This window comes from Heterodontus francisci, chromosome 32 (assembly GCF_036365525.1).
Source record: "Heterodontus francisci isolate sHetFra1 chromosome 32, sHetFra1.hap1, whole genome shotgun sequence".
Lineage (NCBI taxonomy): Eukaryota > Metazoa > Chordata > Chondrichthyes > Heterodontiformes > Heterodontidae > Heterodontus > Heterodontus francisci.
This window is the reverse complement of record NC_090402.1, coordinates 8,810,668-9,940,956: the sequence shown is the minus strand read 5'-3', so window position 1 is coordinate 9,940,956 and position 1,130,289 is coordinate 8,810,668. Positions and strand designations below refer to the sequence as shown.

At 43.7% G+C, this 1,130,289-nt stretch overlaps 9 protein-coding genes, 1 long non-coding RNA gene and 1 other non-coding gene across 17 annotated transcripts; 3 read left to right on the top strand and 8 right to left on the bottom strand.

Annotated features, from left to right (window-relative positions):
- Window positions 1–42,003: 42,003 nt before the first annotated feature.
- Window positions 42,004–66,467, bottom strand: ptges (prostaglandin E synthase). Its single transcript, XM_068011846.1, has 3 exons — window positions 66,188–66,467; window positions 60,868–60,950; window positions 42,004–44,083 (listed from the first exon to the last, which is right to left on the bottom strand). Exons 1-3 carry the CDS (start codon window positions 66,290–66,292, stop codon window positions 43,834–43,836), a joined length of 438 nt encoding a protein of 145 aa, XP_067867947.1. The 5' UTR covers window positions 66,293–66,467; the 3' UTR covers window positions 42,004–43,833.
- Window positions 66,468–80,940: 14,473 nt separating this feature from the next.
- LOC137347409 (uncharacterized) lies at window positions 80,941–108,673 on the bottom strand. The gene is made up of 3 exons (XR_010968955.1): window positions 108,508–108,673; window positions 92,711–92,866; window positions 80,941–84,415 (listed from the first exon to the last, which is right to left on the bottom strand). It is a non-coding gene; the product is annotated as an uncharacterized lncRNA (long non-coding RNA).
- Window positions 108,674–158,422: 49,749 nt separating this feature from the next.
- Window positions 158,423–235,786, bottom strand: usp20 (ubiquitin specific peptidase 20). 4 transcript variants are annotated; one of them, XM_068012182.1, is made up of 25 exons: window positions 235,680–235,786; window positions 231,293–231,390; window positions 223,303–223,356; window positions 222,317–222,379; window positions 220,804–220,977; window positions 220,392–220,494; window positions 220,083–220,152; window positions 219,044–219,157; window positions 217,413–217,491; window positions 209,524–209,959; window positions 208,730–208,867; window positions 208,122–208,234; window positions 201,547–201,719; window positions 191,564–191,658; window positions 189,494–189,527; window positions 187,793–187,838; window positions 185,441–185,621; window positions 184,178–184,304; window positions 177,135–177,304; window positions 175,549–175,630; window positions 170,780–170,888; window positions 168,714–168,816; window positions 167,979–168,047; window positions 167,567–167,758; window positions 158,423–163,185 (listed from the first exon to the last, which is right to left on the bottom strand). In XM_068012182.1, exons 2-24 carry the CDS (start codon window positions 231,371–231,373, stop codon window positions 167,601–167,603), a joined length of 2,772 nt encoding a protein of 923 aa, XP_067868283.1. In that variant the 5' UTR covers window positions 231,374–231,390; window positions 235,680–235,786; the 3' UTR covers window positions 158,423–163,185; window positions 167,567–167,600. The 4 variants fall into 4 exon arrangements, with proteins under 4 accessions (XP_067868283.1, XP_067868284.1, XP_067868286.1 ...); XM_068012183.1 differs by having other exon boundaries at window positions 220,804–220,935; XM_068012185.1 differs by lacking the exons at window positions 222,317–222,379; window positions 223,303–223,356; window positions 231,293–231,390; window positions 235,680–235,786 and having other exon boundaries at window positions 220,392–220,436; window positions 220,804–220,880.
- Window positions 235,787–236,150: 364 nt separating this feature from the next.
- Window positions 236,151–261,510, top strand: c32h9orf78 (chromosome 32 C9orf78 homolog). Of its 2 annotated transcripts, none has more exons than XM_068012181.1 (9): window positions 236,151–236,240; window positions 245,430–245,489; window positions 248,736–248,787; window positions 250,689–250,759; window positions 251,269–251,349; window positions 253,413–253,610; window positions 255,822–255,958; window positions 258,279–258,377; window positions 260,590–261,510. In XM_068012181.1, exons 1-9 carry the CDS (start codon window positions 236,188–236,190, stop codon window positions 260,679–260,681), a joined length of 843 nt encoding a protein of 280 aa, XP_067868282.1. In that variant the 5' UTR covers window positions 236,151–236,187; the 3' UTR covers window positions 260,682–261,510. The 2 variants fall into 2 exon arrangements, with proteins under 2 accessions (XP_067868282.1, XP_067868281.1); XM_068012180.1 differs by lacking the exon at window positions 236,151–236,240 and adding an exon at window positions 243,890–244,106.
- Window positions 261,511–267,427: 5,917 nt separating this feature from the next.
- LOC137347616 (torsin-1A-like) lies at window positions 267,428–280,570 on the bottom strand. Its single transcript, XM_068012179.1, has 5 exons — window positions 280,303–280,570; window positions 275,803–276,068; window positions 271,544–271,719; window positions 270,212–270,339; window positions 267,428–268,572 (listed from the first exon to the last, which is right to left on the bottom strand). The coding sequence occupies exons 1-5, from the start codon at window positions 280,496–280,498 to the stop codon at window positions 268,328–268,330; spliced, it is 1,011 nt and encodes a 336-aa protein (XP_067868280.1). The 5' UTR covers window positions 280,499–280,570; the 3' UTR covers window positions 267,428–268,327.
- A 2,555-nt stretch (window positions 280,571–283,125) lies between these two features.
- Window positions 283,126–306,942, bottom strand: LOC137347614 (torsin-1A-like). 2 transcript variants are annotated; one of them, XM_068012176.1, is made up of 5 exons: window positions 306,741–306,942; window positions 298,581–298,846; window positions 295,357–295,532; window positions 291,041–291,168; window positions 283,126–286,480 (listed from the first exon to the last, which is right to left on the bottom strand). In XM_068012176.1, exons 1-5 carry the CDS (start codon window positions 306,916–306,918, stop codon window positions 286,212–286,214), a joined length of 1,017 nt encoding a protein of 338 aa, XP_067868277.1. In that variant the 5' UTR covers window positions 306,919–306,942; the 3' UTR covers window positions 283,126–286,211. The 2 variants fall into 2 exon arrangements, with proteins under 2 accessions (XP_067868277.1, XP_067868278.1); XM_068012177.1 differs by having other exon boundaries at window positions 283,126–286,404.
- LOC137347615 (torsin-1A-like) lies at window positions 299,258–305,928 on the bottom strand. Its single transcript, XM_068012178.1, has 4 exons — window positions 305,766–305,928; window positions 302,284–302,452; window positions 299,896–300,161; window positions 299,258–299,437 (listed from the first exon to the last, which is right to left on the bottom strand). The coding sequence occupies exons 2-4, from the start codon at window positions 302,405–302,407 to the stop codon at window positions 299,258–299,260; spliced, it is 570 nt and encodes a 189-aa protein (XP_067868279.1). The 5' UTR covers window positions 302,408–302,452; window positions 305,766–305,928.
- Window positions 306,943–311,403: 4,461 nt separating the features above from the next.
- Window positions 311,404–311,477, bottom strand: trnai-aau (transfer RNA isoleucine (anticodon AAU)). The gene has a single exon. It is a non-coding gene; the product is annotated as a tRNA-Ile (tRNA).
- A 110-nt stretch (window positions 311,478–311,587) lies between these two features.
- On the bottom strand, window positions 311,588–323,788 carry LOC137347613 (torsin-1A-like). Of its 2 annotated transcripts, none has more exons than XM_068012174.1 (6): window positions 323,642–323,788; window positions 320,194–320,362; window positions 317,829–318,094; window positions 317,197–317,372; window positions 316,342–316,469; window positions 311,588–315,260 (listed from the first exon to the last, which is right to left on the bottom strand). In XM_068012174.1, the coding sequence occupies exons 2-6, from the start codon at window positions 320,315–320,317 to the stop codon at window positions 315,016–315,018; spliced, it is 939 nt and encodes a 312-aa protein (XP_067868275.1). In that variant the 5' UTR covers window positions 320,318–320,362; window positions 323,642–323,788; the 3' UTR covers window positions 311,588–315,015. The 2 variants fall into 2 exon arrangements, with proteins under 2 accessions (XP_067868275.1, XP_067868276.1); XM_068012175.1 differs by lacking the exon at window positions 323,642–323,788 and adding an exon at window positions 323,456–323,474.
- A 172,439-nt stretch (window positions 323,789–496,227) lies between these two features.
- col27a1b (collagen, type XXVII, alpha 1b) lies at window positions 496,228–1,088,398 on the top strand. The gene is made up of 61 exons (XM_068012172.1): window positions 496,228–496,347; window positions 533,810–533,880; window positions 574,237–575,657; window positions 609,346–609,399; window positions 646,035–646,088; window positions 666,370–666,423; window positions 668,810–668,863; window positions 698,778–698,822; window positions 704,070–704,123; window positions 710,872–710,916; window positions 724,579–724,632; window positions 730,837–730,881; window positions 749,615–749,668; window positions 776,716–776,760; window positions 797,977–798,030; window positions 801,294–801,338; window positions 809,387–809,440; window positions 822,264–822,317; window positions 827,970–828,023; window positions 855,075–855,128; window positions 855,425–855,478; window positions 863,832–863,876; window positions 870,434–870,487; window positions 876,212–876,256; window positions 879,600–879,653; window positions 884,210–884,263; window positions 896,984–897,037; window positions 909,422–909,475; window positions 949,182–949,235; window positions 949,925–949,969; window positions 950,111–950,155; window positions 962,542–962,595; window positions 967,300–967,353; window positions 969,549–969,602; window positions 974,213–974,266; window positions 976,310–976,363; window positions 986,399–986,506; window positions 1,002,532–1,002,585; window positions 1,003,551–1,003,658; window positions 1,006,075–1,006,128; window positions 1,010,143–1,010,196; window positions 1,022,953–1,023,009; window positions 1,031,485–1,031,538; window positions 1,033,695–1,033,748; window positions 1,034,029–1,034,082; window positions 1,039,506–1,039,559; window positions 1,041,762–1,041,869; window positions 1,043,535–1,043,642; window positions 1,050,430–1,050,537; window positions 1,054,390–1,054,443; window positions 1,061,733–1,061,795; window positions 1,063,640–1,063,693; window positions 1,063,811–1,063,846; window positions 1,066,605–1,066,622; window positions 1,069,838–1,069,873; window positions 1,070,043–1,070,069; window positions 1,071,247–1,071,312; window positions 1,071,465–1,071,633; window positions 1,077,890–1,077,999; window positions 1,084,622–1,084,840; window positions 1,087,482–1,088,398. Exons 1-61 carry the CDS (start codon window positions 496,295–496,297, stop codon window positions 1,087,626–1,087,628), a joined length of 5,220 nt encoding a protein of 1,739 aa, XP_067868273.1. The 5' UTR covers window positions 496,228–496,294; the 3' UTR covers window positions 1,087,629–1,088,398.
- A 14,767-nt stretch (window positions 1,088,399–1,103,165) lies between these two features.
- LOC137347612 (lipocalin-15-like) lies at window positions 1,103,166–1,117,151 on the top strand. The gene is made up of 6 exons (XM_068012173.1): window positions 1,103,166–1,103,317; window positions 1,107,435–1,107,577; window positions 1,111,359–1,111,429; window positions 1,112,061–1,112,171; window positions 1,113,097–1,113,200; window positions 1,116,522–1,117,151. Exons 1-6 carry the CDS (start codon window positions 1,103,201–1,103,203, stop codon window positions 1,116,567–1,116,569), a joined length of 594 nt encoding a protein of 197 aa, XP_067868274.1. The 5' UTR covers window positions 1,103,166–1,103,200; the 3' UTR covers window positions 1,116,570–1,117,151.
- Window positions 1,117,152–1,130,289: the final 13,138 nt, after the last annotated feature.

Sequence of the window (1,130,289 nt, the reverse complement as noted above, 5' to 3'; positions counted from 1 at the left end):
AAAGTGCTGGAAATACTCAGCAGTTCTGGCAGCATCTGTGGAGAGAGAAGCAGAGTTAACTTTTCAGGTCTGTGACCTTGCATCAGAACTGGTAAAGATTAGGTTAGGCCCCCTCGCCCAACCCTTTTTCCGGTACATTGATGACTGGTGCCGTTTCCTGCTCCCGCCTCAAACTGGAAAACTTTATCAACTTTGCATGCAATTTCCACCCTTCTCTCACTTTTACATGGTCCATCTCTGGCACTTCCCTTCGCTTCCTCGACTTCTCTGTCTCCATCTCTTTGGATAGGCTGTCCACTAATATCCATTATAAGCCCACCGACTCCCACAGCTACCTTAACTACACTTCTTCACACCCTGCCTCCTGTAAGGACTCCATTCCATTCTCCCAGTTTCTCCGTCTCCAACGCATCTGCTTTGATGATACTACCTTCCACAACAGCGCTTCTGATATGTCTTCTTTTTTCCTCAACCGAGGATTCACCCCCACTGTGATTAACAGGGTCCTCAACGGTGTCCAGCCCATTTCCCACACTTCTGCCATCACCCCTTCCCCTTCGTCCCGGAACCGGGTTCCCCTTGTCCTCATTTTCCACTCCACCAGCCTCCACATCCAAAGGATCATCCTCCGCCATTCCCGCCACCTCCAGCGTGATGCCATCACCAAACGCATCTTCCCCTCTCCTCCCCTGTCAGCATTCCGAAGGGATCGTTCCCTCCGCGACACCCTGGTCCACTCCTCCATTATCCGCACCACCTCGTCCCCTTCCCATGGCACCTTCCCATGCAATCGCAGGAGGTGTAATACCTGCCCTTTTACCTCCTCTCTCCTCACTATCCAAGGCCCCAAACACTCCTTTCAGGTGAACCAGCAATTTACCTGTACATCTTTCAGTTTAGTATACTGTATTCACTGCTCACAATGTGGTCTCCTCTCCACTGGGGAGACCAAACGCAGATTGGGTGACCGCTTTGTGGAATACCTCCGCTCAGTCCAAAAGCATAACCATGAACTTCCAGTTGCTGTCCATTCCAACACACAACCCTGCTCTCATGTCTGCATTTCTGTCTTTGGTCTGCTCCAGTGTTTCAGTGAACATCAACACAAGCTCAAGGAGCAGCACCTGATCTTTTGATTAAACACTCTACAGCCTTGCAGACTGAACATTGAGTTCAATAACCTCAGAGCATGACTGGCCTTATGTTTATATTTTATTTTTTAACCATGTGCCTGTTTTTCATGTAGTCAGAGCTGTTCATTATCCTGCTATTAACACTCTGTGGACTAATGCTGTGTCTTTCACCACAAGCATTAACACACTCTTTGCCTTTGTCCAAGGACAGCTTTGTTATTTAATCTTTCCTGCCCTATCAAACACCTTCCCCTTTGTTCTCTACCCCACCCCCCTCCCCTTCACTTGCTTAAAACCTAATTCTTTTCTAACCTTTGCCAGTTCTGATGAAAGGTCACAGACCTGAAACGTTAACTCTGCTTCTCTCTCCACAGATGCTGCCAGACCTGCTGAGTATTTCCAGCACTTTTTGTTTTTATTATAAAAGTCAGCTGGAGACTGGAACAGGGAAAATAATCACATAGCACCTTACTGGTGTGGCACTGTAACACTATTTGCACACAAGGCAAATTTTCCAGGCAGGACGAAAATATAAAACTGTCCCCATTCCAGGAAACTGATAGCAGTAAGTTCAATGCATTAATGCAAGCTCAGGGTTCTGAAAGTCATCTGTGCTTCGAATTATTTGTTCGGATCACTCAACAATAATTTACTGTCAAGAATATTGTCCCTATTTATGTGACAACCAGGTTACATGTTTTCCTTCACCCCACAATTGGATGCTATGCCTTCATCAGATTTGGGTCTGAGCTCTGGAATTCACTCTCTAAACCTCTTAGCTCTCTCCTTAAAACCCACCTCGTTGACCAAGCTTTTGGCCACCTGTCCTAATATCTCCTTTCACTTGGTGTTCATTTTTTTTCTGATTACACTCTTGTAAAGCCCCTTGAGATATTTTACTACCTTTTAGAGGTACTCCATAAATGCCAGTTGTTGTTGAAACAGGCCATTCAGCCCCTCAAGTCTGCCCCAGAATCTTTTGTTCACATGAATCCCTAATTCCATACTCCTGCTTTCTCCATGATGTTTAATATTCCCTTTTGCAAATAACTATATAATTCCTTAACTTATGGACTCAACTTCAACAATATTTTATTAGTTCTTGGGATGTGGGCAATGCTGGTAAGCCCACCTATAGTGGTGGTGCGTCTTCCCCTTCAACTGTTACACTCCTTGTGGTGATGGTACTCCCACAATGGTGTTGAGTAGGGAATCCCAGGATATTGTCCCTCCGACAATAAAGGCAGTAGTGGCACATGTCTAAGTCAGGATGATGTGTTGTTTGAAGGAGAACTTGGAGGAGTTGATGTTCCCCATGACTTTGTTGTTCTTGTCCTATTCAATGGTAAAGAGGAGGGAGGTGCTAATGAAGTGACCTTGGTGAGTTGCTGCAGTGTATCCTGTAGATCATATACAGAAAGAAACACTTGCAATTATATAGCAGCTTTTACAACCTCAGGACGTCCAAAGCAATGAAGTACTTTTAAAGTGTAGTCGCTGTTGTAATGTAGGGAAATGCAGCAGCCAATTCTCCAAAGAATGTGATAATGACCAAATCATCGATTTTGGTGAAGTTGGTTGAGGGATAAATATTGAATAGGGTGAACTCCCTTGTTCTTCAAAATAGTGCCGTAGAGATCTCACAGTGCAACAGCCACAATGCACTGGTGAGATGGAATTCTGAATCGAATCACCCATTGGTTAAAGGAACTTTTTCTATTCCCCTCTTTAACTGTTTTTGTGATTATCTTAAATTTCTGTCCTCTCATTGCTGTCTTTTCCACCAATAGAAACAATTTGTAAAGTTGTTACAAAAGCAAAATACCGCAGAAGCTGGAAATCTAAAATACAAAGAGGAAACGCTGGAAATACTCAACAGGGTCCAGCAGCATCTGTGGCGACAGAAACAGTTAACATTTCAGATTGATGACCTTTCATCCATAATTTGAAATGTAACAGGTTTTAAGCAAATACAGAGGCAGGGAAAGGAAGAGGAAAGAACAAAAGGGAAGATGTGTGATCGGGTGGATGGCAGGAGAGATTAAATGATTAAAGGGATGATGGTGCAAGGCAAGAGGACAAGGTAATGGGACAAGTAATGAAACGAAAGATGGGGCTAGAGGAGGTGTAAATGGAAAAGAGGTTCCAGTTCTTTTCCCAATTTTGATGAAAGGTCATCGACCTGAAACATGAACACTGCTTCTCTCTCCACAGATGCCGCCAGACCTGCTGAGTATTTACAGCATTTTCTGTTTTTGTTTTACAACAACATCTTACATTAAAGGTGCTATATAAATATATTAAAATGTCCCAAGGTGCTTCACAGGAGCGTTATAAAACAAAATCTGATGCTGAGGCACAAAAGGAGATATTACGTCAGATGACCAAAAGCTTGGTCAAAGAGGTGGATTTTAAAGAGTGCCTTAAAGGAGGAAAGCAAGGTAGAGAGGCGGAGAGGTTTAGGGAGGGAATTGCAGAGCTTAGGGCCCAGGCAAATGAAGGCGTGATGACCAATGGTGGAGCGATTAAAATCAGGGATGCACAAGAGGCCAGAATTGGAGGAGTGCAGGTATCTCGGAGGGTTGTGGGGCTGGAGGAGATTACAGACAGGTGGGTCAGGCCATGGAGGGATTTGAAAACGAGGAAGAAAATTTTAAAATCAAGATGTTGCTTGACCAGGAGCCAATGCTTCCAGGAATGCCTACCTTGAAGAAGTTCTGCTCTTCTCTCCGACGGGATTTTCGTTTGTCTCTTTTACCTTGTTCACCTTCATTGCTTTCCATTTCCCTCCTGGTGTCTGGTAAAGTGTCTACCAAAACCCTCTCTCCTATCAACACCTTCCCATTTGTTCTCTTTTGCCCCACCCCCTCTGTATTTGCTTAAAACCTATTACATTTCTAACCTTTGCCAGTTCTGATTAAAAGTCACTGACCTGAAACGTTAACTCTGCTTCTCTCTCCACAGATGCTGCCAGACCTGCTGAGTATTTCCACCAGTTTTTGATTTTATTTCAGATTTCCAGCATCTGCAGTATTTTGCTTTTATTACAGGGAGCCAAAGTAGGTCAGCGAGCACAGGGATGATAGCTGAATGGTGCAAGAGAGCAGAGTTTTGGATGACCTCAAGTTTATGGAGGGTAGGATGTGGGAGACCAGCCTGTATTGCATTGGAATAGTCAAGTCTAGAGGTAACAAAGGTATGAATGAGGGTTTCAGCAGCAGATGGGTTGAAACAGCAGTGAAGTCAGGTGATGTTGTGGAGGTAGAAATGGGGGATGGCACGAATATAATTTTATATATCTAAAATCATTATTTCAGTTTAGTCCATCAGTTTAGTTTAGTTTAGTGATACAGCACTGAAACAGGCCCTTCGGCCCACCAAGTCTGTGCCGACCATCAACTACCCATTTATACTAATCCTACACTAATTCCATATTCCTATCACATCCCCACCTGTCCCTATATTTCCCTACAACCTACCTATACTAGGGACAATTGCTAATGGCCAATTTACCTATCAACCTGCAAGTCTTTTGGCATGTGGGAGGAAACCGGAGCACCCGGAGAAAACCCACGCAGACACAGGGAGAACTTGCAAACTCCACACAGGCAGTACCCAGAATTGAACCTGGGTCGCTGGAGCTCTGAGGCTGCGGTGCTAACCACTGCGCCACTGTGCCGCCCATCAGTAGGAGCTAGTCATTCAGTTGGGGACAGACTGAAGTTCTTCATATAACTACCAGATAGAGCAACTGTATCCACAAAAATCCCCATAAATGTAAACTGGAATATCTTAAAGGAGACACCTGATTAACTGGAGGGAAGTGGATTTGATGCATTTTAATTAAACTTGTACTCGATAAACTTGAGTAACTATGTTTATTTCTGGGCACCACCCCCGCCTTTTGGCTAAGATCAAGTGTAGTATCTGTTCTTATCAGTGCTTACTTGGTTGAGAAGAGACCATGGTCATTGCCTTTTGATCCTGGGTAGGCTTTGAATAAAATGGCTATAACCAAACTTCGAGCTTCAGGCCTGGGAGTGCGCAACACCGTTCGGGTGGTCGTGAAGGATAAGGAAGGAGATGCACCGGTCGATCACACCTTCTTCATCAAGAAAATTCTCTTCGATTGCTGTGGATTTCAAACTACGGACGTCTTCTGCCTGCAGGATTTCCCCAGCAGTGGATACTTCGACGTGACGTTCCGGAACGTGGCGGGATGCATCAAGTTCCTGAAGGTGTTCAAGGAGAAAGGGGACCGGGCGCCACTGTCGATCCTCACAGCGGAGCTGCTCTTCACGCTTCCGTCACAACGGGACCGGGTGGTGACGATTCACCTCTACAACCCCCATGTTCCTGTGGTGGATGTACTCACCTTTCTCGCCATGTACGTCGAGGTGGCCGGCAGCAGCACTGATGCCAAGGACCCCTTTGGGATTTGGACCAGCAAGCGGCAGGTCAAGGTCACCTTGAAGGTCGATCCCAGTGGAGCCATCATCCACCCTCCCTCCAGCTTCGCTATCGGGGGAAGTCGAGGCTTCTTGGTCTACGCTGGGCAGCCCAGAGTTTGCTGCACCTGTGGCAAATCTGGTCACGTGGCAGCAAACTGCAACACGGTCGTTTGCAAGAACTGCAAGGAGGAAGGCCATCAGACCAAGGACTGTAAGCAGACTAAGTGCTGCAACTTGTGCGGTGCGGCAGGCCACCTCTACAAAACCTGCCCCAATCGCTGCCTCAGTTATGCTCAGGCGGCAAGGTCCAAGGAAAGGCCGGGAGAAGGTTCGACGAAGGCGTCTGGTGTTCGAAAGGAGACAAGCAACCTTCTCCGCAGTGCGGAACTTCAACCTGAGGAGGAGAAGAAAGGGGAGGCAGCTGAAACCAGCGACCCAGCACCTACCCTGCACCCGGAAACCCCTCCTCCACAGACAAAATCAATGGAGGAGGAGGCAGCAGATGGATAAACAGGTCAGTGGCAAGTGGTCCAGAGGAAAACCACAAAGAAAAAACATCCAAAAGTGGAACAGGCCACCACCCAAATCAGTGGCAAGAGGAGGCTACCTTCTGAAACAGACTACAACAGCTCCTCTTCACTGGACGGGGAAATGCTGGAACGACAGCCCCTTCAAAAGAGGCAGCAAAACTCCAAGGAGCTGGAAGATAAAGCATCCCAGCCCCCGGGCACTGGAAGCTGTGATGGGCCCGGCGTGCCCCAACCCCAAAGCGCCACACGTAACGACGTGGCCAACGCATCCCAGCTCCGGGACACCGAGAGCAAAGACATGTCTGCCGCACCTCAGCTCCGGGAGGCCGGGAGCAGTGATGTTTTCGAGGAGGAACAGAGGGAAGCAGCTGAGGACAACCCAATCTTTGCTGCATACAAGAGCCCCCCGATGTCACCCCAGTGGAACAAACCCTGCATGAAAAACCAGGAGGGGTTTCTGAGCCCAACTGTGAAACAGCTTGCGCACATGATGGGTATGCAGGAACATCCTGAAGGACTGGGACTTGCAAGGACAAATCGTACAGGAAGCAACAACTAACTTTTAAAAAATGGGTGTAAAAATTGCTTCCATTAATGTGCGTAGCATTAAATCCACTACGTGATGTGTTTCAACCTTGGATTACCTTGCCAAGGTCAAAGCCGACCTACTGTTTCTGCAGGAGTGTGGAATCCCACACCTCAGCACCTACAGGCAGTGGTCGTGATGGTGGTCCCACAGGCCATCGATCTGGTCGGGGGGTAATGATTGCCGTTCCTCCGGCCTGGGTATTCTGCTGCGGGAAGGTAACTTCACCATCTCCGAAGTTAAGGAGGTGGTGGGCGGTCGCCTCCTCGTAGCAGACGTAATGTACAACAACGCTCCGCTCCGGTTGATCAACGTGTACGTCCCGGTTCAATGCAGCGAGCGGCTGACCGTCTTCCAGCAGCTCCCACTGCTGCTGGCGACATCCAGGCCGGTCATCCTAGGCAGTGACTTCAACTGCATCATCGATGCAGCTGGACGATCCAGCAGTGACGCCAGCAAACTGGACGTTACGTTCAGATTCCTAATAGAAACAGTTAAAGATGCCAAACTGCACGACGTCTTCAGCAAACCTGCAGATGGAGCGCAGCGTAGATACACATGGTCAAGATCGGATGGGTCTTCCCGTTCCAGGATTGACTTCCTGTTTGTGTCCCGTGCTGTCACCATCGGATCCACCGACGTCAAGCCGGTGTTCTTCTCCGACCACTGCCTCTTACTGGCCAACTGTCACTTACAGGACGACCAGCGGGTTGGCAGAGGGACGTGAAGCACAATGCTACACTGCTGACCCCAGAGAAAGTTGAGGAACTCAAAAGGGATTACAAAGGTTGGAGGACCGTGAAACCTCTCTTTGAGTCTCCAGTTCACTTGTGGGAAGCGATCAAGGAGAACATCAAGAGGTTCTTCATCCACAAAGGTGTTCAGAGGGCGAGAGAGAGACAGATGGAAATGTCCCGACTCCAGAAAAGTATGCAAAATCTGCTCCGGTTGCAGTCGATGGGGGTTGAGGTCAAGGAGGACCTCCAAGAGGTGAAGAGCCAACAGGCCTCACTCTTTGCCACGGAGGCCTCCAAGATCATCTTCCGGTCCAGAGTCCGCTCCATCGAGCAGTTACTTCTTCCAAAAGGTACACAGAGAGAGCTCTGTTATCAGCAGCCTGAAGGAAGAGGATGGCTCAGTAATGTCTTCGCAGCCCGACATACTAAGGATCACCAAATCCTTTTATGCTGGGCTGTATGACGCGAAGCCCACAGACAGCAGAGTCTCCCAGTCCTTCCTGTCATCTATCACAGAGGTCTTAGATGACAGCAGGAGGGAGAGACTGGACAAGCCGCTAACTCTGGACGAGCTGACAAAGGCCGCCGAGTCCTTCGAGACGAGTAAAACTCCCGGAAGCGACGGCTTACCGGTCGAGGTGTACTCGGTCCTGTGGGACTGGGTCGGCCCGGACCTGCTGGAAGTATACGAGAGTATGCTTCTGGCTGGCAGCATGTCAGAATCCATGAGGAAAGGCATCATCACCCTCATTTATAAGCAGAAGGGGGAGAGGGCAGAAATCAGAAATTGGCGGCCCATCTCACTGCTTAATGTTGACTGCAAAATTCTGTCCAAAGTCATAGCCAGTCGAGTCAAGTCTGCTCTGGAGTTGGTGATCCACCCCGATCAGACCTGTACTGTACCCGGCAGGAAGATCTCTGATAGTCTCGCGCTACTCAGGGATATGATTGCCTATGTACGGGACAGGAGGGTGGACACCTGCCTCATCAGCCTGGACCAGGAGAAGGCTTTTGACAGGATATCGCACACCTACATGATGGACGTGCTTTCCAAAATGGGGTTTGGGGAGGGAATCTGCAATTGGATCAAACTGCTCTACACAAACATCAGTAGCGCAGTCTCAATCAATGGGTGGGAATCAAAAAGTTTCCCGATCCAGTCTGGAGTCAGACAGGGCTGTCCTCTCTCCCCGGTCTCGTTTGTTTGCTGTATTGAACCCTTTGCTGAGTCTATTAGGAAGGATGCGAGCATAAGAGAGGTGACAATCCCAGGCAGCGGAGGCACTCAGGTGAAAACCTCTCTGTACATGGATGACGTCGCCGTCTTCTGCTCGGATCCGCTGTCCGTGCGCAGACTGATGAGCATCTGCGACCAGTTCGAACTGGCCTCGGGAGCCAAAGTTAACCACGGCAAGAGCGAGGCCATGTTCTTTGGGAACTGGGCTGACCGATCCTTTGTCCCCTTCACCGTCAGGTCAGACTACCTGAAGGTGCTGGGGATATGGTTCGGAAGGGCCGGGGCATGCACCAAAACCTGGGAGGAGCGAGTAGCCAAGGTACAACAAAAGTTGAGCATATGGGGCCAGCGATCTCTCTCCATTGTGGGTAAGAACCTGGTCATCAGGTGCGAGGCGCTCACGTTGTTGCTGTACGTGGCGCAGGTCTGGCCCATACCCCACTCCTGCGCTGTGGCGGTCACCCGAGCCATTTTCTGCTTCATGTGGGGATCTAAAATGGACCGGGTCCAGAGGGACACGATGTTCAAAACTCTGGATAAGGGCGGGAAAAATATACCCAACGTGACCCTCATCCTGATGACCACCTTCGTGTGCAGCTGCATCAAGCTGTGTGTAGACCTCCAGTACGAAAACTCCAAGTGTCACTACGTGCTGAGGTTCTATCTGTCCCCGGTGTTGCGAAGGATGGGCCTGGTCACATTACCGCGGAACGCTCCATGCAGTTGGACCGTGCCGTACCACCTATCCTTCGTGGAGCAGTTTCTGCGGGAAAACACCTTTGACCACCGATCCATCAGGCAGTGGTTGCACGGAATGTCCTCAAGGCCCTACGGGAAAAGGAGACGGGGGATCCTGTCGGATGGTTCCCCGAGCAGACAGCCAAAGTCATTTGGCGGAATGCCTCATCACCAGATCTTTCAAACAAGCACCAAAATGTAGCTTGGCTGGTGGTGAGAAGGGCCCTCCCCGTCAGATCCTTCCTGCACGCCCGAAGTCTCGCCCCCTCCGTGCAATGCCCCCCGCGGTGGCTGTGGTGGGAAAGAGACGGTTGCCCATCTCCTCCTGGAATGTGTCTTTGCAAAGCAGGTGTGGAAAGAGATGCAGTGGTTTTTGTCGAGGTTCATCCCAAGCAGCTCTATAACACAGGAGTCTGTGCTCTACGGGCTGTTCCCAGGGACGCACACCGAGACAAACATCAACTGCTGCTGGAGGGCTATCAATTCGGTGAAAGACGCCCTTTGGTCTGCCCGAAACGTGCTGGTCTTCCAGCGCAAAGAGTTGTCCACCACCGAATGTTGCAGACTGGCACATTCCAAGGTCCAGGACTACGTGCTGAGGGATGCACTAAAGCTTGGGCCGCTGCAGCAAAGGCTCAATGGGGAAAGACCACAGTGTAAGGTCCCCCCACCAAGCTGAACTGAGGGGCTGGATCCATGGGAAACCCCTCGAACTGTATCGGAAAATTTTCATTTGCTGTAAAATGTAAAAATGTTAATGGCATGACAAATGAAATGGAAGGGTTGTGAAGCAACTCATGATTGTATTGAAGGAAACTGATCACCTTTGCACTGTTGGTATTTTTTGACTTGACGCTGTTTTAAACTGTTTGGGAATGTATTTTTTACAGATTTTTATGAATAAAGTATATTGTGGAAGTAAAAAAAAAATTTCTGGGCACCACACCTCAGGAAGGATATGTTGGCCTTGGAAGGTGTAGTGCAGTTTCACTAAAATGGTACTGGGGCTTAAAGGGTTATATCGTGAGGACAGGTTGCATAGATGAGGCTGATATTCCCTTGAATGTGAAAGATTAAGGGCCAACCTAATTGAGATACTTATGATGATTAAAGGGGTTAATATGGTAGATGGAGAGAAACTATTTTCTCTGTTGGGGGAGGCCAGAACAAGAGGGCATAATCTTAAAATTAGAGCCCGGCTGTTTCGAGGTGATGTTAGGAAGCATTTCTTCATACAAGCGGTCGTGGAAATCTGGAACTCTTTCCCCCCCACCCTTAAAAAGTTGTTGAGGCTGGTGGGGTCAATGGAAAATTTCATAACTGAGATTAATAGACTTTGTTAAGGGTTATGGAACCAAGGTGGGTAAATAGAGTTATGATACAAATCAGACACAATATAATTGAATGGAAGAACAGGTTCAAGGGGCTGAATGGCCTTCTCTTGTTTCTCTGTTCCCATAACTGATAGTATTGCTATAGTTGAGAAAAGTGTTCCAGTTATATCTGTTTGTCATATTGAGAAGATGTCTTAAAGATAACTGGAGTTTCAGGCAACTTCTGATCCCTAACTATTCTACTCGTGATACCAGTGCAATTAGAACTACACATATCATGGATCAGGAACGCTCTTATATGAATCCAACCCATTACTTTATAGAAAGCCTCAAGAAGAGAAGGACATGTGTCCCTCTTTACATGGTGAGTTCCCAATCTCATGAGCCACTTGGGGAAGTCAAGTAAAAATCAGGCAGCAATTCAGCCACTGCCAGTGCTCACACTTAAGTGATCTGGAGAGCAACAAGGGACTTGGAGGCTCATCATTCCCATTCCCAAAATCCTGTCAGAGGAAGGAGTCCCTCAAAAAGAAGCAGATAATAATACCTTGAAAATCAGAACGAGAAAAGCAATGACAAAAGCAAACATAATCAGAAGTGGGACCCAGCAAAGGAGTCAGCAATGGAGGGAAGAGGAAAAAAAAGCAAATGCAAAATATGCATTTTGAATTCTGTCCCAGAAATAAAAACACCCTCTTTATATTCCATCCAATCAGTATTAGTGGTGGCCTTCAGAAAAAGTGTATGACAAAATTTTTGTGGTTTGCCTTTATGTAAAGTACATGCAAAATATATTCTAAAAACTTTAGGTCCACAGTAGATGGCTTCTCACTTGCCTACATTCAAAACCATTTGCCACAGTTTTGCCCATTCACTTAATCTATCAATCTTCAAAATATTATGCTTCCAACTACAATGCTTATAATGCTGCCTATTTTTTGTCATCGGCAAACTTGGGTATGTGGCTTTCTATCCCATCTTCTGAGTCATTCATAAATAATGTGACTAATAGAGGCCCCAACATAGATGCCTATGGGACACCATTAGTCACATCCTGCCAATTAGAGTACCTGCCCATTACCGTACTCTATCTCCTACTGCTGAGCCAATTAGTCATAGAGCCATAATGGCATAGAAGGAGGCCATTTGTCCCATTGAGTCCATGCCAGCTCTCTGCAGAGCAACCCAGTCAGTCCCATTCACTAGCTCTATCCCCATAGCCCTGCAAGTTTATTTCCAAGTGCCCATCCAATTTCCTTATGAAATCATTCATCATCTCTGCTTCCACCACCCTTGTAGGCAGCGAGTTCCAGGTCATTACCACTCGCTGCATAAAACATTTCTTCCTCACATTCCCCCAAAACCTTAAATCTGTGTCCATTAGTCCTTGTTCCATCAGCTAATGGGAATAATTTTTCTTTGTCTACCCTATCCAAACCTCGATCAAATCTCCCCTCAATCTCCTTTGCTCCAGGGAGAACAACCCCAGCTTCACCAATATAGCCTTGTAGCTAAAACCCCTCATCCCTGGAACCATTCTCGTAAATTTCCTCTGCACCCTCTCAAGGAGCCTTACATGTTTCCTGAAGTGTGGTGACCAGAACTGGTCCCAATACTCTAGTTGTGTCCTAACTAGAGTTTCCTAAAAGTTGTGCATAACTTGCCTGCTTTTGAACTCAATACCTCTATTTATGAAGCCCAAGATCTAACAAAGTCAATAATTTGCCTTCAATTCCATGAGCTTCAACTTTAGCTAACAGTCTCTTACAAACAACTTTATCAAATGCCTTCTGGAAATCCGTATTTTGCTATTTAGCTATAAATAATAATAAACCATTGTTTAATTTAACAAAAAAGGACAGGATGTGTGACATTAAAATAGAACTGAAATACATCTCTACACATTGGTCCAATTATCCCACCCTCCTTCTAACCCCTGAAGGCTACATTTGACGTTGTCTGCCCTTGTGCAGCATGAAGGAAGTTGACATGTCATTTTAATTCTCCACCCCACTCCCACTCTGACCTCTCTGTCCTTGGCCTCCTACACTGCTCCATTGACGCTCAACATAAGCTTGAGGAAAAGAACCTCATCTTTCAATTAGGGAGTTTACAGCCTTCCGGACTCAATATTGAGTTCAACAATTTCAGATCATAGCCTCTGCTCCAATTATTTTTTGCTTTTGTATGGCAGCTGTTGCAGATGATTTTGCTTGTCCCATTTACACCTCCTCTAGCCCCAGCTTTTTGTTTCTTTACTTGTCCCATTACCATCTTCTTTTACCTTGCACCATCATCCCTTTGTCATTTAATCACTCCTGTCTTCCACCCAATCACAGACTTTCCCTTTTGTTCCTCTTCTCACCCTTCCCCCTTTCCCTGCCTCTGTACTTGCTTGAAAACTGTTACATCTCTAATGTTTTCTGGCTCTGACAAAAGGTCATGAATCGTTAACTCTGTTTCTCTCTCCACAGATGCTGAATATTTCCAATATTTTCAGTTTTTATTGTCAGGGGAGATTGAGATTGACTAGTTTGGGGAAGAAAAGTCACATCTCACTTGTGCAGAAGGATAGTACTCTTCAAAACTAGACTGCTAGTCATTTGTGTTGCTATTGGCGGCATGTTACAAACCAGAAGGTTCGAGGAAACAGGAAGATGTTATCCGAGGGCGGTCAGTGGACAGGATAGGGTTAAAGAACTTGCATCTTTCCTCTTAGCTCTGAGAAAATCCTGTTCCAGGCCATAAACCCAGACACTGGTTACTTTCACTGAATGTAAACAACGCACTGGCAACTCCTCCTTTTCCTCAAGTATTTTATTTTCCCTGCTCTTCTTTCACACAGATTGCCCGAGTGTTTATTTTAACTGCAATCCCCTCCTGTAAACAGTGACCAGGCTTCCAAGCTGTAATGGAGCCTTGCTCAGCCTGAGGCTGAGAAATGAGGAAAATTCTGGCTGCAGTTTTCCTTTGTTGTCCTTGTTTTTCTGTGCCTTAGTTTACACATTTAAAATAGCTTTACACCCGGAATTGTCTCATCCCTGGTGATATAATTATAGAGGTCATGTTAATAGTTATTTCCCTAAGGATTGGCACTGACGAAGAATTGGAATGCAATGCGCATTATTTCAAAAAACTGTTTCCAGATCTTTTTGCACACGTCTTAAAGGACACACATATGGGATCTTGGGCTTTTAGAGGTATTGAGTATAAAAGCAGGGAAGTTATGCTAAATCTTTATAAAGCTTTGGTTAGGCCACAACTAGAATATGAGGCGTCCAGTTCTGGCCACCATGGGCGGTGTTTAATGGAGGCGACGGAGGTCCCAGCTGCTGGCGAGATCAGGTGCCAATCAGGCACTTAACTGGACAGGACAGGGCCTTCCCCGGGTTTAAGGACTCCAGTGACAGAAGTCCCGCCTGCTGAGAACTGCCAGCCAATCAGAGGCCGTCAGCTCTTTTACTCAGCAGTGCCATCGGGGAGATGGTGGCTGCTGCCAGTAATACCTCCACCCGAGGCCCAGGATCGTTGAGGGACCCAGGCCACAGGTGAGTGATGGCGGGATGGGCTTTGCGGATTGGGGGCTCTCAGTGGCCTCCCCCCCCCTTCCCAATGCCAGGTCATCCCATCAGCCACTGAGTGCCTTTGAAAGAGGGTCATCCCCTCCCCCACCTCCCCCTGGTAAAATCCACAAGCAACCCTGCACAGATTTGCTCATTGTGCTCCCCGCGTGGTGACAGCCCACCCACTGCTAGGCTAATATCGGCGGCAGTGGGAAGAGGCCCTTAAGTGGGCATTGATTGCCCTCTGGGCCTCAATTGGCGGCGAGGCGGAAAGGCTGTCCATGGGCCCACCCTCCATGGACTGAATCGGGCTTGAGGTGGGAAAGTGGCAAGGACCCCACCCGCCACCATCCCGCCCAATTAAATGCTCTCCCCGCCTCCATACTCACCATGGGGGAGAGTATAAGATCCAGCCCCACACTTTAGGAAGGTTCTTGAAAGGGTGCAGAGGAGATTTACCAGAATGGTTTCAGGTTTGAGGGATTTTAGCTACAGGGTTGCATTGGAGAAGCTGGGTTGTTCTCCTTGGAGCAAAGGAGATTGAGGGGAGATTTGATAGAGGTGTACAAGATTATGACAGACTTAGATAAGGTAAACAAAGAAAAGCTGTTCCCATTAGCTGATGGTACAAGGACTAGCGGACACACATTTAAGATTTTGGGCAAGATATATCGCTGGAACATGAGGAAAAATGTTGTTACACAGTAAGTGCTAATGACCTGGAACTTTCTGCCTATGAGAGTGGTGTAAGTGGAGATCATCAATAATTTCAAAAGGAAATTGGACGGGCACTTGAGGTAAGTAAACTTGCAGGGCGATGGGGATAAAGCAGGGGAATGGAACTGACTGGATTGCTCTACAGAGTGCCGGCATGGACTCAGTGGGCTGAATGGCCTCCTTCGGTGCCATAATTAATTTTTGACTGGTTGTTTTCGGCTGTCCCTCAATTCGAGGACGACATCTTGTTAGAGTTGCACGTTTCTGCCATGGATCTTCTTTGGGCACATGGGACAGACGTCCCATGTGATAGTGGGATCTGGAGTGTAGGATTTGCTTCCTTTTCTTTCCTTCTCTGCCGTCGCTATGTCTCATCATTAAGGGGTTGGGACTCAAAGCATGATGTAGCTTGGTGGACAAGCTGTCGCCATTCTGTGCAGTGGGTAGCAAGCTTCTCCCTATCTATGACGCTATGATGCTATGCATAATGTCACATGGATGAAAATTGCAGTGTATCCAACTATGTTTTTAACAAATTATCTGATCCACGTGAAACTTTAATTCACGGTTAACTTGGTTAATTATCCTAACTTCGGCGCTGAAATGAAAACAGACATGATGAATTGGCACAAGCTGACTAAAGCATCAATTAATTCACTAATTAAGGGGCGACCTTTCTAAAATAAGGCAAGTTGCTGTTTGCTTCAATGCACTGGATTAGGGGTTCTCAACCTTTTTGTTTCCGAGGCCCCCTCCCACTCCTGTGCTATATAAAAAAAATCTCGCGACCCCTATAACACAATGAGTGCTTTTTTCAGTATAAAAATTAGTGATACAATTAACAACAACTTGTATTTTAACAGGGCCTTTAATATTGTAAAAGCACTTCAGAGAGATATTATAAAACCGAGCTACATAAGGAGATATTGGGGCAGGTGACCAAAAACCTGGTCAAAGAGTAGGCTTTAAGTAGTGTCTTAAAGGAGAAAAGTCAGGTAGAGAGGCAGAGATTTATGGAGGGAATTCCAAAGCTCAGTGCCTAGGTAGCTGAAGAAATTGCCACTAAAGGAAGGAGCCATTAAAATCAGGGATGCTCAAGAGGCCAGAATTAGAGGAGTGCAGATATCTTGGATGGTTATGGGGCTGGAGGAGGTTACAGAGATAGGGAGAGGGATTTGAAAACAAGGATGAGAATTTAATGTAGGTCAGTGAGCACAGGGGTGATGGGTGAACAAGATTTAAAGTAAGTTAGGCACAGGCAGCAGAGTTTTGGGTGACCTCATGTTTAGATGTAAATTATTACTAATTAAAAAATTAAGTATATATGTTTATTATTTCTGTTTCATTTTCCGTGTCCTCCATTTCAGAAACAGAACTTCCCTCTTATTTCAATACCAAACTCCAACACGGTGGTGGAAGCCAGTGACTTGAATTAACCACACCAGTAATGGTGAAAGCCACATGAGAGAACTGGAGAAGTAAACAGCCCCCAAGTGACTCTAACCATTCGCTCTCCTTTTCGTGATGAAGGCAGAACTCCCCCCTTTCCTCCTCCCCACCCCTTCACAAATAGCAGGTGGTATCAACGCAAAGAATACAAGTGCCCGGTCCAGCCCTGTCCATCTGTCAGAGAAGTTCACAGCCATGAGTATAAAGCTCCATATCTGAGGTATGAGGAAAACCATGATACCGTCTTCAGATATTTTATTAAGTCAGGCTGAAGACTTTGAACAAGAGAATCACAGTGGATCCCAATTATTACAGGCTTGCCGGAGGCCCAGAGACTGGCAAATCTCTTTCATTCCATCCCCCTTCCCACTCCTCCAAGGCCACATGGCACATGCACTCTCTCCATTGACTCAATTGGTAGATGTACCTTCCAATATGGTTCTAATCCACTCAGAGGAAGAAGATGCCTGGATTCGATCCCTGGTCTATGCTGAGTTACCAGATCTGAGCTCAGATGGCAATAGTGATGCTGAAATTGGTTTGGAAGCCCCTGTTTAAGACCAAACTCTAACACGGGTTACAGCCTTGCTGCAGACCTAGAGACTGGAAAGTCTCTTCTTCACTTCCCCCATTCCCATCCCACCCCTCCAAGGCGCACTCTCCATAGAAGGCTTCCTCCCCCACCCTAACCAACCACTAGTTTAATGCAGAAAAACATGGTCTCTTTTCAACTGCAAATGACACAAAATGGCTCTGTATGAGGGGAAAGAGGGTTGAAAGGAAGGCTTGCTACCTCAGCCCACGCAACAAACTCACTGATTCTCCCGCCTTCACATCAGGTTTCAATAAGTTCTAACTCCTTTGATTTTATTCAACAGTTTAATAAGTGATTAGGCCTGTTCGTCTGTGAGTGTAGAAGCAATCAAAAGAAAACTTACCAAGTTAAATCCATAGAAGCCATTGGTATGGAGAAGAAGGCAACCAACCATGTTGCAAATGGTGTCCAACAGCAAGAACCTGCACATGCACAGCCTTGGGGTCCGATTTTAATTCTGCGCAAGTGGATGGGTTTTGAGAGAGTTACAATCTCGCCCATTTGTATCTGAGACTATTCCAATCATCTCAATACACAGAGGAGATTACCAATGGGACCCCCTGATATCTTCTTGTGGACTCCTAGGGGTTCTCGATCTCTGGTTATGAACCCCTGCACGAGATGGACCCATTTTGTGATAGTTTGGTCATATTTTAGTGACCTCTAGACTATTAGATGAGTGCATAGGTGCAGATCTTCATCTCTAGCTGCACAGTAAAGGTTTGGATTCATGGAACTCTAAAGATTTAACTAGATTACCACTCACAAAGGATTGGAACGCAATATGCAATATTTAAAGAGCAGTATCCAGATTGTATTGCAGACTTGTCCAAGAGGGGCGCACGCACGTTTCAAATGCAGCAGTAAATGCCAGTATAGACTTGTTGGGCTGAATGGCCTGTTTCTATGCTGTATATTCTATGTGGCACGGATGGATAGGTACCCTATTAACTTATATATAGACCACACTTCACTGAAGTAACAAAACTGGTCCAATTTGAAGATATATTCCTTCTGCAAGTTAATTGTATTTTCCCTAGCCATGTCCGTTAGTATTTGAATCCAGGAGGTAACGGAGCCGAAATTTGCTCAGAAAGTGCCAGACAATGAAAGTGCAGGATGCAGGCTCACTCTGTAGCAGTCACTCCCCACTTTGTTTTAATTTGAAGTAGTAACTGGTCTTACAATGTTAAAGGAAAAGGATTTCAGCTTTTGCAATGTGTGCATGGATTTCAGCATCAAGTGACAGATTTGTGATTAATAGAATCTAGACATGTGAAGCCGACAACAACCTCCAGCGTCACATTGTCAACGCTGATTGATATTGCCAGAAGAACTAGCGGGGAAATGAGGAGAGATTTACTCACGCACCGATGTTCAAGCAGACTAATTTGCAGTGTTATGGGGAAAAGCCGGGGTGGGGGACTAAATTTGACGGCTCTTTCAAAGAGCTGGCACAGGTGTGACGGGCCGAATAGCCTCCTTCTGTGCTGTGTGATTCCATAATCACGACCGATTTAAATTGGTTTTCGTTAAGTGCTTGGGCGTCTTCTACTTTTGTGAGTGAGCGCACATTTTGAATCGTTTCAGACTTCAGCAACCTTTGAATTCTGCCAGCCAAGTTCTGGACAGTTGAAGGACAATGGGTATTTCATGATTGTCAGATAGTTGTTAAAGAATGTGGGGTTTTAGATACAGCAAATATCCTAAAGAGCTGAGCCATCAATAATAGGCCAGAGTGATTGATCTGGTGATGAGGCAGGTGGCGAGGGGAGATTGCAGTTCACATTCAATTGGACTAGGAGATATCATTGACGAAAAACTTCCTGGTTAATCAAAGAAATTAGATTATTGAGGAATAGAATTGTTCTGAGGTCTGAGAAGCCATTGGAGTGCTTTACAGCTAATTAAATACTTTCAAAGTGCAGTCACTGTCAATTTGCACACAGTAAGATCCCACATACAGCAATGAAATAATAACCAGATAATCTGTTCTAGTGATTTCAGTTGAGTGATAATTATTGGCCAGGACACCAGGGAAAACCCTCCTGCTCTTCTTTGAAACAATGCGAGGGGGTCTTTTCCACCCATCTGAGAGGACAAACAGGGCATCAATTTAACATCTCATCCGCAAGTCAGCACCTCCAATAGTGCAGCACTCCCTCAGTACTGCAGTAACCAAGAAATTTGTGCTTTAGTCCCCGGGGTAAGTCTTGAACCTACAACCGTCTGTTATGGAGGCAAGAGTGCCCTTTACTGAGCCACAGCTGACACGAATGATCTATGAGTCATTCCTAGGTTCTTTAGTCCATTTAGATTAACTCTATTCTAGATCCCAACAGTAAGACCGACGTCTGCGAGTGTCAAGCCGTGTATGTACATAAAAAGACTCAGTTTTAAAATATCTGTAAAAGGTTATTTAAAAATCTTGAGAAGCTTTATTTTGGATTCAGGAGAAGTTTAAAAGAATCTGAGTGAGTTCTGTAATCTTATTTTAACTTCCTTTGTTGTGCATTTAGTTTTCTTAATAAATTATCTGTAGTTTAGCCTGAAACAGTTAGGCCCAGAAATCTGATTGGGTCAGGAATCAGGCATGGGAGCGGGGGCGGGGAGGGGGGTGGTTTCCAGGGCAAAGTGGGGGGCAAGTGAACACTGCACATGCCTGTTGCTATTGACTCGGGCAACAAGCGATATTCATGCTGCCTGATCATTTTAAAGGGGAAGTGAATTCTGGCTGCAAACACCACGGAAAGACCTGTGCAATCAGAGAGGTGGCTAAAACAAATGCTGAGAGAGTACCAAGGTTCTCTGATGCCCCAGTGGAGGCCCTAATGCTAACAGTGGACAGGAGGAGGGACATCCTCTTCTCTCCCAGTTGGAAGAAAGCCCTCCGGGCACCAACTATACCAGCAAAGTGAAGAATATGTTAATGCAAGCAGCTTAGCAGTCAGGACATATTGCAATGACGGAAGAAGTTCAATGACCTGACTGGAGTTGTCAAGGTGAGACTACTGCTCTTTTAGTCTCTGCTCACATCACCACCATCACTTATAGTCTCACTAATCATAAGACTCCCCTCCCCACTTCCCTTTGCTCTCCGACAATCACGGCACCACACTTCACTCCACCTCGGAAACAGTATTTCTTCCTAACCACCTTTCCTCTGGTACATTAAACCATCAACCAAATTCTAAAACCCCACAATCAAATCAAGACTACATACACCTAAGGGCCTTCAGTTCATAATAAATTGGCTAAGATAGAACCATTTGGAATGCACTTGGCTCGATAAATCTTTCCTGTAATTACAGAGAGAAAATGTTTCCTGTCGTGATCAGCGAATTCACTCACTGAATGACTGATTGCTTACCAGATATTTTCAAGGCCGTCTGTACGAAAATGCTTTTTGTTGCACAAGGTTTCATTGCAGGCAATTCATTAGACCCCCAGTGATTAATACCCCAGTAACCATATTCAGACATGTCTGAAATATTACAGTCGTGCATCAAAAAATCTGCATAGTTTAAACAATCGGAGAAGCATGCAGTAAAATAAATAAATCAATAGATAAATTAATTTCCTCCAATTAAATATTGGGAAGACTGAAGCCATTATTTTCACTCCCTGCTCCAAGCTCCGCTCCCTAGCTACCGATTCCATCCCTCTTGCTGGCAACAGTCTGACACTAAATGTGACTGTTCACAACCTTGGTGTCATACCTTGATCCCAAAGTGAGCTTCCGACCACATATTCATGCCATCACTAAGACTGCCTATTTCCACCTCTGTAACATCACCTGACTTCGCCCCCATCTCAATTCATCTGCTGCTGAAACCCTCATTCATACCTTCATTACCTCTAGACTTGACTATTCCAATGCACTCCTGGCTGGTCACCCACATTCTACTCTCTGTAAAGTTGAGCTCATCCAAAACACGGCTGCCAGTGTCTTAACTCACACCAAGTCCCATTCCCTTATCACCCCTGTGCTCACTGACCTACACTGGCTCCCAGTCAAGCAACATCTTGATTTTAAAATTCTCATCCTTGTTTTCAAATCCCTCCATGACCTCACCCCTCCCTATCTCTGTAACCTCCTGCAGCCCCACAAACCTCTGAGATATCTGCGCTCCTCTAACTCTGGTCTCTTGAGCATCCCCAATTTTAATCTTCCTGCCATTGGTGGCAGCGCCTTCAGTTGCCTAGGCCCTAAGCTCTGGAATTCCCTCCTTACACCTCTCCGCCTCTCCACCTTGCTTTCTTCTTTTAAGACACTCTTTAAAACATACTTCTTTTCTGACCTAATATCTCCCGTTATGTCTCGGTGTCATATTTTGTTTCATAACTGTCCAGTGAAGCGCCTTGGATGTTTTATTACATTAAATGCACTATATAAATGTAAGTTGTGGCTGTTGGCCAAACATTAATCTTTAAAAAACACATAACAACTCTGTATCTTTTTGAGAGCATGACTTAAACAAATCCTTTCTATGTTACAGCTTCATCTCGATGAAAGCCGAAAGCAATGATATTCCTGTCACCAGTGACCTTGCTGAGCCAAGATAGCCCGTGATGCACATTTGATTCCTTCCTCTCCAGGAAAGATTTTCCATCTGCAAAGTAATTGTACAGGAAATTGATTAGAAATTTATTATTTTATAGTGAAATTATGATTTCAGCTCTGAGTTAATCATTACCCACAAAGGGTGATAATCTGTCAGAGCGAGCATTATAGAACCCACCTCATTTTCATTCCATCTATCACAATGCAAAGAAAGTTGGACAATTTCTATAGAGAGCAGGCAATTTGCTTGAGCAGATTACCACCCAGGCAGTGAATATTTGTAAATTTGGTTTTTCGTTCTTGAGAGATGGGCGTCACTGGCAAGGCCAACATTGATTACCCAGCCCTAGCTGTCCTTGAGAAGGTAGAGTTGGGCCTTTTTCTGCAGTCCGTGTGGTGTAGGTTAGAGGCCTGCTACCCGAACTGAACCCGACGGAACCCGACGACATGTGTCGGGTTCGGGTCAGGTTGGGCCCATCTTCCGGGGCTGGCTATCGGGCTCGGGTCGGGACGGGCCGAGACCAGATCGAGTCGAGTCGGGTCGGGTCGGGCCGGACACACACATTAAGTGCTCTGCTGGTAAGTATTAAAAATAAAAAAACTTACCTGAGCTTAGAGTCCGGGACGAAAGTGAGTCTGCGCAGTGAGCGAGTGACATCACTATGACGTCTCGCGAATGCATTGCAGCTTCGGTGTCAGGAAGGTAAGCGAGGGGATGGTCGGGTCAGGCTCAGGTTGGGCCGAGTAGCGGCGGATTCGGGTCGGGTCGGGCTTGGGGCAAATTCGGAGGGCCTCCGGCTTGGGCTCGCTGTGGTTCAGTCGGGTTGGAGTCGGGTTCTTTTTCCCGACCTAAAGCAGGCCTCTAGTGTAGATGCTCCCACATTGCTGCTAGGTATGGAGTTCCAGGATTTTGATAGGGCAACAATGAAGGAGAAAAATTACTTTCATTTCTATAGCACCTTTCACTACCACAGGATGTTCCAAAGCATTTTACAACCAAGGAAGTACTTTTGAAGTGTAGTCGCTGTTGTAATGTCAGAAATACAGCAGACAACTTGCACGCAGCAAGCTCCCACAAGCAGCAATGTGATAATGACCAGATAACCCATTTTTGTGATGTTGACTGAGGAATAGATTTTGTCTAGAACACCAAGGATAACTCCCCTATTCTTCAAAATAGTGAATAGGATCTTTTACATCCATCTGAGAGGGCAGACAGAGCCTCAGTTTAACGTGGCATCATAAAAGTGGCACATCTGACTGTGCAGCACACCCTCGGTATTGCACTGTAGTGTCAGCCTTGATTTTTGTGCTCAAAGTCCTGGAGTGGGACGTAAACCCACAACCTTCTAATACAGAGGAAAGTGGGCTACCAACTGAGCCATGAATAATACTGGCAAACAGTGGGTGACATGCATCCAAGTCAGGATGGTGCATGTCATGGGAAGGGTGGGGGCTGGATCTTGAGAGGCGTGGCATTCCCATGCGCCTGCTGCCCTTGTCCTTGTGGGTGGTTGAAGTCACGGGTTTGGGAGATGCTGCCGAAGAAGCCTTGGCGAGTTGCTGCAGTGCATCCTGTAGATAGTACACACTGTAACTACGCTGAGCTGATGGCAGACGGAGTAGATATTTACGGCCCTGGAGGCTCCATGGTACATGCCTGTATGGCCAACAAAGACAATATCTGAGGGACTCAGTTGAATCTTAACTACTGCTACATAGCAATCATCCCACTCCAAAATGTAACTCATTACATGAAATTGCATGATAGTTCTGAGAGCATCATAAGGTCATAGAGTCATAGAGTCGTACAGTATAGAAACAGGCCCTTCGGCCCACCGCGTCCATGCCAACCATAATGCCTATCTATACTAATCCCACCTGCCTGCATTAATTCCATATCCCTCTATGCCTTGCTCATTCAAGTACCTGTCCAGATGCCTCTTAAATGTTGCTACTGTTCCTGCCTCCACCACCTCCTCAGGCAGTTCATTCCAGATACCCACTATTCTTTATGTGAAAAATTTACCCCTTTGATCCCCGTTAAACCTCCTCCCTCTCACCTTAAATTTATGCCCTCTAGATTTAGTAACCCCTACCATGGGAAACAGCCTCTGGCTATCTACCCTATCTATGCCTCTCATAATTTTATATACCTCTATCATGTCCCCTCTCAGCCTCCTTCGCTCCAGGGAAAACAGACCCAGCCTATCCAATCTCTCTTTATAACCCAAGCCCTCCAAACCAGGCAACATGCTTGTGAATCTTTTCTGCACCCTCTCTAGCTTAATCACATCTTTCCTGTAGTGCGGCGACCAGAACTGCACACAGTACTCCAAATGCGGCCTAGCCAACGTTACGTACAACTGTAACATGAAGTCCCAACTCTTGTACTCAATGCCTCAGCCGATGAAGGCAAGCATGCCATACGCCTTCTTCACCACCCTGTCTACCTGTGTTGCCACTTTCAGGGAACTATGTACTTGAACCCCAAGGTCTCTCTGCTGAACAACACTCCCCAGGGCCCTGCCATTCACTGTATATGTCCTGCTCTGGTTTAACTTCCCAAAATGCATCACTTCGCACTTGTCTGCATTAAATTCCATTTGCCAATCCCTTGCCCACTTTCCCAGTTAATCTATATCCTGTTGTAACCTTAGACAACTTTCTTCACTGTCCACTATACCACCAATTTTGGTGTCATCTGCAAACTTACTAATCACGCCCCGTACATTCACATCCAAGTCATTAATATATATGACAAACAACAGAGGGTCCAGCACCGATCCCCGCAGCACACCACTGGTCACCGGCCTCCAATCTGAAAAACAACCTTCCACTACCACCCTCTGCCTCCTATCACCAAGCCAATTTTGTATCCAATTTGCTAGCTCACCCTGGTCATTGAACATTCTGGACCAGCCTACCATGCGGGACCTTGTCAAAGGCTTGCTAAAGTCCATGTAGACAACATCCATCGCCCTGCCCTCTTCAATCCTCTTGGTCACCTCCTCGAAAAACTGAATAAAATTCATGAGACATGATTTCCCACGCACAAAGCCATGCTGACTATCTCTAATCAGACCATGCCTTTCCAAATGCATATAAATCCTGTCTCTCAGGATCCCTTCCAATAACTTTCCCACCACTGATGTAAGGCTCACTGGCCTGTAGTTCCCTGGCTTATCCTTGCTGCCCTTCTTAAATAAAGGCACAACATTAGCTATCCTCCAGTATTCTGGTACCTCACCCGTGGCTAACGATGGTACAAAAATCTCTGTCAGGGCCCCAGCAATCTCCTCCCTTGCTTCCCATAGCATCCTAAGATACACCTGGTCAGGCCCTGGGGATTTATCCACATTAATGCGCTTCAAAACCTCCAACACCTCCTCCTTTGTAACGTTGATATGCTCCAGGATATCGCTGTTCCGTCCCTTGATCTCACTAGCTTCCATGACCTTCTCCACGGTAAATACTGACGAGAAATATTCATTTACGACCTCGCCCATTTCCCGTGGCTCCACACATAGATTACCACACTGATCCTTAAGGGGACCTACTCTCTCCCTAGCTACCCTTTTACTCTTAGGCGCTTACCCATTGTCTCTCGAGACAAGGAGGCCAAAGAAGAAGAAATCTTATAGGATTCTCCTTTATCTTATCTGCCAGGGAAACCTCATGGCCCCTTTTTGCCCTCCTAATTTCCTTCTTAAGTGTAGTCCTACATCCCCTATACTCCTCGAGGGACTTGCTTGATCCCAGCTGCCTATACCTGACATATGCCTCCTTCTTTGTCCTGACCAGACCCTCAATATCCCTCGTCAACCAAGGTTCCCTAAACTTGCCAGCCTTGCCCTTTCATCTCACAGGAACATGCCAGTTCTGAACTCTTCCTATCTCACTTTTAAAAGCCTCCCACTTGCCAGATGTCCCTTTACCTGTAACCAGCCTTTCCCATTCAACTTTTGAGAGTTCCTGTCTGATGCCGTTGAAATTAGCCTTCCCCCAATTTAGGACTTCAAACTGAGGACCAGTCCTATCCTTTTCCATAACTATCTTGAAACTAATAGAGTTATGGTCACTGGTCCCAAAGTGTTCCCTCACTGACACATCAACCACCTGCCCATCTTCATTTCCTAAGAGGAGATCAAGTGTAGCCCCTTCTCGAGTAGGGCCATCCATGTACTGCTTCAGAAAACTATCCTGGACACACTTAACAAATTCTTCCCCATCTGATCCCTTAGCACTAAGGCAGTCCCAGTCAATATTAAGGAAGTTAAAATCACCTACAATTACATTCCTATACCTATCTGTGATTTCCCTACATATATGCTCTTCCACTTCCCTCTGACTACTGGGGGGGCCTATAGTATAATCCCATCAAAGTGATCACCCCTTTCTTATTTCTACGTTCCACCCATATGGCCTCGCTGGACATTCCCCCCGGGATAACCGAAGTACTGCCGTGATGTCCTCCCTAATCAATAGTGCAACTCCCCCTCCTCTCTTACCTTCACCTCTGTCATGCCAGAAGGATTGGTACCCCGGAACATTGAGCTGCCAGTCCTGCCCATCCCTCAACCACGTTTCCGTAATAGCTATAATATCACAATCTCATGTACCGATCCATGCTCTGAGTTCATCTGCCTTACCTGTAAGACTTCTTGCATTAAAGTAAATGCAGTTTAGCTTATCAGACCTTCCACGCTCCCTGTCCTGCCCCTGTCCGGCCTGTCTACTGGACTTGCTTGCTTTAACCTCTACATTTACCTCAACTATCTCATCGGAGAGACTACTACTTTGGGTCCCACCCCACCTCCCCCCTCCCACTGCAAGACTAGTTTAAACCCTCCTGACTAGTACTAGCAAACCTCCCCGCAAGGATATTGGTTCCCTTCCAGGTGTCAAAGAAATGCCAGTCTTTCCTTTTTTACACTTCTCCAATACAACCTTATCATATTGCATGAATACAGCATAAACCCCGTGTATTTTGCATGTTAATATTTGGTTTGTAATCCAGATAGCAAATAATTTCTGCTCTCATTGTTCTTAATGTGGTGTGGTTAATTTAATTATAAATCCAGTTCACTTTCTCATGACATTCTAGCACTCCCCAGACACTTGGCATCTCATTGTAGCAGAGGAAGATCTACACAGAATGCTAGCTGCCCTGTGTCACTGGAAACAGTTGTGTGTGTTTAATTTATATTATTTTTGTGTTTTTGAGGTGCTGTTAAAGCATGGTTGTCCAAATGCATAAAAGGTTACATTAAGGGTTAGCATGCTCACAAAATCACTTTAAAAAATAAAAATTGAAGGATTACATAGAAACATAGATAATAGGAGCAGGCCTTCGGGCCTGCTCTGCCACTCAAAAAAGATCATGGCTGATCGTCTAATTCAGTACCCTGTTCCCGCTTTCTCCCCATGTCCCTTGATTCCTTTGGCATTAACAAATATATCTATCTCCTTCTTGAATATATTTAATGAGTTGGCCTCCACTGCCTTCGGCGGTAGAGAATTCCACAGGTTCACCACCCTCTGAGTGAAGAAATTTCTCCTCATCTCTGTTCTAAACGGCATACTCCGTATCCTGAGACTGTGACCCCCGATTCTGGTTCCTTTCAACATCACGCACAAGGATGCAAAATAGTGTTGGAAAACATTCAGTTTCACTTGGATGGGTTTCCTCAGAATGGGAAAAATAATATACTGGGAATTTATTTCCCCTCCATTCCTTTGCTTGAAGAATGATTTCCTAAATTTTCCTACATTACAACAGTGATTTCACTTCAAAAGTAATTAATTGGCTACAAAATGCTTTGTAATATCCCAGGGTTGTGAAAATGCCATATAAGTGCAACCTCCTTCCTCTTTCTTTACATCACAGGCAAATTAGACCCAGCACAGAGAGACAGAGAGTACAGCCATCCCTGAGTTTCATTGCCACCATTTTTACATCATTAACAAGCTCTAACTTAACAGCTCAAACTGTGTCAGAATGTCTCTGGCTGAACAGAGTGTGATTGTAAGTAAGGTCCTGTGTACTTCACTGCAGAATTCGCACTCATACCAGTGACTCAAAGCTCACTGCGGGCATCTGCTTGAACTCTGTAGCATTCACACAATTGCAGATGCCAGATCTTTAATGTCAAGCTATGCACTAATGAATTTAGAAAACCACTGTGGGGACTGGAATTTACCACACCGACAGCCTTAGATATTTGAAGACTGAGCAACACTCCAAGTTCGCACTGTTAAAATATCATCCTCAGCACAAGCCCTGTGCACGTGCAGCATCCTTATTATTCAGTTACAAAAGACAGTTGTTGGAATTGAACTTTACAAAAAGCAAAGATTGGTAACAACAACTTCAACAACAACAAGCTATATATATATATATATATATAGCACACTTAATGAAATAAAACATCCCAAGGCACTTCACAGGGGTGTTATAAAGCAAAATTTGATACTGAGCCACATAAGGCGATATTAGGGCAGATGACCAAAAGTTTATCAAAGAGGTAGGTTTTAGGGAGCATCTTAAAGGAAGAGAGCGAGGTGGAAATATTTAGGGAGGGAATTCCAGAGCTTAGGGCCTTGGCAGCTGAAGGCACAGCCAGCAATGGTGGAACAGTAGTGGTAATATCACTGGACTAGTAATCCAGAGGCCAGGGTATTACTCTGGAGATAAAAACAAGAAATGCTGGAAATACTCAGCAGGTCAGGCAGCATCTGTGGAAAGAGAAGCAGAGTTAACGTTTCGGGTCAGTTCTGACCGAAACGTTAACTCTGCTTCTCTTTCCACAGATGCTGCCAGACCTGCTGAGTATTTCCAGCATTTCTTGTTTTTATTTCAGATTTCCAGCATCCGCAGTATTTTGCTTTTATTACTCTGGAGACACGGGTTCGACTCCCACCACAGCTGATAATGAAATTTGAATTCAATTAATAAAATCTAGAATTTTAAAAAAAGCAAGTCTAATGGTGACTGTGAAACCATTGTCAATTGTTGTAAAAACCCAACTGGTTCACTAATGTCCTTTAGGGAAGGAAATCTGCTGTCCTTATCTGGTCTGAACTACATGTGACTCCAGATCCACAGCAATGTGGTTGACTCGTAAATGTCCTCTGAGATGGCCTAGCAAGCCATTCAGTTCAAGGATAATTAGGGATGGACAATAAATGCTCTCCTAGTCAGCGATGCCCACATCCCACAAAAAAAATGAATTAAAAAAGAAATTCAAATTGATGATACTCAAGAGGCCAGAATTAGATGAGTGCAGATAACTTAGAGGGTTGTGGGGCTGGAGGTGATTACAGAGATAGGGAGGGTAGAGGCCATGGAGGGATTTGAAAACAAATGTGAACTTGAAAATGTAGTCGTTGCTTGACCGGAGGCTTGTGTAGGTCAGTGAGCACAGGGTGGTGGGTGACTGAGACTTGATATGAATTAAGTGGTGAGCAAGAGTTTTGGATGACGTCAAGTTGAAGAGGGTAGAGTGTAGGAGGCCAGTCAGAAGAGCATTTGATTAAGGACTCTTTGGAAGGAAGTGAGTGTTCCTGTATTTTGTGCTAAAGTCTTGTATTTTATTCCATTCTTCCAGTTACCTTAACTCTCAATTCAGAACCTATCTCAGTTCTGGGCTATGCAATTCAGAAAGGATATGTTGGTCTTTGAGAAGGTGCTGTGCAGATTCACCAGAATTACACTGGGGCTAAAAAGGTTAAATTATTGTATTCTCTTGCAAATACAAGATTAAGGAGTGATCTAATCGAGGTGTTTAAGATAATTAAAGGAGTTGATATGGCAGTTAGAGAAATTATTTCCTCTGGTAGGGGGAGTCCAGAACAAGGAGGCTGAACCTTAAAATTAGAGCCAGGCCGGTCGGGGATGAAGTCAGGAAGCACTTCTTCGCACAATGGGTCGTGGTAGCATGGAACTCTCTCCCCGCAAAAAGTTGTTGGAGGCTGGGGACCAAAGCTGAGATTGATAGATTTTTGTTAGGCAAAGGATATTAAGGGTTACAGAGCCAAGGAAGGTAGGTAAGAGTTAAGCTACAGATCAGCCGTGATCTGATCGAATGGCCTGCTCCTATTCCTTTGCTCTTAAGCATTTGTATGAACAAATGGGGAAAGGGAAGGACATGGAATGACTTTGTGCCTGTGAGTGCCAGCACATTGAGCTTACCCATGCTATTGAATGGAGGTGTTGAGAGGCACATCCCTCGGAGAGAGAAAATCAAGAGGGCCACCTCAGCTTACTTGTGCACACCTCCTAGCGGACAACCATAGAACAGCAGTGGCAGAAACCTAGCAGAGGTCATCAACATTCTCTTGAAGCTAAGGATGGTACCAAGCATAGGGAGCATTATAAGTAATGGTGGAGAAGATCACAGGGTAGAAACTTGTCATGGGCTATATCGTTAATTGGCCTGTATTGCAAATGCTGCCCGTTATATTCCCCGCCCAATATTCGATTTCATTGACTTTAATAGAACTGAATATTAGGCTGTGCTATAGCAGGCAGCTGATACGGTTCCACACATTTAGAGCCGCTGGTGAAGATGAATTTCCAACCCAATATTTAGCAGAAAGAAAAATAATAATGCAGGAAAGCTGCGATTCATAAATGTTTCTCAATGGCCCTGTGCCAAACTAAATCCATGCTGGGATAATTGAATACATTTATAAGTACTTGAAAGGGAAGAAATAATTGCAGGGCTATGGGGAAAGAGCAAGGGAGAGGGACTAATTGGATAGTTCCACCCAAGATCCAGCACAGGTACGATGGGCCGAATGACCCTATTCTGTGCTGTATCATTCTGTGATTTTAAGAGCAGGGGAGTTGTCCCCAGTGTTCTGGCCAAAATTTATCTCTCAACCAATGACTAAAACAGATTATCTGGTCAGTATCACATTGCTGTTATTGGGAGCTTGCTGTGGGAATTTTTAGAAGCCACTTTTCCTGCAATGCATTTAAGATAATTGGCAGAGAGGTCAATTACCAGGGGGCACAGATTTAAGGTAATTGGTGGAAGGATTAGAGGGGACATGTGAAAACGTTTTCACCCAGAGGGTGCTGGGTATCTAGAATTCACTGCCCAGATCGGTGGTCGAGGCAGAAACCCTCAACTCATACAAAAGGTACCTGGACCTGCACCTGAAATACTGTAACCTGCAAGGCCACGGACCATGTGCTGGAAGGTGGGATTAGATGGGGCAGCTAGTTTTGTCATCTGGCACAGACACAATGGGTTGAATGGCCTCTTTCTGTGCTGTAACTTTTCTATGGTTCTATGTTATCTATTGGGCGGAAAAGGAGAATTTCTTTTACGCAGTGAGTTGCTGTGCAGTAACTGAAAGGGTATTGGAAGCAGATTCAGTAGTAACCTTTAAAGAGGAATTAACATATACTTAAAAAGGAAAAAAATACAAGGCTACAGGGAAAGAACGGGGGTGTGGGAATACTTAGACAGCTCTTTCAAAGAGCTGGCACAGACACAATGGGCTGAATGGCCTCTTTCTGTGCTCTAAGACTCTATGATTACTTTGGAGAGGGAGGAGAGGTAGTCTCAGGGCAATATGACTCCGTGAATGGACAGAATTGAGCTTGGGGTTATTCCTGCACATCGTCTAAACCCTGGTCTAGTCACTTCCTGATGTCATGTGACAGTGTGGTCTAAGGGAACACTGGTAATTTTCCATCAGTGCTCATGAAGCGCGAAGTAATGAATGTTGCAGCTCTGAGACTGGGGTTGGAATCTGACATGAAGCCAAAGGTTTCAGCCCATTCTGGGATAATTAGAAGAGGCAGTTAGAAAAATGTACCTTTGCCTCGAAAACACGAGGGAAAATTTGGACCTAATTTTGCCATTCTAGAAAGTTTTTTTAAAAAGAAATTCCTATAGCACGGAAATCTGTTCAGTACTTTGAATCAACTGAAGCTTCAGCTACCAAAGAGATTTCTGTCTGCCAAAGCATCTGGTATGTTGTTAAAGTTGGTTTCTGCACACATATTGTCTGTTCACTCTCACTGCAGAGTGGAACATCCCAGCTTTCAGAATTCATTAATGACGATTGATAAACGCCAAGTGTTAGCTATGGTGCAGTGGGTAGCTCTTGTCTCTTTGAGTCAGAAGGTTTAGGGTCATGTCCCATACCATAGGATTTGAATATTTGGTTGTCCCAAAATGCTTTGTAAACAATGGCAATATTTTTGAAGAGTACTTACTGTTGTATAATAGATAACACAGCCGATTAGCACAAAGTCAGCTCCCACGTACAGCAATGTGATAATGATCAGTTCATCTGTTTAAGTGATGTTGATTGAGGGACACCAGGGAGAACTCTCCTGCGCTTCTTCGAAATAGTGGCATAGGATCTTTTATATCCATCTGAAAGGGGAGACACAGCCTTGACTCAACATTGTTATGACTGAGGCAGGAGGAGTGCACTGTCTTTTCTAGTTCCACTTCTTCACAGGTCACAACATATATTTAAATGTTTACCCAGTTACCGATGGAGTCAATGATATATTCTACTCTTCATCCCAGAATAAAATGCACCAACCAGGTTTCTTTAATAAACAACAAAATTGATCAGTTTATTATAAAACAAGACTTAACCAGTAACAAAGCAATGCCTGAACACACAGAGTGAAATATGAAAGTTCCCTTTTAACTTAGCCCCTCACTCACACACACACGCACAAACACACACTGGTTAATTGAAAAAATAGAGATGTTCTCTTTAGAGCTATGTTACAAAAAAAAGGCAAAAAAGAATACTTTAGTCAAATACTTGCTAATTCTTAAAGAAAAAAGAGAAGATATGGAAAGATGTCAGTTCTCCCTTTTTTGGTTTGGCATCCCAAATATGTGTAGAACCCTATCACTGGGATCTTTCAAGAACAGTTCTTTTTAGGCGATGTTGAAGATCAGTTTATCAGGCTTTTCAGGAGAAATGCAGCATCAGTTTCTCTATTCCTTACACTTGATTCTCAGGAGGTTCTCAAAGAGAGAGAAGAGGGTGAGCTGATGGTGCCTGCTCTCGTGGCTGGTTTTCTCCAACTGCCTTCAAAACAGTTCACAACTGAACACACTGTCCAAAGTGAAACCAAAAACAATATCTCAAGAGTCATGTCTCCTGACCCCTGTAAATCCTGACCTGTCACTTCTCTATAAACGTCTCCCCCAAGTCAAAAAACCCCTGCTGGGTATTCATCTGAAGACAGGTGACTTCAAGTAAGGGTTGTTTACAAACCAAGTCCAAAAGACCTTCCGATAACCTCTTTTCAATGACCCCAGTGGAAAAACCATCCCTGGAATCCTTTTCAGTTTTCCCAAATAAAACAATGTCCATAATTCTAAAATAGATGTCTTTAAAAAAAATACTTAACAAAAAATATAGAAGCACTGTCATAACAACATCGCTTCTGAAAGACGACACCTCCGACAGTGTGGTACTCCCTCAGTACTGTGCTAGAGTGTCAGCTGAGATTTTAAAGTTACACAGGAATATTTTGCTAAAGGACCCATCAGTAACTGGGAGCCCCAGAATAATTGGACAAAAATCTTTCCTACAAAGATCCCATTTTTAAAAAAATCTATTAATGTCATCGTTACAAAGATAGTGATGAAATTCCACTCCTGATTCATGCTCTGATGCTCTGAATTGGTTTCTTGTTTATAAAGAGGATTCTTTTAATCCTACACACTTCATCAAGTTATTTCATCCCTAGGTTGTATCAGTTGCTGGTGCTTTGCTCGACAGTAAAGGAATGTGGGAACTTTTCCAACATTCAGTCAAAAGAGGGCAAATTTGTTTTTCTGCTGAGGCCTGTAAAATATCTCTATCTCAAAATGATTGCATCTGTTAGTGGGGCTGATTACTGAGATCATTTAACAGCCCAGTTTTAATGAAGTTTTATTCTCCTAAATTGTCAGTGCTCTTTTAAACCTCTTCACGGCCCAACCCTCCAGCCTTACAACCCGACACAAATGACAACCCCCCCACCCCACCCCACCCCACCCCCAAACTCTCTGTCCCTCTGACACTGGCTTTGTACATTGCCCAATTCATCCACCTTGCATTCAACAGCCTAGGCCCCATGGTCCAGATTTGCCTCCCTAAACTATTCCACCTGTCCACCTCCCTCTTTTCCTTTATACGAGCATACGAATTAGGAGCTGAGGTAGGCAATTCGGCCCCTCTAGCCTTCTCTGCCATTCTATAAGATCATGGCTGATCTGTTTGTGTCTCGAATTCCACACTCACATCTACCCCCGATAACCTTTGATTCCCTTGCCTAACAAGGATCTATTTACCTCCACCTTAAAAATATTCAATGACCCCGCCTCCACCACCTTCCAAGGTAGAGAGTTCCAAAGTCGCACAACCCTCTGAGAGAAATATTTCTCCTCATCTCTGTCCTAAAAGGGCAACCCCTAATTTTAAAACAGTGCTCCCTAGTTCTGGAATCACCCATAAGAGGAAACATCCTTTCCACATCCACCTTGTTTAGGATCTTATATATTTCAATCAAGTCTCCCCTCACTCTTCTAAACTCCAATGAAAATAAGCCCTGTCTGTCCAACCTTTCCTTATAAGACAACCTCCTCATTTCAGGTTTCAATCTAGTAAACCTCCTCTGAACCGCCTCCAACACATTCACATCCTTCCTTAAATAAGGAGACCAAAACTGCACACAGTATTCGAGACGTGGTCTCACCAATGCCCTCTATAACTGAAACATAACACCCTTACTTTTAATTTCTATTCCTCTCATAATAAAGGATAGCATTCCATTAGCCTTCTTTATTACTTGCTGTATCTGCATACTAACTTTTTGTGACTCATGCACCAGAACACCTAGATCCCTCTGCACCTCGGAATTCTGCAGTTGTTCTCTGTTTAAGTAATACTCTGCTTTTTTATTCTTCCTGCCAAAGTGAACAGCTTCACATTTTCCCACATTATACTCCATCTGCCAGATTTTTGCCCACTCAACCTATCTATATCAGTCTGCAACCTCCTTATGTCCTCTTCACAACATACTTTCCTATCTATCTTTGTGTCATCTGCAAATGTAGCAACCGTGCCATCGCTCCCCTCATCCAAGTCATTGATATAAATTGTAAGTTGAGACCCCAGCACAGACCCTTGGGGGACTCCACTCATCACATTCTGCCAATCAGAAAAGGAACCATTTATGCATACTCTCTGTTTTCTGCCAGCCAGCCAATCTTCTATCGATGCTAATATGTTACCCCCCTACACCATGAGCTCCTACTTTGCACAATAACCTTTTATGTGGCACCTTGTCAAATGCCTTCCGAAATTCAAGAACAGTATGTTAATGGGCTCCCCTTTATCCACGGCGCATATTACTCCTTCAAAGAACTCCAATAAAATGGTTAAAAATGAGTACCCTTTCACAAAGCCATGCTGTTTCCATTTACCTTGAATTTTTCTAAGCGCCCAGCTATAGCCTCCTTAATGATCAATTCTAACACCTTCCCTATGACAGACGTCAAGCTAACTGGCCTTTATGATCCTCCTTCAAACACACCTCTTTCACCATGCCCCCTGATCATCTTCTGTTTGGCTCGTTGCCTTTTTTATGTCTGCATATGGTGACACCACAAATCCCAGTCAGAATGGAGATGATTGGGTAAATTCTGCCATCAATGAAGCCTGGAGATCGCACTGCTGTAGTCAACTGCAATTGATTTTATGCATGTAGTTTGTATTATGTAACTATCCTCCACTCACTGCATTTTGCTGGAGAAATAACCCTGCTGTAGTCGGGAGTCTGTGTTTACTGTAGCTTCAGTCATGAGTCCAGAGACTCGCACAAATTAAAACCCCAAGTCCCGCCCCACCTCCAACTCATTGGCTGACACAGTAGTGTCAATATTCACTCTGATTTTTTAAAAAATTGATTACACCTGTGTGAAATGCCTTCGGATGTTTTTCAACGTTTAAAGATGTTTTAGCAATGTAATCACTGCCACCCACCGCTGTTTCTTCTTTACAAGCACTGTGTATTTCCAGCATTTTCTATTTTAATTCACATTTCCAACATTTGCCATGTTTTTTTAACAGCCCAGTGTTAACTCAGCAACATGGTAGGGCAGAATGGATCCACATGGTGAGCTCTCAGTCTTGATCAAGTTGTTGGCACATGGTAAAGTTTTTTGGTAGATCTCATGGTGTGGTGGTATTGTGCTTTGGAGGGAGAGATGAGATTCTATGTGCTCAACCCTCACTCCATGTAGCTACCAATCTAGGTTTGCCAACTTTGGTTGAATGGAGGTTAAATCACATGACCCACTCCCATGCTTCCACCATTGGTCACTCAACATCTTCACAGCACAACTCCTTCCCACGCCAATTGGAAAGAGATTCTTCATTACTCATTTGGTTGACATGTGACAATTATTCAAGCTGCCCTTCCCCCATCTCCAACATTTTTGCAACTAATAAGCTAAAGCTTTTCGAAGAAAAGGAACAAAACTCAACCTTTTTTTAATGCCCCTGTGATTTTTCTCTGGGTGTTGCTCGAGGCAGTGTCCTGGAGATTAATCTTCAATTCCTGCAGGCCAATCCTGGAGGTTTGCAACCCTACGCCAGTCTGAGGTGTTTGATGTAGGCAGATGTCAAGTGGATAGGAGAACTCTCCCTCTGGAGGACGAGGAGGGGAAGTCACATGACCAGCAGCCTGCCTTGCTATGGCAACGGTTATGGTAATGATCTAAACAGGCATCTCCCCAAGAGGAAGGAGGGGAAATTGGACAGAGAATCATTTCAGATTGCTCACCCTAAAAAATCCGCCTTCACTGTGACATTGACCTGGGGGCAAAATACACCTTCTCAGCTGGGATTGGCACAGATGGAGCCAGGTTGCATGGGTGGCAAGAGGAGAAAATGAGAAGAGAAAATAGTATCAAAGTGTGAGGGGATGTTGGAACCTCCTTCTTGATCACTTTAGCCATTAATCTGGTGGGGCGGATGTTTTGTCCATTGATTCCAATGGGATGAAAATCAGGCAGATTCAATAGAGATTGCAGTATCTTTTCCACTAGGCTCAGCCCTCAAATTCAAAATGAACGCCCATATAAATGTCTCCAAAAACAATATTTCACTCCACTGTAAGAAAAAATTTGCATTTCTACTGCATCTTGCATGACCTCAGGATGTCCCAAAGTGCTTTACAGCCAATGAGGTGCTGTTGAAGTGTAGTCACTGTTGTAATGTAGGAAACACAGCAGACAATTTGCGCACAGCAAGATCCCACAAACAGCAATGTGGTAAATGAACAGATAATCATTTTTTTTTGTGATGTTGGTTGAGGAATAAATATTGGCCGGGACACTGGGGGAGAATTACCCAGCTCTTCTTTGATATTGTGCTGTGGGATTGTTTACGTCCACCTGAGAGGACAGATGGGGCCTCGGCTAAACATCTCATCCAAAAGACACCACCTCTGACAGTGCAACATTCCTTCACTACTGCAGTGGGGTGTCAGCCTTGACTTCTGTGCTCAAGTCTCTGGAGCGGGACTTGAACAAGTATAGAATAACAGATTGAAACATTGCTGTATAAGGGAATATTGGGGCAATCATGACTTAGACATGGGCCTCTGATGTCACACCAGTGAATACCTGACCAATTGTCATCAATCACAATCAAACTGTCTCCAAAATTCAAAGCAAAGCAAAAAAGAATAAGATATTTAACTTCACTAATAATACCAGGATTAATTATTGGAATAATTGTATCTTTAAATAAGTTTTAATAAGAACTTACAGATCCACTTAAAGGCAATTAATAAGAAGTAATACACAAGTCACAATCACAAAACATATATAACAATCATAAATGATAAACAGATGTTAAAACAAAATGTTTGTTCAATTTTCACTGCTAAGTTTAACATAACACTGGAGCAGTAACTTTCATTAGTCTGAAGCATTTAACAATAGCAATGGCTTTTGAGGGAGATCTTGCCAGTTTTTAACTGCCACCTTAGAACAGTGTACCTTCCTTTTCTGCACTAGCATCAGTTTTATATATATATATATTTCTGACTCACTCAGGCAGCTGCAGTAGTGAAAGGCAATAGTGGAGTTGTGAACTGTGAGGAGGATAGTATAGAACTCCAAAAGACATAAACAGGTTGGTGGAATGGGCGGATAAGTGGCAAACGAAATTTAATGCAGAGAAGTATGAAGTGATTTATTTTGGTAGGAAGAACGTGGAGAGACAATATAAAATAAAGGATGCAATTCTAAAGGGGTGCAGCAGCAGAAGGACCTGGATGTATATGTGCATAAATCATTGACGTGGCAGGACAGGTTGAGAGAGTGGTTAATAGAACATACAGCAGCCGACGCGTCATTAATAGGGGCACAGAGTACAAAGCAAGGAAGTTATGTCAAATTTGTATAGAAAACTGGTTCGGCTTCAACTGGAGTATTGTGTCCAGTTCTGGGGGCCACACCTTAGGAAAGATGTGAAGGCATTGGAGAGGGTGCAGAAAAGGTTCACGAGAATTATTCCAGGGATGAGGAACTTCAGTTACGTGGATAGTTTGGAGAAGTTGGAGAACAGAAGGTTGAGAGGAGATTTGATAGAGATATTCAAAATCACAAGGGGTCTGGACAGGGTAGATAGGAAAAAACTGTTCCCATTGGTGGAGGGATCAAGAACAAGAGGTCACGATTTAACGTAATTGGCCAACGAAGCAATAGCGAAACAAAGAAAAACTTTTTCATGCAGCGAGTGGTTAGGATCTGGAATGCACTGGCAGAGAGTGTGATGGAGGCTGGTTCAGTGAGTGGTTAGGATCTGGAATGCACTGGCAGAGAGTGTGATGGAGGCTGGTTCAGTGAGTGGTTAGGATCTGGAATGCAATAGCAGACAGTGTGATGGAGGCTGGTTCAATTGAGTGGTTAGGATCTGGAATGCACTAGCAGACAGTGTGATGGAGGCTGGTTCAATTGAGTGGTTAGGATCTGGAATGCACTAGCAGACAGTGTGATGGAGGCTGGTTCAGTGAGTGGTTAGGATCTGGAATGCACTAGCAGACAGTGTGATGGAGGCTGGTTCAATTGAGTGGTTAGGATCTGGAATGCACTAGCAGACAGTGTGATGGAGGCTGGTTCAGTGAGTGGTTAGGATCTGGAATGCACTAGCAGACAGTGTGATGGAGGCTGGTTCAATTGAGTGGTTAGGATCTGGAATGCACTAGCAGACAGTGTGATGGAGGCTGGTTCAATTGAGTGGTTAGGATCTGGAATGCACTAGCAGACAGTGTGATGGAGGCTGGTTCAGTGAGTGGTTAGGATCTGGAATGCACTAGCAGACAGTGTGATGGAGGCTGGTTCAATTGAGTGGTTAGGATCTGGAATGCACTAGCAGACAGTGTGATGGAGGCTGGTTCAGTGAGTGGTTAGGATCTGGAATGCACTAGCAGACAGTGTGATGGAGGCTGGTTCAATTGAGTGGTTAGGATCTGGAATGCACTAGCAGACAGTGTGATGGAGGCTGGTTCAATTGAGTGGTTAGGATCTGGAATGCACTAGCAGACAGTGTGATGGAGGCTGGTTCAGTGAGTGGTTAGGATCTGGAATGCACTAGCAGACAGTGTGATGGAGGCTGGTTCAGTGAGTGGTTAGGATCTGGAATGCACTAGCAGACAGTGTGATGGAGGCTGGTTCAATTGAGTGGTTAGGATCTGGAATGCACTAGCAGACAGTGTGATGGAGGCTGGTTCAATTGAGTGGTTAGGATCTGGAATGCACTAGCAGACAGTGTGATGGAGGCTGGTTCAATTGAGTGGTTAGGATCTGGAATGCACTAGCAGACATTGTGATGGAGGCTGGTTCAGTGAGTGGTTAGGATCTGGAATGCACTAGCAGACAGTGTGATGGAGGCTGGTTCAGTGAGTGGTTAGGATCTGGAATGCACTAGCAGACAGTGTGATGGAGGCTGGTTCAATTGAGGCATTCAAAAGGGAATTGGATCGTTATCTGAAAAGGAAGAATGTGAAGGACCATGGGGAGAAGGCTAGAGTGTGGTACTGGGTAAACTGCTCCTTCAGAGAGGCAATGCAGACATGACGGGCTGAACGGCCTCCTTCTATACTATAATAATTCTGTGATTCTGCGAGTTGTGCATGTCTATAATACGGGTGTGCATGTGAGGACGTGTGTGAACATGTGTGTGCATGCTTGTGCATGTGCACATTTATGTACGCAAATGTGTAATGCACAGGTGTGTACACTCATGTCCATCACTATGGTCAACGGAGACATCCACAATCTGACTCACTGTAAAACCTAAAAGAAGCTCCATTCCTAGTATTTTTCCCCATTTTCAAGTCTGCCTTCTGTAGTAAATACACCCTCAACCCAGTCACAGGACAGATTTTCCTGTTCCTGCATCTGGGCTACTGAACTGCCCAGTGAACATGGGAATATCAGACAGGGAGAAGATCACGGTGCCTGACAGAGCCTATCCAAAGGAAGACAAGGAGGAGAGATGCACCAGGGTCACAGTCACACTCATGGCATTACCCTAGGGTGTCTTGGTGCTGTGAGCAGGAGGGGAGTCAAACTGGAGAGATTCAAACGGTGAACTTTGGGATAGATGGACACAGAGCTAGGAGGCAATGATATTTTGGAGGACCAGAGAGAGGGCCACTAGACTAGTTCCTGGGATGAGGGGAGATTGAGTAGGTTAGGCCTATATTCCCTAGAGTTTAGGAGCATGAGAGATGATCTAATTGAAACATATAAAATTCTTGAGGGGCTTGACAGAGTAGATGCTGGGAGGATGTTTCCTCCTGACTGGGGAATTTAGAACACGGGGTCACAGTCTCAGAATAAGGGATCGGCCATTTAGGACTGAGATAAGGAAAAATGTCTTCACTCAAAGGGTTGTGACTCTTTGGAATTCTGCCCCAGAGAGCTGTGGATGCTCAGTTGTTGTGTGTATTCAAGTCAGAGGTTGATAGATTTTTGGGTACTGAGGGAATTAAGTGATATGGGAATAGTGTGGGAAGGTGGAGTTGAGATAGAAGATTAGCCATGATCTTGCTGAATGATGTAGCAGGCCTGAAGGGCCAATTAGCTTACTCCAGCTCCTATTTCTTATTTTCTTATGCAAGGAAGGCTCATGGTGTACACTATGATGTATGTTATGTTGTGACTGCACAGTGGGCTGTAGGTTATCTTTTACCCAACATACACTGAGAAGCCATCAATATCTTGTCCATTTTTTTTATTCGTTCAAGGATTGTGGGCGTCGCTGGCTAGGCCACCATTTATTGCCCATCCCTAATTGCTCTTGAGAAGGTGGTGGTGAGCTGCCTTCTTAAACCGCTTCAGTCCATGTGGTGTAGGTATACCCACAGTGCTGTAAGGGAGTTCCAGGATTTTGACCCAGCAACAGTAAAAGAACAGCAATACAGTCCCAAGTAAGGATGGTGTGCGGCTTGGAGGCGAACTTGCAGGTGGTGATGGTTGCATGCAACTGCTGCCCTTGTCCTTCTAGGTGGTAGAGGTCACGGGTTTGGAAGGTGCTAAGGAGCCTTGATGTGTTGCTGCAGTGCATCTTCTAGATAGTACACACTGCTGGCACTGTGCGTCGGTGGTGGAGGGAGTGAATGTTTGTCAATGGGGTTCCAATCAAGCGGGTTGCTTTGTCCTGGATGGTGACGAGCTTCTTGAGTGTTGTTGGAGCTGCACCCATCCAGGTAAGTGGAGAGTATTCCTGAGTTGCGCCTTGTAGATGATGGGCAGACTTTGGGGAGTCAGGAGGTGAGTTAATCGCCACAGGATTCCTAGCCTCTGACATGTTCTTGCAGCCATGGTATTTATATGACTCCAGTTTATTTTCTGGTCAATGGTAACACCCAGGATGTTGATAGTGGGGGATTCAGTGATTGTAAAGTCATTGAATGTCAAGGGGAGATGGTTAGATTCTCTCTAGTTGGAGATGGTCATTGCCTGGCACTTGTGTGGCATGAATGTAACTTTGAAACAACACAAAGCTTGACATCCCACCAGATACAAGATACCCAGGATAATAAAAACAGAAAGTGCTGGAAATACTCAGCAGGTCTGGCAGCATCTGTGGAGTCAGAAGCAAAACTTCTGATGAAAGGTCACAGACCTGAAATGTTAACTCTGCTTCTCTCTCCACAGATGCTGCCAGACCTGCTGAGTATTTCATGCACTTCCTGCTTTTCTTTCAGATTTCCAGCCTCCGCAGTATTTTGCGGAGATAAGATAACCAGTATTTCAGGTGCTGAAGTCCCACCATAGTTTTTATTTATCCAAACAACAGTCAGCTACAAATGACCTCCAAAAAATAATAAATTCCACCCATCGACTTCAAAAGGGGAGATTCTGGAGAGCCGTGAAAAAGGAATCCAGTGCCCTTACCCAGCATGCTTTGGGAAAATTGGCCAATTTGGACAGCAATGGCTGCTGGGTTTGTTCACGCCTTAAAACAATCAGTACAGCTGCTTGAAAGCACCAACCGAGCAGCTTACACACAAAGATAGGGATACCAGTTTAAGGTCTGTCCTTTGTAACTTAACTTAATGAATTCATTTTGTAACAAGCAGGCCTTGTGGTTGTAAAGATCCATTACCCTGGAGGGGAGAACTTCATAACTGCAGGACCAGAATTCAAGAATTAGAACGAACATCTTCGTACTAAAGAATAATACTGCAGAGGGCAAAAAGGTGAGGGGAGGGTGGTAATTATATAAAAGCATGCAGAAAAACCCAATGTACAAACAGCCAAGTATCCCAGTTAGTCAGAGCTGTTGGGTGATTCATGATGCTGGTGACATTAATTGGAGGAAGTTTGGGTCCTAGGCATAGCTCCTGAGGTTGTCATAACACTTGTGTTTTAGTGTGTGCTTGTAATTGGCAGTAACATTTATGTTTTCGTAGGTCAATAAGACTGCCTGTAGTGAGTCCAGTGGCAGAACGCATCATTTAATCAATACCGAATGGGCAAGTAAGATTGAACCATCCCACAGGAGCTGAGAAGCAAAAGTCTGTGTATAACACCAATGAATGAAGGTTACAAGCCTCTGTGATGGAGACAAACGTGCAATAAGTGAGTGTGTGAGGGTTGGGCGTGCTGTTTTGGGCATTTTATAGTGAGATATCCAGCTATTCACTACCCTGTATGTATTTTATAGGAGGTGATTTTTGCCTACACCGCCCGGGCTGCAAGCTGGAAAAGCGGATAGCCTTTCCTTTGTAGGGTCGAACATACAAGAATTGGTGGGGAAGCAAAGACTCTGGTCCATCCAGCCTGTCCCACACAAATTACAATACCTTGTGCATCACAAAATATATCACCACACCCCACCCAAAACCATGTGATTTCCTAGGAGCGATGTCCTGATGCCCGAGTCGGCCCAGTGTTCATTCCGCTGACTTCACCAGAATGAAAATTGGGCGGGTTCTACAATGATTGGGGTGGACTGTCTCCTGCCAGATTACCATGTGGTCTGGATGGGGGGGGGGGGGGGGGAGGGGTTATAGGGAAATTTTCCCTCATAACCATTTCCAAAATGAGAAATTATTCCTGTACATACAGTCAGTGACTTACAAAATAACGGGCACAATGCATTTTTAAATCCCATTTATAAATACTTTCAGAAGGACTCAATGTGCTGAAATGATAAATTACTAAAACTTCAGTTATATGATGTTCAAACTTTGTCTGGATGATCTGTTTTTTCTTTAAGATTCCTTTTTACTTAACATCCTTGTTTTTCGAGCAGCTATTTTGGAAGTCAGGTCTCCATATGGTGAACCCATTCTCTGTGGCACTGGATCAAAACAAAGTTTTAATTGGTTTTGGGACTGGGAAGAAATATATATCCTGCTGCTAGTCACCATTTTCAGCAGCCTCTTTAAGATTGATGAGCTCAAATTAAAGCATTTTTGCACAGAATTAACAGCAGAGGAATAGGATTTTGATTTTACAAGATTTTATCTGTACAGTGTACATCGTGGCTTGCTGTGCTGTGAATTCATAATAGTTCCCAAGCCGATAAAGTTACATCGTAACAGTGGATTCCCCAGGTTTGGGACCAACCAATCTCGGGCATCAATTTACCCAATGCTCCTCTGGATGGGTCTGTGGTACAAGTTGGCCTTACCAATGGATCCCCACTTTAATGAGGATCTGCAGAGCAATGGACACACAGGGAACCTGTGCGATGATGTACGCCAGTGAGCGTGTTGGTGCTTTAAAAGAAAAGAGATAGGCAATGCTATGAACAATTCGAGCCACAAAGAAGACTAGGAAGTGGATGTGGGCAATGAAGAAGTTGGGTTCCATCAGCGAGTAGACAGCACCAAGGAACAGGAATGGAAAGATGTTCTCACGGGCATTGCGATGGGCTCTGTTGGGGAGAATAATCAAATAAACTGGTTACTCATTCAATATATTTTAATATATGGCTACATTGATTAATAAACAACCTTAAAGTGCTTTCCTCATTTCCGGATGTTTCATGTTTGGAAGACCTTTGTCCAGAAAAGTTCCGTTATTTTCATTAATAGGCAAATTAACAGAGACTCATGAAATCCGCTTTATAACCTCCCAGTTCAACAACTGCAGATTCTAACCACTGCTCCCAGGTGCTGGCAATAATTCTGCTGTTGTCATTTACATCTCCTCTAGACCCATCCTTTGTTTCTTTACTTGTCCCATTACCACCCACTTTTGCTCCTGCACTGTCATCCCCTTTGTCATTTAATCTCTCCTGTCTTTCACCCCACAGACCTTTCCCTTTGGTCTTTCCTCTCCCCTCCTCACTCACCCTGCCTCTAAACCTGTTACATAGCTATCATTTTCCAGTTCTGATGAAAGGTTAACTTTAACTCTCTTTCTCTCTCCCCAGTTGTTGCCTGTCCTGCTGAGCATTTCCAGTATTTTCTCGGAATCCTACACTCACCAGCCGGAGGGATGACAGTGCAGGAGACAGGAAACCATTTCTGCTTAATTCTGTTGCTTCAATGTCAATCACTCCCACGATAAATCGCAGGTTAGAGGGAAGGACAAGTTGACCAGCCCACATTCCCAGTGAAGGTGGATGGCAGATTTTAAAGGAATGCTGTTTGGAGCTAGGACTATAACCTGAGCTCACCTGGAGCTTGGCTCCTAGCTGGAAGCACTAAATTTACACTACAGAATTAAAGCCCTTTTGACCCTCTGACATATGGCAGGAATGACATACATGACAAAATTGATGGTGCATGTGTCTCCAGCACAGATTAATGGTCATAAGCACTTCACTAAACACAAATCATATGAAAGGTCAGCATCTGTAGAGACAGAAGCAGAATTAACATTTCAGGCCAATGATTTTTCATCAGATGATAGGTCATTGGCCTGAAATATTGGCCAGAATTTTACGTCACCCCAGCGAGCTGGATGGTGGCGAGGGGGATGGTGGGGGGGGGTGGCGTAATATTGAGCGGGAGGCTCTGGGAGGCCTTCCCGACCCACTCTCGCCTCCGTCCCACTTTACGTGGGCTGGTGGGGGGGGGGGAAGGGGTGCGAGAAATGGGCCACCCGCCCCAGGCCCTTAAGTGGCCACAACGGTCACTTAAGGGCCTTTGCCCGCCTTCATGGGGATTTTACCCTCGGCAAGTGGGCGTCCGGGAGACGTGAAAGGCGCCCAGTGAAAGCACTCTCAGTGCCCCGGGGTGGGACAGGCACAGGATGTCCGATTGAGGGCTGCCCCTGCTTCCCCAACCACCCCCAGGACCTGTGACACACCCCACTTCCCCCACAAGAGCACCCTTGCCTCGCCAGGGCGCGACCGATCACCCTGGAAAGGCAACCCTAACTTACCTGTAGTCCTGGCTCCATGTCCTCAGCTGGGGTACAGTCCCAGCAGTGGCCACTGCTCCCGGTGGAGCTGCTGGGACTAAGAGCTGCCGGCCCGATGATTGGCCGGCAGCTCAATGAGGTGGGACTTCCTCCCTCAAGCGGGTGGAAGTCTTGCCTCAGAACAATTAAAGCCCGGGGACCCGTAAAATGCGGGACAGATCCCTGGGCTGGGTGGAAGCGGGTTCGCCACCGACTTTTACGTTGGTGGCCAACTCCTGTCTGCACGATGTAAATCCAGCCCGTTAACTCTGTTTCTCTCTCCACAAATGCTGCCAGATCTGCTGAGTATTTCCAGCATTTTCTATTTTTATTTAAGATTTCTAGCATCTGCAGTGTTTTGCTTTTGTTATAAAAAAGGGAAGATAATCTAGGGCGAAGATTGCTCACAAGAATTACAGTTAAAGCAGTTGAGAGCTGAAAGCTGAAGCTGTACCAATGACCATTAATCAAATGGATTCTTACTTGAGTACTTAACTACCAAACTCTTTGAAGTGGCTTTGGTTACCACAGAGACAGAAGCCACCAATATATTTCATCAAATCGTATGATTATAGAATGAGACTGCACAGAAGAAGGCCATTCAGCCCATTGTGTCTGTGCTGACTCACTGAAACAGCTATCCAATTCTCCCCGTCTCCTGCTCTTTCCCCATAGCCCTGTAAATGTTTTCCGTTCAAGTATTTGTACTATTTTCATTTGAAAGTTACTGTTGAATCTGCTTCCATCAGCCTTTCAGGCAGCACATTCCAGATCATAACAAATTACTGTGCAAAAAAATGTTTCCTCACATTTTGCCAATCACTTAAATCTTTGTCCTCTGACCCGACTGCCATTGGAAACAGTTTCTCCTCATTTACGCTATCAAAACCCTTCACGATTCTGAACACTTTTCAGAAAAAAGATTGGTGAAGACAAATGTAGGTCCCTTACAGTCAGAAACAGGGGAATTTATTATGGGGAACAAAGAAATGGCTGACCAACTAAATGCATACTTTGGTTCTGTCTTCACAAAGGAGGACACAAATATCATACCAGAAATGTTGAGGAACACAGGGTTTAGTGAGAGAGAGGAAGTGAAGGAAATCAGTATTAGTAGAGAAATGGTGTTGGGGAAATTGATGGGATTGAAAGCTGATAAATCCCCAGGGCCTGATATTCTACATCCCAGAGTACTTAAGGAAGTGGCCCTAGAAATAGTGGACGCATTGGTGGTCATCTTCCAAGATTCTATAGACTCTGGAACAGTTCCTACAGATCGGAGGGTAGATAATGTAACCCCACTATTTTAAAAAGGGAGGTAGAGAGAAAACAGGGAATTATAGACCAGTCAGCCTGATGTCGGTAGTGGGGAAAATTCTAGAGTCCATTATCCAAGATTTTGTAGCAGAGCACTTGGAGAACAGTGGTAGAATCGGGCAGAGTCAGCATGGATTTACGAAAGAGAAATCTTGCTTGACAAATCTACTAGAATTCTTCGAGGATGTAACTAGTAGAGTTGATGAGGGACAGCCAGTGGATGTGGTTTATTTGGACTTTCAGAGGGTTTTTGACAAAGTTCCACATAAGAGATTAATGTGTAAACTTAAAGCGCGTGGGATTGGGGGTAGTGTATTGCGATGGATAGCAAATTGGTTGGCAGACAGGAAACAAAGAGTAGTCTTTTTCCGAATGGCAGGCAGTGACTAGTGGGGTACCGCCGGGATTGGTTCTAGGACCCCAGATATTCACAATATATATTAATGATTTAGATGAGGGAACTAAATATAATATCTCCAAATTAGCAGATGACACAAAACTGGGTGGGAGGGTGAGTTGTGAGGAGGATGCAGAGAGGCTTCAGGGTGATTTGGACAAGTTGAGTGAGTGGGCAAATGCATGGCAGATGCAGTATAATGTGGATAAATGGGAGATTATCCACTTTGGTAGCAAAAACAGGAAGGCAGATTATTATCTGAATGGCTATAAACTGAGAGAGGGGAATATGCAATGAGACCTGGGTGTTCTCATACACAAGCTGCTGAACGTAAGCATGCAGGTGCAACAGGTGGTAAAAAAGGCAAATGGTATGTTGGCGTTCACAGCGAGAGGATTTGAGTACAGGAGCAGGGATGTCTTGCTGCGATTATACACGGCCTTGGTGAGGCCACACCTGGAATATTTTGTGCAGTTTTGGACTCCTTATCTAAGGAAGGATGTTCTTGCTATAGAGGGAGTGCAGCGAAGGTTTACCAGACTGATTCCTGGGATGGCGGGACGACGTATGAGGAGAGATTGAGTCTGTTAGGATTATATTCACAGGAGTTCAGAAGAGTGAGGGGGGATCTCATAGAAACCTATAAAATTCTAACAGGACTTGACAGGCTAGACGCAGGAAGGATGGGGGAGTCCAGAACCAGGGGTCATAGTCTAAGGATACGGGGTAAACCTTTCAGGACTGAGATGAGAAGAAATTACTTCACCCAGTGAGTGGTGAGCCTGTGGAATTTGCTACCACAGAAAGCAGTTGAGGCCAAAACATTGTTTGTTTTCAAGGAGTTAGATATAGTTCTTGGGGCAAAAGGGATCAAAGGATATGGGCGGAAAGCGAGAACAGGTTACTGAGTTGGATGATCAGCCATGATCATAATGAATGGCGGAGCAGGCTTGAAGGGCTGAATAGCCTACTCCTGCTCCTATTTTCTACGTTTCTATCAAATCTTCTCTGCTCTACGGAGAACAATCCCAGCTTCTCCAGTTTCTCCATATAACTGAGTCTCTCATCCCTGGTACCATTCTAGTAAATGTTCTCTGCACATCTCCAAGGCCTTGACATCCTTCGTAAAGTGTGCTGCCCAGAATTAAACATATTACTCCAGCTGAGGCCTAAGTAATGCTTTATAAAGATTTAGCATAATAGTCTTGCTTTTGCACTCTATTCCTCAATTAATAAAGCCAAAGATACCATATGATTTTTTTAACAGCCATCTCAACTTGTCCTGCCACCTTCAAATATTTGTGCACATACACTCAAGGATGTCACTGTTCTTGCAACCCCTTGAAAATTGTAACAAATTGCCTCTCCTCATTCTTCCTACCAAAACATATAACTACACATTTCTCAGCGTTAAATTTCATCCAACACATATCTGCCCATTTTACCAGTCTGTCTAGGTCCTCCTGAGGTCTGTTAGCTTCCTCCTCATTGTTTACTACTTTTCTGAGTTTTGTACCATCTGCAAACTTAGAAATTAGGGGAGACGGTGGTGTGGTGGTACTGTCACTGGGCTAGTAATCCAGAGCCCAGGTCAATATATTTCTTAATGCCAAAGGGATCAGGGGATATGGAGAGAAAGCGGGAACAGGGTACTGAATTAGACGATCAACCATGATCTTTTTTGAATGGGGGAGCAGGCCCGAAGGGCTGAATGGCCTATGCCTGCTCCTATTTTCTATGTTTCTATGTTTCTAATGTTCTGGGGACATGGGTTCGAATCCCACTGCAGCAGATGGTGAAATTTGAATTCAATTAATAAATCTGGAATTTAAAAAACAAGCTAGTCTAATGGTGACCATGAAGCCATTGTTGTAAAAACCCATTTGGTTCACTAATGTCCTTTAGGGAAGAAAATCTTCCCTCCTTCCCTGGTCTGGTCTACGTGTGATCCAGACGCACAGCAATGTAGTTAACTCTTAAATGCCCTCTGAAATGGCCTAGCAAGCCCTTCAGCGCAAGGTCAATTAGGGATGGGCAATAAATGCTAGCCTAGCCAGTGACAACCACATCCCACTAACAAATAAAAAACAATTATGCATTGTATACCCAAGTCTGGGTCATATCAAAAAGAGCAGTCAACCAAATACTGGCCCCTGGGCAACGCAGCTGTACGCTTCCCTCAATTCTGAAAAACAAACTATCACCACTATTGTATTTTCTATCCCCTAGCTAATTTTGTGTCCATGCGGCTATTGTCTCTTTAATCCCCTAATTTCACTAACAATTTGCAACTTAATGGTATTACTAATATCGGCACTGTTGATGGCTCTTTTCAAGCATAATTTTCAGAATACACTCCACTTGCCTGGATGAGTGCAATTCCAACAACTTTCAAGATGCTCATCATCCGGGACAAAACTATAGACAATAAAATGCATTCGTGAGATATGGAGATAAACAGAATTCACACAATAAAGCAGAGAATTATACCAACCTGCCCAGGGTAATAGAAATAGAATTTACACCTCCCAGTTCATTATTGTAGTTATTAGGTAATTGTATTATGTTCCTCACAAAGGAACATAGGAACAATAGTAGGCCATTCAGCCCCTCGAGCCTGTTCCACCATTCAATAAGATCATGGCTGATCTTCTACCTCAACTCCACTTTCACACCCTGTCCTCATATCCCTCGATTCCATGAGAGTTCAAAATTCTATCGATCTCAGTCTTGAATACATTTACCGATTGAGAATCCACAGCTTCTGGGGTAGAGAATTCCAAAGATTTACAACCCTCTGGGTGAAGAAATTTCTCCTCATCTCAGTCCTAAATGGCCAACCTCTTATCCTGAGATCTCCCCACCCTGCTACCCTAGCTCTAGACTCTCTGACCAGGGGAAACAACCTCTTAGCATCTACCCAGTCAAGCCCTCTTAAGAATTTTATACAGTTCAACAAAATCACCTGTCATTCTACTAAAAGCCAGAGTATAGGATCATTCTAGACAATCTTTCCTCATTGGAAAGCCCTCTCATCCCATTTTACAAACTCACCCAGACAGAGAATACACTGACAGTCAAGACAGATGATGTGCACACAACCTTCACCCCACTGCAAGAGGATTGCCGGAAGCTGCCAATTATGTGCCAAAAATGAGAAATGATCTACTAAATTGTACAAGAGAAAAATAATTGGCAGTTAACAGGACCATGTTCCTCCTGTCGGTCTGACACCAACCAGGAACAAATGTGTATGTTCTGCTCCCATACACCTATCAATGCAGCCTGCCGTAGGCTAATAGGAGTCACCAAGGCCTTGGAATGCTGGAACAGCCACATAACTAGGTCAGAAGCTGGGTTTTCTGCATTGAGTGATGCACCTCCTGTCTCCCCAGTGCCTGTCCACCACCTACAAAGCACAAGTCAGGAGTGTGATGGAATACTCTCCACTTGCCTGGATGGGTGCAGCTCCAGCAGCACTCAAGAGGCTCGACACCATCCAGAACAAAGCAGTCCACATGATCGGCACCCCATCCACCACCTTAAACATTCACTCCCTCCACCACTGGCACACAGTGGCTGCAGTGTGTACCATCTATAAAATGTGCAGCAGCAACTTGGCAACGCTTCTTTGACAACACCTTCCAAACCCACAGCCACTATCACCTTGAAGAACAAGGGCATCAGCTGCCCATAAACGCCATCATCTACAAGTTCCTCTCTCACCGTTCCTTCACTGCCGCTGGATTAAAATCCTGGAACTCTCTCCCTTACAATGCTGTGGGTGTACCTTCAACACACAGATTGCAGCAGTTCAAGAAGGCAGCTCACCACCATCTTCTCAAGGAAAATTGAGGGATGGGCAATAAATGCTGGTGTTGTCAGCGATGTCTACATCCTGAGAATGAATAAAAAGGAGACACCAAGGCCTAGAAATTCAACTGCTCACCACTCATTTTCCTCCAATATGGGAGGCAGGATGTATCCGTTCATTATGAGGTAGAAGTGTGCTACCCATATTGGTAAAAGCCACAAAAAAATTGGCATGGATGGCCCATCCTGAAACAGACGTTAGGCCCTTTGTTTATGCAAATAAGGGGCCTAACACCTGTTTGAAGCTCCCACTGCGAGCTCTCAGTGCCAGTGCTAGCTTCACTCAGGAAAGCCAGGCCAACACATGGCCTAACAGGTGGTTGTCAAAAGCATTCCTCCTGACCCCATTTTAAAAGAATGAAGGCTTCTGTCCCTCCCACCAGTGACCAATTTCTCCCCCCATACCCACCAATCACCTATTTCTCTGCTGTAAATGCTATGTCATCCACAGAAATTCTCACACCTGTTGTCGTCAGCAATGATGCCCTTTTCACAAAGCCAGCTAGCTTTGAAAACGCTGTTAGCTTTCGTGAGTTTTGTGGGTGTGTATATATGCTGGAATTTCTCGAGAGTTCACAAATTCTGGTCACTACAGCATGGGTTTGCTATAGTGTGAGAAAGTGACGGTACTGAACAGGTTTCTTCACTGCGGGACATGTGCGTAGGAAGGAATTCACCTCTCTGCGTCAGTACTGGGACAGGATTAAGAACAGAGCGAGAGAGAAAATCCTGGTGCAAGCAACAGCTTTACTTGGCTCACTCCCACGTGCCCAGAACAGAACTAAATTGTAGTTTGAATCGCTACAATCAGTTAGTATAGACTAACCCTGATGTGAAAAAGATGCATGCCAACATGACAAGCAGGAGATTTGCACTAAAACAGTGTTGTTTGTTTAAAAAAAAGCACAATGTGTGGAAAGCAAATCCCAGCTGTATACTTTCCTTTCCAAGTTTCTTGACACAGGATTGAAAATAAATGGATTGATGTAATCGCAACATATAAACTTGGAGGCACTCTGCCCTCTGATCTCATTCCCGTCACAACTGTACAGCTGCAAACGCACTGTTCAAAAAATCATGTGATCCCTGTGACTGATGGAAAAGAAAGACTTGCATTTATATAGTGCCTTGCACAGCCTCAGGACATCCCAAAGCACTTTACAGCTCATTGTTGCAATGTACGAAAATCTCACAAGCTAGCATCTTGCATCAGCTGCGACTCAGTTTGTAGGAATCTTATTTCTGAGCCTGAAGGTTGTGGGGTTCAAGCCCCACTCCAGAGATTTAAGCATATAATCTAGACTAATATGCCCAGTGCTGCACTGTTGGAGGTGCTGCCTTTTGGATGAGATGTTAAACTGAGGGCCTGTCTGCCCTCTCAGGTGGATAGAAAAGATCCCATGGTATTATTTCAAAGAACAGCAGGGGAATTCTTCTGGTTTCCCGGCCAACATTTATCCCCCAATCAACATCACTAAAACAGATCATTGCTGTTTGTGGGAGCTTGCTGTGTGGAAATTGGCTGCCACGTTTCCCTACATTACAACAAAGACTACACTTCAAAAGTACTTGTTTGACTGTAAAGCTCTTTGGGATGTCCTGAGATGGTGAAAGACACTGTAGCGACACAAGCCTTTCCTTTTTTCTTTCAACTTACACGAGATTGCAACCAAGACAGAAAGAAAGGTAAAGTGAAAAACAAAACTTTACAGATCGCACTTTGACAAAGACCTTCTATGATGTAGCCATGACAACAGGGAATAGTTTTCCTGTTTTCGTTCTGAATCAACATGTGTTCTTCATTAGTTCTGGTTAACACAAAGTGCCAGGAATTGCAATGTACATAATTCCAAGGCATTTCCTTTGGCAGTCTTTGTGAGGAGAGGGGAGGGTGATTTCCTCAACAGTCAGGTGAATGTGACCATGAGTCAGATTTTTCATTATTAAATCAGGCATCTTATTTATTAAAACACTGGTGGTCATTTCTAGAGAGATAGAATTGAAAAGCAGGGAGGTTATGTTAAACTTGTATCTTCTTCTTTGGCCTCCTTGTCTTGAGAGACAAGGGGTAAGCGCCTGGAGGTGGTCAGTGGTGTGTGGAGCAGCGCCTGGAGTGGCTATAAAGGCCAATTCTAGAGTGACAGGCTCTTCCACAGGTGCTGCAGAAAAATTTGTTTGTCGGGGCTGTTACACAGTTGGCTCTCCCCTTGCGCCTCTGTCTTTTTTCCTGCCAACTGCTAAGTCTCTTCGACTCGCCACACTTTAGCCCCGCCTTTATGGCTGCCCGCCAGCTTGTATAGAAACTTGGTTAGACCACGCTTGCAGTACTGTGAGCAGTTCTGGTCGCCATATTATAAAACGGATATAGAGGCACTGATTAGGGTGCAAGGAGGATTTACAAGGACAATACCAGAATTGAAAGGATATACCCTATCAGCAAAGATTGAACAGGCTGCTCCTCTTTCATCTAGAAAAGAGAAAGCTGTAAATCTTTTTTGCACCCCCTCTAGTGCCTCTGTAACTCACATGCCACCAGCACCCTTCCATAAATCACATAAAATTTGCTCAAAGCAAACTTTAGGATTTTGAAGGATCTCTCCTCCAATCAGCCTCTAGCTTTTCACCCATCCTTTTCTATTCCATCCTACATGGACCATCCTTTTCTGTCTGAGGAAGTGGCCAAATGATCTCTTCCCAACCCCTCTGTCTGTAATGTTCTGTTACTGGCCGTAAAGCACCTCATGACAATGGCTCTGGTTGATTTTGTCAAACCATTTCACTCCTCTCTTTAAAGGCTAGCAAAGGCACAATGGGCTGAATGGCCTCCTTCTGTGCTGTATCATTCTTTGATGTTTGAAATCAGGAATTCTCCATGTGGGAAAATGTGGCACTAACTTGTATCACTTGTTTAAAAGTCATTGAGTGGGCTCCAAATTACACTGTAGGATATTAACTTGCAAATAGTATTTCTATGCAGGCTAACGTCTCCACTAAAAGGCAGAGAGGAAGTTTAGATAACAATCAAGCATTCACACACTAATGACCTGCATGTCTTGTGGAAAAGTATCTGCAAGCCTTGAATCATTGGCACAGAGGTTGCTGGGAAAATAACAGTGCTTCCCATTACTAGGGTATAATAAAAAACAAGCAACTTGTGGAGAGGAAGAGATATGCCATGAGTTGCAAATCGTCACAAATTGCTGGACAGCTTGCATCGCTCCACCATCAGCTTTGTGGAAACGGTAGCTCACCCTCAACCTCCCCATGAGTTTCAAGCAATTGCTGCATTTGCGCTGTTAAAATGATTCAAACTCACCGCTGAAACTTAGGGCTGGTATTTAGCAAAATAAGGACCCTTTTAATGAGTAGATTTATTTCCTGTAACACCATTCAACTGCTCCAGCTCAGAAAGGGAACAGTTACAATTGTGGAGTCTCATTCCTACAGCTAGTAAATAGTATTTTTTAAAAAAAAATTTCCTTTGTCTTTTTTACTCTGTTAATCCAATTTTTTTTTGCTTCGCTTTATTCCTCTTTTTGTATCTAATTTTACTCCAATTCACTGAACTTCCTTCTCTGTCGTTGCTCTATTTTGTTCTCTATCTGGGAATCTTATTGGTTTAGGAGATAGATTTGCTGGTCCCCTTTTTTGCAAATGAACACGTATGTAGAGAGTGGTTACGTAATGCTCCACACATTGGATAGAGGCCTGGGTATCTTAGGAATGAGCAGTCTCTCGAGAACTTGCTTCATTGTCTTCATAAACCAGGAAAAGATTATCTGGCCATTTATCACACGGCTGTTTGTGGGATCTTGCTGTGTGAAAGTTGACCACCATGTTTGCCTCGCTAACAACACTGACTTGGTTGAAAATTAACTGATTGGTTGCAAGGCTGTTTGAATCATCCAAAGGATGTGAAAGGTGCTTATAGAAACGCAAGGGCTTTTATAGGTCACAGTTGGAATCACCCTTTGCCTCAGAATCAGAAAGTTTGTGGGTTCAAGACTCCCTCTAGAGATGTGAGTGCAGAAATCTGGCTGAACACTCCCAGTGCAGTATTGAGCGAATGCTGTACTGTCTTGAGATACAATATTAAAGGAAGTTCTGATATACCATTGCTCGTTGGTGGATAAGATCCTGTGGCACTCTTCTGAACAAGAACAGTGGAGTTATTCTTTTTGTCCTAGCCAATATTTATTCTCAATCAGCATCACAAAAGCAGTTTATCTGGTCATTATCACATTGCTGTTTGTGGGAGCTTGCTGTGTGCAAATTGGCTGCTGCATTTCCTGCATTACAACAATGACTACACTTCAAAAGTACTTCACTAGCTGTAAAGTGCTTTGAGACTTCCTGAGGTTGTGAAAGGCTTTATATAAATGTGTGTCTTTCCTTTTCAGAAGTCAGTGAGGATTTTTTTTTTTAGAGATACAGCACTGAAACAGGCCCTTCGGCCCACCGAGTCTGTGCCGACCAACAACCACCCATTTATACTAACCCTACAGTAATCCCATATTCCCTATCACTTACCTACACTAGGGGCAATTTACAACGGCCAATTTACCTATCACCTGCAAGTCTTTGACTGTGGGAGGAAACCGGAGCACCCGGGGAAAACCCACGCAGACACAGGGAGAACTTGCAAACTCCACACAGGCAGTACCCGGAATCGAACCCGGGTCCCTGGAGCTGTCAGCTTTTTCCTCAATTAGCTGACAGTTTTTTGCCCTCTCTTGCTTTTTGCCTTTCCCAGGAGATTGCATGAATGGAGTACTGGGCAGAGGTGGGGGGGGGGGAGTGGGCAGGCGCAACTGTTGATATTTTAGGCTGCACAACATCTGGATGGGTCTGACTGAGATGTGCTGGTTAGTCTTTCCTGACCTTTTTCATGTATGTAAGTTTGCAACTGCTATATACCTGTAACTGGGTAAGTGGTATTGGGAATGGATGATCCAGAAATTTCAAAAATGTAAAGTATAGACAAAAGGGAATGAACTTACATTTTTATAGCGCCAATTCGCCACCTCAGGATACCCCAAAACACTTTGCAGGTAATGAAGTACTTTTGGAAATGCAGTCGCTGTTGTAATGTAGGAAACACAGCAGCCAAATTGGGCACATCAAGTTTTCATAGACAGCAATAAGTTAATGACTGGATAATCTGTTTTAGTGATGTTGGTCGAGGGAGAAATATTGGCCAGGACACTGGGGAGATCTCTCCTGCTTGTCCTCAGAATAGTGCCATGGGATCTTTTATCTCCACCTGAGAGGGCAGATGAGGCCTCAGTTTAACAGCTCATCCAAAAAACAGAACCTCCGACATTCCTTCAGCACCGCACTGAAGTGCCAGCTTAGATTTTGTACTCTGAAGTGGGACTTTAACCAGCAACCTAACTCAGAGGTCACTGACCAAAGTGGTCATCAAAAGTCTAAATCTTAAATCGATGTTCCTCCTTTTACAATTAGTTATTAAGGTTATTAAAATTTTCCAAGAGTTTTTATGACAGCAACTAGATCTTTAAGTAATTTGCACGAAAATGGAGTGTAATACTGTATTTAACAATGTACTGAGATGACCATAAACATTTCTCTTTTTCTGGGGACAGAATTCCACACTTCATCATATTTTCCAGCTTTTGAATAGCAGCTGGTTTTCCTAGCACAGTCAAAGGGTGTTCAAAATGGAAGGATATAGGGATCACAACTACCTGAGGAATGAAACACACTGTAGTCAGGCAAGTTCATCTTATATTAGAAAACACTTGTATCAACATACAAGTCAAGTGTGCTTTCCCAACAGAAAAGTCGACTCTAAATTTCTCTTGTCGCTCACCCTCTGTAATTGCGTCAGGCGTCGTGTTTTTGTAGTTATATCAGTTTTACTCCAAAAGTTATGCTCACTTTAACCACTGCTGCATTGTACAAATTCATCTGTAACTAGCGTTTATTCACAGTGAACAAATAAATCATTGCCCAGAGCTTGTCTGAGAAAAAGACTGCAAATGGTTTAATCCTGCCAATCGCTTCCATTTCAGCGCTGAGACATACGCAATGGGTTTGGGCATCTGATGAATGCTTACACAGAATTATGAACATAAGCAGTCTGTTTTTACCATCTTTGGAGTTGAGCAGGATGAGGGCTGCAATAGACTTAGCCAAAGAAAATTTGGCACAACTATTTGGTATGTAGCAAAGTCTAATTCTTAAAGGGACTTCATCTCGAGAGGAACAGAATTGAAAAACAAGGGGATTATGTTAAACTTGTATGGGAACCTTGGTTAGACCACACCTGGAGTACTTTGTGCAGTTTTGCGTCCATATTACAAAATGGATTTAGAGGCATTAGAAAAGGCGCAACAAAGATTTACAAGGATGATACCAGAACTGAGAGGTTTTAACTATCATGAAACACTGAATATGCTGGGTTCTTTTCTCTAGAAAGGAGAACGCTGAGGCGTGACCTAATAGAGACCTTTAAAATTCTTAAGGGGTTCAATAAGGCAGACCTAGAGGAAATATTTCCACTTGTGGAGCAGTCTAAAACTGGGAACGTCTATATAAGAAAGTCACAAAAAAATTCAATAAAGGCATAGATAGAGTGGATAGCCAGAGACTTTTTCCCAGGGCGGAAAGGGCTATCACCAGGGGGCATAATTTTAAGGTGATTGGAGGAAGGTTTAGGGGAGATGTCAGAGGTAGGTTCTTTACACAGAGAGTGGTGGGTGCGTGGAATGCATTGCCAGCGGTGGTAGTAGAAGCAGATACATTAGGGACATTTAAGCGACTCTTGGATGAAGGGTATGTAGGTAGTTTGATCTTAGAGTAGGTTAAAGGGTCGGCACAACATCGTGGGCCGAAGGGTGAAACTTCTTCACCCAGATAGTGGTTAGAATCTGGAACTTGCTACCACATGGAGTAGTTGAGGTGAATAGAATAGATGCATTTAAGGGAAAGCTAGGTAAGTACATTAGGGAGAAAGGTACAGAAGAATGTATAGTGAGATAAAGTGAGGTGGGAGGAGACTAATGTGGAGCAAAAACACCAGCACAGACCAGTAGGGCCGAATGACCTAGTTCTGTGTTGTAAATTCTATGTAATTGCACATAAGTCGTAAGTGCGTTTTTGAAAAACACATAAGTAAAAACAGGGAAATATCAAAGAAAGCTCTGATTTCATTACAATTGTTGCCTTCTCAGTAATCACTTATATTTTATATGATGGTAGAATATGTCATAAGGAATATGTGAAGGAGTTGACCAATTTATCTCCTTTGAATCAATGGCAATATCTTGAATTTTCAGGTCCACTGTAATATGGTTGAATGTTAAGACCAGAAGCAGATTTAGGAATTGGCAAAGTGCAGTAAGCTAAGCAAATGTGTCCTTTTTATATATCAGACCCACTTACTTCACACTGTCCCAATGCACTTCAAGAGACATGGACAGGTTAATGAAGTGGGCAAATAGAAGGCAAATGCAGTTCAGTGCAGAGAAATGTAAAATAGTACATTACAGGAAAAAACAATAGCAAGTAAGTATACTTGAAAATGGTGCAACTCTCCACAAAGTGGAGAAACAGAGAGATCTAAAAGTGCAGAAAGATCTTAAAATATGGGAGTGCAGGTAAAAATACTGATGAAAACAGTAAATGGGATTCTGTATTTTATATCTGGGGCAGTAAGTGTTCAAGGACCAAGGAAGTGTTGTTGATTTATTTAAGATATTGCTTGGGCCAACTTGGAATATCACAAGCAGTTCTGGGGATCCTTTAAGATAAGGATATTAAAACCATGGAAATCTTACAGCCAAGATTCACTAAAACTTTACTCGGAAAGATTGGTTGGAAAATTGGTAATAAGGGAGCTTTGTTTCAGAACAACAGTGCAGACTGGGTAGGTGTTTAAGTCATTCAAACACATCCCAAATCCCAAACCCCCAAATTTCTATGTCTTTCTTTATTGGACCAGTCCTTCTTTCAAAAGAACTTGCCTTGGATCACTCGGTAGAACAGAGATACAACAGCTCTTCTTCCCGAGCTATTCAGTTGCACAATTCAACTGGTGAAAACAAATTAGTTGGTCATTGGCTTCCACATGATCAGTCGGGCATTGCAGTGAATAGTAGTAAAGTTATTGATGGACTGGTGATATATAACCAGTGCTTGGGCTATGTGCTTTTGAGCGTTTTTTCTTTTCATTTGATTTATTTGAATTGCTAGATTTTTTCTTTGGCCTTCTTATCTCGAGAGATAATGGGTAAGGACCTGGAGGTGGTCAGTGGTTTGTGAAGCAGCGCTTGGAGTGGCTATAAAGGCCAATTCTAGAGTGACAGACTCTTCCACAGGCGCTGCAGATAAAATTGGTTGTCAGGGCTGTTACACAGTTGGCTCTCTTCTTGCGCTTCTGTCTTTTTTCCTGCCAACTGCTACGTCTCTTCAACTTGCCACACCTTAGTCCCGCCTTTATGGCTGTCCGCCAGCTCTGGCGATCACTGGCAACTGACTCCCACGACTTGTGGTCAATGTCACAGGACTTCATATCGCGTTTGCAGACGTCTTTGAAGCAGAGACGTGGACGGCCGGTAGGTCTGATACCAGTGACGAGCTCACTGTACAATGCGTCCTTGGTGATCCTGCCATCGTCCATGCGGCTCACATGGCCAAGCCATCTCAAGCACCGCTGGCTCAGTAGGATGTATATGCTGGGGATGTTGGCCGCCTCAAGGACTTCTGCGTTGGAGATACGGTCCTGCCACCTGATGCCAAGGATTCTCCGGAGGCAGCAAAGATGGAATGAGTTGAGATGTCGCTCTTGGCTGACATACGTTGTCCAGGCCTTGCTGCTATAGAGCAAGGTACTGAGGACACAGGCTTGAAACAGTCGGACGTTTGTGTTCCGTGTCAGTGCGCCATTATCCCACACCCTCTTGGCCAGTCTAGACATAGCAGCAGACGCTTTTCCCATGCGCTTGTTGATTTCTGCATCCTCTGCCAGTGGAGACACTGCAGCACCTCCCCCGGGGGGGGGGGAGGCGGAGTTGGTGGATGTAATTGCAACTTAACCAGTTTTCACTGGCCATTCCCATTATAAAAGTTGACATGGGATTCTTTCGTAGAAAACGTTGACAGGGAGTGCACGCAGATGTAAGATATTCTTGATATAGAACTGCCACCAGTCTTATTGAAAATAAAATTTCACATCATTCAGATTTTCACATCGACTGCGATGGTGCTTTAGACTCACTGCTGTGGAAAATGCTAGAAACACACATTGGAAATCATGCAACTCCCTCCGGGCCCGTTCTTTTCCATCTATTTATTATATGAGCAGGAGGATGTGCTGGACGAGTGCAGTTTTCTGATATGTGCTCCCAGTCTGTGGCCAATGCACAAGCAGTTAACGTTCCCCTTCATAACGTGATTGGTAAAAGAACCATAGGCAACAGGGGGAAACAATTTTTCTGCACAGTACATTGTAGTGAACTGGAATGCGCTGCCTGAAAGGGTGGTGGCAGCAGATTCAGATTCAATAGTAACTTTCAAAAGGGAACTGGATAGATAGTTGAAGGGAAAAAATTGCAGAGCTGTGGGGAAAGAGCAGGGGGTGGGACTAGTTTAACAGCTCTACAGCAGAACCAGCACAGGCATGATGGGTCAAATGGCCTCCTTTGGTGCTGTACCATTCTATGATTCTATCAGTCATCGTTAGAAAATGACGACATTACCTTCGACTTCGCTCCACGTCAGGATCAGTTCGATAGTACTCCAGCCCGCCATGTCTTAAGGCATCCTCTGGGTTGGCAAATGCCTGTGGGAGAAGAGGAGGTGAAAGCAGATAGGCGAAGCCATGTTGAAAACTTAGGATAAAATAACAATTAATAAATAATTAAGACGTCAGTGTTTCAACAAAATGCAAAAGCACAGCTTCTGTGAAAATAACAGCTTTCTTCGTCCTTTCTCTGCTAACATTCTGCCTCTCCAACAACAAGCACATTTATATAGTACCTTTAAAATGTTAGATGTCCATAGGTGCTTCACAGGAGCATTATCAAACAAAATTTGACATTGAGTCACAAAAGGTGATATTAGGATAGGTGGTGAAAAGCTTGGTTAAAGAGGTTCTAAGGAGTGTCTTAAAGGAGCAGAGAGAGGTGGAGAGGTTATTCCCGAGCTTATGGCCGAGGCAGCTGAAGGTAAGGCCATCAATGGTGGGACGACAAAAATGAGGGATGATGAAGAGGCCAGAATTGGAAGAGCGCAGATAACTCGGCGAGTTGTAGGGCAGGTGGAGGTAGAGAGATAGAGAGGGGCCAGGCCATGGAGGGATTTGAACATAGAGATGAGAATTTTTCAACATTGGTGCTGCTAGACCAGAAGCCAATGTAGGTCAGCGAGCACAGGAGTGATGGGTGAATGGGACTTGGGTACGAGTTAGGTCATGGACAGCAGGGTTTTCATCATCCATCTTTTCCTTTCCCAAAGGCTTTGACTGCTTACTGGGGTAGAGTTTCAGGGTGCCAACAATCCTCCAGTACGTTGTCCAAATGACCATCTATCCACCTTGTGTAAGCCTGGGTGGCAGGCTATTTGACTGCAAGAGGTCGTTATCACAGATAGGATCAATTCTATCCTTAGCAAAATGTGTACACTGCCACCAAGCATCATTGGACCTCTTGATCGATTTTCTGCTTCATGTGGCACTGTCTCCCTACATAGGTGGCAGCCATGACTCAGTGCTAGCATTCTTACCTATAAACCCAAAGATCATGGGTTCAAATCCTGCACTAGAAGCTGACCAAAATCTGGGCTGACGCTCCCACTGCAGTACTGAGGGAGTGTTGCACTTTTTGGAAGTATCATCTTTTGGATGAAATGTGAACCTGAGGCTCCATCTGCCCTCTCAGATGGACGTAAAAGATCCTATGGTATTTCTTCCTTTTTGGCCTCCTTGTCTCCAGAGACAATGGGTAAGCGCCTGGAGGTGGTCAGTGGTTTGTGAAGCAGCGCCTGGAGTGGCTATAAAGGCCAATTCTAGAGTGACAGACTCTTCCACAGGTGCTACAGGTAAAGTTGGTTGTCGGGGCTGTTACACAGTTGGCTCTCCCCTTGCGCTTCTGTCTCTTTTCCTGCTAACTGCTGAGTCTCTCTGACTTGCCACTCTTCAGCCCCGCCTTTATAGCTATCTGCCAGTTCTGGCGATCGCTGGCAACTGGCTCCCACGACTTGTGATCAATGTCGCAAGACTTTATATCGCGTTTGCAAATGCCTTTAAAGCGGAGACATGGATGGCTGGTGGGTCTGATACCAGTGACGAGCTCACTGTACAATACGTCCTTGGGGATCCAGCCATGTTCCATGCGAGTCACATGGCCACGTCATCTCAAGCGCTGCTGGCTCAGTAGGACATACATGCTAGGGATGTTGCCTGCCTCGAGAACTTCTGCGTTGGAGATACAGTCCTGCCACTTGATGCCAAGGATTCTCCAGAGACAGTGAAGATGGAATGCGTTGAGACGTCGTTCTTGGCTGACATACATTGTCAAGGCCTCGCTGCCGTAGAGCAAGGTACTGAGGACACAGGCTTGATACACTCAGACTTTTGTGTTCCGTGTCAGTGCGCCATTTTCCCACACTGTCTTGGCCGGTCTGGACATAGCACCAGATGCCTTTCCCATGCACTTGTTGATTTCTGCATCAAGAAACAGGTTGCTGGTGATGGTTGAGCCCAAGTAGGTGAATTCTTGAACCACTTCCAGAGTGATATTGATGGATGGAGCATTTCTGACGTCCTGTCCCATCATGTTCGTTTTCTTAAAACTGATGGTTAGGCCAAATTCGTTGCAAGCAGCCGCATGCCTGTCGATGAGTCTCCACAGACACTCTTCCATGTGGGATGTTAATGCAGCATCGTCAGCAAAGAGGAGTTCCCTGATGAGGACTTTCCGTACTTTGGTCTTCGCTCTAAGACGGGCAAGGTTGAACAACCTGCCATCTGATCTTGTGTGGAGGAAAATTCCTTCTTCTGAAGACTTAACCGCGTGAGAGAGCAGCACTGAGAAAAAGCTCCCAAACAGTGTAGGTGCGAGAACACAGCCTGTTTCACACCACTCAGGATAGGAAAGGGGTCTGATGAGGCGCCGCTATGCTGAATTGTGCCTTTCATATTGTCATGGAATGAGGTGATGATACTTGGTAGCTTTGGTGGGCATCCAATCTTTTCTAGTAGTCTGAAGAGACCACGTCTGCTGACGAGGTCAAAGGCTTTGGTGAGATCAATGAAAGCAACGTAGAGGGGCATCTGTTGTTCATGGCATTTCTCCTGTAGCTGGCGAAGGGAGAACAGCATGTCAATGGTGGATCTCTCTGCTCGAAAGCCACACTGTGCCTCAGGGTAGACATGCACAGCCAGCTTCTGGAATCTGTTTAAAGCGACACGAGCGAAGACTTTCCTCACTAGGCTGAGCAGGGAGATTCCACGGTAGTTGTTGCAGTCATCGCGGTCACCCTTGTTCTTATAGAGGGTGATGATATTGGCATCGCGCATGTCCTGAGGTACTGCTCCCTCGTCCCAGCACAGGCAAAGCAGTTCATGGAGTGCTGAGAATATTTCAAAGAAAAGCAGGGGATTTCTCCCCTTTGGCCCTGGCCAATGTTCATCTCTCAACCAACATCAGTAAAAAACAGATGAATGCTCACTATCAGACTGCTGTTTGTGGGCTCTTGGTGTGCACAAATTGGCTGCTGCTTTTCCTAAATTGCAACAATGACTACACTTCAAAAAGGAGTTTGAGATGATTGAGGTCATGAAAGGTACTTTATAAATGCAAGTTCCTTCTTTCACAGCAACGAATAGCATTTAATGGAAAGCTAGATAAACACATGAGGGAGAAAGGCTTAGGCTATGCTGATGGATTTAGATGAGGAGGGATGGGAGAAAGCTCATGTGCAGCATAAACACCAGCAGGAACCTGCTGGGCCGAATGCTCATTTTCTCTGCTGTAAGTACTATGTAATACTCCCAGTAGGCTTCCCACCAGCAGCTCACACTTCTCAAATCAGCCCTCTAGCCACTTCAGACTAGATTTATACAACATGAAAACAGACCATTTGTCCTCTGCATGAGGAGGTTCCATAATCCTACGTGCCCACCTATATTATTCCTCTTTCAGCTACCTAGCTGCCATTGTCTCTACTTTAATCAGTAACTCTAGTACTGCATTCCACAGCCTCACAACCCAATGTCTAAAAAGTTTCTCCCACTCGATCATAAATCCTAAATGCATTTGGAATTTCCTCCCCCTTCCTCTAAGACGCTCCATAAAGCCTACCTCTTTGACCAAGCATTTGGTCACCTCTCCTACTATCTCAGTCTTGGTCTCAATGTCACATTTTGTTTGCCACCATTCCTGTTTACGATGTTAAAGGTGCTACATTCATGCAAATTGTCGCTGTAAGTCTATTACATTTAATCTTTTGGTTAATGTCGTCTCATTCTACACCCTCTCAATCATGGAAACAATTTGGTTTTATCGACTCTGTCTCATCCTTTCACAATTTTAAACATCTCAACCTGTTCTAAAGAAAACAGACCCCCAATTCAGGGTGGAAGAGTGTCAGACCTGACCCAGGCTGGCCTCAATCACCTGGCGAGCATTTAAAACCGATGTGTGCAGGGTGAAGAATTGCTTTCAGACGGTAGGACAAACCCATCCTTACTATTTCTATACTTTCAGGGTGCCCTCCTTGTATACATGCACACAGTTCAGCTGGATGTATCTTAACAGTTTCAATAAACTAGCTCTGTATTTCCTGTAATCTGGCAGGTTAACGGCTAATTTGATTGAGATTTTTTAGGATTTTGAAAGGAATTGATAGGATAGATAAAGAGAAACTTTTGCTGCTGGTGGGTGAGTCCAGGACAAGGGGGCTATAACCTTAAAATTGGAGACAGGCCATTAGGAGAGAAATTAGGAAACATTTCTGCATGCAAAAGGTGAAATTCTCTTCCATAAAAAGTAGACGCCAGCTCAATTGATAATTTTAAATGTGAGATCGAAAGATTTTTGATCGCTATTAAGAGATATGGAGCCAAGGGGGGGGGGGGGGGGGGGGTGAATATATTTAAAATAAAGATCAGCCATAATCTCATTGAATGATGGAACAGATTCGAGGGGCTGAATAGCCTACAACTGTTTCTATATTTCTCATATTTCCATATATTTCATTGTTGTTTTCTCAGTCTTGCAAGTATACAGTAAATAATGTCTGAACTGCACAGGAGTAAATTATCTACTCAACAGTACGCCCCCAATTATAGTAAGGGGAAAGACTGACAAGGACATCTTAAAGGGAGATGCCTCCATGCAAAAGTGCATGTTAATACTAATTGAAAATATTTTAGGCAAATTCTCAGCACAATGAGGTAACCAAGTCTTGATTACACCTTATGAGTGGCCACAATAACCAAAAGGATGGTCTTCCTGTTTACAGTGGAGTTTCCCTTCAAAATCCAAACTGAGCATTCTCTCTGGAGCCATCATAGATGTGGGAAAGATTTGGAGGCGATAATTGGAAACAGAAATAAATCTGGCCAGAAGGAAATTTCACTACCTTGCATTTGTTTACCATGCCGCTGTACACACATGACCATCCCCCACACAGAGGAATTTAGAAAAATGTACCCTTTCCCATGATTTGGGATTGAGGGAATTAAACACATTTAGAAATCTCAATACATGCCTTCAAAATAAGGGCACTTTTTCAATCAGTAAATGAAAACTCCGGCAAAATAATTAGAATCACTCATCCAATTCGAGTTCATTAAAGTTTCGAAACTGTTGCAACTTTTTCCCCTTATTACTCGAATCTAGAATGTCCCTCGTTCCTAAATAAATCTGACTTCAAGCCTTGACACAACGAACTCAATATTTAATAGCAAAAGCATCACCTTCTCTTTCACACACACTTAAAAAAAGTTCCCCCGGTCAGGACGGAAGAAGCACTGCGTGTAATTTTTATAGCCATTATTATCATCATTGTAGTCACCTTTCTGCGGAGTCGCAGTTGTCCGGTGATGATGGCCAGGGCATACAGCTTCAGGACGAGCAGAGTGCTGTAAAAAGTATAACAAGCGAAGACTGGATTGTCCATCTTCTTCTTTGAGGCTCTGATGCGATGTGTGAGCTCCGGAGAAGTGGTCAGAGGCAACAGACTATGGGAACTGGTTGACGCCCACTCTGTGACCCAGCTCTACACTCTGCAATTTGGTTATCAACACCCAAATCTACATATATTCAAACAAAGATAACTAATGTCCCACTCACTAGCTCTGGTGGAAGGCAATTTTCTGGAGGCTTTCTACAGTGTTCTTGGCTTTGAAATCTGCTGCTTATTTGCAGTATCTATTTATGTGTCAGCCGTGGTTCAGTCACCTCTCAGTCAGGAAGATTGTGGGTTCGGGTCCTAGTGGTATTAGAGGATGCTAAACTAAATCTTTCTGAATATCTGCTGACATAAATTCAAGTTTTTTCCCCAGCTCTTTATAGCTGTCTGTAAAATGCCAATTGTGGCTTTAGTGGGGAGCAAATTTCCTGCATTTGATTCCTACTGTGGCTGAGTTGCCAATCTCAGGCACAAAACCTGACTGCTAAATATGTCAGTAAAAATACTGCGGCTCAGTACTGTGCAATCCTACCAGCTCGCACTCCCCAAATCCCTTCCCCAGGGTTAGACTGATCCTGCAGTGTTTAGCACTACTACAGCATATTATCATGCACAATAATGGAAAAACTCTCAGTGCACACTGCGATAAGTACAGTGTAAGCAAAATTGGGGATTCATTGACAATGGGGCCAACAATTGCAACAACAACAGCTCGCGTTTATAGTGCGCCTTTAACATGGTAAACCACCTCAAAGTGCTTCAGCAGAGTGTTGTAAGGGTGAGGGCTTGCCCCAGTACCCAAAAAAACCTCAAAAGTTGGATGTCTTGTACAAACGAGCAATCTTTTATTACAAACATGCAAGGAGAAGTCTTACTTTCACGAATGATTGTAGGCATTCTGCTAGTGCATTGTTCCAGTAGTCATTTTATACAGTCTTACAGGAGGTTTACTTGATAAACTGTTTCTTAATTACATCACCTTGCATCGATTGCCTTTCGTGATCTCATCCTGCCTTGGTTATATTATTCACCTTGTCAACCTCTTGATTACCCTATTCATAGGATTCGGGTGTCTCCCTCCTGAGCACGTTACCTTCTGATTAGGTATTCATATAATTCGTGTGTCTAGCAGGCAAGTTTTCAAAAGTTACAGGGACCTACCTAAGTTACGCCAAGTATCCCATGGTTCCCTATGCCCGTCTCCCCTACTGTGTAATTAGATATAATTTGATACCGAGCCACAAAAGAAGATATTAAGGCAGGTGACCAAAAGCTTGGTCAAAGAGGAGGGTTTTAAGGAGCTTCTTAAAGGAGTAGAGAGGTGTAGCGAGGCAGAGAGGTTTAGGGCCCAGGCAGCTGAAGGCACAACTACCAATGGCAGAGTGATGAAAATCAGGAATGCACAAGAGCCAGAACTGGAGTTACACACTGATCTCAGAGGGTTGTGGGGCTGAAGGAAGTTACAGAGATAGGGAGGGGCGAGGCCATAGTGGGACTTGAACAAAGGATGAGCATTTTAAAATCGAGGCATTAACCAAACCAGGATAAAAGCAAAACACTGCAGATGTTGGAAATCTGAAATAAAAACAGTAAGTGCTGGAAATACTCAGCAGATCAGGCAGCATCTGTGGAGAGAGAAACAGAGTTAACGTTTCAGGGTAATGACCTTTCATCAGAACTAGCAAAGGTTAGAAATGTAAAATGCTTTGAGCAAGTGAAAGGGGGGAGGGGATAGATGAACATAAGAGAAGGTCTGTGATAGGGAGGAGGGCAGGAGAGATTAAATGACAAAGATGTCCTGGAATAAAAGGCAAAGAGATTGGTAATAGTTGTATTAACGACAAAGCATTTGTCAAGCGAGTGTGTTACTGGCAGAATAATAAGCAGCTGTGTACGAAAGCAAAAATATGAAAAACAAGTTTAAGACTGGCACACGGTAAAAAAAAATCAAAATGGACGCCATGGTCTGCAATTGTTGAACACAATATTGAGTCCAGAAGGCTGTGGAGTGCCTAATTGGAAGATGAGGTGCTGTTCCTCGAGCTTGCGTTGAGCTTCATTGGAACACTGCAGCAGGCTGAGGACAGAAATGTGGGCATGAAAGCAAGGTGGTGAATTACAATAGCAAGCAACCAGAAACTCGGGGTCATGTTTGTGGACCGAGCGGAGGTGCTCCGCAAAGTGGTCACTCAATCGGCATTTGGTCTTCCCAATGTAGAGCAGCAGCGAATACATTATACTAAATTGAAAGAAGTACAAGTAAATTCCTGCTTCACCTGGAAGTAGTGTTTGGGACCTTGGATGGTAAGGAGAGAGGAGGTAAAAGGGCAGGTGTTACATTCACCTCCTGCGATTGCATGGGAAGGTGCCGTGGGAAGGGAACGAGATGTCGGGGGCGAAGGAGGAGTGGACCAGGGTATCGCAGAAGGAACGGTCCCTTCGGAATCCTTACAGTGTTGACAAGGGGAAGATGTGTTTGGTGGTGGCATCACGCTGGAGGTGGCGGAAATGTCGGAGGGAATCAGGAGACAGTGTAGGTCAGTGAGCACAGGGGTAATGGGAAACCAAGACTTTCTACAAGTTAGGATGGGGACAAAAGAATTTTGGAAGAGCTAAAGTTTACAGTGGGTGGTAGACAAGTGGCTGTGCAGGTAGCCACAGGTTTGAGAAAATCTTCTCAGATACTTTACTTTTGTTGGCACTGTAAGTAGGTTTGGCTAGCTAGATTTTAGCTTAACTTGACCATTTTCACACTGTATACTCTGCAATGGGGATGTTGGCCGCCTCGTGGACTCCTGTGTTGGAGATACGGTCCTGCCACCTGATGCCAAGGATTCTCCGGAGGCAGCGAAGATGGAATGAATTGAGACGTCACGCTTGGCTGACGTACGTTGTCCAGGCCTCTCTGCCGTAGAGCAAGGTACTGAGGACACAGGCTTGATACACTTGGACTTTTGTGTTCTGCGCCATTTTCCCACACTCTCTTGGCCAGTCTGGACATAGCAGAGGAAGCTTTTCCCATGGGCTTGTTGAATTCTGCATCGAGAGACAGGTTACTGGTGATAGTTGAGCCTAGGTAGGTGAACTCTTGAACCACTTCCAGAGCGTGGTCGCCAATATTGATAGATGGAGCATTTCTGAGGTCCTGTCCCATGATGTTCGTTTTCTTGAGGCTGATGGTTAGGCCAAATCCATTGCAGGCAGCCGCAAACCTGTCGATGAGTCTCTGCAGGCACTCTTCAGTGTGAGATGTTAATGCAGCATCGTTAGCAAAGAGGAGTTCCCTGATGTTGGATCCCATTAGTTGCACAAAGAGAGACGAAGTCCGACTGTAGCTTTAAGAAACTTGATGGCAGTACTTACTTGTTACATCTTCAGATAACTTAACAATGAACTGAACTAAACTGCACTAACCTAAAAGTAAAAGCAACACACACACTGAACTAACACTGAACTAACCCACTTTTCACGCCAAATCAAGCCTTATTATAGTTATTCATACAAATCAGTAACACCTACTCTTTGTTCCCAATTGGTCTACAAACTTTTGAAGTTTCTTGGTGTCGGGGCCTGATTGGGGTACTGCCTTGTCAATTTGTTTTAACCTCTTACTCCAGTTTCCCATCCCCTTATCTCCTTGTGAACCGTTAGGCTGATTGTTGTACAATAGGCCACTATTAAGCAGTCTGCAGCTGCCCCGTTAGTTTCTGCTTGTTAGTCTGTTTCTGCTGATAAGTTGCCTCTGCAGCCCTGAAGTTATGAAGTCATTTCTGATAAGCTGTCTCTGCAGCTCCAAGGTTAGTTTGTTAGCAGTACATAATTGATTAATTATTTCACCTTAAATGTCCCCATATTATTCTGTCCCCACGCCTGATAAGGACCTTCCGTACTTTGGTCTTCGCTCTAAGATGGGCAAGGTTGAATAACCTGCCACCTGATCTTGTGTGGAGGAAAATTCCTTCTTCTGAAGACTTGAACGCATGTGAGAGCAGCAGGGAGAAGAAGATCCAAAACAGTGTAGGTGCGAGAACACAGCCCTGTTTCACGCCACTCAGGATAGGAAAGGGGTCTGACGAGGCACCGCTCTGTACTAATCGAATTAATGAATAGAGTAGTAGCCAGTCAAGAAAACAATGATTACAAAGCAATGGACCTTGATTTAGTTGTAATTAATGAATTAAGAATCATGCTAGAAAAGATGGGCTTTAAGTTAAAAGTATTAAGTTTAAAAACTAAGTCTTAAGCTTGTAAGAATTTTAATATCAGTAGGACTTTGCAAGTCACTGTGACACAAAGTCAGCAGAAAAAGTATTGTAACCCTGATAACATTAACTTTGCTAAAAAGAATAAATTTCTGTACAAATTCATACTGTCCAAGGAGATAGCAATTGTAATGAACTCTTCATAGGATTTTATCTCTATTCTTGGCAAAATGTTTTATCGATTAAGGCCCAATTAGAGTAGGATAGCAATTAACATCACAGGGCCTGGAACAACCATCGAGCTAATTGCAAAGGTGGTCTGATGCCCAAAAAGAGCATAAAAGAACAGCTATTGAAGATAAGAAGGAGCACGAAAAATCCAGCAGAAGAAAGAAGCGAATCTTCAGTCAACAGAACACAGCAAGAAAAAGGGTCCGCGCCACAGTCACTCGGAGGGCTACTGCCAAGGTTCTGAGGAACAGACTGTGACTATTGTACCTGTATCCACAGTGGCTTGTTGTAGTCACGGAAAGTCACCCTGGTTGGATTAAATTGAATCCTGAAAGTAGCAGGAAACCTATAGCACTCCTCTAAAACAGGGCAAGAGGCCACAGGAAGAGACATCGTATTGGCATTAAACACTGAATGAAACCTATATTTGTCACCAATCAATGACAAACAATATATTCAGCACCACCTCAGTTCAAAACAGAGATCCCTTTTAAATGATGAGCCGTTTTGAAAGACTGAATAAGAAAGGACCAGTTCCTCTGATTGGAGGAGGTCAGTGACAAGGGTCATCCATTTACATTGTCACCAGGAATTAGAAACATATAGATTTTACTTTAGTGAGATAAGATAGAAATATCTGGGCATTTTATACATCACAATTGAAGTTCCAATAGGTCACATGGGTGGCTCTATGGCCAGTGCTAACCTTATGTTAAATCAGCTGTTAACTGTTACACATCAAACGCTATTAAGTACTAAATATTTACATTAAATTACAGAGCCGGACCACTCAATTGTTCATTAGTGGTTAAATCACAGCTGCTTGGCAAAAGCATCTGATGTTGGAGATCCAAATGGAAGCAAACTAAAATCTGTCTGGTTTAGCTGTAATTCTAATGGAAAAGCTGGCCAGATACTGGAGTGGCGCTGAGAGCTGGGATCATCTGCTCACTAAAGAAAGAAAGATTTGCATTTATATAGCGTCTTTTACGATCACCAGATGTCACAAAGCAGTTTATAGCCAATTAGGAACTTTTGAAGTGTTGTCACTGTTAACAAGTAGGAAATGCGGCAGCCAAATTGCGCACAGCAAGCTCCCACAAACAGCAATGTGATAAAGAGCAGATAATCTCCCTGGTCTTCTTCAAGACAAAGCCATGGGATCTTCTATGTGCACCTGAGAGAGGACACAGGATCTAGGTTTGACATCTCATCAGAAAGACAGCACATCCAACAGGACAGCACTCCCTCACTGCTGCACTGGAATAGCAGCCTACTTGTTGCACATGTGCCCTGGAGCAGGGCTTGAACCCATACCTTCGGATTCAGAAGTGGGAGTGATTCCAATTGAACCATGGCTGATAAGGCCACTAACAAAATTCACACTCTCATCTAAAATAAAAGCAAAATACTGCAGATGCTGAAAATCTGAAACAAAAACAAAAAATGCTGGAAATACTCAGCAGGTCTGGCAGCATCTGTGGAGAGAGAAGCAGAAGTTAACGTTTCAGGTTAGTGACCCTTCTTCAGAACACTCTCATCTCATGTGGCTAGCTGCACTGAAGGGAGCAATGGCTCTTGGATAAGGGTGGGGTAAAAAAATCATATGAGGGTCCATGGGGATCTCTTCTGACTGACCAACCACAGAATTGGCTGCAGCTAAGAATTTAAGTTTTCCTAAAATTACTTCCTCCAGTCCTACATTGGTGACTGTAGCTGCCTGTAGCTCTGCAATTACCTCCCGAAACCTCTGCCTCTCTACCACACATTTCCCTTTTAAGTCTCTCTTTAAAACCTTTCCTTTTGACCAAGCTTTTGGTCATCAGCTTTAATATCTCCTTATGTGGCTAAGTGTCCAATTTTATTTGTTGACACTCCTGTGAAGTGTCTTGTAACATTTTACTACATTAAAGGCACTATATAAATGGAAGTTATTGTGGTTGTTGTTTACAAGCAACACTTGCAGGTTTTCATAGAAAAATGTCAATTCATGAGCAAATCATGAAAATATATTGGTGCAGATGCAAATTATACTGAAAGAAAGACTTGCATTTATATCACACCTTCCCAACCTTAGGACATCCCAAAACAATTTCCAGCCAATGAGGTATAGTCACTTTTGGAGGAAATGCACCAGCCAATTAACACACTGTGAGATGTCACAAACAACAATTGACAAAATGACTAGATAATTGAATTTTTAGTGGTGTTAGTTAAGGGATATAGGTTGGTCAGGACATGGAGTATACTCCCCTGCTCTTCTTCAAAATAATGCCATGGGATCTTTTGCATCCACCTCAGAGGGTAGAGAAAGCCTCAGTTTAATGCCCAATGTGAAAATTTCACTTTTGACATAGTAGCACTCCCTCAGTACTGCACTGAGCATGCTAGTCTTGATTAGGAACTCAAGTCCCTGGAGTGGGATTTGATCCCACAATCTTCTGACACAAAGATGAAATACAGCTTAAGATACCAATCAGCAATTGCCATTTGGCCACTACTAAATGTGAGGGCTGATAGAGACACATCCTCAGAGGTAGTTTTCATATAATTATTCTAGCCTAGGAGTAACAATATTTCAATGCAAATGTTTATGTTCTGTTATGAAGACAGATGTCCTTACTTGCTTGAAGATTTCCCGTCTGCTTTAGTGCGATCTTTGCTTGGTAGAGATAGCTACAACCATTCTCTAAACCCATTCATCTCAGAACTGACAGTCATCTAGAGGAAGCCAAAGCCATTGTGGTTCCCCTTAACGCATGAATAAAGACACTACTCAAAAGCAATTCAGTCAAGATTTATACATAGAACTTTCTGCTCAAATCTATCAACCATGGTTCGCATCCTTCCATCTACGAAAGACGATGGGCACACAGCAAACAATCCATTTAGGTGGGGCATCTTCTCTTGTTGCACCTTTGCTGATGGCTGTGACGACCAATCCTTGAGAGGCAGGTTCTCCCACAAGTGCTGCACGTGAAGCTGCCAAGTGACGCCGCAAATTATTGTTTTCGACATTGGCGCCTGCTGCCAAGCTGCTGTAGCCGCTGGTCCTGGTGGTAGTGCACACCAGTCTACAGGATGTCTCACCTTTTCCCTCTTTCGCCAGCTAGGGACTCTCAGGTGCGATAGTCAACATTTAGGGCCTTCATGTCATGTTTGCAAGCATCCTTGAAGCAGAGTTTTAGGCACCCCACTGGTCAACTGGCCCCGGCTACCTCACCATACAGAAGGTCCTTGGGTATGTGACTGTCTTCCATCCTGCGGACATGTTGAATCCACCAAAGCCGCCTCTGCTTGATTAGTGCCAACACACTTGGGAATTCTGCCTTTGAAAGGACTGCTGTGATTTTGCTCTGCCAGGATGTACCCAAAATGTGCTGCAGACAGCAAAGATGGAAATTATTGAGCTTCTTTTCCTGGTAGCTGTAAGTTGCCCATGTTTATAAACCATCAGCTTAGTCCTAAGGGTCAGCCTGGTGTTATCCCATGTACGATTCACAAGTCGGCCAAAGGTGGTAGCTGCATTATGCGAGCTCTGCATTCAGCAACAGCAGAAAAGGCTTCAGTTTAATGGCTCACCCAAAGCGCAGTACCTTCAGTAGTGCAACTTTCTCAATACTGTGTTGGAGTGTCAGTTTAGATTTTTGTGTTAAGGACTGCTTGAGTGGGACTTGAAACCACAACCTCCTACATCAGAGGTAAGAATGCTATGCACTGAGCCCAATGCAGGCAAGGAACGAATGCTCTATCACTCATTCCATTGGCTATCAGCCAACTTCACAGAATGTTTCATGAATCTTTTTCTGGTGCATTACAAGAATGTCGACAACAGGAGCAGCTGGCACTCACTGCCAAATAAAGCAGCAGAGCATAGCGCACGGGCAGAGAAGATGCTGTAATTTCACAGAGTCAGACCAGCAAGGCCTGCTTGAGGAAATCGACATCAGGAGGCACAGACTGCAGGGTGGCTGCAGCAGAAAGCCTGCCAAAATTGTCAGCTGTGCTATATGGAGGGAAGTGGCACTGGTACTGAATGCCAACTCTCTCATCTTCAGGACTGGCAAACAGTAACACAAGAAGTTTAATGACCTCACCAGAGCAGGCAAGGTAACACACCACAAACTCTTCCATTTCTTCTTTGCCCCTGTTGGGCACCAGCTAAAACAACAACAACAACTACTTGCATTTACATATCACCTTTTATGTAGTAAAACATCCCAAAGCACTTCACAGGAATTTAATCAGACATAACTGACACTGAGCCAAAGAAGAAGCTATTAAGGCAGGTGACCAAAAGCTTGGACAAAGAAATAGATTTTAAGGAGCACCATAAAGGAGGCAAGAGAAGTAGAGAGGTTTAGGGAGGGAATTCCAGAGATTAGCATCCCGACAGCTGAAGGTACAGCCACTAATGGTGCAGCGATTAAATTTGGGGATGCACAAAAAGGCAGAGATGGAGTAACTCAGCAATTGCGGAGGGTTGTAGGGCTGGCGGAGGTTACAGAGATAGCAAGGCTTTGAAAACAAGGATGAAAATTTTTTTAAATGAGGTATTGCTGGACTGGGAACCAATGTAGATCAGGGAGTACGGGGTGATGCATGAATGGGACCTGATACCAGTTGGGATAGAGGCAATATAGTTTTGGATGAGAACTGTAGGAAGGATGGAAGATGAAAGGTTGGCCAGGAGAGCATTAGAATCGTCAGTCCTGGAGGTGAGGAACACTTGTATATCTGACCTTTTGAATGCACTCTGGTTCAGCAGGGGCTACAATTCAGGATCTTGCACCATGGTTACAGCGGGGGTGGTTCAATCGTTCTTGTCCACTTGGTATCGATTAAAAGGGTTTGGCCACTAGACCCGGTAAAAATTAGTGCTCAGTGTAGGCAAGGTCACAAACCTCTCCAAGAGAAAGCTATCAATGAACTATTCTTAACTGCACTTTACTGACTTTCACTAGAATGTACATCGATACCAGATTGATATCGTTTGGTGAATTGTGAGCACATAGATTGATTTAACATGATTTATGTTGCTCAAGGATGCACTCACACATTTTACTCCTTCAGATTGGTTCCAATTCACCATTAAAGAAATCTATCACTTTTAATCTCACTCATCTATGTGTTAGAGAATTCCAAAGATTCACAAACTTCTAAGAAATTTCTCCAGATTTCAGTCCTAGATGGTTGACCCTTATCCTGTGAAAGGCCCATTTCGGAGACATGGGTAGAGCAGGGACAGGAATGGATGTTGCAGGTTCCGGGATTTAGATGTTTCAGTAAGAACAGAGAAGATGGTAAAAGAGGGGGGGGTGTGGCATTGTTAATCAAGGAGAGTATTACGGCGGCAGAAAGGACGTTTGAAGACTCGTCTACTGAGGTAGTATGGGCCGAGGTTAGAAACAGGAGAGGAGAGGCCACCCTGTTGGGAGTTTTCTATAGACCTCCGAATAGTTCCAGAGATGTAGAGGAAAGGATAGCGAAGACGATTCTCGACAGGAGCGAGAGTAACAGGGTAGTTGTTATGGGGGACTTTAACTTTCCAAATATTGACTGGAAATACTATAGTTCGAGTACTTTAGATGGGTCAGTTTTTGTCCAGTGTGTGCAGGAGGGTTTTCTGACACAGTATGTAGACAGGCCAACCAGGGGCGATGCCACATTGGATTTGGTACTGGGTAATGAACCCGGCCAGGTGTTAGATTTAGATGTAGGTGAGCACTTTGGTGATAGTGATCACAATTCGGTTAGGTTTACCTTAGCGATGGGCAGGGACAGGTATATACCGCAGGGCAAGAATTATAGCTGGGGGAAAGGAAATTATGATGCGATTAGGCAAGATTTAGGATGCGTAGGATGGGGAAGGAAACTGCAGGGGATGGGTACAATCGAAATGTGGAGCTTATTCAAGGAGCAGCTACTGCGTGTCCTTGATAAGTACGTACCTGTCAGGCAGGGAGGAAGTTGTCGAGCGAGGGAGCCGTGGTTTACTAAAGAAGTTGAAGTGCTTGTCAAGAGGAAGAAGAAGGCTTATGTTAGGATGAGACGTGAAGGCTCAGTTAGGGCGCTTGAGAGTTACAAGCTAGCCAGGAAGGATCTAAAGGGAGAGCTAAGAAGAGCGAGGAGAGGACACGAGAAGTCATTGGCGGATAGGATCAAGGAAAACCCTAAGGCTTTCTATAGGTATATCAGGAATAAAAGAATGACTAGAGTTAGATTAGGGCCAATCAAGGATAGTAGTGGGAAGTTGTGTGTGGAATCAGAGGAGATAGGGGAAGCGTTAAATGAATATTTTTCGTCAGTATTTACAGTAGAGAAAGAAAATGTTGTCGAGGAGAATACTGAGATTCAGACTACTAGGCTAGATGGGATTGAGGTTCACAAGGAGGAGGTGTTAGCAATTTTGGAAAGTGCGGAAATAGATAAGTCCCCTGGGCCAGATGGGATTTATCCTAGGATTCTCTGGGAAGCCAGGGAGGAGATTGCAGAGCCTTTGTCCTTGATCTTTATGTCGTCATTGTCGACAGGAATAGTGCCGGAAGACTGGAGGATAGCAAATGTTGTCCCCTTGTTCAAGAAGGGGAGTAGAGACAGCCCTGGTAATTATAGACCTGTGAGCCTTACTTCGGTTGTGGGTAAAATGTTGGAAAAGGTTATAAGAGATAGGATTTATAATCATCTTGAAAAGAATAAGTTCATTAGCGATAGTCAGCACGGTTTTGTGAAGGGTAGGTCGTGCCTCACAAACCTTATTGAGTTTTTCGAGAAGGTGACCAAACAGGTGGATGAGGGTAAAGCCGTGGATGTGGTGTATATGGATTTCAGTAAGACGTTTGATAAGGTTCCCCATGGTAGGCTATTGCAGAAAATACGGAAGTATGGGATTGAAGGTGATTTAGTGCCTTGGATCAAAAATTGGCTAGCTGAAAGAAGACAGAGGGTGGTGGTTGATGGCAAAAATTCATCCTGGAGTTTAGTTACTAGTGGTGTACCGCAAGGATCTGTTTTGGGGCCACTGCTGTTTGTCATTTTTATAAATGACCTGGATGAGGGTGTAGAAGGGTGGGTTAGTAAATTTGTGGATGACACGAAGGTCGGTGGAGTTGTGGATAGTGCCGAAGGATGTTGTAGGTTACAGAGGGACAGAGATAGGCTGCAGAGCTGGGCTGAGAGATGGCAAATGGACTTTAATGCGGAAAAGTGTGAGGTGATTCACTTTGGAAGGAGTAACAGGAATGCAGAGTACTGGGCTAATGGGAAGATTCTTGGTAGTGTAGATGAGCAGAGAGATCTTGGTGTCCAGGTACACAAATCCCTGAAAGTTGCCACTCAGGTTAATAGGGCTGTTAAGAAGGCATATGGTGTGTTAGCTTTTATTAGGAGGGGGATCAAGTTTCGGAGCCACGAGGTCATGCTGCAGCTGTACAAAACTCTGGTGCGGCCGCACCTGGAGTATTGCATGCAGTTCTGGTCACCGCATTATAGGAAGGATGTGGAAGCTTTGGAAAGGGTGCAGAGGAGATTTACTAGGATGTTGCCTGGTATGGAGGGAAGGTCTTACGAAGAAAGGCTGAGGGACTTGAGGTTGTTTTCGTTAGAGGGAAGGAGGAGGAGAGGTGACTTAATAGAGACATATAAGATAATCAGAGGGTTAGATAGGGTGGATAGTGAGAGTCTTTTTCCTCGGATGGTGATGGCAAACACGAGGGGACATAGCTTTAAGTTGAGGGGTGATAGATATAGGACAGATGTCAGAGGTAGTTTCTTTACTCAGAGAGTAGTAGGGGCGTGGAACGCCCTGCCTGCAACAGTAGTAGACTCGCCAACTTTAAGGGCATTTAAGTGGTCATTGGATAGACATATGGATGAAAATGGAATAGTGTAGGTCAGATGGTTTCACAGGTCGGCGCAACATCGAGGGCCGAAGGGCCTCTACTGCGCTGTAATGTTCTATGTTCTATGTTCTATTTCTAGGCTCCCCAGTCAGGAGAAATGGCCTCTCAGCATCTACACTGTCAAGCCTTCTAATAAATTTATCTGTTTCATTGAGGTCACTTTTCATTCTTCTAAACAGCAGAGAATATAAACTTATTCTAATCAATGCATAAATTCTGGAGTCATAGAGAGATACAGCACTGAAACAGGCCTTTCAGGCCACTGAGTCTGTGCTGGCCAACAACCACCCACTTATACTAATCCTACATTAATTCCATATTCCGTACCACATCCCCACCATTCTCCTACCACCTACCTACACTAGGGGCAATTTACAATGGCCAATTTACCTATCAACCTGCAAGTCTTTGGCTGTGGGAAGAAACCAGAGCACCCAGTGGAAACCCATGCAGTCACAGGGAGAACTTGCAAACTCTGCACCGGCAGTACCCAGAACCGAACCTGGGAGGCTGTGGTGCTAACCACTGTGCCACCTGTGCTGTTCATGTTTACCCCCTTGTGAACTACGATGATAAGGGGAAGATACAGAAGTTGATCAATTTGAACTCAAGTCCATCAGATCTCAGTTTAACATCTTGTCTGAAAGACAGCACCTTTGACAGTGCAGCACTCCCTCAGTACTGCACTGAAGTATCAGCCTGGATTATATGTTCAAATCTCTGGAGTGCGGCTTGAACCCACAATTCACTTTAGTGGTTATTCTTTTAGTATCTGCCACAATAAGTGACCCAGTGCAGCTTCTTTAGTGAGAAAGCACATTGCTTTGCTCATTATTAGAGCTTGCCCAATTCTGCCTTCAGAAGGCTTTCTGACTCTTACTATTTCTGCAGCTCTATCATTAACAGTCACAGCAATCATATCAAAAGCAACTGTGAATTTTAAATAGAACAGTCACGATGGGCTGAACGTCCTCCTTCTGTGCTGTATCATTTTATGAACAAGTTCCTCTGACGTAGTGAACGATCTCCTCAGGAGATGGACTTTTTTTTTTAACGTAACTGGATTATCTCACTCCGAGACTCTTACACATTCTTTCTTGGGAATGGTATAGATCATTTTAGCCTTTGTCTTCTCGTTGTTGCTTCCCAAAATGAGACCTGCAGCTTTCTGTTCTTTTGCATACATACCCATAAAAAGATAGAAAATTTAAAAAAATGAAAATGCTGGAAAATACGCAGCAGATTGTCCTGCCTCAGGAAAAGAAGGACAGCTTCACTCTCTCATATGTAGAATGATGCTGTGTGTCCTTCACTTTTATTTAAGATTTTCAGTATTTTCTTACCTGCACAAAAGGTGAACTTTGATGTGTTTTTTCAGCAGTTACTTCCTTTGGTTAAACTCCAAATGATTAGGATGACTCAAAATGAAATGTAAGCATGTTTTTAGGAGAAAGAAGCAAGTCCCACTTAGCAAGTGGTGAGAAACTTTTAATGAATGTTGCAAGCACATTACATCATTTCAAAGTTCTTCCACCTACAGTGTCTCTTTTGAAGTTTAATGACTTCAGCACATTTGGTTAATTATCTTGGTTCTTCCTCAGCTGGAATGGAATCCATAATTATCCTTTTAATTGTATCCCTGTAACATTTGGATAGAGCATTAATCAGTTGTCTGACAGGTTGTACTGATTAATCCGTCCACAGTGGAATTTAAAGGTTTTTTCCCCCCCCACCTCTTTCACTTGCACACAGACATCATAAACAGAGCCAAATTCAGGCATCCAACCTATGCTAACCAGAGTAAAATCCCGGCAGGATCTAAAAGAAACTTCAGTCAAACATTCCATGTAGCACTCTAGTGTCACATAGTCTGTTGACACCATCAGGGAGAAACTAACTGGTTACAATATTAGTAAAGAAAGTGATGATGGAGAAACTAAAGATGGACGCATCACTTGTACTTCTTTCAATGTAGTATACTGTATTCGCTGCTCACAGTGTGGTCTCCTCTACATTGGGGAGACCAAGCGCAGACTGGGTGACCGCTTTGCGGAACATCTCCGCTCAGTCTGCAAGCAGGACCCTGAGCTTCCGGTTGCTTGCCATTTCAACACTCCCCCCTGCTCTCATGCTCACATCTTTGTCCTGGGATTGCTGCAGTGTTCCAGTGAACATCAACGCAAGCTCGAGGAACAGCATCTCATCTACCGATTAGGCACACTACAGCCTGCCGGACTGAACATTGAGTTCAATAATTTCAGAGCATGACAGCCCCCCATTTTACTTTCATTTTTAGTTATTTTTTCTTCCTTTTTTTTTTACATTCTTTTTTACATTTTTTACAATCTTTTTTTTTTGCATTTATTTCATTTCATCTTAGTTTGTTCAGTTTGCTTACCCACTGTTTTTTTCAGGTTTGCACTTGCTGCTGTTCAATATTCAGTGTATTAACACCTGATCTGTACTAATGCTTTGTCTTTCAACACACCATTAACATATTGTTTGCCTTTGCTCCGTGACCTTTTGGTCAGCTATGTGGCCTGGTCCAATCTCGACCTCCTTTGTTATCTCTTGCCCCACCCCCACCTCACCTACTTATAACCTGTGACTTTTCTAATATTTGTCAGTTCCGAAGAAGGGTCACTGACCCGAAACGTTAACTCTGTTTCTCTTTACACAGATGCTGCCAGACCTGCTGAGTGGTTCCAGCATTTCTTGTTTTTATTTCAGATTTCCAGCATCCGCAGTATTTTGCTTTTATTATTATGGACGCATCTCTTGCAGGATCTGTTGGCTTTCACCACAGGGTATTAAAAAGACTTGCATTTATGTAGCGACATTCACAATCTCAGGATGCCTCAAAGCACTTTACAGCCAATGAAGTATTACAGAAGTGTAGTCACTGTTAGAATGTGGGAAACATTAAAAGAAGAAGGCGGGGAAATTGTTAATGCATTATAAAGTCATTTCAGCTCAGAAAGGGGCCATTTGGCCCATCGAGTCCATGCTGGCTCTCTATAAAGGAATCCAGTCAGTCCTGTTCCCCCGCTTTATCTCCATAGCCCTGCAAGTTTATTTCCTTCGAGTGGTCCATTCAATTTCCTTTTGAAATCATTGATCGCCTCCGCTTCCACCACCCTTGTAGGCAGCAAGTTGCGGGTCATCAGCACTGGCTCTGTAAAAAAGTTCTTCCTCACATCCCCCTCCCCCCGCATCTCTTCCCCAAAACCTTAAATCAGTTTCCCCTGGTCCTTGCATGATCAGTTCCACGGAGAACAATCCCAGTCGTGATCTGTCAAAACTCTCGTTTGCCCCTTGGATTGGAAAACTTGCCAATGTCCCTCTGTTATTTAAAAAGGGTAAGAGAGATAAACTAGGAAATTATATGCCTATCTAACTAATATCAATTGTGGGGAAATTAATAAAATCTGCTATTAGGGAAAGAGGCCTGGATATTAACAGGGGTGAGGCAAGGGTGCATGGAGTTTTAGACAGAAAACCCTGAAGTCCATGTTTCCCCTCATGCTGTGGAGTTACCCCATATGACTTTGGTCCATGACATGTTCCTGGCCCAGAAATCAACCTGATTGATAAGCCTGGCTTCCAGTTGGGCGAAGAGGATCCCGGAGTTGGCCGCAGGACCAGATAGGATCCACAACCCTGGGGTGATCCATTTCCAGACCCTGGGGGTCTTTGTATGGGGTGGGGGGGGGTGGTGGGGAGTGGGATCTTGGGGAAAAGCACTCCAGCTCCTACTAGCTCATAAGCAGTAATGACACTTAGCTTTGTCCTGAAGCCAACCTCGCCTGGCCCCTGACCCCTCCCCACTGAATTCCAGAAATGCTGCAGATTATTGTAGTCCTGCTCCCGCTATCCTGGCTGCAATTAGTTAACAAACTGGGTGTTGAGCCAGGAACTTCCCTGTCCTGTGTGGTTCAGCATCACACCTCACAGTCATCAGGTGAGCTGACGTGCATGTGTACTTCACACATACTTTATACACGGTCAAAATTGGGTACATGCCAAACCCCAATTGACGCATGGCACTGGAGAGTGGAATAAGGCACCAGCTTCAAATGATAAACACCAACCAAATTACTGTAGGGAGCTTCAGGCAGGAATGGCTATTGGTTGATGAAGTGCTGGTTTATCTGAGTGATCAGACAATGTCAGTATCTCTTTAAGGAAAGATTGACTGTGGTGTTACACATCTGTGACTGTCCATGGTGACTCTTTTTAGTTACAAGCATTTCAGCTTTTGACTTGATACTCACATCCAAACTACACTGGGAAAGGAAGTAGTGAAGATCACTTTTAAGGTTGGGAGATGTTCTGCAGCCACCTGAAAAGGAATGCAATGGGAAACTCTATGCCCTAATGAGATTGCCTGGTGTCAAAGGTGTATCTTGAGAGTAACTTTTCATGAGGAGCACTATTTATCATTCTATGTATTTCTAATATTCCAGCCCAATAACATGCCAAAGCTCAGAGAAGTGAAGGTTGAGAGGAGATTTGAAAGAAGTGTTCAAATCATGAGGGGTCTGGACACAGCAGATAGAGAGAAACTGTTCCCATTGGCAGTAGGGTTGAGAACCAGAGGATACCGATTTAAAGTGATCGGCAAAAGAACCAAAAGCAGTATGAGGAAAAACATTTTTACACAGTGAGTGGTTATGATCTGGAATGCACTGCCTGAACGGGTAGTGGGGGCAGATTCAATCATGGCTTTCAAAAGGGAATTGGATAAGTTCCTGAAAGAAATTTTTTTTTTGCGGGGCTATGGGGAAAAGGTGGGTCAGTAGAACTAGCTAAATTACTCCTGTAGAAAGCTGGCATTGGCTTGAGGGGCCAAAAGGTCTCCTTCTGAGCGAGAACCATTCTATGATTCTATGGCAGATGTTGGAGGTTGGCAGAGACAGGGAGTAGCCCATCTCTTGATGGACTGCAGTGTAACCACCACTGGTTTAGTGAGTCAATCTGCTGTTCTTACTTATTTTGAGAACTGGGAGTTCAAATGAGACCCTTACAAACTGAATCATTACAAACCTTACAAACTGAATCATTACAAACCTTACAAACTGAATTATGACTCTTGGGTTGGTCTGGTGCAAAATTTAGATCTTACCCCAATGGTCCTGAAGTAAACCATTTATCTTGGTGACAATAATAAACTCAGAGGATTTGCTCCCTTCTTTGCTTGCATTTTTTTTTTGAGTATTGGCAGAAAATAATAACCAATAGTGAATTAAAGAGAGAAAGAAAGTCTATTTGGTCTGTAAAATCACACAAGATGATTCATTCAACACCACCGTCAGTCTAGTATGTCAGCCCCATTATTTTACAGTTCTCCTTGATCTTTATCTTTCATCCTTTGCAGTCAAGGCATCTCAGAATCCGAGTCTTCAGATGCAGGACTGTCCTCGCAGCAATCCTCCGCGTCAGAGAAAGAGGACACGTAGTGTAACCCCGAGACCCGCTGGTACTGAGAGAGACAGGAGCTGGGGAAAAGTGACAATTCCAAGCAAGTATTCCTCCTCTGCTGCTTTGAGGAGAAGCTCCACATTTCAACCAGAGGAGAGCACATCACACATCCCATGATGGTGAAGGCAGCGTATGTGGCGCGAAGACTGGAATTCTTCAGTAGTAGGGGAGTAGATTGGGGATGGGGCTTAATCCCAGTATATCCAAATGTTAAAAGAGCTCACGATAAAGGCTTTGAATCACTCATTAGTTGCTGGATCAGGCATGAAACCTCTTAGACAGGCACAACAAGGTATCTGGAAAATACAAAGCACAGCATACAGAGATGAAGGAGTTACATTATTGGGGTGACATGTCAGGGCATTCTACTTGAGAATCAGAATCACCCACCACAAGACAGGACATACCACTGATTTCTATCAGAATAATTATATGCTTTTTTAATAATGAAAAATTCCCCAAAGGCATTGCAACCACCACAGCTTGCATCTATATAACACCTTTAACAGTAAAAGGCCCAACGTGCTTCGAGGAGCAATTATTAAATGCAATTTGACACCAATCCACATAATGGGATTAGAACAGATGGCCAAAAGCTTAGTCAATGAGGTAGGTTTTAAGGAGCATCTTAAGGAAAGAGAGAGGTGGAGAGGTTTAGGGAGGGAATTCTAGAGCTTAGGGCTTTGACCACCAATGGCGGAGTGATTAAAATCAGGAATGCTCAGAAGGCCAGAATTGGAGGAGCACAGAGGACTCAGAGGGTTGGAGGAGGTTACAGTGTTCGGGAGGGGCAAGGCCACTGAGGGATTTGAAAACAAGGATGAGAATTTTTAAAATTGAGGCGTTGCTTAACTGGGAGCCAATGTAGGTCAGCGAGCACAGGGGGTGATGGGTGAACGGGGCTTGGTGCGAGTTAGGACACAAACAGCAGTGTTTTGGATGACCTCAAGTTCAGAGGGTAGCAAGTGGAGGCTGACTGCGACTGGGATGGAATAGTCAAGTCTCGCGTTAACAAATCTTGACAGGTGGTAGGGCTGGAAGAGATTACAGAGATAGGGAGGGGCGAGGCTACTGAGGGATGTGAAAACAAGGATGAGAATTTTAAAATCAAGGCGGTGCTGGTTAATTTCAGCAGCTTATTCACAAACGTTGTCACAACTCCTTGGGCAGATTTCTGCCCATCAAACCATGACTCAGAGAAAACTTCTTTGAAATTCTTCAAAATATTGAGAAAATCTACCTTGAAACACTGCTCTTTTTCAGTGCATTGGGTAGCGTGATATCTTTATGGTCAAGTTGTGCTCTGCAGCTGTAATATATAAGTTTTTTTGACTGATACATGTGTACGTAAGTCAAAGTGGAACATTATATGACACAGCGGCAGGGCACTATCTGTGTCGCAGTTATTTTGTTAGCATGCATTGCAGGCAGGAGAAGCAAGGTAGAGTGAGCAAGGTACCACCAAGGAGGGTACCAGTGAATAAATGGCAAGGAGACCTACCACTAAGCATCTCCTGAACAGAATCTCTGGGCAGGATTTTTCCCATAGGCTTTGGGACTCTGCGTCAGGGTCATATGGGGGTCAGAAGCCTGCAGAGTTGAGCAAGCAGTTACCTGGTAGCGATTTTCCCTGAATTGGCCAATTGGTGGCCAGAGAGCAGGCTCGCTATCCAGTTAAGGATGGTGGGTGGGCTCACAAAGCAGGAGGGCCAATAGGAGACCCTCCAGCACTGAACAAGCAGCAGGCTGCCTTCTCAGGTAAGTAAGAGAGAGGGTGCCTCAAGACGGAGGCGCCCTTTCTCCAACTTTTTTTAAACTTTAAACTAAAAAATCACCTCAGCAGTCAGGCTACCATGTGCAAGGGGAACTCATCCAAAGGGTAGTCTGTGGCTGCACATGAAGCCAGGCAGACGGGAAGGGTCTTAAAGCCTGCTTGGAGCACTGGATCCCCCGTCTGCCACCAGGAAGCTGCCTCCAGGCAGCTGGCCTGTTGCCTGACGCCTCCGGGGGCCTGGAGGCTGACTGGAAAATTCCTGTTGGCCTCTGACAGTAGGCCTTAATAGACCTTTAAAGAGCCTTAATTGGCTACCTGCCGCTTGAGGTGGGGTGGTCCTGCCACCTACATCCCTCCTCCAGGAAAATGGCCTGGGGGTGGGATGGCACAAGCAAACTGGCATGCTGGCTGAAAACACAAAGTTCCACACCTGCCCCCATTAGGGCCTTAAAATGTCTGGTGGCCAGTCTTGAAAGTATCAATTCTTCTGGCATCCAAAAGCCTTTTGGGAGAATGTTCCAGACTTCTACTACCCCTTTGTGTGAGAAAGTATTTCCTGATTTCACTACTGAAGGGTCTAGCTCTACTTTTAAGAATAAGACCCCTTATCTGGGATGCCCCCACTAGAGGGCTATCTACCCTATTGAATCCCTTTATCATTTTGAACCCCTCAAACAAATCATTCCTCAACCTAAACTACATCTTTTTCTACATTACAACAATGACTACACTTCAACATTATTTCATTGGCTGGAAAGCAATTTGGGATGCCCTGAGTTTATGAAGGGCGCTACATAAATGAAAGTCTTGTTCTCAAGGGAAAACAAGCCATGATTATACATCCTGTTCCCATAATATAACCCTTTAAGCCCTAGCATCCAGCTAGTGAATGCTAAGTGACCCCACTAACCTTTAAATGACTGACGTAGGATGCTACATCGAATTGTAGCAGTGTGGTTATGTTACTAATACTTGTGCTTTCGACTAATGATGTAGAGATAGGAGCTCAAATCCCACTGGGGCAGCTGTGGAATTTGATTCAATTTTTAAAATAATCTGGAATAAAAAGCTGGTATCAGTAACGGTGACCATGAAACTACAGGATTGTTGTAAAAAACCGTGTTGTTCACGAATGTCCTTCAGGGAAGGAAATCTGCTGGTCTTACCTGGTCTGGCCTAAATGTAACTGCACACCCACAGCAATGTGGTTGACTCTTAACTGCCCTCTGAAATGGCCTATCAAGCCCCTCAGTTGTTAAGAAGGTGACTCACCACCTTCTCGAAGGCAATGAGGGATGGGCAATAAAAGCTGGCCTTGCCAGCGAGACTCATAAGAAATAGGAGCAGGAGGCCCTAGAGACTGGTCCGCCTTTCATAGCTGATCTGATTGTGGCCTTAACTCCACTTTCCTGCCAGCTCCCCCATAACCCTTGACTCCCTTGCATTCACATCCCGTGAATGAATAAATGATGGATTCAGAGTAAAATTAGATCACTGCTTTAACTGATGGTAAGACTGCAATTTACACTAAATTCCGGCTGTAACTGGACTGGTTATTTATTCAGGTGGCAGCTGAACTCTGGGGTAGAATAATACCCTTATATTCTCCCACCTATATTTTTTTAACAATATGAAATCATAGTCTTAATTTTTTAATTAACTACTACTGTTAGTGCAATTCAAGTCGATTGTGGTCACTGCAGAATAGCATTGCCACATTATTCGCAACTTTAATACTTTGAGTTCCTATTATTTGGAGGATTAACTTAGAAATTTATACGCAAAAACATCCATCGTCTAGCACCTCCGTGAACTTGCCCCTCCCTAGCTCTGTCACCTCCTCCAGCCCTACAACCTTCCGAGATCTCCAGCTCAGGCCTCTTGCATATCCCTAATTTCCTTTGCCCACCATTGGCAGCTGTGCCTAAAGCCGTCAAGGTCTTAAGCTCTGGAATTCCTTCCCTAAATCTCTCCACCTGTCTCCCCTCCTTCAAGCCTCTTTGACCAAGCTTTTAGTCGAGCCACCACCGCACCCTGCCCCCCACCCCCCAGCACTATTATCTTTGGCTCAGGGTCGCTTGCTACATTAAAGACGCTATATAAATGCAAATTGTTGCTATCGTAATTGCACCTTGTGTGCGTGTGTCGTATCTGACTCATTATTGCGAGCCTCGAACGAGTGGCTGGATTCCTACCTCTGTACTTCTCAATTTTAGCCGTTGGGCAAAAATAATATTTCCTCATGTCCAATGCAAATTCAAAGATGTTCAGGTCGTGACTCACTGTACGGTAGGATTAGGCCCAAAGAGAGTGATGCTGGCGAAGGTTACCATGGTAATTTTAAAGGATTGGCTTTTGCTTGACCTGTGAGTGATTGACATTGTGGCTGGACGTAAAGTGGACGATTTGTCTTTCCTCACGGCTGAATGCTGAGTAAACAGTTCCTGGCTCGTAACTTCTAATGAAATAGGCATTTTCCCAGGCCCTCTCCTCCTGCAGCACTGATTCTTCTGCAGGCTCTCAGCGTCATGGCTGCCTCACCCAAGTGGTCATTCTTGATGCAGGTAGCTCGATCACGGCTTCTTCTCCAGTAGCTGGGGTCACCAGTGTTAAGATTGCAGGGACCTGAGCCTTTACACCTGCCTAATCATTTTCATTTGATCAGCCTAATTTAAATTTTATCTGAGGGCTCCTGATGGTGCTGGGAAGCCCATCGGTGGAGGGAGTGACATGGTGATTGCAGGGGTGGGGATGGTGTTGGTTCGACAACATCACGGCTGCTGCAGGACTCTGGAATTTGCAGCAGTTTAAAGGGGCCGGCTGCCAACAGGGCAGCAAATCAGTCTCGCTTCTCCACTGAAGAAGCTCAATACCATACCGGACAAAGCAGCCCGCTTGATTGACTCTCCGCCCACACATTAAACATTCACTCCCTCCACAGTGGCAGCAGTGTGTACCATCTACAAGATGCACTGCAGCAACTCGCCAAGGCTCCTTCGACAGCACCTTCCAAACCCACAACCTCTACCACCTACAGGAACAAGGGCAGCTGGCACATGGGAAGTCCGCCAGCTGCAAGGTCCCCTCCAAGTCACACACCACCCCTACTTGGAACTATATCGCAGTTCTTTCATCGTCGCTGGGTCAAAAACCTGGAACTCCCTCCCTAACAGCACTGTGGGTGTACCTACACTACACAAACGGTAGAGGTTCAAGAAGGCAGCTTACCACCACCTCCTCAAGGGCACTTAGCAAAGGACAATAAATGTTGTCACTGCCAGTGATGCCCACATCCCCAGACTAAATTTCTTTTAAAAGTCTGAGCACCATGTGCTGGTAGCGGAGAATAAATCGGTCGACCTCCATCAGCCGTAGCAATGCTGGGCACATGTTGCAAATTGATGTTGTTAATGCCCTCTGTTGCAATGGCAGCAGCAACAGAAAACATGACCCACGGCATTGCTGTCTTTGCTGCTTAATTTGAATACATTTCCACCATATCTGCAGGGGGAAGGGTTATGCTTTATGGGCCCTCTGTCACTACTGACAGAAAATTCAACGTATGTAAAAATAGACAGAGATTCCACTATTAAAGGACCCCATCAAACAGACCTCCCACCCATTACCCATCCTGTTACAATGGCAGTGGAGATGAAAATCCTGCTTCAGTGTTGGGCATGCTATGTGACTTCAGGGTGGGAGTGGGGCAGTAAGGCACAGAGAGGGAAGCTGGTACACTTCTTAAACCTGTTCTCATTTGATATCTGCACAAGTGTTCTTTCCAACTTGAGTCTCTGGACAGCAGCCAGGCACAGGAGCCCCCGGCTGATTTTAAAATTCTTATCCTTATGTTTAAATCCCTTCATGATGTTGTCCAACCCTATCACTAATCTGCATCAGCCCTACAATCACACCCTCCTCCCATTCTCCATTCCTCCGGTATCCTGTGCATCCCCCTGTATCGTGCTATTGGAAGCGATGCCAACAGCAGTTTTTAAGCCCCACCTTCTGGACTTCATTCCCTAAACCCCTCTCCATCTCCAACCCCTCTCATCCTTTAAGACCATCGTCAAAACCTACCTCTAGGTGCCTAACCAAACTGTAGTGGCCCCTGGTGTCGCCTCAGTTGAGACCAGCAAACTCAGCACAGAGTTGGGGAGGGTAGGAAGGGTCGAACTTTGACCTTCCCATTATGCAAGGCAAAGGTTGCACAAGACAGGGACTGGTCTAGGTGCACCTGCCTGCTCTGTAACGACCTCTGACAGACATGTGCAACCTCACTGCATGATGGAGCTGCCAGTCCCGCTATCTCACTTTCCTTCACTAACCTGATTTATTCACATCAGCCACAAAAGGGCCAGCTTGCAGAGGAAAATTAAAAAAGGTCATTAAAAACACACCCACAAAGCAGTATGTCAATAATCTCTCTGTGGTGAAATGAATTGCCTTGAGGGTGATTGGAATGTGAAGAGATGACACGTTTTACTACTAAAAGCACTCTCTGCTCAGTGTGAGTGCTGCGTTAAAACCCCTTTTAAAAAGGCGATTAACAGGTTTTTGTGGCATAAATCACAGTGCAGTAATTTAAGGCCGTGAACTACTTTAATATTTGGCAGTCACTCGAACCATAATTATTGCAGCTCCCCAGATCATCAAGTTTCTTAATATTAATTTCACATTTCGTTTTTCATCCTCCAACGTTTGCAATGAAATCTCTTCACCCCGCTTCCGAGAATATTCCCAAGTTAGGAAAGGTGAGGGTCAACCTGTTGTGAGGCAGGTGGGGAAGGGTTTTGCAGTTGTCTTAGATTGAATCTCCCAACACATAACACTAAACATGGAATAACTCAATATCTCAAGCTCCAGCAGCCAGATAAGAGCAGATTAATTGAAATCTTTATAGATGACAGGTTGGATTGAAAATCCTCCAGGATTGCCCTGCAGTCTCCAGGAGCTGAAGTTAAATTTCCAGGAAATGCTGCAAGCAAACGTGGAGGAAAAATATAGGAGCATTATTAAAATTATGTGTTTATTTTCATTTGCTTTGAAGGCTTTCATTAATTAATTAGTTCTAAAAATATTGGTAATATTGGGTTGGATGCAGGAGGGCATGTGGTAAAAAATCCAGGAATATAGTCCAACCAGGGTTGGCAACCCCAATGCTGGGAGTCTGTTTAGGAATGGCTAAAGGCCTGAGCTTCAGATACTTCCATGCATCTCACTCGCACCAACCTATTCCATCAGCACAATGCTTCATTTCCCACTCTGTCCCTCCGAGTATCATTTTGTGTCACATTTTTCCTGCATTGGAGTCTGGACTCAGACTGACTGATCCTGGGGTTCATAGATTCCTTCGTACATTTATTATTTGGTCTGATTGTTCCTTATGTTAGTGAGACATGAGCCCTGAAGAGAAGAACTTGCATTTAATACAGTACCTTTTATGGACTCAGAACATCCCAAAGTATTTTACAGCTAATGTAGTTTTGAAGTGAAGTTATGGTGCAGTCACTGTGAAGAGGAGGTACCAGCAGCTCCTGAATGAAATGTTCTGCGTTCACTGGGTCTCAAATTTATGCCTTGCAACTGGCGGCGGTGTTTTCAGCAGTCTAGGCTGTAAACTCTGGAGTTTCCACCCTTAACATCTCTGCCTGTCCACCATCTCTTTCTCCTCTTTTAAAAGCCTCCTTAAAACCTGCTTTTTGACCAAGCTTTTGGTCCCCTCCTCCTTATATTTCCTTCTTTTGTTAATTTTTGTCTTATTACACTCCCGCAAACCAACTTGGGATGTTTTTCCACATTAAGGCTGCTATAAAAACACGAGTTATCATTGTGGTTGTGGTCATAGCCCTCATAATAGCACACATAGTATCTCATATCATTATGTGCAGATCATTTCCCTTCCTTCCTGCTAATCTCACCTTAGCATCAGTAGTTTTTGTGACTTTAATACAATAACAGCCAGTGCTATGGGGCAAGAATAATATTTTGTCATGTCCAATGCAAAGTTCAAAGGGTTTCAGGTCATGCTTAATGGTGCGATAGCTTAAGGGCCAAAGTGAATGAAGATGTCGAAGGTTGCCATGGTAATGTTAATGGATTGGTGTTTGTTTGACCTGAGAGTGATGACATTGTGACTGGGTGTAAAATAAATAACACGGCCTTCCTCACTATTGAATGCTGAACAAACAGTTCCCACTCGCTCGTGAAGATAGAAATTACTCACAATGTATTTGAATGATATAGCTATGTTTTAATGCCACTTGTTTATTTCAAGTGATTTTATGCCTCATTAAAATAACAGAGAGAGGAATGTCATAATGAATCCTAGGAGTGGTACCATCCTTTGGGATAAAAAGTGGGAACTGATGAAGTTGCCCTTTTCAGAAGGGAAGAAGCAATGTGATTTTCGGAGGTTTTGGCTTGGTCTCACTTTGTTTATTGGCTCTTAGTGTGCCCATCAATTTTCTCCCCTCCTCTCCTGAATTCCACTGGGGTCCGAGCCCAGAGATATCAGCCACTGTCTGATATCCCCAACCTTATGATCACTCTTCACTGTGCATCAATGGGCATGGTATGGGTACAGTACAGTAGCATAATGGTTCCTGAACTAGTAATCTGGAGGCCTGGACTAATAATACAGAGGCAGGAGTTCAAATCCCACCATGGCAGTTTGGGGATTTAAATTCAATTAATTAAATAAATCTGGAATAAAAAGCTAGTGTCAGTAATGGTGACTATGAAACTACTGGATTGTCATAAAAACCTTAATCTGGTTCACTAATGTCCTTTCGGGAAGGAAATCTGTTGTCCTTACCTGGTCTGACCTATTTATCACTCCAGACCCACAGCAATGTGATTGACTCTTAACAGGCCTCTGAAATGGCCTTGCAAGCCAGTTGTCATCAATAACCTTCTCAAGGGCAATTAGGGATGGGCAATAAATGCTGTCCTAGACTGTGCCACCCACATCCTGTAAATGAATAATTAAAAAAAAATTTAATTCATGTTCTGCACCAACTCAGAGATCCCAGAGCTGGACTTCTCCTCAGGGTTGAACAAAGAGTTTATACCAGTGGACAATGAATGCCAGCAGGCTGTATGACTAAAGGGGTGATTGCAACCAACCTGCCCCATCCTCTCCCAACACACAGTTTCCAGCAGGGACCACTGAACGATAACTAGGAGCCGGAACCATGGTTGAATTTCCCCTCCCCTAGCTGTGACCAATTGTAACACTTCTACTTTTATTAGCTACCATCAGCAGAGATGAGTAATCGACCTGGTGCCTTGCAGTATGCATGGCTCAGTTACATGGTGTAGAAGTAATGGAAACAACAGACCAGCTCCCAAATTTCCCAGAGTTTGTGCTAAGTTTCATTTCTCTGCTAGTGAACTCAGCAGGTTGAGAATACCCTGAATCATTTCACTGATGCCATCAGACAGCACAGAGAGGAAACTTGAATCAAATTCAGCGAATAGAGAGACCAGGCTGTGTTCTGGCACACTACATCACTCAGTTATTCAAGAAACAAAGACTTGCATCTAGATAGTGCTCTCACAATGTCGCAAATCACTTTATAGCCAATGAAGTACTTTATTGAATTGTGGTCACTGCTGTAATGTAGGAAACATGATGTTGAAGGTGGCAGGGCAGGTTGAGAAAGAGGTTAATAAGGCATACGGGGATCCTGGGTGTTTATAAATAGGAGTCTAGAGTACAAAAGTAAGAAAGTTATGGTGAACCTTTACAAAGCACTGATTTGGCCTCAGTTGGAGTATTATGTTTAATTCTGGTCACCATACTATAGGAAGGATGTGAAGGCATTAGAAAGCGTGCAGAAAAGATTTATGAGAATGATTCCAGGGATGAGGGACTTAAATTACATGGATAGCTTGGAGAATCTGGGATTGTTCTCCTTAGAGAAGATTGAGAGGAGATTCGATAGAGGCGTTCAAAAATCATGAAGGGTTTAGAGAGAGAGTAGATAGGGAGAAACTGTTCCCATTGGCAGAATGGTTGAGAACTGAAGGACACTGATTTAAGGTGAATGCCAGAAGAACCAAAGGCGACATGAGGAAAAACTTCTTTATGCAGCAAAATGGTTAGGATCTGGAATGCACTGTCTGAGAGTGGGGACAGATTCAATCATTACTTTCAAAGGGGAATTGGATAATATCTGAAGAGGAAAAAAAGCAGGGCTACAGGGAAAAGGTTGGGAAATGGGACTAGCTGAGTTGCTCTTGTGCGGAGCTGGCATGGACACGATGGACCGAATGGCCTCCTTCTATGATGCAACCATTCTATGATTCTATGACAACCAATTTGGGAACAGCAAGGTCCCACAAGCAGCAATGAGGTGAATGATCACATTATCTGTTTTTAGCTGTCGGATGAGGGATAATTATTAGTGAGGATATGGGGAGAACTCCCTTGCTCTACTTCAAAAAATTAGCATGAGATCTTTTCTATCCACCTGAGAGGCCAGACAGGGCCTTGGTTTAACACCTCATCTGACAAGAGGCACATCCAACAGCACTGTACTCCCTCAATAGCACACTCAGAGCGTCAGCCAATTTTGAACTTACAACCTTCTGACTCAGAGGCAAGAGTGCTACCAGCTGAACCACTGTTGACACAGCCTGTACACCTCTTGCCCCGGTTGTATTCAAAAGCAAGTCTGAAAACAGAAAGGGCAAAGTTCTAACACTACAACATCCAGCTTTCAAAACAAGACGGAAGAGTTTCATGTCCATTGTCTGAGCTGAATTGAAGCTACAGTCTCAGGTGGTTACTGATGCTCACCTTCCCTTCTGTTGATGCTTGACTCATCAGAAGACCCCCTTCTGATATCATCTTGGGCAAAATACTGCTTGTGCAACTGAGTAATGAGTGTTACTCAGATTAATAGCAGACTGTCAGATCATAAAACCACTGAAATATCAGCACAGGAAGAGGCCATTCAGCCCACAATGCATGTGCCAGTGCAAAGTTTGTTTTAGAGTTCTTTACTTAAATTGTTGAGCAGCAAAGCACAACAGGAGAGAGGAGCCTTTAAAAACAGCACAGGAAACACCAGCAGTGGCAGAGCAGCAAAGCACAGCAGGAGAGAGGAACAGTGACGAGAGGCAGGGATATATCACAAAGTGACATCACAGGACAAGGCGTCACGTTGGGTGAGTTCACTGGTAAGCTTTGAATTTTTATTTTAATGTAACTTAATCTAAAACAATCAACTATAAAGACTAGATCTATTAATTAGCATACAATTAAGGGCAATTTGATAATTTAGCATAATTACAAACAATGCACAATTATTTACTCAAATCTAGGGGATAAAGTTAAAATTAAAAGGCAAGGGATAGTAATGCTAAAGGATTCTGAATTTTCCATAAATTAAAATCTGAGGTATATAGATAATAAGAGCTAAGTAAAACATTTAAGTCACCTACCTATAAAATAGAGTGACGTCAGCACAAGAGAAGCAGCTGATTGTGCGTAGCTGGTGAGTAGCTGCTTAACCTTTATTTATTTAAATCTTAATTTTATTTCTGTTAAGTCAGTTAAGTCTATTAAAGAGGCATGGCAGGGCATCTTGGTTCAGTGGAGTGCACAACCTGTTCCGTGTGGGAACTCCTGGACACTTCCCGTCTCCTGGACAACCACGTGTGCAGGAAATGTCATCAGCTACAGCAGCTTGAGCTCTGGGTTTTGGAGCTTGGGCGGCAGCTGGCATCACTGTGGTGCATCAATGAGGCTGAGTGTTTCATGGATAGCACGTTTCTGGATGTGCTAACCCACCAACCCCCCCAGCTTAAGCATGTGCAGACAGAGAGGGAATGGATGACTGCGAAGGCAGTCAAGGAGGATCAGGCAGGTAGTGCAGGAATCCCCGGAGTGTATCTTGCTCTCCAATCAGTATTCAGTTCTGCATACTAGTGAAAGTGACAGTTCCTCTGGGGGGCGCAGCCTGCGACAAGTCCACGGCTCCACAGCTGGCTCGGTTGTACAGGGTGGGGGGTGGCAGAGGTGGCAGGAGGAAGACTGGCAAAGCAATAGTGCTAGGGGATTCTATAGTTAGGGGAACAGACAGGCATTTCCACATGAATCCAGAATGGTGTGTCGCCTCTCTGGTGCCAGGGTAAAGGCTATTACTGAGCAGCTGCACAGCGCTCTGAGATGAATGAGTGAAGAGCCAGCAGTCATAGGCCATATCGGTACCAACAACATAGGTAGAAACAGGGACGAGGTCCTGCAGACAGATTTTAGGGAGCTAGGAAAGAAACTGGTAAGCAGGACCTCAAAGATCATAATCTCCGGATTACTCCATGTGTCTTGCACTACTGAGTATAGAAATAGGAGGATAGAAGAGATGAATATGTGGCTGAAGTGATGGTGCAGGAGAGAGGGCTTTACACTCCTGGAATATTGGTGTCAGTTCTGGGGGAGATGGGACTTGTACACAGATGGGATCTGGACGGGCAGCACCTGAACAGAACTGGGGCCCATGTCCTTACAGGACGATTTGCTAGTGCTACTGGGAATGGTTTAAACTAACTTGACAGTGGGTGGGTACCAGGAGGTAATATTAGAGAGGAAAACCAAGGTGCACAGAGAATTGTGAGAGACGGATAGGACCAGAGCAGTAGTAAGGACTTTAGGTGGGGTCAGAGTAAGAGGGAATGTAATAAGGTCTAAATTAGGGTTACTGTGCATGCATGTGAACACATGGAGTGTGGTAAATAAGGTTGGTGAGTTGCAGGCACAGATAGCCATGTGGGAATATGATGTCATGGCAACAACGGAGACCAGGATCAGAAAAGGGCAGGACTAGGTACTAAATATTCCTGGATAGAAGGTGTGCAGGAAAGATGGGGAAGGAAGGAAAGAAAGGAGGAGGGGTGGCAGTATTGATTATAAAGAATATTACAGTGCTGGAGAGAGAGGATGTCCTAGAGGGGTCAAGGACAGAATCTATTTGGTTAGAGATAAGAAACAATTGAGGTACCATTACACTAATGATTGTATTCTACAGGTCACCAACTTGTGGGAAAGATATAGAGGAACAGATTTGCAAGGAAATTATAGAGGTATGAAAACTATAGAATAGTTATAATGTGGGACTTTAATTATCCTAATTATAAACTGAGATAGTAATAGTGTAAAAAGCAGAGAGGAGGAAGAGATTCTGAAGTGTGTTCAAGAGAATCTTCTAGATCAATATGTTTTGCAACCAATGAGGAAGGAAGCTTTGCTGGATCTATTTCTGGAGAATGAGGTGGGTCAAGTGGTTCAACTATCAGTAGGGATCATAGTATCATAAGGTTTAGGTTAGCTATGGAAAAGGACAAGGAACAATCTAGAGTAAAAATAATTAATTGGGGGAGGGCCAATTTCAATGAGGTGAGAACAGATCTGGCCCAAGTAAATTGGAATCAAAGATTGGCAGGCAAAACTGAAAGGAACTATGGGCTGCCTTTACAAAGATAATTCCAATAAAATGGAGGTAAATTCTCATGTGGGGAAATGGTAGGAGAAACAAAGCCAGAGCTCCCTGGATGACAAAAGAGATAGAGAGTGAGATGAAGCAGAAAATGGGTGTGTATGACAGTTGTCAGGTTGATAAAACAAGGGAGACCCAGGTTGAACATAGAAAGTTCAGAGGGGAAGTGAAAAAAGGAATAAGAGAAGCAAAGCGAGAGTATAAGAAGAGACTGGCAGCTAACATAAAAGAGAATCCAAAAGTTTTCTATAGACATACAAATAGTAAAAGGGAAGTAAAAGGAGGGGTGGGGGCGTTTAGGGACCAAAAGAAGATTTACACATGGAGGCAGAGGGCATGGCTGAGGTACTAAATGAATACTTTGCATCTGTCTTTACCAAGGAAGAAGATGCTGCAAAAGTCATAGTGAAAGAGGAGGTAGTTAAGAATGGATGCACTAAGAATTGATAAAGAGGAGGAATTATAAAGGCTGGCTATACTTAAAGCTGATAAGTCAGCAGGACCAGATCAGATGCATCCAAGGATACTGAGGGAAGTAAGGGTGGAAATTGCAGAGACACTGGCCATAATCTCACAATCCTCCTTAGATATACAGGGGTGGTGCCAGAGGCCTGGAAAATTGCAAATATTACATCCTTGTTCAAAAAAGCATGTAAGGATAGGCCGAGCAACTACAGGCAAGTCAGTCAGTTTAACCTCGGTGGTGGGAAACCTTTTAGAAATGATAATCCGGGACAAAACTAACAGTCACTTGGACAAGGAATAATAAAGGAAAGCCAGCATAGATTTGTTAAGGGCAAATCATGTTTAACTAACTTGATTTAACTTTTTGATGAGATAATGGTTAATGATGGTAATGCGGTTGATGTGGTGTACATGGATTTCCAAAAGGCATTTGATAAAGTGCAACATAACAGACTTGTCAGCAAAGTTGAAGCCCATAGAATAAAAAGGACAGCAATAGCATGGATACCAAGTTGGCTGAGTGACAGAGAACAGAGAGCAGTGGTGAATGGTTGTTCTTTGGACTGGAGGAAGGTATACAGTGGGGTTCCCCATGGGTCGGTACTAGGACCATCGCTTTTCTTGATCTATATTAATGACCTAGACTTGGGTGTGCAGAACACAATTCCAAAAATTGCAGATGACACAAAACTTGGAAGTATTGTGAATTGTGAGGAGGATAGGGAGAGATTTCAAGAGGGCATAGACAGGCTGGTGGAATGGGTGGACATGTAGCAGATGAAATTTAATACAGAGAAGTGTGGAGTGATATATTTTGGTAGGAAGAACAAGGATAAGCAACATAAATAAAGGATACAATACTAAAGGGGGTGCAGGAGCAGAGGCACCTGTGGGTGTATGCGCACAAATTGTTGAAGGTGGCAGGGCAGGTTGAAAAAGCAGTTAATAAGCCATTTAGGATCCTGTGCTTTATAAATAGAGGCAGAGATACAAAAGCAAGGAGGTTATGCAGAACGTTTATAAATCACTGGTTCAGCCTCTTCTGGAGTATTATGTCCAATTCTGGGCACTACACTTTAGGAAGGAAGGATGTCAACGCATTAAGAGAGGGTGTAGAAAAGATTTATGAGAATGGTTCCGGTGATGAGGGACTTCAATTCCGTGTACAGATTGGAGAATCTGGAGCTGTTCGCCATAGAGAAGAGAAGGTTGAGAGGAGATTTGTTAGAGGCGTTCAAAATCATGAAGAGACTGGACAGAACAGATAAAGAGAAACTGTTCCCATTGGCTGAAGGGTCAAGAACCAGACAACACCAATTTAAGGTGAATGGCAGAAGAACCAAAGGCGACATGAGGAAAAACCTCTTTATGCAGCAAGACATTAAGATCTGAAATGTGCTGCCTGAGAGTGTGGTGGAGGCTGATTCAATCGTGGCTTTCAAAAGGGAATTGGATATTATCTGAAGAGAGAAAATTAGCAGGGATATGAGGAAAGGGTGGGGGAGTGGGACTAGTTGAGGTGCTCTTGTAGAGAGTCAGCACGGACATGCCAGAAGGCCTCCTTTTGTGCCGCCCTATTCTATGATTCTATGAATAGCATAGGTGCATTTATGGGGAATCTGGATAAGTACATGAGGGAGAAAGGAATAGAAAGGTGAAAGAAAGGACAGAGTTGCATTTCTATACCATTTTTCACAACCACCAGATGTTTCAAAGTACTTTACAGCCAATTAAGTACTTTTAAAGTGTGGTCACTGTTGTAATGTAGGAAATGCAGCAGCGAATCGGCACCCAGCAAACTCCCAAAAACAGCAATGTTATAAGACCAATGTTCTTGTGACGTTGATTGAGGGCTAAATATTGACCAGGACACCAGGGTTAAACCCCCTGCTCTTCTTTGAAATCACACCACAGGATTTTTTTATACCCATTTGAGAGGGCAGACAGGGCCATGGTTTAACATCTCATCTGAAAGACAGCACCTCCGACAGTGTAGCACTCCCCCAGTCTTGTACTGGAATATCAGCCTTGATGCTTGTGTTCAAGTCCCTGGAGTGGGAAATGAACTTACAACCTTCTGACTCAGAGGCAAAAGTGTTTATCTGGCTCCTTCTTAACTGCAATGCTTACATAGGTTTCAGCAGCCACGGCTGGTAACATATTCCATATTCTAGTGATTCTCAAACTTTTTTGGTTGAAGGGCCCTTTTTCAAATGGATGAGTAATCACTGACCTCACATCTAAATTATAATAGTAGATACTCATAATATGAAAGTGCTGCGTGTAAAGAATGTTTTAACAATGCTTTTAAGAAAACATATTTGCTTACAGATTGCTTCCAGATATAGCGAGCTTTGTGCCACTCTCAATGCTCCTCCATGCATACTCACTAAAAATTATACAGAGCATTGGTGAGGCCACACCTGGAGAAGTGTGTGCAGTTTTGATCTCCTTACCTAAGGAAGGACATAGTTGCCTAGAGGGAGTGCAAGGAAGGTTCACTCGACTGGTTCCTGGAATGAGGGGATTCCCCTATAAGGCCTATATTCCCTCAGGTTTAGAAGAATGAGAGGTGATCTAATTGAAACATATAAAATTCTTAAGGGGCTTGACAGGGTAGAGGCTAGAAAAATGTTTCCCCTGGCTGGGGAACCTAGAACACAGGGTTAGTCTCAGAATAAGGGGTCGGCTGTTTAGGACTGAAATGAGGAGAAATTTCTTCCCTCGAAGGATTGTGAATTCTCTACCCCCAGAGTGCTGAGGATGCTCAGTTGTTGAAATATTGAAGAATGAGGTTGATAGATTTTTGGGTAGTATGGGAATTAAGGGATATGGGGATAGTGCTGGAAGATGGAGTTGTGATAGAAGATCTTATTGAATGGCAGAGCAGTTTCGAAGAGATAAATCTATTACTCCAGATCTTATTTCTTGTGCTCATATGTTCCATGGTCCCATCGCTTGGTTCCTTACAAGTTCCAGTGACTACTTGTACTTCAGATGATCTCAGAGTTCTCATCGTCACTGCCAAATCTGTCCCTGGTCTTGGCACACCATACCTCAGCAATCTCCTTCAGGTTGCCAATTCACAGATCCCTGGCAGTTTCAGCACACGGTCCATCCTGCATCCAACTGCTCTGCCCCTACACTCCCACCACTGACGTCCCAGTACAGTGCTGTGTCTTCCCACGGCCCATTGGAAAGCCAAGTGACTCATCATTATCTGATTGGATGATTTTTGACCATCAGTCAAACAGCCTTTTTTCTCCCATCGCCAATATTTTCATAACTAGTATTTCTCCTGGGTTTACTCGCAGCAATGTACTGGAAATTAATCTTTAATTCCTGAAGACTCTAGGACATTCCTGAAACTACTCCAACCTTATATCCCCCCACACACACAAACTTTTCCTTGTGAAAATACAGAGAAGAATGAACTATGCATCTGCCCTTTGAAACTCCCAGCCTAGTACTCTACACTATGCTTCCATTTTCTTCATTGCATCTTTAGCTTCCCCAACCTAAACCTCTCCATATTTCTCTTCACCCTCTCTGGTTTCCATTGTGTCTTTTCCTCCATAATGTAAAACACAGATGTCTTCATTCTTTTACAAAATGAAAGTTGTGATTGTCATACATTGATGTCTCTTTTGACTAATTCACTAACCAATGGACATAGTTTTTTTTCTGTACTTAGTCTTTCAAACTCTTGCAAAACCTGATGCTTCTATTGAGTCACAACCAGAACATCACTACTCCAGCCCTAATTTTGATGTCTCTTCTCATAACTACATCCTGCAAGCCCTGGGATTGTCCCAATGTACCCAGGTTCCATCCTTTCTAACATACAGCATAGAAGGAGGCCATTTGGTCCATTGTGCCTGTGCCAGCTGTTTGAAAGTTATCCAATTAGTCCCACTCCTCTGGTCTTTCTCCACAGACCTGCAATTTTTTTTCCTTTTCAAGTACTTATCCAGTTCCCTTTTGAAAGTTACTATTGAATTTGCTTCCACTGCCCTTTCAGGCAGCGCATTCCAGATCACAACAACTCACTGTGTAAAAAAACATTCTTAATTCCCCCTGGTTCTTCAGCCAATTGCCTTAAATCTGTGTCCTCTGATTACTGACCTTCCTGACAGTGGAAACAGTTTCTCCTCATTCACACAATCAAAACCCTCCGTATTTGTGAATACCTCTATTAAATCACCTCTTAACCTTCTCTGCTCTATTGTGAATAATCCCCAGTTTCTTCAATTTAGTATACTGTATTCACTGCTCACAATGCGATCTCTACATTGGGGAGACCAAACGCAGATTGGGTGACTGCTTTGCTGAACACCTCCACTCGGTCCGAAAGCATGACCTCGAGCTTCCGGTTGCTTGCCATTTCAACAGCCTCCACCACCAACCCCCCCCACCCCACCCCCCATCCCCTACCTGTCTTTGGCCTGCTCCAGTGTTGCAGTGAACATCAACTCAAGCTCGCGGAGCAGCACCTGATCTTTCGATTAGGCACTCTCCAGCCTTGCGGACTGCACATTGAGTTCAATAACTTCACAGCATGACTGGCCTTTTTGCAATATTTCATTTTGTAACCATGTGCCTGCTTTTTATGTAGTCAGAGCTGCTCATTATTCCACTATTAACACTCTCTGTGGACTAATGCTTTGTCTTTCACCACAAGCATTAACACACTCTTTGCCTTTGTCCCAAAACAGCTTTGTTATTTAATCTCTCCTGCCCTATCAAACACCTTCCCCTTTGTTCTTTCCCCCACCCCTTCCCCTTCACTTACTTAAAACCTAATTCTTTTCTAACTTTTGCCAGTTCTGATGAAAGGTCACTGACCTGAAACGTTTACTCTGCTTCTCCCTCCACAGATGCTGCCAGACCTGCTGAGTATTTCCAGCACTTTTTGTTTTTGCCCCAGTTCCTTCAGTCCAGTTCTGGTCACTACAATTCAGGAAGGATGTGAGGGTCCTTGAGAGGGTACAGAGGAGATTCACCAGAATAGTTCCGGGGATGGGGGATTTTATTTATAAAGTTAGATTGGAAAAACTGGGGTTGTTCTCCTTAGAACAAAGACGATTGGGGGGAGATTTAACAGAAATGTACAAGATTGTGACTTAGATAAGTTGAACAAGGAAAAACTGTTCCCATTAACTAATGGTACAAGGACTAGGGGACATACTTAGAAGAGTTTTGGGCAAGAGATACAGGGGGATTATAAGGAAGAACTTTTTTTAGACAATTTTTATTTATTTTATTTATTTTAAGATACAGCACTGAAACAGGCCCTTCGGCCCACCGAGTCTGTGCCGACCATCAACCACCCATTTATACTAATCCTACATTAATCCCATTACCCTCTCACATCCCCACCTTCCCTCAATTCCCCTACCACCTACCGATACTGGGGGCAATTTACAATGGCCAATTTACCTATCAACCTGCAAGTCTTTGGCTGTGGGAGGAAACCGGAGCACCCGGCGAAAACCCACACGGTCACAGGGAGAACTTGCAAACTCCGCACAGGCAGTACCCAGTACAATGGGTGGTAATGACCTGGAACTCGCTGCCCACAAGGGTGGTTGAAGTGGAGATAATGACTTCAAAAGGAAATTGGATGGTCACTTGAAGGAAATAGACTTGCAGGGCTACGGGGATCGAGCGGGGTAGTGGGACTGACTGAATGGCTCTGTGGAGAGCCAGCATAGACTCGATGGGCCAAATGGCCTCCTTCTGTGCCGTAAATGACTCTATGACTCATCCCTGGTATCAATCTTGTAAATTTTCTCTGTAGCCTCTTCAAGATCTTGACATAATGGGGTGGCAAAAAGTGCAGTCGAAAAATCAGAATCTCCTTCTGCTGGTTCAAGTCTGTTCAAAATTGCTTTTGAAAGCAACTCTTTGCTAACTCCCTTTTTATTTTTTATCCCGACGACAGTTAGTTGCCTTAGGCTCCCATCTCTAGACAAGCTGGTACAAGGGGCAGAAATGACTGAGTAGAATCTTTCTGGATCCTCTCAGTTGAACTTTGGCACTTTTCACAAAGCTCGCAGCTAGTAACAGCATATTTTGACAAAATTGATAAATGATTTCTGGCAGTAAATCTATTTTCACAGAATGGCAAAACATTCACTCACTGCCCCAAAAGATCCAAACCATGTTCCTTCATCCTTTGAGCTAGAGATGTCAGATGCATCATGCACTACAGTGGGACTAGGTCTCACAGCCTTCTAACTTAACCCACTCAAAACCCATTCACTTACACAGAGTTAAAATCGGGTCCTGAGAACGTGACCAAGCTGATGCTATTTACAGGGCCTGCAGAGTAACTATATTAAAGGTTGATGGCGGAACAGCTCTGAGCAGCGACAAACTTAGAGGCCAGTTGGGTGAGGGCTACAGCTGGTGGTGGAAGTGTCCTCAGGCTTACCTCAGTTGGGGATAGATTCCTTGCATTGTCCTATCCTACACGACAGTCTTAAACAGAACTGTCGATGAGTCACGAATGTATTTCCTTTTTGCTTTATACAATCACAACCCAGTGAATTGACCCCATTTTTCTTGTCTGCCTGCCAGTGCTTATGGCTAACCAAATCTCCTTAAAACTTAAAGGAGAAATTGTACAGTTGAACTTCAATAGATGCTACCTAAACTTTATCATCAGCTCCATGCTCTTCACATATCAGTTATATTTCACATGCATAGCAATCCAATGGACAGAAAGGTAACCCCGATATATTTGACTCCACTTAAATGGATACCCGATAAGAGAAGTTTTGATTACGTTTATGTTCTGGTAAAAGTCACACCAGTGATGTTCACCCCAGACAATGAGAGTTCAATTATAGGATACATTCCCACGTCTGCAGGTAGTAAACATGCATAGCACCAACAGCAACTTGCCTAGATATTGAATCGTACAATCGTACAGCACAGGAAGAGGCCATTCGGCCCATCGAGTGTACGTCAGCTCTTTCGAAGACCAATCCAGTTAGTTCCACTCCCCTGCTCTTTCCCATATCCCTGCCAGTTTTTCTCCTTAAAGTATTGATACAGCATCTTTATTGTAGCAAAACTTCAAGATGCTTCACAGGCAAAATGTGACACCGAGCCAAATAAGGAGATATTAGGACACATGATGAAAAGCTTGGCCAAATAGATAGAAGCACCTTAAAGGAGGAGAGAGAGGCGGAGAGGATTATGGAGGAATTTCTAGAGCTTCGGGCCCAGGTAGCTGAAGGCATGGTCGCCAATAGTAGAGCGATTAAAATCAGGGATGCACATGAGGCCAGAATTAGGGGAATGCAGATATCCCAGAGGGTTGTAGGAGGTTACTAAGATAGGGAGGTGGTGAGGCAATGGAGGGATTTGAAAACAAGGATGAAAATTTCAAAATTTTCTTTAGCAGCTCAGTGTGTCCATGTAGTGGCTGGTGTATTTATTTCTCTCTCGCTCTTTTATTGCTGCCCACTGCTTGTCTGTGTCACTCCTGATGCGAGCTCGCAGCACTCAGACCCAGCTGTACCAGGCAGATCCACAATGGTACCAAGTCAACCCATTGTTAAATCAAATGTAATATGGGGCAACTGTTCCAGCCCCTTTCAAAAGACGTGAAGTTAAGTCACAGTCTTCTCATAATGCATGCAAAACCAAAACTGAAATGACCGGCAGCTAAGCTTATGCCTTGCAACCTGAATTTAACCTCCATAGGGGGAAAAAAATAACTTCCGTTGCTTTGTGTAATTACACCACAAATATTTTCAGATAGAACTTGTTTGTAATATCGCTACACACAGCAGCCATGGACGTCTCGTCTCTCCACGCAGCTGGGTTTGTTCGCGTCGTCCTTTAATTAGGATGTCGCCTTCTGTGCCATCCTGGCAACTGTTCCAGCAAACGTTGCTACTGCGAAGGTGACATCTTTTCATTTCGACTCCTGTATCAGGGGTCCCCGTGCCTCTGTACCCCTCTCTCAAATCCGTCTGGCATTTAACGTGTTAACGTTTGTTTTTCAACCTCCATAAATAAATCCCTCCTCATAATACGCCTTTTAATTGGATTCCAGATTTTCTGGCTGGCAGCTGTCGAATCAAGTGACATTTTCACTTGTGAATGGTGACTCTGCTGCAAAGTCACCCTGCTGTTCACTCTGAATAATACAGTTGGGAGTGAGACTTGAAACCAGCCCAGCAACATCCAACTCACTAATACAAACATCACAAGAGTTTAATGTCCGCTTATAACCATTAGGGATTTAGGGCTCACCGACAGCTGATGCCAGCACAGCCACTTTCAATCACTGAGCTTTAATTCACTCAGTGGATAGCACTCCAGTCCCTGACTCAGGACGACATGGTTTGAAGCATCACTCCAGAGGCTTGACATTCCCTGTGCAGTGCTGAAGGAGTGCTGCATTGTCGCATGTGCTGTCTTTCCGGGGAGATGTTAAATTGAGGCCGTGTCTGCCCTCTCAGGTGGACGTAAAATGGCACAATTTTGAAGAGCAGGGGGAGTTCTCCCCAGTGTCCTGCTGCCAATATTTATCATTTAACCAACGCCACTGAAACAGATTATATTGTCATTTATCCCATTGCTGTTTGTGGGAGCTTGCTGTGCACAAATTGGCTGTGTTCCCCGACATTACAACAGTGGGTGGATTTCAAAAGTGCTTCATTCGCTGTTAAAGTGCTTTGAGACATCCTGAGGTTGTGAAAGACATTATATAAATGCAAGTCCTTTCTTTAATAATTAGGTTAAATCCTTACAGTTAGACAGAATTGCCTCAGTTTCAAAAAGAGACACCCCTCTCCAGTCCTGTGAGCACATTTAAAATTTGACATACAGGTCTCTCCTCCCCCAACATTGATCTACCTGCCAATGGTCATAAAGGACATTCCAACATATTTTATCCCAGAGAGAGAGAGCACAGGTGACACATTAAAGCAACGATTCTTGGGAGTGGATTAAACAGAGTAACCAAAGGTCAGGTTCAGTGGCCCCTGCAATGGGTCATGCTCACAAGTAGATGAAGAGATTCAGTGCTACAGTCTTCTGCTGCCAAGATGCAAACTCATACCAGGTCCCATTTACCCATCCCCCTTTGCTTTGCTGACCTCTGGCCCCCATTCTGGAAAAGACTTCGCTTTTAAAATTCTCACTTTTGTGTTCAAGTCCCTCCATGGTCTCACCCCCTCCCTATCTCTAACCTCCTCCAGCCCCACAACCCTCCGAAAACTCGTTGTTCCTCCAACTCAGGCCCCTTGTGTATCCCCCCACCTTCTTTGCACCACCATTGGCTGCCATGCCTTCAGCTGTCAAGGTCTGAAGCTCTGGAACCCCCCCCTTCCCAAACCTCTCTGCCTCCCCACCAACTTCAAGACACTGTTTAAAACCTACCTCTTTGTCCAAGGTTTTAGTCATTTACCTCATGTATCCTTCTTTAGTTCAGTGTCAATTCCTGTCTCAATATGTTTCTCTGAAGCCTCTTAGGATGTCTTACTGTGTTAAAGGTGCTAGATAAATGCAAGTTAGAGATCTCAGCTGGGGCCTTCAATACTACCACACGCTTGGGAAAAGGAAGAGCAAACCAGCTAGGATTCATACTCCTCAACTACTATACACACACCTGAAAATAAGTGTGTGTGTGTGCTCAGGACTGGGGTGGGCTGTGTTATCTTTCATGGATTAAGGAGCTTGTGGACACTCACTGTCCTGCCGCAGAGTGAAATGCATTATAAGGCTGCAGGGGTCACCACCTTCAGTAGAGAAAGGGAGAACTTGCAATAACTGGGAAGCCACTTGAACTCCACCGTGGCAGTTCAAGCTAGCAACTGAAACAGTTGCTTCTCACTCACTCCCAGATTATTCCCAATTTATAAAACCAGTTTCCCCTTTGAAATTAAAACAGTAAACCTCAGATTGACCCCTAAATCCTCCTACAAAAGAAAACACACCTTGAGATACGTTCCAGAGAAACAAATCTAATGCAAAGTGACCGCAATAGGCAGTGATCAATGAATCATCTGTTTCCTTTTTGCGGTTGGCAATGTAAAAAATAAAGTAGCAATTTAAATGCCAATGGTCAGCCTATTCAGATAGGACAAACTTATTTTTTAAATGAAACTAATCTGTGTGTTGCAGGAAATCAAATCAATTTTTACCAAAAGCTTTTTTCAAAATATGAATGCCATGCTACTGTTTAAGGTAAAGTATTTAAATATGATTAGATGGGACTAGATGTAATGCCTTTAACAGATGCAGTCCTGTTTAATGAGGGTTCATTCAGCACAAAGGATGATCTGGGAAAGTACATCACTAACGGATTATAGACTTGAGAGCTTTGCAATATAATACAGCCAACTGATTGCTGCCTTCTCATTTTGAATGTAGATTTGCATGACATGCATGCAACATTTTAGAATGGAAAGGGTTACATGTTTTGAAGGAACGGAGCACGATCTCTTTATCATCTACATGATATAAGAGTGTGCATTATCATAAACTATATTCCTGTATCAAATCTAACCAAGGATTTAACGAGAATTTAAGTTCAAAATGAATGACCTGGAACTGTACATTTGAAAAAAAATCTTCATGACATAGAGTGAGCTGAAAGGAAGACAAATAATAAAGCACCTACCTGTGCTGCGAGGACTGGGAATGCAAGGAAGGCACATCCCCTTGTCAAGTGTGTTGCCCAGTTAACATCAAAGTGAATCCTTCACCCCACATCCTTCTCTTAGCTGAAGTAATGAGATCTGAGGTGCTGAAGAAGTGAGGACAGACTAGCAGAGACGCTGGATGTTCCCCCCTCCGCCCCTAATAAGCAGCTTACTCTGCTGGGACTCAGAAAGCCCAGAGTTAACCCTTTGTTGAGCAGATTTGCAATCTGCCGTTAGTGCAAGATCTGGAGGCCAGCCAAGTGGGATGGAAGCCTGGCCTCATTTGATAATGAGCACCTTCTGCCCCCCTGGGGATTGAACCCAGAGCCCATCACAGTGAATTCAGCGCTTTTAGTGACAGCAATTCAGCAAGGTCACACGAGGCAGCGGTGAACGAGAACATTTCACTTTTGCCGGCGTGGGATGGCAAACTGTCCCCTGGGGGTTACCGGGGCTGAGATGTACTATAAGAAAAACACGAAGGGGTGGGAAGGGTGGGGTCTGTATTTGACGTGTAGTACCTGACAGAGGAGTACTTGAAGCTCATGAGACTATAACAGTGCCATCTATCCATTGCAATATTGTTATTCAAACACGTATTATGCACAAATACACATGCTTGCATGTGCACACAATCACAGTTGGAAAGAAGCAGAATTAATAAAACACGTTTTATGGATTTTTTTTTAAACTTTTGTATCTTTTTGGTAGATGGAGATTCAGAGAGATTTACATATCAGCACTAACAAAAGGCACGCCTCAGAAAAGGATTTTGCACTTGTGCCTCTTCACCCAAAAATTAAGAGCTTCATTATCATAGATATTCAGCAGGGAATGGCGGCCCATTTATCACCAGCCATCTAATGACCTTGCATAATGAGAAGGGGCCAGGGAGGCCACTGGCTGGAAGCCCAGCTGCAAGGAAGGAACAATTCAATCGCAGCATTACTGTTTGCCTCATTAGGACTGTGTCCAGCCAGGATTCTACTTTCAGAGCAAACAATGAATGTAATCACTATTCTTCTTGCAGGAAATCAGACCTTTTTTTTAACCTCTTGGCAGAATGTTTGTTGGCGTCCTTCCATCTACAAAAGATGATGGACACACAGCAAACAATCCATTTCGGTGGAGTGTCTTCTCTTGGTGCACCTTTGCTGATGGCTGTGAAGGCCAATCCTTGAGAGGCAGGTTCTGCTACAAGTGCCGCACGTGAAGCTGCCAAGTGACGCTGTGAGTTGTTGTTGGTGCCTCAGCAGAATACTTAATTGTATAATAGAATACTGGCAGAGCCACGATGGACCAAATGGCCTCCTTCTGTGCTATAAAATTCTATTATAATTTCTGAATTTAATCCCATCAATGCCCTCTCTCTCTCTCACTCACACACACACACACACACACACAAACACGTTGTGAGATGTTGGAGGTGTCCAAGATTGTGAAAGATGATTCACCAAAGTGTTCAACAGCAGGAGAACCATTGTGACCTGTGGAATATCTAATCTTCTGTCTATTTTGATAAGCTTCAACCCTATTCTTTTTACTGCTGGGGCATAGTTCCACATATAACTACCGACTTTTAACACCTCACTCCGATTCCTAGCCTTCATATGTGAGGTAGGAGAGAGAGAGAGAGAGAGAGAGTGTTGACAGACTGTTCATCAAAGCTGAGCCTCGCTTTGTCTTCATCCAATATCCAACCAGGAAAATTTTGGAGGCACAAAAGAGGAGAGTTCAGGGGAGCATAGACCCTAATAATATCAATGAATTAGAGAAAAGAAGGTTGTGTGTGAGAGAGAGAGTTTGGAACCAAAGGTGAGGAAAGGATTATACATTTAATTAGCTGGAGTTGCTGTGAGCACCACTTAGGAAGAATATATTGGCCTTGGGCAGATATAGATTTACCAGAATGATACCAGGACTCCAAGGGTTAAGTTACAGGGAGGGATTAAATAAACCAGGGTTGTATTCTATGGCATTTAGAAGGTTAAGCTTTCAAGATATTAAAGGGAACAGATAAGGTAAATTGGGAGAAACTATTTCTGCTGGTTGGGGAGTCTAGGACTAGGAGCAGAGTCAAAAAGTTACCAGACCTTTCAGGAGTGAAATTAGGAAACACTTCAACATGCAAAGGGTGGTAAAAGTTTGGAACTCTCTTCCGCAAATGGTAATTGTTGCTGGATCAATTGCTAATTTAAAATCTGAGATTGATAGATTTTTGTTCGTCGAAGGTATTAAGGGGTATGGTGCAAAGGCGGGTATTGTGGAGTTAGGTTGCAGTTCATCCAGGATCTCATTGAATGGCAGAACAAGCTCCTGAGACTAAATGGCCTCCTGCTGTTCCTCTGTAATCTTTTCCCTGTATCCTGCACAAGAATGTGAGACCGGTACTAGCGGAGCCTTGCTTAATATGGGGGTGTTGGGGTGGGGGGGTTCAGTTGGTACAGTATTCTAATCTTGGACAGACTTGAACTTTATTGTTCTGGGGAAAAATAAATGTTGGGCACAAAAGAGGAACCTGCAAAGATAATGAGACCAATTGAAGAAGGATGAGTGAAGGAGCTATTGGTAAAGATAAGAAAAAGCTGTTGGCTGGACTTCAGAGAGACATCAAAAGGTGTGTCTGAAGAATTGAAAGAAACTAGACTGGCATTGAAGGACAGAGCCCCGTGAAATCTGTGAGTTAGCAGACGATAAGTCAGAGGGTGACTGAGTTTCTTCTCAAATTGCTCTATGATCGCCAGCATAGGCAACCCATGTACTTTCAAAGTAAACAAAAAGGTGTTGGCACATTTATATTTGGAAGATGTTCGAATGTAAAAAAATTTGCCACTATTTGGCTCCAAGGTCACACCACAAAATGAACTCCAGCGATCTACCCTTCTCTCAATGTAGGATAGATCCATACACCTTGAAACTGAATGAAAATGAAAGTTTGAAATACCAGAAGGAATCCCACTTAAACCCTTGACCAATTTGGAGCATTACACAGCAATCCCACTCATACTTGGAACAAGTAGCTATCAGCGACTTCAGATCAGCAACTATCTGACACCTTCCTCTTTTTTTTAATCATTGCCTCAATTATCTGAACAACTTGGGAAAGGCCAACCCCAACACTGTTGTAATAAAGGAACTGCAACAGCCTATTTGCACACACAAGTAGCAATGTGATAATTATCAACTCATTTGTGGTTGAGGGATAAAGGTTGGCCAGGACACCAGGGAGAAATCCCCTGCTCTTTGAAATAGCACCATGGGATCTTTTATATCCACCTGAAAAGGTGGGTAGGCTAATGTCTCATTGGAAAGACAGCATTGCCAACAGTGCAGTATTTGCTCACTACTGCACTGAATCAGTCCAGGTGTTGACACTCAAAGCTCTGAAGTGGGACTTGAACCCACAATCTTCTGACTCGTAAGCAAGAGTGCTACCAAATGGGCCACAGCTAACAGTGGGTCACACAGTTAGGCCATAAAAAGAGGGCAGACAATGTCATAATTCAAGGAAAGTCAAGGTCAGGTGCTCCATGATAACCATGTATCATTCGTGAAGTTCATCAATGCTTGCCTTTGCTTTTTTTTTTACTGTGAACTGGTTTGTTTTGTTTGCTGAATATATTTTCAAAGATCGTTTTGAAGATGAAAGTAGGACAAGAGACAGCATCATAAAGTCAGACGCGAAGGACTATCTGGCTGTGTCTTTATTTTCGTAGCAGATACAGGAAACACCACAGTTTGATAGGCATCATAAAGAACCTGTGGTAAAATGAAAGCACATGAAAATATAAGTTAGGGGTCAGCCTTTTATTCGACTAAAAAAACTCAAGTAATTTCAAGTAAGGTACATAAAGTTCTTTTTTTATTTCCAAAATATACTTTATTCATAAAAATCTGTAAAAATTACATTGCCAAACAGTTTCAAACAGCACTAAAAAATACAAGCATTGCAAGGGAGATACGTTTCCTTCAATACAATCATGAGTTGCTTCACAACCCTTCCATTTCACATTTGTCATGCCAATTACATTTTTACATTTACAGCAAATGAAAATTTTCCCGATACAGTTCGAGGGGTTTCCCATGGATCCAGCCCCTCAGTTCAGCTTGGTGGGGGGACCTTACACTGTGGTCTTTCCCCATTGAGCCTTTGCTGCGGCTGCCCCAAGCTTTAGTGCGTCCCTCAGCACGTAGTCCTGGACCTTGGAATGTGCCAAACTGCAACATTTGGTGGTGGACAACTCTTTGCGCTGGAAGACCAGCAAGTTTCAAGTAAGGTACATAAAGTACATTACCATCTCACCTCCCTCTCTCCAGAGTACATCATGTTCCAGGTATATTTGGGAAATGGATACTCTGTTTTAACGACTTTAATGTTGTCCTGGCTGGCATTTATCCCTCAACTAACACCTAAAACAGCTGATCTGGTCATTTATTATCATTACTGTCTGTGAGAACTTGCTGTGTGCAAACTGCCTGCTGTATCTCCATACTTTACAGCAGTGACTACACTTTAAAAGTACCTCATTGTACCATAAAGTACTTTGGGACATCCTGAGCTCGTGAAAGGTGCTATGTAAATGCAATCTCTTTCTTTCCCAATGAGAAAGATTATTCTTGAACTAACACAGGTCAGAATCTTTTCTTGGTTATCTGTACAAGGTCACCACAATTCCAAAACCCACAGGAAGAAGAAGGAGTAAAAACAAAAAAACTCAGTTCTGAAGAAGGGTCTCTGACCTGAATCGTTAATTCTGTTTCTCTCTCCACAGATACTGCCAGACTTGCTGAGTATTTCCAGCACTTTTTGTTTTTATTTCAGATTTCCAGCATCTGCAGTATTTTGCTTTTATTTAGGGAAGAAGAAGGAGAATAACTTTTGAATTATTTGTAGGGGTCACTCTGAAAAAAATACACAAGTAGAATTTTGTGGTAAAGAACTCTGGTCAGGTTTTTTTTGCGAGGGATTGGGTTCAATTCTGAGTGTAAACCAAATCATAAAGAGGTATCGTGAGAGCAGATTATCACAACTGAATTACTCTCTGATATTCAGAGTCAGAGTCATACAGCATAGAAACAGGCCCTTCAGCCCACTGCGTCCATGCCAACCATAATGCCTATCTATACTAATCCGACCTGTCTGCATTAATTCCATATCCCTCTATGCCTTGCTCATTCAAGTACCTGTCCAGATGCCTCTTAAATGTTGCTACTGTTCCTGCCTCCAACACCTCCTCAGGCAGTTCATTCCAGATACCCACTATTCTTTGCATGAAAAATTTACCCCTTTGATCCCCTTTAAACCTCCTCCCTCTCACCTTAAATTTATGCCCTCTAGTTTTGGTCACCCCTATCATGGGAAACAGACTCTGGCGATCTACCCTATCTATGCCTCTCATAATTTTATATACCTCTATCATGTCCCCTCTCAGCCTCCTTCGCTCCAGGGAAAACCTATCCAATCTCTCTTCATAACTCAAACCCTCCTTGTCACCTTTAGTTTTTTTAATGCTGCAGGTTAACCTTTTATTTCACAAATGTCAGCCAGAATCTTCAGACAGATGGCCTGAAAGTGTGCGATCATAGAATAGTACAGCATAGAAGGAGGCCATTCAGACCATCGAGCCTGTTCTGGTTCTACTGAAGAACAACAAAAACTTGTATTTATATAGCATCTTTAATATAATAAAATATCCTAACGTGCTTCACAGGAGCAGTATAAAGCTAAATTTGACACAAGTCACGTGTGGAGATATTACGGCAGATGGCCAAAAGGTTGATCAAAGAGGTAGACTTTAAGGAATGTCTTAAAGGAGGAAAGAGAGGCAGAGATGTTTACTGAGGGAGTTCCAGAGCTTAGGGCCCAGGCAATTGGAGGCATGGCCACCAATGGTGCAGCGATTAAAATCAGGAATGCTCAAGAGACCAGAATTGACAAGAATGCCGAGATCTAGCAGGATTGTAGGGCTGGAGGAGATTACAGAGATAGGGAGGGGTGAGACCATGGAGGGATTTGATAAAAAGGATGAAAATTTTAATATCGAGGCATTGCTTAACCAGAAGCCAATGTCGGGCAGTGAGCACAGGGATGATGGAGCACAGGGACTTGATGCAAGATGGGACATGGCAGCAGAGTTTCGAATGACCTGAAGTTTGTGGAGGGTAGAACTAGGGAGACCAACTGGGAGTGCGTTGGAATAGTCAAATGTAGAGTGTAATGAATGAGGCTAACATGTAACATAGTGCAGTTAATCCCACTCCCCTCTCTTTTCCCATATCACTGCATTTTTTCCTCCTTCAAGTATTTATCCAATTCCCTTTTGAAGGCTACTATTGAATCTGTATCCACCATCCTATCAGGCAGAGCATTCCAAATCCTAACCACTTGTTGCAAAAATAAGATTTTCCTCAGGTCACCTCAGTGTCTTTTGCCAACTGCCTTTAATCTGAGCCTTCTGGTTATCAACCCTTAAGTCATTGGAAACAGTTTCCCTTTATCAGGTTGTAATTATCTTGATCAAGTCGAAAAGGGGAACTTCTTTTTATGGAGAATGCAAAGTGCAGCCCTATTAGAGGATATGAATAGAATTTGAACAAAACATGAGATGATATTATAATACTCGTTGTCCAGACACTCGGGATAAGCTTGTTGGTAGAGAATCATATTATGCAAAGTGATTGTCAGATGAGAGGAACAAAGGAACCATCCTGTGCAAGGAGCGGCTCAGTTTAACAGAATGTGACAATCGATTACAGGCAAATCAGACCGATCAATTTCATGGCTTCCCTGTAGGGTTCTATCACCATTCCTCACATTCTTCTTTAGCCTCCTTGTCTCGAGAGACAATGGGTAAGCGCCTGGAGGTGGTCAGTGGTTTGTGAAGCAACGCCTGGAGTGGCTATAAAGGCCAATTCTAGAGTGACAGACTCTTCCACAGGCGCCTCAGATAAAATTGGTTGTCGGGGCTGTAAAGCAGTTGGCTCTCCCCTTGCGCTTCTGTCTTTTTTCCTGCCAATTGCTAAGTCTCTTCGACTCGCCACACTTTAGCCCCGCCTTTATGGCTGCCCGCCAGCTGACTCCCACGACTTGTGATCAATGTCACAGGACTTCATGTCGTGTTTGCAGACATCTTTAAAGCCTTTAAAGACGTCCTCACATTACATTTTCTTAACCAGCACTTTTCCCACACAAGTAAAGATTATGAGATTAAACGTGTAGCTGAGGCTTTTCATTCATGAATAATACACAACGGGGGACTTAATCAGTATAAATGTTTCAATAAGTGACCAAGACAATGTTGATCATTAACAGGATGAGCCCAAGTCAATATTAACCCGCCACATTCTCAGTGGGACACCTCAAAGAGAAAGAGGAGGAGGAAGGGGACAGGATACGGTGACGTCTGATTCTGCGCTCATCTGGTGTCCATACAATAAAAGCTCACATTTCTATAGCACCTCTAACATAATAGAATGTCCTAAAGGATTTCACAGGAGCTCTATCAGACACAAATTGACACTGAGCCATATACAGAGAGATATTAGGGCAGGTGACAAAAAGCTTGGTCAAAGAGTTTTAAGGAGCACCTGAAAGGAACAGAGAGAGGTAGAAAGGCAGAGTTTTAGCGAGGGAATTCCAGAGTTTAGGCAGCTGGAGGCACGTGCACACATACATGCAGACTTGGCAAAACACTGGGGGATTGTCTATCTGTCAGCCTGTCACCCACAATCACCTCAATCATTAAGTCCTTTACTGTGTCATGAAAACCCCCACCTGCCAAGAATGAGGCATATTAATTTCGTCATATGAATATTAATTTTACACTGTTGCTAGAGTGAAGAAATGACTTGTTTAAAGAGATCACCAGACATTTGTCTGGAGGACATTTGCATACTAAGAGACAGTGCTTGGAGAGACAAAGCAGCTACTCCCTGGTCCAATTAACCCAAATGAATTTTGATCACCAGACATTGAAGGTGTAAGAAAGCTCGCATTCCAGTGTCTGCTAAAATGGAGAATCCACAAACGCAGGAGTGGTTAAACCAGCTGGTCACATGACTTACCTGCTGGCCCAGGCTTTTTGAACTAGACACAGGACAGTTTGAAGACAGACTGCAGATTGCAACTGAACCTGGAACAAGAGAGCCTCTCTCCTGGCAGGCTCTCTCTCACTTTCTCACAAACCTCTGGACTCACTGAAGTTGCTTAAACCTCAAGTGAGAAAAGATTCCTACATCCAAACAAGTTAAAGCGTGCTCAGGGCTCCAACGAACAGCAAGACTTAACTGCAACCAAAGACTCCACATTGAACTCAAAGGACTGTAAATACACCCAGCTATTGCCTCAAACTTTTCCCATTCATTCTTTCTATTTTTTCTGTCTCTATCTGTGTGTACGATGCATGCTAGCGTGGTCACATTGCGTACTCGTAGTTGTCAACCGAATTAGAGTTTAAGGTTAATAAAGTCCCACCTTTCTTGTTTAAATCTAAGAAAACCTGTCTGATTGATTTCTTTGCCTTACAATTGGAAGTCCATGAACAAGTATTCACTGATGGGGGAGCTAAAATACGGCGTTTTTAAAATTAAACCCTGTTACGGTTAAACCAGGCAAAGGCTGAGAGGGAACCCCTAGACCCCTTTCTCACCTGGTCGTAACAACTAGGTTTGCACCAAACTCTGCCTCACTACATGGGCAGTCACCATCCAAAACCACTTTCCAGTGAAATTCAAGTCAGCTATCCATCTCGACCATCTTGGCTTTATGGTGCCCCCATTAATAACAGATTATGAATGCATCTGTATGTAATTCAATACTCCAGCCATATCTCTTCATGCTGTTCCTATAAAAACTGGGGTACTCTTTAGAAAATGGAGATGACATTTGGTAGGCAAATGGATGTAAGTGTCTTCTCAATCACATAAGTGTTTGATAGGTTTTATCATTTTCCCTTTCAGAATGACTCGCATGAAATTTAATAAGGGGCCCTCACCATATTCACTTTCAGTGTCACCTCATTATCGTGTCTGCAGCAAGCTTCAATCGATGTTGCTGAAATACAAATAAAGCTTCTCTATCTGTCTTCCTTCAACAAAATCATTTTACTCTGTTCTGGATATATAATAACACCCATTTAACCAGGGACCCTCAGTGAGGAGTACGCATTCTAACCATTGAAATGCATTTTACAAACAGCTATTCAATCGGTGAAAGCTTGTAGTTTGATTAAGGTTTACAAAGAGTTCTGCGAGGGTTATACCAGATTGGATATATATACTGGCAACAGGCTAGACTCCCATTCACAGGCACTGCTTTTAGATCATGAATTTACCTTAATCCAATCTAATCCAATCCAATTCAATATAACCTAATCCAATATAATCCGATCTAATTGTATCCAATCCAATCTAATCTAATCTAACCCAATCCAATCCAATCAGATCCAATCCAATCTAATCCAGTCTAATCCAATCCAATCCAATCCAATCTAACCTAATCCAACATAATCTGATCTAATTGTATCCAATTTAACCTAATCCAATCTAATCTAATCTAACCCAATCCAATCAGATCCAATCCAATCTAATCCAGTCTAATCCAATCCAATATAACCTAATCCAACATAATCTGATCTAATTGTATCCAATTTAACCTAATCCAATCTAATCTAATCCAATCCAATTCAATTCAATCCGATCCAATCTAATCCAGTCTAATCCAATCCAATCCGATATAACCTAATCCAATATAATCTGATCTAATTGTATCCAATCCAATCTAATCTAATCTAATCCAATCCAATCCAAACCAATCCAATCTAATCCAGTCTAATCCAATCCAATCCAATATAACCTAATCCAATATAATCCAATCTAATTGTATCCAATCCAACCTAATCCAATCTAATCTAATCCAATCCAATTCAATCCGATCCAATCCAATCTAATCCAGTCTAATCCAATCCAATCCAATATAACCTAATCCAATATAATCTGATCTAATCGTATCCAATCCAATCTAATCTAATCTAATCCAAACCAATCCAATCTAATCCAGTCTAATCCAATCCAATCCAATATAACCTAATCCAATATAATCCAATCTAATTGTATCCAATCCAACCTAATCCAATCTAATCTAGTCTAATCTAATCTAAACCAATCCAATCTAATCCGATCCAATCCAATCTAATACAGTCTAATCCAATCTAATCTAATCTAGTTTTATTTAATCCAATCCAATCTAATCCAATCAAATCCAATCTAATGTAATCCAGTCCGATCCAATCCAGTCTAATCCAATCCAATCCAATCTAATCTAGTCTAATCTAATCTAAACCAATCCAATCTAATCCGATCCAATCCAATCTAATACAGTCTAATCCAATCTAATCTAATCTAGTTTTATTTAATCCAATCCAATCCAATCCGATCCAATCCAATCCAATCAAATCTAATCTAAAATAATCTAATTTAATCCAATCTAAATGATCCAATCCAAACAAATTCAAACTAATCGAATTCAATCTAATATAATCTAACATGATCCAATCCAAAGAATCATTGCCTACTTAAAAAAAAGCGACAAACCTTATTTCCGTGTTTGTCAGACACTGTGACGTGATTGTATCAAAACACGTCATTGTGTCATCAAGACAACACTGTGATGAAGGTAATGCACACATGTTCCCCCCTCCCTTGGTGTAAAGACAATGTCTCACGGAGAGCTGGCAGGTTACTCACTGCATCAACTAGTCAAGCCTCTGACAGGAGAAACATGTTAAAGCATTTAACTTCAAGGATTTTATAGGAACATGGGAACAGGAGTAGGCCATTCAGCCCATCAAGCTTGCTCCGCCATTCAATTAGATCATGGCTGATCATCTACCTCAACACCACTTTCCCATGCTATCCCCATATCCCTTGATGACATTAGTATCCAGAAAACAATCGATTTCTGTCTTGAGCATCCTCAATGATTGAACTTCCACAGCCCTTTGGCGTAGACAGTTTCAAATATTCACCACCCTTTGCTACATTCGAGGAGTTACCCAGTTAAACTCGTAGCTAACTGGGAAGGTTTTTTAAAATATTTGCCCGTGGGATGTGAGCATCGCTGGCAAAGCCAGTATTTATTGCCTATCCCTAATTGCCTTTGAGAAGGTGGTGGTGAGCCACCTTCTTGAACCACTGCAGGTACACCCACAACGCTGTTAGGGAGGGAGTTCCAAGATTTTGATCCAGCAACAGTGAAGGAATGGCAATATAGCTCCAGGTCAGGATGGTGTGAGACTTGGTGGGGAACTTGCAAGTGGTGGTGTTCCCATGCCTCTGCTGCCTTTGTCCTTCTCGGCGGTAGAGGTCACGAGTCTGGCATTGGTACTATCTCGTAGATGGTACACACTGCAGCCAGGTGCACTGTTGGTGGAGGGAATGGATGCTTAAGGTGGAGGATGGGGTGCCAATCAAATGGGCTGCTTTGTCCTGCATGATGTTGAGCTTCTTGAGAGTTGTTGGAACTGCAGTCATGCAGGCATGTGGAGAGTATTCCATCATAATTCTGACTTGTGTCTTTTAGCTGGTGGATAGGCTTTGGGAAGTCAGGAGGTGAGCTACTCACTGCAGAATTCCCAACCTCTGATCTGCTCATGTATTCATAGTATTTATATGGCTGATCAAGTTAAGTTTCTGGTCAATGGTAACCCCCAGGATGTTGATAGTGGGGGATATGGTGATGGCAATGCCATTGAACATCAAGGGGAGATGGTTAGATTCTCTTTTGTTTGAGATGGTCATTGCATGGCATTTGTGTGGCACGAATGTTACTTGCCACTTATCATTCCAAGCCTGGATGTTGTCCAGGTCTTGCTGCACGTGAGCACGGGCTGCTTCAGTATCTGAGGAGTTGCAAATGGTGCTGAACACTGCAATCATCAGCGAACATTCCAACAGTTCTGACCTTATGTTGGAGGGAAGGTCATTAATGAAGCTGCTAAAGATGGTTGGGCCTAGGACACTACACTGAAGAACTCCTCCAGCAAAGTCCTAGGGCTAAGATGATTGACTTCCAACAACCACAACCATCCACCGTTGTGCTAGTTATGGCTCCAACCAGTGGAGAGTTTTCCCTTTGATTCCCATTGATTTCAATTTTGCTAGGGCTTCTTGATGCCACACTCGGTCAAATGCTGCCTTTATGTCAAGGGCAGTCACTTGCACCTCACCTCTGGAATTCAGTCCTTTTGTCCATGTTTGAACCAAGGCTCTAATAAAGTCTGGAGCCAAGTGGCCCTGGCGGAACCCAATCTGAGCAACGGTGAGCAGCTGGGTAAGTGCCGCTTGATAGCGCTGTCAACGACACCTTCAGTCACTTTGCTAATGATTGAGAGTAGACTGATGAGGCCGTAATTGGCCAATTGGATTTGTCCTGCTTTTTGTGGACAGGACATACCTGGGCAATTTTCCACACTGCTGGGTAGATGTCAGCGTTGTACTGGAACAGCTTGGCTAAGGGCGCAGCCAGTTCTGCAGCACAAGTCTTCAGTACTACAGCTGGGATGTTTTCAGAACTCATAGCCTTTGCTGTATCCAGTGCCTTTAGCTGTTTCTTGATATCATAACAGTGAATCAAATTTGCTGAAGACTGGCTCCTATGACACTGGGTACGTCAAGATAACGAGGCAAGGCTAGTCTGACTGCCACGTACAACATTAAACCATTAACAGGAGGCAATAAAAATGCTCCTCAGCAACTGCTTCTGTTCATGGCCAGCTGCTAACTACTTGACCAAGCTAAGTGGGGCGGGGCAGAAGTCTAATTCCTGCTGTCAAGTTCTTGACTGTTCTTCAGCATAATCCTCTTCTCCCCATCCATCAGTTATCACCCCAAGACATAATTGAACTGAAAACACCTCCCCAGAAATAAATCATTGTCATGATACCCATTAGAAAGAAAATAGAATTCACATTATGAACGGCACAGTCTTACAGCGTAATGAGGAAGAGTGTCAGGCATGATAATGAACAGAGAATGAAATGGTCTGAAAAAAGTCATAAGGAAACACCCCTAGAAGGCAACCCTGAGGTTAAACAAGATATTGTAATGCAGAATCTCATCAACCACACTGACTGATATGAAGAACTGCTATAGAACAGTTATGTGAATGACTTTGTTTCCAAAAATAATAGACTGCATGATGCAAGGAGTGATGCTTTGAAAAAAACTCTGGCTCAGTGATACTGAGGCCAATTATATCACATCTACAGCCATCTCGCCTGGAATCAGGTAACGCTGATTTTATTGAACCTAATGGCCTGGTAGACTGCACTCAAAAGTGAACTGCTCTTATTTCTAAGTACATCCGACAACAACAACTTTCATTTATCTGGTGCTTTTGACATAGAAAGGAAACATCCTAAGGTGCTTGACACATCAACAATAATATTCCTGGGCATTGGCATTGTCAATTCTCAGTTTCATATCAAGCTAAGTTTGTCCACTCACATAGTCTCCCTCGTCTTGTAACTGCTTCTAAGTGTATATGGGCTGGGATGGTTAATGGTTGGAAATCAATCAACAAGGCTCCAGTTTCTTGAGATTACTTATTGATTTTTGTGGCAATAGTTTCGAAGCTGCCTATTAATGTATATGTTTAATGTACTGACACTATATCAGTGGAGGTACAGAGCTGACAAGGCAAACTGTTACACAGGAGAGGAGTGCAAAGAAGTCACAATCCCAAATTTCCGTTCTCACAAATAATATCATCAAAGATATTTAAAAGAACTTGGTTCTGAATTCCAGTCTTTTCACAACTGGGACTCAGATTGCAGCCCAGTCCTGGGCACGCGGCTCTTGTCTTGCAATGAAACTCAGAATCCAATTAACAATAATGAAGGGTGGGTGTCAGCTGTAGCTCAGTTGGTAGCACCCTGCACTATGAAGATTGAGGGTTCAAGTCATACTCTGGAGCACAAAATTTTGGTTAGTGCTTTGGTGCTGCACTGTTGGAGGTGCTACCTTTCTGCTGAGACATTAAACCGAGGCCCTGTCTGCCCTCTTGGATGGCTATTGCAGATCCGATGGCACTATTTTGAAGAAGAGTAGAAGAGTTGGTCCCAATATTTGTTCACTCAACCAACATCACTGAAACAGATTATCCAGTCATTTACCTCATTGCTGTTTGTGGGATCTTGCTGTGTGCAAATTGGCTGCCGTGTTTCCTACATTGCAACAGTGACCATGCTTCAAAAGTACTTCACTGGCTGTAAAGCGCTTTGGAAATTCAGAGGATAGGAAAGGCGCTATATAAATGCATGTTTTATCATTGCTGACTGAATCTTGCACTGAGATTACAATGAAAGAGTTTGACGCATATGTGTTTGGCCACCTACATATGGACCAGCACTTTTAAAATACATACTTGCACTAGACTGGAGTTGTACTATAGGCAGTGTACAACGCAAGTGGTGTGTGACTACTTACTAGAGTTGATTGTGGATATGACCCCTGAGTTTGCATCAATGCATATCCACATCACTTCATATTGGGGAAACAGTGGAAACACTACAAATAGTAAAAGATTCATTGCATTGTTAGAAGGGGTGGAGGGAAATGAGCCAGGATTCCAGCTCCTATTGATCTTCTGCTAACAGATCCCCTAGAAAGTACACCCAAGTTGGATGTTGAGTGAGGAGAGGATTAAACGCAACTCTGATGTTGAATGTTCCCTCGCTAGGCGCACAGATGAAGAATGCGCATTTAAACATGATTCTGAGGAACTTCAGGATGGGAAGTTTCTGATCACGATGCTTCAGTATGTTTGTATGTTCAATAACATGAGTCAGAGAATAGACTGAAGCAAAATCAGAGACGGTTCACTAGGCTGATCCCTGGGATGAGGGCTTTATCTTATTAGGAAAGGTTGAGCAGGCTGGGCCTATACTCATTGGAGTTTAGAAGAATGAGAGGTGATATAAGCTTCTGAGGAGGCTTGACAGGGTAGATGCTGAGAGGATGTTTCCCCTTGTGGAGGAATTTAGAACTAGGGGGCATAGATTCAGAATAAGGGATCTCCCTTTTAAGATGTAGATGAGGAGGAATTTCTTCTCTCAGAGGGTCATGCATCTTTGGAATTCTCTACCCCAGAGCATTGTGGAGGCAGTGTCATTGAGGCAGGTTGAGATAGACTGATATTTGAACTATAGGGGAGTCAAGGGTTATGGGGAACAGGCAGGAAAGTGGAGTTGAGGCCAAGATCAGATCAGCCATGATCTTATTGAATGGTGGAGCAGATGCAAGGGGCTGAATGGTCGACTCCTGTTCCTCTTTCTTATGTTCTTATCCAGGTCAGATTCCTGAATTTAAATACCTTCAAGGTGAAGGAGCAGGAGGACATCAGTTGCCAGAGATCATTTGAATGATTAAAGTGGATGTCGGAGGACACACTTGGGGCAGATGGAGGAAGGTGTAGCTCCCAAAGCAAAACCACCATTGTATCAATTCAAGGAAACTCCCACAGATCAAAGCAAATCATCTAATGTGCAAGAGGGGATCTGTTAACAAGGACATTAAAAAAGCAAAGCACTGGTGTTTATTTCTAAAGGAATAGAATTGAAAAGCAGAGAAATTACATTAAACTTGTGCAGAACCTTGGTTACACCACACTCGGAGAACTATACACAGTTCAGGTTCCAAATTATAAACTGAGAGGTTACATCTATATGGAACGATTGTACAATCTGGGGCCCTATTTTCAACAAAAGTGAAGATTAAAGGGTGGCCTCATAGGTGTCTTTAAAATTATGAAGGGGTTCAGTAGCGTAGATGATAGGGTAGGCAGGCGAGACCAGAACTCGGGGCCATAAATATACAATGGTCACTAATAAATCCAGTAGGGAATTCAGGAGAAACTTGTTTACCCAGAGAGAGGTTAGAACGTAGAACTCGCTACTGCAAGGAGTGGTTGAGGCAAATATCATAGAGCCATTTAAGGGGAAATTACAGGGAAAACGGTATAGAAAGTTATGTTGATGGGGTTAGATCAAGTAGGGTGAGAGGAGGCACATGAGCAGCATAAACACCAACATGGATCTGTTGGCCTGAATGGCCTGTTTCTGTGCTGGAAATACTTTGTAATCACCTGAAATGTAAATATTGGATCTTTCTGTGTATTAAATTTTGACAGTGAACAGCAATTATTTTAAACTGTAACCCCGGTGGTACCCAGAATGAATCATTGCCAGAAGCAGAGGGGGTAGAAAAGGCAAAAAGCAACAGATGCTTTGAATTTTAGTTCCTACAGGAATCAATACTGTTCTGAGTCTAACCTAATTCTGATGCCACCCGTCGTAATATATCTTTAATATTTCAGTATTTCATAATACCTGCATATAACTCAGAGTCTCTGAAAATTTTACAGTGTGAAATTAAGAAGTGAGCATTGTTTAAACAATGCAGGAGTTTGACCTATTACAACCTACCCCAACCTTCATGTTCCTGCGGAATGAGTATTAGCACAGAGGCAAGTCTTGATAACAAGGCCATTTATTTGTGTACAATAATCAATAATAAGCTATATTTCCAGATTTATGTTGCTTGTTGTGGAGCTGATGTCACACTCTCTCTCCTTGGCAGGATTTGAAAGGCTGTGAATCATTGTTATCATGTGTGTCCAGTTTGAACCTATATTGCACACCAGTCTGGAACAGAGGAATCAGTTGCCTTCCAGCCCTATCAGCACATTGTTTTCTCCCAGAGACGAAATAATCACTTGTCTCATTAGCATTACAGCTCAATGTTACAATGAGGAAGCTAACCATACTGAATGGCTGAGAGATTCTATCATTTTAGTGCAAACTGCTGTGTTAAGTCTTCAGATATGAACGTTGTCTTGTTTAAAGAGACCAAAACACTCCCAACAAAGCTTTAGCATCTCTTGAAAGGGATATACCTCACCTCACTCCACCTAAAAGAGGGTTAAATTATGAGGACAGGTTGCCTAGACTTGACTTGTATCCCCTCAAGTATAAAAGATTGAGGGGCAATCTGATGGTGGGTGTAAAGATAAGCCCAGCAACTACAGGCCAGTTAGTTTCTAGAAGTGATAATTCAGGGCAAAGTTAATTGTCACCTGGGCAAATGTGGGTTAATTAAGGAAAGCCAGCATGGATTTGTTAAGGGTAAATCTTGTTTAACTAACTTGCTGGAGTTTTTGGTGAGTTAACAGTGAAGGTTGATTCGGGTAATGTGGTTGATGTAGTATACATGGGCTTCCAAAAGGCATTTAATAAAGTGCTGCACAACAGACTTGTGAGCAAAGTTATAGCTCCTGGAATAAAAGGGACAGTAGTAACATGGAGACGGAATTGGCTGAGTGACAGGAAACAGAAAGTAATGATTAATGGATGTTTTTCAGACTGGAAGAAGGTTTGTAGTGGAGTTCCCCAGGGATCAGCGTTAGGACCCTTGCTCTTTCTGACATATATCAATGACCTAGACCTTGGTATACAGGGTACGATTTCAAAATTTGTGGATGATATGAAACTTGGAAGCATTGTGAACTGAGTAGGATAGAGTTAAATTTCAAAAGGACATAGATACGTTAGTGGAATGGGCGGACAGATGGCAGATGAAATTTAATTAAGAGAAATGTGAAGTAATTCATTTTAGTCGGAAGAATGCAGAGAGACAATATAAAACAAAGGTAAAATTCTAAAGCGAGTGCAGGAGCAGAGGGGCCTGGGAATATATGTGCATAAAACATTAAAGGTGCAAGGACACGTTGAGAGAGTGGTTAATAGTGCATACAGCATCCTAGGCTTTATTAATAGGGGCATAGAGTACAAAAACAAGGAAGTAATGTTAAACTTGTATAAAACACTGGTTCGGCCTCAAATGGAGTATTGTGTCCCGTTCTGGGCGCCACACTTTAGGAAGGATGTGAGGACATTAGAGAGAGTGCAGAAAAGATTCATGAAAATGGTTCCAGGGATGAGGAAGTTCTGTTACGTAGTTAGATTGGAGACATTAGGACTGTTTTCCTTGGAGAAGAGAAGGTTGAGAGGAGATTTGATAGAGGTATTCAAGATCATGAGGGGTCTGGACAGACAGGGAAAAACTGTTCCCATTGGTGGAAGGATTGAGAACAAGAGGGCACAGGTTTAAGGTAATTGGCAAAAGAAGCAATAGAGACATGAGGAAAAACTTTTTCACGCAGCAAGTGGTTAGGATCCGGAATGCACTGCCTGACAGTGTGGTGGAGGAAGGTTCAATGTAGGCATTCAACAAGGAATTGGATTGTTATCAGAAAAGGAAGAATGTGCAGGGCTGCGGGAGGAAGACGGCGGAGTGGCACTAGGTAAACTGCTCTTTGGGAGAACCAACGCAGACATGACAGGACGAATGGCCTCCTTCACTATTGTAACAAGCTGTAATTTTGAGCTGTTTAAAAATGGTAAACCTGTCCCTCGTGGAAAGGTTTGTACAGGAAAACACCTTTTACCACAAGTCCATCAGACAGTGGTCCACGCATCTGTTTCAAAGAAGATCAGGGGCGTTCTCCCCAGTGTCCTAGGCAACATTTATCCATTAACCAACACCTAAAAACAGATTGGTCATTATCTTGTTGTTGTTTGTGGCACCTTGCTGTGCACAAATTGGCTGCTATGTTCCTTACATTCCAACAGTGACTAGAAACAAAGAAACATAGAAAAATAGGAGCAGCAGTAGGCCATTCGGCCCTTCGAGCCTGCTCCGCCACTCAATATGATCATGGCTGATCATCCAAACTCAGTAACCTGTTCCCACCTTCTCCCCATATCCCTTGATCACATTAGCCCTAAGAATTATATCTAACTCTTTCTTGAATATATTTAATGACTTGGCCTCAACTGCTTTCCGTGGTAGAGAATTCCAAAGGTTCACCACTCTGTGGGTGAAGAAATCTCTCCTCATCTCTGTCCTAAATGGCTTACCCCTTATCCTTAGACTGTGACCCCTGGTCCTGGACTCCCCCGCCATTGGGAGCATCCTTCCTGCATCTAGTCTGTCCAGTCCTGTTAGAATTTTGTAGGTTTCTATGAGATCCCCTCTCAGTCTTCTAAACTCTAGTGAATACAAGCCTAATCAACCCAATCTCTCCTCATACGTCAGTCCTGCCATCCCAGGAATCAGTCTGGTGAACCTTCGCTGCACTCCCTCCATAGCAAGAACATCCTTCCTCAGATAAAGAGACCAAAACTGCACACAATACTCCAGATGTGGTCTCACCAAAGCCTTGTTTAATTGCAGCAAGACATCCTTGCTCCTGTACTTGAATCCTCTCACTATGAAGGCCAACGTACCATTTGCTTTCTTAACTGCCTGCTGCACCTGCATGCTTACTTTCAGCGACTGGTGCACAAGGACACCCAGGTCTCACTGCACCTCCCCCTTTCCCAATCTGTCACCATTCAGATAATAATCTGCCTTTCTGTTTTGCCACCAAAGTGGATAACCTCACATTTATCCACATTATACTGCATCTGCCATGTCTTTGCCCACTCACTCAACTTGTCCAAATCGCACTGGAGCTTCTCTGCATCCTCCTCACAGCTCACACTCCCACCCAGCTTTGTGTTGTCTGCAAACTTGGATATATTACATTTAATTCCCTCATCTATATCATTAATATATATTGTGAATAGCTGGGGTCCCAGCACTGATCCCTGCGGTAGAGGCCTGCTACCCGACCCGAACCCGACAGGACATGACATGTGTCGGGATTGGTACGGGTCAGGCCCCTTCTTCCAGGTACAGCTACCGGGTCGGGCTGAGTTCAGATCGAGTCGGGTCGGGTCGGGTCGGGTCGGTCAGGTCGGACACACACATGGTAAGTGCTCTGCTGGTAAGTATTAAAAATAAAAAAAACTTACCTGAGCTGGGAGTCCGGGACGAAACTGAGTCTGCGCAGTGAGCGAGTGACGTCACTATGACGCCTCGCGCATGCGCTGCAGCTTCTTACAAGTTCGATGTCAGGAACGTAAGTAAAAGGATGGTCGGGTCGGGCTCAGGTTGGGCCGACTAGTGGCGGGATCGGGTTGGGTCGAACTCGGAGCAAAATCGGAGGATCTCGGGCCGGGTCGGGCCCTCTGTGGTTCGGTCGGGTTCGGGTCGGGTTCTTTTTCCCGATCTAAAGCAGGCCTCTACACTGCGGTACCCCACTAGTCACTGCCTGCTACTCGGAGAAAGACCCGTTTATTCCTACTCTTTGTTTCCTGTCTGCCAGCCAGTTCTCTATCCATGTCAGTACCTTACCCTCAATCCCATGTGCTTTAATTTTGCACGCTAATCTCTTATGTGGGACCTTATCGAAAGACGTCTGAAAGTCCAAATACACCACATCGACTGGTTCTCCCTTATCTATTCTACTAGCTACATCCTCAAAAAATTCCAGTAGATTTCCCAAGCATGATTTCTCTTTTGTAAATCCACGTTGACTTTGTCCGATCCTGTCATTGTTTTCCAAATGCTCTGCTATTACATCTTTTATAATGGACTCTAGCATTTTCCCCACTACTGATGTCAGGCTAACCAGTCTATAATTCCCTGTTTTCTTTCTACCTCCTTTTTTAAATAGTGGGGTTACATAAGCAACCCTCCAATCCGTTGGAACTGTTCCAGAGTCTATAGAATTTGGAAAAATGACCAGCAATACATCTACTCGTTCTAGAGCCATTTCCTTAAGTACTCTGGGGTGTAGATTATCAGGCCCTGGGGATTTATCGGCCTTCAATCCCATCAATTTCCCTAACACCATTTCCCTACTGATACTGATTTCATACAGTTCCTCCTTCTCACTTGACCTTATGTTCCCCAACATTTCTGGGAGGTAATTTGTGTCCTCCCTTGTGAAGACAGAACCAAAGTATGTATTTAATTGGTCTGCCATTTCTTTGTTCCCCATTATAAATTCCCCCATTTCTGACTGTAATGGACCCACATTTGTCTTCACTAATCTTTTTTTCTTCACATATCTATAAAAGCTTTTAGTCAGTTTTTATGTTCCCTGCAAGCTTACTCTCATACTCTAATTTCCCCTTCTTAATCAATCCCTTTGTCCTCCTTTGCTGAATTCTAAACTGCTCCCAATCCTCAGGTTTGCTGCTTGTTCTGCCATTTTATATTTCTCCTCATTGGATCTAATACTATCCCTAATTTCTTTTGTAAGCCACAGTTGAGCCACCCTTCCTGTTTTATTTTTGCGACAGACAGGAATGAACAATTGTTGTAATTCATCCATATGCTCTTTAAATGTTAACCATTGCCTATCCACTGTCAACCTTTTAAGTAACGTTCCCCAATCTATCATAGCCACCTCGTGCCTCATACCTTCATAGTTTCCTTTATTTAGATTCAGGACCCTAGTCTTGGAATCAACTCTCTCACTCTCCATCTTAATGGTCGCTCTTCCCCAAGGGAGCCCGCACAACAAGATTGTTAACTAATCCTTTCTCATTACACAATACCCAGTCTAGGATGGCCTGTTCTCTAGTTGGTTCCTCAACGTATTGGTCCAAAAAACCATGACGTATGCACTCCAGGAATTCCTCCACTACAGTATTATTGCTAATTTGGTTTGCCCAATCTATATGTAGATTAACATCACCCATAATTACAGTTGCACCCTTATTGCACGCTTCTCTAATTTCTTTTTTAATGCCATGCTGTACATAACCACTGCTGTTTGGGGGTCTATATACAACCCCCACCAACGTTTTCTTCCCCTTGGTGTTTCTTAGCTCCACCCATACAGATTCCGCATCAGGATTCTCTGAGCTAATATCCTTCCTCATTATTGTATTGATTTCCTCTTTTACTAACAACGCTACTCCATCTCCTTTCCCTTTTTGCCTGTCCTTCCTAAATATTGAATACCCCTGGATGTTCAGTTCCCATCCTTGGTCACCCTGCAGCCATGTCCCGGTAATCGCAACTATATCATATCAACTTACATCTATTTGCACAGTTAATTTGCCTACCTTATTGCGAATACTCCGCACATTGAGACACAATGCCTTTAGGCTTGTCTTTTTAACATTCTTAGTCATCTTAGCATTATTTCACACTATGGCCCTATTTCTTTCTTGCCCTTGATTTCTATGCCTTCCACTTTTGCCTTTTTGTTTCCTGTCTTTCATTTCTAGCCTTGTTTCCTCCTCCTCAGTCTCCCCTCTCAGGTTTTCATCCCCCTGCCATTCTAGTTTAAATCCTCCCCACCAGCACTAGCAAACGCCCCTGCGAGGACATCGGTTCTGGTCCTGCCTGGGTGTAACCTGTCCCACTTATACAGCTCCCACCTTCCCCAGAACTGGTCCCGATGTCCCAGGAATCTAAATCCCTCCCTCCTGCACCTTTTCTCCAGCCACACATTCATCTGGTCTATTCTGCTGTTCCTATACTCACTAACACGCGGCACAGGAAGTAATCCTGAGATTACTACCTTTGAGGTCCTGCTTTTTAATTTACCTCCTAACTCCTTAAATTCATCTTGCAGGACCTCATCCCTTTTTCTACCCATGTCGTTGGTACCGACATGTACCACTGCCTGTTCACCCTCCCCATTCAGAATGTCCTGCAGCCGCTCCGAGACATCCTTGACCCTAGCACCAGGGAGGCAACATACCATCCTGGAGTCTCGTTTGTGGCCACAGAAACGCCTGTCTGTTCCCCTTACAATTGAATCTTAATCTATGGCTCTCCCAGTCTTTTTCCCCCATACTGTGCAGCAGAGCCATCCGTGGTGCCATGAACTTGGCTGTTGCTGCTTTCCCCTGGGAGGCCATCCCCCACAACAATATTCAAAGTGATATATCTATTTGAGGGGGATGGCCACAGGGGACTCCTGCACTACCTGCCTGCGCCTAGCACTCCACCTGGCGGTCACCCATCCCTTTTCTGCCTGTGCAGCCATTACCTGCGGTGTGACCAGCTCGCTAAACGTGCTATCCACGATGTCCTCAGCATCACGGATGCTCCACAGTGAATCCACCCGCAGCTCCAGCTTCGTAATGCGGGTAGCCAATAGCTGCAGATGGATACACTTCCTGCACACATGGTCACCAGGGTTACTGGAAGCGTCCCTGATTTCCTACATAGCGCAGGAAGAGCATATCACAGGTACGAGCTCTCCTGCCATGACTTACCTTTACATTACTTAGTTACTCCCTTTAATTAAAAAGTACTAATTACGCTAGGGGCCTTGTTCTACTCCAAACACTACTCACTACAACCTAAAGTCCTTAATAAATTACACTAATTTAAAAAAAAATACACTTTAGTAGTACTAACCTTATCACTTATACGGTAGGTTTAAAAAAAAGAACTTTTCCCTGATTTTCTTAAAGCTATTTCCAGGCACTAACAGCTGTTACTCACCAACCAATCACCTTGCAGCTTTCCTGTGATGTCACTGTTGACTTTTTTTTCCAACCTCTGGCGCGCCTGGACTGCTCTCACACAGGTCCGCTCCTCTCCGCCCAGCTCCCGGAAGCTAAGTAACTGGGCTGCGATCCTCGGGCTCAATTTATCCTCTTCTCTTGCTTGGTGTTCTCCCCACAGGTCCGCTCCTCTCTACTCTGCTCCCCGAACTTTAAAAGCTCTTAATTGGCCGTAAAGTGCTTTGGGACACCCTGAGGTTGTGAAAGGCGCTATATAAAGGCAACTATTTATTGCCCCACGTTAGAATCCTGGAATTCCCTATATTGAGGGAGCAGCATCACCACAATGACAGCAGCAGTTCAAGCGAAAGGTCCATAGCCATCTTTTCAAAGACAACTAGGGATGGGCAATACTTGCAACCATGCACACGTTGACCATATATCACGAACAAGTCCAACCCACGTCTACATGTGAATAACACCAACAGCAGCAGCTTCTAGGACCTAACATGTTGCTTACCAATATTCATAGATCATAAACTCTGATTACGAGTTTCCGGCCTGACTCATGAGCCTATCTGTCTCATTTTACAATATTATGTGACCTAGAAATTGTGAAGGTGCACATTATTAAATAGGGTTAAAATAAATGTACAAAGTTAAGTTTCATTCACTGTACCAAGCTGCACTGCAGCAACTCACCAAGACTTCTTCAGCAGGTCCTCCTAAATCCGCAACCTCTACCACCGCGAAGAACAAGGGCAGCAGGTGCAGGAGAACACCACCACCTTCAAGCTCCCCTCCAAGTCACACGTCACTTTCCTTCATCATCGCTGGGCCAAAATCCTGGAACTCCCTCCCTAACAGCACTGTGGGAGTAGCTACACCACGTGGACTGCAGTGGTTCAAGAAGGCAGCTCATCATCACCTTCTCAAGGGCCGTTAGGGATGGGCATTAAATGCTGGCTTTGGCAGCGATGCTCACATCCCGGGAATGATTTTTAAAAACGTCAACAACATCCTCGAAAATGTTTCAGGAAACATTGTTAGGAAGATAACAAACGTGATCAGAAAATTAGGCATTTTCTTTCTGGAAATTTAATCTACCGGTCAAGCATCATTCATTCAGCAGAATGTCTATGAGTCATTGTTAACACACGGCAAAGGAGTGATAGAGATTGTGCAGCATATCCTTTCACATCACAACAAACACAGGTCGGCAGTGAGCTTTGAAGTGAAAGGCACCATCCAAAGCCCAAATATTTCTGGATTTTGAAACTGTTCCTCTTCGAGGGTGACACAGGGACGGGAAACTACTTTGATGTAAAGAGAATATTTATGTTACAGGCACAAATAGAAAAATAGTTAGAAAGAAATTGCATTTATATAGCACCTTTCATGACCTCAGGATGTCCCAAAACACTTCACAGCCAATGAAGTAGTTTTGAAGCGTATAGTCACTGTTATAATGTAGGAAATGCAGCAGCCTAGTACATGTACAGCAAGCTCCCACAAGCAACAATGTTATAATGACCAGATAATCTGTTTCCGTGATGTTGGTTGAGGGATAAGTAATGGTCAGGACACCGGGAAGAACTTCCCTGTTCTTCTGCAAGATAATGTCATGGGATCTTTTACGTCCACCTAAGAGAGCAGACGGGGCCTTGGTTTTAATATCTCATCAGAAAGACAGCACTTCTGACAGTGTAGCACTCCCCTGGTACTGCACTGGAGTGTCAGCCCGGAAATAGAAATAGAAATGGAATAGGAAAAGATAGAACAACTAAGAGGCCAAAAGGCGATGGGTTAGAATTTGAGCAAACAAAGAACGGGAAAGGATCAATCAGCCCATTCAGTCAATGATTCCGTCCACAGATCATCTGCAATATCACCCTTACTCGACTATTTAATCGTCAGATTTCATTGTTACATTGTGATCAGCAGAGCATTCATCTGCTTTTACATCTTCACCATTCATCTCTGACCTCCCGTCCTTCAAACAACTTCCTACTCTCCATGTCCCACAGAACAAGAACCACTGCCTGCATCTCAGTGTATCCCAATAATCATCAATCCCCTTCCCAATTAAATATTTATCTGAATCATTTTTAATTTTCTCGTGCTTTAGCCAGAAGCCTAGTCCATGTATTCATTCCTCTGAATAACAGCACGGAGGGTGTTCTATGGGCAGACTTGTCCTTTTTCTCAATTGAAAACAACACAGCTGCAGAGTAGAGTAAAGAAGAGGAAGGTCTTACAAAAAATAATGAACGCTTTAAATAACGACATCCTCCATCTCTGCAAAAGCCAGGAACAGCTTTGTCTACTTGGGCCCAAATAAATAAAATGTCACAATAGCCAGATGTGAGCCTCACCACAAGTACCAGATTGATAGATACGCAGCATACCCTTTCAAGTAGGTTGTACGTCAGAACTACAGCCCTACCCATTGGCTGAGGGATTAAATATTGGCCAGGATATCTCCGCTACCACAAATATAAAGGGGCAGACAAGCTTAAAGGTCAGCCAAACCCAAGTTATAGGTTCTGCTCGAGCAACAAACCCTGAAGATACACTGGCAACATTCTGCTTGCAACAGACCCAGAGTTACAGGAACATTATAAATTCTTCATTGGAGTGCATGTCTTCTAAAAATGAGTCTTTCAAAGTCTTTACATGACTCACCTTTAAATATACATAAGCTCTATATTAAAACACTCTGGTATAATACACCATATATGGCTCCATCATTAACCCAGCAGCCACTTCAAAACATTCCTACTCGCAACCCACACTGCAGCACAAATTCCTTAGAATGTTATATTATGTGACAGCCTTTGACATATATATTATTAATGGTTCCTTTCTTTTCCCCTTCATCCCTGAGTTTTCCTCCCCTCCTCTTCTGAAGTCATTGCTTCATGCCGGGTTAGGTTTCTGTGATATCCGGGGCTCTCCAGGACTCTGGCCAAGTGGCCAGCCTTGCTGCACGAACCCAGAATATTGTCTGAAAGTCAGGTCGGCCGTTGTGGGGGGGGGGGGGGGGGGGGGAGTTTGAGTAGATGGGGAGGTGAAGGAGTGGGGGTGTGCCTCTCAAGCATACCTGATCCTGTCCCTATCACCCAACCATACATAAATACTTCCCATTAGACACACCCTTGTCAGCATTCAGAAATGGAAACCGTGTCTTATTTTGCTCTCTCTCCCCCGCTCATGGTAACTGAGATAGAAGGGGGAGATGGTGGCGTAGTGGTGATATCACTGGACTAGTAATCCAGAGACCTGGGCTAATGTCCTGGCGACACAGGTTCAAATCCCACCTTGGCACCTGGTGGAATTTAAATTCAATTAATTAAAATCTGTAATTGAAACAGTAATGGTGCCATGAAACTATTATTGATTGTCGTAAAAGCTCATCTGGTTCACTAATGTCCCTTTAGGGAAGGAAATCTGCTGTCCTTACTTGGTCTGGCCTACATGCCGTTTGGGCGGCACAGTGGCGCAGTGGTTAGCACCGCAGCCTCACAGCTCCAGGGACCCAGGTTCGATTCTGGGTGCTGCCTGTGCGGAGTTTGCAAGTTCTCCCTGTGTCTGCGTGGGTTTCCTCCGGGTGCTCCGGTTTCCTCCCACATGCCAAAGACTTGCAGGTTGATAGGTTAATTGGCCATTATAAATTGCCCCTAGTATAGGTAGGTGGTGGGAAATATATAGGGACAGGTGGGGATGTGGTAGGAATATGGGATTAGTGTAGGATTAATATAAATGGGTGGTTGATGGTCGGCACAGACTCGGTGGGCCGAAGGGCCTGATTCAGTGCTGTATCTCTAAACTAAACTAAACTAAGACTCACAGCAATGTGGTTGACTCTTAACTGCCCTCTGAAATGGCCTAGCAAGCCACTCAGGTCAAGGACAATTAGGGATGGGCAGTAAATGCTGGCCTTGCCAGCGACACCCACATCCCAAGAAAGAATTAAAAAAAGCTATTGTAGCAGTGCTGTACCTAACCTGCCTAACTCAATACAGATTGGAAATGAAATGCAGGCTCAGTCCAGACAGCAGGAGATGCAGTTGCCTACAAGGCCACTTGGGGTGCTGTGACCCTCTTTCTAAATGATAAAACAATACACTTCTACAAATGGACCTTCACATGCTGATGCAATACAATTTCAGCACTAACAATCATTGCTCATAGTTCTGTCTCCAAAAGGCAAGGTAGAACTTTTATTAATATATAGTGTCTTTCACAACATCCCAAAGTCTTTCACAACCACTGAGGTACTTTTGAAATGCAATCATTGAGTCACAGAGTCAATATGACATTGAAGGAGGCCATTCAGCCCATCACGTCCATGCCGGCTCTCTGTACAGAAATCCAAGACCAAGAACCCATTTGCTTTGCTAACTACTCACTGTTGTAATGTAGGGAAACACAGCAGCCAATTTGCACACAGCAAGCTCCCACAAAGAGCAATGAGATAAATGACCAGTTTTTTTTATTTAGAGATACAGCACTGAACCAGGCCCTTCGGCCCACCAAGTCTGTGCCTACCAACAACCACCCATTTATACTAATCCTACATTGACCCCATATTCCCTACCACATCCCCACCATTCTCCTACCACCTACCTACACTAGGGGCAATTTACAATGGCCAACTTACCTATCAACCTGCAAGTCTTTGGCTGTGGGAGGAAACCGGAGCCCCCGGCGGAAACCCACGCGGTCACAGGGAGAACTTGCAAACTCCGCACAGGCAGTACCCAGAATCGAACCCGGGTCCCTGGAGCTGTGGTGCTAGCCACTGTGCCGCCCTTAACCAGTCAATGTCTTTTGGTTGAGGGACTGGCCTGGACTCCCCCTTGCACTTCTTAGAATAGTTACGATGGTATCTTTTACATCTACCGAGAGGGCAAATGGGGCCTTGGACAGGAACCTCGTGGAAAAACTGAATGTCATATCCTTTACATCTCTTTCTCCAATCTTTCAAAAGGGAGGCTGAAGAACGTTTCAGTGAGACAGGGCCGGACGTGAACTATTAAACTGCTTCATGTTACAAACAGCAAGTCAGCGTGCTGAGTAACAGTTCCAAATTAACTCTCACCCTATCCAACTAACTACAGAAATTCTTCTTGAGAACAAGGAAATATAATAGAAATATGCCACTCCACCCATCTTAGCATGTTCGTTTAATTTTGCCTCGTCAGCCCTATGAATCTTATTGGCTCGGGGTTGGTGATGACAGAGTTTCTTAACATTAAGCCTGGCTCCATTTTCAGATTTTGCTGCGTGTGTGTCTCTTCCCTCCTTTTTTCTCACTGTCTACCTGTATTCACAGGAAGTAGAGAGGACCGGGGGCTCTAATTCCTGCCGCATTCAGGGATTCCCCAGTTGATTTGTCAGCAAAATTGACTACTCCCCCCTTCTTCCCAAGCATATATTCACAGCAGACACCTCAGGCTGGGTTTGTATGAATGGAAACTATCCCTATCCTAATCGACATAGATATTTTGTTTGGTTGTCTGAGGCAAGACATGAATTGCTCAATTTCTGCAGTCATTGTGGAGAAATGCACAATTAACACCCTGAATCCTGTTCCGTCACAGTAGTTGCAGCCTGTAGCATTATAGATCAGTGGGGGAAAAAAAATCAACTCTATAAAATGCAGCACTTAAAACATAACTCATTCCCAAATCCTTCTCACAAAAAAGATCGAAAATTCCAAGACATGTCACTGTAAGGGAGTGTCTCCTTGTCTAGGACCTTTTTATAAAATTCATTCATGGGATATCGGCATCGCTGGCATTTATTGCCCATCCCTACTTGCCCTGGGGAAGATGGTGGTGGAGTGAATAATCTAATCAGCCCTCGGTTTTCTCGGGCTACCGGTTCCACTCTTGTCTTGGTACAACTTGAATGGTTCCTACTGTTGGCTTGTTGCTGAGGGTTCACTCTAATGATCATCACTATTATCATCACTGATAACAATTGCTACACTGGACAGTTCTATTTCCCCCGGGCTCATTGCCAGTCACCTCCTTATCACAGCATTCTGATATATCCAGTTCTCACAGTGAAACAAAGTCTAGTACCAAATTATGGAAATCGTGTGCTAACTTCTTCACACAGAGGGTAGTGGAAATCTGGAGGTCTGTTTCTCTCAAAAAGCTACTGAAGCTGGGGGCCAATTGAAAGTTTCAAACTTGAGGTGGATAGATTTTTGTTAGACAAGGGTATGAAGGGTTATGGAGCCAAGGCGGTTAGATGGACTTGGATATAGATCAGTCATGATCTAATCGAGTGGTAGAACATGCTTATGGGGCTGAATTACCTTCCCCTCTTGCGAAGGACACAAGCCCACGAAAATTGATTGAGCCTGGCCCGTAGGCATTTCACTGAAGAGAGGACTTCACTCCATCAGTCTAGGTTAGATTGAAACCCACGTCCAGAAGGGAGTTAACACAGGGTGATGTCCACGCAACAACACCAGCTGTTTGTGTTCCCTTTTTTTGTAGCCAGTGAGCACTGAGTCATAGCAATTGTCATTGCAGCAAGCATCTGACTAGCAAGGGAAACAGGTCATGAACACCCTTCTGCAATCGATTCTGCAACCTGCACAATTAAGCATCCGTTTAATGGAGATAAATTTGTCCTATTACAAATTTGCATATCTTGTAAACAACCAGGACAATACTGTTCAGATCAGTTGAATTCCAAAAGTGCAGTTTTGTTAGTTCTGGTTCAAATCATCTCTGAGCAAAATTCAACACAAACTGACAGGTCACGCTGTGGCAGATATCTCTCAGCTGCAGCATTAAATGTCCAAAATGAGTGCTTTAGGTGGATTCTTGTAAATTTCCCTCGAAATGCTCTTCCTTCTCGGAGATGCCGAACTCACACAAATGGCCCATTCATTATCTGTGCATTCATTATCTACTGAAACGTGATGTCAGAGATGGGCTACTACAGTTATCACAGGAACAATTTCTGCTTTTAAATTATGATGGAATTTGATAGAATGAACAGGGAAGGACTATTTTCTCTGGCAGGAGAGACAGTAACAAGGGGTCATCGATATAAATGATCACAGAGTGAGGAAAAGGTTAGAAGAAAAACTTTGGGCAAACGGCTGCTGGAGAACAGGATGCCTTGCCACTGGGACTGCTGGAAGCAGAGACAGGTGCATCTTTTAAGGGAAGAGTGGATACGTATTTGAAGCTGTGGATGTTACAAAACTATAAGGAGTGAGCAAGACAGCAGGATGAGTATTGGATTGCCCAGCAAGAGACATGATAGACTGAACGGCCCTCTCCTGTTCTGGAAAATCCTGTGGTTCTATGATTGAAGGGAGGGAAAAATGTCACAGTTAAGCTTGACCCTGTCCCTCAGTGGGTATCCACACTTTTCAGCAAGGACCACTGGGTAGCAATGGAAATAAAGACTTGCATTGGTATAACGCCTTTCATGACCACAGGATGTCTCAAAGCACTTTCCAGCCAATTAAGTACTTTTTGAAGTGTCATCACTGTTGCAAAGTAGGAAACACAGCAGCCAATTTGCACACAGCAAGCTCCCACAAACAATGACCAGATAAACTGTTTTAGTAATGTTGATTGATGGATAAATATTCACCAGGACAACAGGGAGAACTGCCCTGGTCTTCTTTGAATAGTGACCAAGGGATCTTTTACCTCCACCCGAGAGGGCAGACGGGGCCTCAGTTAAATGTCTCATCTAAAAGAGGCACCTTTGGTAGTGCAGCACTCCCTCAGTACTACACTGGAGCATCAGCCTAGATTTTTGTACTGTTGAATGCACAACCTTCTGACACAGAGGTAATAACACTACCCACTGAACCAGCTGACTCGCAATCAGTAACAGTAATCAGAACTGACACGATCAGTTATAGAAACGTTGACTAATTGTCTACACCCTAGCTCAATAACACTGAAACCATCATTAGTCGCTTTGATCCTGTATGGCAAGAACCAGATGGATGGTATCAAACCTAAAATGCCCTGGTCTATGCAGTTCAGCTACTCACCACCATTATCAACAGAGGCATCAGGGAAGCTACACCTTTCAGTATACAACAACAACAACTTGCATTTGCATAGTGCCTTTAACATAGTAAAAATCCCAAGGTGCTTAAAGCATTATCAGACAAAATTTGACATTGAGCCACATAAGGAGATATTAGAACATGTGATTAAAAGCTTGATCAAGAAGGTAGGTTTTAAGGAGCTTCTTTAAGGTACAGAAAGAGGTAGAGAGGTGTAAGGTGGGAACTCCAGAGCTTAGAGCCTTGGTAGATGAAGGCACGGCCGCCAATGGTGGAGTGATGGAAATGGGAGATGCACAAGGGGCAAGAATTGGAAGAACACAGATTTCGGAGGGTTGTAGGGCTGAAGGAGATTAACGAGGTAGGGAGGGGTGAGGCCATGGAGGGATTTGAATACAAGGATGAGTCTTTTAAATTTACATGTTGAAGAGGTAGCCGCAAGAGGAGGTCAGGCCAATAGAATGTTGATTCTGTCAGAAAAATATTCCAGATGATTCATTTTGCAATAACTTCATTGTATGAAGAGTCAGATACTTGCTGCGGTGACAATTGCTATGATTCAGTGTGCGCTGGCCAAATTAAGAGAACACAAACAGTTCTAATGTCAAGTAGCATTAAAGTGTGGGCTCATGTTTATTATTGTCAGTGCAAAAATAAAATGGCAACTGACAAGAAGGAAGAGAGAGTTTGGAACCAGGTGGCAGTATGCCAGGCATGTGAGAGGGATAGCCTACGCATTGGGTTGTCAAGCCCAGCTGTGTCGCTATGAGGCAATGCCAATGCAATGGCTGGCACTGCCTCCATTGTAGGTAGAAAACTCAGAGGACAAATCACCCCTTGCCAATCTCACTCACCTACTAGCAGCTGAATGGTTCAGTGGCAGTGCAGAAAAAAAAAATAACGTATTGCATTTCTATAGTGCCTTTCACAACCTCAGGAGGTTCCAAAGCACTCCACGACCACTTCTAAAGTGTATTCACTGCTGCAACATAGGAAACGCGGCAGCCAATTTGCGCACAGCAAGCTCTCACAAACAGCAATGCAATAATAACCAGATAATCTGTTTTAGTGATGTTGATTGAGGGATAAATATTGGACCAGGACACCGGGGAGAACTCCCCTGCTCTTCTTTGAAACATTGCCATGAGATCTGTTATGTTCACCTCAAAGGGCAGACAGGGAGTCGGTTTAATGTCTCATCTGAAAGATGGCACCTCCAACAGTACTGCACTCCCTTGGTACGATTGGAGTGCCAGCCTAGATTTTGTACACAGGTCTCTGGAGTGGGGTTTTTGACTCACCGTTGAGTGTACTACCCACTGAGCTGAGAGCCAGGACCACTCTCTGCCAGGAAATGGAGGGGAGACATAAAGGAGATGGAAGGAAGATGATGAAGAAAGGTTTGACTCCCTTCTATAAATATGGCTAAATAACAGAAGGCATATCTGGCATCCGAGAGGTCTGAAGAAAGACAATGCTCATGCTGTGTTCCTTTGGGGTAGTTAGGGTCACCGCAACAGGTCAGACAATGACTCACTCATAAGAAGGAAGATGCTCCAAGTATACTAAATAGTTTGAAAACTAAATATGCTGTCATGGGTTCACTTGTTATTTTGTGACTAAAAAGTGTCCATCTTTGGCCAATTCACTCCCTTCGTGGCTTTGGCTAAGTTCATTGTGTCTCCTCACCTTTCCCTGCTACCTCTGACACTATTGTTTATTCTGATCTTCTCCAATGGCTCTCTGTCACAGTCCACCTTCAGGGCACGATTACCTCATGGCACTTCTTCCAATGGCTGCTCCTGTCCCTGTACCGTTGTCACTGCTCTACCCCAGAGCTCTGTCTGTAAAACAGGCCCAATCTGGTCCAATATCCACCCCAGTGCACTATTATCCTCTGGTTGAAAAGTGGGGTCTAAAGTTCTCCCACTTCAGCATCAGCTCCTCATACAGAAACATTGGAGTTATCCATTGTCTAGTAAATGGAGGCCTCATACGGAATAATAACCACAATATTTTAGGATGGATGAAAATTAGCAGTTCAAATGTTTGTGGGGATGATCTTAAAAAATGAAGAGAATGTTTTTGTTAATCTCTTCTGTCTCCACCCTCTCCCTATGGCTTTGTAATTGTGTCAACTTTAATCAATCGAAGATTGAAGTAAGGGGGATGGGTGCAAAGAGGGCAAGAGAAAAATATGATAGGTAGGTTCGGCTCCGTGGAGAGCCGGCATGGACTTGATGGGCCGAAAGGCCTCCTTCTGCGCTGTAAATGACTCTATGAAGCAGAATGCAGGACATGAGTCAGCACTCTGCGAGAGAATGTGGGGACATATGCTGCAAACGGACATCTTCAGCATCAGTTGTGGCGTGTGGAACTGGGGTAACGTGAGATAAACAATCAGCAAGCAGGAGGAATGCGGCAGCAGTCATGACAACACACACACTATTGACATTACATTGAGAACCAAATGGTAATGAGTAAATTCAGGGGAGAATCACGGATCTGTTGGTTCAGCCACGACTGTAAATCACTTGAGATGTGTGTTTTGGTTTAGCTCATTCAATTGTGCGGTAACTCTGCGTTAATGAGGTTATATTTTCCAACAGGCCTGGAAAGGTTTTAGTATTTCTGTTAAGGAAATGAAGGGAAATTAAAAGATGCAAATCTGAAGGAGGGACTGTCAGCACAGGAGGGCCCATCACATCTGTACCACTTCTAGCTCTTCAACTGATGCTATCTACTTTAATCCCACTTCATTGAAGGGCTTTTAATAGTTGCGGTTTGTGCAGTGGAAGTGTGCTTTGTAAATACAATATTGCCAGAATGAATCAGAGAGGAGAGGCTGGAGGTTTCAACAACTCCAATAGATGGACTAAGGGTGAATCTGATCCTTTTCAAGTTTTGATGTATAACTATGCTCTTTTAGCATTATTCAGCTCCTTTGGATTAAAAGACGATGATGACAGATTCTTCGCAGGCGAAGATCAAGGGAAGGTTTGTCTCTGTGGTAGTTGGCATGATCGTTGATGACGGAAGAGGCCAATTCTTGATCTGCTGCTCTTGAGCAGTTGGGGCACAGGAACTCCTGGTTTGAAAGGGGCTCTGGTATAAGCAGACTCCTTCTGCTGTCCGTGCCTTCCTTCAGCAGCCTCGTGTCTGTTTGTTTTGAATGTGTAGGCTGCTTTCCTGGCTGTTGAATGCCAGCTGTCTCTGAGCAGCCTCTGCTCCCACACCGGTTGGTCAACGTCAGCCAGAGAGAGCTGTTTTTCAGCTGGTCTTTGAAACGTTTGCACCTTGATCTCGCTTACCGGAGCTTAGTTCACTTTGAGTACAGGAGCAAGGATGTCTTATTGCAGGTATACAGGGCCTTCGTGAGACCACATCTGGAGTATTGTGTGCAGTTTTGGTCTCCTTATCTGAGGAAAGATGTTTTTGCCCTGGAGGGAGTGCAAAGAAGATTTACTAGGCTGATTTCTGGGATAGCAGGATTGACGTATGAGGAGAGATTGGGTCGACTAGGGCTATATTCACTAGAGTTTAGAAGAATGAGAGGGGATCTCATAGAAACCTATAAAGTTCTAACAGGATTGGACAGGCTCGATGCAGGGAGGATGTTCCCGATGGCTGGGGAGTCCAGAATCAGGGGTCACAGTCTCAGGATACAGGGTATGCCATTTAGAACCAAGATGAGGAGAAATTTCTTCACTCAGAGGGTGGTGAACCTGTGGAATTCTCTACCGCAGAAGGCAGTGGAGGCCAAGTCATTAAATATATTCAAGAAGGAGATACATATATTTCTTAATGCCAAAGGGATCAAGGGAGATGGGGAGAAAGCGGGAACACGGTACTGAGTTGGACAATCAACCATGATCTTTTTTGAATGGCGGAGCAGGCCCAAAGGGCCGAATGGCCTACACCTGCTCCTATTTTCTATGTTTCTATAAAGCACTGCTTTTGGCATTCTGGAATCCTCCATGGGTGACACATGTCCTGCCCAGTGTCTCTCTTTCTTTGAATGAAAATAATTTCAAAGTGTTGCAGTTCCCTCTCTGGAAATAAACTTACCAGTTCCACAATAACTCGCAGCTTTGTTCATTTTCCTCCATTTTAATAAAACCAAGGCTCTCACCAGCAGCCTGACCTGTAGTTGAGCCCATCATTCAACACAAGACTGCAGAACAATTCCACTTTCTCGTCAAAATGTGAGACACACCTACATTCTATTCTATGTGCTTTCATTTTTGTGTCCTTGCCAAACAGTAAACAGTGAACAGCACCACAGGAGATTCAGTAAACTATGTATAAAGAAAGAACTTGCGTTTGTATATCACCTATCAGGTCCTCAGCATGTCTGGAAGTGTTTCACAGCCAATGAAATTGAGTCACTGTTGTTATGTGGGCAAACAAGAAACCGGTTTGCACACAGCAAGGTCCCATAAATAGTAAATGAGATAGATGGCTAGATAATTGAGTGATGTTGGTTGAGGGATAAATATTGGCCACGACACCAGCGGAGCGCCCCATGATCTTCTTCAAAATAGTGCCATGGGATCTCTTATGCTCACCCAAGCAAGCAAATGGGGCCTTGGTTTAATGCTTCATCTGAGAACCTCCTTCAGTGCTGCACTCCCTTCGTACTGCAGTGGGGCGTTAGCCTAAATTACATGCTCGAGCTTCTGGAGTGGGGCTTAACCCATGTGTAAAGACTCTACTTTTGATTTTGAAAAGGAGAAAAAAAGAGAACAGGGTAAAGAAGAAAAAGTGAAAAGGAGAGCAAGGAGAGAAGCTTGTGGGAAAGAAGTGAAAAGATTGAGAGAACTCAATGAAGAGAAGAAGACATGAGAAAGAGAGAAGAAACCAGACAGAGGGAAAACAAAAGGAAAGAAATGAGAAAGAGAAGAGAAAGGAAAAGAAAAGAAAGATCCAGAACAGGGGGGCGAAAATAGAGGAAGAATTGCTTCATTATTGCATCTCGGGACATCCTGGAGCACCTGATATACAGCGAATTCCTTTGATGTGGAGTCACTATTGATATGTGGGTAAATGCAGCTGTCAACACGCAACAACAAGAACCCAGAAATAGCAATGAGATGAATGTCTGCATGATTGAAGGACAAATGTTTGGGAAAACTCCCCGCTCTTCTTTGAAAATATGTCATGAGATCTTCTAAGTCTACCTGAAGTGGCAGGTAGGACTTGGTTCAACAGCAGTATTGAGGGGTACGATAGCACAGTAATTATGTTGGTAGACTAATAATCTAAAAGCCTGGACTGATGATTTGGATACATGAGTTCAAATCCCACCACAGCAGCTGGGGAATTAAAATTCAGCTAATTAAATAAAATCTGGAATAAAAATCTAGTATTGGTAATGGTGACCATGAAAATACTGGATTGTTGTAAAAACCCATCTGGTTCACTAATGGAAAGGAAATCTGCCGTCCTTACCCAGTCTGGCCTACATGTGACTCCAGACCCACAGCAATGTGGTTGACTCTTAACTGCCCTCTGAAATGCCCTAACAAGCCACTCAGTTGTATTCAAGAAGGCAGCTCACCACCACCTTCTCAAGGACAGTTAGGGATGGGCAATAAATGTGGGCCTTACCAGCGATGCTCACATCCCATGAAAGAGTAAAAGAAAAGCGTGGTACTTGAAAGTTAGCCTAGTTTCACACACTCAGGTATTGGAGTGGGGGTTGAACCCATCACCTTCAGAGGTAAAAGCACAATCAACTGAGTCACGCTGACACCTCTAGTAATCTGCAGTAAACAGGATATTGCAAGTAGGGCAACTTTGAACCTATCAGCACTGCGTAGATAGAATATAGAAGAGATGCAGCTTTGGGGCTGCAGTGAACAATTGCTATTATTGTAGGGAGAGAAACAACAGTTCAATAAAAATCAGGAGCATAACAACTCCATATCTCTTCTGCAATAATTGAAATGCACAGACCAAATAACCTCGCTCTCCAGAAAATCCATATTTTCCATTATTTCTCCACTAATGAGTGTGTTGTAAACATTGCAAGTTACACCAAAGGCCATGCTGTCGCAGAGAGAATCTCAGTGAGGAATCAGTATTTATTCTTTCAATTACTGAAGGCTACATGAAGTAGCGATTTAATTCTTTTAAAAACTAGCAAGACAGATCAACTTTAACTGATAACAGTTACAGAGGAACAGGAGGAGGCCCTTGAGCCCCTCAAACCTGTTCTATCATTCAATTAGATCATGGCTGGTCTGTATCTTAATTCCATCTACCAGCCTCGGTTCTACATCCCTTAATATCCTCGCCTAACAAAAATCAATTAATCTCAGTTTTGAAATCTTCAATTGACATCCCCACCTCACCCCCCAAATCCTCAACAGCTTTTTGTGGGAGAGAGTTCCAGACTTCCGCTGCTCTTTTTGTGAACAGTCTCAGTTTAATTTTAAGGTTAGGCCCCCCTCCCCCCCTTGTTCTGGGTATTTCCCCCACCATCACCCCACTAAGTTTATCCGGTAAGATCCTGTCAACAATATTAGGCTCGGGTAGAGATTTAAATAGTAGGGGAAATACTACTTAAGGGCTTATACAGATGGAGATTGGTATTCTACTTTTTCATTCTTAAATGTCAGTTGGGAGTAGTACTGGGTTAGACAATAAAGGTCATTTGTTCTTTCACATTCAGCAACAAAACGGAGCCAGCTCGCACTGTGTCGATGCACTAGTTTGATGATGCCATTTAAAGGAGGGACATAACAAGGGAAGAACTTTGCATTGAAATCATCTCTCTTCACAGCTCTGTCATCCATTCATTAACAATAACGAGGTGAATTTGATTTGGAAAACTCCACTTGTCAGTTAGTATCAGGTGAGAAGAAACAAGAAACGTGGAAAATCTGAAATGAAAAACTTCAATGCTGGAAATATGCAGCAGATAGGATACAGGCAGGAGAATTTTGGATGGTGAATGATTGGAGGGCAGCTCGGAGAGGGTTGGAATAGTTGAGTCTGGAGCTGCATTCTGTGGACTCTAACGGAGCACACAAATTATACTCGGACCAGTGCTGAGATACAAGTAGGAACCAAACTAAGCTCCTGGCTGACTTGTTTTTGAATGTTTTGAGAAAGTTAGAGGCAACATTATCCTTTCAAAACAAAAAATATATTTCTAAAAATTCTGTTTCGATTCATAAGATGTCACCGAGTATTTTTAAGAACATGGTTTGACACTGAAGTCATGTCATGAGATGGCCTCTCTGAGGGGCTATTACACTTCAGTCTAGTCAGATTGGAGCCTGACTTCTGAGTTTTTTAAATCTCTATTTGTTTTATCATGAAGCAGAAGTTGCAAGATAATGCCAAACTTAAGTACAAAAATTATGTGCAAGAATTGAAGGTTTCTCAATATATGCTGCTATAAAAGTTTTGAGAGTGGCCATCAGATTGGTGATATCCCATTTCAGAGTGTCCAAAGTTTAGAAAATAGGGAAAACGGGTCACCATTTCAGACTGGGTAAATTATCATAGAATGGTACAGCACAGAAGGAGGCCATTCAGTGCCAGCTCTTTGGTAGAGCTATCCAAATAATCCCGGGCCCCTGCTCTTTCCCCATCAGCTGTAAGTTACTTTCTCCTTCAAGCATTTATCCAATTCCCTTTTGGAAGTTAATATTGGATCTGCTTCCATCGCCCTTCCAGCCAGTGCTTTCCAGATTGCAACAACTCTCTGTGTAAAAAAAATAAATAAATCCTCATGTCGCCTCTGGTTCTTTTGCCAATCATCTTAAATCTGTGTCCTCTGGGCTAAGTACTGAACAGATGTGATGAGAAAATTTGCAGGTGATGCTTAAAAATGCCACCATGTTTTATTATATCTGTGTGAAGAAATTCCATAATTGGACTAAGTGCCCAGGGCCACTTAATCATTCTCCAGACAGTACCGTCTCTCTCTGTAAACTTTCTCTGCCAGTATTTGGGTGACACAGGCAATTGTTTTCCCTAAATCCCCATTACCTAGTGACAAAATTGATCTGACAGTAGTGGTGAAGAAAACAACACTCCTCAAATGCAATGTATTTAATCGCCTGTAAGCACCACACACACACACACACATTTCCCTTATTTGAAAATTAAGAATTCATGCTGCAAATAACAAATGGTACTAAACTTTTAAAGTAAATGTACATATGAAAGCAGTGCATTAGGTCAATTTCGCTCTTGTTGGAAAATGCACAAATAGCCTAAAACACTTTTCAAATTGAGGAAATAATGGGCTATATGCACTCAGAATTTATTCATGGCTGCCTAAGCACTTACCCACGTCTCCAACATCTGAAGGTTTGAGTTCTTCAAAGCTCTTCTCACTAGTCTTCCGACCTTCATCCTCATCGAGACCTTTGACACTTTTTCCTCTCCTGAGTTCTGCACCTTCTAGCACCTCCTGTCCTGGCTGACTTCTATATACACACACAACTAACAACACACACGCACTTGTATGTTCTTTAGAAAAGGAATTGCAAGTCCACTCTGAAAAGAATTGCCCTTTTCACTGAACAGGATTCAGCATATTATCAAAGTCTCCTTCAGCAATCAATCACATTAAATCCCATGAGTTTAGAACAATCTCAGCTCCTCCCGTAGGGTGTGGCTATTTCTTCATGGTTTGCAGAGGTTGTGTACTTTTTCTAATGAGACAACAAATGTATGACTGCCACAGAAAATTACAGAATTATTAACAATCTCACAAAGTTGTGATTACTGATCTAGAAAGGATATCTCACCAGCACCATTTATAATTTACAACTGCTGGAGGCATGAATTTGTTCAAGATTTCCATTGTAATTACAGAATGCCTAGCACTTGAGATGTTCAGCAATCACTAGAACATCCTACCTCTGTATAGTGCCCAAACACCAAACAAATGTTTGATATGCACAAGTAATCAACTATTGATCCAGTGTCTAGTAAAACAATCCATCGTATTCACATTACAAATTGCAGCCAGCAGAGTGAACATGCAGCTGGCAAGAAAGAGTTATACTGTGGCCTGTGAATTGTACTCGGCCCATCAGGAAAGAGTTCTGCGTTTGCATACTTAGAAAGGAACGAGTGTTTTTTAACCCCAGATTCACACTGCACTGGAGTAAATCTCCACTTGGTGCCAAACTCAAGTGTGGTGGGACAACCTCCTGATGAGTTCTCATACTACTTGGCTTTAGTGTGTTCCAGAGTTAGATCAGGACATTGACTCTGCAGTGATGCTGTCACGTTGACACCAATACTGCTTTATACTAACTTAAACATCTACAGACATAAGATTCATTCAATTCATCACCATTGTCAATGGAATTAAAATCCTTCTTTAAGGGTTCTCCCAGTGGAGAAGCTGGAGAAGGTGACCTGTTCCAAGGGCTCTCTTGGTAACATGCTAAACAATCACCAGGAATTATTCAAGTCCAGTCATAAAGACTCACCTTCCAATTCCCTCTCCTCCATGGGATGTGCAGGATGAGTAACTCAGAGCACCAACTCACAACCTACTGCAATATTTATTAGAATACGCCAAAAACAATTGCATTAGTCTTTGGAACAGAGGTAAATAGTTTTCAATTGATTTGACTTCAAATATTGTTTTAAAAATTATTTACTATGTGACAGATTCATTTAGTCAGCAGTTTTTAAAGCAGGTTTAATTTGCATTTGGTTGACAGTGACAGCGATGTTTGGTGCTGAGCCAAGGAAGGTTAAGCAAGGAAAATACTTCATCATAATTACTAACAATATGCTGGCATCCTTCCATCTACGAGAGATGATGAACACGCAGCAAACAATGCATTTAGATGGGGTGTCTTCATACGGTGCATCTTTGCTGATGGCTCTGCTGGCCTGTTTGAATCATTTTGTGGGACACGTTTTCCTTTTATTGCATTTGGGCAGAAAGGATTGCCTGGGCTTGAAGAAAATCGATGTGGGGAGGATCACACACTTATAACAAAGACCTGCCCAATCATTTAAATAGATGGGCAGCCACTGCCATACACATACAATCCTCCCTCCCCATCCAAGTGTCCTTTGTGCACTGTGCCCAAACACAAGAGAAAAATATGTTCTCTTCAGTCTAATCTCGTCCATTCCATTTTTTAGAGCTATTTGAGGTAAACCGCAGGAGGCTTTTTTTTTTGCACAATAGTGGTCCTTAATTTCGTTTGCGCAAATGTAATTTGGGTCTTACTATATTTTATAATATTCTGTATTATTGAGCTACTAATAAAGTGGAGAAACACTGTTACTGCACCACCTAGTGACAGGAGACAGTAATATTCACCATAACTGGTTTGATAATGTACAAAGTTCCATTCAAAAATTAATATATACCATTGAAAAGCAAATAATGGTGCACATTTTTACATTTACTGCTCATGTACGACACGGGGTTCCCACACTCCATAGTGGAGAGGCAAATAGGACAGCACAGGACATGGTGTGCTAATGCCAACTAATACACATTCCACCTCAGTGTTCAGTGAAAGGAATAACTTGCATTTATATAGCACCTTTCACAAGCTCAGGACACCATCCCAAAGCACTTTGAGAAACTTTCCAAGTGTATTCACTGCTATAATTTAGGAAACGCAGCAACCAATTTGTGCACAGCAAGCTCGCACAAACAGCAATGAGATTAATGATTCTGCAACACTGGTTGAGGAATATTGACCGGACACCAGGGACAATGCCACTGCTCTTCTTCAAAGAGTGCTGTGGGATCTTTTAGGTCCACCTGAGAGGGCAGGCATTACATTGGTTTCATGTAGTGTCCAACAGTGCAATGCTCCCTCAGTACTGCACTAGAGTGAGGCTAAATAGTTTAGAGTGACTGTAATCTATTGCAAAGAACTGAATATGCAGGTGACCAGCAACGAGTCAGCCTTGCAGGTTGAATTAAAAGACATAATAATGGTCTGCTGGGAGGAGCACCTCAGAGGAGTTTCAGTTCAAAAGGGGAAAAACAACGGGGTTTTTAGGATCATATTATAGTTCCAGGTCAGTACAAGAGTGCCAAGGATTGCAAAACTATCTCAAAGCATGAAATTAAAGGAGATGCTAATAAACAGAGTGCCCCACGTCCAAACATAAGAATTAGGAGCAGGAGTAGGCCATTCAGCCCCTTGAGCCTGCCCCACCATTTATTAAGATCATGGCTGATCTGATTGTGGCCTCAACTCTACTTTCCTGTCTATCCCCGATAACCTTTGACTCCCTTGTCAATCTAGACTTTATCTAGCTGAGCCTTAAAAATATCCAATGACCCTGCCTCTACTGCTCTCCAGGGAAGAAAATTCCACAGACTAACAACCCTCTGAGAAAAATTGCTTCTCACTTCTGTCTTAAATGGCAGACCCCTTATTTTTAAACTGCGTCTTCTAATTCTAGTCTCGCTTATAAGGGGAAAGATCCTCTCAGCATCCAACCAGTTAAGACGCCTCAGATCTTATATGTTTCAAAAAGATCACCTCTCATTCTTCCAAACTCCAATGGATACAGGCCCAAACTGTCCCACTTTTCCTCATAAGATAACCCCTTCATTCCAGGAATCAGTCGACTGAACCTTCTCTGAACTGTTTCTAATGCAATTATATCTTTTCTTAAGTAAGTCCAAAACTGTACACAGTACTCCAGATATGGTCTCACCAACGCCCTGTACAACTGTAGCAAGACTTCTCTACTTTTATATAATATATAATGAAAGCAAAATACTGCTAGAAATCTGAAAGAAAAGCAAAAAATGCTGGAAATACTCAGCAGGTCTGTCAGCATCTGTGGAGAGAGAAGCAAAGTTAACGTTTCAGGTCAGTGACCCTTCATCCCTACTTTTATATTCCATTCTCCTTGCAATAAACAACAACGTTCCATTTGCCTTCCTAATCACTTGCTGTACCTACATGCTAACGTTTTGTGATTCATGTACCAGGACACCCAGATTCCTCTGTACTGCAGAGTTCTGCAATCTCTCTCCATTTAAATAATATATTGCTTCTCTATTCTTCCTGTCAAAGTAGACATTTTCCCACATTATACTCCATCTGCCATATTTTTGCCCACTCCTGTTTTCTGCCTCCCTCCTTTCTTGAATAGAGGAGTTACATTCGCTATTTTCAGATCTGATGGGACCTTTCCAGAATCTAGGGAATTTTGGAAAATTAAAACCAATGTATCGACTATGTCAGCAGCCACTTCTTTTAAGACCCTAGGATGCAGGCCATCAGGTCCTGGGGACTTGTCAGCATTTAGTTCTAAAGGTTTTCTCAGTCCTCTTTCCCTGGTGATTGTAATTGTTTTAAGTTCCTCCCTCCCTTTCATCTCTTTATTTACAAGTATTGCTGGGATATTATTTGTGTCTTCTACAGCAAAGAGACAAAATATCTTTTCAATGCATCTGCCATCTCCTTATAACCCATTATAAATTCCCAGATTCACTCTCTAGATGACCAATGCTCACTTTAGTTATTCTTTTCCTTTTTAAAACACTTAAGTGGCATGGGAGATTATAAGCACTGGCACTCAATATTTGGCAACATGCATGAACTTTACTGTCAGATTTTTCTCCCTTGTGGAAGATCCCACGGCACTAACTATGGAATAGATGGTAATGAGGACAGGTTACTAGCACTTACTGTTCAGTAGTAGGGCTAGGATTGAATTAGATTTGAATCCTAATCTGCCCAGTTTGCAATCTGAAGCACAACCAACACAAAGGTGGTGAGTGTAGAGGTCACTGACAGTTATGAGTGAAAAACGGAATCAAGGAAGCCAAGCCAATCTCTTAAAAAGGCTTCTTTCCAAAGGATTGTTCATATTAAAAAGTTGATCACATTTTAAATGTGGCAATGCATCTCCTCTGTGCAAAAGCAACTGAGACATTTGTGCAGCAACTAAAGTGACGTTCACCAGCACAGAAGGGAGGCCACCTGAAATATCTTTTGGCAAATGTTACGAGGCAGCCAACAATTTGGCGTTAGTGTGTTTTGGAATCAGCTCCCCAAACTTCACGGAATTTTCACAGAATCACGGAATTATTACAGCGCAAAAGGAGGTGGTGGCGTAGTGGCAATGTCACTGGGCTAGTAGTCCAGAGGCCTAGGCTAAAGCTCTGGGGACATGGGTTTGAATCCCATCAGGGCAGATGGCGCAATTTGAATTCATTTAATAAATATGGAAGTAAAAGCTAGTCTAGTGGGGACTGTCCATTGTCGATTGTTGTAAAAACCCATCCTTTAGGGAAGGAAATCTGCCGTCCTTACCTGCTCTGACCTACATGTGATTTCCATACCAACAGCAACGTGGTTGATTCTTAACTGCCCTCTGAGATGGCCTAGCAAACCACTCAGTTCAAGGGCAATTAGGGATGGTCAACAAATGCTAGCATTGTCAGCGATGCCCGCATCCCATGAAAGAATAAAAAATGACCTCCTCTTTCACTGTGGCCTGGGCAAAATCATCTTCCTTGGTAAAGACAAATGCAAAGTATTCATTTAATACCTCAGCTATTCCCCCTGCCTCCACACGTAAATCCCCCTTTTGGTCCCTAAATCGGCAGATTCCACTCCACCTTAGAACTATTAACTATAGAAGACTTTTAGATTCCATTTTATACTAGCTGCCAATCTTTTTCATACTCGCTCTTTGCTTCTCGTATTTACTTTTCCACTTTTTCCTCTGAATCCTTCCATATACAGCCTAGTTCTCCATTGTTATTATCTACCTGACATGTGATAATCTTGTCATCCAGGGAGCTCTGAATTTATTTGCCCTACCTTTCCTCTTCCCTGGTGAAGGTGGAACCTGTACAAGTTGGACGGGTTGCACCTGAACGGGACCAACATCCTTGCTGGGAGGTTTGCTAGTGCTGTTTGGGGGGGCTTAAACTAATTTGGCAGGGGGATGGGATACAGACTGGAGGTACAGTAGGGGGTGATGCAGAGTCAAATATAGAAGAGAAACTGAGTCAGTCTGGAAGGCAGAGCAACTTTCGACCTGTTAAGGCACAAGTGAATAATGCAAGGCTGGATTGCAACTATTTTAATGCATGGAGTCTTACTAGTAAGGCAGATGAATTGAGGACGTTGATTAACACATGGGGTTATGATATTATTGCTATCACAGAGACATGGTTAACGGAGGTGCAGGACTGGCAGCTCAATATTTCAGGGTATAGAATCTTCAGGAGTGACAGGGGAGGGGGTAAAAGAGGAGGTGGCATTGCACTGTTGATCAAGGAGTCAATTACTGCAGTAAGGAGGGATGATATCTTAGAAGGTTCCTCAAATGAGGCCATATGGGTAGAACTTAAAAACAAAAAGGGGACAATCACTTGGCTGGGCGTGTACTACAGGCCTCCAAACAGTCAGGGAGAGATAGAGGAGCAGATATATAGGCAAATCTCAGAAAGGTGTAAAAATAATAGGGTAATAATAGTAGGCATTTCAACTTCCCCAATATCAACTGGGATAGTCTTAGTGCAAAAGGCTTAAAGGGGGCGGGATTCTTAAAATGCATACAGGAGAGCTTTTTGAGCAAGCACGTAGGAAGTCCTACAAGAGAAGAGGCAGTACTGGGCCTAATCCTAAGGAATGAAGCCAGACAAGTGGTAGAAGTGTCAGTGGGGCAGCATTTCAGAGATAGTGACCATAACTCTAAGATTTAAAGTAGTTATGGAAAAGGACAACAATAGACCTGAAATAAAAGTACTGAATTGGGGGAAGGCCGATTTCAATATGATAAAACAGGATCTGGCCAAAGTGGACTGGGAGCAGCTACTTGTAGGAAAGTCTACATCAGATCAGTGGGAGTCATTCAAATAGGAAATAGCGAGAGTTCAGGGCCAATGCATTCCCATTAAGGTGCAGGGCAGAACCAACAAGTCCAGGGAACCCTGGATGTCAAGGGATATAGAGGATTGGATAAAGAAAAAAAAGGCGGCTTATGGCAGATTCAGAATGGTGAAAACAAGAGGCCCTAGAGGAGTATAGATAGTGTAGGGGCGTACTTAAAAAAGTAATTAGGAAAACGAAGAGGGGACATGAAAAAACACTGGCGGACAAGATAAAGGAAAATCCCAAGACGTTTTATAGTATATTAAGGGCAAGAGGATAACCAGAGAAAAAGAGTAGGACCGATTAGGGACCAAAGTGGCAATGTGTGTGTGGAGCAGGAGGATATAGGCGAGGTTTTAAATGATCTGTGTTCACTATGGAGAAGGATGGTGTAGGTGTAGAGATCAAGGAGGGAGGTTGTGCTATACTTGAACATATTGGCATTGAAAGGGAGAAAGTATTAGCTGTTTTAGCAGGCTTAAAAGTGAATAAATCCCCAGGCCTAGATGAGATGTATCCCAGGCTGTTATGTGAGGCAAGGGAGGAGATAGCAGGGGCTCTGACACAAATTTTCAAATCCTCTCTGGCCACAGCAGAGGTACCAGAGGACTGGAGGACAGTGAATGTGGTATCATTGTTCAAGGGTAGCAGGAATGAACCAGGTAATTACAGGCTGGTGAGTCTAACATCAGTGGTAGGGAAACTATTAGAAAAAATTCTGAGGGGCAGGATTAATCTCCATTTGGAGAGACAGGGATTAATCAGGGATAGTCAGCATGGCTTTGTCAGGGGGAGATCGTGTCTAACAAACTAGATTGAATTTTTCGAGGCGGTGACTAGATGTGTAGATGAGGGTAAAGCAGTTGATGTAGTCCACATGGACTTCAGTAAGGCTTTTGATAAGGTCCCATATGGGAGATTGTTTAAGAAAGTAAGAGCCCATGGCATCCAGGGCAATTTGGCAAATTGGATCCAAAAGTGGCTTAGCGGCAGGAGGCAGAGGGTGATGGTTGAGGGTTGTTTTTGCCAATGGAAGCCTGTGATCAGTGGTGTACCGCAGGGATCGGTGCTGGGACCCTTGCTGTTTGTAGCGTACATTAATGATTTAGATGTGAATATAGGAGGTACGATCAGTAAGTTTGCAGATGACACGGAAATTGGTGGTGTCATAAATAGTGAGGAGGAAAGCCTTAGATTACAGGATGGCATTGATGGGCTGGTAAGATGGGCGGTGCAGTGGCAAATGGAATTTAATCCTGAGAAGTGTGAGGTGATGCACTTTGGGAGGACTAACAAGGCAAGGTAATATACAATGGACGGTAGGACCCTAGGAAGACCTCCCAAGCCACCACCACACCACTAACTGCACCCACACCCCCCCCCCCACCCCCCTTCCTTTTTTGACAAACTAAAGCAGAAAACTAAAAACACACACTGGAAATCGTCAGCAGGTCTGGCAGCATGTGTCGAGAGAAAGAGTTAACGTTTCAGGTCTTTGACCCATCATCTGTTTCTCTCTACACATGCTGCGGGACCTGAGTATTTCCGGCACTTTCTGTTCTTATCTCAGAGTTCCAGCATCCGCGGTATTTTGCGCTTATTAAACACATACTGGAGTTTGCTTTAATTAACTCGTGTTTATTTGAATAATGTGTTGCACGATGAAGCATCCACAGTACTCATTTCAGTTCTGGAGCATGACGCCATCACCATATCTGTATTTAATCCATATATACGCAGCTTCACATGCAAAGCAGTTGGAGACATTAGCTTCAGTCGACCCATTTGGACAGCAGCTCAGCACCAGAATGGGAAAGTTCAATCTCCAATTAGATTAAGAGGGTTCCCTACTGCAGCCAGAACACCTTGACCCGGTCCCATGTTACACCAATTGCATTTTCAAAGAGACATGATTTCAGCAACAGAAGCATTGTGTATTTTCATAAATATATTTTAGTACAAAAACATTATGCTCTGTTTGACAGCTACACATTGAAAGTTTATACAATACTGAATTGGGCATTCATGCAGAGCAGTCTGCATCTTGTAATGATGGGCAAATCTTCTCATTCCAGAAATTCTTCTGTTCTTTGTCGTTACTGAATTGTGTGCATCAGAAATCCACCTTTTGATGAGCTGATCTATATTTGCCATGTGAAAACTAGTTCATGAGCCATTTCATTACATGTAACGGTGTGAGAAATTTCAGATTAGTCACACAAAGCATCATTTATTTTTCCGAAAATCTTGTTTTCTAGCTTTGTACATGGTGCTGTTAAGTGGAAATTACACGGAACCAGCTTCCATTGAAATGAGCTGTGGGAATTTTTTTGCTTTGTGTGCTAAACAGAGTGGATGGATTTAATGTAGCGAAACTAATTCTTTCACCAGCCTGCAGCAGGCTAAGTAGCGCTGCATGGATTGCACAAACCTTTATGAATATCTAATATATCTGTGAATGAACTTGAGAAACTGATGCAGCTCAATAAACATTTTTTAAAAATACATAAAAAATAAATTAAATTCACCTTCACAACTTGACTAAACTATTACGCTGACAATAGCTCAAACTGTACAATGGAATTAAGGACTTAAGAAAACTATTCATGCTATTTATTTCACTTTATTTATGTATCTTATGCACTTAACAGATCTGTATTACTTATGAAGCAATAATGAAGCCCCATCACGTTAAGTGTATAACTGTGAGAATAATTTAGTGTGCAAGTTGCGGTCGCGACACAAGATAAAGATACAGCAGATTAATCTCACCTTTACAACTGCATCAAGGTAACACATTATGACATTGAATCAGCAGTCGAGCCAATGCAAGTGATTCACATTCCATCTTATAACTAGAGTAGCAAAACTGGTTCATTTTGAAATCTTAGCGACAGGGTGCAGCATTACAGCACAGTTTTATACAGACTTTTAGGTGTTTTTCTTCAGTCACATATTGGGGACAAATCAGTTATATGCATTGATAAAATTTCAAGACATCAGAAGGGAAATATATAAAAACAAAAGTCCATTACATTATGGAGGTATCCTGAAAAACAGAGGTGAGGGAACATTTTGCTTGTAGGACAAAATACCCAACACTCAATTCTCTACAACATGGGATAGATCTTGGCTCTCCACGTATCATGTGTCATAGACAAGGCAAACCTTGAATCCAGGAATATTCTCTAGTTCCCAAGGTAAGTGACTGATGCCTTACTACCTTAATGTTCCTGCAAGCATTTTGCAATGCAATCCACCAACTATGGCAATATGCCACAAACTAACTAAACCAGACTGCTTGAGGGCCAAGACTCATCCATCATAGAAGATGACTCCTCTACTCCCCAGTCCTGATCTGGTACGTAACACACTGGGGATTTAGAACATAGGAACAGGAGGATGCCATTCAGCCACTCGAACTGTCTCTGTCAGAGTATGGTTGATCTGTATCTCAACTCCACTTACCTGTCTTTGCTCCATACCCCTTGGCTCCCATACCTAACAAAAAAAAATCTGACCTAGCATCCACATTCTTTTGGTGGGGGGGGGGGGGGGGGGGGCAGAGTTCCAGATTTTCATCATCCTTTGTGTGAAAAAGTGCTTCCTGATGTCACTCTGGAATGACCTAGCTGCAATTTTAAGATTTTGCCCCTTGTTCTGGATTCCTGACAGGGGAAATAGTTTCCTGTATTTACCCCATAGAATTCTTTTAAGCACCTCAATTAGATTCTGAAATTGAATGCTTTAAATCTGAGCAACCAATACTGTTGGAAGTACTTTTTAAAACAAAACACTTAGTTATAAAAATAATCTGCACACTCAATGTTTTTTCTTAAATATTTTTAAATGCATTTGCAATAAAAAAAAGACTTTTCACAAAGCAGCTTAACAGAAGGAACTATTCCTTAGAAACATCACTGAAATACAAATAACCTGGCAGTAGACTAGGGTGAATAGCGTCCACAAAACACCTTAAATCAGGATGCTAGTTATGGTTGCATATACCAGCCTAAAAGTATATAACACCTGTGCAACTGCACATACACCAAGTATGTTACAGCTGTGAATATTGTGCTGTTATAGAATCATAGAAATATTAGCACGAGGCAGCCAAATAAGTCATTGTTGATATCAAGACCAATCTCTAGGGCACTGCTCTTTGCCAGCTCATTCTCAAAAGAATATTTTAAAATGCAACACAACTAATATGCCCAAATATTCTTCCCTCCTCACTCCATGTCAAACTGCCACATAAGTATGGATTTATTGGGGGAAAAAAAATCAACCTTGGAGGTTTTGCACCAGTCATTTGGTTCCTGTACCTCCTAGATTAAGCTTGAATTAAAGCCTTGAGACTAGTTCCTCTCTCTGCCACAGGTTCACTGGCTGATCTCATGTTTTGTGAACTTCCATTGTTCCTGTATTTTAAAAGTCGTACATACAGCATGCCTCACACTTTAACCATGCCTGCAGCTTAAAAATGCAAAAGCTATTGTGACTCAATCTTGGAAAAGTTTCAGCTAATCAAAAGCACTTTGCTGCTATTCACTTATTTCAGTGTCTCACACAAATGCCTACTAACAGCAATGCCAAGGGAAACCCATTGCTATGTGTTACAAATTTTGGTGGACTTCCAACTTCTTCAGCCTCAATATCCCATCACCACCTCCCACTCCCCCCACCCTGCTGCACCTTCCAATAAAAAAATGAATGTGTAAAGTTCTTTATTTTTGTTATATAAAGACAACAATCTGAAATTACACCCAACACCAGGATGCTACCAAGAAACTGCAATCTTTCAACTCATGGATCAAGTTACTTGAACAGGATGTTGAAAAATATCGGAAGTGCATTAGGAAAATATTTCACTCAATTTATAAGTTGCTTTTCGAAAGCAAACATGTTTTTACAAAGTTATTTTAAGGGAAACAACAGGACCAAATATTTTCCTTTCATGGAGTGGAGGGAGAGAGAAAGAGATGGTCACTCAAGAAAAATCGTTTAATAATTAAACTGTGGTAAAATATTGCAGCTTTCACAGGTTAAAATGTTGAGGCTGTTTCACAACTGGACATTAGCAGCAACATTATGATGAAGATCTGCTTTGGAGAAAAAAATAAAGTGGCACCCAGATCAAGAATATTTTATTCACTCAATTAAATTTGTTTTGAAAGCGGCCACTAGGTATCAGGACGTACTATATTTGAAGTGAAACATGTGGCCAGGCAGGGGGTCAGGGGAGGTGGGTCAGGCAACTTACCATCTATTTAACACTGCATTTCATCAGAGGCCTAACATTTCTTTAGCATTCTCTTACTCTACAAATTCAAACTTACTGTACAAGCATCTACAATTTATGCCCATTATTTCTCATCCCCTCTATACAAAATGAAAAAAAATTCATCGCCCTGCACTCCAGGTCATTTTGAGCATGCAGAAAAGTGGGCAACAAACTGAACCTCTAACGCAGACCTTCATACAGCAAAACAGGGATAGTGTCAGTTACCAAACTTTTAATGATCCTAAATTGACAAACTATGAGGTACAAAATTCTATTATCTAATTATTCAAATGAATGTGTGAATGAAACCAACTTTTACAGATTATTAAAAACACTGCACCTATCTTGTTATGCAACCAAATTACAAACAAATTTTGTGCTCATCAGCTCTACCTACATTTTACTTAACTGCCTAGATAGAAATTTCACTTGTTTGAGATCCAGGATCTGATTTTTGTCAGGGAAGGTGGCTTGAAAGTAGATAGATCTGGGCCTGCAGAGAGAATAAGTCTAAAGCCGGGTACAATACTGCAAAAATAGAACACAGTGTTACTGCAAAATGCTGCTGTATCCAATTTCTGCTCTGGGGTGTGGGCACTAAGCATCTCTCACCATCAGTAGCATGCAGCAGAAATTTTAACACAACAGCACTGTGCTGAACAGAACTGTGAATTCCACTTCAACCCAAATATTTTCTGACAGACAGATCTCAGATCAGATTAGGCCATGACAATCTAAACACCAATCTCAAAAAATGTGCAATCAAATGTTAGGATTTTTAACTTCCAATTGAAGAGGAAGTTCGTTTTTTTTTTGTTAAGGTTACGAGATTTACAGCATCTAAAGAAAAATTTAAACACTCTACTGCACTCTCCCCATAACTCTACCATTGAAAATCTTACATGTGGTTGATGAGTTAATGAAGTCTTGAACTGGTGTGACATAAGGCTGTGGTCCATGAGGGGCAATTATCTATATGCCATCAAATTCTGAATTCTCACTAACATTCACTAGCTTCTACAATTTAGCAATTTAGTTTGATAACTCAAAGTCGTATAAAATGATTCATCCAATAAGTTGAATTATGCAAAGCAGGAATTTAATGCTTGAATTATCAGCTAATTTGAATTAAATAACTGAATCAAGACGAGACTACACAGCCTATTTGGTAAAATATGTTTAAATATGCAAATTTTTCCAGCAGCAATGTCTGATATCCCCATGATGACAGACTTCCTTGATGACTGTAGATTCCAATGAAAGTTTAAGACAAAGTAAGGACTCCCACCTGCACGCACCAACGTGCATGTCAGGAGGAACATACGAAATCGAAGCAGTTGTTTAAATGACCCCTTCAGCCTACTTCGCCATTCAATTGGATCATGGCTGACCTTCTGCCTCAACTTTACTTTCCTGCCCTATTCCCATACGGGATAGAGAATTCCAAGGATTCACACCCTTCTGAGTGAAAAAATTTCTCATCTTAGTTCGTGGCTGCCATCTCTGGAATTCATTACCCCAGAGGACTGTGGATGCTCAGTTGTTCAACATATTCAAAACAGAGATCAATAGATTTTTGGATACTAAAGGCAATTAAGGAATATGGGGACAGTGCAGGAAGGCGGATTTGAGGTAGATCAGCCATGATTTTATTGAATGGCCTACATCTGCTCCTATTTCGTATGTTCTTATTCCCAGCCATACAACTATTTTGTTTTAACATTTGTATGTTGGGATGTAGCAGATTATTACAGTTTTCTATTCATCTAATCTGGTGGGAGTCCTCCCACTCATTCTGGATTCTATCCTCAAGACTAGTGCTCATTCCAAACATGGCTGCTCCTGTGGATTAATCAGAGGTGTACCACTGTGGTTTCTTGCTAACTACTCCTTCAGGCAGGATTTTGAAGCTAATTTAAATTGAGGGTGCCCCCCACCAGTGCATATTTTCAAACTTTTGGCACAAAATCAAGACTGCACACTGATAATGCCAATGGCAAAGCAAATTAAAATAGTGAGTCCCTTCTCAGTTCCTGCTTTGGTGAATTCCTGATCTTCTCTGGGTCATCTGTCCAGGACCGTTAGACCATACACAAGTTTACATTAAGAAAAATGTGGAAAAAAAAAATAGAACAAGCTAATCTGCTTACAAACCTAATACCCGGTCATAAAGTGATTCTCAAAAACCTGCCTGACCCCCAAGTTGGGAAATTATCCACAGGAAGGGAGAATAATGAGCATGGGAATACCATGACAAAATTTATATTTGCACGTATGCTGAGGAGACCCATCACCTGCTGCATTGACTACATTGGGAAAAAAGCAACATTTGCAACAGCACTGACTAGTGCGCCCAGCTGACGTTTAAAAGGCAAATTCATCTATTATTTCTACAGAAAAGCCAAAAATGATGCTTTTCAGTAGCAAATCTTCTGGCATCAAATCACATGAAGCTCATTAAGGTCTCAGGGAAGCGGAAAGGAATATGTCTCTGACCTCAACAAGCACAGTTTGTGCCATTTCACAGAGAGTGGAGTCAGCTACTGCTGCTTTGCTTCCAACTTTACATTTTCCCCACTGTAAAATCACCACCCAAACCACTGGGGAAAACATTCTCTACAAAAGCCTTCTTGTGAAGGCTTCATTTAACCCATCGGGCTTAACACCATTACAGCTTTGTGGTGCGAGTATCATAGTGATATCACAGGTCTGCATCACAGGCTTGAATCGTTAAGATACATAAATGACAGACCTGCTTGGTAGAACAACTTACCGTTTTATAGCTATACATTGGACAGACAGAATTGTGGACTCTAAAGAAATATAGTCAGACTTATGCAAATATTAGTGTTTCAAGAGCACTTTCTACTATACAATGTATAATGCCACGCACTTTTTTCTAGCCGTACATTTAGTCAGAATAAAATATTTTAAAAATGACAATTTCTACAGTTAAATTACAAAGTGCTCATGTAGATTCATCACAGGTGCAAACACTGCAGTGTTCACATCCTTGAGCTTAGAAACATAGCCTGCAAAACAAAGAGGATTATCCATCGTTAGTCTTATTAACATTAAACAACTGCATCAGTATTTCCATGCTAACCACCTCAATTTTATATTTTCATCAGTTGTATTTTTCCCCCATCAAACTTCTTTATCCAGAGTAGTTGGCATGTGGAACGTGCTACCACAGGGAGTAGTCGAGGTGAATAGCATAGGTGTAGATAAAAAATGAGGCAGAGTGGAATAGAAGGCAATCCAGATAAAGTTAGATGAACAAAAGCAGAAGCTGGAAATCTAAAATAAAAAATACTCAGCAGGTCAGGCAGCATCTATGTTAAATTGAAACTCGATAATTCTAAGACAGAAGGTGTAAAGTATGCACAGCAATGTCCTGCTTCCCTGATCTACAGATCAAAAATATGAGCATCGATCTGAAACGTTAACTTTGCGCTCTCTCCACAGGTGCTGCCTGATTCACCGAGTATTCTCAGAATTTTCTGCTTTTCTTCTACAGTTAGATGAAGTAGGGTGGGAGGAGGCTCGTGTGAAGCGTGAACACAGTGTCATGCAGGCCCCCACCTGCCAAGAATGAGGCACACATTATTTCATAGATTCATAGAGAAATACAGCACTGAAACAGGCCCTTCGGCCCACCGAGTCTGTGCCGACCATCAACCGCCCATTTATACTAATCCTACATTAATCCCATATTCCCTCTCATATCCCCACAATTCTCCTATTACCTATCAACCTGCAAGTCTTTGGCTGTGGGAGGAAACCGGAGCACCCGACGGAAACCCACGCAGTCACAGGGAGAACTTGCAAACTCCGCACAGGCAGTACCCAGAACTGAACCCGGGTCGCTGAAGCTGTGAGGCTGCAGTGCTAACCACTGCGCCGCCCTAAGTCAGTCCCATTCCCCCGCTTTGTCCCCGTAGCCCTGTAAGTTTATTTCCCTCAAGTGCCTATCTAGTTTTCTTTTGAAATCATTGATCATCTCTGCCTCCACTACCCTCATAGTAGTGAGTTCCAGGACATTACCACTTGCTGCATGAAAAGTTCTTCCTCTCATTCCCTGTATCTCTTACCCAAAACTTTAAATCTGTGCTCCTAATTCTTGTACCATCAGCTCATGGGAACAAGTTTTCTTTGTCTACCATATCTAAACCTGTCATAATCATGGACACCTCGATCAGATCTGCACTCAACCTCCTTTGCTCCAAGGAGAACAACCCAGTTTCTCCAACTTAATCTTGTAGCTAAATTCCCTCATCCTTGGAACTATTCTGGTAAATCTCCTCTGCAACTTCTCAAGGACCCTCACGTCCTTCCTAAAGTGTGGTGATCAGAACTGGATGCAATACTCCAGCTGTGACCCTACCAGAGCTTCGTGAAGGTTCGGTATAACCTCCCTGCTTTTGTACTCCATACCACTATTTAAGAAGCTCAAGATCCCATACCTTTTGCTAACTACTCACTCAATATGTCCTGCCATCTTCAAAGATCGATGCACATGAATCCCCAGGTCCCTCTGTCCCTACACACTCTTTGGAACTGTGCTATTAAGTATATATTGCTTCTCCCTATCCATTCTGCCAAGATGCTTCACCTCACAATGAGGGTTGTATTCCCTGGAATTTGGGAGATTAAGAGGTGCTTTGATCGAAATTTTCAAGATATTAATTGGAACTGATAGGGTAGATAGAGAGAAACTATTTTCACTGGTTGAAGAATCTAGTGCTGGGGGCATAGTCTAAACATTTGAGCCAGACCTTTCAGGAGTGAAGTTAGGAAATACTTCTGCACACAGAGTGGTAGAAGTTTGGAACTCTCTTCCACAAGCAGCAGTTGATACTAGATCAATTTAGTTTTAAATCTGACATTTCACCACATGAACATTAAAACTTAAAATTGCTGCTGGGAAGAAAATAGGGCCTATCACAAGGAATTGTCAAGCCCCTCGCTGGAAAGACTTTTTTTTTTTGCATACTAGCAGACAGTGTTGGAACAAAGGACCCAGTCCCTGTTTCCCCAATACACAGAAGACCTGGTGAGACCAGTTTAGTCACATGACTAATTGGCAGTTGGGAGTTTTCTGAATTTGAACTTGCCATAGAGTTTTAAAACTGGGAAAGCTGTTTGCTCCTGGACTGAAAACATCTCTCTCCTGTCTGCTCGCATCTCGTTCTCCTACAGTGAACAAGGTTTAAGAACAATACTGGGCCCCAACGAAAAGCAAGACTACCTACAAAAGGACTACAGTGAGCTCGAAGCACAGTAACAAGAAAATCTTTTGATATTGCCTCAAACCTCTCTACTTTATTTTTCCTCTGCTCTTTTCTGTCTCTATTTGCATGTGCATATCGCATATGCATGCTAGTGTGGGGCGCGGTGCGTATCCGTAGGCATTAACCAAATTAGAGTTTAAGTTTAAGTTTTAATAAATTTCACTTTTCTTCTTTAAACCTACAGAAGCCTGTTTGTGCTCATTTCTTTGCCTTATAACTGGAAAGCAGTGAACAAGGATTCACCAAGGGGAAGCTCAAAACACAGTGTTTAAAAATGAAACCCTGGTACAATAAGACCAGGTGAAGATGAAAAGGGACCCCTAGACACCTTTCTCACCTGATCGTAACAACTGGCACATAATAGTTGGGCCGAAAGGCATGTTTTGGTGTTGTGAATTCTATGTAAATGCCATACTCCATTCCATAGCTAGCAATGGACAAGGATCTTGTGACAACATTGCTGTTCAGTGAGCTGGACAGGTGCAATTGTGTAGGAACATTCTAAAATAACTCACTCTTATTTTCTCTATATCAAGCTGCTTTTGGGAAAGCATATAGACTCTATAGATCTATACTTTACATCTGCACTTAGAATTATTGGGCTCCAACTTAACACCAGATAAAGAACAAAAGATTAGAGAATTTGTCAGCAAACATGTGGTGTCTCATGAGTTTCTGGTACAGAATCTCAGGTACGTTATAGTGAGCGAGTAAGCAGGAATTCAATTTTCTAAATAATGCAGGGAAAGTAAATAGGGACTGCTTTTGCGACCTCTAGACTTGACTACTCCACTGCTCTCCTGGCTGGCCTTGTATCTTCCATTCCATTAATACAAAAGCAAAATACTACAGATGCTGGAAATCTGAAATAAAAACAGAAAATGCTGGAAACACCCAGCAAGTGAGGCAGCATCTGTGCTGACCTACACTGGCTCCCAGTCCAGCAATGTCTCAATTTTAAAATTGTCACCCTTGTTTCCAAATCCCTTCATGACGTTGCATCTCCCTATCTCTGTAACCTCCTCTAGGATGACCACCCTCTGTACTACAGCGATTCTGGTCTCTTGTGCATTCCTGATTTTAATCGCTTCACCATTGGTGGCTGTGCCGTCAGATGCCTAGACCTTAAAGCTCTGGAAATTCCTCCTTTAAGCCACTCCTTAAAACCTACCTCTTTGACCCAGCTTTTGGTCACCTGTCCTAATATTTCTAATCTGGCAAATTTTGTTTGATAATCCTCCTTTAAAGTGCCTAAGGCCTTTTTACTATATTAAAGGCACTATATTAATGTAGGATGTTGTTGTTGACTTGGTCCATGCTTGGGATTAAAAGTTTTCTAAAATTTGTAAACTTTTTGCATCTATGCTGAGAACACAGGAACAGGAGTAGATCATTCAGCCCCTCAAACCTATTACACCATTCAATTAGATCATGACTGAACTGTATTTTAACTATCTATCCACCTTAGCTCTGTGAGGGAGTTAATAGAAAAATAGCAGGAGTAGGCCATTCAGCCTTTTGGGCCTGCTCCGCCATTCAAAAAAGATCATGGTTGATCATCTAATTCAACACCCTGTTTCCGCTTTCTCCCCATATCCCTTGCTCCCTTTGGCATTAAGAAATATATGTATCTCCTTCTTGAATATATTTAATGACTTGGCCTCCACTGCCTTCTGCAGTAGAGAATTCCACAGGTTCACCACCCTCTGAGTGAAGAAATTTCTCCTCATCTCAGTTCTAAATGGCATACTCCATACCCTGAGACTGTGGCCCCTGGTTTTGGACTCCCCAGCCATCGGGAACATCCTCCCTGCATCTAGTCTGTCTAATCCTGTTAGAATTTTATAGGTTTCTATGAGATCCCCTCCCAGGCTTCTAAACTCTAGTAAATATAGGCCTAGTCGACCCAATCTCTCCTTATACGTCAATCCTGCCATCCCAGGAATCAGCCGAGTAAATCTTCTTTGCACTGCCTCCATAGAAAGAACATCGTTCCTCAGATAAGACGACAAAACTGCACAAAATACTCCAGATGTGATCTCACCAAGGCCCTGTATAACTGCAGTAAGACATCCTTGCTCCTATACTCAGTATTTTGTCTCCTCCTATACAAATGTACCTTTCAACCAACTTGATTTTTGGCATCTCTGCAGTCACACGGCTCGAGTTTCTGCTTCAATTTTCCGCTCTCCCTGTGGGCTGTCCAAGTCAGCTTGAACAACATTCTGCCGCATGGCAATTTCTGGCCCGCCGCCGTAGATAGTAAACAGATAGTTCCAGGTCTCCTCAGATATCTGGCCATAATCTGCGCCTAGTCATTGAAGCAAAGTAAACAAGATGAGCAAAAATTTGACAAGAGAATCTGGTTCAACACCACAGGTCTGCCACTAGTTTTGGTCTCCACTGCCACTATTATTCCCTCCTTTTCCACAGTGTATTTATTTGGAGAAAAGAAATTCACGCCAGCTGATTACAGTTTTACTGCTTAAAGTCCAACTATATAAAACTTATAGAACTACACAAATCCATACCTTGTTTAAGTTGGACATGGCCACTTTTAATGACTGCAATTTTGCTGTTGTCTATTGGACCTGGAGGTTCTGGGAGACGAAAAGAAAATTAAACACATTCAGGGAAAGATAACTTGGCTGTTTCCAACATATACACTTCAGGTTTTCTCAGTTCCAGGGGATTATACACTTAAAGCAACTAGAACAAAATCCAGAGTCAGAAAAGGCCATTCAGTCCACCAAATGCACTCCATCCAGAATTCATGCATTATTCTATTGTGAACTCCACCCATTCCCCCCCCCCACACCTCCCATCTGTTGATCCCATGCTTTAAGAAATCCTAAACATTACTCTCATTCTCCAAGGCGGGGGTGGGGGGGAGGGGGGGGGGAATATCAAGCCATTTAATAATATTTTTGTGATCATAATTAATTTTCTGTTTTTATTTCAGATTTCCAGCACCCGCATCATTTTACTTTTGTGATAGATGACCTGGACTTTGGTCCTTTTCATCTAGTAATTCATTTGTTCCCAGGACTGCCTATAAATATGCACAATATTGAGTTGAACTTTAGACTCCTTATTGATTTTAAAATCGGTGTTCTAAATATATAGCGGTAATTTCTTGTATTATTTAAGAGTCCAGAAAAAAAATGTTAAGTTCTAGCTTCAGTTCCAACGATTACATACGACTGGAGTTCAGAGAAAACACCATCTACTTCTAACTGAAACATTTTCTACCCACTGTTTCTTACCATTATCTTTGCCTTTAACAAAACCTTCCCACTCACGGAACCATTGCATGCTTATGCAGTAAATAACACTGGGAGACTCCTCAGCCTGGAACGCTTTGTTTAGCTGTATGGAAAATAATCAGTAGGGGTGTCACAAAGAGTTTGAAGTTATTTGGTTTATGTAAGCCCATAGATTTAGGTATTTTAATACCGACAGAAATGAGATAGTTTTACTCAACTTTTCTCTTCCCAAGACATCCCGCACAGCTCTCCTTCCCAAGAGTACAGGCAAATAACATGGTACCAAACCAATTGCATCCAGCTGTACAAGGGCGATTTGGGACCACATCCTATGGTTTTCCTTTTGCTAAATGTGGTGGGGGCTGGGGGTGTTGGCTTGCTTCTGGTCTCCACTGTGCCTTGACAGCTCAGCTGATACTAAGAACGCATGGGCGCAAACCTGCATTTTAGCATCCCATGGCTCGGTGCAGCGACACATTTTGCCTCCCCATAGTTCCTAAAAATAAGAAACCATGTAGACCAGTGTGGCCCCTTTAAAAAAGGCAGAACCACCAGCGATATTTTCTCAGCTGAATCATACATTGCGCACTAACTGCCTGACCAGTAAAGCTCAGTGACAAGTTAACCAGTCAAGTTCATGTATTTTTCTACAATTCTATGGGGTATGGGGAAAAGAGTGGGAAGAATTGAGTAGCTCTTTCAGTACAGGCACAATGGGCCAAATGGCTGTATTGTTCTGTGATTCTATGTAGGATATTTCAAGTAACTTCTTTTCCGACCTTATGTTCTGCTGTTGGTTTACTTCCCAACTTTGCTACTTTAACATAATAAATTTAGTCAAGCAGATTTTGTAAACCATGAGTATTCAAGTAAGAAAAGCTGCAGTCCCAGCAAGGAAAGTGGAAGTCAGAAAGGTGAAAGAGGAGCAAAAAACCATAGTTACGCTCCTTTTATTCCATCATGGATTAGTGACACAGAGCCCTTGCAATGATATCTTGGCCAAGCACTTGTTTACCTTGCTCTTGCAAGTTGCTATGCAGCCGAACTGAGTGCAACACCCACTTCTGTTGGGTTGTCCAAGCTTTAGTGCAACTTTCATGATTCTTTCTTACTAGTTTAAAGCTGCCTTCAATTAAATACACATTGTAGCTTTTTGGAAACTTATCTAAGACCAAGCAACAATGTTTTAGAATTAGGTAACGTTGGTTGCACTCCATGAAATGACACCTGTAGCTCTGTTTGGTTGGACAAAGGTTAAAAACCATCAGCCATAATTACACTCCTTTTATTCCATCATGGATTAGTGACACTGAGCCCTTGTAATGAAATCTTGGCCAAGCACTTGTTTAGTTTCAACGTATCTACAATTCAGTCAAGATCACAGTCTCAACAAAGGTGACTAATTGGGCTTTTCAAGGGCAATCTTGATCAATCCTCCCAGCATGGTTCTGATAAGTTTTTTTTAAGGCAGAACAATGGACTTCAACTGGAAATCAGTTTTGCAGTAAACACAAATAGCCCGCTCTCCATTAACAGCCAGCTTAAAAGCATAATTTCGATTAGTCTCTCATTGTTAAGTCGTGCACTCTAAAATGCATTTCCTTTGCTGAAACTCAATTTATATCCTAATGTTTAAAGTTCCTTTCATTAGTGTATCGGTTCACCAATTTCCAGAGTCATGGAAGTTGAATTTTCACATAATTTCCTTCATCACAAATGGTTAATCTCCACTGTGCCATTGGCAGGGGATTTCTCATGCTTGGGAAGGACGAATCAGAGAAGTAAGCCAGGCTACATTCCAGCACCAGTTCAAAAGTGACACTGATAGAAGGCTGGCAGCAGAATGTCTGCTTTGGCATAATACACTGTGTGAGTCAATGTGAAAGGTAGGAATATTTCCTCAATTGTACAATAATGGAGAGTACTAGCAGCTGGTGCCTCATATACATTAATTTTACTCTATCATGACAGCTTGAACCACTTCAATATTCTGCAACAGTTACGCAGTAATTCAGTTAAAAATCTTGCTCTCCCCCCTTTTTGGATGATGCACTGTGATCTCTGACCTTTATAAAAGTGTCAACTTCCATTTTCCTCCTCTTAGCAATTGCCTCAATTTCTACTTGGCAAATGGAACAGATGTATAAATGGTTCACAGCAGGGCCACCTCCAAACCTGCCACAATCACAAGACAAGAATTTTGAAATACACAGCAACATTGCCAACATTGTTAGAGGTTCAGTGCAAATGCCAACCTTACTGAGCTTGCTCCATCACTTTGTTAGGCAGGGAAACCTCTAACTTGTTAATCCCAATTCTCCAACTTTTCTCCTTATCCCTCAACACCCTTACTTTCCAAATAAATATCTGTGCTGCTTACAACCACCTTTGTTTTTCTACCTTTTTTCAGCCTCCAGTAGCTGCCTCTCTCTTCAATACAGGGGAAGAAGCTGATTGGTGAATAACTGAAGTTATTCTACTTCTAATTGTAATAAATAGTTTTTAAAGTTACGGTGTGACAAGTCAGCTTGGCCAAGTGGAATGTCTATCCTGCGATATGTGGGAAGTTATGGCGCACGATGTGTCCTAGACAAACACATCTGCAGGAAGTATCACCAGCTGCAGATGCTCGAGCTCCGGGTTTCGGAACTCGAGCGGCTGCTGGAGTCACTGCTGTGCATCCGCGAGGCAGAGGACTACGTGGATAGCACGTTTAGGGAGGCAGTCACACGCAGATTAGGAGCATGCAAGCAGAGAGTGAATGGGTGACCGCCAGGCAGTCTAGGAAAACCAGACAGGTAGTGCAGGAGTCCCCCGAGTCTATCTTGCTTGCTAATCCGTTTTCCATTTTGGATACTGGTGAGGGCGATGGTTCCTCAGGGGAGTGCAGCCAGAGCAAAGTCCGTTGCACCACTGGTGGCTCAGCTGCACAGGAGGGGAGGAAGAAGAGTGGAAGAGCAATAGAGATAGGGGATTCGACAGTCAGGGGATCAGACATGCATTTCTGCGGCAGCAAACATGACTCCAGGATGGTACGTCGCCTCCCTGGTGCCAGGGTCAAGGATGTCACGGAACGGCTGCAGGACATCCTTCTGGGGGAGGGTGAACAGCCAGAGGTCATGGCCCACATTGGTACCAATGATATAGGTAGGAAGAGGGATGAGGTCCTGAAAGTAGATTTTAGGGAGTTAGGAGGGAAATTAAAAAGCAGGACCTCAAGAGCAGTAATCTCAGGATTATTCCCGGTGCCATGTGCTAGTGAGCATAAGAATAGGAGGATTGATCGATTGAACACATGGCTGGAGAATTGGTGTAGAAGGGAGGGCATCAGATTTCTGAGGCATTGGGACTGGTTCTGGGGCAGGCGGAACCTGTACAAGATGGACAGGCTACACCTTAACAGGACTGGAACTAACATCCTTGCAGGGAGATTTGCAAGTGTTGTTGGGAAGGGTTTAAACTAGCTTGTCAGGGGGATGGGAACCTAAGGGGTAGCTCAAATTGAAAGAAAGTAGGTAGAAAAGTAGCAAGTGACATTAGAAGGCAGGCAAAACAAAGGCAAGCATTAACTAGGTTTAGAATGCAGAATAACGTCAACATGACAAGGTTAAGGGCATTCTACCTGAATGCATGCAGCATTCACAACAAGGTAGATGATTTAAAGGCACAAATTGAGGTAAATGGGTATGATCTAATTGCCTTTATGGAAACATGGCTAAAGGGTGACCAAGACTGAATATTCAAGGATATTCGACATTTAGGAAGAACAGGAGAAAAGGAAAAGGAGGTGGTGTTGCACTGATAATAAGGGATGGGATCAGTACATTAGAAAGAGAGGATCTCAGATCAGAAGAACAAAATGTGGAATCTGTTTGGGTGGAGCTAGGAAAGAGCAAGGAGCAGCAAATATTGTTAGGAGTTCTTTATAGGCCACCAAACAGTAGTGGTTGTGTGGGCTATGGTATTAATCAGGAGATTAAAAAAGCATGTAGCATGGGTAATACAATAATTATGGGTGACCTCAATCTGCACATAGACTGGGTAAACCTAATGAGCACTAATGCTGTGGAGGACGAGTTTCTGGAGTGCATGTTAGGGATGGTTTTCTGGAGCAGTATGTTGAGGAACTGACTAGAGAACAGGCTATTTTAGATCTAGTGTTATGTAATGAGAAAGGGCTAATTTAATAATCTTGTTGTAAAAAAATCTTTAGGGATGAGTGACCATAATATGATAGAAATTTACATTATGCTTGAAAGTGAGGTAGTTCAATCTGAAGCCAGGGTGTTAAATTTGAACAAAGGAAACTATCAAGGTATGAGGGGCAAATTGGCTGAGGTGGATTGGGAAAATACATTAAACGGTATGATTGTCTGTGCACTATGGATAGTCTTCAAAGAACTCTTACACGGTTTACAGCAACTATACATTCCTTCAAGACACAAAAGCCCCAAAAGTAAAGACAGTCAACCGTGGCTATCAAAGGAAGTTAAGGATTGTATAAGAATAAAAAAGCTTATAAATTTGCCAGAAATAGTAGTAAATTTGAGGATTGAGAGGATTTTAGAATACAGCAGAGGAGGCCTAAGAAACTGATAAAACATAAAAACGGACTGTAAAAGCTTCTATAGGTACGTAAAAAGGAAACGTTTGGCTAAGACAAATGTGGGTCCATTACAGGCAGAGTCAGGAGAATTTATAATGGGGAATAGAGAAATGGCAGAGAAGCTAAATGATTACTTTGTGTATGTCTTCACAGAGGAAGATACAAGAAATCTCCCAAAATTAGAGATCCAAGGGACTAGAGAGAATGAGGAATTGAAGGAAAGTATTAGTAAGAAAGTTGCATTGGAGAAATTAATGGGGCTGAAGCTGGATAGGTCCTCAGGACCTGATATTATACATCCCAGAGTGTTGCAAGAGGTAGCTATGGAGATAGTGGATGCTTAGGTGATCATCTTCCAAAATTCTATATATTCTGGAACACTTCTTGCAGCTTGGAAGGTAGCAAATGTCACCCCACTATTTAAGGGAGGGAGAGAGAAAACAGGGAACTAAAGACCTGTTAGCCTTACATCAGTTGTAGGGAAAATGTTAGAATCGATTCTAAAGGATGTGATAAATGGACACTTGGATAATAATGATCTGCTTGGGCGTAGTCAGCATGGATTTATGAATGGGAAATCATGTTTGACAAACCTGTTGGGAGTTTTTTTGAGGATGTTATTACCAGAATTGATAAAGGGGAGTTGGTGGACGTGGTATACTTGGATTTTCAGAAGGCTTTTGATAAAAGTCCCCCACAAGAGCTGGCTTAGTAAAATTAAAGCACATGGGATAGGAGGTAATATACTGGCATGGATTAAGGATTGGTTAACAGGCAGAAAACAGAGTAGGAATAAATGGCTCATTCTCGCGTTGGCAGGCAGTGACTAGTTAGGTACCTCAAGGATCAGTACTTGGGCCCCAGCTGTTCACAATATATATCAATGATTTGGATGTGGGGTTGAAATGTAATATTTCCAAGTTTGCAGATGACACAAAACTAGGTGGGAATGTGTGTTGAGAGGAAGATGCAAAGAGGCTTCAAGGGGATTTGGACAGACTTAGTGAGTGAGCATGAATGTGGCAGATTGAATATAGAGGCCAAGTGCTGGAAAATGGGATTAGATTGATGGTCGGCGCAGGTGCGTTGGGCCAAAGGGCCTGCTTCTGTGTTGTAAAACTCTATGACTCTAATGTGAGGTCATCCATTTTGGTAAGAGGAACAGATGTGCGGAGTATTTCTTAAATGGCAAGGATTCAAAAGTGTAGATGTACAAAAGAGACCTGGGTGTCCTCATCAATCAGTCACTGAAAACTAACATGCAGGTGCAGCAAGCAATTAGGAAGGCTAATGGAGGCTATCGCAAGAGGATCCGAGTACAGGAGTAGTGAAGTCTTGCTTCAATTGTATAGAACTTTGGTTAGACTGCACCTGGAATACAGAGTGTAGTTTTGGTCCCCTTACCTTAGGGAGGATATTATTGCCATAGGGGGAGTGCGACGAAGGTTCACCAGACTTGTTCCCGGGATGGTGGGACTGTCCTATGAAGAGAGATTGGGGAAACTGGGCCTGAATTCTGTAGTGTTTCAAAGAATGAGAGGTGATCTCATTGAAACCTACAAAATACTTATAAGGAATAGATAGGGTAGATGCAGCTAAGATGTTTTCCCCTGGTTGGGAGTCTAGAACCAGAGGACACAATTTCAAAATAAAGAGGGAAGCCACTTAGGATAGAGATAGGAGAAATTTCTTTACTCAGAGGGTTGTGAATCTTTGGAATTCTCTACTCGAGGGGGCTGTGGAAGCTCAGTCATTGAGTGTGTTTAAAGTAGATATAAAGTAGAGATTTCTAAACAACAATGACATAAAGGGATATGGGGTTAGTGTGGGAAAAAGGCACTAGTGGATGATAGGCCATGATCATGTTGAATGGTGGAGCAGGCTCAATGGGCTGAATGGCCTACTCCTGCTCCTATGTTCCTAGCCCACTGCGTGAAGCTTTTTTTTTCTCCAGGATTTTCTTTTAATCAGCTTAGTTCTAGTTTTAAAAAGCTTATTTTAGATTCCCCAACTGAAGGGAAGTTTTGTTCCCAATCTACCCTGTCAATTCTCTTTCATTATTTTAAACATCTCAATCAGATCAACTTTAACCTCCCCATCTCAATGGAATACAGTCAAGGTTTATTCAGTCTCTTGTCTTGCCAGAGTCCCATCATGTCAGAGATCATCCTGGTGAATTGTCGCTGGGCTTCCTTCAAGGCCAATATGTTCAGGAATCTTTACACTTACCTGTTATATAGATATTCCCATACATTTTGGGGCAGAATCACCACAAGATCATCAATGTAATGGTACTTATTTGGAGGAATGCCTGTAAAATAAAGAAAAGATATTGCTACCTATAGTCATTTTGGAAACAAATAACAAAACCACTCAATTGTCAACCCACAAAATGGAAACTGCGCAAGTGTTCAGCACTGTTGAACATCTTACAGGTCTTGGACAACATGTCCTGATTAAAGTAAACATGTCTGTACAACTTTCTGACGCTCACAAATACTTCCAATTTAAGAATACCTGATCTTTACTCATCAGGATTCATTGTTTCAATGAGTGGAGACTCTCTTCACTTCCAGAATTGCTAAATTCTAGCTTCGACAGTAAAGTTGTCTCATTAAACTGCCAATTGTGGAGAACAAAATGAGGGTGACTAACTTAACAAAAATGAGGTTTCGCCCAAGGGAAACAATAAAAAAAAGATTCCACTGATATTCAAAATGAATCTGAGCTGCAGTTGGGAGATAGGCACAAGAACTGGAACTATAAACAGAGGAGGGACTTAACACCATTCTGTCTGCAAGCACGTCCCCAAGCTCCCTGTCACTTGTCATTTTAATTCTCCATCTTGCTCCCATTCAGACCTTCTGGAACACTGCAGGAGGCCAAGGACAATGAAGCTCAACGACTGGGTACTTAACAGCCTTCCAGACTCAACATTAAGCTCAATAATTTTAGATCATAACCTCTGTCCCCATTTTTTTTTCTTGGTTCTTTTGTGCTCCTTCCACTACACCTCCCCCCCCCCCCCCCACAAAATGCTCTCTTTCTTTCTTAATCCTTTTAACTTTGTGTTCAGACAGCTGCTCTCCTGCCATTTACACCCCATCCAGAAACTTTTATTTCTTTACTTGGCTTTGTACCATGAAACCTTGACATTTAATCTCTCCTGCCTCCACCCTATCACAAACTTTCCCTTTTGTTGTTCTTCCCCTGCCCCCCACCCCCACTTTCACTTTCTCAGAATCTATTACATCTCCAACTTTTGCCAGTTCTGATGAAAGGTCATTGACTTGAGATGTTAACTCTGTCTTCACTCCACAGATGCTGCCTGACCTGCTGAGTATTTCCAGCATTTTCTGTTTTTGTTTCAGATTTCCAGCATTCACAGTATTTTGCTTTTGCATGCAAGTTAAAGTTCAGTTATCAAAATGTTTGTTTGCTACCCTCCAGGAAGAAATTGGATTGATGATGGTTCACTGAAAGCCTGTCCTTATGCTGAGAATGGAATTCAGTTATTTTGGGGGAGAAAGTGTTGCACAATTACCACAAACTATTGTGGTTTAAGACAACCACCACAGGGGTTAAAGGGATGATCCCACACTCAAAGGAATCATCTGGGAACTGGTGTTTATCTTGTCCTACCTCTGTCTTAAATACAGACATGTGCAGAAGGAAGGCAGAAGAGAGAGCACAAGCGAGAGAAAGAGAATGGGAGCAAGAGACAGCAGGAAAGAGAGAAAAAGAGATGGGGGAAAAATATCTGATTCAATTAAATTAGTCTGGGCTAGATCTTCCATTTATCCCAGGGTGCTGACCTCCATGTAAACAGAGGAAGGTGTGGTTGGTGATTGGCCCTGGCTCTGTGAAAGTGTTGAACTTGTTCAGCCATTCTCTGGAGATGTAGAACTGGAGGAGGCTGGGTTCCTTTGCGTTGGCCAAAGCTACAACCTTTTGCCTTTCACGTACCGCCTCTTCACTGCTCTTCCTGCAAAACACATTCAAAAAAACTGAGGAAAAGAATGGCAGAGAAGCACAACTCAAACTCTGAAATCACAGCTGCTCCCCAAAGAATACAAGATACTCATACTTCACTGCTTTTCAGATAACTCTCGAGACAGATTTACTTGGCTAGACAATGAAAAAGCAAAAAGCTAACAGAAGAGTACAAAAGTGGGGGAGAAGTGCAAGGTAATCAGGAAAGAGCTTTTCTGTTAGAAGTTTGTGAATATCAGTTTCAAAATTAAGATAAAGGATCACACAGCCAAGTGTAATAAAAAGCAAGTGCCCATCTATAAACATAAACCAAATTAAAGTAGGTTATACACAGCATATAAATTATTTAGCTACAGAAAGGCTTAAATGGGTTAAAATGAAGTTAATTTAATATCTGCTGCCAGACACCATTTAGAATGCTGGCAGGAAGTAAACCACTTCATTTCGACAATGTCTTTCAGGTCATCTCATCAAGCAGTCCTGGAGTGCAAAAGGGTGTTCAGAAAATATTTTCAGAATTGAGGCAACTACCTCCTTGCAGAATTAAACGTTAACCCACCAGATCAGAAATACAGGTGGTGAACTGTGGAACCATATTGCAGCAGGGTTCAACCCCTTCAGCAGCAAAAGGTGAGAAAATTTGCTGCCCAAGAAAACTCAAGAATGGATAACCCCAACAACATTCAACTCACTAAACATATACATAAAATAGTACACCCTCCTGATGTTAGTTATTCACTGATCCCATGTCTTGCACTTTCCTTTTGAAAACCTCTTTCAGCAGCTTTGGAGATTTAACTTGCACCTCTTACAATTTTCTAATAGTCTTATAAGCATGCAATCTGTTTCAGGACCAAAGAAATAATGCTTTTGGGATTGATAAGAAATTATATTTAAGAAAACATTTATTTCAGTGTCCAGGTACTCAGGCCAGAATTTTACTCCTCCTGCAGGAGCGAGCTGGAGGGAAGTTGGGGGGTGGGGGGGCAATTGAGTGCGAGGCGAGGAGTGCCGTTCCCGTCACCTTCACGAGTGGCGACGAAGGTAACAAACAGCCCACCTGCCCCAGACCAATTAAGGGCTTTTAAGTGGCCAATTAATTGCTACTTAAGGGCCTCCTCCCACTGCCGGCGGGCAGCTCAGACGGCCGCCCAGTAAAACCTGTCGGCTTGCTTGTGGGCTGTGGGGCCTCCTGATCAGGCACTCTGTGCCCGACAGAGGATTCATCACCACCACCACCCCCGCCACCCCCGCAGCACAAGCCAACCCCAACGGAGCACCTCCAACCCCCCATCCCCCCTTTGCCTCACTGGGGCCAAGCTGATTGTCCCCGGCAAAGCCCAACACACCTACTTGCATTCCAGGGCCTTGTCCATGTTGCCAGGCCTGGCTCGGTACAGTCCCAGCAGTGGCCATGACTCCCAGTGGTGCTGCTGGGACTGAATAGCTGCCAGCAGCACTTGGAGGTAGGACTTCCTGCCTCAAAGGGACGGAAGTCCTGCCCAAGGCAAATTAAGGGTCTGGGCCACATAAAATGATGGTTTGGCTTCCAGGCACTGAATTTTTCTGCTGGTGGGCAGGGCCTCCGGCCCAACGTAAAATTCTGGCCTTTTTGATTACTCTTATAAGCCCAAACTAGAGCAGTTTTGCATTTAAAAATTAGTTGAAACTTAGTGCGTCCAAATCAATTTTGAAACACAAAAGTAGCACGTTTTCCCAGCATAAAACATCATGCTAATCTCCTCCGGCAACATCAAGCCCCTGGTAGCAAACGATTTTGGGATGGAGCTGAAATCAGAAATTTTTAAAACATAGAGGTTCAAGTACTGACTCCCAAGGGTGATCCCCCAATAGATACTTAACAACGTTTAACCATTTGACTCAAGACGTCTCCCTCCGTTGGGTAGATAATTACATTTATCAGTTACCAGCAAAAAATAAGCTACTTGACACAGCACAAGAGCGGCAGTTCCAAGAGTCAGCAGTTTTAGTTTTATCTCACTACCAAGTCACTCCAAGACAACTTCAATTTAGAATTTTGAAGATCAGAACCTGATTACAGAAAACCAACTAAGTTTGATTAAAAACTAGATAGGTATTTGAACTACCAATGTAACATCAGTTTATACAGACATGTATACAAAATGACCACAATCTATACAACCCTTTTTATTGGTAGCAATCCAAATTTTGACTTGCAGAAAGTACAATTTTAAAATAAAAGCTGTTTTATTCTGGTTATTGAAGCAATACATTGCGGGAGTAGTTTGCAGCATTGTGCTGATGTTGGGGAAACCAAATTGAGTGAGTATCCTTTACATTACTGAGAAGTTATAAATTAAAAACCCTTGCAGAGTCTTTTAAAGGTGCTAAGTGAAAGGCACAAAAGATTAGTAAGAAAAACTGGTAGTGGTAAAACATGAAGTCAAAAATCAAAGTTTTTAAAAAAAAACATAGAGGTTCAAGTACTGACTCCCAAGGACGATCCCCCAATAGACACTTAACAAAGACTGTTGCCTGGATGAGTGCAGCTCCAACACTGAAGAAGCTTGACACCATCCAGGACAAAGCAGTCCACTTGATCAGCATCCTATCCGGCAACTTAAACATTCAATCCCTCCACCACCGATGCGCAGTGGTACACACAGCTGCCATCTACATGATGCAGTGCAGCAACTTACCAAGTCTGCTTCGACAGAGCCTTCCAAACCCATGTCCTCTACCACCTAGAAAGACAAGGGTAGCAGGCACAAGTTCCCCTCCAAGTCACACATCATCCTGACTTGCAATTATATCACCGTTCCTTGACTGTCACTGGATCAAATTCCTGGAACTCCCTTCCTAACGGCACTGTGGGTGTGCCTGCACCAGATGGGCTGCAGTGGTTCAAGGCGGCGGCTCGCCACCACCTTCTCAAGGGCAATTAGGGATGCACAACAAGTGCTGGCTTTGCCAGCAAAGCTCACATCCCATGAAATAAAAACTGCTGCATGATGCTTCCTGTTTCACATATCAGTGGGTGGCTGATACAACTACCTAGTGCCTACCAGGTGCTGAACTGCATACATAGGAACATAGGAGCAGGAGTAGGCCATTGAGCCCATCAAGCCTGCCCAGCCATTCAATATGATCATAGCTGATCATCCGCTTCAATGTCTTTTTCCCACACTATCCTGTACACATTATCCTTCAGTGTTTGTAACCATTTCAAGATGCACTTTTTGGAACCAGTGTATGAAGCACAGTCAAGGCTCCATAAAGAAAGACTTGTATTTACATAGCAAGTAGGATATCACAAAGCATCTTTCAGCCAAATGAAGTACTTTTTAAGTATAGTTACTTACGGGAGGCGGTGGCACAGTGGTATTATCACTGGACTAGTAACCCAGAGACCCAGGGTATTGCTCTGGGGACATCTAATGATGGCTATGAAACCATTGTCGATTGTTGTAAAAACCCATCTGGTTCACGTCCTTTAGGGAAGGAAATCTGCTGTCCTTACCTGGTCAGGTCTACTTGTGACTCCAGACCCACAGCAATGTGGTTGACTTTTAAAATGCCCTCTGAAATAGCCTAGCAAGCAACTCAGTTGTATCTAACTGATACAAAGTCAACAGAACAGAATGAAACTGCACGGATCACCCGGCATCAACCTCGGCACCGGAAACGACAATGGCAAACCCAGCCCTGTCGACCCTGCAAAATCCTCCTTATTAAGATCTGAGGGCTTGCGTCAAAGTTGGGAGAGCTGTCCCAGACTAGTCAAGCAACAGCCTGACACAGTCATGATCACGGAATCATACCTTACAGAAAATGTCCCACGCACCACCATCACCATCCCCAGGTATATCCTGTCCAACCGTCAGAACAGACCCAGCAGAGGTGCTGGCACAGTGGCATACAGTCGGGAGGGAGTTGTCCTGGGAGTCCTCAACATCGACTGTGGACCCCATGAAGTCTCATGGCATCAGGTCAAACATGGGCAAGGAAACTTCCTGCTGATCATCACCTACCGCCTTCCCTCAGCTGATGAATCAGTACTCCTCCATGTTGATCCCCACTTCGAAGAAGCACTGAGGGTGGCAAGGGTGCAGAATGTATTCTGGGTGGGGGACATCAATGTCCATCACCAAGAGTGGCTCGGTAGCACCACTACTGACCAAGCTGGCAGAGTCCTAAAGGACAGAACTGCTAGACTGGGTCTGCGGCAGGTGGTGACGGAACCAACAAGAGGGAAAAACATACTTGACCTCATTCTTGCCAATCAGCCTGCCGCAGATGCATCTGTCAATTACAGTACTGGTTGGAGTGACCAACTTGTGGAGACAAAGTCCTGCCTTCACATTGAGAATACCCTCCAACGTGTTGTGTGGCACTACCACCGTGCTAAATGGGATAGATTTCGAACAGATCCAGCAATGCAAAACTGGGCATCCATGAGGCGCTGTGGGCCATCAGCAGCAGCAGAATTGTACTCAACCACAATCTGTAACCTCATGGCCTGGCATATCCCCCACTCTACCATTACCATCAAGCCAGGAGACCAACCCTGGTTCAATGAAGAGTGCAGGAGGGCGTGCCAGGAGCAGCACCAGGCATACCTCCAAATGAGGTGTCAACCTGGTGAAGCTACAACACAGGACTACTTGCATGCCAAACTCCGTAAGTAGCATCTGATAGACAGAGCTAAGTGATCCCATAACCAACGGATCAGATCTCAGCTTTGCAGTCCTGCACATCCAGCCGTGAATGGTGGCGGACAATTAAACAACTAACTGGAGGAGGCGGCTCCACAAATATCCCCATCCTCAATAATGGGGATGCCCGGCACATTAGTGCGAAAGGCTGAAGCATTTGCAACAATCTTCAGCCAGAAGTGCCGAGTTGATAATCCATCTCGGCATCCTCCTGAATTCCCCAGCATCACAGATGCTAGACTTTAGCTACTTCGATTCACTCCGCGTGATATCAAGAAACGACTGAAGGCACTGGATACTGTTAAGGCTATGAGCCCTGACAATATTCGGCAATAGTACTGAAGACCTGTGCTCCAGAACCTGCCGCACCCCTAGCCAAGCTGTTCCACTACAGCTACAACACTGGCATCTACCCAGTAATGTGGAAAATTGTCCAGGTATGTCCTGTACACAAAAAGCAGGACAAATCCAACCTGGCCAATTATCGCTACATCAGTCTACTCTCAATCATGAGTAAAGTGATGGAAGGTGTCATCAACAGTGCTAACAAGCAGCACTTGCTTAGCAATAACCTGCTCAGTGATGCTCAGTTTGGGTTCAACCAAGGCCACACAGCTTTGACCTCATTACAGCCTTGGTCCAAACATGGACAAAAGAGCTGAACTCCAGAGGTGAGGTGAAAGAGACTGCCCTTGACATCAAGGCAGCATTTGACTGAGTATGGCATCAAGAAGCCTTAGTAAAACTAAAGTCAATGGGAGTCAGGGGGAAAACTCTCTGCTGGCTGGAGTCATACCTAGCGCAAAGGAAGATGGTTGCAGTTGTTGGAGGTCAATCATCTGAGCTCCAGGACATCACCGCAGGAGTTCCTCAGGGTAGTGTTCTAGGCCCAACCATCTTCAGCTGCTTCATCAATGACCTTCCTCCAATCATAAGGTCAGAAGTCGGGATGTTTGCTGATGATTGCACAATGTTCAGCACCATTTGCGACTCCTCAGATACTGAAGCAGTCCGTGTAGAAATGCAGCAAGACCTGGACAATATCCTGGCTTGGGCTGATAAGTGGCAAGTAACATTCGCACCACACAAATGCCAGGCAAAGACCATCTCCAAGACAAGAGAATCTAACCATCTCCCCTTGACATTCAACAACATTACCATCGCTGAATCCCCCACTAACATCCTAGGGGCTACCATTGACCAGATACTGAACTGGAGTAGCCATATAAATACCGTGGCTACAAGAGCAAGTCAGAGGATAGGAATCCTGCGGTGTGTAACTCACTTCCTGACTCCCCAAAGCCTGTCTACCATCTACAAGGCACAGGTCAGGAATATGATGGAATACTCTCCACTTGCCTGGATGGGTGCAGCTCCAACAACACTCAAGAAGCTCAACACCATCCAGGACAAAGCAGCCCGCTTGATTGGCACCCCATCCACAAACATTCACTCCTCCACCACCGACACACAGTGGCAGCAGTGTGTACCATCTACAAGATGCACAGCAGCAAAGCACTAAGGCTCCTTAGACAGCATCTTCCAAACCCGCAACCTCTACCAACTAGAAGGACAAGGGCAGAAAATGCATGGGAACACCACCACCCACAAGTTCCCCTCCAAGTCACACACCATCCTGACTTGAAACTATATTGCCGTTCCCTCACTGTCGCTGGGTCAAAATCCTGGAACTCCCTTCTTAACAGCACATGGACTACAGCGGTTCAAGAAGGCAGTTCACCACCACCTTCTCAAGGGCAATTAGGATGGGCAATAAATGCTGGCCCAGCCAGCGACGCCCACATCCCATGAATGACTAAAAAAAACTTCTGTCATGTAGGAAATGCGGCAGCCAATTTGTGCACAGCAAGGTCCCAAAAGCAGCAACATGATAATTGACCAGATAATCTGTTTTAGCACTGTGGGTTGTGGGATACATATTGGCCAGGACACCAGTGAGAACTCCCCTGCTCCTTTTCAAAGTAGCCATATGGGACCTTTTACCCTGAGTGGGCAGACAGGGCTATGGTTTAAATGTCTCATCTGAAAGACAGCACCTCCGACAGTGCAGCATTGCAGTGGTGTTTCTGCCTGGATTATGTGCTCAAGTCTCAATAACTAGCTTTTCAATTGCACATTTAAGCTGTAATCATTGAAGTGTTCCTCACCTGTAAAAAAGTACATAAGCCTCAGCATTCTGTACAACTGTCTCATGGACCTCTGTGACATACTGATCATCGAACTCGTACCACTGACCATTAATTACATTCTGGCAATAGGCTATGTAATGGCCACCTGTAAAAACATTTGTTTAGTAAAAATTTGCATCACTGCAATTAAGAGAAACTGAAAACACCTAACCACAAACATCTGACTTTACTGGATTACTTGTTTGGCCCTTTCTTAAATCTTTAAAGCAGGAGTGCCCTAGCTGTGGCCTCTGAGCCCTTGCAATCTGGCCCTTGAAAGCAGGCAATTTAGTTCAATTGATGTTTCATCTATTCCTGACAATTCAAACTCATTTTTTGGTGGGGGCGCTACTGAATAGTCCAATTACTTGAATTAAGCAAAGTGGGAATTTAGTGCGTAATAAAATAAAATTCTGAATTAACAATTTGAATGCAAGGAATAGACAGTATGCTTCTTACTCACTGATTTATCTTGTTTGAATTTTGTGGGCCTGGAGGTTTGGAAAAGCTCTTAAGGTTTCTGCTTCAAATGCTGGATAAATCTTAAATCAGAACACCAAAAATCATTAGTATCAACAAACTAATGGGGATGTAAGATTTAACCTGTGTGTGTGGCTCGCCCAAGGCTCCATAGTCTGCATCAGTGCAGGCCACGAAAAAATAAAGCTTGCGCACTCCGGCTATAAGGCATCAATTGATGTGTTCAGTGATCAACATATCTACATTTTTCTAATGAGCTCCATAATGCTCAAAGAGAGTTGAAAACCTGAATATAGAGTCTACACCTCTTAATTCCAAGTTACTTCATTCGAACTGAAATTGTGCAAAAATGTTGCGCTGTTTTATTAATTCAAAAAAATTACAAATTCTTAAGAAGATTGTGACTTTAAAGTAACACGAGCTGACTGCATCTTTCCGCTTTTTTTTGAACTTATGTTTCTCTGTTCTCGACAGCGCACTGTGATCATAGACTACATTCCTGGAAGACACTACGTTATCTATTTAACTTAAGCTAGCTTGCGTAACAATTGGTTTCAACACTATCTTGACAGTAGCATATGGAATGATCATTTAAAACTTTTCAACATTGATTTTAAATGAAGCACACAGATTACATTAGTTTACTTTCTAACTTGTGGCTGGAATAAAAAAACATTTACATCTATCACAGTCTTAGCCAAACACAAGTCACCTTTGTGAGCCATTCGTAATGTTTCAAAGAATTACATTGTGTTTACTTACTGCCTGCAGTTCCATGATGACAGATAACAGACAAAAGATCATAGGTCGTGATTTGAGATGCACTCTCCTTGGAAAGAAAAGGTCGAAGGTCAAGACCTTCCAGTGGGAAAGACACATGGCTATTTACTTTAAAGGAATACATCACTTCATGTCGAAAGCGTTTCAAGTGAACACAAAGAATCTGGAAATGGGAGACAAAGACAATGTTAGAGCTAGCTGTTTAAAACCAGATTACAAATCTTGTATAGAGCACACTTGTCTTGTCTGTCAACCTTGCTTCCTGTTGACAAGACTGTTATATTTTTCTGTCAACATTTACCATTGCAAATTGCTGGGTCAACATTTCCTAGTTTGTTATGCCAACTATCACAATGCAGTTGCAGGATCTGGCCACCAGATGACATCATGTACTGAGTTTCTGAAGTCTCTCCCCTTAATCTGTTACCATCTTGTACACAGCACAATCCTTAGGTACATCAACTGATTGAGGGCAATGCCATGGGAAAATTTATTGGTATTAAATGTATCAGATACAACTTTTTAAAAAATTACTACTATAGTGTATTTACCCACACTCAGGAAATAAAAGCCCTAATCTAGCCTTTTGTACATGGTGCTAATGATACCTTGGTAGAACTCAGATAGCCAGGCTATGAAGGATAGAACTGGAGTCAAGTCTTTATACACTTACAAGCTTTTATTTAGTGTTACATATGACGTATGGTGCACCTCAAATGCAACAGTTTTGGCCTGTTCCTATTTACAAGCATAGGTGAATCCTTAGTGAATGCCCACCACCTGAATACAACTAAACACCCAAATAATCCTTCCAATCCCTGTTCTAGATACGGATACAGCAGCACTGAGGGAGGCCATTTGGCCCATCGTGCTCTTTGAAAGTGTTATCCAATTAGTCCTATACTGCTGCTCTTTTTCAATAGCACAATCAGCTTAATGAAAGTTAACAGCAACCAAACTGTTACAATATCCCAATCCAAGTTGGATCAACCGAGGCAAAAAATTCAAATCAGAGAGAGGCACTTTGGCAAGAAACTAGAAAGAGGGGGAAGGAAACTATTAAATCTCAATATCAGATGACAAATCAACACGTGCCACTCTTGCAAAACTCCCAGTTGGTTTAAAGGACAGCACTATGTAAACTGCTCACCTGTCCTCTCTGCTCAGGAATAACACAGGTAGGTCTTAGGAGGTGGACACAAGAGTGGGGTTGAGCAGGGAAGAGGAATGGGGAAGATGTAAAATTAACCTGATAGCCAAGGCAATACAGTGGATTCAATCTTTTATCCATTTAAAATAAATAACATTAATCACAATAATTGCTGATTCCTACCAGAGTTTATTATTCTTTCATATCCGTTGCACTAGTGAGGTTAAAGTTTCTTTCAAAGGCCCTTCAGAAGCAGCCAAGATTAAAATAGCTAAATAATATGCAGTCACAGCTGGTCACTATTTTTGTTTCATGTTTCAATTGAAAAATGGCTCACACAGAACATTTCTTTAAGGAGATGCAGTAACCAAACTGGAACAAAACCTATTATTGTTAGTTCAAAGTTATAATGTTATCAGCCAAAATAAAGAATCGATTACACTTACACACAGTGTAAGGAAGGAAACCAGAAATGAAAGATGTCTAAATACTGAATGTTTATATAAGCTATTGTGCACAAGGACACAATATACTTTCATGTTACCCACAAATATACATTTACAGTTTAGATACGCTCTTGCCAGAGCCAAATTCAGATGCTAATGTACTCAACTGAGAAAACTATTGAAATAAGCCTCAATAATGAATTTAGTTTCCTTCTGTTAAAATATACATCTATAGGTGCTGAATTGCAGAATTGGAACATATCAATTAGCCTGCATATGAAATTGTTTAATATAACTTAAATTTACCATTAAACTACCGGTGTACAATGATAACATCTGGTTTGCTGACGGACACAGTAATAAGAATCTATATAAAATAGAGCTAAAAAACACAAAAGGAATTCCTTCAAACCACTTCATGCAGTGTGTATTCTGGGAGTGCGTGTGCCCTTTCAAAATGGAATATGAAGTCACTTCTGTGCTTTTGATAATTTCATAGCATTTCTTTTTTGCAGGTAAGAGAAGGTAAGATAGAAAAAGACAGTATAATAAATGGAAATAGCAACTTAAAATACCTTGCATAATTAATTAGGTTTGCAATTAAGATATGCCAAATTATTACAGACCAGCTTGCATATAAAAAAGGCATGGCCTCATTAATAACTGGGCAGTAGACTAGATAATCACATTTGTGCCAGAAAGATTTTGATAGGTTTGATGTTTATGATTGCCACTTACCTCTGGAAGTTTAAGGACTTTACAGTACTTGACTCCATTCCTTAACCTTAAAAAGGGAAACATGCAAGATTTGTGAACTTGAAACAATGCAAATGCTGTACACACACTGCAAATGTAAACATGGATTATTCCTCAAACCCGTCAACTATCTTACTTTGTAGACAGTGATATGAAACAGACCAAGAGGAGAGATGTTAGGAAGGAAAATAAAGAATTAGGATAGTATAAACAGTCTGATTCAACTCCCGTATTACTTCAGTCTGGGATGAGCCACATCTTTTGAATCAGAGGGAATGCAAAGATAGAGGTAGAAGTTGGATAAGATCAGATCTTACTAACAAAAGAATTCCATGCAGAACACAAAAATATTATACTGTGCTCAACAGACAGAAACTGACTGATCTTCAGCAGTTCTAACACCTGTATTGCTCTGCTAAAACTGTTAGCTGAAAGTTCCAGAGATTACTGAAGGCAGTGACTGAAAATTCAGCTACACAGTAATCTGCATGTGTTAAACTCAACAAACACTATTATTTGCACATTTACTTTTTTGGCCAACAAAGGTATTACGAAAGTTTATTTGTAAATGTGTGCAAAGAGGAGGCTACAGTCACCATACTAACAGTGGGGGCCAGTTTTCTGTAAAACAGAACTTGAACTTTTCTATAAACTGATTTCCATCAGACAACCCTATGGGTCTGGGCTATGAATGCAGGTTGGCTGGAAATATATCTCATGTCCAGTGTCATCAACTGCTCCCGCAAGTGGTCTGAGCATCCTACTTAAATGGGAGTTGACTCACATTGCCCCATGTCGCACTAGTACGGACAGCCTAACAAAAGGATGCAACAACATCCCCTTGTGATCTGGACTGGATATCTTGGAAATCAGGAAGCACTTTTTCCGAGTTCTGATAAAAGTTCATTGACCTGAAACGTTATCTGTTTCTCTGCACAAATGCTGCCAGACCTGCTGACCATTTCCAGCACTTTCTGTTTTTATTGCATGTTTCTCATGCTCTTCTTCAAAATAGTGCGATGGGATCATTTACACCCACCTAAGAAAGCAGACAGGGCCTTGGTTTAATGTCTCATTCAAAAGACAGTTCCTCCAACAGTGGAACAGTACTGCACTAGATTGTCAGCGTAGATTTTGTGCTCAAGTAGGAATTGAACCTATAAACTTCTGACTCAGGTGAGACTTTTACCAACTGAGGCATGGCTGACGCTACATTATATACATATGATAACATGTGCTACGTCCATGAAAACCCAAATTGATTCATTGATTTCCCAATTATTTTTCTTAAACAGAAACAAGAAATGTTGAAAATACTCAGCAGGTCTGGCAGCATCTGTGGAGAGAGAAGCAGAGTCAACGTTTCAGGTCAGTGGCCTTTCATCTGCAGTATTCTGCTTTTATTTTTCTTAAACATTGGTTGTACGCCATTTCTTTACTATCGCTGGGTCAAACACCTGGAACTACCTTCCTAACAGCACGATGGGTATACCTACGCCACATGGACTGCAGCGGTTCAAGAAGGCAGCTCACCACCACCTTCTCAAGGGCAATAAATGCTGGCTTTGCCAGTGACACCTACACACCAGGAATGAGTTTTAAAAAAAAAAAAATCAGAATAACCCACTGAACTAGTGGAAACACAGCTCTAAAAAAAAAAGGCAGATTCCTATTTCAACTTACTTCTTACATCGCTCACAACTGTACATATTGTCACCTGCAAAAAAAAATTTAAAACAGTTTGAGGACATCCATTAAATTTGTTACTTGAAAACATTTTTAAAACTAAAGTCTAAAGTCTTCAACTGCTCACTAATAATCTAACTGTTTTTTTGGAAAGCAGAACAGATGTGAAACACAGGGTCCCAGAGGGCTGCAAATGCAAAGTCAACTGAGGTCTTCCTTTTAAACACAAGTACTTAAGAAATTTAAAGAAAAACAAAGACTTGCATTTATGTAGCACCTTCCACAGCCTCAGGATGTTCCAAAGCACTTTACTGCCAATTAAGTATTTTTGAAGTGTAGCCAGTGTTGTAATGTAGGAAATGTCGCAGCCAATTTGCATGGTGTCTGCACTAATAGCACTTTACAAACAGCAATATATAATGACCAAATAATCTGTTGCTAATAATGTTGGTTGAGGGTTTACTATTGGCCTGGACAAGGGGATAACTTCCCTGCTCTTCTTTGAAATAGTGCAATGGGATCTTCTACATCTACCTGAGGGGGCAGATGGGGCATCAGTTTAACATCTCATCCAAAAGACAGCACCTCTGACAGTGTAGTGCCACCCTGGATTTTTGCGCTCAAGCCTCTGGTGTAGGACTTGAACCCACAACCTTCTGACTCAGAGCCACAGTTTTAGGGTATTTTAGCGACTACGAAGAAAAGACAGGAATTAAAAAGGTAGACTGTCACGGCTAACAAAAAAAAAAGCGCAGCAAGCTAGATGGGCCGAATGACCTTCTGTTTCTATTCACATCAGTGATACGCACAGGATAGTTTTTTCCCCCCACAAAGTACAGCTTATTTAGGTGTATGCTCTGTTTTTCTGTATTAATGCAGCTTGTGCTTCGCACCCAAGGAGGAAGGAACTGAAGCAATTATTATGTCGAGTAAAATTGTGTTAATGGTTTTGCTACAGGCTGGGAGGAAGAATTGCCTGCAAAGAGGCATTGAGCCGTGTAGGGAGGAATTGCCCCCCCTCCAGCTCAACACCAGATCTGTACTCAAGTCTTTGTCAGGGTCTGATCTCATCTCCCAGGTCTTGTATTTTATTATCGACACATCCAGTGCATCCAACAGTCTGCAACAATAGCACTTTACAGATTCAAGACTAAATGTGACCTTCATTAAAACAGCAATTTGCCAGCATGCTTGGGGTCAAGTGTTAAAAAAAGGTGGGGAAAAAAAATCAGCAATCATCCACTAACGGTGCTGGTGGAAAAGTGTCACAGACTACAAGAACTTGATGGGATTATTCTAGCTCAGCCCAATATTAAGCTGTCCTTTGGGCATGGGGTAAAGAGCAGGCTCACATCTTTACAGAAAGGTGGTAGACGATGGGAAACGTAGAAAAATAAGAAACATTTCCTAGCGTATGTCTCATCTCCAAATAGCCTGCTGCAGAAATAGAAGTCCAAGACTCCCTGAAAAGATGAGATTGGCCGTAAATGTACAATAACTAATCCAGATAAGGATTTTTAAAGAACATAATATGCGTGCTGGGGAGGTTGGAAGAAAGACAATTTTAATAATTGTTTAAAGCTTTACTTTTTGGTTTGTCAATGCCTCACTTTAATATTAATTTCTGGGACTCAGCCAGCAGGTTTCAAGAAAACCCTTAGATCTGATATCCAAGATAGCTGCTTCAATACAGGCCTCACTGTATAAGGGAAAAGCTTAGAGCTATTCAAACTAAGCTCTGCTCATGTCATGGAGGGATGTAGGTAGTAGATACGAGATTTAGAGCAGGAAACCCTTTACACAGAGTTGAGGGGCTGTGGAATTCACTGCTGGAGTTAGTGGTTGAGGCAGAAACTAGGACAAAATGAAATTGGATAGGTGGATGAAGGAAAATGGGATTGATGGGGATATGAGAACAGGATGGGTAAATGTGATAAGAACTATATGCTCACGTGGAGGGTAAATGCCGACATGGACTGGTTGGGCCGAGTGGCCTGTTTCCACGTTGTAACTTCTATGCAAGTCTATGAAAAGCAAACAGTACAAAATAAATCTCACTGAACTCGCCTTTTAGCTCATCAGCAGCAAAAAAGGCAGCTAAACAATCTTCTAAAGTCACTACAGGACCCCAGAACCAGCTCGGGATGCAGGACACGACAAATCTGCAACGAGAATTGCATAAGTACCATGGTCAGTCAGTTTTGAGATTAAGTCAAGAATTACAACCAGGAACAAAAGTATAAGCTTTGAGCAGAAAGTAAATAAAACCTGACCATCACAACATGGAAAGAAGACTAGCATATAAAAAACCCTGTTAATTTTGCAGATCTATTGAAATATAAAAATGAAAATCAGTTTTCAGCTTATAACTTCAAAATTCCTCCAGCTCCCCCCAAAACTATTCTCTAATTCTTAACTCAATTTCATGTGTATTTGAAATATTGAGATCAGCCAGAATTTATTTTGCAGGAAAACTAGTCTGACTCTAGCAGAAGAGGCCACTTGTGCTGATTGAGCAAGTTCAGTGCAATGATAACTCGAGCGTAGAGAAAATAGGTGCAGAAAGTAATGTTTCCTGTTAACAGTGATTCCATAACTTTGGAGTGGATCCTAGTAGAAGGCTGATAAGGTAGGGGTGAAATTGTTCTATACAATCAGTTAATATCACAAAGACACTGAGTGAAGGAACAGACAAAATATACAAATAAACAGAAGAACCATAGAACAATTATGGCACAGAAAGAGGTCATTCAGCCCATCATGTCAGTGCTGGCCGAAAAAACTAGTTGCCCAATCTAATCCGCCTTCCAGCACCTGGTCGGTAGCCTTGCAGGTTACAGCACTTCAAGTACATGTCCAGGTACCTTTTAAAAGAAGTGAGGGTTTCTGCCTCCACCACCGTTCCTGGCAGCGAGTTCCAGACACCCATCACCCTCCGGGTGAAAAAGATTTTCCTCATGTCCCCTATAATCCTTCTTCTCGTCTAATCCGGTTTCTTAGAACAATACATTGCAGAACCTACCCAGGAACAGGCTATTTCATTCTAGGTAATGTGCAATGAGGTAGGATTAATAGGAGATCTCGTAGTTAAGGATCCTCTAGGGGGAAGAAATTATAACATGGTAGAATTTCAAATTCAGTTTAAAGGTGAGCAACTCGGGTCTCAAACCAGTGTCTTCAACTTAAACAAGGGCAATTACAGAGGTATGAATAAAGAATTGTCTAAAGCGGACTAGGAAAACAGACTACAGGGGAAGTCAGTAGATGAGCAGTTGCAGACTGCTCATTTAAGCAGATATTTCATAACACTCAAACACTTATTCTAGTCAGAAGGAAGGACTCGATGAGAACGATGAACTACCCGTGGATAACAAAGGAAGTAAAGGAGAGTATCAAATCAAAAACAAAGGCGTACAAAGCGGCGAAAGCTAGTGGTAGGCCAGAGGATTGGGAATTTTTTAGAAACCAGCAGCGGATGACTAAAAAACTAATAAAGAGAAAGAAAGTTGATTATGAGAGTAAATTGGCAAGAAATATAAAAACAAACAGCAAGAGCTTCTACGGGTATATAAAAAGGAAGAGAGTAGCTAAAGTAAGTGTGGGGCCCTTACAGTATGAGACTGGGGAATTAATAACAGTGAACAGGCAAAAGGCAGATAATTTAAACCAATATTTTGCATCGGTCTTCACGATGGAGGACACTATAAACATCCCAACAATAATAGATGAGCAAGGTGTAAATGGGAGGAAGGAACTTGTAACAATCTCTATCACGAGGGAAAAGGTGCTGGACAAACTGATGGGACTAAAGACAGACTAGTCGCCAGGACCTGATGGCCTGTATCCAAGGGTTTTAAAAGAAGTGGCTGCAGAGATAGTGGAGGCATTGGTCATAACATACCAAAACTCACTGGATTCCGGTAGGGTACCAGGGGATTGGAAAACCGCTAATGTGACACCCCTATTCAAGAAAGGAGGGAGACAGAAAGCAGGAAACTATAGACCAGTTAGCTTAACATGTGTCATTGGAAAAATGCTAGAGTCCATTATTAAGGAAGAAATAGCAGGACATTTAGAAAAACATAATTCAATCAAACAGAGTCAACATGGTTTTATGAAAGGGAAATCATGTTTGACAAATTTGTTAGAGCTCTTTGAGGATATAACAAACAGAGTGGATAAAGGCGAACCGGTAGACATAGTGTATTTGGATTTTCAGAAGGCGTTCGATAAGGTGCCACATAAAAGGTTATTACACAAAACAGGAGGACCACAGGGTATTGGGGGTAATGTGTTGGCATGGATTGAGGATTGGCTAACACAGAAGGCAGAGAGTTGGGATCAAGGGGTCTTTTTCAGGTTGGAAAGCCATAACTAGTGGGGTGCCACAAGGATTGGTCCTAGGGCCTCAACTATTTACCATCTATATTAATGATTTGGAGGAAGGGACAGAGTGTAGAGTATCCAAATTTGCTGACGATACAAAAACAGGTGGGAAGGCATGTTGTGATGAGACCACAAAGAATCTGCAAAGGGATATAGATAGGTTAAGTGAGTGGGCAAGAACTTGGCAGATGGTGTTCAATGTGGGAAAGTGTGAGGTAATCCACTTTGGTAGGAAGAATAAAAAGACAGATTATTTAGATGGAGAAAGACTACAAAATACTGCAGTACAGAGGGATCTGGGTGTTCTCATACAGGAAACACAAAAAGTTAGCATACAGGTGCAGCAGGTAATTAGGAAGGCAAATGGAAATTTGGCCTTTATTGCTAGGGGGTTAGAGTTTAGAAATAGGGAAGTCTTATTGCAACTGTACAGGGTGTTGGTGAGGTCACACCTGGAGTACTGCGTACAGTTTTGGTCCCTGTATTTAAGGAAGGATATACTAGCATTGGAGGCAGTTCAGAAAAGGTTCACTAGGCTGATTCCTGGGATGAAGGGATTGTCTATTTCCTCCCTGGCTTCCTTTAACAACCTGGGATGGAATCCATCCGGTCCTGGTGATTTATCCACTTTCAAGCATCTTGGACCCTCTAGTACTTCCTCTTTCCTTATGCTTATTGTATCTAATATTTCACACTCCTCCTCTTTTACTACAATGTCTGCATCATCCCTCTCCTTTGTGAAGACAGAGACAAAAAACTCATTAAGAACCCTGCCCACATCATCTGCATCCATGCATAAGTTCCTTTCTACATCTGATAGTTATCCTCTTGCTCAATGTACTGAGAAAACACCCTTGGGCTTTCCTTGATTTTACCTGCCAATAATTTTTCACGCCCTCTCTTTGCTATTCTAATTTAAAGGCCTGCTACCCAACCCGAACCCAATGGGACCCGACGAGTTTCCATTATAGCAACGATATCGTATTGCCATGTGTCAATCTGTGCCCTCAACTCATCGGTTTTATTTACTATACTCCTTGCATTTAAATAAATACCTTTTAACACGGCAAAATTCCTGTACTGCACACTTTTTAACCTTTGATTCTTCTGTTTTTCAGAGTCACTCGCTAATTTTCTGCCTCCTGTTCCCTGCCCTGACATTGTCCTATCTAAGACTGCGCTCAGGTTCCCATCCACCTGCCAAACTAGTTTAAACCATCCTCAACAGCACTAGTAAACCTTCCTGCAAGGATATTTGTCCCAGTCCCTGTTCAAGTGCAGACCGTCCTTCTTGTACAGGGCCCACCTTCCCCAGATAAGTCAGCTATGCAAAGATGAGGCTGTAATGTGAGCTGCACAAATGCGGTCTGGGTATCCCCACATTGCACTGTCTGCTTTCCTTTTCGTCCTCATCATAGAATGGTAACAGCACAGGAGGCAGCCATTTGATGTGTTGTCTGTGCCGGCTCTCTACAAGAGCTATTCACCTAGTCCCACTCCCCTGCCTTTCCCCATAGCCCTGCAATTTTTCTCTCTTCAGATAATTATCCAATTTTCTTTGAAGGCCTCAATTGAATCTGCCTCCACCATACTCTCATGCAGTGCATTCCAGATCCTAATCACTCACTGCATAGAAAAGGTTTTCCTCATGTCACTGTTGCTTCTTCTGTCATTCATCTTAAATTGGTGTCCTCTGGTTCTGAATCCCTCCGCCAATAGAAACAATTGCTCCCTATCTACTCTATCCAGACCCCTCATGATTTTGAGCACCTCTATCAAATCCCCTCATAATTTTCTCTTCTCCAAGGCGAACAGCCCCAGCTTCTCCAACCTATTCAAATAATGGAAGCTCCTCATCCATGGAACCATTCTCGTGAATCTTTTCTGCACCCACTCTAATGCCTTCACATCCTTTCCAAAATGCGGTGCCCAAAACTAGACACAATACTCCAGTTAAGGCCAAACGAATGTTTCATACAGATTTATCATAACTTCCTTGTTTTTGTACTCTATGTCTCTATTTATAAAGCCCAGCATCTGGTATGCTTTACTAACCCCTTTCTCAACCTGCCCTGGCAACTTCAATGATTTGTGCACATATACCCCGAGGTCCCTCCGCTCCTGCACTGCCTTTAGAACTGTAGCCGTTATTTTATATTGCCTCTCCTCATTCTTCCTACCAAAATGAATCACTTCACAGATTTCTGCATTAAATTCAATCTGCCACTTGTTCGTCCATTCCACCAGCCTGTCTATGTCCTCTTGAAGTTTATCCTCTTCACATTTCACAATATTTCCAATTTTTGAGTCATCTGCAAATTTTGAAATTGTGCCCTGTTAATCCAAGTCTAGGTCATTATTCTACATCAAGAAAAGCAGGGGTCCTAATACCAACCCCTGGGGAACCCCACTATATACATTCCTCCAATCCAAGAAACAACTGTTCACAACTACTGTTTCCTGTCACTCAGCCAATTCTGTCCAATAGCTGCCACTATCCCTTTTATTCCACGGGCTTCAACTTTGCTGACAACTGTCTTACGTGTTACTTTATCAAATGCCTTTCGGAAGTCCATGTACACCACATCAACTGCATTATCCTCATCAAGAAGTGGCCACTTTCTGCTCAGTGTTCCTCCTCCCAATCCAGGACATCAATTTTTTTTTCAAAAAAGGTTGACTTACTGGTATCGGCAATTTTAGTAAAAGAAATTTAGGAAAGGAAATTTTGTACAAAGGGAAGACAAGTTTAACCAAAGCAACACCAGTTATATACACAAATTATTGCTTTAAAAGAAATTTGACATCTGATCAGAGAAAATAACAAAGCACTCAATTTTTATTTATTAGTTTGTGCGATGTGGGCATCACTGGGTAGGCCAACATTTATTGCCCATCCCTAATTGCCCTTGAGAAAGTGATGGTGACCCGCTTTCCTGAACCGCAGCAGTCCTTGGGGTGTAGGTACACCCAAATTGCTGTTAGGAGTGGAGTTCCAGGATTTTGACCCAGCCACAGTGAAGGAACAGCAATATAGTTCCAAGTTAGGATGGAGTGTGGCTTGAAGGGGAATTTGCAGGTGGTGGTGTTCCCATGCAACTGCTGCCCTTATCCTTCTAGGTGGTAGAGGTCACAGGCTTGGAAGGTGCTGTTGAAGGAGCCTTGGTGAGTTGCAGGTCTTGCTGCATTTGGAAATGGGCTGCTTCAGTATCTGAGGAATCGTGAATGGTGCCGAACATTGCACAATCAGCGAACATCTCCACTTCTGACCTTATGATTGAAGGAAGGTCATTGATGAAGCAGCTGAAGATGGTTGGGCCTAGGATACTACCCTGAGGAACTCTTGCAGTGATGTCCTGGAATGGAGATGATTGACCTCCAACAACCACAACCATCTTACTTTGTGCTAGGTATGACTCCAACCAGTGGAGAGTTTTCCCCCTGATTCCCATTGACTTCAATTTTGCTAGGGCTGTTTGATACCATATTCGGTCAAATGCTGCCATGATGTCAAGGGCTGTGACTCTCCCCCCACCTCTGCAGTTCAGCTCTTTTGTCCATGTTTGGACCAAGGCTGTAATGAGGTCAGGAGCGGAGTGGCCCTGGCAGAACCCAAACTGAGTGCTAGTGAGCAGGTTATTGCTGCGCAAGTGCCGCTTGATAGCACTGTTGATGACACCTTTCATCACTTTGCTCACAATCAGGAGTAGAACTGACAGGGTGGTAATTGGCCAGGTTGGATTTGTCCTGCTTTTTGTGTACAGGACATACCTGGGCAATTTTCCACATTGCCCATAGACGCCAGTGTTGTAGCTGTAGTGGAACAGCTTGGCTAGGGGCGTGGCTAGGTCTGGAGCACAGGTCTTCAGTACTATTGCCGGAATGTAGTCAGGGCCCATAGCCTTTGCACTATCCAGTGCCTTCAGCCGTTCCTTAATATCACATGGAGTGAATCGGATTGGCTGAAAACTGGCATCTGAGATGTTGGGGACCTCAGGAGAAGGCAGAGATGCTTCATCCACTCGGCACTTCTGGCTGAAGATGGATGCAATGCTTCAGCCTTGTCTTTTGCACTGATGTGCTGGGCTCCCTCATCATTGAGGATGGGGATATTTGTGGAGCCTCCTTGTCCTGTCAGTTGTTTAATTGTCCACCACAATTCACGACAGGAAGTGGCAGAACCGCAGAGCTTACATCTGACCCGTTGGTTGTGGAATCGCTTAGCCCTAACTATTGCATACTGCTTCCGCTGTTTGGAATGTAAGTAGTCCTGTGTTGTAGCTTCACCAGACTGACATCTCATTTTTAGGTATGCTTGGTGCTGTTCCTGGCATGCCCTCCTACACTCTTCATTGAACTAGGTAGAGATGGGACTAGTACAAACTGGACGGGTTACACCTGGGCAGGACCGGGACTGATGTCCTCGGGGAAGTATTTGCTAGAGTGGCTGGGGAAGGTTTAAACTAAAATGGCAGGGGGATGGGAGTCAGAGGAGGGGGGGGGATCAAGACAAGAACAAAAGACAGTAAAGGGAATAAGAAAAGTGATAGGCAGAGAAATCAAGGGCCAGAATCAAACAAGGCCACAATGAAAAATAGTGGGAAGGGGCCAAGCAATGTTAAAAAGACAATCCTTAAGGCTTTGTGCCTCAACACGCAGAGCATCCGCAATAAAGTGGATGAATTAATCGCGCAAATAGATGTAAATGGGTATGATATAGTCGGGATTGCAGAGACATGGCTGCAAGGTGACCAGGGATGGGAAATGAACACCCAGGGGTATTCAGTATTTAGGAAGGACAGACAAAACGCAAAAGGTGGTGGAGTTGCATTGCTGGTTAAAGAGGAAATTAACGCAATAGTGTGGAAAGATATTAGCTCTGACGATGTGGAATCTGTATGGGTAGAGCTGAGAAACACTAAGGGGCAAAAAACATGAGTGGGGGTTGTATATAGACCCCCAAACTGTAGTGGTGATGTTGGGAATGGCATTAAACAGGAAATTAGAGATGCATGCGATAAAGGAACATCTGTAATTATGGGTGACTTTAATCTGCATATAGATTGGGCAAATCAAATTAGGCACAATACCATAGAAGAGGAATTCTTGAAGTGTATATGGGATGGTTTTCTGGATCAATACGTTGAGGAACCAACTAGAGAACAGGCCAGCCTAGACTGGGTATTGTGTAATGAGAGGAATAATTGACAATCTAGTTGTGCGAGACCCCTTGGGGATGAGCAACCATAATATGATAGAATTCTTCATCAAGATGGACAGTGATATAGTTGATCCTGAGACTAAGGTCCTGAATCTTAGTAAAGGAAACTACGAAGGGATGAGGCGCGAGTTGGCTATGATGGATTGGGAAACATTACTTAAAGGGATGGCAAACATTCAAAGAGTGCATGGATGAACTGCAACAATTGCTTATTCCTGTCTGGCGCAAAAGTAAAATGGGATAGATAGTCAAACCATGGCTTACAAGGGAAATTAGAGATAGCATTAGATCCAAGAAGAGGCATATAAATTCACCAGTAAAAACAACAGACCTGAGAATTGGGAGCAGTTTAGAATTCAGCAAAGGAGAATCAAGGGATTGATTAAGAAGGGGAAAATAGAGTACGAGAGCAAGCTTGCGGAGAACATAAAAACTGACTGTAAAGGTATCTGTAGGTATATGAAGAGAAAAAAATTGAAGACAAATGCAGGGACCTTACAGTCAGAAACAGGGGAATTTATTATAGGGAACAAAGAAATGGCTGACCAACTAAATGCACACTTTGGTTCTGTCTTCACAAAGGAGGACACAAATATCATACCAGAAATGTTAGGGAACACAGGGCTTAGTGAGAGAGAGGAAGTGAAGGAAATCAGTATTAGTAGAGAAATGGCGTTGGGGAAATTGATGGGATTGAAGGCCGATAAATCCCCAGGGCCTGATGGTATGCATCCCAGAGTACTTAAGGAAGTGGTCCTAGAAATAGTGGTTGCATTGGTGGTCATCTTCCAAGATTCTACAGACTCTGGACCAGTTCCGACAGATTGGAGGGTAGCTAATGTAACCCCACTATTTAAAAAAGGGAGGTAGAGAGAAAGTCAGGACTTATAGACCAGTCAGCCTGACGTCGGTAGTGGGGAAAATTCTAGGGTCCATTATCAAAGAATTTATAGTAGGGCACTTGGAGAACAGTGGTAGAATCGGGCAGAGTCAGCATGGATTTACAAAAGGGAAATCATGCTTGACAAATCTACTAGAAATCTTCGAGGATGGAACTAGTAGAGTTGATGAGGGGGAGCCAGTGGATGTGGTGTATTTGGACTTTCAGAAGGCTTTCAACAAAGTCCCACATAAGAGATAGCATGTAAAATTAAAGCGCATTGCGATGGAGAGAAAATTGGTTGGCAGACAGGAAACGAAGAGTAGGGACAAATGTTTTTTTTTCCCAAATGGCAGGCAGTGACTAGTGGGGTACTGCAGGGATCGGTGCTAGGACCCCAGCTATTCACAATATATATTAATGATTTAGATGAGGGAACTAAATGTAGTAGCTCCAAATTTGCAGATGACACAAAACTGGGTGGGTGGGCGAGTTGTGTGGAGAATGCAGAGAGGCTTCAGGGTGATTTGGACAAGTTTAGTGAGTGGGCTAATGCATGGCAGATGCAGTATAATGTGGATAAATGTGAGGTTATCCACTTTGGTAGCAAAAACAGGAAGGCAGATTATCTGAACGACTATAAACAAGGAGGGGAATATGCAGCGAGACCTGGGGTCGTTGAAGGTAAGCATATAGGTCCAACAGGCGGTAAAAAAGGCAAATGGTATGTTGGCCTTCATAGCGTGAGGATTCGAGTACAGGAGCAGGGATGTCTTGCTGCAATTATACAGGGCCTTGGTGAGGCCACACCTGGAATACTGTGTGCAATTTTGGTCTCCTTATCTGAGGAAGGATGTTCTTGCTATAGAGGGAGTGCAGCGAAGGTTTACCAGACTGATTCCTGGGATGGCGGGACTGACGTAGGAGGAGAGGCCGAGTCGGTTAGGATTATATTCGCTGGAGTTCAGAAGAGCAAGGGGGATTCTCATAGAAACCTATAAAATTTTAACAGGACTTGACAGGGTAGATGCAGGAAGGATGTTCCCAATGGTGGGGGAGTCCAGAACCAGGGGTCGTAATCTAAGGACCACGGGGTAAACCATTCAGGACTGAGATGAGCAGAAATTCCTTCACCCAGAGAGTGGTGAACCTGTGGGATTCGCTACCACAGAAAGCAGTTGAGCCCAAAACATTGTATGTTTTCAAGAAGGAGTTAGATACAGCTCTTGGGTTTACAGGGATCAAAGGATATGGGGTGAAAGGGGGAACAGGTTACTGAGTTGGATGATCAGCCATGATAATAATGAATGGTGGAGCAGGCTCTAAGGGCCGAATGGCCTACTCTTGCTCCTATTTTCTATGTTTCTATCAGCATTAGCCTGGGACTCTGGGTTACTAGTCTAGTGACAATACCACTATGCCGCCGCACATATGCAAACAATTCCATTGAATCAAGTGCAAATTTATAATAATCGTGTATTAAAACAAAAGTACATAGCTTGGAGGGCTCAAAGATATGTTGCAGTCAAGAAGTATCTAGCAAGTCTTGTGAATAGCATTTACCTTCTAATATAATCCATAATGAATGCTACCCATCCCTGTGTAGTGTAGGCATCGCTACAGGTGCCAGTTTTCACTGGCAAGTTTTGGTGAATGGATGCGTGTAGTTTAGCCAGGTCCTCCTTACCAGGGATTGGCAATGACAAATCCTGAAACGTTTCCACTGTGGAAGAAATCTGCAACAGGAAATTTCCAGAATGTTAACGTACAAAACTAGAAGTTTAATTGGAATCCAAAATTGCTGCTGTTTCAGCGCACTGTGCAATTACCAGCTATTTCATGCAAGTAAATTGTAGCTTGCACCAGTATTGCACTCTATGCACCAATTCTCATCCTTTAGTGTTAATCATTCTCTATTTTGTTCTTAAGTTTTAGTTGTGTGACTAGTTTCTCCTGTTATCTACCTGAGCAGCCCTTGATACCACATGGCCTCTTTCAATTCAGTGTGCATCAAGATCAGAGGTGCAAAGTATTGCAGCCATCTGTGCTCTACAGACAGAAGCTCACGTTTTAGTAAGGCAACTAGCCTGATCATTTAGCAGTGTTGAGCTCTGTAGTGTCCCATTGAATAAAAGGGATTTACTGTCACAAATCACATTAAAATGGATTTGCAGCATTACAGTCTGCATCGTGTCACTGTTGGTGATGACACTAAAATTGCTAATTACATTCTCCACTTGGTGTTCTTAGTGGTACTGGATCAGCTTCATGGATGTTAGTGGTTAGATTTATTACTCTAGCCCAAGAAATGTTGGTACTACCTTTTGCAAAAATGATTGTACATGAAAACTTACCTAACTGCAAAAAACTGTAAAACTAAAACGACCCTCTTCTTCTGAGGCGTCAGCCTTCGCTCAGTGGCAGCATTCTTATCACTGAGTCAAAAGATCGTGGTTCAAGCTCCATCCAGAGACTTGAGCATAAAACACAGGCTGATGCTTCTACTACTGAGGCAGCTTTTAATATCTCCAACCTGAAGGAGAGAGACTCCATTCTTGTAATGATGTTAATTTTCATTGACATGCTGATCGGCAGTAATTAACAATTTATAATGCCATTAGACTGAAACAGACAAGACTTAACTTTCTGTGGTGAGCTTAGTTTGTATCTGCCACACAAATACAGCAACTTCGTGCCATTCAATGCATGCCCATGGTGAGGCAGACACCAAGGCAGCAACTTTTGGATATTCTCGTTTAACCCCGCATCTGCCTCTTAGCTGAAGATGCTGTCCCATTTGCACCTGAAGAGCAGCAAGCGCCATTATTGTGACAGTAAATTCTGGCCCAATTATTTTTGGACAGATATCTTGGTGGAACCTCTACTTTACACTGACAGCAGCGGGCACTCGTACATCAGCGATGTTGTGATGGCACAGAAATCCGTCACTGCTAAACAATCTAAACCAGACTGAGAAATCCCACCACAGAGAGTTACTCTTCACCTTAGAGTGCACACACTCTGTAGGGACACTCCCCACTTATCTAAATTTAAGAGTCCAGGCTTGTATTGACATGAAAAATTGTTTGTGTATTTGTGTAGATGCACTAATTAAAGCTTAACCAGCAAAAAGCTTCCCACTTACCAGCACAGAGCACTGGTGAGCTTTCTGCCTTTTACTCAGTTAAGACCAACCTATCCTTTAGAGACAATGGTTTGCGATGTTATCTGGAGCATCTTCTTCTTTGGCCTCCTTGTCTCGAGAGACAATGGGTAAGCGCCTGGAGGTGGTCAGTGGTTTGTGCAGCAGTGCCTGGAGTGGCTATAAAGGCCAATTCTAGAGTGACAGACTCTTCCACAGGTGCTGCAGATAAAATTGGCTGTCGGGGCTGTTACACAGTTGGCTCTCCCCTTGCACTTCTGTCTTTTTTCCTGCCAATTGTTAAGTCTCTTCGACTCGCCATGCTTTAGCCCCGCCTTTATGGTTGCCCGCCAGCTCTGGCGATCGCTGGCAACTGACTCCCACGACGTGATCAATGTCACAGGACTTCATGTCGCGTTTGCAGACGTCTTTAAAGTGGAGCCATGGACGGCTGGTGAGTCTGGTACCAGTGACGAGCTCGCTGTGCAATGTGTCCTTGGGGATCCTGCCATCTTCCATGCGGCTCACATGGCCAAGCCATCTCAGGCGCCGCTGGCTTACTAGGGTGTATATGCTGGGGATGTTGGCCGCCTCGAGGACTTCTGTGTTGGAGACACGGTCCTGCCACCTGATGCCAAGTATTCTCCGGAGGCAGCGAAGATGGAATGAATTGAGACGTCGCTCTTGGCTGACGTACGTTGTCCAGGCCTCGCTGCTGTAGAGCAAGGTACTGAGGACACAGGCTTGATACACTTGGACTTTTGTGTTCTGTGTCAGTGTGCCATTTTCCCACACCCTCTTGGCCAGCCTGGACATAGCAGAGGAAGCCTTTCCCACGCGCTTATTTAATTCTGCATCTAGAGACAGGTTACTGGTGATAGTTGAGCCCAGGTAGGTGAATTCTTGAACCACTTCCAGAGTGTGGTCGCCAATATTGATAGATGGGGCATTTCTGACGTCCTGTCCCATGATGTTCGTTTTCTTGAGGCTGATGGTTAGGCCAAATTCATTGCAGGCAGCCGCAAACCTGTCGATGAGTCTCTGTAGACACTCTTCAGTGTGAGATGTTAATGCAGCATTGTCAGCAAAAAGGAGTTCCCTGATGAGGACTTTCCGTACTTTGGTCTTCGCTTTTAGACGGGCAAGGTTGAATAACCTGCCACCTGATCTTGTGTGGAGGAAAACTCCGTCTTCTGAAGACTTGAACGCATGCGAGAGCATCAGGGAAAAGATGATCCCAAGCAGTGTAGGTGCGAGAACACAGCCCTGTTTCACGCCACTCAGGATTGGAAAGGGGTCTGATGAGGTGCCACTATGCTGAATTGTGCCTTTCATATGGTCATGGAATCAGGTGACGATGCTTAGTAGTTTTGGTGGGCATCCAATCTTTTCTAGTAGTCTGAAGAGACCACTTCTGCTGACTAGATCAAAGGCTTTGGTGAGATCAATGAAAGCAATGTAGAGGGGCATCTGTTGTTCACGGCATTTCTCCTGTAGCTGGCGAAGGGAGAACAGCATGTCAATGGGGGATCTCTCTGCTCGAAAGCCACACTGTGCCTCAGGATAGACACACTCAGCCAGCTTCTGGAGCCTATTTAAAGCGACACGAGCGAAGACTTTCCTCACTAGGCTGAGCAGGGAGATTCCACGGTAGTTGTTGCAGTCACCGCGGTCACCCTTGTTCTTATGGAGGGTGATGATATTGGCATCGCACATGTCCTGTGGTACTGCTCTCTCATCCCAGCACAGGCAAAGCATTTCGTGCAGAGCTGAAAGTAAAGCAGGCTTGGCACTCTTGATGATTTCAGGGGTAATGCCATCCTTCCCAGGGGCTTTTCCGCTGGCTAGAGAATCAATGGCATCACTGAGTTCCGATTTTGTTGGCTGTACGTCCAGCTCATCCATGACTGGCAGAGACAGGGTTGCATTGAGAGGGGTCTCAGTGACAACATTTTCCCTGGAGTACAGTTCTAGGTAGTGTTCCACCCAGCGGTCCATTTGCTTGCGTTGGTCAGTGATTGTGTCCCCTGTTTAGATTTGAGGAGGGGGGCAATCTTCTTGATGGTCGGCCCAAAAGCTCTCTTAATGCCATCAGACATCCCTCTGATATTTCCTGTGTCAGAGGCCAGCTGAATATGACTGCATAGGTGTTGCCAGTAGTCATTTGCGCAGCGCCTGGCTGTTCTTTGTGCAGCGCTTCTGGCAGCTTCAAGTGCCAGATGTTAACTCGCTCGGGGCTTTCTTGTAGTTCAGCAGTGCAATGCGCTTAGCGGCTATGACAGATTCCAGCTCTTCAATGTGAGATTGAAACCAGTCTGCATTCCGCTTCACACAATTGCCATAGGTGGTCAATGCGGAGTCATAGATGGCATCTCTGATGTGGGCCCACTTGGTCCCTGCATCCCCTGTGGGAGTGTTTTGGAGGGCTTTTTCAAGTGAATTTAGAAACTTGCGTAACAGCTGTGGATGAGAAATTCTGCTAGTGTTGATGCGCGGGCGGCCCTTCTGCTTGGAGTGATGCAGCTTCTTTGGTTTGAGGCTAACCTTGCTGCACACCAGGGAGTGGTCGGTGTCGCAGTCCGCACTGTGGAAGCTGCGTGTGGTCTGAACACTGTTTAAAGAGGCTCGCCTTGTGACGATGAGGTCCAGCTGGTACCAACGACGTGATCTTGGGTGCCTCCAAGAAACCTGGTGACAGGGTTTAGTGTGAAAGAATGAGTTGGTGATGCAGAGGTTATGATAGGTACACAACTCAAGCAGTCTCTGTCCATTCTCATTCATCCTTCCAATGCCATAGCGCCCAAGGCAGGAGGCCATGAGTCATGGTCGGCCCCAACCTTGGCATTAAAGTGCCCCAGCAGGAATAGGTGCTCGGTGTTGGGGATGCTACTAATGATATTATGGAGTTCCTCATAGAACTGGTCTTTAGCTTCAGGTGGGGAGCAGAGTGTTGGAGCATAGATGCTGAGTAGGTGTACTAGACCAGAGGCGGTGAACAGTCGGATGGACCGTATGCGTTCCGAGCCATTTGAGGGTGGCTCTATCATGCTAAGCAAAGAGTTTCTGATGGCGAAGCCCACTCCGAGTAAGAGGCAACTTGATTGAAACATATAGGATCCTGAGGGGTCTTGACAGGGTGGATGTGGAAAGGATGTCTCCTTTTGTGGGAGAATCTAGAACTAGGGGTCACTGTTTAAAAATAAGGGGTCACCCATTTTAGACAGAGATGAGGAGAAATTTTTTCTCTGAGTGTCTTGAATCTTTGGAACTCGTTTCCTCAAAAAGTAGTGGAAGCAGAGTCTTTGAGTATTTTTAAGGCAGAGGTAGATAGACTCTTGATATGCAAGGGGGTTATTGGGTATCGGTGGGAATGTGGAGTTGAGGTTACAATCAGATCAGCGAAGATCTTATTGAATTGCGCAGCAGACTTGAGGGGCCGAGTGGCCTACTCCTGCTTCTAATTCGTATGTTTGTAAGGCACAGTTGCTGATGTTGGAGTGATGAAAATCGAAATGCACAAGAGGCCAAAATTAGAGTGAAGAAACCTCGGCGAGTTGCAGAGCTGGAGAAGCAGGAGGGGAATTTGAAATCCAGGATGAGAATTTTTAAATTGAGGTGTTGCCAAACCGGGAGTCAATGTAGGTCAGTGAGCACAGCGCCATCGGTGAATGGAGCTTGCCATGACTTGGGATATGGGCACCTGAGATAGGGATCATACATCTGCTGCAGGCCACATTCCGCTCGTGAAGAGGAGAATTCATTTCGGACTGGAGGTGGCCCCTCTACTATCAGTATAATTTGATTTCTTTTTTGTAGAATCTGGAGCATAGCAGAAAGAATTCCAGGCCCTCCATATCGCATCAATGAGCCAAATAGACTGGGAAGTGGGTGGTTAATCATCATCAGCAGCATCCTGAAGTACTATGGATTTGCCTGGCTCAGGTATTGACTATCTGAGCCTGTCACAGAGGACCATATGGTTCCAATGTGCCATCATAAATTTTCATCTTCGAACCAACTCAACCCCAAACAGCTCTGTTTACATCTCTTCCAGACCACAGTGACTTTCCTCCCTAGTTGGTCAAAGAAGAACCCAGTATTATCTTTGTAGCTGCAAAACAACTATCACATCATGAAATGTGAAAAAATCAATAATTTAGTTAATATTTTCTTAATGGGGGCAAGTAGGCATTCCTGCAACTATATTCGCCAATGCTATTTATTATTGGGAGTTTTAATGCTATACCCAAAGGCACAAGTCTGGGTGCAATGTGTGCATTTTCTAAAAATGTGTCACAGAAAAACCAACAGAAATAGAAAAACTGAAGTGCTGACAAACGAGCATAAAAGGTTACTGAAAACAATGAAAATTCTGCAATAATCCACCTTTAACACAGGCACTGCAAGAATCCAAAACAGATAAAATAGGTCATGTTAGCTAAAAACAATAAAACCAGAAGAGAAATGGCAAACAGACCATGGAGGAGGAATGCAAGGCAAGCAGAAGTCAAAAGTGGCTACCTTTATAAGCACTTTAGTTAAGCGTTATTACAGGAATTAAGTTACTCCTGACATTTAATTAGCTTTATGATTGCAATATTTTATTGTTCCAGGATAAAATGTGTTAGCTGAAAAACAAACCAAAAGATAACTTGCCCAGGGGCATGTGATTTATCAGGGTAAGCGCAGAAAAATACAATCAGCTCAACCCCAAGAGACAGTGAACAGAAGTTAATAATTTCTCTAATAATTAACTTTTAGTGGAATCAGATATGCAAAGAATGAAAATTTGCAAAGCCATAACACTTGGCAAATCTGCCTCAAAGAATATAATTCCATTAAGAGAAGTTTAGCTTTAAAGACACACGAGCCTTAATGGGGGAATCCATTTGGCAAACATCAGTTACAGAGTAAGAAAAGCTAAAAGCACATCAACTGCTCTGTACAAACAGAACTCTGAGTCACACTACTTTTTAAAGACTCAAATAATACTTACTCTGTCACAGGTGAGACACTGGACTAGGCTCAATATCGACCCATCAAATATATCAGAAATTACACTGCGATACTTGGCCTGCTTCCTCTTTTTGCTAGACAACAGAAGCTGGGCTGAGTGAAGAAAACAAAGAGAACTGAATTACATTTTGCAAATATATGTAGAATGACTAAAATAAAATTCTGTGTTAATAAAATCAAAAAAGGACTGCCAGATTCAGGTGGTTACAGGCAATGAAGGTATGTGGGGCCAATTGCAGCTGGATAAGAATCATTTGCATTATCTTTTTAAAAAAAATCTTTACCATTTAATAAGACCACAAAGCTAGAATAGGTGGCTTATCTTTCCATCAGTAAGACTTTGGTAATACCAGATCCTTATTTGGCTAATGTGCTACCTTTCAGCCACTGAAGAACATTTTAAGAACACCGGCAAGAAACATTACTTTGAATTACAAATGAACTCCCTTAAAGGATAGAATAAATTACACGTAACAGAAAGAACAAAAAGATTTGAATTGATGTTAATGTTTTCCCCTTTAAAAATTCAACCAATAGAAAAACCCAACAAGGAAATGATCAACTTAAAACTACTGGGGCGAAGGATACCTTTTTTGAAGGAAAACGGTGGCACTGCCCGCATTGGACTCGATCGAGGTGGGCTACTGGACAAATTGGAATGAAGTTCCTGGTGGATGGGACTGCAGGATCGTGACGTGCAGCGCATGTTTACATCATTGTCAGGTTCTGGGACAGAAACAGGAATCAAACCAAACAGATTATATTGTAGAGCTTTGAGTGAGACTGCTGGGCTCAGCACATTATGGTCATATTTACACTGTGGGCTGGGAACTGCTAGATTCATTTCAGCCATCAGGGAAGAGAAGACTTTGCTCGCATTGGCTGACGCTGGGTTTCAATTCCAAGTCCTGTAGATGAAAACTCAGAATTCAAACCCCTGACTAACCCAGATCATTGAATATTATTCTGCTTTTCTCTTCACATGTGGCACAGCATTAAAGGAAGAAGGTTCTATTTTAGAACGTGTTGCCAAAAGCTAGTTCCAAAACAACTGCATTTAATAATATAATAAAAGCACAATACTGCAGATGCTGGAAATCTGAAATAAAAACAAGAAATGCTGGAAATACTCAGCAGGTCTGGCAGCATCTGTGGAGAGAGAAGCAGAGTTAACGTTTCAGGTCAGTGATGCTGCCAGACCTGCTGAGTATTTCCAGCATTTCTTGTTTTTATTGCATTTAATAGTAAAGTACTTAAACAATACCTAGACCATGTAAGCTCAGAAGGATGTGAGAGGTCCAGAACCTGACAGAAATTGATTCCCTACCTGAGGACTTAAGGTCCGAGAATGCATTTAAAAGAAAGGTAATTAAATACTGTACCTGGTGTCCTACAAGGACTGTTGGAAACCACAGAAGCTCTAGCATCTCCAGAACCTCCAGCATCTCCAGAACTCAAAGATGTGTCCACGTCTGCATCTTCATCAATTGCATTCACTGACCCAAGCCTGTGGTGCCCACATGAAAATTTTCTGTCCTTCTGCCTCTCCTTTTCTGAAATTCCTTTTCCGCATTCATCCTGGATCAGCAGCTCGGTTTCAATCTGCTTCTCAGCGGCGCACCTGCTCCTGTTCTCCCCTTCCCCTTTGTCGCTGCTTGCGCCAGAGTCACAGGAGAGAAACTCGTCCTCTGAAGGGCTTCTGTCACCATCTCGCTTTTCGTCTGTGTCACTCGAGGAGTCAGAGTCTCGTTCTGACAGGGGCTCCTTAAGTTCTTCGTGGAGCTGATCCATCAAACAGCGGAGGAATTCCTGCGTGTCCTGAAAAAAATCAAAACCAAGATCGCGGGTGAGTCTCAGAATTACCTGTCAATCGTTGGTTAACAATTCTGTCGCCTTATAGCCCAGGACTTAACTTTTTGATAAAAACCCAATGATCTGTGGGTAACAAGGAATATGAATGGGCAGCCCTGCAATACTTGCAGAAGGAGCTCCAAAATTAACCCAGCACACAAGGGTCTCTGCTGGAAGAAAGCTGGTAATGTAGTTCAATATTGAGCAAACTCGTACACTTTGCTGCATCAAAACATCAACGATTTTAGCTCCTCAATCACAGTATGTTCACAAGATGTTTACTCTACATCCTGCTGGCAATCCAAAAGTTAAGTGCTACGGTGAGGTAGGTGAGAAGTTCCAGGTTTGATTATGCTCTGTTATTAAACTCTTATCTAAAACATTGCACAACACGAAAGTAGCAAAGATAGCCGTGCAAAGGATAGGGAGATATTCGCAAACACTGGATCAACTTAGGTCAAGAAATCCAAACTGCATGTGAAAGGAAATCTATGAGCTATGTACGAAGTGATCAAGAGGGGGCTTGGCCCCGCCATCACCAAAGTTGCTCCCCTGAAGTCAGCAGATGGTGAAGTACTCACCAACAGAAGTAAAAAGATGTCTCGCTGGGTTGAACACTACTGTGAGCTGTACTCCTGCGAGTCTGACATCTCCCAGTCTGTGTTGCTGTACTGCAACTTCCTGTCATGGATGAGTTAGATGAAGAACCCTCATCACTGGAGCTCAAGAAGACAATAGACCACCTGGCAAACAGAAGAGCACCAGGCAAGGATGGAATCCCAGCCAAACTGCTTAAGTATGGAAAGCCCCATCTATTACCACACCTTTATGACCTTCTCCTTCTCTGCTGGAAATTAGGTTCTGTTGCACAGGAGAGGTGTGATGCCAAAATCATCACTATACAAAAACAAAGGCGACAGAGGAGACTGCAACAACTACAGAGGATCTCACTCCTTAGCATTATGGGGAAGGCCTTTGCTAGGGTCATACTTAAAAGACTCCATTTACTCGGAGACCAAATGTACCCAGAAGCACAGTTCAGTTTCCATGATGGCAGATCTACTGTGGACATGATCTTCTCCATATGCCATCTACAACAGAAGTCTAGGGAACAGAGTATAGCCTCTTAACGTCCTTTCATAGGTCTCACTTTGACACTGTCAGCAGAGCAGGGCTCGACTAGATTTTGGGAAAAAGTGGCTTCCACAGAAGCTCCTCAGTCTCGTCTGCTCCTTCCACGTCAAAATGCACTGTACTATACAGTCTGATGTCTCTCCTTCCGACAACTCCGGAGTGAAGAATGGAATTAAAAAGTGTTGTGTCCTAGCCCCCACTCTGTTTGGCATCTTCTCCGTGCTCTTGACCTTCACCTTCCCTGCAGATATGGAAGGAGTCTACTTGAACATTAGGTCAGACTGCAAGCTATACAATCTATCAAGGCTGAAAGCGAATCATGTCCTGACTAGAGAACTCCTCTATGCTGATGATGCTGTGCTAGTCACTCACATGGAAACTCAGCTACAAAGGCTCATGGACTGTCTCTCCCATGCCTGTAACATGTTCTCCTTCACTATAAGCATCAATAAAAGAGTGGTCATGGGACAAGGTGTTGCATCTCTGCCCCTGATCACACTAACACACCACTGGAAGTGGTTAGCAAATTCTGTTACCTTGGGTCCTCGGTGAGACAATCTGAACCTTGATGCAGAGCTTGATACACGCATAGGGAAGGCAGCTACCACCTTTGGCTGACTCGCGAAACTTGCGTGGGATAACACCTAGCAGACCCTTAGAACCAAGCAGATGGTTTATAAGGCCCGTGTTCTCAGCACCTTGCTGTATAGCTATGAAAAATAAGCTACCAGGAAAAGCAGCTCAATAATTTCCATCTTCGCTGTCTGCGGCGCATTATGGGTATATCCTGGCAGGACAAAATCACAAATGTGGCAGTCCTCTCAAAGGCAGAGCTCCCAAGCGTGTTGGCACTAATCAAACAGAGGTGGCTTCGGTGGATCGGACAGGTCCACAGGACAGAAGATGGTCGCATACTCAAGCACCATACTCAAGTGAGGCAGCCGGGGCCAGACAACCAGGATGCTTGCAAGTGTGGCATGAAGGCCCTAAATGTCAACGATCGTACCTGGGAGTCATTAGCTGGCGAAAGAAGGAAATGGTGACATCCTGTGGACTGGTGTGCACTACGACGATGACCAGTGGCTACAGCAAGCTTGGCCACAGGCACCAATGCCAAAAACAGCTCTCAGCATCACTTGGCAGCTTCATGTGCAGCACTTGTGGCAGAACCTGCCTCTCAGGATTGGCCTTCACAGCCATCAGCAAAGGTGCACCAAGAGAAGACAGCCAACCAAAATGGATTGTTTGCTGTGAGTCAATCATCTTTTAGATGAAAGGATGCCAACCAACATCTCTTCGTTTCCTACATTACATCAGTGCCTACACCTCCAAGAGTACTTTATTGACTGTCAAGTGCTTTGGGACATTCTGGGGTCAGTGCAATACCGAGGGAGCGCTGCACTGTCAGGGGGGTCTTTCAGATGAGACATTAAACCAAGGCCCTTTCTGCCCTTTCAAGTGAATATTTAAGATCCCATTGCACTATTTCGAAGAGTAGCAGGTAGTTCTCTTTGGTATCCTGGCCAGCATTTCTCCCTTAACCACCACCACCAAAAAATGATGATCTGGCCATGATTACATTGTTGTTTGTGTGACCTTGCTGTATGCAATTCTGGCTGCTGCATTTTCTAAATTACAATGACTATACTTCAAGAGGACAATTTTAAATATGCATCTTATCCATACCTTTCATTGTCCTTATTTGACTGTTTTCACATCTTTTTGTTCTTTTACTGATTCTTCACCAACTTTGAGATGATCATTTATTAGCTGCCAGTTTACATCCTTCTCCACCTTTTCAAAAAATGTTTCTTGCCGATCACTTAACCCATTAAGTTCTTGCTATGAAGAGTTGGAATTCCTGAAAAAAGATTTTTACCTGTTTTCTGCCTCATCATCTTGCGTTGCTTAATCTTATTAAAGGACAGTCTGATCTTTTAGTCTCCAAATCTAATGAAGGGACTACCAAAAACTTTACAGTTGCTGTAGCACAGGAAGACGGAAATGGTCCATTGTATCTGTGTCAGGTCTTTGGTAGAACAATCCAAAACAAATTTCACTGCCTTGTTCTTTTGACATAATCCTATTATCTCCCTTTGTTTCAAATGTTGTATATTTTGAGCATTTTCAGTTGGCAACTGCCAGTGATAGCATTTGGACAAAAGGTTATACTACAACTGCAAGCTTCCCCTTTAAGTGCATGCTGCTTTAGAGTGTCTTGCCACACAGAAAAAAAACAACTCAGAATTATGGCAAAGACAACTTGAAATGTTTAAAAAGGGGGCATAATCATGATTCTCATCAGATAGGGATAATCACAACACAGGAACACATGTAATAGGATGCTGCAAAATGCTTCAAACAATAACTGCTTTGAAATGCAATCACCATTATGTAGCCAAACATTTTGCATTCAGCAACACAAACAGCAACAAAATAAATGAATAGCCCTAATATTTTGGTGGTATTGGTTGAAGAATATTGACTAGGACACTGGAAGGACTCAATTCACTTCTTCCAATAGTGCCATGGGATCTCTAATGCCACAGAAACAGGCAGATGTGGTCTCCATTTAATATCTCACTGAAAGGATGGTATGGATGATCAGTGTTAGCTCAGTATTGCACTGGAGCGTCCACTTAGCTTTGTGGGCTCAAGTCTGGGAGTGAGACATTGAAACCTACATGCGCTACTTTGTCAAAACACATTGGCATGTTCTGATTTGAATTACATCAATTTACAAATTTAACAGATGCATCTGTCCCTTTAAAATTTGGAAAAGCAATTGGATTAATATTCAGGAGAGAACCTTTTTTTAAAAAAAACAAAGATGGATGTGATATTCAGTCCCAAAGGAACTGGTTCAACAAATCAAACCAATTATTGTAACAACGGAGAAGCATTATTTATTGAAACCGAGCTTCAAACTTTTACCTTAAACATTGTTCTCTCCAGCTTTCCTCTTAGTTTTGTTTTCCAAAGCTCCAAAAAATTGATAAAACCTGCTTTCTTCCTCCATATCCACAAGTTCTGTTCAGGTCCAAGAAGGTGCACACCTATTCTGCTGTGGATTGTAGTACTAGTTGTATGCTCAATAGCATTTCTGCACCCTCGTTCTAAGAATTGCAAACAGCATCCAATTGCAGCTCAGTTATACAGGGATCTGTACTTCACAAGGCAGCATGGGTCAAGGTGAGTTGAGGGTAGGCCTTTTGTTTCTGTCATGACACTAGTTCAATGCAACACTAATAGCTTTAAAACAATGGCCACTCGATCATAAGGACAGACAAATTTAAAAACAGATGGCTGATGAACACCAGCTACAAGAAATAATTCTTAGCAATATTAAAAACTACAAAAGTGGAAAGAATGGAACAAAGCCAGAGCTCTGGATGATTCCCATCACTTGTGGGAAAAGTTATCAGATAGCCTTCTTTGACTGTGCAATACAAAAGCAGCATTACAAGAACTTTTCATTCACCCAGTATCAAATGCTAGCTATCAGCATGTAAGTCCGTGTAACCAGTGGTTAGCACCGCAGCCTCACAGCTCCAGGGACCTGGGTTCAATTCCGGGTACTGCCTGTGTGGAGTTTGCAAGTTCTCCCTGTGTTTGCGTGGGTTTCCTCCGGGTGCTCCGGTTTCCTCCCACATGCCAAAGACTTGCAGGTTGATAGGTTAATTGGCCATTATAAAATGGCCCCTAGTATGGGTAGGTGGCAGGGAAAATATAGGGACAGGTGGGGATGTGGTGGGAATGTGGAATTAGTGTAGGATTGGTATGGGTGGGTGGTTGATGGTCGGCGCAGACTCGGTGGGCCGAAGGGCCTGTTTCAGTGCTGTATTTCTAAACTAAACTAAACAACACATGCTTCATTATAATGCACCATTTGGCTGGCTGCCAAACAGCCCGTTATAAGGATCATTTATGTCGATTCTTGGGAATAACCAGCATCACAGATGGGCACATTCAGATATGCCAAGGCAACAAGTATGGGCAGGTTTAGGACAAATGCCAGAAAGTTTTGTGGATTTCTTTTTTTTTTAAATCAACAGCTGTAATGGGTAGCCAGGAAGGGCAGTTGAGGCATGGCTGCAGGATTTATTTAAAGGAACAGCTGGATTCTGTCATGAGAAGGCAATGGGGTTAATATTACGGAAAGAGAAATGGACCAATGAATCTTTCGCATCAGAATCTATCTTGTGATCACAGAACTATTATTTGATCAGGATCTTCAGCTGACATCCAACTGCAAGGACACGGTTAGGTTTTCAATTTTCATCTGAACCCTTAAACCGAGATACAATCCATACCTTTAATAAGAGGTGTAACGTTCAGTGAACTAGAGATTTTCAGTCCAAATAATTTTAAATAAAACTCCTGAAATGGGTGTCAATTTTATCATATTTCTAAATTTTTTGATTTTTCAGCTTGAAAACCTCACATCGGTGAGCTGATTTTAAGCAAGACAAACATAATTGCTTGCCAGCATGAGTGTCATCAGCAATAAAGAAAAGTTGACACAATCACTCTGTCAATTAATCATCATTGCAACTCTACTTTTACAAGAATGCTTTCCCCTCTCCTTTCCTCAGTACAGGGAAAAACCAACAGAAATGTGCTAAGACAAAGGGAAACTGCTGCATTTCCTGGGCCATACCTTTATTTCTACCTTCCACAAACATTAATGACATGTACAGTCACAGCCTTTCCTGAATAAGAGAATTGCAATGAACTCAATAAATGGTTCCATACAAAGTCTATGTATATGCCCATGTGATATGAAGTTATGCTTTATAATTACAATGCAACAGCAAAGACAGATGGAGGCATTCTTATAACATGTTTGTTGTTAGCAGATTACATGCCTCAAATGGTGGCCTATTGTTCAGTGGGACTGATATGGCCTCAGTAATGGCACAATGCCTCTCATGGTTCTAGAGTGTCAGTACTTCGCAAGGATTTAGATATGATCATTTATTCAGTCAGTAAAAGCTTCCGATGTGAAGCTATCAACAAGTTGGATCAAATTCGCTTGGCTACATGTCAAAAGGCACTTTCCTAACCAAAAGAAGGAACGTTGCACTAATCCCTGGTGAGGCCGCATGCTTGGATACAGTGTGGAATTTTGGGCAATCTGTCTTCAACAGGATATTCATGCGTGAAGGCTTTCAGGAAAGAGTAACAAAAATGGTTGAGACTTTGGGTTATTATGAGAAGTGACCCAAAGAAATGAACTGGTTTTCATTTAGGAAAAGAACATTGACGGGAAGCATGAGATTAGTCTTTAATATGCAGAGTGGCATGGATGCAATGAAGGTATTTGACTTCGACTGTGGGTACAGAATTATTAGGTCAACCACAAGTCTAGATATTAGAAGAAATTACCTCCTTTCTCTCCCCTTCCCCCACTTGCAAGTAAGAGGTAGAGCAAACTCCGAACAAATGTAGGTGATTTTATGCTCATTAATTACCTCTGAAAGACAGACCAGCAGTTATATAGCATGTTTCAAAGCACTTTACAACCAGTGAATTTCTCGAGTGCATTCACTATTATCACAACAGACAGCAACACTCCATAAACAGGAAATGAGATAAACGGCTGGATAAACGATTTTTCATTGTGTCAGTTGAGGAATAAACACTGACCAGGACATTGGGAGAACACACATGCTCTTCTTTGGAGAATGCACTGAATAAATACAGGCTCTACCTCCCCAATGTCTTATCCTAAAGACAGCACTTCTGACAATGTAGCATTTCTTCAGTACTGCACTGAAGTACCAGCCAAGTTTGTGCGTTCAAGACCTGGAGTGGTATTTGAACCCACAATCTTCTAACTCAGAAGGGGAGAGAGCCACCAACGAGCCAAACCGACATATAATTGACAAGATCTGAACAATATGATGGTAGCAGAATATGGTATTGCAAGAACAGGTACTGAGCAATATGCATAAATACTCCATGGGACAAAATGGCTACAGTGCTGCTGGAGATGTGGAGGGAAAGCAGCACATCAGAAGTGAATGAAGATGTTGCGGGAATGGGTGAATATCTGGAGGTTTGCAATATCACTTTCTGGGAATCAGAGAATATTTACATAGAACTTTCTGGGAAAATTATATTGGATGGGTGGAGTAGATTGTAAGTGGTCTAAAAGAGTGGGATTAATGGGCGCAATGACTTTTCTCAATCCAAGTTCTCAGCTGGGATGAAGCACACCCTTTAGACGTACAATTTACACAAAATACTATTTTATTCTAAGACATTACCTCTCCTGCCTTACCTGTTGTGCATAACCTCGAAACATAGGATTAATCAACTTAATGCCATGGGCAAGGCTCGTAGGAACAACATAGCTAGGCCTGCACAAGAAAGAGAAAGGGACATTAATTGCAGTGAGAGCAATATATGTTAATCTTATTTGATACAATCAAGTCCCTTCAGACCCTATGCAATACAGTCAGTTCATCTGATATAGTCAAGTCTCTTCAGACTCTATTCTCTTTAGTCCCTACATTTAATGTGAGGATCGATGATTTAGATTTACACCTGAATCAGATCCCTATTTTTCCCCAATCTCAGTTTAGCTGGATTCTTGTTTCTGGATGAGAAAATCACGTTACAAGGTGCAGCACAGAAAAAAAGTCAGCGATTATGTAATTCTAGATCCACTGAATTCTTTTCATTTGTAGAGTATATTCCAACTCTCCCCACCCAACATAAAACTCCCTATTTCCATTTGATCATCCATTCATTGGGCTGAATGCCTCCTTCTGCTTGTAAAATTCTATGATTCTACATACAAGCCGAAGAATTCACAAGCCAAATACACAACTCATACATTCGATACATCTTTGCCACATCTTGAGCTTATGGTCATTAAAGAGTCAACTTCAGAAAAATGAACACTGTCCTTTGGTCATTACAACTCAAACTACATCAAGTTAGGTTAGGTAGAGCACAATTTAAATAATATGCCCTAACAATGGTTTCAACTGCAAAAGCATACAGCTTGACTACAGAATTTTTCACATAGATGGAGTGTGCTGACTCAGTGCCAATTAAAAGTGGCTTAAGGGCAGTTGTGTGTTGTGGATACAGGTCAGCTGCGAACCTGGGTCCAGTTCTAATGAAAGGTCACTGACCTGACCTGCTTCTCTCTCTACAGATGCTGCCAAACCTGCTGAGTATTTCCAGCATTTTTTGTTTTCATTTCAGCTAGGAACTGGATTGATCCTACTCAAGTGCATTTCACTAAGGAACCTTTCCAGGCAAAACAGATTTTCTTCTTTAGGTCTGAACCCAAGTTTGAGAACTAAAAGGACAACAACTTCAAAACTTCACTACAGAACGAGGAACAAACAAACTGTGTACAGGCTCTTCAAAGGGCAAACATAACATTTTTGAAGGAATGTTTCTGCTAGTAACACTTAGGCTGCAGACGACAATGCAAATTGGCAAAATTTCACAGTAGTGGCTTGTAACAATATTCACAACTCTGAGTGTGTTGTGCCACTTCAACATACACCTAAACTCTTGGTAAGGCTTTAAAAATAGATTAAAATTGGATGAGCTTTAGCAAATAACCCTTCCACTGATTGTGCGCATTCAATGGTTGTCTAAGCAACCAGGTGAAATCTGTTTAACAGATGAAGCTGCCTATGCAATCTGCAGCTAAACAATGCTTCTTTCAGTGCTATACCCTCGCAGCAGACAAAGAGTGACATAATGGTTTAGAATATTTCATAGTCTTCACCACACTGCTTCTGATGGTCAGGTTACACAAAGCCTCGAGTGTACAACATGTACTGAATCCAACCAACACACTGTTCGTTCGCCTTTATAACCCAGAGGCAACATTTTAGCATTGTAATCTTTGCAAAGATAAATCAACATTCATATAGTGGTACATACCGTTTTTTGTGCCAAAGCTCAGAGATAAGTTTCTGGTAGCTTTTGCAAAGAGCTGGCTTTTTATCTGTACGAACCAAACCTACACACTCCAAGAAGAACTGGGTGAGTGGTGGGCTACAACAGGAAAGTGGTTACAGTTTAGAAACCAGTGACAGACAACTGAATTATCACATTGCAAGTGCCATGACTGCAGTCTAACAGTAACAGAATGCTTATAGAATTTAAAAACTGGTTACATTCACAAAAGACCTCAGGTGCTACAGTGAGATGTAAAGGGGCTTTATTAACATAGCAAATTGCCATTTGCAAGAAAAATTCTAAAATCAACTAGTTACAAGTCTTAATCACAAAGTCTATTTGCAAGATTTTAACTCAAGTCAATTGATTAGAAGCATATGTTGGCAGTGACGACTGAGGGGTAAGCAGCCTGGTTCCCATCATCTGCATTTGTAGCTAAAGGTGGTTTAGAACAGGAGGAGAGGGGAATGGGGCAAAAATACTTTTAAATTAATTTATTTTCTTTTGAACCCACATTCACAAACCCTTTACCTGTTTTCTAGAAGACAGTTACATTTTTGTATTGCTTCAATTGTTTTAAGTTGTATTGGATATAATTAAATGCACTGCCTGAAACGGTGGTGAAAACAGATTCAATAACTTTCAAAAAGGGAATTGGCTAAATACTCCAAGGGGAAAAAATTGCAGGGTTATGGTGAAAGGGTTGAGGAGTGGGACTAATTGGTTAGCTCTGTTAAAGAACTAGCCACAGGCACATTGGGCCAAATGGTCTCCTTCTGTGCTGTATCGTTCTATGTGTCCTGATTTTTTAAATGGAATTATTCCATGGAACAGCCTAACTCTCGTCAATACGTTATATTCAGGAAACCAATGGAAATGAAAAAATGTATTTCCCCCCCAGCCTTTCAGTAACTAGTGCCAAGTCTGGATGGAAGTCCCACCAGGAGTTGGTGATACATTAGTTCATTTTCCCAGCAAATTTTATACGAGCAACCTAGACTCAGTAAATAACTTGTCCTACCAGTTGGACAAAGCTTGTAATGCAGCATTCATGTAGCAAGAGTTTCCAATGTTCTTCATCCCTGTGAGTCCTAACAGATAGATTTGAGGAGAGAAAGTAAATCAAATAAACTCACGGAAGTCAATTTTGGGGCCATCAAGACAATGCATTTGAACACAAACCAGCTGCACCATCATAATGAATCATTTCCATTGAGATAAGCTCTCAGGTTGAAGACAATGATTTTATCACTGAATATCTCCTTTACCAACTCAATATCATTTTTTTTTTTGCTTTGGGCACATCCTGAACTGTCTGCACTCCTAGTACCTCTTGGTTTTAGCTCATCATCCTCAGACTCAGATTCTCCCTCATCTGCAACAGCAATGGGAACAGTTTTGAATGGATGGTTGCCAAGTGATAAGCCAAAGCCCTGATGAAAAAAAAATTACCAAGTTACTACAATACTCTCAGACACAAAATTTAAACCTACAAGAGCTACTGGCTCACAAATGTTAGCTTGCATTGTTGCACAGCAGCCATTTTCATACCAATAGATTGAATACCAAGACTGCTTCCATGATGCTCAGCTACCTTCATCTACCCAGAGTGCAGCTCTGTCTCTGAACAAGTCAAATACCTTCAAATAATAAAGTCTACTATTGGAAAATAAAATTGATATTTCAAACAGCAGCACTAATCTCATTACTATTATTTTAACAGTAATCCACCTGTGCAATACCTGCTCTGTTGATCTGCTTGATAGTGCTGGGCTGGGCGCAACAGGCCGCTGTTCCAGGAAAACTTCCTTCTCACAGGCGTAACACCAAACTCGGAACGTAGTCAGGTTCACTGTCAAGTTATGCTTCTTAGCCTGAAGCAGTGGGTTTTTTTTTAAAAAAAAAAGGAAATTTGGCTGATTGATGGAACCACAGAGGGGAAAAAAAGTCACAATTTTGTTTGAAAATACTATTATATCATAAACAGAAGTTCCTACACAGTAACAAGTACTCCCATTACTTTTCACAAACTGTTACTTTATTGAAGCAAAATAGATTCCTCTGGCTTCCAAAGCTTCCCTCCAATCATCTGATTAAAGAGATTCAAAATGTCATGCTAATTCCACCGCCCCCGCCGCCCCACCCCACCCCCCCATCACTGAACAAAGGTTTTGTTAAAAAAACAAAACTTAAATTCTACACTCCATTTCTTCCCTAAAGATGTGTAAGTATCAGCATTCTTCCTCAGAGTATTACAGTTAGGATGGTCAGAATGATAGTCACTGGCATATCTTGATGAACAAAACAGCATTTTCAATGCACACTCCAAGAACTGGAACATCTGGATTTATTTTAATGCCTTTAAAATTAGCACCCCCAACTCCCCCCACCTTGCCAACCCCCAGTGAGTCTTTTAATTTTAGTTCGATGTATTCTTTTAAATTCCCTTACTGAGCTCATTTCTAGGTAGGTTTTTTGCTTTCATTTCCCCTTCAGATTCTGTTTCTTTATATTTCCTCTCCCTTTCTCATCAATCTTCAAATGCTCAGTGCATCTTTACGAGTAGAATTTCACAGGAAAAACAAGAATTGCATTAACTATATCAACAGGTCCAACATTCCCAAATTATGTTTGAAAATTAAATATCTAAGACAATCGGGCTGTTAAACTTCAAGTATATAAGTGAAATCCAATAACTAGTTAAATTCCATTGAAGAAAATTCTGACAATGGGACTTTTATATTAAAAGATCATTGTCACCAATAACTGAAGTTTGCAACAATTATAGAAGCTCAAACCTCAATAAGCCAAGTGCCCCCCACCACCGACAAGAACGCTGAAGAATGTATCCCCTTGTAATTTGAAGTTAGAAAGTTAAATAGATGATGATTGGTCTGGTAAGATAACCAATGCAGTATCTGCCTTCCAGTCAAACCAAGCTCCAAGGTTGTCTAGTACTCAAATTCACCAGCAGAACTGGGATCAATGTTTTGGCCAGGCCGCAAGAGTGCCTGATGTCAGGAGAGTGTTACAGGAATTACAGGGGAAAAATGGGGGCGGGGGGGGGGGGGAAGCAATTTTAGGCATATTCCCAGTAATAAACACCTATCCCCCAATGGCATAAAGCAGCAGCATGGTCATAATTTATAGAGAAGTCTGCAGCTTAATTTAACGCCCCCCCCCCCTTCTTGCTGAAGAAACGGTGGAAGAATGTAATTTGTTCCTCCCTCTCCTTTGTAAAAAGATCTCAATTACCTGTGAATGCAATGTGCTGTGGTCGACATATGATTCCCCACATCCTATGTAGGAGCAGCCACTCTGAGAGAGGGGGAAACAAAGATAGCTAAATATAAGCAATAAATTGCCGAATAGGAACACAAACAAAATAGCTTGAAAAACAAATAGAAATGGAAAAAATAATGCATGGAAACTTTCAGAAATCAGAGTAACACTTCCTTTGAGCTCCCAGAAATTTGTCTTTTGCCAGCATACAATTTTTGTTTTTTTGTTTTTTTAAAATTGTGTACAAATTATTTGCACTATTCCCACCAATATTTTCTTAACTCCATTCTTTGCATACAGCTGTAACTGAAACTGGGAGAAAACCCTGCTCACAAACCTCTTAACAGAGAAATGAAAGACAGACTTGCATTTATATAGCACCTTTTATGACTTCAGGACATCCCAAAGCATCTTACCGCCAAAGTCAATGAAGTACTTTTGAAAGTGAAATGAATAAGATTAGTCTTCAATTCTTCACTCCTGCTTTGGGAAGTACCTGGTTTCCACCTGTAGCTTCCCAGCTTCATGGCAATCACGGTCACAAGCTCATGTCTTATTCCTCACTGAATGACATAGTGAAGTGAAAATGCACTCTCATCTTGTCTGCGTTCCCAACTGCATCAAGTCCCACACTTGCATCACTCTCCAGTCCCTCCAAACTCTAGTAGTTCACTGTGCCCCAGATAGCTGACTCCAAAATGCTCAACCTCATTTTCAAATTCCTCCATGCTTCTCCACATCCTACCTTGAGTGATATACTCCAGGCTTACAATCCTGGTTCCTCCAAAAGGGGGCTACTTCCCATCTACTTATATAAGGATCTAATGTCTGGACCAAGACTGTAGCTAATTAGGGACCAAAAAATTCTTATTTGTCAGTTTAGTCTGGCTCCATATTTACACAATGAGCTATGTTTGTAAGCACAGAAATAATATTTTGCAATAGAAACCACTCCTTACCTGAAGACAAGCCCATAGGTTTGGTCCACCAACACCACAGGATTGACATGTTCCCTGAAAAAAAGAAACAGGCTTTAGTCTGATTATCTCAAATGGTTTTATTTAAGCTATAACCCTCCAAGCAACATGTTGGACATGACTTGGAAGAATCACCGAGGGCAGCAAGGACACAGAATGTACTTTGGGTGGGAGACTTCAATATTCATCGGCTCGGGAGCACCACTACTGACCAAGCTGGCAGAGTGCTGAAGGACATAGCTGCTAGACTGGACATGCAACCGGTGGTGAGAGAACCAACACAAGGGAAAAACCTACTTGATCTCGCCCTCACCAATTTACCAGTCACAGATGCATCTGTCCATGACACAGCTGGCAGCAGTGGTCACCACATAGTGCAAAGACAGGACTTTGTCTTCATAAGGACTAAGGATACCCTTCACTGTGTTGTGTGACACTATCACCATGCTAAATGGGAAAGATTCAGAACAGATCTAGAGGCTCAAAACTAGGCATCCCTGAGGTGCTGTGAGCCTTCAGCAGCAGTATTGTGTTCCACTACAATCTGTAATCTCATGGCCTGGCATATCCCTCACCATTACCATCAAGCCAGGAGATTAACCCTGGCTCAATGAAGAACATAGCAGCACATGCCAGGAGCAGTACCAGGTATACCTCAAAACTATATGCATGCTAAATAGTGGATGCTATAGGCTGAACTAAGGAATCCAACAACCAACGGATCAGATCAAAGCTCTGCAGTCCTGCCACATCCAGTCATGAATGGTGGTGCAAAAATTAAAACAACTAACACGAGGTGGAGGCTCCAGGAAACAGTCCATGCCTGCATCCAGTAAGGGCTGATAAATGGCAAGTAACATTTGTGCCACACAAATGTCAAGCACTGACCATCTCCAACAAGAGAAAGTCTAACCACCTCCCCATGACATTCAATGGCATTACCATTGCCAAAATCAGTACCATCGACCAGAAACTTAACTGGACCAGTTATATGAATACTGTGGTTATAAGAGCAGGTCAGAGCCTGGGAATTCTGCAGCGAAAAATTCACCTCCTGACTCCCAAAGTCTGTCCACCATCTACAAGGCACAACTTTGGAGTGTGTTGAAGTGCTCGCAACGTGGCTGGATGAGTGCAACTCCAACAATACTCAAGAAGCTCAAAGCCATCCAACTCAAAGCAGCCTGGTTGATTGGAACCCCATCTACCTACCACCTTCAACACTCGCTCCCTCCACCACCAGCACACAGTGGCAGCAGTGTTTACCATCTATGAGATGCACTGCAGTAACTCACCAAAGCTTCTTGGACAGCACCTTCCAAACCAACAAACTCTGCCACCTGTAAGGACAAGGACAGTAAGTGCAGGGGACCACCACCAGCAATCTCCCTTCCAAGTCACACACCATTCTGACTTGGAAAAATCTGTTCCTTCATGGTTTCTGGGTCAAAATTCTGGAACTCCCTACCTAACAGTACTGGATGGTCATCACATGGGCTGCAGTAGTTCAAGACGGTGGCTCACCACTGCCTTTTCAAGGGCAATTTGGGATAAGCAATAAATGTTGGCCTTGCCAGCAAACCATGAATGAATGAAAATGAGACCTTCAAAGGGAACAAGAGGGTAAAGAAAGGGCAGAGCGCAAGGTAGACAGACTTGCATAATACAGCACCTTTCATGACCTCAGGATGTCTCAAAGCACTTTACAACCAGTGAAGTACTTTTGAAGCGTAGTCACTGTTGCAACATAGGAAACATGGCAGCCAATTTCCACAAAGGAAGGTCCCACAAATAGCAATGATTTAACAACCAAATAATCTGTTTTGGTGATGCTGACTGAGGGTAAATACTGACCAGGACACAAGAGAAAACTCCCCTGCTCTCCTACAGAAGTGTCAAGGGGGTCTTTTACAGCCACTTGAAATTGCAAATGGGGTCTTGGCTTAACGGCCCAGATCTTGGTATATCAGGGCATCAAACAGCATCTGCCGGTAGTCAGACTTGCCCTTGTGCATCTCGGTTTTGAATTTTTCATGTAGCAAGTTGCTTAAAGTACTGGTCTCAGCATAGTGAGGGAAACAGGGCTTCTGGAGGACCTGGCAACTGCTTATGTGTTTAACCAATGCGATTGAAGGATTGTGAAGTAAACAGCATGAGGACTGAATGAAGTGTCAATTAGAGAGGGTGAATTCAATGTCAAGTTAGGTACAGAAAGAGGGGAAGAAAGATTGGACTGAGAGAGAAAAAGACAAAGGAAGTTAAAAAATCAGATTGAAAATTTTACAATTTTAAAATCTCAAACATTAATATCTTAAGGATTGAGGCTCCATACCTGTAATGGTTAATTTTCAGTGCCAGAGGGGTTGATTGGCAGTAATTAATATTTCTTGTGTCATTAAAAGGTTACTTACACTTGAAATGAAACAACTTAACTTTGTGGCAAGTTCAGATCATATCTACTGCGCAAACTCAGAAACTTCATGGTATTCAATGCATTTCAATATGAGGCAGGGGAGCAAGATGCCATTTTCGGGACATCAGTAGAACAGCGCAACTCGAACAAAAACATTTAGATATTGACATTTAAATACAAATCTGCTCCTTGCCTGAAGTTGCTGTACCATTTGCGCATTAACAGCCCCACCAGCCTTACCGTTATTTTGACAGGAAAATATGGCCCATAACTCAGCCTAAATGCGGCACCTGGCAGTGCAGCCTTCCTTCAGTATTGCACTGAATGTTAACCTAGACGTTTTGCTCAATTTTCAAGTAGTACTTGAACCCACAACCAACTGACTCAGAGACAACAGCTGCCACTGAGCCAAAGCTGACATCTAAAGTCGTGCACAGGAGAATTTTAATTCAACAAATCAACCACAAAGATTCAATTTAAAGGAAGGTAAGTACAGACTGAGTTTTAAAATATTCATTACAAGGCATTCAAAACAGGGAAACTTTAATAACTGCAAAACATTACCACACACTCATCTGATATGGAGTTTTCTGACACCTATGCCTTCTGCTCAGCAGCCAGAACCAGAAAGGATGCCAACTTCAGCAACATCCTCCAGACCTACTTCCACACCTGAAGTCAGCTGAATGGCTCCCCAAGGCTACAGACCCAATCTGGAAGGTCCTAACAGGGGAAGAGAATTGCCATTTTAAAAACCATCTTAATTCCTTCCATCTTCAGGACTCGTTTAAGGTTTGTTGCTTTTGTCCCAGTGTGCTGCAATTTCTGTCTAATTTAGATAATCGGCTTACATCTTCTAACCCATGCTCTCAGCATTTTAAAGCCTTAGATCATATTTCTTAACCTTCTTGACTGTTAATTCATTTTAGGGGATTTATTTCAGTCAGTTTATTTTACTAAAGCAGGCAAAGCCTCAAGTGAAGGCCTCAAGCAGGCAATACATTGTGTCTTGGAATGACAAAGCGCAAGTTTGTTTCCACAACCATCCATACATCAAGTTCCCAGTGTCAGTCATGCTGCTGTGGGTAGTTGTGAGCAAATGGGTAGAGAGGAATCCAAAAGGGAGAGCACGTTAAACCAGGCACAAGTTAAACCACCTTAACATTGGTGCAAAGTGGAAATCATTTCACATCAGCACTGAGATTGTCGTGAAATTGCACATCTAACAACTGGTTTCAAAGCAGCACTGGGAAAGGTCTGGAAGCAGGTTGGATGGAAACCTCTTAGCCAGGGATGCCGTGGTACTAAGAGACCAAAGCAAAAAGGGATTTTAAGAAAAAGTTTAACCATCAGCAAAGAAAACACCATGGTTTCATACCAGCTATTCTCTCTCCTTACAATGTTATTCGTTTTTTGGTCCATGCCATTCACCCATCTCCTGTAGAGAGGCTGAGCACAGAATTATATATAATCTACAGCACAGAAGACGACCAATCACTACAATCTGTCTGTACTGATGCTCATACTCCATGCGAGCCTCCTCCCACTCTAATTACCTCTTCCCACCCTGTTCCCATATCCCTCTATTCCCTTCTTCCTCATGTCGGCATCAAGACTCCCCTTAAATGCATCAATGCTACCTGCTTCAACCATTCCATATCGCAGTGTGTTCCACATTTTCATCATCACATTTGCATAAACAAATTCCTCAATTCTTCATTTGATCTGTTGGTGACTGTCTTCTATTTATATCTCCTTGTTATGGTCTCATCCACAAGTAGAAACTGTTTCTCCACATTTTCCCTAGTAACCCTCCATAGTTATTTTTAAAAACCTATATCAGATCTTCTCTTAGTCTTCTCTTTTCTGGATAAAAAAGCCTGCTCAATCTCTCCCGAAAGCTGCATCATCTCAATTCTTGTAACATTCCTGTAAATCAATTCTACACTTCGAGTGCTTCAAAATCGGTTTTGCAGTATAGAGACCAGAACTGTACACAGTACTTTTGGATTTCCCTCCCCACCCCCCCGCGATTACAGGCCAAAAAAATTGGATAAAATCAACTGAGCAAAAGGTGCTTCTCAAGGAGAAAACATCAGGTGTGATCAGCAAAACAATTTTGGAAGAAACAAATAAGATACTTACATTTTCCGAAAGTAATTACCTTCACAGTATTTGGGGCTGAATTTTATGAGGCCACCGGTGTTGGGGTCATGGCAGGGAGGTGGGGGGGGGTGGAAAAACGGTAAGTTCTTCTGGGAGAAGCCCATGAGCCCCCCCCCCACCCCCGACGTTGAGAAGGCTCTGCTGCATTTTACTAGCAGCAGCGAGGCCTCCTTGTGCCCCCCACCACTCATTTCAATCTACAAATTAAGCTAAAAAGATGCAAATCAACTTACCTTGCCCCGGCGGCCATCCCACGCCGATCATCCCACGCCGATATTACTGCCACAGGCTGCAACTCCAGCACCTTAGCGTGACACTGGTGGCGAGAGGTGGGGGCGGGAGTGGGAAAAACATTTGATTCGCTGGGGAGGATGGTGAGAAGGGTTGAAGGGCAAATGTTACGAGGTTGGGGATAGTTCACGGTGGGAATAAAACAAAACATTGGGGGGGCGGGGCGAGTGTGTTGGGAAAGGGCCTCCAGGTTTTTGTTTTAAATAAAATGCACAGGAATATAACTTTACAAATTCAAAGCTATTCTAAGGGCTTGAAGCCCTTTAAAAATGGCACCGGCGCCCGTGCAGTGCCGGACACCATTGCTAGGAATGGAGCGGCCACCCCCTCTACGTCATCGGGGGTGGCTGCTCCGCCCACTGCATTTAAATGAGCCCCCCGTGCAAAATATCGCGGGGGCTCAGTGACGGTGGATCCGCACATGCGGACCACCGAGATCAGAGCGTGCTGCCACTATTTGCGGTGCGCTCATAAAATGCAGCCCATTATGCGAAAAAGGAGTCAATATACAACATCAGTTGCATCTTCAACCTCTCCTTGTGGGGAGAGACCAAAACTATAAATACAATATGGTTACCGATAAATCCAATAGGGAATTCAGGAAAAACTTCTTCATCTCGATAGTGTTTAGAATGTGAAACTCACTACCACAAGGAATAGTTGACACAAATATGGTGCATTTAAGGGGACGCTTGCTGAACACTGGAAGTAGAAAGGAACAGATGGATTACTGAGGGCGAAAGGGAGGTGGAGAAGGCTTATTTGGAGCATAAACAATATGGACTAATTGGGCCGAGTGCTGATTTCTGTGTTACACATTCTGTGCAATCCTTTACTCACAAAACGCTTCTCTGCACTTGACATGCTCCTTGTGCAAAATGGGGAAAGTGTTTGTGTACATAGCACTCAAGTTGAACAATGCTGATTTTATCATGCCTAAGCCCAAAATCGGAAGGCTTGGATTGGTGTTTACTCACTAAAATTCTGAAGTTAGATTTTGGAACTCAAATTCAAAGAGGAGGAGTGTGTGTGGACTACATATATGCCAGCAAATCTGTTTTACAAATTCTGTTATTACTGCTCACCAATCGAAGAGGACACAATGCTGGACGCATAATTAATCTATGGAGTGCAATGTGAACCCTATAGCGTTAGCAGTTTAAAAGCTTTTCCACTCCATTGCCAGACAAGATAAAGACTTAATATATGAAACTTTTTTTAAAAAAATTATTTATACATTGCTACCAGATGGGAAGTAGAGAAGATGTGTTACTGAAGGAGCAATTTCTGCTGATTGGACGATCTTCGGTGACAAGTATTTATTACTGATTCACAAAACCACTCGCAAGACTCAGAGTTTTGACAAATTCTCAGTGGGGTAACGTAACACACTATATTTTTAGCTACCACCCAACAAACAGCTGCTGTTCTGCAAAAAGCCAGGTCTTTACTTGCATAAGTATCTGTAGGCTTTTGGGCCTGTATTATTGTGCTTGTGGATACTGCATAATGATGGGCCAAGTGGCAGGGGCAGAGGGAAAAAATATTAACACTTGGTGTTCATTCTTTTCCTTAGCTGCCTGTGAAAAAATTGTTCACTTTTAGACTCAGCAGTTGCTGGTCAGAATAAAGGCATGCTTTATCTACTTCTCACTTGTCCATCATTTTAGCAAGTCTGTTTTTGCAGTAAGCGATAGGTTATCTCCTTGTCTACACAGTTACTTCACTTTCTTTAATAGATTATGCATGCAATTCCTAAACTAGTGCCCTCCACTTCAGTTTTGCGCTAGTGACTCATTTTAGCGGCTCCTGCAGATAAAAAGAAATAAAGCTTGCTGCTTGCAGACATGCCCTTCTACAGCACAAGAGAAAGGGTCAAAATTTGCTTAAAAATTAGGTCTGATCGTCTTAGTTGGATTCAAAAGCATCAATAGCACATGATGTATGCTGAAAGAATAAGAATTTAAATATTATCTTGGAAATAATTTGTGTCTCCATCTTTCAGGTGATCCCCAGGCATCTGAACGGAGGCCTCAGTATTTTGCTGTAGGAACAGAAGAGTTGTATATTCAAATTTGCAGATGATACCAAGTTAAGAGGCACAATAAGTTTTGCGGATGCGAACAGGAAGATGTAAAGGGACAGAGACTAAGTAAGTGGGTAACACTGGCCAATGGAATTCAATCTGGGGAAGTGTGAGGTCATCTGTTCTGGACATGGGAGAGGAATCTTAATGGCGAGAGACTAGGAGCTGTGCAGGAATAAAGGATTTAGATGTGCATGTTCACAAATCACTAAAAACTAGTGCACAAGTACAAAAAGTAATCAAATGGAATGTCAGTGATCGAATTCAGGTCTTTAAAATGATTAAGAGATTTGATAGGGAAGATGCACAAGAAACTATTTCCTCCGGTGCAGGAATCCAGAACAAGAAGGCTTAAGCTTAGAACCAGAGCTAGGACATTTATGAATGAAATCAAGAAGCATGTTTTCACCAAATGGGGAGTGGAAATCCAGAATATGCTTCCCTAACAGGCTGTGTGTACTGGGCCAATTGAAATTGAACTCAATAGATTTTTGTTAGGCAAGGGTGGCAAAGGATATGGAACAAAGGCAGATAAATTAAATTAAGGTATGGATCAGCCAGTATCCAACTGAATGCCGAACAGGGTCTTTTTACACCACTGTCATGTGCACAGCCACGACTTTTCTCTTCAGCAGCACCGACTCCATCGCCAAGCTGTCCTATGGTACCTTTCCGTGCAAGCTCAGGAGATGCAATACCTGCCATTTTACCTCCTCCTTTCTCACCATCCAAACACTCCTTCCAGGTGAAACAGTATAATTTAGTACACTATATTCGCTGCTCACAATGCGATCTCCTCTACATCGGGGAGACCAAATGCAGGCTGGGTGATCACTTTGCAGAACACCTCCCTTCAGTCCCCCAGATTCAAGTCGCCAGTCATTTTAATTCTCCCGTTTGCTCCCACTGACATTTCTGTTCTTGGCCTACTATAAAATGCTTCAATAGCATTTCAGGCTCCATATACTTTAGATGCATCTTACCCACTCATTCACTAAGATAAGCAATCCTTTTACCTTTGATTTCTGTAACAGCTCCTCCTTAGTGATCTCTCCTATTGAATCCAGATGAGGGCAGATATCAGCAGCATTAGACATCTTCCTGAACTTCGTCACTGGAATAAGAATTGCAGCTATTAAGATCAAAACATTATCTAAATTTATAGGTTGCCCCATTATTACTAATAGATACTAGACACGTAAGTAAATGAATCTGTCTTCAACTTCAGATGGCTTATTAAATATAGTGGCGTAGTGGTAATGTTACTTGACCAGTAAGCCAGAATCCCAGGCTAATGCTCTGGGGACATGAGTTCCAATCCCACCACGTCAGATGGTGGAATTTGAATTAAATTAATAAATCTGGAATTAGAAAGCTAGGTCTAGTGGTGACCATGAAACCATTGTTGATCGTCGCCAAAACCCATTTGGTTCACTAATGTATTTTAGGGAAGGAAATCTGCTGTCCTTACCTGGTCTGGCCTACATGTGACTCTAGACCCACAGCAATGTGGTTGACTCTTAAATGCCCGAGCAAGCTACTCAGTTCAAGGGAAATTAAGGATGGGCAATAAACGCTGGCCTAGCCAGCGACGCCCACATCCCACGAATGAATTTTTAAAAATTACCACATAAATGCTGCTGCCTGGGGGTTCAGAATATGACGAGCATATTGACCAGTCGACTGACCTGTTAACTCTCAAAGCGCCCAGTTAAACCTCTCCATATTTCATACATCTCATGCCACTTGTTGGATGCTAACTCCAAATTCTGATGCATTTTTTTAGAATTAGAATATTACAGCGCAGTACAGGCCCTTCGGCCCTCGATGTTGCGCCGATCATCTGACCTACACTATTCCATTTACATCCATATGTCTATCCAATGACCACTTAAATGCCCTTAAAGTTGGCGAGTCTACTACTGTTGCAGGCAGGGCGTTCCACGCCCCTACTACTCTCTGCGTAAAGAAACTACCTCTGACATCTGTCCTATATCTTTCACCCCTCAACTTAAAGCTATGTCCCCTCGTGTTTGCCATCCTCATCCGAGGAAAAAGACTCTCACTATCCACCCTATCTAACCCTCTGATTATCTTGTATGTCTCTATTAAGTCACCTCTCCTCCTCCTTCTCTCTAACGAAAACAACCCCAAGTCCCTCAGCCTTTCCTCGTAAGACCTTCCTTCCATACCAGGCAACATCCTAGTAAATCTCCTCTGCACCCTTTCCAAAGCTTCGACATCCTTCCTATAATGCGGTGACCAGAACTGCACGCAATACTCCAGGTGCGGCCTCACCAGAGTTTTGTACAGCTGCATCATGACCCCGTGGCTCTGAAACTCGATCCCCCTACTAATAAAGGCTAACACACCATATGCCTTCTTAACAGCCCTATTAACCTGGGTAGCAACTTTCAGGGATTTATGTACCTGGATACCAAGATCTCTCTGCTCATCTACACTACCAAGAATCTTCCCATTAGCCCAGTACTCTGCATTGCTGTTACTCCTTCCAAAGTGAATCACCTCACACTTCTCCGCATTAAACTCCATTTGCCATCTCTCAGCCCAGCTCTGCAGCCTATCTATGTCCCTCTGTACCCTACAACACCCTTCGACACTATCCACAACTCCACCGACCTTCGTGTCATCCGCAAATTTACTAACCCACCCTTCTACACCCTCATCCAGGTCGTTTATAAAAATGACAAACAGCAGTGGCCCCAAAACAGAACCTTGCGGTACACCACTAGTAACTAAACTCCAGGATGAGCATTTGCCATCAACCACCACCCTCAAAACCAAAGTTTGTGCACTACAATGATATTGCAGTTTGATTGTAAATATATTGAAAATATTTCCACATGTACGGCAACCTTATAAAATATGGCACAACATTACACAGATGCAGTAATCCTGCATCTCTAACATCAGAACAAGGTGAAACAGGATGCCTACCTTAGGACACCTGTCACTTCAGAACACTCAGGATCACTAGCAATGGGAATTATATTAAATGGTAGTTTCTTCCTTCCGTTTTCTTCCCCTCCCCTGGAACTTTTGACTCCTTGTTGAGATTACAATTTATGATTGCACAACGTTCAGCACCATTCGTGCCTCCTCTGATACTGAAGCAGTCTGTGTCTATATGCAGCAAAACCTGGACAACGTTCAGGCTTTGGCTAATAAGTGGAAAGTTACATTCACATCACACGAGTTCCAAGCAATGACCATCTCCAACAAGAGAGAATCCAACCATCGCCCCTTGACATTCAATGGCATTATCATCACTAAATCTTACACCATCGACATCCTGGGGGTTATCACTGACAAGAAACTGAACTGGACCACCCATATAAATACTGTGGCTACAAGAGCAGATCAGAGGCTGGGAATTCTGCGTCAAGTTACTCACCTCTTGTTTCCCCAATGCCTGTCCACCATGTGCAAGGCACAAGTCAGGCATGCGATGGAATACTCTCCACTTGCCTGGATGAGTGCAGCTCCAACAACACTCAAGAAACTTGACACCACATAGGGCAAAGCAGCCCACTTGATTGGCACCCCATCCTTTAACATTCACTCCCTCCACGACTGACACACAGTGGCAGCAGTGTTACAAGATGCACTGCAGCAACTCAACACTGTTCCTTCGACAGCACCTTCCAACCTTGACTTCTACCACTTAGAAGGACAAGGGCAGCAGATGCATGGGAACACCATCACCTGCAAGTTCCCCTCCAAGCCACACACCATCCTGGCTTGGAACTATATCGCTGTTCCTTCACTGTTGCTGGGTCAAAATCCTGGAACTCCCTTCCTAACAGCACTGTAGGTGTACCTACACCACGTAGCAGTTCAAGAAGCCAGCTCACATCACATCTTCTCAAGGGCAATATATGCTGGCCTGGCCAGTGACGCCCACAGAGAAGAGACAGACACAGACACACACACAGAGACACACACACAGACAGAGACACACACACACACAGACAGAGACACAGACACAGACAGACAGACACAGACAGACAGACACAGACAGACAGACACAGACAGACAGACACAGACACAGACAGAGACACAGACAGAGACACAGACAGAGACACAGACAGAGACACAGACAGAGACACAGACAGACACAGAGAGACACAGACAGAGACACAGACAGAGACACAGACAGAGACACAGACAGAGACACAGACAGAGACACAGACAGAGACACAGACAGAGACACAGACAGAGACACAGACAGAGACACAGACAGACACAGAGAGACACAGAGAGACACAGACAGAGACATAGAGACACACACACAGACAGAGACACACACACAGACAGAGACACACACAGACAGAGACACACACAGACAGAGACACACACAGACAGAGACACACACAGACAGAGACACACACAGACAGAGACACACACAGACAGAGACACACACAGACAGAGACACACACAGACAGAGACACACACTCACAGACAGAGACACACACTCACAGACAGAGACACACAGACACACACACACCGAGACAGACAGAGACACACAGACACACACACACAGACACACACTCACAGACAGAGACACACAGACACACACACACCGAGACAGACAGAGACACACAGACACACACACACAGACACACACTCACAGACAGAGACACACAGACACACACACACCGAGACAGACAGAGACACACACACACAGACAGAGACACACACTCACAGACAGAGACACACACTCACAGACAGAGACACACACAGACAGAGACACACACACAGACAGAGACACACACACAGACAGAGACACACACACAGACAGAGACACACACAGACAGAGACACACACAGACAGACAGAGACACACAGACACACACACACCGAGACAGACAGAGACACACAGACACACACACACAGACACACACTCACAGACAGAGACACACAGACACACACACACCGAGACAGACAGAGACACACAGACACACACACACAGACACACACTCACAGACAGAGACACACAGACACACACACACCGAGACAGACAGAGACACACACACACAGAGACACACACTCACAGACAGAGACACACACTCACAGACAGAGACACACACTCACAGACAGAGACACACACTCACAGACAGAGACACACACTCACAGACAGAGACACACACTCACAGACAGAGACACACACTCACAGACAGAGACACACACTCACAGACAGAGACACACAGACACACACACACCGAGACAGAGACACACACACACAGAGTTGAGGCGCGGCCTCTCCGCTGTCACTGTCCAGCGGTGTCAGAACCAGACACAAAAGCGTCGCTCAGAAAATTTACAGCAAGTTGCAAAAACAACATCCATAACATTTTAAAACAGATTAACACCCAAGATGTACCTCCTGCAGCCGGCCCGACGCAGCCCAAGATCGCCTGATTTTTCCCCCTCGCTAATATTTTCTTTCAACGAAGCACCAATCACCCACCGCCATCTTCCAAACGCTGACGTCCCGCAGTGCGCTCTGGGAGTTGTAGTTCCCCGCGGTTTCCCGGATGCCCGTTTCCGGAGCCTCACCGGGGCCGCTAGGCCTTTCGGGAGATGTAGTTCCCGCCAACCTCCCTCCCAATTGCTGATGGACCGAAAGCGGTTGCTGTGACATCATGGAATGCGCACGCGCCAACACTGTGGCCGTGCCCCTCCCCCCCCCGCCCTGTAGGGAATGCGCACGCGCCAACTCGGTGGCCCCGCCCACCTCCGGTCCGGCTCGCAATGCGCACGCGCCAACTCAGTGGCCACCCCGCCCCTCCTCCCCATGCAAATGTGGAATGCGCACGCGCAAATTTGTTGGCCCTCCTGTTAGTGGTTCTTCTGCAGCACAGAAATAGACCATTTGGCCCGTCGGGTCTATGCTACAACACATCTCCTTCTACTTTGGCCTCCTTATCTCGAGAGACAATGGGTAAGCGCCTGGAGGTGGTCAGTGGTTTGTGAAGCAGCGCCTGGAGTGGCTATAAAGGCCAATTCTAGAGTGACAGACTCTTTCACAGGTGCTGCAGATAAAATTGGTTGTCGGGGCTGTTACACAGTTGGTTCTCCCCTTGCACTTCTGTCTCTTTTCCTGCCAACTGCTAAGTCTCTTCATCTCGCCACACTTTAGCCCCGCCTTTATGGCTGCCCGCCAGCTCTGGCGATCGCTGGCAACTGACTCCCACGACTTGTGATCAATGTCACAGGACTTCATGTCGCATTTGCAGACGTCTTTAAAGCAGAGACATGGACGGCCGGTGGGTCTGATACCAGTGACAAGCTCGCTGTACAATGCGTCGTTGGGGATCCTGCCATCTTCCATGCGGCTCACATAGCCAAGCCATCTCAAGCTCCACTGGCTCAGTAGAGTGTATAAGCTGGGGATGTCGGACACCTCGAGGACTTCTGCATTGGAGATACAGTCCTGCTACCTGATGCCAAGGTTTCTCCGGAGACGGCGAAGATGGAATGTGTTGAGATGCCGCTCTTGGCTGACATACGTTGTCCAGGCCTCGCTGACATAGAGCAAGGTACTGAGGACACAGGCTTGATGCACTCGGACATTTGTGTTCTGTGTCAGTGCGCCATTTTCCCACACTCTCTTGGCTAGTCTGGACATAGCAGCAGACGCCTTTCTGCATTGAGAGACAGGTTACTGGTGATAGTTGAGCCTAGGTAGGTGAACTCTTGAACCACTTCCAGAGCGTGTTCGCCGATCTTGATGGATGGGGCATTTCTGACATCATGTTTCATGATGTTCGTTTTCTTGAGGCTGATGATTAGGCCAAATTCATTGCAGGCAGCTGCAATCCTATCGATGAGTCTCTGCAGACATTGTTCTGTGTGCGATGTTAATGCAGCATCATAAGCAAAATACTGCAGATGCTGGAAATTAGTTTTATTCTGCTGTTGATTAAATACAAAACTCATCCTGCAGTGACAAACACACAAAACTAGTAGTGGAGATGTACTGGAATGGTAGCAGGGATGAGTCAAAGACATGGAGAATCACAGAATGGTTACAGCAGAGCCATTTGGCTCATCGTGTCCATGCCAGCCTTCTGCAAATTCAACTTGCCTAATCTCACTACCCCGCCTGTTCCCCGTTGCCTGCAATTTGTTTCTCTTCAGATAATTATCCAATTCTCTTTTGAAAGCCACAATTGAATCCGAAGCTGAGGTTGTTCTCTTTGGAGCAGGAAAGGTTAAGGGGACATTTAACAGAGGTATTAGAAAAAAAGAACAGAAGAACTAGGAGCTGGAGTCGGCCATTTGGCCTTTTGAGCCTGCTCCGCCATTCAACAATATCATGTCTGATCTTCTAGCTTAACCCCACCTTCCTGCACCATCCCTTAATTCCCTTAGTGCCCAAACATTTATCAACATCTGTCTTGAATATACTCATTGGCTAAGCATCTATAGCTCTCTGGGGTAGATAATTCCAAAGATTCACAACCCTTATTCAAAATCATGAAGGGTTTTGATAGAGTAAAAAAAGACAACTGTTTCCACTGGCAGGAGGGTTTGGCTGTCAGAGGACACAGATTTAAGGTAATTTGCAGAAAAACCAGAGGTGAATTTTTTTTTTTGTGTAGCAGTTTGTGATCTGGAATGCACTGCCGAAATGGGTGGTGGAAGCAGATTCAGTAGTAACTTTCAAAAGGGATCTGGATAAATACTTGAAAGGGGGACAATTGCAGGCCTAGGGGGAAAGAGCAGGGGCAGAGGGACTAATTGTATAGTTCTTTCAAAGAGCCTGGCCTAGCCACAATGGGCTGACTGGGCTGTAAGATTCTGTGATTCTCGATTGGATAATGTTAGAAATGGAATTTATCCAGACAAGGAACGGGATAGAAATTGCAATCCCATTGAAGAATGCATCAAAATATTTAAAACTTTTTAAAGCAAAACAGTTGTTCCACTTATGAGTGGTCACTCCTTTCAGGTGAAGCAGCCATTTACTTGTACTTCTTTCAATGTAGTATACTGTATTCACAGCTCACAATGTGGTCTCCTCTACGTTGGGGAGACCAAACGCAGACTGGGTGACCGCTTTGCTGAACACCTCCGCTCAGTCCGAAAGCTTGACCCCGAGCTTCCGGTTGCTTGCCATTTCAGCACACCCCCCTGCTCTCATGCTCACATCTCTGTCCTGGGATTGCTGCAGTGTTCCAGTGAACACCAACGCAAGCTCGAGGAACAGCATCTCATTTACCGATTAGGCACACTACAGCCTGCAGGACTGAACATTGAGTTCAATAATTTCAGAGCATGACGGGCCCCCCATTATACTTTTATTTTTAGTTATTTTTTTTATTTTTTATTTAATCTTAGTTTGTTCAGTTTACGTACCCACTTTTTTCATGTTTGTGCTTGTGGCTGTTCAGTTTTCAGTCCATTAACACCTTATCTGTACTAATGATTTGTCTTTCAACACACCATTAACATATTGTTTGCCTTTGCTCCATGACCTTCTGGTCGGTTATTCTCTGTGACCTTGTCCTATCTACACCTTCTCCTTTGTTATCTCTTGCCCCACCCCTGCTTTACTTGCTTAAAACCTTTCATATTTCTAATATCTGCTAGTTCTGAAGAAGGGTCACTGACCCGAAACGTTAACTCTGCTTCTCTCTCCACAGATGCTGTCAGACCTGCTGAGTATTTCCAGCATTTCTTGTTTTTATTTCAGATTTCCAGCATCTGCAGTATTTTGCTTTTAATAATGAATGGTTAAGTTTGGCTTCAACAATAAATCCTATCATGTTGCAAACATGTGGCAAAAGTTAGCTCTATAAACATAATCCCACATCTCACCGGCATAGATAATCAGTGGGTTAGATAGGGTGGATAGTGAGAGTCTTTTTCCTCGGATGGTGATGGCAAACACGAGGGGACATAGCTTTAAGTTGAGGGGTGATAGATATAGGACAGATGTTAGAGGTAGTTTCTTTACTCAGAGAGTAGTAGGGGCGTGGAACGCCCTGCCTGCAACAGTAGTAGACTCGCCAACTTTAAGGGCGTTTAAGTGGTCATTGGATAGACATATGGATGAAAATGGAATAGTGTAGGTCAGATTGTTTCACAGGTCGGCGCAACATCGAGGGCCGAAGGGCCTGTACTGCGCTATAATGTTCTAAATAGGTACGAAGGGCCAAATGGCCTCCTCTTTGTAGAATTGTTCTATGATTCTATCATATTAATCAGTAAAGTTGTGTAATATCCTGCAATGCACAATTGTGTGGCATCTGGAAGGTAATTTGGATTACTTGAACAAGGGCCTAATGAAAACAAGTGCCTGTTTGATTACAGGTATCCATCGGAAGCGATTAACAAAGGAAGCGATCCATAGGGCGGCACAGTGGCGCAGTGGTTAGCACCGCAGCCTCACAGCTCCAGGGACCCGGGTTCGATTCCGGGTACTGTCTGTGTGGAGTTTGCAAGTTCTCCCTGTGTCTGCGTGGGTTTTCTCCGGGTGCTCCGGTTTCCTCCCACAAGCCAAAAGACTTGCAGGTTGATAGGTAAATTGGCCATTATAAATTGTCACTAGTATAGATAGGTGGTAGGGAAATATAGGGATAGGTGGGGATGTTTGGTAGGAATATGGGATTAGTGTGGGATTAGTATAAATGGGTGGTTGATGTTCGGCACAGACTCGGTGGGCTGAAGGGCCTGTTTCAGTGCTGTATCTCGAATCGAATCTAATCTGTGGAAGCCATTTCAATATATAAAAGCTTTGCACGCTATTATACAGTAGAGTCTGCCACTGAAATGAGGCATGTTTCAGAATTAGAATATGTAAGGCATACAAATCTGATTTGATCCAACAACTGAAGTTAGAATAATGATTGTGGTGATTTTATTTTCTTGGACCTTGCACTGGTCAGAAAATACACAGCCTGTATGTTTTTTTAAAGTATGTTGTATAAATATTGCTACCACCAGCCAGATATTTCCTATACAGGCATAATTTAAACTATTTTTTAACTAATACACTTCAGGCTAATTTCGGACTTATAAGTCTCACTTATTTATTGTAATAATGTAACCCATTTTACTGCTTTATTACAGTAAAAGTAAAACAATAAAACAAAGCAAATTATTGAGGCTGCAGGAAATCAGAACCACAAACATGAAATGTTGGAAAACACTGAGCAGGTCAGACAGCATTTGTGGGGAGAGAAACTCAAAAGTAAAAGCACTACTCCATGCATTTAAATAGATTTGCAATTGATGCTATTTATTTTAATCATTGTGTTACCACAAAGGATTGCACACAATTGATGCAGTGCAATGCGGTAAGAATTTCAAACTGGATGATACCAGAACCGAGAGGGTATAACTATCACAAAAGACTGAACAGTCTGAGGCTCTTTTCTCTAGAAGAGAATACTGAGGGGTGACATGTTAGAGCTCTTTACAATAAAAAGACTAGCATTTGTATAGCACCTTTCACAACATCCAAATACACTTTGCTGCCAATGAAATACTTTGAAGTGTAATCATTATTGGAATGTAGGAAAATGGGGTAATGAAAGGGTTTGATAGGGTAAACGTAGAGATGTTTCCAGTTGTGGGAGAGTCCAAAACCAGGGGCCATAAATATAAAATTCTTTTTTTTCTTCTTTGGCCTCCTTGTCTCGAGAGACAATGGGTAAACGCCTAGAGGTGGTCAGTGGTTTGTGAAGCATTGCCTGGAGTGACTATAAAGGCCAATTCTAGAGTGACAGACTCTTCCACAGGCGCTGCAGATAAAATTGGTTGTCGGGGCTGTTACACAGTTGGCTCTCTCCTTGTGCTTCTGTCTTTTTTCCTGCCAACTGCTATGTCTCTTCCCACTCTTTAGCCCCGCCTTTATGGCTGTCCGCCAGCTCTGGCGATCACTGGCAACTGACTCCCATGACTTGTGGTCAGTGTCACAGGACTTCATGTCGTGCATGCAGACGTCTTTAAAGTGGAGACATGGATGGCCAGTGGGTCTGATACCAGTAATGAGCTTGCTGTACAATGCATCCTTGGGGATCCTGCCATCTTCCATGTGGCTCACATGGCCAAGCCATCCCAAGTGCCGCTGGCTCAGTAGGGTGTATATGCTGGGGATGTTGGCCGCCTCGAGAACTTCTGCGTTGGAGATGCGGTCCTGCCACCTGATGCCAAGGATTCTCCGGAGGCAGCGAAGATGGAATGAGTTGAGACTTCGCTCTTGGCTGACATATGGTGTCCAGGCCTCGCTGCCGTAGGGCAAGGTACTGAGGACACAGGCTTGATGCACTCGGACATTTGTGTTCTGTGTCAGTGCGCCGTTTTCCCACACCCTCTTGGCTGGTCTGGACATAGCAGCGGATGCGTTTCTGCATTGAGAGACAGGTTACTGGTGATAGTTGACCCGAGGTAGGTGAACTCTTGAACCACTTCCAGAGCGTGGTCGCCGATCTTGATGGATGGAGCATTTCTGACGTCCTGTCCCATGATGTTCATTTTCTTGAGGCTGATGGTTAGGCCAAATTCGTTGCAGACAGCCGCAATCCTGTCGATGAGTCTCTGCAGACACTCTTCTGCATGGGATGTTAATGCAGCATCGTGAGCAAAGAGGAGTTCCCTGATGAGGACCTTCCGTACTTTGGTCTTCGCTCTAAGACAGGCAAGGTTGAACAACCTGCCATCTGATCTTGTGTGGAGGAAAATTCCTTCTTCTGAAGACTTGAACGCATGCGTGAGCAGCAGGGAGAAGAAGATCCCAAACAGTTTGGATGCGAGAACACAGCCCTGTTTCACACCACTCAGGATAGGAAAGGGGTCTGATGAGACACCGCTATGCTGAATTGTGCCTTTCATATTGTCATGGAATGAGGTGATGATATTTAGTAGCTTTGGCGGACATCCAATCTTTTCTAGTAGTCTGAAGAGACCACGTCTGCTGACGAGGTCAAAGGCTTTGGTGAGGTCTATGAAAGCAACATAGAGGGGCATCTGTTGTTCGTGGCATTTCTGTAGCTGGCGAAGGGAGAACAGCATGTCAATGGTGGATCTCTCTGCGCAAAATCTGCACTGTACCTCAGGGTAGACAAGCTCAGCCAGCTTCTGGAGTCATTTTAAAATGACTCGAACCAAGACTTTTTCCACTATGCTGAGCAGGGAGATTCCACGGTAGTTGTTGCAGTCACCGCGGTCACCCTTGTTCTTATAGAGGGTGATGATATTGGCATTGCGCATGTCCTGTGGTGCTGCGCCCTCATCCCAGCACAGGCAAAGCAGTTCATCAAGAGCTGAGAATATAGCAGGCTTGGCACTTTTGAGTATTTCAGGAGTAATGCCGTCCTTTCCAGGGGCTTTTCCACTGGCTAGAGAATGAATGGCATCACTGAGTTCCGATTTTGTTGTCTGTTCGTCCAGCTCATCTATGACTGGCAGAGATTGGACTGCATTGAGGATAATCATTATTAAATCCAGTAGGGAATTCAGGAGAAACTTCATTACCCAGAGACTGAGTTCAATGTGGAACTCCAAACCACAGGAATAACTGAGGTGAATGGTAGAGTCTGGCTACCCACCCGAACCCGACAGGACCCAATGACGTGTCGGGTTCGGGTTGGGTCGCTCTTCAGGGTCCTGCATTCGGGCTCAGGTCGGACACACTCTATCACCACCTCTGGTACGTGTCTCCAATCTTAATGTACTCTTTAAACAACCTTTCAAGTCCAATTACTGTTTTTGTTGCTTATCTGCACAAGCTTAAAAAGTGAAAAACGGAAGCTAGGTTAACTGAACATTTCCGTGGTCTGGTCCGGTCGGGTCGGGTGCGGGTTGGATGTGCTTCTGTCAGGCTCAGGTCGGGTTTCATTTGCAGACCCGAGCAGGCCTTTAGTGAATGGTTTAGATGCATTTAAAAGAAGAAATGAAAGCCTTGCATTTATATAGCACCTTTCATGATCTCAGAACGTCTCAAAGCACTTTACAGCCAATGAAGTACTTTTGAAGCATAGCCACTTTTGTAATTTAGGAAACGCAGCAGCCAAGTTGTACACAGCAAGCTCCCACAAACAAGAGTGTGATAAAAAAAAAAGAGAATCTGTGTTTGTGATTTTGAGTGAGGGTTAATAGTGGTTAGGCCACTGCGGATAACTCACCCACTCTTTGCCAAAATATTACACTGGGATCTTTTGCATTCATCTGAGAGGGCAGACAGAGCCTCAGTTTATATCGGATTTGATAGCCAGCACCTGCCTCAGTCCTGGCACAGGGAGTATCAACCTAGCTTACTGCACTCAAGTCTGGGACTTGTACCCACAACTATATGACCACAAGCCAAGAGTGCTACCCACTACACCTCAACTGCTAGTTGAAGGAGGAATAAATTCGAAAGTTGTGCTGATGGAGTGAAATTAAGTAGAGAGGTTGGAGACTCCTGCGGAACATAAACCAGGGAGTCCCCATGTCCTGTGCCTGTGCGATAGAGTCTATGAATTGCTACTCGCGTGGAGCTGGTCACATGATCCCCAGGCCCAGGGCACAGTGGGTAATGTAGTCCAAGAGCTGCCGGAAGCGGTTTGTCAGGACCGGAAGTAGGCTCATGTCCGTCTGCCAAAGCCTTCCTCCCTCCCCTACCGCTGTCAGTGCGCAGCGGAATTCGGAGTGGACTGGACAGGACAGGGGAGGGCGGTTAAACTTTGTTCAGGCTGTTAGAGAACAAATTGTGATCGGGAGAGAAGTTTCGGCGAGGAATGCCGGCGGGGAAAAGCTACCGGAGGAGGAGAGAGGAGGAGTCGGATGAGGAGGATGAGCAGAGGGTGGTGGAGGTCAGGTAAGAGCCGAGGCTTCAGTGGGCAGGGTAGGCCCCCCCACTGCCCCTGAGAGCAGCCCACTCGGGTCGGAGCAACAGTGGATCTTCCAATCCCTTTCAGAACAGTTGGCTGCTTTTATTGTTTAATGCACTCGAGCTTCTGGAAAAGAAAGTCTTGCATTTGAGTGTCAGCTGTGGCTCAGTTGCTGACATCCTTGCCCTGAGCACAAGGTCCCACTCCAGGACTTGAGCTCAAATATCTAGGCTGACACTCCAGAGCAGCACTGAGGGAGTGCAGCACTGTCGGATGTTGAACCCCATCTGCCATGTCAAGTGGCACTATTCTGAAGAAGAGTTCTACCCGGGGTCCTGACCAATATTTATCCCTCAATCAACATCACAAAAACAGATTACCTGGTCATTATCACATTGTTGCTTGTGGGAGCTTGCTGTGCACATACTGGCTGCTGCTTTTCTTGCATTACAACGTGACCACATTTAAAAATACTTAATTGGCTGTAAAGTGCTTTGAGACATCTGGTAGTTGTGAAAGGCACTATATTAAATACAAGTCTTTTTTTTCTCTTTTACGACAATTGATAGTTTTGTGGCATCATTACTGAGACTAGCTCAATTTATTAACTAATTATATTTAAATTCCACCGGCTGCCATGCTGGGATTTGAATCGGTGGTATTAGCCTGGGTCTCTGGATTACTAGCTGTGACATTACCACTATGCCACCATCTCCCCTGTGCCGGGGTCTGAACCAGCATTAAAACTGGCCTCAATTTACTGTATCCTTTTAAAGTTAAAATGAGTTAGGAAGTAGGTATGGCTTAAATGTTTTTATTAAATAATCCTAATTTAGGTCCAGATGATAGAGGACTGCTCCTACAAGTGCAGCAGAATTAACCAATGGGAGGTTATAAACAGTGTTTAGAAATATAGCTACAGAGTCCCCTAGTGGTAACACTATTATGAAGCGTTTGTTTGGTTTTTGCATTGTGTGCAGATGCAGCATAGTCAGACTACAAATGAATCTACTCCCCACCAGTTAGTCGGTATGACCAGTGAGAATTTCCACTGCTTTGTAATTAATTGCTGCTAACAACATAAAAGCAAGCCAGGTTATATCAAATGTCAGTTTTATTTTTTATTCACTCATCTCTGTACATTATCTGATATCCCAATTTCAGTTCAGTGACACAAAGCCTTGAGTCTGTCACTCAGTTGTTCGGCATACAAACAGAATGATTATTTTTTTATTCACATTTTGTTAAGTTCTAGATGGGGTGTTTTTGTTTTTCCAAATCACCCATGGTAATCTTTCTTGCTTCCAAAGGTCGAAACTAGATGAACTGAAGGAAATTCAGAGTCTGAGGAGAAGACAAAATGGAGTGAGGTAGGTGCAATTCACGTGGCAGAAAGTGGGCACTACCTGTACCCATCACAGAACATTTTCTTCCAAAGTAACAAGTGAACTGTACATGCAATATGCATGTGCCAAATTATTACAACTCAGAGCTTCTGAGAACCAAAATCTTGAATGTGGGGGAAAAAATAATTTTCACAGGAGCCACATCAGCATGTTGCATCAGTGCCAACAGAGTTCCTTCTTGGCTCTGAACACAAAGGTAGGTGAGGCTTTGAATACCAGTGACCATAAAATTATCACGTTTGATGTAACAAGAATTGGAGAGGTTGCTGAAATCCAAAACAAATGCCAATATTTTAAGGGAACCAACTTTTTAAGTGTTTGAGAAGTCTTGTCAGAGTTGTGAGTTGTCAGATTTGAATCTGGCTTGGAGAGTGGAGGTGATTCTGAATGCATTGGACGGGTGTGTACTCATGTGCAATGGTACTCCTGCATGTTGAAATGAGACTACCAAGCAATTGGTGAAGGGGGGGAAGCAATTAAGACCACAATAAAAAAAATGTTACAAAATTAAGACAGATTCAATACCAAAAGGCATACCCTGGAGTGTTTGCCTCTCTAACTCTTTCTCCTCCTTTAAGATGCTCCTTAAAACCTACATCTTTGACCAAGACCCATCCTAATATCTCCTTATGAGACTCAATGTCAAATTTTGTCTCAAGTCTCCTGTGAAGCATCATGAGATGTTTTACGATGATAAAGGTGCTATATAGATGCAAGTTACTGTGTGTAAAGGGCATCAAATAGCCAAAGAAAAATATAAAATTGCGTACTAAAGGCTGGCTCGGGTCTGCAAATGAGGCCCGACCCCAATAGAACCACATCCGAGCCTGACCCAGCCCAAGTCCATCCTTTTTTTCCCGCGCCCGACCCGACCATCAGTTAACCTACCTTCTGTTTTTCACTTTGTTGCTTATCTGCACAAGCTTAAAATAACTAACAAAATCACCTTTCTAGTCCAAAAATTACATTAACAGTGGAGCCACTTACCTGAGGTTGTGATAGGGCGTACCTGACCCGAGCCCAAATGCCAGACCCGGAAGTGCGACCCGACCCGAACCCGAGACGTGTCGGGTTTGGGTTGGGTAGCCAGCCTTTATTGCGTACGGCGAAAGAAGTAAGGATAATCAGTTTTTCTGTTACGTTAAGAGTGAAAGAGAAACTAGGGATGGGATGGAAGGATATCTGATTAGGGAATGACAAATGATGCTACACAAGCTGCAAAATTGCTTAACAAATTTTTTGGCTCAGTTTCCGCATGGGGGAGACAGGTAACTTATTGCATTTGGAAAAGGAACTAGAAGCTGTTGCAGGGTAAGCTGTGATGCTACTCACATTACTACCAGTCTGATTACCAAATGGCCGTACACCCATAGGTGAGTAAATCTCGGGCCAGATAAGATGCAGCTGAACTTCCTTGAGATAAGGGAAGAAATTGTAGGAACCCCAGCAGAAATCTTCCAGAAATCACTTGAGTACTGGAGAGGTGCGCAGGGGCTGGAGAAAGGAAAATGTTGTTCCTATGTTAAAAATAAAAAGGTAGCAAAAGTGAATCAGGAAACTACAGAGCAGAATTTATCGTCCATTGTGGGTAAATTTATGGAATCCCTTATTAAAGATAAGATTGCGGAGCATCTGGATAGAAGTAAAAACATATTGGACTCATGAAGGAGAGGTCTTGCCATTCGAACCTACTGTTTTTTTGGAGGGGGTGTAACATAGGAGTGAAGTAGTGGCAGTGGTGTACTATGGTTTATAAGTAGTGTAATGGTTATGTCACTGGACTAGTAATCCAGAGGCCTGGACTAATGATCCAAAGCCATGAGTTCAAATCCCACCATTGCAACTGGGGAATTTAAATTCAGTTAATTCAATAAATCTGAGATAAGAAGCTAGTCTCAGTAATGGTGACCATGAAACTACCAGATTGTCGCAAAAACCCATCTGGTTCACTAATGCCCTTTAGAGAATGAAATCTGCCATCCTTACCCAGTCTGGCCTACATGTGACTCCAAACCTACAGCAATGTAATTGACTCTTCACTGCCCTCTGAAATGGCCTAGCAAGCCACTCAGTTGTATTCAAGAAGACAACTCAACACCGCCTTCTCAAGGATAATTAGGGATAGGCATAAATGGCCAGCAAAGCCCTAAAGAATTAAAAAAAAACATGCAGGATATTTAATGCCAGCACCTGTTCAAAAGGTCATTGCTGTTCTATAAGAACCACAGGATAATTTTTTTTTAATATTCGTTTCATAGGATGCCAGCATTTATTGCTTATCCCTAATTGCCCTTGAGAAGGTGGTGGTAAGCTGCCTTCTTGAACTGCTGCTGTCCATCTGGTGTAGGTACACCCACAGTGCTGTTAGGGAGAGAATTCCAGGATTTTGATCCAGTGACAGTGAAGGAATGGTGCTATCGTTCCAAGTCAGGACGGTGTGTGGCTTGGAAGGGAACTTGCATGTGCTGGTGGTCCCATGCATCTGCTGCCCTTGTCCTTCTAGATGGAAGAGGTCGCCGGTTTTGAAGGTGCTGTCGAGGGAGGCTTGTTGAGTTGCTGCAATTCATCTTGTAGATGCTACACACTGCTGTCACTGTGTGTTGGTGGTGGAGGGAATGAATGTTTAGAACTAATATGAGCAAAAAAAGAGAGGAAAGATGCAGCTTAAAATTGCAATGGGGGAGGGTTTAAATGAAGTGATAACTTGGAGCTTCATGTTGGTCATTCAGAAAGCAAGATTTAAAAGTATCAGCAATGCCAACTTGTACAATGAGCCTCTGATATGCCATCAGCAGGAAGCACCAGGCAAAAACAAAATAGTCATTGTCGAGGAAGTGGGTGTGGCAAATTGCCTTTAATTACATCTCTTTCTGGGTGGCGCAGTGGTTAGCACCGCAGCCTCACAGCTCCAGCGACCCGGGTTCGGTTCTGTTTACTGCCTGTGTGGAGTTTGCAAGTTCTCCCTGTGACTGCCGGGGTTTCCTCCGGGTGCTCCGGTTTTCTCCCACAACCAAAGACTTGCAGGTTGATGGGTAAATTGGCCATTGTAAATTGCCCCTAGTGTAAGTAGGTGGTATGGGGATGTGGTAGGGAATATGGGATTAATGTAGGATTTGTATAAATGGGTGGTTGTTGGTCGGCACAGACTCGGTGGGCCAACGGGCCTGTTTCAGTGCTTTATCACTCTATGACTTTATGTTGCTGTTACAGTGCTGCCGCCCTGCTGGTTGGAGAGCAAACACCAGAAGAAACGTCAACTGTGGTAAGTTGCTTCATGCCATAATCTGTTGATTTCAGTGCAGCAACAAACAACAAGTTGAATTTATATAGCACCTTTGCAATAATAAAATGTTCCAAGGCGCTTTACAAGAGCATTATATAAAAAAATTTAACACTGACTCACATAAGATGACCAAAAGCTTGGTCAAAGAGGTAGGTTTTAAGGAGCGTCTTAAGAAGGAAAGAGACAGAGGTTTAGGGAGAGAATTCCAGACCTTGGGGCCCAGGCAGCTGTAGGGATGGCCATTAATGCTGGGGTGATTTAAAATCAGGGATGCTCAAGAGGCCAGAATTAGATGAACCATAGGGTTGTGGGGCTTGGGGAGATTACAGAGATAAGCAGTGGTGCGACCATGGAGGGATTTGAAAACAAGGATGAGAATTTTAAAGCATTTTAAGTGTGACTGAAGGTCAGTGAACATGGGGATAATGGGTGACTGAGACTTGGTGCGAGTTAGGACACAGGTAGCAGAGTTTTGGATGACCTCAAGTTTAAGGAAAATAGAACATGGGAGTACGTTGGAATAGTTAAGTCTAGAGGTAACAAAGGCATGGATGAGGGTTTCAGCAGCAGTTGAGCAGAGGTAGGGGCAGACTCGGCATTCTTATGGAGGTGGAAATATGAGGTCTTAGTGATGGTGTGGATACTTGATTAGAAGCTCATCTCTGGGTCAAATACAACACCAAGGCTGCGAACAGTCTTGTTCGGCCTCAGACAGTTGCCAGAGAGAGGAATGGAGTTGGTAGCTAAGGAATGGAGTTTGTAGCGGGGACTGAAGACAATGGCTTTAGTCTTCCCAATGTTTAGTTGAAGGAAATTTCTGCTTGTCCAGTATTGGATGTTCAACAAGCAGTCTGACAATGTAGAGAGAGCAAGAGAAATTTGTTGTGTATTCAGGAGATAGGCCATCACTTAATACTCAGGATGACTAATGGTCTAGTCATTATTATCAACAGCGCTGTACCACAGTGCTTTTGTGTTGTATTATCATAGAAGCATACAGAAGGCGGCAAATCAGTCCATCGTGCCTGTGCCATCTCTATGAAAGAGTTGTCTGATTACTCCCACCCTCTTCCTCTTTCCATATACCCGTGTAAATTTCCCTTCAATTATTTATCCAATTCCCTTTTAAAAGTTATTGGGTCATAAATTGCTGTCAAAGTAGCAGTGAGGCTAATGCTGCTTGCTGTTATTTATGCACAAGTGCGACATTGATTTGGGGGTTTTGAAAAATAAGTAATTTGAAATGAGCACTCTTGAATATTCTAGTTGGTCTGATTGTATTGGCCAGGCCTGTATGGCTGAGGTACTTAGGAGGGGGCAGTGCAGGAGTTCACTCACGGTTGCACTTCACTCCCCGCACGCCCCCCCCCCCCCCCCCCCTTCCCATTGTAAGTGCGTCTTCATGTTTAATGGCTTGGACAACTGTCAAAGTTAGAGCCTAAAGTTTAACAGCTGCTCATAAGGTTTTCTTTTGGGATCATGGACTCTATACAGTGCAAAAGCAAAGAAATGATGGATGGATTTCTTAAAGTAACTTTGCCTTTTTTGAACTCTTTTATTTTTAAGACTCCTCAAAACTTAATCCTTCAACCATGCCTTTAGTTCTTCTCAAAATCTCTTTCCATCTCCTCCTGTGCTGAATCGTCTCCCTCTTGTAAAGCACCAAGATGCCCTTCTAAAGAGCAACCCTGTATAAATGCAAGTTATTAAGTCACTGTAATTGGTGTTGTGTCACTGAGCTGGGAATGTACATGTCCACTATGTCTAATTGGTACTGATGTTTAAGGAGAATTGTTAATTTATATATCGTTTTGAAAAAATATAAAAGATATTATTGTTTGGAAATATGCTTAACGTGCAACATCTCTTATTGTGCACAGGATGACCCTTTTAAACTGAAGACTGGCGGTATGATTGACATGAAACTGATAAAGGACAAAAAGCGAGAAAGGTGGGGATCAGAAAAATAACAAAATCTGCAATTTATTCGTTGAATTTATTATTTCATAGAATTGGGCAGCGCAGAAGTAGGCCATTCGGCCCATTGTAGCTGTGTAGGCTCTTTGAACAAGCTATCCTTCGGGTCCAACTTAATGCAGAATATACGCCTGTAATAGCTTTCAAGAATACAAAATGGCTGTCATGTAACTTTATATGTTTGCAATGTTTAATCCATGTGGATTCCCCATTGTTTCTGTGGTGTTAAAGAACATATTAATTTGCTTATTGTTTGTTTCTCACCTGTCTATCATTGACCCATATGGTAAGGAAATGTGAGGAGGGGAATGCAAAGTGTGGGAGAATAAAATAGCGTTCACAAAAGTTTTATATTTACGTGCTTCAGTTGCATCTGAGACAAAGATGAAAGTACATATCTCAATATTTTCCCCCTCCCTCCTTCACCCACCGAAAGCCAGGGCAGGCTGACTGTAGAATTGAACATGTTTTCTTTTCTTCCAGGATCGAAGAGGAGGACACGGACTTGAACCTGGGCACGTCGTTTTCAGTGGAGACAAACCGGCGCGATGAGGACGCCGACATGTATGTCTTGATCTTGTGTCGCACTGCTTTGACATGGGAAAATTAGCTTGTTCTGTTTTTTCCTTGTTTTACTGTACAAGCAAACGCACCATCAAATTTAGGTCCATGTATTGTTTCACTATACAGATCACCATCCTAGTGATCTGACATACCCACAAATGTGCTGGGCAGGTAATCATGTCCCCTTTTGATGGCCTGAGGCCATCTCTGGCAGAAGCATGGTCATCCTGAATCCTCAAAGTTCCCCTCTAGTACAAGGCTCATCTGTTTCTGGAAAAATATAACTGTTCCAACTCTACTATTTGGAGTCTTTAGGTGCAGCATCTCTTGATCAAAGTGAGCTTTGATCCCTCCATAGAGTGTGATTTTTATTTTTGGATATGTTCCAGGGAACCACTTCCCAATCTGATTGTCATTCAGAATTAACATCTACCCCTGTATGCGGGGAAATAAATCTTATTGCCAATTGCATTAATCCATCAAAGTGGTTATAGGTTGCGATGCTTTTTAAGTTGCGTAGAGCTTTTTCACTAAGGATCAACACTAAGACCCACTGTTCCATCGATCTCACAAAACACTATTGAGAAAGGAAAAGGATTGAGGATGAAACGTTCAGACAGAAAAATAAGACTTTTGGAAAAATAATGTACAAAAATCATTCTTATTTAAATCATAGGAGGAGGCCACTTAGCCCATTGTTCCTGTTCTGGCTCTTTGAGAGAGCTATCCAATGACTCTCACTTACCCTGATGTTTCCCCACAGCCCTGAAAATCTTTCCTTTTCAATTATTTATCCAATTCGCATTTGAAGGTTACTGTTGAATCTGCTTCCACTGCCCTTTCATGCTGCTTCAAAAAAATTCTCATCTTTCCTCTGGTTCTTTTGCCAATTTTTTTTTATTTGTTTATGGGATGTGGGCGTCACTGGCTAGGACAGCATTTATTGCCCATCCCTCATTGCCTTTGAGAATGTGATGTGAGCTGCCTTCTTGAACTGCTGCAGGTCATGTGGGGTAGGTACACCAACAATGCTGTTAGGGAGTTCCAGGTTTTTGACCCAGCAACAGTGAAGGAACGGCGATAAAATTCCAAGTCTGGATGGTGTGTGGCTTGGAGGGGAACTTGCAGGTGGTGGTGCTCCCATGCATCTGCTGCCCTTGTCCTTCTAGGTGGTAGAGATTGTGGGTTTGGAAGGTGCTGTCAAAGAAGTTTTGGCAAGTTGTTGCAGTGCATCTTGTAGATGGTACACACTACTGCCACTGTGTGTCGGTGGTGGAGGGAGTGAATGTTTGTGGATGGGTGCCAATCAAGCGGGCTGCTTTGTCCTGGATGGTGTCAAGCTTCTTGAGTGTTGTTGGAGCTGGATCCATCTGGGCAAGTGGAGAATATTCCATCACGTTCCTGACGTGCCTTGTAAATGGTAGATGGGCTTTGGGGAGTCAGGAGGTGAGTTACTCGCTGCAGGATTCCTAGCCTCTGACCTGCTCTTGTAGCCACGGTATTTATATGGTTACTCCAGTTCAGTTTCTGGTCAATTATCTTAAATCTGAGTCCTCTGGTTACTGATGTTCCTGTCAGTGGAAATAATTTCTCCTTAATTTACTCTTATCAAAACCCATTGTAATTTTGAACACTTCTGTTAAATCTCCCCTTAACCTTCTTTGCACTAAAGAGAACAATCCCAGCTTCTCTTAGTTTCTCCACATAACCAAAGTCTCTCATCCCTGGTCCCATCCTAGTAAATCTTCTCTGCACCCTCTCCAAAGCCTTACCATCCTACATAGTGTTAAAAATAACACAGGCAGATTATTTTATTCATTCATGGCTAGGACAGCATTTATTGCCCATCCCTAATTTCCCTTGAGAAGGTGGTGGTGATCCCCTGTCTCCTTCCAATATTCATGGAATGTCCATGGTGGGTGGGGAACTAATTTCCTTCTTACGTCCCAGCCTCATCTGTAACACAAGACATTAAGGGACTTGACCTAGTATGACTTGTTATCCTGTTTAATAAGTGCTCCATTCATCACTGTATTGGAGAGTGACCAATTGTTTCATGTCAGGATGAAGTACATTGAGACGGAACTGAAGAGGAGGAAGGGAATCCTGGAGAATGAGGAACAGAAGACAAAGGTCAAAAACCCAGAGGACCAACTCTATGAGCTGCCCGATAACATCAACATTTCGTCTGCTAAACGCACAGAGGAAATGTTATCCAATCAGATGCTGAGTGGCATTCCTGAGGTGGATCTGGGCATTGAGTAAGTGTTTTGTCTTTTTATTTCATCTGAAATTCCATTTGAAGAAACTGAAGTACAGACGGGGTTATACTGCTGAAAAATCCAGCGGTTCCAGTTGTACAACGCTGTTTATCTGGAGGCCTATTCTGTCTCATTGTCCTATACATGCTGGAAGTAGTAATCATAATAATTGTAAAACTTCACAATTTCTCTTGGTTTATTCAAAAAGAGAGGGTCCAGTTTCACTGATAAATATATTCTGTGGTTAGCATATGTTATGTATTCTTCTTCTTTGGCCTCCTTGTCTCGAGAGACAATGGGTAAACGCCAGGAGGTGGTCAGTGGTTTGTGGAGCAGCGCCTGGAGTGGCTATAAAGGCCAATATTAGAGTGGCAGACTCTTCCACAGGTGCTGCAGAAAAAATTGTTTGTCGGAGCTGTTACACAGTTGGCTCTCACCTTGCGCCTCTGTCTTTTTCCTGCCAACTGCTAAGTCTCTTCGACTCACCACAGTTTAGCCCCGCCTTTATGGCTGCCCGCCAGCTCCACCAAATATTTTATTTTATTTATTTAGAGATACAGCATTGAAACAGGCCCTTCGGCCCACCGAGTCTATGCCGACCAACAACCACCCATTTATACTTTCTTTCTTCTTTCTTTTGGGCCTCCTTATCTCGAGAGACAATGGATACGCGCCTGGAGGTGGTCAGTGGTTTGTGAAGCAGCGCCTGGAGTGGCTATAAAGGCCGTTATGTATTAATAACATTTAATAGGCTGTATATGGTGACACAAGTCTTGGCCAGAAGTGAGTTGATTAGGTAATTCCCCTGTCAATCACACCTGCTCTAAGTGACTTCAATTTTTTAAAATTGTTCATATGATGTGGGCATCGCTGGCTAGGCCAGCATTTATTGCCCATCCCTAATTGCCCCTGAGAAAGTGGTGGTGAGCTGCCTTCTTGAACCGCTGCAGTCCCTATGGTGTGGATACACCCACTATGCTGTGAGGGGAGAGTTCCAGGATTTTGGCCAAGATTTTACAAACATAAATATAACTATCCTCCACTCGCTGTGTTTTGCTGGAGAAATGATTAAGAGGCTCTATTGTTTCGGCCATGAGTTCTGTTTGGTGTAGTTCATAGAGACTTTGTTTAAATAGACTCTGATGTTTGCTGAGTAAATAAACTCTGCTGTAAGTGCCTCGAACCCACTGATGGGTGTCAGCGCTTATTTTGAATTTAATATTCAGATGCCCTGTGTTTTGGTACTGTTATTCCATTAGTCTGTCACTAGTTTTCATGCAAGGTTGGGGTTAGGTGACTGGTCCAGCTACCCATCCAACTGCCCACAAATTCACTTTGATGCATTTCTACATCTTAATAATCATGAATTCTGTTTGCTGAAAGGAACCAATTCAGTCCCTTACCACCCTTGCAGTTAGTCTGTTCCACACATTTGTGGGGAGGCAGTGGCATCGTGGTAATGTCACTGGACTAGTAATCTGGAGATGTGGGTTCAAATCCCGCCATGGCAGACAGTGAAATTTGAATTCAATTAATAAATCTGGAGTTAAAAGCTAGTCTAATGGTGACCATGAAACTATTGTCGATTGTTGTAGAAACCCATCTAGTTCGCTCATGTCCTCACCACAGCAATGTGGTTGACTCTTAAAATGCCCTCTGCCTAGCAAGTCACACAGACTGCAGCGGCTCCCACCACTTTGTCCAGGGCAATTAGAGATGGGCAACAAATGCTGGCCCACATCCCACAAACAAATAATTAAAAAATAGAATTTAGCACTAGACAGAAAAAGTTGTGCCTGAATTTCCCATGTTCTTTTGCCATCCTTAATTTGAAATGTGATCCCCTCTTGTTCTTGAGGAAAAAAAACTATTTCGAATCCACTTTCCCCAATAATCTCAAACAAGTATCAAATTGTCCTCAAGTCTTGTATTTCCAAGAGAGAAAAAATGCCAAGGAACCAAGTGTTTGTTTCTATCTACATCAACTTCATGGTGTGAAACAGCATAGAAAGAGGCCAGTTGGCCCATCATGCCTGTGCTGGCTTTTTGAAAGAGGTCTGCAATTCGACCCCATAGCCTCTAAGTATTTATCCAATTCCCTATTGAATCTGCTTCCTTTCCCTTCCAGGCAGTGCGTTCCAGATCACACAAACTTGCTGCATGAATTTTTTTTCCCTCATGTCACAACTTTTTATTTTTTTAAATTTTAAGTGCAAAAATAAAGAATATTATTAGCACCGAAGAGGCAAAAGCCCTGCTCCTAGCTGAACAGCGCAACAAAAAGAAGGATAACGGCACTTCTTTCGTACCCACCAACATCGCGGTCAATTACGTTCAACACAACCGGTGTAAGTATCAACACAGTTCCATGATTAATATTTCTTCATGCTGCAATTTCATGACAGTTTGCCTTGCGTATGTATGTCCCAAATGACCAGGCAGCTTCAATTTAGACCTAGAACAAGAGTAAAATTCTACGGACGCTGGAAATCTGAAATAAAAACAGAAAATGTGGAAAAAAACTCAGTAGGTCGGGGAGCATCTATAGAGAGAGAAAGAGAACTAATATTTCAGGTTTGTGGCCCTTTATCAGAACGGGAAGATGTTAAGAGATTCAGCATTTTTTAATAAAGTCCAGTCATGGAAATGGAGAGGAGAGGACGATGGAGAAGTTCTGTGATATTGGAGGGCAGGAGTGAGAAAAGGGATAATGATGCAAGGCAGAAGTGGATGGTTTGAATTGTGGCTTTGACCAGCATTCACAGTTGAGTATTCCCTAGGGAAAAGAGAAGAAAATCCCTTCTCGGATTGTCTGAAAACAGGGAGACGTTTTATTCATTCACATCTCGGCAGCAGGAGGGGGTTGAAGGGCATCTAATAGTGAATTTACTATGGAGCTCTGTTGAAAGGAGTCAAATCAAGATGAGTGGTCACAGCTCTGTCCTGATCCCTATTGTACTGTTTTGATCTACAGGAACGAAGGAACAGCATTGGATCTCAATTTGTTAATTCTGACTAATGGTGAACAGTGCCGTGTAACTTTACATAAATGGCAGGTTTATAGCCCAGTGCTGTCAAATCGCCTTAGCTAGTTATTCTGAATCAGCAGTGAGAGCATTGTGGGTTCAAGCCCTGCTACAAGATTTAAGAGACTAACTTAGGCTGACACCTAGTGCAATGCTGGAGTAAGTGCTGCATCATCAGAGGCACTGTTCTTCAGATGGCACATTGAACTGAGATTCCAATTGCTTGTTTAGCGGGATGCCAAATATTCCATGGTACTATTTGAAAAGCAAGGAATCCTTCCAGTCTCCTCATCAACGCTTCTCTCTCAATACCCCTGCCGAAATATAAATAAATCATTCAACTGGTCACTTATTGCTATTTGTGTTAGCAGTGGCTCGATTGGTAGAACTCTCGCCTCTGAGTCACAAGGTTCTGGGTTCAAGTCCTATTCCAGGGCTTGAGCACAAAAATTAAGGCTGGCCCTCCAATGCAGTAGAGAGGGAGTACTGCACTGTTGGAGATGCCTTCTCTCTGAGATTTTAAACTGAGGTCCCATCTGCCTGTTTGGGTGGATGTAAAAGACCCCATGGCACTATTTCGAAGAACAGCGGAGTTAACCCTGGTGTCCTGGCCAACATTTATCCCTCAATCAACATCATAAAAACAGATTACATTGCCATTATCACATTGCTGTTTTTGGGAGCTTGCTTTGTGCAAATTGGCTGCTGCATTTCCTACATCACAACAGTGACTACACTTCAAAAGTTAAACATTTTTGAGATGTCCAGTGGTCGTGAAAGGCACTATGGGAATGCAAGGCTTTTTTTTTTGTTGGATCTGTACAAAATGACTGCTGTGTTGCATACATAATGGCCACTGCACTTCAAAAGCAATTCCTTGCACATGAAGGTCTTCCTGAGACACATGATAAGCTGCTATATGAACCCAAATTTTTTGTTCCTTATGCCAATGTAGTGCCACAGTGCTCATTTTAAATGTTATGGGGCAATCTATTTTGGCTTGAGGTTCATGTGTGGCCTTGCACATTAGGGACCCTCATATCTGTGCAGGGATCCTCCTTTCCATTGTGAACGAATCCCTTGGGGTGCTCTATTATTTACTTAATACAGCCTTTGCACTTCTGGATTCAAAGCTATTGGTTGGAAGAGTAAAAATTACCTGAAAATGATCAACTGCATTCTTGCATGTTACAAACTGAAATACACACTAGAGAGAAAGGGTATGGAGTTTATCCCATTCCTTTTATTTGAGATGGGGTGGGCGGTGTCTAGTTATGATGATCCAGTCATCAGGTATGGAGCAGGCTTGATGCACTAGCTGGTCTTTTCCTGCAGATGACCAGGCAGCTTCAATTTAGACCTAAAACAAAAACAATTTCCATATGTTCGTACATTCTACACCGCTAAGTACAACTTTGTATTGTGTGGGGCTGGGGGGATATATATATATCCCATTTTTCCTGATTATCCTGTATTTAGATCTCGGGGTGGGAGGGACGGGACATTGCAAATACAGCGACTTAAATTACTTAAGTGCAGTAGTATTTAAACTACATATATATAAAATAGTTCAGAAGTCTTTGAGCCGATTGACAGCAGGATTCTCAGTACGTTTCCCATTGCTTTGTGTTCTCTGTTGTAGTTTACCGGGAGGAATTGCACGCACCTGCAAAACGCAATAAAGAGGAAGCTAAACCTCGGCCCCTGAGAGTGGGAGACACTGATAAACCAGAACCTGAACGTAAGTAGAGAATGTCAGCATTTCATTGTCACTCTTTGTACGGCAATGGATCACACCAACAATAATGTTTTAAAAATTCAAACTACTGTTTTCAGATTAAAAAGTGTGGGTTTCTACTTTCAATTCCACTTAATTTTCTGCTCCTGGTCAAGCAACATCTTGATTTTAATATTCTCGTCCTCGTTTTCAAATTCCTCCATGACCTTGTACTCCCTATCTCTGCAGTTCCTCCAGTCCCACAACCCTCTGAGGTATCTGCGCATAACTAAATCTGGCCTCTTGAGCATTTCTGATTTTATTCGCTCAACCATTGGCCGTGTCTTGAGCTACCGAGACCCTAAGCTCTGGAATTCTGTCCCCAAATCTATGACTCTCTTTCTTCCTTAAAAGCTACCTCTGTAACCAAGTTCTTGGGCATCTGCACTTATATTACCTTTTGTGGCCTGGTTCTAATTTTGTTTTCTAATGCTCTTGTGAAGCACCTTGGGAGGTTTTATTACATTAAAGGTGCTATATAAGTATAAATTGTTAATTCGGAGGGTGGTTATCAGGCTGGTTATGGGGGTAGACGGGAAAGTAGAGTTGAGGCCACAATCAGATCAATCTTGATCTCATCAAACGGCGAAGCAGGCTTGAGGGGCCGAATGGCCAACCCTGCTCCGAATTCATATGTCCATATGTGCACACAGCAGATTCCAGGTCAGTGCCTGGATGTCTGGGAGGGCTGCATGGGAGGTACAGAAGAAAGATCTGTGCATGTTGGCCTACTCTGGTCTTGCACGCCTCCTGGTAGCTGGGTACAGAGTGGCATTAGCAGAGAAGGACGCATAAGGACAGGAGGAGGCCATCCAGCCACTCAAGCATATTCCACTGTTCAATCAGATCATGACTGCTCTGTACTTCAACACTATTTGTACCTGCCTTTGTTACATATTCCTTTATCCAAGTAAAATCCATCAATCCCAATTGACCCAGCAACTGCTGTCTTCTCACGGGAGAGTTTCAGATTTCTGATATCCATTTGTGTGGAAAATGTAGTTCCTGATTTCACTCCTAAATGGTCTAGTTCTCATTTTAAGATTGTGTCCCCTTCCTCCTTCCCCACCCCCCCTTCCAACCTGAGGAAATAGTTTTACTGTATTGTATCCATCATTTCAATCACCCTTCCATCTTCTAAACTCGAGCCAAGTTTATGTCCTGTCTTTATAATTTACGCCTTTAAGTACAGTATCATTTTGGACTGCACACCCTCCAAGGGCAGTATATACTTCGAGGTACAGTGCCAAAAACTGAACACAGTTCTGCTGATGAGGTCTGACCAAGACTCTGTACAACCATGGTATCACTTCTTCCCCTTTATATTCCAATCCTCTTGAGAAAAAGGCCAACATTCCATTTGCTTTTTTGATTACTTTTAGTACCTGTGCACTAATTATCGCCATCTTGCCCGTATGACCTGATGGTATTTTTTCTCTCACTTTTTGTTGCTAATGCTCTGTATATTGCTACATAAGCTATTTAATATGTTGTTCTTCATCACTCATGTTTTATTTTTAACCAGTATTTTATTATATTCTTAAATCTTTTCAGTTCCCAAAGTATTTTGTTATCTTGAGCACTTTTTGTATTCTGCCCTCTGCTCTTGCCCCTTCTATAGGTTACTATAATTTCGACCCCTCCCCTTCACTGGTTTAAAGTCCTTTCTGCAATTCCATTTATCCTGATTTCCCCTCCCCTGCCCACCCAACCCCACCTCATCAAGAGGGAGGTGCATTGAAATACTGAGAAGGGTAATGAACATCTTAAAAACTGATGCGAAATTGATTAATTCTAAACTGAATTGTTTCCACATTAAACAGGAGATGGTAACATTATGATTAAGTGTTATCATATAACACTTACTAATGGAGATCCCTTTTTAAGTTCTCTACATTGCCACCAACCCTCCCATCTTCCCATCGTTTTTAAGATACTAGCACTCTGTGCTCCTCGTGCTTTCCTGTACATGTTAATTTGCCACAGGGACATCAGTGATGGGGTTCACGGGATTTCTTCAAAGTTCATCACTCAATCAGTGATGGCTGTGTGATCCACCTCTTCAAAGATCCATCGTGGGCTAGCTGTGTTTTTGTTGAAATTCTGATGATTTGCTGCTTTAAAGAAATTACTGCAACAAAGGTATTGAGTAAAATTCCCTTTCTACATTGTGCAGAATCTCCTCCAAATCGCAAACGTCCTTCCAACGAAAAGGCAACAGATGATTACCATTACGAAAAGTTCAAGAAAATGAGCAGAAGGTACTGAAGGACGGCTCGATACTTTTTCTACGAGAATGCTGGCTTTTGATGCACCCTAAGTTCCTTGTGTAAAAACAAGACTGCTAGGTTTAAAACTGTTTGGGGGGGAAAATGAGGAGTGGTTTGACTTTCCAGAGTGAATCTACACCATTCTATTGAATATTAAGTCTGCTCAAAACTTACAATATATTGTGGTATAATAAAGGGCCAAGAGCCACAGTAAACCCAGAGAAATGTTCACGGCTTCACACTGTTTGCAAACTGTTTTTATCGCTTTATGTCTAAGCTGAATGGCAGATCACAGACTACAGTAGAAAATATAACTTAATTTAAACAAAAATAGATCTTAATGTAACCGGGAACAATGAAAGTGAAGTGTGAATTTTATCTTGACTGTCCTACTTTGGTTCACATGCCATGGTGGTTTATATCCATTTCCACTTCTGAATCCTGTATAAAGCTGAATTCGAGGAATATACAGCGGCACACAACAATCTTAAAGGGCCATTGTCACTTCTGCAGCGTTGAGGTAGCTCTAGTGCTTCAGTTTGTAATTCTGACTGTGACAGCACCTAAACTGGATTGGGTCACATACAGTGTTGTTGTGCTGCTCTAGAAACAAGCAATCTCCTCTCCTGAAATGACGCTTGACTCTTTAATTTGCTCAGTCATCTACAAAAGTGTTCGAAACATTTGATCTCAATAACTTCCTATGATTTCTGTTTGTAAAATAATTTCAGGAAAAATAGATCTCATTCATTCTTTGATTAATGTTTAATGTCTTTGTGTTGTAAATGTATCTAAAATAAATTTCTTATCCTTGTTTAATGATTTTATATATGTTTTCCTGGTTTATTGTGCATGGCAGTCTGTGTGCATTTATAATGTGATTATGGTACAGAAAGAGGCAGTTGCCCCATCAAGTCCATGTTGGTTCCCTTGACAGCAATCCAGTCAGTCCCATTCCCCATTCTATCCCCATAGCCCTGCAAGGGCCTATCCAATTTCCTTTTGAAATCATTCCACTTCCACTGCCTTTGAAGGCAGCAAGTTCCAGCTCATTACCACTCTGCAAAAAAAAAAAATTCTTCACGCTCCCACTGCATCTCTTGCCCAAAACCTTAAAATTTGTCCCCTCGGCCTTGTACAACCAGCTAATGGGAACAGCAATTAGTAGTGCAATTGGGAAATCTCTATCAGTGGTACTGTGCCATAGAGTCCCAAACTCTGCTAGGGTGCCTAAAGTAGACAAGATAAGTCAAGTGTGAGGATGAGCCACCCACCTTACTCTTGCATGAGCAGACAGTTCAGGAATCCAAACATGGTGCTGTCAGCGAGCATAACGAACTTTTGTCTGTTTTAGATCTTCTACTTCGTCTAAAATATTGAAGGAGGAGGTACTTGCAGCATTTGTTGCATTCAAGTCCCTCTACAAATTGAGTAGACATAGAGGGGAAATTTTTGGCTTACAAACTTATGGACATGATACAGGAAAAGCCTAACTGGCCCATCAAAACCGGACCATCATGGCTAAACATTCCTTCCCTCCCCTTAACTCACATCCAAATCTACTGGGACTGGCAAAATGCATAAAAACCCTGGGCCAACGTGGGGGAAAAAAGTCAGTAAAATTCCTCTCCAAAACCAGTCCAGGAGATTATATGGACCGAGTGTTACCTATAAAGAAACTTACCTTCTATATGACACAATCTTTCTCTCAATCAGGAACTGATCGAGCTCTCCCTTGAAGCTGCTTAGAAAGTCAGCACCCACCACACCAGCTGACAATGTATTCGAGGGTCTACATTCACTGGGGGGAAAAAAAAACACCCAACACCTGTCTGTTCCTACGCGTGCGTGGTTTGCTGTACTTTTTTTTAGTAAAGCTCATAGATGGTTTTCTCTCTGCAATGTTACCTGTCTGCTACTGTGAAACTTATCAGTTGGCAAGTAATGGGGCAGAGGCTTGCTTTTGAAAATCAATTAACATTACTTCTACAATAAAAGCAAAATACTGCAGATGCTGGCAATCTGAAACACAAACAAGAAATGCTGGAAATACTCAGCAGGTCTGGCAGCATCTGTGGCGAGAGAAGCAGAGTTAATGTTTCAGGTCAGTGATGGGAAAATATTGCAATAATAATGCTACACTGTTTCTTGTCTTCAAAATAGAGCTCAAGTATCTGGCTTTGACATGAACCAAAGGCTCCAGAGATAGCCAAAGCTCTAGTCACTCCCATGGAACATATAACCAACCCTTTGGGATCAGAAGAATACTTTATTCAAGGAACACAAACTATTGGGTTGACTAATGTGGCTGTAACAGCAAATTAATATGCCAGGGTGTTTTAATTCATCACTGTGGAAGATTCAGAATTTTTACTTGGATAGCCAGTGGTGATTATTCAACAAACCCCCCCCTAGCCCCACCCCATATATACTAAAAATAATGTGCACAATGCCAATTAACATCCATTCTGGAGGAATGGATTAGATACACTAAATATTGATATGTATTTTCATTTTAATATTTGCATTTGAAACACTGGATTATCAAAACTAAGATAACTTGAATATGTTAGTCTCTCACCCACTCAATAATGAGAATTAAGTAAGTTGGAGCCTGTGTTTTGGCTTATCTCATGTTATTCCCAGTGGATTTTGTCCACAAGATCTATTGATGTGGTCAATGACACTCGCTTTCAATCATAATGTGGCAGCTTTCCAGATGCAAATCACAACAACTACAAAATGACTTTCTACATAAACAATCCCATCATGGAATTCAGTAGTAGACTAATTTTTTTTGTCCTCTTTCAATAAACAGGTAGATCTAATTCTTGAAAGTGTTTTTTTTTTAAAGTTAAGATAAATCTTCAACATGCTTACAACCAGGGTGGTCTGGGCAGGGCACTACAGCTATTTTTCCAAGTCTCTAGTTGTGATGTTACAACAAACAAGTTCATAAATTATATTTTAAGCACATGTTATTTATAAAATAAGACATTAGTGTTCCTTTAGAGGCTAATTTTAACTCCTATGACTGTTACACAAATTATCCAGTAAATTTCATACCATTTTGGCAGCCATCACATAATCTCTATTAGTGGCCATACATCTGCTACCCAGAGTGGTATTGTAATTAACATTACATAGATACTGCTACCTAGAGTTTTATACAGTAACCTGGTTTTTAGTCCCAATACCCATTTACTGAATGGGATTAAAAAATAATAAAACCTATTATTGTTTCATAAGTAATAAAATAAAAAATTGCAAACAGTGCAGGGCTCTGATCTGAAGCAAAAAATGAAATGATGGAACAAACAACTTTCAAGCCAAATTTATTTTTAATTGATCACAGATGTCAAATTGAAATTATATTAGATTGTGTCAGCTGTGGCTCAATGGGTAGCTCTCTTGTCTCCAAGTCAGAAGGTTGTGGGCTCAAGTCCCACTTAAGCACAAAAATCAAGGCTGATGCTCCAGAGCAGTACCGAGGGAGTGTTTGCATTATTAGAGGTGCCGTCTTTCAGATGAGGTGTTAAACTGATGCCCATCTGCCCTCGCAGTTGGATGTAAAAGAGCCCATGGCACTATTTTGAAGAGCAGGGGAGTTATTTCCAGCATCCTGGCCAATATTTATCCCTCAATCAACATCACAAAAAAAAGAGATTATCTGGTCATTATCACATTGCTGTTTGTGGGATCTTGCTGTGCGCAAATTAGCTGCCACATTTCCTGCACTACAACAGCGCAGGCAAAAGGGTGGCGCAGTGGTTAGCACCGCAGCCTCACAGCTCCAGCCACCCAGGTTCAATTCTGGGTACTGCCTGTGTGGAGTTTTCAAGTTCTCCCTGTGTCTGCGTGGGTTTCCTCCCACATGCCAAAGACTTGCAGGTTGATAGGTTAATTGGCCATTATAAATTGCCCCTAGTATAGGTAGGTGGTAGGGAAATATAGGGACAGGTGGGGATATGGTAGGAATATGGAATTAGTGTAGGGTTAGTATAAATGGGTGGTTGATGGTTGGCACAGACTCGGTGGGCCGAAGGGCCTGTTTCAGTGCTGTATCTCTAAACTAAACTAAACAGTGACTACACTTAAAAAGTACTTCAGTGGCTGTAATACATTTTGCGATGTCTGGTGGTCGTGAAGGGCGCTATATAAATGCAAGTCTCTCTTTTACAAGGCACTGCAGAAACACATATAAACAAGAAAAGAGATAAGTTGAATCGACAGCAATGAATTGGAAGGGAGACAGTGCTGTGAGCCAAGGTTAGGCAAGAAAATTTCATTTTTACAGACTTAACCTCAGAAACTCTATATGCCAAACCCAATAAAAGAAGCCACAGGCACCTCGTGGGAATTACCCCCCATCCCTCCTTCCTTAGACAAAGAACTATATTTTGTGCATGAATCCTTCATTACCACAGGGCAATCCACACAGCTCAGCAAACACACAATTTAAAACAAAAAATAAAAATCTGTTGCCTTAGTTTTCCATTTTTTGCTCCCCAATTTAGGCTCCTGAATCGCTTCACCCAGCCAAAACAGCTCGGCGGTCTTTTGCTCCTTGATGCCAATCTCAGCCTTCAGAAGGTGCATTAGAAGCATTGTCCAGTTGTGAGGGGGGTAGCATGCATGCCAACAGGTTATTCAAGGTCATGAGTTCAATTTGCTGGGCAACACACCCAGCTATCACCAAGAGGTTAACCCTTAACAGCACTGAAAAGTTCACCAATCTACTTTTACAAGGCAGTTAAAAAATAAAGGAGGTAGGTTTAAGGCTCCCACACCACATCACTGCTGATTCAGCAGCATTGGTTCTCTGCTCCCAGGCTTCAGAAAGTACATAACAGAGCACTAATCCACTGCAATGTCACTCTGCCCTACAAATTCTGCTGCACCTTTATTTTATTCATTCACAGAATGTGGGAGTCACTGGTAAAGCCAGCAATTATTCACCATTCCTAATTTCCCTCGAGAAGATGGTGGTAAGCTGCCTTCTCGACAGCTGAGGGGCGTGCTATGCCCATTTCAGACAGCAGTTAGAGTCACCACATTGCTGTGGGTCTAGAGTCACATATAGGCCAGATCAGGTAGGCTGGGAGATTTCCTGCCCTGAAGCACGTTAGTGAACCAGACGGGTTTTTATGACAATCCGATAGTTACTTAGTCACCATTACTGATGCTAGTTTTTTTATTCCTGATTTTTTTTTTTAACTAACTGAATTTAATTTCTCGAGATTCCATGGTGGGATTTGAACTCATGTCTCCAGATCAGTAGTTCACGCCTCTGGATCACAAGTCCTGTAACATAACCAGTAGGCTACCGTACATAGTCTAATGCAGCAGTTAATAAGCCAGAGTTCCTGCGCCTCATTGTTGTCTGATCTTGCCTCAAACTCTCTTATGCGTTCCAGCCCCCCTGATGGTGCTGATCCTCAGAATAACACAGGAACACTTCAGTTAAGCAAGATAGGGAGCAGGAACTTCCATATCATCTTCTCTTAAAAAATATTTTCCGGAAGAGGAAAGAAGTTTGTAAAAGGAGAGGGAGAGTTGGTGCCCCCGTCATGATGCTGAGCTCTCAAAGGAAATGCACAATACGCAACAGTTGAAAAGCAAATGGTAGTCGTTACCTCTTAACCCTCCCCATCACCCCCAGCTGAGGGGTCAAGAGGAAGTAACGGGCTGAGGTATATTGGTAGTCTGGCCAGATGGTCTTCCCTTCGACACAGTATTCAGTCTGAAGATACCACCCAATTTCCCTTCAACACGGTATTCAGTCTGAAGGTACCACCCAAGAGGTGCAGGGTCACGAGAACTGCAGCAACATATGCAGCATAGACAGCAAGGGTTGTCAGGTCTACTGTATTTGCTACTCACGATATGGTCTCCTCCACAATCAAATTTCCTCTCATTATATAAAATAAAAAAAGTGCTGGAAATGCTCAGCAGGTCTGGCAGCATCTGTGAAGAGAGAAACAGAGTTAACGTTTCAGGTCAATGAATTTACATCAGAATCAGAAAGGTCATTGACCTGAAACATTAACTCTGTTTCTCTCTCCACAGATGCTGCTTGATCTGCTGAGTATTTCCAGCATTTTCTGTTTTTATTTCAGATTTCCAGCATCCACAGTATTTTGCTTTTGCTCCTCTACTTATTGGCTGGCTAAGACAAAATTTAGGTCTTTTTAAAATTTAAAATAAAACAAATATTGTGAAATAAACTACTTCAGCTATACTTCTGCCAGTTTTCAAATTAAGCTTTTTCAAACTTTGAAACTCTACATTCCTATATTATACTTGTACATCTCCCCTTTATTACAATATTTAGTCCCTTTCATCTTCACACCATTGGACCTCAAATTTGATTCCCACAATCCAGAACCACACTAAATCTAAAACTGCAAATTATTACTCAATTTAACCTCTCTCTAAAATAGTTTTATAATAAATTCATTTTTTTTAAAAATTAACAGCCCCAACCTTAAATCCCTTCTTTCTGTACTTCTGACTCAGAGGCAAGACTGTTACCAACCGAGCTGAAGGCTGACAACACTAACAGAAATATGAATGGACCTTACAATCTACTCTTGGGTTTCCTTTGGGCAGAGAAGGCAGCCTCTAATTTGTGATATTGAACTTCATACTCTAAAGTCATTTTAAATACAAATTGCCTTAGAAATGCAATTCACAAAAAATTCCAGACTTCAAACCAGTCTGGAAAAATGAAACATGTGTTCCCACATTTTAAAATTTATTTATTTAAAAAAAAATCTTAACAGTGAAAAGTTTGGTTTAAAAATGTCACACCTAAGTTTTAATATACATGTATTTATATTGGGTTATTCACATAAACAGATATGACAAAGTGACACCAAGGCTGCCAAAGTACCTGCATTAAATATTTTGTACAGCAAAAGTAACCGCTGAAAATGGACACAATTCACCCATTTTGTGTGCCACTATTTTAACTGGCTTTGATAAAACATAAATGCATCAAAATTAAATTTTTACGTTTCAATCTGTAAATATGTTGAGATAAAAGCTCCTTCAAATGTTCTGTGGAAAGCAAAAGGAAAACCAAAAAAGTAATCAAAAAGTTAGTTTTGGACAAGCTTTTCCCTGTATCCCCATGAGCACTGCAAAGAATGAAAAACTGAGTATCCCTATGGTGGGCATTAGTGCAATGTAAGAAAAAAAATAATCAACCACTTCTCACTGTCTGTCCTGGGGTGGTGGGGTATATAATCACATACATCAACAAATTTCAACAGCAAGGTGCACAGATTAAGGATATTTACTCAGGAGGTTAAGTTTTCACAACAAATTATTTGTTTAGAAGGTTTTATAATGGCCTGATCAGTGATGCCTTGTTACAATTTTCAACCAACTACTTCACCGCTACATAAACAAAATGAGACATACCCGATTCGGAAATAGCAGCTTGATATCGTCATAAGAATAGCCTGTGGCAAGCTCAGATCATGTGGAAGGTTCTTCAGGGCAACTACAGGTGTTGTCAGTACCACCAGGGCTACCAGGTAATGAATTTCATCAACTGCAGCATTAGATTTTCTTATGTAAAAAAATGTCCAGTGTAGAAAAGCAAAGTATTTTTCAATTAAAAAACACACACACACATTACAAGTAAAAGTCCAACTTGGTGGCCACCGTTTTGCAGCCTTTGTCTGAATAAATATTTTCATTCTCTGGAAAGTATGTCATTTCATCAGCTATTGCAGTCATGATAGCCTCGTCCTCCTCATAACCCCGGCTTTTCAGTTCTTCCCTGACACACAATTTCACGTGTTTGTACTCCAGAGGAAGGAAAGGGACAAAGTAGTCGATCAAGTTTTTGTCAATGAGGCTGGTGTGCCAGAACCCACCTATTCAAAAAAAAAAAAATCTGTTACCTGGATTTAATAGTCACCAGTCATCACTAGGCAAAGTTTTTCAATCACAAATTTTGTGTTGAATTCCATCCACCTCACTATGGCTATCCATCTACAACTCCTGCTCCTGGTCCAGCAAAGCCTCAATTTTAAAATTCTCATCCTTGTTTTCAAATCCTTCCATGGCCTCATCTCTCTTATTCTCTGTAACGTCCTCCAGCCCTACGACCCTCTGAGATCTCTGTGCTCCTCCAATTCTGGCCTCTTGCACATCCCCGATTTTCATCGCTCCACCATTGGTGATTGTGTCTTCAGCCTGAGCTCTGGAATTCCCCCCCTAAACCTCTCCCCTCTCTTCTTAAAACCGACATCTTTGACCTTCTGACCCAATATCCCATTAAGTGGCTCAGTGTCATATTTTGTTTGATAATGCTCCTGTGATGCACCTTGGGACAAAATCATGAGAGGTATAGACAGGGTGGATAGCAAGAAGCTTTTTCCCCAGAGTAGGGGGATTCAATTACTAGGGGTCACGAGTTCAAAGTGAGAGGGGAAAAGTTTAGGGGGGATATGCGTGGAAAGTTCTTTACGCAGAGGGTGGTGGGTGCCTGGAACGCGTTGCCAGCGGAGGTGGTAGACGCGGGCAAAATAGCATCTTTTAAGATGTATCTAGACAGATACATGAATGGGCAGGAAGCAAAGAGATACAGACCCTTAGAAAATAGGCGACAAAAGTAGGGACATTTTACTACATTAAAGGTTCTATATAAATGCAAGTTGTTGCTCATGCAAGGAGTTTCCAAACTCAACCATTAGGACAGGTGCCATAGGAAGAGAGGGGAAGTCAATCCACACCACCCTCCCCATACTGCACCAATGTGGGCACGGTCTTTACAGCAGATTGACTGCCTGTCACTATTCTGTAAGGAGGCAGGAGGGCGGCCCATTGGCCTGGATGGTTTTAAATTCAAGTTCATGGGTGTACCAACAAATTGTGCCCACCCAGTTTCCATCTGAAAGAGGGAATGGAGAACAGCCTTTTGAACAGCCCCTCTCATTAAGCTCAGTGATGGGTCCTGCAAATCACAGAGTTCCCAAGTTTTATTCGCAGTCTGCACTGAATTAGTCTTCAGCCAAACAGCATTGAAAACATTGCAATTAGTCTCGAGCGAAAAAGGGGCTTGGTCATTGTACCAATTTCTGATCATTCTCAAGAGATCAGTGCTCAAACATACACAAGTGCAAGGACAGCAGCAGGCTTGGCTGAGAGCAGCCTCCTTACCATCGCCGTCTAAACTGACATGAAAAAAGACCACTTGGGTAAGATACCAGAAGGCTACTGGCACCACTGGAACAGAGTCAGGGCATTACAGACAAGGAGAAAATTTGGTGAACTGATAAGCATTGGTACAATTTACACTCTGAAAACATCCGACACACTCTTTATAACACTGACACAAAGATTTTCGACAATTGGTGAATCTTCTCTTGTTCCTGTGCTCCTTACTGCACATTCACCACTTTGAAGCAAAAAGTTCCTGATAATCCGTTTGTGCAGAGGAGATCCAATGGCTAAAGGACGAACCTGTACAGCCCATTTCAAACCCAGCTGAAGTGCAACAAACACACTTACTCTTTTTGTTATTGAAGACTCCAATGGATACTTTACTTTCAAGGTCTTTCAAGTGAATGTCCTCTCTTTTGCTTCCTTTTTGCCAAAAGTCCAGCGTAATCTCAGTTATCCTTTCTCCCCCTGCATTGCTGTTCATAATGGAAAAAGGTTAGGACTAACTCAATGGAAAACTGCGATGTATAACCTACCCAAAATCACTAATGACATCCCCTGATTTGTGTCCATGGTGCATTATCCCTCCTCATCCTCAACACAGCCTTTGATTAACAACACAGTCCTCAAACCCCTCTTCTCCATTATTCCCCTCAGTGGGACTCCAGAGAATTGAGTACAAAATCTAGGCCGACACTTCAGTGCAGTACTGAAGGTACGTGCATTGTTGGAGATGCCATCTTTCGGATGAGACATTAAACCCAGAATAAGAGAGGGGATCCCATGGCACTGTTTCACAGAAGAGTAGGGGAGTTCTCCCCAGTGTACTGGCCAATATTTATCCCTCAATCAACATCATTAAAACAGATTATCAGGTTATCACATTGCTGCTTGTGGGAGCTTGCTGTGTGCAAATTGACTGCTGCATTTATTACATCAGAACAGCGACCACACTTCGTAAATACTTCACTGGCTGAACAGCACTCTGAAATGTCTTGAAGTTGTGAAAGGCACTGTATAAATGCTAGTTCTTTCTTGGCTGTCAAGCAGATATAGCTCTCAAGGTGTGGTTTGCACAATTGTAATTCAATTTGTGCTCAATTTTTTTGACCATTTTATTTGCTTTGTTGATTCTTGCTCTACAATGACTGGGCAGGTTAGGCATGAACATTAGAACATTACAGCGCAGTACAGGCCCTTCGGCCCTCGATGTTGCGCCGACCTGTGAAACCATCTGACCAACACTATTCCATTTTCATCCATATGTCTATCCAATGACCACTTAAATGCCCTTAAAGTTGGCGAGTCTACTACTGTTGCAGGCAGGGCGTTCCACGCCCCTACTACTCTCTGAGTAAAGAAACTACCTCTAACATCTGTCCTATATCTATCACCCTTCAACTTAAAGCTATGTCCCCTCGTGTTTGCCATCACCATCCGAGGAAAAAGACTAACTCTCCCAGACAACTTTCAATGTCTAACAATTTCAACACTATGAATGGAGTAAATGTATCAACAAATCTTTCCTTAGACGTGCAATACTATTAACACTTGTCTGCATCAAAATGGGTTAGTCTAGCACTTATGCTTTTAAAAAATTCTAATTCACTTTGCAAAGCAATGGATTAAGTCGTGACTGACTCTGTCCACGTGACCCACAACAAACAAACCTGGATTTACCTCAGGAAAATGAATACAGCGTTCCGGTACACCACTCCATCAATGTTATCGTAGTAATCCAAGTAAGGCTTGATGGCATCAATAAGGCCTGCTTGCATTTTGTCCATTTCATCAAAAATGAACATGGACCTGCTACACAAGGTAACATTACCGCGAATCCATTTCTGTAGCTGCTCCTGAGGGGAAACATTTGTTATACAAAGATATATATTCACAGAAGTGACTCGATAGGCCGAATGGTCTCCTTCTTGCCATAAATGACTGACATTCCTTTTCCCTTCGCACCTCCCGCCCCCACTTGCAAACATACACAAATGATTCATAGCACCACTATTCACGCAACGTCACTGACATGATGGGATGTTGCCCTGAGCCAGGGCTGATTGATATTACAGCACTGTTGCTCAAGTGTGGCACAGGCAAAATGCCACTGTTAAGGACTGAGTACAGTTAAGGTGTGACACCTGTTCCTAACACACAGTGCAATGTGATTTTGTGATGGCAGACATAACATAGATATGTAAGGATAGCAGGCACCATTTTGACCCTGCCACTGCTAGCTCCACACCAGAACCAACTACTCTAATCGCGGTTTCCTGCTCTTTCCCTGTACTCTTTAATATTTTGCTACTTTGGGTGTTTAACTTTTTTTATTCATTCATGAGATATGGGTATTGCTGGCAAGGCCAGCATTTGTTGCCCATCCCAAATGCCCTTGAGAAGGTGGAGCATCTTCTTGAATCGCTGCAGTCCTTATGGTGTAGGTACACCCAAGGTGCCGTTAGGAAGGAGCGACAGTGAAGATACAAGGATATATTTCCATGTTAGTACAGTATGTGACTTGAAGGGGAACCTGCAGGTGGTGGTGTTCCCATGTGTCTGTTGCCCTTGTTCTTTAAGGTGGTAGAGGTGGCAGGTTTGGAAGGTGCTGTCAAAGGAGTCTTGGCGAGTTGCTGCAGTGCATTTTGTAGATTATACACTGTATGCCCGTGGTGGAGGAGTGAATTTTTAAAGTGATGGTTGGAATACCAATCAAGTAGGCTGCTTTGTCCTGGATGGTGTCTGAGACCCTTCTGAATGTCTTCAATCTGCTTCAAAAGCCAACCATGATAATGTGTTCCAACCCTTTGCATGAAAATATACAATAACACCATGTGATGTTTTCACTCCCACACATGAAATCTGATCTGAAAAGCACATTTTACATGGATTACTGCCAGTGTTTTGGATATCGCTACTACCTGTCAAAGTCCCCATTGTTACTGCTGCCATTTCTATGGAGAAATTAGAACAAGTGACTCACCTTGCCAGATCACATACTTATCAAGGAAGCAATTCAAAGGATCTACAAACAGTACCAAAGGGCATCCAGTGAGTTAATGTGAAGGAAACCCAGAACAGTATCACATTAACCAATATAAAAATCTCATGCAGCAACTTGGAAAGTTGCGTAGAGGTTTATTTATTCCATCACTGCTGTGTTTGAGGTTTTGGACATACAATCCAATCAACACACAGAAAGTTAGGATTTAGTAACTCCACAATGTAGGCTTGCTAACATTTCCTATTTAGGAGATATGATAGCATCAATTAAATTTACTGCTATGCACTGTAGGTAGAAGTCTCAATTACTGTGTGATATAAATAAAATAGCAACGTGCCAGGCAATGACCATCTCCAACAAGAGAGAATCTAACCATCTCCCCTTGACATTTAATGGCATTACCATAATTGAATTCCCCACTATCAACATTCTGGGGGTTACCACTGATCAGTATTTTAACTGGATCAGCCATATAAATACTGTGGCTACAAGAGCAGGTCAAAGGCTTGGAATTCTGCAGCAAGTAACTTACCTCCTGACTTCCCAAAGCCTGTCCACCATCTACAAGGCACAAGTCAGGAGTGTGGAGTGTGATGGAATACTCTCTACTTGCCTGGATGAGCGCGGCTCCAACAACACTCAAGCTCAGCACCATCCAGGACAAAGCAGCCCACTTGAGCGGCACCTTATCCACCACCTTAAACATTCACTCCCTCCAACACCGACGCACAGTGGCTGTAATGTGCACCATCTACAAGATGCACTGAGCAGCTTAGCAAGGCTCTTTCAACAGCACCTTCCAAACCTGTGACCTCTACACCCAGAAGGACAAGGACAGTTGATGCATGGGAACACCACCACCTGCAAGTTCCCCTCCAAGCCATCCTGATTTGGAACTAAATCACCATTCCTTCACTGTCACTGGGTCAAACACATGGAATGCCTTCCCTAACAGCACAGTGGATACACCTACACCACATGGACTGCAGCAGTTCAAGAAGGCAGCTCACCACCAACTTCGCAAGGGGAATTACAGATGAGCAAAAAATGTTAGCTTGGCCAGCAACGGTCATATCCCATGAATGAATTTTTAAAAACGTACACATTTGCTGCACAATACAGGATGACAGACCGACTCCCAAATCAAACATCAGTTCAATAATTTCAGAGCATGACAGCCCCCCATTTTACTTTCATTTTTAGTTATTTTTTTCTTCCTTTTTTTTTTACATTCTTTTTTACATTTTTTACTGCATTTATTTCATTTCATCTTAGTTTGTTCAGTTTGCTTACCCACTGTTTTTTTCAGGTTTGCACTTGCTGCTGTTCAATATTCAGTGTATTCACACCTAATCTGTACTAATGCTTTGTCTTTCAACACACTATTAACATATTGTTTGCCTTTGCTCCGTGACCTTTTGGTCAGCTATGTGGCCTGGTCCAATCTGCACCTTCTCCTTTGTTATCTCTTGCCCCACCCCCACCTCACTTGCTTATAATCTGTGACTTTTCTAATATTTGTCAGTTCCGAAGAAGGGTCACTGACCCGAAACGTTAACTCTGCTTCTCTTTCCACAGATGCTGCCAGACCTGCTGAGTGATTCCAGCATTTCTTGTTTTTGTTTCAAACATCAGTCATTCTGTTGTTACACCTCTCTTACATCTAAAGTGAGACACAAGTCCATGGCTGAACTCTACGCTGCTCTCCCAGAATCCCACAGGAAGACAGGGTCACCTGAGATAGCTTTTCTTAACCCCTCTTTTGCATATGCCCTCAGAGTCAAAACTATGGCCAGTATTGTTCTTACCCCCTCTACCCCGTTCCTTCATCACTCAGGTTGTGGGCACCACTGGCATGACTGACATTTTATGACTCATCCCTAATTGCCCTGAGGAGGTAGTGGTGGGCCACCATCTTGTATTGTCAGTGGTTTCATACAACTGAGTAACTTGCTCAGCCACTTGAGGGGGCAGTTACGGTCACCCTCATAGCCGCGGGGCCGAAGAACAGCAGGTTTCCTCCCCTAATGGACATCAGTGAACCAGTTGAGCTTTTACGTCAATCCAACAGCTTCACGGTCACTTATACTGATCCCAGTTTTTTATTTCCAGGTTTTTAAATACTGAATTAAAATTCTTAAAACTGCCATGGGATCTGAACTCTCATTCCCTGGATTGGATAAATGCTTGGAAGGGAGAAAATTGCAGGGCTATGGGAAAAAAGCAGAGGAACCAGCCTGATTGGATAGTCAAAGAGTTGGCATAAACATTATGGGCCGTATGACCATCTGCTGTGTTGTAATATTTTATGATTCTATAACTTTATTATTGTCACCACTTGACATTCACTGCTTTAAAATAAGTATGGCTCATTTTACACCATTTAAATAGTCCCTCATGATCTAGGCAACTATTCCTGAAAGACTGTAATGCCACGGAATTTGGTGTCTTGTTAGACACATTAAGTGTTGACACTGCGCTTTATTTTTAATGATTCATTCTCATCATATGACAAATGCAATAATTATGTCACACTTGATTCTTCAATGAGAATGTTGCCAACTTTACACTGTACATTATTAAAAAAATTAAATACATGGGAATGATTTTCAGACACCAATTTGATTTCAGGGTTCAGATGGTGTTTAGATTACATTTCATTTCACTTTTCCGAATTCTGGCATCAACTGAACCACCTCCTCCAACACCACCCCCCCCCACCCCCCCACTAGGTTACAATTATAATTCACCCCTGGGTGAGTATATAGAACCCATTCAAACCCTTCAATTAGAATACAGCTTGTAACTCAGTTCTGGGCATCCATTACTCTCCACCCTGCTTCTCATTTTACGCTCTGGTGCTGGAACTGTGAGGAGGACATAACTGAACACATCCCATCGAACCATACGAGGATTAATCAAACTGTAACATTACCTTATATTGGCTGAGATGCTGAGGATGAGGGAAGTGCAAAGTGGAGACAAACTGATGGACATAGTTACTCTCCAGTCCGTTTCTGTAAATGTTCTCAGCAATTATTTTACTAATTAGGTTTTTGCCTGTCCCAGTCCAGCCATGTAACGACAAAGTTAGGGGCTTTTTGGGGCTTGGATTCATCAAGAAACCTTTGACAGCCTTCAAAACAACTTGCTTGGCAATATGTTGTCCGAATAGTTTGTTTTCCAAGTCCATCTTCAACCCTGGTTAGGCAAATAAAACAAGATTCAGATTAGCACACAAATAAAAGCATTCTTTTAAAGGCAGAGCTTCATTATCATTACTCTTAATTTTTTAAACAGTAAAAGTTTAATTTTAATAGAATGAGACAACATAGGAGGTCATTCGGCCCATTGTTCCTGTGCTGGCTCTTTGAAAGAGCTATCTAATTAATCCCACTTACCCCGCGTAGCCTGCACATTTTTTCTTTTCCAAGAATTTATCCAATTCCCCTTTGGAAGTTATTATTGAATCTGTTTCCATTGCCCTTTCAGGCAGCACATTCCAGATCACAACAAAACAGTCACAGCGCCATTATGGCACAGAAGGAGGCCATTCATTGAGGCTCTCTGTTGAGCAGTCCAGTCAGTCCCATCCCCCGCTCTATCCCGGCACCCCTGTAAGTTTATTTCCCTCAAGTGCCAATCCGATTTCCTTCTGAAGCCATTGATTGTCCACGCTTCCATCACCCTCGTGGGCAGCGAGTTCCATGACGTTACCACTTGTTGCGGAAAAAAGTTCTATGTAAAAAGAATTTCCTCATCTCCCCCTTCTTTTGCAGATTGCCTTAAATCAGCATCCTCTGGTTACTGTCCCTCCTGCTAGTGGAAACAGTTTCTCCCCGAGTACCATAGCAAAACCCCTCTTAATTCTGAACACCACCATTAAATCTCTTTACCTTCCCTGCTCTAAAAGTAACAAGCCCAGCATTTCTAGTCTTTCCCCATCTCTAACCTCCCTGAAGCCCAGACTCCATTTCTCTGACTCCAACCTCATGTGCACCTCCTGTCCTTTCGCCCCATCAATGGGCAGGCATTCTTTCAACAGACCAAGTCCCACTGTCCAGAGTCCTCTCTCTCTCAAACCCCTCTGACACCCTCTCCTGCTTTAAGATTCTCCTAAAACCCTGCTCTTGGACCAGGCTTTTGGTCATATCTCCTAATGTCACCTTGCTTGATGCAGCATCAGTTTTTCTGGCACTACCATGCAACACTGGGGGATATTTTTCTGTATTAAAGAATTATATGAATGCAAGTTGTTGTAGATAACTAACCCCCTTCTAGAATTACCCAGTAACTGGAAGCATGCTCATTGACAGCAATAAAGAACAGAGACTACTGCCAGAGTCTAATATGTGGAAGCTAACTGCAAATGTATTTAATTGAGTAGTAGATTACCTGTAGTACAACAGTAACTACACTTCAAAAGTACTTCATTAGCTGTAAAGTGCTTTGGGATGTCTGGAGGTCATGAAAGAGGCTACATAAATGCAAGTCTTTCTCATGAAGGACCTGCTGTTTCTGTGCTATATAACTCTATGACTCTATCCTGACTCGATAACAATATGGGCTCAAATTATTAAGGCGGCATTTGCTGACAACGCAACCACTAGGAGGCACTGTACTGGCACATGCACAAATGTAGCCTGTTCCACTAAAATGTCAGTCTGCAACGTTCAGGCAGCTGCCAGGACTAAAGTTGGCGCTGCTCAAATAATCACAGAAAGATAGATAGAAACATAGAAAATAGGAGCAGGAGTAGGCCATTCAGCCCTTCGAGCCTGCTCCGTCATTCATTATGATCATGGCTGACCTTCCAACTCAGTAACTTGTTCCCGCTTTCTCCCCATATCCTTTGATCCTTTTAAACCCAAGAGCTATATCGAACTCCTTCTTGAAAACATACAATGTTTTGGCCTCAACTGCTTTCTGTGGTAGTGAATTCCACAGGCTCACCACTCTCTGGGTGAAGAAATTTCTGCTCATCTCAGTCCTGAAAGGTTTACCCTGTATTCTTAGACTATGGCCCCTGGTTCTGGACTCCCCCACACATCTTTCCTGCATCTAGCCTGTCAAGTCCTGTTAGAATTTTATAGGTTTCTATGAGATCCCCCCTCACGCTTCTGAACTCCAGCGAATATAATCCTAACTGACTCAATCTTTCCTCATACATCAGTCCCGCCATCCCAGGAATCAGTCTGGTAAACTTTCGCTGCACTCCCTCTATAGCAAGAACATCCTTCCTCAGATAAGGAGACCAAAACTGCATACAATATTCCTGGTGTGGCCCCACCAAGGCCCTGTATAATTGCAGCAAGACATCCCTGCTCCTGTACTCGAATCCTCTCACTATGAAGGCCAACAAACCATTTGCCTTTTTTACCGCCTGTTGCACCTGCATGCTTACCTTCAGCAACTGGTGTACGAGAACACCCAGGTCTTGCTGCGTATTCCCCTCTCTCAGTTTATAGCCATTCAGATAATAATCTGCCTTCCTGTTTTTACTACCAAAGTGGATAACCTCACATTTATCCACATTATACTGCATCTGCCATGCATTAGCCTACTCACTCAAATTGTCTAAATCACCCTGAAGCCTCTCTGCATCCTCCACACAACTCACCCTCCCACCCAGTTTTGTGTCATCTGCAAATTTGGAGATATTACATTTAGTTCCCTCATCTAAATCATTAATATATATTGTGAATAGCTGGGGTCCTAGCACCAATCCCTGCAGTGCCTCACTAGATACTGCCTGCCATTCGGAAAAAGACCTGTTTATTCCTACTCTCTGTTTCTTGTCTGCCAACCAATTTTCTATCCATTGCAACACACTACCCCCAACCCCATGCGCTTTAATTTTACACGCTAACCTTTTATGTGGGACTTTGTCGAAAGCCTTTTGAAAGTCGAAATAAACCACATCCACTGGTTCCCTCTCGTCAACTCTACTAGTTATATCCTCGAAGAATTCTAGTAGATTTGTCAAGCATGATTTCTCTTTCGTAAATCCATGCTGACTCTGCCCAATTCTACCACTGTTCTCTAAGTGCTCTGCTACAAAATCTTTGATACTGGACTCGAGAATTTTCCCCACTACCAATGTCAGGCTGACTGTTCTTTAACTCCCCGCTTTCTCTCTACCTCCCTTTTTAAATAGTGGGGTTACATTAGCGACCCTCCAATCTATAGGAAATATTCGTGAGTCTATAAAATCTTGGAAGATGACCACCAATGCATCCACTATTTCTAGGGTCACTTCCTTAAGTTCTCTGGGATGCATACCATCAGGCCCTGGGGATTTATCGGCCTTCAATCCCATCAATTTCCCCAACACCATTTCTCTACTAATACTGATTTCCTTCAGTTCTTCTCTCACTAAGCCGTGTTCCCCAACATTTCTGGTATAATATTTGTGTCCTCCTTTGTGAAGACAGAACCAAAGTATGCATTTAGTTGGTCAGCCATTTCTTTATTCCCCATAATAAATTCCCCTGTTTCTGACAGTAAGGGACCTACATTTGTCTTAACCAATCTTTTTCTCTTCACCGTAAACCCAACTAATTATTAGTGGCAATAGAGATTTTTTAAAATTTGTATTGGTATTATAATTTTCATTAGCAAATATGCATTATTCATACTATAGTGGCAATCACTATAATATCTACCCCTGGAGAGGGGGGCTTCTGCAAAACAGTATGTGAATGACCGATAGCCCCCGCTTGCCAACAACCTCTGCATGCATGGCCAATAGTCCTTGTACAGTAAATAACCTGAGCCTGACCAACAGCCAATGAACGGACAATGGCACCAGCCTGACCAATAGTCCATGAATGAACAATGGCCCCAGCCTGACCAAGAGCTCATGAATAAACAATGGCACCAGCCTGGACAATACCCCAGGCTAACCAATAATCCATGGACAATACTCCCAGCCTGACCAAGAGGCCACGAATGGACAATGGCCCCAGCCTGACCAATAGTCCATGAATGGACAATGGCCCCAACCTGACCAAGAGCCCATGAATAGACAATGGCCCCAGCCTGACCAATAGCCCATGAATGGACAATGGCCCCAGCCTGACCAATACTCCCAGCCTGACCAAGAGCCCATGAATGGACAATGGCCCCAGCCTGACCAATACTCCCAGCCTGACCAAGAGCCCATGAATAGACAATGGCCCCAGCCTGACCAATAGCCCATGAATGGACAATGGCCCCAGCCTGACCAATACTCCCAGCCTGACCAAGGGCCCATGAATGGACAATGGCCCCAGCCTGACCAAGAGCCCATGAATGGACAATGGCCCCAGCCTGACCAATACTCCCAGCCTGACCAAGGGCCCATGAATGGGCAATGGCCCCAGCACTGTAAACAGTTTGCGCATTGTAAAAAGCCTGTGTATTTGTACGCTGCAATGTGACCTATGAAGTTTACCTGTGAAGTTGAGCTCCACCCACTGGGCCTCGCAGCACTCTTGGAGCCTGCAGTAGAGAGTGGGGAAGGTGCTAAGGATGCCGGTCAGAGCGGTGGCCACCCCGACCGCAATGCCCATACTGATGGGTTCCATGGCCGCCGAGAACGGGGCGGACAGGAGCAGAAGGATGAGCACGGCCCGGGACTCCAGCTTCATGCTTCAACTCCGGGCCGGGCCGGCGACAGAACTCGAACTGCAGCCGCCACAGACACAAACAGCGACCCCTGACCCCCCCGGCCGGAAACATGACTGCCGTCACATCCGCCCCGCAGAGCGGCCCCGCCCCCTCACTCAAACAACGGGCGCCATCTTTGTGCGGGGCATTAACTGGAGCCCTGAACTATTCTTCTTCGGCAGTCCCTCGGGAACGAGGATGACTTTCTTCCACACCAGGGTTGTGGTTCCTTAGGTGGCTGAATAGTCCAATTGTGAATCCGCACACTCTGCCACTGGTGGTATTTAGTGAGGCAAGCGAATGGGATGCTCAAAATTCCGAACGCACCTTCCATTGTTTGCACTTGGTCGCTGCCTGGGCATGTCGACGTCGTTCGAATTGGCTGGCACAGTCGCGGACGCTTCTTCTCTATTTTCGGGTGGTATCGGGAAAGAGATTCCAACAAATAGGTGGAGATGTCACATCTTTTCAGGGAGGCTTTAAGGACATCCTTGTAGCATTTCCTCTGCCCTCCTGGTAGCCTCTTGCCATGACGGAGCTCAGAATAGAAAGCTTGTTTTGGGATCTTGTGTCAGGCATGCGGATGATGTGGCCCACCCAGTGTAACTGACTAGCCATGACCAGTGCCTCGATGCTGGGAATGTTGGCCTGAGAGAGGACAGTGATATTGGAGCGCCTCACCAGCCACTGAATTTGCAGGATCTTGTGGAGGCACCACTGGTGATATCTGTCCAGGGCTTTGAGATGTCTGCTGTACAGTGTCCATGTTTCCGACGCATACAAGAGGGCAGGTAACACTGCGACCATGAGCTTGGTGCCAGGTTTGAGTTCTTTGTCGTCAATCACTCCTTTCCTCAGATGACCGAAGACTGCGCTGGGACGCTGGAGGCGATGCTGAGTTTCATCGTCGATGTCTGCCCTTTCTGAGAGGAGACTCCCAAAGTATGGGAAGTGATCCACACCGTCCAGTGGTTCACTGTCTGAAAGGGTGTTGGAATCGGATTCAATAGTAACTTTCCAAAGGGATGAATACTTGATGGGTAAAACATTACAGGGCAATGGGGAATCAGCAGGGGAGTGGGACTAATTGGATAGCTCTACCAAAGAGCCAGCATAGGCACATTGGGCCAAATGGCGGCCTCCTCATTCCATGTGACATCATTCTTTCAGGGAATTCTTTCAATATGTGGTATTAAAGAAACTAGTGAAGATGTGAAATTGAAAAGAGTCACATGTAGGCCAGACCGGGTGACAACAGCAGATTTCCTTCCCTACAGTGAATTAGTGAACCAGATGGGTTTTTAATGACAATCAGTGATAGTTTCTTGGCACCATTACTGAGACTAGCTTTCAATTTCAGATTTTTAAAATTAATATGAATTGAATTTAAACTCCACCAGCTGTCATGGTGAGATTTGAATCGTGTCCGTAGGGCATTAGCCTAATTAAGGAAGGAAACCTACCTCCTAACCCCTTCTGGCCTCTACATGCTTGACTAACTGGACAATAAATGTCGGTGATGCCCACATCCCAAGAATGAATAATTTTTTTTATATATAAGGAAAATTAGCCTGTTCCCACTCCAGGGATGTTTTGATGCCAAGAGGAGAGAGATTTGGGCTGGACTGTGATACACCTGTAGTAAAATAACCTTCCGACATTCTGTGTCAATGCTCACACATTTAATAACGGCCAGTTGGGAAAAGTATTGATGAGGAGCTGGTGATTTTCAGAAGGATATTCAGGAGAGGGGGGGGGGGGGGGGGGGGAGGGGGGAAGTCATCCTGTGTTTATGTATTTATCTAACTTAATGAAAACTTGCAGAATGTAGTGTTTGGATGCTTATAAAAACAATAAGTCACTAAGCACTCCGATCATGGAAATGAAATATAGACGCAGTAGTTTTCTTCTTTTAAACATCCCGTTCAGTATTGTGCACAATTCAGTTAATTAGTGTTTCCTGTTACTCTCGGTTTTAATCTTAGCTTAGAATGAGAAACTCTTGAGTTTAAGTGTTGTTTTTCTTTTACAACCAGTAATGCACAGTAGCTTTAGAGAATTCTGAGTACAAGTTGAGGTTACAAATGTTAAAAGTTTTGTGTGTTTCAAAGCCTAAATATTTGCATGATTCACCCACCCACCCTATAACTTCAGTTATGTATTTGTACCCCACTACACTTTGCTGCGACATGTTCCATGGACGGTTGCTGCATCTAAGGAGGCTGTTTGGCCCATTGAGTTTGCTCCTTAATGGAGTAATTAGAAGAAAATCCCTTGGCCACCACCCCCCCCCCCCCCCAACCCCCTTCTCTCCCCATTTCCCTCTGCTTTAAATACCTATCTACTTCTTTAAAAAGATGTCATGGTCTCAGTCTCTCAACCACTCTCTGTGGCAAAGCATTCCATGCTCCCATAACCATCAATGTAATTTCTCCTAATCGGTCTCCTCAGTCTTCGTAATAACTTTAAATTGATGAACCTTCCTCATTGACAACCCAATGCAAATTGTGCAAAAAATTTGAAAGTATTATGGACACAATGATATATAGGGAAATCCATCACAGTCTAGTTTAAAAAGTGCAGCAAATAAACTCCAGAGCAGTCAGAACACTGTTGCATAGCTATTTTATTTTAAAACGTGTGGTTAAAAAAAAGCAATAGTAGCAAAACAATGTTAAAACCAGGATAAACAGTGTTAATCATTATGAAGGAACAAAGAAATACATGTTTAAATACAAACCAAGATTGCCATAAAAAAATAAGTTCCCAGGTTATTAGTCTGACAGATTTCTCCTTTTAGACACCAGTATTTAGACATTAGTATTAAGTGCTCCCATTGCCAAGACAGCCATGAGAAATTTGCATGTATGAGCTTTCCTCCAAAAATGAGGATTCATCCAGTTCCTGTACATGTTTGAGGGTCACCACTGGATTTCCTTGTCAAAAGCTTTTTTTTTGGTGAATTTAGGCCACAAATATACACAAATGTAAATATAATTACTGAATCTTCTCAACAGTTACACTTGCTCCATGGGGCTATTTCCCACATCATCGATACTTAGTCTGAACAAAACCTCTAGTGCAAAATTGCTGTGGAGTTAAACCCACTGGCATCTAGACGAAGATTGCCGAAATTTATTTCTCATATAAATATCAAATGTGAAAAGGCAACGGACAGTATGAGCAGGTGTGCAAGAAAGAGTGAGACAGTTAGATAGCGAGAGATGGCGTGGACAGACAGAAAAGAGAGAGAAAGAAAAAAGAGAGAGATGGCGGGGGGGGGGGGGGGGAGGTGGTGGAAAGAGATAACTTTTCCCATTGATCTAGGCTAATTCCACTCAGGATCAGCAGCGAAAGGCAAGCACACTGCCCCCAAGGCAGAGCATAACCTACCATATAAAGAACTTTTCCTAAAAGACTACAGACTGATTAAAAAATTCTTTACCATATTAAAATATGACTACATATCACATTGGATTTTTTTTTTTTTAAAAGCACATTTTCACTAAGTACCTGACCTACTGGGACAAGTGCACCAAAGTCTAAAGTACTTCTAAACCACAATCACGTATACTCATTCAGAATGCCAAGACAAAGACCACCATTGTCCCATCAAATTGTTAGTGATGACCATTTCTACTTCAATGTATAGAAAATTATCCTATTCTAATTTTATATCTTAGCTTAATTTGATTTTTTAAAATAAAATGTTTCAAATAAAAACGTTTTTCTTCCTATGCAGGTGACCCATGACTTTGAACCAGTCAGAAGGCACAATGGTCTGGGTACATATGTCTCCCAAAAAAAAAAAAAGGCCTGCATTCAGTTGCATGGTACAACTTGTGGCTGCAGGTGGGGTAAGAAAGAGTAGAGTCACTGAAAGTCTTTGTCACTGTATACCGTACTCAACTTGATGCAGGCAGGGGGAATTAAGCTAATGTTCTTCGCAACCACTCAGTGCAACGTGGGACGCAGGAACTACGGTTTAAGAACTCTGCAGAATAGAGTGAAACCATTCATTATAAGAGCAAAATACTGCAGATGCTGGAAGTCTAAAATAAAAACAAAGTGCTGTAAATACTCAGCAGGTCAGGCAGCATTGGTGTACAGAGAAACAGAGTTAGCGTTTCAGGTCTGTGACCCTTCATCAGAACTGGCAAAAGTTAGAAATGTAACAGTCTTCGAACAGGTGAAAGGCGGGGGGGGAGAATTCGGAGGAAGGACTGATAGTATGGGGGGGGAGAAATGGGGAAAGAGATTAAATGACAGATATGTCATGGAACAGAATGCAAATGGAGTGCTAAATGGTATAGCAAAAGACAAAGCATGAGTCGAGAGAGTGTGAAACCAATCCTCCTTTAAGACACTACTCAAAACCTACTTCTGTGATCAAGCTTTTTAGACATCTTCCTTAATATCTCCTTATGTGGCTTGGTGTCATATCTTGATTTATAATGCCACTGTAAAGTGCCTAGTGGCATTTTGTATTAAAGATGATATATATATTATATATAAAGTCGTTTTTGTTCCCCCCCACCCCCCCCAAAAGCCTGCCTGAAAGATTAAATACAGATTCACTTCCTTCCTCCAATTTGTGGTTGGAACAGATGTGAAATGGTCACTAGACAGGAGTCCTCTAAGCACATGGTCATTAAAACAGGTTTCTCCATAATATTGCTCCTTCAGTACAGTGAGTGTGATATTCAAGCTTAAATTACACTCTACATTTTGAGCAAAAAGTAGTCCCATTGTGCAGCTTTCTCTCCTATCCCATCTTAAAGAATTGCACTGTCCAGATACATAATAAAATTAGTGAACACACAGGTTAGTAATATTAACCTAATAATACCTGGTGCAATCACAGTTATGCAAAGTGTCTGGAGAATAACTCCGCCCTGTGAGTTCAGTCTGTTCCACAGACTAACACAGATAACAATTAAATGAGAACAGAAAGTGCTGGAAATGTTCAGCAGGTCTGGCAGCATCTGTGGAGAGAGAAGCAGAGTTAACATTTCAGGTGAGTGACCCTTCTCCAGAACTGACAGATAGAAGAAATGTAAAAGATTTTAAGCAAGTAAAGCGGGGGTGGGGCAAGAGATAACAAAAGAGAAGATATCGACAGGACAGGGTCACAGAATAGCTGACCAGTAGGTCATGGAGCAAAGGCAAATAATATGTTAATGGTGTGCTGAAAGACAAACCATTGCTGAATGCTGCTGAAACCAAATGCTGAAAGATAGACATTAAAATGTCTTTAAAAAAATTAAGTGCATTTTCTCAATGTGTGAACACCACCACAGCTAACTTCATGTGAAATGGAACAAGAGAATTCCAGTTGCAGACTGAGCATTCCCCATAATTAGGAGTTTCACTTCATCTTCAGTGTTTGAGCAGCAGGTGGTACTGAGCTAAATACCCTGGATTTTCATTCAATCCAATACCAAGAGTCAAAGGGTCACCATTTATATTAATATATAAAAAGGCACAAAGTTCTAGCCTCAACTTTGTGTTTTTGAAATTTCCTTAAAATAGAAAGTTACGTGCAGAAGAGGCTTAAAAGTTTAGAAAACTCCAGGATAAAGTCTGCTCTTTATGTAAACATTGAAGTGTCCAACCTAGATTTCTCCAGATAAAAAGCAATACCACCATTTAATTTGCCACTATGATACATAAAGGGATTTACTTAAAACGGCATCATTCTACATCTTTTGAAACTTCAGCGATCCAATAATCCACTTTTGCAGCCACATCTTTGCAGCCCTTGGTCGAAAAGATCCTTTGGTCCTTTGGAAAGTATACCATTTCCTCTGCCACTTTGATTGCCACTTCATCAACATTTTTAAAATGCCTCGATTGCATCTCAGCTTTTGCACACAAAACAATGTGACTGTATGCCAAAGGGAGAAAAGGAATAAAATGGTCCATTAGGTTTTTGTCAATGAGACTGCTGTGCCAGAATCCACCTGTGGAAATAAAAATTGAAGGAAAAAATGGTCACATTCACATATAATTTTTATGCTGCAGGCTTACATACTTTTTAATATAAAAAGTACTCAGCTCATCCATTCTAATGCCAAAAGACATTATATAATGCAGTAATAAAAAAAAAACTTGCATTTATATAGCACCTTTCACAACTGCAGGGAGTCCCAAAGCGCTTGACAGCTAATGAAGTACTTTTGAAATGTAGTGTTACGACCAAGACAGGAGGAGTGCAGTTTATTTTAGTTCCACTTCTTCACGGATCACAACATATATTTAAATATTTTCCCACTTCCCGATGTGGTCAATCAGACTCTATCCCAGAATAAAACACATCAACCAGGTTTCTTTAATAAAACAAAATCATCAGTTTATTATAAAACAAGTCTTAACCACTAATGAAGAAAAGCATAAACACAGATTGAAATATTAAAGTTCCCTTTTTACCTTAGCCCCTCATACACAGACACCTGTTAACTAGAAAGAGATTTGCATTTTAGAGCTCTATTACAAAAAAAAAGACAAAACAAAACTTGGGTTAAATTCTTGCTAATTCTTGGAGAAGATATGGAAAAATGTTTTAGTTTGGCATCCCTAATGCCATATAGACAGCTGCCGCTGGGATCTTCCTAGAACAGTTCTTTCCAGGTGATGTCGAAGAGCTGTTTGGGTAGGCTTTCCAAGAAATGCAGCAACAGAGGTTTCAGATAGGCCTTACAGCAGAAATGTGGGAAACAGGGGTTTTAGTTCCTACACATTCAATATGCAGAGTTTCTTAAAATACAGGAGGAAAGAGGAGACTGATACACTGGCTATGCAAGATTTCTTTCCAAGAGAGAGAATGAGATGAGCTGGGTTTCCTTGGCAGGCAAAAACCAATGGTCTTTCAAGCAGTTTACACTCCAACTCATTGTCCAGAGCGAAGCCAAAATAATGTCACAAGAATCAAGCCTCCTGACCCCTATAAACCTTGACCTGTCACTTCTCTGCAAACATCTTCTCCAAGTCAAAGCAACAAGCTCCCTGTTGGTATTTTATCTGAAAACAGGTGCACTCCTGTAAGGGCTTGTTTACAAGCCAAGTCCAGGAAGCCTTCTGGTGACCTCTTCCTAAAAAAAAAACAAAGTTCAGCATCTCTTCAAGCTTCCAGATGAATCAATGTCCATAGTTCAACTATAAGTCCTTAAAAACATAATTTTACAAAAAAAAGCACTCTCGTAACAGTAGTCACTGTTGTAATGTAGGAAACATGGCAGCCGATTTGTGCACAGCAAGCTCCCACAAACAGCAATGTGGTAATGACCAAATAATCTGTTTTTAGTCTCACACCTACACTGTTTAGGATCTTCTTCTCCCTGCTGCTCTCACATGCGGTCAAGTCTTCAGAAGAAGGAATTTTCCTCCACACAAGATCAGATGGCAGGTTGTTCAACCTTGCCTGTCCAAGGGCGAAGATCAAAGTACGGAAGGTCCTCATCAGGGAACTCCTCTTTGCTGGCGATGCAGCATTAACATCCCACACTGAAGAGTGGCTGCAGAGACTTAGACAGGATTGAGGCTGCCTGCAACAAATTTGGCCTAACCATCAGCCTCAAGAAAACGAACATCATGGGACAGGACGTCAGAAATGCTCCATCAATATCGGCGACCACGCTCTGGAAGTGGTTCAAGAGTTCACCTACCTAGGCTCGACTATCACCAGTAACTTGGCTCTCGATGCAGAAACCAATAAGCGCATGGGAAAGGTGTCCACTGCTATGTCCAGATTGGCCAAGAGAGTGTGGAAAAATGGTGCACTGACACGGAACATAAAAGTCCAAGTGTATCAAGCCTGTGTCCTCAGTACCTTGCTCTATGGCAGCAAGGCCTGTACAACGTATGTCAGCCAAGAGCAACGTCTCAATTCATTCCATCTTCGCTGCCTCCGGAGAATCCTTGGCATCAGGTGGCAGGACCGTATCTCCAACACAGAAGTCCTCGAGGCGGCCAACATCCCCAGCATATACAGCCTACTGAGCCAGCGGCGCTTGAGATGGCTTGGCTACGTGAGCCGCCTGGAAGATGGCAGGATCCCCAAGGACAAATTGTACAGCGAGCTCGTCACTGGTATCAGACCCACCGGCCGTCCATGTCTCCGCTTTAAAGACGTCTGCAAACGCGACATGAAGTCCTGTGACATTGATCACAAGTCGTGGGAGTCAGTTGTCAGTGATCGCCAGAGCTGGCGGACAGCCGTAAAGGCAGGGCTAAAGTGTGGCGAGACGAAGAGACTTAGCAGTTAGCAGGAAAAAAGACAGAAGCGCAAGGGGACAGCCAACTGTGTAACAGCCCCGACAACCAATTTTATCTGCAGCACCTGTGGAAGAGCCTGTCACTCTAGAATTGGCCTTTATAGCCACTCCAGGCACTGCTTCACAAACTACTAACCACCTCCAGGCGCTTACCCATTGTCCCTCGAGACAAGGAGGCCAAAGAAGAGGAGTTATGTTGCTTGAGGGATTTTTTTTTTTATTCCTTCAAGAAATGTGACACTGAGTGGCTTGCTAGGCCATTTCAGAGAGCAGTTAAGAGTCGACCACATTGCTGTTGGTTTGGAGTCACATGTCAGCCAGACCAGGTAAGGACAGCAGATTTCCTTCCCTAAAAAGGACATTAGTGAATCATATGGGTTTTTACAACAATGATAGTTTCATGGTACCATTACTGACTAGTTTTCAATTCCAGATTTGTTGAATTAATTGAATTTAAATTCCACCAACTGCCATGAACCCATGTATCCAGGGCATTAGCCTGGGTCTCTGGATTATTAGTCCAGCAACAAATATTGGTCGAGTATACTGGGGAGATTTCCACTGCCGTTCTCAAAATAATGGCCACAGGATCTTTTATGCCCACCCAAGCGGGCAGACTGGGCCTTGTTTTCACAACCCACCCCTACATCGGCACCTCCGACAACACTGCGCTTCCTCTGTATTGCATTGGGAATGTCAACCTAGATTTTCTGTTCAAATCTTTGGAGTGCGGCTTGAACCCACAAGCTTCTGACTCAAGAGGTGAATTTGCTACCCAGTGAGCCACGGCTGGCAGAAAGCTGCTTAGATGCAAGCAGTGGTAAACATAAATATCAACATTTACTGAAGTGAAATATACATTAAATACATTAAGTGCTGGAAATCAAAACAAAAATGTCAGGAATTGGATGAAAGGTCAACATTTCAGGTGGAGCACATTTTCAGAGACCAGCTGTATACATACAGCATTCAGAATCATAGAATGGTTATAGCATAGGAGGCCATTCGTGTCCATGCCGGCTCCCTGCAACAGCAACTCAGCTAGTTCCACTCCACCAACCATTCCCCATAGCCCTGCAAATTCTCTTCAGGTGCTTATCCAATTCCCTTTAGAATGCCTCAACCGAACCTGCATCCACCACACTCTCAGGCAGCACATTCCAGATCCTAATCACGGAGTAAAAAAAACTTTTTTTCATTTTGCTGTTGGTTCTTTTGCCAATCACCTTATAATTTGCGTCTTCTGGTTTTCGACTTTTCTGCCAATGGAACAGTTTCTATCCACCATGTCTAGATACTTCATGATTTTGAACAGCTCTATCAAATCTCCTCTCAACTTTCTTTTCTCTAAGGAGAACAGCCCCAGCTTCTCCAATCTATCCTCGTAACTGAAGTCCTTCAACCCTACAACCATTCTTGTAAATCTTCCCTGCACCCTTCCTAATGTCTTCACACCCTTCCTACCGTGTGGTGCCAGAATTGGACACAATACTCTTGCTGAGGCAAGACCAGTGTTTTATAAAGGTTCATCATAACTTTTATAGTATTTCATAGAATTTTCTATTATTGTTTAATTATTGATCTGGATTCACTAGCTGGTCTCAAATGTTTAACAGTCTGCTTAACCTTCAACTAAAAATCAAACAAGAAATGCTCCCTTTCAACTTGTGCTCTAATTGTACAATGGAGGAGGCCGCCATTCGGTCCATCATGCCTGTGTCGGCTCTTCAAAAGAACTCTCAAGCCTAGCTCTTTCCCCATAGCCCTGCAGATATTTCCTTTCCAAGTATATATCCAATTCTTTTTTGAAAGTCACTTGAAAAGAAAAATAATTGCAGGGCTATAGGGAAAGGGTGGGACTAATTGGATAGCTCTTTCAAACAGGCATGATGTACTGAATTACAGCACAGAAGGAGGCCAGATTTTATAAATGGCCAAAGCAATAACATTAGAAAATCCTCAGCCTGACAGATAAATATAAACAATACTTGAATCTGGTATTTGAACTGATGGTTCTTTGAACAGTAGTGGGTACAGCTTAATTTCATGTTAAAAATTATAATTGCAAACAAAATGACAATATTAGAGTCACTGGTATGTACAAAAATAAGTAGAGGGAAATGCTGCAAAGAGGCAGTATAATGTGCCATTTTCAGTGAAGCTGAACATGAAAATGAATTTGAAAGGGTGAAGTTTCATCACATGCCCTCTTCCATTCCCTGCTTAAAAAGATGTTGAACAAAGACTTACTCTTTTTGTTGTTATAGACTTCTAAGGACAGACTGTTTTCCAAGTCTTTCCATTGAATATCTTCCCTTTTCATCCCACGCTCCCAGAAATTGGGCACTACGTCATTTATCTTCTCACCACCGGCATTGCTATCCACAAGGAAAGTAGAGACATGTATTATTTTACTTCGCTTCAACTAATGTTTATTTCAAGAGTGTCAGCAGGAGCAAAAATAAGTAAAAGGTCATAAATTTTAAGTAATTGGTAAAAGAACTAGAGAAATGAGGGAAAACTTCTTCAGTGTGTTAGCCATGGCTCAGCTGGTAACACTCTCACCATTAAAGCAGAAGGTTATGGGTTCAAGTCCCACTCCAGGACCTGACCAAGGTTGACACATAACTACAGTACTGAGGGGGTGCTGCATCATCGGAGGTGCCGTCTTTCAGATGAGATATTAAATCAAGGCTCAGTCCACCTTCTCAGGCGGATGTTAACAATCCCATGTCACTACTTCGAAAAAAGCAGTGATGTTACCCCTCGCATCCTGGCCAATATTTATCCCCCAATAAACATCACAAAAAACAGTTTATCTGGTCATTATCACATTGTTGTTTGTGTGCAATTTAGCTGCTGCATTACCTACATCATAACAGTGACTACAAAGAACAGTACAGCACAGGAACAGACCACTCGGCCCTCCAAGCCTGCGCCGATCTTAACGCCTGCCTAAACTAACACCTTCTGCACTTCTGGGGCCCATATCCCTCTATTCCCTTCCTATTCATGCATTTGTCAAGATGTCTCTTAAATGTCGCTATCGTATCTGCTTCCACCACCTCCCCTGGCAGCAAGTTCCAGGCACTCACCACCCTCTGTGTAAAAAAACTTGCCTCGCACATCCCCTCTAAACTTTGCCCCTCGCATCTTAAACCTATGTCCCCTAGTAACTGACTCTTCCACCCTGGGAAAAAGTTCTGACTATCCACTCTGTCCATGCCGCTCATAACTTTGTAAACCTCTATCATGTCACTCTATCATATCTACACTTCAAAAGTATTTCATTGGCTATAAAGCACTTTGGGACATTGAGGTCTTGAAAGTGCTATACAAAATGCAAGTCTGTCTTTCAGTTGCCAGTTACTTCTGGACATGACTATTCCAATGTTCCCCTGACCAGCCTCCCATCTTCCACTCTCCATAAACTTGAATTCATCAGAAACTCGCACCAAGTTCCGTTCACACGTCACCCTTGAGCTCGCTGACCTGCACTGGTTCCTGGTCTGGCAAAGACTTGATGTTAAAATTCTCACCTTGTTTTTTAGTCCCTCCATGGCCTTGCCTCTCCTTATCTCTGTAATTCCTCCAGCTGAACAATCCTTCAAGATATCTGTGCTCCTCTAATTCTGGCCTCGTGCATCCCTGATTTTAATCGCCCCTCCATTGGTGGCCATGTCTTCAGTTGCCTAGGCCCCAAGCTCTGGAATACCTGCCCTACACCCCTCTCCTTCCTCCTTTAAGACACTCCTTAAAACCTACCTCTTTGATCAAGCTTTTGGTCATCTGACCTAATATCTCCTTTTGTGGCTTGGTGTCATACTTCGTTTCATAATGCTCCTGTAATGAGCCTTGGGATGTTTTATGATGTTAAAGGCGCTATATAAATATAAGTTATTGTCGTAATCCCTCCATGGCCTTGCCCCTCTCTACTTCTAACCTCTATTCCTACCTCTTCTGAGATCTCTGCACTCCTGCAATTCTGATCTCTTGTGCTACTCCAATTTTCAGCTGTGTAGGTTCAAAACTCCGGAATCCCCTTCGTAAACCTCCTCCAAGACGCTCCTTAAAACTGAGCTCTTTGACCAATTTTTGGTCACATGTCCTAATATGTGTTTATGTGGCTTGGTGTCCAGGTTTATTTGATATCACCTTGGGACATTTTACAAAGAAAGATTTGCATTTCTATAGCACCTTTCATGATTATCGAATGTCTCAAAGTGCTTTGCAGCGAATGAAGTACTTTTGAAATGTAGTCACTGTTGTGATGCAGGAAAGACAGCAGCCAAATTTTGCACAGCAAGCTCCCAAAAACAGCAATGTGATAATGACTACTAAGTATCATCACCTCATTCCATGACAATATGAAAGGCACAATTCAACATGGTGGCTCCTCATCAGAGCCCTTTCCTATCCTGAGTGGTGTGAAACAGGGCTGTGTTCTCGCACCCACACTTTTTGGGATTTTCTTCTCCCTGCTGCTTTCACATGCGTTCAAATCCTCTGAAGAAGGAATTTTCCTCCACACAAGATCAGGGGGCAGGTTGTTCAACCTTGCCCGTCTAAGAGCGAAGTCCAAAGTACGGAAAGTCCTCATCAGAGAACTCCTCTTTGCTGACGATGCTGCTTTAACATCTCACACTGAAGAATGCCTGCAGAGTCTCATCGACAGGTTTGCGTCTGCCTGCAATGAATTTGGCCTAACCATCAGCCTCAAGAAAACGAACATCATGGGGCAGGATGTCAGAAATGCTCCATCCATCAATATTGGCGACCACGCTCTGGAAGTGGTTCAAGAGTTCACCTACCTAGGCTCAACTATCACCAGTAACCTGTCTCTAGATGCAGAAATCAACAAGCGCATGGGTAAGGCTTCCACTGCTATGTTCAGACTGGCCAAGAGAGTGTGGGAAAATGGCGCACTGACACGGAACACAAAAGTCCGAGTGTATCAGGCCTGTGTCCTCAGTACCTTGCTCTACGGCAGCGAGGCCTGGACAACGTATGCCAGCCAAGAGCGACGTCTCAATTCATTCCATCTTCGCTGCCTTCGGAGAATACTTGGCATCAGGTGGCAGGACTATATCTCCAACACAGAAGTCCTTGAAGCGGCCAACATCCCCAGCTTATACACACTACTGAGTCAGCGGCGCTTGAGATGGCTTGGCCATGTGAGCCGCATGGAAGATGGCAGGATCCCCAAAGACACATTGTACAGCGAGCTCGCCACTGGTATCAGACCCACCGGCCGTCCATGTCTCCGTTATAAAGACGTCTGCAAACGCGACATGAAATCGTGTGACATTGATCACAAGTCGTGGGAGTCAGTTGCCAGCATTCGCCAGAGCTGGCGGGCAGCCATAAAGACAGGGCTAAATTGTGGCGAGTCGAAGAGACTTAGTAGTTGGCAGGAAAAAAGACAGAGGCGCAAGGGGAGAGCCAACTGTGCAACAGCCCCAACAAACAAATTTCTCTGCAGCACCTGTGGAAGAGCCTGTCACTCCAGAATTGGCCTTTATAGCCACTCCAGGCGCTGCTTCACAAACCACTGACCACCTCCAGGCGCGTATCCATTGTCTCTCGAGATAAGGAGGCCCAAAAAGAAAAAAAAAAGAAAAGATAATGACCAGATAAACTATTTTTGTGATTTATTTTTATTTTATGTATTTTTATTTAGTTAGTTTATTTTTTATTTTATTTAGAGATACAGCACTGAAACAGGCCCTTCGGCCCACCGAGTCTGTGCCGACCAACAACCACCCATTTATACTAATCCTACATTAACCCCATATTCCCTACCACATCCCCACAATTCTCCTACCACCTACCTACACTAGGGGCAATTTACAATGGCTAATTTACCTATCAACCTGCAAGTCTTTGGCTGTGGGAGGAAACCGGAGCCCCCGGCGGAAACCCACGCAGTCACAGGGAGAACTTGCAAACTCCGCACAGGCAGTACCCAGAACCGAACCCGGGTTGCTGGAGCTGTGAGGCTGCGGTACTAACCACTGCGCCGCTGTGATGTTTATTAGGGTAAAAATATTGGCCAGGACACTGGGGATACCTCCTATGCTCTTCATCAAAATAGTGCCATGGGATCTTTTATTGTGCACTTGAGAAGACAAACAGGGCCTCCGACAGTGCAGCACTCCCTCAGTACTTTACTGGAGTGTCAGCCTTGATGTTACTATGTTAAAGCTGTTATATAAATCCAAGATGTTGCTGTTAAACATCCTTCATAATTTTAATTTCCATTGGGAGAGATGTATAATGGGCAGTTGATCTGATATCGCCTGCTTTTGCTATTGTTCAAAGTCAACATAACCACCCCCTCCCCTCTTCCAGGGAAGTGTCTACATCCTCCCACGAGAGGGGAGGAAAAAAAAAAGCTAAGCTCACTGGAAACTTCATATGGAAGCATCTACCAGGCAACTCTTGTCCACTTCCTGGCAGCTGGGCAATATCCCAATGAATTTGGCAGCACATTGCCGGGCCTACTCCCTCAGATGCAGAAGAGGAAAAAAAAAGCACAAAGTACCCAAACACTAGTTCATACTTACCTCAGGAAGATGAACATGGCCTTTCGATAATTCACTCCATCAATGAGGCTGTCGTATTCCAGTAATGCTTTAATGGAATCAATGAGTTTGGGGTGCATTTTGTCCATTTCATCAAAAATAAACAGGGACCGCTTACACTTGCTAACATTCCCACGAATCCACTCCTGCAACTGTTGCTGAATTAATTCATTGAGGGAAAAAAAAATGATAGAATACACTAAAAATAAAACAAGGACCTTACTTTTTTTTTTAATATCAATTCTATTGACGGCACTGTTCTTGGTGGTTCTAACTCTGGGACTATTTCCTTTAAGGTTCTTGCAGACTTCCCTATTATTCACAGAGACAAAACTATCCACATTTTCAGGTGTAAATATTTGTTTAACGACCGAGGCGGAAGGAGTGCACAAAGTTCAGCAATCTCCAGATGCATCAATGTTCACAATTCAACCAAAAGTTTTTAAAACATTAAAAAAAACAGAAAAAATCTAACAGTTTGAGCTGGTAAAATTTATTCATGGGAATGCACTTTTAATATCATGGATAGTTTAGCTTAATATTTATGGAGAGATAAATAAAACCACTGCCCAGAATGGGCACCATCCCCAAACAATACTGCCACCCATATGTGGCTGCCTGTAGTGGCACCACTGTTCCCAGCCAGAACGGAGATCATTAGGTAATTATCTTGTCAATACACTCTGCTGTTAAGTGACTGGGATTGATTTTATGCACAGAGTTTTATATACAACTATCCTTCACTCGAGAAAGCACCCTGCTTATGGCGGTCTGCAGTTGCAGTCATGAGCTCTGTTTGCTGTAGCTCATAGAGTCTCTTTGCTGTTGTGCGCTGTTTAAATAGACTGCTGGCTGAGTAAATAGACTTTGTCTACTGCAAGATAGACTGCTTGCTGAGACCTACCGTATCGCCTGCCCCTACCTCCAACTCACAGACTGAAACATTGGTGTCAATTTGCACCCTGCCAGTATGAAGCCCTTCTCCTAAATAAATACCAAACCTACATCCACCTTCCCTGAACCCAAGACCAAATAATCGCTTTAGTCTCACATTATAAGCACATTTATGCCCAGAAGTCTCAATTTGTCAATGCATTTCTCCCACATGCATCAGTCACGGAGCAGCAACATCAGAAAACACGCATGGCAATGAACACTTACATAATGTGCACTTCCAAATGTACACTTATACATAGACAGATAGTACAATAGTTTCATAAAATGGGAATGAAGTTCCTTGAATCCTCCAAAGAAAGAGGAGTTTTGGCAATGTTCAATGTTTTTGTCCTGGAACCAAGACACAGAGTAGTATAAAATAAAACTGAAAATGTTGCAAATACTCAGGTCAAGCAGCATCTGTGGAGACACAAAGCTAACCTTTCAGGTTGATGGCCTTCCGTCAGAACTAGAAAGTGTTGAGGTTTAACAGCTTTTAAGTACAGAGGCAGGGGAGAGCGAGATCAAAGAGGAAGGGCTGAGATAGGATGAAAGGTAGGATAAAATGACTAAAAGGACGATGGGACAGGGCAAAGGGTGGGGGGGATAGTAATGGGACAAGTGGGGAGTCGACGGCATAGTGGTAATGTTATAGACTAGTAACCCAGAGCCCCAGGCTAATGCTCTGGACAGTGGGTTCAAATCCCACCACGGCAGATGGTGGAATTTGAATTTAATTAATAAATCTGGAACTAAAAGCTAATCTAGTGGTGATCATGAAACCACTGTCGATTGTCATAAAATCCCACCTGGCTCACTAATGTCCTTCAGGGAAGGAAATCTGTCGTCCTTACCTGGTCTGGCCTACATGTGATTCCAGACCCACAGCAATGTGGTTGACTCTTAACTGCCCTCTGAAATGGCCTAGCAAGCCACTCAGTTGTATCAAATTACTACACAGTGTAAGAAAAGTAATGAAACCGGACGGTCTACCCAGCATCGACCTAGGCACTAGTAACAATGGCAAACCCAGTCCTGTTGACCCTGCAAAGTCCTCCTTACTAACATGTGGAGGCTTGTGCCAAAGTTGGGAGAACTAGCCTACAGACTAGTCAAGCCACAGCCTGACATAATCATACTCACGGAATCATATCTTACGGACAATGTCCCAGACACAACCATCACCATCCTTGGCTATGTCCTGTCCCACCAGCATGACAGACCCACCAGAGGTGGTGGCACAGTGGTATACAGTTGGGAGGGAGTTGCCCTAGGAGCTCTCAACATTGACTCCGGACCCCATGAAGTCTCATGGTATCAGGTCAAACATGGGCAAGGAAACCTCCTACTGATTACCACCTACTGCACCCACCTCGGCTGATGAATCAGTGCTTCTCCACGTTGAACAACAAACTGGAAGTAGTACTAAGGGTGGCAAGGGCACAGAATGTACTCTGGGTGGGGGACTTAAATGTCCACCACCGAGTGGTTCCGTAGCACCACTACTGACCGAGCTGGCCGAGTCTGAAAGGATATAGCTGTGAGACTGGGTGTGCGCTACAGCATGGCTACCCGACCTGAACCAGACGACATCTGTTGGGTTCGGGTCGGGTCGCTCTTCCAGGTCCGGCATTTGGGCTCGGGTGGGACACACTATCACCATCCCTGGTACGTTGCTCCACTTTCAAATGGAGATTTTAAACAACCTTTCAAGTCCAGTTACAGTTTTTGTTGCTTATTTGCACAAGCTTAAAAAGTGAAAAACGGAAGCTAGGTTAACTGTACATTCCAGTGGTCGGGACGGGTCGGGCACAGGAAAAAAATGAAAAGACCCGGGCTGGGTCGAATGTAGTTCTGTCAGGCTCGGGTCAGGTTTCATTTGCAGACCCAAGTCAGCCTTAGGTCTGCAGCAGGTGGTGAGGGAACCTTCGAAGGAAAAACCTAGTATAGGTAGGTGGTAGGGGAATAGAGGGACAGGTGGGGATGTGGTAAGAATATGGGATTAGTGGAGGTTTAGTATAAATGGGTGGTTGATGGTCGGCACAGACTCGGTGGGCCGAAGGGTCTGTTTCAGTGCTGTATCTCTAAATAAATAAAAAAATAAAATAAAAATTTCAGATTTCCAGCACCCGCAGTATTTTGCTTTTATTATAGGAGTCTTATTCTGGAACTAACCCGTGCTGTACCTGCCCTGGGAGAGTTTGTTCTAATCTTGAATATTGTACAAGGGTCACACTACGACCACAGAAAAATAAGAGGCTGGTAATTACCTTGTACTCGTCGGTATGTGCAGCAATGGGAAAATGAAGATCAGCGATAAAGTGATGAACAAATTTACTGTCCATTCCCTTTTTATAAAGGCTTTCAGCTATTATTTTACTGGCAAAGTTTTTGCCAGTACCGGTCCAGCCATGGAGAGATAGGGTGAGAGGTTTCTTCGCATCACGGTTACTCAAGAAACCTTTAATCGCCGTTGGAATCACATCAATTGCAATGTGCTGTCCAAACACCTGCCGCTTCAAGTCAGCTTTTAATCCTAGTTTAAAATCAAACAGAAAGACTGGTAATTCTGCGAGCAGGACTCCATTGATAGATGTATCTGGATTTATGATATATGGGGGACGCGTGGGGAAGTCGGGGGGCGGGGGGGACCGTGGGGAGGTCGGGGGGTGGCCAGCCTGTAACCCCTGACCCTGTACCTGGTAGAATGGTGATTTTACATCCTGCCCAAAATTGCACACAAGTGACTTTGATGGACAGTAGAAGCAGGCGGGGTGTAAAACCCACTCCCATGGGTTTCCTGATGGGAGGGTTAGATTAAAATTGCCCCATTGTGTCCAATACTTAGAAATATCATGATTCTTCACCAGGCTTATTGGTTGATGATCACGAGTGGGAATCCTGCCAATTTCTACTGTCCCGAAGCAGGTTGTTACTTGGTGCCTACTTACCTCAAGAAGATGAATATTGCTTTTCGATAATCCACTTTGTCAACATCACTGGTGTAGTCCAGGAAAGGTTTGATAGCATTGATGAGGCCTGGATGCATCTTGTCCATTTCATCAAAGATAAACATTGATCTGGGACATATCGTAACATTTCCACGAATCCAAGCCCGCAACTGATTCTGCAGAATTAAAAGAAAACTGTCTCACAATAGTGGACTTGCTTCACCTCAACATTTTTTTTTTATTTTACAACACTTATTTGATGTCATTAATATCCTTTTGCTATTGTCTATCCCAAATTTCTCTTGAGAAAGTGGCGGTGAGCCGCCTTTTTGAACCGCTGCAGTCCATGTGGGGAAGGTGCATCCACAGTGTTCTTGGATATGGAATTCCATGGTTTTGACCCAGCACCAGTGAAGGAAAGATGATAACCAACACTTATTAGTATATGTTCTGGAAAATCCATGATAAATGAGGGAGAAGAAAAATGACCACAAACTTCAGTTTAAGAATCACCCAGCATTAAAATAAAACATAAATCAAGATTTTTATAGGTTTTGCATTGTGTTATATCCATGCATTGATGATGCTATGAATCTATCATTACAATGAAGGTCTTACTAAGCATAATAATTACCTGATACTGGTTAATGAGTTGCAGATGAGGGAAATGGTGGGTGGACACAAATACATGTATGTACTGGCTGTTCATTCCATTTTTGTAAAGGTTCTGTGCTATCAGTTGACTGACAAAGTTCTTGCCGGTGCCACTGTCACCGTGTAGAGACATGGTGAGGGGTTTCTTGGGATCAGGAGTACTTAAAGAACCTTTAATCGCTTTGACGATCACTTTACGTGCAATGTGCTGTCCAAATAGTTTGTGCGTGAAATCCCTCTCTAATCCTGTATTAATAATCAGCAAAGAAAAGTCATGTTAAAAAGGAAAACTTGCATTTATATAGCGCCTTTCATGTCTGCAGGCTATCTCAAAGTGTTTTACAGCCAATGAAGCACTTTTGAAGTATAGTCACTCTTATAATGCAGGAAATGCGGCTGCCAATTTGTGCACAGCAAGCTCCCACAAACAGCAATGTGATAATACTCAGATAAATTATTTTTAGTGATGTTGATTGAGCGATAAATATTGGCCGGGATATCAGGGAGAACTCCCCTGCTCTTCTTCAAAATAGTGCCATGGCATCCCACACATCCGCCTGAGAGAGCAGACGGGGCCGTGATTTAACGTCACAATCGAAAACGGCACCCTTGACAGTGCAGCACTCCCTCAGCACCGAATTGGGATGTCAGCCTAGATACCTGTGTCCAAGTTTATGGAGTTAGGTTTTAACCTGCAACTGTCTGATTCAAAAGTGAGAATGCTACCAACTGAGCCACAACTAACACTGCTGCCAATTACATTCCAATGGGTTTATGCTGCTGAAAAACAATTCTCGTCACTACTTGTCTCCACTGACCCTGTGCTTGTCTGACATCCAGGTCATGAATGAGCTGTAACTTCCTCTGGTTAAATATTGGGAAAATCAAAGCCATTGTCTTTTCTCCATACCACAAACTCTGTACCCTAGCAACTAACAAGAATTGAGAAACAAGATTTAATAATAAATATTGAAATGTCATCACTTGTTCTTATAGTGGCAGCTTCTTGATATTATCACTGGAGCTACTGCAAGAATGCACTTGTACACCCCTTAACCCTCTAAATTCCAAGGAACACAACCCTAGTTTGTGTAATCTCTCCTCGTAATTTAACCCGTGGAGTCCAGGTATCATTCTGGTAAATCTGCACTGCACTCCCTCCGAGGCCAATATATCCTTCTTAAAGTGTGGTGCCCAGAACTGCTCACAATAACTCCAGGTCTAGTTTAACCAGGGCTTTGTATAGCTGAAGCATGACTTCTAGCCCCTTGTACACTAGTTCTTAAGCTATCAAGGCCAGCATTCCAATAGCCTTTTTGATAATTTTCTGGACCTGTTCTTGACATTTTAATGATCTGTGTACCTGGAACTCGAAGTTGCTTTGGACCTGTACTGCTTCTAGCTTTTCACCATTTACAAATACCCTGTTCTATAATTTTTAGGTTCAGAGTGGATGATGTCACATTTGTCTACATTCCAATCCATTTTAATCCAGTTTAAAAATAAGGGCTCTCCCATTTAAAACTGCACAAAATACAGTCAGCTCACGAATCAATGAGACTTCTGACACCCTTTGGTTCTCAAGTATTTTGTTGAAGCTTGACTTCTAGTTAGTCGTGCCTTAAGTAACAACTGTGAAAGGTGAATGTCGGTCCAAAGATAGAATGAACATACTTGTGTCCATAACAATAACCACAATAACTTACATTTATATAGTGCCTTTATCATAGTGCAACATCCCAAGATGCTTCACAGGAGTGTTAGCAAACAAAATCTGACACCAAGCTCCAGAAGGAGATATTAGACCAGGTGACCAAAAGCTTGGTCAAAGAAGGTGGCTTATGTGGGGTGTCTTAATGTAGAGAGAGGTGGAGAGACAGAGAAGTTTGGGAGGGGGGGGTGGGGGGGGCGCGAATTCCAGAGCTTTTGGCCCGGGCAGTTGAAGGCACATCCATTAATCGCGGGGAAATTGAAATTGAACATGCACAAGAGGCCAGAATTAGAGGAGCACGGGGAGGGTTGAAGAGCTGGACTAGGTTACAGAGATAGGGATGAGTGAGGCCACAGAGAAATGACTGGGATCCAATGTAGTTCAGCGAGCACAATAGGTGATAGGTGAAAGAGACTTGGTGCGAGTTAGGATATGGGCAGCGAAGTTTTGAGTGAGCTGCTTTACAGAGTATGGAAGATGTGAGGCCAGCCAGCAGAGCATTGCAATAGCCAAGTCTGGAGGTAGTAAAGGCATGCTTTACATTTTCCACAGTCATTGTCACTTCAATAATATTAGCAGCACTAGCCCAACAATCCTACAATAAAACACAGTTAGAAAGCAGTTTAAATTATCAGTATTTAAATATCAAAGTTTGACCTTTTACATCCAGTGATATCCAGTTATTGTCACAGCGCTCGTAGCAGATGAAGGTATAGGCAAGAATTCCCACTAATGCTATCACCACTGCTAAGCCTGTTCCATAAACAAGCAGCTTTGCCATGTTTGGAAGGTCTGCTTCTGGTAAGTTTTATTATCATGTGAATGGCTGAAAAAACAAATGAGACATTTTGAAAAATTAAGTAGCTGTTCTGATGAATTTGCTAAACATACGATAGCTTTCAACATTTGTGTGTGTTAACTGTAGCTCAGTGGGTAGCGCTCCTGTCTTTTGAGTCAGAAAGATGTGGGTTTAAGTCCCACTCCTAACACTTGAGTACAACAATCTAGACTGGTGCCTCTTTGTGTGTAGAAGTGTTTCCCAACTTCATTCCTGAAAGGTCTAGCCTTAACTTTTAGACTGTGCACCGTAGTCCTAGAACCCTCTAACCAGTGAAAATAGTTTCTCCTTGTCTACCCTATCTGTTCCCCTTAATATCTTGGAAACTTTGATCAAATCACCCCTTAACCTTTTACATTCCAGGGAATACAACCCTAGTTTGTGTAATCTCTCCTTGTAATTTAACCCTTAGAGTCCAGGTATCATTCTACACTGCACTCCTCCAAGGCCAATATATCCTTCCTAAGATACCCAGAACTGTACACAGTAACTCTGGGTGTGGTCTAACCAGGGCTTTGTATAGCTGAAGCATAACTTCTACCCTCCTGTATACTAGTCATAGAGAGAAATACAGCACTGAAACAGGTCCTTCAGACCACCTGGTCTGTGCCAACCATCAACCACCCATTTATACTAATCCTACATTAATCCCATTTTCCCTCTCACATCCCCACCTTCCCTCAATTCTCCTACCTACACTAGGGGCAATTTTTACAATGGCCAATTTACCTATCAACTCACAAGTCTTCAGCATATGGGAGGAAACCAGAGCACCCGGAGGAAACCCACACAGTCACAGGGAAAACTTGCAAACTCCACACAGGCAGTACCCAGAACTAAACCCAGGTCACTGGAGCTGCGATGCTAGCCACTGTGCTGCACTAGTTCTTAAGATATCAAGACCAGCATTCCAATAGCCTTTGTGATGATTTTCTGGACCTGTTCTTGACATTTTAAACGATCTGTGTACCTGGAACTCGAAGTTGCTTTGGACCTGTACTGCTTCCAGCTTTTCACCATTTACAAATACCCTGTTCTATTTTTAGGTTCAAAGTGGATGATGTCACATTTGTCTACATTCAAATCCATTTTAATCCAGTTTGAAAATAAGGGCTCTCCCACTTCAGACGGAGATGAGGAGAAATCTTTCTCTCAGAGGGTTGTTAGGCTGCAAAATTCTCTTCCCCAGAAAGCAGTGGAAGCAGGGTCATTGAATAATTTTACGGCTGGTTAGATAGATTCTTGAATGAGAAGTAAGTCAAAGGGTATAGGGGGCAGACAGGAAAGTAGAGTTGAGGCCACAATCGGATCAGCCATGATCTTATCAAATGGCAGGGCAGGCTTGAGGACCCGAATGGCCTACCCCTGCTTCTAATTCATATGTTTGTATGTTCATATTTGCCACAGTTTTGCCCATTCACTGAATCTATCACGGTCTCTGTAATTTTACGCTTCCATCTACACTGGTTATAATGTCGCCTATCTTTGTGACGTTGCCAAACTTGGATCTATGGCTTTCTATCCCATAATCACCTATATTGAAATTCATTTGCCAACTAAATGCCTATTCTGCAATTTATTAATCTCGTTGTATTTTGTTGCAGTTTTCCTTAGTCTTAACTGCACCCTCCAATCATGGGCTGAATTTTCCCAATTTTTCTGGATGTCGGGACCATTTTCGGATTGCAAACCCGATTGCCGCCCGAGCGGGATTGCCGGTCCAATCTTCCGGGAGGTGCTCAATTAAAAACCCGCCTGCGAGATCACCATCTAATTTGGCACGGCAGGCAGGGTAAGGAGGCTGGAGGGTGAAGGGTGAATCAGCATGCCTGAGTTAAGAGAGTGGCCGGCAGCCTTCGCTGTGTCTGTACTGAGAGTGCTGCTGAGGTGAATGGCATCAAAAGATGATGGAGGTGAGTGAAGGCTGAGAAACCAGCAGTCATGTCTGCACCCCGAGCACTGTCCGTGACAGCAGTCTCCAGGAGCTACTCTTACAGTGGCAACCCTCCACCCGCGGATGACCTCAGGCTTCCCCATTTGCACCTTTACGTTCAGATTGCATGCTATTTTCATGGGGCTTCCACCTCCCACTGTGCAAACACTGTGGGGGCTGCACAGTGCCACTGATGAAATACCATCTTCCTGGCAAAATGTCTGCTAATTGATTCAGTAACAAGCTCAATCGGCTTCCACCCCTCTGGGGTTGAGTAGCACACACAAGCCAACTCCAGGAAAAGCAGCAGGAGGCAGGAACACTTTGGCATTCCTGTCTGGCATCATTTGTTCTAATTTTCCCAGCACCCCGCAGTCTCCAAACCCCCGCCTGGGAAAATTCCCCTCTATACTTCTGATTCCCGAGTCCAAATCCTCAAAACAAACTGTGACTGATAAACATCTCAACACCAATCCCTGTGGAACAACACTTCCCACCTTTTGCCGGTGTGCGTAACTGCCCTTAACACATACGCTCTGTTTTTTGTTTTGATTTCCATTCTCTGATTTTAGTCTTGAGTCTTATGTGCGGTACCTTATTGAAGACTTTCTGAAAATCCAAAAATAATACATCTGCTACATTAGCCTTGCCTGCTCTTTCTGTTACTTCTTCAAAGAATTCAATAAGGTTCATCGTGCATGACTTTCCCTTTTGAAATCCATGCTTTCTAGTGGCAATACAGTAAAGGAAAACATGACAGCCTAGGCACAGTGATAACACTCTCACCTCCTGAGTCAGAATGTAGTGGGTTCAAGGTCCACACCAGAGACTTGAGCACAAAGCCTTGGCTGATTCTCCAGTGCAGTACTGAGGGGGTGCTGCACAGTCTGAGGTGCAATCTTTCCAAAGAGCAATTCTCCCCAGTGCCCTGGCCTATATTTATCCCTCAACCAACATCACTAAAACAGTTATCTGGTCATTAACCGCAATGCTGATTTTGGGATCTTGCTGTGCGCAGGTTGCCTGCCGCGTTTCCAGCATTACAGTAGTGACTACACAGTGACTGCAGCTTTGCAACTTCCTGAAAGGCGCTATATAAATGCAAGTCTTCAAAATGGGCAAATACATATGTCAAAAGGTGACGATCGTTCGAGTAAGCCAATTAACAGATTAAATACATACATTTTTAAAAGGACCTAAGTTACATTTACTCCTAAATTAAGGATGCAGCTCGAATAATTCCCCTGTTTCTCTTCACTCCGGGTCTGACCCAGACATTGCTAGTTTCAACTACTCCAAGCTTCATGTAAAAAGATTTGAAGCGGAGATGCTCCGCACCGGGAAAGAGGGCGAAAGTTTAACACTTACTGAAGAAACTTTCCCAAAACTTCTGGCACCGCGACCACCACCCAAACAGCAGATGAAAACGAATTGTTTTTTAACATACAAACTTATTGGAGCGCGATAACCGCATTTAAAACTGGTATTAAAAAAAAGTGAAAGAGAAAGAGAAAACGAAAGTTAAGTCCACTTCCTGGGCTGTCACCTCCTCCCAGTCACAAACCTACCAGAGAGAGAGGAAGAGAAAGGCGTCCCACACCTCCATCATACCCCACTCCCTCCTCCACTCCTTAACTCCCTCATTCCCCCTCTCCATCCAACCCAGCCCACCTCACCCCCTTTCCCATCTCTCTCACACCCTCTCCAACTCACCCATTCCCCAACTCCCTCACCCCATTCATGGGGGGGGACCGTGGTGAGGTCGGGGGGGGGACGGGGACGTGGGGAGGTCGGGAGGGGGGGGGGAGGTGGGGAGGTCGGGAGGGGGGGGGGACGTGGGGAGGTCGGGAGGGGGGGGGGGACGTGGGGAGGTCGGGAGGGGGGGGGGACGTGGGGAGGTCGGGAGGGGGGGGGACGTGGGGAGGTCGGGAGGGGGGGGGACGTGGGGAGGTCGGGAGGGGGGGGGGGACGTGGGGAGGTCGGGAGAGGGGGGGGGAGACCGTGGTGAGGTCGGGAGGGGGGGGGGACGTGGGGAGGTCGGGAGGGGGGGGGACGTGGGGAGGTCGGGAGAGGGGGGGGACGTGGGGAGGTCGGGAGAGGGGGGGGGGGGGAGACCGTGGTGAGGTCGGGAGGGGGGGGGGGACGTGGGGAGGTCGGGAGGGGGGGGACGTGGGGAGGTCGGGAGAGGGGGGGGGGGAGACCGTGGTGAGGTCGGGGGGGGGGGGGGGAGAGAGACCGTGGGGAGGTCGGGAGGGGGGGGGGGGGGGGACCGTGGTGTGGTCGGGGGCGTGGTCAGCCTGTAACCCCTGACCCTGTACCTGGCTCTGACCCCTGACCCTGTACCTTCCACATTCAGCGGTATCCACTTCTTGGTACAGCATTCCTGGAAATTACAGTTTAAATAATAATAGGCAACAGAGGCCGCTCCGGCCAGTAAGGTGAAGGTAGTTAATGGCTCCAGCGCCGTCGTCAATATCGGAGAGAGGAGCAAGAACAGCAGGCAGCTGCCGACAACCTCCATCACGCAGCCAGCGACAAGTGCTTCGCCCCATCCTCCCTCGAGCGGAACCGGAAACACAAACTACTTCCGCCCCGCACGCTGAGCCCACTTCCGCCCCGCTGTCAGCGTCCCTTCTCATTGGCCACAGCGGCGGCAGGTGGGAGGAACCAATGTTAATATTGGCATATGAAATTAGAGGGCGGGGCCACAGGGCAGTTGTGAGGTGGAAGCCACCTCCACCTGCCTTGGTGGCAGCATTGCCAACCGGAGCTGGCCAATTTCCACTTCCATAACGTGGTCCAACTTTACCCCATCTCAGCTCATCTGCTGCTGAAACCGTCATTCACACCTTCCAGACTTGACTATTCCCATGCACTCCTGGCTCATCTCCCACATTCTACCCTCCGTAAACTGGAGATTATCCAAAACTCTGCTGCCCGTGTCCTAACTTGCACCAAGTCCCGTTCTGCTATCACCCCTGTGCTCGCTGACCTACATCGGCTCCCAGTCAAGCAACATCTTGATTTTAAAATTCTCACCCTTGTCTTCAAATCCCTCCATGGCCTCACCCCTCCCTATCTCTGTAATCTCCAGTGCCACAACTGTCTGAGATATCTGCACTGCTCTAATTCTAGCCTTGATTTTACTCGCTCCACCATTGGAGCCTCTAGTTGCCTCGGCTCGAATCTCTGGAATACCCTCCCTAAATCTCTCCGCCTCTGCCTCACTTTCCTCTTTAAAGACCAAGCTTTTGGTCACCTGAACGAATATCTCCTCTTGTGGCTTGGTGTTTGTAGCTTTGTTTTATAATGCTCCCAGAAAGCACCATGGGATGTTTTATTACATTAAAGGCACTTTATAAATATGTTATTGTTGTATTCTTCACAGTTTCTTGGATGACCTCCTACACCCTCCACACTCCCGCCATCAGGTGCCCAACATACCCATCCTCGCAGTGCAACGCCTTCCCACGGCCAATCGGGAAACTAAAAGGCTCTTCATAACCAATTTAGGTGATTCTTGATCTTCAGGTCAATTTATTTCCCCATTGTGTTGAACCATAGAATGGTTACAGCACAGAAGGAGGCCATTCGGCCTGTTGAGCCCTTGCTGGCACTCTGCGAGAGCAATTTAGCTAGCTCCACTCCCCCCTGCTCTTTCCCCACTGCTTTGCAAATTTGCCCCCTTCAAGTATTTATCCAATTCCTTTTTGAAAGCTACTATTGAATGTGCTTTCACCACCCTTTAGGTTTTGCCTGTGCTGGAATGAGGGAGCAGTACCACAGAACATGCACGATGGCAATATCATCATCACCCTCGATAAGAACAAGGGTGACCGTGGTGACTGCAACGACTACCGTGGAATTTCTCTGCTCAGCATACTGGGCAAAGCCCTCGCTCCAGTCATTTTAAACAGACTCCAGAAGCTGGCTGAGCACGTCTACCTTGAGGCACAGTGTGGCTTTCGAACAGAGAGATCCACCATTGACATGCTGTTCTCCCTTCACCAGCTACAGGAGAAATGCCATGAACAACAGATGCCCCTCTACGTTGCCTTCATAGATCTCACCAAAGCCTTTGACCTCGTCAGCAGACGTGGTCTCTTCAGACTACTAGCAAAGATGGGATGTCCACCAAAGCTACTAAGTATCATCACCTCGTTCCATGACAATATAAAAGCACAATTCAGCATAGCGTCGCCTCATCAGACCCCTTTCCTATCCTGAGTGGTGTGAAACAGGGCTGTGTTCTCGCACCCACACTGTTTGGGATCTTCTCCCTGCTGCTCTCTGACGCATTTAAGTCTTCAGAAGAAGGAATTTTCCTCCACACAAGATCAGATGGCAGGTTGTTCAACCTTTCCTGTCTTAGAGCGAAGACCAAAGTATGGAAAGTCCTCATCAGGGAACTCCTCTTTGCTGATGATGCTGCATTAACATCCCACACTGAAGAGTGTCTGCAGAGACTCATCGACAGGCTTGCGGCTGCCTGTAACGAATTTGGCCTAACCATCAGTTTCAAGAAAACGAACATCATAGGACAGGACGTCAGAAATGCTCCCTCCATCAATATCGGCAACCACGCTCTGGAAGTGGTTCAAGCGTTCACCTACCTAGGCTCAACTATCACCAGTAACCTGTCTCTCGATGCAGAAATCAACAAGCGCACGGGAAAGGCGTCTGCTGCTATGTCCAGACTGGCCAAGAGGGTGTGTGAAAATGGCCCACTGACAAGGAACACAAAAGACCAAGTGTTTCAAGCCTGTGTCCGCAGTACCTTGCTCTACGGCAGCGAGACCTGGACGACGTATGTCAGCCAAGAGCGATGTCTCAACGCATTCCATCTTCACTGTCTCCGAAGAATCCTTGGCATCAGGTGGCAGGACCGTATCTCCAACGCAGAAGTCCTAGAGGCAGCCAATATCCCCCACATGTACGCCCTACTGAGCCAGCGACGCTTGACATGGCTTGGCCATGTGAGCCACATGGAAGATGGCAGGATCCCCAAGGACGCATTGTACAGCGAGCTCGTTACTGGTATCGGACCCACTGGCCGTCCATGTCTCCGCTTCAAAGACGTCTGCAAACGCGACATGAAGTCCTGTGACGTTGACCACAAGTTGTGGGAGCCAGTTGCCAGTGATCGCCAGAGCTGGCGGACAGCCATAAAGGTGGGGCTAAAGAGTGGCGAGACGAAGAGACTTAGCAGTTGGCAGGAAAAAAGACAGAAGCGCAAGGAGAGAGCCACCTGCAAAACAGCCCTGACAACCAATTTTATCTGCAGCGCCTGTGGAAGAGTCTGTCACTCTAGGATAGGTAAATTGCCCCTAGTGTAAGTAGGTGGTAGGCAGTATGGGATTACTGTAGGGTTAGGATAAATGGGTGGTTGTTGGTTGGCATAGACTTGGTGGGCCGAAGAGCTTGTTTCAGTGCTGTATCTCTCAATAAATAAATAAGAGAAGGTTGAAAGGAGATTTGATAGAGGTGCTCAAAAATATGAGGGCTGTGGACAGAGTAGATCGGGAGAAACTGTTCCCATTGGTGGAAGGATCCAGAACAAGAGGTCACAGATTTAAGGTAACTGGCAAAAGAAGCAATGGCGACAAGAGGAAAACCTTTTTCATGCAGCGAGTGGCTAGGATCTGGAATGCACTACTTGAGAATGTGCTGGAGGCAGGTATAATCAAGACATTCAAGAGAGAATTGGATTGTTATCTGAAAAGGAAGAATGTGTAGGGGTACAGGGAGAAGGCGGGGGTGTGGCACTAGGTAAGTTCCTCGTTCGGAGAGCCAGCTCAGAGACGGTGGGCTGAATGGCTTCCTTCTGTGCTGTAACAATTCCGTGATTCTTATCAGACCCTTTTATCATCTTAAAGACCTCCATCAGGTCACCCCCCTCAGTTTTCTCTTTTCTAGAGAAAGGACAGGCAGCCTGTTCAGTCTTTCCTGATAGTTAAAACTTCTCAGTTCTGGTATCAGAATGATACCTGGACTACAGGGGTTAAGTTACGAGGAGAGATTACACAAATTAGGCCTGTTTTCGCTAGAATTTAGAAGGTTAAGGGGTGATTTGATGGAAGTCTTTAAGATATTAACAGGAAAAACAGGCTAGATAAAGATAAACTATTTCCACTGGTTGAAGATTCTAAAACTAGGGGGCATAGTCTAAAAATTAGGACCAGACCCGTTCAGGACAGATGTTAGGAAGCACTTCTTCATGCAAAGGGTGGTAGAGGATTGGAACTCTCTCCCAGAAACAGCAGTTGAAGCTAGAACAGTTGTTAATTTTAATTCTGAGATAGATAGATTTTTGTTAAGCAAAGATATTAAGGGATATGGGCCAAAGGCAGGTATATGGAGTTAGGCCACGGATCAGCCATGATCTCATTGAATGGCGGGACAGGCTCGAGGGGCTGAATGGCCTACTCCTGATTCTATCTTCCGATGTTCCTATGTTCATCCTTGCAAATCCTTTTTGCACCTTCTCCAATGCGTCAGTATCCTTTTCATAAATTGGAGACCAGAATTGTGCACAGCTGTCAAAAGTGTCGTCAAAGAAAGGGTCTAAACAAGTTTAACTTCCCAGCTTTTCGCTGCTATCCCTCACTTAACTTTTCATTTATCTCTAAATAAACTTGAAAGTGCTTGACTCTGTGTCTATTTATTATTTAGAGATACAGCACTGAAACAGGCCCTTCGGCCCACCGAGTCTGTGCCGACCAACAACCACCCATTTATACTAATCCTACATTAACCCCATATTCCTACCACATCCCCACCATTCTCCTACCACCTACCTACACTAAGGGCAATTTATAATGGCCAATTTACCTAACAACCTGCAAGTCTTTGGCTGTGGGAGGAAACTGGAGCACCCAGCAGAAACCCACACAGTCGCAGGGAGAACTTGCAAACTCCACACAGGCAGTACCCAGAACTGAACCCAGGTCGCTGGAGCTGTGAGGCTGCAGTGCTAACCACTGCGCCACTGTGCCATGCAAAGTATTGGCCTGTATGGGGATTGAACCCACGACCTTGGCGTTATTAGCACCACACTCTAACCAGCTGAGCTAACAGGCCCTGATAAAAAAATTTCTTGTACCTTGACAAGGACTGCAGCCTTAGTCTACTGTACATTAGCATAGTTTTCTATATTAAAAGTTGCAATTGTATTTTTATTTTTCATCTAAACATGAATCAAAGTTTATTAAGCAAATTGAAAAATAGCAAACGTTTCTTTTTGGCAGCAGTAATGCACACAAGATTTTGATCGCATTTCAAACAAGAGTTCAAAGGTAAGCCTAATTTTTTTTCGCAAACAGTATTTACGTAGCACATTTCATGTTCCCAGGATGTCCCAAATCACTTTACAGCCAATGATGTAAAGATTGTGTTGGGAACTGGAGCAGCTAATTTGCGCACAGCAAGGTTCCACAAACAGCAATGAGCTAAATAACCAGATCATTTATTTTTAGTGGTGTTGAGCGACAAGTATTGTGTGGAACCCTGGAGGATTTCCCTGCTTTTCTTCAAATAGTGCAATACAATTTTTTTTTTATTCATTCATGGGATGTGGGCGTTGGTGGCTAGGCCAGCATTTATTGCCCATCCCTTGAGAGGGTGGTGGTGGTGAGCTGCCTTTCTGAACCGCTGTAGCGGTTTGATACAACTGAATGGCTTGCTAGGCCTTTTCAGAAGGCATTTAAGAGTCAACCACATTGCTGCGGATCTGGAGTCACATGTAGGCCAGACCAGGTAAGAACGGCAGATTTCCTTCCCTAAAGGGCATGAGTGAACCAGATGGGTTTTTACAACAATCGACAATGGTCGCCATTGGACTAGCTTTTCAAAATTCAAGCTTTGTTAATTGAATTGAAATTTCACCATCTGCCATGGTGGGATTCGAACCCATGTCCCTAGAGTATTTTCCTGGGTCTCTGGATTACTAGTCCAGTGATATTATCACTACACCATTGCCTCCCCTCAAAACAGTTTACATTCACCAGAGAGGGCAGACATGGTCTTGGTTTATCAGCTCATCCAGGAGATGGTACCTCCCACAGTGCAGCACTCCCTCAGTACTGACCCTCTGACAGTGCAGCACTCCCTCAGTACTGACCCTCTGACAGTGCAGCACTCCCTCAGTACTGCATTGAAGTGTCAGCGTGAATAATGCACTCAAGTGTCTGAAGCGGAGCTTGAACTTTCTGACTCAGAGGCCAGCATGCTACTGACTGAGCAAGGCAGACCAATTAAATCACTGTCCTTTCCTTACTAGCCCAGATGGGAATTGCATTGCTCAGGCAGTTCTGAGGGATTTTCAGTCAACCACGATCTTTTTATATGCAGATTCATAGTGAAAAAACCATCAGTGAGCACCACGATGCACTATTAATTACCAGGCCCCAGGGAGAGAGAAATGTAATGTCCTACTGTGAAGCAGATGGTGTGCATCTGACACTTTCATATTGGGGGAAAGAACAAGACCGTATAAAAATGTCCTGAACTGGTCCAGGTAGGTATCACAGGACACAATTGTAAGTACTGCCCCAATTTGACCCAATCTGACCCAGGCTAAACCACGACCTGTTTGAGTCATAAGCTGAAAGTCAGCGTTGACAGTTAAAGTTATGCCCTCACCCCCGCACCGCAGAGCAAAGTTTTTTTTATATCATGAGCACAAGTCCACAAATTGAAAGGTCAAATTCAGAAGTGCAGAAGTATGTCTTGGGCCCACTGAACCTGCTCCATCAGTGTTAACTGCATTTGCTCTTTTGAATCCCAATTTGCTAAGTGATCTGCACTCCCTGAGTATCCCTACCTCTCAAGCCAGTATCTACCTGCTCTTTAAACACCTCCAATTATTATGCAGCAATGGCCTTACTGCCTAATGGCAGTGCGTTCCACATTTTTACAACCCTTTATGCAAGGAGGGTTTTTCCTGGAGTACAGCCAGTTGATATTACGATACTTCATTTTTACCTTTCCTATCTGCTCCACTTCGAGAAGTGACCAGTGACAAGACAATTCAGTTAAATACTTGCTTTCACAATCTTTTTGATCAAGGAACATATAAGATCGTGAGGGGTCTTGACAGGGTGGATGTAGAAAGGATGTTTCCCCTTGTGGGAGAATCTAGAACTAGGGGTCACTGTTTAAAAATAAGGGGTCGTCCTTGTAAGACAGAGATGAGGAGAAATTTAAAAAAAAATAAAAAAAATAATTTAAAATAAAAAACTAAAAGGGGGTGGCCCATCATGCTCTGAAATTATTGAACTCGATGTTCAGTCCGGCAGGCTGCAGTGTGCCTAATCGGTAAATGAGATGCTGTTCCTCAAGCTTGCGGTGATGTTCACTGGAACACTGCAGCAATCCCAGGACAGGAGGTGTGAGCATGAGAACAGGGAGGGAGCGGGGTGTTGAAATGGACAGCAAGCGGAAGCTCGGGGTCATGCTATCGGACTGAGCGGAGGTGTTCCGCAAAGCGGTTACCCAATCTGAGTTTGGTCTCCCCAATGGAGAGGAGACCACAATGTGAGCTGTGAATACAGTATACTAAATTGAAAGATGTACAAGTAAATCACTGCTTCACCTGAAAGGAGTGTTTGGGGCCTTGGATTGTGAGGAGAGAGGAGGTAAATGAGCAGGTATTGCACCTCCTGCGATTGCAGGGGAAGGTGCCATGAGAAGGGGACAAGGTGGTAGGGGTAATGGAGGAGTGGACCAGGGTGTCGTGGAGGGAATGATCCCTTTGGAATGCTGACAGGGGAAGGGAGGGGAAGATGCGACTGGTAGTGGCATCACACTGGAGGTGGCAGAAATGGCGGAGGATGATCCTTTGGATATGGAGGCTGGTGGGATGGAAAATGAGGACAAGGGGAACCCTGTTGCGGTTCTGGGAGGGAGGGGAAGGGGTGAGGATAGAGGTGCGGGAAATGGGCCGGACACAGTTGAGGGCCCTGTCAACCACAGTGGGGCGGGGGGATCCTCGGTTGAGGAAAAAGGAAGACGTATCAGAAGCACTATCGTGGAAGGTAGCATCATCAGAGCAGATGCGTCGGAGACGGAGAAACTGGGAGAATGGAATGGAGTCCTTACAGGAGGCAGGGTGTGAAGAAGTGTAGTCGAGGTAGCTGTGGGAGTCGGTGGGCTTATAATGAATATTAGTAGTCAGCCTATCCCCAGAGATGGAGACAGAGAAGTCGAGGAAGGGAAGGGAAGTGTCGGAGATGGACCATGTAAAGGTGAGAGAAGGGTGGAAATTAGAAGCAAAGTTGATAATGTTTTCCAGTTCCGGGCGGGAGCAGGAATCGGCACCGATATCGGCATCTACACTCATCATACAGTCACCAGATATTTTCTAATGTCAATTACCGATTATGTCTTATTAAGACATCACAATCAGTAATCCTTTGGCGCACAAAGCACCATGTACTAACCATCATAAAGGCACTTGACAATAACACATTTGTTTGTTGTGATTTGCCAGGTAATAATCTCGTCTTAGAGGTTCAGTTAACAGAGCCTTAAGTAGTTTCGTACCTGGTCAATCAGTCCCAGGGGGTTTTGTACACACCAAAGAGATAATGTTAAACCTTCCTGCTGTAAATTGTCCGGCTTAGACATACAGGTTCACTTTGGAGGTCACAGTCTTACAGCCTTTCACTGACAACATCTTCTCCTCTTTCGGGTAGTAGATCAAACTGCTTGCTACTTTAGTGACAATGTCCTCATTGTTGTTCACCCCTCTAGATACAAGTTCTGCTCTCACGCATGACACAACATGTTTAAACTCCAGGGGTAGGAAGGGAATGAAATGATCAATCAAATTGGTTTGGATGAGGTGAGTCTGCCAGAAGCCACCTGTAAGAGAAATGTTGCAAAACATTAATCTAACCAACAAAACAGATAATTCTGCTCATCGTTTTCAGAGTGAGTACATTTTTTGTACCCTCCCTTCGGTGCCAGCTTTCTCCTCTCCTGTAGGCATTGACTCTGATACTCATTGTGCTCCAGCTCATTACCCAAGTGGCCATTGACTACGTGAGACTTGGCAGTGAGTGTTAGCAGCCTGCTCCTAGCCTCACCCCATCCCTACACACAAGCAGATTCAGCAGGAGTCACTGGTTAGTGACCAGAAACAAGAAGCTCAACAGATTTTTCCCTTTCCCTGGTGCTGAGGCTAGGCCTAGACCACCCCCAACCCACACCAATGAAACCTTGGAGACTGAAGCCAAGGTTCGCTCTGATCTATACAGTTCAGTTAGTCATGGGTTAATTTGCTGCGTCACCATGGACCCAATCAGTACATTCACGGCTCACCAGGCAATTTATGTTTCACGTTATAATACATTCTTGAGTACTGGATCAAAAAAAGGCATCTTTTATAAGTTTTACAAGCAAAAATAAATGTCCATCCAATGGCTGGCATTTGTTCACTCAGGAACAGGGCTGTAGTTGTGAGGGAACCTTTTTCTATTCTTTCATGAGATGTGGGCATCACTCCCAAGGCAAGCATTTGTTGCTCAGCCCTCATTGGCCTTGACCCGAATGACTTGCTAGACCATTTCAGAGGGTAGTTCAGAGTCAAACACATTGCTGTGGGGCTGGAGTCACATGTAGGCCAGAAGATTTCCTTCCCTAAATGGCATTGTGAACCAGATGGCTTTTAATGGCAATCGACAATAGTTCCAGGGCACCCTTACTAGCTTTTAATTCTAGATTTTTATTAATTAATTGAAATTAAATTCCACCATCTACCATGGTGGGATTTGCACCTGTGTCCCCAAGGTATTAGCCTGAGCCTCTGGATTACTAGTCCAGTCACATTACCACTATGCTACCATCTCCCCAGTGAAAGTGAAACAAAAGAGAGAATGCGTTTTGCCAATTGAGGTTTTTTGTGCATCATTTTATTCTCCATTTGTCAGTGACGCACACTTACTATTGTTCTTGTTGAAGACCATCCGGGAGAGCTCTTCCTCTAGCTGACTCAGTTTAATGCTCTCCCTTTTCTTTCCTCTCATCAAGGTGCTCAAGGTGATTTCATTTATCTTGTCGCCACCAGTATTGCTATTCAGGGGAAAACAGAATCGGGTGTTATTAGTCATCCTCAGCAAGGTCAACAAGAGCAAGTGAGAGATCACTCCAACCGGGAATTCAAGAGTCCCAAAGTGTGTTCAAAATTTGGAACTTGCTACCACATGGAGTAGTTGAGGCAAATAGCATAGATGCATTTAATGGGAAGCTGGATAAACACGTGAGGGAGAAAGGAATAGTAGGATATTCTGAAAGAGATAGAGATGTAGAGGGGTGGGAGGAAGCATGTGGAGCACAAATGCCAGCATGGACCAGATGGGCTGAACGGCCTGCATCTGTGCTGTAGACTCGCTGTAATTCACTGTGACACTGTGGCAGGAAGAGGGGCTTTTAAAGTCAGGAGACATTTCTTCTACTTCACAATGGAACTTTTACATTGAATCTCCTCCTGGAACCTGCCACAATGGGACAATTTTAACCTAACTCACTGGGCGAAATCCCACAAGATCAGGTAGAATGGTGATTTTACATCCTGCCCAAAATTGCACACAAGTGACTTTGATGGACAGTAGAAGCAGGCAGGGTGTAAAACCCACTCCCATGGGTTTCCTGATGGGAGGGTTAGATTAAAATTGCCCCATTGTGTCCAATACTTAGAAATATCATGATTCTTCACCAGGCTTATTGGTTGATGATCACGAGTGGGAATCCTGCCAATTTCTACTGTCCCGAAGCAGGTTGTTACTTGGTGCCTACTTACCTCAAGAAGATGAATATTGCTTTTCGATAATCCACTTTGTCAACATCACTGGTGTAGTCCAGGAAAGGTTTGATAGCATTGATGAGGCCTGGATGCATCTTGTCCATTTCATCAAAGATAAACATTGATCTGGGACATACCGTAACATTTCCACGAATCCAAGCCCGCAACTGATTCTGCAGAATTAAAAGAAAACTGTCTCACAATAGTGGACTTGCTTCACCTCAACATTTTTTTTTTATTTTACAACACTTATTTGATGTCATTAATATCCTTTTGCTATTGTCTATCCCAAATTTCTCGAGAAAGTGGTGGTGAGCCGCCTTTTTGAACCGCTGCAGTCCATGTGGGGAAGGTGCATCCACAGTGTTCTTGGGTATGGAATTCCATGGTTTTGACCCAGCACCAGTGAAGGAAAGATGATAACCAACACTTATTAGTATATGTTCTGGAAAATCCATGATAAATGAGGGAGAAGAAAAATGACCACAAACTTCAGTTTAAGAATCACCCAGCATTAAAATAAAACATAAATCAAGATTTTTATAGGTTTTGCATTGTGTTATATCCATGCATTGATGATGCTATGAATCTATCATTACAATGAAGGTCTTACTAAGCATAATAATTACCTGATACTGGTTAATGAGTTGCAGATGAGGGAAATGGTGGGTGGACACAAATACATGTATGTACTGGCTGTTCATTCCATTTTTGTAAAGGTTCTGTGCTATCAGTTGACTGACAAAGTTCTTGCCGGTGCCACTGTCACCGTGTAGAGACATGGTGAGGGGTTTCTTGGGATCAGGAGTACTTAAAGAACCTTTAATCGCTTTGACGATCACTTTACGTGCAATGTGCTGTCCAAATAGTTTGTGCGTGAAATCCCTCTCTAATCCTGTATTAATAATCAGCAAAGAAAAGTCATGTTAAAAAGGAAAACTTGCATTTATATAGCGCCTTTCATGTCTTCAGGCTATCTCAAAGTGTTTTACAGCCAATGAAGCACTTTTGAAGTATAGTCACTCTTATAATGCAGGAAATGCGGCTGCCAATTTGTGCACAGCAAGCTCCCACAAACAGCAATGTGATAATACTCAGATAAATTATTTTTAGTGATGTTGATTGAGCGATAAATATTGGCCGGGATATCAGGGAGAACTCCCCTGCTCTTCTTCAAAATAGTGCCATGGCATCCCACACATCCGCCTGAGAGAGCAGACGGGGCCGTGATTTAACGTCACAATCGAAAACGGCACCCTTGACAGTGCAGCACTCCCTCAGCACCGAATTGGGATGTCAGCCTAGATACCTGTGTCCAAGTTTATGGAGTTAGGTTTTAACCTGCAACTGTCTGATTCAGAAGTGAGAATGCTACCAACTGAGCCACAACTAACACTGCTGCCAATTACATTCCAATGGGGTTTATGCTGCTGAAAAACAATTCTCGTCACTACTTGTCTCCACTGACCCTGTGCTTGTCTGACATCCAGGTCATGAATGAGCTGTAACTTCCTCTGGTTAAATATTGGGAAAATCAAAGCCATTGTCTTTTCTCCATACCACAAACTCTGTACCCTAGCAACTAACAAGAATTGAGAAACAAGATTTAATAATAAATATTGAAATGTCATCACTTGTTCTTATAGTGGCAGCTTCTTGATATTATCACTGGAGCTACTGCAAGAATGCACTTGTACACCCCTTAACCCTCTAAATTCCAAGGAACACAACCCTAGTTTGTGTAATCTCTCCTCGTAATTTAACCCGTGGAGTCCAGGTATCATTCTGGTAAATCTGCACTGCACTCCCTCCGAGGCCAATATATCCTTCTTAAAGTGTGGTACCCAGAACTGCTCACAATAACTCCAGGTCTAGTTTAACCAGGGCTTTGTATAGCTGAAGCATGACTTCTAGCCCCTTGTACACTAGTTCTTAAGCTATCAAGGCCAGCATTCCAATAGCCTTTTTGATAATTTTCTGGACCTGTTCTTGACATTTTAATGATCTGTGTACCTGGAACTCGAAGTTGCTTTGGACCTGTACTGCTTCTAGCTTTTCACCATTTACAAATACCCTGTTCTATAATTTTTAGGTTCAGAGTGGATGATGTCACATTTGTCTACATTCCAATCCATTTTAATCCAGTTTAAAAATAAGGGCTCTCCCATTTAAAACTGCACAAAATACAGTCAGCTCACGAATCAATGAGACTTCTGACACCCTTTGGTTCTCAAGTATTTTGTTGAAGCTTGACTTCTAGTTAGTCGTGCCTTAAGTAACAACTGTGAAAGGTGAATGTCGGTCCAAAGATAGAATGAACATACTTGTGTCCATAACAATAACCACAATAACTTACATTTATATAGTGCCTTTATCATAGTGCAACATCCCAAGATGCTTCACAGGAGTGTTAGCAAACAAAATCTGACACCAAGCTACAGAAGGAGATATTAGACCAGGTGACCAAAAGCTTGGTCAAAGAAGGTGGCTTATGTGGGGTGTCTTAATGTAGAGAGAGGTGGAGAGACAGAGAAGTTTGGGAGGGGGGGGTGGGGGGGGCGCGAATTCCAGAGCTTTTGGCCCGGGCAGTTGAAGGCACATCCATTAATCGCGGGGAAATTGAAATTGAACATGCACAAGAGGCCAGAATTAGAGGAGCACGGGGAGGGTTGAAGAGCTGGACTAGGTTACAGAGAAATGACTGGGATCCAATGTAGTTCAGCGAGCACAATAGGTGATAGGTGAAAGAGACTTGGTGCGAGTTAGGATATGGGCAGCGAAGTTTTGAGTGAGCTGCTTTACAGAGTATGGAAGATGTGAGGCCAGCCAGCAGAGCATTGCAATAGCCAAGTCTGGAGGTAGTAAAGGCATGCTTTACATTTTCCACAGTCATTGTCACTTCAATAATATTAGCAGCACTAGCCCAACAATCCTACAATAAAACACAGTTAGAAAGCAGTTTAAATTATCAGTATTTAAATATCAAAGTTTGACCTTTTACATCCAGTGATATCCAGTTATTGTCACAGCGCTCGCAGCAGATGAAGGTATAGGCAAGAATTCCCACTAATGCTATCACCACTGCTAAGCCTGTTCCATAAACAAGCAGCTTTGCCATGTTTGGAAGGTCTGCTTCTGGTAAGTTTTATTATCATGTGAATGGCTGAAAAAACAAATGAGACATTTTGAAAAATTAAGTAGCTGTTCTGATGAATTTGCTAAACATACGATAGCTTTCAACATTTGTGTGTGTTAACTGTAGCTCAGTGGGTAGCGCTCCTGTCTTTTGAGTCAGAAAGATGTGGGTTTAAGTCCCACTCCTAACACTTGAGTACAACAATCTAGACTGGTGCCTCTTTGTGTGTAGAAGTGTTTCCCAACTTCATTCCTGAAAGGTCTAGCCTTAACTTTTAGACTGTGCACCGTAGTCCTAGAACCCTCTAACCAGTGAAAATAGTTTCTCCTTGTCTACCCTATCTGTTCCCCTTAATATCTTGGAAACTTTGATCAAATCACCCCTTAACCTTTTACATTCCAGGGAATACAACCCTAGTTTGTGTAATCTCTCCTTGTAATTTAACCCTTAGAGTCCAGGTATCATTCTACACTGCACTCCTCCAAGGCCAATATATCCTTCCTAAGATACCCAGAACTGCACACAGTAACTCTGGGTGTGGTCTAACCAGGGCTTTGTATAGCTGAAGCATAACTTCTACCCTCCTGTATACTAGTCATAGAGAGAAATACAGCACTGAAACAGGTCCTTCAGACCACCTGGTCTGTGCCAACCATCAACCACCCATTTATACTAATCCTACATTAATCCCATTTTCCCTCTCACATCCCCACCTTCCCTCACTTCTCCTACCTACACTAGGGGCAATTTTTACAATGGCCAATTTACCTATCAACTCACAAGTCTTCAGCATATGGGAGGAAACCAGAGCACCCGGAGGAAACCCACACAGTCACAGGGAAAACTTGCAAACTCCACACAGGCAGTACCCAGAACTAAACCCAGGTCACTGGAGCTGCGATGCTAGCCACTGTGCTGCACTAGTTCTTAAGATATCAAGACCAGCATTCCAATAGCCTTTGTGATGATTTTCTGGACCTGTTCTTGACATTTTAAACGATCTGTGTACCTGGAACTCGAAGTTGCTTTGGACCTGTACTGCTTCCAGCTTTTCACCATTTACAAATACCCTGTTCTATTTTTAGGTTCAAAGTGGATGATGTCACATTTGTCTACATTCAAATCCATTTTAATCCAGTTTGAAAATAAGGGCTCTCCCACTTCAGACGGAGATGAGGAGAAATCTTTCTCTCAGAGGGTTGTTAGGCTGCAAAATTCTCTTCCCCAGAAAGCAGTGGAAGCAGGGTCATTGAATAATTTTACGGCTGGTTAGATAGATTCTTGAATGAGAAGTAAGTCAAAGGGTATAGGGGGCAGACAGGAAAGTAGAGTTGAGGCCACATTCGGATCAGCCATGATCTTATCAAATGGCAGGGCAGGCTTGAGGACCCGAATGGCCTACCCCTGCTTCTAATTCATATGTTTGTATGTTCATATTTGCCAGTTTTGCCCATTCACTGAATCTATCACGGTCTCTGTAATTTTACGCTTCCATCTACACTGGTTATAATGTCGCCTATCTTTGTGACGTTGCCAAACTTGGATCTATGGCTTTCTATCCCATAATCACCTATATTGAAATTCATTTGCCAACTAAATGCCTATTCTGCAATTTATTAATCTCGTTGTATTTTGTTGCAGTTTTCCTTAGTCTTAACTGCACCCTCCAATCATGGGCTGAATTTTCCCAATTTTTCTGGATGTCGGGACCATTTTCGGATTGCAAACCCGATTGCCGCCCGAGCGGGATTGCCGGTCCAATCTTCCGGGAGGTGCTCAATTAAAAACCCGCCTGCGAGATCACCATCTAATTTGGCACGGCAGGCAGGGTAAGGAGGCTGGAGGGTGAAGGGTGAATCAGCATGCCTGAGTTAAGAGAGTGGCCGGCAGCCTTCGCTGTGTCTGTACTGAGAGTGCTGCTGAGGTGAATGGCATCAAAAGATGATGGAGGTGAGTGAAGGCTGAGAAACCAGCAGTCATGTCTGCACCCCGAGCACTGTCCGTGACAGCAGTCTCCAGGAGCTACTCTTACAGTGGCAACCCTCCACCCGCGGATGACCTCAGGCTTCCCCATTTGCACCTTTACGTTCAGATTGCATGCTATTTTCATGGGGCTTCCACCTCCCACTGTGCAAACACTGTGGGGGCTGCACAGTGCCACTGATGAAATACCATCTTCCTGGCAAAATGTCTGCTAATTGATTCAGTAACAAGCTCAATCGGCTTCCACCCCTCTGGGGTTGAGTAGCACACACAAGCCAACTCCAGGAAAAGCAGCAGGAGGCAGGAACACTTTGGCATTCCTGTCTGGCATCATTTGTTCTAATTTTCCCAGCACCCCGCAGTCTCCAAACCCCCGCCTGGGAAAATTCCCCTCTATACTTCTGATTCCCGAGTCCAAATCCTCAAAACAAACTGTGACTGATAAACATCTCAACACCAATCCCTGTGGAACAACACTTCCCACCTTTTGCCGGTGTGCGTAACTGCCCTTAACCCATACGCTCTGTTTTTTGTTTTGATTTCCATTCTCTGATTTTAGTCTTGAGTCTTATGTGCGGTACCTTATTGAAGACTTTCTGAAAATCCAAAAATAATACATCTGCTACATTAGCCTTGCCTGCTCTTTCTGTTACTTCTTCAAAGAATTCAATAAGGTTCATCGTGCATGACTTTCCCTTTTGAAATCCATGCTTTCTAGTGGCAATACAGTAAAGGAAAACATGACAGCCTAGGCACAGTGATAACACTCTCACCTCCTGAGTCAGAATGTAGTGGGTTCAAGATCCACACCAGAGACTTGAGCACAAAGCCTTGGCTGATTCTCCAGTGCAGTACTGAGGGGGTGCTGCACAGTCTGAGGTGCAATCTTTCTATTTATCCCTCAACCAACATCACTAAAACAGTTATCTGGTCATTAACCGCAATGCTGATTTTGGGATCTTGCTGTGCGCAGGTTGCCTGCCGCGTTTCCAGCATTACAGTAGTGACTACACAGTGACTGCAGCTTTGCAACTTCCTGAAAGGCGCTATATAAATGCAAGTCTTCAAAATGGGCAAATACATATGTCAAAAGGTGACGATCGTTCGAGTAAGCCAATTAACAGATTAAATACATACATTTTTAAAAGGACCTAAGTTACATTTACTCCTAAATTAAGGATGCAGCTCGAATAATTCCCCTGTTTCTCTTCACTCCGGGTCTGACCCAGACACTGCTAGTTTCAACTACTCCAAGCTTCATGTAAAAAGATTTGAAGCGGAGATGCTCCGCACCGGGAAAGAGGGCGAAAGTTTAACACTTACTGAAGAAACTCTCCCAAAACTTCTGGCACCGCGACCACCACCCAAACAGCAGATGAAAACGAATTGTTTTTTAACATACAAACTTATTGGAGCGCGATAACCGCATTTAAAACTGGTATTAAAAAAAAGTGAAAGAGAAAGAGAAAACGAAAGTTAAGTCCACTTCCTGGGCTGTCACCTCCTCCCAGTCACAAACCTACCAGAGAGAGAGGAAGAGAAAGGCGTCCCACACCTCCATCATACCCCACTCCCTCCTCCACTCCTTAACTCCCTCATTCCCCCTCTCCATCCAACCCAGCCCACCTCACCCCCTTTCCCATCTCTCTCACACCCTCTCCAACTCACCCATTCCCCAACTCCCTCACCCCATTCCTCCATCCAATCTCCCTCACTCTCTCCCCAACAACCCCCCTTCACCCCCTCCCCAACTCCCTCACCTCCCACATTCCCCCATCCCACCTTACTCACACCCTCCCCAAATAACCTACCCACTTTACCCATGCCCCAACTCCCTCAACGCATCGCCACCCAACCCCAACCTCTGTCACTTCCTTCCCAACTCCCTGAGCCCCTCATTCCGCGTCCAATCTCCCTCACTCCCTCCCCAACTAACCCACCCCCTCACTCCCCAACTTCCTCACCCAGTCATTCCCCCTCACCCTCTCGCGACCCAATCCAATGGCCCTCATCAACTCCCCAACTCCCTCATTCCCCCCACTTCTCTACCCTGCTCTCCACCCCATCCCATGCCCGTATCTCCCTGAGGCACTGCCACCCCCTCAATCCCAGCCTCCTCACCCTGCCCCATCTCCTTATTCCTCCACCCGCCTCTCTATGCCATCACTTCACTCCCTCCCTAACTCCCTTATCTACCCCTACCCCACTTTCAACCCCCAACCCCCTCATCACTCACCTCTGTCTCCATTCAACCCAACCACCTCATCCACCTCAATCCCCTCACTCCCTGAAGCAAACAAAGCCTCTTTGAGGGAAACACACACAAAGAAAGGGAGGAGGGAAACAGGTTGAGGGGGAGGGGGCATTAAGCTTCCCGCCACCAACGCTGGGGAGAAAGTGAGTGGGAGTGAGGGTAACTGGATGGAGGGTTGAATGTGAGTTGAGTGACAGCAGAGTGAGAGGTAAGAGAGGGTAAAAGGATTTAAGTGGTGGGTAATTCAGAGGGAACGAAGTAAGGGTAGTGATGGTGTTGTAGGATTGGGAGAATTAGTGGAATGATGAAAGTGTAGAATATTTGGTGGGGACAAGCACAATTCACTGGATAAGGAGATGGGACGGGAGCTGTTAAAGGCCTCATTTTCCTATAATCTTTTTCCCAAAGGCAGGCTCCAACCAGTGGTGGCTCCTTTCCCTGCAGAATTCTCATCTGCAATAAAGTTTTGTTTATTGTCCATTGAAGTTTTGGTTTTCACTGCCACCTCTACAATTAAAAAAATCTTCAACAGATCTGTGCCTGACTGGATATATATTTCACCAATGCATAGGCTTGTTACACAAAATGGGTGTTCAAATGGAAATTCAAGCTCGCAATCTACTCAACATTATCAGTTTGTGTTTATGACATGGTGTCAAATCCTTTCTGCAGGCTTGGATAGTACGTTGAAATACATTGGCCTGGATTCTGCAGTCCAGCAGCAAGGGGACGGCATTCGCTGTTCATTATGCTTACACTGGCCCCCAGACTTTTCAGGAGCTTTTGAACAACACGTTATGATATTTAGAGATCCTTTCCATCATGGTGCATTCTACAGGGGATCTGTGGTGTGTAAGAGCAGGGCAAGCAGCAGGGTGACTCGTCGACCAATCAGATTGAAGAATCCTCACTGAGACACAAAGAGCCTATACCTGGGTTTTAGCTGTGGTTTGATGGGTAGCAATCTTATTCCTGAGTTGGAAGGTTGTGAGTTCATGCCTCATTCCAGGACTTGATCAAAGCAGTACAATACTGAGGAAGTGCTGCACTGTCAAAGGTGCCGTCTTTCGGATGAGACATTAAACCAAATTTCTCTCGGGTGGATGTAAAAGCTCCTGTGGCCACTATTTAGAAAAAGAACAGGGGAGTTTTTCCCACTGTCCTGACCAATATTTATCCCTCCCACAAGCAGATTATCCGGGCATGATCACATTGCTGTTTGTGGGAGCTTGCTGTGTGCAAATTGGCTGCTGTGTTTCCTACATTACAACAGTGACTCTACAGTGCCTTGGAACATCCGGTGTTCATAAAATGCGCGATATAATTGTAAGTCTTCTTTTTATATGTGAGAATATTTAATTACTTGTAAAATTATGCACAGCAAACAAATAAAATAAGGGAAAGAAGGATGGGATTAAGAGAGAGAGAAAAAAAGAGACAATTTTAAAAAATCTCTAACAATAATAAAAATCTAAAGGAATGAGGCTCCACACTTGTAAAAGTACCAGTAATTAAGATTTATCACGCCATTAAAAATTCACATACACCTGAATGCACCAGCCCTAACTTTTACTGGGTAACTTGTAGGTAAGTAGCCCAACTTCATAACTTTTGTGTGTCTTAATACAGAATCTATCAATGAGATTCCGGTGTAGAGAAACTTATGGAGGAGTTGGGTAAATCAGACAGCAGCGTCCTGATTGTCAAGTTTAACTGCACATATGCAGACTCCAGAACTTGCTGTCTGCTTTACTCCATAATAGCGGTGAGTGTGGACAGCCTCACTGTTATTCCTAATGCAGAGTCTTTTCCTTGTCACTCATCTTTGATGCTGTATTTGAAGACAGAATACATGGATAGCTGGGGTGGGAATCAGCAATGCCACGCAAGTCAAACATGGAGATGCTGTTCGGAAGTTAAAAGATTATTAGGCAAGATAAGGGCTCATGGTGTTGGGGCTAATATATTAGCATGGATAGAGGATTGGTTAACAGACAGGAAGCAGAGAGTAGGCATAAATTGGGCATTTTCAAGTTGGCAGGCAGTGAATAGCGGGGTGCCGCAAGGATCAATGCTGGGGCCTCAGCTATTTACACTCGATATGAATGACTTGGTTGAAGAGACAGAGAGTAATGTATCTAAGTTTGCTGACGATACAAAACTCGGTGGAAAGGTAAGCTGCGGGGAGGATGTAGAGAGGCTGCAAAGAGATTTAGACAGGTTAAGTGAGTGGGCAACAAGATGGCAAATGGAGTATAATGTAGGGAAAGTGTGAAGTTGTTCACTTTGGTCATAAAAATAGAAAAGCAGAATAGTTTTTAAAAGGTAAGTGTTGATGTTCAGAGAGACTTGGGAGGTACTCGTACAAGGAACGCACAAAGTTAACATGCAGCTGCAGCAGGCAATTAGGAGGTCAAATGGTATGTTGAACTTTATTGCAAGGGGATTGGAGTACAGGAATAAAAAAGTCTTACTAAAATTGTGCAGGGTTTTGGTGAGACCGCACCTGGAATACTCTGTGCAGTTTTGGTCTCCACATTTAAGAAAGGATATACTTGCACTGCAGGCGATGCAGTGGTGATTTACTAAATTGGTCCCTGAAATGAGGAGGTTGTCCTCTCATGAGAGACTGAGTAAATTGGGCCTATATTCTCTGGAGTTTAGAAGAATGAGAGGCGATCTAATTGAGACATACAAGATTCTGAAAGGACAGGGTGGAAGCTGAGAGATTGATTCGACTGGTCGGGGAATCTAGAATGCAGGGGCACTGTCTCAGAATAAGGGGCCAATCATTCAGGTCTGAGATGAGGAGAAATTACTGCACTCAAAGGGTGAATCTTTGAGAGTTGTGGATGCCCCATCATTGAATACATTTAAGACTGGGATAGATAGATATTTGATCTTGCAGGGAATCAAGGATATGGGGAGTGGGCAGGAAAGTGGAGTTGAAGCCCAAGATGAGCCATGATTGTATTGAATAGTGGAGCAGGCTCGATGGGCCAGATGGTCTACTCCTGATCCTATTTCTTGTGTTCTTATGTTCTTGTGTTCTTGGGTTGGAGTTTTTTTGGGGAACATAAGGAAATTTTTATCTCGTATTTGTCAAAATACCATACCTAACCTAGCAATGCTTGATGCTCATATTTTGTACATCACCTGTCAGTAATAGTGCCCTGGGTTAGCTCTCAGACAAGCAAAACTATTTGTTTACAATCCAAATGTTTTATTCTGAGATGTTGGACAGTGTTACGCTTTACTTCTTTGCTGCAACAACAACTTGCATTTATATAGCACATTTAACAAAGTGAAAAAACGTCCCAAGGCATTTCACAGGAGCATTAATGGCACTAAGCCACATAAAGAGATTTAAGGACAGGTGAGGAAAAGCTGTACCAGAATGATACCGGAGTTTAAAGGGTTAAGGTTATGGGGACACATGACATAAACTTGGCTTGTACTCCTCTGAGATTAGAAGCTAGAAGGGGTGATCTAATCAAGGTGTTTAGAAAGTTAAGAGGCTTCAATAGGTCAGGTATGGAGGAACTATTTTCTCTGGTAGGGGCATCAAGAATGGGGGGGGGTAGAATTTTAAAATTCTAGGCTATTCAGGAAGCATTTTTTCATGCAAAAGGCAGTCGGAATCTTGAATTCTTTTCCCCAAAAGGCCGTGGATGATGGGGGGTGTCAATTGGAGCTTGCAAGACCGATAGATTTTTGTTGGGTACAGGGATCAAGGGATCTGGAGCAAAGGCAGGTAAATGGATTCGAGATAAAGATCAGCCAAGATCTTATTAAATGACGGCACAGGCTCGAGGGGCTGAATGGCCCACCGCTCTTCCGTATGTTCCTGCTTCTCACTCAGTCACTGATTTTATGGGATGGAGCTTTTTCCCCCTTTGAAACTGGGATAAGAAAGCGATTATCTGAGGGTCTTACCTTATACTTTTCCAGATTCCACAGCAGAAAGCATATTCTTATCAACGCAGGCCCCTCATGCTTCTAAAGACACCAGTGTGTGGCTGGGGAGTGGCAGCCAGAGAGAATAGGCACAATCTGCTCTGAAATCATTGCTTTTTAAGACACCAAGTATTTCATTGTCAATTTTTCAATACAAGTCACAAAAGAGGAACAGTTCAATAGGTCTGCATAGTTCTCTATTGAATTCCTGGCAAAAGGACCTACTTGAAAGAAAAATTGGGGGTACTCTTTTCTCTTGTTTTATTAAACAGAGCATTATGAGGTAATAACGCAGAGCGGTATAGAAACACAGAGGATTGAGGAAGTTAAGGAGCGCTGGCGCATTCTGTTCTGTTATCAAGACAATGAAGTCCTTTTAACAGATGAGATTAGCGGCCCTGCCATCTGTCTTGATGCCTCTTGCACACACAGAGGGTAGACAATTTGCTCTTGTGCGGGAATGGAAATGTGAAAGTGGCACCATAATCAAAACTTTCTGTAACTGAGAGTAAGTTTGCTTAGCGCAGCTGGTGAAAAGAGAGGCACCCTCTGATTTACTCACACCCTTTTTAAAAAATTCTACATTTCTCCAAAGTCCCATCTAAAGTCAGTCATTTTGCATGCGGTGTTTGCTTTCTTGTGTAGCATCACTAGAGGGCCTCAGGCCCCTAACTTTAAACCATTGATTGGTATTTCCTCAGTGACCATATAAATTGCTCATATCACCAATGGCATTTTAGTTTTCAATCTACACTTAGTCTTATAACGTGGTGCTGGAGCGATAAGCATTCTGCACGTTGCTATCTCCTCACAGTATAAATAATAACACAAAGTCACAAAGGGTCAAGTAAACTTATAAGACTTACATTTATATAGCCTCAGGGTGTCCCATAGCATTTTACAGCCAACAGTGTACTTTTCTTTTCCTCATCACTGTTATAATATAGGCAACACAGCAGGCAATTTGTGCACAGCAAGCTCCCACAAACAGCAAGGAGATAATGACCAGATAACCTATTTTCAGTAATATTGGTTGAATGATAAATGTTGCCCGGGACACTGGGAAGGGCACCCCCTGGTCTTCTTTAAAATAGTGCCATGGAATATGCGAGTTTTACAGCCAGATGTCGTTTCACTGAAGCAGTCCTATACAAGACTGTAGTTGCCGGTAAAACAGTAAATGTTAAATAGTGATTCTAACATGCACTGGGATATAATTCTGATTTGCGAAAGGTCTGGGGATCTGTTGTCTCCTTTAAGCTGCTTTGGGGAACGAGGCTGGTCCAGTAAACCTTGAAATACCTGATAACATTGTGAATCTCCGGTTGGGGGATTTGGTTGTTCTGACAAAGCTGAAAATGCTTGGTATTGTTGCTCATCTCAGCTAAAGGGGATAATGCTGATCTGGGAAAGCTCTAAGGTATTTGCTCTGGGAAATGTGGCTGGTTTTGTAAAGCCCTGAAGACATGGTATTTTTCATTTGTACTGTGCAGTGCAGTGATGGGGGTGGGTATGGTGGCAGGAGTTGAGCTAAGTCAAAGCAATGCTCTTAGAGCCTGGTATTAATACCGATCTGCATTGACAGATGCTTCAGTGAAGCTGCATCTGTCTGTAGAACTCTCATGTCTGAGTGCGCTTTCAGCCTGTGACACTTCAAATATTCTTGTCATGTTTTTTCTCACTATTTTTCTACCAGTTTTTCCCCCAATATAAATTTCCATAACCACATTTTTAACAGAAAATGTCTATGTAAACAAACTCATCACTCTGATTGCATAATCTGGCCAAAGAATGCCACCCCCTGCCCATTTTTCTCCTCGATATCTAAAATTTCTCATGTCCAAAATAAAGGATTGAAATTTTTTAAAATCTAAAATTATGTATTTCACAAAAGCATGATTACCTCTACCTGGATCCTTTAATCCCTTCATTAAATTTTACACTTAAAGGCTTCAGCTGCTCCCAAAGGCTTGGGCTTGGAGTAGTTGGGTGAGATTTTAACTCAAACAAAAACCATTCAACTGCACGGAGTTAAAATTGGGATGATTATTTTTGCAGCTTGGTGAGTGGTTGGATTGTACACGCTGAGCATCTGAGGGATATTCACTCCTGGGACTGTGCAGTTTACTGTACAGATGCAATACTTTTCCTCAGCTTGGAGCCTACCTTCAAATGCTTCCCTTTTTTAACAAAGGAAGATTTTACAAGTTTGATTTGAAATTTAAATTGAGTGTTTTTTTCCCACAGGAGTAGCGTCAATGAGTGCGTGTATGAGAATGAGAAAAATGCAGCGTACCAATTGCAAAGGAAAACAGAAGTTGCTGGTAAAACTCAGCAGGTCAGGCAGCATCTGTGGAGAGAGAAACAGATTTAATGTTTCAGGTTTGTGACCTTGCATCAGAACTGAGAACTCTGTTTCTCTCTCCAAAGAAGCTGTCTGACCGACAGAATATTTCCAGCATTTTCTGTTCTTATTACAGATTTTTCAGGAGGCAGTGGCATAGTGGTAATGTCACTGGACTAGTAATCCAGAGATCTAGGCTAATGCTCTGGGTTCAAATCCCACCACAGCAGATGGTGAAATTTGAATTCAATTAATAAAAATCTGGAATTGAAAGCTAGTCTAATGGTGACCACGAAACCATTGTTGATGGTTGCAAAAACCCATCTGGTTCACTAATGTCCTTTAGGAAAGGAAATCTGCTGTCCTTACCTGGTCTGCATGTGATTCCAGACCCACGGTAATGTGATTGAATCTTAAATGTCCTCTGAAATGGCCTAGCAAGCCATTCAGTACAAGTGCAATTAGGGATGGGCACTAAATGCTGGCTTTGCCAGCGATGCCTGCATCCCATGAAAGAATTTTTAAAAAGCATCCACAGTCTTTTGCTTGTGTGCTAATTACCACACTGGTTGTAGCTTTTTGTGTTCTATGAACTTCAGAAAGTGTATTAAGCTGTCAGATAGAAAGAGGGAGGGGTGAGAGACAATGGAGCAAGAGAGGAGAGAGAGAGAGGGCGAAAGAGTGTCTTTGTTCATACTGATATTCAATTTAAAAAACGCCAGTTGAATTTTGAAGCCAGCTGAACATTGCAAACTACTTTTGTTGACAGAAAAAGTGAATGTTAACAGCTTACATATCAGATAGATATTCTAAAGTCTAACACTAATGACATGGAGGGAGAGAGATAGAGCAAAAGATACAAATAGAGGCAAATAGATTCTTTCCTCATTCTAATTTGATTTTTCTTCACATTGCATTTAAAAAAATAAACACAGCTTCTTTGAGGAAAACAGATAGGAAGGGAATCTAAAGGACTGAAAGCTGAAGGAGAACTGAAAAAAACGGTTTGAGAATGTGTGAAGTTGCAGGAGGTTGGGAGAGAAACTGGGATTGAGAGAGACAGAGAATAAGAGGTTGCGAAAAAAAAGTGGGGTGGAGAGTGAGCAGAGGGTGAGAGAGAGAGAAGGGTTGGATTAGAGCAAGACAGAAAGACAAGGCTGAAGCATTTGCATCCATCTTCAGCTAGAAGTGCTGAGTGGATGATCCATCTCAGCCTCCTCCTGAGGTCCCCAGCATCACAGATGGTCTTCAGTCAATCCGATTCACTCCACGTGATATCAAGGAACGACTGAAGGCACGGGTACTGCAAAGGTTATGGGACCTGACAACATTCTCACAATAGTACTGAACACTTGTGCTCCAGAACTGGCCACACCCCTAGCCAAGCTGTTCCAGTACAGCCACAACACTGGCATCTACCCGGCAATGTGGAAAATTGCCCAGGTATGTCCTGTCCACAAAAAGCAGGACAAATCCAACCCTGCCAATTACCGCCCTATCAGTCTACTCTCAATCATCGGAAAAGTGATGGAAGGGGTCATCGACAGTGCTATCAAGCGGCACTTGCGCAGCAATAACCTGCTCAGTGACGCTCAGTTTGGATTCTGCCAGGGCCACTCAGCTACTGACCTCATTACAGCCTTGGTCCAAACATGGACAAAAGAGCTGAACTCCAGATGTGAGGTGAGAGTGACTGCCCTTGACATCAAGGCAGCATTTGACTGAGTATGGCATCAAGGAGCCCTCGCAAAACTGGAGTCAATGGGAATCAGGGGGAAAACGCTCTGCTGGTTGCAGTCATACCTAGCGCAAAGGAAGATGGTTGTGGCTGTTGGAGGTCAATCATCTCAGTCCCAGTACATCACTGCAGGAGTTCCTCAGGGTAGTGTCCTAAGCCCAACCATCTTCAGATGCTTTATCAATGACCTACCTTCCATTATAAGGTCAGAAGTGGGGATGTCCAACAAGAGACAATCAAACCATCTCCCCTTAATGTTCAATGGTATTACCATCGGTGAATCCCCCACTATCAACATCTTGGGGGTCATCATTGACCAGAAATTTAACTGGACCAGCCACATAAATGCTGTGGCTACAACAGCAGATTAGAGGCTAGGAATTCTGTGGCGAGTAACTCACCTCCAGTCTCCCCAAAGCCTGTCCACCATCGACAAGGCACAAGTCAGGACTATGATGTAATACTATATAAAAGCAAAATACTGCAGATGCTGGAAATCCGAAATAGAAACAAAAAATGCTGGAAATACTCAGCAGGTCTGGCAGCATCTGTGGAGAAAGAAGCAGAGTTAACGTTTCAGATCAATGACCCTTCTTCAGAACTGGCAGGGCCAGAAATGTAATAGGTTTTAAGCAAGTAAAGCAGGGATGGGGCAAGAGATAACAAAAGAGAAGGACAAGGTCACAGAGAATAACTGACCAAAAGGTCATGGAGCAAAGGCAAATGGTATGTTAATGGTGTGCTGAAAGACAAAGCATTAGTACAGAGAGGGTGTTAATTGACAGAAAACTGAACAGCCTGGCCCAAAGCACAAATAGGAAAAAACAGTGGGTCGGCACAGTAGAAACAAACTAAACAAAGTAAAATAAAATAAACACATAAAAAAGAAAAAAGAAAAAATAACTAAAAATAAAAATTAAAATGGGGGCCTGTCATGCTCTGAAATGATTGAACTCAATGTTCAGTCTGGCAGGCTATAGTGTGCCTAATTGGTAAATGAGATGCTGTTCCTCGAACTTGCGTTGATGTTCACTGGAACACGGCAGCAATCCCAGGACAGAGATGAGGGCATGAGAGCATGACCCCAAGCACTCCCCCCTGCTCTCATTTCAGAGCATGATGCACAGTGGCAGTAGCGTGTACCATCTACAAGGTGCGCTGCAGCATCTCACCAAAGCTCCTTCAACAGCACCTTCCAAACCCATGATCTCAACCACCTAGAAGGACAAGGGCAGCAGATGCATGGGAACACCACCACCTGCAAGTTCCCTTCCAAGCCACACACCACCCTGACTTGGAAATATATTGCCATTCCTTCACTGTTGCTGCGTCAAAATCCTGGAACTCCCATCCTAACAGCACTGTGCATGTGACTACACCCCAAGGACTGCAGCAGTTCAAAAAGGCAGCTCACCACCACCTTCTCAAGGGCAATTAGGAATGGGCAAGAAATGCTGGCATAGTGAGCCCACATCGCATAAATGAATTTTTAAAAAATGAATGAGAGTGAGAGAGGTTCGAGTGATAGGTGGGCTGAGAGAAGGTTAAGAAAAAGGTTGAGAGAGAAAGAGTTAAAATAAAGAGAGAAGGAAGGATAAGTGGGAGGGGGTTTGAGTGAGAAAGGAGTTAAAAGAGAGAAGGGGTGAGTTAAGAGGTACAAAGGGTAGGGGCGAGTTGAGAGATAAAGAGAGGGTTTTGAGAGAGAGAGAAGTGTGTTGACAGAAGAAGTTGGGTTAGGGTTTGAGGGGGACAGCTTTGAGAGAGAGAGAGAAGGGGGCTGAGACTGAAAGGAGGTTGGTTTTCCATGTGTAATGTCATGGAAATCAGCTTATATTATTCATATTTTAGTAACAATAGCTAGTGATCCTTGGTACTGGGGAGGTGAGGCTGATGTTGTGAATTGCTCAGTATGGTTTCGTGGACTGGCTCTGGAGGATGAGGATGAGGCTGGATTCTGTACAGATGCCTCTCAGAAGCATAGGAATTTTAAAGCAGCCATTTCCTCCCTGGTGCAGATGGCCTCGCACTTAGATTGTGCAGAAAATGCCTCAGGCTTTTGGAATCTTTTACCTTACCTGGATCAAGAGTTAGCGAGTGTAGGTTGTTTATCCCTCTTGTAAAATTACATGTAAGTGATGATATATTGCTCACCCCCTGAACAGTTACTTCTCTGTAACGCTCTATATTTTTGTGTGGAAAGAGTCAGCTTGCCATTTGGTGTTATGGTTAGGCTTTTGTATTTTCACCTTTGACAGTTTTGTCTAGCTGGTGTCTGTGGAGTAAACTAATTCAGATGTTCACACCGTTGACCAGGACTGGATTAACCCTACTGATCATCCTGTGCTGCAAGGGATTTGAACCTTTTACCTACAGACAATAATTCAATGCATCGTATGCCAGGCTAGGATCATTGAATGATACAGCACAGTAGGAGGTCATTCAGCCCATCGTGCCTGTGCTGGCTCTGTGAAAGACCTATCCAATTAATCTCACTCCTCTGCTCTTCCCCTCATAGCCCTACAATTTTTTTTCCCCTTCAAGAATTTATCCAATTCCCTTTTGAAAGCTACTATTGAATCTCCTTCCACTGCCCTTTCAAGGCTGTGCATTCCGGATCATAACAAGTCACTGTGTAGAATTTGTCTTCCTCGTGTTGCTTCTGGTTCTTTTGTCAATCACCTTAAATCTGGTTACCAACATTTCTTCCACTGGAAACAGCTTCTCATTATTTACTCTGTCAAGATCCTTCATGAATTGAATACGTCTATCAAATCTCCCTTTAACCTTTTCTGCTCTAAAGAGAACAACCCCAGTCTCTCCAAGTAATTGAAGTTTTTCCTCCCTGGTACCATTCTAGTAAATTTCCTCTGCACATTCTCCATGGCCTTGACATCCTTCCTAAAGTGCGACAGTCAGCTACCTGTGCACACAAAAGGCAAGTACTATAGCAATCTAAAGTTAAGTTTATTTGTCAAGTTGGTGAACCTTATTAAATTTAAAAAAAAAGGATAAGTGGCATAGATTATGTTGAGGGCTTTCCCAACCAACAGCATGGTTTCCTGGGGTCTGGAGTCTCTGAAGCCTAAGGCCTGCTGTTTTCAGTGGAGGTGCTCTCAAAAGGTGGAGAATGCCCTGTTGATGACATCACAGAGCGTCATAGCAAGTGAAGGAGATCCAACTTAAGGGTCTTCATTTATGTAGGAAAATTGGCTTGCTTTTTTGAAGCATTAAAGAAAGTTTTTTGTATGTGCATTATTTCCTTCTCTAAAATACGAGTATTTTAATCATGGACAGATCTTCCCCTGTAAGGAAGTTGAATAAATATTAGAAAATGTTTACACTGCACACCAATGGATGGAGAATTATGATCTAGATTCTAATTCTATGTGATTAACTACTACAGATGTTGGGCACATCAAATGCAACTACAGGATGGGTATGGAGTCAACTGCCATAGGCAGTATATTAAAAAAAAGGCAATTTACTTTATTTTAGTTTTTTTAAGTTGGAGACATCAATTACAGCAGCAGATACAAACCAGCACCCTGTGGTGCTGAAGTTACAAGGCAGGAACCTGTGGTGCAGGAGGTACAAGCCAGGGCTCTGTGGTGCAGGAGTTACAAGCCAGGGCCCTGTGGTGCAGGAAGGGCAGGGCCCAGTGGTGCAGGAGATACAAGCCAGGGCTCTATGGTGCAGGAGTTACAAGCTAGGGCCCTGTGGTACAGGAAGGGCAGGGCCCAGTGGTGCAGGAATTACAAGCCAGAGCTCTGTGGTGCAGGAGTTATAAGGCAGGGCCCTGTACTGCAGGGGCTATTACCAGGGTCTATTTTACATCAGCAGCTGTAGCATGTGACTTAATCCTGGAGCTAACGGAGTTAATGTTATTCTGTGTTGACAAGTCCTAGTAGCTAAAAGCAGGCAAAAGATGCAGCAAAGAAATGGTGTAATTTTCCAATGCTAGGTGTGAAAATATTGATCCTGGCATGACACACTGAGGACACCATAAAGCAGATTCTTGGCCACTTTTCTATCTCGGAGATGTTTTTACAGTGATGCTTTTATACTCTTGAGATGCAGAAAGGGAAGTACATTATTTTGTTACAGCTGTGTGATAACCTTCTTGGTCTCCCAAATTACTATCCTAACACAAACCTGTGGAGCAGCTCCTAATACATTGCAGCACAAGTCCAAGAGGCATGAGGATTCAAGTAAAACCGAAATATAAAACAAGCCCAAGTGGACTTAATAATACACCCAGCTCGCACTGCTGGAACAGAAATATTTAAATTCACTCCCTTGTTCTCTTTGCTGAATCGGGACGCAGGATGTGTGGAATCTTAGCTCGAACATAAGTAAATCAAAGAGGCCACGTCACACACAGATCACTACATAAAACTGCTCCTAATTTGACAATAACAAGAAAGTACCAGTTGCATTTATATACTGCCTTTCACAACCTCAAGACGTCCCAAGGCATTTTACAGCCAATTAATACTATTCCTGAAGTGTGGTCTCTGTTGTAATGTAGGAAATGCAGCAACCAGTTTGTGTATAGCAAGCTTCCACAAATAGTCATTGAGTGACACAGCACTGAAACAGGCCCTTTGGCCCACCAAGTCTGTGCTGACCAACAACCACCCATTTATACTAATCCTACATTAATCCCATATTCCCTACCATTCTCCTACCACCTACCTACACTAGGGGCAATTTACAATGACTAATTTACTTATCAACCTGCAAGTCTTTGGCTGTAGGAGGAAACCAGAGCACCCGGTGGAAACCCACACGGTCACAGGGAGAACTTGCAGACTCTGCACAGGCGTGACCCAGAGCTGAACCCAGGTCACTGGAGCTGTGAGGCTGCGTTGCTAACCACTGCGCCACTGTGCCGCCTAGAGATGAGATCATGGGCAGATCATTTGTTTTAGTGATGTTGATTGAGGGATAAATAACTCCCCTGCTCTTCTTCAAAATAGTTCCATGGGATCTTTTGTGGCCACCTGAGAGAACAGATCCTTGCTTCAATGTCTCATCCCAAAGATGAGAACTCCCTCCGTACCTCACTGGGAATGTCCGCATGAATTAGGCGCCCAAGTCAAGATAAATCAAAATTGTATTCGTTGGATTTTAAAAACCTGGATCAATGGAAGACCTGAAGGAGTGCCACCTTTTTCGTTCAAACAAACTTATATTTGTATTCATTAAATAGTTTACTTGTGTGAAACTGTTCCTACATTTTCAGAGTGAAATCCTGATGGTGAAGTCACTATATTACTCACTCTTCCCTCCTTTGAATATTTCTCAGCTGCTTCTTGCTCTCAGAGCTAACTTACTGAGGCGGTTTGACTTCGTTTTCCCTGGAAGAACGGCAGGTAAATTATGTAACTGGGGACTCCGACTTCCTGTGTACAGTCCCAGCGAGCATCAGTTCTCATTTTGTAATTTTGTTTTAAACAAAAATGACGTTTTGGGAGGGAGTGGGGAGGGGGGGGGGGTGCTAAGGGGAAATCAGGTTTTCAAGTAGAAGCTTTTGAATCTACAGCAACGTCATGCTCCCCACAGAATCCTTCCCAGAAAGGGAGAATTCATGATGACAACTCTTGTGGCTTAGATCAACAAGGCAACTGAGCAGAGAAATGAGACCTGACTGAGGAACATGTATATTAGGTAAAAAGTTAAATCTCTGTGTGACTGATAAAATTTACGTTTCTTCCCCTCCGGGGCTAACATGCAATCAAGCAATTATTGTTCCATTTGATATCTCTTTGAATCTCCTAACTTATTCTGTCTCTATTGCCTCTATCTGTCTCTATGTCCCATTTCAAATGCTTTAGTGTGTAAGTTGCCACTCATAGTATTAGAGAATCCTTTCTACCTATAAAAATAACTTGGGCTGAGGTTCTGGAAATGTGATTACAGTAGATACATTTAATAAAATGGCAAACAGTTCGTCAAGCTTATTTTATTGATATTTCGACTAACAATATCTGCTAAGTTCTGAACTGGGCAATTTTGCTGGCCGGACGAAAACTGTCGGTGGGGAATGTGTTTGAGAAAATATTACCATAACGAGTGAGAGACGCCTTTCTGAAATCCAGTGTTATTCTATGGCGAGATATGTGGTTGAATTGTAAAAGATTGAATGAGTAAAGGCAGGTGATTGCTTATTTATATTGTTGTTGATGGCCGCATTCCAGGTCGATAGAGCCAGTTTCCTCAGTGCCAAAAATGCTCCTGAATGGACAGTTAGCCAAAGAATTTCTGTGTGTGCAGCAGCTTTGATTAATTAGGTTGTAGATTTAGCAGGCTACGTTAATCAAGGATAAATTAATCATTTACAATCGATGTCTTGATTTACGACGTGGCATGGCCTGACTGTCCAAGGTTCTCCAAATGTCACACTTGTGGACTTCGCAAAGCACCAGGCTTAACATCTTGGACTCATTTAAAATTGGAGGAGAAAGGCTTTTAAAAAGGCAGAGGAACAAGTTTATTTGTTGCATTCGGTGAAATTGAATTTTTCCCTTTTCAGTCAGAAATGAAAGCGTTAAGATTTAGTTTTAACATATGATGGTTTATAAAAGAAAGACTTGCATTTATATAGAACCTTTCATGACATCAGGATGTACCAAAGTGCTTTATAGCAAACTAAGTACTTTTGAAGTTATGTCAGAAATATGTGATTTGTGCCAATTTGTGAACAGCAAGCTCCCACAAACAGCAATGTGATAATGACCAGATAATTTGTTTGTAGGGATGTTGATTGAGCAAGAAATATTGGCCTGGACACCGAGGAGAACTCCCCTGCTCTTCTACAGAATAGCGCCTTGCGATCTTTTCGTACACCTGAAAGGGCACACATGACCTCAGTTTAATGTCTCATCTGAAAGACGGCAGCTCCGACAGTGCAGCACTCCCTCAGTGTTGCACTGAAGTGTCCGCCTTCATTTTTGTGCTCAAGTTCTGGAGTGGGAACTTGACCCACAATGTTCTGACTCAGAGACAAGAGTGCTATCGAGGAAGATAAACATTGTACATTCAATTGACATCAGTTGTCTACATTTCGTGGATTTAAGCTGCTTTCTCAGAAGATCATTAAGTTAATTGGCAACTGTACATGAGTGCTCCAACATAGTGTCGCCTGATGTTCATTGAGGGATAAATATTGGCTCGGACACCGGGGAGAACTCCAAAGCTCTTCTTCGAAATAATGTCATGGGATTTGTTACATCCACCTGAGAGAGCAGATGGGGCCTCGGTTTAACTTCTTATCCAAAAGCTGGCATCTCTGACAGCAGTGTTCTGACGAGAGTGGGAGTGGTTCCATCCTAGCAACTTCCTGCTCCCCTTCTCCCTCCTCAATCCCTGGACACATTGGCACAACCATCCTATATTATCACCACTTGCTACCAGTGAGAAAACATGAGCTGTCGTTCAACTCTGAAGTTGTTCAAGTCAATATTAATGCCAGAGGACTGTGGAGTACCTAATAGAAAGGTGAACTGCTGTGCCTCAAGCTTGCATTGAGATTCATCTGGTGTGAGTTAGGATACAGAGCAGCAGAGTTTTGGAAAAGTCGTACTGAGAAATGAAGATCCAAGGACCTGGGCCTGGTGGAGATGGCCATTTACAGGTTCAGGATGTATGTGGGCCTTAAGGGTTTTGGGGGGGGGGGGGGGGGGGTTGTTGGTGAGGGGGTGGGGTGGGTGGTCGTCCTAGCTGCCTACTTCTCTTCCAGGGTATTCTCCGTGTCCAGGTGGCCTTGGAGAAGGAACATGCAATGTCTGCTGATGTGCTTGACGGTTTTCATGACTGATGGGCACCACACTGTATGTTATAGGCGATGGATAACAACGTTATGATTTAATTAGGAGAGTTCCCTTTCCTCTTGTCGGTATTTATTTGTTTGTGTTGATCTTCCTTTAGTTTGATTGGGCCATATGTAAGAACATAAGAAATAGGAGCTGGAGTCGTCCATTTGGCCCTTCGAGCCTGCTCTGCCATTCAACAAGATTATGGCTGATCATCGACCTCAACTCCACCTTCCCGCACTATCTGCATATCCCTTAATTCCATCAGTACCCAAAAATCTATCGACTCTGTCCTGAATATTCTCAACAACCGAGCATCCACAGCTCTCTGGGGTAGAGAATTCCAAAGATGCATAACCCTCTGGGTGAAGAAATTTCTCCTCATCTCAGTCCTAAATGGCCGATCCCTTATCCTGAGACTGTGACCCTGTGTTCTAGATTCTCCAGTCAGGGGAAACATTTTCTCAGCATCAACCCTGTCAAGCCCCTTAAGAATTTTATATGTTTCAATTAGATCACCTCTCATTCTTCTAAACTCCAGGGAATATAGGCTTATTCTACTCAATTTCTCCTCATAGGACAATCCCCTCATCCCAGGAAGCAGTCTAGTGCAACCTTCCTTGCACTGCCTCCAGGGCAAGTATGACCTTCCTTAGCTAAGGAGACCAAAACTGTGCACAGTACTCCAGGTGTGGCCTCACCAATGCCCTGTACTGTTTCTGTCTTCTCTTTGTGGTACCCTTAAAAGGGGCCCTTGTTGTGCTGATTTTCATTTAAATTTGTTCGACCTTTTATTGGTCCATCAAAACCGGCTCAAAGTGCATGACACACCAAGACTGAAGACTATATACCAAAGGCACGACAGACCAGGAAGGAGTGGATAGGTGACACCAGTTTTCCCAAAGACTTCAGAATAGCTTGTTCAGAAGGTTTGTTGATGCCACCATGTCAGGGAGCAATTTCCTGCCATAACCTCCTCCTTCATCTCTTTGGCTGTGAAATGCAAATTTCAAAAATTCACCAGGCACCATGTTGATCAAATGCAGTTGTAAAGTATGAAGCTAGAAGCTGGTGGTGTTTAAACAGTGCATTCACACCGCACTGCGCTGACACTAAACTTGGAGTGTAATTGGGAAATATTTATTCCATGATATCCCTGAAATTCACTGTTGCAGCTGCAGGCCGACGGCAGAGAAAAACAAAGCTTCCTTGCTGTGGAATTAAACCGAATTCTATTCGTTTATGTTAACACAGTAAGTATTGTCGCCGCTATGTCAGCCAATAATCTGGATGTGGGGCAAGACTTACGGTAGGACTTACACCAAGCAGTCTATTTTACCGCAGATTGTATTTTACTACAGAATCTAGTTTAAAGCAGAGTCTATTTGTTCAACAAACAGAAACAGAGTATTATTAAACATAGTCTCTATGAACTACAGCAATCAGAGCTCATGTCCAAAACTACAGCAAAGTCTCCCGATAAAAGCAGGGTTATTTCTCCAGTCAGATGCAGTGAGTGGGCAATAGTTACATAATGCAAATTATGTGTGTAAAATCAATCATAGTCAATTACGACAGTGTGGTCTCCAGGCGTGAATGACGGGGTAATTACTCAATCATCTCCATTCCCACCTGGACTTGTGGTGTAAGCAGCCTTATGTGAACATGGTTTCCAGCTACAGGAGACCAGCACTTCTGGAGAGAGCAACTGAGGAGAAAACGAAAAGCAGCTTTCCAGTGCATGATGCCATTAGATTCACTTGAACAAATTACATTGCAACTTCCTGCCAACCCTCTATTGTACTCGTAACAAATCACAAGCAAGGGACAGGAGCAGAAATACTTTTCCAAACTACTGTAATCATTTGACTTTTATTGGGTTGGACAAGAAAATAGCATTGTTCATTTTGGATTGGAAAGGAGAATTAGGTTTCATTGTTTGAAAGTCATTGATTAAGAATGCAAAGTATTATTCGATCATTTAAAAAAAAAAGCTTCAATAAGCTTTACTGCAGTCGTTTCTAGATAACTGTGCTGAGAAAGTATTGTTGCATTACCTATAAAAAATATACATCTACACAAGTCCCTTGTGATTTGGTTTATTTCCTGGAAATTGGACAGTGCCAAAGTCACAGGGGTTTTCATAATGTGTTCTGTTTCCATGTACTGAAGGTTAATTCAGTAAAGAATTAGGTAAAAGTTAATAAGTTTAAGGGGTAAAAAAATGAGTCTAATGGTGCACCCTCTGGCCATGTAACTCGCCAAATGGGACCTCATTAGATTGGAAATTAAATGATGAAAACAGCCATAATAAACAATAATGAACGCATGGAATTTCTCTACAATTATGCCACACTATCTCAGATCAACACAATGCTAGAGTCTCAACATCACTGTACAGCTATATACACAAGCATACAAACCCTTATCTAGGTTAAATCTTGCGCACAGACTTCAGTTTTAATGCTGCCCTCTGTGATCTGGAATGAACGGTCATGTCAGAAGGGATGGGTACAAAGTACAGCTGAGTCTTTGTGCTACCTCCTTTGCAGCTCATGCCCTGCGTGGAACTGGAGCCCCTGAGGGACCTTCAGACCTCCCACAAGTTTAGGTATTCTGATATATACAATTCTATCACTGTAACCCCTCCAGCCCTACAACCCCCCCAAGATCTGTACACTCCTCCAATTCTGGCCTCAACTTTCATCGCTCCACCATTGGCATTCGTGCCTTCAGCTGCCTCGGCCCTAAGTTCTGGAATTCCTTCCTAAATCTCTCTCGCTTCTGCTTTAAGACAGTCTTTCAAACCTACCACTTTGACCAAGCTTTTGGTCACTTGTCCTTATGTGGCTTGGTGTCTAATTCTGTTTGATAATCACTCCTGTGAACGGCCTTGGGATGTTGTATTACATTAAAGGTGCTCTATAAATGTGAGTTGTTGTTGTGCATATCGATGAGCAGCTTGCTGCAGAGCTACTGCTTGAGAAAGTTGGGCCAGGGTAGAATCATGTGACAACACTGCTGTTACTTTAGAAAGTATTCATGTGGTATTCTGTGGAAAGGAACTGCCATCGAGATCCCAGCTATTTGTCTTTTAGTGTTGGACCCCAAGGCACTCTTTTGTGAGGGAGAATCCTGTTACCAGGACGGAGGTCAGCTCCCAAATCTGTTATCCGCACTCTTCAACATGTAGTTCTCTGGGCTTTCCAGCACCTGATCCCCCCTCCCTCAGTCTTTTACCATTACCAGCAAGTGAGAGAGTGTTTGATTTTCACCTTAAAGGGATGGGCATTATATTTTCAACAAATTTCCAAAGGGAAAAAGTTTCCTTCTTAAAATGTTAGATGTGATTTTAACTCAATAAAATATGGGAAAATATTTAATGCTTGTGAAATCATCACATATGATATTAATATAGAATAACATGTAATGTAGCGGTTATGTTACAGGACTAGTAATACGGAGAACATGAGTTCAAATCCCACAAAAACAGTTCGGAAAATTGAACTTATTATTTAAAAATCTGGAAATAGTAAACGTGATCATGAAACTGTCAGATTGTTGTTAAAAACCCAACTGATTGATGAATGTCCCTATAAGGAAGGAAGCCTGCTGTTCCTACCCGGTCTGGACCTATATGAGATTCCAAACTTGCACTAACCTGGTTGATTATTAACTGCCCTCTGAAGTAGCCTAGCAAGCTGCTCGGTTGAATTCGCCAGCGAAGCCCACATTCTGAGAATGAATTAATTTAAAAAGGTAGGAATGTGTTACTGTGACACTTTGGACCAAGAGAGCGAAGCTAGCATGGTTGCATCGCCGTAGAAACAGCCACAAACATAGTATGTAAAGCTCTGACTCAACTGTGATAATATCCACAAATATGTATTATCATTTTCAAAAACAATTGTTCAAGTGGCTTTCAAGTAGCATGAATAGAGTCTGCCATTGTTAGCTTTAAATCACGAATTAATACCGTTCTGGCTGGTACAAAGTCTACTTTGATACCATGTTTGGAGGCTAGTTCAGTTGTATGCGTGTGTTTTCGTGCCGGTTTGAGAATCTTTGGTGGGGAACCAGGGTCCTCAGGGCTACAAAGAATCAATGGGAGGGGGTGGGGGAGGAGATTTACTTTGTACATTATTTGTAGCACAGTTGTAACTGTAATTGCTGAAACGTATTTTAGATTTTTCTGTTGCGGTAAATCCGAGAGTTGTGATTCGTATTACACGGTATTTATATAGTGCAGAAACAGGCCATTCTGCCCAACAGCTTCATGCCAGCATTTATGCTCCACACGAACCTCCTCCCAGCCACCTTCACCTAATGTCACCAACATAACTTCTATTCTTTTCTCCCTTATCTAACTTTCCCTTAAAGGCATCTATACTATTCACCTCCGCTATTCCCTGTGGCGCTGAGTTCCATTTTCTCACCACTGTCCGGGTTAAAAAGTTTCTCCTGAATTCCCTACTGGATATAGTCAAATCCAAGCTTGGCTTTGAATAATCTATCTTCTGTTCTGAGTGACTCTCTTTTTTATGTGTGTGTTTAGGTGTCCTTTGATCATATGACTTCGCACGTTAGCAACTTTTCTGAGCCACCAACATCTTACAAGAGGTTGAGGTGACTGGCAAAAGAACCACAGGTGACAGGAGGAAAATCTTTTTTACACAAAGAGATTTGGAATGCACTGCCTGATAGGCCGATGGATACAGATTCAATAGTAGCCTTCAAAAAGGAATTGGATAAATACTTGAAGGAGAAAAAATTGCAGGGATATGGGGAAAGAGCCGGGGAGTGGAGGTAACTGGATTGCTCTTTGAAAGAGCCAGTGTAGGTCCAACGGGCCGAATGGCCTCTTTCTAGTGAAGAGTGTTATACCAATATTGTCCAATACTTTAGCCATTAAACACATGTTGCTAATTGGGAATCCAGATGTGGCTAATTGCATTTCTGATTAGTAAATAAAAATGAATGGGCCCTTGATCTCCATACTCATATTTGCATAGTGTATCCATGTGAACTTTAACCTTTTTGAACGTTTGTTGGTAAAATGGTAGGGTGGAAAACTGAATCTGCAAGTGTTTGATTGTTGTGAGTGCTTCACTTCCTTGGTTAATGAATGATGGCCGATGTTTATTAAGTATACACAAGTGATGTACATTTACCTGTATTGTGTGAGCGTGTCTAAAATGGTGTTGATGTGGGTCGTCAGTGATATTTGTCCGGCGACACTATGTTGGAGCACTCATGTACAGTTGCCAATTAACTTAATGGTCTTCTGAGAAAGCAGCTTAAATCCATGAAATGTAGACAACTGATGTCAATTGAATGTACAATGTTTATCTTCCTCCCCTTGTCTCTGAGTCAGAACATTGTGGGTCAAGTTCCCACTCCAGAACTTGAGCACAAAAATGAAGGCGGACACTTCAGTGCAACGCAGAGGGAGTGCTGCACTGTCGGAGCTGCCGTCTTTCAGATGAGACATTAAACTGAGGTCATGTGTGCCCTTTCAGGTGTACGAAAAGATCGCAAGGCACTATTCTGTAGAAGAGCCGGGGAGTTCTCCTCGGTGTCCGGGCCAATATTTCTTGCTCAATCAACATCCCTACAAACAAATTATCTGGTCATTATCACATTGCCCTTTGTGGGAGCTTGCTGTGTGCAGATTCTTTGCTACATTTCCTACAGTATAACAGTGACTACACTTCAAAAGTACTTCATCGGCTCTAAAGTGCTTTGGGATGTCCTGAGGTTGTGAATGGCGTTATATAAATGTAAGTCTTTTTAGAACACACTTGCCAGCTTCTTTCATTACCTGACTCCATTAGGTTTGTTTGCTGGCCTCTTCTCAGTTTTGCTTTCATCTGTTTTCCTCCCTACCCTGTCCTTACCACATGATGTAAAACTAGAGGCATCTGGCAGCCTATTTATATTTGCTGCCTGTCTTTGTGTATCCTTTCTCCAAATACTTTTTTTTATTATTGTGGCTTGCTCAGTCTTCTTTGAGATTCTCTTTTGGTAGAGTGTTCACGTGTCCTGAACTGTAAGTTCACTCTGAGTAAATGGCTACACAGTTTGAAATCAAGTAGTTTATAGAATTAGCTTTGTTTACATTGAGTGATTTTTCCATAACTATTTGAAAAGCAATATCTAAACTATTACATTTTCAACAGTGAACTTTTGTTTATTACTGATCATTAATGTGTCTAAAATTTCACAGACATTTTAGTTGGTGATTGATTCGAGTTTGGGTCTTTGTGGCCTCTTTGCTTCAATCAATCTCACTTACTTTGTGTTTAACCAAACTCCAGATAACTGAAATGTTCCCCACATTTGCAATGCTACTTAAGATAGTTCAAGTAAACGTCATACAAGTTTCTTAAATTGGTCACACATTTTGAACCATTGCGTGATTTGGTTCTTATCAGAACTGGTCGTACCCCTGGTAAGATAATTGAAGGCAATGGAAAGTGCATATAACAATACGTGCCAACCTCGAAAATCTGCCAGGGCTGCCCAACACTTCATAAAAGCCGACACGGTTCCTAGAAAAGCTGACATAAAACAATCATTGCACAGAAATTTTAGTGGAACATTTTCTCATAACTTAAGTTTCAGGTAAACTCAAGAAAGGAATGTCTTTTTACAACCTCAAGATGTCCCAAATCGCTTCACAGCCAAATGAAGTACTTTTCACCTGTAGTCGCTGTTGTCATGTAGGGGAGGACCGCAGCTACTTTCTGCACAGCAAGATTCCACAAAAGGAAATACAATGATCCTGATAATCTGTTTTAGTGATGCTGTTTGAGGGGCATATATTGGCCAGGACACCCAGGGAGAACTCCCCTGCTCTTCTCGGAATAGTGTCGTGGGACCCACCTGAGAAAGCAGACCATGCCTGGGTTTAAGAACTCATCCGAGGGATGACATCTCTGATGGTGCAGCACTCACTCACTGCTGCACTTCAGTGGCAGCCAGGATTATGTGCTGAAGTCTCTGGAGTGGGACTTCACACAAAACCTTCTGACTAAGAGGCGAGACTGCTAGCAACTGAGCCAAGGCTGACACTTCCTTCAAAATTCCTTTCCTTGTATTGGAGGAAAAAAACAAAGAGTCAGGTCTTGAAAGCCCAAGATTTATTTTCTAAGTGGGTAACAGTCTGAGGACATACACCCCACCAGAGATTTGGACTTTTGACACTTCATTTAATGCATTTTCCAATGTGTTGGAGCTGGCACTGTCATCCATTTTCTCGTAGCGTATAAACGAAGGGACATTCGCTCGATTTCACTGTAATTTATATTTGCATTTGCCAATTAATTAGTTCTCACATTTTATAAGTTTTTTCTCCCAATAGTAAAAAATAACTTAATTACTGAAGGAAAGAAACGCCCGATAGCACATAAGGAATTGGCCATAATAGGCAAAATTGTAGGCAGCAAATTTAAATTGTGCTCAGGCACTGTTCCCACATCTCTGACTGCCGATTGTTGGTTTATATCTGGGGCCATGTTTCTCAGGAAAATATGGAACCTTTATGTTTAAAAGTGGTGCATTCTAGGTAATTTTGAACAATCTTATATTCAACATTTGATTGATTTGGGGTTTTTCTCCATCGAGCGGAGAAGGTTAAGAGGAGATTTGATAGAGGTGTTCAAAATTACGAGAGGTTTGTGATAGAGTAGTTATGGAGAAACTGTCTCCAGTGGCAGAAAGGTCAGTAAATAGAGGGCACGGATTTAAGATAATTGGCAAAAGAACCAAAGGCGACATGAGGATTTGTTTATGCAGCTGTTATGGTTGGGAATGCACTGCCTGAATGTGTAGTGGAAGCAGATTCAATAATAACTTGGAAAAGGGAATTGAGTAAAAACTTGAAGAGGAAAAATTTGCAGGGCTATGGAAAAAAAAGCAGGCAATCCAACCCTGCAATGCCCATTTGGAATGGGCGCTGTAAAGGAAGCCCCAGTCTGAGAGTCCTGTCCCCATCATCCTCACCCCCTTTGCCCACGTAGCCCACCGCGCATCAGAAAATCTACCTGTACGTTATGAGCACCCAACAGCCTTTGACTGGCTGCTGCCTCCTGATATCCCAGTCTCCAGCCCTACTTGGTGTACCCCTTCCTTCCCTCCCTCAGGAAACCAAGTTAAGATTATCAGCCCATCATGTCTTGCTCCTCCGTTGCCCTGTGCCACTTGGCCACATTTGATTTTGCTCTAGTTTATCCAAGCTCTAAAATAGAGTATTTGTTTACAAACAGCAGATTTTTTCCCCCCTCTTGCTTGCAGGGTAGAAGTTCCTCCCAACACTAGGGCTTTAGAAGAGATTTTGTGTGGCATTGATCTGCGGTAGCTTTGAATTAACAACCTAGGTAGGAGAAACTGAAAGAGATACTGTCAGTTACTATAAGAGAAAATATATATCCATTGCCAAACCTCCCACTCTGAGAGCAATGAGCCAGCTTTTCAACTCATACATCTGTGGGTGGTTTACAGCAGTATTCCTTTAATTCTATCAGAATAAAGTACACTTCACATGAAGATCCTGGACTTTGAGTCAGTCAGACAAGCAGCAAAAGAAGTGACAAATTGTGCTCTTCTGGAGAACATATGAGCTACATAGACAAGACTGATATTCAGCTGATAGTGAGCTTCATAAGTGGTGCTACCGGTGCTGGCTCTGGTGCATACTTCTGAGCAGAAATGAACTGATCCCGCCAATTAATGGGAGATTCATTGGAATATTACCCTATCACTCCTGGTGCCTCACTCATGACTTGCCGGGAGCACCAAGTAGAGACGGGGACTGGGATTTTGGGAGACAGAAGGCAGTCAAGGCTGCTGGATGGTCATAATGTGCAAGCAGGATTTTCTGATGTGGGGCGAGGTGCGTGGGCAGAGGGGTCGAGAATGATGGGGTTGGGCCCACCAGACTGAGGATTCCTTTCCAGTGCCCATTCCAAATGGGCATCATGGGGTTGGCGTGCAGCTTCAGTGCTCTAGTTACATTATGAGGATGCCCTTTAATTTGCATTTTCTGCGGGGAGGGGGGGTCTTCATTAGCCTTGCACACAGTTTGTGCCAGCCCTTTCCAGCTCCTTTGCACTGGCTGGCTGCACTGAGGTGGGGTAATTGCCCTTGGCATGCTGCAGGTTTCAAACTATTGTTCCCGAGTAGGTACACAACGTGTGCCAACAGATCGGATGTCTGCTATTGGATTATTGTGCATGAATCTGTATCCATGCATCACGTATCAAACTGCAAAAGTCAATTTTACTGTCACACATTGCCGCATTTAAGACTGCGGTGTCAAATTCAATTGCAATTATCATCTGATGTTTATCCTTACACTGCTGACCAGTAATGGCCAAGGAACATTATTTCAGTGAGCGAGTGGTCAATCTATGGAACAGGTTCCCGAGGGAGATGGTGGAAGCTGTTAGTATTGACTCATCCAAAATGCAAATTAGATATATTATTTTCTGAGAGAAATCTTTTATGTTGCAGTATATGGTAATTTGAGACATGCTGAGTGTCATGTGACTTGGGAGGAACAGGTGACTTTGGACCTATGGTTCCCACAGCTCTTCACCACAGAGGGGTTTCCTCGCCTTGGGCTGGATTTTAAGCAGCTCTCGATGTCGTGAACCGTGCCGTGGGGTGGGGCCTGAAGGTGGCTCCGGATGAGGCCCACCACAGACCTCGACACTGGCAGGGCCCGGCCCGATCCTCCCGTTGGCGGCGAGGCTCCAAGGCGGCACCCTCCCACAACCACCCCCCCCCCACCCCACCCCACCACCCCCCCCCCACACAACCCCGGCCACTGGGCGACAGGACCACAATTTGAATATTTAAATCAATAAAATTAATTAGTTTAAATATACTGACCCGCGATCTTCGGTGCGGCGGCTGGCACAGCAGCACCTTCAAATCCTCATCCGGGGAAACGAAGCACGACACTGGTGGGGAGGGGTGAGGTGGTAAATTTATCAGTGCAGTGGAGGGGGGGGGGGGGGCGGGGAAAAGGGCTCAAATAAATGTCATGGGTGTAGGGGTTGGTGGGAAGGGTTGTGCTTTAAACTTTGTGCAGTTTGGGGGTAAGGTCAGATGTTAATGGTAAGTGTTTTGGGGAGGGAAGGGAAAATAGTTCATGTAATTGTTATTGGGGGGGTGGGGTGGGAAAGGGGTGTTGGAACTTTATTTATATAATTCTGGGGGGATATGTCTTTAAAATTTTGAATATCCCAGCAGGGCTGCCCTTTGAAAAGTGGTGCCAGCACCTGCACATAGGCAGCTGATGTCATTGCTGGGGACGGACAGCCTGCTCCCTCCATGTGATTGGGGTGACGGGCCTCCCCGGCTATTTATATGAGCAGCTGCGCTTAAGATCGTCATGGCTCTTTGAGTGCGGCCCGATTTTTTGAGCTCGCCGCCAATCCAGCTCCTGATGTCTCGCTCCATTATAAAGTAATTGATTGAGATTGGTTGCTGTGATTACTTAGCAATCATGTGATTACTAGCATGCTAGAAGACAAAACTAGATGGACTTTTATTGCTTAGCAATTTCTGTGTATTGCAGACCTTAAATGGTCCCTATTCACTGGGCTGGTATGTTTGAGTATATTGAATCTTGGTTAGACCACACTCGTACCAAATGATGTGGTGTGCTCAGAGGTCCAAAAAGCCTTGCCTATGAAAGATCCTTGTGAAAGTCTGTTACTGAACTTGGGTCCTTAGTGTTCACAATCTACAAAAGTGACTTGCATTATGAAACTCAATGAAAATTGGCCAATTTGCAAATGGGGAGGCTGGAGACCGTGGTGCAAGAGAAGAATGGTTAAATTAGGGAGGCAGCCCAGGAAAATGGAGTTAGATTAAGTCTGGAAATGGACGAGTCGGTGACGAGTGAAATTCAATTAGAGTGCAAAGTATGACACATTGGAAGGAAAAATGGGTGTCACAGATATACTGTGGATAGTGTTGAAGTGGCTAAAGGCAAAATTAGGGACTTGATTAGGGAAAGGGGCAGTCAATGTTGGGTTTAACACTCACCATGTCAAATCTCTGGGGAATGTCAATATACAGAATGAGCAGAAAGCTAAGTTAAATTCAGTTGAATAGAAAGCATGCTAAAATCTCTCTTTATCGGACCTCAACTTAAACACTGTTCAGTTCTGATTGTCAAAGATAAGGTAAATCTTGAGCACTGTTTCACGTGGAGAATGAGGGGAATAGGTTAAAACTAGTGAAAAGACAATTCATGCCAGATATCAGGAAGAACTTCTTCACGTAGAATGATTAACTTGGAGAATCATGGCGTCAAAAACCTTAAACACATTCAAAAGATGTGATGTGATGGGGGGAATGTAACCTTTTTTTTCTGGAAGGATGAGTTACAATGGGCCAAATGGCTTATCCATCACCTGTGATCCTGTGGGACAAAAAGCTACTGATGGTTTGTTTTACATTGTTGTTGAACCCACAATCTAAACTTAAGGAAAAAAATGCTGTTGTATTAAATATATGACAGCAGATAGCAACAGTGGGACAATGTGTGGTGCTTTTCTTCTGTGTTTAATGAAAACTGATGGAAACTGTGTCTTCTGTTGAAAGGGCCAGTGATAAATTGATGCTTGTCATAGAGTCATAGAGTTATTCAGCACAGAAACAGGCCCTTCGGCCCATTGTGTCTTATGGGACTGCATGTGACCTCAAAAAGGGGCATTGCTATTGGGGTTAACTTATGGATTTCCAACCTCTTGGTAGCAGCACCAGTGCTCCAAACTTCAGCGAGATGTCACGGGTAACTTTCTTTTGTTAATGCTGACTTATTATTATAGTAAGTCTTGATGTTTATAGAACAAGCCCAAATGGATGTCTGTTTCTCCCTTCCTATTGTTGCCAGAGCTATTAAATTTTAATGATAGGCAAATTATTTTTACATTGGTATGGTTCGTATTCGCGGGAAATCAAGCAATAAATTCATTTTCTGCTACCATATGCTGTTGGCATCTCCGTATCTATGAATTTGATTTACCATTGTGTTTTGTTGAGGAGTTACCGTTACTCAGCAGTGGAGCAAAAACTCTCTCACCATGTTTATGCTCTCACTTCAAGAACTGGGAGATTAACATCTAGTGGCCAAACACCCAGTGAGCTGCCTCTGGGACAATAATTGCTATAACTTAGAACCAGAAGATTAGTCCTGACTCCAACCTGCCCAGCCCAGGCAAATAAAAGGATAATCTGCCTGAAATCAGGCTTGACTAGGGATCCTTCGCTTTTATTTTTAGATAGTGAATATGCTGCTAAAAGACTCAGCCTTCTATCAACCCGACTGGACACAGGGTTGCTGGGGTCCACTGTTTATGGAAGTGCATTTGAAGAGCACCATAGTGAGCTTTGTAGAGGCTATTTTGGGTCTATTTCTTGTGATTTTTTTTCTTTTCATACTTCTTTCCTGTTTCCACTTAGCTTTCTATTTGGTGTTCTGACCTTTTGTTTTGGTAGGTCCCTGATTATTAGACAGTTTCATGTTGAGAATCACCCTTTCCGAATGCTTTCTTGAAGGAAAAAGAGGGAGTGATGCCAATCAGGGCATACAAGAGGCAGACTGTGCTCACTAGCTGCAATTCTTCTGTTCGCACTCAAATGCAGCGGTGCACCTGCCTGGCAGGGACCATTCAGAGATGGCTACAAAAGGTTTGGATCAGCAGATGGTCAGATGCAGCGCTGTGGTACCAGGTGCAAGGATACCTGCAGCCAAGGTGTATCAGGGCTGTCCTTACCTGTGACAAGAATTCTCAGCCGTACAAACTGTAACCTCTAGTTTTCTGAATCATAGGGGCTTGATTGATCCTGTGAGATCTTTCTGCATGCAGATTTTCTGCCACAAATTACAACAATGACTACCCTTCCAAAAAAATAGTACTTAATTGGCTGTAAAATGCGTTGGGTCCTCCTGAGGTCATGAAAGGCATTATATAAATGCAAGTTGTTTTTTTTGGTATGATTTTGCATGTTGTATTCATCACTGACAGCTGCTGCTAATCACTCTCCTGGATTGAGGATTAATACTGTTATTTTCTTTAACATGTCATATAATAAAGCAGTTGTGCTCGAAGTATGTTGGAGTAAGTGATGTGGCAATAATATCTGGGTGTGACAGGGTTGCATAAACTGTGATTAGCACTTGTGTCCAAAACCCAAGCGAATTTGGATGGTACAGTCATGTTTGGATTGCTGTTGTGTGTTCCTTCGTTGCCAACTCTGAGCATCATTTTCTGAATCTTGGCAACAGGCTTCACCTCTGCTAAGACCTAGTAACGGCAGGAAAAATACAGCAATTTAATAATCACATAACAAAATCATTACAAGAACACTCAACTCTACTTATATATTTATCTGTAATTCCACCAGCTGAAAGATTAGTGACTTCAAAAGACGATACCCTAGATTCAAGTGAATCTTGTGTAATTTGCAAAATAATAGGTTGAATAGCTCCATAATTATGCAGTACCTTATCCCATAGTGCTTTTAAGGAATGCTTAGCTGGATTATAAAATTAAACAATCTCCTTTGAAAAGAATGGAAGAGGATCAGTTCCACATCAGGCTGACCAACATGATCAATTCTCAACAGCTATTTCTAAAGAACGTGAGGACAGATTGCACAGTGATGAAATGATGAAACAATTTAGCTCTTAGTTGATTCCATTATTGCTTTTCTTTTGACTTTTTCCCAGAATGGGACTTTCTGCTGTTACGGGTTAGACTTGGTGGAATTTCTGCTACAATCTAACTTTAAAACTCAGCGACGGCATTAACTAATCATTGACCTGGATTTTGCTGTCAGTGGCGAAATGATGGTGGATTTTCCCTTTCCTGACATTAGTTTGAATCTTGCACAAAGTGAAGGGGATCTCCAGGTGTCCAGCAACAGTGATGTCATCAAGCAGGGTAAATAGCCAACCATATTGAAGTATTCTCACAGACAGCAAACCAGGAAGTAAAATGCACTGATTGTCCTTCATCTTTTTTTTTACAGCTTTTACAGAGAGTGAAATAAATCATTGGGACATACACATTAGACGTTGAAATGTCATAAATTAAAAAAAAAAAATTATATTAAAAAACCTGGAATTTTTGTCAATGGAAAAATTGAACATTAAACAAATATAAAATTAATTTTCCAGGGCCAGAGAGGTTGTTGGAGGGTTGTAGGTCTGCAGGAGATTACAGAGAAGAGGGCAGGGGAGCAATGCGGGTGAAGCCCTGGAGGAATTTGAACACAAAGATGGGAATTTAAAATTTGAGGCATTGCCAGACCGGGAGCCAAATTAGGACGCAGAACAAAGGGGTTCTGTGTTCAGCAAGTGGCAGTATCTAACTGGACTCATCCCATAGCTCGAATTGAGATCAGCAATGCTTTCAATCGTCAAGCAAAACTGACACCACCGGCGAAAAATAGGCCTTGTGGATTTTGGGGAGTGCTTATGGATAGAGCCATAAAGTTTATTTTTAACTAGTACAGAAATAACAGTGCTTTGGAAAACTAATAAAAAATGTAAGTTTGGTACAGAGCAGTCAATGTGATCGTCGTTAGATTTATGGCAGATTTAATGTTTCAGGAAATGATGTTGTAAGCGGCAGTGGGCCATGATGGATATCAACTGTTACTGTGGCTGGCATTGGGTAAATAAATAGGCTCATTCCTGATTGCACACCTTTCAAAATCTCCAAACAAGAGGCGTGGGGGAACATGAGAAGGATAAAACATCTTTTTGGAATTCTTTGTGGCATTCACCGCACTGTAAAAGGTCAAACATAGATGGAGAATGAAGCAACAAGGCAATCAAACAGTTTAAAACCAGACTAACAGGCAAATAAACTGCTCTCCTTCACTTAACTGAAGATGCAACTTTGGCAATCTAAAACCTCAACTGAATTGACCTAAGAATTTGAAGGAGAGAGAGAAAAAAAGTTCACTGTTTATTCACTGATCATCTTCACTGATGTACGATGTGAGGTGCCCAACAAAATACTGGTGAAATAAGGATGGGAGTGGTTTTCCACAGATGCTGACATAAAGAAGGACTGTTTGAGTTGTGTGTGTTTGTGAAACCATCTAGAGATTTGAACCAACATAGTCAGTCTAATGAATCACAGCAGATATTCTGTCCTTGAACTTGCTGCGCCCTGAGTGTCTTTGCAAATGTTGATTTGTTTTTTCTTTTTTGCTCCTTGTCTAGTCTATACATACCAGACAACTGTAAAGCCTTTAACAGTTTCCTTGCAAGAATGTTTACTGAAAGGTTACCTTTAGGGTTTTATCATGACTAATGGTTTTAATATTGGTTAACCAAAATTAACTCATTTTGCTTTTCATATCATTGCATCAAAGGGCTCTTGTGAGAGCAAACATCGACACTATCCTTCCTCAACCTTCATGCACCTTTTGACGCACTCGATCTTTCCATCCTTATGGAATCATAGAACGATACAGGACAGAAGGAGGCCTTTTGGCCCTTCGTGACTATGTCAGCTCTTTGAAAGAGCGATCCAATTGGTCTACACTCCCCTGCTCTTTCCCCATAGCTCCGCAAAGTTACCATTGAATGTGCTTCCACTGCCCTTTCAGGCAGTAAATCCCAGATCATAAAGCTTGCTGCGTAATATATTTTTTGCTCCTCATGTCACCTCTGGTTCTTTTGTCAATATTTATTAAATCTGTGTTCTCTTTACCAGCCCTCCTCCCAATGGAAACATCTTCTGCTTAATTGGTCTATCAAAACCCTTTATGATTTTGAATGCCTCTATTAAATCTCCCTCTAACCTTTTCTGTTCTAAGGAGAACGACCCCAACTTCTCTAGTTTCTCCACATAACTGACGACCTGCATCTTTAGTAAATCTCTGTACCCTCTCCAAGGCCTTGGGTTGAGGCTGCAGTCCAACCTGTGTTTTATAAAGGTTTAGTGTAGCTTCCTGGCTTTTGTATTCTATTCCTCTATTAATAATGTGAAGGATTCCATACGCTTGTAAAACAGCTTTCTCAACTTATCCTGCCACCTTCAAAGATTTGTTGCTCACAATGAGTTGAAGGATTTGCTGGTTTTTTTTTAGCATGGGTTGATTAAACTCTGACATTAGCAGAGCCAGCAGATTAGTCAGGAGCTGAAAAAAGGGAAACAAAAGGTTAATGTTTCTGCAATAACTCCTTTAGGCCACTGACAATGAAGGACCAAACTCACAAATTTTAAAAGCAAAATACTGCAGATGCTAGAAATCTGAAAGCAAAACAAGAAATGCTGGAAATACTCAGCAGGTCTGGCAGCATCTGTGGAGAGAGAAGCAGAGTTAACGTTTCAGGTCAGTTCTGATGAGGGGTCACTGACCCTGAACTCTGCTTCTCTCTCCACAGATGCTGCCAAACCTGCTGAGTATTTCCAGCATTTCTTGTTTTTATTCCAAAATTTTAACCTGTCTTCCTCTTTCACGTCCCGACTGCCCGACTGTGCAGTTTCCGCATTGTTTTGCTTTTAGTCATTTTCATGAATTCACGGATACATTTATTACTTCTGCGCATGCATTTTGGTAGGAACAGGAGGAGGCCATTCAGCCCCTCAAGCCAGTCTTACCATTCATGGCTGGTCTGTACCTCAACTCCATTTACCCACCTTTACTCCATATCTCCTGACGCACCCACCACCCCCCCTCCTCCCCACTTAACAAAAATCTATCGATCTCAGTCTCAAAAGCTCCAATTGATCCTCAACTTCCACAGCAGTTATGAGATTTGCACTCACAACCTGGTGAAACTGTACATACTGCCTGTTGGAGGGTATCACTTATTCCCATTGTATGGCTCACTTTCCAAAAGCTGGAGCTACAGAATTAAAGCCAAACACATAAGTTTAACAAAAGGGAAAGCTGGAAATTCAGCACCAAGCAATCTCATTTTGAAGTCTTGCTCTGGGAAGTTGTTGCCAACTTCCAGTGCATGTCCACTGTCAGTAATCACCAGCTTAGACTGTGTAAGTGGCGACCTACCAAGAGACTTGTGAGGCTCCAGCTGTCAACAGCAGAACAAGGCTCTAGTGACACGAGCTGAAAGGAACCAGGTAATGATATGTGGAGCGTCAAAATTAGGCTCACTTAATTCCAGGTGAGTGACACTTGGCAAGTCTAACTGGGCTACAGTATGTAGGAGGTGGGGTGTCTACGTGACAGTAAGTAGCGGCCAAGTTGCTGGGATGTCAAACATCTTTCCTACTCTGCTCAGCACCTTTCTCCCTCATCCCCAGAAAGTTGTTTGAACACGTATGGCTAAGCTGAGGACAGGAACTCAGTTGTGAGTAAGAGGGGAGGGTCCTTAAAAAAAAAAGAAGCAAACACTGCAGAGTTAAGGCCAAATGATCATTGGCTCGTTCTTTGTAAATATTTTAAAAGAAGGAAAGCCAAGTAATGGATCAAAAAGTCCGCTTCACCCCATCCCACCCTCAGCAATTCTCAATTACAACATGTCAGTGGTAGTTCCTTTCATCCTGCTTTGGAGGTGTCCGGTGGGGTGGGGGGGGCGGGGGGTGGTGGGGGGTGGAGGGGTGGTGTGAGGTGGGCGGTGAATTATGGTCGGAGAGAGAATCACTTTATTCCCTGGGAATAGTTACCTCCAGGTAAAAATTACTCACAAATCCCAGGATAATCTCAGAAACCAATGCCTTTTGTTTTAAGTTTCATATACTTCAAGCAGTCCAAGGTCAGGTACAAAGTGACCAAATGCAGAGGAAAGGCCCTTCTCCTCTGCCCCCAGCAATGCATCTTAAACTCAACCTCAGAGCATCCCCTTCTACTACATCAGCGGAATATTTTTTCCACTTCTTATCTCAGCTAGGATCGGGCTTCCCTGAGTGAGATGAGAGGGTTATGGGGAGGGAGCAGGACAGTGAGATTACGTTTGGATTGCTCTAGCAAATCTCCAGTTTGGCATCGCTGGTTGTTCTTGTAAGTGGACTTTGCATCCCCTACAATCCGGAGCAGACCCTTTTCTGCCCAATATTTAAATTAACAATAGCATGACCCAGGAATCAAAACTGAGAAGCCTTACCGTGTGGGTCAGCTACTGTAATGTGTTTCCATGTGAACTCGACTCTTTACTACTGGCAAACTGGATAAACGCTCTTACTGGATCAACAAACAGCTTTATTTGCATGAAATAGATGATTGAACAACACACAGTTTTCACAGCTAAATATACAGATACGACTAGCAAATGCCCTCCTTCTGTGCTTTAACTTTCTTTTGGTTTTATTACCAATTCAAGGCCAGAAATTACTGTTGGCAATGTAAATGGATGAATGTTTAACACATCTGTATGACATTTCTCTCTCTGCTATTTTAACCGAGCCAGCAATCTGTTTATTTTAAATGTGTCCATTAAATTGGCCAACAAATGATTGTCATACGAAGAAATTAAGGATTTTGTTCACTGTAATTGGAAAAAGCCATTTTTAAATGTCACATTTTCTAGGTTTTGACGCTAGATATTACCTCCAGTTTGGTGTCACTGGTCATTCTTGTAAGTGGACCTCACATACCTACAACCTGGAGTGCACCCTTTTCTTCCCAATATTGAAATAAGCAATAGCATGACCCAGGAATTGAAACAGAGAAGGCCTTATTCTGTAGAGTGGCTACTCCAATGTGTAAAGTATCACTGTGCACACTCTTCGCCTTACACATGCAGACTCGTTAAGAATCCAGTCACAGCCTTTGAAACAATAAACGGCTTTACTTACTTGAAATAGATGTTTGAACATCACACAGTTTTCACATCTCAATATATTTAATTTAATAATACTGTTTTACCACTGTTCATGTCCATACTTTTTTCCAAAGGCCAACCTCCTACATTTGCAATGTTATGATACAGCTTGGTTTCTCTCTAAATATAGTCATTTACCATATGTTTACATAGTACAACCTCAGACTAACCTGCTTTCATCTGTCGGACTGGCATGGAAGTTTACATCATCCAGTCTAACAGCTGGAGTCTACGAGTTAGCAAACATACTGACCGCCTCAGTGCCCCGCCCTGAAAACCGCCAGTATCTGTCTGGGAGATGAGATATCTACCCACAGAGTTGTTGACCAAAAAGGGCTCCAACCAGATGTAGACCCTGCCTTTTTCAAAGGCCTCAGAAATAGTTTTCAATCAACGTCACGACCCTTTGAACAGTGCAAAAAGGATTTGTGAACACCTGCACAAATCCTGAAACAAAGACAGCGGATGACAGCTCTCCCATGAATTAATTACACCAAAATAGTCAATGAACGGAATCAATCTCTATTAATGGCCTAAGTTGCTTGTCAATGAATAGGGCCATCCTAGCTAATTGACCACTGAAGCTTTCTCTTGTTCTCAGTTTTACTAATATCCATATCTGAGGAATTCTGAAACTAAATTATCAGACTGCTTATCCGACATCCAGTACTGGATGAGCAGAAATTTTCTCCAATTAAATATTGGGAAGACTGAAACTGTTGTTTTCGGTCCCTGTTTCCTAACTGCCGACTCCATCCCTCTCCCTGGTAACAGTCTGAGATTAAGCCAGCCTGTTTCAACCTTGGTGTCACGTTTGACCCCAGGATGAGATTCCGACCTCATATTCGTGCCATCACTAAGACCGTCTATTTCCTCCTCCATAACAGTGCTCAACTTCGCCCCTGTTTCAACCCATCTGCTGCTGAAACCCTCATTCATGCCTTCATTACCTCTAGACTTGACTATTCCAATGTACTCCTGGCTGATCTCCCACATTCTACTCTCCATAAACTTGAGGTCATTCAAAACTCTGCTGCCCGTGTCTTAACTCGCACCAAGTCCCGTTCCCCTATCACCCCTGTGCTCGCTGACCTACACTGGCTCCCGGTCAAGCAACATCTTGATTTGAGAATTCTCATCCTTGTTTTCAAATCCCTCCATGGCCTCACCCCTCCCTATCTCTGTAATCTCCTCTGGCCTACAGCCCCCTGAGATGACTGCGCTCCGCCAATTCTGGCCTCTTGAGCATTCCCGATTTTAATGGCTGCACCATCGGCAGCCCTGCCTTCAGCTGCCAAGGCCATAAAGCTCTGGAATTCCCTCCCTAAACCTCCCTGTCTCTCCTTTCTCCTTTAAGACGCTTCTTAAAACCTACTTCTTTGACTACATTTTTGTTTAGTTGGCTGAGTACCTGATTCTTGGATTGGTATCAAATTTTGTTTGATAATGCTTGCAAAGTGCCTTGGGACATTTTATGATGTTAACGGTGCTATATAAATGCAAGTTGATGTTGTTGGAGTGCTTTTGGGCCCATTGCTTAGAATATCGAAACAGAAACTGAACTGGAGTAGCCATATAAATACCATGGCTACAAAAGCAGGTCAGAGGCTAGGAATCCTGCAGCGAGTAACTCACCTCCTGACTCCCCAAAGCCTGTCCACCATCTACAAGGCACAAGTCAGGAGTGTGATGGAATACTCTCCATTTGCCTGGATGGGTGCAGCTCCAACAAAACTCAAGAAGCTCGACAACATCCAGGACAAAGCAGCCTGCTTGATTGGCACTCCATCCACAAACATTCACTCCCTCCACCACCGACGCACAGTGGCAGCAGTGTGTACCATCTACAAGATGCACTGCAGCAACTCATCAAGGCTCCTTAGACAGCACCTTCCAAACCCGTAACCTCTACCACCTCGAAGGACAAGAGCAGCAAATGCATGGGAATATCACCACCTGCAAGTTCCCCTCCAAGTCACACACCATCCTGACTTGGAACTATATCGCCGTTCCTTCACTGTCGCTGGGTCAAAATCCTGGAACTCCCTTCCTAACAGCACTGTGGGTATACCTACCTCACATGGACTGCAGCGGTTCAAGAAGGCAGCTCACCACCACCTTCTAAAGGACGATTAGGGATGGGCAACAAATGCTGGCATAACCAGCGACGTCCAGATCCCATAAATGAATTTAAAAAAAGACAGTAAACTGGACAAATTTTCTGATGGTACAAATATAAGTGACAGCAGTAGTGGCAGGGAACAGAGGAACAAGAATAGCCCTTTCAGGGCCTTGAGCCTGTTCCACACTGAACACAGCACTGAAACAGGCCCTTTGGCCCACTGAATCTGTGCCGACCATCAACCACCCATTTACACTAATCCCATTTCCCTCTCACATCCCCACCTTCCCTCAATTCTCCTACCACCTACCTACACTAGGGGTAATTTACAATGGCCAATTTACCTATCAACCCGCAAGTCTTTGGCATGTGGGAAGAAACCGGAGCACAAGGAGGAAACCCATGCGGTCACAGGGAGAACTTGCAAACTCCACACAGGCAGTACCCAGAACCAAACCTGGGTTGCTGGAGCTGTGAGGCTGACCACTGCGCCACTGAGCCGCCCATTCAATTAAACCACGGCCAATTTCTACCCTAACTAGCATCTTAACTCTATCCACTAGCCTTGGTTCCCTTGTCCGTCATACCCTTAGCTAACAAAAATCTATCAAATCTCAGTTCTGAAAATTTCAATTAACTCCTCAGCCTCAAGAGCTTCAAACAGCTTTTCATAAAACTCTGGAAAAGATTTTCAGGAGGGTTTAGATTGTTTCTGTTTGGTGAATTCATTTACCACTGATAGATGAAAAAAATGTAGGACATAACTAGACAGTGAATGGAGTTAAATTAGGAAAAGAGACATGGAAGTAATAGAGGTGCCACTTTCAGTGTCTAGATAATGGGAATTGGGCAGACAAGAGGCAAATAAAATTTAATGTAGAGAAATGCAACATGTTTCATATGGGGACAAATAAAAATCCAGGAATGGAATATTACTTAAGTGAAACGAAAATAAGGTGTCTGGAAAATGACAGAGATCTGGGCGTCCTGATTGACAATAACATGGAGTTATTGCAACAATGCTGTGTCGCAGTGAATGAAGCAAACCATTGGCTGGGATGTATTAAAAGGTCAATATTGAGCTGAAATAGTGAGGTAATCCTACCGCTTTATAAATCACTGGTGTGAATGCACTTGGAATACACTGTACAGTTCTGGTCACCATCCAGAAAGGATATTACAACTACTGAAAGGATACAGAAGAGAGCAACCAAAATGATTAACTGGGTAGAGGAACTGAATTATGAGGAACAATTATGTAAATTAGACGTGTTCCCATTGGAAAAGAGAAAGTTGAGAGGTGATCTGATTGCTGTTTTTAGGATTCCACCAGGACTTGATAGTATCGACCATGACAAAGTCTTTCACCTTGTCCTGAGCTGTAGAATCCGAGAACACAACCTGAGCTTGAACTGCGGAGAATTCAAAACTAATCTGAAGGAACAATGTTTCATTGAGCCAGTGGACAATCGATGGAATGGGCTCCCTCGGAAGACGATGGGCGAATTTAGTACTGATCCATTCAAAAACAAATCAGACAGATTTCTTTCAGAAAATAACATTTTGAGATCCAATATGTGAGACATGACATGTGGTGAGTGTATAGTGCTTGGGAGGCACAGGTGACTTAGGACCCAAAGCTCTTGGCCAATGGGGGTTTTCCTCACCTCATGCCTGCCTCTGTTGTAGACTACTTGACAGAGATTGATCACTGTGGTTAGTCAACAACTCCGTTATCGTTCGATCATGGGTTACCAGGATGATAGATGATGAAATGGATGGAATTTAGTCTTTTGTCATCTAGCAACTCCTTTGTTTCTAATGTGGCAATGCAATTTAAAAAAAAACTACTTGAGTGCTCAGATTGTATAACTAGATCAGTAGAATAAAGGCCAAAATCTTCAAGTATGTGCTGCTGGCAAGGTAGTTCACTGCCAGCTGTGTGTATGAGAAAGTCGTGGGCATATTGCTTGCGATGCTTGGTCATTTGAAACCAATGTACAGAAAATACGTTGATGCCTTTTGGTAATATATCATTTTAATCTGCAAAAATGAGAGTGGAAGTACTCTGAACAGAAAGTACTCCCCCTAGATTCTCCCCTTTAATGTCAAAGAACACATAAGAAAGATACAGATATATTTGACTATAATTTGAAACCATTCAAGCCCACAGTTTTCACTGAGGTCACTGAGCAAATTAGTAGATGGTATACACTACTGCCACTGTGCGCCGGTGGTGGAGGGAGTGAATGTTGAACGTGGTTGATGGGGTGCCAATCAAGTGGGTTGCTTTGTCCTGGATGGTGTCGAGCTTCTTGGGTGTTGGAGCCGCACTCATCCAGGCAAGTGGAGAGTATTCCATCACACTCCTGACTTGTGCTTTGTAGATTGTGGACAGGCTTTGGGGAGACAGGAGGTGGGTTACTTGCCGCAGAATTCCCAGCCTCTGACCTGCTCTTGTAGCCACAGTACTTATATGGCTGGTCCAGTTCCGTTTCTGGTCAATGGGGGAATTCAGCGATGGTAATGCCATTGAATGTCAAGAATGTTGGATTCTCTTGTTGGAGATGGTCATTGCCTGGCATGTGTGTGGCGCGAATGTAACTTGCCACTTATCAGCCCAAGCCTGGATGTTGTCCTGGTCTTGCTGCATATGGACACGGACTGCTTCAGTATCTGAGGAGTCCCATCCCTGATCTCTGTACTATTTTTCTTTTTATAATTCTGCCTCAGCGACTGGTGCAGCAATCACCTTTTTAGCCCATGGGCAGCTTTAAATGGACTTTATTCTTGCTGCTCTTTATCTTTTGAAGTCACTCGTTTTATTTTACAACTTAAGGTGATTTGATACCCGACTCAATAGTGACAACACAACTTGGAGCCTTCCTGTCATGTGCTTACATGTGCACCTCCTGTTTACTTTGTTTCCATTGTGTGTTAATTAACCTTCCACGTAACCTCTTGTGATTATTCTGGTGGCAACGGCAAATGTGGTGGCGCACAAAACAACAGCAGCTGCAATGTTTCTTGTTGAATCATTGTCAGGAAGTTAGAGTTCTAAAAAGAAATAAATCTGGGTATTTTTATTTCTTTTTTGAAGTTCCTAGATTGCAGGCCAGTGTGTGTGAGCTTCTCAGTGTTGCCAGCTGAATCCCCTACCCTGCTCACCTCCCCGCCAACTGGGCTATCTGACTCTATTCATCTGATTCAATAAGGCAGCCGCAGGGGACCCAGCAGGATAATTAAAAGCATACTCCATTAGACAACCCAAGTATTTCTGGCCAATCTCCACTGTACAGCCAGGACTATCCTGCCCCCCACATCCCCCGCCACCAGGAGACCAGGTGTAAAACAGGAGCCATTGTTGTTGTGGCTTGGTCACCAACAGAGCGAGGGAGGAAACACTCTCGGCTTTACAGCCACTATGCACACGCAAAGAGATATTTTGTCCCTTAATTCCTTTTAATGATAGTCATTTTCTCCCCATCTCTTCTCAAGGTGCTGGTGCCTGCTGGGGTACTGGTATTTAAAACCAACAACCCTCCAATGGCCATATTCTTTGAAGTATAAGCCTTAAACAGGCAGACTCTGGAGGCCATAAAAGGCTACCCAAATCTTGCTAGGAACTCTGGCCAGTTTGTATATGGCTGTTTCCTAGCCCAAGTGTGCTGGGGTCATCTGGTAGAGTGCTTACTGCTGCCTTAAGGCGATTAGCTAACTTAGAACAGACTAATTTAGCTCCTTCTGGACCGATACTGCACCATGATAGTCCTTTCATCCAGCAAGCCATTGGAAGAAACATGTCTTTTGTCCCGTTGAATACACACAAGTGAGGTAGAACATGGTATTGACGAGCAGTAAACGAAGACAGGAAGTGAAAGCTTGTATTAAAATTCTCTTACTTCCTCTTTATCATCTCCCTCACTTCAACCTTAACCATCTTAACCATCCCCAGCATTCTGTGGAGATGTAGTCCAGAACAAGGGGACTTAACCTTAAAATCAGGACGAGGCTGTTCAGGGGTATTCAGATAGCACTACTTTTCACAAACGGACACCTGGAATTCTCTTCCCCAAAAAGCTGTTGAGACTGGGTTGGAGCAAGGGTGGTGGGGGGAGGTCAATGGAAAATTTCAAAACTGAGATTGATTAATTGTTGTTAGGTAAAGGTATTAAGAGTTACAGAACAAATGCGGGTAGATGGAGATAAGACCCAGATCAGCTATGATCTAATTGAATGTCGGAACAGAGTCGAGGGGCTGGATGGTCTCCCCCTGTTCCTATGTTCCCATTGACACTATTGTAGATAGTGAGTCCAGATTTTCCATATGAAAATTTCAATGAATGCCTTAGCAGAAGGAAATTGTGAGTCCCCAAAAATATTATTCATAGCATTAAATCTTCCAGGAGAAAATGTGTTAGAAGTATCACAATGGCTGGTACATTCGTTAAGATTCAGTGAACATATCCATCACCCTATGGGCTATTTCATTGTGGATCCTTAATTACAAAACCTTTACATACGTGAGTCTGATGAGCAAAAAGCCAAGGCATGGTTCTTGACAGTTAATTGGCACTTGGATTGACACACTCATATCTATCACAATGCCTCCAGATGAAAGCAGACCAAAAACAATGGGCTTCTGTTGCCTTTGAGCAGAGATCACTGACCAAATAATATGAATATTACTGAGTCACGAACAGCCTCAAAGTTTGTTTAGTTCTTCAATCCTGAACCAACTGCCACATTGCTTCTTCTGCATGTTATGTTATGCTTCTGATCTTTGACAATTGTCTCTCGTCTGTGAGGCCCATCCCATGCCTAAAATTAATGATCTGAGTTAATTGGTTACTAACCTAAATCTAACCTTCCAGTCATTTTAGGGCTCTCGGGAAAGTTCTACATGCTGAGTGTCCTTTTGGTAATAGCTGTATGCTTTCTGCTACCTTGGTTATAAAGGACCATCTCCAAGGGGCAACTCAACTCTCATCAGGAAGAGTCCTTCAGGTGGTGATGGAGATTGCCTGTTGACAACTGAAGGTCTGCTGATGTATTCTTTTGGGGGGAACAAGCCTCAAGATCTGCAAAAGTGCAAGCTTTTTTGTTTATAAGGTGGCGTGGACGGAGGCAGAGAAAGATACTAAACAGAGTTAACCTCTATCTCCTAGAAGGCCAGCCAGATTGGGAACAGCCAGCAGGTAGTAGACGTCAGCTGGCATGTATTGAAGGCCTCCTGTCTGCTTGTTTTAAGCTCTGGCTGGTCTTCCAGGAGCCTCGGGATAGGCATCTTTGGAATCCTAGACGGCCTTCATGCACGCAGGTCAGAAACCTTTCCAGTGATATTAAGCTCTGACATGTGGTTTTAATGTCCCCGTGCGATTTCTTCACCCCTCTGTAAATATGACTGTGGCTTTCTTGGGATGGAAATGAGAAGCTTTTCTGTGGATGTTTTTTTTTAAAGTGATAAGCCATGGCAAAGATTGTGCTACCTCTTGGCATAGCCGCAGGAACCGCACTGGCATTGGCATTCATTGAGCATTTTTCCTTTATTTTGTCTACTTTTTTTTCCTGTTTGTTTATGGGTTTTTGTGGCATTTGAAAAAATAAATTGGTATACAAAGTGCTTTCCTTATTACACTTTCCAATCACCCCAACTAATGGCCTGGTTTATCACGAAAATGAAACATATTGTCCTGTCTTCAACATTTTCTTGAACAAAACGCATGTTTTAAACAAAAGAGTAAGTAATCTTTAACTGTAGTAAACACAGTTGCATTTTATTTGCTCTCCTTTTTAGAATCTCCACATGCCACATGCCCTTCCTCAGTCAAGAGGAATGGCTCAAAGACTTGCTCCCTGTTCTAGACTTGAGCACAAAGTCTAGGCTGACACTCCAATGCAGTACTGAAGGTGTGCTGCGTTGTCAGCGGTGCCGTCTTTCAGATGAGACGTTCAACCCTGGCGCTGAGTGCTCTCTTAGGTGGATGTACAAGGTCCCATGCCATTATTTTGAAGAGCGGTGGGAGTTCTCCCCAGTGTCCTGGCCAATGGTTATCCCTCAATCAACAGCACTAAAACAGACGATCTGGTCATTAGCATATTGCTGTTTGTGGGAGCTTGCTATGTGCAAATTGACTGCCACGTTTCCTACATTACCAACAGTGACTGCACTTTAAAAGCACTTCATTGGCTGTAAAGTGCTTTTTGATGTCCTGGGGTTGTGATAAGTGTTATATAAATGCAAGTCTTTATTTATTTGGCTCCATAATTAGAGTGGAAGACTTGCACTTGTGTATCGGTTTGTCACATCTCTCAGAAACATCTCAAAGTGCTGCACACATAAATGATTCACTTGAAATATGGTCCCTCTTGTTGTGTCCCACTATGTGTGCAACAAGAACCCACAGACAGCATCAAGATGACTTAATTAGCCTACAAAAGTAAAATACTGCCAATGCTGGCAATCTGAAATAAAAACTGAAAATGCTGGAAATACTCAGCAGGTCTGGCAGTATCTGTAGAGAAACAGTAAACATTTCAGGTCAAAGACCCTTCATCATAAAATTAATTAACATCTTCAGTTCACCTGGACAAAGTATACCTGAGCGAGCTGCATTGAGTGCCTCTGTTTCTGACTCTTTTCCTCTTGTCTTACCTGCTAGCTCAGCCTGCTCATTAGGCCTTGGGTTTTAATAATTCTTCACTATTATCACAAGTCTTTCTTTTCACTCCTTGCTTCTTAATTTATTTACAACAATTTTCTCATCCCTGCTTCTCTGTTAATGTCTTCTCACTGGTTTATAGTCCCAGTTAGCAGCCCTACTGAAAACAGCTATTACACAGTGTCTGTTCTTTTTTCTTTACCCATTTTCTAGTTGCGGCATTTATTGCCCTTTCCCAGTTGCCCCTGAGAAGGTTCTTTATGTTCCGAATGAATCAACAGCTCGGTAGGTAAATTCACTGATCCATCAGGGAAACCAGCCCTTGTCATTAACGAAGAGAATCTATGCTGGTAGCAATTCTACTGGTAGGGAGCTGGAGTAGAGGCAACGCACAGTAATTGAGAATGATGAACCGCAAATGCAAGTCGACCTTTCACCGTCTGGTTCTTGGTTTCAAGGTTGTATCAGCAGAGGACCCTTCCTCTACCTTGCATGTGCAATGATGCATGGCATGGAGGAATTTATTAGAGGAAGGTGAAAATAGCTTTCAGGCTGAGGATGGAGCCAGCAAAGAACCGCAGTGCTCCATGTTATCGAGTGGAAGGATGTATGTTTATAATTCAGGACTGCTGAGTTCCAGCTTCATCCATGTTGATTCAGGGAGATGACTTCCCCGCCCCTGTGAATGGAGTGATAGTCAAAGGCCAAGTTGTCTTGCACCTATGGTTACATGGTGTCAGCTGTGGCTCAGTGGGTAGTATTCTTGCCTTTGAGTCAGGGAAAATTGTGGCTTCAAGTCCCCCTCCAGGATGTGAGTACAAAAATCAAGGCTGATGCTCCTAGTACTGTACTGAGGGAGTGCTGCACAGTTGGAGATGCTGTCCTTTGGATGAGCTGCTAAACTGAGGCCCTGACTGCTCTCTTAGGTTCATGTAAAAGATCCCATGGCACTATTTTAAAGAAGAACTGGGGAGTTACCCCCAGTGTCCTGCTGCTATTTATCCCTCAATCAACATCTGTAAAACAGATTATCTGCTCATTACCACATTACTGTTTGTGGGAGCTTGCTGAGCACAAATTGGCTACGTTACAACAGTGACTATGCAGCAAAAGTACTTAATTGGCAGGAAAGCATGATGAGATGTCATGAAAGGCGCTATATAAATTAGTGGCGCAGTGGTTAGCACCGCAGCCTCACAGCTCCAGCGACCCTGGTTCAGTTCTGGGTACTGCCTGTGTGGAGTTTGCAAGTTCTCCCTGTGACCGCGTGGGTTTCCGCCGGGTGCTCCGGTTTCCTCCCACAGCCAAAGACTTGCAGGTTGATAGGTAAATTGGCTGTTGTAAATTGCCCCTAGTATAGGTCGGTGGTAGGGGAATTGAGGGAAGGTGGGGATGTGGTAGGAATATGGGATTAATGTAGGATTAGTATAAATGGGTGTTGATAGTTGGCACAGACTCGGTGGGCCGAAGGGCCTGTTTCAGTGTTGTATCTCTAAATAAAATAAAATAAAAATAAATAAAATAAATGCATGTCTTCCTTTTTTATTTTTCTAAGTGGACAAATTTAGTACAGTACCCATGGGAGCTGCGAAATCGTTCACCTGCTCCGAGCTAGGTCCAATGCATGGTGGGAGGAAGGTGCAGGAGGGCGAAGGGAATAAAATACCTCAGCTGAAAATGCTGTCTGATAACCAGCTGAGGGGCTGAGCACGTAAGGCTGCTTTGCGTTTATTTGGGGGGTGCAAGATCAGAGTTTGTCATCAGAGAAAAACGTGTAGCCAGAGGATCCCTCATGTGCTATAGTCCTCTGACAGAAAAAAAAGACATATCCTTTCTTGAAACACTGACTGTCTTGCTGAGGAATGACACTATACCACACGGCTAGGGAATACATTCTTGGAAACCTTCTCCCAGCTCACAAAAGGATGTTTATGTTAATGTTCATAGAAGCAGGTTCCCATAGGCAATTCATTCTTCATCTGTTTCCTTTTATATTGTTGTTTTTAAATTTTTTTGAATACTTTGTAAAAATGGGCAGCGCTCTAAACAGCACTTTAAGTGTTGTAAGAAACAGGACACTTCAGCAAGCTAGAGGTTAGCAAATGGATCGATGGATGCAAATCCCTGGTGAGTTAAAATATGTTAAGGTGAAATACAGTTACAGGACTAAGGAATATGGTGCAGAATATTTGTGTCTCATTTGACCTTTAGGGAGGGGTCCTCATGGCAGGTCAATGGGCTCAATGGTCTCCTTCTGTGCCAGAATGACTCAATGACTGTATGCCTCTAAGTCCCATCCCTCACTGATATGCAATGATAAAAGAAGTACAATTGACAGGGATAGAGAAAAGGGACAATTATGTGGGAGAGTTGACGTTGCTTTGGGTTTGTGAGATCAGCTGATTTCCTGTGAACTTTGGCCCAGGCATAGGGAGAATGCTGTGTGCATCAGTGGTATTTCTAGCAACACAGCAGCACTTAAAGAGCTGCTGCTTTAATGGGATCAGGAATCAGTTGCGGAGAACCCTGAGAGAGGTCTGGTTTCACGCAGATCAGTACCCACAGTGAGGCAGTAGCACAGCTGGAATGGGGATGGATGATGTATCTCAGGAAACCAGTGAATCTGGATGCTCCAGCCATCATTCCCCTCTACCTGTACCTGTGTCCAAAGGTACAGTGGGACAGCTGCCCATGAAGTAGTGGGAAGGGGACTGGCCTGCAGCAGAGTCAGCTGCCGTGCGGAAAGGACCAAGTCAGTCTCCCTCTAACACACAACAGCCAGCCACTTCAGACAACCCTGCCACTGAGGGAGCACCAAAGTACCTGCTTAAAGTTACAAAGACATACTTTGCATGCCGTGACCAAGGGCAAGCATGCAGATTACAAGGTTGGGCATAAATACATGGTCGCATCGAAGATGGAAACAGAGGGGCTTGGCTGCAGGTTTGGAGCAAGCAGCATGATTCAATCTTGATGACTCTTGAAAATTGGACTTCTTCTCATATAAGTGGAGGTATGTGTGCCTATCCTGTATAACCTGGTCTGGACCTACCAGCAGGTGGGTTCAGAGAAGTCTGGTATCTCTCTGTTGGATCGTCTAGTATTGCGTGCAGACCTTTTAGAATCATACAAAATGTTGAGGTGCAGTAGCAGCTTGTGTGTTACTGACATAAAACCTGCCTCAAGTTTAGCAACTCTTATAGAATCATAGAATAATACAGCACAGAAGAAGGCCATTTGGCCCAAGATGCCTTTGCTGGCTCTTTGTTGGAGCTATCCATTTAGTCCCACTTCCCCCTATTCTTTCCCCATAGCATCTGCAAATGTTTTCCCTTCAAGTATTTATCCAATTCTTTTTTGAATGTTACTATTGAAACTGATGTAGTTGGAAGTTCCTACCTGGTCTATGCAATCTTTGATTTGGGGGATTGGATACAGGTTCTTGTAACTGTATTGAACTTGCGGTAATCAATACAGAGTATGGTTGAACCATCAGGTTTGGGAACTGGTATAGGAGAGCTCCAGCAGCTTTGGCTGGGTTCAATTAAATCAGTCTCCAGCATGTACTGGAGTTCCTTGTGGACCTGAGATAGCTTATTGAGGTTCAATCTATAGGGGTCTTGTTTTATTGGTAGGGTCTTTTCTACATCTAAATTGTGCATGGTTAAGAGTGTGCAACCCGGTTTGTTCCTACAGACTTCCTTGAACTCCTTTAGTATTGTGGTTAGGTCCTATCTTAGCTGTTCAGAGAGATAATCCAGAATTGTGTCTAATCTCCTTAGAATTTCAGTGTTTTCCAATTTGGCAGTAGGTGGTTTCAGTTTTAGAATTTTCAGGGTTCTCTTCCTCGCCCAACTCGCTCTCACTACTGCTCTGCTCCTCTACTGCTTTTACCGCCTGGCACACACTTACTGGTCTGTCCGGCTCCCAGCGGTGTTGAACCACCTTCTTGAACACCTACAGTGCCGTTAGGGAGGGAGTTCCAGGATTTTGATGCAATGCTGATGAAGGAAAGGCGATATATTTCCAAGTCAGGATGCTGCGTGGCTTGGAGGAGAACAAGCTGTGAGATTAATGGAATATTTTGTAGTTGAAGAGACTTTGGTAAACTATATGATTTTAGAGTACAATTTAACCTGTCTTAAATATAGATGTGCCAGGAGCATTAGTGAGTTCACATCACATATGGAGCTTTCATGTTCTAAGTCTCTCTCCCTCCCCCGAGTTTAAATGGAAAGCAGGACTCGATCATAATAGGATCCAAAACATTTCATTAAAAGCAATCATATGGCTATCAGAAAGTCACCATCTGCTTCCCAGTATGCTATTTACTTGTTATATAATGCTAAGGTTGGTTTAATGTGCTACCAATGTATAATTCTCAGCTAGGCCAAAAGCCTCAGGCCCAGTTCTGTCACACTTAATTTTCAACGGGAGATTATATATGGAAACGTGAGACAGATCAGGAGAGTGGAAAAAGGAAGGAGCAAATTTGCATTAGTGTGGATAGTATGTGTATCAAGACACAGTGCTCTCACTGTCCCCAGTAGGGCTTACAGCAGAGGGAATGGCCGCTGTGTTTAATCAGTGTTTCTGCCCAGAAGGCAAAGACCTGCTCCCTTTAAAGATTCATGAAATCAAAATTGGCAAGATTAAAATACATCTTGCTCCGTGGCCCACATCTCCATGGTAACTGCCATGATGGAATGGCAGTAGATTTTCCGGGAACAATGAGGAATGGTATTCCCGCTCACCACCGGCTGCTTGTCCCATATTATTGGGACCATTCATGTGAATTAAAATAGCGTTTTACAAGTTCCTGCAAAAAAGTGTAAAAGAAAGGAAAGACTTGAATTTATATAGCACCTTTCACTACTTCTGGATGTCCCAAAGTCTTTCACAGCCAATGGAGTATTTATGAAGTGTAGTCACTGTTACATTGTAGGAAATGCAACAGCAAACTTTCACAGAGCAAGTTTCCACCAATGACGTTCCTACATTACAACAGTAACTACACTTCAAAAATACTTCATTAGCTGCAAAGAGCTTTGAGACATCTGGTGGTCGTGAACGGTGCTATATTAATGCAAGTCTTTCTTTTCTTTTTAGATAATGGGCAGACAATCTGTTTTAGTGATTTTGGTTGAGGGATAAATATTGACCAGGACAGCAGGGAGAACTTCCCTGCTCTTCTTCAAATAGTGTGACAGTAAATTTAACAGCCAGCTAAGCAGGCAGACGGAGCCTCAGTTCAATGTCTCATCTGAAAGACAGCACCTCCGACAATGCAGCACTCCCTCAGTACTGGATTGAAGTGTCAGTCTAGATTGTGTGCTTAAGTCTCTGGATTGGCTCCCTAAATTCGCCAGAGTGAGACAGGGATATTAATATAGTCTTGAAAAACAGGGAAAGATGAAATCTATGTTTTAAAAAACACCCAGACTAATTGAGAGAGGAATCAGCAGAGAGAGAGCTTATCATTCCATACATTTACATCATTCCATGCATGATTCATTTTGCGTTAGACTCTTTTAAAAAAAATAATCCATCTCACATTCTAATGGTATTGAACTTGTGGGTGACGCTATGAGTGTAACATTATGGTGCCTCATGTTACGTGACCATCAATCAATTGACCTCAAGTCTATTATGTGAATTCGGACTGCCATTCTTATTGTGTGCCACAGGATGGCACTTTGGCAGAGCAATTCCTGGAGATCAGGGCAAAGGTGGGTCCATTGCGTTCAGTCTGGAGCCCACACAAATCCATGCTTCCCCCTCCCCAACCTGCTCCTGCTTTTTCCAACAGATTCCTTACTCAATCAATTGCTGGCACACCCACTCGCCCCCTTCACACTTGTCTTGCAGTATTGACATCCCATCACTCACAACACCACTCCCCCAGTCCTGTGATAACCAGAAGGAGAATCCAGTGTTGTTCTTCATCATCTGTGATTGGCCTCTTGATTGTCTTGGATTTCATTCATTTACCCCAGTGAAGCCCCGATCTTTAATTAATTATTGTTTACTGAAACCCGGCTCTTTATTTAATTAACGTTGTCAATGCGTGAAGGCCTTTTCAATTTATTAACCTTGTGTCTTTATTTAACGGTTTGTCAAATTTCTCCCCATTTATTTAATCCAAGTATCCTCACACTTGCTGCCTTTCTTTATTCTATGCAAGCTGTGTAAGTGTATGATTCATCCATTTTCATTTAGTTCATTTTTTTTGATTAAATATTCATTTTCAGCAGCCCCACCCTCTTGGTCCTTCTCCCTCCTCTGTATTCTCGCCTGACTTTTTCCCCTTCTGCACGACCTCATTCCCTGACATCTTCTCCTTTCTCCGACTTCCTCCTGCTCTGCCCTCTCTCTCCTCCCATCCTCTCCCACTTACTGCTTTTCCCCATCCTCTTCCTCAGTTTCTCCCCCCCAATAACTTACCACTGGCCCTACCCCAATGCCCCACTACCTCTCCAATTACCTTTCCTTCTCTCCTCTGCCTCCATTTCCTCTCCTCTCCACTTTTCCTCCTCCCCCTCTTTAAAGTACTTAAGTCACTAATTCCAATCCTCAGCTGCTTCTTTCAGCTTTGGTCCTGCTCTCACGTCTTGCAGTCACCTTAGATTCTTCCCCCTAACCACCTGTTCCCACCCCTACTCCCACTGCAAACGTGTATCTCTCCTCTTCCCACTATACTCCATTCAGTCCTCTCCCCTGGTCTACCTACCCCCTCTGGCCTCACTCCACCGGCCCTTCTCCCCTATTTCCTTTTCTCCCCAGTACTACCTAAGCTCTGGTCCAATAACTTTCTACGCTCTAACAAATCCTTGACTTAAAGGGCGAGATTTTGTCTCACTCAATACCGTTCACTTAGGCAGAGTTAAAATCAGGCCCAAAGACTCCAATAGTCTTGACTCTGTGTGCAAGACTACGAGAGATCTGATTATATTAATGTCGGTCCTCCTCTACATTTTGCTTCTGAAGAATGGAGTGTACCCAACCTTGCCTGTTCTTTCCATCAATGCTGAGTGACCTGATGTAGATTTGTTTGTGTGTTCAATCATCTCCTGTGGTTTTAATGCCATACAACAGGAAGAGGTGCAGTTTACTGCTGCAGTATGTTCTAATTTGCTACATAATTTGAGGTGAGGTCTCTCCCTCTCCACAGACCATTGTTCAGCAGTGTCAGCATTGGGGTAGTGGTAACACTCTTCATTCTGAGTTATCAGGTTATAGGTGCAAACCCCACACTGGGGGCTGAATTTTATTGGGGTGCCGCCATCTGTGCGCAGTGCCCACATTTAGTGGCTGCCGCACCACGATAATATGCGCGGGGGCTCATTAGCATCACTGCGCCGAGCCTCCCCCCCGATATTACATGGGGAGAGGCAGGACATCCGGTGCATTGAGGAACCCTTTGACAGTTGTGCAGCAGGTGCTGGGGATCTATTTTAAACACCCCAACACCTGCTTCCTGACAGCTGTCAAAGAAATACTTACCTGACTGCTGAAGAGTGGGGCTGCTGTCAATCTGGCAGCAAAGCAGAAAGTGCTGCAGAAACCCAGCAGGTCAGGCAGCATCTGTGGAGAGAGAAGCAGAGTTAACTTGTCCAAGTTCACAGACCTGAAAGTTAACTCTGCTTCTCTCTTCACAGATGCTGCCTGACCTGCTGAGTTACCCCAGCACTTTCCGCTTTGCTGCCACATACTCACCCTGCTGTGTCCCAGTGTGCTGTGAAGTTGTGATCCTCTTCTCCCACTCAAGTGTAACATTCCTTCTTGTAGGTGTGCCGCACCTGGGTGAATAATCTTAAATTTGCACATTCCAGGATGTGAGACTTAAATAGATCATAAAAGGTATTACAGAGGTTTACAGAGAATACACTGAAACAAATGGGAATGCACAGGTGTCACAGCAATGTAAATACGTCTTTCACTAAATGTTCCTCACCAACATGTGTGTCCTTTTCTCTGTGTGAATGATGTGTGCCAGGATGTAGCGCCAATGTCACATCCCTTTGCACTGTTGGCCCTTCAGAAGAGCCAACGTACGCAATAACAGCATTGCCATGCCACCATTACTCATGAGCATCTCCATGGATGCAGTGACATGGACATTGGCTCAGTCAGCTGCTGCCTCTAATGGTTTACACAGGGATGCTGCAGATGTGGACTGGTGCACAGCAGGTGAGGGAGGGTGATGTGTGGCTTGCAGAACTCATGTTGGTTCCTATGGAGCAGAGAGCTTTTGTCTGATAAGCCACTTCCGCACATCCCTACCTCACTGCTAGCCCTGTGTGCAGAGCCTGGGTGCCATCTGCCCTCCCATGCGTCTTTCATGTTGTAGGTCCGCAGCATCCTCATAGTCCGAGGAGGAATCCTGTTGCGATTTGTCCTCATCATGCCAGGCCTGGCCCCTATTGAGTGCGTAGTTGTACAGAGCAGCAAAGAAAGGAGCTGGCCTGTTTGGCCCGTAGTACAGGGCATCACCCTACCCATACAGACACTGGAGGTGCTCTTTCAGCATGCTGATCTCCTGCTCAGTGGTGGCTCGTGTAGCTCAGTGGCTGGTTTGTATCTCTCCTCTGCAGCAGTGGTGGAGTCTCTCACTGGTATCGGGAGCCATGTCTGCAGAGGATAGCCCTTATCTCCAAGAAGCCATCCCTCCATCTGAGCCAGTTCAGTGAACAGTGGTGGCAGCTGGGATTGGCGCAAGACCCAGGTGTCATGGCAGCTGCCTGAGAAGTGGTCACATATTCGCTGCAAGCATCTACGGGGTTCAAATACCAGCTTCACCTAGATTGACAGGACTCCTTTAATGGTGACGTCTGCAGGTGGTAGCCTGGTGGGAGGCCTGATGGCCACATGAGTGCAGTCTATGAACATTACAACCTCTGGTTCTCCAGCAATGGTGCCAGAACCAATGGCCCTCTGGGCCTGGCTGTGAAAGTCTGTCCTGAAGCGGACATCCTCACTGGCCCTCCGGTGCAGGGCATTGGTGACCTCCCTGATGCAGTGGTGTACTGCTGATTGTGTGACCCCACAAAGGTCTCTGGTGGGCTCCTGAGAAGCTGCATAGGCGTCACACTTGAGAACCGCTGACACTATGAGGACCAAAGGCATAGGATGTCCACTGCAGCCCATGGGCTGCAGGTCATCTTTGAGCCGCACACAGAGATGTGTCACCACCCTCTCTATATGCACAATCTGCTCTGACACTGGTGCTCTGACATCCAATGGCATGTCATGTGGGGCCTGTAGATGCACAGCAAACATAATGGCGAGCTCCCCTTGGGGGCTGACGACCGGGGGCCTCTATGTGGATCACACCTGCCTGTTGATATTGCCTCTGGCGCATACGGATCCTCACATGCAGAGAATCACACAATGTAGGATGAGCCATACCTATTTCCATGTGATAAATAAAATTGAACCCTGCCTGTATTTGAAGGTTCCTAACAGAGCATGGATTGGTGTTGACGGGTACATCAGCTGCTTTCCTGGATCAACTATGTGGCGTTCCATGGCATTGCCCATCTTGGCCAACACTCAGAGTGGCACAGCATGAGCACATCAAGATCCTACCGGCTGAATCGATTGCCCACCCCCATCCATAAAACCTTAATGCTCCTGCCCTTTCTGGCACCCTCCTCACACACAGGGTGCCTAGTGTGCCATTGCTCCCTCACAAACACAGAGCGTACACTGTTAACAGAGGGATGGCACATGGTACATCCCTTCATGCCAGCACAGCTTTCCCTCCAGTAATCCCAGACCCCCTCCCTTTAAGAATGCAGAGTTAGACCCCTGTGTATCTACCCTCCCTCCTCCCTTTAAGAATGCAGAGTGAGGACCTGCCGACTTTTCAGATCGGTAATGGGACGGCATGTGACAGCCGCCCGTTCAACGAAACATCGGGCAGTGTCGGTGGAGAGGTGGCGGGCTGCATAATCAGCAGAGGTAAGTAATCATTACCATATGTTGATTGCGGTGCTGCCGCCATGCGGCGGGTGGGGGGGGTGGGGGGGAACTGCACCGGGGTCCCGCCGCCGCTGGTAAAATGCGGCAGGCCCATCTTGACGTCGTGGGTCGAGGCAGGCCTCTCCCCACAACATGTTACCTGCCCTGCACCGCGATCCGCGGCTGGTAAAATTCAGCCCTGGGACTTGAGAATCTAATTAAATCGGAGACAATGCCTTTTGGGTGAGCCTTTAAACTGAAGCCCCATCTGCCTGCCTAGTTGGAGATAAAACGATGGCACCAAACTATTGAAAGGAGTGCGGGCGTGTACTCCTAATGTCCTGGCCGACATTTATTCCTCATAAAAAGAGAAAAAAAAGAAGGACTTGCATTTATATAGCACCTTTCATGACCACAGGACATCCTGAAATGCTTTACAGCCAATGGAGTACTTTTGAAGTGTAGTCACCGTTAGGACTACAGGAAACGCAGCAGCCAATTTGTGCACAGCAAGCTCCCATAAACAGCAATGCAATAATGACTAAATAATTTGTTTGTAGTGATATTGATTGAGGGATGAATATTGGCCAGGAGATCGGGGAGAACTCCCCTGCTCTTGTCTGAAGTAGTGCCATGGGATCTTTTACGTCCACCAGAGGGAGCACACACCCTCACCGACTCCCACAGCTACCTCGACTACACTTCTTCACACCCTACCTCCTGTAAGGACTCCATTCCATTCTCCCAGTTTCTCCGTCTCCGACGCATCTGCTCTGATGATGCTACCTTCCATGACGGTGCTTCTGATATGACCTTTTTCCTCAACCGAGGATTTCCCTCCACTGTGGTTGACAGGGCCTTCAACCATGTCCGACCCATTCCCCGCACCTCTACCCTCACCCCTGCCCCTCCCTCCCAGAACCGTGACAGGGTTCCCCTTGTCCTCACTTTTCATCCCACCAGCCTCCATATCCAAAGGATCATCCTCCGCCATTTTCGCCACCTCCAGCGTGATGCCACTACCAGTCGCATCTTCCCCTCCCTTCCCCGTCAGCATTCCGAAGGGATCATTCCCTCCGCGACACCCTGGTCCACTCCTCCATTACCCCCACCACCTCGTCTCCGTCCCAGGGCACCTTCCCCTGCAATCGCAGGAGGTGTAATACCTGCCCATTTACCTCCTCTCTCCTCACTATCCCAGGCTCCAAACACTCCTTTCAGGTGAAGCAGCGATTTACTTGTACTTCTTTCAATGTATTCGCTGCTCACAGTGTGGTCTCCTCTACACTGGGGAGACCAAGCGCAGACTGGGTGACCGCTTTGCGGAACATCTCCGCTCAGTCCGCAAGCAGGACCCTGAGCTTCCGGTTGCTTGCCATTTCAACACTCCCCCCTGCTCTCATGCTCACATCTCTGTCCTGGGATTGCTGCAGAACATCAACGCAAGCTCGAGGAACAGCATCTCATCTACCGATTAGGCACACTACAGCCTGCCGGACTGAACATTGAGTTCAATAATTTCAGAGCATGACAGCCCCCCATTTTACTTTCATTTTTAGTTATTTTTTCTTCCTTGTTTTTACATTCTTTTTTACATTTTTTACAATCTTTTTTTTGCATTTATTTCATTTCATCTTAGTTTGTTCAGTTTGCTTACCCACTTTTTTTCCAGGTTTGCACTTGCTGCTGTTCAATATTCAGTGTATTAACACCTAATCTGTACTAATGCTTTGTCTTTCAACACACCATTAACATATTGTTTGCCTTTGCTCCGTGACCTTTTGGTCAGCTATGTGGCCTGGTCCAATCTACACCGGCACAGTGGCGCAGTGGTTAGCACTGCAGCCTCACAGCTCCAGGGACCCGGGTTCGATTCCGGGTACTGCCTGTGTGGAGTTTGCAAGTTCTCCCTGTGTCTGCGTGGGTTTTCTCCGGGTGCTCCGGTTTCCTCCCACAAGCCAAAAGACTTGCAGGTTGACAGGTAAATTGGCCATTATAAATTGTCACTAGTATAGGTAGGTGGTAGGGAAATATAGGGACATGTGTGGATGTTTGGTAGGAATATAGGATTAGTATAAATGGGTGGTTGATGTTCGGCACAGACTCGGTGGGCCGAAGGGCCTGTTTCAGTGCTGTATCTCTAATCTAAAACCTTCTCCTTTGTTATCTCTTGCCCCACCCCCACCTCACTTGCTTATAATCTGTGAACTTTCTAATATTTGTCAGTTCCGAAGAAGGGTCACTGACCCGAAACGTTAACTCTGCTTCTCTTTCCACAGATGCTGCCAGACCTGCTGAGTGATTCCAGCATCTCTTGTTTTTATTTCAGATTTCCAGCATCCGCAGTATTTTGCTTTTATATTATATTAGAGCAGATGGGGCCTCAGTTTAACGTCTCATCCAAAAGACAACACCTCCAACAGTGCAGCACTCCCTCAGTGCTACTCTGCAGTGTCAGCCAAGATTTTTGGCTAAAGTGTCTGAAGTCACAGCTTTCTGACTCAGAGACAAGAGTGTGATCAACTGAGCCACAGCTGATGACTCATCGCTGTTTGTGAGCAAATTGGCTACTGCATTTTGTTGATTACACTTCAAATGTTAGTAACTGGCTGTGAACAGCTATGAGGTTTCCTGAGGACACGAAAGGGGCTATTTGGATGCATATAACCCCTTTCTTAAAGCAGCCAAACAATGTGCTCCCAGACATCTAGCAATATTGAGTTGCGCCATCTGCCTGGAAGTGTTAAAGAATGAATTGATTTTTTGATTTTAATTCAAGCGGAATTGCGGTTAGCCTCTGCCTCATAACTAACTAATGGCACTGCCAAGACTTGAAATTTATTTTCTGGGCAATTGTTGCAATCAGCAACATATCACTGAATGTATTGGTTTTCCATCTACTGTGTCACAAAATTAGATCCATATTCAGAGATGGGCTATTACTCAATGTTTTTTTAAGTTGCCGCTGGCATTCAGACCATCACAGCTATTTTGGCAAAGCTTCTAATTTGGGATGAATGCAAGTCAGTGGTTAACACATGAGCACAAGGATGAAAGAGGCACAATTGTAATCCTGAGCTGTGAGAATTCACCATACATTGATGGTAGCTGGGCTCCATACTCTTCTCCCTCCTACCCCAACACTAGGTGAGAGATTTCATTGGGCCAGCTATCACCAATGATGAGTTCGAAAATACCATTCGCAAAGAACTTCCTGGTGCTCACGGCCCTTGAGGAGATGCCAGTGTTGGGGGTTAACCTGTTTTAAGACATTGTAGATGCAGTAACTCGCCTTTCCCAACCTTGTCCGCTTCTTGCTGGTGTTTTATCCGAGTTTTTCTCAGTGCTCTTCTTCGGTGCTGCTTTCTTTTCCTCAGGCAGTTTAAAAGACAATTTGTGTCATAGAAATTTTAATCTGGTCTTCTCAGCAGGCAGCAAAGGCAACTGCCAGAAGCTGACAGAGAATTTCTTTAATTATGCTAATTGAACCACACGACATTTTTGACTCAAGAGGGAGTTGGGAAACTGCTGAAACTTCCACTGGCCCTAGCCTGAAGCATATCGGGAAAGGGATCGGGATATTAAGAAGCCCTGAAATCTAAGTATTTTCACTTTCTGTTTGTGGGGCCAAAAGAAGCACAGTGCTTTTCCAGACCTCCACCCTGCCTGATCCCCTCCCAATTCACTCCTGCGAGACCCTCCCAGAACTCCCTTCCCCACAACTGTTGTGTGATTGCTTTTAAGAGTGATGTCCCTTTAAGATCTTAGTATGCGAATGAGATGATACCAAGATGCAGTCATGTGACTACATGCCAGGCTCACTCTGCTACTGCAACACCAAGAGGCAAGTCCTGTAAACAGTTAGCTCTGTACTGTACTATAGTTTAGCTGTTTAATAAACCTGTTTGAGATCTTCAACAACCTGAACTCCACCCATTTCATTTATGTTGCATCAGACAACATAAGAAGCTTCTCATTACAGCAACTGCCTGCATTGATGGGAGGTCAGCCATGGGGGATCCCAATTGTCACCAGGCAGGGTGCGGTCCCCCGCCAGAACTGGCAGGAAGTGTACCGTTAGCATGGCAACAAGGGTCGGTAATTTAAATCATTTAGACCTCATGCTAGTGTGGGCAGGTGGGATACTAACTGACTCCTGCGATTTTCTGACAGAAACTCGCTAGGAGTTAAAATTGACCGCATAAATCTTTGGTGTTTTTGTTGGTTAATTCTGACACTGTTATTCGTATCTGATGAATTTTATGCTTATTAAGGTAAGGGATGAAAGTACATTTTGCATGCAGCAACCAACTTGCAATAAAGAAAAGGATTGTGCACACATACAAATCAACATCTCTTGTCATTTATACAGTCAATGACAGGCAGGAGAAGACAATCCATTTCATGCAGCCTGTCCAACCCAACTATGATGCCTTGTGCATCACAACATAGACAGTCCCAAATCCACCCAAACATCACACGATCTCCTGGGAGAAGTGAAAAATCAGATTTTAAAAAAGGCCAATTAAGGGGGGAAAAGGTCTGGAAAATTCCTCTCCCATCCACTTTAGGTGACTGAAACCTATCCAGAAACTCACTCCAGTCCTTGCTAATGCCATACAGTAACTGCCTTCTGTAACAAGATTTTTGTTATTTTATTAATCCAATTATTTAAGATTTTCTGATGAAATATCATTTAATTATAAGCACAAGAATAATATATCATCAATGACAAGTGTTATGATCCTGTAGTTTTACTTTCGGGAAGAATACGGTGTGCCTTTAAGGCAGAAAAAGGAGCCATACTGCTTTAAGGCAGCAGGTTGCAGAAGCTAAGTCAAAGAATGCATTTTTATTGCTCCAGGATACAGCCATTCGGAGGCTGCGATTCAAAGGGTGCATTCTCTTTGCCTTGGATACAGCCACTTGGACTGAGCATTGAGAGATACATTTGTTACAATTTAATTTTTGAACTTGCTTATAGTGCAAACAGACTGTTCCAGCAGAGGAAACAGACAGACAGCTGTGTGTTAGCACCTGAAAAGAGCACTCTCAGATCATTTAAACTGAAGAAAGAGAATTTAGTCTGTTTATTTATTATTCTCTCTCAAAATTATAAAAGGTCAAGCCAAAACAGAGATCTCTGTGAATTTAAACTGAAGGAAGTTAGACTGTGACAATCTTTTATCCCTCAAAAATTCTAAAGCCAAATTGATTCATTAAAACGTTTTTGCAAGTTGTTAATTGTAGAAATTCATCGCTGGAGAAGGAAAGCAACAATTACGACTTCTGGATTAGACTACAGACTGTTCTACTGTTGAAGAACCTTTTTCCCCATCGGACAGCTGTGAGAACTTCAAGCAACCTTGGACTGTTTCATATCCGGCAGGAGCGCAAATTTGCAAAGAGTCAAAATTTTTCTATTTTAAATGATGTTTATATCTTCGTAGTGTTTAAGAATTTAGTTTTTCTAATTAAACAGTTAATTTGTTGATTTAAAGACACCTGGTTCAGTTAGCCTCATTTGGGGGTTAATAGATGGTTCAATTTGGCTGGGTCTTTAATTTGGGAAGCTTAAAATGATATATTAAGCGATCTGTGGAGGAACGGGATTGTATTAACAGTGCGTTTCTTCCACCACAATCAGAATCATATATTTTGTTTGGGGGCTTTGACTGGAGCAGTCGGTCGCAACACAAGTAAAACCAATGTTCGAATTTCTTAAATTTCACTATAGTTAGCTAGTGTTGGCATCAGAACTGAAACACTGAGCATCTCAGACCAGCAGCTTCAAGAACTAGGGCCTGAAGTATTTATTGTAAAGGTTGGGAGATAAAGTGAAGAAAGACGGTCTCTTTCAGTAATCTGTCAGCTCTTATTAGGAGGTAATGTCAGTATGAAACTACAAAGAAGAAGCGATGAGGGAGTCAAAATCCACAGGACAGGATGGCTCAAAGCTGAAGGACATCTGGAAGCTAATCAAATGGAAGGCTCATGCTTTTGTAGGTTTTCCAAATTATCAAGGAGGAGGACACATGCATCCATGTGCTCACCGTCATCAAACAAAGCTTTATTCTGGAATAGGTAACCCATTTATTGGCCATTTCTGCAGGTGGTATGGAATGTCACACACATAGTTTACCAGCCGATTGCCAAATGCTCAAGGTTACGGTTTGACTTGTGAATATTAGTGACTATCAGATACATATTTTCACTGTGGATAGTGGCTGATTGTGGCATAAAACATCTTTTCTTACTTTCTCAATTTCTATTCTCAATTAATCTTCCTTTTTTTTAAGAAAAAAAATGTTTTTGGATGTATTCTTGTGCTGAGGATGGTGAGAGAGGCTGGGTGGGTGACCTCAAAAAATGAGCAACTTTTCACTCTTGACAACTAGGTTAGCGTTACACTCTCCCAGGTAAAGCTCAGGTTAGCCGTTAACTACAGTAGCATGTTTGCTATGTTACTGAGCGAGTAATCCCGAGCCCTCAGCCTGATAAGCTAGGAATATGAGTTTAAATCCCAGCACGGCATCTGGGGAATTCAGTAAATAAAGTAAGTCTGGAATAAAAAGTGATGAAACTACTGGATTGTTGCAAAAACCCCTCTCAATGCCCTTTTGGGAAGGAAATCTGCTGCCCTTACCTACTCTGGCTGGTATGTGACTTCAGACCTACGCACAATATGGTTGAATCTTGACGGTCTTCTGGAATGGCCTAGCAAGCCACTCAATATATTCAAGAAGGTGGCTCACCACCGCCACCTTCTCAAGAGTAATTAAGGATAGGCAATAAATGCTGGCCTGGCCAGTGACGCCCATGTGATAGAGTTATAGAGGACAGAAACAGTCCCTTCAGCCCACCATGTCCGTGCCGGCCATCAATCCTATCCTAATCCCAGTTTCCAGCACTTGACCCGTAGCCTTTTTCAAGTGCTCATCTAAATACTTTTCAAATGTTGTGAGGGTTCCTGCCTCTACCACCCCTTCAGGCAGTGCGTCCCTCTGGGTGAAAATTTTTTTCCTCAATTCCCCTCTAAACCTCCTGCCCCTTACCTTAAATCTATGCCCCCTGGTTATTGATGTCCTGTGAATGGTTAAAAAAATAATGGCTGAAGGAGCCTCTTTGAACTTTCTTAACATACACTTTACTCACAAACAATGAAAAACACCTCAACTGCAACATTATAGTATTTGTAGTTCTCATGGTAGCTGTTCTTATCCTTATTACCTATCTTCAATGCAAAAAGGATGTTTTTTCTTTAAACTTTAAACATGCGTAATGTTAGGACACCGACGACAGCCTCGTCCGCACTTGCCATGAGGTTTCCTGCATCTGTCTTTATGGGACCACATTCCCCAAAGGAACATTGGTTGGAAACAAATTCAATAGTAACTTTCGGAAGTGAATTGGATATATACATAAGAAGGGAATTTTTTTTGCAGGGCTATGAGGAAAGAGAATGGGAATGGGGACTAATGGGATAGCTCTGTCAAAGAGCCAGCACAGGTACCGTGGGCTGAGTGGCCTCTTTTTGTGACTTAAGATTCTATGATACCTCCCTCCTCCCTGTAGCTTACATTGCCCAGAGATAGTTGTCTGATATTCATCTCCTTGGTTAACTTGATCAAGAATATCAAGCCATTCAGGAGAGAAGCTGGGAAATATAGACGGTGAACTCCGTCTCCCACAAAAAGCAGTAGGTTCTGGGGATCAATTAATAATTTTAAATCTGAGATCGATAAATTTTTGATGGCCAAGGATATTAAGGGATAGGAAGCCAAGGCAATGGATGTAATTAAAGTACAGATCAGCGGTGGTCTTATTGAATGATGGAACAGGCTCAAGGGGCTGAATAACCTCCTCCTGTTCCCATTTTCCTGTTGGGAGTAGGGGAAGGAGATCGAAATGTAATCTGTTTTTTGTGGCATTGGTGCTGTAAAATTTGACTCTGAAATTACTTTGGAATAGTCGTCATAACTGAAATGTAATCCTGTTAGATTCCACAAGCCCAGACTTCATCTTTCCCAGTGACTACACTGCAACAAGCATCTCATTGGCTGCGAAACACTTTGGAACATCCTGAGCTTCTGAACGTATGGAAATGATGGGCTGAATGGTCTGCGCCTTTTCCTATGTACCCATCTCCTGATAGATAGTGAATATAGAAATGATCTTTATTAGGCCATAACAATCTGGGTTTCATTTCTTGCTCCAAGCTGTAGATTTTTTCTACCTTTGCCAGAAGGAGCTACCTCATTTTATTTCAGTACCTCCTCTGTGAAGAGTTCCAAATCTGCCTGTTTAAAACTTTGCCTCGAAGCGCTTTCCAGCTTCCTCTGGGACTTTAAAAAAAAAGAGTCATTTGGAAACATCTGCACTCACAGCTGCCTCTAAAATGCAGAGTTTACATTAATAACAGGCAGGGGTGTGGGAACCAGGAGGAAATATCAGAGAGGAATACCAACGTGCACAGAATACTGGGATAGATAGACAGAATGAAAGTAAGGAATAGTAAGTTACTAGGTGGGGTCAGAGTAAAGGAGAAAGTAATAAAGTCTAAATTAGGGTTAATGTGCATGTATGTGAATGCACGGCGTGTGGTAAATAAGACTGGTGAGTTAGAGGCGCAGATTGACATGTGGAAATATGATGTTGTGACTATAACAGAGACCTGGCTCAAAGAAGGGCGGGATAGGGTATTAAATATTCCTGGATACAAGGTGTTCAGGAAAGATAGAAAAGGAAGTAAAGGGGGAGGAGTAGTGGTATTGATTAAGGAGAACATTACAGTGCTGGAGAGAGAGGATATCTCAGAGGGGTCCAGGACGGAATCTATCTGGCTGGAGCGAAGGAACAAAAAAGCTGCAATTACATTGCTCCGTGTAGTCTATGGGGCACCAACAAGTGGAAAGGATGTAGAGGAACAAATTTGCAAGGAAAATACAGAGAGACGCAAGTATTATTGAGTAGTTATAATGGGGGACTTTAATTGTCTGAATATAGACGGCGATAGTAGTAGTGTAAAGGGCGGAGAGGGGCAAGAGAGCTTAGTGTGTGTTCAGGAAAATTTTCTGCAGCAGTGTGTTTCCAGTCCGATGAGAGGGGAGGCACTGCTGGACCTGGTTCTTGGGAACGAGGTGGGCCAAGTGGATCAAATATCGGCAGGAGAGCAGTTAGGTGACAGTGATCATAGTATCATAAGGTTTAGGTTAATTATGGAAAAGAACAAAGAACAATCTAGAGTAAGAATAATTAACTGGGGGAAGGCCAACTTCAATGGGGTAAGAATGGATCTGGACCAAATAAACTGGAATTGAAGGTTGGCAGGAAAAACAGTTAGCTGAACAATTGGCGACCTTCAAAGAAGAGATAGTTCAGGCACAGTCAAGCTATATTCTCTTGAAGGGTAAAGGTAGGGCAAATAAATCCAGAGCTCCCTGGATGACAAAAGAAAAGTTCATTGGCAGTAATTGGCACTTAACACAATGTCAAAATAATCTCTGACAGCTAATCCAGGCTGAATTAAATATTGTGCATCTTAAATGGCTCCAAGACAGGCTCCTTGTGTCATCCACACCAACCCTAATTTTCTCTGCTGAGTTTAGTTTGTATCTACCGCACAAATATAGCACCTTCATGCCTTTCAATGAGGAGCTAGACAGCGAGATGTCGTTTTCGCAAATCTAACAGTGGAGCGGAACAACTCGGACAGCATCTGCCCTCTCCTAAAGTTGCTGTAGTATTTGTATATAAATAATAACGAGTATCATTAGTCTCACCGTTACTTTGACAATGTCTTAAAAATATTTTTAAACTGCAGTGGTGTAATTTGATCTATTGTAACTATTTGAAGGATACTAGTTAGCTAGGTTAGCCAATTGCTGGCGCTATGTAACAGTCGTTGTATAAAGAGAATTAGCCGCTGATAATAAATTCTTTTAAGGAGTCCAGCTTGAGAATAGTGCAGTAATTGGCTGAACTTTGCCTGTGATCTTATGGTTTACAAATGATGGAAATGATCCAGGATTCTAATGTTGGAACGATGGATCAGCGCAGAAAATTTTGTTATGGCTTTCCCAAAACCGGTAAGATATAATGGCCCAAAGGAAGGAGGAGAGATAGCAAAGGACCGCTGATTAACTTGGTTCATTGTTGGGCTACATTGGACCAGTATTCACCCTGCTTTCCTCAAGAACCTGTCTTAGCAGCAGTATGAGTCATGGGCAGCTCAGACGGCTGTGTCTCTGCTGGCTGCCTCTCTATTGTGCCTGAAAAAAACATTTATGTATATTGTCTAAAACGAACCTTGTTCATCTCAGTTTTTGTTGCTTTTCAAACAGTGTGAGAAACTGTATCCAAGGATTAAATAAAAATGTGAAGTAGTAACTACAATGCCTCAAGGCTCCATCGACAGCACCTTCCAAATCTACGACCTCTACCATCAAGAAGGACAAGGGTGGCACAGTGGCGCAGTGGTTAGCACTGCAGCCTCACAGCTCCAGGGACCCGGGTTCGATTCTGGGTACTGCCTGTGCGGAGTTTGCAAGTTCTCCCTGTGACCTCATGGGTTTCCGCCGGGTGCTCCGGTTTCCTCCCACAGCCGAAGACTTGCAGGTGATAGGTAAATTGGCCATTGTAAATTGCCCCTAGTGTAGGTAGGTGGTAGGGAATATGGGATTACTGCAGGGTTAGTATAAATGGGTGGTGGTTTTTGGTCAGCACAGACTCAGTGGGCTGAAGGGCCTGTTTCAGTGCTGTATCTGTAAATACAAAGATGCATGGGAACACCACCATCTGCAAGTTCCTCTCTAAGCCACACACCATCCTGACTTGGAACTATATTGCTGTTCCTTCACTGTCACTGGATCAAAATCCTGGAATGCCCTTCCTAACAGTACTGTTGGTGTACCTACCCCGCATAGACTGCAGTGGTTCAAGAAGGCAGCTCACCACCACCTTCTCAGGGACAATTAGAGATGGGCAATAAATGGTGGCCTTATCAGTGATGCCCACATCCCATGAATGAATACAAAAAAAACTGTGGTTCTGCATAGCAGATTGAAATACTTATTATTTGGAGCAAATAGTTTATAATCTTCCAGATTTAACAGTATAACCTCACAACCTTCTGTACTCAACATTGAGATCAACAATTTCAGATTGTAAGAATGGCTCCCATTCTTTTGGACAGATGCTGGTAGTGATTCTGCAGTTGCCACTTCCACCTCCTCTAGACCTATCTTGTGTTTCTTTACTTGTGCCATTACCAACTTCCTTTTGCTCTGCACTATCATCCCTTTCATCATTGAAATCACTCCTGCCTTCCACCCTATCACAGGCCTTCCCTTTTGTTTTCACCTACCTTCCCTTCCCTGTCTCTCCACATGCTTGAAACCTGTTACGTATCAAAGTTTCTCCAGTTCTGACGAGAGGTTATTATCTGAAGAGAAAAAGATTTGCAGGGCTATGGAGAAAAGGCAGAGGAGTGGGATTAGGTGACTTGCTCTTGCAGAGGGCTGGCGTGAACAGGATGGGCCGAATGGCCTCCTTCTGCGTTTAACCATTCTATGATTCTATGATTGACCTGAAGCGTTAACTCTGTTTCTCTCTCCACAGATGCTGCTGAGCATTTCCAACATTTTCTGTTTTTTCTTTCAGATTTCCAGCCCCCGCACTATCCTGTTTCAGCTTTGACAGTAGTTATTCCCTAACCTGAAGGTCAGTTACTGCTAGGTGATATAAAAAGCCACAGAAGTCATTGCTGGTGGATGTTAGTCAACAGGTCCTTGGCACCATGGGCCATTATATTCCAGGTGCCATTACTAGCTGATGGGTCAAGGGGGAGGAAGAAATATCACTGGCTGACTGACTGTAGGTCTGATGGGTAGATGGGCATTGTACCTGATGGCAAATAGATCATAGAATCATAGAATAATACAACAGTGAAGGAGGCCATTATATGAACATACATCTGAACGTACGAACTAGGAGCAGAAGTAGCCCATTCGGCCCCTCTAGCCTGCTCCGCCATTTAATAAGATCATGGCTGATCTGTTTGTGTCTCGAATTCCACACTCCCATCTACCCCAGATAACCTTTCATTCCCTTGCCTACCAAGAATCTATCTACCTCCACCTTAAAAATATTCAATGACCCCGCCTCCACCACCTTCTGAGGCAGAGAGTTCCCATGTCGCACAACCCTCTAGGTGAAAAAATTTCTCTTCATCTCTGTCCTCAAAGGGCGACGCCTAATTTTAAAACAATGCCCCCTAGTTCTGGACTCATCCACAAGAGAAAACATCCTTTCCACATCCACCTTGTCAAGACCATTCAGGATGTTATAAACTTCAATCAAGTCTCCAGTCACTCTTCTAAACTCCAGTGAAAATAAGCCCACTCTGTCCAACCTTTCCTCATAAGACAACCTGCTCATTCCAGTCATCAATCTAGTAAACCTCTTCTGAACTACCTCCAATGCATTTACATCCTTCCTTAAATAAGGAGACCAAATCTGCACACAGTATTCGAGATGTGGTCTCACCAATGCCATTCATTCAGCCCATCATGTCTGTGCTGGCTCTTTGAAAGGACGTTCCAAGTAGTCCCACTCCCCTAGGCTTTCTTCATAGCCTTGTAATTTTTTTTTTCTACTTCAAGTATTTATCCAAATCACCTTTGAGGGTTACTGTTTAAACTTCTTCCACCAACCTTTCAGGGACGCGTTCCAGATCATCACAACTTGCTGCGTTATCTTTTTCCTCATGGCATGGCTGTCTCTTTTGTCAGTTATCTTAAATCTGTGTCCTTTGTTTACCAACCCCTCCGCTGGTGGAAACAGTTTCTCCGAAACCATCAAAACACTTCTCGATCATGAACACCTGTATCAAATCTCCCCTTAGCATTCTCTGCTCTGCAAAAAAACAACCCAGTTCCTCTACTCTCTCTATGGGCTGGATTTTCGTTGGGTCGAGGGGGCAAGGCCGGAGATGGGTGGGGTGGAAAGATGCTGCTGTATAGCGGCATGTTGGTTTGCCGCTGTCTTCCCACCTCCAGGCCATTTTGTAAGTGGTTTCTTCGGTGGGCAGTGGGGGGGGGGGGGAGGGAGGGGCGGGAGGGGATGTGGTGGCCCCCCCCCCACCCGCAAACGGCAGGTAGCCATTTAAGCCAATTAAAGGGCCTATTAAGGTCACTCTCCCGACCGGAATTTTCCAGTTGGCTGGTGGGCCCCCCCATGCTAAGGCTGAAATCTGGCCAAAGAGTGGAGGCGGCCTCCAAGCAGCAGACCGGGGGCTCCAGCGTCCATCATTAAAGTTAAGCACCACCCCCCCCCACGACAGTCGTGATAACTATCGGGCCACAGCTGCAGCTACAGGCCACCCTGAGGAGGAGTTCCCCCTCTACAATGATGATCTGGCAGCTGTGGCCACTTCTTATGTTAACGTTTTGAATATTCTTCAGAGGGCGCCTCCATTTTGAGGTGCCTTCTCTTTCTCCTACCTACATCGTCAGCCTCCTATCTCTGACAGTAGGACTGCCAATCTATCTCTGCTGAAAGGCCTCTTATAGGTCGTCCAACCTCGGGAGCCTGTCTGCCATCGTTAATTGAATGGAGCTCCCGGAGGTGGCTACTTAATTGGCTCCCCCCCCCCCCCCCCCACTCCAAAATCTGTTCCAGGGTCCCACCGCCAACATTTGTGGGTTCCTGACCTGGATTCAGGCAATCATTGGGATCAGGAAACTGTAAAGAAAATTCAGCCCCATATGCCTGCAGTCCCTTGTCTCTGGTACTATTCTAGTAAATCTCCTCTACACTTCAAGGCCTTGATATTCTTCCTAAAGTGTGGTGCCCAGAATTAACTACATCATTCCAGTCAAGGTCTAATCAGTGGACTATAAACATTTATCATAACTTCCTTGCTTTTATACTCTATGCCTCTATTTATAAGGATCCCATATGCCTTTTTAACAAAGAACAAGAACAAAGAACAGTACAGCACAGGAACAGGCCATTCGGCCCTCCAAGCCTGCGCCGATCTTGATGCCTGCCTAAACTAAAACCTTCTGCACTTCCGGGGACCGTATCCCTCTATTCCCATCCTATTCATGTATTTGTCAAGATGTCTCTTAAACGTCACTATCGTACCTGCTTCCACCACCTCCCCGGCAGCAAGTTCCAGGCACTCACCACCCTCTGTGTAAAGAACTTGCCTCGCACATCCCCTCTAAACTTTGCCCCTCTCACCTTAAACCTATGTCCCCTAGTAACTGACTCTTCCACCCTGGGAAAAAGCTTCTGACTATCCACTCTGTCCATGCCGCTCATAACTTTGTAAACCTCTATCATGTCACCCCTCCACCTCCGTCGTTCCAGTGAAAACAATCTGAGTTTATCCAACCTCTCCTCATAGCTAATGCCCTCCAGACCAGGCAACAGCCTTCTCAACTTGTCCTGCCACCTTCAAGGACTTGGATGTATAAACGCCCAGTTCTCTCTGTTCCTGCATCCCCTTTAAAATTGCACCATTTAGTTTATATTGCCTCCCCTCATTCTTTCTACCAAAATAAATCATCTCGCACTGAGTTAAATTTGATATGCCACTTATCTGCCCATTTTACCAGTCTGTCTGAGTCCTCTTGAAGTCTGTTACTATCCTCCTCACATTTCCGAGTTCCACACCATTTGCACATTTTGAAATTACACCCTGTGTACCCAAGTCCAGGTCATTAATATATACTAAGAAGAGCAGTGGTCCCAACACTGATCCCTGCAGGACGCCACTGTAGACTTTCCCTCCAGTCCGAAAACAGCTGCTCACTATTCTCTCTGCTTTCTGCGTCTTATCCAATTTTGTATCCGTGCAGCAACTGCAGCTTTAATCTCATGGGCTTCAGTTTTGCGAACAAGTTTATTATGTGGTACTTTTACAAATATAATTTGGAATATCAGATCCACAGCATCATCCGCACTACCCTTGACACCCCTCCCTGTTACAGAATCAAAGAATCAATCAAGTTAGTCAGACTTTAATGAATAGATAGGTTTTGCTTGTTATATTTGTTAACCCATATTTTTCAAAGTATCAAATAATTTTTGTTCTTGATTAATGTCTCAAAATGTTTCCCCACCATTGACGTTAGACCGGTTGACCTGTAGTTTCCAGCATTATCCCCTCTCCCCTTTTTTGAGTAGGGGTCGAACCTCCAGCCCTTTGGTGCTACTCATATATCTAAAGAGAATTGAAAGTTTGTGGTCAGAGCTTCCACAATTTCCATCCTTACTTCCCTCAGCAACCTAGGAAGCATCCCATCTGGAGCAGGCGACTATTCTACTTTAGTGCTGCCAACCTTTTAAATACTTCCTCTTTATCTATTTTTATCCTAACTAATTTATCTACGACCACCTTTACTGTGGCACTGTTAGCATCCTCTTCTTTAGTGAAGACAAATGCAAAGTTCTCATTTATACCTCAACCATGCCTTCTGCTTCACCAGATTTCCTTTTTCGTCCCTAATCAGCCCCACCCTTCCTTTGACTACCCTTTTACATTTTTTATGTTTATAAAAGACTTTCATGTTGAGAGCTAATCTATTCTCATGCATTCTCTTTGCCCCTCTTATTTCCTTTTTCAATTCTCCCCTGGCCTTTCTGTATTCAACTTGGTTCTCTGCTGAATTGTGAGCCTAACATTTATCTTAACCCTCCTTTCCCTGCTTCATTTTAATCCCTATGTTGTTATCATCCAGGGAGCTGTATCTTTGGATGTACTTCCTTTCTTTCCCCATTGTGGGAATGTGTGTAGTCTGTATCCAAACTTTGAAGGTCCCCCATTGCTCATTGAGGTTATTAGATTGATTCCTGGGATGAGAAGGTTGTCCTAAGAAGAGATATTGAACAGAATGGGTCCCTACTCTCTGGAGTTTAGAAGAATGAGAGGCAATCTCATTGAAATCTGTAAAATCCTTAGAGGGCTTGACAGAGTAGTTGCTGAGAGGCTGTTTTCCATGGCTGGAGTATCTGGAACACGGGGCTACAGTCTCAGAATAAGAGGTCAGTCATTTAAGACTGAGATGACAAGAAATTTCTTCACTCAAAGGGTTGTCAATCTTTGGAATTCTCGACCCCAGAGAGCTGTGGATGCTCAGTCATTGAGCGTGTTCAAGACAGAGATTGATAGATCTTTGGGCACTAAGGGAACCGAGGAATATGGTGATAGTGCGGGAAAGTGGAGTTGAGCTGGAAGATCAGCCATGATCTTATTGAATGGTGGAGCAGGCTCGAGGGGCAAATGGCCGATTCCAGCTCCTATTTCTTTTCATATCTTTCAATATACTCTTAAATCATCTTAAAGTAGCTTGTCAACAATCAGATTGTTTGAACATTCAAAACAGAAGGAAACAAGTTTAAATATTTTTTCTTTCAGTAATCAGCAAGGGATTGATTGAAAAAGATCGCCTATGAAATTCCATTAACTCAAACTTGCAGTTTAACTAGGAGAAAATATAGTTTTTGTCAGTAGCTCAGAAACTCCCTGTAGAGGTCAAGTGTTGGATGGATAATTAGAATTTAGCCAACCCATTAATTTTTACAAGCCAGTCCATTGGCCACATCCAGCTGAGTTAAGAAAGATTAGCAGCTCACTGGTAGGTTCTGGAGTATATTTAGCTGTTTGTAGATTAGCGTGGCACTTTTGTTTATTCGTTCCTGGGATGTGGGCGTCGCTGGCTAGGCCAGCATTTATTGCCCACCCCTAATTGCCCTAGAGAAGGTGATGATGAGCTGCCTTCTCGAACCGCTGCAGTCCTTGGGGTGTAGGTACACCCACAGTGCAGTTAGGAAGGGAGTTCCAGGATTTTGACCCAGCGACAGTGAAGGAACGGCGATATAGTTCCAAGTCAGGATGGTGTGTGACTTGGAGGGGAACTTGCAGGTGGTGGTGTTCCCATGCATCTGAAGCAAGACAAATATGTTCAGATTTGTGCACTGTTCTGCATCCTTTCAGTTTGAAAAGGAGGATACTTTATAAACCACTTTCTGCAATAGGTTGTATTGCAGGAATTCCCCACATCTTGTTGAGAAATAGGCCCAATAAGGTTAATTTGAGTCATGATATGGAGCAGGAACAAAGTCTAATTTTTAAAACATCCCAAATTTGCAGCTCTAACTTTCTCTCCAGTGATAAGAAGATACGAAATAGGAACAAGAGTAGACCGTACAGCCACTTGAGCTTGCTCTGCCATTCAATATGATCATGGCTGACCTTTGCTACAGCTCCACTTTACTGCCTGCTCCCCAAATCCCTTGATTCCCTGAGAGATCAAAAGTCCACTGATTTCAGTCTTGAATATACTCAATGATGGAGGATCCACAACCCTCTGGGGTAGACAATTCCAAAGATTCACGACACTCTGAGTGAAGAAATTTCTCCTCAGCTCAGTCCTAAATAATTGACCACTCATCCTGAGATTGTGCCTCTGTGTTCCAGATTCCCCAGTCAGGGGAAACAACCTCTTATTGTCTACCTTGCTAAGCCCCTTCATAATCTTGTATGTTTCAATGAGATCACCTCTCGTTCTTCTAAACTCCGGAGAGTATGGGCACAATTCACTCAGCCTCTCGTCATAGGACAGCCCTCTCATCCCAGGAACCAATCCAGTGAACCTTTGCTGTACTGCCTCCCATGCAAGTATATCCTTCTTCAGATATGGAGACCAAAACAGCACGCAGTATTCCAGATGTGGTCTCACCAAAGCCCTGTACATCTGTAGCAAGACTTTCTTATTCTTGTACTCCAATGCCCTTGCAATAAAGGCAACATCCCTTCCTTATTGCTTGCTGTACCTGTATACTAACTTTCAATGTTCCTCGTACGGGTACACCCAACATTTAAAACATTCACACCTTTTAAAAAATTCTGCCTTTCTATTCTTACGACCAAAGTGAATAACCTCACACTTCCCTACATTATACTCCATCTGCCACCTTGTTGTCCACTCACTTAACCCATCTATATCTTTTAGCAGCCTCTTTGTATCCTCCTCACAGCTTACATTCCCACCTAACTGTATTGTCAACAAACATAGGTACATTACTCTCAGTCTCTTAGTCTAAGACATTAATATAGATTGTAAATCGATAAGGTCCCAGTACTGATGCTTCTGAAAAAGCATATAACCCACTCTAGCAAGAAGGCCAGGATAATCTGAGCCATAAATTCATTTGCAATCTGCAATCAATGTTACCTTGTAGATGACCAGCAATGTACACAACTACACAATTACACTGTGAACTGGTCTCTGCTAGCTATTCTCTCCAACTGGGATGGGGGAGTGGGGGTGGGGGGGGCGGTAGCTATTCTCTCCAACTGGAATGGGGGTGTGGGGGTGGGTGGGGGGTAGCTATTCTCTACAACTGGGATGGGGGAGTGGTGGGGGGGTGGGGGGAGGCTGGTGGGATCCTTAGCCTTTGCCATGCACTCTGACCAGTGTCCCAGCCCCTGACCAATGATCCTGCCCCTAGCCAGTGACCCTGCCCCTGACCAGTGACCCAGCCCCCGGCCAGTGACCCAGCCTATTAGCTGTCAGGTCACTTTCAATCAAAGTAAGAGAATTGGCATGACAGTAACAGCCCTGAAGTTCAAAACGTGGGACTTTAAATGCTCCTCTGATTTTAGCCACTGGGGATCACTCTTTTTGATTATCGTTCCCATATTTGAAATGATGATAATGTAAAAGGTAGATTCTAATCTAAATAATTTGTTTTAACTATCTACCATTGGATGTTGGCCAAAGTAGCATCCGAACCTGTCGGCAATGCAAAAAAAGTTCATTTTGATTTTGTCTAAATGACAGCTTTTTTGTGTGAAGCCAGATTTTTAAGTTTTCTTACATTCCAGTTTCATATTTCTGGCTGGCCCAGTTGAAGTTTTTTTTAATCAGTAATGAAGGACTATATTTTGTTTGAGCAACTCTTTTGTACATTCTTAAAATCTTTACTTTTTTACCAACCTGTTCAGAATAAAGCTGCGGTTAAAAGTACTTGCACCCCAATGCGTAGTAAGTAAAGGTTTGTCTTCCTGTTTCCACAAATGTCAAGAAAGAAAAAGAAAGACTTGCATTTTTATAGCACCCTTCACAACCTCAGGACATTCCGAAGTGCTTTACAGCCAATGAAGTACTTTTGAAGTGTGATCACTGTTGTAATGTAAGAAACACAGCAGCCAATTTGCACACAGCAAGATCCCACAAACAGCAATGAGATAATAAACAGATCATCTGTTTTTGTGATATTGATTGAAGGATAAATATTGACCAGGACACTGGGGATAACTTCCTTGCTCTTCTTCAAAATAGTGGCCATTGGATCTTTTACATCCACCTGAGAGGGCAGACAGGTGCTCAGTTTAGCTTCTCTTCCAAAAGACAGCACTTTCAACAGTGCAGAACTCCCTCAGTACTGCACTAGAGTGTCAGCCTTGATATTTGTGCTCAGGTCTTTGAAGTGGGACTTGAACCTTCTGCCTCAAAGGGGAGTGTGCTACCCACTGAGCAACAGCTTCAATGATCTCTTTTCCATATTGTTATGACCAGGTGAGGAAGGGGTCTCAGGTTCCCCTCTCACCTCTTTCCTGGTGTGGCCATAACAGGGTTTAACGTTTTAAACACACAGTGTTTTTAGCTTCCCCTCAGTGAGTCCTTGCTCATTGCTCTCTAATTGTTATTGTAAAGAATCAATCAGACAGGTTTTCTCAGGTTTAAACAAGAAAGGTGTAAGTATATTAACCGTAAAACTCTAACTCAGTTAAAAGTACTAAAAATACGCGACACAACCATGCTAGCATGCATACGCGATAAACATACACACAATTAGATACAAAGGAGGAGAAAGAATTATAGGGGAAAGGTTGAAGTAGTAGATGGAATTCAGTTACTGGTTTTGGGTTGGATGTAAAGTCTTTGATTGCAGTTAAGTCTTGCAGTTCTCGTTGGGGCCCAGTGCACACTTTCAAACTAGTTTCAGTGGTACCAGAAGGCTGCAGGGGTCTTATGTCTTGAATTTTAAGTTACTTCCGTGGGTCCCTGGAACTTTGTGTGTGTGAGAGAGAGAGAGAGAGGGAGGGACCTTGCTTCTCTTTAGTCTTCAAAAAGCAGTATGTCAAAACTTTACTGTGATGCATAATGCAATCAATACCCAGTTGGCCAGCAGGTTAGTCATGTGACTAGCTCTTTGTTTGAGACAGCATTGCCTGCTAGTATTGTTAATCCTTCAAAGCTTACTTGACACACTCAGTGGGGGGCGGGGGCGGGGGAGGGGAGGGGTGGAAGGTTGGCTCTTACACAGACAATGACTCTCAATGTCTTTTAATTATCACTATTGACAAAATCCATTTGGCTAATTGAATCAGGGAGCACTCCCATTGTTTCTATAGGCAGCTAGTTCACCACCACCTTCTCAAGGGCAATCAGGGATGAACAATAAATGCTGGCCTAGCCAGCGACGCCCACATCCCGTGAATGAATTTTAAAAAACTGTCTCTCAGAATGCAAATGTGCAGCCATGTTTTCAGCAACTGCTGAAAAGTTGTGTTCAAGGTCCAGTAGCTGTTCAAATAGTGTTCCATATGATGAAATTAATATGTTTCCATTTGGCAGGTGTGGTTTCCATCACAATATCCATGTCTCCAAGGTTAAAACAAGACCCTACTGCAATCTCAGAAGAAGAGGAGATTGTCGTGCATCGAAAGGATCCTGTTGTGGCTAAAGGAAGCTTCACAACCCAAGAGCAACAAACAAATCCATGTAGGGACATATTCTGTGGACAGCCAATGGCCACTCAGCCAACAAAGATAAGAGGGCCTCCTCATTCATCTTGCATTAAGAATTCTTCTCATTTCCCTCTTCATGGTCCCAGAATGTGTGGAAGAAAGAACGTAACCTCGTAAGAAGGGCTTTTCACTGTGGAGTGAACCACGGAATGTTGAAAAATGCTTTGCAATATCACAGGACATGTTTACTGCAGCAGGCCACCTCTTTATTGGATGTCAGATACGCTGTTTTATGCAAATCCAGCAATCTTGTTCTGTATCACACAAGCATGTCAGCATTCAGAGTCAGCTGAGGACCAGCCTCAGGAGAATATTGGTGACAGCCCTTCCCTGAGAATGAGTCTATCTTAAAACTGACTAATCGTACCAAACTTCCAGTGATAGTTAAATGTATTAAGTGTTACCATTTACCTAACTAAAATATGTTTGCACATTTTCAGTTTATATTTTATATAATTATATATATTATTTATATTGTATTATATGTTTTATATAGTAGTATTTTTAAACTTTAAAGACTTATGCCACAGAAGGACTGAATATTCTAACTTGTTTTTCTCCATAAAAATTTATGTGGTAAATGTGACTTAATTTAACTTTCGTCAGTTTGCAGTAAAGATATTTTCATTTGATGTGAGTTTGGAATAAAAGGCTGATAATACCACTTGTTGGCCTGTGCTTTCTTCCAAATTTCTTGCAAACATTACAGCCAACCTGTGCTTAATGATTAACTTGTGGATTCATTTCTTAATAGGGTGGCACAGTGGCGCAGTGGTTAGCACTGCAGCCTCACAGCTCCAGAGACCCAGGTTCGATTCTGGGTACTGCCTGTGTGGAGTTTGCACGTTCTCCCTGTGACTGTGTGGGTTTTCGCCGGGTGCTCCGGTTTCCTCCCACAGCCAAAGACTTGCAGGTGATAGGTAAATTGGCTGTTGTAAATTGCCCCTAGTGTAGGTAGGTGGTAGGGAATATGGGGTTACTGTAGGGTTAGTATAAATGGGTGGTTGTTGGTCAGCACAGACTCGGTGGGCTGAAGGGCCTGTTTCAGTGCTGTATCTCTAAAAAAAAATAGACTGTTTTTTGCTATAGTGGCAACTGCCTGCATTTACTTATTAACATATTTGGCATAACATGATCACTATAAATATAAGATGGTTACTAATAAATCCAATAAGGAATTTAGGAGAAATTTCTTTACCCAGAGACTGGTTAGAATGTGGAACTCCAAAAAACAAGGAAAGGTTGAGGCAAATAGTGCAGCTGCATTTAAGGGAAGCTTGATAAGCACGTGAGGGAGAGAGGAATAGAAGGATGTGTTGATCGGGTTAAATGAAGAGCAGTGGGAGGAGGCGTATGTGGAGCTTAAATGTCAATATGGAGCTCTTGGGCCGAATGGCCTGTTTCTATGCTGTAATACGATATGACATAAATTAGTGATTAAACCTAATCAAAGCAACTCTTAGTGCAGCAGAATTAATACTGTAATGAATCTGAAGTAGATTGGTTCTGCTGTTAACAATCTGCAAAATTGACAGGTTCTGATATTGTGTGGAAGCCAGTTTCCATTCAGTTAAACAGGAGAATAATCCTTTTAAAAATGTGTTTGAAATCTTTAGACAGTTCCTGACGTGGTGAATTTACCAGCTCTTGCATATCTCCTCCTGTTTGACTGAAGAGTTGCACAGGAGAGAGCAGAAGCCTGAGAGGAAGTCATTCATCATTAAATGGTTCATGACCCAGAGAAAGGCAGGGAAAGACAGAAGATAAATGTTAAAATGGTGAGGAAAGAAAATCACCTTTGGTAAAGATGGCAGCAAGCAGTACCATTAACTTCACTATCTTTTGTTAAAAATGAGTTTAATTTATTTATGATACTTAATCATCACTGTAATTTGGGTTGAGATCTAACATGGGGATTGACCCTGGAGAAGTCCACCACATTTGTTTTATTTGTTCATGGGATGAGGGCATCACTGGCTACGCCATCATTTATTGCCCATCCCTAATTGTCCTCAAGAAGGTGGTGGTGAGCTGATTTCTTGAACCGCTGCAGTCCCTGGGGTGTAGGTACACCAACAGTGCTGTTAGGAAGGGAGTTCCAGGATTTTGACCCAGCAGCACTGAAGGAACGGTGATATAGTTCCAAGTCAGGATGGTGTGTGGCTTGGAGGGAAACTTGCAGGTGGTGGTGTTCCAATGTATCTGCTGCCCTTGTCCTTCTAGGTGGTAGAGGTCATGGGTTTGGAAGGTGCTGTTGAAGGAGCCTTGGTGAGTTGCTGCAGTGTATCTTGTAGATGGTACACGCTGCTGCCACTGTGCATAGATGGTGAAGGGAGTGAATGTTGAAGATGGTGGATGGGGAACCAGTCAAGCGGGCTGCTTTGTCCTGGATGGTGTCGAGCTTCTTGAGTGTTGTTGGAGCTTCACTCATCCAAGCAAGTGGAGAGTATTCCATCACACTCCTGACTTGTGCCTTGTAGATGGCGGACAGGCACTGGGGAGTCAGGAGGTAAGTTACTCGATGCAGAATTCCCAGCCTCTGACCAGCTTTTGTAGCTACAGTAATTATGTGGTCAGTGCAGTTCAGTTTCTGGCCAATGGTGACCTCCAGTTGATAGTGGGGGATTCAGTGATGGTAATGCCATTGAACATCAAGGGGAGATGGTTAGATTCTCTCTTCTTTGAGATAGTCATTGCTTGGCACTTGTGTGGCACAAATGTTACTTGCAACTTGCATTTATTATGTGAAAGTAACAAAATGTAACATAGTTCCAGTTTTCTATTTTTACTTTTAGTTTTGAAGAAACATTCTATGCTTTATGTATAACATTCTTCTGGGTTCTGCTTTATAATATTCTATAACATTTATAGAAAAGCATTCATGCTTGAAGGGCTATTCACTATATACTCTGCATTAGGGAGTGCAGCTTAGGCTTAGTAGAATGATTCCTGGACTCCACGGGCTAAATTACAAGGCAAGATTACACAAACTAGGGTTGTATTTCTTGGAATTTAGAAGGTTAAGGGCTGATATGATCGAAGTTTTAAAGATATTAAGAGGAACAGGTAGGTCAGATAGAGAGAAACTATTTCTGCTGGTTGGGGAGTCCAGGACCAGGGGACATAGTCTAAAGGTTAAAGCCAGACCTTTCAGGAGTGGTCTTAAGGACCACTTCTACATGGTAGTTGATGCTAGATTATTTGTTAATTTTAAAGCTGAGAGTCATAATTTTTTATTATCCAAAGGTGTTACGGGTTATGGGGCAAAGGTGGATACATAGAGTTATGTTGAAGATCAGCCATGATCTCATTGAATGGCTGAACAGACTCAAGGGGCTGAGTGGCCTCCTCCTGTTCCTCTGATCCTATATTCCAAAGCACTATACTAGTTGAAAGCCAGCCAGCTGTAAATTGGTGAAGAGAAAATACTGGAAACACATTGAAATGCCTGAGGAACAAACTTAATCGTTCTATTGGGTAATATTTATAGATATAATTATCGTACATTAATATGAGGGCTGACTCAAAACATCTGATTTTCACTGAGAAAGATCTGAGTTTCAGAAAATTAAAATCTGGCAGATGTAAACAACTGTCCTTCCAACCTCCAGGGTTCTTCACACTTTACCAACATCTGGATTGAATTTGTAAAAGAAAGTCCAGCACTGAAATGAATCTATTTACCTTTCTCTGTGCATCAATTATTGTAGCTGAAATATGTTCACAACTGCAATGTGCTAGAGTACCAGCGCACCAATTAAGTGTATAAGATGTAGTGATGATGATGGATAAATCTATTTAGTTCTAACTCTTTAACTGGTTTATGAAGTTAATAAGAGTTTGTGGAATTGCAGTGTCGAAACAAAGATTCACTTCATCTGGTGCTGTAAATACCGCCTGGTATGTGTTCCCTCCAGTGAAATTAAAGCAATCAATTGCTGTCCCTTAATCAAAGTACTGAGTGCGTCCAATTGTGGCTGTAATTCTATTCATTCTCCCTGAGCTTCGTCTATCAGTCAGCAGATGAAGCTGCGTGCAAAGTCAAAAGCAGATTGCAACTGGATCCTACGGGAGAAATGCAATGCCATGAGAAGAAAAAGCTTGAGAATATTTTCAGTTGACATACGTTTCCAGCAAAAAAAGGTACGTTTTTAAATAACGGTTTACATTATCTGCAGTTCCTGTTGGAAGGATTCATAGTATCATCAAATTGTTACAGCACAGAAGGAGGCCATTTGGCCCTTTGAGCCCAGGCCAGCTCTCTGCACGAGCAATTTATCTAGTCCTATTCCCCGTGATCCTGCAAATTTTTCTCCTTTAAGTGCTTATGCAATTTCCCTTTTGAAAGTGTTGATTGAATCTGCCTCCATCAGGAAGTGCATCCCAGATTGTAACCACTCGCTGTGTAAGAAAGTTTCTCTTCATGTCGCCTTTGATTCCTTTGCCAATCACCTTAAATCGGTGTCCTCTATTTCTTGACCCTTCCACCAATGGGAACAGTTTCTCTCCATCTACTCTGTCCAGACCCCTCATGATTTTGAACACTTCTATCAAATCTCCTCTCAACCTTCTCTTCTCTCAGGAGAACAATCCCAGCTTCTCCAATATATCCATGTAACTTGGTTAGTTTGAGAGTTGTTCACCAATAGCTTCTATTGTAATACTCTAAGCAAGACTATTCAAAACCAGGCCAAATATACTAGCAGCTGCTACAGTACTGATGTTATCGAGGAGTTGGTACTGTATGTAGATCATGACAGATTCCTTGAATTTTCCAATTGATCACTCTATTAATTAATAAAATGAGGACAAATGAGGTTGCCAAACAATCGGCCAGTTGAGTGTTATACATGGGCTCCAGAGTAATTGTGACGTTTATAAAGACTGTTATAAAATAAGATGGATGAGCAAGTGCATTTCCTTACTGTTAATTGTGTACATGTGCAGGGAAAAACTTGCTTTCACACAATGTCCTAATGCTGTCCAGCTGGAGAGCAACAGTGTAGCTCCTGACCACACTAGTCTTCCAGGAATACATGTGTGTGGAAACTGTGATGCTAAAGTGATATTATAATGGATTTTCAACCTACTTGGGTTTTCTGGGAACACAAAGCAATCCTAGGAATGTGTCTGCAGATTTTACAGTGGGACACAGGATACATTTACACTATGTGTTGTGTTGCTTGGTCAAAGAGGTAGTCTGTAGGGAGTGTCTTGGAGGAAAATGAGATAGAGGTTTAGGGAAGGAGTTCCCTTCACACTAACACTGCAGTTATAGGGCTGGGTCTTATGGGCCCCCCTGAGGCAGGGTCAGAGGCAGGGGGGCCCATTGCTTAGCGACAAGTGGCAGGGGGCGGGAGGGGGTGGGGGGAGAACCTGTTATTGCCCCGTCGCTAAGCGATTTTGCCAGGGGCGCCATAGGCGATGATGACCTTCCCACCCAGAGGCCAACTGAGGGCCTTAAATGGCCTATTAACACTCACTTAAGGGTCTCATCCCACCACTGCTGGGATCTAAACAGCAACAGGACTTGCCTCCACCACAAGGGGAGGGCGCCTTGTACAGTTGCACTCCCTGTGGGCTTGTTGGGTGGGGTGGGCGGGTCCCTCCTTGATGGGAAATCTGTGGCCCATGGAGGACCCCACCGGAAAACAAACACCTCCATGGACCACTCCCCCCCCACCCCCTGGACCTCACACCTAGCCCCTGCCCCTCTTGCCGGGGCCTTCTGGATTGGTCACAGCAACCCCGCCTCACTTACCTGAGGTCCGAGGTTCCAGCACTGGGCCTGGGTCCAAGGCCTCTGCAGTACCAGGCAGTGGCCACCACTCCAGGCGGCGCTGCGATACTGCTGAGCTGCCTGCCCTGCGATTGGCCAGCTGCTCTTGGAGGCGGGATCCCCGCGAAAAGGCCTAGGTGGTGCTCCGCCCGCCTTTCGGCATGACACCGGGGTGCCCCGCCACCTCCACAAGATCCCGGCCATAGTGTAAACGCAGCCTGAATCCAGCGTCAGGATCCTGACACCAGACAAAGCAGAGCGAGAGGTTTGGAATAGAAAATCTCAGCCTGCTTCATTTCAGAGTTAGCTCCGGCTATTATATTTGCAGTCCAAGTTTTTGTGTTGATGCAAAGTGCTTTCTGCTTCACACCAACACTAAACTTGTGGAGAATAATTGCTCTGTTAATTCGGGCTGCAGTTAAACTACAACTTTTGTGTCGATGTGAAGCAGTTTCAGGTGCACATCAGACTGATGGCAGCAGGAAGCAAGAATTTGGTCCCAGCTACTGCTAAGCATACGAATGCTGAAGTGAGACTCTCTGCCTCATGAATGACTTCACACCTCTTGGGTTTCTCACTGCATGGAGTACAACAACAACAAACACCAACAACTTGCATTTATATAGCACCTTTAACGTAGGGGCGTTATAAAACAAGATATGACACTGAGCCACTTAAGGAGATATTAGAGGCAGATGACCAAAACCTTGGTCGAAGAGGTGGATTTTAAGGAGCATCGTAAAGGAGGAGAGAGAGGTTGAGAGTTTTAGGGAATGAATTCCAGAGCACAGGGCCCAGGCAGCTGAAGGCAGGGCTGCCAATGCTGCAGTGATGAGGAGATGTTTAGGAGGCTAGGATTAGAGGAAAGCGGACATTCCAACTCTAATCCATTGTGAAGACAGATGCAAAATGTCATGTGGTACAGTAGATGTTCTGAACCTGCTATAAACTTAGCATTGAGTTTTAATAATATTTTTGGAAAGTTTATGCTGCACTCGCACTATATTCTTACACAGTAATAATTCTGCTGAGCACACCTCCTTCTCTTTACTCTCCCTCCAGGTGTAACTCTCTTTGTTCCTTCCTCCTGCTCCTTGCAGAATGGAGGTCCTAGTGGGACTCCATGAAGAAGCAACTGCAATATCAGAAGGTCCTTAACAGTTCAGAAGCTACAATGATGTTATGTTTTGTAGCCCAAGCACAAAGAAATTAGACTCGTGATTTCTGTGTGTGTAGGCTTTATTCAAATAGCTGCCCGGATCTGTCTAAGTTTCACCTTTGGAACCACGTCCACCTTAGAGTTGACTGACAGCATGGTGAGCAGTCTTACAAACACAGCATAGAGCAATCAATCACTGAGCAATCAAACACAACAAATAGCAACTACAGACACTTAAATCCTTGAAGGTAAGTGGTATGCGCACACAGGTTTGGCAAGAAAAGTGTCTCCAAAAGTTATATATTTTTACGGGGAGCAGCTGAGGGGCCCTTTAAGTAGCAGTTAAAATGGCCGTCACAGGACTTGTGCGACACATGGCTGATGAGCAGGAGCAAAGAGTGGAGTTATTCAGTCAGGAAGGTCGGAAAATGATGTTGACATTGTAATGATGTCATTTAACCCTAATTTAAATATATTCATGAGGCTCCTGCCTATTTCCGCCAAGGTCTTTGGCTGCCAGGAATTATACTCCTTGAAAATCAGCCAGCTGCAAAAGCAGTGCTAAGTGGATTTTTGGGTGCAGAAGAGCCAATAAGGAGATGACGATAACCCCCATAAAGAGGAAAAGAGGTTATTTAGTTACTAATTAAGGGGATACCCTCTCAAATTATCTTCCCCATTACTGGCACTTTCCAGAGAAAGAGGATTAGTGGATGTCTTGGATGATCCGTCTTTCGGATGAGACGTTATCCAAGGCTCTGTCTGCTCTCTCAGTTGGGCGAGAAGGTCCCATGGCCCGACTCGAAGAAGAACAAGGGAGTTATCCCTGCCAATACTCATTCCTCAATCAACATCACAAAAGAAAGAGATTATCTGAGCATTATCACATTTTTTGTGGGTGCTTGCTGTGCACAAATTGACTGCTGCATTTCAGACATTACAACAATGACTAGATTTCAAAAGTACTTCATTGGCAGTTAAATGCTTTGGGGACTGCTGAGGTTGTAAAAGTCGCTAAATAAATGCAAGTTTGGCGGCACAGTGGCACAGTGGCTAGCACCACAACCTCACAGCTCCAGGGACCCAGGTTCGATTCTGGGTACTGCCTGTGTGGAGTTTGCAAGTTCTCCCTGTGACCGCGTGGGTTTCTGCCAGGTGCTCTGGTTTCCTCCCACAGCCAAAGACTTGCAGGTTGATAGATAAATTGGCCATTGTAAATTGCCCCTAGTGTAGTAATATGGGATTACTGTAGGGTTGTTATTGTGGGTGGTTGTTGGTCAGCACAGACTCAGTGGGCCGAAGGGCCTGTTTCAGTGCTGAATCTCTAAAAAAAAATTTCTATTTTTTGTTGTATTTGGGATTGAATCTTCGTTAACCCACCCATAAACACAAGCATGTCAATTCAGATTATTTTCACCCATTGTATCTCATTAATATATTTGTGATCTGTGAATAATTTTAGGCATTGCATCCACAAAAGAACATTAGTGGATTTCGAGTGGGATCAGAGAAGAGTGAGAAGGATGCTCAAAACTCAAAGGTTATGAGAAACAAATGCCTATTCAAAGTGCTCCAATATGATCAGAAAATGATGGAAATACTCAGCAGGACAGACAGCATCTGTGCAGGCAGAAACAGTGTTTAAGGCTGCAGGTCAATGACCTTTTGTCATATGCTGATATTTCAGATTTACAGCATCCACAGTACTTTTCCTTTGCATTCCAATGGGATGGATGACAGTCACAGACCCAAGGACCTTCAGTATAGTGAGGTAGTCAGGGCCAGACGACCAGTGGGGCGCCCAAAGCTCCGCTTCAAGGATGCTTGCAAGCTTGACATGAAGACCCTAAATGTCGACTATCACGCTTGTGAGTGACTAGCTGGCAAAAGAAGGAAATGGCGACACATCCTGTGGACTGGCATGCACTACCACCAGGACCAACGGCTACAGCAGCTTGGCAACAGGTACCAATGGTGAAAACGACACTCTCAGCGTCACTTGGCAGCTTCACGTGCAGCACTAGTGGCAGAACCTGCCTCTCAAGGATTGGCCTTCACAGCCATCAGCAAAGGTGCACCAAGAGAAGACAGCCCAACTAAATGGATTGTTTGCTGCGTGTCCATCATCTTTCATAGATGGAAGGATGCCAGCCAACCAGTTCAAATCCGAAGAATTTATTTATTAATGGGATTGGGTTTAGATGACGTACTGTGTGCAGTTTTGGTCTCTTTACCTAAGGAAGGACATAGTTATCCAGAGGGAGTGCGATGAAGGTTCACTAGGCTGGTTCCTGGGATCAGGGGATTGTCCTATGAGGAGAGATTGAGTAGACTAGGCCTATATTCCATGGAGTTTAGATGAGAGGTGATCTCATTGAAACATACAAAACTCTTAAGGGGCTTGACAGGGTAGATGCTGAGAAAATGTTTCCCCTGCTTGGAGAGTCTAGGACACGGGGTCAGAATGCGGAGTCGGCCATTTTGCACTGAGATGAGGAGAACTTTCTTCACTCAAAGGGTTGTGAATCTTTGGAATTTTCTACCCAAGCTGTTGAATGCTCAGTTATTGAGTATATTCAAGACAGAGGTCAATAGATTTTTGTGTACTGAGAGAACTAAGAGATAGGCGGATGGTGCAAAGTTGGAGTCGAGGTCGAAGATCATCCATAATCTTGTTGAATGGTGAAGCAGGCTCAAAGGACCAGAATGGCCTCCTCCAGCTGCTATTTCTTATGTTCTTGTGGTTACTTTATAGAGAATCATATACAGCACAGAAGGAGACCATTCTGCCTGTCGTGCCTGTGCCAGCTCTTTGGTAGAGCTATCCATCTAGACCCACACCCCTGTTTTCTCCCCCATAGCCTTTAATTTGTTTCTCTTCAAGTATTTATCCTGTTTGCTTTTAAAAGTTACTGTTGAATTGGTTTCCGCCACCCTTTCAGGTATTGCATTCCAGATTGCACCACTGACTGTGTTAAGAAATGTTTTCTCATGTCGCCTCTTGTTAAGTTGCCAATTGGGGGAGACGGTGATGTAGTGGCAATGTCACTCAGCTAGTAATCCGGAGGCCCAAGCCAATGCCCTGGGGACATGGGTTCAAATCCCACCATGGCAGCTGGTGAAATTTAAATTCAATTAATTAATAAGTTCAGTTAATTAATAATTGAATTGAAAGCTAGTCTCAGTAATGTTGCCATGAAATTGCCATTGATTGTCATAAAAACCCGTCTGGTTCACTAATGTCCCTTCAGGGAAGGAAATCTGCCATCCTTACCTGGTCTGGCCTACATGTGACTCCAGACCCACAGCAATGTGGTTGACTCTTAACTGCCCCCTGAAATGGCTGGACAAGCCAAGGGCAGTCAGGGATGGGTAACAAATACTGGCTTTGCCAACGATGCCAACATCCCAAGAAAGAATTTAAAAAATCTTAAATATGGGTTCTACTGCCACTGGAATCAGTTTCTCTTTATTCAGCCATACAATTGGATTCTGAAGTGATCTGTGCTTTTATATCCCCTTTGTAAAGGATTTGGCAGCTACTTGATATAAAAGAAGTGTTTTCACTTTACAGTGAATGCATTTAAGACAGATCTCACTATATTTAATGAACAGGGTTTGTAGTTACTAAAGGAGGCTTTTGCACTCAGTATCTGAAGGCTTGTTTTCAGGGTAATGCTGCAGTATCACTTGAGGCCACCAGCAGTTCTGCTAATGCCTCTCCCACTACCTCATGTCCCAGAGAAGTGGTGAGATGGGTGCTATCAAAGTAAGAATTGGTCCCTTTAATTTACACTTAATTAGAACATTTTGTCCTGACCATATTGACATGTATGAGTTGATTAAGAGGAAACATCCTGCATAAGTGTCTGCTGAATAGCCCCTGCAGCAAACAAAGTTACTTTTGCTGCTACATCCTCTGGTTCCTTACTGTCACTGTCCGTCGAGACTGCAGTGGAATCCTGAGTCTTAGCTGTGCCAGCTATCCTTCGCCTCTTCTATTTAGTAGCAAATAATAAGGGAATGGCGCACTGCTGTAAAATAAAACTATCCTACCTGCTGTCGAGGAAGTACAACATCACCTGCGTATTCTGCTCACAGATAGAAGGCACATTTATTGCGTAGAAGCCCATTACAATTCATGTAGTGTCAAGGGGAATCACTTATGTGTCGGAGCACATAAAACTGCATGTGTGCAATCAATCACTCCCTGGACTTCAGGAAATCCTGTCTTTTGGCAAGAATCCTAGGATTCTGTCCAGTAGTTCTCTCTTGCCCATGGGGAAATGATATAAACTGCTTGCTGTTGGAAACAAGGCATAAATCCCTTGGTTGAAGTATTGGTGTACTGCTGGTTGAAACGTTAACTCTGTTACTCTCTCCACAGATGCTGCCAGACCTGCTGAGTATTTCCAGCATTTCTTGTTTTTATTCCATTATACAAAATTGGGAGCTTTGAACAATAACAACAAGTTGCATTTATACAGGATGCAGTGAGTGGCTAGGATCTGGAATGCACTGCCTAAAAAAGGTGGTGGAGGCAGATTTTTCAAAAGGGAATTGGATAAACACCTGAAGGGAAAAAAAATGCAGGGCTACGGGGAAAGGGCAGGTGAGCAGGACCAGCTAAATTGCTCTCGCAGAGTGCCAGGTTGGGTTCAACGGGCCGAATGGCCTCCTTCCGTGCTGTAACCATTTTATGATACTTTAATGTAGAAAAATACCCCAAGGGGAATCAGAAATAAATGGACACTAAGCCAAAGGAGGGGATATTAGAGAGGTGAGCGAAAGCCTGATTTTAGGAGGGTCTGTGTATAAACCTAGCAAAATGATCCAGAAGATGTATTGCATTATTTCCACACAATATGCATATCATTTGAAAACAGTTACCTATTCCAGCCCATTCACCTGCTGGAAATCTGCATCATGTGTAACAGTGGCAGAAAACTGATATGACACGTATTTTTTGCACGTTGTAACTCCAGTGAACTGACATATATGAGATGCTATTGACAGGAAAATTGGCCCCATTTCTCTTCCGCTTGTTTGACAGGACTGTCTCATAATAATAAGCCTATGGCATCATTTGAAAATAAACTTTCAAAAGTTACTAGAAGATAATAAAGACGTACCTGAGTTAAATTCTGTAATACACAACCCAAGAGTGGGGTGGAGGAGGATTCAATTGCAGTTTTTGAAAGAGAACTGGAAAATTATCTGAAGAGAAAACATTTTCAAGGTTACAGGGAAAGGGCAGGGGAGTGGGAATAGTTGAGTAGCCCTTATAGAGAGCCGGTATGGACAAGATAGGCCGAATGGCATCCTTCTGTGCTTTGTAATTTGTATTCTACAAAGTATTAACCATTGATTTAAGGCTGGTTAAAGAGATCTCAAGGGTGGCAGAGAGATTTACCGCAATTGTGGAAAAGTGTATTTTAAGCTTTCGCACTAGCTGGTTGAAATATTTGACCGACCTTGTAGATGAACTATTGAAAATATGAAACTAATATTGGGCTGAATTTTTGGCAGGGAGGTGGGCAACATGGGTTGGGGCTATTTTCAGGTTCCGTGCTCACCTCCGGTGGGAAACTGATTAAAGTCAAGATTTTCTTGGAAGTACCTCCTTAATTGGCATGGATACAGGTTCCTTGTTTAATTAAGGGTAGTGGGTGGGCTCTCACAGTTGGAGGACCAATCAGAGGCCTTCCAACCTCAGAGGAGCATCTGGCTGCAGTGCAAGGTAAGTAACTGAGAGGGGGCTTCAAGAAGGTGCTCTCTCAGCCACTTTAAAAACTTTTATTTAAAAAATGCAAAAAGCAGCCAGGCCAACAATATTGGGGGAAAACCCTCTACAGGTTGGCCTTTGGCTGTACCCACCCCCCACACCCCACCCTGGCAGGCAGGGAGGACCTGTAGACTTGCCAGGAGCGCTGGCACCCCAACTTGTCACAGTGTGCCTGCCTCCAGGCAGTTGATCTCCCCCCATCACATTGTGAAAGTGGAGGCCAACTGCAAAATCCCAGTTGGCTTCCTCAATCCCTGCTTAACAAGATCCTTAATAAGCCCAATTGCCTGCCCTCCTCGTGGGGTTGGATGGCTTTCCTGGGCCCTGAGCTCATGTCAGCCTAAATAGCTGGTGAGGGGAACGGGGTTGGGAAGCTGGCATGCCGGCTGGCCTCGTAATTTTCTGGCCTCGTCTGCCTCAGTTCCCAACGTCGACAGGGCCCGAAAATCCAGCCTTTTGCGTGTGAATGACGTTTTACTCTAATTTCAGTGTGTTTGTGAAATACTGGGAATGATATTTTTTAAATGATCCCTTATATATTTCTCAGCAAACAGGTTACAAAATGGTCAAAGCTGAGCCGACGCAGTAATGTTTTGTGTTCATCATATGCTCACTTCTAGTTACATTTAAGGTAGGAAAAGATTGGAAAACTAAAGGCAACAGGAGGTTTACAGGGATTTGATGGAAAAAAAATTACAAATAATACTTTGTGGGCCCACGTAGAGGAACAAAAGGACTATTTTTATGAAAGCTGACCCCGGATAGTTGGCTATTTAAATCCCAAATTGAAATTTTACTGTTGCTCATATCCAGTGAAATCCCGAAAATTCCTGAATTTTAGTACTCTGCATACACGTACACGCAAACACAGCCTGAAAATAAGTGAATCAGGCTGCACTTTCTTTTACTTTACTTATTTTAGATCTTAAATCTTTGAATTACCAGAGAAATGAGATATCACTCCAGTACTGGTTTCATAACAGTGCCTTTGAAATGAGATGTGTTATTATTTTCATTGGATTTACATAAAAAAAGTGATTGTAGTAATATTGACTATTTGATCCTCTGTGTTACATTTCATTCTTAATCGTACGATACAAACTATGATCATTAATCTTGTCTGGAGCAGGTTGCATGGTATTTATATTCTGCCTCTAAAATGTGAGGGTGAGGCTGAAATCAGAGTGGTACTCTTTGTAAGGAAAAAAAAATCCACCATGCATAAGGTTCTTTGAGTAATTCAGCTGTGTCACATGTTCACTTTCTGCATTAGCCAGATAAATGGGTGGCCTATTTGTCTTCCAAGGTTGACACAATCACACAGCCACAGGAATCAATTGTTGCTGAAGCCAAACAATAGTTTTCTTTTAGTTTACGAACATACGAATTAGAAGCAGAAGTAGGCCATTCGGCCCCTCTAGCCTGCTCCGCCATTCAATAAGATCATGGCTGATCTGATTGTGTCTCGAATTCCACACTCCCATCTACCCTTGATAACCTTTGATTCCCTTGCCTAACAAGAATCTATCTACCTCCACCTTAAAAATATTCAATGACCCCGCCTCCACCACCTTCTGTGGCAGAGAGTTCCAAAGTCACACAACCCTCTGAAAGAAAATATTTCCTCTCATCTCTGTCCTAAAAGGGTGACCCCCAATTTTAAAACAATGCCCCCTAGTTCTGGACTCGCCCACAAGAGGAAACATCCTTTCCACATCCACCTTGTCAAAACCATTCAGGATCTTACGCACTTCAATCAAGTCTTCCCTCACTCTTCTAAACTCCAGTGAATGCAAGCCCAGTCTGTCCAACCTTTCCTCATAAGACAACCCACGCATTCCAGGTACCAATCTAGTAAACCTCCTCTGAACCGCCTCCAACGCATTCACATCCTTAGTGTACCTGAATATAAATTTATGCCGAAAAAGGGATATATTTCTATAATGTAGACTTTGATTTTTGCACTGCTATACTGTAGTCCTCTTAAAACTAGAATTTACAATAACTGTTTATGTTATTTAAAAGTTTTTAGAATTAAAATAGTTCACTAATCAAAAATCATATCTGTAACCCCTCCTTTTTAATATTTATTAATTTTCTATCCAACATCCATATCATGATAAGTGATGTGTCACGTACCTTGTGACACTGGGATTGTGTAATCAAAGAAGCCCAGATTTTCTGACGTGGTTGTAGTTTAGATCTGAGTGCTTTGAGTTTTAAATTGAGATTCAAATGGATCTCAGTTTTCTGAGATCAGCTTGTTAGCATATTTTCAGGTGCAGATTTGGATAGGTACAGGGAGGAGGGCACTGAGATTGAAATAGAAAATTGAATGTAAAGAGTTGGGGCATATTAAAAGGGAGTGATAGAATAGGGTGATCAAAAGTTATTTAAACCCATTAACATCCTTTACCGAATATGAAGGAATGATAGAATAGTACAGCATAGAAACAGGCCACTCAGCCTGTCAAGTCTGCACCTTTGAAGAGCAATCCAGTTGGTCTCACTCCCCAGCTCTTTCCCCATATGCAGTTTTTTACTCCTTTAAATATTTATCCAATTCCCTTTTGAATGCTACTATTGAATCTGGATCCATTACCCTACCAGACAGCGCCTTTCAAATCCTAAACCACTCATTCCATAAAAGATTTTTCCTCATTTCATTGAGTCATCTATGGCACAGAAGGAGGCCACTCGGCCCATCGAGTCCGTGCCGGCTCTCCACGGAGCTATCCTGTCAGTCCTAGTCCCCCACTCAATTCCCATAGCCCTGCAAGTTTCTTTTCTTCACGTGGCTATCCAATCTCCTGTTGAAGTCATTGATTGTCACCTTTGGTTTTTTGCCAATTACCTTAAATCTGTGTGCTCTTGTTATCAACTGTTCAGACACTGGAAACAGTTTCTCTTTATTTACCCTTTATAAACCGTTCATGATTTTTAACACCTCTATCAAATCTCCTCTTAGCCTTCTCTGCTTTAAGGAACAACCCCAGTTTCTCCAGTCTGTTCATGTAATTGTAATCGCGCATCCCTGGAACCATTTGAGTAAGTCTCTTCCGTAATGACTTCATGTCCTTCCAGAATTGAACACAATACTCCGGGGTGGGGGCGAGCTAGTGTTATGTATAGGTTTAGCATAATTTCCTGGCTTTTGTACATGATGCCTCTATTTATAATGCCCAGGATCCCATGTGCTTTATTAACTGCTTTGCTAACCTGTCCTGCCACCTTCAACGATTTGTGCGGAAACACCCCCCAGGTCTCTTTCTTTTCTTGCATCCCATTTAAAATTGTATAATTTAGCTTGTATTGTCTCTCCTCATTCTCCCTACCAGAATGTATCGTCTCACACTTTTCTGCATTGAATTTCATCTGCCAACTATCCGCCCATGCCACCAGCCTGTTTATATCCTCTTGAAGTCTATTATTATCTTCCTCACTGTTGACTACACTTCCAAGTTTCGTATCATCTGCAAATTTTGAAATTGTTCCCTGTATCCCAGGTTGAAGTCTTTAATGTATATCAAAAACAGCAGTGGTCCTAGTACTGATCTTTGGGAAGCTTCACGGTACACCTCACTCCAGTTCAAGAAACAGACATTCACCACAACTCTGTTTTTTCCCCTTAGTCAATTTTGTATCCATGCTGCTATCGCCTCTTTTATCCCCTGGGCTTCAATTTTCCTAATATGTGGTACTTTATCAGATGCCTTTTGAAAGTTCGTATGCATAACATCAACTGCACTGACCTCATCCACCCTCTCTGTTCACTCATTTAAAAAACTCAATCAGGTTAATCAAATATGATTTTCCCTTAACAAATCTGTGCTGACTCTCCTGCATTAGTCCACGCTTGTCCAAGTGGCTGTCAATTTTCTCCTGAATTATTGTTTTGGAAAGCTTCCCCACCACTGAGGTTAAACTGACTGGCTTGTAGTTGCCAAATTTAGTCTTCTTCCCTTTCCTGAACTAAGACGGGACTAAGAAGGCAATCAAAAGTGAAAGGAACAGAAATCGAAGGTGCAGGCATGAGTTTGGAGGGAAATGATGGTTCACCCTGTTTGATGGCTGTTGAAGTGGAATGGATGCTGCATGACATGGTTGCGAGGAGGTGGAGCTAGACCATGGGAAGAGAGCTCCCTACAGTCATTACCCGGTAGCTGCGGGAGAGCCTGTAGATGTTGTCGGTGGTATCTTGGTGGAAGTGCATCAGTGCTGGCTATTGATCACCCTGACACGCATTACTGCTGAAAGCATGACATATGGGTAGGATCTCTTGCTTTGCACTGACTCCTGTGGCATTTATGGGGTCATTCTCAATCACATAATTTTGCAGGCTATTTCTTCCATCGCCAGACCACCCACCTCAGCATAATGGCTGATCAATTGGCAGATATCCATTCACCAAAATCAGGAAGCAGGAGACAGTCTGTGATCCACAACTATTTTTATTCTCAATCCATTGTTCAGTACAAATACCAGTTTCCACTCTTCTCTTCTGGACTGACTCTCTGTCCAGAAGTAACTCCCTGACTGGGCAAAAACCCAGCCCTTAAATGCAAGCTGCAATGAGCATCACCTGCTCTCTGAAGTAAATCCTGGTTAATGAAAGGGACCGGCATTTTCAACATTGTCAATGGCAGCCTTGATGGAAGACAGAAATGTTTGCTTGAAAATAAATAATATCTCCCTCCTTGTCTAGAGCAACTGATTGCTCTGTAATCAATTCCACTAGGAAAATGGCCTTTTAAGGTTTAACTACCTCCTCTGTCACTTCAGCAACACAAGCGCCTGTGTCTCAATTGCCCAGCATTAAGGTTTTAGTGATGGACATAAGTCTAATGATGTATTCTCATCATTAAAATGATATGAATCTGCCTGCCTGCACAGTTGCTGATGTGTTGAACATCTGCTGTCACTTAGCACAAAGTCCCAGAAGTGAAGGTAGACACCTTCCTGGGTCATCTCCCACTCTGGAACATCCCACTGCTGCCTGACATCCAAAGGTAGCAGCTGGGAGGATCCAGACCACTGTAACTAGGATACTTCCTAATAAATATCAGATGTTACAGTAACTGTGGGATTTATGTTGTTCTGTCTTCTCCTTCTGTTCCTCCTCTTCCTCCTCATCTTCTTGCAGGTTGGGAATTTTCTTTGGAAAACCAATTATTGTGGATAATATTACTCAGCCAAGAGAAGATTAGAGCAATTGGCACAAAGGTGCACGGGAGCCTAAATCCTGACAGCAAAGAACAAAAATGTATCCTCTAAATGAACCTCTATATATTTAACCACAACTTAGCAACTCTGGATGTCCAGTTCACTTGGGTATAAAAAAGAATGGATGCCCTACATGCCAGAACATCAGAAAATGGTATGCAGGATGCCCCCACGCCCAAATTAATAGTAAATTTCTATTTTGGTCGGACACTTCCCGTGCAATATTTTTGTGCAGTGTGCAAAGTTAGCACCGCAGCCTCACAGCTCCAGCCACCCGGGTTCAATTCTGGGTACTGCCTGTGTGGAGTTTGCAAGTTCTCCCTGTGTCTGCGTGGGTTTCCTCCGGGTGCTCCGGTTTCCTCCCACATGCCAAAGACTTGCAGGTTGATAGGTTAGTTGGCCATTATAAATTGCCCCTGGTATAGGTAGGTGGTAGGGAAATATAGGGACAGGTGGGGACGTGGTAGGAATATGGGCTTAGTGTAGGATTAGTATAAATGGGTGGTTGATGGTCGGCACAGACTTGGTGGGCCGAAGGGCCTGTTTCAGTGCTGTATCTCTAAACTAAACTAAAAACTAAACTAAACACATCTCTGTGCACTTTCCTGATCATACGGACCCAATGGCAATTACAATTCTCAGTAACCTTGGCTAAGTATATTTATAAGTTTCTTTAGCGTCTGTAATATTGGTTAAAACCCAACTCGACAGAGGACTTCAGCTTCTCCTACTGATAGTTATTGAGACTCATAAAATTTATTACCCACTTTCCTGTTGTATAAGCCCAAAACAAAAGCGGCCTTCATATTAAAAACTATATACAAAAGCTGACAGTCACCGATGCACCGTATTATTTACAAAAATAGGTCAATCAGAAAAAATAACTGGAATCCTTTTTACGGACTTTCACAGTTTTATCTGGAATTGAAATTATTTCAATGTGAACAAATAAGCATTTAATGTGTGAACAGTAAGTGGTTGCCAACAGGGTGGGCAAAATGAAAATACACTGAAATGCTACTGTTCTGCAAAATTCCATGAAAATGTCAACAACCTGGACAGACCTGGTGCCAATGTCCTCAAGAATGCCAAAGGTTGAAGACTGCTGTCAGTGACTGAGGGTCCATTCACTTTCTCTGAGGCTAGGATAGGAGCACCCTCTCTACTGCTTCCAATGTGTCCGCAAGAACGTTCTCTGCCAACCTCTGGAACTCTGCTGCCAGCCTCTCATAGAGAGCTACCATTATTCATGGAAATTATTCTTGTAGCCGGCTCAATGCTTATGCTGGCTGCCTCTCTCAAAGCTGCCATAGTGTTAGATCCAGCCCTTTGCCTAATCATCTAGTGATGCTTAAACAGGCTATCAGTCTGTTGACTGTAAAGGATAGTGCAGTGTGTTTCGTTCTGCCCTCAATGTCACTAGCAGGTTTAGTAACATACAGTATTGCACTGGTGGCACCCTGTGCTGTTACCTCTGGAGCAATAAAGAATCATTTTAAAGCAGAACCTTGAGCAGGAGCATAATCTCAAATAGGAGCAGAAACCGAATCAGGACACTGAGTGGGAGAAGAAGGACCACAAGGAGGAAGTGATGTCAAGAGAAAGTGAAATTTAGAAGCCGATATTGACAGGAGGCTGGGGAGGTGGCAGGTTGGAGGGGTTTAATATCACCGCGGAAACCCAGAAGCACGTTCAGCGCATCTGTCAATGACTTTTTAACTCAGCCATCTCATTAATATTTTACTTCCTTATTTCCCATCCAACCTATGTCAACGGGTATGATGAGGATCAGTGTGACACGATCTCAGTTCCGCTATTTAAAGGGCCAATTCAAAAATGCAACTTGGATTTGAGAAGAAACGACTTCAACAGTGGAGTTGAGACATTGATAGGCTGCATCCCTGGTTCACTGACACCTCCCTGCATGTGCAGCTTGGGGCTGTAAGGAGACAGAGGGAGATACTACTCCCCAGCAATGGGAGGAGAAAACCTGCGGCAGAAACAAAGAAGCTGTGGTTGGAGGTTGCCAAGGAGCTGAGCAGCAGGAGCGTAGTGCCACGCTCCTGATGTGGTGCGGGAAGAGGTTCAATGACTTAACCAGGTCAGGAAAGGTGAGTATAGAGCTGCACATTTACCTTCATCCAGCTGTCTGCATCACTCCATCTTCTCAAGCCTGCTCCATCAAATCATTCCGGACACCTTCTTGCGTTGCCAGTGCACCCGTCCTTCTCACATCCCCATCTATCCATCCACCACTCTCCCTCACCCTTATGCAGCTTCATGCATCTCCTTGATACTCATCCTCAGCAAATGCACTCCATTCATCTGATGAACACTTGCCATTACACTCACTCATAGGTGTGACCTTTCCCTTGTTGCATGAGAAGAGAGCACAGAACAAGAGGGAGAGGGAGAGAACCGGAGATGGTCCTCCAAACATCTTGCAACTGACAAGCGGAGAGGATGAAGCACTGGAAATTGATGGAGTTTTGGTGTCTCCGGTTGTCGGAGATGGGGGTGCTCCCAGCTACCTGACAGCACAATTAAATATTACTGATTCACATGTCGTATGGCAGTCAGTCATGTTGACCTGGTTTCAACAGCGAGTGAAATCTGATCATCTTCAGAATGACAACTTGTAATTGACTTTGTCAGGATTAACTCATGTCTTTTCTCTTTGACAGGGTCTTCACGCTTACAGCAGAAGTCAGTGGAGGTCACTGATAACAATTCCTCAGAGGAGCTGAGTCCTTCTGTGGGTTCATCGTCACAGGCCTCCTACAGACCGTGCACCAGCTCAGATACTCACACTTTGGTGAGACCATGTAGGTGGAGAGTTGGGTTTCACCTGATGATTCACACTGCAAAAGTAAGCATGAGCAGGTGGTGGTGGCAGGGACAGCAGTGGTGAGTCTGTGTCTGAGGGTGCAGCCCTCTCCAAGCTCTGCTCAGCTGGACCCTGTTGCTGTGAACCCCGGGGGCTGCCAATGAAAAGGACAATCATTGAGTGACAGTTGAGAATGTGCAATGTGCTGACAGGCTGTCCAAGTGTACCAAACATGATTGCATTGAGAATAGAGGGGAGGATCGATCATATCGCAGGGCATCGCGATGATGTCTTCTAGCATGTATATACAGGCCAACTCCATAGAACATCAAACGCGGCTTTCAACTGACCTGACCACAACTGTGAGCCATGAGAAGGACGATGGTGAAAGGGGACATGGAAGTGGAGGTTCCACTCAAAGCATTCACTTCACACCCACTGCCTCCCCATAGACCCCATCAGTCAGTAGCCCACGTGCTGCACCGTGTTCCGATGACCAAGTCTGCCCCTGCACAGGTGCAGGCGGGCAGTATTTGGCAGGATCCTTATAGCTTTCAAAACCCAAAGGACATCATCAAATAGCACGTCAGCAGTCAGAGCAGGGATGTGAGCAGTCTGACTGCATCCGTGCTCAAGTCACCGTGTAGGAGTAACAGGAATAGGAAGAGTAAAGCTGTGTAGTTACACAAGTGTATACACATGGGTGTTTGAGAAAATGTTGCCTTGTTAAGTTTCTGTTCTTTAGTTAGGTAATGTAAATATTATTATTTTGCACCATGTTCCTGTCTTATGCATTCTTGGGTGCTGGGTAACAAGGTGTTTTTTATTTCTTTGATGATGAATGGGAAGACATGAATTGATGGGGACCAACAGAGGGATGTTCAAGGGGTGTTTTATTATTTGCAGGATTGCTTTGTGTCAGTGGCATGGGAGGGTGTGGGAAGAGAGGCTGTTGCATGTTCTTGTGACATGGGTCCACTAGTGCAACCTCACTGCACCGTGCAATAATAAGGACATCCCAAGCAGTAATGTGAGCATTACCTTAATCACTTTCCACATCCTTGTCATCCTCCTCCTCCTTCTCCAAATCATCCGTGGGGGATGTGAGCTCTTTGACCTGTTCCTCCTGCAGGTTCAAACCTCTCTGCTGTTGTTCCCTCTGCTGCTCCCCTCTCTGTCTCTCCCCTCTCTCCTGCTGCTCCCTCTCTGCCTCTCCCCTCTCTGCTGCTCCCCTCTCTGCTGCTCCCCTCTCTGTCTCTCCCCTCTCTCCTGCTGCTCCCTCTCTGCCTCTCCCCTCTCTGCTGTTGTTCCCTCTGCTGCTCCCCTCTCTGTCTCTCCCCTCTCTCCTGCTGCTCCCTCTCTGCCTCTCCCCTCTCTGCTGTTCCCCCCTCTCTGTTTTTCTCCTCTCTCGTGCTCCCTCTGTCTCTTCCTCCTGCTCTCCGCTGCTCTCTCTCTCTCTCCTCCTCCCTCTCTCTCCTGCTCCCTCTCTTTGCTTCTCCCTCTCTGTTGCTCCCTCCCTCTGAAATGCTGAAGTGAGCAGGTTGGATCTGGCTTGCTGACACACTGCCATTTTCCCGGAGGTGGGATGGTGGGGGGGGGGGGTGGGGAGTCAGCAGGCCTTTCCTCCCGCATGGGTGGGTAGCGAATTAAGGCTCTTTAAAGGTCTATTGTCAGAGGCCAACTGGGATTTTTCAGTCAGTCTCCAGGCCCCCTGAGGCATCCGTGACTAGGCCAGCTGTCTGAAGGATGCCTCCTGGTGGCAGACCGAGGTCCAGTGCTCCAGGCAGGCTTTGAGGTCTTCCCAGCCTGCCGGACTTCAGGCATAACCCCTCCACAATGGTGGCCCGGCTGCGTGGGGCATTTTTTATTTTGTTGTTTAAAAGATTGCAGAGACAGTGCCTCCTTCTTGAAGCACCCTCTCTCTTACTTACCTGAAAAGGCAGCCTGCTGCTTTTTCAGTGCTGGAGGGTGTCCTATTGGCTTCGAGAGCCTGCCATACTTAATTGGACGGCGAGCCCACCCTCTGGCCACTCACAGCGCGGTGTTCTGACCCCCATTTGACCCTGACGTGGGGGTCCCAAAGCCCCATGGATAATCCTGACCCGAATAACTCATATGTGTTTATCCAAAGTTGGTGCTTAACTAAAGTCTCTTACATAGTATTTACAGCACAGAAACAGAACATTCAGCTCAACAGGTCCATACTGGTGTTTAGGTTCCACATGAGCCTCCTCCCACCCTTCTTCATCTAACCCCATTAACACATCGTTCTATTCCTTTCTCCCGCGCGTGTTTATCTAGATCATCCTTAAATACATCTATACTATTCACCTCAACCACTCCCTGTAGTAGCTAGTTCCACATTCTCACCACTCTCTGAGCAAAGAAGTTTCCCCTGAATTCACTATTGGATTTATTAGTGACTAGCTTATTTTTATGACCCCTCGTTCTGGTCTCCCCTGCAAGTGGAAACATCTTTTCTACGTCCATCCTATCGAACCCTTTCATAATCTTAAAGGTCACCTCCTCAGCCTTCTCTTTTCTGGAGAAAAGAGCCCTTGCCTGTTCAATCTATCCTTAAAAATATTATGTATAACCTCTTAGTTCTAGTATTATTCTGGAAAATCTTTCTTGCACCTTCTACTGTGCCTCAATATCCTTTAGTTAACATGGAGATCGGAACCGTTCCCAGTACTCTAAGTGTGGCCTAACCAAAAATATAGAGCTTAAGTAAAGGGAACAGGACTAGGCCACAGGCCTGTCGAGCCTGCTCCGTCATTCAGTAAGATCATGGCGGAACGTCTACCTCAAGCCCACTTTCCTGCCCTATACCTTGATTCCCTTAGTGCCCAAAAATATATTGATCTCAGATTTCAATATATTCATCAACTGAGCATCCTCAGCTCTCTGAAGCAGAGCATTCCAAAGATTCACAACCCTCTGCGTGAAGAAATTGTACCTCCTCACAGTCCTAAATGGCCGACCCCTTTCCCTGAGACCGTGACACTTAGGTCTAAACTCTCCATCTGGGGCGGGGATCAGCCTCTCAGCATCTACCCTGTCGATCCCTCCACAAATTTTATATGGTTCAAGGTTCTATCTTCTTTATGGGGTTTTGAGGATGAAATTAGGCAGGTCGCTGTTTTACAAATCTTGGTGCAAAGCTGCAGTTCTTCCTTTATGTTGCCAAGGCCAAGGGTGTGTCATAACACAGTTTAAAAGATCCATTCACTTTCCCTGAGACCACCAAGGATAGGAGCACCCTCTCTACTGCTTCCCAGTCTGTCCACAAGGAACTCTGCTGCCAGCCTCTCATAGAGTGCTATCATTGTTCATAGAAATTATTCTTGCAGCAGGTTTCAGTGCTTTTGCTGGCTGCCGCCCTCAAAGCTGTCACAGTGTTAGATCTAGCCCTTTGCCCAATATCTAATGGAGGCTTAAACAGTCTATCAGTATGTTGAATGTAAAGAATCGTGCAGTGTGTTTCATTCTGCCCTGAATATCGCTAGCAGTAAATATAACGCATTGAACTGTTGGTATCTGCACTGTTATGTCGAGAGCAATAAGCACCATTTTAAGGTAGGACTTTGAGTGACAGCGTAATCTCAAATAGGAGCAGTAGCAGAATTGAGTGGGAGAGAAAGGAGGATCACAAGCAGGAAGGATGTCAAGTGGAAATGGAATTTCGAGTGGAAGTGGGAGCTTCAGACTTCCAGAAAGAAAATGAAGGGTGTGTTTGTATAAAAGACTGTGGGTTGGACTCAGGTGGTCTCGGGTGGTCTTGGGTGGTCTAGGGTGGTCTTTTGTAGTCTTGGGTGGTCTAGGGTGTGCTGTGTCACTGTTTAGAAAATGTTGATACCAAATTGGAGTTTTTCCTTTATGTTGCTCAAGGCCAAGTGTGTGCCATAATGCAGTTTAAAAACATGTTGATGCAAAGCTGAAATCTTTCCTTAGAATCCAAGGCCTAAACATGCACCACTTTAATGTTTCAAAAACTTTAGTGGTCAGTTGATGTTTTTCCCTTCTGAAGTCTAGAGTCTGCCACGTGATTGAAAATAAGATTTGGACTTAATTGTCTTCTGAAAGATCACTAAGTTTTTTCGTAATATTTATAAAGAATGAGGGGAGCAGAGGTAAGAGAGTGTTTAGAGTCATAGAGTCAGTTACAGCACAGAAGGAGACCATTCGGCCCATCGAGTCCATGTCAGCTCTCCACGGAGTGACTCAGTCAGTCCCATTCTCCCACTTGATCCCCATAGCTTGTTATGTGTATTTTTATGTGGTGCCATCTGGGCTGCAACTTGCTTTGTTGCGTGAAGGAGTGGGCTAACAGTGTCTTAGCTTTGCTGTGCATATAAGCCAACCTCATATCTCAGAATTACAGGACCGGATTATATTCCAACAACGGAGGTCCTGGTGGCAGGCCAGAAGGCAGGGGAACAGAACTCACCTCAGCCCTTTGTCCCACCCCTGTTACAATTTAACAGCACTGGGAGGAGTGGCCACTGCTGGTACTGTAGGAGACCTGCAGAGGAGAAGATGTCGGAGACCTTGGGACAGGTGTGTGGGGTCAGGGTTGCCGAGGCCAGTCAGGCACAAAATTGGAGTGGAGGCGGGAAGAGGCCCTTAATTGTCCACCTAAGGGCCTCAATTGGCCTGGGGCGGGAAGGCCAAGCTCAGCCTTCCCTGCACTGGACAAAATGGCATGGCACTCCTTGCCATTTTGTTTGCCCCCTCCACCTCCATTCCCATCTCCAAGGGCAGGATAAAAGCTACACTGAGACACCCAGAGATGTGAAAGACGAACATTGGATGAATCTTGTAATGTTGAGTAAAAGCCACAGTAGTGTTTGCATACACAGTATTGTTGTCTGATGGCTGCCCTGTGATGGCAGAACTGTTTTACCAGTTTTCCATCAAAACATAAGAGATGTAGACATCAAGAAATCCCTGATGTCCAAGGAATCTTTACAGAAACTAACTGCTGTAGATAGGGTGCTGTGTCTCCTCCACAGACCTTGCAAAGTCTCAAATATCTGTAAGCGAAGATTCTGCTCAGTTTCGCAACTGTTTCTTTGCATGTTTTGTGAAGTCCAAATCCCCTTGCTTTGCATCTGAGGAAGGATGTGAGCTGGCCCTCTGGCCATCAAGTTCCTATTCTTTCACTGTACGTGTATCTTCACTTCTGCTGTGTGATTTACCCAGTGCTCCTTAGTCAAACTGTCTGTCCAAATCCCAAAACTAGATCGACTTGTTGGTGGATTGAGGTTTAATGCTGTGTTCTATGAGTTGCTAATTTCTTAGGCTAGGAACATAAGTTCGAATGCTGCCTGCAAGACACCTTTTCAAACAGTTCTTGTATGACAATATATTATATATCATAGTGCTGCCTTAAGCATCTGCCTGTAAGAGTGAATCAGGAAGTGACTGGAGAAAGAATAACAGAAAAGTGATGGTATCAGGCCTAAGTTTTGGGGTATCCTCCAGCTCTGCACTGTTTACTCTGTCTATGTATTCATTTCCTATGTTATCCACAAATGGGAGCAATTTTAGGGCATTAAAGAGAAACTACACATGGTGGGAAACTGTATAAAGCAGCCTGCTTGATTAGCACCCCATCCACCAGCTGAAACATTCACGCTGTCTGCCACCTGCGCGCAGTGGCAGCTGTGTATACCATCTACAAGATACACTGCAGCAACTCACCAAGGGTCCTTTGACAGCATCTTGCAAACCCACGACCTCTACCACCGAGAAGGACAAGGGCAGCAGATGCATGGGAACACCACCACCTGCAAGTTCCCCTCCAAGTCACACACCATCCTGCCTGAGAATTATATTGCCATTCCTTCACTGCCACAGGATCAACATCCTGCAACTCCCTTCCTAACATCGCTGTGGGTGTATCAACACCCCAAGGACTGCAGCGGTTCAAGAAGGCAGCTCACCATCATCTTTTCAAGGGAAATAAATGCTGGCTTTGCCAGTGACACCCACATCCCATGAACGAATAAAACAAATTGTTTGCGTGGCTATTGCTACGAGTGCTGAGTGCCCTGCTCGAAATGTATTTTTAAAGCAACATCGGGTGCATTCTCACACAATTTTTATAACTTGAGATGGAAATCCTAATTCAGAACCCAATTCAACAAATTGTCAATGACACTCTCTGTCCTTTCACCTCAAAAAAACATGTCTTTGGATATAGCAATGCACTTTGCATCTCTGGTGAGGTCAGAATGATGTCATTTGTCTGCCATATAAGCCAGTTGCTACAATAATTAGAGTCATAGAGAGATACAGCACTGAAACAGGCCCTTCAGCCCACTGAGTCTGTGCCAACCATCAACCACCCATTTATACTAATCCTACATTAATCCCATTTCCCTCTCACATCCCCACAATTCTCCTACCACCTACCTACACTAGAGGCAATTTATAATGGCCAATTTAACTATCAACCCACAAGTCTTTGGCATGTGGGAGGAAACCGGAGCACCCGGTGAAAACCCACGCAGGTCACAGGGAGAACTTGCAACCGAACCCAGGTCACTGGAGCTGTGAGGCTGCAGTGCTAACCATTGCGCCACCCTGATGAGCAAGAACAGTTAAAACTAAATAAACATTAAAACTACACAAGAGTTTAAATAATCCATTCTTTCAGAAAGTCTTGCATTTATAAAGCATCTCTCATGATCTCAGGATACGCCAAAGCGCTGAGATATTCTTCTCTGACCTCAAAGGTGATGAAACAAGTTCCAGGAGAACACAACGACTGGGAGACAAATCCGCCAATACCCTTCATTTACTTTTCTTTCAATCACTCAACAAAAACATTTTTAGATGTTGGCATGGTCCCGACTGCAATCATTATCTCTGGTGTATTCCACAGCCTCAAAAAACCCACTGTAAACACAATGGGCTGAAATTTGCACTCACGCCACCGAAGCTCGTCGTGGACTTGCTGTAATATTAAGCGCAGCAGCTCATTTAAATTGCCGGGGTGGGCAACCCCCCCGCTCTACCCCCCGCTCCCCCCCGACCCGGTGACGTGGAGGGGGGGGGGCGGACGGTCCATCCCCGGCAATGGAGTCAGCTGCCTGTGCGCAGGTGCTGGCAACATTTTTAAAGGACTTTGAGCCCAACTGATCAATTTACATTTTTAAAGAATTTATTTGAAAAAATACATTTATTCTGCCCCTCTCCCAACTCCCCCCAATAATAATTAAATTACTTACTTGCCGTCTTTACCCCAAAACACTTACCTGGTCCACATGACCTTCCCCCCATCCCCCAGGTGCATAAACTTTAAACTATAACCCTACCCACCATCCCCGACACCAATGATGTTACTTTGACCCCACTACCCCCCACCCCTGCAATGAGAAACTTACTTCCTCCCTCCTCCCCACCAGTGTTCTGCCTTGGTTCCCCAGACAGGGATCCAAAGGCGTGGGATTGCTAGCCAGCAGCAGGAAGATCGCAAAAGGACAGACGGCAGGAACATGGATCTCATTAAGTCACTGATTTTAATGAATTTAAATATTTAATGGCAGTCCCGTCACCGAGTGGCGGGGTGGGGGGCCACCACGAAGCCTCGCTACCACCGGCAATATCGGGCGGGGCCTTCCCGGCGTCAGGGTGTGTGGCCACCCTCTCCCAGAGGGATTTTCCAGTGCCCCCCACCCACACCCCCACCCCCTCCCCAACGTTGGGGCTCTGTAAAATTCAGCTCAATGTTTCTCCATTCTTCTGTCCGAAATATCATATTTAATTTTATACCTAGGTCTCCTTATTCTAGACTCCACAATCATTGAAAACAGTCTTCAGAATTTTAAATTCGCCTATCAAATTATTGCACAGTTACCTTTATTCTAGTGAAACCAATTCCAATTCTTCAATTTCCTCACCTTAATGTATTTCCTCACACCAGCCAGCATCTTAATGATCCTATACGCTACCTTCTGTATTGCCGCAACATAGAAACATAGAAAATAGGAGCAGAAGTAGGCCATTCGGCCCTTCGGGCCTGCTCCGCCATTCAAAAAAGATCATGGCTGATCGTCTAATTCAGTACCCTGTTCCCGCTTTCTCCCCATATCCCTTGATCCCTTCGGCATTAAGAAATATATCTATCTCCTTCTTGAATATATTTAATGACTTGGCCTCCACTGCCTTCGGCGGTAGAGAATTCCACAGGTTCATCACCCTCTGAGTGAAGAAATTTCTCCTCATCTCGGTTCTAAGCAGCATACCCCATATCCTGAGACTGTGACCCCTGGTCCTATAATATGGAGCCAAAAACTGCACACAGTACTCCAACAGTAGCCTTATTAACGTTTTATCTAGATTCACTGTTACATTTTTATTTTATTCATTCACGGGATGTGGGCGTCACTGGCCAGGCCAGCATTTATTGCCCATCCCTAGTTGCCCTTGAGAAGGTGGTGGTGAGCTGCCTTCTTGAACCGCTGCAGTCCATGTGGGGTAGGTACACCCACAGTGCTGTTAGGAAGGGAGTTCCAGGATTTTGACCCAGCGACAGTGAAGGAACAGCGATACAGTTCCAAGTCAGGGTGGTGTGTGACTTGGAGGGGAACTTGCAGGTGGTGGTGTTCCCATGTATTTGCTGCCCTTGTCCTTCTAGTTGGTAGAGGTCGCGGGTTTGGAATGTGCTGTCGAAGGAGCCTTGGTACATTGCTGCAGTGCATCTTGTAGATGGTACACACTGCTGCCACTGTGCGTCGGTGGTGGAGGGAGTGAATGTTTGTGGATGGTGTGCCAATCAAGCGGGCTGCTTTGTTCAGTGGAACTATATCACTGTTCCTTCACTGTCGCTGGGTCAAAATCCTGGAACTCCCTCCTCAGCTCTCCCTCTCCAGCAGCACCTCCAGCAACTGACTGCAGCACGGTCAGCTGCACCTCGTTGATATACATAAATGATTTGGAGGAAAGTATAGGTGGTCTAATTAGCAAGTTTGCAGACGATACTAAGATTGGTGGAGTAGCAGATAGTGAAGGGGACTGTCAGAGAATACAGCAGAATATAGATAGATTGGAGAGTTGGGCAGAGAAATGGCAGATGGAGTTCAATCAGGGCAAATGCGAGGTGATGCATTTTGGAAGATCCAATTCAAGAGTGAACTATACAGTAAATGGAAAAGTCCTGGGGAAAATTGATGTACAGAGAGATTTGGGTGTTCAGGTCCATTGTTCCCTGAAGGTGGCAACGTAGGTCAATAGCGTGGTCAAGAAGGCATACGGCATGCTTTCCTTCATCGGACGGGGTATTGAGTACAAGGGTTGGCAGGTCATGTTACAGTTGTATAAGACTTTGGTTCGGCCACATTTGGAATACTGCGTGCAGTTCTGGTCGCCACATTACCAAAAGGATGTAGATGCTTTGGAGAGGGTGCAGAGGAGGTTCACCAGGATGTTGCCTGGTATGGAGGGCGCTAGCTATGAAGAGAGGTTGAGTAGATTAGGATTATTTTCATTAGAAAGACGGAGGTTGAGGGGGGACCTGATTGAGGTGTACAAAATCATGAGAGGTATAGACAGGGTGGATAGCAAGAAGCTTTTTCCCAGAGTGGGGGATTCAATTACTAGGGGTCACGAGTTCAAAGTGAGAGGGGAAAAGTTTAGGGGGGATATGCGTGGAAAGTTCTTTACGCAGAGGGTGGTGGGTGCCTGGAACACGTTGCCAGCGGAGGTGGTAGACGTGGGCACGATAGCGTCTTTTAAGATGTATCTAGACAGATACATGAATGGGCAGGAAGCAAAGAGATACAGACCCTTAGAAAATAGGCGACATGTTTAGATAGAGGATCTGGATCGGCGCAGGCTTGGAGGGCCGAAGGGCCTGTTCCTGTGCTGTAATTTTCTTTGTTCTTTGTTTTTGTTCTTCTTGGGAGGAAATTCCGTTACTTTAAAGTATGATATTATTGCTGATTTCCTTATATTAGCTGAAGGATAATACACACCTTTAAAAAATTGAAGAAATCTCTCAAATTTATAGCCCACTTTTTTTTTACTAATGACAACTGTACCTTTAATGTGACATCTCTTCAATGAAACAGAGCATAACTATAAGTTAACAAATTCTCTTAATAAAAATAGCACGTCTCTATTCCTGAATTCCCCCAAGTTACAATCCTGGCGTATTATCCAGTCAAGGGAAGCAGAAACAACCCAATATTTCTGCTGCTATTCCACATGAAACACCACTACTCTATACAAAAAAACTGCTGTACAGTGCCTGTATCCTGAGAAGTTTGTTTTTTTTGCGAAAAAGGAGTTTAACTTGGAAAGAGCTGTCGTAGAATTTTAACATCATTTCAAAAAACCGCTGAAGGGTTTAGAATTGTTCATTCTTTTTGACGGGACTAGGAATATTGATGTACGTGTCTGTAAGGTAATTTTACGTCCAATGGATACATGTGCCTGTGCGATCATGTCACCACTAAGAAAAAGAGAAACAATTTACAGTCCTGGAGATGCTACTTTACGGGGAAGAAACCTTCAACTTCCACCTGCCAAAAAATGGACCCTGGCTGATTCTCCTGCCTAAGCATAATTTCCAGCATGTTAGTGGAATCCCCAGCAAAGGCTAGGAAATTTGCTTGGAGAGAGAGTGCAGAGAGAGACTGCAGTATAGAATTGCTGACTGCATCAGCATTGCCACAAAAAAATCTCCAAACCAATGTAACCTTTTAGAATCTGACATTAAATCCTACACAAGCAATCATTCAATGATTGGTTGTGCTGACATTTGACCCAAGGAAGTTTTTAAATTTCAAAACAACTTTTGGAAAAGCAGACGTAGCTTGCATTGGAAGTGGCATTGGCACAGAGGAAGTGAAAAATGTCATATGATGTAGCTCCTTTATTTGCATTTTATAACAACACATTTGCCCATATATAGGTGGATGTATTGTACACTCCCTATTACATCTGGCAGGAAATCCTAGAGGCAGTGGAGATAAGCAGGTCCCCTCTTGTTACCCCTCCTGACCCTGCCTGTCATAATTTCACAGAAAAATGTGTGTAGACTGGGTAGCAGATTTTGACTAATGTGTGCACATCCTTTTTTAACATTTCTTCGGTCTTCTTGGTGATGTGGTGATTTGGAAGAATATGATGAGAATTTGTGCTATTGTCACATGCTGAAATAACATTGATGTCTACATCATAAGAAAGTGTAGCTCCAAATGAATTAATGAAATAATTTTGCTGCGTTCCCCAGTTCTTAGCTGTCTGAAGATTGCTCAGCTCCAAGCACTGGGTCAGCATTGTGTTTACACGTTCCCCATAAGGAACTATTATTTCAAGTTACTAACAGAAAAGCTGAAAGAGTAATCGACTATTTCAGTGGACGTTCTGGATGGGTCTAAATAGTGGGTTCATGCCCATGATGTCCCAATGTGTTCTCCCTGTGGGCGACATACCCTATTGGGATTACCACTTTATGGAATCGTCCCTTAGATGTATATGTATTGGAAATTACTACATGAGTTGTAAAGTATAATTAGTCTAATAACTTGATTGCTGTAAATTACTTAATTAGAACGGTATTGGATTAGTTGGTTTAGTCTGCATGAAGGTAGTTAGCATATTTTCAGTCTTCAGAAAGTCTGAAGATATAATGGCAATTCCATGCAAATCTCACAATCAGGGTTAATCACCAGACTTGGACTCTACTATTTCTGCCCAGATCGGGAAGAGAAAGACGCAGATTTCAGATCATAAGAGATGAGAGTAATTTATGGAAACTTTCAACAGGCCATTTGAACAAGAAAATAGTGTTTGCAAACCCCGTAGTGAGGCAGGCTGTCTCTAAGATTATTTCTGCTGACAGCATGATCAGTGAAATGTCTGCTCACCTCTCTGATAAAGGGGCTTAGGTTACCGTGGCATTAAGCAGGATCATAGGTTGCTTGACATCACTAGTTCAGTTGTCAAATGGATTCCAACCAGTGTTAGAGGCTTCAATGTTCCATTGAACACGCATTTTCTCTAATAAAGACATGGAGATCTTTCAGTAATTTACAGATACAGGGACATATTTTCCTGTTTTAAAAAATATCCCCCGTTTTACACCAACACTTTTCCTAACATTAACAAAATAGGGAAAATACATCCCAAAAGAGGAAATCGGAGTAGAAGAGTAAAGAAGTCTTACTACAACTGTACAGCACATTAGTGAGGACACACCTGCAGTACTTTAGTCTCCTTACCAAAGGACGTGTCTACTTGCCCTATAGGGAACGCAACGAAGGTTCACTAGATCATTTACTGGGATAAGGGAATTGTCCTATGAGGAGAGATTGAGTAGACTAGACCTATATTCCCTGGAGTTTAGAAGAATGAGAGGTGATCTCATTGAAACACACTAAATTCTTAAGGGGCTTGACAGAGTAGATGCTGAGAAAATGTTTCCCCTGACTGGAGAATCTAGAACACGGGGTCACAGTCTCAGAATAAGGGGTCAGCCATTTAAGACTGAGATAAGGAGAAATTTCTTCACTCAGAGGGTTGTGAATCTTTGGAATTCTCTATCCCAGAGAGCTGTGGATGCTCAGTCATTGAGTATGTTCAAGATAGAGATCGGTAGGTTTTTAGGTACTAAGGGAATTAAGGGATATGGGGATAGTGTGGGAAGGTGGGGTTGAGGTAGAAGATCAGCCATGATCTTGTTGAATGAGGGAGCAGGCTCAAAGGGCCAAATGGCCGACTCCAGTTCTTATATTCTTATTTTAACCGGGCAATATGGGAGTTAAAATTAAATGGTCCATTTATCTTTTGTTTTTCTCTCAATTGCAGTTTTAAAGCCAGGCAGCTAAAGCACCCTTTGGATGCAGGCAGTTGTCTCATTAATTTATACTAATTGGGCTCCTATCCCGTAGAATAGGATCCCAAGCCACCTTTGTGGTGTGCTGGGTAGAGTGTCTTATGTGGATGCCTGGCTCAGCAGAAGATGTCAGATCAGATGTCGGGGTTCCTCTAAGTGAAAAATATATATTTTGCAAATAGTTTGAGCTGCTGCCACAGTGAGCTCCAGCTTTCCTGCATTTCCAAATCTTCCCAATAGTTTAGCTCACTGCCATTGCACCAGCTCAAACCCAGCTAACTGCCTCTGGCCACCTGATTGGGCCAGGCAGCTTGCCAACTCCATCTAAATGAAGCTTGCCCACTCAAATGAACCTGGACTTCCACTGCACCTCCTGGGCTGTTTGCCCATGCATTCTGCTGACTGATTGCACGAGAATTAAAATTCCTCCAGCAGTTTCTTCATTGACTCAGAATGCTCTTTCACGTTAAATACTCCTTTTCCCCTCAACGACCGTTGACTCTCAAAAAGCACAGGTTTTTAAAAATTCTTTCCTGGGATGTGGGTGTCCCTGGCAAGGCCAGCATTTGTTGCCCATCCTTAATTGCCCTTGAACTGAGTGGCTTGCTAGGCCATTTCAGAGGGCAGTTAAGAGTCGACCACATTGCTGTGGGTCTGGTGTCACATGTAGGCCAGACCAGGTAAGGACAGCAGATTTCCTTCCCCAAAGATCAAAGCAAACAGAGATGGTATTCCTTTTCTAACAGCTCTCTCGCATAGGTACAGAAAAAAGCTTCTCATTTGATAGATGAGATCTACCCTCCAGTCACTCTCTCCCCTGCACAATCTTTCCTGTCTTCTTCTGTTTTACTGAAGCTCCCATTTTCCCTTGTTTCTTCTAAGATGCCTGCCATATTCTTCCTCTTCCTCGCCACATCCCTACTTAATTAAAATCCTCATTACACAGTCTCCTAATCTCATTTATTCCTTTGCCAGACAATGCGATTCTTTACCGCCCTCTGTCTCTTCTTACTCTTTCATTTTTAAAGCTTTTAAAACCCAATACTGGCTAATTACCAAATCACTGCCTTCTGATTAACCTCGTCCATTTTCGTCTTTTCAATCTTGCTTTGGTTTCTTATTTTAAAAAATCGTTTGTAACTCACAAAATACATTTTTGGAACTATGGTTTATGAACCAAGAATTGCCAAGAGACTGGTGCAGTTTATTTTGCGCAATTGCTGAATGAGATTTTCAAGTGAATGTTAAGGGTCATTCTGAAACCAATTTTGTGACCAGACTTAAGCGGGTGTAAGGAGTTGACTCGTGGAAGAATCCTCACACTTTTTCTAAGCACGATTACCTGAATGGCACTGTTAAAGGTAATTTATTCTTTGGTTCTTCTATTTTGAAAGGAATGGCCCAATTTTAACATAAATAAAAACAGAAAATGCTGGAAATACTCAGCAAGTCTGCAGAGAGAGAAGTAGAGTTAACATTTCAGGTCAGTGACCATTCATCAGAACTGGCAAAATGTTAGAAATGCAATAGGTTTTAAGCAAGTAAAGTGGGGATGGGGGTGGGGTGGGGGGGAAAGAGAACAAAAGGGAAGGTGTTGATAGGACAGAGATTAACTGACAAGGAGGTCATGGGGCAAAGGCAAAGAAAGTGTGCTAATGGTGTGGTGAAAGAAAAGCATTAGCCCAAGACAAAAGCACAAACATGAAAAAAACAGTAGGCGGGCACATGGTAAAAAAAATGATGAAACAAGACCCTAAACATTAGAGGCCTGCTCAGGTCGGGAAAAAAGAACCCGACCCGAACCCAACCGAACCACAGCGGACCCGAGCCTGACCCGGCCAGAGTCCCTCCTATTTTGCCCCGAGCCCGACCCGACCCCGCTCCAACCCAATCCCTTTACTTACCTTCCGACTGGGAAGCTCCACGACGCTGCAGCGCATGCGCGATGACATCACAGTGACGTCACTCGCTCACTGCGCAGACTCAGTTTCGTCCCGGACTCCCAGCTCAGATAAGTGTGTCCGGCCCAATCCGACCCGACTCGACCTGGATTCGGCCCGACCCGACCCGAACCCGACACATGTCGTCGGGTCCCGTCGGGTAGCAGGCCTCTACCCAAACACTCCTTTCAGGTGAAGCAGCGATTTACTTGTACTTCTTTCAATGTAGTATACTGTATTCACTACTCACAATGTGGTCTCCTCTACATTGGGGAGACCAAACGCAGATTGGGTGACCGCTTTGAAGAACACCTCCGTGCAGTTTGAAAACATGACCCCGAGCTTCCGGCCACTTGCCATTTCAACACACCACCCCCCTGCTCTCAGGTCCACACCTCAGTCCTGGGCTTGCTGCAGTGTTCCAGTGAACATCAATGCAAGCTCGAGGAACAGCATCTCATTTTTCAGTTAGGCACACTACAGCCTACCGGACTGAACATTGAGTTCAATAATTTCAGAGCATGACTGGCCCTTCTTTATTTTATTTTGTTTCATCATTTTTTTACCATGTGCCTGCCTACTGGTTAACACTGCTTCTCTCCCTACAGATGCTGCCAGACTTGCTGAGTATTTCCAGCACTTTCTGTTTTTACAGATTTCCAGCATCTGCAGTATTTTGCTTTTATTTGAGGGCCCAATTTTAACTCTGGGCCAGTTTTTGGCACGTGAGCTTGGCGTAAAGCGATGTGTGAGCACACATTCTGCGCCCAAGCGTAACATCCGCCTTATTGGTACAGGCATCAGAAGAGGCGTCTAGAGCTCTTTGCATATCCTAGGCCGAGGCTTTGAGTGTAAGAGCAGGGAGGTTATGCTAGAACTATGCAAGACACCAGTTAGGCCACAGCTACAGTACTGTGTACAGTTCTGGTCACCGCATTACAGGAAGCTTATGATGCACTAGAGAGAGGGTATAGAGTAGGATGTTGCCAGGAATGGTGAATTTTAGCTATGAGGAAAGATTGAATAGGCTGGGGTTGTTTTCTTTGGAACAGAGGAGGCTGAAGGGAGCTTTAATTGAGGGTGTATAAAATTACAAGGGGCCAAGATAGACTGGATAGGAAGGATCTATTTTCCTTAGCAGAGAGGTCAATCACCAGGGGGGCATAAGTTTAAAGTAATTGGTGGAAGGATTAGAGCGGAGTTGAGGAGAATTTTTTCACCCAGAGGGTGGTGGGGGTTTGGACCTCACTCCTGAAAGGGTGGTGGAGACAGAAACACTCAACGCATTTGAAAAATACTTGGACATGTATTTGAGGTGGTGTAACATACGGGGCTATGATCCAAGAGCTGGAAGGAGGTATTAGTCTGGATAGCTCTTTTTTGGCTGGCACGGACACAATGGGCCGAACGGCCTCCTTCTGTGCCATAAATCTTTCTATGTTTATTTCCAATTAAGGCACTTAGTGCCTGATTAATGCCTCATTTGCCAAATTGGTTTGCCGTGGACATAGTCAAGGCCTGACCAGGTGCATTCCAGAAAACTAGGTCACTATCTGGTCTAACTTGTCGTCCTTAAAGGGACCCCTGAAAGGAAAGGAAAGTTTGAAAAAAAAACCTGAACGTGGAAACAGCAGGGTTGCTCCTCCCAGCTCCACAAGCTCCACATTAAAAACACAGGCAACTTCCAGCCAATGCTCGCCCACCCCCTCCCAATTTCTGCCTTAATTCCCCTCATCTGATCACATTGCCCCCTCGCTCCTGGTCGTCCCCCTCTCCCGGTTTCTCCCCCTCCCTTCTCTCCCCCAGTCGCCTCCCTCTCCCAGTCGTGACACCCCCCCCCACCCCCACCCCCACCCCCACCCTGCCCCCCACACTTCTGGCAAGACCTACCTGACCTGCTGGTGACACAGGTGGTGCCAAATTCAAATGTTTTGACTGGGCAGTTGCCTGACAATTCCCAACAAGTGGCTGCAGCTTGTTGATCTGATGTAGATGAGACCCGAGGTCCAAACTCAGACCTGTCTGTTCCAAGGCAGAAATCATTCTGATCAAAAACCGATTTCTAGGCCAATATCTGTCACCCAGTAATCTCAACCTTTCACTTCTTATTGATACTATTCCTTACATTATACCTTAAAATACAAAATTCCAAATTTAATTGTGCAGGTTTGGCTAAAGATTTGGAATTATTTGATTCTTTCCAGATTGCATTTTGTTGAACTTTGTATTTTATTAACATGAATAATAAATGCCCTTTAGTGTGCGGTTTTCACAAGGCTGCTATTATCTCCATTTGCGAAATGTCAGATTTCATTTACAGAGGAAGGTTCTCATTGAATTAATTTACCAAACTCTCTGCATTACATCATCAATTCATAATGTCACCTCTGACCGTTTAACCTTCTGTAATTTGAAGACAAATAAGTTGGCAGTGCATGATTTCAGAGTTTCGCAGAACATAACATTCTAATCTTTCTGCCCTTGCTGTCATCACATATTCTCCAATAATAAGCCTTTTAAGTATTTTTCCACTATCATTGGAGGCAACAGTGACAAGGCACGGTCTCAATATATATGAGTTTTTTGTTACGGCATCATTGGTATAGGATGTTAGAGGTTACATTATTATTAATGCATTTGAGATCACCAATAGGGAATTCAGGAGAAACCTCTTTACCCAAAGTGTATTGCGAATGTGGAACTTGCTCCAACAGGGTGTGGTTGAAGCGAATAGTTTAGATGCATTTAGAGGGAAGCTGGACAAGCATCTGAGGGAGAAGGGAATAGAGGGTTCCGATGATGGATTTAGATGAGGAATGACGGGAGGAGGCTCAAGTGGAGATTGGATTGATTGGGTTGAATGGCTTGTTCTGTGCCATATATCCTATGTAAACCATTAGGTATGGCAGCACACAAACCACGCAAATTATGAGCCAGCACAATTCCTTATATATTAGTTTCAAGTCCAATAATTGAGTATCCATCCTTCATCTATTGACATTCTTGACCACAGTATCTCCTCTCATCTCAAATGCAATTGCCACATTGCTAAAGGATGTCTCAACAAGCTTGCTTTCCTTTTCTCAGTAACAACCCTTAACTCTTTATAAAGCCCAAGTCCTTCTGAGAGTTAATTCGTGCTGATGTACCTGGGGAAACTCTTACAGCATGGTCATCCTTTGCATTCTTGGATATGATGCAGACAAACTTGTTGTCTCATAGCCAACCTTTCTCTCCCTTCGGACTCCTGCTGTTACGGTCAGTGACCTTATTGGTACAACAATGGTATTGCTCCTCCAGACTTTCCTATTTCGTTCCACTTGGATTCAAAATGAGCCAATTACACAGGTTTTGTGCTTTTTCTAGGGTTTCAGGCCTGTCGCTGGCCACGGCTTCAGTCATGGTTGCTCCAACGATGACCAGCACCATCTTCTCCATGGGGATGAGGACAAGCAGCTGTGCCTGTCCCCTGCCAGTTAGGTGATGCTGCCACTGGTTGAGTCCCACCTTGTCCTGCAAGACAGAGGAAAGTGGGTCAGTGAGTGTGGTACAATATGTTTGGGTGTTGTGCCTGTCATGGTTGAATAGCTTACGGTGTGTGCAAGCTGTGAGATGTGGGTGTGAGGCTGGCAGCAGTGGTGTGAGAGTGAGGTGAGGCTGTGAATGTTAGTTATGAGTCGTGCTTGATAGAGAGTGTTGGTAGGCAAGTGAAGTGGGGGGGGGGGCGGTGAATGGAGCAGTGTGTGAGGTTAGTGGTTCATTCATAAGGATATGGCATCTGATGATACAGTTACTGACCTTGACAACTCGTGTGAGGTCATTAAACTTCTTCCTGCGCTCTGTTCAGGTCCTTGGGGCTACAGTCCTGGCATTGACTGTGATGACTACCTGCTCCTACTGCCTTCTCAGTGTCTGTCTGGAGGGCCTCCTGGCCCCTTGTGAGTGGATGATCTCTCTCCTCCTGTTCACCTCCTGCACAAAGGTCTCCAGTCCTGAGTCAGGGAACATTGAAGCATGCTTTCTGCCCTGTTGCACCATTTTCACTCTTCCTCGTGCTCAAGAACTCTTCCCTAGCCACTTGCAGCACCTGCTACAGTCGGAATGCACCTTCCCTTTAAAAGGTGCAGGCTGGGCTTTAAGTAATTTAGCCTCACATGGACTTGGGCCCCTTGCTGAGGTTTGCAGCCACTCAGCAACATGCTTAGCATTAGGTGGCATGCTGCTATCATTGGGTGGAATCTTATCAGCCGTGCGGAGGCAGATTTGGAGGTTGTGGGGGCGTTGAATTTTAGAAGATCTCGCGCCAGGGCGGCTGCCCAATGCATGCCCGGCTCTGAGTGATCTTGCCGGAGGTGGGGTGAGGCGGGAATCCACTACCCCACCCAACAGCAGCAGGTAGCTTGTTAGGAGCAATTAAGTGCCCACTTCGGGGCAAATTGGTAATGCTGGGGGAATCTTCCTGACAGCAGACAGGCCTCCTGTTGTGGCCAATGTCTGGCCGGCCACTGGAGGCAGCCTCCCAGTGGCAGGCTGACTGGGGGGGGGGGGGGGTGGGGGGGGTGGCTAGTGAGGCCTCCTTTAATTCCACCCCGCCCCTCACCTCCCTGGAGCCATGGGTCACAGAGGGCTACAGCTGAGACTGCAGGCCATCCTGTTGAGGGTCCCCCCTCGAAAATGATGCCCTAGCAGGTGTGGCCACAGTTTATCAAGATTTGTTTGAGGTTTTTAGAGGGAGCCTCCATCTTGAGGCACCCTCGTGGTCCTCCACCTGGAGTGGCAGCACCCACCTCTCTCGGTAGGGCTGTCGGCTGCCCAGAGCCCCGGACGTCCCCATGGGCTCTCCTGCCTGCGCAGCCTGCCTAATTGGACAGGGCTCCCAGAGATGGCCTGTTAATTGGCTGCCTCTGATAAGATTGCACAGGCGGCTGGCCCTCATAAGCCATCGGAATCGGGACCTGGAAATGGTCCTGTCCCTCGTTCATAAACAAAGGTGGTAAGATTCCGCCCATTGATGGAGCATGAAGTTTGCCCAGGTTATTTACTCATTGGATGTCCTAGAACGTGTGGCTTTGCTGCTTGTTCAGTCGAGCAGGGTAAGATCATAAACTGTCAGCTGCGCGGCATCACCAGGTTCGGAAGCAGACTGGGCAATTTTAACTGCCCACCCACCTAGTTCCTGGAGGGCAGCTAAGGTTAAAATTGCTCCCTATAATTTTTAATTTGCTTTTCTCCCCCTCTAATAAAGCATCCTTTATTTTGAAATTATGCTTCAAGTGGCAAATGATTGAGCATTAGGTCAAATTGCTTCAAGCAGCAGAAAGTAGATACAGCATTTAGTGTATGAACCTTGTGATGGCTGCATGGAAATCAATTATGGCCAAAGTGCAAACTCCCTGCTAATAGGTGTGCTTGTTTATTGGGAAGTAAATATCCAATGTTTAAAAAGCCTTTCTGTGTTCGAATTTCAACAGGAAACGTAGAGCCGGGATACAACTCTTCAGAAATATTAATGAAGGCTTCATAATGCTTCCATTCAGGCTTGGGAGATGAAAATACCAGCCCTTCTGAGACTCTAGATTAGCTGCAGGCTGCTGCATGTGGCTGATTTATTTCCAAGCTTTCCTTACTGGGGTTACATGCGTTGGGTTAACAGCAGAGCTACCTGCACTGGGCTTATAGTAATAACAAATTGCATGCATGAGGAAGAACGTACGAACATACAAAATAGGATGAGGAATAGGCCACTCAGCCCCTCGAGCCTGCTCTGCCATTCAATAAGATCATGGCTGATCTGATTGTAACCTCAACTCCACATTCTCGTCTACCCCCAATAACCTTCCACCCCCTTGCTTATCAAGAATCTATCTACCTCTGCCTTAAAAATATTCAAAGACTCTGCTTCCACTGCTTTTTGAGTTTGAATTCCAAAGACTCACGACCCTCTGAGAGAAAAAATTTCTCCTCATCTCTGTCTTAAATGGGTGACCCCTTATTTTTAAACAGTGACCCCTAGTTTGAGATTCTCCCACAAGGGGAAACATCCTTTTCACATCCACACTATCAAGACCCCTCAGGATCTTATGTGTTTCAATCAAGTCACCTCTTACTCTTCTAAACTCCAGGGGATACAAGCCTAAACCTTTTCTGAACTGCTTCCAACGTATTTATATCCTACCTTAAATAAGGAGACCAGTACTGTACACAGTATTCCAAATGTGGTCTCACCAATGCCCTGTACAACTGAAGCATAACCTCCCTACTTTTGTATTCAATTCCCCTCGCAATGAACAATAACATTCTATTAGCTTTCCGAATCACTTGTTGAAGCTGCATACTAATCTTTTGTGATTCATACACTAGCACACCCAGATCCCTTTGCATCTCAGAGCCACAGTAAAAATGGTAGAGAACACTTGTGAAAATCTTTTAAATCAGATCTCTGAAAGGGGACGGGGGTGGGAGGGGAGCGGGTGTTGAGACTACATTCAGCTCGAGACGCTTCTGGTGAAAATCCAAAGAGAAGTGTTTCCAAAACTTGCCAAGGCTCCAACAAACTCCTTGACATCTAACCTAGAAATTCACTGTCTGCTTTCTCTGCCTGATGAATTTCTAGTTTAGCTGTATTTAAGGCTTGGCTACTCTGTGCCTGTCCACAATAATACAGGCTGGGTGGGGAAAAGTGCATATGTTACTGGACCAGTAATCCAAAAGCCTGAAATAATGGTCTGGAGACATGAGTTCAAATCTCACCATAGTAGTTGGGGAATTTAAATTCAGTTAATTAAATTAACCTGGAATAAAAGGACTAGTATCAGTAATGTGTTGGAAGCATTTCAGAGAAGGTTTACTAGATTAATACCTGGAATGAGCGGGTTGTGTTATGAGGAAAGGCATAGGCTGGGCTTGTATCCGGTGGAGTTTAGAAGAGTAAGAGGCGACTTCTTTCCTGAATGAGAATGTGAAGGTGGGTGAGTGCTGGCCACCGCTCAGAAGATTGCAGCCCGAAGCTGAGATCGTGGTGTGTTGTATTCAAATTTATTCATTTCATTAATTTAAATATGTTAATCCGCGTCCCTTTGCCCCGCAGCAGGGGCAGGGTGGGTATGGGGGTGGGGGGGCGTTGGGGGCCGCCACTGAACCTCGTTGCCTCCGTGAAGATCGGGCCCGGCACTCCCAGTGATGGGATCCGTGGCGAGCCGCTGTCAGAACGATCTTCCAACGCCCACCACCCCCCCTCCCTCCGCCACAGAGCCTAACATCGGGAGCTCAGTAAAATCCCAGCCGATTACTCTATAACCCACCTACTGACTGCCTGCTTCCTGTTCTACCTCTATTAAACCCAGCACTTGGGGGGGGTTGGTAGCAGTTTGGGGGGAATGAGTTTCAGATTTTTAAAATGTTAACATCTGACCTGAGAACAACCAATCAGTTTAGTGGTGTTAAAATTCAGCCCGGCATCTTTATTTAATTTCATTTACCTCTGTTAAGAACCTCTCTTTCAAAAGTACCTTCTTTTCCCTGGTTTGATGTGATTGGATGTGGCAAATGTGCCAGGATTCCACTCTGCAAACGTGGCACTTTAATCCTTTTGTATGTTGGTGCGTGTGAAGTGAAACCTGAATAGAATCCTTTCTATAGGATGTGGTGACGTGTATGATTTCAAACACGGATAGCATCATATGTCAATAATTTTCAAATGATGTAGAGATTTACATGGATGCGTCAGGATGTCTGAATGTTTTTATTATTCCTGCACAGGATGTGCGCATCACTGGCAAGGCCAGCACTTATTGCCCATCCCTAATTTTCCTTGAGAAGATGGTGTGAGCCACCTTCTTGAGAGCAATTGAGTAGCTTGCTAGGCCATTTCAGAGGGCAGTTAAGAGTCAACCACATTGCTGTGGGTCTGGAGTCACATGTAGGCCAGACCAGGTAAGGATGGCAGATTTCCTTCCCTAAAGGACATTAATGAACAAGATGGGTTTTTACAACAATCTGGTAGTTTCCTGGTGACCATTACTGATACTAGTCCTTTTATTCCAGGTTAATTTAATTAACTGAATTTAAATTCCCCAACTACTATGGTGAGATTTGAACTCATGTCTCCAGACCATTATTTCAGGCTTTTGGATTACTGGTCCAATAACATATGCACTTTTCCCCACCCAGCCTGTATTATTGTGGACAGGCACAGAGTAGCCAAGCCTTAAATACAGCTAAACTAGAAATTCATCAGGCAGAGAAAGCAGACAGTGAATTTCTAGGTTAGATATCAAGGAGTTTGTTGGAGCCTTGGCAAGTTTTGGAAACACTTCTCTTTGGATTTTCACCAGAAGCTGTAAAGGATAAAGAGAGCGTCTCGAGCTGAATGTAGTCTCAACACCCGCTCCCCTCCCACCCCCGTCCCCTTTCAGAGATCTGGTTAAAAATGTTTTCACAAGTGTTCTGTACCATTTTTACTGTAGCTCTGAGATGCAAAGGGATCTGGGTGTCCTGGTGTATGAATTGCAAAAGGTTAATATGCAGCTTCAACAAGTAATTAGGAAAGCTAATAGAATGGTATTGTTTATTGCGAGGGGAATTGAATACAAAAGTAGGGAGGTTATGCTTCAGCTATACAAGGGCATTGATGAGACCACATCTGAAGGTGGGGAAGGGGGGACCGTATGATTTTTAGTGCAGTCGGAGGGTGGGGGGGTGAGGCAGTGAAAACGGGATCAGATGTAAATTACCAGTGAAGGGGAGGGTGGGAAGTGTTGAGCTCTGCACTTTGGTCAGCTTGGAGGGGGGGAACGTTAAGTGTTGAATGTAAGTGTTTTTGGCGGGGGGGAGGGTGGGCAAATATTGGATTTAATTGTTCTGGGGGGTGCGGGGGGAAGGGGCGATAGATTTTTCAGTGGTACGTAGCCGGGTGGTAGCACTTTAAAAATTGAAATGAGCCGTCAGGGGTGGCTGCCCTTTAAAAATGGCAGCAGTACCTGCGCACTGGCAGCTGACGCCATTGCTGGCATCACCGAGCCCGCCCCCTCCACCTGACTGGGGGGTGGGGGGAGGTGGTGGGGGTGGGGGGGGGGGGGGGGGGGGGCGGTGGCCTGACCAGCTCATTATCCTGGGACGCCTCGACGAAGATCGTGGTGACTTGGCAGGTGTGTGGGCTGCCATTTTTGAAGAAAATCCAATCCATTGTTTGTGCTGCCTAAGTGCTAATGGCCAAAGATCGGAAATAGTTTGTCTTTTATGAGGTTTATACTCTTAGAAGATCCTTACCTGGCTGGGGAATCTAGAACACGGGGTTAAAGCGTGGTTCGGGTATAAAATTAAAACCCGACCTGGGCCTGACCCGACCACAGCCATCCCGAACCCGACCCGAGCCCGTGCCCTTTAATTTTTTTTGGCTCCTGACCCAACCTGACACGAATATCCTTCATCCGTTCCGGCAGCAGGCTCTTCCTGCAGCTGGAGTTGTGGAGAATCATGGGCAAGCCTGATCCTGTGACTTCCCGGAAACAGTGTCCAGCCCGACCCGACCCAAGCCTGAATGCTGGACTCGGAATTTCAACCCAAACCCAACACGTGTAGTCGGATCTAGTCAGGTTCGGGTCGGGTAGCCAGTCTCAGAATAAGAGGTCGGCCATTTAGGACTGAGATGAGGAGGAATGTCTTCATTCAGAAGATTGTGAATCTTTGTCATTCTCTACCCCAGAGAGCTGTGGATGCTCGATCGCTGATTATATTCAAGTCAGAGGTGGATAGATTTTTGGGTAGTAAAGGCAGTGTAAAGGCAGTAAAGAGATATGGGGATAGTGCTGGAAGCTGGAGTTGAGATAGAAGATCAGCCATGGTTTTGTTGAATGGTGGAGCAGGCTCGAAGGGTCAAATCATTCCTATTCCTTATGTTCCTCTGATAAGAAGAAAACAGTGGGAAAGTGGGAAACTCATTATATTTCTTCTTGCTTTCACAGGTGCTAGAAACAAGAAAAGGGCTGCAGAGAGAGAGAAGGAGGCGTTGTCAGATACCTTCAGCCTCTGGTGTTGTAGCAGAAATTAGCCACCTCTGTCATGAACCCTGTCACTTGTTCTCACCACCCCAGAATGCTCAACCCAGGGTGATACAGACCGTCTCCTTGTGGAACTGACACCAAATGATTCACAAGGCAGCCAGAGGATGAAGTATTGAAGATGGAGTATGATGTACCTGAGCTGATGAGTAGAGATGACAAACCCTAGGAGCTGAGCATTCAGATGATAATCCCGGGATGCTGCCCAGGAAAGTGAAATGCTTATTGAGCATTTAAGGATGTGAGGGCCCTTGAAAGGGTGCAGGGGAGATTTACCAGAATGGTTCCAGGGATGGGAGATATTAGTTACAAGGTTACGTTGGAAAAGCTGTGTTTGTTCTCCCTAGAACGAAGTAGTTTGAGGGGAGATTTAATAGAAGCATACAAGATGACAGGCTTAGATGAGTTAGACAAGGAAAAACTGTTCTCATTAACAAATGGTACAAGCACTAGGGGACACAGATTGAAAGTTTTGGGCAAAAGATGCAGGGGGAATATGAGGAAGCACTTTTTTACGCAGCGGGTGGTAATGACCAAGCGTCGTTGTCCACAAGGGTGGAAGCGGAGACGATCAATGACTTCAAGAGGAAGTTGGATGGCCACCTGAGAGAAATAGACTTGGGGGACGACGGGGATCGAGCTGGGGAGTGGGGCTGACTGAATAGCTCAATGGAGAGCCAGCATGGACTCGATGGGACAAATGGCCTCCTTCTGTGCTGTAAATAACTCTATGAATCTATCAAAATCACTTGAAGACACTTGACAGACTGTCAAAGACATACAGAGCATGGCAGTACAATACTATGCTAACCATTTCAAAGATTTGTTGGGGGGCAAAGGGGTGTGCCAGGAAATGCCATGTTGGGATGATTCCCCAATACATTCCTGCCTCTGGGATCTTTCCCAGGGGCTGACTGGGACTAGGCTCAGCAGGCCGGTTGGCCATTGGAGCCAGTGGCTCCTTGCCCCACTGAATGGTCTGCAGGGATGAAAGGCCTCAACTGCATCCGTCACTACTGCTGCGGAGGAGTTTCCCTTCCCACCCCAATGGCCCTGCCAGCTTCGAGCCTCTCTCTCTCAGGGACGTCACTGCAGGCCCTCTAATTGGGCCTCTGACTCCCTGGTCCATCCGCGCCATCCCTCATTGGCCGCCTCTGGGAAGATTGTGCCAACGTCCCGCTGCGGTCACGTCCGGGTTCCCAACCTGGAATTGAGGCCGACGTCGGGATGGTGACCTATTTGGGAAACTCCGGCCCAATCTTTCAGGTTGATAAACTTTCATCAGAATTGGAAATACGAAAGAACATGAAAGATCACTGACCTGGAACGTTAACTCTATGGCCTGATTTTAACTCATTCAAAACCCATTCAATTAGACTAAATTACATCAGACCCTCTGCTTCTCTTTCTATAGATGCTGTCAGACCTGCTGAGCATTTCCAGCATTTTCTGATTTTATTTCAGATTTACAGCATCTGCAGTATTTTGCTTTTGTATTACTGTTCTAGATCCAAGGGTGGAAATGTCATGCTGTACATATTAAGATCCACTTTTCTGGAAGAAAGAAAACAGGTATTTACAATGCAGGATACTGCGCTGGGTAAATCGCAATTATCCTTGGCAGTGTTCATGTTTTCTGATATCTTCTCAGACACTTTCACTGTGGAACTGCATTCTGTTGCTCAAACAACACTACCCAGCCTCTCCTTGAGTGGATTCAAGGTGGTCTCAAAGGTGGAGACCCACCTCCTCTCTAATGAGTTTGGCTTTCTGCTCCATAAAACCCTCACCTTAGATCTTTTGACGTGTGGCTTATTAATGACTGGTTACGCAATGCAAGTAAACACTAAAAAGTGTGTTTTCATTTGATGGCCTGTCAACAGTAAATTAATATATTAAAACACAGAAAATGTATTTGAATAGTTGAGTAGTAAGCACACATAATTACAATACAGTTATTGACAAATTATCCTTGGCCAGAACGATACTGCCCAAAGATTTCTTGGATCCTGTACAGTAAATGATATGTCGTGGTGTGGCAGCACTGAAATGTAAAGGAATCCTTATTAGCTCCAGGATCAGCTGCAGTTGATGTTTATTTGTTGAACTAATTTTTTTCCCTATAAACAGCACATTTTTTAAGCCATGAGATATAAGCAATAGGATAGCTTTGGGAGCTAGACTCAATCCATCAGTATAGTTTCCGTAAGAAGCAAACACATTTTCAAATTGAAAGCTAGAGAGGGACAGAGAACAATAAAATGGCACAAGAGAAAAAAAGGGAAAGACCTGCATTTATATAGCGATTTTCAAGACCATCAGACATCTCAAAGCACTTTACAGGCAATGAAGTACTTTTGAAGTGTAGTCACTGCAGTAATGCAGGAAACGTGGCAGCCAGTTTGTGCATAGCAAGATCCCACAAACAGCGATGTGAAAATGACCAGATAATCTGTTTTTGTGATGTTGATTGAGGGTTAAATATTGGCCAGGACACCGGGGTTAATTCCCCCGCTCTTCGTTGAAATAGTGCCTTGGTATCTTTTGCATCCACCCGAGCAGGCAGGTGGGCACTCAGTTTAACATCTCATCCAAAAGACGGTACCTCCGACAGTGCAGCACTCCCTCAGTACTGCACTGGAGGGTCAGCTTTGATTTTTGTGCTCAAGTCCTGCAGAGAGACTTGAACCCAGAAGCTTATGACTCAGAGGCAAACATGCCACCAAGTAAGTCCCAGCTGACACACAAGAGGCTAGAGATAACAACCTTTTCTGACTTGTTAACTTTCCTTTAAGCATTTGCTATGTTTATGGCAAGATGACACGTATTTTCTGCATGGTGTTTTTCCTGTACAAATGCTTACCTCGCTCACACTACATACCTCAGTGTTTTTTTAACACAGGTGTTAACTCGTTTAAGAGAGATTTATTACAAGAAAACGTTCAATGTTCATGTAGGAACAACCCCAATGAGAAAATATATCCCAATTATCTCAATCATGATTAATGAGAGACATGTCCATTGGGCTTGATGCTGGTTGCCAGATTTAATAAAGGTTCCTTCATTCTCACTGACACAAACGAGAGCAGTGACTGGTCGAGAGCTAACAGCACTTCCCTTTGCAGTTGTCACTTTGGAAGTGCTTGTCACATTATCATCTGGGAAGGTGAACATTTAAAGCAGCCTTACAACCTAAGCTCCCTGTATGATTTCTTAAATTTGTACTGTAGTCCTGTGTGATGCTGTCGAGGCCACATTTATTTCCCATTCCTTCTTTCTCTGAGAAAGTGACCATGGCTTCTAGCAATTGTGTTTACAACTGAATGGCTTGTCAGGCCTTTCCTTGCTGGTGAACCAGTGTAACCTGGGCAAGAGGAGAGCTGTTCCGTTAGCACTTTTGGCATTTTCTGCTGGAAGCGATGTGAGGAGCATAATAGGCAAGATTTTAACTCACTTAAAACCCATTCACTTGCAGAGTTAAAATCAGCCCTAATATCTCTGCTAATTGTATCATAAATGAGTATTTAATTGTTTTCGGGTGGTGGGCATTACATGGGGAGTCACTTGTGCTGCGATATATAGGAGTAGATGGAAACTATGGTTGTTGGGTTTGGAGGTACATACATGTAATGTGTGTCTCTGTGAATAAAAGCTTGTAAGTATGTAAAGGTTAGGCTTCAGTTCTACCCTTCATCGCCTGGCTATCTGGCATTGAAGAATGTCTACCCAAATACAGTTGGGCATATTATAATGTTAATCAAATGACATGCCACTAAACATATTTCCCAACCTTTTGTGCCCTAATAATGCTAAATGCATGAGCCACCAGGTTACCTCTAGGATGCAATGTTGATATGGTGACCTTGCACTGGGGGAATTTAAAGTTTAAATGATCACTTTCCCGAATGTACTGATCACAGAGCAACTGATTTTGTTAGGGCAACTTTGTTTTTGACAGTGCTCACCAGAGAACGATGCCACGATAATATATTTCCCATTCACCTGAAGTGAATGTGACTATTTCTGCTAATTGGGGAGCCCAGGACTAGGGGGTAGAGTCTAGAAAAATAGAGCCAGACCTTTCAGTAGTGAAATTAGGAAACACTTCTACACACAAAGGGTGGTAGAAATTTGGAACTCTCATCCACAAACAGCATTTGATGCTAGATCAATTATAAACCTTAAATCTGGGATTGATAGACTTTTGTTATCCAAAGGTATTAAGGAATATGGGGCAAAGGTGGGTATATGGAGTTAGGTTACAGACCAGCCATGATCTCATTGAATGGAGGAACAGGCTCGAGGGGCTGAATGGCCTCCTCCTGCTGTTATGTTCTCCAATGTGTTTTGAAGATATTTAAAATGAGGGAAGTCAGAAATTCTGCCACACAAAAGCAATGTGACAGACCTTACTGATGCAGGGTGGGGAAATTAAGCACAACATACGTGTTTAGGCATCTCTCTGAAGCTAACAGAATGAAAACACTGGTTGAAATGACAAACTTCATGTATAGGCTTTTGACGGAGGCTGTGGTTAGGAAGCAAAAATTTTAATAAAGGTATTAAAAACACGAAAGAATTTGCTATGTGTAAATGCAATCATGTTACTGTGAAATGTCATTTGATGATTTTTTTTATTTTGCTTAAAGCCTTTTCTGGATATTAGGACCACCAGTTGCTGAGGGACAAAATGGTGATGAAAATATTTTGATTGTTTCAGCTCCTGAAATCTTTAATTTGTAGGTTCTTCTGACTGCCTGTCCAGGGATGGTGGTTTTCATGGGGAGGTGGTGGCGTATTTGTAATGTCACTAAACTAGTAACCCGGAGTCCCAGGCTAACACTCTAGGGACATGGATTCAAATCCCACCAATGGCAGATGGTGGAATTTGAATTCAATTAATAAATCTGGAATTAAAAAGCTATTCTAGTAGTCATCATAAAACCATTGTCATCTGGTTCACCATAGTCCTTTAGGGAAGGAAATCTGCCATCCTTACCTGGTCTGGTCTACATGTGACTCCAGACCCACAGCAATGAAATGGCCGAGCAAGCCACTCAGTTCAAGGGCAATAAATGCTGACCTCGACAGTGACACTCACATCCCACAACTGAATTAAGCTCCTCCCTTAGCTTTGATTCATATGTTCTCTATCTCTTCAGTTCTGATTTATGGAATTATACAATGGTTACAGCACAGAGAAGGCCATTTGTCCCATTGTGTCCATGCTGGCCCTCTCCAAGAGCAAATCAGCTAGTCCCACTCCCCACTTGAACCCAACCATCAGATTGTGACAGAAACATGTGATGGCTCAGAGAGTCAGCATGAGCGAAAGGTCACTAGCGGTATGTGTCAGAATTACTTTACGTACATGCTTAACACAATATTTTTTATATTTTACAACAAATGAACTTGCCTTTATTTAGCGCACTTCACTTTTTCAGGACATCCCAAAACACTTTACAGCCAATGAAGTTCTTCTGAAGTGTTGTCACTGTTGTAATACAGACAAATGTGGCACCGAATTTCTATACAGCAAAGTCCCACAAACAGCAATGAGAGAAATGGCCATATCATTTGCTTCAATGAAAGGAATGAACATTGGCCAGGACATTGGGAGAACTCTCCTACTCATAATTTAATAATAATAATAGAAGTGTACAAGATTATGACAGGCTTAGATAAGTTAGACAAGGAAAAACAGTCCCCATTAACAAATGGTACAAGGACTAGGGGACACAGATTGAAAGCTTTGCAGGAAGATGCAGGAGGAATATGAGGAAGCACTTTGTTACGCAGCGGGTGTTAATGACCTGGAACTCACTGCCCACAAGGGTGGTGGAAGTGGAGACAATCAATGACTTCAAGAGGAAGTTGGATGGCCACCTGAGAGAAACAGACTTACAGGGCTATGGGGATTGAGCTGAGGTCTGGGACTGACAGGATAGCTCCATGGAGAGCCAGCATAGACTCGATGGGCCGAATGGCCTCCTTCTGTGCCGTAAATGATTCTATGACCTGCTCAAGTGTATCTGCAAAAGCTGAGCCTTGGGTCAAGTATTAAAACCTGTTTAATCTCAGTTTTTCAATAAACAGAATACATTGCCTTACCTTTTTCATTTTATGTTTAATTGCAATTACTGATAAAGTGTAGAACCTGGAAATGCTTCTGAACTTGTTCCTTATTTCATAGCCATCGTGAAAGGTAGGCTTGTTAATATCCTGCTGCTGAGGAAGGAAGGTCAGGAACAATGTGCTGCAGTGTTGAAACAGTTTGCTTATTTTATTAAATACGAGTGCATTTCTACTGAGTCCCAAGCTAATCAGGGTAAATCTAAACTCAAAATTCAGTGAAAGGAGCAGTGTGCAAATAGCGAGACTGTAGAGAGAGTGAGAGAGAGAGAGAGAGACTGAAAAATACAGAAAGATACAGAATGAATGAAAAAAGAGAGGAAAACGTTTCAACCAGCTGACTCACTGAAAATATCCGGTCAATGTGGAGAGATTGCCAACAGGGATGATCAAGTATTGGGATGTATCTCAAGGGAGTTTGACTGTAAGTCAAGGAAAGTTATTTTGACTTTCTATGGCTTATTAATAATGGCGATTTAGAATCTTGTGTGCTATTTGGGAACTGAGCATTCAAAAGGACATTCATGAGAGGGGTCAGGGAAGAATGATTCCAGAACCAGCTCATAATCCAACCCGTGTGCAGCAGTATTCATGCTGTTCAGGTGGTCCCTGAAAAACTTCAGTTCATTGGAATAATTCTCCGGCACTCTGGAAATGTTGCTCATGACATACCTGAAGCACCTGGGTGCGATTTTAGGGAGACCAGTGAACAGCTGCTGACTGCTCATTCCATGGCAGGTATTTTTTTGACGGGAGGCGTGGCGAGGTGAGAGAGGCAGGGGATATGGATGATGGGGATATGGATGATGGGGATACAGAAGACGGGGATACAGATGACAGGGCTAATGTGCAGGTGTACCAGATCTGTTTCTACTGTATCGAGTGGGGCTTCCCCTTCAGTGCTCATTTCCAACGGGTGTTATTTGGCTGAAATGTTGCTCAGGCCCATTATGAAGGGCCTCCCTAATTTGCTTTCGGTGTCGAATGAGTCGTGTACACAGCCTACTGCACCGGCCAACTGCATAGGAGCATAGGAACATATGAACAGGATAAGGCCATTCAGCCCTTTGAGCCTGTTCTGCCATTCTAGATCATGGCTGATTGTCCACCACAACACCATATTCCCGCACTATCCCCATATCACTTGATGTCATTAGCGACTAGAAATCTATCGATCTCTGTCTTGAACTTACTCAGTGACTGAGCTTCCACCACCCTCTGGGGCAGAGAATTCCAAAGATTCACCACCCTCTGAGTGAAGAAGTTCCTCCTCATCCAAATATTTCCAAATATTGACTGGAAATACTATAGTTCGAGTACTTTAGATGGGTCAGTTTTTGTCCAGTGTGTGCAGGAGGGTTTTCTGACACAGTATGTAGACAGGCCAACCAGGGGCGATGCCACATTGGATTTGCTACTGGGTAATGAACCCGGCCAGGTGTTAGATTTAGATGTAGGTGAGCACTTTGGTGATAGTGATCACAATTCGGTTAGGTTTACCTTAGCGATGGGCAGGGACAGGTATATACCGCAGGGCAAAAATTATAGCTGGGGGAAAGGAAATTATGATGCGATTAGGCAAGATTTAGGATGCGTAGGATAGGGAAGGAAACTGCAGGGGATGGGCACAATCGAAATGTGGAGCTTATTCAAGGAGCAGCTACTGCGTGTCCTTGATAAGTATGTACCTGTCAGGCAGGGAGGAAGTTGTCGAGCGAGGGAGCCGTGGTTTACTAAAGAAGTTGAAGCACTTGTCAAGAGGAAGAAGAAGGCTTATGTTAGGATGAGACGTGAAGGCTCAGTTAGGGCGCTTGAGAGTTACAAGCTAGCCAGGAAGGATCTAAAGGGAGAGCTAAGAAGAGCAAGGAGAGGACACGAGAAGTCATTGGCGGATAGGATCAAGGAAAACCCTAAGGCTTTCTATAGGTATATCAGGAATAAAAGAATGACTAGAGTTAGATTAGGGCCAATCAAGGATAGTAGTGGGAAGTTGTGTGTGGAATCAGAGGAGATAGGGGAAGCGTGAAATGAATATTTTTCGTCAGTATTTACAGTAGAGAAAGAAAATGTTGTCGAGGAGAATACTGAGATTCAGACTACTAGGCTAGATGGGATTGAGGTTCACAAGGAGGAGGTGTTAGCAATTTTGGAAAGTGTGAAAATAGATAAGTCCCCTGGGCCAGATGGGATTTATCCTAGGATTCTCTGGGAAGCCAGGGAGGAGATTGCAGAGCCTTTGTCCTTGATCTTTATGTCATCATTGTCGACAGGAATAGTGCCGGAAGACTGGAGGATAGCAAATGTTGTCCCCTTGTTCAAGAAGGGGAGTAGAGACAGCCCTGGTAATTATAGACCTGTGAGCCTTACTTCGGTTGTGGGTAAGATGCTGGAAAAGGTTATAAGAGACAGGATTTATAATCATCTTGAAAAGAATAAGTTCATTAGCGATAGTCAGCACGGTTTTGTGAAGGGTAGGTCGTGCCTCACAAACCTTATTGAATTTTTCGAGAAGGTGACCAAACAGGTGGATGAAGGTAAAGCAGTGGATGTGGTGTATATGGATTTCAGTAAGGCATTTGATAAGGTTCCCCACGGTAGGCTATTGCAGAAAATACGGAAGTATGGTGTTGAAGGTGATTTAGAGCTTTGGATCAGAAATTGGCTAGCTGAAAGAAGACAGAGGGTGGTGGTTGATGGCAAATGTTCATCCTGGAGTTTAGTTACTAGTGGTGTACCGCAAGGATCTGTTTTGGGGCCACTGCTGTTTGTCATTTTTATAAATGACCTGGAAGAGGGTGTAGAAGGGATGGTTAGTAAATTTGTGGATGACACGAAGGTCGGTGGAGTTGTGGATAGTGCTGAAGGATGTTGTAGGGTACAGAGGGACATAGATAGGCTGCAGAGCTGGGCTGAGAGATGGCAAATGGAGTTTAATGCGAAAAAGTGTGAGGTGATTCACTTTGGAAGGAGTAACAGGAATGCAGAGTACTGGGCTAATGGGAAGATTCTTGGTAGTGTAGATGAACAGAGAGATCTTGGTGTCCAGGTACATAAATCCCTGAAAGTTGCTACCCAGGTTAATAGGGCTGTTAAGAAGGCATATGGTGTGTTAGCTTTTATTAGTAGGGGGATCGAGTTTCGGAGCCACGAGGTCATGCTGCAGCTGTACAAAACTCTGGTGAGGCCGCACCTGGAGTATTGCGTGCAGTTCTGGTCACCGCATTATAGGAAGGATGTGGAAGCTTTGGAAAGGGTGCAGAGGAGATTTACTAGGATGTTGCCTGGTATGGAGGGAAGGTCTTACGAGGAAAGGCTGAGGGACTTGAGGTTGTTTTCGTTGGAGAGAAGGAGGAGGAGAGGTGACTTAATAGAGACATATAAGATAATCAGAGGGTTAGATAGAGTGGATAGTGGGAGTCTTTTTCCTCAGATGGTGATGGCAAACACGAGGGGACATAGCTTTAAGTTGAGGGGAGATAGATATAGGACAGATGTTAGAGGTAGTTTCTTTACTCAGAGAGTAGTAGGGGCGTGGAACGCCCTGCCTGCAACAGTAGTAGACTCGCCAACTTTAAGGGCATTTAAGTGGTTATTGGATAGACATATGGATGAAAATGGAATAGTGTCGGTCAGATGGTTTCACAGGTCGGGGCAACATCGAGGGCTGAAGGGCCTGTATTGCGCTGTAATGTTCTAATTCTAATTCATCTCAGTCCTAACTGGCTTGCCCTTTATTCTGAGATTGTGTCCCCTGGTTCTAGATCCCATAGCCAGGGGAAACAACATTTCTGCAACTACCCTGTCTATCCCTTTAAGAATTTTGTAAGTTTCTATGAGATCGCCTTTCATTCTTCTTCTTCTTCTTCTTTGGCCTCCTTGTCTCGAGAGACAATGGGTAAGTGCCTGGAGGTGGTCAGTGGTTTGTGAAGCAGTGCCTGGAGTGGCTATAAAGGCCAATTCTAGAGTGACAGACTCTTCCACAGGTGCTGCAAATAAAATTGGTTGTTGGGGCTGTTACACAGTTGGCTCTCCCCTTGCGCTTCTGTCTTTTTCCTGCCAACTGCTAAGTCTCTTCGACTCGCCACACTTTAGCCCCACCTTTATGGCTGCCCGCCAGCTCTGGCGATCACTGGCAACTGACTCCCACGACTTGTGATCAATGTCACAGGACTTCATGTCGCGTTTGCAGACGTCTTTAAAGTGGAGACATGGACGGCCGGTGGGTCTGATACCAGTGACGGGTTCGCTGTACAATGTGTCATTGGGGATCCTGCCATCTTCCATGCGGCTCACATGGCCAAGCCATCTCAAGCGCCGCTGGCTTAGTAGGATGTATATGCTGGGGATGTTGGCCGCCTCGAAGACTTCTGTGTTGGAGATACGGTCCTGCCACCTGATGCCAAGGATTCTCCGGAGGCAGCAAAGATGGAATGAATTGAGACGTCGCTCTTGGCTGACCTATGTTGTCCAGGCCTCACTGCTGTAAAGCAAGGTACTGAGGACACAGGCTTGATACACTTGGACTTTTGTGTTCCGTGTCAGTGCACCATTTTCCCACACTCTCTTGGCCAGTCTGGACATAGCAGTGGACACCTTTCCCATGCACTTGTTGAGCTCTGCATCGAGAGACAGGTTACTGTTGATAGTTGAGCCTAGGTAGCTGAACTCTTGAACCACTTCCAGAGCGTGGTCTGATATTGATGGATGGAGCATTTCTGACGTCCTGTCCCATGATGTTCGTTTTCTTGAGGCTGATAGTTAGGCCAAATTCATTGCAGGCAGCTGCAATCCTGTCGATAGGTCTCTCAGTGTGAGATGTTAATGCAGCATTGTCAGCAAAGAGGAGTTCCCTGATGAGGACTTTCTGTACTTTGGTCTTCTCTCTTAGACGGGCAAGGTTGAACAACCTGCCACCTGATCTTGAGTGGAGGAAAATTCCTTCTTCTGAAGACTTGAACGCATGTGAGAGCAGCAGGGAGAAGAAGATCCCAAACAGTGTAGGTGCGAGAACACAGCCCTGTTTCACACCACTCAGGATAGGAAAGGGGTCTGATGAGGCACCGCTATGCTGAATTGTGCTTTTCATATTATGGAATGACGTGATGATGCTTAGTGGCTTTGGTGGACACCCAATCTTTTCTAGTAGTCTGAAGAGACCACGTCTGCTGACGAGGTAAAAGGCTTTGGTGAGATCAATGAAAGCAACGTAGAGGGGCATCTGTTGTTCACGGCATTTCTCCTGTAGCTGGCGAAGGGAGAACAGCATGTCAATGGTGGATCTCTCCGCTTGAAAGCCACACTGTGCCTCAAGGTAAACACGCTCAGCCAGCTTCTGGAGCCTGTTTAAAGCCACTCGAGCGAAGACTTTCCCCACTATGCTGAGCAGGGAGATTCCACAGTAGTTGCTGCAGTCACCGCGGTCACCCTTGTTCTTATAGAGGGTGATGATATTGGCTTCGCGCATGTCCTGTGGTACTGCTCCCTCATCCCAGCACAGGCAAAGCAGTTCGACGAGTGCTGAAAGTATAGCAGGCTTGACACTCTTGATGATTTCAGGGGTAATTCCAGCTTTTCCGCTGACTAGAGACTCAATGGCATCACTGAGTTCCGATTTTGTTGGCTGTATGTCCAGCTCGTCCATGACTGGCAGAGACTGGGCTGCATTGAGGGCGGTCTCAGTGACAACATTTTCTCTGGAGTGCAGTTCTAGGTAGTGCTCCACCCAGCGGTCCATTTGCTTGCGTTGGTCAGTGATTGTGTCCCCTGATTTAGATTTGAGGGGGGCGTCTTCTTGATGGTTGGCCCAAAAGCTCTCTTAATGCCATCATACATCCCTCTGATGTTTCTGGTGTCAGAGGCCAGCTGAATATGACTGCATAGGTGTTGCCAGTAGTCATTTGCGCAGCGCCTGGCTGTTCTTTGTGCAGCGCTTCTGGCTGCTTTAAGTGCTACGGATGTTAACTCGCTGGGGGCTTTCTTGTAGTTCAACAGTGCAATGCACTTAGCGGCTATGACAGGTTCCAGCTCTTCAAAGTGAGAATGAAACCAGTCTGCATTCTGCTTCACACGTTTGCCATAGGTGGTCATTGCTGAGTCATAGATGGCGTCTCTGATGTGGGCCCACTTGGTCACTGCATCCCCTGTAGGAGTGTTTTGAAGGGCTTTTTCAAGTGAATTTCCAGAGAATGCACTGGATGGCTTATGGGAATGGCAGGTCCCAGGTCTAATAATATGGGATGTTGCATGTTGAGTTATTGGCTCCTATAAGTTACAAAGAGAAAGTCACAAATATATATTTGCTATCATTCGAGAAAAAGGATCGAGATGATATGATCCAGGCCTTTAAAATTTTGATAGACTTGGATATATATAGATGTAAGCCACTTCTATTCAACTTCAATTTTGATTGCAGAACTAGTGCAAAATTAGCAAGCCTCAAACAAGGCCAATGATTAGAAGAATTTTCCGTTCATTGAATAATACAGTTGCCTCTACTTACAGCAGATATAAGTACAGCATTTCAGAGCAGGCTTAGGTAGACAGGTAACTGGAAACCTTGTCTGTCCAAACTAAATGCATTAAAAGTTATTTAGTTGCTGTTATTACTTTATCCAGAACGGGACATCAGTTTAGCTTGATGTAATGATAACATATGGTCTTCTGACTCAACATACGAACACACATACGTACATACAAATTAGGAGCAGGAGTAGGCCACTCGGCCCCTCGAGCCTGCTCTGCCTAACAATAAGTTCATGGCTGAACTGATTAGTCCACATTCCCGCTTACCCCCCGATAACCTTTCACCCCCTTGCTTATCAAGAATCTATCTATTTCTGCCTTAAAAGTATTCAAAGACTCTGCTTCCACCCCCTTTTGAGGAAGAGAATTCCAAAGACTCACGGCCCTCTGTGAGAAAAAATTTCTCCTCATCTCTGTCTTAAATGGGCGACCTTTATTTTTAAACAGTGACCCCTAGTTCGAGATTCTTCCACAAGGGGAAACATCCTTTCCACATCAACCCTGTCAAGACCCCTCAGGATCTTATATGTTTCAAAGATTTGGCACCATTCCTCCCTCTCCCTTTCCAATTCCCAACTGCTTAGCACTCACTCCAGATCTACTGGATCCTGCCTGATTCTTGCCTCCGCAGCCAAGCCCGCTTAAACAAGTTTACAATAAATTCTTGAACAGACCCATCCAATGTAGCCAACAGTACATTTACTTAATCCTTTGGAAAAAAAAAGAGTTCAGCAAATGTTTAGTAAGCAATGGGATTGGAGGTTAGAAAGATAAATGAAAATGTAGGTGGCCAAGCACTCCATCAAGCATGATGTTCCCTTTGGGGTTAGGATTGTGAAAATATTAAGTTGGCTGGAGTTGAATAATGGAGATTGTAATGTTGTGTTATATTCCAGAAAGCCAGTTAGTGAAGGATACTACTGGAACCAATCTTTACACATTTTTATAAGCATCCTGTGGAAAGGATGTTTCCCCTTGTGGGAGAATCTCGAACTAGGGGTCACTGTTTAAACATAAGGGGTCGCCCATTTAAAACACAGATGAGGAGAAATTTTTTCTCTCAGAGGGTCGAGTCTCTGGAAATCTCTTCCTCAAAAGGCAGTGGAAGCAGAGTCTTTGAATATTTTTAAGACAGAGGTAGATAGATTCTTGATAAGCAAAGGGGTGAAAGGTTATCGGGGGTAGGTGGTAATGTGGAGAAATCTGTTCAACCATGAGCTTATTGAACGGTGGAGCAGGCTCGAGGGGCCGAGTGGCCTACTCCTGCTCCTAATTCATACATTCATTCGTATGTTCGTATTTACACAGTTACAGATTACAACCAAACACCTCCTAGCCACAGTTTCAGTATGTGTTTAAGTATTGAGGCACAAGTGAATCCCCAGTTAATGCCCACCACTTGCATACAATTAAACACAATTAATATCTAATTAACATGTTGGACCGATATCTTGCTTTAGTACTCAGTTACTTTGGATGATAAAGTTAGCATTTGACAGAGCTCTAGTTTGGTGAAAGTTTCACCTGTGGTAAAACAGTCATTTTTCAGTTTACACAATTTATGTGGAAATACTTTAGATAGAAATGGAGTGGAATGTCAGAAATAGAACATAGAGACCCAACATTCTCTGATGCTTCCACAGAGATTTCAGAAAGGAAGGAAGCCATGGAAACTCAGAGGAGATGGGTAGTGATCAAAGGCAGATTTCAGGCACAATGGAAGAAGGTTGCACTAGCATTAAGTGCCACGTCCATAATCCCTCTGTTATCAACTCTCTCGGGACGGGCAGGGAGGAGGGGGGCTGGGCCATAAATTAGCGAGGGAAGGCAGGTTGGTGGGGGGGGGTGCGCGGTAGGGATGGAGTGTCCATGGCCTTCCTGACGCCATTTAATTTTGTCCGGGGCGGGGAAGGCCAAGGACGGCCTTCCTGCCCAGAGGCTATTGAGGCCCTTCTGTGGCCAATTAATGGCCACGTTAGGGCCTCTTCCCGCCGTTGCTGGCCTTTAACCAGCGGCAAGGGGGGATCCTCTGCCATGTGGGGATGCTTCCCAGTAGGATCTGGCGGCCTCCCTGCATGCTGGGGGCAGGGGGAGGCCCTCCTGTTTGGGCAATCTGTGGTCCACGGAGGGTCTCCGGCAGCAAAGGCCACCCCTATGCCAACATCACCCCACCGCCCATTGCCCTCAACAACAAACTGCACCCCCCACCCCCAACCCCTCACTGGGGCCTGCCTGGCTGGCCATGTTGAGCCTATCCCACATAACCTCACTCCAGGCCTCCAGTGCTGCTCCTGGTCCCGGGCCTACTGCAGTACAAGCAGTGGCCACTGCTCCCAATAGAACTGCTGGGACTACTGAGCTGCCAGCCCTCTGATTGGTCAGCAGCTCTTGGCGACGGGATCTCTGTTCTTAAAGGGTCAGGGACCCTGGCGCCGGGCGGTTAACTGCCTGAGCACTGTGAAACGCAGCTGGGGATCACCCAAATGGCCAGGAGGGGGTTCTCCTCGCCTTTCTAGCCCAGCATCAGGACCCCTACCATCTGCATAAAATTTCGCCCATGGATACCGAGTTCTGCAAAAAGTGGGTCAGCTAAGGAAAGAAGGCTCGGTCCCAACTTTCACTAACTGCCACCTCCAACCAGTCATGGCTTAGTTGGGAGCACTCTTACCTCTGAGTCTGAAGCTTGTGGGGTCAAATCCCGCACCAGAGACCTGAACACAAAAATCTAGGCTGACACTCCAGTGCAGTACTGAGGGAGTGCTGCACTGCCAGAGGTCTTTGGTTGAGAGGTTAAACTGAGACCTTGTCTACCCTCTCTGATGGGTGTAAAAAGTCCCATGGCACTATTTCGAAGAAGAGCAGGGGAGTTATCCCCAGTGTCCTGCCCACTATTTATCCCTCAATCAACATCACAAAAAACAGATTGTCTAGCCATTGTCTCAGAGCTGTTTGTGGGATCTTGCTGAGCACAGATTGGCTACTGCATTTCCTACATTACAATGGTGACTACAAAAAGTATTTCATTGGATGTGAAGCACTTCGGGATGTCCTGGGTTGTGAAAGACACTATATAAATGCAGTAAAAACAGAAAATGCTGGAAATACTCAGCAGGTCTGACAGCATCTGTGGAGAGAGAAACAGAGTTAACATTTCAGGTGGTGACCTTTCATCAGGCAGCAGTGGGAAAATCACAAAGTATGTAATAGTGTCACCGTCTGCTTCAACAATGCTGGGCTCCAAAATGAGTGATATAGAGGAAGGTCTGGGTCAAACAGTCCTGTGGTATCTTTCAGATTTTCCTTCATGATATGAATAATGCTAGCTAATGATTATAGAGCTCTCATCAGGAGAGACACAAGAATGCCAAATTTCAAAGGGAGCAACAATTTATACTGCATGAGAAAAGGGTGCTGATTGGTTGGCAAGTTGACTCTGATTGGTTGCCATGGAGAATGCACCAACAACTGGTGGATCATATCAAACAACAAGTCCCTTTGAATGTTCTCAATAGGCAGAGTACTGACCATACTCAAGCAGCCCATACTTACAAATCTCAGAACACCATGTCTAATGTCAGATGTGACTCCACGATTGGACAACACTTGCTGAACAATCCCGAGTATGCTAAGAATTACACTAACAACCAATTTAAGATTATCAGTCAGGCTCACAATGTGGCTTACTTACGCTTGCTAGAAGCTACATATATTCATATGCAGGGACCTGTCCTCTGCAGGCAAAAGGAACATGTCCAGGCTTTGCACTTTTGTTTAATTAAACAAAAGTGTGGGGAGCAATAGTTCCCTGGTGCATTCTCTATGGCAACGCCTTGACCAATGACAGTTGACCTGCCAATCAATCAGTACCCTTTTCTCATGCAGTATAAATTGCTTCCCCTTTGAAATTTGGCATTCTTGCATCTGTCCTGATGAGTGCAAGATGAAAAGCTTCAACAGCATGTCTTTTTCAGCAATACTCAAGTTCTCTACTAACAAGCTACTAATTAGAGAGTTCCTCCAGTGTGAAAGAGCCTTTCATAAATCCAGCAAAGAGCTGGAAAAACCCAAAGAAAGATACTTCTTCTATAATCCTTATTTAGTTTAGAGAAATGATAGTCAATCAATTGTTACCAAAGCAAGAACATTATTTTAATGTGACCAATGTGCAAATTTTTGAATATCACAGGTTTGTTTAATATCATTAAAATTAAACGACATCATCTTGAAGACTCAAAATGGGCCAGGATAAGGAGCAAAAGAAGCATTCTGGGAGACGGAGAGGGTCTTGTTGTAATGGCACCATTCAGGCATGCTGATTGGGCTGACCAGTTACTGTAGGTATTTCCTGTGTCTTCAGTGAGGGTGCAGCTAGAGATGAGTCTCCCCCACCCCAGCCCTGCTCAAAACCCCTCCCTTGACCCCATGAGCTTCAGTGGGGTCAGTGGTGCAGTTCCAAACTGGGCACAATTGCAGCACGACTGCCAGGATTGCAGATATTCTGGGCCATTGTCTGGAACATTGGAGTGGTTTCATACTTCCATGTCTGCAGTCACAGGATTGCTGCAGTTGCTGACAAAACCAGCTATCAATAATCTAATTTACACTTATCCTATCCTATCTCTATCCCCTCCCTATCTGTAATCTCCTCCAGCCCCAGAACTCTCTGAGATATCTGCATTCCTCTCATTCTGGTCTCCTGAACATCCCTGATTTTAATCGCACCACCATTAGCAGACGTGTCTTCGTCCCCCCAGGCCATAAGCTCTGGAATTCCCTCCCTAAACCTCTCCACCTCTCTTTCTCCCCTTAAGAATCTCCTTAAAACCTACCTCTTTGACCAAGCTTTTGGCCATCTGCCCTAATATCTACTTATGTGGTTGGGTGTCTAATTTTTATTTATAATGCCCCTGTGAAGCACCTTGGGAGGTTTTATTACATTAAAGGCACTATATAAATATAAGTTGTAATTGTTTTTGTTAGATCAAAAGACAACTGTCAAAGCAAACAAATCATCTAAGGTGCCATTTTAGAATGAAGAAAGTTATCTCTGGTTTACTGCAACATCTAAACGCTTATGTGAACCCAACAGGACCAAATCCTTACATTTGTCACATTGGTTCACTGCACAAAACTGCCCCTTATTGGGCAATAAACTGACAATCACATTTTGAGAGGCCAGAGAATGAGTGATATGGAAAATATCTGATTGACGCAGCAGGACTAGAGCTAATTGTTATGGACGTGTGGGAAATGGCATGGCTGGTTTCCACTGGTAACCTCCCAACTGACCACAGATAGTGTTTTAGTTTAAGCTACTGTTTCAGCCCCTGTGTTTTGTTGGCCAAATAAACAGACAGTGATAGGTTTTCTCATGAGTTTAAAACAGAAGATTAAATATTTATTGAACAATAATCACCCTGCATGTTTGCAAAACCATCCATGCATGCATTCACTCTAAAAAAAGATAGATAGAAGGTAAAAGGGCAAGAGGCGTTAAGAGTTCAAGGTGTAAAGGTCTGCTGCTTTCAGGAAAAAAACTGCGGGATCCTCTTGGAAGGCAAGATTTTAAAGTTGCAGGCCTGTTTGCTGGTTGTCTTGTCCTTGCTGGGTTACTGAAGTCTTCTGGCAGTCAACACTTCAGTTCAAAGACAGTGCTGGTATTTCTTAGTTCAATTTTCACAGGTGGAGGAGTTGTTTAAAAGGCACTCTCTTATTTCTCTGCTGCAGTTGATTGTCAACATATCTCAGCAGGGTTCAACTGCATTAGCTGGAATTGACCTCTCTCTCTCTCGCTATGTCTCAGTCTTGTGCTGGAATTCAAGACGGCTTCCAATGTTCTCTCTGTGGCTGGAGATTTCAGACTGATGTTCTGATGACTTGATGACTGATGACTCCCTTTGTTCTCCAAAAAGGTTACCTTTAAAGTTAAGCTCATAGCGTGTTAGTTTTGCCCATGTGGCTTTAGGTTTTTGGTTCCTGGGGGACTATACAATGGCTTCTGATTTCAGCCCATTTTGATAAGATGAAGGATGTTTACACTTTATTGTGGTGATTGTTGCTGGAGACAGAGCATCTGCTAGTGCCTTTGTTTTAACTCACTTTGTGGATAGCACATATCTATGTGTTTAATTTCAATGCCGACCGGTTAATAATTTTCAGTTCTAGCAGACATGAATGTGTATTTCAGTGCTGAAGAAGCTGTGTGTCATATGATTTTGTCCTCGATCTTGTCGAAGGCAAGTGTACCAGTCTTTTTAAATTGTTCTTTTTTTATAACTCTTCAGTCTATTTTTGTATTTCCATTGCTGCACTTCCCGTGAGTGTGACATAATGTATATTGTTAGTAGAGTGTTAAAAGAACTTACTTTATTCTTCCGTGCCTAACCTGGGAGTTCTTGATGATGAAACTTACTGCCTAAAATGAAGTGTTGCAATTCCAAGTATTGACATCCCTCACCTTGATGAGTACTAAATTCATAAAAAACTGTATTAAAATATAACATAAGTTGACATACTTTATTAAAGCCACTCAATAATCCTTTTGAACCCAGAGGGTTTAGTTAAACAGCGTATCTGTTTCTGTGCTGGAACCTGGGTGGAATCTAGTTTAGACAGAAGGCGTAAAGTTAGAGGAATGGGGAAATTGTGTACATGTTTTTTAAAATATTTGACCTTCATTGGGGACGCCCTAAAGACATGTGCGCTAATAATTTCTGTGAGGTTCTCCCAATCCCGTGCTGTAAGTTGTGTGGAAGATCGGTAGATACAATGAAAAATGATATAATGAGGATAAACCATCTTTGCTTTCACAGCACTAAACAGAATCACAAAATACTTTCTGTTAAAGTAGTTCGGCAGCTGTTAGGAAAATTTATCCTAAACTGTTCAATTCGAGCTGAATGTGATGCATTTAGGTTTGTGTAGTAATACAAATATTAGATCTGGAATGCACTGCCTGAGAGTGTGACAGAGGCAGATTCAATCGTGGCTTTCAAAAGTGTATAAGCACCTGAAGGGAAAAGATTTGCAGGGCTAGCGAGAAAGGTCGGGGGAGGGGGAATAGCTAAATTGCGATGGTAGAGAGCCAACGTGGGCTCGATGGTCCAAATGGCCTCCTTCAGTGCTGTAACCATTTTATGATCATTCAGTTACAAGTCAAAGTAGCAATGCAGACTAACAGGCAGCTCAAATAAATGGAACTGATGAAGACCTTTGTCCAGATATTTTTGATTGGAAACAGTCAAGCATCAAATATGTTCCACCGCAAATACTGAACAGCTGCCAGGTGATAATGTAATAAGCCCTGCTACTGTTGCTCTTTGCTGTTCAGAACTGAGTCTTCTTTGGATAAAAATCAAGTAAATCCACAAGGTGAACTGCATGGCCTCAGCATTTAAATGTAATCTGAGGTTGGAGTTTTAATATTCCTGTTAAAGGGAAGAGTAAGCAGACTTTTGCTGTATATTTCATCACTTGAAAGAACACAATGAGGCTAGAGATTCCATCCTTCCTGAAAACGGCATGAAAGGGATAGGGACCCTGTGACCATGTGAAATTGGTGCAACCAGCTCATTATACTGAAGGGGGAATTTTATGCTGTCCCCCGTGGTGGGTTTGGAGGTGGGGAGAACATATAATCGTGTGAGATGCTGTCGGAGGGGGGGACCCCACCACCTTCCCACCTCCATCAAAATGAAGTCCTGTGAATGGCCTTCCCACCCTGCTGCCAACTGGAGCCCTTAAGTGGGCATTAATTGCCCAATTAAGGGCCTCATCCCGCTGCTGCTGCAATTAGCCGAGTGGTGGGCAGACCTGTCGCCGCATAGGAAGTACGACAAGAAAAACCATGTGGGTTGCCTGCTGGCTCCGGGAGGGTGGGAGTTGGGGAGGGTCCCTTATTAAAAGGCACTTAGTGTCTGAACGAGGGACCCAGCATCGGGAAAGTGGGGGGCCCGCTGGGAGCCACCACCCTGCCCTTGCTGCCGACCCTCCCTACAACCCCCTCCCCCTAGACGCCACTCTACAAGTCCCCTCCTGCCCTGATCTCCATGTGGCCTGGGTCCAGCACCGCTCCTCAGTCTTGGGTGGGCTCTCCACCCGCAGCAGCCACCGCCTCCTCAGTTAAAGAGCTGCCAGCCTCTGATTGGCTGGTAGCTCTCAGAGGGCGGGACTTCTGTCGCTGGGGTCCTTGATCCCGTGGAAGGCCCGCTGCTGTCCTGTTACGTACCTAATTAGCACTGGATTTGGCGGACCTCCCACAGGCGGGACGACGCGGGGTTCCCAGCGGCGCTTAGTTGGAGGCCGAGAGCCCCGTCATCCGGATAAAATCCTGGCGAGTCAGGCTTACAACCAGCACTCCCCACTCCTCTATTCAAAGATTTCTGCACCCCACCCCAACCCAAACAGCAGCCATTGTGATTATCCTGAGCCAGATGGTCCATCACAGTTTTCTCTTAACCAAAATCCTGAAATAAAAGACACCACAAAAAAAAGTTTCATAACAACTTAATCAACAACACTTCCAATAATTGATACAAAACTATTCACCCTTAGTGCCTGTCTTGCAGGTGCCTTTGCCCCAGTGGCTGCAGCATGGCTAAGGGAAGGTTGCTGACTTTCAGTGCTGGAAACTGCAGATGACCTTGCAGGACATCCTTGAGCATCTCTGGGCCTTGTGGGCCCATTCTTGGACTGCCACACCTCAGCCTGGGCGGCAGGAAGCTCGGCTGACTGGCTGAGGGGCATCAGCAGGGGCACCGGCAGAGTGGCTGTGGTGGGAGCATCAATGATATCAGGGTCTTGCACCAAGGAGCCACTGTCACTCCCCAGATTGGCACTGGGCTTCACGCCTCAATCATGGTAATCGTGCCTGAGACTTGGCATTATCCAGTTTTCATCCCAATGTGTTTTTGTGGGGGCTGATTGAGAGATGAATATTAAGAATACCGGGAGAATTCTCTTGCTGTTCTTTGAATACTTTCATGGCATTTTCTTCATTCACCTGCAAACACAGACAGGGCCTTGGTTTAACATCTCATCAGAAAAATGGCACCTTTGGCAGTGCAGCACTCTCTCAGAGCTGCACGGAAGTATCAGCCTAAATTATGAGCGCAAGGCTTGGGATACCACTTTAAGCCACAACCTTGTGACTGAGAAGCACAAGTATCACCATTGAGCTGTAATGACAATATTCAGCCATTTTAAGTCTCTTTAAATTCTAGCTGTTGCAGATTTGCAGTTTCCTGCCTCCTCTCCCCTCCAGCGAAATCCCAGTGTCAGGCCCAATTTTGGGTGGGAACTTAGCATGCATAATAAACTCAGACTGAACTCAGAAAATCCCAGGAGATGACCCAATCGGGAGTCAATTAAGTTTGCCATGCTGCAGTCCTGCTTTTCTAGCAGCAGGAATGGAAGGTGTCCTTATCACTTTGAACGCTGTGGGAGGGTTCACTCACAGGACTTTGTCTGACTAAGTGTTAAGGAACAACCCTATAACAGGGCTGTACTACTTAATTCTATTCAGTGGGATCTCACTTCAGTCATGGTGTGTGGAATCTAATCAAATTTCCTGATCCTGCAGCCTGAGAAATGAAACTGTAACTTAATCTGTAAATGAAGCAGCTGAATTCTGTTCCAGGTTGGTATATTGGAATAAAGGGCCAGTTTCTTACAACTATAAACAGACCCATTCTTACACATTTTCTAAAGGAATTTAAATTGAAGACAGCTGCCGGTGCTTAAGACATTTTAAAACAAGAAGTGAATTGACATCATTTTGATGTTGTATTTGGTGCCACAGCTCACTGTTGCTGAGAAAATAAGAGCTTTTCAAAGCCGACTAGTCAGTATGCAGGTGAAAAGAGAGAATCTTTTGAGAGGGTTACAGTGAATGGGAGTTTTGTAGATGGCCTGAAGTTGCAGAGATCCATGAGCAAAGTCAGGCGAAAAGGTTCACTTTTATTAAAAACTGATTGAAGAGTTGAGTGGCATCGAATTGCACCAGTGAAACTACCTGCAAAGAATTGGCCTCAGCAAGCACGAATCAATCAATGAACAGATTTGGAGAAGATTGTGTCAAACAGTGGCAAATAGAATGTCAATTTGAGAATGTTTAATGTCCAGTTCAGTTTCAGTATCATTTCTGTCGGTGCCAGATAACCTTTTTCAGGTCAAAGGTAGAATTGCCTGCATCTAAATTTAAAAAAGTAGAGTGAATGTGCAACTTTTGCTTTAATTATGCAGCATTTCTTAAACTTATTAGAGTCGAGCAGCTCTGTATATTTCTCTAGTTCTACTTTATCATGCTGAACAATAAAAACAAATTGAAAAATCATTTATTCTGATGTTGTTTGTATTTTGCAAGATGAAAGGGAAGTCTAGAATGCTGTTTAATTTGTTGGTCAAATGGGGAAGAGCCAGTTCATTTTTATATACATTTAACCTTTCAAGTGCTTCCTTTGAGCTACAAATTAGTGATAAATATACTGTATTTTGGTTTTACTGCATTATAAAACTATATTAATTGCACACTATTATCTTAAAATAGTACAGCACAGAAACAGGCCATTCAGCCCATCAAGTCAGTGCTGGCTCTTTCAAAGAATTACCCAGTTACTCGCAATCCCCCGGCTCTTCCCTCATATCACTGCAGGTTTTTTCTCCTTGAAACATTTATCCGATTCCCTTTCGAAAGCTACTGTTGAGTCTGTAACCACCATCCTATCAGGCAGGGCATTCCAAATCCTAACCACTTCTTGCGTAAAAACATTTCTCCTCATGTCGCTTCTGGTGCTTTTGCCAATTACAAAAACATAGAAAATAGGAACAGGAGTAGGCCATTCGGCCCATCAGGCCTGCTCCGCTATTCAAAAAAGATCATGGCTGATCGTCTAATTCAGTACCCTGTTCCCGCTTTCTCCCCACATCCCTTGATCCCTTTGGTATTAAGAAATATATCTATCTCCTTCTTGAATATATTTAATGACTTGGCCTCCACTGACTTCTGCGGTAGAGAATTCCACAGGTTCACCACCCTCTGAGTGAAGAAATTATATTCTCATCTCAGTTCTAAATGATATACCCCGTATCCTGAGACTGTGACCCCTGGTTCTGGACTCCCCAGCCATTGGGAACATCCTCCCTGCATCTAGCCCGTCTAGTCCTGTTAGAATTTTATAGGTTTCTATGAGATCCCCTCTCATTCTTCTAAACTCTAGTGAATATAGACTTAGTCAACCCAATCTCTCCTCGTACGTCAATCCTGCCATCCCAGGAATCAGCCTAGTAAATCTTCTTTGCACTCCCTCCAGGGCAAGAACATCCTTCCTCAGATAAGGAGACCAAAACTGCACACAGTACTCCAGATGTGGTCTCACCAAGGCCCTATATAACTGCAGTAAGACATCCTTGTTCCTGTACTCATTCTTGCATTCCATTTATATTATTTTCTATCATTCTATTTACATTCTTGGAAATGTAAAAACATTAAGATTCATTTTGAAGAAGATGTGGAGAGTGCTAGTGCTGAATAGAAGGTGCCTCCTGCTTTGGAAAAGTCTTCTCTTCCCAATTATTGTGTGGGATACATTTCCTCCACTTTGCATTAATAATAGAAGGGATTACATACTCGTTTTTACTGCTTTGATGTTTCTGGTAAAATGTGTTCTCAATTGAAGACCTATCTGACAAGCCTTGTCAATGTCAAAGTTGCTGGTTTACTATGTGAACACACCAGTGCTCTGCATAACCAACCCAAGACACAAAATGGGAGCCTGAGTGTAAGCAAACAAATCTCATATTCCCTCCACATCCTTATCAGATTTTTAGCATCACTCATTCTAACAAGGGTCTGCCTTTAAAACTTTAACCCATCTAGACCTGCAGTGTCTTTAAAATTTTCTGAGTTTTTTTTCAGATTTTCAACATTTCCAGTTTTTTTTCCCTTTTCTCCGCTTTTGAAAATGGCTGTCACTCCCTTCTGCTATCATTTTAAACATGCAGTTTGTGCAAAGTCCCTGCACAGAGCTTTTACCTTAATCTAGCAAAGGAAACTATCTGCAATGATCCGCTAGCAAATCATATTGTTACCTGTGACACAAAAGATGGTCTAATAGCTTGTAGGTTCAGTTAGACGGATGTCAACTGGACCAATCGTGCAAACATACTCGCACTCCGCAACAACCCGCATCCCCACACAAACAGTCCTGTAACCTTTAATCCACTGCTTCCACTGTCCTCCAAGCTGAAAGAAAGACTTGCATTTATATAGCGCCTTTCACGACCATAGAATGTCCCAAAGCACTTTACAGCCAATGAAGTACGTTTGAAGCGAAGACACTGTTGTAATGTAGGAAATGCAGCAGCCAATTTGCACAAAGCAAGATCCCACAAACAGCAATGTGATAATGACTAGATAATCTGTTTCAGTGATGTTGATTGTGGGCTAATTATTGGCCAGGACACCGGGGAGAACATCCCTGCTCTTCTTTGATATAGTGCCATCAGATGTTTTATGTCCACCTGAGAGGGCAGACAAGACCTCAGTTTAATGTCTCATCCGAAAGTTGTGGCCGCCAAGGCATAGCTCCAGCGTCTACATTAAATGCAATCCAGACTGAACTTGCCATTCAATCATGGGGCAAACAGGAATGGTTTGAATTATAAGCTTTTTAATGTGCTCCAGAAATTAAACCATACAAAACAAAATGAAGAAACACTCATCTGTTAACCCTCGGTGATCGATTTAGCCTTTCGCTTTCTTTCCCAACCACATAGTCCAACCCCATTGGCTTCAGCAGCACTGGTGATGGGCTGCTGTATACCATTCTCAGACTCATGAGGAGTTCAGGGGTGAAGACCTCTGGGAGTTGGAGCTCATGAGAGCCCGGCTGCTGATTGCTTGCCAATCCGTAGGAGTTGAGGCACCATGTTGGATATTGGTTGAGGGTGTGGCAGCGGATCAGACATGCAGATATTCTGAGAAAGGTCTCCACTTGCCTCGCCCAGTCTGCCATCCCCCCTCCCCTGGACAGCAGAGCCTCAGTCCTACCTGTCTGCGGGAGAGTTGAGTGGGGGAGATCAGTGGCACCTTGGAAGCCCCCATCTAGTCTTTCTACCATCTTGTCAAATCCAGTACAGTCCTTGGTGCCCAGAGTCTACTGTGTGAGCATGTAGGAAGGCCATCATGGCTCATACCAGCAACACATGAGCCCCATGCTATAATTCCCACGGAGCTCTCCATGATCTCCATGATAGATTGTACAGTTAAAAACACTGCAACATCACTCCACATATTGAGGAGTTGCACTCTTCCATCCTCTTTGTCATTGTGAACAGTGTCCCCGGCAGGACTACCAATACCTCACAGTTTCTGCTGTGCCTCCAGGATTCTCCTTTTCATTGCTGGCCGCCCAGGGTTCTGCATCTCTGTCAAGTTGAGCAGAGATTGGAGAGGACTGTGCCCACAGGGGAGACAATGACGCAGTGGTACTGTCGCTGAACTGGTAATCCAGAGGCCCAAGCTAATGCCTGGGGACATGCGTTCAAATCCCACCATGGCAGCTGGTGGGATTTAAATTAAATTAATTGATTAAAAAAAGGTCTGAAACTAGCAAACCTGAATCAGCAATGCTGCCATAAAACTATCATCGATTGTTGTATAAAACCTATCCAGTTCACTAATGTCCCTTCGGGAAGGAAATCTGCTGTCCTTACCTGGTCTGGCCTACATGTGACTCCAGACCCACTGAGCATGCCTGTCAGTTGTCAAGGGAGATTAGGAATGGGCAACAAATGCTGGCCTTGCCAGCGATGCCCACATCCCATGGAAGAATAAAACAAATTGTCCCTGCCACCACTCTCTGCTCCACTCACTTGCATTGTGAGAGTCACAAAATGCATTCCCATCTATCTGACTAACTAGGTCCAACTGGTGCCTGCAACACATGTTCCTGTGACAGTGCATCCTCAGCAGATATAAGGTGATCTGAGGGGTCTTTATCCTCACAGAGTAGGACTCATGATCTTCATGTGATGGCCCCCAAGAGGATAAGATTTGGTCATGGTACTTTGAATATGTTGATATGCACAGGAATCACGTGATCAGCCTTGTTGCTGCTCTGAAGTCCATTGGGGGTGAAGTTGCTTTGTGGTAGATGTGGTCTGAAAGATAATTGCTGTCTCTTCTCCACTGGACTGCCAGCCTTACCATCTCCAATGCCCAGGGAGATTGAGATGCCACTTATCTCCAGTGCCTCCTCCTTTGCCGGGGATACTTTTACAATCTCCTCTGGTCCTCTTGGTCTCAGCCCTCTCCCTGCCATTCTGTGCTCTCTTTTCCTGAAAGGAGAACTGTAAAAGGGGCTGGATCCCCCCAGATGCTGACACAGTTCTTCTTGGGTCCAAACCTGGGCTCCCAGGCAGATGAATATCCACTAGCTGTGCAATTGTTATATATCCAGCAAATCCAAGAAGCTGCTGGCTTTGGAGTCCTCTTCCCCCAGCCACATTCCCCTCTGACCATATTTGGGGTGGACTGAAGTTCTGCCCCGAACAACGTTCCATGGCACATGGCAGAGGCCGAGATCCAGTGTATCTGAGGGTCAGGCTAATTGGTGGGCTGTCCACTGCATACTTGCTCTTGCCTGACTTATGGTGTTGCCCAGGAAGGCCTACATATTCCAGGGTCCTTTTTTTCTTTACACCATCCTGATCCATATTGTATACAGAATTCTAAGGGCATTGTGCATTACTTGCTGTTATCATAATGAGGCCAACAGCAATAGTTGGGCCAAACCATTTGGTGCCATCATGAAAGTTCTTATGGACTTGGAAGGACAAATTAATGGGCCATGTTAAACTTCAATTTCTTTTAAATCCTACCTGCGACAGTCAAGATTATACAAGTTTGCATATTTTTTTCTGACTCATAACCAAATCTCGGGGCTGCTGAGGTTGATTTTCATTTGTCAAGATTGTCCTTTTCCTTCTCAAGTGTCAGAAATGAAGAGGATCATGTGCTGTTGGTGTTGTCCTGAGTTGGTGAGCTGCGTTAGACTGAGAATGTAAAGCTGTGATGCCAAATGTTGATCACCTCATCAATCTAAATAAAACCTTCTCCAAAGAAAACCTGGAGGTCATAATGTTTATATATGAACTTTGCCCTCTAGGCAAAGCTGGAATAGATCCAAAATGGTTATAGTATTTTTTTTAATTGCAACCTGCAAAAGTAAAAATTGTTTCCGAATGAAAAGAAGTTTGCAACTTCTCCCTGTGACTGCGTGGGTTTCCGCCGGGTGCTCCGGTTTCCACCCACAGCCAAAGACTTGCAGGTTGATAGGTAAATTGGTCATTGTAAATTGCCCCTAGTGTAGGTAGGTGGTAGGAGAATTGAGAGAAGGTGGGGATGTGGTAGGGAATATGGGATTAATGTAGGATTAGTATAAATGGGTGGTTGATGGTTGGCACAGACCCGGTGGGCCAAAGGGCCTGTTTCATTGCTGTATCTCTCTATGACTCTAAGTTTCTCATTGCTGTACAATTCAGTGCATTTCAAAGCTAAGAACAATAAACAAGTGACACTCTCGCTCCTGTTGAAATTCTCTTCTGTTTTTTTTTGCCCAGTGACGTTCTGTTCTTCACTGTATAAAATCCCTTTGCATTTCCTGGGCCAAGAGGAATAGATGAGGTCAAAAAAAATAAAATGGAGAAATGCTTGTTACTGAGGAGAATCTGAGTCCCCTATCCAGCTGAATCACACGACCGTTTCACTGCCATTAATGACCTGCAAATGAATGATGAGATACTGTTTACTGAACGGAGAAAGATGATGGGAGTTTCCTGGCACCAAACCTGAGTTGGAACTACAGGCAGGTTGAGGTGGAATCTGAACTCTTGATGGGCAGCACACATGGAAAGAATTAGTGATGAATATGGCCTTGGGAGAAACAGCTGCTGTGTGCTACTGTGCGAGCACTATGAGCATATTATTATCAGGACCAAAGAAGTTTGGAAATACTCTACTTTAATACGCACACTTCTTTGTGCTTTTAAATTCTTTCAAACTTTTGAATTATATGAAAATCCAAAACTACCAAGCTGCTGTAGCTACATGCGGGAGCGTTCCTAATACTTGATTGGCATAAAGAAAGCTATTTGTCCTTCTTCCCTATGCCAGCGTATATGCAGATGTTCTCTATTTCTTTAGAGAGCCTTAATTCATGAACCTTCTCTATACACCCAGCTTCAATATGGTATGTACCTATGTCACCAAACAGTGGTTATATTGTCATCGTCGGTGGAAACCATATAGCTCCTTCTTTGCATCAACATTTCACACAATTAGCCTTCTTATGCCAAAAGATTAAATTCTAAGACATTCTTATTTGGACGAGGAAGAGATGCTGTACTGCATTTTAGAAACCAAATATGGTAGCTGTTCTGTGCCCCGCTGCCTAACGTCTGTTGATTTAATATTTTTGGTAACAGTACTAAGCTGCCTTTTTGTTATGCATGCTTTCCAAAATATACTACAGCATCTCTGCCTCTTCCAAATAAGAACGTCTTAGAATTTAATTCCTTGGCCAAAGAGGCCTAATTGTGTGGAATGCTGATACTAGTCGCTCCAAAGAAAAAGCTATACGGTTTCCACCTGTGATGACAACATAAACACTGTTTGGTGTTTGCCAAACTACATCAGATTCTTTGAGTTAAAAAGTGTCCAACAGAAGAACTCTTGCTCTAGATGGGTTAGGGCAGGAAAAAGACCCATTCTTTTTTGGTTCTTCTACGAGGGGTGGTTCAGCCATGGTTATGGGTTTGACCGATGCTATTAACTAACATTTCAGCTCCACTGCTGAATGAAAGGAAGTTTCTTACTATTATGTCATACCGGGAGTGGATCAATGGTTATGGGCAGGATTAGACTGCAGGGTAAACACTTGTAATAGAAATAAAACACATATGCGAAGTCTTGCCCTAAACCAGTCATGCAGATGAGCAGAGTACTGTATATAGATATGTGCAATCATATAAATTAATGCAAGAAAGTAACTGTAATTTTGTCCAATTACATTCTGTTTCTCGGCAGGCTACCAAATGGAGGAAAAATGAGCAGATACAATCCCATTCTACACAAGTACACCTTTTGATTGACGATCTTGAATCTACTGCGGGATGGTATTTTGCTAGCATTCTGATTAGGTTATGTACAATGTAGCAGTAATGCCAAAATGGGCGTTAATTGAAGATTTGTGTGTTGCATTTTTTCATTAATCTATTGTTGTCATGTCAGCTGTATTTGGGAGACCAGCTAATTTAATGTCATGTGCCTCAATCATCCTATTCCCAGATGGCATTGGTGCTTTTTGAATTTTTCTGTATACTAGTAGAATGTTTATTGAATAGCATCATGTTCTATTGGATACAAGCTTCTTTGTTTCACAGCAACTAGCAATTGAGCTGGTGCAGCAGAAGGGAAGTAGAAAAAATGTATCGGAAAGTAAAATTCTTAAAATTGAACTATAGGTGAAATACAATGCTGAACTTCCATTTGGGAAAGTCAAGTTTTATTTCCTCTTGCCTAAAGTGTTTGCTCAATATTTACCCAATGTTCAAATCATCTATAAATGGAATGGTATGGGTGGAAATAAGGAATAGCAAGGGGAAGAAGTCACAGGTGGGAGTCGTCTGTAGGCCAGGCTATTTTAGATCTGATAATGTGTAATGAGGAAGGATTAATAAGCGATCTCGTAGTTAAGGATCCTCAAGGGGGTAGCAATCACAACATGGTAGAATTTCAGATTTGTTTGAGGGCGAGCAACTCAGGTCTCAAACCAGTGTCCTCAACTTAAATAAGGGCATTACAGAGGTATGAAGAAAGAGTTTTCTAAAGCGGGTTGGGAAAATAGACTAAGGGGTAGGTCAGTGGATGAGCTGTGGCTGACATTTAAGTAGATATTTCATAATGCTCAGCAAAAATTTATCCCGGTCAAAAAGAAGAACTCGATGAGAAGGATGAACCACCCGTGGTTAACAAAGGCAGTCAAGGAAGGTATCCAATCAAAAACAAAGGCATACAAAGTGGCGAAAACTAGTGGTAGGCCAGAGGATTGGGAATTTTTTTAGGAACCAGCAGCGGATGACTAAAAAGCTAATAAAGAGGGAGAAAATTAATTATGAAAGTAAATTGCCAAGAAATATGAAAACAAACAGCAAGAGCTTCTACGGGTTTATAAAAAGACAGAGAGTAGCTAAAGTGAGTGTGGGACCCTTGGAGGATGCGACTGGAGAATTGATAATGGGGAACAGGGAAATGGCAGATAATTTAAACCAATATTTTGCATCAGTCTTCATGGTGGAGGACACTATAAACATCCCACATATATCAGATAAGTAAGGAGATAATGGGAGGAAAGATCTTGTAACAGTCTCTATCACGAGGGACAAAGTATTTGACAAACTAATGGGACTAAAGGCAGACAAGTGGCCAGGACTACATCAAAGGGTTTTAAAGGAAGTGGCTGCAGAGATAGTGCAGGCATTGGTTGAAATATTCCAGAACTCACTGGATTCCGGCAGGGTCCCAGCAGATTGGAAAACCGCTAATGTGACTCCCCTGATCAAGAAGCGAGGGAGACAAAAAGCAGGAAACTATAGGCCAGTCAGCCTAACATCGGTCATTGGGAAAATGCTAGAGTCCATTATTGAGGAAGAAAAAGCAGGACATTTAGAAACGCATAACGCAATCAAACAGAGTCAACATGGTTTTGTGAAAGGGAAATCACGTTTGACAAATTCGCTAGAATTCTTTGAGGAAATAACAAGTAGAGTTGATAAAGGGGAACCAGTAGATGTAGTATATTTAGATTTCCAGAAGGCATTTGATAAGGTGCCACATAAAAGATTATTGCACAAGATAGGAGCTTACGGTATTGGGGGTAATGTATTAGCATGGATTGAGGATTGGTTAATACACAGAAGACAGAGTCGGGATTAATGGGTCTTTTTCAGGTTGGAAAGACGTAACTAGTGGAGTGCCACAAGGATCAGTCCTAGGGCCTCAATTATTTACTATCTATATTAATGAATTGGAGGAGGGGGCAGAGTGTAATTTATCCAAATTTTCTGACGACACAAAAATAGGTGGGAGGACATGTTGTGATGAGGACATAAGGAATTTGCAAGGGGATAAAGATAGGTTGGGTGAGTGGGCAAAAACCTGGCAGATGGAGTTCAATGCAGGAAAATGTGAGGTCATGCACTTTGGTAGGAAGAATCAAAAGGCAGACTATTATTTAAATGGAGAGAGACTCCAAAAAAGTGGAGCATAGAGGGATCTGGGTGTTCTTGTGCATGAAACACAAAAAGTTAGCATGCAGGTGCAGCAAGTAATTAAGAAGGTAAATGGAATTTGCTACCACAGAAAGCAGTTGAGGCCAAAACATTGAATGTTTTCAAGAAGGGGTTAGATATAGCTCTTGGGTCTAAAGGGATCAAAGGATATGGGGAGAAAGCAGGAACAGGTTACTGAATTGGATGATCAGCCATGATCATAATGAATGGCGGAGCAGGCTCGAAGGGCTGAATGGCCTGCTCCTGTTCCTATTTTCTATGTTTCGATATTTCTACGAATTTTGGCCTTTATTGCTAGGGGGTTGGAGTTTAAAAATAGAGAAGTCTTGTTACAACTGTACAGGGTGTTGGTGAGGCTGCACCTGGAGTACTGTGTACAGTTTTGGTCCCTGTATTTAAGAAAGGATATACTGGCATTGGAGGCAGTTCAAAAGACATTCACTAGGCTGATTCCTGGCATGAAGGGGTTGACTTATCAAGAACAGCTGAACAGGTTAGGCCTTTATTCATTAGACTTTAGAATCATGAGGGGTGATCTTATTGAAACGTACAAGATTCTGAGGGGTCTTGACAGGGTAGATGTTGAGAAGATGTTTCCACTAGTGGGGGAATCTTGAACTAGGGGACATAGTTACAGAATAAGGGGGCACTCATTTAAAACTGAGATGCGAAGGAATTTCTTCTCTCAGAGGGTAGTGAATGTCTGGAATTCTCTACCCCAGAAAGTTGTGGAGGCTAGATCACTGCAAGTATTGAAAGAGGAGGTAGATAGATTTTTGAAATATTGGGGAGTTGAGGGCGATGAGGAGCTGGCACGAAAGAGGAGTTGAGGTCTGGGGCAGATCAGCCATGATCTTATTGAATGGCGGGGCAGGCCTGAGGGGCCGAACGGCCTACTTCTGCTCCTATTTCTTATGTTCTTATGTTCCTATAAGAGTTTATGTTGCTGAAGAATGGCCCTTGCCTTAGTATGGTATCGTGGAAATGTATGTGGTCTTAACCATTCTCAACATCCTGATGCTAATTCAAAATAACATAAATATGAGAGCAAAGGAGCTATAGGCTAGATTGTGTACGGTTACGTTAAACACTCTGCATTGAATTATTAAGAGATGTTTGGCTTGTCTATTTTGCATCCTTATGATTAATTTAAACCCATATGTGTTTAAACCCATATTCTTTCCTTATAACATCCCGCTCATCTTTAATCTAGCACAGATTTCTTTCACAGATGTTATTTGAACAAAGCACGATTAAGAGAAGAACAAATATCCTTTAGCACATCAGTTAAGAGCAGATATATCCTGAAGTGTGACGACCATATTTAGTACAGTTGCCAACAGCAAAACCATTCTTCAGTGCAGCTGCCAACAACAGAGATGTCCTTTAGTGCAGCCAGTAATGGCAAATATATATTTTTATGCATCTGCCAATGGAAGAGACATGCTTTTGTGCAGATGCCAATAGCAGCTACATAGCTCTGTGTTTCTAGAAGAGCATAGTGGCAACAGCAGAGACACTCGACAGCTGTGTTTCCAGAACAATGCAGCTGTCAACAGCAAGGAACATCTTTCAGCTGTTTCTAGAAGATTGCAGCTGCCAAAAGTAAAGATGACTTTCATCTCTGTTCCCACATCAACGTGGCTGCCAACAGCAGAAGTTATACTTCAGTGCTTTCTCTATAAGGGCTGCCAAGAGCAGAGATACCCTACAGTATTGTTTCTGGAAGAGCTGACAAAGCAGAGATATTCTTCCTGTTTCTAGCTTTCAATATTCGAGATTCTTCAGTACTATTTCTAGAACACAGCACAGACAACAACAAATATCCTTTAGTCCCCTTTCTAGAAAAATCACATCTAAGAACAACACAGTCACCTGTGATTTTTCTGGAACAATGGATACGTACTTCAGTACTTTTTCTGTAAGATTTCCATTGTAAACAACAGTCATCATTTAGACCTTTATTTATTGTCCTACACCAACACAATTTCAAAAGCATACATCCTTCAGCTTCCAATAATCTTACTTTTTTTATTCTCAGTATAAACTCTCATGCAGAAACTAAAAAAAAAATTTGTTTTTAACCTGATAATTAAGCCTGCCCTAATGACTGAATCTGTCTATCCAATGACTGCAGTAAGGGAGCTATAGCCCCAACAGGTCTGTATAAGCAAGGGGAAAATTTAACCTGGGTTCTAACACCTGATAACTATCCAGTACCCCTCTACTGGAAATACACTTGTGTGGACTTGATGAGATCAGAATCCTGAATGATGGTCCAAAATGCTGCTGATACTCATTGGCTATTACATAGAGCCTTTAATATGGAAAAATGGCTCAAGGTGCTTGACAAGGGCTAGAGAACAAACACTGTCAGGAAATTGAAGAAGAATTTGGGGTTATTACTGAAAGGATGTTTGAAGGAAGGGATAGTTATAGTAAAAGATTTAAGAAAGAGAATTTCAGAGGAGCAGGATGGTTGAAAGATCAAAGAAAGCAAAAGCACAAAGTAGACCATAGTTAGAAGAGTAGAGAGTGTGAGCTGGAGTGTAGGTCTGGTGAGGTTGGGTGGAGAAAAGCATGGAAGGATTTATAAATGAAGATTTTAAATCGGTGTCCTGGGAGACCAGGGGCCAGTGTAAGAGTGTTAGTACAGGGTAGAATGTGGCAGCAGAGTTTTAATGGATCGGAAATGTATATGGGTGGAGCTCAGGAGGCCATAGAGGATCTGAGAAGTTGAACCTGGTTGGTGTCAAATATGTTGAATGCTGTTTCAGTAGCAGTTGAGGTGATAGGATGACAAGGATGGAACTGTTTCAGTGATTGAGCTGGATGTCAGGCTCACTCGAACAGAAAGATCATGTTGACAGTACTATTACAAATGGCTACTGGGAGCATGCACTTGTAACCTGGCAATGACTACATGAGAAGTGTAGTGAAAGCATATGTGGAAAATATAGATGAAAAAATTCTTGCAATTAAATTGGACACAAAAATATTTGTAAATGAGTACTTGAATATAATTGAACTCACTGGCCACAAATTCCCTCTCTACTTTAGTGTAATGTGGCTACATAGCAATATTTCAGAAGGGGATTTTGGAGTGGGACCCGTTTCCTTATTAGGATTGTCTCGGACTGAGATGGGGAGAAATTTCTTCACTTACAGGGTTATAATCTTTGGAATTCTCTACCCCAGAAGGTTGTGGATCCACCATTGTTGAGTATATTCAAGGTTGGGATAGACAGATTTTTGATCTCTCAGGGAATCAAGGGATATGGGGAGTGGGTGGGAAAGTGGGAGTTGAGGCAGAAGATCAGCCATGATCATATTGAATGGCAGAGCAGGCTCGAGGGGCCATATTGTCTACTCCTGCTCCTATTTCTTATGTTCTTATGTTCTGCCTTTTCCAGTTTTGTCTTGTGTCCACCAATATTTCCACAATAGGGGTTGGGGGATGGAGAATACTCTCCACTTGCCTGGATGGGTGCAACTCCAACAACACTCAAGAAGCTCGACACCATCCAGGACAAAGCAGCCCACTTGATTGGCACCCCATCTACGAACATTCACTCCCTCCAGCACTGACGCACAGTGGCAGCAGTGTGTACCATCTACAAGATGCACTGCAGCAACGCACCAAGGCTCCTTATACAGCACCTTCCGAACCCCGCGACCTCTACCAACTAGAAGGACAAGGGCAGCAAATCCATGGGAACACCACCACCTGCAAGTTCCCCTCCAAGTCACACACCATCCTGACTTGGAACTATATCGCCGTTCCTTCGCTGTGGCTGGGTCAAAATCCTGGAACTCCCTTCCTAACAGCACTATGGGTGTACCTACCTCCCAGGGACTGCAGTGGTTCAAGAAGGCAGCTCACCACCACCTTCTCAAGGGTAATTAGGGATGGGCAATAAATGCTGGCCTGGCCAGCAACACCCACATCCCATGAATGAATTTTAAAAAAACTTGCTCTGTCTGCCCCTTTAACAGTATTCTCATAGCACTGCACTGGGGTGTCAGCCTTAGGATGACATTGTGGCTTTCCAGAATTAACTCATCCTGGCAGAAGTGGTAAATTTATAGCTACCTACAGCTGGAACAACATTTCCCATATATCAGGTTTGCCTGCATATTTCAGGATTTTTTTAAATGCTCTGGGGAGCTAGTGAGGTGCACTTTAAGCTGACTGAGTGAAAATCTCTGATCACTGACAAATTTCCAACCTCGATGTACAGTAAGGGATACTATTGGGATTCCACTGTATATAATCTTGATGGTGGAGGAGGAGGCGGGAAAAGAGAAAAAAGAGACGGCATCAAAGGATAAGGACAACCCCCTAAAACCCGCACAATGAGTCTACAGGCCCCAGAGGTCGTACAAGTGAGGGGTTGCACATTTACAGATATTGATTTACTCAGAAAGTCCTGGATGGCCAGTGTAAGGTTCTGCATACTGATCTGTACTCCAGATCAACTGCCTGAAAGCTTTAGAATTCAGTAATGCTGTCAACGTTAAATTCACTGGCTCCTTCTAAGCTGTAATGGGGAACCTTTGCAACATAACCCAGGGTGCCATCTTGACCTATGGTTGCCATGTCACCGATACCATCTACAGGAGAGCTGAAGAATTCATCCATTTTGAGTTGACTCCTGGGCAGCAGCATGGCAGAGTCATTCAGTTCTGTCCGATTGCTGATTCCCCCGGACGTTGGGAGCAATAGATGGCACTTCAGGTGCCTGCAGTTAAACCACTGAATTTCCCGAAAGCAAAATGATTGCAATCCCTCAATATTCAAATTACAGTCTGGAATGCCCTGCCTGGGAGGGTGGTAGATGCAGGTTGCCTCACATCCTTTAAAAAGTACCTGGATGAGCACTTGGCACGTCATAACATTCAAGGCTATGGGCCAGGTGCTGGCAAATGGGATTAGGTAGACAGGTCAGGTGTCTTTAATGCATCGGTGCAGACTCGATGGGCCGAAAGGCCTCTTCTGCACTGCATTATTCTGTGATTCTGTGATTCAAATTGTCTGTGAGCAGCTAAAATGAATTGGGTGATTGTAACTCAATGAAAATGAGAATGGGGTAGGCATGTTGTTAAAATTGCTTCTGTGTCCATTCATTCCCAAGGTTCCATTTTAACAATGGAGATTCTTTAGGTGACCAAAGTGTCTCATCAATTCTCCCATTTTGGGCTCTTGTGATGGAATTAAGACCCTGATCTGTCCATGGGCCCTCCTATTTATCATCTACATGATTCCCATCAGCAACATCATCTGAAAACATGTCAGATTCCACATGTAGGTGGACAACACCAGGTCCTATCTCACCACCACCTCTCTGTCAACCCCTCCACTGCCATTGGTTTGTCAAACTGCTTGCCTGACAACCAGTATTGGATGAGCAGAGATTTTCTCTAATTACATATGGGGAAGACCAAAGTCACTGTCTTTGGTCCCTGCCACTAACTCTGTTCCCTAGACCTTAACTCCATCCCTGGCTGTCATACTGGCCTCACATTTTCCACCCTCTGTAAACTTCATCAAACCAAATCACATCAAAAAATGGCTTTGAAGAAATAAAAAACTTGCATAAGTATCGTACCTTTCACAAGCGCAAGACATTCCAATGTACTTTACAGGCAATAGATTCTTTTTGCATTGTAGTCACTATTGTTATCTAGGCAACACAGCAACCAATTTGCACACAGCAAAGATTCTCTCTTATGTCACTTGCCAAATAACTTAGGATGTATATACCTCAGCTAGCACTTTTCAGGATTAGGGTGAGTACTTCAATATTAAATTAAATATCAGAATATTTATTCTTAAATAACATCTTATTAATCTGCAACAGAATCCAGGCTTCCATCTGTGTTCATATAGCTGCTGTCACAGCCTTCCATAATCCTATTGCTTCAAGCTGGTTAGGAGAACATCTTTGGCTGTTGGTTCATGAGGGCAGTTTGAAAGTTAGGAAGTACGTTTTACAAGCTTCAATTCAAGGCATGGAGCCCCAGTTGACATGAGGGAAGATTGAACATGGAAGTCATCAACCTAATTTGTTGGTCTTTGGTGTTTCCATCACAATTTTTTTTTAAATTTGTTCATGGGATATGGCCATCACTGGCAAAACCAGCATTTATTGCCCATCCCTAATTGCTCTTGAGAAGGTGGTGGTGAGCCGCCTTCTTGAACAAGTGTTGTACATGTGGCAAAGGTACCCAACAGTGCTGTTAGGTAGGGAGTTCCAAGATTTGGACCCAGCAACGATGAAGGAATGGCAATTTATTTCGAAGTCAGGATGGTGCATGATTTGGAGGGGAACCTACAAGTCGTGGTATTTGGAAGGTGCTGCTGAAGAAAATACCTTGGGGTGGATGTACTTCAGCTGGCACTTTTCAGGATTTAAAGTGAACATTTAAATATTAAACTAAATATCAAAATATTTATTCTTAGATAAAAGCTAATGAAGAATAAGTTGTATTCTTCATGTCTGAGTGTAGAAGGTTGAGTGTTAACAAGCCATTTGTCTATGGAGAAGGAAGACACAACAAGGCCCAATTCTCTTTTCACCCGATGCCCACACATGGATTTTCGAGCGGCCTTGCTCAATAAGAATCAGAAGTAGGATCCTTCGATGATTTTGTCCTTGCTAATCCAGTACTGCCCCACTACCACCACTCCAGCTGAGACCCTATAACTCAGCACAGACCAGGAGTTGGCCTGGAACTTTTTCACTCTGTATGGATCAGTTGTTAACTATCTTAATCCATGGGACCATTGGCAGACACAAGTGCCAAATTAAAAGTGTTTTTTGCTATGCAAATTTAATTGAGAGTATCTGAACTAATTCTACATTAGACCTTTAGTAGCTACTAGATGATGACTTTATCCTGTCTGGTAAGCTCAGATTCACACTATGACATGTAATCCCTTCCACCGTACATTATTTGTAAATCAGATGTATTTATCGTACTGCTTGGTGGAGTTATTAAAGGACTTTACTGATTGTTGGTTGGTTAAACTTTGTTGCAGGGAAAGGGAGAGGCAATTACCTGTAGCTGTTTCTTCTAGTGGAATATTAACGTGGTCTGTGATGCTTCACAAAATGGGATACTGCGTCTCAGCTCAACCACCTCAGGAGATGGGGGAATTCAGAGGAAAAGTCAACATACACTGCTTTCATTCTCCCCCTAGTGGATGATCCACAGGGAGCTATGAAATAATAATATATACAAGATGGGATATAACAAGATAATTGAAGATATTTAATTACGTTGGAAAAACACCCATTCATGTTATGTGAACAATGAAACTTGTTAGTTTGGAAAATTGCATTACGTGCTTCAAATTAAGCCATATGAGCATATGAGGGAGAAGGGAATAGAGGGTTACACTGATCGAGATAGATGAGGAAAGACAGGAGGAGGCTTGAGTGGAGAATGGACTGTTAGGGACAAATGGCCAGTTTCTGTGCTGTGTACCCCATGTTTTCCTATGTAACTCAGTGGCCATAGAAAAAGATAAGTCTTGTGCATGATGAATTTTCACAACAGAAAATGCAAACCTTAGTAGTAAATATTTCGACAAATTAACACAAAGTTGGAGCAATGGAAGATAGGCGCCATACTAGAAAAGTTAACAGTGAGAAATAAATTTGATCTTCTTAAAGCATACTGTAATGCAGTTATATCCAGAATAGTGAATAGCCATTTATCCCCCATTGTTCAGTTACAATATTTATAATCTTTGTTCTTTTCTTTTGGGCCTCCTTATCTCGAGAGACAATGGATACGCGCCTGGAGGTGGTCAGTGGTTTGTGAAGCAGCGCCTGGAGTGGCTATAAAGGCCAATTCTGGAGTGACAGGCTCTTCCACAGGTGCTGCAGAGAAATTTGTTTGTTGGGGCTGTTGCACAGTTGGCTCTCCCCTTGCGCCTCTGTCTTTTTTCCTGCCAACTACTAAGTCTCTTCGACTCGCCACAATTTAGCCCTGTCTTTATGGCTGCCCGCCAGCTCTGGCGAATGCTGGCAACTGACTCCCACGACTTGTGATCAATGTCACACGATTTCATGTCGCGTTTGCAGACGTCTTTATAACGGAGACATGGACGGCCGGTGGGTCTGATACCAGTGGCGAGCTCGCTGTACAATGTGTCTTTGGGGATCCTGCCATCTAATATACATTCAATAATATCACCCTACAAGGATTTGAAGGAGTGTAATAATTCACAAGGAGTTTAGAAGATCACTGAAATGAAATGTATTTTAGGAATCCAAATATCGCACATATTAAAAAATCTTAGATGCATTTAAGACTGGAGTATAACTGAGAGATTGTGATGACTACATACTTTTATGACATTATCAGAAGTCCTTATTGCATTGCAACTACTTAACACACAGTTAGTATGCTTTAATTATTATTAAAGCTTGCATTAATATTTTGCCCATGCACTTTGCAGCAACTGAAAATGCATTATGCAATGAATTGCTTTCAGGATCACAGTGATGGAAATGAAGAACTATATTTACCGCTAACTTGCATTGTGTGAAATGAGAGCCCAGGACATGCTCACCGACACCAAAAATACAGTGCAAAACAACAAGAAATGCCACATAAAAATTGAAATTCCTTGAAGGAACTGTGGATTTAAGTGATCGGTTACTGTGTTACATCACAATGCAAATAGGGATTGAAACAGGCTTCAGCTGAGATGCACATTAACAACAACAACTTGCATTTATATAGCGAATTTAATGCAGTAAAACGTCCCAAGACATTTCACAGTAGTGTTAGCAAACAACGTTTGACACTGTGCCACATAAAGAGATCTTAAGGCAGGTGACAAAAAGCTTGGGTCAAAGAGGTAGGTTTTAGCGATTGTCTTAAAGGAGGAAAAAGAGGTAGCGAGGTGGAGAGGGGTAGGGAGTGTATTCCAGAGGGCCCAGGCAGCTGAAGGCACAGTCACCAGTGGTGGAATGATTAAAAGCAGGGATGCACAAGAGGCCAGAATTGGAGGAGGCCAGATATCTTGGAAGGTTCTGAGGCTGGAGGAGATTACAGAGATAGGGAGGAGTGAGGCTATGGAGAGTTTTGAAAACAAGGTTGAAGATTTTAAAACAGAGGCGGTGCTTAATCAGGAGCCAAAGTAAGTCAGTGAGCACAGGGGTGATGGGTGAATGGGACTTGGTGTCTCTAATATTAATCATTTGTTTCTAATTGTTATGGATTATATCCCTAACTACTGAGTTCAGATATTGAGAAGTATGCTGTCATAAGATCCCATCTAAAATTTTCATTTTAGTTTATGATGTTGTAATCACCTTGTGTCATGTTACAAAGTTAGTTTTTTGATAGGGTGGTTATTTATGTAAAAGTATATTGTTATCCACTCTCTTGCATATATCTGTGTTACAGTACATTTCTTTCTTCTTCCAGTTTTCTGTCCTTCATAAACTTTCACGTGTAAATTAGATTCTCCCAACAGTAGTTTTTTATTTTATTATTTTTATTTAGAGATACAGCACTGAAACAGGCCGCTTGGCCCACCGAGTCTGTGCCGACCATCAACCACCCATTTATAATAATGCTACACTAATCCCATATTCCTACCATATCCCCAGCTGTCCCTATATTCTCCTACCACCTACCTATACTAGGGGCAATTTACAATGGCCAATTTACTTATCAACCTGCAAGTCTTTGGCTGTGGGAGGAAACTGGAGCACCCGGCGAAAACCCACACGGTCACAGGGAGAAGTTGCAAACTCCACACAGGCAGTACCCAAAATCGAACCCGGGTCGCTGGAGCTGTGAGGCTGCGGTGCTAACCACTGCGCCACCGTGTTGGGTGAGCCACAGACATTTCCTCAACATTTGATTGGCCTCAGTATTTAACAGTGTGTATTCCACTCTTGTGCTGGCAAAGCTGGAGCATGGGAAAGTCTAACTCACTCTTCCATCGCCGGTTGTTGGAGAAAGATAGCTTAGAAATGAATGGTTAGAAAGAAAGTAGGCAACGAGGAAAAATAATAAATAAAATAAGTGGTCGTGGATCTTTGTGCCAAAGAATGGGTGCACAGGGGCGTGGTGCGCTGCACGTGCTTGTTCACTTAGGCGTAAGGACAACGTGAAATTTGTGCTGTGAGCTTATTATAAAGACCCAGGAATCCAGCGAGCACTATTCACGCTGCTTATTGGCTGCACACTTGATAGAAGGCGTGGGAAATCGGGCTTTTCTGATGCCATTAAAAGGCAGCCATCATCTCTTAAAGGGGAGGAACACAGTGGCAACAGGGAGTGAGAAACACAAGTGAATACAGAAATGGCTGCATGGCTTGTAGAATGGGCTTTCGGGTTCTCCAATAGTGATTTAGATGTCTGCTGGTGCACAGGAAAAGGGTGATCATTCTTCACTCTGGGTGAGGGTGCAGGAGACCCTCCAGGCAATGCCTCCACCACCAGTGGGAAGAGGTCACCAGCAGTTTAGCTTCCAAGACATGGCTACAAGGTTGGATAAATTTCACTGACCTCACTGGAATTGTCAAAGTAAAAATCTTACCTCTCACATCAATACGCCCTTCTTATACCTGCCTGACCTGCAGCCACACCTGCTTATAACATTTCCCCCACATACCTCCACCCCTGCTTCCCTCCACTCTCCTATAATCACTGCACCCGACTCCACTGTAGCTCATACTCCTTATACTCGTACACTTTGTACTTCCTACTCTCTGACCAAAGCTGTCCAACATGGAAAATGTAGTCAGCTCCACGACGATGACAATGGCTCCTATCATGTTGGCACCTCTTCTGGCAGCTCACTCTGCTGCAACGGAAGGTCAGATACCTGGCTTTGGGGGCTAGTGTTGGCTGGGGTTTCCAGAGAGTCACATCACTCCTGTACTCTGTGCTCGTGCAGAGTCATAGGAATGCTGAGGTGCAGACCCAGGAGCATGACCTTGGATCCATGGGAAAGGCACATTCTGTCCTCTCTCAGGATGCCAGCTCCCCTGCCACCCTTGTTGCAGCCAGCTGGGCCGCACTGCCTCTGTCCATGTTGAGATGTTGCAGTCAGCAACCAGGTCCTCAAGGCCTACTGATGCTTGAAGTCACCTATCACAGCCATCTGAAGTGACACCATTGAAAGCTCAGCAGCCTTCCACCTCCCAAACTGTAGCCATTGGGGATTCACCTCATAGGAGCACAAGGATAAACAAGCATATGACAGACATTAAGGTGTTGCACATGTGTTGTTCTATTCCACATAGCCAGACAGTGAAGGATAGAACTGAAGTCCAGTCTTTACACAATTATACGTTTTTATTTCGAGAGGCACACATTACAAACATCACCTTCTGACCCAATAACCACAGTTTCAGTCTGTTCCTATTTATAGGAGCACAAGTGAATCCTCAGTTAATGCCCACCACCTGAATACAATTACACACACAATTAAACTACAATTAACAAGGGTGATTCTTACCTATTCTTCTTAAATATTATACACAAGAAATTAGTTTGTTGTTTTTTTTAAAAATTTGGTGTCGGTGTTAATATTTGTCACGAAGTGAGTGTAAAATCTATTAGGCTGGACTGAAGGAAGGCAATAGGATAGTGCTGGGAAGGACAGTTTTGATAAGGATAGCAGAAGTGTGGGTGTAACGGAGATGGAAGGGATGGTTCACATGAGTGCTCGTGAATGAATTGTTCTTTAACAGCTCTGGAAACTCTTCCCCTCCTCTTTCGCCTCCATTTCTTGCTGTCCAAATGGTGGTATGGCCTGGTCTGTCAGTATTGCAAAGTTATGCAGAACATGACCACAAATCTGAAAACATGGTCAGGGTTGCACTGCGGAGCTGCTGTCAAATGTTCCAAACAGTAGAAGCATTGCTTGAGCGTGCTGATGGTCTGCTTGATTATATTTCTGTTCGCAGTGTGGTTCTTGTAGGCTGGCTCTGCATCCGTGCCCGGATTCCCGACAGGAGTCAGGAGCTATTCCTGAAGTAGGAGACCCTTTTCACCCAGCAGCCAGCCTGTGAGCTGATGGCCTGGTTGGACTAGAGGCAGCACAGAGAACTGGTGCGCAATGATTGAATCATGGCTGGTTGTCAGGGAACCGGGCATAGACCTGCATGATGCACAGCGCCTGTGGTGACAAACAAGCTGGTGATTCAGGGAGTATAGTCCCTTTCTGTTGAGAAAGATGCCAGATTGGTAATGAGGACCACGTAAGGCATTGTGGATGAAGTCTTAGACATCTTAGACTCCAGAGAAACCTGCAATGCAGGTAAAGCCTCATTGTCTCTTATTCTGCTTTGCTTGTCCATTCTGTAAGTGATGTGAATGGAGATGTTGTTGACATCAGCTGCTGCAGCCTGGAAGGAGCTTGTTGTATACATGTTATGCACCTGCTTGTTTGTTTTGGAGGAAGTGACATCCTTACAACATGGTTTGCCCAGGCTTCCGAAAAGCTGTTTACAAAGTTCCATGTGAAAGGCTTCTAAATAGTGATGATTCAGCATAAACATTAGGAATGATCAAGAAATTAGCTGAAGAGTAAAAAAAAAAACCATAGGTACTAGTTAGAGTAGTTATGTCAGGAAGGAATAGGTGCTAAAATCATAGAAATTCATGGCATAGAAGTAGCCATTTAGCCCATTGTGTCTGTACTAGCTGTAGGGCGGCACAGTGGCGCAGCGGTTAGCACCGCAGCCTTACAGCTCCAGGGACCCGGGTTCGATTCTGGGTACTGCCTGTGCGGCGTTTGCAAGTTCTCCCTGTGACTGCGTGGGTTTTCGTCGGGTGCTCCGGTTTCCTCCCACAACCAAAGACTTGCAGGTGATAGGTAAATTGGCCATTGTAAATTGCCCCTGGTGTAGGTAGGTGATAGGGAATATGGGATTACTGTAGGGTTAGTATAAATGGGTGGTTCTTGGTCGGCACAGACTGTTTCAGTGCTGTATCTCTAAATAAATAAAAGAGCTATCCAGCCTAATCCCACTTTCTAGCTCTTAGTCAATAGCCCTGTATGTTATGGCAATTCAAGTGCAAATCCAAGTATTTTAAATGTGATGAGGGTTTCTGCCTCTACCACTCTTTCAAGCAGTAACTTCCAGACCCCCACCACCCTCTGGATGAAAAACCTTCTCCTCAACTCCCCTCTAATCCTTCTGCCAATTACTTGAAATCTATGCCCCCTGATTATTGACATCTCTGCTAAGGGAAATAGATCCTTCCTATCCATTCAATCTGCACATATAAAGAAGGAATATACAACAACAACTTGCATTTATATAGTCCCTTCAATATTGTAAAATGTCCCAAGGAGCTTCACTGGAGAGTGGTCCAACAAAAACTGATGCCGAGCCAAAGAAGGAGATAATAGGACAGATGACCAGAAGCTTGGCCAAAGAGATCAGCTTTAAGGACCACCTTAAAGGAAGAGGGAGAGGTGGAGATGTAGAGAGATTGATGGAGGAAATTCCAGAGCTTAGGCTGAAGGCATGGTTGCCAATGGTGAGGTGAAGGATGTGGGGGAAACATAAGGGGCCAGTTGAAGGAATGCAGAGTTCTTGGAAAGTTGTAGGACCAGAGGAGGTTACAGAGATAGGGAGGGATGAGACCTTCGAGTAATTTGAGCAGGAGGATGAAAATTTTAACATCAAGGTGTTGGTGGAAGGAGCCAATTGTCAATCAGCAAACTGGATTTGGTACACTTCAGATATGGGCAGTAGAGCTTTGGATGAAGGGAATGGGAGATCAGAAGCCAGCAAGGAGAGCATCAGAATAGTCGCGGCTAGAGATAGCAAAAGTCCTGATGAGGGTTTCAGCAGAAGGTGGGCTGAGACAGAGGCGGAGGTGGGTGGTGTAACAAAAGTGGAAGTGGGTGGCCTTTGTGATGGAGAGGAATATGGAGTCTGAAGCTCAACTCAGGATCAAATAGAATGTCAACATTGCAAGTTGGCTGGTTTACTCTGAGACAGTGTCCAGGGAGAGAGATGGAATCAGTGGCCAAGGAACTGCATTTATGGTGGGGGCCGAAGACAATGCATTTAGTCTTCCCAATGTTTAATTGGATGAAATTCCAGCTCATTCAGGACTGGATGTCAGAGAAGCAGTCTGACAGCACAGTAGCAACGGAGTGACATGTGCATTTCGTGAAAGGTGTTGAAATTGGTAAAGATGGAGTTGAAAGAGATTTAGGGACCCTACAAGACTTGACTTGACACGCAACATGCTTCACAGCAGCAGTTGACAAAACCAGCAGAATGCAGGCTGAACTGTGTAGCCAAGACAGTGGAAGTCAGAGGAAGTCATGCTCAAACAGTATATGGCTCTGGTCAGACTTCACCTCGATTATTGTGTCCAGTTGCACTCTGCAGGGCACAAGAGAATCAGGCATTCTAGCCTTGACATGCATTTCACAGCACAACCACAGGGAAGTTATAGTGTGATATTAGTCCCAGCCAAGCAATACCCTCTTTATACTACAAAAAGCAAAATACTGGAAACCTGAAACAAAATCAGAAAATTGTGGAAACACCCAGAAACCTGGCAGAAGCTGTGGAGAGAATAGACAAGTTAATATTTCAGAGATGAACCCTTCATCAGAAGAGGATCCAAACATTAACTTGTCTGCTCCCTACAGATGCTGCCAGACCTGCTAAGTCCTTCCAGCAATTTCTGTTTGTGTTGCCTATTTATATACTCTCTGGCTGGAGCAGCAATTCTCCTGCCTACAAGGGAGCTTGGCTCTCCGTGCACAGCTCCTCCTCACCACTAATATTTTAAATGGTTATGGAGCTTATGAGGGGAAATTTGCACACAATCTAAACAGTTAACTTAGGGATGCTGAGTGTATTTTAAACCTGATTTAACACCACACTACAGTTTGTCATTCATCCAGTGCCAAATCCAGGTCTCCTCCAGGACCTCTCACATCCTATTTTTCTAGCTAGTGGATCCCGACTCCAGATTTCCAGTACACTTTTAGCACTGCTTTACTAAGTTACACCAGCAGTCTAACTGTGCCCTCAATGTCATTTGAGAGGTGGGTGAATTTCATCCTTTGGGGCATTTGTGTGCCTTGGTGAGACAGTAAGTTAAGAGTTTAAGAGATGGGGGATCTATTATGTTGAAAGTGTGACGGATATGAGTTACAGCCATTTGGCCATTATTTGAGCGAGCTGGAAGTAATGTTATTCTGAGAGAGTGAACGTTTTGGCAAAGTGCTGTTTTAGCGACTGCAGAAGTGAATGAAGTTAGTGACATTAAAGTGAGGGGTTATGCCAGAGAGAAGGAGTTTAGTGGATTTCGTTCCATTTGAGAGAAGGATATGTTATCTGGCTCGTGCCATAGCCTGAAGGCAGGATCCCGGCTCATTCACTCGAATGTCTAGTGAAACCGGACACTTCAGGCGTTTGGGGCCAAAAAGCCCAGTCAGTAGCAAATGGCTATTTAAAAAAGGAAAAAGAACCAACGTCGGTTCCCAGCTGGTGGGAGGTCAGCTTTGTCGCTGATCGGGCCCCTCTTTCCCTGGAACCCCAACCAGCGACTAGAGCCCCCCAATAAACTGGATTGTCCTCAATGAATAACCGTCAGCAACAGAAGAAAAGCCACTTCTGGAACGGCAAACCAGCCCCCAGAACAGTTAGCACTCTTTAGGATTGTTGTTCCAAATGGGGGAGGGCTGGGGGGAGGGGGCAAACTTCTGTATTGGCGAGGGGAAGCCTTTCGCTTCTTCCCCCATGAATGTAAGGAGCTGTATTGTGTGGGCCAGCTCCGGAGTCACGTTCTGATTAAAGTTTGGATTTAGTTACTGGGACAAATGCATACAAATGTATTTAGCGACTCCAAGGACAGATTGCAGACGCTCTACACTCGCAAGAAAGTAAGTCCTTTTTCGGTTTAACTTTAAAGCAGAATATTGAGTGGTGGATGTCCCGGGATGGGAAGAAGATATTAATTGGGATTTGCCTCGTTCTCTCCGAAAAGTCCTTAACGAGCTTCCCCACTGTACATCTTGTCGAACCCTACCAGTTTCAAACACCCCATACCAGTCAGCGAGTTAAGTAAAACCTTGTATTCCCACTTTGTGTTTAATTGACCCTGATGCCGGGGATTTTGGAATGAATGTGTCCGGCTGTTATTGACTGGCGGACGCTTTCGCTTTTGAGAAATGTGCCGGTCCAAAGGTTTGGCATCTTTGTGGGAACGCGAGCAGGAACGCAACAACTTTCCCATAAACGTATCCTGGATGTTTGAGAGCTCTTTTCAGATTATGTTTTTTTTTTGGGGGGGGGATAGATTTCTTTGTGTGGGTTTCTCCAGCTATGATAGATCCAATGGGACATAAAGCTAAAAGTTTCCATCCAAAACAGCTGAACGCCATAAAGTTCATATGGCCAGTAGAGGAAAATATGAAAGTGGGAGAGATGAGCATTGTAATGGGACATTGAGGAGTTCTGTACTAGAAACATATCAATTTTTCGGAACAGTCTGAACTCTGTGTAGCTAGTTTCCCATTTGCCTCCATTGGAGTATTTGTGTTGAACTCTGCGCTTGCAGCAAATAGTTTCGTTATCGCTCAGAACTCACCTTTCGCCTGAAAATGACCCAATCCCTTCACATGTTTGATGTGATATTTCCTGATTAATGTGTCCTGACAGTTGGTGCGGGCGGTTTCCGGTTCAAAAGTGTTGCAGGACAAGCGTTTGGACAGTTCCGACATTTACAGCGGCTGAGGCAACCCCGCCATCACGCTTGCAAACATCCGCCACAATCATCCATGTATCGTCTATATTCATCTGCAGAAATATATATACACACATATTCCTTTAAACACGAGGCACACCAATATCGAATCACATTTACACTGCACTAATACACAGTTGCCTACATTTACTACATCACATGGACACAAAGGGAACTGGAAGACATCGCCACACAGCTTTACAGGTAGTCTCAAATCACCTAACATTCGTACAAGTAGAACTGGCTATAAATTTACCTTGTAAACATCAGCCGTGGCTCCCTTGGTAGCACTCTCTGGCTCAAGGTTATAGGTTCTAGTCCCAACCAAGGCTAACACCCCAGTGCAGTAGCGAGTGAGTGCTGCACTGTCGGCGGTGCTGTCTTTTGGATGAGGCGTTAAACTGATGCCTTATCTACCCTCTGAGGTGGATGTGAAAGATCTCATGGCACTATTTTGAAGACGAGCAGGGCACGATGGGCCGAATGGCCTCCTTCTGTGCCATAAATGTCCTAACCAACATTCGCCTGGTCATTATCACATTGCTGTTTGTGGGATCTTGCGGTGTGCAAATTGGCTTCTATGTTTCCTACATTACAACAGTGACTACACTTCAAAAGTACTTCATTGGCTGTAAAGTGCTTTGAGACATCCAGTGATCATGAAAGGTGCCATATAAATGCAAGTCTTTTTGTTCAATGAAAAGAAATGCTGTAAAATTTTGCCAAAATTCAAAAAGGGTAGAGAGGGACAAACTGTTCTCACGTGTGAAAGGATTAAGAACCAGAGGGCACAGATTTAAGGCAATTGGCAAATGAAGCAATGGCGACATGGGGAAAAACTTTTTCACACAGCGAGTGGTTAGGATCTGGAATGCACTGCCTGAGAGCGTGGTGGAGGCAGGTTCAATGGAGGCTTTCAAGAGGGAATTGGATTATTATCTGAAAAGGAAGAATGTGCAGGGTTACGGGGAGAACGGCACAATGTGAATTGCTCACTCAGACAGCCACGGCAGACCTGATGGGCTGAATGGCCTCCTTCTGTGCTGTAACAATTCTGTGCTTCTGTGAATATGTAGTTCATTAGAGATAGATATGGGATCATTATAATACACATAGCATCTTCATTAAACTAAAAAGCTTTCAATATTTCAGAAATGCAGTACCCCTGCTAAATCATTCAGTAACATGCAAACAGAATCTTCACTATAATTCTTCATCTACAAGCAATCTCAGTCAAACATTTGAATAACAAACACAGGGAGTCTCTGCCAACTGTTCAGTGGCACACAGACAGGCTACAGTCAATGATTTTCACTATCACTCTCTAGCATATGCAATTAACCCACCACCTTAATATATGCACTTCCTCAGCTATAATAAGGAATTGCATACCCAAGGGACTCACAACCACGTACATAGGAACAAACTTACACCAGATAATCATTGCATGGACTTGCTTGCTTGGCTATCATACAATCCGCACCAATGAATGCATCCACGTACATCACTAAACCATGAACAAATAAAGGGTAACAATTTTACTACTTTTATTAAACTGCAGCTTGTAATTACATAGTAAAGAACTCAAGCCTCCCTTTAGTCCCAGAGCAACACTTACAGTATATTTAAATGTTATGTAACTTGCAACATTTGGAAGTAAAAATTCCAATTCACTGGATAGCCCCTCACACAAAGAGGACATCAAGCCTACACAAACACTGTAGTTTAACAAGTCTGTCGAATTTTACACAGATGTATTGACTGAGGATGAAAATTGATCTCACACAGTGCCCTGGCATTACTGTAGCCTGTACTATGTTCTGATCCATGTGTCGTCATTCTTAACTTAATGTATCAATTCACCATCACCGGCTATGTTCATCCAATGTAGGATCTAGCCCTCCTCATGCCTTTCCAAGGTATGAGGAATTTCTGCTGAGGTATTGTCAGTGGAGGTTTCTGTTAGGGTTACCTCACCCTCAATGTTGCACTGAAGGGGCAGCTTTGATTCTTGTGCTCAAACCCCAGAGTGGGACCTAAACCCAGAACCTTGTATCTCAGAGACAGCAGTGCTAGCAACTGCACCACTCTCTTTTTATAGATTAGGTCCAACATATTTATAAAGTTCTTTTCCTTTTAGCTACCACTGTTCAATTTCAAAATGGACCTTTTTAAGGAAGCATAGTATTAAATCTATTGATACCTCGCTAGAGTTCTATCCAGTATATAATCTCCAGGTGCTAGTTATTTTGTACAGATCATTAACTCTTGCAGCCAAAGGTAAATCCATCCTAATTAAAATTGATTGAAATCTTTGAGCAAAGCTTTTACTATTGCAGTTTTCTACTGGACTTTTTTGTGTTGCTGAATGATTCAGTTGCTTGCAATTAGTTTTTGCAGTAAACTGCAATCGGTAAATCTGCAGGAGCTTTGTCAATAAGGGCCTGGATTTTGTGTGTGTGTGTGTTGGTGTCAGTTTGCAGTTGCATTTCATGCCGTGGGGCGGCAGTAGAGAGTGGATATTAGAAAATCCTTGCTCGCTTTTGTAATCCTCCTTTGCCCTTTTCAGCTGCTTCCCGAGCGGTTTCAGTCCCGGAGTTTGTTCGGCCGGGACATGTCGAGACCCTCGGGTTATTCATGGTGGCAGTGGCACCAGGCTTTAGCCCTGAAGGTATCAGACTGAGGGTGAGACCCCCACGAATTCCCCCTCATGCCTTTCGGTTGATCCCACTGGGATTTAAAGTTTTTTGAAGTTCCCCCGTCCGCCCCCCCCCCCCCTCTCCCTCCAAAGGTTTGTTTTTATACACACATGTGAAAGAAATCTGCAGTGTTTCGCTGCTAGCATTCTGCATCCGCTGGCACTTCAATGGGACTGAGAGTCGATGTGACACATCCAGGGAGCAGCACAGTTCGATGTTCAAGAGTTAAGCAGCCTGCAAAGTTTGCCTGCTTCCTCCCCAAGCCATTTTTTTTTTTCCACTTTAAAAGTTTCCAAGAACTCAATGGAGTGAACAGGCAGATGTTGTCAGATGTGCCTCTTTTCTCCCCAATGGGACTCAGAAAGAGAATGAAGTAACGGGATGGAGACGGCGGCAGCTCCGGACTCTAACAGCAAGCCTGCTGCCTACGGGGGGTGAGTCCTAAAAAAAAAAACCCAAAACTTAACGGAAAACTTTTCACCAAGTTCCGAGACTTCAAGTGGCTCCGGGCGGACAGGAAGTGATTTTAAACCCGGATTTACATTTCTGAGATGATTAGGAAAATTCAGTGACACATGAGAAGGAAAGGCTCACTCGGTCCCTTGATATCCCGCGAGGGAACGGTTGTGTTGACATGTAGATTAAAATATTACCCTTATCAGGGTGGCGTTATAATTCAGACCCACATTTGGAAAACAGACTTGTAGACTTCAGAGGTTTTATTGACAATTTGATACATTTAGGATGATGGTTTGAGAATTTTTTTACAGTGCAAATTAAGGAAAGCAGATTTTTTTTCAGCTCTTTTTTCTGCATTTAAGGGGAGGTTACTGGTGCTGTAGTACTATGGATTAGTTGGAAGTTCGTGTGTGTGTGTGTGTGTGTTCATCTTCTTTCCCGGCAAGAGATCTGTCAGTTACAAGTTAGGGAACTGCTGCAAATTTCGAATGAATTGTAGTTTTTTTTGTGTGTTTGCATTTTTATGCAACCAGTCTCTAATTTATTTCTGATGTGAGTAGGAATGAGTATTGAGCATGTGTCTAGTGTTCAGAGAGCAGTGTTGCTGATTTTACAAGAAGCTACTCATTTATTCCTGCAAGACTAAAGAAAGTGTCGGGCAAAGGATGAAAATATTTTCAATGTGTGATACGAGTGTTGAAGGTAAACTGGGCATTTCAACAAACTCAGGTTAAGCCTTCACATAGTTTGTATCAGGATTCTTATTTTGAGTACATTCAGGTCTTGAATTTGCTCCGACATAACTTGTGTGTCTTGATTTGAGAGTGAGTAATTTGGAGACGGTGCCTGGAACTCCCAATGTTGGACTGGACTGCTCTGGGAAGCATTTCCAAACTAGCAGGGAAAGGCTTTTCTTCCAGTCCCGAATCAGGCTGTATCCTCAGACAGAACTCATTTCCGCACACACTCTGTTTTTGCACAGCCAGGCAGCTTCTCAGCGACTTGAATCGTTTGTAGAACGCGGTGCATTGTCCACAATCCGGAGTAATTTCAGGTGAGAGACACACAACTCCCGTGCTGAGAGTGAAGTAGAAACCCTTACTTTTCTGATTGTGACAGCTGAAAAACTCCCGGGAGAGTTGAGCTGGGGGTAGGGGGGCTGACCAAAAATTAGGATAATTCTAGCCGGTCTTGAGTTAGTCTCACACAACGAGCGTCTCTAATTGAGGTGAATGTCCTGCATCTCCGCTGGTTTCAGTTAGATGAGAATCAGTGGCCAGTTTTCGGCTGGTCTAAAAACCAGGGAATGAACAAGGCACATTGCGACGGCAGGAATTTACCGAATGCATTGTTGCGTCCATGCTGAATGTACCAACATAAAACACCCTTTTTTATTTATAAATCAGGAAATGTAGCCTTATTTATCTGACTAATTTGACTTGATATTGACGTTGTAAGCTGATATCAAGTGGTGGTCTTGCAGCTGCATTGTAAACATTGTGGGTAGTTTGAAAGTGCAGTGAATATTACTTATCCAAAGTTTTTAAGTCATCAAATTGATTTTCATTTTTATTTCATAAGGTGTGCTCTGATGACGAGTAGTCAAGAAAAATATAAATTTTCAGTATGAGCGTGTGTTAATTTTTAGATTAAAATGCATACAGGAGATCTTGACAATACTTGGGACACCATGACGTGCTATGTTCAGTTACTGCAGACCTTAGGATCATACTATAATTGCACCATAACTTTAATCCATAGAGATCTTTCTGTACTGTATTACTGGAAGTCTGCCAGTCTGTAGTTAGCATTGTGAATATTTCTGTGGAGATTGTGAATCAAATCTCTACAGTGCTTTCTCCTGGATTGTAGTGCTTAACCTCCATTGACAGTATTGCCTGTTTTTACATAGAAGTCTATAAAATAGAGCATCAACCTCTTTAGCCCTCTTCTGTCATCTTGTCCAGTGGTCTCTAATTATGTTTCACCAAGCTCTATTGGAAAAGAAACTGGTAATACTATAATACTGGTCATGTGCTTCCATATGTCGTCTGTATTCCTGTTAGCATTTTTGTAACCCCCTTACCCGCATCACAGTATTTCTAACCATGACTGTGGTACCACACAAGGGTGGGAAAGAAATGAAACTATGGATCATGTTATAAACTGCAACAAGTGTTTTGTCTGAGTTGTCAGTCTTGTGATTTTGCTTGGGTTTTGCTCTGGCAGCTCACAAAATCATCAGACCACATAGTTGAATTCCTTGTACATATTATATGTACTGTCCTGTTCAAGTCAGACCAGTCCAAACCGAACACTGTGACTGTGCCTATGTAGTGGAGACAGTTGGAAAACGTTTTTGTTACATAGTAGATTTGCCATGGTGTTACTCACAGAGCTTTGAAGGATGTGTTATTTTCTAAAAGCAGGAGCACTGCTGTGTGTAATACTTAATGTGTTATTCTATAGTCAGAAGTGTGATTGGAATGTTAGCTTTAATTTTGTGAGGGCAGTTGTGTAAAAGCCTATTTTTTTTGGGGTGGGGGAATATCACCCAATCATGATTTTATTGTGTGTGTGTGTACTTAGATTTGCTAGTGTACTTATTTTTCTCTCCAGGATCTCCTCCTGTAGCTTCCCACATGCCGTATACTTTTTGAGACCGAAATGACAGGCTATAGATTGGCTCAAATCTGCCAGTGCTACAGTTCAGCCAACCACTAGGAGGTGCATTAGCATGATCTAGGGTCAGTAGTCCTCCAGATTTCATTCTTCGCCTTTGGAGAATTGGCTACCCTGCACTTGCCAACTTTTTGTGCGTAGTATGGGAGCTCAACATTTGGAGAAATCATTGCACTCCAGCACATTGTGGCAGGGTGACCCCTTCCCCCGTTCCCTTAATGAGTGCCCATTTATCTATAGAAATTTCCTGAATAGACAATGCCTGTCATGCCAACCTGTAACTAGGATGCAATAGCCAGTACCAAATAATTCTAGCTATTTAACTGTTTATATTTTGCCAGCTAAAAATGTAAACTTTTTAAAATACAATTTGCATTCTAGTTTAAATCATGAAGGATAATTATGTTTAGCTGTAAAACTGTGGAATTGTTGAAACTCATGATAGTTACCTTAAGGGCAATAGTACCTTTACAAATATCGCCAAGCTATTTAAAGGCACATATATAGAAATGCCTCAATTCCTTTTACCCGTCTCAGATTAATATGCCTTGATAACCTTGCCCAACAAAAATCTGTTGATCTTAGTCTTGAAAATGTTGGTTGTCCCAGCATCCACAGTCTTTTGGGAGAGAGATGTTCCAGATTTCCACTGCTCTTTGTGTGAAAAAATGCTTTCAAATTTCTCTCTGAACCGATCAGCTCCAATTTTAAGATTATGCCCTCGTTCTGAACTCTTCCACCAGAGGAAATAGTTTCTCTGTATCTGCACGTGAACATATGAATTGGGAGCAGGAGTAGGCCACTCAGCCCCTCGAGCCTGCTCCGCCATTCAATAAGATCATGGCTGATCTGATTGTAACCTCGACTCCACATTCCCACCTACCCCCGATAACCTTTCACCCCCTTGCTTATCAAGAATCTATCTACCTCTGCTTTAAAAATATTTAAAGACTCTGCTTCCACCGCCTTTTGAGGAAGAGAGTTCCAGAGACTCACGACCCTCAGAGAAAAAAATTCTCCTCATCTCTGTTTTAAATGGGTGACCCCTTATTTTTAAACAGTGACCCCTTGTTCTAAATTCTCCCACACGAGGAAACGTCCTTTCCACATCCACCCTGTCAAGACCCGTCAGGATCTTATGTGTTTCAATCAAGTCGCCTCTTACTCTTCTAAACTCCAGTGGACACAAGCCTAGCCTGTCCAACTTTTCCTCATAAGACAACCCGGTCATTCCAGGTATTAGTCGAGTAAACCTTCTCTGAACTGCTTCCAACGCATTTACATCTTCCTTAAATAAGGAGACCAATACTGTACACAGTCCTCCAGATGTGGTCTCACCAATGCCCCATGTAACTGAAGCATAACCTCCCTACGCTATCGAATCCCATTATTTTAAATACCTCGATTAGATTCCCTTTCAGCCTTCTTAACTCAAAGTGTTTGTGCCACCTCTCCTCAATATTTCACCCTTTAAGCCCTGGTATCATTCTGGTGAACACAATATTTCCCCAAATGTTGAGCTCCAGTTCTCAATGAGGTACAGGCAGATGCCAGCGGTAGGGTGGATACTTCTCCATGAGGAAGGAAGAAAAACTGGAAAACTGGTGACTGGATCATGCTAATTATCAAGTAGTCACCAACATGTACCATTTGATCAACCCCACGGAATTAACACCTTACAGCGGTACTGATTTCTATCTCGTGAAAGGAACAAAGGCACCAGAACCTCACATCTAATCATCGCATTACTAGCCAATGAAAGCTCTCTTCATGTCCTTTACAGCTACAAATCTCTCCATGGCCAGTAGAGGCGCTGGAACCCAATGCAGAGTCAAGGTCAATTGTTGTGCCCTCCCATTGCCCTTGCTAAGACCAGCTACCCCAGCACAGACCTGTATCAGCTATACAACTTTAGCAGTGGAGCCATTGGGAAATTTCAATCTAAATTTTAATAAAAGTAACATAGAATCGAGGCTAAATCTGAGATTTGGAAAAGGAGTCAAGTGGGGTATTAATCCACTTCAGGTAGGCTTCATTGATAAATTCCAATACCAGTATGGATTGCTGGTGGGAGAGATGTTGGCAATATTTTCCTCCAGCCCAGTTGAGATTTGACTTTGAATTTCTGACCATTGTCTAGGATCCAGTTTATGCTTCTTCCTTGGTTTAAAGGTCAGCTGGACAGTTGGATAATTGGCGTCTGTCCTCTAGACTTAATTATTCACAATTAAACTGTTAATTTAGTTAAGTGAAAAAATAATTTCTACTTGTCAAATGACAAGCTGTGCAAAAATTATTCCGGTTGATTGCTTGCAGCTGAACTCCACTCTCACTGACCTTCTAAGAAAAATATAAAGGTTGCAGGAGACAAAAAGAAGGTACGGGTGATAAAAAAGGTGTGAATTTATAGCTGTATACTGAACAGGAAGGAGAGATGGTACCTGTAATGAATGACAATTATAGCTTTGGATTGAATGAGGGGGAGGATTTGTCATTGTACTGAATGAGAGTTCTGCTCTGGCTGCTGCATAAGGAGGAGGGTTTGTACCTGCTCAACAAGGGGAAGGTTTTGTATCTGCAGTGAATGAGAAGTAAGTATTTGCATCTTTGCTGAATGATAGGGTCGGTTTGTGATGGCTGGACAAAAAGACCTAGGTATCGAATGAGGTTAAGGGTTTGTCTCTGTGCTGATTGAGTTGAACCTGTGCATGTGTGTGGAAGGGGAGGAAGGAAGGTTTTGTGCTTTGAATGAAGAGGTGGATCTTTATCTGAGCTTACCGAGTAAGAGTGTTTGTATCACTGTTGAATGACTAGGAGGATTAGTATGTGTGCTGGATGATAAGGGTTTTGCATGATAAAGCAGAAACACTGAAGATCCCTTAGCATCAGAAAGAAAAGGAAGGTTAACATTTTGTGTGGATACGGGCCCAACTTTCTAAACACTCACGGGCAGTCAGGAGCTTTGCCCTGCGACAGCACACACAGAAAAATAACAGGCATGCTGTGCACTATTTCTGTTCACTGTGGACAGAAAAATGCAGGCAGTGGACTTGCAATTGGCTGTTGGAAGTCAGGCCTCCGTATTTCCAACAGGAAAAATATTCCCTCAGATTTCTAGACTTGCATATATATATAGTGTCTTTTCATGTCATCCCATTGTGCTTTAAAGATAATGAACTACTTTTGAAGTGTTGTCACTGTTGTGGTGTAAGAAATGTGGGGAAGCATATTCCAGATTTCCAGCACCCTTTATGTGACAAAGTACTTCCTGATTTCACTCCTTTACCATTTTAAATACCTCAATTAGATATTCCCGCAACCCTCTAAACTTAAGGGACTACAAGCCAATTTTGATTTTTTGATTTTTTGATTTAGAGATACAGCACTGAAACAGGCCCTTCGGCCCACCGAGTCTGTGCCGACCATTAACCACCCATTTATACTAATCCTACACTAATCCCACATTCCTACCACATCCTCACCTGTCCCTATATCCCCCTACCACCTACCTACACTAGGGGCAATTTATAATCGCCAATTTACCTATCAACCTGCAAGTCTTTTTGGCTGTGGGAGGAAACCGGAGCACCCGGAGGAAACCCACGCAGACACAGGGAGAACTTGCAAACTCTACACAGGCAGTACCCAGAACTGAACCCGGGTCTCTGGAGCTGTGAGGCTGCGGTGTTAACCACTGCGCCACTGTGCCGCCATTTTCGGTCATTTTCTCAATGCTGTTTGTGTGACCTTGTTGTGCTTAATTGGCTGCTGTGTTTCCTTCGTTACAACAGTGACTACTTTAAAAGTACTTCATTGACTGTAAAGCGCTCAGGACATCCCGAGGTCTTAAAAGGTGCTATGGAAATGCAGGTCCTTTCTTTCTGTAAATGCTTTTAAATTTGTAAAATTGCTGAACAGCTTTTCATTAAAAAGGTAAAATTCTTAATGGCTGAGCATTTTATGAATGGACTGAGATACATATAATAGCAATCACAGGAACTGGAGGATTGCTGGAGATCTGCCTCCTGCTATAGCACTCGGCTGGTTCGGTGATGATTTGTGCTATTCACCAAACTGATGGAAGCGAGCCTTTGGTTCAGTGACAGCATTCCTGTCTGAGTCTGGTGGTGCAGGGTTGGAACCCCACTCCAGACAGTCCCAGCAAGTGGAGACTGGAACTCCTGCTCGGAATTCCGGGTTTTATGCAACTTTGTTTTCATAATTCTACACTTTAAGCCCTGGGATCATTCTGAATCTGCACTGTCCTCCTTCCAAGGCCAATATATATTTCCTGAAGTGCAGTGCCCAAATCTGAACCCAATTTTCCATATGGGTGTTGTGCTTTCATCTCCTTGTGTTAGTGTTGAATATATACAAGTACCAACCATACATAAGAGATTGGTTAACACGTAATGTGAGTTCTTTATTGACAACTATGTTGCACGTGTACAACTAGGAGTAATCTCATAGGTCTATTCTGGATGACTACACTCTACAGACTCAGACACAGAGTAGAAGTTACATGGTACATTACATCATTTCCCTTACACTGTTGTGAATCGAAAACATAACCACACCTTCTTAAAAGGTGTATCACAATAATGGGGTCTGACCAAGGCTGTGTGCAACTGAAGCATATAAACTGGTAAAATGGACGGATGACAGGAAACATTTCTTTGTCGAAAAGTAACCAGCAACTGGTTTCGTCTTCCAATAGGGCAATAGAGGCAAAACCTCAGTCTTGTTGGCAGTTCAGAGAAGATGTTCCAGTTGCAGTATTAGTTACAACACTGTTTCTACTGCAAAAAAACAAAATACTGTGGATGCTGCAAATCTGAAATGAAAGCAGCAATTGCTGGATACACTCTGCAGGTCAGGCAGTATCTGTGGAGAGAACACAAGTTTGTGTTTCCAGTACAGAATCGTATTTCTCTGATCCTCAGGACAATATTACAGAAGAACAGCATTAAAAAAGAAAGTGTGGAAAAGGGAAGGGGGATAATACAAGAGTCTCACACACACACAGAGGAAAGAAAAGAGAATGATCTGTAAATTGCTGAGGTGGAGAACTGGACATGGTTAAATGGAAGAATCTATTTGCAGTTGAGATAAAAGGAAGTCTGATAAGAGAAATGAAATACATTAAAGACATATACAAGATACTGAAAGTGTGGGAATAACTGAAGGTGGATGGATAGATAGACTGGGAAACCTGGCTCCAGTGGCTCAGGAGTTTGGTGGAAGTCAAAAAAGGCAGGTCAACACCAAAGGTGTCATAGTGTTGTGACTGGGGGAGGGATCCTCAACTCAAGCACAACCCATTCCCCTCACTCATCCTTGGAAATGCTATCACATACATACAACGTTGGCAGCACCTGGTGCCAGAGAGAAAATGGGAACTACAGTTATGTTCTGAAGTTGTATAAGTCAAAATTAAGGTCAGAAGTCTGCTAAGTGGCTAGTAGAACGATGCAGAGCTGTCAGTAATGTTGTATAATTGCCTTTAAGCATGATGTCCCTTTAAGATCTTAGTATGCTAATGAGCCAAGTACCAGGATGTCATCATGTGAATAGGAGCCAGGGTCACTTTGCAACTGTAACACCCAGAGTAAGGTTCTGTAAATAGTTAGCTCTGTACTTTATATAATAGTCAAGCTGTAAATAAACCTGTTGGAGATCTTCAGATAACTGGACTCCACGCATCTCATTTAAGTTGCATCAGACAACATAAAGAACTTATTGCATGTAGAGCTTGACTTGCTTTTGATTGGAACAGTGTAGAAGGTGTGTGGCGGTTGAGTGCTCTCCACCCACCTTTCCATTGTTCATTCTTTTTTAAAATGCTATTCAGCTGTAATATCTTCCATTTCTGAGGAAAAGTTCTACACCTGGAATTTTGACTTGTATTCTCTTGAAAGATTCTGCCTGACTCGCTGATTGTTTCAAGTGTTTGTATCAAAGGCTCTAATGCTGGCAACAAACAAGATATGTTTTGAAATATGTCAATTCAAATTTCTTTGCGGATAATATTTTACTGTAAAATAGGGCAACAATTTGAATATAATAAAATTACTTCCAATTTATTACACTGACTTTGCATGTCTGTAATCATACTTGGCAATGTCCCAGGATGAATCTGATACCACCACTCTATAGTGATAACGTAACACTTCCAGCAACAGCTAACACCCAGATCTTCAGTTGAATTTGTGTTAAGTTTATTATTGTCAATACAATTGACATTCAGATTATCCAGCCACTGATACCATTATTTTAACAATCGTGTATGGACTGCTAAGCACGACTAATTTCACCAGAGAGATGATCTGCTTCACTGGTTGACGAGGATAATTGACATAGATATAGCAACAAAGATTTAGGTTGTTAACAGAGCATAGAATGGCCAATATTATTGATGGTGAGATTATTTGGATAGCTGTAGCATTCTTTTATCAGAGTGGCTTGTAAATAGAGGCATGTTCCAATTTTTGCTTCGACTTAGCAGTTGGATTTTCCATTGGAAATATTGCCATCTGATTTTTGCAATGGTTTTATAAGTCTGCTTATCATTATTCATTTAACAGCCACCTGCCAGTAATGGATCAATAATAATGAATGGGTTTTATTATTGGATATACTGTCCATTTCCAATTTTATTCTATCCTTGGCAACAGAGGACACTCCGCTGTTCCCCAATTGCCCAGGAAAAGAACAAGCCCCCGCTGCGCAGTGTTTATTTGCATGGGTTAAAGATTCTCCTGTGATCTCAATAGGGCAGAATTCCAGCCTTGTGTTTTCATGGCAGTAGAGTTTTGTTGGAGGTGGAAGTTTAGTAAACAAGTTTTGTAATCCAGTTTTCATTTCGCTACTGGGCGTAAGTTCCTTTCTCCTCTTCACACCAGTTAAAATAAGTGAGTATTACACTAACAGGCTTACTGGCAGAATGAAAGTTAGTTGTAGTGGGCTGTTAGCTTATGATGCTTGCCAACTGCAACATCTCACCAAAGTGTTGTTTCCTGTTACACGACACTGATAGCAACATGGTGTTAGAGAGTGAAAGCAGTTACTGCGATAATGCAGATGAGCATATTCCTTATGTCCCTAAGATTTGTCATCTGTCTATTCTTTAAATGCTACAAAAATAAAAGGACTGCATGCAATAGTTTGTCAGTCTTGTGTCCGAGTACCATTTGTTGTTAACATTTGTGTTTTCATCCTATCTGATCTGAACGTTTGACTCAAACGCTGTTGCTGGGACCTGCCACACTTTCACCAAGTATTACTGTATTTGATCCTGATGTTTTTCCCACGGCACACATGGCATTTTATCCACATCCTGCTGTACTGGGTCTATGTACATGGTCTGCATCCTACTGCATTTAACCTTCATGCTTTCCCCAAGGTGTACAATATTTACCCAAAGACCCATTGCATTTGGCCTTTGCTCCAAATCACTTTGTACCTACTCCCAAGCATGTTCTTGGGAGTCCCATCATTGCCAGTTTCCATATTTGTACGAAGTCCCATTTTATTTGTACCTTTTAGGTAACTCTGGCTGGTTAGATTCCTGTAGGTTTCATCACATGAGCTCCTTTCTCCAACTGCCCTGCCCCCCACACTCCACCCCCACCCCCCCCCCACCCACCCCACCCCTCCAGCCCATTGATTGGCCAACATGTGCAGGGACAGAGGGACCTGAGGGGGAGGGGGGGCGGATTCGTGTGTATAGATCTTTGAAGGTGGCAGGACATACTGAGAGAGTGGTTAGCAAAGTATATTGGGTCTTGGGTTTCATAAGTATAGGTATTGAGTACAAAAGCAGGAAAGTTATGCTGAACCTTTATAAAACTCTGTTAGGCTACAACTAGAGTATTGCATCAAGTTCTGGTCACCACACTTTAGAAAGAATGCAAGGGTTCTTGAGAAGGTGCAGAGGTGAGTTACCAGAATGGTTACAGCTACAAGGTTAGGTTGGAGAAGCTGGGGTGTTCTCTTTGAAGTAAAGGAGTCTGAGGGAAGATTTGATAGAGGTGTACAAGATTATGTCAGGTTTAGATAAGGTAGACAAAGAAAAGCTGTTCCTATTTGCTGATGGTACAAGGACTAGGGGACACTGATATAAGGTTTTGGGCAAAAGGTGTAGAGGGGATGTGAGGAAGAACTTTTTTACACAGCGAGTGGTAATGACCTGGAACTCACTGCCTACGAGGGTGGTGGAGGCGGAGACAATGAATGATTTCAATAGGAAATTGGATGGGCACTTGAGGGAAATAAACGCAGGGTGACGGGGATCAAGCAGGGGAATGAGACTGATTGCATTACTCTAGAACCAGCATGGACTCAATGGATCGAATAGCCTCCTTCTGTGCCATTATGACTTTATGTCAATTCCCAAGGGGCAACTCATTGCCATGGCAATGGGAAAGTGTACAGACTCTTCATTATCCGATTGGATGATTCTCGACAGTCGGTCAAACAGCCTTTTATTTCCCAACTCCAACATTTTTAGGACTGATGAATGAAACTTTTGAAGATTTTTTTTCTTTACTGCTCCTATTCCTCTTGGATTACTTCCAGCAATGTCCTGGAGATTAATCTTCAGGACAATCCTGGAGGGTTGGCACCTCCAGTACCTTCTTATATTTGTTCCATATGACAGTTCCCCATATCTCTCATTGAGTTTGTTTTGAATTCAGCTGTGTTCAGTTATCTTTGTTCAGCCCGCACCCAGTCAATAGCAAATAACAAGATTGCTAAATAAATTTTTAAAAATTAAAATGCAAAATATTCATCACATTCCCTGTAGGGTAATTTCTGTTTTCAATTCATCTCAAATCCATCCAGCAGAACTAAGGCAAATTGAAAACAGAAACCAGAGCCTACTGTACTGTGTCCATCAAAGGGGAAATTAAACGGAAATGAATAAAAGCTTCAAAATAATAAATGGCACAGAAATAGGAAAGAAAAGCATGCTATGAATGCCTGACCAGAAGTCAACCAAGACCAAGATAAGGACATGGAAGAACAAAAAGTGCTGATCTCTCTTTCCGTTTGTCTTCCTTCAGAAAGACAGTTCTTTATCAATCACTTTTTAATCTTTTTTGTATTCCTTCCTGTGACAGCAGTCTGCTTTATAAATACTTTACTTGGCTTGGTAAATTTGTTATTTTAAGCTATCCAGCAGATACCATTTTATACATGTTCTTATGAAGTCACTGTGTGACAATGTATCATCTTATACATGTGTGCTAATTAGTATTCAAAGCTTTAAGCAGCAAGAAAACATTTAAAGAAAACTCTTGAGAAAAATCATTGGGCCGGATATTGTGGCCAGCAGTAAAGGAACAGCACTCTACATTCATTACACTTACAGCTGTTCACAGACTTTTCATGGGATTTTGAGTGGCAACTTAAGGTTCCGAGAGGGTCTTTTCAGCACTGCACCCTCTACAGGGGATCTGTGGCAATGATTGAACAGGATAAGTGTGTCTCTTCATCCAGTCAGATGGGAGAATCCTCACTGAGACACACAGACACCAAACCAGGAAAGTTAAATTAGAGTATTTAATGTAAAATCATGTCCAGAAAGCAAAGAGATCAAAGAAATATGGGATTAAGAGAGAGAGACACATAAAACATACAGAAAAGACAAGTTAAAAATCTCCAACAATGATTCAATTCTGAAGGAATCAGACTCCACAATTGTAAAATTAAATTTTCGAGGCCAGAGATGTTTGGCAGTAATTAAGACTTCTCATGCCATTAATAATTCATTTACACCTGAATGCACCAGCCCTAACTTTTTCTGGTGTGTTTAGTTGGTAACAAGTGGGTAAATACAGAAACCTCACACCCTTCCTGTGTTTTAATGCCAAATCTATCAGCGAAGTACCAGAACTGAAAAGCTTGTGGAGGAGCAGGGAAAATTGGACAACAACTTCCTGATTTTTGTGTATAACTGCACATGTGCGGGTGCCAGGAGTTGCTGTCTGATTTACGCCATAATAACGGTGAGTGCTGATGGCCTCACCTTCATTTCCATTGCATACTCCAGACCGTTAACTTTATGTGTGTGTCTCAAGTGCATGAGTTTTAATGCAGGCAGTTCTCGGCACTGAGCAAAACCATTCCCCTTGCACCCCACCCAGAAACAAATTCTTCAAAACCTGCACAGAACTCCTTGTGAACAGCCATGAGCCTTGCAGGATACAGAAGGATTAACTGGACTGTTGAATTCTACAGGGAAGAATGTGGAGTGCTATCTCCATATACTGCTCAATAAAAGAGAGAGCTGTTAAATCTCTTCCACCCTGCCAGCAAGTCACATGGAATTTCTAGTGCACTGCAAAAATAAAACTCACCCTGATCAGCTACAGGAAGCATCATGATGCTTCTGCATTAGCAATGACTAAATATAATAAAAGCTACGAGGGGATGTAATTGGCTTCTGAGGATATCGCAGGAACTGACTTGCAGCAATGAATAACTGCAATAAAAGACCTGTAAGAGATTCCAGAAGGGGGGGATTTACTGGGTTTAGATACAAATTACAGTGTTTCCTCTCTGTATTTTAAATTGACCAACCGGCTTTAGCTGTTCTTTCTCTTTCAAACTTTTTTTATTTTTTGAAATATATAACAACAAATGACCCCAGGAGATGCGTATATAGATCATTGCCTTTAATATTTACAGAATTAATTAGTATAACAGTTACTTAATCCGGCTTGTCCCAATAATTTTGGTGGATCTCCAGAGTGAAGCACAGTGTGCTGAATACTATGGCAGTGGGAGGAGGCTCTGGCAGCACCTTGGGTGATTACTAATGGTAATTTTTAGCTGAAATTAATTTGATAGGTTATAACTGGTGGTATAGTATATATTTGCCTACAGTTTGCAGTGCTCACGGTGGTGAAACTGTCAGAGTTCACCACCATTGCTCCACTAAAACTGACAGCAACTTCTGCAGTCTACACATATGCAGAATAACATGGAAATCCAGAAGTTACTGTCAGAGATTCTATGCCTCTCCAGAGGGTGGGCTGTTGAGGCACACCCAGAGTGCATTGAGTTGGAAATTATTGTATTGATGAGCACTTCAGTTTTGCTGCAAAAACTCTTGAAAAAGTTACATCTTGTTGAATGATTTGTAACTGTGTTTTAATGGAGTACTAACTTCAGAATTACTGCTAAACACCCTCTCTGGCCCTAAAAAATTTATTTTTTATTTGTAAGTTGTCAAATTTCTCAATGATACGAAGTTCCATATTTTTTTTTAAAAGTTTGCTTATTTTTGAATTAAGATAGAAGCTAAAATAATTTATTGTGCTATCTGAAAATTAAAAGTGAAGGGTGTTAATGCTTTTAACTTCCTGGTTGGCTGTGTGAATGCTTCAGTGTGACTGGCTGCTTACCCTGCTGGCTGGCATTACTGTTGCTGAACGCCTGCAGATCCCCTTGACATGGCACCAAATTTAAACAGCCATTGGGAAAGGGGGAATCCATGCCATGGAGATCACTAGATCATTGTGGGTAGCTTTCCGCGAGGTCAGCAGCAAGTGCTGTTGATTTGCTGCTGGCCACTAAATCCAGGTCTTTATATCTGTTCTTTGGATGTAGCTAACACTGGCAAAGTACATCAATTGTTCATCCCAGGTTACCCTGAGAAGATAGAGAGGCTGTTTGTAATTAAGATGTATCACACTGTTTAAAAAATCATTGACACCTGAATGCACCAGCCCTAACTTTTTCTGGTGTGTTTAGTTGGTAACAAGTGGGTAAATACAGCAACCTCACACCCTTCCTGTGTTTTAATGCCGAATCTATCAGCGAAGTACCAGAACTGAAAAGCTTGTGGAGGAGCAGGGAAAATTGGACAACAACTTCCTGATTTTTGTGTATAACTGCACATGTGCGGGTGCCAGGAGTTGCTGTCTGATTTACGCCATAATAACAGTGAGTGCTGATGGCCTCACCTTTATTTCCATTGCATACTCCAGACCATTAACTTTATGTGTGTGTCTCATGTGCATGAGTTTTAATGCAGGCAGTTCTCGGCACTGAGCAAAACCATTCCCCTTGCACCCCACCCAGAAACAAATTCTTTAAAACCTGCACAGAACTCCTTGTGAACAGCCATGAGCCTTGCAGGATACAGAAGGATTAACTGGACTGTTGAATTCTACAGGGAAGAATGTGGAGTGCTATCTCCATATACTGCTCAATAAAAGAGAGAGCTGTTAAATCTCTTCCACCCTGCCAGCAAGTCACATGGAATTTCTAGTGCACTGCAAAAATAAAACTCACCCTGATCAGCTACAGGAAGCATCATGATGCTTCTGCATTAGCAATGACTAAATATAATAAAAGCTACGAGGGGATGTAATTGGCTTCTGAGGATATCACAGGAACTGACTTGCAGCAATGAATAACTGCAATAAAAGATCTGTAAGAGATTCCAGAAGGGGGGGATTTACTGGGTTTAGATACAAATTACAGTGTTTCCTCTCTGTATTTTAAATTGACCAACCGGCTTTAGCTGTTCTTTCTCTTTCAAACTTTTTATTTTTTGAAATAATTTATAACAACAAATGACCCCAGGAGATGCGTATATAGATCATTGCCTTTAATTTTTACAGAATTAATTAGTGCAACAATTACTTAATCCAGCTTGTCCCAGTAATCTTTGTGGATCTTCAGAATGAAGGACAATAAGGGAACAAATAGGGCAAATAGAGAGAAACTATTTCCACTGGTTGGGGAGTCTAGGAATAGAGGGCAGAGTCTAAAAATTAGAGCCAGACCTTTCAGGAGTGAAATGGGGAAACACTCCTACACACAAAGGGTGGGAGGAGTCTTTTTAACCCTCTTCCACAAATGGCAATTGATGCAGGATTAGTTGTTAATTTCAAATCTGCGATTGATGGATTTTTGTTTCCAATGGTGTAAAGGATATGGGGCAAAGGCAGGTCTGTGGAGTTGGGTCACAGATCAGCCATGATCTTATTGAATGGCTGAACGGAATTGAGGGGCTAAACCGCCTCTTCCAGTTCCTGTACTCCTATGTTCACAGTGCACTGATTGCTATGGCAATGGGGGAAAGGCAGTGGTGCAGATTAAAAATGGTAGTTTTGAACAGAAGTTTAATTTTATAAGTTACTATCTGTGATACAGTATATTTTATGTTTGTTCTTCGGGTCTAGGCGACACTGACAAAGTATATCTATAACTTGCCCAAATTACCCCGCAATGATTACCCTGATCCTTGGTAATGATGCTCTCACATTATGTTAGTGCTTCTATCGCTAGTAAATATGAATTACAGGTACAAAGGGTTGAACCTTGAAGCTCTCTGGTTTATATAGCTGAACAATAGAGTCTCCCGTCATATCAACAAATGGGTCTCGGTTGTTGTGCTGACGAGAATAGAACCTTATCCTCGACACTGAATACCATGCAATGCATTTACCTTGAACAAATTTTAACCATGGTTCATAAAGGGATATTCTGCCACTCACTCCAAGGAAAAGGAGCAGACTTGGAAGCATATGTGTGAACCATGTGTTGGTTTGATCCTAACAACTGGAATATTGCTTTAATAATTTGAGAACATCATATTTTAACCGAGCTTTATTAGGAACTTCCTGTTATCAAATTCTCGATTTCTTTCACAAATGGTCCTACCAGCTACAGAACATGTGTGCGTGTATGCTTGGAATCATTGACACACACTTGCTTTTTCAATTTAAAATGCCTTTATTTTGTTGAAATCAATAATATATTAGCAATCAAGCCACTATTCTGTGCAGGATTTGATGAGCATGTGTCACAATCAAGGTCTGGCTCACACCAGTTCTTTTACTGCCTAGTTTTTCAGCTACATATGTGCACCAGCTACCTTAGGTAGTCTTTCCATGCAGCACTAGATGGGCTGGCTTCAGTTGGCGACTCTCATTCTTCCCTGTTGACATTGTACCGTCATTCCCAAAGATTAGGCCTGGACTGTGATTTGAATTCTGGTGACATCTTGGGCTGAGAATTGTCAGATATGAAGATCTTACCCTCTCACCCTCATCACATCTATTCTTCCCAATTCCAGTAATAGTAACATAGTGACCAGGAGTTAGCCCCGTGAGCCTGTTCCACATTCAGTGAGATCATAGCTGAATTGTGATCTCATTCCATATATCTGCCTTTATTTCATATCCCTTCAAACCTTTGGTTAACAAAACCTTATCATTCTCAGATTTAAAATTAAGAAGTGACCCAGTATCAACTGTTGTTTGCAGAAGTGAGTTCCAAACTTACTTTGCGTGTAGAAGTGTTTCCTAACTTCACTTCTGACAGGTCTGGCTGTATTTATTTCCCTCTAACCCTAGAACCCCAGCAAGTGGAAATCTATCGTCCCTATCTGTTCCCCTTAAAATCTTGAAGACTCGATTAAATCACCCCTTTTAACTCTCTAAATTCCAGAGAATACAACCCTAGTTTGTGTAATCTCTTCTCGTAGTTCTTCAACAACACACCCTAAGGAGAAGCAGAGCAACTTCTGAATTTCCACGTTTAACTGATAACTGAGCATGTGTGGACACCAGAAGTTGCTGTCGGTTTCAGAGGAGTAATGACAGAGATGCTGACAGTTTCACTGTCATTACTACCCCAAAGTTGGGGCCAATATAGCTGCCATACATGTTCCATGGAAGGCTGGATGGGTCACAAGGCTTTTTCTTCCATACTTTCCTGCACTTTTATATTTAAATAAAGATAATTAACTACAACAGATGAGAATCTTAAAACTAATTTGTCACTTCGGTGAGATTTTGATTAGGTCGATCTGAGCTCACTTGAGCTTTTGGGACACAAGTGTAGCAATTTCCCTTTAGAGCTAATTATATTCCTTTTGAGTCGTTTATAGCTTTGCTAATATCTTAACCAAAACTATACATTATCATTCAATTCTATTATAATACTTGTTCCAAAGAGAGGAAATCCTGGGCATAGCTCTGAGGATGAAAAGGAGAATGCTCTCACCTTTGTGTTCAAATCCATCAGGATTCTGTTGAAAGCACACAGCCGACAATAACAAATAATTAATTTTTAATGGTTGAAGCCATATTTAAATTAGATTATTATCTGTCCCAAAGTTTGAGTTTGATGAATGATGAATTTAAAAAGGTGTGTAACTACAATGATCAGCTATTCATTCAAAATGCATTAAATATTTGTGATACTGTTAAAGTTGAAGGAAAAATGACTGTAAATTGAGAGATAGATATACCATCAGCTACTTAGAGCAGAAATGTGATGGTAGAAGACACAGGAACATCCATTACACCCAGGTTGTAACCGCCACAGAAAAGGGTATAGATTCTGAGTTGAATCATAACTAACTATATAGGTGGAGATATGTAAATGCAGAAAGATTTTTAGTTTTTATTTTGCATTCTGAACTTTTTTTTTTAAACCACTGTAACCTTTGTGACTGTGGGCAAGAAATTCAGTTGCTTTTTTTTTGGGTGTGATGGTTCCAATTTGCAGATCGAGGTGGGCAGCAAGAAAATGTGGTGGGCAGCACACCTGATCTGAAGCTGCTGTTTTCTTAACACTGCTGACTGCCTCTGTGCTCAGCAGGGGAGCCCAGTAGCATTGTTCAGAAACCACATGAAAGAACCAGCCAGCTCCTCTTAAAGACAGGCTGTCCCTCTTAAAGGGAAATTGCACTGAAAACTATTTGAAGTGAACACCAGGCAAAGAGAGGTTTTCAGAGTCAGGAATGCAGAGCTGGAGGCTTTTCTGGTGGAGGTGGGCAGAAGGAGAGAATCCGTGGTTGTGTAGGGAGTCAGAAGGCTCTCAAGGACCACCCTCAGAAGGGAGTGGGAGCAGGTGGCCTGGGAGGTCAATCTGGACCTGAGGATCTGACAGCAGTGTCACAAGACCTCGGGTGGTCAAGGCTAGTGAATGCATCTTCACATGACATCTCCGACCCACCACAACACCAACCTCTCTCACTGTTCAATGCACCATACCCCCATTACTCACCCATCAGCACCCCCTGGCACACAGGACTCACACCTATAGTTCAGATACTCCACCGCCCCCTCACACATCTACCAATGCTATCTGCCTCTCGCTACCTGCACATACCTTCAGTGATTCAGCTGTGGCAGACACATCACCCCAACACAGTGCAACACAATCACTGACATTCTGCCCCCTCTCTTGCAGGACAAGGTGAGACACAATAGAAGGGAGCAGAGCAGAACTGGTGGGGAAACAGGTGCGCCTGCATCCCCTGAACCCTCAGGAGGAGATGGTTCTCCACATCATGGGGCCAGCTGCAATGGGGACCCTGGCATCCGGCATCACTGAGAACATTGAGGATGATGGCATCTTTGTGCCTTGTACTTGCTGCTGTTCAATGTTCAGCCCGTTAACACCCTATCTGTACTAATGCTTTGTCTTTCAACACACCATTAACATATTGTTTGCCTTTGCTCCATGACCTTCTGGTCAGCTAATCTGTGGCCTTGTCCAATCTACACCTTCTCCTTTGTTATCTCTTGCCCCACCCCCGCTTTACTTGCTTTGACATTTCTAATATTTGCCAGTTCCGAAGAAGGGTCACTGACCCGAAACGTTACCTCTGCTTCTCTCTCCACAGATGCTGCCAGACCTGCTGAGTATTTCCAGCATTTCTTGTTTTTATCTCTCTTGTTGGAGATGGTCATTGCCTGACAGTTGTGTGACGCAAATGTTACTTGCCACTTATTAGCCCAAGCCTGAATGTTGTCCAGGTCTTGTTGCATGCAGGCATGTGGAGACGGACTGCTTCAGTATCTGAGGAGCTGCGAATGGTAATGAACACTGTGCAATCATCAGCGAACGTCCCCAATTTTGACCTTATGTTGGGGGGAAGATCATTGATGAAGCAGCTGAAGATTGTTGGGCCTAGGGCACTACCCTGAGGAATTCCTGCAGTGATGTTCTGGGACTGAGATGATTGACCTCCAAAAACCACAACCATCTTCCTTTGTGATGGGTATAACGCCAGACAGTGGAGAGTTTTCCCCCTGATTCCCACTGACTTCAATTTTGTTAGGGCTCCTTGATGCCACTCTCAGTCAAATGCTGCTTCGATGTCAAGGGCAATCACAGTCACCTCACCTCTGGAATTCAGCTTTTTCCCCCATGTTTGGACCAAGGCTGTAATGATGTCTGGAGCTGAGTGGCTCTGGCAGTGCTTTGACACTTGGCAACAGAAAAAGTTCTAAAAAAAAATTACCTACCTGCAATTTGGGTACCTGGCCCTAAAAATAATCCCACTGCAGGGCTGATTTTGTTGCAGAATGCAGGCTGAGCTATGAAGATGTTGCTAGCTCCAAATTTGGTATCCTGGCTTCACATCAGCCAGCTGGACTGATCTCAGGACAGTATTAATTTAAAGAGTTCCGGCACACGCAGGGAATGTCATGCCCTGTATCTTTTCATTGTGGTATAGTTTCAATGCTGTCGTTGTCCTTTTAACAAGTTGTCTGTTCTCTATCCTAAATTTTAGCATCTGCTCACTTCTGTTGCTGTTATTTCTTTAATTGTGATTATATTGTTTAACAGAATGAAAGACGAGCATTTATTATAATACTTTCACGACCACCGGATGTCTCAGAGCCCTTTACAGCCAATGAAGTACTTTCAAAGTGTAGTCACTGTTGTAATGTAGGAAACGTGGCAGCCAATTTGTGCACAGCAAGATCCCACAAGCAGCAATGTGATAATGACCACGTAATTAGTTTGTGATGTTGGTTGGGAGATAAATATTGACCAGGACACCGGGGATAACCCCCTTGCTCTTCAAAATAGTGCCATGGGATCTTTTACATCCACCTAAGAGGACGGACAGAGCCTCAATTTAATGTCTCATCCAAAAGATAACACCTCCAACATTCCCTGTGTACTGTATAGCCATTAGCAACCTCCTGTATGCTACCCCATCAAGGACCTCATTTGACTCTTCTGCAACCACACTCTCCACGGAGCTGGCAAACAAACCACCCTGTCCTCTTAGTCTGGCTGCGGCCCACTTATCTCACCATATGCTGACCCTAGTCCCTCAGTACTCACTAGAATGGCAGTCTTGACTTTGAAGCTCAGGTCGTGGAGTGAGATTTGAATTCAGAGCCCTATAACTTGGGGGTGAGAGCACTATCAACTGAGTCACAGCTATACATTGCAGGCACCCTCTTAAAGATTATACATCTTTTTATTTGAGAGCTGGATTCAAGCTGGTATATCATTCTTATGAATGATCTGAATTGGTAATGTCTCCTCAGCTGTTTTCACAGTGTGATATGATTTTTCTCTGGCACTCGACATTGTCCCCGGCGTTGTTCAGTAAGTGTCCGATAATAGCTGGTTTGGAGTGTTGATTTTCACATACAAATCTGTTATTTAAACAAAACAGATCAAAGGTGTGGATCCAGGGGGTGAAAATCCACAATAATGGCTTCAATTCATGCTTGAATGTGTCTTGAAGAGACGTGTTAAACTAAAAATAAATGGTATCAGTGTTCTTAAAGCAATTAGCTGGTTCTTTTGTGAGACAACAAAAGCACTGGAAATAAAACAGACCTCTTTTTTCCCATTGTATATCTCTTGTAGTCTGCTTATACTCCCAAACCCGTAGTGTATTATGTGTAGGTCAGGATGATCTGAACTGAAAGCAGCCCGCCAAGGTTTCTGGCTGAGGCTGTTTAGTTAGTTTCAAACACCAGGAGATAGGCTTGCTATGAAAATGTCTGGGGAGCCAATTCACTTCTTTTGTCTGCAACAATATTTTTGTGTTCCTAAACTCCAAACTTCGTTCTTGTGTCTGCTCTTCAGGAAACCAGTTTGTATGGTGTAACTTTACATATTGTCAAGTGAGACACTCACACCTGTATTTCATACAGATGGCGTTTTTTTCATATTTGGACTGTGAACTTTGCTTGCTTGTAAACTTGCACATATTCTATCTCCAGCAGTTTTCTCTCCTTTGCTTAACTCCCTGTGCTGGATAGCGCCAATGACAGAGTGGGCATCCTGATGCCGAACCTTTGCCAATGATGCTGTTGATCAACAGTTGAAAGGGAATCTGGGGATGACTACTTTTGATTGCTTCCGCTATCCTGCTGTGGCTCAGTGGGTAGCCCGCTTACTTCTAAGTCAGAAGGTTGTGGGTTCCATTCCCACTCCAGAACTTAAGTACAAAAATCAAGGCTGATGCCCTAGTGCTGTCTTCTGTGACGAGATGTTAAACTGAGACCCTATCTGCCCCCTCAGCTGGTTGTAAAAGATCCCATGGCACTTTTCGAAGGGGATTTATCCCCAGTGTCCTAGCCAATATTTATCCCTCAGTCAACATCACTAAAACTGATTATCTGGCCATTAGCACATTTCTGTTTATGGGATCTTGCAGTGCACAAATTGGCTGCTGTGTTTCCTACGTTACGGCAGTGACTACACTTCAAAAGTACTTCATTGGCTGTAAAGTGCCTTAGGACCTCCGGTGGTCGTGAAAGGCGCTATATAAATGCAAGTCTTTCTTTTCTTTCTCTGCTCAGTGCTTCCCCACAGCAGTGCGACTGACATCAAATCAGAGGGTTGCAGGCATAAGCCGACTTGCATCACATCGGGAATCCCATGTGGGACAAATTCCAGAAACATTCAAGTATAGATCCAATCTTGTTCCCAAACTTTTTTTTTTAACCATGTTTCTGTTTGTGATATCTACACTTGAAAGGGTTACATATGTGTCTTGACAACTGATTTGTCTGGCTTTGCTCCCTAGAGCCAAATCTCAGATAATTAGCTGTTTGAAGCAAAGTGAGAAGCAAATTTAATGTCGGGATAGATTGCCAGATCGTTACAAGTCTATAGAAGCTATGCTGAGACTTTACAATGCACTGGCCAAAGCACATGAGGATCACTGTTTGACATTTGGTCACAGTTCTTCATAATGGACATACATAGTTTAAAAAGGGAAAGTTGGAATTTCCTCGGTGCTACTCTGATTTTCCAGCTATAACTTTGACCGAAGTGTGGCAGGAACCCAGTTTACTTGCAAAAATGGGTTACTGCTGTTGCTGTGCTGAAGTTATTGCACGAATAGCTCCAAGGAAACTGGCTATGTAAACAGCATATGCTGAGGCAGCAATGTGTACCATCTACAAGATGCACTGCTGCAATTTGCCAAGCCTCCTTCGACAGCATCTTCTAGCCCGCTTGATCAGCACCCCATCCACCTTCTTAAACATTCATTCCCTCCACCACCGTTGCACAGTGGCAGCAGTGTGTACCATCTGCAAGATGCACTGCAGTAACTCACCAACGTTCCTTAGACAGCACCTTCCAAACCCGCGACCTCTACCAACTAGAAGGACAAGGGCAGCAAATACATGGGAACACCACCACCTGCAAGTTCTCCTCCAAGTCACACACCATCCTGACTTGGAACTGTATCGCTTTCCTTCACTGTCGCTGGGTCAAAATCCTGGAACTCCCTCCCTAACAGCACTGTTGACGTACCTACACCACATGGAATGCAGGGGTTCAAGAAAGCGGCTCACCACCACCTTCTCAAGGGCAATTCGGGATGGGCAATAAATGCTGGCCGAGCATCCCATGAGCAATTAAAAGGTATTACTTCACTTGCACGTGACTTTATCGTGTGATATTGTAATGATGAAAAATACATGCAGCTCTTAAGCCTTTTCATCTCCCTAAAGTCATAGGGAAGGGAAAAACATCATCTTTGCCATTGCATATCATGGCTTGTTTCATGTTAGTGCAGGCAACTGACACCAGGAGAATTCCATTAACAGGCTGCAGCTTCACTGCTCACTCGCTGTATAAACAGGACAGTAATGATGAAAACAGAATGTAATTCTTGCATTAGACTTTTGTTTTTAGCCAATTTGTTATGAGCCTATTTTTTTTTACTCTTTATAGAACAGTGCAGCACAGGAGGCTATTCAGCCCATTGAGTCTGTGCTGGCTCTTTCAAAGAACAATCCAGTTAGCCCCACTTCCCCACTCTCTCCCCAGATTACTGCAATTTTTTCTCCTTCAACTATTATCCAATTCCCTTTTGAAGGCTGCTATTGACTCTGTATCCACCGCCCTATCAGGCTGTGCATTCCAAATCCTAAACACACATTGCATAAAAGTTTTTTCTCATGTGGCTGTTCTTTTGCCAGTCGTTTTACATCTGTGCCCTCTCATTATTGACCCTTCAGCCACTGACAGTTTCTCTGTATTTAGTCTAAGCCGTTCATCATTTTATCAAATCTTCTCTTAGCCTTCTCTGTTCTAAGGAGAACAGCCCCTGCTTCTCTAATCTATCCGCATAACTGTAATCCCTCATTTTTTTTTTGGAACTATTCTAGTAAATCTCTGCTGTCCCCTCTCCAAATGCTTCACGTCTTTCTGAAAGTGATGTGCCCAGAATTGGACACAATATTCCAGCTGGGGTCGAACTAGTGTTTTATATAGTTTTAGCATGACTTCTTGGCTTTTCTACTCTGCCTCTATTTATAAAGCCCATACTGTTTTATAAAAATACACAGCAAATCTTGGCTTTCAATTTCTCTAAGCTTTTAATAATCTGGACACGCTTATCATAGCCCTCTTTTTTGACTGTTGTACAGAAATGCCTTAAAGCATCAGGATTGTATTCTATGATATTGGTCATCTGGTTACAGAGAATATTCTTTTGAATATGAAAAATAATTTCTGAGCATTTGCCTAGTAGCACAGCTTGTAGTTTTTAAAAATTCATTCATAGGATGTGGGCATCAATGCTAAGACCAGCATTTGTTGCCCATCCCTAATTGCCCTTCATCATCTTGAATACAACTGATGGGCATTTATGACAATCCTGTAGTTTCATTGCCACCATTACTGATACTAGCTTTTAAATTCCAGCATTTATTTGATTAACTGAATGTAAATTCTCCCACTGCCGTGGTGGGATGTGAACTCTTGGCCAGGATGTAATGTGGAGGCGGTGGCCCCATTCCCCCATCTGGAAAGTCGGGGGTGTGCCTTCCCCCGCCGGCCTGGGAAGCCACAATGCTATTTTGCCTGGCTCAGGCAAATAATTGCCTGCGGTCGTGGCTTCCGCCCCCATGATGTCCCGCCTCCAAGAGTTGCTAGCCAATCAGAGGGCCGGCAGCTCCTCAGTCCCAGCTGCGCCACCGGGAGCGGTGGCCACTGTTGGGACTGCACCCGGCCCTGGACCCAGCCAGCGATGGAGGCCCGGGTGCAGGTAAGTGGAGTGGGCTCGCCGGAGCCAGTCAGGGAGGCCCTGGCAAGGAGAGGGGAGGCGGCGATTGGGAGGCCGGGTGGGTGGGGGAATAAAGGGGGGGCCCTCCTTGGGGCACTGGGTGCACCAGCCCATACTCAGACTGCCATTAAATAGCCACCTAAGGGCCTCAATTAGCTCAAGGGCTGGTTGGCTGCCCGGCATCTACCCCGCCACTGGTAAAATACGAGTGGAGGTGGGTAGTCAATGGGCATGGCAACCCCTGCCAATCCACCTGATTTTACGCCCTCACCCCCCACCACTTGCCAGCCCATTCTTTGGCATGGGGGGCATAAAATTCTGGCCCATGTCTCCAGATTATTAGTCCAGGTCCCAGAATTACTAATCTAGTGACATAATAACTATGCTACAGTACCCCTCATGAACTGATGTAATTTGCCATCGTGTAGTTGATCTGACCTGTGATTTGCCTTAAATAAAAACAAGAAATGCTGGAACCACTCAGCAGGTCTGGCAGCATCTGTGGAAAGAGAAGCAGAGTTAACGTTTCGGGTCAGTGACCCTTCTTCGGAACTGACAAATATTAGGAAAGTCACAGGTTATAAGCAAGTGAGGTGGGGGTGGGGCAAGAGATAACAAAGGAGAAGGTGGCCTTGTCCAATCTACACCTTTGCTTATAACCTGTGACATTTCTAATATTTGTCAGTTCCGAAGGAGGGTCACTGACCCGAAACGTTAACTCTGCTTCTCTTTCCACAGATGCTGCCAGACCTGCTGAGTGGTTCCAGCATTTCTTGTTTTTATTTCAGATTTCCAGCATCCGCAGTATTTTGCTTTTATTTTTGTGATTTGCCTTTCTGTCGTGAGTTACTGATTTCAGTTTGGCTGTCTTCAAAGTTGCCTCTCCCTCCTAGTCAGTGTTTCCTCGGAAAGATCAATACCACATTCCTTCCAAATAGAACCAAACAGGAAGGGAAACTTTCTCGAATCCTGCAGGAGGTTACAAGCGCTAATCAGTCACTGCTGTTGGAATCTTTTTCTGTCCCTGTTCAACATTTAGCAAGACAAAATGATTATTGTTGTTGCTCCGTGGTCCATTCTCACGTGTGTGTGATACATCCAGAAATGAGCTGGAAAATCTTTCAAATTCTGCATCTATTTGCATTGGTGCAATGTCAGGCACTGGGGATGGGTCAGTTTGGAAGCTGGTTACCAACAACTTGTATAAAAGCAAAATACTGTGGATGCTGGAAATCTGAAATAAAAACAAGAAATGCTGGAAATACTCAGCAAGTCTGGCAGCATCTGTGGAGAGAGAAGCAGAGTTAACGTTTCAGGTCAGTGACCCTTCTTCAGATTTTGATGAAAGGTCACTGACCTGAAATGTTAACTCTGCTTCTCTCTCCACAGATGATGCCAGACCTGCTGAGTATTTCCAGCATTTCGTGTTCTTCTACCAACAACTTATGTTTATCTAGCGCCTTTAACATGAAAAAAAAAGTTTTGAGCTGCTTTACAGGAACCTTTATAAAGTAAAATTTGGCACTGAGCCACATCAGGTGATATTGGGGCAGGTGGCCCAGAGCTTAGTCAAAGAAGAACGTCTTAACAGAAGAAAATGGTAGAGAGCTTTAGGGAGGGAATTCTGGAGCACAGGGCCTCGGCAGCTGAAGGCACAGTCACCAATACTGGAGCAATTAAAATTGGAGATGCTCAAAGGCCTGAATTAGATGTATTTTGGAGAGTTGTGGGGCTGGAGGAAGTTGGAGATAAAAATTATCTGGTCATTTATTTGTGGTCAGGAAGGCATATGTGATACTTTCTTTTATGGGCCGAGGCATAGAGTATAGGAGCAGGGAGGTTATGCTAGAACTGTACAAAATACTAGTTAGACCACAGCTAGAATACTGCATACAGTTCTGGTCACCACATCACTCTAGATGATCGCACTAGAGAGAGTACAGAAGAGTTTTATGAAGAGTTTGCAAGGACTGGAGAATTTTAGCTATGAGGATAGATTGGATAGGCTGGGGTTCTTTTCTTTGGAACAGAGGAGGCTGAGGGGAGATTTAACTGAGGTGTTTAAAATTATGAAGGGCTTAGATAGAGTGGATAGGAAGGACCTATTGCCCTTAGCAGAGATATTAATAGCCAGGGCATAGATTTAAAGTAATTGGTGGAAGGATTAGAGAGGAGTTGAGGAGTATTTTTTTCACCCCGAGGGTGGAGAGGATCTGGAACTCACTGCCTGAAAGGGTGGTAGAGGCAGAAACCTTCAACACATTTAAAAAACACTTTGATATGCACTTGAGGTGTCTTAACCTACAGGGCTTTGGACGAAGAGCTGCAAAGTGAGATTAGGCTTTATTGGCTGGCACAGACACAATGGGCCGAATGGTCTCCTCCTGTGCCGTAAATGTTTCTTTATTCCTATATCTCATTGTTGTTCATGGAATTTGCCATGTGCAAATTGTCTGCTGCATTTACCCCCATTGTAACAATGGCGACACTTCAAATGTATTTCATCAGCTGTGGAGTGTCCTGAGGTTGTGAAAGGTGCTATATAAATGCACGCTCTTTCTTTAAGATTAGAAAATTACAGGCACTAATCTATCTTTTTTGGCACAACAATCAAGCTGCTCTTATTTCACCTTAAATTCTGACCCAAGACACTTCTTGAGCTCATCTTTAATGGCAATTGCTAATTCCTTACTTTTTAAACCATTACCTTACTGTAACAAGATGATTAGTGATTCCACTATATGACGGCAAGTAGGGCTTCAGCCTTCCCTGTGGATCACAGCAAGTCTACACACAAAAGACATCAATGTTCATGGTATAAGGCCTTTATTTGTTGAAAACAGCTCTCTTAAAGCAAAAACTAGCTAATTCGATGGGAGAATGGATTATTCACTGACATTAGCTTGTGGGTGTGAAAACTTTCTGTCTCAGTTAAGGGACATTCAGCAAAGCCCACTTTGTCCCTCTGGGCAGATCTTTGTTGAAAGTATTTGTAAAGTGGCAATGTAGAGTGATATATATATTTACTGTATATTGTTGATTGAATCCACCTACAAAGGATAATTTATGATTTCACAGATCTATTATAGCTGCATTGCTGCTAGTTCTATTGAAATACTATTGTATTGGCTCATTGTACAGTTAATAATGCAGAGAATGAAGAAGAGAAAATAAATTATATAATAGGTTGTATCGTCCTTGTTTGTCACATTCTCCATACACTACTGCCATGAGCTAGTTTTGCTTGGTATTCCTGCTAGCAAAAAAATCTGAAACACATAGAAGAACATAGAAACATTTAGGCACAGACGGCAATCATTTGGCCCATTGTGTTCCTGCCAGCCAAAACATGAGCTATCCAGTCTAATCCTACCTTCCAGTTCTTGGTTCGTAGCCCTGTAGGTTACGACACCTCAAGAGCATATCCAAGTGTTTCTTAAATGCGATGAGGGTTTCTGCCTCTACCACACTTTCTGGCACTGAGTTCCAGACCCCCACCTTTGGGTGAAAGAATTTCTCCTCAACTCCTCTCTAATCCTTCCACAGATTACTTTAAATTTGGTTATTGACCTCTCTGCGAAAGGAAATAAGTCCTTCCTATCCACTCTGTCTAGGCCCCTTATAATTTTATATGCCTGAATTAAATCTCGCCTCAGCCTCCCCTGTTCCAAAGGAGGGAAACAAACCCACCCTATCAAATCTATCCTTATAACTGACATTCTCCATTCTTGGCAACATCTTTGTAAATCTGCTTTGTATTCTCTCTAGTGCAATCATCCTTCCAGTAATGCGGTGACCAGAACTATATGCAGTACTCTAGCTGCAGTCTAACTAGTGTTTTATACAGTTATAGCATAACCTGCTGCTTCTTTTAAAAATGTGTTGTGATCCTGTTGCAAAAGTTGTCTTTATGCCTTTAAGACTGAGAGAAAGGATTTCTCTCAGAACAGTGAATGCTGAACTGGGTGGGGCAATTGCAAGGCAATCTGTTTTCCCAAGCCACTCAGCAGAAAGAAATGACTGTCACATGACTGGCTGTTGGAGAGTTTTTAGTTTCTCTTTTGCAAGAAAAAACAGTTTGGGCTGGAACCTGTTTTTGGAAACCAGAGTAAGAGCCCTCTCGCTGATAGAAAGCAAAAGACCAGTTGCTGCTGGAAACCTGGCGTTTTCAGACTAGAAAAAGAACTCTCCCTGAGAGGAATGCTTGTCTCTTTCGAAAACAAAAAGGAATCTTGCATTTAAGGTGTGGTTTTGACCTGCCTGAAGAGAGGGGAGAAGACCCCTGGAGAGACAAAAGACCCAGAGAAAAAGAATCACTGCTTTGGAGAAAGGCTCCTTTGCTGATAGGAAGCCTTGCATTGTTAAGGGTGGAAAGATTTCTGTTGTCTCCAGTCTCTGGAAACTCTCTGCCTCAAATTTGAGTCCTGTTGTCTTTTTTGTGTGTTTGAAAGATCCTGACACCTCAGGAAAGTTTCTGCTGTTGGACTGCTACTTAGTAAACCAAGTAGACCTGTTGCTGCAACCTTTTGCTGGGAGATCTGTGCGACGCCTGCTGCAGATGAATTGCCTTGAATGCCTACCCACCACAGACTGTTCATTCATTTCGTCTGGAGACTATGAGTGGCATCTGACTATTTGACTCTTGGACACCTCACCGAACCAGAAATAACCCACCAGAACTTACAACCCAATTATTTTATTATTCCTAAGAAACCGCTCTAATTCAAAACATCATTTTAAAAACTGGTTAACCATTGGATTTTGAATGTAAGTGTGTGCAAGAGGGTTAGGAAGAATAAGAAGTTATAAAATCTGTTCAGGCACAGGTTTATCTCATTATCGTTTAAAATTGGTTTATTAATAAATAATTTGTTGTTTAAAGCAACCTGGTTTGGTGTGCTTTATTCTGGGGAATAAATACGGTGTTTAATTTGGCTAATTTTCCGGTAGGTGGGAAACTTTACTAATATGTTGTGACCTGTGGAGTAGTGGAACTGAATTAACAGTGCATTACTCCTACCTTGGTCGTAACAGTCCTGATGTCACAACAATGAGGCATCATGATGTGAACCTGCACTTGATTGGAGAACCATTGTAGGCTGTCAGCCTAGCTGTAGTAGGTTGCACCATAGATTCCCAGTTCTTGGAGTACATGTCCTTCCTTATATGAATAGACAGAATATTCACACTTGCTCATGTGTCAATTTTTACTCTGAGCTTTTGCTTGCCACTCTTCTGTGGACATACAGTCCCGATCATGGTCAATGCCTCAGATTGTGTAAAAGGACTGACATGCTGATCCAAATTGACTATGTGGAATGCTTGCTCGCTGTTCACACGAGTGCATTCTTCATCCTTGTCCTGCTGGCAGTCAGTCTCTCCGCTGACCTGGTGTACCTGCTTGGGCTTCGGTTGTGTTTTGGTGTACCTCTTGTTTTGTTTGCCATCCTTTCTTGCAGACGTTGCCTCTGCCTGTGTTCTGCCACCATTCTTGTGTGCAGCATCCGAGCTCGGTCTTCTGCACTGCCTTGCCCAATATCCTCACATGCCACAAGCTTTACACAGGTCCTGGATACGCCGGACAGTTGCGAATTGGGTAAGTCAGACCACATTTGCTACAAGGCTTGGCAAACTTCTGCACCTTCGTAACCGTAGCAATTGTTGTAGCCGCTCCCAACACTTGTAACTGTTGGCGCACAGCCATGATGGCTTCAAAAAATTCCTTCCATCATTGAGAAGCGAGTCTATGAGTCTGCCCTTCCTTTTCTAGCAGTTTTTTTTTTAAAAAGCCTCTAGTGGTGTAGACGTGATTACCAGTTCTACAACTTGCTCTGAGAATTCAGTATCAGCGAAGACACAATGTTGAGCTTTGTCTCGGCATCTTGCAACAAATTGATCAATGGACTCATCTTGCCTTTGCCAGTAGGTCATAAACTCGAGCCCATGTACTTGGAAATTTAGCTGTACCTTCAGTTGCTGCTCCAGGAATGTCCTGATCTTATTAGGATCCTTCGGGTTTCATTATATGACAATCCAGAGGTATTAACCTGCTTCAAACCTTCATTGCCAAATGCAATCTTAATCTTAGTAGCTTGTTTCTCTGGTTCGGTGACATCCACGTCGAGGAAACATAGCTCCGTTTGCTGTCGGAATAGTTTAAATACAGACGCTCTGTCTGACGCCTTCCAGTCCATTACTGGATATCTGAAAGCTATTGACATGATAATCCTTTCTATTTTTGTTTTTCCCAGGAACAGTTATTTTGTGTTCATCCCACAACAGGTAGCATAAGTGAGCCAGTTTAACCCTTGAGTCTTCTTCCTTTCTTTGGCCTCCTTGTCTCGAGAGACAATGGATAAGCGCCTGGAGGTGGTCAGTGGTTTGTGAAGCAGCGCCTGGATTGGCTATAAAGGCCAATTCTAGAGTGACAGGCTCTTCCACAGGTGCTGCAGATAAAATTGGTTGTCGGGGCGGTTACACAGTTGGTTCTCCCCTTGCGCTTCTGTCTCTTTTCCTGCCAACTGCTAAGTCTCTTCGTCTCGCCACGCTTTAGCCCCGCCTTTATGGTTGCCTGCCAGCTCTTGAGTATTAGTTTGTTTTCTCAGTACCAGGAGAAACATACCATTTGTTTCACCGCAAGTTTGTTTATGGCACCATCTCTAATGTTGACATGTTCATTTGTTTTTTTTTCATCTTTCGTCATACAGTAAAACAAAGGTGTAATCCATTTTGTTATCTTTGTCTTCAAAACAGGAGGGAAATCTTCCTCTCTGATCTTCATTTCCAAAACTAAATTTTGAAAAATATGAAATTGCGTGATAGTTTCAATCATTATTTGCAGCTCTCCAGTGCATTCACCATGACAGATGGTCATCACTGTATTCCCTATTGTCTCCGCAAAAACACATGAAAGTGTGTAGCTGCAACATCTCTCTGGGCTTCTCTTCCCCACCCTCCCACCAAGTGGGATCAACGTCAAGATATATTGAAGGCGTAAAATCACCAAGAAGTCCCATTAGACACATAGGACACACTCCCAAAAGTCAATAAACTGTCTTTAGTGCCTTCCTGTATATTTCTAGCATATTCTGTTTTTATTTCATATTTCATTTTAATACTAGCTGCTGAAGAAAAAGCATTTGCCTAGGCCATGATGTATCTTCCATGACAGTGTATGTGATGAGTCGGAGGATACACTATTTCATAATATCAGCAAATTATAATGGAAGTGTTACAAGAAATAAGCCCTGACTATTTCAGGAAATGCACGCTACATGAAAGGCTCAATATATTCCTAGTAGATTCCCTGAAGCATTGTTTCTAGTAAGTTAGAGAATGCATTTGCAACAGTGTTGTTAATAGATGTAATGTCTGAAGTGCAACTGGAATTAAATGTGACACATATAGAAAGTGTGCACTGAATGCAAGACTTTTAATATATTATAGCTGCATTGATTAGGAACACATCTTATTGGTTATAGCTTATTCTGTGAGTGAGCCTATAGTGGGCAGGTGAGTGACTCCTTGGCTGCTGTTTGGTCCACTTCACTGCTCAATATTCTTACAGTTCCTGTAGTGAAGCTTGGGTCAGCCTTGACTCAGTAATAGCACTTACTATTGAGTCAGAGGATTATGGTGATTCTAAAGCGCAGTTTGGAGATTTGAGTACATTGTTACGGTCCAGTGAGGAGGGGTTAAAGGACTTCCATCTTTTCCCTCTCCTTGTTTGACCACAACAGGTTTAATTCTTTCTTAAAGTGGATGTACTGGCCAATTCAGCAGGTGCTTGATTACTTACTTGCTATGATCATAAGAACCAATCAGACAGGTTTTCTTGAGTTAACAAAGAAAGGGGATAACTTTTTTGTACCTAAACCGAACTAATGAAATAATAAACAAGGCGCCAACTTTCACTCTCACGCACACATTAGAGGTTTACATACACACAGGTTACAGAATGGGGAAAGGTAGATTGGTTATGTTAGAAGCCATAAAAAAGGTATACAGTCTGTGGAGTTTCGTGATTTGGCTGGCTTCTAGCTGAATTCAGTGGTCCTGAGGTTTTAGTTTGAAGAGGTAGATGTCTGGTTCGGTGAGTCTCTTGGAAATAGTGATGCGTATGATTTCCTCCAATGGGGTTTCTGATTGTAGACAGAGTATGCAAAGGTAGTCAGTCAACAAGCAGATTTTAAAACTTTCAAGCTGGAATAGAGAGAGCGAGAGAGAGACCCCACTTAGGGTCTGCTCATGTCAGAGTCCAGTTGCTTCTCCTCTGCTACAGAGAAAACCAGTTTTAAACCACAGATGGGGAGGGGCTTGTCACATGACATTCAGTGATTCAAACATAGTAGTTAGCAGTATTTTTCTGCTGGCTGAGAGAACAGGTAGTTCCTTTAAACTTCCTAGGTCTTGGTTCTTTCTGGGGACTGAGCAGACATTTCATCTCTCCTCACAAACATTGCAGAGTAGGATACAGTGTTGCAAATTAGGTGATCTTAAGCTGCCAGCAAAAAGTTGATCTTTTAAAAATGTCTTTAAAAAAAATACAATTTCAGATCTCCAGTCAGTGGACCAAAGAAAATTATCATTCAACAAAACACATTGGCAGAACAATATAATATAGTCTGATACGTTAGTCGAGTAGGGAGGGATTATATACTGAGGTCCCATGTGCCTGCTCAGCTGAGTGTAAAAAAAATCCATGTCACTGTCCAGACTAACATTTATCCCTCAACCAAGGTGACTGAAACAGATCATCTGGTCGTTTCAAAAGAATCTCTTTGCTTGGGGACATTCTGATGAAGTGAAGGCAGTATATAAATGCGAGTTCTTACTTTTTCCGCTTAAACTTCTGGAGATTGTCTAGGACAGAAGTGGGTGAATTCAGCTGCCCTTCCATGCCTGCATCAAGCAGATCACTGATGCCCTCTTTGCCAAGGCTGACAACTTTATTACAGACACCAAGGGCAGTATTTTTGCCCCAATATAGGAATATGAACGGAGGTGGGCAGGAGTGTAATTTTTCCGGCACTATCCCACGCCTGGGGCATTTTTCTGGAGGCAGGTTTGGGAGCAGTAGGACTACTCGCCCAAGCAGCAGGGAGCCAATTGAGGTAAGTAAATGATCAATTAAGACCAGTTATCAGGGGCCGACTGGAATTTCCAGCAGCTACCTGGAGGTGGCCATCCAGCAGTAGACCAGGGGGTTGGGGAACCATCACTCCAGGAAGACTGTGAGGGCCCCCTCTCCTCCCACCCCACAATGGTGGCCCGGCAATTGTGGCCATTTTATATTTCAGATTTTTTTGAAGTTAATGAGTGGGCTGAGATGAAGGCTCACTCGCTCCTCCTTAACTGCAATGGCAGGCTGCAGCTCCTTCTGTGCTGGAGGGCCTCCAGTTGGCCTTCAAGCTTCAAGAGCCTGCCTGTCATCCTAAGTTGGATGATCGTGTCCCTGGCTACTAATTAGCCAATTAAGGGAAATTGACTGCTAGGTGATTGCTCCCAACACAGTGCGGGGTCGGGACTCCCATTTGACCCTAACATTGGGCTCCTGACCCAAGAAGCAAAATCCTGCCCCAGCCGTCTGCAGGAAAGGGCTGTTAGCTTTACTGTCACAGCAGGCTTTCCACAAGTTTAGGTCGCAAGTTTCTGTGTGCAGACCCCGGCAGGTTAAAAACCCAAAATGGTGCAAAAGGGTTACGTTCCTTCAGTGGGTAAGTAACCTACTCGTTTTTAATTGCCAACCTGCCTGGTTCATGGCAGATAGGTATGGTTAAAATCATGCCCTGCCCCCTCGCTACTGAATAAGGTCTGCAAATATTTTCCTGTAGTTTGCAATGATAAATATTGTGAAGTAAAATAATATGAATGCAATGTGTTTCATAGTTGCTGTAAAATAAACAAATATATTCTAATCTTCCTGCATTCCTGATATTGATGCAAAAATATAATTACAGCCTTCAAACATTTATCAATGCGAAACTTATAACATGTTAGTCCCATCATCAATTACGCTTATTATATGGCCGTTCTGTGCAAGTGGGACTAAAAAATGAGTTAGACCAAATCCATAAGAGGTTAGAACAAGGAAAATGAAACTTAATATGGACCACTGTAAGTATTACTTGTAGGAAGAAAATATGGATGAGGTAAGTACTTTGTGAATGGTGTTGAAAAAGCTAACAGTTGAGCTGAAAATGACCTTAGGGTTTTAATAGAGTCAGTGAGTAGTTGAATTTGGCCTAACCATCAGCCTCAAGAAAACGAACATCATGGGGCAGGATGTCAGAAATGCTCCATCCATCAATATTGGCGACCACGCTCTGGAAGTGGTTCAAGAGTTCACCTACCTAGGCTCAACTATCACCAGTAACCTGTCTCTAGATGCAGAAATCAACAAGCGCATGGGTAAGGCTTCCACTGCTATGTTCAGACTGGCCAAGAGAGTGTGGGAAAATGGCGCACTGACACGGAACACAAAAGTCCGAGTGTATCAGGCCTGTGTCCTCAGTACCTTGCTCTACGGCAGCGAGGCCTGGACAACGTATGCCAGCCAAGAGCGACGTCTCAATTCATTCCATCTTCGCTGCCTTCGGAGAATACTTGGCATCAGGTGGCAGGACTATATCTCCAACACAGAAGTCCTTGAAGCGGCCAACATCCCCAGCTTATACACACTACTGAGTCAGCGGCGCTTGAGATGGCTTGGCCATGTGAGCCGCATGGAAGATGGCAGGATCCCCAAAGACACATTGTACAGCGAGCTCGCCACTGGTATCAGACCCACCGGCCGTCCATGTCTCCGTTATAAAGACGTCTGCAAACGCGACATGAAATCGTGTGACATTGATCACAAGTCGTGGGAGTCAGTTGCCAGCATTCGCCAGAGCTGGCGGGCAGCCATAAAGACAGGGCTAAATTGTGGCGAGTCGAAGAGACTTAGTAGTTGGCAGGAAAAAAGACAGAGGCGCAAGGGGAGAGCCAACTGTGCAACAGCCCCAACAAACAAATTTCTCTGCAGCACCTGTGGAAGAGCCTGTCACTCCAGAATTGGCCTTTATAGCCACTCCAGGCGCTGCTTCACAAACCACTGACCACCTCCAGGCGCGTATCCATTGTCTCTCGAGATAAGGAGGCCCAAAAGAAGTGAGTAGTGTGTCCAATTGTTGCAGAGCAGTAATCGACAATAGCAGATAGAATGCTCAACAATAAACATTTTACTCCTATTAATTCAAATGATTGAATAATTCATTTCTTTCGCAGTGAAAACAAAACCTTCTGCTCAATCTTAATTCAGGAACTTAATTTGAATTAGTGGATAATTGACATTTTTCAAGGTGCAAAAAGGGCTTTGAATTGACGGGAATAGACCACAGCCGAGACAACAGAGTATAAATCAGAGAAAGTCATATAAACAAGTGAATCATGTTTTGTTCATATCACACTTTGAATGGCACAAATAAGTCTGGTCACCGAGACATAAGGGAGTTTTTCAGTCCTTGAAAGTAGCTCAGGGAAGAGTCAAACAACCAAACCTCAGCATCGGAGAACTGAGTTCTGAGGTCAGACTTGAGAAACTTGGGTTTTTCATCCTTGAGAGGGGACAACAGAGAGGTACCACAAAGAAACATACCAGATAGTAAATAATAAAGACAAAAAAGACTTGCAGTTATATAGCGCCTTTCACCATAACATGGCATCCCAAAGAACTTTACAGCCAATGAAGTATTTCTGAATTGTAGTCACTGTTGTAACGTAGGGAGGGCACAGCAAGGTTTCACCAACAGCAGTGATAATGATCAGATAATATGTTTTTCTGATGTTGATTGAGGGATAAATATTGACCAGACATCATGGAGAACTCCCCTGATATTCTTTGAAATCATGCCATGGGATCTTTTTATGTCTACCTGAGAGGGTCTTGCTTTTAACGCCTCATCTAAAAGACAGCACCTGCAACAGTGCCGCATTCCCTCAGTACTATATTGGGTGTTGTCCTTGATTGTTGTGCTCAAGTCCTGGAGTTGGAATTTGAACCCACGACCTTCTGACTCAGAGGGAAGAGTGATACCAACTGAGCGACGGCTTGCACTAAGGAAGGTAGAAAAGGGCGATACAGAACACTACTACAAACTCAATCATGATAGTAGGTCCAAATGGTCAAAAGCAAATCAGGACTGCGTAGCTCAATGGCAACAAAAGGCTAGGAATCATTTAAGAACATTTGGGAATCTGAAAAAGGGCTTTTTCCCCTGGTTGGACAGGCTAAAATGGAAGGCCTTCCTCAGTTGTATCAATCTTGTTATCTTGTTAAAATTTAAAATATTGCAATGATGGAATGCAACAAGGTTAATAATCATAATACATAGATGTATAGCACATGTTGGTAGTAGATATGCTGAGATTTAAATTGTAACCTGTGTTTCTCATTTCTCTAGGAGAACCCTAATCCTCTGTGCTGTGTTGTATTGTACTTGTTACCTGGGACTTGCACAAGTACTGCCTGAAGGTAAGATGTGTTTCATTAATAACTATTTATCAATGGAACAATGATAACATGTCAGTAAAAATGTAATTTCTAATCATTTTGGTAGCTGTGCAGAATATTAGAGAATCTCATTCTCTGAAATTTAGATGCACATAATAAATTATTTTCTCAAGCAATTTTGTACACAACTGAGAATACTTCCATTAATATAAAGATTGGCCGTAATGAAGTAAAACTAGGTTGGTAATTATAATGCTTCAGTGAAGAAATGGGCTGTGTGGTGCTGTGCTGAATCATTCAGATGTTTGGCTGTATTAAGCTTGCTGATCTCAGCAGTGGTATGGACACTACGGGCGGCCTGTAGGAGAAAGCTTAGTGATTTGGATTAGCAAGGAGGGAAAGACTGAAGTTAGCAAGATTTCCATCAAATTGAGGAGACAGATTGAAGATAATTGGCAAAAAAAAACAGGGGTGAAATGAGATTTTTTTAACACAAGTTGTTAGGATTTGGAATGCACTGTCTGAAAGGGCAGTGAAAGCAGATTCAATAGTAACTTTCACAAGGGAATTGTATATGTACTTGAAAAGGAGATGTTTGCAGGGCTATGGGGAAAGAACGGGTGAATAGGGCTATCTAATTCAAAGAGCCAGCACTGACATGATGGACTGAATGGCACCCTCCTGTAGAAAATTGAAAAAGAAAACTACACTGGAAAATAAGGATAATTATTAATTGTTTCCTACTGGTACACTACTTTAAGTGAGACACGCATGTAATTAACGTGATAACACAGGAGGTTTTTGGGGCTACATGCAGGTAGATTGGCTCATGGTATATCCATATTAAATCTATCTAATACAGGCACTAAATGTATCATGCCTATATTTCCAGCTCTGCAGCACTCCTGAGGGCCTCTGTCAGTTGATTGACATTGGTCCTTATTAAATGGGCAAGCTCGCCCAAATAATGTCTATGAAGTTAGAGTCCCAAGTTGGGACCAGCCTCGGGCCTCCTGGTTAGGACACCCCGGAGTAGATGTAAATTAGTTGTAGGTTGTGATGAATTGTACAGTGTTTCTTAGCCAAGTAGATGGGCAGGTCGTTCATTCCCAGCGATCTACCAATGCCATTTATGAATTATCCACCAAGTTTTCCATCAAACCTTTATCAAAGGTCTTGGCATCCAATCTGTGCATCAGTTGTGGACGCTGCATTGAGTATATTCAAAGCTGAGATTGATAGATTTTGATCTCTCAGGGAATCAAGGGATATGTGGAACAGGCAGGAAAGTGGAATTGAGGCAGAATTTCAGCCATGATTGGCTCGAGGGGCTGTATGGTCTACTCCTGATCCTATTTCTTATTCAGAAAAGGGCAGAGTGAGATGAGCAGAGAGTTCGGGGTGCGGTGGGGGTTATACGGTTGGATGAAGTTTTACAGAGAGGGAGAGGGAAGGCCCTGAAGAAATTTAAACAGGGGGATGAAAATTTTAAATTGGAGAACCAGCAACCAATGTATGTCAGAAAGACAGGGTGATGGGTGAACACAATTTGGTACAGCATAGAATATGAGCAGTAGAGTGTTAGATGAGTTGTAGTTTGTGGACAGTGGAGAATGGGAAACCATCCAGGAAGGCATTGGAATATTCCAGTCTGGAGGTGGCAAAGGCACAGATGAGGGTTTCAGCAGCAGATGGGTGAAGTAGAGGCGGGTGACATTATGGAGGTGGAAATAGGAAGTCTTTGTGCTCAAGAGTATGTCAACTCGTGGTTGAGTACAATGCTGAGAATATGAACTGTATGGTTCGGCTTGAGACAGTGGCAGGAGAGATGGACGGAATTGCCGGCGTGTGTGGAGTTTGTGGTGCAGGCGGATGATGATGGCTTCAGTATTCCCGTTCTTTTACTGGAGAAAATTGTGGCTCATTCCTGACTGGATATTGAGAAGCAATCTAGCAACTCAGACAAGGGAGGGGGTCAAGAGAAGTGATGGAGAGGCAGAACTGGGTGTCGTCACCATACATGCTTAAACTGATACCGTGTCTGTAGATGATGATGCCAAAGGGCAACTGGTTGATGAGGAATTGGTGGGAGGGTGCAAAGATAGTTCACTGGGGGACTCCAGAGGTAGCTTTATGAGGGTTGGACGAAAAACCATGTTTTTGATCAGTTAGGCAAGAATAGAAGCACTATTGCCATAATTTAGTTTAGTTTAGTGATACAGCACTGAAACAGGCCCTTCGGCCCACCGAGTCTGTGCCGACCATCAACCACCCATTTATACTAATCCTACACTAATCCCATATTCCTACCACATCCCCACCTGTCCCTATATATTTCCCTACCACCTACCTATACTAGGGGCAATTTATAATGGCCAATTAACCTATCAACCTGCAAGTCTTTGGCATGTAGGAGGAAACCAGAGCACCCGGAGAAAACCCACGCAGACACAGGGAGAACTTGCAAACTCCGCACAGGCAGTACCCAGAATCGAACCCGGGTCCCTGGAGCTGTGAGGCTGCGGTGCTAACCACTGCGCCGCCCCTAATTGTGATTAGAAATTCAGTCTGGGGAATTACAGGGGTTGAAATGCTATTGTATCACTCACTCAGCCAGTGCACGCCTGATGCAAAGTCTTATTTAGTACATGGAGCTATACTGTATTTGCTATCTGTTACTGATTGTCTTGAAATATTACTGGTGGTATTCATAATTGTGAAATCTTATTTACTCATACAGGCCAACTGTTTGTTTTATATTGACAATCAGTTTTTGAAAGGGTGTTTTGCCTTCTGACATCATCCAGGACAAAGTAGCCTGCTTGATTAGCACCAAATCCACCACCTTAAACATTCACCCCCTCCATCAGCAATACACAGTGGCAGCAGTGTGTACCATCTACAAGATGCACTGCAGCAACTCGCCAAGGCTCCTTCGACAGCATCTTCCAAACCCATGACCTCTACAGCCTAGAAGGACAAGGGCAGCAGATGCATGGGAACACCACCACCTGCAAGCTCCCCTCCAAACCACACACCATCCTGACTTGGAACTATATCGGCCGTTCCTTCATGGTCACTGGGTCAAAATCCTGAAACACCCTCCCTAACAGCACTGTGGGTGTACCTAGGCTCACCACCACCTTCTCGAGGGCAATTAGGGATGAGCAATAATGCTGGCCTTGTCAGTGATGCTCACATACCAAAAATGCATAAGAAAAATTCTAGATGTATATCCTAGAATTTTCCATGCTTTTTTAATTGCTTCACCATATTGTGTAGAGACAGAAAGTTATGAGTTGGCTATTACTTCCAGTTGTATTTGAGTGTGTACATCTACCAATTCAATTCTATTAATGTTATATGATTAATATTTATTGATGCATGTGAAATATTTGATTTATTGCATCGTGCACTATGAAATATTTTAGTTATACACATAGTCAGTAATATTTCACTTGCGTGTATGAGTGGATGTCATATGTCATTCCCAATTTCAACATCAATGGATGTTTTTCCACAAATCTTTCACAATCGTTCCCATAACTCAAATATAACTGTACATGTTGTGAAATGGGGAAGGCCAAAATCTGCTATTTACTGTAAATTGTGTTGGCAATCACAGGCTTGTGTGAAAATAGCTCCGGACTAGTTTAACCTTTGTTAAAACAGTTGCTCAGGGAATAGGCAATTGAAAGAAGTGTAAGGCATCCGTTATATTATTGACTGTAAAAAAAAAACAAGTCTGCAGACGCATGACTCAAGCCAGAATATAAACCAATGTCAATTAAAGGATCATATGTTTTTTTTTGTATTTGTTCTTACCGTAGGAAATATTTGTGACTTGCAACCAAGTTACTTCAATGTAAGTCAGCCTTGAGCAAAAACTTTCATTCGTAGTCAGAAGAGAATATAAAACAGGAAACAGCACCTCCCCACCCGACCCCAGCAAAAACAAAAGTACAGATTGATGGCTGCAAATTATTAAGCGTCATATGCAAAAGATACTGTTGTGTTATGGTGACCGTTGATGAATTTGCTTCCCAGTTTGGATATGTTTTTTGCATCAAAGGTTGGTCTTTTACACTGAAGCCAGTGTGTTCCTTTATGCCTAGTGTTGGTATGGTTGCTGTTGCTTTTTTCCTGATTTCTCTGGCACCTTTTCTTCATCTGAGCGTATGACACCTTCCAGCTCTTCTTTAAAGTTCTTATCTATTGATCTTTCATGTCCCACTGTGATTTCTTTGGTGAGATTCCTTTTCCATTTTTTCCTCCTTTTATCCTTCAGTCCAAGTGACTGCTCATGCTCAGTGTCTTCAGCCTTCAGTTCTCTATTTGACTTCCTTTCTCTCCTGCCTCACTCAACTGCACCATAGGTACAAGCTCCATTATCACCACCCTCAGCTGCCCTCTGGATCTCAGTGACCAAATCTCCCTCAACTTCTGTCCTAGATAAACTCCCACCCCCCCCCCCCTCCCCCACTTTAACTCTGATTCCAAATTCCTCCTCCTCTGACTCGCCACCTGCCAGGAGATCATTTCTGATGTCAACCTACTCAACAGCTCCCTTGTTTCGATTTTATTTGACCTGTTCCCTCTAAATCAAGTGGCTATTGTCAACATCTGTGAGGCAAACCGCCCACCTGTCAAGACTGAGGCACACATTATTTTGCCAAATGAACATTAAAACTTAAAATTGCAAACCCTGACTGGAAGGACATTTGCTGAGTGCCAGACAATGTTGAAACAATGGGGGCACAGCAGTTACTTCCCCAATACACAGAAGTGGCCAAACCAGTTTTAGTCACATGACTGGCTGGAGTTTTTTGATTTTGAACTTCCAACAGAAGATTTGAACTCAGAACGCTGTGTGCTCTTGGACTGAACATCTCCTCTCCTGTCTGCCTGCTTCCATTTCTTCCCACTGAACTGAATCTTGTGAAAACACGTGAAATTCAGAGAAAGGTTTCCTATACGAACAAGGTTTTAAGAAGATTCCTAGGCCCCAATGAAACGCAAGACCATATCTTCAAACAAGGACTACAGCGAGCTGCAGAAACAGTAACAAGATATTGCCTCAAACTTGTCTTTTCTTCTGTGTTTTTCTGTCCCTGTTTGCATGTGTGTACCATGTGTGCATGCTAGCATGGGTGCGTCGTATATCCATAGGCGTTAACTGCATTAGAGTTCAAGGTTAAAGTTTAATAAATTTCATCATCTTTAAACCAAACAAAGCCTGTTTGTGCTCATTTCTTTGCCTTATAATTGGAAAGTTGTGAACAAGGATCCACAAAGGAGGAGCTCAAAGCACAGTGCATTTAAAATTAAACCCTGTTACAGGTGAAGATAGTAAGAGACCCCTAGACACATTGCTCACCTGGTTGTAACAACATCAAACAAAGACCGTGAGGGGAATTTTAACCCCCTCACTCTCACTCTTGCCCTGGTATAATCCTCACCACTGCAACTTCAAGTCCAGAGGCTGCAAACTGGAATACAGCTGATGCAATCTGGTCATCCATTGGCAGAACTGCTTTAAACATGTTAAGCAACACAGTATCTGAATTTCTCTTTCTCCACAGCCTATTTCCTCCATTGATGTTCCTAGATCATTCTTGAGGGTATGGACAACCCAGACTTCATTTCTCAATAACTTACTTCCATCTCCATTTCCTACCCATTTTCTCAATCCTTGCACTATCAGAGCTTCTGGACTACTTCATCTCGAAAGATAACAACTATCTATAGGTACTGCCTCAGCTGCCACTATTTCCTCCTTCCCCCTTGCTCTTATCAGTCACTAGTGCCGCTGTCAGTGGGCGCTTGCTTAATGCTTTTGGATAATATGCCTTTACTATGTTACTGGAAGTGATATTGAAAGTAAGTGGTTTAATTTCTTCATTCAAATTGCAAAGAAATTCCATACAAATGCAATTTTTAAAATTCATTCTTGGAATGTGGGCATTGCTGCCTAGTACAACATTTATTGCCCATCCCTAATTTCCCTTGAGAAGGTGGTGGCGAGCTGCCTTCTTGAACCACTGCAGTCCATGTTGGGTAGGTACACCCACAGAGCTCTTAGGAAGGCAGTTCTAGGATTTTGACCCAGCGATGTGTTATGTGTTTTCTCATATTACAAATAGCAATTTCTAGATTTACATACAGCTATATTTGAGGGTATCCTGATATCACAAAGTTATGAAGTAAAAATTGGAATATTGTTGTGTATTTCCTGGAGAGAAGTACATAAATGAGACTCTGAAGCTCAAAATAAAAGCTTCAAGCTCCAGCAGCCTTAAGCATTCATTTTCTAAGTATGAACTATGCATTTCTTTGAACCTCATTTTAATTGAACTCTTCAAGAAAAACATTAGAAAATTAATGCTTTAGGGATAGGTTCAGTGAATAAATTAGTAAACCTGCTTTTGTAATGTTATCGTTTTAGCTGCTTCAAAAGTGTTTTTCAAGTTTCTAACTTTTTATGGCATATATTCATGAACAAGAACATTTACTTTAAAAAAAAAGTTTATCCAGTGTCTAATGATTATTGGGACCCCGATATTTACTGGGAGGGAGCATAGGAGTATGGTTGTGGGGAGAACCCTGAAATTCAGGGAGCGCAGAGGTCCTGATGAATTTAACGGCAGGACCTCTATCATTTTTCTCCTCTGTTTCCCAACCGATGGCCAGTCAGATTGACAGGCTGACCGACTGCCAGATGGAAATAGAACTGTAGAGCACCATGGTTGGGGATCATTGGAGACGGTCCCTGGCAACTGGGAAATGTCGGGGGGAGTTGGTGGGGCTGGCAATCAGGAGGGATGGAGGACTGTGAGATCGCAGAGCAGAAGAGAGAGGGGGCAATCCCAGCAGTAGATTTTCTTGGAAGGGAGGGGCACGAGGGAGCACTACCTTGTCCCACAAGCAGTGCTATAAAAAGCACTTAACTGCTTGATCCACTTTACTGTCAGGTTTTATAAAACCTGGGAAACCCAGTTGGCCAGTGTTAAATTTAAATTAGGCGATTAACTGCACTGTCAGAGACTGCTTTATTTATTTATTGATTGATTGATATAGCACTGAAACAGGCCCTTCAGCACACCGAGTCTGTGCCAACCAACAACCACCCATTTATACTAATCCTACATTAACCCATATTCCCTACCACATTCCCCTACCACCTACCTATACTAGGGGCAATTTACAATGGCCAATTTACCTATCAACCTGCAAGTCTTTGGCTGTGGGAGGAAACCGGAGCACCCGGTGGAAACCCAAGCGGTCACAGGGAGAAGTTGCAAACTCCACACAGGCAGTACCCAGAATCGAACCCGGGTCACTGGAGCTGTGAGGCTGCGGTGCTAACCACTGCGCCACTGTGCCGCCCATATATCATAATGGCATACCTTGCCCCTCAAGAATAGAATGCAGACACATCATGTGACCCGCCACTGAAAAAATGGCGGTGGGCATCTATGCAGCAATTTGTGGTCTTGTTACATATTTTATTTTTAGATCTCCACCCCCACCCCACTCTCGTCTGTCGTGGTGAGGGTTAAAATTGGCCCCCGCCACCAAGATTATTTTTGATAAAATGTTGTCAGCGCACAAGATATACAGCTTGAGAGCTTGGTACAGTGGAATGTATTGACCTCAGTACCATGGACAGCACAGAGAATCTGTCAAAGAGGAACCGTCTGCAGTAAACAGTACAGTTCACTGAAACTGAAGTGCATATTGTTTTGTTAACATAGGAGCAGTAAATGAATCATGATGGAGAAATGGTCTGTTATAGTTTATTATTACTGAAGTTAAAATGATTACATTAATCCATCCAGGGTGCAGCATACCCATTCTCAACATCCTGTATGGCCGCGTCACTCCCTATCTCAGTAACCTCCTCAGCTTTACATGCTCTTCGACATCTCTGTGCTCCTTCAATTCTGGCCTCTTGTGCCTTCCTGATTTTCTTTGCTGCACCATCAGCAGCCAAGTCTTCAACTGTCTGGACCCGAATAACGGGAATTCCCTCTCTAAATCTGTTCACCTGGCTCTCCCCCCTTTAAGACGCTCCTTAAAACCTACATCAGGAACCAAGTCACCTGACCCAATATCTCTTCAAATGATTCTTTGTCAAACTCTGTTTCGTAAATGCTTCTGTGAAACGCCTTGGGATGGTTTACTACATTAAAGGCGCTATATAAATGCAAGTCATTGTTACTGTGTTGCACACTGCATACCTTAGCTGTTGTGCAGCATCTTTGTTGCTGCAGAATAACAAAAGCTAAAGTTCAATATTTTGTGCTTGACAATCTTGATTTATATCACTTTAATTTTACAGGATCTGCATTAGCGGCAGTCAAAGTGCAGGACATTGTTTATTTTCTCAAGGAAAAATTAGACTCATTTCATCCTTTCTTAAACAAGCAAACCTATTGTAGTGTTACTCAAATGTAGTCTGGAGCACAGTTGCAATGTTTAGCTTTTTTATTCTTCCATGTGATGCGGGTGTTGCTGGCAAGACCTGCATTTGTTGCTCATCCCTAATTGCCCTTGTAAAGGTGCCTAGGGCTACAGCTTTGGTCCTCCCTGTTGTGAAATGTCGTCTAAATAGGCATATCCTGAGGGCCGTTAGAGTCTCATTGCTGCTGTTGATGGAAATTCCTCTAAATTGGCAGCTGTTTGGAAATCGCTTACTCCTCTCCTTGAAAAGAAGCTAGATTATTGAGGTTGGAAGAGGTCACCAGGAAATAACTGCTTTCCTTTCCTTTCAAGAAAGAGAATAAAGACTTGCATTTCTATAGCGCCTTTCACAACTTCAGGAAGTCCCAAAGCGCTTTACAGCCAATGAAGTATTTTTTGAAGTGTAGTCACTGTTGTAATGTAGGAAACCAATTTTGTGCGCAGCAAGCTCCCATAAGAGCAATCTAATAATGACCAGATAATTTGCTCTTTGGTGATGTTGATTGAGGCTAAGTATTGTCCAGGACACTGGGGAGAACTCCCCTGCACTGGAATAGCCCCAGGGGATCTTTTACATCCATCCGAAAGGGCAGACAGGGTCTTGAGAGTCATCGAGAGATACAGCACTGAAACAGGCCCTTCGGCCCACCGAGTTTGTGCCGACCATCAACCACCCATTTATACTAATCCTACATTAATCCCATATTCCCTACCACATTCCCACCTTCCCTCAATTCTCCTACCACCTACCTACACTAGGGGCAATTTACAATGGCCAATTTGCCTATCAAACCTGCAAGTCTTTGGCTGTGGGAGGATACCAGAGCACCCGGCGGAAACCCACGCAGACACAGGGAGAACTTGCAAACTCCACACAGGCAGTACCCAGAACTGAACCCGGGCTGCTGGAGCTACGAGGCTGCGGTGCTAACCACTGCACCACTTTGTTTAACTTTTCATCTGAAAGACATTAAGTATCAAGATCAATGCGTCTTTAAGATGGTCCGACTATTTGTTGCTGATTTATGGATATGACATTTGAGCCTGTTTGTGTGTTTGTTACTTTCAGGTGTGGCAGTGTGAGGTGTGACATATATTCTAGCCTATCTTCTTTTGCACTTGTCTGGAGTCTGGAAGTTGTGATGTTTAGTTGCTAACCTGACTTGTCCCTTAGAGACCATTATTCATTGTAAAGATTAATGATTCACATTAATCAGTACCAGCCAAGATGTCTTTTCCCACAAGATTCAAATCGTTTTTGTAATAATTACTTTCAGTCTTTTTTTGGTTTACAACACAGTTACTGAATTCCTCACCGATTTGAGCTTAAATTTGCTTGACTTTGCTGTGGGAAACACTTTCTGCTTTCTTCTCAAGTCTTACAGATTGTTGCTGCCTCCTGTCATGCCAGGCCCCCACCTGCCAAGAATAAGGCACATTAATTTTGTCATGAACATTGATTTTAAACAGTTACTGGAGTGAAGAAAGGACATGTTAAATAGATCAGCTGTGGCTGGAAAAGATATTTGCAATTTAACAAATGGCGATTGGAAGGACAAAAGACCATTCCCTGACACATTCAACCCACAATGGACCTTGATCACCAGGTATTGTGTGTAAAAGGAGCATTCCAGGGAATGCTGTAATCCAAGACCTGGTTAGACCAGTTAGTCACATGACTAACCTGCTTGGCAACCTGGGTGTTTCTGAATTGTACAAACAGTTATTGAACTCAGTGAGAGAGTGTCTGTTTGCTCCCGAACTGAGAAGATCTCTCCTGTCTGCTCCCATCTCACCAAAGGGGTGCTAAAAACACAGTGTGCTTAAAAGTAAACCCTGTTACGGTAAGACCGTAAGAAGGCTGAGAGGAAGCCCTAGACCTCTTTCTCACCTGGCCATAACACTGCTAATATGTGCTGATGTTTCTCACAACTCTGTTAATTAGGTGCTCATGTGCCGTTTTGCGGGAGCCTCAAGGCCTAAAGACCACAAATAATTACGTTGATACACTAAGGAGCAAGCTTGATGCATGCATGATAGAGGAGGGAGCAGAGAGATATTGGAGTAGGGTAGGAAAAAACAGTTATAGTGGTAAGCAGCTTGTGTGTAGTGTGGCCATGTAATGACCGTGTAGTTCTATGTAAATTTTAGGGGCCATTTATTTATCTATCTTCATCCATTGGTACAAAGATCTTTGAATGGTGCTTTCAAGTGAATTACAGATGGAGTAAAAGGTTGTCTATTTTTAATCACTGAAAGACGGTAATAGAGCCTTGTCTACACTACTTGAAAAGTTTTAAATGAGCACATTTTGTTTTTATCAACCAGTAGATAGAGCCTGCTGTTTGTGGTGATCTTGCTTTTTTTATACAGTCTCTTTGACGTCACAATGCATCACTAAAAATCGCGTCTTAACATTGACAAGGCTCAGAACCACTTATTAGTGCAGCATTTCAATTTAATTGTTAAGAAACAGGCATAATTGGAAGGTTCTAAAGTACATGTCAACAATTTGCATCTGAGCAACAACATCCTGCATTTTATATAGAGCCTTTAACATACTAAAAGGTCCCAAGGTGTTTCACACGAGTATGATCATAACAAAATTTGACACATAAGGAGATATTAGGACAGATGACCAAAAACTTGGACACAGGGATAGATTTTAAGGAATGTCTTAAAGGAGGTAAGAGAGGTTTAGGGAGGGAATTCCAGAGCATAGGGCCCAGGCAGCTGAAGGTACGGCTACTGATGGTGGAGTGATTAATATCGGGGATGTACAAGAGGCCAGCATCAGAGGCCTGTACAGCTGCAGGAGGCTACGGAGATAGGATGGGATGAGACTATGGAGGGATTGGAAAACAAGAACGAGAATTTTGAATTTGAGGCGTTGTCAGACAGGAAGCGGGGGCAGGGGTGATGGGTGAACAGGATGTGGGATGAGTTAGGTGCAAAGCAAAAATGCATGGTTGTAAAAGACTGTTGCTTAATAGAGGCTGAGCAGTCATCAAAAGCAGATAAGCAGACATTCAGTATGAGAACAAAAACCTTTGAGTGTTGTTTTGGAGTCAGGGGAATTCGTTTACAGTGTGAAATAAAACTGCACTTTGAATATTAGACTAATTGCTTCCTATAATTCTGGAGTCATTGTCCTTCCCCTGTCCTCCTATGTTTTGAAGCAGCTTCTCTAACTGACAATATATGACCATCACGGTTCATTATTCACATGAATCAGTGATTTCCATATACATTTTTGTCTTTCAAGTGATTTATGTACCATGAGCAAGACTCGTACAGAGAACTTGGTTACTGATGTTCTGTTTTATTTATCAGGCACAGATTTACAGGCTATGGAAAATCCTGACTCCTTGGGTTTTTTTCTGATTGGATTGTGACTGTCATATCTTCAATGTATTTGAAGATTTTCTGTTTTAACTGAATTTCATCAGCAAAGGCCAGGTTTCCTGTGCCAAGAAAGATAAGTAGATACTCACAGACTAAAAAAAAAAATTCCCCTTCTACAGTTTTCAAACTGAGAGTAGAGGATAGAAGCTAAAGGGCCAATAGACTCACTGGATTGAGCAGAAACTCACTGGGTAGAACTGAGGCATTTAACCAGTACATGTAGGATTTGAGCAAAAGCAAAATACTGAGGATGCTGGAAATCTGAAATAAAAACAGAAAATGTTGGAAATATGTAGCAGGTCTGGCAGCATCTGTGGAGAGAGAAACCGAGGTAAAGTTTCAGGTCGATGACCTTGCATCTGAACAGGGAAAAGTTAGAGATGTAACAGGTTTTGAGCGAGTGAATGGGAGGGGTGTGGGGGGGCGGGGGAGTGTGGAAGAAGAACAAAAGGGAAGGTCTGTGACACAGGAATGGAAATAAGAGAAACAAGAGAAAAAAACAACAACAAAGAAACACAAAACAAAATGGGCAGAGGTTATGATCTAAAATTGTGGAGTCCAGAAGGCTGTAAGGCGTCCAGTTGAAAGAGGAGGGGCTGTTTTTTGAGCACCATATCTCCTGGGGGATCCATCTGACGGGTGATCAAGAAATGAGCTGGGGGAAGAAAAAGAAAGACTTGCACTTATATAGGGCCTCTCAGGACCTCACGATGTTCCAAAGTGCTTTACTGTTTCTTGAGCTTGCGTTGAGATTTGAGCTAAGCGTCTAAATTTCTCTCATGAGGCATTTTTGGACATGTATTACATTGTAAACACTATTTAATCATTGCGAAAACTGTATAATAATTAGTATTTTCAGCTAGTTTTTAATTCTGGCAAAAGATCAGACATGTGGGTGAATGGAAATTTGCATCATCCAAGTACCCTATTGGAGCATGAAGGTCTACAAAACATTGCTTCATCCAGTCATACCTTTTGCTATTACACTTTAAGAGAGCCAGCGTCTAAAAATGGTAATTTAACCACTTCTGGACTGAATCTGCCCTCATTCCTCCCAACCTGGTGCTTGACAAGAGTAGCACACACGTAGTGCTCTGCTCCTGTTGGACAGCCCCAACGATCATGAGGGTTTCGTGTCGCATGATGAATGGCATATTGAGTGTTTGTGGAATCGTGGATGGAGAACCTCGCAGTCCACAGCTCAACACAGCACAAATCTGAAGAGCAAATTAACAATAAAGGTTCAGCCATTTAGGACTGAGATGAGGAGACATTTCTTCACTCAAAGGGTTGTGAATCTTTGGAATTCTGTACCCCAGAGAGCTGTGGATGCTCAGTCATTGAGTATATTCAAGAGAGAGGTCAATAGATTTTTGGGTACTGAGGGAATTAAGGGATATGGGGATAGTGGCGGAAGATGGCTTCGAGGCAGATCAGCCATAATCTTGTTGAATGGCGGAGCAGGCTCGAAGGACCAAATAAAACATGAGGAAGTGCACCACTTAGCTATGGTTTCCAAATAAATTGGCTGAAAACATCCAAAATATAAGCCTGCCCCAAATTCTGTTACATGGCTCGTGTTAATTATATATTAGTTGCATTTAAATGCATGCAGGTGGTGGGCCTTAACTGGGAATTCACTTATGTTCTTGTTGGGTTAGGAGGTGCATATTTGTAATGTGTATCACTGCAAATAAAAGCTTATAAATGTGACTAAAGATTGGCTCCATTTCTATCCTTCACCTGGGAGCACAGCAAGTACTAAGAGGTGAGCTGAAAGAAGACCCCAATTAGATTTCAGCATCCTGAAGCCAAATGTTAAAATGAAAAGAATTCCTATTTATATTCTTCCGCTTGTACTTTAAGGCTGAGATAGACAGATTTTTGGTGTCTCAAGGAATCAAAGGGTAAGAGGTGCAGGTGGGAAAGTGGAGTTGAGGTGGAAGAGCAGCCATGATCGTACTGAATGACGGAGCAGGTTTGAGGGGCCATATGGTCGACTCCTGCTATTTTTATATTCTTATGTTCTTCAGATGACACATTAAACCGAGGCCCCGTGTGCCATCTCAGGCGAGTGTTAAGTATCCCACAGCAGTTTCTCCCAGTGTCCTGTACAATATTTATCAGTGGTGCAGTGGTTAGCGCCGCAGACTCACAGCTCCAGCGACCCGGGTTCGGTTCTGGGTGCTGCCTGTGTGGAGTTTGCAAGTTCTCCCTGTGACCGTGTGGGTTTCCGCCGGGTGCTCTGGTTTCCTCCCACAGCCAAAGACCTGCAGGTTGATAGGTAAATTGGCCATTGTAAATTGCCCTAGTGTAGGTAGGAGAATGATAGGGAATATGGGATTAATGTGGGACGGGATGTGGTAGGGAATATGGGATTAATGTAGGATTAGTATAAATGGGTGGTTGATGATTGGCACAGACTCGGTGGGCTGAAGGGCCTGTTTCAGTGCTGTATCTCTTACTGTATGATTCAACCAACACACAAAGCAGATGATCTGGCCAATTATTTAAATGCTGTTTGTGGGAGCTTGCTGTGTGCAAAATACTTTTCAGAAGTACTTCATTGGCTGTAAAGCACTTTGAAACATCGTGAGGTCACGAAAGGCGCTGTATAAATGCACATTTTTCCCCCCCCCCCCCACCTCATTTCTTGATCACCCGTCAGATGGGTCCCCAGGAGATATGGTTCTGTGATTTTCCCCGCGACTCCCAGAGACTCCGGAGAGCATAGGCCCAATTTACTCAGCCTCTCATCATTGGACAACAGTTCTGACAATACTCCCTCAGGACATCACTGGAGTGCCAGCCTAGATCTTGTGCTGAAGTGTCTAGAGTGGGACAATAAGCCCACAACCTTCTGACTCAGAGGTGAGAATGCTACCAACTGAACATATCCCAAATCCCAAAGCTGAAACTTGCAGTATGAGATGCACAAATGGTAATACAGTGATAAGATTCAGGGTTAATTTCACACAACTAAAAAGACCATATAACACAAAAAAGTCTGGTTAGGAATCTATCTCCAGTCAGGTACTTTTAAGTTTCTTATAACTTTGTATTAGTTTTATTACAGATATAATGAAAAATAAATGATATATTGCTGTGTGTTATGTGGAAATAAGGAACAAAAAGCAGATTAGAAACCAAAGACCAGTTCAATATTTTTGCGAAGTTTTGTTTAGCCAGCATTAAATGCACTGCAACGTTTTATTATATGTTCGTGTGTGTATATTTCAAACATATTGAGAATATTACAGTGCACAGACCTTTATAAACATGCCTGATACTGTTCTCCTGAGTCAATGTATCATTTCTATTTATCTGATCTACAGCATAGCGCCACTAATCCTTTAATCCGAATTCTCTATCTGTTGACAAACTTGAACTCTCTAGCTACTCTGATCTTAAATGAGAACTTCCTAATCTGCTGTACTGCTCAAGTTGTCTCCAAGAAATTTGGTTTTACCATTCATTCCAGATGCTTTTCCTTTTGAATAATTCTTCAACTTTCTTAACTTCAACATTGCTTCCAACCACTCTTAACTTCCAAGGTTTTAATGCTGCTTATTTTGGGCAGGCTTTCTGAGTACCTCCTCTCATTCTTGGACACTGTGTTGAAATCAGGATTCATTGACTTGTCTCCTATTCTAACTGAGAGAAAGAATGAAAGACTTGCATTTCGATAGCACCTTTCACAACCTCAGGACGTCCCAAAGCTCGTTACAGCCAAGGAAGTAGCTTTTGAAGCGTAGTCACTGTTGTATTGTAGGAAAGGCGGCAGCCAATTTGCACACAGCAAGATCCCACAAACAGCAATGTGGATAATGAGCAAAATGTTTTGTTTTTGATGTTGATTGAAGGACGAATATTGGCCAGGACACCTCCACTACGCTTCTTCAAAATAGCACCATGCACAATTTTAAGTTCACCAGAGAAAGCAGATGGGGTCTCATTTTAAAGGCAGCACTTCCCTCAGTACTGCACCTCCCCCCCCCCCCCCCCCCCACAAACAGCACAGCACTTCCCTCAGTACTGCCCTCCAACAGAGTAGCACTCCCCTCAGTACTGCACTGAAATGTTAGCCTAGATTTTTGCACTCCAGACTCTGCAGGGGGGCTTGAACCCACAACTTTATCCCTTGCTTTTACATCAATGCAAAGTAGGTTCAGATGAATGTCTGAACCTGCTCTGCCCTGCCTTAGTCTACATAGGTACATATGAACATATGAATTAGGAGCAAGCCACTCGGCCCTCGAGCCTGCTCTGCCATTCAATAAGATCATGGCTGATCTGATTGTAACCTCAACTCCACATTCCCGCCTACCCCAATAACCTTTCAGCCCCTTGCTTATCAAGAATCTATCTACCTCTGCCTTAAAAATATTCAAAGACTCTGCTTCCACTGCCTTTTGACAAAGAGAATTCCAAAGACTCACCACCCTCTGAGAAAAATGTTTTCCTCATCTCTTAAACGGGCGACCCCTGGTTCTAGATTTTCCCACGAGAGGAAACATCCTAGATTAATCTAGATTACAAATCTAGATATTATTTATATTATATAGTATCTACTTTTTAAGTTTGTTGTAAAAAAAAACATTTCCTACACACTAACTTGCTCTAAGCCTTAAACCACTGGAAAAAAATGTTTAATACTTACTGCCTCAAGCTTGCACAAAGCACAAGTATTGGAGGCAAAAAGCAGCGCATCTTTTCCCCCTTGCACTAAATTCTCACTGTCGCCAAATTCCCAACTTTTACACGCTGTTTACGATGTACTCCTTTTAGGTCCCTCTTTGTGACCATTCTGTGTATTAGCAGATACAGTTTACCTTTCGCAGGATCATTGAATCATAGAATGGTTACCACACAGAAGGAGGCCATTCAGCCCATCAAGTCCTTGCTGGCTTTCTACAAGAGCAACTCATCTAGTCCCACTCCCCTGCTCTATCCCTGCAGCCTTGCAATTTTTGCCTTTCAGGTGCCTATCTATTTCCCTTTTGAAGGCCACAATTTCCTCATGTCACCTCTGGTTCTTTTGCCAATCATCTTTAAATCTGTGCCCTCCGGTTCTTACCACTCAGCCAAAGGGACCAGTTTCTCTCTCTCTACTCTTGTCTAGACTTCTCGTGATTTGGATTTTTTTTTTTTCTGGACACGGACACAGAAATTCTACCCTTAAAAGTCAGGTGAAATCCCATGACAGAATACCTTTCAGCAGATCACACCATCCTGTGACACCTAGTGTTTCAAAGGAGTTGAGTCACCCTCTCTGTCTTGCTGTCCATTGTTTTGTTATGCATCTACACTAAAGGTGCTATGAAAATACAAACTGTTGTTCTTGATATGGAATCAAAGGGCTGAATTTGCAATTTGGGGACAGGAAACGGGAGCCGGGTCTGTTTCCGGGTCCTGAACCCTCCCCAATGGGTGGGGGAGATATTTTGATTGGGGCACACCCTTAATTGGCATGGAGACAGGTTTCCTGTCCAGTTACGGGTGGCGGGTGGGCTCTCGAAGCTTGGAGGGTCAATCAGAGACCTTTCAGCTTCAGAGGAGCACCCGGCTGCAGTAAATGGTAAGTAACTGAGAGGGTCCTTGAACAGGAACATATAAAATCGTGAGGGGTCTTAACAGGGTGGATGTGGAAAGGATGTTTCCCCTTGTGGGGAGAATCTAGAACTATGGGTCACTGTTTTAAAAATATGGGATAGCCCATTTAAGACAGAGATTAGGGGAAACTTTTTCTGAGGGTGGTGAGTCTTTGGAATTCTCTTCCTCAAAAGGCAGTGGAAGCAGAGTCTTTGAATATTTTTGAGGCAGAGGTAGATAGATTCTTGACAAGCAAGGGGGTGGGAGGTTATCGGGGGTAGGTGGGAATGTGGAGTTGAGGTTACAATCAGATCAGCCATGATCTTGTTGAATGGCGGAGCTGGCTCGAGGGGCCGAGTGGCCTACTCCTGCTCCGAATTTGTATGTACCAATTCGGGAAATCACTTACAGCTGATTAACAGTAAACTGCCACTGAAAGTCCCTTTCTGTTAACTAACTTGCAGCTTCTTCTACAGTTTTTAAAGTTCCAAGTTAAATTCAAAATGTTAAACTAAATTTCAGTTTGATATATGCTACTTACCAGAGAATTCCACTCCTCCATAAATTCCCAACATTTCCATTTCCAAACACTCTGCGATCAGTCTGCAGTATAGAGGTAACGCTAATAACACCACATAGGTTCCAAAAAGACAATCGATGATAGCAGTGAAAGTATTGATGAAGTCTCACTGTAGTTTTCTTATCGCTGTAAATCGTAATGTGGAGATTAAGTCCAGATGAAAATTACTGTACTGTAAAGTGGATATCTGTTGCTGTTTTGTTGGCCAATATGAAAGGAAACTGCAAAGTTTGTCGGATGGTGGGAGAACGATTCGCAGATGTCTGGAATGGGACGAGCATGATTTCCAAAAACTAGTTTGTTATTGCTAACCGCTTGCAGAATGTCCAGCGAGCAGCCTGGGTCCCCTTGATAGACCTCATGGCCATTGTGCTCATAGAGTTAGACATTACATCAATTATTAAACCAACTATTCAAATCTAATGTCAGAACCTCCACTTTGTTTTAAGCTAAATTTGTATCTGAATGAGGGATTTCCTCAGCAGATATTGTGCCATTCACTGCCAAGGTCTGACACCTGACAGATGTATCTGAAACAGATTCTAAGTGAAGAGTGTTTCTTATTATTTTCTTCATTGATGCCAGAAAGTTACACAGAGCAAGGTCGAATACACAAGTGGTACAACTACATTAATTATAAATCTAGTGGAGTCTGAGCTGTAAAACTTAAAAGGCATATATAAACAATTACATCATCATCTGGATTGCAACCAAAGAAATTTGGAGCCCTACTGGGTAATTGGTCTTTGTGCAATTTTTTTTTTGTCTCATTTATACTGTATATACTTTAGGGATGACAATTGACCTGGATTCTGCAAACTATGTAATCTGAATTGGGATAGTTTTCCTTAATTAGTTGAATACTGTGTGCTTGATTGTTATTAAAGGAACATACACAATCATTTTGCTCATGGTCGGGCTGGACTTTCCTGCAGGCTTCGGGGGCCCTGATGTCGGGACCAGATTGGGGGAGTGGGGGGGGGGTTGGTCCTGAGCTGCACTTTCTGGGAGCCAGACCAGGGGGAGCTATTTTCCCAGAGGCGGCCTACTAATTGGCCGTCTCTGATCTTGCCATCCTTCCCGATGCTGCTGGCCCAATCACAGGGCCAGCAGCTCTAGAGCCTTGGCAGCCCCCACCGAGAGCGATGGACGCTGTTGAGGCAGGAAGGAGAACACGAGGGAACCTCAAAAGGGAGGCGCCCTCGGAGTGGTGAAAATAATATTTTTTCGAGGGGTCTAGCAGGCAAGCCGCTCTTCCGTTGGCGGCATTTGGCTTGGGGTGGGGCCTTTGCTGCTATTGGCCCCCCTCTTTGGGGGATGGAGTGTCACCTCTGATGGCCACAGCCTCCCCCACCCCCCCCCCAATCCCAGGACTGCCACAGGGAGGCCATCTCCATAAAGCTGGCGGCCTCTGTACACGGCTGTCGGGGAGCTGCTCTGCCACCGACGCGCACTCTAAATAGGGCTGTAAATATGTAGATTGGTTTCACGTCACCCAGCGGCAGGAATGGGTCAGGTGCCGTCCCGTTGAGGCTCCCCACGATTTTTCTGGCCCACCCCCAATTCCATCAGCTTGGGGTCTAGAATACTCTGCTCATTGAGAGGGTAAAATGTATTATCATTGGCATTTCCACACTCCGGCCAGAAAAAAAATATCTTTTTGGCTTTCGAGGGACTTAACTTTACAAAGCCAAATCTGAAGCCAAAGTCTGAATGAATGAAATATCTTTCCGTAGTGTGGGCTGTGATGCAAGTTTTCGTCACATTAGATTCAGGAACAATGAAGGCTGGAGTAGTGCTATTTACTGCTAGATAATGTCAACCATGATAAACTATTTTACCTGGTCCTGAACAGTAGACCAGCAGACATTACCCAGCTGTTCCTTCACTGTCGCTGGGTCAAAATCCAGGTATCTACACCCCAAGGACTGCAGCGGTTCAAGAATGCAGCTCATCACCACCTACTCGAGGGGCAATTAGGGATGGGCGATAAATGCCTGCCTAGCCAGCAACACTCACATCCCACGAACAAATATTTAAAAATTACCCGTGCTTGAAAAGGGGGGCAATTTCAAAACTTATCTTCCAAAACAATGAGGTGGGGGAGGGGAGAAATTTTAACATTAAAGAGTGAATAGTCATTTAGTAGTGCAGAACGTGAGTATTGCTGAAAATAGAGACATGTTGGAGTTTTTTCGTCTTGCACTCACCAGGACAGTCTGCAAGAATAACCAATGTAAGGGAAAGCAACAACTCATACTGCTTGAGAAGAGAGTGCTGATTGGTTGGCAAGTGAACTCTGATTGGTAGAGGTGTTGCCATGGAGAATGCACCAGTTTACGGTGACTGGCAATTGGCAGTCGCTTACTTTGTTCAGAATGAAAACACTGAGATTGGCAGTGTGTTTGGGAAGTAGGCTCCAACCTGCTGACTTCTGGATTTAACTGCTTCATGTTCAGCTGCATGTAAGGAAAACCCCTTGGGAGAGGCAGGGCTGCTAATTTAAATTTATTAAGAGGTAACTAACAGCTGTTTTAGCAGGGATTTCCAACTGGACCTGTGGCTGCATGGGTTTCCCAAGCTTCCTGGATCTCACCAGTGGAAAGCAGCAATTGAAGGAATGACAGGCAAAAAAAATCCCACAAGTACTGAGGCTTCACGCCTGCTTCCTTGCCTAATTGAAAGGCTTTTGATAACCGTACTTGTTCTGCGTTTACTTTCACTACTTTGGAGTTGAATGCTGTTACTCTGGAGGTGACCTTCTCTACATTGGAGGTTTGTGCGTCTGATCTCCAGTTTCCATCTGTCACATTAGTTCAGCATGGTTGCTGCTTGTGGTGCTTTACCCAGGACTTCTGATGAGGACCAAGAAAAGCAGCAGCAAAAACAGCACTAGCAGCAGGGGGGGACCAGCAGCGTGAGCACAATCAGCCTTTTCCTGACAGACCTATTGCTCTGCAGGAGATAGAGGCTGAGCTGAGAGCTCCAGCTTGCAGAAGGCAGTTCCCACAATGCAGAGTATGTCGGCAGAGGATCAGCTCCCTGGACATGTCTGAACACTAGTGTCTTAGGAGGCGCAGGGTATCTCACCAGCTCGTCGCAGACAATTGCAGCCCGTTGGAAGACGACCTGCTGCCAATTGGATCTGGAGGCTACACTTTACCAGGTGGTTGTCAAAGTCACAACTGCCCTCAGCGTCGTTGGGCGGGATTTTCCTTTCTGAGTCGGAACCCCCAACGTCAGGGTCAAATGTGAGTCCCGACCCCGCACTGTGTTGGGAGCTGTCACCCAACATGGATTTTGCCTGGATTCGCCAATTAGTGGCCAGCGGGCATGCTGACTGTCCAATTAAACGTACGAACATACAAAATAGGAGCAGGAGTAGGTCACTCGAGCCTGCTCCACCATTCAACACGATCATGGCTGATCTGATTGTAACCTCAACTCCACATTCTCGTCTACCCCCAAATAACCTTTCAGCCCCTTGCTTATCAAGAATCTATCTACATCTGCCTCAAAAATATTCAGACTCTGCTTCCACCACCTTTTGAGGAAGAGAATTCCAAAGACTCACGACTGTCTGAGAGAAAGAATTTCTCCTCATCTCTGTCTTAAATGGGTGTCCCCCTTATTTTTAAACAGTGACCCCTAGTTCTAGATTCTCCCACAAGGGGAAACATCCTTTCCACATCCACCCTGTCAAGACCCCTCATAATCTTACATGTTTCAATCAAGTCGCCTCTTACTCTTCTAAACTCCAGCAGATACAAGTCCAGCCTGTCCAACCTTTCCTCATAAGACAATCCGCCCATTCCGGGTATTAGTCTAGGATTGTGGCAGGCTCTCAAAGCTGGAGAGCCAATAGGAGCCAGAACCTGCCGTTGCTCTACCTTAAAATATCTTGGAACATTTGAACTAAAAATTGGCCACAGCTGCCTGCAGCTGCAGCTGTGACTGAGTGGGCGGGGAGGCGGAGGGTGGGGGGGGCCTCAAAGTCATCCTGGGACCCCGATCAGGCACTGGGAGACAGCCTCCAGACGGCTGCCATGCTGCAGACGCCATGGGAGACCCCACAGACCAACTGGAAAATTCCAGTAGGCCTCTGATCAATGGCCTTAATTGGCCTTTTTAATGACCTTAACCAGCTACCCGTTCTGACCTCAACAATCGGCCTTCCCAAACTGGCTCCAGGAGAGGATGGTGCTGGTAAACCAGCACGCCGACCGGCGGCGCGTAATTCCATTCCCGCTTGCCGCAGTTCCCGCCCCAATCGGCCTCCGAAAATCATGCCGTTTGCCTCAGGTTCCATTCAGGGATTGGCAAGAGACTTTTGGAGGATTTTGCAGTCAACCGCCCACAAATGCACCACACGGGTGATCGATGCCATGCTTGCCAGGGTAGGCAATTATGCACACTTTGCCACCGATGAACCCAGGCACAATGAGCGGGCGCTTGGGTTTGCGGCTCTTCCCGCAGGTGCAGGCGACATTGACTGCACACACGTGGCAGTCAAGGCACCACCCCCGATGACTCAGGAGTGTCTGGGAACTGAAAAAGGCTTCACTCTATCAAGGTTCAACCCCAAGAAGATCATTAGGCAGGTGTGTCTGTGCGTGTGTGCGTGTAACATCCCCCGGGAGCTGCCACGATGCATTTGTCCTGCGCCAGTACACCCTTCCTGAGCTCCTCGCACCTCAGAACAGACTTATTGGCTGGCTGCTTGTAGAAGAGGACCACCCTCTTAAAATGTGGCTGATGGCATCCATGAGGAGCCCAAGCAATCAAGCCCAAGAGCACTACAATTGAAGTCATGTGATAAGTGCCATTGAGCAATCAATTTTAATGCTGAAGATGCACTTCTGGAGGCCCCCTTCAATAGACACAGGGTCTCAGGAATGTTCGTGTTGTGCTGTACTCTGTACAACATAGTGCAACAGTGAGGTTTGGACCTGCAGGTGAACAGGCAGCAGATCGCAGCCTCTTTGGAGGAGGAGAAACCTGAGGTGGGCATGGGACGAGCTGCAGCGCACGTCGTGGCCTCATAATGGCAAGATTTAGTTAGTGTGCACCAACGTACCCATCTGGCAGCCACATGCTGAGCCCCCAGCTCCCTCCCCAGCACAAAACAGTTCTGCAGTCAACAAAGCATCCCTTTCACACACACCCATTGCTCAAGCTTTTAGTCTTGCCTTTCCATTCATCACAAGTCCGAAGGCCACGTGCTAGGCAGCAGGTAAAAATGGGAAAGATGGGAAAGTGGTGGAAAGAAATAATATTTATGTGACTCAAAGATTAAACAAAAACGTAACAATCTAACATTGTGCAACACATCCACGTGCGGACCTTTGTGCAACTACCAATCTTTGCTCTTTTACTGCTACTTCGACATGGTGCAATCCCCATGGTTTCAGCAGAGCTGCTCCAATCTCTGCTTCGACTGCTGAAATGCTCTTGACCGATGAGCTCTGGGTTTTGGAGTCTGTGAGGGCCCCACCGAAGACTGCTCCACCTGCACCAGTGCAGGGGCAGACTCAGCCATTGGGACATAGGGCAACAGTTCGGGCACTGACTTGTAGAGAGGGGGCACAAATGGCAAGAAGTGGAAATGCTTTGAGAAGAGGTCCCACTTCCAGGTCCCCTTTCTCCATCTTCCCTCTCATGGCCCGCCCACGCTTGCAATGAGCTGGGAAACACTTTTCCACACATCCAATGGTGTGCTGGAGAACCAAAGCTAGGGTTTCATCAATCCTGTTTAAGAGGTGGCACTCAAAATCTGAAAGCCATTGGTGAAAACCAGAATGCACTTGTTTGCTTGCCACCTTTGGTCCATGCAGCTGGCCACTTTTTTTCCCCCATAGACAATGACGCCATTGCAAAGGCCTGTGACACTCATGCTTGAGAGAGACTCATTCAGTCTTTCTCCCAGCGTGCACAGTACGGGTGAAAAGCCTGCCGGTACATCACACATTCTTTGCAGCTGCTCCAGAATTGCCTTCTTTGCCGACCGCCACCCACCCCCCCGAGGTTCAGCATTGTGTGAGGCTGAGCAGAGCTTAGAGGGTCCTGCACCTTCCGACACGGACTCTCCACTGCTGTCCCCGTCTGCTCCATCTGCTGTTGCTCACTTGTGTGAGACGCAGGGTGAAAATAAAACTCTGTCTCACCAATCGCACTGAAGTGTATGTATCTGAGCAGGTGCATGGTCTGCACGAGTCCTGTGCTCATGCCCCCTCAGAGTGTGTGACCTCCCTGAGCAGGCGTCTTCCTCTTGCTGCGGGTCACTTGATGGGCTTGTGGGAGTTTAAAGACACGAATTAGGACTGTCACGGTAAGAAGTTGTTAAGTGAACATTATGCACGTGATCATATTTCACTGACACTGACATCAAGTTAACATGAGTGAGTGTTGTATGTCATGTGGCTGTGTGACATTTAATTCTGTTACCAGGTAGTTGGGAATCTCCCATCTCTCCGTCTCCTATGGCCAGGCAAGATTCAGTTAATCTCCTGCCTCGTCCTCTGCAGCTGTAGTATTGAGAGAGCTGGAGGTGGCCCTCCAGCTCTCTCTCTCTCCCTCATGTACTGTGCTCCCTTCTCCTGCATGTGGCAGCAGTGTGTACCATCTACAAGATGCACTGCAGCAGTTCACCAAGGCTCCTTTTGACAGCACCTTCCAAACCCGCGACCTCTACCACCTAGAAGGACAAGGGCAATAGGTGCATGAAAACACCACCACCTGCAAATTCCCCTCCAAGACACACACCATCCTGACTTGGAAATATATCGCTGCCGTTCCTTCACTCACTGGGTCAAAAACTTGGAACTCCCTCCTGATTGCACTGTGGGTGTACCTACACCCCAAGGACTGCAGGGGTTCAAGAAGGCAGCTCACCACCACCTTCTCGAGGGCAATTAGGGATGGGCAATAAATGCTGCCCTAGCCCGCGGTGCCCACATCCCACGAACGAATCAAAAAAGGAGACCTGTGTGTGACAGTAATGGAATGTGCTGAACAGATGGATGAACAACATTGGTTGAGGGTGACTATGAGGGAGAGGTGTGTCATTGCATTGAGATGAGGGAGAGTCTCCATGGTAGAAGGTCAGATGGCAATCTGAGGCAGTGCATAGATAGAAAGGGATGGGTGCACTTGCAAAGTGTGAGGCTTGGGAAAGATGTCTGAGGGGATTGGGGTTAGACACACATCAGGGTGCAGTTGAATGTGCCACTGTAGTCATCTTGCCTGCTCTTAAACCTCTCCTGGCACTGTGTCCAGGAATGTGGCACCACACTGCTGCTAACTCCCTCAGAAATCTCCAGCCACGCCTCCTTGCTCTCGAAGACAGGACTCATCCTGCTGCCAGCAGGGAAGAGTATCTCCCCGTGGGCCCTTGCACCCACAGCACCAGGTATAGGCAGGCATCTGTAAACTAAGGTACAGCCTTGTGAAGTTGGGAATACATTAGTACAGCTGCTTCTCCTGTTCCCTCCAACAATTGTCATCATCGCAGTGTCCCTTTAAGTAGTTTGGCTGAAATAGACTCATGAGGGTGGTCATCATGCCCACTCTTGCCAGAATTCAGGTGCAAATGCAGTGGCTGGGTTAAAAAACTACTGACAGACATGCTGTAGAAACTTCCGTGTTCCCCACGCACTTTCCAGCTCCCCCCACCCCCCACCCCCCCCCCCCCCCACACAGGCTGCCGGCAGGTCACACAGTTAAAATTCTCTTCAATATTTCAGTGAGCAAGTGATTGATCTGTGGAACTGGCTGCCGAGGGAGATGGTGGGAGCAGTTAGCATTGAATCATCCAAATGCAAATTAGATAGAATTCTTTCGGAAAACGCCACAGTTTATCAGTAATTTGAGACCTGCCGTGTGGTGGGTGTGGCATACTTGGGAGGCGCAGGTGGCTTTGGATGGGCTGGAGTTTAGTTCCAGGGTCCCAATCCTGGACTGAATTCCGGGTCAGAAACCCGGGAGTGTCTGTGGCGGGACTGTGGAGGAGATTTTGGAGGAGTCAGCCGAGGCGTACAGGAGCCCTGTCCAATTGAGGATAGTGGGTGGGCTCTGCAGCCGGGAGGACTAATGGGAGCACCCGAGGCTCTGGGAGAGGTGGGTGCTGCCACTGTAGGTGGGAGAACGAGAGGGAAACTCGAGATGGAGGTTAGAAAGCTTAAAAATAAAATATGGCCACAGCTGCCAGGCCAGGATTGTGCAAGGGGATCCCCTCCTAAGGATGGCCTGTGGTTCCAACTGTGGCTGTCTCACACCCGCAGCTCCCAGAAGTAGTGTGGGAATTAAGGGAGGCATCGCTGATACCTTGGCTTCCTGCCGGGAGGCCGCCTTCATCCATCTGCTGGCTTTCAACCTCAGCAGGGGCATGTCTCTTGTCTGGAAGCATAAACTGCTAACAGAAAGCAGCAGTTATTTGTAAAGTAGATTGCAAAAATGGCAGCATTTCCATAGTCTGTGAATTACAATGTGATTCCTTTCTCTTTTCAAAATGAACAGAACGCTTCATCTCCCTGAAATAGTAGATCCTGCTTACCCCCTCACCTCCAAAATACATGATTTAATTATAGATAGATTCGAGGTCTATTCACATTCAGTGCATTTCACTGATCTTGTAGATGGTACACACTGCTGCCACTGTGTGATAGTGGACGAGGGTGTGAATGTTGAATGTGGTGAATGGGGTGTCAAGCAAGTGGGCTGCTTTTGTCCTGGGAGCTTCTTGAGTGTTGTTGGAGCTGCACTCATCCAGACAAGTGGAGAATATTCCATCACACTCCTGACTTGTGCCTTGTCGATGGTGGAAAGACTTGAAGTGAGTTACTCGCTGCAGAATTCCCAGCCTCTGACCTTGTAGCCACAGTATTTATATGGCTGGTCTAGTTAAGTATCTGGTCAATGGTAACCCCCAGGATGTTGATGGTGGGGGATTCAGCGATGGTAATGCTGTTGAATATCATGGGGGTTGGTTAGATTTTGACATTAAAGCAAACGAAGTACTAGCTGCCAACATTCATCATTGCTTGTTTTACACTAAATTTATGGAAATGTAAGCCTAGAATTCACTGTTGTCTGTATTTGTGAAATTTAACACATCTGCAGTACATTTATTTGACCGCTATTTTAATGAATTCATTAACCCAGTTAAAATGTACATTGATTTCCATGTTAAAACGGCAGATGGAAGAATTGCAGTCATTTCTCGGCTATGGTTAGAAAGTCAGCACAGGTGTTCAATCAACTCTGATTGCCTGGACTTCATATTCATTGTGAATAATTCCAAACGTGGTTCCCAGTAACAGTGTGGTTTCCTTTGTGTGTCTAGCACCTGTCTGATCACACTACAGTGTGTTTTCACTTATAGTGTTGGCAATAATGCAGAGCTGGGGCATACAACCAGTGTCCGCTATTGATGAATGCGAGGAAAGAATGAACTGATACATGAGTAGAATAATTCATATTTGGTAATTTTTATTTTTTTCTTATTTAAGACAGGAATGTGAAAATTCTAAAATAGTTGGACTAAGAGCAATTACACGCAAAAACAATGAATTTGAATAGCATTTAAAAAAAAATTATGCAACATCCATTGAGTTAGATTTTTCTGGATTTTAAGCCATAAATATGTGACTCAATAATGTTGAAGTATATTCCCATCTTGCCCCCATACCACCTCCTCCCACCCCTCGCTGCCGACTGTTCCCCAGACTTCCACACACCCTACATATAATCCCGTCATGGCATTTTCACATCGGTCTCCCTTACTCCAAACTCACCTCTCCCATGAGACTCGCATCTTGCTTCCTCTATTCCCATCTAATGCAATTTCTAAGTACGCAGCTATCTCTTCTGATCTGTATACTCCCTTCCTCAAACCCCATCCCTCTTTACTCAAAATTGCTGTCTTTATCGCTTCCTCAAATCTCCTAATGGCCAGTGCAGGGGTAAGCTGCTACAATTGGCTTTGCTGCTTTAGGCTTGAAATGAGACAAATCAGCCCATGCTTGCACTTCTGATTGTTAAGTGATCCCACATGCAAAGAGGATTAGGTTCAGTTGAGAAGTCTCTCGAAGTCAAATGATCTGGCAGCGCTCGCTGTGAAGGCCTGTGCACAAAGTTGGATCTCGGGCTCAGGTGATAGAGGACTGCCAAAGGAACTATGCTGCAGTATGAGTCACTGCCTTTGGAAGAGGAGGGTAAAAAGTTTGAATACAGTTCCTGAATTCTTTGATTGCAGTGAGAATCATTGTTTGCATCAGTTATACGTCATTTAAAGAAGCGAATTAGTAAAACTATCTGACTCTTGGCTTTCACCATAATATGGAAAAGTCCATCGCCAAGACCAGCCCAACACCTACCACCCTGCCAAAAGGTGGAAGTGCAGAGCAAGGGAGAAAAAGGATAAAGTGGGGCCCAATAAGGGGAATAAAGAGAAAAGGCAGATAGTAAAAGTCAAATCGTTGTAACCTTTTTCAGGTATTTTATGTCCTCAAAAATCTGATTCTTTTTATCTCCATTTCGAATAATCTGAATTAGAAAACGATATCCGAAAAGTGTACAAGATAGTATTCAAAATTTTAATTAAATTCTTACATTAAAGATCCTCTTGCTCAAAATATTAAATGAGCAAGGTTCGGAATGATTTGTGCAGTTGTTTTCTGAGGCATATGACATGCTTCTGCACTATTTTTATATAAAACACAGATTCTGTTATGATTAAAGAAGGATGTGGTCTGTTGGGAGAATGCAATTGTAATTAAAATGTTTTGTTTGGAACACTGAGACAAACAGAATACTTTGGGGCAGCCGACTTTAATTCTGTCCATGTGTAGCAATACCCGCATGGCTGTGTCTACCATTTGCTGATACAGTGATACACAAGCTCAGTGGTTCAACTACATGTAGTCCCTACTCTTCAAATAAAAAGTTTATCCAATTTTGTGACTTTTTATTTAGAGGTTTGATCTTTATAAACTGCGTTTGGTATGCCGAGTTTTAAAATATACAATGTATAGTGGTACAGTAAAGAACTGCACATATCCACATTTAGGCAAGACATGGCTGTGTCATTTCTGCTACACAGGTTGTGCACCTTCAATTTCGCCATTGTAAACTGTGCAGTGTAATTTGGAGCCATTGAACTGCCTGTGAACTTTCACATCTACACTTTTAATCTTTCTACTGTCTGCAGAGAGCCAACTATCGCTCTTGTTACATTAAAGTTTAACTGTCCAGTGAGCAGGGCTCTTCACGTGCATGAAAGTGCACTTGTGCAGAGTTGCATTTTTCCTGTCCAGAAAGTAATGTCGAACAGGTGGTTTAATTTGGGTCAGCTGGGTTTGTGGTCCTCTAATCAGAAACTTGTCTCACACTTGTATAATTACAATATTCTGGGAGGTCTACATTGGTGCATAGATTTTGAACAGACTATTTATCTGTAGTTTCTGAATGACATGACATTCCTCCCAACTTGGTACCTTTGTAGATTCCATTCTTACCATTTGCAAGGTATCTGATTCTTGTGTTAATTAACAAACATTTGTTAATAGCAAATTAAATGGGCAATAGAGAGTCGAGAAAAAAATCCAAAGCTCAAAACATTTGCAATTGAATATCAAAGGGGCCCAAAGATCTGCAAGTGGAAACTTGTCCTGTTTAGTCACACGAAGACAGCCAACTACAAATACAATAGATATATATCATAGCACAGTATATTCTCTTTTTACCTGGTATTCTGAGGTCATATATTGCTTTGTTGACTTTTACAAAAGAACTAGTCATGAGTTCATGTGGGTGCAATACTGGTCGGAAATTATAATGGACTATTTAGCTGATTATGTTGAGCATTGATTTCCTGCACAAAATGATTCGGGAAATTCATAAAAACTAACTCAAATCCAACCTTTTGCTTGTTAAGACCTCACTAAAGGCTAGTCAAGAATGATGTAGGAAGGGAGATAATGGAAAGGTCAGTTCAAAACTCCAGTTCAACCCAGCGAACAGGAAGATTTTAAGCTGGCACCAATGCCTTCGGAAATTGAGTCACTTGCCCTGTCCTGTTGGATCATATTGCTCAGTTTCAAAGAGTATATGCTACGCTTAACTTATTTCGTAAAGAACATGTGAGCACTTTATTTTGTGCGCAAGATTATAGATTTATAACAAAATGGCTGAAAATTGGATAGCTGTGCTTCAAGCTTTACCAACAGCTAGTAAATGTCCTGTGCAATTGTTCTTGGATAGAAGAGGTGGAGCTGATGCGTCTGGCAGATCAGGAAAATTATTTATTTCAAGCAAAATGCACTGATCGGCACCCCTAGGGCAGCAATGGGGAAGGGGTGTGACCTGTGTAGAGTGTGGAGGGACCAGGGTTTGAGGCTGCACTGGGAGGGAGAGGAGTCTAGCTGTAGCATTTCAGGTAGGCTTTTGAAGAAGGAACAGCAGAGAAGATGGAATACAGGCAGAGCCAAGAGGGGAATAGAAGTGGATACAGGAATCATAGAGAGTGGCACAAAGACTCCTTGAATCTAGTTCGTGCTGATTTCTGGTTCACCATTAAAGGCTACAATTTTTAAGCCTTGAAAAAACAGTTTTGCTAAATTATAACATTGAAGTTTGGCGGGGGAACACTGAATAACAGAGCAAAATACAAATCGGACAGCAACAACCCTTGATATGATTCTAAAATTCAGTAGCATGAGTTTGGTATGCCACAGTCTGCTTTGAAAAATTGGTAGCATGTGATTAAAATTAAAATTGATCCTGACTTGTTTCATGGGCCCAGAAGTTCTCTGTTGTCCCCTCCATCACTAAGACCGCCCACTGCCACCTCTGTAACATCACCCATCTCCACCCCTGCCTCATTTCAGTTGCTGCTGAAACCCTCATCCATGACTTTGTTTTCTCTGGACTCAACTACTCCAGTGCTTGCTCTCCTTCCATCTGGCACCTTCTGTAAAATTAAACTTGTCCAAAGCTGCTCTTATTTTAACTCGTACCATTCACCCATCTTGCTGGCCTACATTGAGGCTCCCTGTCTGACAACGCCTCAATTTTAAAACCTTATCCTTGTTTTTAAATCCCTCTATGACCTCGTCCCTCCCTACCTCTGTAACCTCCTCCAACTCTGGCCTCTTGATCATCCCCAATATCCTTGCAGGTTTTAAAAACAATTCATTATGACGTTTCTTTATGGGTTGAAGAAGTTTGCTCTAAGCATCTTCTCCTGTTCCTTGACATTCCAAGAAAATCAGAATAAAACACTGCTAAAGGTCTGTCTCTGTTGCTCTGTGACACTGTGAGGCCGATACCGGGGTACTGCAAGTACAAAGTAGAAATTGTAGAAAACACTCTGAGGGTTGGTTTGTGTTCTGGGTTTTATGTTGGGGTGCTGAATACAAAAGCAAAGTGATGTTGTGGAATCCATTAATTAGGTCACAGTTGGAGGCATTACAGAAAGGACGTTGGAGCCACGGAAAAGAAACAGGATGATACCAAGGATGACTGGATGGGGTTATGATGAGACTTGACAAATGAGGGCGGTAATCACTGTAGCTTAGACGATTAAGGAGCAATTTATTTGAAGTGTTTAAAATTATGACTGAGTTTAAGACTAAATAGTGAAAAATTATTTCCACTACTCAAATCGGGGGCTATGAATTTAGGATTAGCACTCGAAGCTTAAAGGAGAGATTTGAAGAACTTTTTCACATAAAGGGCTATTAGAGTTTGGAATATATTACCACAAGTGGCTATTGTAGCTGAGAGAATCATGCATTCAAGACAGAATGAAATACTTGATGAAAACATTAAAGGGCACAGGGAAATGATGGAAATAATATCAAAGGAAATCCTTCTGGTGGGGGGCTAGCACTGGTTTGATGAGCCCAGTGACCTTCTCGACTGAAATTTGTGTGATTCATAATGTGGTGACATGCTGATTCAGTTTAAGAGCTTATTGTATATAACTTTTTAGCTCCATTATTCTGAAACATGGTGCTGTAATCAGCAAATGAAAATATTCATGGTGATTTTGTTGAACTGGTATAAATCAGTGCCAGAAAAAAAAAAACCATGGTTTAACCAGTCATTGCTTCAGCAGCAAAGATTCTGGTGGTTTTTGCTGTACATTGAAGCACTTGGGATTAAAGCCAGTTTGGAATGGATTCAATCTTTCATGTGCAGTACAACCAGGGTTTTATTTTCCTCCTGTAGCTCATTCTTTTGGCTCCAATACACCATTTACCTCGAAAAATGGTCAGCTTCCAGCAGTGTTTGAATCGAGCGGTGCTGCTGTTTCTAATGATCCAACACGCACAGACACAAAGTTTTCTCTTTGTGAACCTTTTTTTTCCTCTAAAAATCGAGATTTCTCCAGCTGGTCCTGAACTGTGGCCAAGATAAATAGGAGGAAAAGGACAGGAGGGGAACTTTGATTCTTTTTTTTAAAAAAAAAGCAGTCAGTACCAAATGAAGATATGGTTTTCCTCAGGTTTATGGGACCTTGTGACATGATCAGTAGTCTGAATTTAAAAACAACATTCTCAACATAATGAAACTCCGTTTCAGCTGCTTCAGATATTTAGTTAAGGGATCTATAAAAAGGCACCATAATACATGATTAAAGGTAAGAGTTTTAGGAGAGAGGGCAGGAGAAGCTTCTTCAGAGAATTCTGAAGCTGCAGAATTCCCTGCCAGGGTTAGTTTTGGAGCAGGAACTATGTCAACATTCAAGATTAGACGGGAGAGATGCATGAAGTCAAAGAAAAAGAAACTTGCATTTATATAGCACCTTTCACAACTACCGGCCATCTCAAAGCACTTAACAGTCAATGAACTACTTTTGAATGGTAGTCACTGTGGTACTGTAGGAAACGCTGCAGCCAACTTGCACACAGCAAGATTCCACAAACAGCAGTGTGATAATCACCAGATAATCTGTTTTTGTGATGGTGTTTGAGGGATAGATATTGGCCCCAGGACACTGGGGATAACTCCCCTGCTCTTCTTCAAAATGGTGCCTTAGGATCCTTTAATTCCACTTGAGACGTCAGTTTAACGTCTGATCTGCAAGACAGCGCCACCAACAATGCAGCACTCATCAGTAATGCACTGAGGTATCAGCCTTGATTTTTGCACTCAAGTCTCTGGAGTGGGATTTGAGCCCAGACCTTCTGATTCAGAGGCAGGAGTGTTACTAACTGCACCAGGGCTGACACCTTGTTGTAGGAGTTGAAGTGATGTGGGAACAGGATGTGTAACTGTGATTAGAATTATTATATGCCTGCAGAGAGGGTGAACACTGAAATGGACTGGTTGAGCTGAATAGCTTGTTTCCATGTTGTCGTCATCTAGGTATGAACAACAATGACTTTGATTTAAATAGCACCTTTAGTGTAATAAAACTCAGAGGTGCTTCACAGGAACGTTATAAAGCAAAATTTGACCAAATTCAGTGTCAAATTTAATTGCGATTAGGTCAGGTGAACAAAAGATTGGTCAAAGAGGTAGGTTTTCATGAGCATCTTAAAGAAGGAGAGGGAGGTGGAGAGATGGAGGGGTTTATAAAGGAAATTCCAGACTTTGGAGCTCAGTAAAGGCCTGCTCAGGTATACAATTTAAACCGGACCTGGGCCCGACCCGACCACATCTAACCCGAACCCGACCCAGGCCCGAATCCTCGACTACTGGAAATTAATGACGCTTACTCTTACTCTCACTCTTCCCTTTCCCTCCCTGACCAAAAGGCAGCACTGCCACTGTGTCCGACCCAGCTCAACCCGAACCGAGCCCAAATGCCAGACCCGGAAGAGTGACCCGACCCGAACCCGACACGTCGTCTGGTCCCATCGGGTTCAGGTCAGGTAGCCATGCTCTAGAGTCCAGGCTGCTGAAGGCATGGCCATCAATAGTGGAGCAATTTAAATCAGGGATGCTGAAGAGGCCAGAATTGGAGGAGCACAGATATCTCAGGGGGTTGTGGAGCTGGAGGAGATTAGAGATATAGGGAGAGGTGAGGCCATGGAGGGTTTTGAAAACAAACACGAGAATTTTAAAATCAAGGGATTGCTTAACTTAATTTAGGTCTGCGAGCACAGGTGTGATAGATCAATGGGAAGGTGCGAGTAAAGACAAGGGCAGCAGACATTTGGATGATCTCAAGTTTACGGAGGGTAAAATGTGGGATGCCGGCCAAGAGTGCATTGGAATATTCAAGTCTGGAGGTAACAAAGACATGGATGAGATTTTCAGTGGCAGATAAGCTGAGTTGGGCGATGTTATATAGGTGGAAATAAGCAATCTTGGTGATGGCACGGATATTTGGTCAGAAGTTCATCTCTGCGTCAATTATGACATGAAGGTTGCAAACAGTCTGGTTCAGCCTCAGACAGTTGTCAGGGAGAGGGATGGAGTGGATAGCTAGGGAATGGAGTTTGGAGCGGGGACTGAAGACAATGACTTCAGTCTTCCCAGTATTTGGTTGGAAGAAATTTCTGCTCATCCAGTACTGGATGTCGGTCAAGCAGTCTGATAATTTAACAGGGAGTGGAGGAGCCAAGAGAGGTGGTGGTGAGGTAGAGCTGGGTGTCCTCAGTGTACATGTGAAAACTGACACCGTGCTTTTGGATGATGTTGCTATAGGGCAGGATGTAGGTGAGAAATAGGAAGGGGTTGAGGATAGATCCAAAGAACAAAGATTCAGTGAGTGCTATTAAAGAGAAATGCCCACAGCAAAGAGTTAGTTAAAATACTGACTGCCAAACATTTTGGAGAGTTAGCAAAATAGAGTGGTTCATTGTTTTGTAAATCATCAACAACTCGAAGCTGGCTTTTCATTTATTTTGTTTTGATTCGTCCCATTTCAAATAAAACTGGTGATTGATAAAGCAACTGTACTATTCCATAAATTTAGCCTGGAAGGAAAAAAGTAATTAACTTGCAGTTCCATAGTGTTGCAAACACCAACCTTACACAAGTGCTTTCTGCTCATAGGACAGGGTTGTCCAACCTTTTCGCGTGGGTGGGGCCACATTTCAGTTTTAGCCCTTACATAGGGGGCCAGTGAGACAATTTCGGAAAGGTAAAGGCATTAAAAATTTATCTCCCTCTTAATCCTTTCTCTCTCTTTCTCTCTGACAGTTTCTGAGGGCAGGAACGCTCAGCAGATGGTTGGTCAGTTTTTTTAAAAATCGCAATTCAGTTTCACAGCTGACAGCGGCTGACATTGGGAACAGCGGTTTCCCAACTCTGGACAGATTCGGGGTTTTTGAAAAAAAGTTGGAACCCGCTGGAAAATCAGAATATGTCCGAAGTTGGGAAACCGCTGTTCCTGATGTTAGCAGCTGTCAGCTGTGAAACGGAATTGTGATCTTTTTTAAAAAGCTGGTCTGATGATGGGAAATTTCTCATCCCCAGTCACGGACCCCTGTTAAGGATGAGGAATGGCCTGGGTACAGTTTACACCCAGGGGCCGGATGGAAACCTTTGGCGGGCTGGATCCTGGCCCGCGGGCCATATGTTGGACAACCCTGTTATAGAAAATTGCACAGCTGCTACAGTCTGGCAAAAGTGCAGACTACCATCCCATTTATGTTTCTTTAATTCCATTCTTTAATTCTTACAGGGCTTGACAGGGTAGATGCAGGAAGGATGTTTCCTCTGGCTGGGGAGTCCAGAACCAGGGACATAGTCTCAGAATAAGGGGCAGGCCATTTAGGACTGAGATGAGGAGGAATCTCTTCATTCAGAGGGTGGCGAATCTTTGGAATTCTCTGCCCCAGAGGGCTGTGGAGGCTCAGTTGTTGAGTATGTACAAGACTGAGATCGATAGAATTTGACATGTAAAAAAAAAAATCAAGGGATACGGGGATATTGCAGGAAAATGGTGTTGAAGTAGAAGATCAGCCATGATCTCATTGAATGGCGGAGTGGGCTCAAAGGGCTGAATGGCCTACTCCTGTTCCTGTTTCTTATGTTCCATGTGGCATTGAAGCAAGTGGACTGGTACATGAACTGTATGAATTTAACACATTGCGCTGGTGTCAGCCCCTGGAATGCACCTTACTTCATTCAGGAATGACGTGCAACCAAATTGGTCAGCTGTTCACAGTAACCAGAACGGGAGGTTTTTTTTCTATATTGTTGCTCCATTAACCCAGGAAGCAAATGACTTTGTATTACGTGTGAAGCCATTGCCTACTAGTGCATTGACATCAGCACGGGTACTCATGCACTAAAGAAATTCCAACTAACTGTTTCAGACATTTATTCAATGAGTATCTGAGTCATGCAGATCAGATAGGACCTACATTTTATCTGTGTGCTGTGCTGGGTTAGGTGATCTCAGCAGAGGGAATGGTACCAGGCCTATAATTAACCTTGGCTGTGGGTTAGGGAGGAGTTAATTTGCCAGAATTTGTTCCGAATTGCTTGCCCATTGATTTCTGCTGGATAAAGGCCTGTGTGATTATCAAGTGCGGGCAGAATGGGTTTTTGCGGTAATGCCCATGCAGTCAAATAGCTTGTCATTATTCATGATTGAAGCATCCATCATTAAGAATAGGGTGGACAAAGAGGAAACAGGAAATATATCAAATGTCAAAATTTTATCTGGAAAAAGTAGAAGAATAAAGAACCAGCATTGACAACTGCAATCTTCATTTTGGCATTGCTGAAATCACAATGCGTCAATTAACACAGGAAAATGAAATAATGTGTATGCATTATGGATTTTTTGAAAAGAAAATGCAATAATCAGTTTGCATGAAATTATCCAAGTATAAACTGACAAATATAACATCCATTAATTTTTACGATTGATATAAAATGGATCTATAGCGAAGATGTTCGACAAGCCACATTGCCATCTTTATCATCAAATGAAGATTTGTTTTCAGAGCTGAAGAATGATCAGTTTTGGGAAGAATCACGCCTTCTAACTGCACAGCTGGATTAGTACAGCACAGGTGTTCCACAGCTCATGGAATAAAAGGGACAGTAGTAACATGGATGTGAAATTGGCTGGGTGACAGGAAGTAGAGAGTAGTGATTAATGGATGTTTTTTTGGGCTGGAGAAAGGTTTGTAGTGGAGTTCCACAGGGGTCAGTGTTGGGACCCTTGCTCTTCCTGATATATATTAATGACCTTGACCTTGGGTGCACAGGGCACAATTTCAAAATTTGCGAATGACACAAAACTTGAAAGCATTGTGAACTGTGAGGAAGATAGTGTAGAACTTCAAAAGGACATAGACGAGTTGGTGGAATGGGCGGACAAGTGGCAGATGAAGTTCAATGCGGAGAAATGTGGAGTGCTTCATTTTGGTAGGAAGGAGATGGAGAAACAATATAAAATAAAGGGTACAACTCTAAAGGTGCAGGAACAGAGAGACCTGGGGGTTTTTGTGCATAAGTCATTGAAGGTGGCAGGACAGATTGTGAGCGTAGTTAATAAAGCATACAGTATCCTAGGCTTTATTAATAGGGGCATTGAGTACAAGAACAAGGAGGTTATGTTGGGTTTGTATAAGACACTGGTTCAGCCTCAGCTGGAGTATTGTGTCCAGTTCTGGACACCGCACTTTAGGAAGGATGTGATGGCATTGGAGAGAGTGCAGAAAAGATTCACGAGAATGATTCCAGGGATGAGCAATCTCAGTTATGAAGATCGATTGGAGAGGTTGGGACTATTTTCCTTGGAAAAGAGAAAGCTGAGAGGTGATTTGATAAAGGTATTCAAAATCATGAGGGGTCTGGACAGAGTAGGTGGGGAGAAACTGTTCCCACTCGTGAAAGGATCGAGAACGAGAGGGCACAGATTTATAGTGATTGGCAAAAGAAGCAAAAACGACTTGCGGAAAAACCTTTTCACGTAGCGAGTGGTTAAGGTCTGGAATGCGCTGCCTGCGAGTGTGGTGGAGGCAGGTTCAATCGAGGCATTCAAAAGGGAATTAGACTGTTATCTGAAAAGGAAGAATGTGCAGGGTTACAGGGAGAAGGCAGGGGAGTGGCATTAGGTGAATTGCTCATTCGGAGAGCTGGTGCAGATGTGATGGGCCGAATGGTCTCCTTCAGTGCTGCAACAATTCTGTGATTCTGTGTTTGCTGGAATAGGATATGAAGAACAGAAGTTGGCCATTCAGCACTATGAGTCTGTTCTGCCATTCAATTAGATCATGATCTGTACTTTAACTCCATTTACCTGCCTTTGATGCATATCCCTCTTACCTAATAAAAAACGGTCGATCTCACTTGAAAATGTCAATATACCCAGCATCTACAGCTTTAGGGAAGACAAAATGCCTCATTTCCAGAACACTGCATGGGGAAAAAAAGACAGCTTGATTTTGCTCCAGAATGACCCAACTCTAATTTTAAGATTATCCTCATTATTCTAGATTCCCCCACCAGAGGAAATAGATTCTCATTTTCTCAAATCCTTTTATTATTTTAAACGCTTCTTAACCTTCTAAACTCAGGGGAATATCAGCCAAGTTTATACAACCTGGCCTTATAATTTAACTCTTAAGTCCCAGTATTGTTTTGGCAAACCTGTGATGTACCCTCTTCAAGACCAACATGTCTTTCCTGAGGTGCGGTGCCCAGAACTGAACACAGTCCTCCAGATGGGTGTCATGATGGCTGATTGTATGTATGGGCTTGAGTGTTAAAGACTATACAGTACTTGGAAGAGAAACTGAAAGGAACTCTCTCTACTCTGGGGAGTCACCTGGCCTGGTGGGGTTGTTGTAAGGTCAGATAGCACGTAGCAGCAGTGAGAAGGAGCCTCCATTAAAAGCTTGTTAAATCTTTGTTAAAGTTAAATGTGTGACTTCAAGTGTGATTCTTCCAGCCTGTGATGTGACAATGGCGTCTGGCCAAGACTCTATACAACTGAAGCCTTCCTTCCTGCCCTTTGTATTCTGACTGTCTGTCTAGAGATGAAGACCAACGTTCCATTAGCCTCTTTGATTACTTTTTGTACCTGTGCATTAGTCGTTAGTGATTTGTGCACCTAAATACCCAAATCCCTTTTGCTCCTCCACAGCATCCAGTCTGTATTAAGAAAATATTCTTGTTTGCCCTGGATCCAAAATGGATAGCCTCACATTTCCCCGCATTGAATTCCAACTGCCACAATTTTGCCCATTATCTTAATCTGTCTATGTCCTTTTGCAACTTGCTGCTCCCATCTACAAAACTGACTGTCCTCCTAACTCAGTGGCATTTGCAAACTTGAATATACAATTCTCTACTCCTTCATCCAATGCATTAATATATATGATGAGGCCCCGGTACAGATCCCTGGGGCATACCACTTGTCACATCCCACCAATTGGGGTACACGTCCTTTACCCCCACTCTCTGTCTCCTACTTCCCAATAAATTATCAATCCACGTCCCAATTCTATACAGTCCCACTTTTGCTAATATTGGGCATATTTGATAATGGACCTGTTAGTTTATCACATGGATATTTCTTTTAAGAGGCTTCTGTATAAATTCTGACACATTTTACACAATGAGTGTTGACACAGCATATTAAGCTATGTTCCGCTGACTACCTTCCTGCAACAACATGTCAAGCTAGTTCCTGGCAAAATTTATTGTGTTGTCAAAAAAAATCTGTTATTAACATTGCAATTTTGCACCATGCTAAAGCTGAGAGTGCTGTAGGTTTTTGTCCAGTATTAGGAAAGCAGTGTAGGATTTCCTCGATAGCTGTCATTGAGAAATCAAGATAAAATTATTTCAGACATTCGGTCAAGTCTCACTAATAAATTGTGATTTTGGGTGAGAATCTCCTGAATGCAGGAGGGAGGTTTGTGCTATGCTGGATTGATGCACAACAGTTAAAATAAACTATTAACTCACATATTTTGATGTATTTGTCACTGTAGCTCAAAACTCATACTGAAAAATTGTACATAATTCACTTTCAGCAGTGAATACTCGATTTTGGGAGAAAAACTTAACCAAAATAAGCGAGAAATGTTACACAGGGAAATTATTATTTCGACCAATTTGTATTGCAAACTATTTTAAACTATTATTGGCACTTATTTGGGTCTGATGCTCAGTATAGCAATGTTCTGGCTACTTCATAAACTATACAGTCTGATAAAATCAGCAAAAGAATTGCCATTGAGAGAGTTGATCCACAAAGAAATATGACCTCATCTGGACTTAACCAGTCTGCAGAATAATGGCCTGTAACGTGGAAATGTTCCCAGATAGGAATTGAACATGAAAAGATGTGTGCAAAAATCTCATCTGTATAGACTTAATTCTTAACGTCTTTCTTTCTTCATTTTATCTTTCAGATGTGGACATTCTCCAAAGGCTGGGCCTTACTGGGAAAAAAGCACAAACACTGTCATCGCCATCTTCTACGACGTCCCACTCTGTTCCTCAGGGGGTCATTCCTTTTAAATCGGGCGTTATTCTCACACAGAGAGCTCGCATCAAAGCACCTGTTGCCGCCCTCATTCCTGCCTCGTATGGCACGAACCTCGCCATAGTTTTGAGCTTGTGCTCGCATCGCATCAACAATGCTTTTTTATTTACTGTTAGAAATAAGAGGAAAAAACTGCAGCTTGGTGTGCAGTTTATACCAGGCAAAATCATTGTGTACGTAGGACACAAACAGTCTGTATATTTTGATTTTGACGTTCATGATGGCCAATGGCACCACATGGCCATCAACATCAGAAGCCGAAAGGTTACTCTATATACTTCTTGTGGGAAGAACCGCACTAATGCAAATTTGCATTTCAAGAAAGAAGATTCTTTAGACCCAGAAGGTTCTTTTCTTTTGGGAAAAATGGACCAACACTCAGTACAGTTTGAAGGAGCCATCTGTCAATTCGATATTTATCCCTCAGCCAAGGCAGCTCATAATTATTGCAAATACATAAAAAAACAGTGTAGGCAGGCAGATATCTACCGGCCGAACCTTCTCCCACTACTTCCTCTTTTACCACGTTTTCCCAATTCCTCGACCATCTCTCCTCCTCCATTTATTCAGCACAAGAGGACTGGAAAGGATGACAACAATAAAGAGAGGGCAGTTTTGATGGGCATGGCTCAAACAATACCGAACCTCAACACCCAGACCAATAAACGACCAGCTTTTGGTACCAAAACCCTGCCCACCATGCTGCCAATACCACACCAGAGCACTGCCACCTCTCAGCTGCAGCTGGCAACCTCAACACTACTCCCAAACGCTGAGTTTCTCCAGTTCCCTCTGCCTATCAAACTTCCAACCACAGTCCCTGCTATGATGCTATCTCACGAAGCTCCAGACAAGTCAGTGGAAAAGAATGACGCAAAATTCAAGAGGCAGCAAGGACAGATTAGCCAAAGCCCTTCTGACAACACAACCGAGCAAAACGCCAATAAGAAAGCTACAGCAACTGGAAGTGTGACCGCAAGTCCAACATCAACAAAGCCAGCGGAAAAGAAACCAGAACACCAGTCCACCAAGAGTCGACTTGTGGCCCAGAAACCAACCTCAACAGAATTTGTGGAAAAACAGCCACAAGGACAGACCAAACAGCCAGCAGAAAAGAAAACTGAGCCAAAACCAACAACAACTCCATCGTACTCCAGAGATACCTACACTGTTCTGTCTGTAACACCTGCTGCCACAGATGGATATCAAACCTTTGGAATGGAAAGTTTTACCGTTGATCCAATGTTGCAAGGATTTATAGGTATAAAAGGGGACCCTGGACCAATGGTAAGACTCATTTTATCTGCATTATACTTAAAGACTATAAGTTTAGTGTTTCTTTTTGTCTTCTGTACATCCTGTATAACACTTCAGGCATCACACTTGATATACAAAGCATCTATCACACTTATTGTACCTCTTTGAGTCAAATTTCATCTTCATAAAATGGTAACAGCTGAGTATGTAGACAACATACCAGTCGACAAGTAGCAAGCAGGAATGCAAACTACCAACCATAAAATCAAAATAGGTAACCAGCAGCAGCCGCAATAAATACGAAGAAAGTAAACCAATCAAATCACTCAAAATATTTTTTGAAAATCCTTTCAGCTAGCATCCTGGTTCCTCCACTAAGCTGAATGCCACACGATCATTACGAAAATCAAATTTTACATGAAAATGATTGAACCTGTAAGCCCAGTAGCACTTTTCTTGCGTTGTCGAACATTTTTCGTGTTGTCTTTATCTAAAGCCTAGGATTTGAATTTATTGGATTCCCAGAGATGTCATTCTGTCAGTTGAAAGTTCACTCTAGGGCAAATTTTCCTCTGATGATACTTGAGCAGTGCCTCTACTATTTGATTAATTTAACCCCAATGTGTAGTTTTGGTTTGCTAAGGGTTAAAACTCAGGTTTTGATCATGTAGCCTTTACAAACTGCCCTCTTTTCCCAGATCTGGCTTGAAATTCGTGATGTGGGACTAAATAGTACACTGCTCTGTTTGATATTCTCTATGTAGCACCATGTTAGTTAAACTGCGGAAGAGAACTCACTTATTAGTTGTAAACTGCATTGCCATGTAAATTTAATCAGTTGTTCGAGAGTACAGAATATGGGAAGAAAGAACAAGTGACAGACACCTGTAATTATATTTTGATTTCCATGGCAAATCAGTGCCAATTAAACTCAAAAGCACTTTTTTCAAATTAGACTTTGCATAAACAGGAAACAGACAGGGTATGGAAGAGGGGATATATATTAAGTGGTACAATCCAATTATGTGCTAACCCTACCAAGTAGAACCTGACTCTTGTTTATTTGCATGTTGTATTTTATTTGTATCATCTGTGGCTCAGGTGGTAGCACGATTGCCTCTCAGACGGGCAAGTTGTGGGTTTCAGTCCCACTCCAGAACTTGAGCACAAAGATCTAGCCTGACATTCCAGGGGAGTGCTGCGCTCTGAGAGATGCCGACACTTTTGATTGAGACCTTAAACGGAGGCCCCATCCGCCCTCCCAGGTGGACGTAACAGATCCCATGCACTATTTTGAAGAAGAGTAGGGGAGATCTCCCCAGTGTCCTGGCCAATAATCATCCCTCAACCAACATCACAAAAACAGAGTATCTGGTTGTTATCACTGCTGTTTGTGGGATCTTGCTGTGTGCAAATTGGCTGCTGCATTTTCTACATTACAAGAGTAACTGCACATCAAAAGTGCTTCATTGGCTGTAAAGCGCTTTGAGACGTCCAGTGGTCATGAAAGGTGCTATATAAATGAAAGTCTTTCGTTCTTAGCAGGCTATTTGCCACTAGCTTTTTGAATTGTTGTTTTTACCCATCCAGTTAACGCTAACAGGAAGTGTAGGGAGCTGGATGTATTTCTAATTCATTTACTTACAGGCTGTCGGAATTGTAGAATCTACGGCAGTTACAATGTTGTTTAAAGAGAAGCAAGATAATACTAAAGCCACATTAATACTGAAGGATCGATTGCACCTAAAATTGTTCAGAATCTGACCTCCATTAAACAATAAACGGGGGAGATGGCATAATGGTAATGCCACTAAAGATGTAATCCAGAGGCCCAGGGTTATTGCCTTGGGGGACACTGGAATTGAATGCTAATCGCAGTACCGGTGCCGTGAAATTATCGTCAATTGTTGTAAAAATCCATCTGGTTCACTAATGTCCTTCAGGGAAGGAAATCTGCTGTCCTTACCTGGTCTGGCCTACATCTGACTCCAGACCCACAGCAATGTGGCTGACTCTTAACTGCCCTTCTGAAATGGCCTAGCAAGCCACTCAGTTGTCAAGGGCAATAAAGGATGGCAACAAATGCTGGCCTTGCCAGCGACACCCACATCCCATGAAAGAATAAGCATTATGTAGAACAATAATGCGAGTGTAATGTAAGAAGGTTTCATCCTCACACATAATTGAACACTCTGCAGGATAAACCATAGAGTGGACTCAGCACAGGACCACATATGTGCTCAAAAGATAATGTTACCCCACTAGAGTAGGCTAGTTGTGTAAGTAGGTTACATCTGCCATGACAGAGGTTGTAGGCCCTAATTGCCCTTGACAACTGAGTGGATTTACACTCAGGTCATTGAATTTAGAACAATGAGCTGAAATCAAGGTATGGCAGTGCAGCTTTAACTAGATAATTCATAGCAGCATACAAAATGGAAGCGGAAAAAGGCCCATCAAAGCTGCCTCACTCAGGCAACAGTATAAACACGTACACCGTTGACTCACCCTCTAATCAGGCAGGCAATCTCCTCAGAAAGCACCGAGTGAAAAATACTGTGGCCAATTCAGGAAAAACTCAAGGAAATTCCTCTTCCATTCTCTAAGGCAATCAATCAAAGAGCAAGGAGATTTTGAATATTTTAGTCCCATAGTCCTTGCAGTTGTCACAATATCACAACTGCAGACCTTGGTAGCATCTCTCAATATCTCCATCCCATGAAACAAACACTTGCATTTACATAGCACCTGCCACAACCTCAGGACTTTTTGAATTGTAAAAGCAAAATACTGCAGATGCTGGAAATCTGAACTAAAAACAAGAAATGCTGGAACCACTCAGCAGGTCTGGCAGCATCTGTGGAAAGAGAAGCAGAGTTAACGTTTCGGGTCAGTGACCCTTCTTCGGAACTCCCCCACTTTTTGAATTGTAGTCACTGTTATAATGTGGGAAACACAGCAGCAAGTTAGTGCGTAAATAGCAATGTATTAGTGCCCACCTAATCTGTTTTCTTGTATTTGATAGAGGGATATATATTAGCCAGGAAGCTGGGGCGACCTCCCTTACCCTTCTGCAAGATAGTACCATAGGATCCTTTATATCCAACTTAGAGGCAGAACAGGGGTGCAGTTTAACATCTCACCTCCAATGTTGCAGCACTCTTCTAGAATTTCAGTATATATTTTCATGCTAGGTCTCTGGGGTAGGAATTGAACCCACAACCTTCTGACTTGGAGATGAGCGTACTATCCATTAAGCTAGTACTGGATTAGGTACATTGTGCACCTCTAAAAAGGTCCCCAGTGAAACATCTCATTATAAGGCTGAACAATCCTAGTTTTTCTTTACAGCTCTTCCCTCTGACACTAGGGGCTGAATTTTCAGGGATGGGAACAGAGGTGAAGAGGGCCCAAAAGTACCAGACGGCATGCCGGTTTCCCAAAGCCGTTCCTGGCACTGGTCATGCTCACCAGGGCAGGGAGCCAATCCCCAATTAAGGCCAATTAAGGTGGTTGAGCACATCAATGGCAGGGGGGTGGGGGGGGGGGGGGGTTGATATTTTCACAGGGGCACATGGGCTGCTCGCACTGTGTAGGGCGGACCAGGTGAAGGGAGGCTGGTGCACAGTGGGGAGCCAGTCATGGCCATCTAGGGTATTACCTGGGACCCATTACAGGGTGAACGCGCCAGCCCCGAGCTTCAGGGGGGCAGGGGAGAGGACTGATGGGCAGGATAGATATGGAGGCCATACCCTCAGCAGAGGATCCACCACCAAAGATGGAGCTACCTCGACAGGGCCAAGAACCAGTGCTGCAGGTGACTCCGACTCTCCAGGCAGATGGTCAGACATCTGTGCCCTCTTGGTGGAAGACCTTACAGTCTGCAGCACTGCTTGCGCTCACCATGCCCTGCCAGTCGCTGTCAAAGTCACTGGCCTTGAACTCCTTTGCTTCTGGCTACTTCCAAGGATCAACTGCAGACCTTGGTAGCATCTCTCAAGTGGCTGCACACCACAGCATCTCACAGGTCACTGATGGCCTATTTGCCAGAGCTGGATAGTACATTCGGTTCACGACAGATGAGGTCCCGCAAGCACTGGGGCCATTGGATTTCGCTGCCATCGCTGGATTCCCAAGGTGCGGGGCATCATCAATTGCACCCATGTAGCAATCAAGGCCAAAAGAGCCGAGTCAGTTTCATCAACAGGAAGGACTTCCACTCTCTCACATTAAACTGGTCTGCAATCGTAATGAGAGCTTCCTCATGTCTACGTTCACTTTCTTGGCAGTTGACATGACGCCTTCATCCTCTGCCATTCCAGACTAATGCAGATCTTCACTCCACCCCCAACCCAAAGTTTGTGGATGGATCCTAGGGGACAAGAGATATCCCTTGAAGAGGTGGCTACTGATTCCTTTACGAGAGCCCCAGATGGAGGCAGAGAAATGATGCAACCAAAGCCACCTGCTCACTAGGACAACCATTGAGCAGGCCATCGGGCTTCTGAAGATGCGATCCTGGTATCTCGACCAGTCAGGAAGTGCCCTGCAATACACTCCTGCCAGGGTCTGGGTCATTGTGGTGGTCTGCTGTACTGTCCATAACATGGCTCTCCAGAGAGGTGTGGACCATGAGGACGGTGAGACCCTGGAAGGAGACAGCTCATTGGAGGAAGAGGAGAGTCAAGAGGTGGGAGGGGAGGGGAAAGAGGAGAGGGAAGATGCAGAACACAGAGGTACTCTGGCGGCACAGGGTGTGGCTGGGCACAGCGTGGGATGCCACGTTTTCATCAGGATGCCATGAATGCCAGAGATCATTTTATTCAGGCACATTTCAACTGAGGCCTTCTGACCCAGGATGAAGGGTATGGCATGCAAGCCACTCTGAGGTACCTGTACTAACACATCCATTGAAGACGCAGCCTGGAACATCTGAACTCTTACTGTCAATGAAGGAACTACATCTGTCCAAAGGTTTTGCCATCACTGTCGAGGAACTCTTGATCTCCTTCACCTCCTCATACTACTTTTCTTGTGCCGCCATCAATAAAAGGAGTCTAGACGTGTGGCTTAAAGTGTCATTATTAATATAGTGCTCAAAAAGGAAAACAGTGCACACAGATACAATAAGAAGACACCCAGTGAGCCACTCAGTGCTCCATGCAAAGCGCTGGCCTTCATGCTTGGCCCTTCTACGTGGTTCTCCCCCTGTGACCTCTGGGGAGGTGGAGGCAGCCTGCACGCTTGTCTCTGGCTGCAGCTGAGATGCATGTGGTGGTTGTCCTCGTCATGGAGCTGCTGGTGGTGGCATCTCCAGAGGCTGTTGCACCTGCATCATTACAGGGGCAGCCTCCGTCACTTAGCCCTGCTGCACACAGGCTCCCACTGTCAGAGGAGCCCAGGAGGCTGAAGACTATGAGGGCGCCTGTGAGGAGTGGCACCCTCATCCTCTGCCCTTGGTGGGCAGTCTAGATGGCTGGAGGGGAGCACCAGTTGGGGTGTAATTGGCATCCCCTCCAACCATCTCCGTGCCACCAGTGCCAGCGCCCCGTCCAGGCTACATTGTGAAGTATGCATCCTGCATACGTCAGTGTGTAGTTCCTGCATGCACTCTAGGCGCTGCCGCATATGGCTATCCATGAGTTTGGCCACTCACTCAATGGAAGAGCTCATGCACTCATACCCCTTAGCCATTGTGGCGCACATGAGCTGGATGGTTCCCTCCATTCTCTGCCCACAACTCTGCACTGCCTCAGGGAACTCCGACATGTGGGAGCACATCCCCTGCTACTGGTCTAGGTAGAGCCACCTTTTCTGGGACCCCTGAGGCCCTGCATCAGAGCCCAGCTGAGCAGGGCCTCTGTTTGGCCTCACTCCTCTGAGGGAACAGCCCATAACTATCTCTGCCTCTGGACCTCCTCCTGCATACTAGTGCTGTGCCCCTCATCCAAGGTGAGAGTATCTGCACTGGTGGACTGTGTGCTTGTAATGTGTGACAGTGCGTCTTCTGGCTTTTGGTTGTCATCTGGGACCGCAGAGGGCGAATGAGAAGGTCTCGAGGGTTGGACATCTGTACCTGTGGAAGACACAAGAAGAGATCTTGAGAGCTAGCCTTGGAGAGCTAAAGCCTCTGCAATGCTGAGGCTTCCCAGTGCACCTCAATGTTACACATGCGGTCAGACTGGGTGGAGTGCAATGCACCCTATTAATGTGCATTTTGCCCTCTGTAATTACCACCTCCACCATGAGTGCCCATTCCACCAGGGTCAACTTCCTCCTGGTCTGCAATCCTAGCTATTTCCATGGCGTGATCCTCTATTGGTCTAATGATTTGAAAGGACAGCACCCCTCTGCCAGTTTGGGCCCTTAAACGGGCATTACGTGCCCGTTTCTCCTGCAAGGACGAAAGAGAGTGAGATAAGGCACTGCTGTCCCCTATGGCCAATTCATTGGAGGGTGCGTGTATCAATGGTGACAGGTCCTCAGCAGCACCATGGCTCAGAGCCATTCTGCGGGGTCTGTAAATGACCTTTGCACATACTCCCTCCCATGCCCAGGAACAGCAGGCACCCAGAGGCTCCTCAGCTGGTGCGCCTGCTGGAAGGCGAATACCCAGAGGCCTGCCCTGAGGGTTTGGGGTTGCACTCACCTTGCCAAGGTGTATGAGATTATTGAACTCTTCCTACAATGGATCCAGGTTCACCTTATAACGCAATGGCCGCTGACTGTGGCTGTGATCTTGACCCTGGCCTGTTTGCTCCTCCTGTCACCCTCTGGGAAGTGGATTTCCTTCCCCTCCCTCACAGCCTCCAGAATGACCTCCAAGTCGCTGTCCGAAAAACCAGGTGCCAGGCGTCCGGCTTTCCTGTGACATCATGGAAGACAGCAATCCAGGCCAATGCTCAATGGGAATCTTCTCTGTGCTCCCTGCACCAGTCACACAGTAGCCATAGCAATCAGGCCCGCACTTTTTTCTTTGTTCGTTCATGGGATGTGGGCATCGCTGGCTAGGTCAGCATTTATTGCTCATCCCTAATTGCCCTGGAGATGGTGATGGTGAACTGCCTGGCCTGCCTCCATTTCCGTCCTCGCGGCCACTAATTGGATGTCAAACCCATCTCCACACTAACGCAAATGATGACTCAATTCTGTTTCTCCCCCACCCATCCCCGGAGGCAGGTACAGGGAGCAGTCTGGACTTCCGTTTCCTGCCTCCGTTGCGACAATCAAGCCCAACGAATCAGCAATGAATAGGTGCTGTCCTCTGCACTGTGCCTAGTGTCTGATAGCCTCCTTATTTCATGGCCACTCTGTGCACTCTACCTGAACTGCAGCCTGTCAAGAGTGCAGTACAACCGACTTAGCAATGTATCCCAGCATCTATCTGTGTGTTGCTGCCCCTTGCTGTTTGTACGTGATGACTGATGCATCAAATAATGAAGTGAAGCAGAGTGGGAGGAGGCTCGTGTGGAATATAAACACCAGCATAGACCAGTTAAGCTGAATGTTATTGTTTCTGTGCTGTAAAAATCTATGTAGTTCTAAGTGACACAACTAGACCCTTTGTTAATTTTTCCATTGCAAATTCTATCCCATGCCTCATATTCTTCCGATGTGCAGTATTTTTATACAGGTACTCTTCGATTTCATTGATCATAGGCTCCTTCTGTGCTCTGAGTCTATCATGCCTCTGTGAAAGAGCTAAACAATTAGTCCCACCCCACTGCTCTTTCCCAATAACCCTGCAAGTATTTCCTTTTCAAATAATTATCCATTTCCCTTTTCTAAGTTACTATTGAATCTGCTTCCACGGCCCTTTCAGGCAGTGCATTCCAGATCATAACAGCTCACTGCGTAAAAAAAAAAAAATTCTTATCTCCCCTTTGGATCTTTTGCAGTCTCCTCAAATCTGTGTCCTCTGGTTACAGACCCTCCTGCCAGTAGAAACGGTTTCTCCTTATTTATTCTATCAAAACCTTCCATAGTGTTGAACACCTCAATTAAATCTCCCCTTAGCCTTCTCTGTTCCAAGGAGAAACAATTCCAGTTTCTCCAGTCTCTCCACATAATTGAAGTCCCTCAGGTCTGGTACCATTCCTGTAAATCTTCTCAGCACCTTCTCCTAGACTTTAATATCCTTCCTAAAGTGTGGTGCCCAGAATTGGACACAATACTCCAGCTGAGGCCGAACCAATGATTCATAAGCCAAGCTCCTTTCTTTTGTACTCTTTGCATCTATTTATAAAGCCCAGGATCCTGTGTCCTCTGTTAACAGTTTATTGATGAATCCGGATTTAGTTTGCTTTTCAACTATTGAAAACTGGGTAATGGGTCTGTTATTGCCAGATATATGTGTGCCAACATTCTTAAATATGGGAACGACATTTGCCTATTTCCCATCTGTTCGAACCTCTCCTGTGTTCATTGATTTCTTCAAAATATTTTTTGTCAATGAATCACTGATTTTCAGTCCAGCTAGACTGTATGCTTCATTAATATCAAAGCGTCAGAACCCACATCATTTCTTTATTGTTCAATGACATATTGTTAGTATCTTTCCTGTTAAGTAGCTATAAGAAGAAGTCATGTAGCACGTCAAATATTTTCTCTGTTCATCCTCATGTGTCACTTATGGTTTTAAATTTTACTCTGTTCTTTTGCTGTTAGAATCTTGGAAGAATTTGTTGGCATGTTTTGTTGCTGTATCACTTTCCAGTTTTCCTTGGCATCCCATCCTCTTTTTCTTTTTGACCTGCTTCTGTATTAACTTGTACTAAGCCCAATATTAACTGCCCCGTCTTCCTACAAGCTTTTCAGATTTTTTTTTAAATTAATCAGCCTTTTAGTTTTCCTGTTGTTCAATTTATAGAGTGTTTTTATTTACTTTGGCCTTGTTACAAATCCACATCATTATTTTCTTGAAGGCTGCCTGTTTATCCTCATGGCACATCCTTGACTAATGTTCCGAAGCTCAGCCTCCATCGCCCTGAATATAGTGTTGTTCTCAGTCAGATTAAATATTGTCTTGTTATAGCCACTATATGGCTCAGCTACTTTCTTACAGCTTGGCTGAATGGCAGTACCCTCCTCTGTGAGGAAGAAGGTTGTGGGTTTAAGCCTCTCCCCAGGATTTAAGCGCATAAGCCGAGGCAAACTCTTTAGGGCAGTACGGAGGGATTTGTCAGAGGTGCTGGTCCTGCAGTTGAGGTGCCAAACTGAGTGACCATCTACTGGTGAATATAGTTGGCCCTATTTGAAGAAAAGAAGGGGAGGTCTTCTGGCCAATTTCTACCCCACAGCCAACATCACCAGAACCGCACTGCTGTTTTTTTGCAGGACCTTGCGGCATGCAAATTGGCTACTGCATTTGCCTACAAAACAGCAGTGACTATATTGCGTAAATAATTAATTGATTGGGAACTCCTTTGGGACGTTCTGAGAATTTGAAAGTTGTCCGCAACTTGCTGGTCTAATGCAGATGATGCCTGGCGGCCAATCTCCCACCTCAGGCGGGTGTTCTAATCGCACTGCTCGCTTTGCACCGTAAGCTAACGCGAGTTAAAATTCTTCCACCAGCTCTGAAGAAGAGTCATATCTGACTCGGAACTGCAACTCTCTTTACTCTCTCCGCAGATGCTGCCAGATCTGCTGAGTATTTTTCGTACTTTCTGTTTTTATTTCAGGTTTCCAACATCCACAATATTTTGCTTTTATTGAATTTCGTCTCTGCTGAGTCAGAAAGCAGTTATAAACTGCACTGACAAAGTCAGAATCATCTCCACGTTGCACTTGATCACCCATATGATGATATCATTGTAAAATGATGCATCATTTTTCTTATTTTGGAAAGTCAACCATTTATATTGAAGAAGTTATAATTTTTTGTACTTGTGCATGGGCTCCATTGTGGCCCCAATTAGTTTAAATGGTGCAAAAACAAGAAATGCTGGATTCACTCAGCAGGTCTGGCAGCATCTGTGGAAAGAGAAGCAGAGTTAACGTTTCGGATCAGTGACCCTTCTTCGGAACTGACAAATTTGTCAGTTCCGAAGAAGGGTCACTGATCCGAAACGTTAACTCTGCTTCTCTTTCCACAGATGCTGCCAGACCTGCTGAGTGAATCCAGCATTTCTTGTTTTTGTTTCAGATTTCCAGCATCCGCAGTATTTTGCTTTTATTTATAGTTTAAATGGTGCTCAGTTTAAATGGCACTACTAGCTATTTCTATCATTATCATAAGCCACCAGATATATTTCTAGGTACAAGCCTATCACTTCTGTACTAGCTCTTTTTATAACCAAAACAATCCCAATTATTGACAATCTATATTTTGTTTCTCTTTCACTTTTCAATGAGCAAATCATTACTTTTTCCAGTTTTCTTGTATGTCATACTAAATGTACACCTGATACGACTATCTCGCCATTCTGTTTCTATTGGTTATTTAATGCCATCTATCTGTCTTTAAGATTTTTAGTGTAGCTACTTCCTATCTCATTTACCCCTCCTTGGACAATTACCTCTATCATTTACCATACAATTCAGCATATAATTCAAAGTGTGCCTGGAAAAATAACCAGCTAAAGAGATTTTATGCAACAAAAACCATTTGTATTTATATAGCACCTTTAATGAAGTAAAATCTCGCAAGGTGCTTCACAGGGCTATTACAAAGCAAAATTGGACACTCAGACTCTTGAGTTCCCCGCCATATCTAATGCCAGTCTTCAGCCAATTCGATTCACTCCACATGATATCAACAAACGGCTGAGCGCACTGGACACAGCAAAGGTTGTGGGCCCTGACAACATCCTGGCTGTAGTGCTGAAGATTTGTGCTCCAGAACTAGCCAGGTTCATAGCGAAGCTGTTCCAGTACTGCTACAACACTAGAATCTACCCGACAATGTGGAAAATTGCCCAGCTATATCCTGTCCACCAAAAGCGGACAAATCCAACCTGAACAATTATCGCCCCATCAGTAAAGTGATGGAGGATGTCGTTGACAGCGCTGTCAAGTGGCACTTACTCACCAATAACCTGCTCACCGATGCTCAGTTTGGGTTCTGCCAGGGCCACACAGCTCCTGACCTCATTACAGCCTTGATCCAAATGTGGACAAAAGAGCTGAATGCTAGAGGTGAGGTGAGTGTGACTGTCCTTGATATCAAGGCAGCATTTGACTGAGTGTGGCATCAAAGAACCCTTGTAAAATTGAAGTCAATGGGAATCGGGGAAATCTGTCCACTGGTTGGAATCATACCGAGCACAAAGGAATTTGGTTGTGGTTGTTGGAGGCCAATGATTTCAACCCCCGGACATCGCTGCAGGAGTTCCTCAGGGCAGTGTCCTAGGCCCAATCATCTTCAGTTGCTTTATTACTGACATTTCCTCCATCATAAGGTCAGAAGTGGGGATGTTCGCTGATGATTGCACAAGGTTCAGCACCATTCATGATTCCTTAGATAATGAAGCAGTCCGAATCCATATGCAGCAAGACCCGGACAATATCCAGGCTTGGGCTGATAAGTGGCAAGTAACATTCATGCCACCCAAGTGCCAAGCAATTACTATCTCCAACAAGAGAGAATCTAACCATCTCCCCTTGACATTCAATGGCATTACCATTGCTGAATTCCCCACTATCAACTTCCTGGGAGTTACCATTGACCAGAAACTTAACTGGACCAGCCATATAATTACAGTGTCTACAAGAAAAGGTCAGAGGCTGGGCATGTTTGTATTAAATACTGGCTAGATGGAAAACTCTTTAACCTTAGTCACCTCCGTGCCAAAAATAAACTGACCACCATAGACATACATGATCTACAGTTTGCGGATGACTGCAGTGTTGTCCACTCTGCACCAGATTTGCAAGTCGCTCTCTATCTCTTCAATTTTGCATACAAGAGACTCGACCTGTCCTTGAATGTTGCCAAATCAAAACTCACTTCAACCCACATCTGGTCAGCCAAATATTCTACCTTCCCAAATATGATGAAGGAGAGACTTTGGAATATGTTGAGCATACCTTGGCAGCCACCTCTCTCCAAAAGGCCACCATTGACTAGGAGACCCAACACAGGATCAGCTGCCCCAACACAGCCTTCGACAAACTACAGCAGTGAGTGTTTGACAACAAAGACCTCCGCAAGTCAACAAAAGTCCTAGTGTACAGAGCAGTTGTTGTCACCACACATCTGGCAGTGAGACCTGGACTGTGTATCAGTGACACATAACAGTGCTAGAGAAATTCCATCAGCAATGCCTCTGTCGCATCCTCTGGATTCAATGGGAGGACCATCGAGCAAACACTAGTGCCCTTCTTGAAGCCAGCTCCACAACATTCGGGCAAAACTCCTGCCAAACCAACTTTGATGGACTGGACACTGTTTCCGGATGATGGAAAACCATCTCCCCCACCAGGTCCTGTTTTCTCAACTCTCAAATGGCCAGCATTCCAGGGAGGACAAAGAAAACACTTCAAAGACACTCTGAAGCTCTCTTTTTGAAGTGTGGCAGCATTGATATTGATGACTAGGAGGAGCTTGTTACCAATCATTCAAAATGGCGACAACTTGTCCATCAAGCTGCATCATGCTTTGAGTCCAAATGCCTTAATGATGAGACAGAGCGGCGGCATAGAAGGAAAGAAAAGGAAGCAAATCCTGCACTCTGGATCCCACTATCCCATGTGCCCAAAGATCTGTGGGTCGAGAATCGACCTATTCAGTCACCCACGGCAGAAGCTTGTGACCTAGTGATCTTCGAATTGAGGGACAGCCGACGATAAGAGGCTGGGCATTCTGCAGCAAGTAACTCACCTACTGACTCCCCAAAATCTTTCCCACCTACAAGGCACAAGTCAGGAGTGTGATGGAATACTCTCCACTTGCCTGGATGGGTGCAGCCCCAGCAACGCTCAAGAGGCTCAGCATCATCCAGGACAAAGCAGCCCACTTGATCAGCCTCCCATCCACCACCTTCAACATTCATTCCATCCACCATTGGCGCACCTTGGCTACAGTGTGTACCATCTACACGATGCAACTCAAAGTCTCCTACAACAGCACCTCCCAAACCTGCAGCTTCTACCACCTAGAAGGACAAGGGCAGCAATTGCATGGGAACACCACCACTTGCAAGTTCCCCTCCAAGCCACACACCATCCTAACTTGGAACTATATCGCCGTTCCTTCACTGTCGCTGGGTCAAAATCCTGGAACTCCCTTCCTAACAGCAATGTGGGTGCACCTACACCACACGGACTGCAGCGGTTCAAGAAGGCGACTCACCACCACCTTCTCGAGGGCAATCAGGGATGGGCCATAAATGCTGGTCTAGCCAGTGATGCTCACTTCCCATGGATGAATTTTAAAAAAACTTTTGCTACTGTCATGGCAATTATAAGTTAGTGATATTCTTCTACTTCCATTCACTGAGCTGGACAGGATGTTGTGACTATCAGCAATTAATCCTGCAAGGCATCTTTTCCCATATATCTGCAAATCCACCGGAATATTCAAGGAATTTCAAATCCTTAAAAGTTCAAAATAACCGCAGAAGAAAGCCACAAAGTGTATTTACAGGCCTGCAAGAAATTATGTTGCAGCTTTAAAATGATATTTTTTTTACAATAACTGCAGAAGTTATGTTGTGGCAGTATATAATAAGGCATGTTAGAATATTTTGCCCTTTTACAAAAAAAATGGTTTGAATGCTGGAATGGATCCGATGTTTCACGTTACCAATACAAAAAGATGAAACAAATTAATTTGCTTCACACAAGATACTATTTTACTAAAAAAGAAAGAGATGAAAAGCTAGGATGTCACTAAATCTGCAAAGACAATTACTTAATATAGAACCATCCACAGGTCAACACCATGTTGCAATGTGAAGATCTCCAAAATCAATTACAGCTTCTGGCAAAGGCATTTGCAAGCACAGTCACAGAGGCTGTCATTTTTGTGGCTACGATTAGGGCGTTTCAGTACTCTGGTAGCAGCGGAAACCTGACTGGAGAGACTCAAACGTGAAGTTGTTGAAAAAAATTACCTTGGATTTGGCAGTTGACATGTTCAAGAGATTTGGAGGGAATAGGAAGGCTGTAGATTGGGCAGTAGTTTGTAAGGATTAAATGATGTCCTGCACACTCATGGCCAGAGCATCTCCAGCAATGACTTTCTTCCTGTCCCAGCTGTGTTTACTTCTGGTAGCCCATAAGGATCTATCCTTGGCCCCCTCCTCTTCCTCATCTACATTGTTACGACCAGGTGAGAAAGAGGTCTAGGGTTCCCTTTCAGCCTTCACCTGGTCTTGCTGTAACAGGGTTTAATTTTAAACACACCTTGTTTTTAGTTCCCCCTTGGTGAATTACCGCTTTCCAATTATAAGGCAAAGAAACCAGCACCAACAGGCCTTGTTAGGTTTAAGGAACAAAAGTTGAAATTTATTAAACTTAAACTCCAATTCAGTTAAAGCCTATGGATGCACGCTGCGCCCCACGCCGGCAAGCATACGTGATACACATGCAAATAGAGTCAGAAAAGGGCGGCACAGTGGCGAAGTGGTTAGCACCGCAGCCTCACAGCTCCAGCGACCCGGGTTCGGTTCTGGGTACTGCCTGTGCGGAGTTTGCAAATTCTCCCTGTGACTGCGTGGGTTTCCACCGGGTGCTCCGGTTTCCTCCCACAGCCAAAGACTTGCAGGTTTGATAGGTAAATTGGCCATTGTAAATTGCCCCTAGTGTAGGTAGGTGGTAGGAGAATTGAGGGAAGGTGGGAATGTGGTAGGGAATATGGGATTAATGTAGGATTAGTATAAAATGGGTGGTTGATGGTTGGCACAGACTCGGTGGGCCGAAGGGCCTGTTTCAGTGCTGTATCTCTCTCAAAAAAAAAAGCAGAAGAAAAATAAAGTGGAAAGGTTTAAGGCAATATCTGAAGAGTTGTTACGGTTCTTCAAGCTCACTGTAGAGTCCTTGATTGTAGGTAGATCTTGCGTTTCATTGGGGCCCAGTATTCTTCTTAAACCTGGTTCGCTGTAGGAGACTTTTCTCTCTTGGGGTTCATGTGCCTTTAGTGGATTCAGAGGCTTGTGAAAAGAGATGGGCACAGACAGGAGAGAGATCTTCAGACCAGGAGCAAACTGACTTTCTGCCTAATCTGTTTGTACAAATTCAAAAAACTCAGGTTGCCCAGCAGGTTAGTCATGTGACTATAATATGTTCCCCTTGGTGAATCACATAGTCATGTGACCAGCTGGTTTGACCATATTTGTTTGTGTATTCGGCCATCTTAGCAATCAACCTGGAATGCGAGCTCCCCCACCTTCAACGTCTGTTGATCAAAAGTCCATTGTGGGTTGAATGGGTCAGGGAATGATTGCTTTGTCCTTCCAAACACTCTCTGTTTAATATGCAAATGTCTTTCTGGGTAGGATAGGACCCCTGTTCTTGCTGACCTACATTGGCTTTTGATGCCCCAATTGAAGTTCTCATCCTCCTGTTTAAGTTTGTTCATAGCCTCGCCCCCTCTCTATCTCTATAGCAGCCCTCAGACCTACAACGCCCCTGAATTATGTATCCTCTGACTATGGCCTCCTTTGCATCATCCTTGCTTCCACTCCACATTAGCAGCCATGTCTTCAGCCTCTTTTTTCTTCCTTTAAGCCCCTCCTAAAAACTCATCTGTTTGACCAAGCTTTTGGTCATCCCTACTAACGTCTCCTATTTGGTTCAGTGAGCAATGTTATCTGACTAAAGCCTCTGTTAACTGCCTTGGGAAGTTATTCTGCATTATATAAATGCAGCTTTTTGATGTTTTTAACCCACCTGTATTATGGGAGCTTGTCTGCTCTTTTAAATCGTCCCTTGAAATTCAAAGTATAAACTATAAATTTACTGCTGCACGTTTGAACTGTTTCTATTTCAGAAGCATTGAAGAATGAAGGAATTTGTTTTTTTATCATTACACAGAGAAAGCCATATATAAACATTGCCAGAAAAAAAATCAGATCTGTTTTTCTCTATTCCAGTTTAAAGACCCTGGGTGCTGTATTTAGGTGGGTCAGTTTTTCCATTGAATTGGGAAGTCTTTGCATTGGATTTGATCTGCAGGATTGTTTGAGGTTAGAGCTTTTTGACAGCGAATCTATTCTCTTCTCAGTTCTACTGCGCAACATGTGATCCATTTAGATTTGTGTCTTGTCTCCACTGCTGTGATCGGAGCTGGTGTAACTCATCTGTTTAAGGGTGAATTCTGGTTGTCAAAGTGTGGGCAAGTAGTCAGATCCCTAGGTAGTGGTGAGGGCATGCCAATGTCCGTCAGCAAGAACCATGCTGCAAAACACAGTATTATTAATCCCAAAGTCCAGACAAATGTAGGGGACAAGACAAGAAGAAAATATTGGAGAATTATAACATCAAAGCAGAGATTCCCGGAAATAACAATTACATTTATTTCTTAATTCGAACTTGCAACAGGAAGATGAACTGCCTGCACGGCTGGGCTGCTCAGTTGGAGTAACTGATATATCAGAAAACAGCTTCTATCTTGAAAAGTTATTCCAACAATACTCTGTGTCTTTAATCCTCTAAGCATTATCGAGACAAATACAGTTAAGGGGTCTATTCAGTTTGCACAGAATTGTAGATAGACCTATTGTTTTTGTGGCAGCTGAGGCTTTACAAAATGTGCTACCTGTAACACACCAATCAAGAAAAAATTAGGTGTATTATGGTAGTAATTATTGGGGAAGTGGGTAGCGTTGCTAGGCAATGGTTTCTAATATGAGGAGGAGATTGCAGGGTTACGAGGCAGCTGTTGGTGACGAAACGGATGCCCATTTATCGATTTCGCTTGCTTCACTAAAGAGTTCATTCAATTCTTTTTATTATTATTCCCTTTTTAAATTCATGCTACGTCTGTTGAAATAACTCTAGACAGAAACTGAAAAGTTTTGTTTGCTGATTGGTATTTAAATACTTTGGCCTTGATATTAACAACCTCCCCCCTCCCCACCACCCCCGATGGATGAGAAAGGATTGGGGTTACAAATGAAATGACGGGAAATGTAATTCCTAATCGGCTGTATGCACGTCCACTGCTGTCTTTACAGAGGCAGATTTTTGTGGTGTGTGAGTCTCCTGCCTGAGATATTCACATTGGGCACTTACAGTTCAATTAGCAGCCTGATTTAAATGTTACTCTGACGGGTTTGCCAGGGTTCGAGAAACCCGGCAGTGAAAGGGCGGCAGGAGAAGCTAGCTTCACAAGGTAAGTGTCCTTCCGGCACTCCTTGTGGGCCAGGAGGAACAGGAGTGCACACCCCAGCCTCTCCAGGAAGCCTTCTACTGATCTTGGCCTCTCTCCCCGCTCTGCCGCAATCACCGACGCCAAAATCCCCACCAGCCTTGAAGGCTTCTCTTCCCCCCCCCAGCCAACTGTGGCAAATCCTAACCCTCACCACCCCCCTGAAAGCTGACCTGTCCCATTCCCCACCCCCGCAGTGGCCTCTCTTCCTCACCACACCACCCCGCTCCGTCCCAAAACCCCGAACATTGATCTTTCCCCTCCACGTTGCCGGGGGTTCGTTCCCAGGTGCCCCCAGCTATGGCCTTTTTCTGTTGGTTCAAACCCCCGCCCCCCCCCCTTGTATATTGGGACCATAGGATCATGAGGTACTTAGGGATAGCAGAAACCATCAATTTTTTTTATTCTTTCATGGGATGTGGGTGTTGCTGGCAAGGCCAGCATTTGTTGCCCATCCCTAATTGCCCTTGACAACTGAGTGGCTTGCTAGGCCATTTCGAGGGCAGTTAAGAGTCAACCACATTGCTGTGGGTCTGGAGTCACATGTAGGCCAGACCGGGTAAGGACGACAGATTTCCTTCCCTAAAGGACATTAGTGAACCAGATGGGCTTTTAACAATAACCGATAGTTTCATTGCACCAGTACTGAGACTTTCCAGATTTTAATTAAATTAATTAATTAATTAGGTTTGGATTCTATCGGCTGCCATAGTGGGATTTAAACCCATGTCCCCTGGGGATTAGCCTGGGCTGCTGGATTACTAGATCAGTGACATTACCGCTGCACCATCGTCTTCCCAATAGTGCAGGCCCACAGAGCAGGACTGCATGGGTTCAGCGGGATTTGTAAAATTGTTGACTGCAGTTGAAAATAACCTTGATCTGTGTGCCTTCTTCTTCTTTCTTCTTTTGGGCCTCCTTATCTCGAGAGACAATGGATACGCGCCTGGAGGCGGTCAGTGGTTTGTCAACCACGGAGTGACCTCTCCATGGCGCATGCCTGGGCAAATTTATGGAGGTTGAGAATTGCCCAGTCGTCAAAACCCCCCTCTCGGCCTTTCTGGTGGGGTCCAAAGGAGTGCAGGACACGACGTTTGGCACCAGTATGGCTGCAGGAACTGCCGGAAACATGCCAAAGGTGACACATGACCGCCTACGGGGTTCCGCTCCGGATTTTCTGTTAGGGTTTACTCCCTTAGCCTTGGTCTCTCCCGAGAAGCCCACAAGGCAGTGCTTGTGCCTCCCAAAACCCCAGTAACAAGTTTCAAGTGTTACCTGAGTAATGACTCTCAAACTACATTCACAATGGAATGAGGGCTATTTACCATCAAGCTGCCATGTTCAAATCCTGATGTGTGTTGAGATAACTGACCTCAGAGCCAGGCTACCTTTGATCATGTAACAATTAACTTTACCCTTTAGCCAGGGAAAGCAAAACAAATCAGTCACAGCTCCAATGTCTGGTTGCTATGCAACAATCCCCCCTGGAAACAGACAAGAGGAAAAGAGGAGCAAGTTTAACTTTGATGGTTTCCAAAGTTGATTAAATTCACCAGTGACTATTGCCAAAGTGTTACCAACGCCCTTGAAATTGCAGTTTAAGAAAGAAAGACTTGCATTTTTATTACCATAATGAGAGTCATCACCTTCAGAAGAAAAATTAGAGGAAAGAAAATAAATAATTTGATGTGCTTTGAAACGGCATCAAAGCTATTACATTTGAACATGAAAGGAAATCTTAAGGAAAATGAGATTCACTGTACCCATTATAAAATTATAAAATATGAAACTTCAAATGACCATCATGTTATCATATTTTACAGCTGCTGCCAGTATAACTGTATCATTAAATGTTTTGCGTCTAACATATATCTGTAGTATTACACCTTTCAAAGGCATCGCACCTAAAGGTGTGGTCTCAGAGGCATCACAGCTTAAAAGTGTCACATTTCCTTAGGGCAGAAAATCACAATCCGCAATAATCAATCAAATGTCTAAACGTGAACACGTCAAAAGTATTAATAAGGAACAAGTAACCAGCAGAAAACCAAGCAACAACATTCTTGTATTTTTTAATAAAACTTCCCAAGGCACTAAACAGAAGCCTGAAGCCTGAACAGATTATGAATCAAGAAATGCTGGAATCACTCAGCAGGTCTGGCAGCATCTGTGGAAAGAGAAGCAGAGTTAACGTTTCAGGTCAGTGACCCTTCTTCGGAAGTTCCGAAGAAGGGTCACTGACCTGAAACGTTAACTCTGCTTCTCTTTCCACAGATGCTGCCAGACCTGCTGAGTGATTCCAGCATTTCTTGTTTTTGTTTCAGATTTCCAGCATCCGCAGTATTTTGCTTTTAGATTATGAATCAAAATTTGTTGCCGAGCCATTGGTTGGTTGGCGTCCTTCCATCTACGAAAGATGATGGACACACAGCAAACTATAAATTTAGGTGGAGTGTCTTCTCTTGGTGCACCTTTGCTGATGGCTGTGAAGGCCAATCCTTGAGAGGCAGGTTCTGCCACAAAGGCCGCACGTGAAGCTGCCAAGTGATGCTGTGAGTTGTTGTTTGTGGTGTTGGTGCCTGTTGCCAAGCTGCTGTAGCAACTGGTCATCATGGTAGTGCACACCAGTCCACAGGATGTGTCGCCATTTCCCTCTTTCGCCAGCTAGTGACTCCCCGATGCATCAGTCCACATTTAGGGTCTTCATGTCACGCCTGCAAGCATCCTTGAAGCGGAGCTTTGGGCTCCCCACTGGTTGTCTGGCCCCGGTTACCTCACCATACAGAGAAGGTCCTTGGGTATGCAACAGTCTTCCATCCTGCAGCATGTCCGATCCATCGAAGGCGTCTCTGTTTGACGAGTGCCAACACACTTGGGAGCTCTGCCTTGAGAGGACTGCAGCATTTTTGATTTCGTCCTTCCAGGATATACACATAATGCACCACAGACAGCAAAGGTGGAAATTATTGAGCTTCTTGTCCCGATTGCTGTAAGTCGCCCATATTTCATAACTACATGTTTCATAACCGAGTCACATGAGATATAAATGCTTGGTCAAAGAAGTAGGTTTTAAGGAGGCTCTTAAAGAAGGAAAGTGAGGTAGAGAGGCGGAGAGGTGTAGGAAGGGGAATCCCAGGCAGCTAAATGAATTGAATCCCTCAGTTTTTTTCCAAAGGTGCTGTTCACAAACCAAGTATTTACTGGCTATACTAGTACTGTTTGCATGGAGTGAGGCTGTAAGTTAAATGTGGGTATTTTCGCTGGCTGGGGGCAGTGGAAGGTGCTCTTTGGTCTTTTTCTTTCTCAGCCTCAAAGGTACAGGGGATAAAAGCTGATTGTAAATATCTGGTAAGTTATTACACGAGCAAGTTTTTTTTTCATTGTAAAAGTAAGTAATGGCGGGGCAGCTTGGCCAAGCGGAATGTACATCCTGTGCAGTGTGGGAAGTCGTGGAAGTGGCATGTGACCTAGGTGAACATGTCTGCAGAAAGTGTCTCCGGTTGCAGAAGCTTGAGCTTCGGGTTTCGGAGCTCGAGCGGCGGCTGGACTCACTGTGGCGCATCCGCGAGGTGGAGGACTACCTGGATGGCACGTTTCAGGAGGTAGTCAAGCCGGTGCCTAGGCGAGCACAGTCGGGGGTGACTGGGTGGCTGCCGGACAGACAAAGAAGTCAGGGCAGGTAGTGCAGCAGTCTCCAGGGGACATCCCACTTTCTAATTGGTATTCAGTTCAGAGTACCAATGAGAGAGAGGGTTCCTCTGGAGAATGCACCGAGAGTCATGACCAGAATGTCATGGCTGACTCAGCTGTGCTGGGATGGAGAAAAAGGGACAAGAGGGCAATAGTGGTGGGGGATTCTATGGTTAGAGGAACAGATAGGCGTTTCTGTGGTCGCAGATGTGATTCCAGGATGGTATGTTGCCTCCCTTGTTCAAGGGTCTTGGATATCACTGAGCGGCTACAAAGTATTCTGGAGGGTGAGGGTGCACAGCCGGAGGTCATGGTCCACGTTGGTACCAATGACATAGGTAGAAAGAGGGATGAGCTCCTGCAAAAAGAATTCAGGGAGCTAAGCAGCAGATATAAAAAGTAGGACCTCAAGGGTTGTAATCGCTGGGTTTCTTCCAGTGCCATGGGCTAGTGAGTATATGAATAGGAGGTTAGTGCTGATGAATGCATGGTTGGGGAGATGGTGCAGGAGGGAGGGCTTTAGATTCTTGGATCACTGGGCCTGTTTCTGGCGGAGGTGGGATCTGTATAAGATGGACGGGTTGCACCTGAACCAGAACGGGACCGGCATCCTTGCTGGGAGGTTTGCTAGTGCTGTTGGGGGTGGGGTTTAAACTAATTTAGCAGAGGGATGGGATACAGAGTGGAAGCACAGTAGGGGGTATTGTATAATCAAATATAAATGTGAAGCTAAGTCAGTGCGGAGGACAGAGTAAATGTATACCTGTTAAGGCTCAGGCAAATAATGCAAGGCTGGATTGTATCTATTTTAATGCAAGGAGTCTTACTAGTAAGGCAGATGAATTGAGGGCGTTGATTAACACATGGGAATATCATATTGCTACTGTTGAGACATGGTTGAGGGAAGGGCGGGACTGGCAGCTTAATATCCCAGAGTATAGAATCTTCAGACGTGATAGGGGAGGGGATACAAGAGGAGGTGGCATTGCACTGTTGATTAAAGAGACAATTACTGCAGTAAGGAGGGATGATATTTTAGAAGGTTCCTCTAATGAGGCCATATGGGTAAAATGTAAAACAAAAAGGGGGCTATTACTTGGCTGGGAGTGTACTACAGGCCTCCAAATAGTCAAGCAGTGGTAGAGGAACAGATATGTAGGCAAATCTCAGAGAGGTGCAATAATAATAGGGTATTTCCGCTATATTAGAGGGGATAGTATTAGTGCAAAAAGGTTAACGGGGCGGAATTCTTCAAGTGCATTCAGGAGAGCTTTTTGAGCCAACACGTAGAGAGTCCTACAAGTGGAGGGGCGGTACTGGACTTAATCCTAGGGAATGAAACCAGACAAGTAGTAGAAGTGTCAGTGGGGGAGCATTTCAGGGATAGTGACCATAACTCTGTAAGATTTAAGGTAGTTATGGAAAAGGACATAGAGGGACCGGAAATAAGAGTACTGAATTGGGGGGGGCAGATTTCAATATGATAAAACAGGATCTGACCAAAGTGAACTGGGAGAAGCTTCTTATAGGAAAGTCTACATCAGACCAGTTGGAGTCATTTAGATGGGAAATTGTGAGGGTTCAGGTGCAACATGTTCCTGTAAAGGTGAAGAGTAGGACCAACAGGTCAAGGGAACCCTGGATGTCAAGGGATATAGAAGATTGGATAAGGAATAAATAGGAGGCATGTGGCAGATTCAGAGTGCTGAAAACAGCGGAGGCCCTGGAGGAGGATAGAAAGTGTAGGGGAGTACCTTAAAAAAATAATGAGGAGGGCGAAGAGGGGGCATGAAAAATCACTGGCAGACAAGATAAAGGAAAATTCCAAGGCGTTGTATAAGTATGTTAGGGGCAAGAGGATAACCAGGGAAAAAATGGGGCCAATTAGGGATCAAAGAGGCAATCTGTGTGTGGAGCTGGAGGACATAGGTGAAGTTTTGAACAATTACTTTTCATCTGTGTTCACTATGGAGAAAGACGATGTAGGTGTCGTGATCAGGGAGGCGGCTTGTGATATACTTGAACAAATTAGCATCGAAAGGGAGGAAGTATTAGCTGTTTTAGTGGGCTTAAAAGTGGATAATTCCCCAGGCCCTGATGAGATGTATCCCAGGCTATTGTGTGAGACAAGGAAGGAGATTGCAGGGGCTCTGACACAAATTTTCAAATCCTCTCTGGCCACAGGAGAGGTATCAGAGGGTTGGAGGACAGCGAATGTGGTATCATTATTCAAGAAGGGTAGCAGTGATAAACCAGGTAATTACAGGCCGGTGAGTCTAACATCAGTGGTAGGGAAATTATTGGAAAAAATTCTGAGAGACAGGATTAATCTCCACTTGGAGAGACAGGGATTAATCAGGGATAGTCAGCATGGCTTTGTCAGGGGGAGATCGTGTCTAACAAATTTGATTGAATTTTTCGAGGCGGTGACTTGAGGTGTGGATGAGGGTAGTGCTGTTGATGTAGTCTATATGGACTTCACTAAGGCTTTTGATAAGGTCCCGCATGGAAGATTAGTTAAGAAAGTAAAAGTCCATGGGATTCAGGGTAATTTGGCAAATTGGATTCAAAATTGGCTTAGTGGCAGGAAGCAGAGGGTGATGGTCGAGGGTTGTTTTTACGAGTGGAAGCCTGTGACCAGTGGTGTACTGCAGGGATCGGTGCTGGGACCCTTGCTGTTTGTAGTGTACATTAATGATTTAGATGTGAATATAGGAGGTATGATCAGTAAATTCGCAGACGACAGGAAAATTGGTTGTGTCGTGAATAGTGAGGAGGAAAGCCTTAGACTACAGGACGATATAGATGGGCTGATGAGATGGGCGGAGCAGTGGCAAATGGAGTTTAATCCTGAGAAGTGTGAGGTGATGCACTTTGGGAGGACTAACAAGGCAAGGGAATATACAATGGATGGTAGGACCCTAGGGAGTACAGAGGGTCAGGGGGACCTTGGGGTGCTTGTGCATAGATCACTGAAGGCAACAGCATAGGTAGATAAGGTAGTTAGGAAGGCATATGGGATACTTGCCTTTATTAGCCGAGGCACAGAATATAAGAGCCAGGAGGTTATGATGGAGCTGTATAAAACGCTAGTTAGGCCACAGCTGGAGTACTGTGTACAGTTCTGGTTGCCACTCTATAGGAAGGATGTGATTGCACTGGAGAGGGTGCAGAGGAGATTCACCAGGATGTTGCCTGGGCTGGAGCATTTCAGCAATGAAGACAGACTGGATAGGCTGGGGTTGTTTTCCTTGGAGTGGAGAAAGCTGAGGGGGGACCTGATTGAGGTATCCAAAATTATGAGGGGCATTGATAGGATAGATAGGAAGAAACCTTTTCCCTTAGCGGAGGGGTCAATAACTAGGGGGCATAGATTTAAGGTAGTGGGCAGGAGGTTTAGAGGTGAGTCGAGGAAAAACCTTTTCACCCAGAGGATGGTTGGAATCTGGAACACACTGCCTGACGAGGTGGTAGAGGCAGGAACCCTCATGACATTCAAGAGGTATTTTGGATGAGCACTTGAAACACCATAGCATACAAAGCTGTAGGCCAAATGCGGGGAAATGGGATTAGTTAGGACGGGTGCTTGATGGTCGACACAGTCACAATGGGCCGAAGGGCCTGTTTCTGTGCTATAAAACTCTATGACTAAAAACAACCAACACAATTATCCAGGTAATTTCTTCACACTGTTTCAGCTATATTTTCCTTTCCCACTTAGCGTACGTAGCTGCAGTCATCTTCTAACATAATGAGCGCTCAAAATGTTACACAATACTGAAAAAACATCACTGAACTTCCCTTTAATGTTAGGCATTTTATACTGCAAGAGATTTCTGTCAGTCTTGCTGTTCTGTGCAGCAGATTTCAGCTGAATTTTGGTTACTGCTGTGACTGTGTACGAGAGAGCTGCATTAATCTAATTCTATACTCATTCTGCTTCTGTAAAACTGTACTCGCCAGAATGAGCCATGTTGATCCACATCAAATAACCACAAAGCGAATTTCTTCACTGGGGCTTTTAGCTGCTGGAGAATATCAAAGCTTGAGATGCTGGCGGCAGTTGTTGCTACAGACAGAAGTTCTGTTTTTCCGTTGGCTACCAACTGGAAGTAAAGGGATGAAAAGTCCATGACTGCCACATTCTGGTGTAGGTACCTGGAGTATGTTGCTGGGATCCTCCACCACTTTTTCCCTATTAGAATTAGGAGGTCCCTTGTTTGCACAGTAGTGGTTGATTGCTTCCTCCCTCTCCTTTTCCAGAAAGAATAAGTGTCCCCACGAACTTCTTTGTAATGGGGACAACTTTCTTTTAAAAATGTAACTTGTTTTTTTTTTACCCTTTTTCTTTGAAGGTCTCAGGCCATGACCCCCTATTTGTGGTCTACATCCTCTATTGGCCCTCTTCTCACCTTCTCCTTATCACCAGTTCATGCTGGCCTGACTCTGTTCATTTTCCCCCTTTCCTCCTCCGTTTAACTTGGCTCTGTTCTTCCAGAACTTAATGGGAACCAGAATGTCTGTCCGCAGGTCCCTGAAGGTGGCAGGACAGATAGACAGGGTGGTGGAGGAGGTATATGGAATGCTTTCCTTTATTGGCTGAGGTATAAAATTCAAATGCAGGGATGTAATGCTGGAACTGTATAAAACGCTGGTTAGGTTACAGTTGGAGTATTGCGTACAGTTCTGGTCACCACATTACAGGAAGGACATAATTGCTCTGGAGAGAGTACAGTGGAGATTTAGAAGAATGTTGCCAGGGCTCGAAGGTTGAAGCTATGAGGAAAGATTGGATAGGCTAGGGTTGTTTTCTTTAGAATAGAGGAGGCTGAGGGGTGACTTAATAGAGGTGTACAAAATTATGAGACGCCTAGTTAGAGTAGACAGTAAGGACCTGTTTCCCCTAGCAAAGAGGTCAATTACCAGGGGGCACAGATTTTAGGTGATTGGTAGAAGGATTAGAGGGGACATGAGGAAAAACTTTTTCACCCAGAGGGTGGTGGGTGTCTGGAATTCTCTGCCAGGAACGGTGGTGGAGGCAGAAACCCTCAGTTCTTTTAAAAGGTACCTGGACATGCACCTGAAGTGCTGTAACCTGCAAAGCTATGGACCAGGTGCTGGAAGGTGGGATTATATCGGCCGGCGCAGACACAACGGGCTGATTGACCTACTTCTGTGCTGCAATTTTTCTATGGCTCTATGGAGTAGGCCATTCGGCCCTTCAAGCCTGCTCCACTATCCTATACAATCATGGCTGATCTTCTACCTCAACTCCACCTGCTGCACTATCTCCATACCCTTTCCTTCCCTTAGTATCGATCTCTGTCTTGAATATATTCCACAACCGAGCATCCACAGCTCTCTGGGGTAGAGGATTCCAAAGATGCATAACCCTCTGGGTGAAGAAATTTCTCCTCATCTCAGTCCTAAATGGCCGATCCCTTATCCTGAGATTGTGACCCTGTGTTCTAGATTCTCCAGTCAGGGGAAACATTTTCTCAGCATCTACCCTGTCAAGTCCCTTCAGAATTTTATATGTTTCAATGCAATCGCCTCTTATTCTTCTAAACTCCAGGGAATATAGGCCTAGTCTACTCAATCTCTCCTCATAGGACAATCCCCTCATCCCAGGAATCTCTCTGCTACCAGTTCAAATTTGTACTCTTCTCCAGTCTCCCTTTGTCTCCTATTGACAGGAATTGAGGGTGGTGGGGTGGGGCGGGGGGTGGAGGCACCTTCCCTAATTTTTTCCACCCTGCACCCATTCATATTGCACTGTTCTTCTCCAATTCTTCTCTCTTACCTGAAGATGTTACTCTGAGAGATCTGTACATGCTGTGGGTGATCGCAGATCTTTAATCCCCAGAGCAGTAATCTTAGGTTCAGCTGAGGGGAGGTGGGGAGCAACACTGACCTTCATCCGCAAATGTGAACATAAAGTCTGAAACAATGCATTAAATGAAGTTGAATGACTTGTCGATGGACCTTACGTTTGTGCCTGCCTTGTGTGCAACCTGGGTCTGCAACGGGCTGAGTCACGGCTAGGAATGCTCATGAACAAAATATCCAAGATAACCAGTTGGTGCACAAATGTGCTGCTGTTCTTGTCCAGAATCTGAAACACTCCTTCTGCGTGAGACAGCGATGACCATTTACCCTCCAGTTTGGTGGTGTTCATGTGGCTTTTTACTGCCTGGCTTAGCTATTAACACCCCTTTTCTTTTATTGCCTTTTCATTGCTGCACTCGGATGATGTTCGGATATCATTCACAAGTTTCTCCGTGTTTCCACCTTTTCCAAAACCTGTCTGCTGATCATTAACCCTATTAACTGTTTGTCCGTGATAAAAGATTACACTCTTGTTTCTACTTATACCATTCCCTTTCCCCAAACCCGGATTTTCTTGATTTCCACAGAGACATAATCTTCATTTTTCAGTCCTAATGAACGGTCTGCTTGCCAAACACTAATTTTCTTTCCTATTTTCAAATGCTGACAGATTTGCTGTGTATTTCCAGTATTTTGTACCATCAATGTTTCAGCTTTACATACAGGTAATGAGGTAGGTGCGGGTGAGAGGCTGTTTGGTCCATCATAACTCATTCAACTAGAAAGACCCTTTCGACAGTCTCACTATCCAGCTGTACCTGAAATGGTTGCAGTGTTTGTGCCTCCAGTGCTCTACCCAGAAGTCCATTCCATGCATTGATCTCACTGTGGGCCAAGAATTCCCGACAATCATAAATTTTCTTTTGACTCCTTGTTTTGTTGCCCTGGTATAGTTTGAATTGATGTTCTGGATTTGTTTTTGCTGTACCATTCATTACTCTGTATACCTTTACACCTACCTCTTAGCTGTCTTCAGTCTTACCTGATGACACTAGGACTTTGTCCCTTGGCTCTTGTCTACAGTATTGTCAAAACAGTGTTAGCTGTGGTTCAGTTGGTAGCACTCTCATTCTTGAGTCAGAAGATTGTGGGTTTAAGTTCCACCCCAGTGCTTGAGCACAAAAATCAAGGCCGACCCTCCAGTGCAGCACTGAGGGAATGCTGCACCGTCAGAGGCATGATCTTTCGCATGAGATGTTGAACTGAGACCCCATCTCCCTTTCAGGTGGATATAAAAGATCCCACGGCACTACTTTGAAGACGAGCAGGGGAGTTATCTGGTGTTCTGGCCAATATTTATCCCTCAGTTAACATCAAAACGGATTATCTGGTCATTATCACGTTTTTTAGGAGTTTGCTGTGTGCAAATTGGTTGCTGCGTTTCCCACATTACAATAGTGACTACACATTAAAAGCACCTCATTGCCTCTAAAGTGCTTTGGGATGTCCTGTGGTCATGAAAGGTCCTATGGAAATACAAATCTTTCTTTCTTTTGCTTGAAGGTGTTTTGATGACTGAATCATTGAACAGTTCAAGGTTAACTTCCTGTAACCTGTATTTCATTGTTTTGGCTTTCTAGCTAAGCACTAAATGTGCTGCTTCGTAGTGATTGGTCATGTTGCACATTCAGCCTATGAAAACCTCTAAATCTGCTAACTTCACCCATAGGTCATGCAACACCATTCATGGAGTAGCTATGTCATTCCATTTTCTTTGCATGTGCAATACTTTACAATTGTCCATTTCGTAGTTCTTGACCTGTTTCATTAAATACAACTGCCCCTTCTAGTTTGGTATCCTCAGCAATCGAGACCAGTTTACATTAAACTTCTGAGTATAAGCCTTTAATATAAACTAGAAATAGTGAGGGTCACAACTCTAATCTTGGGATGCAACCCCTGTTACAACTGCATACTGTTTCCTACCATTCTGCCGATTCCTTATCTATTCCCAGATTTTCCTTGATTCCCATCTCTTTAGGATTAAGTAGCAGCATTCTGTGCAGAAACGTTGCCAAATAGTTTTGGAAATCAAGTTGACAGCTGTTGAAGTTATCCTCTGGGGAATCCTCAACTTTACTCTTGACAATTGATTTCATGATATTACCCAATATTGATCTAAACCAAATTGGTCTCTATTTGCCTGGGTCTGTTTTGTCACCATGTTAGCCAGCAACATGGAATCATAGAATGGTTACAGCACAGAAGGAGGCCATTCGGCCCATCATGTCCATGCTGGCTCTCTACGAGAACGACTCAACTAGTCCCACTCCCTGGCTTTTTCCCTGTAGACCTGCAAATGTTTTCTCTTCAGGTGCTTGTCCAATCAATTCCCTTTTGAAAGCCCCGATCGTATCTGCCTCCGCCACACTTTCAAGCAGTGCATTCCACATCCTAACCACTCACTGCGTAAAAAACACTTTTCCTCATGTCGCGCCATTGCTTCTTTTGCCAATTACCTTCAATCGATGCCCTTTGGTTCTTGTCCCTCCTGCCAAAGGGAACAGTTTCTGCCCACCTGTCTAGACCCCTCATGATATTGAATATTTCTTACAAACCTCCTCCTCTGTTTCCAGTACGACTTCTTATGTAGCAATTACAAAAAAGTATCATCCCCTTCGACACAACCAGCCTGCATTGGCTTTTATCCTCCACATTTCCACATTCCCTTTTCTTCGACCATCTATCTAACCTATTCCTAAGCGTTGACTTAGTCTCTGTTTTAATCATTACTTCTGGTAGTCAACTCAACAGCATCACAATCCACTGTATAAAAACTTTCTCGTGCTCTCCATCCTAATTCTCTTACATTTAATCTTATATGAATGCCCTTTGCTCTTTCCCCCTCAACCACTTGAAACAGTCTGTTTCTATCTACTCTGGCCCATCTCTTCATAATTTTAAAGAACTCTATCAAGTCATCCTTAATCTCCTCTGCTCTAAAAGATGTAGCCTCAATTTTTCAAATCATCCTTCCTATTTGTGTTTCCTCATACCAGGCAGAATTCCAGTGAATTTGCATCATACCCTCTCTATTGCCTCATTCTTTCTGTGGTGTGGAGCCCAGAACTGCACGCAGTACACCAGCTGTGGTCTTATTAAGCTTTTACATAGTCATGTGACATACATGTCACATCAGTGACATCTGAACTTTTCTATTCTATACCTCTTGGAATAATTGTGGTAGATTTTGTAATGCCTTGTGAACCTGGCACCCCGACCCTTAACCAAATGTCTCTCCTCTCCCATGTTCGTCAGCCATCCCCCATTTAAAGATGATAATTGTTGCTTGTATTTTTTGGCTAGACGTATAGTCTGAGATTTCCTGACATTAGTTTCTATCTGCAACTTTTTTGCCCAATTTCCACCATCTTATCAATATTTGCCATGCCGTTCATTTTATTTGTTGGCAAATTTGGGGTCATAGAATCATATAGCACAGAAGGAGGCCATTCGACCCGTCGAGTCTGTGCTGGCTCTCTGGTAGACGTGTCCTAATAGTCCCAGTCCACCATTCTTTCCCCATAGCCCTGCCAATTTTAGCTTTCTAGGTCTATATCCATTCCCTTTTGAAAGTTATTATTGAATCTGCTTCCAGTACCCTTTCAGGCAGTGCATTCCAGATCATAACTTGTTATGTGGAAAAAGAAATGTCTCTTCAGTTTCTTTTCCAATCACCTTAACATTGTTGCCAACCCTTCTGTCACTGGACTCAATCTCTCCTTATTTACACTATCAAAATCATTCATGATTTTGAACACCTCCATCAAATCTCCTCTTAATCTTAAATAAAAACAGAAAGTACTGGAAATACTCAGCAGGTCAGGCAGCATCTGCGGAGAGAGAAACAGAGTTAACGTTTCAGGTCTGTGACCTTTCATCAGAGGTTCCTCTTAGTCTTCTCTGCTCTAGGGAGAACAATCCCAGCTTCTCCAGTCTCTCCACATAACTGAAGTCCCTCATCCTTGATACCATTCTTGTAAATCTCCTCTGCACACTCTCTAAGCCCTTGACATCCTTCCTAAAGTGTGGAGCCCAGAACTGAACACACTCCTCCAGCTGTGGCCTAACCAGTTTTATAACGGTTTAGCATAACTTTCTTGCTTTTGTAATCTATTCCTCAATTAATAAAATCAAAGATCTGATATGCTTTTTAACAGCCTCTTCAGCTTGTCCTGCAACCTTCAAAGATTTGTGTACATACATATCCAGGTCTCTCAGTTCCTGCATCTCCTTTAAACCATTTAGTTCATGTTGCCTCTTCTCATTCTTCCTACCAAAATGTGTTACTTCACATGTCTCTGAGTAAAATTTCATTTGCCTTGTGTCTGCCCACTGCACCAGTCTGTCTATGTACTCTTGAAGTCCGTTACTATCCTCCTCACTGTTTACTACATTTCTGAGCTTTATGACATCTGCACATTTTGAAATTATGCCCTCCATACCCAAACCCAGGTCATTAATATATATCACAATGCGCTAGGGTGATGCATGTTTATTTTATACTAACTAATCCTAGATATGCATTTATCCTGTATGGCTTTAAAGGTATTCCATTTATACTCTACTGGAGTGTGTTGAAAAACAGTTTCCCAATTATTTTGCTTAAGATCTTCACACATTTCCTTGAGGTTACCCGTTTTGAACTGATGTACCTGGTCTCTGGTACTTATCAATCCTAGAACATGTCAAACTTTATCTTTTGATATATCAGGCGAGAGATTCACCTCCTGACTCTTCAAAGTTTTTGCATTACCTACAAAGCTCCAGTCAGGAGTGTGATGGAATACTCTCCACTTGCCTGGATGGGTGCAGCTTCAACAACACTCAAGAAGCTTTCTAATCTAGACCTCCTTTGTTATCTCTTGCCCCACCCCCACCTCACTTGCTTATAACCTGTGACATTTCTAATATTTGTCAGTTCCGATGAAGGGTCACTGACCCGAAACGTTAACTCTGCTTCTCTTTCCACAGATGCTGCCAGACCTGCTGAGTGGTTCCAGCATTTCTTGTTTTTATTAAAGCTGCTCACTTGATTGGCACCCCATCCACCACCTTCAATATTCACTCTCTCCACTACTAGTACACAGTGGCAGCAGCGTATACCATCTACAAGATGCACTGCAGCAACTCGTCAAGCCTCCTTCAACAGCACCTTCCAAACCTGTGACCTCTACCACCTATAAGGACAAGGGCAGCAGATGCATGGGCACACGTTCTCCTACAATCCACTCACACTCTTGATTTGGAACTATATCGCCGTTCCTTCACTGTCGCTAGGTCAAAATCCTAGAACTCCCTCCCTAACAGCACTGTGGGTGTACCTACCCCACATGGACTGCATTGGTTCAAGAAGGCAGCTCACCACCAGCCTCAAGGGCAATTAGGGATAGGCAACAAATGCTGGCCTAGCCAGCAATGCCATAAAATAATTTTTAAAAACCTATTCCCCAGAGGTATTACAACTTTTCTTTCTTTCAATTACTATCATGAGTTAAGTTCTGAGCTGCATTTCCTGCTCCTCGGGTGCATTTAGTCATGAAGCAATGATGTATCAGCTCAGACTCTTAACCGGTTTTACATTCCCAATTTTGCAATTTGGTTGATTGAAGTTCTCTTTAAAAAAAATAATTCTGTTTTCACTTGCTCTTCCCATCTCTTTGTAGACAGTCTTCCTTATTCTTACAGTCTGTAGCCTACCACTAGCGCCCTTTTCAAGTTCAGTATATCTAATCTGCCAGAGCTGGCGGGCAGCCATAACGACGGGGCTAAAGTGTGGCGAGTCGAAGAGACTTAGTAGTTGACAGGAAAAAAGACAGAGGCGCAAGGGGAGAGCCAACTGTGTAACAGCCCCGACAAACAAATTTCTCTGCAGCACCTGTGGAAGAGTCTGTCACTCTAGAATTGGCCTTTATAGCCACTCCAGGCACTGCTTCACAAACCACTGACCACCTCCAGGTGCTCACCTATTGTCTCTCGGGATAAGGAGGCCAAAGAAGAAGAAGATATCTAATCTGAGTAGTTCAATTTCTATTAACTTCCTCAATGTTTCTCTCACATAGGATTATACTGCTTTCTTAACCGCCTCCTCTAATTTCCTGAACACCCATTAACCTCTTGTATCCATTATGTTTCTCTGCAGTCAGGCATTTTTCTAATGTCTTATTACTTCATTAAGTAGTAGATTTCAGTATCTCATTTAAATATTCACATCTTTCTGCTTCCTGCCGCCAATTCAGCTTCCCCAGAAATGGCCCCGGAAAATTGCGTGCCAGTCGCCGTTTGTCTCAGTCCAAAACCCCTGTTTAACCATTTGGATGGAATCAGGAATCACATTGGAAAATCTGGGCTTATTGCTCAGTGCGTCAAGTTCTGAGTTTTGTCAGTGTTTACGAGGCAGGTGCTGCGCTCTTATCAAATCATGAGCAAGATCACGCCGCCGTTTCCCATGGAAAACTTAATTCACAGGAGATTTCCGCCAGTGTATGGGAGCCAAGGTTTGTCAGGGTGAACCTCCATCGAATCCATCAGTAATGGTCTGGTGATTTTGCAAAAACAGCCAAATCATCACTGTGCCTTCGAAATCTTTTTTGCTTAGCACAGAGATTACTCTTTCACAATTAATACCCTCATTAAGAGGTGACCTTGTCAAGTCTGTCAGTTCTCTGAAAATTCTTAGTTCTCTGTGGAAAATATTACTGATATTCTGTCAAGTAATCCATGAACTCTGTCACCTCAAGTAGGGATTAGTAACTAATTGCTCTACTGAAAAATAGAACAATGACTGTATAATACTTTTAATACATATTAATTGTTTCTGTGCAGGGTCCCCCTGGCCCTCCAGGGCTACCAGGCTTATCAGGAAAAAGAGGACCTCGGGTAAGTATCTGCAACCTTTTGTTAAGTTTAATTCATTGAAAATATTGACTTGAGTATCAATTGCTTAAAAGGGCATGAAGCAGTGAGAACAATCGTTTAAAGTCAGCATCAATATTGTATCAGCAGGCTCTGTACCATCACTTCACCTGGTAATCAAAATGCATTCATCATCTTTTATTTAATCCTGAGTTTATGTTGGTGTTCATGATTGTTCTGACAGACAAAATTCCAAAAGAAAAATCAAATTTTTAATAAATCTAGTGAAGAGTTGTTGAATAAAATCTCTAACTCTATCTGTAACTTACTTTATCTGCAAGTTCTCATTATCCATTTAAGTGTGAGTGCCACTTTTCTGTCTATCGACGTGATGATAAATCAAACGATTTCAGTGGAGGCATTTGTGCTCAAGTAGAAATTGTGCTGATGATGTATTTTAAATATCAGAATCGTCAACTGCTCGGTGCCTCTCCTTGTTTGCACACACAAATACTGGTGCAAATTACATCATCATCATGCACTGCAGAAGATTTGAAATCTTATGTCTGAGAAGTAGGCAGAAATTCCAATCCAGATGGGCTAATTTCAGGACCCCTAAGACCCAACTCTTCCTGGAGCACCTTTCCATGGGAACCTGTCCAATAGTTATGCAGGCAAATAAAACAGTGGGCCTTGTTTTGCTCCCACCCTCCTCATTTACAAGGCTCTGCTGTTCGGAGTGCAACTTCTCTGCCTATCTTTTGGTGGATCATCAGGATCTCCCAGAGCATAAAGAGAGCAGAGACAAGGTACAACAGGGAAAACAAACAGCTGGGCTCATTTCTGGGAGGTCACAATTGGGGCCTGTGGCCTCGGGCCTCATTTCAAACAGTTTCATGAGCTACCGGTCTCTGTCATATCTCCAAAGACAGCTCCTCCATCTTGGAAACTAATTTCAGGCTGTTTGCCCCATGGTAAGTACCGGAAATGGGGAGGGGGAAGAGAACAATAGGACAGCTCGATCTCGCAAGTGCGCTATGGTCCAAACTCCACATGAACTTAAAAAAAAAATTAAACTTATTTATGAAGGCTGCATCCACATTTAGAAAACCTGAGGGGAGCAGATCCAACATCTGTTATGCTTAGGGCAGCCCAATTTCCCTGAGGGGGTCTTAAAACATTCACTAGGCCCCTCATTAGCACATGAATTCTCCCCCGCTCCCAATGCCTATTTTAGGCAGCTGTCTGAAAAATGGCCCAACCCAATTTTCTTCAGGCATCCTTCTAGGATGTTGGTCTCTGAAATTGGGCCTTGTACACCCATTTTATGTCTGTAAAACCAGGTGCAATGAGGTTCAATTTTTATCCAAACAGGTCTTTGCCCATTTTACCGCTGCTTTGTGCCCAGGAACTGAATAGTCCCTGAGCGCACACAAGTGGAGAATTGGCCTTTTTGTTTGTCATGTAATTCTGACCAAGATAACCAGATTCTTTTTCCTTCTCAAACAAAATGCAGGCTTGCCAAATACTTTTTCTTGAAGACGATACATTTAAATATCCAGTGCCACATCTTCTTACACAGAAACTTATTTGTTCTAGCAAGTCATGGAAAGAAAGAAATTAGTGTTGGCTCTAGAGCATAAATTAAACCCATTGTATCTGCATGTGGTATTAACTCATTTGTTTACCCTCCACCTTGCCAAGGTGGCCACTGGGATTTAAATGAACTAAGTTTTATTCAAACTGATGTAATAGTGAGGTGTACGTAAAATTGTGAAAATAGCATCATATGTAATTGAGGAAAAATGTGTACCTACTGCAATAAATAATACAAATTGAAGCTGAGCAACAGCCAGGTGTAAAATATTAATCTAAGTAGACATAAGAAAAACACCAGAACACAAGAACACAAAAATTAGGAGCAGGAGTAGACCATATGGCCCACGGAGACTGCTCCACCACTCAAAACGATCATGGCTGATCTCCAGATTCAACTCCACTTCCCCGCCCACTCATCATATCCCTTGATTCCCTGAGACCAAAAATCTGTCTACATAAGAAAATAACCAGTGAGCTACCAGACGACAACCTAACTTAGGTACATACCATAGGACAAACCTTCTCATTTCTAGTCTGTCCATTTATAGAATCATAGAATGGTTACAGCACAGAAGAAGGCCATTCGGCCCATCGAGTCCATGCCGGCTCTCTGCAAGAGCCATCCAGCTGGCCCCAATCGCCCACCCTTTCCCCATAACCCTGCAAATGTTTTATCTTCTGGTTCTTATCCAATTCACTTTTAAAAAGCCACAATTGAATCTGTCTCCACCACTGTCTCGGGCAGTGCATTCCAGATCCTCCCACTCGCTGCGTTTAAAAAAAAATGTTTTTTGATCTTTGGTTCTTTTCCCAATCACCTTAAATCTGTGTCCTCTAGTTCTTGATCCCTCTGCCAAAGGGTACAGTTTCTCTCTTATCTACTCTGTCCAGACCCTTCATGATTTAGAACAGCTCGATCAAATCTCCGCTTAATCTTCCCTTCTCCGAGGAGAACAGGCCCAGCATGTCCAATCTATCTATTTAAAGCTTGTTAATTTCAAATCAATGTCCTCAAGTTCTCTTCTCACAGTTCAAGTCAAATAACCTGCTTAACATTTTAAAGATCCGAATTACCTACCTCGCATTATACTTCTCTCCAGTTAAATTCAGCTCTGAAAGTTTCTCTGTTTTTTATTCATTCATGGGATGTGGGCGTCACTGGCCAGGCCAGCATTTATTGCCCATCCCTAATTACCCTTGAGAAGATGGTGGTGAGCTGCGTTCTTGAACTGCTGCAGTCCATGTGGAGTAGGTACGCCACCCATAGTGCTGTTAGGAAGGGAGTTCCAGGATTTTGACCCAGCGACAGTGAAGGAATGGCAATTTAGTTTCAAATCAGGATGGTGTGTGATTTGGAGGGGAACTTGCAGGTGGTGGTGTTCCCATGCAACTGCTGCCCTTGTCCTTCTATGTGGTAGAGGTCACGGGTTTGGAAGGTGCTGTCGAAGGAGCCTTGGTGCGTTGCTGCAGTGCATCTTGTAGATGGTACACATTGCTGCAACTGTGCATCGGTGATGGAGGGAGTGAATGTTTGTGGATGGGGTGCCAATCAAGTGGGCTGCTTTGTCCTGGATGATGTCGAGCTTCTTGAGTGTTGTTGGAGTTGCACCCATCCAGGCAAGTGGAGAGTATTCCATCACACTCCTGACTTGTGCCTTGTAGATGGTGGACAGGCTTTGGGGAGTCAGGAGGTGAGTTACTCGCCGCAGGATTCCTAGCCTCTGACCTGCTCTTGTAGCCATGGTATTTACATGACTACTCCAGTTCAGTTTCTGGTCAATGGTAGCCCCTAGGATGTTGATGGGGGGGATTCAGCGATGATAATGCCGTTGAATATCAAGGGGAGATTGTTAGATTCTCTCTTGTTGGAGATGGTCATTGCCTGGCACTTATGTGGTGCGAATGTTACTTGCTACTTATCAGCCCAAACCTGGATATTGCATTTCTATACGGACTGCTTCAGTATCTGAGGAGTTGCGAATGGTGCTGAACATTGTGCAGTCATCAACAAACATCCTCAGTTCTGACCTGACGATTGAAGGAAGGTCATTGATGAAGCAGCTGAAGGTGGGCCGAGCACACTACCCAGAGGAAGTCCTGCAGTTGTGTCCTAGAGCTGAGATGATTGACCTCCAATAACCACAACCATCTTCTTAGCTTAGAACCCCCAGTTCTGGCTTGATCCTTGTTGCCTTTTCTAAATTCTTTCCAATCCATCAATCTCCTTTCTAAGTTAAGGAGGCCAAAACGTGGATTCACTCGTGATCTATTTTGGTTTACACTGAAACATCTTTGTGCTGTAACCTAATATTGTTAACTTGCTTCATGATAACTAAAATGACTGTGATTACACTTGCTGTGATTATTGCTTCCCTTTATAAGATGAATTAACAGCCAAAGCAGAAAGTTAAGAGAAAATAATTTTGCTTATTAAGGCCTAAATGAAGTAATTATCTGGATAGTGCGGGAAGGTGGCATTGAGATAGGAGATTAGCCATGATCTTGTTGAATGGCAGAGCAGGCTCGAAGGGCCAAATGACCAACTCCAGCTCCTATGTCTTATGTTCTTATGTAATTAATGGTGAACTCAGGAGCATTCCACAGCTACAATGTCAAACCAAAAAGTGGTATTTTACTCCAGGTCAGACTTGGAAGTTTGTGAGCTTAATGAATCGGGATGTTTTTGGCAGAGAGATAGGCTGAGGAGACAATGGTGAGGAGCAGGAGGAGAGGGTGGCTTGAGAGTGCAGAGGACGTGGAAGGCACATAACAGTTGTCTACCTTGGCAGTGCAGGAGGAGGCCCAGACTGATCAGGAAAGTTGTGACTTAGTGTGCTTCCTGGCCCGCAAAGACTTGCAGAAATAGTTCGGTATCTGCAAGGCATTACCACTGCTCCTTAACAGCTCAAGACTCTTTCAGGCCTCTAGCAGTGGACATCTCAGAACTCAGTCACTTTGTTGGTTTGCTTTTTGGAAAACTGATGCTTTCCTTTCTGCACACTGAATGAATCACATATTGCAAAATGTAATACAAGTGAATGCATTTTATTCGCTTGTGTAGTGGTGGTGGTGTTCGTGTTAAATGCATTTTGCTGGTGTGAGCCTATTGCATTTTGCACTTCTCAATACTGGTTGTGATTGTGCTGCACTACTAGATTCTCTCCTAAATCAAAGAGTAGCACTGGAAAGTGAATGAGGAGCCAACCGACAAGTTTCTGAGAATCCAGGACATGTATTGTCTGTAGCTGCACGTCCATTAGAGCCAAAGACGGACTTGCTTGCGTTGCTATAGGTTTATTGCTTTCAGAGGTGGCACCTACTAACACTCGTGCAAGCTTACATAATGGCATAGCATGGACACCAGTATCAACCAATCTCTGTCCTTCTCCCAGCCTTACACTATTAGAGGGCCTTATTATGTCCCTTGGTCCATCTGACCTTAGAAACTTGAGCATAAAGCATCAGTCCCTCCCAAATGGTTGCCTAAGTGTTCTCCGAATGAATTGAAGCTGAGTATCATTGGATCATGGTGTCTCTATAACAGACCACTGCTTGTACGTCTGAGCTCTCCATTGAAGATGCCATTAATGGTGTCATGTGTTGAAGGGCAGATTACAGTTCAGACAAGGCTATGGGCCAAGTGCTGGCAAATGGGATTAGGTAGACAGGTCAGGTGTTTTCATGCATCGGTGCAGACTCGATGGGCCGAAGGGCCTCTTCTGCACTGTATTATTCTGTGATTCTGTTGTTTCATGACATCACTGTGTTGGAGATGGCAATGTGTTGTTACACTCCACCACATTACCTAGAATACCTTTCACTACATGTGCAGGAAGGTAAATGCCAGTCTGTGTAGTCTTTGCTGTCTTACCAACCTCCATTTCAAAGAAGGGTCACAAGGATAAGTTTATTCATACTCTTGACATGCTGAACATTCACCCTGTGCCATCTCTAGCCCTTTGAGGAGGAGGGTGATGATGGCAGTTGTGAAAGGGAGAGGCACCGTACCTGAGGAGAGGGAACTATTTGCAATATCAGTTAGTATGGAGGTCACGAAGGGTGACCAGAAGTTTCATGAAAACAAGGTCAAGAGAGCAAAGGTCGGTCACGTGGGCAAGGTGAAATTAGAGGCGTGAGGGGTGATAGACTAGGAGAGATATATGTTCAGGGCTAAGGCAAGAGGAAATCTGGGGGAAGTTTGGCTTGGTGGGCAAGGAGAAGGCTGGACGGGGCAGAGGCAACTGAGTCTCAGTCTTAGCGACAAAGACATCATGAGCTTCTTGAAGTTGTTGGAGATCATGTCAGGAGAGGGGGATTTAAGAAAATGGTTAATAATGGAGAAAGGAGTTATCTTTGCAATTCAGGATGACCCTGGAGTATGACAGAGGAGAGAAAGGCTCAAAAGTGCTTGATGTAGTTCAGAGGTTTAGTGAAGAGGCTGAGGGAGAAAATATCTGTGAGAAACTTGGTGTAGGCCTCTGTGGAGCAGTAGAGAATGAGGATCACAAAGGAGAAGCGAGAGAGGGTGGAGCAAGTTGAGGTACTTGAAGGGCGAGAAGGTGCCGGAGAAGTAAGAGGAGAAACCAAAGTGTTATTTGGTGACTGGGGCCAATCGATAATGCACAGTTTGGGTGGGGAAAGTGGGGGAAGTTATAGCCAGGGAAAAGGCAAGAATCACATCATCCGTGAGCCAAGTTTCCATCAAAGCTGTGATGGCAAAGCAGTCATCCAGGATAGGGTTATGGATGGCAAGGGCCTTGTTTGCAAGTGAACTGGCATGCTGGAGGGAAATGCAGAGAGGGGTTGTGAGTGTTGATCCACTGGTGGAGTCCAAGAGAGAAGCAGTAGGTGGAGTGAGTGGGATAGGAAGGAGATTGGCCCTCAGTGGATGTACTGGGCAGGAAGGTCGGCACAAGAGGAGGATGAGGCAGTTGGAGTTCCTGCTCTTAGAGAAGCTGTAGCTTTCTGTGGTATATTGTCTCTCCCACCATAGCACATATAATATAATTTTCATAATCTTACAATGGTTACTTCTTTCTTGCTATATTCTCAAGTTTCTGTGATTCAGTACAGTTTTGATCATGTTTCAGTCCTGTGTTTTTTTTACCATATGGTGCTACTTTACAGCAACACTTATTCTTTGCCTTGTCTAATTTCTTTCTCTTTCCTATGAAATCCCTTTTTGAGGTTGATGCAGAGTTCAGTATCTGTCATGAGCTCTGATGTTTGTCTTGGAGAGAGTGCAGTGTTGTTAATTATAAATCTCAGACTGATAGATTTTCTTATCCAAAGGTATTAAGGGATATGGGGCGAAGGCGGGTATATGGAGTTATGTTGCAGATCAGCCATGATCTTGTTGAATGGTGGAACAGGCTGAAGGGGCTGAATGGCCTCGTCCTGTTCCTATTTTCCTATGTCCCCCCTTTCACATATTTGGGGATGTCCTCCACACTGAAAATCCCCTGATAACTATCAATGAAATAGTCAACCATAGTGCATTTGGTAAAACATGATTTGACATGATTTTCTTTTATATTTCCGTACTCCATATCTGGATTAACAAATCCCCTGCTGGTTTTACAGCATGTGAGCTTGTTATCTGCTCAAGAAGCGTTAAAAGAATACTATTGCAGGCACATTGTGATTGCCGGCTAGTTTTTATTACCATTAAGAATTGCATTCTGAAGAAGTGCACGTTTTAAACATGTCCTTTCCTGTGGTTTTGTCCATTTTTCTAAAACTAAAAGTAAGATTTTCAGACCCATAATAAAATCTTCTTAGTTATAGCAAGGCTGCCAATGAGCCTTTATTTAGCTCTTGTAAAAGTGAATCATTTATCTCCTGTAATGGTTTGTATATTTGTTCAGCTGGTGTAGAGATGGCTCAGTGATTACAGGGCAGTACAATTAACTGACCCCTTACAATTTTTGTAAAATTGTCATGCAACTTGTATTGAGGGAAATGAGGTTGAAATGCTACTGAGCGAATTTCGAATCATACAAGGGGCTGGTTTATATATGAAATATGTAAACTTTCTGCAGCTGCTGAACTCGGAAACTGGGAGGAGGGCCTTTCTTTATGGGGAGGTCAATTTTTAGGGGCACATTTTACTAGTTAGTGCTTCCAGCAAAGAGCTTCATCTGGCAAGTGCGCATGTGGGAAGTTTTACACGAGGATCAATGCACAACCCACGCAATTTTTAGTCCATTTTAAAAGTTTCGCAGCTCCGTGCCAAGAACAGTAGAGCATGAAATGTACCCAATAGTTTCTTTTGATCACTTTATACATAGCTTCCTATTTGAGCTTGCAACTGTTATCACATAACAAATATAACAACAGAAAACAAGACCCAAGAGTATATCACCAAAAAATTAGTATGAGGACACTTACAATAATACGATTGTGAAACAACGAGTATACATTTATTTGGTTACTCGCCAAGCCCATATCAGGTTGTTTGTTCCCAGGATCCCTAAATCATAATGCCAGCAAAAAATAGCCATTAAGAGCCGCCCAGGAAAAAGCTTATTCATAGAGCCTGCTCACCTAAAGCTCCAGATAGTTTCGACACCAGTCTGTCCCAGAAAATGGAGGTGTCGATGCTGGCGCATTATGTGTATATATCCTGGCAGGACAAAATCACAAATGTGGCAGTCCTCTCAAAGACGGAGCTCTCCAGTGTGTTGGCACTAATCAAACAGAGGTGGCTTTGGTGGATGGGACAGGTCTGCAGGATGGAAGATGGTCACATACCTGCCTTCTGTATGGTGAGGTAGCCAGGGCCAGACAACCAGTGGGACGCCCAAAGCTCTGCTTCAAGGATGCTTGCAAGCGTGACATGAAAGCCCTAAATGTCAACTATCGCACCTGGGAGTCACGAGCTACCAAAAGAGGGAAATGGCGACACATCCTATGGACTGATGTGCACTACCACGATGACCAGTTGCTACAGCAGCTTGGTAACAGGTGCCAACGTCAAAAACAATAACTCACAGCGTCACTTGGCAGCTTCGGGTGCGGCACTTGTGGCAGAACCTGCCTCTCAAGGATTGGCCTTCACAGCCATCAGCAAAGGTGCACCAAGAAAAGACACCCCAACTAAATGGATTGTTTGCTGAGTGTCCAACATCTTTCGTAGATGGAAGGATTCCTTTCAATTCATGTAATTTGATTCTGAACAAAGTGTTGGTACGTCAGATAGTTCTCCTGCTTACCAGTTGCCTGCTGAAAGTAGTCCATAGCCCATTGATGCTGCATTTTCACTGCACCAACAGCAACAGATTTAGAAACTGCTAACGCAGTTTGTCTGTTGCTCTTGGAAAACTGTATTACTGACCTAAGCAGGCATTATAACCAATGAGGTCCTGATCAGAAGGAATGGTATGTAGCACTTCCCTGGACGCTGTATCTCCATCTATCTGGCAGGGCCAGAAAGGTGGTTAATTCTGGAAACACAGCATGCTGCCTAAGGGAACAGAGCGATATAAGAACAGGAGAAGGCCATGCAGCCCCTCACGCCTGTTCCACCATTCAGTTAGATCATGGCTGATCTGCACCTTAACTCCTTCTACCCACCTTGGTTCTGGAACCATTAATACCCTTGCATAACAAAAATCTATCAATCTCAGTTTTAACTTTTTAAATGACCCCTTCCCCCCCTCCCTCCCCCACCAGCCTCAACAGATTGTTTAGGGTGGGTAGGGGGGAGGGGTGTGAGAGAGAATTCTAGACTTCCACTACCCTTTGTGTGAAGGAGTGTTTCCTGACATCACCCCTGAATGGCCTAGCTCTACATTTAAGGTTATGCTCCCTTGTTCTGGACTCCTCCACCTCCTGTTCTGCTGCTAAACTCAGGGCTACCATTGTCAACAACACTCTAGGGTAAATGTAGCATGAATGCCATGTAGCATGAATGGCATGTAAACCAGATGTGTTGATTGCAAGCTCAAGAGTGACTATAAGTTTTAATGTCCTTGACGTTGTTCCTGATAGACTGGCCATGGGACCAATGATTTTTTGGCACAAAAGACCATCCCCATTCTCACTCCCACTCCAGACACATCTGGGAAGGGATAGCCATTGGAACTGGAGGAGGCCATTCAGCCCCTCGAGCCTGTTCCGCCATTCAGTGAGATCATAGCTGATCACTATCTTAACTCCATCAACCTGCCTTGACTCCATATCCTCTATAAACCATCCATCACCACTATTTATTTAGAGCAGTGTGAAATTTAAGCTTAACCCGTAATGGCTTATATGTGCAGGCTACTTAAATACATTTACTACATTTACTTGAATGTGCACACTCCCCCATGAATTTCTGCTTTTATATCAGATTTGGAAACTTATAGCTGGAGTTTCCAAACTTATTTTGGCAATTGGAAACTTCTGTGTGCCTTGGATGAGTGTTTTGTGGTGCACTGCACCGCTGGTTTGGGGTTTTGTTAGAATTCTACAAAGGGTTTGGAACTTTGAAGTGGCTCTGACAAGGAGGGACAGGATTGGAAAAATTGAACAGTGAAACCCGTGACAGTTCAGATTTATTCTCAGTCTCTCTCTTTTCTCACTAGGTGATCTTTGCATTTTGTATGATTCATTTTTTAATGAGCTAAATATCTGTTCACAGATTATACATGTGCTTCTCATTGGCTTTTCTTCCTGTATTCATTTGCATGCTGTTAATGTCAAAACTGAATACTGATTCTCTACACTGAGTTACTGCCTCACAATACAGACTGATTGTAATGGCTGAGAAATTGTTGGAATGGCGCATCTCACGGCAAGATTATACAGAGCATTGGTGAGGTCACACCTTGAGCACTGTGTGCAGTTTTGGTCTCCTTACCTAAGGGAGGACATACTTGCCTAGAGCGAGTGCAATGAAGATTCACTCAACTGGTTCCTGGAATGAGGGGATTGTCTTATCAGGAAAGAATTGAGTAGACTAGGTCTATATTCCCTGGAGTTTAGAAGAATGGGAATTGATCTCATTGAAACATACCAATTTCTTCAGGGGCTTGACAGAGTAGAGGCTGAGAAAATGTTTCCCCTGACTGGGGAATCTAGAGCACGGAGTCACAGTCTCAGGATAAGGGATTGGCCATTTAGGACTGAGATGAGGAGAAATTTCTTCACTCAGAGGGTTGTGAATCTTTGGAATTCTCTACGCCAGAGAGGTGTGGATGCTCAGTCGTTGAGTATGTTCAAGACAGAGGTCGATAGGTTGTTGGGTACTGAGGGAATTAAGGGATATAGGGATAGTGCAGGAAGGCGGAGTTGAAGTAGAAGATTAGCCATGATCTTGTTGAATGATGGAGCAGGCTCAAAGGGTTGAATGGCCTATACCAGCTCATATTTCTTACGTTCTTATGAATGATGTGAATTGGACTTTTTTTCCTCATCCTTATGATTTCACTTTATTTGTGCCACAAATTGCTGGAAATGTGAATTGCTCACAGTACAGCAATGTCAACGTCGCATCTGGGACCTCATGAATGTCATGCCCAGTGGTGTATCCCCTTAACCAATGAAATTTAAGGGTAGAGAACAAAACAGAGTGGATGATGGTGAAGGAAATTGGGTAAATTCGATTGAAATTAGGCACAGAAAGAGAAATAGAGAGTGGATTAAGGAGAGAGGATAAAGAAACCGAAAGGAATAGTCAGAGAAAAATTAAAAGAATAAGCAGAAGAGGACATTGTAATCCAGTTGTGTTTGGGAATTGTATTGTTTGTTGAGAAGTTCACAATTGAATAGTGGGGTAGTTGTGCAAAATGTATATCCCTTCTTACTTATGTACTGTATTCCAAGATTTATTTTCTGAAAGAAATCTATCTAATTTTCATTTCCAAGCATCAAAACAGATTTGCATCCTGAAAATTATTGCCTTCCAACAGTAAGAGGCGTGTGGACGCCATGGCTGGCACAAAGGTACAGCCAAGACAGATAAAAAAAAAATGTTCTTAAACATGTCGGGACAATTCACGAGCTGCTGGAGTGAGACTCCACGGTTTCAACTGTTCCCTTTTCTGGGCCTCCAAGATTGAATTTCCTGTCAGGATCATCGATCACATCATTACATCACATCAAACATCATGAGTTTAGGGGAGGCGGTGGCGTAGTGGTATTGTCACAGGACTAGTAACCCAGAGACCCAGGGTATTGCTCTGGGGACATGGGTTCAAATACCACCACACTGAAGGTGGAATTTGAATTCAATTAATAAATCTGGAATTAAAAAGCTAGTCTAATGATGGCCATGAAACCATTGTCGATTGTTGTAAAAGCCCATCTGGTTTACTAATGTCCTTTACGGAAGGAAATCTGCTGTCCTTACCTGGTCTGGCCTACATGTGACTCCAGACCCACAGCAATGTGGTTGACTCTTACATTCCCTCTGAAATGGCCTAGCAAGCCACTCAGTTGTATCTAACCGCTACGAAGTCAATAAAAACAGCACTGTGGGTGTACCTACCCCACACGGTTCAAGAAGGCAGCTCACCACCACCTTCTCAAGGGCAATTAGGGATGGGCAATGCTGGCCTAGCCAGCGACGCCCACATCCCATGGTCCTTACGACATGAATTACCGGCCCGAAATAGCAGCGACAAAGTTAATTTGCCTTTCTGGCACGAGCCCAGCAATTTCATGACATGGAATTAATTTCAATGGAGAGGCTCATAGTAAGGTTGCAATTTTGGGGGTTTTGTCAAGGCAAAAAGCAGAGGAACGCAAATCATCCACTAATTTGTGGAGAATTAAAACTCGTGCTGTTTCTGCTCTCCAGTCCAAATTGCTGGGATTATTTTGTGAACTAATAATGCTGGGTGCCGTTAATTGCCCAATATTTTTCCAGTGATTTGTGAACCAATTTTGATTCAGAATCTGTAAAAGTGTATTATGGTTCTGTGTATGGCACTAACTAGTATCCGTTTGCTATTTTATGTCTGACTGTGAGCAGAGCTATCTAAGTACATCAGCTGTGTCTGGTAACTAACAGCCCTGGGGAATGCAGCAACAGAAACAATATGACTTTAGAAGCATAGAAACATTTACAGCACGGACAGAGGCCATTCAGTCCATCGTACTCGTGCTAGCCGAAAAAGCTGTCCAGCCAAATTCCACTTTCCAGCTCTTGGTCCATAGCCTTGTAGGTCTTTGCTAAGACAAATAGGTTCTTCCTATTCACTCTAACTAAACTCTTCCTGCTGCCTCTATAGCAGAAAAGCAAAGTCAAAATATAATATTGTAATGCACCAATCTTTGGCCTCCTTGTATCAAGAGACAATGGGTAAGCGCCTGGAGGTGGTCAGTGGTTTGTAGAGCAGTGCCTGGAGTGGCTATAAAGGCCAATTCTAGAGTGACAGACTCTTCCACAGGTGCTGTAGATAAAATTGGTTGTCGGGGCTGTTACACAGTTGGCTCTCTCCTTGCGCTTCTGTCTTTTTTCCTGCCAACTGCTAAGTCTCTTAGACTCGCCATGCTTTAGCCCCGCCTTTATGGTTGCCCGCCAGCTCTGGCGATTGCTGGCAACTGACTCCCATGACTTGTGATCAATGTCACAGGACTTCATGTCGCGTTTGCAGACGTCTTTAAAGCGGAGCCATGGACGTCCGGTGGGTCTGGTACCAGTGACGAGCTCACTGTACAATGTGTCCTTGGGGATCCTGCCATCTTCCATGTGGCTCACATGGCCAAGTCATCTCAGGCGCCGCTGGCTCAGTAGGGTGTATATGCTGGGGATGTTGGCCGCCTCGAGGACTTCTGTGTTGGAGATATGGTCCTGCCACCTGATGCCAAGGATTCTCCGGAGGCAGCGAAGATGGAATGAATTGAGATATCGCTCTTGGCTGACGTACGTTGTCCAGGCCTCGCTGCTGTAGAGCAAGGTACTGAGGACACAGGCTTGATACACTTGGACTTTTGAGTTCTGTGTCAGTGCGCCATTTTCCCACACTCTCTTGGCCAGTCTGGCCATAGCAGCGGATGCCTTTCCCATGCGCTTGTTTAATTCTGCATCGAGAGACAGGTTACTGGTGATAGTTGAGCCTAGGTAGGTGAACTCTTGCACCACATCCAGAGTGTGGTCGCCGATATTGATAGATGGGGCATTTCTGACGTCCTGTCCCATGATGTTCGTTTTCTTGAGGCTGATGGTTAGGCCAAATTCATTGCAGGCAGCCGCAAACCTGTCGATGAGTCTCTGTAGACACTCTTCAGTGTGAGATGTTAATGCATCATCGTCAGCAAAGAGGAGTTCCCTGATGAGGACTTTCCGTACTTTGGTCTTCGCTTTTAGACGGGCAAAGTTGAACAACCTGCCACCTGATCTTGTGTGGAGGAAAATTCCTTCTTCTGAAGACTTGAACACATGTGAGAGCAGCAGGGAGAAGATGATCCCAAGCAGTGTAGGTGCGAGAACACAGCCCTGTTTCACGCCACTCAGGATTGGAAAGGGGTCTGATGAGGCGCCGCTATGCTGAATTGTGCCTTTCATATTGTCATGGAATGAGGTGATGATACTTAGTAGCTTTGGTGGGCATCCAATCTTTTCTAGTAGTCTGAAGAAACCACGTCTGCTGACGAGGTCAAAGGCTTTGGTGAGATCTTTGAAGGCAACGTAGAGGGGCATCTGTTGTTCACGGCATTTCTCCTGTAGCTGGCGAAGGGAGAACAGCATGTCAATGGGGGATCTCTCTGCTCGAAAGCCACACTGTGCCTCAGGATAGACACACTCAGCCAGCTTCTGGAATCTGTTTAAAACGACACGAGCGAAGACTTTCCTCACTAGGCTGAGCAGGGAGATTCCACGGTAGTTGTTGCAGTCATCGCGGTCACCCTTGTTCTTATAGAGGGTGATGATATAGGCATCGCGCATGTCCTGTGGTACTGCTCTCTCATCCCAGCACAGGCAAAGCATTTCATGCAGAGCTGAAAGTAAAGCAGGCTTGGCACTCTTGATGATTTCAGGGGTAATGCCATCCTTCCCAGGGGCTTTTCCGCTGGCTAGAGAATCAATGGCATCACTGAGTTCCGATTTTGTTGGCTGTACGTCCAGCTCATCCATGACTGGCAGAGACAGGGTTGCATTGAGGGCGGTCTCAGTGACAACATTTTCCCTGGAGTACAGTTCTAGGTAGTGTTCCACCCAGCGGTCCATTTGCTTGCGTTGGTCAGTGATTGTGTCCCCTGATTTAGATTTGAGGAGGGGGGCAATCTTCTTGATGGTTGGCCCAAAAGCTCTCTTAATGCCATCAGACATCCCTCTGATATTTCCTGTGTCAGAGGCCAGCTGAATATGACTGCATAGGTGTTGCCAGTAGTCATTTGCGCAGCGCCTGGCTGTTCTTTGTGCAGCGCTTCTGGCAGCTTTAAGTGCTACGGATGTTAACTCGCTGGGGGCTTTCTTGTTGTTCAGCAGTGCAATGCGCTTAGCACCAATACAGTGATATCAAATACATCATCTTGGGGTGTGCTCTCCAAAACGAAAAATTGGCTTGTCCTTATACTCCAACAGGGTGCTTCCCAAGCTCAATAGAAACTTCTACTCGGTTGTGACTTTCTTTGACCAATTTGCCACAGTTTGGCATGAGTTCATAATGGTGGTAAAGCATTGGAAACCAGATTTCAGGTGATTTGAAGCTGTTTAATTTCCCATATTACAGCACAAGTGGAAAATAAGCATTAGTTCTTTACTGGAATGAATGACTTTGTCTTTGTAATTACAAAAACTTTCCATTCTGAATTCACAAACTAAATAGATGACCACATTTTTTTCCAGGTAATTTTCCAGGCATTGCTCTTGGATTGCATTTTAAAAGTGGTACTGGAACAACACATATCGTTCTCATTTTGAAGATATAGATCGAGGGGCTAGGTGGACACTAAGCAGGAAAGCATGGTCAACAAGATAGGACTTGGAAAGCAATAAAGTGATCTTGGGACAGAATGCTTAAGGCTTAATAGCTGAAAGTTCACCCCCCCCATTAGTAGAGTGTGCAACAAGCAGTAATCCAACATCAGATGAGTGAGCTGTGTAATTGAGAAGTGCAGCTTGAGATGGCCCAAATAGGATGGAATGAAATAGTGAAGAGATTTCAATATGAGAGTGAGTTTGACATTCTCGGGCACAGGGATCGAATGTACCTTAATCATGGAGTGATAGTTGTCAAGGACTTTGCAGAGAAGAGATCTTGGGCTCTGGAATATTGGATTAAGTGATGTTTGTGGAATGTGGAGGTAGAGAGGCCAGCACAAAGAATGATTGATGGAATCGAAATCAGAGGCAACATAGGTGATAAATGAATGAGATGGTTTTAGTGCTGAGCCATTGAAAATCTCAGCTAATGCAGAAATGATGACAGGTTTGGATAAGGTAGACAAAGAAAAGCTGGTCCCATTAGCTAATGGTACAAGGACCAGGGGACACAGATTTAAGGGGCTGAATTTTACCAGCCCTCCGACGTCGAGGGTCGTGGTGGGGAGGCACAGCAAATTCTTCCGGGAGAGGCCCACCACAACCCCTGACGCCAGGATGGCCCCAACGCATTTTACTGGCAGCGGTGAGGCCTCAGTGCAGCCTTCATCTGAATATGCTCATCATAATAAAAGTAATAAATAAAGACTTACCTGGTAGCGATGGCCGTCCCATGCCAATATTCCGGCCCTTGGCCAGAACTCCCGTGCCTTCAGATCTCCATATGGAGGTCCGAGGGGTGACACTGGTGGGGAGGGGGGAGGAGTGAAATTTGCAGGGCAGGATGGCGGGGGAGCTGGGAAAACCGCTCCGATTGGTTGTAGGGATGGTGGGAAGGGGTTGAGGGTCAAAGGTGATGAAGGTGGGGAGGGGTTGAAAGTTCGGCATATTAAAAAGTGTTTTTCTTGGGGGGGGGGGGTGGTAAGTCATTTTATTTATGGAGAACTCAGCAGGGTGGGGGGGGGGATTTGTGAAAGGGGATTTAAAGTTTAAATAAAATTTTATTTACAATTTTCTTCCAGCGGGGCCTTTACAATTTAAAATTAAACTGCAGGACTTGAAGCCCTTTAAAAATGGCGCCGGTGCCTGCGCGGTGGTGGCGGACGCCATTGCCAGGGACAGAGCGGCCACCCCTGATGACATCATCAGGGCGGCCGTTCCACCCCCTCCATTTAAATGAGTCCCCGCACAAAATGTCACAGGGGCTTAGTGCGCACAAGTCGCGTGTGCGCCATGCCTTCTTTCAAGCTTGGTGCCGAGAACAGTGGCGAGCTTCTCACATTCAGCCCAAGGTTTTGGGCAAGAGATAGAGGGGGGGATGTGAGGAAGAACTTCTTTATGCAACGAGTGGTAATGACCTGGAACTGACTGCCTACAAGGGTGTTGGAAACAGAGGCAATGAATGATTTCAAAAGGAAATTGGATGGGCACTTGGGGGTATTAAACCTGCAGGGCAACGGGGATAAGAGCTGGTGAATGGGACTGACTGGATTGCTGTACAGAGACCTGCATGGCCTCGATGGGCTGAATGGCCTCCTTCTGTGCCGTGATGGCTATAAGGTTGGTCAGCCAGTAACAAGCTTGACACAACAATAAAAGCAAAATACTGCGGATGCTGGAAATCTGAAACAAAAACAAGAAATGCTGGATTCACTCAGCAGGTCTGGCAGCATCTGTGGAAAGAGAAGTAGAGTTAACGTTTCGGGTCAGTGACCCTTCTTCGGAACTGACAAATATTAGAAAAGTCACAGATTATAAACAAGTGAGGTGGGGGTTGGGCAAGAGATAACAAAGGAGAAGGTGCAGATTGGACCAGGCCACATAGCTGACCAAAAGGTCACGGAGCAAAGGCAAACAATATGTTAATGGTGTGTTGAAAGACAAAGCATTAGTACAGATTAGGTGTGAATACACTGAATATTGAACATCAGCAAGTGCAAACCTGAAGAAAAACAACCTGAAAAAAACAGTGGGTAAGCAAACTGAACAAACTAAGATGAAATGAAATAAATGCAAAAAAAGATTGTAAAAAATGTAAAAAGGAATGCAAAAAAAAGGAAGAAAAAAAAATAACTAAAAATGAAAGTAAAGTGGGGGGCTGTCATGCTCTGAAATTATTGAACTCAATGTTCAGTCCGGCAGGCTGTAGTGTGCCTAATCGGATGTTTTTGTTAATATCTATATTTGTACTTAATTAAGGGGTAATTGAGTAAAAGAAATGGCAGCCAGGGGAGTGCAGTGCTCCTCCTGCAGTATGTTCGAGGTGAGGGGAACCTCCGGTGACCCTGCCGACTTCACCTGCTGGAAGTGCATCCGTCTCCAGCTCCTATCAGACCATGTTAGGGAACTGGAGCTGGAGCTGGATGAACTGAGGATCATTCGGGAAGCTGAGGGGGTGATAGATAGAAGCTACAGGGATGTCGTTACTCCACAAAACAAAGGCAGCTGGGTAACAGTTAGAGGTGGGAAGAGGTCAGTGCAGGGATCTCCTGTGGTCGTTCCCCTCAACAACAAGTATACAGTTTTAGATACTGTTGGGGGGGACGGCCTATCGGAGGCAGGCTGCAGTGAACGGGCCTCTGGCACGGGGTCCTGCACTGTGGCTCAGAAGGGAAGGAGGGAGAACGGGAGAGCACTAGTCATCGGGGACTCGATGGTGAGGAGTACCGACAGGCGGTTCTGTGGGCGCAAGCGAGACGCACGGATGGTTTGTTGCCTCCCTGGTGCCAGGGTCCGTGATGTTTGTGATCGCGTCTTCAGTATCCTTAAAGGGGAGGGGGAGCAGCCAGAGGTCGTGGTGCACATTGGCACCAACGACGTAGGAAGGAAGGGTGGCACAGATGTTAGAAGTGAGTTTAGGGAGTTAGGCTGGAAGCTGAAAGCTCGGACGGACAGAGTTGTTATCTCTGGTTTGTTGCCGGCGCCACGTGATAGTGAGGCTAGGAATAGGGAGAGAGCACAGCTGAACACGTGGCTGCAGGAATGGTGTAGGAGGGAGGGCTTCCAGTTCTTGGATAATTGGACTGCATTCTGGGGAAGATGGGACCTGTTCAAACAGGACGGGCTGCATCTGAACCAGAGGGGCACCAATATCCTGGGAGGGAGGTTTGCTAGTACTGTTCGGGAGGGTTTAAACTAGTTTGGGAGGGGGATGGGAACCGGACTTATAGTCCAGGGACCAGTGGGTCCACTCAGAAAGACAAAGAGTGTAGTGAGGTATTGGGGAAGGTAGCACTGTCGCAGAGGACAGATGGGCACGGAGAAGGGTTAAAGTGCGTATACTTCAACGCAAGAAGCATCAGGAATAAGGTGAGTGAATTGAAGACGTGGATGGGCACTTGGGACTACGATGTTGTGGCCATCACTGAAACGTGGATAGGTGAGGGGGAGGAATGGTTCTTGGAGGTACCTGGTTATAGATGTTTTCATAAGATTAGGAATGGTGGTAAAAGAGGTGGGGGGGTGGCATTGTTAGTTAGAAATAGTGTAACAACTGCTGAAAGAATTTTCGAGGAGGATCTGCCGACTGAGGCACTGTGGGTTGAGGTCAGGAACAGGAAAGGAGCAGTCACCTTGATGGGAGTTTTCTATCGGCCCCCCAATAGCAGCAGGGAGGTGGAAGAGCAGATTGGGAAACAGATTTTGGAAAGGAGCAGAAGTCACAGGGTAGTAATTATGGGGGATTTCAACTTCCCAAATATTGATTGGCAACTCTTTAGATCGAATAGTTTGGATGGGGTAGTGTTTGTGCAGTATGTCCAGGAAGCTTTTCTGACTCAGTATGTAGACTGCCCGACCAGAGGGGAGGCAATATTGGATTTGGTACTAGGTAATGAACCAGGGCAAGTGATAGAGCTGTTGGTGGGCGAGCACTTTGGAGATAGTGATCACAATTCTGTAGCATTCACTGTGGTAATGGAGAGGGATAGGTATGTGCAACAGGGCAAGGTTTACAATTGGGGGAAGGGTAGATATGATGCTGTCAGGCAGGAACTGAGGAGCATAAGTTGGGAGCATATGCTGGCAGGGAAGGGCACGGTCGAAATGTGGAACTTTTTCAAGGAGCAGATAGTAGGGGCCATTGATAAGCATGTCCCTGTCAGACAGGGAAGGGATGGTCATGTGAGGGAACCGTGGTTGACAAGAGAGGTTGAGAGTCTTGTTAGGAAGAAGAAGGATGCGTATATAAGGTTGAGGAAAAAGGGCACAGGCATAGCTCTGGAGGGATACAAGATGGCCAGGAAGGATCTGAAGAAAGGGATTAGGAGAGCTAAGAGAGGGCATGAAAAATGCTTGGCGGGTAGGATAAAAGAAAACCCCAAGGCCTTTTACGCGTATGTCAGAAATATGAGGATGACTAGGGGGACCGTAGGTCCGGTCAAGGACAATAGCGGGAGACTGTGTGTTGAGCCGGAAGAGATAAGTGAGGTTTTGAATGAGTACTTCTCTTCGGTATTTACGAATGAGAAGGGGTGTATTACTGAAGAGGACGGTGTGAAACAGACTGGTAAGCTCGAGGAAGTGCTCGTTAGGAGGGAAGATGTGTTGGGGTTTTTGAATAACTTGAAGATAGACAAGTCTCCCGGGCCTGACGGGGTATATCCAAGGATGTTATGGGAAGCAAGGGATGAAATTGCAGAGCCGCTGGCAATGATCTTTTCATCTTCTCTGTTGACGGGGGTGGTACCAGGTGATTGGAGGGTGGCAAATGTTGTGCCCCTGTTCAAGAAAGGGAATAGGAACAACCCTGGGAATTACAGACCAGTTAGTCTTACTTCGGTGGTAGGCAAGTTGATGGAAAAGGTGCTGAGGGATAGGATTTCTGAGCATCTGGAAAGACACTGCTTGATTCGGGACAGTCAGCACGGTTTTGTGAGGGGTAGGTCTTGCCTCACAAGCCTGATTGAATTCTTTGAGCAGGTGACCAAGCAAGTGGATGAGGGTAAACCAGTGGATGTGGTGTACATGGATTTTAGTAAGGCATTTGATAAGGTCCCCCATGGTAGACTTATGGAGAAAGTCAGGAGGCATGGGATAGTGGGGAATGTGGCCAGTTGGATTAAGAATTGGCTAACTGATAGAAGGCAGAGAGTGGTCTTAGATGGTAAATACTCAGCCTGGAGCCCAGTTACCAGTGGCGTGCCACAGGGATCAGTTCTGGGTCCTCTCCTGTTTGTGATTTTTATTAACGACTTGGATGAGGAAGTCGAAGGGTGGGTCAGTAAATTTGCAGATGATACAAAGGTTGGTGGAGTTGTGGATACCGAGGAGGGCTATTGTCGTCTGCAAAGGGACTTGGATAGGTTGCAGTGCTGGGCTGAAAAGTGGCAGATGGAGTTTAACCCTGAAAAGTGTGAGGTCGTCCATTTTGGAAGGACAAACACGAATGCAAAATACTGGGTTAACGGTAGGGTTCTTGGGCATGTGGAGGAGCAGAGAGACCTTGGGGTCTATGTGCATAGATCGTTGAAAGTTGCAACTCAAGTGGATAGGGCTGTGAAGAAGGCATATGGGGTGTTAGCGTTCATTAGCAGAGGGATTGAATTTAAGAGCCGTGAGGTGATGATGCAGCTGTACAGGACCTTGGTAAGGCCTCATTTGGAGTACTGTGTGCAGTTCTGGTCGCCTCATTTTAGGAAGGATGTGGAAGCCTTGGAGAGGGTGCAGAGGAGATTTACCAGGATGTTGCCTGGAATGGAGAATAAGTCTTACGAGGAAAGGCTGAACATTCTAGGCCTCTTCTCATTAGAACGGAGAAGGATGAGGGGTGACATGATAGAGGTTTATAAGATGATCAGGGGAATAGATAGGGTAGACAGTCAGAAACTTTTTCCCCGGGTGGAGCAAAGCGTTACAAGGGGTCATAAATTTAAGGTGAAGGGTGGGAGATATAAGGGGGATGTCAGGGGAAGGTTCTTTACCCAGAGAGTGGTCGGGGCATGGAATGCCTTGCCTGGGGAAGTTGTTGAGTCAGAAACTTTAGGGACTTTCAAACGGCTTTTAGATAGGTATATGGATAAAGGAGAATGATGGGGTATAGATTAAATTGTCCTTGACAGAGGACAAAGGATCGGCACAACATCGTGGGCCGAAGGGCCTGTTCTGTGCTGTATTTTCTATGTTCTATGAGATGCTGTTCCTCGAGCTTGCGTTGATGTTCACTGGAACACTGCAGCAATCCCAGGACAGAGATGTGAGCATGAGAGCAGGGGGGAGTGTTGAAATGGCAAGCAACCGGAAGCTCAGGGTCCTGCTTGCGGACTGAGCGGAGATGTTCCGCAAAGCGGTCACCCAGTCTGCGCTTGGTCTCCCCAATGTAGAGGAGACCACACTGTGAGCAGCGAATACAGTATACTACATTGAAAGAAGTACAAGTAAATCGCTGCTTCACCTGAAAGGAGTGTTTGGGGCCTGGGATAGTGAGGAGAGAGGAGGTAAATGGGCAGGTATTACACCTCCTGCGATTGCAAGGGAAGGTGCCCTGGGACGGGGACGAGGTGGTGGGGGTAATGGAGGAGTGGACCAGGGTGTCGCGGAGGGAACGATCCCTTCGGAATGCTGACAGGGGAAGGGAGGGGAAGATGCGACTGGTAGTGGCATCACGCTGGAGGTGGCGAAAATGGCGGAGGATGATCCTTTGGATATGGAGGCTGGTGGGATGAAAAGTGAGGACAAGGGGAACCCTGTCACGGTTCTGGGAGGGAGGGGAAGGGGTGAGGGTAGAGGTGCGGGGAATGGGTCGGACACGGTTGAGGGCCCTGTCAACCACAGTGGGGGGAAATCCTCGGTTGAGGAAAAAGGAGGTCATATCAGAAGCACCGACAAGCTTGACACAAGATGTTTTATCTTCCAGGGATAAAATGTGACCATTTACTGACATGGAAAACACATTTCACAGGTTTCCAAAAAGAAATCACAATTGCAGAGAGAATCTGTTTTTCAAAAATCTTTGGATTTCCCCGGGTCTCTCTTATTACCAGTCAAACAAGAATATACAATGGATGGTAGGACCCTAGGAAGTACAGAGGGTCAGACGGACCTTGGTGTACTTGTCCATAGATCACTGAAGGCAGCAGCACAGGTAGATAAGGTGGTTAGGAAGGCATATGGGATACTTGCCTTTATCAGCTGAGGCATAGATTATAAGAGCAGGGAGGTTATGACGGAGCTGTATAAAACGCTAGTTAGGCCACAGCTGGAGTACTATGTACAGTTCTGGTCACCACACTATAGGAAGGATGTGATTGCACTGGAGAGGGTGCAGAGGAGATTCACCAGGATGTTGCCTGGGCTGGTGCATTTCAGTTATGAAGAGAGACTTAGAGCAGAGAAGGCTGAAGGGGGGGACATGATTGAGGTGTACAAAATTATGAGGGGCATGGATAGGTTAAATAGGAAGAAACTTTTTCCCTTAGCAGTGGGGTCAATAACCAGGGGGCATATATTTAAGGTAAGGGGCAGGAGGCTTAGAGGGGATTTGAGGAAATATTTTTTTCACCCAGAGGGTGGTTGGAATCTGGAATACACTGCCTGAAGAGGTGGTAGAGGCAGGAACCCTCACAATATTTAAGAAGTATTTAGGTGAGCACTTGAAACGCCATAGCATACAAGGCTACGGGCCAAGTGCTGGAAAATGGGATTAGAATAGTTAGGTGCTTGATGGCCAGCACAGACACGATGGGCCGAAGGGCCTGTTTCTGTGCTGTATAACTCTATGACTCTATAAACCTGTTGCTAAAAGTTGCATGAAAGTGCCTGGGACATTTGTTTGCTATTTTTTCTCTCATCAGCAATTTGCTGAGGTTCATCCTTCTGGTAAATTAGTGAAGATAAAGAAGTTGCCATGTGAGGAACTGTGAGCATGGACCAGTGCCTTACCACTCCATGACATCTCATGTAAATACATAAACCTGTTATGCAACCATGTATCTTTAATTTAGCGACCCTTCAATACACCTGTGTTATCAGGTAGGTTTACAGGTGCATCATGGCTACTCAGTTGGACTATTGAGTACCAAAAATATGCAAAAGAAGTTCAATGAAACTTCCAGAAATCATGACTTGAAGTATTCTTTGACTGATCTTCATTTTGCACGGGAACGCCACAACCTCCAAGTTCTCCTCCAAGTTGCACACCATCCTGACTTGGAAATATGTCGCCGTTCCTTCATCACTGGATCAAAATCCTGAAACTCCTTCCCTAACAGCACTGTGGGTGTACTTACACCACGCAGACTGCAGTGGTTTAAGAAGGCAGCTCACCACCACCTTCTCAGGGACAGTTAGGGATGGGCAATAAATGCTGGCCTTGCCAGTGATGCCCGTGAATGAATAAATTAAAAAAAGAGGGCATCTATTCCACAAAATTTACAGTTAAGCAATAAATGTTTGTAATACTCCATTGACAACCAAGTGGGTAAAGACACGTCCTGATGCAGCACTAAAGTACGAAGACCAGGAGCTTCACATATACAATTCTCAAACTATACTGAGTTAGCAGATTTGTACTGGAATAACAAATAGGATGTTGGAAATAACCTGTTCTAGTGAAGAGAAATATTAGCCAGGGTTCCTACTGTAGATTGCCTTCCAACGAATGTACATGCACGTGGACATCAGTTGGGATAATTTGCTCAAATCACTCTGTGTAGTGACTTCACAAGCAAGTGCTGTAAGATTTCTTCTAGTCAGCGTTTTTAGTGACATGAGCAAGCAGGTTCATTTTCAATGTGTCGATGAGTGAAGATACCAACCGGGGGAATCTTCCTGTATATGTTTACAATGTTGCTGCAACCCCCTACAAGAGAAAAATCATCTTCAATGATGAGAGCATAATCAAGCCAGGCTGTGCTGTGATTCCCTCCACATCTTTTGCCATTTGTGATCAGACTTGGGATTGAGAAAAGGCTGCTCAGTTGAAGAATAAAGAGCTGCTGATCCCTGTGAGATGAGTAATACCCAGTGCTTCTGGAGCAATGCCATTACTATGGAATGTTGCTGGGATTCAGTTGGCTCCAGGTTTTATTAAATGACATTGAGTGCGAGCTGGATCGCATTGATTTAGTTCGTTCTATAAACGAGATACATCCACCATTGGGGCCCCTCTTCTTAATGTCTGACTGTAACTCACAGTAAATGCCAGTTTGTCGGCCAATCGTGAAACATCTGTGGTGACTTTTTGAATAATGCTGATTGAAAGAATCTGGGAATTTAGCTAGAAGCACTTTTGTAATGACTGAAGCCACCGTTGCCATATTGTAGAAGTTCACCAAGATGATCAACCTGAGAGCAAAATCACAGTTGTGTAATAGGTGATGTTCTGAAGTTGACATGAATTGGATTGCATCTGACTCACATAACAGATGTGGAAATTCTAATTGCCAGCAAGAGAAAAAAAAAACTCCTTTTGGCCATGTCAGTTGTAGAAAGACTTATTTCATGAGATTATTGCCTTGATTACCATTGGAAATTTATTTTGAAAAGCGTGAAGCATTCATTTAGAAAAGAAAGGATAGGTTGTGTGATGGCTTTCCCCAATGCATAAATAACACCTAGTCTGAAGGGAAAGGGAAGCTGGTTTAGCTGTTTTTATGCATAAATATTTAAAGGAGTTGGCTTGGCTATTTGTCAAACATTTAAACATTTTTACCAAAGAAAATAGTGAATGAAAATGTTTCTTGTGTTGTGTTGGATTTTCGATTGGCAAGTGGGAATAGATTAAAATGTGAAAAACTTCAGTGTTAAATGAACAGTAGCCCTTTGTTAACTTACAGCAGTTTGGTTCAATTTCAACCAGTAAAAACAAAAATTTATATAGAAGCCTCTTTTACTCAGTTGGTAGTACTCCTGATTGGCTCAGAAAGTTGTGGATTCACGTCCCACTCAAGGATTTGCGAATGTAATCCAGGCTGGCTCTTCTGTCCAGTACTGAGGCAATGCTGTATTGTTGGAGGTGTTATCTGTTAGATGAGACATTAAGCCAGAGGTTCACTATCTATTCTAGTTGTCTGTCTGAATGTAGACGATCCCTGACATTTACAACTTATTTGAAGATGAGCAAGGAGTTCCCCCAGTGTCAGGACATTCCTCTCTCAACCAACAATGGTGCTTCATCCAATATGCTGTTTACTGGGCTTTGCAATTTGGGTTGTGTACTTACCTACATGACAACGTGACTGCACTTAAAGATTTTTGGTTAGGCAGCAGTTTGGGATATCCTGAGGACGTGCTAAGGTGTCATAAAATGCTAGTTCTTTCGTTTCTTTGCTCAAAAGCCTGCATTCTTAAATTTAATTGTAGAAAATATCACAGTTGAGTGTTTCTGGAGGAATAGCTTTACTGTAGAATGTTGCTGGGATTTTAGCAGCTAAGTAGGTAGCAGGGTTGGACCAAACAAAAAAAAATGGGTTTGTGTCCACTGAGCTATCAGTGCTGTGTTGGGTGTCTTTCAATATGTACAAGGTGGATACAGTTCTTCTGGAAAAAGTATCATTATAATCAAATGTACTAAAATTGGGATTTTATTCCTGAGTTTCTAGTCTGCCTCAGCAACCTAATTAGAATTCCAATTCTTCATACTAACCTGATTCAAATCATTTATATTAGTCTGAGTCAAATCAAATCAATTACAGCAGCCCGATTGGAAACAGATTGTGTACATCAACATGAATCAAATGCATACACAGCTTTTAGGCCAACATGAGTGATTGCCAACCAATCCTTCTTCACATGTAAGTAAAACAAAATCTAATTTATAGCTCACAAGCAATGTCCTAAATCCAATAAGTTATTGTTTTCCAAAATGCCATCATTCCTTAAACATTCTTTTGTTGTGGTCGGAAATCTCGTTCATAATGCACACACTACGGGCTGGATTTTAAGATCCTGCCGCTGATCTCAGCGGCGAGTTCAGAAAAATGGTGGCCCACCCGCACTGGCCGCACACCAAAGAGCTGCCGCAATCTCGAGCGCGGCGCCTCATTTAAATAGCTCTAGGAGGGAGTGGCGGTATGTCCCCGGCAATAGCGTCAGTTGCCTGTGTGCAGGCACTGGCGCCATTTTTAAACGGCAGCTGGCTCTGCCACCCAATTTAAATTTTTAAAGTCCCACCCCCCAAAATTAAATAAATAAATTTCTAACGCTCCTTTCCCACCCCCGATAATAATTACAATAACTATTTGACTCCCCCCCAAAACATTTACCTTTTACATCTGACCTTCCCCCCCCCCCCCCCAAACTGCACAAAGTCTATGTTACAACCCTTCCCACCATCCCCTACACTCATTATGTATATTTGACCCTGTCCGCCCCCACCCCCCTCACTGACAAACTTACCTCCTCCCAACTTCCCACCAGTGTGGTGCCGCATTTCCCCAGACAGGGATCTGAAGGCACTGGAGTGCCGATCGCAGCGGCCCTCAAGATAGCAAGTAAATTTATTATTTTTATTCATTTGAATGTTTAAATTGTGGTCCCATTGCCCAGCAGCAGGGGTGGGGGGTTGTGCTGCCACAGAGCTTCGTGCTGTCGGGAGGATCGGGCTGGGCCCTCCCGGTGTCGAGGTCTATGGCGGGCCTCATCCAGAGCCATCTTCAGGCTCCCTCCTGCCTGCCACTGAACCCAATGCCTGGGGGAGAACAAAATCCAGCCCTACATTTTAATTTGGGACAAAAGGAACTGTTGCAGGCTCTCAACTATAAGTCATCTGTTTTATAAAGGCAGGGACAATGATAGATCCTCCTGTACACAGAGTTCCAAAACAGATCTAAGTTTGCTCAGGTTAAACCAGTAGTATTTCTTGGCTTGAAATGCACAACAGTGGCTCAAAACCACTGACACTATGAAAGACCAGACCACATTATTTGATTTGATTTTGCGATTCCCCGGCCTTTAATTGGTCTGAGGCTGAATTCCAGCTGCTTGAGGGAGGAAGTCCCGCCTAATGGAGCTGCAGGCCAATCAGCGGGCCGGCAGCTCTTGGTCCCAACTGCGCCACCGGAAGTGGTGGCCACTGCTGGAACTGCAGCCAGCTATCGGGAAGATGATGTGGGGAGCCCAGAGAACGAAGGTAAGTTTTTGGTGCCTCCCCGGGGATGATCGGTCGGGCCCTGACGAGGCAAGGATGGTCGATTGGGGAGGATGGGGGCGGTTGGGACAGCGGGGGCGGCCCTCCGTTGGGCACAGGGTGCTAAATCATGAGGGGCCCCCCTCCAGCAGATCAGAGAGCCGCCTGCTTTTGTCACAGCAAAATCCTCAGGGAGGTGGGCGGAGGCCCTTTACGTGGTCACTCAAAGGCCTTGATTGGCCTGAGGCGGGCAGGCCGTTTTTTGCTACCATTACCCTGTGTAAAATGGTGGCAGAGGCGGTAGCGGGTCAGGAAGGGCCCCCCGAGCCTTCTGCTCCATTTAAAGCCCCCCCCACCCCCGCCGGCCACCTTCCCTCTCTTTGTGGGAAATTCCGGCCAATATTATTATCACCAATATCATTAAATGTCTTTCAACACTTCAAGGAGTCCCTGAGGTTATGGAGATCCCGCTTGCAGCCACAGCCGCTCCTTCCACATGGCTTGTGCTGCTGCATCTGATGCCTTCTTCTCTTGGACTCGAGCTATTGCATTTCTCATTTTGCTAATCTGGGCCAGCAGGTTTTTTGAAAAGTTAGATGCTTGCCTTTTTCCCTCATTTAGCTCAAGCCATTTCAGTCCCTCTTCCAAGATCCTGCTCAACCCTTTAATTACATGCACCCTTTTCAACACAGATACTCTCCCCTGGCTCTGCCTGCTTTCCCAATTTTCCATGCTCCCTGTCCCATCAGCATTGTTTGATTTGGCTAACATGGGATTTCAGTAGGCTAGTTCCACCATACTTATACTTGCGTATCTGGACTCAGGTGTTTCCAAACCAATAGCCCAGAGTTTGCTGTGACAAGGCATTTAATGGGCATCTGCCCTTAGTTCGAATTTCCCATGCATGTTTAGATTTTCAAATTTTTTGCATGGCAAGTTGCTGGAAGTGCGAACTAGTATTGTCGTAGTGAAGAAAACAGGGCGTGTGGGACCTGGAAACCGAGCACGCAACTGCGTATCTCTTAAACCAATCCGATTGAAGGATTGTGAAATAAACAGTGCAAGGACTGAGAAGGAAGTGTCAGTCAGAGTGGGTGAATTCAATGTCAAATGCAGTACAGAAAGAGAAACAAAAAGAGGGAAAGAAAGGTTAGCTTAAGAGAGAGGAAAAAATAGACAATGGAAAAGTAAAAGAAAACTACATTTAAAATGTTACATTTTTAAAATTTCCAACAATTAATATCTGAAGGAATGAGGTGCCACACTTGTAATAGTTAATTTTCCGTGCCAGAGAGGTTGATTAGCCGTAATTAACACTTGTCATTTCAAGTTTAAGTAACCTTTTAATGATAAGACTTGGCTTTCTGTGGCCAGTTTAGATTGTATGTACAATGCAAATGCAATGGCCGGAATTTTACGCCACCCCTCTGGGGGCAGGCTGGGAGGTGGGGGGTGCGGGGTGTAAAAATTGGGTGGGATGGCAGTGGGTGCTGTACCTGTCATTTACCCACCTCCGCTCATATTTTACCAGCGGTGGGCGAGGTGGCAGGCAGCCCGCCTGCCCATGGGTCATTTGAGACACTTAAATGGATAATTACTGGCTACCTAAGGGCCTCTTCCTGCCACCGCTGATATTTTACCGGGGGAGGGGCCCATGCCACATGATGAGGCTGTCAAGTATACCCTAGCGGCCTGACTGTGGGGCTTGGCGAGTGTGGGAGGGGTGTCCCTCCTGTTTTTAGGCACCCCCACTTGAAGAACCTCCCCCTCCCCCCCCCACTCGCAAACTGCCAGGACCTGCCTGACTGGCCCTGGCAAGCCTACCACACTTACCTTTACTCTGGGTCTCCAGTGTCCTGGTCCTGGGGCTACTGTAGTCCCAGCAATGACCACCACTCCTCGTGGTACTCCTGGGACGTAAGAGCTGTTGGCCCTCTGGCTGCAGCTGTTGGAGGTGGGACATTCTGCTTTAGGGGAGGTGCGGAAGACACGACTTCAGGCAACTGATTGCCTGACGACCGTAAAATCCACTTGTGATTTCTAGGCTGGCGGAGGTGGGCTTGCCCCGACTTTCCTGCTGGTGGGTGAGGCCACTGCTGCTGTGTTGAATCCCAGCCATCAGCTTCACAGAATTCAATGCAATCTAATGGTGAGGCTGGCAGTGAGGTGCCATTTTCGTGACGCTGACAGTAGAGCAACACAACTCAGACAGCAACGTTTAGATATTGACATTTAAATGCACAGCTGCTCCCCACCTGAAGTTGTTGTACCGTTTGCACATTCACAAAGATAAGCACCATTAACCTCACCATTATTTTGACAGCAAAATCAGGCTCGTTAACTATAGCTGTGCTCAGTCAAAGTAAATTGTTTAATACTATTGAACAAAAATGTTAGCTTAAACAAAAATACAGGCAAGGTGAAAGTTCTATATTTGTCTAGGGGATTGGAAAACCATCTAATTGCCATAAATGGAGAAGAAATAGAAGTAATGAATGGTATTTATGATGGATGCTCTCCCTTTATGCAGAGGAAGAACTTAGGAAACTGATAACCTAAACACGCACACTGCAGCAACTGATTTGTTTGTGCATAGGTTGAACACATGTGCATGTCTTTGGGAGGCCTTTCACAAGAGCCTAATTACAACACTGCAAGATGCCCCTGCATGAGTTCAACTTAAATCAGGTTGCTTGCACCAACTGCAGTGGATCAAGTTATTCATACCAGCTGCATTTGAATGAGATTGTTCACACTAGCCGGGTTCAAATTGAGTTGTTTATAGTGGCTTGATACGAACAATTTGAGCTGTTCAAAATTATCTGTAACATTGCAGCTGTCCTATATACTGTTCAAGTAGTCTGTATATTGAACTTCTGGCTTCGGAGCCAGAAATATTTGTTAATGCTCCTTTTAATGATCCTCAACCTTTCAAAAGATGTGAACAGAATTTGCAGGATTGTTCACTACTTGGAGGACATTGTGGGCTTGAAGAATTTAGGTATTGCTAGGATCTATTCAGAAGTAAAGGACAACCCTTATTTCAGCTGATTGGAAGGAGCTAACCGCGAGTCACAATTAGTTGTTGAAAATTGGCTGGACATTGGCTAATATTCCATTTTTGGCTCATTTTCCAATGGTTTCACATTGGATTGAGAAAAAATACATTAAACCACTTTAATACCAGAACATCTGTCAGTTTGACTGGAACAGTTCGGTGCAGCTGGTCTATCTGAACTTGCTCCAACGCACAGTCTCCTGTAACAGAGATCTAACTATTGCAGCGAGTGACTGCATAAGTTTAACATTGTACAGGAACAGATACAAAAGAAGTGAAAACCATTGTAATTCAGGAACAAACCCTGTGTGAATTTAGTCCTTTGTAACATCTAAAATATGTGCAGATTGTCTATTTCAGCTCATGTTTCAAAACATAGAATGAAGGAAGTGTAGAGAAATGTACAGGATATTTTAAAATATCCAGCTGTAATGTAAAAGTGGTAAATTACTTACATATAAAGAGGAGTAAAAATGCTTCCTTCAGCTGCAGAGCGTTATTAAAGACTGGGATTGATTTTAATATCCATCATATTCAAACAAAATGAGGCTAATAGATTATATAAATGGACAAAAGTATGTGGTGAAAGATACCTCCCCATATAAACACCCCGTGTAAGTCTCTGTTGCAGTTTGGGGCAAGTGGCAGGAGCTCATAATCATATAACTCCCCCTTCCTTTTTATATCATTTCAATGTGAATAACATTTTGTAGCATTTATGCCAATATCCTGGGGGGTTACCAAAGACCAGAAACTTAACTAGACCAGCCATATAAATACTGTGGCTACAAGAGCAGGTCAGAGGCTGGGAATCCAGTGGCGAGTAACTCCCCTCCTGACTCCCCAAAGTCTATCATCTACAGGCCACGTCAGGAGTGTGATGGAATACTCTCCACTTCAACAACGCTCAAGAAGCTCAACACCATCCAGGACAAAGCAGCCCGCTTGATTGGCACCCCATCCACCACCTTCAACATTCACACCCTCCACCACTTGCGCGTAATGGCAGCCGTGTGTACCATTTATAAGATGCACTGCAGCAACTCGCCTCCTTCGACAGCACCTTTCAAACCTGCAACCTCTACCACATAGAAGAACAATACGGGAACACCACCACATCCAAGTTCCCCTCCAAGCCACGCACCATCCTGAGTTGGAACCATATCTCCGTTCCTTCACTGTCACTGGGTCAAAATCCTGGAACTCCCGCCCTCACAGCACTCTGGGGTTACCTACCCCACATGAACTGCAACGGTTCAAGAAGGCAGCTCACCACCACCTCCAGAGCAACAAATGCTGGCCTAGCCAGTGATGCTGACAATCCCACAAATTAATATTAAAAAAAAGTCTTGTGCCTGCTGTTGGTGATGAGAAAATGACAAAAGCTTGAAATATATTCAAGAAGGAGATAGATATATTAGTGCCAAAGGGAGAAAGTGGCAACAGGGTACTGAATTAGACGATCAGCCATGATCTTTTTTGAATGGCGGAGCAGGCCCGATGGGCAGAATGGCCTACTCCTCCTATTTTCTATGTTTTTATGTCTCTGTGTTCTTTGTTAAACTCTGCTTGATGACATCACTTTTACTTTGACAAATGGAGAGCCCCTTGACATGGCGCCAGATTCAAACTGGCGCCGGGAAAGGTCACGTCCCCACTGACCACAAAATCCAGGTTGAAATCCCAACGGTCTTGGAATCCCCCCCTCTTGGTTGTGTCAAACCATTCTCCAAGTGAGCTGAAGCTGGCCATGAGTACATTTGGTGTTTAGGTCCCATGGTATTTGTAGCAATATTCAGAACATTCATGAGATATGCTATGATTATGCTGAAGATGTAGTAACTGGGGTCTACACTGAAACACCTCGTGCTGTACTAATTTTTGTGTGAAATCAAACCCACCAAAGTCTATAGTTCCATATAATTTGAGAGATATGCAGCATTATATGCATTGTACAGGTTGGCTCTGGATCAACCACTACTACTGGCACCCTTCCTTTCCAGGACTCAATGGCAATAGTGTGTGTGTGTGTGTGTGTGTGTGTGTGTGTGTGTGTGTGTGTGTGTGTGTGTGTGTGTGTGTGTGTGTGTGTGTGTGTGTGTGTGTGTGTGTGTGTGTGTGTGTGTGTGTGTGTGTGTGTGTGTGTGTGTGTGTGTGTGTGATCCACTTCGAAGGTACGTTGATTCGCGATGTTCTATGCAGAGCAGTAATGATACACTAAGAGCTATTAGTCCATTTGGATGCTGCATCGTCACTATAGAGTCAATCCAACGAGGTTGCACTTTAGGCAGGTACCCCCAGCATGTATCGGAGGTACAGCATTTACAGAGCTGAACTCAAGAGGTGAAGTGAGGCTGACTGCCCTTGACACCAAGGCAGCATTTGACCGAGTATGGAATCAAGGAGCCCTAGCAAAACTGGAGTCGACGGGAAGCCGGGGGGAAACCCTCCGCTGGCTGGAGTCATACCAAGCGCAAAGGAAGATGGTTGTGGTTGTTGGTGGTCAATCATCTCAGCTCCAGGACATCACTGCAGGAGTTCCTTAGGGCAACGTCCTAGGCCCAACTATCTTCAGCTGCTTCATCAATGACCTTCCTTCAATCATCAGATCAGAAGTGAGGATGTTTGCTGATGATTGCACAATGTTCAGCACCATTCAGATACTGAAGCAGCCCATGTAGAAATGCAGCAAGACCTGGACAATATCCAGGCTTGGGCTGGTTAAGTGGCAAGTAACATTCATGCCACACAAGTGCCAGGCAATGACCATCCCCAACAAGAGAGAATCTAATAATCTCCCCTTGACATTCAATGGCATTACCATCGCTGAATCTCTCACTATCAACATCCTAGGGGCTACCATTGACCAGAAATGAACTGGAGTAGTCATGTAAATACTGTGGCTAAAAGAGCAGGTCAGAGGCTAGGAATCCTGCAGCAAGTAACTCACCTCCTGACTCCCCAAAGCCTGTCCACCATCTACAAGGCACAAGTCAGGAGTGTGATGGAATACTCTCCACTTGCCTGGATGGGTGCAGCTCCAACAACACTCAAGAAGCTCGACACCATCCAGGAGAAAGCAGCCCACTTGATTGCCACCCCATCCACAAACATTCACTCCCTCCACCACCAACGCACAGTGGCAGCAGTGTGTACCATCTACAAGATGCACTGCAGCAAAGCACCAAGGCTCCGTGGACAGCACCTTCTAAACCCGCGACCTCTACCACCTAGAAGGACAAGGGCAGCAGATGCATGGGAACTCCACCACCTGCAAGTTCCCCTCCAAGCCACACACCATCCTGACCTGGAACTATATCGCCGTTCCTTCACAGTCGCTGGGTCAAAATCCTGGAACTCCCTTCCTAACAGAACTGTGGGTATACCTACCTGACATGGACTGCAGCATTTCATGAAGGCGGCTCACCACCACCTTCTCAAGGGCAATTAGGGATGGGCAATAAATGCTGGCCTAGCTAGCAATGCCCACATTCCATGAACGAATAAAAAGAAACATTATAGCCCTCTCCAACTATCATTTTACCATCTACCATTAAACGATCAGATTACCATCTACCAAGAACACAACCCTTGCTGAATGTGCCCTTACATGTGTTAAGTATTTCTTGTATAGAATCACTGGACATGTTGGTGTGTAACTGGTTGAATATTTTAGCAATATGGTAGAAAGCGCATATCGTGTGCTTTCTTCCAAATTCCCCCAATGGCACAACTTGATACTAGTTTTCTCACTAGCAGTTAGCTGTGCTGAGCCTGGAGCCCCTTCTCTTTGAAATTTATGACTTGTAATTAAAATCACATTTTTGGAAATTGACAGCGCTGATTTTAACCTGAGGCAAGGGATGAGCATGGAGCCTGTGGGGTAGGGTTAGGCCCAGACCATTTTAACTCATTTAAATTTAATCAGGCCCGACTCTCATCTGAACCCAGTATAATTGGAATCAGGCTGGAGGGTGGGAGTTAGGCCAGTGCAGCAGAAGGCTGTGGCCCAAGAGCCACAGGAACAGTCCCTAACAGTCAGGTAAGTGGGCGAGGATGAGGGGAAGGGTGGGTAGTTGGGGGAGGGAGGCCTGTAGCCACAGGTTTCCTTGTGGAGCCTTTTCAACTCACTAACTTACTTTTTGGGCCTGCTATTCCTTTGCGCCTGGTGATCCTGACAAGACTTACACCAGACACTGAATATGGTTGGCAGTAGTTTAAAATATAGTCGGGGTCTGAATTATCTTATTAGATCCTATCTTTTGAATTTAACTGAGGCCCTCACCTGCCTGGTGCATGTGTCTTGCTGGATGGCCAGAAAACACTTGCTAAAATGGAGTGTAGCCTCAGGCCAGCAAGGATCAGTTAAGTAAGTCAATATGGCACCCCTCCCACACTTCAACAGCCCCGTTCTGGTTAGGAGCAGCAAGTTAAAATTGAGGCTTTCATTTCTAAAGTAAGGGCCTGATTTTAACTCTCTAAGTGGGTGGATTTTGAATTGGTTAAAATCTTGCCTTTAAGTGTTTCTGTGGTTTCAATGATGAGTAGCAAATTTCAGTGAAAAATGGACGCAACTCAACTATTTCTTGGACAGAGGAAAAAATTCTCTTGCTAGAATACCGCAAACTTGAGAAGATATTCCACTGCCATTATAACATGGTTCTTCAGAGTCAGATGTTACGCATCCTGAAATGAGATGGATCGCAAGTTCGACTTAAACTTAATCATGGACAAACCTCATGTCTGTCATATCCAACTGCGTTATAGAACTATGGATTTCATCAGCTTACCAGTGGAATCTGAGATATTGTGGATTGTTTGGGTTGGTAGCGGGGGGGGGGTGCGATTCAGACATAATTTATAACGTGTCTATGAGTTCCAAGATAGAGCAGCAATGAAAAATTGTGTCTTTGTTCAAGTTGATTTAATGAGGATGGTTGATTATGAAACATTCGCTGAACACTGCCGAATGTATACAGTGAAATGCACGCTATCAATCACCACAATAAAAGCACTCTCCAGTACGTTAACATCTTAACCTTAATACTGAACTAAAAAAAGCAAAATAAAAACCATTGAAAGTGTGACCATGTTATTACAGCTTCTTAGTTTTTGTTGTTTTATCTGGTGTATATGTTGCATTACCTCATTCACTTATACCTTGCAAAACCAAAAGAGCAAAGGGAAACACTGCCATTTCATATTAAAACGAGTGTCAATCAAATAATTTTGTTCTTACAAAGTACAATATTTTGGTGAGGACATGGATAAGGCCACACCTGGAGTAGTGTGTGCAGTTTTGGTCTCCTTACCTAAGGAAGAACATACTTGTCCGAGAGACAGTGCAATGAAGGTTCGCTAGACTGGTTCCTGGGATGAGGGGATTGTCCCATGAGGAGAGATTGAATTGACTAGGGTTATATTCCCTGGAGTTTGGAAGAATGAGAGGTGATCTAATTGAAACATATAAAATTCTTTAGGGGCTTGACAGGGTAGATGCTGAGAAAATGTTTCCTGACTGGGGAATCTATAACATGGTTACAGTCTCAGAATAAGGGGTTGGCCATTTAAGATTGCAATGAGGAGAAATTTCTTCACTCAGAGGGTTGTGAATCTTTGGAATTCTGTACCCCAGAGAGCTGTGGATGCTCAGTCATTGAGCATATTCAAGACAGAGATCGGTAGATGTTTGGGTACTAAGGGAATTAAGGGATATGGGAAAGTGTGGGAAGGTGGAGTTGAGGTAAAGTAATGGAGCAGACTCAAAGGGCTGAATGGCCGATTCCCGCTCCTATTTCTTATGTTCTTATATTTATTGAAGTGAGAAATTGCACAAACTCTGCATTAGCAAATTTACCTACTATTGGAATTCTGAAATTTGTTTTAACTGATATGCAGCAAGCTGCTGATATGAGAATCACGCCATTCTGATTGCTACTTTTCTGTCTGTTTCTATTCAATAGGGGCGCCAAGGACCACATGGAAACCCAGGTCGCCCTGGTCCCCCTGGTGTGAAGGTCAGTGCTTTATTAAAAAATATGATGTTTAATCCTGATGTGCATTGCGATCATAGCAAATGTATTATTTATTGTAAATATTCCTAATTTTTTCCCATTTTTATGAACTGCTTCTGGTCATCTAGTACTTCCATTGGAAATCAAACTTTTACAAAGGTTTACAATGTGCGTTAACATCATTATCTATTGTTCCATTTCTAGGCCCCAGGTTTACTCACCGTTTCCAATGGAAAGCTGCTATAACTTCAGCGAGAACCTGTTGGAAAGAGGGGGGATCTAGTCTAATCAGGTCCCCACCCACTCAGTTCCTGGTTGGCCTTGTAAGTGCTAGAAACTCTGCCCACCCCCTTATAAAGCCAGTGAGGCAAAGAGAGTAGATCCAGGGGCAGGGATCCCTCTGTACCAGGATTCCTGCATCTCTGCACCAGAAGGGACCAAGTATACTACTGGTATTCGAGACCTGAAGTGCATTGGCCTCCCAGGGGAAGCGAGTAGATGCCATTGGATATGGGGGTGGGGATCTGAACCACCAAAAACACGTTAGTAATTTTAAAAAAATACTTTGGATCATCCCCCTTACACACAGGTCAATGGGGTTGGATGGGGTCTCAATGGGCATGAGGGGTTGGGCATTTCCCCATCCCCTCATGGTCAGCAGGCACCTGCCCCTTGTAGTTGTGGTGCCCACCATTGCCCCATAAATTCTAGTAGGGTCAGTGTTGGAGAATAGCAGCTGGCATGATCCAGACATAACTTGGCACTTCTAACTGCCTATAGCTACATTATCAGGAAATCAACAATTAATCTGCTACAAGAACTCAAAATCCATGAATTCAGACAATTCTTATATCTGTTGTTCAGACTATGAATAAATCTATACCATGGATAAGCTATGTCCAATTGAAAGGTATATTCAGGACAGAGGTCAATGGATTTTTAGGTACTAAGAGAATTAAAGGATATGGGGATAATGCGGGAAGATAGAGCTGCCGAAGAAGATCAGCCCTGATGTTGGATGGTAGAGCAGGCTCGAAGGGTCAAATGGCCTACACCAGCTCCTATTTCTTATGTTCTAAGAGAGTCTCTGAGCTAATACAAAATTCGAAGGATGAGCATCAAATACAAATTTAGTAATTTCAGGGCAATCCCAAGCCTAAAATAGTACTATTTGTGATATTACCATATGACTCCTAATGAATAGCATGGATTAATTAATCAGAGGCGTCACATTCATAATGATCCACTTTCCACAAACATTGGAAATTGATATGCGGCGGGTTGCTAGTTGTGGTTGGTAACAGGCCAGAATTGGCAGGAACCCGGGAATAAATCACCTGTTCTTCCCCTGTCCAGGAACTGATGCTTGGCAGACAGAACAGGAAAATTCTTTCGAGCAAATACAAGGGGGAAGCATAAAAATGAACATTTTTATTTCCACACTGGTAATTCTTTTGCACGCAGTTCCATTTATACCTGACTTTGAATTTGCAGCGAAAGTCACAGGTTTTGGCTTATTGTGTCAGGACTATTGTAATGTTCCTCTCCGAGTCCCCCTTTCTCATATGCCATTTAAGGCATTTCAAGAAACACTAGTTTGTTTCTATTCAACTAGTAGAAACGTTCCCTTTCTAGTTTATTGTACCTTGGTCAAAACCTTTCAAAAAAAATGTGTGCATTGTTTCGTGTCTGCTTGACCTGCGAGATTCAAGTTTAATGCCCATCAATTTTCAAAGTTAGGAGGGAGTTTGACTGTGGTCTGCCTTGATTGTTTTTCATGTAGTCAGAAGCTTTCCCTTATTAGCAGAGGTGACTACAACGTGCAATATTTGACTGTTTCGACACTGACTGACTTTGAGTCAAAACAGCTATTGGTTTCAATCGTCATCCCAAATTTTTTCTTGTCCTTTACGAGTCCTAAAGAGCATGACAGGTGCCTGCCATACAAAAAAAACTTCCTCCTTCTCATCTTGATTGCACTGTTTGGTCAGTTTGTATAGCTGGGTTTGAAAAAGGAAGATTTCCTACCTCCTTCATTGTTTCAATGGACAAACACAGCCTCTCCTCAGTGTAGGCAATGTATGGAATGTATTGTTACCCGTTTGTACTTTGGCGGGGGGCAGGTGAAAATGAACTTTCTTTTCATGTATGGCCCACCTTTCTGCAGTGTGTGGTTTTGTCAGCAACGCTATGACACAGTTGACGATCATAGAATTGTGGAATGCCTGATCTGGCAATTCATTTTGCCTGTTGAAAAGTATCACTGGTTGGATATGTTGCAAACTTAAACCACCATTAAAAATGAAAGCATATTGCACAAAAAACATGATTTATGTCTTACCTGATGCAGAATTAGGAGGGAGTGTGACTATGGTCTGCCTTCACCTTTTTCGTGTAGTCAGAAGCTTTCCCTTATTTGCAGAAGTGACTACAACAATCAAAAGACTTACATTTATATCGCACCTTTCACAACCTCAATACATCCCAAAGCACTTTACAGTCAATGAATTATTTTTGAAGTGTAGCCACTGTTGTAATGTGAGAAACACAGCCACCAATTTGTGCATAGCAAGCTCCCACAAACAGCAGTGTGATAACGACCAGATAATCTGCTTTTCAGTGATGTTGATTGAGGGATGTGTATTGGCCAGGAGACTGGGAATAACTCCCCTGCTTAATGGAAAGTTAATTATAGGCAGGAAAAACTCCCCTCCTTGTCTTCAAACTAGTGCCACAGGATCTTTTATATCTGCCTGAGAGGACAGACAAGGCCTCAGTTTAAGCATCTCATGAAAGACAGCACCTCCAACAGTGCAGTATTCCCTCTGCACTGCACTGTCAGCCTCATTTTTTGTGCTCAGTTCCTGGAATGGGACTCGAACCCAGAACCTTCTGGTCTTAGACAGCGACTGAGCCACAGCTGACTCACTGACAGTGGAAAAATGTTAAGGAAAACTCCAATGATTTATTTTAAAACTACATCTTATAGTTGACCAAAACTATAGCTATGATAATAGGTCTGAAGAAAAATAGCATGTTATATGGTAGCAAATGAGTGAGCAGGCAATTTTAGTTTTAATTTCTCGACAGCCTGAGCTGCCTGATGATACCCATGTTTTGACTAGCCCATGTGCCTTTGAGGGAGGAAGAAAGACTCTTTTGAAAAAGTAACAGCGTTGCTGTTAATAGCAGCCCCAACTTCTGTGCTGCTATCTTAAGATAACTGGAGTGATACTGCTAGTTCCAGAAGCTCGAAGCACACCCAAATTGATTGTTTTTTTTTGTCAGCCCCTATTAAATGCAGCTATGAACTTTGTGACAATATAAACACGAACACCAGAGGGAAAGACTGACGTTTGCTTCTGGCTGCTGCTACAGGCCAGTGTTGAGGTTTTTGCAACAGTCAATTGTGTGTGTATCAGGCATTATTACTTAAGCGTTGTCATTGCAAACAAAACCACACAGCAGCTTCTCCCAACAGGGGATTATTTAGGGGGATTGAAATATACTCATTATCTATTTAAACCTTGCTGTGTGACAAATTGTATGGCAGATGAACATTGCCATTGCTATCCTGAAGTTTCCCTTTCAGCATTAAGGTGACTGATTTCCCTTTAAACATGAGGAATGATTGCCCTGGGAATAATGATTTGACTGTGACTGATTTTTTTACCACAGCGACTGCTATGATTATCATGACTTGACAGCACAAGGAGGTTGTGGGTGCTTTTTAGAATAGCAGTGAATTGCATATTATTTATTATGATCACAAAATATGGACCAAAGACAGGCAATGGAAATTGACGTACAAATCACCTGTAATCTAATTGATGACGGAATAGCCTCGAGGGGCTGAATGGTCTACTCCTGTTCCTATACTGAAGTGTCTTTGGCAAAACTGCATGTGATGTCAACCTCGACTAGCAGCTGCCAGCCAGACTGGGAAACTCTTGGTCTGGAACCAGTCATGGATATGAATGTGGTTTTCTGTTCAAGACCCCATATCCCTTCATAAACCATCGAATAAACTGTAGGAGATGTTTCTAAATGGTGCACTAGCCTGACATTTAACAGTCGGAATCCCATTATTTGAACTTTGGGTTACTTTTACATAATTGAGATTTGTTGGCAAGTACAGTTCTCAGATTGTGACAGTTAGATTTTCAGAATAAAACAATTAGAAGGTTCACAGTAAACCTAGTTGCTCCGGAGAGAAAATGCAGTTGATTCCAGGCTCAGCTGGAGATATATTGAAATAACTTCAATGATTGACTGAATTAGCAGCATGACTATGAAAGGGTTTTATTTCTAGATATGCATTATGTAATGCATAAAATGTAACCATTCTGGGATTAAAAGAAAATTGCTGTAAAAAAAAAAATCTCTGGTTCATCATTCTGTGATGCTGGTATTGGTATTGTCCTTCTTTTGAATTGCATGCTGAGAATAAGAGGCATTTTTGCTAGGATGTGTTCTTTTGTGTCAACTGTGGCTCAGTTGGTAACATGCTCCTGAGGCAGAAGATTGAGGGTTCGAGTCCCACTCTGGGATTTGAAGACAAAAATCAAGGCTGACACTCAAGTGCAGTGCAGAGGGGGAGCTGCACTATCGGAGGTGCCATCTTTTTTATTGAGACGTTAAACTGAGAACTTATCTGCCCCCTCAGATGAGTGTAAAAGATCCCAAGACATTATTTCAAAGACGAACAGAGAGTTCTCCCCGGTGCCCTGGCCAAAGTTTATCCCTCAATCAACATCACAAAAACAGATTATTTGGTCATTACCACATTACTGTTTGTGGGAGCTTGCTGTGTGCAAATTGGCTGTCGTGTTTCCTGCACTACAACAGTGATTATACTTCAAAAGTACTTTATTGGCTATAAAGCGCTTTGAAATGACCTGTGGTTGTGAATAAATACAAGTCTTTCTTTTATATATATTTATGAATATTAAAGAGAATGAGAAATTAGAAAGGTCTAATTTCTTGGTTTCAGGCAAAGTGTGTTGGATGTGAGCGTTTGCGCATGTATTTCTGTCTGTTGTGTGTGGTACTCAATTAATATACCAGCTGCTCAATGTGGCATGTGTGGTATTTCATGGTATAATCGAATGACATCTTATAAATTATAGCAGTGACATGTTCAGAATGTGTAACTTCTTATCAGTAACGTCACAGTGTATTTAGCAATTGAACTCGGCAATTTATCACGTCAAATCTGAATGACACTTTAGAAACTACAGGAAGAGAAGGGAAACAGCCAAGGTGATATTTAATGAATGAAACAAAAGTGAAACACTGCTTATTTGTTGTAATTTTAAATCACGTCAACTCATAGAATCGTAGAAATTTACGGCACAGAAGGAGGCCATTCAGCCCATCGTATCTGTGTTGGCTGAAAAAGAGCTGTCCGGCCGAATCTCACTTTCCAAATCTAGGTCCATAGCTCTGGTTTTCTTCAAGTGCATAACTGAGTGCTTTTTAAATGCGATGAGGGTTTCTGCCTCTCCCACCCTTTCAGGCAGTGAGTTCCAGACCCCCACCACCCTCTGGATGAAATATTTTCTTTTTAACTCCCTCTAATCCTTCTGCCAATTACTTTAAATTTAAACCACCTAGCTATTAACCTCTCTGCTAAGGTGAATAGGGCCTTTCTATCCACTCTATCTCAGCCCTTCATAATTTTATACATCTCAATTAAATCTCCCCTCTGCCTCCTCTGTTCCAAAGAAAACAACCCCAGCCTATTCAATCTATCCTCAACACTAAAATTCACCATTCCTGGCAATATCCTCGTAAATCTCCTTTGTACCCTCTCTCTAATGCGATTGTCAAACCCTTTCACTACTGCCCTTTACCGCCTTCCCCCTTGTTTATATTGGAAGCTGTTTTTTGTATTTAATAGGCATTTTGAGTGTGTATGCTAGTGTGGAGAAGTTACTGGAATCGTTTAAACAAAGACTTTAATTAAATAAATAAAACAAAGCTAAGCCAAGATATGGCAGAGCAGGTTGTGTGTCTGGACTGCAGTGTTGGGAGCTGTGGATGGTAAGACTGTCCCTAACAAGCACATGTGCAGGAGATGTTTGCATCTTGAGTCTCTCCCGCTCAGAGGCATTGAGCTGGAGTACGAGTTGCAGAGACTCCGACACATAAGGGAGGGGAGGAATTTCTGGACAGTTTTATCCAGAATACAGTCACACCCAGAGGAAAACACTGGTTCAGGAAAGGGAGGGTGTGACTGTAGGGGAGCCGGGTAGCAGGGATTTAGGAGAGGTTGAGAAGGAGGTCCTGCAGACACTGGTCCTGTCCAACTGTTATGATGTACTCACTACCTTTGAGGACAAGGAGAAAAACTGCAGGGAGGGACAGCCACAATGCAGACCAAGGCACCATGAGGAGGGAATGGTTATGGAAGCGCAGAATAGAAATGTTATAGTAATAGGGGACTCTATAAATTCGGGGGACAGATAGCATCCTAGAATGAGAATCCCAAAGGGTGTGTTGCTTGCTCGGTGCCAGAGTAAGGGAGATCTCATAACGGCTGGAGAGGAACTTGGAAAGGGAGATTGTCATGGTCCATGTTGGAACAAATGATATAGGTGAGAACAGGGAGGAGTTCCTGCTGAAAGAGTATCAGGAGTTAGGCTGTAAATTAAAAAGCAGGACCTTGAGGGTGATGATCTCCAGATTATTGCCTCAGCCATGTGCAAATTGACATAGGAGCAGACAGATGAGGAAAATTGATGCATGGCTAAAGGGCTGGTGTGAGAAAGAGGGATTCCTTTTCATGGGACACTGGCACCAATTCTGGAACAGGAAAGAGTTGTGCCAATGGATTGGGACCATGTCCTAGCAGAAAGGGTAAATAGGGAGGTAGCAAAAGCTTTAGACCCATAAGATGGGGTGGGGGGGGTGGGGGAGGGGGGGGGGGGGCGGAAGAGATCTACAAGAAACATCGCAGCCTTCAATGTAAACAAAAAATGGAGGGAGAGCATAGGAAAGAATAAAGTAAGGGAGGACTTTGATGGCAAGACAATTAATAGAGTAAGAGAATGGGAATCTGCAAAGATGGTTAAACATAAAGTGAGAGGAAATCCTATTAAAAATGAGTTAAAATGTCTGTACAGCAATGCACATAGAGTCCATAATAAAAAGGGAGCTGGAAGCAATCATGCGTTGGGAGGAACCAGATATAGTCGACATTATTAAGACATGGCTCGGAAAAATCAGGACAGGGAATTAAACATTGCAGGACATGATATATTTAGTAAAGCTCGAGAGGGAAGTAGGGGAGGTGGAGTAGCTGGACTTTTAGGGATAACGTAATAGCTGCATCCCTTTTTTTCCTACTGCTATCGGCAAGACAAAAATAGAATCTATATGGATAGCGATAAAAGGTAATAAAGGATCAATAACAATAAATAGGTGTAGTCTACAGACCACCAAGTAGTGGAAGGGAGGTGGAGGAAGAAATATGCGGACAAATTAGGGAATTGAGTAAAAGAAAAAGGAATAATAGTCATGGGAGATTTCAAGTACCTTGATATTAATTGGACAGAAGCAGTAGGTAAAGTGGATAAGGGAATGGAGTTGCTACAATGTGTATAGGACTCCTTTATAACCCAATATGGAAAAAGCCCAACAAGGGAAGATTGGCTATTGGATCTAATATTGGAGAATGCACCAGAGCAGATAAGAGAAGTAAAAGTTGGGGAACATCGAGGCAATAGTGACCATAATATAATACGCTTTAAGGTGATAATGGAAAAGGACATAAGTATGATGAAAACCAGGTTAATAGATGGGAGAAAAGCTGATTATGAGGGACTAAGAATAGAATGTGAGAAAATAAAATGGGCAACAATATTGGCAAACAACACGGTGAATTTACTTGTGCCAGTGGGTCTCACGGCGCTGAGCCGAAAAGTTGAGGGGGACCCCGCCTCGGCCTTTTGGAGCCCCCGGTGCAATTCAGCGCGTCCCAGCATGGCATTCACCAGGCCCCGGCAATGGTAGGCATTCAAGGAGGGGTGGGATGTTACCAGTGGTGTGGTCTCTACTCCCACGGTGGAGGGCCCCCCCCCCAACCAAGCCGCGGGTGGGGCGCTGTCTTGTTCAACTCGGCAACCTCCCTGTGTGGTGGAAACCCCTCTGGTTTAATTCCAGCAGCAGCAGGAAGAGGCTGCAAATTGGCCACTTAAGGGGCCTCAATTGGCCTCTGGCCTTTCCTGCCCCCGACTTAATCCCTCCGACCCCCACCCCCTCCCCCTGCCTTCTGTTGCAATTCTGTGGGCCCCCTGTCTCCTAGCCCATCTCCAGAGGCCCATTAAATTCCATCCAACGAAGAAGAGCAATAATGAAAAACATTTAAAACAGTCTTCAACAGAGTGCAGGAAAAATATATTCCACTAAAAGAAAGAACAAACTGAACACTAGTGAGACTCCATGGATGAATAAAGATGTAAGGAAACAATTGAGGGTTAGGAAGGAGGCTTACATTAATTACCTAGACTGCAGAGGAGTGCACGATAAGAGAGAATATGAAGAATGAGGAGAGTAGTCAAAAGAAACAATTAGGAAGGCAAAGAGGAACTATAAAATTAAATTATCAAGGAACATAAAACAAAATAGTAAAGTATTTTACAGGCACATCAATAGAAAAAGGAAGGCTAGGATGTGAATAGGACCATTAAGGAATAGACAGGATAATATCATAAGTGAGATGGCAGAAATATTAAATAATTATTTTGCTTAAGTATTCACCAGGAAGATAGAACAGGGAGACATGACATTGAATGTTGAGATTAGTCATAAGATTAGTGCATTTAAAATTTAAAAAAAGGGGATGTATTGAATAAATTGGATCCAGCCTTGGTGAGACTACACCTGCAGTATTGTGTACAATTTTGGCCTCTATAGAGGGAGTGTAACGGAGGTTCACCAGACTAATCCCTGGGATGGCGGGATTGTCCTATGAGAAGAGATTGAGACTGGGCCTGTATTCTCTAGAGTTTCGAAGAATGAGAGGCGATCTCATTGAAACTTAGAAAATTCTTACAGGATGGAAGTAGATAGGATGTTTCCTCTGGCTGGTGAGTCTAGAACCAGGGAACATTATCTCAGAATAAGGGGCAGGCCATTTAAGACTGAGATGAGGAGGAATTTCTTTACTCAGAGCGTGGTGAACCTGTGGAATTCTCTACCCCAGAGGGCTGTGGAAGCTCAATCATTGAGCATGTTCAAGACAGAGATCGATAGATTTCTAGATATTAAAGATATCAAAGTTATGGAGATAGTGCGGGAAAGTGGCATTGAGGTAGATCAGCCATGATCTAATTGAATGGCGGAGCATGCTCGACGGGCTGAATGGCCTACTCCTGTTCCTATGTTCCTATTAATCAAACGCAAAGGGGATAAAGCCCCTGGTCTGGATGGATTGCATCCACACATTTCAAAAGAATCTAGGGCAGAGGTATTACTACATATATTTAATAATTCATTAGAAAAGATGTATTGCCAGAGGACCGGTGGATAGCTCATGTAATTCCTATATTTAAGAAGGGGGAGAGAACATGCCCGGGGAATTATAGCTCAGTCAGCTTACCATTGGTAGGAAAAATAATGAAATCCCTACTCAAAGAATAGAAGAACATCTAAAAACAAAAAAATACAATAATGAATAGTCTAAATGGTTTGCAAAAGGGAAAATCTTGCTTGCTGAACCTTATTGAATTTTTTGAAGAGGTAACAGAGAGAGTAGACAATGGTAATGCAGTAGATGTCATTTATCTGGATTTTTAAAAAGCCTTTGATAAAGTGCCCCATGGTAAACTAATGAATAAGGGCAGAGAATATGGCGTCAGGGGGACAAGTGGCAGAATGGATTGCTAGCTGGCTTCAAGACAGAAAGCAGAGAGTGAGAGTATAAGGGTAGTTATTCAGAGTGGCAGAAGGTGGGAAGTGGTGTTCCACAAGGATCAGTGCTGGGGCCACTGCTGGTCACAATTTGCATTAATGATTTGAACTTTAGAATTAAAAACTCAATTTCTAAATTTGCAGATGACACCAAATTGGTGGGGTGATATTCAATACTGAGGAGGAATTCAACAAATTATGTTAATAAACTTGCAGACTGGGCAAACAGTTGTTTATTTAGAGATACAAGCACTGAAACAGGCCCTTTGGCCCATCGAGTCTGTGCCAACCATCAGCCACCCATTTATACTAATCCTACATTAATCCTATATTCCTACCACATCCCCACCTTCCCTCAATTCCCCTACCACCAACTTATACTAGGGGCAATTTACAATGGCCAATTTACCTATCGACCTGCAAGTCTTTGGCTGTGGGAGGAAACCGGAGCGCCTGGCGGAAACCCACACGGTCACAGGGAGAACTTGCAAATTCCACACAGGCAGTACCCAGGATTGAACCCGGGTCGCTGAAGCTGTGAGGTTGCTGTGCTAACTGCTGCGCCACTGTGCCGCCCGAGTTGGCAAATTAAGTTCAACACAGATAAATATGAGGTAGTACATTTTGATAGGAAGAATAGGGCGGTCACTTATTGATTGGAAGGTGCGAGTCTAGCTGGGTTAGAGGAACAAAGGAATCACGGAGTACAAATACACCAGTTACTAAAAGTTGCACCATAGGTTAGCAAGGCCTTATAAAAGCAAATCAAGCACTAGCCTTTATTTCTAGAGGGATAGAATTGAAAAGTAGGGAAGTTATGCTAAACCTGTATCAAACTTTGATTAGACCACACTTAAGAGTACTGTGTGCAGTTCTGGTCATCATATTATAAACATGATATACAGGCACCGGAGAGGGTGCAGAGACGATTTACAAGGATTCTACCAGAAATGTGTGGGTATACATATCAGGAAAGGATGAACAGGCTGGGTCCTTTTTTTTCTTGAAAAAAGAAGTTTTAGGGGTGATCGAACAGAGGTCTTTAAAAAATTATGAAAGGTTTTGATAGAGTGGATACAGAGAGAATGTTTTCACTTGTGGGGAAGAGCTTAACTACAGGCCATTGGTAGAAGATAGTTGCCAAGAAATCCAATAAGGAATTGATAAGAAAATTCGTTACCCAAAGCATGGTGAGAATGTGGAACAGGAAGTGGTTGAAGAGAATAGTATAGACACATTTTTGGGAAAGCTAGACAAGCATATGAGGAAGAAGGGAATAGAGGGTTATGATGATTAGTTTTAGCTGAGGAAAGACAGGAAGAGGCTCGAGGGGAGCATAAACGCTGGCATGGACTGGTTGGGCAGAATTGCCTGTTTCTGTTCCACACATCTTCTGTAATCCTCGGGATAGAGTTACAGACTGATCAGAGAGTCAGCATGGAATTGTGATGGGTTGTCATGACTTGACTTATGTAGTAGAATTCCTTTTATGTTGTGGACAGACTATAGGTAGTCGTATGGACTTCTAGAACGGTTTTGCACAAGAGATTTATGTGAAAAGAATTGGAAGTAGTCTTGTTGCGTGGTTTGAAATTGGTTGGAAGGCAGGAGTTAGAATAGTGCTAATGGGAATGTATCCTAATTGGTGGGATGTGACAAGTGGTATTCCCCAGGGATGTTTACCTGTGGCTTCCATTTTTCACCATGTATATCAATGTCTTGAATCAAGAAATGGAGAGCTGTATATCCATGTTTGCACGCGGAACTTAAGTTAGGAGGCACAGTAAGTTGTGTGGATAGGAGGAGAAAATTGTGAAGGGATGTACACAAAGTGAGTAGATAAAACAATGGCAGATAGAGTTGAATATGATGAAGTATCCCATTAAGCTCATGGAGGAGCTCATTAAGGGGCTGTGGGATGGAGAGGCGGCGGGGAGAGATCCACACTGTAATCATTTAGGATTCCGGCAAGCTAGACCAGTCTGGTGCATGATGGTATACAGCTGTCAGGCTCACAGCGAGCAGAGGGAAAACTTTATTGCTGGAAGATGAAATGTTTTGGACCCACGGGGATCTTGCGCAGGATATTATTTATTCTGGAGCGCTGACTCACCTCTTTATCCCGCTGGCCCTGCTTGGAGCTGCCTGCTCTTATCGGCAAGGCAGCGGCAGACCCACAGGTAGGCTTCCGCCTACCTCCGCCACTCGTGCTCTGCACGCAGCTTTGCCTCCTGCAGGCACTCAGTGCCACTGAGTGGGAGTTGAGCTCACTTTCTGTCCAGTTAGGGCATTAACATTTAAAGATCGCATTATGTTAGCGATGCAGCTGAGGCGCAGGATTGGGACCCAGCACTCACCTGGGCATCAGGTTCCCAACCCTCTTTTGCAAATTCAGCCCTTAGTTTTTATCTCAAAGGGATTTGAATTCAAAAGTGATGCTTCAGCTGTACAGAGCCTGGATCAGACTCCATCTGGAGAACTGGATTCAGTTCTATGCACCAAACCTCAAGAAATATATATTGGCCTTGGGAAATGTACAACATCGATTCACCAGCATGATATCCAGGTTTAAAGCATTAAATTGTGAGGACTGGTCACATAAACTTGGGTTGTACTCCCTGGAGTTTAGCTGCTTGAGGAGTGATCTAATTGAGGTATTTTAAATGTTTAAAGGAGTTGATAGGGTAGATACAGAGAAAGCATTTCCTCTGGTGGGGAAATTTATTTATTTAGAGATACAGCACTGAAACAGGCCCTTCTGCCCACCGAGTCTGTGCCGACCAACAACCACCCATTTATATAACCCTACAGTAATCTCATATTCCCTATCCAGAACAAGGTGACGTAACCTTAAAATTGGAGTTATAGTATCTATGGGTTAAATCAGGAAGCACTTTTTCAAAGGTTGGTGGAAAGCAGGAACACTCTCCCCCAAAAGACTGTGGATGCTGGACCAATTCAACACTCAGATTGATAGATTTTTGTTAGGTGAGGGTATTAAGGGAAATGGAACAAAAGCAAGCGTGTGGAGTTGAGGTATAATGAGATCAACTGTGATCTAATTGAATTAAGTCACAGGCTCCGTGGTACTGAATGGTTTACTGTTCCTATGGTAATGGTTTAAGATGCAACAAAAAGATTTAAATTTCACAATCCCACAGTCAGTAATCTGAAACTTCAAATTATTAGGGTATATGTTGTGTTTCAAAAATTTGATTCACTTGTTTATATAATCTTGAAGTGAAAAGACAATAGATCATTCAGTTTGAGAAAGTGGAGCTTAATTTGCTACAAAGTTGTCTTTAATGAATTGAAGTAGCTAAACAATACCGAGTTTTGTTTGAGTATAGTATGTATGTTCTGATGCAAATGCTGATATAATATTTTGTATACATGGGAGCCAAGACAGATTGTGGAGTCCGACCAATATTATTCCACTGTGAAGATGAGATGAACTGACTTAAAAATAATCTTATCTGATATTTGAGGAAAATTATCCTAAAGCAGATCTGGGAAATTGAGATAATTTTTTTTAATTCTTTCATGGGTTGTGAGCGTTGCTGGAAAGGCCAGCATTTGTTGCCCATCCCTAATTGCTGTTGAGAAGGTGGTGGTGAACCACCTTCTTGAACCGCTGCAGTCCTTATGGTGTAGGTACACCAACTGTGCTGTTAGGAAGGGAGTCCCAGGGTTTTGGCCCATTGAGAGTGAAGGAACGGCTGATATAGTTCCAAGTCAGGATGGTGTGTGACTCGGAGGGGAACTTGTAGGTGGTAATGTTCCCATGCATCTGCTGCCCTTGTCCTTCTATGTGGTAGAGGTCGCGGGTTTGGAGGTACTGTAATGTTAGAATGCCTTATGGTGGGGATTCAAGCAGACTGCATCTCTTTTGCAATTCTCCAGCCAATATTTTGGTGTGCTGAGCTTGAGTGAACTGAAATACTTTTACAGTAATCAGCAATTGAATAGAGTCTAGAGTCATAGTTATACAGCACAGAAACAGGCCCTTCGGCCCTTTGTGTCCGTGCCGGCCATCAATCCCCTAACTATTCTAATCCCATTTTACAGCACTTGGCCTGTAGCCTTGTATGCAATGGTGTTTTAAGTGCAATTTGAAGGATTTCTTCAGATGAAGAATTGACAGATGAGACAAGCATATTGACATCACATTAAAAAAGAGATGCCTTTAAGGGCTTACCTTACCAATGAAGTCACTAACACACAATAATAAGAATGTAAGATCTAAGGGTAGGCGTATGCCCCTCAAGTGGCCTTCATTCAATATGATCCTAGTTGATCATCTAACTCGACTCCACTTTTCCACCATGCCCCCATATCCCTTGATTTCCTTAGTGTCCCGTGTTTATTGGACACTGGTACCTACCTGAGGAGTGCTCATCACATTCATACCCATGAGAAATTGCAATATCCTAAAGACAGCCATTTAAAAAAAAAAAATCAATCCATACTCTGACCTTGGAACCAACATGGATATTAAAATATCAAACCTCAGATGTTGGGAGTTTGCTTCATTACTGTAATAATGGTTTTCTCAGGCACCATTGACTTCAAAGCCAGATGAGTAAAAGGTCAGTTTGGTTTCTGTGGGGCTGATTTTCATCTTCATCGCCAAATGGGAAAGGGAGTGGTAGGGCAATGGAAGTCGGAGCAGAGCAGTTACTGACCCATTCCTGCAACTGCTCTGACCACTGCCACCTACAGTGGGGCCTATTTTTTATTCTTTCATAGGATGTGGCCAGCATTTATTGCCCATCCTTAATTTCCCTTGAGAAGGTGATGGTTTTCTTGAACTGTTGCAGTCCTTGGGGTGCTGTTAGGAAGGGAGTTCCAGGATTTTGACCCAGCAACAGTGAAGGAATGGTGATATAGTTCCAAGTCAGGATATATGTGGCTTGGAGGGGAACTTGCAGGTGGTGGTGTTCCCATGCATCTGCTGACTTTGTCCTTCTAGGTGATAGAGGCCATAGGCTTGGAAGGTGCTGTTGAAGGAGCCTTGGCAAGTTGGTGCATCTACTGCCCTTGTCCTTCTAGGTGGTAGAGGTCATGGGTTTGGAAGTTGCTGTCGAAGGAGCCTGGGGAGTTGCGACAGTGCATCTTGTAGATGGTACACACCGCTGCCACTGAGCGTCAGTGGTGAAGGGAGTGAATGTTGAGGGTGGTGGCTGGGGTGCCAGTCACGTGGGCTGCTTTGTCCTGGATGGTGTCAAGCCTCTTGAGTGTTGCTAGAACTGCACTGATCCAGGCAAGTGGAGAGTATTCCATCACACTCCTGACTTGTGCCTTGTACATGGTGGACAGGCTTTGGGGAGACAGGAGGTGAGTTACTCACCACAGAATTCCCAGTCTCTGACCTGCTGTTGTAGCCACAGTATTTATGTGGCTGGTCCAGTTCAGTTTCTGGCCAATGGTAATCCCCAGGATGTTGATGGGGAATCAACGATGGTAATGCCATTGAATGTCAAGGTGGAATGGTTAGATTCTCTCTTGTTGGAGATGGTCATTGCCTGACACTTGTGTGACATGAATGTTACTTGCCACTTATCAGCCCAAGTTTGAATGTCCAAGTCTTGCTGCATTTCTACAAGGACTGCTTCAGTATCTGAGGAGTCGCGAATTGTGCTGAACATTGTGCAATCATCAGGAAACATCCCCACTTCTGACCTTATGATGGAGGTAAGGTCATTGATGAAGCAGCTGAAGATGGTTGGGCATAGGACACTACCCTGAGGAGCTCCTGCAGTGATGTCCTGGGGCTGAGATGATTGACCTCCAACAACAGTGGCGCAGTGGTTAGCACCGCAGCCTCACAGCTCCAGGGACCCGGGTTCGATTCTGGGTACTGCCTGTGTGGAGTTTGCAAGTTCTCCCTGTGTCTGCGTGGGTTTCCTCCGGGTACTCCGGTTTCCTCCCACATGCCAAAGACTTGCAGGTTGATAGGTAAATTGGCCATTATAAATTGCCCCTAGTATAGGTAGGTGGGAGGGAAATATATAGGGACAGGTGGGGATGTGATAGGAATATGGGATTAGTGTAGGATTAGTATAAATGGGTGGTTGATGGTCGGCACAGACTCGGTGGGCCGAAGGGCCTGTTTCAGTGCTGTATCTCTAAACTAAACTAAACTAAACTAAACAACAACCATCTTCCTTTATGCTAGGTTTGATTGCAACCAATGGAGAGTTTCCCCTGATTTCCATTGGCTCCAATTTTGTTCAGGTTCCTTGATGCCATACTCGGTCAAATGCTGCCTTGATGTCAAGGGTGGTCACTTTAACCTCACCTCTTGAGTTCAGCTCTTTTGTCCATGTTTGGACCAAGGCTTGAAATGGGCAGCCTAGGTGCCAGCTGGTAACAGACAGGCACTACATTAGAACCTACAAATCAGAGTCCGCTGACCTCAATAGGAACCCCAGCGCAATTTCGAACTACCAATATCATTACCATTTCTCCCGACCACCACTGTTTGCCTCGTCCCTTTCTTACTTAATAGGAAAAAGAAAGACTTGCATTTATATAGCACCTTTCACAACCTCAGAATGTCACAAAGTACCAACGTTGTAATGCAGGGAACGCGGCAACCAATTTGTGCACAGCAAGCTCCCACAGGAGCAATGTGATAATGACCAAATAGTCTCTTTTTTAGTGATGTTGGTTAATATTGGTCAGGACAGCAGGAATAACTCCCCTGCTTTTCTTCCAAATAGTGCCATGAGTTCTTTTACCTTATGTAAGAGATTAGAACTACAGGACACAGTTTAAAAATTAGGGGTCTCCCATTTAAGATGGCGATGAGGAGAAATTTTTTCTCTCAAAGGGTCGTTAGTCTGTGGAATTCTCTTCCCCAGAGAACAGTGGAGGCAGGGGCATTGAATATTTTTAAGGGTGAGTTAGATAGATTCTTGATTGACAATGGAGTCACAATAACACAAGAAATAGGAGCAGGAGTAGACCAGATGCCCCATTGAGCCTGATCTGCCAATCAATACAATCATGGCTGACCTTGGGCTTCAACTCCACTTACCTGCCTGCTTCCCTGATCCCTTGATCTTGAACCCACAACTTTCTGATTCAAACTTACACAAGCTAGCCACAACTGACACCCTGATAATCTGTTATCACTGAATCAGCTTTGCAGAGCATTCACCAGATTTCCTGGCACTGCCCTCACCTCACTCCCTCTGATCTATGAGCTACCTATAAGCTGACTGATTGCAATTTATATTTAAATGAAGCCCGATCATGAAAATGGCCCGGATCTTTGACCTATGTCATCGGGCAGGCAGCGGACTCAATTCCCCCAAACCAGATACACGAAGCGCCCTCCCAATAAACGCAATAGTTTAATGAGTCTCAGAAAGCTGTGTTAAAACACCTTAAGAATTTAGATGTTGAGATTCTTAAGGCCTGCTCATTTCTTATTTTCAAGTAAGTTGGCTGAGGGGAAGTAGTCCAGATTGTGGATTTGACTGAATTGGAAATTTTTATCCCAACTGGTCACTGTAATTTTTCTTCATTTTGTTCCAGTCTTACAGTAACCCATAAGGAAAAAAATCTCCTGGAAATTAAATCATTTTGGAGGTTTGTCACAGGCTTGATTGGAAATTCAAATTGTGCCAAGATTTGTTTGAGTGAATAATGAGCCAAGCTGTTGCCAGGAGGGAATCATTTTCACTTATATCTTCCGTGCTGTTAAATGAATTATTTCATTCTTAGTGTTTTGTGCTTGTGCTGTTAAATGAATGATTTTTGCTTTTACTGTTCTGTAGTTTAACTTACTGCTGTTTTCCACAAACTGATTTTAAAACTAAATGGAATATTTGGTGAACAAATGCAAAGCTTTTTGGGGCCTGTTATGTGCACTCAGGAAATTCATTGTAACATTAAATTCTGTAAACTTCCAAATGTAGTTCAAACTGTGGCTAGGGTTGCAAGCCACAAAGGAAGTGGCTGATTAATATTACATCATTGGCTGGAATTTTACCAGACCTTTTGGGGACAAGTTGGGAGGCGGGAAAGCTGACAAAATGGCGCAGGAAGGCGTTGGGGTGGTGCCTGCGGTCTTCCCGCTGCAGTGCCAGTGGCAGGAAAGATGACGATCGGCTGCCTGCCTGGAGCCCAATCGAACCATTTAAATGGCACAGCGTGCTGCTGTGTGGGGATACTGTCCAGTGAAACCTGGCAGTCTCCCAGCAAACTCTGTAAGAGGGAAGCTTCATTTTCAGGCACTCCATAGCCCACCGATGGCCGCCCCCACAGAAACAGCACTGTCTTCCCTCAGTGACCCTCCCCACCCCCCGATTGCTGAGGTCTGCCTGCCATCAGCATCCCCTCTTCGAGGGCACCTTGGCCATTGAGGCATCCTCTCCTCGCAGCTGCAACCTCAGCAGTGGCCACCACTCGTGGTGGCGCTACTGAGGCTGCTGAGCCTCTGGCCCTCTGATTGGGCCAGCAGCTCTTGGGGGCGGGCCACCCTCCTTAATTGGGAGGGTGGCCCCAGAGGTGGCCACTACTGAGAATATGCACACGACAAGTAGCTGATTAAACTAATTAAGGGCCACCTAAGGCCAATTGAAGGAGGCCAATGGATTTTCCATTTGGGCTTCAGGTTCCTGGAGGCGGTGGGGGACGGTTTAGCTACCTGGAGGTGGTTTCCCAGCAGCAGACTGGGAGGGGGAGGAGGGGGGGTGGGGGGTCAGTTCTCCAGGCAGACTTAGAGGCCCTCATTGCCTGTCTGGGTGCGACACCAGCCACAGGCTGCCCTGTAAAGGGGATTCCCCTCCCACACCAACCAACCCCCATCACTTTGGAAGCCCGGAGGCAAAGGTCATTTTTAATTCCAACGTTGAAAAAGTTGGAGAGAAGGCACCTCCATTTTGGGGCTTCCTCTCTCTCACTTTCCTGCCATGGCGTCCTGCTGCTGCTTTCAAGCTGAAAGACCTCTAATTGATCCTCCTGCCTCGCGACTCCACCCACCATTCTTAATTGGACAGCGAGCCCGCCCTCTGACCATTAATTGGTCACTGCGGGGAAAAGTTACAATGTGTGACTGTTCCCCACACAGTATGGGCTTCTGACCCCAGCACCCCTATTTGAGCCTGACAGCGGGAAAATCCTATCCCATATCTCATCAGTTTACTTGGTTGTGGCTGGTTATCTTACATATGACCGTGATCTTGCCTATAGCACTTTCCAAAGCCATGTAAATGGTTGAAGAGTTGAGGAGATGGACAGAACCACATAAAACCTCTCCGCGGATTTTAAGGCTTCTAAACCTGGAAATTTTGGCAACATTTGTTCACCCGCTCTTTTTTTAACATAAAGGGGCTGCTTCAGAAGAAAAACTGGAAGAAAACTGACAGCTTCTGGTCTCTTGTGCCACTGGATTTTTGTTTCAACTACTCAAGCCAGGCAATGTTTTACTAGTGTGTTTTAATGTAAATAGTTACATTACACAACCCAGGGCTTTGTAACAGAAACCAATGCTGATTGATGTTAGATGTGAGCCAGGGTTTTTCTTCTGTTGTGCTAGTCAGCTTGCGATTTTCCATCTATTCACTTTTTTTAATGTGCAGAAAATCACAGGCTAATGAGTATGGGAGTAGCAAACTACAACCATGGTTTTTATTCACCTTATGAATCTAATGTCAGAAAAAAGCTGCAGATTGTGTCTTGCGGTTCCAATCTCCCCCACACAATCGCACACTCACTCATTCAATCATCTGCTTTCAGCACTTTTGTCTTGAAGGGTCCAGATATGTAGTTCCATGAGTGCCAGCCATCTTTCAGTATCTTACTTAATTGTTGATTATTCCCATGTCCACCTGGAACAAGGAGTGTCATCAGCTTACCTAATTGTGGGAGACACCACAGTCAAGCCTGAGGAAACACATTTATTAAAGAGTTTACTGCTCAAGATGGGGAGCAATTTGATCAAACATTGAAGATTACACCTGAAGGTTTACAGACAGAACATAAATGTTTTCATCGCTGAAATACTGTCAGTGCAATAGCATTAATGCAAATGTCCTGGCTCTTGTAATAAAACCAATGGGTGCTTCTGGACTATAATCCAGGTTTCTCTTCCTGTGCAGAGATGATAGAATATCGTTAATCATAAATTTATTCTGCTCTTAGTAAGAATGTTTCAGAAGATATACAGAGTGAAACCTCAGATTTCTCATGTTGGAGTACTTATCGTGCAGATATTTTACTCTCTCTACTGCTATTGAAGCCAGTATTTAGGTATCAATCAAGCTGAGTTTAAGGAACAGCTAGAGGAGTCATTCCTGAATCGTGAGGACAGGAAATTAGCTTAACATCCTTTAACTATCATCCTCTTATCTTTCAGGGACATAAAGGTGAACCTGGCATCTCTCCAGGGAAAGCATACAATGGACATAAGGTAACGATGGAGAATGATACTACAACAGCAACACCAGTTTGTATTTATATGGTGTAGAAACATGTGAGGTGCTTTATAGAGGGGAAAATTATTTTTACATTAGTCTACACTTTTATATTAAAAAAAAAAGTATCAATACTGATGCTGACACCAATGTGGATATTCCAGTCAAACCAAACCAAATATCAAAGGAAAACCTAACGATGACTCTCAAGCCAAAGTGGAACTATCCTGGTGGTTTAGTTGGTTAAGGTACTGCTTCATACAGATTAATAAGGTCTCAGCTTCAGTCCCTGACCTGTGCTGTTAATTGTCTTGAGCCTGGATAGTAATGGGAGTACTATTGTTGCCTTCAATACCCCTAAGCAAGGAAGAGTAAGAAACAGCCAGGTTCTTGCACCTGATCGCTATCCTTTGTATATTGCTGAAAGGCACAGGTATTAGATGATGGTGGGATGGGTTCACCTGTGAGGTGCGTTTGTCCAATTTCGTGACAACATTCACTATCCAACCTCAGTTATGAGTTGTGCCACTTTGATTGGCATCACAGGGCAGCTACCTGTGGAATTGTATTCTGGTAAGGATCAGCACCTTTCAGAGGGGAAGGAAGAAAATTGAGGAAAAAAATGATTGAAAATCGTTGGTGCTATGTATAACAGTATTGGTAAAACCACCATTAGTGATATTAGCTGTGATAAAGAGATTCATAACAATTGGCACTGCAGATTGGTATTAAATTAGGCTTCGAAAGATCCTTTTCTTTTATTCCTGAGATGTGGGCACATTTATTGCCCATTCTTAGTTACCCTCTAAAGTGGTGGCCAGTTCTCTTGAGCTGATGTCATCCTTCTTGTGTGGTTCTAGGTAGGGAATAAAGGATTTTGATCCAGTGATTATGGAGGAATGGCCAGGAATGTCAGGATGGTATGTGGGTTGGAGATGTTGCTGTTCTTGTGACATGTCTTCATTGCTAGTACTGACCTCTATCTAAGTAAACTTGGGGAGATGTTGCAGTGCAGTTTGTAGATAGTACACACATAAGAAATAGGAGCTGGAACAGGCCATTCGGCCCTTCGAGCCTGCTTCAACATTCAACAAGATCATGGCTAATCTACCTCAACTCCACCTTCCCGCACTATCCCCATATCCCTTAATTTCCTTAGTACCCAAAGATCTGTTGATCCCTGTCTTGAATATACTCAACAACTGACCATCCATAGCTTTCTGGAGTAGAGAATTCCAAAGATTCACAACCCTTTGAGTGAAGAGGTTTTTCCTCATCTCAGTCCTAAATGGCTGACCCTTTATTCTGCGACTGTGAACCTGTGTTCTAGATTCCCCAGTCAGGGGGAAACATTTTCTCAGCATCTACCCTGTCAAGCTCCTTCAGAATTATGTATGTTTAAACCACAGCAACAGTGCACCACTTGTGAAAAGGATTGATATTGATTGGGGTATTAATCAATTGGATCTGCTCAGTGCTAACTCACAAGTAACCTGATCTGCTAAATTCAATTTCACAACCTGCCACAGTGGGATTTGATCACAAAGTCCCTGAACCACCGCACTACCAAGTGGGAAACTGAACATTTATTCTGTCCCAGTAGCTAGGATGTACCACTGAGGTTGTAGTTAAAGTGGATATCTGTCCATGGTATACTTGACTTTGGAGTATGTGATACTGAAAGTGGAAAGGTATGCAGTTACCCAGTATTGATAACCCACGCTTTTGAGTTGCATAAACGATTCGCAATAACAACCAAACTAGATTGTTTGATGAATGATTTTGCAATATGGAGTACTAAAATGAAGACAATATAATATTTACAAAGAAGAAATAGATACTAATATGTCAAGTAACAAACCACCAATAATATCAGAAGCATTTTATGGAGAAAATGGGTAAAACAGGTCTACTCTTGTAGAGTTTTGATTCCTTTTTGTATTTGTTATTTGTATCCTCCTTTATTTTGTGGTGGAATTCTCTGTTCTTTGCTTTTTTTTAATGAAAAAAAAATATACACTTGAAAGGTTTAAAATAGAGAAACTTTTTTATGGCAAAGCAACACAAAATGGGCCCGATTTTAACTCTGAGTGAATGGGTTTTAAGTGAGTTAAAATCTCAACATTGTCTTTGTCAGGAGTTAGAAGAGATATTAGACAGATGTTGATACAGTAGAGTGAAAGCATATTGCATTCTGTGGTGGTTTAAGATTTTCTGATGGGTCCTGTGCGGATAGTGATGTTTATATTACTATTATTATTTAAGCCAGCATTGATTGCAGTATTAGTTTCTTAGGTAATTCAGACAGTAGAATCAGTAGAAGACTTTTGTATTAATAATGAAAATATTTTTAACTTGTGGACTTGATTTCATTGTTTACAGGGTGACGTGGGTCGACCTGGTGCTGTAGGACTCCCAGGACCACCAGGCCGAAAGGTAGGCAACAGGAGTTGTTGCTCATTATTAAAACTGGATGCTTGTTAAGTTTTGTTTTATTTATTTGTTATCTGGAGTAAGAATGAATTTTAGGAATGGGGAAAGCCCTATTTGAAAATCACTGTGAGGAGGGTTAATTGGAGGTTAGTATCATGAGTTTTAAGGTGCATTGACTGTATTAATAATTGTGTCTGAATCAAATTTTTAACATTGGAAAGTTGACTCCATCACACAAGTCAGGAGTGTGATGGAATACTCTCCACTTGCCTGGATGGGTGCAGCTCCAACAACACTCAAGAACTTAGACACCATCCAGGACAAAGCAACCCACTTCATTGGCACACCATCCACCACCTTTAACATTAACTCCCTCCACCTTTGGCACACCCTTGCAGCTGTGTGGACCAGCTACAAGATGCACTGCACCAACTTGCCAAGCCTCCTTCAACAGCACCTTCCAAGCCCATGATCTCTGCCACCTAGAAGGACAAAGTCAGCAGATGCATGAGAACAGCACCACCTGCAAGTTCCCCTCCAAGCCACACACCATCCTAACTTGGAACTATATCGCCATTCCTTTCCTTCAATGTCGCTGGATTAAAATCCTGGAACTCCCTCCTAGTGGCATTGTGGGTGTACCTACACCCCAACGACTGCAGCAGTTCAAGAAGGCAGCTCATCAGCAGCTTCTCAAGGGCAATTAGGGATGGGCAATAAATGCTGACCTAGCCAGCAAAGACTACATCCCATGAACGAGTATATAAAGAAACACCGATCATCTGTGCTTTATTGAAGATTGAGCACCTCCTCACAGACTTCTTTGTGATATGCATTATTGTAGTCATCACCTTGGCTTTTCTTTGAGATATGTTCCTGTAGTTGCCAGCAGGAACTTCGTGTAGTTGGCTGACTCAAGTGTATACATTTCTTATAGATGAAGTTTCCTGCCTGCAGATAGCCTAGCTGTTTCCTTTGGAGCATTCAGTGGCTAGTCAGAGAGAAATAGTACAACTGTTACATGATTAATGCATCTGTTTTCACTGCTAGTGGTGACAGACAGAGGTGCTTCGATGGTGAATCCCTGGAAGTTAATGTAAAAATGGTCTTGGCCAAAGTTCCTCAAGTTAATCAGGCTGCTGGACCTGGTGGCATTCATCCAAAGAGTACTAAAGGAATCAGGATATACTCTTTGAGCCATTGATTTATATATTTAACTACTCATTGAAATCTGGGATTAATTATGTGGACTTGGTTTGGGAACTGGGAAAAGAGGAGTTGTTCCAAATTAAAATGAGTTTAAGTCTTCAGGTTTCCCTCAGGTGAGTAGGATTTGCTGCCAGGTCATGCACTGGAGCACCCAGCAAGAGGATTCTCTGGAAAGTGAGCTGGGGGGCTGGGACCCTCCCGCTGTAACAGATCTTGTTTCTTTGTCCTCCGTCCTGCTACTGGGAAATGCTGATTTGCGGAGCGGAGGTAAATATATCCTCCTGTGTTCATTCTACGTGATTGAAGCTGTCATAAACGACCTTGGGATGGAAAGCAGAGTTTTAGGTGTGAGCAGAGCAGTCAGTTTTAACTTAGGTTTACATAGGATATACAGCGCAGAAACAGGACACTCGGTCCAACCAGTCCATACTGGCGTTCATGCTCCGCTCAAGCCACCACCCGTCCTTCCTCATCTAACTACATTGATGGCCTGCAGTTTTGCTCTTCCCCACAAATGGAAGCATTCTATCTGTGTCGATTCTAACAAAACCGTTCATGATTGTAAAGACCTCAATCAGGTCATGTTCACCTTTCTCTTTTCAAGAGAAAAGACCCAGCCTATTCAACCTCTCTTGATTGCTATCTCCTTGCATTTCTGGTATCATCCTGGTAAATCTTTTTTTGCACCCTCTCCAGTGCCTCTATATCTTTTTTATAATATGACCAGCAGAATTGTATGCAGTATAATTCCGAGCTACCCGACCCAAACCTGACTATATGTGTCGGGATCGGGTCTATATTCTGTCTCCAGCATTCGGGCTCGGGTTGGGTCGGCTGTACTGTACTGTTTTGTTTTGTATTTCTTTTCGTTTCTTTTTAATCTACACCTTGACGCAATTTTTTTCTGTTTCAATAAAATGTTTGATATTATCGAGTCAGGCATGAAAAAAAATTAAAGAAACATAGTCATAGAAACATAAAAAATAGGAGCAGGAGTAGGCCATTCGGCCCTGCGAGCCTGCTCTGCCATTCATTATGATCATGGCTGATCATCCAACTCAGTAACCTGTTCCCGCTTTCTCCCCATACCCTTTGATCCCTTTAAACCCAAGAGCTATATCTAACTCCTGCTTGAAAACATACAATGTTTTGGCCTCAACTGCTTTCTGTGGTAGCAAATTCCACAGGCTCACCAATCTCTGGGTGAGGAAATTTCTCCTCATCTCAGTCCTGAAAGGTTTACCCCGTATCCTGAGACTATGACCCCTGGTTCTGGGCTCCCCGACCATCGGGAACATCCTTCCTGCATCTACCCGGTCAAGTCCTGTTAGAATTTTATAGGTTTCTATGAGATCCCCCTTCACTCTTCTGAACTCCAACGAATATAATCCTAACCGACTCAATCTCTCCTCATACGTCAGTCCTGCCATCCCAGGAATCAGTCTGGTAAACCTTCGCTGCACTCCCTCTATAGCAAGAACATCCTTCCTCAGATAAGGAGACCAAAACTGCAAACGATATTCCAGGTGTGGCCTCACCAAGGCCCTGTATAATTGCAGCAAGACATCGCTGCTTCTGTACTCGAATCCTCTCGCAATGAAGGCCAACATACCATTTGCCTTTTTTACTGTCTGTTGCACCTCCATGCTTACCTTCAGCGACTGGTGTATGAGAACACCCAGGTCTCGCTGCATATTCCCCTCTCTGTTAATAGCCATTCAGATAATATGCCTTCCTGTTTTTGCTACCAAAGTGGATAACCTCACATTTATCCACATTATACTGCATCTGCCATGCATTAGCCCACTCACTCAACTTGTCCAAATCACCCTGAAGCCTCTCTGCATCCTCCTCACAACTCACCCTCCCACCCAGTTTAGTGTCATCTGCAAATTTGGAGATATTACATTTAGTACCCTCATCTAAATCATTAATGTATATTGTGAATAGCTGGGGTCCTAGCACTGATCCCTGCAGTATCCCACTAGTCACTACCTGCCATTCGGAAAAAGACCCATTTATCCCTACTTTTTGTTTCCTGTCTGCCAACCAATTTTCTATCCATCGCGATACACTACCCCCAATCCCATTAATTTTACACGCTAATCTCTTATGTGGGACTTTGTCGAAAGCCTTCTGAAAGTCCAAATAAACCACACCCACTGGCCCCCCCTCATCAACTCTACTGGTTGCATCCTCGAAGAATTCTAGCAGATTTGTCATGCATGATTTCCCTTTCATAAATCCATGCTGACTGTGTCCGATTCTACCACTGTTCTCCAAGTGCTCTGCTATAAAATCTTTGATAATGGACTCTAGAATTTTCCTCACTACCGATGTCAGGCTGACTGGTCTATAATTCCCTATTTCTCTCTACCTTCCTTTTTAAATAGTGGGGTTATATTAGCTACCCTCCAATCTGTAGGAACTGTTTCAGAGTCTATAGAATCTTGGAAGATGACCAGCAATACATCCACTATTTCTAGGATCACTTCCTTAAGTACTCTGGGATGCAGACCATCAGGCCCTGGGGATTTATCGGCCTTCAATCCCATCAATTTCCCCAACACCATTTCTCTATTAATACTGATTTCCTTCAGTTCCTCTCTCTCACCAAGCCCTGTGTTCCCCAACATTTCTGGTATGATATTTGTGTCCTCCTTTGTGAAGACAGAACCAAAGTATGCATTTAGTTGGTCAGCCATTTCTTGTTCCCCATAATAAATTCCCCTGTTTCTGACTGTAAGGGACCTACATTTGTCTTCACAAAACTTTTTCTCTTCATATCCCTATAGAAACTCTTAAAGACAGTTTTTATATTCCCCGCAAGCTTGCTCTTGTACTCTATTTTCCCCTTCTTAATCAATCCCTTGGTCCTCCTTTGATGAATTCTAAACTGCTCCCAATCCTCAGGTCTGTTGGTTTTTTTCTGGCGAATTTCTATGCCTCTTCCTTGGATCTAATGCTATCTCTAACTTCCTTAGTAAGCTATGGTTTGGCTACCTTTCCCGTTTTACTTTTGCGTCAGACAGGGATAAACAATTGTTGCAGTTCATCCATGCACTCTTTGAATGTTTGCCATTGCCTTTCCACCGTCGTCCCTTTAAGTAACGTTTCCCAATCCATCATTGCCAACTCGCGCCTCATACCTTCGTAGTTTCCTTTACTAAGATTCAGGACCCTAGTCTCAGAATCAACGGTGTCACTGTCCATCTTGATGAAGAATTCTATCATATTATGGTCGCTTATCCCAAAGGGGTCTCGCACAACTAGATTGTCAATTATTACTCTCTCATTACACAATACCCAGTCTAGGATGGCCTGTTCTCTCATTGGTTCCTCAACCTATTGGTCCAGAAAACCATCCCATATACACTCCAAGAATTCCTTTTCTATGGTATTGTGACTAATTTGATTTGCCCAATCTATATGTAGATTAAACTCACCCATAATTACAGATGTTCCTTTATTGCATGCATCTCTAATTTCCTGTTTAATGCCATTCCCAACATCACCACTACAGTTTGGGGGTCTGTATACAACCCCCACTAATGTTTTTTGCCCCTTAGTTTTTATCAGCTCTACCCATACAGATTCCACATCGTCAGAGCTAATATCTTTCCTCACTATTGTGTTAATTTTCTCTTTAACCAGCAATGCAACTCCACCGCCTTTTGCTTTTTGTCTGTCCTTCCTAAATACTGAATATCCCTGGATGTTCATTTCCCATCCCTGGTCACATTGCAGCCATGTCTCTGTAATCCCGACTATATCATACCCGTTTACATCTATTTGCGCGATTAATTGATCCACTTTATTGTGAATGCTCTGCGTGTTGAGGCACAAAGCCTTAAGGATTGTCTTTTTAACATTGCTTGGCCCCTCCCCACTATTTTTCACTGTGACCCTGTTTGATTCTGGCCCTTGATTTCTCTGCCTATCACTTTTTTATCCCTTTACTGTCTTTTGTTCTTGCCTATGATTTCCCCCCCCCCCCCCCCCCCCCCCAATTCCTTGCAAAGGTTCCCATCCCCTTGCCATTTTAGTTTAAACCTTCCCCAACCACTCTAGCAAATACTCCCCTTAGGACATCAGTCACGGTCCTGCCCAGGTGTAACCCGTCCAGTTTGTACTGGTCCCACCTCCCCCAGAACCGGTCCCAATGTCCCAGGCATCCAAAACCCTCCCGTCACATCATCTCTTCAGCCATGTATTCATCCGCTATATCCTGCTGTTTCTACTCTGACTAGCACGTGGCACTGGTAGTAATCCTGAGATCACTACCTTTTGAGGTCCTGCTTTTCAACTTACTTCCTAGCTCCCTATATTCTGCTTTTAGGACTGCATCCTTTTTTTTTACCTTCGTCGTTTGTACCAATGTGTACCACAACCATTGACTGTTCACCCTCCCCCTTCAGAATGTCCTGTAACCACTCTGAGACATCCTTGACCCTAGCACCAGGGAGGCAACATACCATCCTGGAGTCTCTTTTGCGGCCACAGAAACGCCTATCTATTCCCCTTACAATTTGGCCTTCGTAGCGAGAGGATTCGAGTACAGGTGCAGGGATGTCTTGCTGCAATTATTCGGGGCCTTGGTGAGGCCATACCTGGAATATTGTGTGCAGTTTTGGTCTCCTTATCTGAGGAAGGATGTTCTTGCTATAGAGGGAGTGCAGCAAAGGTTTACCAGACTGATTCCTGGGATGGCGGGACTGACGTATGAGGAGAGATTGAGTCGGTTAGGATTATATTCGTTGGAGTTCAGAAGAGTGAGGGGGGATCTCACAGAAACCTATAAAATTCTAACAGGACTTGACCGGGTAGATGCAGGAAGGATGTTCCCGATGGTGGGGGAGTCCAGAATCAGGGGTCAAGTCTAAGGATACGGGGTAAACCTTTCAGGACTGAGATGAGGAGAAATTTCTTCACCCAGGGAGTGGTGAGCCTGTGGAATTCGCTACCACAGAAAGCAGTTGAGGCCAAAACATTGTATGTTTTCAAAAGGAGTTAGATATAACTGTTGGGTATAAAGGGATCAAAGGGTATGGGGAGAAATCGGGAACAGGTTACTGAGTTGGATGATCAGCCATGATAATAATGAATGGCGGAGCAGGCTCGAAAGGCTGAAAGGCCTACTCCTGCTCCTATTTTCTGTGTTTCTGTGAATCCACTATAACTATTGCATTCCCACACTTTTTACTCCTCCCCTGTGCAGCAGAGCCAACCGTGGTGCAACGAATTGGGCTGTTGCTGCTTTCCCCTGAGAGGCCATTCCCCCCGACGGTATCCAAAGCAGTATATCTGTTTTGCAGGGGAATAGCCACAGGAGATTCCTGCACTGCCTGCCTAGTCCTCTTGCTCTGCCTGGTGGTCACCCATTCCCTTCCTGCCTGTGGGGTCTGAGCCTGCGGTGTGACCACCTCTCTGGCTCCAGTCGGGTTCAGGTTGGCTGTGGTCAGATTTACATTTTATTTGCTAGGGCATAAGCCATAGTTGAATAATATATACCCTCTCGGAAATTTCGGAGATCGCCTAAAGCTCCAATCCAGGAAGCATAGAATGTCAACAGAGGTTTATATTTGTTACCAGGCAGTGCTATGTTATATATTGGGTGTTTAAAGGTACCCCTGGTGCATTGGATCAAGGGCTTGCTAACATGAGTGGCCCTTTGCAAAAAGCACAAGGAAAATATCTGGACAAATTTTAAGGCTGGAATTTTTTGTTGGGTAGGGGGCCCCGTTCACTGGCCAAAAAGTTGGTGGCGAGCCCACCTGAGTGACAGTAGCTGGTAAGGCTGCACTTTTGACATTACTAAGCCTTTGGCCTTTACAACACCTGTACAATGAGACAAATTTAGCTCAGCATATTATTTAGACCATGGTTCAATATTGGCACCAAAGATAAAGACAATGGGGTCCAATTTCGTGTGGAGTTGAAATTGGGCGGGTTGGCCGTCTGTTCCACCAGATGGTGCAATTGGCGGGAGATTCAAGCCATTTTTGATGTCGGCCCTCATTTACATAATTGGCGAACTGCCCGTGCTATTAGGCAGCTCACTGATATTGGGAGGAAATTGGACAGGGCACCTGCTCCTTTAAGACAGACTGCAGTCCCTTAAAGGGGAGGTGTACTTTTCAATGGCGATTAATGGAAAGTAGCATCAGGAAGCCTGACTATATCCAGGGCCCCCCCAGATTCTCCGAGGCAGTTGTAGAGATACTCAAAGAGCAAATGAGCTGCAGGAAGGATATCTTTTTCCTTTTGATTGGCCGATGAGTGCCCAGAGTCCCCAAATGGATCAGCAACAATGGAAAGAGGTGACAGTTCAAGTCCATGCCACTAACATTGTTTCCAGGACCTGAGGTCGCACAATAGACTGAGGCTGTTTGTGTCTATTAAGAACACTGTAGAAATGTGATGTAATTCAAAGAGACAGATAGACTGCACAAAGATTGGCAAAGTCACAGTTTTTTTAGGCAAATGAAGGATTCTCCCCTTAATACAACTGGAGATTCTGAGCAACACTACATTTGAAATGAGTGCTTCAAAGGTGGCCAAATGTAAAGACTGATTTTCTAGTGGCTCTCTTTTTCCACAGAGGGCCGCTACCCTTCATTGCAAGGCCTCCTACACTAATGGTATCTCAACATCTGATCAAGGAACCCGTCTAGCTTCCGCAATCAAATAATTTTTTAATAGCAAAAAATAGCTACTGTAGCAGCCTGATAACCTAACACCCCTGAACCCTTTTCACGTGACGCTGCCACAGAGCACTGTGGTAGGACCCCTGTCTAAATATGGTAACAGGCATGATGGGCCAAATGGCCTCCTTCTGTGCCTTATGTGTTCTATGTTTCTAACCTTGCTTTACCGTATGCTCAGCTTGTATGTCACGCAATGTGCAGCAGTCCAAGTATAACATTACCCTCCCCTAATTGAATTCTTTGATATTACTATATTGCTGTCAGAGGTGTATAATTTCTTTCTTAAAGAATAGGCTAATGAACTTTTTTGGTAGATTTTAATTCCTCATTTCCATAGGAAAGACAGAAATTTTGCTGCAGTTCATTTGATTAAATTAGGACTTAGTTAGCACCAATGGCTGAAAAGCACCCAATTACAACACACCTTTTATTAATGCTCCTTTAACATTCCTGAAAAATCTATTTTAAAAAAACGCAGCTAGTACAATTTGCGTTTATACAAAACCTTTAACTATTGGAATGACATTGGCCTCTCCCACCTAGAAGGACAAGGGCAGCAGACGTATGGGAACACCTGCAAGTTCCCCTCCAAGTCACACACCATTCTAACTTGGAACTATATTGCCGTTCCTTCACTGTCGCTGGATCAACACCCTGGAACTCCCTCCCTAACATCACTGTGCTGTTGAGAAGGGAGTTAGGAAGGATGACCCAATGACAGCGAAGGGAATGGCGATAATTCCAAATCAGGATGGTGTGTTTGTTCAATCAAAGGTAGCTCAGCACTCCTGCACACTTGTTTATTCGATGCTTCAAACAAAAAATACATTTCCTTCACACTTATCACACATCTATGTCTTTCTACCCTCTTGCCCTAATTGAAAACCTTTGGTTTATATAAATCTTTGCTTGTTTCTTTAATATGGTACATTTGTGACCACTTATTTTCAAGCCCAGATGAATGTCACCATCCGCTCCCCATTGTTATAGTCCAGAAAGCCAGTTGGTGAAGGATAGAACCGGAGCCAATCTTCACACACACAGTTACACATTACAAGCATACACCTCCTAATCCAATAACGATAGTTTGTCTCTGTCTATTTATAGGGGCTGAAGTGAATCCCCAGTTAATGCCAACCACCTGCATACTATTAAACATAATTAATATACAGTTAACACCCATGGTCTTGATGTCTTATACTTTTGGGAGTAGATGTGTACGTCACAGACCAAAAGCTCCATTCATGGCCAAACAGGCCACTGAGCTTGCAAACAGCCTCTAGTTCAGCCTGAGTCAGTGGCTGTGGCGGGCGATGGAGATGTTAGCAAATTTATGGTTCAGGCAAAGCTTTGGTCTTCCCAAAGTTTAGCTGGAAGAGGTTGTGGCACAAGCAAGACGAAATATCAGATGAGCAGTCTGACTGCAACACAGTGGAGGGTGTAAGAGGTGATGGAGAGGGAGAGCTGGCTGCTATCAGCGTGCATGTGGAAGCTGACTCCGTCAGTGGTTATGCATTTCTGTAAACTTTCGTAGAACATATCACCCTTTTAATAATGTTGGCCCAAGCTGTAACATGGCCACATAATATGCACAGAGTGGCTTTATTACCTCGTACTGCATAACTGTACCAAAGAGCTGACACAGGCACAATGGGCTGAATGACGACTCCTGTGCTGTATCATTCTGTGATTCTAAAAAATCCTTTTCATTTCTGTGTTTAACAGTCAATAAAATTTTATTTCACTGTAGAGTAGATCTCTATGCTGCTGACTGTCATCGCTACTAAATCATATATATCCATTAAATAGGTCAAAGGCTCATTAATATGGATAAAGACATGAAACCTGTATAATAACTAATATTTGGTATTAAAAAACTTGCATTTATATAGCACCTTTCATGACCACCAGACGTCCCAAAGCGCTTTGCAGCCAATGAAGTACTTTTGAAATGTAGTCACTGTTGTAATGTAGGAAACTCAGAAGCCAATTTGCACACAGCAAGCTCCCACAAACAGCAATGTGATAATGACCCGATCATCTGCTTTAGTGATGTTAGTTGAGGAATAAATATTGGCCAGGACACCGGGGAGAACTCCCCTGCTCCTCTTCGAAATAGTGCCGGGGGGGATCTTTTACATCCACTCGAGAGGGAAGGCAGGGCCTTGGTTTACTGCCTCATTCAAAAGATGCGACCTCTGTGCAGCACTCCCTCAGTATTTACAATGAAGTGTCAACATAGATTTTTGTGCTTAAGTCCTGGAGCTGCGCTTGAACCTTCTGGCTCAGAGGTAAGAGTGCTACCAGTTAAGCCATGGAGGAATATTCTGCAGCACTTTTTTTTTACACAGTAGGTAGTAATGACTTGAAGCTCGCTGCCCACAAGGGTGGTGGAAGCAAAGTCAATCAATGACTTCAAGAGGAAGTTGGATGGCCACCTGAGAGAAATAGACTTGCAGGGCTACGGGCATCGAGCTGGGGAGTGGGACTGACTGCATAACTCTGTGGAGAGTTGGCATGGACTCAATGGGCCGAATGCTGTCCTCCTGTGCCATAAGTGTCTCTATGGCATGGAAGATATCCTAATTTTCAAAACTAAGTCATATCACACATGCAACTCGTAAACTCTTCATCACAAAATGTCTTTTCACCAGTGTGTGCACCAAAGAGAACAGCTAGAAACTATACTGGGTGACACATGAATTTACAGGCATGCCACGTATACCATCTGTAAATATGTGCCAATTGTACAATCTGTAATTATGAGCATCTGCATCTATCCTGCAAATGTGGTGGTTTTCAAAAGTAGTTCATTTCTCTCACAAGCCAATATTAGAAGTTCTAAGCAATTCCAGAAAAAGGGTACTAACCCAGAGGAATAATCCATCTTGTGACATCTGGGTTACATAATTCACTTCAATCCACACTTGTCAGGGATTATGTGGGCTGATGCTGGATGATCTGTTTCCAGTAACAGCTCAATGTCGATTCTTTTCTGCTACACACATGTGGATATGTATTAATTATGCAAAAATGTGTTTCCTCTTGTAAAATTGTTTCTTTTCTGGGAATCTTTCCCTTCACATCCATGGCCTGAAAAAATGCAGACATCACAAATCAGTGAGGATTATCTCTTCCGCCAGTATGGCTGGATTTGTTGGTTAATGGATTGCAGTGAAGATTTTCTTCATTGCTTGAGGAAAAACTTAATCACTTTTTCATTAACATTATTTCTTTCCTTTCCTAAAATAGTATGTTTTTAAGCAGGATAAAGGGGGGAGGTCGGAAAAAGAACAAAAGGGAATGCCTGTGATAGGGTGGAAGGTTGGAGAGATTAAATGACAAAAGGGATGATGATGATGATGATGATGATGCAAGGCAAAAGGAGATGGTAATGGGATAAGTAAAGAAACTAAAGATGGGGCTAGAGGAGGGGTAAATGGGAAATGCAGAATCAATACCAAAAGCAAATGGTTGATTTTAACTCCCAAGCAGGAACATGGCAAAGTGAGAGGTGTGTCTGACGGGAGGAGCAGCAAGCACATTCTGCTGAGTTTAACAGTCGTGTCTCATTAACATGCCTATTGTTGATACAATGGCAAAAAGATGCCGGGAAGTCAGTGGAAAGCATTAAAATTAAGTGTTAGCAGGCTGCCACATGTGACCCAGGTATGCAGTCCCTGAGGTACATGGTCAGTGCACTGGGCAGGGAATTCCAGATGGGGGAGGAAACCCAGGGAAGGGGAGGCCCAAAGTTTCCTTGTGCGGCCCCTGTTCCTCTTGGTCTCCGTGGAAACTAAATTTCCAGCTTCCCCATGTGCACACTCCCTTATGGTGACATCATCGGAAGATACTGGATTTTTTTTTATTTGTTCATGGGATGTGGGCACCGCCGGCAAGACCACCATTTATTGCCCATCCCTAATTGCCCTTGAGAAGGTGGTGGCCTTCTTGAATCGCTGAAGTCCTTGAGGTGCAGGTACTCCCATAGTAAAGGCCTGCTCGGGTCTGCAAACAAAAACCCGGCCCGAGCCCAACAGAACCACATCTGACCCGGCCTAAGTCCTTCCATGTTTTCCTGCGCTCGACCCAACCCGACCCGACCATCGGTGAACTTACCTTCCATTGTTCACTTTGTTGCTGATCTGCACAAGCTTAAAATAACTGTAAGCAAACCACCTTTCTCGTCCAAAAATTAAGTTAACATTGGAGCCACTTACCTGTGATAGAGCGTGTCCGACCCGGCCCGATCCGAGCCCGAATGCCAGACCCGGAAGTGCAACCCGACCCGACCCAAACTCAACACATGTCGTCGGGTCCCATCAGGATTGGGTCGGGTAGCCGGCCTTTAACCCCTAGTGCTGTTAGGAAGGGAATTCCAAGTTTTTGATGCAGCAACACTAAAGGAACAGCAATATCTTTTCAAGTCAGGATGGTGTGAGACTTGGAGGGGAGCTTGCAGTGGTGGTGTTCCCATGCGCCTGCTGCCCTTGACCTTCTAGGTGGTAGAGATCTCGGGTTTTAAAGGTGCTGTAGAAGGATCCTGTAGATGGTACACACTGTCATAAAAGGCATAGAGTCGTACAGCATAGAAACGGGCCCTTTGGCCCACCGCGTCCTTGCCGACCATAATGCCTATCTATACTAATCCCACCTGCCTGCATTAATTCCATATCCCTCTATGCCTTGCTCATTCAAGTACCTGTCCAGATGCCTCTTAAATGTTGCTACTGTTCCTGCCTCCACCACCTCCTCTGGCAGCTCATTCCAGATACCCACTATTCTTTGTGTGAAAAATTTAACCCTTTGATCCCCTTTAAACCTCCTCCCTCTCACCTTAAATCTATGCCCTCTAGTTTTAGTCACCCCTACCATGGGAAACAGACTCTGGCTATCTACCCTATCTATGCCTCTCATAATTTTATATACCTCTATCATGTCCCCTCTCAGCCTCCTTCGCTCCAGGGAAAACAGACCCAGCCTATCCAATCTCTCTTTATAACTCAAGCCCTCCAAACCAGGCAACATCCTTGTGAATCTTTTCTGCACCCTCTCTAGCTTAATCACATCTTTCCTGTAGTGCAGCGACCAGAACTGCACACAGTACTCCAAATGTGGCCTAACCAACGTTACGTACAACTGTAACATGATGTCCCACATCTTGCACTGCTGCCACAATGTGCTGGTGGTGGAGGAAGTGAATGTTTAAGGTGGTGGATGGGGTGACAATCAAGCGGGCTGCTTTGTCCTGGATGGTGTCAAGCTTCCTGTTGTTGGACCTGCACAGACCCAGACAAGTGGAAGGTATTCCAACACACTCCTGCCCAGTGCCTTGTGGATGATGGAAAGGCTTTGGGGAGTCAGAAGATGAGTTACTCACGCAGAATTTCCAGCTTCTGTATGTATGCTGACAATACCCAACTTTAACTCTTCACTTATCTCAATACAATGAGCACGTCTGTGTTGTCAGACTGCCTGCTTAACATGAAGTCATGGATGAATCAACATGTTCTCCAGTTAAGCAATTAGAAGGATGGAAGCCATAGTTTTAGGCCCTACCTTGTTACTGATTTAATTCTCCTTCCCATCCACTTGTTCAACAGACCATGCGAAAGCCTAGTGTCCTTCTGGAGTTGCTTATTTCTGTTTCCGTTCAACTGTTAGTCAACCTCCTTCCTTCTCTGGCTCAACACATTTTGAATAAGTGCAAGACACTTGATGGTGGCCTGCACAGAGTAGACTTTATTGATGCCTAGTATAAGTGATTGGCCCAACTAAACACAGAGAGTGGTTTTCAGTTTCTGGTTCTACTTTTTGAGTCCTCCAAAGAACAGTTGAAAACCATGCTCCTTTACACAACTTATTTTTTCTACATCAGAGGTACAAGGACCATGTAATGTATCTGTTCCTGAATCCTTTGAAAACAATCTATTCATGTAAATGGTTGTACAGGGTAGTTGTTTATCCCAAAGCTACTTCCCTCAAACAAGTCTTCTTGACTTCTCAAATGCTCTGAAGAATAGTTTTTACTAACCGTTATCTTTCTATAATATAGGTAATGGATCTCTCTGCCTATGTTAGGCACCCTAAGCACTAAAGTTAGACCGTGATCGCTCACCAATGACGTCATCACTGTTGCTTATTTCCTTGCACAAACGTGTTTAGCTTATAACATTTAGACACTAAAAGCAGAAAACAAGCTATGCTTTCCTCTCACAACACTTCAAAGCTATCCTATTTATCTTGGAAGGTGAGTTATTGTAAGATGCAAGGAGGTTCGATTATTAACTCTTAACTTCCCAAGATGTCCAGCATACAGCTCTCCAGGATGCTCAACAACTTCCACCTCCACAACATCATCTGCCTCTGTCACCACCTCACCCCTGCTGTTGCAATGTTTATCCACACTTCTATCACTTCAGCTGATTTTCTATCATTCTCCCTCCTTAAACTTTAACTCATTCAAAATTGAGCTGCCCATTTCTTCTACTTTTCATTACCTCCCTAACTTTCCCATTGTGGCAAACTATTCTTTATTCATTTATGGAATGTGAGCATCACTGGCCAGGCCAGCATTTATTACCCATCCCTGATAGCCCTTGAGAAGGCGGTGGTGAGCCGCCTTCTTGAACTGCTGCAGTCCATATGGTGTAGGTACCCCCTCTCCCACTTCTTTTGGGCCTCCTTATCTCGAGAGACAATGGATACGCGCCTGGAGGTGGTCAGTGGTTTGTGAAGCAGCGCCTGGAGTGGCTATAAAGGCCAATTCTAGAGTGACAGGCTCTTCCACAGGTGCTGCAGAGAAATTTGTTTGTCGGGGCTGTTGCACAGTTGGCTCTCCCCTTGCGCCTCTGTCTTTTTTCCTGCCAACTACTAAGTCTCTTCGACTTGCCACATTTTAGCCCCGTCTTTATGGCTGCCCGCCAGCTCTGGCGAACGCTGGCAACTGACTCCCACATTGTGATCAATGTCACAGGATTTCATGTCGCGTTTGCAGACGTCTTTAAAGCGGGGACATGGACGGCCGGTGGGTCTGATACCAGTGGCGAGCTCGCTGTACAATGTGTCTTTGGGGATCCTGCCATCTTCCATACGGCTCACATGGCCAAGCCATCTCAAGCGCCGCTGACTCAGTAGTGTGTACAAGCTGGGGATGTTGGCCGCCTCGAGGACTTCTGTGTTGGAGATACGGTCCTGCCACCTGATGCCAAGTATTCTCCGGAGGCAGCGAAGATGGAATGAATTGAGACATCGCTCTTGGCTGACATACGTTGTCCAGGCCTCGCTGCCATAGAGCAAGGTACTGAGGACACAGATACACTCCCCCTTTTGTGTTCCGTGTCAGTGCGTCATTTTCCCACTATTCACTACTTATAACATGTTTATCTTTGCATAAAATATAATGGTACCTCTCTATTGGTGCTGGCTCTAGTCAAGTGGTTCAAGCAACTATTATGTATTGTTGCTATATTACAAATATGACTACACTGACATGTTATATTTAGTGGAAAGTCAGTGCAGATTAACAACAGCTTGCATTTTTACAGAGCCTTTAACATAGTACAACGCCCCAGTGGCAGGTTTTGGTGTCACACCAGAGAAGCATTTATACGCCACCTTTTGTTAGTGCCATTTCGTTATACCTATGGCACCAGGTATTTCTGTTCTGGTTTTAGTTTGTCAGTGTTGAGACTTAATACTGTTATAATGCAATCCAATCCTCATAGGCAAATTGAATACAGTGTTGTGCATACGGTGCTGCGTGCATCTGTAGTTGTACTAATTTTGTTTTAAAGAATTATTTTATGCATGCATCATGATACACGTGCAAAAATGCATTTTTGGTGAGGAGGGCTTTAATTAAAGGTACAAGAATAAGCAGCTTTCAGGATGCCATGTGTTTTATTTTGTGTTCGAAGGCATGCAGTGCCCTGTTAAGTGTTTGCTTGTTACTTGAGTAGCTGAGGGAAATTGGTGCTTGGTTTAGAGCATGTTGCCAGTATATATCTGGAATGAGACACTGTTCCTGAAGTGGATTTGAGTTACACTGATATTGATACAGAGTGAATAAATTAACCAGTTTTTTTACTGGCAAACAGTAATCAGATCTGTTTTGACCTTGGGATAATTCTGATCCTCATTTGCCACCATTTCTTTCATTCTGCAGTTTCAATTCCATATTGAGCTCTGTGCTGTAAGTCATAGTTATGTGCCCTGCAAAGAGTTAAAATACTTGAAACTGTCAATATCATTCAATTTTAACCTGCAGTTTCACTTTCATTTGACCACAAGCCACATGACCTGACTGCAAGATTTCTTAAAGCAAGCAGAAAGAATATTTTCTTTTATACAGTTCTTTGAAATGTGTGATGCTAGAGCGTATTAAATTGTTCAGTCTGTGGCAGTTTCTCAATTTAAATACAAACATTACAGCATGAAATATTTCATAACTTCTCTTTGATAGGAAGCATCTTAAGAGAACAAAGAGAAAGGAGAACTCAACCATCTAATATAAAAAAAAATGCAAAACAAGATGGACTTTAAATGACAATAAAATCCCAGGAAAGTCCGTACAAATCTATAAAGAATTAATGTCTAACCAGGCAATAGTTTTCAAAAATTAATCAATGATGTGTAAAAATAAATGAAAAACTAGACGGCAGAATTAATTGCTGCAAACTAGGTATTCTATACATCTTATGATGGAACACATTTATCTAAACAAAAAGGCTTAAAGTCCAGCCACTGGTGCTTCTCTTATATAATAAAAGCAAAATACTGCGGATGCTGGAAATCTGAAACAAAAACAAGAAATGCTGGATTCACTCAGCAGGTCTGGCAGCATCTGTGGAAAGAGAAGCAGAGTTAACGTTTCGGGTCAGTGACCCTTCTTCGGAACCCTTTTTCTAGTTCGGGGCGGGAGCAGGAAACGGCACCGATACAGTCATCAATGTACCGGAAAAAGAGTTGGGGGAGGGGGCCTGAGTAGGACTGGAACAAAGAATGCTCGACATATCCCACAAAAAGACAGGCATAACTAGGACCCATGCGGGTACCCATAGCGACACCTTTTACTTGAAGGAAGTGCGTGGAGTTGAAGGAGAAGTTGTTCAATGTGAGAACAAGTTCAGCCAGGCGGAGGAGGGTGGTGGTGGATGGGGACTGGTTGGGCCTCTGTTCCAGGAAGAAGCGGAGAGCCCTCAAACCATCCTGGTGGGGGATGGAGGTGTATGTTATGTTTCCTGTTAAAATTCTTAGGCCCCACAATCACCGGATACCAAATAATCCGTATATTTTGCAGACTCTATAATGAGAAAACCAAATAAAGTCTGGCGCACAATGCTGTTATCTGGTGGCATTTGTGGCTGATGAGGTCAATTTCATAATTGGGTCGGAGCTTACTTGTATTTCTGGCTTCACAGCAAAACCAGATTCTGTGAAGGCTTTGATGACCGATTAGGTGAGACCTGTACAGGCAATAGCAAATAATTCATTCTCCCACAGTTACTTTGCAGAATCGTGCCAAGAATTATTTCTGAAATGCCAGCTGCAGCTCCCAGTGCTTTGGAATCCCATCCCCAGTTTACTGGAAATGGTTTTTACTGCACCAGATCCAAATTTAAATACCTGTTTGTGACTATTTCACTAGCAAGGCACTATATAAACAAGTAATTGGGAAAAAAAATGCTTTACTGGTGCATACTACGGAGAGAGGGCTTGTTCAGCTCCCCAGCTGCCAATAGCCAAGCAAAACTGATTATGTTGTAATCAAATGCGTGATTGGAAACCACCCTTCTGTTAGTGTATAACTTCTCACCATTAGCAGCAGCACTGGCTCTTTTTCATTGCTAGTTTGCCAGAATGTAAAAGTCAACTAGGTGCATTGTAGTTGGTGAATTTGGGATCATTGACATCTTTGTGTACAGACTCGCCTTAACACTTGTTTGTAAGGAAAATAATGAGGTGTATGAATTGCTCTTCACATTCAGTGAAATTTTACTTGAGTACATTGGAATGTGGATAGCATTCCATTAAATATAACAGTGTCTCTCTTCTTATTGTAGAGTTTAAAGTGACTCCTGTGTTTAGCAGTTGTTGCAGGGTATCTTCACCTTCTGAGTTCTGCACAGAAGGGCTACAGACTAAATAAACAGTCCCATAATTTTTCACTACTTTCATCCTCTTATAAAGATGTTGAAGAAATTCCCAAAAAAATGTGGTTTTGAATAAAGAATAAAAGTGCCAGTGGCCTAGTCTAAAATAAAATATTGATATAATTAGATCTCAATTTTTATTGCAAAGTCATGAGTGATAGACCAGTATTGTAATAAAATTGCATTCTGTATAAATGTGATGTAAACCTATCATTAGTAGAATCTATTTAGCTTCTCTCAAACAAGGATTTCCCATAACAGGAATACACTCAGACACAATACTGCACGGATGGCCAACCATTCAAAGCTCAAAAACTAGAGAATTCTCATTCTCGTTCTCATTGTATTGGCCTCCAATAATGCATGTAGACCTTTCTAAGTGCAGAAGTGGGAATAGCTGCCATAGGGAGTCTTCATCTTTTTTATTCATTCATGGGAAGTGAGCATCACTGGCAATGCCAACATTTATTGCCCATCCCTAATTGCCCTTGAGAAGTTGGTGGTGAGCTGCTTTCTTAAACCGCTGCAGTCCGTGTGGTGTAGGTACGCTAACGGTGCTGTTAGGGAGGGAGTTCCAGGATTTTTACCCAGCGACAGTGAAGGAACAGTGATATAGTTCCAAGTCAGGATGGTCTGTGGCTTGGAGGGGAACTTGCAGGTGGTGATGTTCCCATGCAGTTGCTGTCCTTGTCCTTCTAAGTGGTAGAGGTCACGTGCTTGGAAGGTGCTGTCAAAGGAGCCTTGGTGAGTTGCTGCAGTGCATCTTGGAGATGGTACACACTGTTGCCACTGTGAGCCAGTGGTGGAGGGATTGAATGTTTAAGGTGGTGGATGGAGTGCTGATCAAGTGGGCTGCTTTATTTTGGATGATGTTGAGCTTCTTGAGTGTTATGGAGCTGCACTCATCCAGGTGAGTGGAGAGTATTCCATCACACTTCTGACTCCTGTCTTGTGGATGGTGGACAGGCTTTGGGGAGTCAGGAAGTGAGTTAATTGCTGCAGAATACCCAGCCTCTGACCTGCTCTAGTAGTCATGGTATCATTTTTGTCCTTGTCAAGCGTGGATGGAGATTCTGTCCCCTTTACAAGGACAACTGGGAGCTCCTGGAGAAAAGTGGGACACTTTCTGGTGGGTTCCAACTGAGTTACAGTTGGAGTCTGTCAGGAACCTCAACTACATTTGAGTATGCTGTCTTTATGCTCCCACTTTAAGGTACTTGTGTAAATTTTGTGCTTAAAATGAAACGCAAACATTCATTGGTTGGGGATGCGCAACATCCTAATGTGCATTCCAGAAGCACAGAAGCAGAAAATTTACACATTGTTGGAGAATGTGCCAACTTATACAGTTTTTAATAGGCAAAAATGTCCATAAACAAACAAGAATTACCTCATAAAACACTCAAAAGTTCAAATGTTTATGCAGTTCGCAAGCTTGTTTATATATAAACAGAATTTTCAAAGCAATAAACACCAAACCCATTCTGTACAGAAAAATCTGTTTCCTTTTCTATCAGTTAACAAATTTGCCATACCCGCATTCACTTCTGCTCACACAGACTCCTGTCCACTGATGTTGTTAATCAATATAAATAATGCCAGGCTTACCTAAAATAAACAGTAGCTGCAATAAAAGTGTTGTGAAGGCAGACACAACTAGTCCAGCACCAGCAAAATGTTGTTAACCGACGTCATAAGTCAGCTGTAGAAGGTAGAAAATAGGCAAGGGAAATGCCCAGAAGTTAACCAGCAGCCTAAAAGGGAAAGGCAGCATCTAGCCTGTATGGAGGGGATGGGTCTTCTAAATAGCACTGTCCTTCCTCCCTGTTAGCACCATGAGTTGCTGAGCGAGTTTATCAGGTGGTGAGTCAGGTGTTGCGGCAAGCTACAAGCATAGGATCCTTATTTAAATATTCTCTTTGGCCTCCTTATCTCGAGAGACAATGGGTAAGCGCCTGGAGGTGGTCAGTGGTGTGTGGGGCAGCGCCTGGAGTGGCTATAAAGGCCAATTCTAGAGTAACAGGCTCTTCCACAGGTGCTGCAGATAAAATTTGATTGTCGGGGCTGTTACACAGTTGGCTCTTCCCTTGCGCTTCTGTCTTTTTTCCTGCCAACTGCTAAGTCTCTTCGACTCGCCACACTTTAGCCCCGCCTTTATGGCTGTCCGCCAGCTCTGGCGAACGCTGGCAACTGACTCCCACGACTTGTGATCAATGTCACAGGATTTCATGTCGCGTTTGCAGACATCTTTAAAGCGGAGACATGGACGGACGATGGGTCTGATACCAGTGGCGAGCTCGCTGTACAATGTGTCTTTGGGGATCCTGCCATCTTCCATGCGGCTCACATGGCCAAGCCATCTCAAGCGCCGCTGACTCAGTAGTGTGTATAAGCTGGGGATGTTGGCCGCCTCGAGGACTTCTGTGTTGGAGATACGGTCCTGCCACCAGTATTCTCCGGAGGCAGCGAAGATGGAATGAATTGAGACGTCGCTCTTGGCTGACATACGTTGTCCAGGCCTCGCTGCCATAGAGCAAGGTACTGAGGACACAGGCTTGATACACTCGGACTTTTGTGTTCCGTGTCAGTGCGCCATTTTCCCACACTCTCTTGGCCAGTCTAGACATAGCAGTGGAAGCCTTTCCCATGCGCTTGTTGATTTCTGCATCTCGAGACAGGTTACTGGTGATAGTTGAGCCTAGGTAGGTGAACTCTTGAACCACTTCCAGAGTGTGGTCGCCAATATTGATGGATGGAGCATTTCTGACGTCCTGCCCCATGATGTTCATTTTCTTGAGGCTGATGGTTAGGCCAAATTCATTGCAGGCAGCCGCAAACTGTCGATGAGATTCTGCAGACTTCAGTGTGATGTCATAATTTAAATATTATGATTAGGCTTTTTAATACTTTTCTCTCAAGCCCATGATGCCTATGAAGGAGCCTGACCCAATATGGCAGGCAGCACACTCCCGGTGCGGAATGAGCATGCACACTGCCCACCATATTGGACTCTTAGATCCAGTTTTATACCTGAACACCACTTCTACCCTTCAAATCGTGTTGATGCACAGGTTGCATGCTGAGAAATTCTAGTAACTGCACGTACTCAGATGGCACAAACCTGATTGAAAGTGTTCTCTCTCGCCATCTCGCCCTCTCCCCCCCTCTCCCCCCCTCTCCCCCCCTCTCCCCCCCTCTCCCCCCCCTCTGCCCCCCTCTCCTCCCCTCTCCTCCCCTCTCCTCCCCTCTTCCCCTCTCTCATCTGCTCCCTCTCTCTCGCTCTCTCCCTCTCTCTCTTAACTGTTAAAAGATGCAGTCAAAAGCCAGGCTTTTCAGACAGGCTGAGACTTTGAAGTACAAGCTTAAATGAAGTATTAAAGGACATGAAAAGTTCAAAGAGTAGATGTAATCACGTCATTGTGAAATCTGTAACTTGTTTAAAAGTTTATTTGAGAAGTTATACATTTCAGTTACTGAGCAAAAACTGGAAGACAAAATGCTCTGAAAAGCACTTTGATTCTGTTCGTCAATAAACGATGACAGTAAAAGTTGAACATTGAAATTGAATGAGAAATTTATGGTGAGAAAAGTTGACACAAAAATGTAACCAAAAACATCATAGCAGGATATATAGTTTCTATATAAATAATCCTCAGTGTGCTAAGGATTACGCTGACAACCAATTTAAGATTGTCAGTAGGACTCACAGTGGCACATTTGTGCGTACTGGAAGCTACATATATTAATACACAGAGCCCTGTTCTTTGCAGACAGAAAGAACATGTACACACATTACGCCTGTTTCAACTAAACAAAATAAGTGACAGCCATTCACTGGGTCATTCCTCAGGGCAATGCCTTGACCAATCAGAGTCAAGCTGCCTGGTTTAAATTTCAAACAAAGCTTGGCAGTTCAGTCAGTCACCATAAACTGGTGCATTATCCATGGCAACGCCTCTACCAATCAGAGTCCACTTGCCAACCAATAAGTACTCTCTTCTCATATGGTATAAATGTATTGCTTTCCCTTACATTGGTATTCTTGCGAATTGTGCTGATGAGTGCAAGACGAAAAGCTTCGACAAAATGTCTGTTTTCAGCAATATACAGTTTGTAGACAGGAAGTGACTGTACATTTAAGAGTGTTAATACAAGATATAAATACACAGGTTAGCTGGGACTGAATGATGTGTTGGGGCTGATCGTGTTCTTTGTTCTTCTGCATTGTTCAGAGTGAGACTGAATGCATGGCTTATCGCAGCTCAACAAGCCATTCCAAGTTTAGGTATTGGGAAATTTCACTAAGGGCATGTTGATGTGTTAAAGTATCCACACCTCAATGAAAAATTAAGTGGACCAGCATTTGTTAGCAGGTTGAAATACAGTTTAAAGAAAAAGGCAAATGATCTTTTGAACAAAGAGGAAAATATAGTCTAGACTAAGGAGGGCAATGTCTTAGTGGTTAGAAAACTAAAGGACCTAGAAGATGTCAACGTGAAAAATATCCAACTATGTCTGGCAGCCTAAAGACTGGCCTTGTACACTCATGTCTAATATTGATCACTGGGTGGTGTTAGACAGATTGTGTGATGTTTGATGAGACGACTGCCCAGTATGGAGGCCTCACAGTACTTGGCACTCAGTTCTATAGGAACGCATGAACATAGGAGCAGGAGGAGGCCATTCAGTCTCTCAAGCCTGTTCCTCCATTCAATGAGACCATTGCTGCTCTGTGACCTAACTCCATATACTCACCTTTGCCCCATATCCCTAATACCTTTAGTGAACAATCTATCAATCCCAGTTTTAAAATTAACAGTTGATCTAGTATCAACTGCTGTTTGTGGAAGAGAGTTCCAAGCTGCTACCACCATTTGCGTGCAGACGTGTTTCCTAATTTCACTCCTGAAAGATCTGTGTTGTATCTTTCGACTCTGCCCCCTCGTCCCGGACTCCCCAGCTAGCAGAAATAGTTTCTCCCAATCTACCCTATCTATTCCTTTCTGCTGACTCTTTATTCATGCTGTTATGTTGCTCTGGCAACCACAGGGTGGATTTTGCCTGCTTATTGCTCATTGCAAGAAATACCCCATTTCTTATTATAAGTTATGACATAATGAAATTTGAGGAATTTACCATTTTGAAACTCGTGCTTCATAAGAATCCAGCTTCGTTAGTACAGTGAAAAAATAGCATGTAATGCCAATGCACCTGCAATAATAATCTTTAAGTACTTCTCCAGCTCTATAAACTGTGTGTGCAAACATCAGAAGAATTATTAATCACGTTCTGCAGTGCACAGTCTCTGACTGAACTGACTGAATAACAAACTTGTAAAAACACATTTACTGAAGAGGCCTTAAATGTGAAGTTAGTTGACCTTTATTATGCAGAAAAGCAAAAAATAATTTTTGATGAAGGAGCAAGGCTGCAAATATGCAATGGAGGCATCAAGCAAGTATAAAACATGAATATTGTAGGAAACATGAAACACATAACATATATGAAGACCTCCGCCCCACTGTGCTTATGCACTGGGTAGCCATCTCCCCTGAATCCTTCCGCCATTGCCAATAGGTTCATTGGGACACAGACTCCAAGTTGCCAGCCTGGCCAGCTCCAAGAGACCAGTTCTCAACATTCTTTTCTCTATTATTTTAAGACCGACATTAATCTGTTTCGGTTAAGTGAAGATAACAGACTAAAGAATGCAAAGTAAATGTGTTAAATAATCATCAGCTAATATCGCTAACAATAATATGTAGATGTCTAAATTATGCTATTGCATTATGATTTCACTGTTTGAGAATTCTGTTAACATATTTCAGAAAAGCTAGCAAAGAAAGAATTTATAACTTTGAATGGACAATTGAAGCCAAGCTGGGCAGTGATATGTTTGATAAGCTCAAAGAGGACAAGTACCTGTACCATCTCAACAACATCGACAACATCTTATATTTATATAGCACCTTTAACATAATAAAGTGTCCCAAGGTGCTTATAGGTGTGTTGTAAAGCAAAATTGGACACTGAACCACATAAGCAAAAAAGCTTGGTCAAAGAGGTGGGTTTTAGGGAATGACTTAAAGGAAGAAAGTGAGGTTGAGAGGCAGAGGGGTTTAGGGAGGGAATTCCAGAGCATAGGGCCCAGGCAACTGAAGCACGCCCACCAATTAAATTCAGGGATGCTCAAGAGGCCGGAATTAAATGAGTGCGGAGATCTCAAAAGGTTGTGGGGCTGAAGGAGATTACAGAGTTATGGAGGAGCGAGGGTTTTGAAAACAAGGATGAGAATTTTAAAATCGAGGCATTGCTTGGTCAGCAGCCAATGTAGGTCAGCGAGCCCAGGAGTGAGAAGTGAACAGGATTTGGTGTAAGTTCGGTCACAGGCAGCAGAGTTTTGGATGACCTCAAGTTTACGGAGGGTAGAATGTGGGAAACCAGCCAGGAGTGCTTTGGAATAGCCATGTCTAGAGGTAATAAAGGCATGAATAGAGGTTTCAGCAACAGATGAGCTGAGGCAGGGGCGAAGTCAGATAATATTACGGAGGTAGAAATAGGTGGTCTTAGTGATTGCACATATATGTGGTTCGAAGCTCAACTTGGGGTCAGATATGACACCAAGGTTACATACAGTCTGGCTTAGTCTCAAACAGTTGGCAGGTAGAGGGATGGAGTCAGTAGATAGAGGAAGGAGTTTGGAGTGTTTCAAGTGTTGAAGTCTTGAAGGCACTGCTTTAAACTTGTTTAACAATCTACATTCCAGTCGGCACCTGGCAAACGTAGTCAAAAATCCAAAGACTTTGGCAAGAAACCTGTTTTCATTTTTTGTCAAGTTCTCTGGCGGAACGTCAGGCTGGAATTTTACGCTCCCCCGCAGGAGTAGGCAGGTGGCGGAGAGGATCGTAAAATTGAGTGGGAGGCCGGGGCCTTTCCCGATGCCTTCCTACCCTTGCTGCAATTTTACGCAGGGTGGCGGTGGTGAGAAATGGCCTGCCCATCTCAGGCCAGTCAAGGCCGTTAAGTGATCAGCTAACTGCCAGTTAAGGGCTTCCTCCCACCGCTCCTGATATTTTACCAGCGGCACCCGGGCGACTCAGGCCCTCCAGGAGGCAGCCGAGTAAAACCTGGCACCTCCTTGCAGGTTGGGGGCGGGGGCCCTCCTGATAAGGCATCCTGTGCTCCATGGAGGGACCCCCCCCACCACCCATGGTTCAACAGCCCCCATGACAAAACAATTCCCCTCTCCCCCCACAACCGACCCCCACTTCCTTTGCCAGGGCCCAGCCAATTGTCCCCGGCAAGGCCCCAGACACCTTGTTTCCGGGGCCGGCGTCCCTCTTGCAACTGAAGCTGGCTGCAATCCCTGCAGTGGCCACCACTCCCGGTGGCGCTGCTGGCACTGAGAGCTGCAGGCCCGCTGATTGGCTGGCAGCTCTTGGAGGCGGGAGCTCCTCCCTCAGAGAAGTGGAAGTCCTGCGCAAGTCCAATTAAGGGTCTGGGGAGCATAAAAACCTGGCGTGGCTCCCCAGGGGCTCGCCCCTGCCTTCTTGGCTGGTGGGCGGGGCTTCCCGCCCAACGTAAAATTCTAGCTTTTGTCTTAAGCTTTGGGAAAAATTGAGCTTTCATTTTTGAATAATGCGATCTGTTATTTTCTAAACATGTACGGGATGATCATTTCAGAGGGAGTTTATGTATGGGATGTAAAGAAGAAAATGTGGCTGAGTCACTGAATTTCAATGACACAAGGTGAACTAGTAGGAGTGAGCAATGAGAGAGGGGAATTTCTCGACAAAAATATTATTGATCACGAATCTTTACTGAGGCTTAGAAAAATTAAAGTGTATTAATTATTGAGATAAAATCTATGAGTCGGAATAAAATGACTTGAAATTGAAGACCTTGCAAAGGTATTGGGCAGATAGTACCTTTGTGATGCATTCAGTCTGTATAAATGGAATGTGTCCTGCAGGTTTCCTGCAAATATTGACACACTTCATTCTAACTTCTGCAGGAAAATGTCCAAAGGAAGGCAGTGGCATGATTGCAGATGTGCTTTATTAGTATATAGCAACAGAAGATAAGTGCCAGTGAGTCAGAGAAAAATATAGAAATCTGAAATAAAAACAGAAAATGCTGGAAATAGTCAGCAGGTCAGGCAGCATCTGTGAAGAGTTAATGTCTCAGGTCGATGATCTCTTGTCAGAACTTCTCCAGCGTCCACAGCATTTTGCCTTTGTATAAAATTCTTTAGAGTTTAGTTTAGAGATACAGCACTGAAACAGGCCCATCGGCCCACCGAGTCTGTGCCGACCATCAACCACCCATTGATACTTTCTTTTTCTTTTGGGCCTCCTTATCTCGAGAGACAATGGGTAAGCGCCTGGAGGTGGTCAGTGGTTTGTGAAGCAGCGCCTGGAGTGGCAATAAAGGCCAATTCTGGAGTGACAGGCTCTTCCACAGGTGCTGCAGAGAAATTTGTTTGTCGGGGCTGTTGCACAGTTGGCTCTCCCCTTGTGCCTCTGTCTTTTTTCCTGCCAACTACTAAGTCTCTTCGACTCGCCACAATTTAGCCCTGTCTTTATGGCTGCCCGCCAGCTCTGGCGAATGCTGGCAACTGACTCCCACGACTTGTGAGCAATGTCACACGATTTCATGTCGCGTTTGCAGACGTCTTTATAGCGGAGACATGGACGGCCGGTGGGTCTGATACCAGTGGCGAGCTCACTGTACAATGTGTCTTTGGGGATCCTGCCATCTTCCATGCGGCTCACATGGCCAACCCATTGATACTAATCCTACACTAATTCCATATTCCTACCACATCCCCACCTGTCCCTATATTTTTCCCTACCACCTATTTCTAATTTCTAATGGCCAATTTACCTATCAACCTGCAAAGTCTTTGGCATGTGGGAGGAAACCGGAGCACCCGGAGGAAACCCACGCAGACACAGGGAGAACTTGCAAACTCCACACAGGCAGTACCCAGAATTGAACCCAGGTTGCTGGAGCTGTGAGGCTGCGGTGCTAACCACTGCGCCACTGATGGCTTTAAAAGCCCCAGGAATCCTCAGTGAACTCCTCAGATTCAAGGGACCCCCAAGTTTAAAGCCGAGGGTGTGGAGCTGCAGGGTCTAACTTTAACTCTGTGTAAGTGAATGGGTTTTGAGTGAGTTAACATCTCACTCATTGTAGCAATTTGATTGAAACTCTTTGTAACTTCCCCAGTGATGCTCGGTAGAAATAGACCATGCAGATCAGAAGTTCCTAGCATTTCTCAGTCACTGCTGAATTAGCAAGCAGCATTGAGCTTAGCAGCCTAGAGAGGAGAAAAGGAAATCAGCCAGCCTTCCGACAACTAATCGCCGTTCACTGACCCATGCTGGAAAATGGGGGCTGAATTTTCCCAGCCCTTTTGGAGATGAGCTTGGAGGTGGGAGGGTCGGAGATGCGACCCCGATGTCTTCCCGCCATCATTGCATATTGCCAGTGGCGGAAAGCTCAGCGGGGTGGCCGCCCAAATCAGCCACTTAAGGCCCCATTGAGGACCACTTCCCATCCGTGCCAGCATTTTTCCCACGTCGGGAGGGCCTGCTGTCAGGTACGGAGACCACCAGTTTTTTAAAAAAATTCTTTCATGGGATGTGGGCATCGTTGACAAGGCCAGCATTTGCTGTCCATCCCTAGTTACTCTTTGAACTGAGTATCTTGCTAGACCATTTCGGAGGGCAGTTAAGAGTCAACCACATTGTGTTGGTCTGGAGTCACATGTTGGCCAGACCGGGTAAGGATGGCAGATTTCCTTCCCTAAAGGACATTAGTAAACCTGATGGGTTTCTATAACAATCAATGATGGTCCATAGCACCAGTATTGAGACTAGCTTTCAATTCCAGATTATATTTGTTAATTAGTTGAAATTCCACCAGCTGTCATGGTGGGATTTGAACCCATGTCTCCAGGGAATTACCCTGGGCCTCTGGATTACTGGTCTAGTGGCATTACCACTATGCAACCACATCCCCTGTAAATGTTGGTGGGTTACCTGGGTGGGGAAGTGGGGGGCTGTTCCCTTGATGGGCGTTCCATGGTCCATGGAGCACCCCCCGACAGTAATGGCTGTCCCTGCACTTAAGTCGCCACCATTGCAATAGCAACCCCCCCCCGCCCCCCCCCGCCCACCCACACACGCAACCCCACCCAGAACGCTGGGGTCTGCTTGCCTGGGCTCAACTTCCTCCAACACTTACATGTCTTCAAGGGCGCTTTGACATTGAAGAGGCTGCTCCCCTACCCCCGTGCTGCAGCCTCAGCAGTGGCCACCACCAGCAGTGGTGCTGTTGAACTGCCAGCCTTCTGATTGGGCTGCAGCTCTGGAGGGGGTGGCTGCAGGCCGCGGTCTTCTATTGGACAGCGGCCTGGTGGCATTCTGTTAATTGGCTGTTGTCGGCAAATTGCCGCCCCATGATCCCACTGCCCGCTAGGGTGTGGTTGGCTCCTGCTTTCTCGTCTGGCAGTGGGACTTCTTTGAGGCTGACAAATTTCTGCCCTGTGTGGGTAGGGTTTTTAGATGAAGATTGGATTTGACTCTGCAGCAATGCCATCCACGATTTAGGAAGTTGGGAGGTATCTGAGGACCTGCTGCATACTGTGGACCATCAGGAGAAGAGGGTGAAAATTAGAAAAACAAATTACATTTTAAAAGTTTTTTGTACGTCTGAATTAATTTCAGAACTTTGGTTTGATTTTCATTGAGTCCACAGTGTCAAGTAATCAGAGAAAGTGAAGATCACCGAAAGAAAGCGATTATCCATTGTGTAGGAATGCCGTGTGCTTAAAATTTCAAATATACCTTGCTGCATTAGTTCACCATATGTATTTGAGAATGACCAGTGAAGCCATGTGAATGCTTTGAATCCTTGGTTGTGTGAATTGAGCTGAGCTAAGACACTGAACAACTGTTTTATGTCACAAAAATCCCTTGGTATTTTCTCCTTTGTAAGTAGCATATTCATGATTCCCTATTCATCCTCTCCCAGCTTCTCCCCCTGCTGAATCCAGTTTTTCAGGATGAGATATGCTGCCAGCTGTCCTGTGCCAAGTCCTGTTTTATACACGTCAACTTAGACACTAGTCAGCCATCGAGGCATTCCCATGTAGCTTGATCCTGCCTTCACCCAACATCCACCCTTCCATACACTCTCCCTTTTTTAGTAGGTATCACTGTACCAGTACCAAGAATCCTAACTGGTTTTTGTCCCTTCCTCGTCCAACAATACGGAGGGCTATTGAAGTATCCCGACTCAATCAGGAAAGGATCTTTAGGTCTTCCTGATCCACATGGCTCATTACTTTTGGGATCTTTGGCAAGGTTTTTGTGCACAGATCAAACTGAGAAGATGAAGGTTATAAATCAAACCAGTCCCACATACCCTGCACTGCACACCAAGGATAAGATGCTTGGTCCTCTTACCAGTAAGGTGTGATCAAGAAAACAAATAATGAGTTCCATTTCCTACACGATTTAGGAGCGTCATGTCAAGAAACAGTATTTGGCAACAAGCTGATATAAGCCACATCATTTCACATTTGGCACTATAAAAATGGCACGGTTAGTTTTTGACTCTTTCTATTCCTCCCCCAACAAGAATCTAGTTCACTGAACATATTTTTCATGAAGATGTATCATGGTCTTCTCCAGTATTTGCCCATTTTGCTGAGTTGTGCTTTTCTACTCTTTTGTCTATTTGCTTTTACGCATGTGTTTCAGTTTTCAATTATACAAATGTTTGTTTTTCTCATTCTTTTTCAAACTGAATAATGAATTTTATTTTTCTTTTATTTAGGGACTAAAAGGTTACCCTGGACCACCTGGCCATCCTGGAGAACCCGTGAGTATTCACTTCCCTTCATACTCACAGATGTAGTTTGAATAATCTAAAGAGAGCGTACGCAGATTTCATTGTGAAATTCCATTCAGTGCAAAGAAAACCCTCAATTGTCATCTCCCACATTAGCTGTTTCACCTTCTATGTCCTGCATTAATCTTCACCAGTGAACATTGATTTTTCTTGATTTATTCAAGGAATTTCCTGCAAAATTCAATTTGATTTTTTTTGTTTATTAAATCAACATATCTAAGACATACTTAGGCTCCATTAAACTACTGACAATTGAAAATTATACCTGTGAATTTTTGCTAACTACCAAACCACAGTAAACCTTGCTGTCACTTTATTGGAAAGAAGGTTTTTAAAAACAGCCCCCATGTGGATTTGAGGCACAGGGGACCACGAATGAATGGATGAGTGTGCTGTAAATGCAGAGCATGTTGGACAATGTAGCGCTCAAATAAATTTGCACTTCCAAGAATTTCTGGCATGACTTTGCCGAGATAAGCAGATCCAGCTGCTATAGATCTGTATAAGATTTTTTTTTTGAAAAATCTGTTTATTACAGGTATTGAGCTGCAATAGAAATATTCGGAAGAATAAAAATAATGGGCAACTTCCTTGCAAAACGCTTTTAATTTTGCAACAAGGACATTAAGCATCTTCCCCTAAAAATGAAAAGACGGTTCAGTGTCACGTAATTTTACAACAATAAGATTTTGCTGGATATGCTTTTGAACCATCAGGTGTCAAGGCACTTTATGTAGTACATGCACTTAACTGTTTCTTATTCTGTTGGTCAGAGCACTCAGTGCTTTTAATGTGGATCACATACGTTATCAGGGTATTTTTTCCTTGTGTAATGGGGGTGGAGAACAGAAAATTACAACTAAAGTGAAAATGTAAAAGTGACTACATTTTGCTCGAGCTGAAAGATAAAATTCACCATTCCAACTTCTTCCACGTCGAGGCCTTGCGCTGTGCATTTCAGAAACCTCCAACCTGATTGGTTTCCCTGTTTATTCCGATCCCAGCCTTCCTTGCAGAGGACAACGTGCCATTTCCATCTCACTCTTCCACCAACTTGCAGACCAAAATATCATCATCATTAAACAGACAAGGGATTGTCTGACTAACCGCAGGTGTCATTCACTGTCCTGCCACAGCAGTTTTTGGGTCATTGTATTATGTAGTGTGAGAGTGAGCCATTCACACCCCACCATGCGCTCTTCGATCTGTGCTAAGTTAGCTGATTTCAGCTGAGCTTGTGGTACTTGCTCTGCAATTGACTGCCACGTCCTTGGGCTGGAAAGGAGAATAGTTAACGAGGTTCCCACTTACCCAGCTATTCAGTGACCTTTGCTGAAAACGTGCGTGCATGAATGTGGGATGAAGATGTGCAGATTCTCGGCTGGCATCGCCCATAGCTTTAAAGGCTGCCATTTCTCACTGTCTAGACTTGTACGTAAAGCATTCAACTTGGGTGAGCTATTGGAGACTTGCTGGCACTTTTGGAACCATTCCTCAACACATGTGCCAGCCAGGGTTTTCAACAACGGCATCCCCAGCCATTGAATGTTGAATGGGCAGGAAAATCACAGCGTAGTGAGTACTGAAGAGAAAAACCCCAAGCATTGTCTTTAGGAATATTGGGGAGAAATAAATCCGCATTACCAGCCACAGAGAACTTGAAACATGATGGCACATAAACAGTAACCTGCAGTTATGTAGCATTTTTAATATTAACAAAAGAATCAAGGAGCTTCAGAAATGTGAGGAGAAAAAATTGAGGGCAAGCCAAAGAACTGGGAATACAATGGGTTTTGCAGACTGTTGTAGTGGAAGAAAGAGAACTGGGGGAAAAACAGACTTGCAACCATTGGATGTTTCAACGTGCTTTACGGCCAATGACCTACTTTTTGAAGTGTAGTCACTGTAGTAATGTAGAAAACGCGGCAGCCAATTTGTGCACAGCAAGCTCCCACAAATAGCAATGTGATAATGGCCATATAATCTGTATTTGTGATATTGATTGAAGGATAAATTTTAGTTAGGACACCAGGGAGAACTGCCCTGCTCTTCAAGATAGTGTCACAGGATCTTTAACATCCACTTGAAAGGGCAGGGGACTCAGTTTATTGTCTTAGTTGAAAGGCAGCACCTCCAGTTGTGCAGCACTCGCTCACTACTGCACCAAATCATTAGACTTGATGTATGTTCTCGGGTTTTAGAATGGGATGTGAACCTGGAACTCTCTGGACTCAGAGGCAAGAATATTACTGACTGAACACAGCTAACATTGGGAGCTGGTGAAGTACGGGGGTTTGGAGAGGAATTCCAGAAAGTGGAATCTAGGCAGCCTAAGGCACAACCACCAGGGGTGGGGTGAAGGGAGAGGGGATTAATAAGAATCTGGAGGTAGGAATGGAGAATGTGGGAGTAGGTGTTATAGGGGTGGTGGCATTTACAGAAGTGGGGAGGGTGGAGTCCAAGAATGAAGATGGTTTGAATTAAATTTGAGATGTTGGAGACTGAGTGACAATGTAGGTCAGCAAGGACAAGGGTGACGGATGGACAGGATTTGGTGCAGGATAGGATACGGACAGCAGAGTTTTGAATGAGCTAGAGTATCGTCATCTGGGAGAGCATTGCTGTATGGTGATGGAAAGGTTATGGGTTTGAAAGCTTGGTTTGGAATTGAACAGAAAGCCAAGGTTATGAACAGTCTGGTTCAGTCTGAAATAGAGGTCAGGAAAGGAATTGCAATTGGTGGCAATGGTAGGGAGTTTGTGGTGGGGAGCATGGGCAATGGCTTCATTCTCCCAATCTTAAGCTGGAGTAACTGCTTGATCATCCAGGACTGGTGTGGACAATGTGTCTGACAGCACAGACAGTGGAGGGTCAATCAAGATAAAGTTACACTAATTCCATGAAGGAATTGTCAAAACCTACAGAAGACTGCAAAAATGAAAATAAACAATGGTTTGGGAGCTGAATGGAGAATCTCAGATATATTTGTGATTTGAGAGAGGAAATCAAGATGCAAAATGCAATGGATTCCAGCAAGAGGAATAAGAAACAAAGAAAACTGGCAGAATGAGAGAGAAAGACAAAATACATTCAAATGTTGTACAGTTTCTAAAGATTGCTTTTACTCTGTGCTATATTGTTCCCATCTTAGTGGTTTACCCTATGTACATCTTGGATCAAAGCATTTGATTGGTGACAGAGGGTGGCTCAGTTGGTAGAGCTCTCAGCTCTTTAGTCAGAAGCTTGTGGTTTCAAGTTCTGCCCCAGAGACTTGAGCATAAAAAAATCCAGGATGACAGTACAGTACTGAGAGGGTGCTGCACTGTCCGAGGTGCTGTCTCTTTGGATGCAACATTAAACTGAGGCCCTGTCTGCCCTCACAGATGGATGTAAGAGATCCCATTGCACAATTTCAAAGGACAATATTTATCCCTCAATCAACATCACAAAAACAGATTATCTGGTCATTATCACATTGCTGTGCCCACATTGGCTGCCATGTGTGCTATAATACAACAGTGACAGGACTTCATTGGCTGTAAAGCACTTTGGGATGTCCTGTGTTGTAAAAGGCACTATATAAATGCAGGTCATTCTTTTTTTATTTCCATAATTGTGTTGGTTGTATCTCACTGGTGTCTACCCAAGAAAATACACTGGATAAACAACAGCGAAATACTCAAAGACATTGTAAGTTGGTCAGTAAGAATCTGAGAAAGGTAACTTTCTGAATTGCCACTATGAGAGAAAAACCCCTTTGGTCACTTTGTGTTGCTAAATTCCTACAAGACTTGGGAAGAGCTATTTTGCTTTTGGACTTTGCTGATGCATTCTAGTTGACACTCAGATTGGCATCAGCTTGTTTCCAGATGTCTGACTCTGTGCTTTGCAGAGTTCATTCCAGTGTCCCAGCTAACCTTTCCTGGAAGCCTATTTTAATTTTAAGTTTCACTGTTTCTGCAGAAGCTTATTACAGGAACCTTCTGATAGATGCCGGAGCTGCCTTCTTATTGCTCCAAACAGTGGTTGAAACAGAAGCATTTCAATATTTCAATTATATTCAACATGCCTGTATCAATTTAAGACATCTGGATACAGTGAGGTCATGTCAGTCACCAGTAATAATATCTTGTTAGTGTTTCTCTTGCCAGGCCTAGAGCCTAATGGTGAAGAAACCATTTTCATTGGCTTGACTCAATAATAATCGAGGCAGAATCCAGTCTCTACTGAGATTTAGTTCTTTGCTGAGGTGATTCAGTAACTGGGAGCACATACTAAAGCACAGCAAGCCCAAAAGCCATGAAACTTCTGGTGGAGATGTTAGCGGATGAATGTGTAATGTATTTGTATGGTGTTTCTCTGCCCTCTATTTTAGCGGATGAGTTAACCCATTTAAATAGGTTAATGACTGGATTAAATGGCTTACAAAGGAATATTATGCAACTCGGTTCAGCCTTTGTGGGTTAATACAACCAATGGTAATTTTAAAGCTAACCTTTATGGAAATGGATTCCATGCCAGGCATATTCTGAATTCCATATTTACTGTAATAGCCATTACAGGTTTAACCATGAGTTGAATCCATGGCAAATCTATTCTAGATTATAAACCAAAGCATCAACAAAGGGCAAGGGTGCACCTAATCTGAAACATTTAATCTGGTCAATTTAGGACTGATATAGTTCAGCTCAATTCATTGGTATTGCAGAAGACCCCCCACTCCCACTACACCCCCAGGATGGTTTGAAAAAAACCAAATATAGATCAAAATTGTGTCAGTGTACATTTAAAATAAAATTCCAGATGACTTGGACTAACCTGAGCTTGCTCAGTTAAGAGTAGTTCCATGCTATGGAATCATGCTCCAGGGATTGAACTGAAACATGAATTCCTTGGAACAAGGGACGTCCTAGACTTTAGTGCCAGGTTTTTACACTGAATCATGCTGTACTTGGCAGGCAACCTCTTTAATTGTGTGCATGCGTGAATACTATATAAGCAACACATCTGGAGAATAGTTTCCAAAGACATATGCTAGAGTGTGCTTGATGCTGTAATCCCAACTGAGATATCTTTCTACTTTTTCATAATAGAATGGAAGTTACTGTTGAAAAAACATTCAAAAGGTTTTAAATTCTGAACATTTGATCGTTGGAGACACAGAAGAGTCTAAAAGGAGTGACATTATCAGTAACATTGTCCATCTCTTTCCATCAGGGGGAGCGTGGACCAGATGGAAGTCGAGGTGCCAAAGGTTATCCTGGCAGGCAGGTGCAGTAAATCTTCTCGTGCCGTGCAGTTTAATACAGAGAAAATGTTCATATGTTTGCAAAGCACGTTTCACTGAGATTCTAGTGAAAGAACCAGAAAGACACATTAATGCGAGGTGATTGAGCCTGAATGAACTAACGAGAGAGCAAGTTGAAACAGGTGCATTGACTGTCATGTGAAAAAGAGTTGATCAGAATTCCTACCCTCAAATTTCCTGCATTGTTGTAACGCCAACGTGGGTGAATTATCATGTTGTCAGATCCTTAGCAAAATATGGTGTGAAGGTAGTATAGAATTTGAACAAACTGCTATACAGTTGTATTGTGAGTACAATAGCGGAATTGGGTATGCATTTTTTTAATGGTAACTATATTTATTAATCAGGCACCTGTATTTTTGCTGTCCCGGGTTCTGGCTTCACATTATTCCACTAGCACAGATTTTGTTTTAAATATCTATAATTGGCACTGGATCAAGATCCAGGAACTCCCTACTTTCACCACACGGACTTCAGAAAGGTTCAAGAAGAAGGCCCACCATTCTCTAAGGCAGCAAGGGACAGGCAATAAATGCCAGCCTCGCCAGCAATGCCCACATCCCAAGAATGAATATAGAAATAAATCATCACAGTCTATCCATTACCAGCAGTAAGACCATTTACCGCACCATCAATTGTGTTATGCAGACAGCAACAGTCCATAAGTCAATGTAGTTGCAAAGCAAACTGAAGCAAACAATAATGATTATAGCAAGCTTCATGTGCAAGGTCTTTCATCTGTAACTCACAAGGGTATTCCATTATTTGAATGGATTAGCTGCTGCACTGGATGTCATTTAAAACTGGCAGCTTTACATGTAGAGGTTCAAAAGCAGAACGGAACATGGAAAGTAGTGGATTTTTTCCAGGCTTTTTAGAGATTGGATAGATTAGTTTAGTCTACTCTATGCATATATAATCTAACAGTATAAAAATAAATGTTTCATTCAATTGACAAGAGGTAAAATAAGTCCTGGTAAAAATTCAGTGCTCAAACTGAGATATCGATTATGCATTTTTATCTAGTCTAACAATTGTTTATGATGTATCACCCATATCTCTCTTCACCAAATAACATATTAGCCCAGGATTTCTGTTTGCACATGACATTCCTCTGCCTTCTCTTTTAAGATAGAGGAATAAGGAATCTTATACAAATGCAGTCAGTAATCTCTGGATTCTAGAAGCTGAAACATATTAAAATTTCTGATCAAGCTAATGGGTGATACAGCCATTGAGAACGTTGTGTTCAATTAATACTGATTCACTGTTCAAATTCATTAAGAGCCATTCTGTCCCTGGAAAAAATCAGAAGCAAATCACTTTCTTGTGAAACACTGATTTTTTTTTTTGGCTGAAATGTTAATCATACTTCAGAACTGGAAAATCCACTAATCCTATCCCAGTTCTGCTTTTTATTTTGCTTCCTTGTAGACAGGGATTGCATAGCATCTATCCGGCTATCTCCATTCCGTGGCTTAACTATAGAATCAAATAAATCAAGTGAATTCAGAAGAGCACCAAAGAGCTACATGAAATTTATGGGTGAGCTCTTTGGGACCACACTTTTTATCCATTCGAAGATGGGTTCATATTAGATTACAAAAATCGAGTAGATACTGTGCCATCTGGAATTTAAGCACCACAAACTAACGGGAAATAGTTAATTTGCATTGTGAATTTTGCGTAAATTTACTTTTATCTGCACATATAAACTGGCAAATAACTTGTAAATATATCATGCGCAGTATCTGTTGAATCTTTTCCATCGTTGGTTTTCAGTTTGCAGTCATTCCTTGTGCTTCTGTCTCCAGTCTCATCTGGTTTGGGATTTTCCGCTGCTGTTGCTATCCTGCGGCTTTATGCCTCTTTACTATAATGGGTGGAAAATCGCTGGCTGGCAAGCAGAGAAGCATAAAGCGCAGCCCCTGATGTTTTCATAGTTTGTGAATTGCTCTGTTAATAACTGTGAAATACCCACTATGTTCTGGAGCCCTTGAAACAACAGATGTATCTTGAACAGTATTAAAGTATGTTGAAAGTGAAATACTTTTATGCTCAACCATACTTTCTAAAAACAGTTTATCAACAGAAAATCTTCGGAAGGACCGCTCCATAGAAATGTTGATGCTTGACACTCAATAGAAACAGATTTTTGCTTTGGTTAATTGCATGTTTGGCAATCCTTAAACAACCATAAATGTGCACAGGGATACAATTGGAGTGTAACTAGACTTGCTTCCTGGTGCTGAGCAAGCCCAAGACCATGCTAACATGTGATGCAATGGATTGCTAGGAGCTGAATGGGAAGAATCTTGAGGCTCAGTGACAGGTTGGTGAGGCAGCTTAGCTAGTTGGTCGTTAACATTATCCTCGAGAACTATGAGCTTGCCTCGTTCGATTATTGAGTTATTGAGTTTGCCATGGAGGGCATGGTTGCTTCCAAGTTTCCATCATCATACCTGACATCTTGCGGCCACTTCCTTCCCTCAAAGACCATAGTCACTGAAGCAGATGGAAAGCAAATGCCCTTTTCTGACGGTAGATGTGAAGGTTTCCATAGTTAACATAAACAAAGCACTCTGATTCTAATCTGCTTCATTAAATCATCAGGAAGCCTAACAGTTATACAGAGTCCTTTGGAATGCAATTATTTTGATGGGTGATTTATTTCCATAACTATGACATATGAAATAGTAAACATTTTACACTGAAAGAACCATTTTGTTTTCATTTCACGCACTGAACTTGTAATTCAGTTTCATTTAGCAAAAGCCAAACCTCCGATATGCTAAAACAAATGGTTCTTTCCAATGATGCTGTGTACGTTTTGTAGTGTTTTGCTTGATTGCATTTCGAAGCTGACCAATATAATAATTGCATTTGTTTCAGACACTCTTGGCTGCAAGGTTTGCAGCAAGGTTGCTGGCTGTACAATAAAATAAAACAGGTATAGCTCCACAAAACTGGAATGCAGGCAAGAAAAATGGATTCTTCTCACTTTTGGTGTGAGCTCGACATTAACTTAGTGGTGCCGTCCATTGTTAGTCACATCCAGTAGCTTAGTGTTAGTGCTGTCAAAAGCTGGATGCTACATATGAAATCTAGGCTCTTAATACATGGTGTTGTGGTAAGGAATTCATTGTTGCAGATACATGTACGTATGCATGCTTGAACATTTGTGGGAACGGGAACTTCTTGTTACACCTGTCTCAAATTAAGCAAATGGAAGAAAGCGGGAAAGAAAAAATATTATTTGATCCATCAATCCAACTCCTCCCATCCGCCATGTACAAGGCCCAGTCAAGCCATTTAGCCCAGCCATTTAGTTTCCTGAGGGAATGTTCTGTGTGACCACTTCCTAGTTCTCCAAATGTAATCAAGCAAAACGCTAGCATTTTCCTTCGTGCCCACCTTAGACAGTATATTGTCCTCTCTCTTCCCATCACCAACTCCGGGGGAACCATTATTTCCTGAGGCGTATTCAATCATTTCGTGGGTCAGCCATTTAAGAACGGAGATAAGGAGAAATTTCTTCACTCAAAGGGTTGTGAATCTTTGGAATTCTCTACCCCAGAGAGATGTGGATGCTCAGTTGTTGAGTGTATTCAAGACAAAGATCAATAGATTTTTGGGCACTGAGGGAATTGAGGGATATGGAGATAGTGCGGGAAGGTGGAGATGAGGTGGATGATCAACCATGATCCTGTTGAATGACAGAGCAGGCTTGAAGGGCCAAATGGGCTACTCCAGTTCCTATTTCTTACGTTGTTACGTTCTTATGTTCAATCGATATCTATTCCCATAAACTACATTCCCATTCTTAGCCAGGCTTTCAAGCAGCTGATGCACTCAATGTTAACTATATTTGCTCGGAGCTTGTTCCATTTATTCAGTCACTGAGGAAGAAAATATTTTTAATCTCTATTCTCGAGTCTAGTTAACTTTAGACCCGTTTCATCTATTTCTTTACTCATATCGTAAGTCAAATAGCTTACTTACCTCTATTATTATTTGAAAGACCGGATCATGTGTCCTCTCAATTGTCTTTTCTCCAAGAAAAATAAGTTAATTTTTCTGATTCTCCTCTCAAGTCCCGAAATCCAGATTTTTATCTTGTTGCTCTTCTCTGAATCGGCCTCAGTGCATCAGTCTGCTGTCTAAGGTGCTGAACAAGGTACAGAATGACCCAAATTGTTTACTAATATATCAATAAATTTACAGAGGAACATAAGAATACAAGAGGTAGGAGCAGGAGTAGACCATTCGGCCCCTCAAGCCTGCTCCACCATTCAATTTGATCATGGATGATCTTGGGCTTCAACAACTCCACTTTCCCGGCCGCTCCCCAGATCCTTTGACTCCTTGAGGGACCAAACATCTGTCTCTCAGCCGTAAGCATACTCAACAATGGAGCAACCACAGCCCTCTTCTTCTTCTTTGGCCTCCCTGTCTCGAGAGACAATGGGTAAGCGCCTGGAGGTGGTCAGTGGTTTGTGAAGCAGAGCCTGGAGTGGCTATAAAGGCCAATTCTAGAGTGACAGACTCTTCCACAGGTGCTGCAGGTAAAATTGGTTGTTGGGGCTGTTACACAGTTGGCTCTCTCCTTGCGCTTCTGTCTTTTTTCCTGCCAACTGCTAAGTCTCTTCGACTCGCCACGCTTTAGCCCCGCCTTTATGGCTGCCCGCCAGCTCTGGCGATCACTGGCAACTGACTCCCACGACTTGTGATCAATGTCACAGGACTTCATGTTGCATTTGCAGACGTCTTTAAAGCGGAGACATGGACGGCTGGTGGGTCTGATACCAGTGACGAGCTCGCTGTACAATGTGTCCTTGGGGATCCTGCCATCTTCCATGCGGCTCACATGGCCAAGCCATCTCAGCGCCACTGGCTCAGTAGGGTGTATATGCTGGGGATGTTGGCTGCCTCAAGGACTTCTGTGTTGGAGATACGGTCCTGCCACCTGATGCCAAGGATTCTCCGGAGGCAGCGAAGATGGAATGAATTGAGACGTCGCTCTTGGCTGTCATACGTTGTCCAGGCCTCGCTGCCATAGAGCAAGGTACTGAGGACACAGGCTTGATACATTCGGACTTTTGTGTTCTGTGTCAGTGCACCATTTTCCCACACTCTCTTGGCCAGTCTGGACATAGCAGTGGAAGCCTTTCCCATGCTCTTGTTGATTTTTGCATCGAGAGACAGGTTACTGGTGATAGTTGAGCCTAGATAGGTGAACTCTCTGGGATAGACAATTCCAACTATTCGCAACCCTTTGAGTGAAGTAATTTCTCCTCATCTCAGTCCTAAATGATCGACCCCTTATCCTGAAACAGTGCCCCTGCGTTCTAGATTCCCCAGCCAGGGGAAACAACCTCTCAGTGTTTACCCTGTCAAGCCCCTTCAGAGTCTTGCATGTTCCAATGAGATCACACTTCATTCTTCTAAACTCCAGAGAGTATATGCCTAATTTAATCAGCCTTTCATCATAGGATAACCCTCTCATCCCATGGACCAATCCTAGTGAATCTTTGCTGTACCACCTCCAATGCAAGTATATCCTTCGTTAAATAGGGAGACCAAAACTGCACACAGTATTCCAGGTATGGTCTCACCAAAACCCTGTACAATTGTAGCAAGACTTCTTTATTCCTCCAATCCCCTTGCAATAATGGTCAACATGCATTTTGCCTTCCTAATTGCTTGCTGTACCTGCATGCTAACTTTCTATGTTCCTTGTACAAGTACACCCAAATCTCTCCGAACATCAACATTTAGAAGTTTCATGCTTCTTAAAAATGTTACTAGAGTGCATATTTATCTGAAAATCCTTGTATCCTTCGTTAGTTGTCGTTTAACTTCCTGATGCCAGCATTGCAAAAATTATTATTGGTTTGTGTTAGATCGTGACAACAGCAAGATGTAATTAAAGTTAGGGCAGAGTGTAAAAATCCTTAAATATTTTTAAAAGCTGAATGTATTTATGGAATAGCATAAAACGTCTGTTTAGAAACAAATAGTGAGAAACATATTGTCTCAATTTTTAACTTTCCCAACCTAGGGGAAAGCAGGTGAGGGCAGTTAAAGTGGATCGGGGGCACCTTCCCTCTCCTTTCCTGCCCTGATCTGGCCGCTGAACTTAAATTGCAGGGGGCAAGGACATTTGCCCCAAGCCAGCAGAATCCCCTTTAACTATGCAGATTGGGCTCTGATGATGCCATCAGGAACTGTCTGCCATTTTAATCTAAGGCCTGAGCTTCAGAGCACCAGCTAAATTAGCCAGGAAAAGCATCAATGGCCAGAAGTGGTCCAGCAAGGTGAGTTTTTTTTTAAAAAAACCTTTTTCCTTGTAGCACAAGGGGAACAGGAATGCCTCCTGTCCTTCACTCATCACCCACCCCGGCCTGGGATTCCCCTGCCTCACCCCTCCTATGGGCTTGTTCCGAGGCCATTCTGGCAGTTCACCAGTGGCAGCCTCCTGTCACCTGAAATTCCATTCCTCCCCACCATGGACCACACAGTAATTCCTGACGGGTGCGATCTCGCATGTGTTAGTGAGACCTGGGAGCTAAAATCTCTCAGGGCCTCAGCGTACGAGCTTGTCACTTGCCTTTTGATGCCCCTCCCCCATCCACTGATCCCACCTTGTGTTAAAATCATGGCTGTGGTTTCTAAAATTTCCCTTTTTGAATCTGTTGTTTCTTTTTACAGGGTTTACCAGGACCAGTGGGGAAACAGGGACCTAAAGGATATCGGGTAAGTGACTACGCTGGCGCCATCTCTTGCTTTTCATGAAACTGACTGGTTTTGTTAAATCTGTGTTGAAGTTGTTTCAGTGATGAGTCACTTCATTGTATTTACTAGATAATCCTCTTTCTGAAGGACATAAGGCAGTCTTGTAAACAACCACTAAATCAAATCCCAATAAAAAGCTCACACTGCATTAGATCAGTTCTTTGAAACAATCAAAGGGTTGTTCTTGTTACAAACTCGGCTTCCTAGCAACTTAATTATTCTGTTGACTTTAAAAGCAAAATCGAACTATTTCAAATCTTACTAAACAATTTTCAGATACTGAACCCCCTCTAAGAGGTGTGACCCAAGGAAACATCATTTATTGGCGGCATTTTAACTTGTGTCTTTTTCCTTTTAGTGAAAGCATCAACAGCAGCTCCTTTGGTTCATTCCCCTCATTGCACCTGATACAGGAAATAGACATGTTAGACTTAATGCCGCATTGTCCCCACTTCCTTAATTTGTTTCCTGATGGTAAACAAGGTAAAAGATCGTCAGGACTGTGCAATCTTAGGGTATACAAAGTTAAATAAAACCTTTTCCTAGCGATAATCTCCAAAGGTAATTAAATAAATGTTTCTTCTTCGTTCTTCAACACACTACTGGAGTGGAGTTATGCTTCAATACTCGGGAAGGGTCGCAGGAATGTTCACTGTTTAAGATGACTTGACGTTGTGATTTCCTGACATTGGGAACATCACCCACCATAATTTTCCCAGTCCCTGTGCTTTAGGTAAGGTAAATCACACTCCTGAGGCTTCAGTTTGTTTTTCAATGTGAGAAAGTTCTGGCTTCTCACCATTTTCAGTCATTGTCAGGTTTTGGTATTCGCCAACCATGGTTCAGTTCAACAGTTTCCAAACATGTCAAGCCCAATACTAAAGGCAGAAGGGCACTTATAATGGGGGATGTTCATGGCTGTTGCCTGCATTGTCAGTTTAGCAAAGATGACTTGCCGGTTTGTCAAATATATCTGAGTTTCATCATCAGGTTCATCATGGTACTATCTGCAACAATTCCACTGTGCCAGTTGAAGCATGGCAAGGCATTGACAGCAGCTGATTCTGTGCTAACTGACCCAGTGCCAACCAAATACCCAAGTATGGCAATGGTTACCATCAGTTCTATTAACCTTGGACACCAGCTAGCTCTGTACCAACTTGTATTACTGTGGTTCCCATAAGTTATATTTATCTTGTGTCTCAGACCTTTGAACAAGTTCCTCACATGAAAGTGTTGAAGATAGTGACATCGCCTCAGAACATGCAGTGTGTGTGTGTATGGGATTGGCTGTCCACCAGCCTTAGTATTATCTAATTCCACAATATCTACTTTCACATGGCTATCTAGCTTTGCCATCAAATTGTCCCAGAATGGAGTCTTCAGGATCACGGCAAACAGTACAAGATGCTCCCCTCTTGTCACTCTTAGTCACTAAGGCTTTCATCAGATTCCTTTGTGTTGTTGCAGCCCATCTGCACATTTTCCTCTTGCATGCCTGTTCCTATGTAGATGACTGGTTTCCTTTCACGAAGTAGCTTGGGTAGCTGTCCAAGTCTTCAGTATATCCCAAGAGATTTGTTTCCTCATCAAAAATGGCAAGTGTCAACTGGTGGAAATGATCCATCCTAAAGTTTCTTGCCAACAGGCTGGGATACAGTTATATGGGGTAGTCTCCACCCATTGGAAAGGAGTCCGGATCATAGTGGAATAGCCCTTCCATGTATTCTTTTGACGGTGACCATATATGTATTCCCCAATACAAGACTGTTCAGAAAACTCTTGCAATTGAGCCTATTTTGTGAATGGCTCAGTTGTACCAGCTAATGGGGATAGGCCAACCCAATGCACTGGATCTGAAATGATGGTACAACTGCAATCTGTTCTCCAGCCATCACCACCTCCTTTATATTTTTTTTGATTCCTCTAAAGGAGTGTTGGGGGAATTCACATCTGAGAAGTGTGCATACATAATTAATGGACTGCAGCAAAATCCACATAGGATATTAATGGGGTTGAAAGTGAACTTTCAGTCCCCGATTCAGGGCAACTCTTGATGTCTGGTACCATAATAGTCTGGTGCACCACCAACAAGTTGTGATCTATTCAGTACATCCATCAGTATGCAATACTGTTGGTTCTTAGACCATACGGTAGCATTTTAATCAACATCCACCTTGTCTTGTCTCTGCGGCTTGTTGCTATACTCGACGTTGTACAAAGGCCGAGTGAGTTCTAGAAATGCTTCATTGATCAGTCTCATTTTGTGCCATTGTGATTACGCTGAGTGCACATCAGATTCTTCTTGAAAGTTATCGGTTTTATTTAGCATATTGTTGTCCCCTCACTTTATCTATTGGTTAGAATTGGATTGTTTATTCTACAATATGGAAGCATGCAGAGCACCTGCCTTGTTTAATCGTGAGGAATTTTGTCAGTTCTTTGTAGGGTGTGAACTAGGTCCCAGAAAAAGCATTTTGTAGAATCATAGAATGGTACAGCACAAAAGGAGGCCATTCAACCCATCATGTCCATGCCAGCTCTCTGCAAGAGTAACTCAGCTAGTCCCACTTCCCAGACCTTTCCCCGTAGCCCTGCAAATGTTTCTCCTCAGGTGCTTATCGAGTTCCCCTTTTAAGGCCATGATTATATCTGCCTCCATCTCCCCCTCAGGCAGCGCATTCCAGATCCTAAACACTCGCTGGGTAAAAACGTTTTTTCTCGTGTTGCCGATAGTTCTTTTGCCATCTACCTCAAATCTGTGTCCTCTGGTTCTCGACCCTATCTGCTCTGTCCAGACCCCTCATAATTTTGAACACCTCTATCAAAACTCCTCTCAACTTTCTCTTCTCTAAGGAGAACAGTCCCAGCTTCTCCAATCTATCCACATAATTGAAGTCCCTCATCCCTGGAATCATTCTCGGAAGTTTTTTTTGCACCCTCTCAAATGGAGATTAGCAATGTGGCCTATGGAATGTATTCTCCACTGCTATCTTACCCTTTGGCTCAATTATGAGTCATTCTACAGGGTAGTTTTAAAACAAGTCTCCATCAACAGTATGTTTAAGACAGTGACCTGAAGTATCCTCATGTCTTTATGAAGCATTACTGTTTGGACTTACAATCCCTGGACAGCTCACATTTGGCAACAGTGGCATTCGTGTCTGCACAGAGGCTTGCTCTCCTCTAACACAAACAAAAACAAGAAATGCTGGAATCACTCAGCAGGTCTGGCAGCATCTGTGGAAAGAGAAGCAGAGTTAACGTTTCGGGTCAGTGACCCTTCTTCGGAACTCCTCTTCCTGGTTTACTGATTGGCCAGTTTCCAGCAGTGGGTGGGAGGAGGAAGCCAAACATGACGAAGAAAGATTACCTGTATTGCAGACTCATAAGGCAGGATTTTCCCAGCCCCAGGGTGGAGGCTGGGGGAGGGCCAGCAAAATAGCAGGGAGTTGCATTGGGACAGCTGCCCAACACATTCCGGCCGCTGGGGAAGTTTTCCGGTGGTGGTTCTGGAGGCGGGTGGGCTACCCACCAAACAGAGACGGGTGGCCAATTTAAATAATTAACGGGTGGTTTTCCCAGCCCGCCAGCATTTCGCTGGTGGCGGAGTACCCCCCGTCCCCCTCCCCCCAGCCCCTCTGCACGCTGCGTGGGAGTCCGCCAGCTTCAAGGAAGCGGCCTTCCTGTAGCAGTCCAGAAGGCCATTGGAGCTGGAGGTTCCATGCCCCAAAGAGGGGCCACAGGCAGGGAAGGTCACCCCCGCAGCTCCAATGGGCCATCCAGAGGAGCTCACCTGATTGGTCCCTCTGAGTTTTTTTTTACTTACCTCGCCGAGGGCGGCTCCAGTTTGAGGCGCCCTCTCAATCTCCGAGCTGCCTCAGCAGCACCAACATCTGCCCGCTGGGGCTGCTGAATTTCCAGAACTGTCAGCCTTCTGATTGGACCAGCAGCATTGAGAGCCCGCCCGCCATGGATGGCAAGCCTGGAGGCAGCCAATTAGGAGGCTGAGTCTGGTAAAATTACCGAGTTGGTCCTGCTGCTGGCAAGTGTATCTCGGGACCCCCATTTCACTCCAACATCAGGATCCTGAAGCCCATGGTTAAATCCTGCCCATAGTCATTCTTCAAAGGCTGGGTATTCTCCAAGCATCACAGTCCCAGCCTGCTCTTCCATCAGCCCTCGAAGACAGTAGGTTCAGTAAAGTATGTATGCTACCGGGCATTTTTCAGTCAAAACAAAATGAAGCTTCAAGGACATAGCTTACCTTATATATTGTGCAGGAGAAGATACTTGGGGTGACATTCCTGACATTGTACATCACTGCGCCACATGTCTTGATGGGACGTTGTTGCTTGTGAATTTTCCCTGGATAACAGCATTGAGGAATGAACTCACTGCAGCAGTGTGTGGCGAATGGTTTTAAGATGAAGAATTTAGACAATGTTGGCAATCCTTCTCTTCAAGTTCTTCAAATGTTAGTACGAAAGATCCCTTAAATGTTGCTTACTTAATCTCCCCCAATAGCCTAGGAGGGGCTGAGTTGGGTGGGGTTGCTGTAGTACTAAACTGTATGGATCAAAAGGTCCCAGGTTTGATTCCCAGTCTTCGCTGTAAAATAATCTTAGTTGGAGCAGCAGTTAGTGCCAATTTCTGCTGCTGAGTGCTCTCTGGTGACCCAGGCTGGAAAGTGTATTGGCTAAGGACAGGGTTGGATTAAATAGTCTGATGATACTCCCTGCCTGGGTTCATGCATAAAGAGAGGGCTTTGCACATTGGTAATGTAACCTTATCCAAGCGTGCATCAACACCTTCAGGAGAGAAATTTCTGGCGAAGAAAAAAATCTCAAAACAAATAAAACTCCCTTTTAGTTTAGAATATTTGTAACTAAGTTGCATCCAGTCTAAATGGTGTATAAACGACATTAACTATAGCTTCTACAGGAGTCACTATAATAAAGTCTCTTTTTAAGTGATTACATTATCATTCGGGAATGTTCACTATTTTCATGTAAGCAAGGAAACAAATGGCATAGAGATTTTAAAATGATGAGTATAGAATAAAAATTATTCTGTGTAGAAATAGCTACTATGTTCTTAGTGACTGATATTTGTTTGGAAAATTATTATTTTAAAATAATTAATCTGATCAAGATAGAGAACAGGTGGAGTTTTGTACTTATTGGACACATTCAGAAAAGTAATCACTTTTACTCAATGTTGGTTTCATGTGTTATTATTGCAGGTTTTCAATAGCTTTGTAAACATGACTCACTAACTACCTTTTAACTTGCAGCTCTAGTGTCTTTGACAGAGTAAATCTTCTTGAATGTTGACTATTCTTTATCAGACCACATGAAAACAAGTCTTGGGGTAATGTGGTAGCTACAGTGATGGTCGTCCAGCTAGGAGATCTGAGTTTGAATCCCAGCTTTCACCAATATAATGCGTTTCCTTAGTATTGGTCTGATTGAAACAAATAGGTGGTGAGGGGAAGGTCCCAAACCCTTTCATGGAGATTAAGATAAAGAAGAAAAAGATGTGCTTATGACAGATGCCAGGTAGAGAATACTATTGAGAACCCGCTGAATATAGAAGGTTCAGAGGAGAATTGAAAAAGCAATTAAGAGACACAGAGAGTATGAACAGAGATTGGCAGCTAGCATAAAAGGGAATCCCAAAGTTTTCAATAGACATGTAAATAGTAAAAGGATGGTAAAAGGATGAATGGGGCTGAGTAGGGACCAACAACAGGATTTGCACATGGAGGCAGAGGGCATAGCTGAAGTATTCAATGAATACTTTACATCGGTCTTTACCAAGGAAGCGGATGCAACTCAGGCAATGGTGAGAAAGGAGGTAATTCAGACACTAGAAGGGTTTAAAATTGATAAGGAGAAGGTGTTGGATAGGCTGTCTGTACTTAAAGTGGATAAGGCACCAGGACCGGATGAGATGCATCCAAGGATACCGAGGGAAGTGAGAGTGGAAATTGCAGAGGTACTGGTCATAATTTTTCAGTCTTCTTTAGACTCAAGGGTGCTGCCAGAGGACTGGAGAATTGCAAATGTTACACCCTTTTTCAAAAAAGGGTGTAAAGATAAGCCCAGCAACTACAGTTTAACTTTGGTGATGGGGAAACTTCTAGAAAGGTTAATTCGGGACAAAATTAATTGTCACATGGACAAATGTGGGTTAATTAAAGAGAGCCAGTTGGATTTCTTAAGGGAAATTCATGTTTAACTAACTTGCTGGAGTTTTTTTTGAAGTGGTAACAGAAAGGATTGGTGAGGGCAATGCAGTTGATGTGGTGTACATCGACTTTCAAAAGGCATTTGATACAGTGCCATGCAACAGACTTGTGAGCAAAGTTATAGCTCATGGAATAAACAAGACGGAATTGGCTGAGTGACAGAAAACAAAGAATAGGAATTAATGGATGTTTTTCGGGCTGGAGGAAAGTTTGTAGTGGACTTCCCCAGGGCTCATTGTTGGGACCCTTGCTTTTGCACTGTAATGATTCTGTGATTCTTTGAAGTGGAAGTGTGAGAGAAAATGGGAAGTTAAAGCAAATTACCGACCCATTAAGCTGGGTATTATGGTCCTGCTGGTAATACCTGGGAACAATATTACCCCAGATGTAACTTGACTCCAGACCTACAGTCAACATTTATCTTCTTAAAATTGCTCTCTGTCCAATTTTCTCCTTATTCGGAGTATCTCTGGTAAGACTTCCTTCTGAGGCTTGGACGAAAGGCAAAAGGAGTTGGGTATTTTTCATAGTTAGTACCGATGATGCTATCAGCAGTGCTGATAAGGCCAAAGATCATACCTCAGACAGCTGATAGCTACTCTTTGCCTGTCTTGTATTGTAAGTAAAAGTTTGATATCTTCACTTTAGCAGAAACAGAATTCTAGTCATGTTAATGGCATTTGTATTGCTGAGGCAGACTTCCCACCCATTGCTAACTTTAACTATGAACAACTTTTTTATTGGTACCGGTTGGCATTGAATCGATCCAGCACAAGGAATAATCAGGTTCAGCATTTTTTTAATATGTTGTGAATTATTCATTCAGAACCAGTACATCTTGAAAGTTGCTTTCAGATGTTATTAAACAGAAAAGGAGGAATGTATTTGTATAGATTGAAAAAGTATGACCTAAAAGTTTGAAACTGGACTAATAAATATTCATAAGAAATAGAAGTGTTCTTTTTGGGGAAAAAGTAAGGATAAATGAAATACTCTTTAGCAATTTTCAGAGAAAGACAAAAATATGCTCAATGTCATAGTGCTGTTACCAGTTCAATATTCACCATTGATTGTTCTATATTGTTCTTTCATTGGCTTCTGCCTTCAAATCATTTCACATGTGACCTTCCTATAGCTGTCAGTCTGTGATAATTTGCAACCTTTGTAACTGGGCTTGGTTTGAATTCAGGTTTTCAGAGGTGAAGAAACAAGACAGTAGTTGGAGAGTAAGCATTAAAGCCCTTGGTACTGATCCCCTCTTCCCTCAAAAACATAAGAATTCCAGAGCTTTTTGAGAGTCTATACGTTTAACTACAAAACAGTTAATATTCAAATGATTGTTCTCGACAGCTGGAAGAAAACATTCCAGTGAAATGTGATTTAATGTTGATCCTTTAAAAGCTATTAGTGTGTTTCTATCATTCAGGAATATTTAAAAATATAGTTAATATAATAGTTCACTGAATTGGTGTTCCAACTGAATTGGGCTGAATTTCCATTGGGCTGAGAAGGCAGGTGCGTTAGCAGTTTCACGCTATTGGCCAGCATGTCGACCTGCCAGCTTTGTTACCGCCTCTGGTGTATTTTCATGGTGGCTGTTTTAGGGGGGAATTGGGGGGGATGGGACACGCCCGCCAGAGCTGTGTAGCCACTTAGGTCAATTGAAGTGCTTATTGAGGGCACTCATTGGTCTGGATTTTCCAGACAGCAGGTCCCCCTTCCCCCACCCCACCCCACAACCCTGCCGGCTAAGGTGATGAATGGAGGTGGCCTCCCGGCATCAGGCTAAGGGGCCAGAGAGACTTCATTCAATTCCCCACCCCCTTCCCCCACCAACCACGATTCCCAGATGGTCACAGCTGCAGCCACAGGCCATCCTGTGGAAGGGGCCCCTTCCCTAGCAACAACAGCTGTGGTCACTTTTTATTTCTAGGAGTTTCTAAAGTCTTCGGTGGGCCGCTCCATCTTGAGGGGCCCTCTCCTCCTACCTACTTCCGCAGTGCCCACCTCTAGCAGTGGGGCTGCTGATCTTTCCATACTGGAAAGCCTCCTATTGGCCCTTCAGACACGGAGGTCCACCCAAAGTCCTTAATTGGGAGCCCTGTCCAATTTCATCCTGATGGGATCAGGGACAAAAATCCTGCCCTCTGTGTCATTGGAATGAAAGGTAAAAGAAAGACTTTCATTTACATCGTTCTTATCATATCTCTCTAGGGAACATCTCAAAGCACTTCATTGTCAGTGAATTACTTTGAAGTGCAAGTACTATTGTTATGTAGGCAAAGAGTAATGGGATATAGGTTCTCGTCTGCAATATCTGTTTCCGCATTTGGCAGGTTTCCGATCTCCGTTGTACTGCCAAGAGGTGCCCAGCTGAGACTGGGCTTTAACTCAAAGAGGAGACAATGAAAGAGCAGGTCACTCCAGGCTGCTCAGTCTCACTTTTTAACAGCCAGTGACACAGTGGAATGGGAATGGAGCACCTGCCTACTTTCTGACCTGAAGAATGGAGAGCATTGTGTGTTGGGGGATCTGAAGAAATGAAGCAATATAAACTGAAAAGCTATGAATGTACTTTACATGGTTGAAATGTAGAATGAGCAGAATGCTCTTAATGTTAACTGTCCTGAGTAGAATCATAGAATGGTTGCAACGCAGAAGGAGGCCATTTGGCCCATCGCGTCCGTGTCGGCTCTCTGGGAGAGTGACTCAGCCAGTCCCACTCCCCTGCCTTTTCCCCATGGTCCTGAAAACTGGGCAATTAATGCTCAATTAAGGGCCTCTTTTGGCCTCCACTGCACTTAGCCATACTGCAGGCTGCCCGGGAAGAACAGCACAAAAAAACTGCAGGCTGCGTCCCTGCTCTGGGGTGGGAGTGGTCCCTCTTTAAAAGGCACTTAATGCCTGAACGAGGGACCCGGCATCGGGATGGGATGAGCCTGCTGAGAGACATCCCCCTTTGCCCTTGCTAATGACCCCGCCCCACAGCCCCCTCCCCTGCGTCTCCCCCCCTGCGTGACCCCTCGCACCCTGACTTATCCGTGGCCTGGGTCCAGTATCGCTTCTGGGCCTCGGGTAGGTGCTCCACCAGCAGCGGCCGCTGCCTCCGCGGTGGCGCTCCTCAGTGGAAGAGCTGCTGGCGTCTAACTGGCTGGCAGCTCTTCGAGGGCGGGGCTTCCATTGCTGAGGTGCTTGATCCAGGTTATCCAGTTAAGTGCCTAATTGGCACTAGGTTCGGTGGGCCTCCCACAGAAAAGGTAACGCGGCTTTCTCGGCGTCGCTTTTTGAGGACATCGAGGCCCCCATTGCCCGGATAAAATCCAGGCCCATAACATCCTTGCTTCTGTACTCCAATCCACTTGGCCCCGTCGTAAATAGCGTCAAGTGACTTACTCTTTAAGGAAGCAGTTTTGATTGTTAGAGTGTAAAGTCAATACTGGTTGATATAATCCTAAAATGAGTGAGGGGGGAATCTCATAGAAACCTCTAAAATTCTAACAGGACTTGACAGGCTAGATGCAGGAAGGATGTTCCCGATGGTGGGGGAGTCCAGAACCAGGGGTCATAGTCTAAGGATACGGGGTAAACCTTTCAGGACTGAGATGAGGAGAAATTTCTTCACCCAGAGAGTGGTGAACCTGTGGAATTCACTATCACAGAAAGCAGATGAGGCCAAAACATTGTATGTTTTCAAGAAGGAGTTAGATATAGCTCTTGGGTCTAAAGGGATCAAAGGGTATGGGGCGAAAGCAGAACAGACAACTGAGTTGGATGATCAGCCATGATCATAATGAATGGCTGAGCAGGCTTGAAGGGCCGAATGGCCTACTCCTGCTCCTATTTTCTATGTTTCTATGATGACGGGTTGTATTACAATTTTACAGTTCGTGAACTTCCTCAATGATATTTAAGTTGTAAAGGACATTTTCCTATGGTGAAAAGTAGCCCCCCCCCCCCTTCCTGTCACTGTCAGCTTCCAGCTGTTGGCTGCAGTCTTTTCAGATTTCATGCTACAGCTTCTGAATCTGTGTCAGGAGGAAGGACAAAGAAATTCCAGAAAGAGGGATTTAAAAGGTTAGCTTTGAAGAGCAGTAGGTTCTGGACACCTCGGTTGTCAAAAGGTAAATTGTGCTTCTGTAGAGTCCTCACACATCATAATAAGCTGGGTTTGAGAAAACTAGGAATGACTGCTCCGACTGGTTGCTCCGCACAAATGGAGGGGTATATGGAAACTGGGGAGAGTAATGAAATGCTGAATGGCATGCCTAGTCAGAAGAGAGATTCAATTAAACTGTAAAACAGAATGGACCATTAATCTTCACCCTCAGATTCAAAAAATACAAAATAGATAGCTTTGATTTGTCAGAGTGAATCATCTTAATCCAGTAATTCAAGATTTCAGCAATGTACACAGTGTTTTGTACACTTTAGGACAGGCGTATGAATTGCAGTGGTCTGTTCCAATGCTGTATGTTTTTATCGCTCTATGTCCATGTAAAACACACATTGTAGGACTGAACCTTTAAATTTGACAACTTTATTGAAGTTCAGTTTCACTGCTGGAAAAGAAAGCAATACAAACCAGCCTTGAAAAAACAGCAGCTTATGCAATAGCATCATTAGCGTAGTGACAAGTCAGGAATGGATGCAGGTTAAAGAATATGATGTCAAGCAGACATTTACGGCACAGAAGGATGCCATTCGGCCCATCAAGTCCATGCTGGCTAAATGTACATGCAACTTTTTATAATATTTCAAATTGTGTTTCTTACAAATAAATGAATATATTCTGAATTCCTGAATGATTGTTTGCTGGGTTGCAAATGTCAAGTATTTCCTCTCCTCTGAATTTGGTAGTACAGAACTTGAGTATTGCTGAAAATAGAGACATGCTGTTGAAACATTTCATCTTGCACTCATCAGGACAATCTGCAAGAAAAGCAATGTAAGGGAAAACAACCACTTTATACTGTATGAGAAGAGAGTGCTGATTGGTTGGCAAGTGAACTCTGATTGGTAGAGGCATTGCCATGGAGAATGCACCAGTTTACAGTGACTGACAGTTAACTGCCAAGCTTTGTTTGAAATTTAAACCAGGCAGCTTGATTGTTCAAGGCATTGCCATGAGGAATGAACCAGTGAATAGCTGTCACTTATTTTGTTTAGCTGGAAGAGGTGCAATGTTTTCCCTTACATTGGTATTCTTGTGGATTGTCCTGATGAGTGCAAGATGAAAAGCTTCGACAACATGTCTCTATTTTCAACAATCCTCTGAATTCCTGTTTTACTTCTGGATACTGACATTCAAATGAAGGCTGCTGAATTTAATTAGCTGTTACAGAAAGCTCTATTGGTGGCTTGTGAAGTGAATTGTTGGCAGTATCAGCCGGGCAATACAGAATACAATTCCACACTTTAAACACACTCCTGCAAGGAAATCCTGGTCTGGGACAAGTGAGATCACTACTTCATTGAGCTGAATATTTATGACCATACTGGTTGGTAACTTAAGTGCTTAGGAAAACATTAGAATGTTAGTAAGTGTTAGGATGAAGGGACAAGGTTTTATAGATATGATTATGTAGAATTGCATTGAAAGTACATCATAGAAGCAAGCTGTTTGGCCCAACTAGTCTCTCTTGGTGTGTATCCTCCGCATGAACAGTAGTTCTACTCCCAATTGTCTGCCTTGCTTCCATACACTCCACTTTTCTTTAATCACCTTTCCAAACTATTAAATGTTGATGCGAGGGGCATTTTAATCTGTGACTTGCCCACTTCAAAATGGGCAAATGGCAGCGAAAAATCAAGAGAGCACTTTGATACCCTTTGAAACCCAAGGCCCATCTACTCCAATGTTTAGGCTGGTCTTTAAATGGGCAGCAAGTACTACCATCCAGAACTACCTGGGAGGCTGTTTGAAGGTGCAAATGCTCCAAAAACATGCTGGGATTTTTTTTTTGAGAGAGAGTTTTTGTGAGTGGGTCTCCAAGCTTGACAAAACAATGACAGTCTGCTGCCGTCCTCTTCTCACTCCCTGCTGACCCCAACCCCCACCACCTCCCCCAGAAGGCCTGACCTGCTAGAAGACTCCATGCAGAAGCCAACCCGTTCTCGGCCTTCCAAAACCAGCAGCAGATGGCACCTGAAGCCTGCTGGTCAAATTTAATTGAGGCCCAAGCCTAAAGTAGTCCAGAACTCCCAAAAGTGTGTTTTCTCAATAATGGCTTTTCCCAACAATGGTTTTTCGCAACAGTGTTGGGTGCCATGGATGCACTGTTCTCTTCAAGCCCATTTTGGGCTGAGATTAATATTTACCCCAACGGCCTCTTCTTCAATCACTAATGCCAGTAGTGCATTCCACACAATCCTGTGTGTAAAAGTAAAGTTTCTCCAGCTTTCTATCTGAAAGCACTTACATTTAAACTTACAAAGTATTCGCAGAACAGCAACAGGCTGTTCGGCCCAACTGCTCTTTGCTGGTGTTTATGCTCCACAAGAGCCTCCTCCCACCTCTCTTCATCTCACCCTATCAGTATACTTTCCTATTCCTTTCTCCCTCGTGTGCTTATCCAGCTTCCCCTTAAATCTATATCCCTTTTGTTCCAGATCCTAATCTGTGGAAACAGACTCTTTCTGTCTCTACTGCCTCATTGCTCCATCATTCTAAACATCCTTCATTAAATCTCTCCTTTAATGAAAACAGTTCCAAATTCAAATCTTCATATTTATATTTATTCAAGCCAGACCAGCATGATGGAATGAAAGAGATGAATGTTTACAGTAATGCTTAGTTGGGAGAGATTGCATGAATGCATGCTGGAATTAAAATAAATATTTATGGAAAGACTAAATGGAAAATAACTGTCTAAATTTTAATATATATATTATTAGAAGGTTCAGAATATGGAAGAATGTGATATTATAATTGTGTTGCTAGAGAACGAGCAATAGCCTACAGGACATTTTGGCTTGTCTCACATGTCACTGTCATTTGTGGTGACATTCTGTGCTCCATTGTTGAATGAATCTCTTTATTTGACCTGAATTGGACATGTCAAGGATAAGATGTCATGTCTATGACTTTAATCAAGTTGTTGCTCCCTTTACGATGGAATGCAAGGTAGGCTTTTCATGTTACTTTTGTTTCTAGCAACAGTGTGCGTCCGACACAGCTCGATCCCTGGTGTGAGGGTATGTGCCCTTGGACTACATCGTGGAAGCCATCACCATGCAGTCCATGGGCATATACACTTGCCTCAAGGCTTTGTTCATCACTTGCACCGATGCTTCGATGGAGCCAGATAACGCACTGACATCCCTGAAGTTCTACAAGATCTACTGATGGCACTTCTCTCCTCTTTCTACAGGGCTTCATAGGCCCAGCAGGCTTAATGGGGCTTCCAGGGGCAGACGGAAAGCAGGTAAGTCTTTATTTCTTTACGTACACTATATATGTATGTAACACTCACCCTCTGAATCAAAAATTGGCAGGAAACAGCGTTAATGTTGAAAAACCTTTTTCTTCGTCCTTCCTGAAGTGAAACTGGCTTGTAATATTTTCCTTGTTGCATTATTATTGCATTTACCAATCTTAACAGCACTCCAACTTCCAGCTCTCTTCCCTTCTAATTTGGAATTTCACCTTGGTATCTGCTCTGTCAGCTTTTTATTCTATTCATTCGGGGGATGTGGGCGTCGCTGGCCAGGCCAGCATTTATTGCCCATCCCGAATTGCCCTTGAGAAGGTGGTGGTGAGCTGCCTTCTTGAACCGCTGCAGTCCTTGGGATGTAGGCACACCCACAGTGCTGTTAGTGTAAGTGGTAAATATTACGCCAAGCAGGAGTAGCAAGCCAGAGATGAGCTTCCGACCACACATCTGCGCCATCACCAAGACCGCCTTTTTCCATCTGATTTGATTTGATTTAGAGATACAGCACTGAAACAGGCCCTTCGGCCCACCGAGTCTGTGCCAACCATTAACCACCCATTTATACTAATCCTACACTTAATCCCATATTCCTACCACATCCTCACCTGTCCCTATATTCCCCTTCCACCTACCTATACTAGGGGCAATTTATAATGGCCAATTTACCTATCAACCAGCAAGTCTTTTGGCTGTGGGAGGAAACCGGAGCACCCGGAGGAAACCCACGCAGACACAGGGAGAACTTGCAAACTCCGCACAGGCAGTACCCAGAATTGAACCCGGGTCGCTGGAGCTGTGAGGCTGCGGTGCTAACCACTGCGCCACTGTGCCGCCCTAACATCTCCGTAACATCGCCCATTTCTGCCCCTGCCTCAGCTCATCTGCTGCTGAAACCCTCATTCATGTCTTTGTTACCTCCAGACGACTATTCCAACACACCTCTGTCTGGTTTCCCCTGTTCTACCCTCCGTAAATGTGAGGACATCCAAAATTCTGCTGCCCGTGTCCTAACACGCACCAAGTCCCGTTCCCCGATCACCCCTGTGCTCGCTGACCTACATTGGCTCCCAGTTAAGCAGTGCCTCAATTTTAAAATTTTCATCCTTGTTTACAAATCCCTCCACAGCCTCGCCTCTCCCTATCTCTGATCTCCTCCAGCCCCACGACCCTTTGAGATATCTGCGCTCATCTAATTCTGGCCTCTCGAGCATCCCCAATTTTAATCACCCCACCACTGGTGGCTGTGCCTTTAGATGCCTGTGCACTAAGTTCTGGAATTCCCTCTCTGAACCTCTCCACCTCACTTTTCTCCTTTAAGACACTCCGTAAAACCTGCCTCTTTGACCAAGCTTTTGGTCATCTGATCTAATATCTCCTTGCGTGTCTCGATACCATACTTTGCCTTACAATGCCCCTGTGAAACGCCTTGTGACGTTTCATTATGTTAAAGGTGCTATATAAATATAAGTTGTTGTTGAGTGAGACTAGAGAATAGGAAGGCATAGAATGCAAAAAGCTCAATCGAGACATCAAGCTCACTCCTTTAATAAAACAGGTACAATTTCCACTGTCACCTGCTGCCCCTGGCTTCACATTCATTTTCTCTTCGTTTTTTACAAACTTGCCTTTTTGGTGGTGGCACCCACCATCTGTGTAAGGACAGACATGTTGTACAAACACCTACTATTGCTGCTCTCCTGGTCTTTAAGTTGGAGTGCTTGGTCATAGTTCCATTAATGAAGCACTTTGTGAGCATAATCCTTTTTCCCTCACCACCACGTCAGTCTCGTATTCAATTATCCTGGGGTTCACTACTCTTTTTAAAGTCAGTTTATTTTCCAAGCTGCTCTGGCAGTGTTATTGCAATATACTTTCTAATAGGAGTAAAGAGACCCAACTCCAGCCCAGCACAATGCTAAATAAGTGATCGTGAGCTCTCATGATTCAGTTGCATAAATTAAGACCTGCAGGGAGTGAACATGGCGGGTGAGTGGCTGTAACTATTAACACTGCAAACTGCACCGTGATGCTTTTACAATGACCAGATCGGGAGTATGTTAATCATATTCACGCAAAATGAAAATACAGCTAGAATTGAACCCGCCCAGCTGGAGAAACCTGCAATAAAACCAGAAAGTGCTGGAAACACTCAACACGTCTGGCGGCATCTGTGGAGAGAGAAGCAGAGTTAATGTTTCAGGTCAGTGACCCACACATCAGTGTTTCCAGCACTTTCTGTTTTTATTTATTTCCAGCGTCTGCAGTATTTTGCTTTTATTTTAGTGAAACCTGAAAGTGGAACATACCTGCGTCTTGGCGTATTGATTTTATGACAATAACTGTAGTTTGTTAATGTTTGCAATATTATGGGGAGGATTTTCCCAGGTGGGCTTCGGGACCCTGTTGTCAGGCTCAAATGGGGATCAGAAGCCCGCACTTGCGGGTAATAGTCACCCATCCGTGATTTTCCCCAAATTTGGCCAATTAGCGGCCAGAGGGCAGGCTCGCTATCCAATTAAGGAAGGTGGGTGGGCTCTCGAAACTGGAGGGCCAATAGGAGGCCCTCCAGCCTGGAAACAGTGCTGGATGCCTTTACAGGTAAGTGAGGCAGAAGTTGTCCCGAGATGCAGGCGCCTTCTCTCCAATTTTTTAAAATTTAAAATAAATAAAAAAATGCCCTCAGCAGCCAGGTCACCGTTGGGAAGGGAGAACCCTTCAACAGGGCCGGCTGTGGCAGCAGCTGAAGTCAGGCAGGCAGGGAGGGCCTTCAAGCCCACCTGGTGCATTGGTCCCCTCCCCCCCACCCCCAACCCCCCTCCTGGTCTACCTCCAGGAGGCCGCCTCCAGGCAGCTACACTAATCCCTGACACCTCTGGGAACCTGGAGGCTGACTGTAAAATCCCAGTTGCCCTCTAACAATAAGCCTTAATAGGTTCTTAAGTGGTTCTAGGTAATAAGCCTTAATAGGTTCTAGCCTCCACTTGCAGGCAGGTAGTCCTGGTGTCCCACCCCACCCTCACTCATTTCACCTGCCTTCATTCACGTCCCCATCGGGGGCTAAACATTCTCCCCTATATTTTTACTGATAAGGTCTTGAATACTGATCTATAAAGACAGAGGGAATACTAATAAAATACATTAAACCAGTAAATATAGAAACGGTGCCTTTTATTTCCGACATGTTGCTCTCATCTTCCTTAAGCTATAAATGTTCCAGCACAGTCACATTTATGAGGAAGTATAAACTAAACAGAATTATTTACTCAGCTTGCAATTAAAAGTAAAAAAAAATTCCCCTTCATTGTCTCTTACTTTGTCGGTGCTTTAAAGTAGAAAATATACATCACGTTAATATATTAATCTCTCTTCAGGAGGCAAAATGTATATAAAAGTCAGCACATTGTTCATATAGGTAAGCAATTTGATTCCTACCTCCTGGAGAACAAACTGATTTGAGGCCCTTTAATAAAACTTTAAGGGATGGAGGTGGGATGATCACATTCACTTCAGGTCATCATGACTCAAACTAAATGTAATCTTGTATATTCTCAGCTCATATAAGTGAAGCTTTTATACACACCATATGCAATGTTCTTCTTCAGTGTATCTTACATAGTAATAAAAGTCATTAAGACTTAATATACTGGACTCCACACATCACAACATGGTAATCATTGCTATGTAAGGCCGAAATTCTTTTTCTCCAGGAAGGTATTGGCGGGTGAGTCGCAGTGTGAATTGCAAGCTCACCCCTTGCTCCACAGATGAGGCCTAGTGTATTAACTCCCAGGCCTCATTTAAATCCCGTTCCAGGCAGGAAGTTAGCAGGAAATGGCAGAAAGTTGTGAGGCATAAAGGCCACCAATCGCCTGCCGGCGTCCTCCCACAGGGGTCTCACAATCGGGAAGGGGCACGGGTCCGTGTCAAGTGAGGCCTAGGCTTTCCTAGTGGGGCCCGGTGGAGCACTCCAAGAAAGCTTTGAAAGCAACGTTTTGACACCCTACCTGTTTTGAGTCTGTTCTGGACCTGGATTATCTTCCCTGCTGGCTTCACCTGGCGGGAAAGCCACTGCGGCCTCCTGCTCAGGTTGCGGCTAAGTCCCAAATAGCATCCGACACGCATACACGGAAAAGGAATCTGTCAGCTTTGGCGGGGCATACTTGCTGCCCTGATCAGATGTCCAGAAGTCTGCCACCTGCCATATTGAGTAAGGACAAAGAGACATCCTTTACCATTAGGCACTTTGCATATACAAATGTGAGGCCTAACGCCTGCTTGCAGTCCCCACTGCACCTACAGAATGGCTGCAACAAAAAAGTTAAATTACTGGCCTCTGAATGTGGTGTTGTTCCTCCTGGCCCCATATTTAACCACCTTCCACAATGCCACGGCACCCAGTCACTAGAACCCCCTCCCCACAAACTCGCTCTTCCGGCCTGTACCCAACCTCCAATTTCCCAACCACAAGATCTACAGCCCCAGTGAGTCCAGGCTCCCTGAACCCATAATCTGCTGTCTCAACTGCTTAAACTCTGTGCCAACCTGGTTATCAATCACCAGCTCGACCCCCGAGTCCACAATTTGACCACATTCCCCTCCCCGCAACCCCAAGGGTAGCAATCCTTTCCCAAGGCTTTTATGTACCCATGGGGACACCCTGATCTTCGTCCACGCCTCCTCCTTGGACTCTTCCCACATCACCAAATTCATTCTAATGAAATCCAATATCCATGGTTTTGGGGACCTCTGCATTTGGGGGAAGAGTATGTATGCTGCACAGGGGGCTGAATTTCCACGCCCCTATCTTGTTTTAGCATTTACTTTGGTGATCTTGTCTTTTGATGCATAGAATCCTGATTGAACAATTGTCCAATTGGGAGGTCAAATATAATTTCTCTGCCTATCATCAGACGGCTCCATTATTACTCAGCACGGGGTGGAGTTCAAGAGGACCGAGATAGCCAACAGCAGATCCTTCCTTCCTTTCAAGGTGTGTTGCCTTCTTAGCGAGTAAGGCTTCATCCAGCAGCCGAGCTGAGAATTGATCATATTTGCCAACTCAGGCAAGCTAGTCATGTACCCATAACAGTGAAACTTACATCCTGCTGGTTGAAAGACATTTATGCAGTTAGGTCGCAGATCAACCACGATCTCATTGAATGGCGGAATAGGCTCGAGGCTAAATGGACTACTCCTGCTCCTATGTTCCTACAAGCGCTCAATCTCTAACATTACTAAAACGTGCAAACAGGCTCTGATTTACTTTACTTCAAAAGACTGCTTATAATTATAGAAATATGCATGTCAGTGAAATCATCTCGGTGGAGTTTGCAATTTAGTGTACCAAGGGTTTCAACTAGACAGGCACATTTTGGGTTGTTTCCAAGTTCTTGTCCCAATTCCTCTTGGAAACATAATTTGTCTTTATTCCTCTCAAGGCGTATACATCTGGGACTGTTATATATACATTCTAGGAGTTTGCTGCAGTGAAAGACTAAGGAATTCTTTTGGATGAGTGGAAGGTTCTGCAATATGATACTAATATTTTACTGATGTTATTTCTAGCACTGTATAATAATATTTCATCCAGTCCCCATGGTTTAAGACTATATATTACGCAGTGAAGCATAAGTTTGTTACTCAACTCATCATTTGCCATTATGGTGTCACTGATGGTGCTCATCAGTAAAGGAGCAAAAACTGTAATGTGAATGGGTTAATATGTGACTGGGTGCTTCCTAACTGTTCATTGCACAATACAGTAAATTTCTTAGACCAGGCAAGTTAATTCATTGAACTATTTATATTGGCGTCAATGCGGCATCTAGTGCAGATTATTATGACTGAATTGTTACAGTGAATTTGATTAATCTCATAATTTACAAGGCATTTGATTTAAGAAATTTTTAAAGAATGATTTACAGCTTTTGCTAAGGACAACAGAAGATATATAATATCTGTTGAAAGTTGATGCTCTTCATTGTTAGAGCATCTGATCATACAGCGCACTCTGTCTGTGATGCTATGCACTACCATCATGTCTTGCAGAGACAAGTGAAGGCTGCGTCTGTTTATAAACCATATGTAACCATGCAAATAAAAACCATTTACATTTTGAAGTTGCATATTCAGCTGAATAATGTTTTCCGTTTTGAAATGGTCTAATGTGTTTCTTTTCCCCCCTTTATTCTGCAGGGCATGCCAGGAGAACCAGGGAAGAGGGGCAAGATGGGTAGGCCGGTAAAGATTTTCTCCATTTTTCTCAGCTGTTCTATCTGAAGTGCAAGACAGTGGAAGACAGCAACACAAATTTAAAACAAAACTTACAAAAGAGATTGAGAGATGAAAGAGGAATGGGAAAATGCAATGAGGAATAAACAGCTGCTCAATATATATAATTTATATGACTGTCTTGCAGCTTTAAAATTGGTGTTTTTTTATTTATAAATATAAGCACTGAAACAGGCCCTTCGGCCCGTCGAGTCTGTGCCGACCAGCAACCACCCATTTATACTAACCCTACAGTAATCCCATATTCCCTACCACCACTAGGGGCAATTTACAATGGCCAATTCACCTATCACCTTTTTTTTTAGAGTTACAGCACTGAAACAGGCCCTTCGGCCCACCGAGTCTGTGCCGACCATCAACCACCCATTTATACTAATCCTACACTAATTCCATATTTTTACTACATCCCCACCTGTCCCTATATTTCCCTACCTATACTAGGGGCAATTTATAATGGCCAATTTACCTATCAACCTGCAAGTCTTTGGCATGTGGGAGGAAACCCACAGGGTCACTTGCAAACTCCACACAGGCAGTACCCAGAATTGAACCCAGGTCCCTGGAGCTGTGAGGCGGCGGTGCTAACCACTGCGCCACTGTGCCATCCTGTGCCACCCTGTTATATTGAAGGCAAAATATTGAGATAGCTGCATTAATTTCTTCCACACTTTACAAGTTGCCTATTATTATTTATCCACATTGTAATTCTTAGACAAGTTCCTGAGCCTCAAAAGATGATGTAGTTACAGTACCAAGTTAATTACAATCTATCCATGTGCTGACATTGAGTGTGAGGCTGAATGACTCACTATTTTAACATTCACAAACCAGTGGCTCATATCCTTTATAAACAAAACTACAGGGGCTGGAGATAGGCTGATATAAAACATTAGTGTATATATAAAATATTTTACAGAGCAGTCTTTGTATGAGTAAGAGTCCCAATAAGAAACTGAAAGATTTTTATGAGTTCCAACAGTAAAGCTGTGCAAAGACACACTTGCATTTGCAAATAAATGTTTTTCTTGGATGGGGACTACGGTAGAATGGGAATTCAACATTTGGAATGCAATGAATGGATCAGGACTTTTGCAGAATAGGAATGAAATGTTATACATCTGTGCTAGGAGCTATAGTGCAAGGGAATGGAAATGAAAGATTGGAAGACTTTGTGCTTTGTTCAAGGGTTTGCATAAATTCAAACGTTATACAAAAATACAACAATCTTTAATGATACTAATTGTCACTGAACATCTCCTGTTTGTGAACTGTAAGGGGTGGCATCCTTTTTCCCACAGATACAAATACAATCTGCTCCAACGTGTTTCCGATCCAGTATGAGCTGCTACTAATTCAGGACAGATTTTATCGTCACGGATTAAATATTGTTATGTGATTGTCAATAATTGCACCGTGTGCAAAAATATAAGACGGACTATGGACAAAAAAAAAGATCACAAGACATTGCGTTCCAAAGGAGTTACATTAAATGTGTAACTTAGGCAGAAAGAGTAAAGTCATCTTGAGCAAAATGGAGCAATAACAAATTGGAAAGCATTTCCGTTGGAAAAGAAAATCAGGCACAGTGTAAAATGGGCTGCTGATCGTCAGGCGTGAATCAACTTTTTAAACTAATTGCTGGTTTCTGCAGCAACAGGGCAGACCTGTGGCTTCATTTGACTGCTGGTCAGTTGATTAATGCTGGCTTTGTGTGACCATGTGACCAGCATGAATTTAAAAAAAAAGGTTCACTATAGGTTCAGTACAATAAGTGCAAGATACAAACTTGATAATGATAAAGTATAATAATGGATCATTATAGATGTAGTTTTCGCATAGACGCCGCACAATAGCCTTTTTAAAAAATTAATTCGTGAGATGTGGGCATCTCTGGAAAGGCCAGCATTGGTTACACATCCCTAATTGCTCTTGAGAAGGTGGTGTTAAGCCGCCTTCATGAACAACTGTTGTCTGTGTTGTGTAGGTAGACCCACAGTGCTACTGTAGAGAGAATTCCAGGATTTGACCCAGTGACAGTGAAGGAACACTGATATATTTCCAAGTCAGGATGGTGTGTAATATGGAGGGGGAACTTGCAGGTGGTGGTGTTCCCATGCATCTGGTGCCCTTGTCCTTCTAGGTGGTAGACATTGTGGGTTTAGGAGGTGCTGTCAAGGGAGCCTTGGCGAATTGCTGCAGTGCATCTTGTAGATGGTACACACTACATCATCAGTGTAAGTCAGGTAATGATGTGTGCAACTGTTTAGGCCTAGGAATTTGATTCATTTATCAGTGCTAAACAGTCTCCTAAGCATCCAATGTGGCAGTGGAAAATTCGTGCTGATTATGAGCAAGAAGTGCACCACCTGGCATATTGGTATAGGGAAAAAAATTGGCATCCAGGGCCATGCCTGAACCATGACCTTTTACACATGCCCTACGTCACCACACCCAACCCCCAGACCCACTTACCTGAGAGTCACTGCGGCCAATCAGCGATCCAATCTCTCATTCCTCTTTGATAGTGGGGCTCTGATTCGTTCGCCAGCTCCAATGTTGGGCAACCCTCAGGACTCTCCACACAGTTGCAAGGAATGTAACCCTGAACCCCCCCACTCCTAAACTCCTGGGCCTTAAACTTTAACTTTTTTCTAAATTCAAAATTCACGTGATTTTAGTACAAATATATATTTCCCTGAAATTGTGAGTGCAGGTATATAAACCAGTAAAAAACGGGCCAATAACACCTTGTGTTTTTATAGAGTACAAGGATAAAGAAATTACGATTAATTTATACAAAAGGATTCGTTCGCCAACTGTGTAATGCTAAGCAAACAAACCATGTCAATCTGTGTTTGTGTTTCAGCTCAGACATTGACATTGTTCGTGGTTTGCTTTAACAGTTGTATACCCTCATCTACAAAGCTCTGGGGTATCTGCCTTTTCCTTTGACATATCCCTTTGATAAACTTCCCAACCAGACAGACCCCATGGAGGTTCTCCTTGTGGGACAGGTCATTCCCTCTCTCCACTTGGCAGACATTTGTGAATTTCCCTCCTGGGGTGAATACTGTTTAGAGGTTGCAGACAAGTCCTTTCCTGTTAATCCTCTCTCCTGCCCCTTGTGTCACTGATAGAAATGGTTATTATCACTGCATTAGCTGGAAGAAGACAACAGCTTGGCTAAGGAGGAAAAAGGAAACAATATATAAATTATTACATATAAGCACATGCTACTTGAACTGGGGAAAGACAGCTGCAGATGCCATTTTGGAAGAAGTTTACATTTGCAGGTGATGTCCAACTGTGCACCATTGTATAAAGGGCTTCCTGCATATCTGTTGGAAACTACGAACACTTTTATGATGTGATTTTTAAACTACCGTTTATAGACTGTTTTTCAAACTACTTTTACTGTACTCAGACCTTATATGGAAGGAGAAAGCTTAATTTAATCTTACCAGATATTGTCCACTCGAGGGCAGAGATTTTGGCCTCTGGTAAAATTTTGCAGATCTTGCAATCTTGTCTTGCAGCCAAGTTGTGAGTTTTCTTTGGTAGCGTCTGCCTTGACCATCTTTGACAGTTGTGTATCCAAATCTGAGCTTTTTGTCAGTCAGTCTTCAGGTTGTTAATTTCTTTTCAATATGCCCGTTGTGTTTGAAGTTTTGCAAATCTATTTTCTTTGGTGTTGAAATTTGCAAAACTACTTACAAAATAAACAATTCTGTTGCAGAGAACCTTGCCCTACTTTCTCTGTTTCTGGATTCCCATTTTATACCTTTGCCACCGTGGGATATAAATTCATATTAAATTGCATTCCTTGGCACATAATAATACATGTAAAGTGACTCATTGAGATAATCCATCTGAACTGAAATTCTGTTTGCCTGTGCCCTTGATGCACTAATACTGGCTGCTGGCTTCATTACAGCCACCAAGATGGACATCGTTTTCTTCATGGTGAACTGTAGTCATACCTAGCACAAAGGAAGATGGTTGTGCGTTTGGAGGCCAATCATCTCAGCCCCAGGACATTGCTGCAGGAGTTCCTCAGGGTAGTACAAAGAACAAAGAACAGTACAGCACAGGAACAGGCCATTCAGCCCTCCAAGCCTGCGCCGATCTTGATGCCCGCCTAAACTAACACCTTCTGCACTTCCGGGGCCCATATCCCTCTATTCCCTTCCTATTCATGTATTTGTCAAGATGTCTCTTAAACGTCACTATCGTATCTGCTTCCACCACCTCCCCTGGCAGCAAGTTCCGGGCACTCACCACCCTCTGTGTAAAGAACTTGCCTCGCACATCCCCTCTAAACTTTGCCCCTCTCACCTTAAACCTATGTCCCCTAGTAACTGACTCTTCCACCCTGGGAAAAAGCTTCTGATTATCCACTCTGTCCATGCCGCTCATAACTTTGTAAACCTCTATCATGTCGCCCCTCCACCTCCGTCTTTCCAGTGAAAACAATCCGAGTTTTTCCAACATCTCCTCATAGCTAATGCCCTCCAGACCAGGCAACATCCTGGTAAACCTCCTCTGTACCCTCTCCAAAGCCTCCACGTCCTTCTGGTAGTGTGGCAACCAGAATTGCATGGAATATTCCAAGTGTGGCCTAACTAAGGTTCTGTACAGCTGCAACATGACTTGCCAATTTTTATACTCTATGCCCCGACCGATGAAGGCAAGCATGCCGTATGCCTTCTTGACTACCTTATCCACCTGCGTTGCCACTTTCAGTGACCTGTGGACCTGTACGCCCAGATCTCTCTGCCTGTCAATACTCCAAAGGGTTCTGCCATTTACTGTATACCTTCCACCTGCATTAGACCTTCCAAAATGCATTACCTCACATTTGTCCAGATTAAACTCCATCTGCCATTTCTCCGCCCAACTCTCCAGCCGATCTATATCCTGCTGTATCCTCTGACAATCCTCAACACTATCCTCAACTCCACCAACCTTTGTGTCGTCCGCAAACTTACTAATCCCACCAGCTACATTTTCCTCCAAATCATTTATATATACTACAAACAGCAAAGGTCCCAGCACTGATCCCTGCGGAACACCACTAGTCACATCCCTCCATTCAGAAAAACACCCATCCACTGATACCCTCTGTCTTCTATGACAGAGCCAGTTCTGTATCCATCTTGCCAGCTCACCTCTGATCCCGTGTGACTTCACCTTTTGTACCAGTCTGCCATGCAGGACCTTGTCAAAGGCTTTACTAAAGTCCATATAGATAACATCCACTGCTCTTCCTTCATCAATCATCTTCATCACTTCCTCAAAAAACTCAAATCAAATTAGTAAGACACTACCTCCCCTTCACAAAACCATGCTGCCTCTCGCTAATAAGTTCGTTTGTTTCCAAATGGGAGTAAATCCTGTCCCGAATAATCCTCTCTAATAGTTTCCCTACCATTGACGTAAGGCTCACCGGCCTATAATTTCCTGGATTATCCTTGCTACCCTTCTTAAACAAAGGAACAACATTGGCTATTCTCCAGTCCTCTGGGACCTCACCTATAGCCAATGAGGATGCAAAGATTTCTGTCAAGGCCCCAGCAATTTCCTCCCTTGCCTCCCTCAGTATTCTAGGGTAGATCCCATCAGGCCCTGGGGACTTATCTACCTTAATGCTTTGCAAGACACCCAACACCACCTCCTTTTTGATGATGAGATGACTGAGACTATGCACTCCCTTCCCTAGGCTCATCATCCACCAAGTCCTTCTGTTTGGTGAATACTGATGCAAAGTACTCATTTAGCACCTCGCCCATTTCCTCTGGCTCCACACATAGATTCCCATCTCTGTTCTTGAGTGGGCCAACCCTTTCCCTGGTTACCCTCTTGCTCTTTATATACCTATAAAAAGCCTTGGGATTTTCCTTAATCCTGTTTACCAATGACTTTTCATGACCCCTTTTAGCCCTCCTGATGGTGTCCTCGGCCCAACCATCTTCAGCTGCTTCATCAATGACCTTCCTTCAATCATAAGGTAAAAAGTGGGATTGATGATTGCACAGTGTTCAGTACCATTCACAACTCCCCAGATACTGAAGCAGTCGGTCCCGGTATGCAGCAAGACCTGGACAACATACAGGCTTGGGCTGATAAGTGGCAAGTAACATTTGTGCTACACAAGTGCCAGGTAATGACCATCTCCAACAAGAGAGAATCTAATCGTCTCCCCTTGACATTCAATGGCATTACCGTCGCTGAAACCCCCACTATCAACATCTTGGGGGTTACCATTGACCAGAAACTGATCTGGTCCAGCCATATAAATACTGTGGCTACAGGAGCAGGCCAGAGGCTGGGAATTTTGCTGCAAGTAACTCACCTCCTTACTCCCCAGAGCCTGTCCACCATCTACAAGGCACAAGTCTGGAGTGTGATGGAATACTCTCCACTTGCCTGGATGAGTGCAACTCCAATAACACTCAAGAAGCTCAGCACCATCGAGGATGAAGCAGCCCTCTTGAGGAGCACCTTATCCACCATCTTGAACATTCACTCCCTCCACTACCTGCGTGCAGTGGTAGCAGTGTGTACCATCTACAAGATACACTAGCAACTTGGCAAGGCTCCTTTAAAAGCACCTTTCAAATCTGTGATCTTTATCGCTTAGAAGGAGTAGGAAAGCAGATGCATGGGAACGTCACCATCTGCAAGTTCCCCTCCAAGTCACGCACCATCCTAACTTGGAAATATACTGCTGTTCCTTCACTGTCGCTGGGTCAAAATCCTGGAGCTCCCTCCTTAACAACAGTGTGGGTGTACCTACCCCACATGGACTGTATTCAAGAAGGCAGCCCACCACCACCTTCTCAAGGACACTTAGGGGTGGGCAATATCAGTGACGCCCTAATCCCATGAATGAATAAAAAAAAAAGCATGTGTCTGTCTGAGAAGGATCTGTCCATACCTTCCAAAATGAACCATGATGCTATACAACTGACCAATCACGTTATCTGATAACCTACCCATGCCTGTGATGCCATGTGAAACAGGGTTGGATTTTAAAAGGGCCACGGGGTCAGGATCCGGTGCGGGTGCCATTGGAAAATTGCAGTCCCTCCGGGACAGTTTAGAATTTTTAAAGTATTGGCGGGGGGTGGAGGCAGGGAAAGTGGAACACAAACACTGCCAATTAATGACCATTAAGCTCCTTTAGGAACTTGTTAAGGGGCCGGAGCGTTTGAGAAGGCAATTTTCAAATCAGGTGTTAGCGATCCCAACCAGTCTGGTGCACATTAGTGCACTGCTGTAGGGGTCACTGCAGGTCAAAAGCAAGTTTGTTTCTGGGTGAGGTGAGATTAAATTTGCGGGGCCTGCTGGCGCCGGGTCAAATGCCGAACCTCCACTTGGTGTTCTTGGCCACTTTCTGCCGTCTTTATTTGCCCTGGCCCTTGCACGAGCTGCCTGTCCTCCTCAGCAAGGCAGCTTCACCCCCCAACATGACTGCCGCTGGCTCCAGGCATACAGCTCCCACCTCCTGGAAGCACTCAGCTCCACTAATTGGGTGCCGAGCTCACCTCCCTGTCCAATTAGCATTCAAAGATCGCGTCGCTAGAATGACGCAGCCCAAGTGTGGGCTCAGGACCCTGAATTCATCTGGTGTCAGGTTCCTGACCCACGCTTTGAAAATCCAGCTCATAGTGTCCGGATCTATCATTAGAAAAATAGATCATTAGCAATGTTGACATGTTTCATTATCTTAGCTGTGCCTAGAAAGTGGCAATATTAGCATCTGACTTCTTACCACATTCTTTTGGCATTACTTTGCTATTTTAACAGGTATTAACTCATCTAAAATAAACTGATTAATCCCCTTGTTAAAATTGCAAACAAACTCATCTGAATAAGTGTTAGCTACACTGTTAATTTTGTCATGAAAGTAGTGTGTTACACTATCGATAGCTGCCTTTCCCCTCTCCATACACAAACCTGAACCATGTGATGTTCAAGAATGCACAGTAGAATACGTCAAACCACACTTGCAACCCACAACTGGCTTGTCCAATTTATCATTGACATTAGTTCGTAGTTCTATAAGTTACTGTGATACTTTTCTCTTGCTGGATCCAAGCATCCTGAATATTTTCTGCAAGGAGAAAATGCTTAGCAGAGTCAATAGTTGAGTTATTTACTTTACATTTTGATACACCTTCCAAATATTCTAAACTGAAGAACTGTGCCACTCTCTTCTACCCCCTCAGAGTGTTCCTTCAGTTACTACTGTCTGATTGTTGCCATGACTTGGTGGTTAAATGCAATCTTATCCTTGATGATTTTCATCCAATTGCCACATTCTTTTATTCATAAGGATTGTATATTTAACCAGTATATCACCTTCTCCAAACCAAACTCTCGGTGTGTGCCTTTGGTGAACTGAACCCTGTTCCAAATATTATGCAATTGCAGGCCAGTGCCTTCCCCACAAGCACATCTGCTTCATGGACCAGAATTTGGCTTTCTTGCTTTTTTGAGTCACCGATGCCAATCTCCGATCAGCTCCGGTCACCATGTTGTCACGTGGTGACTTATAGGAGTAAATGCTTCACCACCTTCCAGTTTAGCTGCTAATTTTGCCCTCCATTTTGGCCCACGTTTTTAAGGTACAATTTCTCAGGCGTCTGCAGCCTCCAGTGGTCTGTTGAAGGGGCCATTCTTGATTGTTCCTCTGGCCAGGCAAGGAGTGTCAAGGTCAGTTGTGGGGGTCCAGCATCTACCCCACTAACTAAACACAACTACAACCTGAATGTAGGACTCATACAATGTATGCTTAGTGCTGCTTTAATGCCTAAGCCATCAGTAAGATTATGATTAGCTGTTTAACTGTTATTGTAGCTGTACAGTGTATGAGTGCCTTAACATTCTGCTGACATAAAGTTAAGATGCTGTGGATTACAATATTCAGTGTTATTCATTCTGGGTGATAAGTGTATCCATTTACTACAGCAGAACTGCAAAGTGCCTTTGCACTCCAGAAATAACTCATTCATCGCTAAAATCATTCCAAGTTCATTAAATTGGCATTTCAAAAAAAAATAATCTGATTGCTTTAAAGTGTGGGTAATTATATAGGCCAGAGGTTGTCAGATCCTGCTATTCTACTTGTATGAAACAGTTTTTCTCCGTAATCGTGAACAGTGAGTAGCAGCTTGCTATTTAATTATTGGGGGAATATAAAAAGAAAAAAAAAGACTTGCATTTCTGTAGCACCTTTTGCGACCCCAGGATGTCCCAAAGCATTTTACAGCTAATGACGTACTTTTAAAGTGTAGTCACTGTAGTAATTTAGGAAACGTGGCAGCCAATTTGCGCACAGCAAGATCCCACAAACAGCAACGTGATCATGACCAGATAATCTGTTTCTGTGATGTTGATTGAGGGATAAATATTGGCCAGGACACTGGGGAGAACTCCCCTGCTCTTCTTTGAAATAGGGTCATGGGATCTTTTACACCCACTGTTCTGGTCCAACGTTCATTTTTCTGTAGGGTGTAATACACAGTGGTCAAGAATAGGGCTTTACTGTGTCCTTCCTCTTCCTGATGCCAGTGATAATTTCTTCATTATTCCCCAATCTGGGACCAGGGATTAAATCTGGTACCTTCCTGTGTTGTGCGGCTCAGTACCGCATCATGTGGCCATCAGGAAAATCATCAGGTTAAAAATTAGAGACAACAGCTATTTGACTTAGTCACATCTTTAGTGCAAGTGTTTGCTGTTCTAAAATTTACTTACTGTCAGACAGAAGGGTTGACTTGGATGAAAGTTTTTGGGTGTTTTTTTGTGCAATAAAGGAGATACTAGTAAGAACAATACTTGCTTTTTGCTATATATATCCCTGCAGTGGGATATCAGGCAGGCAGTTTCGCCTCAAATAGAATATTGGCAAAAGTCCTCTTGTTTTATCTGCACAACGAGCATTTTCAAACAGTCCTTGGATTTGTTCTGAAATCTGGACCTCAGCCAGGGAGAATGCAATCCTATTTTTGGATGAAAATAGCAGAGGTGGAATTATGCCAGGATTTCCTTTTCTTTGCAGCCAGTGTTACTCTTCACTCCAAAAGGCATGTGCCACAGTGAAATAAATATGAAAGGAAAGAGGCAGAGAAAGAAAAGTGAAAAGGACTGAAATGGAAGAGAATAATATTAAAGTTGAGTATATTAATAGGGTGAAAGAAATAATAATATAGGGATCAAAAAACAGGAGTGACACGAGAATATTTAATTTTGAGACAAGAAAGTTAAGAGATGGGAATTGTGTGAATTGGAATAATTTGCGAGATCTCGAGTATTCTGATGTTTAGGTTTGCTTTAGGCACGAGTCAAACTAATTATCCAATCATAGTTTCCCAATGTAATTGAGTCAGAAAAATTACAATTACTCAAAATTGAAAATAAAAATTTAAAAGTTTTGATTACACAGCACAGCAGACAACACCTGAACAGAAAGAGAGGCCAATAGTGTTATATGATTCCTTTAAGAGTGATGGTCTGTTAAGATCTTAGTATGCTAATGAGCCAAGTGCCAGGATGCAGTCATGTGACTCGAGGCCAGAGTCACTCAGCAACTGTAACACCAAGAGGCAGGTTCTATAAAACGTTAGCTCTGTACTGTATATGGTAGCCTAACTGTAAATAAACATGTTTGAGATCTTCAACCAACTGGACTCCATGCATCTCATTTATGTTGCATCAGACAACATAAAAAGAACTCATTACATGGTAGTAGCTCCTCATTACATGGTGACAGCTGTGGTGAGCAAGCAGAATCTAAGATTGAAGACCACAGGTAAATCAGCTTTAAAAACTTCCTTGCTACAGCTAAAAGAGAGAAAGTTAAAAAGAAATACTGGCCCAAACAGTAAAAAAAAAAGAGAACTTACCTCCAAATGTAGAAGACAGAGCTCTGAACAACAGGCTGCAAATCAATCACTGTGATCAGGTGAGTCATTGTGCCATCGATAGAGGAATCCCAGTTTTTAAAAAAAAACAAGCTTGCAAGTGCTGAAGAAAACTGATTTTTTTTTTCAATAAATGCTCTGTGGTTTAAAAAAAAATGAGGAGACCCAATCCCTCCCCAAGGCTGATCGTGGTCGGCACCATTAAAGGAGGCATCTGATAGCAAAAAGTGCAGGAATCTTCCATTCATGCAGCTCACAGCTAAAGCTATACAAAGAAACCCATTAAACCACTCAAGCATGATGAGCTTTCATTTGCTCAACCAACAATTTAAAAAAACCACAAAACCACTCAAGCGTGAAGAATTGCCTATTGAACGGCTGTATAAATAAACTCTAGCAGAGAGAAAAATGCACTTGAAATGCTTATTGCACAGCTGTGTAAGCAGACAAGCAGAGTGCTGGAAGCATGATAAACAGAAGGCATTGTTCAACACTTCTGTCAATTAAAGCAGCCAGTCTAAAGAACAGAGAATTTTTTTTTTAAAGGAAAGACAGTACAGTCATAGAACATATTTTGAAGCAAAAGAACAGCAAGAAGATGGATGCGAATTTCCCAGCATGAGCTAAAAAACCATGGATATCCTATCCGAGTTCCAACTTTTCAAACAAAGAATGTAGTTATGCTTTACAGACCAAGTAATTGTAGAACCAGAGAAATCGGCTGTGAAAATACTGATAGCAGTTGGAAATGAGGATTACACAGAATCAATACCTCAGGCTTACCCTGAAGAGGACTGCAAAGATCTGGAAAGCGCTAGAAGATCAACTCTGTTTAAGAGTAAATTTTAGAATTCACTGCCTGGAATTGATGTCCTACAGGCAACAGCCACAGGAATCAACAGACCAACTCATCAATAGATGCCGTAGTAAGGGCAACTAATGCGATTTTTCAGAAACTGAGCTGTCGCACCAAATAATGGAGCTGGTGATTGTATCCACACCCATTGAAGCATTTTAGAACGACCTCTTGGGGAAAAAGAAAGGTCACAGCATTGATGCACTACTGGAAAATGGCAGGACGTATGAACCCATTGTAGCTGGACAACAGCACATTAGGTGCAGCCAACAGTATTGGAACAACAACCAGGTCAAAAAGAGCAAGCAAGCTGTGTGGTAAGTATGGTTAGTCCCACTCGCCGCCAAGTTGTCCTGCATTTCAAGACCTGTGCAAGGCATGCGGTGAAAAGGACACCGGGCCAGCCAATGCAAGAAATCTGGCTCTGAAGATGCAGCCAGAAGTCACAATAGGGCACAAGCAAACAGAAAACAGGCACAGAAACAGGGCAACAGCAGCAAGGAAAGCTCCAGAGACTAGTGTAAACGCAAGCCAAGATGCAAAGTCCAAAGCAAAACGGGCTTGAGACAAGACTCAGACCGGGGTAATTCTCAGCCAAAAGATGAGAAGGCATTTCACATTGTGAACTGGACACATCGGGCTGAATTTTTACAGCTTGTCGCCGATCTTATACCAGGCATTGGTGAGGCCACACCTGGAGTAGTGTGAGATAAGTTTTGGTCGTCATACAAAGGAAGTGCACGCTTGTCCTAGAGGGAGTGCAACAAAGGTTCACTAAACTGGTTCCTGGAATGAAGGGATTGTCCTATGATGAGAGATTGAGTAGACTAGGTCTATATTCCCTGGAGTTTAGAAGCATGAGAATAGATCTCATTGAAATATAAAATTCTTAAGGAACTTGACAGAGCAGATGCTGCGAAAATGTTTCCCCTGACTGGGGCATCTAGAACACGGGGTCACAGTCTCAGAATAAGGGGTCGGCCATTTAAGATTGAGATGAGGAGAAATTTCTTCACTCAGAGGGTTGTGAATCTTTGGAATTCTCGACCCCAGAGAGCTGTGGATGCTCAGTCATTGAGTATGTTCACGACAGAGGTCCATAGAATTTTGGGTACGAAGGGAATTAAGGGATATGGGGATAGTGCAGGAAGGTGGGGTTGAAAATCAGCCGTGATCTTGTTGAATGGTGGAGCAGGTTCAAAGCGCCAAATGGATGACTCCAGCTCCTGTTTCTTATGTTCTTGTATTCTATGATCCTACACTCCCAGTGAGGTACCAGACTACAGGGTGTGAAGGTGCGAGAATCAGGATTTATCTCTGGTTTATGCTCCCTTTGTGAGCTGCTTCTCAATTTCAGCTCAGGATCATGGAATCACCTAATGTTTCTTTCCTATCTTTCTCAATTCTGACTCTCCCACTGGACATTTACATCATTTCCCATTTAGCCCAATGTACTCACTTCCAATCATTTTCACTGCATGGAAAGAATAATGCAAGCAGACAATGTTTGGGAAATGTTGGACTCCTAATGACAATTCTAATTAAATAAAAGCACAAAAAATTTATATTTAGTAACAGTAACTGGAGTATTTGCCTTACTTGTTATGAATAAAATCGTAGCCTAACAGAGCAAAGATAGAGGGGAACTGAATGTTGGAAATCTAAAATTAAAAAAAGTAACTGCTGAAAGACAGCAAGTTTGTCAGCATTCAAGTAGAGAAAAGACAGACCAGTGTTTCACACTGGCATTTTTACAGAACCAATGAATCGTACAGCACAGAAGGAGGCCATTCAGCCCATCAAGTTTGTGCCAGCTCTTTTGAAGAGCAATTTAGTTAGTCTGACTGCCTGGCTCTCGCCTCATATCCCTGTAGTTTTTTTCTCCTTCAAGAACTTATCCAATTACTTTTTGACGTTTACTATAGAATCAGTATCAGTCACCCTATCAGACAGTGCATTCCAAATCCTCACCACTCGTTCCATAAAATATTTCTCCTCCTGTCGCTTCTGGTTCTTCATTCAAAATTTCTTGATAAGTGGGGGTTGGGCAGTATTTTGGCGGTGAACAAGTGATACCATGCAGGAGAGTGTGTCATTTGTAATAAATTTACCGCTAAAATTATTTAATTGCTGGAAAGAATACTGCACAGCCTACTTTCATCCTCTCTGTCAGGCAGCAATGAGACAGTAGCATGATGAAAATAGCACATGTGCGCTCGAACTGAACGGGAACCTCATTAGCCCATTCATATCAGGACCCTGTGACATCAATAGGACCCCGATCCAATTTTGTGGGGCCAACAGGACCACCACAGGGGAAACAAAGAAAGTGTTTACAAAGGGCTTTAAATTTTTTTGACAGGTCAAGAGGGGCATTAAAGACTCAAAAAAAGACTTGCATTTATGTAGCGCTTTTCATAACCTCAAGATATCATAGCACTTCTTAGTGAACAAAGTATTTTTGTTGTAATGTGGGAGACTCAACAGCTAATTTGTACACAGCAAACATCCACAAACAGCACTATGATAATGACCAGATAACCTCTTTTGATGATGTTGCTTGAGGAATAAATATCGACCAGGATGCCAGGCATAACATCCACACTGTTCTTCAAAATATTGCCATGGGATCTTTTACATCAACATGAGAGGGCAGACGGGGCCTTGGTTTAACGTCTTGTCTGAGAGGCAGCACCTCCGACAATGCAGCACTCCCTCAGTACTGCAGTGGAGTGTCGGCCTTGATTTTTGTGCTCCAGTCCTGGAGTGGGGCTTGAACCCACAACCTTCTGAGCCAGAGTGCTACCAGCTGAGCCATGGCTGGCTATCCACAGAGATTGACCCCCCTTCCCCAATGCTTAATCATCCAAAGCCCTCTCCCAGAATCGCCTGCCCACCCGGCTGAGCTCCATGGTGAAGCCACCAAATTTTCTGCCTCTTTTGATCATCAAAAATAGTCCGGGCCCCTCATCCCTTCCTTTTGAGCAGGCATCAGACTCGCTCCACCAGCCTCCTGTCCAATGGAAGTGGTCGCATGAAAATCAACCCAATAGGTGTAATTGAAAATTATTTTTGGTTTATTAAATGGCTGTTAGTGTAATAGAAATATAATTACACATTGAAGGATAAAGGGAAAGAATAGGAAAATTGAATCAGAAGCAGGTAGCCCAAATGTGGAGCCCGCACAAGCATAGGCCTGATGGACTAATGAGGCTGCTCCTGTGCTGAAACTTCTGTGATTCTGTATTTGGAGCTTCTTATTTTATTTTTTAAAATCCCATACAGTACACTGGGAATTTATTTATTGAATTTTTTTTATGGCTGAGGAAGGTTGATATAACGTGACAGTTCTCAGCAAATGTTTGCTATATCTGCTGAGACTTAATGGGCTGCGTTTTAGCTTTCAGACCCACTCACAGTGGAAGAAACTGGCAGTGTGTCAGGAAGCGGGATGTTTCAGCTGTGCGCTTGTCAACCCAGCCACTGCATTTGCATCTGGCTTCTGGGTTTCCCAACCAATTAGAGTGGGCGGGCATTATGGTGAGCTCTCAGCTCGACTATTGAAAGGGACAATGCGCGGATTGGATTTTGAGGATGGTGGAGGTTTTGTTGACACAACCAAAATATGCACAGCTGGAGGCTCAACCTGGTAAGGCAGCACCATGCTTCAGCGATGTGTCCCTGGAGATGATGCTGTGGGCTGTAAGAGCCTGCAGGGAGATTCTGTACGCTACAAACGGGAGGACAAAAGCAGCTACTGAAAACAAGCAGGCATAGTCGGAAGTGGCAGAGGAGGTCAGCAACAGGAGTATGGGGTCTCGCACCTGCACACAGCGCCGCAAGAAGTTTAATGATCTGGTCAGGGCAGGAAAGGTCAACAGCACGACATATTCAAGTACAAACCCCCTCACTCTGCCTTTCCCAGCCTTCTCCAGCACATCACTCCTCAAACTGACACATCTTGAAGGTGCAGCCATCCCTCTCTGTTGAGACACCTCACATCTCCATCTGACTGTCCACCACCGACATTCACCCTCATCTTATTGCACTGTCGCATCCGTCACTCACAGAGACTCTCCACAAATGTTGTCCTTCCATCCTCTCAAGAAATTCCCCCGCTCAGTCATCGGTTTCCCTCCTTGCAGCAAAGAGCACAGCACATGAGGGAGAGGCAGAGGACAGAGGTGGCCCTTCAGTCAGCTCCACCTTGACATCTGCAGAGGAAGAGGCACCGGAGATGAACTCGGTCTTGGCAAGCATCTTCAGGCATACGTTCAGATCGCACTTCTTGTCTTGCACTGGGCAGTGACTTTCCAGTGACTTTCCAGTGATTTCCCCAATTCTATGGTCCATCATGAAAAATCCACTCCCTGTCAAAGCTGTATTGATTGTAACTGGACAGAGAATCTTGTCCAACACTGTACAATTTTTAAACTGGTGGCAGATGCTATAGTGCTGTGGTTCAGAGATAGAAAAATCTTGATACATGTTTTAATAACTAAGTGCAGCCTCAAAGTGGTGGGTGTATATGAGATTGGTGTAACTGTCAAATTCGTTCCTTGTGCTAATACTGGAATTCACATCCTGGCCTTGCCTCTAAACTTCACACTGGCAAAATGCTTACTTGTCTTTCAGTTGGTTCAGTCTAGGCTTTGATCAGACAAGTGTATAACTCTGTTCCTCAACTGATTAACATATGTAAAGATTTTATCACATTTCCTACAAATTTATGGTCACATTAGTCAAGTAAATTATACTGGAACATTGGAGGTAGTTTTCCACATTGGGTGTAATTTTCCAAGTATGTTTTGGCAGCTGGGCACCTTTCCCATTGCCAGCACATATTGGATGATTTTGTGTGTGCAACATGGGGTTTAATTGATGGAAAATTTTTGGGCATTGCTATTTTTTGATAGGTGCTGGCAGCAGGCAAGATAACTCTATTGAAGTATATGCTCAGAAAATACCCCATCATTTCCGTGTCAGGCAGTGGTGGGTGATGCTCCATAAAAGGCTTTCAAGTTGTCTGTTGTTTCCCACTGCTACATAGAATTCTGTTACCTAGACGATCTAAGCCAACATCAGGTGTCACAAATAATATAAGGTAAATTCAGCGTTCCTGCACTCCGAGTGGCCCTGACTCTGGCCTCCCCTACTTTCGTCGTATCTTTGGCAGTCATGCCTTCAGCTGCCTCGGCCCCAAACTCTGGAATTCCCTACCTAAACCTCTCCACCTCCCTCTCTGCCTTTAATACCCTCCTTAATATCCGCCGCTTCCACCAAGCTTTTGTTCACCCCTCCGAGTATCTACGTCGCAAGTCGATGGAAATGAAAATTGGGTGAGATGCATAACTGGCAGCTATATTGATATCCGTCATTTTAAGCCCTCATCCAAAGTCAGAATTATCCCAATGAGTCTAATAAAATGCAATGGGGGTGAAATTGGTTTACGGCAGCAGGACAAAATGGGTTCATAGTGAATCAGCAGTGTACTTTTTCACTGCCTCAGAAAAAATTGCCAAAATGTTCATTTCAAACTAAGTAAAAGTGACAATGAGGCTAGGAAATAAACCTCAAAAAAGAATTTGAACTATCGTCCTATGAACGTCAGTGGGAAGAAGATCTGGAGCAGGGATTCACCATGTTTCGTCCTGCTGGTGGTAGACGGGTTTCACCCTGAGTGAGCCTTCAATAAGGGGCATGTATTTTATTGACCAAACCTGCTTATTAGCCAAAAACAAAAGTGTATACAGCCTTTCAATCTGTCTCACTAAAATCGCCTCATCCTTCCAAAGTATAACAGTTGTCAGATCCATCTACATAACTGTGTGTTGTCCCAGTCACCTAATTACTGAAAGGATATTACTCCCTTTGATAGGGTACATAGAAATGTAACTAAAATTATTCTTTTACTGGGAGACGAGTATCCGTGAGCATTTACCCTAACAGAACCATTATTCTGCTGCAGGAAAGGAGCTGGGTTTAGTAGGACAAACGCAAGGACCAACTCCTGGATACTAGTCTCCCAAGAATGACCAAAAGGAGTGCTAGGATAAAAGGGGGAGGCAGTAGCATAGTGGTAATGTCACTAGACTTGTAATCCAGAGCCCAGGCTAATGCTCTAGGGACATGGGTTCAAATCCCACCACTGCAGGTGAAATTTGAATTCAATTGATAAATTTGGAATTAAAACTCATTTAACGGTGACCATTCTTGTAAAAACCCATCTGGTTCACTAATGTCCTTTAGGGAAGGAAATCTGCTGTCCTTACCTGGTCTGGCCTACATGTGACTCCAGACCTACAGCAATGTGGTTGACTCTTAAATGTCCTCTGAAGTGGCCTAGTAAACTATTCAGTTCAAGGGCAATTAGGGATGGGCAATAAATGTTGTCCAGCAAAACTCACATCTCACATTAAAAACAAATTCTAAAAGATGACTATAATTATCAGAAATTGAAGTGTTGAGGGAAGGTTAAAAAGATTGGTTTATGTTCTTTGGGGACGAGGATTTTGAGGCAACCGAATTTCGGGGCTACAAAAGGAATTGTATAACCGGTTCCAGGCAAAATGTGTGCGATTTTAATACCAGATTAGACAGGTAACATTTCGTATTATTTTCTGGTGAAATGCAGGGGAGCCAAATTGAACCTTTGCACTGGGCCCCATAGGGAAAATACCGCAGCTGCCTGATGGTGGCACAGAATTGCCGAATGTAACCTAACCTAAAAGCTATTGCTTCAAGGAAACCTAGCTATGAGAATGATGTTCTATACAGAGGAGGCAGCTGAACTGAAATGTTTAGAAAATCACTGTCAATATTTCAAATTAATATGCCATTTTCTTTATTCTTGTGAAACTATTTTTTTGTGCTGATAAAATGTTTCTCCTCTCTACAGGGATTTCCAGGAAATTTTGGGGAGAGGGGATCACCAGGCTTGGACGGAAGCCCAGTAAGTTGGCATGTGTGTCTTAACATGTTGGTAGAACATTTTGCTTTCTTCTTCTCCAATTATTCCTCTTCATTACCTGCCAAGAATTGTCTTTTTTAGGATTTTTAGGACTGAGATGAGGAGAAATTTCTTCACTCAAAGGGTTGTGAATCTTTGAATTCTCTACCCCAGAGAGCTGTAGATGCTCAGTGGTACAGTATTCAAGGCAGAGCTCATTAAATGTTTGGGCACTGGGGGAATTAAGGGATATGTGGATTGTGCGGGAAGTTGGATTGAGGTAGAAGATCAGCCATGATCTTGTTGAATGGCAGAACAGGCTCGAAGGGCCGAATGGCTGACTCCAACTCCTATTTCTTATGTTATGTTTTCCACCATGCAGCCTCTTCATGTAAGAGGCTACATAGTTTGAGCCATCTCTTTGCTTCATATGTAATCATCAGAGATATGACTATTTGTTCCATCCTTCAAGATGGACAATAGCGTTGGTCTGCTTACACCATGTTTTATTTTACGTGAATAGTTTCTGGTAGCCAAAGTGACCTGATGTAAACATCCAGCTTGAAAAAATACAATTGTAGAGAGTCACTCTACATTTTGAGTTGCACACGTACTTGATGGTGCTTCCTTGAAGTGGAAAATGCGAATAGGACACTGTAAATTACTGAGAGTAGCCCAAATTGTTTCAGCCTGTTGCAGACTTTAGTTACCACACCAAATGATTTAACAGAATGACAGTGAGTTATTTAGACTTGTTTATGTTCTCTTATTAGAATATAATATCAGAATCACTCCCAACACAGGCTAAGAATTAACTTTACACATGTAAACGTTCTGCTTCAGATCTGGTTAAAATAATAAAGCTTTTTGACTGTTTTGTAAGGGTAGCAATGGGCTCCTTCCATTTGAATAGTGCTGGGTCAAATGCATTCTTAAATGTAACTTTGTATGTTTGTCAATCAAATATTTGGTTTAATATTTTTGGATTCTTTCCTACATGCTTATGATATGAGGGTACTGCGATACCCCAGGCAACGCTGGGCAGCTAGTGTAGCTATTGTGAACAAAGGAGAAGATGAATGGATCAACCTGCAGTGTGCTGGAACCTCCAGTTATTTCCCCCCAAAAAAGGTTACCTGTCCTGCAAGACCATTCACAAATAACACCCAATGATCCTGCTGTAAAATTGTAATTTTAAAGCGATGTCTATAGATGTGTCGCCCTTTTTTTGGACTGGAGAAGCGAGAAATCTATGTAAAGTTACATTCGCAATAGGGATATGTGAAACACCCTGGCTCTTGTAGTGTTGTGAATATCTGTATATAAATACAAGAATTCACCACACATGAAAATTGAATGAAATATAATATCCCTCATTGGCAATGTCCAGCCGCCAACAGAGTCTAATTTATTTCATTGAGATCTTTTGAATGCTAAAATACAGTTCCTTCAATATTATTGGCAGTGACCCATAATTTTCCATTTGATATTTTTGTGCTGTTAGTAAGAAGTGTTCTGACCATCCTTTACTCCAAACGTGACTTTATTAACATTGCCAACAAGTCTGATTTTTTTTTTTTACTTGTTAAAGTCTTGCTAATGTCATTTTGCTCCATATTATATATGGGTTAGTTCAGCTGGATGAATTAAGTATCACCAGGGACCTGGAGGGAGAATAAACCATCAGAAAGTCACTACTCTCCTCAACCTTAATGGCACAGCACCTTCCAGACATGCATCACGTGACATAGCATGAGTCAGTTATATTGCCACTTGGAAACAAAGCCTTTATTTTCTGTACAGTTGAAGGATCATAGACAACAACATAGTGAAAATGATGCATTTGCATCACAAATCTTTCCATGCTGGTTGCACCCTACTGAGCGGTTCCCTAGTTGAAGAGTGAAATAGTGGATGAATGCATGTCAATAGGGACAAACTCCATTGGCCTTATAGCCGCCTCCTGCTCCTATTTTGTATGTACATAGCCGTAGATTTTCATTTAGCTGATCATCTGGGAGTGGGGCAGCTGGGTGTCAGTAAGGTTCGGGCAACCTGGCAGTTGGGATTCCCCCACACGCTATGGAGTTTTAATTCGACAATGGGCTGGATTTTACCTTAGGTGGATGGGAATTCCCCACCGACGTAGAAATCGGTGGCGAACCCTCTTCTGCCTCGCCCGGGGATCTGTTCCACATTTGACGGGTCCCCAGGCTTTAATTGTCCAGAGGCGGGACTTCCACCTGCTTGAGGGAGGAGGTCCCACCTCGTTGAGCTGCCGGCCAATCAGCAGGCTGGCAGCTCTTAGTCCCAGCAGTGCCACCGGAAGCATTGGCCACTGCTGGGACTGCAGCCCAGCTGACCAGATGGAACCAGGAGATGAGGTAAGTTGGGCATGCCTGACCAGGGACATCGGTCCTTCTCTGGTGAGGCTGGAGTGGTTGTTTGGGGATAGAGGGCATCTTGGGTCCCGGGGTGGGTCGGGAGGTGGGGGCGGCCCACTGTGCCCGACTGCCATGCCCCCCCCCGACTCCCCCCAGTGCACAGAAAGGCCAGCGGCTATCACTAGGCAGCCTTTCACGTTCCCAGCATGCCTGCTTGCCATGGGTAAAATATCCATGGAGGTGTGCAAGGGCCCTTAAGTGGCATTCACTCCCTCCACCACCAACGCACAGCGGCAGCAGTGTATACCATCTACAGGAAGCACTGCATTAACTCACCAAGGTTACTTCGACAGCGCCTTCCAAACCCGTGACCTCCAGCAGCTAGAAGGACAAGGGCAGCAGATGCGTGGGAACACCACCACCTGCAAGTTCCCCTCCAAGTCATACACCATCTTGACTTGGAAATATATTGCCGTTCCTTCACTGTCGCTGGGTCAAAATCCTGGCATTCCTTCCCTTACCTAGTTGTACCTAGGCCACATGGACTGCAGCAGTTCAAGAAGGCAGCTCATCATCACCTTCTCAAGGACAATTAGGGATGAGCAACAAATGCATCTCTTGCCAGCACTGCTCACATCCCAAGAACAAGTAATAAAAAACATTAAAGTGCCAATCCGCCTCTTTGGAATGGGTTGGTCACCCATCCACCTTCCCACCTCAGTTAAATCTGGAAGTGGGAAGGTTGGAGACAGGTTTGGGTGGAAATTCTGATTTTCAAGGCTTTAACCCCCTTACCCAACCCAAACGCACCTGTTTAATGTGGTTAAAATTCCTCCCATAGTGTCTGTGTCTATGCTGGAACATACTTCAATTGGGTCAATGACGGCTGATGCTATAGTGTATAATGCTTTTCAGCTTTAGTTGGAGAATGGTCGGTTCCATTCACTTTCCTCTTTGGAGAGAGTATGGTGTATTGTCTTATAAAACAAACAAACAAACAAAGAACAGTACAGCACAGGAACAGGCCATTTGGCCCTCCAAGCCTGCACCAATCTTGATGCCTGCCTAAACTAAAACCTTCTGCACTTCCGGGGCCCATATCCCTCTATTCCCATCCTATTCATGTATTTGTCAAGATGCCTCTTAAACGTCGCTATCGTATCTGCTTCCACCACCTCCCCCAGCAGCAAGTTCCAGGCACTCGCCACCCTCTGTGTAAAGAACTTGCCTCGCACATCCCCTCTAAACTTTGCCCCTCTCACCTTAAACCTATGTCCCCTAGTAACTGACTCTTCCACCCTGGGAAAAAGCTTCTAACTATCCACTCTGTCCATGTCGCTCATAACTTTGTAAACCTCTATCATGTCGCCTCTCCACCTCTGTCGTTCCAGTGAAAACAATCCGAGTTTATCCAACCTCTCCTCATAACTAATGCCCTCCAGACCAGGCATCATCCTGGTAAACCACTTCTGTACCCTCTCCAAAGCCTCCACGTCCTTCTGGTAGTGTGGCGACCAGAATTGCACGCAATATTCTAAGTGTGGCCTAACTAAAGTGTGTGTGTGGAAAATCTTGAATGTACCATGTGTCTGTAGGGCGTTACAGTGCAAAAGCGGTCGCATTTTAGGTGAAATTGGATAAAATATCCCGTTAACATTAAGCATTCTAATGTACTAACCAATCACCACTTGGCATTTACGAAACAGCCAGGAGACAGCTGTGAATTACCAAGCAACAAGCATTAGAATCGCAGCCAAAATTATTGCTCAAAGGACTTTTTCTTAAGTAGTTTGAGTTACTGTTTGGATTTTAAAGCCTAATTTATACAAATGCAATAAGCAACAAAAACAAAGTTTGCAACCACAGCAAATAAACTCACACACACTGTTGTCTCTGAGAGTTGCCAATGTCTGCAATAAAACTTTCTTCTCGAGGCCTATTCCTGGGCCTTGAGTTTTAGAATTTCCCTTCCATTTAATTACTTAGCTGGTAATTGTGTGCAAAGCCTGGCTCGGGTATAAAATTAAAACCCGACCCGAGCCTGAGTCCTTAAATTTTTTTTTGCGCCCATCCCGACCTGACCCGTCACGAATATCCTTCATCCGTTCCGGCAGCAGGCTATTCCTGCAGATGGAGTTGTGGGGAATCAGGGGGTAAGCCTGATCCCGTGACTTCCCGGAAGCCGCACCGTCCAGCCCGACCCAACCTGAGCCTGAATGCTGGACTCGGAATATAGACCCAACCTGAACCCGACACGTGTAGTTGGGTCTCGGGTTCAGGTTGGGTAGCTAGGCTGTGTGTGTGTTTGGAGGTTTCTTTTATTCTAACAAACAATTTGTACTTATTTTGTGCATCAGATGGCCTATGATTCAATGGTTGTAGGGGTAACATATTAGCATGAATAAAGGACTGGTTAGCTAATAGGAAGCAGAGAGTAGTGATAAATGGATCTTTTTCAGGTTGGCAAGCTGTAACTAGTGGAGTGCCACAGGGATCAGTGCTGGAGCCTCAACTATTTACAATCTACATCAATCTCTTGGATGAAGGGGCCAAGTGTTTGGTTGTTAAATTTGTCAATGACACCAAGATAGAAAAGTAATTGTCAAGAGGAAGTAGAGTCTACAAAGGGACATAGATAGATTAAGCGAGTGGACAAAAATTTGGCAGATGGAGTATAAGATGGAAAAATGTGAACTTGTCCACTTTGGCAGGAAGAATAGAAAAGCTGTATATTATTTAAATGGAGAGAGATTGCAGAATTTGGTGGCACAGAGGGATCTGAGTGTCCTGTCACATGAATATCAAAATGTTAGTATGCAGGTACAGCAAGTGATTAGGAATGCAAATGGAATGTTGTCGTTTATTGCGAGGGGAACCGAGTGTAAAAGTAGGGAAGTTTTACTGCAACTGTACAGGACTTTGGTGAGACCACGGGCCAGATTCTAAAGCCCCCTCCCGCCGTCGGGGAATTGTGGCAGGGTGGCAATGAAGATCGGTATGGCAGAGGCCTGCCACTGACCCTGACGGCGGCAGACCCCGTACCGACCTCGGCAGCGGCAAGGCCTCGTGGCCCCGCCACTCAGCAGCAGGACCACGATTTACATATGGAAATGAATTTACATACCTGATTTAATGAAGGTCCCGTCACCTCCTTAATTGCTGCACCAATCTTCATTCGGGCGGCAGACAATGCTGCACCTTCGAATCCCCGTTCGGGGAAATGAGGCGCGACATCTGTGGGGAGGAGGTTTTTTCTCTGTGCTGGAGGTGGGGAGCGGGGTTACAACGATGCCGGTTGGTCGGGGGATGTGATGGGAAGGGGTAAAGGGCAAAGGTAATGAACTTTGGTGGGGGGGTGGGGGAATGATCAAATTTGCAATATTCCAGGGGGGAAAAGGGCAGGAATATGCCATTGGAGGGGGAGGCAGTGGGACGGTGCATGGTTATTGTATTTACTTATATGAAACTTTAATTTACCTGGCCATTTAAATTTTGAATGTGCACTGAGGGCCGTAAGCTCTTTAAAAATGGTGCCAGTGCTTGTGCGTTAGCGCCGAACGCCTTTGCCAGCGATGGCTCACCCGTTCCCTTCATGTCATTGCGGGGGTGGGCATTGAGGCCATGCAAATGAGCCACTGCGTTTGAAATCGCGGTGGCTCCATGGCGTGGTGCCATGTGCGCGGGCTGTGTTTTATTACGCCCGCCGCCTACTTCGGCGGTGGGGTCTTAAAATGCAGCCCCACATCTGGAGTATTGTGTACAGTTTTGGTCTAGAGGCAGTTCAGAGAAGGTTCACTCGACCCGTTCCTGGGATGCAGAACGTATGAAGAAAGGGTGAACAGGTTGGTCCGTTACCCACTGGAGTTTAGAAGAATGAGTGGTGATCTTATTGAAACATATAAGATCCTGTGGGGATTTGATAGGGTGGATACTGGGAAGTGGGGGATACTAGAACTAGGGGACACAGTTTAAAAATAAGGAGTCTCCATTTTAAGATGGAGATGAGAATTTCTTTCTCTGAGGGTTGTTAGTCTGTGGAATTCTCTTCCCCAGAAAGCGGTGGAGGCTGAGTCACTGAATTTATTCAAGGCTGTGTTAGAGAGATTTTTGATTGACAAGGGAGTCAAGGGTTATGGGGGGGGCAGACAGGAAAGTGGAGTTAAGACCGCAATCAGATCATCCATGATCTTATCGAATGGCGGAGCAGGCTCGAGGGGCTGAATGGCCTACTCCTGCTCCTTTGTTCCTGTGTTTGGTTACCCCTCATGCATACACATTTACACAAAGTTCAAACAAAAAGTGCTCTTTACCGTATGTTTTTGGCCATATTGTATTATTTTGAGCATGTTAAGTTTTGGATTTCACATTTATAGTTAGCTGTTCTTGCATTGGAAAATTTTTATTTTACATAACGTTTCAACATAGTTGACGGGCTGTCTTCCAAATTAGTTGGGTTTTACATTTTGGTTAGGAGTGAAGGGTGGAATCTTATGAGACCCACAGAGGGGGGACCAGGAGGGAAATCGGAAAGGGTAGCCAATAAATTACCATGAAGGGCCTTTTGAGGGGAAGAGGGAGGATTCTGCTAGGATCTTCCCAGCATTGGAGATGCCTCTCGCTGAGTGCTGAGGCTGGCAGTTCAGTGAAGGCAGCCTCCCGTGGCAGGCTGGGGGAGTCATCGGAGCTGGAGGCTGATATTCCCCCCCCCAACCCCCACAGTGATGAGGCCATGGCAGGAAAGGCCGCACCAACAACCCAAACTGTTCATCCAGAGGGGTTTTCCCTCCACTCCGAGGGGCCTACTGGCTTCGGCCCTCTTTATTTTTGAAAGGTTAAGCACGCTTCCGAGGTCCCCTCCATGTTGAGGCGCCCTGGCGCGCTCCTTTCTGCCTGAGCAACGCCCACCTCCCCCAGTGAGGCTACCAGCCTTCCAAAGATTCAGGCCCTCTGATTGGGCCTGTGGGCACAGAAACCTGCCCGCTGTCTTTAATTGGATGGACTCCTGGAGGCAGCCTCAGGAAGATCTCGCAGGTGAACAAGACTCACCGACCATCGGGATGGAACCTGCATTTGTCCTCGCTGGAATAATATTTTTCAAAGGCAGCAAGATTCTACCCAACATTTCTGTGGGCAATAAAGGTATGTATACATTTCATCATGTGATTCCTAATATTAGTTAGATTACTTTATTATATCAACAAAGCCTACTAGGTGGCTGCTAGGAATCTTTGCTTATTGTTAACAGTTAAGATTGTGGAAGTAGTAAATGTTTATAGGTATCGTTGAATGTTTTGAGCTTAAAGTGATTTGGATGATTTTCAGAATGGATGTTCAGAAAATTGCTCAAGACATTCTGATAACTTACTTTATATATTCCATAGTGTAACATCCCTGCCATTATAAAACAGCATAGCCTCTGGTTATATTAAACACCACCATTAAAGATGCACTCGTGAATAATTGAGCATAGTTAACAATTTGGGCTTTTCACTGTTGCTACATGTGAATCCCAACATACATGGGGTTATACTCTTGAGCACAATCTGTGTTTGTGTAAAGCTGATGTCATACAGTGTACATATAGTTGAATATTTGAATGATGTTGTTTACACCACAGGTTTTGCACTTACACCCAGTCTACACAGACCCACACCTTCTCAATATTTCCTCCCAAATTGACCTCCGATATCCTGCTCATTTTTATTTCATGGCATGGGGGTCACCACCTGTTTCTTCGCTTCAACCTTTGATCTGACGCAGGTTTAGCCTTTGACCGTAAGTGGTCGAGTTTGAGATGATTCTCTGGCCCACGGAACTCTGTTCATGCACTATGTTCTCATACCCACCTGAGTATTTGTAGTGTAACTTGCTTAACCCTACACCTTTCACTTCTATAACCTTGCAGATGTTACTTTGTCAGTATATCTTCAACAACTATTTTTCTTCATGTCCATATATGTTCAAATTGAATTACAAATGATTACATAGAATGACATAGAAGATACAATGCAGAAACATGCCATTCAGCTCAGCTGGTCTGTGCCAGTGTTTATGCTCCATAGGACCCTCCTCCTACCCTAATTCACCTCACCTATCAACATTTCTTTTATTGCTTTCCCTGAAATGGATCTATGCTATTCACCTCAACTACTACTTGTCGTGAGTTCCACATTCTAATTACTCTGGATAAAGAAGTTTCTCCTGAATTCCTTACTGGATTTACTAATGATTATCTTATAATTATGGCCCCTAGTTCTGATCTCCCCCAGTGCAGGGGTATGGGGAAAGGGGTGGGGGGGGGAGCGGGAATGGGTGGGCGGCGGAGTGTGGTGTGCGGGTGGTACTAATTAGATAATTACCTGAAGAGAAACATTTGCAGGGCTCCGGGGAAAAGGCAGGGGAGTGGAAGGAGGTAAGTTGCTCTTGCAGAGAGCCGGCACAGTCACGACGGGCCAAATGGCCTCCTTCTGTGCTGTACTATTCCCTGATTCTATCTGGTTGGTGTTATCATGGTGAGCTTCCTTCTGGAGGCAGCCCGTGTTGCCCTTCCCCACCAACCATCTGCCGCTTGCCACTTCAAACGATCAAGCAGCTGACCAACAGGATCAGTGGAAATCTGCTGGGCCTTAGACTGACTGACATTCCCTGTGGGATTTTCATCTGCTCCCTATCCGCTTCTGAAGAGTCAGTGAAGAAAGATAGAGGGCTGCAAAGATATCTAGGTAAAGTTTTTAACAGGCATAAGGCGAGAAAGAAAACGTCAGAGTGAAAGAGAGGTAAAGAGGGATCCAGAAAATATTCGATTGTGTGAGACGAGAGAGAAATATAAGAAACTGGAGACCCAATTTGTTTTTAAATCTTTGTCCATATGAGAATGGATATATGTGCTCTTGCATATAATGTGTTGAATAATGTCACGATCAATATAAAAGCATACCCTCTAATTCAACATGAACAATTCCTAATAAGATATGTTGGGAGGTGATCAAAGCACTGGGGGTACGCTTTCCAAGAATTTGATTGATTGGTTTTGGGTTCAGTGCTGGTTCCTGTTACTTGTTCATTAGCATCTTTCCTGTCTGTGAATTGAGTTTAGTTATATTTGAGGCAATCGGCATTGTTCCATTAACAGTGATCGTGATTTTGTTTTTTATTGAATATGAACCAATCTAGATTTCAAGTGGGAATCTTTTATAAGTGCGGCAACTTGAAGTACAACGGACACTTTCTCACACTTTATGAGCACAGGCAAAACAGTTTAATATATATAGCTAGCTAGATAAATAAATAGGTACACTGACCAATTGGAAAATAACTCTTTCTGGTTCTGCTCCCTGGACCCCCATTTTTTTTTTCTTCTTTTCTTTATATTTTTCATGACGAGGGGGCCTTTATTCCTCAGGACCCCTTTATAAACATACTTATATTTTTAAAATAACTTTATTAAAACCAGAAATAAACGTAAAACTCAAATTAAAATGCCATTCTCGGCGTTGACAATGCACTCCAGTCCCTGCGGTGCCTGGACCCCCATTGTGTTCTGCTCTGTGCCTTCCCATCTGTGCTCCATTCCCCAGCTCCCCACTGCACTCTGCTCCCTAGCTTCATTGTTCTGCACAAGCTGGCCTTATTGTGCTCTGTTCCCCAGCTCCATCTGTGTCTTATTGCTTGGACCTGATGAGCTGAGCCCTGACTTGGAATGGGACCATGGTTTTGCATTCTAATGAATGTGTGATATTTGTGCCAATCAGGATTATAAATCCGGCGCTTTGGAATGTGAAGGGCCCTTTTCCACCCAATATGCGCCTCATACCTACTTCAGACCCCAGAATATCAAGATATTAATCAGTTTTTTGTTCACTTAATGATATTGAAGATCTACTCATTCAAATTCTGCAACGAATGCTCAATATGGCAATGATCTTGAATCTGCACCAGCTGCTCAAAGTAGTTTGGGATTTTGCACATGCATTAATCTATATGGTAATGGCCATTTGTTTTTTCTTTAAACAAATCTGCCTAACCACAAATATTGTTGCTTGGGTTCCAACAGTAATGAAGCCTTTGGTAGATTTTAGTTTGTTTGTCTAAGAAAGTGTGAATAAAGATCGAATGAAAATACCAAGAAGCTGTATGTTAACTGGAAGACTGGTGCTCTGTGGCCTCAAAGCAATGTTTTTCAGAAGAACACTTCATTAGTAGTCTAGCTTCAATATCCCAATACTTTATTTCCAGTTAATTATTGTGTAGCTAATTTTATGCTTTGGATCCCTGTCTATTAAAAGGACATAAAATCCGAATCCATTTAAATTTAGTTTAGTTTAGTTTAGAGATACAGCACTGAAACAGGCCCTTCGGCCCACCGAGTCTGTGCCGACCATCAACCACCCATTTATACTAATCCTACACTAATTCCATATTCCTTCCACATCCCCACCTATCCCTATATTTTCCCTACCACCTACCTATACTAGGGGCAATTGCTAATGGCCAATTTACCTATCAACCTGCAAGTCTTTGGCTTGTGGGAGGAAACCGGAGCCCCCGGAGGAAACCCACGCAGACACAGGGAGAACTTGCAAACTCCGCGCAGGCAGCGCCCGGAATCGAACCCGGGTCCCTGGAGCTGTGAGGCTGCGGTGCTAACCACTGCGCCACTTAATGCTCTTAATGTTGCATTGTTGCCATATCTGGAAAGGAATGAAGATTTATTGTGTAGAAATTACTTTTGATTACTAGTGAAAGAACATTTGGTTTGTTGCTTGACGTTCCTTTGTTTGCAATTTTGACATAAACATTAACCCACTTGAAAAGAAGCAGATTGATGTCTGTGTTGAAGTGGTCACAGGACTGTCATAGAAATACATTAGGTCTTTGTTGGGTAATATTACCAACAGCAGTTTCTAAGTTTATATCTTTGCAATTATATCAGAAATGATTTTTTTTTAATGTATTAGTGTTTGTGTGGCATGATGGAGTTCTGTGAAGCATTATTACATCATATGCTGGTAACCACCATTTGAAGCCATTATGTTTCCAGTGGCGCAGATCATAAGATCATTAGAACTAGGAGCAGGAGTAGGCCGTCCGGCCCCTCGAGCCTGCTCCGCCATTCAATAAGATCATGGCTGATCTTTTCGTGGACTCAGATCCACTTACCCGCGCTCCCACCGTATCCCTTAATTCCTTTATTGTTCAAAAAGATATCTACCTTAGCTTTAAAGACGTTTACTGAAGAAGCGTCAACTACTTCACTGGGCAAGGAATTCCATAGATTAACAACCCTCTGGGTGAAGAAGTTCCTTCTTAATTCAGTCCTAAATCTGCTCCCTCTAATCTTGAGGCTATGCCCTCTTGTTCTAGCTTCACCTGCCAGTGGAAACATCCTCTCTACTTGTATCTTATCTATTCCCTTCATGATTTTATATGTTTCTATGATCCCCCCTCATTCTTCTGAATTCCAATGAATATAATCCCAATCTACTCAGTCTCTCCTCATAAGCCAACCCCCTCAACTCCGGAATCAACCTAGTGAACCTCCTCTGCACCCTCTCCAGTGCCAGTATATCCTTTCTCAAGTAAGGAGACCAAAACTGCACACAGTACTCCAGGTGCGGCCTCACCAGTACCTTATACAGCTGCAACATGACCTCTCTGCTTTTAAACTCAATCCCTTTAGCAATGAAGGACAAAATTCCATTTGCCTTCCTAATTACTTGCTGTACCTGCAGACCAACCTTCTGCGATTCATGCACAAGGACACCTAGGTCCCTCTGCATTGCAGCATGCTGCAACTTTTTACCATTCAAGTAATAATCCTTTTTCCTGTTACTCCTACTGAAATGAATGACTTCACATTTATTAACATTGTATTCCATCTGCCAGACCTTTGCCCACTCACTCAATGTTTCTATGTTCCTCTGCAAAGTTTCACAGTCATCTGCACACTTTGCTCTGCCACTCATCTTAGTGTCATCTGCAAACTTTGACACCCTACACGTGGTCCCCAACTCCAAATCATCTATATAAATTGTAAATAATTGCGGTCCCAACACCGATCCCTGAGGCACACCACTAGTGACTGATTGCCACCCAGAATAGCACTCATTTATCCCCACTCTCTGCTTCCTGTTAGTCAACCAATCCTCTATCCATGCTAATACTTTACCCCTGACGCCATGCATCCTTATCTTATGCAGCAGCCTCTTGTGCGGCACCTTGTCGAAGGCCTTTTGGAAATCTAGGTACACCACATCCACTGGGTCCCCATTGTCCACCTTGCTCGTAATGTCATCATAGAATTCCAAAAGATTTGTCAAGCATGACCTGCCCTTCATGAACCCATGCTGTGTCTGCCCAATGGGACAATTTCTATCGAGATGCCCTGCTATTTCTTCCTTGATAATAGACTCAAGCATCTTCCCCACTACAGAGGTTAAGCTAACCGGTCTATAATTCCCCATCTTTTGTCTTCCTCCCTTTTTAAACAGTGGCGTCACATCTGCTGTTTTCCAATCAACTGGGACTACCCCAGAGTCCAGCGAATTTTGGAAAATTACCGTCAGTGCACCTGCTATTTCTCCCGCCATTTCTTTTAGTACCTTGGGATGCATTCCATCAGGGCCAGGAGACTTATCAATCCTTAGCTCCATTAGCTTGCCCAACACTACCTCTTCCATAATAATGATTGTTCCCAGGTCCTCACCTACGTTCGTCTTTTTGTCAATTACTGGCATGTTATTAATGTCCTCCACTGAGAAGACCGATACAAAATACCTGTTCAATGCCTCGGCCATTTCATCATATCCCATAACTAAATTCCCCATCTCATCCTCTAAAGGACCAACGTTTACTTTAGCCACTCTTTTTCGTTTTATATATTTATAGAAACTTTTGCTATCTGTCTTTATATTCTGTGCTAGTTTTTTCTCATGTTCCATCTTACTTTTCTTTGTAGCTCTTTTTGTAGCTTTCTGTTGACCTTTAAAGTTTTCCCAATCTTCTAGTTTCATGCTGTTTTTGGCCACTTTGTATGCCTTCTTTTTCAAATTGATAGCCTCCCTTATTTCCTTAGACACCCATGGCAGATTACCCCTTTTCTTCCAGTCCTTCCTTTTCACTGGAATATACTTTTGCTGAGCACTTTGAAAAATTGCTTTGAAAGTCCTCCACTGCTCGTCAACTGTCCCACTGTAAAATCTTTGTTTCCAGTCCACTTTAGCCAAGTCCTCCCTCATTCTATTGTAGGCCCCCTTGTTCAAGCACAGGACCCTGGCATTGGATTTTATCTTCACACTCTCCATCTGTATTCTAAATTCAACCATACTGTGATCACTCCTTCCAAGAGGATCCCTAACCATGAGGTCATTAATTATTCCTGTCTCATTACACAGGACTAGATCTAGGATAGCTTGCTCCCTCGTCGGTTCCATTACATACTGTTCAAGAAAACTATCACGGATACACTCAACAAATTCCTCCTCAAGGCTACCCTGACTGAGCTGGTTCGACCAATCTACATGTAGATTAAAATCCCCCATGATAATTGCCGTACCATTTTTACAGGCATTAGTTATTTCTTTGTTTATTGCCCGCCCCAATGTGATGTTATTATTTGGTGGCCTATAGACTACGCCTATCAATGACTTTTTCTTCTTAGAGTTTATAATTTCCACCCAAATGGATTCAACCTCATTCTCCATAGAACCTATATCATCTCTCAGCACCACCCTGATGTCGTCCTTGAGTATCAGAGCTACACCACCTCCCTTACCTTCCTGTCTGTCCTTCCGAATAGTCTGGTACCCCTGGATATTTAACTCCCAGTCGTGACCAACCTGCAACCATGTCTCTGTAATGGCTACCAAATCATATATATTCGCGATGATTTGTGCCGTTAACTCATCAACCTTGTTATGAATGCTACGAGCATTCAGGTAAAGTGCCTTTATGCTAGCTTTCTTACCCTCATGATTCCCAACATCTCTAATAATAACTCTTGAGTTATCCTTCCTTTCTGCTTCTTTCATCGTTTGCCTTGAACTTAAACCCTCCTGCACACATGTTAGCCTGCTGCTTACCTTTTTATTTATCATACTCCCTGTCATTTTCCCTTTTCCTTCCCCCCGAGTCACTAGTTTAAAGTCCGAGAGACCACCCTATTTATCCGTTTCGCTAGAACACTGGTTCCAGATCGGTTCAGGTGGAGACCGTCCCATCGGTACAGATCCCCCCCGGTTCCAAAACTGATGCCTGTAACAATCTTATAGCAACGTAAGAAATAGGAGCAGGAGTAGACCACACGGCCCCTCATAGACCAAACGGCTCCGCCATTCATAACGGTCATGGCTAATCTTCTGCCTCAACTCCACTTTTCCGCCCGTTCCCTATATCCCTCGATTCCCTTAGAGAACCAAAAATCTGTCCTTAAATCTACTCAATGATGGAACATCCACAACCCTCTGGGGTAGAGAATTCCAATGAATGACATGGCAGGCCCTGGAATGCACTTCCTCACCTTCGATGTCTGTTAGTATGTAAATGTTTTTTTTTTCCAGCCGAGGCTGATCATTTTAACAAGTCATTTCCTCACTCCAACAACAGTTTAAAAATCAATGTTCACAACAAAATTGATGTGCCTCATTCTTGGCAGATGGGGGCCTAGCGTGACAAACTATTAAAGGAATAATGACTGAGCTAAAGCTGAGAGTTAGAGGAGGTTGGTTTTTGGAAGGTTTTCTCGCAGGTGGAGGTATGAAGGGTTTTGGGGTAGAGATCCGAAGAAATAATTTTCAGGATGACCCACAAAGCTTCACAGACCATGAGGTATAGCCACACTTGTAACGTAAGGAAGAAGAGAGCCAAAATGTACAAAGCAAGATCCCACAAACAGCAATGAGCTAAATGACCAGATAGTCTGTTTTTTGTGATGTTGGTTGAGGGATAAAGGTAGGCCGGAGCACCCAGAGGAGCTGAGTGCTGTGCTTCTAGTGCTAAGCTAAAAGGATGCAAAGAAGGGCTAAGGGTTGAGTCTGCTGTTGTTACCCACCATCATTTCTCAGTGAGTAAATCGTCATTAAAAGCTTAATTTGTTCAGTACAACAAATGATAATCTATAGTTTAAATTGTTAATTCAGATTTCCCTTTAACTTGTTGCTACGTCCGTGCCATGTCAGAGTGGAAACATAGAGTAGAAACACATCCCTGGTGCCAACTCGGAGCTCTGTGATTTGAGATAGCAATTCTTCTCAAATATGACAGTCGCACTAATGATAATTTTATTTTGCTGCGTGACCAGAACAGAGTGTGCTGGGAGGAGCATAAGAGAAATTCTTGTGCCACTATCCAACATTATCTTTCCATTAACATTAGTGGGTGGAAAGTTTGTGCATGCCCAAATCTAAAGGCTCCGCACTGGGAGAATCATTTCCTAAAATTACCCCAATAGGCTGGATTTTACTGACCACCTGACGTCGGGTTTCGTGGCGCGGGGTCGGGGGGAAAATGCCTCCAGGAGAGGGTCGCCATGCAGCCCGCGCCGAGAGGACTCGGCCCAATATTACCGGCGGTGGCAAGGCCTCGTGTCAGACCCCCCCTCCCTCTCCGCTGCTCGGCAATGGGACTGCAAATTACATATTTAAATAAATTAAAATAAGTGAACTAATCAATCTCCCGTCGCCTGCTGATGTCCCGTGCCTTCATATCCTGTCCGGGTAAACAAGGCGGGACACTTGTGAGGAGTAGGGTGGTGAAAGGGTTCAAATTAGCGTCAAGGGTGGAGGGGATGGTGGGAAGGGTTGTAGTTGAAAGTTTGTGCAGTTTGCTGGGGGTGGGGTGAAGTCAGATGGTAAAGATAAATGTTTTGGTGGGGGAAGGGCTAATAATTAAATCAATTGTTATTGGGGGAATGGCAGAGGAGCAAAAGAGATATATTTATTTATTTATTTTAATTCCATTTAACTTTAAAGAATTAAATTTCCCGGTAGGGCGAACCCCTTTTAATAATGGTGTCAGCGCCTGCGCACAGGCCTTTGCCGGGGATGGACAGCCCACCCCTTCCACATGATTGGGGTGGGGGCGGCCCGCTCTGGCTATTTAAATGAGCCGCCGCACGGAAGATTGCGGCAGCTCTATGGCGCAGGCTGCCGTTTTTTCATCGCGCCACGGAAATCAACGGCAAGATTATAAAATCCAGGCCAGTGTTTCCATGTATCTGTTTTAGAGCTGGACAACACCTTAAGCCAAACAACTGCGGTGAAGTAAACATCATGTCGGGGAATTATTTAATTAATCTAGTCTGCAGTTTGCAAACGATTCCTTTCTTTTCTAGCCTGTAACTGGCGTCTCTATTCACCAAGTAAAAAATGATTGGAGGTTTCGATCCATGTTGAAATTATTTGCATGGATTTTGTTAGTCACTGTTTTGTGATTTGCATCAAGGAACACTTTGAACTTGCTAGAGAATTTAGCCAGCGGTGGTTTAGTGACAGTCATTGAACTGTGTACTCACTGTAATAGTATCCAGATTGAGGTAATGGTATGTTTGTGTCTAATCATGCTAGAAAGGCAAAAGCTCTCGGAATTACTCGTAAACAAGGATATCTCAGTGGATCTTGTTCCTGATATTATGACAGTCCCTTTGGATAATACGCTCTTATAGAGCACATATTATTAATGGCAGCTTCTCAGTAATCAAGGAACTTTATCGCACACCTTTTCCTGAAACGTGTGTGGTATATTTTCCAACTACCATATTAGTAAAGGTAACATTGGCCATTTTCACTGCGCATCCCAAAGCTGTGGATTAATTCAAATTAGTGAATAGCCATTTCCCATGATATATTTCCAGTACGATTTAAAAAAAAACCTCGACAATCTTCAGATTTGTTGACTGCCTTTAAAGACTGTTTATGGCTAACCAAAGATACTTCCATCTCCAAAAATGAATTGTTGGGCAAAAGAGACAGAAGTAAATGTAAATAAAGAACAGAAAATTGTGGAGAAGAAGAGGACATAAAGTGACAGGCAGGAAAGCATCACTTTTCTGATTTGTTTAGAATTAACATTGGCGCATCAAAAGTATCCCTAATATTTGAGTCACTTTATTATTATGACATTAGTGTTTGTTGCAGCAATAGCAGTTTGTCATCTGAATACTAACAAAGTTTATAGGCCAGAGAGAAAGGAAGACTTGTATTTATATCAATCCTTATCATGCCTTCAGGACATCCCAAAGTACTTCAAACAACAACAACTTCTATTTATATAGCACCTTTAATAAAATGGCCTAAGACATGAGCATTATAAAACAAAATTTGACACTGAGCCACATAAGGAGATATTAGGGCAGGTGGCCAAAATCTTGGTCAAAGAGGTAGGTTTTAAGGAGTGTTTTAAAGGAGGAAAGAGAGGTGGAGAGGTTTAGGGAGGGAATTCCAGAGATTAGGGCCCAGCAGCTGAAGGCACGGCCGCCAATGGTGGAGTGATCAAAATCAGAGATGCTCAAGAGGCCAGAATTAGAAGAACACAGATATCTTGGAGGGTTGCAGGGCTGGATGAGATTACAGAGATAGGGAGGGGTGAGGCCATAGAGGGATTTGTAAACCAGGATGCAGATTTTAAAATTTGAGGCGATGCTTAACTGGGAGCCAGTGTAAGTCCGCGAGCTCAGAGGTGATGATTGAATGGGACTTGGTGCGAGTTAGGACACGGGCAGCAGAGTTTTGGATGACCTCAAGTTTACAGAGGGTAGAATGTGAGAGGCAGGATAAGAGTGTGTTAGAATAGTCAAGTCTAGAGGTAACAATGGGATGGATGGACGTTTCAGCATCAGATGAGCTAAGACATGGGCAGAGTTGGGCAGTGTTACGGAGGTGGAGATAAACGGTCTTAGTGATGGTGCGATTATATGGTCAGAAGCTCATCTTGAGGTCAAATACAACACCAAGGATGGAAACGGTCTGGTTCAGTCTCAAACCAATGAACTTTATTTGAAATGCTGTCACTGCTCTTATGAAGACAAATCTGACAGCCAATTTTCAGACAGCAGATGAGTTGTGGGCAGGGTATGGAGTGAGCTCCCTGCCCTTCTTTGAATAGTTTCATAGACATTCCTATGACCCAGTGCAACAACCAGGTGGAGCCTTAGCTTAATGCCTCGGCTGAGAAACAGCCACAGGCAGTGCAGCATTACCCTAAATTGTGTGCTGAAGTCCTGGAGAGGGGCTTGAACCTGCTAGAGGCAACCTTCTGAGCAAAGCTGGCACTTACAAAGTTAAAAGCATCACATTTGCAGGGAACCACAGAAGCATCCTTGATTTCTGAAAGCGTATCTTGCATTTTCAGGGTGAAGATAGATATTTTATTCATGCTGATGGGGTTGATAACAAAGCAGACTGCACTCATGGTTCGCAACAGTATCAAAGCCAAACTAAATCTTTCAAAAGTGGCTGTAAAGGGTGAAAAAAAATCTACCTGGCATTTATACTTCTCGATTACTGAATAGACACATATGTAGAGTAATGGGAACTGTAGTCCAATACGATGATAATTTGTTCAGTTGCAGAGTGGGCATGACATTAGGGTAAGGCATTAAAGTAAAGTTGTTCAGCTTGTTATGAGTCGAATGAGCGCTGCCCGGCATATTGTTAAAAACCCAGAAATTAGCATGCAGTGACACAGACGTTAGGCATTTTGCAAATGCAAATAAGGGGGATAACCCCTGTCTTTTTTTTTTATTCATTCATGGGATGTGGGCGTCGCTGGCCAGGCCAGCATTTATTGCCCATCCCTAATTGCCCTTGAGAAGGTGGTGGTGAGCTGCCTTCTTGAACCGCTGCAGTCCATGTGGGGTAGGTACGCCCACAGTGCTGTTAGGAAGGGAGTTCCAGGATTTTGACCCAGCGACAGTAAAGGAACAGTGATATAGTTCCAAGTCAGGATGGTGTGTGACTTGGACGGGAACTTGCAGGTGGTGATGTTCCCATGCATCTGTTCCCATGCTCTTGTCCTTCGAGGTGGTAGAGGTTGCGGGATTGGAAGGTGCTGTCGAAGGAGCCTTGGTGCGTTGCTGCAGTGAATCTTGTAGATGGTACACACTGCTGCCACAGTGCGTCGGTGGTAGAGGGAGTGAATGTTTGTGGATGGTGTGCCAATCAAGTGTGCTGCTTTGTTCTGGATGGTGTCGAGCTTCTTGAGTGTTATTGGAGCTGCACCCATCCAGGCAAGTGGAGAGTATTCCATCACACTCCTGACTTGTGCCTTGTAGATGGTGGACAGGCTTTGGGGAGTCAGGAGGTGAGTTACTTGCCTCAGGATTCCTAGCCTCTGACCTGCTCTTGTACTCATGGTATTTATATGGCTACTCCAGTTCAGTTTCAGGTCAATGGTAGCCCCAAGGATGTTGATAGTGAGGGATTCAATGATGGTAATGCCATTGAATGTCAAGGGGAGATGGTTAGATTCTCTCTTGTTGGAAATGGTCATTGCCTGGCACTTGTGTGGCGCAAATTTACTTGCCACTTATCAGCCCAAGCCTGGATATTATCCAGGACTTACTGCATTTCTACACGGACTGCTTCAGTATTTGAGGAGTTGTGAATGCTGCTGAACATTGTGCAATCATCAGCGAACATCCCCACTTCTGATCTTATGATTGAAGGAAGGTCATTGATGAAGCAGCTGAAGATGGTTGGGCCTAGGTCTGAGACCCCATCACAAGATTGGTTAGCCTTGCCATGTCTATGTGTGGCCTAAGACCCACTCCTCAAAGGGACCACATAGTAAATTGCAATGAACAAGGTAAAATTTTAAAATGTGCTTTCTTGTATGTGTAGAAGCCGCAGTGCCCGTATCCCCAAACTCGCACCGTCCTATTCACCCATCACCCCTGTGCTCGCTGACCTACATTGGCTCTTGGTCCAGATATGTCTTTATTTTAAGCTTCTCATCCTTGATTTCACATCCCTTCTTGGCCTCACCTCTCCCTATCTCTGTAACCTCCTGCAGCCATTAAAGCCTGCGAGAACTCTGCGCTCCTCCAGTTCTGGCCTCTTGTGCATCCCCGATTTTAATTGTACAGCCTTCAGGTGCCTGGGCTCTAAGCTGTGGGATTCCCTCCCTAAACCTCTCCTCCTCTCTCTCTCTCTCCTTTAAGATGCTCCTTAAAACCTACCTCTTTGACCAAGTTTTTAGTCATCTGTCCTCATATTTCCTTACATGGTTCGGCGTCAAACTTTGATAAAGCTCATGTGAAAGGCCTTGGGATGTTTTACTATGTTAAAGGTGCTATATAAATGCAATTTGTTGTTGTTGGTGAGTCACAGCATTGAAACTGGAAACATCTTCAATCCTGCAATGCAGGCGAGCTGCCTGTTTCTGTCTGCACCTCTTCAGCTCCATAGCAATGAGGCCTGATGCCCAATATCGGATGCATCTTGGGTCTCTCATTTCTGGTGCAGGGATGATTCCCTGTCACTAGCCCCCACACCTCCCACCCCAACTTCGGAAAATAAGTTCACCCCAAATGTCCAAGCCTCCTTGTCCATGAACATGTTACATTCTACTGTGGCCTAACATTTATGAAATTAGTTTGGTTTTAATAGTGTAGTGCTAATGTATTTACTTCTTAAACGCACAGCTTGACATCTGAAATACTCGACATTGTACCTTATTTTGTAGAAAGGACCCAGACTCTTCGCCGTTTGTACAGGTTAATAATTGGATCTTTAGCTCCTGCCTTTTAATTGAAGAGGAGATCTGTAGGATTACCCTTTAATGGTATCTAGGTAGTGAAACACCAATACCATGCAGTTATCTAAACAAATACTGCCTCCAGTGATTTGACTTTACTCCTGCTGAATAAACAGAAATTTGGTGTGCATTAGTGTGATTTTTGTTTTAATTCTTAACCTGCTAATTAACTAAAAACTCTATGGGGAATTGTTCCTGCTGTAGGTAGGAATGTTCATAATGTAAAACCCACAATTTCCTCATATAGATGAGATCCATAATTAATATTCAGTCCCATGAGGCTGGTTTTCCTACATTGGTGTCAATCAGTAGAACTGGGTACACGAACCTGCCCAGACTGGTGATATGATGGTAGTATGCAGTTTTCATGTGTCTGTCCCTTTGCATAATTTTTCACAGCTCAATGTAGATTTGTCATTTACAGAGAGCGATAGAAGCAGAAAGTTGCCATGGAATGAAAATTACAGGATGCAGACAATTAAAGGGAAGGATGCAATGGAGAAACAAAATATCTTACAATCTTTGGAAAGGATGGGGGAAAACACTTGTGTTGCAGCCAAGGTGAAGGCTCAATGTTTACTGTCCAGGAAACCATTAAAGCTGAGGCAAAATCTTCTCAAAATGGTCAATGTTTCCTGCCTTAGAGTCTTCATTAGATGCCTGGCATCTGTCCACTGGTCTTCATCCTCCTACTAGCTTACATGTATAGAGTTTTCCTGTGTAATCTCTTTGCAGGCAATATTGGATCCTGTCGAAAATAAGAACAAAAGCTGCAGAGCAATTCCCAATTTTAAAAAAACTGATGAAAACCGATGTGACAGCAGAGAGACGAAAACGTATTCAGAAAATAGTTACATAAATGAGCCTTAAAATTGTTTATTTTGATCCTCTTGCTACTCCCTTCATAGTAAAGTTCACTTGTTGCTGATCCCCGAGCAATCCTGAACAGCTGTTTATATGGTGCGCTCACGTAGCAACATAAAATCTGGAAAAAGCACAGGATAGGTGTTGTCATACATTTCTACATCATTTATTCCAAATCTGTTTTTTAAATGAGAAGTTCAACCAAAAAATCCTGGCCAATATTTGTGCTTCATCCAACGTCCGTGAAGCAAATGATCTGGTCCTTACCACATTGCTGTTTGTGGGAGCTTGCTGTGTGCAAATTGGCTGCCCTGTATCCTGCATTGCAAGAGTGACTACACTTCAAACTACTTCATTGAGTGTAAAGTGCTTTGGGATGTCCAGAGGTCATGAAAGGTCGCTCTATAAATGCAAGTCCTTTATTTGAAAGTTGTGGCAAAATTGCTGCCTCTTTGTGTTTACCGTTCTCCAGGGTGACCTAACTCTGGACCTGTACGAGGGGAGATGGTGGTGGTGTTGTAATGTCGCTGGACTAGTAATCCAGAGCCTCAGGCTAATGCCCTGCAGACGTGGGTTCAAATCCCAGCACAGCAGCTGTTTAGTTTTAAAAATCTGGAATTGAAAGCTAGTCTCAGCAATGGTGCAATGAGGCTACCATCAATTGTTGTAAAAACCCATCTGGTTCACTAATTTCCTTCAGGGAAGGAAATCTGTTGTCCTTACCTGGTCTGGCCCACATGTGACTCCGGACCCACAGCAATGTGGTTGATTCTTAACTGCCCTTCTGAAATGGCCTAACAAGCCACTCAGTTGTCAAGGGCAATTAAGGATGGGCAACAAATACTGGCCTTGCCAATGATGCCCCCACATCCCACGATAGAATAAAAAAAAGCTCAGAGCTGAGGGAACCTATCATAGAGTCAGTTTGCAATGTTTTTCCATCCTAACAAAGCTTAGCAATTGGGTTTTCTGTCCATCATGTATAGAGACCTGGCGCATAGAATACTGATAACCACGCAATAGTCCCTGGATTATAAGGATGTTGAGAGTTGGAATAGAGATTGTTGCAGCACATTAAAAAAACATAGCAGATATGTGATGCAGCGATCAAAATGAACCAAAAGATAATGAGAAATGTCGGAGTGAACTGAGAGAAACGGAGAGCTATTAAATAGAAGTGAACCCATGATACCAAAATACATCATGTGTGAACAAACAGTATCAGTTTGATAAACTATGCTTGATTTGGTTCCTGTTGATTTATATGAAGTGTAAATTATTGGTAAGTAACTGAATAAAGAGCTGTTTGAAAAGTTTAATATCAAAATGTTTTCATTTTAAAAGATTTTGGATGCTAAGGTTTCCTTGGGTTTCTCTTGAATCCAGTCCAATCCATTTCCTCTTCCAAGATGAAATCTCAGTCAGAGTTATGTAAATATTGTAGAGAAGTAGAACTAATCAAAAGTGATGAGATAAACAAAACTATCCAAATAAATTTCCCTGTAATTAATTAAATCCTGAAGTAATGAAATTGAAACTATATTTGTGGTCCAGTGTTTATGTCTTTATGTGCAGGGATCCATAGTGGTTATTAGTTTATAACTAAATTAAATTACATACGAGGGGATTTATTTGGCTTGTTTCAATTTTTAAAAAAGCACTTACTTATGTAAAACATCATGCAAATGAATCTACTGCATTGTTGCAAAATATTATTTTGGAAATTGCAAAGGTATTAATTCCCTTTACACTGCCTGGTGAAACGCATTAACTTTGTGAGTTTGAAGTCATAAAGCTTCAAGAGCTGATTTTTTCAAATGCACACCATTGTTGGGCAGCTTTGCCATCTGCTTCACCAATCAGCGTGAGTCTGCTGTCTGCAGTTTCCTGTCCAAAATAAGGGGGAAATTATTACATTTTCCAACAAGTATTGCAGTCAGACTCTGCTGCCTTCCCTGCCCTGTAAACCTGCTAAAAACGGCAGGTTAAAATGGCATACCACATGATGGCAGTGGGATTGGCAGAAGTAAGTTGCTGCTCCTGATTATAACTGCTCCTCTGGCCAGGCCAGCAGGGTTAAAATAGGGCCATTTGTTTTTTCTCTTGCTCAACATTTTTGATAGCTTTAATGGTGATTCAGCTTGCTGCCATTTAACATTAGAAGAACCTAAAACATTGCTTCCAGCCAGCACCAGAAAATCCTCTTCCTTCCAACTGATGCCACCCACCTCTCACGCCACTTGCACATCTTCAGCCAGTCCATGCAAAACCTCTGTATCCTATTCTACCCAGAACTAAGCTACAAATGCCACATCTTATTCAACACCAAAGGCTAGTTATTTCTGACTCCGTAACTTTTCTTTCCTCTATCTGTACCTCAACACCTCTGCTGCTAAAACCCTTAGCCATGCTTTTGTTTTTATTCATTCTTGGGTTGAGAGCGTCGCTGGCAATGCTAGTATTTATTGACCATCCCTAATTGCCCTTGAGAAGGTGGTGGTGAGCTGCCTTCTTGAACCGCTGCAGTCTGTGTGGGGTAGGTACACCCACAGAGCTGTTAGGAAGGGAGTTCCAGGATTTTGACCCAGTGACAGTGAAGGAACAGCGATATAGTTCCAAGTCAAGATGGTGTGTGACTTGGAGGGGAACTTGCAGGTGGTGGTGTTCCCATGCATCTGCTGCCCTTGTCCTTCTAGTTGGTAGAGGTCATGGGTTTGGAAGATGCTGTCGAAGGAGCTTTGGTGAGTTGCTGCAATGCATCTTGTAGATGGTACACACTGCTGCCACTGTGCATGTGAAGGGAGTGAATGTTGAAGGTGGTGGATGGGATGTCAATCAGGTGGGCTGCTTTGTCCTGGATGGTTTCGAGCTTCTTGAGTGCTGTTGGAGTTGCACTCATCCAGGCAAGTGGAGAGTGTTCCATCACACTCCTCAGTTGTGCTTTGTAGATGGTGGACAGGCTTTGGGGAGACAGGAGGTGAGTTACTCAACACAGAATTCTCAGTCTCTGACCTGCTCTTGTAGCCACAGTACTTAGATGGCTGGTCCAGTTCAGTTTCTGGTCAATGGTAACCCCAGGATATTGATGGTGGGGGATTCAGCGATGGTAATGCCATTGAATGTCATTCTATGGTAATGATAGCGATGTTAATGCCATTCTATGTTTCTATTCTTGGTCTAAAGGGATCGAAGGGTATGGGGAGAACGCCGGAACAGGTTACTGAGTTGGATGATCTGCCATGATCATAATGAATGGCGGAACAGGCTCGAAGGGCCAAATGGCCTACTCCTGCTCCTATTTTCTATGTTTCTATGAATGTCAAGGGGAGATGGTTAGATTCTCTCTTGTTTGGGATGGTCATTGTCTGGCATTTGTGTGGCGCGAATGTTACTTGCCACTTATCAGCCCAAGCCTGAATTCTGTCCACGTCTTGTTGTGTGTGGACACGGACTGCTTCAATATCTGAGGAGTTGCGAATGGTACTGAATGCAATCATCAGCGAACATTCCTACTTCTGACATTATTTTGGAGGGAAGGTCATTGATGAAGCAGCTGAAGATGGTTGTGCCTAGGACACTACCCTGAGGAACACCTGCATCTTTCGTTGCTTAGCTGCTTAGACAAAATCCTATTCTCTACCCTCCATATAAAATCCAAATACCAAAACTCAGCAATCCCGTCAATGCCAAGTCGCCCTCACTACATTGAATCCCTAGCCATTAATGTTTTGAATTTATAATTCTAGTCCATCTCTTTATATTCCCCATCCCACCGCACATTATCTTTGCAATGTGCTCTTGCCTTAAATCTCTTCCCCACCCACCAGTTGTTTGATTCTGGCCTTCTGCGCATCCACCATTGATGAGATATTCTCCAGCTTCCTCTACCTTACTTCCTGGAAGCACCCCCCGCCCCTCCAAAAAGCCACCTTCATCGAGCAAGCTTTCAGCCAGCTCTCCAATTCTCTCCTTCCACCCCTCAACTGTCCATTCCTTGTCTATTCCCATTCATTTGGTATTGTAATAAACAGTACAAAAACAATTATAAGGAGGGAAACCAGTAGTATATTTTCTGATATGATACAAAACAACAACTAAATTACATACCATTAAAATCTGAGGATTTTATTTTCACAGTTATGAGAATTTTAAGTTTGATGATTATGATTTCCCTCCAGCAGCGGAAAGATTTGTGAATCGGGATTTTTTTAAATTGCACACAACTTATGTTTTCCTGCATCTGTGATGTAATTTGAGCACGAAATGCATCATAAATTCTAGTCACACACATTGAATTTCACATACAATTAAACAGTGTTAATGAACTGTTCTGTAACAGCACTGTATTTCACTCACTCTTAATATCATATTTAAAGAACAGTTACATCAGTATTACTGCCATGGAAAAGCAGCATGCTTTATCGAGACTATCATTCATTCAGTGTTCATTATCGTTCAGTATCAGTGCAAAGTTTCAATAGCAAAGAAAAATAACTTAGAGATGGCAATGTTAAAAATAGTAGCACGGTACGAGAAGGCTGTGATTCAGTCAATGTTTGAGGTTTGCTTGGATTGAGATCGATGTTATTCAAACCTTTATTTACAGGATTAAACCTAGCAGCGATTCTGCTAACAGAAACATTCGCGAGACACCGATTCCATATTTTACTTGGAATTTTTACTCTGGTTCAATTCCAATTTGCTCCCAGTTCAGCCTACCCCCCCAAAAAAAGCACTGACTGCTGGATGGTTACAGTTATCTCTTTGACTGAAGTGTTCCTGTAGTCCCACTGGTAGAGTGGAGGAAATCAGGTTTGCACATAACTGTAGGCCACTGAAGCGGGACAACAAGCAGGCCTCTGTTTGAATGCTGAGTGAAAGTGGCTGAGCTTCATTCATTTACATGCCTTCTGTAGATGGGAGCTGCAGACTACACGGGCCATGGAGGGAATTAGGTCTTCTCCCTTGAGCCTGTGCTTTCAGAGATCTAGCCATTTTCAAACTCTTATTTGTTTAGAAAAGAGCCAATAATCTTCTGATCTTTCCTTCCAGGGAGACTTGGGAGCCCCAGGACCTCCTGGCGTTCGTGGATTGGTTGTAAGTATCAAACATTCCTTAACTGCTTCTATGCCACTATTTATTTTACATTCAGCTACATTGCTCTGCAGTTGGTTTGATTTTATTTTTGCAAGTACAATATTACGAATTTGGAGAATAATGTCCTTTGGTCATTCAGAAAAATTGCACAAACTTTACTCTGTTTCAAAAGACAAAGGTGGAAAGTGAATATTATGACCATCACAAATACTGGTTAATAAATAATATTTAGTCATGAGTCTTAAATAGAAAGTCATTCAACATAGTAACCCTAGTTACTTAAATTCTCAGATCTTTTTACTAGGTAAAGCCAATGATGTTTTAGTCTCAAAATATCATTGGCATATTTCATCTGGTGGCTTCTAAGAAAGATGCATTTTAACTTGTACACTGCTGGTAGCTCCAGGGATATTCCCGTCTTTAGGGACATTCCCGTCTTCAGGGCCATTGCCATCTCATTGGGAAATTCCCATCTCCTGAGACCAACCAGTTTGTTTTCAGCTCATTAACTCTGACACAATAAAGGAATATTATACAATCAGGAGCTTTATTATTGTAATATTAAAGCTGTAGAGTAAAACATATGTTTAAAACACAAGTTAAACTAAAATTAACACTTCCATTTTACAATGTTTTTATTTTGCCCCCATTGTCTCTTCTTTCCCTTTCCCAGGGGTCAGTGTTCGGGCCACTGCTTTTCTTGATCTATATTAATGACCTAGTCTTTGATGTACAGGGCACAATTTCAAAATTTGCAGATGACACTAAACTTGGAAGTTTTGTGAACTGCGAGGAGGATAGTGATAGACCTCAGAAGGACTTAGACAAGTAGCTGAATGGGCAGACAAGTGGCAAATGAAATTTAATGCAGAGAAGTGTGGAGTGATTCATTTTTGTAAGAAGAATGAGGAGAGGCAATATAAATTAATGGGTACCATTCTAAAGGGGGTGCAGGAGCAGAGGGACCTGGGGTATATGTGCATAAATCATTGACGGTGGCATGACAAGTTGAGAAAGTGGTTAATGAAGTATACAGCATCCTGGGCTTTGCAAGTCGGGGCATAGAGCAGAAAAGCAAGAAAGTTATGCAGAACCTGTATAAGACCCTGGTTCGGACTCAACTTGTTATGTCCAATTCCGGGCACCACACTTTAGGAAGGATGTGAAGGCAGAAAGGTGTAGAAAAGATTCACAAGAATGGTTCCAGGGATGAGGAACATCAGTTACGTGAATAGATTGGAGAAGCTGGGGCAGTTCTCCTTGGAGAAGAGAAGATTAAGAGGAGATTTGATGGAGGTGTTCGAAATGATGAAGGGTCTGGACAGAGTAGATAGGGAGAAACTATTCCTATTGGCAGAAAGGTCGAGAGCTACAGGACACCGTTTTAAGGTGACTGGCAAAAGAAGCTATGGCGACATGAGGAAAAACCTTTTTACACAGGTTAGGATCTGGAATGCACTGCCTGAGAGTGTGATGGAGGCAAATTCAATTGTGACTTTCAAAAAAGAATTGGATAATTATCTGAAGCAACAAAATCTTCAGTGAAAAGCTGGGGGTGTAGGACGAGGTGAGTTGCTCTTCCAGAGGGCCAGCACAGACACAATGGGCTGAATGGCCTCCTTCTGTGTTGTTACCATTCTATGATTCTATCTGACCTATTTTGACTTGCTCAACTGTAATATTAGTGTTGTTTCTACCTAACTGGACCTCGCATAAATTTCCTAATCTATTTTGGAGTTGGAAGCAAGTGAAGAAAATCAACATTTTGCTGAAAGTAAAGTTTAAAGGCTGTTTTTCAGGCAATTGATGGGCCAGACTTGAAAGATTACATAGTCACGTTCCAGATGAAACTGGATGAATCTTTGATGGATATTTACAGGTCAAAAGAAAACAGAACAAAGAGTGTATTAATCAGTGAACCCTTAGAGTTTGACACTGTTCAGTAAAATTTATACACACTGCTCAAAGAGTTAATTTTGCAAACATTCTAGAACTAATTGTGACAGCCACACAAAATGTTGGCTAGTGATCAGGAGTGTTATGACCGAGGCTGGAGGAGTGCACTGTCTTTCTCTAGTTCCACTTCTCCATGAGTCACAGCATATATTTAAATGTTTTACTCAGTTACCAATATAATCAATTATATACTTTAGTCTCAGAATAAAAATCCGCCAACCAGGTTTCTTCAATAAACAACAAAGTTATTAATTTATTGTAAAATGAGACTCATTCAATAAAGATGCAAAGCTTATTAACGCAAGGGTTGAAATATGAAAGTATAAATATATTCCCCCCCCCCCTCGAAATAACCACACACACACCGGTTAAAGAAAAAATAAAGAAGCTTTTTCTGCAGAGATCAACTTTACAAAAACAAAAATACATTTTCCAAATACTTGTTAATTCTTGTAGAAAAAAGGGTAAGTTGTGAAATGTTCCAGATGATGTTCAGTCTGGTGCCCTGATGCACGTAAACAGGTGTCACTAGTCAGGTGTGGTTGTCACGGGGATCTTTCAGAAGCAGTTCTGGGGCGGCACAGTGGTTAGCACCGCAGCCTCACAGCTCCAGGGACCCGGGTTCGATTCCGGGTACTGCCTGTGTGGAGTTTGCAAGTTCTCCCTATGTCTGCGTGGGTTTTCTCCGGGTGCTCCGGTTTCCTCCCACAAGCCAAAAGACTTGCAGGTTGATAGGTAAATTGGCCATTATAAATTGTCACTGGTATAGGTAGGTGGTAGGGAAATATAGGGACAGGTGGGGATGTTTGGTAGGAATATGGAATTAGTGTAGGATTAGTATAAATGGGTGGTTGATGTTCGGCACAGACTCGGTGGGCCGAAGGGCCTGTTTCAGTGCTGTATCTCTAATCTAATCAGTTCGTTCAGGAGATGTCAAGAGAAAGTCTTTCAGAAGCTTCTCAGGAGAAATGCTGCATCCGTTTGTCCAGTTCTCATACTGGATTCTCACGGTTTCTCAGAGATGGAACAGGATGAGCTGGTCACCTCTCTCTCTCTCTTCGCAGGCTTACACACCAACTGACATTCAAACAGTTGAAAAATGAAACCATCTCCTGACCACCATAAATCTAGACATGTCACTTCTCTGTAAACAACTCCAGTAGTCAGCAAGGCTTCTGCTGTTTACTTAGCTTAGGACATGTGACTTCCAGTAAGTGTTTGCTTTTAAACACAGTCCCAAGTATCCTTCCATGTGACCCTTTAAAAAAAAGTCCAGCAGCTCTTACAATATTCTCCACGGTCTTTTACACACAAGTCCTCAAAAAATATTAACAATAGATGCATATTCATGACAGGAGAAGGAACCCTGGCTGATTTTGCCTTTCTAATGCCCAGGTTATTTTGAGCCCAATTGTGGCACCTCCACCACCCCCATGACTCACCTCCTGTCTCCCCAGTGCCTGCCCACTATCTACAAGGCCCAAGTCAGGAGTGTGATGTAATACCCTCCCACTTGCCTGGATGAGTGCAGCTCCAACAATACTCAAGAAGCGCAACATCATCCAGCACAAAGCAGCCCGCTTGATTTGGCACCCCATCCACCACCTTCAACATTCACTCCCTCCACCACAGACGCACAGTGGCAGCAGTGTGTACCATCTACAAGATGCACTGCAGCAACTCACCAAGGCTCCTTTGACAGCACCTTCCAAACCTATGACCTCTACCGCCTAGAAAGACAAGGGCAACAGGTGCATGGGAACACCATCACCTGCAAGTTCCCCTCCAAGTCGCACACCATCCTGACTTGGAACTATATCACCGTTCCTTCACAGTCTCTGGGTCAAAATCTTGGAACTCCCTTCCTAACAGTGCTATGGGTATGCCTACACCCCATGAACTGCAACAGTTTCCATTTTGATGGAAAATTTGGTTTTCCACTTAAGTTAGTTCCGAAAATGAATGTTAAAATTACATTAACAATTTCTTAGAGTACTGTGTGTGAGATTTGGTCTTCTAACCTAAGGAAGGACATACCTGCCCCAGAGGGAGTGCAACGAAGGTTGCATTAGACTGGTTCTTGGGATGAGGGGATTGTCCTATGAGGAGAGATGGCATTGACTAGGCCTGTATTCCCTGTAATTTAGAAGAATGAGAGGTGATCTAATTGAGACATATAAAATTCTTGAAGGGCTTGACAGGGTAGATACTGAGAGGATGTTTCCCCTGGCTGGAGAATCTAGAACACAGGGGTCAAAGTCTCGGGATAAGGGATCAGCGATTTAAAACTGAGATTAGGAGAAATTTCTTCACTCAAAGATTTGTGAATCTTTGAAATTGTTTACCCCCGAGAACTGTGGATGCTCAATCTTGGAGTATTTTCAAGACAGAGATCGCTAGATTTTTGCTTACTAAGGGAATTAAGGTATATGGGGATAGTACGGGAAGGTGGAGTTGAGGTTGAAGATCAGCCAAGTGGCCTACTCCAGCTCCTATTTCTTATGTTCTATAAGTTCTTGAAGGGGATATCTATTTATAACATGACTCCTCCTGAGTGTAGTTGTCCTGCCATTTTTGTGTCAATAGAAAATGATTTAGTTTATGCATTGTTGTAAAATTGACAGTATAATTCCGGATCCAGGTCCCAATCTGAACTGCTGCACCCAAAGACCCTTGAGGAGTCTGCCCTGTAATAGTTTGAGTTTACATTAGTTGAAGTATAATTCCACCATCAAGATTGATTCCAGACATTTATGATAACTAAACAGAACCTTTTGGGTGTCAGATTTTTGCCAACACTGATCATTTTAAAGAGGCCCTGAACCATTTATTAAACGATGCAAGATAGTTTGAATAAACAACGTTGCAAAACTTGCACAGCTCTTTTTGGTAACATATCTCACTATCTGTTATTAAAGCCCAACTCACTTTGCTGTAAAACTCTTGTCTTGCAAAGTTTGGGAGCAGAATTTTTCCTATGCGGAAATTATGTGAGGCAGATGAAGGAAGAGTCATGACTGCAGAAACCACCAAATACTGGCAGCAGTTCGCTAGTTTTAAACCACCAGACAGCATTTTCCTAATAACACAATGTACCAAGAGGGTGCTCAATGGAGACCTGAGGAATTCTATGAGTAAGAAAGATCAAGTAAAACCATTCAGCATGTGGTTTATGGAATTAATCACAAAGTAACTTTTTGCAGAAGTTGACTGAGTAGTTCCCAACTTGTTCGAATAAGAACGCAAGTCCTTAACTGATTCAAAAGAGCATAATGGGCCTTTAAAGAACATCCTGGTAGGATAAAGGATAACACTCAAATTTCACTGCATGGTGATTACTGGTTTGAATCCAAAGGAAGACTTTTACACGCCCTTACACGAGAGGGGGAGGAATAGATGTTGCATCCCATCTTAAATCAAAAACAAGACACTTCATTCATCCCTCCTAAAAGTTTCTGAGCTACACAACATCATTGCTGGGTGAATCCCAGGGCCATTTATCCATTCAGGCAGTGAGCATGGCTAAACGTGATGCACAAAAAGTGAACTAGGGGTGGAGGTGAGCAGGCTAAAAATTAAAAATAAAAATTTTGCTAAATAAATCAGAGTTTCTGGATCAAACTAGCAGGTTGAAAAACTGAGTTGCTCTTGCAGAGACACAAAGGGCTGAATGGCATCTTTTTGTGCTGTAACCATTTTATGATTCTATGATCTATTTAAACATTTCCTCGAATGATATTGGCAAATTGGGTTACACTTAAAATTAAGATGAATTTGCCTTTAATACCATTGTCACTTCTAACCCTCAAATCTTTGCAGAAAGCTGAGAAGAAAAAATAATGAATAGATAGTTTCTCTCCCCTACAAATAGCATTCTTAAAAGCTAGCTCTAGCAACATATACATTGAGGGTAATTTTGAGGCTTTTTGAGGTTATTTCCACAAGTCGCAGCCTCCTTCAGGGGACACCCACGACACTACAAGAAGTGAGCAGATAGCTATTACGATTATAGGCCTGGATCTTGCCGTCAATGGCAAAATGACAATGCTCACCATTCACCTTGACGGAAACTGTCCCCAAAGATCCAGCAAGCCCTGTGGTATGGATTTCCCCTTTCCCAATGTTAATTTCGTTCTACCACGATAGGGGATCTCAGGCATCCAACTACAGTGATGGCATCAAGCAGACTAATCAGCCAATCACATTAAAGAATTCTCACAGACAGCAAGCCAGGAAATAACAGGCAGGTTTTATTATTCACTTTTTATAATTTTACAGAAAGCAAAATAAAGATTGGGACATACACATGGGATTAAGGTATAAGTGAAATACCAGAAACAAACTTTATAAAAGATATATTTAAAAATCTGTGGAATTTTATCATGGAGTGGAGAAATTTGACTTTCCACAAATATAAAATTCGTTTTTCAGGGCCAGAAAGGTTGTTCAAGAGTAATTGTGACTTAGTGCACCATTTAAAAACTGAGTTGCACCCCATTCAATGAGGCTTAGTTTTTCCAAGGGTTTTTACAGCAAGAATAGCGCATAAAAAAGTGGAAGTTCACGTCAATTCAGTGATTTCTAATTGATTTCCATCTATGGAGCCTTCAACAGCGTACTCTGTAGATCAGCAGGGAATCATTGACAACAACATCTAGGTTTCAACGTTTAACTGATCATGTGCGGATGCCAGAAGTAGTTTCACCGAGCAACGATGGTGAATGTTGACAGTTTAGCCGTCATTATAATGCAAAATCCCGGTCATAAATTGACCAATGAAAATGGCTAGTGCTTGCCATGCTGAGAATCCTTTTTGCCAATGGCCAGCTGTCTCAACTATCTGTCCCCTTTTCATTTTCAGATGTCCATCTGTAAAATAGGAATTGAAATGTTTCGGAGCTGAAGAAGCTCAAAATAGACGACATTTACTTTGATTTTCTTATGTAAGAAATAAGCAGATCCAAGTGTTTTTCTCCCTAATTGGAAAATAGCACTCTGAGCATTAATAATGTCACTCTCGTTCTAAATCCCAGGCTACTGAAACTCAAAACCTATTATTTTTCGCAAATTTTGTAATGTTATATCGGCACTGTCACTTCTGCTTAATACCCTTAATTCTCTAGGGGCAGAATATTGATAGAACAAGGGGTAATTATCTGATTTTCCTCAAATATTTCCAGGTGGTTCTTTTTAAAGCACTTCTAAATACATAATTATAGTCAATACTACTTACTAGTGTGCTAATTATGTTTTTAGTCCTGTATAAATAAACTGCCGTGTACAGGACCATTTTTGCATCCAGATTACTAAAAGCACAGTAGCATTTTCAAAGGATTGCAATTTAGATTCGATTACATAAACCCTTGCTGTGCACAAGGCTCTGGTGGAGTGGTAAAAGTAATAACTTGATTACGGAAAGATTTTCTTCTCAAATAGTCTTTTAAAAGACAAAATAAATTCACAATTACTCACTTTCTGAAGGCATTTGTAACGTTAAGTATATGCACAGCGCTAGATTTTTAATTCAGAATTATTTTTTTCTTGGTTTTTGTGAATGGGAATTTTAATGATTTGTCTTTCAGGTGATTTACACGACACAGTTTGCAATGTTGCAAATCATTTTCAGCAACTATAGTGTAATGCAGGTGGGAAGTGTGAGCTGTGGTTCAGTGTGTATCATTCTTGCTTCTAAGTTGCAAGGTTGTAGGTTCAAGTCCCACTCCAGGACTTGAGCACAAGAATCAAGGCTGACGTTTCACTGCCGTACTGAGAAAGTGCTGCACTGTTGGGGGTGCTCTCTTTTGGATATGATGTTAAACTGAAGCCCTGGCTACTGTCTCAGGTGAACTAACAGATCCCATGGCACTACTGCAAAGAAGAGCAGGGGAGTTGTCCCCGGTGTCCTGGCCAATATTTATGCCTCAACCAACATCACTAAAACAGACTATCTGGTCATTATCACATTGCTGTTTGTGGGAGCTTGCTGTGTGCAAATTGGCTGGTGTGTTTCCTACATTACAACAGTGACTACACTTTAAAAGTACTTCATTGGCTGTAAAGTGCTTTGAGATGCCCTGAGGTTGTGAAAAGCGCTATATAAATGCAAGTCTTTTTGAAAACACTGGATACTCAGAGGCTCTTGGCTTCTTTGCAGTATTAAAGTTGTCTTGAGAAATCTAATTTCCCATTGAACTGGGATGTCAGTGAAATCACAGAAGCTGAGCTTCCACATCTAAAATGCAGCTCGCTTATTGCATTGTAAACACTCTTGAGCAGTTTGTCACCCAAACCTATCTCTCCTTTTACAGCAAGCCTGTGATGTCAAATCATAAATGGGGATGAAACTCACTTTGCAATGGGGTTACTGAGAGTGGTTTTAGAAGAGTCAATGTGAATCAGCTCTCCATAACCATGAGATTGCTGTGCAGAGTTTAAATGTACCCTTAGGTAAGAGTGTGCAACCATTTCCAGGAGGATGTCCTACACCATTTTGGCTTCACAACCCCGCAGTTTGACAGCATTGTTACAAAGCAAAACCTAAAAAGTTCCTAGGAAGCCTCACGAGCCATTCAGTTCCCTCCTAACATTAAACATTCGTCAAATGCCAGTGAACACACTTCTGCACAGCTGTGGATGTAAACAAATGCATTCACCCTGGCAACTAACAACCCAGAGCTGGTGTACCTTGAGAATCATAGACGGTTACAGTACAGAAGGGGATGACTAGGCCCCTCATGCCCGTGCTGGCTCTCTGTAAGTAGAGCTCAGCCAGTCCCACTCCCCTGCCTTTTTCCCCATAGCCCTGCAATTTTTTTCTGTTCAGATAATTATCCAAATCTCTTTTGAAAGTCACAATTGAATCTGCCTCCACCACACTCTCAGGCAGTGCATTCCAGATCCTAATCACTCACTGCATAAACAAGTTTTTCCTCATGTCACCTCTGGTTCTTTTGCCAATCATCTGAAATCTGTGCCCGCTCGTTCTCGGCCCTTCGACCAACAGGGACAGTTTCTCCCTATCTACTCTGCCCAGATCCCTCATGATTTTGAACACTTCTATCAAATCTCCTCTTAATCTTCTCCTCTTTAAGGAGAACAACCCCAACTTCTCCAATCTATCCATGTAACTGAAGCCTCTAAGCCCCGGAACTATTCTCACAAATCTTTTCTGCACCCTCTGCCTTCACATCCTAAAATGCAGTGCACAGAATTGACACAATATTCCAGGTGAGGCCGAACCAGTGGTTTATAAAAGTTCACCATAACTTCCTTGCTTTTGTACTCTATGTCTCTATTTATAAAGCCCAGGATCAGGTATGTTGTATTAGCTGTTTTGTCTACCTGCCCTGCCACCTTCAATGATTTGTACACATATACCCCCAGCTCCCTCTGCTCCTGCACCTCCTTTAGGATTGGATTCTTTATTTTATATTACCTTTCCTCATTCTTCCTACCAAAATGAATCACTTCACACACCATAATGGCATAATTGTGTGGCAACCTCACGTAACCGTAACTCTCTATTAAGTGACATTGAAACGCCAGTGAAATTCTAAATGCCAACTACCTTGTTGTCTCTACTGACATTAAAAATTAAATGTGGTCCAGTGAGCTGCCTGGGAAATTTTAAAGCGTAATTTTAAATTTGTGATGCACTGGTTGCAGTTATACCACAGCTGACGTGAAGCCAAGGTGGGAGAAGGTTATACCCTGGAGATGGTATCTCGTCCGAAGCTGAAATCTAAACATGCTGGCTTTATTCTGACACTGGATGTGGACGTCCCTGGTAAGGCCAGCATTTGCACGTCCCTACTTGTTCTTGGGAAGGTGGTGGTGAGCCTCCTTCTTGAACTGCTGCAGTCCATTTGGTATAGGTGCTGTTAGGAAGGGAGTTCCAGGTTTTTGACCCAGCTGCAGGGAAGGAATAGCAGTTATACTGCCATACATGCAATATTACAGTAATTCCTTCTTAAAACCACTTATCCAGTCTGTTCTAGGCAGGGTGAGGAATGTAATAGACTGAAGGAGCAGCTAGTTTTGGCAATCTACTGTTGCCTCAGAGTCATCATACAAAATAATCAAACAAAAGTGCTCCCTTTTTAAAGGGGCATAACTAATCAAAAACTACCTCATCAAAAAATGAAGGAAACATATCAATTTAAATAAGTATCATTTTCTATTTCTACAACACACCCTACAGAGCCTGTCGGTCATGGATGGACTTGGGCAGTGCAACACTCTACTAAGAACAACTTCCAATTTGACTGCTAAAGACCAGTCAGCAAAGTAAAGTGAGGGCATGAGTTAAGTGAAGCTTGGCAAACGTAACAAGTGTGTTGATTGCTGTGGGTCAAATATGGAAGCATGGTAATTACTGCAAGTCAGTCTGAAAGGTCAAGAAAGCTTGTCAGTTGCTGTGGATCCACAGGAGAAACAGACCGAGTGTATTAATTATTGTGAGCTAGGTTGATAAAGTGAAGTGAGCATTTCATTCACTAGGAACAGCTGAGATGTAAAGTAGATGTGTTAACTTCTATGACCCACAAGAACATAAGAAATAGGAGCAGATGTAGCCTTTTGAGATGCTCAAAATTCGCTCTTCATGGCTGATGTACCTTAACTCCACTTCCCCCTCCTATCCCCTTGATTCCTTTAGTGTCCAAAAAACTATCAATCTCAGTCTTGAATAGGCTGAACAACTGAGCATCCACGGCTCTCTGAGCTAGAGAATTCCAAAGATTCGCAACCCTCTGAGTGAAAACATTTCTCCTCATCTCCATCCTAAATGGCCGAACCCTTACCCTGCGATTCTGACCCTGAGTTCTAGACTCTTGAGCCATGGGGAACAGTCTCTCAGCATCTGCATGGAACATAACAATGACCACTGAACATAGTTGATTTGGAACCCAGAATCTGGAAGGCACTGCCTGAAGGGGTGGCAGAGCCAGGAGCCCCCACAACATTTAAGACGTATTTAGATGAGCACTTGAAATGACATAGCATACAAGGCGATGGGCCAAATGCTGGAAAATAGGATTAGAATAGTTAGGTGTCTAGTGGCCGGCACAGACACGATGGGCTGAAGGGCCTGTTTCTGTGCTGTATAACTCCATGACTCTAATTGTACGTTACTTGAGGACAGGAACTTTTGCTTCTTTATTTGGTGACCAGATAGACTTTACTGGCAGGAGTGGGGGTGAAGGGTATGTGCCCTTTTCCAGAGGAGCAGAAACCTGGCATCTCCGAAAGCTGTAAACACACAGTTTGCATGCCTGTCACATGACCATCGATCAACATTGACTCAGTAATCAGCCAAAGAGCCAAGCTATTCCACTCTCACAGAAGAAGGCTGTAGTGTGATGCTGAAGGTAAATAAAAAAAAAAATCAGGGATGGAAACAAAATCTTTAAAAGAAGAAAGTTAATCTACTAAAGAATTCTCTTTGAAACAAAGCTACCCTCTGTGGCAATATAATTTTCTGGCAAATGCAATAACCAGTGGCTGTGGAATGACTAAACTTGTACTAATGTACAACCTTTCACTTTTTTTCCTGAATAGTTGCTTTTGACCTTGATTTTTGACTAAGATATAAAAGAATGACTTTTTATCATTCTGTGCATTTTAAACACTATATTGAATATATACAAAATATGCTATAAATGCATAATATTCATTCAAATGAAGCTAATTAAACATTTTATTGACTTAAGCTTGAATGAGTATAATTCAGTAAAATAACTTCACACTGAATGTTTAATTACATCTATATACTCAGACACTTTTTCACTGCACAGGTAAAATTGGATCCATTCCAGCAAGCATTTAATTTAGTTTGAAGGAAGTTTTCTGTTAGATTTGTATTTTGCTTTCATAAGTATTTTAAAAAATTAAGTTTGTTGCTAGCACAGCGATTGAATTTCAACAACTTGGCAAGCAAACAATAATTGCTTGCCTACAGAATCTTGCACTAGGTTCAAACATTTAACCTTTGATGCCACTGCAGAAAAATGTGAAATGCGTAACTCATCAGCCTGTATATTGTGGTTCACTACTGCATTTTACATCCATCATTGTGAGTCACAAGAGAGAGAGAGTTTTAGATTGGTAGCTCAGTACATGGTGCATTTCAGCTTCCTACTCCTTGTACGATGATACAGTACAGAAGGAGGGCATTCGGCCCATCATGCCTGTACTGGCTCTTTGAAAGAACTATCTAATTAGTCCCACTCCCCAACTGCTTCCCCATAGCCCTGCAAATTTCTCATTTTCAAATATTTATCCAATTCCCTTTTGAAAGTTACTATTGAACCTGCTTCCACTGCTCTTTCAGGCAGCGTGTTCCAGATCACAACAACTCACTGCATAAAAATAAGTTCTCATTTCCCCCCCTGTAATTTTTGCCAATTGTGTTAAATCTGTGTTCTCTGGTTACTAGGCCTTCTGCGAGTGGAAACTGTTTCTCACTACTATAGTCTATCAAAACCCCTAATAATTTTGAATATCTATTAAATCTTCGCTCAACCTTCTCTTCTCTAAGGAGAACAATCCCAGCTTATCTAGTCACTCCATATAACTTAAGTCCCTCATCCCTGGTCCCATTCTAGTGCGTTTCCGCTACATCCTCTGCAAGGCCACGGTGTCCTTCCTAAAGTGTGGTGCCCAGAGTTGGGTGCAATACTCTAGCTGAGGCATAACCAATGTTTTAGAATGGTTTACCGTAACCTCTTTGTTTTTGCACCCTATGCTTCTATTAATAAAGCCAAGGATTCCGTATGCTTTTTTTTAACAGCTTTATCAACTTATCTTGCGCCCTTCAAAGATTTGTGTATGTAAACTCTCAGGTCTTTCTGCTCCTACGCCCCTGTTTAAAATTGTACCATTTAGTTTATATTGCCTCTCCTCATTTTTCTTTCCAAAGTGTATCATTTCACACTTCTGGGCATTAAACTTCATCTGCCTTGTGTCTGCCCATTTCATCAATCTGTTTATATCCCCCTGAAGTCTGCTACTATCCAAGTTTTGTGTCATTTGTATGCTTTGAAATTATGCCCCGATACTCAAGTCCAGGTTATTAATATATATTGAAAAGAGCAGTGGTCCCGATTCCAGCCCCTGGGGGCAACACTTCACACTTCCCTCCAGTTGGCTAAACAACCGCTCATTATTACTCTCTGCTTTCTGTCTTAGTTAATTCTGTCTCCATGCTGCTACTGCCCCGATAATTCCATGGGCTTTAATTTTTCTAACCTCTATTATGTGATACTTCATCAAGCATCTTCTGAAACTTCATATACACAACTCAACTACACTATCTTTGTCAAGCCTCTCCATTACTTTTCTGAAGATATCTTCAGTCAGGAGTTTCGCTGTGGGCTTTAGGACCCTGCCGTCAGTCTGAAGTAGAGGTCAGAAGCTCGCACTGTATGGAAAACAGTGGTGACCAATTAATGGCCAGAGGGTGGGCTTGCTGTCCAATTAAGGGATGGTGGGCAGTCTCTTGAAGCTGGAGAGCCAATCAGAGGACTTCCAGCTTGAAAGGAGCAGCAGACTGCCGAGGCAGGTAAGTGAGAGAGAGGGAGCTTCAAAATGCAGGCTCCCTCTCTCCAACTTGTTTAAAGTTCAAATTTAATAAAATGGCCTTTGCAGGCGAGCCACCATTGTGGAGCAGAGGAGAGTCCCTCTACAGGGCAGCCTGTGGCTGCTGCAGCACCCAGAGAGGCAGGGAGGGTCTCTAGGCACCTAAACTGACCTTCGCCCCTGCAGAAAATCCCAGTTGGCCTCTTTTAATTGGCCATAAGGGGCCCTTAATGAGCAAAAATGGCCCGGGGGGGGTGGGGGGGGGGGTGGTGCGTGATGGAGCCAGGGAACCGTCACACTGGCCGGCAGGGCAAATTTTAGCTTCTGCCCCCCCCCCCCCCCCCATCCAATCTCGCCCTGGGGTGGAGGCTGAAAATCAAGCCCGAAATTTATCTCTGTTCTGGATGTTTGTATGCAGGGGCAGCCTGGGAGCAAAATCTTAGATTGTGAGGATTTTATTCAAGGAGTATCTAAAGTAGTGCTAAAATATTTGCCAACTTGGGCCAAATTATTTTCAAGATTTAGATAACTCATGAGCTTGCGAGTAACATTAGTGCTTTTCCCCTCCATCTCACATCCTCTGTTCCCTTTGCCCGACACTGTTTCAAGACTGATGACATTTCCTCTTCATTAAAAACCTCACGTAACATCTTTCCATCCTCTCCAAATAAGGTCCCACTTTTGGTTCGTCTCCCTCTCAGGTCTTGGAATACACTAAGAGCATCCATCTCCATGCTCAACTCTCTTCCCCTCCCCTGTTGAAATCCATTTAATCTGATTTCCTATCTGTCCACAGCAAACCATGTTATTCCTTCTTAACCTCTCACTACCCTTTGCTATAGCTCACCACTGCATCCTCCTCCCCAACTGATACTGCCCTCTCATGGTTCCTATCTATCTCGATTTAGCTAGCAATGTCCTTGATCTCTCAACCATGTATGATCACTTCTGGTGTGCTCTGACGTTGCAGGATTGGTCATCTCCTTTGCCTCATCTATCTACTGATTCTTTGAGGCAATATCCATAAGGATAAAATTACCGTTATGATGTGTTCTGATTAAACAAGGCTTTATCCCTCCACCATTGGCTTCACAACTGTTACTATGGTGTCCACCTGAATGGTGGAGACCAAGTCATGGATGAGGCAGGGTTTCCTTCAGTTGAACAATGACAAGACTGAGGCCATCTTTTTTTGGCACCTCTCAGAAATTCCGCATCTCCATCACCAATTCTGTTTCCCTTCCTGGCTGTTTACCCAACAGCGTGCAGCCTTAGTGTTACCCTCAGGAAGTACAATGTTTTCGTACACTAGACTATATTCTATAGTCTTAACCAACATTGACTGGATGGCGACAGAGTCCGTGTTTCTTTTTGACCCCGAGCATCAACGGTTTAGAAGAAAAAGAAACATAAGACTTGCATTTATATAGTGCCTTTCACAGCCAATGAAGTACTTCTGAAGTGTAGTCACTGTTGTAATGTAGAAAACACAGCAGCTAATCTGTACACAGCAAACTCTCACAAACAGCAATGTGATAATGACCAGATAATCTGTTTATGTGATGTTGATTGAGGGATAAATATTGGCCAGGACACCAGAGAGAACTCTCCTGTACATCTTCGAAATAGTGCCATGGATCTTTTACATCCACCTGATGAGGCCTTGTCTTAACATCTTATCCAATTGATGGTGCGTCTGACAGTGCAGCACTCCCTCAGCCCTGTACCGGGAGTGTCAGCCTTGATTCTTGTGCTCAAGTCCTGGAGTGGGATTTAAATCCACAACCTTCTAAGAGTGGTACCAACTGAAGAGAGATTTATAAGCTGATGAGGGGGAAAAGAAGCGTTTTAGGGAAGAGTAAGCCATACTTATTAAAAGCCACAATTAACACTGGAGAGATGTAGGGTTTCAAATCAAAGGCTAAAAATGGAATCATAATAAATAGAAGATGTAAATGGAAGAGAAATGATTTCGGATGGAGTCAACAAAGATATGAGGTGGTAACTGCTGGTTGGGCCCGCAATATTCATAAAGAAATTACCTTTTAATGATTGAAGGAAGGGAGAATTTCAATTCCGTACTGAAGAGCATAGATATCAAACTTCAGCATAGCTATCAAACTTTACTTTGTGACTCTTTGCAATTTTCTACCCCAGAGGGCAGTGGATGCTCCATCATTGAATATATTTAAGACAGGGATAGACAGATTTTTGGCGTCTCAGGGTATCAGTGAATATGGGGAGCAGGTGAAAAGTGGAGTTGAAGCCCAAGATCAGCCACGATCATATTGAATGGCGGAGCAGGCTTGAGGGGCCGATTGGTCTACTCCTGCTCCCATTTCTAGTGTTCTTGTAATCTGCAGCAATTTATTAATGGCACTGTGAGAGGACTGGTCTGAAGGCATCTATTCTGAAGGAAGTAAAAAAAAAAATGTGAATCAAATCTTTAGCAAATGAGTCAATGGATATATTGGAGGCTTGTCTAATTTTACACCTAAAAATGGGGAGATAGCAGGACCAAAATCAGGTGGAAGGGTTCATGCCCATTCTACCTTTCAGCAATTTAGGTAGCCAGAGTGACAGCTAGGATCAGAAGGAGGGCTGGCTGCTGTATACAAGTTGAGGTCAAATGTTGCAGTTAAGACCAATCTTCCTGCTACGCTTTGCACGTGTGCGGTCGCACCGCAGCCTGGAAGATACCGCGCAGGCCTGGTTTGTGTTAAATAACATGTGTAAATATTTATAGATATCTCACATTGAAAAAACCTGGCTGTACGCAACAATGACATTTTGCAGCGAACATTGGTTAAGAGCCAATGCCATTTTTGTCTCTACCCATGTGGCCATCATCAGTTCATTTTTCTACCACAAACCATGGGTGGGATGCTTTGGAAGTGGCCACTTCTAGTGATATTTAAAGGAATCCTTGGCTACAGTGAGAGAAAGCTGGAAACAGGTCTGGCATACAGTAATACTGCAGTTTCCTATGTGCTTTGAACCTTTGCAGGCTTCTAGTATTTGTCACTCTAGGTGATGTAAATGTTTTCCCTGCCACAGTACACTGTTGCTCCCGTTGCTTCCACTCTTGCTCCGTAAGGTGATGCTGCAGGCCCATCAAAATCAGTCCTGCCAGATTTCCTGACCTTACCATCAGTGAGTTGCCTATAAGGAGCACCATCAGAGATGGCAGTTTGCCAGTTCAATGTTAATGAAACCCAAACCTGAAAATTGATCGAGCAAGTACATCGGGCACATGCTGTTATCCCACCCAGTGCCCAGGTAATGTACAACAGAAACAGTTATCATTCCCAATATGATTGGAGGTGATTACTGAAATGAAGACCGAGCAAGGCGAGTGAATACGGCCCGATAAAGCACTTGTGTTAAAGGACAATGCAAAGACGTTCTAGAACTTGAGCAATAATCAAGGTTCACTGAACTATGGTGGATCAGAGTGAGGTTGATCTTGATAATCCATCTTGAAGCAGCCTAACCCATGTGGATTAATCATAGCTCTAACCCTAATGCACTAACTCTAACCTTAATGCATTAATCTTAACCCTAACACTAGCCATAATGCTGGGTCAAAAATCTGGAACTCACTCCCTATAGGTGTACCTATACCAAATGGATTGCAGCAGTTCAAGAAGGCGGCTCACCACCATCTTCTCAGGGGCAATTAGGGATGGGCAATAAATGCTGGCCTTGCCCGTGATGCCCACATTCCATTAAAGAATAGAAAAAATGCAAAACCCTCACCCTAATTTTTTTTTTCATTCATGGGATGTGGGCATTGCTGGCCAGGCCAGCATTTAATGTCCATCTCTAAAGTTCCCTTGAGAAAGTCACAGTGAGCTGCCTTCTTGAACCGTTGCAATCCTTGGGGTGTAGGTACACTCAGTGCTGTTAGGAAGAGAGTTCCAGGGTTTTGACCCAGCGACAGTGAAGGAACGGCAATGTAGTTCCAAGTCTGGGTGGTGTGCGGCTTGGAGCAGAACTTGCAGATGGTGGTGTTCCCATGCATCTGCTGCCCTTGTCCTTCTCGGTGATAGAGATCGTGGGTTTGGAAGGTGCTGTCGAAGGAACCTTGGTGAGTTGCTGCAGAGTATCTTGTAGATACTACACACTGCTGCCACTGTGCTTTGGTGTGGAGGGAGAGAATGTTTGTGGATGGGGTGCCTATCAAGTGGGCTGCTTTGTGCTGGATGGTGTCTAGCTTCTTGAGTGTTGTTGGAGCTGCAGCCATCCAGGCAAGTGGAGAGTATTCCATCACACTCCTGACTTGTGCCTTGTAGATGGTGGACAGGCTTTGAGAAGTCAGGAGGTGAGTTACTCGCCACAGAATTTCCAGCCTCTGACCTGCTCTTGTAGCTATGGTGTTTATACGGCTACTCCAGTTCAGATTCTGGTCAATGGTAACCCCAGGATGTTGATAGTGGGGGATTCAGCAATGGTAATTCCATTGAACATTAAGGGAAGATGGTTAGATTCTCTCTTGTTGGAGATGGTTATTGCCTGGCACTTGTGGCACGAATGTTACTTGTCACTTATCAGTCCAAGCCTGGATGTTGTCCAGGTCTTGTTGCACCTGGATACAGGCTGTTTCATTATCTGAGGCATCGCAAATGGTGCTGAACATTGTGCAGTCATCAGCGAACATCCCCACTTCTGACCTTATGATGGAGGGAAGGTCATTGATGAAGCAGCTGAAGATGGTTGGGCCTAGGACACTACCCTGAGGAACTCCTGCAATGATGTCTTGGACTGAGGTGATTGACCTCCAACAACCACAACCATCTTCATTTGTGCTAGGTATGACTCCAATCAGCAGAGAGTTTTTCCCCTGATTCCCATTGACTCTAGTTTTGCTAGGGCTCCTTTATGCCATACTCAGTCAAATGCTGCCTCGATGTCAAGGGCAGTCACTCTCACCTCAGAGATCAGCTCTTTCGTCCGTGTTTGGACCAAGGCTGTAATGAGGTCAGGAGCTGAGTGGCAGAACCCAAACTGAGCATCAGTCAGCTGGTTATTGCTGAGATAATTAGTGCATTATTGCTATTGCACTAACCTTAACCCTAACCCTAATGCTATTGCACTAACCCTAACACTAACCTTAACGCACTAACCATAATCCTAACCCTAATGCACAAACCCTAACCCTAGTCCACTAAACCTAACTCTACTATCCAACCAAGCCAGTCCTCACATTACAAATCCTGCAAGCTTTTACTGTCCCAATAACAATAAGCAGTTTTCTCTGTTACAGGTACAATCAGCAATCCTCCATCTCATAAAACCCCTGTTCAATTATTGTCAGAAACCCTGTGTTTCTCCATTCTCCTGCAAATGCACATCCTTTAGCGTCTGCCATAAGTACAGTCAGAAGCTTTCTAGCTTTTACCCTGTTTCTGCCATAGCAGCAATCAATAATACCCAGGCCTTGGGTACCATTATTCCTCCAAATTGTATCAAGTAAGCGTCTGCCTTGCACGCTCGTCAACTCAAACAACAGTTCCCTCCCCCATGATCTTCTGTGCTGCCATAATCTGTTATCCCTAGACTCTCAGACTGGTGTGCTCTCAGCTGCAATATTACCTTTTAATCTTTCTTACCGCACTGCAACAATCATATTCAATTATTATAACTGCAAACAGAAACCAAATCACTCTGCTTTTCATATAACCTTTGCTCCCTTTTGCAGCTGTAAGATATTAGATTCTCAACTTGGTGAGAAACAAAGTTTGAATCACTGGCTTGACTAGCATTCAAGCTTGATGCCCTCGATGGATTTTGTTTTCATGTACTTGACCAATTAATAAATGAGCAGTTCCTACTTAATTGGTTATGCCATTGGATGGAAAAACTTGCTTTGATACAGTGAAACAGAAACTGACTTCTGTTTATTACTTTCTTCCTTTTAAACAAGCAGTTATTATCATGTGACACAATGTTCCGTGACAGAATTGGGAATTTATACAATATTTGGACTGTGTGGCTGTTAATTGGAAACTTTGACCTGGATTTGGAGTCAGTTACAAAGTGGGAAAGAAACCTGCCCACAAAACCTGCAGCATGGATTTCGCCTTTCCCATTGTTAGTCTGAATCTGACGCCAAGTCAAGGGGATGTCCAGGCATCCAGTAATGGTGATGTCATCAAGCAGAACAAGCAGCCAATCACACTGAAGTATTCCCACTGTCAGCAAAAAAGTAAAATGCACTGATTATCCTTCACTTTTAATTAAATTTTACAGGGAGCAAAATAAATGATTGGGACATACACATGGGATTGAGGTAGAAGCTGAAATATCATAAACTTTAAAAAAGCTGTTATTTTTAAAACATGGAATTTTATATCGTTATGGAGAAATTTGACTGTCTACAGATGTAAAATTAGTTTTTCCGGCCCAGTGAGGCTGTTAAGCAGTAATTATGAGTTAGTAAGGTTAAAAACCCAGTTACACTTCATTCAACAAGATGTAACTATTCCAAGAGGTTTTTTGCAGTGAGAATAATAGTGTAAAAGAGCTCGTTCTCATCAATTCTGTAATTTCTAATCGGTTGCAGTCTGTGGGTCTTCAACCTTGCACCCTGCAGAGAAGTGTAGAGTCACTGACAGCAACTTTTTATTACTGAGAGTAGCTTTTAATTGCAGATTTTTATGAATTAATTAAATTCATTAATTAACTGAATTTAAATTCCACCAGCTACTGTGGTGGGATTTGAACCCGTGACCCCAGGAAATTAGCCTGGACATCTGGAATACTAGATCAGTGACATTACCACTACACCACCACCTCATTGGTTTATTTAATATTTATGTATTAGGGCACAATTCCATTTTAATCACCAAACAGCAATGAGAAAATCTAACTTAAGCCAATAATTAATAAACAGCAAAGCCCCGAGGAGACGGACCACAATAAAAAAATCATAATATTTTAAAGTCAGCCAGAGGGATGAAAATCTGTTCTGTGACTGAAATTAATGGGCTCAGTGATATGAATATGGACTGTATTAATCCAATCCTCTGAAGGTGGAAATTTACAACAGAAAAATGTTCTTAAATTTGGGCGGGAAGGAGTCCAATTGGCAATTAGTTGATTTAATAGATACACACAAGGCCAAAATTACTCGATGGTATCCCAAGAGTAGAGTGTGTTGGGAATGGGAATGTTATGGAGCTGCAACAATTGGTAGCAAGCTATCAGAAAAGTCATAGAGTCATGTACAGCACAGAAGGAGGCGATTCGGCCCGTCGAGTCCATGCCAGCTCTCCACAGAGCTATCCAATCAGTCCCATTCCCCTGCTCGATCCCCATAGCCCTTCAACTTTATTTCCCTCGAGTGCCCATCCAATTTCCTGTTGAAGTCGTTGGTTGTCTCCGCTTCCACCACCCTTGTGGGCAGTGAGTTTCAGGTCATTACCAACTGCTGCGTAAAAAGGTTCTTCCTCATATTCCCCCTGCATCTCTTGCCCAAAACCTTTAAAAGTTTTGTATTGCAGCTGTCCTGCAGTGTACCTGATCTAGGAACACTGATTCCATTCACTGCTCAGAATGTGTAGGAATTCCATTTCCCAGTGGAACTAAGGACTTGTTCACATAAAATAGTTTTTTTTTGTTTGACTGCTTTATTCCAGTACAAGTCATAGACTTTAATTGTCTCTTTGCTTCTCTTGGCAGGGTGACATGGGGCGTCTTGGGAAGATGGGCATGCTTGGACGGCGTGGACCGAAGGTGAGGTGGATTGTTCCAACTCTTTCTTTTGTTAATTGATCGTTAAGTGATTGTTTCTCTGCTGGATTATGTTACTAACCGAAGGATGAAATTCCTTCTGTCAATTGCATTGGCAAAGAAAGTCACACATTTTTCGGTAAAGCTTTTGACAGGAGGAAATGTCAATGTTACTATGTGTCAAAAATAATCCAGTTTCATAGGTTAAAGTTGCTACTCATAATACAAGCCTGCTGTCTGGGAATAAAGTGTGTTTGAGGACTGATGGATCTTTCAATGGAAATATTAAAAATATATTAGACTTATAACTTTGATTATACTACTGCAACAACAACTTGTATTTATATAGCACCTATAACTTAATAAAACATCCCAAGGCGCAACACAGGAGTTTTATAAAGCAAACTTAGACCCCCAGCCATGTAAGGAGATATTAGGACAGGTGGCCAAAAGCTTGGTCAAAGAGGTAGGTTTTAAGGAGTGTCTTAATGGAAGAAAGAAAGGTAGATAGATGGAAAGGTTTGGGGCAGAGGGGTTTTCAGAGCTTCAGGAGGCCAGAATTAGATGAGCGCAGATATCTTGAAGGTTTGAGGGGTTGGAGGAGATTACAGAGATAGGGAGGGGCAATACCATGGAGGGATTTGAAAACAAGAAGGAGAATTTTAAAATCAAAATATTGTTTGACCAGCATCCAATGTAGGTCAGCGAGCACAGGGGTGATAGTTGCTGTTGTTTGAATTCTGTAAGTTTTGTGCATTTGTGCATTTTTTAAATCCATGTTTCAATATTCAGCACAGTAAATATACAGAAAATTATTTATACAGATGTCAAATAATGCAAATTGTGTAATGTGAAAGCTAAAACAAAATGTACTCAGTAGTTAGAAGGTGAAATGATATGGTCTGTGGCTAAATAGAAATTGTGACCAGAATCAAAAATAACTCCAGCTGTTTGAAAACCTTATAATAAAATACACATCCAAAATATCTGAAATTTGGGAAAAAGAATAGCAACTTCATGTGCTAAAGGTACACGTTGGTACATTGATGATAACCTTGTCTGTTGAATTTTGTGCCATGGTCTGATTCTGTTATTGACAGTAGAGAGAATACACTATATCAACCTGACTGGAAATATTAGCTGTAGGCTAATGAAGTTATACTGAAATTGTGTGTAAAGCATGATACAATATTCTACATAATATAAGCTGTTGCTGATTGCAGCCAAGAATGGACATGGTTTACAATCACCCAATTGTCTTTCCTTAGAGTTAACAAAACAGCCACTCATTGTTTTAAATTTGAGAAGCAAATTTGATGTACATTGCTGTTCAAAATAAGCATTACCTCCTACATAAATTTCCATGGTACTGACCATTCTGCGTATACATGTTGCAGGGAGTTTTTCTTTTAGACAGATACAGCACTGAAACAGGCCCTTTGGCCCACCGAGTCTGTGCCGACCAACAACCACCCATTTATACTAATCCTACATTAATCCCATATTCCCTACCATTCTCCTTCCACCTACCTATACTAGGGGCAATTTACAATGGCCAATTTACCTATCAACCTGCAAGTCTTTGGCTGTGGGAGGAAACCGGAGCACCCGGAGGAAACCCACGCAGTCACAGGGAGAACTTGCAAACTCCACACAGGCAGTACCCAGAACCGAACCTGGGTTGCTGGAGCTGTGAGGCTGCGGTGCTAACCACTGCGCCACCCAGGTGCAGATGTTTTTGTTCTTGGTCAGCCAAGTGTCATATATAAACAGAAGCTCATAGTCACGTTAAAAAAAAACCCTCCAAATCAAACTCCTAAGAAATTCACAATTGAGTTTCTGATTGCATGCTGTCTCTTAAACAACTGTCAATTAAATTCAGCCAAAGAATACGAACAGCACAAGTGAACATCTATGACTCAATTATATTAATAAAAATATCAAAGTGAGTATAAAATGATTCCTTATCTTATACCGGTGCTAGCTCGGAGGACTGTTCCTTCCTTTGCACTGAAGCTCAATAAACTTTTTTCTAGGATGCATAGGAATCATGAAAAAACATAGACAAAATGCTGTTCAGTTACGCAAAGCGTGTGATAGAACTTCAGTAAACCATGAAGCAACAAAAAATGCTGGAAATACTCAGCAGGTCTGGCAGCATCTATGGAGAAGGAGAGCTAATATTTCAGGTTGATCAGTTCTGATGAATTATCATTGACCTGAAACGTTAACTCTGTTTCTGTCTCAACAGATGCTGCCAGACCTGCTGAATATTTCCAGCACTTTATGTTTTTACTTCAGATCTCCAGTATTCACAGAACTGTGTGCATTTGCCAGGTTCTGTTACTATTTAGTAACTGTTCTATTTAAGAATCTCTGTAAACCTTTGTTGGATGAGTGACATTGGCATTGAATTTCTGTGAGCATCATATGCTGTAGCCTCAATGGGAAGTCCATGAGTAAACACCATTTACCCTGTTTCTCTGAAATTTCTGCAGCTTAGCCACTTAAGAGGTCGGAGGTTGGGAATTCTGCAGTGAGTAACTCACCTCCTGACTCCCCAAAGCCTGTCCACCATCTACAAGGCACAAGTCAGGAGTGTGATGGAATACTGTCCACTTGCCTGGATGGGTGCAACTCCAACAACACTCAAGAAGTTCAACACCATTCAAGTCAAAGCAGCCCGTTTGGCATCCCATCCACCACCTTAAACATTCACTCCCTCCAACGCCAATGTGCAGTGACAGCAGTGTGTACCATCTACAAGATGCACTGCATCAAATTGCCAAGCGTCCTTCAAAAGCACCTTCCAAACCCGCGACCTCTACCACCTGGAAGGACAAGGGCAGTAGACCCATGGGAACACAACCACCTGCAAGTTCCCTTCCAAGTCCCACACCATCCTGACTTGGAATGATATCCATATTCCTTCACTGTCACTGGGTCAAAATCGTGGAATTCCCTTCCTAAAAGCACTGTGGGTGTACCTACCCCACATGGACTGCAAGAGTTCGAGGCGGCAGCTCACCACTGCCGTCTCAAGGGAAATTAGGGATGGGCAATAAATGCTGGCATAGCCAGCGACGCCCACATCCCATGAATGAATAAAGTAGAAAGTTAGGGCATACCACCAGGAAATTCAATCATTATATGGTGCTTTTTATATTTTACTTATTTGTACCGTAACATTGAGCACATTCAGAAACCTTGCATCTACATGTCTCTGGTATGTATACATTTACTAATCTATGTATTTATTTTTCTAGGGGCTGATGGGGAACCCTGGAGAACCAGGACTGAAAGGTGATAAGGTGATCTGAATACTCCCTTATTGCACTGTGATGTGATATTAATACTTCCTTCCAGCACTTGAGTTTAATATTCCCTTATTACACTGAGATATTAATCTTTTCAAAGCACTATGTCTAATATTCTCTATCATAATACTGCCTTACTGCACTGAATTAGTATAGCACTTCCTTATAATGTATGTTCATTTATTGCACTAAATTAGAAATAATATTTTCTCACTCTATTGGCCTAATAATTTTCCCTCAAGCATGGAATTTAATCCCTCATCACTACCTGTGATTTAGCTTTAATACTTTTAAGCACTGTATTTCATAACTTTTTACAAAACAATATTTAATGCTCCTTTATTGCATAGTGGTGTAGTTTTAATACTTGTTAGGATGAATTAACCCTCCTTAGTAGCCCATAATTAAAATTTCCATTCATTCTTATTGCTCTTGATAAGGTACCTTTTGCTACACAGCACCTGTAACCAAGCAGCTTGCTGATCCCACTCTATGGGCTGAATTTTTTCCACAGAGACAGGAAACTGGAGCTGAGTCTGTTTTTGGGTCAGAAACCCTGCTCCGGTGGGTCCACTTAGAGTCAATGGGAGTGGTAATGGACTTGGGTCGGATGAAGTGTGGGACTTATTTAGACTTCCATGGCAACCATCACATCACAGGGGAGCCAGAGGCTCCCGACATCCCGATGACAGAGGTCATCGACGCTGACCTGGATCTAATGCTGGAGGCCGTAAGGGAGAGGAGGGAGGGAGGTCCTGTTCCCGAAGGGTGGCAGGAGGAAGCCAAGTCGTTATGCAGCAGGGGCATTTCTGTTCAGCATCATCGCCCTCTGCCTCCAATTCCTTCTCCTCTATTACCTCCTGCTCCATGCTCCTCCCCCAATGAGCTTTCTCCTTCCAGGGCCTCACTGTCCTCAAGGTCCACACATCTCTGGAGGGCCATATTATGGAGAGCGCAGCAGACCACCACAGTGACTGAGACCCTTGCACGAGGGTATTGGAGGGCACCACCTGACTGGTCCAGGCACCAGAATCACAACTTCAGAAGCCCGATGGCCTGCTCAATAGTTGTCCAAGTGAGGAGGTGGCATTGATTGTATCGCCTCTCTGTCTCTGTAGCCATGTCTTCAAGGGACATCCCTTGTCCCCCAGGATCCATTTACGTACTTTGGGGGTTGGCGTGAAGATCTGAGGCAGCCTGGACTGGAGGATGAAGGAGTCATAGCAGCGGCCAGGAAAGTGAGCACACGCATGGAGGAAGCTCTTGTTGTGGTCACAGACCCGTTAGATTTTGGATGTAAGTTCTTCCTGTTGATGAATATCACTGGCTGGTCACTGGGTGCCTTGATGGCCACATGGCTGCAATCGATGATGCTCCACACCTGGGGGAATCCAGCGCTGGAAGCAAAGCCCCCTGCTCTCTATCCCTGGGTGGCCATGTCCATTGTTAGATGAATGTGCTGTCCAGCTACAGCAAAGAGGGCGTCAGTGACCAAAGAGATACAGTAGTGTGCATTCGTTTTTGAGACGCCACTAAGGTCTGCAGCTGATCCTTGGAAGGAGCCAGAACCGTAGAGGTTCAAGGCCACAGTGAAGTTTTGGCCACTGGCAGGGCATGGCGACCAGTACTGTGAGATGTGAGGTCTTCGGCAGCGAGGGCACAGACGTCTGTGACCATCTGCTTGGAGATTCTCCTGTGGCACTGGTTCTCAGTCATCTGCAGGTAACTCCTTTTTCAGCAGTCAATCTTGTGTTGAGAGTATGGCCTCTGTTGCCTTTCTGCCCTCCTTTCCTCTCCCGTGCCCTCCTGATGCCTGGAGTTCTGTCCTTCCTGGAAAGGGTGTTGCCCCTCATCGCCAATGGACCCTAAATCTGACAGTTGTGCCCCCATTGCCAGCTAGAGCCTTCCTTCTGGACAAATGGCCACCCAATTGTCCTTGGTGGCCTTGCCCCAGCGATGATGGGGGATGCTGGCCCTGTTCAAAGCCCTGGTGTGAAGTGCCCACTCTTCATGCAACCTACGTAGTGCCAAGAGTACCCCATACCTAGTGCCCAGTCCCCCTTTGCCCCGATGACCCTTTTAGGGGGCCGGGGTGATGCCCTGGGGCAGCTATGGTTGGTTCCCCACTCTAGACCCACCTCCCTTCAGCTGAAACCTACAGCTTCTAAAACCCATGTGCCCCTTTAAATACTAAAATAAAATCAAAATACTGCGGATGCTGGAAATCTGAAATAAAAACACGAAATGCTGGAACCACTCAGCAGGTCTGGTAGCATCTGTGGAAAGAGAAGCAGAGTTAACGTTTTGGGTCAGTGACTCGGTAGTTCCGAAGAAGGGTCACTGATCCGAAACGTTAACTCTGCTTCTCTTTCCACAGATCTGCCAGGCCTGCTGAGTGGTACCAGCATTTCTTGTTTTTGTTAGCCCCTTTAAATACCCCACCCACCCCCTTCAACAAGCTCCAAACAAGCTTTTTTAACTCTTTTAATTGGCCTGAATTGGAGGGAGTATTGGATTCCTGTTTTGCCCTCCCCTCTACGCTGTTCTTTATTGCTGATGTCAGGATTGGTGCCTTGAAATCGACACACCGCCTAGCGCCGGTATTTTCGCTCCCCACCCCCCCTCCCCACCCCACTGCCTCCGTTCCCGTCTTGGGGGGACCCTGACAATTCAGCCTTATAACTCTGCACCAAGAGATGCACAATAGTAGCTCCAAAGGATTTAATCATTTCAAACATTTTCCTTCCCTTTCTCTCTCAAAATGGTCCTGAAGACATGGCCAAGTTTGGGGACTCATGAGGGGACCTGTAGGAAATCATGAGTTAAAAAACCACAAACTACTCTTTTGTGGCACAGCATGTTCGACCGTCAATGTGTTGTGCCAGAGTATTCTTGCTGCTTGGCACTAATGTCCTGCTTGGTGTAATATACACTTTGAACATATATATTCGGTTATCACTATGGTGGGCAAGATTAATCAGGGCTCGCCCTCACATTTGTTCCTCTTCACACTCGTTTCATTTCCTGTTTCTATAATATGATTGTTGCTGGTGCTTTATTTGCTTTTGCCTTCCAAGATAAGCATGTGGCTCTCTATTAATTTCTTCTTGGGCAAAGGAATTAATGCTGTTGTTTTCATATAAAAAAAACTTATGCCACATTGCTTACCCTGAGACTGTACATAAAAATAACCGCACTTCCTTTTTAATCTCTGCAATATAACAAAAATGTAATTAGGGTTGCATATTTGAAGTTTATTTAAACAATACAGCTGTTAAGGAAATATTTTTCACACATGTTGTTCTAAAGATAGTTAACCATCTTCCGTCGTAAACAGATGTTTTTTTTATAAATATTTTGTGTACTGAAAACATTATTTTCATTTTGCAACATGCAGTTTAATCCGCATACCAGCCCAGCAGGCAGAAAAGTCTGATAAACAAACATAATGTCACCATAAGGATTCTACACTGTGTTTGTCTCAGCAAATATGTATTAATACTTCCTCGATTGGCTAAAATATATATTCACAAGCTTTCATGACCACATAGGTTCCTTTCTTGAGCTTTTAGAGCATAAATTTGTATTGGTAATAAGACATCACTCAATCATTTATTTTCATGCAATATCTTTGAGTTTTGCAAGAGTTATTAGCCTATATTTAGCAAAATAATTCTCCATTTTTATTAAACAGCAATGACTGTCTTATTACTTTAAGAAAAGTAATTTTGTTTGATTTATATTGAACATACAATAATGAGCTTACAAATTGTTCTGGTCACTATAAGTAGCAACATATGAACACATTCATGAAGATTTCTCCTCATTGACATAGGAAATAGGAGCAGTAATAGGCCATTCGGCCCCTCAAGTCTGCTCCATAATTCAACTAGATCATGGCTGATCTTCTCCCTCAACGCCATTTTCCCACACTTTCCCCATATCCCTTGGTATCTTTAATATCTAGAAATCTATCGATCTCTATCTTGAACATACTCAGTGATTGAGCCTCCACTTCCCTCTGGGATAGAGAATTCCAAAGATTCACCACCCTCTGAGTGAAGAAATTCCTCCTCCTCTCAGTCTTAAATGGCCTACCCCCTATTCTGAGACTGTGTCCCCTGGTTCTAGACGAAAGGCCTGCTCAGGTCAGGAAAAAGAACCCGACCCGAACCCGACCGATCCACAGCGGACCCGAGCCCGACCCGGCCCGAGTCCCTCCAATTTTGCCCCGAGCCTGACCTGACCCGAGCCTGACCCCGACTCGACCCAATCCAAGCCCCACTCGACCATCCCTTTACTTACCTTCCGACTCGGAAGCTCCAGGAAGCTGCAGCGCATGCGTGATGACGTCACTCGCTCACTGCGCAGACTCAGTTTCATGCCAGACTCCCAGCTCAAGTAAGTTTTTAAATTTCAATACTTTCCAGCAGAGCACTTACTGTATGGGTCCGGCCCGACCCGACCCGAGCCCGAAAGCCGGACCCAGAAGAGGGGCCCGACCCGAACCCGACACATGTCGTTGGGTCCTGTCGAGTTCGGGTCGGGTAGCAGGCCTTTATTCTAGACACCCCCCCCCCCCCCAGCCAGGGGAAACAGCCTTCCTACATCTGTCAAACCCTGTAAGAATTTTGTATGTTTCAATGAAATCACCTCTCATTCTTCTAAACTCGAGAATATAGGGCCATTCTTCTCAGTCTCTCCTCACAGGACAATCCCACCATCCCAGCAATTAGTCTGGCGAGCCTTTGTTGCACTCTCTCTATGGCAAGCAAATCCTTCCTTAGGTAAGGTTAGCATCTCTACTGAAATTCTAATGATCTTTTTGAATGCTGAACTAACTACAAGAGACTTCATAAATATATTTTTAATGTGACAAAATGTAGCGGCCAAAGCAATTCTTTCTGTTTGTTTTTATTAGTAACCCGTGTGTTTCAAAAGCTTAAAAAAAGTCATAAATTGCAGTTATATTTCACCCACCTATTGTTACCCGTTAGCCATTTGTTACAGAAACTGCCCAATTTTCACTGAAAATCTATCAGTTTCTACAGTGGGAGAACAAATCAGTAAGCCAGTTTTACACCCAGACGACAAATTCAAAATCTACCCCGTTACATCGAGTCAGGGAGTGAGATTTGCTTCCAGCACTTCACCATAGATGGTTAAAATAAATCAAATAGATTACTTTTTTCAGCTTTTCTACAGTATATCTGTTGCCTTCAACCAGCAGTGTTACAAACAGAATGAATTCATGTGATAGAACTGCATGAAACTTAAGTGAATAGCGATAAATTATCATCTTAAAAAGGAAATTGAGTCAGAGCGTCAATACAGCAGTAACCTAAGGAGTAGAGGGTACTCTTAGACTGAGAGGTTCTTGTATGTTTGTGGTATTCACCTACCCTTATGTTTGTGATAATTGCCTTGCAACTATTTGAAAACTTTTTAAGAAATATGTATTTGTTAGAAAATGCACCATTCTGATCCAACACGAAGGCTGAATTTTCCCACAGGCATTAGGAACCCGACAACAGGACTATATGTGGGTCCTGGGCCCAGGCGTGACCTCAGCACACCCGCTGAAGCAACTTTACATGAGGTGGCCTACTAATTAAGGGAAGTGGGGGGCCCAATAGGACGACCCACAGCAATGTCTGGATGGCAGTCCCGCTGAGAGAGATGAGCGCTGCTGGAGAAGAGGAAGACCCAGGGTGCGTCTCAAAATGGAGGCGCTCACAAAGGCCTCCCTCTTGAGTGGTGAGAAAGATGACGACAAAGTGCGAGGAACCTCAGGGTGAAGGTTTGACCTCTCTCTAGAAGGTCGCACCTGGACCCCTGTGTGCATTGCGGCCCCCGATGCTGCCAATTAATTCAACCACCCTTGGCGGCTAACCTCCCAGTGTGAGAGGCGACCTCCGCAGCGTTGCCGGGTTCCAGAGACATTGGGGTGCCCATGCAATGCTGGTGAAGTTGCAACACTGTGGCCCTTGATTGGGGAGTTAAATGGCTTCGTTGCCTGCCCCCCCCTCCTTGGAGCAGGCGGCCAATTCTCATCGCAGCCCACCCCTGGTAAGTTGCCTGGGGTTGGGACAGTGTCCAGGAGCCATCCAATGGGTTTCCTGCTATTTTTCAACCCTCCTCCCACCCACCAAGCTGTCTCCACATGGCCGGGAAAATTCAGCCCTAATTTGCTGAAAAGACATGAATGGGGGTTTTAAAGATTTCTTGTCATGGCCAAATGAATCAATTCTTCTCGAAATTTTCATGGATGAGAGGATTATCCAAAAAGGAAGACTTTGAGTTTCAAAACTTATAGAAGACAAAAGAGCCACTCACTTTCACATCAAATCCCATTATGAGATACATTCAGATCCAACAGTAGTCAACAGATTTCAGCCTGAAAACACAGTGGATGGTCATATTGTAATGCAATGTCTCATGCCCACTCCCTCCTCTGTTCCTGAGCTGTAACCATGGTCGGCATTTTCAATTGCCCATGGAAGCGCTCCCAGATGGCGTGCCCGACACCTCTGGGACAGGCTCGAATTTTCAAAGTGAGGGCACGGGGTTTAAGACAGGAACCCGCTCACCTCCAATTAATTGCCTGTTTAACTCCTTGAGGAGCTTGCTAACAGACCAGGGAGGGCGAGAAGACGATTTTTCAATCTGTAAATCGCTGGTGAACGTTGGTGCACAGATGTCGGGTTCAAAGCATGCAGAAATTAAGGGGTTTTTTTTAAATGCTGCAAACTTTTGGTACCTGGGAGTTTTCGCTCCAGACTGGGCACGGTACCTTTCAGTTGGTCATTTGCCCACTGTTGTGCGCGGTGAGGCTGCTGGCCCTCCGTTATGTGGCATCCTGCCTTCTGTAAGGCAGCGGAAGGCCTCGCCATGGCTGCTGTCTGCCTTTGCCGTTCGTGTTCTGCAGGCAGCCCCTGCCACCTGGTAACGCTCAGCACCACTAATTGGGCTCTGAGTTTGCCTCCGGTCCAATTAGGGCATTTACATCTGACGATTGCGTCGTGGGATCGGGACCCAGAAGTTATCCAGGTGTTGGATTCCTGACCCCAAATTGAAAATTAAGCCCCACAAGTCTCAAATCCATCACTTTCCAATAGGGTATTACTGATCTGTTGGAATAGTAGAGGTCGCACATGGGGGAATGTGAGAGAATATTGCGTTTGCCAGTCTCCGGTCAATTGATTAATGCGAATAGATCTGTCACAGCTTTTTCCAGATTGTCAGCAGAAGGATTGGTGAAGTTAAGAACCTATAAGGGGGAATCCTATAGAAAAGGTCAAGCACACCAACACAAAAGTGTTGACAATAATTTGTACCGAAATGACCCAGAAACAGTTGAGAAATAGTTTTCTTTCGGTTGCCTTGTATGTTGCAGGTAAGGTAAAACACATGTTTTATTACAATCTTGTATGGCTTTCATTTGGAGAGAACAATTGCACTTTTGTTAAAATGATTACCTGTTTGTATTTTTTAAATTAAAGCAATATGGAAAATGTTCCAAACTTTTCAATATACAGGAGCATTTCATCAGATATAATTCACTACAGAGTGTTTTACTGATTGTAATTTTTTTTTCTACTGGCTAAATTTCTGCACAACACTAAATGGTATAGAAGAGTACAACGCAATGTTGTAATTTCATTATCACATCTCCTTAACGTGACATGGTAATGCTTCAATACCTTGCAGTTGTACTGTGTCAATAATGGTGAGGAAATGCTCTAACACTGTCAGTCTTCTATTTTCTCACGTGTCTGCAATCACTGTAATGCTGCATTGTTATTCTCCACTTAGAGTTGTGAAGCAGTATCCTAAACTGAGTTTTTTTTGCGATGGAGCAATATTGTCATCTGTTGGCTTGTACAATACGTTTAGAATGATAAGCTAATGGTCTAACTATGCTGTCTTGTTCATTATATTGAAATTGTTGAGTCAATGCTACTGGTCTTTGTTGTTCTACTGTGTGTTTAGAGGCGTGAGGCAATTCTCTAACACTATGCTGTCTTGTACTGTGAGTTTAGGGTGACGAGGGCATCCCAGGAATACCAGGAGAACTGGGTTTCCCTGGCGATAAGGTACGTTTCTCGATAGTTCGACAAGTGTGAACTTTGAAAATTCAACCTATTTAATTTCCAGTTTTTGCTTGGTATTGAAAAAGCAAATGTTGATTTCAGTAGAGGTTTCGTAGTGGGATGAATTTCACCTCTTTCTTGTGGAGTAGTCCCGACTTTTCATCCTTTAAGCACAGCGCCTTCCTGTACAAATAAACTGTGGTGCCATTTTCTTGTTACTTCAGAGTAGTTTATCTGAGGTGCAAGAAAGGAAGGGCTGAGCAAGTGTTTGTTTCACATTTATACAGCCACTTAATGTCTACAGTTTCCGAATTTCTTCCTTTTAATGATTCGTTGTGATCTTGACAAATGGACCAATCAGCCAAGATGAGAGTTTGGATTTTTTTTTTCTCCATCAGTTCCAGATCTTTTAAATCTGAATCGCCACATGACAAACATTTAACTTTCTTTTTAAAGTATTTAAATAAAAGTGAAGATGGAGGGAGCAAGATGCGCTGTTTACCAGAGAGAAATGGTGAGCTTCCCTACGTCACTAGAAAGGCACTGCTCGTCCCTCAACAGCCATGTACAGTCAAGAAGGCAATCAAGCAAGGCTCAAGAAATTAAAAGGAAAATAGGAACGTAGGAACAGGAGGAGGTCATTCAGCTCTGACAACCTGTTCTGCCATTTGATGAGATCATGATTGATCTGCGACCTAACTCCATATACCTATATCCCTTAATACCTTTGGTTAACAAATCTAGCAATCCCAATTGCCCTTTGTGGAAAAGAGTTTCAAACTTCTACCGCTCTTCGCATGATGAAGTATTTCCTAATTTCATTCCTGAAAGGTCAGGTTCTAATTTTTGTCCCCTAGTCCGAGACTCCCCTACCAATGGAAATAGTTTCTCTTTATCTCCCCTATCTGTTCCCTTAAATATCTTGAAAACTTCGATCAAATCACCCCTTAATCTTCTAAATTCCAGGGAATATGACCCTAGTTTGTGTAATCGCTCCTCATAATTTAAACTTGGAGTCCAGGTATCATTGCGGTAAATAGATTCCTTTAACATGCAGTAAAACTAGTACACATCATGGAAGATGCTGAACACAGCATCTTAGCTACACCCAGACCACTCAGAAGTTCATATAGACAAAATGACCTATGCCAGAATTGTGGACTTGCTGGGGTAGGTCTTGACTTTCTTCCAGGGTGTAAAATGGCCGATTGCGTACAGCAGTCCGTTTTACATCTCAAACGGATTGCCGACCCATTAACGCTCGTTTCATTCAATCATGCAAAGTTTACATTTTTTTTTTGTTCTCAAGACATGGACATCTTTGGCTAGGCCCCTTTTATTTCTCACCCCTAGTTGCCCTGAAAAGATGGAAGTGACCCTTCGAACTGCTGAAGTGCTTTTGGTGATGGTGTTCCCATAACAACGTTAGGTAGCTAATGACAAGAAATTAGGCCAGTGACGATGGAGGAACGATGATATATGTCCAACACGGGATGGTATCTGGCCTGGAGGGAAACTGGGAAGTGACACTGTTCTCACAATATTGCCGTTCTTGTGCTTCTTGGTGGTAGAGGTTGCAAGGGAGGGAGCTGTTACAGAAGGAACCTTGGTGAGCTGCTGAACTGCATCCTCTACAGATTGCACATACTGCAGCCGCAGTGCCCCAATAGTGGAAGGGTTGGATACCAGGTCCAGTGACTGCACAGCTCACCCATCCAAACAAGTGATGACTATTCCATCATACTCCTGACATGAGCCTTGTAGATGGTGGGAAAACTTTGAGCGGTCAAGAAAGTGGCATAGTGGTAATGTCACTGGACTAGTAATCTAGAGCCCAGGCTAATGTTCTAGGGACATGGGTTCGAATCCCATCATGGCAGATGGTGAAATTTGAATTCAATTAATAAATTCTGGAATTAGAAAAGCTAGTATAATGATGACCATGAAACCATTGTTGATTGTTGTAAAAACCCATCTGGTTCACTAATGCCCGTTAGAGAAGGAAATCTGCCATCCTTGCCTGGTCTGGCCTACATGTGACTCCAGACCCACAGCAATGTGGTTGACTCTTAACTGCCCTCTGAAATGGCCTAGCAAGTCATTCAGTTCAAAGGCAATTAGGGATGGGCAATAAATGCTGGCCTAGCCAGTGACACCCACATCCCACAAACGAATAAATAAAAGTGAGTCATTCATTGTGGAGTCCCTATCTTCTCTGCTGCTCTTGTAGCCACAGTACTGAGATGGCTGGACCAATTCAACCTGAATGGTGACTTCTGATTTGTTGATGGTAGAGACCTCAGCGATGGTGGTGCAATTAAAAATTGGAAGTGGCCTTGGCTTCCTCTTGTTTGAGATGGTCAGTGTCTGACACTTAAGTGACACAAATGTCGGCATGCCACTTGGCACCTCAAGTTGGCATGGGCTGATTTATTATTGTAGGAGTTCTGAATGTATTTCTACAGCCTGAGATGGTTTGGATGATAAAATACAAAATAATAACAAACAGGCATCACAAGTATTAATTTTGAAAGATATTTACAGACAATTGTTACAGAAATGGTTTTTCTGATTGTCCGCCTATAGTAGCGTATGATCAGATGCCAAAGTATGGGAATGGCTGGGTTGATGGATTTCACTTATGCTACCAGCTATAACTGCTCATTTATATACCATAGATTCATATATCATGTATAAACTATTAAAATATTGTAATTCACATATTTGGATCAAATAAAACCATCAAAATTGATCACTAATGGAGCCATTTTCATGCATAGATGCTACATAGGCAGGTATTTGAGTTGCAAAACTCTGCATATGATCTAAATGTAAAATGTGCTGCAACATTGTTTCTCTACAAATTCTACTCTTTACGAGAAAGTCCGATGTTAAGAAGTCAGGCTTAATTTGCAACTTGCACTCAGCAATGCCAACTTTACAAAGCTGGCAAGCAACAAATGTTCCACGAATCTTCCATTGTTACGGGAGAGCTCATGTCTAAATAGGTAAAACAACTCCATAAGCTTTATCGAGCAAGTTTATATATTCTGATAAACCAAGCTGAGAGTTATTGACATTTGGGTGCAAGATCAGACTGCCAGATCATGAGATGTGCATGACACAGGGATGAAAAAGTTTGGGATTTCAGTGATCATTTCAGCACTTGGCTCTGAGGACGCTGAAAATCACCTACAACATGGTCATTTGATGAAGGATTGTTTCCTTAGTATTAAGTGATGGCCCAGGAAAGCATCCTTTGGACATAACTGATCCCAGGGGGAAAATTATTACTTCCAAGATCAACTGTTTTGCTATAAATGTGCCATCATTTTTTTTTCTTGAACGTATTTCCTACTGGAAGTTTGTAGGTGGTTTAACTTGATGCTTTTTTTAAAGAAAGTAACTGCAAACTGCATTACATAAGAAGCTGATAAATTCAGTTTTATGAGAGCTTAAACTGTTACGACCGAGGTGGGAGGAGTGCACTGTTTTCCCTAGTTCCACTTGTCCACAGGTCACAACGTATATATAAATGTTTACCCAGTTACCGATATGGTCACTCTATTTTTATCTCAGAATAAAATACACCAACCAGGTTTCTTTAATGGGCAACAAAATTATTAGTTTATTATAAAACAAGACTTAACCAGTAGCATTAATACACTGATTGAAATATGAGAGTTCCCTTTTTACCTTAGCCCCACACAAACACACACACACGCACATGCACCAGTTAAATGAAAAATAGAGATTTTCTCCTTAGAGCTCAGTTACAAAAAATAGACGAAAAAAGAATACTTTGGCCAAATACTTGCTAAATCTTGAAGAAAAAAGAGAAGATATGGAAAAATGTCAATTGTCCCTTTTTGCTTTGGTGTCCCAAATACGCGTAGATGGCTGTCACTGGGATCTTTCTAGAACAATTCTTTTCAGGTGACATTGAAGATCAGTTCGGCAGGCTTTCCAGGAGAAATGCGGCAACTGGAATTTCTAGTAGCCCTTTCAGGAGGAATACAGCGTCAGTTTCTTTATTTCTTACACTCGCTTCTAAGAGCTTCTCAAAGAGATGGAACAGCTGACAGGCTTTTCAAAGAGATGGAAAAGCCTGAGCTGGGGTTTCGTCCTTGGCAGATTGACTGTTAAACTCCTTTCAAAACACTGTCCAAACCACAAATCACTGTCCAAAGTGAAACCAAACACAATATCTCAAGAGTCAAGCCTCCTGACCCCGATAAATCCTGACCTGTCACTTTTCTCTGGAAGAATCCTCCCCAGGTCAAAAAGCCCCCACTGGATACTTATCTGAAGACAGGTGACTTCCCGTAAGGGTTGTTTGCAAACCAAATCCAAAAGACCTTCTGATGACCTCTTTTTAAAAAAAAAAATACAAAGTCCAGCACCTTTGGAAACCTATCCAGTTTTAAAGCCAAGTTCTCAAAAAACATTAACAAAAAATGGAAGCACTTTAGTAACACCTCCATCCTTAGCAGAGTGAAGTGCCATTTTAAAATGTGTTTCATTCCGAAGTATGAAGATGAAACAGAAGATGAAAAATATTAAAACATGTTTACACATTCATTCTCATGCACTCTTTACCCATAGCTAATATAGTTCTGCTTTGTACCATCTTTGCATTCAGATAACACAAAGCAAAGTTAAATCCTAGACAAAACACCCACAATTACATTTTTTCCTGCAATGTGGATAATCTTTAAGTGATAAGGTTGCAATAGTAAAGTCCATCGGAATAGTCTGGCATTCTGGTTTTTGAATTTTTCCACAAAGGCTAGGGGGTTATTAACAATAAATACTAGTGCATCTCTGTAGCCGTGGCGGACATAGAGCTCAAAATGCTAAGAGCTAGTAATAAGCCGAGGGTTTCTTTTTCCACCGTTGAATATCTTTTTTGGTGTTAATTTAGCTTTTTGGAAAAGTATCCCACTGGCCTTTCTATGCCTGATTCATCGTCTTGCAACAGGACTGCACCGACCCCCAGGTTACTAGCATCAATTACTAACTTGAAGGGCTTAGTGAAATTTGGAGCAGGCAACACTGGTTCATTAATCAAAATGGCTGTCAGCCTCTCAAAAGATGCTTTACGATCCGCTGACCACACTACCTTGGTTTTCTGCTTTTGTAGCAAATCTGTAAGTGGAGCAGCTACAGTACTAACATTTGGTACAAACTTGCAGTAGAAAGGGCGGCGCAGTGGTTAGCACCGCAGCCTCACAGCTCCAGCGACCCGGGTTCAATTCTGGGCACTGCCTGTGTGGAGTTTGCAAGTTCTCCCTGTGTCTGCGTGAGTTTCCTCCGGGTGCTCCGGTTTCCTCCCACATGCCAAAGACTTGCAGGTTGATAGGTTAATTGGCATTATAAATTGCCCCTAGTATAGGTAGGTGGTAGGGAAATATAGGGACAGGTGGGGATGTGGTAGGAATATGGGCTTAGTGTAGGATTAGTATAAATGGGTGATTGATGGTCGGCACAGACTCGGTGGGCTGAAGGGCCTGTTTCAGTGCTGTATCTCTAAACTAAACCCCACATCCCCAAAACCTCATGATCTGTCGCTTAGTCTTAGGGGTAGGGAACTCCACCAATGCTTGTATTTTTGCTGTTCTTGGCAACACTTGTCCTTGCCCTACTATATACCCGAGGTAGGTTATCCTTGCTTTTCAAATTCCCTTTTGGCAAGGTTTATCATTAAATCAGACAACGGTAATTTTCTAAACTGAGCTTCTAGTTATTCCAAGTGGTCCTTCCACGTGTCACTGTAAAACAGCATATCATCAAGGTAAACTACACAGTTAGGAACACTGGCTACCATTTGGTTCATTAGTCTCTGAAAAGTGGCTGGGGCATTTTCTAGCCCAAATGGCATCACTCAGCATTGGAAAATACCGTCTTGTGTGACAAAGTCCGAGATTTCTTTAGCTCAGGTTGTTAAAGGAGCCTGCCAGTATCCCTTTCGCAAATCTATTCTTGTGAGAAATGTGGCACTGCCCACTCTGTCAATACAGTCTTCCAAGCGAGAAATTGGGTAGGAGTCTGCCTTTGTGACTGCATTAACTTTTCTGTAGTCTATGCAGAATCTAGTTGAACCGTCAGGTTTAGGTACTAACACCACTGGGGAACTCCAACTGCTTTGACTGGGTTCAGTTAGGTTTTCCAGCATGTATTGGTTTCTGCTTTTACCTGGGCCTGTTTCTCTGGAGTTAAGCCATAAGGATGCTGTTTTATACCAAAAGACTCCCCTACATCCACATTATGTGTGGCTAAGGTTGTACATCCTGGCTTATCCCTACAGAATCTTCTAAATGCTGTGAGTAGCCTTGTTAGTTCTTCTCTAAATATGAAAGCATAGTGTCTAATCTCCCTAACAATTCACTATTAGCTAACCGGATAGTAGGAGGTTCAATTTGAGAATTTTCTAGACCTCCTTCTGCCTCATCCTCACTATTCCTTTCATCCTTCACTGTCCCTACTGCCTGACATACCTGTGTTTGCTTATTCCCCTCCCAGCAGTGATATTGTTTCACCATATTGATGTGATTCTTTTTCCGGTGATCTGGGGTGTAAATTCTTTTGATCACTTTATATGGACCACTGAACCATGCTTTCAGCAGTCCACCCTGTAAAGACAGTAATAATAACACCTCATTTCCTGGTTGAAATGTTCGGGTCTTGGCATGCTTGTCTGCCCATTTTTTCATAGTTGTTTGGGAAGCTTTAAGGTGTTCCAGAGGCACTTTGCAAGCTCTCATGAGCCGTTCCCGGAACACGGATACATAATCTAAAACAGAAGATACATCCCTCTGTTCTAAAAACCTTTCTTTAATTAGTTTTAGAGGATCTCTTCTCTCATGTCTGTAAACTAATTCAAAAGGACTAAACTGGTAGACTCATTAGGTGAATCCCTAGTGGCAAACAAAAGAAATTCTAGTCCTTTATCCCAGTCATGGGGATATTCATGACAGTATGCCCTGATCATCGTTTTGAGGGTCTGATGGTACCTTTCTAAAGCCCTTGTGTCTGTGGGTGGTATGTTGAAGACTTTAACTGTGTTATACCCAAATTACCTGAAAAATTTTAGACATAAAATTGGAACCTCGATCCAACTGAATCTCAATCGGTAATCCATATCTAGTGAAGAACTGGGTTAACTTCTCTATCACTACCTTAGCAGAAATTGTTCTCAAGGGAATGACCTCTGGGAACTGAATAGCCATATCCATGATAGTGAGTATGTATTGGTGTCCCACTTTTGTTTTTGGTAAAGGTCCTACACAGTCTGCCAACACCCTACTAAATCGTTCCCCAAAAACTGGTATGGGAATTAGACCTGTCGGTTTTATGGCAGGTTGCCGTTTTCCCACAATCTGGCATGTATGGCACGTTTTACAAAACTGAACCATGTCCTTGGAAAGACCTGGCCAGTGAAAATGTCTACCTATAAGTGATTTGGGTTTTCTGGATCCCCACATGTCCCGCTATAGTAATTTCATGGGCTATCCTTAATATTTCCCGGCAGTACTTTGGCAGTGCCGCTAGCTGGTGAACTACTGTCCAGCCCTTGTCCACAGGTCTGTGAGGTGGTCTCCACTTCCTCATCAGAATCCCATTTTTAATATAGTCACCTTCCTGAACTCCCTTTGCCTCAGCCGATTGTGCCACTTTATTTGACTCTGGATGAGCTTGCTGAGCCTTGATCAGAGAAGACTTGCCGAACGTTTCCTTCAGGTTATCCAAAACCCCAAAGAAAGTTTCAGATATTCGACTATCTGACTGTGGTGCAAATTTTACCTCCGACAGTGGAACTTGTTTAGCCATTGCTTGGTTCACTACACATGAAGGAAGAATTCCTGGAATCTTTTCCTGCAACTGTTCTGTCTTTTTGACTTCACTTGGCTTTTCTGTGACTACTGGAGAAGCTACTACCTTCTCTCCGACCAAATCATTCCCCAGGAGCAGGTCAACTCTGTCTACAGGCAAATTATGAACAACTCCTACAGACCGTTCCAGGCATTAGATCACACTCTAGGTGCACCCGATATAAAGGTACGGGTATATATTCCCTGTCAATACCATTCACTAAACCCTTAGCATTCAATGTGCTCTCTGGTGAAAAAGTTCTGCCTTTTCCCAGCAAAAGAGTTTTAGTTGCCCCTGTATCCCTAAGTATAACTATAGGTTTACCAACCTCACTTGAGGGATAAGGAGTTACTTTTCCTTTTGACAAGAATTCCCTATAACTCTCAAGTATCCTGTTCACGTCACCCACACTCACAGCGGTTTTTGTACTTGGTCTTACAGTTACAGTCAGAGCTACAGCCTGATCTGTTGTTCTCTTGGTCAGGGCCCCTTTCTCTGCATTGGCCTTGTGTACCCCAATAAGTCCCATGGGTTTACCCCGCAACTTCCAGCACTCTGCACGAAGGTGTCCCATCAAGTGGCAATGGTCACATTTAGGTTTGCGGACATCACTTCCACCCTCAGCATCTTCCTTTCTGGCCTGGGGAGGAGATCTCAGAGCATTCCGAGCTGCTCCTTCTTGTTCCCAGCTACTTGCCTTCCTTTCACCCTTCCACCTTCTATCCTCCTTTGTGGGGGTGATGTACAAAGGGTTTGGACTTGTAAACAAGCCAGTAATCATCAATTTCCACTGCCTGTCTGACTGTTGAAACTTTCTAGTTCTCTACATGGGTTCTTATTAACGGAGGGAGTGAATTTTTTAATTCTTCCAGGAGAAGTAGTTCCCTAAGGGCCTCATACGTAGGCTCTACCTTTAGTGCCCACATCCAATAATCAAAATTAATTTGCTTTACCCTCTCAAAATCTATATAAGTCTGCCCAGGCTGTCTCCGGAGGTTCTGAAATTTCTGCCTGTACACTTCAGGGACCAACTCATAAGCAGCGAGAATAGTCTTTTTTTCCTTCTCATAATCTGCAGAAGCCTCCTTAGAAAGCATGGCATAAACTTCATGAGCTCTACCCATCAACCTGCCTTGCATAAGCAGTTTCCAGCTTTCTTTTGGCCACTTCATCTGTTTGGCTATCTTTTCCAAAGAAATGAAAAATGTCTCTACATCCCTTTCCTCAAATTTCGGGAGAGCTTGCACAAATTTAAACAGCTCTCCACTGGGTCCTGGGCTGGAGTCAGATCTTTCCCCACCAAAATTTTCACTAGAGTCAAGACCACCCCAATCGTCTTAGTTCCATCTTTTTTAATTTAAATTTCCTCCATTCTCTTTCATTTCCTCTTTGAAATTCAAGTTTAAGCTTTTCCAATTCTATTTTGTTTTCTTTTTCTTTGTCAAGTTCAAGCTGCCTCATCTGCAAATGAATTTTAGCTCATTCAACTGTACTACCAGGTGGTTTGCCACCGTCTTCTAATTGCAAATGGTACGCTATTACTGCAATTATGTCTGCCTTCTTAGCTCCTGGTTTTAACTCTAACACCAACAATTCTGCCAAATCGTTTAGCCTAGCCTTGGTTAAGTTTCTCAAATCACTCAGGGTTACATCCTCCTTCACCAGAAAGGTCGTAGCAACTGACAAAGACGTTCTGGTAGTGTTTACCTTACTCTAATGCACAAGAAACTTCTTTTTTCTCTCTTCAATTATTATTAAACCACTTACAATTGTATGTCATCGGCATTTGGTTATACCACACAGAGCCCACATTTATATGTTACGAGGCGGGAGGAGTGCACTGTTTTCCCGAGTTCCACTTCTCCACAGGTCACGACATATATTTAAATGTGTACCCAGATTCCGGTACGGTCAATCATAGACGCTATTTTTATCCCAGAATAAAATACACCAACCAGGTTTCTTTAATAAACAACAAAATTATCAGTTTATTATAAAACAAGACTTAACCAGTAGTGAAGGAAAGCATTAACACACAGATTGAAATGGGAGTTCCCTTTTTACCTTAGCCCCTCACACACACACCGGTGAACTGAAAAATAAAGAGATTTTCTCTTTAGAGCTCTGTTACAGAAAAAAAGACAAAAAAGAATACTTTGGCCAAATACTTGCAAATTCCTGAAGGAAAAAAAGAGAAGATGTGGAAAGATGTCAGTTGTCACTTTTTAGTTTGGCATCCCAAATACATGTAGACAGCAGTCACTGGGATCTTTCTAGAACAGTTCTTTTTAGGCGACATTGAAGATCAGTTTGGCAGGCTTTCCAGGAGAAATGCAGCAACAGGAGTTTCTGGCAGGTCTTTCAGGAGGAATACAGCGTCAATTTCTTTATTTCTTACACTCGCTCCTAAGAGCTTTTCAAAGAGATGGAAAAGGCTGAACTGGGATTTTGTCCTTGGCAGATTGATTCTTAAACTCCTTTCAAAAACTGTCCAAACCGCAACTCTCTGTCCAAAGCGAAACCAAAAACACTATCTCAAGAGTCAACCCTCCTGACCCCTATAAATCTTGACCTGTCACTTCTCTGCAAACATCCTCCCCTGGTCAAAAATCCCCACTGGATACTTACCTGAAGACAGGTGACTTCCAGTCAGGGTTGTTTACAAACCAAGTCCAAAAAACCTTCCGATGACCTCTTTAAAAAAAACTCTCAAGTCTAGCATCTATGGAATCCTTTTCAGTTTTAAAAGTCAAGTCCTCAAAAAAATTTAACAAAAAATGGAAGCACTTTCACAGCAAAAGTTAAAATGATACAAGGGTTATTCCGCCAATATAAAGCTGGCATTATAGGGAAAAGGTCAACAGGAGTCACTTCAAAAAATTGTGACATTCCTGGTGTTGGCAGGTGGTGGAAAGATACCAAAAGACATTGGTGGCACATTTTCATTCCACTGCTCCTAGGAATTATATGTAGTGAATCGATGGAAGATTATGCAGCGCTCATGCCTTGAGGTCTCGATATGCGACCCTGTCATGGGATGCTCCATTGAAGATTAAAATGACACCCGACCCGTAAATGCATTGATTACAGATGGTGAATATATTTTTACACCTGTGCCACTGGTTCAGAGGGGAGGCAGGTCATCTACCCCTGGAATTGCTCCAGAGCTGCCAGGAGATACATTCAGTGCTTTGTGTGTTAATAAGTTAAAAATATAGCAATTGGGGTCGGAACTTTGAATCTTTAGACCATATGACTTTTTGTATTCTGTAAAAGCAAGATAATTTTTTTAGTCTAAAAGGAGATGCAGTTGGACTCTTCTTTGGCCTCCTTGTCTCGAGAGACAATGGGTAAGTGCCTGGAGGTGGTCAGTGGTTTGTGAAGCAGCACCTGGAGTGGCTATAAAGGCCAATTCTAGAGTGACAGACTCTTCCACAGGTGCTGCAGATAAAATTGGTTGTCGGGGCTGTTACACAGTTGGCTCTCCCCTTGCGCTTCTGTCTTTTTTCCTGCCAACTGCTAAGTCTCTTTGACTCGTCACTCTTTAGCCCCGCCTTTATGGCTGTCCGCCAGCTCTGGCGATCGCTGGCAACTGACTCCCATGACTTGTGGTCCATGTCACAGGACTTCATGTCGCATTTGCAGACGTCTTTAAAGCGGAGACATGGACAGCCGGTGGGTCTGATATCAGTGACGAGCTCGCTGTACAATGCATCTTGGGGATCCTACCATCTTCCATGCAGCTCACATGGCCAAGCCATCTCAAGCGCCGTTGGCTCAGTAGGGTGTATAAGCTGGGGATGTTGGCCGCTTCGAGGACTTCTGTGTTGGAGATACGGTCCTGTCACCTGATGCCAAGGATTCTCCAGAGGCAGCGAAGATGGAATGAATTGAGACGTCGCTCTTGGCTGACATACGTTGTGCAGGCCTCGCTGCCGTAGAGCAAGGTACTGAGGACACAGGCTTGAAACACTCGGACTTTTGTTTTCCGTGTCAGTGCGCCATTTTCCCACACCCTCTTGGCCAGTCTGGACAGCTTAGTTGGATTAAACACACAGCTAATGAAATGATAATATGCCGCGCCTCTGTTTCTGTAAGGAAGTTCTGTTACTGCGATGCTGCTGGCACCTTGTAACTCGAAGTCCAATTTGTCTTTTATGCTTCCATGAGCACTGTATTTTCAAAGAATAAGGACAGATGCCCATCCCAGAGAGACTCAAACAAGGTCATTTAAATATGTTATAGGGGTGTTTGCCTTTGCAGGGACTGGTCTGCAGTGCACATACTAGAATCAATTTTGATGCAGTTGAAATATTGTTTGAATTCATAAGCCCAGCAGGAAATTGTTAAATTCGTTCCATATCAATAAAACTCAGAGCAAAAAAAAAAGGCCATTTAGCCAATCATGCCTTCTCCTTCTACTGTTCATGTATTGCTACATTCATGGACATATCCTCACCACCCCAGGCCCCCCCCCATGGGCATACACCCATCACGATGGCCCCCACCCCAAGAACACCTCTCCACTCCTCACCTCACCTATTTGAACCAAACAGATATATTAATACTGGTGTAACTCTGTAAGCTATCTGAACAGTTATTGTTTATTGTTTCGATTCCTTTTTCAAACTATCACTGACCCAGAAATAGTCTTGCCCCCTATATCCATTCGCCTGTGGGTAAAACATTGCTTCTAGTCTTTAATCTTGTATTGTGTTTTTTAAAATGTGCCCTCTAGTTCACTTCCAGATAAAATTATTTGAGTTAAATTCCTTTCTGGTTGCAAACTGCAGCCACTGAGTTCACACCTGTCTCTTGGAAACTGTTTTTGTGAATCTGTGATCATTGAGCTGAGTGCTGTGATTGATAGCATGAGTAATTAATGATAATTGTATTACTCTGCGACAGCCAATCTGCCGATGTCTTGGATTAAAGTACTGTTATGTCACTACAGGGTAATCCAGGGTTACAGGGCATGCCTGGAATGAGGGGGAAACACGGGATAGCTGTGAGTATCCAAACATTTCTCATTCTTATGATATTGAGTTACCTTTCTCTCCTTATTGGTGCATCTTTAAAAATAGCACAGCTAGTCATCCAAATATCTGCGTTTGTTTGATGCATGGAAAATATTTGATATTTTTCAAGTTCGGAAATTCCTAAATATGTGTAAAAGCATTGTATGTGAATTATTTAGTAATATTTTCCAGTTGCAACACTTCTGGTGTGAATGTTTAATGTAACTGTACCTATATTTCTGTCTGTGCTATGTTAGACGTCCACACCAAAATAGCTACTGTTTCTTGCCTATGTTTCGATTTGATAGAGGTGGTTCAAATCATAAAGGGTTCAGATAGAGTAAATAAAGAGAGCTTGTTTCCAGTGGCTGAAGGGGTGATAATGTGAGGCCACAGGTTTTAGGTGATTGGTAAAAGAACCAGAGGTGACTTGAGGATAAACTTTTTTCCAAAAAGGCGAGTGGTTAGGATTTGGAATGCACTGCTGGGAACAGTGGTGGAGACAGATTCAATAGTCATAGAGTCGTACAGCAGAGAAACAGGCCCTTCGGCCCATCGCGTTCATGCCGACCATAATGCCTATCTATACTAATCCCACCTGCCTGCATTAATTCCATATCCCTCTATGCCTTGCTCATTCAAGTACCTGTCCAGATACCTCTTAAATGTCGCTACTGTTCCTGCCTCCACCACCTCCTCTGGCAGCTCATTCCAGATACCCACTATTCTTTGTGTGAAAAATTTACCCCTTTTAAACCTCCTCCCTCTCACCTTAAATTTATGCCCTCTAGTTTTAGTTACCCCTACCATGGGAAACAAACTCTGGCTATCTACCCTATCTATGCCTCTCATAATTTTATATACCTCTATCATGTCCCCTCTCAACCTCCTTCGCTCCATGGAAAATAGACCCAGCTAACCAATCTCTCTTTATAACTCATGCTCTCCAAACCAGGCAACATCCTTGTGAATCTTTTCTGCATCTAGTAGTCTTCAAAAGGGAATTGGATAAATACCCAAAGGAGAAAAACTTACAGGGATATGGGGAAAGAATGGGGGAGTGGGATAATGGCTAGCTCTTTGTAAGAGCTGGCACACTCAATGGGCCGAATGGCCTCCTTCTGTGCTGTACCAATGTAATAGTTTAGTTTAGTTTAGAGATACAGCACTGAAACAGGCCCTTCGGCCCACCGAGTCTGTGCCGACCATCAACCACCCACTTATACTAATCCTACCACCATATTCCTACCACATCCCCACCTGTCCCTATATTTCCCTACCACCTACCTATACTGGGGGCAATTTATAATGGCCAATTTACCTACCAACCTGCAAGTCTTTTGGCTGTGGGAGGAAACCGGAGCACCCGGAGAAAACCCACGCAGACACAGGTAGAACTTGCAAACTCCACACAGGCAGTACCCAGAATTGAACCCGGGTCGCTGGAGCTGTGAGGCTGCAGTGCTAACCACTGTGACACTGTGCACTGTGTCTGATTCTATTCTAGGTTTTATTGTAATTGAAGATTTTTTCGAAATGGAACATGGTCTCAACTTATTTTTACATTGGCAAATTACAGGAAACGAGCCTTATATTGCACACCATGGGCTAGTGGCGGGCGGGGGGGCTAAATAGTTAGTCTCGTCACTTAGTGTACATCGTCATAAACACATTCAAAAGGAATGTGTTTGATTTCATTAGAAAGGTAACCATGCTTCCCCACACTTGGCTATGTTTTCGCATGCGATTTTGATCAAACTTACAAAATGGGCAAAAATATTATTTATTTAGCACAAATATCTGGTTAATCCCATAAATACAGAATTAAAAGCCTACGGGTATTTAGTATCTGTTAATTTAAACAGGAATACTCAGTTCTTATGTGTTTAGTACAAGTCAGTTATAAAACACGGAACTATTCATTGGAATTTTGGTCATCACGTGCATACTCGTATTCTTTTATTATTCTGCTATAGGTCAAATATTTCTTTGCTTGGCCATAAGGATCAGCTGTGACATGCAGTCATGCTACAATTGCAGCTGCCCCTTCCCCTGATTCAAATCATGTTCTGCAGCTTGTAGCCCTGTAAAACTGATGCGCACACAGATTTAAAATTCTGGTGCACGATAGGTGTAGTGCAAATGATGCTAGTGCACGAATATACTTCTAAATAAACTTACAAATCTTGGCTCATCCCAGGCTTGATGTCAGACAGGGTGATGCTGGAGAGATCCAGTTGTGTCACATCACTGTACACATGCAAGCTGGCACATGGTCATAAATACTGCCGCCAAAGGCACATATAAATAAGGAACAGGAGGGGGCCAACAATGTAGACTGGGAACATGCTGGATGTAATTATGCAGGCACAAAGAAAAAGGTAATTGGAGAAGATGAACTTAAAAGATTGGCAGCTCTCAGAGTAGAAAACTCACCTGGTCTGGTTGGGATACATCCTTGGTTGCTGAGGGAAGTACAGGTGGAAATGATGAAAGCTCTGACCACAATCTGTCAATCCTCCTTGGATATGGGAGTGGTGCCAGATGACTGAAGAAGGGCTGCAAATATTTAATGACTGAGCAGAAAAGGGGAGTGGGTTAAACACGGTAACTACGGGCCAGTCAGTCCTACATTGGTGGTGGGGAAACTTCTAGAGACTATCAACCAGAACAATATTCATTTTCACTTGCGAACTCATGGGTTAATAAATAGCAGCCAACACAAATTTGTTGAAGGCAAATTGCATCTGACAAACTTGGTTGAGTTCCTCGACTAACTAATCGAGAGGGTTAATGAAGGAAGTGCAGGTCATATTTTGTAGGTGGACTTTCAAAAGGCATTTGATAAAGTGCTGCACAATAGACTTGTTAGCAAAATTGAAGCCCAGGGGATTAAAGGGGCATCATGGATACAAAAGTGACTAAGACAGTAGGGAGGGAGCTGCCACAGTCAGGAGGAGTTGCCCTGGGAGTCCTCAACATTGACACCGGACCCCATGAAGTCTCATGGTATCAGGTCAAACATGGGCAAGGTAACCTCCTACTGATTACCACCTACTGCCCTCCCTCAGCTGATGAGTCAGTCCTCCTCCATGTTGAACACCACTTGGAGGAAGCACTGAGGGTGGCAAGGGCACAAAATGTCCTCTGGGTGGGGAACTTCAGTGTCCATCACCAAGAGTGGCTCGGTAGCATGACTGCATAAGCAGCATGCAATAGACAGAGCTAAGTGATCCCATAACCAACGGATCAGATCTAAGCTCTGCAGTCCTGCCACATCCAGTTGTGAATAGTGGTGGACAATTAAACAACTAACTGGAGGAGATGGCTCCACAAATATCCCCATCCTCAATGATGGGGGAGCCCAGTACATCAGTGCAAAAGGTAAGGTAGAAGCATTTGCAACAATCTTCAGCCAGAAGTGCCGAGTTGATGATACATCTCGGCCCCCTCCTGAAGTCCCCAGCATTACAGATGCCAGACTTCAGCCAATTCGATTCACTCCATGTGATATCAAGAAATGACTGAAGGTACTGGATACTGCAAAGGCTATGGGTCCTGACAATATTCTGGCAATAGTACTGAAGACCTGTGCTCCAGAACTTGCCGCACCTCTAGCCAAGCTGTTCCAGTATAGCTACAACACTGGCATCTACACGGCAATGTGGAAAATTGCCCAGGTATGTCCTGTACACAAAAAGCAGGACAAATCCAACCCGGCCAATTACCGCCCCATCAGTCTATTCTCAATCATCAATAAACTGATGGAAGGGGTCATCAACAGTGCCATCAAGCAGCACTTGCTTAGCAATAACCTGCTCAGTGATGCTCAGTTTGGGTTCCGCCAGGGCCACTCAGCTCCTGACCTCATTACAGCCTTGGTTCAAACATGGACAAAAGAGCTGAACTCAAGAGGTGAGGTGAGAGTGACTGCCCTTGACATCAAGGCAGCATTTGACCGAGTATGGCATCAAGGAGCCCTAGCAAAACTGGAGTCAATGGGAATCAGGGGGAAAACTCTCTGCTGGTTGGAGTCATACCTAGCACAAAGGAAGATGGTTGTGGTTGTTGGAAGTCAATCATCTGAGCTTCAGGACATCACTGCAGGAGTTCCTCAGGGTAGTGTCCTCGGCCCAACCATCTTCAGCTGCTTCATCAATGACCTTCCTTCAATTGTAAGGTCAGAAGTGGGGATGTTCGGTGATGATTGCACAATGTTCAGCACCATTCGTGATGACTCAAATACTGAAGCAGTCCGTGTAGAAATGCAGCAAGACCTGGACAATATCCAGGCTTAGGCTGATAAGTGGCAAGTAACATTCGCGCCACACAAGTGCCAGGCAATGGCCATCTCCAACAAGAGAGAATCTAACCATCTCCCCTTGACATTCAATGGCATTACCATCGCTGAATCCCACCCATCAACATCTTAGGGGCTACTATTGACCAGAAACTGAACTGGAGTAGCCATATAAATACCGTGGCTACAAGAGCAGGTCAGAGGCTAGGAATCCTGCGGCGAGTAACTCGCCTCCTGACTCCCCAATGCCTGTCCACCATCTACAAGGCACAAGTCAGGAGTGTGATGGAATACTCTCCACTTGCCTGGATGGGTGCCGCTCCAGCAACAATCAAGAAGCTCGACACCATCCAGGACAAAGCAGCCCGCTTGATTGGCACACCATCCACAAACATTCACTCCCTCCACCACCGACACACAGTGGCAGCAGTGTGTACCATCTACAAGCTGCACTGCAGCAACGCACCAAGGCTCCTTAGACAGCAACTTCCAATCCCGCGACCTCTACCACTTCAAAGGACAAGAGCAGCAGATGCATGGGAACACCACCACCTGCAACTTCCTGTCCAAGTCACACACTGTCCTGACCTGGAACTATATCGTCCTTCCTTCACTGTCGTTGGGTCAAAATCCTGGAACTCCCTTCCTAACAGCACTGTGGGTGTACCTACCCCACATGGACTGTGGTGGTTCAAGAAGGCAGCTCACCACCACCTTCTCAAAGGCAATTAGGGATGGGCAATAAGTGCTGGCATAGCCAGTGACGCCCACATCCCATGAATGAATTTTTAAAAAAGAGACAGAAAGCAGAGGGTAGTGGTGACGGTTGTTTTTCAGACTGCAGGGGACATATGCAGTAATGTCCTCCATGGGTCAATATTAGCACCATTGCTCTTTATATATTAATGACCTGGATTTGCAGGTATAGGGGGATATTGGTTATCATTTCAAAGTTTGCAGGTGACACGAAGCTTAGAAATGTAGTAAACAGTGAGGAGGATAGTAACAGATTTCAGGAGGATATAGACAGACTGGTGAAATGGGTAGACAAGTGGCAGATGAAATTTAATGTTCAGTGTGAAGAGATGCATTTTGGGGAGAAGCAATATAATGATCCAATTTTAACCATGAACCTGAGGGTTCACATATACAAATCTTTGAAGGACTATGGTTAAGTTGATAAAGCTATTTTTAAAAGCGTATCGGCTCCTTGACTTTATAAATAAAGCCACAAAGCACAAAAGCAAGGAAATTATGCTAAACCTTTATTGGTTAGGCTTCAGCTGGAGTATTCTGTATTGTAGAGCTTCTTGATATGTTACTTATGCTAATGTTTTTGCAGGGGAAAATTGGTGATAAAGGTCCAGCTGGAATACCAGGACCCCCTGGCCTTGAGGTAAGTGTGAGATTATTTCATTAACCAGTGAGGTTTAAACTGAGCAGACACTGATGTTCTGATGAAGGGTCACCGACCTGAAACTTTAACTCTGCTTCTCGCACCACAGATGCTGCCAGACCTGCTGAGTATTTCCAGCACGCTCTGGTTTCATTTCAGATTTCCAGCATCTGCAGTATTTTGCTTTTATTTTTGCTTCATTATCGAAGTAGTTTGAATCCACCTTTTCGTAATCACTTTCCTGATCAGAACTTGTGAAGGTTAAAGGTGAGGGAAAAACCTGAACAGGGAAATGGAAATTAAATAATTTCAAATTAAGTAAGAATCAAAGTAAAAATTGATACCTTATAATTGTCAAACCAGCAAATAAGAAAATGGCAGATTGGGTTAACCTTTGCAATGTGTTCTTGGGCAGCTGCTCCCCCTGCTGGAATATATCTGTCTGTTGAAGCTGTACAAAGAGAGCAATTAATGCACAATAATAAACCGTGATTTTACTTCTCAATTTAAAATCCATTAAAGTCTTCATTAATAGCCAAATGAATACACAATGGGTTGAATAGGTGATGGGAACAGGGGTAGGCTGTTCCACCATTCAATTAGTTCTTTTGTTTTATTCTTTTCATGGGATGTGGGCATCGCTGGCCAGGCCAGCATTTTTTGCCCATCCCCTTGAACAGAGTGGCTTGCTAGGACATTTCGAGGGCATGTCAGAGTCAACCACATTGCTGTGGATCTGGAGTCACGTGTAGGCCAGACCAGGTAAGGACAGCAGATTTCCTTCCCTAAAGGACATTAGTGAACCAGATGGGTTTTTACAACAATCGACAACGGTTTCATGGCCATCATTAGACTAGCTTTAAATTCCAGATTTATTAATTGAATTCAAATTCCACCTTCTGCTGTGGTGGGATTCGAACCCATGTCCCCAGAGCAATACCCTGGGTCTCTGGGTTACTAGTCCAGTGACAATACCGGTACGCCACCGCCTCCCTATTGCTGATCTGTACCCCAACTCCATTTATCTGCCTTTGATCCATATCCCTTGATACTCTTCCCTATCAAAAATCACCCCCTCGAAGTTTTGAAAGTTTCAACTGACTGACCATCCACCGTCTGCTGGACGAGCAAGTTTCAGAGTTCCGTCACCAAATTTCATTCATGAATGGCCTGGCTCTAATTTTAAGATTATGCCCTCTTGTTCTGGATTTCCCCACCAGAGAAAATAGATTCTCTTTATCTGCCCTGTTGAATCTTATCATTTTGAACTCCTCAGTCTTCTATTTTCAATATTTATGTAACCGGCCCTCATTATTGAGCTCTCCAACTCCAGTAGGATTTGCACTGCCTCCCTCCAAGGACAGTATATCCTTCCTGAGGAGCAATGCTTGAACTGAATGATTCTGGGATTTGACCATGGCTCTAAACATCTGAAGCATCACTTCCTCCCCTTTGTATTCCAACTGCTTTGATCAGTTGGATATCAAATATCTTCCAAATTTCCTGGAAACAAGTACTATGAGCAGTAATTTAAATGCAACTTTTAAAACCCACTTCTCTTTCAAAAGCATCTCTGCTTGTTCAATAGATGTACCGCCGTTTTTAACTAATTTTATGCACCAGTCACCAATCATTTGCATATTTAAGTGCATCAGTTTTTATAGGACTGTATTTGGCCAGGGCAATTACATTTATAAAGAAAAACCAACTTGTCGAAGAATGAAAGGAGTGCTATATGGTAATGTGATGCTATAAAGTCAAGTAAACAACTGCAACCACACAAAACCCGTCAGACAATTAAGGCAAATAATGGAGAACACATAACTACACTGTGCAGTCACAAACAGCAATAAATGTACAAACAGTAGGCTCAGGACAAACAGCAACCATTAGGCAAATATACAGCACAAAGATGAGTAACAATAACCATTGAATCAGAACAGACCAGGATAACCACGCAATTGTACAACACAGTATAGTATTGAGAAACCGTAAGTGACCCGATAGATAAAGTGAAGATGCCGGAATTTGTGTGCAATTTTGTAAAGTATATTAAAAATGTAAGACACTGCTACCTCAGTTACTCAAAAACGTGATTTAAAAATGCTGCCGATCTGATGAAGTGGTTAACTGAAATACCGAATATGGCATCATTTGCAGTTGAGGAGAGGAATGTAAAACAGATGTAATAAGCTTGTTTCTAAGTAATTGTAACATCTGTCATGCCAGTCCTCCTTTGTAGTATGCATCATTCATTGTTATAATTGAACTGGACAGTGGGAGAGGGAGAGACTGAATCTGACCCCTGAGCAAAAGATTTGAATCTTGTGCTGCATTTAAATTGGAAAATTGCTTCCTGAATACCTCCAACTTCAGTTGCTATAGAAACGACTGTTTATGTTGTGTAGTTATTTCCACAGTAGTGACACCCTATTTGTATTGTATAATGGTTCCTGTGGTAATTGTTTTAAAGTAATTGTTTACAACGGACTGAGAAAAGCCTGTACATGCTGTTGGGAGCAAAACTACTCGTTTGGACTGCGACAGAGCAAATATCAACAGTTCCTGGGCTCGGCCTACCAGTTGCCAAAATACGTGACAGCTGCTGATAGCAATGTGCTTTGGGCTTGTTTTGCATTCAGCGGTGCAGGCCAAATGATAGGTGATCTCACTGAAAGATATAAAATTCTTCAGGGGCTTGGCAGCGTAGATGCTGAGAAAATGTTTCTCTAGCTGAAGAGTCCAGAACACGGGGTCACAGTCTCAGAATAAGGGGTCGGCTATTTAGGACTGAGATGAGGAGAAATTTCTTTACTCAGGGGGTTATGAATCTTTGGAATTCTCTACCCCAGAGAGCAGTGGCTGCCCCGTCAGTGAGTATGTTCAAGACAGAGGTCAGTAGATTTTTGGGTATTAAGGGATATGTGGATAGTGTTGTAAAGTGGATTGGAGATAGAATGGTGGAGCAGGCTTGAAGGGCCAAATGGCCTACTCCAGCTCCTATTCATTATGTTCTTATATTCTTTAATTGGCAACACTAGTGTCACCTCAGATACTTTGCCAGTTTACCATTAGTTTCAAGTATGCCATCAGCAGCAAAGTAAATACGCTTGCCAGTTGTGATACAGGGCTGAATTTTACCAGCCCTCCGGCATCGGGGGTCGTGGTAGGGGAGCCCGAAAAATTCTTCTGGGAGAGGCCCACCTCCAGCCCCGACGCCAAGAAGGCCCCGCTGCATTTTACGGCGGTGACGAGGCCTCATTGTAGCCCCCTCGCCACCACGTGGTGGCGCCTTCACTTTACTATTAAAATTAACTAAAAATTGTGCAAATAAACTCACCTGGTCTCGACAGCCGTCCCACGCCGATATTCTGGCCATTGGCCGGACGTCCCGCACCTTCAGATAGCCGCATGGGCATCCAAGGTGTGACACTGGTGGGGATGGGGGCGAGCAGTGAAATTCTCAGAGCGGGAAGAGGGTGGGAGCGGTGAAAACTGATTCAGTCAACGGTGGGAAGGAGTTGAAGGGCAAAGAGTGCAAAGTTTGGGCGTGAAATGTTGGGACCGGCAAAAATGTTTTTTCTGGGGTTGGGGGTGAGAGGGAAATAAATATATTGTTTCATCATTGGGGGGTTGGGGGTGGGTGGAAGAGGGGCTTTGATGTGTAATGAACTGATTTTATTCAAATAAAAGGTGGTGGTGTCTTTAAAAATTCAAATAATCTGTCAGGGCTTGAAGCCCTTTAAAAATGGCACTGGCGCCTGCGTGGTGGCGCCAGACGCCATTGCCGGGAGCCCTCGCGCCAACTTCAAAGAGTGCGGCCGCAATTTGCAGCACCCTCGTAAAATCCGGGCCCCGCATTCGTCATGCACAGTAAGTTGAAAGAATGAAGTCTGAATGGCGTTAGTTCAGTCTGGATCAATGAGTAGTCTCCATACATCTGAGATAGATCTATTTCCTCAAATGAAACAAACTGGTACAAATGTGAACCAAAATTTAACACCCAGTAATAAACTCTGACCACAGCTGTTGCATAATGAAGATTTGTTTTCCCTCAGATTATCTGAATGTTAAGGATTAGGGAGAATGAAGTTAATAATTCCACGTGAGCCTTTCTATTGAGTTTGTAAACCAGTTCAAGTGATGTCACTTTGAACTATTTTTCCCCTTTGGAGATGGCCAATGTGCGGTAAAAGTTTGGTTTTCCTTTGATTAAATTCAGAGTACAACTTCAGCATGAGTGGAGTCATTCAGAATTGAATACAGATCTAATTCAATGCAAAATTAGAATCTCTCAGATTTGTTGCAACATGCCACGAGCAAGATATATTTAAACGTATGAGACGGAGACAGAATTACACCAGGTTACACACACCATTACCAGGCTCAAACAGTGGCAGCAGTGTGTACCAGCTACACGATGCACTGCAGCAATGCACCTCGCCTCCCTCAACAGCACCTTCCAAACCCGCAACCTCTACTACCTAGAAGGACAAGGGCAGCAGATGCATGGGAACACCACCGCAAGTTCCCCTCCAAGACGCACACCATCCTGTCTTGGAACTATATTGCCATTCCTTCACAGTCACTGGGTCAAAATCCTGGAACTCCCTTCCTGACAGCACTGTTGGTGTACCTACATCCCAAGGACTGCAGCGATTCAAGAAGGCAGCTCTCCACCACCTTCTCAAGGGCAATTAGGGATGGGCAATAAATGCTGACCTTGCCTGTAATGCCCATTTCCTGTGAATGATTTAGCAGATCCTGATGTCACTCCATCCATATAACACACCAACGTATTTACACTATTGTATTATCATTTATTGTTTCTGTTGGTAGATCAGTGTTTTTTATTAGAATTACGAGACAATGGCATTGCACACAGGAGGTCGAGGCCATACTAGTATATATGTCAAGCAGGGTTAGAGGGTGGAGTCATTGGATCAAGGAGAGGAAGGCAGAAAGAGAGGATATGAGTTGGCGGGAGAAGAGAAATGGAGGAAGGAAGCCGAAGAAGGGGAGAAGAGGTGGTAAGCATTGAGGAGAAGGAGGGGAGGATGTGGAGGGTGGACGGAGGAAGAGAAGAAGTGGTTGAGGAGAGGAAGGGGAGACAAATAGATGAGGCAACTGAGAGGGTTGATGTGGTGTACATAGACTTCCAAAAGGCATTTGATAAAGTGCCACACAACAGGCCTGTCAGCAAAGTTGAAGCCCGTGGAATAAAAGGGACAGCGGTAGCATTGATATGAAGTTGTCTGTGTGACAGGAAACTGAGAGTAGTGGTTAACAGTTGTTTCACAGAATGGAAGAAGGTATATAACGAGGTTCCCCAGGGGTCAGTGTGGGAACCACTGCTTTTCTTGATCTTTATTAATGACCGAAAGTTGGGTGTGCAGGGTAGAATTTCAACATTTGTGAATGACACAAAACTTGGAAGTATTGTGAACTGTGAGGAGGATAGTGATAAACTTCAAGAGGACGTAGACAGGCTGGTGATGTGGCAGATGAAATTTAATGCAGATGATTTTTTATGAAACACTGGTTTGGCTTCAACTGGACACCACACTTTAGGAAGGATGTGAAGGCATTAGAGATGGTGCAGAAAAGATTTCCGAGAATGGGGTTCCAGGGCTGAGGAACTTCAGTTAAGTGGATAGATTAGAGACACTGGGGTTGATCTCCATAGAGAAGAAGAGGTTGAGAGCAGATTTGATAAAGGTTTTCAAAGTCATGAGAGGTCTGGACAATAGATAAGGAAAAACTGTTCCAATTGGCAAAAGGGTCAAGAGCCAGAGGACACCAATGTAAGGTGAAAGCAAAAGAACCAAAGGCAACATGAAAAATGTTATTAAACAAACATATGAATTAGGAGCAGGAGTAGGTCACTCGGCCCTTCGTGCCTACTCTGCCATTCAATAAGTTCATGACTGAACTGATTACTCCACATTTCCACCTACGCCTGATAACCTTCCATGTTGCAGCAAGTGGTAAGGATCTGGAAAGCATGGCCTGAGAGTGGTTTGAGGCAGATTCTATCATGGCTTTCAAAAGGGAATTGGATAACTATCTGAAGAAAAAAACTTCGCAGGGCTACGGGGAAAGGGCGAGGGATGTCGGACTAGCTGAGATGCTGTTGCCAAGAGCTGGCACAGACATGATGGGCTGAATGGCCTCCTACTGTGCTGTAACTATTCTATGATTCTAGCAGTGTGAAATGATTTGTTTTGGTAGGAAGAACGAGGAGAAGCAATAATAAAATAAAGGGTGCAATTCTAAAGTGGGTGCAGGAGCAGAGGGACCTGAGGGTATATGTGTACAAATCATTGAAGGTGGCAGGGCAGGTGGAGGAATCAGTTAATTAAGTGTACAGAACCCTGGGCTTTATAAATAAGGGCATAAAGTACAAAAGCAAGGAAGTTACGATAAACCTGTATAAAACACTGGTTCAGCCTCAACTGGAGCAATTCTGGGCACCACATTTTAGGAAAGATGTGAAGACATTATAAAGGATTCAGAAAAGATTTACAGGAATGGTTCCAGGGATGAGGAACTTCAGTTATGTGGATAGATTGGAGAAGTTGTTGTACTGCTTAGAGAAGAGAAAATAAAGAGGAGATTTGATAGAGGTGTTCAAAATGATTCGGGGTCTGGACAGAGTGGATAGGGAGAAACTGTTCCCATTGGCCGAAGGGTGAAGGACCAGAGGACATTGATTTAAGATGGTTGGCAAAAGAAGCAACAGTGACACGAGGAAAAACTTCTCTATGTAGTGAGTGGTTGGGATCTGGAATGCTCTACCTGAGAGTGTGGTGGAGGCAGGTTCAATTGAGGCTTTTGAAAGGGAATTGAATAGTTATCTGAAGAGAAAGAATTTGCAGGGCTACTGGGAAAAGGCCAGGGAGTGGGACCAAGTGAGTTCCTCATGCAGAGAGCTGGCCCATCTGCTCCATGCTGGTGTTTATGCTCCACACGAGCCTCCACCCACGCCCTCTTCATCCCGCCCAATCAGCATATCCTTCTATTCCTTTCCCCCTCATGTGTTTATCTAGTTTCCCCTTAAGTGTATCTATAGTATTCAGCTCAACCACTCCCTGTGGTAGCGAGTTCCACATTCTCACCACTCTCTGGGTAAAGAAATTTCTCCTGAATTCCCTATTGGATTTATTAGTGACTGTCTTATATTGATGACCTTTAGTTTTGATCTTTCCAACAAGTGGACACATCTCTATGTCTGCCCTATCGAATCCCTTCAAAGTCTTAGACTCTATCAGATCACCCCTCAATTTTCTCTTTTCTAGTGAAAAGAGCTCCAGCCTGTTTAATCTTTCCTGATAAGTATAAGCTAGGTATGGTTAGCTGCTCAAAATTCAAATTTTTCTTGATCATAGAAATTTACCTCCACCCTTAGCTGTTATCTGTTTCATTTTCTACTTATTCCTTTCCTCCCAGTTAATTTTTTTTTTTTGCCTTCATCTCTCCTCTTTTCTTAGTATCAGTTAACAAGGCAGGCAATCTGCTCCCAAACTCCTAGCAAAAGCTGATCTGTAACCTATTGATAGGAGCTCCATAAGAGTGATTTTTGTCTTCCGAGCGAGCTCAGTTGGCTAGATTGTGATGCAGAAAGCCGCCAACAGCATGGGTTCAATCCCTGTACCAGATGTGGCAGTTCAAGGAGGGCTGCCTCCTCGTTGTGCCCCCCTGCTTGAGGAGCGGTGACCCTCACACTATACATTATCAATTGTCTCTCTCTCTCTCTAATGGAGAGAGATGCCTATCGCCCTTTGGAGCTACAGCAACGTTATTCTCCCTCTTCCTATCCATGTGAGAGAGCTGGTAGATGCTGGTGTGTGTGGCCTCAGATGGGAACTCAAAATGCTGAGTTATTGGCCCCCATTTTATGGAGGATGAGGGGGACAGAAACGGTGCATGTGAGGGTCCAAGCGGGTGGCTCAAAGACTCCTTGAGGGGGGATCTGAAAGCAAATTGAAGCTCAATGTATTTCTGTGACTAGTCGTGGGATTTAAAACATTTACTGATGAGTTTAATGTAGCGAAAGGCCAGATAAGTGGCACAATTTAGGGTTAAAAAGCACATTCAAATCTTATTAGGGTCAATAATAATGTTATTTACATAGCTGAAAATACATCAAGAAGGAACAGAATAAATGAATACATTGGGGATGGATTTTTTTTTTAAAGATTTATCTAATTGTCACAGCGGACACTTCCACACATTGCCAGTGCCATGATGAAAGGGATTTTATCATTTCACCAATTGGGTTCGGTCTATTGCAGGTCTCTCAGAGGCAGTCAGGTAGCCTAAGTACATCTTAGATGCACATCAGTACCACACATAATACTATGTGATAAATTATATAACAACTCACATTTATATGGTGCCTTTAACGTACTAAAACATCCCAAGGCACTTCACAGGAGTGTTATCAGATAAAATTCAACACTGAGCCACATAGGGAGATATTAGGACAGATGATCAAAAGCTTGGTCATAGAGGTAGGTTTTAAGGAGTGACTTAAAGGAGAGAGAGGTGGAGAGGTTTAATGAGGGAATTCTATAGCTTTGGCAGCTGAAGACACAACATCCAATGGTGGAGAAAAGAAATCCAGAGATGCAAAAGAGGCCAGAATTGGAGGAGTGCAGAGATCTTAGAGGGTTGTCAGGCTGGACGAGGTTACGGAGATGGGGAAAGGCGAGACCACGGAGGGGTTTGAACACATGGATAAGAATTTTAAAATCGAGACAATATCAACTGGGAGCCAAGTAGAATAATGATAGAATAATAAAGGTCTGACCTTTTTTGTACTTTAAATTAAAAAAAGGTCAGTTTTTTGGTCTGTCTCATTCTGTTTGATGTTTATGTTGGATTTGAACTGGTAGAAGCTGTTTCTGCATGTTTCTTGTTCTGTGAATAATGTGATTTAATAAGACGTTGATTCAGTTAACAGCAATCCAGCTCCTCCATCCCATTCAGAACCAACTTTTAAATAAAAATTAATACAAGATGACAATATTCCTCTGCGTGCACAAGTAAAAAGGAGTTCTTGTTATGTTTTAATAAAAATGTTCTACAGATATGGTTTGACAAGCTGACATAAAAGTAATTAAATGATATTTGTAAGCCCAATGATTGAAATTGTGCTTTTCTTCTCCACTCCCCAACATTCATAGATATTTAACTCTTTCAGGAAACCTTTTTTTAACATTTCATCTACTCTCTGTACTACAGAATGCTGAAAAATTAGATTACACAGCACATGATTGCATTAAGTGAACTAGGTTTAAGAGGTAAGAGGTAAAAGGCAATAAGGCATATTATGAGTACTTGTACGTCCAAATCCTAGAAATGTCATAACATGCACAAACTAGATAAAAGCAGGTTCTCCTACAGAAATGCCTAACATGCTGCTGTTGATTATCAGGGCATGTTTTATTCAGTTCTAGAAACAGAATAGTTTAAATAAATTCTGTTTTAAGTAATTAATATGTTTGCCTTGATTTTCGGATTCACTTTGTCCACTCGTTCTAATGCAGGATGTTCCTAGAAATTGGACATTTCATGGTTACAGACTCTCGTGTTGTCCTTTAGGATGCTGAGTGCAAGCTTTCCAATTCTAAGTACACCAAGTATATCCACATCTGTAGCAGGGTTAGTACCATACTTGGTGAACTGACAAAGTATTAGCTGGAATTAAGCCCTTGCTGGCTTCCAAAGTACATGTGACTAAGCAACTGTATTCGTTTTTTTTCGTTTTATTTTGCGGCTCAAAGGTTTTTTTTTTCCATTTGGGTCAGCCTTTATTTTGTACACTGTAGTGACTCAGAAAAGAATTCATTTGCAGCCCACATGCGGTTGGTTACCTGCACTGTCAATTGCATTGCTCCAGCCGGTGTTCGCTTTACCCATGTAGAAGGCAAGATGTTTCAGGAATGTCAGCTTGTGCCAGATGAGTGAATTTAATTTGGAACTGGGGCTGGGCTCCAAGGATTGTACTTCAGTGACTTGGGACCAATTCAGCACTCCCTTTAATCCAAACAAAAATTTAAGTTGGATCCAAAACAAGTCTGCACAGATCCAGTTTGTTCATCCTAATTATGTGAAAAAGTTAAATCTATTTGTGATGTTTACAACAAAACAGATCAGATCGCCAGTCCAGCAGAAGTAGTGGCATACCTAAAACTTGACAAAATGACATTCCCCGATAAAATTGAACAATTATAATTTTGTCATCGTATGTTCCATTTGGAGGGGAAGTTTTTTTGTTTTTATTGAGGTGGGGGATTTCTGTGCTGTGGAATGTCAGCCTTCTCTACTTTGGCACCTGTCGTCAGCATCGAACACTCTTAGCTCAGGTACAGCATTGTTTGTGACTCAGTAAAGCTTGCTCTGCGTCACCTCAAAAACGTGCATTCACCCACGACTTCAGCGGCATATTCCCAGCGGAATAGCAGAGCGTCCCACACCCACTATGCTTATGGCACCTTTGAGTGAGCTATCCAATTTAATGACAAATTATGACGTGCCCACTAGAAATCGGATTGAAGTCAACCCGTTAATTTCACATAGGATTGATGGAGCTGTCAGTGAGACACTTCATTTGGAAAAGTTTGGACAGGATCCCAGACGTGAAAGGATAATCTTCTCATTCACTGTGCGAGTCAGCTTGTTGGTTAGCATTTAGAACCCAACTGCATTGGTGCTGTAGGGGACAGAACTAATACAATTACATCTGGTTTTAAACCATCATTTTTTCTTGTTTCAGTGGAATTTCAGTAACTTTGTGTTTAGAAGTAGGGAATATTTCCCGACTATCCTGTTTCTTAGTAATAAACTGCAAGTAACTTCTCGTTAAACATTCAATGGCTATATCACAATTGTCAGCGTGCAATTACATATCAATTTAGGCTGTATTGATTGGTTGGCATCCTTCCATCTACGAAAGATGATCGACACGCAGCAAACAATCCATTTAGTTGGGGTGTCTTCTCTTGGTGCACCTTTGCTGATGGCTGTGAAGGCCAATCCTTGAGAGGCAGGTTCTGTCACTAGTGCCACATGCGAAGCTGCCCAGTGACGCTGTGAGTTGTTGTTTTTGATGTTGGCACCTGTTACCAAGCTGCTGTTGCAACTGACCATCGTGGTAGTGCACACCAGTCCACAGGATGTGTCGCCATTTCTGTCTTTCACCAGCTAGTCACTCCCAAGTGTGATAGTCCACATTTAGGGTCTTCATGTCACGCTTGCAAGCATCCTTGAAGCGGAGCTTTGGGCGCCCCACTTGTCGTCAGGCCCCGGCTACCTCAACATACAGGAGGTCCTTGGGTATGCAACAGTCTTCCATCCTGCGGACGTGTATGATCCTCTGAAGCTGCCTCTGTTTGCAGTTACTAAAAAGTGATCCTGTGCAAGGTAAACAACCACATAGGATTCACGATGTGTTTTATAAAAGTTAACATGCCAAGGCATGATTTCAAGGCTGAAATCTAATCTTTGGTGTTCCTTTGTCACAATTTATGAATTTTGAGAATTAATCATTCAGCTTACGACCTTGTAATCACTGAGAGTAGCTTTAACACTCTCTTAATCCACAATGAGCCCAACCTGATGTTCAGTGGGACTGGCTGGCACTTGGTTGGAGTAAGTTTTCTTATATCTTAGGTGTGCTATATCAGGCTTTCTCACCTTAGACACGCCTCAGAGTGGCTGATGGCAATCATAAAGAAATAAAAGTGACTGAATCTAGAAAGATTGCAATAAACAAAACTATTGAAAGGGTTTCACTTTATTGCCCAGGGAGTAACAAAAATCAATTTGAAGACTAGCGTTAGAGAGGGACGATAACAGAGACCTTCACCCAGTATTCGGGTCCAATTCTTAATGTTTTTCTCTATTTCTCCCAGCACTAAAGAAGATGTTTTAAAAAAGTCTGGAAGTATTTCCCTAAGGAAAGGCTTATAATCCAGAAACAAACAGTAGGATGTGGAAGCTGTTCAGATGGCAACAACTAGAAATCTTGATTCCCAGCTGAACATACTGATTCAAACTCCATTAAACACCCCTTGTAAGCTCATGTACATTCTGTGAGTTGTTGTAACATGCACAGTATTTTAAGAATATATTAGTGAATGCTATTTGTAATGAATTATTTTCTTACAGTTAAACTCAGACGATTACTTAGGATCAGATGCTTTCTATACACAGTCAGATTTTTTAACATTTTGATTCAATTTTATGAAGAGTTTTAGTAAAAATAAAATTGTTTTTTAAGGAATATTCTTTTATAGATGGCTACAGTTCCTGCTTGTCTAGAGCCTGCTATCTCTCTCTGTCACAAGTGGACACAAACTGGGATTTTTATAAATTCATCCCAGTTTATGAAAGTTTAGGTTTGATCCATTTACAACTGGACCAAAAGTTAATTAATATTTTTTCTAGTGGTAAATTCTTTACATGGTTTTATATTTATACTTATTTTCTGTCCTTTTCAAACTCAGATTTTTTTCTAACTAGATTTCTTTCCTTATTTTGTTCTCTATTTATCTCATCCGTCTTTCTTTCCATTCCCCACAATTTGTCTGCAAACCCTAGTTCGCTCCCACCCTCAAAACAGTGACTAACGCTTAGACAGCCACAGACATGATTGTTAACATTCTGGGAATTTATGAGGAACAGAATTGTCTTGAGAATCTGCGGCTTTGTAAATTTCTGACATTTCAGGGAGTTTCCTTACTTTTGGAGGAGCACAGCAGGAATGGAATATCCCCTTCTTCACAATTCTGCATCTCTAAGCAACAATCTGTTGAAAATATAATTGTTTGTCTTAAAAAGATATACAGATCTTTTGGGGAAGAGCTCACTGGTAAATTGTGAAGCCCTCATGCAACATGTTCTTGAAGATACTTCTGTGGAACAGCTAAAGCTGGTTAATTGAGAAGTCAAGGTGCAACTTACTATTTGTACCGACCAACCAGAATCCACCAATACCGATTCATATATATTGGGCAACAATCATGCTCTCATGAGATACCAATCACAACTTAAAGAATATATATGTCAAATATGCAACATATGCTGTGTTGGAAGTAATATCTATTTTGAGTAGTACTGTTGAATAATTGAAACTGAGTGTTACCTGCATGCAAATGCAGCTGCCATCTTGAGATAGTTGGAGGGCAGTAGGCTGAGCTAGGACTATATGTGAGAGACAAGAATGGCTTCAAGAGAATCTAGTTATTTTTTATTCTTTCATGGGATGTGAGCATCACTGGCAATGTCAACATTTGTTGCCCATCCCTAAATGCCCTTGGGAAAGGTGGTGGTGAGCCACCTTCTTGAACTGCTGCAGTCCGTATGGTGTTGGTACACCCACAGTGCTGTTAGGAAGGGAGTTCCAGGATCTTGACCCAGCGGCAGTGAAGGAACGGCGATATAGTTCCAAGTCAGGATGGTGTGTGGCTTGGAGGGGAACTTGCAGGTGGTGGTGGCGTTCCCATGCGTCTGCTGCCCTTGTCCTTCTAGGTGCTGTCAAAGGAGCCTTGGTGAGTTGCTGCAGTGCATCTTGTAGATGGTACACACTGCTGCCACTGTGCGTTGATGGTGGCAGGAGTAAATGTTGAAAGTGGTGAATGGGGTGCCAATCAAGCGGCTGCTTTGTCCTGGATGGTGTCGAGCTTCTTGCGTGTTGTTAGAGCTGTACTCATCCAGGCAAGTGAAGAGTATTCCATCACACTCCTGACTTGTGTCCTGTACATGGTGGACAGGCTTTGGGGAGTCAGGAGGTGAGTTGTGTTGACAATGTAGTTGTTCGGTTTGACCCTCATTCATCCCTTCATTACCTCTGACTTGACTATTCCAACGTACTCTTGGCTGGTTTCCCACATTCTACCCTCCATAAACTTGAGGTCATTCAAAACTCTGCTGCCCATGTCTACATCGCACCAAGCCCCATTCCCCATCACTCCTGTGCTCGCTAACCTACATCAGCTCCCAGTCAAGCAACATCTTGATTTTAAAATTCTCATCCTTGTTTTCAAATCCCTCCATGGACTCTCCCCTCCCTATCTCTGTAACCTCCTCCAGCTCCACATACCCCAAAGATATCTGTACTCCTCTAATTCTGGCCTCTTGAGCATCCCTGATTTTAATCGCTCCACCACTAGTGACCATGCCTTCAATTACCTAGGCCCTAAGCTCTGGAATTCCCTTCCTAAACCTCTTTGCCTCTCTATCTCACTTTCCTCCTTTAAGACACTCCTTAAAACCTACCTCTTTGACCAAACTTTTGGTCATCTGACCTAATATCTCCTTATGTGGCACTGTCATTTCTTGTTTTATAATGCTCCTGTGAAACACCTTGGGATGCTTTATTATGTTGAAGGTGCTATACAAATATAAGTTTCTGTTGTTTGACATTAAACTTAGTACCTTATTTCACTTAAAGTTATATCAGGCATTATCAACGATCTCACTTAACCTCATTCATATCAATCATACTTTGGTCTAGATGGGACTTTAAATTGATCACATTTTTATGGGGTTACTAGATGTCTTTATATTCCTCTGTTACTCCCTCCCAGCACTTGTTATCTGCACCAGTTCTATGTTTTACTCTCTTTGTTTTGTTGCATTTTGCCTGTGTCTGTGTTCCCTCCCATCTTTCTGTGTTTTGCTCTTTTGTTCCCTTCTTGGGAGCTGAGGCTGATGATAGCATCCGTAGTGCAGCTAAAGTTTCAAGGGAAAATTATCTGGTATTTCAGGTACAACACTTTTGCCACTTAAACAGATCATCTCCACACATCCTTCTGCTCTAATAGAGTATCTTAAAAGCAGTCTCTTGATCAAACAACTTGTTGCCAAATCTTCAACTTGTCTTTATCAAGTATTGTTTCATAGGCATTTTAATTCCAAATTTATATCTCCATTTTGCCATTTTCCCTTTTTCTTTGCACTCATCATAGAATGGTTACAGTACAGAAGGAGGCCATTTGGCCCATTGAGTCCATGCCAGCTCTCTGCAAGAGCAATCACCTCTCCTGCCTTTTCCCTGTAGCCCTGCAAATTTTTTCTCTTCAGGGGAAATTATCCAATCCTCTTTTGAAAGCCATGTAGACTCTGCCTCCACCACACTCTCAGGCAGTGCATTCCAGATCCTAACCACTCGCTGTGTAAAAAGGTTTTTCCTCATGTTGCCTCTGGTTCGGCTTTTTGAATTCTTCCATTTGCACCCTCTATTTCTCTTTTTCTTCCCATTCTTTCTTACTCTTTTTACATTATTTTACAGCTTTTCTCTTCTCTCTTATTTCTCCCTCATTCTCTCTCTTCACGCTTTCACACGGAATCAATCGTGTGAAGGAAGATTTCAGCCAAGATTCCACTTGCTTGCAGTAGAAGTTCGACAGACACATATAGTCATTTGAAAAGTAAGTGAAACTAAAGAGAGCAACTTTTTGGAACATGAGTTGCATCACACTGTAACCAATGTTCTGGTGTTGCTTTGGTGTTCCTCAAGGTTATAATATGCAATTGCTGCTACTGCTGCGTTACCCACCCTTTTCTGATAGACAGCCTTTTTGTTTTGATGGGCATGCGATTATTATTGTAAATCACCCATCATTTACCACATTTCTGTCCATTAAAAAGTTCTTGAACAATTCCCCAAGGAATTCTGACTCCTGAGCAAGCTCTATACTACAGGTCCACACTGGAACCTCATAGCCTAGTGTGGTCTGAACAAAACAGGTGATAATTTGTTCAGTGGCAACTTTAATGCCAAAAGCTAACTGGGTGAGCATTTCCACCCACCAATACAATACTGCCAAGAAACAGCCCAATTTTCTTGAGTGCACCTCCACTGAATATCCATACCAGGTTACCAGTAGTGTTATAGCTCTCTATAGGATTCCAACTCCTGAGGAAAATGTAGTTCAGTCAATTTGTGGCTGTAATTTGTGGCTCACTACGGTGCCCAATACTGTTGCTTAGGGGCCAAAGTCACAAATTTACATTTTTCAGGTGAGTTGTTACTGTCTATATAATTCAACAAAGGAAGATTCAGCTTTTGGAGAAGAGCTACACAACAGCAAGTAAAATGAGTTTGAGTTGTTGCCAAAGGTGAATCACGAGGCCAGGACTCATTATGGCATTTGGCTTCATCAACTGAATGTTTCCCTTATGAGCTGTGCCCACTGTTGTTGTGCAGTTAGCCAAAAAAGGATGGGTGTCAACCCTACATGGGATGATAACTGCAGTTAGCCAACATTGGGAATGCATATTTACATTTCATTGGAGTCTTTTAGGCGAAGGAGGAATCTCTCTGTGCCCGGCTGACAATGCTAGCCATTGTTTAAAATAACTCATGGCAACTTCTAGTGGTTGAGTGCCTGTAAAGTAATTAATGATTAGTCGGGTATGGAAAGCTTTAGAATTAAGCCTTGCACAATTTGTAAACACCAAATCTTAATCAAATATTCTGTAGAAAAATAATTCCAAGGGACAATTGAGAAAGGACATTTATTCATTCCTGCCTCTTCCACAGCAATCACCTAACAGTGCATTGCAGAGTCTCTCAAAAATGTGTCCCCCACAAACTGGAGGCTTTCATGAGCATCAGAGGCCAGGATTTAACGCGGAGGCACTGGCCCTACCTACCAGCTGGAAAGCTGGGGGGCTGAGCCCTCCTCCGCCAGACCTGAATGTCCCACCTCCAAGAGCTGTCAGCCTTTCAGAGAGAGCTGGCAGCTCTACAGTCTCAGCGGCACCACCCAGAGCGGTGGCCACTGCTGGGACTGCAGCAGTCCCTGGAGCAGCAGTATGGTTTCGTGGAGCCCCAGCAAAACCGGAGTCAATGGGAATCAGAGGAAAACTCTTCGCTATTTGGAGTCACACCTAGCACAAAGGAAGATGGTTGTGGTTGTTGGAGGTCAATCATCTCAGCTATAGGACATCACTGCAGGAGTTCCTCAGGGTAATGTCCTAGGCCCAACCATCTCCAGCTGCTTCATCAATGGCATCAATAATACTGCCTTAGCCTATCACCTTGCAGTCAGCTGCACAGGCTAAGGTGGCCCCTTTAGTTTTTAGAACACCCATCACTATAGTTCCCCAGGATTCCAAGAATACACTAGGGTATATGTAATGGGAAATATTCTTCTTCTTCTTTGGCCTCCTTGTCTCGAGAGACAATGGGTAAGCGCCTAGAGGTGCTCAGTGGTTTGTGGAGCTGTGTCTAGAGTGACTATAAAGGCCAATTCTAGAGTGACAGGCTCTTCCACAGGCGCTGCAGATAAAATTGGTTGTCGGGGCTGTTACACAGTTGGCTCTCCCCTTGCGCTTCTGTCTTTTTTCCTGCCAACTGCTAAGTCTCATCGACTCACCAGTCTTTAGCCCCGCCTTTATAGCTGTCCACCAGCCCTGGCGATCACTGGCAACTGACTCCCACGACTTGTGGTCAATGTCACAGGACACTGTTAGGGATCTTCTTCTCACTGCTGCTGTCACATGCATTCAAGTCTTCAGAAGAAGGAACTTCCCTCCGCTTTAAGACGGGCAAGGTTGAACAACCTGCCATCTGATCTTGTGTGAAGACCAAAGTATGGAAAGTCCTCATCAGGTAACTCCTCTTTGCTGATGATGCTGCATTAACATCTCACACAGAAGAGTGTCTGCAGAGACTCATCGACAGGATTGCGGCTGCCTGCAACGAATTTGGCCTAACCATCAGCCTCAAGAAAACGAACATCTTGGGACAGGACGTCAGAAATGCTCCATCCATCAATATCGGCGACCACGTTCTGGAAGTGGTTCAAGAGTTCACCTACCTAGGCTCAACTATCACCAGTAACCTGTCTCTCGTTGCAAAAATCAACAAGTGCATGGGAAAGGCGTCCGCTGCTATGTCCAGACTGGCCAAGAGGGTGTGGGAAAATGGCGCACTAACATGGAACACAAAAGTCCGAGTGTTTCAAGCCTGTGTCCTCCATACCTTGCTCTAAGGCAGTGAGGCCTGGACAAGAGTGACACTCAGCCAAGAGTGACATCTCAACTCATTCCATCTTCGCTGCCTCCGGAGAATCCTTGGCATCAGGTGGCAGGACCGTATCTCCAACGCAGAAGTCCTCGAGGCGGCCAACATCCCCAGCTTATACACACTACTGAGCCAGCGGGCGCTTGACTCGGCCACGTGAGCCGCATGGAAGATGGCAGGATCCCCAAGGACGCATTGTACAGCGAGTTCGCCACTGGTATCAGACCCACGTGCCGTCCATGCCTCCGCTTTAATGGGAAATACGTCAGATGATATTCCCATCATTTAGTTGTCATTAAAATGCGCCCAGCCATTTTTAGCAGAATATCCAGGAAGTGGTGGCGGGCTGTGATAAGATGGCGTAAGCAGATTCCGAAGAATTTCCCATCACATTCCATTCGAATTAAAACCTGGGATCCAACCTAACACCAGCTGAAAAATCCTAACTGATACCACATTACTTGTAAAACAAATTCCAGATAGCAAGGAGCAGTGATCAATTTATTGTGTGATTATTGCAAATCACAATAAATATTTTCCCAGGAATCTTCAGGAAACTCCATGTGCTTGCTACATTCCCCAATGCTTGCTACATTGCAATGTCAGCACTGGTTAAATCGTTAACTAACCCGCACTGAGATCTCTCTATTTACTACAGTTAGATGCTACGCAGTGTTTCCTTTCCCCACATTAAATATCCAGCTGTGTTTTACTTATTTTTTTCTCAAGCCCATTTAACTGACCAAAACCAAATAGAGCTGGAATTAAACAGTCAGCTGCTCTGTGGGTTTCATTGTGGGGGTTGATGTTAGTCAACCTGCATGTCTGATGACACTCCCTTCCCTTTCTCACACAGCAGGCTAGATTTAGTGTGGCCATGTGGAGCAGGGGTGGGAGGGGAGCGGAGAATAGTTTTGGAGGAGTCCGCCCGGAAATCCAACATCGCAATGTGGTTCCGGATTACTTATGTTCGGGGGTAACTCCACGGCTGCTGACCGCCTCTGCGATCTCCATCCAGGCTTGCTTGGTCAGGCAGAAGGATCTCTTCTTGCCATTGCTGGGGAGGAGGACCTCCCGTCGTTCCCTTGCAGCTTGCAGGAGAATCTCCAGGGAGGCATCACTAAACCACGGGGCCGCTGGGTGTTTTCCTTCAGCCATGGTCCCTGCAGGCTTGTGCTCAGCGCCTTTCCTATCAGGCAGCAAAGCCAACAGAAGGAGTCCTGAGGCGGTAAAGGGCACTCAGGAATGCACTCTTTTAAACCAGACAGGAGTGAATGCAGGGCTGGCAGCCCTTTAAATATGCTCAACACAAAAACAACACCTGCTCCGGCGGGATCTGACGCTATATTTGACGTCTCAAATCCCTCCCCCACCTCATGATTGGCCGGACCCTGTGCCTCCATTATGGTAATTGGCCACCCGCCACCTGATCGCGGTGGACCGGCCGCACACGTGACAAGCGGGGACGGCGCCCATTTCCGGGTCCACTGCCGGGACCCGCGATGGACTCACTAAATTCAGCCCAGCATTTCAGCACCTGTTCTTTCACTGCTCTACTTTTGGATGATTCAATCGAGCCTGACTGGACTCTTCACCTCAGATTACTCTACTGACCTTGGACCAGTCTTGGGGATCTGTATGTTGTTTGGAAGCTGCTGCCATTTACATGCAGCACAGAAGCTCTGTGTACCAATAAATATTGTATACTTACACATTGAACCTCACGCCACAAGTATGGGCTGTGACACAACTCTGAACAAGCCATTAAAACCACATCAATAACATTGCAGTACTAAACAGGAGATTGGTAGACGTTATAGTAAGAGGAAAGTGCTGGTTGGCTTTGGGTTTTACGCCACAGGTTAGACGAGATCTTAAGTCAAAGCTTCGCCAAGTAGAAAGTTCTTCTGATTTTCAGATGGGTTCGCAACATGACATCATTTGTTGGCAAAATACTGGCCTCTTATTGATCAAAAAATAACATCAGAATGCAGCTGGCATTCAAAAACAAAAACAAGAAATGCTGGAAATACTCAGCAGGTCTGGCAGCATCTGTGGAAAGAGAAGCAGAGTTAACGTTTCGGGTCAGTGACCCTTCTTCGGAACTCCTCCTGGCATTTAAAATCCTCTTTCCCATTCAAACCTATGTAGTTTATATAGAAGCTACACGATTGATGTATGCAAAGTGCTGCAGTACAATTCCATCAATCTGTCGGACTGCCTGTGATGCATCCTTAGCTCTGCCCGTCACTGTGTAACTGGATTCTGATTGTAAATCGGGCATTTTAAGTTTGTCAACCTCTCTTAGCAATTCATAGATTTGAAGCCTTTATGGAACCTAATATTTAAAAGCCTAAACTTTAAAATTGCAACTTATTTTTGAAATAAAATTTAAGTTACATATGAACATATGAATTAGGAACAGGAGTAGGCCACTCGGCCCCTCAAACCTGCTCCGCCATTCAATAAGCTCATGGCTGAACTGATTACTCCACATTCCCACCTACCCCCCAATAACCTTTCACCCCCTTGCTTATCAAGAATCTATCTACCTCTGCCTTAAAAATATTCAAAGACTCTGCTTCCACCCTCTTTTGAGGAAGAGAATTCCAAAGACTCACGACCCTCTGAGAGAAAAAATTTCTCCTCATCTCTGTCTTAAATGGGTGACCCCTTATTTTTAAACAGTGACCCCTAGTTTGAGATTCTCCCACAAGGGGAAACATCCTTTCCACATCCAGCCTATCAAGACTCCTCAGGATCTTATATATTTCAATCAGGTTATGCCCTAACTTGCCTGCAGAAAAAAATTGAAATGCAGAAATTAAGGACTAAATTGCAACTTAGGAACAGGCGGGTTTGAGTTGCATGGGGTGGGGCGTTAAAGTCAGTTTCCCAACCCAAACCCGCCTCCAACTGCGCATTTCCAGCTTTAACTGAGACGGAATGTGGGCAGGTCACCAACTCAATCCAAGGAGATGGATTGAAAATGTAAATATGATAATGTAACTGTGAGCCTCATTGTCATGCAGCTTTTGAAATTTCACAACTGCTGAACAGGTTTCCTGAGCCATGAGGAACCCAGAGCTTCCTCAAGGGTCTTCACACTTACCCCCTGGATCTAGGTGCCTGCCTGAGAGTCTCTGTGATGGGGCTCCCCCCAATAGCCTTCCCCACCAGGCCCCAGTCATTCCCGGTCTCCACCAATCAGGTTGCAATTTCCCTTCTCGCGCCCCCCCCCCCCCCAACAAAGACTCCTGACTCTCCCTGCCCACCCAGGGCCTCCAATCTCCCCCTTACCACAAGGCACCCAACCTTCCCCCCCCCCCCCACAATCCTCCTCCAGGCCTGTGATTGCCCCCAACCCCAATTGGCTCCTCTCCAATCAACCCCCAACCTTGCCCTCGATTGACCCCCTCCTCCCATGCAAAATCACCCCCCCCACCATTCCCAGTGCAGAATTACCTGCAACTGTGGCTGTTGCTGACTGACAAATCCCCCCCACCCACCACCACCACACCACCACCACCCCAACTCCACCAAACCGAAGGTCCAGCTGTCAATCAAACTGGGCCTCTGAGCAGGGAACTGATCTATGACATCAGAGTCATGCTATGGAGTTAAAACTACCCAGAGTCTGGGGTATCCCAAATTACAGGCCCCCAAACTTTCTTGCCTAGCTGCCACCTATGGGCCAGCTCAGTGAAAATTCTGCCCAAAATGTCTAGCTGGTGACGTGGGTACTAGAATTAATATTTTGAATTTTATTTATTTGTATATAATAGTGAAATGCCGCAGCATTACTTGTAGGTAAAAAGTAGAATTTATTAGTCAGAGCTTCATCACCACCTTCTGCGTTTGTCTCAATAATCCCTTCGCAGATCACTGTCTGCTGTGGTTACCAACAGATCATCCATCCTTTGCAGAGTGATCAGCTTCTCCAGTCCCGGTTCATGTCGGGGTCTGGAAATAGATGATTTCTGCTGAGGTCACCCATTCTGCTTCATGGTATGCAGCACCTTACTGCTGTGATGGGCGTGCAAGTGAGTTTTCATTCCTGTGTACTGTGACTGGGTGGGCAGGAAAAAAGACAGAAGCGCAAGGGGAGAGCCAACTGTGTAACAGCCCCGACAACCAATTTTATCTGCAGCGCCTGTGGAAGAGTCTGTCACTCTAGAATTGGCCTTTATAGCCACTCCAGGCGCTGCTCCACACACCACTGAGCACCTCCAGGCGCTTACCCATTGTCTCTCGAGACAAGGAGGCCAAAGAAGTACTGTGACTGAGTAAAGGAAGGCCTGCGCTATGAACTTTCATGGCAGCAGTTAGGTTTGTTCATGGGCCCTGGGCAAGATCCAAAGGCAGGGCATTTTGTGGGTCAGAATTGCAAAGCACATGCCAGACCAAAGTCAAAGTACTGCAGCTTCATCTCAGATTAAAGTCTCCATAGGGACCGGAGACAGATCATCGGTTACTTTCCAATAAACCATACATTGCAGAGCACTAAGCAAGAGGAGCCAATATCATCAACAGCTTGTTGGTTTGTGACATTTTTCTTTCAAGGTAGCTCAGAGAATTTGTTAATTATTAGAAGAAGGGCGGGGGAAAAGCCCCGTGTTACTACTACTTGCAACGTAAAATGGCTTAAAGAACACTTCTCGATCCATACCCCGACGCCTGCCACACCCACTCTCTCCACCTCAAGAGATTAAAAACAGTTTGAAGTTAAGAATTTGTATTGGGACTTTCTCAGTGTCATCCAGTAACATAGCAATAGTGTTCAGGGAAGTTGTGACAAAGCTTTATAAAACCCTGGTTTGGCTTCAACTGGATTATTGTATCCAATTCTGGGCACTGCACTCTAGGAAGGATGTGAAGGCATTAGAGAGAGTGCAGAAAAGATTTAGAGAATGGTTTCAGGGATGAGGGGCTTCAGTTACGTGGATAGACTGGATGGGGCTGTTCTCCTTAGAGAAGAGAAGGTTGAGATGACATTTGATACAGATGTTCAAAATCATGAGGGGTCAGGACAGAGTAGAATGAGAGAAACTGTTCCCATTGGTGGAAGGGTCGAGAACTAGAGGACACCGATTTAATGTGATTGGCCAAAAAACAAATGCGACACGAGGATAAGCATTTTTACGCAGCGAGTGGTTCGGATCTGGAATGCACTGCCTGGGAGTGTGGTGGAGGCAGATTCAATCGTGACTTTCAACAGGGAATTGGATAAGTAGCTGATGAGAAAGAAAATGCAAGGGGAAAGGGCAAGGGAGTGGGACTAGCTAAATTGCTGTTGCAGAGAGCCAGCACGGACACAACAGGCCAAATGGCCTCCTTCTGTGCCGTAACCATTCTAAGATTCTATTGTCAGGAAACCCATGGAGCGAATTTTGGTCTTTGGCATGCCTGAGCTAGGCCCTGGGCAGAGCACTCGCATTTACTGGCCGGTCTTCATCTACATTCAGCCGGTGAGCTGTCCAAAATGTGAGTGTTATTGGGCAGTTTGCCAATTTTAAGGGTACAGGAAATCCATCAGTTCTGATGAATATTTAAAGCAAGCCTTCACCTCTTCTGCAGGAGGTGCCTTTTCGGTGGCAGGAGCAACAGCTTTTAAGAATTAAGAATGTCGACTGCCAGGGCCTGCCCTTTTCCTGTATAAATTCACAGTAAACGGGGCAAGAGTCACCAGCTTCTCCGTGCACCCAAAGGATGCCTGAAAAATGTCCAATGCCATATTGGCCTCAGCTGACTTTTCAGGTAACTGGAGGACTGCTGTCTAAAACAGCCGTTGGGCCCCTGTGAGGTCTGTCACCTGTTTTAGGAGCCCCTTTGAAAAACTGGACTGCTTTGAGAGGAGTGGGAGCTGATTTTACTGGCATGGGTGTAGTTTGGGAATCACCGCCATTGAGAAGGCGAGTTTTAATAACTTCTTTTCAAATTCTTGTGAAGCCGGGAGGGTGGAAGTGCTCCTCCCGGGTGGACAGCACTCTCTGACTGGCTGTGTTTGGGCCTTCCACCCCGACACTTACCTGAGGTCCACTCATGGCCAGGCAGGATCCCACAGTTCGCTCCTGTGGAGGCAGGGCAGCACTCTCAGATTATTTAGATGTTGTTTTGTAACCGAACAATTAGTCCTGGAAGCAAAATCCAATTGTAACAGCTTGTTAGATTTGTGGACAGCACTAAAATAAGGCGCGTAATAGGGACAAAGTGTAGTCATGGAGTCATTTACAGCACAGAATGAGGCCCTTTGGCCCATTGAATCCATGCCGGCTCCACATGGAGCTATCCAATCAGACCCAATCCTCTGCTCTATCCCCATTACCTTGCAAGTCTATTTCCTTCATGTGGCCGTCCAGTTTCCTCTTGAAATCGTTGATCGTCTCCACTTCCACCACCCTTGTGGGCAGCGAGTTCCAGATCATTACCACCCACTGTGTAAAAAAGTTCTTCCTCATATCTCCAGTGCATCTCTTGCCCAAAACCGTAGCGTCCCCGAGATTTCGTACCATTAGTTAATGGGAACAGTTTTTCCTTGTCTCACTTATCTATGCCTGTCAAAATCTTGCACATTTCTATTAAATCTCCCCTCAAACTCCTTTGTTCTAAGGAGCATTTTAGAGGAGGTGTTACATCATTCATGCAAATGGTTGACAAAGGAGAAATTAATTTTCATAATGGCAAATGCAAAGTATTGCATGTTGGAAGAAAGATTAAGCATCATTCGAAAGATTTGCACTTATCCAGCCCCCGTCAGCACCTCGGGATGTCCAAAAGTGCTTTATAGCCAATGAAATACTTTTGAAGTGTGATTAGTATTGTGATGTTGAGGGATTGCATAGCATTGTGGTTACGTTCCTTGACTAATGCTCTGGAAATATGAGTTCAAATCCCACCACAGCAGATGATGAACAAAAATGTGGTTAATTAATTAAATCTGGAATTAAACACTTGTCTCAGTAATAGTGACCAGGAAACTACTGGATTGTTGTAAAAACCCATCTGGTTCACTAATGCCCTTTAGGGAAAGGAAATCTGCCACCCTTACCTGGTCTGGCCTACATGTGACTCCAGACCCACAGCAATGTGGTTGACTCTTAACGGCCCCCTGAAATGGCCTAGCCAGCCACTCAGTTCAAGGGCAATTAGGGATGGGCAACAAATGCTGGCCTTGCCAATGATGCCCACATCCTGTGAATGAATTAAAGAAATGCAGCAACCAGTTTTTGAGGCACAACCTTTAGTGATGTTGTTTGAGGAATAAACACTGGGCCCAGGCCAGCAGAGATAACTCCCCTGCCCCTCTTCAAAATGGGATCTTTACATCCACCTGAGAGGGCAGCAGGTGGGGCCTTGGTTTAATATCTTGTCCACAAGACAGCACCTCTGACAATGCAGAACTCCCGCAGTATGCAGCAGAGCGGGACTTGAACCCACAACATTCTGAGCCACAACTGACGTACATATAGGGGAGAATTTTATGCTGTCCCCTGCGGTAGGTTTGGCAATGGGGAGAGCGTATAATCTGGTGGGGTGGGAGGGACCCCGCCACCTTCTCACCTCTGCTGAAATTAAGTCTGGGGCAGGAAGGCCTGTGAACTGCCTTCACTCCTCGCCACCAATTGAGGCCCATAAGTGGGCAATTAATGCCAATTACGGGCTTCATCCTGCCGCCACAATTAGTCGTGCAGGGTGGGGGATGGGGGTGGTGGTGGTGAGTTAAAAGGCACTTAGTGCTTGAACAAGGGACCCAGCATCGGGAAGAGGGGGAGGCTTGCTGTGAGCCACTCCCCTGCTCTTGCTGCCAAGCCCCCTACACCCCACCTCCGGTGATCCCCACCCCGCGATCCCCCTCCCACCCTGACCTACTTGCGGCCTGAGTCCAGCACCGCTCCTAGGCCTCCGGTGGGTGCTCCACCGGCAGCTGCCACCGCCTCCACAGTGGAACTGCTCAGTTAAAGAGCTGCCAGCCTCTGATTGGCCGGCAGCTCTCAGAGGGCTGGACTTCCGTTGCCGGGGTCCTCGATACCGTGGAAGACCAGCCGCTGTCCACTTAAGTGCCTAATTGGCACTAGATTTGGCTGGCCTCCCGTAGAAGAGGCAATGCGGGGTTCTCAACATCACTTTTGCCGGAGGTCAAGGCCCCTGTCGCCGGATAAAATCCCGGCCATCGAATCAGTACAAAGCCACTTTGAAAGAGAGCTGGGAGTAATAAACTAGTCACTTTCAGTGTTAAGGCAATGCAGAAAAGCAATTAAAAAGCAAATATAATGTGAGGATTCATAGCAAGAGTGGAGGTTTATTAGTTTACTGCGGACATGCTGATGTTCTACAAAGCACTGGTCAGACCACGTGCAATTTTGTTTGCCATAAAGAGGAATGTACGTGCATTGGCGAGAATGCAGAGAAGAGCAGCAACAATGAAATTCAGTATAAAGGCAATGAGGTTTGAGTTAAAATCATACTTTACCAGTCTAACTGGACGACACTTAATGGAGGACCTCATTAAGAGATATAAAGTATTAAATGGTGTAGATACGATGAACCCAGAATTTTACTCTGTGGTGTGCCAGGCCAGCAGGACATAAATTTAGCCAATGATGAATTGAAAAGGTATCGGAAAAAATAATTTCATCTAGAGATGATAAATATGTGGAAAAATCTCTCTCTGGTAAATTGGTGGAGTTAATTAAAAACAAGTTGAATACCAGGTTGGGTGAGTTGGCATTTTAGAGAGATTGGCTCAGTGACCTGAAGCACCTTTTTTGTCCTTTACATTTTCTTACGCTCTTACAAACTTTTGAAGCCTATATGAGATATTTTAAGAGCCTGCTGTCTATTCTCACACATTGTAAAATACAGGAAAAAAATTATCAGAATATTAGTTTTACAATTGCAGAAACTCTTGACTGTAAGCAATACAGCAATATAATATATTGTATGCATATATGAGGGACCACTGGTTCATGAATAATCAATAATTTTTATTTTATCTTATAAACTCCATTTAGGGTTTTCCGGGAGACATCGGCCCTCCAGGGCAAAATGGTCCAGAAGGCCCAAAGGTGAGAACAATTATATGTCTTTTCCAATCAGGCAGACAATCGGCCAACTAAAACAGCCTCCTGACTTCGTGAGCAGGCTTCCTTTCCAAAATATTGCCCTGCCCAACTAATTATGTTTGTTTTTATTGATATTACTCCAATTGGCTTAAAAAGTAATGAATGTTGGAAGGTCTTTCGTGGCAACCGCAAAGCTGGAGGTCAGACCTGTGGCAGCTGCCATATTCTAGGCCTCAGGACGTTTGTTAATTTTGTGACAAATTTTCTACTTTTTAATTTTTTTTAAAAATCTTTCACAGGGAAAGCCAGGAGCTCGGGGGCTACCTGGGCCACAGGGCCTGCGTGGTCAAGAGGTAAGTCCTGAGAGAAAATTTACCTCTGCAACACTGTCATGGCTTTGTGGCAGTAACTTTGTTTTCAGATGAGTCGTTAAACTGAGGCCCCGTTTAAAGAAAAGCGGGGGACTTCTTCCCGGCTTCTAGGACCAATATTTATCCCTCAACCCAACGTCACTAAAACAGATTATCAGGTCATTACCACATTGCAGTTTGTGGGATCTTGCTGTGTGCAAATTGGCTGCCATTGTTCCTATATTACAACAGTGACTACACTTCAAAGGCACGTCATTGTCCCGAAAGCACTTTGGCATGTCCTGGGATCGTGAAAGGTGCCACGATAAATGCAAGTGTTTTTTATACAACAGCCGTGATGGTACTTCAAAAATAACCCATTAGCTGTGAAACACTTTGAGTTGTCTTGAGTGTGTGAAAGGTGCCATATAAATGCATGCTAAATTTCTATTGATTGAAAAGAGCTAAAGGTCAATACAGATTGAACTATTGTCAAATTTTTAATCAGCTCAATTGAAAAGTGGACTTTTTTTGATTTGTTCATGGGATGTGGGTGTCACTGGCTAGGCCAGCATTTGTTGCTCATCCCTAATTGGCCTTGAACTGAATGACTTGCTAGGTCATTTCAGAGTCAACCACATTGTTGTGGGCCTGGAGTCACGTGTAGGGCAGACCAGGTGAGGATGGCAGATTTCCTTCCCTCAAGGGCATTAATGAACCCAATGGGTTTTTAACAGCAATTAACAATGGTTTCATGGTCACCATTGGACTCGATTTTAATTCCAGATTTATTAATTGAGTTCAAATTTCATCATCATCTATGGTGGGATTTGAACCTATGTCCCCAGAACATTAGCCTGGTGATCTAGATTACTAGTCCAGTGACACTGCCACTATTCTATCACCTCCCTGACAGGCCACAACACTCTCAAAGACAAAGCAAAGGGCAAGGATTTGGAAGGAGTAATCTATTATCCGAGGCTGTACCAGGAGGTGTAAACTCTCCTTTCACCGCAAGCTTGCTAAAAGTCATAGCGAGGCGTCAGCAGCCAAAACCCAAGTATCAAAATATCATACGGTGACCTTTGATGAAGTGTAAGGGTGTTGACTGAAATGTAAGATGTGCTTACATGGCTACACAGATCTGCCCAAAACAAGAACAGCAACATGTTGTATGTTGTATAATGAAACATCCCAAGGCCCTTCACATCTAACACAACAGAATGAGCAGTGATCGGAGAATTAGGAAATTTAGCTGATACAATAGTTTTAAAGAAGATTTACAGGCAAGAGGAGAACTAACAAGTCAAAGAGCCATAGCTAGGGAGTTCCATTGGGTAAAAACTGGATGGCTGTAAGTTCAACTTGTTATGACCAACTGCTCCTGTCAAAGCCCCCCAGTCAAAATATACGATTCTGATTGTGGTGGGACAAACGCACTGTTAATTCAATCCCATCATTCCACAGATCAGCTAACATATCATTTAAAACTTGCCAAATTAAAGAAAGACCCAACCAAATTGTACCATCTATTAACCCCCCGAATGAGGCTAACCAAACCAGGTGTCTTTAAATCAATAAATTAACTCTTTAATTAGAAGAACTAAATTCTTAAACACTATAAAGATATAAACAACATTTAAAAATAGGAAAAAATTAGAGTCCTTGCAAATTTACAGTCCACTATTGCTCAAAGTCCTCACAGGATGTTGCTCGAAGTCCTCACAGGATGTTGCTTTCCTTCTCCAGTGAATTTCAACAGTTAACGACTTGCAGACGCTTTCAAAAGAATCAATCAGACTTTAGAGTTTTTGAGGGATAAAAGATTGTCACAGTCTAACTTCCCTTTCTTCAATTTAAATTACCAGAGATCTCTGTTTTGGCTTGACTTTTTCTTAGAATTTTGGGAGATAATAACAAACAGACTAAAATCCTGTTCCTTCAGTTTGAAATGGTTGAGAGCTCTTTTTCAGTGCTGACTCCACAGCTCCCTGTGTCCTCTGTCTGTGTTCTGTTAGAACAAATGGTCTTCCACTAAAAAGCCAGTTCAAAACTCAATTGTAACAAATGTATCGCATCAGGCTCACTCCCAGTGGCTGTTTCCATGGTATCGAGAATGCACCCTTTGAATTGCAGTCTCCAAATGGCTGTTTCTAAGACAACGAAAAATGCACCTTCCTATAACTCCTAAGGCTTGCTGGCTTTTAAAACAATACTGATCCCTTGCAAGCCTTAAAGGCAAACCGCATATTCCGATAAAAACTACAGGACCATGACAAACCACAGAGGGAGGGATGCAGAGAGAACAGAACATACAGGAGCACTTACCTTCCGGAAGAGCGGCAGAGCGGAACGGACCTGTGGGGAGAACGCCGAGAGCGGAGCCGATTAATTGAGCCCGAGGATCGCTGCCCAGTCACTTACCTTCCGGGAGCGGAGCTAAGAGCAGTCCAGGCGTGCCGGAGTTTGAAAACAAAGTGAGCAGTGACATCGCAGGAAAGCTACAAGGTGATTGGTTGGTGAGTAACTGCTGTTAGGGAATAACTCTAAATAGCTGGGTAAGTAACTAAAAGTAAAGGGAAAGGTCTACTGTTTTTTTAATATGGTAGGTAGTTTTTTTTAGGGAATCAAGGTCCCTCGTGTAAATCACCTAATTTTTGGGTCATTTAAGGGGATAAGTTAAAGTTAAGTCATGGCATGGCAGTTCAGCAACATGGAGTGCTCCTCCTGTGCAATGTGGGAGGTCAGGGGCACTTCCGGTGTCCAGGGCGAACACGTGTGCAGGAAGTGTCTCCAGCTGCAGCTACTCGAAATCCATGTTTCGGATCTGGAGCGGTGGTTGGAGATACTGTGGAGCATCCATGAGGCTGAGATCATCGTGGATAGCACGTACAGGGAGGTGGTCACACTGCAGGTAAAGACTGCTCAGGGAGAAAGGGAATGGGTGACCACCAGGCAGAGTAGAAGAACTAGGCAGGTAGTGCAGGAGTCCCCGAGGTCCATCTCCCTATCTAACAGATTTTCCACTATGGATACTGTCGGGGGAGATAGCTTCTCAGGGGAATGCAGCAAGAGCCAAGTCTGTGGCAGCATGGGTGGCTCAGCTGTACAGGAGGGGAGGAAAGGGAGTGGAAGAACTATAGTGATAGGGGATTCTATCGTAAGGGGTACAGATAAGTTTTTCTGTGGTTGCAAACGTGACTCCAGGATGGTATGTTGCCTCCCTGGTGCTAGGGTCAAGGATGTCACAGAGCAGCTGCAGGACAGTCGGAAGGGGGAGGGTGAACAGTCAGAGGTTGTGGTACACATTGGTACCAACAACATAGGTAGAAAGAGGGATCAGATCCTGCAACAAGAATTTAGGGGGCTCGTTAGCAGACTAAAAAGCAGGACCTCAAAGGTTGCAATCTCTGGATTACTCACGGTGCCACGTGTTAGTGAGGATAGAGCAGATGAATGCGTGGCTGAAGAGATGGTGCAGGAGGGAGGGCTTTAGTTTCCTGGATCACTGGGTCTGTTTCTGGCAAAGGTGGGACCTGTACCAGTTGGACGGGTTGCACCTGAACCGGAACAGGACCAACATCCTTGCTGGGAGGTTTGTTAGTGCTGTTGGGGGAGGTTTAAACAAATTTGGCAGGGGGATGGAATACAGAGTGGAGATACAGTAGGGGGTGATGCACAGTCAAATATAAAAGAGAAACTGAGTCAGTCTGGAAGGCAGAGCAAATATAGACCTGTTGAGGCACAAGTGAAAAATGCACGGCTGGATTGTATCTATTTTAATGCAAGGAGTCTTACTAGTAAGGCAGATGAATTGAGGGCGATGATTAGCACATGGGATTATGATATTATTGCTATCACAGAGACATGGTTGAGGGAGGGGAAGGACTGGCAGCTCAGTATTCCAGGATATAGAATCTACAGGCGAGACAGGGGAGGGGGTAAAAGAGGAGGTGGCATTGCACTGTTGATCAAGGAGTCAATTACTGCAGTAAGGAGGGATGATATCTTAGAAGGTTCCTCAAATGAGGCCATATGGGTAGAACTTAAAAACAAAAAGGGGGCAATCACTTGGCTGGGAGTGTACTACAGGCCTCCAAACAGTCAGGGAGAGATAGAGGAGCAGATATGTAGGCAAATCTCAGAGAGGTGTAAAAATAATAGGGTAATAATAGTAAGGGATTTCAACTTCCCCAATATCAACTGGGATAGTCATAGTATAAAAGGCTTAAAGGGGGCAGAATTCTTAAAATGCATACAGGAGAGCTTTTTGAGCCAGCACGTAGAAAGTCCTGCAAGAGAAGGGGCAGTACTGGGCCTAATCCTAAGGAATGAAGCTGGACAAGTGGTAGAAGTGTCAGTGTGGGAGCATTTCGGGGAAAGTTACCATAACTCTAAGATTTATGGAAAAGGACAAAGATGGACTGGAAATAAAGGCACTGAATTGAGGGAAGGCCGATTTCAATATGATAAAACAGGATCTGGCCAAAGTGGACTGGGAGCAGCTACTTGTAGGAAAGTCAACATCAGACCAGTGGGAGTCATTCAAAGAGGAAATAGTGAGAGTTCAGAGCCAACATGTACCCGTTGAGGTGAAGCGTAAGACCAACAAAGCCAGGGAACCCTGGATGTCAAGGGATATAGAGGATTGGATCAGGGAAAAAAAGGAGGCGTATGACAGATTCAAGGTGCTGAAAACAGCGGAGGCACTAGAGGAGTATAGAAAGTGTAGGGAGGTACTTAAAAAAAGTAATTAGGAGAGCAAAGAGGGGATATGAAAAAATACTGGCGGGCAAGATAAAGGAAAATCTTAAGGGGTTTTATAAGTATATTAAGGGCAAGAAGTTAACCAGGGAAAGAGTAGGGCCCATTTGGGACCAAAGTGGCAATCTGTATGTGGAGCCAGAGGACGTAGGTGAGGTTTTAAATGAGTCCTTCTCCTTAGTGAACACAGATGAAAAGTACAATGTAGGTGTAGAGATCTGGGAGGGGGACTGTGATAAACGTGAACATATTAGCATTGAAAGGGAGGAAGTATTAGTTGTTTTAGCGGGCTTAAAAGTGGATAAATCCCCAGGCCCAGATGAGATGTATCCCAGGCTGTTATGTGAGGAAAGGGAGGAAATAGCAGGGGCTCTGACACAAATTTTCAAATTCAACTCTGGCCACAGGAGAGGTACCAGAGGACTGGAGGACAGCAAATGTGGTACCATTATTCAAGAAGGGTAGCAGGGATAAACCAGGTAATTATCGGCGGGTGAGTCTAACATCAGTGGTTGGGAAACTATTGGAAAAGTTTCTGAGGGACAGGATTAATCTCCACTTGGAGAGGCAGGGATTAATCAGGGATAGTCAGCATGGCTTTGCCAGGAAGGGATCGTGTCTAACTAGCTATAGATTGAATTTTTCGAGGCGGTGACGAGATGTGTAGATGAGGGTAAAGCAGTTGATGTAGTCTACGTGGACTTCAGTAAGACTTTTGATAAGGTCCCACATGGGAGATTGGTTAAGCAGGTCAGAGCCCATGGGATCCAGGGCAATTTGGCAAACTGGATCCAAAAGTGGCTTAGTGGCAGGAGGCAGAGGGTGATGGTCGATGGTTGTTTTTGCGAGTGCAAGCCTGTGACCAGTGGTGTAATGCAGGGATCGGTGCTGGGACCCTTGCTGTTTGTAGTGTACATTAATGATTTAGACGTAAATATAAGAAGTATGATCAGCAAGTTTGCAGATGACACGAAAATTGGCGGTGTCATAAATAGTGAGGAGGAAAGCCTTAGATTACAGGACGATATAGATGGGCTGGTAAGATGGGCGGAGCAGTGGCAAATGGAATTTAATCCTGAGAAGTGTGAGGTGATGCATTTTGGGAGCACTAACAAGGCAAGGGAATATACAATGGATGGTAGGACCCTAAGAAGTACAGAGGGTCAGAGGGATCTTGATGTACTTGTCCATAGATCACTGAAGGCAGCAGCACAGGTAGATAAGGTGGTTAGGAAGGCATATGGGATACTTGCCTTTATTAGCCGAGGCATAGAATATAAGAGCAGGGAGGTTATGCTGGAGCTGTATAAAACGCTAGTTAGGCCACAGCTGGAGTACTGTGTACAGTTCTGGCACCACACTGTAGGAAGGATGTGATTGCACTGGAGAGGGTGCAGAGGAGATTCACCAGGATGTTGCCTGGGCTGGAGCATTTCAGCTATGAAGAGAGACTGAAAAGGCTGGGGTTGTTTTCCTTAGAGCAGAGAAGGCAGAGGGGGGACATGATTGAGGTATATAAAATTATGAGGGGTATTGATAGGAAGAAACTTTTTCCCTTAGCGGAGGGGTCAGTAACCAGGGGACGTAGATTTAAGGTAAGGGGCAGGAGGTTTAGAGAGGGTTTGGGGGAAAATTTTGTCACTCAGAGGGTGGTTGGAATCTGGAACGCACTGCCTGAAGGGGTGGTAGAGGCAGGAACCCTCGCAACATTTAAGAAGTATTTAGATGAACACTTGAAACGCCATAGCGTACAAGGCTACAGGCCAAGTGCTGGAAAATGGAATTAGAATAGTTAGGTGCTTGATGGCCAGCACAGACACAATGGGCCGAAGGGCCTGTTTCTGTGCTGTATAACTCTATGACTAGGAGGCCTGAATCAAGGCATCATAGGGAGCAGGTAGGGATGTAGGACTGAAGGAGTTTTCTGGAGGATAAGATAAGGCCTTGTTGGATTTGAAAGAATTTTGAATTCACGGTGATGGTAAACAGGGAGCCAGTGGAGGCCAATGAGAATGGGATGTGGAAAAGCAGAACTTGGTTTTGGTTGGGATGTGGGTAGCAGAACTTTGGAGCGAAGTGGAATAAGATGTTCAATAATTTGGGGTCAGAGCTGGATGGATTCTGGTCTTGCTGATCATTAGGATTTGGGGCTTGAGGTAACACAAGTAAAGATTTTTTTAAAAAGCACAACAATGGGTTAAAACAACTCACATAACAACTCAGGGTGATTCTGTACTGCTGTCAGTCATCGCCAACAGCTGTATCTGATGTGAATATGGGAATGAGTTCAGAGAGTTTCCAAAGGAAGAATAAATGGAAAACCTTCCCTATAAAATACATTTGGTTTATTCAGTACAACATCCAACTAAGATCAGAGATAAATTATTCCGGTTTGGATCATCAATCGTGAAGAAACCACACGCAGACATTGAGTTTTTTTTTCAACTGTAACTATAAAAGCATAAGAAAAAAATATATTTTTCCACATTTCAGGAACTAACAAAGGAAAATGCCAGACTCCAAATAAGTTAGATTTAGCACAAATATAATCATTCTCTAATGTTTAATTCGAAGCAAAACAAAGAAAGACTTGCATTTAAATAGGGCCTTTCTCATCCTTGTTTTCAAATTCCTCCATGGCTTTACCCCTCTCTTATCTCTTTAACCTCCTCCAGCCCCACAACCCTCTGAGATATCTGCACACCTCTAATCCTGACTCATGAACATTTCTGATTAATTGTTCCACTACAGGCAGCCTTGCTTTCAGCTGCCTGGGCCAGAAGCTCTGAAATTCTCTCCCTAAATCGCTCCACCTCTTTACCTCTCTCTCCTCCTTTAAGATGGTCCTTAAAACCTACCTCTTTGACTGAGCTTTTGGTCATCTGACCTAATATCTCCTTATGTGGCTCAGTGTCAAATTTTATTTTTAATACTCCTGTGGAGAACCTTGGGATGTTTTATTACACTAAAGGCACTTTATAAATACAAGTTGTGTTGACAGCCAATGAAGTACTTGCGACGTGTAATCACTGTTGTAATGTAGGAAATGAGGGAGCCAATTTGCACACAGCAAGCTCCCACAAACAGCAATGAGTAGACTACGTCATTTGTTTTAGTCATGGTTAAGGGATAAATATTTGCCCAGGGCACAAGGGATATCGCCCCTGCTTATGAAAAAAAGAACTGAAGTTAGAAAAATTAAACAAGGGTCTGTGTTGAAGGAAGATCTATATAGAACTGTCTCAGCAAAGTCAGGACAAACTCGGGCTGCAAACAATAGTCTACATCCAGAATCAATGTAACACTTGATTGGAAACAATAAGAAAACCTGTTGTGATCATTTTACTTTACCCGGTATTTATGGTTGGATGGCAAATTATAAAATGTTACAACTCAGGCAAACTATAATGGTTACTCTATCTAGGGGCATAAATTTGTACTTCAATCACACCAGTCAGTAGTGATTATGCACTTGACAAAATGCTGATGCTCCTCCTATTGAAATTAGCTTGGCAAGTCCCAGGCAGCCCATGGGATGACAAAGCTTTGAAGTAAAAATGGTGACAGATGCTTTTCATATGATTTATTCCAGGGGGACGAAGGACGAATGGGACCACTTGGAGATCCAGGTCCTGAGGTAGGTTTATTTTTTTAATTAATGTTTATTCTTTCATTACAATGTTGCTATACACGTCAAAACAAAAATCTGTAAGCTTAAGTGAGTTAGGGTTAGATGAAGTCTAGGAGGTGGTGTCGTTGTGGTAATGGCACTAGACTAGTAATCTGGAGGCTCAGGTTAATGCTCTGAGGAGACAGTTTCAAATCCCACCGCGGCAGCTGGTGGAATTTAAATTCAATTAATTAATGAAAAAAGAAATTTGGAATTGAAAGCTAGTATCACTAATGGTGCCATGAAGCTATCATTGATTGTAGTAAAACCCATCTGGTTCACTAATGTCCTTGATGGAAAGAAATCTGCCATCCTTACCTGGTCTGGCCTGCATGTGACTCCAGACCCACAGCAATGTGATTGATTCCTAACTGTCCTCTGAAATGGCCTAGCAAGCCATTCAGTTGTCAAGGGCAACAAGGGATGGGCAACACATGCTGGCCTTACCAGTGATGCCCACATCCCATGAAAGAATAAAAAAAATTATGTATAAATAATTTTGGCACGATGAAACAAAGGGGTTTACGATATTAAAGAAGCAGTCGAATAAATAATCTAGACACAAATTCACCTTTAAATAAGTTAAAATTTAAACTATTGCCCCCTCAGTGGTGTAGTGGTAAAAACAGAATGTACCATGAATTGATGGTTGGTAATCTTCACAGCTTTTCTTCCCCAAAAAAATGGACAAGGTGCTTTTTACAGATAATAGCAGATCAGAACCGGTACTAACATGAAGCAAAGCCTGAAACACTGAAATTCATAAAAGCTCAAAGGCTTTTCAGTGCCTTAGCTGCATGGTGGAAGTAAATAGGAATTTGTCACTATTGTTTGACCATTGCAAGTGTTCTTTAAATCTCCTAAAAACGCTAAAATAAGGGACTTGTTCAAACAATTATACATTGTGTTGTAATTGCAACAATGGGAAAGCACTGTACTGGGGAACAGATCACTGACATTACTTCATTTCGACAAGAGATCTGAAATATCCAACAAAGCTGTGATATTCCATCATAACTATTATTTTTTCACTGAAGCTCATGGTATGTAATTTCTATAATAACATGCTTAGTAATGTATCATTATAACTAGCTTAATAATTAAGAGTGTTGATATGGAGCTATTATCACTTCGGAAGTATTTTATAGCTTTGTGTATTATTTCAGTAATTTGTCATAATCTGGCTTGGTGAGAATTACGAAGAGATGGATAATTTGAGGAAGTGATAACTGAGTGAAACTTGAAATGAGAATTGGGGATGGAGCACTGAGCAAGATTCAAAGGGTGAGCATTGAGAGAGATTTGAAGACGTGAGTGCTGAACAAGATGTCAGTGCAGAGCAAGATTAGAAACAGTGAACCATAAGCAACATTTAAGGGGAAGAGTGCCACGCATCATTCGGGTGAAGGAGTACGGAACAGGATTTTAAGAGGGAGCATTGAGTGTGATTTGAAGGTGTGTGTGGTGCTTGAAATTTGAAAGAGGAAATGCTGAGTTGAGATTTCTGGAATGAAGGGCTGAGCTAGGCTGAAGGAAAGAAGATATACAGGATTGGAGGAAATGAATGCTGAGTGAAATGAAGGGGAGTATGCACTGAGTAAAATTTCATGGCAGAAGCATTGAGCAAAATTTTGGGGAGGTGTCACTGAGCTATATTAATGAAGGAACATTATTTGGCATTTCAGGGAAGAGGTTGTGGGAGATTTGAAGGAGACGCTGAGTAAGATATGTAGGATAGGGCACCAGGCAAGATTTGATGTGGGGGCGGAGGGGTTTTGGGGAGGGCAGGGAAGCAAGATTTGGAGGGAGGAAGCTCTGGGCAAGATTTGACAAAGGAGGCACTGAGCAAGATTTTGGGGAGAGAGTTCTTATTGAAATGTGGGAGAGCCATTGCCGAGTGTGGTTTGGAATGGGCTGCTGAATCATAATTTGCAACTGGGTGTTAACATTAATTTTGGAGTTAATGCTTGGAATGATTGAGGTTGTAGCCACATAAATGATTTTGGCAATGCACACTGACTTTGGATGGGAGGCAAGATACATTTAAAAATAAGGCATGAGTAACTGACCGCTACGATTCGAAAGAGATGCCAACTGAACAACAATAATAACTTGTATTTATATATCGCCTTTAACATAATAAAATGTCCCAAGGTGCTTCACAGGTGTGTTAAAAAGCAAAGTTTGACACCAAGCCACATAAGGAGATATTAGGGCAGATGACCAAGCTTGGCCAAAGAGGTAAGTTCAAGGACCATCCTATAGGAGGTGGAGAGGTTTAGGGAGGGAATTCCAGAGCTTGGGAACCAGGCAGCTGAAGGTACGGCCGCCAGTGATGGAGCGATTAAAATCAGGGCTGCTCAGGAGGTCACAATTAGATTAACATGTAGAATTTGACTTAGAACTTTCAACTTACAAAAGAAACTGCCAACTAATTAAGATACCTACTTAAGAGACACTGCCTGTCAGTGGAAATGGCAGTTAACTGTCAATCAGCTGAAAGTGGCTGCCTGAATAGGTGTTCAACTCTCCATCTGAGTAGACAGTGTTTGCTGCTGCAGAGGATGGAGCGCTGAGTGATCGGGGAAGAGACTGCTTGCTTTAACTGAGTGCTAAAGTCAGGAATTTGGTGCTAGTGGGAATTCAGTGAAGACGGGGGTGGGGGAGGAGGGGAAAGGAGGAGCTGCTTTTTATTCTTTCTGTTTTACCTCTAGTAACTGGTGTGTTCTTCTTTTGTCTCCAAACTAGGAGACTGTAACTCCCTATTACTTTACTAAATTAGGATCTAGTTGACTAATCAAGTAAATAAATAAGGATAGATAGACGTGGCAGGGCAGGTGGTGTATCAGAGTTGCTGAGCTGGAGTCTGAGCTGCCGACATTGTGGGGCAACAGGGAGGAGGAGAGTTACCTGGATACTTTGATCCAGGAGGCAGTCGCACCCTTAGGTTAAGTAGAACTATATAGTTGATCAATGATCAGGGACAGGAGGGTGTGATTTAAAGTTAGGCAGGTATGGGGTACAGGATGTAGTGATGGAGGAACCTCAGCCCTTGATTTTGATCAACAGGTACAAGGTATTTGTTACCTGTGTGGATGAGAACAAGGACTGCAGGGTGGATGAGCAAGCAGACCATGGCACCATGGTGCAGGACACCATTCAAGTGGAGGGGGTAGGGAGTGAAAAGGAATGTAGTAGTGATAGGGGACAGTATAGTCAGGGGGATAGATAGTGTTCTCTGCAGCCATGACCGAGAGTCTGAAGGTTGTGGTGCCTGCCTAGTGCAAGGGTTAAAGACATCTCGTAGCTGGAGACAAACGTGAAGGGAGAGGATCCAGCTGTCGTGTCCATGGGTAAAAGTAGGAATGATGTTCTGCTCAGTGTATGAGGAGTTATTGCCCAAATTAAAATGCAGAACCTCAAAGGTAATTGTTACGACCAGGTGAGAAAGAGGTCTAGGGTTCCCTTTCAGCCTTCACCTGGTCTTCCCATAACAAGGTTTAATTTTAAACACATCGTGTTTTTAGTTCCCCCTTGGTGAATCCTTGTTCACCACTTTCCAATTATAAGGAAAAGAAACCAGCACAAACAGGCTTTCTTAGGTTTAAAAAAGAAAAGTTGAAATTTATTAACCTGAAGCTTAAACTCAAATTCAGTTAATGCCTACGGATACAGGATGTGACCACGCTAGCATGCATACATGATACAAACATGCAAATAGAGACAGAAAAAGCAGAAGAAAAATAAAGTGGAAAAGTTTGAGGCAATATCTGAAGAGTTTTTGTTACGGTTCTTCGAGCTCACTGTAGAGTCCTTGATTTTAGGTAGATCTTGCTTTTCGTTGGGGCCCAGTATTATTCTTAAACCTTGTTCACTGTAGGAGACTTTTCTGTCTTGGGGTTCATGTGTCTTCAGTGGATTTAGAGGCTTGTGAGAAAGACATGGGAGCAGACAGGAAAGATATTCTCAGTCTAGGAGCAAACAGACACACTCTCAGAGTTCAAACTGTTTGTACAATTCAGAAAAACCCAGGTTGCCAAGCAGGTTAGTCTTTTGACTAACTGGTCTGACCACATCTTGGATTACAACGGTCTCTGGAATGCTCCTCTTACACACAATACCTGGTGATCAAGGTCCATTGTGGGTTGAATGTGTCAGGGAATGGTCCTTTGTCCTTCCAATCATCATCTGTTAATATGCAAATTTATTTTCCAGCCATGGCTGATCTGTTAAACAAGTCCGTTCTTCACTCCAGTAACAGTTTAAAATCAATGTTCATGACAAAATGAATGTGCCTCATTCTTGGCAGGTGGGGGCCTAGCATGACAGTAATAATCTCAGGGCATTGATGAGACCGCACCTGGAGTTCTGTGTGCAGTTTTAGTCTCCATATTTAAGGAAGGATATACTTGCATTGGAGGATGGAACAGTGAAGATTCACTGGATTGGCTCCTGGGATGAGAGAGTTGTCCTATGATGAGAGGCTGAGTAAGCTGGGCCTATACTCTCTGGAGTTTAGAAGAATGAGGTGATCTTATTGAAACATATTGGATTCTGACGAGTAGACACTGAGAGGTTGTTGCCCTGGGCTGGGCAATCTAGAACGAGGGGGCACAGTTTCAGGATAAGGGGTCAATTATTTAGGACTGAGAGGAGGAGAAATTTCTTCACTCAAAGGGTTTGAATCTTTGGAATTCTTTACCCCAGAGGGTTGTGGATGTTGCATCACTGAGTGTATTTAAGGCTGAGAGACAGATTTTTGGTCTCTCAGGGAGTCGAGGGATATGGGGAGCGAATGGGAAAGTGGAGTTGAGGCAGGAGATCAGCCATGATCATATTGAATGGCAGGGCAGGCTCGAGGGGCCGAATGGTCTACTCCTGCTCCTATTTCTTTTGTTCTTAACACAGATTTAGGACAGATCATAATGTCAATTGGAGGTGACATCTGGATAGAGTCTTTTCAGTAACGATCTGACAATTCATTTACTCCATTTACTGATTTAGTTACATTACCAACATAAGAATTTCACTCACCCGGATCACCATTTGGGATTGAAATAGGGATTGAAATTCATTCATGCATTGGCCAAAGTTTCCGTTTAAATGGGAAATCACAGAGAGCTCGTGCCCAAATTTGCAACAGAAGCGCGAGGTGGCTTTCTTCATGCTGCAGACAAAAATTCTAGATGTTAACATTTTTTGTGATGAGCAAAGTAAGGAACATTCCTGCTGGGAATTGAATTATTCTTCTATGCTTGGTGCCCAACCTCAGCATTAAAGTTGGTACAGTACAGTCAGATGCATAGGAAAACTCCCCTTACAGTGCTCTCAACATGACTTAAGCACCAACTCCGAACGACTGCTTCCACTGTGTGAATTTTCCCATTTCCCACATCAGCCATTCTTGTGGTCTGTCTCTGTGCCAGTTTGTGCTGAACTATGGCCAGCTTTGTGGAACAAGCCTCTGCTCGCTAACATCTGGCTTGAGGCTGAACAGACGTATTTCACATAGGACTGGTATAGGAAGGGCAAAGAAAAGACTTTCATCCCAGCAATCTGGACAGCATTCAAACCTATGTGCCAGATATGAAAGAACAAGTTGCTAACCCAATAAATGACAAAATTGCCTTTTACAGATGAAATTTAACAGTTTATCATTCCCTCAATATCGCACCAGCTGTTTAAATTGGGACTATCACAGAAATGCAAATCTTAAATAGACTAGAGTTTTCCTGATGCATGAGAGTAAATGCCTTCCTTGGTAGTTGAGTGAGCCACATAGATCAGGAAGATCCCAGCCAAATTCAGCCCCCTAGACTCTGCTAAGCTTACTGATCTCAGCTGTATTGACATTGGAGGTCCGACAACTGACCTCTGAGTCATGGGACCAGAACACATTTAGAAAAAAAAAATCATCCAGGGTTCCTAATTCCAATCACCTACTAGAGAGTTAAGATGTGTGTGGATACCACAATGTCAGCTGCAAAGATAGTCTAAGTGTCTCGTGTAAATTTTCTACCTATCAATAACGTGCCTCATGAAATGAGTGCAGTAACCTTATGATATACAACCTCCAAAATCTGCCTTAAACTGTGTTTTGTTTGATGGCAGCACAGATCGGAGAGTTACGTGCATGGGTCAGAGTGCACAATTCATATGGGGTTAGGTTACAGGGCAACCGCAACCTCACTGAATGGCAGAACAGGCTCGAGAGGCTAAATGGCCTCCTCATGTTCCTCTGTTCACGGCGTCCTTGTACTTTCTGGCCATTTTGCCGATCTGCCGTTTCTACCCATTTGGAGCACCTGTCAGAGCTGCCTGTGATTTTTCCAACCTACCTTCTGCTTAAGCAAGTCTCACAGATGTCAGGGGCTATTGTGTAGTTACAGTGAAGTTATTGTGTACTAAAGTGGCCCCACTAACTACCAAATGGTATTCAAAACTCTTCTGAATGTGTTTTGGAATTAATTCATACATTCCAACATGCGGCATTAATTTCTTTCCATTTATATGTATTACTCTAGGGGCGTCCTGGGAGGAGAGGATTTCCAGGCAAACCAGGACCTGATGGTCCGAAGGTAATACACTAGGTAGATGTAACAATATGGAGCATATTTTGGCTGCTGCTTATGCATTTAACTCAAGTTGCTGCTAAACAGTAAAATCTAAAATGTATTTGTCAAGTTCAAGATTTGTTTCCTCAAACAAGCCATGTTTACATCTGTTTAAATTCACTGATGTCCTTTATGATCGTACTAATATGGCTTCCAAACGACAATGCATAGATACTGAATACAGCTTGTTTATATAAATTGTCCTCAAGCAGACAACTTGTACAGAGACTGGAGAGGAATGTGGTGCCGGGAGGAAAATTCTACCCTTTCCCCAAACCTCTGAAATGAGCCTGGTGTTGGTTTAAGTGCAGTTGAATCAGACTGACACGAATGGAGCCAGCACTGCTTGGGTGTTCACACATCTCTGATGAGAATTAAATTGAAAGTAAAGCAGCAAGTGGTTGGACGTACTTCAATTTGTTTTCTGCTGAAGCTGGACTAATACGCTGAAACTGTGGTAAACGCCTGGGGTGCCGGGGGTGGGGGGGGGGGTGTGGTGGGGGCTTAGATTTTAACTATCTGCCAACTAACTGCTTGGCACACGCTTCACCCAGTTCTCAATTAAAATTGCAAGCGGGGTGCTGTGTTCGTTACAGCACCCAATCTGCATCCTTGAGGATGGCAGTGGCCAGAACCCCAGTATAAATAGAGCGATAAGCCAGTTTTGGGCCACTACCAGGTCGAGTTAAAATCTACCCCAAGGCTTGTCTGAGCAAAGTAATTTCATGCATTTCTGAGCATTAAATGTTCTGTGAACTCAAACCAATTTTAATTTTGTACTTTTGTTACACCCGTTCTTTATGTAGTAATGTGTGATTAATCTTTCAACAGTTGTGTGTTTAACGCTTCTTCAAAATTCACATTTGCAGCTGTGAATCAGAGCTTCATATAATCAGTTCAGTATGCAACACACAGTCAATTCTGCATAACATGTTGAGAATTTCACAGTGGGGGCATTTACTGCACAAGATGAACTGGATCTGCAAATGTTCTGTTGGAAGGAAGGGCCCTCTGTCATTTTCTCAACCTTTAACCTCACAACTGACCTGTTTCCTGAGGAACTGCCTGTGCAATACTAAACTCTGGCGGATCTGAAGCTTTGTTTGAAACTCACTTTGGTTTGCTAGGTGAATGGTGTTGAGGCACTCTATTCGATATATGTATACCACAAGGAAAATATTGACTATGGAAAAGAAAATGACAATATAAATCTAAATTTATTTTGAGATATTGTCAGCATTAGGATAGAACAATGATTTTATTTTAGTACTCAACTTTGGGAAGATGCACAGACATTCAGAGGATTTTTACTGCCTTGATTTTGATTTGATTTAGAGATACAGCACTGAAACAGGCCCTTCGGCCCACCGAGTCTGTGCCGACCATTAACCACCCATTTATACTAATCCTACACTAATCCCATATTCCTATCACATCTTCACCTGTCCCTATATTCCCCTACCACCTACCTATACTGGTGACAATTTATAATGGCCAATTTACCTATCAACCTGCAAGTCTTTTGGCTGTGGGAGGAAACCCACACAGACACAGGGAGAACTTGCAAACTCCACACAGGCAGTACCCAGAATTGAACCCGGGTGGCTGGAGCTGTGAGGCTGCGGTGCTAACCACTGCACCACTGTGCCGCCCTGTGAGATATTTGTGGGAAAAATTGGATAAGGCCTGAAAATGGGTGCAGGGCTCACAATGCACAATTAACCTGCACAGTGGCGCAGTGGTTAGCACCGCAGCCTCACAGCTCCAGGGACCCGGGTTCGATTCCGGGTACTGCCTGTGTGGAGTTTGCAAGTTCTCCCTGTGTCTGCGTGGGTTTTCTCCGGGTGCTCCGGTTTCCTCCCACAAGCCAAAAGACTTGCAGGTTGATAGGTAAATTGGCCATTATAAATTGTCACTAGTATAGGTAGGTGGTAGGGAAATATAGGGACAGGTGGGGATGTTTGGTAGGAATATGGGATTAGTGTAGGATTAGTATAAATGGGTGGTTGATGTTCGGCACAGACTCGGTGGGCCGAAGGGCCTGTTTCAGTGCTGTATCTCTAATCTAATAATCATTCATTCCAGTGCTGGCAGCATGTAAACCTCATGCGACCTGCCAATTTAAATGATAGAAGCATGCTGCCCAATACTAAATGCTCTGCTGAGTTGCCGCCCGCCTCAGCAGGGGGCCAAGTTCGTGCAGGGTTAGCACTACTTCAAGCCAGTCTGCACCTCTTAAAGGGGAGCTGCATTCTGGCTGCAGCAGGTGCTGCAAGTGGTTGCAGAAGATGCTCGGAGCAGGGCGAAGAGTGAAAATGACACAACAGAGTGGAGAGTGTGATGTAATATTCTCTGATGTAGCACTGCAGCAGGAGGTGAACAGGAGGAGAGAGATCATCCACCCACAAGGGGCCAGGAGGCCCTCCAGACAGACACTGAGAAGGCAGTAGGAGCAGGTAGCCATCATGGTCAATGCCAGGACTGTAGCCCCAAGGACCTGAACACAGCGCAGGAAGAAGTTTAATGACCTCACACGAGTTGTCAAGGTCAGTAACTGTATCATCAGATGCCATATCCTTATGAATGAACAACTAGCCTCACACACTGCTCCATTCACCGCCCACCACTTCACTCACCTACCAACATTCTCTATCAAGCACGACTCAAAACTAACATTCACAGCCTCACTTCACCCTCACACACTGCTGCAAGCCCCACAACCATATCTCACAGCTTGCACACACTATTCAACTATGACAGGCACAGCACCCAAGCAGATTGCACGACACTCACTGACCCACTTCCCTCTGTCTTGCAGGACAAGGTGGGACACAACTGGAGGCAGCATCACCTAACTGGCAGGGGACAGGCACAGCTGCATGTCCTCATCCCCATGGAGGAGATGGTGCTGGTCATCGTTGGTGCAGCCACGACTGAAGCGTGGCCAGCAGTGAGGCTGAAAACATCAAAGATGATGGTATGCTTATACCTAATCCTCCTCCTCACAGCCTACTTGTCCCTCATCCCACATTTTCTTCTGATATACAAGCTGTAGATGGTGTAACCATGCACTTCTTGCATTTCCCCCTTTCTCTCAGTGCACCCCTACCCTTGTGCCTTTCTCCTTTCAGATACCCAAGAACTGCCACCTGACCAGGCAGTGGCACAAGAGTGTGAAGTCCAAGAGCAACATGATGAAACACCATCACTCGACCTCCCACTCACAGCCACCAGCTCAGATACTGCCACTGCACATTCTTTAGAGGGTAGCGTAGCAGTGGGATCTGCCCATGGTGAGCTGGATTCTATCAATCAGAGGGCCGACAGCTACTGGGAACGTGTCCACTGCTGGGACTGCACCTTGAGAGCAGGCCGCCCTCCCAATTGGTAAGTGGGGTCGAGGGTCCCCAGGGACAGTCGGTGGTGGGGAGGAGGTGGTGTTGGTGAGGGTGGTCGGGGAGGTAGAGTGTTTGCCATGGGGGCGGCCATTGCTGCCAGGGGGCCCCTTTGTGGGCAACGGAGAAGACCGGGAAGTCGCCATGGTTTACCTGGTGATCACCCCATGCAGTGGAGGACCCACCCATTGCTGGTAAAATGCCATGGCGACGGGGAGGTGATGGGCACTCTGCTCTCCCCTCCCTCGCCATTTTACAGGCCTCCCAGCCTGTCTCCAAAGTGCTGGTAAAATCCAGCCTGTTGAGTCACTAGGATTATGGGCTAGGGCAGGGGGAAAGGGTCACTTAGGTGCCAGTTCCCTGGAGGGTGAGGTTGCACGCGGGTTGTGTTGCGGAGGACACGGGTGAGGACTTTCACGGGGTGGCATAAATAAAAAGGCTGATGGGCATGCTCAATGAAATGCTCGGTACATTGACAGAGCTTCCAGAAAGCCTGCTGTCACTGTCGAGCAGCATGGAGGAGTCCAGCGCCAATCTGCTTTGTGCGGAGCTTGAAGCCCATCATTTCCATGGACAATTCCATGGGAGCACTTGCAGAGCCAACAAGGTGCAACCTCGGATAGATGATGTCTCAGCCTCCATTGCAGCACAAACAGAAGCCACCCGATATCTGAGTGCTGGACTGGAAGCTCAGACTGAGGTCCTGCAATCTCAGCTTGCTGCCATCCTGGCTGCAGATACCAGTGCTAAAAGGAACATTCAGGGTATCACAGCAGTCCAGCTATCTGTGCTCCAGCAGATTACTAAGATTTGAGGTGCCAGCGTTAGTGATAGCAGCTCCGTGGAGCGTGAACCTGCTGTCCTCCCTCAGGAGGACAGCATTTGTCCCACCACTGCCACTCCGCCAGTGCCTGTGCTGTTGCCTGTCAGTCAGCCAACCATGCCTGTTGCCACCCGTGACAAGGTGGTGCCCTCTGAAGCCAGGCTCCCCAGGGCTAGAGCTGCTCAAGGGCAACCTGCAAAACCATCTGCAGTTTCCTCCAGTGAAATTCAGCAGCCTTCCACCAACCATGCTGCAGCCACTGGGGTAGCACTGTGTAAGAGCACGAGGACAGGCAAAGTTGGTTTGGAATGCTTGGTGCTGAAAGTGTGCATGTGCATGGAGGACACCATTTTGGTACCAAAATAGCACCCATAGTGCAGAAATAACAGGTGCTACACAGTCAAATTTTGTGCCCAGTGTCTCTTCCTGTCCTAACCATCCTGCCCTTCTTTAATGTTGTTGTAGGAGCCTGTAAAAGACAACAGCGATTGTACATATGTGAAGCTACAGGGTGATGCTTTATGACTTTAAAACATGTACAAGATCAACAATTCTCTCAAATAAGTTATTGCTTTGGGAGCATTTATATCAGCTCAAGAAATTTTGTATTCAGCCCACCACTGACTCTGGAAGTGTTGTGTTCAAATCTATAGATTGAGTTATGCAAAGCAACTGATTTTCTTCCCTAATAGAAAGTCTGGGCTTGGGGGAATTAAATAACATTTCAAAACATTTCAAATGGTATGCTGGCCTTCATAGCGAGAGGATTTGAGAACAGGTGAAAGGATGTCTTGCTGCAATTATACAAGGCCTTGGTGAGGCCATATCTGGAGTATTGTGTGCAGTTTTGGTCTCCTTCGCTGAGGAAGGATGTTCTTGCCTTGGAGGGAGTGCAGCGAAGATTCACCAGACTGATTCCTGGGATGGCAGGACTGACGTGTGAAGAGAGATTGGGTCGATTAGGCTTGTATTTGCTAGAGTTTAGAAGAATGAGTGGGGATCTCATAGAAACCTACAAAATTCTAACAGGACTGGACAGACTAGATGCAGGAAGGATGTTCCCGATGGCAGGGGAGTCCAGGACCAGGGGTCTCAGTCTAAGGATAAGGGTTAAGCCATTTAGGACTGAGATGAGGAGGGATTTCTTCACCCAGAGAGTGGTGAACCTGTGGAATTCTCTACCACAGAAAGTGGTTGAGGTCAAATCATTAAATATATTCAAGAAAGAGTTAGCTATAGTTCTTATGGCTAAAGGGATCAAGGGATACGGGGAGAAAGCGGGAACAGGGTACTGAGTTTGGACGATCAGCCATGATCGTATTGATTGGCGGTGCAGGCTCGAAGGGCCGAATGGCATACTCCTGCTACTATTTTTCTATGTTTCTAAAACAATCTTCAGACATGTTTTTGACCAGGAACTGCACCTGCTGAACTTTCTTTGTTCTCTTCCCACCCCGGCTCCCACCACAGGGTGAACCTGGCGATTTTGGAAAAGTGGGGAAGGTTGGAGAACAGGTAACTGTTGTCTCATTATCATTGTACATGCAGAAATGTTTTATATCATGCTGAATTCTGGTTAATGTGTAACTAGCTTGTGTCTAAAAGTTACCGATTTTGACCGCTGCACCATTTATACAACATGATAAAGCCAAATATGGACTTTTACAGCTCTTAATACATGAAAGATGGTTGAAATGCAATGGACTGGCAACTTCTGAGTAACAAAAATATAGATTGTTGGGGGATATTTTATGTTCAAATCGGGGTTATGTCTTTGAGTATTATGCTTGGATCACAAGTCCATCCTAACGAGACAGAAACTTAAGTGGTTTGGTACATTGGAATACTCTGAAAATTACAGTTCAATCCAGGATCAACTCTCCAACATAGTTGGGGAATTGGCCATCGCTAAGCAAGCTCTGTAGAATGTCTTATTTCCAGACCGGATTGTGTCTGGAGAGTTTTCACAAACATCATAATCCCTGTGTGCTTTTTGTTTTTTTTTACTATACATACTTCTGTAATTAAAGTTATTAAATATATAGTTGAGAAGTAACCAGCAGTGTAGGACTGGCCATGATTAGAAGCTGAGTAATTATTTTGACTTGTTGCTATAACATGTACGAATATCAACATATAGCAGTGCAGCTTGGAAATGCATATTGCTGTAGAGAGGTGCCAAGTAGAGGCCACTCACCTACAGTTGTGTGGAGAGAGGCAGAGGGAGGATCATCTATAGGTCAATGACAATGCCTACCAGATGCTACATTGGCAAAGCCCTGGTAAGCTGCTCACTGTCTAGACCACATGCTTTGGTAACTGGAGGTCCTGAGGTGGAGGATGACAAGGCAACCTCAGTAACTAAAGCTTTGAGCTGTTAAATTACAACACCATTGCAGTAACTACAATCATGGTGAAAGCATTTTTTTTTTAATGGATAAATTCTGAATCAGCATTGAGTCTGGGGGTTCAGGTTGCACTGAAGCCTCAAGAACATGAAAATGATCCAATTTGACACTGTGCATGGATCTGAACAACAAGACAAGCTAGACGGGTTGCAAGGTGTTTCCTTGTTTCTAAGGAGAAAAAAATGACAGGGATATACAAAAAGAGCAGGGCTGTGGGACTAATTGGATTGCTCTTTGAAAGAGCTAGTGTGGACGCGATGGGCCGAAGCTGCTCACAGGATGTGGGCGTTGCTGACAAGGCCAGCATTTATTGCCAACCCCTAATTGCTCTTGAGAAGGTGCCTTCTTGAACCACTGCAGTCCATGTGGTGTAGGTACATGAACAGTGCTTCTGGGGAGGGAGTTCCAGGACTTTGACCCAATAACAATGAAGGAACGGTGATATAGTTCCAAGTCAGGATGGTGAGTGACTTGGAAGGGAGCTTGCAGATAGTGGTGTTCCCATGCACCTGCTGCCTTTGTCCTCCTTCTCGGTGGTAAGAGGTCACAGGTTTGTAAGGTGCTGTCAAACATGCCTTGGTGAGTTGCTGCAGTGCATCTTGTAGATGGTACACACTGCTGCCACTGTGCATTGGTGGTGGTGGGAGTGAATGTTTGTAGATGGGGTGCCAATCAAATGGACCACTTTGTCCTGGATGGTGTCGAGCTTCTTGAGTGTTGGTGGAGTTGCACCCATCCAGGCAAGTGGAGAGTATTCCATCACACTCCTGACTTGTGCTTTGTAGATGGTGGGCAGGCTTATGGCAAATGATACAACTGAGATGAGGGAGCCAAAGGGAAATTGGAGATCTGATCCATTGGGCTGTTGCCATCCCACCTGAATTGCCATTAAAACAGGCGACTTACTACAGAAGGGGAAGTTATTGTGCTGCAGAATTCTGCATCTATGAAGGAGAAACAATGTCGGTATAACTATTTGTACCCAGAGCAGTAAACATGTATGTCACTGGGAATGATTTTTCTGTGCATTTTCACCAGTAATATTCTCTGAAACCACACTATCCTCATTTCCCGGGTGATTAAATGTAAGAAATGCAAGAACTGTCAGTCCCTGGTTCTTAAAAAAAACCTTCAGTAAAATGAGGATGAATTTAATCCTGACTAATGATGTTTGAATAACAATCTGACTTCCAAACAAAATCTGTCATCTTTTTTTAGAAACATAGCTTCTACCTTGGGTGATAATCAGAACAGTTGTTGTCTTCAGCACCCTTGTCGTCACAGTCAATAATTATTAATAATTGTGGCCAAGTCTTTGGTCTGGTGATCTTTGATGTCCTGTGAGAATTTCACAACCTCTACCACCTAGAAGGACAAGAGCAGCAGTTGCATGGAACCATCACCACCTGCAAGTTCCCCTCCAAGCCGCACACCATCCTGACTTGGAACTATATCGCCATTCCTTCACTGTCACTGGGTAAAAGTCCTGGAACTCCCTTCCTAACAGCACTGTGGGTGTAGCTATACCACACAGACTGCAGTGGTTCAAGAAGGCAGCTCACCACCACCTTCTCAAAGGCAGTTAGTGTTGGACAATAAATTCTGGCCTAGCCAGAGATGCTCACATCCCATGAACAAATTCAAAAAAAAATTGGCCAAGATGTGAAACTGGCATTCTACCCGATCACACTGGATTCCCGCCTGGTGACTTCGGTTGAAATCACCCCCAACACACTTTTGGTTTTCTAAATTCTGAACCAGTCTACTTTGAGGATGCATGGCCTATTTTTAGGGTAAAACAAATGACAGTCTCTGCCCCAGCCTGACCCTATAGCCCTCCCGCTGATCAATCTGTAAAGCAGCAAATGCACCCAAAGAAAAGAGATACTGATCCCGGGATGAGGGGACTGTCCTATGAGGAGAGATTGAGTTGACTAGGCCTATATTCCCTGGAGTTCAGAAGAATGAGAGGTGATATCATTGAAACATATAAACTTTTTAAGGGGCTTGGCAGGGTAGATGCTGAGAAAATGTTTCCCCTGGCTGGGGAATCTAGAACACGGGGTCACAGTCTCAGAATAAGGGGTCGGCCATTTAGGACTGGGATGAGGAGAAATGTCTTCATTCGGAGGGTTGTGAATCTTTGGAATTCTCTACCCCCGGGAGCTGTGGATGCTCAGTTATTGAGTATATTCAAGACAGAAAGTAGAGTTGAGGTGGAAGATCAGCCATGATCTCATTGAATGGTGGAGCAGGCTCGAACCACCTATTTCTGTTCCTAATTCTTATACACACAAACTCTTCAGAAGCACACCTTTTGAGCACAGTTGTACAAACTCTGGCTGAATCCCAGGCCGGAGTGGTCAGATGATGGGGGATAAATGCACTGCAATCATTTATTATCACTTGTAAAATGAAACAACTTTTCAGTTGATGTTTTCCTTTACTAGGGGGAGCCAGGATTCATGGGACCAATCGGAGAACTCGGGAAAGTTGGGGAAAAGGTACGTTACATTTACAGCCAACGATCTGTGTTCAAAGTGAGTTATTGAAATATATGCATTTAAATTACACTTGGATGCCAATGTATTCAGGAACGAATTTTAAAAAGGAGGATCTTTTGAGTAAAAGTGTTGAGAACTCAATGCAGTGTCACCTGGTGACATACCTGAGTCTCTCAGTCTAATGCCAGTTGGGTTGATCAGCCTCACCAGCAGGACTTTTTCCAGTTCTTCCACATGATAGAAATGGAAGGTTCAATTTTTGACACATCTGGATAAAATTCCAACACCAAAATTCCAACACCTTGTAAAAGTCAAGCATTTCACCCTCAAACCTAAGGTGTCTCAAGTCACTCTTCAAGGCATCTGGGCACAGAATGGTTTGGTAAAAGCTTCAGTGATGTCTGCCAGATAAGGTGAGCTGTACTGGGAGAATGGGGGAGATTCAAGCTTAGAAATGGGTTTTTAGATATTGTATTGTGGAGATTGACGTATCTAACCCAAACACATTAAAGAGTTAAAACCATACATGGAGTTCACCAAAGTGAAGAACTGATGGACAAAAATGAAATAAAAGGAAACCCAATGTGCAGGCACATTTAAAAAATTGCATTTTACATAGTATTTACTGTACAAAAACAGGCCATTCGGCCCAACTAGTCCATGCCAGTGTTTATGCTGCACATGGAGCATAAAGAGGAGATGGTGGTGAAGTGGTAATGCCACTAGTAATCCAGAGGCCCATGCTAATGCCCTGGGGGCATGGGTTTAAATCCCACCATGGCAGCTGGTGAAATTTAAATTCAATTAATTAATAAATTCATTAAGTAATAAAAACCTGGAATTGAAAGCTAGTCTCAGTAATGGTGCCATGAAACTATCAATTGTCATAAAAACCCATCTGGTTCACTAATGTCCTTTAGGGAAGGAAATCTGCCGTCCTTACCCGGTCTGGCCTACATGTGACTCCAGACCCACAGCAATGTGGTTGTCTCTTAACTGCACTCTGAAATGGCCTAGCAAGCTACTCAGTTGACAAGGGCAATTAGGGATGGGCAACAAATGCTGGCCTGGCCAGCGACGCCCCCATCCCCTGTAAGAATTTTTTTTAAAGAGTCTCCTCGCACCCTCCTTCATCTAACCCCACCAACATATCCTTCCGTTCCTTTCTCCCTCATGTGTTTATCTTGCTCCCATCTCCCTAATCTAGTGTTTATCTGGATGTCTTGGCCTGTTGTTATGGTGCAGCCCTGGCTCAGTGGCTAGCACTCTCATTTCAGTTACCTTCAAGTTTCAGAGACTTGAACGTAAAAATCTAGGCTGACACTCCAATGTAGTACTGAGGGAGTGCTGCACTGTCTGAGGCGCTTTCCAGGGAGGCAGTATGTATTACCGATCCCTAGTTCCCCAGAGATGTTTAGATCAACTTGAGTCACATACAGGCCAGACCAGGTAAAAATGGTGTGCTCCCTTCTTCCGAGGACCTTCGTGAACTTGTACCTTTCCATTCAGTGTTTCTGGTACCAGTCAGCAGATTACAAAAGCAAAATACAGTGGATGCTAAAAATACTCAGCAGGTCAGACAGCATCTGTGGCGAGAAAAAGAGTTAACAAGGGGTATTTTATCCTGGCGGCAGGGGTCTTGCCGTCCGGAGAAACCGCCAAGATCACCGTATTGCCTCTTCTACAGAAGGCCCGCCGAATTTAGGCACTTAAGTGGACAGCGGCGAGCCTTCTACAGGATCAAGGACCCTGTCTCCGAAGTCCCACCCTTACAGAGCTGCTGGCCAATCAGAGCTCAGCAGCTGTATTTCCACCATGGAGGCAGTGGCTGCTGCTGCAAGTGTACCTACCGGAGGCCAAGGAGCGTTGCTGGAACCAGGCCTCAGGTTGGTCAGGGCGGGAGGGGTCTTGCGGGGGAGGGGGGGGGGGGTGGGGAAGAGTGATGTCGGCTGCAAGGGCAGTGGGGTGGCCCTCAGCGGGCCCCTCCCTCCCCGATGCCGGGTCCCTCGATCAGGCACTAAGTGCCTTGTAACAAGGGCCTCCCCTGAACCCCCCGTCCCCACCCCGGCCCCCAGAGCCAGGAAGCAGTACCATGCTTCCCGTGCAGCGCCAGGGCTGCCCACCGCATGGCTTATTGTGGCTGCAGCAGGAAGTGGCCCTTAATGGGGGGTTGATTCTCCAGTTAAGGGATTCAATTGGCGGCGGGGCGGGAAAGCCATTCACAGACCTTCCCACCTCCAGATTAAATGTTGGCTTAGGTGGAATGGTGACGTGAACCCATCCCCCGCTACCATCCCGCCCGATTTGAGGCTCCCCCTGCCTCCAAACCCAACGCGGGGGCGAGCATAGAATTCCCCCCAACCTTTCCAGTCGCTGACCTTTCATCAAAAATGGAAAACGTTAGAGATGTAACAGGTTTAAAGCAAGTGCAATGGGAGGGGAGGAAAGAACGAAAGGGAAGGTCTCCAATAGGGGGGAGGGCGGGAGAGATTAAAGGACAAAAGGGGTAATGGCGCAAGGCAAAAGGGGATGGTAATGGGACAAGTAAAGAAACAAAAGATGTGTCTGGAGGAGATGTAAATGGGAAAGCAGAATCATTATCAACAAAAAAAATTAAACAGAATGAGAGCAGAGGTTATGATCTGAAATTTTTGAATTCATTGTTGAGTCCGGAAGGCTGTAAATTGCCTAATGGAAAAAGATGAGGTGCTGTTCCTTGAGTTTCCATTGAGCTTCATTGGAACACCGTAGCAGGTCAAGGACAGAAATGTGGGCATGAGAGGAGGGTAGAGCTCCATGGTTACAAGGAGGATGGCTCTACCACTTCAAGGCATTTCCCCCACCACTGTTCAGCAATCCAGCATTTTCTTCAAACTGCCAACGAGGGTTGTTACCCCAAAATCGCACCACTCTAATACTTTGGTTCCCCAGTGTAAAATAGCACCTTTCTTGGTTTCCAATTTTTCTTTGAACCCTGCAATATATTTTCAAGTGTTCCACTTGCCTGAAACAGGCAGAAATCGGATCTCCAAGTCCAAACTGGAAAAGACTTGCATTTCTATAGCACCTTTATCGACCACCGGATGTCCCAACGCACTTTACTGCCAAGGCCGGAATTTTAGGCCCCCCCCCAAAGAGCGGGAATGTGGCGGGCAGGCGGGGGGGCGTAAAATGGAGCGGGAGGCTCGGGGCCCTTCCTGTCGCGCTCCCGCATCCACCGCCACTTTACGCAGGGCAGCGGTGGGGAAAAACGTCCCACCCGCCCCAGGCCAATCAATGCCCTTAAGTGGCCACTTAAGTGGCCTGGGGGTGCCCTCATGATCCCCAGTGCCCGACGGAGGGACGACCCTGCTGCACCCGCCGACCCCCCAGGTCCCCCAGTCGACCACCCTAGCCTCGCCAGGGCCCGACCAATCACCCCCGGCGAGGCAACAAAAACTTACCTGCGTTCCGGGGCTCCCCGACATCTTCACCTTGAGGCTGGGCTGCAGTTCCAGCAGTGGCCACCGCTCCCGGTGGGGCTGCTGGGACTAAGATCTGCTGGCCCGCTGATTGGCCAGCAGCTCTATTAGGCAGGACTTCCTGCCTCAAGTGGGTGGAAGTCCCGCCTCAGAACAATTTAAAGGCCGGGAACACGCAAAATGCAGGTCGGATGCCCAGGCCAGTCAGAAGCAGGTTCGCCACCGACTTTTCATTTGGTGGACGGCTCCTGCCAACCAAGGGTAAAATTCCGGCCAATGTGTTTTAGGAAATTGAGCAAATTGTCTGGATATATTTGAATTCAGACACAACTTTTCAGCTCATTCGAATTAAAATATCTGGGAAACATTAGAGGTAAAACACTTGTGACTCGGTTCCTAGTGACATAGTTACAAAGGTTTAATCTTGCATGTTTCTGTGAGGAGAATGGTGCCCAGATGTTACTGGCTCACATTTAATGTCACTCTATTGTCGAGCAAACTGTGGCAATAGGAACCCATTGCATGAAAGGACTAGAATGATCCGTACCTTAACCCCTGGTCAGTTTCTTATTTTGTTCATTTTACATTTTGATGGTGCCTGAAAGCACTTCTCCTGACACAGACCCTGAGTATCTGTGTGTGATGTGCTTGTCTGTTTACACCATTATATCTGCCACACAGATTGGGAACTGCATTACATTGCTGGTCATCTGATAAATGAAGTAATGCAAACAAAAACAGCTACTGAAATTTAGGAAAATACTACAAATGGAGGGCTCATCGTGGACACCTGCTGGTTTCTTGCTCTATGTGTATAAGAGCAAATTAAATTCAAAAAGTGACTCTTGTACAGACAGCTAATGATTCAGCTTGTTTGGTTCTCGCAAAGATTTGAGCTGTTCGTAGAGTGCATTGCAAAAGTACATTTTAAGCTGGTTGAAAGGCACACTTACAATATGTCATGATGTACTACATTTATGATGGTCCACACCAAACCTAGAATTCTTAGTCCATCTTACTAGTGTCTATTGTCAGAGCAGGTGTGGTCTCTATTCTGGAATTCTCCCTGAATACTGTCTCCTCTTCCTTCTGCAGGGTGATCGTGGGGAAACGGGTCCTCCAGGTCCTCCAGGAATTAAAGGAGCGATGGTAAGGAGTAAGTCTGCTCACGCTCTCTCTCTGTCTCTTTCCCCCCCCCCACCCCGCTTCTCCCTCTTTCTCCCCCTCTTTCTCCTCTAATCCTCGACACCCCTTCTCTCCCCGTCATCCCCATGTCTCCTCCCTCTCCGTCTCCTCTCCCCTTAGCTTCACTCCCCTTGCCCTCTGACTCCTCCTCTCCTTTCTCTCTCCCTTTGCCCCCTCTATCTCCCCCTGCCCCACCCTCTCTCTTTTCTCCCTCTCTCTCTCTAAAATGCATTTTCAGATTCTAATCCGTTCTGGTCAGTGTTTTCTGATTCTCTGTGGGCGGTTTATGTGGCAAAGCTTTTGCACAGTGACAAATGATCAGTGGTTTCTCTAAAGATTACACGGTGCACATCTACAGTCGCTGGTATTACAGACACTCACTGGTAGCATTACACATCCTGAAATGTGGAAAGGTTTTTTAAAAATCAAATAGAAATCTATTGGTGGGATAGTTATCCATTCAGTACCGTAATTGTGAAAATATTGTCACTGTTATTGTGTGCTGTGTTAGAATGTACTTTGTCTGGGGGTCATCGGTAACGAGCTATTCCAGTGATGCTGTACTACATAAAGCCACATTAGTAATGCACACAATACTGCAGCTGGGGCCTAACCAGTGTTTTATAAAGGTTTAGCATAACTTTCTTGCTTTTGTAATCTCTTAGCCAATTTCATATCCATGCAGCCTCTGCCCCTTTAGTCCAATTCTGGGCAGCACACATTGGGAGGGATGTCAAGCCCTTGGAGAGGGTGCAGAGGAGATTTGCTAGAATGGCACCAAGGATGAGGGACTTCAGTTAATTGGAGAGACTGGAGAAGCTGGGATTGTTCTCCTTCGAGCAGAGGAGGTTAAGAGGGAGATCTGATAGAGGTGTTCAAAATTGTGAATGGTTTTGATAGAATAAATAAGGAGAAACTATTTCCCATGGCAGAAGGGTTGGTTAACCAAAGGACATGAAAAACTTTTTTATACAGCCCGTAGTTGTGATCTGGAATGTGCTGCCTGAAAGGGCGGTGGAAGCAGATTCAATAGTAACTTTCAAAAGGGAATTGGATAAACCGTTGAAGGGAAGAAAACTTGCAGGGATATGGGGAAAGTGCAAGGGTGTGGGATGAATTGGATTGCTCTACCAAAGAGCCAGCAGAGAGACAATGGGTCGAATGGTCTCCTTCCATGAGGTATCATTCTATTGCGGTAATGTTAAACCAGGATAACAAGAGTAACAGAAACTGCAAGAACATACCAGATCCATCAGCTTTTGAACAGGTAAAAGACAGATTAATCTTTCAGGTGGAGTCTCATGCTCTGACTGTTGACGGAACAAAGTTCTTCCAAGATATTTCTCAAAGGCAGACTGGTTGAGCAAGTTTTTCTGTGATCCCTTCACTGCATCCCAATGATAAAATGCTCCATCTAGTGACCAAACTGAATATAAATTATTATAAATATTATGCATTGAGGCCAATTGAGTCTGAACGACCTGGAAGCCTGGGATTTGAATTCAGAGTCTCTGGCTGACACTCCAGTGTTCTCTCATTCTAATATAGTTTAATCGTGGTTCCTTCAGCATTGGAATGATAAGAAGTGATAGATTGTAAACTTTTGCAGCTTCATTACAATGTTGGGAAACAATTTTTTGGATTGAATAAAATAGTCTAGTGGTTTGCTTCGCACTGGACTTAATTCAGACGCGTGGTTGTCTGTGAAAACCCATTCCAATTGCATAATTCATTTATAGTCTTAGAAACGAGTGGTTCACTTTCAAACCAAAAAGAAAAACTTGCATTTCTATAGCGTCTTTCACAACCCACAGGACATTGTAAAGTGCTTTACAGCCAATTAAGTACTTTTGAAGTGTTGTCACTGTTGTAAGGTAGGAAACACGGCAGCCAATTTGCGCACAGCAAGCTCCCACGAACCGGATAATCTGTTTTTGCGATGTTGATTGAGGGATAAATATTGGCCAGGAGACTGCGGAGAACTTCCCTGCTCTTCTTTGAAGTAGGGCCAGGGGATCTTTTATAGGCCTCGCTTTAACATTTGATCCAAAAGGCAGCACCTCTGACAGAGCAGCACTCCCTCAGTACTGCACTGGAGTTTAGATTAGATTAGAGATACAGCACTGAAACAGGCCCTTCGGCCCACCGAATCTGTGCCGAACATCAACCACCCATTTATACTAATCCTACACTAATCCCATATTCCTACCAAACATCCCCACCTGTCCCTATATTTCCCTACCACCTACCTATACTAGTGACAATTTATAATGGCCAATTTTACCTATCAACCTGCAAGTCTTTTGGCTTGTGGGAGGAAACCCACGCAGACACAGGGAGAACTTGCAAACTCCACACAGGCAGTACCCGGAATCGAACCCGGGTCCCTGGAGCTGTGAGGCTGCAGTGCTAACCACTGCGCCACTGTGCCGCCCTGTGTCAGGCTCAGTTTATGTGCTCATGTTTCTGGAGTAGGACTTGAACCCACAACCTTCCAGCTCAGAGGTGAGAACGCTACCCACTGAGCCACATGTTTCATTTAAAACATGGGCTGGAATTTTATGCCCCCCCCCCCCCAGACGAGCGGGCGGGAGTGGGGGAGGGTGGGGTGCGTAAAATTGAGTGGGGGGAGGGGGTGCCATTCCCGACCCCCTCCCGCCCCCGTTGTAAATTTATGCAGGGTGTCAATGGCGAGAAACGGCCTGCCCAGGCAAATCAAGGCTCGTAAGTGGCCAATTAACTGGCACTTAAGGGCCTCCGACGGCCGCCGTATGGATTTTATGCTTGGCTGGCGGGCAGCTGAGGCCTCAAAAAGCCCACCTAGTGAAACCAGGCGGCCTTCCTGTGGGCTGTGGTGGGGGCCCTCCTGATTGGGCACCCTATGCCCCAGAGAGGGCCGCTCCCGAAGCCCCAACTGCCCCAACGCACAACACACGCCATTACCCCCTAACCGCACCCCCCCCTTGCCTAGCTGGAGCCTGGCCAATTATCCCCAGTCAGGCCCTCAATACTTAGCTGAGTTCTGGGGCCGTCTTTCATCTTACTTGCCATGGGTGGGTGTAGTCCCAGCAGTGGCCACTGCTCCCGGTGGCGCTGCTGGGACTATGAGCTGCTGACCTGCTGATTGGCTGGCAGCTCCATTAGGCGAGACTTCCTGCCTCAATGAAGTGGAAGTCCTGCTCAAGACCAATTAAGGGCCTGGGGAGCGTAAAATCTGGTCTGGCTCTCCACGCTCGGCGGAGGTGGGCTTGGCACCAACCTTTCATCTGGTGGACGGGGCCCCACCACCCAACCAAAAATTCCAGCCATAGAATAGATATCTTATTAAGGATCTCATTCTTAAACAGTGCTACTTTTTGTTTAGTAACGCGCTGCCGTTGGTCAGGAAATTTGTCCTGTATTAGTGAACTGAACCTCCCCAAATGTTCGCTCTGGTCTGAGATATGCTAATTTTGCTTTTGTGTGGAGCATAATGGCCTTGGAGTATATTGGAGTGGCAGGAGGTGGGCTTGCATGTGTGACTGTCTACACAGCGAGTGACGTCAAGCAGGTTGCCTTGGGCATGAAGTTGATGGAGGGCGGGCATGACCCCGTGGAGAAGTGAGAGGGATAGTTCTGTGGGGCCACAATCACTCTCACTCCTGCTAGATTTCAAGAAGGGTATTAGACTATCTTTGCAGGTGAGAAAAGAGTATGTGTGGCACAGGAATAATGTGGGAAGCAATGGAATAATAAAAGTTTATTTTCAAAAATTGCATTTTGTCTTCTCGTAAGGGGAGGTTACAATCATATCACATAGTGATGACTAAGATCTCACATGAGAATGGCTTGGTTGAATAGACGGTTTTAACAGACAAGTATAATACCACATACCAGGAATTGGGTAAGTCCTCTTTACATATGGAATACATTGGCTAGTCTATGGCCGGAATTTTACGCCGCCCCAGCGAGTCGGATGGTGGCGTGGGAGCGGCGTAAATTTAAGCGGCAGGCTCCGGGAGGCCTAACCGCCCTGATCCCCCTCCGACCAAGTTTATGGAGGTCTGGCAGGGTAGGGGGGAGCGGGGGCGGGAGGGTGAGAAGCAGCCCGCCAGCCCGCCCGAGGCCAATCAAGACCACTTAACGGCCACTTAAGGGCCCTCACCCGCCTCTACGGGTATTTTACCCGTGGCAAGCGTGTTTGGCGGGGACGTGATAGGCCGCCCAGCTATAGCTGCCGGCCTTTCCGCACCCCGGGTGCCTGATTGAGGGCCGCCCCTGCCTCCCAACCCAACCCCGGGATCCAAGATGCCCCCCTCCCCCCAAACAACCACCCTAGCCTCACCAGGGCACGACCGATTCCCCTGGTGAGGCTGCCCGAACTTACCTTCGATCCTGATTCCATTGCGTCCTCCTTGGTCGGCTGGGCTGCAGTCCCAGCAGTGGCCACAGCTCCCGGTGGCGCTGCTGAGACTAAGAGCTGCCAGCCCGCTGGTTGGCCGGCAGCTCACTGAGGCGGGACCTCCTCTCTCAAGTGGGTGGAAGTCCCGCCTCGGGCCAATTAAAGCCTGGGGATCCGTAAAGTTAGGGACGGATCCCCAGGCTGGGCGGGAGCGGGATCAGCACCGACATTTACGTCGGAGTCCGGCTCCTGTCCGCCCAGCGTAAAATTCCGGCCTATACCATGGTTTGTGCTGATATTTTCTTATTCATTGGGCATCGCTGGCAAGGCCAGCATTGATTGCCCATCTCTAATTGCCCTTCAGAAAGTCATGATGAGCTGACTTCTGAACCTATTGCAGTCCATGTATAGAGTTACTCAGCAAAGAAAAGGTTAACCTGCTGGCTCACTACATTTGTTTGCACAATTGCGTAGGGTCCCTGCTTATCCAACAGGAAGAACTAAGATTAGAAGAGTTGAGAAATGAAATTCTTTCAGAATTCAGTATCGACTGACAAAAACTGGGACTGTTTCTGTGTAACCAACATCTAGATTTCAAAACTGATGAGACGGGCATTTTTTAAAAAAATGCCGCCAATAAAAAAAACACTAGAGGTTATAATATTTGCTGAGTTCTCATAATTAACATATGGTTAGTTCAATGCAGCTACAATTGAAATAAAGTCATGAGTGTGGTCTAGTCCCCAAGCATGCTGTGCAGCTGAATGGTAGGTTTGGGTTTGCACCCATGATTCACCACACAGTAATTTCCTGACTTTGCTTCTGCTGTTAGAGACACATGCCAAGTGGAGACCAGCATTTTCCAGTGAAGAAGTGGTGATCGGAGGGGGTGAATTACTGAGATTCATGTCTGAAATTGATCTCTCTCTTGCACACACATACATACACACACACGCACACAACACACACACACACTTACTTCCTTGTAGGTGATTATAGAAGAAAAACAGTGAGAGGCCTTTTATCCCATTCCCCTAGCAATGATTCCCAGAATGGGGAGACCAAAGAGGAACTGAAATAACATTTATTTAGGACTGTAAGAAATAGAGAATGAAAAGGAAACAATCGTAGTTTTTTTGGGTAGAAGGTGATAATTAGAAGTGACAATTATTACAGCCCAGATTTTTTTCTGAAAGCGCGCTCACTATTATTTATGCCAGCAACTTGCAGTGGGAAAGAGATGCACTGTGGATTGTAAATCGCCACGCATCGGTCTCCAATTTGTGCTGCTCCACCGTTAGTTAAAACAGCATTTGGCACTTAATCGCCCCGTGAGTTTTATGAATTTGCTGGATTTACACAGGAATTGCCCATTAAACTCGTCACAGAAAGTTAAGTCTAGTAAATATCATTGTAACTACTCTATTAATGACATGATAATTGTTAATGACTGCTGACCAACCTCTCTGGCCCAGAGAAGAATTAAAAGTGTGGAATCTCTTTCCTTCAAGTTGGAGATTTTAAAAATGTCATTTAGATTCTTAATTTTTTTAAACCTTTCCTTTCTGTCACTTTTCTCTCTCTTTGTCCAATCTTTCTTTCCCTCTCTTTTTATTTTCTTTTTCTGTACCTGATTTGACTCTAATTCACCCTCCTTGACAGTCCTTACTCTGTTTATTTCTCAATTGTTTATCCTCATTGGTTACGGAGATGCATTGTCTGTGTTGTTCACCAAGGTCCCAGATGTCCTGTTGCCCTCACTGCACTGATAACTGCGTCGCACATCCAGCAATTGTTTGGGCAAAAACTATTAAATCGTGAATCTGCATGAACAGGTCTAACTAACAGCATGCCATGAGATGCCCTGTTCCTGCAAAATCTTGGCCAAAAAATTACAAATACTTAACTGGCATTGTTTTACATAGTAAATTAAGAAATCACAAGTGCACTAAACCTGGTAGTAACAGATCTCCTGGAGGTATGACAGTATTTCTCATTTAGATTTTGTATAGCTTTTGAACAGTCCACATTTACCCAGCATTAAAATTGTCAAGCTTCATTGAAAATCTCACATAACAGCAAATCCCATTGGAGTAGGACTCTTTACCACCGATGTAATGGAAGAAGTCAGTGCGTCTGGTGCATGCCGTGCGTGCATATCAAGAAGTTTCAAACTGTGAACAATGATCTTCTGTTCTCCAATTTAAATGGACAGAAAATCAAGGGCAGAAGATGCAGAATTTTCCGTTACACACCACCAGTTTGCGTCAGAAGCAGTGAAATGGAATATCTCCCCCGTATTTAGATTGACTGAGGTTGACTGCAGCCTTGGATGGCCTGCTCCCGCCCTTTATCTACGCATTAGAGTTTGAATTTTATAACCGTAAGCATCTACGGATCGAGAAAGTTTTTTTGAGACTTCCTGCCACATTCTGGAATTATAAAGTGCCAACTCGTAGCACATGAAAACAAACTGAGAGAAAGAGCTGTCTACAAAGTACTCTTGTACTGCTTCTTTTCTATAATCTTGTTGAACTTTTAATGCTTGAAAGATTCATATTTATGTGGAGCCTTATCACATCTCTTGGCAATGTGTCAAATACAGTGAATTGCTCTTTTATTGGCAAATAGGACTGCAGGATCCTACAAACAGCCATGAGAAGAATCACCAACTCATCTGATTTTCATGGGATTGGTTTGGGGGGTAACTATTTAACTTGAATATGCATTTGAAGTGCTGTAACCTACAGGGCTACGGACCAAGAGCTGGTGACTGGGATGAGGCTGAATAGCCCTTTTTCGACAGGCACAGGCACAATGGGCTGAATGGCCTTTTGTGCCCTAAATTTTCTATGTTTTTATTATCTAGGTCACTGGGAGAACTCCCTACTTCCAAACAACAATGTTGTTCATCAAAAATAAATTTATATAAGTCATATTACTTTGCAAAAAAAACACCATCTGTTTATTGTTTAGTTTGCAAATTATCCAACCGCTTAGCAACATTTCTGCGGTTCTCATGTTTACTCATTTTGATCGGAGTAAAATCTGGATGGCTAATACTTACGCAATGGCCTGTGCTGTGTGCTGAAACAATTATGGGCTATAATATAAAGATTTGTAATAGCTGCAGTTAACAAAAGCATTTTTTTTTAAATCAATTATTCATTGTATCATTTTTGTGTTTGAGCAATTTGGAATTCAGAATATGTGTTAAAGAACAATCACGCTGATCCAAATCCACTCCCGTTCTTTGTAATAAGTGTGGATTTACTACATCGTGGCACTGAGGCCCGTGAGCATTTCATACCCAACATTATTCTCAATATTTCTTAGTAAGCTGCATTTGGATTTTCATCTCCGTACTGCTTTCTGCATGGAATTGTGTCAAAATTTGCTGACGTTACTATTTTTGTCTCGGGGTACTAAAAGGACAAATGGTTATAAAAGCTGTGCGGACTTTCTGAGCAAAATCAGTCATAAGATTAATGCGTAGAGGCGATGACAACATATGGTGTGTGCATCAGCCTATTGTGATATATTATTTCCACCATTTGGCGCACTTTCAAGGTGAGATGCCAGTGTGGATTCCCTTTTTAATTCATATCATTTCTTTGCACTCTGAATGCTGCCAAACCAGCCCTAGCAACATTCAGACTGCTAATGGAGCTCTGTCTGAATGCAGCTTCAGAGTTGTCTGTCAATAAACCTTCCCACTCCGAGCTGGCAGTTGTGAATATGAGTTCAGTTGCCCACCCAGAAAAGCAGAAGAAAGAGTTTTAAAATTGGTACCTATTTTTAGAATAGTCGAATCTATTTACCTGATATCTTTTCCATATGTTGATAATTGCAGTGGGAGTGTGGGTATTCCCTCACTGGAGCCAGACATCTATTCTGTGTATTTACTGTCTCTTGGCCAATATAGCAAGAGAGACGGAATATAGATACTGCACTCTTCACTTGCCAGAGAGGGGGGTTTGGCACAGCTGATTCTCAGAGAATTAGGAAAAGTTAAAAAGCAGAAATATTTATTGAAAGCAGTTTCTGTCACACAGGAAGTAGCCAGGAAATGGCAGCAAAAATGAAGGTCTTGCTGATGGCCAATAATAAGTGTTAAAGGGAAGTTTGTTTCACATGAACGCCATTTATTTCCCACAAATTGAGATGAAAATTTCTGTCTTATAAAATTCAGATGAATGAACACTTGTACTCAAGAACATTTTCCAGCTAAAAATGCCAAAATCTACACTGTCTCTCATTTAATATCATTAACCATGCCAAGTTTTCCAGTGTGAAATAGATTATCCTTGTTTTGTTTAATCAGTTCTTCCAACCTGTCCAAAAATGAATGTATTCCTATTTTAAAACATTTGGTGAACTTTGCTTTTATTTTATGGTGGTAGGAAGTTCATAGACATATGACTTCATGATTGTGGGTCTTGACTAGTTGATGCACAGTATTTTTTCAGTACAATTACTCCCCATCCTATCCACACTATTCCAATTGCTGTTTTTAGAAGTGTGCATGATATCTGTTTCATATGCATAATCTATGAGGTCGCTCTAAATTGTTATTCATTTACTCCTGAGCGGCCTTCCGCATTCTACCCTCTGTAAACATGAGGTCATCCAAAACTCTGCTGCCTGTGTCCTAACTCGCACCAAGTCCCGTTCACCCGTCACCCCTGTGCTTACTGACCTACACTCGATCCCAGTCCAGCAACGCCTCCGTTTTAAAATTCTCATCCTCTTTTTCAAATCCCTCCATGGCCTCGCCCCTGTAACCTCCTCCAGCCCCATAACTCTCCGAGGTGTCTGCACTCATCTAATTCTGGCCTCTTGAGCATCCCTGATGTTAATTGCTCCACCATTCGCAGTCATGCCTTCAGCAGCTGGAGAACTCCTTTCCTTAACACTCTCTGACGTTCTGCTTGGCTTTCTTCCTTTAAGACACTTCTGAAAACCTACCTCTTTGATCAAACTTTTGGCCATCTGCCCTAATATCTCCTTATGTGGTTCAGTGTTTAATTTTGCTTTATAAGGCTCCTGTGAAGCTCCTTGGGAAATGTTATTACATTAAAGGCATTATATAACTATAAGTAGTTGTTATTGCACTTTGAGAATGCAAGGTATGGAGCAGATGAAACAATAATCCTGCAGGCTCCCGCCAGAGCCTGAGTAAGTGGGACATCCCCAGGTCTGTAACTGGGCAATTTGCCACAGCTTCAAGGATTTATCCATCTTCCTCTGTAGTCCGAAGTAATTGCCTTGCATTTTTAGCTTCAAAGGATTGTACAATGAGCGTTCCCACTAGCCAGTAACATCCAACCCCTCACCACATTAGCTTTTAACACAATGTTGACATTTCTGAACTTAATGATATCATGTAACAACTATTCATGAGTCTGCGTTCATGAAGTAGGAAAAAAAAAGCATCTTTCATTTTCACATGGCAACTGAAATGGAAGAAAGAAGCAACTTCATTTAAAGCAATTCAAGAATGGGCAGTGCAAGCAAAGATCAAGGAAGAGAATAATACCTTTTAGTAAATCCCAACCCAAATACAGATCAATGGGAAGTTGCTGAGTCATTAATAAATGTTACTTTAATTATTAAAATTCTAATTTACAGCCTTCGTCTTCGTCCATTCTATCTCCCTGAACTGCCTACTGCATGCAAAATGTGATAAAGACCAATGATTCTGTTCTGCACACCTCTAAATTGATTATACAAAAGCAAAATACTGCAGATGCTGCACAGCTTAAACCAAAACAGAAAATGCTGGAAATACTCAGCAGCTCTGGCAGCATCTGTGGAGAGAGAAGTAGAGAAGCCTTTTGTCGTTTTAATCTCTCCTGCCCTCTGCCCTATCACAGACTTTTCCTTTTGTTGTTCCTCCCACTTTCACTTGCTCAAAACCTATTACGTTTCTAACTTTTCCCAGTTCTGATGAAAGGTCACAGACCTGTAGAGTTAACTCTGTTTCTCTCTCCACAGATGCTGTCTGACCTGCTGAGTATTTCCAGCATTTTTTGTTATTACTCTTAAGTACATTATGTTGTTTTGTTTCGTTGTGTCTAAATCTTGAACAGTGTGTGGAGCCAATATCCATAGGTTACAAAGTCAGCAATGTGTCCTTTACTTAACATTTCTTCAAAATCCATCCTAAGAACATAAGAAAGAGGCGCAACAAGTTCACGGCTGATCTTCTACATCAACTCCACCTTCCCACATTATTCCCATATCCCTTAATTCTGCTCCACTTTGACTAATTTAGAAATGCAAAGAAAGTGTCAGTTATTTGGGGAAATAATTGATACACCAAACTACAATTGGATGCTTGGGATAGACATGTACAATTTAGTACCATCTGTAAGGTTACACAAAATAAAGTGAAGAAATTATTACCTTTTTTATTTTGGGACTGGCTGGCAAAAGCTGATTGGCAAAGTGCCTTTTCACGTCTTGAGTTGTGTTTGAATCTAACCTTGAATGATGGGGTGAAAGATTTCTGTTCTAATGCCTGTAATGATTCTATGTGAAATGAGTTTGGGTAGTCTCCGCTCAATTCTTAGCCTTTCTCTTCCCCACAAGTGGAAAAGCTCTCTGTGTGCCTGTGCTATGAAAACCTTTCATAATCTTAAAGACCTCTATTCGGTCACCCTTCACCCTTCTCTTTTCGAGAGAAAACAGACCTAGCCTGTTCATCTTTTCCTGATGGTTAAAACCTCACAGTTTTGGTACCATCCTTGTAAATCTTTTTTTGCACCTTCTTCAGTGCCTCTTTATTCTTTTTATAACATGGCGACCAGAACTGTACACAGTGCTCCAAGTGTCGTCCAACCATGGTGCCATGCAAGTTTAACATAACTTCTCTATCCCTCTAGAATTAAACTCTAGTGCTTGGTTTGCTTGTTTTATAGCCGTGTTGATCTGCGTCACAACTTTTAGTGATTTATGTATTTGTACTCCTGGATCCCTTTGCTCCTCTACCCCAGTTAGATTCTTATTTTCCAAGTAATATGTGGTTTCCTTATTTTTCTTAACAAAATGTAATACTGTATCTGGCACAGGAGTGCTCAATGTTGACACACATCCTGAAAATGGGCAAGTATTCCACTATTCAGTACTGACATCCCTCATAAAAATTCACCATAAAAGGGAGCGATGTTCTTTCCTGTTAGGTAGGTGAGTATGAAAACGGCTATCGGAAACACTAACATTATAGAGCAACCCAGCTGCATTGACTCTTGCAGACGAAACATTAAACCCAGGCCCCGTCTGCCCTCTCAGGTGAACGTAAAAGATCCCATGACACTATCTCAAAGAAGAGTAGAGGAGTTATTCACTGGTGTCCCGGCCAATATTTATCCCTCAATCAACATCGCAAAAAATAGATTATCTGGTGCGCATTCATTCTTCAAATCTCACATCTCAATGCTCTTACAACTATTTCCATCCTTTTTTATTCATTCATGGGATGTGGGCGTCACTGGCCAGCATTTATTGCCTATCCCTAATTGCCCTTGAGAAGGTGGTGGTGAGTTGCCTTCTTGAACCACTGCAGTCCATGTGGGGTAGGTACACCCACAGTGCTGTTAGGAAGGGAGTTCCAGGATTTTGACCCAGCGACAGTGAACGAATGGCGATATAGTTCCAACTCAGGATGGTGTGTGGTTTGGAGGGGAACTTGCAGGTGCTGGTGTTACCATGTATCTGCTGCCTTTGTCCTTCTGGGTGGTAGAAGTCACGGGTTTGGAAGGTGCTGTCTGAGGAGCCTTGATGCAGTGCTGCAGTGCATCTTGTAGATGGTATACACTGCTGCCACGGTGCGTCGGTGGTAGAGGGAGTGAATGTTTGTGGATGGGGTGCCAATCAAGCGGGCTGCTTTGTCGTGGATGGTGTCGAACTCCTTGAGTGTTGTTGGAGCTGCACCCATCCAGGCAAGTGGAGAGTATTCCATCACACTCCTGACTTATGCCTTGTAGATTGGGGAGTCAGGAGGTGAGTTACTCACTACAGGATTCCTCACCTCTGACCTGCTCTTGTAGCCACAGTATTTATATGGCTACTACAGTTCAGTGTCTGGTTAATGGTAAGCCCCCAGGATGATAGTGGGGGATTCAGCGATGGTAATGCCATTGAATGTCAAGGGGAGATGGTTAAATTCTGTCTTGTTGGAGATGGTCATTGCCTGACACTTGTGTGGTGCGAATGTTACCTGCCCTATTTATATGACTATACTGATTTATTCCTACTCCTTCTTCATTGAATTCACTTTTTGTTCTGCATTTAACTTTTAGGGACACCCAGGACCTCCTGGAGAGCTCGGACCCCCGGGACCACTTGGACCACCTGTAAGTGCCCCAGTGTTTTTTGGGATTACATTTTTGGATCTTTTATTGTGAGGAAACCTGGCCAGTAGCTGCAGTGCACAAAGACACACAAACCGTTTTCCCTCAAACTGTCTTTCACTGCTTCTAATTGTTCTTTTAATAACGTTACAGTTTAAGTATAAGCTATTGACAAAGATTACTGGCTACCAAAGTGCAGGGATGTGTGACATAATCGTGTATCTAGCCCTGCATTCAACATGTGCCTACTGTTCACAAAGGTTTTGTGAATCTGCAAAAATTGAGTTTCTGTACTTTTTCTGCGAATAGCCAAGTGTGGAAATTTTATTAGGTTTTATTACCTATTCTGGTAAATATCAGAAAATCACATTTTGTGGATTCATAAAGAAAGCTTCATGACTCAGAGCCACAGAATTATATTTTTGTGAAACTTTGCTTTAGATTTCTTTTGAAAGAGAGGCTGAGGAAATTAAGGGTCAGATTGATGAAGGTTGATTTAACCATTACTAATCAAGGTTGAGATTAAAAATGAATGAGAGGCCTCATTTCTTACTTATTTGTACAGTGCGTAATGACTGGGCAAATAATTCAATTTTGCCAGCAACTCAACACGGTTCATTTACAAAGGTTTCTTTTGACGGGTGGAAGAAAAGAGGATTTTTTGAAGTCAATGATGGTTAGATGACTTGCATACTTTTTCAAAAAAGTGCTATTTAGACGCATTTTTAGTAATTCTATTTTGCAATGATTTTGGGCATTGCCTCTAGTGGCAATGTGACAGCAGCAAATTCAGGAAAGAAGAGCTCTGATACTGATGCACCAGATATTCTGGGTCTCCTGCAGCCTGCCACTTGGCAGTGCAACCACCAACCAGTGCTATTCCGACAACAAGAGCTGCAGTAAGACTCATCTACAGCCGGTAAAGAGAACCTCAATGCACAAAAGACGCCAACAACATGTGCATCCCCTACCACTAAACAACTGAGAAACATGACCGAATCTTTGATATACGTTTTAGAGCCCGAGAAGAAGGCCACTCGGCCCATCGAGTCCATGCTGGCTCTCCACGGAGCTACCCCATCACTCCCACTCCCCCGCTCAATCCCCATAGCTCTGCAAGTTTATTTCCTTCGAGTGCCTCTCCAATTTCCTTTTGAAATCATCGATTGTCTCCAATTCCACCACCCTCATGGGCGGCGAGTTCCAGGTCGTTGCCAATCACTGTGTAGAAAGGTTTTTCCTCACATTCCCCCTGCATTTCTTGCCCAAAACCTTCAATCTGTGTCCCCCCTAGTCCTTGTACCATCAGTTAATGGGAACAGTTTTTCCTTGTTTAACTTATCTAAGTCTGTCATAATCTTGTGCACCTCTATCAAATCTCCCCTCAATCTCCTTTGCTCCAGGAAGAACAAACCCAGCTTTTCCAACCTAACCTTGTAATTAAAATTACAAATGGGGCGGCACAGTGGCGCAGTGGTTAGCACCACAGCCTCACAGCTCCAGCGACCTGGGTTCAATTCTGGGTACTGCCTGTGTGGAGTTTGCAAGTTCTCCCTGTGTCTGCGTGGGTTTCTTCCGGGTGCTCCGGTTTCCTCCCACAGCCAAAGACTTGCAGGTTGATAGGTAAATTGGCCATTATAAATTTCTCCTAGTCTCGGTAGGTGGTAGGGGAATATAGGGACAGGTGAGGATGTGATAGGAATGTGAGATTTAGTGTAGGATTAGTATAAATGGGTGGTTAATGGTCAGCACAGACTCGGTGGGCCAAAGGGCCTGTTTCAGTGCTGTATCTCTAAATCTAAATCTAAATCTAAAATCCCCCATCCCTGGAAACATTCTGATAAATCTCCTCTGCACCCTCTCACGGACTCTCACATCCTTCCTTAGGCGTGGTGACCAGAACTGGACGCAATACTCTTGCAGTATATGATTATTTCATTGTGCAGGAAATTAAGCTTTCATTGTTCTAAAGACATGACAAAGAGACTGACTCCTGATATATCTCCAATGGGTGCTTGGAAAGGGTGGCCTTCACTGTCACTGGCAGTGTTTTGCAGGCGACTGACTGTCTCTGTAAGTCTTTAGGGGCCAGGTAGAGTCACTGCCTCTACTCTGAGACCCTCCATCTGTTGTAACCTCCAAAAACCTCCCGCCTCACTACCTCTCTCTCCTCCTTTAAGTCCTTCCTTAAAACCTATCTCTTTGACCAAGCTTTTGGTCATCTGTCCTAATATCTCCCAATGTGGCTCATTGTCAAGTTTTGATTTGATAAGGTTCCTGAGAAGCACCTTGGGATGTTTTACTACATTAAAGGCACTATATAAATGCAAGTTGTTGTTCTTCCCATGCACAGAAGAGACTGATTCTTTAGTAATAGTCCCAGTACCTGGTGTAGTACCTGCTGCACAACATGTACATCCCTTTACCTTCCCAGGCCTCTCTCTCCACCTCCGGTTCCAACAGAATATCATCACTACACACATGCTCTTTCTAATTAAAGGAATGACTCATATTTTCCGTTTACTCTGGTTACTTTACTGTGCCCACAAATGCCTCACAATATCTCATCAAGTAACACGTTCTTTTCTCTCTTGTTTCACTAATCCATTTTTGGAGGACGAGCAATCCTCAGGGAAGCAGCGAACACAAATTAGCATTTTTACCTGCACCACAGCCTTTTTTGTTCCTGTCTACTGCTTTCTCTAGAACTGTCAACCAGAAAAATATAACCATGTGAGATTAGACCGGATGAATGGTGCTGGGACCATGGAAATCCTTATATATAGTGATCTAATTAACCCTGTGTGGCTGACAATTCTATGAGATATTAGGTTTAACTGTCCTAGAGCTCTTTTCTACCTCAGATATAATGGCAACTCCCAGAACATGCACAAGACATGAAAGAATTGTGTGTGTGTGTGTTTGTAAGTCTTTCACTCCCTCTCTCTGTTCATCCCAGTCTCTCTCTCTCTCTCTCTCCATCACACACATACTCTCTGTCTGTCTATCCCACTCTCCCTCGCTGTCTGCGTGACCGCCCCACTTTCTTTTTTCTCGCTCTCTCTCGCTCTCTCTCTCTCGCTCTCTCTCTCGCGCTCTCTCTCTCTCACGCTCTCTCTCTCGCGCTCTCTCTCTCTCCCTCTCGCGCTCTCTCTCTCTCGCGCGCGCACTCTCTCTCTCTCTCTCTCTCTCTCGCGCGCGCACTCTCTCTCTCTCTCTTGCGCGTGCACTCTCTCTCTCTCTCTCTCTCTCTCACTCGCGCTCTCTCTCTATTCCCCCATCCCCTCTCTATCTATCTGTGTGTGGGGGTGGGGGGCGGGGGGGTGGGGTGTTTGGGTCGCTTTGTTATCACAGTGCTGAACAACATTCCCAGAATTAATTCTGAATCTATGATTTCACTGCATTTACACATTGATTCCTGTTCCTTAAGGGGGGCCGGTTAGCTCAGTTGGCTAGATGGCTAGAGTATGATGTAGAAAGATACCAACAGCGTGCATTCAATCCCTGTACCGGTTGTGGAAGGCTGCCTCCTTGCATTGCCTCACCTTGCCTTCTGCTTGTGGAGTGGTGTCCTTCAAGCTATACATTACCAACTGTCTCTCTCTAATGGAGAGAGATGCCTACGGTCATTTGGGACTATTGCTAGAACAACTCATGTTTATTAGGGAAGACTGCTCATAAAACAGCCTTACCTTCAAATTTACCATGATAAAGGAGCATAACATTCAAGTGGAACCTTTATACTGTCCATAGAAGTGATTTTTTTTAACATTCATAGCTCAGGTTGCCCAACATTCAGATTGTACTGTGATCATATGAAGCTTACCAAATACGTCTAACATGGAAGACCACCCACTGGTGTTAAATTGACCACTCTGAGATGTAAGACCATTTCCGTGCTCATGTTAAATATCAGTGATTGCAAAGTCCCATTAGCGATAATAAACCAGTTCTCAACTGTGTACTGAGCAGCCCACTGTGTACTATTAACCTAAAATGTATTTCAGTCTTTGTTGACACTGGCAGAGCATATGTGTAGGACATTTCTTCTGAAAACTGTGTGTTGCATCAAGTTTGAAGAAATCAGATAGTGTGCATGTATCAAAAGCATGTAGAAACATAGAAAAATAGGAGTAGGAGTAGGCCATTCGGCCCTTCGGACCTGCTCCGCCATTCAAAAAAGATCATGGTTGATTGTCTAATTCAGTACCCTGTTCCCGCTTTCTCCCCATATCTCTTGATCCCTTTGGCATTAAGAAATATATCTATCTCCTTGAATATATTTAATGACTTGGCCTCCACTGCCTTCTGCGGTAGAGAATTTCACAGGTTCACCACCCTCTGAGTGAAGAAATTTCTCCTCATCTCGGTTCTAATGGCATGTTCCATATCCTGAGACTCTGGCCCCTGGTTCTGGATTCCCCAGCCATCGGGAACATCCTCCCTGCATCTAGCCTGTCTAGTCCTGTTAGAATTTTATAGGTTTCTATGAGATCCCCTCTCATTCTTCTAAACTCTAGTGAATATAGGCCTAGTCGACCCAATCTCTCCTCATACGCCAGTCCTGCCATCCCAGGAATCAGCCTAGTAAATCTTCTTTGCACTCCCTCTATGGCAAGAACATCCTTCCTCTGATAAGGAGACCAAACTGCACACAATACTGCAGATGTGGTCTCACCAAGGCCCTGTATAACTGCAGTAAGACATCCTTGCTCCTGTACTCAAATCCTCTTGCGATGAAGGCCAACATACCATTCACCTTCCTAATTGCTTGCTGTACCTGAATGCTTGCTTTTAGCGACTTGTGTACAAGGACAACCAGGTGTCATTGCACCTCCCCCTTTCCCAATCTATCACCATTCAGATAATAATGTGAATGAGTAGAGGTGTGTGTAAACAAATATCTGTGTTTATTTATATGTGCGTTTGTGATATGTGTGTTTGTGATATGTATGTGTGTGTGCACATGTTATGCACATACATTTGTAGGCATAGGAACATATAGGAACAGGGGTGGGAAATTCAGCCCATCGAGCCTGCCCCATCATTCAATACGATCATGGCTGATCATCCACTTCAATGCTTTTATCCCATACTATCCTCATATCCCTTTATGTCATTGGTATTTAGAAATCTGTCAATCTCTGCTTTAAACATACTCAATGACTGAGCTTCCACAGCCCTCTGGGGTAGAGAATTCCAAAGATTCACAACCCTCTGAGTAAAGAAATTTCTCCTCATCTCTATCCTAAGTGGCTTCCCCCTTATTTTGAAATTGTGTCCCCTGATTCTAGACTCCCCAAACAGGGGAAACATCTTAGCTGCATCTACCCTGCCTTTTGAACAAGCTGTGAGTAACCTCATTCTGGCTGATCAAGGCTGACCAATATATCACTGTGTGTAAATGCCTCCGGAGACACTTTATGCTCATTCTTTGGAGACTGAAACTCACTTATGGATGTAACCAATACAACTTTTCCCAAGGCGTTACAGCACAGCGCCAATGCCACTGCCCCAGTGCACAACGGCTCTTTATTTTCATTTGAACCGTCTCCTTCGGTTGCTCAAAGAGTGTTTCTTAATGTAGTAAAACTGTGCACCTACTGCTAAAGAAAACATTTCCTCTTCATTGTAAGGTATGGGAATGTGAAATATCACAGAATAGCACCTCCCCAAAAACCACACCATTCCTACTCTTTGATCTGGAGCAGCTCTCCATGACGGAATAAATAAATCAGCTCCTGATATGCATTTTCCATTTCCTACCTAATCAGACATTTAAACTCCACGGAACAGTTTATGTTTAACATCTTTAATGATGGCAAACTACTCAAAACTGACTTTTAGTTCACAAATGCTTCAGTTAACAAGGGTGTGCCAATAAACCAGACTTCTAGTGCCCTTCATCGGAAAACATACCGTCTTATCTTTATATGTGCACACACGATTTAATGAATAGGTGTATTTTTGTATGTACAGGAATTATAGTACTTGTTCAGCAGTTTCCTGAATGCAACTAACATGATGGTTTGCCTAAGCAAAGTTAAATTTTGTGAGCTAATTTGTGGCTTTTCTCATACATTATTTTCATTTCCCTACTTTTCCTGTATACCAAATTAATGTTTACACTGGAGTGCTGACTTGGGTTGCATTAGAGTGTTAAAGTGGAAGTTTGGTGACTGAGGATAATTAAGGGTTAATTTTATCTTAAGTCTAGTCTGTCTTTTATTTAGCAGATTAACTTAACAGTTGCTGTTTGGGTTGGAGAAGGTGAGTTTTAGACCAGCTTTAAACAGAGTTCACTCAGGCTCTGCTTGCAGCTGCACCTTGTTGATTAGAGAATTGGCTTAAAGCAGTTTTCAGGGGCTAGAGTCAGTCAGTATAAAAGTGGGCCCTCTTACAGTGCTGACCTTGTTTGCATTGGAGTGCTGACTTGGGTTGCATTAGAGTGTTAAAGTGGAAGTTTGGTGACTGAGGAAGTTCGGTGAGGAGGGAGCAAGGAGCTCCTTTCATTTCCTACCTGTCCTCAGAGTGAGGGGAGCCGAGAGTTTCCAAAGAGCACAGCTGACTGGTGAGTAAGTCCTGGTGGGTATTTTTCAAAGTGGATTGAATTGTAAGTCATTGTTTTAGCAAGACTTAGTTGTTTTTTTAATTATAATCTAAAATTTTAAATTTAAAGGGTTTAGTCATGGCAGGAGAGCTTAAAGCCATGGTTTGCTCCTCTTGCTGCATGTGGGAATCCGGGAACATTTCCAGTCCCCGGGACCAGCATGTGTGCAGGAAGTGTGTCCAGCTGCAGCTCCTGGAAGCTCGGGTTTCAGAGCTGGAACGGCGGCTGGAAACACTGTGGAACATCTGCGAGTCTGAGCATCGTGGATAGCACGTATAGACAGCTGAAGGGACTTGAAGGAAGGGAATGGGTGACCACCAGGCAGTCCAAGAGAAACAGGCAGGTAGTTCAGGAGTCCCCTGGGGTCCCGCTTGCAAATCGGTATTCCATTTTGGAGGCTGATGAGGCTGGTTCCTCCAGGGAGTGCGGACAGAGCCAAGCTTCTGGCACCACAAGCAGCCTGTCTGCACAGGAAGGGGGAAAGAGAGGAAGAGCAATAGTAATAGGGAATTCTATAGTCAGGGGAACAGATAGGCGCTACTGTGGCCGTCAACGTGACTCCAGGATGGTGTGTTGCCTCCATGGTGCCAGGGTCCGGGATGTCACTGACGGCTGCAGGGCATCCTGAAGGGGGAGGGTGATAAGGCAGAAGTCATGGTACATGTTGGTACCAATGACATAGGTAGAAAGAGGGATGAGGTTTTGCATCAAGAATTCAGGGAGTTAGGCAGTAGACTAAAAAGCAGGACCTCTCGGGTTGTAATCTCTGGATTACTCCCAGTGCCACGTGCTAGCGAGTATAGAAATAGGAGAATAGCACAGATAAATGCGTGGCTTAAGAGTTGGTGCAAGAGGGAGGGTTTTAGATTCCTGGACCACTGGGACCGTTTCTGGGGAAGGTGGGACCTGTACAAGAGGGACGGTCTACATCTGAACCAGAGGGGTACTAACATCCTTGCTGGCGGGTTTGCTAGTGCTGTTGGGAGGAGTTTAAACGAATTTGGCAGGGGGAGGGGATGCAGACTCCTAGCAGAATAGGGACACAGCTAGACACAGGAAAGCAAACAAGTCAGAGGGAATACAGCTGAAGTAAGTTTCAAGGGAGTAAGACCAGGATGGAAGGCCTCTACTTTAATGCCAGGAGTATTGCAGGTAAAACGGATGAGTTAAGGGCAATGATTGACACGTGGAATTGTGATATAGTAGCCATCACGGAGACATGGTTGAGGGAGGGGCAGGATTGGCAGCTCAATATCCCGGGATATAGAATCTTCAGGCGAGACAGAGGAGGGGGTAAAAGAGGAGGGGACATTGCAATATTACTTAAGGAGTCAGTTACTGCAGTAAGGAGAGATGATTTGTTGGAGGGGGCATCAAATGAAGCTTTATGGGTAGAGTTTAGGAATAAAAAAGGGACAGCCACATTGTTAGGTGTTTATTATAGACCCCCAGATAGTCAGTGGGAAATTGAGGAGCAAATATGTGTGCAATTTGCAGAGGTGTGTATAAATAATAGGGTAATTATATGGGTGATTTCAACTTTCCCAACATTAATTGGGATAGTCATCGTGTTAAGGGCTTAGATGGAGTGGAGTTCTTAAAATGTATACAGGAGAACTTTTTAGCTCAATATGTAGAGGATTTTTTTATTTATTTCCAAAATATACTTTATTCATAAAATCTGTAAAAATTACATTGCCAAACAGTTTCCAAACAGCACCAAAAAATACAAACATTGCAAGGGAGATCAGTTTCCTTCAATACTGTCATGAGTTTCTTCCCAACCCTTCTGTTTCACAATTGTCATGTCAATTACAGTTTTACATTTACAGCAATTGAGAATATTAACGATACAGTTCGAGGGGCTTCCATTGGATCCACCCCCTCAGTCCAGCTTGGTGGGGGAACCTTACACTGTGGTCTTTCCCCATTGAGCCTTTGCTGCGGCTGCCCCAAGCTTTAGTGCGTCCCTCAGCACGTAGTCCTGGACCTTGGAATGTGCCAGTCTGCAACATTCGGCGGTGGACAACTCTTTGCGCTGGAAGACCAGCAAGTTTCGGGCAGACCAAAGGGCGTCTTTCACCGAATTGATAGTCCTCCAGCAGCAGTTGATGTTTGTCTCGGTGTGCGTCCCTGGGAACAGCCCGTAGAGCACAGACTCCTGTGTTACAGAGCTGCTTGGGATGAACCTTGACAAAAACCACTGCATCTCTTTCAATATGTAGAGGATCCAACAAGGGAGGGTGCAGTGCTGGACCTAATTTTGGGGAATGAAGCCAGACAGGTGGTTGATGTGTTGGTGGGGGTGCATTTTGGTGATAGTGACCACAACATGGTACAATGTAAGCTTGTTATGGAGAAAGAAATAGACAAGTTGCATAAAAAGGTTTTGGATTGGGGAGAGCGAATTTTAGTAAAATAAGGCAGGATCTGGCCAAGGTAAACTGGAAAGAGTTACTTGTCGGGAAATCTACAGAAGAGCAGTGGGGGGCATTCAAAAAGGAAATGGGGAGGGTACAGGCCCAACATGCTCCCTCTAGGGTAATAGGTAAGAGCAACAAGCCCAGAGAACCATGGATGACCAGAAACATTCAGGGTACGATGAGAAGGAAAAGAGAGGCTTTTAGCAAATACAAGAAGAGCAAATCAATGCAAGCATTAGTGGAGTACAGAAAGTGTAGAATGGAGCTTAAGGAAGCAATTAGGAGAGCAAAGAGGGGATATGAGAAAGCTCTGGCTGGTAAAAGTAGGGAAAATCCCAAGATATTCTATAAGTATATCAATGGGAAGAGGATAACCAGGGAAAGAGTAGGACCCATTAGAGACCAAGGGGGAAATTTGTGGGTGGAGCCAGAGGACATTGGTATGGTGTTGAACGAATACTTCACATCTGTCTTCACACAAGAGAATGAGGATGTAGATATGGAACTTAGAGAGAGAGAGACTGTGAGGTTCTCTTGAGTAAATTGTCATAGGGAGTGACAAGGTATTGGCGGTTTTGGAAGGCTTAAAAGTGGACAAATCTCCAGGTCCAGACAATTTGTGTCCCAGGATGCTGTGGGAGGCGAAGGTGGAGATTGCAGGGGCTCTGACCCTAATTTTTAATTCCTCTTTGGCCACGGGGGAAGTGCCAGAGGACTGGAGAACAGCAAATGTGGTCCCACTATTTAAGAAAGATTGTAGAGATAAGCCAGGGAACTATAGACCAGTGAGTCTCACATCAGTGGTAGGGAAACTATTGGAGAAAGTTCTGAAGGAGAGAATCTATCACCACTTGGAGAGGCAAAATTTGATTAGGAATAGTCAGCATGGCTTTGTCAGAGGGAGGTCATGGCTAACAAATTTGATTGAATTTTTTGAGCATGTGACCAGGTGTGTAGATGAGGGTAGTGCAGTTGATGTAGTTTACATGGATTTCAGCAAAGCCTTTGACAAGGTCGCACATGGGAGACTTATCAAGAAAGCAAATGCACATGGGATACAAGGTAACTTGATAAGGTGGATTCAAAATTGGCTTAGCTGTAGGGGACAGAGAGCGATGACAGACGGCTGTTTTAGTGACTGGAAGCCAGTGTCCAGTGGCGTACCACAGGGATCTGTGCTGGGTCCCCTATTGTTTGTCATTTATATAAACGACATAGATGACTATGTGGGGGGTGGGATCAGTAAGTTTGCAGATGACACAAAGATTGGCCGAGTGGTTAACAGTGAGGTGGAGTGTCTTAGGTTACAGGAAGATATAGACGGGATGGTCAAATGGGCAGATAAGTGGCAGATGGAATTTAACGCTGAAAAGTGTGAGGTGATACACTTTGGAAGGAGTAATGTGACATGGAAGTATTCAATGAATTGTCTGACACTGGGAAGTTCCGAGGAACAAAGGGACCTTGGCGTGTTTGTCCATAGATCTCTGAAGGCAGAAGGGCAGGTTAATAGGGTGGTGAAAAAGGCATATAGGACACTTGCCTTTATCAATTGAAGCATAGATTACAAAAGCAGGGAGGTCATGTTGGAGTTGTACAGAACTTTGGTAAGGCCACAGCTGGAGTACCGTGTGCAATTCCGGTCGCCATATTATAGGAAGGATGTCATTGCATTGCAGGGGGTGCAGAGGCGATTCACCAGGATGTTGCCTGGGATGGAACATTTAAGCTGTGAAGAGAGGTTGGATAGGCTTGGGTTGTTTTCACTGGAGCAGAGAAGACTGAGGGGTGACCTGATCGAGGTGTACAAAATTATGAGGGGCATGGACAGGGTGGATAGGGAGCAGCTGTTCCCCTTAGTTGAAGGGTCAGCTACGAGGGGTCACAAGTTTAAGGTGAGGGGCAGGAGGTTTAAGGGGGATTTGAGGAAGAACTTTTTTACCCAGAGGGTGGTGACGGTCTGGAATGCCCTGCCTGGGAGGGTGGTAGAGGCGGGTTGCCTCACGTTCTTTAAAAAGTACCTGGATGAGCACTTGGCACGTCATAACATTCAAGGCTATGGGCCAAGTGCTGGCAAATGGGATTAGGTAGACAGGTCAGGTGTTTTAATGCATCGGTGCAGACTCGATGGGCCGAAGGGCCTCTTCACTGTATTATTCTGTGAATGTGAAAGTGTGATTTTAAAAATAATTATATTAAATGTTCTGTTTTCTGAATGCTTTTACTTGTTCGACTGCATTTTGCAGATGTTTCTCTTTCTTGAGTCTTACAATTTATTTGTGACTTTTCTTCCAATGTTTTTTTTTCCACTTTGCTCCGGTTTTCTGTTCTCTCTGTTTCTCTGATTTTTAGCTCCAGCTGTTTGCTTCTCCAACCTTCTTATCACTTCTTTTTTTATTTTCCTTTAACTTATTCCTGCCAGCTTAAACCCTAAAATAAACAATGCGGGCTCTGACAGACAACATGCTTGCCAAGATTGGAGAAAACACATTCAAGGACTTGAAGAATTTTAGCAGCAAGTTGGGCAAGAGAAAGGGCGGTCTTGCATTTACGTAACACCTTTCACGCCCTTGGGATGTTCCAAACTGCTTGGCGGTTGTTTTGTAGGCAAACATAGCAGCGAATTTACATCTGGCTAGGTCCCACAGACAACAAGATAAATGACTACCTAAGTTCTTTTCAGTAGTATTCAGTAAAATAATGCCTTAAAATATTGACACTTCACTTTTGGATCTGGTTTTGGTGCTAGCCAAGACAGATCGGCCAAAGATGGTTGAAGATTTGCCTGGCCTGGGAGTGCTTGATGCTGATGCTAGTTACCAAAAGTAAAAGTGTTTTCATTCTCTAGCACTGACCTTCAGCTTTATTGGTACAAAAATCAATTTAAGACAAATGTTTATGCAGCAGTAAATCTAAACAGCACAGACACTGATCCCTGTCATCTTTGTTTATTTTCTGCTTCTCAGCTTACTCTTTCTCAAGGACTGATCCCCTTGTTTATTCCCCCTTGCTGTGTTTTCTCTATTCCCCACTTTCCATATTTAATCTTCTCTCTGATCCTTCTGGATTGAATAGGCCCTTTCGGTAATTCTCAGTCATCCTTCAATCCTGTTTGTCCTCTCACTGTTGTTTTTTCATGTTAGTATGTCTTTGCCCTCACCATCTCTCTCTCTCGCACTGCAAATGAAAACTTACTAATTCTTGATTCTACGATTCAAGATTGGTTGAAAAGCCCTTTGGGACATCTTGAGATCATGAAAGGTGTTATAGAAATGCAAGTCTTTCTTTTTGTTGAGTTACTAACATCCAGGTGATAACGACAACCATAACCACTTGCTTATGTATCAATCCTAGGGCGCCAAAGGAGTTCGAGGATCACCTGGGATGAGAGGAATGAAGGGCCGCAGGGTAAGTAAGCACTTTCAAGTAGAGTATTTCAGTGTAGAAGGAGTGAATTATTAACGTATTGTAGTATATTGAGGACTGTGGGTATAGAGGATAGTAGGTATTCTGTGTTATTAATATACCAAACTAATATTAAAGAATATTGCCGTGCATTGTATTTCAAGGTAAGAGGATTGATTTTCATACACTGGGAGTTAAAATTGGCCTATTAGATGTGTTGTGGAACTAGAATGTCATACTGCTGATGCCAAAATATTGCTGCCAGGTTTTCTGTACTTGCATTTGCTGGGAACTTAAGTTCCCTTGCTATATCGGACCAAAAATAACTGCATTCGTAAGGAAAGGTTGCCCTTTATTAGGGGGAGGTCCACCCGGCAGCATCTAGTGTGCACCCACCAGGAATATGTAAAATAAATGACCCCACCTGAGTAGGGTCAGTGGCAGAGGTCAGTGGTATCCATTGTGCCGAGCTTGTGTCAGTCCAGCCATTCCAAGGATTTTTCAGGCCCATTGTAATTCAGCACAAAACACAATCACTAACCACTAACCTAATTTCCCCTTGTATAACATTTAAAAATTATTATGTATGATATATGTAGATTAAGAATACAGAATTAATGACACTCTAGCCATGTTAAAGGATATAGGTGGAAGCAGGAAAGTAGGATCAGGCTAAGTGGCCAGTGTGGAAAAAAACCACAGTGCAGACTCTGTAGGCTAAGTCATAGAGTCACAGAGTTATACAGCACAGAAACAGGCCCTTCAGCCCATCGTGTATGTGCCAGCCATCAAGCACCTAACTATTCTAATCCCATTTTCCAGCACTTGGCCTGTAGCCTTGTATGCTATGGCATTTCAAGTGCTCATATAAATACTTCTTAAATCTTGTGAGGATTCCTGCTTCTGCCACCTCTTCAGGCAGCGTGCCTTGACATTCGATGGTTCCATTCTCATGAATAATGATTTTTTTGTGTCATTTTTGTGAATCATGTGCACCATGTTCAGACTGTATCTGTGTCAGAGTCAGGTCGGCATCAGCATGTGGTGGACACTTTGGGCTGAATTTTAACAGAACAATGTTGATGGGTATGGAAGCATGGAGGGAACATAAAATTGGGACAGGACACATCAGACAGGAAGTCCGACATTGTGATGTCCCATCCCGATTTTGTCCATGGTGGCAAACATGGAGGGCGGAGGTCCAACAGCGATGCAGCGAGCAGTTAATTGAGGTGGTTAACAAGCCAATCGAATACGATTTTATGGAGTGGATTTTTTATAAATGGCGCATGCGTCTCACGGGGCTTCAGAGGCTTGCCCCCTTCAAGGATGGGACATGTAGGTGGCAGATCAAGGCTGGCTGCACGGGAAGGCCATTGGGAACGGCTGCCTTCCCGATGAAGGGAGGGCTGAGTGTAATGCATCAGGATTGAGGGGAAAGTTGACTGAGCTGCAGGGGATGCTGATACAAGGAGGGCAATGGGCAAGTGACACCTGGGCACGGCTCACAAGTGGGAGCATCAAGAGGGGGCCGCTGGCAGAGGAGGCCTGCCTTTCAGGGAAAGGCCACATAGCATGGGCCTCATTCACCCAGGCTCCGAGGACCCCATCGAAGATGAGGTGCAGATGAGTGGGGGGGCGGCCCAGGCACCTGCAGCAGCCTGTGAGCCTACACGAGGGTCTGCAGTGGCCTCCGGATGTGGCAGAAAGGTGAAGAGGAGAGAGAGGGGGTGCTGTCCCATGCTGAAAGAGGTACCCTCCAGAGATTGGAGGTTGAGGTTCAACTACCTGCCGATGTCTGAGAGGCAGTGCCAACAAAGACTCCACCTCTCCATGGAGGCTGTTACAGAACTGTGTGCCATGATGCAGGATGAGCTGTGCCCCAGGGGACTTGGTGGGAATCCAATGCCAGTGGCACTGAACTCCGTCACTCGATCATTCCAGGGATCCACAGGGGATATGTGTGGAATCTCGCAGTCAGAGGCACATCGGTGCAGCAAGGAGGGCCGGCGACTATGTACGCTTCCACATGGATCCCAGCTCTCCAGCTGAGAGTGCCATTGGGTTCGGAATAATACCCTCCTGGATTTTAAAGAAGTCCTTTCTTCCTTATATATTTTTCTAAGCTTTCAGCATTCATAAGTGTCAGGACTGCGCTCTCTCAGTCCCAGCCTTTGAAGAGTACATTCTGTTCTTCATAAACCTCAGGGCCTTGAGAAGAAGAATACATAAAATTTCTCATCTATAAAATGAAAATATGACCAATGAGAGTTGAGCATTTAAATGTTTAAAGGAGGGAGAATATAATTAGTTACTGGAACTTATAAAACAATGTTTGGTCAAAATGTCGGGCCTGATTTGCAAAAATGTATGAGGGGTTCTTCTGTTCTCCCAGGATGTTGCTAATGATGAATTGGATGCACAGTTTTCCAATGGCAGGAACATTATAACATAACAAGCAATGTGTTAAGCCAAACTGTCTGTGAGTTCAACATGATAAATTAAATTCACAACATGTTTTACAATCAAAAAATAAATAGGAAGATTATGGTGATGACATTCCCAATAGAAACTGACTACACCAAAATATCCAATCCAACGATTGTGTGGGTGGGAAGGGAGTTTTTCCAATGACTTCATTTCTGCTTGGAAGATCTCTGAGATTATCTTTTTATAATTACAGTAATGCACTTAGAATCAAAATCCTTTAATAGTTCTTTTGTTGAAACAGCTTTTAATAAATTAAAGAGTGAAACGAATTCACAAAACTGCCACCTCTTATAAATAGAAACAGATTTCTAAAAGTGTCTGACATGTTGCCTGCTTCTCTCCTATACTTTCTGTCTTCCTCTGTCTGTTTGTTTATGGTTGTCATCCAGTCTGCATCCAGCCCTGAAGTTACACCATGCAATAGCAGTGTATTCATCTGAATTCTCTATCTGCCGCTTACTCAAGGGCAACAATTAATTAATTAATTTAAAGAGGTTAATTCTTCTATTAGAGGAATCCAGGTGAGCACCCAAAACCACCAGCTATTTAACATGCTGCTAATGTTCTGTCCAAATTCTGGCTTTTTCATCAGTTTATGTATTTAATCTTTCCCCAATGGCTGATATTTGATATTTTGGTCAAAGTGTATTCTAACAGCCAACAGACTGATTTTAAGGCGTGAAATAAAAACAGAAATTGCTGGAGATACTCAGCAGGTCTGGCAGCGTCTGTGGAGAGAGAAGCAGAGTTAATGTTTTAGGTCAGTGACCTTTCATCAGAACACAGACCTGAAACGTTAACTCTGCTTCTCTCTCCACAGACGCTGCCTGACCTGCTGAGTATTCCCAGCACTTGCTGTTTTTATTTCAGATTCCCAGCATCTGCAGTATTTTGCTTTTATTTTGATTTTAAGGTGTTGCTGGGTTCTCTTCTCTCTCTGTATCTCTACACAGCCTTGCACATTTTTCAGCATTCTTATCTATGAACAACTATATTTCTTGCTCTCCTTCCCTCTTTTTGTAAGTCTGTCCTCTATACTTTTCTACTCCCTTGTATAACTAGAATACATGCATTTTTACTTCCCATTTAACTTTCATAAAGTCCAGGGTAAGTAGCCAAGTCTAAGGTCTCAACGCTGGTGATGGGTGGATTCAAGCAGACCGTGGCTAGTCTGAAGTTGGAACAGTTCCTAGGGCAGGAGGGGAGATGGTAGCGGTCAGGGAAAGAAAGATGGGGCTCGTAAGCTGCAGAGTTTGGGGTCAGGACACAACAGCAGTATCTCGGTCCAGGGTGACCTTGTAAGGTTCAAGTCTGTGAGAGTCCAGATCCACCATGAGAAATGGAGTGGGAGGAAGAGAGAACATCGGAAACAGGAGCAGGAGTAGGCCATTTAGCCCTTTGAACCTGCTCCGCTATTCAATGAGATCATGGCTGATCTTCTACTTCAGTGCCATTTTCCTGCACTATCCCTTTGGCCTTGATGTTTTTCATGTGTAGACTTTTTTTTATTCGTTCATGGCATGTGGGTGTTGCTGGCTAGGCCAGCATTTATTGCCCATCCCTAATTACACTTGAGAAGGTGGTGGTGAGCTACCTTCTTGAACAGCTGCAGTCCATGTGAGGTAGGTACACCCACAGTGCTGTTAGGAAGGGAGTTCCAGGATTTTGACCTAGCGACAGTGAAGGAACGGTGATACGGTTCCCAGTCAGGATGGTGTGTGGCTTGCAGGGGAACTTGGAGGTGGTGGTGTTCCCATGCATCTGCTGCCCTTGTCCTTCTAGGTGGTAGAGGTCATGGGTTTGGAAGGTGCTGTCGAAGGAGGCTTGGTGAGTTGCTGCAGTGCATCTTGTAGATGGTACACAGTGAACCTCAGGGGCAGAGAATTCCAAAGATTCACCACCTTCTGAGTGAAGAAATTCCTCCTCATTTCAGTCCTAAATGGCCTGCCCCTTATTCTGAGACTGTGTCCCCTGGTTCTGGACTCCCCAGCCAGGGGAAACATCCTTCCTGCATCAACCCTGTCAAGCCCTGTAATTGCAAAGCAGCGCATTGCAATTTTTAAAAAAATTCATTCACAAGATTTGGGCATCACTGGCAAGGACCGCATTTATTGCCCATCCCGAAGGTGATGGTGAGCCACCTTCTTGAATACATTGACTGGCTTGCTGGGCCATTTCAGAGTTAAAAGGCAACCGCACTGCGAAGGGGCTAGAGTCACATTTAGGTCAGACTGGGTAAGGGTGGCAGATTTCCTTCCCTCAAGGACAATAGTGGATCAGATGAGTTTTTACAACAATCCAGTGGGTTCATGGTCACCAATACTGATACTACTTTTTAAATTCCAGATTTAGTCACTTAATTGAAAGTAAATACCCCCAGCTGGGATTTAAACTCCAATTCTCCAAAGCAGTTATCCAGGCTTCTTCATTCTAATCCAGTGACATAACCCTTGTGCAACCGTACCCATTAATGCAGCTAATATATGCAATGCATATTTTCTGTGGAAATCCACAAGAATGCTCTTTTTGATTTGTGTCCATACAGAATCATTCTGTTTAAATTGTTTTTTATATAAATGTCTCACGTGTTCATTGTCCACATGACTGTGCTCATGGAATTTACACTTCAATATGGGAAATAATATTTTAATATAAACTTGGAGAATGGGAAACATTTTTATAAAACTGCATTTGAAATTTACTTGTGGCTTTTATTCTCTGCATCTCCTGCCTTAGATTCTTTATGAACCTCACAGCTTGACTGGCCAAACCAATTGAACAAGTGCAAATGATTTCTTTTGAGAACGGAATGAGAAACATTTGTAATGAATTATTGTGGTTGGATTTCTTTTAATTAATGCCTCTTGTGATGAATGGTACCGGAATGAAGGATAGTGAACTATATGGTATGGTTCTGCTCCATTGCAGCCGTCTGATAAAAGCGGCAACTTCAGAACTTTTTGCATAGGAGAGGTTGGATGAACTGCGTGTGCAGTGAGAATCATGCACTTTAATCCTTTCAGCAAGAGTGCAATAAACACTTACAAAGAGGGTTTGTGAAATAGCTGAGTCCTCCACAGATTTATTACAAGTTAAACATGAAGGGCTTAGTGTGGAAATCTTGTTAAAACAAAAAAAATAGGCTGTTTGCCATCACACCGTGATTTAGAACTGAAATACTTGATCTGCGGGGCCCCGCTGCATGACCCCACTTTTCTATATTTTATTGTCTCGTGTTTTTAGCTTTGAATCCATAGAAATTAGCACATGAACGCTTAGCCTGTTCACATGACATTCCTTTGGCTCCTGTTTTAATGCAGAGATTAACCTGTTTATTTTTAATGGGCTAACAGCTCTATTGGAATAGCAGAGGAATGTCAAACGAATATTTTTAATGTTTGTGTACTATTTTAATGGACAGTAATTTCTTGGCTATCATATTTAAAATAACAAAAACAATCCATATTTTATTTCTAGATTGGCTAGCTACTCCTAGCCCAATCAATTGTGGGAAAACTTACATTGGGTATGTGAACTGGGAGCTGATTAAAGGAAATCAAAGAGGGATTTACCTGTGCTTGAGAAATTCAATAGCGTACAAAGTTACGGCCAATTCCATGTACGTATTGATCTGCACGCAATATCTTTGGATACTGTTTGCTAGTTTGCATACAAAAAGAACCAGTATCAGCCCTTTAAAATAAACCATTTTTGGAAAAAAGTTGTAGCTTTTATTATAGCAGGAAGGGAAATTGTTATGATCCCCGTGGAGACCACCAACAAACCAAAAGAATCGAATCCACTGACTGACCCCAATTTAGGAAACGAAATCAAGCGGACAAGATTTCACTTTGTTGTAAATTTTATTATAACACTCAAACCAAAACCAACATAAATTAAACATGAAGCAACAGACAGATCACGGTGAATATATATGTTACAAATTACACCTTAACTATCAGATACAACAGAGATGGCTCTCACGATTTCACTGGACAGTCCACCCAAATTACAGTCACACAGTTCTTCCAAACTCTGAAGTTCCTCAGGTAGATTTTCAGCTCCTTTCTTCAAGGATTTAGCTGCTGTTCTTCTTCCAACAGCAGTTCCCTCTCAATCCAAAACACCACAGGTACAGTCTTTACCACAAGGCTCATGACAGTCTTCATGGCGTGGATTTATCAGTCTTCCCTTTGGCCGAGTCCTTCAGTGACAACCTGTTCCCTGTCTGGCCGGGTCTGGTTAGTCGGCTACTTTAAGTAACAGAAACAGCTCCTGGATTCAGTCTTCACTTTCTTCTGCTTGCCGGCACTCCACTCCTACCTGATCTGGGAGGACTCTGTTTCCTTTTATCTGGTTCTAACCAGTGTCAGTTTCCCCGGAAACCAGAAGTTGTTTTTCCAACTTCTGTTTCAGTTTTGGTTTCCGTTTGTTTCATTTATAGGTTTCTGTTTCAGTTCTAGTCTCCCTCTCAGCTAGGGTATAAAAAACAAGCTTTGCAACTATGGATTTCATTACAAAATTGTTGCCCAGAATTTCCTTGGTCAATTATGCCACTGTTGCACCATAAAGTTACACCATGCACCAGTAAAGGGAGTTACACACAAGTTTCCTGGGATAAGTTAATTTAAATATTTCTGGTGAAGCTTTGGTATAACATAAAAATAGAAACCATGTAGGTTGCTAACACCCCCCGGGAAACTTCAATACAATAATGGTGAACCCTTTAAAAATACTGTACTGACACCCAGCATGAGCAGAGCCCTACCTCACAGATCGATGAGCAACCTGTGATGTACAGGTGGAAAGGGGTGTGGGTGGTTCCCACTGTTCACCTTCCAACTGACCACAATTGTGTTTTGTTAAAATGATGTATTAGCCCCTGAGTATCTTTCAGGTCGAATAGACAGACAAATGGCAGGTTTTCACATAAGTTTGAAAAAAAACTTTTTTTTCACACAATTCCTGAAATAGTTGCAACCTCACCCACACACACATTCACTCACACACTCACATATGCAAGAATAGTTAGATGGAGTGAAAAGGTAGGTCGTTTAAAATCCAAAGTGAGTTAAGTGTTTGTGATTTATAGTAAACCTGTTGAATCCTCTCAGGAGGACAGTCTCTTTCTAAAGGTGCAGGGTGTTTGTAGTCTTGAATTTGATGAAGTGTTGCAGAGTTCTGGTGGTTATAACTCAGCACAAAGATGGTAGTGCGGATGTTGTTACCCTTGTAGATAGAGTCTTGAAGTTCACTAATGTCCTTCAGGGAAGGAAATCTGCTGTCATTACCCGGTCTGGCCTACATGTGACTCCAGACCCAGAGCAATGTGGTTGACTCTTAACTGCCCTCTGAAAAGGCCTAGCAAGCCATTCAGTTGCATCAAACTGCTACAAAGTCTGAGAAAAGGAACAGCACTGTGGGTGTACCTATACCCCATGAACTGCAGCGGTTCAAGACGGCAGCTCGCCACCACCTTCTCAAGGGCAATAAATGCTGGCTTTGCCAGGGATGCCCACATCCCCCGAAAAATTTAAAAAAAAAGTCACTTTGTGATCTCTCTGCTGTTATGGCTGTTCAGTTATATGTTTAACAGGGTCCTTCTTGAACAGATAGATCTCTTTCATAGCCTCTGACTGACTTCTTTATGAAGGTGTTGGCTTGAACTTCCCTCTCTCTTTAGAGGGCTACCTTTTTAAGGTAAAAAAATTCCATCACATTAGAGTTTCTGTTCGGAGACAGGTGTGACCACACAATGGACCAGGATGTGGAGACCATGGCTATCGATTGATGTCTTGAATGGGGTCCATTCTCTTAACATAGTGCTATTTCACACCTATTCATCTTGGTTTGGGCTGTGAGTTAGTCTGTCTCCAGAATCCTTTGTTATTTCATTCATGTTAAGAGTTATCAATATGCAATTGTGCTCCTTTCAATTTCAAAGGGGTTCTGAAGGAGTTCCATCTTTTCAGACAGGTTCACTGATTTCCAGTACAGAAGCAGGTCATGTCACCACTACTGCACTTTGACTGTGGCGCAAGTGTCCATGTTCTTGTGGTTTTGTTTACCAGCTGCCTTTTTAAATTCATAATTCTTTCATTTCATTGTTTATTTCATCACAGCTCCTTCCGTGCATGACTAACTGATAAAAGATTTCACTGCCAATTTCCACCAAATCATTTGGCAGCGTCTCTCATCCATAGCACCAGTCCAGATTGCAGCATTATGTCCACTTAGGTGCTCGCTGTGCTCCCTGGACAGCAGTCAGGCAGCAGGCAGCAGAAGCACAACTTTCCTCTCTGATAAAGACACATAAGCCATCCTCCAAGAGCTATGAGACAGGAGCCTCAGACACCAACGTCTTCCTTTCACCACTCTCAGTTGTGCTACCTGCAAGAAGCTCGTACTGTCACTGACTCAACTCCTCGACACACAGGACTGATCAACAGCGGAGAAAGAAGTTAAAACACTTCACATGAGCAGGCAAGGGTCGCATGCTACCACAGCCTCTCTTTTATCCCCAAACACCTCCACACACTTACCCTTTTAAAACAACATGTTCAACACCAAGTCTTCACACTGTGCTGAATCTGCCCCCTCATACCACTTGCAGTGACTAGTGAGGACATGGCCTGGTTTTCTTAGCAGATAAGCTGGACAAACTGGGAATGAAACCCCAACCAAGGATTTTACTCGGTGATTGTTTGGGCTTTGAAACTTGCCGTAATCATCCAGATTTCCGCACAGATCCTGCTGGAAATTGCAGAGACATGGGTTGAGGAAAGGATCAGGTTTGCCTGCACTGAAATAGTGCTACTCATGGGACTGATTTTACAATTAATTATAACTAAGGGAAAACTAGCCATCAAGTGTTTATCTGACTAAAGTTCACCCATCAACACAGGGACAAGTTGTACCTCAGTAAGTGCTTAGAACATCAGAACATACGAAATAGGAGCTGGAATCGGCCATTTGGCCCTTCGAGCCTGCTGCACCATTCAACAAGATCATGGCTGATCTTCTACCTCAACTCCACCTTCCCGCACTATCCCCATATCCCTTAATTCCCTTAGTACCCAAAAATCTACCGATCTCTGTCTTGAACATACCAATGACTGAGCATCCACAGCTCTCTGGGGTAGAAAATTCCAAAGATTCACAACCCTCTGGGTGAAGAAATTTCTCCTCATCTCAGTCCTAAATGGCCGATCCCTTATCCTGAGACTGTGACCCTGTGTTCTAGATTCTCCAGTCAGGGGAAACATTTTCTCAGCATCAACCCTGTCAGGTCCCTTAAGAATTTCATATGTTTCAATGAGATCACCTCTCATTCTCCTAAACTCCAGGCAATATAGGCCTAGTCTACTCAATCCTCACAGGACAATCCCCTCATCCCAGGAACCAGCCTAGTGAACTTTTGTGGCACTCCCTCTCGGGCAAGTATGTCCTTTCTTGGGTCAGGAGACGAGAACTGCCCACACAGTACTACAGGTGTAGCCTTACCAATGCTTTGCATACAGTGCTGATATTCCTGCAGGCAAATGAGAGTTTCTTGTAGGCAAGGTTAATTATCTCAAGCCGTATAAGTTAAACATCAGCATATTTCTTGTAGGGGACCTTGATTTTATTTCATAATTTGGAATCATGCATCTTTTTGTAAGACAGTGCCAGAGTTTCAGTAAATATATGATAATGCTAATCAGTGGGGAGGTCCTTTAGGGAAGGAAATCTGCCATCCTTACCTGGTCTGGCCGACATGTGACTCCAGACCCACAGCAATGTGGTTGACTCTTAACTGCCCTCTGAAATGGCCTAGTAAACCACTCAGTTGTCAAGAGCAATTAGGGATGGGTAACAAATGCTTGTCCTACCAGTGGCATTCTCATCCCATAAAAGAATAATAATGTAAAATTTTCTAACATTCAGCGTCAGTGATTTTCAGAACAGCAACTTTCAGGAGTAGGAAAACTGATGGCATATTTGAAAACTCTGAACCTTCTGACAAAAGCAGTGAGATTTTATAAATAAGAGGATTCTCAAGACTTTCAAATGTTTTGGAATGTTGCCGTCCAATTCAACACCAAGATAGCCAGTGTCAGTGCTGTAACATTTAGCAAACCTACAAATTTTCTAGTTACATAAAGTGTTTGCCTGGCAGTGTGTTAAATCTTGTTGATTCCTATCTGCTGTATTTTGGGACAGAAGTACACTGCTCAGAATGTTTTCTTGAGAAAGCCACTATGTAAAAACATAGGAATTTTTAACACAACGTCATTTGTGGCTCTTTGCCTGCCCTGAATTTATGCTACTCGTTGATTTTACACATTCTTATCTTTACACTTTTTTCCCCCAAACCAAACCCATTTTACTCCTTTTTAATATTTTAAGTAATTATCATCATGTATTTGAAAGTTTTAAATGATTTACCATCAATCACCACTCGTAGCAAAGCATTCCGCATTCCATTAATATTTGCGTGCAAAATTTCTACTGACATTTGCGTTTGAGAGCACTGATAGGCACAATTCTGGTAGCTCCACCACAGTTAGAGTCATAGAGTTATACGGCACAAAAACAGGCCCTTCGGCCCATCGTGTCTGTGCCGGCTATCAAGCACCTATCTTGTGGGCGGCACAGTGGCGCAGTGGTTAGCACTGCAGCCTCACAGCTCCAGGGACCTGGGTTCGATTCCGGGTACTGCCTGTGTGGAGTTTGCAAGTTCTCCCTGTGTCTGCGTTGGTTTTCTCCGGGTGCTCCGGTTTCCTCCCACAAGCCAAAAGACTTGCAGGTTGATAGGTAAATTGGCCATTATGAATTGTCACTAGTATAGGTAGGTGGTAGGGAAATATAGGGACAGGTGGGGATGTTTGGTAAGAATAGGGGATTAGTGTAGGATTAGTATAAATGGGTGGTTGATGTTCGGCACAGACTCGGTGGGCCGAAGGGCCTGTTTCAGTGCTGTATCTCTAATCTAATCTATTCTAATCCCATTTTCCAGCACTTGACCTGTAGCCTTATATGCTATGGCGTTTCAAGTGCTCATCTAACTACTTCTTAAATGTTGTGAGGGTTCCTGCATCTACCACCCCTTCAGGTAGTGTGTTCCAGATTCCAACCACCCTCTGGGTGAAAATCTTTTTCCTCTAAACCTCCTGCCCCTTGCCTTAAATCTATGCCCCCTGGTTATTGACCCCTCCGCTAAGGGAAAAAGTTTCTTCCTATCTACCCTATCAATGCCCCTCAGAATTTTGTATACCTCAATCAGGTCCCCCCTCAGCCTTCTCTGCTCTAAGGAAAACAACCCTAGCCTATCCAGTCTCTTCTCATAGCTGAAATGCTGCAGCCCAGGCAACATCCTGGTGAATCTCCTCTGCACCCTCTCCAGTGCAATCACATCCTTCCTATAGTGTGGTGACCAGAACTGTACACAGTACTCCAGCTGTGGCCTAACTAGCATTTTATACAGCTTCCCTCCAATTTTTTGATTTATCTTCCTTTTCAATTCCTCTCTCAAACCCCTGGAAGTCTTATCCTTTAAGAGAGTGCAATCCTAGCTGCTCCAACCTTTATACTTCTCATCTCACACCTATGTTTCACTGTGGTAAATCTGCATTGCACTTTCTCCAGGGCCACTATAAACCTATAGTGAGGAGCCCAAAGGTACAAATTGTATTCCAGTTGTGTCTAACCATCCTTTTGTTTCAGTTGTAATGATCTCTTTGTTTTTCTCATCCCCCTCGGTGTAAATCCCAAAGTTCTTCATAGTGGTCTTTTTTTTTTTAAACCTCTCCACCCAATTTTAAGAATTTACGTATCTGCACATTGTGATCCATTTTCTACTCCACTACATTGAGAAATGTACCTTTTACGGTTTATTTTAATATTGTTGCTCCAAAAAGGTATGACTGCACATTTTACAGTATTAAACTGTATCTGCTACTTATCATCCCATTCTTCCAGCCTGTTTATGATTTCCTGTAGTCACCTGCATTCTTTTCAGCAGGATCCTTCAACTCCCTCTTTATTAGTATTATTCGACATCTAATGCCCTTTGTGTCTTAAGTCTTGATCCATAGAGACCACAAGAGTGATCCCCACACTGTTCCCACGAACACCCAGCAATTCACTGCTTGTCAGTCTGTGAACACCCATTTAGCACAGCTCTTTCCATTCTGCCTTTCACCCATCTTACTCTCCATAATTACTGTTCCTTGAGCCATCATTTTCGCCGGCGTTTTTTTAATGTTGTACGCATTTTAATTACTCAGGTCGTCAAACATGACCTACCCTTCACAAATCTATGTTATCTGTCTCTGGTTATTCTACGGCTTTCTAAGCATTAACTTATTGTAGATCTAATTAGGCTCTTCAGTAACTTGCCTTCTGCTGACTGCTGCATATAACATTTATAAATTGGTATTGATAATAAATTAATACAATAACATTCATTAATATTATAACATTTGAATATTGTATTCAGTACCAGTCAGTACAAATTAGCAATGAGGCATTACTACATTCCTTTACGGGGTTTCAGTCAGAGGGCCATCAGCACTGCAGCCCCGGCAGCACCACCACTAAGGGCTGAAGAGTGGAGAGAGCACCTCCATACTGAGGCACCCTCGAAGACAAGGTAAGTTGTTTTAAGTACAGCACCGCAGCCTCTCCACTCCAGCAACCCAGGTTTGGTTTGAGGTACTGCCTGTGTGGAGTTTGCAAGTTCTCCCTGTGACCGCGTGGGTTTCCGCCGGGTGCTCCGGTTTCCTCCCACAGCCAAAGACTTGCAGGTTGATAGGTAAATTGGCCATTGTAAATTTCCCCTAGTGTAGGTAGATGGTAGGAGAATTGAGGGAAGGTGTTGATGTGGTAAGGAATATAGGATTAATGTAGGATTAGTACAAATGGGTGTTTGATGGTCAGCACAGACTCGGTGGGCCCAAGGGCCTGTTTCAGTGCTGTATCTCTCTATGACTCTATTAATTGAGCACATAATTGGCCAGCCAGTGGACATTCCCACCACTGATAATATGCCGTGGTGGCAGGAAGCCTCCCTTCCCAGCACCTTCCACCAGCATTTTACCAGCCCTCCCCCATCACGGCCCATCTCCAAAGGGCCGGTGAAATCCAGCCCAGTATTTCAGTGAGCGAGTGGTCAATGGATGGAACTGAGTCCCTAAGGAGATGGTGGAAGCTGTTTGTATCGATCCATTCGAATGCAAATTAGATAGATTTCTTTCAGAAATAACATTTTCGGATACAGTATGTGAATAATTTGAGACGACATGTGCTGAGTGGCTCGGGAGGAATAGGTGACTTTGAACCTATGGTCCCCAACGTTCTTCACCACTGGGGGGTTTTGTCAGGTATCATAAACACATTGATGCAGATTGATTGCAGTTATTAGTCAATAACTCCATTATCATCGGATCATGTGATTACCAGGGTGATAGATGGAAAATTAGATGACTGGATCTTGTTTTTTTTTTCCCGTCTGTCATATCCTGTGATTGTATTTCCTGGTAAGAGACAATGAAAAATAATCCTTTCATCCTGTGTCAACCCCCTGAGTTTTAGATCACTGGAGCAGCAGGAAATTCAAACCTGAACAGTAAAACTTGGCAGTGGTACTGGGGGGTGAAAAGTACAGAATAGAAGACTGTGTTGTTAAGAAAGCAGCTGTGTTACATAGTTTGGTACACAGACTTGGGCACAGACATAAAGTTCAAGCTACATCATCCAAACACCTGAACTGTGTTGCTGCTTCATAGCACAGAGAGATTCTGTCTACATAATTCCTACAAGTGCACACAGGGAGGGGTGCAGAAATGTTTGTAGTTTTAATTCAGATGTTTCCCGAGTGCCAATATAAATTGATTCCATCATTATACACAAGAAAAGCAGTAAGTTCCAAATGGAATGGTTCCATTCACATGCCATATGTACATTATAGGATAGAAACATTTCCCACAGGAACAGGGATTTATCCCTGCGCCTGAACACGTGAGCCCAAGGCTCAACTGATGATAGACCTCGGCCCTCACTTATATTCCACTGGCAAGTTGTAAGCACATAAGAACATAAGGAACAGGAGCAGGAATAGACCAGACAGCCCCTCGAGCCTGCTGCACCCATTCAATGGGATTATAGCTGATCTTCTGCATCAATTCTACTTTTCCGCCTGCTCCCCTTATCCCTTGATTCCCTGAGAGATCAAAAAACTGTCTCTCCTAGCCTTAAACATACTCAATGATGGAGCATCCATAAACCTCTGGGGTAGACAATTCCAAAGATTCACAACCCTCTGAGTGAAGAAATTTCTCCTCATCTGACTCGTAAATGATTGCCCTCTTATCCTGAGACTGTGCCCCCATGTTCTAGATTCCCCAGCCCAGGGAAACAATCTCTCAGTGTCTACCCTGTCAAAGCCGCTTTAGAATCTTGTATGTTTCAATGCGCTCACCTCTCATTCTTTTAAACTGGAGCGAGTATTAGCCCAATTTACCCAGCCTCTCATCACAGGACAACCCTGTCATCCCGGGATACTGGCTGACCCCAGGCAGCTCGCTGGTGAACAGGTTCCGAATATTGAGTTGCTACGTGAGAAGGCTCTGCTGTATGAGGGAGACTATGTATGTCAGAGCTATGCCCACCTCCTGCAACACGAACTGCAGCCCTGTATCCTGGACATGCGCATTCTTGCCCGGGGTGGGGGGAGCGGGGCTGAAAGCCACTGTGACTCTGAACTTTTATGCCTCGGGGTGGTTCCAGGGTGCAGCATGCAACATTAGCCACATTAAAAAGGGTGATGCATGCACTGTACACCAGACGAAGCCAATGCTACCTTTTTTCATTTCTTGATGGGATGTAGACATCACTGGCAAAGCCAGCATTCATTGTCCATCCCTAGCAACTAAGCAGCTTGCTCGGTCATTTCAGAGGGCAATTAAAAGCCAGCCAAATTGCTATGGATCTGGAGTCACATGTAGGCCAGACCAGATAAGGACAGGAGATTTCCTTCCATAAAGTATACTAATGAACTAGATGGGGTTTTTTTAATGATAGTCAAGTAGTTGCATGGTCATTAATACTGATGCTAGCTTTTTATTCAAGCTTTATTTAATTAACTGAATTTAAATTCTGCAGTTGCTATGGTGGGATTTGAATTCAACCTCCAGATCATTAGTTCAGATTTCCTAGTTACTGGTCCAGGAACATAACTACAATACTACCATTCCCTACTCTATTACTGTGCCCTCGATAAAGCAGGAAGAGGGGTCTCTGGGCTTGGCCAAAATTTAAGGCTTGGCCCAGGCATAGGGCAGCTCCACACACATATAGCCTTGCATGTTCCAACACACAAGAACATGGTGTCTATGTAATCAGGAAGGGATTCCACATACAGCTGGTGTGCAGCAACATGCAATGCATCATGCAGTTCTGTGCTTGGTTCCTTCATCCTGTGTCAGTCCTCCGTTTGCCTCCTCTTTGACCCAGACAGTCGATTCAGAGACTGGCTACATAGGGATCAGGACTATCCCCATGCAGGTATGGCTCATGACACCTGTGAAGATACATTCATGCCTCCACCCTGATAGAGCAAATGGACAGCATTCCCAAACAACACTCCCGCTGCTTGTTTATAACTGGAGGCGTGCTGCATTACAGCACCAAAGAGGATGGAAGGACAATGGAGAACAAGAAAACACAGAGGATGAGATGGAAGAGCAAGTCCTTCACTGCACACCAAGAAATCCATAACAATGAGCATTAACGCAACTGTAAACTAATGGTCGCCCGAGTGTGTACATTTAATGCTCTTGTCCTATTCTGATGCCCCCACTAAGCGAGATGCCGTTGGCTTCATGCATCTCATTTGTGTTGCATCAAACAACATAAAGAGCTTCTCATTACAGTGGGGAGGGGGGAACTTAGGATTTTTTGTGAAGTGGGGTGGGCAACTCTGCATTTCTAGTGTGGGGAGGGTAGGGGTTCCTCTGCACTTTGTGTAGTTGTGGGGGAGGAGAGGTCAAATCTTCAATGTAAGTGTTTTGGGAGGGGGAAACAGGGCAGCCATTTATTTTCCTTGTAGTGGGTGGTACAGGTCAGAAATTTATTTACAGTGTAGTCGGGTGGGTACAGAGGTCTGGCAGCCCTTTAAACATGGTGCCAGCGCCTGCGCAGAGGCAGTTGACACCATTAACGGCGTTGCAGAGCCCACCCCCACCACATGATTGGGGGGGTGTTGGGGAGTGGATTGCCCAGCGTATTTAAGTGAGCCACCACGCACCCGATTGTGGCCCGTGCATGCAAGCCGCCATTTTTGTTTGTCTGCCGCTGCTCCTGGCGATTGGACAGCACTTACTGAGCATTCCTTAGTGTGCCAAGAATTACACTAACAACCAATTTAAGATTATCAGTTGGGTTTGCAATGTGGCTTGCTATGCATGCTAGAAAGCTCCATATATTCATATGCAGGGACTTGTCCTCTGCAGGCAAAAGGAACACGTCCAGGTGTTGTGCTTTTTTGAATTAAACAATAGTTCCCTGGTGCATTCTCCATGGAAACTCCTCGACTAATCAGAGCCGACTTGCCAACAGATCAGCACCCTTTTCTCATGCAGTATAAATTTTTGCTCCCTTTGAAATTTGGCATTCTTGTGCCTGTCCTGATGAGTGCAAGACGAAAAGCTTCGACAGCATGTCTCTTCAGCAATTTTCTGGTTATTGTAACAAACCCTTTGAGAAGCCAAACATTATTTGGCAATTTTTCTAGCAGACTGGCCAATACCAACACAGCTGTTTAATGTAGAAAATATCTTCCCTCTTGAGACAGAGTTCTTCTGCAAAATTATCTGTAAACCTGCATTGGTTTCACTTCTATCACTCAAACAAGGCTGCTTTCAGTAGCTAGGGGAATAACAGACCTCACTTTGATTATAAATTACGCCGACACACACATGCAACCACCACCTCTGTGCTAATCTACCCTTCCAGAGCAGATTGCAGTTTTTACTGTAGTAGTCAGACAGATTCTCAACAGTTCCACAAAACACTACTACATCAAACACCTCTAAAAACAATGATTAGATTTGGCATGCAAGCTGTCACTAACACATCCAACAGCATTAATATTATCTGTTCTATTATTTCTTGGCTTGGGAAAGAGGTATATGCAGGTAAAACTGCCACATATTATCAGACAGTGACACAGAGGGTCACTAATTGACCTTGAGCACTATGTGATTTTACCAGATGTTATCTTTAGCCTTGCCACTGTTTTAGAAAAAGATTTTAGGGCTGAAATTCCTGGAGGTTCACTATGTCGGCACAAATGCAAAGCAGATTTCCCATGATGCACTAGCCCCAGGCAGGAGACCCCCATCCCAAAAAGGAAGGACAGGGTTATCTGTATAGCCAAGCTTGCTGCCCTTCCCTATGAGTGAACGTCAGTGGCACGCTCCCAGCTTCTGGCAGAATGTTGGATCGGCACCTTCCCTCCCTGACAGTAGAGAGGATGCCTAGCAAGGCCCCAGAGAAACACATCCTCTTCCGACCTTCTGTTCCCATTGGAGCAAATGGATTTGGAACTTTTGTTAAAGGCTTCAGTGGGACTCATGCCAGTTCTCACCTTTTCTACTTTCCTTGTCAATTTTTGTACTGCTCCCAAAAGGTTTAAGAGCTTTCTCTCAAAGGATGATAATTTTACAAAGAGTGCACTGCGTATTTGAATAGACCTTCATATATAGTGAGTTCTTAGTGATTATAAAGTACGTTGAATAATTTACTGTAAATGAATGCTACTTGAGATGCCTCAGTCTACTTATGCTTCAAGGAGCAATTTTGGCAACAAGCTTTTAAAAAAAACTCGAAAGGCCGAGAAGTACTGTTGGTATTAGCAGGTGAATACTTAACAAGTTTGTATTACATTCCTCTATCGATTACTTTAATGTCATAAATGGGTTAACACCTCTGCGAAAATAACTGACAAAGAAATGTTATGGGGAAACGACTTCTGTTGACTATTTGTAACAAAATCATAAACATGAGTATTAAAAAGCACATTTATGATTTTGGCTTAAGTCACAGAGAAAATCTCTGTGGTTGGAAAATGGCAAGACCTGCATTTGGGTCACTGCCAACAGCACCATGATCCAAACATAATCCCGTGATTACTCTGTCATATAAGCCTTGGATGCACTTAGAAATCACTGCTAGCCCCAAACGTGTGTCATTTCTGGATTGTAGTTAGCAATGTCACCAGAGCCTCGCAGGACTGAGCAAATAGATGGGGTTAAGAATTCAGAAACATCTCCCTGTAGAATGTAAAGCATAACTAACATATGAACAGCAACATATGCCTTGTGTCTGTTCCTGCCTCATCAACGTGCTGCATTCCAGCTCTCGTTAGTAATTTGCGCTTCTGTTTGCTCAGCCCAGTTTTGGGCACAATTTCTAAGAGTTTTAAGTTGTCAGATTTTTTTTTTTGTGTATCTCATTTGTGATGCAAACAGCTGGTGCTGTCAAAAGATTTACAAAATTAGTAACTTTGATCAGGGAAGCCATCCAACTATGTGGAAATGTCTGGAAAAATCAGGAAAGTTGGTAACTGATTCGGAGTTAATAAAGACGCAAATGTCTTGGAAATGTTCTCTGTTGATATAAAACCAATTTTGCAGGTAGTGGAATTGATAATCCAGTGAGGACAATCTAAATCATACTACATGATAGTCCTATATCATTAGAAAAGTCTGCACTCTGTATGAGGATGGTTTGGGCATCAAACAGTGATGCATATTGTACGATAACTTAGTACATACACCACATAGAAAAAGAATTGGACATCAACCTGTGTTTATTTTGAGACGAGCAGGTTTGCACTGTGTGGTGGTACATCTGTCAAAGTGTCATGTGATACTGGCAGCAGGAACTACCCGATTAGAATGGTCACGTGATTGCTCAGAAGTGTTCAGACCGTGTTTCTACAAGAAAGGTTGCCACTATCATCCGGGAGAAAATGTTCAGCCAAACAATTTCATTAAGGAGAACGTTTGTTAAAACGTCACCAAATGTTGATGGCTGGAATCCTGCTGTTGTTGAGACAAAAGTGCAGGCACGTTGAAGGGTAGACAGCCCATAAAACACAAAGGAGAAAGATTAGCGCAATTACTTCGGGTCTTCGGAGATTTGAGCTACTCTGGACAGAGTGTTTTTGCCAGAGGCAGCAGTCCCACTGCCACGGCCGAAAGCGGGGGGTGACCCCTCTAAGCGGGATCCGGGCCGTATTCTGCCAGTGGCAGCCAATTAGGTGGCCATTGATGGACCTGCCATCCCACTTGACAGCGGGCCTCCCAGTCACTGGCAAAATGCCCACGGAGGCAGGAAGTGGCCCTTAATCGGCCACTTATGTGGCTCAGTTGGACTCCAGGTGGGTGGCTGGTCTGTCATTATTCCTGCCGCTGGCAAAATGGCATGGCGGCAGGAAGACAACGGGTATGCCACCCAAAGCCTTCCCATGCCATTTTGCCAGCCTCCCACCTCCCAGCCTGTCCCCAAAGGGCTGGTAAAATTCAGACCTCTGTCTCAAGATAGTGCAGACGCAAACGTGATTTAATACTCCAGTTATATTGCAATTTTTGTTTCAGGAAAGCAATAGGCAACACAGATTTAAGACTTAAAGCAAGAGATTTTCATCCCTTTTACCACCTGTTTTCATTGAAATATTAGGGTGGGAGTGGGGCAGTTAATTGGCTCTCCACAGTTCTTTGCCACTGCCAGGATTTTCCTCTCGAAGAGATGGCACTTAATATGCCCGCAGATATTTGGACAGATGTATTTAAATGCCATGTTTGTGATGGAAATATGTCATGCAGTGTATTTCCTTTGTTAATGCCTTAGCAAACCTCAACTGTTACACTCCAACATTATGCATTGCTATGGAAATAGAAGTCTTAAAATTTAAAGGGCTGCTTTGACTAAGGAAGCCAATTATCTTATTCTTAAGAGGGAAAATTAAAAATGTTATACATAGAAAATTTACAGCACAAAAGGAGGCCATTTGGCCCATCGTGTCTGTGCCAGCCAAAAATCAGCTATCCAGCCAAATCTCACTTTCCAGCTCTTGGTCTGTAGCCCTGTAGGTTACAGCATTTCAAGTGCATATCCAAATGTCTTTTAAATGCCTCTACCATCCTTTCAGGCAGTGAGTTCCGGACACCCACCACCCTCTGGGTGAAATAATTTCTCCTCAACTCATCTCTAATCCTTCTACCAATTACTTTAAATCTTTGCCCCCTGGTTATTGATCTCTCTGCTAAGGGGAATAGTTCTTCCTCTCCACTCTATCTAGGCCTCTCATAATTATGTACTCTTTTATAAACAGTTAAATTTTAAAAAATCTTCATCCTGCACCAATAGCCACGTTATGCTGTCATGGTATTTTCCCTCCTCTGTATCTAATGCAAATTAGTTTGCATGGCCCCAGTGCCTGCATTCCATATGTAGAAGACCCTGATCCTAAGAAATGAGCCTGTTCAGGGGTACAGACTTGGGTGCACAGAAATGCTGTCCCAGCAAAGGTCTGTCACCAGAACCTACTCCCACTTCTGCAGATTTTTTTTTTTCCAAATAGAAAATCAAATGGCAGTAGTAATGTTTCTAATGCAAGAACGTTTCTATTTGGCAAGAAATATAAAAACAAACAGTAAGAGCTTCTACGGGTATATTAAAAGGAAGAGAGTAGCTAAAGTAAGTGTGGGACCCCGAGAGGATGAGACTGGGGAATTAGTAACAGGGAACAGGGAAATGGCAGATAATTTAAACCAATATTTTGCATCGGTCTTCACGGTGGAGGACACTATAAACATCCCAATAATAATAGATGAGCAAGGTGTAAATGGGAGGAAGGAACTTGTAACAATCTCTATCACAAGGAAAAAGTTACTGGACAAACTGATGGGACTAAAGGCAGACAAGTCGCGAGGACCTGCTGCCCTGGTTTTAAAATATACCAAAATATAAATCCAAGGGTTTTAAAATATACCAAAACTCACTGGATTCCGGTAGGGTACCAGCGGATTGGAAAACCGCTAATGTGACACCCCTATTCAAGAAAGGAGGGAGACAGAAAGCAGGAAACTACAGACTAGTTAGCTTAATATCAGTCATTGGGAAAATGCTAGAGTCCATTATTAAGGAAGAAATAACAGGACATTTAGAAAAACATAATGCAATCAAACAGAGTCAACAAGGTTTTATGAAAGGGAAATCATGTTTGACAAATTTGTTAGAGTTCTTTGAGGATATGACAAGCAGAGTGGATAAAGGGGAACCAGTAGATGTAGTGTATTTAGATTTTCAGAAGGCGTTTGAAAGGGTGCCATATAAAAGGTTACTGCACAAAATAAGAGCTCAGGGTATTGGGGGTAATGTGTTGGCATGGATTGAGGATTGGCTAACACATAGAAGGCAGAGAGTCCAGATGAATAGGTCTTTTTCAGGTTGGAAAGCCATAACTAGTGGGGTGCCACAAGGATCGGTCCTAGGGCCTCGACTATTTACTATCTATATTAATGACTTAGAGAAAGGGACAGAGTGTAGTGAATCCAAATTTGTTGATGATACAAAAATAAGTGGGAAGGCATATTGTGATGAGGCCACAAAGAATCTGCAAAGGGATATAGATAGGTTAAAGTGGGCAAAAACTTGGCAAATGGTGTTCAATGTGGGAAAGTGTGAGGTAATCTACTTTGGTAGGAAGAATAAAAAGGCAGATTATTATTTAGATGGAGAAAGACTGCAAATACTGCAGTACAGAGGGATCTGGGTGTTCTCATACATGAAACACAAAAGGTTAGCATGCAAGTGCAGCATGTAATTAGGAAGGCAAATGGAATTTTGGCCTTTATTGCTAGGGGGTTAGAGTTTAGAAATAGGGAAGTCTTGTTACAACTTTACAGGATGTTGGTGAGGCCACACCTGGAGTACTGCGTACAGTTTTGGTCCCTGTATTTAAGGAAAGATATACTAGCATTGGAGGCAGTTCAGAAAAGGTTCACTAGGCTGATTCCTGGGATGAAGAGGTTGTCTTATCAAGAACAGCTAAACAGGTTAGGCCTTTATTCATTGGAGTTTAGAAGAATGAGAGGTGATCTTATAGAAACATATAAGGTTTTAAGGGGGCTCGACAGGGTAGATGTTGAGAAGATGTTTTCACCAGTGGGGGAATCTTGAACTAGGGGACATAGTTACAGAATAAGGGGGCACACATTTAAAACTGAGATGCGAAGGAATTTCTTTTCTCAGAGGGTGGCGAATCCCTGGAATTCTCTGTCTCAGAGAGTTGTGGAGGCTGGGTCACTAAATGTATTTAAGGAGGAGGTAGATAGATTTTCGAAATCTCGTGAGTCGAGGGTTATGCGGAGCAGGCCTGAAAGAGGAGTTGAGGCCTGGGACAGATCAGCCATGGTCTTATTGAATGGCAGGGCAGGCTTGAGGGGCTGAATGGCCTACTCCTGCTCCTATTTCTTATGTTCATCTATCATCAGATTCAGATAGCTCATAAATTTGGTGGCAGTCTTTGCATCAACAGAAAAAGACTAAGTCTATGAGTTTAGATCACCCGTTAGAAAAATTGGAATAATTAGGTGCACTCCTCAAATTCAACTATGCTCCCCTTATCATGTGATACATCCAGCCTTCGACTGGATAGTTTGCATTCCAATTAGTTACTTTGGAGAAATCTAATCCGTCTAAATCTAATAAAACTAAGGTTTGGTTCAGTATTAGCATGGCACATAAAATCTATCAAGCATCATTTACAAAATATGTTTGGGTGGAATTCCTGAAGGGGGGTCTCCCTCATGTTCGTGGAAAATTGGCAAAAATCCATGGGGAAACGGCGTAAACTGACTTTTGTGCCATTTCTCAGGGGTTTCTGCTAAGTGTACACCATTTAGGGTGAAATTAGATGCAGTATTGGGCACATTCGAGGACTGACCCCTGGGGCACTATTTTGCAAACAGCTCTAGAGTGAGCCATCTTACAGCGAGTGGTGATGTAACTTTTCAACTGGAGTTATTCTGTTTACAGAAACACTTTCCACGACCATCATAGACTATGACTCTATGACCAGCCAGCCAGGAGGCAAAAAGACAACGTAGGTTACAGTAATCCCGGGAAAAGATGTAAAAAGTACCGCAAGGAAATGAAAATCCGCTAGTTCTAAAACATTTTTAATCCACTGAGGAAACTAGACCCTCATTAGAGACATTAGAGACCTTTTTTAAAATTATGGATCACCTCGTTCACTCTCATTTTCTCACGTAAGCTGTTTGCTTCCACTCCGCTCCTACAGATTAAATGGTGCACTGCACCTCTGCGCTGTCTATCGGTCCAAGCTGTACCAGGACCGACGATGGAAACTAGCTGCCAGTTTTTTGCCATCCTGCACTAGCATAGCTCTCCATATGATAGACTAGCTGCAAATCCACAGCACATCTTCCCAGCTGTCAAGCAATACTGAATGACTGGCATTCCTGACGCTCTGTCCCATGGCAATATAGTTGGGATGTAGCTGTTTTACAGAGAGTGTTAGAGCTTCCCTCAAAGTCACAAGTTTATTTTCTATGCTGTTTCCTTCTAAAAATGTAAACTTAGACTGTAATAACTTGGCGGCAGCTCAGTACAGATTATTGGTGAGATGGGAATTATGTTACCTGCACAGGGCCTGGTTTTGATGGCAATCTGAAAATATCGCCACCTGGTTACTTGTGTTTTGCAGGTCGCAAGTGCCTGAACAACACTTGAAATATAAAAAAAGCAAGAACCTGCATTTATATAGCGCTTTACACAATCTCAAGACATCCCAAAGCGCTTTAGAACTTTTTTGAAATTGTCAAAACTGTTGCAATGAAAGAAATGCAGCAACTTGGAGGGCCGAATGGCCTGTTGCTGTACTGTTCTTTGTTCTTTGTTCTAACCCATGTACACACCGCAAGCCCCCACAAACATTGATCATTGATGAGATAATGATCAGATTTTTGTTTGGTGATACTGGTTAAGGAATAACTATTGGCCAGGATCACAGTGAGAACTCCATTACATCCACCTGCGAAGGCAGAGGGAACTCAGTTTAATTTGTTATTTGAAAGATGGCACTTCTGACTGTGCAACACCCCCTCAGCACTGTACCAAAGTGTCAGCCTAGATCAGATAGTGGAGTCTTTGCAGTGAATCGTGAACCCATGACCTTCTGACTTAGAGACAAGAGTGCTACCCACTGAGCCAAGGCTGACACCTACTTGATAATTTCACGGCACTTGAGTTGTGACTACTTTTAGGTTAATGTTCTGTTCCCACGCTGGCACAGATTGGATGCAGTGTGTGCTTTCTCTCCAGGCTCTCCCTGTCTGATTTGATTTTTCCATGATCTTTTTCCATTTCATTCTAAATTTATAAACACTTTGCATTTGACCCTGGCACATGACCTACATTGCACTCAACTCAAAAATGTTACTAGAGTTTGCTGCCTGGCACAGCACTGAATATGTGACAAAGGTTCCCTACAACATTACTTGCGCGTAGCTCTCTCTGCAGTGTTGTAGTGGCAAAGTATTGATGTTGCTGTGAGTTATTTTTCACTTTATCTGACACCATTGCCTCACAAGCTCATTGTAACCAGAACACAAAACCAATAAACCACCCTGCAACTGTGGTAAAGATAAGACATAAATGTGTGGGTTTGTTGGACCAGTTTCATGGTATCGCCGTGAAACTTGCAGTAAACTGGGATCTGGAGTTTTGCAAGTCTCCGTTCTTGGCCAATAAAAGAGTTGTATTGCCATTTGTTACTGTAGTACCATTATGGGCAGCACTGTGAGTCAACCAGAGCTGAAAACTGAGTGAATTATTACAGGCGTGGTGTGAGTCTTTTACACCTACGGCTCCAATATTTCCTGTTAACTGACCCATGAAAAGCTTCAAATACAAAGAGATGGAAGTGACTACCCACTCATAAGTTTCAAACCGTCTGGTTTGATGGCTATCAGTAGATACCCAACAGAGACAGAGGAAAAGGGTTAGTGCAGGTTGTTAGCCCAGAACCTTCTGAAATTTGTAAGATTAAGTATTCAAACCTGTGATTTATTGCTACATTTAAACTGCACAATTGTGTTTTTAATGGGGTTACTAGTGGACAGTCGTGGTTGTATCACTCACTTACAGCACTGAGCACTGTGCAGGTGCTTGTTCCGTGCAAATACACTCAATCACATGAAAAGATTGCTGATTCTAAGACTCTGCTGGTGCAGTGTCTAATCATAGATTAATCATTAAAAAGAAAGATTTGAGTTTATAGAGTGCTTTTTTTGACCACCAGACGTCTCAAAGCACTTTACAGCCAATGAGGTATTTGTTGAAATGTAGTCACTGTTGTAATGCAGGAAATGTGGCCGCCAATTTGCGCACAGCAAGCTCCCACAAACAGCAATGTGATAATGACCAGATAATCTGGTTTAGTGATGTTGGTTGAGGGATAAATATTGGCCAGGACACCGGGGAGAACTCCCCTGCTCTTCTTCGAAATAGTGCCATGGGATCTTTTACATCCACCTGAGCAGACAGATGGGACCTCAGTTTAACATCTCACCTGAAAGGCAGCACCTCCAACAGTGCAGCACTCGAGTTTTGTGCTCTCGTCCTGGAATAGGACTTGAACCCACAGCTTTGTGACTTGAATGCTACCAACTGAGCCACAAATAAGAGCAGTAGATGCAGCTGCGCACCCTATTTGTTTTAAATGTAGTTCGGTAGATGTTCTGTGATAAGGTTTCAGATTTATGATTTAATGCCCCAGTCATGCTGCAGCTTTTTGGAGATGTATTTGGCAGTGAAGGGTTAAGATGTTGAGGGTTACTGGAATCGCCATGGCTGCATGTTGCCATCGAGCACGTTAAAAAGTCACAGACCCCCACGTTTTATCACTAGACACCCTCACAGTTAAAATCGACTCCTTTATTTCTGATAGAATTATAGAATGGTTACAGCGTGTTGATAAAAATCAGGCCATTGTCTTTTGTGTTGTTTTTAACATAGTAATAATAAGGAATGTATACTTGTCTTGGAGGCAGTACAGCTAAGGTTCACTAGATTGACTCTTGAGATAAGAGGGTTGTCCTACGATGCGAGGCTGAGTAAATTGGATCTGTACTGTCTGGAGTTTGGAAGAATGAGAGATGATCTTATTGAAACAGACAAGATTCTGAAGGGAATAAAAGCAAAATACTGCGGATGCTGGAAATCTGAAACAAAAACAAGAAATGCTGGAATCACTCAGCAGGTCTGGCAGCTTCTGTGGAAAGAGAAGCAGAGTTAATGTTTCGGGTCAGTGACCGAAGGTCCGAAGAAGAGTCACTGACCCGAAACGTTAACTCTGCTTCTCTTTCCACAGATGCTGCCAGACCTGCTGAGTGATTCCAAGATTCTGAAGGGGCTGGTCACTGAGAGGTTGTTTCTTCCGGCTGGGGAATCGGGAACACTGCTTCTCAAAGTGTGGTCCGTGGACCACTGATGTCCCACGAGGGTCCTCCAGATGGTCCAGGGCTGGTCCAAAATGCAAGTTACTGACGTGCAACGCCACGACCGAGGCCATATGAGAGAACAGGCCAGAACCCTCAACCCCACCTCTGATGTGACATCACACAACGCGCGGCACGAGTTGTCATAAGTGCAAGTAACAACAATGTTGATTTTTGAGCAAGATTTATGTTACTATTACAACATACAAGCGAGATCAGATTTTCAACACTTGGGATGAAAACAAAGAGGAGGAACCAGCTGAATTGGAGCCCGACATGAGACTGAAATTCTCCAGCTTGGAACCCAACATCACTTCATTGGTGTCTTGTCAAAAGCAGCGTCATTCTTCCTATCAATTCTGATGAGAATTTTTTTTGCGGGTGGCAAGTGAAAGCAGGTGGTCTGGACTGGTAAGTGGTCCGTGAGTCTTTTACCAGCCTACGTAGTCAGCAGACGATGAAGTCTGAGAACCACTGATGTAGAACATGGGAGCACAGCCTCAGGTAAAGGGGTCGATCATTTAGGACTGAGATGAGGAGCAATTTCTTCATTCAAAGGGTTGTGAATCTTTGGAATTCTTTACCCCAAGAGAGCTGTGGATGCTCCGTCATTGAGTATCGATCAATTCCTGATCTCTCAGAGAATCAAGGGGAGCAGGCAGGAAACTGGAGTTGAGGCAGAAGATCAGCCATAATCGTACTGAATGGCGGAGCAGGCTCGATGGGCCGTATGGTCTGCTCCTGCTCCTATTAATTTCTTATGCTCTTATAAAAGTGAGGTTCATGATTTCATTAACACTGTCATTGAATGTAACTTCTACTTGAATCAAGTAGGATGACTACTCAAGGGGACATTGTAAGAGAATGTGGGAAACACAGCCGCAACCCTAAATTTATTCAAGGAAAGACTGACAATTCTATGATTTTCCGATATTGCCTGGATTCGCTTGTCCATGTAATTTGAAAAATACTTTCTTTCAAAAAATGAAGACTGCTCCATCTAAAGTAGATGACCCAGGCAGGACTTTTGTTTTGAGGTTGAGACCCTGATGTCGGGATCATTTCCTGGTCCAGACCTCTCTGAGTGGGTGTGACTCACTCAACCTGATTTTTATTGGATTGGCCAATTAATGCCCAGAGGACGCGCTCACCGTCCAACTAAGGACGTCGGGCAGGCTCCCAATGGTGGAGGGCCAATAGGAGGCCCACCAGCAGTGCGAAAACTGCAGCCAGCCATTGCAGGTAAGATGGAGGTGTCCTCTCAACATTTTTGAAATTATTGAGAACAACAATGGGAAAAGCTGCAGTTGGTGGAGTGGGAGGGGGAGAGCAGAGGGTGATAGTCTTAAATTGCCTCAGGAGTGCTGGTCCCCTGGTCTGTCCCGGGAGGCTGCCTCCTTTCAATGGCCATGTTTCAGGCACTGCAGGGAACCCACCTGCCGAGAGGAAAAGTCCAGCCGGCCCAGAACCGAGCCCTTAGTAGGCCCTTTCATGGCCTCAATTGACCACCCACTGCTTGCCCCCGACCCCGCCTCCTTAAAAATGGCCCAGAGATGGAACCATGCCGACCGGTATTGGAAAATTCCAGGCCATCCCGCCTCAGGCAGGCTTCCAAAATTCAGCCACCACCCACCCCCTGCACCTCCCCCCCCACCCCACCCCATCTCGCATCTCCATAGGTTTAAAAAAAACAAGTTATGTCGACTTCAAAAACGAATCAAAAACTTTTGAAAGCGTTTCACAGCAGTATCTGCTAAAGCAGCATTAAGTTCCCCGCTAAAAACCAAATTGTGAAAACTTTCGTGTTGAAATAATCTTGCCGTGAAAATGTCTCGCAGATTGGAAACTGCCCTTCTGGCAAGAGTGAGATTAATTTTATTTTCTCAAATCTATTTTCATTGTCAAATTGTGAGTGGCACAGCCAAGGCAATGAGGCGCTGATGCGATAGTTACTGGAAGTAATTCAGGAATGTGCTACTTCCTTCAGTAATTTTTAATAAAGCATGTCAGAGTTAGTACATTTAATAGATTTCATTTTTAGCTAATGGGTAGAATCCTACTGTTTCTGCCCAACTAAATTATAACCATGCATATCATGTATTTGACGTCTACAGTTGTGATTCTTTTCATCTGTGCTGAGGCGGAGGAAGAGCAATTTGATTACTAATTGATCAGTGTCATCCCTGAAAGGTGATTGCAGAGCCTGTTTGCAGCCTTTTCTATACCTGCCTTGTTTTTGCTGCTGACAACCTGGTAAAATATTTTTAGAACCGTTCGTTTGTAAAAAAAAAAAGATAATTTATTCCATTACTTCCCTTTTTGTTTCCTGCCTTCTAACGTAAGCCGGGCTCTCTAGCCACCGATATACGTATTTTTCTCTCTCGGCTATGTTTTGCAAATAAGGGTAGGCGTGGGTAAGATGTTGGTAGAAAACTCGAACAGATTATTTGCTGTCCATAGCACAGTTCCAAAGATGTCTAACTCCCCCTCAAAGAGTCTCACAAACGCTGGAAAAATGTGAGAGCACAAAAGTCCATTTTTCTTGTTATGGTCTTGATAAGGATTTTATAATGAAAACAAACTTGTGCAGAACAACGCAGCTGTGGAGGATAATTGAAAAATGATTATTTTAATCCAAACCAGATCTGGCATGAGTGACCTTATTTTGCAGTGTAGCAAGATGAGAGGGAGGGGGGGGGCGTTGGTGCGGTGTGCACAGAGAGCATTGGAACCACATGATGTGCAGTGGTTTATGTCACCTTGCCCAAGAAGGTCTGATGGGACGGTCAAGCATCTGCATCGTATTATCAGTGGTAGCACTCTGCCCCACTGCCCCACCATCTCACAGACCTGCAGTGGCTCACACTCCCCCAAAGCCTCAAATTTAAAATTTGCATCCCCGTGTTTAAATCACTTCAAGGTTTCCCACCTGTCTATCTCCAACCTCCTCCAGCCCTCCATCTGCCCTCACCCCACTCCCCAAACTCTCCATTCCTCTGATCTGGCCTCGTGTCATGCCTGCCCACTCTACTTTGTGCCACCAATTACAGCCACGCCTTCAACCACCTGGGCACTTTGAGGTTGGTTGGATTGTTGTAGAAACCGAACTAGTTCACTAATATCCTTTAGGGAAGAGAACATAAGAAATAGGGGCTGCAGTAGGCCATTCAGCCCTTCGAGCCTGCTCCGCCATTCAATAAGATCATGGCTGATCTCCTTAACCCCACCTCCCCACACTACCTCCATATCATTTAACTCCCTTAGTATCCAAAAATCTATCAATCTCTGTCTTGCCATCGTTACCTGGTCAGCCCTTACCGACATGATTAACTCTTCAGCTGTCTGCCTGGACTGACCGTGCAAGCCACTCAGTTGTTCATTAGCAACGAGTACTTTCCTTCATGTCCAAATATGTCTGTGCTGCTACAATGAATTGATGTCAGTATCACTGCTTTTGCATGTTCTTTAATAACTAGTACTTTCTTTCATGTCCAGATACATCCTGTGCTGCTTCTTTACAGTAATAGTCATGCATTATCCTTGTACTCCTCTAAGTTATGTAAGTTCTTTTAGATCTCTTGCCATCTCTTGCAATTCATTGGCAAGATGTTACACTTTCAGTGACTTGATAGGTCTTTCAAGTGTTTGAGCGCCATCCTCCTGCAATTAAAATTCGCTTTTCTCTAATGCTAGGTTTCTAGGCATATGCAGTTCACAGAAACGTAATCGGTCTTTTAACTATTGCTGGCATTTTCTTTGAAAATTACGTTATCCAAACACTACAAAAAAAGACTTACATTTTTGCAGCACCTTTCACAACCTCAGGAATATATCCCAAGGAGCTTTACAGCCAACGAAGTACTTTTTTGAAGTGTAGTCAGTCTTGTAATGTAGGACGTGCGACAACCAATTTTCACACAGCAAGATCCCACAAACAGCACTTTGATAATGACCAGATAATATGTTGTTGTGATGTTGATTGAGAGAGAAATATTGGCCAGGACACTGGGTATAGCTCCTCTGCTCTTCTTTGAAATAGCAGCCATGGGAGGTTTTACATCCACCTGAGAGGACAGAGGGGGACTCAGTTCAATGTCTCACCCAAAAGACAGCACCTCTGACAGTGCAGCACTCCATCAGTACTGCACTGGAGTGTTAGCCTGGATTTTTGTGCTCAATCTCTAGAGTGGGACATGAACCCAAACCTTCTGACGCAGATGATTAACAAACATTCCAGCACTTATGCTGTTTAGGTGGCTTGTCAGCTATTTAGAATGTTAAAGAATCTGTAGTTCAAGTGCATTATGAAGAACTGTAGTAGAAGGATGTAAATGGTTAATACCGAAGACAGTGAGAGAGACCCCCCCCCCCACTGTATGGGAAATCTTGTAACAAGTCACATGAGATAAGCTTGAGCAGAAGAAGGTATAGCAGCACAAAGGATGCTAGCTTAGGTGGCTTGTGGCAAGTGTATATAGTAACTGTAAATAATAGAGTTGTTAGTTAACCTTTACCAGAATCTAATACTTTCTGTAGAATGCCCTACAATGTTACTAATAAAAACCCAACAATGCCAAAAGATCCACAAATTGCATTCATGCGATTTTACTAACAGGCCTTAAATTACAATGAAAATGGTCATTCACCCTGACCTTTTAGAAAAGTCACAAATATGGCCCCTGGAATCCTTCAATTTCTCCGTCAATTCTCCTTCTATTCTTTTGGCACGGAATCAAACGCCCAGGTCAAGGTAAGCAACAAGCCATCCAATGAAATCACAGGTGAAAATGTCAGTAAAGGCAATAACTTGAACTTGGGTTTGAATTTTTGATTATTACTTTATTTATAACTGGCACAGCTGCTCCAACTCTCCAGTGTGTTAAACCTCCAAATATGATTCATTTGGATGTTTTTCACAGGCTAATGGAGAAAAATTATCTTTCTGATATCTGGTTAGGATTTTAAGTAATATGAGCTCAGCTAGTCCTAACCAAGTTACTGGTGTCTGCAAATTCACAATCTGCAACTGCTCATGTTAGACACTGATACTAAGTAAGCCATCTCACACAGGCCTGACCATAAGGATGGGAAATGAAAATAAGCTGATATGGTTGGACGGTAAAGGCGCAGTAGCCTTGTTCGCAAAGTTTGTATTCAGGCAAAAATGTAGCTTTTGTTATTTTTGGTGAACATCACGGAATTTTTCTGCAAGCAAATCTGGAAACGACCTTTTGGAGAGGAAGGGGAGAAAGCTACACGTTAACTTATTTGTAGAGGTTTTGTGATAAATGCCTTTTGTTGAGGTAGCGTGTCAGGACCTTTATTGTGGCTGACCTCGGAATGCTTCATACTGATGTTAAGGGGTGTGTCAAGAAAAGCGATATGCCAAATAAGGAATGTTAATTAATTGGTTGGAAACTTACATTAAACTTTAATGGAAAAAAAATCCTGCAGTTAACTTTTAAAAATTGGCAGCCAAGATGGCCACTGCAATTTGCACCTGAAACACCTTTTCACATTCCAAGGCCTCCAGCAAGAGACAGCAGTCTGAGGAGCATGGATCCAGAACAATGGCTTGCTCTAAGTAATTGAATTACCGAAGATTGCTTTATTCACATGGCATTTAAGGCACTCCTAAGACCTTGACTTTGAAAGAGCAAACACCTCCAAGTGTAAATATTGGCATCCTGGGGCCCGGGAGCCAATTCTGAACCTTGAATCTCATTAGAAGGTTCCAGAGAATACCCTGAGGCAGTCATGTGACCACCTGTCCATCTCTGTGAGAGCTGGGAGTATCCTTGAACAAAGGGAGTCAAGCCAGTAACTCAAACTGTGCAGCAACAAAAAAGGTTGTGTGCTTCTCTCTCTCACTTCCAGATAACACAAGTTTGAAAATGGTCTGCGACTGTAGACACTCCAAGCCTATAAGTTGCTACAGACAGAAACCAGGGGAAGAGAGCCACCTACAAGACTGCCTGCAGGAAAATCCTGAGCCAAGCGGGCTATCCACAAAGTGCACTTTGACCAGCCAAAGACTTCAAGAATACAACTTCAACCGGAAGACCACTGCGTCATCCAACCTCACAGACTGTGTGGACTGAATTTTACCAGCCCCTTGACATCAGGGGTTGTGGTGGGGGTGCTGGTGAAATACTTGCGGGAGCAGTCTGCCATGACCCCCAACACTGAGAAGGCCCCTCCGCATTTTGCCGGCGGCAGTGAGTCCTCGGTGCACACCCCCCCCCCCCCACCACCCCGCCCCCACTCACCCACCGCCAAGTGGCGGGCCTTCATTTAAATATTAATATCAATTAAAATAAATGCAGATGAACTTACCTGGTCCCTGTGGCCGTCCCACACCACTGTAGGCCACCGGCCGCATCTCGCACACCTCTGGAATGTCGTACGGCGTTCTGAGGTGAGACACTAGTGGGGAGGACTGAAAATTTCAGGGCGGGAGGGGTGGAGGAGCGGTGAAAACCACTCCGATTGGTTGCGGGGATGGTGGGAAGGGGTTTAGGGTCAAAGGGAATAAAGGTCTGGGGGGGCAAAGGTCATGAGTGAAAACTCACTTTTTTGGGGGGATAGGACAAAAATTCATCCAATTATTCATTTGGGGGGAGGGGTGGGAGAGGGGATTGGAAATGTCACTAAAATATTATTCAATTTTTGCACATCCTTGTATCTTTAAACATTTAAATGGCACTGAACGGCTTGAAGCCCTTAATAAATGGCACCGGCGTCTGCGCGGTGGCGCCGGACGCCTTTGCTGAGGACGCAGCGGTTTCCCCCTCTACGTCATCGGGGGTGGCCGCTCCTCCCCCTCCATTTAAATGAGCCCCCATGCGCGAAATATCGTGGGAGCTCAGGGGCGGCGCTTCTGTGTTGGAAGGCCGCTAAGTACAACGCGCTAACAAAATTTAGCCCTGTATTTATTTTCTATTTATTCTAGACTCTAATCCAACTACAAAATCTACTTTTCACTCTGTAATCTATTTATATATTTGTGTGTGCGTGAATGCGTAGCATATTTTTATTATTTTTTAAAATCGGGTTTAGATTGTTAAGTATAATAAACTCACCTCTTGTTTAATCTCAAGAAAACCTATCGATTGGGTCTTTCACGATCACATTAAAAGTAAAAGGTAAAACACTCACTGAGGTGGTAAGTACAACCATTGTTTAAAAAGGAATAAACCCTGTTGTGGTCAAATAAGAGGAAGGGCAAGAGGGCAGCCTGTGACCACCCCCCCTCCACCCTCCCCGCAGCCTGTGACCACCCCCCTCCACCCTCCCCGCAGCCTGTGACCACCCCCCCCCCCCCACCGCAGCCTGTGACCCCCCTCCTCACCTAGCTACAACAGGTGATTTGATTGAGATCTTTAGGATTTGAAATGAATTGATAGGGGAGATAGAGAGAAACTTTTTCCCACTGTTGTGGGGGGTCTAGGACAAGGGGACATAACTTTAAAATCAGAGCCAGGCCATTCAGGAGGGAAGTTATGAAACACTTCATCATGCAAAGGGTGGAATTCTCCCACAAAAAGCAGTAAATGCAAGCTCAATTAATAATTTTAAATCCAAGATCGATAGTTTTTTGCTCGCCAAGGGTATTCAGGGATATGGAGGCAAGGCTGGTAAATGGGGTTAGGATACAGATCAGTTTGAATCTCATTGATAGGTGGAACAGGCTTGAGGGGCTGAATGGCCTGCTCCTATTCCTATGTTTACGGGCTGACTTGACAAATGTGCGCTACTAATGGCGAGTCTCACCCAGCAGGCATGCTGGAATCAGGAAATCACAGATCAACAGAAAATTAAGGCTCATGTGGGGAGCGAGCAAGTCTCCCGTCTCACTTGACAATTGTGCAATTTAGCACAGACCTATGGTGCGGAAAATCTAAAATGATTTCCCGTCCTAGCACTCCTCGCTTTCATCACCGTACAATTTACAAATTATTTCAGAAGAATTCATTTCCAGTGCTTGTGGGGGAAAAGGCTACAGCAGTCAAAAGAAATCAGCACACAGCAGAATTCTTTAATTTGATACTCCACAGATTGATGTCAGTCCGGTTTTGCCCTCGGCGAATCCTGCTGTCTCCCTTGTATAACTTTTCTCAATGTGGCAACAGAAGCCTGTATGATGCTAACGCACCTTCATGCACATTACTGCTGTCCTACCTTCCATGTGCCTCCATTTTGAAGACATACACGGTATTATGAAGAGGCAGTTTGTTATTGAGTTGGCCTGGTTTTATCAGTCTGACATGTCCCCCACGTTTGTCTCTGTATTTCTGGCAACCTCTTTCAATCATGTTTTCCAAAAATGCAGAGATGGTTTCTTTTCCCTGAATGTTTTGCTCCATAAAACTGGCAGTTTCTTTTCCATTGAGTTTGTCAATTTGATTCTCTTCATACCATCTATATAGAAGATACAAAACCATTGAGCTTACATTGAATAACACAAAACAGATCCATTCAGGGCTTTCAGATCACTTACATTTGATGTCACAATGTGGTTCGACCATAACCTCTCACCTTAATGTTGAGGATCACATGTATAAAATTGTTCTTTGCTCCATTCCTTGCCTGTCTATCTTCCCCATCCCATATACCTACCAGAAAGAAAGCTGGTGTTTGTCAGCATTGAAAGTCATTACAATAAAAACAGAAAGTTCTGGAAATACTCTGCAGGTCTAGCAGTATATGTGGAGCATCACTTCCACAGATGCTGCCAGACCTGCTGTGTATTTCCAGCACTTTCCGGTTTTTTTCAGATTTCCAGCATCCGCAGTATTTTGCTTTTACCTGAAAGTCTTTGGGACTGCCAAACTTCTGTCTAATTCTTTGGAAAACCACCTTCCAAAGATTTGTACCGAAAATGGTTTGGCCAAAGTGTCATCAAAACAGGTTACTTGTCCTACAAAGGCCAGAGGATGAGATCTGCGTAACCTCTCCAGTTTACAACCCAAATTATAAATTCAAAATACCCCTTGCCTTTCAGATTCTTTGCATTCTGTCTTCACACTTCTATATGTGTTTCTGTCGACAGATCCAGTCGCACTGTGCTGCTCATGTTCAGGAAATGTATTTTGGCACATGTGAACCCCCTCATCAAAAGTGAATGTGCTGTTCAGACTCATTCCTGTAAATCTTTGCATGTTAGATTTCCCCAGATTGGGAAGTTTCTGCACGTCCAAGCATCCCAAGATGAAACTGACTATTTTATCCAAAATAATGCAAAACATCATATGACCGGTCTCAAACAATAACACATTTAATTTGATTTTTACAAGATCAAAGCGTTACGGTTTTTGTCGCATTAACTTGGACATTTGAAGAATCCTTCCCACTTCTTTCAACATCTTTATACGGTGCTTTATATGGTGATTGTTTACACAACTGTAGTAGGAAAGTTCCAGCTCTTGCCTTTATAGGGTGGAGGTTAAGTTGGACTCTGGACATTGTTAAGGGAACACTCCTATCAAAGCAGCCACACACTTACATTAAAAACAAAATACTGCAGATGCTGGAAATCTGAAATAAAAACAGAATGTGCTGGAAATGCACAGCAAGTCGGGCAGCATCTGTGGAGGGAGAAACAGAGTTAATGTTTCAGGTCAGTGACCTTTCATCAGAACTGGCAAAGGTTAGAAATGTAATAGGTTTTGAGCAAGTGAAAAGCGGGGTCGGGGGGTGGGGGGGGCGGTGGAGAGAAGAACAAAAGGGAAGGTCTGTGATATGGCGGAGGGCAGGAGAGATAAAATAACAAAGATGTCATGGAATAAAGGGCAAAGAGAGTAGTAATCGCCGTAGTAAAAGACAAAGCATTTGTCCAGCGATAGTGTTAGTGGCAGAATAATGAACAGCTCTGTCCGAAAGCAAAAACATGAAAAACAAGTTCGAGACTGGTACATGGTTAAAACAATGCAATCCAAATGGCAGTCATGCTCTGAAATTGTGGAACTCAGTGTTGAGTCCTGAAGGCTGTAGAGTGCCCAATCGGAAGATGAGGTGCTGTTCCTCGAGCTTGCATTGATCTTCAGTGGAACACTGCAGCAGGCCAAGGACAGAAATGTGGGTGTCAGAGCAGGGTGATGAATTAAAATGGCAAGCAACCGGGAGCTCGGGGTCATGCTTGCGGATTGAGCGGAGGTGTTCCGCAAAGCATTTACACATTTACACCATCTTCACCAGGGACCCTGCCACCAGTTGCAGAATACCCCGGTTACTCCTTCGTCCAGATAATAATTTAATGTTATCTCTGCCGCCACAAAATAATTTTCACATCCTTCGTGGAATGAAATGCCACATTTGCGGAAGGACATTACAATACCAGCCTGTGGCGCTGCTCCCCTGGTTGTCACAGCCTCTGGGACTGCATGCAGTAGATTTGCAAGGCAAACAAATCGTGAGGCAGTCACAGTGCTGGTTGAAGTCAGTCACAAATGACCAATGACTTTGTCACATGCAGAAAGCAATGGAGCACCCAATGCAAGCTGATCAGTACGACTGACATATTGATCAGTGCAAACGGTGCGAAAAGTCCAGCTTTTATGCTGCTGTGATGTGAAAATTTTTATTTGAGCACTGCAAGATAGAAATGGCCACCAATGTTTCCATACGAATGCTTAACGAGCTTGTACCAAATTCCCCCCTCCACTTTGTTCAACACATCTAGTTGTTTTAAATAAACCTGGATTTTCTTCTAACAGATCTTGTGATTCAAATTGCCGACATGTTTTTGACCTCAATTGTCCAACTACCTATGTGATGTATACTTGCATTGGCTCTTATTTGTTTCTTAAATGAATTGTAATTAGTGCCATTAATTTTTTTTCCAGTTATCTTGAGTGATGAGTAAAGATTCTAACAGCACCTATCTATAAAATATGTTATGCTTATCATCTGATTAAGAGGAGATTTGATAGAGGTGTGCAAAAGCATGAGGGGTCTGGACAGAGTAGATCGGGAGAAACTGTTCCATTGGCCGAATGATCCAGAACCAGAGGGCACAGATTTAAGGCGATTGAAGGCCAACATACCATTTGCCTTTTTTACCGTCTGTTGCACCTGCATGCTTACCTTCAGCGACTGGTGTACAAGAACACCCAAGACTCGCTGCATATCGCCCTCTCTCAGTTTATAGCCATTCAGATAATAGCCTGCCTTCCTGTTTTTGCCAGCAAAGTGGATAACCTCACATTTATCCACATTATACTGCATTTGCCATGCATTTGCCCACTCACTCAACTTATCCAAATCAACCTGAAGCCTCTCTGCATCCTCCTCACAACTCACCCTCCCACCCAGTTTCATCTCAACTGCAAATTTGGAGATATTACATTCAGTTCCCTCATCGAAATCAATAATATATATTGTGAATAGCTGGGGTCCTAGCACTGATCCCTGCGGTACCCCATTAGTCACTGCCTGCCATTCGGAAAAAGACCCATTTATCCCTACTCTTTGTTTCCTGTCTGCCAACCAACTTTCTATCCATCGCAACAGTTTGATGTTAGTTGGATGTCAATTGTAGCCACTTGAAACAGTTTTTGATTTCCAGATGTCAGTTAGCCATTAGCTGTTGTACATATCCTTAATAGTTACTCAAACCCAAAATCATCCAGTCAATGAATGAATGCAGTATATAAACAGGACACAGTTTCGGTTTTCAGTCTCTAGTTACTTAACTGTTATATTCCATTATCAGGTAGCACACAATCTAGTCCCAATATTTAGAGGATTGCCCTTCCCAGAAGGAGGGACTAAAATACAACTGCGACCCAGGGCAGAATTCCAGGAGAAATCAAGTTTAATGGAAATGAAAGACTAGAATTCCCTCTGCACATTAACCATCCCATCAATTTGTAACTGCAGGATCTTTGCTCTGTGTTCTGAACTGTTTCTTTAAAAACAAACAAGAACCTTAAAACAAGTAAAATATACCATCTGAAAATGTGCGGTATGTCCAGGTGAAATACAACTATGCTTTTCATTCTAAATAACAAAAACAATACAAATCACATGCTGGAAAGCTGGGAGACACAGGAACTGAAGATAAGCTGTGGTTGTTTAGCGAAAGTATCTGCAATTGTTTGAAACTTTCTGTGTACTGAAGATAAAATATGCATTTTCTTTTGTCTATGGACTTATCAAAAATAAGTTTTGTAATTTCCAATGCCTGAATTTTAGTACATATACTTTATAAACTAGGGACATGTGCGCAATCTCAGTTCATGCGCACTCTTTTCAGAAAGTATATTCCTTGTTGTACAATGCTCTTATTTTGATGCAGATCTTAACTGGTGTCTTTAAAAGGATTAATCATTCAGACAGGCAACCAGTCACAGATTGAAAAATCTTCTATTCAGACGGCCGATAGAGCTTCATTTTCTGGTATTATTGAAAGAGAACAGGGGAGTAGAGTGGGAGGGGAAAAGAGGGAGGATTCAGAGAACAAAGCAACAAAAACAAAATCAGAAAGTAAGCAGGCCAGTTAATTATACAAATAGGGATACAGGAAGGAATATCGGAAGAAATATAGGAAGAATCCCAGTGCAGCACCAACTCTGTTGCTGAGGCTAAAAGTTGGAAGAAGTGCGAGAGAGACACCTGCTGTTCAAATCATCTGTTCTGTCTTTCAGGGTGCAAGAGGTTCTGATGGTCCTCCAGGAGAGCCAGGTTCACCAGGTATCAAGGTATGTGACGGGGAGTCTAGAAGGGAAGACGGCAGCCCAGCATGGAAGCTGTGTTCTTTCTTTTGGAATTGCTAAAAATTGTTCATTTAGTAACCACAAGGTAGAGTTCATAAAAAGTCAAATATTTATTTAATTTGTTTTTACTATTTACACATTAGCTTCTAAAGTAAGTTCTAAGAATGTTCTCAGTACCTGAATTAGGTTACACTAAGCCACTCACAGGATGATTTTCAGGTAAAAGGGACCAGCTGTTAATATTGAGTGGATTATATGAAAGCTATGAAGCCAGGGTATTTATGAAATTACTTTGTTTTCCATGTTGTTTCTGCAAAAGATTTTACACTCTATTGAACTGTATTTCAGTTTTGGCTTTCTTTGCAGTTCTTAAAATAGCTGGCAAAATTTTTTGAAATTTATATTTAATTTCTATGTCAAAGTGCATCGCACAAATGTAGCTGAATGCACACTGGAAATAATCTGCAGCAGGTAATTTGTTCACACATGAATATTAGTAATACCTCAAATGACAGTTAACCCAAAAGAGGAGATATGCTATTCAGTCCAATAGTTGCCAACTGTATGTTAGTGGATAAATAAGGCATTCGCTCCAAACTCACTGAGCTAGGAAAGACATGACTGCCTCAAATAATAATTTTAATTTATTTTAATTTTGTTTCTTTTTCCTACAGGGATCCCTGGGGGAACTAGGTCAGACTGGACCAGATGGACAGAGGGTAGGTGAAACCAAATTAGCCAGAGGCACCCAATATTATTTTTTAAATTGTCCAAAATATGTAATTTTTTCTGGCAAGCACTTTAACATGTGATTCATATTTTTGACAACCTAATCATTAAATCCTTGCATTTATTTACAGGGTAAAAGAGGGGAGCCAGGAGGGACAGGCCCATCAGGATTTCCAGTAAGTCATAGAGTCATTGAATAGAGTCATTACGGCACTGAAGGAGGCCATTCAGCCCATCGAGTCCAGGACGGAATGCTTTTGAATAACATGTCATGAAGCAACAACCTGCAGTTAATATGTAGTAGCAATATTTCCCAAAGATTTAACTGTTCTCAGCAAATAACTTGAAACATCCAACAAAACTCCTCCTTTAACCAAAGCAGAATCACAGAGCAAACTGTAAGAACAACAATTACATGACTTTGAACATTTGATAAAAGAAGTGATATTTTGATTGTTTCGAACAACTTGTTATTTCTTGGCTCCATATTCAACCTGTGATCAGCTGGCCATCTGTGCTCAGCCCTCTCATGATTGCTATGAGCTGGGGTCACAGCTAGCTGCTCTCACTACCCCTCACAACCACCAAGCTCCCTCTGGGGCCATGATTGGCGATCACAGCTCACCGGCAACAAGCAAACGAGATTGACAGACCTATTTTGCTTGGTTTTGCCGTCGGCCTCTTCAGGTGTTTGCAACAGCCGCTGTACCCAGATCATGCCTGACGTCAGGCAGGATTCAATTTCTAAGCCTTAATTTATCCATGTCTCTTTGCTGCCAGTTAGTGTGTGTAACTCTACATATACATGACCCATAATGAAGAATATATCTTTGGAATTCCATCCTTGGAGGCAAAAAGTACTTGATTAAAAACAAATGGCCAATTAGAAGTAAATCAAAACTCAAAACATGGTATATGGCCTCCACCGGGAGCTGGGACGTGCCAAGCATTGAGGGATCCCTTTCCTGGAGACCTACAAAATACAAGAGCAGCCCCCCTCCCCACCACAACTCCTCAAACACTCAAAATACCTTCTAGGAAGACCAACACAAGAAGGGAAATAAGTCAACCCCAGCACTCGCCCAGAGTTTAGTCCAGGAGAGTGACTGCCATGCCTTTTCAGGATGTGAAAAATATAGTATTTGTGCTAAAATGCTCCTATACTGCTTCCTAGCCATTGAGTGGGGAAATACATCACTTGACATGGCAGTAAGCCACACAGCTCCCAGGTTCAATCATTGGACTGTTCTGGACTAACCGATCTCAGCCCACTTGGAAGTTCTTGTGCTATAATTGGGCTCTGCACCCCTACAGAAAAAAAATCAGCCACAAATATTGATCCAGATTACTATAGCAGCAAAGCCTACTTGGGGTACCGGAACGTACAGGTTATGTTACTGGACCAGTAACCCTGAGGCCTGGACTAGTGATCCAGGGAAACATGAGCTCAAATTCCATCACAGCAGCTGGTGAATTTAAATTCAGTTAATTAAATAAATCTGTAATGAAAAATTAGTATCAGTCATGGCGACCATGAAATTATTGAATTGTTGTAAAAACCTGTCTGATTCACTACTGTCTTTTAGGGAAGGAAATCTGCTGTCCTTCTTCGGTCTGGACTATATGTGGCTCCAGGCCCACAGCAATGTGGTTGACTCTGAAATGGCCTAGGAAGCCAGTAAGTTGTACCAAACCACTACGACAAATAATAATTAGAATAAAGTAGGACGGACAACCTGGTATCGACCTAGGCACCGGATTTAGAAACTACAAAGGCACTCCTAGCCCAGTTGACCCTGTCAACTCCTCCTCGCTAACATCAGGGGACTTGTGCCAAAACTGGGAGAGCTGTCCCACAGACTAGTCAGGCAAGAGCCTGACATAGTCAAACTCACAGAATCACACCTTACAACCAATGTCCCAGGTTCCTGCATTACTATCCCTGGGTATGTCCTGTTCCACTGGTACGACAGACCCACTGGAGGTGGTGGCACTGTGGTATACAATCAGGAGGGAGTGGCCCTGGGAGTCCTCAACATTGACTTAAAACCCCAGGAAGTCTCAGGTCAAGCATAAACAAGGAAACCTCCTGCTGATTACCACCTCCCTCAGCTGCTGAATCAGTATTCCTCCATGTTGAACACTGTTTGGAAGAAGCACTGAGGGTGGCAAGGGCACAGAATGTACTCTGAAATGGGGAATTACAAGGTCCATCCCCAAGAGTGACTTGGTAGCACCACTACTGACCGAGATGGCCGAATCCTGAAGGACATTACTGCTAGACTGGGTCTGCAGCAGGTAGTGAGAAAACCAACTAGAGAGAAAAGCCTACTTGACCTTAACCTCACACAATCTACCTGTCACAGATGCATCTGTCCATGACAGTATTGGTAGGAGTGACAACCTCACAATCCCTGTGGAGACAAAGTCACGTCTTCACACTGGGAACACCCTCAGTCGTGTTGTGTGGCACTACCACCGTGCTAAATGGGATAGATTCAGAACAGATCTTGCAGCTCAAAACTGGGCATCTATGAGGCACTGTGGGCCATCAGCAGCAGCAGAATTATATTCAACCACAATGTGTAACCTCAGAGCCCAGCATATCCCTCACTCTACGATTAACATAAAGCCAGGAGACCAAAATAAAAACAAGAAATGCTGTAAATACTCAGCAGGTCTGGCAGCATCTGTAGAGACAGAAGCAGAGTTAACGTTTCAGGTCACTGACCCTTCATCAGCCTGGGGATCAATCCTGGTTCAATGAAGGGTACAGGAGGGCATGCCAGGAGCAGCACCAGGCATACCTAAAAATGAGGTGCCAACTTAGTAAAGCTCCAGCACAGAACTACATGCATGCTAAACAGTAGAAGCAGCATGTGATAGACAGAGCTAAGTGATCAATGGATCAGGTCAAAGCTCTGCCACATCCAGTCTTGAATAGCAGTGGTTAATTAAACCACTAACGGGAGGAGGAGGCTCCGCAAACATCCTCATCCTCAATGAAGGGGGAGACCGGCATGTGAGTGCAAAAGACAAGACTGATGCATTTGTAACCGTTTTCAGCCAGAAGTGCCGAGTGGATGATCCATCTCAGCCTCCTCCTGAGGTCCCACCATCACAGAAGCCAGTCTTCTGCCAATTCGATTCACTCCACGTAATATCAAGAAATGGCTGAGAACGTTGGATACAGCAAAGGCTCTGGGCCTTGATAACAGCCCCGCTCTAGTGCTGAAGACTTGTGCTCCAGAATTAGCAGCACCCTTAGCCAAGTTCCAGTTCAGCTACAACACTAACATCCACCTGACAATGTGGAAAATTGCCCAGTTATGTCCTGTCAACAAAAAACAGGACAAATCCAATCCAATTCAATACCGCTCCAACAGTCTACTCTCGATCATCAGCAAAATGATGGAAGGCGTCGTAAACAGTGCTTTCAAGCGGCACTTACTCAGCAATAATCTGCTCACTGATGCTCAGTTTGGCTTCAGACCTCATTACAGCTTTGGTCGAAACATGGACAAAAGATCTGAATTCCAGAGGTGAGGTGAGAGTGACTGCCCTTGATAGCAAGGCAGCATTTGACTGAGTGTGGCAGCTAAAGTAAAAATGAAGTCAATGGAAATCAACGGGGATATTTTCCACTGGCTGGAGTCCAACCTAGCACAAAGGAAGATGGTTGTGATTGTTGGAGGCCAATCTTCTCATTCCCAGGATATCACTGCAGGAGTTCCTCAGGGTAGTGTCCTAGGCCCAACCATCTTCAGCTGCTTCATCAGTGACCTTCCCTCCATCATAAGGTCAGAACTAGGGATGTTCGCTGATGATTGCACAATGTTCAGCACTCTTCGTGACTCCTCAGATACTGAAGAAGCCCATGCCCACAAGCAGCAAGACCTAGACAATATGCAGTCTTGGGCTGATAAGTGACAAGTAAAATCTACACCACACAAGTGCCAGGCAATGACCATCTTCAACAAGAGAGAATCTAACCACCTCCCCTCGACATTCAGTGGCTTTACTATTACTGAATCCCCCACTATCAACATCCTGAGAGTCACCATTGATCAGAAACTTAACTGGACCAACTATATAAATACTGTTGTGACAACACTCAAGAAGCAAGTAACTCATCACCTGACTCCCCAAAGCCTTTCCACCATCTACAAGGCACAAATCATGAGTGTGATGGAATATTCTCCACTTGCCTGGATGGGTGCATCTCCAACAACACTCAAAAAGCTTGACACCATCCAGGACAAAGCAGCCCGCTTAACTGACACCCCATCCACCACCTTAAGCATTCAGTCTCTCCACCACCAGTACACAGTGGCAGCAGTGTGTACCATCTACAACATGCACTGCAGCAACTCGTTAAGGCTCCTTAGACAGCACCTTCCAAACCTGCGACCTCTACAGAAGAACAAGGGCAGCAGGCGCATGGGAACACCACCTGACATGGAACTATATCGGCCGTTCCTTCACTGTCGCTGGGTCAAAGTCCTGGAACTCCCTTCCTAACAGCACTGTGGGTGTACCTACACCACATGGACTGCTCTGGTTAAAGAAGGGGACTCATCACCACCTTCTCAAGGGTATTTAGGAATGGGCAATAAATGCTGGCCTGGCCAGCAAAGCCCGCATCCCGAGAATGAATAAAAAGAGATGCTTGTTGGATGAGCACTGGAATGACTTCAGCTATAATGCACTCTGTACATCTGAATAACATCCTAGTTTGACTGCCAATACACAAATATTTAAAAACACTCTTAACTATGAAAACTAGGATCCAATCTTAAGGCTTTCCCTCGAACATGTTTTAAGATATGGATATCTATAAACTCTTTAACATGTAACTAACATATCTATAGTATAATTTACTAAATCATTCAGTTCAAATATATTTAATCATTCAGTCCAAACAAAACAACACAATGTGATGAAAAACTTATATTTTACGCAAAAGTTATTCAAGTATCTACTGTTCAAAAGTTCAAATGTTCAAAAGCAAAATGCTGTGGATGCTGGAAACCGAAAGCAAAACAGAAAGTGCTGGAAATACTCAGCAGGTCTGGCAGCATCTGTGGAGAGAGAAGCAGAGTTAACGGGCTGAATCTTCATTCATGGGTCCTGATCCCACTGTAAGGAGGAAATGCAGAATGGGCAACCCACAAATGCTGCCTCCTGGAGCCCCGTCCAATTAGGGATGGAGGACCAATAGGAGGCCCCGCACCACTGAATGGTCAACAGCCTCAGGTCAGAGGTGGGAGCTGCCGATGTCGGTAGGGGAATGAGAGGGTGCCTCGAGATGAAGGTGCCCATTGGAGAATTTTCCAAAGATTAACAGTAAAAAGCAGCCACAGCTGCCACATTGTCATTGTAGAGGATGAGCCCCCTCCACCAGCGGCCAATGGCTGCAGCTGCAACCCTCTGGCAATTGTTGTTGGGTGTTAAATTCAATGAGAGATTGCTAGCCGCTCCCCCCCCCGGTCTGCTGCCAGGGGGGTCACCTCAATTGATTGGCCAGGCTTCGGCCTCAGCCGGGGGGGGGTGCCCACCTGCCATCCAAAAATTCCAGACAGCTTCTGCCTCCAATGGGTAATTGAATTGGCCTGACTAGCTACCTGCTGCTGGCAAACCCCACCACCACCCCCCCCCACCCCGGATCCAGCCTCAATGAAAATTCCCCGGAGCGGGGACCATGTCTGCAGACCACCCGCCAGCTGGTAACGAGAAATTGTGGGCTCACCCACCATCGGTCACACCTCCACATCCCATCGAAAATTCAGCCCAACATTTCAGGTCAGAGCCCCTCCTGATGAAAGGTCACAGACCTGAAACGTTAACTCTGTTTCTCTCTCCACAGATGCTGCCAGAATTACCGAGTGTTTCCAGTATTATCTGAAATGTTCTGTCTCTAGTCTCGAGTCATTTATGGATGGACTATGTCTGAGATATTGATAACCAAATCTGGATAACTCAGGAACATTCTGCGCTTGGATGAGGACTTCACTTTAAAATGTTGTACTTGGATCTGATACTATATACAAGAAGTGTGAATTGGAAGTGGTTTGGTACATTGGAATTTTATCCTTGTATCACCATTTTATATTGAAATGTTTTGCTTGGATCACAATTTGTGTAGGAGTTAATGAGAAGTGGTTTGGTAGACTGGAATTCTGTGCTTCAATCAAGGCTATATATTTAAATGTCCTGCTTGGATTAGCAATTCCATACAGTGGGAGTTATAGAATCATAAGAGCTACTCAGTGAGTTCCACTCCCCTGCCTTTTCCCTATAGACCTGCATATTTTTTCCCTTTGCATGCTTATCCAATTCCTTATTGAAAGCCACAATTGAAACTGCCACCACACTCTCAAGCAGTGCATTCCAGATCCTAACCACTCGCTACGTAAAAAAAGCTTTTCCTCCTGTCACCTCTGGTTCTTTGGCCAATCACCTTAAATCGGTGTCCTCTGGTTCTCGACCCTTCTGCCAATGGGAACAGTTTCTCTCTATCTACTTTGTCCAGGCCCCTCATAAAGTTTGAAATCTCCATCAAATCTCCTCTCAACCTTCTCTAAGGAGAACAGCCCCAGCTTCTCCAATACATATAACTGAAGATAACTGGAAGTTGTTTGGAGCACCAATGAGGACTATGCTTAAGGAAATGTGAATTAACCTGGAGTCATCTATAATACAGCTCCAACAAACTCCTGCTACCTAAACTTGTAAAAGAGGTTTTGTTTCTTTTCAAATTATTTTCCTTTTTCACTTTTCTTGAGGAATGACTTTTGTTGCTGTTGCTCCTTAAGATAAAGTCCCTACCAAACTTTTAGAAAAGGTCCTTTTCCACTCTATCTTTTGGATGAATGATTGCCTCTCTGAGTGTGATTGGTAAATCATGCCAAATCTGACAGGCGTTTTATTCCGCCTCCTGGTATCTGAACTTCTCATCCCAAATTCTTTTAGTTGCAACCTTCAAGAGTTATCGTCAGGAGGAGATTTTCACCTTTTCCCCCTCCCCCACTCTACCCACGCCCACCACATCCTGGGGTGAATTTCACTGCCTTGGCCAGTTTCATCAAGGAAAGGACTTTGATTGCCTCTGCCTGTAATGCAGTCCAAACCAAGCTTAGGACTTGTACATGTTAAAAATGAGGAGTAAAAGTTTTGTAGAATGAGTGTCCAACGAGGGTTATTGAAGCAAAAAATATAAATGGGTTCTATGTTTCTGGAAAGAGAAGATAGTAGTGGATATGGTGAAAAGGAGGGTAGGTGATCTCTGGATAAAAATGGACAAGTTGAATATAATGGATTTTTCTTATTCCTAAAAATTGTCATGTTCTAGTCAAACTTCTTTTGGGCCTCCTTATCTCGAGAGACAATGGATACGCGCCTGGAGGTGGTCAGTGGTTTGTGAAGCAGCGCCTGGAGTGGCTATAAAGGCCAATTCTGGAGTAACAGGCTCTTCCACAGGTGCTGCAGAGAAATTTGTTTGTTGGGGCTCTCCCCTTGCGCCTCTGTCTTTTTTCCTGCCAACTACTAAGTCTCTTCGACTCGCCACAATTTAGCCCTGTCTTTATGGCTGCCCGCCAGCTCTGGCGAATGCTGGCAACTGACTCCCACGACTTGTGATCAATGTCACACGATTTCATGTCGCGTTTGCAGACGTCTTTATAACGGAGACATGGACGGCCGGTGGGTCTGATACCAGTGGCGAGCTCGCTGTACAATGTGTCTTTGGGGATCCTGCCATCTTCCATGCGGCTCACATGGCCAAGCCATCTCAAGCGCCGCTGACTCAGTAGTGTGTATAAGCTGGGGATGTTGGCCGCTTCAAGGACTTCTGTGTTGGAGATATAGTCCTGCCACCTGATGCCAAGTATTCTCCGAAGGCAGCGAAGATGGAATGAATTGAGACGTCGCTCTTGGCTGGCATACGTTGTCCAGGCCTCGCTGCCGTAGAGCAAGGTACTGAGGACACAGGCCTGATACACTCGGACTTTTGTGTTCCGTGTCAGTGCGCCATTTTCCCACACTCTCTTGGCCAGTCTGAACATAGCAGTGGAAGCCTTACCCATGCGCTTGTTGATTTCTGCATCTAGAGACAGGTTACTGGTGATAGTTGAGCCTAGGTAGGTGAACTCTTGAACCACTTCCAGAGCGTGGTCGCCAATATTGATGGATGGAGCATTTCTGACATCCTGCCCCATGATGTTCGTTTTCTTGAGGCTGATGGTTAGGCCAAATTCATTGCAGGCAGACGCAAACCTGTCGATGAGACTCTGCAGGCATTCTTCAGTGTGAGATGTTAAAGCAGCATCGTCAGCAAAGAGGAGTTCTCTGATGAGGACTTTCCGTACTTTGGACTTCGCTCTTAGACGGGCAAGGTTGAACAACCTGCCCCCTGATCTTGTGTGGAGGAAAATTCCTTCTTCAGAGGATTTGAACGCATGTGAAAGCAGCAGGGAGAAGAAAATCCCAAAAAGTGTGGGTGCGAGAACACAGCCCTGTTTCACACCACTCAGGATGGTAAGGGCTCTTTCCTATCTGCAGCAATGTATTCACAGTGCAGCAATGTATTCACAGTGTAGCACCAACTCCACTGAAATGGCTCTAATCACAAGATCAGCACAAATGAATCAGGCCATTAGATCCAAGTTCATTTATCCAGAGTGAAAATGTCACATTCCCCATCACATCCTCTAACTGTCTCTTAACAGACCCTAATGTTTTCACTTCCCCCACCTTACCTGGAAGACCATTCTAAATGCTGATCAATACCATTTAATAAATAGTGTAATTCTAATCTACAACCCTTTCGGTCACCTCCTTTCAAGTTCTGAAAATCCCCAGATTCTCGAATCGTCCCTCGTAACGCAATTCTTTGCTGCTGGAGATCAGACTTCACAGAATCACAGAATTGTTACAGTGCAGAAGGAGGCCATTCGGCCCATCGTGTCCACACTGGTTCTCTGTGTCTTATTTCTGCACAGTCTTCGTACTTTGAAAGTTTCCCTTATGTCTTGGTGACCAGAACTCAACATAGTACTGAAGAGGAGGCCTGGCCAGGACACTGTACAGTTTTAACTTAGCAATTTTCGGATTTAAACTAAATTGACCTAGCTATCTAACATTCTGATTACTTTATCATTGCTGCTGCACAGTAATTTGGCACTTTAAGTGCTAATCTATCATCACCCCTGATGCCTTTCCACTTTAGCCATTATTACACCAACCGCAGCTTACCTTTGACATCTATGTTTTCTCCATGGTGTAGTCTGCATTGAATTTTATCTGGCACTAAGTTGTCCAGTTCCAGATTTTAGCTAATTCTTTTTTGTAGATCCTTTCCACTGACTTATGTCTGCCTTAATTCAACATTGTCTGAAAATTTAACTGGTAGGGTTTCTGAATCTCGGGTCTCTTCATCTGTTGCTTCCTTAACATTTTCCCTAACAAGTGCCTGAAACTTACTTTCCTTGTCAATTTCTTATCCACATCCTCATTTTACCTCATTCCTTTTGCTTTCAGTTTCAGTAGGGAATCTTTCATGAAGAGTTTTATTGAGAGCATTTTATAAATCTAAGTATACCACATTGTATGGTTTTCCACCGAAAACCCGCGATGTTGCTTTTTCAAGAAAGTCAAATTTTAGCACAGCAGTTTTCTCTTCCTCACAGTTTTTATGTCCAGCTACGGAATGTATTATCATTACCAATTAACAAGGCCATCAGATGGCTCGTAATAATGCAGCCTGGTGTTGTCGTATAAGTTGAATTCCCTTTTAAATTTCCTTCCTTTCTCCTTGTGAGGACAGTATCATCTCTGCTCAATACTTTTTCCTAACTGAGGGAGATCACCATATCCATTCTTCAGGTGGCACATTAAAATGAGGTCCATCTACCTATTCAGCTGAATGCAAAAGATCCTATCGTACTGTTCAAATAAGGGCTGGAAAGCCTGTTGCTATCCATTTAATAATCTTCCCTCAATCAACACCAAGCAAAACAAATTACCTGGACGTTCATCTCATTTACTGATTGTGAGGCCTTGGTTTGCATAAGTTGACAGAATAACTTCAAAATTAACTCGTCGTGAATTGCTTTCTCAATTGCTCAGATAATGAAGCAGTCCATGCCCATACGCAGCTCAACCTGCCAACATCCAGGCTTGAGCTGCCATACAATTGGCAGACAATGAGCATCTCCAGCCAGAGAAAGACTAAACAACCCCTCGACTTTCAGTGGCATTGCCATCATCGAGTGTTCACTGCCCTGCCACCACCATCATCATCCTGGGCATCATCACTGACCAGAAGCTAAACTACAGCAGCCACCTGAATGTCATAGCTACCAGAGCAGGTCAGAGGCTGGACATTGTGTGGCAGAAGGGCTCACCTTCTGATTTCCCAAAACCTCTCCACCACCGATAATGCAGAAGTCAGGGGTGTGATGAAATATGTTGCACTTACCTGGATGGATGAGGCTGCAGCAATACTCAGGAAGCTGCACACGATCCAGGGTAAAGCAATCTGCTTCACTGGCAACCCATCGACCACCTTAAACATTCACTGCCTCCTTCACTGGCACACCATGGCTGCCGTGTGCACTATCTACAAGATGTGCTGCATCAAGTTAACAAAGCTTCTTCAGCAGCACATCCCAAACCCATGGGCTTCACCACCTGGAAGGACAAGGGTAGCAGGGGCATGAGAACACTATCACCTCCAAGTTCCCATACAAGTTACACAGCAGCCTGGCTTGGACTTATATCGCTGTTCCTTCATCTTCGCTGTGTCGAAATCCTGGAATTCACTTCCTAGCAGCACTGTGGGAGTGCCTTCACCACATGGACTGCAGCAGTTGAGATGGCCCTCTACTAACATCACCCATATCCTGAGAATTAATAATAAAAACATAACATCCTAAGGATGTGATCAGGAGCTACATAAATGCAAATGTTTTACTTTTTAAATGCAGAAGCACAGTTTTTTTATGAATGAGAAATGATGGTATGTATATGTTTCACTTGAGTTAAGAACCCACTAATGACATTGCAGGAGCGCTAGTTTTGAAACAGCAATTTGAGGTTATCACTCCATTAGTGGGTCATTAATTGAAGGGACAAAAACAGCTCTTGTCCTTTTTTGTTTTGTAGGGAATCCATCTCTGTGCCTGTACCCCAATTCATTGCACCATCAGCTGCCCTGTCTTTCAGTCTGTCCTAAATATCATAGAATCATAGAGCAGGGAAGGAGGCCATTCAACCCATCGCACCTGTGCTGGCTCTTTGAAAGAGCTAACCAATTAGTCCCACTCCCCCTGCTCTTTCCCCATAGCCCCGCAGATATCTCCTTTTCATGTGTATATTCAGTTTCCCTTGGAAAGTCCCTATTGAATCTGCTTCCACTGCTATTATGCATTCCAGATCACAACAATTCACTGCGTAAAAGAATTTCTCCTCATATTCCCCCATAGATTTTTTGCCAATCATCTTAACTCCTCTGGTTACCAACCCTCATGCCAGTGGAAACGGTTTCTGACTATCTACCCGTACCAGTGGAAACGGTTTCTGACTATCTACTCGATTAAAGCCTCATCTAATTTTGAACATCTCCATCAAATCTCCCCTTAACCTTCTCTGCCCTCAGGAGAGCAATCCCAACTTCTCTAGAAGAAGTATACCGTTTCAAAGTTTGAAAAATAGGATCCACAGGTCAGATTGAAAAAGATGTTGTATTAGAAAAGAAAAATGATAAAATTAGAGTTAAAATAATGCAACTGGGAGAGAAAATCTCAGAGCGGGAGGCAAAGAGCAAAATATAGGAAGCAGAAGTAAATTGTTTACAATTATTATTCTTTTAGTATCAGTGTTAATATTAATGTGAGGATGCAAATACAGTTGTAAAGCTTTATTACTTTAAAAATGTTTGTTCCAATGTCACAGAGTGAAACCGGAAATCTAAAACTCAATAGTTTCCCTTTACCTGCCAGTCGCCTAACAGTTAAAAAAATAATTGTGGCTTATAGCTCTGTACATTGTAGTATGTTATTTATGCCTGCTTCTTGATATTATAAGAGCTATGCCAAAATTTCTTGTACCCTCTGCTGTTTTAATAATAAATGTTGTTTACTCTAACCCTTGGAAGTCAAATGTCCTATCCCTGGTCCATTTTAATCCTTTTTTTTTCTAAATTTAATGGTGTGTTAACCATTGGCTCTCGAGTTAGCAAGATCCTAATTTCCACAATTTGCCCAATCCCCTGCCATGCTGCTTAGGAGATGAAGATCCGCACGTATGGGGATTCTCATCATTGTTTATAAATTGCCACTGACAAATTCTGTAGGTGCCGCAGAAATCTGTTCATAACAAAGATGGAACAATCTACAACTTTCCTCCAAACCGCAGCGAGGCATGGAAACATGACAACGGAAACTGGAAAGTTTTCTTCGAATCCAAATGACAGATTAATATTACTTTGTCATGGTTTCGCTGTTTTAACTTGTTTACCCAACATTGGACTGTTGAGAATGCACTTAATCTACTGTTGTTGCAGGGTATACCAGGACCTTCGGGTCCGCCAGGAGCAAAAGGAGTCCCAGGAGAACCGGTAAGTACTTTTATAATTGCTTAATGGGACACTAGCTGCATGAAAAAGTATTTGATAGGGAGAGAGAAAAACCCACATTGTACCGAAAATCTACAGACAGGAAGCTTGGAGAAACTATACTGTAGCACCAGTGAGCAGGTTAGAGTTGTTCCATAGGCAAATGCATACTCCAAAACCTTTGGTTTACCAAAGATGTCTTAACTCTGCATTTGAACGTTTTCTTACAAGGGACTAAGCTTCAGGCAATTCAGGGATTGGGCAAAAGGTCATATGCAGGAAAATGATATGTGAAGCTTGATCGTTGATAATGTGCAGACATTTGGGATCGATATAGAATGTTGAGGTACGACAGCAGCAGCTGATTGTGCTCCTGCCATATACCCTGCAGATCTGATTGAAGAGCTGGTTACTCACAGTATTGCTTCGGTTGTAAGTCTTACGCATGACTGACAGTTGGCCTGTCTCCCTTATGCCATAGGAAGTGGATGTTGGCTTTAAGTTACATATCTAGTCTACTGGTCTGCATGACTTTGGACCATATTCAGTCCATGAGAGAAAGATAGGGTTTCTCTGCCTGTCAGAGAGCTGCAATATTGAATCACTGAGCTAATATCGACTTCACAGAACACAGAAATTTCAGATGGTGAAACAGAGCCAAGCTTGTTTAAGCATTTCCACTCTTTTGCCAGTTTTTCCAGTGCCTTCACGACTTGTTTTCCCCAGGACAGATCGGATTCTTAAGGTGCTAAATGTATGCCCTTATCCTTGCTTTTGTCTCAATTTCTCCTGCCAGTCACCTATCCTCCAATTTCCACCAACTCCATTTGGTTTAAAATTGAACTGCCCATATCTTGTCCTGCACTAAGTTCCACTTTCCCCTTACTCCTCACTCGCTGTCTGTCACCCAGCACATTAAATTTAAAATCCTTGTCCTTGTCTTCAGATTTCTCCATGGCATTGCTCCACCCTATTTCTGTGACCTTATATCTCTTCCCATACCCTTTAGCCAACTGACACTGGTCTTCTGTGCATCTCCCCACCTATGTCCCGCTATTAGTGGCCAAGCCTTCAGCCATGTCAGCTCCACTTTCTGGAACTCTCTGCTTATCACACTCTCTCTCTCTACTTCAATCTCCATCTTTCCTTGGCCATCCTTGGTCCACTCCTCTTCCTCATCTATTTGCTGACTTTGGCAACATCATCCGTACATATCCCATTGACATCCAGCATGGTTGCGCTATAACTTCCTCCAACTAAAAATGGGAAAACTGTAGCTATCTTCTCCATCCCTGACCCTGGCCATTGTCTGAGAGTACATCAGACAGTTGGTGACCTTGTTGTTCTATTTGACTCCAAGATCAGCTTCCGACCGTTTACGAAATGAGGTAAAACCTGTTTACACAGCACATTGTTAGGATCTTGAAATGCTCTGCCTGAGAGTGTGGTGGCGGCAGATTCAATCAAGGCCTTCAAAAGAGAATTGGATAATTATCTGTAGCGAAAAAATTTGCAGGGCTATGGGACAAAGGCCAGGGGAGTGGGACTAGGTGAGTTGTTCTTGCAGAACACCCACACGGACACAATGGGCTGAATGGCCTCCTTCTGTGTTAGAACCATTCTATGATTCTATATCCTCTCCATTGCAAGGACTGCCTACTTTTACCTCCGTAATATCGCTACCTCCATCCTCACTTCAGTCCATTTGTCACTGAAACCCTCATTCACGCCTTTGTTGTCTCCAGACATCATTACTCCAATTGTGACCTAGCCAGCCTCCCTTCCCCCACCTTCCATAGACTTCACTTCATCCAAAACTCTTCCGTCCATATTGTATCCTACACCAAGTCACACTCACTCATCATATCCATCGTCACTGACTAACATTGGCTCCTCTCACCATCGAATTGGAAATTCTCATCCGTTTGTTCAAATCCCTCAATAGCCTCATCCCTTCCAATCTCTGTAACCTCCTCGAGCCCTATAATGTCACCCACTCCATCCCACTCAACCCTTCCACACAATGAACATTCCTCTGAGTCTGGCTTCTTGTGCATCCCTCCTCTCTTTGTCATGCCTTCAACCACCTAGATTCCATTCTCTGGAAGACCCTTGCTAAGCCCCTCCACATCTTCATCTCCCATTCCTCATTTAAAATACTCCTTAAAACTCACCTCCTCGGCCAATCTTTTGGTCAGCACTCATAATCTTTTCTTCTTTGGCTTGGCATGCCTCTGTGAAGTGTCTGAGGATTTGTTTTAAAGACACTATTCAGTGCAAGTTGTTGTTATTGTTGACAACAGCCAAGCTTTTGGTCGCCTCTCCTAACTCATCTTCCATGGCTTCTTCTCTGTTTATCTACATTTTTCTCCCCCAATTAACTTTAAAGGCACTGTTGCCAAAATCCTGGGGTAGACATCATTATCAGTCTTTCTGGCCAGAGTTATTCATATGATATTCTCAGGACTGATGATGCAACATCCATACCCATTATCCACTTATTGACATAACTTTTCACCAAAGAAGCTGTTTAACAATTCTCCCTCATCCATTGAGCTATTGTACATGATGTTAGCATCCCCAAAATAAGGGTGTGGAATTCGTTCTTGTACTCTACCCAACAATGTTCTTCAACCCAACCTTACTCTCCTGCTACAACAGTTTGAACTTACCCACCTTCTCTATGACCATAGAGTCATTATGGCACAGATGGAGGCCATTCAACCCATCGAGTCCATGCCGGAAGCAAACGGCAGGCACAGGTGGGGATTGAACTTACAATCTTGGGTTCATGGGACTGATGCCTTACCACTTGGCCATTCTCCTAAAATTTTTTAAAGTGGCAACTCCAACAGTGCAGTATTCGCGGACAGCCATAAAGGCGGGGCTAAAGTGTGGCGAGTCGAAGAGACTTAGCAGTTGGCAGGAAAGAAGACAGAGGCGCAAGGGAAGAGCCAACTGTGTAACAGCCCCGACAATCAAATTTTTCTGCAGCACCTGTGGAAAGAGTCTGTCACTCTAGAATTGGCCTTTATAGCCACTCCAGGCGCTGCTCCACACACCACTGACCACCTCCAGGCGCTTACCCATTGTCTCTCGAGATAAGGAGGCCAAAGAAGAAGCACTGGAATGCCAGGCTAGATCTTTGCGCTGAAGTCCTGGAGTGGGGCTTGAACCCACAACCTTCAGCAGCAGGTGAAAGTGCTACCTGCTGAGCCACGGCCGACACCCAAATAACCACTCTGCATAAAATTGCCAGCTTAATGCTGTGGGCAGTTATCTCTGGAAGTTCATGCCCAGTTGAAACTGGTTGTAATAACTGTTGTCCCTTAAGTTAATTGAACTAACTCAGTTCATGCTAGCTCCGGGAAGTGGAACTGGAAAAATAGCTCTCCGCCCCACACGTCCGCTATACTGTCTCAGTACTGTACTGCACACCCAACAACCAGCATCGTGTGCTCACAGCACCACGTCATGCATTCCCTTCAATTCACCTTAGCTCTTGCCCTGCAGCCAAACAGCCTGAGGACTGAGCTGTGAACAAGCTGGAAATTCCTCCAGCTTAACACGAGCACTGAACAACTTCAGTGGAACGTTTGAAGATCATTTTCATGCCTTATTGACTGAAGAATCTATGACGCAATGTCTGAAAGCAAGTGAAATACTTAAGGGCTGGTGTCGTTCAGTGCAGTACATCCTCTCTCAATATGTACCAAGCTGTGTAGTGTGGTCATTGCAACCAAATGAACAATGCAAAAGGTGATCATTAAAAGTGAAATCCACTGGGCTGGATTTTAAGAGGTCGCCAGTGAGCTCCAAAAATGGCAGCCCGCCCACGCGAGCCGCACGCCAAAGAGTTTCCGCAATCTTAAGCATGGAGGCTCATTTAAATAGCTAGGGCTGTCCCTCCCCAGCAATGGTGTCAACTGCCTGTGCACAGGCACTGGAGCCATTTTTAAAGCCCTGTCAGCATATTTAAATTTTTATAGAAATATTCCCCCCCTTCAAAACTAAATGAATATATTTCATATGGCCCTTTCCCACCCCCCCCCCCCCAATAATAATTACAATAAATATTTGTCCTCCCCCCTCCCCCAACCAAAACATTACCTCTTGCATCTGAACTTCACCCCCCCCCCCCCCCCCCACCGCCCCCAAACTGCACAACCCTTCCCTCTATCCCCTGCACCCATTACATGGATTTGACACCTTTCCCCACCACCCCAAACTGATCAACTTACCTCCTCCCCGGCTCCTCATCAGTGTCACACCTCATTTCCCTGGACGGGGGTCCGAAGGGGCGGGAGTGATCTCAGGTAAGTGTACTTAAATGTATTAATTTTATTGATTTGAATATGTTAATTGTGGTCCTGTTGCCCAGTGGTGGGGGGCTCACCACAGAGCCTGGCAGCCACCGGGGAGGAGCGGGCTTGGCCGTGCCGGCGTCGAGGTCCATGGCGGGCCTCATCCGGAGACTTCTTCGGCCTCCCAGCCCCACCCCTGCTACAGATCACGGCACGAGGGCTTCTTAAAATCCAGCCCCCTCTGCGGGCTCGCTTTAGTAATGGATGCCTGCCATTGCACACTGGTCGATAATTTGTACCTGAACATTTATCATCAGCAAATACTATTCAATTTTAAATTCTTCATAAGCAGACAAAAGCTTAAATTGTGAAAATATTGAAACTCCTTTATTTACTTTTCCAGGGACCATCCGGGCCAGAGGGTATAATTGGGATGCTGGGGGAGATGGGACTAAAGGTAAAATGAACAAAACTGTTTTTAAACCTTTTCTGAAGTATGTGACAATGTGGGGAAATAGAATATCAGGACAATGCAATACATATCTGCAGTGTGAGTTCGATGAAGTATTATTCCCTTTGTACTGCCTGAACAGTATGTGATAAACCTACCTCCAGATTAGCACCCGGACTATATCAATGTAGCATTCCTGTTGCCCACTTTGTCTTGCTTCTCAGACTGAGTTTGCTCACTTAAGTATCACATTACAGGCAGTTTGTGCTTTCGACTGAAGTCCACAAACATTCACTCCCTCCATCACCAACGCACAGTGGCAGCAGTGTGTACCATCTACAAGATGCACTGCAGCAACGCACCAAGGCTCCTTTGACAGCACCTTCCAAACCCACAACCTCTACCAACTCGAAGGACAAGGGCAGCAAATGCATGGGAACACCACCACCTGCAAGTTCCCTTCCAAGTCACACACCATCCTGACTTGGAACTATATCGCCGTTCCTTCACTGTCGCTGGGTCAAAATCCTGGAACTCCCTTCCTAACAGCACTGTGGGTGTACCTACCCCAAATGGACTGCAGCGGTTCACCATCACCTTCTCAAGGGCAATTAGGGATGGGCAATAAATGCTGGCCTAGTCAGCGATGCTCACATCCCATGAATGAATTTGAAAAAAAGAACTAGCTTGCAACTGCCCAAAATAATTTAACTTTAGATTTTGGGCATTTACCTGGTGGGTCATCACTTTTGTGCAGGTCCCAGACACAAAGTGACAGTATCTGAAGAGCTGTGTCACATAGTGGGAGACTTGCAGAGTTGGGTGTCAGTAGGGTGTACTCATGGCATCCGCCCAACGTGGTGGTCCAGAGGCTGCAAGTATTTTCAGTCCCGTTAACATTTTCTCAGCGAGTTGACGAAGCCAAACAGGCTTGGGAAGAAAATCAGCCAGCTGCTCTACGCAAGTGCGGCATGTTGGGAGGGCGAGCGTATCTCCAGAGCAGGGTCTGGAGAAAACCAGCCAGTAGTAGGCCGAAATCTTCTGGCCCCATAAAAAACCTAAAACAGAAAATAACTTAACTTTCAGGAGAGCCCTCCAGCAGTCCCTTTACAGATGTGTCTGTTAGGCTTCTCAATGCCTGGAGTAGCTGTGGCTGGCATGAGCCGCACATACTTTGGCCATTTCTCCTTGAAAGGTATAATTAGGGTCCCACAAAATAAATTTAAATAAGGAAAGGACTTGCATTTCTATAGCGCCTTTCACAACCTCAGAACATCCCAAAGCGCTTTACAACCAATCAAGTATTTGTGAAGTGTAGTCACTGTTGGTAATGTAGGAAACGTGGCAGCCAATTTGCACACAGCAAGCTCCCACAAACAGCAATGTGATAAAAGCCAGATAATCTGTTTAGATGAAGGATAAATATTGGCCAGGACACCAGGGAGAACCCCCCCTGCTCTTCTTCAAATTGGATATTTTACATCCACCTGAGAGAGCAGACAGGGCCTCAGTTTAATATCTCATCCACAAGACGGCACCTCCAACAGAGCAGTGCTCTCTCAGTACTGCACTGGAGCGTATGTCTATTTTATGTGCCAATGTCCCCGATGGAGGACTGGAACCCACAAGCTCATGACTCCGCTGGGAGAGTGTTACTCACTAAGCCACAGTATAGTGTCCTGAATTGAACATCTAAGCAGCACTGTGCCTGTGTTTGGCAGGAGTGCGAGGGGCCAATTTATAGGCCTGCCTGGAAGTTGATTCAGAGGGGCAAATGTATGCACAAGGTTGCCAACAGACCGTAGGTCACTCATGGTCAAGGAAGGAAACTGAGTTTTAAGGTTTACCCTATAATCTCTACAAACCCTTATTCCCAAAACACAACAGTAATACCTGATTCACTGAATAAAGGACAAGACCTCTGCTAAGGTTCTCAGTAGAAATGCGATTGAAGAGATGGTGCACACCCTCTGCACACTGTTAGTAGTAAGCAGGGCAGAGGACAATGTGTTTTACCACGTTGCACTGACTCGTTCCAACCTTGGCTCCAGATATGGCAGTCTTTCGATATTAGTCTCTCTCAGTTGCTCTTCCGAACACCAAACTGAGTCTGGTTGCCACAGCTTCCATTTACATTCCTGTCATAATATTGGAGATTTTTGCTGAAGGCTGTTCCTAATTTTTTTGTTTCTATTTTTCAGGGGATTCCTGGTCCTCTTGGTGAGCCTGGACTCCCAGGTGAAACAGGCGCGAAGGTATGACTTTTTAATCATTCCTGACTGATTTTCTATGGATAATGGGGACTTTTGTTTTGTAGCCTGGCTCTCTCATTACAACCCAGTCCAACTGGGCAGTCAGACAGAATAAGCCAGAGTTTGTACAGCAAGCTTTATTCTTGCTGCAGAAGAGAAGGCGGGCAGCTCTTTCTCACAGTAACCTTCTGTGCACTGAGTTTTCTTTGCAACTACTAAATTATGCACCTGTTTTCTATCAGATAACATCCTTGAAATGGATTTTCAGGAAGTGTCTAGTTCTGAATGATACAAAGCAGAATTATAGAAATATAGAGAGTGCCCACTTCAGCAGGAATACAGTGCAAGCAGCAGTTTTCGGGCAGGCAGAATTTTCCAGTTCTAAAATTTCTGTTTCCACAGCCCGAATGCTAGCTGCCAGTAAAGTTTACATTGTGCCAGATGTGAAATCTGCAGCAAGCGGAAACTTCTGCACAACTATTATCAAATATACTTTTAATGTATGCTTGTAACAAATTTATTCATGATGGCTGTGGTCAGTGATGCAAGACTTCAGTTGCAAGCGAACCTTGTTTAAAAGCTTTTCATTCTCCTTTTTGTTCTGCACTCTTCAAAGGAGCAGTGAGTTAATTTTGCAGCCTTGGCATAACATGGGAATTTAGAAGCAGCAGGAGGTCATTCAGCCCATTGAGCTTGTTCTAGATGAACTAGATTATGGTTTACCTGTGCCCCAACTCCATTTACCATCTTTTGTTCCATATTACTTGATAGCCTTGCCTAATAAAAATCTATCAATCTCAGTCTTGAAAATTTCAATTAATCCACAACCTTTTGGAGAACTAATTCCAGACTTTGTAATAAAGTGCTTCCTAATTTTGCTTCTAAATGACCTGGCCCTGGTTTTAAAAATATACCCTCTTGTACAGGATTCTCCCAGCAGAGGAAATAGCTTATTGGATCTAATCTAACAAGTCTCTTTTATCATTTTAAACACCTTGATTAGATGATGCACAACTTTCTGAACTCATGGGATTACTAGCCAACTTTATTCAACCTGACGTCATAATTTAGCCTTTTAAACCCTGGTACAATTCTGATGAATCTGCACTCTACCCTTTCCAAAGCCAATATATATTTCCTGAGGTGCAGTGCCCAAAACTGAACACACAATTTCAGATGCGGTCCTACCAAGACTGTACAACTGAAGCATTACTTCCTCACTTTTAAATTCCAGCACCCTTGAGATAATGGGCAACATTCCATAAGCCTTGTTCATTACTTTTTGTACCTGCGCAAGGCTTGAGTGATTTATATATACAGACATCTGAATCCCTTTGCTCCTTCAAAGCTCCTAGTCTCTCGCTGTTAAGAAAATATTCCAATTTGTCTCAGATCCATGTGAATGACCTTATACTTCCCCACATTGAACTCAACCTGCCATAGTTGAGCCTATTTATTTATACTGTCCATGTCCCTTTGTAACTTCACCTGCCATTCACAGAACTTACTGCACCTCCTAACTTAGTGTTATGTGCAAACATGGATATACATCTCTCTATTCCTTCATCAAAGTCATTAATATGTACAATGGAAAGCTGAGGCACCAGTACAGATCCTTAAGGAGTACACAACTTGTTACATTCTGCAAATCAGAGAACGACCCTCTTTATCTGTACTCCCTGTCTTTTAACAACAAATTATTTATTTATTTATTTTTACTTATAGATACAGCACTGAAACAGGCCCTTTGGCCCACCGAGTCTGTGCCGACCATCAACCACCCATTCATACTAATCCTATATTCCTACCATATCCCCACCTGTCCCTATATTCCCCTACTACCTACCTATACTAGGGTTAATTTATAATGGCCAATTTACCTATCAACCTGCAAGTCTTTGGTGGTTACTGATAAATGTCACAATTTACCACACTCTTATTTTTGCTAACAATCTCTTCTGTGCAAAACCTTGCCAAATGCCTTCTGGAAGTACATATAGACAACATCCACCATGCCAGCAAACCTGTATTCATTTGGAATAATGAAAAGAGTTTGAATCTTAACTAGATTGAAGTTTTTTTTCCTGAGACGTTCAAGGAGGTAATGTGGCCATTTTGGGAAATTAACTTTCATTCCTCAATCTGAAAGAGCCAAGCAGTATCATTTCAATTATGAATCACATAAATGGATCAGTTTGACTGATGCCATTGCATTATTTGCTTTCGAGGAAAACACAAAAGCTTTTGTAAAATTTATAGGGATGTTGGTATCCATTTAAGGTCCCCGATATCCAAAAATAAACACAGTTCTGTCAGCAAACTGAAGCTATGTTGGAAGAGACCCTAGTTACTGTCTACTTCATTTGTTGAAAACTGTGAGGACACATGAGCGTAATGCTGTCCGTGGCTATGTACATTATGTTTGCAATATCTATGGATTGGAGCTTACACAAAGTTGCATTAAAAGCTAAGTTGCAATTGAAATATTTTGAAGCACAATGTAAATCCTGCTAGAAATTATAATCGTTTTTGTGCTGATGAAGTTATGACCCCCAAATTACTGACATTCTGACTTAAGTAGCTCTGAATGGATGGACCAGCTGACATTTTCTTGTCCGTCTATTTCATTTGCTCGTGTATATAATGTCAAATGGATTTTTATTTTTAAATAATATCTTAATTTCGGGGCAAATTTTCAATTGAGTGTGTATACTTTAAAGCTGATGTACTCCAAACTTAAATCCATTCCAAGTCATTCTGGACATGAGGTTACAAGTAGCAAAAAGAAACATTTGCAGCATTTTCACCTGACCTGCCTGCTATCCAATTCGAAATCAGCAGCAACAAAAATGCGCTCTCTTAAAATGATTCCTGTTTTCACATGCAAAGAGGCTTTTGTGAATTCCCGCCATGTCATAGCAGCAGGATGTCCTGCCTAAAAGGAAACCCTTGTCCTGCTGAAGGTATATCTTCTGGCAGATGAGCTTTGATCCAAATTGGCATAAAAGTCTGGGGAGAAGTTCAAACGCAGTGTTCCATCCAGTTCCTTCATCCCATACGTTTGATTGGGATTTGAACCCAGAGATGAAAATTGTCTCGCTACACTGTTCCGCCCTGATCTTGACCAGTATCTAATGAGCAGGAGTAGACCATGCAGCCGCTCGAGCCTGCTCTGCCATTCAGTACGATCAAGGCTGACCTTCTGCCTCAACCTCACTTTTCTGACTTCTCTCCATATCCCTTGATTCCCTGAGAGATCAAATATCTGTCTATCACAGCCTTGAATATACTCAACAACGGAGCATTCACAACGAATTCCGAAGATTCACCCGTTGAGTGAAGAAATTTCTCCTCCTGCTCAGTCCTAAATGATCGGCCCCTTATCCTGAGACTGTGCCCCCCCACATTCTGGATTCCCCAGCCCGGGGAAACAACCTCTCAGTGTCTACCCTGTCAAGCCCCTTCTGAATCTTGTAAGTTTTGATGAGATCGCTGTGCTAGAGAATAGCACTGTTAGCAGCATGGGGCATCTGCATTATCAAGGGGAAGATCACAGATACAAACATGCTTCCAATCACTTCTATGCTGTTAACATCAGTGACTCTAATATACTAAGATCAGTTGGTGTTAGCGACTTGTGATTTCCCACAAATCAGTCGGAACATGGATTTAAACTTTATAGGCTGGATTTAGTTCTCTCCCAAGCATCGGGTTCCGTGGGGGGGGGGAGAGCCTGAAGATGGCTCCGGATGAGGCCCGCCATAGACCTCGACGCCGGCAGGGCCCGGCCTGATCCTCCCGGCAGCGGTGAGGCACCGTGGTGGCTTTCCCGCTGCTGGGCGATGGGACCACAATTTTAATATGCAAATCAATTAAAATAATCAATTTAAATAAACTCCTTCGCCTCCTGATTGCCCGCCGTGATCTTCGGCCTTGGCGCTGGCATTCCCACTCCTTCGGATTCGCATCTGGGGAAACAAGGCACCACACTAGTGGGGGTGGGGGTGGAGGTATGTTTATCAGTGTGGGGGGAGGTGGGGGGAAACCTGCGTTGAACCTTTTACAGAAAAATACGTTATTTTAACTTTTTTCTTTGTCATACAGAGGTTGCTTTGATGTTTTTCAAATGGTAAACTTGGAATCTGTTGGACGTTTGTTAAAGAATTTACCATATTACAGAGCACAACCTTTTAATAGTGAGGCTATCACCTGCAGGCAAGAATCATAATGTTATTATGGCACAGAAGGAGGCCATTCGGCCCATCAAGTCCACGCTGGCTCCCTGCAGAGCAATGCATCGCCTTCAAGAAGATTCTATAAACAATGTATTTTCTCCCTGTTGCTCAAGATATCAGTGGAATATGTCAAAGATTAATATATAATCCAATACAAGATTTTTTTTTAAGTGCTGCTGGTACATTGATTAAAAACATTCTAACAAAAGCAATATTTTCCAGTACATTTTCCTATCAGCAACTCCTACATCCCTTGAGCAAATAAAAAAAAAAAAATCATGGCTTGTCTGAAATTGAATGATGGGAAGGTATTTGAGATGTGGGTTTTATGAATTAGTATTTTCACTTTGTAGTTTTCACATATGCTCTGATCTTCAGGGTGAAATTGGGCCGCCTGGATTCAGAGGTGAACAAGGACTCATGGGTCAAAGGGTAGGTGATTGATTATGTTACATTTCAGTGCAACCTTGTGCTCCCATTATAAAACAATATTCCAAAAACATTCCAGTGGAGTCTCATTCAGGAAGCCATTGGGAAAGAAAATCTCTTAACTCTTTTATTGTTCGGGTTATTGTACCACTTTGCCATGATCTGCGTTCCTGTTTGACGCTGAAACCTCAGGGTAAAGCCCTTAGAGTTTCACTTTAAAATCATTTTCCCTTTAATAAACTGGCTGAGAACATGATAGGGAAGAAATGCCAAGAAATATCAAAGTCGTCTTAGGCATGATTGGTCTATCCCGTTCTTGGGTAACTTCAACAAAGACATGGGGCAGATTTCATTGGGCCTCGCCAAGGTTGGCAATGGAGGCAGACTAGACCCAAAAATATTGGCACCAGCTGGCATGCTGGTTTCCTCACCCCAGCACTGGCCATTTTAAGGGAAGCGGGTTCATGGGCCCCCCACGAGGCGGGCAGCCAATTAGGCTCGATAAGAGCCTTGTTAAGGGCAGTTAAAGGAATTTTCCAGTTGGCCTCCAGTTTCCCGACACGACGGGACAGTTTAATGGCCACGTAGTGGCAGGCTTGGGGGCGGGGGCAGGGTTATAGGCAGATCTACAGACCTCCCTACCTGCCTGGGTGTGCGTGCAGCCAAAGGCTGCCCTGTGGAGGGATTAACCCCCTCCCCAACAGTGGTGGCTTGGCTGTTTTTTCCTAATTTTTGATTTGAATTTTTAGAAAGTTAGGTGAGAGGGCACCTCCATGTTGAAGCACCCTCTCAATTACTTACCCTTTACTGCAGCCCACTGCTCCTCTCAAGCTGGAAGGCCACTGGTTGACCCGCCAGCTTCAAGAGCCCGCCTGCTGCCCTTAATTGAACAGGGAACCTGCCTCCATGCCAATTAAGGAGGTGCCCCGGTCAAAATCCCAAAGAGGGACAGTTTCCTCCACCGCTAAACACCACACCAGATTTGAGACCCGGAAACAAACCCGACTCCTGTTTCCCAGCCCTAAAGTGAAAGTGAAAGCTCAGCCCAAGCATTGTTCCTACCCGACTCTTTTTTGGATCAAATAAGCTACTATTTTTTAAGACAACGAAAATAAATGGGTGGGGCAGGGCCCCCCACCCACCACAAAATCTCCAATTTGTTTTCAAAACTCCACAGAGGTTCTTCCACCAAGTCTTGCTGTATAATATGAAAACAAGTACTACCTCAGATAATCCAGCCAGAGTGTCTGGTTAACTGGTCAAATGCTGTAAATCTCGAGGATTGTAAATCAGTTATTTCTGTATCTCCCTCAGGATTCAGCTTTTCAGCTTTATGTTGGGCATCCAAGTTATTAACTTTTCAAAAATAGATTATTTTCCAATAAGTAAATAATGTTCTCTCTTTTTAACCTATCCCTGATCAACAGTCAACCTGCTCTATCCCACTTCATTTCCAAGACAGTCTACTCCTAGACTGCTTTGAAAGCAGTCAGGCACAAATCTCCATTCAAATAGCCTGCTCTTTCACATCAATCTTGGTCCATTGACCCCACGGCTCTAAATGTTTGTGCTGTCACACTCACTGGCACTGGTTGCCCCCAGTGATATTTAGTAGTGACAGCTGTATTATGTTTAGACAATTAGTTTGCCCAAACGGTCACACTGTGGCCCATAGAGCTGCCATGGAGTGTATATTTGCTTTATTCCAGGGTATCCGTTTTCTTGGAACTCATGTGAATTCCCAATTAGAACCTGATCAGGTCTTGGCCTTCATTGGCCAACAATTTAAGACTTTTCTTGGGACAGCCAAACTTTATGCCACTCTCCGTGCTGTAATTGCAGCATTTAGTTCCCAATATGGTCAATCTCAAAGCTTTAATTGCACCATTGAGTCTTAGGTGAGATAACTCACCGATATTGCACCGGGTTGTAAATTTAATTATACATGTGCATATATATCTATCTCTAAACTTACTTATCAGTACGTAATGACCAGCTGCAACTGATTCCTTCAAAAATCACTCATTACTTTTTTTCCCTCTCAAGGGTGAGCCAGGTCTGGTGGGTGATGATGGACCTGTTGGAATCGATGGGCTCAAGGTCAGTGGTGAATCTGCGTGGACTCTAATACTGTGGATGCTGACAGTCTGAATATGCATATATGGTTTAAAGAAACAAAGTGATTATCGACAACGCAGCCGGCAGCTGACGTCATCAGACTGCTCCTACTCTCTGCGCATGCACTGTATTCCGCATTGCCAGGACTAGTTGGCGCATGCGCACATTATGTCATCGTGTAACGCGTGCAGAGAGCCGGGGATGGGGGAAGAGGGGAGAGCGCGGCCGAAGACCTTGGTGGTGGCGCGGGTGCGCTCTCCTCCGCCCACCCGCCTCCTCGCTCGCACCCCCCCCCCCCGGGCCCGCCCGCTCGCTCCCACCCCCCCAGGCCCGCCCACTCGCTCCCCCACTGGCCCGCCCGCTCGCTCGCTCTCTCCCTCCTGCTATTGTGTGCTGCCATTGTGTTTAGGTTGCCTTCGTGTGATTATTTGAGCAGTGCCATCTTTAGTCCTGGCAGCTGCTGACGTCGCAGACTGTGACCTTTTAGTGGCACAGGCTGCATTTGCGCACGTTCCACTGCAGCGCCACCTAGTGGTAGTGTCGTCAGCAAACGCAGCCTTAAAGAAAATACAGCCATTAATTTGACTTCATTGTCCGAGTATATTTGAATTGAATAGATCCTGTGAAGACAAAAGTAAACTGAATGCAGACTATGTGAAGACTATTGTTTCTCCGAGTTGGTATTTTGAATATCTTTTCTCCCTACCCGGACTTGGGTGTATAGGCAATAATTTCAAAGTTTGCAGATGATACAAAACTCGGAAATGTAGTAAACAGTGAGATGGATAGTCATAGACTTCAGGAGGGCATAGACTGGTGAAATGGGCAAATACATGGTAGATGAAATTTAAATCAGAGAAGTTTAAAGTGATCTATTTTGGTAGGAAAAATGAGGAGAGGCTGAATGATACAATTTTAAAGGGGATGCAGGAACAGAGTGGGTGTATGTGTACACATCTTTGAAGGTGGCAGAACAAGTTGAGAAGCCTGTTAAAATAGCACATGGGATCCTTGACTTTATTAATAGAGGAATTGAGTACAAAAGCAAGGAAGTTGTGCGACAGGGAGATTTGCTAGTTCTGTTGGGGAGGGTTTAAACTAAATTGTCAGGGGGGATGGGAACCTGAGACGGAGCTCAGATTGGAGGGAAACAAAACTGGTAACTTGTCAGGGATGTGGGAACCAGGAGCAAGTATCAGAGAGGAATATCAAGGAGCACGGAATCCTTGGTGAGATAGATAACACGAGAGTAGGGTATAGTAAGTTATTAGGTGGTGTCAGAGTAAACGAGAAAGTAATAAAGTCTAAATCAGGGTTAATGTGCATGTATGTGAATGCAGGAAGTGTGGTTAATAAGACTGGCAAGGTACAGGCGCAGATTGTCATGTGGAGATGTGATGTTGTGGCTATAACAGAGACCTGGCTCAAAGAAGGGCAGGACTGGGTGTTAAATATACCTGGATACAAGGTGCTTAGGAAAGGGAAAAAAAGGGGGAGGGATGGCGGTATTGATTAAGGAGAGCATTGCAGTGCTGAAGAAAAAGGATGTCCCAGAGGGGTTGAGGACGGAATCAATTTGGCTAGAGCTAAGGAACAATAAAGGTGCAGTTACATTGCTCGGTGTTGTCTATAGGCCACCAGCTAGTGGGAAGGACATGGAGGAATAAATTTGCAAGGAAATTACAGAGAGGTGCAAAAATTATAGGGTAGTTATAATGGGTGACTTTAATTATCCAAACATACACTAGGATAATAGTAGTGTAAAGGGCAGTGAGGGGCAAGAGTTCCTGGTGTGTGCTCAGGAAAAATTTCTACAACAGTATGTTGCTAGTCCAACGAGAAAGGAGACACTGCTAGAACTGGTTCCTGGGAATGAGGTGGGCCAAGTGGATCAAGTGTCAGTAGGAGAGCATTTAGGGGATAGTGATCGTTGTATCATAAGGTTTAGGCTGACTATGGAAAAGGATAAAGAGCAATCCAGGGTAAGAATAATTAACTGGGGGAAAACCAACTTCAATGGGGTAAAAATGGAGCTGGGGCGAATAAAGTGGAGTCAAAAGCTGTCAGGAAAACCAGTAGATGAACAATGGGCTACCTTCAAAGAAGAGATAGTTCGGGCACAGTTAGGGTATGTTCCCTTGAAGGAGAAAAGTAGGGTAGACAAATCCAGAGCTCCCTGGATGACAAAAGAGGTAGAGATTAAGATAAAGAAGAAAAAGTGTGCTTATGACAGATGCCAGGTAGTAAATATATTGAGAACCAGCCTGAATATAGAAGGTCCAGAGGGGAAGTGAAAAAGCAAATAAGAGAAGCAAAGAGAGAGCATGAAAAGAAACTGGCAGCTAACATTAAAGGAAATTCCAAAATTTTCTAAAATTTTTCATATAAATAGTAAAAGGGTGGTATAGGGAGGAGTGGGGCCGATTAGGGACCAGAAAGAGGATTTACACATGGAGGCAGAGGGCATTGCTGAGGTAATAAATGAATACTTTACATCTGTCTTTACCAAGGAAGAAGGTGCAACCCAGGCAATGTTGAAAGAGGAGGTAAGTCAGACACTAGAGGGATTTAAAATTGATAAAGAGGAAGTATTTGATAGGCTGTCTGTATTTAAAGTGGATAAAACGCCAGGACCAGATGAGATGTGTGCAAGGATTCTGAGGGAAGTGAGGGTGGAAATCGCAGGCCCACTGGCCATAACTTTTCAGTCTTCTTTAGACTTGCGGGGTGGTGCCTGAGGACTGGAGAATTGCAAACATTACATGCTTGTTCAAAAAGGGTGTAAAGATAAGCCCAGCAACTACAGGCCAGTCAGTTTAACTTCAGTGTGGGAAAACGTCTAGAAAAAATAATTTGAGACAAAATCAATAGTCACACTGTCAAATGCGAGTAAATTAAAGAAAGCCAGCATGGATTCCTTAAGGGAAAATCATGTTTAACTAACCTGCTGGAGTTTCTTGAAGAGGTAACAGAGAGGGTTAATGAGGGCAATGCTGTTGATGTGGTGTACATGGACTTTCAAACGGCATTTGATACAGTGCCACACAACAGACCTGTGAGCAAACTTATAGCTCATGGAATAAAAGGGACGGTAGCAACATGGATATGAAATTGGCTAAGTGACAGGAAACAAAGAGTAGTGGTAATGGATGTTTTTCGGGCTGGAGGAAGGTTTGTAGTGAAGTTCTCCAGGGATTAGTGTTGGGACCCTTGCTTTTCCTGATTTATATTAAGACCTTGGTGTAAAGGGCACAATTTCAAAGTTTGCAGATGATGTGAAGCTTGGAGGCATTGTGAACTGTGAGGAGGATAGTGTAGAACTTCAAAAGGACATAGACAAGTTGGTGGAATGGGCAGACAGGTGGCAGATGAAGTTCAATGCAGAGAAATGTGAAGTGATTCATTTTGATAGGAAGAACATGGAGAGACAATATAACAAAGGGCACTATTCTAAAGGGGGTGCAGGAGCAGAGGGACCTAGGTGTATATGTGCATAAATCATTGAAGGTGGCAGGACAGGTTGAGAGAGCAGTTAATAAAGCATACAGTGTCCTGGGCTTTATTAATAGGGGCAGAGAGTACAAGAGCAAGGAAGTTTTGTTGAACTTGTCTTAGACACTAGTTCGGCCTCAGCTGGAGTATTGCGTCCAGTTTTGGGCACCGCACTCTAGGAAGGCATGAGGGCATTGAAGAGAGTGCAGAAAAGGTTCACGAGAATGGTTTCAGGGATGAGGAATTTCAGTTATGAAGAGAGATTGGAGAAGTTAGGACTGTTTTCCTTGGAGAAGAGAAGGCTGAGAGGTGATTTGATAGAGGTATTCAAAATCATGAGGGGTCTGGATAGAGTAGATTGAGAGAAACTGTTCCCACTCATGAAAAGATCGAGAACGAGAGGACATAGTTTTAAAGTATTTGGTAAGAGAAGCAAAAGTGACATGAGGAGAAACTTTTTCACACTGCAAGTGGTTAAGGTCTGGAATGCGCTGCCTGAGCATGTGGTGGAAGCAGGTTCAATTGAAGCATTCAAAAAGGAATTAAACAGTTACATGAAAAGGAAGAATGTGCAGGGTTATGGGGAGAAGGGCAGAGGAATGGAACTGAGGGAATTCCTCTTTTGGAGAGCTAGTGTGGACACGATGGACTGAATGGCCTCCTTCTGCGCTGTAATGATTCTGTGATTCTGTGACACCTTTATAAAACAGTGATTAGGCCCCAGCTGGAATTTTGTCTCCAATTCTGGGCACTGCACTTTCGGAAGGCTGTCAGGCCCTTGGAGAGGGTACAGAAGAGATTTACTGGGATGAGGGACTTCAGTTATGTGGAGAGTCTAGAGAAGCTGGGATTGTTCTCCTTAGAGCACAGAAGGTTAAGAGGAGAGGTTTTCAAAATCATGGGTGGTTTTGATAGAGTAAATTCAGAGAAACTGTTCCCAGTGACAGAGGGCACAGATTTAAGGTTAATTGCAACAAAAAAAGAGGCGACATGAGGAAGCATATTTTTACATAATGAGTTCTTGTGATTTGGGATGAATGCATTGCCTGAAAGGATGGTAGAATCAGATTCAATAGTAACTTTCAAAAGGGAATTGGATACATACATGAAGGGAAAATAAAGGACAGGGCTATGGGGAAAGAGCTGGGGAGTGGGATTAATTGGATAACTCTTTCAAAGAGCCAGCACAGGTACAATGGGCCGAATAGCCTCCTTCTGTGCTGTATGATTCTACGAATGGGTGACTCGTGCCCTCCAATAACAATATTCAGCATTAGCTATTCTTGAGCTGCAGCTTCATTTAAAATATTTTTTGGAGCAGTACAGATGGTGTAGTTAGGCTACTTGTGAATATGACTGGTCTGGCTTAAGCAGCAGTGCCTATCCCAATCCATAGACAAATCCTGGAGAGCAACATCAGCCTTATACTCCTTTTCATGACTGCTAACTGCCTCTCCCAATTTTCTCCTTCATCCTCCATCCTCACCTTTGATTCTAGATGGTCCACGTCTGCCTCCACTATCCTCACCTGTGCTGCTGCAAGCACCCCTTCAAACCCACCTCTTCATACACAGCATTTTTTTGACATATGTAGTATTTATTCCACCTGTGAAATGCATCTGTGCTCACTCAATCTCCAGTTTAACCAAGCACCTGACCACCCGATTTTCCCTTTCTTCCCAGTGCTTGTCAATATTGTCAACTTGTCATACCTTCAGAAATTGTTTTTACCTCTTTTAAAATCACCATTTCATCACCCTCATTAAAAAGCCCACTTTTACCTTCTCAATCCTCCCACATTATCACCCTATCTCGAACCTGTCCATTCTCTCTAAGGTCCTTCTGCAACATTAACACCCAAATGCATGCTCAGCTTCTCATTGTTCCCTGTTTGAATCCCTCCGAGCAGCCCTCAGCACCAGGACTCGGACCGCCCCCGTTAGTCACCTTTGACATCCTGTCCAATCATGACCACAGCAACGATTGGCTGTTTCTCCTGAAAAAAGTTTCTCGTGAACACTTAAAAAGGAACAGGACAAGGAGGTGGGAGGAAGGAACACAAGGAAGCACACAGACAAAGAAATAGAATGAGCTTTACCGTGCTTCCATGGAAAACAGGAGACGGTTAAATGGCTGAAGTGATATAAGCAGCTGTTGAATTTGCCTACACTACACAAAAATGGAATCTCATTGGAGAAAGATTTGAAGAGTAATCCAGTGTACTGCTGTTAATTCAAAGTCCTTTTTCTTTAACTCCGCAACATTTACATTATCCAATAATTTAAATTAAACCAATTGTATTATATGTCACAGTAGCTTTTACAAGCACAATTTGAATTATCCGAAACCTGGAACTAACAGGAATGGATTGTAAACCACAATTCTATGCTCATTGTTTTCTTCAAGAGGTCAGTTCATCAAGTCAATCCTTTTTGAGATAGTATGTATAATTTGTCTTCTCTTGGACTCTGACCAATTTATCTCTTGGAAAAGTTGATCAGAGGTAGATCTTCTAAGGTGAATAAAGCTGTACTCATGCTTCCCTAAGGTAATCCTGTGCCACTCCAGAATTTCTGTCAAACATTGATACTTTTACTAATCTATCTCCTGTACCATTGCACAATGAGAGTGAAGACCAAGTGTCGTGTTCAGTTAAAGTGTGGTTAGAGAGTCAGATATAATTCAACCAGGGCACATATAGTAATTACACCCTCTTTCCAATGCGAGTGCAGCATTGCCTCCACTGGAGGAGCAGGAGAATTTACTGCGTGACGTGTTTACATTGACATTTTCCATTATAAATGTGGACAAAGGAATTTATATCAGAAAAACATTGTCAAGAAATGCTGATGTAATATTTTGAATATATTTTTTCTACTCATTTGTGGAATGTGGGCATCACTGGCTAGGCCAGCATTTATTGCCCATCCCTAATTGTCTTTAAATTGAGTGACTTGCTAGGCCATTTTAGAGGGCAGTTAAGAGTCTGGAATCACATGTAGGTCAGACCAGGTGAGGTTTGGCAGATTTACTTCCCTAAAGGGCATTAGAGAAGCGGATGGGTGTTTACAACAATTGACAATGATTTCATGGTCACCATTAGACTAGCTTTTTTTAATTCCAGATTTTACTAATTGAATTCAAATTTCACCATCTGCCATGGTGGGATTCAAACCCCTGACCTCACAGCATCAGCTCTGTAGTACTAGTCCAGTGACTATGCCACTGCCTCCCTGTGTTATTGATAGTTAAACAGCAAAACCTACTGCAATTTGGGAGCAGAGAAAGAGTTGGTTGGAGTATCGCCATTTCTTTGCTAAGGAGCTAGGAGGTGCAAAACTGCGGAGCTAGGAACATTGGAATAGATTAGATTAGATTAGATTAGAGATCCAGCACTGAAACAGGCCCTTCGGCCCACCGAGTCTGTGCCGACCATCAACCACCCATTTATACTAATCCTACACTAATCCCATATTCCTACCAATCACCCCACCTGTCCCTATATTTCCCTACCACCTACCTATACTAGTGACAATTTATAATGGTCAATTTACCTATCAACCTGCAAGTCTTTTGGCTTGTGGGAGGAAACCGGAGCACCCGGAGAAAACCCACGCAGACACAGGGAATAGGAGGGGACCATTTAGCCACTCGAGTCTGCTCTGCCATTCAATGAAATCATGACTGGCCTGTGATCTAATTCCATTTACCCATCTTTGCCCCATATCCCTTAATATCTTGCTGTATGCTGGAGTGTAATTATAGCAAGACAAGTTCACATAAGCTGTTTCCATTGTAAATGTGGATACAAGAATTTGAAATAGACGTGCCCACAGATGTAAATGTTTTAACATATTTGAGCTCCTGTAATATTGCACACGGGGGAGTGTAGACAAGTGTAGCACTCGGGTGAAGTAGGGTTAGAGGGTGAGGTATAATTCGACCAAGAGACACAAATGTAATTCAGTCCCTATTTTTAAGTCATACATCACGTTCTTATTTTTATATTTCCTTTGTAAATTCCAATGTTCACATTTAGATCGGAAGCTGGGGGAGGTGTAATTACAGTGTGACGAGTTTACAAAGGCATGATAAAGGAATTTATAATGGAAAAGGTTGCTACGAAGTGCAAGCAAACATAGCATTTTTAATATAAAATAAAAACAAGAAATACTGGAAATACTCAGTAGGTCTGGCAGCATCTGTGGAGAGAGAAGCAGAGTTAACGTTTCAGGTCAGTGACCCTTCTTCAGCACTCCCATCAGGTCACTGACCTGAAACGTTAACTCTGCTTCTCTCTCCACAGATGCTGCCAGACCTGCTGAGTATTTCCAGCATTTCTTGTTTTTATTTCGGATTTCCAGCATCCTCGGTATTTTGCTTTTATTTTAGCATTTTTGGTATATCAGCATTGATAACCCAGCCAGTTTCATTCCACACAGTACACATGCATGATGCTACCTCTAGCTTCGGTAGACTAACTGTTTTGTTTTTATCGAAAGTTATGCTTACAGTCTTAACCACACATTCTTCTACCTTTTTTGTAAAAGAATTAATCTGCCTTGACTGTTTTTACACAAAGTATTTTAATGGAGGAATTTATTTTCTAGAGTGAGGTCTCCCTTGTGGCCTGTTAAAATATACTGACCTATTTTAGTTCCATGATTATGTCTGAAGTCATATAACCTACTGACATCTACATTGCCCAAAGCTTTTCAGAGTATTTCAAAAATCTGTAATATATCCAGTTCATTGTTTTTTCTATAGTGAAAAGAAGTCCAATTCTCTGAACCTCTTGTTTGATAACTATAAACCCCCAAATCATCCCAGTCACTCCTCCCTGAGCCACCTTGAACGAATCAGTATCAATTTGAAGGAAGAATGTTTTCTATCTCTCACTGTTCACATTCAGGAAGGGGAGAGAAGAGCTGCCCTAATCCCACTGATCACCAGCATCAACCAACACAACAGACACGAGGTCTTTATCAATTTCCAAGACAAGTTAATGAGGGGGAGTCCAGAACCAGGGGTCATAGTCGAAGGATACGGGGTAAACCTTTCAGGACTGAGATGAGGAGAAATTTCTTCACCCAGAGAGTGGTGAGCCTGTGGAATTCGCTACCACAGAAAGCGGTTGAGGCCAAAACATTGTTTCCAAAAAGAAGTTAGATATAGCTCTTGGGTCTAAAGGGATCAAAGGGTATGGGGCGAAAGCGGGAACAGGTTACTGAGTTGGATGATCAGCCATGATCATAATGAATGGTGGAGCAGGCTCGAAGGGCCGAAGGACCTACTCCTGCTCCTATTTTCTATGTTTTCTATGAATTACTTATTACTTGGCGTCTGTGCAAGAGAACATCAAAGCTAGCTTGTTTGCACCTATCATCTCAAGCTTTATTTTAATCATTTCCATGAATACACAATGCTTTGAAACACAATATTTAAAGGTAACGAGTGTCAATGTTCCTGAGCAACTCTGAACACCAGCCAGTCTGGCTCATTTGTAGGACCTGGAGGCTGGAATTCTCTAGGTCTCCAGAAACCACCACAAGCTAGGGCCCTAATTGGCAAGGGGAAGATAACCAGGTCCACCTGAACCTCAGTTTAACATCTCATTATGGAGAATAGCACCTGTAGCAGTGAAGCATTCTCTCAATGGAGTGTCCATCTGCCCTGGAGTGATATTAGAACCCACAATCTTTGGACTCAGTCAATTCCAACAAGAAAGGGAAACTAACAAGGGCAGTATTCTGAAATTTCCTTGTCCTGTCAAAAATATATTGTGTTATTCCTATTCACAGACTATAATGTGGACTTGAGGAAGAGTGGTTCAAAGATATTCCTTATGGAATGCTTTCCCAGTCTGACTGATCAAGACAAGTACAAATGAAGACCATCTAGCTCATTCTTCCATAGAAAACTACAATTTCCCTCTCAATGAATAATTTTATCCCACTAATTTACCCATTTATCCTTACCTCACTGACCTGGCACTGATTGTTGTTGTCATTGGATCATCCTGTTGCTGAGTGCTCTGCTCCTTACAGATACAACTTCTTCCACAAAGAAAGAGTTGCATTTACATAGTGCCTTTCATGACCTCAGAATGTCCCAAAGCACTTCACAGCCAATAACAACAACATGTATTTATATAGTGCCTTTAACATAGTAAAAATCCCAAGCCACTTTACAGGAGCGATTTATCAAAGAAAGTTTGACACCGAGCCAAATAAGGGGATATTGGGGCAGGTGACCAAATGCTTAATGAAAGAGGTAGGTTTTAGGGAAGAGAGAGGGGGTAGAGAGACGGGGATGTTTCGGGAGGGAATTCCAGAGCTTAGGGCCTTGGCAGCTGAAGGCACTGCAGATAAGGATGGAATTATTAAAATCGGGGGTGGGCAGGAGACCAGAATTGGAGGAGCACAGAGATCTCGGAGAGTTGTAGAGGCTTCTTGTTTCACTGATGTTTCTCTTGTTGAATGATATACAACTCACTAACCCACCTCTTGTCTTTTTCCATATTAGGGTGACAAGGGAGACCCGGGAGCAGAAGGAGATAAAGGAGACAAGGGGCCAGAAGGATTGAAAGGAAAAGAAGGGCCACCAGGAGTACCAGGAATCCAAGGAGTTCCCGTAAGTATTGTTTCTCTGTTTTTTTCCGCAGAAGTCATGGCTGGATATCATTTGTAGACAATCGCAGAGAAGGGATGGCACAGCATTCATGGGAATAGTTAAAATCCACAATAATCTTCAAATTTATTTTCCCAACAAGCTTGTTTACAGTCTTGATAGTTTGTCATGCATCCACAAATTACCAGTAATTTTGCAAGGCACCACTCCGAGCCGCAAGCACTGTAGTAGAGGTAGGACTACAATACTGTAATCCAATTTTCCAACAAGCACTGACTGCAAGTGAGCCTCTGCACTCGGGGTGGATACTCGCTAAACTACCCGCAATATTTCTACCTTAACGAGAGAGAAAAGTAAATAAATAAATGTGAAAAATAGAGGTATTCAAAATCATGAGGGGTCTTGACAGAGCAGAGTAGAGAGAAACAGTTCCCATTGGTGGAAGGGTTGAGAACCAGAGGACACCGATTTAAAGTGATTGGCAAAAGAACCAAAGGAGACTGGAAAATCCTTTTTAACAGAGCGTGTGGTAACAGTTTGGAATTCACTTCATGAAAGTGTGGTGGAGACAGATTCAATCGTGGCTTTCAAAGGGCATTTAATAAGCACCTGAAGGGAAAAAATATGCAGGGCTACAGGGAAAGGACGTGGGAGTGGAACTAGCTAAATTGCTCTTACAGAGAGTCAGCATGAGTTTGACAGTCTGAATGGCCTCCTTCTGTGCTAAAACCATTCTATGATTCTATAAGGGAGGAAAAGTAGGAATTTCCCTGTACTATCAAAAATATACAGTGTCTTTCCTGTTCATTGGCAGATTTAAGGAAGAAAGGTTCCTTTTAGTGTATAAGCAGGGTTTATCATTCTATATCTACCCACAGTGGGGGAGATAGTGACGTAGTGGTAATGTCACTGAACTAGTAATGCAGAGGCCCAGGCTAATCCCCTGGGGATATTGGTTCAAATCCCACCGTGGTAGCTGGTGGAATTTGAACAATTAATTTTTCAAAAAGCTGGAATTGAAAGCTAGTCTCAGCTGTGAAACTATCATCGATTGTCATAAAAACCCATCTGGTTCACCAATGTCCTTTAGGGAAGGAAATCTGCCATCCTTACCTGGTCTGGCCTACATGTGACTCCAGACCCACAGCAATGTGGTTGACTCCTAACTGCCCTCTGAAATGGCCGTGTAAGCCGCTCAGTTCAAGGGGATATAGGGATGGGCAACAAATACTGGCCTTGCCAGCGATGCCCACGTCCCAGGAAAAGAATTTTTAAAATGTAAATGTGTGACTCCACCTATCACACGCAGGCTGATGGACATCTAATTTGGTCACTGAGTCTACAAATAAGATTATTTTCTTCTTATTGTTGCATCACTATTCCTGATATAGAATGAGAAAGAGAAAGTTGACTGAGTGCTTTTCACCATCGAGGAAACAGATACCTGATAGTGCCATTGACTCCAGTTGTGTTACAGTTGAAGAAGTGGACATTGCATTGTGTTGTTAAATGTATTTTGCTGTTACGATCAGGGTACTGAGCAGCTAACTCCATCACTGCATTATTTCACTTGTAACATCAGTGCAGGGAAGCTGTAGTTGAGTCTATGACTTCTGTCTGTAAAACCCGGGAAACGTGCATTTTATATTCTTGAGTGGTTTGATACATAGTGAGAAATGGTGGGATGTTCCAGCATTGAGTACTTTCCCAGCGTGGGAGATGGAAATTCGTTTTTGAAGGAGTTATTTTGACTGTTACAGTCTGGGAGCAAGTCATGTCAAGCGACTCACTCTGCATCACCTTTGAAATAGATGGACAGTATTTTACCTCTTAAAATGAATATTAGCATAAAGTGACCATCTTGCAGTTTGGGAAGCATTATTAAGACTGAAAAGTTGTGTTGTTCTACTTGTGGAAAACCACACATGGCTCTTTTTTACATTAGAAAGTTAGTCATCTTGGGTGTTAAAAAAAAATTCTTAAAAATACATTCTTTTCACTGTGTCAAAATGCGGTAGAGTTTAATTTAATGAATATTAATGCTGCTTTTATCCACTGAATACCACTCCTGATAGTTTTGATAACCATGCTAAGGTCTTTGTACACTATTTCCTATTATTTTGATTAATATTCTCAAAGGGGATGAGTGTGGGATCAGTGGCTTGCTACTATCCTTATCTGTGGTTTGAAACTGCTTTTGGATGTCGTTTGAAACTGCTCATGAACACTATAAAGTCCTTGTTGAAAAGAATGACTTATTCAAAGGAGAATATTGTGTACCTTTTGGAGGCTATTTTTAAATGCTGCTTTTAACTACAAAACAAGGGGTACTTCTTCCCAGAAGATCGCAATTCTGTCGAACATTTGTAGATTTAGGAAGTTGTTGAGTAGCGAGTTCAAGAACCAGGTGCCCAACATCTGGAGACTGTTTGAATCCGACATTTTATGGCGTTGTGCAGTCAGGATCGCAAGGGAACAGGCGCCAGACAGGCAGGGGGAATTGGCCCAAGCCTGTGTGTTCTGGAGCTGAAATCATTTCCAAAAATGTTTCAAAAATATAGAACCAGCCACTTAGCAGACAAGCTAATGTTCGCAAGCGCAGGTTAATAGCTGGTTATGTCTACAATAAACCCCTTTCAAAACATGGTATCTTTCATTGTAAGTTATATGGACACCAGCCAGACACACTCCCACTTCAATCGGCAATGCCTTGTTTTCATAGTGCATTTCTTCAAAGTGTTTCCAGTGTTGCAATGTTTTTGGTTTTGTTTTGCTTGACTGTGTGAATTGGCACCTGAAAGTTCTCCTCAAGCCAATCGCATGGATGTACCAAAGGACAGCATTCTAATATTACAAAAAAAAAACCAGCCGCAAAAATCTGAACATTGCATGCTTCATGACATTTTAATAAAAATCTAAATCTGAAACTCTTGTTTCATTTCTGTAAAAAAAAAAGTTAATTCTTTTATTACTAGTTTCATTTTACAAATCCTCACTGGAGCTGATATCATTAAGTGTGTTTTGATGCTGGATTTCCTTCTTCGCAGACACAGACGTACATCACCTCCCACTTACAAGAGTGAGGATCAGTAAAATGGTGTGTATCATTGGAGAGGGGCTGAGCATTAAGAACATATTATTAGAGATGGTTTTGGATTCTCCCATTATGCATTTTGGAAGGGTTCTCAGAATATTGCAATGCTTAATGGATGATTTTTTTATTACTGTTACAGAGGAGAGTAGAATGCCAGGGAGCCAGTCTATTGCTATATTTAAATCCACAAAGGCAGTCATTCAAAATGCATTGCTGATTACATTATCTGAAAGCCGACCAATCTGAATAAAGCTGACAGCCGCCAGCCTCAGACAGGACTGCTGTTTGGGACCCTTGCCGTGAATTTGGTTTTGAACAAATTCAATGGCACAAGTGCTTGCGGTTTCCATTCAGATTTGGCCAATCAAGATGGGAATGGGTTAAATGGGCTACAACTGCAAAGACCTCATTTGAATTCCCCTGTTTCATTTCATTTCCACTGTGAGATTGTTCAGCCATGAGGGACTGTTAGATTAACTGTTTCCATTAAGTTTCAGAAAGGTGGGATCCAGGCCAGTGAAATCTGGAATGAGTTTGTCCTTAATGCGAGTTCATGTTGGCCTGAGTTTGCATAAATCAGTCCAGGTTTTGGCAGTCTCTCTTCCCTGTAGATGGTGAAGAGCAGGAAATCTCCTAGTGACTCTTCCAGGTCTCCTTAATAATCAGAGCCCCATCCTGCAGCATAAGCACCCGCTTGGTTTTAACGTCCGGAGACTCGACAGGACATTATTGCAGCATTCCAGAGGCATAGATGCATGCTTGTTGTTACATTCATAGGTGGCGTATACTACTGTCAGCTTGAAGATGCTGATAGCAATCTAGACGAGGCATGCTACTGATGCCATCATGTGCCAGTGCTTCCAAACTAGTTTTGTGTTTTGTCTCCTATTTTTTGTGAGTGATAAGTAGAGTTTTTTCAGCATACTGTCACACTTTCTGGTCATACTTAAGTATTAAGGCTGGTGCCATGGAAGCCTGGAGCTCGTAAAGTGGTGGACGTACCACTTTTGGCCACTTCCAGCACGGCCCACGCGGTGTGCCAAGATTGTAAGGGCTCTAGCAGGGATGTGTCGTATGTCCGTCAGAGGCATACAGAGGGGGAAGATCATGATACTGTATCTAACACTGACTTGGCACACAACTTGCCATTTTGGACTTTGTAGCCGCGGCTAATGCCCTCTCTTAAGCACTCCCACCTGAACATGTAGTTAGCTACAAGAGGGACTGCCACACGAGTGCAATTTAAAGGGATCATCATGGGACTTCCAGGTGAGGTGCTTTTGACTTTCTTTTGTGGGTAGAAGTACTGTGTACAGCAGGGAGTGGCACTGGACTCTGATGAGGAGGTCAGAGGAGTTGGCTCCTGTCAGCAGAAAGCTTGCTTTCTGTAAAAGGGACTAAAAATGCAGCCTCTCTTGAGCTGCAGCATGAAAGAGAGATGGAGCACAGGCAGCAGAGAGAGGAAGCTGTGCGCAGTGAGAGGAGGAGGAGGGCTATCAATGGAAGGTTTACCTACCAAGGGCCTTCAGAGAGCACATCTCTCTGCACCTCAGCCTGGAGCAGTGTCTGAGGTGGCTACATTTCACTAAGGAGGTGGTCACTGAACTGTACCATCTCCTCCAACTGGACCTAAAGCCACACAGCCGGGCAAGGACTGCACTGCCAGTGGCCATGAAAATCACCAAGGTCCTCAATTTCTACAACAGTGGATGCTTCTAGGTGGGAGCAGGTAGAATTGCCAACATGTTACAGTTTGCTGTGAATTGTTGCATCAGGGAGGTGACAGAGGCTCTGCACGCCAGGAGATGGGACTTCATAGTGTTCACTCTCACCGGAGAGAAGCTGGAGGAGTGGGCACATGCCTGGCTAGAAGGATTCCCAATGGTGCTGGGAGCCATGCATATGTTTCTGCAGCCCCCACATAGTAACAGGGAGATGTACCACAGCTGCAATGGGTACCACACTCTGAGCATGCGGTTGGTGTGAAACCATGCATAGAATATCATATAGGTAAATGGCTGCTATCCTGGCATCAGCCATGATGCTTTTATCTTGCACCAATCAGCCATACCCATTATCTTTGAGCTACCATGAAGAACCAGGGGTTGGCTGCTGGGTGACTAGGGCTACCCGCTCCCCACCAGGCTCAAGCCTACCCTCCACCACCCGACCATATGTGGGCAGCGTATCTCCAATGAGAGCCATGCTGCCACCAGGAACATCGTGGAGCAAACCATCGGTGTCCTGAAGCAACAGTTCCGCTGTCTGCACCATGCTGGGGGGGGGGAGGTGGGGGGAGCCCTCCAGTACTTGCTGGAGCGTGTCTCAAAATTCGTGGTGGTCTGCTGCATCCTCCATAACGATGCCTCATGATTTTGAACACCTCATTCAAATCTCCCTGTGGCCTTTTTTGCACTGGAGTTTGACTTGCAGGTTATGCTATATTTGCAGGCATTTTAACCAATTAGACTACATATAAGGATACATGAAGATTTACTTCTACTGTAATAGAGAGCCAATCCTGCACCATGATAGGAATTTGAATATCAGAATGGAAAAAGATATGTGATAGAAAAGGCGAAAGTGAGCGCAACATAAATTCACCAATCTAAAAATGAAATGAATTGAGCTTTAGCACAAGAGGAGAGCTTAAATCAAATTATTTTCTGGAGGGAGAAAAATGAAAAGCGGAGAAGTTATGTTAAACTTATATAGAACATTTGTTAGACCATATTTGGAGTACCATGAACAGTTTTGGTCTCCATATTATTAAAAATGGATGTAGAGGCACTGGAGAAGATGCAAAATAGATTTACTAGAATGATCCCAGAACAGAAAGGTTATACCTATCAGGAAAGATTGAACAGGTATGAGGCTCTTTCCTTTAATAAAAAGAAGGCTGAGGGATGACCTGATAATCTTTAAGATTATGAAACAGTTTGATGGGGTAAACATAGACAAGATCTTTTCACTTGTAAGTGAGACCAGAACCAGGGGCCATAAATATGAGATAGTCACTAATAAATCTGATAGGAAATTCAGCAGAAACCTCTTTCCCCAGAGAATGGAACTCAATACCACAGGGAGTCTTCTTTGGCCTCCTTATCTCGAGAGACAATGGGTAAGCGCCTGGAGGTGGTCAGTGGTGTGTGGAGCAGCGCCTGGAGTGGCTATAAAGGCCAATTCTAGAGTGACAGACTCTTCCACAGGTGCTGCAGATAAAATTTGTTTGTCGGGGCTGTTACACAGTTGGTTCTCCCCTTGCACTTTTGTCTTTTTTCCTGCCAACTGCTAAGTCTCTTCGACTCGCCACACTTTAGCCCCACCACAGGGAGTAATTGAGACAAAAAGCATAGATGCTTTTAAGGGGCAGCTGGGTAAGCATAAGAGGGAGAAAGGAGTAGAAGGATGTGTTGATGGGGTTAGATGAAGAGGGATGGGAAGAGGCTTGTGTGGAGCATAAACACCGGCATAGACCAGTTGGGCCAAATGGCTTGTTTCTGTGCTGTTAGTAGTTTGTAATAAATATTTGCAATATCTGCGAACAGCTAGTTCCTAGTATCAAGTTTAGATTTTCATTCTGTAATCTTACATTGACTACTGTGCTTTCCATCATGTGTCAGCTGTAGCTCAATGAGTAGCGCTCTTATCTCTGAGTCAGAAGATTATGCATTCAAATCCCACTCCAGGGACTTGACTGCAAAAAATCTAGTCTGACGGTGCAGTGTTGTACTGAGGCAGGGGTGTCTTTCAGATGAGAGGTTTAATTAAGGCTCTATCGGTTGGGCATAAAGGGTCATCTTTTTTGAAGAAGAGCAGGGGGATTATCCCTGGTGCCCTGGCCAATATCGATCACCAATCAACATCACAAAACACAAGTTATCTGGTCATTATCACATCGCTGCTTGTGGGATCTTGCTGTGTGCCAATTGGCTGCTGAGTTTTCTATATTACAACAGTGACTCCACTTCAAAAGCAATTGGCTGTGAAGCACTTTGGGATGTCCTGAAGTTGTAGGAATGCAAATCTTTTTTTTAATAAATTAGACAATAGAGCTTCATTGAAACTGTCGTCATATTTCAAAGATAAGGTGTGCACAAGCTACCAGTGTCCAGCAAAGTTTAAAAACAAAAATGGAGTGTAAACAGGAAAAAAAGCCCATCCCGCTAATTATACAGTCTGTACTATAAAAGTAATGGATGTCCGATTGATTTCAGTGCTGTAACCCCATCCCATTTGAATTGTATGTCATTTCTATTTCTCACATACTCTAGTCCAATGACCTATCAACCAGGATTTTCAAATTTCTCTGAATGGTTGAATAAGTTAGTCTTGTCCTTCAGTGAACTCTTAGCACAAGGTGGAAATATTGAGGAGGGAAGTAATTGCTCTGGTGATTGTGCGAATTATTGCAAATGCATTCAAAAAGGATGTCTTTATGATCTTGTGGTATATAGTGTCCAAGGTAAAGAAAGACTTTCATTTTATATAGCGCCTTTCACAACCACCAGACATCTCAAAGTGCTTTACAGCCTATGAAGTACTTTTGAAGTGTAGTCACTGTTGTAATGTAGGAAATATGGCAGCTAATTTGTGCACAGCAAGATCCCACAAGCAGCATTGTGATAATGACCAGGTAATCTGTTTTTGCACTGTTGATTGAGGGATAAATATGAGCTTGGGGAGAGCTCCCCTTCTTTTCTGAATAATGCCATACAGTCTTTTACATCAACCTGCAAGGCTGATGCAGCCTTAGTTTAAGAGCAGATCTGGGAGGCAACACCTCCAACTCCCTCACTACCATGTACGACTTTTATATTCAAGAGCTGCAGTGGGATTTGAACCAACAATTTTCTGCCTTAGAGCCACAACTGACACTATAACTAGCGAAGGTTATCCAAGTAACGTCTGACTCATCCTGGACCTGCAAGAAGTGTAAATGTTTGTAACTTTGACCATATCTGCTCACTACATCGGCTTCATTTAGTCACTTGGAATGAGCTCCTCCAGTGGCTCAGTGGACAATGTCCACAATGGCGTTGTAGGTGTTGCTAGCAGCGCTGACCCTGCTAGAAATTGTGGGTCATTGGCCAGCTTAGTTCCTCTTTTATTAATAAGGACCAAAGGGCAGGATCCCGTGGCAAGTTCTTGCTGATAGATATCAATGTTCTCAAAATAGTGGCCAGAAAGTTTTAACCTGACCAGCACTCATGGATCTAAAACATTTCATTCACCTGAAATTCCAAAAAAAAACAGCTTTGGTGACAAACAGTAAGACAAGGTTTTGAGCCAACCGATCCAGCAAAAAAAGGGTGAAGAGGAGCACAAAAGCAGCCTGAGCCGCTGTCCCACAGGGCCCACCCTACCCTTCCCGCTCTTCCCCCCCCCCGCCCCCCAGCACCCTGCATCCCCGACAGACCCTCCTTCCTCCATCCAGGAGGCAGGTCAGGCCACCCGATACTGCAGCAGTCGGGAGCCAGTGGATGTCTCGGGACACTTGTTTTACAGCAGCATCTCAACAGTCATGGTACCTGTCCCCCAAAATGAAGCAGGTCTTCTCCCCCCTCCACACCCCCACTCGTGACTCTCAGGCAGCCAGTGGGCTCCCCAAAGTCCACACCTGGGGGGAAAGCCTACCTCAAGTGTCCTGAAAGCCCAGGTGACCATACAGTGACCAGGCTCCTTAGACACAGAAAAAATACTGTGGCTCTTTGACCCATACAAGCTCCAGGACCTTCAAAGTTAATTGAAAGACCATTCAAGCAACATAGGCAACATCGATTGCTTCAGCCAACATTGCAAATTGCTACCAACCTAAAATAAGCAAAGTAATCAAGGGGTAGGGAGATGGGGCAGGAAAATGGAGTTGTGGTAGGTGAGCCATGGACTTATCGAATGGCGGAGCAGCTTTGAGGGGCTGTGTGGTCTGCTCCTCCTATTTCTTATGTAAGTCTGACAAGCTGAAGTACATTTTTTTCATTTGTTCATGGGTTTGAGCATCGCTGGCTAGGCCAGCATTTATCCCTAATCCCTAGCCCACCCCTAATTGCCCTTGAGAAGGTGGCGGTGAGCTGCCTTCTTGAACCGCTGCAGTCCATGTGGTATAGGTACGCCCACAGTGCTGTTAGGGAGGGAATTCCTGGATCTTGACAGTGAAGGAACGGCGATTATAGTTCCAAGTCAGGATGGCGTGTGATGTAAAGGGGAAGTAGGAGGTGGTGTTCCCATGAGTTTACTGCCCTTATTCTTCGAGGTGGCAAAAGTCATGGGTTTGGAAGGTGCTGCCGAAGATTTATTTTAATTTTTGATATTTTCAATATTTTAATTTTTTAAAATTAATTCTCCTGGAATAAACAAGATAGATTGTTTTACCACAGGTTCACTTAATGCAGCACATCACAGTTGCATATTATTTCAAAGACACCCAGCTTACACTTGAATAGAATCTTGAAGCTGACAGAACATCCCAAGACCCTGCAAAAAAGGGAAGGGAAGTTGCACAGAATCGCGGAGTGTGTGAATTGGGATGTCGGATTGGAGGAGATTGAAGAGGTCCCGTTACTGCCCATCAGGAAAAGAAACTGGAAGGATTTAAGAAGTCTGAGACCTGATTGATTGTCAAACACTCGTAGCCTTCAAAAGAAATATATTGACCTGACTAATCTTGTAGGGAACATTGTAAATAGAAAGAATATCTCTGGTAACCTGATGTCTAGCAGCTAAAGCCTTGGACTTCTCAAAGGGCTCAAAGCCAAATTCCAGCCTGAATTGACATTGGAATAAGCTGCTCCCAGTGGCGAATTTATTGAAGTTCAGCTGGCCACCAGATGGAGAATCTTGCCGTCTTAGGGGAAAATGTATCCCCTCCTCTTGCGGCATGTGTCTTCTGTCAAGCTGTATTGATGCCGATTACAGAGACAAGGTAGCCCAAACGATCCTTGTTATGGGGCGATAACACAGCTGCAAGACTCCCATGAAAGTAAAACAAAGCACAGGCATATTATGATAAATGAAGAAATGTTGCTTGATATAAGTTTATAAAACCACAGCAGGGTTATTATCAGCTTATTTATGAGCCCATTTGGCGATTTACCAGATAATAGCATTTCAGCAAATTATCTCAGTTTGCTGATAGTTTCTCAAATAACCAGTAAAATAGGAGTGATGTCATCTTTTCCTAAACTGCTTATTTAGTTCATTTAAAATTTATTAAAGCCTTATGTATGATCACAAAACTGGGGGGGTGGGGGGATATTTTTAAAACAAGAAAGCATTTTTACAAGTAGCATCCCATAAGCATTCACATATCCCTAAATTATACTGAAAGCTTTTCAAATCTGGCTCGTAATACAGCAGTGGTTTGGAGATTAACTGATCACACTAGTCCTGCAATTCTATTGAAATGAACACAACCTTAAATATAGACCTGTAAGAAGCGGTTTATGAACATGGCTGTTTAAACTGGGCCTCAGTGCAGTACCCAGTGACTGGGAAATTCTGCTTGATATGTTAAGAGATGTTTAAAGCTTTTTATTGTTTGAAATAATAACTTTATTTAGGTTGAAACACCTTTTTCATGCTTTCTTTGTTTATGGAACCATACAGATTAATTGGGCACAAAGGAAGATTGCAGTGTAAACCCAACTATAGTTTATATATAGCTGTTTTTGTTCTTATTCGTTCATGGGATGTGGGCGTCACTGACTAGGCCAGCATTTATTGCCCATCCCTAATTGCCCTTGAGAAAGTTGTGGTGAGCTGCCTTCTTGAACCACTTTAGTCCATGTGATGTAGGTACACCCACAGTGCTGTTAGGGAGGGAGTTCCAGGGATTTTCACCCAGTAACGGTGAAGGAACAGCATTATATTTCCAAGCCACGATAGTGAGTGAAAGAGGTGTGTAAAATGATGAGGGGTCCAGAGAGAGTAGATAGCAAGAAACTGTTCCCACTGGCGGAAGGGTGGAGAACATGCAGATTTAATGCGATTGGCAAGAGAACCAAAAGCGACATGAGGAAAAACTTTTTTACACAGCGAGTGCTTAGGATCTGGAATACACTGCCTGAGAGTGTGGTGGAGGCCAATTCAATCGTGACTTTCCAAAGGGAACTGGATAATTATCTGACGGAAAAAGATTGCACGCTACGGAGAAAAATCGGAGGAGAGGGACGAGCTAAATTGCTCTTGCAGAGAGCCAGCACAGACTTGATGGACCGAAAGGCCTCCTTCTGTGCTGTAACTATTCCATGATTCTGTGGAGGGGGAGCTTGCAGGTGGTGGTGTTCCTATGAACCCGCTGTCCTTTGTTCTTCTAGGTGGTAGAGGCTGCAGATTTGGAAGGTGCTGTTACAGGAACCTTGGCGCGTTACTACAGTGCATCTTATAGATGCCTGTTAGGACCTGTTTGGAGATTCTGCACCAACACATTTGCTCTTTTCCCAGATCCCTGGTCTGAAAATTATTTCAAATACCCAGATTGAAGAAAGTCTGTCTGTGAAATCATGGACCAACTGTTCCCACCTCTCCACATCCCAAACTTTCAGACAGAGAAATCAAAGGGAAATACTGCAAATTGCAGTTTCCTGTATTTTGATCATTTGCAGAGTGAAATGGATGATGTCAAAATTGTTTATTAATAGGGCCCTGACTGGAGCAGTTAAATGAATTTTGTACAGGTAAAGCCTCTTAGATAATTAGCCACTAGCTGTTCCCACAGTGCTGAAATCAATATTACTCCAGGGCAAGATATCCATTTTGCTGAATATATTTTATAGAAAATTTCCCTTCAGCCTTGCAGCGTTGGTCACAACCAAGAAATGTGCTTTTGGATATGTATTGTTAGAAAATATGGAATGAAAAAGTCAATTAAGGAAAAATCATGCTGACTCATTGTCAGTCCATTGGTAGCTCTGTTGGTAACACTCACCTCTGTGCCAGCAAGTTGTGGGTTTAAATCATGCTTGAGCACAAAGATCAAGGCTGACATTCCAGTGGAGTGCTGCACTGTCAAAGGCGTTGTCTTTCAGATGTGATGTTCAGGTAAGGCCCCCACCTGACCTTGCAGGTGGGTATTGAACTCATGGTGCCATTTTGAAGACGAGCAGGTGAGTTCCCCCTGGTGTCCTGGCCAAAATATTTATCTTACAATAAACATCCCAAATTCTGATTATCTAGTCATTATCTCATTGTTGTTTGTGGGAGCTTGCTGTGCGCAAATTGACTGCTGCGCTTCCTACATTACAACAATGACTACACTTCAAAAAGGTGCTTCATTGGCTGTAAAGCGTTTTGGGAATTCTGGTGATTGTGAAAAGTGCTAAATGAGTGTAAGTCTTTCTTTGATTCTGATCCTACCTCAGACTTTGTCTTTCCTTTATCTCCAGGTGCCATCCTCAACATTATCTATATCTGCTCATAGTATATCCTGATTTTATCCCAATACTCCAACTGTTCATTCTGCTCATAGTCTGACCCTGTGATTTTCCAGTTCGATCTCAGTAGAAGGATTAGAGAGGAGTTGAGGAGGAATTTTTTTCACCCTGAGGGTGTTGGAGGTCTGAAAGGGTGATAGAGGCAAAAACCCTTATCAGATTTAAAAAAAAACTCCTGGATATGCCCTTCAGGTGCCCTAACCCACAGGGCTACGGACCAAGAGCTGCAAAGTGAGATTGGGCTGGATAACTCTTTTTCAGCCAGCACAGACTTGATGGGCTGGAAGACCTCCTTCTGTGCTGTAAAATTCCTCCTGAGATAATTTCCTGCTCATTTCTGCTTTTTCCCTACAATTGCCAGCAGCTGTAATTCCCCTCTTCCTCGGTTCTCCACAGTCTCTGCAGGGTTAGCTCAATCAAGACAGGACACACGCACAGCACTGCCTCACCCCAATGTTTGCAGCAAGGTGCCAATGATGGTGTAGTGGTAATGTCACTGCACTGGTAATCTAGAGGCCCATGCTAATGCCCTGGGGACATGGGTTCAAATCCCACCATGGTAGCTGGTGGAGTTCAAATTTAATGAATAATAATCGGGTATTGACAGCTAGTTGCAGTAATGGTGACCATGAAGCTATCATTGGTTGTTGTTAAAAACCCATCTGGTTCGCTAATGTCCTTTAGGGAAGGAAATCTGCTGTCCTTACCCGGTCTGGCCTACATGTGATTCCAAACCCACAGCAATGTGGTTGACTGTTAACTGCCCTCTGAAATGGCCTAGCAAGACACTCAGTTGGGAAAGACAACAAATGCCAGCCATGCCCACGTCCCATGAAAGACTAATAAAAAAAGCTTTTCCTGTTTCCATCCTTCAACTATACTTATGCACAGATTTAAAATTTATTCTTTATTTGGTTGCTCCTGCAATGACTGAGAATTTGGCACCAAAATGGATTCTCCATTGCTTACACTGAAATAAGCTACAAAATGAACAGGTCACTTAACACCCACTATTTCCCCATGCTATAAAAATTATATTGAGAAAGTGAAGAACAGATTTACAAGAATGTTACCGGAGGAAAGATTGAGCATGCTGGGGCTCTTTTCTCTGGGGGAGAAAAAAAGACTCAAAGAAGACCTAATAGAGGTCCTTAAAATCATGGAAGAGCTCGAAAGGGTAGATGTGGAGAAACAGATTCCACTTGTGGGTGAGTCCAGAAATCAGAGGTATAAATATAAGATAACCACTCAGAAAGGAAATCAAAACATATTAGAGAAAAAAAATCAGGAAAGTGAAAAGCTTTACATTAAGACCAACAAATGGTTTACTAATATAAAAGCAAAATACTGCGGATGCTGGAAATCTGAAACAAAAACAAGAAATGCTGGAATCACTCAGCAGGTCTGGCAGCATCTGTGGAAAGAGAAGCAGAGTTAACGTTTCGGGTCAGTGACCCTTCTTCGGAACTGACAAATATTAGAAAAGTCACAGATTATAAACAAGTGAGGTGGGGGTGGGGCAAGAGATAACAAAGGAGAAGGTGCAGATTGGACCAGGCCACATAGCTGACCAAAAGGTCACGGAGCAAAGGCAAACAATATGTTAATGGTGTGTTGAAAGACAAAGCATTAGTACAGATTAGGTGTGAATGGTTTACTAAACTCCTCATTAATTTCTAGAAAAGATAGTGCCCCATTCATTGCTGAAGAAATGGAAAAATCCATATTCATTTGAGTTTGTGAAGTACAGGAGGGTGATTGAAAAGGTGTTTTATACATTTACACATGGGGGAGGGGGATTTATCGGACAGAAGATCATAGCGGAACTGTGCATCACAAGGTGTATCATATGATGTCTCATGCAAATAATAGGATGGTCTCTCTGCATTGCAAACCCTATCATCACATTGAATTTTGGAGACAAATGGAACAACTTTTCCAACAACTTTTAAAGCATAATATGATCACGTTTAGAAGCCGTAACTCCTGTACTTAAAAAAAAAACCTTAGCTTCTAATCATTATGGTATAGAAGATTACATATTAATCAAATATAGTCAGATATATTTTGCATTTGTAAATTATATTAATGGAACATCCGGTGTACAAGTTGCACCTTTCCCCAATATTTAGACAATATTAGGAATATAATAGCAGGAGGAGGCCATTCAGCCCCTCGAGCCTGTTCCTCCGTTCAATGTGATCGTGGCTGATCTGTGACCTAACTCCATATTACGCACCTTTGTCTCATATTCCTTAATACCCTTTGGTTAACAAAAATCTATCAATCCCAGATTTGAAATTAACAATTGATCCAGCCTCAATTGCCATTTGAAGAGAGTTCCAAACTTCTACCACCATTTGTGTGAAGAGGCATTTCCTAATTATGCTCCTGAAAGATCTGGCTCTAATTTTTAGACTGTGTCCTAGACACCATCACCCATCACCCCCGCCCCCCCACCCCGAGAAAATACTGGATTGATGGGGCCTGTGGATCATCAGCATGAGCTTGATTACAACCCATTTCCTTAGAGAAGAGTGCACTAAACCTGTGGGCATTCAAATAAAAACAAGAAATGCTGGAACCACTCAGCAGGTCTGGCAGCATCTGTGGAAAGAGAAGCAGAGTTAACGTTTCGGGTCAGTGACCCTTCTTCCGAACATTCAACTCAATTCAATTTGAACTTCACCAAAACCCAAATTAGTGTATTAAATGGACAGCAAGAGTTCCAGAGTCTGGAAATATAGAAGTTTGCAACTGTAACTTCAGTTATGTAGCAGCTTTCAGTACAAAGACACCAATGATGAGACAGGTCTTGTTTTATTGCAAAAGTGTCCATCCTTAAACACAACTAGAACTTTGAAGAACTTTGGTAGGAATTCAACTGGAGACGGGAGCATCAGGAGATTCAGCAGCCAAATTGCAGACAGCAGCTTGAGTTCAACAACCACAACCTATATTTATATAGCATCTTTAATGCAACAAAGCATCTTCACAGGTGTGTTGTGACTAAAAATTAGATACTGACCCACATAAGGGGATGGCCAAAAGCTTGGTCGAAGAGATAGGTTTTAAAGAGTGTCTTCAAGGAGGAAGGAGAGGTAGAGAGGCGGAGAGGTTTAGGGAGGGAATTCCAGAGCTTAGGGCCCAGACATCTGAGGCATGGCCAGCAATGGTGGAGTGATTAAAACCGGATTCAGGTTCTTCGGATCCATCTCGCTCTCAAACCCACTCATTTCAGCTGATTTGACTTTCACCTGCTCTCACCTAGTGTATTGGACAGGATATCATACACAAATTGAGGTACCTGAACCCCAAGGAGTGGTTGTGTAGGGAGAGGGGGAGGGGATAGGGCCCCCTTGTGAATCATTCCTCCTGTAGCCCAATCAGCAAGCAGAGTTACAGAGAAGCCAGCGACCCAGACCAGCATACCCCCAGACTGTGAGTAATTGCTATACAGGCTGTGCAAAATGTCCTTCATCAACGTTGTTATTCCCATGCAGGGACCTGAAGGAAAACCAGGAAAGTCTGGCGAGAGGGGAAAGCCTGGCAGAAAGGTTAGTCAAGCCTGCATTTTTTTTTTAATCGAATCAAAAAATACATCTTTTTGCCAGCTTCTAGCTCCAGATCTATCTATTTCCAAAATCAGACTGTGGTTATTTACCTCTCTGTCGACTTGTCTTTCATCTTATTCAACTACCCCTCTCTCAGAATTTGGTACACTCGCTTGTTCTGCCTTCTAGATTGGTAATGTATTGTTCTAACATCCAAGAGTTAAATCCAGTTCAGAGTGTCAAACCCATTCACAACCTGTTAATACAAAAGTGGCAAAGTGTTGCAAAGATATAACCTCATGAGCATCATCATGAGCTGTTGAAGGTTCCACATTCAGACTGCATATCAAAATAATGTGAAACTTACAAGGATATGTAATTTCCTCTGTGACCTTGGAAACGATCCATCGACAAACTGTAAAACTATACAGTCGCTGGATGCGAACAGCATTCTTCCCTTCCCCCACAAATGATATTATGGTGGATGGATTTTCTGTACAAATTATTTATTCACACATCATTAAAACAAAATCTGGATAATCAGAGATGGATTGTGTCAGCTGTGGGGGAAAATTTTTTTTTTCAATTCATGTGAAGATGAGGAATTTGCCTTGGCCAGTGCCAGTGGCAATGCTGTAATGGAGGGGAGGCATCTATCTCTGAAAAATAGCTTGTATCCCATCCAACAATAGCTGCATTCCCACTCAGTTCCCTTACACACCACCAACCCATCACCCACTCTTCAAATGACCACTTCTCAGATCAGAAAGGTCTGGCTGCTTTTGCAAGTACCTTCCCCTTCTAAAGTAAAATTATTTGATAAATTCAAGGCACGTGTTTCTTGGACTGCTGTTGTTTGTGATTTATGCTCCCAGTACCTACCTCCCCTTTACACAATGTGCTGGAATCACAGAGAGCTCGCCAGTGATTAAATCCTTCTTAACCCTTTCACATGTTTTGCATTGTAGGGTAGCAAAGGCCACATGGGACATCTGGGAGAGACGGGACCCCCAGGAGAGCAAGGACCCGAGGGGACCCAGGGGCCCAAGGGATCTCGAGGAACGCGTGGAGCTATGGTATTCAGCTTCGTAAATACAGCATGTTTCACTCAATTAAACCCATCGTCAATCTGTTATCCATGAAAATAATGTAAAGTTAGTTCTTAACTTATGAAAGTACTGACAGACTCTGCCTGTATTTCCACAGTTAAGTACAGTAGACTTTATATTGCTGAAAATAGAGACATGTTAAAGCTTTTTGTCTTGCACTCATCAGGACAATCTGCAAGAATACCAATGTAAGTGAAAACAACTTATACTGCATGAGAAGAGAGTGCTGATTCGGCAGCATCCTGTTAGTGGCGAACACCACATGTGTTGCTTCTGCATAGTAGCAGCGTGAAACAGCTAGCTTTACTTGTTGCTCAAATTTTTGGGATACATTGCCCTTCCAGGGTAATTTGACAATGGCAGATCATTTCTCGCTGTATATCGCGCAAACTTATGAATCAGCCTAAGGCTGTCTTTTTCGGCCCTGAAAAGTGCCCAGTTTACCGTCAAGCCAAAAAGACATCCTGCCTATCACACAGAAAGGTAATGTGATATATGAATTTCAATGCCAGTGTGATGCTCGGCCATACTTCCCAAAGACTGGCGGATCGTATCAAACAACATGTCCCTTCTACTGTTTGCGACGGGCAAGGTACAGACCGTACCCAACCAGCCCATGCTTGCAAAACTCAAAACACAGTGTCCAACATTAGATGTGATTCCGTGATTGGACAACATTTGCTAAATAATCCTCAGTGTGCTAAGAATTACACTGACAACCAATTTAAGATTGTCAGTAGGGCTCGCAGTATGGCGTATATGCGCGTACTGGAGGCTGCATATGTTAACACACAGGGCACTGTTCTTTGCAAACAGAAAGAAAATGTACAAACATTGCGCCTGTTCCAGCTGAGCAAAATAAGTGACAGCCATTCGCTGGTTCATTCCTCGGGGCAATGCCTTGATCAATCAGAGCCAAGCTGCCTGGTTTAAATTTTAAACAAGCTTGGCAGTTAACTGTTAGTCACTGTAAACTGGTGCATTCTCCATGGCAATGCCTCTACCAATCAGAGTCCACTTGCCAACCAATCAGCACTCTCTTTTCATGCAGTATAAGTTGTTGTTTTCCCTTACATTGGTATTCTTGCAGATTGTCCTGATGAGTGCAAGACGAAAAGCTTCGACAACATGTCTCTATTTTCAGCAATACTCAAGTTCTGTACTACTAAACGACTATTAGACTTTATATTGTTACATTTAATTGCTGCACAAAAGAAATGTTACAGTCAGGGTCATGTTATAAAAAATGATTTTCTATTAGTGAAGGAGGCACAAATAATGCATGTTAAAACAAAAGTTATGGTCATAGAGTCATACAGCACTGAAACAGGCCCTTTGGCCCACCGAGTCTGTGCCGACCATCAACCACCCATTTATACTAATCCTACATTAATTCCATGTTCCCTACCATATCCCCACCATTCTCCTACCACCTACCTACACTAGGGGCAATTTACAATGGCCAATTTACCTATCAACCTGCAAGTCTTTGGCTGTGGGAGGAAACCGGAGCACCCGGAGGAAACCCACACGGTCACAGGGAGAACTTGCAAACTCCACACAGGCAGTACCCAGAACTGAAGCCGAGTCACTGGAGCTGTGAGGCTGCGGTGCTCGCCACTGTGCCACCTAGTTAATTGCCTGTACAATATTAATGCCAGCTATTGTCTGCTAAGGATGGAATATTAAATGACGATAAAAGTCTGTAAACGTACAATGTCATTGACTGCTCTGTACACTGAACATTTTGCACAGAGGATCTGCACACTAAACAGAGCATTGCACGCAGAGGCTCTGTGCGCTGAACAATATTGCATGTGGAACTGGAACATTGAGCAGGGAATTGCGTGCAGAAGCTGTGTACATTAAACAGGACATTGCATATAAATGATCCATACACTGAATGCGTAGAAGTTCTGGATACTGAACACATTAGATACGGGAGATAAACTATCCTACTACAGCACAAGGTACTCGAACATGAGTCCAGAAAGACTGCAAGTGTTTATTGTTCAAAACGTTTCCAAAAAGAGACCATTATTGATGTGCTAATTTATATTTCTCAAAACTGATAGATTGAAATGGCACCTTATTGAAGACTTTCCTCTATTTTTACAGTGTTGGATAATATAGGTTCGTGTAGAAAGATATAAGTACATGATTTTCCTTCCTCAGCTGGCAGTATCTGTTGTTGAAAGTTCCTTTGAACTTTACATTTCGAGATACTCTAGGTCCTGATTGGCATTGCAAAAAGGAAGCTAATAAATGTATAAAATTTATTTTCTAAAGAGTGGATGAGCAAAGTGATTTCACATTTACAATCGCATGCTTGCTTCCTGATTCAGCTGTCTGATAAGCTTTTCTTCCTTTCCCTCTTCAACAGGGTGCTCCTGGTCGCATGGGAGCTCAGGGTGAACCAGGGATTGCAGGGTATGAGGTAAGGACAGCTCACTGCACAGGTCTGAAAATGAGATAGAACTTTAGACAGTAACGTTTCACAATCTGTAGCCTTCTAATAGATCTGAATGAACTGTGTGAAGACTTCAGTAACGTCACTAAATCATTTTTTAAAAATCCGTTCTTGGGATGTTGGTGATGCTGGTATGGGCACGTTTATTGTACTCAATCACGGTAACATTTTCACAACAGAGTGGCTTCCGATTCCAGTCCAGAGAGCATAAAGAGTCAACCACACTGGAGGTGTGCGTCAGCCTGAATGAGTAGGGGGTGACACGTCCCCTTCCCTCAGGGAAAAGTTTTTCTGGCACAGAAATTATCAGATTTATTGAAAGCAATTTTACAACTCGCTATGGTGGGGTTTGAACTCACAGCCTCCAGCAGTACCAAACGGCAGGTGACATTGGCCGTTGCTGGTTTACCACAGATGCGGCCAAGTAGCTCCAGATTTTTCTGTTTTTATTTTCATATTTCCAAGAACCCCAATTCTTTTGTTTTTTGATCATAACCACTACTTTACTGTATTTTCCTGCAATGCAGAAGGTTGAAATCCTTGTTGCTTGATATCACTCAGTAATCCAGAAAGTGAATTGCTTGTGTTGTAAAGGTATTAGTAACATTGAGGTTTATCCCACAGAAGGAGACCTTTTGGCTCATGCTGTGTGCATCGACTCTTTGCTAAAGCAATCCAAGAATAATCCCACTGTCCCACTGCTCCAAATGTTTATCTACTCTTCCCTTTAAAAAATGTAATTGTCTCTGACTGAACTGCTCCCTTTGGCAAAGTAATCTAACATGACGCTGGCAAGCACGTTACTGAATGAGGCCTGTCAGAAAATCCCAGCATGAATCTGTACCTTCAGGGAAGGTTGTGGGAGGAGTTAGGGAGAAACATTGGGCACAAGAACTGGTTGAAATCACAGACGATCAGCCTTGGTGTTCTATCAGATGCTCCCTTCTAATTGTTAATCGAAATATTCTGCTTACACAGCTTATATTTATATTGCATCTTTAACGTAAGGTGCTTCACAGGAGCATTATAAAACATTTGACATTGAGCCACATAAGGAGATATTAGGTCAGTTGACCAATAGCTTGGTCAAAGAGATTGATTTTAAGGAGTGCCTTAAAGGAGGAAAAAGAGGTGGGGAGGCACAGAGGTTTGGAGGTAACTCCAGAGCTTAGGGCCCAGGCAACTGAAGGCAAGGCTGCCGATGGCAGAGGGATTAAAATTGAGGATATTCAAAAGCCAGAATTAGATGAGCGCAGATATCTTGGAGGGTTGCGGGGCTGGAGGAGATTAGAACCAGGGAGGGGCGAGGCCATGGAGGGATTTGAAACAAGGATGAGAATTTTAAAATTGAGACGTTACTCGACCGGGAGCCGATGTAGGTCAGCGAGCACAGGGGTGATAGGGGAACGGAATTGGTGCGAGTGAGGACACGGGCAGCAGAGTTTTGGATGACCTCAAATGTGACCAGCCAAGAGTGCATTGGAATGGTCAAGTCTAGAGGTAAGAAAGGCATAGATGAAGGTTTCAGCAGCAGATAAGCTGAGACAGAGATAAAGTAGAGTACAAGATATGAATGCGAGCCAGGTACAACAGAGGAATATTATCATCTGATTGATGTGACATTCACTATGATGTAGTAGCAAACACATTTACCAGAAGATATAGTAAAGTTATCTAAGTTTTACAGCACTGTCCTAAGACACACTAGTGTAGTGGTTATGATCAAAACAAAAATAGTACAAATGCTGAATGTATGAAAATAAAAACTGGAAATACTCAGCAGGTCAGGCTTCATCTGTGCAGTCAGAATCTGCAACCTTCTGGTGCAGCATTAGAAATTTGACCATGGCAAGTTATAAGATGCAATCCAATAAATACACTTCTACCCCTTTAAACCTGTAAACGATCTCAGATGGTTGCATTTGAACAGTGGAGCAAGAAAATATTTCACCAATGTGAAAAGGGCATGAAAAAGTGAAAATTGCGAAATAAAGTACAGAGGGTGACCAAAGTTAAACAGAATAAGCTGCGTAGCTTATGAAGTGAAATAACATCCGAGGACTCTGACTTATTTCAAATCTTCAAATAATTTGAATGATCCCAAAGAGCCCCCCAGTGGATAACACTTGGTGATTCGATTTAAAGGAGTAATCTTTCACACAGATCACTTCCATTTTCAACCACCACGCAGAAAAAATGTTTTTCTATCCAAACTTTAAATTTGACCGTATGAATTGAAGGGCCATCCTGTCCTCCCAGTCATAGAGTCATACAGTTATACAGCATAGAAACAGGCCCTTCGGCCCATCGTGTCCGTGCTGACCATCAAGCAGCTAACTATTGTAATCCCATTTTCCAGCACTTGGCCCGTAGTCCTGTAAGCTATGGCGTTTCAAGTGCTCATCTAAATACTTCTTAAATGTCGTGAGGATTCCTGCCTCCACCAGTCCTGCCAACTTCATACACCAACCATACAGCACGCCTCATACCCACTCCCTGAGCTGTGTAACCTCTTACAAGAGGTAGAAAATAAAGGGAAAAAACTGTGCTGTACATTACTTTTGGGAAACACTTTGGACATTTCCTTCTGAACCCCTAAGGTAATGAAGCAAGGCAGCAGGAGACTACAGTTCCCTGTAAATCATCACAATCTCAGCAAACTAGCAACTTTACCCTGTCATTAGAAATAGTCTCTTCTCTTAGTAACAGGTACCCCTGCTTGGGATAATGTGACTGAGACAATCCATGGTGCCCTCAGCGTGATTAAGTGCTTTGACCCATCGGTTATAGAATTTACTGAGGAAACAGGGACTGTTTATTTCCTCATGCGCTTGGGGACCCCAACATTAACCTCATTCATCATCTTCCTTCTGCTGGGTTTTTTATGATGGGATGAAATTTGAAGTTGCGAAAGTGTCCGGTCGATTGCTGAGTGAGGGATACTACAGCTTCCAGACAATAGCCAAAAGGGATCAGAATCCAGACCCTTCACTCATGTTCAGTAACACGCATCAATGTCCTGCACTAAGTTCAATGCATGTCCAAATAGAGAGAAAAAAAAAACTTCTGTAACAGATGCCAGCTTAAAGTGATCAAGCAACAACACATTAAGACTGGGATGATACTTGTCACATCGGAACATTGTCTGCAGTCTTTATTATTGCATTGTACTGATCCATTCTATTAGGAGTGGGAGACTTAGAAGGGAGTCGAGGAAAATATTTTTCACCCAGAGGGTGGTGGGGATCTGGAACTCACTGCCTGAAAGGGTGGTCGAGGCAGAAACCCTCACAAGACTTATAAAGTACTTGGATATGCACTTGAAGTGCTGTAACCCACAATGCTACGGACCAAGAGCTGGAAAGTGGAATGAGACTGGGTGGCTGTTTGACAGCTGGCACAGACCCAATGGGGAAATGCCCTCCTTCCATGCTGTAAAATCTCTTTGCTTTCAATGATTTTACTGGTCCCCAGGTGAGTTAAAATCAAATTTTCGCCCTACAGACAGTAGGAGTAATTTTAAACTAAACACCCATTCCCAGGCGGAGAACTGAGTGGATTGGATCAGCTGCCATCTTACACCTAGCCTGATTTTACATTCGAGACCTTTATCGTAATGCCGCAGGATTGTGTTCGACAGGTGCCATTTGTCTTTCATAAAGGCAAAGTATATGTCTGCAGTGTACATGAGACGTGCCAGTGATGAAGCTGTGTTTATTACAGTGAGATATGGCACATTTACATTCGGAACACCCCATTATCAGACTGAGAGTACTCTCTCCTTGAGATTAGTGTCACAGATTAGTGTAAAGCAAAACAAGCTGTACAGGAGTTATGGTTGCAACCCTTGCAGCCTTTTCTTCTGGTGAATCTTATGATGCTTTCAAATTGCTGGTCTGTAATGCTGTATAACCGCTTGTACCCTTTCGCCTTAACCTGGTTGTTGCTAGAATATTTAAAACTCATTTTTGTCTTTTACAGGGACATAAAGGGTCACCAGGCCCGAAAGGACCACCTGGTCTGAAAGGCGAAAAGGTAACATTGCCTAATTTTTAAAGTTAGCTTTTAATTACTCAGCAGTGAAAGCTCTATAGAAGTTAAATAGTGTTTTGGCATCAGTAAAAACACTAAGCTAAACAGCGAACTGTACATCCAGCTCTGCAGTCTGCAGCTGTTCCCCAAATCAATTCAGTTTATACAATTCGATTGCATTCAGTGACCTATATGTATCAGTTATCTCAGGGACACATGCTCCAGGCTCTTTACTGTATTCACTTTCAATGTGGCTAATTAAATCATGAAACAAACCACTCTGTTAACGCAGCCAGCATCTAGTTCTGTACACATTAACTAGTTGGTCTGCAGTTACACACATCTGGAAATGAATTGTTACGTCGAATACTGAGCTGAATCAAAGATGAAACAGTCTTCATGTGCAGTCGATGGTAGCTTATGGTTTATAATTTATAGCGGTCTCTTAAAGGTCTCTGAATCTCCAGTGCATTGCAGTTCCCTTTAATCTTTCTCGAGGGGAGGGGCCAAGAGGGACCATTTGTTTATTTTCATTTGAACTGCATTTATGTAGATGTTCGATTGTCTGCGCAGGGAGATACTGGAAGTCTGGTTCTGCACCTGTGCTATTGTGTTTCTGAAATCCTCGATGTAGTCGAGTCCAGTATTGCTCAAGTCTAGAATTTGTATTTCATGACCATTAATTGTGGATTTGTGACTTTCGTTTTTTAAAAGTTATCTGCATCGTGGTCTCCAGAAAGCAGCATTTTTAATTTGACAATGACAAAGACTGTCCAGTGAGAAGGTTCTGATATATAAAAATAATTAGAATCATAGAATGGCGACAGCACAGAAGGAGGCCATTTGACCCATCATGTCCGTGCTGGCTCTCTGCCATTGTTTACTCACTTTGAAATCCACTGAGTTGGATTATTAAGGATTGAATTTTAAGTCTTTGCCCTCCTTGGAAAACCTTCCTCCCCACCTGCTTCACTCTTTGTCCATCATCCCTTAGCCATGCATCCATCATCCCTTGCAGCTGGCAGGTTGGGACAGGCAAGTTGGGATCAGGCTACTTGCACTGACTATACCGCGATGGACAAATCTCCCAACCATCGCCAACCCAGGGCATTGATTCACCTCCATACCTCCTCTCTTCATAGCTGAGTTTGGTAACTCAGCACAGTTAGGATAGAACCCTTGCATCTCCATTCTATGCCACTGTAATGTAGGAAATGAAGCAGCCAATTTGCGCACAGCAAGCTCCCACAAACAGCAATGTGATAATGACCTAATAATCTGTGATGTCGGTTGAGGGATAAATATTGGTCAGGACACCAAGCATAACTCTGCTGTGCTTCTTCTTAATAGTGCCACAGGATCTTTTACATCCACCAGAGAGGACCTTGGTTTAATGTCTAATCCAAAACACAGCATCTCCGACAGTGCAGCACTCCCTCAGTACTACACTGGAGTGTCAGCGTTAGTTTTTGAGCTCAATTCTTGGAGTGGGACTTGAACTCCCAACTTTCCTGACTCAGAAGTAGGAGTACTACCCATTGAGCCACTGATGGTCATTCAACCGTGCAAGTTAGGGTATCAGCGGCCAGATGTTGCACTCTGCTGAATTTCTCCCAGCAATGTGGGAATCCTGTGATTTCAGGCCATTTCCCTTTGGCTTCATTTGCTGACAATGCAACCACTAGGTGGCGCAGTAATTGCACATGCGCTAATGCAGGCTCTTCAACTGGAACGTCGGTGTCTGTGACGTTCAGGCAGCTGCCAGGATTAAAGATGGCGCTGCTCAAATTATCACAGGAAATGCTTATGGTTAGATCGTTCTAGCAAACTAACCTTACAGTAAGTTAGATGGAAGCCCAGTAATATGCTATGTAGTTATAGGATACTAACTGTAATCCTCAGATCCATTTAATATTCCAGTAATCCTATTAAATACAAAAGGAATTTTATAATTGACTTTCCACTGGAAGATAGTGAATTGGCACCCTGATCGCTGGAAAAGAAAATTGGGCAGAGTATAAAATGCGCTGCCAATTCGTTATTGTGATTTGTTTATATGACTGACCAGGACTGATTTCACCCGAATGCAGCTATTAGCTCCCACCCCACTGGTCACTCTCCCCCCTCGGCAACTTGCTTTCTCCCTCTCCCCAGGGGCCGCTTCCCCCCCCCCACCTCAGCCACTCGCTCCAGACCTCAGTGCTCCCCCTGACTCCCCTGCCCGATTGTTCCGCGCTCCTCAGCACCCCGCTCTCCGGCCACTCACTCCCTGCTTCCCCCCCCCACCCCTCCAGCTGCTAGCTCCAGGCTGTGCCGCTTCCTTCCTCTTGGCCATTTGCTCACATGTTTGATCAGTCTCCACGTGCTGTGGCCAAGAGGAGGGAAACGGCGTGGCCTGGAGCTAGCAGCTGGAGGGAGGGCAGGAAAGCGGGGAGCAAGCAGCCAGAGAGCGGGGTTCTGTGAAGCGAGGAGCGAAGAACAATTGGCCAGGGAAGTGGGGGGGGGGGGCGGAACAATGAGGTCTGGAGCCAGCAACTGAGGGGAGGAAGCATCGAGGCCTGGAGCAAGTTGCCCAGTGGGAAAGAGCTTCAGCCTCAAAGTCTCCCATTCAGAGTGGGAGGGCTGGATACCCGATGACGCTGTATTGCGCATGCACAAAGATGGACCAGGCGCTGATACGTGATGACGTTGGCGCTGTGCGGTGACGTCATCCGGCGCAGGCGGCACTTATTCCTGGCAAGATGTAACCGCGCATGTGTGCAACTTGGCGCACTCTGATGAGGTCAGTGGGCCGCTGCGTTGTCAGGAATCACTTTGTTTCTCTTTAGATTTTCTGTAAGGGTCCGTGGCTTATAATTGTAGTTTCCTGTTCACTATTGATCCACACTACAAAAAGTACAGTTACATCAGACTGCATTGAAACTTTACATGGTAATAGTTTTCAAAGATTATTACTCCTGATTGTAACTTCCTAAAATCCATAGCTTCTATTTTGTAGAATCCCAGTACCTTTTTCTTTGACTCAAGCTGTTGAGATTGATGTGCAATTTGGATAAATGTATTTCTTACTGCCAAACTCCTATTTCTGAAGTTGCTTCCTGTATTTACTTTGACCATTTGACTTTTCAATCACTTAAATCCGCACCGTTTTCACCTTGAAGACAGCACCAAACTGGGGGAGAGGGAGTTGGATTTCATGATACGTTGTGGTGCCATCAACAGACTTCAGCTCTTAAGGAACTGAAGGACTGGAGATTGCATTGTTGGTTATGTTTTATTACAGTCTCTTTGAGACCAGCTGCTTTCACAGGAGGTCATAGGAATGCATTGCATCTTAAAATTAGAATTTCTCTCCTAATAATTTCCTATATGATCAATTTAACGTTAATCATAGAATCATAGTATAGCACAGAAGAAGGCCATTCAGCCCATCAAGACTGCTGGTTCTTTCAAAAAACAATGCAATTAGTTGCACTTTCTTGCTCTTTCTCCATATCCTTGAAATGTTTTCTCCTTCAAGTATTTATCCAATTCCCTTTTAATGGCTGCTATTGAATCAGTATCCAACATCCTATCAGGCAGAGCATTCCAAATCCTAACCACTCATTACATAAAAACGTTTTTCCTCATGTCGCCTCTGGTTCTTTTGCCAATCACCTTAAATCTGTGCCCTCTTGTTGCCCCGTTGGCCATTGGAAACCGTTTCTCTTTATTTACTCTATCTGCACCCAAAGCTCTGCTTCAAGGATGCTTACAAGCTTAACACGAAGGCTCTAAATGTTGACTATCGCACCTGGGAGTGACTTGCTGGTGAAAGAGGGAAATGGCGACACATCCTGTGGGCTGGTGTGCACTACCATGACGACCAGTTGCTACAGCAGCTCGGCAACAGGTGCCAACGTCAAAAACAACAACTCACAGCGTCACTTGGCAGCTTCATGTGCGGTACTTGTGGCAGAACCTGCCTCTCAAGGATTGGCCTTCACAGCCATTAGCAAAGGTGCACCAAGAGAAGGCACCCCACCTAAATGAAATGTTTGCTGCGTGTCCATCATCTTTCGTAGATGGAAGGATGCCAATTAAAAAAAACCATCATAATTTTGAACATCTCCATCAATTCTCCTCTTAGCCATCTCTGCTCTGAGGGGAACAACCCCAGGCAGCATGGTTCATGTCCTGAGCTACAATCAATTCGTACAAAACACCTTCGTCTGAACGTTTTAGCAGTGCATTCACTTTAAACAGGCTAATGTCTCCATTAAACTAGAAGTTTAAAAAAAATGCATTAAAGCACCAACTGCCATAATTTCACGTGCCATTATGTGGACTCGTTCTTTCCTCTTCAAAGAAACTGAATCATACCTCAGAAAGTAGAGTATGACAAACACCAATATTGCATTTGCAAGCAATGATTTGGTTTCAAAAGAAACTGGCTTAAATAACATTCATTTTATAAAAGGTTCTTGTAAAATTCAATAATGAAATAGGGATGACGGGAGCAACCAGATGAGGTTACCAAATATAGCAATTGTACTTATAAAAAATTATTGAGTTCATTGGAGGGGAATGGAAAAGATCTATTTTTTTTTAAACTGGCTTTAAATATAATTACTCCCATTTTCCAATTGTTCTGATGTTTGGAGTTTTCTTGTTTGGTTTAAAACTGAATGAGTTTTCCAGACTTGGCTAAAAAAGAACTCCGTCCTGTGGTTCATTGCTGACTCACCTCTACATTATCGGCAATGAAAAACAGACTCTGTTCCAGTTGGATTGAAGCCACAGGAAAACAAACTCCCCATGATTCTCTAACAATCCTGAAGGTAGTAACAACTGCCAAATCCTGACAGTCAAAATTAACTTGCTGTCTGCACAGAACCCAGGGAAAAAGATTGCATTTCACTGGAAGATTAGGAAAGAAAATTGTTTCATAATGTCTGGTGTTCTGACTCACAAGGACCGGAGCTGTCTTTTAGTAAAATCCTAAGACTTATTTGTCATCACTTTTTTTTTAAACGAGCCTAATAGGATCATAGAATGATGCAGTTCAAAAGGAGGCTATTCAGCCCATCATACCTTTGACAGCACTTTGAAAGAGCTATTCAATTAGTCCCATCCCCCTGCCCATTTCCCATTGTCCTGAAATTCGTTTTGCTTTTTTATTCATTCGTGGGATGTGAGCATCGCTGGCAAGGCCAGTATTTATTGCCCATCCCTAATGGTCCCTTGAGAAGGTGGTGGTGAGCCGCCTTTGTGAATGGATGCCATCCATCTGGTGTAAATACACCCACAGCGCTGTCAGAGAGGGAGTTCCAGGATTTTGATCCAGCGAAGATAAGGGAATGGTGATATAGTTCCAAGTCAGGTGACTTGGAGGGAACTTACAGGTTGTGGTGCTCCCATCTATCTGATGTCCTTGTTCTTCTAGGTGGTAGAGGTGTTGAAGGATTTGTAGATCTTTGTAAGGTACTGTTGAAGAAGCCTGGGCAAGTTGCTGCAGTGTATCTTGTTGATAGTACACACTGCTGCTACTGGCAGAGGGAGTAAATGTTTAAGATGGTGCATGGAGTGCTGATCAAGTGGGCATTTGTATTGGATGGCATCAAACTACTTGAATGTTATTGGAGCCACAGTCAGCTAGACAACTGGAGAGTATTCCATCACCCTGCTAACTTATGCCTTGTAGATGGTGGGCAAGCTTTAGGGAGTCAGGAGCAATGTTTTCTCCAAACTGCACAGCACTCCCTTGGTACTGCATTAGAGTGTCAGCCTAGATTTCTTTTTGTGTTCAAGTCCTAGAGCATGACTTGAACCAACAACTTTCTGACTTAGGAATCATAGAAAGTTTAAGGCACAGAAAGAGGCCACTTGGCCCATTATGTCTGTGCCGGCCGAAAAACAATCCACCCATTCTAATCCCACCTTCCAGTATTTGGTCCGTAGCCCTGCAGATTATAGCACTTGAGGTGCATATCCAGACTCCTTTTGAATGAGTTGAGGGTTTCTGCCTCAACTATCCTTTCAGGCAGTGAGTTCCAGACTCCCACCACCCTCTGGGTGAAAACGTTTTTTCTCATCTCCCTTCTAATTTTTCTGCCATTCACTTTAAATCTATGCCCCCTCATCACTGACCTCTCTGCTAAGGTGAATAGACCCTTCACCTCCAATCTATCCAGACCCCTGAAAATATTGTACATTTTAATCAGATCTCCCCTCAGCCTTCTCTGTTCCAAGGAGAACAACACCAGCCTATCCAATCTTTCCTCATAGATGCATTTTTCCAGTCCTGGCAACATCCTCGTAAATCTCCTCTATACCCTCTCTGTGCAATTACATCCTTTCTGCTATGAGGTGACCAGAACTGCACACAGTACTCAAGTTGTGGCCTAACCAATGAATTATACAGTTCCAGCATAACCTCCCTGCTCTTGTATTCAAACCTCGGCTAATAAAGGAAAGAATCCCATATGGCTTCTTAACCACCTTATCGACCTGTCCTGCTACCTTCAGGGATTTGTGGTCATTCACTCCAAGATCCCTCACTTCCTCTACACGTCTCAGTATTTTCCCATTAATCGTGTATTCCTTTGCCTTGTTTGACCTCCCCAAATGCATCACCTCACACTTCTCCAAGGTGAATTCCATTTGCGACTTTTCTGCTCATCTGACCAGACCATCAATATCTTCCTGCAGCTATCCTCCTCGCTATCTACCACACGGCCAATCTTTGTGGCGTCTCAAACTTCTTGATCATGCCCCCTACATTTACATCCAAATCGTTAATATACACCACGAAAAGCAGGGAACCCAGTACTGAGCCCTGCGGAACGCCACTGGAAACAGCCCTCCAGTCGCTAAAACAGCTGTCAACAATTATCCTTTGTTTCCTGCCACTGAGTCAATTTTGTATCCACTTTTGTTGTATTTCCCTGGATCCCATGGGATTTTATTTTTTAACCAGTATGCCATGTGGGACTTTGTCAAAAGCCTTGCTAAAATCCAAGTAGACCACATCAACTGCACTACCCTCATCTATCTTCCTTGTTATTTATTTATTTTTTATTTAGAGATACAGCACTGAAACAGGCCCTTCAGCCCACTGAGTCTGTGCCGACCAACAACCACCCATTTATACTAACCCTACTGTAATCCCATATTCCCTACCACCTACCTGCACTGGGGGCAATTTACAGTGGCCAATTTACCTATCACCTGCAAGTCTTTGGCTATGGGAAGAAACCAGAGCACCTGGCAAAAACCCACGCAGTCACAGGGAGAACTTGAAAACTCCGCACAGGCAGCACCCAGAATCGAACCTGGGTCCCTGGAGCTGTGAGGCTGCAGTGCTAACCACTGCGCCACTGTGCCGCCCCAAGTAGCTGTTTCCAGTCCACACTCGCTAAATCACTCCTCAGTTTAGTAAAATTGGCCTTGCCCCAATTGAGAACTCTAACCCCTGTTCCATCACCGTCCTTTTCCATAATTATGTTAAAACTGACTGAATTATGATCACTATCACCAAAATGCTCTCCCACTCCACTCCTTCCACCTGCCCATCTTCAATTCCTAAAACTCCTTCCACCTGCCCATCTTCAATTCCTAAAACTCCTTCCACCTGCCCATTTTCAGTGTCAGAACAGTGGGAGACATTCAAAGGGGAGATTCAAGAGGTTCAGAATAAACATGTTCCCACAAAGAAAAAGGATGAGGCGGCCAAATTTAGAGCCCCATTGATGTCAAGGAGCCTACAGGGTAAGATAAGGCAGAAAAGAAAAGCTTATGTCCAACACCGAGAACTCAATACTACAGACAGCCAAGAGGAGTATAGAAAGTGGAGGGGTGAAATCAAAAAGGAAATTACGAAAGTAAAGAGAGTGCATGAAAGAATATTAGCAAGCAAAATCAAGGTGAACCCAAAGATGTTTTAAGTCTAAAACTGTGCCCTCTCTTGTTGGACTTGCTACATACTGGGCAAAGAAGTTCTCCTGAATGCACTTCAAGAATTCTTCTCCCTCAACTCCTTTCACCCTAAAACTATCCCAGTTAATATTGGGGTAGTTAAAATTCCCTACTATTACTGCCCTGTTGTTCTTGCACTTCTCAGAGATTTGCCTACATATCTGCTCTTCTATCTCCCTTTGACTGTAGGGGATGGGGTCTATAGTACACCCACAGCAGTGTGACTGCCCCTTTTTTGTTCCTTAGCTCCATCCATATGACCTCATTTGATGAACCTTCCAATATATCATCCCTCCTCACAGCTGTAATAGTTTCCTTGACCAAATTGCCACTCCCTCTCCTTTATTATCCCCCTCCCTATCGCGTCTGAAAACCCTCTAATCAGGAACGTTGAGCTGCCATTCCTGTCCCTCCTTAAGCCATTGTTTCTGTAATAGCTGTGATATCAGACTGCCATGTGTCAATCTGTGCCCTCAGCTCATCTGCTTTATTTGCTATACTCTTTGCATTGAAATAGATACTCTTGAGCACTGCCAAACTCGTTTGTATTTTCTAACCTTCATTTCTTCTCCTGAGTCTTCCAGACTCATCCATTAATTTTCCACTTTCTATTTTAATTTCTGATTTTGTCCCAGCTGAGTCTACCCTCCGGTTCCCATCCCCCTGCCAAACTAGTTTAAACCCTCCCCAACAGCACTAGCAAAACGTCCCGCAAGGAACTCAGTCCCGGCTCTGTTCAGGTGCAACCCGTCCGGCCTGTACAGGTCCCATCTCCCCCAGAGCCGGTCCCGATGTCCCAGGAATCTGAAGCCCTCCCTCCTGCACCATCTTTCCAGCCACACATTCATCTGTCTTATCCTTCTATTTCTATACTCACTTGCATGTGGCACGGGGAGTAATCTGGAGATTACTACCTTTGAGGTCCCGCTTGCTAATTTGTTACCTAGCTCCCTAAATTCTGACTGCAACCTATGTCGGTTCCGATGTGGACCACGACTTCTGGCTGTTCACCCTTCCCCTTCAGGATGCTCTGCAGTCACTCAGTGACATCCTTGGCCCCAGCACCAGGGAGGCAACACACCATCCTGGAATCACGTCTGCGGTCACGGAAACACCTGTCTGTTCCCCTGACTATTGAATCACCTATCACTATGGCTCTCCCAGTCTTCCCTGTACCCCCCTGTGCAGCTGAGCCACCCGTGGTGCCATGGACTTGGCTCTGGCGACACTCCCCAGGAGCAAGAGTACTACCCATGGAACCACACTGATTCTGGAGCTGGCTTGGGTGAGCGATGGGGCAGGTGGTGGGGAATAACGTGCTTCCCTCAAACACCATCCAAGCTATTCCTTGCTTGTTGTTTGCACATGTGTTTGAGTGACATGGGGTGGGAGGGGGAGCCTTTACTAACCTTCAGATATCTCTCTATCCATGTCACTACTTTGCCTTTAATTTAATCTTCATAGGTCTCTTATTTCACACTTTAGCAAATGCTTTTTGAAAGTCCAAATAAATTACATCTACTACATTCTCTTTGCCTGTCGGCTCAGTGACTTCTTTACAGAATTTAATTAAGCATCAACTGCCCTTTACAAATTCACATTGACTGTCCAGAGTAGCTCACACTTTTCTAAGTGCTGAATCATGTTATAGAGTCATAGAGTTGTACAGCACAGAAACAGGCCCTTTGGCCCACCATTTCCCCGCCGGCCATCAAGCCTATTCATTCTAATCCCATTTTCCAGCACTTGGCCCGTAGCCTTGTATGCTATGGCGTTTCAAATGCTCATCTAAATACTTCTTAAATATTGTGAGGGTTCCTGCCTCTACCACCTCTTCAGGCAGTGTGTTCCAGATTCCAACCACCCTCTGGGAGAAAACATTTTTCCTCAAATCCTCTCTAAACCTCCTGCCCCTTACCTTAAATCTATGCTCCCTGGTTAGTGACACCTCCATTAAGGGAAAAGGTTTCATCCCGTCCACCTTAACTATGCCCCTCATAATTTTGTGTACCTCAATCAGGTCCCCCCTCAGCCTTCTCTGCTCTAAGCAAAACAACCCTAGCCTTTTCTGTCTCTCTTCATAGCTGAAATGCTCCAGCCCAGGCAACATCCTGGTGAATGTCCTCTGCACCCTCTCCAGTGCAATCACATCCTTCCTATAGTGTGGTGCCCAGAACTGTACACAGTACTCCAGCTGTGGCCTACCTAGCATTTTATACTGGTATGCTGAAAACTTTAATTGTGTTATACCCAGATTACTCATTACTTCCTGAAAAATTATAGACATAAAATTGGAACCTTGATCCAACTGAACCTCATTCGGTAAGCCGTATCAAGTGAAAAACTGGGTTAACATTTCTACCACTACCTTAGCAGAAATTGTTCTCAAGGGAATGGCCTCTGGGAACCAAGTAGCCACATCCATAATAGTGAGTTTATATTGATGGCCTGCTTTTGTTTTTGGTACAGGTCCCGCACAGTCTACCAACACCCTTCTAAATGGTTCTCCAAAAACTGGTGTGGGAGTTAGAGGTGCCGGTTTTATGGCAGGTTGCGGCTTTCCAGTTTAATTTCTTATTATGATCTCTAGCCGTTTTTGGAGACTCGGGAGTGGCCTAACTGGTGTTCTCATGGGGCAGAAGCAGTTTCGCTGGGTTGCACCCAATCAAAAAATTATTTGTGCAGAATTTGTGACATTTTGCAATGCAGCCATAAACCTTTGTAGAAATTAGTAAAATCTTTTTGGAATTGTGTTACTGACTGATGAACTTATGAATCTAGATCTTCCAGTCAATCTTTTGTTAACAGTATCGGCATTAAGTAATATTATTCAGAGAATCCAGTGACAGTATCGCACCGAGCTGGCAACTCTGTGTGATTACTAGGTTCATCTGTAAACCCTGTATCAGTTAGAAGCTAGGTTACTGGAAATAAACTCTTGGTTTCATTTTCTTTCTTTTAGGACACACATTTAAAGTGCTAGCCATGGCTCGTTTGAGAACCACTCTTGCCTCTGAGTTAGAACATAGTGGGTTCAAATCCCACTCTAGAAACTTGAGTACACAAATCTAGGCTGATGCTCCAGTAAGCTGCTGAGAGCGTGCTGCACTATTTTGAAGAAGAGTGGGGGGGGGGGGGGGGCGGGGTCTCCCTGGCGTCCTGGCTAATGTTCATCCCTCAATCAACATCAGAAAAACAGATCATCTCATAGACTCAAAGTCATTACCGCATAGAAGGAGGACATTCGGCCCATCGAGCCCATGCTGGCTCTCTGCGGAGCAATCCAGTCACAGCCACTCAATGCCTGTAGCCCTTCAAGTTTGTTTCCTTCAAGTGCCCATCCGATTTCCTTTTGAAATCATTGATTGTCTCCACTTCCACCACCCTCGTGGGAAGCGATTTCCAGGTCACTACCACTCACTGTGCAGAAAAGTTCTTCCTCACATTCCCCCTGCATCTCTTACCCAAAATGTTCAACCTGTGTCCTCTAATTCCTGTACCATCAGTTAATGGGAACAGGTTATCATTGTCTAACTTATCTAAGCCTACCATAACCTCTATCTGATCTCCCCTCAATCTCCTTTGCTCCAAGAAAAACAACCCCAGCTTTTCCAACCTAACCTTGGAACTAAAATCCTCCATCCCTGGAACCATTCTGGTAAATCTCCTCTGCACCCTCGCAAGGACCCTCACATCCTTCCTTAAGTGTGGTGACCAGAACTGGATGCAATACTCTAGTTGGGGCCTAACCAGAGCTTTATAAAGGCTCAGCATAACTTTTGCACTCAATGCCTCTATTTATGAAGCCCAAGATCCCATATGCTTTACTAACCACTCTCTCAATATTTCCACCACCTTCCAAGATTGATGTGCATGCACCCCTAGGTCCCCCTGTTCCTGCACACTCTTTAGAACTGTGCCATTAAATGTATTTAGCCTTTCCCTATTCCTCTGCCAAGATGCATCACCTCACAATTGTCAGTATTAAATTCCAGCTGCCACCTGTCTGCCCATTCTGCTAGCCTATCTATGTCCTGTTGCAGGTGGTTCATATCATCCTCACTGTTTGCCAGACCTCCAAGTTTGGTGTCGTCAACAAATTTTGAAATTCTGCTCTGTATTTCAAGATCCAAGTCACTTATATTTGGCAAAAAAAAGCACTGACCCTTGGGGAACACCACTGTCTACCATCCTCCAGTCTGAAAAACAACCATTTACCTCGACTCGCTGTTTTCTGTCCTTAAGCCAGTGACTTTGAATATTTTAAAGCAGAGGTAGATAGATTCTTGATGAACAAGGGGGCGAAAGGTTATTGGGGGTAGGCGGGAATATGAAGTAACCAGTTCAGCCTTGAACTTATTGAATGGCAGAGCAGGCTCGAAGGGCCGAGTGGCCTACCCCTGCTCCTAATTAGTATGTTTGTATGTTTTATCCAATGGATACTGACCCTCCTATTCCACGAGCCTCAATTTTGTTAACTAGCCTTTTATGTGGTACTTTATCAAATGCTTTCTTAAAATCTATATCTGGTCATTACCACATTGCTGTTTGTGGGAGCTTGCTGTATGCAAATTGGGTGCGTATTTCCTACATTACAACAGTGACTCACTTTAAAAGTGTTGCATTAGCTGTATAGTGCTTTGGGATGTAGTGAAAGGTGCTATATAACTGCAAGTCTTTCTCTTATTTCCACAGTAGTTGAATCATGAACACTACCAGGGCTTCCCAGTTAAACCTCTGTGCAGGCTATGGTTTCCAGAATGTACTGAGGATGTTGCTAATCAAATTGTTCTTATGTTCCAGGGTGAACAAGGGGATGATGGGAAGGTAGAAGGTTCTCCTGGTCCAATCGGAGACAGGGTAAGTGTTTAATAAAAAATTTTTGTTAAATATGATTAATATTCAATATGTAATATGGAGGTGAAGGGTCAATTCACCTTAGCAGAGAAGTCAGTGATGAGGGGGCATAGATTTAAAGTGATTGGTAGAAAAATTAGAGGGGAGATGAGGAAGAACTTTTTCATGCAGAGGGTGGTGGGAGTCTGGAACTCACTGCCTAAAAGGGTAGTTGAGGCAGAGACAGACCCTCAACTCATTCAAAAGGGATCTGGATATGCACCTCAAGTGCCGTAATCTGCAGTGCTACAGACCAAATGCTGGAAGGTGGGATTAGAATAGGTGGATCGTTTTTCAGCCGGCACAGACACGATGGGCCAAGTGGCCTCTTTCTGTGCCTTAAACTTTCTATGATTCTGAACCAGTTCAACATTCCCCCTTTACTTTTATAATCAATGGCTCTAGAAACCATGATAAACTTTCTTTTTATGATCTTATCTACTTTTTCTACCCTGTTTAATAGCCTTTGTATTTACACAGCAACACTCCCCTGCTCCACTATTCCATTTAAAATTTGTACTCATTTCTAAAATGTATTACTTTACATTTCTCTACATTGAATTGTATCTGCCACCCAGCTGCCCATCCAGCTGCCTATCTATATCTTTCTGCAATTTTTACTGTCCTGGTCACAATTTAGTGTCAACAGCACATTTCACTAGTTTTCCTTGATTTCCCAAATTCCAATAATTTAAGTGAATAAAAGTGGCCACAACCCAATCAAACAACAACAACTTACATTTATATAGCACCTTTAACATAATAAATCATCCCAAGGTGCTTCACAGGAGCATTATAAAACAAAGTATGACACTGAGCCACAAATGGAGATATTGGGCCAAATGTCCAAAAGCTTTGTCAAAGAGGTAGGTTTGGAGGAGTGTCCTGAAGGAGGAATGAGAGGTAGAGAGGCAGAGAGGTGTAGTTAAGGAATTCCAGAGCTTAGGGCCGAAGCAACTGAAGGCGCGGTCACCAATGTGGAAAGATTAAAATCCTGGACACACAAAAGGCCAGGATTAGAGGAACACAGATATCATTCCCTAAAGATTTGTGTACATGAAACCCCAGGGGCTAAATTTTCATCCCCAGAATGGGAAACTGGAGCTGGGACTCTTTGCAGTCCCGAAACCACCCCCAAGGGGAAACTGTCACGGACCTGGAATTTTGACCAGGCCCTCCCCCACCTTAATTGGCATTGAGATAGATTCCCTGTCCAATTAAGGGCAGTGGGTGGGCTTTCGAAGCTGGAGGACCAATCAGAGGCCTTCCAGCTTCAGAGGAGCAGCTGGCTGCAGTAGCAGGTAAGTAACTGAGAGGGCACTTGAATAGTCAGGTGCCCTCTCAGCCACTTTTTTAAAACTTTAATTGAAAAATACAAAAAGCTGCCAGGCCACCACTGTGAGGGGGTGGTGTGAGGGGGCAGGGAGCCCCTCTACAGGCCAGCCTTTGGCTGTACCTCCTCCAAGGCAGGCAGGGCGTGCCTGTAGGCCTGCCTGGAGAGCTGGCACCCCAGCCTGCCCCCCCCCCCCAATCACGTCAGGAAACTGGAGGCTGACTGATGTATTAAAGTTGGCCTCCTTAATCCCTAGTTAGCAAGGTTCTTACCGAGTCTACTTGCCTTCCTGCTTCGTGGGGGGCAACATCGACAGAGCCTGAAAATTCAGCCTCTGTTCCTGCACACTCTTTAAAATTCTATCATTCAGTTTATATTGCCTCTCTTCATTCTTCCTCCCAAAATGCATTATTTCACACTTCGCTGTATTAAATTTCATCTGCCATGTGTCTTCCCATTTAACCAGTCTGTCTGTGTCCTTCCAAAGTTTGCTACTATCTTCCTCAATGTTTACTACATTTCCAAGTTTTGTGTCAACTGCAGACTTTGAAATAAGGGCCTGTATAGGAAGTCCAGCTCATTAATATATATCAGAAAGAGCAGTGGCCCTAATACCAACCTCTGGAAAATACCTCCCTCCAGTCCAAAAAACAACCATAGACTCAGCTTTCTGTCTCTTAGCCGATTTTGTATCCATGATGCTCCTTTAAATCCATGGGCTTCAGTTTTGCTAACAAGTCTATTATGCGGCACTTTATCGAGCACTATCGAAGTCCATCATCAATTGCACTAACTTCATCCTTTATTTCATCAAAGAACTCAATCAAGTTTGTCAGACACGATTTGCCTTATTGGCGCTGTCTGTCATTTATTAACCCATGTTTTTACAAGTGAAAATTAAGTTCTCACACCACTGATATGAGGTTGACTGGCCTGTAATTGCTGGGTTTATCTCTCTCCCCTATTGTGAACGGTGGAGTAACATTTGCAACCCTTCAGTCCTCTGACACCACTCCATCTGCAAGGAGGTTTGAAAGATAGTGGTTAGAGTCTCCACTATTTCTTCCCTAGCTTCCCTCTGGCTAATATGCACTGATGTCTTGAACTCAGTAGCTCAAAGCTAGTCAAGCTCTTGGGTAATACTAAACTGAGGGTAGAGGTGCAGAGAATGAAGTTGGAGGGAACAGCTAGAGACCCACAAAGCTGAGTCCAACCCTGTCTTTATCCAGGCATGCGGATTTCAAGTAAGGGGCAACTGGGGTGATAATGCCTGGTGCTGTGTCCACTTGATACCCATAACTTGCCCCAACTATCTCAGTATAGACACACAGCGAGCCTCCAAACCAGTACTGACTCAACTGTTGTGCACACTAACAAATTTACTGGAGGGAATCCCATTTCTGATCTCGATGATGCCAGTATTTAAAAACTATTAAAGCACGACTTGCAAATTCCAAACCGGAAACAATAGGCAGAATTTTCCTGGCCCCTTAGACGCGGGTTTGGAGGCGGTGAGCTAGGTAAATGGGACAACTCCCAAGACGTGTTCCCACCTCTGGGCGAATTACCCAGGGGTGGGCTGAGAGTGGAATCAGCAGCCCACCCATGGGAGGCAGGGAAGCAACTAAGACTATTAAGGCCTCAATTAATGGCCATTTTCATCAAGGGAGGCATATCTCCTGGCATCTCATGGGCCCCTCCCGCTTATCAGAAGTCCAGCACTGCATCGAAGGCAGCAGGAGGTCCGAGCTGTGGAACATTTGCGGCCTTATATTCATTTACTGCCTGTAATGCTCAAAGCTCACGTATCCATGTAAACAAAAGGCAGATCATTGCAGCCATGTCATGGAGAACAATGTTTCCGGCCCTGCTGTACTTGCTACAATGGCAGCCACTGCCCTCCTACTGAAGGCACCTCCATGGCACCACGCTGCCTCAGCTGGTGACCCCTCAGTAGTCCCCATACTGTGAAGGAGGCCAGTGGCTTTACTCACAGGCCGCGCTGAAAACAGCTCCTGACACTGATACCCAGCCGGCGTCCCTAATTGGACATGGTCTCCCGGAGGCGGCTTCCTAATTAGAATCAACCTTCCATCAGGATTCTGACCTACCTGGGAAAATTCCGGCCAATGACCCGCATCAAAACATTATGCCAGGCAGTCTTGTTTAATTCACTGTAGTACAACGGTCAGAATTATAGCAAAGTGAACATACGAGCATATGAATTAGGAGCAGGAGTAGGCCATTCGGCCCTTCGAGCCTGCTCCGCCATTCAATGTTCATGGCTGAACTGAGTACTCCACATTTCCACCTTCCCCCAATAGCCTTCCACCCCCTTGCTTATCAAGAATCTATCTACCTCTGTCTTAAAAATATTCAAAGATACTGTTTCCACTGCCTTTTGAGGAAGAGAATTCCAAAGACTCTCGGCCCTTTGAGAGAAAAAATTTCTTCTCATCTCTGTCTTAAATGGGCGACCCCTTATTTTTAAACAGTGACCCCTAGTTCGAGATTCTCCCACAAGGGGAAACATCCTTTCCACATCCACCCTGTCAAGACCCCACAGGATCTTATATTTTTCAATCAAGTCGCCTCCTACTCTTCTAAATTCCAGCAGATACAAGCCTAGCCTGTCCAATCTTTCCTCGTAAGACAGCCCGCCCATTCCAGGTGTTAGTCTAGTAAACCTTATCTGTACTGCCTCCAATGCATTTACATCTTTCCTTAAATAAGGAGAGCTGTACTGTACACAGTACTCCAGATGTGGTCTCACCAATGCCATGTACAGCTGAAGCATAACCTCCCTACTTTTGTATTCAATTCCCCTTGCGATAAACAATAACATTCTATTAGCTCAACTATACCCAAAAATCCTTCTTGTAACCCCTTGGGTCTTGTGGTTGTTCACTCAAGATCTTGCTTGCCTTCTTTGCCAACGACACTCACTGTGCTAATGGTTTTTACAAACTTTCTGCTCACCTCTGCCAACCCTTACCCCTGCCCCTCCCCCCCAACCAACCCCTTTGCAATCCCTCTGGCATATTATATCCTGTAGTCTACCATCTTTCACTTTATATTTCCACAGTTGGTTCCCTTTCCCCACTCTCATCACCTTGCTTTTTTCCACCTTGTAGAATGTGAGTCACTTTTCAGACCAGTCCCCCAGTTTGCTCCGTGTTTGATCTGCTGTTTCCTTCTTACCAAATGGACAAGTTCACAGGCAATAGCAAGCCAAAAGGGAGATCTAGTCGCATGGCATAACCAAGAACTGGCAATTTCTGTGAATAGGCAGAATAACAGAAGTAAGGTGCTACACATTGAGTGAAAGAATTGGTCAACAAACAGGAATATTGTAGAATTCACTGAAGCTGAGGTTGAAAAAGCTCTGGTAGTGTGAGTAGTCATCACTTTAATCGCTGTAAAGCAACAATGAACAAATTGAGCAAGAGGCCTATTTAGCATACCATGTCATTGTATAAATCAGAGCGGGTTATGCTGAAACTGAATTGTGCTCTGGTCAGACTGCACCTTGAGTACTGTATTCAGTCTTGATTGCCAAGAAATGATAAAGCCAAGGACCTAGTCACAGTCTACCAATTTGAAAATGCCCCATTTATTATTGCTACTCTTTGCTTCCGGTCTATTAACTAATTCTCCATCCATGCTACTATATCACCCCAAATACATGAGCCCTTATCTTGTGTATTAACCTTTTATGTGGCACCTTATCGAATACCTTTTGGAAATCCAAGTATACTACATCTACTGGTTCCCCTTCATCTACCCTAATAGTTACATCCTCAAAACATTCTAATAAATTTGTCAAACAGGATTTTCCTTTTGTAAAACCATGTTGACTTGTTCTGATCATACTGTGCTTTTCTAAGTGCATTGTTAAGACTTCCTTAATAATAGATTCCAGCACTTTCCCGATGACTGATGTCACTAAATGGCCTGTCGCTCCCTGTTTTCTCCCTTCCTCCTTTCTTGTATAGCAGTGTTACATTTGCTAACTTCCAAATTGCTGGGACTGTTCCAGAATCTAGGGAATTTTGGAGAATCATAGCCAGCGCATCCACTATCTCTGCAGCGATCTCTTTTAGAACCCCAAAAAGGGCACTTTCCTAGCATCTTTGGCAGATGTCAGCACCATCAATGAGCATATCCTGGTTGCCCACCTGGGGCAGGCTACTGGGAAAGTATCAGATCACCTCCCCACCCCCTCTAGAAATCGACCAACTCAGTTCCAAGCAGTCTCATTATAAGGAGACCGCGGAATGGTACAAACCCTTGGGGAAGCAGGCACTGCCCTAGACTAGAACCCCAAGGTGAACCCCAATTCCACTGCTTGAAGGCCAGGCATTCTGACAGACTTGGGGACTCCTGGCCTGGGAATCCCTGCACCATCTGAGACAGGATGCTACGTAAGGGGCAGGCACACCAAACAAGAGCCCCTCCCCGCCAGAAGCTGAAAGCACAGGCCATGACCCAGATAGTCTGGACCATTGCCTATATCCTGGACTTTTCACTACACTCCATCCAGAGTTAAGAACAGTTAATGCATTTTTCTGAAATTCCTTTCACCTTGGAAGGGCAAGTCAGACACGGAGAAGCCCTGGTAGAAGCCTCAGCTAAACAAACTACCCCAGCCCCAGAGAGGCCGAAGGGCTTCTCAGCCAGTGTTTGAGACTATATTGTGTAGCTGCATATGTATCCAGCAGATGGAGCTGAATCGTGAAGGGTAGGACATCACTTATTTGGTATGCTGCTGACTGGGAGATACAAATCATAGCCTGAATATACATGAGTCTTCCACTGCACTCCATGTGGAGTTATAGTGGGAGTGCAGCAAAGGATCATAGAGTTTTGGGCTACTATGTCTATCTCTTAACCAACAGCTTACCAAATACAGGATAGCATAACCCTTATGATGCAGTTCCTTCTGCTGGGTGCATATAAGAGTTATATGATGGCGTCTTGAACACTGAAGTTGCACTGTTAACCTGCTTAAAACTAAATGGGCTATCCCTTCCACTAGAATAGTGATGAGAGGAATTATAGATGCTTCTGCTAGCTATCTGTACTGTCATATCCCCAGTGCAAAATTCAGGCCTCACATCTGCATGCAATTAGTTGATGTAACCTAACTCGAGCTGCATTACAAGTCAAAGCCCCGAGGTGTCCTTCAGTGTGGTGACAACTTGTGCAGTGAATCACAAAGACAATTCAGTTTCCAGTCGTTAAATTGTTACGAGAGTACTTAGGGCTATTGCACATCCAAATCTCAACAGATGCTCGCTAGATGACTTCCAGCCAATGTTCTCATTAATTTCAAACTTTAAATAATTTACTTAACTCTTCTAGACTTGACAATTATCTAAGTACTTAAGGAATTTCTAAGTACTAAGGTGTTGCTAACCCCACTCTGGAATGCTGTCCCTGGCTAGTGGAAAAGACACCTGCTACAATTTCTGCAAATTGATGGTTATGAAAAGCAAATCAAAATAAAAAGTGGGACATGAAAGCATGAAGGTTCATTTTATAGAGAGCCAGAAAGAGTTGCATTTATGTAGTGCCTTTCACAACCACCAGATGTCTCAAAGTGCTTGACAGCCGATGAAGTACAGGGCTGGATCTGGCAGCCGCCCCGCACGGAACCCGCACTGCCGCGATTCTGCGGCAGATGGCCACTTAGCATATTGATGGTGCCCCCCCCCCCCCCAATCACATGGCCGGGGGGGTGGCCTCGGTGACACCATGAACAGCGTCACCTGATTCGTGAGCATCTGCTGGCGCTATTTTTAAAAGGCTGCCAGCCCTAAACAAAATGCAGAGTTGTCCCCGTTTCCCCCATCTATACTCAGAATGCAGCGGTGATCCCTTCCCCTCCTTGGTGGCACTAGCTTTACGTGGACAGGAAAACGAAGGCCCCATGAGTGCTGCCCGTTGTTCTGAAGATCATGTGGATGATGTGGTAATGTATGCAGATAGGTATTTAAAATATTCTAACCAGGGTCCCGTCACAGAGAGGCGGAGGGGCCGCCACGGAGATTCCCCACCCCCCCCCAGGAAGATCGGGCCCAGCAATCCCGGCGTCGAGTTCCATGGTGGACCTCTGCTGCTCCAATTCTCCATCCCCACCAGCGACCCCCCCCACCAAACCCCCCCCCACCACCACCAACCCCCAATCACGGAACCTGACATCAGGCTGAGCACAAGATCCGGCTCATGGTTACTGTTGTAATGCAGGAAACGTGGCAGTCAATTTACACACAGAAAGCTCCCTTAAACCGCAATGTGGTCATGACCAGATAATCTATTTGTGGGATGTTGATTGAGGGATAAATATTGGTCAAGAATAACTCGCTGGCTTCTCTTCACCTGCCTCAGTGTAACATCTTGTGCAAGAGACAGCACTTCTCCAGTACTGCATTGGACTAGCGGCCTTGATTTTCGTGCTTAACTCCTGGAATGGGATGTGAACCCAGGAATTTCTGACTCCAAGATAAGAGTGCAACGAACTGAGCCACAGCTGATATAGCAAAGCGAGTGAAGTTAAATAGAAGAATTCTGCACCGGTCCTGCCGATTTTCAGTCATAGGAACATAAGAAATAGGAGCTGGAGTCGGCCATTCGGCCCTTCGAGCCTGCTTTCCCATTCAACAGGATCACAGATGATCTTCTACCTCAACTCCACCTTCCCGTACTATCCCCATACCCCTTAATTCTTTCAGTGCCCAAAAATCTATCGACCCCTATCTTGAATATACTCAACGACTGAGCATTCACTGCTCTCTGGGTAGAGAGTTCCAAAGATTCACAACCCTCCAAGTGAGGAAATTTCTCCTTATCTCCTTGTTTGCTAACTGGCCGACCCCTTATTCTGAGACTGTGACCCCTGTGTTCCAGATTCCCCAACCAGGGGAAACATTTTCTCAGCATCTACCCTGTCAAGTCCCTTAACAATTTTATATGTTTCAATTCGATCACCTCTCATTCTTCTAAACTCCAGGGAATATTGATAGTGGGCACTTTATCCACTATTTATTGTGAAAGAGGAGAAAAAGACCGAACAACTAAAGTGCACGTGTGTTTTTCTTTTACAGGGCCCTGTTGGGGATCGAGGAGACAGAGGCGAACCTGGAGACCCTGGTTATATTGTAAGTTATTTACCACATCCCTCAGTATCATTCTGTCCCACCTTACTGTTCTTAGCACCTTGCCTGCCTGCAGCCTGTCTCAGCAATGACCATCACTCGAGGCTCAGTTTTTCATGAATTAAGTAGCCGATGAAGCTTTTACAGGTGTAGAGTTTGTCACAGTGCTCCCTAACTACTGAGTTGCGACTACAACACTCGTCCATTCAGGAACAAAAGACCGAAAGCAGTTTATTATTTATTTATTTAGAGATACAGCACTGAAACAGGCCCTTCGGCCCACCGAGTCTGTGCCGACCATCAACTAACCATTTATACTAATCCTACACTAATTCCATATTCCTACCACATCCCCACCTGTCCCTATATTTCCCTACCACCTACCTATACTAGGGGCAATTTACAATGGCCAATTTACCTATCAACCTGCAAGTCTTTTGGCATGTGGGAGGAAACCAGAGCACCCGGAGGAAACCCACGCGGTCACAGGGAGAACTTACAAACTCCGCACAGGCAGTACCCAGAATTGAACCCAGGTTGCTGGGGCTGTGAGGCTTTGGTGATAACCACTGCGCCACTTAACAGTATGTCCACTTATTAATGGGCTCGGTAGTTTGATAAGATTGAAGCATTTGTTGCGAAATTGCTGACAGCAAAGTCAGAGAGCAAACAACAACTTTTATTTATATAGCGCCTTTCACAGGAGCTTTATTAAATGAAACTTGACACCAAGCCACATAAGGAGATATTAGGGCAGGCGACCAAAAGCTTGATCAAAGAGGTAGGTTTTAAGGAGCATCTTAAAGGAGGAGAGAGATATAGAGAGGCAGAGAGCTGTAGGGAGGAAATTCCAGAGCTTAGGGCCTAAGCAGCTGAAGGCCCGGCCGCCAATGGTACAGTGATTAAAATCAGAGAGAGAAACTTAGTAATACACCGAGGGCTAGGTGGTAGAATGGGTAATTCAGGGACATGTGTCTGAATCCGCTGTATTGACTGGATGAAAGCCTCCTTTTGATCTGCTGTTAGAGTCCTGCATTACATTGATCTAAGCCACCTCAGCATAGTTCTACTGGTCAACACTTAGCACAATTTGGCCCTAAACTGATCTCTTGCTTCAAGAAAGATCGGTCTGATAAATGGAAAAATAAACTAATGCAGTCACATGGGCTTAACTGAGATTTGATAATGGGGAAGTGTAGCACGATTGGCCCACAATACACAAGATAAACAGACAAAATGCCAACTATAAAATGACTATGTGTTCCAGATCGCCTTTATAAATATGTGAAGTGACAATTATTCCCTCTGTATGGGACTGTCCACGTATACATGTCCAACCTCCTTGTCTGCACCTGTTTAAATATTTCCCCTCCCATCTTCCTCCTAGTATCCAATTGCGATTCATTCTCAAAATTCACACCAGCGAGCATTATCCGACCCCGCCCCTGTCTCAGCTCATCAGCTGCTGAAAACCTCATCCATGCCTTTGTTACCTCTAGACATGTCTATTCCAATGCTCCCTGGCTGACCTCCCATCTTGCACCCTCTGCAAACTTGAGCTCATTGAAAATTCAGCTGCTCGTATCCGAACTTGTACCGAGTCCCATTCACCCATCAACCTGCTGTGCTCGCTGACCTACATTGGCTCCTGCTCTGGCAACCCCTCAATTTTAAAATCCTCATCCATGTTGTCAAAGCCCTCTATGGCCTCGCCCCTCCCCATCTCTAATCTCCTTCAAATGCAATTTGTTGTTGTTTACATATATGTAGGCAGTGAGTACTTGTATGGATTATGAGATAGCAAACTCTAGGTACTCGTGCTTGAATTGAGACCTCTAGAATTGGGGCAGGTATTGTGGACCAATCGCAGCATATTGCCAAAAATGCTGGCATTTTACATAATTAGAAGATACAACAATGTCCCTGATTTATTCAGCAAGCACTGACGACAGAGGGGATTATTGCAAGACGCTATGTGATTAGGGAAACTGCTATACTATCTCAATTTTGAGAAAAGTTATCTTTACATTTAATAGCAACAGGCAGTGCACAATAAACATGTGACGTTACTTGGGTATTTGAATTTAAAATCCCCAAAGTTTTACTGACTTAGTAGATTTTGGCAGCATTAACATTCACTGACATATGTCCCCCTACAGGGTCAGCAAGGCCTGGATGGTGAGAGAGGGAAGCATGGCCAGCAAGGTTTACTAGTAAGTGCACATTAAAACTTCATAAAAATCCACGAGCTTGTGTAAGTGCTTCCTGAGATTAAAATTTCATTTTAATAGAATGCCGGAATTTCTTCATTCTGCTCTGCAAACCACAAGTGTTGAGTTACTTATGTGATTGTGCCGTGGGTGGAGAATTTGTCTGGATGGGAAGTGTTACAGTAATTGATTCCACATTGGGCGCGGGGAAACATAAAAACGCTGACTTACACTAGATATAGCATTGCAGATAATTCCTCAATTATTTGTTTTGAATTTCTAGGGTAACCCTGGACCCCCAGGTAAACCAGGTGTAAAAGGATCAAAAGGTCAAGAGGTAGGTAACTGTAGTCTGTTCAATCTTCTGCCCCATATTAAGTAATGTTGTTTCATAACAGCCAAGGGCATCAAATCTTAGAAATGAATAGCCAGAAGGAAGCAATTTGTCCTGTTGCACCTGTTCTGGTTCCTTTGCTCTTGCCCAATATACGTTTCTGTTCACCCTTTTAAGACATATGTTCATGTCCATTTCAAGTGGCTTCTTATTTGTTGCCTCTGTAACCACTGGTAGAGCATTCCGTGTTCTAATAACTTTCTCTATGAAAAGAATTCTTGCAATTCCCACCGTTGTCCTTCTAGTAATGATCCCCAAGCTGTGCCCCCTTGTTAACGGATTTGCCCACCAAATTTTTCACCGTATACCATTTCAACACCTTTCAGAATTTTGAAGATGATTAGAGCTCCACAACCTTCTCTGTTCCAGTGAAAAAATGTTTAATGATAATTGCACTTCAAGACTTAAGCACAAAAATCAAGGCTGACACTCCAGCAGTGAGGGAGTGCTGCACTGTCAGAGATGCTGTCTTTCAGATGAGGCGTTAAACCGACTGCCCTCGCGGGTGACGCGAACGATCCCATGGCACTATTTCGAAGAAGAGCAGGGGGGTTCTCCCCGGTGTCCCGGATAATATTTATCCCCCAATCAACATCACAGAAGCAGATTTTTTGGCCATTATCACTTTGCTGTTTGTGAGAGTTTGCTGCGTGCAAATTGGCTGCTGCATTTCCCACATTATAACAGTGACTATGTTTCAAGAGTACTGAGGTTGTGAAAGGCACTGTGGAAATGCAAGTTGTTCTGTTCTTTTTGCTACAACCTCTCATTCTGGAATATTAGTGAATCTTTGCTATACCCTTTCTGTGGTGCCAGTATCCTCTCTATAATGGGGTCCCCAGAACTGCATACATATTCTAACTGTGGCCTAACCAGTGTTTTGTACAAATTCAGCATCACGTCTTGTGTTTGTAATCAATGTCCCTGTGTACTAATGTCAGAATCCCATTTGCCTCTTAATGGCTGCTTTTCCTACCTGCACTCATTTCTTTTAAAGACCCAAGTGTCTGCATCCTAGATCTCTCTGGTCCTGCATTTTGCATTACATCTTGGGGTTTACTTCTTTTCACTGTTATTTTATCTCAAAATGTAATGATTCACATTCCTCTGTATTGAACTGTATTTGCCACCTATTTGCCCACTCCACTAATATGTCCATGTCCTCCTGCAACATCTTGCACTTTCCTCACAATTTGCCACACACTCTAATTTGGACATCATCAACAAACTGTCATCCTTATTTGCTATCATCGTTCCTCTTATGCCTTTCTCTGAATCATTTATATAAATGGAAAACAAATGCGATTCTAGCATATATCAATGGAGCACAATTAACCATAGTTTAAGCCGCTCTGCTGATTGATTGTGCTCATAGAGAACCTGTGAGTAATTTGAAGGTACCAAAATTCCTAAATGCATGTGAACATTTAATTGCCCTTGTTGCTTTTGTTGATAATTTCAAAACATTTTAGAATTCCCACTGAATTATCTTGAACTATTTACTTTAGACATGCACTATTCTGTTTCCAAAGTAAAGATGAAATGTGACTTGACGCCTTGGGGCTAAACATGCAACTTTCACTGCTGAAATTAATGATTAACAAACATTTAGCTTCAGTAAAAACTATGGCTTACAGTGTGTTTCGGTCTTTGTCTCCAAAACTTTGTTTAGCCTTTATATTTTTTATCTTTATATAGCTGTCCCAGTTCACATTCACCATCAGAATTCCTATCTCCTTTTACAGCCAGTGTTACTGTCATCTATTCTTAGCATCAGCTGCACAGCACGTGGCATAATACCAGAGAGATAATATAGTCATTTGGTAGTACAGAACTTGAGTATTGCTGAAAATAGAGACATGTTGTCGAAGCTTTTCGTCTTGCACTCATCGGGGCAATCCACAAGAATACCAACGTAAGGGAAAACAACAACTTTATACTGTATAGTCACACAGTATAAAGTTGTTGTTTTCCCTTACGTTGGTATTCTTGTGGATTGTCCCGATGAGTGCAAGACGAAAAGCTTCGACAACATGTCTCTATTTTCAGCAATGCTGGAGAGACAATAGAAGGGGTGAACTGACATGAAAGAAGTTTTTCCAGAGAAGGAATACCATTTGCATTATTACAGAATGCACCTACTTACATTCCAAGCAGAAAAGAACATGTGCTTGGCAAGTCGGAATGGGATTGGCTTTGGAATGATATTGTGCAAGGGCATGATGTGAGCAGTCAGTGGTTTATTGAATGATGTTCGGCACAGACTCGGTGGGCCGAAGGGCCTGTTTCAGTGCTGTATCTCTAATCTAATCTAATCTAAAAAGTCATGAACAAGACAGGAGCAGAGTCAAAACACAATGTATCATGTAGACTTGACAGAAATATTCTCTGTACCGGAATGCATATTCGTGCAAAGAATTCACATCTGGGGAAAAATAATCACCAAATATTTCAGTTATACATTAATTTCTAGTTTGTGTGAAATCTAAACGCCACAGTATCGAGCCAAGCAGTACCAGTGCGACCTATTACGTAGATCCTTGTTAGGTGCTGGCTTTTAATCTGTACTGTGATTAGTTTGAGGTTAGCCTTCCTTTTTTTATTTAAAGTAATTTTCTCCTACATCATGCATGATCTGTGCCTCATGCATTTGGGATGAGGACAGGTTGGAGGGGGAAGGTAAATCAACTCCCAGGTCTATGCCAAGTGCCATTATTCATACGTGGATTTGGGCAGCTTTAGAATGACCCTTCCTGCAACTTTGTCTGTGTCGCCTTTGCGTTTTGGCTGAGATTGGGAGCTCAGTATGTGCAAACTGTATTGCAGCACATTTTTTCAAATAGAAAACATGGATCTTAAATGCATCCTCGCTCTGGAGTTTAGGTCAGCTGGCCATAATTTCAGTCTTCACGTTTTCCACTTGTTATGTCTGAAGTATTCTGCTTGACCTTTGTTTGCCCCCATCAAGATTTCATTTCTTACTTCATTCATAGAATGCCTCACAACTCTGAAGCATAATTGCTGTGCATCAAATATTAGCCAGTGTTGGAAGGAGGTAGACACTTACACTGTCTGGGAAGAATTGTGTTTCAGCCTCAATGTAGGATTGTGCCAGAGGACTATTTAGCAGCAATGAAAAAAAGGGCTTAAGTCATTCCAAATCCCTCAACAGTGCTCAGCTTTCTCACTAAGTAATTACAAACCTTTCCACTGTAGCAACTATCAGCTCCGTTCTCCTACAACTAAGCCAAGAGTTTGAAAAACGCAGCTGATGAGCAGAGTTTGGAATTTATAATGTGTTCCATGGGGAATGGAAGCAAAAGTTTTTTAAAAAATGGGGAAAATTGCAAGTATAGAAAGCCAACCTTTCATTGAAAAGAAGCCCAAAGTGTAATAGCCATGCCTGTCGCAAGAGGTTTGATATATATATTATCTTCCATGTGCTACACTTTTAGGGCAATGTTGAAGCAAGTTTGAGACCAGTGGTCTGAAATATGCTCAAGTATGTATTCCCCAAAATGCTGTCAGGAGGATATACCTCATCAGTGTCCATTTCTTTAAAGAGTACTGTGAGTGACAATTCCTACATCGAACTTTTGTTCAAAGAATATATAATCTACTAGTTTCCTGCGACAATTGCATTGTCACACATGTGTGTGATTAGATGGCAAGCTCAGATCAGAGAAGAGAATTCACAATTCTTTTGTGTAGCTTCAAACAATCAGCTCTTTGGCCAAAACGCATGCATACTCTACTCAACTTATTGAAAGGCTGCCCATTGGCATCTCCCTTTCACTTAGAGCAACACCTGTGGAGAAACAAAGTTGCTGGCAGTGATGATTTCTGTTTCTGGTGGTGTTTGTGTATCAGTAATGCCTGTGTGTGTAATCACTGCATTCTAACATGTCATACCTACAACATTAGCTGGGGTGGGGGTGGGGGTGGGGGGGGGGAGAGAATAAGCAGTGTATCTGCTGAGTCAGCTATAACACTCAGTAATCCCCCTATTCAACACTCCCACACGTCATTGTAAAAGTAAGGAATGTGTAGGGTTCCTACGTGTAAACTCTTAAGCCAAACCTGCTTACTTACTCAATAGCGTAACCTGCCTTCTATTTTTAAGTTGAAACCTGCGGAGCAATTAGAAATTCTATAGATTCTCAAAGAAATGCCATGACCTAAGAATAATAATTGACGTGGCACTTTTAATGTAGTAAAATGCTTCATGGTGGGCCAAAAGAGGTTGATGACAGACATCAAGCAGGAGTTGAGAGAAGGAAAACCCCGTTGGGTAGCCAGTGAGCTGTAGCACTTTTCTATTTTGTTTGCCTACTGCCCTGTTTTTCAGTTTGAACAGGGCAATAGACAGACTTAGATACTTAGATAACCTCCCAGGTACCATCTCAAGAACTAGTCAAATTTGCCAATGGAGAGAATCAAGTCAAGTGCAAGATGAACCTGTCGTTGGAATCCTGGAGTTACAAGGAAACTCTAAGTATGCTTATTGGAAGCTGTTTACTCTGATATTCAGTACCATCCTGTGGTGGTGTTTCTGCATATATTACACTGTAAGATATCACACCCTTTAACCAAATGCTGCCTGTGGAATGGTGCTGTTACATTCGCTGCTTTGGTAGTTCAGCTCAGTGACATCCAACTGCCAGCTCACCACATTTCTATCTCTCATTCTCATAGACCCACAGTTTTGTGGGTGTGGAATTCAGCCTCCAGGATCTGGCTGCTCCTTCTAGCAATGTAAAGACAGGAAGCCATGGAATAGACGTCACTCTCTCGTGACCTGAACTGCAGGAAAAAAACAAATGTAAAAGTGCGTTGAAACTGAGCAGTATTATGCAATAATACAGGTTACACTAATGCTTTAAAGCGGCCAGGGTTCTATTGAGCCTGTGGCTCAGTGGATGGTGCCTCTGATTCAGAAGATTCTGGGTTCTAGATCTACTCCAGGACCTGAACACAATAATCAAGACACTCCAGTTAATTACTGAGGGAGTGCTGCACTGTTGGAGGTGCCGTCTTTCAGATGAGATGTTACACTGAGGCCCTGTCAGCCCTCTCAAGTGGATGTTAAAGTTCACACTATTTTGCAGAAGAGTTCTCCCCAGTGTCCTAGCCAATATGTATCCCTCAATCAACATCACTAAAACACATTATCTGGTCATTATCACATTGCTGTTTGTGGGGGTTTGCTGGGTGTAAATTGGATGCTGTCCTTCCTACATTACAACAGTGACTACACTTCAAAAGTACTTCATCGGCTGCAAAGTGCTTTGGGACATCCTATCTTCATGAAAGGTGCTATATAAATGCAATTCTTTCTTTCTTCTAATCCTTTCTTTTTTGTTCAGGGACGACAAGGAAAAGCAGGTTCCCATGGCATGCAAGGAAGCCCAGGCCCACCAGTAAGTGTTGTCTGTAGATGTCAAAGGAAGTTGCTTATAAGGTCCGCAGTAGAAGTGGAAGACCAAGGATTGGGAGCAATTTTGAGTCCAGCAAAGGAGGACCAAGAAACTGATTTTAAAAAAAGAGGGAAAAGAGATTATGAATTTAGCGACAACTATAAAGGCGGACTGTAAACACTTCTTTTGGTACATGAAAAGGAAACAATTAGCAAGGACAAGTGTGGGTCCATTGCAGGTGGAGACAGGGAGTTTGTGGTGAGGAATGAGGAAATGGTGGAGAAACTAAACCATTAATTTGTGTCTGTCTTCATGGAGGAAGACATAGAAAATCTCCCAGAAATACTAGGGAACCAAGGGACTTGTAAACATTGAGGAACTGAAAGTAATTAGTATCAATAAAAAGGTAGTACTCAAAAAATTAATTGGATTGAAAGTTGATAAATCCACAGGACCAGATGAGCTACATCCCAGAGTATTGAAGGAAGTGGCTATAGAGATAGTGGATGCATTGGTGGTTATCTTTCAATATTCTATAGATTCTGGAAGGGTTCCTGCAGACTGAAAAGTAGCAATTTAAGAAGGGAGCAAGAGAGGAAACAGACTACTACAGACCTGTTAGTTTGACATCAGTAGCAGAGAAAATGTTAGAATCTATTATAAAAGGTGAGATAACTGAACACTTGGAAACTAATGATATGATTAGGCAGAGTCAACATGGATTTATGAAAGGGAAATCATGTTTGACAAACCTATTAGAGTTTTTGAGGATGTTACATGCAGCATAGATAAAGGAGAACCAGTGGATGTGGTGTATTTGGATTTTCAAAAGGCTTTCGATAAGGTCCCACACAGGAGGTTAGTAAACAAAATTAGAGCACGTGGGATTGGGGGTAATGTACTGCAATGAATTGAGAATTGGTTAACAGCCAGAAAACAGAGAGTAGGAATAAATGGGTTATTCACAGGATGGCAGGCTGTTACTAGTGGGGTACCACAAGGATCAGTGCTGGGGCCACAGCTGTTCACAATCTATATAAATGGTCTGGAAATGGGGACCAATTGTAAAATTTTCAAATTTGCGGATGACACAAAACGAGGAGGGAATGTAAGTTGTGAGGAGGATGCAAGGAGGCTTCAAGGGGATTTGGACAGGCTAAGTGAATGGGCAAGAACATGGCAGCTGGAATATAATGTGAATAAGTGTGAAGTGATCCACTTTGGTGGAAAAAACAGAAAGGCAGAGTATTTTGTAAATGGTGAGAGGTTGGGAAGTGTTGATGTCCAAAGAGACCTGGGTGTCCTTGTTCATGAGACACTCATGAGGCGATCATTGCAAAGGGATTTGAGTATAGAGGTAAAGATGTATTGCTTCAATTGTATGAAGCCTTGGTGAGACCGCACCTGGAGTATTGTGTACAGTTTTGGTCTCCTTATCTAAGGATGGATATACTTGCCAATGGAGGTTCACCAGACTAATCCCTGGGATGACAGGATTGCCTTATGAGGAGAGATTCCAGAAACTGGGCCTGTGTTCTCTAGAATTTTGAAGAATGAGAGATGATCTCATTGAAACTTACAAAATTCTGACAGGGTGTGACAGGGTAGATGTGGATAGGATGTTTCCCCTGGCTGGTGAGTCTAGAACCAGGGACACAGTTTCAGAATAAGGGGTAGGCCATTTAAGACTGAGGTGAGGAGGAATTTCTTTGCTCAGTGGGTGGTGAATCTGTGGAATTTTCTACCCCAGAGGGCTGTGGAAGCTCAATCATTGAGCATGTTCAAGACAGCAATCGATAGATTTCTGGAAACTAACGACATCAAGGGATATGGGGATAGTGGGGAAAATGGCACAGAGTAGATGATCAGCATGATCTGTTTGAGTGGTGGAGCAGGCTCGACGGGCCGAATGGCCTACTCCTGCTCCTATTTCTTATGATCATAAAACTACATATACGCATTCATTCATTAATTCAGCTGCGTAACAGCACCAACTGCACATCAATCTATTTCGTTGGTTACGAAGGGTTTTGAGATGTCCTAAGGATGTGATTGATGGGCTACGAGGCTGCAAATATAAATAATTTCCAATAGTTTAATACATTGTTGTAGGTCTATCAGAACAAAGATGGATATTATGCACAATGCTGTAATTCAGAATATTTTAAAGTTTAACTAATGGCATGTTTTGTGCTCAATGCTCAGGGTCCTGTCGGTCCCCCAGGTCCAAGAGGTGTTGTTGGTCGTCAGGGTCAAGAAGGGGCTCCAGGGTTGGATGGAGCTCCCGGTATCAATGGCAAACTAGGAATCCAGGTAAGATTTTGCTTCTGGTAAAGACATCTGTATTGATATCATTTAAGTAACTATCCCTGACTGATGTCAATCCCCAACTGTAATATTACATAGTGGTAAAAGTAAATACACCACACATAAGCATAAGAGATGAGCTTCCCAATAGTTCAATGAATGAGTCCTGCCAATTCCACTCTCCATAAACAGGCTGAGGTCCTTAGCCGCCACTGTATTTCAATTCGCTTAGCCCAGATCAAACAACTAACCCCAATTGCAGTAAATTGATGGCTGTGGCATGTGCTCTGGATTTACTTACAAATAAAGTGATACATCTGCTATATTGGGAAAGGAAAAACTAGGTGTCCTTTACCCATGCCTGAAGCAGGTGTTAGACCAGTTACATACACAGATAAGGGAAATAGCACCTATTTGAGACCCCCTTTGCAATATTGGTTCTCTTTGAGACAGCCCACATCCTCGGAATCCAGACCTTGGGCTCGCCATTGGCCCACAAGAAGTTTTCTACATTTACATATCTGAATGTGGAGTTAGGAGGAGCAGGAGAACCCACATTTAATCCCCCCCTTCCTATCATTGCTGCTTCCTAGCCTCAATCCTCCCCCGCCCACCACCCCCCACTCCGATCACCAGATCAGACCCCCGATTGGCCCCCGTGATCCCTGGAACCGTCCCGAGGCCCCACATCCACTCCCGAACGTCTAGGCTATGGAATCAATCCGTGAAGGGATTAAAATTCTGAAAGATGCCTTTTTGTGTGAAATATAACAGTTCCTCTGGGCAAATCAGCTGTTTATAATGCAAAATTAATTGCAGCATTAATCATTCAGAATAAGACATTATACGTAAAATAAACGAACTTTCAGAGTCCTTTGGAACTTAATCATCCTCGTTGGAACCAAAGCAGCAAGGACAGGGTTAATAGTTCCATGCAATCTCTTTGATGTAAAAGTATTTCCTTTGAAACAGTCAAGCAATCAAAATGTTAACAGGGCTCACATCTTGATGGACATGAATAACTGGCCTGCATTTCCCACAGACTCTTCTCACACATGTTGTATCTTTCTGTCAAAGCTGCATTAATTGAGAAGTGAAACACGCAGCTGCACTATCAAAGCACCTTTATCGGAACTAATTCCTGATCAAAAGGAATTTCCTTTTCCTACACCATGACTGTCTGCTCTCTTCTGTTGAATATCTAATGGAGAGAGCAGACTTCCTTTTTAATCTTGGCTACTTGAAGTGATATTCCATTCAGGAGGCAAGTTGATAAAGCTGTCAAAATAAGAAGCACATTGTCTCCTAGGGTTTTATAAATGGGGCCCTGCTTTTTAGGAAGGATGTCAAGTCTGCGAAGCGGGCGCAGAAGAGATTTGCTAAGATTACAGTGGGGCTGGGAGGTTTCAGTAATGGGAGACTGAAGGAACTGATCCTGTTTTAATTAGAACAGAGAAAGTTAAAAGGTGATTGGATAGAGGTGTTCAAAATTATGAAGTGCAATGAACTCTGGACTGCACCCTATATCCCTGTGAGAGAGCCTCCATACATTTGTTGCTCTGTGTTTATTTTCATTGCAATGAATTATCTCTTTTAGAGAACAGTGGCTGTTTTAGAATTAATTTGTTTCTCATGAGGTTTGTTAACATGTCATTTTTCCTCATACCTTAGGGAGAACAGGGAGATGATGGAAGCATAGGATTGATTGGTGCATCTGGAGGGCGCGGTCGTGTTGGAGTAACGGGATTGCCTGGATCTCAGGGACCTCCTGGCTTTAAGGTGAGCAGGTTCAAGGCTTCCTGGATCAGAGCTCCGTAACCTAAAGCAGTCAAGTACAATAAGATTAGATTAGATTAGAGATACAGCACTGAAACAGGCCCTTCAGCCCACCGAGTCTGTGCCGAACATCAACCACCCATTTATACTAATCCTACACTAATCCCATATTCCCAACAAACATCCCCACCTGTCCCTATATTTCCCTACCACCTACCTACCTATACTGGTGACAATTTATAATGGCCAATTTACCTGTCAACCTGCAAGTCTTTTGGCTTGTGGGAGGAAACCGGAGCACCCGGAGAAAACCCACGCAGACACAGGGAGAACTTGCAAACTCCACACAGGCAGTACCCAGAATCGAACCCGGGTCCCTGGAGCTGTGAGGCTGCGGTGCTAACCACTGCGCCACTGTGCCGCCCTCAACTCGCTAACTAGAAACGCAAAGGTAGTTCTTTAAAAGGTGATCTGTCCACACAATGCAGAAGAGATCTTTATGCGTGGAGATGAAGGATGGTCTCGCTAAACAATAAAATAGTACATCACTCAAGTGAGCAAAGGAATAATACTCAGTGAATTATTATGAAAGTGCTTACATTTTTTTAAATATGTTTTACGGACTTGTGTTTAAAAATTGTGGAATTTGATTCATTTGAAAGATTGAAGAGATTCCATACATGCTAGACGTTTTTTTTAAAAAAAAGGTCACCGGAAGGACTTTGGGGCTTTGTTTAAAAACACACTTACTGGAAATCACATGTCTTCAGCTAAGTAAACAGCAGGAGCCTTCTGACTAGGGGAGTTGTTTACAGAGAAGTGACATGTCAAGATTTATGGTGGTCAAGGGTTGGTTTTGTTTTGGATATTGTTTTGAGTCAGTTGGGGGTAAGCCTGCTAAGAGAGAGAAGCCACCAGCTCATCCTTTTTCCACCTCTTTGAGAAACCCTGAGAATCCAGTGTGATAGCTGAAACCCCTGATGCTACATTTCTCCTGGAAAGCCTGCCAGACTAATCCTCGACGTCACCTGAGAAGAACTGCTCCAAAAAAATCCCAGTGCCGGCCATCTATGCATATTTGGGCGCCAGAGTAAAGGACTGGGAACATGCCATATCTTATCCTTTTTCATTCAAGAATTAACAATTATTGGGCCAAAGTTGTTGGGTTTTTTTGTCTTTTTTTATAAAGCAATCTCTGCAGAGAAAACGTATTTATTTTTTCTTTAACCGGTATGTGCATGTGCGTTGGGCTAATTTAGAAGGGAACTTTCATATTTCAGCCTGTGTGTTAATAAGCTTTGCATCTTTACTGAAGAAGTCTTGATTTATAATAAATTAATAATTTTGTTGTTTATTAAAGAAACCTGGTTGGTGGATTTTGTTCTGAAATAAAAATAGAGTATATAATTGGGCGTATTAGTAACTGAATAAAATATTTAAATATATGTTGTGACCCGTGGAGAAGTGGGACTAGAGAAAGACAGTGCACTCCTCCCACCTCGGTCGTAACAGAATTTTCATTCTACTGGGTGGGGCACACTAATGTAAGACATTACCATTTGCTGCTTATTGCCAGTGATGTATTCTTTAAAAGCCATTGTAGGAAAATTGTGGATTAAAGTTCCACTACAGTCTTAAACATGTAATCTAGGCTGGTACTGTACCTCAAAATGTGTAGCATCACTGAAATGTTAAACCAAGGCTATTTGTTGCACCTTGCTGTGTGCAAATTGGCTGCAATGTTTGCCTAGATCTTAACAGTCATTCACCTGCAAAGGTACCTCAGTGGCTGTGGAATATTTTGGGAGATCCCAAAGTCCTGTGTAAGAGAAAGCATAATTTTTACAACAAATAGAATAACTTTTTTTTTTTCATTCTTACATGGGACATGGGCATCACTGGCAAGGCCAGCATTCGTTGCCCATCCCTAATTGCCCTGGACAACTGAGTGGCTTGCTAGGCCATTTCAGAAGAGTCAACCACATTACTGTGGGTTTGGAGTCACATGTCAGGGTAGAAAGATTCTCAGAAGCTCAGAAAGATTCTCAGTGGGCTTGATAGGGTAGATGTTGCGAGGCTGTTTTCCCTGGCTGGAGATTCTAGAACTCAAACCCAACTACAATCTTCTTAAATTTTCATGATGTGTGGTACCGAATAACATGGGCCAGAAAACTCCCAGCTTCAGTTAGTTTACCATAGCTACAATGCTGCTTTAAATAACATTTTTGAATTGGAATGTTGATGAAATTGGGAAATAGCAATTTTGATACAGCTTCAGGTTCTGAGATTGTTGATCTCAAGCTGAGCGTCATTAGTAAAATATTGGATTTTAGAGCAAATTAATCTGACATTGTTTCCCCACAAAAACAACCTGTATTTATATAGCACCTTTAACATAATAACACATCCCAAGGCACTTCATAGGAGCATTATAAAGAAAAATTTGACACTGAGCCACATAAGGAGATATTAGGTCAGATGACCAAAAGCTTGGTCAAAGAGAAAGTTTTAAGGAGCCTCAAAGGAGGAGGGAGAGGTAGAGAGGTGGAGGGATTTAGGGAGGGAATTCCAGAGCTTAGGGTCCAGACATCTGAAGGCACGCCCTCCAATGGTGGAGCGATTAAAATCAGGAATGCTCAAGAGGTCATAACTGGAGAAACTCCGATGTCTCAGAGCGTTGTGGGATTGGAGGAGGTTACAGAGATAGGTAGGGACAGGCCATGGAGGGAGTTGACCGGTGATATTCACTCTGACACCTCAACCTGCCAAAAGAATGTTAAAGCGTCTACCTAAATTAGAGTCATTACGGCACAGAAGGAGGCCATTCGGCCCATCGAGTCCCATGTCAGCTCTCTGTAGACCAACCCAATCAGTCCCATTCCCTCCACTCTATCCCCGTAGCCCTGCAAGTTTATTTCCCTTAAGTGCCCATCCAATTTCCTTTTGAAATGGTTGATCGTCTCTCATAGGCAGTGAAAGCGAAATGAAATGGGCGGCACAGTGGCGCAGTGGTTAGCACCGCAGCCTCACAGCTCCAGCGACCCGGGTTCGGTTCTGGGTCCTGCCTGTGCGGAGTTTGCAAGTTCTCCCTGTGACTGCGTGGGTTTCCGCCGGGTGCTCCGGTTTCCTCCCAAAGACTTGCAGGTTGATAGGTAAATTGGCCATTGTAAATTGCCCCTAGTGTAGGTAGGTAGTAGGAGAATTGAGGGAAGGTGGGGATGTGGTAGGGGACATGGGATTAATGTAGGATTAGTATAAATGGGTGGTTGATGGTCGGCACAGACTCGGTGGGCCGAAGGGCCTCTTTCAGTGCTGTATCTCTCTATGACTCTATGAAATGGAAAAATAGCATGATTTAAAAGCATTCTTCCTCTGCTCAAACTGATCTGGTATTGAAAATTTAAAAAATGAATAAATTTAATAATGTACCAAGTGAATACTGCAAACCTGCACAGATTAGGCTTTCCTCAGTCCAACAGTCTACACTGCCAACCCAAAGAACCACTACAGTATTTAGACTCACAACCAGACTGCAGAGAGGTGGAGTACCAGCCCCTTTGGATATGATTATCCTGTTCATTTGGTAAATGCACTGGTTTGGTCTGAGTTGTAAAACAGGCCCTTGTCATGTCCATCCATGGTCTGTGCCGTATCAAAGTTGCACAACTACTCAGCGGTGAGAAGTGTAGTAAGGAATACCTGGGCAGAGATTCTAAGGCCTCAGCTCAGTAGCTTTGCCTTTTTTTCATACTTCCATATAGTTGTGTTTTTTATCCCTCCCGTTTCCCGTCCTTTTTGATATGCCATCCATCTGTAATACCTTCTAGTTCTGATCTAGGGCCTGTATCCGAACTCTTTCCCCAGATGCTGCCTGGTCTGCCGACTGTTTCCTGTTTTTTTTTATGACAGTGCCGTTGCTATCTGAACATGCCGTGACACTACCTGTGCGGTATTCCGATGCATCGTGAGGAATGTAAGATCAGTCAAGGCTGAGGAGCACGATATAAAGAGTGTAACAGAGAACTCTAATGACTTCCTGCTGTGTATTTCATAGTGGAAACAACCTCAGCATTATTCTCTTTACCATGAACTCCATGGTGAATCTGATGTGGTCATTTTGCAACAAAAGAAATAAAACCACACATTTCTCTCCATCTGTTAAACAAATTGCAGACAAATAATTTTTGTGGCATAGATAAAAAAAACAGATAATTCCCCAGAGTCCCCGTGATTCGCATTTAATTTTTCTTTCTGCCACGTACCCTGTGGTCAAATTGAGCACTGTGATGTTATCATGATAGTTGCTGGGAATTGCTCACTGAGTTGTCTTAAGGCATAACAAATGTTCCCATTTCTGAAGCCATGTGTCCTTTCAGTTGACGTCACAGAAGAAACATAATCTAAAGTTAAAACAGCGTGTCACTGTGCTATAGATATCAAACTGCCATCTCTCTTCACTCCTTTGAAGAGCTCAGTCTCCTTTGCAGTGATCGCGATTCACTTGTATGCTGTCTCATAACATCACCAAATGTGATCTTCTGTGCTGTTAAATTGTATGAAGTAGTCTGGCATAGAAACCAGGGCGGCACAGTGGCGCAGTGGTTAGCACCGCAGCCTCACAGCTCCAGCGACCCGGGTTAGATTCTGGGTACTGCCTGTGTGGAGTTTGCAAGTTCTCCCTGTGTCTGCGTGGGTTTCCTCCGGGTGCTCCGGTTTCCTCCCACATGCCAAAGACTTGCAGGTTGATAGGTAAATTGGCCATTATAAATTGCCCCTAGTATAGGTAGGTGGTAGGGAAATGTAGGGACAGGTGGGGATGTGGTAGGAATATGGAATTAGTGTAGGATTAGTATAAGTGGGTGGTTGATGGTCGGCACAGACTCGGTGGGCCGAAGGGCCTGTTTCAGTGCTGTATCTCTAAACTAAACTAAATTTGGGACGGAATAATGCTTGGATGCCACCATGGTCCACTGTCGGTACTGCAGCCCAGCGTAAGTATAGAGAGCTTTCAATACATGCGGCTGAATTTTACCGTCCCCTCGATGTCGCGGTGCGGGGAACCGATGGAATTCTGCAGGGAGATGCCCACCTTAACCCGCGACGTTGAGAAGGGCCTGCCACATATTTCCAACGGCAGGGGGACGTTGGATTGGCTACCCCCCCCCCCCCGCCTCACGGCGGCGAGCCCTTTATCTAAATATGTAAATGAAGAATACTTACATGCAAATGTACTTACCTGCAGGTGGTGGCCGTCCCACGCCGATTTTACAGCCGACATTCATGCTCCGCGCGCCTTCGGAACTCCGCACGGAATTCTGAGGCGAGAACCTGGTGGGGAGGAGGGAGAAATAAAATTTTCAGGGCAGGAGGGGTGGAGGAGCGGGGAAAACCAGTTTTTATTAATATAAAAAAATATATATATATCTACAGTATTAAATCATTGATTAGTCCAGTGGCCTGCCTCGTGGGCAAACCAGAACTGTACGCCAATCGGGGAGTGTAAGGAAAGCTATGCATCGTGTCAAGGCCGCAGTCATGTCACTTGGCTGAGAACAGGCCGACTTGGGCTTCCAAGGCTGCCCTTCCGGGTTCGAGTCACCCACTCCAGGCGCTGCGGCCCATATTCCAAGCCGACACTCCCAGTGTCAGCACTGAGGGAGTGCTGCGCTGTCGGAGGTGCCGTCTTTCGGGGTGAGACGTTAAACCGAGTCCCTTTTCAGCCGACCCGCTCTAATTAACAGGCCTAATTGACTCCCCGTCAATCACGCAGCAAACCACTTGGATCTTCCTGTGCAACAGATAGCTTCTGCTCATTGGCAGAGACCAGAAGACAGGCAATCCTGTACCCCATATATATACCGTTGGGGGCCCTGCCTTCAGCCGCCTGGGGCCCTAAGCTCTGGAATTCCATCCCTAAACCTCTCCGCCTCTCTCTCTCTCTCTTTCCTCCTTTAAGACGCTCCTTAAAACCGACCTCTTTGACCGAGCCTTCCGTTTCGGAAGGCCGCCGAGTTGAAAGGGTGCTGCCGAGGAGCACGGTGCGCGATTAAAATTCAGCCCATGGAGTCTCTCAGTTCTAGGAGAGTCCAAACTACTGCCTGACCATCCATCACACAGTCTGGCTTAAGACAATCGGCTTTGACTTGGCCCAGTTATCACCACACTGGCTCCATCGATATTACAGCACATTATCCCTCACTTTCACAAATTGGATAAAACCCCAGCAAATTAGATGGACTGAAATCGAAGGCAAAATAGTGGAACGGGTTCAATTTTCAGTATGCCCCTGATTGGTCTGTGTATTCATAGGAAGAGGATTGGGCCATTCGGCCCCTCAAGCCTGCTCCGCCATTCAAATATACCATGGCTGGTCTGTATCTCTACTCCATTTACCCACTTTGGTTCCATATCTCTTGATACGCTTACCCATCAAAATTCTATCCATCTTGGTCATGAAAATTTTAATTGACTCCCCCCACCACCCAAAGCATCCACAGCCTCTTGGAGAGCGTCTTTGTTTAAAAAATAAAGTATTGTTCCCTACATATTTGTTTGAAACCATTTATTTTATTTTTTTCTGTCTGAATGTGGATTATTGTTGCACCAGTGTTTTTGCCAGTCTTGCCTTCTTTATTTTAAAAGACTGTGAATGTGCTAGTCTGTTGGTGTTTAATTCAGAACAGCGATAAGTCAGATGCTGTAACAGACACATTGTAAAGTAGTGAGTCCTATGCAGTCTGTGACCAGCCTCAGTGAATCTATGCTTCTTTATCCATTGTGATTGTCACAGGGAGAGAGAGGTTTGCGAGGTGAGGCGGGACCACCTGGAGTCAAAGGAACAGAAGGAGGGACAGGCTTGCCTGGGAAAAGAGGTGATCCAGGATCCAAAGGTCAACCGGTCAGTAACACGCTTTCTCCCTGAGCTGTATTTTGACAAGATAATATCTACTGCTTCAGTCAGCCATGTTCAGCGGAGTGTTGTGGGAAATATGATCACAGAATTGACAATAGATTTGCAATCATTTAGGATACTGTCTAAAATTAATGACTAGGAGCTAATTTTAGATTACCGTATATACTCGTATAAAAGTCCAATTTTTGAGACCAATTTTTGAAGCTAAAATTTGGGGGGAGTCGACTTTTACGGGAGTGATTTTTTTGAACTTTTATTAAAATAATAGCCACCATGGAGACAGGGCGTCGAGTCAGATGGATGCACGGGGTGCTATGTATCCATTCTGGTGACGTTCACTGACCCATTCTGCAACTTTATCATCTAATTGCAGCCACTTGCTCGGCTTCCCCCTGTTGGCACTTTTATTCCTTGGCCTTTTCTTGAGCCGTGTGGGAAGCTTTCGCCGATCTCTGACATTCTTCACTAATACTGTGAATTCTCTTGCTGCTGCACAATTATTCACCTTCTCTGCACACAAAACAACTTTTTGTTTAAACTGCGCTGTGTATTTGTTCTTCCTTGGAACCATATTGAAAAAATGTGGGGGTCCTAGCTGAGTGCTGGGGGTATCTATACTAGTACATGATTAGAATGTTTGGTCTGTGTTCTGAAAGTTAAGATCAACTTTTGGCACAGACACGATGGGCCAAAGGGCCTGTTTCTGTGCTGTGTAACGCTATGACTCTATAACTTTTACATGAGATGTAGGAAAAGTTCAAGATTTTTTGGCCAAAAGTCATGGGTCAACTTCTACACGAGATCCACTTTTACATGAGTATATATGGTAGGTAGAAAAACGGTGAAGGATTATCTGATGATTAGGTGTGATATAGGCTGCATTGCTTGATTTGATTGGTTAGTTTAATGGCATTGTGTGCTGGCACAGTGGAGTTGCCACCCAAGCTCCTCTGACGGACTGAACTGGAACAAACTAAACAGGTCACAAGTTGAGTTAGCTGATCTCAATTGGGACAGTGTTGGGGTGCTACTGATCCCTGCTGAATAGTGAGTCTGTGTGAGTGTGTGTGTGCACAGATATTGGTAAGGACAGAATCAGGTGCAACTGTGATGTCCCAAATAAGTAGCAGCCACTGGGTGAGACATCAGAGGGTGACTTGTGCCCTTGAAACTATATCTTAGCATCAACACTTTTGGTTTATCATAAACAGATAAACAAGGGATTTTATATGAATGTATTACGCATTCATAGACTACTAACCCATGACTTCATTTCAAGGTTTAAGAGGTTAGGCATGTGGCACCAGTAAATAGTTGCTTCCATTTTCTATCTTTCAGTGGGACTAACTAGCACAGCTTTACAAGACTGAATTCAAGTATTCAAACTAATTAGAGCGTGAGATTATTTAATGCTGGATCATTGTGACTAGGTTTTCTGACAGTAGAAGTCTGTTGTCTGCTTCTGTGCATCCGTACTTCAATCTAACAGCAACAATGGAAAAGTAAAGTCATTATAGAACGACCATCTATCGTGGAAAATCCAACATGCTCTTTAGAAGAATTGATTGTACCTCAAGCTTCATTATTATTTTCCAAGATTCTATAGACTCTGAAACAGTTCCTACAGATTGGAGGGTAGCTAATGTAACCCCACTATTTAAAAAGGGAGGTAGAGAGAAAGCAGGGAATTATAGACCAGTCAGCCTAACGTCGGTAGTGGGGAAAATTCTAGAGTCCATTATCCAAGATTTTATAGCAGAGCACTTAGAGAACAGTGGCAGAATTGGACAGAGTCAGCATGGATTTACAAAAGGGAAATCATGCTTGACAAATCTACTAGAATTCTTCGAGGATGTAACCAGTAGAGTTGATGAGGGGGAGCCAGTGGATGTGGTTTATTTGGACTTTCAGAAGGCTTTCAACAAAGTCCCACGTAAGAGGTTAGCGTGTAAAATTAAAGCACATGGGATTGGAGGTAGTGTATTGCGATGGATAGAAAATTGGTTGGCAGACAGGAAACAAAGAGTAGGAACAAACGGGTCTTTTTCCGAATGGCAGGCAGTTACTAGTGGGGTACTGCAAGGATCAGTGCTAGGACCCCAGCTATTCACAATATATATTAATGATTTAGATGAGGGAACTAAATGTAATATCTCCAAATTTGCAGATGACACAAAATTGGGTGGGAGGGTGAGTTGTGAGGAGGATGCAGAGAGGCTTCAGGGTGATTTGGACAAGTTGAGTGAGTGGGCTAATGCATGGCAGATGCAGTGTAATGTGGATAAATGTGAGGTTATCCACTTTGGTAGCAAAAACAGGAAGGCAGATTATTATCTGAATGGCTATAAACTGAGAGAGGGGAATATGGAACGAGACCTGGGTGTTCTCGTACACCAGTCGCTGAAGGTAAGCATGCAGGTGCAACAGGCGGTAAAAAGGGAAAATGGTATGTTGGCCTTCATAGCGAGAGGATTCAAGTACAGGAGCAGGGATGTCTTGCTGCAATTATACAGGGCCTTGGTGAGGCCACACCTGGAATACTGTGTGCAATTTTGGTCTCCTTATCTGAGGAAAGACGTTCTTGCTATAGAGGGAGTGTAGCGAAGGTTTACCAGATTGAGTCCTGGGATGGCGGGACTGATGTATGAGGAGAGATTGAGTCGGTTAGAATTATATTCGCTGGAGTTCAGAAGAGTGAGGGGGGATCTCATAGAAACCTACAAAATTCGAACAGGACTTGATGGGGTAGATGCAGGAAGGATGTTCCTGATGGTGGGGGAGTCCAGAACCAGGGGTCATAGTCTAAGGATACGGGGTAAACCTTTCAGGAATGAGATGTGAAGAAATTTCTTCACCCAGTGAGTGGTGAACCTGTGGAATTCGCTACCACAGAAAGCAGTTGAGGCCAAAACATTGTATGTTTTCAAGCAGGAGTTAGATATAGATCTTGGGTCTAAAGGGATCAAAGGATATGGGGGGAAAGCGGGAACAGGTTACTGAGTTGGATGATCAGCCATGATCATAATGAATGGCGGAGCAGGCTCAAAGGGCCAAATGGCCTACTCCTGCTCCTATTTTCTATGTTTCTGTGTTTATTCCTAGTTCCTTCCTATGTACTGTAGAATATGGAAAGAAGATAAAAAAGTCTTGTTACAATTCTTTAAGGCATTGCTGAGACCACACCTGGAGTACTGTGTGCAGCTTTGATCTCTTTACCTAAGGAAGGACATGCTTGCCCTAGAGGGAGTGCAACGAAGGTTCACTAGACTGATTCCTGGGATGAGGGGTTTGTTCTATGAGGAGAGATTGAGTATACTCGGCCTATATTCCCTGGAATTTAGAAGCATGAGAGGTGATCTAATTGAAATAGATAAAATTCCTAAGGGCCTTGTCAGGGTAGATACTGAGAAAATGTTTCCCCTAACTGGGGAGTCTAGAACACAGGGTCACAGTCTCAGGATAAAGGGTCGGCTATTTAGGACTGAGATGAGGAGAAATTTCTTCACGCAGAGGGTTATGAATCTTTGGAATTCTCTACCCCAGAGAGCTGTGGCTGCTCAGTCATTGAGTATGTTCAAGACAGAGATCGGTATGTTAATGTGCACTAAGGGAATTAAGGGATATGGAGATAGTCCTGGAAGTTGGAGCTGACGTAGAAGATCAGCCATGATCTTGTTGAATGGGGGAGCAGACTCGATGGGCCAAATGGCCTGCTGCAGCTCCTATTTCTAATGTTATGTCCCTGTCCATGTCCAATTTCACCCTCCCCACAATATATTCTGTGATTATTGTGATATTTCTCTTCATCACTAACCAAAGTTCTCTTATTGATTTCAGGGAGACCCTGGAGAGTCAGGCTTCCCTGGGCTGATGGGAGTATTTGGACCAAAGGTATTGCATCCGAGAGTGTTTTCTGAGCTTTACAATCACTCTCTGTTTTCTGTTGCTTTTTGGGCTCCCCTTGTTCCCAGGCTGCCACTCAACATGACCCATTCCACTGCAGTCAGGGGAGCTGAGCATTCAGAGCCATGAGAGCAAGAGCTCACTTGTTTACCGATATTCTCGCACTAGCTTTGCAACTATCTTTGCTGCAACTGATTGAAATATTTCTGCAATGCGATGGGCATTTTAAAATACTGGAGGTAGATCAATGAAGATGCATACTCTGCATTTGCAGTGGACATTGCAGGGATTTTATTTAAGGTAATTGGTGAAAGAGCCAGAGGCAACATGAGAGAAAAACATTTACACAGTGAGTTGTTGTGATCTGGAATGCACTGCCTGAACGGGTAGTGGGTAGAGATTCAGTGGACCTTCAAAAGAGAATTGTACTAATACTTGAAAAGGAAAAAATTTACAAGGTTGTGGGAGTGAGGACTGATTGCATAGCTCTTTCAAAGAGCTGGCACAGACACGATGGGCAGAATGGCCTCCTTCTGTCCTGTATGATTCAATAAGCATTGAAATAGACTAGAAAATATAATCTGCCCAGTCGCAATCAAACCTTTTCTAGATCCATGTGGACAAGTGTAATCTTGAAAAAGTTGAAGACTTCTCAATTCATCTGTAAATGCACTAATTTGTAGCTGCTCAGTTCTGATCCAGCGCGAAGTATTATTCCAGGCATTCTGAATGAGAACCAGAGAAACTCATCAGAGCTACACAGAGTCATGAAAACCCACCAGAAACCAAACACCTTAATTGCAGTTTTTTAACCTGGTCCATTCCCTTTATCTATAAATCGGGTGCCATTATTCACTGAGTCAATCTTCTCAAGGTTTAAAGAATAGGGCCAGTCAAATGATGAATAGCAAAATTATATAGAATGTACAACACAGTTTGGTGTGATGTGCAAATTTTGATATTGAGTTGCTTATTCTTAAGTCCAAATCATTAATGTAACTTATGAATAACAGCAGTCTCAGCACTGATCCTTATGGATCCCACTTTCTACCTTCCTCCAAGCTGTATAACTACCTTTTACCCCTGCTGTCTGCATGAAATGTCATTAACCCATATTTGCCACATAATCCTTTCCTCTGAGCAGGAGGCTTTATTGTAAAATGCATTTTGCTTGCAATAAATTTCAAGGTTCTTTTAAGCCAGTCTTTCTCAATGGTACCTTTGTTACAAAAATTAGTGATGGTTCTTTTTGACACATGTCTTTTGAGTAGTTTAGGAGAATTAACTGCACCAATGATCAGGGAGTTTGTACTCTGCATGTTGAGTTTATTTTGTATCATTTAGACATTGTGGATTTGGGCACCCATTCAAAAAAGTTAACAAGTACAACCAAGATTCTGGTAGCATAATATTCAAATGTTAAATGTTAGAATATTACAGCACATGAACAGGCCATTTAACTCATCAAATCTGCACTTTTTTTCCACTCAATTCTCATTCCTTTAATATTCCCCTTCTTAAAGCTACTCCCTAATTCACTTTTAAAAGCATTTACGGACTTTGCTTTGACAACAAAATGTAAATTCTAACCAACCTCTGTGTAAAGAATTTTGTTCCATCCTCACTTTGGTTTGTTCTGATGAAAGGTCACTGACCTGAAACGTTAACTCTGCTTCTCTCTCCACAGACGTTGTCAGACCTGCTGAGTATTTCCAGCACTTTCTGTTTTTATTCTTGGTTTGTTATGTGTTTGGCTAAATGTATGCCCTCTTATAAGTCTCACTATTTACATTATCATAACCTTTACAACACGTCACTCCAATGTTTTTTTTACATTCTAGTTTCTTGTCTTCTCAAGTTTTTTTCCATTCTGCTTCATCCCTGGTCACATCTAAGTGAATCTGCCCTGCACCTTCTCCATTCATTTTATATTCTAACTGTAATAGGCTGCTGAAAACTACACACACGACTCCAACTGCAGTCTAATTAAAGTCTGCGACAAGTTTAACACTGCCTCCTTGTTTTTATATTCTATACCTTTAGGTATAAATCCAAGAATTCCACTTGCCTTTATATAATGCCAGCACCTTTAAATGTCTGAATATTTGCAAACCAAATTCCCTCTCTTTCATTTAATATCTTACATTAAAGCTGTACTTCCTTACTTCTAAGGTGCATGACTTCACATTTTCTACATTGGATGCATCAGTTTTAATGTTCAATGTTCCCTCCAATTTTTCTTTAAAAGGAAAGAAAGACTTGCATTTATTTAGTGCCTTTCACAATCACCAGAATTTCCAAAGTGCTTTTAAAGTGTACTCACTGTTGTAATGTAGGAAACACAGCAGCCAATTTGCACACAGCAAGATCCCACACAGTGCAATGTGACAATGACCAGATCATCTGTTTTTAGTGCTGTTGATTGAGGGATAAATATTGGCCAGGACACCAGGGAGAACTCCCCTGCTCTTCTTCAAAGGAGCACCGTGGGCTCTTTTACAGCCATCTGAGAGGGCAGACAGTGCCTCAGTCTAACATCTCATCTGAGAAACAGCACCTCTGACAGTGCAGCACTCCCTCAGTCCTGCACTGGAGTGTTAGTCTTGATTTTTGTGCTCATGTCCTGGAGTGGGGCATGATTCCAGAACCTTGTGATGTACAGTTGAGAGTGCCACCAACTGAGTCACGGCTGATGCATACTGCATGTGGCTTGTTTATTGCACTTCACGTATGTTCCAGATTGTTGCGTGGCTGTGCTCCCATGCAACTTCACGGGGACATCAACCCCCAGTGTCACATAGTCCACCTACACTCACTGTCTAAAGAATGGTTTCCAGAAAATAATGGGCAAAAAGAATTAATTTAGGAAGTCTGTGGACTCTTGCAGTCATGACACTGCACTTCAAATTTGGAAAGGTACATAATTTATTAGATGCACACACTTTATGAACTGCATACAGTGATGTTTTATAAGTCCCATAAACACTTTATCGTTGGTAGCTCAATGAGACAATTGTGTGGTTTCAGAACCCCCTTGGCTCTAGTTATTTATGCCAGTTGCTCTCCTGTAGCTGCCCATATGCTTTTCATTACATTCTCTGAATGAAGATACTGATTCCTAGGGCATACAAAGCCTCTTTCATACGAAAGATCTCTCTTTAAAATTCTCTGCACTGTTTAAAGCTGCCACACAGTTGGAGAAAGCGTTGCTGCAGAGGTCACTCAGAGCTTTGTTTAAATTTCTTTTGTGTCAAAGCTTGAATAACTTATCGAAAGGAGTGAAAGTGGAATGAACTCTAGTGGCTTCTAGCAAAAGCTTAATGGTGAGTTTAGGAAAACAGGAGTCAACTTGCATTTTAAAACTAGAACAGAGTTGCAGACCCTAATCAGCTTGCGATATCTTCATCAACACCTCCCCCACGGCCCTCTCCATGATCCTCCCACCTTATCCGTGTCTCCAAGATCCCTCTCAGAAGTTTCATGTCTTCAAGGTTGCATCATCTACTCCATGACTCCAAAATCCTCTCATCTGACACCCCCTCACTGCACGTCCATTGCTCCATATCACTGAACCTCCCAGCTGCTGTCACCTCAAAAATTCTCCTCCGCTCTATCTCCTACAGCCTTCAAGTAATGCCCCTGACACAAGCACCTCTTCCATCTGCCTCATAGTCGAGTCGTAACTCAACCCTCTTTCCCATTCCTGCTTGCTGTATTGTCACACTGTCCTCTCCTCCCAGAGCACTCCACCCCCAACTACCCCAGTACTCCTGGTACTGCCTCTCACAGTGAGAATGGGAGAATTATGACAACAAGGCTAAATCAGCATCCCAAGTTCCAGTGATAGCATTGCAATGCTATCAGTTGTGTTCAACATGCTGTAGTGTCCCTCTGTACCACTGCTTATCTCCGTAAAAGCAGAGACAATAAGAAATGCCAACACACACGATGAAGAGAGAAGTGGTAGTAGACGGTAGCTTAATTGTAGATGAATTGGATGTTTAATTGTGTTCAGGTGGCGGTATTAGCTGGGGATTCTCTTGTGCTCCCAGAGATAGGAACAGGCTGAACCAGGGATTGTTGAGTTTGGAGGCGCATGTTTGTAATGTGTGTCTCTGTAAATAAAAGCTAATAATTGTGTAAAGACGAGACAATGCGCTGCCTGAGAACGTGGTGGAGGCAGGTTCAATTGAAGCATTCAAAAGGGAATTAGACAGTTATAGGAAAAGGAAGAATGTGCAGGGTTACAGGGAGAAGGGGGGGAAATGGAACTGAGGGAATTGCTCTTTCAGAGAGCTGGTGCGGACACGATGGGCCGAATGACCTCCTGCACTGTAAAGATTCTGTGATTTCTGTGATTCAGTTCTATCCTTTGCCACCTGGCTATCTGCACTGTTTCAGGGAGGAGGTTTGAGACTGATGAGAAGTGGGTGGGGGCTTCACATTGGAGATTTCACATGGACATGGAGGGGTGGGTGAAAGGGAATTGAACTGCACAGAAAGCAAATGATTAGAGATAGATCTGGAGATGGTCAAGTCACTTGCAAAATACAAAGGCTTTTTTGCAGTCGAGGCCTTATGTAAGGCAATTGTGTCTCAGACTTCTCCAGCATTTTAAACTTAGCTATGCAGTCAAATACCTGAGCAGGATAATGTGATAATCTCCAGGGTACTTGCCAGGAACTGATTGGAATCTTGCATGATTCGGTGATTTTTAGTATGTTTGCTTGAAATCATTGGCAATTAATTGTCGGCAAGCTTGTTGACCAGTGCTTTTGATTTTAACATTTATTTTAATGAATTAGTAAGTTGGACAGAGCAGATTTAATTCAATATTTCACCATGAAGCTTGGTGAATTTATTGATAAAAATGCTTCCTTTACAATGGTGCCATCACATCCTGGAAAAACACCCACTAAACTAATCGGCACGTTTTGCTCGTGGCCAGTGTCATATGAGCAGCAGATACTGGGTCATTTTAAATCATCATTCATAAACTCTGTGAAAAGTATCAACAAATCTGGCCTTGACATGAACATTTGTTCAGACATATGTAAGCAAATTATGTCTGATTTGAACTAGTTGAGGATGTAATCAGTAGTGACATCTTCCTGGAAACAGCCTTGTTATGTCCATATGTTTTTGATCGCCATAGAGCCGCATTGAAATGTTTCGTTTTTATTTATTCCTTTTTATGCAAATATTTAAATACTTTTGTGTGTCACCCTTGGGCAATGTTGAGTTATTTGTATCTCTATTGCAACCATCAGGCAGTTTCCAATTATAACAGTTAACATGACCCACAGCACTAAGAGAAAAATGCATGTACGCAGATGACGACATCAGCACTCAATAAAAATGTAATTGAACTCACAGTTTACTAAAGTAATTTCTTTTGTTTGCTGTAAGGAAGTAACTAATGTGGGCCTCTTCTAGGAAGCTATTCCCCTAACATTCACTTAGCAAAAGAATAAATCCCTACAGTGCTTACTTAACCTTTGTTGCAAAGTTTGGGACTCAAGTTGAGGGAGAATTTGATACTATCCACCTCATTGAGCAGCTGTCTATAGCAACCTTCATTATGATGCTCTTCATAGAATCATAGAAAGTAACAGCACGGAAGGAAGCCATTTGGCCCATCAAGTCTGTGCCTGCACTTTCGAAGAGCGACCAAGTTAGTCCAATTCCCCCAGTCTTTCCCCATGTCTTTGCAATTTTATTCTCCTTCAAGTATTTACCCAATTTTCCTTTGAAATCTATTCTCTGTTTCCATCACCCTATCAGGCAGTGTGTTCCAAATCCTGATCACTCATTGCATAAGTTTCTTCTCATTTCGCCTCTGGTTCTTTTTCCAGTTACCTTAAATTTGTGCCCTTTAGTTATCAACCATTCTGTCATTGGAAATGGTTTCTCTTTATTTACTCGATCTAAACCCTTCATGATTTTAAACACCTCTATCAAATCTCCACCTAGCCTTCTCTGCGCTAAGGAGAACACACTGCGGTCTCCTCTATATTGGAGAGACCAAACGCAGGTTATGCGATCACTTAGCTGAACACCTCCATTCTGTCCACAAGTGTGACCCCCATCTTCCTGTGGCTGGCCATTTCAATTCTCCATCCCGCTCCAGCTTCTGCATCTTTGGCCTTCACTAATATTTACAGCACAAGCTCAAGGCACAACAGCACACCCCTTTCTACTCGGCACTCTACAGCCCCCTGGCCTTAATATTGACTTCAACAACTTCAGAGTTGAAATACAGCTCCCCTTTTCTCTCTGGCAACAAGTGATGGTAACGTAAGATGGTCATGCCGGGGATTTTTTTGGGGGGGAGGGTCAAAGGCAGTGGCATGGTCTTGGTGTGAAACCATTCCTATCCCTGTCAGAACACTGCTTGTGGGCTCGTGTGCACCCTTCATCAGATCTAAAATGTGACAAAACGAGAACAGCAGCAAAAGTCAAGAGTCGTGTCTGAATCCTAACACAAGGAAATATTTAATTATTCTCCAAACAAGTTCTTATTAAAAATCTAGAAAGTGCAGCAGATTACTGGATGATCTACGCTGAAAGCTCAGATTCTGACAGGCTTTAGAAAAACTGAGAATAGTTCAGTAAGGCAGTGAAAAGACAAAAGGGGAACAAAATAGAGCTCCAAACTGGAAGGTCAGTGGGAGAAACTGACAAACACAGCTCTGCCTGCCTCCTCCTCTAAGATGCTCCTTAAAATCTACCTCTTTGACCAAGCTTTTGTCACCTGTCCTCATAGCTCCTGATGTGATGTGGCTTCATGTCCATAATTGTTTGATAATGCACCTTGGTATGTTTTACTATGTTAAAGGTGCTATATAAATGCAAGTTATTGTCATTGTATAACTTTAACACACAGATTCAAACAGTCAGTAACTCTAGAACTTAAAAATTGAGTCTTCTGGGTAGCAATGCTACCGTCCTTTGTGATGGCTCCTCCAGCAGCCGGTGTTGGACATTCCTGAATCATTAAGTGGACAGTAATTATTAGTAGGGAAGATTTTATGCTTCTATACTTGCCTGCTCGCAATGTTTTACCCATTGAAATCAATGGCCGGAAAGCATTGTCCGGGGATTGTAGAAATGGAAAGTTCTGGTCACAGATTTGATGGCTGTTCATTATACTCTTCAGTGAGAGTGTGTGTATCCTGCCATTTCTAGTCATGTGATCATTTTTTTTATCAATGGGGGCCCAATTAGAATTGAGAACAGAAAGATCCATCATCTATTATCTGTTCCTTTCCCTTTAGGGCCATCCAGGTGATGCTGGTTTTACTGGGATCCAGGGTCCAAAAGGACCACCAGGATTAATGGTAAGCAATCATTTATTACAGGGAAATCAAAGAACCGTGTTAATATTTTTAAATTTCAATTGTTTTACATAATCTGTAACAGCACATGTATATATAAAGGTGGTGATACATTCAAGTCAACAGTTGTTTGAATAGCTCATTTGCTTTACATCATATCACTAATCCCAATTCAACAAATCATGCACCTGTGATTTCCCCCCAGCCTGCAACTGAGCAATGCAGAGTCCTTTAAATTGAGTAATGCAGGGTCCTTTAATTGAGCAATGCAGGGTCCTTTGAGCAATGCAGGGCCCTTTAAATTGAGCGATGCAGGGTCCTTTAATTGAGCGATGCAGGGTCCTTTAATTGATCAATACGGGGTCCTTTAATTGAGCAATGCAGGGACCTTTAAATGAGCGATGCAGGGTCCTTTAAATGAGCGATGCAGGGTCCTTTAAATTGAGCGATGCAGTGTCCTTTAAATTGAGCGGTGCAGGGTCCTTTAAATTGATCAATGCAGGGTCCTTTAAATTGATCAATGCAGGGTCCTTTAATTGAGCAATGTAGGGTCCTTTAAATTGAGCAATGCAGGGTCCTTTAATTGAGCAATGTAGGGTCCTTTAAATTGAGCAATGCAGGGTCCTTTAAATTGATTGATGCAGGGTCCTTTAATTGAGCAATGCAGGGTCCTTTATATGAGCGATGCAAGGTCCTTTAAATTGATCAATGCAGGGTCCTTTAATTGAGCGATGCAGGGTCCTTTAAATTGAGCGATGCAGGGTCCTTTAAATTGATCAATGCAGGGTCCTTTAAATTGATCGATGCAGGGTCCTTTAATTGATCGATGCAGGGTCTTTAAATTGATCGATGCAGGGTCCTTTAATTGAGCAATGCAGGGTTCTTTAAATGAGTGATGCAGGGTTCTTTAAATGAGTGATGCAGGGTCCTTTAAATGAGCGATGCAAGGTCCTTTAAATTGAACAATGCAGGATCCTTTAAATTGTATGATGCAGGGTCCTTTAAATTGATCAATGCAGGGTCCTTTAATTGATCGATGCAGGGTCTTTAAATTCAGTGATACAGGGTCCTTTAATTGAGCGATGCAGGGACCTTTAAATGAGCAATGCAAGGTCCTTTAAATTGATCAATGCAGGGTCCTTTAATTGAGTGATGCAGGGTCCTTTAATTGAGCGATGCAGGGTCCTTTAAATTGAGCAATGCAGGGTCCTTTAAATTGAACAATGCAGGATCCTTTAAATTGATCGATGCAGGGTCCTTTAAATTGATCAATGCAGGGTCCTTTAATTGTGCAATGCAGGGTCCTTTAAATTGATCAATGCAGGGTCCTTTAAATGACACTTGTAGTATTGACTGAATTCGTAAGAAACTTAAAATTCTACAAGCAAACCTGATTTCTGACAAGTATCACTTTGTCAAATGGAGTAGATATAAAGCTGTGGTTCCCAGGAGTGTAATAATCCACCTGTACTGCTATTTTGGATTACTGCCAAGCATCTATCTTCAATTCTGCATTATTGAAATATAATGTAAAATTGCTTTATGTCTGCATTCAAAGTTTGAGTCCAAAAGCATAGATACAATCTGCTAAATTCAGTGATTCTTTAAGATGTTGGGTTCAGCAGTCGTTGGGACTGGCAATTCACTGGCCATTTCACTGGGCAATTCACTGGGCATTTCCAGGTTTTGGTCTTTGCTCAGGTTGCATTAAACCCAATGTAAAAACAGCTTTAGACTTGGATGTAAAACAGAATTGTAAAGCAGGATTGTTATTTGCACACGTAACTTGGTCATTTGCTGGCTGGGAACTGCGTGGTGTCTGAAAATAAACAATTTTTCATATCTAGGGTAAAAAAGGCATCGTGGGTCCATTTGGCGTGACCGGTCCCACAGGACACCCTGTGAGTATTCTTCAATTTGTCTTTATGAAGTTGAGAAGACAAATCTCAAAAGTAATTGCTGTTATTTGCAATTTTGTAATACGTGAATTTAAGCACAAAATCTATGTTTGTTTTTAGGGTCCAAAAGGTTATAAAGGAAATCAAGGTGATACGGTAAGATTGATTAATTTGAAAGAATTAAAAGTCTGTCTCTCTTCTTTAAGACTCTAAATTTACTCAGCTCTTCAATTTGAGATAAAGTGCTGTTCAGGATGTGTCTTATTATTTATTTTATCCTGTGCTGATTAAGGTAAAGAATATCAATATTGGCAAACAGAACATTTATCAACTTTTTATGCTAAGTGATTGAGACAGTAGCCTTCCCCAGCTTCAAACTCAGAGGGATGTGAAGAAAGTCACCTTTAACAATAAGGAAAATCAATGTTGTATAGAGGTGAGGTCAGCTGTGGCTCAGTCAGTAGCAGTCCCACTACTGCATCTGAAGGTTGTGGGGTCAAGCTCCACGTCAGAGAGTTGAGCGCAGCATCTAGTGCTATTTCGGATGAGACGTTAGACCTAAAATACAAGCAAAATACTGCAGAAGCTGGAAATCTGAAATAAAAACAGAAAGTGCTGGAAATACTCAGCAGTTCAGGCAGCATCTGTGGGGAGAGAAGCAGAGTTAATGTTTCAGGTCTGTGACCTTTCATCAGAACTGGCAAAGGTTCGCAAAGAATTAGGTTTTAAGCAAGCGAAGTGGTGGGGAGGAAGAGAACAAAACAGGAGGTGTGTGATAGGGCAGAGGGCGGGAGAGATTAAATAACAAAGCTGCCCTGGGACAAAGGCAAAGAGTGTGTTAGTACTTGTGGTGAAAGAGAAAGCATTAGTCCACAGGGAGTGTTAATAGCGGAATAATGAGCAGCTCTGTCTACATGAAAAACAGGCATATGGTTAAAAAATAAAGTAAAATAAAAAAATATTAAAATATTTTTTAAAAGCCAGTCATGCTCTGAAGTTATTGAACTCAATGTTCAGTCCACAAAGCTGTAAAGTGTCTGATGGAAAGATCAGGTGCTGCTCCTCGAGCTTGCGTTGATGTTCACTGGAACACTGGAGCAGGCCAAAGACAGAAATGTTGGCATGAAAGCGGGGTGGGGTGGTGGGTGGGTGTTGAAATGGCAAGCGACCAGAGATATTAAACCTGTCTGCCCTCTGGGTCAACATAAGAGCTCCCATGGCCACTGTTTAGAAATAGAGCAGGGGAGTTTTTCCCTGGTGTGCTGGCCAATGTTTTCTTTTCTTTCTTTTGGGCCTCCTTATCTCGAGAGACAATGGATACGCGCCTGGAGGTGGTCAGTGGTTTGTGAAGCAGCGCCTGGAGTGGCTATAAAGGCCAATTCTGGAGTGACAGGCTCTTCCACAGGTGCTGCAGAGAAATTTGTTTGTTGGGGCTGTTGCACAGTTGGCTCTCCCCTTGCGCCTCTGTCTTTTTTCCTGCCAACTACTAAGTCTCTTCGACTCGCCACAATTTAGCCCTGTCTTTATGGCTGCCCGCCAGCTCTGGCGAATGCTGGCAACTGACTCCCACGACTTGTGATCAATGTCACACGATTTCATGTCGCGTTTGCAGACGTCTTTATAACGGAGACATGGACGGCCGGTGGGTCTGATACCAGTGGCGAGCTCGCTGTACAATGTGTCTTTGGGGATCCTGCCATCTTCCATGCGGCTCACATGGCCAAGCCATCTCAAGCGCCGCTGACTCAGTAGTGTGTATAAGCTGGGGATGTTGGCCGCTTCAAGGACTTCTGTGTTGGAGATATAGTTTATTGCTTAATTAACATCACTAAAACAGACATTATATGAAACTTGTGGTATGCAAATTGGCTGCAGTGTTTCCTACATTACAACAGTGAAAGATAAAGTCATTTATGGCACAGGAGGCCATTCAGCCCATCGAGTGGCTTGTATAATAAAAAAAAATAACCAGGAAGTCAAGTCAGGAGTTTGGACAGACACAGCCCAGTGGACATGAGTCCACAACTTGAGACTGATGCAAACCTGTCGACTTCACTCAGATAGCTCATAAGGATTTAGGCTGTGGTGAGTGTAAAATTCATAATGCGTATTGGGGGTGATGAGCTCTTTGTAGATGCAAGATCAAAGGGCCAGCAAGGAGATTCATGCAGCTATTTTTAGGCCCTTTGGTATCCTTTTTCCGTCTCCTGATTCCTTAGGTTCTCATGATCCTTTGTGCCAATTGTTTTAAAACACAAAAATAGCCCCAAACACCAATGAGTTTCCCAATGGGAACTCACCCCTTCCCCCCTCCTTCCCCCACCCCTTCCCCCACCATCCCCCCCCCCCCCACCCCCGACACAACCTGAAGTGCATGGAAGATGAAAGGATACCAGGTAGATCGGAGTGCACAAGAGGTGCTCAAATCCCACCTGCCAAGAGCCACACACTCTCACCCGCCAACAGAGGTGATTCGAGTTCACTTTGGCACATGATTGGTGCTTGTGGAGGTTGTAACACTCAAGCTAGGATTGTGCCAACTGAATGAAAGATAGAGATATCTGTGTCAGCTGACTAGCCGTTATACTGACGGTATGACTGTGTCAGCTGACTAGCCATTATACCGACGGTATGACTGTGTCAGCTGACTAGCCATTATACCGACGGTATAACTGTGTCAGCTGACTAGCCATTATACCGATGGTATGACTGTGTCAGCTGACTAGCCATTATACCGACGGTATGACTGTGTCAGCTGACTAGCCATTATACCGACGGTATGACTGTGTCAGCTGACTAGCCATTATACTGATGGTTGCATGTCACTAATGTAAAAATCTCTCGGAATCTGTATGGAACTTTTTTTCTAATTGTTTTCCTTTTTCTCCTTCTTTGTGCTATGATTGGATGGCAGGGGCCACAAGGACCCAAGGTAAGGTTTCACCTTTTATTTCATTCTTCAGACTAAAGCAAACTGTAACTAGGGCTGCTGTTTTGCAAGAGGTGACTGATATGGTCCTAACTGGTGACAGAGAATAGGACCCAATGACTTAAATTTTATGTTTGTGTTTCAATGAGAGCCACCTCTTGCTGCCTTGACCCTATCCCCACTAAGCAGCTGACCACCCAGCTTCCCTTCCTAGCTCCCATGTTAGCTGATGTTGTTAACAGTTCTCTCTCATCAGCTACTGTCCTTTTATTTATTTAGAGATGCAGCACTGAAAACAGGCCCTTCGGCCCACCGAGTCTGTGCCAACCAAGGACCACCGATTTATACTAACCCTACAGTAATCCCATATTCCCTACCACCTACCTACACTAGGGGCAGTTTACAATAGCCAGTTTACCTATCAACCTGCAAGTCTTTGGCGGTGGGAGGAAACCGGAGCACCCGGCAAAAACCCACACAGTCACAGGGAGAACTTGTAAACTCCGCACAGGCAGTACCCAGAACTGAACCCAGGTCCCTAGAACTGTGAGGCTGCGGTGCTAACCACTGCGCCACTGTGCTGCCTTTGTCTTTCTTTCTTTTTTTTTTCTTTTTTTTCTTTCTTCCTTCTGTCTTTTAAATCTGCCATCATCACCCACTCTTCAAAAAAAAAAACAACCCTTTATCCCTCCATCCTTGTAAACTGCCACCCAATCTCCAACCACCCTTTCCTCTCCAAAGTCTCGAACGTGTTGTCACCTCCCAAATCCATTCCCATCTTTCTCGGAACTCCATGTTTGAATGTCTCCAGTCAGGTTTGAACCCCTGCCACAGTACTGAAACAGCTCTTATCAAAGTCACAAATGGCATCCTGTGTGACTGTGACACAAGCAGACTTTTCCTCCTTGTCCTTCTCGACCTGTCTGCAGCCTTTGACACGGTTGACCACACCATCCTCCTCCAACGCCTCTCCACTGTCATCCAGCTGGGTGGGACTGCTCTCACCTGGTTCCGTTCTCATCTATCCAATCCTTGTCAGAGAATCACCTGACAAATGACTTCTCTTCCTGCTCCCGCACTGTGACCTCTGGTGTCCCACAAGGATCTATCCTCAGCTCCCTTCTATTTCTCATCTACATGCTGCTCCACAGCAACACCATCCGAAAGCACAGTGTTAGTTTCCACATCTATGCTGACAACACCCAGCTCGACCTCACCACAAACTCTCTTAACTCCTCCGCTGTCTCTAAATTGTCCTAGCTGCCTGTCCGGCATCCAGTACAGGATAAGCAGAAATTTCCTCCAGTTAAATATGGGGAAGACCGAAGCCATTGTCCTTGATCTCTGCTACAAACTCCGTTCCCTAACTACCAACTCCATCCCTCTCCCTGGCAACTGTCTGAGGCTGAACCAGACTGTTGGCAATAATATAAAAGCAAAATACTGCGGATGCTGGAAATCTGAAACAAAAACAAGAAATGCTGGAATCACTCAGCAGGTCTGGCAGCATCTGTGGAAAGAGAAGCAGAGTTAACGTTTCGGGTCAGTGACCCTTCTTCGGACCCTTCCGAAGAAGGGTCACTGACCCGAAACGTTAACTCTGCTTCTCTTTCCACAGATGCTGCCAGACCTGCTGAGTGATTCCAGACTGTTGGCAACCTTGGTTTCATATTTGACCCCAAGATGAACTTTCAACCACATATTCGGCCCATCACTAAACCACCTATTTCCACCTCCGTAACATTGCCCGACTTTGCCCCTCTCTCAGTTCATCTGCTTCATGCCTTCGTTACGTCTAGACTTGACTATTCCAAATCACTCTTGACCAGCCTCCCATGTTCTAATCTCAGTGAATTTGATGTCATCAGAACTTCTGCAGCCTGTGCCCTAACTCGCTGTGAATCCCATTCACCCATCACCTCAGTGCTCACTCACCCACAATGGCTCCCACTTAAGCAATGCCTCAATTTTAAAATTCTCATCCTTGCTTATGTCCCCCTATGGCCTCGCCCCTCACTATCTCTTTCTCCTGCAGCCCCACAACCCTCCAAGATCTCTGCGCTCCTCCAATTCTGGCCTCTTGCGTATCCTCAATTGCAATCACTCCACCATTGGCGGCCGTGCCTTCAGCTGCCTGGGCCCTAAACTCTTGAATTCTCTCCCTAAACCTCTCAACCTCCTTTAAAATGCTCCTTAAAACCTACCTCTTTAACCAAGTTTTTGGTCATGTGGCTCAGTGCCAATTTCGTTTGACAACACTCCTGACCCCACCTTGGACCAATTTACTATGTTAAAAGTGCTATATAAATACAAATTATTGTTGTTGTTTAACATTTTTTGCTGTCATTTTTAAACCACAAAATAAATACAGAAATAGAGGAAGCGATAGCCATCCTCGTGCAAACTAAGTCTCCCCTTAGCATGTGGCAGTTTTGTTTTGCTGAGGACATGGGTCACAGCCTTGTTCACCCTTCTAACACCCGCAAAATAAAACCCTTGCTGTTCCTCATTCCCTCCAACATTGCTGAATCTAAACAACGAGAAATTGAAGTAATCGCACTGGCCCAGCAACCAATCAAGAGCCGATACTGCTCCCACGCACAGTGTCCAGTTATTACTGATGTCAGCACGGTCAGGAAATAGGTTTTACCCAATGATCTCCATTAGAATCAGGGGCTTTAAAACCATCCTAAAATAAGCAGTAAACCTAGCACTGATCAGAAAATGACAACCAGCAATAACAACAACTTATATTTATATAGCGTCTTTAACATAATAAAGCATCCCAAGGTGCTTCACAGGAGCATTGGAAAGCAAAATTAGACACCAAGTCGCATAAGGCAATATTAGGGCAGATGACCAAAAGCTTGGTCAAAGAGGTAGGTTCTCAAGGAGAGGAGAGAGAGGGATAGAGAGAGAGAGGCGGAGAAGTTTAGGGAGAGAATTGCAGAGCTCAGGGTCCAGGTAGCTGAAGGCACGACCACCAATGGTGGAGCGATTAAAATCAGGGAGGCTGAAGAGGCAGAACTGGAGGAGCACAGAGATCTCGGAGGGTCGTAGGACTGGAGGAGGTAAGAAGGGACGAGGCCATGGAGGGATTTGTAAAGAAGGATGAGAATTTTAATATTGAAGCATTGCTTATCCATATTCAATTCTTCTTTACTTGGTCTTTATACTGGAAAATGATGCAATATTTTATGTCTTTTTTTCTTTGTTAGGGTCCAGTGGGCCCACGAGGACTCCCTGGGCCACCAGTAAGTTTCTGCATTCCTTTTTTTTGTTAATTTTTAACATAATTTTATGATGTGAAATTCTTTGTAATCAATGTACTCAATAGGAAAACTCAAAGTCACAAAACATAATGTTCAATTAAAAACTCCAGCCTTTCTTTATTAGCGGACTAACCTTTGATCTTTTGAACAGGGTCCTCCCGGAATTCAAGTCGCATTCGTAAGTTACAACCTCTGCGCTCCTCTAATTCTGGTTACTTGAGCATCCCCGATTTTAATGTCCCCCACCCCCACCCCATTTGGTGGCCGTACCTTCAGCTGCCTTGGGTCCGAAGCTCTGGATTTCCCTTCCTAAACTTCTCCACCTCTCTCTCTTCCTTTGGGATGTTACTTCGATCCTATCCCTTTAAGCAGGGTTTTGGTTTTAATGTCACCTTGTGTGACTTGGTGTCTAATTTTGTTTTATAAAGCACCTATGAAGCACCTTGGGAAGTTTTATTACATTAAAGGCGCTACATAAATATAATTTGTTGTTGTTAGTTGTCATTTTATCCCTGTTATTGCTGCATCTGTCTCACAAATGCCCACCATCAGGAACTGTGTTCCTCTAAATAAATCAATCTTCCCGATAGAGTGGAATCTCCAACTCGTGAGGTTGAAGGCACGAATGTCTGAACATATTGACAGCTTGCACATTGCAAACGGAGAAATGACAGTCTGATTATTAATAACAGAGTCACAACATCATAACAAAATAAATTGGCTGATTTTAACAAGTTTCAATAACGTACAACACTGGAACAGCTAAGATTATGCAGTAGCTTTTCTACACATCATGCAATAACAGATTAAAATGGGTTAAATATTTATAAACTATATTGTGTACTGTACAATTACAGGTTAAAGACGTTAAACTTTTCCAACATGCTGCTGGGAACATAAGGAATAGGAGCAGATGTAGGCCATTCTGCCCCTCGAGCTGGCTCTGCCATTCCATAATCTTCATCCTCAATTCCACCTTCCCGAATTATCCCCATATCCCTTGATTCCCTCAGTGTCTAGAAATCTGTGGATCTCAGTCTTGAATACACTCATCGACTGAACATCCACAGCTCTCTGGGGTAGCTAATTCCAACCCTCTTGAGTGGAGAAATTTTTCATCATTTCAATGGCCGACCCCTTATTCTGAGACTGTGACCCTGTGTTCTAGGCCCTCCCGGCCCGGGGAAACAGCTACAGTAGGTAAGGCTGCAATCAAAAAAGCCTCAGCATTTTACAGCATGGGTATCTCTGTTCTCTGTGATGGCCCTCTGTAGGAGCTGTCGAGTTAGTCCCATCCCCCTTGGTTTGAGTTTGAAACACGTTCTGTTCTTATTTTGTACCATTTATATCTTCAGAAACATGAAGATCTAGGTGCTGCTTTACAAGCTTTTATCGAATCGAAAACTGCACTCAGGACAGAGGTAACCTAACACTCCTCATCTGTGTGTTGATATCCCTGATCAGTTGGACCCATACCTTTGAGAACTACTGTATCAAATCAGATTATAAAATGAATCATGTAAGTCGTCTCTAACTGAAGTTATTGGAACCAACCTTTGTTTTCCTCATGCAGAACTATCAGAATTCAGACCTACCTTTGATTGACCAGGGAGCAGAGATCTTTAAGACCCTACACTACCTCAGTAATCTTATCCACAGCATTAAGAACCCCCTGGGCACCAGGGACAACCCTGCTCGTGTCTGCCGTGACCTCCTGAACTGTGAGCAGCGAATGAATGATGGTGAGTTCAAATACACCAGTATTCTGGTCCTAACCCTTTCACTAACAGTCATTTACCATGTCCTTGCAACACAACCCCAATTTGACCATGCAGTTACAAGTCATAGAATCATAGAATCTTACAGCACCGAAGGAGGTCATTTGGCCCATCATGCCTGTGCCAGCTCTTTGGTAAAGCTATCCAATTAACCCCACTCCCCTGCTCATTCCCCTTGGCCTGCAATTTTTTTCCTTCAAGTATTTATCCAATTCTCTTTTCAAAGTTACTGATCAACATGTTTACACCACCCTTTCAGGCAGCGCATTGCAGATCACAACAACTCACTGTATTGTGACCGCTCAGGACAAAGCCCCCAATCAAAATATATGATTCTGATTGTGGTGGAAGAAATGCACTGTTAATTCAGTCCCGTTCCTCCACAGATCGCCTAACATATCATCTTAAACTTTCCAAATTAAAGAAAGACCCAGCCAATTTGTACCATCTATTAACCCCCGAATGAGGCTAACCAAACCAGGCATCTTTAAATCAACAAACTAACTGTTTAATTAGAAAAACTAAATTATTAAACACTATGAAGATATAGACACCATTAAAAATAGAAAAAATTAGAGTCTTTGCAAAGACTCGGATGTGAAACATTCCAAGGTTGCTTGAAGTTCTCACAGCTGTCCGATGGGGAAAAAAGGTTCTTCAACAGTAGAACAGTCCGTAGTCTAATCCAGAAGTTGTAATTGTTGCTTTCCTTCTCTAACTATGAATTTCTACAATTAACAACTTGCAAAAACTTTTTAATGAATCAATTTGGCTTTAGAATTTTTGAGGGATAAAAGATTGTCACAGTCTAACTTCCCTTCCTTCAGTTTAAATTATCAGAGATCTCTGCTTTGTCTTGACTTTTTAAAATTTTGAGAAAGAATAATATATAAACAGACTAAATTCTCTTCCTTCAGTTTAAATGGTCTGAGAGCACTCCTTTCAGGTGCTAACACACTGTCTGTCTGTTTCCTCCTGTTAGAACAGGCTGTTTGCACTATAAGCCAGTTCAAAATTAAATTGTAACAAATGTATCTCTTGATGATCAGTCCAAGTGGCTGTATCCAAGGCAACGAGAATGCACCCTTTGAATCGCAGTCTCTGGCTGTATCCTGGGACAACAAAAATGCATTCTTTGACTCAGCTTCTGGAGCCTGCTGCCTTAAAGCAGCATGGCTCCTTTTCCCAGTCTTAAAGGCACACCACATTCTTCCCAAAAAAAAAATACAGGATTATCAGATACTAAGATAAACTAATATCTAAAGACCTTATAACTTATTTAAAAATCTAACTCCCACATTCGCATACATATACTCAGTTTTAAATTAGCTGACCGAAAACATAGAAAAAAATAGTCTTTGCAAATTACATTCCTGACAAATGGTCTTCCAATGCAACACAGTCAAAGTTCACTTGCAGTCTTCCAAGGCCCAATGAAAACAGAAGGTCCTTCCAAAGATAGGGGTTCAGCAGTTCGGCTGTTGTAGTATTAAACTCTTCTTTTTCCCAGTGATGAACACAGCAGATATCAATAATTTGTTATGAAAGAAAAAAGCTTTTTCTTACTTTTTATGGAAATAATTTGGCTTGAAACTTTATAGAATTTTGAGAGAGAAATAACACATCTCTTTTCCCTTCAGTTTAAGCTGAGCTCTCAACTGACTGCTGTTTAGCTAATTTTAAAAGTCAAAACTGCAACATTGAATCTCGTGTCGTCTCTCTCTGGCTGTTGCTTGGCAACAAGAATGCACTCTGGCTCACTGAGCCTCTGGAACATTCTGCCTTAAAGATGTACTGATCATTTTACAGCCTTAAAGGTGCAGTGCAATATTTCCGAGGCGATAAAAACACAGGACTGTGACAACTGTGTAAAAAATGTTTCTTCATATCGCCCCTGGTTCTTTCCGATTACCATTAATCTGTTTCCTCTGGTTACTGTCCCTTCTGCCAGTGGAAACAGTTTCTCTTTATTTACTCAGTCAAAACCATTCATGGTATTGAATACCTCTATTAAATCTCCTCTTAACCTTCTCAAAGTTAATGTTCACGAATGTCCCTCCATGTTGACTGGCCTGAATCATTCCAGATTTAAATTGGCTTTTTTGGAAATTATTGGCCTGTTGGAGTCAATGTCTCCCTCAACTTACTAATTATATGGTTTCTACGCAAACTGGGGCAACTCCCAAACTCATTTGGTCATCAATGACCCATTGGCTTTCAGCCTCCTGTAGTTGGCCAAACCACACAGTGATATTGCAAGGTTTAAACAGTTCACTACTCCCTGAGGTTTCCCGCCACAGCCTCTGATCAAGTTGCTGGGTGCAACCGCCCACGCTGGAAACAGAGCTGGGATCTAAACATGGAAGAATCCTTTCACATTGTGAGTGTTTTTCAATTTTCTCTCCATTCCCAGACTGGTCCAGTGTCCAGTAGCTCAGACTGGTCCAGTGTCTCAGACTGGTCCAGTGTCCAGTATCTCAGACTGGTCCAGTGTCCAGTATCTCAGACTGGTCCAGTGTCTCAGACTGGTCCAGTGTCCAGTATCTCAGACTGGTCCAGTGTCCAGTGTCTCAGACTGGTCCAGTGTCCAGTATCTCAGACTGGTCCAGTATCTCAGACTGGTCCAGTGTCCAGTATCTCAGACTGATCCAGTGTCCAGTATCTCAAACTGGTCCAGTGTCCAGTATCTCAGACTGGTGCAGTATCTCAGACTGGTCCAGTGTCCAGTATCTCAGACTGGTCCAGTATCTCAGACTGGTCCAGTGTCCAGTGTCTCAGACTGGTCCAGTGTCCAGTGTCTCAGACTGGTCCAGTGTCTCAGACTGGTCCAGTGTCCAGTGTCTCAGACTCGTCCAGTGTCCAGTAGCTCAGACTGGTCCAGTGTCCAGTAGCTCAGACTGGTCCAGTGTCCCAGACTGGTCCAGTGTCCAGTATCTCAGACTGGTCCAGTATCTCAGACTGGTCCAGTGTCCAGTATCTCAGACTGGTCCAGTGTCCAGTTTCTCAGACTGGTCCAGTGTCCAGTATCTCAGACTGGTCCAGTATCTCAGACTGGTCCAGTGTCCAGTATCTCAGACTGGTCCAGTGTCCAGTATCTCAAACTGGTCCAGTGTCCAGTATCTCAGACTGGTGCAGTATCTCAGACTGGTCCAGTGTCCAGTATCTCAGACTGGTCCAGTATCTCAGACTGATCCAGTGTCCAGTGTCTCAGACTGGTCCAGTGTCCAGTGTCTCAGACTGGTCCAGTGTCCAGTGTCTCAGACTGGTCCAGTGTCCAGTAGCTCAGACTGGTCCAGTGTCCAGTAGCTCAGACTGGTCCAGTGTCCCAGACTGGTCCAGTGTCCAGTATCTCAGACTGGTCCAGTATCTCAGACTGGTCCAGTGTCCAGTATCTCAGACTGGTCCAGTGTCCAGTTTCTCAGACTGGTCCAGTGTCCAGTATCTCAGACTGGTCCAGTATCTCAGACTGGTCCAGTGTCCAGTGTCTCAGACTGGTCCAGTGTCCAGTATCTCAAACTGGTCCAGTGTCCAGTATCTCAGACTGGTGCAGTATCTCAGACTGGTCCAGTGTCCAGTATCTCAGACTGGTCCAGTATCTCAGACTGATCCAGTGTCCAGTGTCTCAGACTGGTCCAGTGTCCAGTGTCTCAGACTGGTCCAGTGTCTCAGACTGGTCCAGTGTCCAGTGTCTCAGACTGGTCCAGTGTCCAGTAGCTCAGACTGGTCCAGTGTCCAGTAGCTCAGACTGGTCCAGTGTCTCAGACTGGTCCAGTGTCCAGTATCTCAGACTGGTCCAGTGTCTCAGACTGGTCCAGTGTCCAGTGTCTCAGACTGGTCCAGTGTCCAGTATCTCAGACTGGTCCAGTATCTCAGACTGGTCCAGTGTCCAGTATCTCAGACTGGTGCAGTATCTCAGACTGGTCCAGTGTCCAGTATCTCAGACTGGTCCAGTATCTCAGACTGGTCCAGTGTCCAGTGTCTCAGACTGGTCCAGTGTCCAGTGTCTCAGACTGGTCCAGTGTCTCAGACTGGTCCAGTGTCCAGTATCTCAGACTGGTCCAGTATCTCAGACTGGTCCAGTGTCCAGTGTCTCAGACTGGTCCAGTGTCCAGTAGCTCAGACTGGTCCAGTATCTCAGACTGGTCCAGTGTCCAGTGTCTCAGACTGGTCCAGTGTCCAGTATCTCAGACTGGTCCAGTGTCCAGTGTCTCAGACTGGTCCAGTGTCCAGTATCTCAGACGGGTCCAGTGTCCAGTATCTCAGACTGGTCCAGTGTCCAGTATCTCAGACTGGTGCAGTATCTCAGACTGGTCCAGTGTCCAGTATCTCAGACTGGTCCAGTATCTCAGACTGGTCCAGTGTCCAGTGTCTCAGACTGGTCCAGTGTCCAGTGTCTCAGACTGGTCCAGTGTCTCAGACTGGTCCAGTGTCCAGTATCTCAGACTGGTCCAGTATCTCAGACTGGTCCAGTGTCCAGTGTCTCAGACTGGTCCAGTGTCCAGTAGCTCAGACTGGTCCAGTATCTCAGACTGGTCCAGTGTCCAGTGTCTCAGACTGGTCCAGTGTCCAGTATCTCAGACTGGTCCAGTGTCCAGTGTCTCAGACTGGTCCAGTGTCCAGTATCTCAGACGGGTCCAGTGTCCAGTATCTCAGACTGGTCCAATGTCCAGTATCTCAGACTGGTGCAGTATCTCAGACTGGTCCAGTGTCCAGTAGCTCAGACTGGTCCAGTATCTCAGACTGGTCCAGTGTCCAGTAGCTCAGACTGGTCCAGTGTCCAGTAGCTCAGGCTGGTCCAGTGTCTCAGACTGGTCCAGTGTCCAGTATCTCAGACGGGTCCAGTGTCCAGTATCTCAGACTGGTCCAGTGTCTCAGACTGGTCCAGTGTCCAGTATCTCAGATGGGTCCAGTGTCCAGTATCTCAGACTGGTCCAGTATCTCAGACTGATCCAGTGTCCAGTAGCTCAGACTGGTCCAGTATCTCAGACTGGTCCAGTGTCCAGTATCTCAGACTGGTCCAGTATCTCAGACTGGTCCAGTGTCCAGTATCTCAGACTGGTCCAGTGTCCAGTATCTCAGACTGGTCCAGTGTCCAGTAGCTCAGACTGGTCCAGTGTCCAGTATATGTGTAGTACAGGTTGGTTTGCAATCATTCCCAGCCTGGTTTTGTCAGACCCCAGTTCAGACCATTTTGTACAGATTATCTAAAAGGTGCAATTCCCCTCAGCCCCCTATTACGACCAGGGTGAGAAAGATGTCTAGGGGTCCTTCTCAGCGTTCACCTGGTCTTACCGTAACAGGCTTAATTTTCAACACACCGTGTTTTCAGCTCCCCCTTGGTGAATCCTTGTTTACCATTTTCCAATTATAAGGCAAAGGAACCAACACAAACAGGTTTTCTTAGGTTTAAAGAAGAAAGGTTGAAATTTATTAAACTTAAACTCTAATTCAGTTAATGCTTACAGATGCACGATGTGCCCACGCTAACATGCATACACGATATACACATGCAGATAGAGACCGAACAGAGCAGAAGAAATAAAGCGGAAAAGTTTGAGGCAATCTCTGAAGAGGGCTTTTGTTATAGATCTTCAAAACTCACTGTAGAGTCCTTGATTGTAGGTACATCTTGCTTTTCAACGGGGCCTGGTATTCTTCTTAAACGTTGGTCACTGTAGAAGTCTTTTCTCTCTTGGGGTTCATGTGTCTTCGCTGGATTCAGAGGCTTGTGCATTTGGAGTTCCGTGAGAAAGAGATGGGAGCAGACAGGAGAGATCTTCTCAGTCCAGGAGCAAACAGTCTTTCTGAGTTCAAACTCTCTGTGGCTAGTTCAAAAACCCCTGGAACAGCCAGTTAGTCATGTGACCAGCTGGTCCAACCAGTCCTGGCCCCTGTGGCTTGCATCACCCCTGCAGGCCCTGGAATGCGCTTCCCCACCCCCTCACTGTCTGGTGTTCAACATCCATTGTGGGTTGAATATGTCAGGGAATGGTCCTTTGTCTCCACAAGCACTGTCTGTTAGTATGTAAATGTTTTTTCCAGCCATGGCTGATCTGTTTAACAAGTCATTTCCTCGCTCCACCAACAATTAAAAATCAATGTTCATATGACAAAACCAATGTGCCTCATTCTTGGCAGGTGAAGGCCTGCATGACACTCCAATCATAACCACTGTAGCCTGTGTACAATGTCTGATCTTTTTCGTTTATTTGCTCTTCAGGCACTTACTGGATTGATCCTAACCTGGGTTGCACCTCAGACACTATTGAAGTGATCTGTAACTTCACTAATGCCGGGCAGACCTGTCTCAAACCCATCACTGTCTCAAAGGTAATGCTGCAATATCAGTTTTTTCATTTTTTTTATTTTAACTAAGCTATTAACTAAGCTATTAACTAGCTATTAACTAAGCTATTAACTAGCCTCCTTCTATAGCCTGAAGGCCATTCACCATATTGGGCCTGTAACATTAATGCCTGTCTAGATATGCCAACAGGAACTGTTAACAGATAAACCTACTGCTTTTGCCTGGACACGGACAGACCTTCAAGTATCTAGAAATAACAGTGTTCCTGAAATTCTCAGTCCTTTACTAAGACTAAAGACTCACGATGCATCTACAGTTTTCTGATCTTCATCTTAGTTTTGGTTAAAGCTCATTTAGTGAATTTGTGGCACCAAATGCAATGGCCAGTCATCATTAAGGTGTCATCACAAAAGCAAAATACTGCAGTTGTTGGAAATCTGAAATAAAAACTGAAAATGCTGGAAACACTCAGCAGGTCCGGCAGCATCTGTGGAGAGAGGAACAGAGTTAATAGTTCAGGTGGGTGACCTTCCATCAGACCAGACCCAAAGCTGTTTCTCTCTCTGCAGATGTTGCCAAAGTTGGAATAACTGAGAGCAATTCTGGACACCACACCGTGTGAAGGATATTATGTGCCTTGGAGAAGGTGCAGTGTCGATTTACCAGAATGATAACCTGGACTCCACAGGTTAAGCTACCAAGAGAGATTAAACAAACTAGTGTTGTATTCACTGGATTTTAAAAGGTTAAGAGGTGATTTCATCAAAGCTTTCAAGATATTAAAGGGAACAGATAGGGTAGATAAAGAGAAACCATTTCCACTGGTTGGGGAGTCTAGGACTGGGGTAAGAATCTAAAACTTCGAGCCAGACCTTTCAGGAGTGAAATTAGGAAACACTTCTTCACACAAAGGGTGGTAGAAGTTGGGAACTCTCTTCAACAAACAGCAATTGATGCTGGATCAATTGTTAATTTTCCATTTGAGATTGATTTTTGTTAACCAAAGTTATAAAGGGATATGGGGCAAAGGCGGGTAGAGTCATAGATTCATAGAGTTATACAGCACAGAAACAGGCCCTTCGGCCCATCATGTCCATGCCGGCCATCAAGCACCTATCTGCTCTAATCCCATTTTCCAGCACTTGGCACGTAGCCTTGTAAGCTATGGCGTTTCAAGTGCTCATCTAAATACTTCTTAAATGTTGTGAGGGTTCCTGCCTCTACCACCTCTTCAGGCAGTGTGTTCCAGATTCCAACCACCCTCTGGGTGAAAATATTTTTCCCGAAATCCCCTCTAAACCTCCTGCCCCTTACCTTAAATCTATGCCCCCCCCCCCCCAGTTATTGACATCTCCTCTAAGGGAAAAAGTTTCATCCTATCTACCCTATCAATGCCCCTCATAATTTTATAGACCTCAATCAGGTCCCCCCTCAGCCTTCTCTGCTCTAAGGAAAACAACCCTAGCCTTTTCAGTCTCTCTTCATAGCTGAAATGCTCCAGCCCAGGCATATCCTGGTGAATCTCCTCTGCACCCTCTCCAGTGCAATCACATCCTTCCTACAGTGTGGTGCCCAGAACTGTACACAGTACTCCAGCTGTGGCCTAACTAGCGTTTTATACAGCTCCGTCATAACCTCCCTGCTCTTATATTCTATGCCTGGGCGAATAAAGGCAAGTATCCCATATGCCTTCCTAACCACCTGATCTAGCTGTGCTGGAAGGGTATATTGTGTTAGATCACAGCTTAGTGATGTTCTCATTGAGTGGCAGGACAGGCTCGAGAGGCTGAATGGCCTCCTCCCATTCCTATATTCCTTTGAATGTTTCCAGCATTTTCACTGATGTCTCATTCTGCTCTTCAAAGCGCTGGATCCTGCAAGGCATTGTAACTTTGTACCCGTATAGCTGCGGATAGCTTCAGAATAGGGGCAGTAGCTCACTGAAAGGTGTTGCAGACACCACAGATGTTAGTGTTCATAACTTACTGTATTTCACACTTTCAAAACGCAGACAAGTAAAATAAAAGTGATTTGGATTCCGACAATTACTCTTTAGAGCAGCAGTACCAGTCAGTAACAAGAGGTGGCAGTGCTGAGAACAAAAGCCTCACAGCAGCGCCATCAGCAGGTGTATGCTGTTACTGCAGCTGTTTGCAAACTTTTCTGAAATGCTTCCCTGAAATATAATTAATGGTTGCTAATATTAAATGGTTTTAACCTTAAACGACTACAAAAGTCAAAAAACATATGGAAGGGCTGTCCAAGCTTTATGCCTCAGTGCATATGATGGAGCCTCGCTTGCACATAGAAAGTTTCAGTCAGTGGAAATCTGAAATGAAATAAAATAAAACTAAATAAAAGGTAGGGACAGAATGTGTGAACATCATATTGCACCAAGGAATCGTACAAGAGTAGGGCAATTTGATAATACATCAAACTTAAAGGCTTTATTTCTGAATGTATGAAGCATTCAAAATCGCAGAAAACTAGTATGCAGGTACAGCAGGTAATAAGGAAGGTAAATGGAATTTTGGCATTTATTGCTAAAGGAATAGAGTATAAATGTAGGGAAGTGTTGCTGCAACTGTACAAGGCATTAATGAGACCGCACCTGGAGTATTGCGTACAGTTTTGGTCCCCTTACTTGAGGGATGTAGTTGCATTGGAGGCAGATCAGAGGAGGTTCACTAGATTTATTGCAGAGTTACGGGGTTTGTCTTATGAAGAGAGATTGAGCAGTTTAGGCCTTTACTTTCTAGAGTTCAGAAGAATGAGAGGAGATCTAATTGAGGTATATAAGATGATTAAGGGGATTGACCAAGTAGACGTGGAGAGGATGTTTCCTCTGGTGGGGCAATCTAGAACGAGAAGTCATAGTTTTAGGATAAGAGATGAGGAGAAATTACTTCTCTCAGATGGTTGTGAGTCTGTGGAATTCACCCCAGAATGCGGTGGATGCCGGGACATTGAGAGTAAATTTAAGGAGGAGATAGACAGATTTTTAATTAGTAATGGGTTGAAGGGTTATGGAGAATGGGCAGGAAAGTGGAGTTGAGGCCGAGATGAGATCAGCCATAATCGTATTGAATGGCGGGGCAGGCTCGAGGGGCTGAATTGCCTACTCCTGCTCCTAGTTCTGATGTTCTTATGATATATCCATATTACTTTGCAGTTATCTCAAGTTGTCAATACTACGTGTGTGTGTGTGTGTGTGTGTGTGTGTGTGTGTGTGTGTGTGTGTGTGTGTGTGTGTGTGTGTGTGTGTGTGTGTGTGTGTGTGTGTGTGTGAGATCACAGATCACTAGAAGCTAGTGCTCAGGTACTGAAATAATTAAAAAGGCTAGTGGCATATTGGTCTTTATCTCAAGGGATTGGAATTTAAACGTGACGAAGCGATACTTCAGTTGCACTGAACCTTGGTCAGACCCCCGTCTGGAATTCTATGGTCAATTTTGGATGCCAAACCTTGAGCAAAATACTGTAGATGCTGGAAATCTGAAATAAAAACAGTGCTTAAAGGGTTAAATTATGAGGACAGGTTGCACTGATACAAATTCTATCTCCTAGATTTTAGAAGGTTGAGGGTGGGATCGGATAGAGGTGTTTAAAATGATAAAGATGAGGTAGATACAGAGAAACTATTTACTCTGGTGGGGGGAAATCCAGAACGAGAAGGAGAATAAACTTAGAGCGAAGCTGTTCAGCAGTGAAATCAGGGAGCACTTTTCACAGAAAAGGTTGTGGAAATCTGGAACTCGATCCCCCAAAAGGCTGAAGATGCTGGGGAAGGTTCACCAGACTGATCCCTAGGAAGGTGGGATTGTCCCATGAGGAGAGATTGAGCAGACTGGGCTTATATTCTCTAGGGTTTAGAAGAATGAGAGGTGATCTCATCGAAGCATTGAAAAATTTTTACAGGGTTCGACAGGGTTGATGCAGGAAGGATATTTCCCCTGACTGGGGGGAGTCTACTGGGTGGTGAATCTTTGGAATTCTGTACCCCAGAGGGCTGTGGAGGCTCAGTCATTGAGTATAATCAAGACAGAGATCGATAGATTTCTAGATATTAAAGATATCAAGGGATATGGGGATAGTGCAGGGAAATGGCATTGAGGGGGAAGATCAGCTATGATCTAGTTGAATGGTGGAGCAGGCTTAGGAACTGAATAGGCAACTCCTGTTCCATGTTCCTAACAGTAAAAGGCTTTGTTCCTGTTCATGCTGCAAAATAAATAGCGACTGCATATCATTACACAACAAATACTGTGACTATCACTTTAACCTTGGCCCTAATAGCTAACAGTTCTGTATAATTCTGAAACAAATATATCACTTTATTTAGTTAGGAGCCAAAGTTGCCCAACAAATACTGTGTTGGTTTAGCCATGGTCTCCATCTGTAACTGTCTAAAGTTCTACAAGTAAATACTGTAGCTATCACCTTAACTCACTCCATCTGTAACAATTTCAATTTAAACAACAGATATTGTAGCTGTCAATTTAGCATTGCTCTCAATGTATAGCTGTGTAGGGTTAGGACATGTATTTGAAGAGGATTAGTCCAGCCAGAGAATCACCTGCAATGGCTTCTCTTCCCACTCCCGTTCCGTTACCCCTGGTGCCCCCAAGGATCTATCCTTGCACCCCCCCCCCCCCTCCCCCGCCCCCCATTTCTGCTCCTCAGCGACATCATCTGAAGAACAAAGCCATTGTCTTCATTCCCAATACTTAGTTGCAAGAAATTTTTACTCACCCAGTACTGGATGCCAGACAAGCAGTTAAAACAATTTACCTACCACAAACTCTGTTCCCTGCTACTGACTCCATCCCTCTCGCTGGCAACTGTCTGAGACTAAACTAGTCTGTTCGCAATCTCAGTGTCACATTTGACCCCGAGATGTGCTTCCTACCTTATATTCACGTTATCACCAAGACCACCTACTTCCACTTCTGTGAAATCGCCCGACTTCACCTTGTCTCAGCTCATCTGCTGCTGAAACCTTCATTCATGCCTTTGTTACCTCCTCCAGACTTGTCTATTCCAACACACCCCAGCTGGTCTCCCACATTCTACTCTCAGTAAATTAGGTCATCCAAAACTCGGCTGCCCACATCCTAACTCACACCACATCCCATTCACCTGTCACCCCTGTGCTCGCTGACGTACATTGGCTCCCGGTAAAGTAATGCCTTAATTTTAATGTTCTCATCCTTGCTTGCAGATTCCTTCATGGTCTTGCCCTCCGTCTCCTCTGCGATCACTGCTCTCCTCCAATTCCGGCCTCTTGAGCAATGCGGATTTTAATCGCTCCACCATTGGTGGCCGTGCCTTCAGCTCTGGAATTCCTTCCCTAAACCTCTTCACCTCTCTCATTCTCTCTCCTCCTTTAAGACACTCCTTAAATCCTACCTCTATGACCAAGTTGCCCTGATATCTCCTTATGTGGCTCGATGTCAAATTTTCTTTGACAACACTCCTGTGAAGCGCCTTGGGATGCTTTACAAGGTTGAAGATGCTATATAAATGCAAGTTGTTGTCATTGTTGTAATCTGCTGCGTTATGGGGAGAAGGCTGGCATGTGGGACTAATTGGATCGCTCTTTCAAAGAGCCAGCACAGACACGATGGACTGAATGGCCTCCTTCTGTGTCATATCATTCAATGACGAAATACAATAAGTGTTACTTTAACTCTGATCTTGTATGGGTGTCCTATATAGTTACAGCTCCAGCATGAGCACAATGCTACATGTTGTAACCTGCTACAACATTAAACATTTATGAAGAGTTACACAGCAAATACTGGGAACTATTGCCTAACCACAAGTCTATGTGGTTCTTCTGTGCCGACCCTACTGCGTAAATAACAGTTCTACAGGGATTACAGTCAAAGTAACACTTACAGTATTTGTTGTGTTATGTTTATATAGTTATACATTGAGACAAGGGCCAGCTACCTTATTGAACAGAACTTACTGAATGCTTGTTCGGTCATTTCAGAGGGCAGTTAAGAGTCAACCACATTGCTGTGGGTCTGGAGTCACATGTAGGCCAGACTGGGTAAGGACGGCAGATTTTAGTGAACCAGATGGGGTTTTATGGCAACAACAAAAAAAATCCAGCACTTTCAGCACCACCCTTACTGATACTAACTCAATTTAACCGATTAGCCGCCATAGTGAGATTTGAACTTGTGTTAGCTCGATTACAAGCCCCACTAACTTTACCACCATGCTCCCCTGTCTCTGTGTGAGCTGTCTACAGAAAATGCATAGGGTGTTGGCCAGAATGCAGATTGACTCCATGACATAGGAAATAGGAGCAGGAGTAGGCCATTCAGCCCCTTGAGCCAGCTCTGCCATTCAATTAGATCATGGCTGATCGTCCCACGTCACCGTCACTTTCCCCGCACTATCCCTGTATCCCTTGATAATGACTGTGGCATTATTAGCCCCATCTGAGTTACCCAGCCCGCACAGAGCATAACTAATACTGCATCGTCCCTATCTCTAATCCTCTTGGAGTGCAGTTATACTTTGCAGAACAATCTGTATATAAGGCAGCCAATTGAGACTGCTGCTGCTGTTTTCCTTTAGTCTTCTAGCCCTGTTGGGGCAGGTCCTAATTACTCATTGCTTTGGTTTCAGTTGGAGTTTTCAGTGGGACGGGTGCAGATGAACTTCTTGCACTTGCTAAGCTCAGAGGCGGTCCAACACATCACCATTCACTGCCTGAATCTGCCGGTCTGGGCAGATGGAAGTTCGGACAAACCCTTCAAACAAGCCGTCAAGTTCAAGTCCTGGAATGGTCTGGTGCTGGAGGCAGAGGGACAGCTTGTACCCAAGGTTCTGCTGGATGACTGCCAGGTACACATCCCTGAAACAATTCAAGGTTTTTTCCCCTATTTCTGCTGGAAATACTCATCAGGTCTGGAAGCATCTGTGGAGAGAGAAACTGAGCTCATGTTTCAGGTCGATGAACTCTCACCAGAACTGGGAGAAGTTAGGGATGTAAAAGGTTTTAAGCAAGGCAGGGAAAGTGGGTGGGGGTGGGAAAGACCAAAAGGGAAGGCAAGAAAGATTAAATGACAAAAGGGTTGATGATGCATGGCAAAAGGAGACGGTAATGGGACAAGTAAAGAAACAAAAGATGGGGCTAGAGGAGGTGAAATTGGGAAAAACAAAATTATCAGCAACAGCTGCTGTCTGAAAAAAATGAGAGCAGATGTTGAGATCTGAAATTGTTGAACTAAATGTTGAGTCCGGAAATTGCCCGATGGAAAGATGAGGTGCTTTTCCTCGAGCTTATATTGAGTTTCATTGGAACAGTGCTGGAGGCCGAGGACAGAGAGGTCAGAGTGGGAGCAGACTGGCCAATTAAAATGACAGGCAACTGGAAGCTCGGGGTCGCGAGTGCAGACCGAACAGAGGTATTCCTCAAAGCGGTCACCCAACCTGTGTTTGGTCACCCCAAATGTAGAGGAGACCACATTGTGAGCAGCGAATACAGTACACTAAATTGAAAGAAGTACAAGTCAATTGCTGTTTCACCTGGAAGGAGTGTTTGGGGCCTTGGACAGTGGGAAAGGAGGAGGTAGAAGGGCAGATATTACATCTCCTGCACTTGCATGGAAAGGTGCCATGGGAAGGGAAGGGGGTATTGGAGTGATTGAGGAGTGGACCAGAGTGTCGGGGAGGGAACAGTCCCTTTGGAATGTTAAAAGGGGAGGGGGGATGACTTTGTGTTTGGTGTTGGCGTCACGCTGGAGATGGTGGAAAATGATCCATTGAATACAGAGGCTGGTGGAGTAGAAGGTGAGGACAAGGGGAATCCTATCATGGTTCCAGGAGGGAAGGGAAGAGGTGAGAGCAGAAATGAGGGAAATGGAATGGACACAGTCGAGGGCCCTGTCAACCATGGTAGGGAGGAATCCTCGGTTGAGGAAAAAGGATGACATTACGGAAGCACTGGTATGGAAGTTGGGATCGTCCAAATAGATGCAACAGAGTCAGAGAAACTGGGAGAATGGGATAGAATCCTTCCAGGAAGCAGGGTGGGAAGGTGTGTAGTTAAGGTAGCTGTGGGAGCCAGTGGGCTTATAGTGAATATAGGTCTAGCCACAGAAATGATGATAGAGAAGTCAAGGAAGGGAAGGGAAAAGTTGGACTTGGACCATGTGCAGGTGAGCGAAGGATGGAAGTTGGAAGCAAAATTGATGAAATTTTCCAGTTCGGGGCAGGAGCTTGAAGCGGCACTGATACCGTCATCAAAGTACCGGAAAAAGAGGTGAGGGAGGGGGCCTGAGAAGAACTGGAACAAGGAATGTTCGACATATCCCACAAAAAGGCAGGCATAGCTGGGAGCCATGCGGGTACCCAAAACAACACCTTTCATTTGGAAGACGCGAGTTGAGTTAAAGGAGAAGTTATTCAATGTGAGAGCAGGTTCAGCCAGGTAGAGGAGGGTGGTGGTGGATAGGGACTCCATTCAAGGATGAAGTGGAGAGCCCCAAGGCCGTCCTGGTGGGAGATGGAGGTGTAGAGAGATTGGACAGCCATGGTAAAGAGGAGATGAATAGGGTCAGAGAAATTGAAACTGTTAAAGTAACAGATAATGTTGAATAAATCGCAACTATAGCTCAAGAAAGATTGGACAAGGGAAGAAATAATAGAGTTGAGGTAGGAGGAAATTAGTTCAGTGGAGCAGGAACAGGCTGAAACGATGGGTCTACCAGGGCAGTCCTGTTTCTGGATTTTGGGAAGGAGGTAGAAGCGGGCTCTTCGGGGTTGGGGGACTATGAGGTTGGAGGCCTTGGAGGGAAGATCACCAGAGGAGATGAGGTCAGCGACAGTCCTGGAGACAATGTCTTGATGTTTAATGGTGGTGGGGGTCATGATCCAGGGGGAGGTAGGAGGAGGTGTCAGAGAGTTAGTGTTCAGCCTCCAGAAGGTAGAGATATGTGTTTAGTTGCTCCCCTTAGTTGTATTTTCAGCACCCAGTCTAGGCATGTGTAGAGGTAAAGATTTACTATGTTGCCCGATAGCTACTAACCCAACAGCATCAGAACACCACATACTACCCCAGGGATACATTTCCATTTTCCACTTCACATCCTTGTGGCACCTCGGAATAATTCTGCCAATTTAAGGGCTGAGTTATAGGCAGATTTGTGGTGTAGACTCCAAACCACTAGGATTACTCTGCCCCATCTCAACAGCAACAACACCTGCATTTATATAGTGCCTTTAAGGCAGTAAAACGTCCCAAGGTGCCCCACAGGAGCGACTGTGAAACAAAATTTGCCACCGCACCACATAAGGAGATATTGGGACAGGTGATCAAAACCTTAGTCAAAGAGGTAGGTTTTAAGGAGCATCTTAAAGGAGGAAAGAGTGAGGTGGAGTATTTGAAATTCTTTTTAATTTATGCGAGCCCACGGTTTTCGCTGCTTTAATCACAGGTATAAACGCGATGATCATGTTCTTTTTATTTATTGTTGCCTTTCAGATAAAGGATGGGCGATGGCATCAGACTCACTTCTTTTTTCACACGCAAGATCCCAATCAGTTGCCGATAATAGCCATCTATAATTTACCACAACCAAAGCCTGGACTACATTACCACCTGGAGATTGGACCTGTCTGCTTCCTCTGAGCTCTTGACTGAACCATCTTTAACCCACATCAGAGTGTAGTTATTCTTTACTGTGTATTCAATAAAACTCAAGGAATTACTGATGTGATGTGAGAATGTCACATTGCTGATCGGAGGAAGCTACCAATGGCTTTGTTAAAAAAAAACTATAAAGAAATGTTAAGAGGACTTGTTACGTGGGAGAGTGTTTAGCTAAAACAACTAGAATTGACGATCTCCACCAATAGCCGAAGAGGCTGTATGCCATTGCGTTGAGAGGAATCAGAATGTCTCTAACTGGGTTGCAGAAGATCCCATTTTAAAAAGAAAAAGCAAATTGATTTGTAGTGACTGTGAAACTTAACCAGTATATTTTCAGCTGTCCCAGGTTTAAGATACTCAGAAGAGTGACTACATGTAGTAGATAGAGCTGGTGGCTGCATGTCTGCTAAGTATCTCCAATGTGCAATAGTGAAGGGGAAAAGGGAACTGTAAGAGTTGTTGAAATTCTCTAAATCCGTGACACTTAATTTAATGTGTGAACAGTTCTAGCGTTCGTTTTCTGCCACCAACCGCCTGAACTAATTGATCGGTTTCAGGCAAGGAGAAACTAAGTAACGATGAGGTGCGTTTGCAGCGCCCAAGTTTCTAGTGACTATGACACGGTGCTAATGGAATGAGCTTTGCGGGGTGATTTTTTCTACCTCTCATTGTCTGGTATTGGTGCTCACGTTCTTGTGTTTTGTTTTCATTCACTTGTCATTTCTGAATTGATGGTGCTATATAATTACCACAGGGCAGAACGGTAGGGGGGGAGGGAGGGGGTGCGTGGGGCGATGTTTCTGGTTTTTGGGAGTGGAGTGATACCCCTCACACCCTGCGCTCCCTCCCACCGACGGTCAAAAACACAACGATAATTGTTAACTTAATTATTTCTGAAGTGCCTTTAATATTTGAAGGGATTGTTTTAATTGTGCTTTGGAGTGGTTTAAAACCCTACTGTTCCTGAGTTGACTGACTGACCAATTTTTTTTTTTAAAAGAGAGTGGAAAAATTGCTGAGAGTTTTTGAAACCCAATACTGTTTTTTATTTGAAGTTCTTTGTTTTGAAAACTGCTTCTGTTTGTACAAAGTTGCCCCTGAGAGCTGTAATTAATATTTAGAGAAGCTTTATTAATTAAAAAATGGAACCCAGATCTTTCCTGAAACAATCATAGTTTTTCCATCTTCTCATCAAATTGTGTAAAATGTTCCTACGCGCTATGTTGTCTACAGTGGATCAATATTTTACAAATCTGCTATTTAATGTTATTTAAATGTTTTAAAACCATGGTTCAAAGAAAACCAATTGCCTGTCCCTATTACAGATGTCTATGTTTCGAAGTAGACCTCTTCTTTTTTTGTAGGAATTGTAAAGTTGTTGCTTCAGTGCCCAACCGGTCTTGGCGAGTTATGTAGAATTCTTTTTGTTTTGCTTGTCTAATCTGTAAATTTGGTGCTTTGAAGAGAAGAATATTTCAGTGTTTCAAATCTATAAAATATTATGCAGAGTTTAAACGTACTGTATAGGAAAATGCTTTAAGCGCTTTTTAATTCCTGAATTTTTTTTTTTACTTTGAAGGAAATATGTGAAGAATCTAGAATTCTAATACATTATTTTAAATTTATTTCATTTTTTTAATAAAAATCTGATAACACAGTTGAAAAGCCAGCCATCAGAATACCTCAGATACATTTTGGTACTATTCTGAACACACTTCAGCTTTGTGTTTTTTTTTTAGTTCTTTTTTTAAACTTTGTTTTTGTTTTTTTTTTCTCGATTCCATTTGCTTTTCTGTGTGTGTCTGTTGCTATAGAAACAGAGTCGCCATAAAATGGTCATCCGCAGACATCATTATCATTATTGCCTTAGTCACAGATGTTTGAACGTTCTGTACAACGGTTCACTATTTAGCTGTGAATTACGTTATTCAGCCTTTGCTAGTCTCATTGGGGCTTAGACTTTCATTGTTTGAAATTAAAAGTTTCTGAAACTTTAATGAAATAAATATTTCAAACTGAAGCAACGGAACCTGGGTTGGCTGTTCTGTGTATTCTTCGAGAAAAAATGGCAGATAACTTTCAGAACAACGCATTTTAAACTCAACAAGAGATTTGTTTTTATTCTTTCATGGGACATGGGCATCACTGGCAAGACCAGCATTTATTGTCTATTCCTAATTGAGCTTGACAACTGAGTGGCTTGCTAGGCCATTGCAGAGGGCTGTTAAAAAAAAAATCAAGCACATTGTTGTGTGTCTGGAGTCACATGTAGGCCAGACCAGGTAAGGACGGCAGATTTCCTTCCCTAAAGGACACTTGTGGACCAGATGGGTTTTTACAACAATGATAGTTTCATGGCACCATTACAGAGACTAGCTTTCAATTCCAGATTTGGACTAGTTAATTGAATTTAAATTCCACCAGCTACTATGATGGGATTTGAACCTGTGTCCCAAGCATATTAGACAGGGCCTCTGGATTACTAGTTCAGTGACATTACTACTACACCATCATCTCCCCTGGTCTGGGAATTAAAGCACCTCACTTATTCTGCATTTCACATCAGCAATTTCATTACCGACTCTCATTACCACAAGACTATGTAAACATCTTCATTTGAAGTATTTATACTTCCTGTGTGCACCGCATGACTTCCTGTTTTTGTCACACTTTGCCAATTTTTTCTATTAGAAATTCCTCTGCTCCCATGTCTGAAGAGATTTGCCTATGAAAAAAAGTCTGCATTTTTATAGCACCTTTCATCACTTGAACATGTTAACATTGAAAGGGAGGAAGTATTAGATGTTTTAGCGGGCTGAAAAATTCAATAAATCCCCAGGCCCAGATGAGATGTAACCCAGGCTGTTGTGTGAGGCAAGGGAGGAGATAGCAGGGGCTCTAACACAAGTTTTCAGATCCTCTCTGGCCATGGGAGAGGTACCAGAGGATTGGAGGACAGCGAATGTTGTACCATTATTCAAGAAGGGTAGCAGGGATAAACCAGGTAATTACAGGCCGGTGAGTCTAACATCAGTGGTTGGGAAACTATTGGAAAAAATTCTGAGGGACAGGATTAATCTCCACTTGGAGAGGCAGGGAATAATCAGGGATAGTCAGCATGGCTTTGTCGGGGGAGATCGTGTCTAACTAACTTGACTGAATTTTTCAAGGAGGTGACTAGATGTGTAGATGAGGGTAAAGCAGTTGATGTAGTCTACATGGACTTCAGTAAGGCTTTTGATAAGGTCCCACATGGGAGATTGGTTAAGAAGGCAAGAGCCTATGGGATCCAGGGCAATTTGGCAAATTGGATCCAAAATTGGCTTAGTGGCAGGAAACAGAGGGTAATGGTCGAGGGTTGTTTTTGCGAGTGGAAGCCTGTGACCAGTGGTGTACCACAGGGATCGGTGCTGGGACACTTGCTGTTTGTAGTGTACATTAATGATTTAGACGTGAATGTAGGAGGTATGATCAGTAAGTTTGCAGATGACATGAAAATTGGTGGTGTCGTAAATAGTGAGGAGGAAAGCCTTAGATTACAGGACGATATAGATGGGCTGGTAAGATGGGCGGAGCAGTGACAAATGGAATGTAATCCTGAGAAGTGTGAGGTGATGCATTTTGGGAGGACTAACAAGGCAAGGGAATATACAATGGTTGGTAGGACCCTAGGAAGTACAGAGGGTCAGAGGGACCATGGAGTGCTTGTCCATAGATCACTGAAGGCAACAGCACAGGTAGTTAAGGTGGTTAGGAAGGCATATGCGATACTTGCCTTTATTAGCCGAGGCACAGAATATAAGAGCAGGGAGGTTATGATGGAGCTGTATAAAATGCTAGCTAGGCCACAGCTGGAGTACTGTGTACAGTTCTGGTCACCACACTATAGAAAGGATGTGATTGCACTGGAGAGGGTGCAGAGGAGAGTCACCAGGATGTTACCTGGGCTGAAGCATTTCAGCTGTGAAGAGAGACTGAAAAGGCTAGGGTTGTTTTCCTTAGAGCAGCGAAGGATGAGGGGGGACCTGATTGAGGTATATAAAATTATGAGGGGCATCGATAGGGTAGATAGGAAGAGAATTTTTCCCTTAGTGGAGGGGTCATTAACCAGGGGGCATGGATTAAGGTAAGGGGCAGGAGATTTCGGGGATTTGAGGAAACATTTTTTCACCCAGAGGGTGGTTGGAATCAGGAACACACTGCCTGAAGGGGTGGTAGATGCAGGAACCCTCACAACATTTAAGAAGTATTTAGATGAGCACTTGAAATGCCGTAGTATACAAGGCTACGGGCCAAGTGCTGGAAAATTGAACTAGAATAGTTAGGTACCCGATGGCCAGCACAGACACAATGGGCCGAAGGGCCTGTTTCTGTGCTGTATAACTCTATGACTCTATCACCTCTGGATGTCCTAAAGCATTTTGCAGGCAACACGGTACTTTTGAAATGCAGTTGTAATGTTGGAAATGCAGCAGCCAATTTGCACACAGCAAGCTCCCACAAACAGCAATGAGATAATTGTTGTTTTAGTGACGTTGATTGAGGGATAAATATTTACCAGAGCACCGGGGAGAACTCCCCTGGTCCTCTTCAAAATGGGGGCCATGGGATCTTTGCCATCCAGATGAAAAATTAGGAGGGTCTTGATTTAAGGTCACACTGCCAAAGATGGCACCTCTGACAGTGCAGCACTCCCTCAGTACTGTGCTGGCATCTCAGCCTAGATTTATGTTCAACTTACAACAGTCTGATGTAGGAGTGAGAATACTACTCCCTGAACCACTGACTCCCTCAGCACAATCTAGCCACTGGGCCCCCCAGTTCTCTTATTCCCTGATGGAAATCCGCCATTTTCCCCTCAGTACCAATTTGGTGATTCATTTCATTCACATGATGTGGGCGTCGCTGGCAAGGCCAGCATTTGTTGCCCATCCCTAATTGCTCGAGCCACCTTCTTGAACGCGAGTGGCTTGCTCGGCCATTTCAGAGGGCGTCTCATTGCTGTGGGTCTGGAGTCACATAGACCGGGTAAGGATGGCAGATTTCCTTCTCTAAAGGACGTTAGTGAAACAGTTTCACTCTTCAGTAATTATTTTTTTTTTTAAATAGCGACAGTCATTTCACAACTCAAGCCAGAAATTTTTAAGCATCCCGCAAATTGCCCTCATCAGCAGCATTTAACCATTCGTTAACCTCAGCATTTACTGCAGTTAGATTTTAAGGCTTGAAATGGAAAAGTCACAAAGCACCTTAGTCACCTTAAGATAATATAATGCTCCGTCACCTGTAGTAACATAGCTGCTCTTATAAAACAATGGACTATCTGATATACCATGAGCAATGTCACAGGAGATCAGCTTGTCTGTTTTAGGAAGTAAGTATAGTGAACATAGGGCTTTTTGGTGGCACTGTCTTTGAGGGGAGAGTGGTTGGAGGGGAGGTGAGAGGAGTGGAGAAAAAGGCAGGATCACGTCACCCCCTTAAATGCTCAGTAGGTAAAGACATGACCTGATACTAAACCAGACAGTTTAGGCAGCTGTAGATTCAAACCTTGTATGGGCTTGGGTTAGTTAATGAGCCTGTGTGACAATACGATGGGGAATGGGCAGTTCAACTGGCTTGTGTCGCTGATGTAGGGGGAGCCAAACATCAGCCAGGGTACCCCGCTCTGGGTTGTTGCCTTTTGCCTGTCATTCCCTCCGCACCCAGACAGTTAAATGTGTGCCCCCATCAGGCGAGGATAGGATGAAGCTTGGATGATATTCTTCCCCCAGTCGGTCCGCCCGCCTACCCCTGGTCAAACAGATTGCTGACCTACCCTAACGTAACTCACTGAGCAGGATTCCCAGCAACTGTCACCAGAGAAAATAAACCTTCCCAAGAGAAATCACAATACCAAACAACCTGTAATAGAAGCAAGAGGTGGGTTAGGGCTCAGCTAATGAAGATAACCTCCTTCTGAGTCATTTAACTGATGGTTAAAGACTAAAAATCAATTCAAGAAACCATCAAGTCTAATTGTATCCTCTATCTATAGCTAGCCCTGGTACCTACACCAGCAGAAATGTTCTTAATGTTATGACAGTGCTTCTATATTTTTTGTTGTGTTTTTTGAGGACTCATATTTTTGAATTATGGACTTTGTTTTATTTGGGAAAACTGAAAAGGATACCATGGATTTTTTTTTCACTGGGGTCATAGAAAGGCCACTGAGAGTTCTTGTTTGACAACAACATTTACTGGAAGTCACCTGTCTTCAGATAAATACCCAGCAGGGGCTTTTTGACTTGGGGGTCATGCTTACAGAGAAGTGACAGGTCAAGATTTATAGAGGTCAGGAGGCTTGACTCTTGAGATTGTTTTTGGTTTCGCTTTGGACAGTGTGTTGGGGTGTGAACTGTTTGGAAGGCAGTTGGAGAAAACCAGCCACGAGAGCAGGCACCATCAGCTCGCCCTCTTCTATCTCTTTGAGAACCTCCTGAGAATCAAGTGTAAGAAATAGAGAAACTGATGCTGCATTTCTCCTGAAAAGCCTGCCAGAAACCCCTGTTGTCGCATTTCTCCTGGAAAGCCTGCCAAACTGATCTTCAACATCGCCTGAAAACAAATGTTCTTGAAAGAACCTAGTGACAGCCGTCTACGCATATTTGGGTCGCCAAACCAAAAAGAAACAACTGACATCTTTCCATATCTTTTTTTTTTCTTCAAGAATTAACAGGTATTTGGCCAAAGTATTCTTTTATTGTCTTTTCTTTTAACAGAGCTCGAAAGAGAAAAATCTCTATTTTTCTGTTAACCGGTGTGTGGGGGGGGGGGTGGTGCTAAGGTAAAGGGAACTTTCATATTTCAATCTGTGTGTTAATGCTTTGCTTCATTACTGGTTATGTCTTGTTTTATAATAAACTGATAATTTTGTTGTTTATTAAAGAAACCCGGTTGGTGTATTTTATTCTGGGATAATAGGGTCTCTAATTGACCATGTCGGTAACTGGGTAAACTTTTAAATATACGTTGTGACCTGTGGAGAAGTGAAACTAGGAAAAACAGTGCACTCCTCCCACCTCGGTCGTAACAATGTTGGTTAACCATCAAAATACAGCGTTATATTGTCTACAGTGAAGAAACAAACTGTCCAAAGGAAAGCATGATGAGCGCTGCTCTTTCAGTTAGTTCCTACATTATGCAACATAACACTGTTACGCTTAGTCACAATCAACCACAGTTCTGTAACACAATAAACGTTCTAACAGCAAACGCGCTTTCATAAGTTTTTTGAGTGTTGAATGTACCTTTGGTGTTACTGAGTCACATTTCAAATCAAAGATCACAGGTTTTAATGGGTGGCATAGATCAACATGTTTTAATCATTTATTTAGGGATAAACACAAGTTCAAGAAGACATATTTAAAGTGGGTTCTGATGAAAGGTCACAGGCCTGAAACACTGGGCTGAATTTTCCCGGTCCCATGGAGACGGGTTTGGAGGCAGGATCGGCAGCAAAGTTAGAGAGGCCTGCATCAGGGCGGCACCCCGACACAATCCCATCACTCGGCAATCTTGCCAGAGGCATGGTCTGACCATCATGGCTACCCACCCAGCAGTAGCAGGTCATTAATTAGGCTCAATTAAGTCCCCACTTGGGGTCAAATTGGTGATGTCGGCTGGATCTTACCGACAGTGAACAGGTCCCACCCCCCGCTGAGGCCAAAGCCCAGCCTCCTGGCGGTAGATCAGGGGCTAGCGAGGCCTCCTTTAAATCACCCCACCTCCCCCCCACTCCAGAGCTGCTGGTACTAGAGGGTCACAGTTGCGGCCGCTGGCCATCCTGTGATCTCCTGGCAGCAGTGGCCACACTTAATTTTTACAATTTTATAATTTTTCAGATGGGCGCCTCCAAATTGAGGAAGCATCCTCCCTCCTACATCAGCAGCACCCACCAATCCTGGTCAGGCTACCGGCTGGACATTGCTGCTGATTGGGCCTAATGGTTCCCTGGTGAGCCCACTATTGTTAATTGGACAGGGCTCCCGGAGGCAACCTCTTAATTGGCCGCCTCTGAAAAGGTCGCAGCTGAGTTGAAGGTGCTGTCTATCAAATTGTAAACTGGGCCCTGCCTGCTCCAATGGATGTAAGGAAATCCCATGGCCACTATTTTTTTAAAAAGCAGGGAATTTATTCCTGGGAGCCATATTTGCCCCTCAATCAACGTCACATTGGTCATTATCACATTGCTGTTTGTTGGAGCTTGCTGTGCACAAATTAGCTGCTGTGCTTCCTACCTTACAACAGGGATTGCACTTTCAAAAGTATGTCATTGGCTGTAAAGTGCTTTGGGATGTTGTGAAAGACGCAAGTTTTTAATTTTAAAAATATTCAGTCACAGACTTTTCGTATGCTGCTGCTACATGTAGTTTATTAATGAATCTCCATCCATCAATATCGGCGACCATGCTCTGGAAGTGGTTCAAGAGTTCACCTACCTAGGCTCAACTATCACCAGTAACCTGTCTCTCGATGCAGAAATCAACAAGCGCATGGGAAAGGCGTCTGCTATGTCCAGACTGGCCAAGAGGGTGTGAGAAAATGGCGCACTGACACAGAACACAAAAGTCCAAGTGTTTCAAGCCTGTGTCCTCAGTACCTTGCTCTACGTCAGCGAGGCCTGGGCAATGTATGTCAGCCAAGAGCGACGTCTCAACGCATTCCATCTTCGTTGTCTCCGGAGAATCCTTGGCATCAGGTGGCAGGACCGTATCTCCAACGCAGAAGTCCTCGAGGTGGCCGACATCCCCAGCATATACACCCTACTGAGTCAGCGGCACTTGAGATGGCTTGGCCATGTGAGCCACATGGAAGATGGAAGGTTCCCCAAGGATGTATTGTATAGCGAGCTCATTACTGGTATCAGACCCATCGGCCGTCCATGTCTCCGCTTTAAAGACATTTGCAAACGCAAAATGAAGTCCTGCGACATTGACCATAAGTCGTGGGAGTCAGTTGCCAGCGATCGCCAGAGCTGGCGGACAGCTATAAAGGTGAGGCTGAAGAGAGGCGAGTCGAAGAGACTTAGCGGTTGGCTAGAAAAGAGACAGAAGCGCAAGGGAAGAGCCAACTGTGTAACAGCCCCGACAAACAACTTTACTTGCAGCACCTGTGGAAGAGTCTGTCACTGTAGAATTGGCCTTTAGAGCCACTCCAGGCGCTGCTTCACAAACCACTGACCACCTCCAGGCGCTTACCCATTGTCTCCCGAGACAAGGAGGCCAAAAAGGAAAGGATTTTCTATTTAGATTAAAAAAGCCATGATGCAATTATAGGACATGCTCAAATGTTTGAAAGCAATGTAGAATATTATTAATCTAGCTACAGTTATTAAAATAGTAATGCACTCTATTTCATAGGACAGTATGTGAAAAGGTGCAATACTCAACAAGAGTACCGTAAACAAACTATAATATTCCAGAAAATGAAAGTTCATGACACCTAACCTATTTCAGCAATGGCTCCACAATTTTATTGTTATTTTTAACAGTTTGAGCTGCTTGCAGAAAGTAACCCAAAATAACTTTTATTAAAAAAACAAGCTTTTGGTTTGCAAATATTTGATGACAAAAATCCCACAGGATTATTTTGAAGAGGAGCAGAGGGATTGATTCCATGGTGTCCTGAGCCAATATTTATCCTTCAACCAACATCACTTAATAACAAGAAACAGAGTGTCTGGTTGTCACCTCGCTGCTGTTTGTGGGATCTTGCTGTGTGCAAATTGGCTGCTGTGTTTCCTACAACAGTGACTACATTTTTTTTTTTAAGTGCTTGCTTGGTTGTAAAGCATTTTAGGTCATTAAAAGATGCGATTAAAAGGGCAGGACTTTCTTTTTTAATATATAATTAACTTCCCTATTAATTAGAACTAAACACTACTAGGATTCAACTGTGAATCAATTTTTGCATTGACAGGTTCTGTTTCAGAGAAGCAAATGTTCCCACGGATCTCAGTAAAATGATACTCTTGTGAAACGCTGTTTCAGAATGTTCTGGAATAAACTGTGCCTGTTTAGACAACACGTTGATAAAAGCAGGTCACTTGATCGCACCATTCGTCACAAGAAGAAAAAATAATTCCTTTCTAGCGTTAGGTGGGATCAATCCAGGCTCCCCAGACTGAAGAAGCAGCTTAGCCCATAAGACCAGGCATATCCCACGTGTTGTCCCCAGACTGCGATTAGTTAGCTGGCCCTTGGCTAAAGGGTGGTCAAATAGATCAGGTGCGTTCTCCTGATTGCTGCACAACATCTGCTGTTAGTGGGTACGTGTGGCCATCAGGTTAGGCTGCAAAGCCCTCTGCAGTTGAAAAGACTGTGAATACTATTATAAATAATGGTCAGGCAGGCGAAGTGCTGGAGGAGATATGGACCTCCAACCCAGCAAAGAGTCAGCAGCCTCAAGAAAGGAGAGGAGAAAAGTGGTGATTAAGAACAGAATAAATAGGAGCTGAAATAAAAACAAGAAATGCTGGAACCACTCAGCAGGTCTGGCAGCATCTGTGGAAAGAGAAGCAGAGTTAACGTTTCGGGTCAGTGACCCTTCTTCAGAACTGACAAATATTAGAAAAGTCACAGGTTATAAGCAAGTGAGGTGGGGGTGGGGCAGGAGGTAACAAAGGAGAAGGTGTAGATTGGACAAGGCCACACAGCTGACCAAAAGGTCATCGAGCAAAGGCAAACAATATGTTAATGGTGTGTTGAAAGACAAAGCGTTAGTACAGAAAAGATGTTAACGGACTGAATATTGAACAGCAGCAAGTTCAAACCTGAAAAAAACAGTAGGTAAGCAAACTGAACAAACTAAGATGAAATGAAATAAATGCAAAAAAAGGTTGTAAAAAAATGTAAAAAAGAAAAAAGAAAAAACAACTAAAAATGAAAGTAAAATGGAGGGCTGTCATGCTCTGAAATTATTGAACTCAATGGAGTAGGCCATTCGGCCCTTCGAGCCTGCTCCACCATTCAACAAGATCATGGCTGATCTTCCACCGCATCTCCACTTTCCCGCACTATCCCCATATCCCTTAATTCTCTCAGTGCCCAAAAATCTATCAGCCCCTGTCTTGAATCTACTCAATGACTGAGCATCCACAGCTCTCTGGGGTGGAGAATTCCAAAGATTCACAACCCTCTGAGTGAAGAAATTTCTCCTCAATTCAGTCCGAAGTGGCCGATCCCTTATTCTGAGACTGTGACCCCGTGTTCTAGATTCCCCAGTCAGGGGGAAACATTTTCTCAGCATCTACCCTGTCAAGCTCCTTTAGAATTATGCATGTTTCAATGACATCAGTTCTTATTCTTTTAAACTCAACGGAATGTGGGACAAGCCTACACAATCTCTCCTCATAGGACAATCGATCATCCCAGGGACTAGTCCAGTGAACCTTATTTTTACTCCCGTTAGAGCATGTGTGTCCTAAGGAGACCAAAACAGCCCACAGTACTCCAGGTGTGGCCTTGCCAATGCCCTGTATTAAAAAGGGATCTTACTGTACTTGCACAGGGAAGCAGCACATGCCAGCAGTGCTAAAACTGACTGATATCGGTTGGAGATGCCTCTGTCAGTGCTAGCCCAGCCTCGGGGGCTGGCCTCAGCTCTTATGGAATGTAGTGTGACAAAGCAACATTCGCTGACAAACTAATTGCATTAAAGCTGCTCACTTTGAACTGATAACCGGAAATTACATGACAAGTTCTTCCCAAATCAGGTACAGCAGTGGAATATTGTTTGGGAGGGCATTAGGGGGAAGGGGGTTGGTGCGTCAGGGCAGCATTGACTAACCAATCACACTGCAGCACGGAGGGGTGGGCCACGGGACCCCCTCCCCTGCAAACAAAGGGGGCAGGAGGGGACCCTGAACCCCCTCCCCCACTCAGACAGAGAGGGAACTGAGAGATTAATCCCACCCTTTCCCCCACGCACAGGAACAATGGCACCCACAGTATCAGCTCACACTGCTCCGTGAAGATACCACAAATACAGGGAGCTCATTGGGAAGAAAAAGGGTGGAATAAACAGTGGGGAAAGTCTCCAACAGCCATCAAAGACTCTGTCCTTTATATCCCTTCCCTCCCCTCTCGCCCTGTTCAACCTTTTGCATCCCTATTTCACTGTTCACCATTCCAAGCTTGGTCCTGTCCTTATCCATCAAGTGGAAGCCACTAGAGTTCGTGATCAAGACTCAGTTCCACTCCCCTTCCTTATCTATGGGACACTGAGAATCTCCATAACTGACCTTTATATCTCAAGGACCAGAATACAAAGGGGTAGAAGTCATGTTTCAATTGTACAAAGCCCAGGTTAGACCATACCTGGAGTTACTGTGAGTAGTTCTGAACACCACACGTTAGGAAGAATATATTGGCCTTTGAGGGAGTGCAGTGTAGATTTACCAGAATGATTCCTGGACTCCAAGGGTTAAATTACGAGGAGAGATTAAACAAACTAGGGTTGTAATTCCTGGAATTTAGAAGGTTAAGGGGTGATTTGATCAAAGTTTTCAAGCTATTAAGGGGAACAGATCGAGACGATGGAGAGAAACTATTTCTGCTGGTTGAGGAGTCTAGGACTAGGGGGCAGAGTCCAAGAATTAGAGCCAGACCTTTCAAGAATGAAATTAGGAAACACTTCCACACACAAAGGGTGGTAGAAGTTTGGAACTCTCTTCCACAGATGGTAATTGATGCTGGATTAATTGTTAATTTTAAATCTGTGATTGATAGATTTTTGTTCGCCAAAGGTATTAAGGGATATGGGGCAAAGGTGGGTATATGGAGTTAGGTCACGGATCAGCCATGATCTCATTGAATGGTGGAACAGGCTCAAGGGGCTGAATGCTCTCCTCCTGTTCCTTTGTTCCATAATCTGCTCCAGCTAGGATTAGTTAAGGCAGCACAACACATGAATTGAGCCCAGGAAGGCCCTTTGTGTTCCATATTTAACTCTCTCAGACATTAGGAGATCCAACTTCTCATTTTTAACTGGACTGTCTCTCCATTAAGTAGAGACCTTTTAAGGTGGAAGTGCCCAGGTAATGTGGTTGTCCCTTAACACCTTCTCAAGTGGCCTAGAAAGACACTAGGAAGCGTTAACAATTGCCAGGCAGTAGTCCAACATCTCCTCGAGGATAAGAAATACCAGCAACACCCAAATCCCATGAAAAATGAATTCATTTTTATTCCAGTTATAAGGTACCTCAAAGTTGCCCATATTTAAAGGTCTTACAATGTTTATTCTCCTTAACGAAGGAGAATTCAGTCTAAGCAATTAAAAATGAAAGTGTGGTTAAAAAGTTATATGGGCTTTATAAATAGAGGCATTGAGTACAAAAGCAAGGAAGTCATGATGAACATTTCTCAAACACTGTTTTGGCTTCAACTGGAGTATTGTGTCCAACACTGGGCACCGCAGTTTAGGAAGGATGTGAAGGCGTTAGAGAGGGTGCAGAAAAGATTTACAAGAATGGTTACAGGGATGAGGGGCTTCAGTTACATGGATACATTGGAGAAGTTGGGGCGGTTCTCCTTACAGAAGAGAAGGTTGAGAGGAGATTTGATAGAAGTGTTCAAACTCCTGAGGGGACTGGACAATAGATAAGGAAAAACTGTTTGAATTGGCAAAAGGGTCAAGAGCCAGAGGACACCAATATAAGGTGATTGGCAAAGGAACCAAAGGCGACATGAGGAAAAACTTTTTTATGCAGTGAGTGCTTAGGATCTGGAATGCACTGCCTGAGAGAGTGGTGCAGGCAGATTCAATCGTGGCTTTCAAAAGGGAATTGGATAGTTATCTGAAGAGAAAAAAATTGCAGGGCTACTAGGAAAAGGCAGGGGAGTGGAGCTAGGTGAGTTGCTCTTGCAGGGAGCCAGCATGGATATGAGGGCAGAATGGCCTCCTCCTGTACTGTAACCATTCTATGATTCTAGGGCCCAGGTTCAATTCGAGTTAACTAACCTCGGCCAGGGACAGTCGATTTCCTTCCCTGTAGGGCATTAATAAACTTTCTTGATTTTTATGACAAAACAGCAGTATTTTAATGGCTGTTTTTCTCGTGCCAACTCAGGTTTGTTCAATTCAGTTTTGCAACTTCTCATGGTGGGATTTAGACTTACAACCTCTCTGTCAGTCCTGTTTCGTAACCATCAGTTAGCCAACTTGTTCCAACAAGGAAATCATTCAGCTACAATGTTTCAAACGACCTGCCTAAAACAGCATTGCTCTATTCAAATAAATACCGACAAGGAACTTAAGGGAATTACTGTCATGAGGTGTTTGTTGGGATGCTTGGGAATTCTGAGATTACAACATAGATATCTCTGATGTGGAATGGTCATTCAAGTTCCACTCCAGAGGCTTGAGCACATAACATTGGATGACATATCTTAGTGCAGCACTGAAGGAGTGCTGTGCTGTCAGCGGTGCAGTTTTTAGGATTACACCAAGGCCCTGTCTGCTCTCTTCGATGGACGTAAAATATCCCGTGGAAGAGCTGGGAGTTCTCCCTGGTGTCCCGGCCAATATTAATCCCTTAATCTATATCACTAAAAAAACAGCAATCTGGTCATCATCACATTGCTATTTGTGGGAGCTTGCTGTGCACACTTCTGCCCAATGCCCCTGCCCCTCCTCAGCTTCCCCCATTCACTCCATCCCCATCCTGTCTCCTCCCCAGCTGCCCACTCCCTCCACCTACCCCACCTCACCATGCCCCCATCTTCCCACCCCCCTTCACCCCTTTTCGATTCCCAGCGATCATCTATTGAAAGAAAAAAAAGAAAGGCTTGCATTTATATAGCGCCTCTCACGACCTCACGACACCCCAATGCGCTTTACGGCCAATGAAGCACATTTGACGTGCAGTCACTCCAGGAAACGTGGCAGGCAATTTGCGCATGGCAAGATCCCACAAACAGCAATGAGACAAATGGGTGGATTCTATGTTTTAGCAATCTTGGTTGAGGGATAAATATTGGCCAAGACATCAAGGAAGAATTCCTTCTGCTCTTCTTCAAAATAGTGTCATCCAATCATTTACATCCACCTGAGAAGGCCGAAAGGGCCTCACTTTAACAGAAAGACGGCGCCTCAACAGTGCAGCACTCCCTCAGTACTCCCTCAGTACTGCACTGGGACATCAGCCTGGATTGCGCTCAAAGCCACAACCTTCTGACTCTGAGGTGAGTGGGCCGTCCACTGAGCCATAGCTGATGCTTAGACACTAACTTGTATGGTCACCTCTGAGGGCTGAGCGGGACATCCCTGTTGCTGCTTCACGGAAACACTTCCGGCTCCTGATTTTCTTTTTTACTGTGTGCGTCTCTGTGTGAAATAATTGTCCGTGGCACAAATTCAAGGAAACATTTCATCATAATTAGATGGGAAAGGGTTGTGTTGTTATTGGGCAAAGGCACAGTCAGTACTCAGAGTGCAACAAGCTCCAAGGCTCCTATAAATATCACTGCAGCTGCCAGGGACTCTTCAATACATCAGCAATTCACCGAACAATGGCTGTCCTCACTGCCTTCATCTTCATCATTGCCAATCTGATTGGATCATTCTGCACCTCACCACAGGCCTGCAAGATGCTCAAACCAAAAAAGATTGATCTGAAGAGTCCGACGGTAAGACCAGCACTAACCTAACCAGATTTTAACTTGAATAGAAAAGAACAAACTTGCATTTATATATAGCCTTACACCACTTCAGGACATCCCAAAGTGCTTCACAGCCAATTAACTACTTTATGAAGTGGCGTCGCTGTTGTAATAGAGGAAACGCGGCAGACAATTCGTGCACAGCAAGATCCCACAAACAGCAATGTGATAATGACCAGCTCATCTGTTTTCTTTTTAGTGGTGCTGTTTGAGGGATAAATATTTGCCAGGACGCAGGGGAATAGTGGCCGCGGGGTCTTTTACGCCCACCTGAAAGGGCTGACGGGGCCTCGGTTTAGCATCCTGTTCGAAAGACGGCATCTCTGACAGTGCAGCACTCCCTCGGTGCCACACTGGAATGCCAGTCTGGATTTTGTGCTCCAGTGTCTGGAGTGGGACTTCAACCCACTGAATCAGAAGTGTGACCACTCCCCACTGAGCCACAGCTGAGAACCTGATCAGATCGCAGGGCCCCGGTTTAAATCCTTCCAGTTCCTTTGCAGATGGTGGGGGGCAGGGGGGGTGCACAGGGATATATCAGTGTAATACAACTCTGTGCTGTCCCTCACAAACTAGGCTCTGTCCAGAGTTCTGTGTCCTGCAGATGGCCTAGGGATGAAGCTGGTTATAAAGTTCTGAGGCTCGTACACAAAGGCAGAATTATTAATCGTGCATCTATACTCAGAGAAGGAAGTTTTGCAGCTGCTTATAACAACAACTTGCATTTATATAGCAACTTTAATGTAGTAAAGGTATCCCAAGGCACTTCACAAGGGCATTAAGGAAGGTGACCAAAAGATTGGTGAAAGAGGTCGGTTTCAGAATGTCTCTTAAAGGAGAGTAAAGAGGCAGAAAGATTTGGGGCGGGAAATCCAGAACCTAGAATCTAGAAGAACGAAGGCACAGTCGCCAACAGTGTGCTAAAGGAAATCAGGGATACAAGTGGGATCAGAGTTAAGGGAAAGCAGAGATCTTGGAGGGTTGTAGGGTTGGAGGGGCTTACAGAGATAGGGAGGGGTGGGCCATGAAAGGATTTGAGCTCAAGGATGAGAATTTTGGGATGTTAACTACTAAATGAGTTTCGGTGGAGGCCTCAGGTACATTACATTATACAATTGAGTGAAGAGCAGTCCTGGCCAAATGTTACAATCGGCCCAGTACCCCTGTGTTTGAAAGGGGTGGGAGGGGGCGAAATTACCCCATTTCCTCCAGCTCATTCCAATCCAGTGACACCTGCAAGAAAGAACCTGCATTTCTATAGCGTCTTTCATGACCTCAGTGTGTTCCAAAGCTCTTTACAGCCGAGGAAGTACTTTTGAAGTGTAGTCACTGTTGTAAAGTAGGAAATGCAGTAGACAATCACGATCCCACGAATAGCAATGAAATGAACAACCAGATTATGTGTTTTGGTTAAAGGATTGATTTTGGGGCAGACACCAGGGAGAATACCCTGTTCTTCGAAATAGCACCAGGAATTTTGTACATCCACCTGAGAGGGCAGACGGGGCCTCAGTTTAACGTCTCATCCAAAAGACAGCATCTCCGACAATGCAGCACTCCCTCAGCCTGGATTATAGGCTACAGTGAGGCTTAAAGTCACAACGATTTATAGAGTAATACAGCACTGAAACAGGCCCTTCAGCCCACCAAGTCTGTGCTGACCATCAACCACCCATTTATACTAATCCTACATTAATCCCATATTCTCTACTACAGGGAGAACTTGCAAACTCCACGCAGGCAGTACCCAGAATCGAACCTGGGTCACTGGAGCTGTGAGGTTGTGGTGCTTACCACTGTTGACACCTAAGTGGCATTGTGTTTTACATTTTTAATATAGCTGAGCATTAGTAGACTAATAAAGTACTAACCCAACCCGTGACTCTGTCCCAAACTGTTCCCCTGCCAGCTGGGGCAACCTCCAGTCTCAGGATGTGCTTCAAATGCCCTTCTTTGTTCTGCCACAAGGTGGGACTGACACAACTTTATAAACGTTGGATTTTAAACCAGTTTTACTTTGTCCCCCTGCACTTCTCTCTGCCGAGCGTGTCACAGGCTCCTGAGGCTTCTCAAATCACCCTCATCCATTCTGCAGTCAACATCAGGAAAGAGAGATTGTCCTTGGAGAGACTGCAATTTGAAATCAAAATGAATGATATTAGGAATCAAAGGGTTTAATTATGGGAACTAGTTGCATTGACTAGGCTTGCATTCCATGGGGTGACCCGATGGAGGCACTCAAAATGTTAAAAGAATTCAATAGGCTGGACAGAGAATCTATCTCTTCTTGCGGGGAATCCGAAATGACAGGACATAATCTCAAAATTCGAGCCAGGCCGTTCGGGGGTGATGTCAGGAAGCACTTCTTCACACAAAGGGGAGTGGGAATCTGGAATATAGAATCATAGAATGGTTACAAGACAGAAGGAGGGCCATTCAGCCCATCATGTCTGTGCTGGCTCTCTGCAAGAGCAACTCAGCCAATCCCACTCCCGGGCCTTTTCTCGTAGCCCTGAAAATCTTTTCCCTTCAGAAAGTTATCCAATTCCCTTTTGAAAGCCATGATTGAATCTGTCTCCACCACACTCTCAGGCAGTGCATTCCAGATCCTAACCACTCGCTGTGTAAAACGTTTTCCTCATGTCACCTTTGGCTCTTTTTCCAATTGCCTTAAATCTGTGACCTCTGCTTCTTGACCTTTCCACCAATGGGAACAGTTTCTCTCAACCCACTCTGTCCAGACCCCTCATGATTTTGAACACCTCGATCAAATCACCTCATTGTCTTCTCTATAGAAACACTCCCTCAAAAGGCTGTGGAGGTTGAGGATTAATTGGAGCTATTAAGACTGAGATTGGTATATTTTTGTTGTGTAAGGGGATCAAGGGACGTGCAGCAAAGGCAGGTAAATGGAGTTCAGGTATAGATCAGCCATGATCTTATTGAATGGCAGAGCGGGCTCGAAGGGCCGAATGGACTAATCCTGCTCCTATTTCTTAAGTTCTTAAAAGATTGTTCCACCCTCCAGCTGGTTGTTGGGAGGTGTGACCGAGTAAGGATGTACGTGTTGGGCAATAGCGGGAGTGTGAGGGGGCCGGGACAGTTGAAGGCAGTAGGTCATGTAATAATATCTCCAGGAATACATTCGACTACTATTGGCAATCTGACTGAAAAAGGTTTTCCAGTTGGAATTTAGACAACACTTTACCTCGGTTTTGAACTCCAGTGCCTTTTTTTTTTGCCAAACCGACCGATTTTTTTTGCCAGCGGTAAGGAGCTGGCAGAGAGATAACTGGCAGGACCTAACAATCACCAGGCCTCTGCCAGACACTCTACCCATGCCCTGTGAAGCCGATCTGTGCCTGAAAAATACCAAGAAATGGAGGGGAGGTCTCCCCAGTGTTCTGGACCAATATTTATCCTTCAACCAAAGTAACTAAAATAGATGATTGGGTCATTTATCTTGCTGCTGTTTGTGGAAGCTTCCTGTGTATAAATTGACTGCTGCATTTCGTAGAAAACATAGAAAGTTTGCAGCACAGAAGGAGGCCATTCAACCCATCAAGTCTATGCTAGCCAAAAAAGAGCTATCTGAACTAATCCTACTTTCCAGCTCTTGGTCCATAGCCCTGTAGGTTACGACACTTCGATGCATATCCAAGTACTTTCAAATGCGATGAGGGTTTCTGCCTCTACCTCCCTTTCAGGCAGTGAGTTCCAGACCCCCGCCACCCTCCGGATGAAAAAGTTCCTCCTCAACTGCCCTCTAATCCTTCCACCAATTACTTTAAATCTTTCCTGCTGGCTATTGACCTCTCTGCTGAGGGAAACAGGTCCTTCCTATCCATTCTCCACAACATTACATCAGTGACTACACTTTTAAAAAGTGCTTCATTGGTTGTAAATCACTTTGGGACGTCCTGAGGTCATGAAAAGTGCTACAGAAATGCAAATCCTGTCTTTCTTGACTGGTTGCGCAACAGAACCTGTGTGACCTGCCCCATGTGCTAATAAAGAGGAACATTGAAAGTCCTTCAGCACCCCATTTACAATGATGGTTTTTCGTCTTCTTCTCTCCTGACAGTTTGTTGGAAAGTGGTACTTACTGCGTTGGGCTTCACAGTACGATCCATACCAAAGGGAATTCAGCCATGTGGACAATGCATTCTTTATAAACTCCCCTGTTGTCCGAATGAACAAGACACTGATAAAGGTCTACATGCGAATGTAAGTCCAACCCGTTCACTGGGCCGTTTCATCTTCCATTTCTTTTTACAATTGGTCTAGAGTCATAGAGTTATACAGCACAGAAGCAGGCCCTTCGGCCCATCTTACCAGTTCTGTTGGGATGTTGTTGGGTGGCCGAGGCAACTGAGACTGACAGTATATAGGAACAGGAGGAGGCCACTCAGCCCTTCGAGCCCATTCTACCATTCAATTCGATCACGGTAGCTTAGCTCCACTTATCCACCTTTGTTCTGTAGCTCTTCATAGTCTTTGTCTAAGAAAAAAATCTGTCAATCTCAGGTTTTGAAATTTTCAATTGAGACCCCCATCCCTACCTCCCCTCCCTCCACCTCCACCCCCACCTCCCCCTCCCCCAACTCCCAACCCCCCACAACAGCAGTTCCAGATTTCCACTACCCTTTGTGTGAGGAAAAAAAGTATTGACCATTCAAGTATTGAACCTGGCCTACATCTGTGAGAGAGCTCGATCTTTCCTAACCACTATACCAGCGGCTAAGGAAGGAACTGATGGTATAGCTGTGCTTCAGCTAGAGTTTGCTCCCTCTGCTGCTCAAATTCTGTTTCGAACGCGCCCGACCATTATTTCCCAGGCATCGTTGGAAATGTGAACTACAATCCCTGCTTCTCATGATGTTAAATCAGGGGCTTATGCAAGAAACTTTACATTACCTTTTCTTTACTTCCAATGGTTGGTAGACCTGCTGTCTATTTCCGTCTCTCTCTCTCCTTATTTCAGGAGCAGATGGTTTATTACAGATTTGTAATGAATTTCCCCTCAGATGAAAAGATGACCCTCAGAAATTTCCAAGCCATGTCTACTGTGAACTTGGCAAAGGAGCTTTCAGTCTTTGCACGCCAATAGAATCCTGGAATCATACAGCACAGAAGGAGGCCATTTGGCCCATTGTGCCTGTGCCAATTCTATGGTAGAGTTATCCAACCAGTTGCCACTCTCCTGCTCCTTCCCCCAGCCCTGCTCATTTTTTTCACTTCGAGTATTTATTCTATTCCCTTTTCAAAGATACTACTGAATCTTTCCTGTCAAGAAGTGCATTCCCGATCTAAAGAACCGGCAACGTATAAAAAAAGTTTGTCCTCTTCTCCCCTCTGGTTCTTTTGTGAATTACCTCAAATCTGCGTCTTCCGGTTACCAACCTCGCACCAGTGCAAACAGTTTCACCCTATTTATGCCCCCATGATTTTGAACACCTCCTTTAAATCTCCCCTTGGCCTTCTCTGGTCGAAGGAGAATTGTAAAAAAAACAACAAAAGCAAGGAAGTTATGATGAACCTTTATAAAACACAGCTTTTCTAATTCATTTATGGGGATGTGGGCGTCGCTGGCCAGGCCAGCATTTATTGCCCATCCCTAATTGCCCTTGAGAAGGTGGTGGTGAGCTGCCATCATGAACCGTTGCAGTCCATTTGGGGTAGGTACACCCACAGTGCTGTTAGGAAGGGAGTTCCAGGATTTTGACCCAGCGACAGTGAAGGAACGGCGATATAGTTCCAAGTCAGGATGGTGTGTGACTTGGAGGGGAACTTGCAGGTGATGGTGTTCCCATGCATCTGCTGCCCTTGTCCTTCTAGGTGGTAGAGGTCGCGGGTCTGGAAGGTGCTGGTGAAGGAGCCTTGGTGCATTGCTGCAGTGCATTGTGTAGATGGAACACACTGCTGCCACTGTACATCGGTGGTGGAGGGAGTGAATGTTTGTAGATGGGGTGCCAATCAAGCGGGCTGCTTTGTCCTGGATGGTGTCAAGCTTCTTGAGTGTTGTTGGAGCTGCACCCATCCAGGCAAGTGGAGAGCATTCCATCACACACCTGACTTGTGCCTTGTAGATGGTGGACAGGCTTTGGGGAGTCAGGAGATGAGTTACTCGCCTCAGGATTCCTAGCCTCTGACCGGCTCTTGTAACCATGGTATTTATATGGTTACTCCAGGTAAGTCTCTGGTCAATGGTAGCCCCTAGGATGTTGATAGTGGGGGATTCAGTGATGATAATGCCATTGAATGTCAAGGGGAGATGGTTAGATTCTCTCTTGTTGGAGATGGTCATTGCCTGGCACTTGTGTGGCATGAATGTTACTTGCTACTTATCAGCCCAAGCCTGGATATTGTCCAAGTCTTGCTGCATTTCTACACAGACTGCTTCAGTACCTGAGGAGTCACGAATGGTGTTGAACATTGTGCAATCATCAGCGAACATCCCCACTTCTGACCTTATAATTGAAGGAAGGTCATTGATGAAGCAGCTGAAGATGGTTGGGCCTAGGACACTACCCTGAGGAACTCCTGCAGTGATGTCCTGGAGCTCAGATGATTGACCTCCAACAACCACAACCATCTTCCTTTGTGCTAGGTATGACTCCAACCAGCGGAGGGTTTTCCCCCTGGTTCACATTGACCTCAGTTTTGCTAGGGCTCCTTGATGCCATACTCTGTCAAATGCTGCCTTGATGTCAAGGCCAGTCACTCTCACCTCACCTCTTGAGTTCAGCTCTTTTGTCCATGTTTGAACCAAGGCTCTGATGAGGTCAGGAGCTGAGTGGCCCTGGCGGAACCCAAACTGAGCATCACTGAGCAGGTTATTGCTAAGCAAGTGCTGCTTGATAGCACTGTTGATGACATCTTCCATCACTTTACTGATGATTGAGAGCAGACTGATGTGGTGGTAATTGGCCGGGTTGGACTTGTCCTGCTTTTTGTGTACAGGACATATGTGGGCAATTTTCCACATTGCCGGGTAGATGTCAGTGTTGTAGCTGTACTGGAACAGTTTGGCTAGGGGCGCGGCAAGTTCTGGAGCACAGGTCTTCAGTACTATTGCTGGAATATTATCAGGGCCCATAGCTTTTGCAGTATCCAGTGCCTTCAGTCGTTTCTTGATATCACGCGGAATGAATCGAATTGGCTGAAGTCTGGCATCTGTGATGCTGGGGACTTCAGGATGAAGCCGTGATGAATCATCAACTCGGCACTTCTGGTTGAAGATTGTTGCAAATGTTTCAGCCTTTTCTTTCACACTGATGTGCTGGGCTCCCCCATCATTGAGGATGGGGATGTTTGTGGAGCCACCTCCTCCAATTAGTTGTTTAATTGTCTACCACCATTCACGGCTGGATGTGGCAGGACTGTAGATGGCCTCAGCTGGAGTATTGTGTCCAATCCTGGGCACTGAACTCTCAGAAGGATGTAAAGGCTTTGGAGAGGGTGCAGAAAAGATTTATGAAAATAGTTCCAGGGATGAGGGACTTAATTACGTGGATAGATTGGAGAAGCTGGGACTGTTCTCCTGAGAGAAGGTTGATGGAGCTGTTTAAAATCGTGAAGGATTTAGCCAAAGGAGGCAGAGAGAAACTGTTCCCATTGGCGGAAAGGTCAAGAACCAGAGGACGCCGATTTAAGGTGATTGGCAAAAGAACCAAAGGTGACAGGAGGAAAAGCTTCTCTGTGCAGTGAGTGTTTAAGATCTAAATGTGCTGCCTGAGAGTGTAATGGAGGCAGATTCAATCATGGCTTTCAAAAGGGAATTGGATTTGCAGGGCTACAGGGAAAGGACGTGGGTGTGGGACCATCTGAGCTGTTCTTGCAGAGTGCTGGCACGGACATGATGAGCCGAATGGCCTCCTTCTGTGCTATAACTATTCTATGATTTTAAGAATCTATGACATTAGCGATGAATGACTTACCAGCACTGTAGAGATAATGGGGTCATCAGCTCCTGCATGAATAATAATTACTTTTCCACTTCACCCAGAGGAGACAACTGTATCTCTGAAATGGAGGCTTACCGTTTATCAAATAATGGCCTGGAATTTACCTGTGAACGTAAGTTACCAAACTTAAGGATTAAACAGAATTAAAAACTGACATGTGCATGTGCAGCTGCAGCTTTCTCCCAGGCAGTGATAGGATTTCCAGTAATGGTGTGGTGAAATGTGGGTGGGGGGGTGTGGGGGGACCGGGTGGGGGGGTTTGGGTGGACCAGGTGGGGGGGTGTGGGTGGACCAGGTGGGGGGGTGTGGGGGGAACCAGGTGGGGGGGTGTGGGGGGACCGGTGTGGGGGGTGGAAACTGAAGAAAGCCAGAGTTGGTGAACTGAAGGGTGTGGGAGGGGGTTGAAAACTGGAGGAGCCAGTGGAGGTAGGTGAAAGAATGTGACTATAGAAACGAGCATTTTAAATTGAATCGGGAAGTTGTGTAAATGGGGAGAGGTAGGTGAGACGGACTTAAAGCAGGCTTATGAGAGGTGGACGGTAGGAAGATGGCGAGGCGAGATGAGGTGAGGTGAGGTATTACGCGGTGCGCCTCACCTCACCTCACCTGGCGAGGACGTTTGAAAGGGATTTGTCACCCTGGCAAAAATCGAACAGAAGCGTTTGATCTTTGCCCGATGTATATTGTTTATCACTTGGGAGCTTTGACAACCAGATGAAGTAATTGTCTTCTTTCACTTGCAGCCAAGCCCTACCTGGTGATCAGAATTCTCAACACAAAGATTCAAAACTGCATGCTTTTCCACATTCAGGAGAAACGAGAAGGCAAAATGTACAACACAATCTCCCTCTACAGTGAGTCTGTCTGTCAATCCTTCTCAAATTGCTGAATCGAGAAATGTTTCTAAGCCAAGCTTTCAGCTACATTTAATAGGCACAGGCTTTCTCTCCCCTCTCCCCTCCCCTCCCCTCCCTACCCACTCTCTGCTTCTCCCCTCCCACCTTCCTTACACCCTCTCCCCTGAACGTGCCCATCAATCCCTTCATCCCCTCCTCTCTCCTCCTTCCCACCTCCCCCTCCACCATCCCCTCCCTCTCTTCCTCCCCCACCCCCTCCCCCTCCCTCTCCTTCAACCTCCCCCTCTACTCCCCCTCTCCCCACACTCCACTTCTCTCCCTCCCTTCGACTCCTCTGCATCTCCCCTTCCTTCCCCCTTTCCCCTCCCTCACCCCTTCCTCCAATCTCCCCCTCACTCCTCTCTCCCTTCACTTTCTCCCTCCCACCTCCCACTCTTTCTCCACCCCCTCCCTCAGAGATTCTCTACCCCCCCCCCCCCCCACCTCACCACTCCCGCTCCTGCCCGATTTTGAAGCCTCAGAGTCAGTTACTTACTGGAGGCAGGGTCTCCAATCCTGGGAGTGAGACCCCACTAAACAGGCACTTTCATTCGGACATATGAAGGGAGGTTACACGATCAACTATCTGCACTCATATAGCGCCTTTAATGTAGTAAGCACTTCCTGCTGAACCACAGCTGACACATCTTTCAAAGGTCATGGGTTCATGCCTCACTCCAGAGACTTAAGCCCATAATCCGTGCTAACACTCCGAGTGCAGTACTGAGAGAGTGCTGCACTGTCAGAGGTGCCGTCTTTCAGATGAGACATTACTGAGCCACAGCTGACATCTATCGATAGTTTGAAAAGGAAAGGAGATCATTGAGAGGGAGAAAAAGGAAGTAGAAAGTGATCGGGCAATTTTATTTTTGACTGAAAACAGGTCGAAATCCAGTCGCAATGGAGAATGAGCTGAAGATCTTTGAAGACCAGGTTCAGTGCGTGGGAATGAAGAAGGATAAAATTATAGTCCCACCTCGAATCAAGGTTGGTTTTTTGTTTTGGTTTCTGTCAGAAATGCTCGGAATATAGTTTATTTGTCAAAGTCCAAAAGCAATGGCTTAAAGTCTCCTAATTCATGTCTTTGTTACCTCCAGTCTTGACTATTCCAACCCTCTCCTGGTCTGCCCCCATCCCATCTTCCACCCAAACCTGAACTTGTTCAAAACTCTGCTGCCCCATATCCCAACTCACACCAAGTCCCATTCACCCATCACCCCCTGTGCTGACTGACCTACATTGGCTCCAACTCTGGCAAAGCCTCAATTTTAAAATTCTCATCCTTGTTTTCAAATCCCTCCATAGTCTCACCCCTCCCTATCTTGGTAACTTCCTCTAGGCCTACAAATCTCCGAGATCTCCGTGCTCCTCCAATTCTAGCCTCTTGCACATCCCCAATTTTAATCACTCCACCGTTGCAGGCTGTTCCTGCAGCTGCTGAATTCCCTCCCTACACCTCTCCGCCTCTCTACCTCACTTTCCTCCTTTAAGATTATCCTTAAACCTACCTCTTTAACCAGGTTTCTGGACACCTGCCCTCATGCCACTCGAATGTGGCTCAGTGTGAAATTTTGTCTGATAACCTTCCTGTGAAACGCCTTGGGATGTTTTACTATGTTAAAGGCGCTAGATAAATGCAAGTTGCTGTTGTTGAATGTAAGTAATGAATGAAACATCCAGGTTGTCGTTACTCGGGTTCAGTTATCTTTTCACTGTTTAATTACATTTTTTTGCAGCTGAAATACATTTTGGGGCTTAGGGATTGAAGTTTCTGCTGTGCGAGTGACGACTGAATACCCCTGAAAAAAATTACTGAGCGCAAAACAAAACTTAAACAGAATTGTAACATGGTACAAGGACTCGGGGACACAGATTCAAGGTTTTGGGCAAGAGATGCAGGAAGAGGTGTGAGGAGGAACTTTTTTAACTCAGCGGGTGATAATGACCTGGAACTCGCTGCCTACGAGGGTGGTAGAAGCGGAGACGATTGATGATTTCAGAAGGAAATTGGATGGGCACTTGAGGGAAATAAACTTGCAGGGCTACGGGGATAGAATGGGGGCATGGAAATGACTTGATTGCTCTACGGAGAGCTGGCATAAATTGGATGGGCCAAATGACTTCCTTCTGCACTGTAATGATTCTACGACTTGAGCAACAGATGGAACCACAATAGGCTCGAGGGGCCGAATGGCCTATTCTTGCTCCTATTTCTTCTGGTCAGATGGAGGTTTCATCACATGACCTCCTGCTTCCAAGACGAGTACATGAGGTCGATAGAATGGGAGGGGACTACATGTGACGTATAAACACCAGCATGGACCCCTTGAGCAGAATGGCCTGTTTCTGAGTTGTATATTCAATGTAACGAACTTCCAACTGACCCGCCCAACACTCTGCCATTGGTCACCCAATATGCCCATCCTCACGGTGCCCCACTCTCCTACACCAATCAGAAAGCAAATAGACTCTTCAATATCTGATTGGATAATTCTTCACTGTCAGTCAAACACCATTTTAGCACCACCCTGCTCCCCCAAGTCTGATAATTTTATAGCTAATAAACAAAAATGTCCAAAGAAATTTTTTTTTTATTGCTCCTGAAGATTAGTGTTTTAATTCCTGGACATTCCAGGGTAACCATGGAGTCGTCGAGTCATTACAGCAAGAAAGGAGGCCATCAGTCCAACAAGTCCCTGCCGGGGCTCTGTAGAACAATCCAATCAGTCCCATTCCCCCACTCTATCCACATAGCCACAAGAACACAAGAAATAGATGCAGGAGTAGACTGTATGGCCCATCGAGCCCCTACCGCCCTACAATACAATCATGGTTGATCGTGGGGGCTTCAATTCCACTTTCTTGCCCACTCCCCATATCCCTTGATTCCCTGAGAGACCAAAAATCTATCTATCCCAGCCTTAAATGTATTCAATGATGGATTCTAACCATCTGGGGTAGAGAATTCCAAAGATTTACAACCCTTTGAGTGAAGTAATTTCTCCTCATCTCAGTCCTGAATGATTGACCCCTTATCCTGAGACTGTGTCCCCGTGTTCTAGATTCCCCCACCAGTGGGAACAATCTCTCAGCTTCTACCCTGTCAAGCCCTTTCAGAATCTTGGATGTCTCAATTAGATCACCTCTCATTCTTCTAAACTCCAGAGAATATAGGCCCAATTTACTCATCATAGGACAACCCCCTCACCCAGGGACCAATTTAGTAAATCTGCAAGTTTATTTCCCTGATGTGCCCATCCAGTTTCCTTTTGAAATCATTGATCGTCTCTGCTTCTACCACCCTCGTGGGCAGCGAGTTCCAGGTCATTCTATGTCCCCCAGTCCTTGTACCACCAGCTAACGGAAACTATCTTATCCAATCCTGTCATAATCTTGTATTCCTCTATCAGATCTCCCCTCAATCTCCTCTGCTCCAGGGAGAACAACCCCAGCTTCTCCAACCTAACCTTGTAGCTAAAATCTCCCATCCCTGGAACCATTCTGGTAAATCTCCTCTGCACCCTCTCAAGGGCCCTCACAGCCTTCCTAAAGTGCGGTGACCAGAACTGGATGCAATACTCTAGTTGGGCCTAACCAGAGCTTTATAAAGGTTCAGCATAACTTTCCTGCTTTTGTACTCAATACCTAGAGGGTTGGCAATTCTAAGTTGCAGAGGTGATAAAGTGCAGCTGTGGCCGATCAACGATTAACATGGTCTGTGTCAGCTGTGACACCCTTATCTCTGAGTCAGAAGGCTGTGGATTCAAGTTCCACCCCAGAGACTTAGCCATAAAATCTGGGCTGATGCTCCCAGTGCAGTACTGAGGGAATGCTGCACTGTTGGAGGTGCCATCTTTCAGATGAGATGTCAAACTGAGGCCCTGTCCACCCTCTCAGGTGGGCATAAAAGATCCCATGGCCACTATTTTGAAGAAGAGCGGGGGTGGGGGGCAGGTGTGGGTCCAGGGGGGTTATCCCCAGTGCCCTGACCCAACATCTATCCCGCAATCAGGAACAGATTACTGAGGTCATTATCTCATTGCTTGCTCTGTGCAAATTGGCTGCAGTGTTTCTTACATAACAACAGTGACTACTTTGCAGAAATACTTCAGTGGCTGTAAAGTGTTTTAGGATGTTGTGAATGTTATAAAAATTGCTAAAACCTGTAAGCATTTTTATCAAACATGTTCTAATGTATGTGAAGCCAGTCTTTTAACTCTTCATGTAGCCTGATAGGACTAAAGAGGTTCGTACCATCTTATCCATGATTTTTGTCACTGATTTGACCATTTTTCTTTTTTTCTACAGGATGAATGTGACCCACAAAACACACAGGATGCCGTCAAAAGGAAATGAAAACGCTGACTCCTCAATAAACAAGAGCTCTGCAAAATGCTGCATTTCCAAAATCAAGTTTCTAAACTAAAAGCAAGTTAGCAAAGAGCTGGTTGTAATCTTTTAGCATTGTTCCTAATTCCCGCAAAATAAACCGTTTCCTCTCAAACAGCAGATTGTTTTATTGGGGATCTGACTCGATAACTGACTTCAGCTTTCAGAATGCACACTGATTCAAAATGGAGCTTGAACTGATGTCATTGTAGTGTCAGGTTTCTTTGTATAAATTGAAGATTGACTGTGAACCGACAGACCTGTCTGGGAGGGGACGGTGGCGAGCGACTGCAAGAAGCAGAACTGGCCCTGTCATAACGGTAGGCAAGCTGGGACTGTGCTGGTCCTCCTGTGACTCCTCCTGATTATGGGTTAGTACCCGAGGGGGAATCCAGAGCTACTGGAACATGTCACAGCTAGCAATAGCTTGAAGAGTGCTGTGATAGAGGCTGCAACACGCCACAGTGGATCCAGTTTGCTTTACCACTGAACGATGAACCTGTGTCTCACCATGTTTGGGTTACACCATAGATGTTATTTAGTCACATTTTAAGGTGGTGGGGGGGGGGGGGGGTGGTGGCATTCTAAACTCACCCACCCATCAGGAAACTGATGGGATTGGGTGCAACACTGGCTTTACAGCCTGTCTGATTTACTCCACATTGTCAACAGATATTGGGCAGATGTGTAAAGCCAGCATTCCACCCAGTCCCATGGGATTCCACAACAAGAGAGTTGGGTTAAAATTATCCCCTAGATATTTGCATTTAATGAACAGTCATTGCTGGAAGTGTGTTGGATAGAGGACATGTCACTATTACCAGTGTGTTATCAGATCAGAGCAACCGTCTGTGATTCTACTTAAACAGCATGGAATTTTAAAGGGACGGGAGGTTTCAGCGTATTAGGGAGATATTTGAATGAAAGAACCAGAGGGGGAGATGAGGAGAATTGTTCTAATGCAGTGAGTTGTTGTGACCTGTTGTGCCAGAAAGGGCGGTGGAAGCAAATTCAATAGTAGCTTTCAAAAGAAAACTGGATTAATGCTTGAATGAAAACATCTGCAGGGTGATGGGGAATAAGCAAGGGATGTGGGACTAATTAGATAGCTCTTTCAAAGAGCTAGCACAGGCACAATGGACTGAATGGCCTCCTTCTTGGCTGAATTATGATTCTATGATGTGGCACTGATTTAAGCAGCAGAGTGCTGTGAATTTGAAGTCTGTGGTGACAGGAAAAAGGACAGAAAGATGATCAACAGAGAAGGGATGATAGAGAAAAATGGTCCATAGTTAGAAGAGAAACCCAGAAGTATGGTCAAGAGCAGGAAACAGAGCGGGGAGGGTTTTGACTATAGCACCGAAGTGTTTTTTGAAAAGCATTTCCACCTGTTTAAGTAACTCAGCAGTTGGGTTTTTATTAGTTTGTGTATTTTCTGTGAGATTTGAATAAAGAGTGACAGAGAGAGTGTGTAACACCCGGTCATATGATCATTGCCACTATGTTTCCTCCATTGAATACACCAAGCAGCTGGATGTGAAAGTAGGAAAGTGATAATTAGATGCAAATATGCTCATCCTAAATTCAAATTGTATTGTGATCCCGTTTTGTTTCAGTTATTGTACTGTAATAAAGCTTTTATCTGCATTAGCACTGTACTGACAGTTATTTGTCAGTACAGATATATTGATTGAGTGTGTGTGTGTTTATATATATATATATATATGTATATATATATTGTTTGCCCTCAAGGGGGAATCTAGAACGTGGGGGCACAGTTTCTAAATAAGGGGTCTCCCATTTGAGACGGAAATGAGGGGGAATTTCTTCTCTCAAAGGGTTGTTAATCTTTGGAATTCTCTTCCCCCGAGAGCAGTGGAGGCTGGGTCATTTGATTTTTGATTGACGAGGGAATAAAGGGTTATGGGGGGGGGGGGCAGGCAGAAAGTGGAGTTGAGCTATCAATCAGATCAGCCATGATCTTATTGAATGACAGAGCAGGCTTGAGGGGCCGAATGGCCTAATCCTGCTCCTATTTCTTGCGTTCTTATGTTTTTATGTAGAAGCAGTTATGTACTAAAAGGTCAATATTAAGCCAAACCAGTGGGGCAGTCCTGCCACTTTATAAATCACTGATGTGACCACACTTGGAATACTCTACAGTTCTGGTTGCCACATTGCAGGAAGGATATTACAGCTAGTTGAAAGGATAGAGAAGAGAGCAACCAGAATGATTGAGGGGATTAAATTATGAGGAGTGATTATGTAAATTAGACATGTTCCCATTGGAAAAGAGAAAGTTGAGAGGTGATCTGATTGCTGTTTATGGGATTCCACCAGGACTTGATAGTATCGACCATGACAAACTCTTTCACCTTGTCCTGAGCTGTAGAATCCAAGAACACAACCTGAGCTTGAATTGCGGAGAATTCAAAACTAATCTGAGGGAACTATGTCGCTACCCCGTCATTGGGCCCATTTCCAGTTCTGACCCTACAACAGGGAGCAACATAGTCACAACCCACGATTTTGGCTGCGGTGAGGACTGATTGGCTGGAAGGTGGGTTTGGCTGCCAATTAGCAGTGGCAGGCATGGGATGGAGGCGGAACACTGAAAACACGGGCTCGATTTAAAGGCTTGACAGCAGCCATTATAGTGGAAGACATTATAGCTGTGGAAGGCCAAAGTCATAGAGTCATAGAGTCAGCAGGAGGAGATGCAGAGAGCCCTGACACCCATGGCAGGGCTGTCCCACGGTTTGCCAATGCAACCCGTGAGGTGAGGTTGGAGGCAGTATGCGGGAGGCGAGGGGTCGTGTTCCTGGAGGGTGGCAGGAGAAGGCCAACGAGCCGAACTAAACAGGCCTGGCTGGAGGTGGCAGAACATGTCAGCAGTGGCAGTGACATCCGGAGGGCCTGGGCGTAGTGCCGCTTGAGGTTTAATGACCTTCCTCGTTCTGGCAAGGTGAGTGCAACGTGACACCCAGATGACAGGTCTCCAGGTCTACAGCCACCAGTGGACACACCAGCTGAGCAGCCTGAGGCCGCACGGTTCTCCTAAGCATGGGAGAACTGTGTAGCCAGGGTAATTACTGACCCTTCAGCAACGCCCAGAGCCCCAGTGCTGTTGAGGAGTTGGCAGCACTGATACATGCAACTTCTTATGTAAATAAACTGCTGGCATTGGTCAGCGAGGCCAGCAGTGCTTTCTCTCTCTCTCTCTTTTGTCATTGCAGGACAAAAGGGCGCAGAATGCAAAGGACAGGGTACGCATAGGAGGAGGAATATCCCAGCTCACCATCCTCACTGCTATGGAGGCGGCGGCACGTGACATTGTGAGGGTGGTGCTGTATGACAAAGTGGGCAATGGAGAGATGGGAATACACGTAGGAGAGGGTGAAACGATATTGAATTGTGTAGTTGAAGGGGGTGGAGTGCACTCCTCCCCACCCGACAGCATGCCAAAGCCTCAGCTCTGCAGAGGATTCTGCTGTCACAGGCGAGTTCCCATAATCTCCTTCTTGAGCTTCCCACTGGGCCACTTGTGGATGGGGAGCGTGAAAGTACTGTCGTGTCATCAGGAACCTCTGATGAAAGGAACCAGCAGAGCCCACACCATCTCCTCATGCAAGCGTGTTCTCTACCAGCGCAGATACACTCACATCGGTGGCTCCTCACCCGAGGTTACAAAGGGTGACACTGGGAGAAGGGCGCGGCACTAGTGAGCAGGAGGAGGTGACAGAGCCAGAGGCAGCTGTGGGCAGTCCCCCTCGGAGGACGGAGAACAGACAAAGCCCTGCTCAGCTGGACACAGATGCAGGGCCTCGGGAGTCACAAACAAGGAGGCTCTACTTTGGCCGGCAGTGAGAGATGTGTGTCCACATGTTGGAGTTCCCTGAGGTAGTGCAGGGTCGTGGGCTGAGAATAGAGGAGTCCATTCAGCTCATGTGCTCCACCATGGCTCAGGACTTTGAAAACTAGGGACACACACAGATTAAAGGTTTTGGTGAAGAGATACAGGGGGGATGTGAGGAAGAACTTTTTTTTACACAGCAGGTGGTAATGACCTGGAACTCGCTGCCCACGAGGGTGGTGGAAGCAGAGACGATCAATGACTTCAAAAGGAAACTGGATGGGCACTCGAAGGAAGTAAATTTGCAGGGCTACGGGGATCAAGTGGGGAAGTGGGACTGACTGGATTGCTCCGTGGAGAGCTGGCATGGACTCAATGGGCCGAATGTCCTCCTTCTGTGCCATAAGTGACTCTCTGACTCCTCCATTGAGAGTGGCCAACCTCATGCAGAGCCGCACACAGCAGCACTCTGGGTGGATGCAGGAGCAGCACACTGACATGCACAGAAAGCATGCTTTGCTCTGTAGCAATGGTACTAATGGCCCAAAGACTCACAGATAGGATGCCAGCTGCAGCTGCTGATGGTTCCCTCCAGCGATCCAGAGCACCATCAAAAGGCTGAGTGCCATCATTATCATCGGCCTCCTTGGTCCCTTTGACTGAGGGATCATTTATGCAGCAGGGCTCTGTGACGGAGGCTGCCCCTGCACTGACGCCTCTGCAGCAGCCTCTGGAGGTGCCCCACTGGCACCTCCATGACGAGGACGACTGCCACAAGCATCTCAACCGCAAGTAGACACACGTGAGCAGGTTGCCTCCACCTCATCCGAGGCCACAAGGAGAGCAGCACATAGATGTGGCTGAGAGCGAAAACCACTATGACTATCAGAGCACTGACTGGTTGATGAGTAACTTCACTTGTGATTGTGCATATTGTAATTTATCAATAACATTAGAAATGCTGAGACATGATTGCAGAGGTGTGAGATTCCATCCTTTAATGGCAAGACTGGAAAAGAGGGAAGAAGTGGTGAAGGGAAGGGCGTGGTCTTTAAATGGGGACACTGTGACCGCTGGAGAGATGGGTACTATGCAATTCTGATAAGAATGGATCTAGTCAAGGTTGTGTGTTAAATGTAAGCGTTCTCACAGGCAGATCAAAGTGAATTCAAGAGCATGCAGTCCTACTGGATGAATAACACTCCTGTGAAATGTGCTCGGATCAGATGTGCCCAGGCATTCACACCATCCTGATGAGGGCTTTGACTCCTGAGCCAGCCTTGGCCACCTCCCTCCCTGCATGGGTCACTGTTCTGCTCCGTATCTTCCTCCTTTTCCTCTTCCTCCTTCTCCTCCTCCTGTGATGCACTTTATCCATCCAGTGCTTCACCCTCTTCAAGGTCCACACCTCTCTAGAGTGCCATGTTATGGAGAGCGCAGCAGACCACTGCACTGAGCGAGACCCTTGCAGGAGTGTACTGCAGGGCGCCACCCAACCGGTCCAGGCACTAGAACCACATCTTCAGAAGCCCGATGGCCTGCTTAATGGTGGACCTTGTGAGCAGATGGCTTTGGTTATAGCATCACTGTTGCTCCATCTCTGGATCATGTAAAGGGATGAGTAGCCATCTCTTCAAGGGATAGCCCTTGTTCCGTAGAATCCATCCATGGAATTTCTGTGGTGACATGAAGCGCTGCGGCACCCTGGACTGCCAGAGGATGAAGCCGCCATGGCAGCTGCCAGGATAGTGAGCGCACACATTCATTAAGCACTTACTGTGGTCAGAGACCAGCTGAATGTTGAGGGAGTGGAAGTCCTTCCTGTTGATGAATCTCACTGGCTGCTCACTCAACGCTTTCATGGGTGCAATCGATGATGCCCTGCACCTGAGGGAATAAAGTGATGGAAGTGAATCTGTGTCTGCAAGGCCCCATCTGTTTGAAATTGTATGAACTGCCCAAATCTCGCAAATAGGGCATCAGTGATCTGCGAGATGCAATGAAGTGCTGCCCCTTGCGAGATGCCACCAAGGTCCACTGCTGATCCTTGGAAGGAGCCAGAGGTGAATAAGTTAAAGATCACAGTGACGCTAATGGCTCCTGGCAGATCATAATGAGCAATACTGCGAGGTCTGAGGTCTTTCTTAACGAGAGCACAAATCTCAGTTCCCATCTGCCTAGATAGGCTCAGACTCCTGTGGCACTGATTCTCTGACATGTCCAGGTAGCTACTTCTTCAGTGGTACACTCGTTGCCTTCATGTCCCTCGTTCCTCCCCTCTGCCCTCCTCAAGCCCGGGGCTCTGCATCTGCTCTATCTTTGAGTACCTTAGTCCCCTATCTCGCTGTTGCCTTGCTTTCAGTCAGCTGCATACACAATGCTCACTGGACTGCCCTCTAATGGCCCCACCATCCCTGGAGGCACACGAGCCCCTCCACTGCTCGAGCATGCACAGACTGGTTGTTCCGCTAACTCTTCTCACCCAATGGCACCTGTGCGCCAATGGATGAGTGCCCATCTCAGCCGTGCATCCTTTTATGAACCCCCCTTATTGAATGGCATGGCCATGACTGGCTCCCCACTGTGTTGGTGCCTCCTTCCAGCCAGAATGTTTCAGATCCATCGTGGAAACTATGCCCTCCCACAAAAATTCCAAACAGGCCCTTGACAAGCTGTTGTTTATACTCCACACAAACCTCCTCCAATTCCATCATGCCTCATCGCAGCATTTCAGCATACCTCTCTAAATCCTTATCTCTTGTGTACTCATCTAGTTTCCCTTGCATCCAGAGTTTGAAATCCTTCCTTGTGCTATTTATTACATTCACTAATGAGTGAACAGGCCACACAGGGATTGCAACTCCTGGTAAGTCAGTGTTAGGCCTAGAAGAGAGAGCAACTGAAAGCACTCTGATACCATTGGCGTGCGGCCTAAGACAGGCTAGAAGCCTTCACTTTAAGGTGAGGAGACAGCCCCATGAGTGGATCACTGCATTAAAGTGGTAGAACCAGCTCCCCCACAGAGACCATCTTCAAACGCACACCCTGAAAGACAGAGAGCAATGAGTCCCCAAATCAAATCCCAGGGCACATGCAATAGTGTTATCTTCAAAATGCTTCTAACCTGCACTGATACATAGAACCATAGAGGTTTAAAGTGCAGAAGGAGGAGAGACTGGAGAAGCTGGGGTTGTTCTTTTAAGAGGAGGTTTAATAGAGACATTCAAAATCATGAAATGTTTTGATTGAGTAAATGAGACAAAACTTTTCACTTTCCATTCAGCTCATTGAGCCTGCTCTGCCTTTGATTGAGATCATGGTCAATCTGTATCTTCTCCTTCTACACACCTTGCTTCCATAACCTTTAATACTCTTACCTGACCAATATCAACAACAAAGAACAAAGAACAGTACAGCACAGGAACAGGCCATTCGGCCCTCCAAGCCTGCGCCAATCTTGACGCCTGCCTAAACTAAAACCTTCTGCACTTTGGGGTCCGTATCCCTCTATTCCCATCCTATTCATGTATTTGTCAAGATGCCTCTTAAACGTCTCTATGGTACCTGCTTCCACCACCTCCCCTGGCAGCAAGTTCCAGGCACTCACCACCCTCTGTGTAAATATTTTTAAATAGTTTTAATATTTTCAGTTACATAGTATTCTTACAAAGTAATAACAGCACAGAAATAGGCCATTCGGTCCAACTGATCCTTGCTCCACACGAACCTCCTCCCACTCCTCTTCATCTCACCCTATCAACACGTCCTTCTATTTCCTTTCCCCCTCATGTGTTTATCCTGCTTCCCCTTAAATGTATCGATACTATTCACCTCAACAACTCCCTGTGGTAGCGAGTTCCACATTCTCACCACTCTCTGGGGAAAGAGGTTTTTCCTGAATTCCTGGATTTATTAGTAACTATCTTATATTGATGGCAGTTGACATCAGTTCCCTCTCCCCAGGGTATGAAAGGTGGTGGAGGGGGGGAGGGGGATGGGGGGGGGGAGGAGGGAGGGAGAAGGGGGATGGGGGGAGTGGGGGGGAGGGGGAAGGGGGGATGGGGGAGTGGGGTTGAAGGGGTGGGTGGATGGGGAACACAGCTGACATTCTCAACCCTGATTGCTGCAAGATTTACGTATGAACGTGCCAAACTGACGGGCAGGGGCCATTACTGAAGGCCCAGGTAAGGGTCCCATGCCCAGGGTTATGAGCCATGACCAACAGCGGAATTTCCGGTGGTGATGGTGGAAGAGCTAGAACCTAGGGGGAACAAAGGCTGCTTACAGGCCGAGGATCCTTTGAGGAGAAGACTTGTGTTTCCTTTAAAGTGCACACGAGGAAGGCAACAGGAAACCACCTCGTACCTTTTCCCCCGTCGTATTGCTCATTTCTCAGCAAAGTTAAAAAATGGGAGGCTCTTATGAGCAACAGAAGAGGAAAGCGCAGGACCGTGAGGTGTGGAGAAATGAGCAGAGGAGCCACCCTTGGGCAGATCACCACTGCTACAAAGACCAACGGGTCCATCAGGCCTGACCCACACCTCACGACGGCTGGAGCATCATAAGCAGAGCCTTCCAATGTGACCCTGCCCCTCTCCCCCTCCAACCCCACAGCCACGTAATCTTCTGGGAGAGGCAAAAAAAATGCAGAGAAAAATACTCAGGGCCAATAAGGGGAAAAAATTACTCTGGAAAGTTCTTCTCTGACGCCCGGCCTCCCACCATCCCCCACTCCCCGTTTGAAACTGGAACCAAGTCTTTTCCATAAAGGCATATCCCGGGATACGGATCAGTTTGGGTCAGGATGGGGCTCGATGGCCATCATGGGCAAATAGCCCATTGATAATCATTATCCAAACTCACAACACAACAAAACAAAACAAAACAAGCTCCTGGGCTGCGGTTTGAGCTCCCATGGAAATGTGTCCAAGTGTAACTGAACTGACCTCATTCGAGAAAGGAGAAAGGACAACAATCAAGAAGGAAAATATTTAAACTAGAAAGGGCACGGCCCAACAATACATTCCCAGAGAAACGAGGAAAACACAACATAACTTTTCACTTCAATCTGCTCCTACAGCCAACTGTCAACATCTCCCTCACAAACATCTCCGCTGTTTAAAGTAATTATTTATCTAGGCAGGGAGTAAGAACCTTGCAATCATGGACAATATTTTTTCTCTCCGAATTGTTGCTCAGCTGCCTGAATGTTGACTCATCACACTGGCGCCATCAGGCCTTTCACAGACTACACATTCCAGCTGCACTGCATCCACAGAAAGCAAAAGAAAAAACACTGCTTCACTGTGAAGCTAAAATGATATCATCCTAAATGATAGAGAAATGCAGTGGTTAAACTTTGCAGGAACTTGCACTGGCTCATTCATCACAAAGTGTCACTTCTACAATGGGTATCATGCATTGAAAGGCCCTGGTTTATCAACTCTTGCAGTCTGTTCTATGTTGCATTCTATAGTCTCTTTTCACCTTGATACTCTCTCATTAATCTCTGTGAATTACCAGTTGCTGAGTCCAAATCAGTTTTCCTGTGTGTTATTGCTGTAGATAGCAGAAAATGCCCAATACACAAACAGATGCTATAATTAATAATAAATCGAAAGATAAAATGCTGGAAGGTCTGGCAGCATCTGTGTAGAGAGAAACAGAGTTAACGTTGCAGGTCGATGATGACCTTTTGTCAGACTCTGTTTCTCTCCCCATCAATATTCCCTGACCTGCTGAACATTCCAGCATCTGCAGTATTTTGCAAATGTTATAATTGGTTGTGAAATAGCTAACGTAAAAGATTTAGACATAATTCATATCAGAAACACTTTATGCACACACTTCCTGTCTGCTACACTTCTAATGTCGCAAGCTAATGCAAATGACTGCATCGCACTTAGATCAAGTTATAAAGAAACAAAGTTGTAATGCAGAAGATTTCTCCAGAAACAGAGAAGGCCAGAGCCACAATGTCTGCAGGCTCTTAACAAACCTCCCGACAAAGCCAGAATTCTGATCTTCAGTCTGACTAACATAACTTTAAAAGAACTAAAGTAAAGTAGAGTACAAGAGTAAGGAAGTTATGGTGAACTTTGCATGGGAAATACATGGGAACATCACCACCTGCAAGTTCCCCTCCAAGCCACACACCATCCTGACTTGGAACTATATCGCCGTTCCTTCACTGTCGCTGGGTCAAAATCCTGGAACTCCCTTCCTAACAGCACTGTGGGTGTACCTACCCCACATGGACTGCAGTGGTTCAAGAAGGCAGCTCACCACCAACCTCTCAAGAGCAATTATGGATGGCCTGGCCAGCGACGCCCACATCCCATGAATGAATAAAAAAAAGACACTAGTTCGGCCTCAGCTGGAGTACTGTGTCCAGTTCTAGGCAAAGACGTGAGGGCATTGGAGAGAGTGCAGAAAAGATTCATGAGAATGGTTCCAGGGATGAGGAATTTCAGTTATGAAGATAGATTGGAGAAGTTGGGACTATTTTCCCTGGAGAAGAGAAGGCTGAGAGGTGATTTGATAGAGGCATTCAAAATCATGAGGGGTCCGGACAGTGTAGATAGAGAGAAACTGTTCCCACTCTTAAAGTAATGGGTAAGAGAAGCAAAAGTGACATGAGGAAAAACTTTTTCACGCAGCGAGTGGTTAAGGTCTGGAATGCGCTGCCTGAGTGTGTGGTGGAGGCAGGTTCAATTGAAGCATTCAAAGGAGAATTAGACAGTTATATGAAAAGGAAGAACGTGCAGGGTTCTGGGGAGAAGGCGGGGGAATGGCATTAGGTGAATTGCTCTTTCAGAGAGCCGGTGCAGACACAATGGGCCGAATGGCCTCCTTCTGTGCTGTAACAATTCTGTGATAGGGTGAATTCGGTCAACTCATCCAGAGGGTACTTTGTAATTAGGCTTTGTAGTCTTAAAGGGATACGCATCTACAGCAGAGCAGGTGAATGCACAGTATAGTATTCCTGTCCTTCTACAGCAACACTGACTTTGACTTACAAACAATACCATGTGTCTCTAGCTAGTAACAGTATAATAGCTAAATGGCTTGTGTGCATTGCATGTCCATCACTGCTTAAGAGTAACTTTACAATTTTGACGCACTTAAAAAATTAAGGAGGTGAAGGGAATCATAATAGAGGGATAGAATTGAAAAGCAGAGAGGTTATGTTAACCTTGTACGAACTTTGGTTAGACCACACTTGGAGTACTGTGAACAGTTCTGGTCTCCATATTATATAGAGGCACTGGAAAGGGTGCAAAAAAGATAGACTGGAATGATACCAGAACTGAGATTTTCCCTATCAGGAAAGATTGAACAGACTGGGGTTCTTTTCTCTACGACATAAAAATGAGGGGGTGACCTGATAGAGGTATTCAAGATTAGAGTCATCGAGTCATAGAGTGATACAGCACTGAAACAGGCCCCTCGGCCCACCGAGTCTGTGCCGACCATCAACCACCCATTTATACTAATCCTACATTATGAAAGGGTTTGATAGGATCGACATAGAGAAGATGTTTCCACTTGTGGGTGAGACAAAATTACAGGCTATAAATATAAGATCGTCACTCATAAATCCAACAGAGGTTAGAATGTGGAACTCGCTATCACAGGGAGCAGTTGCGGCAAATGGATGCATTTAAGGGGAAGCTGGATGAGCACACAAGGGAGAAAGGAATAGAAGAATATGGTGATAGGGTGAGATGGAGAGGGGTGGGAAAAGGCTCGTGTGGAACATTAACACCAGCATGGGCCTGTTGGTCCGAATGGCCTGTTTCTGTGCTGTACATTCTTTGCAAAACTTTATAATGAGCAAAGAACGGAAAAATTTTCCAAGATCAGGTAAAAACAGAAGTCAGAATATCTGCAGGCTCTAATGTTGGCGATGACACTTAGAAAAAACGAACAAAGCAAATCCTCTAACTCACTTTGAGCAATGGATTCATTGGTAATTAAAGTCCAGTACATGGCTGCAGATTTACAGTCTAACATGTCACAATGCCCAAGTCATGCCCCTCTGTTGCACTATTCTTTTAGGGAAGTCTCTGGTAGCTATATGCCTTACTTGCAAACTCCACCCAAGCGGCCATCGAGCTGCTGAGGATGAGGTTCCGTTACCTAGATCGATCCGGTGGAACCCTGCAGTATGCCCCAGTGAAGGTTTGACTATGGTGCTGGTCTGCTGTGCTCTGCACAATCTAGCACTGCAGAGGGTGGGGGGAGGGGGTTGGCGTGGGGGGGGGGTGGAAAGGAGGCCTTGCATGACGAGGACTTGATTGAATGACGCTCCTCCACTGACAAGGAGGATGACGAGCAAGCGGCAATGGATGCTGAAGCCCTTTCACCGGAGGACAGGCAGATTGAGTGACGGTCCAAGGAGGCAAGAGACTACCTCATACTTACCCGCTTCCAGCCACCACGATGGCCACTCAGAGTAAAAACAATAAAGACTCATCCCAATGCATGCAGTCTGTCACCTTTCTATTTGTCATCCGTGCCTCGCACCCAGCTGAATCACGCGCTGTGGCCCACGGGAGACCCTATTCAAATGAGGGCTGTGCCTACATTGGCATCCACTCAGGGGGATGGGTGAAGTCAGCAGCTTTCAATTAATGCATGATAGAATAATCACTTTTGCACAATGAAGGTTAATTTCAAAAACAAAAGAACTTTATATGATGATGGAAATGCAAAATTTCAAACATCCGTGAGACCACAAGTGTTTCTAGGTGATTTTCTTTATACAATTCTACGAGGTGTGACCCCAGCACTAGCAGCTGGACTGGAGACAGAGCGCTGATCATACTGCCCCTTGGCCCGAGATGACTGTGGCAGCTGTCCTCTGGCTGCCTGAGGCCTGGAGGTCCACTGCACAGGTGCAGGACTCTCCTCGGGCATCACGGCTTCTGCAGCTGGGCTCACTGGCAGAGGAGCTGAGGAGCCAGTATCCAAACTCTGAACGCCCTGAGAAGAGCCCCCAGCAAAGGGGGCTCTCCTCCTCCTCCTCCCTTTCTGGGATCACCTGAACCTGCTTGCATACCAGAGAAGGATGAGGAGCTGAAGATGATTCAAGGCGCCTTGTCCTTCTCTCACCTTGTCACTGCTGCATTGAGCTCATGGCCAAGGCAATGGTGTGCAGGTCTGCGCGTATTTGCGGGATCTGGCTGTCCAGGAGGGTCGACAACCTCTCGATGGAGAAAACCATGCGCTCAAATGCCTGAGACACGGCAACCGTCATGGCATGGATGGACTCCTTCATCGCCGGGTCATGGCTGTGCATTGCCTCCGTCATCTCTGCCATATGTTACCTTACCCCTCTCTGCACCTCCAGCATGCCCTGTGCTGTCGACACCAGAGGCTCATCATGAGCCTGGCCACCCACAGTCCTCTGACTGTCAGAGGCCTCAGCTGTCTCAGCCAGCTTCTCGGGTGTGTGCCTGGTGCTCTCAGGTGACCCTGATTCTACAGCTGAGTGGAACCCACCAAAGTGAAAGGATCTGCGCTGGTGGAAGGTGCAGGGGAGTCATGGGATGGTGCTTCCTCTGACTATGGTTCCTCCTCGGAGGCGGATGGCTGATCCCCTCCTGCTGGAGTCTCCTACGGATGCTGTGATCTGCATGCGAGAATACAAACGTGTGGGTTAAGCTGTGCAGATCTCTTCATGCCAAACATGCATGATGTGGGTCTCCAAACATATGTTGATGGAAGACAACCCTCACTCTTACGCAGAGACTCCAGTCTCTCCTTAGCTGTGGAGAGAGACTGAAGATCTGGGATGCTTCCACCAGTCCAGGATGTCTCCCTGTTGTT

Bases quoted from the DNA above. Each gene is read 5' to 3' on its own strand.
- LOC137347613 (XM_068012174.1), bottom strand. From the start codon at position 320,317: ATGGCAAAGCTGCTTGTTTATGGAACAGGCTTAGCAGTGGTGATAGCA. The intron at 317,373-317,828 runs GTAATTATTATG...TTAATTCTGCAG, and splicing joins AACTCATTAACCAGTATCAG to AATCAGTTGCGGGCTTGGAT. The intron at 315,261-316,341 runs GTAAGTGTGCGT...TTTCTCTTACAG, and splicing joins GGTCTTCAACAAGAACAATA to GTGGCTTCTGGCAGACTCAC.
- ptges (XM_068011846.1), bottom strand. From the start codon at position 66,292: ATGGACAATCCAGTCTTCGCTTGTTATACTTTTTACAGCACTCTGCTC. The intron at 60,951-66,187 runs GTGACTACAATG...CTTCTCCCACAG, and splicing joins AACTGCGACTCCGCAGAAAG to GCATTTGCCAACCCAGAGGA. The intron at 44,084-60,867 runs GTAATGTCGTCA...TCTCCCCAACAG, and splicing joins GACGTGGAGCGAAGTCGAAG to AGCCCATCGCAATGCCCGTG.
- col27a1b (XM_068012172.1), top strand. From the start codon at position 496,295: ATGGAGACGGCGGCAGCTCCGGACTCTAACAGCAAGCCTGCTGCCTAC. The intron at 879,654-884,209 runs GTACGTTACATT...TTCCTTCTGCAG, and splicing joins TCGGGAAAGTTGGGGAAAAG to GGTGATCGTGGGGAAACGGG. The intron at 949,236-949,924 runs GTATGTGACGGG...TTTTTCCTACAG, and splicing joins CAGGTTCACCAGGTATCAAG to GGATCCCTGGGGGAACTAGG.
- LOC137347615 (XM_068012178.1), bottom strand. From the start codon at position 302,407: ATGGCAAAGCTGCTTGTTTATGGAACAGGCTTAGCAGTGGTGATAGCA. The intron at 300,162-302,283 runs GTCAAACTTTGA...TTATTAATACAG, and splicing joins GATATCACTGGATGTAAAAG to GATTAGAGAGGGATTTCACG. The intron at 299,438-299,895 runs GTAATTATTATG...TTAATTCTGCAG, and splicing joins AACTCATTAACCAGTATCAG to AATCAGTTGCGGGCTTGGAT.
- LOC137347616 (XM_068012179.1), bottom strand. From the start codon at position 280,498: ATGAAGCTGGAGTCCCGGGCCGTGCTCATCCTTCTGCTCCTGTCCGCC. The intron at 271,720-275,802 runs GTAATGTTACAG...GTTTCCCCTCAG, and splicing joins AGCATCTCAGCCAATATAAG to GAGCAGCTACAGAAATGGAT. The intron at 270,340-271,543 runs GTAAATCCAGGT...CATTATGAACAG, and splicing joins GCTGTATTCATTTTCCTGAG to CAATGCAGGGGGAGAAAGGA.
- usp20 (XM_068012182.1), bottom strand. From the start codon at position 231,373: ATGTCTAATGCTGCTGATATCTGCCCTCATCTGGATTCAATAGGAGAG. The intron at 219,158-220,082 runs GTAGGACAAGTT...TTCCTGTTGTAG, and splicing joins TTACAAGCTTTGTCCAACTG to CCCACCACTCACCCAGTTCT. The intron at 201,720-208,121 runs GTAAGTATTATT...TTCCTGTTGCAG, and splicing joins AGTGTCTCACCTGTGACAGA to ATTTCTTCCACAGTGGAAAC.
- LOC137347612 (XM_068012173.1), top strand. From the start codon at position 1,103,201: ATGGCTGTCCTCACTGCCTTCATCTTCATCATTGCCAATCTGATTGGA. The intron at 1,107,578-1,111,358 runs GTAAGTCCAACC...CACTTCACCCAG, and splicing joins ATAAAGGTCTACATGCGAAT to AGGAGACAACTGTATCTCTG. The intron at 1,112,172-1,113,096 runs GTGAGTCTGTCT...GACTGAAAACAG, and splicing joins CAACACAATCTCCCTCTACA to GTCGAAATCCAGTCGCAATG.
- c32h9orf78 (XM_068012180.1), top strand. From the start codon at position 244,027: ATGCCGGCGGGGAAAAGCTACCGGAGGAGGAGAGAGGAGGAGTCGGAT. The intron at 250,760-251,268 runs GTGGGGATCAGA...CTTTTCTTCCAG, and splicing joins AAGGACAAAAAGCGAGAAAG to GATCGAAGAGGAGGACACGG. The intron at 253,611-255,821 runs GTAAGTGTTTTG...TTAAATTTTAAG, and splicing joins GAGGTGGATCTGGGCATTGA to TGCAAAAATAAAGAATATTA.
- LOC137347614 (XM_068012176.1), bottom strand. From the start codon at position 306,918: ATGGAGGTTGTCGGCAGCTGCCTGCTGTTCTTGCTCCTCTCTCCGATA. The intron at 295,533-298,580 runs GTAATTACCAGC...GAATTAATTCAG, and splicing joins CACATACCGACGAGTACAAG to CAACAGTTGCAGGAGTGGAT. The intron at 291,169-295,356 runs GTAAGTATGAAC...CCTTGTGGATAG, and splicing joins GCCATGTTCATCTTCCTGAG to CAATGCCGGTGGTGAGAAGA.